This window comes from Ambystoma mexicanum, chromosome 6p, assembly GCF_040938575.1.
Source record: "Ambystoma mexicanum isolate Mex_15411 chromosome 6p, UKY_AmexF1_1, whole genome shotgun sequence".
Classification (NCBI taxonomy): Eukaryota; Metazoa; Chordata; class Amphibia; order Caudata; family Ambystomatidae; genus Ambystoma; species Ambystoma mexicanum.
Genome location: NC_090935.1, coordinates 275,341,687 through 276,293,831, shown reverse-complemented (window position 1 = coordinate 276,293,831; position 952,145 = coordinate 275,341,687). Strand labels below are relative to the sequence as shown.

At 47.0% G+C, this 952,145-nt stretch overlaps 1 protein-coding gene across 5 annotated transcripts; it reads right to left on the bottom strand.

Annotated features, from left to right (window-relative positions):
- Positions 1-226,177: 226,177 nt before the first annotated feature.
- POLI (DNA polymerase iota) lies at positions 226,178-894,669 on the bottom strand. 5 transcript variants are annotated; one of them, XM_069626991.1, is made up of 10 exons: positions 894,462-894,667; positions 754,799-754,924; positions 748,903-749,067; positions 704,908-705,060; positions 635,035-635,271; positions 596,271-596,449; positions 585,423-585,514; positions 539,694-539,827; positions 431,214-431,419; positions 226,178-227,717 (listed from the first exon to the last, which is right to left on the bottom strand). In XM_069626991.1, exons 1-10 carry the CDS (start codon positions 894,565-894,567, stop codon positions 226,818-226,820), a joined length of 2,298 nt encoding a protein of 765 aa, XP_069483092.1. In that variant the 5' UTR covers positions 894,568-894,667; the 3' UTR covers positions 226,178-226,817. The 5 variants fall into 5 exon arrangements, with proteins under 5 accessions (XP_069483092.1, XP_069483095.1, XP_069483094.1 ...); XM_069626994.1 differs by lacking the exon at positions 894,462-894,667 and adding an exon at positions 894,230-894,287; XM_069626993.1 differs by lacking the exon at positions 894,462-894,667 and adding an exon at positions 893,814-893,880.
- Positions 894,670-952,145: the final 57,476 nt, after the last annotated feature.

Genomic DNA, 952,145 nt, shown 5'->3' with positions numbered 1-952,145 from the left:
ATGCAGATGTGCGATTTGCCAGTGGGAGATGTGTTTTATGGCGTGGGGCTGGGCACAGTGCGTTCCTCCCGTCCCAATGCATAGCTCTCGCTGCCTTTTGAATCACCTGCCAAGTCCCTCTTATGCCCATTCACTTCTATGGGCCTCTCACCCACCAAAAAGAAAATCGTGTGTTTTCACCCGCCTTGGGGACAAAAAAGGTTGGGAGCTATGCCATTCGGACTTCCACTGCACCAGTGAACCGTCCAGCGAACAGTTAGTTATCCTCCCCGCTGGAGGGGGGAGGGAGAGGTCCTCTCGTCTAATGGGAAATAGCCCACTCACACTGAAGCAGCTATTTCCCATTAGAGAAACGGCCCTCTGATCTACAGAGGCAGAAAGGTCCTCTCGTGGAATGGGAACTAGCCCATTCACACTGAAGCAGCTATTTCCCATTAGAGAAATGGCCCTCTGATCTGCAGAGGCAGAAAGGTCCTTTTGTCTAATGGGAAATATCCCACTGACACTATAGCAGCTATTTAACCTTAGAGAAACGGCCCTCTGACCTGCAGAGGCAGAAAGGTCCTCTTGTCCAATGGGAACTAGCCCACTCACACTGAAGCAGCTATTTCCCATTAGAGAAATGGCCCTCCAACTTTTCTGCCTCTCCTGGTCGGAGGGCCGTTTCTCTAATGGGAAATAGCTGCTTCAGTGTGAGTGGGCTAGTTCCCATTAGATGAGGGGACCCCTTGATCTCCTGTTGATCATCAACTTGTCCCGAATGTACTCTTTCTGATAATGTTCAAAACAACACTTTATAGCCAACCCTCAAAGTGCTTTACAAACTCCTCAATGGTATCGCAATATTTCTCTTGTCTGATGGCAAATTGATAACAAGCCAAAATGTTATTCCCCTTCACCTGGTAATGCTTGTCCATCTTGGCTATGCATATATCAAACTGGTTTGTTTGTTTATTATTTATAATGTGCGTCATACCCAGGGGTAACGGCGCAGCAGATACAAGAGTATGCAAAGCTTAGTTACACAAGATTATACAGGGATTATATACACAGAATTATACAGAGAATTATATACACAGAATTATACAGGGCACATGCATGTAGGAATTAAATACAATGAGGCATATTTACAAACATGATATACAGATGACCTATGCAGGCATAGAGATTAGGGTGGCAAATTACAAGCTGATGTAGTCATATCAGTAGGCCTTCCTGCTTAAATTAGGAATGCTGGTTGTCAGATTTTAGCCAGGCAAAGGTGTTGGCTCTGAATTTGTGGTAGGTTTGGTTCATCCTTAGACTAGGAGGCAGAGTGTTCCATAATTTGGACGCTTTCACCGGGAAATTGTTGCCACCAATTGTAGATCGTTTAAAGCTGTGTATGACAAGACGGTCTTATTGGCAAGTCTTATTGGTCTAGTAGACGTCTGCTTGTGAAATCTCTCTGCTTAGTAAATGGGTGCCACATTATTGAGAGATTTGTGAGTCAATGATAGAGTTTTTAGGAGGACTTTGTTGTAAGCTGGGAGCCAGTTATTCTGTCGACTGATCTCGGAAATATGGTCTCTACGGGACATGCCTAGGGCCGCTCTCGGAGCGTTATTTTGAAGGATTTTGATTATTTTGATGAGGGCTCTGGGTGATCCTAAGTAGAGGGCATTACAGTAGTCCAGGCGTGACGAGGGCTCTGGCTAGAGTAATGCAACTACTATCCGAGAGGAATGGTTTACCAGTGCATATCAATTTGCATGTGTAGGCTGTGGAGGATGCTAGGGAGTTAACCTGTTTAGTGAATGATAGGTGAGAGTCGAGGTAGAAGCCGAGTGTTTTAACCTCGTGCTCTACTTTTATGATGTTACCATCGATTGTGAATGATGAGTATTTGGGACCTAGTTTTTTTTAGGTTGGATTGGGTGCCCAGGATGATGAGTTCAGTTTTATCATCATTCAGGCATAGACCATGAGTGGCCATCCTTGCCTGGATGATGATATACACGCTATTCACCAAGGCCAAATCCTTTTCATAATCCCCGGAAAGCGGGAGGAGGATCTGGGTATCATCTGCATAGTTAGTGTAGGTGATACGGAGATGATCCAGATCATCGAAAAGGGGCTTAGTGAAAATGTTATAGAGTGTTGGCGAGACACAAGATCCCTGAGGCACACTGCAAGTGATGGGTATGGGGTCAGCGGCAGCTAGCGGTGAGAAGACCCTCATTGCTCTGCCATTTAAGAAGGATCTAATCCAGGTGATGGCTTGATCGGAGAAGTGTGCTGCTGTATTTAGATGGTTACATAGGATGGAATGGTCGACTATGAGGGCAGTTTCGATGCCATGCTGGGGGCGGAAGCCTGATTGTCTAACTCCTAGTAAATGATGTTGTTCCAGGTGTTTTTGAATTTGGGTATATGCTACCTTGTCCAGAAGTTTTAGAAAAAAAGGCACCGTAGTGATGGGCCTATAATTGGTAGGTATAGATGGGTCGAGAGTAGGTTTTTTAAGAAATGGGAGTACCCACGACTGTTTCAGGTTGGTGGGAATAATGCCAGTGGTAAAGGGCGCATTAATGAATTTGGTGATGAATGGCGATAGATCTCGGGCCGCGTCTTTGATGAGTTGTGCCGGGCGTAAGTCCCCCTGACAGTTCGAGGGTTTGAGGGATAGGATTATTCTTTCCACTTCAATGATAGAGACCTTGGTGAAGTTAAATTCCGTGGATTCATCTCTACTGGCTTTACTAGTAGTGTTGGAGGCAAAGGACTCATTTAATCCAATTTGTTTGCATGGCTATTTTATTAGTTAAGGAGAATTGAATATCCTCACACCATTTTTTATCTTTTATGCAAGTGTCAGGTGGTGCTATTGGAGTCTCTACTTCTTTGAGAATGGTGAACAGTTCCTTTGTTAGTTTTTGCATTAAATATGCGCGTGTCAAAGGATGTTCGTTTTGCAAGGCAACTTTCTTTTTTGTACAGGGAGGACAGTTTAGTAAGTTTCAATTTATTGGCTTCAGATGGATGTTTAATCCATGTGGCCTCGCATTTTCTTTTTTGTTGTTGTAGATTTTTTAGGAATGGTGTAAACCAGTTATTCAGATGGGTTTTCTGCTTGCTTGGTCTTAGTTTTGCAGGGGCAACCTGGTTCAAGGAGGTCGTCATGATTTTATTATATTCTTCAACCAAGCTCTCAGGGTCAGAGTTATCATGGAGAGAATTGAAAGTAGGGAGTAGGATCAGTAGGAGCCTATCCACTGTAATGTTTTTTTTGTTTCTGGTTAATGTGGGAGGAGCCCTAAGGGCCGTAGTGGGTGGAGGTTTGTTGGTAGAGAGCAAGAAGGACACTAGGTGGTGGTCCGTCCAAGCTAAAGGAGAGATGGATAGGATGTTGGCCTGGCAGTTATGGACTGCCACCCAATCAAGAATCCTGCCTTTCGGGGGAGCGCTGTTGCGCTGAAGCAAGATGGCTGCCTAACAGCAGAGCTCTGGGCTGGGAGAGCGTATAAGCCTTGGAAAAGACCCCCTAAATACGGCTATCCTGCTCTATGCTAATGGAGCCCCATTTAGAACACTTCCGCTGAAGCCCTGCGGATTTCTGGACCCTGCCACCCTCTGGGGACCGTGCTGCGGCCCCCTGCTCTCGCCGGGACAGTGTGAGCTTGGCCGCTGCGCACCGCGGCTCCAGCAGCTGCAGCTCCCCCTCCCACCTGAGCGTGCGGTGCTTCGGGCCGCTGTGGGGGAGGTGCGTCAGGGCCCTCCTTGGCGACCCGGGCCTGCTGGCTCGCGGGGTCGCCCTTTGCTCCATCTACCGGCTTACCCTTCCAGAGGACCCCACGTATCCTCCCTGATCCTGCTTGGGGTGCCGGACTCTCCTGCTGCCCTGTCTCGCACTGCGGAGGGCGGAGGCGTCACCACAGACCCTCGCGGCTCCACCTCACTTGCCTGTCCCTCCTCCGCTGCCCCCCTCCTACGTAGCATAAGTCGTAGGCCACAACAAGGTAGGGGGGACAGAGGGTTGGGGGTGTTTGGATCACCCGGCTCTGCCTGATCCTGCAACCATCTTCCCACGCTTGAGGTGCCGGATTCTCCCGCTGCCCTGTCTCGCGCCGCAGAGGGCTGGGACGTCATCGGATCACCCGGCTCCTGCGATCCTGGGCGGTCGACCTGGCAGCCGCCATCAACCCAACCCGCCTAAATAGACACTGCGACCTGATCCGTTCGACCCGGTGCCATGGACACTATTCTCCTGATCGTTGCTCCCCCCCTGGGGTCTATCAGGACACGCGCGGCGGCCTGACCACGCAATACAGCACCATTACCTCTGGGGATTCCAATCCACCCCCTCTGGTTCTTGACTCCTTTTGTGGCCCCGCCGCCCCGCTGTGCTGCATCACACCAGTAGCTAATACCTGCTACATACCTCCATCAAAGGGGCAACGCACATCGGGCCCCCCTGAGATCCGGGGCTGAAGTCAACAAGCCTGCTCTCACAGGCGCGGCTCCACCGGCCGCCGAGCCGGCTGTGCCAGTTACGGGTGCGGGTTCCTTGGGACCCTCCGGTCACGGGGGACCGATATTCAGCCCGCCGGAATTACCCACACCCCCTCGAGCTGCACTTACCACCTGGTCAGCACCTGCAATCTCCGCCTGGAAACGACCCCTCTAGACTACTCGCTGGGACCAACGCTACTTATAGCTTCCCACAGAGCCACATTATCTACACTTGTTGCCTCACAGGACCTCGCCCCTGGGGCCCCTACTGCCATCGCCCCGAGTGTTGGTTGTCCCCCATGGTGCCTCTCTGATTACGCTGCTCTTGAAGACATCGAACCCACAGTGCTGGTATAACATACGAGCCTAGCGGACACCGGTGGATACATTGGTGCCTTGGAGTGCGGGGCGTCGCTATACAGACGCTGTTTCAGCCGAGCCTTATCACCACTCTCCTGGAGTCCCACCTCCCGGGCAGTCATCATCTTGAAACCCGCTCCCTTGATCGCTGGCGCCCTCTGTGATCTTAGGTACCCTACACTCACCGGTACTATGACGAAGGGAGCCAGAAAGAAACAGGGGTCGTTAAACATGTTTGCCAAGACACCGTCCAGACCGCCGCCCGAGCCCCCTGAGGACGCGCCTACCGTCTCGACACCCTCGACCTCCGATGACTCGCAGAAGATGCCGGAGTACCTGCGTGAAGGACTTACCACGCTGCACACTAAATTGGACGACATGAATGGTACCATCTCTTCCATAAAAGCCCATATTGAAAGAACAGACAGCCGGGTCGCCGGGGTCGAGACTAGGGTCGGTGCAGCCGAGGATGATCTTGGTGTGCTTCGGGCTGCAGTCTCCACACTCGCCAGTCGAGTCTCGTCAGTGGAAAAGAAGAACGACGACCTCGAGTCCAGCTCCAGACAGAATAACCTACGCATTGTTGGCGTCCCCAAGGACAACATCAAGGAGCCCATGGAGGGCTATGTGGAATATGTACTATTAACACTCCTGGATACACCGAAACTTTCTGCACAGTTTGCTGTTGAAAGGGTGCACCGATCTTTAACTGCCAAGCCTAGACTGGGGGCGCCTCCTCGTCCCATTATAGCCAGAATCCTGAATTTTCGGGACCGTGATACCCTCCTACGTGCGGCTAGGGCCAAGGGGGAACTAAATTTGGGTTCGGCGAGGATACATCTCTACCCTGATTTCTCTGTCGCTGTGCAACAAGAGCGCAAAACCTTCTTGGATGTGAAAAAGAGACTTCGTGACTTAGGAGTCAAATACTCCATGCTCTTCCCTGCGAAGTTGAGGATCGAACACTCAAACCAAAAACACTTCTTCACTATCCCAGAAGAGGCATCGAAATTTATAGATGAACACTTTCCCGGTTGACTCCCCTCTTGTCGCTACAGAGGCGAAGCTCATGATGGGCTTTGCTCACACCTATGCCATATATGTATTCGCCGTTGGCGAGGCCTCATATGACGTCTACACTTCAATTGAAATGTTTTGGTTGCTAGTTCTGCTTTTGTTGCTCCGTTGATCCTTTGCAATGTGGCCTTATCCGTTGCACAGACTCATAGCGTTTAGAGTGGTTTGATGCTTAGTTGCAGTCCCAGTCTGGAAGCTACCCTACGGCTATCCCCAGACCCCCCTGGTGATTGCTCACTGTGATCCTTGATTGTCCCGAGCCACTCTGGGCTTACAATATGCTCTTGTATTGGTGCTCTGGGGTCCAGGGTTTAAAGCTCCTTGTTTTCAGCTGCCCTCTTTCTCCTGAACCGGTGCCCCTATGCGCCCTTGCTCTGCACTGAACACTCTGGTTAACTATTGCTGTATTGTACAATCTCCTCACGCTCTCCCCAGTCCGACGCGCCATTGCTGGGCTAACAGCCCCCCAGGCGTAGATGCCGAGTGAATTGTTGTTGTTATGGGTTTGTTTGGGTATCGTCCCTCTAATTGAGGGAGGGATGTGGGTGGGTGGACAAAGGGGGGATGTTATGGTTAACAAAGTCTTGACGACCACCGGTGGTACCACATGTGCTACAGCAGTACATCATGAATACATTTACCGGGACCCGTTTACAACCAGCACGACCGTCTCCCCTTTCTTTAGTGGCCTCTGCCCAGAGGTCCAGGTGGCACCGCTACACAGATGGCGAATAGTGACCTAACATTTATGAGCTGGAATGTCTGTGGCTTAGGCAATTACAAAAAGATGCGGCAGATACTTCATGCTTAACGCCATGGAGTCAAAATTCTGTGCCTACAGGAGACCCATGCTTGCTCCGAACAATGTGAACGATTCGCTAAACAGTGGGGTCCCCAGAGGTATTACACGAACTATTCCACGCAAAGCCGCGGCACGCTCACTTTAATTCACAAAAGCCTGAAATTTGTATGTAACCATTCAAGTATAGACCCCCTGGGCAGATATGTATTGACCCTCAGCACACTGCATGCAACACCAGGAGGTAGCCATCCTGAACATCTACGGCCCAAATGTTGACGATCCCGACTTCTATCTACACCTGGCCTTGGTCCTGGAGGGCTACCCCCTAATCCCGATTATACGGAGAGGTGACTTTAATACAATATTGGATGTCACCCTGGACAGGTCGGGCTTGCGACCTCGCCAACTCTCTAAAGCAGCCTATACTATCTTTACAACGCTCCCTCGGCTGTCATTAGTAGACGCATGGCGACTAATGCATCCCGACTCCCGCACATACTCATTTTATTCCTCAGTCCACGATTCCCACTCTAGAATAGACCGGTGGCTCATAACCGACATACTAGTCAGGTCCCTATCCCACCAGGCGATCCTTCCCAGAACATTGTCAGACCATTCACCAGTACTTATCTCGCTGAACAGGGGTCCGGACACCGAAAGGACGAGACAATGGAGGATGAGTCCCCATGCACTTCTAGATCAGGTCTTTGCTACTGACCTTGAATCCTCCATTTAAGAGTTCTTCGAGATTAATACAGACTCTTTGACAACACAAGCCATGCTTTAGGAGTCCTTTAAAGCTTATACGCGAGGAATTGCCATTTCCAAGGGATGTGGCATCCTAAAGGGCATCCAAGCAGATATCTCCGTTAGTGAATCAACCCTAGCTAACATCGAGGCCCAATATGCTCAAGACCACTCCCCGACCACTCTGTCAACACTAGACTTGGAACTAGATAAGTTTCACTGCCTTGCGGAACGAGAGTTCAAATTCCGAGACTCCCCCCATTCGGTAAGGAAATCTGGGGAAGGGAAGCGCCCTGGCCGTATGCTATCAAGGCTGCTCCGTCGTGAGTTCGGAGCCGCCAATATTCCAGCTATAGTGAGGTCTGACGGCTCACTGGCCACTTCCCCACAGGACATCAACTCTGAATTTCTATCGTTTTACACTTCCCTGTATTCAGAAGTTGATGGCCCCACTATACCAGAAATCGACTCCTATTTAGACTGTCTTCCTCTCTCAGTCCTGTCCGAGGAGGCTGGCATCTCTCTGGAGCGCCCCATTACTACCGATGAGCTCACTGAAGCCATTGAATTGTTGGCGTCGGGTAAAGCCCCCGGCCCGGATGGGCTCCCCATGGAATTTTATAAGCAATACAAAACACTCCTGGTCCCGCACCTGCTGGCTTTATGGGAAGAGTCATGTGAAAGGGGTATACTTCTCCCTCCCTTTGCGAGGCTTTGCTAATAGTGCTCCTCAAACCTGATAAGCCCCCCACCCAATGTGGCTCATACCGTTCCCCCTCATTGATTAACAGCAATGTTAAAATATACGCTAAACTTTTGGCCAACCGCTTAGCCCCATTCATGCCCCACATCATCCACCCTGACCAGGCAGGATTTGTCCCGGGTAGATCCACATCCCTAAATTTAAGAAGGCTCTTCAATGTGATCAGCAGAGTCAACCCGACCACACAGGCGGTGGCGGCCACCCTAGACATGCAGAAGGCATTTAACTCGGTGTCGTGGAAATACGTCTGGCGTGTTCTTGAGAAATGTAAATTTGGCCCTAACTTCCGCACCTGGGTTAAGCTACTCTACACCGCCCCTTCAGCTAGAGTTTGCACACAGGATAGGTGCTCCACTCCCAGATATCCAGAGGAACGCGACAGGGATGCCCTTTTTCCCCGCTAATCTTTGCCATTGCCATTGAACCCTTCGCCGACATGATTCGTCAGTCACACTCTCATAGGGGATTGCGCACAGTGGGCCAATCCGATATAGTTTCCCTCTATGCGGATGACACTCTCTTGTACATCCTTTCCCTGGAAATCAACCTCCCCCCTCCATCCTTGCGGACGTTGCCCGATTTGGAGACATCTCTGGGTTGAAGGTTAACTGTTCCAAATCTGAGTTATTCCCACTCACAGACTCCAGGCAACCCCCCTTGGACTTGGGAGGATTCACCGGAGGTGGTGGTCTCTCGGCATACGTCGCAGCTACGGGAGGACAATAACCAGAATTATCTGAAGAACCTGGCCACAAAAACTTCCAGCTGGACTAGACTCCCCATCTCACTAGCAGGCAGGATTGGAATACTTAAAATGGTAGAATTACCTCAACTTCTTTATCGCTTCACCAATCTGCCCATATGGCCAGGCAACGCATTCTTCAAATCACTACGTCATATCAGTAACACCTTCCTCTGGCACTCTGGCGCAGTCCGCCTCAAACTCCCTATGCTGACCGCCCCTAAGGAATTAGGTGGGTTCAACGCCCCAGATTTCACTAGATACTGGGTGGTAGCTCAATCCCAATTTGCCTCTCATTGGTTCAATACCACCGACCCTCCCCCACATGTTCAGTTGGAGAAACTGACAGTTTCTGACCGGGTGATTGGCTCCCTTATCCTTAAACCCATACATCCCGACCCTGACTTTGCGGACCCCGTAGCTAGTTCATCCTTAGCGTTAGCCAAACTGTGGACTATGGTTGACACACCACACCCATTCCATGGGGACCTACCGTTATGGAACTTCTTCCCTGATGTCCCACCCATCCCACAATCTGTCGCTGCCCGCTGGGCAGACGCTGGCTTTCTGACACTCCGCAATATATATGAGCAGAGTGGTCTGAACTCCCCCCTTCCCTCAAACGTCGGCCCAAAGCATGGCTACAGTACTCCTCTCTCTGGAGGAACCTCAAATCCAGATACCCTGATTTCCCCACACTACCACCTGATGAACCCATAGTTGCGGAACTCTGTTCCTATTCCTCCTTCAAAGGCGAGGTATCGAGACTTTATTCCCAATTGCAGGCTAGGGCAGCCCCACCGTTTACTAAGTTGAAACGCAGCTGGGAGGAGGATCTTGAGGTTGAGATCACTGACGAAAGGTGGTCCCGGATGTGTGCTCGCACCCACGATGTGTCTTACAACTCGAAATTTAAGCTAATGCAATTTAAAATACTCCACAGGTATCATCGTACACCTAAGAGACTACATCGTATGTTCAGTGACTCTCCTCCCAACTGCCCCAGGTGCGGCACTGATCAAGCAACTTACATTCATATGCTCTGGCACTGCCCTTACCTGACCCAATTCTGGTCTGACATCTGTTCCACGTTATCGGATATATTAGAGCACACTATCACCCCACCCCACTGCATTGTCTCTTCCATGACCTTCCCCAGTCGGGGCGTGATTCAAAGAAACTGGCGGGTCTCTGCATGTTGTTGGCGGTCCGCTGCATACTGTTATGTTGGCTCCGGTCCAAGGCACCCACCTACACACAATGGCTTCGAACAGTTACATGGGCACACAACAACACATGCAGCACCCACATACATGGCCAAGACACATCTGGCGAAGGTTCCGTGATTACATGTCTGCCATGGCTTCTCCCTCAAACTCTGGTCATTCATCTCCAGGTTGTTCCTCATAATGTGACCACCCTGTGACCTGTGTCTCCTTGACTCGAATGCCAATGCTCTACATGCTACCTAACCCCCCATTCTTCCATAGATATTCAAGGCATACTGGTAAAGATGTATGTTTATTGTTATCACTACTGGTGCCATGTGGCTCCCTCTGTTTTTCCGTGTGTTGTCAAGTCAAATAAAAAGAGTTTAAAAAAAAAAAAGAATCCTGCCTTTCTCATGGGTGGCAATGTTACTACTTTGGGTAAATTCAAGTTCTGATAGGTGTTAGCTACGGTTGTGGCAAGCTGGTCTGAATGGTCATTGAAGCCCATGTTCAAGTCTCCAAGAAGTAGTACTTGTGAGGAGCTTTTAAGGTTATTGGTTAGGATGGAGTTAATGTCGTCCACAAAGGTTCCAGGTGGGCCTGGCGGATGGTATATCAGGTGGACGTTTAAGGTTTGGTCATTGGTTAGGGGAACTTTAACTGAGAGTGTTTCGCATGACTGGAGGTTGGACTAGGTGGCCAGTCTCATGTCAAGACCGCGTTTGTAAATAAAAGCAATACCTCCTCCTCTGGCATTCTGTCAGTCCTGTCTTAGGATGGAGAACCCATCGGGGACTGCTAGCATGATCATAGGGCCTGCAGCAGGGTGTAGCCATGTCTCGGTAATGGCAAGAAAGTCTAGATCCTCTTTCAGGATCAGATTGGCTACATCGGTAGCATGTGCTACCAGCGATCTAGAGTTGATTAAGGCGCCTTTTATGTGGGGGCTTGTGGAGTTGAGAGTGGGAGGTAAGGGTGTGTATGGTGTTTTAGGTTTGCTATGCTTTAATGAGCTTTTCATAGTAGGATTGGAACCGCGCAAAGGGGCCAGGGGCATGCTAGAGGTCCTGGAAGCATATGATAGGTTTAGCAACCTAGTAAGAGGCTCATATATTTTGGCTAGTCTCGCTCTGTAGCGTGAATTTCTATTTGTAGTTGGACATTGCTTGTATGATAGGCGATTTATAGCGTCTGTTGGGTTAGGGAGGGACTTGGTAGTCGAACTAGGTGAAGTGGTGGGTGTCATAGATGGCAATGTCTTATTGGTAGTGATAAGTGTCATGATGTAGACTGTGACAATTAGAGCAAGGGTTATCGAGTAGAGAGTCTGGTTGATAGCTAATAGGGGCATGCTGATGCTGATACCGCAGGGAATTGGTAGTTTGTAGAAGACTAGGTATCAATGAGGTTTGGTGACCTGTATGCCCATCTTGATGCATTCAGCTAGTTTTAAGAAATTTGTGTCCAGCCCGACCTCGACAAAGAAACAGTGCCTCTTTCTTTTTACTCAAATAATTAGAACCATATACTGCTAACATATACTTCTGGAATCTTTCTTTCGATTTAATAACCTAGGAATAACCCAGTGCCTGGTATATTTGCCATAATCTTTGAATTTGTTTCTGTTGTTTCTCTATTTTCGTGCTCTTGGTATTTGTCACCTTGTTCACAGGGACAAATGTCTGTAATCTACCTTTTAAGGTGCAATGAAGAAAAAACTCTCAGATAACAGCCAATTGTGCTACGGCATGCTCCCTTCTTTATGTGTGCAAGTGTTTCTTTCGGTCGCTACAATGCATGTGGGATGGGCACAGCACGGAGCGCAGTGCCTGCAGTGAAGGCCTTCAGCTTGTTACATAGCCAAGCAACATAAATGTCAACTCCTTATCATGTCTAAAATTGCCAGGTAACAACGTGCAACACCAAGGCGATGCGTCCTTGTAGCACGTGTTCTGTCGTCTGCATGTACGACTATGATGCTAGGGTGCTTCCTGTAGCCTCATATGCTCATGCCCTGCCCCGATAATCTCCAATACATGCCTGGAGAGTCCCACTGAGCCACCATTCGACTGTGCAACTAACCCTGTACCTGTTCAGCCAGGGCAACCGCACTCAATGGCAAGTGCAGGCTCTTTGTCTTTGCCGCAACTCATCACCAGTTAAGGAAGTGAACCAGAACACAGCCAGTATGTGTGACCTAATTTCTTTTAAGTTCATCTTTATGCTGTAACAACTCTCTCTGTCCTCACCCTTACACCAACCACCATACAACTTGCCTTGCATTCTCGTCTAGTGTTTTCTGTTCACATTCCACACCCATAACATTCCCTCTGCTGCCATTCCTAACACTGTAAGGAATCCCCCTTTCTTTAGAGGACTTTATTCCCATGGCCACTTTCCGTATTCTAATATTACTCAACTAGAGTTGTATTGCCGAGTGGGAATGGTTCAGTTAGTCCCCCCTCTAGTGCTCTATATGAGCATGGGTTGACCCTCGGATTGACAACACATTTACCCTATTGGGCATGAAGATTTGTTTGCTCTCCTGGCCAGAAAGACCATTTGTCTGTTCTGGGCTTGAAGATGCGTTGGCACTCCTGGGCTTGAAGACAAAGATAGGCCCTTCCAGGGACCAGAAACTGATGATGTGATGCATCGGCAGGGCCAGAAACCGAAGAGATGCCCGCTCGGCTTGGTGTTGAGTTAAACCACGGTCAAGTTGGTTTACCCAGGGTACTGCACTCTTTCCAATACCCCTCTCTACTTTTGATGGACTAGTTATTAGTTTAAGATGTACAACCAGGCACCAGCTAGCATACTACTTACTGGACACAGACCTTCGTCCACAGCATTTACCTTATTTTCAGGGTCCACCTTCTGCACTTCTTCCTTCCTTTTCTTCCACAGTACCTTTCCAAAAATGTTCATCGGTGGTCCTCATCTTCCTACACCGATTTTGTCTGTACCTTTTAAACTGTTCTCCAAGCTATGTCCTCCTTTCTCTTGTGTATCACCTTCCATCTCTCCTTTTCCCCTTTGCTAGCTTCCCCTCTTCACGCTGCTCTCCCCTTCCCTTCTTTTGACGCATCTTCACCTTCCTCTCCCATTCACCTCAAGTTTTACTCTCCTTTAACTCCCTTCGCCTTCCTTCTTCCTCTTTTAATCTGCTCTTTACTGCAACGCTTGTTTACAAACTCCCATACTAGGCCTTCCACCAAAGCCTTCTTGTAAAGTCCTGCCCCTTTTGATACTGGAAAAGGAAGGGTGTTAATTAATGTGCCCAACTCATTGTGTGTACTTGACAAAGTGATTGGCTCTTCTGAGTAACTCGCCATCTTCAGATCTAGTGATTCGTATCAGTTATACATTTTTCAGCTGCCAACTTGAAGTCAAGCAGCGCTGTCATGGTAGCTGCCTGACCCCACCATGGTGCCTCCTGCAGGCAGCTGCACAATAACTCTTCCAACCTTGAACCTCCTCATCTGACAACTTCATTGCATACCCACGCTCAAAAAGGTCTATTCCACAGTCCGTCCGGCAGACTGTGTATTCAAATGTACTTTTAGTGGGATCAAAGACGATACCCACAGGTCTTTTGGCCTTCTAATGCAGAGTTGTTCATTCTTCAAAACTCTACCAGGTCTTGAATTACAGACTGGTACCTGGCAAAGGATAAAGTGGCTAGGGTAGACGTCTTGGGAATACCTTATATACTGGCTATTATCTTTCTGAAGGTACAAGCCCCCCCGGGGTCTCAAAGCTCCATTCCCATATGTCCACCTAGAAACATGGTCACGGTTCTCACCTGTTTTTATGCTGTCACTCAGTTCATTGTTGTACTCAATATGTAATTATTTTCATTGACAGTTTCATATTTTCAGTCATTTATATTCCATGAAAGTATTTATATTGTTAATGTAGGCCTTATTTTCATTAATTATATTACTCGAGTAATTAGTTTATGGCTCTTACATATTTATCATATTCAAGATTTATTATAACCATTTAATTGGACCAAAGTATGAAATATCTTAGCCGTTGGCATAATTATGGATCTATTTGTTGAAATTGAACCTGAAGTAGTTGAATATTTTCCAAATGTTTTGTACCTAATTTTTTAAATGTCAGATTTTGGGGTAGGTTGTCCCGTCACCACCCACCCTCTGCAACCCCTTACACAATCCAATATGGCCTGACCCCAACCCACCATCTACCATCAGTGGTATAAAAAATGTAAAGAAATTGAGGGGAGGGGCCAGTGGATTTTCAACCAGTTTGGGGGGGGGTGGTGGAGGGGTCGACAAAATCCATAAACCCATAATTATACTGTTAAATGGTGTTATGGTCACCAATAGTCTTAATCAAAATTGGCCCCTAGGAAAGGGCAAATGTTTTTTTGCTGGGGTATGAGGGTCACTAGACCACCAGGGATGGCTTGATAGTTATGATTTGTTTTTGCTGGGCTGAACATAGGTAATGAATGTTTTTTGTTCTGTTTACAGGTTTCTTTACGCAAGGAGCTGCAACGTTATGCAAGTCTTTTTTTATTCTACGGGATTGGGCAGTCTGGGGAGGTAGTTTGGTGGCTGGGACACAAATGAAGGGTCAGGCCTCAAATTCCCACCATGCTAGTAAAACATTGGTGTTTCCCTGGGAGCGGCTGTCTCACATGTGGGATGACTGTCCGCAAGCCCAGGCTGCACCTCTGGTTATGCTGTGTTACAGATTTCACCTCCGGGGAAGAATGGGGACCCTTCGCCTCGTAGGAGGAATGGAGACCCTGCCAGGGCTCCACAGAACTGCAGCTGGACTTGGGGACTGTCAACCCACATTGGAGACAGCCACCTAAGGCCAGGGGTATCACCGCCACCTTCCTGGAGCTCTGGCTGGCCTGCATTACAGCTTCTTCCTCCGGGAAGGGACAGGGACCCTGCCAGGGCTCCCTGGGACAGCTGCTGTGCTTGAGGACGGTAGACCCAAATGGGAAACGAATGCCCAAGGCCAGGGACAGCACCCCCAACTGTGCTCAAGCTCTGGCTGGGTTTCTTTGCAGCTTCACCCTCTGGGAAGGACGTGGACCCTGCCGAGGCTCCATGGAACCGTTGCTGGGTTTGTGGACAGTCAAACCACACGAGGGACAGCCACCCAACGCCAGGGACAGCACCCCTGGCCATCCTGGAACTCTGGGTTGAACCTGCATTATACAATTTCTGTCCGTGAGGGGGACCCTACCGGGCCCCCTTCGGCTGCCACTGCACTTGGGTATGGTGGCTCACATGGGAGACAGATTCCAAAGGCCGGAGACATCATCTCCATCCGTCCTTGAGTTTTGGCTGGGCTACATTACAGCTTTTCCCTTCGTGGATGTATTGGCACACTGCCGGGGCTCCCTGGTGGGGGAAAGCTGTAACAGAGGCCAGCCAGAGCTCCAAGATGCTTGGAGGTAAAGTGCCGGGCCTTGGGCGGCTGTCTCCCATGTGAGTTGACCGTCCCGCAGCCCAGCAGCAGTTCCAGGAATCCCCAGAAGGGTCTTACTCCCTCATGGAAGGTGACCCTGTCGGGGCTCCCTGGGACAGCCGCTGCGCTTGAAGATGGTCACTCCATATGGGAGACAGCTGCCCAAGGCCAGGAAAAATCTATCCTGGAGCTCTGGCTGGCCTGTGGTACAGCTTCTCCCTCTGGGAAAGGTCGAGGACCCTCTGGGGGCTCCCTGTGAGTGCCGCTGCACTTGAGGTTGGTGGACCCACATTGTAGAGTCATCCAAGTCCGGGGACATCACCCCGACCATCCTGGAGCTCTGGCTAGGCAGCATTACAGAATTTCCCCTCTGGGAACGGATGGAGACCCTGGCGGTGCTCCTTGGGACTGCCGTTGGACTTCGGGTTGGTCAACACTTTTTCTTTTTCACCCAGGTAGGTACACCCACACATGAGGTACTGTTTTCATCCAGACACCTGTGGGAAGGTAGGCCATGTGTTGTTGGCGATATGTTTCAGTAGTTTCCAGGTTGGAAATGTCGGAAAATTGTTTGTTTTCCCTAAATTTCAGACTTTGCCGGGCTTTTGGGTAATAAATTCTAGGGCAATTTGCGCAAGTCAGAGCTCTGTGAGTTCCTACAGGAGTCTGCTCTCCTGAAACACTTGGGTTACCAGTGATTTGGCCTTTTACATTTGCACCCAGGTAGGTGCACCGACACATGAGGTACCGTTTTCGTCGGAGCATGTGTGGGAATGTGGGATGGTAGGACATTTGTTGTTTTCTCTTGGTTTAACATTTTCATACATTTGCTACTGCACTTTATTACACAACACTTTAATTTCCCAAATGTGAACTACATGTAGTTGCTGATTTAGGAACTGTATGCCTTTGTAACTTGCTCAAGTCACCTACCCTTCAAAAGGTCTGCCTGTGCTCTTTCAAAAATTGTATGCTTGCCATTCCTCACATTTATTTTCCTTATTTACACATGGTAGGTATGTCTGTTTAGGCCGTTAGCATAAAATTCCTGTGTACTATGGCACAGTATTTGGCTCGTGGTATATGCGATTTCCTAACTGGAAAAGTCAGGGGAATGTAGCGGGGCACTGCTTTCTCAATATTCACAGAAGCCATTACCTCACAGGTCCAACCATGTCCAGCACATACCTTTTTTAACTGTAATTTTTCAAATCTTTCCCCAAACTATGGGCATTTTCCCTACATAGATGTTGCCTGACCTGCGCAAATCCCCCTTTCCTAAACTTGGAATGTTATCTACTTTTCAGAAATGTATGCCTTGGTCTTCCCTTTCAGCTTTCCTACCCTCCTCTTCCATTCCGTCCACGCAAGGACTGTTGGGGTAAAAAAAGGAGTAAACTCGCATAGCTCTCACAAAATTGATGGTAACCTTATTTTTTTGGTTTCCACTCAACCTATTTTTGTATGCCTGAAAAATGGCAAACCATTTGTTCATAGCTCTTACAAGGAAACAACCACAGGCTTCTTTGTACATCATTTTATTGTCATTTTCTGAAAAAACAAGAAATGTGCTCCCTTTTTGGTTATTTTCTCTCACCCCCATACAGCAAACTAGGATTCCTAGGTGGCTTTATGATCACCTACATGTTGGAAGAAAGGGGGCCAAATTTGAGCGAGATATCACATGTAAATAAAAAGTTATAAGGGATTGATGGTGCCATATCGAAACCACCAAAAAAGGGCTTGGCGCGCGGGCGGTGGGTGGGAGGGAATTGGCAGTTAAGGGGTTAAAAACAAATAACACATTAGCTCAAAGAAATAAACAATTGGGTGATTGAAGTGGTTTTATTATAACAAGGGGACAAGTGCTTACACTGTAAATCAACAAATAATATATACATGTGTAAACCAAAGATCAAATTGGTGGAGCCATATGGAGTGAACCTGCTTTACCTGGGGGATTGGAAGAAAAAGAAGCCGAATAGTGAAACATTTATGGAAAAACAGTTATCATAACTGCACATGAATCGCTGCAAGAATGGGATAAGAGAAAAAGTAAAGTTTATTATTGCAAATGTTCACAATCTTTTGTCACAATATTTCCTGTAAGGGCTCAACAGATATCACGACTTCACACCTTCAGCAGGGGCACGCTGATACACAGTGCCGGAGGTTTGTAACGCAATTATTGATCTATAAATGATTTGTTTTTCATAATGATGCTTTAGTGTGAACAAGTACAGGTAAACTATAGACAACTAAAGGTCTCAGAACATTTCCAAGTTAAAAATGTCACTTGAGGGGGCGCTGTTGCGCCGAAACAAGATGGCCGCCTGAGTGTGAAGCTCCGGACTATGAGGGCACGTATCCGCAGATTTATCCTCCAAAATACAGCTGTGCCGATTCATACTCCTGTAGCCGCGACGTAAACCTGCCCCCTGCGACCATCCCGACTCTGGGGCTCGGAGACCTTCTGCAAGCCGCGCTATCGCTGTGGGAGGCGCGGCGCCGGGGACGCCTATCCCGTCCCATACAGGGTTCCGGGGATCGCCGACTCACGCTGCCACCCGGCGCCCCGGCGTGGGCGGCTTGCGTGGGGGAGGGGCAGCGGGACTCCAGTGGCGAGCGGAGCACCGTGCTGCCCACCGGACCAGCCGAAAGCCTGAGGATCGCCCTACACTACTGCGTGCTGGCGACGGGAGCCCGGGATTCGCGGGTCCCTCCGCTCTGGACTGAACGCCCCGGCGCCGCTGGAACCGCCGTGACCACCTTGCCGGCACACATACCCCCCGGACGGAGTGCTCCAGCGGGGATCCCGATGAGGTGAGGAGCTCGCTTGGCCGTGGGCGGATGGACACCCCCCCCCCCTGGGTTGGCCTCCGCGGCTGTTGCCTGGATCTCCCTCCCCCCTAACCTGTGGAATCCTGTTGGAGTTACAGCGGGGTTGCTGCCCACAGTCGCTGTCGCCGCGGCACCCTGGGGGGGGGCCCCGCTGAGGTCTGTGGTTTCCCTCTTCAGCCCCAATACACCCTACAGCGCACAGGACTCCTCCAGGAGCACCGGAGAGAGCGCCCTTGAGTGGGGGAGGCCGCGGGGTGCCCAGGACAGTGCCTCCGTCGATCCGAGGGATTGCCCCCCCCCCATACCAACTTATCCCTCCTTTTATATGACAGAACCTGCTGGGAGGTAGCGAATGCAACATAATCACTGCCCTTAACCCAAATTTACCCCCACGCCTCACCCAGCTGGCCTGCCCTGTGGGCCTGAGACAGCGCCGTGCTCCATACCTACCATACTTAACACACGGGCACTGGAGGTGAGGAGAGCCCAGTCCTGCACTTTTGGGCCTGCTTTACACGTTCCCGGGGCCCCGGCACCGACAGCTGCATTTCCACGTGCGTTGACGCTGACCCACTGACACAGGAGCCACACAGGAGCCACACGCCTGCCACCCGGATACCCCTGGACTCCACTGTCTTAATTTATCTGCTTTCCTCCAAGATTCTGGTCCCCCGACCCGGCCTCCAGCATGACAAAAGGAGCCGGCACTGGGAAAAAACAAAGTTCGTTGAACATGTTCACAAAAACGCCGTCCAAACCTCCCCCAGATGACCCTGAGGATCTTTTGCCCGTCTCTGCCCCATCAACTTCCGACGACTCACAGAAGATGCTTGAATACGTACGTGATGGCTTTACTACACTTCACACTAAACTAGATGACATGAATGGGACCATCTCCTCCATAAAAGCCCACATTGAGAAAACAGATGGACGAGTCGCGGAGGTCGAGACTCGGCTGGGGGCTGCGGAGGATGACCTGGGCTCTTTACGCGCTGCGGTCTCTACGCTCACCAACCGAGTATCGGTGGTAGAGAAGAAGAATGATGACCTCGAATCCCGATCGAGGCGAAATAATCTGCGCATTGTCGGAATACCGGAGGACAATATTACAGAACCCATGGAAGACTACATCGAAAGGATCCTCATGACACTCCTGGATTCCCCTAAACTCTCCCCACAGTTTGCTATCGAGAGAGCACACCGATCCCTAACCGCGAAACCCAGACCAGGCGCACCCCCTCGGCCCATTATAGCCAGGATCTTAAACTTTCGGGACCGTGATGCACTCCTACGAGCGGCCAGGATCAAGGGTGAACTTATACTTGGAGCAGCCAGAATCCATATATATCCAGACTACTCTGTGGCGGTGCAACGGGAACGCCAAACGTTTGCGGCTGTGAAAAAAAGACTCCGAGACTTGGGAGTCAAGTACTCCATGCTGTTTCCTGCAAAATTGCGCATTGAACACTCCAACAAGACCTTTTTTTCACAATCCCAGAGGAAGCTTCTAAATTCCTTGATGAACACTCTCGTGGCTGATCACTAGTCACCGCTATTTAGTCCGTAATGTTACCTAAGAAGTGGGTCCTGGTTGAGTTGGACAGTATTTAGCCTTATTCACGTTGGTTGTGGCTATTCAAAAAGTTATCGAATGTTTGTTTTGCTTTTTTATAATATTGATCCCTTTGGCTTTGACCCCTTGGTTGGGTTATTGAAACCCTATGGGTGTTTTCAGACTCCAAACACACATGGGCTTCCTGCCGTTTTTCAGGGGCCGGGAGGGTTGTGACTACGGGGGGTTATGCCTGGCGCCTATGGTGATGCATCAACATGTTGTGGCAGCCCCCTCGTGTCGGGACCGTGAACGTGCACGTGTACACTGTAAACTGAATACACTAGAGACTCCGGCTGTATTTACACTATCCTCACCCTCTTCAGTCCGTTGCGCCACTGCTCGGTTAGTCATCAGGCCCCCAGGCGCTGATGCCGAGAAGTTAGTTGTTGTTATGGATGGGTTTGGGATTCATTCCTCAAGTTAGGGGAGGGATGTGGGTGGGAAAGGGCGGGAGGGGTAGTTATGTTAAAAAAGTCTTGGCAACCACAAGAGAGACCACACATGATATGCTATTGCAACACAGAATTACAGATAGTATGGAACGCGGGCTTAGCCCGCAATGGTCTGGTCCATATCAAATTTATATTAAAAAAACCCAAACGACCCCTCCATACTAATGGCGGATAGAAACTTAACCTTTATGAGCTGGAATGTTAGGGGGCTGGGTAACCACAAAAAGATGCGGCAGATACAACTTTACGCAGAACGCCATGGTACACAAATCCTATGTTTACAAGAAACTCATGCATGCTCTGAACAGTGCGAAAGGTTCGCTAGACAGTGGGGACCCCAGAGGTATTACACAGCTTATTCTACGCAAAGCAGAGGTACCCTCACTTTAATTCACAGAAACATTAAATTCAGCTGCTCCCAATCACTGGTGGACCCCTGTGGTAGATACGTACTTATTGTCGGTAAATTGCAGAATCAAGAGGTAGCTATCTTGAATGTATATGGGCCCAATGTAGACGACCCGGAATTCTATCTTCACCTAGTCTCGATGCTTGAGAGTTACCCTCAGATCCCAATAATATGGGGCGGCGATTTTAACACGATTCTAGACGTCACCCTAGATAGATCAGGCTCCAGACCCCGCCAGCTCTCAAGGGCAGCTTACACGATCCTTACAACTCTCCCCCGACTGGCAGTGGTCGATGCTTGGCGTTTAATGTACCCCGACTCCCGTACTTATACCTTCTATTCCTCAGTTCACGACTCACACTCTAGGATAGATAGATGGTTGTTGTCTGACATACTAATTAGGTCCCTGTCCAATCTGGCGATTCTTCCCAGAACTCTATCCGATCACTCCCCGGTGGTCATCTCCCTGAATTGGGGACATGATCCCGGAAAATCAAAGCAATGGAAAATGAGACCCCATGCCCTCCTAGACCATACCTTTGCCTCAGAGCTTGAGTTATCCATTGAGGAGTTCTTTGAGCTCAACACAGATTCAGTACCCTCTAGAGCCACCCTCTGGGAATCATTCAAAGCCTATATCAGGGGCATCGCCATGTCTAAAGGGGGTGGCATCCTAAAAAACATCCGGGAAGATATCGCTGACAGCGAGTCGACCCTTGTTAGCCTTGAGTCCGAATACTCTAACGATCACTCCCCTGACACACTGGCATCACTGAGTCATGAATTGGCAAGATTCCGTAATCTTGCTGAGCGAGAAGTTAAATTCCTTGAGGACCCTCGGGCAGTTAGACGTTACGGGGAGGGGGAGCGGCCAGGCCGAGTGTTGGCCAGGCTACTTCGCCATGAGTTTGGAGCCCCCAACATTCCGGCGATAGAGAGACCGGACGGCACGTTGGCTACTTCACCGTATGACATCAACACAGAGTTTTTCACATTCTATTCGTCCCTATATTCGAAGGTTGATGGACCCCATGTTTCAGAAATTGATTCCTATTTGGAGGGACTCCCTCTCACAGCCCTTTCCATCGACGCTACTGTATCTCTAGACAGACCCTTCACCTCTGAGGAACTGACTGGGGCCATCGAAGCACTCGCTGCAGAGAAGGCCCCCGGTCCGGATGGGCTGCCTATAGACTTTTATAAGCGTTACAAATCTATTTTGGTCCCACAATTACTCGCTTTATGGGAGGAGGCATGTGAAAAAGGCACACTTCCCCCCTCCCTCCGCGAGGCCATGATAACAGTCCTTCTCAAGCCTGGTAAACCTCCCACCCAGTGTGGCTCATACCGCCCCCTATCGTTAATAAATTGTGATGTTAAAATATTTGCTAAACTATTGGCTAACCGCCTGGCCTCATTCATACCTGATATCATACACCCCGATCAAGCGGGATTCGTCCCGGGTAGATCCACAGCCCTAAACCTTAGACGATTTTTTAATGTGGTTAGTAGGATTAATCGAAAAACACAGGCGGTGGCGGCCACTCTAGACATGCAGAAGGCATTCGACTCGGTGTCTTGGGAGTATCTGTGGCGAGTCATGGAAAAATGTAAGTTTGGCCCCAACTTTCGGTCCTGGGTCGGACTACTTTACACCAACCCAGTGGCAAGAGTCCGCACCGAAGACAGATGTTCCACCCTTTTTCAGATAGCCAGAGGAACGCGACAGGGGTGCCCCCTTTCCCCGTTAATCTTTGCAATAGCAATTGAAACCTTCGCTGACATGATGCGCCAATCACACTCTCATAGAGGCCTACGCTCAGCAGGACTAGCTGATATTGTCTCCTTATACGCTGACGATGCTTTGCTCTACATCCGTTCTCCAGAAATAAACCTCGCTCCAATCCTAAACGACATTACCCGCTTTGGGCACATATCTGGTCTTAAGGTTAACTGCTCTAAATAGACCTTATTCCCACTTACTGACAATACACCACCACCCTCTGACCTGATCGGTTTCACTTGGTCCCAATCCACCTTCACCTACCTGGGAATATCGGTCTCCCGTCAAGTTGAGAAACTACGTAACGATAACTATCAAAATTATCTAGCCACTCTGACCACCAAAGCTGCAAGTTGGACCAGACTCCCCATTTCCCTAGCTGGTAGAATAGGAATATTAAAGATGGTCGTACTTCCCCAACTCCTATACCGCTTTGCAAACATTCCACTCTGGCCGGGTGATGGATTCTTTAAGACACTACGCAGTATTACTAACAAATTCCTCTGGCACTCCGGTGCAGTCCGACTCAAACTGAATACTCTCACCGCTCCAGAGGAGCTGGGAGGGTTCGGTGCCCCCGACTTTCTCAGATATTGGATGGTTGCGCAATCCCAATTTGCCTCTTACTGGTTTAGTACAACGAACCCCCCTCCTCATGTCCGGCTTGAAAAATTAAAGGTTAGCGAGCAAACGATTGGGTCCCTCATTCTCAAACCAGCCCCGCCGGATCCAGATTCCCCTGACCCAGTGATTAGCACGTCGCTTGCTCTTAGCAAAATATGGACAGCGGTTGCAACCCCTAATCCTTTTCACGGGGACCTCCCACTCTGGAATTTTCTCCCTGAAGTACCGTATATTCCCCAATCCATTGTTGCCCGATGGACGGGGGCAGGCTTTTTAAGTATCCGGGATATCTTTGTCTGTGGTAATTTTCTGGAGTGGTCGGACCTCCCCCTGACCTTAGGCGTAAACCATCAGCATGGTTACAATTCTCCTCACTTCGGGAAAATCTAAAGACCAAATTCCCCGAATTTCCTACAGTTCCGCCAGATGACCCTATAATAGCTGAACTCTGCAACTCCGATTCCTTCAGGGGGAAAATATCTAGACTATATAATCTACTGCAGACCAGAGCCGCCCCCTCTTTTGCCAAACTCAGAGCTAAATGGGAGGAAGATCTAGGAGTCCAGATTGCGGACGCACACTGGGCCCGAATGTGTGCGCGAACCCACAAAGGTTCGTACAACTCCAGGTTCAAACTACTACAATTTAAGGTTTTACACGGGTATCATCACACACCAACTAAACTGCATCGTATGTTTCATGAGACCTCGCCTAATTGTCCCAGATGTGGCGCTGACCAAGCTAATTACATCCATATGCTCTGGGATTGTCCACACCTGACACAGTACTGGCAGGACATATGCTCTACTATATCAGACATACTAGACTGCACCATAGACCCTTCCCCAATGCGATGCCTCTTTCACGACCTTCGAGGACTGCAACGCGATTCTAGGAAATTGGCAGGCTTCTGTATGTTGCTGGCAGTCCGCGGTATTCTACTGTGCTGGCTTCGCCCTTATGCACCTACGCACGCACAATGGCTCCGGGCAGTTACCTGGGCACACGACACTGAGGAGGCATGGGGGGCTACACAACACCCCCACTCAAGGCCAAGGGATATCTGGCGCAGATTCCGTGATTACCTGTCCGCCCGTCCCTCAGACTCGGAGGCTTCATCTCCGACCCACTCCCCTCATTGAACCTGGGTGGGATGTATTTTCTCTTCCACTCGAATTGTAAAGCTATCTTTGTTATAAGCCTTTTAAGTTCTGTGTTATTAATACTGCATTGTACAGTGAAACCTCTGTATTTGTGACTTGCAAATTAATGTCACGATGTGCATTTGCTGACCTGTGCGTCTTTGTGTGTTGTCAAGTCGAATAAACAAAGTTTTAAAAAAAAAAAAGTCACTCGAAATATGGATTTATAGGACAGTGAGTTAAAATAACATGAAAAGCAACTCACACTGCCTAAAATTAAAAATGCGATTAGAGTGGAAGGAACTCCGAAACACTTGACACTTTTCTCAAGCGCACCAGGCACTTTTTGAATCTGTTATACTCTTTGCACTTTAGTCAGACATTTCCAATAGTTACGATTTGCCTTGAAGTAATATGGTTCTGCTTTGACTTTATGACACATTTTGCACACAGCACTTATATGGATGTATAATGGATTTATATGTACAAGGCAGTTTTGTCAGTATTTAATATCAGGCATTTACCAAGCGGAGTGGCCGAGCGGGAATGTACAAACAGAATTTGGCCTGTAGATATTCTGCCCCAGTTCCATAAAAGCATGATGAACTAGACATTAGCCCTTGACCTGAATGGGCTTGGCCATGGGTAGCCAATGAAGATGGTGCACACATGGAGTAATGTGAGCACAACTAGGTGTGTAAGTGCCAACAATCTCAGGCGACTCCACCAAGTTGTTGAATATGCAAATGAGGTTGAAGGCAAACTGGCAATTGTATCGCTAGACGCGATAAAGGCCTTTGATTCGGTCAAATGGCCGTTGCTCATGGCGGCCCTGGCGGGTTATGGGATAGGGCCTGGATACTTATGGTGGGCTAAAATGCTATATAGCGCTCCGTTGGCTACAGTTAAAACAGGGTCGGTAATATCAGAGAGGTGGCAGCTTCAGAGAGGTACTAAGCAAGGATGCCCGTGGTCTCCTATGTTGTATATTCTTGCCCTGGAACCCTTGGCCATATACCTGAGGCAACAGTATGACCCGATAGGCATTGCTGTAGGAGGGGAACCGCATCTGATCTCTCTGTATGTGGATGAGATGTTGTTGTACTTAAGGCACCCAGAAGAAAACCTCCACTACATTCTGGAAGTGCTGGAGAGATATGTAAAGCTGTCTGGTATAGCCGTGAACCCCCAAACATCTAGCATATTTCCACTCTTTATTTACAAAGGGACCCCGCTGGAACAGCTACCGGTACTACAGATACCATGGGCGGTGCGCACGTTCCGATACCTTGGAATAGAGCTATACCATACGGTAGAGGAGGAACACCAATATAATACAGAGGAGGCGATCAGAAAAATTGGAAATAGTATGAAGTTCTGGGTGAAACTACCTCTAGCGATGATGGGTCGAGGGGCAATGTTGAAAATGGTGTTCCTACCGAGACTCTTGCATTATTTTGTAAATATCCCCTATCTTATAACAAGGCAGACCTCTGACAAGATAGAGAGCATGTACAGGGACTTCCTTTGGCATGGGACGAGGAATAGGGTAGCCCTTTGGAAGCTGCAAAACTCATATGAAAAAGAGGGAATAAAATTGCCGAACTACAAAATTTACTGCAATATGTAGCCAGGTGGCTCTCTGAACCTCAGAGTCCAGGCTGTTCCGACAGGACTGTGCCCCATACTTCCTAAAGGAAATGATGTGGCTTCCTAAGGCTGCCCAAAGATGATGGTACTAGGGTGGAGGATATGGCGCAGGGCCTATCAGCTGATGGTGAATTCATTCCCGTGCTCCCTTGGCAAAGACAAGAAATTGAGGATGATGATCAGGAAACACTGGGAACCGGTGGGGGTAGCAACCATGGGCGACATATGGCAGGAGAGGGACATAAGGGGGACATAAGGGATTTTGCGATATTGGTGGAAGAAACTGGGTTACATATGGGCCAGTATATTGCATACCACAGGGTGGTGTGGACAATTAGGGAGACATGGTCCGAATTAGCACTAGCAGAAGAACCTGACACTACTATTGACACAATATATGACATTGCAGAGGGGGACACGAGATATCTATAATATATGACATGATGTTGTCCAAAGTGGGGAAGGAGGTGGCGCAGCTGAGACGGGACTCGGAAGAGGAAGTAGGAGGCCCAATGAGTGATGGTATGTGGGAACGAGCCCAAAGGTACCACAAAAAAGTGTCGAAAAATGCAAGACTGCAACAAATACAATTGTGCGTAACCCACAGGGCGTATATGATTCCCAGAGAACAGCCAAATTTAAAAGTGTGGGACGACAAGCATGCCCCAAATGTGATGAGGAAAACGCCAGAATAGTGCACATGTTTTGGTCGTGCCCGACCATCGAGTGTTTTTGTGGCGAGGTGGCTCACAAGTTGGCTGAAAAAGGTATTAAAATTGTAGTGGATACAGTGTGGGCTTGTTTGATAGGAGGGTTCCCGAGATTGCATAAACTCAAGCGTGTGAGTAAATTAAAGGACTTCGCGTATACGCTTGCAAAGAGGAGAATTGCTATGGGGTGGAAGGCATGCCAGAGACCACGAATAGAAGTATGGTGGAAAGATCTACAGAAATGGGCCGAAGCGGAAACTATGGTATAGCAGGACGCAAGTAAGGTTGGGAGGGGGGAGGAAGAAGCTGAGACCCTGATAGCCTGGAAACAATTGATAGCGGAGCTATTTGGGTCACCACGAGACCCAACGGAAGACATGGAGGAGGAATCCTTATCACAAGAGGCAGAACCAGAACACGGAAGGGCATAGGCTCGTAAAGGGGGGAGGGAGGGGGAGAAGCAGTGGACATGTTGCAGAGATGAATGTTTATAATGTTATTGTATGCAGTGCACGTTTGGTTTGTATTGTTTGTTGAAATAAAATTAATAAAACATTTTTTTTTTAAACTAGGTGTGTAAGTGGCTACTCTGGCTGCAGAGTTCTGCAGGACCTGAAGGTGCCATAAGAAGTAACCAGTTTGTGCCAGAAATAGGGCGTTGCAGTGGTCCATGGAGGACATAACAAGTAAGGACAGCACAGGGGCACGTAACTGAGAAAGGAGTAAACAAAGAACCTTACTATGGGGTTTTCAGTTGAAGATGGCCCCGTTGACATACTGGACTTAGCTTTTCTGTCTGCGGAATCTCAGATAACATATTTACCCCTAAATATGACCAAAAAGAGGGGTCCAAAAGGCAGTAGAGGAAGGAGGGCCCACCACCAACACCTAATTTTATCCCCTGAACCAGCTATTACACATCAATGCACCCACAGCTTCGAGACAGGACCTAAATCTGGTCGCTGTCTCGACAAGAGAGCTCTAAACGGACCATGATCTGTGTCATCTGTTAAGAATAACAGTGGACTTCCAAGATGGCTGCCGGCATTGAGTAGCTGTGCCGACGGCGCTCCCTGGACCCATCTGTTTGTAAGGTGCCCACCACCCACTTCACGAACTTCGTTAAAGCATCGAGTGGATCCCGGTGGTCCTTAAGGGGGGAGGAGAGTGCTGTGGCGGCGAGTTTTGCCCCGGAGAGACCGAGGCAAGAAAGTGGTGCCGGGACCTGTGAGGCGAGGAGGAGCTGCGGAGCTGGTGGCGGCGAGCCGGCCTGTGAGCGACGGGCAGTGTGCGGAGAGGCGTGAGTCTGGGAGGTGCCTCGCCGCTCCGGAGAGGGTAGCCACAGTCCCGTCCTGCGTTGGCAGCATCGCAGGGGGTGACTAGAGGAGGAGAACCGCCGGCGCTCGGCAGAGTGGGACGCCGCGGCCGGGGACGGCCTCCTCCGTTGGCGGATCCCTGGGCTACTGGACCCGGCGCCCCCTGGAGGGAGCAGCCCGTGATTGGAGGCGGTCTGGGTGGACGGAGCCTGCGGCGGGCCCCCGGCGGCTGGGGCTCTGAGGCTGGGAGCCACGAAGAGCGAAGCGGTGCAGAGGCGGATAGCCTGGAGGTGGGTGCCCGGACGCAGGGAGGAGAGGAGCCTTATCCTTGGGGCTCTCCCGCCCTTGCAGGCCGCGGCTTGGAAGGCGGCTGGCGGCGGAGGACTGGACCTCGCCGGCCCGGGAGGAGCGGTTGGACATCGTCTTGAAGGCGACACTCCAGGGTATCTTTGCGGACATCTTGGATGAGGCCAGTCCAGAGGTGGTGGAGTTGGATCGTGTGCATAGAACTGGACGTTTGGCCAGGGGCCAGACAGCGAGGCCAAGGGATGTACTGGCCGCGTTTACTCGGTATGCCCAGAAGGAGGCGGTGCTCAGAGCAGCAAGATTACGAAAACCAATTATGTTCGAGGGCCAGCAGATCGCTCTCTTCCAGGACCTGGCGAGCAGTACACTCCTAAAGAGGCGACAGATGGGCCCGGTGGTGAAGGTCCTTAATGAGAAAGCGATTCGATACAGGTGGACCTTTCCTTTTGGCTTGCTCTTTGAATGGGAGGGATCCCAGAGACGAATCACATCCCTCCAAGAAGGGGCTGCTCTTCTACACGTTGAGCTGGAAGACTTGGGGGAGTTCGGGGGGTGGCGACGAGCAAAAGTTGGAAGGGCGATGTGGAGAGGCATTCCCACTCAACGGCGATTCTACTTTACTGGGGGTTCCCTTAAGTGGCTAACACATAATGCAAGGGGGTTGAATACCCCTCTCAAAAGGAAAAAGCTGGAGCACTTCACACAAAAGGAGAAGCCAGACATTATGGGTCTCCCGGAGACGCACTTGCTCCATAAGGACCAGGGCAGGTTGAAATTGCGAGGCTTCGATCAGATCTTGCACGCCTCGGCCCCCTGTAAGGCAAGGGGAGTGGCCCTGGCAATCAGGAACACGGTAGACTACAAGTCCTGCGAAGTGCTTAGGGATAAGGAAGGGAGGTATATTGTAGTAAAGGGGAAGTGTCAGGGGGTCCCTTGGACGATAGCGGTAGTGTATGCTCCCAATACGGGCCAGGAACCCATTCTGCAACGGGTTTTGAATTTGTTGGAAGAGCACTCGTGGGGCCAAATTGTCCTTCTGGGGGATCTTAATTCTGCTTGGGATAAGAGAAAGGATAGGACGGGAGGCAGTGGGGAAGGGGGAGGAGCTGTAATGTCAGCGGACTTGAAGGAAAGAGTCAGCAGGTTGGGGCTAATGGATGCCCGGAGCTAAGTGGGGATGAGGAGGGTCACACTTTCCTGTCGGGCGTTCCCAATCAAGATTCGATTACATATGGGTCTCAGTTGCTTTAGTTGGAGCCATCCGGGAGGTATGCACGGGGCCGATAGGGATTGCAGATCACAAAATAGTCTCTTTGGAGTTGGATGTGGGTTGGAGGAGAAGGGGGATTTGGGGCTGGAAACTGCCAGGGGCAATCTTGAGGGATCCAGTAATTGAAGAGAAGATCAAGTTCTTATTTGACACCAACAAGCAGGGGTATACGGGGGAGGACACGAGGTGGGACGCCTTTAAAGCCACCCTTAGGGGGGAATTGATAGCGATATCCGCTCACCGAGAGAAGCAACTGCAAATGTTGAAATCACAATTAGAAGCAGAAGTGGAGGTGGCTAGACAGGCGGCGGGGGGCACCCCCTCGAGGAGGGCAATGCAGGCCTATAGGAAGGTGGTTGGGCAGTTGGAACTCCTCCGTACTAAGAGGGCAGAGGGGGCTCTATTATCTGTGTGATAATAATATTACACAAAGACCAATAGAACTGGCTCCCTGCTGGCGCGATTGCTCAGAGGTAAAAGGGTGAGGAATGCGATAACAGCTTTGAGGTCGGCCACGGGGGAAGGGGCACGGACCAAGAAGGGGGTTCAGGAGGCTTTTGCTGAGTACTACGAGTCGCTCTACACCTCCCAACATCCTCCAGCCAACAGGCAGGAGGACTTCCTCCAAAAAATCCAGTTGGTGAAAATTAGCAGAGAGACGAGTGAAGTCCTAAATCGAGAAATCACTGAGGAGGAGGTGCGGGGGGGGTGATAAGAGCTCTTCCACCAGGCAAGGCCCCAGGCCCGGACGGCTATACAGCTGCCTTTTACAAGCTGTTCAGCGTGCAGTTGATCCCACATCTCACCTCATTGTTTAACTCATATCGTCCCAGGGGCAGGATTTCACCTTCCATGGAAGAGGCTATGGTCACCCTAATCCTGAAACCAAATAAAAATCCAGAGGAGAGAGCCTCTTACCGCCCTATAGCGTTTATTAACCTTAACGCTAAGATTTACACCAAGATATTGACCAACAGGCTTGATTCTGTCCTCCCGGCTCTTATACATCCTGACCAGGCCGGGTTTATTAGGGGCCGACAAACCGCGTACAACATCCGTCGAGTGGCCCACATAATTGAAAAAGTGCAGAAAACACACACTCCCGCAATCTTGGTGGCCTTAGATGCGGAAAAGGCTTTTGACCGCGTGGAGTGGTCCTTCCTTTTCAGGGTAATGGAGAAGATGGGCTTTGTGGGGGGGGGCTTTCTGTCGATGGTCAAGGCTAATAATCAGACACCCTCTATTAGAGTGATGATAAACGGGGTCGCCTCCAGAAAGATACCCTTGCAGAGGGGGGCAAAGCAGGGCTGCCCACTTTCCCTGATATTGTACGCAATCTACTTGGAGCCGCTGCTTCAGGCTTTCCGGGAGATGGGTGAGATTCGGGGTGTCCCATTCGGAGGAGAGCAACATAAGGTAGCAGCTTTTGCTGATGATATGCTGCTCATGCTCACGGCTCCACGGGAATCATTACAGGCGAGTGTGGCCCTCTTAGAGACCTTTGGGGCGGCTTCAGGACTAAAAATTAACGCCAATAAATCTGAGGTTTTGAACTTAACGCTTGGAGTAGCAGAGAGGGAGAGCCTGAGAGCGAATACTAGCTTCCTGTGGAGCCCGAGTGGGATTCGGCACCTGGGAGTGAGAATTAGGGCGACATTGGCGGGTTGGTTCTCGGCAAATTTTCCCCCGCTCCTTAAAGCAATCAAGAGGGATTTTCAAACGTGGAGAGATCTAAGGGTGTCCTGGCTAGGGCAGATAGCCGCGGTTAAAATGGTCACACTCCCGCGGCTTTTGTATCTTTTCCAGGCAGTCCCGGCGAAATTACTTCAGGGAGTTGGGAACACTAACTAAGGGATTCATTTGGGAGGGGAAAAGACCTAGGGTGGGTGCCAGACTTTTGATGGCTTCGAAGGGCGAGGGAGGTCTTACATTGCCGAATTTCCGGCAGTATTACGAGGCAACACAGCTTCAAATTATCAGGGAATGGCTGAAGGGGGAGGAAGGGACGCAGGACAAATTATGGGTGCGGATGGACAGGGCCGTTGCGCATCGCAACCTGGCAGAAGTACTGAGGCTCCCGAAATCGCATAGGCCTCAGCACCTGTACGAGAGGTCCATAACTAAACTAATGGCTGATGTCTGGGACAGGCTGTCGGGCTCCGAGGGGATTACCACATTCCCGTCTCCCTTCACCCCCATCTTTGGTAATGGGGATTTCTCACCGGGTTTGGAGAGGGGAGCCTTCACGAAGTGGCAGGAGGGCGGATGTCGGAAATTATGCAATATGTTTGCTGGTGGGGGAATTGTTATCATTTAACGACTGTAAGAGGCACTTTGCGATTCAGGAAGGAGAGAGGTTAAGGTATGCCGAGATACACCATTGGGTACTACATCCAGGGGTCAAGAAGGCGGCCACAAGGGACCCAACATCCTTTGAAAGATTTCTGCTTACTAATGATGGGGCGAGGGGCCTCATCTCCAACATCTATAAGATTCTGGAGGGCTCTCGGGCGGGGGTCCAATGGTCCTACATGCGGGAGTGGGAGCGGATCCTGGGATGTGAGGTCAGTAGGACGGACTGGGAAAAGCTGTGGAGGAGGATTCCTAAACTGGTCAAGGCTTCCCACCTGCAAGAGGCATGATATAAGATTATGTTTGGGTGGCATTATACCCCTGCCCGGATTCATAGGATTTACTGTACAGTGTCGGGGTTTTGCTGTAGGGGCTGTGGGATGGTGGGCTCCGCGGAGCATATCTGGTGGAAATGCCCAAAAATTGCATCGTTTTGAGGGGGCGGGGGGGGGGGAGTACGGGAGGCTCAGGGGCAGGCCTTCGGGCTGGAAGACAAAAGGACTCCAGCGCAAATCCTTCTGGGTGTCCAGAAGGGATTGGCGGCAGGAGAACCTAGAGGAAGGGAGAAAGCTAAAGTTATAATGACTCTTGACGCAATGCTTTTAATAGCCCAGAGATGGAAGGGTCCAGAGGTCCCTATGATTCAAGACTGGTTCCGAAAAATGTGGGAAATAGTGGCCTTGGAATGGGCGACTTACGCCAGGGACAATAAGATCCAGCGCTTTGCGGCAGATTAGGGGGAATTACTGAACATTCTCAAAGACGATTTTAAGGTGATGTGGTGCCCACAGCGATTGAGACTGTTGGATTTGCACTGACTGTAGAATTTTAGCCCATGTGGATGGTGGTTGAAGGGGTCAAGCTTGTTGCCGGTGGGGATGGGGAAGGGGGGAAGGGAATGTTTACTTGTTGTTCTGTGAAAATTAATAAAAAGAGTGTTAAAAAAAAAGAATAACAGTGGAAGCCATGAGAGCAGATTGGTAAAAGGTTACATGTACATGTTAAACAAAACCTGGAAGATGGAGGATACCTGAGGGACTCCACATCTCAAGGCAGACGGTACAGAGTGAAAAGGGAGGATGGAAATTGACTGTTTGGTTAGAGAGAAACAAAGAAAACCAGGAAAGAATGGCACCAGAAAGGCCGGCCCAGACGAGCAAGGCGGCATGGTCAATGGTATCAAAGGCGGCAGATAAGTCAAGTAATAAGCACCGCTGCTGCTCGAGTTGTGCAGCCAAGCCACTCCGTCAACGTTGGAGACCAGCACCCCCTCTGTGCCACATCCGGGATGAAAAATGGTTTGAGAAGTGTGGAAGAAAGATTACTCAAGAAAGGGTAGACAAAGGCTTCAAAAAGCTTCATAAGAAGTTTCCAAAATGGCTCCCGTGACCGCCCCACCGTGAGGTACGCGCTCCTCCCCGGCCATCCAAAAAAGGTGCAATAAGCGGTGTTACAAGACCCCAGAGCAGCAAAAGCAAAGGGAACGACCCGTGAAGCGAGCGGTCCCCAAGAAAACTCCAACTGTAACGTTTGGGGCCAGAGTGAGTGGACCTAAGACCGCTAGCAGCGATGCCTGTGTGGGGACTGGCAGTCGAGCCGGAGATCAGAGAACCCACGCGGGTGGTGCAGAAGATGCAGGGTGCCCATTCCGCCAAAGCAACATAGGCGAGACTGGGGAGTGTGAGCGGACCACTGCGGACCCCCTGGCAATACAGCAGAGCCGGCACAGCCCGGACACCCAGCTACAAATGAGAGGGAGCGGGTGAACTCCTGTGCCTGCTTCTGGCCAATACAGCAAGCCCGGCTCCACGCAGCGCAGGGCCTCCACAAACCACGCGGTGCAGGGCCCCCCATGAGCTGTGATGCGCCCCAGCTGGTGCACGGTAAGTAGGCATAATTAAGGGAGCTGGAGCCATGAAGCAGGCGCACGCAAGACGCTCCCCTCCAAAACAACGGACATGGAGGTTTATGAAAGCATCTGCCCAGCGCACCATAACCTACACTTGGAAGGGGACCCCCCCTACGGCAGAAGACCCACAGCATACCCGGACCCACGCAAAGGCCCAAGCCCATACCATTCAGCAACATCAGAGGCAAACTGCAGTAATAGAAGGATGACGGCACTAGCTTCGCTCCACCACCCACCCTTATGAAAACTAACCTTGCCATGCAAGATTAACCGAGAAGGAACCTCCAGGGGTGCAAGAGCATACTTAGAGGCTCAGGAGCGGTGGGAGCACGGGGGCACCCCGGGAAGAAATTCAAGAAGCTCCTGGGCTCCAGGCCAGTGTGACACTGAGACCATGAGCACTTTCACCTTTGAGCGTACAAGCCCCACGGCCCCCAGGGGGCAACCAACCCTTCAGACACAATTAAGCCTAATACGCACAGAACTTCCACAATCCCTGCAGGAAATCAAAGGCGACAGTTGAATTGATACAAATGAAAGCGCCATTCAAGAACTCACTGAAAACACCTGGAAGATAGATGTATTAGCGAAGCAGCAGACGGTAGCGACAAAATCTGGAGCTCCAAGCCAAGGACTTGGAGAACCGCTCGGGAAGGTCCAACATCAGGGTGAAGGAGCTGCCAGAAAGTGTGAGCGATGCCGACCACAGGGAAACCATGCAGCACGTGTTCAAAGATTTGCTGGACATGGCTGGGGGAGAAATTCTCATAGAAAGAAGGTGTCAGGAATGGCACTCTGTCAAGAGTGGCGCAGGGTACCCAGGTAGGTTTTGGGTGGCTGTGCCGAAGTAAGGTAGCAGATAAGCACACACAGCAGGGAGTTAAACAAGAAAGAAGAGTAGGAAACTGTAGCTGTGAGCCAAAAGGGGCAAAAGATATAAGGTACAAACAAACTGGATTCCCTCTTGGGGTGTATGCTGAAATGGGAAAGAGTGTTCCACGAACCTTAGGAAACTCCAGCCTTCTGCACAGATTGCTATAACGGAGGCCCACGCTGTATGCTCATGACTGGGAACAACAGCAGTGGGTGTCTGTAATACTGAAAAAGCGACAAGGGAAGGGGCAGAGCTTGCCTGCCGGAAACCAACAAGCAAGCTCTGTACAAAGGGATTACATATGACACATGAGAAGACAAGAACAGATATATCCAGCGAAAAGGAAGACAATGAGCAATCTAGCAGAAGGAAATGAAGGAAAGGCAGTTAGACTGAAGTAGATAACCTACGGTGGAGTACAGAGGACTCAAGGTAGAGAACAAGGGAGCAGCAGTCAGGAAAACAGAAGGGCTGCAAAGTAGGAAGCAGGTCTGCAGTCAAGAGTGGGACTAGGTGCAGGCAAACTGTAGTGGACTGCAGAGGACTGTAGTAGGCTGCAAGGCAGGGAATCCAGAAGAACAGGACAGAGAGAGATTAGTAGGAGGCGACAGACAGAGCCCAAAAGAATAGGGCCGCGAGGTAGGGAGCCCAGAGGAGCAGGGCTGTAGGCAGCTAAGTGTAAAACAGGCTGTACTGCAGAGGAGTGTAGCAAGCCGCAAGGCAGGGAGCCCAGAGGACACGGGCTGTAGGCAGTGGAGGGAGCAGGCTGCAAGGCAGGGAGCCCAGAGGACACGGGCTGTAGGCAGCGGAGGGAGCAGGCTGCAAGGAAGGAGCCCAGAGGACAAGGACTGTAGGCAGCCGGAGTGAGGCAGGCTGCAGGGCAGGAAGCCCAGAGGACAAGGGCTTGGAGACAGCAGAGGGTTGCAGGCTGTAGGGCAGGGACTGTAGACAGCCGGAGTGAGGCAGGCTGCAAGACCAGGAGCCCAGAAGAGCAGGGCAGCAAGGAGTGAGCCCAGAGGAGCAGAGCCGCTAGCTGTAGAGGGCTGCAGAGGACTGTAGTAGGCTGCGAGGCAGGAAGCCCAGAGGACAAGGGCTATAGGTAGAAGGCAGCGGAGCGTGATCGGCTGCAAGGCAGGGAGCCCGGAAAGGGCACTGGATCAAAACAGGATAATGCAGCAACAGGAACAGCATACAAAGTAGCGGGTCAATGCAAACAGGAGCGGGGAGATCTCAAGATGCAAGACACTGTGCTCCTGCAGGCAGCTGCTTATATACAGCCCTGCCCTGTTCTGAGGCAGGCTAATTGACAGCACCTGGGGCAGCACACCTGATGACAATCTCCCTCCTCCCTCTCTGGTCCTGAGCAGGTGGAAGCAGCACTGGCCGCTAGGGCTTCTGGGGATTGTGGTCCCAATAACGATGAATGAGAATAGCCAGGAATTGAGGACTGTAGCCAGGTGCATTATGGTAAATGTAGTTAATTGAATAAAATAAGAAAGAACCAAAGTTGAGCAAATGGAAATAAAAGACCAAGACGTGAAAAGGAGTTGTTCAAGGAGTATTAGGAGGATAAATGAGTACCAAGTAGTCCATGATGGTTGCCAATGCGTGTGCCAGCAGCGCTGGCATGACAGAAGGTCCGCAGCGAGAAGAACCCCGGGCCAGGCCAAGAGAAGTGGCAATGGCTTTACAGCGATACGAACAAAACAAATGGATCCTCGAAGCGGCGAGAAAAGCAACCCTGATAAAACTGAACAGCGCCGCCATAGAACTTTTCCAGGACCTGGCCAAATCCATACTAACAATGAGGAGGCAAATGGGCCCGGTGACCAAAGCCCTTACCAAAGCCTAGATAAGATCCAGGTGGACATTCCCCTTTGGAATGGTCTTCAAGTGGGAACGGCGCCAACATCACATCACTACGTTGGATGAGGGACCCAAGATCCTGAATATTGAAGAAGAAGGGAATGCAGGGAGAGGACATAATAGGAGGCCAGAACATGAAGGCTACCAAGAGAAGCCATGTGAGTGGAGAAGAGTAGAGAGGTCAAAGACAAGACGCAAACAATTGCGGGTCCGGGGGGTGGGGGAGGCAGCAACCGAAGTCCCAGGCTGAATAGGCTGTCCACTTAATCGCAGCAGTGGGGGATCACGAGACAAGGGTTAAGACCCGGTGGGGTTACACAGGGAATGTCAGCCTAAGGGTCGGCTCTGGGAGATGGGGGGGGTGACGTATCTTGCAAATAGGGGAGAGCGGAGGAATGGCTCTCCCTGCACAGTTATTCTCTGGGATGGGAACGAGATCCAGCAACCTAGGACGACTTTATGGCTTGGAGAAGTTGAGCTGAGTCTAGCCGCAGGGGGCGATTTTACAGCCTGTGGAAGTTGAGCCGAGTCCGGCCGGAGGGGGCAAGAGGAAGGGTGGGGGACTTGAATCGAGGGGGATCGTTTCAACATGGTTACTCTCAGGACGTAACGGGGTATGGGTAGGGATCCAAATACTAAAATTCAATGTTAGAGGACTAAACACACCACTAAAGAGACGGAAACTGGAGAACCTCCTCCAGGATACCAAGCCCGACATTGTGATGCTCCAGAAGACCCATATCTGTAAGCAAGACAGAAACAGAATGAAGTTGCGAGGGTAACCCCAGGTTCTGCAGGCCAATGACAAGAGCAAAGCTTGAGGGGTCCTCATAGCGTTTAGACACCACCTGACGTCGAAATAATAGGCACAAAAGCTGACAAGGAAGGTAGATTCCTCTTCATCCAGCTACAATGGGGAGTGGTCTCTCACAATCGCCACAGTGTACGCCCCCAACTCAGGGCAGGACGAATACTTGCAGGGGGTTTTGGAGAAGCTAGACCAATTAACAACGAGCCAGCTAATACTGACGGGTTTTGAACTTGGCGTGGCGCCCATCCACGGACAGAAGCGCGGACAGGACACCCACATCTAAAGGCCCATCTAGTAAACTACAGGTTAGCATAACAGAATGACATTAGCAGATACATGGCATGAACTAAAGGGGGACTGTAAGGGGTATACTTACTACTCACATGTGCTCCGAACACTCTAGAATTTATTACATATTGGTTTCGGAGACACTGCTTTGCCAAATACGGATCATAGAAAGGGAAACCATAGCCCTGCCCGACCACACTCCCCTGCAGCTAGAAATCCAATGGGGGTGGGGGGGACCTCCTGGAAGCGGCGGTTCCCCTGACATCTGCTGAGAGATGCAGTATTGTGCGACGAGATACACAAGTCCATCCGCAACTTCTTTGGGGAAAATAAGACCCCGAAGGTGTAGGAACAAGTAGTATGGGACGCCTTTAAGGCAACCATGCGGGGGATGCTCATAGCAAAGCAGGCATCTCGAACCAAACAGGAGAAGGCCCTCCAGGTGGACCTAGAACAGGGATAATGGAGACTGATAGGGGTGGTAATGATCAGGAGGGAGTATAGGCATATCAAAGGGCAAATCAATATCCTTCTAGCTAAACAAGCAATAAAATCACTCCTATTCTTGAGGCAGAAGTATTACCTCCAGGCAAACAACACAGGCCGGCTCTTAGCCAGGTAGGTTAAGCAGAAGGAGGCGGCAGGTACAATACGCCACATTCAGATGGTGGAGGGACAGGAAACCACACGTACAGAAGAGATCCTGCAGGCGTTCACATCATTCTATACGAGCGTCTACTCTACGGAGGCACCGTAGAGTGACCTCCAAAAGGCCTTAAAATCTTGCTGGCTAAAAAAGATTAGAACAGAGCCAGCGTGAGGCTTTAGAAGGGACAATTACCTAAGACGAGGTGCGTGCAGCGATCTAATCGGTACAACCAAATAAAGCACTGGGCCCGGACGGGTACCCCGCCACATTCTATAAAGCATTCCATACCACATTAGTCCCGTTAATGACATCCCTGTTCAACTCCTTCTCCGATACGGGCCGCATCTCCCAGTCCATGGAGGAGGCCAAGGAAATCCTCTTCCCTAAACCAAACAAGAAACAAACCCTCTGTAGCGCCTACTGCCGTACTGCCCTAATAAACCTCAATGCCAAATTCTTTACAAAAAATTCTAACATCTAGAATGGATAAAGTAATCACTGACCTGATCCACCCAGATCAAGCAGGCTTTGTCAAGGGGAGACAAATGTTTGACAACATTAGGCGAATATCCCACCTGATAGAGAAGTCAAACAGGGCAGTACTGAGGGCGGGGGGTGTTAGCACTAGATGCAGAGAAGACATTCGACCGAGTCAAACGGTCATTCTTGTTTGCTACCATGGTGGTTATGGGGTTTGGCCCGCGCCTTCTCCACCTGGTCAAAGCCAACTATGACGCACCGCTTATCCGGCTACCTATCAATGGGCATGTCTCCCAGGCGAAAAGGATCACTAGGGGTACTAAGGGCTGCCCATGTCACCATTCCTGTACGCAAACTTTCTCGAACCCTTCCTAGCTAGAATTAGGAGAGGGGAATTAAAGGGATTAAATTTGGTGGGGATGACCATAAGGCAATGGCCTTTGCCGACAACCTCCTAGTCGTGCTAACAGACATGGAGACTTCCCTCCAGAGGTTAACAGCACTCCTAGGGGAATTTAGCAGAGTGGCAGACCTGAAGACCAACAACCAAAAACGACAGTAGATTAATGAAAACATTATTGGCTAATGCTTTCACTTTGGTTCGTCTTGCGCTGGTCCAAGAATGTCACCTCTAGCGGCACAATACTAATGCCCCCAGCCGTCCCTCTTAATCACAGCCCCAGTTCCGGAAAAAAAAATGGGACCAGTTTCCTGTTCCATTATTCCTAGCTTAAGTATTCAGGCGACCAGCCTGCTTTGAACACTGTACTTTTTTTCAAAGTAAACGCTTCAGACCCCCAGGACACTCAGTCTAGAGCATCAAGGGGGCGCCAAGACGCAGGGGCTGGGACAGGCAGTGGTAGCTCACCTCGCAGCTGACCGCCAGCTCAATCCCAAGATCCAACTACAAGCTTTTTAACTGCAGCAACTTTAATATATGCTATTGGAGCTGGAATTACCGTGGCTGCTGGCACCAGACTTGCCCTCCAATAGGTACTTGTTAAAGGATTTAAAGTGTACTCATTCCAATTACAGTGCCTCGAAAGAGTCCTCTACTGTTATTTTTCGTCACTACCTCCCGGAGTCGGGATTGGGTAATTTGGGTGCCTGCTGCATTCCTTGATGTGGTAGCCATTTATCAGGGTCCCTCTCCAGAATCAAACCCTGATTCCCCATTACCCGTGGTCACCATGGTAGGCACAGAAAGTACCATTGAAGTTGGTAGGGCAGACATCTGAATGCAACCGAGGTCGGCCCACAGCTCTCCCTCCCGCTGCTCCGCTGTTAATGATCATTCATGCCCCCACCCACAAGCAGATACCATTCACACTCAAATGCCCAATTTCTCCTTCCAAACACACGTTCCAGATTCAAATGCCACCTCCCTCCTGACCTACATGCCACCATCCCTCCATCCGAACCCACACAAAGACACCAACATCCGTCCCTCCAAACCTACACCAAAATGCTCCACCCCTCAGAGCCACACCCATATGCTTCACCTCTACCTCCAGACACACACTCAGATGGAGTTATTCGCCCTCTCTCTTTACCCACACCCGATTACCCCATCCCTTCAACACGCACATGCTCCCACCACTCCAATAAACCAACATCCTTCCCTCCAGACAAACATACCCCATCCCTCCATTCACACCCAGATGGCCCCTTCCTTCCCACCCGAGAGCTCCAGCCCTGACCAACATGCTCCACCATTCCCTGATATGCCCCCATCATAGGCCCTGTCCCTCCATTCCAGATCAGCAATGCCCCCTCCGATCCTGACTCCAAGATGCCCAATCCTTTCCTCAAGACCCATACCATGATGGCCCATGCTCCTTCTACACAGAAAGATGCCCCTATCTGTCCTCCAACCGATGAGACCCAATCCCTCCCTCCAGACCCACACCAATATGCCCCATCCCTCCCTCCAGATGCATGTGTCCTATGCCTCCCTTCATACCCACAGCAATGTGCCCATCCCTCCCTCCAGACCCACACCAACATGCTGCATCCCTCCCTCTCAGAGCCACACCAAGATGCCCCATCCTCCCTCTAGACCAATACTGTAATGCCCCATCCTCCCTCCACATAGCAAGATGCCCCTTCCCCTTGCATCAGATGCCCATGTGCCGATCCTGAATCACATGCAGATAGCCCCAGCCAACCCCTTCTAAAACCACCCACCCTAGTATACCCCCATCTGCCCAGACCCTCAGCAATGTGCCCCATCCCCTCCTTCCAGACCCACACCAATATGTGGCCATCCCGCCCCGACTAATGTCCCCATCCCTCCCATCAAACCCACACCAATGTGCCCCCACCACCTCCCTCCAGAGCCACACCATGATGCCCCGTCCCACTTCGCAACCCACACCTAGATGACCCATGCCAACCTCCAGAACCACTGTGCCTCATCTCCCTCCAGAAACACACCCATGTGCACCATCCCTCCACCCAGATACACACCAATGTGCCCGCACCACCTCCCTCAGAGCCACACCAAGATGCCCCGTCCCACTTCCCAACCCACACCTAGATGACCCATGCCACCCTCCAGAACCACTATGCCTCATCTCTCCCTCCAGAAACACACCCATGTGCACCATCCCTCCACCTAGATACACACCAATGTGCCCCCACCACCTCCCTCCAGAGCCACATCAAGATGCCCCGTCCCACTTCCCAACCCACACCTAGATGACCCATGCCACCATCCAGACCCACTGTGCCCCATCTCTCCCTCCAGAAACATGCCAATGTGCTCCCACCACCTCCCCCCAGAGCCACACCAATGTGCCCCCACCACCTCCCTCCAGAGCCACACCAAGATGCCCCGTCCAACTTCCAAACCCACACCTAGATGACCAATGCCACCCTCCAGACCCACTGCGCCCCATCTCTCTCTCCAGAAACACACCCATGTGTACCATCCCACCGCCCAGATCCGCACCAATGTGCTCCCACCACCTCCCTCCAGAGCCACACCAAGACGCCCCATCCAACTTCCCAACCCACACCTAGATGATCTATGCTACCCTCCAGACCCACTGTGCCCCATCTCTCCCTCCAGAAACACACCCCTGTGTACCATCCCTCTGCCCAGATCCACACCAATGTGCCCCCACCACCTCCCCCCAGAGCCACATCAATGTGCTCCCACCACCTCCATCCAGACCCACACCAAGATGCCCCATCCCACTTCCCACACCCACACCTAGATGACCCATGCCACCCTCCATACCCACTGTGCCCCATCTCTCCCTCGAGAAACACAACCATGTGTACCATCCCTCCGCCCGGATCCACACCAATATGCCCCCACCACCTCCCTCCAGAACCACACCAAAATGCCACGTCCAACTTCCCAATCCACACCTAGATGACCCATGCTACCCTCCAGACCCACTGTGCCCCATCTCTCCCCCAGAAACACACCCATGTGTACCATCCCTCTGCCCAGATCCACACCAATGTGCCCCCACCACCTCCCTCCAGAGCCACACCAAGATGCCGTGTCCAACTTTCCAACCCACACCTAGATGACCCATGCCACCCTCCAGACCCGCTGTGCCCCATCTCTCCCTCCAGAAACAAACCCATGTGCCCCATCCACCTCCCTCCAGAGCCACACTAATGTGCCCCCACCACCTCCCTCCAGATGCACACCAATGTGTCCTATGCCTCCCTTCATACCCACAGCAATGTGCCCATCCCTCCCTCCAGACCCACACCAACATGCTGCATCCCTCCCTCTGAGCCACACCAAGATGCCCCATCCTCCCTCTAGACCAATACTGTAATGCCCCATCCTCCCTCCACATAGCAAGATTCCCCTTCCCCTTGCATCAGATGCCCATGTGCCGATCCTGAATCACATGCAGATAGCCCCAGCCAACCCCTTCTAAAACCACCCACCCTAGTATACCCCCATCTGCCCAGACCCTCACCAATGTGCCCCATCCCCTCCTTCCAGACCCACACCAATATGTGGCCATCCCGCCCCGACTAATGTCCCCATCCCTCCCATCAAACCCACACCAATGTGCCCCCACCACCTCCCTCCAGAGCCACACCATGATGCCCCGTCCCACTTCGCAACCCACACCTAGATGACCCATGCCACCCTCCAGAACCACTGTGCCTCATCTCTCCCTCCAGAAACACACCCATGTGCACCATCCCTCCACCCAGATACACACCAATGTGCCCACACCACCTCCCTCAGAGCCACACCACGATGCCCCGTCCCACTTCCCAACCAACACCTAGATGACCCATGCCACCCTCCAGAACCACTATGCCTCATCTCCTCCTCCAGAAACACACCCATGTGCACCATCCCTCCACCTAGATACACACCAATGTGCCCCCACCACCTCCCTCCAGAGCCACATCAAGATGCCCCGTCCCACTTCCCAACCCACACCTAGATGACCCATGCCACCATCCAGACCCACTGTGCCCCATCTCTCCCTCCAGAAACATGCCAATGTGCTCCCACCACCTCCCCCCAGAGCCACACCAATGTGCCACCACCACCTCCTTCCAGAGCCACACCAAGATGCCCCGTCCAACTTCCAAACCCACACCTAGATGACCAATGCCACCCTCCAGACCCACTGTGCCCCATCTCTCTCTCCAGAAACACACCCATGTGTACCATCCCACCGCCCAGATCCACACCAATGTGCTCCCACCACCTCCCTCCAGAGCCACACCAAGACGCCCCATCCAACTTCACAACCCACACCTAGATGATCTATGCTACCCTCCAGACCCACTGTGCCCCATCTCTCCCTCCAGAAACACACCCCTGTGTACCATCCCTCTGCCCAGATCCACACCAATGTGCCCCCACCACCCCCCCCAGAGCCACATCAATGTGCTCCCACCACCTCCCTCCAGACCCACACCAAGATGCCCCATCCCACACCCACACCTAGATGACCCATGCCACCCTCCAGACCCACTGTGCCCCATCTCTCCCTCGAGAAACACAACCATGTGTACCATCCCTCCGCCCGGATCCACACCAATATGCCCCCACCACCTCCCTCCAGAACCACACCAAGATGCCACATCCAACTTCCCAATCCACACCTAGATGACCCATGCTACCCTCCAGACCCACTGTGCCCCATCTCTCCCCCAGAAATACACCCATGTGTACCATCCCTCTGCCCAGATCCACACCAATGTGCCCCCACCACCTTCCTCCAGAGCCACACCAAGATGCCGTGTCCAACTTTCCAACCCACACCTAGATGACCCATGCCACTCTCCAGACCCGCTGTGCCCCATCTCTCCCTCCAGAAACAAACCCATGTGCCCCATCCACCTCCCTCCAGAGCCACACCAATGTGCCCCCACCACCTCCCTCCAAAGCCACACCAATGTGCCCCCACCACCTCCCTCCAGAGCAACACCAAGATGCCCCATCCCACTTCCCAACCCACACCTAGATGACCCATGCCACCCTCCAGACCCACTGTGCCCTATCTCTCCCTCCAGAAACACACCCATGTGCACCATCCCTCTGCCCACATCCACACCAATGTGCCCCCACCACCTCCCTCCAGGGACACACCAAAATGCCCCATCCCACTTCCCAACCCACACGTAGATGACCCATGCCACCCTCCAGACACACTGTGCCCCATCTCTCCCTCCAGAAACACACCAATGTCCTCCATCCCTCCCCAGACCCACAACAATGTACCCCAACCCTCCCCCCAAGCCACACCACTGTCCCTATCCCTCCCCAGACCCACACCACTGTGTCCTATCCATCCCTCCAAGCCCACACCAATGTGCCCCCTTTCTCCAGATCCACACAAAGGTGCCCCATCCCGCCAGACCCACACCAGCATGCCCCTATCCAACCATTCAGACTCCATCAAGATGCCCAATCCCTACCTCTAGTCCAATACCATAATGCCCAATCCTCCCTCCAAATAGCAAGATGCCCCTTCCCCCTTGCAACATATGCCTGTGTGCCAATCCCGAATCACACGCAGATATCCCCAGCCAACCCCCTCTAAAACTACCCATCCTAATAATCACACCCTCATGAAACATTAAATCACTCTATTAGCCCCGTTGATCAGTTAAACACCATCATACACTGTCTCCCTGTTCCTTTTCTTAGCCCTCCATACCTTTCATGTTGAATAGATGAGCATGATTTTTAGAGTAAATGTAATTTCCCGCTCCCCTATCGAAATTGGCTGTCTTGCAGGAACGTTCACGGTATCCAGAAGAAAATGCCAATTGTATGTACAGCCAGCCAAGAGCATACTGGTTGCTGCTGTTTCTGCAACCTGGCAGCCAGAGCCTTGCCGCTCAGGACGCTCCAGAGTCTTGTAGAAACACACCCTGTGTTGAAATGCCCATCCCAAACGCTGCAAGCCAAAGGCTGTCAGGGTCCGGTTGCACTTGCCCCGGCAGCCAGAGCGTTCAGAATTCTTGCTCAGCCACGGCCCACTCACTGAATGTGCTCCGGAACACTTCACTGCTCCAGAAATCACACGGATGACATCAGAGGTCACGTGAAGAAGAGGGGGCGGGCTATTGCTATGGTCCTTTCCTCGGATGGAAACTAGTCGCTATCGTGCACGGGCAGGTATTTATTTTTTATTGCACATTTATTCATCTCGGGAAAGCGCTTTGTATATTTGATATTTTTATTTACATCGAGCTCATACAAACACAGCGAAGCAAGGGAGGGCACCAGAGGAGAACAAAACACTGATGGGTTTGTTTTTCCTATTTTCATTTTAGTTGCAACAACAGCAGATCTTTGTGTGTCTTCTTGGCTGGTATCCTCATCCCCGGCTCCACCCACCCCCAAACAGAAGTGGTTTATGGCCATGCCGCACACGCCGAGGGAATTCCAAGGCAGATTTGGCTGCCGCCATCTTCACCCTTATCCAGTGGTGGAAATAAGAACAATTTGGTGGGGTGTACCACAAGGGCCTGGGTGGGGGCAGCGGTGAAGGGGTGGTGCCCAAAGAGGCAGGGTTTGGAGGCAGAGCTGGCAGTTGACTTCTGATCAAATGAAATGTCCAAAATAATAGGTTAAAAAGGCACAATTTCTTTCATGCTGCTACTTTTCCAAATTATATATAAATTCCACTTCTGTGGCACTGGTGATGTTACTTCACTATGTTAATAATAGTTTTGACCAATGTTGCTGAGTAAATCTTCTTTAAAATCCACAATTTGAATCCCATTTTATTAAAAAAAAATCTTCCCCCTTGGGTACTATTCAAACAGGGTTAGAAAAGGAATAAATTTCCATTTACAACTATGTGCCAATTTTTCATTGGTGCCTGAGACAATTTTATGGCCCAGTCTGACCCCCACATGTACACGAGAGCAAACCGTACCAGCCATCTGTGCACCTAAACTACCAACAGCAATGTTAGTCTACACCAGGGGTGCACAACTGATTCTGACAGAGGGCCGAAAGTACCTTACATGATGGCTATAGTGGGCCGAAAAGTAAATGTGGGTGGGGCGGTCGGCGGGGTGTGGCATGGCAGGAGGCTTTTTCAACCCCCAATTTTTATTAAATACACGGAAAAAGAATACGTTTTTGAGGTGTAACGATTTTTATTTGTATTTCAAACTTACATTTTGTACTTCACATTTTCCATTGTTATCATTTATTTCTATTTAGTTATTGCATATCGTCTGTTTAAATTATATATATATTTTATTGACCCTTGAGTGGAAATTCCGTTATTTTGGACTGCTATACTTTGCTGTTTGGGTTGCCCAAGAGGAGTATGGCCTTCGTTGAGTCAGGGTTCCACAAAAAGCAAAGGATATACATCTCCTAACTTTGCCTGTTTTAGCTTTATTATTGGGTTCACTCTTGAAGTGCGAAACTATGCCCCATGGCCCCCACACACTAAACAAACGCTATGCCCCATGGCTGTCATGATGCCTGCCCCCGGAAGACCAGACCAGGCCCAGCAGCCCCAGAAGCAGGCATCATGCCACTTGGAGTATGCCCAAAAGCCCCAGTTAGGGGCTGTTTGGGTGCAGTCCCGGCGCCTATGGCGCCAGGCTCTTAAAGATAAAGTCAGTCCTGGCGCCATGGGCGCCAGGCTCATTATTGATAACTTACCTGAAGCAGACCATGCTGCATACTCACCTGAGGCAGACCATGCTGCATGAAGACTCAAGCCAAATGAGGCTTAGGAGGGACTATTTTACTGAAGGGACTATTTTGTTACTTGGGTGGGGCTGTGGAAGAATACTTACCTGGATCTTCTTCCAATGCTATTTAAACCACGCCCGGACAGCCACACGTGCTTTGCATTATTCTGCTTGCTGCAGCGTAACGCTCACCGTGTTTTCAGCAGCTCCAGTCTTCAGCCACGCCCGCTTCAGTCCTGGGACTCCTGAAACAAGAAGAAAAGAAGGATAAAGGTTAGAACAGGAGTTTTAACTTTAATCCTTACCTGAATCCTGATCCATTTTGCCACGGAGCTGAAAGACAGAAGTCTTTGAAGCATCGCTTCGCATTCCTACGGCGCCACGCTGAACTCACCTGCTTGGCGGTACTTCAGCATTCCATCACGCTCTCTCCATCTCGCGGCCGCCCTCCGACACCTAAGGAGACAAATACAGCAAGGTGAGCAAGGGAACTCTCTGAGGCTATACAAGCTACCCCCAAGGACTTACCTGATTTACCACGGGGGGTACTCACCTCATCTCGGGTCGGCGCAGTCAACTCTGCTTCATCGCCGTACCCCGACTCCTAAGGGGAAAACCACAATAGACTTACCTGAATCTTACCAATTGCCGTTTGGAAATCTTCGAATGGACTAATCGGCAACCTGCAAGGAATCGGACAGAGTGAAGATCAGACATTTGAACTCTCATGAACAATTGGACTTTAGAGTCAATACTGGAACTCACCAATTCCTCTACACCAGTGAAGTAACTGGTCAACAACACGCCCCTGCGGTCGACGCAGGATGGAGAGCTCATCCTTCCAAACCATCAGGTGAGAATAAGGAGGGGACATCAAGAGTGATCTGTGGGAAGACAACGGGAGTGGGGAAGGTGGGTTGACACTCAATTCCACGGGTGGTTAATTCCTCTTCTCCTTTGCAGAAGAATATTCCTGCGAGCCAGACAAACTAGACTGAGCGGGCCAGTCCAGTCAGTCATCTCGGTGCTACATGTCATGCTGGTGGAAACAACAGCGGCCCAGTTCCGGTCGACGCCCCCGTGGGAACCAGGTGAGCGTAACAGAACGCGAAGCCTACCCACAAATACCCCTACCTGGGCGTCATGGAGACCTCGGAAACTGATCAGTTGGCCCAATTATTAGGGGAATTAAGGGCCGAAGTGCATTCCGCCCGCCAAGAAACCAATGCCCTCAGGAGGGAACTGATAGTGTCAAAAGAACGAACTGATGAGTTGGCCAGACAACTATTACAGAGCCAGGCTGGACAAACACCTCTACCAGGACTTGGGGCAAGTCCAGCTCCTGTACCATTGAGTAACCCGGTGCAGATAAATTTACCTGGAGCCGTTCCTTTGGCTCCGCCTGAACGCTTTGCCGGAGACCCAAAGGGGTTTGCAACATTCATGAATCAATGCCGCTTGCACTTTTTATGTAGACCTGGAGCTTTCCCAAACGATCAGGCCAAGGTAGCCTTTGTACTGTCATATCTCAGCGGCAGTGCGGCGGATTGGTCCATTCCACTAGTTACCCAGGATGACCCGATTCTTCGAGATTTCCAGGGTTTTTCGAACAAGCAGGGAAAGACTATTCGCCTGACACTCCCGAGGACAGGCTTTGGACAATTAACTTTTATCCCTACGTCAAGGTAACCAGGATCTTTTATCTTACATTGCAACTTTCAATAGATTAGTAGTGGAAACCGAATGGTCTGAAGCCAAGCGAATCACATTATTCCATCGAGGACTTCGGGGAGAACTCAAAGATGTTTTGGCCCAAATCGTGAACCCGCCTCAAGACTGTGCTGAATATATAGATCTAGTGGTCCAGCTCGATCACAGACTTCAAACCAGGAAGGCTGACCGAACCAAGTTTGAGAACAGGGTGTTGGTTAAAACCCACGTAAGCTCCAAGGGAGTAGATGTCTCAGAACCTATGCAAATCGGGGGGGTTAAAGGACCCTTAACCCAGAAGGAAAGAGATAGAAGACAGCAACTGCAATTATGTTTATATTGCAGAACTACTGGTCATTTTCTTCGGAACTGCCCTGTAAAACCACCCAAGAAAGTTTTAGGAGCAGCAGATGAAAACCATGTGAAATCTGACTCGGGAAGCGACCACGCCCGGCAAGCGTAGAGGTCCGCTTGCCGAGCTTAAAGAAGGACACTCTGACCTTCCATTTCACCATACCCATGGTCCTTGTAGATCCAGAGCAGCCATCACGCATGCACGTGGTAAAGGCGTACGTAGACAGTGTAGCCATAGGAAATTACTTGGACTGGGAATTGGCTACCAGGATGAATCTATCTCTCACCCGCAAGACCACGGCCGATGTTGTCACCACTGTAGATGGAACGGAAATTGCCTCTGGACCCGTAACTCATTCCACTGCAGAGATGACATTGCTGAGTCAAGATGGGCATAAAGAGGCTATGGTGTTTGACTTAATCAAGGCCCCACAGTTTCAGCTGATACTGGGGATACCTTGGTTGGAAAAACATAATCCCTGTATTGATTGGCGAGAGAAGAGACTAACCTTCCCAGAATGTGCTCACACCTGCTACCCAAGGAAAACTCAAAACTCAGTCCTGGCCCCAGTAATTCCAGTAGCCATACAATTACCTGTTGAATACCAAGACTTTCAGGATGTCTTCCAAAAGGAACAGGCAAACACCTTACCACCTCACAGATTGTATGATTGTCAAATAGATCTTGTACCTGGAGCACACCCACCTTGCAGCAGAATCTATGCCCTTACGGAACCCAAAAATCTCCATTTGCGCCAGTACCTAGACCAGTACCTTGCTAATGGCTTCATTCGCCCGTCCAAGTCCCCTGCATCTTCAGCTTTGTTCTTTGTACCGAAAAAGGAAGGCAATCTTAGAACATGTATAGACTACCGCGCACTGAATCAGATAACCATCAAGAATCGATACCCACTGCCTTTGATCCCAGAACTACTAGACCAGGTGAAGGACGCTTGTATATACACGAAACTAGACCTTCGGGGGGCATATCATCTGGTACGTGTCAAAGAGGGTGACGAATGGAAGACTGCTTTTTGCACCAAGTACGGACTATTTGAGTACTTCGGACTATGCAATGCACCAGCAGCTTTCCAGTTCTTCATGAACGATGTCCTCCGAGAGCTTATCGACGTTTGTGTGGTCGTTTACATCGACGACATCTTAGTATACTCTTTATCAGAATCTGAGCATGTAAAACACGTCCGAGCAGTCCTAGAGAAGTTACGCCAGCATAAATTATATGCTAAACTGGAAAAGTGCATCTTCCACACTACGGAAGTGGAATTCCTTGGATTTATTCTGACCCTGAGGGGAATCCGGATGGATACACGAAAAGTGGATGCCATTCTTAATTGGCCTTCGCCAAGTTCAATCAAAGGAGTTCAAAGCATGCTTGGCTTTGCCAATTTCTACCGCAGGTTTATCCCAGACTTCTCGCACATTGTACATCCCATTATGACGCTATTGCGAAAAAACAAACGCTTTGTGTGGACAGAGGAAGCCGAGAACGACTTCCAAGAGTTAAAAGCTAAATTCACATCTGCTCCCATATTAAGACACCTGCGCCCCGAGCTTCCCTACATAGTGGAAACAGATGCATCCAGTTCAGCCATGGGAGCAGTCCTTTCCCAAAAGGATCCCGAAACTAACCAGCTTCACCCAGTGGCGTTTTGGTCAAGAAAATGTTCAGCTCCCGAATTAAACTATGCCATAACCGACAAGGAGCTGCTGGCCATCAAGTCCGCCTTCAAGGCTTGGCGGTACTATCTACTGGGTGCCAGACATACCATCACGTCATCACCGATCACTGCAACTTACAATACTTAAAGACAGCCAAAGCCCAATCTTCGCGCCAACTCTGTTGGGCATTGTTCTTCGCCGAGTTTGATTTTGTAATAACCTATCGACCAGGTTGTAAGAATGGTAAAGCAGACGCCTTGTCCCGGATTGGAATGGGAGAAGCAGAAATAACTTTAGAACCCGAACCCATAATTCCGGAACAGAGAATCCTTGGCCTGACATCCATACAGACACTGGAGGACATTCAAAACAAGATCCACCAACTCTTTGATTCCATTTCCCTACAGGACTGGGCAAAGAAAGGTCCAGAATACTCTGTCATCGATGATTTACCTTATTACCAAGGCCAGCTATTTTTACTGCAAAAAGAACTACAGGAACTTGTCATTTCCCATTACCATGACACCTTAATAGAAGGGCATCCGGGTATTGCAAAAACCGAAGCTAAAATTAGGAAGCAATTTTGGTGGCCCACCTGTCGAAAGGATGTCAAGTCATTTGTCATGTCTTGTGGCATTTGCGCACAAAATAAAGGGCAAAAGAAAAAACCTGCTGGATTATTGCAACCATTAGACATACCACCTACCCCTTGGCATACCTTGTCATTAGACTTTATCACGGATTTACCCCCATACCAAGGTTACAATACCATTCTAGTTATTGTAGATCTTTTTTCTAAAATGGCCCACTTCATTCCTTTAAAAGGGATACCTTCAGCTTCAATCCTGGCCAAGGAATTCCTTGAAAATGTTGTCCGCCTGATTGGCTTTCCTTCAGTGTTAATTTCAGATCGGGGCAGTCAATTCATTTCACATTTTTGGAGGAAATGCTGCCAACTGGCACAAATTGATGTTAGGCTTTCGACCAGTCACCACCCTCAGACCGACGGTCAAACGGAGAGGACCAACCAGACTCTTGAACAGTACCTCCGTTGTATGCTACATCAGTCTGAGGGGAATTGGAAAGACATTCTGTGGATCGCAGAGTATGCATTCAATAATTCCGTACACTCAGGAACTGGACAAAGTCCTTTTTTTTACCATTTATGGGCACCGTCCTCGAACCTCGGATTTGGACTCACCCCAGCATTTAGAGATGCCTGCAGTGGACCATCTCCACGCTGTTATTACACAAGCCTTTAAAGAAGCAACCATCCATTTGCAAAAGGCTAAGGAAAAATACAAAAAGGATGCGGATCAGCACAGAAGTGAAGCTCCTCAATACCAAATAGGGGACCAAGTATGGTTAGCCACTAAGCACTTACCACTCAAGGGGACTTGGACCTTTAACCCCAGGTATTTGGGACCTGTTTCTGTCAAGGCAATTATTAATCCAGTGGCCGTCAAGTTGGACCTACCTGCTCATATGCGAATCCATCCCGTCTTCCACGTGTCTCTTCTGAAGCCAGTGCAACCAGGAACTAGGCTAACCACTCCACCTGAACCTATCCTCATAGACGGGGAGCCCGAGTTCGAAGTCAAGAATATTTTGGACTCAAAAAGAGTGAGATCAAAACTCTTTTACCTAATTGACTGGACAGGTTATGGTCCGCAAGAAAGGTCTTGGGAACCTAGTGACCACGTGCATGCACCTCGTTTAGTGACGAGTTTCCATCGGGAATTTCCAGACAAACCACGGCCAAGGGGGAGAACGACTTTAGGAGGGGCCTTGAGGGGGAGTGCTGTCATGATGCCTGCCCCCGGAAGACCAGACCAGGCCCAGCAGCCCCGGAAGCAGGCATCATGCCACTTGGAGCATGCCCAAAAGCCCCAGTTAGGGGCTGTTTGGGTGCAGTCCTGGCGCCTATGGCGCCAGGCTCATAAAGATAAAGTCAGTCCTGGCGCCATGGGCGCCAGGCTGTTATTGATAACTTACCTGAAGCAGACCATGCAGCATACTCACCTGAGGCAGACCATGCTGCATGAAGACTCAAGCCAAATGAGGCTTAGGAGTACTATTTTACTGAAGGGACTATTTTGTTACTTGGGTGGGGCTGTGGAAGAATAATTACCTGGATCTTCTTCCAAGGCTATTTAAACCACGCCCGGACAGCCACACGTGCTTCGCGTTATTCTGCTTGCTGCAGCGTAACGCTCACCGTGTTTTCAGCAGCTCCAGTCTTCAGCCACGCCCGCTTCAGTCCTGGGACTCCTGAAACAAGAAGAAAAGAAGGATAAAGGTTAGAACAGGAGTTTTAACTTTAATCCTTACCTGAATCCTGATCCATTTCGCCACGGAGCTGAAAGACAGAAGTCTTTGAAGCATCGCTTCACATTCCTACGGCGCCGCGCTGAACTCACCTGCTTGGCGGTACTTCAGCATTCCATCACGCTCTCTCCATCTCGCGGCCGCCCTCCGACACCTAAGGAGACAAAGACAGCAAGGTGAGCAAGTGAACTCTCTGAAGCTATACAAGCTACCCCCAAAGACTTACCTGATTTACCACGGGGGTACTCACCTCATCTCGGGTCGGCGCAGTCAACTCTGCTTCATTGCTGTACCCCGGCCCCTAAGGGGAAAACCACAATAGACTTACCTGAATCTTACCAATTGCCGTTTGGAAATCTTCGAGTGGATTAATCGGCAACCTGCAAGGAATCGGACAGAGTGAAGATCAGACATTTGAACTCTCGGAAATCGGACAGAGTGAATATCAGACATTTGAACTCTCATGAACAATTGGACTTTAGAGTCAATACTGGAACTCACCAATTCCTCTACGCCAGTGAAGTAACTGGTCATCAATGCGCCCCTGCGGTCGACGCAGGATGGAGAGCTCATCCTTCCAAACCATCAGGTGAGACTAAGGAGGGGACATCAAGAGTGATCTGTGGGAAGACAACGGGAGTGGGGAAGGTGGGTTGACACTCAATTCCATGGGTGGTTAATTCCTCTTCTGCTTTGCAGAAGAATATTCCTGCGAGCCAGACAAACTAGACTGAGCGGGCCAGTCCAGTCAGTCATCTCGGCGCTACACGTCATGCTGGTGGAAACAACAGCGGCCCAGTTCCGGTTGACGCCCCCGTGGGAACCAGGTGAGCGTAACAATGGCTCCCAACCAAACACTATGCCCCATGGCTCCCACTCTGCAATCAAACCCTGTGGCCCATGGCTCCTAACCCTCAACCAAACACTATGCCCCATGGCCCCCACTCCCCAACCAAACACTATGCCCCATGGCCCCCACCCCAACCAAACCCTATGCCCATGGCCCCACCCCTCAAGCAAACACTATACCCCAGGACTCCCACCCCTCAAGCAAACACTATGCCCCATGGATCCCACCTCAATCAAACACCATGCCCGTGACCCCCACCCCTCAACCAAACACCATGCCCAATAAAACCCACCCCTCAACCAAACACTATGCCCCATGGCTCCCACCCCTCAACCAAACACCATGCCCCATGACACCCACCCCTCAACCAAAGACTAAGCCTCATGGCCCCCACCCCTCAACCAAACACTATGCCCCATGGCCCACACTGCCCAACCAAACACTATGCCCCATGGCCCCCACCCATCAACCATACACTATGCCCCATGGCTCCCACCCCTCAACCATACATTATGCCCCATGGCCCCCACCCCCCAACCATACACTATGCCCCATGGCTCCCACCCCTCAACCAAACCCTATGCCCCATGGCTCCTAACCCTCAACCAAACACTATGCCCCATGGCCCCCACCCCAACCAAACACTATGCTCATGGCCCCCACCCCTCAAGCAAACACTATGCCCCATGGCTCCCACACCAACCAAACACTATGCCCCATGGCTCCCACACCAACCAAACACTATGCCCCATGATCGCCACCCCTCATCCAAACACTATGCCCATAGCCCCCACTCCCCAACCAAACATTATGCCCCATGGCCCCCACCCCTCAACCATACACTATGCCCCATGGCTCCACCCCTCAACCAAACCCTATTCCCATGGCCCCCACTCCCCAACCGAACACTATACCCCATGGCTCCCACCCCAACCAAACACTATGCCCCATGGCACCCATCCCTCAACCATACATTATGCCCCATGGTCCCTACCTCTCAACCAAACCCTATGCCCCATGGCTCCTATCCCTCAACCAAACACTATGCCGCATGGCCCCAACCCCATGCACCCATACAGACCCGAACCCCCCACCCACAACTCAGCACACAAACTCACAAGCATACACAAATACACTATGCACCCATACAGGCACGAACCCCCACCACAGCACACAAACTCCCAGGCATACACCAATACACTATGCACTCATACAGACCCAAACCCCCATCCCCAACTCTGCATACAAAATCACAAGCATACACCAATACACTATGCACCCATACAGACCAAACCCCCTACCCCCACCATAGCACACAAACTCACAAGCATACACCAATACGCTATGCACCCATACAGACGCAAACCCCCATCCCCAACTCAGCATACAAAATCACAAGCATACACCAATACACTATGCACCTATACAGACCCGAACCCCCCACCCCAGCACACAAACTTCAAAAGCATACACCATGCACCCATACAGACCCAAACCCCCCCAACCCCCACATTTCAACATACACTGCACATACATACAAAAACAACACACTGACAGAGCGACACCCCCCACCCCCACATCTCAACATACACTGCACAGACACACAAATACAAACACCCATACAGACCCGTCACACCCACCCACGCATCTCAACATACACTGCACAGACATACAAATACCCATACAGACCTGACACACCCCCGCAAATCAACATACACTGCACACATACAAATACAAACACCCATACAGACCCGACACCCCCATCTCAACATACACTGCACACATACAAATACAAACACCCATACAGAGCCGACACCCCCCCCACTGTTATGCTCACTTAGTATCCACGGGGACGCCACCCAGCCAGTTGGTCGCTGATGCCCTTCTCAATGGTTCCCTGGTGTGATTCTCGGTGTCAATGGGATTCCTCCTGGAAATGAAGACTACGTTAGGACTGGATGACCAAGGTAAGTTTTTTCCCACCTCCTTTGTGATTGTAGCCCCTCCGGGTTCTCTTCTCACCTGGTTGTCGGAATTTGTGGGCTCTCCGTCCTGCTCTCTGGGCAGGGGCGCGTTGTCTATGGTGGGCGCGTGCTGTCCAGTTACTTCACTGACTGCGTTCCTAGTAATGTCTTTCAGGTAGGTCTTATTGCGAGTTTATGACGTTGTTATTCTTGCATGCCTTTTCACTGTTCTAAAATGTCTCTTTTCATTTCCCTTAGGTGCGCAGAGTGTCTGCTTGGAGAACTGGGTAGGCTGCTTCTTGCCGGTAAACGATGGCACACCAAAGCGCTATGGTGAGGTAAGGAAGCGCTTTGCGCAGCACAGCAATGTCTTGTCTTCACTGACCTGTGCTTTTCACATTTTTGTAGGTTGCGGTGTGCCCCCAGCATGGATGGAGTTCCGAAGCTTTGCCGGTCGAAAATCAGCGAGCCAGGTAAGTCTCTAAACGCTTCGTGGTTGTAATGTCTCTTCTACCTCCTTTAATAATGTCTTTCCCCCTTTTTCAGGTCCTTTGATCCGGGCGGCAAACTCTTCAAGCGAAGCTGCCCACGAGCTGCGAGCAGTGAAGGATGGAGATTACAGGTAAGATTCTGCTGCTAACGATGTTCTTTGTTTTTCTGCAGGTCCTGAATTCGTCAGACTTGTGAGAAAGCTGGACACGGTGAGCGTCATGTTGCTAGTAGCAAAGTAACAAGAAGCGTGTTGTCTTGTTCGGCTGTGGTTTAAATAGCCACTGCAAAGTAGTCCAGGTAAAGTAGTCCCTAGGCCACCACACCCAAAACACTATACCGCATAGCTTGGTTCTAGGAATCAAGCTATGTGGATGCCTCCATGTTGACTGAAAGCCCTGAAAAGTAGTTCCACAAGCAGATGTCTATCTTTGCTTATGAGCCTGGCACCAAAGGCGCAAGAACTGCCCCCAAGAGGGCCTGAGAAGTGGATGCCAGGCCTTATAAGCGATCCGAGTCCTGATTTCACCTGGCCAATGGGCTTGCCAGTGGGGATCAGGGCTGAGGGTCGTGACACCCACCCCGCATCTCAACATACACTGCACAGACATACCAATACAAACACCCATACAGACCCGACACACCCTCACCCCATCTCAACATACACTGCAGACATACAAATACAAACACCCATACAGACCTGACACACCCCCACCCCCCATCTCAACACACACACACACACACACACACACACACACACCAACCAGACCTGACACAACTCCCCCACCCCATTTCAACATTCACTGCACAGACATACAAATACAAACGCCCATACAGACCCGACACACCACCCACCCCCGCATCTCAACATACACTGAAGACATACAAGTACAAACACCCATACTGACCCAACACACCCCCCACGCCCATCTCTACATACACTGCGGACATACAAATACAAACACCCATACAGACCATACACTGCATTCCGAGTCCGGAAGTGATGGCATCGCTTCAGCTCCAAAAACTACACTTGTGATCACCTTTTGATCTAAAGAATTTCAGGATTGGCATTAATGAGAAACGTCCAAACTTTAGGTTCTCAATTTTGCTTGTAGATGGTCGTGCTTTGGTGTTTCAGCTCTATTGTTGCTCAGTATTATCCCCAAGTATTTGAAACTGGTGACGTTTTCCAGCCTCCGTGAACAGTTTGAGACTGTTATTCATTTATTTATTTTTCCAAACAACATTGCTTTCTTTTTTTGTTTCGTTGAGTTCCAAGTTGTCTCTCAGGTAGACCGTTATCCATCTGTCTTTGTAACCCAACAGGGGTTTGGTCAAGCAGTATTATGTTGTCCGCATAGAGGATTCTTGGGATTTTTGTATTTCCCAATGACTGCGGGAAGGCTCGAATTCATTTCCAGGAGTCCCTATAGTCAGCGATGGCTGGCGCAAGAGGGTATCCTTGCTTCAACCCACGCGCTGTTACTATTTTATCTGATAACAGGCCAGCTTTGTTTAGCCTTACTCTCATTGTGATCTGTGAGTACAAAGCCTGGATAGGCTGTAAAATTGAGCTGGGGCACCTTCGATGGATCAGTTTTTGCCACAAGATTTCTCTATTCACCATGTCGAAAGCTTGCACCAAGTCCACGAAGATTAGACCTAATCGTGTTGTGGCTTGAAGTGCTTTTGCCTTCAGAACACCGTTTGCTGAAGTTCCCAGTCCACGAACGAAGCCTGCCTGTAGTGGATCATAATTATCGGAGGCAAAAGTCCACTCTTGGAAGCCCTCCAGAGCTAAGGAACCAAACATTTTGCCGATGGTATCCAGTAGAGCGATTAGGCGATATTGCCTTGGATCATTCTTGTCTCCTTTTTTTAAAGATTGGCACTACAATGGCGTTTTTCCATGTTGAGGGAATTGCACTGTAGTCTATGCAGTTCTAGAATATCTCACTTATCAGGGATGCCCAGTCTTCCAGGTGCTGTTTAGGTTATAATTAGTTAACCCATCTTGGCCCGGTGCTCGAGAGTTATTTCATTTTCTGATCGGGTCTTCTATAATCTTCTTGTCACTGGCGATGTTCCAGCGCACTTTAACAGTGTCAAGGGGGCATTTGTTTCCCAATGATTTATATAATTCCTTGTGTGAAATCCAAGCTTGTTCAGCCACATTGTTATCAAGTGTGTTGATTCATTTGCGCCTGGCTCAATCAGGGTCCAGAAGACCCTGGAGTTTTTGCCACTCAGAATGCGCAACATTGCTCCCGAGTCTGCTTGGTATAAATTTACTCTTTGCTGCCGTATCCAGGCTTTGTAGTTTTTTTCCTTCTCTTTTGCTTTAGTTCTTAATAATGGATTTTTTGTTTTTTTCACCAAGCGTTTGCTTTGTCTTACCATTCGCCTTTTAGGTACTAACAGTTTGTTGTACACATGGAGCTTTGGTTTTAAGGTGTCAGGGCTCTGCATTTTAACTTTGTGTACTTTGAGGAAGGGCTGATAGGCAAGAACTTCTATGCCCTTTTTTCCCCACTGTTCCTTTGCTTGGTGATAGTCGGATGTCAAGGAGACAATTTCTTTTTCTTTTAGTCTAAGGCGTGTATTCCCCTTACAAGGTTCCAGGTTATTAAGCATGCTTTCCCTGTTCAGGTGTGTCTTTCCAGTGGGTTGCTAGGTTATGGTCGCTGTTTAAGGTTCTCACGACTTCAGTCTTCAATTTGCTCCAGCAGGTTTCTTGAGACACACGTGTGATCTATCATGAGACCCACTCCTTTTCCTTCCCATGTTGGTACTGATGGTATTTGTTTGTTTTTTTATTTTGTGGAGGTTATGCAGATCGTATGTATCCACTAGCAGATTCCATTTTCTGCCCCTAAGATATGAATGCACTCTCGAATGAAGGTGTGCCTCCTTTGCCCCCTCTGTTACGCACACTGCATTTAAGTCACCCGAAATTATTGTTTGATCGATTTTGTGGGTGGCGTTGGCTTCTTCAAGGGTGTCTTCTATGGCGTGTAAGTATTTGTCGGCATCAGTTCTGGCCGGGTTCCAATAAGTGTTGATTAGGAGAATCTTTTCAAATTCAGTTGGTTCTTCTTGGGGCTCTTGCTTATTCCACAAAACTAAGACTGCTTGAATTAGTTCTGTGGCTTGAAGTTTAGAATCTAGCGTTAACCCGCTTCCTGCTCTTATGGCAGTTAGGAGCCTGGAAATCGGCCTACCAACCTCCCACTTAATTCCAGGTCATATCCATCGAGGTAAGGCTTTGTAGTTAACCATGTCTCTTGGAGACAGGCAATATCAAAGTCGCCCAGGTTAACATCCAAGATCATAGTTAAATATTCGAAACCTCGGGTATCACATGAGCACATTGAGTTTTTCCTTGTGCAACTCTTCTTCTAACTTCCCCTAGGTCAAGCCCCAAAACCTCCCTGCATTTCGATGTTGGTGGCTAGGAGAATACATAGTTTTCTGGACTCTTGATGTCCAAATGCTATGCTTTGGGGGCGGTTGTTGCTCATTTTCCTCTCTACGCTTGTGCTGGTGGTTTCTCAGAATCTCATGCTGTTTGTTTGCCACTTTATTGTCTTTATTGTTTCTCCTGAAGGCAAGGCCTTATGGGAATCTCTCTTTTTGGCTTTTTCGGAGATTCCACTGTCTCGCCTTGTTGGCAAAGATTCATTAAAGGTCCGTTCATATGATGGATGGCGTTCACAATTTCATAGAGGCCCCCTCCGACTGTGGTTAGGCGTCCTTATGTAGGTTCTCATGCATCTATAGTCAATGTCCTTCAATTTTGTATTACTTAGGCTTTCTTGGTGAGCCTTTCAGCCCATGTATCTTTCTCTCTCTTGATTCATATCAAACTTTTGTCTCTTTGGTTCGTGAATCTCCTTAATTTCATAACCCACCCTTTTGAAGTCCCCTATAGAGTTTCTGAAGAGGCTCCTTATGTTAGTTGCTTCAATATGGAGATCGGAGCACTCTTTATTATCTTCCTCCCTTGGTTCAACAATCAGGATGTCCCCTGAGTGCAGTCTTTTCAGGCTTGCAGTTTGTCCGCAAAGTTGTATAACCTTCCTTCGGTTAAGTACTACATTATTTGTTCTGTTGGAGATCCATTCAATTCTAAAGACACTCTTTACTTGTGGTCTTTTGTTCTTCTTTCCAAATATTATTATTTTTTTATTTGGGGAACATGTGTGGTTCTGCTGCTTAATGAACTCCCTTTTTGAGTTTTCCTTGTGACTTTGCTTAGTCCGTTGGGTACGGGAGGAATACCTCCCTACTGGATCTCCCACTCTCTTGTGTGACCCAGAGTTACTCCTGGTTTTCTCACGCTTCGCTCTGGATTTCTCGATTGGCCTTTTATATGGAGCTTTATCCTCTTTACTTTGGCTTCCACGGGGGCGCCCCCCTCTTCCCCTGTGTTCCGCCTGGGGGCTGGAGCATCGATCTTCCTTTTTTGGCGGTGGGTTTCTTCTTGCTTCCCTTATCCATTTTATTCCTTTTAGGTTCACTTTTCTTTAGTTCATTTTGCAGTTCATCCGTTTTTCTTTTTACAGCTGGCATGGGAGTTAGCTCTGATTCAGAGTCTTCAGTCGGGTAGACACTTAGCTCCAGTAACTACTACATACGTTCGTATTCTACAAAGTTCATGGCCAGAGGTTCAGTTCTCTTGTGGTAAATCCCCTTTTTCTTTTATGTTCAATTTCAGTGTTGCCGTTTTTATTTTTTATTTATTTTTTTTTTTAATTTTCTTTTTGAGTGTCGGCTTTGGTTTTCACAACGTCCTGAGCCACTGCCCTGTAACCTGTTCCCTTTGTGCTTTCTTTATTTCCTCTAAATACCATCACATCCTTCACTATTCCTAGCCCATTTTGTCCAAAGATTCCGTAGGATGCTTTAGGCCCTATGTTTGAATCCCTCAATGGTTTGCGCTAAGGATTTTTCCGGGGTAATGGCTCACTTAGAACCAAAGGCCCTAGATCTCTTGCCATAGACCCATTCTCCCTTGGTTTCTTTTGTGCAGGTTCCATCTCTTGTGACTGCAGATCTGGCATAATGCCTTCCGATACTTAAGCTGCTCTACCCCTGGCTTGGGTTAGTGCCAGTACTTCCTTTTGGGTGCTGGCTCATGTGGCCACTTCGGAACTCTGTTCAGAGGAATCTCGTACTGGTGTTTGAGTTGAACTTGTTGCTGTTACTAGTTCTGAGTGTCTGGTGTTCTCCTCAATTTTGGTTTCAATATAACGCTACAGATGGGTTAGTTTTGAATGCATGGATGACATTTTTTCATGTTTGTCTTTAAGTGCTTCATTCATAGCCTCGTATAGTTTACAAAAAGGGGCTAGCGCAATTGTGACCGTTGACCTAATGGACATCAAGTCGACTTTTTTGGAAGGGGTATCTCGTGAAACTGGAGTTGAAATTTCCATGAGCCGTCTCCTCGGGGGAGTCATCTCCAAGGTCAAGCCATGCTGAAGGGTTACTTCAAGTTTTTTAATTTTTTTTCATTTTTTTTATGGGTGATCTAGCTTTCTGTGATGCTTCTTTTTCAGCCACGCGTGGAGATGCCATCCTGTTTTGAGTCCCCTCATTTGTCGGTGTCATTCCAAGCTCTTGCCTTGGAAGGCTACTTTCATTAGACGATGCAGGTATTGAGTCTGGTTGACTTTTCTCTAAGCCAACCTCTGTCCACTGGTCCGGATTTTTAGGCCTTAGGCAGGCGGCCGTTTATTTTGACAATGGGGGACCCGTTGTTGCTACCGTTTCGTTTGTCATCTCTGGAATATTATTCTGTAGAATGTCCTCCCTTAATTGGCCATTGGACCATCCTTCTTCTTGACTGATATAATGCCATTTTATCAATGTTGGCGTTTTGGGCAGGTCCGCCCCGGCTCTTAGCGCTTGTTTTCTGTCGTTGCAACATGCCTGTAGGTGAAGCTTGTCTGCTGAGCTTACTTGTAATGTAGCCCGGGCACTGACACCTGCTGACGTGACAGGCTTCCGACCCTGCCAGCATTTCGGCGTCTGTCAGTTCAACAGGAAGCCCCATTGATTTTTGTTGCAAAAAAATGTTACAACGTGCTAGATAGCACTGATTTTTGCTGTAGAGAGAGAAGACGAGATTTTGTTTTTAACGCTTTTGGGCACAAACACGTGTGTACTCGGGGTATCTTTGAGTCTTTTCTTCTGATTTGTAACCCGCTGTAAGAATTCGCCCCCTCCGCCACCCTGGCTTTTTTTGGGTTTTTTCAGCACTTTGGCCGGGCCGGGCTTTATCCCTCAGGGGCCCGTCTCCTCTCGGCAAGCGTCTTTCGTAGGGAGGGTTGAGGTAGTGGCTTGCATAGATCTTGAATTTTTTGGCTTTTTGCCTTCTTAGGCATTCGCGAGATCTCCAAGCCTACTTCCCGGAATCTTGTGGTCCTTTGTCTTCAGATGTTAATTGGGTTTATGAGTTTCCTTCTTCCACATTATCCACACAATGCCCACATGCATTATTCCTTGTCGGCGTATCTGGAGGAGTTGTTAAATCCTCTCTGACCACAATATCGTTGACTTCAATATTTACTTTCATGTTTGTTTTCTTAATCGCAAGTGAGCAGCACGTAGGAGGGGCTGGGGGAGAGCTGCCTCCTGACCTTAGAGCGTCGCCTGTGGGCTTACCCCGGGGGTGACAGTGTTTATAGCAATGGAAACAATATCTCCAGTTTCAGATAGTCTTCGAGTTGCTTTCTTTGTATTCGTCTGGGCACGCTGGTTGCGTTGCCTCAGCGGTCTGTTTTTGCTTCTTTATCGACCCCCCTCCCTCCAGTGTATCACACACTACGTTCTCCCAGGATACGCAGCTCTTAACCTCAATCTTCTCGCTGCCCCCCTTCCTGATAGGAGTTTCCGTTGACTGCTTGAAGTCGGCGGGGCACGATTCTTGCTCCATAATCCTATGGAGCCCGCTGCGCAGACTTCTGTTTTTGTCCATTGGCGCCCCGACAGCCACGGACTGCAACAGACTGCGTCCCGCGCAGCGTCCTCGACACTGTTTAATGAGCTTCTTCTGGATGAATGGAGCACATAGAAAGACTGCAAACCAAAGGGGACATTGGACCGCAACAGACTGCGTCCACACTCTGCCATAAGCACACGTTTTTCTTTTACTTGAACCACACCCGGCACAGCTCCTGCAGCTCCCCTCTGAAAGCAGCTGGGTGGCTGCATCGGGTGGGATAGTTTAAATGATAATGGGGAATTTATTTATTCATGCAATGTTTGTCGGATACAAGTATCCGACAAACTTTGCATAAATAAATGAATAATCCGGGTCCATGTATCCGACAAACATTGCATAAATAAACCGGGTTGTGGCTGAGGACAGGGTCACCAGAGGAAGTTAAAGTTTTTTCTGCAGCTGTGACCTGTATCAAAGTCCTGCTGTGTACACGTGGGGGGGCGGAGCCATCAGAACGCTCATGGCGGCAATGAGATGCTCTGCCCCTCTGCTCCGTACCCCCTCTTTCTTTTTTTTTCAAAGTTACCCAGCACAGAGCATGGGTTTGGGGTTTGCGGCGGCTGACTCTCGCCGGATCCGGCTGCACACCTGGTGCGGGATCTCAGACCCGGCGAGAGCCGGCCCAATGACCAGCGCTGCCGTTATCTGCGCAACACAGCTTTCACTGTTAAAACAGCAATGGGCTCACTACGATGGCATGCAGTTCCCTTGGTATAATTTCTGTAACTTTACTGCCTTTACGAGGAGAGGTTTCTGAACATTGCAGGGAGATGTGCCTGACTTTACGGCTTGTTAAGCAGAAACCTGTGCAGTTCCCTCTCGGACCACTGCAAAAGATTTAAGACTACAGGTGTTTGGCAGTAAACCCACTTGGTAGCAGTCTGTACCACACAGATTCACTTGGTAGCTGTGGCTGAGCAGTCAGACTTCCCTCAAGAAGAGTTAGGCAGTATGCAAAGTATACACAATAGGCACTCAGATACAATAGCACAAGCAAACACTGACCAGAGCTTTGGTATCAAGGTATATAATTATTTATTTAAAAACACACTGATTGAAACACTCCAGCACTATTATTGTAAATCACTCTCAACATGGTTACTATTATTATATATACATCCCTTATTCCTTATCAGACAAGTCTTAGTTAACACCACTTATTTCCAGACAGAGGAGAGCACTTAACTATAGATGCACTCCAATAAGTTAACGAAAAATGGAGGGAAAAAGGCAGAATGTAGGAAAATACACCACACTAATCTTTAGGAACTCTTAAGCAAGGCAGGAAAGTCAAAAGTTACTTGTGAGCCAAGTCCATAGGCCGGGCCCACTCTTGGAGAGAGCAGGGCACAAATGCCCCCAAGATCACACAATGAAAACAGGCTTAAAAAGTATTGCAGGGAGTTCAGAAAGGTTTTAGTTAGGCTCAGAAAAGTTTAGCCAGGGTGTCCCCGGCTAACCCAGGTTCAAAGCCGGGGACTAAATCTACCCCGTACAGTCAGTTACAAGGGAAGCCACGCGGAACACGGTACCTTATGTGGAAAGGATCCTCCAGCGGGGGCAGTTGTTCCTGGCAGCGGGTGCAAGTCACGGCATCGTCCAGAGGAAGAGAAGATCTCGACGTGGAGGAAAGATGAAGGTCGTTGCACTGCGAGGGAAGAAACCAGCCGCAGAGTTTTCCGGTTAAAGGTACTACCCTTTGATTCGCGGTAGTGGTAAAACGTGGTATCCCGGTTGCCGGGGTGCTTGGCACAGGCAAGGTGGCCGCGAGATGCTCCAGGAAGCGAAAAAGGAAGCAGACTGGTTATCCCCACCAGTCGAAGGAAGAAGACTCTCCGGACTGGAGATCTCTGTTTTTGGGAAAAGTGGTGAGACGGTCCAGCAGGGCTCCACTGGTGGTGTCGTCGTAGCAGGTCGGCTCAGCTTCTCCCTCGTCGGATTCTTAGGTCCTGTGGCGACTTCTAAAGTTCCAGTCCCCAAAGCCCTGCTTTTATGCAGAAAACCCCCATTCACTCAGCCTAGCTGTCACTCAAACATGCTAAGTGGTGAGCCGGCCGGCTCACCACTTGGGCCAATCACACAAGAGTGCGGCTTGAGTTACCAAGGTAACTCAGTCCAGGGTGCCTAAACCCCCTCCCTCACCCCCTGTGGTACCCAGACAGAGTGGCACCACTTTTGGAGGCTTCTGTGGAAAAGCCCGCCAAAAAGTGGAACAAAGGGCTCAACTTGGGTTGGAGTCACAGAAGCGAACACAAACGCCATTTTAGAACCGAGTTCTGGCAAAAAATACCAACCGGAGAATTAATATTAAATAAATAAACCGGCGGTATGTTTGAGGCTATAGGAATTAAATAATTAAAGTTGGTAGCCTCGAACAATGGGAAATCCCATAGAGATATATTTGCGGTCGAATATAAAAAGTAGTATCCACTGCCACCAGCCAAAACTCGATCAGGGGGGACGGAGACGTGCCCCCTCGACTAACGGACCCCGGGGCAATCGAATTGCCCCGGCCAGTACGTCCACAATATGATGGTTTGTACTGGTTCTGTTCAGAATTTAAGACTAGTAAAATCAATGGTGACTTTACATGCCCTGGGAGACACTAGTCAGTCCCAGGGTATGGAGTCTATATTGGGGGGTCACTATGACACCCCTGTGTTACTGCACTGAGGGTGCTGTGTAACACACATACAAAAACACATGAAGCCCTATGGAGTAAAAGACCCCATAGCCCATTAAACACATCTAGAGTAAAAAAACACACTCAAATCATGCCCAAGAGTGAGGGTAAAAGAGTCTCACTCTTGGCAGGAGAAAAAAATAAACCCCAAAAATCCAGCAAAGCTGCTGGGGTACTCACTAGGTTAGGAAATTCAGCCTAAACAGAGAATTCTCCCTAACACCACCCCCCAATATTTCTTTCTCTATGTATAGGACCGACTTCCTTCATTTCCCTGTGACTTCCTTGATTTACCCGCGCTGTCTCACTGACTAGGTGCCTGCATGTTGCTTTGCTAGTATAAAGTGAAAATGCAAACTTCTATGTAGTCTTGCGAGCAAGATAACAATGAGTATTTAGCCCTATAAAATAGCTATACTGTAGGCAGAGGTCTTCAATCTGTGGGGAATGAGATCCAGGACAGCAAGAAAAGAGTAAATACATGCTCAGTCAGTGCAATGTAATGAGGGCGCCGGTAATAAATGTAGCTTGGACGTGTGCTTTCCTGCATTTGGATCGCGTGTCCACGCTGCATTGTTGCTTCCTGCTGGTGCCGCCAGCGTCTTATTTTTAATTTTTTTTTAATTTTTATTTTTATTTTTATTGTGATCTTTAGTTTATACAAACTTTTATCACAAGGTCTCCATATGATCACATTCATCTGCAAGTCACAAGTAATCAAAATCAGGTTAATTGTTAATTGTTTAACTCTTATGTTCTAGTCCTTCTATGATTCTTTTAAAATTACGTCTAAATAGTCAATGATAGCACAAGTTATTTTCATGTTCTGGCCTTAAGTCACACGCAACCACCATTCCTCGCTGTTTATGTTTAGTGGAAAACAAAATCCCAAATAAAAGTTCCTTTGAGTTGATATTGCATCACAATTTATAATCGGATGATAAATCGATTCCGTGTCTTTTTTACAATGTCTGCATAAATTGTTTTTTATATCAGGGTCTTTTCTTAGCATCTCATCTCATTTGTTTGTAGCGCATTTGCCGCAGCCGCAAAAGTTGGTCTCGGTGATGGCGAGATGGACATTTTAATAGGTATTTTGGTTGTACATTTAGTCTATTCCTTGTCAGTCCGGACGGAAGTGCACTTTTGAAGGACGCTCTTTTTTTTTGCTATTCAAGTTCCACGCCCACCATTGGAGACGGTTTTTAACCAATTGCGGGTGACACTGAAGAAAGTCTTTAACAGTGTCTGCTGCCGCCATAATTTGATCTACTTTATGGGTCCACTCTTTTATGATGTTTGAGGATGAATCAGATATTTTCGATTTAAATATTTTATATGCTGGTTCGCCCGGCTCTTCTCTTATTTTGCGTAGCAATGCGCATGCTTTCCAGACTGTTGAGTTGTACAAGGAGTTGATCGCCAGTTCGTGCCGCAATGTCGTCATTGAAACATATCGAGGTAATCTTAATACTTTGCGCCAAAATAACCCTTCGAGTATGTCCCATACGTTGAAGTCGAGGTTCCATGCACATTCAGCCCCAAATGATATTGCAGGTATTACTTTGTTTAAGCAGAATGTTAGTAGTGGTGGAAAAGAAAATGTTCCATATTCATTGTGTAATTTCAACCCTTGTAAAGCATATGTTATCATTCTATTTCTCATGCCTTGATACCATGGCCATTCTCGGATTGAGGTGCTATAGATGACTCCGAGGTAACGTATTGACATTGTTATTTCAATTTCCTCATTTGCAACATGCCATTTAAAGTTCTTAAGTTTCTGCCCTTTCATTGTCGTCATCTTAATTATTTTGGTCTTTACTGTGTTGATCTCGAGCATGTTCTTTGTTAGGTATATATTTAGTTTATTCAACAACCGCTGTAGACCTATTGCTGTTTGGTCAGCCAAGACTATGCCGTCCGCATATATAATGCAGTTTATCGCTTGGCCGTTTATTCTCGGCGGAAAGCATCTTCTTTTAAATCAGCAGGTAAGTCGGAGATAAATAGCTTAAATAGCAGTGCAGCCAACAGGCATCCTTGTTTGACTCCTTTTGATGTAGGAATTGGGTTTGTCAAATCACTGTTCTGATTGGTTCGAATACAAACCGATGTTTCTTTATGAAGAGCTCTATCCAATATGGGCAATGGACATTTCCACTTTCTTAGTTTTTGCCAGAGGAGATTTCGATTCATTTTGCCGAAGTCTTGCTTCATATCCACAAACGCTAGGAATAGAGTTTTGCGTCCTTTTAGCTAGGCTAATTTTAGAATATTTAAAAGTAATAGATGTACTTCGGTGCCTACACCTTTTGTAAAGCCTGTTTGGCGACAATCGCCAATCTCGACGTGTTTACCCCATGCTGACAGTTTTTTTTGTAGAAATGAGACAAATAGTTTAACAATTGTATCCAACAAGGCTATAGGATGGTAGTTTGCTGGATCCGCCCTCGAACCCTTTTTGTGAATTGGCACTATCACAGCTGTTCGCCAAGATGAGGGTATTCTTTGTTTGATTGCTATTTTTCCAAAAAGTATTGCAATAAACTGTGCCCACCCTTCTGCTTCCGTTTGAGATGTTATCAGGGCCTGCAGCTCTCGAATTTTTCAACTGCTTGATTGCGTTCAAGATGTCGGAACTAGATTCTATTACGTTCCATCGTTCAGTTGGTGTCCTTTGGATTGTTTCTTGCTCATTTTCGTCATCGTTGAATAACTTGAAAAAGTAAGCTTCCCATGAAAGGGGAGCTATTTCGTTGATAAATAGTTGGTTACTTTTCGTGTTGCCAGAATTGTGTTTTTGAAATAGATTTAGCATTGTTTCTGCTCGTTCTTGATCTCTTTGAGTGGTGAATGTTTTAACCCAATTTCTATAACGTTGTTGGTGATGTCGTAACTGTTCATCTCGCGTGATGTTATTTAATTTCTGAATTTTCCTTATGTCTTGCAGAAAGAGTTTTTTTTTCAGTCGCAAGCTGACTGCTAAATTTGTGTTGGTGTTGGTGACCAACTATCTCTTTTATGTTCGTCTTTACTAGAAATTCTCTTAATAATGGCACGTAATTAGCATCTTGTGGCGCTGTGGGTTCTCTGACGGTGTCGGTCAACTGGCAAATCTGCTTCCGATTCATTTGGAGGTGAGTTCCGCTTGTATTTGAGCAGACAGCGTTGGCATATTTTATCAGAGTGCTCTGCTCGGTCTCCTGCCAGGTCAACTTCAGCGGAAAATGATCGCTATTAGCAGCTGGTATCACGTTTAGATTTGTGACCTTTTTTAGTAAGTTATGTGAGATCCAGATGTAATCGAACGTTTTCTTGGTTTGTTTTTGATGCCAGGTTATATTGGCTGGAATGTCACCTAGAACCTGTCCGTTCAACATGATGCAATTTCGGTTACTCATTGCTGCGTGCCACATTTTGGCCTCCACTGACAATTTTTCAAACGTGGTGGGCCTTTGTTTGGTTGTGATATTATCGATCTCAAACCAAGTGTTATTTAAATCTCCACATATCATGATTTGGAAATTGATTCCAATGGTTAGGTAGGTGTCTATCATTGTCGTTACGGATTTAACAAATTTAGCAGGGCTGATCATTGCAGAGTTCCAGTAAGTATTTATCAGCAACAACCAAGATTTTCCGAGTTTGAAACACTTTGTTGTTCAATTAGCGCTCCTTGAAAAAATAGGTTTGGGTTAAGTACTTCTTTCACCTGCCAGTGTATTGAATGTTTTATCATCATCAATAAGCCTGAATAGGGTCTTCCATTTCGATTTTTCCCAGCTGGATTTAGTAAGATCGTGTAACCATCTCTTGTGGGAGGTTCTCGCAGCCATGTTTCTTGTAAACATAAGGCGAAATTTTCATCTAAGTTTACCGGAAAGTTATTTAGCAGGTGTACGAATCCTCTTGTGTTCCAAGAAATTAGGTTCTGAGCCTGGCCTTGGCATTCGATCCGTAGCTAGTTTCGGGCGACGGTGTGCTGTCTCAGTCGTGTTTCGTGTTGCTGCGATGCCGTATTCGATTTCTCTTGCCTTGTCCTAGAAAAATGGTGCCTCAATTGTTCTCTTCTTTGTTCCATTGGTATCACTGGAGCAAACTTTTCTTTAGAGACGTAATCGACATTAGTTGTGTCCTGTGGTTCAAAGGAGAGATCGAATCCATATAATAGGAGATCATGAAATGATATGTGGATGGAAAGCAGTAGCAAGGAGTCAGAAATAAGAAGAAAAAATCAGTTTTTAAATTCGACCCACCACTCCAGAATGGGAGGTCAAAGAAGAAAATGATAACCTTAAAATTGAGAAAAATAGCATATGCAGATTGCACTTGTTACTCTGAGGTCAGTCTACATTTGCGGTCAGATAGATCAGACAGAAATTCGGGTGGCAGTACTAAAAAGACGACAAAGCTTACAAGCTACTGAGCAGGGTACTAAAGCAGCAGGAACACAGGTGAGAAAATCGACTTTGGGAAGTAGAGTGATTACACTTAGAGTACTGCTGTTGCTTGGGTTCAACTAACCACAAGGCTAACACTAATTCTATCTAACTGAGAAATCATGTCAAATATGGAAAACTACACTGAAGAGAGTCTTTTACTCTATACAGCTGAGGTTCTTAGAACCATGTTTAGAGATAAGAATCTCTCTGGTAAAGGAAAAAAGTCTGAACTGGTTGCAAAGATAATGGGAAAAAGTCTGGAGAGTGGGTCGAAAGGGTCTACCACGACAGCCAATGTGGATTTTGATGTTTCTGATTCTGAGAGTGTTAATTTAGAAGAAGTAGATGAGTCCTTGCTAGGAAACCCTACAACTCCTTTGCCTGCTCAGAATGCACAACCTCTGTCCACAGGGACCCCCACAGGTCCTACACTTACTCCTGAATTTATTGCACTTGAGAAAATGAGACTTGAATTAGAAGTGAAACGTATTGATGCACAAACTGCCACGAAACATCAAGAGTTAAGGCTCAGAGAAATGGAGCTGAATCATGAACTAGAAATGAAGAAACTGTCTCTAGAAAATGCTTCTCTCCAAGAGTCTTCTAGGTCTTCCAGCCCTAAGAGACCCTGTATGCCAAAGGAAATGATTGGTATCTATGAGACTAAACTTGATGTTTTGGATTGGTTAGCACTGTTTGAGTACAATCTTGGGATTCAAGGTATCTCAGGGAATCAGTTGATTCCTTGGCTTTTCTCTAGGCTTCCCCCTGTTGAAAGTGATGCTGTAATGGAGTTGGGGGAGCAGGATAAGCAGGATTATGAGTGTGTGAAAGTAGCATTAATAGCTAGGTTTGGGAAGACCCCTTCCCAGTATCTTAAGAGGTTTAGAACCCTCAAAAAGCATGATGGTACCCCTTGGGTTACCTGGGTGTGTGACTGCTTGAAAAACTTAGATGGTTGGGTTAAGGGTTACAAAGTGAACACTTATCAAGGTTTGAGGAATCTTGTAATGTTGGAGTCTATTTTTGATGCCTGCTCTCCTGAGCTTAGACAGCACTTGGCTGATTCAAAGGAGATAGATCCTCAGAAGTTAGCTAAGGCTGCTGACTTGTGGGTTGCCAACAGGGCTACTCACAAGGACTCTGGGGCAACTCAGAAGAAGGAAGAGGGAAAGCAGTCCAAGAAAGACAACAAGGAGAATTCCAATAATTCCAATCAAAAAGAGGGCCACAAACATAACCAGGGTCAGCCACAAGCTAAGCCGAATCAGGCTAGTGTCCCACCTGGTTCCACACCAGATGGAGGTCAGAGCAAGCCCCCATTCCAGAGAGCATTTGGGAAATGCTTTGTTTGTGGATTGCCTGGCCATGTGAAAGGAGATCCCAAGTGTAAGGGTAAACCTTCAGGGATCAACACTGTCTCCTTAGCATTCTCCCAGGTGGATGAAGTACCTATGAGAAGTTGAAACTTTCAGCTACGAGCTGATGAGCCCATGAGAGTCTCATCTGGTGTTTCTTTAGTGTCCCTGGGTCTTTGGGAACATCAGAACTTAGATGTCTACAACTCAATCCCAGATAATACTAAAGAGTATTACAAAGCTAGTGTTCTTGTGAATGGTCAGGAGACCCCTGCCATCAGAGACACTGGAACCAGCATAACTGTGGTTGATGAATGTTTTATCAAGGTGGAGGATGTTGCTAAGGCACCCAAACACCTAACCAAGTTAGCTGGAGGCCCTGTGCAAGTGGTTCCCCAGTTACCAGCTATCATCCAGTGTAATGACATGACTGTCAGGATACCTCTAAGTGTGCAAAATAACCTACATGGTAGGGTCCTGTTGGGTAATGACCTTAAAACTCTTGGAGTTGTGTCTAGTACGCCTAGCCCCCCAGTAGAAGGAAGCAGGAGCTCACGAGGTCTGCAAGGGAGAGAACCTTAAAAGGCTCTCTTCGGGACATGATAGAGGAAGCTATCATCCCAAGTCCACAGGACTTACTTACTGCCATTGCAGGGCAAGAAAAGACAAAAGGGAAACCTAAGTCTGCCAGTAAGAAACCAGCAAGCACTCCTGTGCCCAGGATGACATCTCAGAGACTGTCCAAAGTCACACCTGTGACTCCCACACCAGCTGAGGCTGAGTGTGAGGTTCAACCCTGTATGGTCAAACTAGATACTGAGGAATCAGATCTAGAAGAGGATCTTACCTTGGTAGGAGATCTTGACCCTGTTGACCATCCCGAGCTGCAGTCTTTACTGGCAGAAGGTGGACCCAACAGGGAGGATTTCAGCAAGGGAAAAAGAGAGTGTCCTACCTTGGAAGGTCTTCGCCAACAGGCCACTTCTCAGCTCAATGGGACTGAGCCTGGGAAGTATAGGTTGCACTGGGACGATGGGCTCTTCTACAGTGAACCAACTGAGTCAACCCCTGGAGACTACAAAAGACTGGTAGTACCTCTAGTGAACCGACTCCAGTTTCTGCTGTTAGCCCAAGAGGTACCTTTGGCTGGTCACTTAAGTTTTAAGAAGACCAAGGAAAGGCTATCTCTGCACTTCTACTGGCCTAGGATGGGTACAGAAGTAGACACATTCTGCAGAAGCTGCCACACTTGCCAAACCTCTGGCAAGAGTGGGTCCAAGAATATGGCACCCTTAGTGCCTCTCTCAGTGGTGGGAGTTCCTTTTGAGAGGGTGGGGATTGACATTGTTGGTCCTCTTGACCCTCCCACCTCTTCAGGCAACAGGTTTATCCTGGTTGTAGTGGACCATGCCACTAGATTTCCTGAAGCCATACCTATAAGGACTGTTATGGCTCTGTCTGTGGCTAAGGCCCTACTTGGTATTTTTACCAGAGTAGGTTTTCCTAAGGAGGTGATATCTGACAGGGGATCAACTTTTATGTCCCACTACATGCAAACCATGTGGAAAACCTGTGGAGTTACCTACAAGTTCTCAACTGCCTACCACCCACAAACCAATGGACTGGTAGAGAGGTTTAACAGAACTATGAAGAGCATGATGAGCGCTTTAGAAGAACCCCTTAGGAGAAAGTGGGACCTTCTACTGCCATGCCTTCTCTTTGCCTAAAGAGAAGTCCCTCAGGAGGGAGTAGGATTTAGTCCCTTCAAACTTCTCTATGGCCATCCAGTCAGAGGTCCATTGGCCCTGATTAAGGAGGGGTTGGAGAGTGCTCCCTCCCCCAAGCCAGTCAGAGTGACTTACTATGTGATAGGTCTCCGGAGGAGAATGTCACACATGATGGCAGAGGCAAGTGATAACTTGAGGGCTGGTCAAGCTCTGGTCAAGCATTGGCATGACCAGAAGGCTAACATGGTTGAGTTTACACAAGACCAGCTTGTTCTTGTTATGGTCCCCACAAGGCAGAGGGCTTTGCAGGACAAATGGATAGGACCCTTCAAGATTGTGGGTAAACTTGGAGAGGTGAACTATCTGGTGGACTTAGGCAACCCTAAGGAGGCTCCCAGAGTCTTTCACACCAACCGTTTAAAGGCTTATGTCTCTAGACCTGACATAGGAGCTCTGCTTCTAGCTTCAGCTCAGGAGGAGGAGGAGGAGAGTGAACCTCTGTCTGACCTCCTCAGAGGCTTACCTTTAGATGAGCAAGTGGAAGGAATCAATCTCTCTTCCAGTCTCACATCTGACCAGCAGGATGAGTGCAAGGTACTGTTAAATCATTTTGCCTCCCTTTTCTCACTTTCACCAGGCTTGACTCCTTGGGGCAGCATGACATACACACTGGTGACTGTTTACCTGTCAAAAGCAGGGGGTACAGAATGTCAGACAATATCAGATCCCACATAAGGAATGAGGTCAACAAGATGCTTGAACTCGGGGTTATAGAGTCCTCTACTAGCCCATGGTGTAGCCCAGTTGTGCTTGTACCAAAGGCAGGATACAAGGAGTTGAGATTATGCGTGGACTATAGAGCTCTAAATGCAGTAACTGTCATGGTGCCTACCCCCGGGCATCCAGATCAAGCCCATCAGCCCCGGGAGCAGGCATCCAGATATTTAATAAAACCCCAGCAGCCCCGGCTAGGGGCTGTCCGGGTTCAGTCCTGGCGCCTTAGGCGCCAGGCTCATAATAGAAATCAGACCTGGCGCCATAGGCGCCAGGCTCATAGACTTTACTCACCTCATGCAGACCATGCTGCAAATTAATCCAAGCCAACGTGAGGCCTGGATGGGACTATTTTACCACAGGGACTATTTTTTACTTGGGTGTGGTTCTAGGGACTTCTTATCTGGAACTACTTTGGAGGCTATTTAAACCACGCCCGAACAGCGGCACATGCTTCGCGTTATTCTGCATCCAGCAGCCTGACGCTCACTGTGCCTGCAGTCAGCATCCAGTCTTCAGCCACGCCCGCCTCGAATCCAGAGCTCCTAGCAATAGAAGAAAGAAGAAGGAAAGGTTAGAAAACAGATATTATTTCAATCCTTACCTGAATTCCGGATCATCACGTCTTCAAACTGAAAAAGACATTATTCTACACACGTCGCATCGCCAGCTGCAGCGCGGCGTCATACTCACCAGTCCTCAACCACATTTTTGGATCCGGCGCAGCCTCCATCATTTTCTCCGCCGAATTCCACCATCTAGGGGACAAAAGAAACATAAGGTGAGCCGAGAGAACCAACAAATACAACCTCTCCACCATAGACTTACCTGATTAACAACCGGAGGCATTATTCTGTAACAAACCGCAACTTCTTACACCGCACCTGTAAGGAGAGAGAAACCAGCAATTTAAACACACGCATCTTTTGCCGGACAGTGTTGGGTAATACAGTCTCTTACCTGAACACCCTTCAGCTGCCACAAGACAATCTTCCCTTGGACCTAGCTGCAACACAAGAAAGGAATGTACAAGAGTGAACATCGGACATATTGAACTCTTTGAACTTTATACTTACGGGTTCTCGCCTGGAACCTCAGAGTCAATATTCATCCGGAACTCTTCCAACGCCTTCAAACCAGTGAAGTAACTGGTATCTACGCGCCCCTGCATGTCACGCAGGATGGAGAGCTCATCATTTACAAACATAAGGTGAGCTTACTGAAAGTGAATATCGGTGGTGATTAGTGGGGAGAACAGTGGGGTGCCATTACTAAAATCTACGGGTGGCTAAATCCCTTTCTCCACTTGCAGGAGAATACTTCTACGGGTCAAGCAGACGAGATTAGGTGGTCCAGTCTGTCATCTCTGCACTATGCTTCACGTTGGAGGCGGTCGCAGCTGTCAGGGTCCGATCGACGCCCCTGTGGGAGCCAGGTGAGCGTAACAGCACGACTGATGCCCATCCTTTGCCTAGGACAGATGAGCTTGTGGAAAAACTTGGTGCAGCCAAGAACCTCAGCACATTTGACCTAACGTCAGGCTATTGGCAAATAGCCCTGACAGACCATGCCAAGGAGAAAACTGCATTCTCCACTCCAGCTGGCCTCTACCAATTCAAGGTGATGCCTTTTGGATTAAAGAATGCACCTGCTACATTTCAGGGGATGGTCAATCAAGTTCTGAATGGGATGGAGGACTTCTGCATGGCATACTTGGATGACATTGCAGTGTTCAGCCCTACATGGAAAGAACATATTGAACACTTAGGTTATGTATTTCAGGCTCTGATCAGGCCCATCTGACCATAAAGGCAAGCAAATGTCAAATTGGTCAGAGTTCAGTGGTCTACCTTGGACATGAGGTAGGAGGAGGTGAAATAAGGCCTTTTCCAAGCAAAGTACAAGCTGTACAAAACTGGGCCACCCCTATTACTCAAACCCAAGTAAGAGCCTTGGTAGGTGTTACTGGGTACTATAGGAACTTCATAGAGAACTATGGGACCATAGCTTCTCCCTTGAGTGTCATCTCCTTTCCCAAATTTCCTAAAAAGGTCAGGTGGAATGAGGAGTGCAATCATGCCTTTGAAGGTCTCAAGAAAGCCCTTTGTCAAGCTCCAGTCCTAAGAGCTCCTGACTACCACCAACCCTTCATTGTACAAACTGATGCTTCTAATGTAGGTATAGGTGCAGTCCTTAGTCAACTGGATGAGAAAGGTAGGGAACACCCCATTTGTTTCATCAGCAGGAAGTTAAAGGATCCTGAGACAAGGTGGGCAACAATAGAAAGAGAATGCTTTGCTATTGTGTGGTCACTGAAGAGGTTTAGACCATACTTGTATTCTACCTTCATCATTCAAACTAACCACCAACCCTTGAGATGGCTGATGCAAATGAAAGGGGAAAACCCAAAATTACTCAGATGTTCAATCTGCCTGCAACGATTTGATTTTTCCATTGAGCACAGAGCAGGAAGTCACCACCAAAATGCTGATGGCCTCTCTAGGATGTTTGTAACCGACTAGATGTTTGAGATCCATCCAGGAGTGGATTAAATCCTCCTGTCCCTTAGTCTGGGGGTGGCGAGTGTTAGGGAGAATTCTCCTTCTAGGGCTAATTTCCCTCACCTAGTGACTCCCCCAGCAGCTTTGCTGGATTTCTGGAGTTTATTTTTTCCACCTGGTAAGAGTGTACATCCTTTTTCCACTCTTACATTTGTTTTGGCCTATGTGTTTTTACTCATTGTGTGATCTTGGGCACTGCAGCAAACCACTCCAGGTGCCCCTGCTCTTGTATGGGTTACACAGCACCTTTAGTGCAGTAACCCAGGGTTGTCTTTAAGACTTCCCTCTGACTCCATTTATCTGGGGCTGACTACTGTCCCCCAGAGAAAGGTAAAGTTGCCATTTACTTTACATAGTCATTTTTACCACAGACCCAGTACACCCCATCTTACATGGAGTACTGGAAAGGGCTAATCTGTACCCCTTTTCTGGGTACAGATTAGCCCAGATCTAAATTGTTTCGCTCTTTTAACATTTAGACTTGGCTGGTGGCAGTGGTATTTACCGTAACTTTTCTACCACGATTATATTAGAAAATATGGTACTGTTCTTGGCTATTATATTAGCCTCGAACATAAATCCGCTTGACCAAATCTTCTTTCTTTTGGCTCCGGTTGGGTTTATTCGCCATTTCTTTTTGTTAAAGTCCTTCTTGTGTTTTACTTTGCGCGGCTAACTAGGTTCGCCTTCTTTGTTCACCGTCTTTTGCCTGGGTGTCTAGGTGGGCTGAATGTGAGGGAGGGGTGTAGTCACCCCCTGCACAGGGTATCCTAGGAAACCCAAGTCATACTTTGCCATGATTGGCTGAGGTGGTTGTCCCGGCTGGACAACCCCCCTGCTGCGTGTTTGACAGCCAGGCTGTGTGAATGGGGGTTTTGCGCATAAAAGGCAGGTCTCTTGGGCTAGAAGTCAGTCGCCTCTGGATCTACAAGGAACCAAAGAGAAGCGTAGAGAACGACGGCTGCTGCAACTACCCGTCCCGGTGAAGCCCTGCTTCAGTCCTGAGCTATCTACCCTTCAACGACTAAGAGAAGATCCAGTCCGGAGTCTTCTTCCCTTGAGCCAGGTGGGGATAACCAGCTCATCTTCTTCAGTCAGAGATCTCCGCCGTGGTCAAAATCGCTGCACACTGCTGTAGTGGTCCGGATAGCCACCTCCCGAGCCTCTCCTGTTTTTAAGGAGCGCACATTTTATTTGTTGTTGCTGCTGCCGGCTTCATCCCTGTGTGGTGCAGACCCCCTTCAGACGTCCTCCTTCACAACAAAGCTCCAGGAATCGTGGGTCTGCGGGAAACCAACAGGAACAACTGCCAGGGCACAAGCTGCATCATTGGAATAAGGTACTGTGCTCTACTCGAGGAAACTGGGTGAATCCCTTTTCTTCATCTACAAGGCTCACCCTTCTCTTCCCTCCTTCTCATAACTTTTGCTTCCAAACATTGACAATATCCAAGTACTTTTGAGCTACACTGAATCCTGAACTGTCTAACGGTGTGATCTTTGGTAACAGGTCTCCGGTGTCACTTAACCCTGGCTCCGACCCTTTGACTTTTGAACTCCTGTTTCTGAGTGTTTCTCGATACTGTCTGCCTAACCTAAATATTGCCTGTGATTTTTGCCTCCAACTCCCTCTGGGTATCTCAGGTGCTAAGTGTGTTTTTGCCCCGGTAGCATTTCATGTCACGGATACGCGTTTATTGAGTAGAGCGAACTGTCAAAAAGTGATCGCAACCGTATCCGCGGTATCTTGTTTTGTTCATAACACCGGTTCATTCAAACACAGGGTACTTACCTTGAGACATATTGTACAAAGTGAATTGGTTAGTTGTAGTATATTTAACGTGTGGTTTTGGTTAAAGTTTAATAGAGGCGTTGTGTTTATAACTGATGGTTTAAAAATAAATGTACTTATATTTTTTACCCGAAACCTTGAGTCAGTGTTTGCTTGAGCTCCAGTAATTGTGGCCCCTTTGTGTAATCTCTGCTACTGTTCATATACTCTTAAGCTAAGCCTGGCTGCTCTGCTACTGCTACCACTATAACTTAGTAGTACAGGCTTGTACAAAAGGTAAAACTTGTATTGCCACCTGTGGTCTTAATTGTGTGTAGTGGTCCCTAAGGGCACTCCACAGGATTCTGCCTAACAGGGACAGTGGACAACCCTGTCTGGTACCTTTTTCCAACTCCCAAGATTTCCGAGATATATCTACCTGTTTTCACTCTTACGACTTGATGAGTATATACCATTCGTATCCATCTTATGTACTTCTGCCCAAAGTAAAACCTGCGCAGGCTGGCGTAGAGCCGTTCCCATGTAACATAATCAAATGCTTTTACTGTGTCCAGCGCGTTTATTGCGCAGGGGATCTCCCAAGCCAAAACGCTGTCCATTTTTTGGTGTAACCGTCGAAGGTTCCAAGCCATGCTTCTGCCTGGCACGTCTCCCGTTTGGTCTGAATGTACTAATGTATGGATTACCCCCTTCAGCCAGTTCGCTAACGTAGTGGTCAAAATCTTAATATCTTGGTTGAACATGACCAGGGGCCTGTATGAACTACACTCTGTTGGTGATTTGCGCAGTTTGAGGAGGGGTATGATGATCGATTCTCTTAAACTATGAGGGAGGACACCTGCTTCGCAAGAGTCAGTGAATGAATTAAGAAGATGAAGGGCTAAATTCTCTGCAAATTCTTTGTAGAACTCCCCAGGCAGGCCATCCGTGCCTGGGATTTTGCCTGTCGGCAAAGATCTGATCATACCCTGTAATTCTTCCAATGTAATGGGTGCTTCCAATCTATCAATCTCTTCTTGGCCTGGTCTAGGGAGGTTTATTTCTTCAAACACTTCATCTATATGTGCTAGAGGTACATGGGACCTTTCCTGATAAAGTGAGTGATAGAAATCCTTAAAGGAAGAATTCATTCCCTCTTGGGTATGGCACAGGTCTCCCCCCTGCGTGTGTAGTGAATGAAATGGGCCCCACTTTTCTTCTGTTCTAATTTCTTTAATTGTTCCTCTGCAGAGGCTAGTTCTCTACTAATTGTTGCCTGAACGCTGCCATACTTGTCAATGGCTGCGCCCCTGATTCCTACCTTGAGAGCTTCCAATAGGGTCCCTGCACTAGGTACACCGCCTTTGCTATGTGTAATATAATCTGTAATACTCTCTTTGATGTGGTCTCAAAAGAGCACAGATTTGCTTCTAAGCTTCCACTTAGGTATTGGAGTTCTGGGGGCGCATACTGCCATTGCACTCAGAGAGGGGCGTGGCCTGATAGAACTCTACCTTTATACTCAGCCGTTGTGCGGTTGCTTGCCAGTTCCTGGCCAACAAACAAGTAATCTAACCTGTGTGGACTGCATATGGTGCAGAGAAATGTGAGTATGTCTGGAGTCAGGATGGAGTATTCTCCATATATATAACAGATCAAATGATGCTAGGAGCGTCTGCAGGGACCTAGCAGGTGGAGCTGGTTTATGAAATCTAGTGTCTGATATGTCTAGTTTTGGGTTTAAAGCACAATTGAAGCCCCCCGTACCCCAGAAGAATGTGGCAGTATTTTGATTGGAAGCCTATGTGTTCACCAGGCATGTATCTACATGTTCAAAAAGACCCGCGACCAGCACCATTCTGCCTTTGTTATCAGTTTTAATTTGGGTAACCTTGAAAGGTACTGCAGGCACTATCCAAATTAGGACCCCTCATGCAGATGCAGAGGGAGCTTATCACTCGCCCGCTCCATTTACGGGCCAACAGCACTTGTTTCTCACCTGTTGAATGCGTTTCTTGAAGCAAGGCAATACCTATATTGTATCTTCTCAGGTATGAGTAGACTCTGTTCCTTTTGATATAATTGTTCAAGCCCCTGACGTTCCATGGACATTTATTTGGTGCAAAGAGGCTGCTTGCATCCACCCAGTAAAGTAACTGGCCCACTTCCTAGTTGACAATCTATCCAGTGTTTTTTTACTAAGGTTTGATGCTATTACTAGTATATGCAAAACATACCCCCCCTTTAACTTCCCCAACTTCCCCAAATGGAAACAATCACCCAGCATTATTACCCATGCTCGGGCGTGTCTGCTTCTCGCATCCGCCTCCTGTGTGCGACCAAGAGGTTTGTGGGCAGCGGATGGGCACAAAAACAAGTGCCCCAAAAAGGAAAACCACAAAGGCATGGTGGTAGCAGCCATGAGTCTGGACACGTCCCATAGGGGCGTTGTTCTTACCAAGAGGTACATCCCGATATGAAGTGTGAAAAAAGCAGAAGAGGACCTAGTTCATGAAAGGCGATCTGCCTAGTTAGTGACCTGCTTATCTTGGGGTTTCCAACTGGCTATCTGTTCCTGACCAACTAGTCGGGATGGATGTAACAGTCTGAAATGCTCCAACTACTCTTTGGTCTTTTCCAAATCAATGGTTTCCTTGTGATTAGGTCGCACATCCATGTCCTCTGTGCAAAGGCCTATCTTCTCTTTATCCATCCAAGCCTGTGTCTCCTCCGGGAGGTTGAAGAACAGGGCCCAGTTTTTATATAGGACCTGTATGCAAGCAGGGTAAATTCAACATGTATTTCAGGCCAACTGTCCCAAGTCTTGCTTTAGCCACGAGAATTGTACTCTGTTCTGCACCTGGAAGGTTTAGTCAGGGTAGACCGCTAGATCCGCTGAAGCTCTGCGCAATGTCCTACCTTGTCTGGAGTGGGAGAAGATCTGTTCCCTATCTTTTTAGTTCAGGACCTTTGCAATTATCGGTCTGTGGGGGCTCCCAGAGGTGGTCGTCTGGTAAGGACTCTGTGTGCCCTTTTTATTGTGACGCCCTGAGACAGGTTCCCCGGCCCAATTTCCTGTAAAAATATATTTTCCATATAGGCCGTGGGATCCGCGCCTTCTTCCCCCTTCGGCAGGCCGACAATGCAGACATTGTTTCTGCAGGCTCTGCCCTCCACATCTTCCACCCTATTTTCCAGTAGACTAACCTTTTGTGGTAGAATATTAACATTGGTGTGTGGTTCCCGGAGCTCCACAGTGTTTTCCTTTGTTTGCCTCTCCAGGCTCATGGTACGTTCTACCAGGTTGCTAACAACTTGGCTTAATAATCCCACATCTACCTTTCCAGCCTCTATTTGAGTGCCTAGTGTGGCTATTAGGTCTGCTATGGCCTGCAGCACTTGACTGTGCATTTCTTGTGCGTCTCCTTCTTTCCCCTGCGACAACGCCATGTCCCCCGCAGGTGTTTTCTGCGGGTTTCTGGTGTAGTTATCAAGTGTTGTTTGATTATCCATCGGTTTAGCTGTTTTGGGAGTCTGTCCAAGCACTACTGTAGTGTGCCACAAATGTTTTCTACCTTATGCACCACCTGGAAGTATCGAACCGGTTCCAGAGTATAATCTCTTCTGGAGCACTGACATCTAAAAGTCATGTATATTGGGCAATTGCCATGTCCTGGGGCAGTTATTGGCATTTATCCACTTGCATTCCTTTTATTGCTATCTTGTGCAAAGGACTCTACTATGTTGCTATAGGTCTTGGCCATACACAGCAATCACACTCCCCTTGCGTAAGGACGAATCTACTAATGATGGCACCGACAGTTAATCCATAGGAAATTGTAGATGCAGGTGCCACAAATACCTTTGACTTCTTAAGTTCCATTCTACATCTAAAGCAAATATTTTGGTTTTTGTGTAACCTTTACTAATATTTTCTTTTCATCTCAGCAGTTAAATCCAAGTACCTGGTTTGCAGAGTGTTCTACCCACAATGATGTTGAAAGAGAAGCAGGACAAACAAAAGATTGCTCAAACGCAGACAGAGTGTTCCTAAGGCTTACACCCATTTTAGACATATTGGTTTTCTTTACTGAAGCCTTCCAGAATGTGAGTGAATGAGGCTCTTCAGACCACATGCATAACCTTTGTCAGTACCATTGTGCGCAGTGACTTCGTCTCGAGAACCCCTGAAAGTGCTGTGTGCAAAGTCACTCATGCGTACCTCGACCGTGGGCATGGAAGATGAGCTGAAGCCAGGAGCGCCTTGAAGAGTCACTTCGAGGGTGGGGCATTCTTTCCCATCGTAAATGACTAGAAATGACTAGAAGGGAGCTGGAGTACAAGTGGCAGGAAACCTGTCTCTCCAGGGCTGGTCGCAACAACCTGTTTCCTTGTGTTACACACGTAGGTACGCGGCCCGAGTTTCTGCTGTAGAAGTTCCACAGAGGCCGCTGGTCCTTGGCACATGCTTAAGTTGTCGGGTGCGCGAGGGCGACAATGTGATCCCATGTACTCCTCGCCACGGCACGGAATGTGCCTGGGGACTGAGGAAAGTCTCTCGCAAGCTCCAGGCGGGTATTCACAGGCACGCGCCTCAGCCTGCCCCTCTTTGCTTCAGTCTGCCACCTCGGGCGCGATGCACTCTCCTCAACATGCATAAGTAACCACCTGCTCTGGTCTCAGCCTCCCTCTCTGTTCGCAAGCCTCACAGTTGTTATCAGGAGGCCTGGCACAGTTCTCACGGCAGTCCAACAATAGCTACTTTCCACCATCAGTCGCAGTCGCCTTCTTGGATCCACACCGGCTGGTGATCAGCAATTTATCTCTGCCTTACCGCTGGCTTTCCCTGGGAGCAGTCGCTCTATGAACTTCCCTGTGTTCTCTAGGGAGGTTCAGTTCAGGTTCCCTGCAGTTTCATGCAGAAAATATGCTGCAGACCGGTCCACTTGCAAAGATCAAGTCGGATCAGGGGCAGTTATAGGAGACGCCTCATACCATGGCTGCCAGCCATGTGACCTTGTAGCATTTGTTTTGTTATTACAGAGGGGAAAGGCATCTGGATAGCGAGTGGCATAATCCATAATTACTAAGATGTATTGATTCCAGAGTTTGGACACTTCTAAGGGACATATTATGTCCATTGCAATCCTTGAAAAGCATAGCTCTCAACCATTTGTGTTGCAAAGGCGGGTGAAATCATCCGATTTTGGTTTTGGTGGGTGATACGCCCATTGGAATTCCAATGGGCGTGCAGGAGGCTTGGCGGGTGAGTCAGCCCTTTACAAAGCGGGTGACACCCGCCAAAAGCGTGTGAGTTGAGAGCTATGGAAAAGGGGATTTCAATGATGGGTAATGGCTGCAATGGGGCAGGTGGAATAGGAGTGGTTGCTGTTTTTTGACAGATTTCACAAGTCAGAAGGAAGTTCATGATATGAGCAAAGCCTCCTGAGCAATATAATCTGGGAATTATCTGGCTCTGAGTTTTCCTATTTCCTGGTGTCCAGCTGCCAAATGGGAGTGTGCAAGTTCGAGAAATAATCACTTTTGACTTTGTGGAACAACTAGTTGTTTATGCCATACACCCTTGGTGGTTATGTCGCCTCTGTAAAGTAATCCCTTTTTTTGAAAAAGAAGGTACTAGCTTGACTTCGTCCCTTCCCTTCAGTAATGGCCTTACTAAAGGCCCCCGTAAGAATGGGGTAATTCCTTTGAGCAAAGACTGGGTCAGTTAGGGAGGTAACCTCCTCTAATTCTTCTGGGATTTTCTCTATTTGGGGAAGGTCCGTCTCCCCAAACTCCTTTGTTCCCCGCTCTGTCTCTGTTTGTTCTATTACTTCCTGTGGTACAGGGAATACGGATTTCTCAAGAACCCATTGAGCCATCTTCTCTCCCTCTTTTATGGTATATGAGTTATTCCCATGGCTATGTAGGAGGACTTTGAGGTCTCCTCAGAAATCCAGATCAATGACTTCTGCCATAACCTCTTACCCATATTTCCATGCCAAGCCAGAATTGGATGCTAGTCTACTATAGATTCCCAGAGGAGGTGTTAAATGTATTCCCTTAGGGATTAGTTGTCTCTCTGTTGATAGTATTAGAACCTCCTTAGTATTATGAAAATCAAATCCTATGGAATCAGCTGTGGCTACTGTAGGTGCTTTGGCTTTGGGGTTTATTCTATTAAATAATACAGGTCACCAACATTTATTAGTTAGATTACATCCCACTCTAACACCATATGTGGGGAATCAGAAGAAAGAAGCAGACACTGTAAAAACATTTTTACCATGGTGTTTATTTAATGTAAAATAAGGCATATCTTTCCCTATAACTACACAGTGTTCCAGACTTATTTTACTAACTGAGGTGCTCATCAGTCAGTGTGAATGTCCAAAACCAGTCCGTCTACTGTCCAAATCTAACCTATCTGACCCTACCGCTAGTATAACTAAATACGGCCAGGAGAATGACTCATTTTTCTTGGTTACTGTGTTTTATCACATCGTTTTCTTGGCTTTCTTGTTCCGCTCAATAGACCAAGCGTAAATAGTCTTTCGCCGTCCTCTGGATTAATTCTGAAACTCCTTTAGAGGACTGGTTGTCTCCTTGTCCTCTTTCTTACAGATTTTTTTTTTAGTTCCCTTCAGGCTCTTTCTCTCTCTCCTGTAGAGCTCGATGCCCTCTGGTATATTGTTCTCCTCTCAGATATTTTTATGACTAAATTTCCCATTATACTTCCCCTCTTTCCAGGGTGCTGTTTCCTATATGAGTCTTAACTTTCTGAGCTCATGGGTCTGCACTCTCCAAGTATCTTTCTCTGTCATAATCTCCTTTTTATCCTCGGAATATGGGTTTACTTTTCCCTTTTCCCAGGGTAGCAAGTTTCCAACTCTATTCCTTTGCCACGTAGTGGTTATCGTATTTCTTCTGATCTCATTAACACAGTTTTGGTTCATCAAATGATTTCCACCTCTTTTAGTATTATTACTGGGACCAGTTTTGATTAGCTTATAATGAGTTCATCTTGTTTCTCCAGTTTTTCAGTTCCCTGTACTAACTTCTGCATTCAAGGGCAAGATCACCAGTACCTGTAGGATGTTGGACTCTCTTTTGCATTCTTTGGGGTTCCGCAGCTTACGTTCTCCAGCGTCTCTCCCCTTTGCATTTCAGTCATGCTTTTAGGATCTCATTGGGGCCGTAACTTGGATCGGGAGGTGGTTCAGCCCGCTGGTGTCATCGGTATTGGTATACGGGGGGCTGTCCACCATGATTGCTTTGTGCTGAAGCCACCACTGAACTCTCTGTTCCTCCTTCCTTGGATTTACTCCGCTCACACACGCTGGTTCTGCAGTGATTCTTGCACTGAATCAGAGTTGCTCAATCTTATGTTGCTCTGCATTCTGCGACAGCCCCACCTCCTTCCACTCTGCTACGTACAGGGACTTCCCCTGGTTCTCCTGGTCTCTCGCTCTCTCTCGGCTTTCTGCTCTTTCTCAGGTCTCCGCCCTTTCTCGGCTCTTCGCACTTTCTCGCTGTTTCTTTGGCTTCTCATCCCTTTTCAGTCTCCTCGACACAGTGTACATTGGAGGCTTACAATTAAATGGACAGCCTCAGTTTCTGGTTGTTTATAATATAGGTTCACTTTATCTTCAGAAAACGGATAATATTCTTGAATGTCATCAGGGAGTCCCTCACGGGGACGGGAATCCTTGTCCCCAAAGTGGGAGTGCCTCCAGGTTAGGTCCCACTTGCTTCTACCCCTATGGAGGGTGTTTCAGAGTGGGTTCACCACCCTAGCCTCACCGGGGGTGCTCCCCCATCGGGAGAAGGGACAAATTCCCTCAATTCATCACACTGTATAATTGTGTAATTTCAATAAGCCATGTCTAAACCAGGCATTGGTTATATGTGTATTGCCATATCTGCCAAAAGGCTGTCTGGGTTACAATCAATTATATATTTATTATAATATTTTGTACCAGAGATGCAGACGATTAAAAGCCACTTTTTTCTGTTGGAACATTGAGTTCCAGCAGCTGTGTTCAGGGATGCACATGCGACCTAGGAACTTGCACTGCTGCCGCTACAAGGCAGTTGCTGGGGATGTCAGGAAACAGTCACAGCAAAGTACATATGTGCTTCATGCACCCCGAGGACATTTCCAATGTGTGTTTATAAAAGAATAAGAATAAGGCATAACTTTTCCTATCACTACGGGGTATTCCCTACCTATATTACTAAGATGATTGTCAGTCATCAGTGAACGTACAAAAGGAATAAGTCTGCTGTCCAAAACTAGCTGCGACAGACTCTAGCACTGTTCTAAACAGACTACGGTAAGGCGAATGACTCCTGATGATTGCTTCTTGCAGTTGTCTTCTTTCTTTCCCTTGCAATTTTTAAATAGTCTCTTGTTACACTCTTCATCAATTCACGTAGTTATCTCAAGATATGGTTAGCTTTTCTCTCCTCTTTAGAGAAGTCTTTCTTTAACCTTTGTCAAAACTTTGGCTCTGGGTTAATGGGCTTTGAGTAACCTTGGAAATTATATTTTACTGTGTGGGTCTTGCTCTCTGAACAATTATAGGTCAGATCTTTCCAGCAGGGTCTCTTTTGGATATTATTTATTTTAGGGGTTTCCCTGTTTTTCACTTCTTAATGTATATTGTTGGCTTTTCTCTCCTCTTTAGAGAAGTCTTTCTTTAACCTTTGTCAAATCTTTGGATCCGGTTTGATGGGCTTTGATTAACCTTGGAAAGTATATTTTCCTGTGTGTTCTTGCTCTCTCGACAATTATAATTCAGCTTTTTCCAACCTGGTCTCTTTTGTGTATTAATCATTTTATGGTTTCTCTGTCTTTCTCTCTGTGGAATTCCACTCTTTCCTTGTTGAATAATGGAATTGTTTCTCCTCTTCCGTGGGTAGTTATCCCCAAGCACTATTGGTTTACCTCTCAGGGTCTTCTTTGTTTCTTTTTCTCACAATAATGCAGTTCAAGTTCATTCACTTTTGTTTCCAGTGTTCGTCACTTATACTGTGACGAGTATCTATGATTACAAAACGAGTCCTTTTTGGCCTCCCGGTCTCCGCTTTCTCCCCATTAACTTTGCTGCTCCAGGGAAATGCCTCTGGGGCCCGTTTTGGCTTGGCACCTTCTCTTTTGTTCCTCTGCAACGTTGGTTTGATTTCGCTCCCATCCTCTTGCGTTTCTCTTTCTCCTTCACAGGGTCTCGGTACTTCCACGGGTACCCAGACTGTTTGCTGTGGTTTGTGCTTGGTTGTGTTGGCGTAGTTGGAAGGGTAGTCTACCCACCACAAACTGACTTTGGTCACGCAACTGCCGAGGTTTGGGCTCCTGTCACCCCTGTTTCTCCATTCTCACACACAATGGGCTTCCAGTGTTCCTTCTGTCCTTCAGAGCCGGCCTGCTCGTCGTGGGCTGCACGTCTCACTTTTGCTCCGCCTCCTTCAGCTGTTACGTGTCCAGGGAGCCTCCCGTGCCTGCGTATGCATCACACTCTCTTTGTGCGAACCAGTAATACTACCGGTAAGCAGGTGTTTCCCTGATTTCTCCACGTAGTGGTTTTGACATCAGGGGAGGGGCACCTCGCCAATCACAAAGTCATCATGGTCACACTACCACCGAAATCCAGGTTCCCTTTTCCTCGGTTTCTCTCTCCATATCAACGCTGGGCTTCCAGCATTTCGCTCTCACTCTTAGCGCAGTTCTGAAAGTCGCAGGCCTTGTGGCTCTCGTTGGCTCCATCTCTGTCAGAGGTGATGCCATCAGGGGGTTTCCCCTGCAAGCGTATGCATCTCTCTGCTTTGCCTCGTCTCAGTGTTTGCTCTCTTAGTAGCCTCTGTGATGAATCTGATGCGATTATGTCAAAGACCCTGGCCTGAGACCCTTATGTGGCCAGGGAAAGGCAGATGCTTCCTGATCCTGACCCTGGGGGTGGTGTTTTGCGGGAGGATCACATGGGTGGGGACTTGGGACAGGTCAATTGGGAGAACGCACTAACTTCCCTGATGACCCCACAGTTCTAGGCCAATTGTAAAACTGAGGACTTTAAAATAAAAAGAAGCCCAAACATTAGAGACTTCAAGTCCCATGATGCCCTAGGTACTATGTCCTTTTGATTATTTAAAGCCCCTTTGGGTACAGGCCATTAGAAATCATTGTGGAACCTATGGCAGATGTAGTTGGAGAAGCAGTGAGCAGTCGTGTATATAGTAAGAGCAGAGAAATGAAGACGGTGGCACTGCCGTTCTTTGTATAGTGGGTTATGGTGCAGAGAGAGTCGCAGGATTGAGAAGTGTGAGGAAACTGAGGACGTCCTCATTTCGTTTTCCACACGGACCTCCTCACAAGTGACCAGGGAAAGGTCACCACTTGTGGATCTTGACCCTGAGGTGGAGAAGCGAGGGAGGATCACCTGGATGGAGGGTCCTTGGGGATTGGGGAGACGATATCCACATAAAAGACACGGTATCCCCCTTTCCCTTATGAGAACAAATCTCCTCCTTCCTTTAGGGACTTTTGAAAACTATTCCCCTCTATTTTGCCTCATTCAACCCACTAGAGTATTGGAGGAAGAGGCAACTAGGGGTAGTGAACACTAGTAAGTCATTTCACCACTCTAATACTGAGACGAGGGAGAGGCCTGCAGAGTTTTGTAAAGGTCGGGCACATCTCAAGCACTCCACTAATTGCATCCTGGCAATTATCGATTGGGACTCACACCTGCAACCTGTCAAATGGTTGCAGGTATATTAAAATGGAAGAGACCAGCAGCATGGAGACTGGCAGGGAATCCTGTTTATGAGGAGGCAGCCGAGTTGGGTCCTGCGGGAAAGCCACAATGCGGCAGACGACCCCAAGAAGCTGTGGAGCCAAGGGTCAGGAGAGCAGCGAGAAGGCCACAGATGTGGGAGCCTCAATGGTCAGAGGTCCACAACCTGAGCTGCGTACACAGAAGAAAGAAGCAAAGTGACTGACAGTGTCCACGGAGAGAAAGTGGAACTGCCGGCAGGATACAGAGAGAAACTGAAGTGCGAGCAGGTCTTGTGGTCGAAGGAAAACATGCTGGCAGAGCCGAAACCAAAAGCATAGCTGCCTGGAGGAGACGCCAGGGACCGATGAGTGAAGAAAGAAGATCAATCAAACTGGGGCACCCTTGGGGGCTCTGGGAAAAATAAAACATTTTCCTAAATAAGAAAAAAGCATACGGAAGATGAAATAAACCCTAAGCAACGGGTCGAGATAAAACTAAGGACAATATAACATGCAAGCGGCAGATCAAAAGATAACAGATATTGAATATCGAACTAAAAGAAAGCTTTTGGCAAAGCGATAACCTGATGACAAGTGTGTGTGAAATTAATATACTGCCTATTGAAAGTAAAGCACAAGTTGTATGAAAGGAAGAAAGCAATTATGGAAGATTGCGAGAAAGCATGAAGCAAGGTGTTGAAAGAACAAACCCACCACGAAGTGAAAATACATTGGGCATCATCACGAATTGGACGGTAGCCCTTAAATGCTGTGGTAACGATTCTGGCGTGTTTACCCCCAGCTTGCAGCTGGGGGTAAACACGCAGAGAAAATACAAATTTTCAGGGTAATAACCGACATTAATTGCACCGAAAATTCCCCCTTGGGTAATGGGGACTTACATTTAGTGCCCATGCCGAGAAAATGCCAATTTTCAGGGCAATTACCGACAGTATTTGTGCCAAAAATTCCCCATTGGGTAATGGGGACTTACATTTAGCGCCTAACCTGGTAATGCCGTCGGACCGGTGGACGCCAATGCTAAAGTTGGGTGGTATTACAGCCCAGATATCGCCCAACTCGTGATGAAGCCCATTGTGGCAAGGCCAAAGACTGGCAAAGGAAAGAACACATTGGGCCTCATCACGAGTTGGGCTGTAGCCCTTAGATGCGGCGGTAACGGTATTACTGCTGCATTTTAGGGCTGTCACCACTTGGGGGCTAAATGTTTTTTTTTTCTGAAGGTGAAAATCCCATTTAGCGCCCTGTATTACCGCTGGCTGTAATTGCACAGAAAATTCCAGACCCAATGGGGAATGGGAAGTTACTGTTAACGCCCAACCCATGACCCGGCGGTAATACCGCTGGACCGGTGGGCGCTACCGCTATTACAGTTGGGCATTATTACAGCCGGGATACTGCCCAACTCGTGATGAGGCCCATTGTGGCAAAGCCAAGAAGCTGACAAGGAGAAGCCAAGTGAGTGTGAACCAGGTACAGATACAGAAGAACCTGTGTGGGCAAGAGAGCCTAGGGTTCCTGGTTGCGCGACCTGTAGTGGATGGACCGTGTGGTCTGACAACTGAGCCTAGACCAGGGGAACCCCAATTGTGAAAGCCAAAGAGGTTGCTGAAGTGAAACAGGAGAAAGCAATCTGATTGAACTGTTAAGAAACCAGAGCAGTGTCTGGAGCTGTTTTTGAACATTGAAAGATTGAGAATAAGTACAAATTGACTGTTTTGAGTTTGGGGAAGAGGACCCCGAGGTTCTGTGGAAATGTCTTGAACTTGAGGAAGGGAACCCCAAGACTTTGTGGAACTGTCTTGAACTTCAGGAAGGAAACCCTAAGACTTTTGTGGAACTATCTTGAACTTGGGTAAGGGGAGCTGAAAAGTAGGAAGGAGCTGGAGGAAGCTCAGAACTTTATTTGGAACACAATTTCTTTTATTGCTGACATCCCTACACATTGTTTAGCTTTAGTTGTGAGGGCAAGTATAGGTTTTGGACAGACTTTTAAGTTGAACGTTCAGACTCAGACTTTCCTTAGTTTCCTTAAGTAGGGAAATCCCATCTTATAATAGAGAAAGTTAGTCCTTCAACCATCCTGACATTTAAGTTAATAAAACAACTGTGTTTGAACTTTGAATCTGTAGTCTGTGTCTTGATTCCTGATGCCTTCACAGAAGCTCAAACTGCAGAAGTCGTGCAGCGGGAAGCGTTGAGGTGATAGGCTGCCCTGTAGAAGAAAGAAGCTTTCTGTTCTCTGTTCTCATCTCTGATGGCTGGCAAGCATCGGAACACACCAGGAGTAAAGCAGGTCCCTTTCGTGAGAGATGCGGGACTCAGGAACTAAACCAGAGCTGTCAAAGGCTCTGACCGTCAAGACAGAAGAGGTTACAGCAGCAGCAGCAGATCAAGCAGACACGCAAGGAGAGACTGGGGATTTGGCCTATGATAGGTTACACCGGAGTGCTCATAGTGACACTGCTGTCTGCATGTAATTGTTTTGAATGCCAAACTAATGAAAGAAAGCATATTTGCTATTATCTGTCATGATCTCTGCTTCCAAAAGGTCAGGGTTTTCCCAACTCCCTTGGAAGCAGATCCATAACCCAGGTTCCGAGTGCCAACCAGTCCCAATTGGGACCTTTTGGACCCAGTCCTGGCGCCAGTGGCACCAGGCTCATAAATCTGCCCAGTTCCAGCGCTGGAAGCGCCGGGCTCATAATGCTATGGTGGACTTACCTGCAGCAGACCATGCTGCTTACTTGCCTGCCAGTTGAGCCTCTGATCCTCTTCTGTTTGGAACTACTTTTCCTGTTGGGTGGGGCAGGAGCCACTCCCTAGATTCAGAACACTGGAACTCTTCTGGAAAGCAGGAACTCTTTTCTTACCTAGGCGTGGCTGTGGAAGGAGACACCTAAGCACTACAGGAGGCTATTTAAACCACACCCGATGGATGAATCTTGCTTTGCGTTATTCTGCATCCTCTGCAGCAGAACGCTCATTGTGTCTTCTGCATCTGATCCTGGGCCTAAGGAAAAAGGCTTACCATCCTGAATCCAGTCTTCAGCAACACCTATAAAGACAAGAAAGAACAGGTTAGCATTACGGTCTTCAGTGACAGCTCTTCACTTACCTGGTCCATCGGCTGTCCCCAACGCCTCGCGCTGCATTCCGGCATCTGAAAGACAAAGGCTTACCTACTCTTCGTGCGCTCCGGAGGTCTTCACACTGCATTCCGGCATCTGAAAGACAAAAGCTTACCAACTCTTTGCACGCTCCGGAGGCCTTCGGCGCTGCATCCCGCATCTGAAAGACAAAACAAGGTGCGTTTAAAGACATTGGGGAACTTTAATACTCACGTGCCATTACTCCTTTCCACATCTAACCCAGTGGGTATTCCGGCACCCTGCAGCCGCTCAGAACTTGTACCTGCAAAATAAAAAGACAGTTAGAGCGCATCGTGAAGCAGGCAACAAGCGCTTACTTACGTGCTTCCAGGCGCTTCTATTCATTACACGGGCTCCATCTTCAACTCACTTCAGCCCGTCATCCGCCATCGCCGGAACCCTGCAAAACAAGAGACATCATTACTAAAGACTTTAAAGACAGAATTACTCGAAACTTACCGTTCGTGCAGTAAACGACGGACAGCAGTCCTCTGAAGTCAAGAGGCCTGCTCCCCTTATCCAGTGAAGAAACTGGTTACAGCACCCTGCCCCGAGGCAGATGAAGAGCACGGCGTTCACTTACCTAAGGTGAGAGCGTTAACCTTTGGGGTTCTACAGGAGAAGAGAAAGGGAAGAAGAGAGAGACATTCAATAACCCAGTTCCTTAATCCCATATTTTCTATCTGCAGACATCTTACCCTTCGAGTCAGACATACAGTGCACAGAGGTCCAGCCCAAAGAGCCAGCCGTGTGTTACACATCACCTTTGAAGATACGGTATACGCCCAGTCAAGACCGGCGCCTCTACGGGAATCAGGTGAGCGTTACAGAACGCAAATCCCACCACAAAACTCCCGTCCAGGCGCTATGGAAACCTCGGATACCGACCAGCTAGCCCAGTTACTTGGGGAACTAAGGGCAGAAGTGCATGCATCCCGTCAGGAAATGAACGCTCTAAGAAGGGAACTGATTATTTCCAAGGAGCGAACAGATGATCTCGCTAGACAATTGCTACAGTCACAAGCCGGACAGACCCCGTTACCCGCATCTGGGGGAAATCTTCCTTCTACATCCTCTATGAATCCAGTGCAGATCAACCTACCTGGGAATGTACCTCTGGCTCCGCCCGAACGATTTTCTGGTGACCCAAAGAGGTTTGCAGTATTTATCAATCAGTGCCGGTTGCATTTCTTATGCCGGCCAGCAGCCTTTCCAACTGATCAAGCTAAAGTAGCTTTCGTGCTTTCGTACCTTAGTGGCAATGCGGCAGACTGGTCGATCCCTCTAGTAAATCAAGATGATCCGGTCCTCCATGATTTTCAAGCTTTTCAGCTCAGTATGGAAAAACTGTTCGCAAGACATTCACAGGGGCAGGCCTTGGACAATGAGCTTCTTTCGTTGCGACAAGGTAATCAAGACCTTTTGGCTTATATTGCGTCTTTCAACAGACTGATAGTGGAAACTCAATGGCCTGAGGACAAAAGGATTACGCTGTTTTATAGAGGTCTACGTGGAGAGCTCAAAGATGTGTTAGCCCAAGTAGTGAATCCCCCACAAGATTGTTCGGACTATATAGACTTAGTCGTTCAAATAGATCACAGACTGCAGAACAGGAAGGCCGATCGTTCCAAGTTTGATGCTCGAGTATTTTCCAAACCGCCAACTCCTTCCAAAGGAGTAGACTCCGGGGAACCCATGCAAATAGGGGGTCTGAAAGGTCCTCTAACACAAAAGGAGCGGGAAAGGAGAAAACAGTTGCAATTATACCTCTATTGCGGAAACTCAGGGCACTTTCTTCGAGACTGTCCGGTGAAACCTGCCAAGAAGGCAGTAGGAGCTGCAGTTACCAAAGTTACACACTCTGAGCAGGGAAACAACCTCGCCCGACAAGAATAGAGGTCCTCTTGCCGAGCGTGAAAACCAGTTCCGTGACCTCGCATTTCGTGATACCTATGGTCCTCATTAGCCCTGATAATCCGGATCGATTACATGCAATTGAAGCTTACGTCGACAGCGGTGCCATCGGTAATTATGTGGATCATGAAATGGTTTTGAGGATGAATCTAACTCTTTGTCCCAAGGCTGTAAAGGACGTCATTACTACGGTGGATGGTACGGAGATAGCCTCCGGGCCAGTAACGCATACCACTCAAGAGGTGACGCTAGTAAGTCAAGATGGACACCATGAGAAGATCGTGTTCGATGTGATCAAGGCCCCTCAGTTTCAGATTATTCTAGGAATACCTTGGTTAGAGAAACACAATCCTCTGATCGATTGGCGAGCAAGAACGGTCCAGTTTCCAGAATGTGTCTCTACTTGTCACCCTCCACCTGGTGTTGCACTGGCAGCAATTTCTTCAGAGACTCCCCAGTTACCTCCCGAATACCTAGAATACCAAGATGTTTTCCGGAAGGATCAGGCTAACTCTCTACCTCCTCATAGGTCTTATGACTGCCAGATAGACCTGATACCTGGATCTACTCCTCCTTTTAGTAGAATTTATGCCCTCACCGAGCCTGAGAACCTTCACCTTCGACAATACCTGGATCAATACCTGGCAAATGGGTTTATTCGTCCTTCCAAGTCCCCTGCTTCTTCAGCTTTGTTCTTCGTTCCAAAAAAGGAAGGAGACCTTAGAACTTGTATAGATTATCGCTCCCTGAACCAGATCACCGTTAAGAATAGATATCCGTTACCTTTGATCCCTGAACTCCTGGACCAAGTCAGAAAAGCATGCATATATACAAAGCTGGATCTTAGAGGAGCTTACCACTTGGTACGAGTAAAAGAGGGCGATGAATGGAAGACGGCCTTCCGCACCAAGTATGGGCTATTTGAATATCAGGTCATGCCCTTCGGACTTTGCAATGCCCCGGCCGCCTTTCAATATTTTATGAACGATGTCCTCAGAGAGCTCATAGATGTGTGTGTTGTTGTTTACATTGACGACATCCTCGTTTATTCTTCATCGGAATCTGAACATCGGAAACACGTGAAAATGGTCCTCGAAAGATTGCGTCAACACAAACTTTTCGCTAAGTTGGAAAAATGTGTTTTCAACGTGACTGAAGTTGAATTCTTGGGATTCATATTATCACCTGGCGGAGTGCGTATGGATTCAAAGAAGGTCGATGCAGTTCTCAAATGGCCATCACCATCCTCCGTAAAAGGTGTGCAAAGCATGTTAGGCTTCGCTAACTTTTACCGCAGGTTTATCCCCGAATTCTCTCGAATAGTCCAGCCCATCACTGCCTTGTTAAAGAAAAACAAACGTTTTGAATGGTCTACCGAGGCGGAACAAGCTTTCCAGGATTTGAAGACTAAATTTATCTCTGCACCAATCTTAAAACACCCTCGCCCCGAACTCCCTTACATCGTGGAAACTGATGCTTCAAGCCTTGCCATGGGGGCAGTTCTATCACAAAAGGACCCGGTAACCAATCAGTTGCATCCCGTGGCATTTTGGTCCCGCAAATTCTCGCCTCCTGAAATCAATTACACGATTACTGACAAGGAACTTCTGGCTATCAAGTCTGCCTTTAAGGCTTGGCGGCATTATCTGCTGGGGGCCCGACACACCGTTACTGTGATTACGGATCACCAAAACCTGCAGTATTTGAAAACCGCAAAAGCCCAATCCTCTAGACAACTCCGTTGGGCATTATTCTTTGCCGAGTTTGACTTCATAATTACCTATCGACCTGGTACAAAGAACGGTAAAGCTGATGCCCTTTCTCGGATGGGAGTGGAAGAACCCTTGATCAACCCTAAACCTGTACCAATCATTCCAGAACAAAGAATTCTGGGTGTAATCGCCACAGAATCCATAGAGGAAGTTAAGGATAAAGCCAGGCAACTTGTAACTCCAGCAGACATACAGAATTGGCATCTGCAGGGAAAGGACTTTGCAGTAAAGGACAACTTATTGTATTTCCAAGAACGATTATACCTACCCAGCACAGATTTACAGAAAAAAGTAATCTCTTGTTATCACGATTCTTTAATGGAAGGACATCCCGGTATGGCCAAGACCTCAGAAAAGATCAAGCGCTACTTCTGGTGGCCGTCTTGGAAAAAAGATATCAGAGACTTTATAATGTCCTGTGGAGTATGCGCCCAAAACAAGAGTCAAAAGGAAAGACCAGCAGGCCTCTTACGCCCTATTGACATCCCACCTCGCCCTTGGCATACGCTTTCTATGGACTTCATCACCGATCTACCTCCATGCTCCGGATACAATACGATTCTAGTAATCGTGGACTTATTCTCCAAGATGGCGCATTTCATTCCACTCAAAGGCTTGCCAACAGCAGCAACTCTGGCCCGAGAATTTCTCGAAAACATCGTCCGACTGCACGGTTTTCCTTCGGTTCTAATTTCGGATCGAGGTAGTCAATTTATTTCTCATTTTTGGCGAAGTTGCTGTCGGTCGGCTCAAATTGATGTGAGACTATCGACCAGTCACCACCCTCAGACCGACGGACAAACCGAGAGGACCAATCAAACTCTAGAACAGTATTTACGCTGCATGCTGCAACAAACTGAAAAAACTTGGAAAGACATCCTTTGGATAGCCGAATGTGCCTACAATAACTCTGTCCATTCGGGAACTGGGAAAACCCCGTTTTTTCTTTTGTACGGCAGTCACCCTCGAACCTCGGAGTTGGATCCCCTCCAAGATCTTGAAACACCAGCAGTAGACTACCTGCATTCTACAATCACCCAAGCCTTTAAGGAAACTGTTTCCCACCTTCAAAGGGCTAAAGAACAATACAAGAAAGGAGCAGATCAACAACGGAAGGAAGCCCCTCAATATCAAGTAGGGGATCAAGTCTGGTTATCCACCAAATATCTACCTCTAAAAGGGCCACGCACATTCAACCCAAGATACCTTGGTCCCTATTCCATCACTACCATAGTAAACCCAGTAGCAGTCAAGTTGGACTTGCCCCCGCACATGAAGATACATCCGGTCTTCCACGTCTCTCTATTAAAACCCGTGCAACCTCAAACCCGACTAACTAAATCTCCAAAACCTATCCTAGTTGATGGAGAACTCAACTTTGAAGTCAAAAGCATTCTGGACTCCAAGATCTCCAAATCTAAACTATTTTACCTAATTGACTGGAAAGGCTACGGCCCCCAAGAGAGATCCTGGGAACCTGCTGAATATGTCCACGCTCCTCGCCTAATCAAAAGATTTCACCAAACATTTCCTGACAAGCCAAAACCCCCGGAGAAGCCCGGTTTGGGAGGGGCCTTGAGGGGGCGTACTGTCATGATCTCTGCTTCCAAAAGGTCAGGGTTTTCCCATCTCCCTTAGAAGCAGATCCTTAACCCAGGTTCGGAGTGCCAACCAGTCTCAATTGGGACCTTTTGGACCCAGTCCTGGCGCCAGTGGCACCAGGCTCATAAATCTGCCCAGTCCCAGCGCTGGAAGCGCCGGGCTCATAATGCTTGGGTGGACTTACCTGCAGCAGACCATGCTGCTTACTTGCCTGCCAGTTGAGCCTCTGATCATCTTCTGTTTGGAACTACTTTTCCTGTTGGGTGGGGCAGGAGCCACTCCCTAGATTCAGAACACTGGAACTCTTCTGGAAAGCAGGAACTCTTTTCTTACCTAGGCGTGGCTGTGGAAGGAGACACCTAAGCACTACAGGAGGCTATTTAAACCACACCCGATGGATGAATCTTGCTTTGCGTTATTCTGCATCCTCTGCAGCAGAACGCTCATCGTGTCTTCTGCATCTGATCCTGGGCCTAAGGAAAAAGGCTTACCATCCTGAATCCAGTCTTCAGCAACACCTATAAAGACAAGAAAGAACAGGTTAGCATTATGGTCTTCAGTGACAGCTCTTCACTTACCTGGTCCATCGGCTGTCACCAACGCCTCGCGCTGCATTCCGCCATCTGAAAGACAAAAGCTTACCAACTCTTTGCACGCTCCGGAGGCCTTCGGCGCTGCATCCCGCATCTGAAAGACAAAACAAGGTGCGTTTAAAGACATTGGGGAACTTTAATACTCACGTGTCATTACTCCTTTCCACATCTAACCCAGTGGGTATTCCGGCACCCTGCAGCCGCTCCGAACTTGTACCTGCAAAATAAAAAGACAGTTAGAGCGCATCGTGAAGCAGGCAACAAGCGCTTACTTACGTGCTTCCAGGCGCTTCTGTTCATTACACGGGCTCCATCTTCAACTCACTTCAGCCCGTCATCCGCCATCGCCGGAACCCTGCAAAACAAGAGACATCATTACTAAAGACTTTAAAGACATTAGAATTACTCGAAACTTACCGTTCGTGCAGTAAACGACGGACAGCAGTCCTCTGAAGTCAAGAGGCCTGCTCCCCTTATCCAGTGAAGAAACTGGTTACAGCACCCTGCCCCGAGGCAGATGGAGAGCACGGCGTTCACTTACCTAAGGTGAGAGCGTTAACCTTTGGGGTTCTACAGGAGAAGAGAAAGGGAAGAAGAGAGACATTCAATAACCCAGTTCCTTAATCCCATATTTTCTATCTGCAGACATCTTACCCTTCGAGTCAGACATACAGTGCACAGAGGTCCAGCCCAAAGAGCCAGCCGTGTGTTACACATCACCTTTGAAGATACGGTATACGCCCAGTCAAGACCGGCGCCTCTACGGGAATCAGGTGAGCATTACACTATCCACATGTAAAGAGGAACCAAGTGGAAGAGGTTTATAACTATCATTGCCAAGATCAATATGTCAATATTAAAACCAAACTATATCCCACATTTACAAAGCCAAGAGTGTAAAATATTAAAATCAATCTACACCCAACATTGCCAAATCCAAGAGGCGGCAATATTGAAGACAACTAACAACCAGCATCGGCTAAATAATTACATAGAAAATGGAAAACAGTTGGGCATATGGCAAGTGAATAAGTGTAATAAAAAAACATCAATGGACATTGTACCTTTATGGAAGAAGTTGTGAATCTCACAGTTGCTGAAATTTAAAGACTTTTCTAATGTTTGAAGTTAACCTCATCACAGAGCACTTGTAATAGTGGTAGTAGTTTTTATCCTGGCAAGCGAGTATACCAGGAGAGTTCTTGTTAGTGGTAGTCCTGTCAGGTTCGTGAACCAGGAAGAAGACATTGAAGTACTACATTTTGGTGAAAAGAAAGTGGCAAGACCACTAACGTTGTTTGATGAACTGTGGTAAAAGACATCCTGACGAAAATATTGTTTGTTTGTTTGTTTATTATTTGTAATGCGCCGGAATATCCTAGGGTAACAGGGCGCAGCAGATACAGGAATTTGCGAAGCTTAGTTGCAGACAATAAAATATATACATGGCATATACACAGTAATAATGGAGGAAAGTAGGGAATATATACATATATACAGTTAACAATTGTGTGTCTGGTATGTCCAAGTGACAAGAGGGAGAAGCAGATCCTGGCTCAATATGTTTAGACAGCGGCTGTCTTCAGCCAAGACATCATCTTGGAACGGAAATTTTGGTAGGGTAAGTCCATTCTAAGAGTGGGTGGTAGGGAATTCCACAGTTTAGCCGCTTTCACTGGGAAGCTATTGCCACCTATGGTAGAGCGTTTGTAGTTGGGGACGGAGAGGCAGTCTCTGCATGCTGTCCTTGTCGGTCTCAGGGATGTCTGTCTGTGAAATCTGTCGATCAGGTAGATGGGGGCCGTGTTATTGAGGGACTTGTGGGTGAGTGAAGCAGTTTTTAGGGAGATTTTGTCTATGATAGGGGTCCAGTTGTTCTGCTGGCTGTGTGCTGTGATGTGGTCTCTTCTGGAGATGCCCAGAGCCGCTCTGAGTGCATTATTCTGGAGGATTTGTAGCTTGCTGGTGGTGGCTTTGGTGGACCCGAGATAAAGCGCGTTACAGTAGTCTAAATGGGATAGAATGAGGGCTCTGGCCAGGGTCAGGCAGCTGGTATCGGATAGAAAAGGTTTGGCTGCATGGATCAATTTACACGTGTAAGCCATGGAGGAGGCTAGTGAGTTCACCTGTCTATTAAAGGAGAAGTTGGAATCCAGGTAGAAGCCCAATGTTTTGACTTCGTGTCCCACTCTGATAGTGTTGCCATCGATCATGAAGGATGAGTAAACTGGGCTTAATTTCTTTAGGCTGGCAATGGTGCCCAGGGTGATGAGTTCAGTTTTATCATCATTCAGGCATAGTCCATGAGTGGCCATCCATGCCTGGATGATGATGTAGACCCTATTCACCAAGGCCAAATCCTTTCCATAATCTCCAGAAAGTGGAAGGAGGATCTGGGTAACATCTGCATAGTTAGTGTAGGTTATACCGAGATGATCCAGACCATGGAAAAGGGGCTTGGTAAATATGTTATACAATGTAGGGGAGACACTGGAACCCTGTGGTACACCACAGGTGATGGGTATGAGGTCTGCAGCATCTGTAGGCGAATAAACCCTCATGGTTCTGACATCGAGGAAAGATCTGATCCATGTAATGGCCTCGGGAGAAAAGTGGGCGGCCGTGTGTAGGTGAGCGCATAGGACCGAGTGGTCGACCAGGTCAAATGCTGCAGAGGTCAAGGAGGAGGAGTAGGGCTGCTTGGCCATTATCTCTGAGCAGATCAATCTGTGTTTTGAGGTCGATAAGAGCTGTCTCAGTCCCATGTTGGGGTCGGAAGCCTGATTGTCTGGCTCCTAACAGGTAGTGTTCTTCCAAGTGCTTCTGTATTTGAACATAGGCGACCTTGTCCAGGATTTTCAGGAGGACTGGCACAGTTGTTATGGGTCTGTAATTAGTAGGGGTAGCTGGGTCAAGTGTAGTTTTTTAGTAATGGTAATACCCAGGATTGTTTTAGATTGGTTGGGATGGACCCAGTGGAGAAGGAGGCATTGATTAACTTTGTGATAAATGGGGAGAGGTCGCGGGCAGCGTCTTTTATAAGCTGTGCTGGACATAGGTCTCCCTGGCAGTTAGAGGGCTTCAAGGACAAGATGATTTTTTCAACTTCGAGTATGGTCACTTTGGTGAAATTGAATCGAGTATATTCACTTGTAGTCTGCTTCTCGGGTAGCTTGGACAAGACAGGGTTTTTCAAGGATGCTTTTTTACAAGATATTTTATTTTGTAGAGTAGCGATTTTGTTGACTAAGGCATTTTGGATTTCGGTGCACCAGTTCTTGTCTTTAATGCAGGTGTCTGGTGGTGCTATGGGGGTTTCTACTTCTTTCAGAATAGAGAATAGTTCCTTTATGTTTGAACTGGCTTGGGAGATACGGGAGTCGAAGGAGGTACGTTTTGCTAGGAGGATTTCTTTTTTATACAAGACGGCAAGTTTGGTGAGTTTCATTTTATTAGTTACTGATGGGTCTCTTTTCCAGGTGGTTTCACAGTTTCTTTTTTGCTGTCTTAAGTTTTTGAGGAATGGTGTGCACCATTTGTTCAAGTGCGTTTTGGGCTTGCTTGGCCTGAGTTTGTAAGGGGCGATTAAGTCCAGGGAAGTGGACATAATTTTATTGTATTCCTCAACCAGGGTCTCAGGGTCCAGGTTGTCGGGGAGTGAGTTGAGTGTGGGGAGTAGGTTGGGGATGAGTCTCTCCACCGTGATGCTCTTTTTTTTTCTCGTGAGTGTAGGTGGGGCCCTACTGGACTGCATAGGAGGAGGTCTAGTGGTGGACAGCGAGAACGATACCAGGTGGTGGTCAGTCCAGGCTAGTGGTGAGATGTCAGTGATGTTAGCTAAGCAGTTATAGTCACCCACCCAGTCAAGTATTCTGCCCTTGTCATGGGTGGGTTTCAGGCTTCTTTGAGTATATCCTAATTCGGTGAGGGTGTTAAGCGTGGTGTTGGCGGCTTGGTCTTCGGGGTCGTTGAAACCCATGTTAAAGTCTCCAAGGGTGAGCACCTGTGTGGCGTTTTTTAGGTTAGTGTATAGGATAGTGTTAAGATCCTCATCGAATGTACCTAATGGGCCTGGAGGGCGATAGATCACATGGATGTTGAGGGTTTGGGCATTGGTAATGGGAACTTTGGCTGAGAGTAGTTCGCAAGAAGGGACACTGATGGTGGTAGCTGCTCTTATAGGGAGGCTACATTTATGAATGATGGCAACACCACCTCCTCTGGAGTTAGGACGGTCTTGTCTCAGGATGGTGTAATTATCAGGGACTGCTAACATAAGCATGGGGCCTGCTGCCGGATGGAGCCAGGTCTCTGTGATAGCAAGGAGGTCTAGGCCTTCATTGATAATTAGGTCTGCAATTTCAGTTGCATGGCTACTAGTGATTTAGCGTTGATTAGAGCTCCCTTGATTCAGGGGCTCACTATGGGTGTAGTGGTAGTAGAGGCCGACACTTTCTGTGTGGATTTGGTACTTCTCTGGTTAGTGGGATAAAGTAGAGATTTATTATGGTGGTTCAAAGATAATTTAAGTTTGAGGTTGTTTGGGCTGGTGGGGGTGGAGCTAGGTCTCTTTGTGGTGGGCATGGAGCGGGTGAGTGGCTCATGGATTTTGGCTTGTCTAGCTCTGAGTCTTGTATTCCTGACTAAAGTGGGGCAAGGGATGCTAGTCGGTAGCACTAGAGGTGCCTCAGTTATCATTAGCGGTGAGCTGTTAGATAAATTGGAGTTAGGTGTGGTGGCACCCATGGTAGTTGGATGTTGAGGCGGCATGTTGGACAGTACTATGGTGATTAAGAGGAACAGGGAGCAGGCAAGCCAGCTACTGGGCAGGGGAGGCATGCTAGTTAGTTGCAAAATGCAAGATCCATATGCAGACAGGGTACACCTAGATACAGAATTCACACTAGGGCTAAAAATGCATGTGCAGACAGGGTTCACCTAGATACAGAATTCACACTAGGGCTAAAAATGCATGTGCAGACAGGGTTCCCCTAGATGCAGAATTCACACTAGGGCTAAAAATGCATGTGCAGACTGGGTTCACCTAGATACAGAATTCACACTAGGGCTAAAAATGCATGTGCAGACAGGGTTCACCTAGATACAGAATTCACACTAGGGCTAAAAATGCATGTGCAGACAGGGTTCACCTAGATACAGAATTCACACTAGGGCTAAAAATGCATGTGCAGACATTAGCATTCTGTAGTGTGGGGCTACTGCAATTGGCATATGTGGCAACGTGAGTTTAGCAATCCTGGTAGAGTCGGGTGCATAAGAACCATGCACTGTACTGTGGGGGCTAAGCAGATACCACACATGATGAAGAAGTGTTTTGCAGTGGGTGCCAGAAAGGTAATAGTTCAAAATACACAAACAGTAGATCGCCTAGATTCGAGTAGGCAGTGAGGAATGAATAGAGTGTAAAAAGAACAAGTACAGCAGAATGCAGAGTGCACAGGTAAGGGAGCATCAGGAGTCAGGCTGTAAGAAAGGGGCTATCGCTGAGTGGCACTCAATATTAGCCTTACAGTAATGGGGCATCTAGGTTGAGTTTGTGCATGTAGCTTTGCAAATGCAGTAGGTTTAGGCAATCATAGGTTACTCACAGTCTCGGGGAGTACGAACAGGAGGTATGGCCCTGGGCTCTGGGCAGCTCGAGGACAGTCTCAGGACAGTCGCTGGCCTTAATAGTCGGCCTTATTACAAAGGCCGGCTCGCGCCATCCGGTGTCGCAGCTTCAGTGATGTTGGCTCCGCTCGCCAATCGCCGTGCAGGGCTTGCACTGGCTGTTGCTAGGCAACAGGCGGCGTTAGGTGGCGGCGGCCATTTTCTATGATCCTCGTGTCGGGATCACATATGCTGCCGAAACAGCTGTTGTCGTGTGGGTCGGGCGCAAATCATTTGGCGGCAGCGGGGCTCTGATGGGCTACTTGCAGAGGGGAGCAGGCACAGACGTATATACGCTTACTCATTCATTGGGAAGCGCGAGGCTTCACACGATGCAGTGGCCTCGGTGCGGAGGGGGCGGGCTCCAGCCCTCCCTTGATCCAGTGCTGCTGGGCGAACGGGGGCACGGGAATATTGTTGTGTTCATAAAGAAGTGTTATGAAATAGTGGTCTTTGCCAAAAAAGAGAAATTCTATTGAAATGTTCATTGGAAGTACATAACAGAACTTGGATGTTGAGAGGAACGTTTGCAAGTTGGAACCTTTATTTAAAAAATTCTGCATTGAACTTGGAGAAAGAGATACAACCCTGGTTACAATGATATTTAGTTACAAACTTTGCATTTGAATATAATTGCTATTTTGTTGAACTTGAATAGCCATATTCATTCCTGTATGATTTTGTTGTATGTACAAGTGTGAGGGACTGATACATTTTGATGTTATAGTGTTTTCCTTTAGTCTTAGTCTTATAAGCAGGGAAATCCTTGCTAGGTTAGGCAAAGCGGGACGTTTATTTCACCCTTATAATCAATAAATTGGCTACTTGTGTAAAACCTTTACCAAGTTGTTTGCCTCACATTTCTGAGTCCTCACACCACCTCGTCTCTGTTAAATGGGGGTCTCCTTCTAAAGAGACAGATCCTCTTTCCTGCTTGTAACAATATGTTTTAGTTTCGTTTTCACCCAAGTCCCTGGATTTTATCCTGTTCTTCATCTCGGATAGCCCCATGTATGCCACACCTTGGAATGGCTTAGGGAGTTCTTGACAGGAATGGGAGTCCTTCTCTCCAAAGGGGGAGTCCCTCACAGTGAGGTCCTACTTTTCTCGACCCCTAGAGAGGGTACTGCAGAGACAGAGCAGGGACAAATACCTGCGATTTGTCACACATGGACATTATGAAAGTGGTATCTAACTAGCAGATCACGCTTCCAGGCACAGAATTACCTGCATCATTGTTTTATTAAAAATCAAAAAAGTTTAGGCTATTTAACCCTCACATATGACATTTTATCGCAGCAGCCCGGAGGGCTAGTTCTATGTTTACTTGCCAGCAGCCTTTGGGTCCCAAACACTGACCTCATGAAGAGCTGCAGGACTGATGAGAGGGAAATGGGTTAAAGGCCACCAACAGAGCCATGTTCTTCCTGGTTTGCCATGTTTAGGCCTAAGAGGGGATAGCGAACCTGAGGGGGGCTGTGTGACCCCTGCCCTTACCCTTGACCGACACTTGGTAGCCCATGGTTGTGGCCTGAAGGACCTAGTATGCCATCTTTCCTTGGTCGCATTGCCAAATTATATTTTTAGAGTCAACACCCTAATTTCCTCAGATATCTTGACGGTTTCCTGTTGGTTTTCACTTATGTCTTGGCTTTGTAAGGAGTTTCATGACAGAAAATCTGTTTGCCTGCATTTTGCTCTCTGACACTTAAATTGTAAAAGTGTATTTTATTGACACACATGATTATTTGCATTGCATAAATATGTAACATACAGAGCAAAAGAACATCTGTATAGTCCTGTACAGTATGAATTGACGCACTGCCCTTGCCCCCTCTCCTTTATGGTATAGCATCATTCATGTTTGTTGCTTTTCGGGGAGTAAATCTAAGCAAACAATGTAACATTTTTTTTGTCCACAAGTAGTGTCCCAAATAGTTTCCAGCTCTTATCTCTCTATATTGCATATCACATTTTCCTACTTGCCCACCTTTCATGGTGGGCAACTTCATATCTCCCTCTCACTTTGTTGTATGTATTTTGGCACCCACTGTTCTTTTATAAAACTTTATCCCACAACATTACATATCCTGGTCTTTGCAGAATGACAGTACAAGCGGACCATCACTATTCCAACATCTATGAATGACCTTCTTAGCAAGAACAAAGGGTGTTTAAAAAAAATGTAACATACCTATTTGCTTCAAGGTCTCGTCATTTCACAAGTATAATATTGCTGCTGGTCCAAGTAAAAAGAAATATTCTTTCACATTAGTTCTTGTGATATAACAAATATAATCTTTATATTGGTTTCAGGTATCATATAAAACCAGCCAAAACGTGTTTCGACCCTCCGTGTCATTATCAAGGCTGTACATTAGTAAAAATAATATTTCAGAATAGAAATGTGAACATATAACGTGAAAATGACGAAGTGCCATTGGTGAAGCAGGGCATTGAAATACATCACATTTTGGCAAAGTAAGCAATACATAATATACATATAATATCACATCCAAAGTGAAATTAAATTGAATTCCATGCCATGGTTCAGTAGTTGGTTTGTTGATGCGAATGAAACAAAAGTGATCCGAAAGAAAAGACAAAATCAGAAAATGAAATAATGCTAGGCCCATAATCTATTAAAAAACGAGTTTTCCAGAAATTATGGAAAGAGATGGGATACAGGATTCAAAATGTGCATGTGGGAACATCTGATGAGCAAAGAGAGTATATAGTAGGCAGCGAATCCATATCCATGCACCTGTAAGGGTTAAGGTCCTCCGTGTAATGTGAGACATTAACTAATTGGGTACTAACATATGAGACAAATGAAAAGTCTCAAGTGCGCATTGGCCAAATATTGTGTGCATGATATAAGGCACAGCATACCGTGTGTCCAGGTAAGTAAAAGAACAATTTGTAGAAGGGATGGCTGAAAAGGCACAAATGAGGCCACCTAGAGCCATGATGAAAACCAGTGGGACGAATTAGAGAAGGAGGTACTTTAATGCTAATGCTAAGGTAAAAAGGAGGGTGAGTCGTGTGTAGGAAACTTACCCTGAGGTTAGGATTCAGGTGATCAAAAGCTGTATGTAGAGCGTATGGGTAAAGTGATTGGCAATCCAAATCCTAAAAGAAATCAGGACCAGAAGCAAAGTATAAGACCAATGGCTGTCTGTGGAAAACCTTGTAATGAACTGAAGAAATACTGCAAAAAGGAATGTGTACCTGTGTAGCAAATAAAGTCCTGTTCTGGACTGCGGAAGCTCTAGAACAGGGCTTAGCTGTGGTATCCTGGGGAGCATCCTGTGACCAGACCAGCCTTTTTGCTCACTCCCTGCATGCTCGCTGTATCCTTTCCACTATCCAGTGACCAGACTTGCCCATCTGTTTGCTGTTAGGAGAGCCGCCTTCCCGTGGCCAGAACCTTTTGAGTCTCGAATCCGGTTGGCTGCCCAAATCCCCAAACTCCAGTGCTGATTGTGAGTATTTCCCAATCCCACAGCAACACATAGTCTACCCATCTTGATGCCTTTTCTTTGTTCTACTCTCTAAAATATCCTATCCTTGCCTTGGTAACTTGCTTAAGACTATTCGAATTATCTGTGCATCTTGTCATTTATCTCCAAGCGTTAGCGCCACTTTCCTCTTCATTTTTATCTTGCATAGATCCCAAGTCCTTAGCCATATTTGGAATAATTTAAATTAATTCCCACATAGATATGAACGCGGGGTGAAAGGGTTAAGTTGCAAATTAACCTTGGATCGTACCCTGTCTTTCTTTAAAAATATAGTCTATATAATTTAGTTTAAGTAAAACTTGCCTTTCCTTTTCAAAACCGATTTTCTCTTTTTAACGGCTCTATTTTCCTAAAATCAAACCTCCTTCCACCTTGAAAATCTCATTCAATACTTCAGCTATAGTCACCCTTTCACTTCTATATTGTCCCTGTGATGTACATCTATCACCCAGCCTACAAACCACATTCCGATTCTGTGTTTTTCACCCGTTTAAAAAAAAAGTTTTTGACATTTAAAGCGGAAAAAGAGAAAAATGCTACTTTTGCATGTGTGATTTAACTGCACTGTGTTTTCAATTTCAACCTGCTTTGTGAACTGTATGCCTTTTGTGATACCTTACCTTAGAGTTGCTAGTGATATAACATCCCTGAGACTGTTATAAAACATATGTACATCATTATTTAATTACACATATAATTAATGATTTGGAAAGGTCAGATTTTGATTCTGTTTTCTGCCTCATATCCCTGACTACCTGCTGCTTCTTTCTATCCACTCAGAATTCGAGTAATTGTGGGTTGAGGGAACATTGCATGGGGAAACCTTAACTTGGGTGCTATCTATCCCAATTGAAAAAGTCCTCCTATTCATTTGTTCTGTTGATATGTTCATGTAGAATGTTACCCAAGTGTATTTCAGTGGTTTTCATTGTGCTTATCATCCCATTGGTGATTGCTGCCCAACATAAAAAGTGTTTGACATTAAAATAAATAAATATTGTATTCCCACCAACTGGCCTGGTTCATGGTCTATTGTGACCCGGGGTATTTGTAATAGTGGGTGTGAGATGGGTTGGGTATCGGCCCATTTCGAATTAGCTGAAAATAAAGAAAAAGTATTCTAATTGAGTGCTACATCCTAGGCTAAGGGCAAGAGTCCTGATCCAGTGTGTGACGCCCGGTTAGAATCCTTCGACTCACTACAAGTGACAGTTCCATTAGAACCTTATTCCACTGTCTGTTAAAATGTATAAACTCCCACATAGTGTAAAAACGTACCTCGCTCTCTCTATCTGGGGCAGCAATCATCCCTGCCTTCTCACATTTTAAAGAGGTTGGGCCTCATCATGAGTTGGGCGGTATCCCGGTGGTGTTACCGCCGGGATACCACCGGGACTAATAGCCTTCCGCTAAAACGCCCGGCGCTATTAGCGCCTGATCATGGGTTTGGCGGATAGGGAATTCCCCATTCCCGATTGGGCCCATTCGGGAATTCCCCATTGGGCACAATGGCAAATTTTTAGCACGACTACCATCTGCGATATTACCGCACGGTGATTGTGCTGAGAATCTGCAAATTCGTGGCACCTTTACCCCCTGCTCAGAGCTGGGGGTGAATCCTGCCAAACCCGTGATTTGGCAGACCCTTAAATGCAGCGTTAATAGCGTTACCGCTACATTTAAGGGCTACCGCCAAACTTGTGATGACCCCATTTATCTTTAAAGTAATGGAACCTGTCGAAGTATTTATACTGGCTAAAGTACTGTCGGGTGCTGGTGCCACCACCCGCAGGGATTGTAGACACTTCCACCAGTCATCTGCGAGCTAGCCCACATCGTTCACTCAGTGTTTTGTTCTGCCAAAGTTAATCCAACGCAGGCACCTGAAGGCACATTTAGGCTCTTTACTGAGTGCTTATTTCAACAACAACTCCCAAGTGGTGCTAGTGGAAAATCAAATTCAATCCCGAGCTGCGCTCCCGGAGCATACCACAACTGCAAGTACTTATAAAAGTCATCTTTGCCAGTGAATGATATTCCCTCATGCTTTGAAAAGAATTAAATCCCCCTAATATGTCTCCAGGTTTCGAGATACCCTTGTCTCTGCACCTCTTATGGCCAGTTAATAATTGGAGATGGTATAACCTTGTGTGGGTTCTAACCATCGCATTTTTGTAGGAACATCGTACAAGGTTTTTCTGATTCTGCCAGTATCCAAGATCGTGAGGCCTCTGGGTGGCAGGTTGTGCCAGTACCCTTTCATTAGCCACTTGGTTTTGTGGCAGACCAGAAGTAGGACTCGGACACTGGGACATCATGTTCATGTATTTTTATTGTATACTTTTACAATTAGACTAACCTCTTGACCAGCTTCACAGAAAATAACCAACTAAAATAATGAAAATCAACTGGAAGTGTTAAGTTCCCTATTCTAAAACTCAAAGGTTTAAGGAAAATATATTCTTGTCAGTAGGAATCAAAACCAAGACCTAAGCACAAATCCTTTACTAGCCTACCACATTTATAGAAAAAATAATACACATAAATCTAAAGGGTTTAACAACTAAACAATGCTTTACTGCTGCTTCTTTAGGTGCCACTTTAATGACTAAATGTTCCAAATAAAATCTCAATTGAGGTATTTCAGTCTCTCTTTCTCCTGACACCTTGGGGTGCCATTTTCCATGTGTTTACATCAATATGGAATGTTTCTGTTCCACTCCAGGGCTTCACATGCTCTTTCACTCCACTCAGGGAACTTCTCTCTTGTTACTCTTTCATCCCTGTTCCAGGGTGTCTTCACTCTCACCCCCTCTTCAGGAGTCTATTGATTCTTGTTCCTCTCTCTTGGTGTATCTTCACTCTCTCCTTCTCTTGACTCCCATCCCCTTCTCTTGGGGTATCTTCACTCTTACCTGATTCTCATTCCCCCCTCTCGGGGTATCCTCACTCTCACACCCTCTTGTGGTGTATCTTCACTCTCTTAGGTTAGCTTCACTCAGAGTAAGGGGATGAGTCTCTCATGTGACTCCTTCACACTGGGCTCACCCCTTCTTGCCTCTTGACCTCCAGGAGTAGTCAGGTGGTACCCAGTCCCTGCTTCACGGAGAACTTTAGGTTGCCTAGCCCCTTTCACAGGCTAGCACGGGCTGCCTTTCTTCCAGCTCCTCTGGGCTCCTGGATTAGACAGGTGTGGGCCTCTGCTCCCACTCTGGGTTCAGCTGGGCTCTCTCTGGTTTCCATCCAGCATATCAGGGTAGCTACCAGTCACAAGGTATCATTCCTTCCCCTGCATCAGGCAGCGTCTCCACAGCAGGGCAACTACCAGGCAGAAGGTAGATGTCCTTCCCCTGCTTCAAGCTTCTTCTCTACTGCTTTCCCTTAGACAGGGAACCAGTCCCCCAACTGAGACAACTTGCGATTGAACTTGCTCTCCTTTTATTCAGTCCTTTCTCCCCTTAGTCGACTACTGATTGGCTGAACTGTCCAGCTTCACCATTGGTGGAAGTAGTGCTTTCATCATATCCTCGCAGGGTATGTCATCCCTTATTGGTTAGTTTGAAAAGCAGTTGGATCAATTAGGAGTTCCAATAACTGTCCTATATAAGAGCTCTTCTCCAGTTTATCTAGTTTGCTCCTCTTGGGTAGACAGTAGATAAGGCTCTCTGTGTTCCTATTGCTTCACGAAAGGAGGTTTTATTTAATTCCCCCATGTTTTTGTGGTAATGTAGATGTTATTTCATACATGTAGAATAACTTTACCCACAGTCCTTAAAGGGTAATTGAATCCGGGCTTTCTACATGGGAGGTATCAGTTCTACAACTGTGCTATTTCAGAAATTCTGCTATTCAGTGCTGAGGGAGGCCGACGTATTTTTCCTCTCTCCATGCTGACACTGCATTGCCAGCTTGATCTGCCATTCCTCTCTCTTCGCAGCCACATGGTTTCAGAGAAAGGTTATCTGGGTGAGTCGAGGAAAAACCTCGATTCACCACATTATTCATGATTACAAGTGTACCACCCGGTTGTATATTGGGTTTAGCCCACCTGAAAAATGCTTTCAAGTCTGGAACTGTTAGGCCTTTGAAGTCGTATCGAGCCGTGATAGTGTAATAGGAGGTTATATGCTGAGAACCGGCCTAGATTAACTGTGCGCAGGGTCTGTTCAGAATCTAGGTCTGCCTCTCAGAGCATCTAAGGTGAGCAATATTCTAGATTTGTGGGTCGCTTGTCAGGGGGTCTAGGATGAGCACTATTCTAGATTTGAAGGTGACTTGACAGTAAAACCAGTAATTGTTTAAGGATTCAATAAATAATGGACCCATTATGTAAGGCTTTCATGAAAAATGGCTACCATTGGGAGTGCATCATCCGCCCGCCTCACTACGATCTTTAGTTACATGAATATCATGATCCAGCTGTTCAAATATCCCTACAGCTTCACAGTATGAAATAGTTCTATGCCCCTGCAACTACTGGTAACTTCAGCCTCATCATCACCCCACCTCCTCAGCGCTATGCCATTCTCTTCACATTCCTGCCCTCGCAAATCCTTAATTACCTGCTTGTTGATAAGCAGTTCCTTAATTTGTTTTAAAAGGGACTGGAGTGGCTGAGCATAACCAGTGCAAAGGAGACGAGTGTGAGGGATCTCTTCCCAAAACAAATTTCGTTTTCCTCAGTTCTTTGCAGCTTCATTTGCTGGTGTGGCTGACAGGATGAATCCTAGTTTCTCTGTTGACTTTTACATTCTATGCAGGCACTCATGTTAACTTCTTTTCCTGAAAATTCCCCCGAGCTCTTAAAGGTCTCTCCTTGTAAAAATCATTTATCTTACAACCTTGCTGTCATATTAACATCGTTTTTATTCGACTCCTACATAATGTAGTAGATATTTTATACACCAGAATAAAGGCCCTGTTACTATTTCCTTTTCCCATTTGTTCAGCAGTTTTTGAGAGAAATACACTCTAGAATGCACATCAGTACTGTATAAAGACATCAAATTAACTAGATAATGCTTTCGCATGGAGCCATCTTCTGCGATGTCCCAATCTTTGGGCCCCTCCCTGAGGGTCGGATACCCAGCAATAAAAAGTGCCATTGCACAGAACATTGGGAAGGCTGTGTTAGTAGCTGTGATAAGGTTGTTTGCCATTTGCATGGAGTGAGACGCAAAGTAACTAGAAGAGTGAGAATCATTTCCTGGGTTCATCATACTCGTCCCAGTGACACGAAAAGTAATCAGAAAAGTAAGGATCATCATTGGGTCCATCAAACTCGTCCCAGTGAGAATCAAAATAACCAGAAGAGTGGGAGTCATTACTGTGTTCATTACACTCGTCCCAGTGAGAAGCAGAGTAATAATAAGAGATAGAATCATCACTGGGTTTATCATAGTCGTCCCAGTGAAAGGCCAAGTAATAGGAGTACTGAGAACTCTGATAAGAATATGATTATTCATAATACTCAAGGTACAAATTGCATGTCAGATAAAGAGACTTTCAAGCTTATGCGATAAAGCCAGAGTAAAACAACCTAATGGAAAAGGAATGTTTTTAGGAGAGTTTTGGAAAAGTCCCTTAAGTGAATTAAACAGACTGAATCAAGTGATAGCCAAGACTTATCCAAAGGCTTTATATTGATCAAAACCTGCTGAAAAAGCAGCCCAAGGAGAAGGGAGCCATTCTCCTGGACTTTAGTTGATTTGTATTAGTGGTAGGGTCAGAGTAGGTAAGAGTTGGACGGAGGACATACTATTCTTTGGACTTCACAACTGACTGATGAGCACCCTTGTTTAGTTTTGTTAGGTAGGGAAACCCATAGTTTAGGGAAAGCAAGGCAGTTTTCATGGTACTTCAATAAAATCAACATCAGAATGGAAACATCTAGTCTATCTCTTTCTGGCCATCACACCATTACTTTCCCTGCCCCCTCAAGGGGGCTTGATGCTCTTAGAATGAGCCAATACACTATCAATGATTCCCTTTGAGGGCGGTCTTGGTTGGGGAAACCATCTGAATCTTTTATTGGAGCTAAGGTACACAGTGGCAGTATGCCAATGGCAAGCAAAGTCATTTTTAGTATTATTATTATTATGGTATTTATTGAGCGCAGACCTAGCTTGGAGAAGCAACAGAGCTCTTTACAGAGGTATACAACAATACAAATACACAACAGAGCGCTTTACAGAGGATAAGAACAGCACAGATGCATAATAGAGTACTTTTCAGAGGTAACAGAACAGATATACAGCGGGCCATGATACAGACCGGCAAGAGTAGGGGTACAGCTGTACAGGGTGGCGGGGAGGAGAGGGTGGACAGCGTTTAGCGAGACGGGCAACGTAATGGCCTAGGCGTTGAGGAGAAGCGACTCCTTGATGAGGTGGGCCTTGAGTTCATTTCTGAATTGTAGGAGAGTGGGGGCGAGTCTGATGCTGACAGGGAGGATTTTCCATAGTCCTGGGGCATAGGCAGAGAAGGCTTGTTTTCTGGTCCTTTCCATTTTGCAGCAGTGGATTTCAAGTCTGCACATGTCCTGGCTTCTGGGGGTGCACTGTCCACTGGAGATGCTGAGTTTCTCCATGAGGTAGCTGGGTGACTTGAGAGTGACTGCCTTATAGATGGTTCAGCAAGACTTGAGGGTGATTCATGTGTGCAGTTGGAGCCAGTGAAGGTGGATGGGGGCCGGAGAGATGTGGTTATATCTGGGTAGACCCTTGGTGAGGTGTGCAGCCACATGTAGGACACTTCTCTGGGGCACAAGGGAGGATGACAAGAAGGGCATTGCCTCCATCAGGTGCAATAGGACGGATCTGTGCTTGAATGGTGGATCTAAAGCTGTCCAAAGGGAGGAAGGGCTTGACATTCCGCAGGAGGGAGAGCTGATACCAAGCTGTCTAAGTTTTCGTAGCTATGTGTGTCTTGAAGGAGAGGTATTTGTCAATGTGGAACCCAAGGGAATTTACACAGGAGGTGCTTTTGGGTGCTAAGCCCTCAGGGTTCAATGTTGATAGCCATGTCTATATGTCTGGGTGTTGTGTTTTCTTAGTGAGGAGTAGGAAATTGGTCTTGGAGGGGTTGAGCTTCAAGTATGCACTGGACATCCAAGATGGATCAGGGAGAGGCAGGTTTTGAGCCTTTGGATGTCCTTGATGGAGTCGATCTTGAGGTACAGCTGTGTATTGTCAGCATATTGGTGGATGTTGTGTGTAGCTAGGAGGGCTCCCATCGGCTCCATGTATAGATTGAAGATCACTGGTGAGAGGATGCAACCATAGGAACTCCACAGGGGATGGGTAGCATTGGTGATTTAGAGGAGTCCATCTGAATAAACTGGTGGCGGGTTGCCATGGTAGGACTTGAACCAGCGTAGAACGAGGTTGCTGATCCCCATGCACCGATGTAGGGTGTCCCCGAGTGCCTGGTGGTCTACTGTGTCAAAAGCAGCCCAGAGGTTGAGTAGAACCAGGAGGCTGGGGAGGCCATCGTCAAGGATGTTGAGGGTGTTGTTGACCCCCTGTATGGTTGCTGTCTCCATGCTGGATCTGTATCTGAACCCGGATTGGTAGGTTTTCTCGATGATCTTACCTAGGAAGGGAAAATGGGTGATGAGGTGATAGTTACCTAGGTTGTCGGGATCCAAAGTGTGTTTCTATAGTAGAGGGAGTATTTGTCCTGTCTTTAGGGTCAATGGGAAGGTGCCTTGAGTTAGGGAGCTGTTGATGATCTCCAGGTAGGGAAGATAGTTTCTGCAGGGAGGGTCTTGAGGATGGATGCTGGGAAGATGTAATCTGTGTACGATGTGGCATTATGTATCAGAGAATGAGGGCAGTCAGTGACATCCAGAAGATAGGCGCAATGTAAGTGACTTCAATCCAGCAATCCAACTTAGTCAATGCTCAGGATGGGATGCCCAATGGAAGCCCTTATTTATATATTTTTATGTCAAAGTTCTTAAATCTGGATGATGAACCCTTATATAACGCCCCTCTCTTTGAATCCCCTTGACCTCACTGAGCCAAGAAGGTTTGTTTTGCAAATTAAAAGATTTATTTGAAGAATTAAGCAATATATTTATCACACTTTTATGAATAAAATAATATTTGAATAGCACACTTATGAATATGGACGGTAATCAACAATGGGTAATACTACAAAATTGACACTCTTTAATCACTTAGGAGTAGGAATAGTAAGGATAAGGTAGCAGTGAATACTTTTATGGTTCAAGGAAATGCAATAATGGGAAAGAATGCAACACAGAAATAAACTTGATATGGTTTCTATCAAAAGAAAAGATAATCACTGTTTCCCCTGTGACTACTCACTCCCCCCTTATGCAATATGAAGAGATGGAAATGAGGGCACACAGGTTTCAGGAATACCATCAAGAATGCACTTCAATTCCAGGTCCCCCCAGCAAGCTTAGAGAAAACAGGTATGGTTTTAAAACACAGGTCAAATGCTTTTGAATGTGATTGCAATAAAAAAGGAAATCTACTAAATTGATTTTGATTCACTAAAAGAGATTCAGGATGAGGGAAAGTTACTTGAGATTGGTTCAGGTCAACACTAGCAATGATTCAGTAGTCATTACCAGGTTGAAAACGAATCTAAGCAGTTGAGAGCAAGAAGCAGCAATTTTAACATGTGGTGAAATGGAGCTAAATTGAAATTCGCTGCACCTTTTCCGCGTGCGTACACCGCGATTACGGAAAAACTATAAGGATTAGTTGGAAAGCAGAGGATCTTAGCTTTAAAATGACAGTTAAAATTTGCTTCTAGGACGTGCGGTTCAAAAGATACGGACGTTTTTGTGAAGGTAGATTTTCAGAAATAAAGTCAAGGTTTCAGAATGACAGATGGCGCTTTTATAGTTTTGAAATCACAGGATGGACCCAAATTCTAAATGCAGTTCTGGACAGGTTGAAATGGATGGGATAAGATTAATTTAAACTAAGAGATTGGTTCTGTACAGTTCTAGACTAGATACTCACTCCTAGTTTTGGAATGTAATGGAAATGGGCCTCGTCACCGATCTGGTCAGGTTTGGACTTCACTCCCCACTGGACGATCTCAGGCACTGGTTCTGCTCACGGCACAGCCTCTGGTTGGGGTCTGAGGGGTTCTGGATACAGTGCTGCTTTCTGGGTCTGGACCTCGGTCCTAGCACAGGGTTCTTGGCTAGAATAGAACAGCTCAGCCTGGCTGTTGAATGTGAAAATCAGGTTGCTAATGTTCTGAGGCCTGCTAAGAAGGATTCAGCTTTTGGGTTAGGCCTCCGCTTCAGGTTCTAGAGCTTGGTTCTAGAGTCTGGTCTCTGGATCTATCTGGAGTCTCTGTCTGGATATTGTCCGGATCTGGATCTGGTCCGGCAGAGTGCTTCACAGGAATCAGTTGAAGTGGAAAAGTGAGTGTGTCCCTATCTGTCCTAAGCAGTCTCTTTTTATGTGTTTTCAAAGTGGGTGTGGAGGCTGATTCTACATGCCCAACCCACTAAGGATTTGATAGGTTAGAGGATTCCCTATGACCTGACTGGAGAAAGGATTAGCATGTCAGAATGAGTCAGAGTGATGCTGTGTTTTACAATCTAGTGAAGAAACTCCCCTTTGCTTTTACTTAGAAAATCAATTTTTTGCCAAAAACATATTTCCCAGATACACAAGTTGTTGAGAATACATATACACCTCACAGATGAATTAAGGCAGGTCTCTGTTCAAGCCCTGTGTTTCTACGAGCTTGGGTTTAGAAATGACGACTTATTTTCGTTTTGGTGAATTTCTCAATATTGGTTCTGCACCAAATTTTACACAGATATACACACCCTCTCTGAGCATATTACTGAAAGGTCTTATGTTTCTGGCATAAACACTGTATCTACAATATTGATAAATCCCAGAGTTTGGTCTCAGAACATCCCACGGCATCCAGCTTAGTCTTGAACTGTGAGTGAATTTGTCATTTTAAGAATCTCAAAGTTTGACATTTCTGTCAGCTTGGTGAAATTTGTTATGAGCAATTTCATGAAACATACATTTGCCTGTAATTCAATTCACATCTTAGTCTGGTCCGCCCCCCAGAAGCTTGGTGAGTTTGATGGTCACATGGCCTGCCTTCCTGCTAGAGCAGCTGTTGACAAGTCACACCCAAATCAGCATATTCTATTCAGCTGAAAGAATCCATTGTCTTGTTTCCAGGCAGCAGAGCCCCAGTCCAGAGTGCCACTCCCCAGTTCCTTCTCACACCAACTTGTCAATCTCTTGGCTTGGGGCAGAAGGAAGCTTCTTTTGTTCAGGGGGGAGGTGTGGAATCTATCTGATCCCAGTGTGGGAACACTTTTTAACTCTGCCACCAATGTCTACAAATTGTCTCTTATTCCAATATAACCCACATTTTTAATACATACATTAAACAATTGCTTCCTTCAAGTCATTTCAGAATATAGTTTTACATTGTCTCTACCCCTAAGGCTTCTGATAGCCAGTATTTCTTTGGCATAGTTTGGGTTCAATTGTTTATTTTTACAAAGAATTGTTTTAAAATGCCAGCTTCTGGTAGTGGTGAGTACCGGTATTGCACCCATTTTCGACAGCTGTCTATCTTTAAAAGGGGATTTAGCTTGATAGCATATGATTCTTGCTGACATTGTATTGATGTGGATACTTGCAGTAGAATAATGTGGAACACCCAACAAGAAGGTTGGATCTTTTTGGTGATTTGTGAGCCATGATTTTAGCACATTTTTGACAATCAAGAAACGGATTCCAACACAGCTCTGTGTTGCTTTTGGCAATCAGCATTGCTTTTTTCAAGTGGTTTCAGGCTACTGTGTGGGTAGCCCAATGGTGGTTTTTGCCAGTGATCTCCTGTGCTCACTAAGATAGGCAAAAGTGGATGCAGCCTGTCTTTCAGATTTTTACTGCAAATTTTTGGCTGGTTTTGAGCGAGCAGCATGCTTTCCAGTGGCCATTGTGATGTTTCTGCTTCCAGCAACGCACAGTACTGTTGCAGGGCTTGGATGCGTGGGTTAATATATCCCACAAGCCCTCCCTCTTGCGACGGCCGTTGATTTTTCATAAATGGAACTTCTCAAGACTGGGATGTCAGCCTCATCTCTCCGGATTCCAAAAATGGCAAAGTTCAGTATCTTTTCCTCCATCAGGGGTGGATCGATCGGTTCTCCTCGCCAGTCCTGATGGGAGTTTTGAGCGATACCCCAGGCCCCTCGGATCTTTGCTCCCAGTCTCTGGTCGTCCTCCTTGGTCAGTCTCCATGGTTTATCTCTCTCTCCTTCTCACCTAGGATGACAAAGCAAAAGGCAGAAACATATTCGTAGATATTTCTCCACCACTATAATTGTAGTGGGGCGAGCATATACATTTTATAAATCAGGAGACATTTGCATTCTTATTATTGTATTTTATAGACTATATGTGGAATATTTTAGGGTTGGAATTTTATTGCTCTGGAGTGGACCCCTCTAGGGTTCCAGAGGACTCCTCCAGTTGCCGCAGAGTGTGCCTGGGATGGCAACACTTTAGCTGATTAATATGGACCCACTTATCTTCCCCCTCTGCCAAACTGCCTTTGGGGATGCAGATCTTGTAGGCGACTGGTGAGATCTTGTCTACAATTTCAAAAGGTCCCTTCCAGGTAGGCAGACATTTTCCCTGTTTGGCCTAGTTCCTTTGGAAATTGTATAGATAAATCCAGTCTCCTACATTGTATTTTTTCCTAGTAGTCTTCAAGTCATAGTGGGTCTTCATGCTATCGGCTGATCTTTCTAGATTTCGCTGAGCATAGGCAAAAGCATGTTGAAGGTGTTTTCTTAAATTTTCAATATACTCATGAGTTGTGGAGGCATTGATCAATGTCTGCTTTTGGGTCCTTTCCAGCAGATGCTGGGGAAGCACCATCCTGCATCCAGTCATCAACTCAAACGGTGACATTTTTCTTGCAGATAAAGGGGTAGATCTGATGGCCATTAGGACAAGAGGTAATCAGATATCCCAACTTGGCCCAGAATCAGCCACAAACTTTTTTAAGATGCTCACAATGGTTTTGTTGTAACGTTCTACTGCTCCACTAGAGGCTGGCCGATAAGCAATATGTAGCTTCCTTTTAACCCCAAGTATCTCCCACATCTTTGTCATTACTTCGCTGGTGAAATGGCTACCTCTGACTGACTCAATCCTTTGGGGTAGTCCAAAACGCGAAAAGATGTGATTGATCATCAGGGCAGCTGCTGTTTCTGCCTTGTAGTTTGGGGTCGAGAGACATTCCACCCATTTAGTAAATAAGCATGTCACTGTCAACATGTACTTAGTCCCCTTAGAGGAGCGAATCACGGGCCCTATAAAGTCGACTTGTAAATCTGACTATGGCAGTGTCATCCCCCTCTTGTGGAGAGGTGCACGGTGTGTGAGGGATGTTGGCTGAAATTGTGCACACACAAGACACCCCTTCAAGTATTGGTCGAGATCCTGCCCCATGTGTGGCCAGTATGCAACCTCTCTTAAGATTTCAAGTGTTGTATGAAACCCTCTTTGACCGGCGGTGGCTGCATCATGGGCGTGACTTAACATCAGGCTTCGGAATGAGGTAGGAACCACCCACTGATCATGGCCAGCCTGGGATATCCTTACCAACAAACCATCTTGGATTCAGAAAATTTTTGGACATTTCCTCAACACTCTGAGGTCCTCTTTCCCTATGTAATCGGCATCTGTCAGGGGAAAGTTCTCAGGGTCCTTAATGTATTGGTAAAACTTACCAATTATTGGATCCCCTTTCTGAGCCGTAATCAAATCAGCATCTGGGGTCTCCTTACTCCATTGTGCAGTTGAAAGATCATTGTGAGCATTTGTCTGGGTCCTAGTGATAGCAGTGACCTGGATTTCCCCCAACAGGGACTCGATCTCTATTAGATCCCCTTGGATGGCCCCGGTTTTGGCCAGCTGATCAGCTAAGTCATTTCCAGTTTTGTCTGGTCCCTCTACCTTGGAATTACCCTTGATCTTTTTTCCAGTAGATGGTCAACCCATTCAAGGTGATCAGATCATCAATATTTTGGATTAACTTCCCATGTTCCAAGGGTTTGTTATTAGCACATAGCAAGCCTCTGGTTTTCCAGTTAACTAGGTGCTCCACGAACCCGTTCCGTACCTAATCCGAATCTGTGATTATGACCAGTTTGTGGAGTTGATGTTGGACAGCAGTGAGGATGGCTTGATGCACAGCCATCAACTTTGCCACTTGACTACTTCGGGGGCCAATCTTGTACCCAGCGGAGGGTTCTGGGGACTCATTCACCCATGCATTCCTGACGCCAGCCACAAGTTCTTTTTCCCCGTTGTTATCAACATGGTAAGAGCATCCATCCACATAAACAGTGGGCATTCCCTCACACTTGTCTTCTTCAAAGACTTTGTGGGGGGAATTGAGGTATGCCTCCATGTTGTCCTTGATTTTTAGATTTGCGTCCTCGAGACAGTTTTCTCTGGCGCAATCATGCAAGTCAGCCAGAACTTGCGCGAGGGGACTCTTCTTGTTTTGGCCATATCTGACCTCCACAGGAAAGCCTTGCATTGACAGAATCCAGGAAGTAATTCGGGAATTACTCACATTTCCGGCCCAGATTCTGTCACTTTGGAGATACTACAGAGGCTGGTGTGGAGTCTCCACTATGATGTGTTCCCCCTGGATAAACAGGCGGTAATTCTTCAATGCCCACACCGTTGCCAGGAGTGCCTTCTCACAATCGTTGAATTTTTCCTCCACAGAGGATAAAATTTTACTCGCATAGGAGATTACTTTATTGACCTCGTCATGCTTTTGGTATAATACTGCAGTCAAGCATGTATTAGAGAACCCTGTCTCCAAGAAAAACTCTGTGTTTCTGACAGGGTAAGCTAGGAAAGGCGCTTGTGAGAGGCTTCTTTTGAGCTGTCTTACTGCCTCGGATTGTTCTGGACCCCATTCCCACTTGACCCCCCCTTCAAGAGATGAATCAGGGGTCTGGTGATCTCTGCTGTAATTAGTCAGTCCAAGGAGGCTCCTTAGTTCCCGCAGAGTTGTGGGGTCCTTCAGTTTCTGGAGTGCTTCCACTTTCTTTTCCTGGGGACAGAGACCCTGAGGAGTAATCTCATGCCCCAAGAAATTAACATGGGTTCTACACCACTGTGCTTTCTGAAAGGAAAGTTTTGCTCCGGCGGCCCTCAACTGGGTCAGAACATAACGGATCTCCGCTATATGTTCCTCCACAGTTGAGCTTTTGATGAGGACATCATCTACATAAGCCAGGTTACCCCTTGCACCCAGGTCGGTCATGGCCTTATGTAGGAAAATGTTGAACTCACTACCAGAGTTGATTTATCCGAAAGGAGTCCGGGTCCATGTGTACTGCTGGCCCCCAAAAGGTAAAAGCCAGCTTGTATTGGTCCTCCCTACTGACAGGCACAGTCCAGTATCAATTGGTCAGGTCTATTGCAGTGAATACCTGTGACCCCTGAATCTGGGCCAGCCCTTGGTCAATGTAGGGAAGGGGCCATCGGGAAGTATGGACCCATTTGTTGAGCTCCCTAAGGTCGGCGCAAAGTCTCCACTGGCTGTTTGGCTTCAATATCCCCAGCACCGGATTATTGAAGGTGCTATGGTCTGGACGGATGATCCCGCGGGACTCAAGGTTCTTAATTACTTCAGTAAGGGACTCCATTGATGCGAGAGGCAAGCGATATTGCTTCACAAACACTGGAGTCATGCCCGGGTCTGTGGGAATTGTTGTGTGGATGTCGGTGCGACCACAGTTCTATGAGTCCACCGCAAAGAGATCTTGGAAATCCAAGAAAACTTGTTTCAGCTTTTGCTTCTGCTCCAGAGTCACACAGGCATCAGCTAGGTTGATTCTCTCTTCAACCATCTGCCTGAAGCCGGGAAAGACTTCTGCTTTCGCTATCTCAGCGGCCGCCTCCAGCTGGGTGGAGAAGTCCCTGGTCAGAGTGCTGATTTGGACTGGTGGCTTCAGGTGGGAAAGGCAGCCCTCATGGACCTGAAAACTCACCTCATCTCTCCTGAAGTCGCAAGTCACATCTTCCTTACCATAAGGGCAGGAAGTGTACACCAGGAAGTTCCTCCCCATGCCGGGTAAAGATCCTGTCTGGTGTTGCATTGTCATCACTGTCACTGTCAAAACAGTCCTTGGGGATTGGTCCTAACAGTTCATTTCCTAAATCAATGGAAAAATGTTGGTCATCAACCGCCATTCCAATAATGGTTCCTGCGGCTAGAGTGATACTCTCTAAGTCGCTGTTATCCACCTCTATTGGAATGGTGTCATGTTCTATGTTGACTAATGGTGTTGGGTTTACCCCCAACCCTTGCTGTTGGAGAGAAGCATTTAGATTAATATAAGCATCAGGGTTTTTCAATTTCTGTCCTCTTAACTTTCACTTCCAGGGAGAATTGTCGGGTCCTTTCTGGGATGGTGTCTTCCTCTCCAATCTGAATTTCAACTGCATAAGGTAGCAATTGAGCTGACCTAAATGCTTTCTCTTGGACATCAAAGCCCATGGGATTATCCGCTAATCAGACCAAGCCTTGAAGTTTATTAGGTCCAAACTAATGGCAAAGCGATTGAGAATGTCACTGCCTAAGTAAAAGGCGGCAGTGACGTCTCGCACGACCCAACAATTATGGACTATGCTCTTGTTGCCAATGGAGACTTTGAGCATACACCTGCTTGGCAGGATATGTATTGAATTGGGTGCTTCGAGATCCATTTCCCATTTGTCTATCAGTTTGAATGTGGGAATGGCTGGATCTTTTGGGAGTTGGCGGAACATGACTTTGCTGATGAAGCTCTTACTGTTGTTCACACACACTCGGGCGAGAACATAGTCCTTCCCATCATTTAACTGAACAGGGATGAACAACTGCTCTCCAATCTGCTGAATATCAGCCAGGTTCTGAGCTGATTTCTCATCTTTCTGGACTATAGGAGTGGGAATGTCTGATTGTGGATTGGTAAAGAATTTCAGAGTATTTTCTTACAGTGTAGAGTACCACCTTAAACTGGAAGGAAGGTTGATTTTCAGAAATAGAGAGGACCCCCCATCACCAGTCTGTTGTCCTACTGCTATTACTGTCACGTCTGGAATTTGGTTGTTCTGGAAGTGAAATTCTACTTGTACAGATTTTTGTTCAACCATGTGGCATGTGCCGTTTAAACTAACATGGTTGACACTCTGTTTTAATTTTATGGGTCGGCTAGTCTGGGTCCAGAGGACCTTGTTTACACAGTCTATTAGGGGTGACAACCTTCTCAGGAGGTCATTCCCTAGTAAACAAAGAGTACCCTCTGGAGTCACTACTATGACCGGGTGTTTCACCTTGTGTCTCCCAATTTTAATGTCCAAATCCGCAGTCCCCTCAATGGGAATTTCCTTCCCCTCAAAGTTCTGAAGTTGCCCAGGAAGAGTGGTGAGAGGAATTTGGTATTTCTCCCCCCTTCCTGAATTTAGTTCATCAAAGGCCTTTCTGGACAGAAGGGTATGGGATCCAGTGTCCACCAGTGCCAAAATTGTCTCCTGCCCCTGTACATGTACCGGGGGATAGTATCTTCCCTCCTTCTCCGCAAGGGGGCACGGATAATGCACATTTTTGGACAACTGGTGGGCTAATTTTCTGGTTTTGGACATTGAGGGAGAAGAGATTTGGGCAGAATTCTGTGGGGAGTCTTGGGAATCTGAAAGAAAAAGTTGGCAACTGGAGATAGGAGAAGTTTTGAGTTCCCCTGGTTCCGGTTCTGGGCCTCCCCCCCCTTTTTGGAGGCAGTCACCAGGATTGGTTTGAACCAGGGGATTTTCTTGCTGTTGGTTCTGGGATGGGATGATGGGTGGCGCAAGCTCAGTCCCCACATCTACCCAGTCTGGATGTGAATCCCATGGGACCCATTTTTCTTTGGGAGGAGTTCCCCCATCTCTGAAGGAGAAGGTTCTTTTCCCAGGATCCTCTGAGGATCCCTCTCCTTCAAATTGGAAGATCTGTACCTCCTCCTCAAAGTGGGTCTGTTTTGGTCCTTTGTTTCTCCTACACCCCCTCTACTCCTTGGGCGGCAGACTTTCAGCGGTAGGAGATTTTGTTTCCGGTTCCTGGGTTCCCAGGGGCTGTTTACAAGTGGGGAAGGAAGCTTCCTCCAAGGCTTTACACCCTCCTTCCCCTTGTGCCTCCTCCCTGGGAACCGGTGGGTTGTCGGGGCGCTGCCCCCGTCATTGTTCTGGAGCACCAGGTCCAGAGTTTGGGGAATTCTGTGCCGGCATGCCCATCTGAGGGTTCTGCTGAGCCCTCAGCATGCAACCCAGATCCTGTGCCATGTTTTGGACCTGGCACTCGAGCTGTGAAACCCGCTCAGGCTGATACGGGGTTCTGTTTTCTCCCCTGGGCTGGTCCCGGGAAGGGTAGCTATCCCTTCTCTGGTAGTACCCTGGGTTGGGAGGATTTGGGTACCCCTCTGCCCTTGGCCTCCCCTCTCCCGGATTAGGTTGTCTGGGCTCAGGAAAGTGGGAAAAGAAGGATGGATGATTTTGGTTTTGGAAGTTGGGTGGATACCTGGGGAAAAAGTTCTGCCCAGGATTTGGTGAATTTCTGCCCTCCTGGGGGAAGTTAGGAGGGAAGTTCCCTGGGTTAGGTGCTTGGCTGGATTCCCCCCCACCCCCCTGGCCTGGAGGAGTCCACACGTAACCCAGGATGGGTCGCTTTCCCTTGTGGCGGGGACTTACATAGTCAGGGGAGTGAGGGACCCCATTTGTGGGACTACCTCCTTGGCTCCCTGTCTGTGACTGGCCCGAGGGCCTCCTGGGCTTGGAATTATTCTGTGCAGGCAAGTTTTTAGGCCCCCCATCTCCAAATCCAAAATGGTGGCAACCTTTACCTCTGCCAACTTGGCAGCAGCAGGGGTGCTGGTCGGTTTGGGGTTTTTCTGAGCATTATTTTTATTTTCCATGGGCTTCTGCACCTCATAGATTCGGGTGGCCTGTTCAATGACCAGGTCTAGTGACCTTTTCTCATGAAAATCTCTCACTAGCTGGGTCATGATGTATTTGGGTAAGGCATGGAAAAACATATTTACAAATTCTTTACTGTCCGTGCGCAACCTTTTGGTAGTCTGCCCAAAGGCACGCTTCAACTCCTGCACAAATTCTTGTGGGGCCTGATCCTCCCCACATTGCAAATTGTAGGCTGCCTTGCGAGCCTCTTGGTGATTTCGGTGAACAGAAAAGTATTTCAAGATGGCCGCCCTATATGTGGACCATCTTGAATGTTTTTGGTCCTCCAGCCCCGCAAAGAAACTGGTGTATTCTGGGGAGAATGTCCATTTTACATACTGAATGCAGTACTGCTGTCCTTCAAATGGAAAGTCTCCATCATTTGCTCAAAGAGCTCCAAGTGTTCCCAAACAGAATACTTGGAGTTCTTATGGTAAGGAGTGATGACGCTCTTTATTGCTGTCATGATCCCTGCTTCCAAGGGGTCAGGGCTTGCCCCACGACCTTGGAAGCAGGCCCATGACTCTGATCCCAGGAACCAGCCAGTCCCCATAGGGACCCTCTGGACCTTGTCCTGGCGCCAGTGGCGCCAGGCTCATGATGGTGACTGGTCCCGGCACAGGAAGCGCCGGGCTCATATTGGATAAGAGTGCTTGGTGGACCTACCTGTGGCAGACCATGCTGCTTACTTACCAGCTTACTGGTCTCCTGATCCTTCTCTGCCTGGAACTACTTTTTCTGTCTGGGTGGAGCAGGAGCCACTCCCTGGAAGCAGAACACAGGAACTCTTTTAGAAATCTGGAACTCTTTTCTTACCTGGGTGGGGCCGTGGAAGGAGATGCCTAAGCACTACAGAAGGCTATTTAAACCACACCCGATTGGTTTCACGTGCTTCGCGTTATTCTGCATCTGCAGCAGGACGCTCACCGTGTCAGCTCCAGGAAAACTCCAGCTCCAGATCCTGTGAACACGAAATAACCTGCTGGAATCCAATCTTCAGTCTTCTTCAGTCTTCTGCAGCTCCTGCAAAACAAAGGCACAGGTTAGGCTAAAGTAAAGGCAGTGAATCTACTTACCTAATCCAACGGCAGCATCCGAGGCGCCTTTTTCTGCCTTTCTCTTCCGGCATCTGACATCTGCAAAAAGAGAGAACATCGGTCAGTAATATTCGACTACAAGTTCTGCTTACCTGTGTTACGCCCGTTCCAACTCAGCTCGCGCTGCATTCCGGCACCTGTAAGGCAAGATACATCGGTTAGTAACGCTTAGTTACAAGACTGCTTACCTGTGTTATGCTCGCTTTCAATCTGTTCGCGCTGCACCTCAGCACCTGCAAAGACAAAAGAGACATTACGGAGCATTCTCCAGCGCTAGTGCAGTCTTTCTACTTACGTGCCATTAGAAGGATAATCTTCATTGTCACAGCATCTGAAAAGGGAAAGACATAGACTTTACAGACTTAAGACTTTTGAAAGAGAAGAGAACAAGGCAAAAGGAACTTTAATACTTAACAAGGCACGCTCGTGCATTAACTGCGTCTTCGCTCTCAGCAAATCCTCTGCTATCAAGAGGCAGAGCTCGCATCCAGTGAAGCAACTGGATCCAGCGCCCCTGCATAAGACGCAGGATGGAGAGCCCGGCATTTACCTATATAAGGTAAGCGCAATATCACCCCAGTTCCACGGGGAAAGAAAGGGCGAGAGGGGCTAGGAACTTTCCGAACCTTCCAAACACTAATACCTTGGTTTACCCTTGCAGACACCTCACTCTTCAGCTTAAACTGTCGGTGGGAAGGGGGCCCAGTCCGGGAGCAAAACGAACCCTGCGCCTAACACTGAAGACAGTATCCTCGCCAGATCAAGACCTGCGCCTCCGGGGGAACCAGGTGAGCGTTACAATTGCTTTGATCTGTTTTAAGGGGTCCTTAAGCAAGGCCCTTTTTGCCTTATTTCCCTTCTTGTTTCGGGTAACCCTGGTGCATTCATTCTCAGACTCAGAAGCACTGCTCCCGGAGATGCCCGTCTGATCTTCCAGGTTTTCGTGGATTCTGTGAGCCTGGGAATGGCTGGCAGAATGTGGGGACCTAGTCTCTTGTGTCCTGGGACACTCAGAGGAGTCTTCAGATTCCTCCTTGCTCCCGGGATTTGATGGGTACCCCCCACTGACCTAACTGGGCAGAGATTTTCAGGATGCCCTGAGTGGGCCTACTCTCCTGGGGTTCCCCACTAAACATCACAGTACTTGGGTGCCCATACCCGGATGCCTGCACATCCATTCCTGGGAGGTACTGGCCTATGAGCCCCATACTTCTGACTGGATAGTAATCTGCCATCCCTGTGGCCCTGGGCTCATGTGTGTCAGGGGACATGAGGGTGGCAGAGTCCGAGGACTGGGAGAGATGAAGGCCTCTGGGACTAGGGCTCCTGAGGTTATGCTCAGGTGTTTCCCTTTCCCAGCAAACCTCATCTCTATCAGCCCCTGCTCCCTGTCGCCCTGCAAGAGCATGTGCTTTCAGTTCCTCAATCAAGGCCTTACTAGACTCTAACAGTCTCTCCTGCATGGCTACCTGTTGCTGGAGCCTATCATTGTGCTGACAGAGAGCCTCATTTTCCCTCTGTGCTTCCTGTTGGTCCTGGAGTACTGGGTCAGTCTTTGCTGCAGGAGGGTTACCTCCTGGGTACCATCCCTACTGGCCTGCTCCTTTCTTGTCAGAGCATCTTCCACCCTCCTGGTGTGCTCTAACAAGTTCTGATGCTCTTTTTGGAGGTCACACAGTCCCTGGAAAGTCAGGTGATTTTCTTCCATTTTCCTTTTTAAGTGGCAGACTTCCTGGCCTAAGGTATCCCTTTCCTGAGTAAGAGCCAGGTCGTCCCTCTGCCTTTGAAGGGCATCAGCTTTCTGGCGCTCTTCCTCAAATTCTGCCTGGGTGTCTAGGTCTTTCAGAAATAATTTGTTGCTTTCTGCCTTCTCCCGATCTAGGTGGCTTTGCAGGCTGACTACCTACTCTGCGCATGCCCTGTTGAAGTCCAGTTTTTGCTCCAGCTTTTTCTGGCTCTGCAGTAGGGAGTCCAAACCTTCTTGATACTCCTTCTGCAAGGCCAGAATTCTGGTATCCTGGTCTGCCCTTTCCTGTTGCAGGATACCTATGTCCTATGATATACTGCCTACTTTCGTTTTCTGACTCCTGGCTCCACTGCAACCTCTGCTCAGAAGAGTCCAGATCAGATTGGGCCTTCTCTAATGCCATCAGTTGCCTACTTGCCAGATCTTGGCCTTCAGCACATTTGTCCTGTATGGCTCCCATATATAAATATAAATATGCCGCTATCCTGACAATCTTGTCGTACTCATCTTTGGCCTTCAGGGCCATATATAGTTCACTCAGGGCCACTTGTAAGGGACCCTGATCTTTCCAGATATCTATCCCAGTTGCAGTGACCTTTTGTCTACAGCCTACAACCACACATTCTGGTCCTGCTCAGTCCATTCACCTCTCACAAATAGCTTATGTAAGAGGTGCTCTGTAACTATCTGGAAACTGATTTCCTTCCTGACTCACAGAAGTTTGTTATTTTATTTTGCAAAACAGACCGTTTCCTTAGAGCGTTCCCTTTTGAGGGGCGCTTTTACTGCGTAACACAGCGTGGTAGCCCAACAGGATTTATGTATCCTATTAGTTAGCTCACTGTATTAAGCTGCACAAGTAGTAGTCTAATCCAGAAGTCCCGCTACGAGCCCCCAATCTGTAAGTGACTTCAATCCAGCAATCCAACTAAGTCAATGCTCAGGATGGGATGCCCAATGGAAGCCCTTATTTATATATTTTTATGTCAAAGTTCTTAAATCTGGATGATGAACCCTTATATAACGCCCCTCTCTTTGAATCCCCTTGACCTCACTGAGCCAAGAAGGTTTGTTTTGCAAATTAAAAGATTTATTTGAAGAATTAAGCAATATATTTATCACACTTTTATGAATAAAATAATATTTGAATAGCACACTTATGAATATGGACAGTAATCAACAATGGGTAATACTACAAAATTGACACTCTTTAATCACTTAGGAGTAGGAATAGTAAGGATAAGGTAGCAGCGAATACTTTTATGGTTCAAGGAAATGCAATAATGGGAAAGAATGCAACACAGAAATAAACTTGATATGGTTTCTATCAAAAGAAAAGATAATCACTGTTTCCCCTGTGACTACTCACTCCCCCCTTATGCAATATGAAGAGATGGAAATGAGGGCACACAGGTTTCAGGAATACCATCAAGAATGCACTTCAATTCCAGTTCCCCCCAGCAAGCTTAGAGAAAACAGGTATGGTTTTAAAACACAGGTCAAACGCTTTTAAATGTGATTGCAATAAAAAGGAAATCTACTAAATTGATTTTAATTCACTAAAAGAGATTCAGGATGAGGGAAAGTTATTTGAGATTGGTTCAGGTCAACACTAGCAATGATTCAGGAGCGATTACCAGGTTGAAAACGAATCTAAGCAGTTGAGAGCAAGAAGCAGATATTTTAACATGTGGTGAAATGGAGCTAAATTGCAATTCGCTGCACTTTTTCTGCGTGCGTAAATCACGATTACAGAAAAACCATAAGGAATTGATGAGGATCTTAGCGTTAAAATCACAGTTAAATTTCGCTTCTAGGACGTGCGGTTCAAAAGATAGACATTTTTGTGAAGGTAGATTTTCAGAAATAAAGTCAAGGTTTCAGAATGACAGATGGCGCTTTTACAGATTTGAAATCACAGTTTGGACACAAAATTCTAAATGCAGTTCTGGACAGGTTGAAATGGATGGGATAAGATTACTTTAAACTAAGAGATTGGTTCTGTACAGTTCTAGACTAGATACTCACTCCTAGTTTTGGAATGGAATGGAAATGGGCCTCGTCACCGATCTGGTCAGGTTTGGACTTCACTCGTCAACCGACGGTCTCAGGCACTGGTTCTGCTCACGGCACGGCCTCTGGTCAGGGTCTGACGGGTTCTGGATACAGCGCTGCTTTCTGGGTCTGGACCTTGGTCCTAGCACCGGGTTCTTGGCTAGAATAGAATAGCTCATCCCGGCTGTTGAATGTGAGAATCAGGTTGCTAAAGTTCTAAGGCCTGCTGAGAAGGATTCAGCTTTTGGGTTAGGCCTCCGCTTCAGGTTCTAGAGCTTGGTTCTAGAGTCTGGTCTCTGGATCTATCTGGAGTCTCTGTCTGGATATTGTCTGGATCTGGTCACGCAGATTGCTTCGCAGGAATCAGTTGAAGTGGAAAAGTGAGTGTGTCCCTATCTGTCCTAAGCAGTCTCTTTTTATGTGTTTTCAAAGTGGGTGTGGAGGATGATTCTACATGCCCAACCCACTAAGGATTTGATAGGTTAGAGGATTCCCTGTGACCTGACTGGAGAAAGGATTAGCGTGTCAGAATGAGTCAGAGTGATGCTGTGTTTTACAATCTAGTGAAGAAACTCTCCTTTGCTTTTACTTAGAAAATCATTTTTTCCCAAAAACATATTTCCCAGGTACACAAGTTGTTGAGAATACATATACACCTCACAGATGAATTAAGGCAGGTCTCTGTTCAAGCCCCATGTTCCTACGAGCTTGGGTTCAGAAATGGCGACTTATTTTCGTTTTTGGTGAATTTCCCAATATTGGTTCTGCACCAAATTTTACACAGCTATACACACCCTCTCTGAGCATATTACTGAAAGTTCTTATGTTTATAGCATAAACACTGTATCTACAATATTAATAAATCCCGGAGTTTGGTCTCAGAACATCCCACGGCATCCAGCTTAGTCTTGAACTGTGAGTGAATTTATCATTTGAAGAATCTCAAAGTTTGACATTTCTGTCAACTTGGTAAAATGTGTTATAAGCAATTTCATAAAACATACATTTGCCTGTAATTCAATTCACATCTTAGTCTGGTCCGCCCCCCAGAAGCTTGGTGAATCAGATGGTCACATGGCCTGCCTTCCTGCTAGAGCAGCTGTTGACAAGTCACACCCAAATCAGCATATTCTATTCAGCTGAAAGAATCCATTGTCTTTTTTCCAGGCAGCAGAACCCCAGTCCAGGGTGCCACTCCCCAGTTCCTTTTCACACCAACTTGTCAATCTATTGGCTTGGGGCAGAAGGAAGCTTCCTTTGTTCAGGGGGGAGGTGTGGAATCTGTCTGATCCCAGTGTGGGAACACTTTTAACTCTGCCACCAATGTCTACAAATTGTCTCTTCTTCCAATATAACCCACATTTTTAATACATACATTAAACAATTGCTTACATTGTCTCTACCACTTAGGCTTCTGATAGCCAGTATTTCTTTGGCATAGTTTGAGTTCAGTTGTTCATTTTTACAAATAATTGTTTTAAAACGCCGGCTTCTGGTAGTGGTGTGTACCGGTATTGCACCCATTTTTGACAGCTGTCTATCTTTAAAAGGGGATTTAACTTGATAGCATATGATTCTTGCTGACATTGTACTGATGTGGATTCTTGCAGTAGAATAATGTGGAACACCCAACAAGAAGCTTGGATCTTTTTGGTGATTTCTGAGCCATGATTTTAGCACATTTTTGACAATCAAGAAACGGAATCCCACACAGCTCTGTGTTGCTTTTGGCAATCAGCATTGCTTTTTCCAAGTGGTTTCAGGCTACTGTGTGGGTATCCCAATGGTGGTTTTTGGCAGTGATCTCCTGTGCTCATTAAGATAGGCAAAAGTGGATGGCAGCCTGTCTTTCAGATTTTTACTGCACATTTTTGGCTGGCTTTGAGCGAGCAGCATGCTTTCCAGTGGCCATTCTGATGTTTCTGCTGCCAGCAATGCACAGTACTGTTGCAGGGCTTGGATGCAACATCAACATTCAAAATGGCTGCTGGCCCAAACTATTGAGTCTGCATTGCTGTACACCACAGCAGATACTTCTTATAGTCAGGTGAATCTAATACAGCAGAACCCCTGCTCCAACACTGTCACAGCCACAATAAACACACAGGTGTCCCTGGTCCTGAGTAGGCTGGCCTACTAGGAGGGGCAAGGCCACTATAAGAGAAGAGGGATGGGCAGTTCAGGACTGGGTTGGGCGAAGCAGCTGGTGACAAGTTATGAGAGTTGTTGGAGATGGAGAGAGTTGGTGAGAAGAGTTGGAGGCATTTGAAGGAGGAGAGAGGAGGCTGAGGTAAGCAGGTGAGAGGAAGTTTGAAAGAAGAGATGGGATGCTGAGGTAAGATGGTGGAGAGAGCAAAGGCAGACAGAAGAGCCTAAGAAGAGGTGTAGGAATAAGTACGGATCAAGAGGAGAGAAGGTGAAGAGTTACTGGAAAGGAGGGCGGAGAAGCAGATAATGAAGTGAAGAGAACATCAAAGCAGAGGTGGGGGAACGAGGAGGCAACAAGGTCATTAAGAGACATCTCAGGAAGGAGATGAGGAGACCCAGGGAGTTTGATGAGATACCAGGAGAACATTGGTAGAGAGAAGATCAAGGATGAGGGAAGGAGACACCAGGGAGGTATTAGAGACACAGTTAAAATCATGGTGAGAGGCCTGAAGAGCCAGTTAGAGGAGACATTTAGGATGAAAAGAGCAAGAACATCAGAAAGGTTTTGGGAAGACTCCAGAGTGAGGGAAGAGTAGAATATCAAGGAGGAGGGGAGGACATTCAAGGAAGAGGCTTGAGGTAATATTCGAGAGAAAGATAAACATTCAATAAGAGGGCTGTGTTCAATGAAAATGCTAAGGAAGAGAACAAGAAGGCGGTTAGAAGAAAAACTACACTTTAGGGCCACATTTAGGAGTCAAGTGGAGAACAGACTATCAAGAAGGTGGGAGGTCATGATAAGGGAAGCCTGATTTAGGGAGATGTGTTGAAGAATCAGGAAGAGGTAATCCAACACCTGTCAAGGGTGAGTGTAGGAGGCGGGGAGGAGGCGAAGCATCAATGAAGCAACGGAGGAGACTGGTTGGACAGGGGAGGACAGGACGTGCAGAAAGCCCCTTTATGTATGGGACCTTTGCAGACCATCCACTAGGGTGAGAAAGAGGATGAGAGTGCAAGACAATGAGGCAGCAAGAGCGTATTAGTATAGCTCCTGCTTACATCTCTGTTTGGCCCTAGCCTGCAAGCACACATGGGCCCGGAGACCCAAAAAAGGGTGTTTCCCCGGAGCAGAGGATGAGAAGCAGATGGCCAAAAGATGCCAACCAAGCAGAGAAGAAAGAAGTGTGGAAGACACTTAAAAAAAACATGAGCACGAGTGACTGTGAACTGATGAGATACCATAGCAGGGATACCCAGTGTGAGATCTTCAAGTTAAGACTGTTGAGTTCATAGAGAAGCCATCCTGCTACTGCTAAATGTTTTAGCTTGCATTTTCTAGTTTGGCCAAAATCTGTAATTTGGCCTAATAAACTTTTGTGTAAACGTATATGTTTTTCTTTATGACAGAGTAACAAGCATTGGCAAAGCCAAAATGTATGGCTTTCTAAGAGTAGATCTTACACATCTTTTGTAAAGCTGTGACTAAGGGCTTGTCTGGCATAAATATGGCAATTTAATGTGTCTATTTGCCTAGGCAACTAAGCAACACTTTCTTGGCAGGTTTTTAATGATCTAAGCTGTTGTCATTCATCTAGTTTCACATCTCCCACCATAGCCCACGAGGAGCAGGAGCTCCGTTCATCCGAAGGCTGCAGGAGCAGCCTACCGACCCTCCACAGCCCACCCGAGCTGCGAGGTAAACCCTCCGGCCTCGCCGACAACTGCATCCTCCTATAGTGCAGCGATCGTAAATAATTTCATTTGTGCCCTCCTGGCCAGCATCATACCCAGCCAAGCTATCCTGATGCCTGTTGAAAGCTGCGGGTAACCATTCATCCACATTTACCAAGTGCCTCCAGTCTGTGATGCACAGCCTCGAATGCTGAAAAATGGCCGCTCTATTTTTATTTTGGAATTCACCCTTCCTGGAGACCAGCACCGATGCCTGATTGGCCCGCCTTGGCTATACAGCCAATCCACAGGCCGGTAGGCGTGAGCCGGCCTCCAAGGAAGGCGGACAAGAAAGGCTCCTGACCGAGCCTGACCAGAGTTGAACAGAGGCCAAGGCTGAAATCCCTGCTGAAATGATATCAGGAACCTCAACCCTTTACACGATCAACCCGGTATGCGTCTGCTCTAGTCAGATCATATTTCAGACTGTGTGCTTTTGATGATTTGCTAACACTTTGATTCGTAAGATTACACCCAGACCATCCGTTCTACCCTGTGGCGGCCAACCCTTCCTTTTTCAGCTTGCTCACTCAGATAACCCATGCTAACTGTGACCGTGTGTACTCGCCCCTCTGATGACCGCACTAGCTTCCTCATCTTTTCATAACCAAGTACAGGTCTGCTGCTCATCGTTATAACAGATAAAGTAATTTCTTACCAAACAAACGACATTTGCTCCATTTACAATCTGCCTATTAGTCCGAGCTCATCCTGCTTTTTCAGACTACGCCTGCTGATCCAGCCACCTATGTGTTTATGTAGACCCATCAAACTAGCCTATCATATATATACTATATGACTAGTCTACTACTTCCACATTGCCTGCTATTAGTCTTGTATACCATCTGGTATGGGAATAATCTAGTCCATGCCAAATGTCTGCTGTTCGACTAGCCTACTATGTGCCTATTGCCTGATGTTAGACCAAACTACCACCTGATATTGGACTAGCCTATTCCTTTGCTTACTATCTGATGTTAGTCTAGCTTACTACGTGCCTATTGCCTGATGTTAGACTAAACTACCACCTGTGAATGGACTAGCCTTTCCCTTTGCCTACTTTCTGCCGTCAGATTAGCCTACCAATTGCCTATTGTCAGATAGCCACCCATCATATAGCTATTCATTTAACCATGCTATACTGTTATATAGTCATCATGATCCCCTTCTGTATCATTCAGAATAGTGTCCTATGCACGGGAAGCTTCTATTTTGGATACAGAAATGGCCTTGCCAAGCTGCCCTGCAACCAACACCACCCCATCCCATGCCCCACCCCCTTCCTACCTTCCACGCCCCCATTCCCAAACTTCCCACATACCTCACAACTCATGATCACCAACAACTCTACCCCAGGTGTAGTACCAATCAGCACTCGTTACCCAATTAAACCACCACAGACCCACATTACTACAGAGCAACACTGCTGTCACCCTATATTAGGCAAGACCAGACTCTGCCGATTAAGGTCACGCACCAAGCGTCACTCCCACGACTCCTCTTCAACCTTTAAAATACACAAACAACGTTCACCAAGAGCACAAACACTCTCGCAAGCTGAATACTAACAGCAAACTAGCACCCACCCCTCCGCCATCACAGGCCCTCACAGTCACAACTAACCTCAAGCAGGCATCCCCCACTAGCTTCCAGGGGCCCCTCATCAATGCCAGATCTTTAGGTGCCCACGCCATTGAAATCCACTATCTCACCATCGAACATAAACTTGACTTCCTAGTTATCACAGAATCCTGGCTCCACCAAGCCTGTGGACCATTGCTGAAACTTGCCGTTCCACCAGACTACACCATTGTCAGAACTGACAGATCCCAATCACACGGTGGTGGGGTTGCCATCATAGCTCAAACATCTCTTCAACTAAGAGCCTGTCCCATTGACAATACTGCAGGCTACGAAATACTCTTAGCTAAATTTGCCTCTAACCAAAAAACCACTGTCAACATTGTGGTAGCCTACAGATCACCCAGCGTCATTAGCCATCCTGATTCCGTCATCCCTCTATTGCTAGCTCCACTGATCAAACCTAAAACCAAATGTGTCATCCTAGGAGACATGAATCTCGGTTTCAACGACCCACAAGACCCTAACGCAGAAGCCTTTACACTCTACATTGAAAGATATGAATTTTACTCAATTGGTGATCGATCCCACCCAGGTAGAACCCTCGATTAGATCCTATCCCTCAACATTAATACAACCATAGACTCAATCACCCTTCTAGACTGGACCGATCACCACAACATCAAGTTCACACTCACTTCTGAAGAACCAACCCCCTGCTTAACCAACACCTACGAAACAAGAAATCTGCACAAGCTCTCGCCTGATAAGTGTCATGATTCCTGCCCCTCATGTCCTCAGCCCTCCAAGATGTCAGGCTGGAGCTAGGCCAGGATCAGCTACATGGCCTTCAAGGGCCTCTCCATCCCTCCAAAGACCCACTTGGAGTCAGACTTGGCGCTTGTGGCACCAGATTCACTCACTCCCTTAGGATAACATTGGGGATTGGACTTGTAGTGCATTGATGGGGACAAGATGGATGCCCCCACATATTTCGGTTCCCAGAACTGCATGTGCAGTCTAGTCTTTTGGGTGTGGTTCAGCCCAGAGACACCTGGGATACCCAGAGACTATTTAAGTCACGCCCAGGCTGAGAAACATGCTTTGTGTTTTCTGCACCTGCAGCGTGACACTCACCGTGTTCGGATCGGTCTCCAGTAGGCCTGCATCTTTCTTCTGCGCTCAGCTCCTGCAAGAACAAGAACACCGTTAGGAACAGCTTACCTTGCAGCGCTTCTGCCCATCATTCATCACTCCTTCTGTTCTGTGGGCATCTTCGGCGGAGTCATTCCCAACCCGGCACGCCGCTTCCTAAGGAAAAGGGAAAAGAACAGAAAAAAGGCATTAGTAAGCATTCAGCAAATCTTCGCTTATTTTTTAAAGACTGTACGAGCTTCAAACGCTTACCTGAATCCCAGCCGCTCTGGGGGAACTCTGTCTCCGGAACTTCTCATCCATCTGCAAGACGGAAAAGACACTCCAGGTTAGCGTGGAAACATCTAGAGATGCCGCATACCGCGTTTACTCACTGCATTTCTTCTTCATAACCGCCATACATGCTGAAAACGTTGCAGCACCTAAAAGACACAGAAAAAGAACTCCATTCAATACAAATACGAAAGGGTTGCATCGCGCATCGCACTCTCACTCACCTTCAGTGCTACTCATCTCAGCAGCACGTTGCCATCCCCGGACTCCGGCCATCCTCTAAGGAAGGAAAGGAACGAAGTTAGGCAACTGTTCAAAAGACTCATTATACTTACCTGTCAGACTCTTGTCAGTGAAGTAACTAGGCAGCCACCAAGCCCACATCAATCAACGCACCCCTGCACTGAAAGCAGGACGGAAAGCACACTTTCCAAGAAAATAAGGCGAGCTGTGGATCAAAGGGAGGGCTTGGACCCCAGGGAAGAAGGGGTTCAAGCACACAGAGACAATAGGGGGTTAAACTCTACCAATCCTGTGTTTCAGGCCCAGTCTCCAGTCGAGTAGACTCCAGGGAAGGGTTTGAGGTCGTAAGAGGTCTGAACAGGCTAAGTGACGTCCCCGTGGATACCAGGTGAGCGTTACAATAACCTTGTCCCACTACTTAGCAAATCACTAGACACCATATCAGTCACTAGTGACAACCCATGTACACTTGCTGACTCCTACCATAAATGTCTCACTTCATCCATTAACACCCTAGCACCCCTTACCACAAAAACAAAATGCTCAGACAAACAAAACTGCTTCTGGTTCAACGACGAACTAAGGAGAGCCAAACGTGCGCTAGAGCACACTCACAGAAGACATCTCTCATCTGAATCGCTGTCAGCTTACCAGACAGCCAATAAAACTTATAAAACTGCTATAATTAATCACAAAGCCAATACCTACAACATGAGGTTTAGCAACGCTGCTTCAGATTCCAAAGAACTGTTTGCTATCCTACGAGAACTGGAAAACCCCACCCCAAACACAGAAATAACCAACTCCAGCAAAGAATGGTGCACTACCATTCAAGACGCCCTTGCTGCTAAGATCACCCTCCTGCAAAATAAAATCCTCCTAAAAAAGCAAGCACTAGATGATAAACCAACTCTTGGTGACTCTCGCAAAACCTCCAACAAGAACAATGACCCCTTATTCCACTTTACCCCAGTCACCCAAGAATTACTGCTTGACACTATCACCAAACTCAAGGCCTCGAATTGCAAAGGTGACACTGCCCCATCGCAAGTAGTCAAGGCATGTGCTAATACTCTTGCCCCCATCATAACCAACTTCGCCAATGCGTCCTTCAACACCAACCGCGTCCCAGTCAGCATTAAAGAAACCTGGGCCACCCCACTCCTAAAACAAAAACACCCTAGACCCAACTGTGCCCATAAACTACCGACCAATAACGACTGTCCCCTTCCTTCTATAAATCTTAGACAAAATAGCCTATAATCAGGTCCAAGCCTACCTAGAACATAATCAACTCCTGGGAACACGCCAATCTAGCTTCTGGCCTAACCACAGCACGGAAACGGCCCTCCTCCAGATGGACCCCATCAGGGACACAGGTAAACTCTGCATCCTTTTGCTACCGGACCTCTCAGCAGCGTTCGACCTGGTGGATCATGATAAGCTCTGTTCCACTTTAGCCGAAGACTTCAATTTTTCCAAGGGCGCCACCTCATGGGTAAAATCATTCCTAGACGAACGAACCTCCAGCGTCTCTATAAGGAAAGAAGCGGCAGATCCCATTCCAGTTCCCATCAGTGTACCACAAGGATCTTGCCTATCACCCACAGTGTATAATTCTTACACTAAACTCCTCTTTTCAGCTCTTGACAATATGGGTGTCATCTACACAAACTTTGCTGATGACACCCAGATCCTCATTCCCATCACCGGGTACTACACCCAAGACACTCTGACCATCAACAATATCTATGCCACAATACAAAACTGGATGGCACTCAACAGTCTCTGCCTTAACGATGAGAAGACAGAGATTCTCATCGTCGGCTCCCCCACCAAAATAAGTGCGCTACACCAGGATTACGCAGCCATCAACATTGATGGTACCATGATACCTGTTATCAAGCAAGTCAAAACACTTAAGGCCTCATCACGAGTCTGGCGGTAACCCTTAAATGCGGCAGTAGCGCTATTACCGCTGCATTTAAGGGTCTGCCAGATCATGGCCTTGGTGGATTTCCCCCCAGCTCTGAGCTGGGAGGAAATCCATGGCAAATTTGCCTATTTTCGGCGCTTTTGCAGCTGCCAGGGAATCCGCCAGCAGTAATAGCGCGAAATTTCCCCATTGGGGAATGAGGAATTCCCGAATTGGCCCAATGGGGAATGGGCACTAACCATTCTGCCATACCCACGATCCGGCGCTAAAAGCGCCGGGGGTTTGCCGGTAGGGCTAATAGCGCTGGCGATAATACCGCCAGCGTTACCGCCCAACTCGTGATGAGGCCCTAGGAGCAGGGGCGTTGCTGGGGGGGGGCTAAAGGGGCTATAATCCCTGGTCTTTTGGTTGTAGCCCCGGATAGAATCTCAGGAGCTACAGCCAAAAAACTAGCTAGCCCCCAGTCCCAACAGTTCCAACATCAGCTTAGCCCCGGGTCTTTTCCAGACCTAGCAACTCCCCTGCCTAGGAGTTTACATTAACGCCAACCTCACCATGACAAAGCACATAAATTGACTTTCTTTTACCACTGCTTACATCGTCAAACTAATAGCACTAAGCCAGCAATTCCTGACACCCTCTAACTGCATCACCCTTGCCAGGGCTCTGATATTATCCAAGCTTGATTATTGTAATGTCCTACTACTTGGAACCTCTAATTCCAACCTTAACAAACTCCAACTCATACAAAACAAAGCATTACGAGCTGCTGTAGGCATAAAAAATTCAACCACATCTCCAAAACAAGAAGAGACACCCATTGGTTACCCATCAAAGCTAGAATAATTTTCAAAACCTTATGCATCGCATTCAAATGCCATCAAGAAAAGCACCCATCTACCTGAACAATGCCATTGTGAGAAAAGAACATGCCGCGTGCTCAGATCTAATAACCAATTGTTAATGACAACACCTCATTTATAGCAAATCCAGAGCCGGGGGCAGCAGCTTCCCATGCCTATCCCCTAAACATTGGAACTCCCTCCCGATCAGCATCAAAAAAGAAGACTCACTCACAGCCTTTAAAAAACTGTAAAAAACGTGGCTATTCAACGAATATCAATAATACTCATATCCTATTAACTGCAATACTGTCACACACTGCCTGCATGTATTCATGCCACAAATGTATATATTGTACGAATGAATTTAGCAAAGCTTTGTAAATGTAAACCACTGTATATTGTTCGCGATTCTCTGTAACTGACATTACTGTATTTACCTTTAGTCTAAGCTGTCTGTAATATCGCTGTGATACTTATGGGTCTGGGCGTGTAACAAATGTAATAAATAAATAAAATAAATAAATCTTGCTAATGTTTGAGCCGGGGAAACCAAAAGACTTTTGTTCTAATCGTATCATTGCCACTCACCCAAAAACATTTCGGATTCCATGTAAATCACTGTAAGTGCCTTTGGCTCAAAAGGTCCTCCAATCTGGCCTCTAGAACAGACACCGAATATCCCACCAGTGCAACCGGTTAATGTAATGTATGAGCAGAGAAAACAACGCTGACTAGAAGTCTCACATAATCACAACAAAGCATCCCATTTCCCTTGCACATGGCTCCTTCTCATACCTAGCCAGAGAGTAGTACCATCTTGACCCAGACTTCAATTTAGAATTACATGACAGCGATCAAGTTATGTGCCAGCCATGAACTCATGTATAAAGTGCACGGAAGCAAGTGTATTTTGCAGAATTTCATAATATCCTAGGGATTAGCTCACAGTGTTCCAAGGATCACAGCAATACAGGTCAGTGATCCTGGAGTTGTATGCCGGAATCAGATCTGTTTGATTGGATAACGTGTTTTTATAACCCAGGCTACTCATCTTTGTCACGTAGGCCGTGATATCTTATTGTCGTTTCTATCCTGTGCTGCCAGTCGTTTTATGGCAGGAACAAGTGCACCAATAAGTGGCCGATACAATAACGGAAATAATCGCAAATGGTTATTATACCCAAGCACAAACAAAACAATATTTTTGGTCCTCTGCTCCGGCAACGACCACATACTTGTCAACCCTACAGATTTAGGCAATGGGCTACTGCTTTTTAAGCAGTCCTACCGCCTACAGATTTCAGTGACAGATCCTGCTGCTTTTTACCGTGGCAAGTAATGTATGTGGCTATAAGGCAGGCTGCACAAGACAAAGCATGCATCACATTAATTAATCTGTCTATACAGTGGGCTGGAAGGTGATCACTTTGATTGGGCTCAGACCAATCCACTGACCTGACAGCTAGGTGACTCTGTCCTGCACTCTTGCCACTACAACCCTTAGGTGAACCACCAATGAAGGCATGTCGCAGATCGTAACACCATCACACAGCATCTGCCTATCAGACTGAGAAGGCTATCCGTCTCCATGTCATTCAGTGTTCAACTTGCGCTGCAGGAATACATAAGTATTGCCCAGGCTGTGGCTACAGAGTAGTGGCAAACGTTGCCTACCAGCTCTGTGTGATTACCTTCTGCTAAGTTAGGTAATGGAATATGGTGTTAATTTACCATTCAGAATGATACATTTTTAACATGTGAACATCTTTGCATGTTGTGCTGTTTGATGGGTTGTGTATTTTAGAATGCTTCAATGGTGCCAACAATGTATATTTTGTATTTTCCTGTGATGTCATTGTTATTCGAATTATTTTTGAAACTTGAAAAATCCCACATCTTTTTGGTTACAGAAAGTTGGCAAGTATGCCGGACCATACCCACATATTCAATTGACCATAGATTGTAAGTGTCCCCCCAACACCTAAGCAGAAAGCCCAGAACACGGATGTTTTTTTGACGTTTGTTTCGTTCATCCTTGAAGTAATTGTGTTAAGCAAACCACCTATTCATAAATAAGCCCATCTTTCCTTGGAGACTTCCGTTCCTGCGCCGCCTCAACACACTTTGCTAGTTCAACCAGGGGAGTGAAATGGCCTGTGTTACTAGTAAACCATTTATAACGCACATGCCTGCGTCTCCATCTGCAAGTCCTTTCTCAGTGTCCGCATTATGGAACAGTCGCATCCACGATTAATGTCATGAGTGAAATTCTAACTTGGAATCACAGAGGAATCTCTTACCCACGTGAAGTCAGAAACATGGAACTTGGCGGTGGTTTTATGGATAGAGTTGGATGAACCCGTGTAGGACATTGCACACATTAGTGAAAAGACAGGTTTACATATGAAATATTGAATAATTGTGACAAGGCGACCGTGTGCATGAGCGTGTCTATATGTGTGTGTGTGTGTACTCACACTCACCCATATATTTCAGTTAGCTAGTACCATGTTAGCCAAGGCTATAAATAGTGTTGATCCGAAAAGGAAAACTAAGTTGATAACTTAATTAGGCAAACAAAGTCATTTATTTGCAATGTTCTGTGATCGTAAGATCACTTATTCAGGCAAAGATGCAACACAGCTTTTGTAAAGCAACTCAACTTAAACTGTCCCTTCTGGGATTCCGTATCTATTCTTGTCTGTATTACTTTTTTTTAAAACTTTATTTTGCATTTGGTTCTAAAAACAAACCTTAATATAAACCACGGACCCTGAGAAATATATCGATCACCTGACAATCCAGAACAGGGAGAGAGAGAGAGAGAGAGAGAGAGAGAGAGAGAGAAAGACAGCACAACGAGAAATCCAGAAGGAGACAACAAAGGACTCAAGAACTCAGTAAGAATGGCCATGGGGAGGCTGGGGGTTTGAGCGAGGGAAGACCTAGGGGGGCAAAATGAAACAAAAAAAGGGGAAAACCCCAGAGATACAGGACAATACACGATATAGCAACAAGAGTAAATATGACTATGTTGTAAGAAATGTTATGTTGCACTTACTAGGCTTGGAATCCGGTATCGCCGAAGGGAAATTAATCTGTTCAAAAAGTGAATATTGGAAAAGAACGGGGATGGAATTAATTGTTTAAATGTTATACCCAAGAACTTACTTAAGAAAGAAATGAACACTGGCTGTAAGAAGAATGCTTAAAATACTACACTGTTTTTCTTATGCATGCTTATAACCTATGCTAAAGTCTGTAAAAAAAAAAAAACCTTAAGGATATTGAATAGATCATCATACCATTGTTATGCAGTTTAGAGGTATATACTTATATTAAAAACATGTTTTGGCAAGAGGCTATACAGAACAATGTGTCAATAGAGCATTAGAAAAAAACTCATTAACTCAAGAACATACATTAACACCAAAGACTAAAGGGATGGAACAACCAACGATCGGCTTTATCACTAAATATACTAGTGATCACAGGAATCTGTACAAAATACTAGCGAATACAAACTGGATGAGAAATATCGCGAATAATGTGGACGATAAACCAAGGATTATATACAAAAAGGCACAAACCATAAAGAACAAACTGAGCAAAATACTAGCGAATACAAACTGGATGAGAAATATCGCGAATAATGTGGACGATAAACCAAGGATTATATACAAAAAGGCACAAACCATAAAGAACAAACTGAGCCCATTGAATTTGCCAGATCTGACTGGGGAAGAACCAACGAACTGGCTAAAAGCGTCTACAAATGGTTTTAGAAAGTGTGGTACATGCACAATGTGCAAATTTGCACACAGCAAAACGGACACATTTACTGGCACCAATAATAAAACACTGAAGATTCTACAACCAATCAATTGCAGGTCAAACTACGTAGTGTATGGAATCATATGTGTTTGCAAATTGGTCTACATTGGTAGCACAATCAGAGAACTAAGGATACGGGTCAGAGAACACCTAGCCAAAATTGGCAGCCAAGATCCGAGACTACCACTGGCCTGCCATTGGCAGGAAAAACATCAGATGGCTAATAAAGTTGAATTACGATTTATTGGCCTTGAGAAGATCTCACTAGGCAGAAGAGGTGGCAATAAGGAAAAGAAACTGAGACGAGCAGAAGCGAGAATAATTTGCAAACTGAACTCTACAGTTCTTGGATTGAACACGGATAATGAAATGGTGTCCTTTCTTTAGAGGACCCATTTCTCTCTCATAACTGAACCTGTCTAAATGAACTACTATGAACATATTATAATGTGTATACCTATAATTTTCATTCTGGACAGGATACAGGACGGCATCATAATACTGTATTTTTTTATGAGAATTGTAATGCTCATATTGACACTTTTAGAAAGTGACAATTGTTATAACAACAATACCTGACAGCGGATCCTAAGTAGTTATTTGTTCCATTAGTAATCAATTAAATGAGAATAGAACCCAATATTATGATGCATGCAACAAATATGATAATTGTAAAAATGTTTAATATTATAACTTTGTTAAATTAATCTCTGAATGATGTAGTACACGGCATATCAATTCCTAGTAATTTATAAAACTACATCAAAAGTGATAGTGAATAAAATTGAATCTATAACATGCCTAAGATACATTAGTGTAAGGTTAAAAACACTAGCTTAAAATGGCCGCCACAAGAACATAGGAGAATAGTTGCCACTTAATTAGAAAACGGACCAGTGCTAGGATCCGTTTCTATGGCAACCTGAACACAATAATGAGGGACGAGGCAGCGATCGATGTCCCCTCTGGAGAATCGGCAGTACGCGATTAGACGCAAGAACAGTGTTGTCAGGTAAGAGACCGTCCTTCAAGTGCACCACACAATGCGTTTGTTAGAAATGCCTGCCGCGACTCCGGGTCTAAGATTTAAACGCTCAGAGGCTTTATTACTGTCTTGCCGTGTGTGGCGTTCACACGCGCACGGGCTCTTTGCTCAGAGCATTTACATAAGCTACAACGCTCAGTCAGCATATACTAATTTGAAAACACCAATGAGCATTTATTTAAAGCTGATAAGGAATTTAAAGGCAATAAAAGGGCATTACCCTCTCTGAACACAATGAAACGTATCAAATACGTATATTTATACTAATACGGCACATAAAGTAATGGATACCTAAGAACACAATATTTTAACGCTTAAGAGTTAAAAGAAACAACTTTAACATTGGGACTTGTAAAACGAATATCCCGCAATATTAGGTGACCTTAGTGGTGATCTTGCACACACAGCTAGAGGTGACAATATATTTGATTTACATTTTTTTGAAGGGATGTAACCCGAGACTTGGAGAGAGACTACTATTTGCTTTAACCTACTAAGGGGCAGTAGATGAAAATAAAGACAATAAGGTAAAGCAGATAAAACAAATTCAAAACTCTTTGATTACCGATGTGACAATACATGTAGCAGTGACTAATGAAAATGTGCTTTTGTTTATAGCTTGACCCCCAACAATTTTCCCTATCCCCTATTCCTTTTTTGTCTGGCATTTTGGTTTCTTTGATTTAATAACTATTATTGATTATGGTTTGTTGTAATTTACCTATTATATAACTGGCATAATTGGTTAAACATGTGAATTAACATTTCTATCTTCATTTAAGTTTAGCTTCTTTATGTTTGGAAAATACCCATATGATTTTTGATCTATATATAAAATCAGCCCTGATTTGAAAAAGGTCCTAAAAGGGACCGAAACACGTGTCATCACAAAGGGCATCTATATAATAAACCATGTTTTGAAAAAATTGGGTGCAGTCTCAACTTGGGATCTCCCTTTTTTGCTTTAAATATATTAAAAACATGGTTGTGCTTATAGATCTATGAACAAATCGTGATAAAAGAACAGGAGAGAAGATAATTCTAAAAGTAAAACAGAGTAGAGAAAAAGAAGTCCAGACTCCCGCCATGCACCACAGAAGCGTGTGCCACAGCCTCTGGAGCCTTAAAGTTTGTTAGCCCGCAATGGATATCAGTGCTTCCCTCCATATATGGTAAACTGCAGCTGTTATCACCATGTTATGTAGAAAACCGGAGAAGAAATCCATCGCCGCTGTACTTCTACACAGCAAGCTGCCCTTAAGAACAGGATTCAGCCACCTGCAATAGTGCCTCACAGTGTCCCTGAGGTGGGCATCCATCTGCCCATTTGCCCTTTTGCATAGACCTACTGCACAGCCCAAGAACACGAGGAAGCCTTACAAGATGGCAGTGCTCGTTGTTACATCCGCCTTGCGTCCCGCTACACGGTGACGCAAGGCGTCTGAATAAAGGCCCCTCCCCCGCTCCGCAGAGGCAGTTCCGGGGCACGATAGCAGCACAAAGGTGTCCGTGGCTTCTTTGCTCCTCGCGGAGCCGCGCAGCAAGGCCTACATCCCCAGGCCAATCCTCCCTGCTTCCCGCCAACGCCTCGGCCGGAACCAGGGATACAACACTCGTTTCACCCGATCTTTGATACACGTTGCCTAGCAACGTATAAACAGCTTATTGGCTGCCCTGTGGCTCTTCTGCTACTTCCGCGTGCGCCAGGCACCAGAAGGCGAGAGCCGGATCCTCACCAAAGGATCACATCCAAGGATCGTGACCCAGTCTTTGTCTGCACCAGCTGAGGAGAGCAGTCACAGAGGGCAGGAGCCCCCTGCCGCACCAGCGCGGAGAAAACCGGAGAAGAAATTCATCGCAGATGTACTTCTACACAGCAAGCTACCCCTGAGAACAGGATTCAACCACCTGCAATAGTGCCTCATAGTGTCCCTGAGGTGGGCATCCATCTGCCCAATTACCCTTTTGCATAGACTTATTGCACAGCCCAAGAACACGAGGAAGCCATACAAGATGGCGGTGCTCGTTTCACCCGATCTTTGTTACATGTTGCCTTTGGTATCTGCAGACGTTCCGTGGGCAACCTGGACTCCCCCAAGCCTATAACGAGTGCTCACACCAGCATTTGTAAGTACCAACACTACGTACTGCACACTGTAACTGAGAAGCCGAGCTTATCATGTGCACTACCAATAAATGTCACTCGCATAACCCTTGCTCAACATTTACACAGCCACGGCTCAATGCAGAACTAGCGTACCCACTTGCATCGTATTATACCTTGCATCGAGCCTCATGCTTGAACGTGCTTTTAGCTTGTTGTTTAAACTGCGCATCTAGCCTGTTGCCCTAATATGCATTTAGCCCTTGTCTGAACGTGCCTTCAGCCTGCTTTTTAAACCGTGCATCTAGCCTGTTGCCTAGTCCATTTGCATAGTAACACACCTTGCATTGAGCTGCATGCTTGAACGTGCTCTTAGCGTGATATTCAAACCATGCATCTAGCCTGTTGCTTAAACCGTGCTTCTAGCCTATTGCCTAAACCTCGCATCTAGCCTGCTGTTTAAACCTTGCACCAGCTCTGCTCCTGCACCCTAACCTAAGACTCTGATCCCCATCCTAATTAAGAGCTTCACTCTTACGATTGCAAACTGCGATCTCTAAATACTATGAACGCCCTGGTCCTAAGCTCTATGGGTGACATGCAGCTGGATCTGCTGGAGTCTCGCATTCCAGGATACCTTCTTGTGGTATCTTTGTGCTCTATCCCCCTGTCCATCTGTCATGGGTTCCCTATCTCCTCCTCCCAGTCCTGCCTCAGTTTGTTAGCTCCCTCTCTGCTTTCACTCTCAAGAGCTTATATATCCTAGATATTTCGTGTCCACCCTCTGAGATGTCATACATCGTTTCCAGGGTGGCATCAGGTTCTTCCGCTAGTGCTGTCTCAGGCCACCTCCCCCTTAACCTTTTCAGGAGCCTGATGTATGTAATGTATTGGCCACTATGCACCCCTGTCTCCTCCTGCAACCTCTGAAATTCCAATACCTCCCCATTCCTGCCACATATCTCCGAGGGTGGCTAGACCCACCGGTTCCCAGTACCTGCGGACCTTATTCCTGGATCTGCCCCAAATGAAGCCCCTGCATATGCCATGGAGTTTCACAAAAAAGCGTATGGGAATCAGGTAAGGGATATTCACAAAAAAGTCAAGAGTCTGGGCAGGACGACCATTTTGAGCAGCGCCGCTCTCCCATCATGGCCAGCGGTAGTCTAGACCAGAACGCCATGCTATTCCTGATGCCCTCAATCGCATTCTCTGTATTGTGTTTGTGCTCTATATCTTTAGTAAATGTTCACGCCCAGGTACCTGAATGTAGCAGTCTGCCAGGGTATCTGCAGGACGGGTAGCCTCGCCGATGGGGTGCTCCTGTACCTCCCCAAGTGGAACAAGGTGGACTTCCCGGGATTCACCGATATGCCCGAGAGGGTGGCATAACGATCCATCACATCCAGTACATAGCGCAGGTTTTCTTCTGGGTAGCGCAAGTAGAGAAGCACATCATCTGCGTATAGTGATTTCAGATGTGTGCCCCCTGTATGCGAATCCCCACCTCCCCGTATTGTTGCTGCAGGCTTATTGCTAGCGGCTCTAATGCTAGGATGTATAACATGGGTGACAAGGGGCAACCCTGTCTGGTCCCCCTACTGAGTTGCCATTTGTCTGAGATTGTGGGTCCAGTTTTAACTCTCGCAATCGGGGAGCTGTATAGCAGTTGGACCCATCTAGTATAACCTGGTCCCATTCCATATCCTTTCAGGGTCGCTTTCAACCACGGCCACAGCACAGAGTCGAAGGCTTTCACCGCGTCCAGCGACACGATAGCCATCTCGCCCGAGTCTTCCTTAGTTTGATCAATAATATGGTGCAGCCTCCTGTGGTTATCTGTGATATTCCTACTGGGGACATAACCCGTTAAGTCTGGGTGTATCAAGTTGACGATTACCCACTTTAGCCTATTGGCTAGCACTGCCGTAAGTATTTTGCTATATTGGTTAAGCATGGACAATGGCCTGTAGGACCCGCATTCCACGTCCGGCTTACCTGGTTTCAGGAGCGGGACGATCAATGCTTCGCAGAGGGACGCTGGCAGTTCCTCCCGCTCATAGGCTTCATTAAACATGGCCAGCAGCGGCTGGAGTAGCTCCTGCTTGTATGTTTTATAAAATTCACTTGGTAACCCATCCGAACTGGGTGCTTTACATGTGGGGAGGTGTTGGATCACCGCCTCCAGTTCGTCAGCAGTAATGGGGGCGTCCAAGTCCACGCGTTCTAGGTCATCCAAGGTAGGCAGCTCCATATCCTCTATTGTTTTCCCGTATTTCCTGGCTCATATCTTCCCCTGTATCCTCATATAATCATCTATAGTACTTGAGAAACTCCCCGTTTACCCCTTCCTGGGTGTTATAAATTCGGCCTTCCGCATCTCTATCCTCTCTGATCACCGATCGGGGGGGGGGTCTCATTTTTGTATAGCCAGGCCAGTAGTCTACCCCGCTTATCCCCCCCTGCATGTAACCTCTCTGTATATTTCCTATAATTTAATTTGCATAATCTGTCCCAGAGTTCGCTACAAGCTAACTGCAAGTCTTTTATCTTGATGCCACTCTCTCGGGCGGTCCCCTCGCTTTGAATAAGGCCCTCCAGCTCTTTTTCCGTTTCTAGCAGTTTCCGTTCAATACCCCCCTGGAGCCCCTTGGATTTTGATATGGCTATCCCACGCACCACCACCTTGAACGCCTCCCATACTGTTTCCACGGAACGAACACTGCCTGTGTTGATTTCAAAGTATTCCTCGATAGCCTCCCTCAGATCCTCTCGAAATTCCACGTCCTGTAGAGCCTTAGTTCTGAGCCTCCATGTCGGGATACGCGCTCTAGGCGGTTGTTGTTGCCACTCTACGACCAATGGCGAGTGGTCGGATAGTACCCTGGCCTTGTATTCAGCCCCCACCATTTCTCCCGCTATCTCCGCTGCTACAAACATGTAATCCAACCTGGTGTGCAGGTCATGTGGCGCTGCATAGTGTGAATACTGCCTATCCGTTGGGTGTAGCCTTCTCCACACATCCTCCAGACTGAGGTCTGTCAGTAGTGTCCTCAATGCTTTAGCAGCTGGCGCCGGCTTTCCTGAATTATCATCTGACCTATCTGTCCTGGGGTTCAGAGTACAATTGAAATCCCCTCCCCACACCACTGCGCCGCCCACCAGGGGGCTAATTTTGTTGTTTAGGGATCTGTAATATGTCGCTGTATCATGATTAGGGGCGTACAGATTTATAATGTTCACCTCCCTGTTTTCCAGAAGTCCCACCATCACCACCATTCTACCCTCTGGGTCTATTGTAGAGCTGAGCAGCTGGAACGGCACGTGCGGTGCCACCCAAGTGATCACTCCCCTAGCATATGCCGAGTATGCGGCTCCTATGACATTACCCTTCCATTTTCTTCTGACCACCTCCAACTTCTCCTTGGTGAGGTGGGTCTCCTGCAGCAAGGCAATGTCAATGCGCATCCTCTTTAAATACATCATCACTTTGTTGCGTTTTAGGTAATTATGGAGGACCCGCACGTTCCAGGTCGCTATTCTGAGATTACCCGATGCCATCTACTTGTTGAACTCCCCCTCCACTTTCCCTTCCAATGTCTTCCCTGATGACCCGTTGTCCGACTCTTAAACCCCTCCCTCCTCCCTTCCCGAACTGTCCAGCTTATACCCTTTCCTCCACCGCAACCTCCCCAACTCCGCCCCACTGCACACAACTTCCCTCACCCCCCTCCCTACCCTGCCCCAACAATTGCCCAGCTCCATCCCTGGATCTCAGGCCCACCCGCGCCTGGTCCTGTCTCGTGACTCTGAGTACAAGGGTCCTGCGGGGCATCACCAAGCTAGTAGTGACCTTACTAAGCGTAACGCTATGGGGGTTCCAGGGTCGTTTCCCCGGGGCTCCCGCTTATATGATTGGGATTGTTCAGTTCAGCCGGATCTTACAAAAATATACAGTCTAAGCAGCACCATCCCCGAGTCCCATGCAATGCTATATTCTAGGCCCAGTGTCTTGCCCTCTGTCACCGGGGGTGCCATAGCCGCATGTTACTTACCTTCGTCAGCTGCCGTCTGGATGTCCGATTCTTGGGGGCGACTCTGCACGTCTAGCCAGTTCATGGCATCCTCTGGCGTTAAAGGTAAAGCAGCATATATCTCAGACCTGTTTCTCGCAGTCTTCTTTTCACCTCTCCAAAGTTCATTCTGCTGCGCTGTACCTGCAGGGTGTAGTCCGGTGATTTTGGCGGACCCCCCTTGATTGTCCCGCCCTTACGGAAGAATTCAAGTATCTTTTCCCAGTCTCAGTAATTCAGAATTTTGGCGATCACTGGCCTGGGAGAGGCCCCCGGGGGCAGTCTTCTTGTCAAAGCCCTGTGCGCTCTTTCCACCGCAAACCCCTGGGTCAGGGGCCCCCCAGTTATCTCCTTCAGCAACATAGTTTCCACAAATTCTGTTGGGTTCGGTCCTTCCATTCCTTCTGGAAGGCCAACTATACGGATATTGTTGCGTCTAGCACATCCTTCCGCTTCCTCCGCTCTATTCTCCAAGTTGCCCACTCGCTGCACCAGGGCATGTATTTCCAATCTATGGGTGGCGCAGTCTGCTGTGTTTGGGGCCATATCCTTCTCCAGGTTTCTAGTGCGCTCTGCAAGCGATCTCACTTCTTGTCTAAGCAGATTCACAGCAGATTCACATCTTCCTGGACCGCTCCAACCTTAAGATAATGCCACTTTCAGTTCGTTCATCGCCAGGCCCAGTTTGGTCTCCCAGGCGACTTTAAGGTCCGCAATTGCCACCAGCACCTCTTGGATAGTGCCCGGGGCCTCCTCTGTCCCAGCGGTGGTTTTATCCTTGCTCTGGATTCCCTCCGCCTCGGGTGGTGTCTTTGTATAAGCCTCCAACGTGGGCTGCTTGCTCTTTGGTCTTACTATTTTGTTTGACATTTTGGTGTGTCGCCCGCGTGTGTGCTGGCGCAGCCACCTCTACTACGAGGGTCTACTTGATGTGGTACTGTTCCGGAGGCTAGAGCATGATACCCCACTGGGGGACCTCCCCTGCTGCCTGCCGCCCGCTAGGAATGGGCTGTGTCCTCACACGTATGTGCACCCAATTGTTCCCATTCAGCTGGCCTCTGGTGGCCGGAAGATTCTGCTCCTCTTACTCCTTACTGCGCTGGGGTCCGTCTGGGTTTCGCAGCCTTCAGTCTCACCGCCATGTTTCAGGCTTCATTGTGCCGCCCAGTGTTTATATTAGCACTATCAGGCCCCACTCAAAGGTAGTGGGGCCTTCTCGGCTCACTCCCATGCAGGCAGCTTGTGTGTGTTGTGCACCATGCGCCCCGCTCCTGGAATGCGGTGTCTTTATACTTGTTATTGTTGGTCTCAATGATATAGTTCCATCTCTTCTTCTCCCTTTTTATTTTTATTTTCCCAAAGGGTCCCCCACAGAGGCATGCCTTCAGTGATCCAGCAGCCTCAGTTCCGAGCAAGGGGGGTCTTGTGCGGCGTCCCCCCCTCCGGAGTCACCGCCACTTCTTCTCACTGCCTTGTGTTTTTGAGGGGTGCTGCGCTTAGGAAAGCCATCCCTTTCGATCTGTCCACTCCTCACATTGGTTGCGCTTCAGTCAGAGCTCCGCTCCATAGGGTCCCCGCCGGGGGGCTCTCGTGTAGGTGTCTGCCTTCACAGGGGCTGACACCACTGGCTTGCACGGCCCGCCTGGCTCACACCCTGCACAAGCCCTCTGCAATCGAGTGTCCCGCTAGCGGCCGCCCGGGCCCGTCGGGCATCGCCGCAGCCGCCATGCCTCCAAAGCGCTCGCCGCCTGCGGCACTGTCCGGCCCGCGCCGGCTCCGGCGCGTCTCCTCACTGCCGCTGCATCACGTCCGGGGCCAGTGCTCAACTACCCAAGCGGCCCCCTCAGGGTCCGCAATCCGGGGCACACACGTCCGGGGCCGCCTCCAGCTCCGCTCGCGATGTGGGCTATATAGCCCAGGATAGTTTGTTGCCTCCTTCGTCTGTGTGTCCCCGGCAGCGAAGTACGGGGTCCTCCCCCCCTCGGCTGCAGTCTCCAGAGTCGGCGCTCCTCTCTCCAGCAGGGCCAGCCTCCTCCAACTCAGTGCCGGTCACCCGCCAATGAGGTGTGTTTATGCGGCAGAGCTGCAGCAGACGCCCCAGCGGTGACGGCCATCTCCATCCGCACTGATATCCCGGTCAGTTTATGACCCTTTGTGTGCCGCTGCCATTTTGATAGCCCTCAGTTTGGGCGCTTGATTCACTTTTCCCCCGGCCATAGCTTCCTTTAGTGGCCGTCCATCCGTCTCGCATTGCACACGATGTGTGCATGGGATCTTCATGCATCCCTGGGTATGCTGCTAATCTGCCGTATCGCCCGCATTCTCCCTTAATTCCAAGGATCGGTAGAGGATCTGCGGGAGCCCCGGAGAGATGCATCCCCTCACATAGCCATCAAGCCACGCCCCCCCTTGCCCAATCTTAGACCGAAATCGCAGACTTGGTACTAGATACCAGACATTGCTGGACACCCATCATATTAATCTATTGTCAAACAGCACCACAAACATCACTGGACCTAGGAAAGTCTCAACGAAAAATGTAACCAACAGAATAAGCTACCTAAACAGATTAAACAAAGCACCTCAACTAATAAAGTCTGCGCGCAGACTATCAAGGGGGCGCTTATTAACACCAGATCGCTAGTAGTGCACGCAACAGACCTAGACTTCCGGCCTTTACAGAATCCTGGCTGCATGCGGCAGCAGGACCTTCACTCCTACTCGCTGTACCAGATAATTATACTATGGTAAGAGCTGACAGAGTTGATGCCAGAGGTGCGGAATCGCCATCATATCAAAATCCAACCTAGACCTCAGATTAGTCACAACCCCCAACCTCTCATCTTGTGAACTACTGACAGCCAAAATACCAACTGACAACTCCCACACCATAACTATCCCACTACTATACAGACCCCCTGGGCCCATTGGCACCTTTGTGGAAGATCTGTGCTACTAATGACATAGAATGTCAAAACATCCTCTCAAATGCGATTAGGTGACTTCAAACTAGGTCTGAATGATCCAAATGATCACCAAGCACTAGCAGTTGCCAATACTATTACAGAACAAGGCTTCAACCTAAAAGTCACCCAACCTACCCACAGCAAAGGTAGAACCCTTGATTGGGTAGCTGACCTTAACTGTGACACTAAAGTTACCGCCATCACTTCCCAATCCTGGACAGATCATTACCTACTGTCATTTACCCTCCCAATAAACACTCAAAAAACCAAACAAAACCTGATAGCAACTCCATGTCTTACAAGAAACAAAAGCAACATCACAGTGGATGCTGTCTTGCCACTTGTGATCCCCACACTGAACTCCGTAGAGGGAATTAAGGACCCTAACAAGTTAGTAGAGATATACAACTCCTCCATGGCCAAAGCTCCCGATACCATTGCTCCCCTTAAATTGTGTAAAGGCAAACTAAAAGCACACCTGAACTCCTAGTTCACTCCTGAACTAAAAACCTTACATGCTGAAAAAAGAAAATTGGAATCCATATGGAAACATCTCCCATCCACAGAGGACAAAACTAACTTAATGAACGTATCTGCTAAATACAAGGAAGAAATTCCAAAATGCCAAATGCGACTCATACAACAATAGAATAAAACAAGCCAGTTCCAATCGGGTCAGGCAAAGTCAGGCAATTGACTTTAATCACCTACATGTGATACCCATTAGCTCTCCCCACACTGATAAAAGGCGGAACATAGAGAGACACTCTGGGCAAGGTGGAACACGAAAAGGAGCAGAACTTCAGGGGCGAAGACGAACCTACTGGAGCAGGACACCCGATCGAGGGACTAGAGCAAAGGGTAAAGAAAACCTGAAGTTCCCTGCAGGAGGTTGTGGCCTATGGAAAGCCGTGAAGAATATTTGGAGAAAGTCAAATCACAAACAAGAAGAAACCTGCATTCTGTTTCAAGGATGCCAGCGACCCTCCCGGGTGAACAACAGAGTTGGAAAGGCGAGGTCAAGCCTGTGGCATTAATCTTGACTAGTGAATCAAAGGCCAAAGACAAGAAAGGAACGCGCACAAACGGTGAGTTAATGAAAGATATGAAAGGCCGGTTTGAAGCCACAACAGTGTATCTCACAAGTGAAGGTTGCGCACATGCTGATGAGACGCAAAAGAAAGCTAACCAGTGATGAACTTTTAAGTGGCTATAAACTGGGAAGCCAGTGATACAGAGTAGTGGAGTGGTCCGGCAAAAGGAAATAGCCCATTCAAAAGTCTCAGCAAAATGTGAAATCAGCCCAGGAGGGCTCTCGTGCACACCGGTCTCTGCTCCACAGATAAAAAAAAGCTCTTTTCTCGCCAACAAGGGATGACCCATCGCATCGCCCAAAAGGACCCAAAAAGAGCATCAAAGACTCTGTGGTAAAAGGGCGGGTCGACACAGCACCAGAGAAACCAGAACCTCACAGATCAGAGCTGAAGCTGTAGTCATGGTCATGGCTTCCCAAAGTGCTAACAACAAGACTTCATAAATAGCCACCACTTCTTGACCACATCAATCAGCGCATCTCCACTCTCTCTTTAGCCTGCTGGAACACCAGGGGATTTCTTCACTTAACTACCCCCGGCGAGATTGACTTGGGAGCTTTTGACATCTTGTGTCTTCAAGAGCTGTGACTCAAAGAAAACCAACTCTAGATGGCTTTGAAATAGCCTTCTCACCAGCGAAGTCAGGGGGCAAAGGCCGTCCAACTTTTGGCTTGATGATTGCAGTGTGCTTGGGAAAGGGTTTGCAGATTGAAAAAATAATCCTGGAAACACCGTTTGTACTGGTGACTTTACTTTCATGGACACGAAGAGACCCACGCACCAGAATTTATACAGCCACGGATCTCCTGATCACCAACATTTACTGGAATCCAAAGGGAATCTGTACCGATGCCTTACTCAACCTGGTGACTTCTACAAAGGACTTCACATACTCCGCTTTGCATGGTGCAGATATGCTGATCTGCGGGGACCTCAATATCAATTGCATTGCACTGAGCCCAAAGAAACAACAGACGCTCAGGCCGACTTGCGCAGGAAGGAATGGTCTAAGTTAATGTTGGCAAGAAACTTGTTTAATACGGCAACTTTCCTGGTGGACAAACCCAAAATTCCAACATGGAAGAGAGGCTTGTCAACTTGATTGAAACAAACGTCGTATATACAGCTCAAAGTGACCACAACCTATTGTACATAAAATGGTCATCCTTAAACTCACATAAACCTCACTACTTGGTGGCCGTGGAACCAGCAAGCAATGGAAATCACTTACGGCTGTCTCAGAACAATATCAATTCCTTAACAAAATGTTACAGGAATCTGAATGACTTCAACCAAGTAGACTACAGACCTCTTCTGGAAACATTTAGATGCAACAAATAAATTACCAAGAGTAAGGGAAAAGAGCAGTACCTCCACATACACACTTTTGATGCTCTCTTGGTGTCCAAACGAAATATAGTTGTTACAAGACCTCCGCGGTGTGCTCCTCTCCATGTAACCCATTTCAGCACCTCTCCGTTCATACGACGCTGGCAGTTGCACTGGAGACAGAGTCTCTTAGCCTCTGGCCTCCACACTGCTCACGTGGCTAGTCAGCTGTTGCCACAACAGGGAAGGTCCTGCCCCGCACATGGTGTACTATTCAAATAGAACTTGCAGAGTTCAAAAGCTGCTTCTAATTAGCGTTATAACTCCGATATCCTACGTACTCTATTCAGCTTTTTGGTTAATCGACTCGGAACGTTCTTTGACTTCTCTACCTGCCAGCACCTTATTGGATTAGTTACTGGTCTTCTCCGCTTGTCAGCAGTCCCGTCTGGTTAACAAGCCCTTTGGTGTTCTTTGTTGGATTCTTTCCGGAACCCACTCCTTCTACCCGGAAGCAGTGTCCTGAAATCCGACGGCCGGCATATTGCTGCTTTCAGTGCTGGAACCCTTCAGACACAGAGCAGTGAGCATTTATACTGTCTGTAATTGCAACAGCCGTACTTTTGATGTTATCCCTTTCCTAATCTGCAACATACAGAGCATTTAACCCTCCAGTCAGTGCTCCACCCCATGGGGACTCCTCATTATTATTTTTGGGGAATTATTGACTCGCCTACTTCCTTACCCTGGATTGTGATACTGGACTCTTTCTACAGGACCTGGTGTTGTGCACTTTCAAACGCTCTCCTGGCCAGTAGTGCACCATCCCGACTCCAGTTGCGTCCCTTGTGCCGTTCAGGAGAGCTTCCCATACTAAGCTACCCTTTTATTATTTTTTCTTGTTGTTGATTAAACAACATTTGATTTCAAGCATCCTTCTATTCAGGGGTAAGCTCCCTGCCTTCCTTCATCATAGAGTTCTGCTTAGATTTCTGGAGAATAACCTGTCCTATCTCTTCCTTTAGTCAAACAAGTCCTGCCTACACTTGCTGCTTTCATATCCGCCCTCTTCCATACCTTTCTCAGGTAGTTTATATTCTTTAGAATTGCTTCTGTTATTTTGACCTCACTGCGTGTTCACTTGTGCCTTGCTTTTTTCCTTACAGCCTGGGTGTGGAATTTTGGGTATCCCCGCTCTTTTGGGTAACCAACTCCTTTGATTGTGTTGTCCTAACAACAAAGGGGTGTGTTGCATAAAAGAGATCCTCAAGTTGAGGAGGCCTGGTTCTGGGACATTTCCCCAATGGAAATCATTCCGGCTTAGGCCGAACATATTCCAGAGCAGCTCCCTCGCCTCTGGTATCACAAGGTCGGGCAACACCCTGACCTGTACGGCTAAGTGGTGAGTAACAGAACTAGAAGCCATATAGGATCTCCATCGAACCATCTGAAACTATGGCACAGATCCTACAACTCATAGCCAAGTTAAGGATGGACATGTCCTCCATGAAAGACGAGTTACAACAACGGATCAATAACATACAATCCGTGGTGTCTGCTCCCTCTACGCAGGGAGGTGCTTCAGGGCCAGCCGATTCCGGTTCTGGTTTTCCTTCACCCAGCCAGGAAGCCCCCTCAGTGGTGCTTTCAGCTCAATTTCCATTGGCTCCCCCTGAACGGTTCACGGGTGATCCCAAGAATTACAAGACTTTTGTGAATCAGTGCAAACTGTCAGGACTAGGGCTGGTGTAAAGGCAATGAAGGTAGTAACTGCCCTTGTAGTGGGTTCAGATGGGAGAAGGGAGGCCAGAAAGCATTCTACCAGGTATTCCAGGTGTGTTCTCCATCCTTTTTGAAGGACCGTGGTGCAAGGATGGAGAACAGCCCGGAAACTAGTTCCCAGCAGGCCGTGTCCAGCACGAGCCTGCTGGAGTGAAGATCGCCATGCCCCCAGCCACACTCGCACCAACGCGCAAGCGTGAGCCGTGCCCGAGGAACGCTGCTCGCAATCCTGACCGGCACAGAGGAAAGACGTGCATTTTCAGAGCTCCTGTTGGCAAGCCTCCGTGAGGCATTAGTCCGTCGCCTGCAGACACACCCCAGGCCCCGCGTACACATTCAGATAAGTGCAGTATTAATTATACGCGCACAGACAGTTTCGCAGCACCGGAGGGGGCCACTCTCATGGAAACCGTGTCCACTAACTATCCGCATTCCGGAGCCACGAACAAGACAGAAGGGGAACGCATGGCGCTCTCACATTAACCCAGCATCAGAACTGAACTAATAGCTTCTGCATGTGTTCATAGAGACATGTTTGTTGTTGCATGCACTCGGTGCAGTGATACCGCTGCGCAGAGTAACCAGCGTTAGAAATTAACCCTAGAAAGTGTAACGCATATGTCTGCACGCACGTATTGACATTATCCTTGCTCCTTGCAGTGACGAACGAGGCTGGAGGTGGTGCAGTGGCCAGCCAACATGAAAAGGCCAGAAAAGACATAGGACTCGAGCAGAAAACTGAAGCTAAGTGTTTTTAAGGTTTTTCCTTGTGCAGGGGACACGTTTGCATGGGGTAATGTGATTGTCCCTGATTCTACTGCATGAAGTTAATGCAGAGTCGACATCCTGCATGATGTAATGTGGGGTTCATGCCTAAGCCTTACATGAGTTAATGTAGGGTAAGAGTTTACTTGCATCAGGAAAGTAGTGTGCAGAGGAAACACCTGTTGTGCAAAAAGCCAAGTGTTCTGTGTCCTGGTTAAGGGACTCCAGCACAAAGGCCCCCGTTAGTCTTTGGGCATATTGTGTGCATGTGAATAGTGCAGAAGTGCAAGGGCGGAGTTCTCCAGATCCAGGAGTAGGAGCTGAGGAGCATGTGACCCTAATCATCCTCAACCCATCCACAACATCTACCTAACCCTCTTTCTGGTGTTCCTAACCTTCCCTGCCTATCTACTCGACGGACCCTAACCCTCTTTCCCCGAAGGGTCAAGGTGGCCTGTAGTTGACCTCTCCCAGGTTCCAAGACCCGGTGGGGAGGGAGGCGTTAGTGCTGCCTCTGCGCCAGGAAGAAGCAAGATCTGACACAAATTGCACTTCCTATGCTGTCCTACCTCTTTTCCTACATCGACTACCAAGGCAGCCTTTATCTTGTCCCACTTAGGGGGTACTGCGGCTGCATGGGCCAACCCCCTATTGGAATCCAACAGTCACGTTCTATATAACTGTGACGCCCTACTGGCTACTATGAGCCAAGTCTTTGACACACGGTATACATCACAAGCTTCTGATCTTGAGTTGCTCAAGTTAAGACAAGGCTTGACGCCTTTACTATCGTATTTAGCCCGGTTTAACCAGCTAGCGGCGGAAACGGATTGGCCCGAAGAGAAAAAATCTGAAGTGTTCTATCAAGGTCTTCCGGAAGTATTGAAGGACACGCTCTCAATGTAGCCTGTGGTTCCTACCGCTTTCAGTAAATTATTGGACATGGTCATTCAAATCGATGCCCGTAGGGCAAGACGAAAAGGAGAAAAGAGGCCAAACGTACCGCTGTCGGTTTCAGACATCCCTACGGCTGTGATCTCTATACCAGAGCCCATGCAGATTGGAGCGGTCAAGGGGCCTTTGACACCAGCTATCATAATCTATGCATGTACTGCGGATCCGCAGAACACCTATTCCCTGAATGTCCCAAAAAACCCAAAGAGAACCGGGAAACGCCAAATCCCGGCAGCAGTAGGAGTCCTTCCGTCAGGAAAGTTAGCTCTGGACTCCCCTTGTCACTCTCAAACAGCCTTATTCCATCGGCAGAGCTATAAGGAAAGCCTTACGATTCAACACCGAATTAAACAGAACTCGAGCAAAAGAGACGTATAGGAGTTATAAGTCTTGGTTAAGATCCCATTGTCTGGCCCTCTACCAAAAGGACTCGGAAGTAATGTTAAAACAAGTCAACAACTCAAACTCTTGAGATTTCTGGAAGCTGCTAAAACCATTGGGCAAAGCCACCGAAGCTATCCTAACCAACGGTATACCGGAAACAACTTGGGTAAAATTTTACTCCTCTTTGTTCAAATCTCCTGAATCTAACTCACCAGCCTTACCATCGCAGGCAAATGCACCATGGGTCAAGTTACACGACATTGATGACATAACTCTCACTTTGACAAAGCTGAAAAACTCAAGGGCACACAGGCCGGATGGCCTAACCAACATGCACTTAAAATATTCACCAGTAGACTGGGCCAAACATCTAAGTTTAATATTCGAGAGATGCAGCAACTCAAGAAAAATTCTACCATCCTGGACAACGTCGGTGATAGTTCCAATATTCAAAAAAGGTTGCAAAGACGATCCCAAACATTTCCGACCAGTGGCTCTGCTGGACGTCACAGGCAAAGTATACAGAAGCTGGCTCCTGAAAAAATTTCAAATCTGGCCAAAAAATGCCCCTTGTGAGGACCCTTTACAATCAGGGTTTAAGAAAGGAACAGGAACATCATGCTTCTCGTTATCCTTAAATCCAAGGTCATGGAAGGCAGTCTGAAAATCTACTTAGCCTTCATAGATCTCACTCAGGCCTTTGACCTTGTTAACAGATCAAAACTCTGGCAGAAATTAGAAGGCTGGAATTGCCCGTTGGAGATCCTAGGTCCCTTGCCAGCCCTGCACACAGACACCAGTGTACAAGTCTGGTTGAGTACCCAAGGTCTGCTCGCTTCTGCTATTTCCACAGCCAGAGGGGTCAAACAGGGCTGCCCCCTTTCCCTGGCCCTTTTCTTGGAGTACTTCGGGGATTACAAAGAAGCAAACATCTCGATCAGAACCTTTCCACCAGAAATCGGCCAAGAAAAAGTACCCAGGATTTTATATGCAGATTACCTGATCCAATTGGACCACTGGTAGGCCTGCAACGCCAGCTCGATTCACTTTCCAAATACACTGTAGCCAACGATCTTAAAATAAATAAACTCAAAACGAAGATCATGGCACTGGAAAAGAAGAAACAGAAAAGAGAAAAATCAACATGGTACCTGGAAGGGTCTGAGTGGAACAGGTCTTGGAGTTCAAATACCTAGGGGTTTTGCTTGACAGCACTAAAAAAGAAAGCTCTATGCAATTACATCTCCATGCCAAGATGCGAACTCTTATTTCTCAAGCAAAAATTCTGGACAAAAAGTATGGTCGTTTTTCGCTGGTTCCTACAATAAAGTTTTATCGAGCCAAAGTGATTCCTTCAACTACATACGGTGCAGACGCCATGCCGCTCCTCCCAAAATCACTTTGGCTGTCTTTGGAAAGCTTGTTTTGGCGATCAACTCTTAACTTACCCAAATCAACGCCAATGGTTCTGATCTGACGCAAACTGTCTTTGACCTCACTTGAGGCAATCGTGGCCCGAAATAGCATTATGCTATATAGAAAAATCATCGACCCATCAAGCCCACCGATCTTTTTACTGGCAAAAGCAGAGATGACATCTGGCAACTGCAAAATGATGTCCCAATGGGAAAACGCCTGTAATGCAAACTTGACGGCATGTGGCAGCTCCATCGAAGAACTTCTGCAGAACCCGAGAAAAACGGAAAAAAGACTAGACGAGGTTGACTGGATTTCAACTTTAGAAAAAGCCTTGAAATACAAACTGACATCTCATCTGCCATCTAGGGTTCGAAAGTTAAATGAAATCCAGCCATTTTTAAAGATGCATCCTAATAGAAAAGTGAGATCTACCTCCTACGGGCACGGCTTACCCTTCTGTCGTCAAATGGATACTGAATATAAGAGGGACTTCAGCGTCAAATTCCTGTCGTTTTTGCAAAACACCAGCGATGCCTGAAACAATTCGACATATTCTCCTAACCTGCCCAGGAACAAGACATTGCAGAGCACCTTACTTGATCCACCACCTGGCTAAGGGACACATAGCAGAAGAGAACCTTTGATGGACCCGATGGATTGGAGGGGACAGACCGTCATGGGCAAAAACCACGGTAAAAATATTGGATCAGATTTTTGCTAGAACCTATTGAGGATTTTATGCGATGCTTGTGACCACAACGTGTCTACAGACTCAACTCTGAAATAAGTATTTCTTTAAAAAAATAAAAAAATCTTCTCTTCTCCTTTTTTCTTTCTTCTTGAAATTACTGTTAGACACTTGTAAAATATCCCTTCGGTGATTATAAACTCGTAAATAAAAAAAAAAAAGTGAAATGTTTTGGTTATAACATGACAAAGTGAACAAACTCTGAAACGCGTAATGGTCAAAATGAACCCTGGCAAGAGGGGAAGCCAAAAGGTGAATGCTTGAAGAGAAAGATTTCTTTGAACTTTTGTGCGTTTGGTGCTGAACTACCAAGACCAAGAGACACTGGGGCAAATAACATGAGAGTGTGAGCTGAAGATAAAGTACAAGTGGTCCTGCAGAGGTGCATCGTAAAAGTAAAAGCACATTCGAAAGTCTTCAAAATTCGACATCAGTAAAAAGTTTGGCCCAGGGAGACTGGAAGTGTGATAAGTTAGGGGACGGGCACCTCTGCAAGTGCTGTGATTGCGACATCTGAGTCCAGCTGAAGGAGACCTATGTAAACTGGGAAAGCCTTAAGAGGTCCGGCCTGACAAAGGGAGACCTATGTGAACTGTGAAAGAACTTTTGGAACAATAGCATAAGTGACTTTAACGAGGAAGGCCAGGCGGGCTTCGATCTACGTTTTGAACTAGGTTTGTTTTGAGAACCTGAGCCAGAGTGTGTCATCCTATCTACGGAGGCCATCTTACTTCGTGATGGCCAACATGGGGAGGAGAGCTGGCTCAGCCATCTTGATTCTTTATATTATAACACTGTTTTCTTTTGCATACATATTCCCCTTAACACATTTTTTGTATACGAGATAGGGCAGGCATTAGATTTAGTTAGTATAGGCCTTTTTGATTTGACAGGGACTGACTAGGACTGTGTTTTCTTTATTATTTGATGGTAGAGACTACACCCATCACAGATATAGGGCAAAGCAGGAGTTTTTTCAAAACCCAGAAATTGAATAAAGGTTTTGAACTTGTACCTCTTGTGTCAGTGTCATACTTGTGATACCATGCCTCCCTTACAGTAGCCAGACCCATATTATATCCACTAACCAAGCAAGCATACCTACCAACAAGGATGATTCCTTGGGACACCTCTTATGAACTCTGAATCCCCTACATCTATTGGATTATGCGAAACGAGAAATCGATTGTGGAGACAGACCTGTAAGTTGAACTACTCCGATATTGTGTTGGTTATTTTAGTCCAACCTGCAAGCTTCAGACCCAACCCCAATATGAACTATATTCACTAGTGAGTCAGACCGCAAAACCCCAGAAACATGCAGGTGTTTTTAATCAACCAGACGTCAGAACCACTTCATCTTAAAGAAGGAGAGGTCTTTGGTCAGCTCTGTTTAGGGATCGCTTGGAACTCCAAGTTGGGCTTAGAAGAATTGAGTGGACGGGAAGATCCAGAGCCGTCACCAGAGAATTCCAGAACGAGACCAGACAGTATTTCCCTGGAAGAGGCAGCTAAAGATGTAGGCTAACCCCAACGAAATGTCAGCAGACAGTGGATAGGCCAAACCCCAGTGCCGATTGAGAAAGAGACCAGCACCGGGAGCCTGACCAGCCCTCAACCAGGAAAAGGCATGGACAAGCAGATGAGACCACAAGAGAACTTCAGAAGGAAATCCACACAAAATCAGATCAAGGAGCTGAGATGGTGTTACCTGAAGATGTCTATGAGAATGGGCCAGATTATCGGTTTTGCCGGAATGTACATCCAGTGTAACCTCCTACTGGCCAGACACCTTTTCAGGCGAGGAAGAAGAAGGGCCCTTCCCAGAGGTTAGACAACCTACAGTCTGTCGTATTACAGCAGTGCCCAGAAGATAACGACCAGGTGGAGTGTGACTATCAGTTAAAGGACAATTCCTATTTTTCCAATGAAAACAGAGGTTGTGTTGAGAAAGAGGACTCAGATCTCCGATCCCATTGGGGTGATCTCATACAAAAAGAAAAGCCAGGTACACAGAGAAGAAAGAACCTCCGAAAGATTCTTTAGGGGCCAGTTGATATATGCCCTGGGTGAATGCCTAGCAGATGGATACTGCATGCAGGTGAAGGTTCAGGGGCTAACCATCTGGGCTCTACTAGACTATGGCAGCGCTTACAACAGCATCCGCCCATAATGTTTAGCATCGAACAGCCACCTTGACGGGACTCCTAAAACCACCTATCGCCATGGAGAAAGGGTGTCTTATGTATCCAGTACGTTTCCCATCCAATTTGGGGTAACCTTTTGGGCTAGCCAAGGTCTTTGTAAGTCCAAATATTCTAAAGTATTTGATCTTTGGACATAAATTCCCTGGTTTCCACATTTGGATGAAGGTCCTATGCCATCAAAAGTTATCCAACCAAACCACAAAACCTTGAATACCACAAATAAATCGGATGACCAAGTATTACACTTGTGGGAGGAAAGGACATATATCTTCAATGCCCGAGAAAACCCTCAATTCCATCAATGCAGAGCCAGCTAGGAGGAGTGATCAAGATGAGAGGACATTGGAGATGGTCAGCAAGTGAGGGCCCCTCCCCAAGTTCAGGAAACATCAGTAGAAGAGTTAATAGGGACCCAAGTAGTGGCCCAAGCAACCATGGTGCTTCATCATCAAGAGATCCTTGCTGTATTGAAGGAGATCATGCCCAATGATCCAAAACACAGAAAGACAGATGAGACTAAAGGACAGACAACCTGAGGAGAGAGCTCTGAAGAAAGGGTGAAGGCATGTGGCAGGCCCGCTGTCACGGCCCTGCCTGGGGAAGGAGGGGACCTGGAAGCAAGACAATGCAGCACAAAACAGGTTTGAATCCTGATCCTGTGCTTAGAAACCACTCCTGGTATTAAGCGCGTTATAAATGAACAATTAAAAACTATAGGTGCCAGAGCGTGTGCAAGCAGGACCCCTTCCAAACCCTCCTTACTTGATGTGGCACCAGCGCTGTGATGGAGAACGGGAGGCTGTGTCACCTGAGGCTGATGAGCCCAAGCAAGCCATGGAGCGACTGTGCGGCCGGAGCGCCAGGAGAGCCGGCCGATGCTTCGGGACACAGAGAAGCTGTGCAAGCCGTTTCAGCGCAGCAACTAGCCACAGGACATTGCAGGATGCAGCGAACGCTGTAACACTGGGCTATCAGCAACTGGAGCGCAGCTCCAGCAGACGTGCCCAGAAAAATCAGTAGCCCACCACGGAATCCTTTTCATAAAAGAATCCACATCATCAGGGATTTTACCTTTAAAGGAAGGCTTCCAGGAAGGCCAGGGCATTGACAATACCTCTAGCCCACCAGGGAGACCTTTAATGGGCAAAGGCTCATATCATAAGACTAGTCCCTGTGAGCCCTTACATGCTTTAGGTTAGAAATGCAGTTTGACGGGGCGGGCTGACAAGCCCTTTTGGGCCCTTGGGAGGATTCCCACGCCCTATCCCAGTTAAACTCCCTGGAAGTAATGCAAGTCCCAATCCTTAGAGGGGTTAAATATTTAAGAAGGTGAGTGTGAATGGTTCAGTGTGGGTTAGTTGGGGGATGGCAGGAGGTGATGGTGGATGTCTGTGAGACCAGAGGTGGCAAAGGTGAAATGAATGCAGAAGTTATTGGAGAGAAATAGGTTTGTGGAGTGTGTGTACTTGAGAGTAAGGAGTGAGTGAAATAGAGGTAGAATAGAGAGCTGACTGTGATAGTTGGGAGTAAGTAGTGGTAGTGAGAGCGGTAGAATAGGATTAGAGGGAGAGGTAGTAAGTAGCAGTAGTGGTAGTTGTGGCTTTGAAGAGTATAACTAAAGGGGAAAAGGGTAGAGTAGAGGTGGTAGTAACAAAATGGTAGTATCAGTAGAGTGGGAGTAGTAGTAGTATAGATGGAGTAGGTAAATATGAGCATGGATTACAGCGGTGGGAGGAAAGTTATAACAGAGTAGAATTAGAGAGAAGCAGGTAGCGTAGAAGGAAGGAGAAGTTTGTAGGCAATAGTGACAGTAGTGAGTGGAGGAACTGAGAAGTAGGAGGAGACGTAATATCAAAGGGTGGAGGCAGGAAGGGGCATTGGAGCATAAGGGGGACAATAGTACAGGGGAAGGAGATCATCTTTGGGCAGAGTGCAAGAAGAGCAAGTGACACAGTGTGGAAGAAGACACCATCCCTATAGAGTCCCTTAGAATACTAAACAGGCTAGGTTAGGGACATCAAGAAGACCTAGAGGGAGATAGTTAACCACTGTCTTAGGGATACCAACCATAGACCATGATAGAGAAAAGATAGTAGGGGTAACCTATCGATAGTACAAACATCTGTTAACGATGCCTGGGCTAGGGAGGAGGTGAAGGCCAGGGAAATGGAGGGATGGGCCTAGTGCCAAACATCCCCAAAGCACTAGTTGGCCCTAAGACTATGCAAGAAACCCTTGAACAACCCATTTGTATAAATTCCATAATAAACACTCTTGGAACGTATTTAAGTCTTCGGAGTGGTTCTTGGTGGCCGACCCCCCGGTCTGTATAATGTATATTGGGACAGAAGCATTTAAGGCCATGAACGGTAGAAATTGTATGATTTGTACAATGTGAGCTTGCACATTAAGAATGCATATAAATTGCGTATTTTGCATATATTGAGAACTAGCCTTCTGAAAATGTGCCTGAGCGCTTTTTGTACAGATGCATGCATCTTCACAATGTGCGTGTTTGTCTATGTTGCTTAATGTAGCATAACTATTAGGGCTGTTCAATAATGTATGAAAATGTAATGTTATTAGTTACGGATTCTGCACAGATATCTGAAGCTTACATTGATTTTTGCTGCTTCTGCTGATTAATGTATTATTCTGAATGAGATCACAAGTTTAAGTCAGTTGATTTATGACAAAATGTGAATATGCAAGCAGCCTGAAGACAGGTGCTTGAAAATCATAAGGGCGGTTAAATGCAATATGGAACAAAGCCTGCGCAAGAATAGTATTTTGTATTTGGATGGGATACAAACTCTAGATGTAATGAATTGAGGACACATTCAATGCACTCAACGTAGCACAAGCAGAGGCAAGAAGGTGTTCTGCTTTTCATATGGTTGAAAAGCAGTGATAACGCGGTCGGTTTGCTTTATCAAAAGAGACACCATAGTGATTGCAGGACCCACCGCCTCCCACCCCAATCGCTGATTCTCTCACCACACTCTCCCCTTCACCACTTGTGTTAAAGCCTCCATCGCCACTGCAGTTGAACCACCCTTGCTAGAACTAGTCACCACGTCAGTCAGCATGACACCCAGGAAAACCTTTGCAACCACCCCTTCCCTCAACCCTCATGCAGGGGACAAGCCCAAATCTACTGGCAAGGAGACTGACTCAGCTCCAACAACAGTGCACCTTAAAGGAGCGCTCATCAACAGCAGATCTCTCCTGGCCCATGCCCTTGATATATCTGACCTCATCACAACTAACAACCTAGACCGTATAGCCATCACAGAGACCTGGCTGCACGAAGCAGAAGGGCCATCCCTCTTTCTTGCCATTCCAGACAACTATACCATCTTCCAGAAAGATAGACTGCTTTCCAGAGGAGTTGGCATAGCCATCAAAGCCAAAAACCATCTGGCCATTATAGAAATACCTACCGAAGCTTTCCAATTGGGAGAATTGATATCTATTAAATTACCCCTTTCCAATACCACCACACTCACGATCCACACCATCTACAAAACACCTGGCCCATGGCAGTCCTTCGAGGAGGACATAGCTTTGCTCCTCTCTAAGGATTCTAAGCCCCCCTCATGCATCATCCTCATGGGCAACATGAACCTAGGCCTCAACGACTCGACTAATGATAATGCTTTAACCCTAGCTAACAACATTGAAGCTCTAGGAATCTCTGACCGCATTACATGCCTTCACATGATAAAGGTTGCATGCTAGATTGGTTGGTGGACCTGAACTGCAATACCAACAGCGAATCTAAGACCCCATGCCCTTGGTGTGACCATAACATTATAACGTTTAACATCTCTAAAGATAGCCAAAACGGCAAAACGCAGCAATCTGCACCAGCCACACTATCAAGAAATGCCCGTAATATCACTCCTGCAAACATGCTCCCCTTACTGCAACCTATACTGAACACCCAGCAATCTATCAATGACTGTAAAGCTATGGTGGAACTATATAACCACACACTCCTTCTAGCCACAGACAAGATTGCCCCATTAAGCTCACGCAAACCCAAGCCACAAGCCCATTTAAACTCATGGTACATCCCTAATCTCAAAACACTGCAATTAACTAAGCGAGCTGCTGAGACAATGTGGAAAAAATCACTGCCAACGACCAATAAAGAACACTTCATCACCTCAGCCAAAGCTTACAAACAAGCTAACCTCCTTGCCAAAAGCTCAACCTACAACGAGAGAATACAAAAAGCCAAGGCCCTAGAGAGCTCTTCGCCAACCTGCAAGAGCTTGAATCTCCAGTCACCCCTCCAAATAGGTGCCACAAAGACACCACATGGTGTTCCAATATTCAAAAGGCACTATTGGACAAAACCACATTACTCCAAACTAAAATTGAGACAAAAAAAAAACCTATCACCAACCAAGATATCACTACCTATCAGGCGTTCACCACCATCTTTTCGAATTGAATCCAGTCTCGACCGTAGAAGTCACTAAAATCATCAAAGGCCTCAAACCATCCAGATGCCAAGGGGACATTTGCCCAGCATCCTTTATTAAAGAATGCATGGCCGACTTTGCACCTTTCATTGCGTCCCTTATCAACAACTCCTTTGTCTCAACATACCCGACAATCTAAAGGATGCCTGGGTCCTGACACTACTAAAAAAAAAAACTACTTCCACCCCAATAGTCCCACAAACTACCATCCCATTACAACAGTGCCTTCCTCCTTAAAGTTTTGGACAGAGCCGCTTATCTCCAAATACACTTCTACTGGACTGATCGGCAGCCTTTGACTTAGTGAACCACAACATCCTCTGCCAACACCTCACCTTGGCAGGATACTTCTCACCCAAAGCCACCACCTGGATAGAATCCTTCTTGTCTAACAGAACAATGAGGGTTTTTTTTCCGATATTGCGGCAGCCCTCCTGCCCCAGTTACCTGTGTAGTACTCCAAGGCTCCTGGGTCTCCCCTACATTGTATAATATCTTCACCAAGCTCCTCTTTGACCTACTGGATGAACAGGGTGTCTCCAACATTAACTACACAAATGACACCCAGACCCTCCTCCCTGTCACTGGCAACCATAATTCCAATTCCATCGAACTGAACAAAATGCACCATATCATTCAAGCTTCGATGGCCCAACCTGGCCTCTTTTTAAAAGATTAAAACACAATATACTTCTTGTGGAAGTCAAACACAACTAAACAAGCTAAAAGACAGCTACAAATCCTTTGTTATAGACAGTAACACCATTTTACTCACCAAAGAAGTGAAGACACTCTGGGTCTACTTAGATTCCTCCCTCTCTCTAACAAGCAAGTGAATGCGATCGCTTCTGAGGTAGCATACACAACTAAGCTCATCAACACCTGCAGAGCATTCCTCACCACGGAGAGCTGCATCATGATAGCCAGAGCACTGATCCTATTTAGAACTGACTATTGGTAATCCAAAACAACGTCTTAAGAGCAGTCCTAAAAACTCTGAAAACTGAGCAAATTTCAGCAGCGAGTAGAAATGCCCATTGGTTGCCAGTCCGCGATCGTGTCATGTTTAAATCCCTCTCACTCACGCCTAAATGCCTGGCTAACACCGCCTCTCCTTAACTATCTTGCAAATTCACAGAACCACAATCCTCTAGACCTACACAAGGTGCCCATTCACACCTCCTCTCTGTCCCCAGATTCAAGCAAATAAAAGCAGGGGGCTGCAGCTTCCTAGTTGTAGCAGTCAAACACTGGAATGCACTCCCGCTCTCTTTAAAATCTGGCACATCCCCCTAGGCCTTACGTAGGAAACTGAAAACTTGTCTATTCACGCAAGATCATTGATTAATAGGCTCCACTGCAAATATTGTGCATGTAAAATAGCTTCCTATGTGCACAAGAACTGATGGCCAGGGACTCGCACCTACGTAACCAGCATCCTGCCCGCAGTGCTACCTACTTCCGAATGTTGGTCGTCATCTTGTCTTCTATGTAATTAGTGCCTAAATGCCTATGGGTTCGGACCACTCTACAAATGTTAGATAAATAAATAAAAATTGATGTATATGATTGAGGGCCCTATTCTCATGTAGGTGTTAAGTACCGAAAAGGATGTTAAAAGTCTTAACGACCTTTTCGGTACTTAAGACCTATTCTGAAGTTGGCGCATTCCTCCGAAGTCGGAAGGAATGCGCCGATTTCGGAATATATGTGGCAGTTGCTGGGATGGGTTGGAAACCAACCTAGCAACCGCCACATTCGGAAACTTGCTTTTTGGAAGCCTATTTTTGTGGCACTCTGCCAGTTTAATATGTGCGCTAAAAATGTGCACAAATACGTTACCCTTTGGGTGCCGTTAAACTGGAGGAGTGCCACAAGAGTATAACTAAAGGGGAAAAGGGTAGAGTAGAGGTGGTAGTAACAAAATGGTAGTATCAGTAGAGTGGGAGTAGTAGTAGTATAGATGGAGTAGGTAAATATGAGCATGGATTACAGCGGTGGGAGGAAAGTTATAACAGAGTAGAATTAGAGAGAAGCAGGTAGCGTAGAAGGAAGGAGAAGTTTGTAGGCAATAGTGACAGTAGTGAGTGGAGGAACTGAGAAGTAGGAGGAGACGTAATATCAAAGGGTGGAGGCAGGAAGGGGCATTGGAGCATAAGGGGGACAATAGTACAGGGGAAGGAGATCATCTTTGGGCAGAGTGCAAGAAGAGCAAGTGACACAGTGTGGAAGAAGACACCATCCCTATAGAGTCCCTTAGAATACTAAACAGGCTAGGTTAGGGACATCAAGAAGACCTAGAGGGAGATAGTTAACCACTGTCTTAGGGATACCAACCATAGACCATGATAGAGAAAAGATAGTAGGGGTAACCTATCGATAGTACAAACATCTGTTAACGATGCCTGGGCTAGGGAGGAGGTGAAGGCCAGGGAAATGGAGGGATGGGCCTAGTGCCAAACATCCCCAAAGCACTAGTTGGCCCTAAGACTATGCAAGAAACCCTTGAACAACCCATTTGTATAAATTCCATAATAAACACTCTTGGAACGTATTTAAGTCTTCGGAGTGGTTCTTGGTGGCCGACCCCCCGGTCTGTATAATGTATATTGGGACAGAAGCATTTAAGGCCATGAACGGTAGAAATTGTATGATTTGTACAATGTGAGCTTGCACATTAAGAATGCATATAAATTGCGTATTTTGCATATATTGAGAACTAGCCTTCTGAAAATGTGCCTGAGCGCTTTTTGTACAGATGCATGCATCTTCACAATGTGCGTGTTTGTCTATGTTGCTTAATGTAGCATAACTATTAGGGCTGTTCAATAATGTATGAAAATGTAATGTTATTAGTTACGGATTCTGCACAGATATCTGAAGCTTACATTGATTTTTGCTGCTTCTGCTGATTAATGTATTATTCTGAATGAGATCACAAGTTTAAGTCAGTTGATTTATGACAAAATGTGAATATGCAAGCAGCCTGAAGACAGGTGCTTGAAAATCATAAGGGCGGTTAAATGCAATATGGAACAAAGCCTGCGCAAGAATAGTATTTTGTATTTGGATGGGATACAAACTCTAGATGTAATGAATTGAGGACACATTCAATGCACTCAACGTAGCACAAGCAGAGGCAAGAAGGTGTTCTGCTTTTCATATGGTTGAAAAGCAGTGATAACGCGGTCGGTTTGCTTTATCAAAAGAGACACCATAGTGATTGCAGGACCCACCGCCTCCCACCCCAATCGCTGATTCTCTCACCACACTCTCCCCTTCACCACTTGTGTTAAAGCCTCCATCGCCACTGCAGTTGAACCACCCTTGCTAGAACTAGTCACCACGTCAGTCAGCATGACACCCAGGAAAACCTTTGCAACCACCCCTTCCCTCAACCCTCATGCAGGGGACAAGCCCAAATCTACTGGCAAGGAGACTGACTCAGCTCCAACAACAGTGCACCTTAAAGGAGCGCTCATCAACAGCAGATCTCTCCTGGCCCATGCCCTTGATATATCTGACCTCATCACAACTAACAACCTAGACCGTATAGCCATCACAGAGACCTGGCTGCACGAAGCAGAAGGGCCATCCCTCTTTCTTGCCATTCCAGACAACTATACCATCTTCCAGAAAGATAGACTGCTTTCCAGAGGAGTTGGCATAGCCATCAAAGCCAAAAACCATCTGGCCATTATAGAAATACCTACCGAAGCTTTCCAATTGGGAGAATTGATATCTATTAAATTACCCCTTTCCAATACCACCACACTCACGATCCACACCATCTACAAAACACCTGGCCCATGGCAGTCCTTCGAGGAGGACATAGCTTTGCTCCTCTCTAAGGATTCTAAGCCCCCCTCATGCATCATCCTCATGGGCAACATGAACCTAGGCCTCAACGACTCGACTAATGATAATGCTTTAACCCTAGCTAACAACAGCAAGAAGCCTTGTTTGGTGTAAATTAAAGTGTTCACATACACCCATGTGTTGTATATGGACACTTTCATGTACACCAAAGCAAGCAGCTCCAACGTTACATTGAAGCTGCTTGCTTTGGTGTACATGAAAGTGTTCATATACAACACACGGGTGTATTTGAACACTTCCATTTGCACCAAACCTAGCAGCTTCAACGTTACATACTGCAACATTGAAGCTGCTCGCTTTGGTGTAAATGAAAGTGTTCATATACACCGCACGGTTGTATATGAACACTTCCATTTAAACCAAAGCGAGCAGCTTTGGCGTTGCAGCATGCAAGGTTGAAGCTGCTTGCTTTAAAAGAAAGTGTTCATATACATTGCACGGGTGTATATGAACATTTCCATTTACACCAAAGCGAGCAGCTTCAACGTTGCAGCATGCAACGTTGAAGCTGCTCGCTTTGTTTGAAAGTGTTCATATACACCATAAAGGTGTATATGAACACTTTCCTATACACCACAGTAAGCAGCTTCAACATCCTGCAATGTTGAAGCTGCTCACTTTGGTGTATAGGAACGTGTTAATCTGAGTTCTCGCCAACATTTTCGTAAACTAATCTGTCGTTATTTTACAAAAATGCTGCCGAGATTGGATTGCGCCCGTAACAGCTTAAAACAGCCGCAATCCTCACAGATCACTGTCGTGCTCTACGAGGACGCCCAAGCCCACTTGAGAATAGTAGCCTGGGCGTCCTCTTTTGGCGCAGTGAATCGTGCTGTGTAGCACCCTCACTGCGCCAAGTTGAGAATAGGGCCCTGAGTGCTTTCTTTTAAAATAGTAACCCTGACAAAGCCAGAGTGAGGGTAAAATCTCTGTGGCGTTATCTGAGACCATGCTATTAAAGGTTTTTAATTAGCTAGATTGCATCATTCCCAGAGTCTACCTTATGGGGTGAGAACACTGGTGGATACAATACACACGCAAACACACACACACTTATGAGGAAGGGTAAACAGATCACTCGCTTACGTGATAACCGAGAGCTGATTGCGTTTGCTTTTGCTTGTAGGCAGAGGTTGGAGAATAGAGGTTGTACAGCAAATAAACTATTGCCTGCTTGGCAGGGCGCAGGTGCGTAACCAAAAGGAGTCTCAACAAAGAAAGAATAGTCTATGTGCGAAACCTGAAGTTGTCTCCCTAGCTAGTCATCCAGCTGTCATCCAGGTGGCCAGGACACGGCCATCGCTATTGGATCCAGTTACTGGGGGTGGACCATTGAGGCAGCATCACCTGGATGGGGGTTCCTTGGGGAGTGGGACACCGACAGTGAGACACGGCATCCCCCTTCTTTCAACCCCTTTTCCCCATCCTGCCACGTAGGATATTCCAAAGCACTGCCCCCCTTTTTCCACACAAACACTGTTGTGCAATATAAAAGACAACGGGCTAACACCAGAGCTGTTTACCTGACATACTAGGGTCAGGCAAAGTCAGGCAATTGACCAGAATCACACACGTCTGACGACACTTTCCCTTCCCCAACGGAGGACACGAGCACAGGACGAGCAAGGCAGACCGCACAACGTGAGAGCTAACTCAGCACGGCAGTTCAAGAGGAGGCAAAAGACGGCGCTTACCAAGGGGGTGACAAGGGAAGAATCGACCTTGCCCTTTCTAACCAAGGCCTGTGAAACCTCAGAAGAAGGAAACCTAAGTCTGCGAACAATAGCCTCTGTGTGTTGCAACATATGTCAACGGTATACGAGACCCTCCTCTGCTGATTACCAAGTCAGGGAGATAAGCTCGTCTGTGTGGTACCAACCTTGACTCCAAGGAGGAAGAAAGCACAATGGTTCATCACAGTCGGTGAGTCGAGGGGAGCATCAATAAGAAACCGAACTGTGTTAAATGAAAAGTAGACAACGGCTAAAATTGAACTGTGAAAGCATAAAGATATTATTGGGAAATGAGGGGGAAAACCAGCAACAGAGGAGTTCGGCATCAAGTGGGTGCTCACGCAGAAACTCTGGGCGATTACCAGATGGTAAAGACTACCATAACCAGAAAGCCTTGGAAAAAGGCGGAAGAGGTCAAAGTGATCATACAGGGATCTTGTAAATTCCTCTGTACCGTCGAAAGTCTTTGACCGACAGATGATTGCAAAGCTAAGGGAAACGAGTCCTGCTTGGTGAAGTGAGCGTGTGAACAGTGTGTTGCAAAGATTGGAAAGGGGAAACCAAATCAAAGGAAGCTCGCACTGAATTGTTTAAAAAGAAATTAAGATTTGTGAAACAGGAACGTTATAAGTCAAGGAGAAGTGAACTGTCCTACTTGTCATTTGGGATCTGAGCCAGATGCAGGGAAGAAAACTTGTCACCCAAAGTTCATTGAGAAAGGAACTGTTTAGTTGATTCATTGGATACAATTTGTGAGGGGTCTGTGCCCACCAGAGGAGGACCCAGCAGTGAAGCCATCGCCCAAAATATTCGTGGAACTGAACTTTGTTTGTCAAGAACATCAGGCCCTCCAGGACAAGAGACTTTTGTTAAAAGAGGCCTGATAGCTGAAGCAGAACTGTCCACTCGTGCTGGGAAGGCTCGAGCGTGTGATGTGCTCAGGAAATCCACCCTGTCCCATGCTCAAAACGTGGTGAAGGGAGACCCCTGGCAACTACATCCTGACTTATTATTTGTGAACACTTCTTTCTTTATTGAAACCTTATCCCACACTCTTTTTGTAATTAGCTGTAAGGAATTGGCAATAGGTTTTTGTTTAGTATAGGCCTTTTTATTTTGACACAACGCCACAAGACTGACTTATTTTTCATTTGATGGTCGACGCTTGCTCCCATCTTAGAATTAGGTTTAGCTTAGGCGTTTTTCCACCCTGCATTTACAGTTTAATAAACACCCTTAAACTTTGATCACTTGTGTCTGTCTTTACTGTTGCCACCATGAGTTCCTCACATCTATATGACAGGAAGTGGTAATAATATTATTAGGGTATTTATTGAGCGTTGTCATAGCTTTGGGAAGCAAAGGAATGCTTTACAAATCATAGGGGGGAAGTACACAGTGAGGGTAGCAGATGGGGATCAATACAACGGGGGCGCAGTCAATTTGGCAGCAAGGGATCTCCAAGCAATCAAAGGAGGAAACAGAGGAGCAGATAGCCCAGTCTCAGGTTAGGTGGGGAATGATATACTGTTATCAATTACTGTAGGGTATTATGGAAAATTAGGGCTAGTGGTTTGGGTAACATTATTGAACACTGCTTCTCAATAAAGGGGCCTCCTTTGATGTTGAGGGTCTCCCTCCCCCATGGCCCTTTTCCACTCTGTTTGGAAAATGCAAGTTCCTTTCTAGGTTTTCGATCATTGGAATTAGTGTGTTCTGGGAGACAAAGTCCAAAATTGCTTTTTTAGACATCCATGTTCTTGGGTTCTATTGTCAAGGAAGGTTTGGATTTGCATTTTAATGGGGGCCTGGAGGATTTGGGAATTCTCTCCGCTACCTTTCTCCCTTACCTTGAGAAGTCTGGGCTCACCCTGGAAATCCCCTGAATTGGTTTGTCCCATGTAACTTTGTCCAAGCCCCCAGCAGGCCCTTTGCTGTATTATCTTCTATGAGTCTTAACTCGCTATCAGCGTCACCTTTTTGGCTTAGCCAACTCCGCTGTGGGGTATTTGCAGTGCTTTCAGTGTGATGCAAAATCGGGGGAGGAGCCCTATCAAGGATGTGTGCCTAAATGGTGGGCATGTCCTAAATAGGTCACACCTTGACACTAATAACACCTCATGGGATCCAGTAAACATGTGTTTTCGGTCACTGTACTGAAACCCGTCCTAAACTTCTAATTCCCAATCCGAGCACCAGGCGGCGCCAGCCATTTTCGTGGCGGTCCGACCATGCAGCATTCGCCGCGATAACGGCCGGACCAGCCCATACACAAACTATCAAACAGCAATCTATTATTTATTTATTTTTTTACATTTTATTGAAATTTTAAAGTAAACACAAAAACGATGTAAATGAAACCAATAACAGAGCAACAGTTTGACAACATTCATATCAAAAAGGAAAGGAGACATATGCCATGGCATTAGGCGCAGAAGGCAAATGATGGGTGGCAGCATCCAGGATACAAATTGCCGGGGTCACAGTGTCATATAAACCACAGAGCATATCAAAGTAAACAGCAGGACAGCACCCAGATTACTCTTACGGATGTATAGGCGGCGTAACTCTCTGAAGGCGGTTTATCATTAGAGCGTGGCAACATTGCCTGCGAAAGAACATTCCAACCGTATAAGTTCACTGTAGGTTGATACAGAACCAGAACTATTGAGTAAGTCTGATATCATCTTCATCATCATCAGAATAACTCAACACTGTAGTGGTTATACAAGAGCTAATATATTCAAAGGAATGGAATTACTCAGAATGTAGCAGCATAATTCAATAACCCAAAGTGCTTAAGCATAGTTCATGTGAAAATACTACACTTCTCACCGTTGGGACAGTATTGCCACTTCTCACAGAGGCTTCTACACCTTTTATGGGGCAGCACTGATCCAGCCTACTGGACAGCTTCACTTGTAATGGCACTTCTCAATAGGACTGCTATACTTCAATAGGAAATGACCAACACTACCCCACAGGGAATTGCATACTCTTGATTCCCACGAAGCAGCACTTCCACCCACCACAGCTGCTTTATTTTTAATGGCACAGTGCGTGTACTTCTCAGCCACTCTGCTTTACATTTAAACAGGCCGAATTGCCATTTCTGAGCAGGACTGCAACACTATACTATTGTGTTCTGTATGTTGAGTGCTTCTTCACCACCAATGTGGGTTCATGGCACTCTCCCAGTGTCTAAATAGTAGATCTGGCTACATTCAATTGGCAACATGCATGTCCCGAGCTGCCTGCTGTACATAAACTGCCGCTCTGAATGTTGGAAGCTGTGATGGGGCACAGGATAGAAGGCTCGAGCTTGTAGGATAGCAGAATCAGCAGGGTCTTAAAACCTGCTCATTCATTCTGGAGTGAGGGGCCATGGGGAAAAATTAGCCTGATCCCACATACAGGGGGTTGTTACTCTCCTGAATGAAAGAATGAGCTCTCTCAGACACAAGTTATCACCCCTGCACACACATTGAATGAATATGGTATGGATCTATAGATCGAGAAAACTGGAGTGAGAATTCAGAGTGTTTTAACAGAAATATAATTGTCTACCCAAATGGCAGACTGACTTCATTAATATCCATGAGGTCACTGAGATGACCAAGATTGAAACTGTACGTTCAGTTGTGAGATTACCAGCAACGGGTATACTATTCTCCAAGGAGTGAGGTGCCCACTCAATATATCACACTGTTTAAAGGTGCGAGACCCATCCTGAATGCTTGCCCAAAGAGCCTTGGCCAGAGTTTCACAGTGAAGAAGTGAGCATGTGATCCGGGGTCTGCAGCCCACACACACGCATGGGATTCCCATGCACCCACTTGCGAGATTTGCACCAAATTAGTGAAATTGTGCTCCAAGGTAGAAGGCACACACACAGTCTTTGCTCTGAGGTTTGACACACTCACAGGATGGGATGGCCTATTTGATACAAAGCTGTTTTTGTGGTCACAGTATATTATGGACCCAATAACACACTTAAGTTGACTGGCCAATAGCGCCGTTAGAATCATTACGTTTTGATTTAACATTGATAACGGCGTGTATGAGTCGCATAGATCGTGCTGCTTCCCAGGCTTAACAATCGGTACTATCGTAGATTTGCGCATACTAGTAGTCAAAGAACCTGTTTCATAAGCTTCCTCAAATACTCAGAGAGGTACTGGCACCAGCATGTCAATATAGGATTTGTAAAACTCAGTAACCCATCTCCACCCGGAGTCTTACCAGATTGCAGTGACATTATGACACTCTTCAATTCCTCCTCAGTTATGGGTGCCTCTGGTGCTGTGGCTTGTTCCTTCGTAACCTTAGGCAGATCAATGTGTGTCAGTGTATATTGAATCTCGGCAATGTCAATCTCATTACCTGCACTAGAGAGCCCCTGATAGTAACTACTAAAACATCATTAGTGGCCGACTGGCACCTCCAAGTAGCACCACATTCGTTGTGGATTTCAGTTATTGTGTGTCTGGGCCCCTCAGCTTCTGCATAACCATGCTAGAATTCGACCTGTCTTGTCCCCCTCTCCATGCATTCTGGAAGTATATACTCCATAATCAAATTTCCAAAGATGTTCCCAGGCTTCCATGCATCTGATGCGTAGGGGTAGCAAAACGTCTTCATTCGCTCCATCCTCTGTATCCCGCCCTTCAAACTCCTGTATAATGACTTCCAGCCTATCTAATTCAGAGGTCAGAGCTTTCCTGGTACCACCGGCCCTGGCGATTGCCTTAACTCTCACCACTACATTAAGGGTCTCCCAGATCGTATTCCAGCTAACCACACTACCTATGTTAACCTTCAAGTATTTCTGTATTGTATCTACCATGTGGCATTGGAAACCTTCATCCGCGAGGCCATGCCTGTACATACGCCAGGTTGGAACAGGGGCAGTCGAGCCCAAGAGGGCCAAGGTGACAATCAATTGAGAATGATCAGAAATGGTCCAGCCAGTGTATGTCGCACTCAGTCAGACACTCCTTCCCCGAAAATATATAATCAATCCTGGTGTGAACTTTATGCGGTGAGGAGTAAGATGAGTAGCAGTGACCATTGATAGCCCGCCAGATGTCTGCCAAGGTGAGATCTTTCGGCATGGTGCGCACGGACCTAGCTGTAGGGGAGGCTGTGTAAATCTATCATCTGATCTGTCTAATGTGGGATTCACTGTGCAATTAAAATCACCCCCCCATATCCAAAAGAGGCCCGGAGATGAGTCAGTCTAGCGTATAAGGGGCATAAATAGGCAGAGGCTTCATGGTTAGGGGCATATGAGTTTACAATGAAAACATCACTATGCTCAACAAAGCCTTGTACAATAAGCAACCTGCCCTGATCATCAGATTATACCTTGACCAGTTTAAATGGTACCGACCCAACCACACACACCATAACACCCCTAGCATATCTCGAATACTGTGAGCTGTATGCCACCCCTCCCACGCATTTGGAGACCGGATTTGTAAGCTCCTCCCCCAGCAGGTGTGTTTCCTGTAATAGGGCTATACAAATCTGTTTTCTTCTTAAATAGGAAGCAATCCGGAGTCGCCGCAGGTATGAGGACATTCCTCTGACGGTCCGAGACAAAATTCTAAGCATTGACATCATCCAAGACCAAAGGGAAACAGAATTTACACTTCCATTCAGCCTCCACCTGAATCGCAAACATCCTTGCCCTGTCAATGCATCCATACTCATATCCATCTCAACCCTCATCCCCCTCACATCTGTCCTCCATACCCACTGCCTCTGCTCACATTTATTAATTGCCACTGCAGCATTGCCCAAAACTAACGAAGATAAACCGAAACAAGAACAAGCCATACCAAAACATTTGGCTCAACATTGTACCTCTGTTCAAGCCGTCCCGCCCCTCAAGAACAGTGATGCTCCAGGGGTCTGCGGGTATATGGGAGATTGTCATAGCAGGCTCCTCCAATGGCACATCTGCCCATGGGTCGTGAGCTGCATGTGTTCTATCTAAATGAACCAACTTTCAAATAGGAGTTCCCAGGGAGGAGCACTTGGAGGTGGTTGGCGGGCCAGCGATCTAAGCGCTCTCTCAACGGTAAAGCTCTGGGATAGTTGACCAGCACCAATTTCTTGTAATAAGAGGTTCTCAATGTATACCGTAGGCTTCAACCCCACCTCACCCTCAATAAGTCCCATTATCCATCAATTAATGTGGCGGGACCTGCCTTCAGCATCTTCAGCATGTTGTTATTTAACAACGCTCACTTCTAACTGCAATGTCTTCCAAACTGGCATTCTTAGAAGGATTTATTTATGGGAGGGCACAGAGCACGGGGGAGCATACTGAACCCACCGGCCAAATACAGCCTGGTTGCGGGGGGGCAGCAGTAAGTGCGCACCTTGGCTCCGATCTCCAAAAACCAAATGAGAATGTAATAAACGGCGTTGTGCAGCACCCGATGGCCGATATGGCAACGAATACAGTGGCAAAGTAAACGTGTTGGGAAAGATCAAAAACCAAAAAAACAAAATAACTGTTTATTGAATGTAATTCTTACGAACAATGCTATAATTTTGTAAAGATGCGTATGCATCAAAAACAAAATTTCAATCAATAAACTATTTTAAAAAAAAACTTATCAAAACAAGGGCTAAAGTGGGTCTCACAACTTTATTATTTATGTATTTATTTATTAACATTTATAAAGCGCGCAATAGCCCTTAAGCACCAGCGGCGGAGCTAAAGTCTATCTATAACAATTGAGGAGGAGGTATCGAGTGAGAGTTTCGAAAATCAAAAGGCGAAAAAGCTGCCCTGCAAGTAATCCTCACTGAATCGGACAAAGAAAGAAGAAATCAAATAAACTGGCGAAGGGTTTATCGGGGGCCATAGATACATTTGTAAAGCCATCCGTAAAATCAGCTGGTATCTTGGACTAAAGTATTATGTCAGTGTATTCTGAGATGGAGTGTGTGGGAGAACCAGCCGACTTAAGCCTGGCCTGCAGGGAGGACTTTTTACCCACCTCCGCTTTAGTGAATGCTCTGTGTGAGGAACTCATGGTGACACAAGTAAGACGGACACAAGTGGTTCAAGGGTGTTTATTGAACAGTCAAAGTCTGTATGCGGGTTGGAAAAACGCTTAATCTAAATCTAAATCTAAGATGGGGACAGGTGTCATCCATAAAATAAAAATAAGGCAGTCCTAATGATGTTGTGTCAAACAAAAAAAGGCCTACACTAACAAAACCTATTACCAATTCCTTACACTAAATACAAAAGGGTATGGGATAAGTTTCTAGAAAGAAGTAAGTGTTCTCAAATAATAAGTCAGGAGACAGTAGCCTGGGTATCCCTTCCCTACATTTTAGACACAGGGTAAGATGGGAGGTTGAAGCACAGTACAGTCTTGGGCTTCTCCAGCACGACACAACAGTTCCAATGGCAGTTCTCAGGACCGTTGATGGCCAAGTTTCGTTTCCTCTGAAAGTCTCTTGCATTCGGGACCTTCAGAGTACCAAAAATAAAAGTTCCTTTAACAAATGAAAGTTTGTTTCCAAAGTTCAATAAGGCTGAGGGTTTCACCCCTAGATCCCCCTCTTCTGGGCTGACCCTTTTCGTATCATATTTCACGATAGCCAATAGGGTGATTCCTTCACCTCTAGGCCCCCCTCTTCTGGGCTGACCATTTCTCAATCAGTATTTATCTGTGTTTCTTGTTCTTTTCTCATTAAACTTTGGGTGATAGCTTAACTCCTTGGATCTCCCTCGTTTGGGCTCGGATCCCTCTCGACTGCCAGCCCTTGAGTGACATGTTTCACCCAAGGATCTCCCTCATTCGGGCTCGGACCTCTCTCGACTGCCAGTGTTGAGTTTAGCTTCACCCCGGATCTCCCTCGTCTAGGCTTGGCCCCTTATCTGTGCTTTCTACTGGTTTCAAATGTTTGGGGTAGTCACGTCCCTTTTCTTTCTTTATTTACGGGATTCACTTCCCTTGCTTTCATACCAATTCACAAATCAAAGTCTTTCAAATATACAAGGCTTTTGCTCGACCCTCACGTATGACCACTTTGAATTCGCTTGGCGGCCTTCCTATGGTCTTCTGGTTTCTGTAGTTCTTTTCTAACGGGGAGTAACCAGCGCTTCTCGAGTTAGCACCCACGGGGTGCCGGTTTCCCTCTTCAGCTGGTTTCGCCTTAACCACCTTTTTCAGTTCAATCACAGTTCAATTAAATATGCTCGACCTTGCCACTCTGCAATCGTAATCAACACATCCCGGCCTTTATAGATTCTCCCCTCGACTCACCGGCTGTGGTTAACCGCCTGGCTTTGTGCTTCTTTGGAGTCAAGGCTGGTACCACGGGTGCGAGAGCCTCCTCTGCGCCGCCTTATCAACAAAGGCTGGTACTGCGTACCGTTGACATCTGCAGCTTGATACTGAGGCTATTGTCCGTGGTCTTCGATTCTCCTCCACAAAGGTTCCGCTGGTCTGGGACGAAAAGTGCAAGGTCACTTCTGTCCTCGCCACACTCTCACTTCCCGCTGCCTTTGTCCTTCTTTTGAACTGCAGCTTCGAAGCCGTCACCTCGTGCAGTCTGCCGTGTCCGCCTTTTGCATCTTTTTCGCCTTCCTCGCTTGACTGTACTGCCTGACCCTTGGGTTGATACATAGGTTTAATATTACAAGTATGTTGTCTGTCACAATGTGAGTAAGTGTTCAGGGTGGAAAAGGAGGCTGTTAGAGTTCCTGAGTGTCCTATGGTGTAGGATGGAAAAGATGTATTGTCAGATTGTCCGGCGTGATATGATGGCGATAGTCAATGCAGGGCCTTAGTTCTGATGACCCCTTCTTCGGAATGAAGAACAAAGAGGATCCTCCAGATGCCCGGGACTCCTATATGAGTCCGTTCTGCATGTTTTCCTCTAGATAGTTCTTTAAGGCAAGTCTTTCCGAGAGAGAAAGAGGAAACATTTGTCCGAAGGGGACTGGATTGTCTGGTAGCAGAGAGATGGAACAGTCTTCTGGCCTATGATAAGGAATCATGGCACCCACCACATTAACTGTTACAGGCATACCTTCCTGCTTCTTCTGTGCAGCCTGTTGCACACAATGCTGTTTACAGTAAGATATGTTGAAAGTCACAGTGTTGAGATTCCAGTCTATGCTAGGGTTATGCCTTCTAAGCTATGGCATTCCCAGAAAGACCGCGAAGTGTGCTGCCCTTATTATGTCGAATACTATTTCCTCTTGGGGTTCCCCTAGGCTGATCTGCAGAACCCTTGTTTCCATGATGATGGGACCTGAGGAAAGGGGGAAACCGTCAACCCCTACTACGGGAATGGGCTTAGATTTAGGTACCAAGGAGATAACCAGCTTCTTTGCCCATGTAATATCTACAAAATTGCCGGCGGCTCCACAATCAAGCATCGCTGCACACTCAGGGTTTGACTTGGGGATACAAGTAGGTTGACTTGGAAGATCATCAGTCGGGCATCCTCTTCTCTGCTCATTGGCTGGGTTTGATTGCAGGGACTGCTTCCACCTCCCCCAATATCTCCGCTGCATAAGATCGGGGGTACGAGTTCCCCTTCTTCCTTGGAGAGACTTCTGGACAGTTCCGTAGTAGATGCTTGGATGAATCGCAATACATACATAGACCAAGTGTGCAACGTCAGCCTTGTTCTTCCTGAGTCAAGAGCCCACGAGCGGCTCCAATTTGCATGGGTTCTTCAGCTGACGAGGAATACTGAACCTGCGGTGGGGGGTCAGACGGGGGAAGGTACAACCAGCTCTTTCTTTTCTCCTGTCGCCGTTCCAGCAGCCTGTATTCGATTTGGAGTGTTAGGGTAACCAGTTCTTGGAAAGAAGTGGGACAAGCTACTTGTGCCAACTTGTCCTTCAGATCTTCATGGAGGCCCCTCCCGAACAGTGTCATTTGTGCAGAATCAGTCCACCCGGCGTTCGTTGAAAGTTTCTGGAACTTGGCCACATATGTCTGGACATCTGTGGAACCCTGTTTGATGTCCAACATTGCCTCATAGGATGCATACAAGACCTCCGGTCGATCAAACCTCTCCTTGAAACGTTGGAGAAACTGGGAGTAATTGTTCAATGTGGCATCATTGTTGGTCACCATAGTGGTGGCCCAGGCTAGTGCATTCCCGACCAGATTAGAGATCAGAAATCCTATCATGGCCTTATCTGTCTCACAAGATCTGGGGCGGAAGGCAAAATACACCTGGCATGCATCTATATATTCCTTATGTGTTCTTGGACTTCCATCATATTTCCCAATGGGCAGAGGCATATGAGGCAGATCTCCTCTCCCCTCGTCGCAAGCCACTGCTTGCTGTCTTAAGGCTGTCTTTTCTGTACACATGGACTGGACCTCAGCAGTCAACCCCTGGATGGCAGCTACCAACTCATGATATTAGTCAATTGAGGCCATAGTGATTTCTTGGTGTTGTATACTGTCCTGAATTAGAGGATCCGGTGTACCCTCCCGAGACCCCTCCTCACCTCCAGTGTCTGAAGAGTCTTGTTGGATCTCAGAAGAGTGCTTGATTCTTCGTTTCTCCTTTTTCTTCCTGTGTTTGTTTCTTGATCTTCTTACCGTGAATGTAGGGTCTATCTCCCCCGGAGACCACCTTGGCAGGGATGAGAACCCACGCCAAAGAGAACCCCAGGGAGTCGACCCCAAGTCAGGGAAAAAGCCAAAGGCACCAAAAAACCAGGAACGTGATCCAAGTTGGATAGTCCTCAAAAAGCCACTGCTTGCACTCCGGTATCTGTAGGGTATGTCCGGTCGCAGCAGATGGTAAGAGTGGCTTCGTATAGCGGAGGGTTGCCAGCGTGGGAATCACAGAAGGCCGTAATGGATGAGTAGACCCTAACATGCGAAAGGTAAGTGCAAAGGGTGAATCCGAGGGTGGAAAGAAAGGATAGGACGGACAGACAGAAACAGACGGGTCCTAGCAGAACTGCCGGAAAGAAAGGAGAAGCAGAACAGCGGTAAACCGGTGAATGATAGACAGAAAACCAACCCGGAAGATGGCTGGAAAAGGTTGTGCAGGGCACCTGAAGCAAGGTAACCAAGTGTAGATAGAGCAGGAGAACACTACGAGGGAAAGCTGAAAGCAAGCTGCAAGAGGAAAGGCAATAGAGAGGGCTCAGGAACGGAAAACAGGGAAATCAGTCCGAGAGCTGTAGTCACTGCAGCGAGCCCCAGAGATGGATACAAAGCATAGAGGGTTGGTCACGTGACTTAGTTATAGATCTGTCCTCCATCTTGCGGTGGCCATGTTGGAGGAGGACTAGACCGTGACACACAGCTCTCCCAGAAGGCGTGCATGCTTGTTCCAATGTGAGACTCAACGGGAAAACTTCCATCTATTCCACAAATGCCATCGCTGAGGCATGACAGTAACTCAAAGTTCTGAGCCTCTTCCAGCTCACAGCTTTCTCTCAGCTCCCCTTCTCCAAGTATAACCAAGTTCCAAGGAAAAGCCTCAACATTACCTTTCTCCAGTTTACGGTAATATGGTTCAATATAGTACAAAACCAAATCTCGAGGTTCACGTCCCCAGGGGACCACTGTTTCAAGCACCACTGTTCACAGAAAACAAAAGATTTTGACTCTTTGTTCCCAAGACCACACTATGTAGCTCCTCAAGTCTCAGGGTTCCCTTCCCCAAGACGATCTCTGTTGTTACAATGTCTCAGAGTTTTCAATGCGTAGGGCTCACTGGTCTTTGTGGAGTTGTCAGACCAAACGGTCCACCCATCACAGGTAACGCAACTAGGATCTCTAGCTCTTGGCCTTTTGTTTTTGATGTGATGACTTTAAATCTTCCGGCTTGTTTTTATCAGCCTCTTGGCTCTGCTATCATTTGTTACACATCCTTTCAGACTTTTACGCCTTGCCGCTCAGCATTTATTCATGAAAGTTCAACTGAGGGTGTTTTACTCACATCCACCTTCTTAGGTCTCTTTGTTACCCTTGTGCAATCTGCTGTAACTGCTTTTCCCTTGGGCATTTGGGTCTTTCAATTTAATTGCTTGAGTTTATTCCATTCCATTTAATGTTCCATAAACAGGTATGCCGCTTAATTCGTTTTTTTTCTTTTGCGTGGTCTGCAATGTGCATTGGTTTCATTGTATTTCAAAGTTCCCTTTGATTGGTATTCCATAGGTATTAGTTTTGTTTTGGTTTAAAGATAAACTTTGTATTAAATAAGGTGTACTTTGCTTAATTCTCAAAGTTCTATTTAGTCGACCTTCAAAGAGCCTTGTTTCATGTCATTCTGAAAGTTCCATTTAGTTTGGTATTCAATAAACATGATTTTATGTAACTTCTAAAGTTCAGTTTAGTTTAGCATTGAATAACATTGTAGGAGTGCCCTGGCAGTCATACGTCTTCCTCTGGCACTCACCAGCTTGTGGCGTCTACTTCTCTCGCGTTCCGCCTGCTTGCCGTGTGTCTTCCTCTGCACGACGGCTCCCGGAGTAGCACTTTCTGGATGCGGACAGCGTCCCTCCTTCCTAGTGCTCACCCGCAGCTGAGCACGGCTCACGCAGGCCCCCAGGCTGCACACACTTACATAGCCCTCTGACTACGGGCTATGTAAGCCTCCTGGGAAAGGTGCCAGCATCCTGGCTCCTCGTCCTGTCCCTCTCCTCTGTAGCAGGGTCTCCTGCTGATTTCTCCCACATAGTTCTCCCAGCTTCTCTCTTCTCTGCTAAACTGGCCTGTTCTTATACACCTAGAGCTCCCTGGCAGGCTACAGGTGTGACTCTCCAATGAGATTTGCCTGACCACAATTAAATGGACATGCCTGACACGTGTAACTCTCTATAGGCATCTTCCTCGTCCCAGTACTGAAGTGGTCAAAGTGTGTGGTGTTCATTGCTCTCAATCTCTCCCTCATCGTCTCATGCTGTCAAGTAAGACATGTGGGAAAAAGAGGGGAACTGGCTTATAAAAGCCCATAAAGGTTGGGGGAGGAATAGGTTGTTTGTCAATAAGGAAAGGGGGATACTTTGAAACACTTGTGTATGAGCGCGATATAAATAAAATATCATATCAATTCATACCATGTCTTGACCGAGGGCACTACACCCTCCCTTGCTTCCCCACCCCCAAGGTCAGGATCCAAAAACTATGGCCTTTCTCTAGTCACCTGCGCAGAGGATCCAGTGAGAAAACCCTCAAGTTTCTCACAATATGTATAACACACCACTCCGGTGGACACTGGCCGCAGGCATGGTTATCCATGCACATCAGAACACAGCAAGGACTATGACGAATTTGGTCATGCTGGACACATAATTCTCCACCTACCTACACCAGACTATGCCTCAACACCTCTGACATCAGTATTTAGCGAAGATCTATGACAAATTCAGGCATGCTGAACACATAGCAAGTCTCTAGCACTCACGCCATCTCCCAACTCCTTTCAGCACCCATCCACATGCCTGACCTCATAGGTTGCTCTCTATCAGAGCCTGGCCAGCCTGCTAAGCCTTATTTGGCCAAATGCACACACACACACACACATTCAAATCTTACTCCGTGACCCCCAACACTCTGGACTTCCATCCCCGAGGGTGTGCGGATGGGCCTGTAGTCATCTTAACCAAAAGAAGGCCCACGACTTATGAAACAAATGCACATTTGTCCAAAAAGCAAGTTTATTGTACAATCAGCCAGGAGGGGATAGATGATGCTGTAGAGTCAAACTAACCTGAGTCTCCTTGAACCACACAAACTTTTAACATTATATACATTTTGCAACCGTTAAAACACTCCCACATGTTTACTTACAATCATACCCCCACGCATGATTGATCAAACCTATGCAAAACAAATCCAATCTTCTCCAATTCCCACATTCTCATTGGTCACATTTATCTAACTACCATCATCAGTTTATATTTAGAGCACACCCCTTTTTTGGATTTGTCCGTGGTAGGTTATGACATCATCACATAGTTACACATTTAAACACAAACTTAATTCATTACAGGTTCCAGCTGGCCTGGGACCTTCTAACCCCAGACGTGATGCACATAGGTTGCAAGAACACTTCAAACAATATGGGGAGGGGGGAAATAAACATGTTTCCTTTGAACTGGTGATAACTATCTCTCCCACCAAGACTTGCTGGCACCCTTGGAACACTCTAATCTAAACGACTATGAATTCAACACGCATGGCCTCCGGACACAATCTGGACAAATAATCGAAACCCATAAATTATGTAGCTTCACCACAGGTTTACTACTCAGCCGCGAACAGATGGCTAGATTCCCGTGGACAATAAATAACATGCTCTAAATAAACTCTATAATTAGTCTGGACTCCAACTAACATAACTTACGTTCTCTGTGACCTTTTCTTTTGTGTTCAGGAACATGTGCTAATGCATAAAATCTATTTAAACACTGTAATAATATAATTCAAGACAAAATTGTAATTTACAAATTATATTGAAAGATTCTCATAGATTAAAAAATATGAATTGATTATATGAGACAAAGTGAATGTACCCATCAAAAATAAAACAGGTTAAGATGGCCGCCATGGTTGCAAGCATATTGTGTGTCAAATGTAAGTCACCTGACTGATGATTGGGTGAACATAAAAGAAAGCCCTAAGCAAGTTACAAGGTAATTTCCACCTGACAAAGTACCTGCTAACGGGATGGAACATGTGGCGTAATGTTGTTATACTCACCTGGCTCCCACAGAGGTATCGATCGGGACCGGACAGCTGCAGTCTCCACCAATGTGACGCATAGGGCCAAGATGACGGACTGGACTGGCCCACCTAGCTTCGTTTGCTTGGCCCGTAGGAATATTCTTCTGCAAATGGAGAAAGGGAATTAACCACCCGTGGATTTGAGCGTAAATCCCCCCACCCCCACTGTTCTCCTCACAGATCGCCTTTGATGTCCCCTCTTATAGTCTCACCTGATGATTTGAAAAGATGAGCTCTCCATCCTGCATTGAGCGCAGGGGCGCGTTGATAACCAGTTGCTTCACTGGCTCGAAGGAATTGGTGAGTTCCAGAACAATATTGACTCCGAGATTCCTGGCAAGATGCCGTAAATATAAAGTTCGTAAGAGTTCAAATGCCTGACTTTCACTCTTGTCCGATTCCTTGCAGGTTGCACCTTGACCCTAATGAAGAGTTCCTCGTGGCAACCGGTAGTATTCTGGTAAGGATTTGTATTTTCCAACACAGTTCGATAAAATAAAGTCAATATGTAACCTGTTGCTTTCTCCCTTATTCAGGCGCTGAGAGAAAGTATGAAGTCTCGGGGAATAATACCTCCGGCGGTAAAATCAGATAAGTCTATTGTGGTGAGGAGGGTTCCCCTTGTTAGTCCCTTGTTTCACCTTGCTGTCCTTTTTTTCCCCTTAGGGGCCGGGATTCGGCAACGATGAGGTGGAAGCTGCGCCGACCCGTGAAGAGGAATAGTACCCCCGGTGGTAAAATCAGGTAAGTCTATGGGGGGTAACTAATATTCATCTGTGTATTCCCTTAGCTCACCTTGCTGTTCTTGTCTTCTCCTTAGGTGCCGTAGTGTGGCGGGAACATCCAGGAGGATGCAATGGAATGTGAAGATGCTGCGAAGGCCGGTGAGTTCAGCGCGGCGCTGCAGCAGGCGAGGCGACACGCATAAAATAACTTCTTCTTCCAGCTCGAAGGCGCGATGTATCGGGAATTCAGGTAAGGATTAAAGGTATTGCTCTTGTTCTAACCTTTTCTCCTTCTTTCTCCCTGTTTCTAGGAGCTCCAAACTTGAGGCGGGCGTGGCAGAAGGCTGGATGCAGACTTGCAGGCACTGTGAGCATTACGCTGCTGGATGCAGAATAATGCGAAGCGTGTGCTGCTCTTCGGGCGTGGTTTAAATAGCCTCCAAAGTAGTCCCAGGTAAGTATTGCTCCCCAGCCCTGCTCGAGTAAAAAATAGTCCCTAAGTAAAGTAGTCCCTTCCAAGCCTCTTTTAGCTTGGAGCTCTTGCAGCATGGTCTGCATCAGGTAAGTTTGCAGCATGGTCTGCATCAGGCAAGTTTTAATCTATGGCATCAGGACTGACTCTCCATATGAGCCTGGCGCCATAGGTGCCAGGACTGGACCCAAATAGCCCCTAGCAGGGGTTGTTGGGTTTGCTTAGGATAACTTGATGCCTGCTTCCGGGGTTGATGGATGTGGTCTGGGTCCCCGCGGGTAGGCATCATGACAGCACTCCCCCCCCAAGGCCCCTCCTAAAGTCGTTCTTCCCTGTGGTTTTGGTTTGTCTGGGAAATTTAGGTGGAATTTTTCACCAATTGGGGTGCATGAACATTGTCACTAGGTTCCCATTACCTTTCCTGTGGTCCGTAACCTTTCCAGTCGGTTAAATAAAAGAGTTTTGACTTTATCAGCTTGGAGTCCAGGATGTTCTTAACTTCAAATTCGGGTTCTCCGTCTACAAGGATAGGGTCTGGTGGCTTGGTTAGTCTTGTCCCTGGTGCACTGGCTTCAAAAGTGACACATGAAAGACGGGGTGAATTCGCATATTAGCAGGTAAGTCCAACTTGACAGCCACCGCGTTGATAATGGCCCTAATAGAGTAAGGTCCCAAATATCTGGGGTTAAAGGTCCGTGTTCCCTTTAGAGGTATATGTTTTGTGGCTAACCATACTTGGTCCCCTATCTGGTATTGTGGAGTATCACTTCTATGCTGATCAGCATCTTTCTTGTATTTTTCATTCGACTGTTTTAAATGTGTAGTTGCTTCCTTAAAGGCTTGTGTAATCATAGCGTGCAGATGGTCCACTGCGGGCATTTCTAAGTGTTGGGGTGAGTCAAGGTCTGAGGTTCGAGGATGGTGCCCATATAAGGTATAAAAGGGGCTTTGTCCAGTTCCAGAGTGTACTGAATTATTGTATGCATATTCGGCGATCCAAAGAATGTCTTTCCAATTACTCTCAGTCTGATGTAACATACAACGCAGGTATTGTTCGAGAGTCTGGTTGGTCCTCTCTGTTTGACCATATGTCTGGGGGTGGTGACTGGTCGATAACCTCACATCAATTTGCGCCAATTGACTGGTAGGTGTAAACTACATTGTGCCTTATCAATTCGCTTACCAGATGATAAAACACTCATGGGTCTTGTGGCGGATGGATTACGTAAGGACCCCTTTAAATACCTTTTGGAGAACATTGGAAAATTCTGTGCTGTTTTATAGTGACAATATCAACTTCATAATGGACACTATTCATGATAGGCCAGATATATATTGTACTCAAAAAGAAGATCTGGGTATGGGATAGAGCTAATTTTATATGAAAAATTACACAATAAAAGGCAGTCTCTCAAGCACTTTCAGGGGTAGCATGTCAAATATGTAGTTCTGCCTGGCTGCCATAACCATTTTAACTATCTGCTGTGTCAGCCCCCAAATGGATAGATTCAGCCCCGCACATTTTATCAAACTCCCCTTGCGCTTTCCTTGTGGGGATGCAATGCTATTCCCCAGATCTGGCCACCCCCTCCCAGGATACATGGTGCCCCGCAAAGACCCTGTTCCCCTGTTCTTTCTCATCCCAGGCCGACCAGATACACACGGCTCTGCCGAGCTACGGCCAGTCCTTACTCATGGTTTGGTGAGGGGGGGTGGGTCCATGCCCTCTGCATTTCCCCCTGACACTGGTGCGGCTGTCCTCCCCTGTTGAGATCGGATGACATTCCGGAGTAGAGCCGGGCTTGGAAGGAGCTGCAGGACTCGCTGAAGGGTACGCCCCTAAGGGGTGTGACAGAGCCTGCTGGAATATTGTATATTCTGCAGTGTCCAGCAAACCCACTAAATGGCTGGAGGTCGGGACGGGAACGGTAACAAGGACACTGTTTTGTTTGTTTCTTCTTTTCCTGGGAACTTCAGACCGAGAAGGAAGCAGAGCTTTGAGGAGAAGACGAAGGATTCCACTGGGGCTACTAAAGTGCAGCTCCTGAAACCGAAAAGACGGCACCCGTATTGGAGACCGCCAGTTCGGAGTCCTTCATCAATTCCTTCAAAAAATAATCCAGACTCGACAGTGTCAGCATGATGTCCGTGAATAGAAGTGCTTTCTGTTCCCCTTCCAGTGTTTCTATTCCCTTAATGCCCAGGTTCATTCTTATAGCCATGGATAGCAGCTCCAGTGTCAAAATAAACAGATGGGGAGAAAGCGGGCACTCTTGCCTGGTCCCCTGCCGATGTTAAAATCTTCCGACTCCGAGCCATTCCCCCTAACTCCGGCGCCGGGCGCTAGTATAATAGCCAGACCATTGCAACAAACCCACGGCCTAGCCCAAACGATTCATAAAATTCCCTTTTGATAAAAGGTGGCTCTGACAATCTGCAGGACCATCATTGCCTATCGGAATGGTAGTGTCGCATCTGGTTATCCACTTACTTGCTGCCTAGGTTTGCTTTTCTCCAATGGATCGTCACCACCAGAGTTAGTCTGTGGTTCAAACCTTTTATTACAGGTCCTGTCCCTTCCGAGTTCTAAAACCATTTCTCATAAGGAACGAGGGACATGCCTCTCTAAAACATGAGATGGGGTTTGTGCTTACACAAGGGGTGAGGTTGATAAAGGGATGTACAACAAGCAAAGAATAGCCTGACAAGAAAAGGGGTCTCAACTAACGAGCAATGGGCTATCCTGTGCACCGAATGATAAAATTAAGTATTGTGTGTGTAGCTTTCCCCGTTTCCCCAATCCTCCCCTTGAATTGTTTTGGTATACCTATTTAGACTCCCACCTCCCCCCCCCCCAAACCTACCGCTGAATCGAAGTTCTACAGCAAGGTACAATGAGAGAAACTCCTAAATGACCTAGGAAAATAGCTTGCCAATCTAAAATGGGAAACTACCTTCATACCTTTTTAGAGTGTTCAGAAAGGAGAGTAAAGCAAATCAAGGTAAGGGGCCTAAGCTAGCTACACCTAATGCCTTAGAGCAATGCACAACCCCTATTCTAATCCACACAGTTCTGGTGTGGCAACCCAGGGAAAGTGGCCTTCAATGTACTCTCATTCTCAGGACGTTTTAAAGTGCCGCCCCATCATACTTTTTTACTTGGCCTTGGAAGATGATTCAGAAGATGAGCAGTCCTCTTGAAATCTATAGCGATGGAATACACTCCCTCCAGGGACACGTTGAAATCCTGTGGGAGCAGGACTATACATGTTTCTCCCTCTTTCCCTAGGGGTCAGCTTTAACTCTTACTGGGCCAAAAATATGCAATCACTCCGTCTTTTCCTAGGGGTCCCCATAGGTAGGATTGCCTCCACTCCCACAGTTAAGTTTTTTTCAGACTGCAGTAATTCTAACCACGCAGCCGAAGGTTACCTTCTGGGGCGTGGGCCCACTACCAGTTTTTCTCAGGTGTGCATGGTTGAAAGTTTCTTTTCAGCTATGGAGGCTTTGTCAGGGCCGCCCGTAATCCTGCAAAAATCCTGCACAAAAAGGAATTAATTGGCAAATGAACACCGCAAGCAGAGAATATAAAGGTCCAACCCCATATGGTCGAAATCTGGGGGGAAATCGGAGCCGCTGAGTGAGGAAACCAACGATCCGCAACTTCGGCGGTGCAGTAAGAGGGGCGAGCACCGGCACTGCTGGAGGAGCGGCCTGCTGAGGGGGGAGGGGTCCGGACTCCCGTACCCCGTGTTCCGCCTGAATAGGAGAGCGGTTGGGGCTCCCCCCTTCTTGTTGCTGCCCCGGCGGACCACTGGCAAAGAAAGAACTGGTCACAGCCCCTGAGGGCAGGAAGAGCAGCGGGAGAGGTGGGTGGAGAGACCCGTGCCGGCTCAGCCGCCCGGGTCGCTGTCCTTCTCCCTGCCCGCGGGACTCTAAGACTGTGTGGGGGGGCTGCTGGTGATCCGCGGCCTCGGAGAGGGCGAGGTGCGGCAGGAGGGGGCACTGGACGGCCGCGGGAGGACCCTCGGTCGCCCACACGGAGCTGCAGGCCCCGCACCAGCAGCGGCCCCGGCCCCGGGAGGCAGCCCATCTGGTGCCCACGCTGAGGGTGGGCTCCCGTGATACTCCGGCGGACCGGGCCTCGAAGAGGGAAATCTGGATTCTGGCAAGTGGACATCATCGGCCGCAGCCCCGTAGGGCAAGAAGCGCAGCAGGGAAGGAGGGGCGGTGGTGGGGGGAGAGGCCCACGCCGGAGTGCCCGCCTGGGCCACTGTCCTTCTCCCTGCCCTCTGTGATTCCACAAGACTGTGTGGGGGGCTGACGGCAAGGAGGACACCGGATAGCTGCCGGTGACCCCTCCGTCACTAGAGCTGTGGGCCTGAGCACCAACAACAACCCGCCCCCCGGGAGGCGGCTCATCCAGCGCTTGAAGCTGCGGCAGGTGCCGTGACACTCCGGCGGACCGGGCCTCTGAGAGGGTGAGGCATCATAACGAGGGCCGGAAAATCTGGACATTGCAAAGAGCCCCTGAGGCCCATTGTCACACTCCGGTTCCACCTCCCCTTGCTCCTCACCTGATTCTTCTGAGGATGGCCGTTGGAGGGGAATCTTGGTCCTTGGTAGCTTCTTTTTCTTACTTGATGTCTTGTCCTTGGAGATCCGGATCTTCTTCTCGTGTAGATAAGGTCTATCCCCTCCGGAGGCCACCGTGACAGCTGATGGAACCTGTCTTGGATGCCTCCAGGGGGGCCAGCCTCACAACCAGGGAAAAAGCCAAAGGCAGAAAAAACCCTGTAGATCTTGATTGAGGAGACGAAGTGGACAGTCTTGGGAACCCAGGCAGGTAGTAGGAAACACTTCTCAATCGTTCAACAGCTGGAAGTTGGCACTGAAAGTGTTTGATGTTGTAGAAGGGTGTTGGCATTGGAAATCCGAAGGAAACACCCTATCTGTAAAGCACAGACAGTCTCTTAGTAGACTCTCACAGGAAATAGAGAAAGGACTCTCTGAAAGAATCAAAAGAAAGAGAAACTGCAAGGGAAATAGGAATGACTAGATTGATAATCGAAGAAAGAAATTAGCTAGTCCCAGGTGGACTAGAGAAATGCAAGATACTGTGTTGCAGAGATAATAGCCTTAGAGTGAAAGAACAAAGGTGCCGCGTTCCGACTGCCGGCGGAGCCGAAAGGCAGCCTGGAACGCGGACAGCAGATGAGGCGAGTAGTTTGAAGCCGCGCACCGAAGAAGGCTGCTGGCAGAAGGAATGGAATGGCAGATAGCCGAGCAGAAAGAGCAGGATGGAGCTGCTTACGGACAGAAGACCGTAAGCAGGAAGCAGAGATGGCTAGACGCCGACACAGGTAAGATGCAGAAGGTAAGTGCAAACCGTGAAACCCGAAGGCGAAAGTAAAAGTAACGAAAGTACAGAGAAAGCCGGGAGGCAGCCCTAACGAGGAAAGACAAAGAGAGGAAGCGGCAGTCGAAAACGGACGTAGAAGGCAATAAACCAGGCGGTTAAGAGGGCGGCTAAAAGCCAAAAGCAGGAGCGAACAGACAAAGATTAACGGAGCGTTAGTGTTAAGCACACAGATACAATGCAAAGAAATTGGGGGCAGAGTCAGAATTTATAGAGGATTCAGCCATATTGGATGAGGACTAGAGCGTAGCCCAACGCTGCTATTACCTCCATCGGTTCCATAATTTCCACCCGTGATTCCTGACACACATGAGGGGGGCAGGGAGCCATGGATCTGGGCTGCCGCGTCTTCCGGACCCATCAGAACACGCGGGCCTGTAGGGGAGATGCGCCACAGCGAACAGCGTTCTACACTCGCCCACGAGAACCTTGACAGAACGGGCATAAGCGGTCTGGGGCCTCCAGAGCACCATAACAGGGGCACTCACCAACACCGGGTCTGGGGTGAAGAACCGGAGTGGCTGCACCCAAGCAAGAGTGATAGCCCCGGGACCCCCGGGGGTGGAGTGGCAGCCCCGTGGCGACCTTCACACGACTGCGGTTGGGAGAGCGTGGGGGGTGAGGAGTGGTGGTGCCTGAGGGGGCGCAGAGCGGGAGGCGCCTCGGGGGGACTCCCCTCTCCCCCTCTAGCATCAAAAAGGACTGATGGAGGCATAGAGGTCCGGGAACTCTCCCCTCTCTGACCCGAAGCGGCTGGGACTATAAAGGAGCGGCTCCCTCGGCAGTATCGCCACGCCCACTGCATCTGAGGAGCCGGGTCATCCACCGGGGTGTCATGATGCCTATTCCTGGAGAACCAGTCCAGGACCAGCGTCCCCGGAAGCAGACATGTTCCCGGGGGAAAAGGCCAGCAACCCCTAGTAGGGGCCCTTTGGACCTCAGTCCTGGTGCCATAGGCGCCAGGCTCATAAAGGGAGTGTTTATGTGAACTTACCTGATGCAGACCGTGCTGCCAGATCCAGACCTCTTTGAGGCCTGAAGGGACTATTTTACCTGTGGGACTATATTGCCACTCAGGCGTGGCCGGTGAAGAATACGTACCTGGAACTACTTTGGGGGCTATTTAAGCCACGCCCAGACAGCAGCTCACGCTTCGTGTTGTTCTGCACCTAGCAGCTGGACGCTCACCGTGTCTGCTCCTGCATCCTGACTCCAGCCACGCCCGCCTCCATCCTGGAACACCTGAAAGGAAAGAAGAGAAGGGAAAAGGTGAACAGAAGAACATTACCTGCTTCTACCCGGAGTCCGGAGTCATCACGCCGGCGATCCTAAGGGAAGACATTTATTTTAAAAATGCATCGCGTTGCTCGCTGCAGCGCCGCGTTCCACTGACCTGTTCACGAGGCATCTCCGTGCTCCTTAGCGACCATCAGCACGATCCGCCGCATACCTGCGCCTAAGGGGGAAGAGAAGAACAAAAGGTGAGCAAAAGGAACATATTGAGGAAAGCCAGATTTTCGCCACAAGACTTACCTGATTATTGTTGGGAGAATCTTTCCTCATCTCGGGTCGGCGCCGCTTCTTCAGCAGTACCGTACCCCGGCCCCTATGGGGAAAAAAAGACACACACATTAGTGGGTGAATATAAGGACATTAAAAGGAACCACCCATCATAAACTCACCTGAGTTTACCTTCGGCGAATTGTTTCCTCTACGCAAAGTCTTCACTCAGCACCTGTGATAAAAGGGATAAGAGACGGACTACAGAATATAAAGGCAAATAGAAAAGGAGGCCAACTCTTGAACTTTTACAACAGTATACTTACGGCACCTTGCCAGGAATGTCAAGTAAGCTTGGATCCTCAACAATCCGAACACCAGTGAAGTAACTGGATATAATCGTACCCCTGCACCAGAAGCAGGATGGAGAGCTCGTCCTTTCAAACCTTAAGGTGAGAGTTAACAGGGAATTTCGGAGGTGGTCCGAGGAGAGTGAAAGAGGGAAGTGGGAGGCCGACGCGCTACTCCGCAGGTAGTTAATCCCCTTTCTCCATCTGCAGAAGGATTCTCCTGTGAGTCAGACAAGCGAGATTTGGGGGTCCTGTCCAGTCGGTCTTCCGAGTTCTGCGCATCACCTTAGAAGAGGCCGCAGCAGTCCAGACCTGGTCAGCGTCTCTGTGGGAGTCAGGTGAGCGTTCCAGAACACAAAGCCTTCCTACAATTTCCCACCCAGGCGCTATGGAGACTTCCGAGACTGATCAGTTGGCCCACCTATTGGGGGAATTACGGGCCGAAGTGCATTCCGCTCGTCAGGAGACTAACGCTCTCAGGAGAGAACTAATTGTATCTAAGGAACGAACTGATGACCTTGCCAGGCAGCTATTGCAAGGTCAGGCTGGACAAACTCCCCTACCAGGTTCAGGGGGTATTCCCGCTCCAGTGGTTTCAAGTAACCCAGTGCAAATTAATCTACCTGGAAATATGCCGTTGGCCCCACCTGAACGTTTTGCCGGGGACCCCAAAAGATTTGCCATATTTATGAATCAATGCCGATTGCACTTCCTCTGCAGACCTGGGGCCTTTCCTAACGACCAAACCAAAGTAGCTTTTGTATTATCATATCTCAGCGGCTGTGCTGCCGATTGGTCAGTTCCACTGGTTACTCAAGATGACCCAATACTCCGGGATTTTCAAAGCTTTCAAACACGCATGGAAAGATTATTTGCTCGGCACACTCAGGGACAGGCCCTGGACAACGAACTTCTGTCCCTATGAAAGGGTAACCAGGATCTCTTAGCCTATATCGCAACCTTCAATAGGTTGATTGTGGAGACTGGGTGGCCAGAGGATAAAAGAATCACGTTATTTCATCGAGGTCTACGTGGAGAACTTAAGGATGTCCTGGCCCAAGTTGTAAATCCGCCCAAAGACTGAATGGAATATATAGACTTAGTGGTCCAATTAGATCACAGGCTTCAAAACAGAAAGGCAGATCGGTCCAAGTTTGAGGCACGGGTGTTGGTCAAGACTCACGTTAACCGCAAGGGTGCCGATGTTTCTGAACCTATGCAAATTGGAGGGGTTAAAGGACCGTTAACTCAAAAAGAACGCGAAGGAAGACGGCAGATGCGATTATGTCTTTATTGTTGGGCTTCTGGACACTTTTTACGAGATTGCCCAGTAAAACCGCCCAAGAAGGCGGTAGGAGCCGCGGATAAGAACCATATGGAACTGATTCGGGAAACGACCACGCCCGACAAGCGTAGGGGTCCGCTTGCCGAGCTTGAAAACTAACTCTCAGACCTCGCACTTCATCATGCCAATGGTCCTCGTAGATCCGGAACAGCCTGTGCGGTTGCATGCAATAAAGGCATACATCGATAGTGGGGCTATAGGAAACTATGTGGATCGTGAATTGGCTTCCAGGATCAACCTCCCTCTTCGTCCTAAAACTAGTAAAGAGGTCATCACCACAGTAGATGGAACCGAAATCGCCTCTGGGCCGGTAACACATTCCACTGCAGAGGTGACACTAGTGGGTCAGGACGGGCATCGGGAGGCTGTTGTGTTTGACGTAATCAAGGCTCCACAGTTTCAGGTAATTCTAGGAATCCCTTGGTTAGAAACACTTGAATTGACTGGCGAGCGAAGAGGATAACCTTTCCGGATTGTGCACAAACCTGTTATCCAGGAAATCCAAATATAGGCCTGGCTACAGTAACCCCTGCCACTTTGCAAATACCGCCGGAATACCAAGAATTTCAAGACGTATTCCAAAAGGAACAGGCCAACACGTTACCCCCTCACAGGTCGTACGATTGCCAAATCGATCTGATGCCCGGTGCACAACCCCCTTGTAGCAGGATTTATGCCCTTACTGAACCCGAGAATCTTCATTTGCGACAATATTTAGATCAGTACCTAGCCAATGGTGTCATTCGCCCGTCAAAGTCTCCTGCATCTTCGGCTTTGTTCTTCGTGCCAAAAAAAGAAGGCAACCTCAGAACTTGTATTGACTACCGCGCATTGAACCAGATATCTGTTAAAAACCGTTACCCTTTGCCTCTGATCCCTGAACTTCTTGACCAGGTGAAGGATGCCTGCATATACACCAAGTTAGATCTCCGGGGGGCTTACCATCTGGTGCGAGTAAAGGAAGGCGACGAATGGAAAACTGCCTTCCGCACCAAACATGGACTATTCGAGTACCAGGTGATGCCTTTTGGATTGTGCAACGCACCTGCTGCCTTCCAAAGCTTTATGAACGATGTCCTTCGGGAACTCATCGATGTTTGTGTTGTCGTATATATCGATGACATTCTTGTGTACTCCTCTTTGGAATCTGATCACAAAAGGGACGTCAGGGCAGTTCTTGAGAAATTGCGCCAACGCAAACTGTTTGCAAAACTTGAAAAGCGTGTTTTCCATACCACAGAAGTCGAGTTTCTTGGTTTCATCCTGTCACCTAAAGGAGTCCGAATGGACTCGCGAAAAGTGGATGCCATCCTCAAATGGCCATCGCCTAGCTCTGTGAAAGGCGTTCAAAGCATGCTTGGCTTTGCCAATTTCTATCGCAGATTTATCCCGGAATTTTCACGTATTGTACAACCCATCACTGCACTCTTGAGGAAAAATAAACGCTTCGAATGGTCTGAGGAAGCCGAACAGGCCTTTCAGGAATTAAAAGCTAAATTTACCTCCGCACCTGTATTGAAACACCCGCGTCCAGATCTCCCATACATAGTCGAAACCGACGCATCCAGCTTAGCCATGGGAGCTGTCGTGTCTCAAAGAGATCCCGAAACTAACCAACTGCATCCCGTAGCATTTTGGTCCAGAAAATTCTCGGCACCTGAGGTCAATTATGCAATCACCGACAAAGAGTTATTAGCCATTAAGTCCGCTTTTAAGGCTTGGAGGCATTATCTTCTTGGCGCTAGACATACCATCACGGTGATCACTGACAACCGGAACTTACAATATTTGAAAACTGCCAAAGCTCAATCATCACGTCAGCTCCGATGGGCTTTGTTTTTTGCTGAATTTGATTTTGTAATTACCTTCCGTCCTGGCAGCAAGAATGGCAAAGCGGACGCTCTATCCCGAATAGGAATGGGAGAAACAGATACAAACTCAGAACCTGTACCGATAATTCCCGAACAAAGAATTCTGGGCATGACCTCTTTACAAACACTGGAAGACATTCAAGCTAGAGTTAAACAATTCCTGGACCCTAAAGCCTTGCAGGATTGGATTCAAAAGGGGTCTTACTTTACTGTCAATGATGATCTACCTTACTTCCAAGGGCGCTTATTTCTACCACACAAAGAATTACAAGAACTGGTTATTTCTCGTTATCATGATACTCTAATAGAGGGGCACCCAGGTATTGCCAAGACAGAAGAAAAGGTTAAACGACAGTTCTGGTGGCCCTCTTGGCGAAAGGACATTAAATCCTTTCTGATGTCCTGTGGTGTTTGTGCCCAAAATAAAGGTAAAAAAAAAAAGACCAGCCGGCCTTCTTCAACCCTTAGACATTCCACCGGCACCTTGGCACACCTTGTCGCTGGATTTTATTACGGACCTGCCTCCTTGTTATGGATATAACACTATTCTTGTTATTGTGGATTTATTTTCCAAAATGGCCCACTTCATTCCATTAAAAGGTTTACCTTCAGCTTCCGTCCTAGCCAAGGAATTCCTTGAAAATATTGTTCGTTTACATGGATTCCCATCCATACTAGTCTCTGACCGGGGATGCCAATTCATTTCCCATTTTTGGAGAAAGTGTTGTCAGCTGGCACAAATCGACGTAAGATTATCAACCAGCCACCACCCTCAGACCGATGGTCAAACAGAGAGGACTAACCAGACCCTTGAACAATATTTACGGTGTATGTTGCATCAATCTGAAAGTAATTGGAAGGATATTCTTTGGATTGCCGAATATGCATACAATAATTCGGTACATTCTGGAACTGGGCAAAGTCCTTTTTATACCTTATATGGGCATCACCCTCGAACCTCAGATCTTGACTCACCCCAAAGCCTCGAAATGCCCGCAGTAGACCATCTGCATTCTACAATAACTCAAGCTTTCAAAGAAGCAACTACACATTTACAGCAAGCCAAGAAAAAATACAAGAAGAATGCTGATCTCCATCGAAGTGAGGCACCTCTATACCAAATAAGAGACCAAGTATGGCTGGCTACCAGACACTTATCGCTCAAAGGACCTCGAACTTTTAACCCAAAATATTTGGGGCCTTACTCAATTACGGCCATAACCAACCCGGTGGCCGTCAAACTCGACCTACCAGCTATTATGCGGATTGACCCTGTTTTTCATGTATCACTTTTGAAACCAGTACAACCTGGAACCCAATTAATCAAGCCACCAGAACCTATCCAAATAAATGGAGAACCTGAATTCGAGGTGAAGAACATTTTAGATTCCAAGGTGTCAAAGTCAAAACTTTTCTATCTAATAGATTGGAAAGGATACGGGCCTCAGGAAAGGTCTTGGGAACCTAGTGACCATGTACATGCACCTCGGTTAATAAAAAAATTCCACCGGAATTTCCCAAACAAACCGAAACCCCCGGAGAGGGGCCTTGGGGGGGGGGGGGGTGGAGTGCTGTCATGATGCCTACTCCCGGAGAACCAGTCCAGGACCAGCGTCCCCGGAAGCAGACATGTTCCCGGGGAAAAGGCCAGCAACCCCTAGTAGGGGCCCTTTGGACACTGTCCTGGTGCCTTTGGCGCCAGGCTCATTTTGGGCCTCAGTCCTGGCGCCATAGGCGCCAGGCTCATAAAGGGAGTGTTTATGTGAACTTACCTGATGCAGACCGTGCTGCCAGATCCAGACCTCTTTGAGGCCTGAAGGGACTATTTTACCTGTGGGACTATTTTGCTACTCGGGCGTGGCTGGGGAAGAATACATACCTGGAACTACTTTGGGGGCTATTTAAGCCACGCCCAGACAGCAGCTCACGCTTCGCGTTGTTCTGCACCTAGCAGCTGGACGCTCACTGTGTCTGCTCCTGCATCCTGACTCCAGCCACGCCCGCCCCCATCCTGGAACACCTCAAAGGAAAGAAAAGAAGGGAAAAGGTGAACAGAAGAACATTACCTGCTTCTACCCAGAGTCCGGAGTCATCACGCCGGTGATCCTAAGGGAAGACATTTATTTTAAAAACGCATCGCGTTTTCGCTGCAGCGCCGCATTCCACTCACCTGTTCACGAGGCATCTCCGTGCTCCTTAGCGACCATCTGCACGATCCGCCGCATACCTGCGCCTAAGGGGGAAGAGAAGAACAAAAGGTGAGCAAAAGGAACATATTGAGGAAAGCCAGATTTTCGCCATAAGACTTACCTGATTATTGTTGGGAGAATCTTTCCTCATCTCGGGTCGGCGCCGCTTCTTCGGCAGTACCGTACCCCGGCCCCTATGGGGAAAAAAGACACACGCATTAGTGGGTGAATATAAGGACATTAAAGGAACCACCCATCATAAACTCACCTGAGTTTACCTTCGGCGAATTGTTTCCTCTACGCAAAATCTTCACTCAGCACCTGTGATAAAAGGGATAAGAGACGGACTACAGAATATAAAGGCAAATAGAAAAGGAGGCCAACTCTTGAACTTTTACAACAGTATACTTACGGCACCTTGCCAGGAAAGCCAAGTAAGCTTGGATCCTCACCAATCCGAACACCAGTGAAGTAACTGGATATAATCGCACCCCTGCACTAGAAGCAGGATGGAGAGCTCGTCCTTTCAAACCTTAAGGTGAGAGTTAACAGGGAATTTCGGAGGTGGTCTGAGGAGAGTGAAAGAGGTAAGTGGGAGGCCGACGCGCTACTCCGCAGGTAGTTAATCCCCTTTCTCCATCTGCAGAAGGATTCTCCTGCGAGTCAGACAAGCGAGATTTGGGGGTCCTGTCCAGTCGGTCTTCCGAGTTCTGCGCATCACCTTAGAAGAGGCCGCAGCAGTCCAGACCTGGTCAGCGTCTCCGTGGGAGTCAGGTGAGCGTTACACGGGGCTGCTACACCTTGGACTTCGCTCCTGGGACCGGATGGGGCGACATACGCTCCGAAAGACTGCGACACAAAATAAAATAGATATACCATGTCTGTGCCAGGAAACCCCCCCACCGCCGCAGGTATCTCTTCCACTTGAGTAAGTATTTGATGAAATGGTCGTTGGAAGGGGTCTTCCTTATGCTCTTTGAGTAAAGAGACATGAAAGACAGGATGTACTCTTCTTAGAGAGCCAGGGAGTTATATCTTGTACGCCACTGGGTTGATCTGTTGAACAATGGAAAAAGGCCCGATGAAACGTGGGGAAAACTTCCCGGTATGGACCCATTTCGGAAGGAATCTGGTGGACAAGCAGACTAATTGTCCTGGCTTCCAACCTGGGTTGGAACGCCTGCCTTTATCTGCCCCTTTCTTTTGTGAATGACGACTAGCCATAGCGCCTTCTTTGCTAGATCCTGGACTTCATGCAGGTCTTTAAACGTTCCATCCAATGTAGGAATCTTGGTAGTAGGTAGAGAAATATGGGGTAGATGTTGCGGATGAAACCTGTAAGTACACAGAAAAGGACTCATCTGAATCGAGGTGTGTAGAGTATTATTATAGGTGAATTCAGCCTGCGGAAGGAAGTGATACCACTCATTCTGCTGATGACTACAAAAACACCTTAAATATTGTTCCAGGCTAGCATTGAGTCTTTCCGTCTGGCCATTGCTCTGGGGATGGTATCCTGAGGAAAGTGCCCTTTCGGTGCTCAGGATGCGGCAGAGGGTGGCCTAAAGTTTGGAGGTGAATTGGGATCCACGATCCGACACTATTGTTCGGGGCAAACCATGCAAGCGGACGATGTCTCTCAGAAAGGCAACTGCCGTATCGGAAGCCGACGGAACTTGTTTGAAGGCTGTGAAATGAGCAAGCTTGCTGTAAGAATCAACCGTCACCATGATGACAGTTATGCCATACGACTGAGGGAGATCCACAATAAAGTCCACAGAGATGTGTTCCCAGGGGCGTTCAGGTAGGGAACGTTGTTGCAACATTCCGAATGGTTTTCCTGTCTGGTAATTGTTGGAGGCACAAACCGCACAAGTAGACACATACCGGTATACATCATCTCTGAGAGTTGGCCACCAGAAGCCCCTCCTTAGTAGTTCACAAGTCTTTCTAATACCTGGGTGACCAGTCAAGGGTTTGTCATGGCACCAGAAAAGAACCTTGCTTTGGAGTGTCTTAGTAGGTATGTATAAAGCCTTCTCGTGATAGTACAACCCGTCGTCTCCTTGGACAATGGTTGAAGGAAACTCAGTGCAGGAGCGATAATGTGGTATCAGCTCTTCGAGGAAGGAGGTAGTGGATGCCAGAATCTTAAGTCCTGGAAACACCAAGTATTGTCCTTGACAGAACTCTGATCCTTCCCCACGACTCCTTGACAAAGTATCAGCCTTCTTATTTTCTGTTACCGGAATGTAAGTAATTACAAAGTCATATTGCAGAAAGAAGTAAGCCCATCGGGCATGTCGTGCGTTGGAACATTCCATCTGCTGTAGGATCTTAAGGCTGCGATGATCAGTGCGGATCATAAAGCTGTGAGTGGCGCCTTGTAAGAGATGACACCATTCTTGGCAAGCCAACCTAATGGAAAATAGTTCTTTCTAATACAGAGTAGTTCCTTTCACTACAAGTCAAAGTTTTGGAGAAATAGGCAACTGGATGTTCATATTCATCCTCAGAATGGTGTAGTAAAATCGCTCCTACCGCACCTACCAAGGCATCTGTTTCTAGAATGAACTGTCTTGTTTGATCAGGTTGTGCTAATATGGGCGCGGTGGGGAACCTTTTCTTGAGAAAAAGAAAAGCCTCTAGGGCTTCCTTGTTGAAGGTGAACTTGACTCCCTTCTTTAGTAGCGAAGTCAGCGGGAGTACCATCTTAGAAAAGTTGGGAATAAACCTTCTGTAAAAGTTGGCTAATCCAAGGAAGCTCTGTAGCTCCTTCATGTTGGCTGGTTCCCTCCATTCCATTATTGCCTTGACCTTGTTGGAATTCATCTTAATACCTTCTTGGGATAGGATGAATCCAAAATATGACACTGAAGAGATTTCAAATTGGCATTTCTCAGGTTTGACTAACAATTGATGGAACTGTAGCCGTTGTAACACTTCCTTAACTTGCTGCCGATGGTCTGTTAGTTCTTTGGAAAATATCAAGATGTCCTCTAGATTACGACCGACAAGAATAACTTGTCTGCAAACACCTTGTCCATGTATCTCTGAAACACTGCCGGAGCATTCACAAGGCCAAAGGCATTACCTTGTATTCAAATAACCCAAAGGGGGTCCGGAACGCCGTCTTGCATTCGTCTCCTTGTTTTATTCTCAGGAGGTGATAAGCACCTCTGAGGTCGAGTTTAATGAAATTCTTAGCACCTTGCACTGCCTCCAAGATGTTCCTGATCAGGGGCATAGGGTATCGGTCTTAGATGGTAACCTTGTTGAGCCCTCTGTAGTCTATGCATGGGTAACTCAGTGGAATCCTTCTTGGGTATAAAAAATAATGAGGCTCCACAAGATGATTTGGATTCTTGTATTAGACCATTCTGGAGATTGGCATCAAGATAGTTTCTGAGTGCACATCGTTCGGGAAGAGACAAAGGGTACATACGACCAAAGGTTACGGTAGAGTCTGGCAACAGTTAGATACCGCAGTCTTCGGCTCTGTGTGGAGGTAGCGGTCTAGGTACGGTATCCAGAAACACCTCAGAATACTCCTGATACTGAGTAGGAACAGATGACACGATTAAAGGACCGATGACTCTCATCCCTTCCTTAGTTGCTTCTCTAACGGCAAAAGGATCCATGCAATTTGCCTTACAGAACTGGGAGTTAAAGCTGACCCTGTTAGCAGTCCAATCTATATGTGGGTTATGCTTCCTTAACCACGGAATACCCAATACCAAAGGGAAATGAGCCGCTCTGATCTGGTCGAAGACCAGAATCTCTTGGTGATGGCCCAGTACCATTCGCAGAGGAATTGTCTCTCTTACAATGGGTCCTCAGGACAAGGGTGTTCCATCCACTCCTTCTACTGGAATGGGCCTTGACTTGGGTTTTGTGGGAACAAGGTTTTCTTTGGCCCAGTTGAGGTCCATGAAGTTTCCAGCTGCTCCGCAGTCCAGCACAGCCAATACTTCGATGGGATTGGAATCAAATAACCATAGGAAGACCTTGCACACCATTAAACTATTAGTTTCTGTATGTTCTATTGATCCAGCGTGGTAGCAAGGGTGTTTGGTAGATCCCCCGACACTTCCCTTGCCGTAGTTCGGGGGCTGTAGTTTTCCTTCCGCCTGGGAGGAACCTCAGGACAGTTCTGTAAAAGATGCTTTGAAGAACCACAATACATACATAAATCAGCTTCCTTACGACGTCTTCTCTCTTCCGGAGTAAGAGGGGCACGAGCAGCTCCAATCTGCATGGGTTCATCTGCTAAGGGGGGACGTTCTCTGAGCCGGAGTGTGGGTGGGTAAACCAGTGACCTGTTGGTTTCCACGAAATCGTCTTCTTTCCTGACGATGTTCTTGTAACCGGAATTCAATCTGGAGGACTAGTGTCATCAAGTCTCGATAAGAGGTAGGACGAGCCACTTGAGCAAGTTCATCCTTAAGTTTGTCTTGAAGTCCTCTTCGGAATATTGTCTGTTGTGCCGAGTCTGGCCAACCCGCCTTGGCGGCAAGTCTCAGGAATCGGGAGATGTACATCTGGACGTCCGTATTTCCCTGGCGAACATCTAGGATAGCTTCCAAGGAAGAGTACAATACTTCAGGTCTGTCAAACCTGTCCTTGAACCCTGCGGTGAATTGGTCATAGTTATTCAGGGATGGATCTTCATTAGAGACTAACGTTGTGGCCCATGACAAGGCATTTCCAATTAGATTGGCTATGATGAATGTTAGGGAGAATTCTGTTTAGGCTGAATTTCCTAACCTAGTGAGTCCCCCAGCAGCTTTGCTGGATTTCTGGAGTTTGTTTTTTTCTCCTGCCAAGAGTGAGTCTCTTTTCCTCACATTCTTGGACATGATTTGAGGGGTTCCTTTGACTGTTAATGTGTTTTATGGGCTATGGGGTCTTTTACTCCATAGGGTCTCATGTGTTTTTACTATGTGTGTTACACAGCACCCTCAGTGCAGTGACACAGGGGTGCCATAGTGACACCCCACCATAGACTCCATACCCTGGGACTGACTACTGTCTCCCAGGGCATGTAAAGTCACCATTGGCTTTACTAGTCCCAAATTATGAACAGAAACCAGTACAAACCATCATATTGTGGACGTACTGGTCGGGGCAATTCGATTGTCCCGGGGTCTGTTATTCGAGGGGGCACGCCTCCGTCCTCCCTGATCGAGTTTTGGCTGGTGGCAGTGGATACTACTTTTTATATTCGACGGCGAATATATCTCTATGGGATTTTCCCATTGTTCGAGGCTACCAACTTTAATTATTTAATTCCAATAGCCTCGAACATACCGCCGGGTTATTTATTTAATATTAATTCACCGGTTGTTATTTTTTGCCAGAACTCGATTCTAAAATGGCGTTTGTGTTCTCTTCTGTGACTCCAACCCAAGTCGAGCCCTTTGTTCCACTTTTTGGCGGGCTTCTCCACAGAAGCCTCCAAAAGTAGTGCCACTCTGTCTGGGTACCACAGGGGGTATGGGAGGGGGTTTAGGCACCCTGGACTGAGTTGCCTTGGCAACTCAAGTCGCACTCTTGTGTGATTGGCCCAAGTGGTGAGCCGGCCGGCTCACCACTTAGTATGTTTGATTGACAGCTAGGCTGAATGAATGGGGGTTTCTTGCATAAAAGCAGGGCTTTTGGGACTGGAACTTTAGAAGTCGCCACCGGACCTGAGAATCCAAACAGGGAGAAGCTGAGCCGACCTGCAACGACGACACCACCGGTGGAGCCCTGCTGAACCGTCTCACCACTTCCCGACGACAGAGGAGATCTACTTGCCGGAGAGTCTCTTCCCCTTGAGCTCGTGGGGACAACCAGTTCGCCTTCCTTTTTCGCCTACCAGGACGCCTAGTGGTCGAATTGCCCGTGCCAAGCACCCCAGCAACCGGATAGCCACTTACCACTGAACCGCGAAAGAAAGGACCACTCCGTTTAATCAGGAAACTCCACGGCTGGTTTCTTCCCTGGCAGCACAACGACCTCCTGTTTTCCTCCCCGCCGAGATCTTCTCTTCTGCCGGACGAAGCACCGACTCGCAACCGCTGTCAGGAACAACTGCCCCTGCTGGAGTGTTCTCACCATTTCAAGGTACTGTGTCCGCCTGGCCTCCCTTTCTATAGATTGCTACAAGGTGACAGTAAATCCTTAACCTTCTAGACTGGGCTGGCCGTGACAGTAAATCCTTAACTTTCTAGACTGGGCTGGCCTCTTGACCATCTAATAGGGTCCCTTTCTTTTGGTCCAACTCCTTTCTGAACCTTTTCGAGACTTATGTGCACTTTTCAACCGTGTGACCTTGGACACATTTCATTCTGATCCTCTTAACGTGGATCTGGCTTTCTGAACTCTAACTTCACGGTTTGACTCTGCCTTCCTCTCTTGCTGTGCTCTTTTGAAAGTGTTGGGATCTGTTTCAATTTATGCTCTGCCTTTCTCTCCCTTTGAAATCCAACCATTAGAGTGCCATCTGCGTTAAGCGCTCACCGCTTTACTTAAGACTTGTCTAAATATTCTTTTAAGGGAGTGTATATACTTTAGTGACGGTTTTTGAACGTGCTTGAGATTAGTGACAGTGTGTTTTCTTAGATGTGTTTTTAAATAAATAATTATATATCTTCTACCCCAAAGCTCTGGTGAGTGTTTGCTTGTTCTACTGTGTTTACCTGCCCTATTGTGTATGCTCTGTATACTGCCTAACTCTTCTTGAGAGAAGTCTGACTGCTCAGCCACAGCTACCAGGTAAATCTGGGTGGTGCAGACTGCTACCAATTGGGTTTACTGCTAACTCCTGTAGTCCTAAACTTTTTGCTGTGGTCCCTAAGGGAACTACACAGGTTTCTGCCTAACAATGAAACCTACTCAGGACCTATCTGTTCCATAAGCCTCCTGAAGGTGACGTAAACCTTGCAGGCATCCAAAAAATCTTTACGCCCACCTGGATGGCCATCGTATTTACCAAAATAAAGTGGCATAGTAGGTAGGTCCCACATGATCATCTCTGTGCAGTACGACCTGCTGTCGGAGAGCAATGTTCTCTGTGCGCAGAGATTGGACTTCAGCCGTAAGATTCTGCATTGCAGCCACCAGCTCTTGGTACTGCTCCAAGGACGCCATGGTTAATGAAGGGCGTTGTATTCTGTCAGACTCCGGTTCCACCTCCCCTTGCTCATCACCTGATTCTTCTGAGGATGGCCCTTGGAGGGGAAACTTGGTCCTTGGTAGCTTCTTTTTCTTTCTAGATGTCTTGTCCGGACCTTCTTCTCGTGTAGATAAGGTCTATCCCCTCGGGACGGAGGCCACCGTGACAGCGGATGGAACCTGTCTTGGATGCCTCCAGGAGGGCCAGCCTCACAACCAGGGAAAAAGCCAAAGGCAGAAAAAACCCTGTAGATCTTGATTGCGGAGACAAGGTGGACAGTCTTGGGAACCCAGGCAGGTAGTAGGAAGCACTTCTCAATAGTTCAACAGCTGGAAGTTGGCACTGAAAGTGGTTGATGTTGTAGAAGGGTGTTGGTATTGGAAATCTGAAGGAAACACCCTGATAAAAATAGGGATCTGTAAAGCACCGACAGTCTCTCAGTAGACACGAACAGGAAATAGAGAAAGGACTCTCAGAAAGAATCAAAAAGAAGAGAAACTGCAAGGGAAATAGGAAATACTAGATTGATAACCGAAGAAAGAAATTAGCTAGTTGCACCCAGGTGGACTAGAGAAATGCAAGATACTGTGTTGCAGAGGTAATAGCCTTAGAGTGAAAGAACAAAGGTGCCGCGTTCCGACTGCCGGCGGAGCCGAAAGGCAGCCTGGAACGCGGACAGCAGATGAGGCGAGTAGTTTGAAGCCATGCACCGAAGAAGGCTGCTGGTGGAAGGAATGGAATGGCAGATAGCCGAGCAGAAAGAGCAGGATGGAGCTGCTTACGGACAGAAGACCGTAAGCAGGAAGCAGAGATGGCCAGACGGCGACACCGGTAAGATGCAGAAGGTAAGTGCGAACCGTGAAACCCGAAGGCGGAAGTAAAAGTAACGAATGTACAGAGAAAGGCGGGAGGCAGCCCTAAAGAGGTAAGACAAAGAGAGGAAGCGGCAGTCCAAAACGGACGTAGAAGGCAATAAACCAGGCGGTTAAGAGGGCGGCTAAAAGCCAAAAGCAGGAACGAACACACAAAGAGTAACAGAGCGTTAGTGTTAAGCACACAGATACAACGCAGAGAAATTGGGGGCGGAGTCAGAGTTTATAGAGGATTCAGCCATATTGAATGAGGACTAGAGCGTAGCCCAACGCTGCTAATACCTCCATCGGTTCCATAATTTCCACACGTGATTCCTGACACCCATGGGGGGGGCGGGGAGCCACGGATCTGGGCTGCCGCGTCTTCCGGACCCATAAGAACACGCGGGTCTGTAGGGGAGATGCGCCACAGCGAACAGCGCTCTACACTCACCCACGAGAACCTTGACAGAACTGGCATAAGCGGTCTGGGGCCTCCAGAGCACCATAAGAGGGGCACTCGCCAACACCGGGTCTGGGGAGAAGAACCGGAGTGGCTGCACCCAAGCAAGAGTGATAGCCCTGGGACCCCCGGGGGTGGAGTGGCAGCCCCGTGGCAACCTTCACACGACTGCGGTTGGGAGAGCGTGGGGGGTGAGGAGTGGTGGTGCCTGAGCGGGCGCAGAGCGGGAGGCGCCTCGGGGGGACTCCCCTCTCCCCCCCTAGCATCAAAAAGGACCGGTGGAGGCATAGAGGTCTGGGAACTCTCCCCTCTCTGACTCGAAGCGGCTGGGACTATAAAGGAGCGGCTCCCTCGGCAGTATCACCACGCCCACAGCATCTGAGGAGCCGGGTCATCCACTGGGGCTGCTACACCTTGGACTTCGCTCCTGGGACCGGATGGGGCAACATACGCTGCGAAAGACTGCGACACAAAACAAAATAGATAGATATACCATGTCTGTGCCAGGAAACCCCCCCACCGCCGCAGGTCACATTGGAGGGGGCATGTCATGATCTCTGCTTCCAAAAGGTCAGGGTTTTCCCAACTCCCTTGGAAGCAGATCCATAACCCAGGTTCCGAGTGCCAACCAGTCCCAATTGGGACCTTTTGGACCCAGTCCTGGCGCCAGTGGCACCAGGCTCATAAATATGCCCAGTCCCAGCGCTGGAAGCGCCGGGCTCATAATGCTTGGGTGGACTTACCTGCAGCAGACCATGCTGCTTACTTGCCTGCCAGTTGAGTCTCTGATCCTCTTCTGTTTGGAACTACTTTTCCTGTTGGGTGGGGCAGGAGCCACTCCCTAGATTCAGAACACTGGAACTCTTCTGGAAAGCAGGAACTCTTTTCTTACCTAGGCGTGGCTGTGGAAGGAGACACCTAAGCACTACAGGAGGCTATTTAAACCACACCCGATGGATGAATCTTGCTTTGCGTTATTCTGCATCCTCAGCAGCAGAACGCTCATCGTGTCTTCTGCATCTGATCCTGGGCCTAAGGAAAAAGGCTTACCATTCTGAATCCAGTCTTCAGCAACACCTATAAAGACAAGAAAGAACAGGTTAGCATTACGGTCTTCAGTGACAGCTCTTCACTTACCTGGTCCCTCGTCTGTCACCAACGCCTCGCGCTGCATTCCGGCATCTGAAAGACAAAAGCTTACCAACTCTTCGCACGCTCCGGAGGCCTTCGGCGCTGCATCCCGCATCTGAAAGACAAAACCAGGTGCGTTTAAAGACATTGGGGAACTTTAATACTCACGTGCCATTACTCCTTTCCACATCTAACCCAGTGGGTATTCCGGCACCCTGCAGCCGCCCCGAACTTGTACCTGCAAAATAAAAAGACAGTTAGAGCGCATCGTGAAGCAGGCAACAAGCGCTTACTTACGTGCTTCTAGGCGCTTCTATTCATCACACGGGCTCCATCTTCAACTCACTTCAGCCCGCCATCCGCCATCGCCGGAACCCTGCAAAACAAGAGACATCATTACTAAAGACTTTAAAGACATTAGAATTACTCGAAACTTACCATTTGTGCAGTAAACGACGGACAGCAGTCCTCTGAAGTCAAGAGGCCTGCTCCCCTTATCCAGTGAAGAAACTGGTTACAGCACCCTGCCTCGAGGCAGATGAAGAGCACGGCATTCACTTACCTAAGGTGAGAGCGTTAACCTTTGGGGTTCTACAGGAGAAGAGAAAGGGAAGAAGAGAGAGACATTCAATAACCCAGTTCATTAATCCCACATTTTCTATCTGCAGACATCTTACCCTTCGAGCCAGACATACAGTGCACAGAGGTCCAGCCCAAAGAGCCAGCCGTGTGTTACACATCACCTTTGAAGATACGGTATACGCCCAGTCAAGACCGGCGCCTCTACGGGAATCAGGTGAGCGTTACAGGGCACTCCAGCTAGCGAACCAAGCCAAGCACTGTCACTAACTGATATAATGGCCGCCATCGGGGAGTCGAGGACATCTGTGGAATCCAAAATAGATGGCCTGTCCTCAGTAGTCTCCTTCCTCCGCCAGGACTTGCGGAACCCGACGTCCCGGCTGGGGGATACAGAGCAGAGAATTACGGAAGCCGAGGATGCGGTTAAAGGGATGGAGGAACGTTTGGGGTAGGTGGAGAGGAAACTCGCCACTCTTGAGGCCAGGGCCGAAGACAGCGAAGGCTGCTCACGACGCAATAACCTTCGCATCCTCGGGCTACCGGAACGGGAAGAAGGCCCGTCTATGGAACTCTTCCTAGAAGGCTGGCTTGCAGACCTCATGGCCCCCACAAGCTTTCCAAATTCTTCTCCATTGAACGGGCGCGCAGAGTCCCAACGGGCAGACCGGTACCCGGAGCACCTCCAAGAATGGTAATTGCGAAGCTCATGAATTACCGGGACAGGCACGCAATTCTTCATATGGCACGCACAAAGGGCCAGATCACCGACAACGGGAATAAGATCGGGTTCTTCCCCGACTACACACGAGAGGTCCAAAAAGCTTGTCAATCATACGATTCAATCAAACGGAAGCTGGCATCATTTAATATCAAATATGCATTGTTCTGCCTGGCTACCCTCAAGCTGTACCACAACAATATAGTTCACGTATTCCAAAATCCCAAAGAAGCATGGGACTGGCTGGAGACTCAGGTTCTATCTTCACCGAGATCCAGAGACCACGCGCCGAGGAAGGAGAATGGCTACACTACCCTGATGCGAGGACAAACGCCCATCCCAAGCATGGAAGGGACAAAGGACACCATGCCCGGGGACAACGGGAAGGCTAACGAGGCATAAGGTACTGGAGAACACCCTCGACTACAGATTGCCCCTTGGGAGGGAGCATATGGCCCTCCTCTTGCTTCTTCTTACAGCATAGACAGGTGGCGCATAATCGTGTGAAATGTCTGATCCAACCGGCGGCCCGGTACGGGCGAACGGAGCAGCAACCCGAGCCCAGGGGGATTCCCCCTGAATACGTTTTTATTGTTTTATGGTTGTAAGTTTGGGCGACAGATGCTTCCGGTTGGGGGGGGAAGTACAGGGTGGGGGGAGTTCACGGGGTTGGCTAGCTGGCAACACAGAAGTGGATATCATGGTGGCAATTGCTATGGGCGCTAGTTGCGCTGGAGTGAGGGATCGGGTGTTGGGGAGACCGGAGGTTCTCTTGGTTTTTGAAGTGCATTCATTTGGTGGTAAGGGGGAGGACACTGGCTTGGGGGGGCGGAATGGGGGAGACACACCGAACATATGAACCTCCTTGAATGCCGATTGGTCTCCAACATAGAAATGGGCCACAGACAGGTCGGGTGTCCTTGTTAACCTGGAACGTGAACGGCCTGGGTTCAAGCATCAAACTAAAGTTAATATTGCAGTACCTTAATAGACACTCCCCAGACGTGGCCCCCCTTACAGAGACCCATTTGGTGGGGACGGAATGTGGGTTTTTTAGGAGAACCAATTATTTGCAGTCATACCAAGCCGGATTCTCGAGGGGAGCCACGGGCACATTGGTACTCTTCCACAAACGCACTCCTTTTCTGGTTAAAAAAAGTCCACACAGACCCGGGGGGGCGGTATGTAGCAGTGCTGGGTGACTTATGGGGAGAGCGGTGGTGCTTCATTGCGGCTTATGCACCCCCTGCTCTCACAAAGGACCTTTTTCGAGACCTGCAATTGATATTGAGGGAGTAGGAGGCAGAGGCATGGACCCTCGCAGGGGACTTCAATGAGGTAATGGAGGTGGCCAGAGACAGGTCACGCAAGGGGAACACAACACGGGAGGGCCCGACGACACTACAGCTTTGCCGAATCTACTGGGTTATTAGACACCTGGAGGGCTTTGCACACAAACGAGGCGGGGTTCTCAGTCTACTCCCATCCACATAAAACAATGTCCAGAATTGATCACATCCTTATCCCCCTGAATGCATCTCACAGACTCACATCTGCAGCCCTGCTGGCCAGTGGGGATCTCAGATCACTCTCCCCTACTGGTAACCCTAAAGGGCAGACATCAGAAGCCAGACACCAACTGGCAACTGAGCACATACTATTTGGGGTTTCCCGAGATAGCTGAGGGGTTGACAAATAAGTCCAACGAATACTTTGAACAGAACGAGGGGTCAGTGGATTGCCCAATCACGATCTGGGAGGCCTATAAATCTGTGCTTCGGGGGAAGCTATTTCCTTGGTAACTGCCCACCGGCAGAACCACACTCACGAAATCACTGAGGCTGAGGGACAGGTCTCCGAACGGGAGGCACAATTTTTGGAATCCGGTGATGCGGCCTTAATGGAGGCCCTGGAAACAGCACAAGAGACCCTAAGTAATTTGGCCTTAGACAATGCTCGGGCCGCCCGCTCGTCGATTCAGATACAGATTTATGAACGGGGGGACAAGGCGGGGAAAACACTGGCCTGGCTGGAGAGGAGGGAAGCATGCAAGGGGTATGTGCAAGCGATCAGAACACTGAATGGGGACCTATTGACGGAGGACTCCGACATTGCGGACACCTTTGCCAATTACTACGAGCACCTTTATTCCCCCCCAAGCGGGGAGGCTGAGTCCCGCTGCCCGAATTTCCTCGACACGGTGGATCTCCCACGCCTTACTACAGAACAAAGGGAATCACTGGACCGAGAAATGATGGAAGACGAACTACAAGCCACGCTCACACAGCTTCAAACTTGGAAAACCCCGGGACCCAACGGATTCCCAGCAGAAACCTGGAAGCATCTTGGCGGCTCTCCAATTACACACATGCATTGCATGTTCCTTAGGAGTAGGGAAATAGGCTCCCTTCCCCCGGACCTCCGGGAAACCTGCATAGTAGTACTGCCCAAACCGGGAAGACCACCGGAGCAATGTGCCTCATATCGGCCCATCTCCTTAATAAATGGGGAGGCCAAGATTCTAGCTCGGGCACTGGACAACAGACTACTGGGAGTAATCAAGTCTCTGATCCACCCTGACCAGTGCGGTTTCATGCCAAATAAGTCCACACGCATGAACCTACGCAGACTCCAACTGGCCCTTGACCGCGCCCCAGTGATACCCGACCCGTTGGCTTTGCTAGCGGTCGACTTTGAGAAAGCATTCGACTCGGTGGGATGGGAGGCCCTCTGGGACATTCTAGACCGAATGAATTTCAGGCACGGCTTCATCTCCTGGACCAAACTCCTATATGAATCCCCCATAGCCAAGGTCAGGGTGAATGGCAGGCAATCTAAATCATTCCCACTGAGGCAAGGGACTAGGCAGGGCTGCCCCTTCTCTCCACTGTTGATCCTCCTCGCAATAGAGCCACTGGCGATCAGGCTCCGGGGGGATGAGGTATGGTCGGGATTTGCATGTCCTGGGGGAAGGGAAGACCAGGTCTCGCTGTACGCCGACGATCTCATTTATCACGGCAGACCGGTGGTCTCATGCCTAGTGGTGTCCCGAATCCTCGTGGACTACCAAGGGTTCTCCAGCCTCAGAGTGAACACCCAGAAAACGGTGTTATTCCCAATCCAGGGCGGAGCGGGTGCGATCCTTCATCCTTGTCCATACCCGGTTTTGGTTTGCGGGTTTCTGTACTTGGGTATACGGATCAGTGCCTCGCTGGAAGAGTTCCTTCGACTGAACCTGCAACCGGTCCTTGAGAGGCTCGAGGTAGACATTCCCCACTGGCAAGCCCTACTGCTGTCCCTAATGGGTAGGGCAGCATTATTCAAGAGGCTGGCACTCCCAAGGTTATTATATGTTCTATAGAATGCCCCACTGCCTATTCCCGCAGGTTTCTTTAAATCAATTGACAGACTCATATGGACCCTCCTTTGGGGGGGAAACAAACCAGAATTGCTCTTGTGACACTAAAACGCTCCATTTGGGAGTGAAGGATAGGGCTACCATGCATCCGCACATATTATCTTGCGGCACAGAACGGGATGGTAAATGACTGGCTGCACGGGAACAACGCAGTCCCCCACATTAGCATGGAGCTGTCCGGCATGCACCCGCTCTCCCCCCTGCAGGTGCTGTATGCCCCCAGGACAGAACAGCCAACACCCCACGCATGTCACTCCACATCCGCCGCATATGGGAAGAAGCACACAAACACGTTGGCTGGGGGTCTAGGCCTACACTGGCCAGACCTATCTAGCATAATATACAGCTTCCTGAAATTCGAGAAATGGGCCCCCTGGGAAAGACTCGGGGTACACACACTGGGACAGGTGATCCGGGGGGGGCGTATGGCCGAGTTTGATACTTTAAGGGAACGCTTCAATCTGGGACCGGGTGAACGCTTCAGATACATGCAAACTGACCCATGCCATGAACGCACAATTCCAGGACCTGGGGGAGGTTCCAGCCTGCTCCCCCCTGGAAGGCAATATCCTTGCGGAACGCATCCCCTCCAGGGTTACCTCCACGTTATATCAGGCCCTCAACTCCTTCAGCTCCAAAGAGCTCATTAATCTGAAGGGGAAATGGGAAAGGGACATGGGGGTTATGGAGCAGGAGGAATGGGTGGAGACCCTGATGTTCCCTTGCGAGATCGGTATCGAGGCAAAATTTCGTCTGATCCAGCTCCGGGTACTGCACTGATCCTATTATTCCCACACCACTCTGGCTGTTACTACCAGAGTTGGCACCTGCAGTAGCATGTTTCCATTGAGCTTTGGGAACCGGCCTTGTCTGTGGGAGTATATTATTGACAGCAAAAAATAATTTTCCTTTCCAAGTACTACCAATGTCTTGCGGCCGTGTGGGTGCTGTATCTTAGAAAGGGCGATTGGTACACTGCTGCACTGTGTGATACACCGTGTTATAAGAAGATGCTAGGTTTGGGGGCATGCTTCAGATTCTGAGGTTACTGTAATGTGGTGCCAGATTTTCCCCAATATATTACAGTGTGTTTTGGCCAGAGCTTTCAGCAAGTGTGTATGGTCTCTGACCGTGGTAATCGTACTTGGGGCTCTGTCATTTGTTTTAGGATTTGTCCTTCGAATCCCTTCTATAAGAACATCTTCATACTTTTCAAAAGGTATTGTTGTGAGTAAAAGGGGCTCCAAAGTAATAAGTCTTGCTTCAGAATGGCATGATAAGCCTTCTTAAAAGCATGAGACATTTGTATGTACTGTTTAGAGAGCACAACAGCAGTGCCGGCGGGCGCTTATACATGGAAGAGTGTGACCTCATAGCTAAAGGACCTGTCAGGAGGGGCGAACCCTTGGCTTGTGCAACTGTCATGCCGCTGTCTTTTGGTGGTCGCTGGCGGTTATGGAAGGCTTGGCGTTGGCGGCGCCATTAGAATGTTCCGTGTTTTTTCTCTTCACTTCCTGGTTTGACGGTCTAGTCTTTTTCTCTTGTTCCTGTATTTAACCAGGCCCTCCCCTGGGCTCTGTGCGTTGCAACTTTGTTTTCCTGTACCTTGTTGCCGTGCTACTTTGTTTTCCTTACCTTACTCCTGTTGCCATTTACCGCGACCTCTATCGCGGTATCCTTTCGCTCTATTTCACTCCTCACCTTCCTTTCTCCCGTTCCTGGTTCTTGGCGGTATCTCCACTCCGGTCTCTCGCACTGCTCCTTGTTCAGTATCAGCTTCACCGGATTCTCCAGCCTACTGCTGCACCGAGAAAACTTACCTTGATATCCTGCTCCGTTTTTTTCTGCATTCCCGGGCTCACAGTCAACTCTTCCTGCTCAGCATTGGTACCAACTACATCCGTAGAGAGGTTTTTTTAAGCGGCTGCTTTTTTCCTCTCATCTTGGTTTCTGCGGGACAGGGGCCGGCTGCTTCCCTGTTTATCAGGGGATCAGGGTGGCTTCTTCCCATGGATGGCCGTACCTCTTCACAAAGAAGAAGAAGCCCCAGACCAAGACCTTCAGACGAAACCCCATTCCGGAAGAGACAGGTGAGGAGAAAGGGGAGGTAGACATTGATTATCAGATTTGGAGGATAATACGCTGGTTCCCAACACTCGTGACAGTTTGCAACGCCCGAAAGAGATTACAATGTCTATTCCGGAACAGGTCCAAGAGCTGCTCACAGCAATGCAGAATGTGACATTAGAATTACAGGCTGTGAAAGCCGAAAACGCTGCTCTAAGACAGCGAGTCAACCACTTCGAACAGTCCCGGAGTGATTTGCCTCCCATGCCCTTACCCTGCGGTAAATATGATGGTTCACCTACTGGATTTAAAGAATTCATGGAGGCCTGCATAATATATTTCACCTTCGGACCTCAGACATATGCCTCAGATGCAGCCCGCATAGGGTTTCTGATATCTAACCTTACGGGTAACGCTCTTTCCTGGGCTACTCCGCTTGTGACCAGTGCCAGCCCGTTACTACACGATTACGCCGGGTTCACCGCCCAGTTCAAATTGGACTTTGAAAGGCAAGAGTCTGCGGTAGTCGCCAGTGACCAGTTACTGGATATTCGACAGGGAAGTTCCGATCTTCTGTCCTACATCTCCCGCTTTAAACGGGTGGCTGCAGACGCAGGCTGGCAAGAGAATGCTCAGTACACCATATTTCGCCGAGGATTGAGGGAAGACCTTAAGGATGAATTAGCAAGGGTAACCAGACCAGCTACTTTAACCGACTTGTGGTCTACAGTGGTACAGCTGGATTTCCGTCTCTCAGAACGGCGGTCTGAACGTAGAAAACAGCGTGGATTTCCTGCTACGCCTGATCCTGGGATTACCTCTCCTTCTCCTACCTGTACGTCGAAAGAGGAGCCAATGCAAATCGGGACTACTCGAGGACCACTCACCTCGGAAGAAAGAAGAAGACGCAGGGAGAACAACCTGTGTATGTATTGTGGATCTAACCAACATATTCTTAGAGACTGCCCTAATGTACCACCAAGACGTTCGGGAAACGCCATTCCTCGGAGCTAGTAGGGACGAGTTACCGAGGGGGATTTACTGGTCCCTTTGTTTCTTTATCAGTCACACCCATGTTTACCACAGAAGACAACCGTCTCATGGTAGTCGGAGTAGAGTTATTTATCTCTCAGCAGTCCTATGAGGTTCTGGCACTACTGGACTGGGGCGCTGCTGGCTGCTTTATGGACTTGGTTTGGGCGGAAAAGGTCGGCATTCGCCGTTTGCAGAAAGACGAGGACCAAAAGGTGGAAGGTGTAGATGGTAGACCACTCAGCTCGGGTCTAATCACCCATACCACACCTCCGATGCAGATGAAGATCCTACATCACAACGAAACCATTCAATTCGACCTCATCCGAGCGCTCATTTTCCAGTAATCCTGGGGGTCTCTTGGCTTCGGAAGCATAACCCGACCATTGATTGGACAAAGAACCAATTGTCATTTACCTCAACTTTTTGTCGTCAGTCATGTTCTTCACAGACCCTGCATACTTCTGTCCACATTTTACCAGATATAACCTCCAGTTTAGATGTGTTGAAGGTAAACAACACCCCTAAAGAATATCTCCGCTACCAGGAGGTGTTTACGGACGATGGCCCGCAGGAGTTACCTCCTCATAGACCAGAGGATTGTCAGATCATTCTCCAACCCAATGCTGTTGTTCCTTTTGGACGAATGTTTTCTCTTTCCCTCAAGGAAAAGAAGGCTCTCAAGGAATATCTGGATTCTAATTCACATCATGGCCTGATCCGACCTTCATTCTCCCCTGCAGGGGCTTCACTTTTTTTTGTTCCAAAGAAGGGTTCCAATGAGCTTCGTCCTTGCATCGATTATAGGGGCCTAAACCAAGTCACGCTTAGGGATAGGTATCCCATGCCACTTATCGGAGACATTCTGGAAGCAGTACAAGGAGCAAAAATCTTTTCTAAAATCGATTTAAGAAGAGCCTACCACCTTTTGCGGATACGATCCGGTGATGACTGGAAGACTGCTTTTCGCACTCCCTTCGGACACTACGAATACTGTGTCATGCCCTTTGGCCTAGTCAACGCTCCAGCAATATTTCAAAGATTCATGGATCGCATCTTTTCTGATCTACTTTTTCATTGTGCCGTCGTCTATCTTGACGACATACTGGTCTATTCTAAAGACGCCCAACTCCATTCGGATCACCTCCAACAAGTCCTTCAAAGACTGCAAGACAATCTACTTAAAGCCAATGCTGATAAATGCATTTTTCAAGCCTCTGAGGTCAACTATCTTGGCTTTATCCTGTCTTCGGAAGGAATCCGCATGGATCCCGCTAAGATCGACGCCATATTGCAATGGCCTACACCCCATTCCATCAAAGACGTCCAAAGGTTTCTAGGGCTAGCCAATTTTTATCGCAAATTCATCCAAGGTTTCTCGGATCGAGTTCTTCCCATTACAAAGCTGTTAAAAAAGTCTTCAATGCCCTTTATCTGGTCTCCTGAGGCAAACCAAGCTTTCCAACGACTTAAGGAGGAATTCTGCTCTGCCCCGGTACTTCATCAACCAGATCAGAATCTAAGATTCATTGTGGAGACTGATGCCTCCTCTGCGGCGATAGGTGCCGCTCTTCTACAGGAACATGAAGGTTTGGAACATCTGGTTGCCTACATGTCCAAGACACTGAATGACAGCCAGACACACTATTCAGTGATAGAAAAAGAACTCCTGGCCATGAAATCTGCATGCGAAGAACGGAGACATCTTCTACAAGGGGCTAACCATCCCTTTGAAATCAGAACTGACCACAAGAATCTTAAAGTACTGCAAAAGATGGAATGTGTCAACTCCCGTCAGGCTTGTTGGGCGCATTTTTTCTCCCAATATGATTTCATATTGACCTACTTACCAGGTTCCAAGAACATACTGGCTGATGCTCTTTCTAGAAGGCCTTATTCAGACATGCCTCAGAAAGAATTTCCCAGTCTCATGCTTCCTGAAGTCAAAGTAATCTGTTCGGTGGAGTCTTTCTTAGAAAGGGTCTGCAAGGCCACGCGGTCCACCTCTCCTCTCTCAAAGGATCTATCCCTTAAAGATGGTTTATGTTTTAAACAACAGCGATTGTTTCTGCCGGACAGATTCACCCATCAATCGGCTTTAAGGTGGTGCCACGATGATCCAACGGCAGGACACAGAGGTGTTAAGAACACTTTGGAATTGCTTCATCGCAGGTTCTGGTGGACCGGTATGGCCAAAGATGTTTCAACCTACGTCAAGTCATGTCCGGTATGCTGTCGATCCAAACATTGCACTCAAAAGTCGATTGGTTTTCTCCAACAACAGGACCTTCCCAAGAGACCCTGGAGCCTTATTTCCACAGATTTTATTGTGGATCTGCCACCCTCGGAAGGTTGTTCATGCATCATGGTAACTGTCGACTGCTTCACTAAGATGGCGCATTTCACTCCCTTGGCTGGTCTTCCCACTGCCGCTGAGATGGCGGCTGTATTTGCCAGAGAAATATTTCGCTTACATGGTACTCCGGACAAGATTATTTCTGACAGAGGTTCTCAGTATACTTCAAGGTTCTGGAAGGAGCTTTGTGAGAGACTGGGAATGGAACGGGCCTTATCTGGCTTCCACCCTCAGACTAACGGGCAGACTGAAAGAACCAATGCCACGCTGGAGCAGTATCTTTGATGCTTCACAAATGCCCAACAGGATAATTGGGTTAGTCTGCTGGTCACCGCGGAATTTGCCTATAACAATGCCGAGCATAGTGCCACTGGTCTCAGTCCTTTCTTTTGTTCCTATGGTTTCCATCCCAGCTTTATTCCTTCTCTCTCCTTTCCTCCTTCTACCACTCCATCTGTGGATGCCTTACTTACCAGTATCTCGGAGGCTCACAAGACCGCCACGGGAAGTTTGCGGGCGAGCAGTCTTCGGTATCGATCATACTGCAATCTTAAGCGCCAGCCCGTTCCAGCTTGGCGAAGGGGCACCAAGGTCTGGTTGTCTACTAGGTTTCTGCCTCGCTGGCTTCGCCCCTCTAAACTGTCTCCCTGGTACCTTGGTCTTTCCCTATACTTCACCAGATCAACCCCGTGGCCTTCCGCCTTCGGTTACCCAAACACATGCACCGTCTCCATCCTGTATTCCATTCCTCTCTCCTGAGGGAATGCAAGGGTGATCCCTACCATCGCCCTTTGCCACAGGACCCGGTCCCCAAGGCAGTTCCTTCCGATGAGTATGATGTGGCCTCCGTTCGTGACTCCCGCTATCGGCGGGGTCGCTTGGAGTATCTCATCCACTGGAAAGGGTATCCACACTCGGAGGACTCCTGGGAACCGGTGTCTCATGTTCACGCTCCAGCGTTGATTCAGCGGTTTCACCGTCTGTTCCCGGGGAAGCCGGGGGGGGGTGTCCCTTGGGAGGGGCCATACTGTCATGCCGCCGTCTTTTGGTGGTCGCTGGCGGTTATGGAAGGCTTGGCGTTGGCAGCGCCATTAGAATGTTCTGTGTTTTTTCTCTTCACTTCCTGGTTTGACGGTCTAGTCTTTTTCTCTTGTTCCTGTATTTAACCACGCCCTCCCCTGGGCTCTGTGCGTTGCAACTTTGTTTTCCTGTGCCTTGTTGCCGTGCTACTTTGTTTTCCTTACCTTACTCCTGTTGCCATTTACCGCAACCTCTATCGCGGTATCCTTTCGCTCTATTTCACTCCTCTCCTTCCTTTCTCCCGTTCCTGGTTCTTGGCGGTATCTCCACTCCGGTCTCTCGCACTGCTCCTTGTTCAGTATCAGCTTCACCGGATTCTCCAGCCTACTGCTGCACCGAGAAAACTTACCTTGAAATCCTGCTCCGGTTTTTTCTGCATTCCCGGGCTCACAGTCAACTCTTCCTGCTCAGCATTGGTACCAACTACATCCGTAGAGAGGTTTTTTTAAGCGGCTGCTTTTTTCCTCTCATCTTGGTTTCTGCGGGACGGGGGCCGGCTGCTTCCCTGTTTATCAGGGGATCAGGGTGGCTTCTTCCCGCGGACGGCCGTACCTCTTCACAAAGAAGAAGAAGCCCCAGACCAAGACCTTCAGACGAAACCCCGTTCCGGAAGAGACAGGTGAGGAGAAAGGGGAGGTAGACATTGATTTATCAGATTTGGAGGACAATACGCTGGTTCCCAACACTCGTGACAGCAACCTTTTCTTTCTCACTTCTGCTTCTTGAAGTGCCAATTGCACACCCACCCATTCCTCATAACTCTCATATCTGAGAGACCATTTGACTCACCCATCTATCGTAATTTGGCAACCTCTCACTTTATGGTGACACTAACTCTGTGTATGAACTCTCACTAATTGGGTTCTCTTTGGACAAAATTAAATCCCTTAAATTGTGGGAGCAGGCAAGGTAACTTCCAAAAATGGCTTCATGTGCTGTATTTGAGGCAACGGTTTGTTTCGAAGGGGCACATACTTGGCAGGCTGTGAAGGGGTATTGTCAACTTTTACTCTCGAGTTTGATGAAAATGTATGTTCTCGCTATTAAAGTTTTAGCAGCGATTCTCTAGTTTAGGGCTGTAGTAGAATCTCCAATGCTGCATTAAAGCACGTTGGTAGAGCTACAGTACCTTCAGATCTGGAGCGACAAAAATCTTTATTTCAAAAACAATTTAGCATATTTTCTGCACATATTCTTTCTTTGTATCCATGTATGCTTTCTTCAATCATAACCTCAAAAACCATTAACAGTAAAAAACTTAGGGCCTGATCACGAGTTGGGCGGTATCCCGACTTATTAGCGTTAGCGCCCACCCGTCTGTCAGTATTCCCGCCATATTACGGGTTGAGCGCTGTTAGTCCCATCCCCCATTGGAATTTTCGGTGCATTTACCGCACGGTAATACCACCGGCGGTAATTGCACCAAAAATGGGAATTTTTCTGGTGTGTTTACCCAAGCTCTGAGCTGTGGGTAAAGACGCCAGACGCGATATGGGTGGACCCTTAAATGCGGCAGGAAAAAACACTGTTACCGCCGAATTTAAGGGCTACCGCCCAACTTGTGATCAGGCCCTAAGAGTTGAATGCATGTGGACAGAACCATTACACACCTCAGAACAATGCTAGCACCAAAAACAAGGAAAATGATCTGATATTACATTTGCAGAAACATGTATTGATTCTAAACAGATTGCACCATGTTCTACATTTTTAGGTGATACTGTTAAGCTCTTGTGAACAAATAGCCCTGGGTAGTTCTTATGTCTGTTTTCTAACTTAGTTTCGCTTAAAATACTTCAATAAACTATTCGGCTGTGGTGACTTCAAAGCAGTTGTTCTCTTCCCTTTAGGTTCTTTTATTGTTTGGTGGTGTTTAGTCATGTGCATTTTGGAAACTGTGCTCTTTTGGGTCCATTCAGTCATGAGTTCTTGTTGTACCACAGAAGGTAATTCTGAAAAGACAGTGGGATCAACACCAGAAGGAAAGGTAATATCCACTTCTCCAGGAGACACTAGATCTTCACCTCCACATGTGGTGCCCATAAAAGTCACAGAACCACTGGAATCTTGGCGTTGTTGAAAAATATTTGTTTGTGAACCTGAGGGAAGATGTATTGGATCTTTACACAGAGAGGAGAATATTGGTAATTTTCTGGTCTCTTCCTCTATATATTTCCCATCTACTTCACATTCATGACTTGCGTGAGAATTCTGTGTACTAGATGCAAAAACGGCAAGGGGCTTGTCCAAAACTGACACCAGTGTTGTATTTGCCAGTTTATTTTGTGAATGTTTGCCAAATGAAGCAGAGCTCACATCACAATTGTTATTGTTAGAAAATGTTGGCGTGCCAGTTTTCTTTGGTGAAAAGAATGCTTGCATGTCTCTAGTCTTGGATGTAGGGCGGCTCGACACACTACTTGTACTAGCCCCTCTCGTAACAGTGCTGCAAAGGATTTCCTTCTGGATGTCTTCTGGCAGCTGACTGAATACTTCTTGGTCAACACCTTCGGGAAGTGACTGGTGTGGGAACATCTGGAGGTCCATGGCTTCTCCAGCGCTTGTCATATTTACCAGACATTCTTCAGGTTTGGAATGTACACTTCTTTCACTTAGAAAACTAAATGAATTGCTATCATTCTGTAGCAGGCCTTCAATATCAGCAGGTTCAGTTTCCTAGGTAAGAAACATACATGTTACATTCCATGACGTATTTGTGCAATAATCAAAACTATTGTTGTACATGCTAACCATAGTTCTAAGACATGTAAAAGAATATAAAATATACATTTCAGATGAACACCGTGCCTAGAAATTCAAGCCTCTTTCCACTAACCTGAAGGAGCTGCACTGGTTACCCCTTCAAGCATGTATCTTGTTCAAGATTGCCTGCATCACCTATAATGCAGCCACAACCAATACAACACTCTACCTTGCTGAGAAACCCTCCATCTCCAGAAGACAATGAACCACCAGAAGCTAAGACATCACCACACTGGAAACAAAGAAATGCTAGTGGGATAACATTAGTAAACAGGCTTTTTCTTGCTATGCACGCTGTCTCTAGAACAAGTGCCAACCACAGAGAAGACTGGATCCTTCTATCCTATACTTCAGGAAGGTCTTGAGGACCCTACCTTTCAAAGAACATCTCACCAACCGCACCATCAACCCTACTTCTCCCTCTATGGATGTCCTCTGCTCCCATACCCATTCCAGCTACCTCTGTCCCTTAACTGTAACCCCCAGTTTGCATCCCCTATGTACAGGTTTCCCAGCTCGATGTGTGCTTTATAAATACCATATATTCATACAGACATGAACACATTCAAATTGTTGATGTATGGGCAAACGGAAGAAACATGGGGTTCGGAAACAAAATAAACCACGTTTTTTACAATGATATTTTTTCAGGAACTCTGGTCAGATCCCTGCTTTTGTGTCTCATGAGTTCGAAGGAAAATGGAGGGCTGAACCTATTTGAATTAGATCAATTTCCAGGAGACAGAGATGGGGAAAAGGGCGGTGGGAATGGTTGAAAAGAATGAAGGGTTAGTAGGACATTCAAAATCTTTATGATATGAAAGGTGGCGATAGGGTGATGCAGAAGACACACATGGACAGAACCTCACAAGACCATGGTTAAGCTCTTTTTCTTTAAATGCGAGTGCTGTCTACACCACAACAAAAAACATGAAGATATGGGCTAGGATTATGGAACAAAAAATATTCAATAGTGTCACAACCGCATCTTTGTTTCACTGAAACATTTATAAAGCAAGTTATTACATTAATCTATGATTGTAAAGGTGCACCTGGAAGAGGGTTCCGATAGACAACCTTTCAAAGATCACTGTATATTTGTCACATACTACTTGTTTAAATGGAAAAATAAGTGTAAATCAAGATACAGACGGATCAGTTGGGGGAATACATGTTGTGGAATGACAGAAATAGCTAAGATGAAAACAACTACATGGGAAGGTAGAATTTGTGTAGCTATTTTGATGTTTGCTTGTTGAGAGCTGCCATTGAAGAATCAACTAAGCTTAAATGAGCAAGAATATTTTATCTATTAATTTAAGTTTGCTGAATAAAACGGAACATCAGTTTTCAGTAAGTACATTAAATGTTGGGATATTGATACCCTTTGTTAAAATAATAAAACAGTTACTGAATGGAGCTTTTATTAATTCATTTTAAGAACCATAGTAGAGGAGGCTCAGTGCAGGTATCCTCCTAACATTGTTTAAGAATTTAGCGGCACTGGGATTCATCCTGTTCCTTCAAGACAGCTTCTGAGAAGAAACTCTGATAACTGAACGTAAGCCACATTTTGTTATAATATGGATTGGAGGCGGTTAAACAATATACACATGCTTTTTAAAAGTTTTTTTATTGCCATTTCCAAGTTACATATCAAACCAGTGATAAAACAAAGAAAACAACAATCCACCAATCCCCAACCACCCCCCTAACCCCTGACTTGTCGAACCGTTGTACTTCCTTGACTTGATTATGTTCACATGAATGAGGAACGTCCCGTCCTCTACAATATTGACAATTTTTCAAGTTCTCTGGGCACCATTGTATCATATAATCACCCTTAAAGTATTCAATTATCACCCTCCAATCCCTCCTGAATCTGATGGCCTACCTTGTATTCTATATGTAACCCACTCCATCGCCACCATTCCCCAAACTGTATGCAAACATTCTATGACCATGGGCAGTGATCTCTTTCCATTTTTTTTGCTATTAATAATCAGGCCGCTATTACCAACACCATGGATGCTTTGCGTTGTGTTTTCAGTGGGAACTGTTTTTCCGGATCAAACATTCCACACATCCATTCCCTTACTAATGAGCCTGGCAACATCAACTGTACCTGCTTTACTATTTTATTCTAAAATACCTTCACCTCGGGGCAGTCCCACCAAATGTGCCTCCAGTCCCTGCTCCCCAAACATCCTCTCCAGCATTCCTGTGCCGTATTGGGAAACATATTATGAAGCCTTTCGGGAGTGTAGCGCCATTGCAACATTATTCTACACCAAGCTTCCCTTAACTGGCTAGACCTCGTCATCTTTGGTATTTTGACCCAGAGACTCCCCCAAACGGTTCAGGAACCTCCTCCACCAGGGTTCTTTCCCATCTCTGGATATAAGGCCACTTAGTTGCCGGTTGTAGGTCTACTAAAATAGATTTAAGTTTGGACACCAGTTGTTTATCTCCTTTATTTGTGGTAATAAAAAGGTTGAATGGTGTTGAGGACCTCTGATATGCTTTTTTTAAGATCAGGCTGCTTCAACCAATGGCGTAGCTGGTAATATTCCATTTGGTCCCTTTCCGTCAGCCCTATACTCTGTTTACAATCTTCAAACGTTCCTACTTCCCCTTCTATTATCATACCCCCCCCCCCCCCCTTTGCTACATTCCTTTTCTTTCCATTTTTCAAATTAACCCTGTGCCATCCCTGGGGAGAACTGGGGATTTTTAAATAGCAGGGTAAATAGGGACAGGCACGCAGAAAGATGTCCTTGCCGCAATAGACAATCCCATACATTACATGTTACCGAAAGTACCCTGCTCAAAGTGGCACTGCGGGGTCTGTCTTGTTTATCTAGCCACAGCAATCCTTCCAGCGAAATCCCTGCTACCGGCTTATCAATTTTTACCCATGATTGCGTCATATCTCCCAATATCCATTCCCTTACCACCCGTAATTGACCTGCTTCATAATATTTAGAAATATTGGGGAGTCCCACTCCCCCCACTGCTTAGATGGCATCATTTTTTCCGAGGCTACCCTTGGATGTTTATTTTTCCAGACAAAACGTGATATTAACCTATTGACAGTCTTAAAAAATGATCGAGGTAGCCATACCTGGTGTACCTGGAAATAGTATAGAAGTCTGGGTAACGTAACCATTTTTACTGTTGCTATCCTTCCCAGCAACCATATGAGCAAAGGGGTCCATTTATCAAAATCCGTTTTTATTCTACTTACAAATGATGGGTAATTTGCTGCATACAGAGAATATATTACATTGATTATCTGTATCCTCAAAAAGCCTATGGAATCCCCCCGCTCTCCGGAAAGGTGACACCCATGGCTAGATCCTGTCTCTGAGCCTCTGACAGCACTATCTCCATTACTTCCGATTTGCTACTTTCTCCATCTTTGCCAATTCTACTCAATGCGGGAATAGATATCTCCGGGTTGGTCAGGGACATCATAACACCATCGGCAAAAGCCGTTTTTTTATATTCTTCCACCCCAATCCTTATGCCCCTTATGTTTTGATTGTGTCTAATAGTTGCTAATAAGGGTTCTAAATACATAGCATATAAAAGTGGAAATAACGGACATCCCTGTCGCGTCCCTCTTGCAATCTGATAAGTGGAAATTGCCAAACAGTCAAATTGAGGGTTTCACATAGTTGGCCTGTATCATTCGAATGAACGTGGGGCCAAAACCCATATGTTCTAGGGCATGTTTCTCTGCGTTGAGCAATACCAATAGCGCAGGGATCTGTCGGATATTGGTTTTTTCTATTATATATGCCAATTTCCTCCTGTTATCTGTAAGGAAGGCATGGTATCAAAGTAAGACAGACACAAGTGATCACAGTTCAAGGGAGTTTATTAAACTGTAAAATGGGTGTGATAAACGCCTAATCTAAACCTAAATCGAAGATAGGCGCAAAATACGACCATCAAATAATAATAATACAGTCCTAGTGGAGTCTTGTCAAATAAAAGAGCCTCCCTTCCACGCGTTTGTAGCACGGGACAAGACAGGACTCTTGAACACAGCACACTCCTGGGCTATTCCAGCATGAGGTTACAGTTCCTTTCCTCAATATCAGGGCCTTCTGTGCCCAAGTCTCTTTCATGCATAGTCTCTTGCCTCAGAGGCCCTGATATGCCATAAATAACAAAACAAAAGTTCCTTCTGTAAATCTTCACATCACGCGATTACTCTTCGCCCTTGGATCCCCATCAACCAGGAACTGATCCTTCTCTCAACGTTAGCCTCCCCCAGTCGGGCTCAGATCAACAACTCACTGTGGACATCCCTTGTCATCACAATGTTCACGGATGTGTCGCTATTCACCCCAACTCGCAGGCATCCCTTAGTCAGGTTCACGTTTGCTCTTTCTCACAAGTCACTTAGTTTCCACGTGTCAAAGACTTTTGAATGTACAAGGGATTGGTGTTGACCCTTGTATGACCACCTTGACACCTGAGGCCTCTTGGAACTTGTAGTTTCCACAAAGTTAGTTCAGTACATTCTCCTTGTTCAGGAGAGGGCCACCAGTCAGATTCCTTTGAATGAGCACCCACATGGCACCGGACCACTCGGTTTCTGGTACCAATTTCACTCACAAAAGACCTCATGTCTATTATCTTCTTTCTTCATATACAATGTTGCCACTGAAACCTTGAACTCAAGACAGTCCTGTCCACTATTAGTTTCTTCCAACTCACCAGCTGTGCTGAAATCGTTGGCATTTCTATTGCCGCTGGAGTCAAGGACAGTACCACAATGGCAACCGCTTCTCGCTGCCCTGGCTATCAGTGGATCCCATGTACCGCTGATATCTGTCACACTACTCGCCAGCTGTGACTCCTGGTCTTACGTTCCCTTTCGTGGAGGCTTCGTGGGTCTGGGTTGAAAAGGGCAAAGGCAATTCCCTCCTGGTCGTCCTTTTCCGGTTTCACCGCCTTTCTCCTCCGTTTGAACTGGCGTCCTGGAATAGCTGCTTCCTCATGCATTTGGCCTTGCTCCAAGTGTGCTCTCGTGCTCCGCCTTTTATACCTGTGGGGAAGGGAAAGGGCAGTCAGGTGTGTGTTGTTATCGGCAATTGCCTTACTCTGCCTGACCCACGAGTTGAGACATGTCAGGTAAAAGGCTCTTGTGTTAGTCCATTGTTGTTCACGGTGTGAGAAAGTGTTTGTGTCGCAAAAGGGGGGTAGCGTTTCTAAATATCCTACTGGGCAGGATGGGGAAAAGGTGTCATAAGGAAGGGGATACTGTGCCTCACCCTTCGGTGTCCCACTTCCACTCCCCGAAGACCCCCCATGCAGGTGATCCTCCTTCCGCACTTGTTCAACCCTAGGAACTGGATCCAATAGCGATGGCTGTGTCCTGTCCACCTGGATGACAGATCCTCAGGGACTAGCGGGTGAGACACCTTCAGGTTTCTCACATATCCCCTGTTTGTCTTCCTTTTATGAAGCACGACTGATCCGTAGCAATAATGTCTGGAAGAAGAGAAGTGACCCTGGCTGCCAAAATGCCTGTGTAGATTTTTGCATCTAGATTTAAAAGAGCTACGGGCCGATATGACCCACACGCGGGTGGATTTGTATTAGGTTTTATGAATATCACCACTTTCGCCTCAGCCATAGTGGGGGTCACCTGCCCATTCCTTCTGACAGAATTGAAAAGGAACACGAGTTTAGGATTCAACTGTTTGCTAAGTTTTTGGTAGAAACGTGCAGTGAATCCATCTGGGCACAGAACTTTATTTTTAGGTAATCTTTTGATTGTGGCCTCAACTTCTTCCACCGTTATATCTTCCTCAAGGTGTATCCCTTTCCTGTTGCTTTATTTTCTGCCATGAGAGGTCAAAGAAATACTGGTCTACTACCCCCTGGTATGCTTCATCAAACCTATAGAGAGCCACATTAAACTCTTCAAACGCATGCAGTATTGATTCTGAATCTGACGTGAATGTACCATCGGCTTGCTTGATTCCCCTTATTACGCGTTTTGCAGCAGCCATTGTAATCTGTCTGGCCAGCAACCTATCCGCGTTATTGGCGCTTATATAGTACTGTTGTCTAATATTCAACTGGGCCTTCTCCGCATGTTGCGTACGAAACAATTCCAGCTGTGTTCTTAATCCTTTCAATTTCCTAGACACCTCTTTATTCTTGCCCTCTACCAACTCTCGCTGAGTCTCTTTCAATTGGGCCTCTAATTACATTTCCAATGCTGTGTTCACATTTTTCTTTTTTGCGCTTGTATCGCTATAATCGCCCCTCTAATGACTGCATTAAATGCCTCCCAGACCCCTTTTGCAGTCATTCCCTCGCTTTCATTATGGAAAAAATGTGAAGCTATTTTACTGCCCAGCAATTCTGCTGAAACTATTGAATAACACTTCCTGGGGGCATGTCCATGCCCATACATGCTTACTTTGCCCCGTCCCCTTCAGTTCAACGATCATCGGGGCGTGTTCTGAAGTCGATATAGCCCCTATATGCACCTTATCCACCTCCCCCAGCAGGCATGCAGTTATGCATACATAATCTATTCTAGAGAATGTTTGATATATGTGGGAAAAACAAGTATAACCACTCTCATTCCTCCTCCTTGCTTGCCAAACATCTACATGGGATAAATAGGCACATTTCTCCTTCAGGACCTTCGAGGGAGTGCACCCACTATGCTGGTTACTAACACTTCTGTCTAAACTCGGGTCCCAAGCCATATTAAAATCACCAGTAAGCACCATCTCCCCTACCACAAATCTTTCTAGTTTTGACAACGTCGCCCTTAAAAATGCCTCCTGTCATGAGTTGGGTGCATAGATCGTACTCATGATCACCCTAACAGGTCCTAGAAGGATCAACAGAAACAGTTATCGACCTTGCTCGTCGACCTCCATTCTCTCGACTTTTACTTACAGGGCTTCTTTAATACCTATCAACACCCCTGCTTACTTCCCTGGAGCAGCAACTTGATAAACTTTCATAAATTGTTGAAAGCGAGGTATTGACCTATCCACTTTCTTTATGCGAGTCTCTTGCAACATTATTATTTCACAAGGGAGTTCATTCCCCTTACATTATGTGAGTAAATTGTTATACTCATCACTTGTCACTGGAATATTATCTTTTGTTAACCCCTGTACCCAATGGTAACTCACCCTTATTTTTTGATTACCGGCCAAGTCATCTCCCTCACCTCCCTCCCCATCGTTCCACTCCTCTCCCCTTTAACCCCCTAACTTCAACAAACCAAATCCTACCTCTAGCTTACCCCCCACCTCCCTACCACCCAACATTCCACCCACGCCTTTCCCGGTCCTAACCAGATTTCCTATGAACACCCCCAAAAACCTCCCTGGAGCTCTGATCCTGAAACCGCCTTTGGAACAACCCCATAGAGGGCGAACTACACCCCCCAAGTGATTCCTTAATGCTGTCACCTTGCCTATTACTCCAAGCAAATCGATGCACAAGTCACATTCACTTCTCACATCCCCTCAACACCCCTTTCACCCATTACTGTTATCTATCCAACCAGCATTAAGCAAATAAACAAGATTGAACTTTTATACAGAGTTGAATCAACTTCTCAGATGGCACCTGATGGCCCGGGATCATCTAACTTGCCCGGCGGTTCTCTCAATTTTGTGAGTCTGCTGCCTCTCCTGCCGGATGCTGCAAACCAAGTCCACAGGCGATCACATTACAAGGCAGAGAAGTTTTGCATTTGCCCATTAGATTGTCTGCTCTCCTGTATGTTCATAAGGGACAATCCTTTCTCACAGGTCATAAACAGCAGGCCAAATGGAAAGGTCCACTTATATTGGATGCGTCTGGCTATTAGTTCTCTGGTCACCGGGGTCATGGCTCTCCTTTTATGCAGAGTTGTCAATGCCAAGTCTTGGAAGAGATATACCTGGGCTCCATTAATGGTTAAGTTTGATTGTGACCTCACGTCCTAAGAACGTCTTCTTTCACTGTATATGAGGACAGGGTCACCAATACGTCTCTCTGTCTTGTACTTGGACCAGATCTCCTGGGGCTCACTCTATGTACCCTATCAATCCCCACATCTTCAGGTGCCATATCTGTAAGTACATTTCTGAAGCATTGCTGCATCATAGCTCTCAAATTCATATCCTTTATGTCATCGGTTGGGCCCTTCACACGTATATTCGACCTCCGAGAATGATTTTCCAAGTTTTCCATTTATATTTCCAGATTGTGGGTGGTCTATCCAATTGATCTCAGAGCTAGCTATTTTGACCTACTTCAGTCGTCACTTCCATCAGGCCCTGTTCCGTTATATCGACCCTGGCACCAATTTCACTGATCTCCCTTTTCACTTGCATCAGTGAGCTCAGTACGTCTTCCTACATTTTGTCCAGCTGAGCCTAGAGGGCATTCACCATCCTCTCTTCCATTCCTTTCAGACAACCCTGGAGGTCTTCCTTATTTAAGGCCATTTTGATCTGGTCGGATTTCTTTTCACCTATAGCCTGCTGTACTGCTTCCTCTCCCAGAGAGGTATCTCCTGTGCGGGACCTCCAACAGCGTTCCAGCTGATCCCCTTGGGTAATGATGGCCGTTTTAGCACTTCCAGATGTCAGGCGTTAAAGGAAAAATGCCCTCTTCTAAAGCTAACAGTGAGTTGGGAATGCACCATGTATAAATGAGCGCTAATAGACTAAATAGTCCAATACATCACTGCTCCAATACTAGTATAGGTCTTGGTCACCTCCCCCTCTTCTTGCAAATAGCACCCTCACCTTTCAGTCACTGTACCTTCAATCTGAATGATCAAAATGATGAATAGTAAAATGGAGATGAAAATTCAAGTGCACATATCTTGTTAGATCTCCCGTCTACCAGGCGCCTTCCGCAACAACCTTCGTTTGTAGATTATATTGACCAAGGCAAGTTCACTTAACCAAGTCCAAATGGTGCACTCACACTTTTCTCCTCTTCTAAGTGCTTAAACCTTTGGAGCAGCACCTTTAATTTCTCCAAATGTTATCTCCCTACTGCCATAAATCTGCCCCCTTTATAGAATCATCCAATATGAACAAATGGCTCCCTATTCGCGGATAAAATGTCTATCTGCGCTCTTTAATAGCACTGTCTCGCCTCTGGCAGCTTCCAGCAGCGCAGAGTATAATGTCCCTAGGCACGGCACACCACTCACTCTAGCCGGGATAGTATAATTCTACTTCTTGTCATATGGGGACAGCTTCTTTTACATTTAACAGCTGGTGCGCTATTTATATGCTCCTGATTGCTCGCTACCGCCGCTTATCAGATGTACTGCCACACACCGACGATCGCTCCTTGCGCTGTCTTCCTCCTTCCTGATTCTTCTCAGGCGCTGTGTTGCAGCCTCCTTAGCACACCTGTCACTCCAATTTATTATCCCACAACAGCTGGGGGAAGGCAGACTTATTTCCAAGGGATCCACAGTACTGCTTGTGCCTTGAGGTTAGAGCTGCTCCTGCCCGAGTCACACCCCATGTACTGTTCAGCGATGTTCCCTTCAAAACAGCATGGTTCCTTGTGAATATTCTGCAGACTCCTCAGCTATACAACTCTCCTCTCCGTCTCAGGGTCTTCAAAACAGCATATATTCTTTCAATTCCGCCAGCCCGCAGGCTTGCTGATCATTGGCCTGCCGGAGCTTACCCCACAGCAGCTATTTTGGAATAACTAAGAATATCTTCTCCTCGACAAGAGTCAAGTTAAGGACTGATAATGCATGGGGAATGACTGATGTCATGTTAGGATACTCTCAAATATGCATAATGAAATTTTGAGAATTGTAGAGTTAATGGATCTACTATGTTTTGGTTAATGTAGGATATATTAATTACAATGTAATGTGTACATTATTTGATGTAAAGTAATGTCACATGGTGAGATTTGAGAAACTGAATCCATAAATGAAATTGATGTGCCTTTTAAAGTAAATGGTTATTGTAGGGGTGCAGAAGGCGGAGACTGACATGTGGGTGACATTGTATTGGCTAAAGATGTGTATTAATTCCAAAATAAAGAGAAAACCCTATTTGTCCCTAACTTCTTTGAAGGGTTTCCATGCCTCAACTAAATACTAAGGATTGTTTCAGGATGTCCAATGAAATCAAGAGTCCACCATCATGTGTCAAAACCTATTTCCTTCCCTTACACTTTTATAAAACCTGTTTTAATTTTTTCAACAAACAGACAAACAAATACAGACAAGCTTCACCATGTCATTCCAGTGATACAGGCATATATAGATCCATTCAGGAGTTTCCCGTCAGGTGGTGGGGGTTGTTCCACCCTTAATCTCAGCTTTCCGGCTCACCAACCACCTCCCACAACATTGCCTATCCACCAAACTGCATGTTCCCCCATCGCGTCAGTACCTCCCAGCTCCTGCATCAACCTCCCTCCCGGAGCATACAGCCTCTAAGTCTCATCTTCTCCCAGGTTGAACATGTTCTGTACTAGAGTGTTCCAGTCTTCGATTGCCTCATTCCCTTCATGCATTCCTTTCTTAAGAGCCTTATACCATACAGCTGACTCTGCTAGTGACCATCGCCTTAGATCCGCCCACCAGGCATCTATTTTAGGGCCTTCAGAAGATTTCCACGCCATGACAATTCTGCATTTCGCTAACACACAAACCAGATCCTACATTTTGGTCAAGTGAGCCTTTTGTCTCCCGCCCCTAGGGAACAATCCCAATAGAGAATACTCTGTGGGCCATTTCTGCATTTGGATGCCACCCCGTGCCACCCTCCCGGCTACATCCCCCATAATGTGTGTATTACCAGGCACGCCCAAAACATGTGTATCATGTCTGCTCTTTCCTGTGTGCATCTTGGACAGGCCTGGCCACCCCGTTTCACCATGAGGGACACCTTGTGTGGAGTCATATACATTCTGTGAGTGACATACAATTGGGTGAGTTTGAACCTGGAGTTTCTTGATACTCGCTTGGTGTACAGCAGTGCCCTTTCCCATTATGCATCTGTAAGCGTTTTTCCTATGTCTGTCTCTCACCTGCTGTTCACCTTCAGTTCTGACGCACCCAACCTGCCAAGGAACAAATCATGTAGTCTAGAGACCATGTGTCCCCCTTCCTGACACGTCGTACATGGTGTCTAATTTCTCGCTCTGCGGACCAAGCCATATTTCCCCAATTCTCTTGACCATGCCTAGGTATAGCAGGAATTGCCCTTCATGTTTACCATATTCGTTGAATGGGGCCTGGAAAGCTATTACTTTATCTTCTCTTACTAGGTCCCCAATCATGGCTATTCCCTTGTCCTCCCAGTGTCTTCTATATTGCACCAGTTCCCCTTGCAGTTCACTGATGATTCCCACCAGGGGAACATGCACTGAACAAGGATCTCAGTCGGGTCTCTAAGCCCTGCAAGCCAGAACAGGCATGACTTCTCCCAGTTCACCCTGATCCCTGATAGCTCAGCAAACTGGTCAATGACATCCAATAAGTGCGGTAAGTTGTCATCTGGCATGTTTACATACAGCAGCATGTCATCTACATACAAGGTGATTAGGTGCACCACTCCGTCTAGCTCGATCCCCCGCATCCTCATACTACTAGTAACAGTCAGTGGCTCCAATGCTGGAATATACAGCATCGGTGATAGTGGCCAAACCTGCTTGGTGCCCTTCTGCACTACCCACACCTCAGAGATCTGTCTGCCTGTCTTCACACAGACCCTGGGCACCTTGTAGATCAGCTTTACCCATTTCAAAAACATTTCCCAATTCCGAAATGTGTCAGGGCAGCAAACATTCAGTCCCAGAGGACTGAGTCAAAGGCCTTGACTGCAATAATGAGGCCACTGCACCTTCGTCCGTCAGATGATTAGTGCCGTCTATGGCGTGGTGTAGTTTCTGCACATTCCATGTGGTGTTCCGCCCTAAGAACATACCCACTTTGGTCTGTGTGTACTAGGTCCCCTATTACTCTCCTATGTCTGTTTGGCAACACCGCCGTCAGGATTTTTCAGTCTTGGTTCACCATAGAGAGGGGCCGGTACGATGCACAGCACTGCAGTGATTTACCCGGTTTAAGGATTGGTATGATAGTGGCTTCCCTCAGGCTGCTGGGTAGTACTCCCAGCTCGTATGCTTCTGTATAAACCTGGAGCAATCTAGGCACTGGTATTCCCTCGTATCTTTTACAAAACTCCCCCGGGAGTCCATCCGGTCCCGGGGTCTTGGAGGTCGGGAGTTCTATCACTTCCTTGATTTCTTCTAACGTCAGTAGTGCATCTAGTGCGTCCACCTGGTCTTCTCCCAGCTTGGGTAGCTCTATTTGCCCCAAGGCCTCCTCTACGTTCTCGCCCCTTTCTGTTGTCACGTCTGTGTATAGGGTTTTGTAGAATCTAAAAAAAACACCTTGTTTATCCCTTCATGCATTCTGACTAACTCCCTGTGTACATCAGTGAGAGTTTTTCCCACCTGCATTGACACACCAGCAGTCTCCCCGGTTTGTCCCCTTCTGCAGTTTTTGAGTGTATTTCACAAAGTCAAAGCGTCACAGTCTTTCCCATGCTCGCACACATTTTTGCCTCAGTTCTGTCACCCACCCGACACAGCAGGTGGTCCTCCCTCATCTTTTTCCACACTTGCTATCTCATTCTGGATGTCTCCCAGGGTTTTAGGTATATCTGCTCTCGGGCCTCCCATTTTTCCTATCCCCTTTCCAAGCGTGACCTCCTAAAATGCGTCCCATACTGTGCTCATCTTCGCTACGCTGTTTGTATTAATGCTAAAGTACTCCTCCTTTTGATCCCTCAGGTAGTCAATAAACAACTAATTTAGCAGGGCTTCCGCCCACAGGCACCATGTAGGTATCCGAGGTCTCGGGGCCACGCTCTGCCATGTTACTAAAAGTGGGGCATGATCCGATAGTGTTCTGGCGTCATATTCTATGTGCACAAAGTCACCCAGCCTTTTTTCTCCTGTGAGCATGTAATCTATCCGTGTGTGTACCATGTGAAGAGACGAGAAGTGCGAGTAGCCCCGCTTTTCCCCGTGCCTCGCTCTCAATATGTCCACCAGTCACAGCAGGCTGCCGAGAGTCTTGGCCGGTGGTGCTGGTTTAGTGTGTTTGGTGTCCGATCTGTCTAATACAGGATTAAGGGTGCAATTAAAATCTCCTCCCCACACCCATGTCACCTCTCTATACATCGTCAATCTTGTGTATAATGACATGAAGAACACTGTGGCATCGTGATTTGGTGCCTTGGTGTTTAGAACTCAAATTTCCCTGCTTTCCCACAGTCCGTACACAACCACCATCCTCTCCTCATCGTCCTCTTTTAAACACAAGCAGTTGGAAGGGGGCTGTCTGAGTAATCCAGGCAAGGACCCCCCACTTGCGTATGCCGAGAAAGGTAAATTGTATAGCTTGCCTCCCCACTTTCTTGCCAGCGTGACCTGTCTGCGGTCAAGTGTGTTTCTTGAACAGTGCTATTTGGATACCCTTCCTAGCCAGGTAGGTAGGTGCTCGCAGTCTCTTAACTAGTTATTGAGGAATCTCATATTCCAGGTGATTTTCACTCCCCTAAGCCCTGCCATAGCAGCGCAGATACGGGCCGCTTGATTCCCATCACCCTAGAAGTCTGCCGAAAAGCTCTTCCTGCGTCTGAACCCCCCCCCCTCCTCGATGTTCCCAGTCTCTGTTAACTTTCACCGTTATGCATTCCTCTTCGAACACTCAATTTCTATGGTTCCACCTGTCTGCTAATACCTGAACTTCTTGCACTTCCACTCCCTCCCCTCCACCTCCCCTATGGGTCCCAACCTCGACCTCCCCCCCCACCCCAGCAGTTTGTACTGCCACCTCGAACACCCTCCAGCGCCCCCTACAGCCCCTCCCGTCCCCCAATCTTGGGAGGATAGCTCAGGGGCAACGTGCTCGCCTTGGAAGCAAGACGACACAGAGCAACACAGGTTCGATCCCCGCGTCCACGCTTAGAAACCTCTGCGTATTAAGCGCGTTATAAATAACCAATTATATCATATCATAATCCCCAACAGCTGTAAACACAATCCCACAATCCAAACAACAGCCCAGCAGTAAATCACCTGCTCAGGCCCTGCCGTACCCCCTCCACCCCCCAGAATCCCCATGGGTGACGTGCAGCAGCCTGATGCCTCAGAACTGGCATCTTAAAGTACAACAGCGGCCGTCTTGGTGCCTGTACTGCTCCAGTAACCCAGTACAGTATGCTCCCGCGTTCTTTCCCATATTTACCAGCCTTTGCAACAGAACTGTAAGGTAAAGAAAAAACAAAACAAAGGCTGCTCCCTTGCCACCATGCTAGTGTGGGTTATTCTCCCTGCTCGTGAGCTGCGGTAGCCCCGGCGTGTCCACCCAGGTCTATGCCTCCACAATGCTTTGGAAAAAGTGCGATCGTCCATTGTGCCAGACTTTCAATTTGACTGTATACATCAGAATGTAGTGCATGTTTGCTCATCTTAAGTGCTCCTTGGTCGGCACAAACATTGGACTAGCGCAGTGTAGTCTGGATAGATTGCCAGCTTTGAAGATCCCCTGGTTATAGTTCCTTCTTCTCTGGAGAAGGGCAAAATCCTTTCCCTGTACTTGAAGTTCATGATGTTCACTATGATTGGCCTCGGAGGGGCACCCATGGCGGCTTCCTCATCAGAGATCTGTGTGCTCTCTCAACAGTGGATCCCTGCATCATTGTGCCTGGGCCTCCTTCCTACTAGAGCATGGTCTCAACATAAGCCATAGGATCTCCTATTCTGATATTGATCCTGCATGTTCTTCCTCCTGCGTCTTCCGCCCAGTGTTCTAGGATCTTCACTCGCTCAAGTATGCCAACCACTTGGGTCTGGGTGCTGGCGATGTTAGTCGTGTTGTCCTGCACTCTTAGCTCTGCAGTACCCAAGTGGTCCGCCATTGCAGGCACGTCCTGGCGCAGTAGACTGAAATCCACTACAACCGCAACAGTATTGGTGCTCCAATGACATCTTGAACGCAGCTATTGCTGCCAGGATAGGGCCTTCTTCTTGCGTGGTCACCTGTGGTGCTGCAGTCATTTCCTCCAGGTTTCCCTGCTGTGCTGCGTTATTTTCCTCTTTGCGTACGTAGGCTTCAATACGAGTCTGTCTGGCCTTCACCTTAAGACCCTTGTCAGGCATTTGGATTCGGAGACTGAGCAAACTTTGCGTGGGCGTCACAACAGAGTGCCCCTGGTTGCATCAAACTCGCAGGAAGAACTCTTCCCTGTCTTCCTCTTGGTGCTGCCCCGTCCCCTCCTGCGCTCACATCTCGCAAGTGGCTACCCCATCCGGGTATTGTGCCCTTCGTCTCGAGGTGACTTGTATCAGGTACGTCCATCAGCATCTTTAGTCAGCCTGCTCGATTGGTCTATTAATATTGGTCCGTTCCCTCCCTGTCTTCAACACCTCAAAGCGAGGGAGAATGTCCTTACCGCTTTATACAGCCTCAGCGCTTCTGTGTTCTTGTCTTGTCCTCAGAGGTTTTCACTGCACCTCGGTGTACAGAACTGACACATCCCACACGCCGTGCGCACATTTCTATCAGGCCTCGTTGGATCGCCCAGGTCATATCCAGTGACTTAAGCCCAGCGCTGCTCGTACTCCCTTCCCCGGAGCGAGCAGCAGGCACCCTCACCCGAATTATGCCTCAAGCTCTCTCGCACTGCTCCCGGCTCTCTGTCGCGTGGGCTGCTTGTGCCCACGTTACCGCCTTCTGGTCCGCTCCGTCACTCCAAACGCCTGTCAATAGAGCCATTGAATCTCCACCTCGCTAATGGCTCGTCGAGAAACAGCGGCGCCCACCTTGGGCCTTCTCGCGGCAATCTTCAACCTCCCCGTTCTCCTGCGTACATTGTGTTTCACGATCACCCCTCATGCTGCGCCGGTCCATGCAGCATCAGACCCCGTTTTCTTGTGATTGTGTGTGAAATTGGGCTGGTACAAGTATCGATGTAGCAGGATCATGCGGGAGCTGCACAGATAGCTGACCTCACAGCATGCCACGCCCCTTCCTTCCCTTACACTTATTACTAAACTAAAGTAGTGGTAGGTCTCCTTGATCCAGAAGTAGGACTCCCTTCATTCGGACAGCAGAATATAGTTCCAATGTTTAGGAGGGACTGTTCCTGAGGGAATGACTCCCTTCCCAGGTTGCAATCCCTGCACAAAAAGTTCCAGGCTGGAAGCTCCAAAATAGGAAAGTTCTCAACAGATACAGTACCAGTTCAAAATATCACTATACCTCATTGCCCATAGTTTCTTCACTATTGGGTACATGAAAAGTACCTTCTCTCTCCAGGTATCTCATCTCCTGATTTATTACCGCCAGGGGGAATGGTTTCCTTCCCATGGTCTAAGTGCCCCAGGAGAATGCCTCCCTTATCCTGGTATTCCAGTAGCACTCTCTCTCCACACCAGGAAGAATGTCTCCCTTCCCCAGGTCTTTATTGGGGTCACTCTCCCAATTCACAATGCCTGGGGGAATGTTTCCGTTCCCCTGGCCCTTTACAGGCATTTCCAAATGCCAGGGGGAATGACTCCCTTTACTTTACACTTATAACGTGCACCACTAACGTGCATGTTTAAGGGCGCAGATAAACAAGCATACAACATATAAATACATCATATTATCTAAGACAATAGTCCCTATTTAAAGCAGAAGAAGAGAACGAGGGAAACGTGTTTACCTAAACAGCAGAGTTTTCAGCTTTTTTCTAAACTCAGTAGTGGATTTAAGCTCCCTAAAATCAGGCAGGATAGAGATCCAGGCCTTCACCGACAACCGCACACTTCCTTACCTGAATCAATCTAAAAGCGGGGGTTTGTTGTTGGTTAGTGTTGTTTGAACCGAGAGTGCGAGTACTAGATTTGGTTACCAGTGCCTCGCTCAGATATAGAGAGCCTGACCCCATCAGGCATTTATGCCCAATAAGCAGAAGCTGTAAATCAATTCTTGCCTCTATAGGGAGCCGGTATAAAGCGCGCCTGGCCTTGGACACATGACCTCTCTACCATCCACTATGGCGCAATCGGTAAAATACCGGCATCAACCATGGCGCTAATAGCGCCATGGTTAACGCCTGGGTCGTAATGACCCCCTATGTGCCTAAACCCGTCTATTTCAATTCCAGCAACACTATATTCCTGTCTCAGGAAGGCCGCAATGGGTTCTGCTGCGATTATATACAATATTGGTGACAGAGGGCACTCTTTTCTCGTTCTCTTGTGTAGCTGCCATTTATCTGAAAAGGTGGTACTAATCCTGACTCTATCCATTGGTTAAGTGTATATTAACTTCACCCATTTCATGTAGTGTGGACCTATTCCCATCCTAACCATGGTGGCGTATAGCCAGTCCCAATAGACGTAATCAAACTCCTTAGTGGCAACTAATGAAGCTACAGCGCATTGCACCGTGCTGTCTCTTGTGCAATGGATGACGTGGTGTAATCGTCGCAGGTTCTCAGCAATACTCCTTCCTGGAACATATCCAGTCCGATCATGGTGTACCAGTTCGGGTATTACTTTCCTGAGTCTGTTTGTCAGAATTGCTGTGAGGATTTTACTATCCTGATTTAATAAAGATAGTAGTCTGTAGGAACCACCGTCTGTGATTATCTTATTAAGTTTGAGAAGCGGGATTATCGTAGCCTCTCTCATGCTGTCTGGGAGGATTCCTAATTCATATGATTTGTTGTATACCCTTGCTAGGAGCAGTGCCATCGTGTTTACATAAGCTTTATAAACTAACCCGGCAGTCCATCCGTGCCTGGGGTCTTCCCTTAGGGCAATGTTCTAATAGTGGCTACCACTTAGTCTGGGAAATGGTCTCTTCTAGCATGTTCATTTGTTGCTCGTCTAATCTCGTCAGGGTAATAAGATCTGAAACATCTTGCAGCTCCTCTTCCCGCTCGATCTGTGGGTCGGTGTATAAATTCTTATAATATTCAGAAAAAACCTTATTAATTCCTACTTGCATATTCATTTCTTCCCGTTTAGGATGGAGTATATTGGGGATCTTCCATTGCTTTTTTTATACAGCCATTCACCCTGGTTTATCTCCTTGTGCGCGACTTCTTTCTAGATATTTTGTGTAGTTGAACTCACCCAGCCTGTCCCAATGTGTATACACGCCTGTCTCAATCCGATTTCCTCCTTCAAGTGTCCCGCCCCCCCCCCTCCGTCTCTCAATTTCCAATAATTTGCTTTCTGTACATTTTCGGTCCTTAGTGGTGGTTTTCTGAACCCCCTCTGCTGTAGCAATCATCTCTCCTCTGATTACCACCTTATAGGTTTCCCAGATCATGCCTACATGATTAACACTTCCCTCGTTTACTTCCATAAACTCCTGATATGTTCATTAGACGCCTTATCTAGCAATGATTCACTTCTTAATGTCCAGGTAGGTATGGGCGGTCTTGGGGTGCACACCCCATTCTGTCCAAACAGGGGTGTGGTCGGATAGAACCCTAGCCTTATATTCTGCGTCCATGAATTCCATCACATGTTCTTCTACTGTGAACAGATAATCTAGTCATGTGTAAACTTTATGTGGGGCTGAATAATGGGAGTATCCTCTTCTGTCCCTGTGCAGTGTCCTCCATATGTCTTTCAACTGAAAAAGATTAAAAAGCTCGCCTAGGACTTTGGCTGGTGGGGCCAGTCTGTTGTGCTTAGTGTCGGACCCATCTATTGATGGATTTAGGGTGCTATTAAGATCCCCACCCCATATGATGATTCCCGATCTGTAGGGGCCTACCCTTGCATAGAATGACTTAAAAAAGACAGAGGCATCGTGATTGGGGGCATAGGTTTTATATATGCAAACTTCCCAGTTTTCTAATATGCTGTGTAGAATAGCCATCCTATCTTTGTCATCAGTCCTGATGTTCAGTACTTTAAGTGGGATAGCCGGGCTTACCCAGATGAGGACTCCCCTTTCATATGTTGAGCATGTGGTACCCACCATTACCCCGCCCCATGCACTACCAAGCTTATTTTGCTTTTGTGCATTCAAGTATGTTTCTTTTAATAACACAATCCCAACTTGACAAAGTTATTTAGAGCACAGATATTCGGGGTCAGTATGTGCATCCTATCAGCCATCGTACATTAATTTCCTGGGTTCTGGCTGGGATTTTGAACTGCCCTGAATTTTGATCGGGATTGTGTGTAGAATAATTCCAACTATACCAGGCTTCCCTCCTCCATTCCACCCCTCCCATTACCAAACCCCTCCCCCCAACATATAACAAAACTTCCCCAAACTGTAACTGTCCAGCAGTCCGATGCATGCTTAGTCTTTTCCTGCTTCCGCTCCTCCAACATCCAGGTGAAGGCCTGGGTTCCTGGTGCCCAACTGGTGGGTACGAATAGTACCCTTTAAAGGTATATGCGGTATTAGGTGGGATAGGCTTCCGTGTCTGGTCCAAGTTGCTCCTGGTATAAGCAACTACTTATGGCTGCAGAGTTATTGCTACTCTTTGTGTCGATTGCATTCACATTGGTCTTCCTCAGCAAGTTATCTGACACCTATTTGTTCTAGTAGTTCAGACTGTCCTTCGCCGCAGTAGGGTTTACTAGTCGATGCTCCCATTCTGCTATCACTCTGCGAGTGGTGGGATCTGTGCCCTATCCATCCAAGCATGTGCCTTGATGGCGTTTCTACAGTTTGGCAGGGTAAATTAACATATATTTGAGACCAGATTTTTTCAGTCTCACTTTCGTAGCAATACATTGTGTGCCGCTTTTCTGTACCTGAAAGGTATAGTCTGGGTATATAAGGCCCTCTGTATGTCATCCCCATTTCTGGAGAAAGCCACAGTCTTTTCTCTGTTCTTATATTTGAGGACCTTTGCTATTCTAGGCCTGGGCGGAGCTCCTGGTGGCGGCTTCTTTACTAGAGAGCAGTGCACACGCTCTATGGTGAATCCCTGTGTTAGGTTCCCGGGGCCTAGCTCCTATAACAGTAGGTTTTCTATGTAATTGGTGGGGTCGGACCCTTCCATTCCCTTCGGTAGGCCAACAATCCTAATGTTGTTACGCCGCGCCCTTTCCTCTGCGTCTTCTGCTCTTTCCTCCAGCAGCTTCATTTTTTGCACTAGAATGTTTACCTCCTCAGATATCTGCTCCCTCACTGTGGTGTTCTCATACACTTGTGTTTCCAGCTTTCTTGTGCGCTGCGCCAGGCCGCGTACATCTTGTCTCAACAGGCCTACTTCTATCCGGACACTGTCTATTTTGGATTCTAGGGCAGCCTGTAGTGCAACTATAGCATTAAGGATTTACTGAATTCCACAATGTGCAGCTTCTTTAGGTCCTTCAATCTGTTCCAGTTCTCCAAGCCTTTTGTGAAGGCCTCCACAGTGGTCTGCTTGCCTCTCGGCTTGTTGTTTCTTGCTGCCATTAGTTCTATTGAGTCTTGACGCCTAACCACCCTGCTGCAGTGCACTCCCTGGGGCCTTTCTTGATATTAGGGCACTGTAGCACCTTCACTCCTGGTTTTCGTATTAGGGGCTGCGATGGTGTAACGCTCACCTGATTCCCACGGAGGCGCAGGTCTGGCTTCGAGTGCTGATGCTTCTTCAATGGTGAAGCGCAGGACTCTGAAGATGGACAGGAAGGGCCCCTCTACTTTGGCTTCTTTGGCTCGCAGGAATAATCCCCTGTGCGTGAAAAGGGAGTATTACCTACTGACTGAGTTATGCTCAAGCCTCCCACTCTCTTCCAACCCTCCATGATACCCTTCCACGATTCCCCGTGAAGTCTCACCTTAGGGTCAGGAAGGATGAGCTCTCCATCCTGCTTCTGATGCAGGGGCGCGTTGAAACCCAGTTACTTCACTGGATTGAGGATTGATGGGAGTTCAGGTAGGCTTGACTATTCAGGTAAGGCGCTGTAAAAGTTCTGCTGCAAGTTCAAAAGTCAAAGCTTAAAAATAATGTTCATTGTCGTGTTGCAGCAAGCGCTAATGCTTATGTCTTTTTCCCCTTAGGGGCCGGGGTTCGGAATGCCGGAGATATGGCGCCGACCCGAAGTGAAACGTGCAGTTCCAGTAAATGACAGGTAAGTTCTGGATGAGCGCTCGGTTAATGTCTTTGCATTCGCTCATTCAATGTCTTCGTCTTTTTTCCCCATAGGGGCCGGGGTCCGGAAAATGCCTGGAAGCGGCAAGACCCGAAATGAAATGGGAATGACCCAACAGGTAAGTCTTAGAAGGAAACTGAGCTTTTCCTATTCCTTTCCTTCTCTCACCTTGTTCTGGTCTTTTTCTCTCTAGGCTCTGGGAAGTGGCTGTGGATCCGGATCGCTGCTGAAGATGGAGGCGTCCAGGATAGGTGAGAGAAATGCAGCGCTGCAGCGATCGTAGCGAAATGCTTTTAAAAAAGATGTCTTCCTTTTCAGGATCGTCGGTGTGATGTGTCCGTGGTGCTGATTTAGCAGGTAAGGTCTTTTGTCTCCCTTTGCAGGTGACCCAGGATACTGACAGGCGTGGCTGAGGTCCAGATGCAGGAGCTGACACGGTGAGCATCCAGCTGTGAGGAGCAGAACAAGGCGAAGCGTGAGTTGCTGATCGGGTGTGGTTTGAATAGCTTTGGCAGGAGTTCCAAGTGTGTATCCTTCCACCGATCAGGTATGTATCCTTCCCCGACCACACCCGGGTGGAAAGTAGTCCCACAGGTAAAGTAGTTCCATTCAGGCCTCAAGAGGGCCTGGATGTAGCAGCATGGTCTGCATCAGGTAAGTGCACATTAAAACACTTGAACACATGTCTAGCCTTATGAGCCTGGCGCCTAAGGCGCCAGGACTGCGTCCAAAGGGCCCCAGTTTGGGCCCGCTGGCACTCCCCTGGGGGAAATGATGCCTGCCTCTGGGGTTGCTGGGTCGGACCTGGCTCCTTGGAGGTAGGCATCATGACAGATGGCTTGGCTTGTTTCCTGTGTCTCCTTTTATGAGATGTATCTCTGCAGGTCAATAAAGCTGATATGGTTCCTAGAGCCTGACCAAACACTGAGCTACGGTTCCACAGTAGTGCCAGGCAACTGTCGTCTTTTCTTCGTTCACTTTGGGCTTTGCTCAGTATCGCATTGGTTCTGTTCTTGATACATATGTTATGTGCCCCCACCGCTATAGCCCTTCCCAGGTAGTCCGGATGGGCTCCTGCAGTGAGGAAGTGTGTGCCCTCCGATCTAGGGCTTCTAGTTTCTTTATTAGGGGGAGCGGCAGTGTTCTCTTTCAATTATAGTGAGTGAGGACTGTAGCAATGTTCTCGCACTTGTGGATCACGGCCTCTTTGCTCGTAGTAATCTCATTCGCTGCATGTAGACTCCTAAGTGTCTCACGAGTTCGGCTTGTTTTGCAGTACCCTGTGGTGCTGTCGCAGGCAACCTTTCCCTCACCCACGCGGTTTGCGCTCTATCTTGTTAGGGAGTGGTTTACCTCGCCTGACTCTACACGGCATAGCAGCACCATGGGGCACAGCCAGCGTAGTGGACTTTGTGTGCCGATTTTCATATGCCCCTGCTCCTTACAGCGTAGTATTTCTGCTCCTCTGTGGCCACTTTCAGTACATCGCGTGCGTCACCTGTCCTCCGGGTTAATCACGCACTATCGCTCCCGGAGCACCTCCAGCCGTCATGCGCTCCTTTTCACTGTGTGCTCAGAAAATTGTTCGGCACCTCTCCTGTCGACCGTCCGCGCTCCACACAGGCAGGTCTTTTCACATGTGGCAATCTGACCCCTTAGGGGTCCACACTCTTGTGAGGCTCGGCTACCGCGGCTCACTGCCTTTCCCACGTCTGCTTGCCTCACTTTCTTTCCGCAGTACGCATAGTTTTGTTGCTCGATGCAGCCGGGCTAGTGTCTTGCGTGGCAATCCTCTTTGGTCCTCGAGGTGATGTACTTCACTGTAGTCTTTGAGTAATGTTCTTGTTGAAATCCTGTGCCTCACAAGACTCTGCACTTCCCCCCTTTTGCAGCCACAGCTCCACGTGCTTAGTCTCGGTGGGCTGTGTTTGCCACCATTTTTTCGGGGCCGGAGTCCACATGCAGCTCTTGTGCTTGGCTTATCTCACCCCCAGCTCATTCAGGGGCTCACTCAGTGTCGTGCCCTCGCAGCAGTCAACCTTATTCACAAATTCATATAATTTGTGGGAACTCTGCAGCTTTTGGGGCTAATCAATATACAGATCCATAGGAGCTTCTCTCTAACACGTCTTCTTCACATGGCGATTAGCCACGTACCTCCTGAATCAGTCCATAAATTGTATTGATAGTTTTAACATCCTCTTGATAGTGGCCCGTCATAGGGATGACATACTGTGCGTCATCCGCATAGTTAGTGAAAATCACTTTTTTCTCTTCCAGTGGGTTGAGGAAGGGCACATTAAAGATGTTATACAGGGAGGGTGATAAGCACGCTCCCTAAGGCACACCCTGGGTCAGTAAGACTGCTTTGGCTTCTGCGGTCTTACTGCTGACCCTGCACCACTTAGCAAGCCCCTCCCACCTGGTGCCTTTCTGCTTGCCGCTCTTTTCCCTACTTAAAGAGCCCTCCCGCCTCTTTTCTTTTGCAGCTGGGGAGCAGGTGTAAGTGGATCTAGGTCACCTGGCCTAAGCCCCGCCCACCTGGTGCCTTCCTGCTTGCCGCTCTTTTCCCTACTTAAGGAGCCCTCTAGCCTCTTTCCTTTGCAGCTGGGTAGCAGGTGTAAGTGGAACTAGGTCACCTGGCCTAAGTACCACCCACCTTCTTAGCCCTGTCTCTCCCTTCCTGCTCTTAACTCTTAGATCAAGGGTGTCTCTCGCCCGGGCGTCCATAGTGAAGGGCAATCAAAGAAAAGGGCAATTCCTGTTTGGACCTGTTCAGACCAGGAGGATCCAGGGTCCGACCCCCTGCTAAGACAGCAGGTAAGCATGCACCAACACGTGTTTACAACCTCTGTCCCCACAGGACATCCCCACCCTCTCTGGTCCCCCTGTGTGGTTCCCTTGTGCCCCTCCCTTCCCGCACACAGGAGTCTGTCCTGATACCGTCTGGTTTCACCATCACCGTCTTGTGGCGAATGCTGGATTTTACTTTTATGGACTTCATTGATTCATGGTGCGTCACCCTTTCTCAGCTCTCATGCTGGACTTCCTTTGCATCTTGTGCTCATGGTGGCCCTGAATCATGCTGTTCCCATCTTCATCTTGTATCCTGGCTTGCAACATTATGTGTTACTACTGACTTCTGCAATTGTATCCGCTCCTGCTTCACTCTTTTTGACTGCTTACTCTCTGTTATCTCCTCCCTCTCCCTATCTCCTCCCCTTACTTTCTTCTATGCACTTACTCTATCAGAATTGTCCTTGGACCTAGTATGATAGCAACCTCGTCTGTCACTCCCCTTCCCTGTCCCCTTACTGCCCCCCACCCCCAAGCACTATATGAAACGTTGTCGGGCCTAGTACGATAGTTGCTTGTTTTGTTCCTCCCCTCCCTTTCTGAACACCTCTCCCTCACCTTTTGTTTTTCTCCGGCTCTACCAGAAATGTCGTCAGTCCTAGTACGGTAGTCGCCTGTCTGTTTCCATTTCCTTCCCACTCTTCCCCTCCCTTCCTTATCTATGTCTTAGCTCTTGCACTATCTGAAATATCGTCAGGCCGAGTACGATAGTTAATTTCACATCTGTACTGTTCATGGCCTTTAAGAATGTCGTTGTATTTTCCCTTGTTCCCTCCCTTGCCTTGAAGTGCTTTGAAAACACATTGTGTATAGGCGCTATATAAATGAACTATCATATCATACCAGCGGTTGCTCAGAAAAGGCTCAATCCAATAGGCAGCACTGTCTGAAAACCCAGCCACCTCCTTGAACCTGGAGACCAACAAAGAGTGGTCTACAAGGTCAAAGGCAGCGGAAAGGTCCAACAGCATCAGTAGAGCCGTCTGGCCCATGTCCATGAATAGTCTAGACTTCAGATCCAATAGAGCTGTTTCAGTGCGATGATTTTCCCTAAAGACCAATTGCCATTTGTTCAGAATACCATCAGGCTTCAAATGTGACATCACTTGCGTATATGCCACACGATCCAGGATCTTAAGTAGGAACAGGGTGTTAGGTGTTAGTAATGGACTAATAATTCAGAGGTGTCAGTGGACATAAGCCAGGTGAGATGTTGGAACTGCATTGGAGGGACAGGGCCTCCATATCCTTGACCTGTATTGCTTTAATATGTATGTTCTGTCTTGTTTTCCGCGCAGGAGTTCATGTGGGACACCTGGCGGTGTGGTTCTTCCTCTTTGTGGTCGTGGTGAACTGACCCTTGGGATACCCTTATGGCACCCTTGGGTAGAGGTACAACCCTGTACTCCTAGTGTATGTTTTTTGGCACCTCTGTGTGGCCCACAGAGCACAATATGAGCTGGTGGCAGCTCCATGCTGAATTTGACAGGTGCTCTGAGTATCCTCCATTTTGGGGATACCCAGGCCCTACCATGGGAATCAGTTGATTCCTGATAGGAAACAAGATGGCCCCTGTGGCCTCTTGCTTTCTATCGCCTGTTACCTTATTTTTCCCGAAGTCCCGGAAAGCCCTGACTCTGTCCCTTCCCCCTGACTGGCTGTTGGGTGGAAGTTCCATATATGGTATTGTGGGGAAGTCCAGACCAGCCCGGCTGGAGACTTTACCAATGACTGTATGTTGTGGGTACGCCGTGGGGTGGGACCTGGGTGAATGGAGTGTGTGACGAATACGCATTTCATGTTGTGGGTGTCTAGTATCTGGTGGTTGACACACTGACTGAGACAGCCCTGCCTGAAACTGGTATGAATGCAATGTGGAGTGCTGAATGGCAGAGTGCTTGTACGAATCCACATCCCGTGCTTTGAGTGTCTGGATTGAGAACAATGGCCTGAATGCACTGTGAGCCTGATTGGCTGCCTGAACACCCTTCTGAATGATTGTTTGCCTGAGTGTGACCAACAGTATATCTGGAGGCCTCTCATTGACGGAAATCATTCAGAAGCTGAAGTTGATGCTTAACCTTGAAGCCCGCTGGAAGAAGAAGAATTGCTGCTGCTGTCCTTTGCTAATCTGAAAGCTGTGTGACTGCCAAGGAACTGATCCAAGAGAGGACCTGGCTAGGAGACCTCTTCCCGAGCTACGAGGGACCATCGTGCACCAGCTGATCTTTTCCAAAGCGCCCTGGACGTCAGACCCTCTAAAGGCTGCCGATCGGAGAAGGGGACTGCCGCGGAATCCCAAAGTGAAGTGCCCTGACATTGAAGTCCATCACCGTTGTCGACCGCCATCACCGACCAGAGCCGCAGTGCTCCTTTGCCTAAGACATTTGATCCAAGGACTCCCTTGCTCATCATCGCCGACCGCTTTCGTCCTGCCAGAGAAAGTCAAGGCCGCCGACGACCGAGGAGAATCCGCCGGTGGGTTTCCCGCCACCAGAAGACCGCAAAGACGCTGACAACTCAACGCCCTTGCTGGGCCAAAGTTCTTCATTAACTCTTTGCAGCAATGAATACTCGAACCGAAGCTTCTGCCGCAACGACCGTGTTCACCCTTTTCTTCACTGACTCATGATGATATGTGGCTCCTGCCTTAAAGGGAGTGCACCTAAGAAGGGCCCGTTGATGACCCATTGAAGAACTCTATGAAACCAGGTACTTTGGGGTTGTGGAACCTTTTAGAAGGACTCAAGACTATATTGAGCATAATTGGACTGGGCTTGTCAAATACGCTTTATTTACAGGTTGCCCAGGTGGGGGGATCCTCACACCGAACTGTCTCTAGGTAGAGATTTAACTTGCATTCTTTCTGTGGTCTATCGTTGATTCATCTTACAATCTGATTCGTATGTTATTGGGGCTGTTAGCTGTGGGCACATTTTAAAGGAATTGATAGTTAACAGTAGTGCCACGTAGACCTGTATATATTTGCCATCATAATATTGCCATAGTACAAAGTGTGTTATTGTTATTGTGTATATAACTTTGAATCTTATTTATATAAAACTGTGTTTTCACTACCATAGTGTGTTGACATTCCTTTTTGTGTGCTTGGGGACTACAATGTACTTAAGAACCAGCCTGCATCACCCCCTGAGAGCTAATCCTTGATTGCTGCCACGTTTTACCACTTCGAGAATCTTGGCTTGGGTGCTTTGTGCCTCAACTCTGCCATATAGCGAGCAGGAGTACAGATACCCCACGCATTCTTAACACACATGGACACATGATTTTCGCTAAAAGAAGCATTTACAAATTTGCACAGTGTGGCTATCAATAGGGGAGAGCATGATTTAATCACTATGGCATGACAGACATACCCCTTGAAAAGTGTGGGTTTAAGATTCTTTAAGATTAGTTGCAGTTCTGGTTCCAGAATGGGTTTGAAGTAAAACTGTTGTTGCACCAGTATATCTGTTGCGATCAAAGAACTCTTAGTGGTGGCAGCAATGTCCTACTAGATTAAATATTGGATTTAACTCTATTAAATTTACCGAACATTGCCTCCTGCATAGATTGGCACCAGGCAGCATCTTTAGTAACATCAGGTCTGTGCTGATATGGATGTTCTAGTTCACGTCAAATTTTAAAAAGTTCTGACTGCTGTATCAATCCTATCATCAAAATTCCTTTTTTTGCTACTATAACAGCTTCTTTAAAATGTTTAGCTGCCTTTTCATAGGCCTCCCTATCCTGCTCATTCTGCGAGGACTTCCATTTATAAAGGTGCTTAATGTCTGAGCTTTTAAGGATTTGTAGCTCTGAGGTGAACCAGGCATTCAACTGTCTCTCCATCACTCACTTTGTTCTTAGAGGTGGTATTGCATCGATAGCCTTCTGCATGATTTGCTGAAAGGCATCAACAATATCGTCAGCCTGTACCAGATGTTTGACTTTTTCATCCAATGGTTTCCCAAGAAGGCACCCTTAGGCAGAGATCCCTGCGCCAGCTGCACTCGGGCTCCCCGGATGCTGGGGAACGGGAGAAGAGGGGATGGCCATCATGAATGGCATGACTCTTGCTGGCCTGAGTGGCCATGTTATGGACACAGCGCTGGGTAGGTGGGAGACAAGATCTTGTGCTGCGGTGATGTTGGTGGGTGGGGGTGAGGTGGGATTGTGTGCTGGGGTGTTGGCGGTGGGATTGGGGGGGATTGTGTGTTGGGGTGTTGGTGGTGGGTGGGGGCAGAGGGGATGGAGTTTGAAAAAGATACATACAAATCTGTTGAACAAATAGCATGCGTGTACATTCATGACTGTGTTCTTGTGCTCTTTATTTACACTGTGCTGGTTTTGTACTAGGTCACGTCAACGTACTAAAAGTAATTGCGCCTCATTGCAAGTATAGCGGTAAGGCAACAACAGCACTGGTATCGCTACCTGCACTGTTGCTACCATACCGCCATACTAGGATTTCTACTTGCGGGTGCCCTTGCAGCCACCGGGCAGAACAGGATGGTAGCACCGATACCGTTATTAACGGTACCGGTGCTACCACCTCCCCATTCCCATTCAGCCCTATGGGGCCGAATGGGGATGGGCAGTCCTTTATTACCGGCACCCGCGAATGGGCAATTACCAGGTCCGCCAAAGTCGGCATGACCCGGTAATTTCCCATTCGCTGGTGCTGGAAAAAAATGGATCCCGGCGGCAACTGTGCCTGTACTACCAGCCTCATAATGAGGCCCATTGTCTATTAGCGTCTGTCCGGCCACTCTCCCTTCCTTCACTTCATCCCTGTGGGTGTCTGTCCTGGCTCTTGCCACATGGTCATCCTCTCCTTCTTCCTCTGGGTGTGGCCTGTCAGCGTCGGGGGTGGCGGGGTGGTAGGGGCACATTACTGTTCCGGCAAATGTTATGGAACATATTACACACCAAGACTATTTTCCCATACTTTGTCAGGGGCATACATCAGGGCCCCTCCATTGCAGTCTAGGCACCAGAATCGTGTCTTCAGGAGTCCAAAGGTGCGCTCTATGCATACGTGGGTCCGGCTGTGGGCATGGTTGTAGGCGGTCTCATGTGGTGTATGTGGGTCACATACAGGGATCATCAGCCATGCCAGCTGCGGGTATCCAGAGTCACCTGCATGGGGTGGAATACAGACATCAGTCATTTGTCTCATGCATGGGTCTGCAGTCTCAATGTATCTGGCAATTGTTAGCCGTGATCGTTCTTGTGTGCATCCGGCCCATGCAATGTGTATCTGTGATGGGTGTGCATCCTTTGTATATCATGACATGGAATACTTGTACTGTGTATGCACCCGGTCACTTTGTGGTGGGTGTTCTGTGGCGTGTCCTGGTTGGCTGCACATGGGCAGATGGCTGTGGCACGGGTGGAAATGCTGTTGGGTGCTGCTGTATGGATTTGCGCTGTGCCACCTTTAAGATGCATTGTGGTACATGTGGTCTGATATGTCATTGTAATGGCAGCAGTGTGTGTCCATCAACATGAGTGTGTGTCGCGATGTGTCTTAACATGTGCATGCACCCTTGGAAGCCCCCATCGATGGTGCAGGGGCAGCACGGGTGCTGCCAGTGCCTCCTCTTGACATGCAATGCTTCCTGTGGCTATCCCCCCTTTTTTTCATGTGCTGCAACATGCATACGTGGCAAGGTTTGTACTCGCCCACTATCCAGGTCTGTTGTCCTCTGTGCCTCCCCATGTATCCCCACAGTGTGCTGTTGTGTAGGACCATAGAGTCATGGGTGGATCCTGAGTAGCGGGCACAGCAGTGGGTTGTGATGAGGTCAGGGCCACAGGTCACCTGCACGTTCATGAAGTGGTAGTGCTTCCGGTTCCTGTATATGACCTTGTGGGCCTGTGGCGCCACCAATACGACATGGGTGCAGTTGATGGCTGGTATCACATTGGGCAATTGTTTCGGTGGCATAAAAGCGTGCCTTAATGTCATTGACCTGGGTCTGGGTGGTGGGCAGAGTGATGGGTTTGTTGACATGGCGCAGAAGGGCATCCAGTACCTGGCCCAGGACTGCGCTGAATGTTGACTGTGCTTGGTCATGGAGTGCTGGAAGGTGCCCATCCCCAGGAACTGCAGGACTGCCACCAGCTTCACCAGTGACTGTACGGATGTTAATCCTGCTCCCAATGTCTTCATGTATTGTGGCCAGCAGCTCAGTAATGATCTCCCTATCCAGGCGGTACTCAGTTACCAACTGTGTGTCACTTAGGGCCCAGGGTGATGGCGTGACCCTTGGGATGGGTGCTCACCTTGGTGGGGCTGTTCTCCTCCTCCTCATCGCACCCCCTCTGTACTCCCTGTGCCGTGGCCTGGTCGTCCTGCATCTCAAGGTCCAGGCGTAGCCTGAGCAGCTGCCTGTCTCAGATTGCAGCAAACAATGGCATCATGGTGTTGGGAGCAGTGTTTGTGGCCTGGGTGGGTCTTATATAGCCCTCTGGTGTGCATTGTGTTCACCTGTGGCTTGGTTTTTGGCACCTGGGTTCATTTACCTCCAGCTGGGGGTAATTCTATGCTGGATTAGCACCGGTGTTTGGCGCTAATACCGCTGCGCATGCACTTGTGATACGGCTGCATTTGGGCTTTGTGTTGTCATCGCTATTAGCGCCGGTAGTAATAGCGCTGGTATGCTTTGGGACCAGTGGTATTTGCGCCGAGTCGTGATCCAGCGGAGCGCTATTGGCAGCGCTAATACCGTTACCGCCGGATTTAAGGGCTACTGCCGAACTCGTGCTGAGGCCCAATGAGCCTAGGGCACAGTTCTATCCCATTGGGGGCTCAGTTCATGGCAGGGGCTTCTCAGAAGAAATTAGAGAGGGGTTTCTTGTGAGCTTAGCCACCAGAATGCTGGAGGATTCTGGACCGGAGGTATCACCCGACAGAGGCGTAGCCAGGATTGTCTACCAAGTGGGGACTGAAGCTAATGTAGTTGGGCCCACCACAGTGACATTAACATCTGTAAACTCCCATACAGCGCTGCTCAGTGGGCATTTACAGATTTTGGGTGGGCCTTGCCCGCTCAGACCCTACCCTGTCTACGTCTGTCACCCGATGACCTTTTCCCCAATGGAACAGCATTTGCTCCTGAAAGCACATGCCACTGTGGCATGTTTTCCAGAGGATGGGCACTAAGTTCTATTCCAGTGTTTTCCAGGCGAATGCATCTCCTGTCAAAGCTCAGTATATCCCCAGCCGGGTCAAGGTCCTTAAGATCAATTCTAATGGAGTCAAAAACATGTCCCCCTTGTTGGCAAATCCTGATACAGTTTACAATTTGCTCCCGGGTTATACATAAAAATCCCCTAACTACCCGGATCCAGTATGTGCATTTATTTAGGAGGGTTTCCCTATGCTCATGATGATTTGAGGCCAATTTGGGGACCTTATGTAAATATATTGCCCCCCCTGTCCAAGCTACTTTTGGTCTGCTGGATTTGGTGATGAGGAACATTGGAGCACACCACATCCTACTTACTACCTTGTCAAGTCAAGCTTTTGCCTTAAATACACCATCTGCCTTCAGGATAGGATTATTCATTTGTGGAGGTAGGGCAGTATATTGCGTGCTCTTGGTAGATTAATAGCCACTTGAGTCCACTGTCAGCTGGGGCCCTTGTGATGTTAGCTTTATTTCCGCTGGTGGGCCCCCTCCTGCCTTGGATGGTTCTGGTGTTACTAGGGCTAATTACAGACGGGATTAATCCTGCTTCCTCCTGGATATTTGGGACCCTTCTTCCACCCACTAAGGCACGAGGGGGACCCCCGTCCCTCTTGTCCACTCTCTTCCCAACCACTTCAGAGATAAAACTAGATTTTTTAAGAATAGGAGTTCAGATAACAGTGCTACATTGGCACACAATAGTCACTGGGGCATCAGACTCTTCAAGGATGCACTTTGTTACTTGCTCCCAGGGAGGTGATGGACCAAACAGGCTAGTTATTCTGCTGTCCAGCGCAACATCACCAATCACCCCGGTTGGCATGGCCATCGTCCGCTCTGCCATGTTTCCCCTGTTGTCAATTTTGGAATTTTCTCCACCCATCAGTGCCACCATAGGGAGGCCCTCTGGGCTGGGCGTTTGCTTAATAGAAACCAGAGGCTCGTTGGTATTGCCCGTTTTAGGTGAAATTGTGCACCCCCCTCTTTGTACAAGTGTCTTGGTGATAGCAGGGGGTTGCTGATCCTCCAGCGAGCACTGGCTGTGCAATAGTGCGTCGAAAGCTGCCGAAGTCACACAAGTGAGGGTGGGAGTTGGAGTGGAGATGACATCAAGAACATCAGCTTTCGCTGCGGTCACCGGCCCATCCACAATCAGATTCGGAGAGTGAGGGGGCTGCAGAGATGCCCCCACCAGGGCCTGATTGGACAGCAGGAATCTTTGTCCAAGCATCGATGGGCCAATCTCCCATGTGGAACACAACGTCGATACTGTTGTTGGGTAAGCATGTATGCTTAACAGCTAGAATTAAGTGAAGCAGACATATCTCCTGATCTTTACAAACTAACCCTATAAGAGTGAAACAAAAACTTTGGAGATACAATTGGATCTGCACCAGAAACCAATGTATGACGTACCAACACTTCCAGGAAGAGCAATTCCAGCAAAAAAGCTTACGTACTATAGAATCATACTTGGCCAAATTTCCATCGGCCAGATACAGACGTCTGTCTCTACGATTTCTACTCAAATTCTATGGCAAGACAGGAGGCTCATATTATGCATTACAATCTTTACTCTGAAACCACAGCAGCAAAGAAAAAAACTTTTACAAACAAAAAAGGTGTAAAAACAGAACTAAATAGAGTTCAATGTCAATGTAAGGGGTGTTCCCCAAACCATTGTGCAGGACAGGTCATGCCCTGCAAGAGACCAATGAGCAGGGACTCTCCCTTATATAAGTCCTTTACTCCAAACCCAACTCCTCTTTCTTTGCTGTTGACACCACAGCTAAGTCACTCCTTTCAGTTTTGTGTCTTGCATGTTGTCAGTAGAAATAAACCTTAATTTGTTACATTAAGGAAGAAAAATTGTGTACATGTAGCATTTATTGGTATTACATTTAATATATATTGGCCCTTTATTTTTTAAGGCATGTATCTGGCTTTGTATGGTGTTCCCAGGTACTGTTTATTTAACTTTGCAATGCTTGCGCTAGTTTGACTCTGGGTGTTAGGGGCCGTTATGCTTAAGCGTGTACTGTTTTTCTTTGCTTTTATCCCGTGCGCGCTGGTCTAAATGGAATCTTTGCTTCAGACCCGGCGCACATGGGTCTCTTTTATGTAAGTTTATGGGGTCTGACAGAAGCTGCTAATGCTTCGTGCCGACGCGCGCAAGCATTCTTCTTGGTGGTTTAATTTATGTTTATTTTATGTATTACGGGCGTCACGCGCAGGTCTGAATGAAGCTGCTAAAGCTTCAAGGCCGGCGTACGTGAGCCTCTCTTTTGTTTGTTTAGCCCTCAGTGTTTGTTGGGGCTTGCCGCCCTCCGTGTTCAGAAGGCCTGTATTGTGGGCTGCAGTGTTCTTTTGGAAAGCACAACCTCCAGTGGCTCAACTGCTAAGTGCTTGGTGTTCGAATGCTGGGGACCCGAGTTCTAATCCAATGTCCAGAACATCATGGGTATTTAGAAAAAATGTATATTTGGTTAAATTTACGTCTCCTTTTCCATTAAATTCCACCTGGGAATGCCAGGTGCTGCGGTCTCGCTCGGTCCCCTATGTTTTCCTTTCTTTTCTTTTTTCAAGCTTTATGTAGTGTAGCTTCTGCTGCACTCCAGTAGCAGGGTAGAGCGGCAGGTTTTACATGCTGGAAGGCCTGGGTTAGGTTTTTCGCGCCAGATCCGATACATGTTTTGTTTTTATATTTTGAAGCCAGGCTCTGTAGCACAGTCAGTAAGTGTTGTCACTTGTACCTGGAAGGTTCGGGGTTTGAACCAATCCTCCAACTTCAAAATTCTGAATGTGTTGTGAAAATAATTAAAATTTTAATTAGCATACCACCCAACCATGCAAAACCCGTACAGGGTTTCTAAAATGAAAACCGGGACGTCTGGTCGCCCTAGTTATGCGGGACAACTTGAGCCAGCCCAGTCCGGACTTTTCACTTTAACAAGATTAATTTTAATTACATTTTAAATAAGAATATTTTATAATATATATGTTTGGAACCCGCCCACTCAAGTGCCTGATGCGCTGCTAGTCTGCAGCCTTGTTTAAGCGCGGCATATGGCATAGAGGATTTCCTTCACTGTAGGTGTGCCATAAACCTGCTCGGTGGCAGGCTTTGCGTGTGTTCTTCTGCGAGGTGAACCCCTCGTGTACTGCTGGTTCCACACCCTGCTCGGGTGAGCAGTGGAGGTGCACTTGCTCAGTGTACTCTTACGCTAAACAATATATTTAAGCTGTGCCTGGAGCACATTTACGTTTTCAGGGTTGCCAGTAGCCCGGATAGCTCAGTAAGCATCAGCTTCTATAAGCGGCCGGGGTTCGGACCCCTGTTGGGGCGTAACTATATTGTTTTATATTATTTTATTTATTTATTTATTAGGTACTTTAAAGAAAAGAGTGTGTGGAGGTGGTGTAAACAAACCCATAGGGGGGGTTGTACCTTCCTCTCTAGCCATCACTCAGGTGTTAACCTTCGTCTTTTAGTTAAATTTTGTCTCCCTTTACATTAGTTAGTTGCAGGACAACTCAGTCAGTTTCCTTAGGCATTTCTTTCCCCAATAACAATTGCTCCACCCAGTACCTGTGTTGATTAAGTTGTAGAATTTTCTCTCGACATGAGGAGGAGAAAATTACACTATGTCCCTATTGAGGGTGCAGGACTTGATGTGCAAATGGGGTTTAGCTGCTCGGCAACCCAAAGTTAGAGGGTGGAGTGTTTCCCTTACTATTTGTCCCAATATGACATTCATTATACAATTTGGAATATTGGTCGGGACAAGGTGAGCTCACGGGTAACGGTTCAGTTTGTGTTGCAAGGCAACGTTGAGCAACCGTGTTCTGACTTGGATGGAGTGTTTGGAAACACTTGCTGGTATCAGAGGGACGGGTTACCAAATATTAACTTTCTGGTGCCCGCCCCATGGTTTTCCGCCCAAGGCTTGGCCTGTTTTTCAGCTAATCGTCTAGCGGTGTGTTACAATTTATCCTCTGCTCGAAGAGTACAAGCAGGTTTCTGTACCCTCAAGACAGTTGTGTAGTTTCTTTCATTATATATTTTTCCTACAGTGCAGCAAATATAGTGCTTGCTTTCAAATCTGTGCAGAGCCTACTGATGCAGGTTCCTAATTTTGGAAGGGCCTAAATCAGTCTTTCATCCTGTTGAGATCGATAAGTGAACACCTCACACCACACACCGTTGGTAGTAATGATGAGCAGCACTCGTATACCTGAGGGTTCGTAGCACTATATAAATGCTATTTTGCTATGGGCAATGTGCTTAATTTTTTCCTTCCCCTGATCCCCAGAGTGGCCAGTCAGCCTTACATGCATACGGAGGCCCGGCATCAGTGTTTGAAGGGATAGTGGTCCCAGTATTCCTTCACAACCTGTCAATTACGGTGCACGATAATTATCCCAAATTTCTTCCCCCCCCCATTCATCTCCCCGCCACCCTTCGGGGGGATTGCATCATAATGTTCCACCTCTTGGAGTAACACCTGATGGTTTCCATTTGGAGTTCTGGCTCATGACCAGTGCACAACTCGCACTGGACATTTCCCTCCCGTCAGGTTACTTTCCTTTGCACCAATTTCCTGGTATTTCACTAAGTTAAGCGAGCCCCCTTCCACAGGCATGGGGGTTGGTTAGAAGTGCAAGAGTGTATTTATTTTAAAGGTGTAAAGCAGGGCTTTAGTATGGTCCTCAAGGTAGCCTTCTTCTGGGTTGCAAGGTTTTCCTTATATAAGTGGAGGAGGTTTTATCTCCTCCTATGGGAAGGCACAAAATCCCTCAGGGGCTAGAGGGGTCTGGGAGTGCTCCTCATCTTCCATCCAAGTTTTTTGCGGCCCTCTATCACAGGGCGTTCCAACGTCTCTACATTAACCATCTCAGTAGGTGTCTGTCAGTGCGATTGCCAGAGGGCTGGGATATATATGTAGTTAATGACTTGGTTCTACTAGTCACCTGCACTTGGATTGTTTGCAATAAGGTGCCAGCCCAGGGTGCTGGCGGTTTCAAGATTCTTCAGATTTGCTAAAATAGAGGTTAGTCCCCTTCTGATAAACAACTGCATTTTAACTGTTTAGTGATCTGTTTCTTTGCAGTTTAGAATCTTTATTAAGACTATGGAATTTAGTGGGTCCTCCTTCGGTTAGTTTATGATCCTCTAGGGGATTTATCAACCATGGGGGAGGGGATAAGGTCCAAGCACCTGGCACATCTTCAAAGGGATTCAGGTATCACTATAATGGTAGCGATTGGATGTAAGATACGTCTTTTTTCTTGCCAAGTTCGGTCTCTTAAGGGTCAGGTTTTGTAAATATCTTCCTTTTGTCATGGTAGCAGAGTCCTTCTTCAAGAGCTCAGGAGGTCAGAGGGTCTCCGTCTTGGCGGTTTGGCAGGTTTAACTCTTCCTGGTGTTTCAAGGATTTTTTTGGGAATATCTCTTTGTCATCAGGGTCCCCTGGTGGGTCTTTTCTTAGTCCGGATGTTATTTAGCGCTAGCTGCTGGGTAACAGGTGGGGTCCCTCTCTTCCATTCTGCTTCTGCCTCCAGAAGACTTACCTGTCTTAGTATACACATATGTCTGGGGACAATGGTGTGTTAAGGACAGGGCTTGCAGTACACTGTTTTTGTGTACACAAGGCCCCAGGACTACTGCAGGCCTATTGCTTTTCAGCTCCACTCGAGCTAGGTCTTCCTATAACATGTTAATAAAATGTCCTTTCACTCCCGCTTTACCTTTTATGAAGATTGCCTTTCCCACTCGGTTTCCAGTGTAGTTATGTAACATCTCCTGTTTCTAATACGATATCTTCCGTTAACGCATGGGATGGAGCCTCTAAAGCTTTCACACCCTGGGGGGTATTTTTCTTTATCTACAGGAGAGCTAAGTGTTTAACTTCTTTTGTTTGCCATCTAGGTTTCCAAAAGATGGTATGAATTTAAGTGTTTTAAATGTTTGATTGGACAACTGAGTAGTTTATTACTCCTATGTTTTTTTCTAACCTATTAGTATAGGAAGACTTTGTTCAGTGTTTACCCCTCCCTCTTTTTAACCAGTTGGTTTTGGTGGCCTGTGAGGAACGCTGGAATTGGCGCATCTTCCCAGTTTGTTTCTGGCAGTGGATTTGGCTATGCCTTATAAGACAGTTATTCAGGCAGCCTAGCCTTGGGCAATACTCTTGCGTTCAGTTGATTGATCAAATGAAAACATTTAAAACACTTTCTTCTCCTATTATTTTTATTGCATTGTCACTATTGTATTGATCATGTTGTACTACTGGGATGCAAGGGCTTCAAACGTGCATAATATGAGCCTCCGGTCTTGACATAGAATGACTAATCCCCCACACTACCGTGAGAAGGGGGTTTAGATTCTATTAAAGACAAGGAGGCAAGTATTATCCCCCCCACCCACACTTGATAAGATATGGCAGTTGTGGCACGTTTATACACAGGTGTTTCAAGAGAGAACATTCTTTGGTTTGTTGTTCTTCCCATCCACCCACCCTTCTTTGCTTGTTGTTCTTACAGCTACGAGCTGAGGTTCTGCTCAGGAATGTGTCTCACAGTTACAAGATGTGTAGAGTGTGTGATACGAGAGCTTCGCTGGATTTGTCTTCATCATCTGACCTGTGCAGTGAACGTCTGGTTCAAGACAGCTACAGAAAGAGCAGTTGGGTTTGGAGTAAAGGACTTGTATAAGGGAGGGTCCCTGCTCATTTGTCTCTTGCAGGGCATGACCTGTCCTCCATGATGGATTGGGGAACCCCCCTTACATTGACAATGAACTCTATTCAGTTCTGGTTTTACAACTTTTTTGTTTGTAAAAGTTGTTTTCTTTGCTGCTGTGGTTTCAGAGTAAAGATTGTAATGCAGAATACTCGCCTCCTTATCTTTAATAGAATCTAAACCCGCTTCTCACGTTAGTTTGCGGGATTAGTCATTGTGGCCAACTAGATAATTCTTAGCAAACTGTAGAGAAATCTTGAAGAATGAAAATAGATGTAGATATTGCTGGGATAATGAACAGCGGGAGACCCTTAGACATTTGTTTACTAGCAGTCACAAGCTATTACTGAAACGGAAAAATGTATTTTCAACAATTTTTCAAAAACGATTGATCGTCACATATGAGTCACTGTGGAACAGACTATTCAACTCGGAGCAGACACCTGTTAAAATTGCAATTGTAAACTTTCTTATATCTCTTAACTTAGATTAATTTTATGTTATAAATCATGCAAAGGACTCCTCATTGTCTGAGATTTTAGAAGATTACTGCAATGGGATAATCAATTGTTTTCTTGATTTACTATCTGGTTTCTGATTGCACAATGCTTTTGTTCATGTTTGGTTTTAATGATGATTTGTAAATAGTGTAATAATATTTGTTTTATCTTTTGTAAACTATTGAAAGGTTGATTTTGTTTTCAACTATATCAATACAAAAATAATTAAATCCTTGGTGTTTTGTGCAATGTATCTCTCCCACCCAGGGGTCTAAACTAAAAAGGGGCATGAAATGATCCAAGGTACTGGTGAGCTTCCCCCAAAGATTTTGTTGAATTATTGCAGTTGCTCTTAGTGACACGTGACGAGGTCACAGTGGATGAAGAGTGCATTTTCCTTTTTACTAACAAAATGTACCTTTTAGGTATAGGTGCGGGTGCAGGAGCATGTGTTTCAAGTAAAATGGGAGTTAGCACGATGACACACAAGGAGCACACCAGCGTTCCAATAATGCTCGTTTAAAATGAGCTTACGTTTTGGGAGCCACTATGCAGAACCAGCCCGTACCATTTACAGTTAATGCCAATTGGGGCTGTGTGCTTGATCTCTGCCGCCCGCTTTGAGTAGATTAAATGCTGCAACAGGTAGAGGGCAGGTGGGAGTGATTAAAACCCTCCTCCAAGACGTGAACGCAGCCTCTCCCTGCTGCAGGGCTGCTCTTGTCTGCTCTTCGCGGCCGAGTTAATACTGTCCAATAGCTAATCCCCCACACTAACGTGAGATGGGGGTTTAGATTCTATTAAAGACAAGGAGGCGATTATTATGCATTACAATCTTTACTCTGAAACCACAGCAGCAAAGAAAAAAACTTTTACAAACAAAAAAAGTTGAAATAACAGAACTAAATAGAGTTCAGTGTCAATGTAAGGGGAGCTCCCCAATCCATCATGGCGGACAGGTCATGCCCTGCAGGGGACCAATGAGCAGGGACCCTTCCTTATATAAGTCCATTACTCAAATCCCAACCCCTCTTTCTGTAGCTGACTTCAACCAGACGTCCACTGCACCGATCAGATGATAAACGATGAAGGCAAATCCAGCGAAGCTCTCGTACTGCGCATTCCATAACTTGTAACTGCGAGCCACCCTCCTGATCAGAACCTCAACCCGTAGCTGTAAAAACAAGCAAGAAGGGTGGGTGGATGGGAAAAACAATAAACCAAAGAATGTTCTCTCTTGAACCATCTGTGCACATACGTGTCCAAACTGTCATATCATATTATATCCAGGGTGGGTGGGTGGGATAATAATCGCCTCCTTGTCTTTAATAGAATCTAAACCCCCATCTCACGTTAGTGTGGGGGATTAGCTATTCTATGACAAGACAGGAGGCTCATATTATGCAAGTTCAAAGCCCTTGCATCCCATTAGTACAACATAATCAATACAATAGACAATGTGATAAAATAATAGGAAAGAATGTTTTAAACGCTTTCATTAAATCAATCAGCTGACTGCAAGAGAATTGCCCAAGACTAGGCTGCCCCAAAAACCAACTTAAAAGGCATAGCCAAATCCACTGTAAGAAAAAACAGGAAGATGTGCTAATTCCAGCGACCCAACCAGCCACCAAACCAACTGGTTAAAAGAAGGGGAAAACATTGAACAAAGCTATCCTATACTTAACAGGTTAGGAAAAAACCCCCTTCTGAAATAAAACGCATCTGTTGTCCAGTCAAACATTAAAACAGTCAAGCTCACACCCTCTTTGGGAACCTGGATAGCAAACCAAAGAAAGAAGCACCCAGCTCTACTGGAGATAAAGAAAGTACCCCATAGGGGTGAAAGGTTTGTAGGGCTCCCTCCCATGCGTTAAAGGAAGATATTGTAGTAGCAACAGCGCATGTCCCATAATTACACTGGGAAAACCAAGTGGGAGTAAAAGGTAATTTAATAATTTGTAAGAGGACGACCCATCCTGAGCGGAGCAGAAAACAATAGACTAACCCCCAATGTCTTAAGACATATGTGTATACTAAGGAAGGAAGACTTCTGGAGACAGAAGCAGAATTGAAGAGAGAGGGCCACACCTGAGAAGCTGAACCTGTCAAACCGTCAACACGGAGACCCACAGACCTCCCGCGTTCACTAAAAGGACTCTGCTACCATGACAAAAGGCAGATATTTACCCACCTGACCCCTAAGAGGCCAAACATTGCAAGGAGAAAAAGTATTTTACAACCAATCGTTCCCATCATATTGATATGTAAACTCCTTTGTATATATGCCCGGTGCTTGAACCTTGTTCTCTCCTCTCTGGGTGATAAAACCCCTAGAGGATCAAAAAACTAACCGAAGGAGAACTCCTAAAATCCAAAGTCTTAGCAAGACTGTAACTGCAAAGAACCGATCGCTAAGCAGTTAAACTGAAGTTGCACACCAGAAGAGGTCTAACCTCTATTTCAACTAAATTGAAGACCCCTGAAGCTCACAGCACCCTGAGCTGGCGTCGTATTGCAAAACAAACTCTTGTGAAAACCCAAAAGGTCCACCTGCCCTGCAGGTGACCAGGAGAAACCAGTCATTAACTAAATATATATATCCCAGCCCACTGGGAATCGCACTGACAGACACCTTCTGATAGTTAATGTAGAGACGCTGGAACGCATCTTGATAGAGGGTCATAATAATCTGATGGGAGATTAGTATCACTCCCAGACCCCACTATCCCACCGAGGGATATTGAGATTACCCAAAGGAGGAGGACCCTCCCCCCATATCCAAGGGAAAAACCCCATGCAACCCCAGAAGAAGGCTACCCTGAGGACCATATTAAAGCCATGCTGTACCCCGCTAAGAGAAAACTAAATACACGCTTGTACTTCAGCCAACCCTTGACCGTGGACGGGTCTCCCTTAGTTTAAAGAAATATCAGGAAGTAGAACTCTGGGATAACTATCAATGCCCCGTAAATGACAGGTTGTGTAAAAACCCTGGGACCACAGACCCCTCAAACCCTGAGGTCCGAGTTTCTGAATCCGTGAGAGGCTGACTGGCCACTAAGGGAATCAGGGGAAGGAAAAACAAGCACTACAACGAACAGAGTGTGGTGCGAGGTGTTCACTTATCGATCACAGCAGGATAAAAGACTGATTTAGACCCTTCCCAATTAGGGACCTGTATCCATACGGTCAGCACGGATGTGAAAACTCCATTCTATCCACTGCACTGTAGAAAATAAAATATGTCTATATATATATATAAATATATATATATACCCAATGAAAGAGGTTAATCAACGCTCTTGAGGGTACCGAAGCCTGCTTGAACTCCTCGAGCAGAGGAGAAATTGCAACACCTGTTAGACGGCTAGCTGAACCACAGGCCAAGCCTTGGGAGGAAATCCCTGGGCAGGCGCCATAAAATCATTATTTGGCAATTCGTCTGTTAGATAGCATCAAGTGCTTCCCAACACTTCCTCCAAGTAGAACCTGGTTGCTGAACTTGCCATGCCACACAACTGAACAGTTCCTCTCGAGCTGACCGTGTCTCCACCAAAAGTTCCAATAGAATAATGAATGTCCAAGGGACCAATAGTAAGGGAAACACATCCCCATAAAGAGAGCTTCAAGCCCTGCAGACCTCAAAAGAGGCATAACGCAACCTGTTTTCTTCCTCCTGTTAGGAGAAAATAGTGCAGCTTAATAAGCACAGGTATTGGGTGGAGCAATTGAAATCGGGAAAACAAAACCTAAGGAAAGGACTGAGTTGTCCTGAAACTAACCAAGGTAAAGGGCAACAGAATTTTAACTAAAAAGGCGACGGTGAACACCAGCGGTTAGAGAGGAAGTTACAACCTCCCACATGGGTCTGTATACAACAACCTCCACACACTCTTTTCTTTAAAGTACTTAATACATAAATAAATATATAACATGTCAAAGCAGAGGGGTACGCCCTCACAGGGGTCTGGACCCCCAGCCCTTATAGAAGCTGATACTTGCTGAGCTATGCGGGCTACTGAGCATTCTGAACATGCAAATGTGTTCCAGTCATCACTTAAACCTAGTGGTTATCCAAAGTGCACTGAGTAAGTGCGTCTCAACTGCTCACCCTAGCAGGGTGTGGCAACCAGCAGTACACGAGGGAGTTCCTCGCAGTAGAAAACCAGGCAAAGCCTGAAAACCAAGCAGGTTATGGCGTGCTTACGGAAAGACAATGACCTCTGCCGTATGCAGCACTGAAACAAAGTTGCCATCCTTAAGGGAGGAAAACACTGAGCAAGTGCACCTCCAACTGCGATCAACAGTACACGAGGGGGTAACCTCGCATTAGCACTCAGGCAGAACCTGAACCCGAGCAGGTTATGGCACAGCAACAGCCATATGCAGCACGCAACAAAGTTGCCGACTGTAAGCGAGGAATACACTGAGCACGTGTACCTCAAATTGACCACCACAGCAGGGTGTGGAACCAGCAGTATACGAGGGGCCACCTCGCAGCAAAAAAACACAGGTAAAACCTGCCACCGAGCAGGTGACGGTACCCTTCCAGGGAGAATATTGACATCTGCTCCCAGCCGCACGTAAACAAAAAACAGCCAAGTTTAAGGGAGGAGTACACGGAGCCAATATACCTGAAACCGCGAACCACAGCAGGGTGTGGAAAACCAGCAGTAGGCGAGGGGTAACCTCGCAACAGAACTCAGGCAGAATCTGAAACCGACATAGGGTATCGCCCCTACAGTGAAGGCAAATCACCCATGCCCTGAGTAGCACTGAAATAAATAAATAAAAGCAGCAGAATGGCAGCGTATGAGGCTCTTCAATAGGCGAACTGGCGCAAATATAGGCTGAAAGTATCAATTAAAACAGCACATAAAATATCTATTTTTAAAATATATAAATACACACATGTCAATACAAATAATAAGAAAGGTATAAATGCACATCCATATGTGTACACTGCCAATGGCGGCAGCGAACCCAGGTCCTCTGCATGGAAAAACCATTAACCTTCCCTTTGAGCTATGTCGCCTGTGCGCTGCAACAGAAGCCTTTCTGAACCATAAACACAAAATATATATATATATATACTAAAGAATAAAAGCACAAAACCAAGAAAACATGGCGTTTCAATGTAAGAGAGGGGACAGCAGCACGTAGGGGAAATGCTCATGAAAGAGCTCCACCAACGAAATGAGGGCCTAGGGAACTGCCTCCCAGCTGGGTCCCATCATGCATGCACCTCAATCCAAACGCGAGCAGCGTCTAAAAAAAAAAACGCACACGCGAAGCGTTTAAATTTGGCATTTAAATATATCGCTTTTACGATTGGAAGGAGGAAAGGAACTTGGCCCTTCCGGGATTCGAACCAGTGTCAGCAGGCTCTGCACCCATGGCAAAGCGGGCGCTCTACTCGCTGCGCCACCTTAACATCCGTGGGAAGGGAAAAACGAAAGCATTAGGAGCCGCATTGGAGACGTGACGTGACACGCGTCGGTAAGAAGCTGAGCTTCTAAAACAGACGGCGCGTGTCACCAACCAAGCATGTGTGCAATGCGCGCTGCCTCCGGGGACTGAAGGCAGCCGCACACGGAAAACCAGCCTTCCCTGAAGGGAAGAAATACAATGCACACGTGGGCAATGCGCGCGACTTCAGGCCGCGCCAAAATAAACAACTAAACAAACTTTCCTTGAGGGGAAAGAAAGAGAAGCATTTTTCCAGGGACCCGTGGGCAAGGCGCGCTGGCTCCCTGGACTGGCCGCATGAAGATAAACAAACTTCCCCTGAGGGCAATAAATTCCACATGTCGCCGCCTGAGTTTAATGAGCAGGCGAAGCGACTGCAATTATCAGCGCTATAAATCACTTAATACATAAAGTAACAGAAAATAACATTGTAAGCTCCATAAATTCCACACAAAGGTAAGAACTAGGAGGAGTAACTTAGCTGTGGATTTCAGCAGCAAAGAAAGAGGGGTTGGGATTTGAGTAATGGACTTATATAAGGAAGGGTCCCTGCTCATTGGTCCCCTGCAGGGCATGACCTGTCCGCCATGATGGATTGGGGAGCTCCCCTTACATTGACACTGAACTCTATTTAGTTCTGTTATTTCAACTTTTTTTGTTTGTAAAAGTTTTTTTCTTTGCTGCTGTGGTTTCAGAGTAAAGATTGTAATGCATAATATGAGCCTCCTGTCTTGTCATAGAATTGCACGCTACACATTAGCTGTGTATTAGCCCCCTTTTCTTGGCAAGCCCTGGTGGCCCAGCCAGTTCAAAATGATACCCAGTTGAAAAAAGCAGCACATTCCATCTACGCAAAACACAGAGATTGGGAGGCAGTTTAAATCATAAAATGTATATAAGCATGCGGCGCACAGTGGCAGCAGGCTCCACACCAAGAAAGGCACTCCTCTGCACCGCGGCAGTGCATAGCAGAGAACTCATCCGATTTTGTTTTTCCAAGGCCATCCCGCAACCTGTGCGCCCCCACTACAACTTCCAACAACAGGGGGAACAGCAGGGAAAAGCCCGCCCCACGTCTGCTCTGCTCCGCTGGTGAACTGAGAAATGATTTTAAGCAGCCGCAGCTGTGACCTCCTTCCCCCCCCCAGCCTGCAAGCTGCTTCCTGAGCCCCACATGGTACACATGGGTCCTCGAATAAATAGTTTAAAAGTAAAGGTGCAAGGAAATGACCCTTACTAGATAAGTGAAAGAGCTTACTCAATAGAATATTACATTTGCTACATTATATTCATTTAAACAGCACAAGCAGCTACCAAGATTGGCTTCCCACGCAAAGTAGACAACGCAACCTCATAATGCAGATGATCTACAGCAAACGCCTCCTTTTCAATGGTGGCCCAGTTGCGCTCTCGCTGGGCAAGCGCCTACTTAACAGACGCAAAAGCTTGTTCTACCCCTTCAGAGTACAGTTGTGCTAACACTGCACCAATGCCAAAGTCGCAAACTTTTGTCTGTATAAACTCTGATGAAATCTGGGATGAATTCTTCAGAAAGGGGGCCAAGAACAGTCCATCTTTCAAGGTCTGGAAGGATGACTAACCGGCAGGGATCCTAGTGACCTTTTTTGGCAGCTTCTTCGAGGTTATGTCGCTCAAGGGAAGCGTAATAATCCCATACCCCCTATGCTAGGCCGGTAATAAACTGTGAGGCCCAAGAAGGCCCTCACTCGAGTCTGGGTTGTGGGGCCATCCCAGTCCATCACTGCATGGACTTTGGCCCTAGTGTCCTAGATAGGTTAGAGTGTCCTGTGCTATCTGGCATTTGGATGCCTCGAGAGTCAAGGCAGCTAGCCACATGCCTTTAACTACCTGTTCGAGGCGGTATAGATGGTCTTCTCAGGTGTTGGTGAATAGGGCTACGTTGTCGAGTTAGGCAACGCTGAAGTCTGCCAGCCCCTGTAGGACCTGGTTTAGCATCCTCTGGAAGGTGGCAGGGTCATTCTTTAGTCCGAACGGCATAACAGTGAACTGATGATGCCTATCTGGGGTAGCGAATGCAGACCTCTCTTTTGCAGGATTGGTCAGACTGACCAACCAGGACCCGGCCTTGTGGTCGAAATTACTCATTTACCGGGCAGCGCCTGTTAGGCGGAAACCTGTGCAGTTCCCTCTGGGACCACTGCAAAAGATTTAGGACTACAGGCGTTTGGCGGTGAACCCACTTGGTAGCAGTCTGCACCACACAGATTCACTTGGTAGCTGTGGCTGAGCAGTCAGACTTCTCTCAAGAAAAGTTGAGCAGTATGTGGAGTATACAAAATAGGGCAATCCTTCACAGCAAGACAAGCAAACACGCAACGAGGCTTAGTGTAAGGATATTAAGGTATTTATTAATAACAGAACATCTATGAAAAACACTAAGGCACTATCACGGCAAACAAATCAAACACAATTACTCTACGAAGAAGAAAACGATCAATCCCCCTAGCAATATCTCGACAACTCTAGGTTCTACCGGTACCACTTATTTTCAGACAGAGGTGTATACCTCAACCTAGATGACACTCGAATATTAGTTAGGACGGGAGAGAAAAAGATAGGCAGGTTACGAAATCAACGCAGTTCAATACTTTGCGGGTAAAATGCACGGCAAGAAGACAAGAATCACAATAGATCATAAAGTTCAGAGGCCAGGCCCACTCGGAGAGAGGCAGGGCGCGATGTCCCAAAAGTCTCTAGCGGAGATGCATTCAAGTCTTTGTAGCAAATTGTTATCGGCAGATTGAACCAGTTCAGAACTATAAATGAGAAAAGCTTGGAGGCGACCCAACGGAAAGGAGAGGATTAAGACACCTCACTCAATCCGATCGAAAGGGAAGCCGGGCGGAACGGTACCTTGTTGTGGAGGGCAGCTCCGGCGGGGGCAGTTGTTCCTGGTGGTGGATCCACGTCGGGTCTTTGCCAAGAGTAGAGAGGTTCTTGTCGTCGAAGAAAAGTGAAGTCCGGTGCACCACCAGGGAAGAGACCAGCCGCGGAGTGCTCCGTCACAAGGCACCACCTTTTGGTCGCGGTACAGGGGTAGTGGCTATCCGGTTGCCGAGGTGCTCTGCACGGGCAATTCGACCACTGCGTCCTAAGGCGAATAAAAAGCAAAGGGGGCTGGTTGTTCCCACCAGCCAGGGGAAGAGACTCTCCGGCAGGGAGATCTCCTCTGTCGTCGGGAAGTGGTGAGTCGGCTTAGCAGGGCTTCACCGGAGGTGTCGTCGTTGCAGGTCGGCTCAGCGTTACCCTCGTCGGATTCTTAGGTCCTGTGGCGACTTCTGAAGATCCAGTCCCAAAAGCCCTGCTTTTATGCAGAAAACCCCCATTCATTCAGCCTAGCTGTCAATCAACACATGCTAAGTGGTGAGCGGGAAGGCTCACCACTTGGGCCAATCACTCCAGAGTGCGACCGGAGTTGGCAAGGCAACTCGGCCCAGGGTGCCTAAACCCCCTCCCACACCCCTGTGGTAACCCAGACAGAATGGCACCACTTTGGAGGGTCTCTGTACAGAGCCCACCAAAAGTGGAACAAAAGGGCTCAACCTTTGGTTTAGGAGTCACAGAGATGAACACAGACGCCATTTTACAAACAGAGTTCTGGCAGAAAATACCATCTGATAAACCTATTTAAGATAAGTAGATCGGTGGTACGTTAGAGATTAACGAGAAAAAGTATCAATCTCCAACAATGGGACGAATCCCATAGGGTTATGTTCGGGGTCGAACATAACAAGTAGTTTCCACTGCCACCAGCCAAAACTCGACTAGGGGAGACGGGACAGTGCCCCCTCGAGTAACAGGTCTAGGAGTAATCGAATTACCCCTACTAGAACGTCCACAATAAGATGGTTTGTACTTGTCCTGTTAGTAAATTTAGGTCTAGTAAAGCCAATGGTGACTTTACATGCCCTGGGAGACAGTAGTCAGTCCCCGGGTATGGAGTCTATGGTGGAGGTCTGCTAGGACGGCCCAGTGTTACGGCACGTAGGGTGCAGTGTAACACGCATAGAAAAAAACATATGAGACCCTATGGAGTAAAAGACCCCATAGCCCATAGAACACATTGACATTCAAAGGAATTAAACACATACATGTCCAAGAGTGGGAGAAAAAGAGTCTCACTCTTGGCAGGATGGAAAAAAACAAACTCCCGAAATCCAGCAAAGCTGCTGGGGGACTCACTAGGTTAGGAAATTCAGCCTAAACAGAGAATTCTCCCTAACACTGCCCCCCCCCCCAGACTAAGGGACAGGAGGATTTAATCCACTCCTGGATGAATCTCATACCCCTAGTCGATTACATACATCCTAGAGAGACCATCAGCATTTTGGTGGTGACATCCTGACCTGTGCTCAATGGTGAAATCAAACCCTTGCAGGCAGATCGACCATCTCAATAGTTTTGGGTTTTCCCCTTTCATTTGCATTAACCACCTCAAGGGTTGGTGGTCAGTCTGAATGACGAAAGTAGAACCATACAAGTACGGCCTAAACTTCTTCAGAGCCCACACGATAGCAAAGCACTCTCTTTCGATTGTTGCCCACCTTGTTTCAGGATCTTTCAGCTTGCGGCTGATGAAGCAAACGGGGTGCTCCCTACCTTTCCCATCCAGTTGACTGATTACCGCACCTATGAAGTGCTGGCGGTAATCAGGAGCTCTGAGTACTGGGGCTTGGCAAAGAGCCTTTTTCAGGTTTTCAAAAGCCTGATTGCACTCCTCGTTCCATTTAACCTTTTTAGGAAATTTGGGCGAGGAGATGACATTCAGTGGAGAAGCTATGGTCCTTTTGGCTATGCCTTATAAAACAGTTATTCAGGCAGCCTAGCCTTGGGCAATACTCTTGCGTTCAGTTGATTGATCAAATGAAAACATTTAAAACACTTTCTTCTCCTATTATTTTTATTGCATTGTCACTATTGTATTGATCATGTTGTACTAATGGGATGCAAGGGCTGCAAACTTGCATAATATGAGCCTCCGGTCTTGACATAGAATGACTAATCCCCCACACTACCGTGAGAAGGGGGTTTAGATTCTATTAAAGACAAGGAGGCAAGTATTATCCCCCCCACCCACACTTGATATGATATGGCAGTTGTGGCACGTTTATACACAGGTGTTTCAAGAGAGAACATTATTTGGTTTGTTGTTCTTCCCATCCACCCACCCTTCTTCGCTTGTTGTTCTTACAGCTACGAGCTGAGGTTCTGCTCAGGAATGTGTCTCACAGTTACAAGATGTGTAGAGTGTGTGATACGAGAGCTTCGCTGGATTTGTCTTCATCATCTGACCTGTGCAGTGAACGTCTGGTTGAAGACAGCTACAGAAAGAGCAGTTGGGTTTGGAGTAAAGGACTTATATAAGGGAGGGTCCCTGCTCATTTTTCTCTTGCAGGGCATGACCTGTCCTCCATGATGGATTGGGGAACCCCCCTTACATTGACATTGAACTCTATTTAGTTCTGTTTTTACAACTTTTTTGTTTGTAAAAGTTGTTTTCTTTGCTGCTGTGGTTTCAGAGTAAAGATTGTAATGCAGAATACTCGCCTCCTTATCTTTAATAGAATCAAAACCCGCTTCTCACGTTAGTTTGCGGGATTAGTCATTGTGGCCAACTAGATAATTCTTAGCAAACTGTAGAGAAATCTTGAAGAATGAAAATAGATGTAGATTTTGCTGGGATAATGAACAGCGGGAGACCCTTAGACATTTGTTTACTAGCGGTCACAAGCTATTACTGAAACGGAAAAATGTATTTTCAACAATTTTTCAAAAACGATTGATCGTTACATATGAGTCACTGTGGAACAGACTATTCAACTCGGAGCAGACACCTGTTAAAATTGCAATTATAAACTTTCTTATATCTCTTAACTTAGATTCATTTTATGTTATAAATCATGCAAAGGACTCCTCATTGTCTGAGATTTTAGAAGATTACTGCAATGGGATAATCAATTGTTTTCTTGATTTACTATCTGGTTTCTGATTGCACAATGCTTTTGTTCATGTTTGGTTTTAATGATGATTTGTAAATAGTGTAATAATATTTGTTTTATCTTTTGTAAACTATTGAAAGGTTGATTTTGTTTTCAACTAAAAAAATAATTAAATCCTTGGTGTTTTGTGCAATGTATCTCTCCCACCCAGGGGTCTAAACTAAAAGGGGCATGAAATGATCCAAGGTACTGGTGAGCTTCCCCCAAAGACTTTGTTGAATTATTGCAGTTGCTCTTAGTGACACGTGACGAGGTCACAGTGGATGAAGAGTGCATTTTCCTTTTTACTAACAAAATGTACCTTTTAGGTATAGGTGCGGGTGCAGGAGCATGTGTTTCAAGTAAAATGGGAGTTAGCATGATGACACACAAGAAGCACACCAGCGTTCCAATAATGCTCGTTTAAAATGAGCTTACGTTTTGGGAGCCACTATGCAGAACCAGCCCGTACCATTTCCAGTTAATGCCAATTGTGGCTGTGTGCTTGATCTCCGCCGCCCGCTTTGAGTAGATTAAATGCTGCAACAGGTAGAGGGCAGGTGGGAGTGATTAAAACCCTCCTCCAAGACGTGAACGCAGCCTCTCCCTGCTGCAGGGCTGCTCTTGTCTGCTCTTCGCGGCCGAGTTAATACTGTCCAATTACACGCTACGCATTAGCTGTGTATGAGCCCCCTTTTCTTGGCAAGCCCTGGTGGCCCAGCCAGTTCAAAATGATACCCAGTTGAAAAAAGCAGCACGTTCCATCTACGCAAAACACAGAGATTGGAGGCAGTTTAAATTATAAAATGTATATAAGCATGCGGCGCACAGTGGCAGCAGGCTCCACACCAAGAAAGGCACTCCTCTGCACCGCGGCAGTGCATAGCAGAGAACTCATCAGATTTTGTTTTTCCAAGGCTATCCCGCAACCTGTGCGCCCCCACTGCAACTTCCAACAACAGGGGGTACAGCAGGGAAAAGCCCGCCCCACGTCCGCTCTGTTCCGCTGGTGAACTGAGAAATGATTTTAAGCAGCCGCAGCTGTGAGCTCCCCCCCCCCCCCCCCCCCCCTGCAAGCTGCTTCCTGAGCCCCACATGGTACACATGGGTCCTCGAATAAATAGTTTAAAAGTAAAGGTGCAAGGAAATGACCCTTACTAGATAAGTGAAAGAGCTTACTCAATAGAATATTACATTTGCTACATTATATTCATTTAAACAGCACAAGCAACTACCAAGATTGGCTTCCCACGCAAAGTAGACAATGCAACCTCATAACGCAGATGATCTACAGCAAACGCCTCCTTTTCAATGGTGGCCCAGTTGCGCTCTCGCTGGGCAAGCGCCTACTTAACAGACGCAAAAGCTTGTTCTACCCCTTCAGAGTACAGTTGTGCTAACACTGCACCAATGCCAAAGTCGCAAACGTTTGTCTGTATAAACTCTGATGAAATCTGGGATGAATTCTTCAGAAAGGGGGCCAAGAACAGTCCATCTTTCAAGGTCTGGAAGGATGACTAACCTGCAGGGATCCTAGTGACCTTTTTGGGCAGCTTCTTCAAGGTTATGTCGCTAAAGGGAAGCGTAATAATCCCATACCCCCCATGCTAGGCCGGTAAACTGTGAGGCCCAAGAAGGCCCTCACTCGAGTCTGGGTTGTGGGGCCATCCCAGTCCATCACTGCATGGACTTTGGCCCTAGTGTCCTAGATAGGTTAGAGTGTCCTGTGCTATCTGGCATTTGGACGCCTCGAGAGTCAAGGCAGCTATCCACATGCCTTTAACTACCTGTTCGAGGTGGTATAGATGGTCTTCTCAGGTGTTGGTGAATAGGGCTACGTTGTCGAGTTAGGCAACGCTGAAGTCTGCCAGCCCCTGTAGGACCTGGTTTAGCATCCTCTGGAAGGTGGCAGGGTCATTCTTTAGTCCGAACGGCATAACAGTGAACTGATGATGCCTATCTGGGGTAGCGAATGCAGACCTCTCTTTTGCAGGATTGGTCAGACTGACCAACCAGGACCCGGCCTTGTGGTCGAAATTACTCATTTACCGGGCAGCGCCTGTTAGGCGGAAACCTGTGCAGTTCCCTCTGGGACCACTGCAAAAGATTTAGGACTACAGGCGTTTGGCGGTGAACCCACTTGGTAGCAGTCTGCACCACACAGATTCACTTGGTTGCTGTGGCTGAGCAAACTTCTCTCAAGAAAAGTTGAGCAGTATGTGGAGTATACAAAATAGGGCAATCCTTCACAGCAAGACAAGCAAACACCAAACAAGGCTTAGTGTAAGGATATTAAGGTATTTATTTACAACAGAACATCTATGAAAAACACTAAGGCACTATCACGGCAAACAAATCAAACACAATTACTCTACGAAGAAGAAAACGATCAATCCCCCTAGCAATATCTCGATAACTCTAGGTTCTACCGGTACCACTTATTTTCAGACAGAGGTGTATACCTCAACCTATATGACACTCGAATATTAGTTAGGACGGGAGAGAAAAAGATAGGCAGGTTACGAAATCAACGCAGTTCAATACTTCGCGGGTAAAATGCACGGCAAGAAGACAAGAATCACAATAGATCATAAAGTTCAGAGGCCAGGCCCACTCAGAGAGAGGCAAGGCGCGATGTCCCAAAAGTCTCTAGCGGATATGCATTCAAGTCTTTGTAGCAAATTGTTATCGGCAGATTGAACCAGTTCAGAACTATAAATGAGAAAAGCTTGGAGGCGACCCAACGGAAAGGAGAGGATTAAGACACCTCACTCAATCCGATCAAAAGGGAAGCCAGGCGGACAAGGTACCTTGTTGTGGAGGGCAGCTCCGGCGGGGGCAGTTGTTCCTGGTGGTGGATGCACGTCGGGTCTTTGCCAAGAGTAGAGAAGTTCTCGTTGTCAAAGAAAAGTGAAGTCCGGTGCACCACCAGGGAAGAGACCAGCCGCGGAGTGCTCCGTCACAAGGCACCACCTTTTGGTCGTGGTACAGGGGTAGTGGCTATCCGGTTGCCGAGGTGCTCTGCACGGGCAATTCGACCACTGCGTCCTGAGGCGAATAAAAAGTAAAGGGGGCTGGTTGTTCCCACCAGCCAGGGGAAGAGACTCTCCGGCAGGGAGATCTCCTCTGTCGTCGGGAAGTGGTGAGTCGGCTTAGCAGGGCTCCACCGGAGGTGTCGTCGTTGCAGGTCGGCTCAGCGTTACCCTCGTTGGATTCCTAGGTCCTGTGGCGACTTCTGAAGATCCAGTCCCAAAAGCCCTGCTTTTATGCAGAAAACCCCCCTTCAGTCAGCCTAGCTGTCAATCAACACATGCTAAGTGGTGAGCGGGAAGGCTCACCACTTGGGCCAATCACTCCAGAGTGCGACCGGAGTTGGCAAGGCAACTCGGTCCAGGGTGCCTAAACCCCCTCCCACACACCTGTGGTAACCCAGACAGAATGGCACCACTTTGGAGGGTCTCTGTACAGAGCCCACCAAAAGTGGAACAAAGGGCTCAACCTTTGGTTTAGGAGTCACAGAGACGAACACAGGCGCCATTTTACAAACCGAGTTCTGGCAGAAAATATCATCCGATAAACCTATTTAAGATAAATAGATCGGTGGTACGTTGTAGATTAACGAGAAAAAGTATCAATCTCCAACAATGGGACGAATCCCACAGGGTTATGTTCGGGGTCGCACATAACAAGTAGTTTCCACTGCCACCAGCCAAAACTCGACGAGGGGGGACGGGACAGTGCCCCCTCGAGTAACAGGTCCAGGAGTAATCGAATTACCCCTACTAGTACGTCCACAATAAGATGGTTTGTACTAGTCCTGTTAGTAAATTTAGGTCTAGTAAAGCCAATGGTGACTTTACATGCCCGGGGAGACAGTAGTCAGTCCCCGGGTATGGAGTCTATGGTGGAGGTCCGCTAGGACGCCCCAGTGTTACGGCACGTAGGGTGCAGTGTAACACACATAGAAAAAAACATATGAGACCCTATGGAGTAAAAGACCCCATAGCCCATAGAACACATTGACATTCAAAGGAACTACACACATACATGTCCACGAGTGGGAGAAAAAGAGTCTCACTCTTGGCAGGATGGAAAAAAACAAACTCCCGAAATCCAGCAAAGCTGCTGGGGGACTCACTAGGTTAGGAAATTCAGCCTAAACAGAGAATTCTCCCTAACAGCGCCTAACCATTAAATTAACTCGTCTGCCTGAGTGATGGGGTGTGCATCTGTCTTTGTGACACAATTGAGCAGCCGATACTCCACGCAAAAGCAGACCTCAGCCTTCCCACTACTTGGGCTTTTAGGGACCATCACCGCCGGTCTAGCCCAGGGGCTGCAGGAAGGTGCATTAACCCACAAGCCCAACATCTTGGAGAACTCCTTCTTGTTTCTTTGACCTTTTCCGACATTCAGTGAATCCTGCTCTTCACTGGCTTGCTGGCTCTGGTGTCAATGTCATGGATGCACCAATCGATCTTCCCAGGAGTCTGGGAGAACAAGCTCCTGTGAAAGACACAATGTATCTGTCTCGGGGTCTTGGTATCAATGATGTAGTTAACCTCACTGATCCTTTCCAGCACAATGTAGGGCCCAGTCCACTTGTCATGAAAGGCACTTGGCTTGACGGGTTCCATGATCCAGACCATCTGGCCTGGTGTGTACTCCATCATGGTCACCTTGTGGTCATACCAGTGCTTAATGAGCTCCTGGCTGGCCTTCAGGTTCTGGGTGCTCTGTTCCCTGTACCTGGCCATCCAGGATCAGAAGCTGAGCACATAGTCCACCATATCATGGGAAGGTGTTCAGGGATTGTCCTCCCATACATCCTGCACCAGGCTTACCGGACCCGATGGGATGGCCAAACAGGAGCTAGAAATGAGTGAACCCGGCAGCACTCTGTGGCACCACCCGGTAGGAGAACAGGAGGCCTGGCAGGAGAATATTCAATTTTCTCCTAAGTGGCTGTTCCAAGCTACTTATCATGCCCTTGAGGGTCTTGTTGAACTGCTTAACAAGTCAGTTGGTTTGTGGGTGAAGGGCTGTAGAGAACTTCTAGGTAACTCCACACTCATTCCACATTGCCTTCATATAAGCGGATGTGAAGTTGGAACCCTGTCAGAAATAACCACCTAAGAGAATCCCACACTAGAGAATATCCCAGTCAGAGCGTTTGCGACCACGGGGGCCATAATGCTCCTCAGGCGGACAGCCTCGGGGTACTGTGTGGCATGGTCACTCATGACCAAGATATAACAGTTCCCGGAGGAGGGTTGAGGATCAAAAGGACCCAAAATGTGCATACCAATTCGCTCAAAAGGCTGCCCAAACACGGGTAGTGGAATTAGGTGGTCCTTGGTGGCTTTGCCTGCCTTGAAAGATGCTTGGCAAGTGTGGCCGGAACGGAAAAATGCTTCTACGTTTGACTCCATCTGGGGCGAGTAGAAATGGGTCAGCTGTTTTCATCATCCCAAGATGACCTGCCAATGGAATGTCATGAGCCAAGTCCAACAGGAACCTTCTGTGGCACTGGGGAACCACCAAATGAGGGCTGGCCCCTGCCGCAGAAGTGTTGGGCTCACTGTACAGGAGTATGTTCTCCCAGTACACATTGAACATCCCAAGGGCTTCCCCCTGCACTTGCTTCTCTGCCTGTTCACGTAAATCTGCCAAAGTTGGACAGTTGCGCTGCACCTTGCAAAGGTCAGCCTGGCTTGGGCTCCCAGCTACGGACAAGCCATTTAGCTTGGGGAGCCCTGCAAGGTCTGAAGTTACTCTGTCCTCCACCCCAGGTTCGGGTTCTATGCATGTAGGCAACTGTGCGTTTACTGTATCGGGTGCCACCTCAGCAGGCACTTCAGTGGCCATTAGACTCTATCCATCAGGAGCAGGCTTCTCTGTGGACTTTGGATCTGGACTGGGTAGTACCGGCAGAACCTGTTTTATATCATCATCAGCCGCAAGAGCCCCTCGAACCATGGCCACCACGGATACTACGCAAGCTGCTTCCTAGGTCCTCTATCGTATGACCACGACAATTATTTCAGCATCGGGTCTATCGTTTCCTAACAGACAATCTACCGGAATGGCATCTTTTACAGCGACGCAGAGATGAGAGGTTTCCCCTCCACGATAATCAGTGGGCACCAGGTGGGACCATCAAATCCCCTGGCTAATCTGGGAAGAGAAGGGATGATCTGGGCCTCTTGCACCCCTTGTCGTCAGACAGCAGTGATACTCGCAGAATCACAAAGTGCTGGGGCTTCGCTCCTGTTAATGAACACGTGGTCCACAACGATGTGTGTTAGCCTCGGTGGGAGACACAGTACCTTTACCGCTCAGGGATAATAGGGTGCATTCAGCAATCCCCAGGCCAAGTGGGACTTCATATTCTAAGATGCCCATGTTGACAATTGTCATGATCATGGGTTATGCCCCTAGATTGGCCTCTAAACATTCTTGGGCCGTTGCTTACCGTGCTTGGGCAGTGGGTAAGAAAGAATCGTGCCCAAGCTGTTCAGAATGAGACACTTCCTCATCACCCAACATGGCTCCTAGTGGGTGTTATGGAAGTGGCAGTGAAGGTCTAGTGGTTCACACTCACAGCATATTTAAGCCCCTCCCCTTTCCAACTCTGCGCTTCGCGTCGTCTACATTCGCAGTGTACGCTTATCGCGGTGTCGGCTCCTGTCAACAGAATCTTCAGCAACATTCTTCAGAACCCTTAATTCTAGTGTTACTTCACAGTTTACCCTTCCGTAGTTATAGTTATTCCCACAGTTGTAGACCGTAGCTTTCATACGAACATTTTCACTCGTTCGTTCTAGTCAGCAGAATTTGGGTGCCCGTCTTCTTTCCTGTCAGCAGTCACTCACCGCAAGTATATGTTGTGTTAGTTTCTTGGCGCGCACTGTTGGTAGATTTTTCTTTTGCAAGTGTGTTGCGCAGTTTGGACGCTGAGGTTCCATTTTGAGGAACGGTTCACCAGTAGTTATTAGTTGTCTGGCGAGCGCGCATAAAAGTATTGTAGAGTTTCTGTCATTGGGATTGCACAGTTATTGGCACTTCCTTGCAGAACGCTCTCACATTGTTCATTTCTTTGGGGAAAAGATAAAGGTTTTTATGACTCGTGTACTTTTAGCAAAGGCGGGAAGGGGGGAATTGTTATTCAAGTCCTTGAATGTGAAGCATTTCTACATTGTCACCCCTTCATTCCATGTTGCATTTGCAAATCTTCCCTGGGTTCATACAAGTGCTTCCCGATTTAGATATAGGAATTGGAAGTTCTATCACCTCACGTGCCCTAGCTTGTAAGGTAGGGTTTTTGAAAGTGCAATACTGCTAGGGGTTAGTTCCTTTCCTCTCTCTACAGTACACTTGCACTGGACACACATTACAGAATATTACCTCATAATCCCTCAACCATCACCACTCTTCAGAACAAGCACCCCTGCACAGAAGCAGGATGGAGAGCCCACCATTAAATAATTAAAGTTAAAGATGCAAGAGAGTTAAGGAATAAGAATCCTAGTAGCTGCTGTTATTGAAAAAATATTAAGGAACCTATTGTGTTTTCTTAGATTGAAGAGGAGATAACTAAATGAACCAGAGGTAGAGAGAGTCAGGGAGAGAGCAACGCAAACTAAGAAGAGGTTTAGACTGACATTCAGGAAAGGTGCTCCTGCAGAGTTTTGGAGGTAAGCTTTACAACAATCTCTTCCTCTTCTTCCTCCATGAGGGTAGTGCTAACTATGGCCAGCTTGGGTCTATGCTTGCAGGAGGGATCTCCCTTCCTATGTTTCAGATCTCTGCAGGTGAAACAGTCCTTGAGGGGCTTTGAGTGCAGGTGCCCCAGTGTAGAGGTGCCCTCACTTCTCCTTTCTGGTGGAGCAACGATGTAGGTGACAGGGCTCTTCCCTCAGACTTTTGGGACCCTTTCTTGGCAAGAGGGTGCAAACCTTTGTCCTTACCCTATGTTTCTTGGCCCCTTGTCATCTGGCTTTGATACCCTAAACCTACAGCCTTTTTCTGGACGCGAGTAGCCACAAACCGATTGTCAGCCTTTGCAAGCTCCGGAGGGTTTGTGATAGTCTTGTCCACTAAATACCGGTGTAACTCCATCTTGCTTTTTTTAAAGCTTACTCTCACATGCAATCAGATTAAACATGCCTATAAATGTGACAATTTTGTTACCTGTGACCCAACCACACCGCTATTTTAGGGATTGATGTATTAATGCCTCAAAGGTTTGACTTCCCTTCTTGGTGAGTTATCTAAAGCTCTTGGAGTACTGTTCTGGGGTTTTACAGAACTTCCGTGGGACTGTGGCCTTCATCTTGGAATAGATAAGCCTCTCCTCCAGAGTCAACTGAATAATGACATCAATTCCAACTGTCTGTCGACAGCTCGTAAGGGCTGCACCCCACAACTCCTCTTCCCCTTCCTCAAGCTATTTGAACCACTCGAAAATATCCTGCCCCTTTTGCTGGGAAGCAGGGGCAATCGCTTCAAGCTCCCAAAAGGTTGAGGTTGTGGCAGAGGCCTCAAATTCTGTGTCAGAGTCTTGGGCAGGCTAGAGGGGTAGGGGGTGTTTCCAGAAACTGCATTATGGATAGGTCAGCGGATGTTTGGGTGTAGATAGCATTAGGAATGACATGCAATTTTAGAAAACAGTAGCCATATTGAAATAGAGGCCTAACGCTGCGCTGTAGCCAGGCCCGAGCCATAAACGTGCAAACACACGTTTGTGTGCAGGAGAGACTTGCAACATGGGCAACATTGAGAACGACCAGGACCACAGAGAATCTTTTTTTTTTTAAATTGTTTATATAGTTTGAAAACAAAAAGAGCAAAGAAAGCAAAGAAAAAGAGCATTTCGTTTATCCACAAAGAGCGTTGTGGATCAGTCCTAATTAAGGGTGCCATGGTCTTAGGTCCTGCCAGTCAGTCCTGGACTTGTTCAATCAGATCTACTTGAATCATGATAGTCCAACAATCTCTTTTCTAGTGCTTCCAGGAAGAAGACCAATGCATATACTAAATGCACATCAACTCCCTCAGACAGACTTTTCCAACAGCAATCTCCAAATAGGCAAGGTCTTGCAGCCAGCACATTGCCCATTAGAGTTGTCCTTAGCTCGGCTAGTTCAGAGCAATAGAGGATCAAGTGTTTTAGTGTCTCGTTTTCACTTCCGCAGAGTCTACATAGATAAATGGACTTTGGAGGAGATAGCCGGAAGTTCTGCACTTCTTTTGTTAAAACTAAATTCATTCGGAATTTCATGAAAGTTTTTCTCTTGCTGCCGCATGGGAATAGTTCCAGATATCTCGAAACCGTACTGCAGGCCCTGGCATCCGGAGCAGCAAGGTTCATACAGCGATTAGCATTTCTGGTATTGCATGTTTCGCACCAATCAGCTTCCCACAGTTTCTTTTTCACTTTGTTTGGGTTCTGTAACAAAGTTTCCTTGTCCAAATGTAGCTGTTCGAGTACAGTCATACACCTATTCTCCCATTCTTCCTGTATCGAGTCTGATACGGCTCTTTCTCCAGTATGTTTCAGAATGTCAAGTTGCGGGAGATCTTCGGTGCCAATGATCTTCCTCTTCCCAATGTATTCCAAGTTACAATAGCATTGATAGACGTCAGGCCTAGTTCGTATTTCGTACAAGCATTCAGAGTCTGTTTTGGTCGCTGCAGTATTCAATTCCAATATAAGTTTTCGCACCATGACCATGTCACGTGCAAACATCCCGGCATGATCTCAGCTCCGAAGATTAAAGATGGCACAACCTTTGCTTTGTAATATTCAAGGGCTGGTTTTATGGAGAATTTTCCATATTCTTTGTTTATCATTGCACCTTGAACTACCAGGAGTTTGCATTTTCTTTTAATCTTTTGAATCATTGGTTCCTCATTTATATTTGTGCTAAGCAGGACACCTAAGTACGGGACCTGATTAACACAATCAATTGGTTTACCACCAATATCCCATTTAAGATTCTTCTTTGTGGATCGTTTGACTCCGATTAAGTTTTGAAGCACGAGGATCTCTGTTCTAGCTGAATTTATCACAAGACCATTTCTGGCAGTGTATAATTCCAGAGCCCTCAATTTTCGTTGTAGGCCGACTGGTGTTACATCAATCAAAACAATATCGTCTGCGTACAAGACGTGCCCTACCTGGGTTCCATTTAGCTTTGGCAGGAAGGCTTTTACTTTGCATAGGTCCCTCTGGAATTCAGAAATGTAAAAGCTAAATAAAGTAGCTCCCAAAGGACACCCCTGTTTCACTCCCCTTGAGGTCTTTATTGCCGTAGACCGAGATCCTTTATGATCTAATCTGATTTTGACAGAGGTCTCTGAATATAATTCTTGTACAGCTTTCATGAGGCTAGGTGGACATTTATGTTCTGACAGTTTGGTCCAGAGTAATTCACAGTCGACGCTGTCGAAAGCATGTGCCAAATCGACAAAGGCCAGATATATCTTTGTTTTATTCTTTATAGCCTCCATTTTTAAGATGCTAAGTATAAACAGATTAAGCAAACAGCCGATTCCCTTATGAATCCAGTTTGACGGATATCCAAAGCATCTACGTCCTTGATCCAAGTTGTTAAATGGTTCAGGACTTGAGTAGCAAACATTTTTCAGATCACGTCAAGTAACGCAATCGGTCTAATGTTTCTCGGATTGTATCGCAAACCTTTTTTAAAAATGGGCACAATCAAGGCACTTTTCCATGTTTTTGGAATTCTTCCTTCTCTTATGATGTTTAGAAACAGATTATGACAAAAGTCAGCCCATTCTTCCGGGTTTCGCTTCAGCATCCAGTTGGTAAGGCCGTCCGGGCCAGGAGCTCTGGACAAACTTGGTCTTCTGATGTTATCTAGGATGTCATCTTTAGTTATCTGAAAGTCCCACGGGCTGTGATGTTCCGATCCTTGGTACTGCACGTTCCCTTGTTTCTTGAAAAGGTCAGTGTAGTGGGCAATCCATTGGGTCTCAGTTACCGGGGATATTTGCAAAGTTCCTTGAGTACACTCTGTTATTTATCAAGGAACAGAAGGATTTGGCGTTCTTGTTCGACAAAATCTTTAGCATCTCTTCGGCATCTTTTTTGTAGGATTTGGTTTCTGTGTCCCCGCAGCCACACTCTGCACGCTAGTTTAGCTCTTTTAGCTTTGTTTGGTCTCTCCTGGATGTTACTTTTCGAGGCCTCTCTTAAAGATCTTCTCAAATCCCTTTTTCTGGCCACAATTTCAGGATCGTAAACATGTTGATGTCGAAAACCTTTTTTTTGGGAGCCAAGATTGTATTCAGAGTGTTTCTCTAATAGTCTTGGATATTCAATTTGATCCCAAGATTGGAGTTCATCACTAGGCAGGAGTGTAGATGATATTGCAGTGAAGTCTTCTGTGTTTATACGCATTCTATTTTTTCCAGGCAAGAAACTTATCTTTGCGTGCTATTGTTCTTTTTCTATACAACCTAGACTAGTAATCTTTTTAGTTACTAGGTTGTGGTCACTTTGTTCCATTGGAATTACAACAAGATCAGTGATTTTCTCGACAATGGCATTTGATGCATAGACATAATCCAATACCGAGGCTCTGGGACCTTGGGACCAGGAGGCTTGAGGAGGGATATCTCCTCGGGTTGCACCATTTAGTAGGGTTAATTCCCTCTCCTCCATTTTGTCAACCCAATGCGCTTGCAATTTGATAAGGATCTTTCCTTCTTCTTTTGGTTATATTTGTAACTACATTTCCATCTTTAAGTTGGAGACATTCCATGTTCAAGTCTCCACATACGATTATGTTAGGGACTGGATTGGTCTCCACTATGTGGTCAATAGTGTCACAGATTAGTTCAAGGAACTCTGATTCATCGGTAGCCGTACGGTGCCACTAAACGTTAATAATGTATAGGGTCCTCTTTTCATGTTCAGTATGCTCTTTTATTTCAATAGCAGCAGACTGCAGGTATGGAGAGTGGTTTACAGATCTTAATATTTTCAAGTTTTTAGATTGTTTCACCATTATTATTTGCCATGACATTGGTCTACCCAGAGCTTGTTTGATTGCTGGATTCAAGGCTACTTCGAAACCTGCAGCACAAGGCAGGTCTCGAAGCTCGGTTTCCTGCAAACAAATTACATCTAATTTCTCCAGCACTCCAGTTGATCTTCCAAAGAGGTGGTTGAAACCTCTTGTGTTCCATGAGCCAATCTGTATCAGGTGTTACAGGTCATCGCAGCTATTTAAGGAACCGGTGAGCCAAATCCAGGTTCCTTGGTCGGTACAGTCATTTTCTGCTCTGTTTCCTGAGTTTCAGAGATTCATAAACCTTTAATTGTCTCACACGGCAAGCATTCGTATCCCTGGAAGAAAAGTGCCCTACAAGGCCATGTGGGCACTGAGACCTCCCTGCAAAGAGTTATCCAACGAGCCTCCGACCTTCCCCAATCCTAATTCTAAATTAAAGTGCCCAGATGCCCCATCCCAAGACCCTACCATTACAAGGTTCTAGCCAGCCTCAAACCACCAACCATAAAGCTGTTAGATTGTCAATCGATCAAAAAAATTTCAGAGATCAGGGCCAGGCTGCCCCACCATAAGGTCATGTGATTAGTGCTGCAAGGTGCCTAGGGGGCGGGGGGGACTTAAACCAGGGAAGGGGAATTTGGAAGGGTGCTGACGCGTCTTGGATCGAGCTGGAGTTTCTAAGATATAGTGACCTCGAGAGTATCTGCTGCGCCCATGTCTACACTACCAGGTGCACATTAGGTTACAGATAGAGCAGGTTATGTTTTTGCATTTCTAATTGCCAATTACGCAGCTTGGCGTCCAGTGATGTGCGAAGAAGAAGCCTTTGTGGAAGAAGATGGACAGGAGAAGCTGGGACCAATGGCCTGGCATCCCTTATGGAGCAGGCTGTATACAAATAGGGTTGCACCAACCAGCTACTTGGATTTGTAACCCATGCAAATTACGTCACTGATGATGCTGTGTGTTCTTATATCATGTTGCTTATGCTGATTTTGCCAGAGTGCTCCGTGGCAGCAGAGTTCTTTGCTAGCACGTTTTTACCTTTTCATGGAAATAAACCTTGTTCTCCTTGCAAGAGGTGTGCTGGGCCTTTTTTCCCTAGTGGGTTGTATTTTTTGTGAAGTGAGCGTTGAGTGGTTTCTCAAGATTTATGGTGACCCAGACGTGATCCCAGTGACCCTCGCAAAGACAGAGGCTTCCAGACTGCAACTCTGGAGGGGCACGGCCGACCTTCAGTAACCAGTCCCAAGCTTGCAACCCGTAGTGGTGTACAGGAGCTGTTTTCACAGAATTCCTGTCTGCTCTTTGGAGTGGGGCGTGCCTCCTAGGAGGGTGCAGGTCGTTATTTGGACCCTATGAAGGCAGAGCTCGGGTGAATACGCAGATCTAAGTACACCTCTTGTGGTGACAAAAACGAAGATTGACGCTAAGTGGGGAGTAGGAGAACTGGGTAGCGGTGTGCAGTTTTGTGCATGTGAGAAAGAGGTAGTGAGAGTGTATGGTGGATAGGTGTGGTGTATTGGTTGGAGAGGGTGCAAAGATCACGTGGCAGTTTTTTCTATTATTATTGTTATAAGGATATGAGAAGAGAAAAAGAGAAGTGTGGGGTCCTTTCCGACCTAGGCGAGATGATGGCACCATTTTCTGAATTGTGATAAGAGAAAAATAATATTATGTATTATAGGGAATAATATAATCCAACTGAAGAAAATCGAAGGTTCCAATAAATATGATGACATGTGTAGAGATTTATACACTGAATTAAACTGGTCAATTGATCGATCTTGCTGTGGCCAGTATAGAGCTGTCAAAACTACCTCAAAAAAAGAGAGGAGAAAAAAGATTGGGAAAATCATTGTATGCATATGAGCGGTCTCCATAATTATCATCCATTGGAAGGTATTGCTCATACATATCTTTGTCCCCAAATGTATTTAAGCCGTTGTCCTAATCCAGAAGTTTGCAGATTCCGGTTACTGATGAGAACCAACCAATTGCCTTTATGGGCGACATATGGCTCCCAGTGGCAATTGGCCAAAAATCAACGATACTGTTGGATTTGTAATGTAGTAGAAAATCTAGAAACAGTCAGACATATTCTATCTGAGTGCCCTGCCTCAGCATCAGTACATAAGCATACATATGCACGGTATGTTCACCAATATACCACTATCCCCACTGTGCATTTTTGGCATTATTGTTTAAATACATCTACTGAATCTATGATCATAGTCTTGTATAATGTGTGGATCACAACAGAAGTAATTTTTGAATCCCAGAAAAGAAAACAAATCTGCAGTGCTATTTAAGCACATTGCATTTTATAAAACTTGACCCACAATAATGGTAAGCATTAAGTTACAAGAAGGTGTAGGAAATTCTGTAAAATCATGGAGCTATTAATATGATTTGTAACATCAAGTGTAGCTGTGCCTAATTGTTAGTAAAATGATGCTTATAATCACTGTATGCCTGCTTTTAGAATTAATAAGAACTGATGAATATGAACAGTAAATGGTTGTATGTATTGTGCAGTTTATGAAATATGACTGTAGATTTAGACTGAATGAATTTTTTGTATGGTTATTCTATGTAAAACAGATCAATTGTAATAGTTGTAAACGTTCCTTGGAACTAAAGATACCGTGGCTGTGTAGTTATGGTTAAGTTGCTGTTTCCATAGGAAGAGCACTTTTTTGGAGGCTTACAACTTCGCTCCCCCTGGACGAATCTACACTAAAGTTTGCAAAAGTTTGGTCCAGGGGGGGAAAAGTTGTAGGGGGGGGGCCCAAAACGTCTTTTATTCCCATAGACTGAATGGGGGAAAAGCTTTGCGCACGCCTACAGGCCAAACCGCTGGACGGATTTTCACCAAATTTGCAGCAGGAGCTTGGTCCCGAAAGCGTGCTTTTGTGAATTTGGTGACAATCCGTCCAGTAGTTTCCTTTAAAACGACCAAAAAGTATGTCTCGAAAAATGAGTGATATCTATGTATGCTCCGTTGTCACACTTCCCTGTTCGCTCCGCGGACAAGAAATTGATTGGCTAATCCGTAGCGTAATGTCCGCGGACATGTGACGCTTTCACTGATTGGTTGTGGAACAGCGTGAAGTGCGTCATTCTTTTGCTGCGCCCGCCATCTTTTGTTCGTGTTTTCGTGTACGCGGATATCACCGGTAACATAAATAAAACAAGACACCATTGCACTTGTTACACTTACAAAATACAGTTTCGGAAGGTGAGCGTTAATGAGGTTGGGATGGGATGTGGCAGCAGAAATTCAAAAAGTGGTGTTTTATTGTCACCAAAGTCATACGGTAACTTGGAAGGTGATGCTCAATATACGGCGAAGAATTATTGCGTCTGTGTTACAATGTATTTAGATTAATATTGTAGTCAGACTGGCGTCCTAGAGTTTGAAATATGAGGCAGCCACCTGCACTGTTTGATGAAAACAGCAGTTCTGCAAGTGTATGGGAGTAGCAGTTCTCATGAATGGATTCTCATATGTTGTTGCAAAGTGAGAATGTATTTGCATTCTGAGTGAAGGTCACTTGCCTTGCTTTTTTGGTGGCGCGCTCAGTAGGCCCATGCATACCACTAAACCATAAGGGTCAATTGTTTTTTAAACTTGAGTGCCACAATGAAGGGAGTGAAAGTTTGCAAAAAAATACCATTTGATAAGCTTATGTTTTAAAAACGTTTGTAAGGCACATGCAATATCAGTTCACACAGATTCTTTGCTGCAAATACATTGCTGTTGTACTTTATCCAAAACCATGGAAGCAGTAAATATCATGCAAGTTTAATTTTCACGACTCTACACTGGACCGAGTTTAAATTTGTTATTACCAGAACAATAATTTTGACAAAATAACTGAAGTATTACTTTTCTGTGCATTTTTTTCTCTTACGAAGAGTGCGGATTCACCCCCTTTGCAGGCTATGACTAGACTTACCCTTGTTCAACGCTAATATTTCTTCTTTAAAATGTCATGATTATGGAGAGTGCAGATTCTTGGCGTTTGTAGCCTGTCACTAGATTTACCCATGTTCTGACTAGACTTACCCTTGTGCAACGCTAATATTTCTTCTTTAAAATGTCATGTTTGACCCCACCGCGTTGTGTATCACTTTGCACGTTCTTTTGGTCTTTTTTGAAATCACGAGATGTCATTTTTTGTTACTTGACCATTAATTTTGGCTTTGTAACTGAAGGACCATCTTTGTGTCTAGTTGTCATTTTTTTTTTAACTTATGGAGAGTGCAGATTCTTGGCGTTTGTAGCCTGTCACTAGATTTACCCATGTTCAACGCTAATATTTCCTTAAAATGTAATGTATGACCACTTCGATTTGTGCATTAGTTTCCACGTTCTTTTTGTCTTTTTTGAAATTGTTTGCTGAAGGCTGGGTATTGATACCTACTTCGTCTAACGTTTTTTTGACCAGCTACATCCTGTCTCACTGTGCTTGCCATGGATTTCAGATACTGAGTGATGGCTTCTTTGGATGCCAGATGTGACTGATCGTGACCGGCTGCCTGTCCTTCACAATTTTGTGGGATGATCGCGCCGGCCCCCTTTGTCCATACGCTGAAGTGGCCATTAGGAGTAACATAACCTCTTTTATGGTGGTGTAGGCCGAAAGGCATGGCGATTTCTTGGAAATCACTGTGCGAACAAAGCGGTTGCTTTATCGAAAACGCATACTTTGTGTATGCGAAAAGAACAACGTGTGCCTCACCATTAATATTTTCTATGATGCACATAGACACAATGTTACACTTTCATTGAAAATGGGAATAGTCTGATGGTCTCGAACAGTTTCTTGTGAGATAAAACTACTTTACAAATTCTAAAATGTTAATGGTTTCTTAAAAAACAATGTATTATTTCAAAATGAAACATGCTACGTTGTACGTCGTCGTATGTTCATTTTCAGGTTCTGCGTCACGGCACGTATTTTTGCTTTTTGTAGGCTGCCATGGAAAGCAAAGAGGGGACATGTATGGAACAACCGCCTTCCCTTTCTATGGTGGCCATCTTGGAAAAGGATTTTGTTTTGTAATCCAGCCCGCCACAGGCTTCACATAACGACAAATCCTATTTTTTAGTACCACACGTTACTGCTTTGCAAATCTAGATTGTTAATTGCAAATCTTATTACGTCTATGTCCTTTACTGAGAAATATAAAGCAGATGGAGTGTATGCAATTTATTTATTTTTTTTTAATAGGTTTACACTGTGAAAGATGGTTCTTAAAAGAACATTTACTTTGTTTACGGATGGCGTTTCTTTTTGGTAGGACAGCTAATAAGGAAATTTGCGAAAGGAAATGAGGAAAGAGGCCCCAAACAGTAATATGGAGGGGTAGGTGGACGGCGGAAAATGTTGTGCGTTTGTTATTTGTAAGGTAGCGGCAGTGTTTCTCATGCTCCTTCATTACAGCAGTGCTGCTGTTTCTTGGGGAGGAGAGATGGACTTAGCTGATGTCATTTTCAGACAACTGGAACTTTTGCTAAAAGTATGTAATGTGTACTACATTGCTAATGGCTGACTACCAATACGTGTTGGAGCTGTGCAAGGGAAATGTTGAAGGTCAACGTTGCTACATCAATATAAAATGTATTTTCACACTGTCCACGAGGCACACATCTTACTGTTAAGTGTGTACGGATTCTCGGACACGTCACCGTGCTGTACGCTAGCATATGTTCATGTGGCATTCTAAACAAGGTGTATAATTAAGTCAGAAGTTACTTTACATTATGGTTACGTGCCACTACTAAAAACCGATGACCTTTAGCAAAAAAAAGTTCTTAAAGGGACGTTATGGTTAAGTTGCACTAATAAAAACCTATGAAATTCAGTAAAAAACATTGTTAAAAGGACGTTATGGTTACAAGTAAAATCTAAAAACCCCTGAAATTCGCCAGTTATGGTAAGCTAAGCAACCATAACTCGCGCCACCACTGTGCCCTGCTAAGACTAACACCCAGGACATCAATGATGACATGACAAATATCATTGATGACATCACTGATGACATCACATGTCTAGCTCCTTTTTTGTTCACTGCCATATCTAGGCCAGGTGGTTTTATTTACACACAGTCAGAAACTTAGCTTTTAAAAGGTATTACGGGGGCGTGGCCAACCGCCGAACAATGCGGACGTGAGCCGCCATTGCTCTTGAGCCGCCAGCCAGATCCTGAACTAAATCCTGCGAAAATAGCCATTGTGGACCGTTCAAAACTGCTCATATAACTGTCCGAATACGGGCGGCATCGATCCCTGCATGAGCGGAGCAGAACCGATGCAGGATCCCGAAGATACGGCCACCAGTAAACACGGACTCGGAGCCGCGCTCAGCACCCAAGATGGCCGCCGCTGGCTCGCCGAAAGCGAAGTACGAAGGGAATACGGCACATTAACGCGACGCCGGCGGTGATAGAGGAGGTTGTAAACCACGCCTGGATAAACGGGGATCACCCCTTACTGCGAGACCCCGACAATGTTGGTGCCCGAAACTTGAGGAGATGTTGGCGCTCTAATCACCCAGAGCGCTGCGACGTGACCGGCTTCCCCACCCTGACTGCTGCCTGAGACAGGAATGCGACGTCGGTCTGGCTTTCGAGACTGACGGGTCACGGCCAGACTCAGTCAACACACCCCTGAGGGTCTGGATCCGTTGGGCCTGCTCGCTGAGACATTGCCACTACACGCCAATGGAGTTTCAACTGTCAGCAACACCGTGGGCGCACCGCGTAGAGCGCCCGCGGACCCTCCTGCGTCCCTGAGACAATCCCCGCAGCACTAAATACCAACATCGCGGTAAGGAGAGGAGGGTGGCGACGCACTGGAACTGGGGATTGTGATCGATGCCCTCGACCCCCCCTTCTTGGAATAGCCGTGGACAATATCTACCGGCTACCGCCCTGTACACAAAGATCTAACGTCTGAAACTGCCTCTACTACCATCTCCACGACACAAGTGCGGTGGAAAAATGGGGAAGGATAAGCCGGGGAAATCCTACACGCAAAGTCGAATTGAACAATACGAACAACGCCTGTATCTCACTCTCCTGAACAGCTGCCAATAGCAGAAGCAGCTCCCATGGAAGATGAGATCTCCCTCCATGATACAATGAGCGCCATTGCAAGCTCCAGAACCTCGATGGAGAAAAAAATGGATAGCATAGGCGCAGATGTGTCCCTGCTAAGGCATGACCTTCAAAAACTAACCGCACGCACTGGAGAGGCCGAGGCGAGGATCTCGGAAACTGAAGACTCCATACGAGGGGCCAATCGCCAGATGTCCGGCATGATGGCACGGATTAAGATCCTAGAATCAAGAGTGGATGACAGCGAAGGAAGGTCTAGGCGAAACAATATCCGCATACTCGGCCTCTCGGAGAAGGCAGAAGGGGATTGTATGGAACTGTTTCTCGAAGATTGGCTGATAAATACATACGATGCAAAGGCCTTCTCCAAATTTTTCTCCATAGAACGAGCCCATCGCATACCGACTGGGAAGGTTGTACCCTGCGCACCCCCGCGAACAGTCATTGCAAGGTTCCTAAATTATAGAGACAGGGACGCCCTGCTCCAACTGGCAAGGTCAAAAGGTAGTCACATACAACAGATCGAGAATTGCTTTCTTCCCTGACTTCACCAGAGAAGTACAGAAAGCGCACCAATCCTTCGATCGACTCAAAAAACGCCTGCAAACGATGGGAGTCAAGTACGACTGGTATTTCCCGCCCAGTTAAAATTTTTTCATAAAGGCATATCTGTCCACTTTACTGACCCCAAGGAGGCTTGGAACTGGGCGGAAAGGCACATAGACGGAGACTGGGGCGTTGAGGGGAGGCAGAGAGGGGAGCGCGGCAGACCGCATCCTGAACGACCACCGGAAACGGAACCCCAGCTGAACCCGCACATTGCGATCCCGCACCAAGCAAACAAATAATTAGTCAAAATGCCGTTGCCACGAAAGAAACTGCCGAATGAAGTAGGCTAAGAAGCCCAATCTGGACAATGCAAACCTGAACCAAATGGCACAACAAGGCTGGCGACTGACCAGCAACCCCCCTCGAGACGACAAAGGGAACTCGAAGTACCCTGAGAAGGTGCTCTACAACCAAGCTTCAACTGGTACCCGGTTCACGGGATCCAGCTGCACCGTGTCTCACGGGCTTGTGGTGCCTCCAGACTGGAAAGCCCCGCTAAAGCAAGGCGGGCGCATGCTAGTTGAAGCTTAACTGGTTTATTTGTTTATGTTGGGCCGAAAGATGCTTCAGTTGGGGATGGAGTATGGGGCGGGGTGAGTTGGAATTGTTAAAGTTTTTCAACTTTTAGCATACAATGACAACATGAGAATACTACGAGAGGCATTTGCTACAATAAGATTCGTCCAACTGTCCTCGGCACAGATGCAGTCTACGGAATGCATCCAGAAACCACGCATTCAAATACCTGATGGCACCTGCATCGACTCCTAATAACAAACACCTAAAGCTCATAACCTGGAATGTGAATGGCCTGGGATCCAGCATTAAAAGAAGACTAGTGCTGCAATACATAAACAGACATTCCCCGGATAAAGCCCTCTTAACCGAAACGCACCTGGCGGGAACCACATGTAAACTGTTCCAGAGATCCAATTACCGCACAGCGATGCATGCGGGTTTCTCCACAGGGGCGAGAGGAGTGCTGATACTGATCCAAAAGAGACTACCGCTTGAAATGAAAAAAGTAATACGTGACACAGGCGGGCGATACGTACACCTGCAAGCGTCACTATGGAACCAAACTCTGGCGATTACAGCAATCTACTCCCCACCAGCCCTCCTCAACACGTTGCTAGCTGACATTACCCCTATCCTGGTGACAGGAATGGCAGATACATGTATAATAGGAGGAGACTTCAATGAAGTAATGAACAATGCCTTAGACCGTACACACCTGCGGACCAGAAACCCTAACACTGTCACCAGACTTGCTGCCTTTGCATCCACACTGGGGCTCCGGGATACATGGCGAGAACTGCACGGAGAAGAACGTGAGTACTCCTTCCATTCAGGAGCGCATGCCTCAATGTCCAGAATAGATTATTTCTTTCTTCCATCCCAGAGCATTCATAAAGCCTGTAACGCATCCTTCTTTCCAAGAGGCATATCCGATCATTCCCCACTACTAGTGGAGCTGGAGACAGAGACCACGCCTGCCGCCCACCTGGCGTCTTAACTCCTACTTGGGGTTCCCAGAACTACAAGAAAAAATAGAAACGGCCACCTCCGACTACTTCGAGCTGAATGCAGGCTCGACGGATGACCCCTCTATCCTGTGGGAAGCGTACAAACCAGTCCTGCGAGGCGAGATCATATCATGGACGTCCGCCAAGAAAAAGATGCAACGCGAGTTGATCACTGACGCCGAAAAAGAAGTTGTGACTAAGGAAGCAGAACATATCTCCAGCGACACCCCCCAGACACATAGGGCCCTAATGTTGGCGCAGAAAAAGTTACATAATCTGTCGCTAGATTGTGCCCAAAAAGCACATAGCGCCATGAAAGCACGTCTATATGAAACAGGGGAAAAAGCAGGCAAGATGCTTGCATGGTTAGAAAAATGTGAGGAAGGTCAACGTACAGTAAAAAACATCAAAACAAGAGAAGCCAAGATAGTCTCCACTGATGCGGAAATAGCAGAATGCTTTGCTGACATCTACGAAGGACTCTATGCGCCTCCCACCGATACACCGAATAGCTCCATATTGGACGAGATTGATCTACCCTTCCTCACCATGGAACAAGCTGAATCGCTGGACGGCAAAATAACAGAGGAAGAGATCTCGACAGCCATAGCACAACTCCAGGCCGACAAAACCCCAGGTCCCAGCAGCTTCCCTGTTGACATTTGGAAACACCCGAGCCATTTAGATTTACCTACGCACCTACTCAATCTGTTCGAAGACTCCCTACTGAAAGGCGTGCTCCCGCCAGACCTCTGAAAAGCCACGATAATCGTGATCCCAAAAGAAAGCAAACCTCCGGATGAATGCGGCTCCTACAGGCCCATATCACTGATCAATACTGAAGCGAAGATACTGGCCAAGGTGCTAGCGAACAGACTCCAGACGGTCATCACAGCGCTGATCCACCCGGACCAATGCGGCTTCATGCCCCAAAGGTCAACCAGAATGAATATCCGTAGGCTGCATCTGGCCTTGGAGAGAGCGCCCACTCTACAGCAGTCAGTGGCATTGTTGGCCATAGACTTCGAAAAGGCCTTTGATTCAGTGTACTGGGAGGCATTGTTGGCAATTATGAGGAAAATGAACTTCGGCGAACCATTTATAAAATGGGTCCAGCTTTTGTATAATGACCCCCTGGCAGAGGTGTAAGTGAATGGGTGGCTCTCGCATGTCTTCCGACTGGGGAAGGGCACCAGGCAAGGATGTCCCCTCTCGGCAATGCTGTTTGCCCTAATAATCAAGCCACTGGCAGTCATTCTGCGGGACACGGACACATTGTCAGGCTTTCGCTGGAACTCAGAGTGGGAGGACAAGACATCCCTCTATGCGGACGACCTCCTGATATACTTAGGTGACCCCGCAATCTCAGGCCCCATAGTCACTGCTATCCTAAAAAACTACGGAAAAACTTTAGCGGCCTCAGGGTGAACTGGCTCAAGTCTGTGCTCTTCCCTGTGAAGGGTGTGGACTGTATACCACCACAGGGCTCCCCCTATCAGATTGAGCTCACACAGTTCCGGTATTTAGGCATCATCATCACCAATGCCCTTTACACTTATATACCCCAAAACCTATACCCACTAGTGAAGAAATTCGAACAAGATGTGGTCCACTGGGAGGCACTACCATTGACACTGCTAGGCAGAACAGCGCTCCTTAAGATGTTAGTCCTACCCCGATTCCTGTACATCCTTCAAAATGCCCCTCTCCATATCCCCGCGGAAGAATTCCGTAAAATGGATGGAACAACACGCAAGCTGCTGTGGGGAGGGAAACACCCGAGGATAGCCCTCAAAACCCTGCAATGTTCAGTCTGGGAAGGGGGGATAGGTCTCCCCAACATCCAAGTTGATTACTGGGCGACCCAAATAGCGACAGTCAATGATATTCTACATGGCAATCCAAAACTTCCGCATATACAAGCGGAAATAAACGCAAGGCATGACGTGCCCCCGCTCGAAAGTCTCTATGGGAAACAGTGTCGCCCTCCCGAGCGTGTGATAGTGGCACAGACAGCACAAGTATAGAAAGAATCTCAAATATATTGGCTGGGATAATAGAATCACTCCAGTCCAGCCTATCTGGAATAACGCCCATCTCACAGGCCTCAGTAGACTCCCAAAATGGCCCGGCTGGGCCGCAGCCGATATACACACTCTACAACAGATATTTGTGAATAACCAGCTCATTCCATTTGCCGAGATCTCTATTCAATATGCCCTCCCAGCTACCGAACGCTACCACTACGAGCAACTGCACCATGCCCTTTCAGCTCAAAGGGACCAAATGATAGACATGCCGGAATGCACGCCTATAGAGCGAAATATAGTTGTAGACAAGGTAGAAAACAAAGTCACTTCCACCATGTACAATGCCATTTCCGCTTTTGCCACGACAGAACTATCGAGCCTGAAGCTGAAATGGGAAGGAGATGTTGGCCCAATACTCCCCAAAGATTGGATTTCGGCCCTGATGCACCCCAGGTATATAGCAATCTCGGCCAGAATCAGACTTATCCAACTAAAGATCCTCCACAGAATATACTACCTGCGTCTAACACTGTATAACTGGGGGAAAGCAACCGCTCCCAAATGTCTGCGCTGTAAACAGGAAGAGGGTACCTTCTACCACATCCTATGGCAGTGCACGCAAATACAATACTTTTGGAGACAATGTATTGAAAGACTCAAGTGTCATGGGCCACCCGATACCTAATGACCCCAACTCCTCCTCCTAGGTACTGAAGAGGAAGGTGAACTGTCCCGCTTCGAAACACTGCTGCTTTCAACATCCACAGGGATCGCCAAACGAAACATTGCACAATTGTGGGGATCAGAAATCTGCCCAAGCTATGACCAATGGTCCGCGGACGTGGATGCTATCAGCCTGATGGAACATCAGGTATACCAAGCACGGGGCTGCCCTGGCAAGGCGGATAAAATATGGGGAAAATGGGAACAAGCAGTATGAACACGCAGTGTTTGGGCGAATGAACTACATCACGTAGCCTTGCCATCAAGCCAGGACTTAACATAACGAAATGGCTCGTCAACATCCGGTTGTGTAGCCAAGATAATAATGCAGCTGGTCTTGTATATGTGTATCTATCCGTAGTGGATGTGTATGTGCGCCCAGACAGTTTTCAGTTTCCATGCGCAATGCCTTATTTATATGTATGCAAATTATGTTTATTGTTATGTTTATCTTCACTTTTATTTTCTTTGTTTTGATTGGATATTGATTGTATACATGCACAAAAACCCAATAAAAGTTATTAAATAAAAACAGGTATTACATTTATAGATATTGCTATTCTCACATGTTCTTAAACTACTTTCCTTAGAATTTAATCACATTTTATGATGTACATATATAGGGGAAGAATCAGGCTTGAAACAGCAATAATTTTTGTGCATGCATACAATTATGTAGATAATACACAGTTGCTAATGATACTGCCTCTTGTTTGCTTACTTTACTCTCCATATATAAGCCCCATATTTGTATGCATTGTAGTATATTTATGTGTTGCGTGTATTAGTAGAAATATGTAGTAAGTGATGCATTATTAGCTACTTAGTACATGTTTGAAAGTACGGAAAAGTCTAATACAGAAGCATTCACCGTTTTATTATATAACTTTGGAAAATTACAAATATAGCACCTCTGTGGTGTATGCTGCAGCCAATACCTACATTTCTGTATAAGTAGGTTCCTATACTAGAAAGAACACTGCAATGGAATGTTCCTTAGGACACTACATTGCGTGATGAAGAATGTAGTTTATTTCACATCTCCTGATAATCCCATATACTTTTTTGCCAACATTACATTCACAACTCCTTGTATGAAAATTAAATGCACATGTGATGTCATCAGTGATATTGTCATGTCATCATTGATGTCCTGGGTGTTAGTCTTAGCAGGGCACGGTGGTGGCGCGAGTTATGGTTGCTTAGCTTACCATAACTGGCGAATTTCATGGGTTTTTAGATTTTACTTTTAACCATAACGTCCTTTTGATGTTTTTTTACTGAATTTCATAGGTTTTTATTAATGCAACTTAACAATAACGTCCCTTTAACAAATATATATATATATGATTACAGATCCCTATTAGCACCTTTCAGGGATCTGCTGTACATTTATGTGTAATCTATGTAACATATGTAACCATCTAAGCTGAAAATATTCTCATCTCTTCCTGTGCCCTGATACCTCCGGGTCTGGTGGATTCTGGTGCTCAATATATCCAGGGTGGGGGAATGAGATTATATAGTGTTTGTTATTTTAGTTAATTGTTTTAGCTTGTTGTTTTAGTGTTACATATTTTATTGTGTTATTGGCGAGGGCCTGTGGAAAAAGTAGCCTGAGTGCGGAGAGTGAGAGGGTGTGCATGTAGCAGGGGTGTGAGTAGGGGGCCACGTGTGAACGGGACAAAGGACTGGTAGGACTGTTGATGATAAACTATATTTGGGGTCTGATTTAAGATTTTTGGGAGATAACGATCGTTGACATGGGGGTAATTACTCCTTTGTATCTGTGTAGGGCATTGCTGTTGTAGATGGACAAGATTGAAAAATACCATAAACAGTGGGTGACAGAGACACAAGGGGGATGTCCCGCCCATTGCTAAAGCAGGGCAGCAATAACAGAGGGGTACTGGAACACATGAATATATTTCTAACTACTAAATATATAGATCAAAAACTTCAATCGAGGAAGGAGATTTTAGAACTGTGGAAAATGGTAGAGGACATTGAGGATAGCGATGAGTGCAAGTCCCAAGGCAACAGCAGCCTCGCCCCAAGGATAGGGAAGCCAACTGCTCCAAGAAGGGATGTACCCGCTCTCTGCGCTGCCCTTCCCTCTACAGGATACACCAATCCAACATATATAGCTTCACCCACCACAGCACCAGCCCATATCAAACAAATATCAACATTACAGTACCCCCAACTACGAACCCTCAGAAAGAATTAGAAGAAGCTTTGTAGGCAACGCAATCAGAATTGACATGGTTGAGGGCCCTCAGAAGGGGGTAAATCGAGGTATGGCCTAGATGAATAGAGGGCTGGAGATATTTTGCTTAAAGTGGATGCGATTAAGAATGTAAATATTGAGAAGGGGAAAAGTGACCAGGGGGGTGCAGAAAGTGTAGGTTATGGAACCATGAGGTCCGAGGGAGATGCAAACGGAGAGTTGCGGGTAGAGGAATGGGCTACTATGGACGACTCTGAGGAACAGGAGGTGAACAATGTGTGCCAAGGGTACTGGAATGAGCATGTGGCAAAACTTATGTGGATTGAGGCGTTGGAAAAGCCAGTAAAGGTGCAAAAGCAGGAAGAACACAAACTGTGTTTTTACAATAAAGGGAGCGTCTGTGTGGGGGCCAACCGTAAGTGCAACAAGCCATTATGCATACCAGACCTCAAGAAAGAGACAGCGGCAGTGATGGACAATTACTGGGTCTGTGGTCAGCAGGCGTTTCTGCCCCTCCCGCCACTATGGAGGGGCACTTGCCCGCTAGCCACGTTGCACTCAGCTCTCCCTGTAGTCCCTGAAGAGAACCCAATAGTGGGACCCCACGGCCTGTCCACTCCAACGGCAGCACCAGTGACAGATGCACTGCAATGATTCCACCACCACCCATATTCTGCATCCTGCCAGAGAAAAGCAAGGAGGAACTGTTGCGCAGAAATCGGAGATCCAATTATCTGTCTCAGGACTCATCACAATTGCTAAAAGAAATACCTGATCAATATAGACTGTATAACCTTTTTCTGGGCCTCAAGCTCCATCTGCGCAGCATCACAAAGTCCCTTTGCTTTTTCTTGGCCAGGGCAGCCTTCTGTTTTTGTTCCTCCAGGGCTATTCTCCTTCGCTCCAGGAGGTAAGGCCTATCAGGGACGAGCACAGCAAGATGGACGGTAGGCCCGACCAAAGCACGAGAACCCGCGGATGAGTGCAACTAACGGTAGGCTTGTGACCGGTGGGAAACCACAGTGCCCGCCCAGTGGGAAGAATGCTGAGAAGAGCTACCACTGTCGCTCTCCTCAGCAGTTTCCACACCCCCAGGTGTGTGGCTAATAGGGCTAGGTGGTCCAGCTCGCTGCTGGTCCCTTGGCAGTCCTCCACCCCCTTATCTTCTTCAGAAGCTTGTAGTCTCTTCAGCAGTTCAGTCATCTTAACTTTACCGCCATGAGGGAGGCCCCTCTCTCGACAGAGGTCGGGCAAGACACTTGCTGTCAAAGTCTGTGCCATGCTCATGTTAAGCTCCATGGTTGTAAAAATACCTTGGCAGTAAAAACTAACATTAACTGCACACACTTATTTTGGCTGGCTTGGCTGTAGGCAGTGTCTGTTTCAAATTCCACTGCTGCCACCAGTGTGACGAATTGTGTTATGCCTCACAGGAGTACACCTGTAAATAAGGGTAAAATGGCCCACTCAGCCCTCACACTGCTACAAACCAAAACACAACGCAATCATAAAGGCAAAACAGGGACAATCAAGAGATTTACCTCATTTGCCTTTTGTGCTAATGTGGGCTGATGAAAGGCTATATTCTCAAGAAGGAGAAGAACTTGAAGGTGAACCAGTTGTGATCCAAACACAGTATCACCCAAACACACTAATAAAACACACCATCTGCAAGTGGAAATAAAAGAGATTACTACACATACCGCCCCCCCTCCCCCCGAAGGAAAGAACAGAGAAGATGAAACAGACTAGAAAAAGTGAATTCTGAGCATAGTTCCAGGGGTGGCAGATAAGGTACCACCATAAAAAGGATATTGGGTTGAACACAGGAATGATCACAACCTAACCAGTCTAACGATCCTTCAGATGCAGTCACTGCACCCCAGGGGAGAACCCCTTTCCCCGAGGATAGGAAGGTGAGGTCACCAACCAACAGCCCCCCTAAGGATGGTAACATGTAGGAGGATCTCATGTAGAGGGACTCCTCTCCTGTGTAAAGGACACAATTTGGAGGCACAGTCCCTGTAAAGCCCCACCATGTAGGCGGACGATAACCCCCAAATCTTATCAACATAAGATCACCACAGAAACAATGTGCTACTGTAAAATATCAAACCCTCCTGATGACATGGGTACTGAGACGAAGCGCTCAAAAATTCTACATTCAAGCAGGACGAAGGCAAGAGAAGCTGCTATCAATTGGACGGATGCTACGCTGTAGCCGTCCCCACTATTTGAACTAAACAGCAAAGAAGGACGGTGGTGTTCGTCATCCTCTGACCAGTCAGGCAAGGGGTCATGTGGTTCTGGCAAGCTGGAAGCTGTAATACAACCAGAATGACAACTAGGTGACCAAAGAGGCTGCATCGAAAGTTCACGCAGGGATTCGGGAGACAGCAATGAGGCTTGTCTAGAAGTTTGAGCAGAGGAGTAGCGGGATGCCCCAGAAGTGTCATGCAAGTCAGTTGGGGACCGGCGTGATAAACTTGTAGAGAATGAGAGGTGGTCGCTGTAGTGGGTGGACCGTTTGGTCCGACAACTGTGCGGAGACAGGCAACCGTAGCCTACGGCAGAACCACATAAGTGACTATCAGGAGAGGGCGAGAGACTGCGGAGGAGGTGTAGCCTGTCTCGGCGGCACCAATGACTCCAACAGCTACGTAGAGGCGGTCCAATAACTTAAGGTGGAGAGAGACCAGATACAGAGGACTATTAAAGGAAGAAGTTGAAGTAGGAAGAGTGGACCCGCGACACCTGACAAAACCAGTGAAGGGTTCCCTTGGAGAAGGTAACAGGAACATGCACAAGTCCGGGAGGGGGCCAAGAAGGTATGAGACTGTAAATCAGAAAGAAATAGAGGAAACTGTAAACCATTTTGTGATACAGTTCCCAGGCCAATTCCACAAAAAGGTGGTCCTGGAGAGTCGAGAGAGACTCCAGGAATGGCTTCATCGTCCCAGTGGGGGGCTGATCAAGAGACGTGCAAAACCCAGAGATTGTGAAAACCGCGATAAGGGAGCTACACATCAATTAAGAACTTTGAAAGACATTGGGGAACCAGCTAGGAGAAGGGAGTCATTCTTGTAGCCCCACGAGAATGATTATTTGATTTTCTGTTGGGTTACGGAGAACCCAGAACTTTTATGGAACTTTTGCTTTGAACAACCAGAGGACGTTTGGACGCATTGCATCCAGGAGAAGGGGGTCATTCTCCTGGATTACAAGCAGTCCCTGGACTTTATGGTGTTTTTTTGTGGTGACAGGGATAACGTAGGAACCTTTGTGACTGGGACAGTGCCTTTTTGTTTTTACTCACAGGGACTTCCTGACGAGCACCAGTGTTTCTTTAGTTTAGGTAGAGAGATCCCCTTAGAGTTCGAGATAGATAGGTTTGGTTTTTCATTTAGTAAAAGTCTATAGCAACCACTATGGCACCACTTGGCCAGGTTCTTCATTCCTTGTCGCCACACCAATCTCTAGGGTCCACGTTGACCGTGGGGTTGGTTCAGTGTCACAGTACCTAGATTCAGTTCTTGGTGGGCTGACACATCACACCCGGGGTCAAACGTTGATGCAAGCTGATTAGGCTCAGTCAGGCACATAGGATCGTGGTGGCCCTGGCAGCAAGCGGTTATAAAGTAGGGTTGAATGCGGGTGCTCTGCACGGTGGTTAAATAATGGGAGTTTGGGGCGGTCCCAAGAACGCTTCACCGTTGGCCAGGCCGAGTCAGGCTTTGGCCACTGGGAGAGGTCAGCAAGTGACTCTCCAGCTGTTCGAGTCAGTGGGCGACGGTCATTGAAGTGGCGATCACTGTTGTGTCGAGGTGCAATCAAGGAAGGTGGTTGTAACGCCCGGTTAAAGTCTGCGAGTGACCCTTGTGAGAAACCTGACAGTATTCTCCCACCTACTCCTCTGGGATCTTCCATTCAGGTGGCCAGGGAAGGGCCATCGCTTTTGGATCCCGAACCTGGAGGTGGACAACTGAGGGAGGATCGCCTGAGTGGAGGGTCCCGAGGGATTGGAACAATACCCAAGGGCGAAACATGGTATCCCCCCCAGTCCCAATTATACCCCAACCCACTCTCCCTCAGCTGTAATTGGGTATTTTCAATCACATCCCATCTCCCCTGCCCAATTTCCACCAAGTACTGGAATGAGGAAGAGGCGACCAAGAATAATGAAGATTACCCACAGAAACAACATAGGAATACAAACTGAGGCCTACCATCTAACCCCTTTCAATTGTCCCACTAAGAGAGTCAGGTAAGGGCAGGCACTATTTACCCAACTGTGCACACCTGACTCCAATTGACTCCCCTGCAAAATATAAAGGGTGGATCTGCCAGGATCATTGAGCGAGCTGGGGTTGCTGGATGGAACCAGGAGGCCAAAAAGCAGTAAGCTGCCAGGGGAGGTGCCCAGCAGGACCAAGGGAGCATGGGACGCTGCAGCGCTTGCCCTGTGTGTGTGAGGGGCTGCAGCGTGGCGAGGGAGCCGTATCTCCAGGTAGCCGGAGCGGGACGGAAGGCAGCCTATCAGCACCCTTGCCAGATGGCAATAACTCACAAGCCCCTGGGCCAAAAAGGCTGAGACTCACCCATCTTAAGGTCTGGCTCATCCTCCTGCATGAAAGTACCTACTGAGGCCATCTGCATTGGAGCACTGCGCCCCTGGTTTGTGTTGGATGTCCACGACCAACCCAATGCTTTTACTTGGGGTTCTCTTTCTGCATGGCTAAAAGGTCTGTGGTTGGTTTAGACAGTGAAGTGTGACCCAAAAATGTAGGATTCAGCATGCGTACCACCCTAACTACTGCAAACGCCTCCTTTTCAATGGTAGCCCAGTTTGTTAGGGTATCAGGGCGTGAAGGACAAGGACATTTTCAGCTTACATAGTTACAGGTGAAGTACAGGTAAAGTACAAAGTTACATAGTTACAGTTATGATACAAAATATAGCCTAATTTTTACAGGGTTGCATAGATAATGTACAAAATTATGCCATAGGTTCCAGCAGTAGTACACATGCGCAGGTGACACAGAGTCTAGGATGCCAAATGTTGGGCTGGGTGGGGGTGCGGTTACCAGAGATGGAATACAAGATTTCGTTGCGGGCCGTCTGGCCGAAAGCAACACCTCCATCACGTCTTTGGGGAGGTCCCACTCCTTATACCTCAACCTTTCAGATACCAAGCATGAAGGCTGAGAGACTTGACCTCTGGATGGAGAACCCGACCCCCCTCCTGTGAGAGCAGATCGTCTCGATAGGGAAGACGGCTTGGAGGGCAGATGGACATGTCTAGAAGGTCCGGGTACAATGCTCCCCTTGCCCATGCCGGAGCAATGAGGACCATTCGGGAACTGAAGCTATGTAACCTCCGCAACACTTGCGGAATGACGGGGACTGGAGGAAACGTGTACAGCAGTGGTAAGGACCACTCCACTACAATCGCGCCCCCTAAGGCTCCTCTTGGAGGAAATTCCCGCGAGCAGAATCTCTTGCACTTCCGGTTGACACTGGTGGTGAAGAGATCCACTTGTAAAAAGAACTTCCTGAGCCAGCTCCAACTCGTGAGAGACCGTGCTCTGCCTGCTCAGAGCGTCAGCCGCCACGTTTTCGTCTCTGGCCAGATGAACTGCAGAGATCGACATTTCCTGCTGGATGTTAGGGAGAATTCTCTGTAAAGGCTAATTTCCCAAACCTAGTGAGTCCCCCAGCAGCTTTGCTGGTTTTTTGGGGTTTATTTTTTTTCTCCTGCTAAGAGTGAGACTCTTTTTCTCCAACTCTTAGGCACGATTTGAGAATGTCCTTTGATTATGTAATGTGTTTTATGGGCTATGGGGTCTTTTACTCCATAGGGCTTCATGTGTTTTTGGTATGTGTGTTACACAGCACCCTCAGTGCAGCAAAACACAGGGGTGTCATAGGGACCCCCAAACATAGACTCCATACCCTGGGACTGACTACTGTCTCCCAGGGCATGTAAAGTCACCATTGGCTTTACTAATCTCAAATTGTGAACAGAACCAGTACAAACCACCATATTGTGGAGGTACTGGTAGGGGTAATTCGATTGCCCCTGGGTCTGTTTTCCAATGGGGCACTGTCCATTCCCCCCTTGTAAAGTTTCTGGCTGGTGGCAGTGGATACCACGTGAAATATTCCACCGGAATATTTCCTATGGGATTTTCTCATTCATTTTAAACGCACCACTTTTTGGTGCAATGTTAAAGATACCGCCGGGTTATTTATTTAATATTTATTCCCCGGTTGGGTCTTTTTGCCAGGACTCGGTTTTAAAATGGCATTTGTGTTCGCCTCTGAAACCCTAACCCAAGTCGAGCCCTTTGTTCCACTTTTGGAGGGCTTCTGCACAGAAGCCTCCAAAAGTGGTGCCACTCTGTCTGGGTCTACAAGATGTGTGGGTGGGGGGAATAGGCATCCTGGACTGAGTTGCCTTGGCAACTCAAGTCGCACTCTTGTGTGATTGGCCCAGTGGTGAGCCGCCCGGCTCAACACTTAGCATGTTTGATGGACAGCTCGTGAATGGGGGTTTTCTGCATAAAAGCAGGGCTTTGTGGACTGGAACTTCAGAAGTCGCCAAAGGACCTAAAGAATCCGAAGAGCGGAGAAGCTGAGCCATCTACAACAACGACACCACCGGTGGAGCCCTGCTGTACGAAACTCACCACTTTCCCCAACGACAGAGAAGATCTTCTTCCAGGAGAGTCTTCTTCCTTTTGAGCTGATGGGACCAACCAGTTCGTCTTTTTCGCCTTCCTGGGTCGTCTCGTGGTCGAATCGCCCGTGCCAAGCACCCCGGCGGCCGGACAGCCACGCTTCACCACTACCGCAAATAAAAGGGTAGTACCTTTTAACCGGGAAACTCTGCAGCTGGTTTCTTCCATGGCAGTGCAACGACCTACAGCTTTCTTCCACGTCGAGATCTTCTCTTCCCATGGACGAAGCCCCAACTTGCACCCGCAGCCAGGAACAACTGCCCCGCTGGAGCTTTCTCACCATTTCAGGTACTGTGTCCCGCCTGGTCTCCCTTGCAACAGACTGTCCAAGGTGTCCCATAAATCCTTGACTCCATATCCTGGGGTGACCTCAGACCTGTTCACATTACCTTTCTAACTTGATCCAACCTCTTTTGACTTTACTGCAAAGACTTTGAGTGCATTTCCACTGTGGGATCTTGGGCACATTCCGCCTTGCTCTCTCCAAGAGCGGGCCTGGCCTATGAATTTTTTGCTCTACCGTAGACCCTGCCTTTCTTGACTTGCTGTGCGTTCTTAAAAGTGTTGGTACTGTGTGATTTTCCTATTCTGCCTTTTCTCTCCCTTTTTAAACAAATTATTGAAGTGCCATTTATGGTTACGCGCTCACCTCGGTTTTGCTAAATAAGTGGTGTCTTAACCTAGAATTGTCAAATAAATAATTAGGGAGGTGTATATATTTCTAGTGACAGTGTTTGAACTTGCTTGACATATTAGTGCCAGTGTATTTTTACAAGTGTGTTTTTAAATAAATAATTATATACTTTTCTACCAAAGCTTTGGTCAGTGTTTGCTTGTGCTACTGTATTTTTAACCCTATTGTGTATACTCTATATACTGCCTAACTGTTCTTGAGAGAAGCATGACTGCTCAGCCACAGCTACCAGGTACATCTGGGTGGTACAGACTGCTACCCATTGGGTTTACTGCTAACACCTGTAGCCTTAAACTTTTTGCAGTGGTCCCTAAGGGAACTGCACAGGTTTCTGCCTAACACTGGATGGCCCAGAACCAGAGCTGAATCGCCACCCTCCACAAGTGGAGTGACCCTGCCGCTCCTTTTTTGTTGAGGTAGTGCATGGCCACTGTATTGTCTGTCATAATCAGGACATTCTTCTCTTGCACAGATGGCAGAAAAGCCTTCAGGGCTAGCCTGACGGCCCTCAGCTCTAAATAATTTATGTGGAGTCTGGGCTCCGACGGAGACCAATGACTGCTGGCCGTCAACTTGTTGGCATGAGCTCCCGAACCCGTAAGGGTTGCGTCCGTCACGATAGTCACCTCCGGCATTGGTTGCCAAAATGGAGCTCCCTTCATCAGATTGCCTTCGACAGCCCACCGCAGAAGATCCTGGGCGACCGAGGGCCGAATCTGAACGGGATCCGACATCCTGCCGGAGAACTGCGACCACTGCATCTTGAGAGCTCACTGCAGAGATCTCATCGGCAGCCTGGCCTCTGGCACCGGGAAAATGCAGGATGCCATGAGGCCGAGCAACCTCAAGAACTGGAACGCCGGGAGACTCTGGGCACGTGGAAACTTGTCCACCATCTGCAGAATGTGATGAGCCCTCACCTGGGGAGGCGAACACTGCCCCAGGGATGTTTTCGAGCACTGCTCCAATGTATTGGAGCTGCTGGGTAGGTGTCAAATGTGACTTCTTTAAATTGAGGGAGAAGCCAAGCTTGTGAAGGGAGTAGCAGGTGACGGACAGATGATCCATGGCTTGCTCGGGAGAGTGTGCCCTGATCAACCAATCGTCCAGGTAGGGGTAGACGTGAATCCCCCCTTTCCTGAGATACGCTGCCGCCACCACCATCAGCTTGGTGAAGACCCTCGGGCAGAGGTCAATCTGAACGGCAGCACCGGAAACTGGAAATGCGAGTCGCCAACCACGAACCTCAGGTACTTCCTGTGCTTGGGATGAATCGGCACATGAAAGTAAGCATCCGTGAGGTCGAGAGCCACTAACCAATCCTGAAGTTGAAGGGCCTGGAGGACTTGAGAAAGAGTTACAATCTTGAACTTGTCCTTCCTGAGGAGCTTGTTCAACCAACGCAAGTCCATGATGGGTCTCAATCCCCCGTCCTTTTTCGGAATCAAAAAATAAGGGGAATACCATCCCTTGTTCCTCTCCGCTACAGGGTCCAGTTCTATGGCGCCTTTCTCCAGCAGGGATAGGATTTCGTGCGCAAGAAGCGGATCCAGACACTTCAAAGAGAGCTTCCCCGGTGGATTGTCGTGAGGCCTCTGCCGGAAGGGAAGACAGTAGCCATGTGTTATGATCTCCAGAACCCACACATCTGAAGTAATGGCAAGTCTGCCCCCAACCGGCGAACCATGGGACATGGCTTCAAAACTGAGCGGTTGCGGCAGTGCCTGAGGGCAAAGAGGCAACTCCCCGAGCGGCTTTGGCACCTCGAGTACCTTGCTTTCCACCTCTGGTACTCCTACGGTGTCCCCTTTACCTTTGGTAGATCGAGAGGAGCTTCCAGTCAGAGTAGTACCAAGAGCAGTCCCCTAGGACAAAAAGGCAGAGGTTGACGTACTGCAGTGCCCAAAGACTTTGCTGCAGTTTTGGAGGTCTGCAACCTATCAAGGCTCTCATCAGCCTTGCTACCAAACAGATGAACTCCATCAAAGGGCATGTTCAGAAGCCGGGATTGCATATCAGGAGCAAACCCGACTTCCGCAACCACGCAAACCTGCGTATCACGGTGCTCGCAGCCAATGACCAGCTGACACAGTCTGCCGTGTCCAAACCCGACTGAACGGATCCACACATGGCATCTTTGCCGTCTTGCACGAGGGCTAGAAAACCATCCCGATCTTCCCCCTCGGGAATATGCTCAGCTGCCAAAGATGCACAGTTCCAGAGAGTGTGTGTGAATCTCGCCAAGGCACAAGTGGAGTTGGCCGACTTCAATGCCATACCCCCAGATGAAAATACCTTCTTCGCCCAACCATCAAAGCGCTTATCGTCCCTATCAGGAGGGTTGGTAGGGTACACAGCCTGCTTCGAAGGTACCGTAGCCACCTGCACGGAACTGAGGCTACAGGCACTGTGAGTCCTACATATAACATCCGGTGACGTCGACCCTCGACGAAGGCCCTTGAGCGACAATGGATTGACGCTATCGACACAGGACGCCCTCTGCCGAAAATTTTCCAAAGCAGCACAGCTGTGGTAATTACCTATCATAGATGTGGAATACGTCAGAGGACACAATCCCTTCGAACTAAGTATTTTACGTGAGGAGAGAGGTGTAAAGGAGTTAGCAAGTCTAGGTTTAAAGATCATTAGCCTTAAACCAGTTGATGGTTTTTAGTCTAAAATGATGGTAAGTTTGTTCCGCCCTCGCTGTGGGTAGGAGAGAGTTCCATAGCTGGGCGGCTTTGACAGGGAAGCTATTGCCACTGATTGCCTTCGGTTTGAAGGCGGGGATTGTCAGACAGTTGGTGTAGGCCGCTCTGGTAGGTCGGAGCACAAGTCTTTTGTTAAACCTTTCTGTCAAGTAGCGAGGTGCCGCATTATTAAGGCACTTGAAAGTGAGTGAGGCAGTTTTTAGTTTAATTTTGTCTATTGAGAGAGCCAGTTGGACTGTCTTCTAGTAGTCGAGATATGTTCTTTTTTGGTCATTCCTAATGCTGCTCATAGGGCGTTATTTTGAATATTTGGATTTTCCTGGTGATGTGTTTATTGGCCCCAAGGTATAGTGCGTTGCAGTCGTCCAACTTGGACAGCACAAGTAATCTTGCCAGTGTGGTGCAACTGCTTGGTGAGAGGAAAGGTTTGGCCGATCTGATCAGCTTGCATGTGTTTTTTACCTCCTTGGCAACCTTAATCTTATTGCCATCAATATCAAAGGAGGTATAGTTATGGCTAAGTTTGTTAATGTTAGGTGTGGTCCCCAGAATGATGAGTTCCGTTTTGTCATCATTCAGGCATAGACCATGGAGTGCCATCCATGCCTGGATGATGAGGTATATTCTATTCACCAAGGCCAAATCCTGATTATATCCCCTGTAAGTGGGATGAGAATCTGGGTGTCGTCTGCATATTTAGTGTAGGTGACACCGAGACAGTCCAGATCATCAAAGAGGGGCTTGGTAAATATATTATACATGGTAGATGAGACGCAGGACCCCGGAGGAACCCCACAGGTGATGGGAATGTGATCAGCTGCTGCTGAAGTGGAGAAGCCTCTCATAGTTCTTTAACTTAGGAAAGATTTAATCCAATTTATAGCTTGTTGCAAGAAATGAAGCTGTTGACGCTAGGTGGTTGCAGAGTACCTTGTGATCCACCAGGTCAAACGCTGCTGACTGATCCAGAAGAAGTAGTAAGGCGCATTTTCCTTGGTCTCTCAGCTTGTCAACCTGGGCTTTAGGGTCTATGAGTGCAGTTTCAGGCCCATGCTGTGGTCTGAAACCTGATTGGCGGGTGCCGAGAAGTTGATTCTGCTCCAAGAATTGCTGAATCTGTAAGTAAGCCACCCTATCTAGTATCTTCAGGAGGAATGGCACCGTTGTGATTGGCCTGTAATTTGTGGGTATAGCAGGGTCCAAGGTTTGTTTCTTGAGGGAGGACCCAGGATTCCTTAAGATTACTTGGGATGGTGCCCGAGGTGAATGACACGTTGATAAGCTTAGAAATGAAGGGTGATAAGTCCCTCGCAGCGTCTTTTATGAGTTGGGCAGGCCATTTATCTCATAGGCAATTAGTTGGTTTAAGTGAAAGTATTATTTTTTCAACCTTTAGTATGGAGACTATTACATTTAAAGCGATGTTCTGGTTTAGGTGTAATGGGTAGATTACCACTTTGAGGAGTTGATGTCGGTATGTTTAATCTTTTTTTGGACATTTTGATTTGGAGAGTAGCAATTTTGTCAGTAAGTGCCTTCTGGATGTCAGAGCACCATGCCTCATCTTTAACACAGTTATCCGTTATAGGGATTGGGTTTTCCAAATCTTTCAGAATTGCAAAGAGTTCTTTAGTCCCAGATTTGGCATACAGTATTCCGTTATCCAAACCTTCTTTTTTTGATCGCTGTATTTCACTTTTGTATTTCGTGGAGATGTTAATGAGGTTAGTTTTGTTTAGCTCAGATGGTGTTAGCCTCCAGATGGAATGTTAGTTCTTGGCGGATTAGGTGTTTGGCTAAGGTTAATATGCATTGTTGGTCTGTAAGTGTTGCTGGTCAAAGTATTTGCAGACATATTCTGTAGTAACGAGCCAATAGTTGAGGGCAATTTGATCAGGAGAACAGTTATTAGAATGGTGGTGACATACATTATGTTATATGGCAGTTGAATGCGTCAGATGGTGGTGGCTAGTATTTTTAGTCAGGTAAGGTTACTAGAGGGAGTTCAACTGTCTCCAGACCTCGATGAACAGCAGGGGCAAGACTGCCAGTAGTTGTTGGATAAGTACGGGGAATTGTCCTCCCTGACTCCTGTGGAGATCAATTGGTGCACTCTCACTTGGTCAAGCGCCTACTTAATGTACGCAAAAGGTTGTTCTAACCAGAGTACAGTTGTGCTAACACTGCACCAATGCCAAAGTCGCAAATGTCTGTCTGTATGATAAACTCTTTGATGAAACTCATAACGGGAGCCTGGCACAGGCCATTTTTCAAGCTCTGGAAGGATGACTAACTGGCAGGGATTCTAGTGACCTTTTTCGGCAGCTCCTTCAGGGTTCTGTTGTTCAGGGGAAGCGCAAGAGTCCCTCTAAAGCAAAGCCAGTAATACCCTGTGAGGCCCAGAAAGGCCCTCACTTGAGTCTGAGTGGTGGGGACATCCCAGTCCATCACCGCCTGGAGTTTGGCTGAGAGAGGCTGTTTCTTACCACCACCGACCTGGTGTCTAGGTAAGTTACAGTGCCCTGCGCTATCTGGCATTTGGACACCTTGAAAGTCAAGCCAGCTATCCGCATGGCTTGAAGCACCTGTTCCAGGTGGGATAGATGGTCTTCTCAGGTGTTGCTGAATACGGCCACGTCATCGAGTTAGGTGATGCTGAACTCTGTAAGCCCCGTTAGGACCAGGTTTACCATCCTCTGGAAGGTGGCAGGGCATTCTTTAGTCCAAACGGCATAACAGTGAACTGGTAATGCCTGCCTGGGGTGGAGAATGCAGACCTCTCTTTTGCAGGGTCAGTCAGACTGACCTACCAGGACCCTGCCTTGAGGTCGAAGGTACTCTTGTACCGGGCAGCGCCTAATTAGCTCGTCTGCCTGAGGGATGGGGTGTGCTTCTGTCTTTGTGACACAGTTGAGCCGCTGATAGTCCATGCAAAAGCAGACCACGCCCTTTCTACTACTGGACATTTTAGGATCCAGTATCACCGGTCTAGCCCAGGGGCTGCATGAAGGCTCAATAAACCCCAAGGCCAACATTTTGGAGACCTTCTTCTTAATGGTTTCTTTGACCTTGTCTGACATCCAGTGAATCCTGCTCTTCACTGGCTTACTGGCTCCAGTGTTGATGTTATGGACGCACCAATTGATCTCCACAGGAGTCAGTGAGGACAATTCCCCATACTTATCCAACAACTACTGGCAGTCTTGCCCCTGCTGTTCATCGAGATCTGGAGACAGTTGAACTCCCTCGACAGACCCATTGGTGGGTTCTGCGTGTAACAAGTTGGGGAAGAGACCATCTCCTCCTTCGTCTTGTCATCCCTGACCAGACCCATCACCAAGTCATTCTTATAACTTATAGGTAACTTCACACTCATCCCACATTGCCTTCATATAAGCGGATATGAAGTTGGATTCCCTTTTCAGAAATAACCTCCTAAGGGATTCATCTAAGAGAATATCCCAGTGAGAGCCTTTGAGACCACAGGGGCCTTAATGCTCCTCAGGAGGACATCCTCAGCGTACCGGCTGCCATGATCGACCATGACCTAGATATGCCTGTTCCAGGAAAAGGGTTGAGGATCCAAAGGACTCAACATGTGCATTCCTATTCTCTCAAAAGGCTGCCCAAACACAGTTAGTGGAATTAGTGGGGGGCCTTGGTGACACCGCCCACCTTGCCAGATGCTTGGCAAGTGTGGCAGGAATGGACAAATGCTTTTATCTTTGACTCCAGCTGGGGCCAGTAGAAATGGGTCGACAGTCGGCTGTTTCCGTCATCCCAAGTTGGCCTGCCAATGAAATGTTGTGAGCCAAGTCCAACACGAACCTTCTGTGAGACTAGGGATCCACCAAAGGTGGGCTGGCCCATGCCACAGAAGTCTTGGGCTCACTTTACAGGAGTCTGTTCTCCCAGTACACTTGCTTATCTGCCTACGTACATAAATCTAAGTTGGACAGTCGCGCTGCACCTTGCAAATGTCAGCCTGGCTTGGGTTATGTAAGGAAAGCATGGTATCGACGAAAAGACAGACACAAGTGATCACAGTTCAAGGGTGTTTACTAAACTGTATAATGAGTGAGAAACACCTAATTTAAACCTAACTCTAAGATGGGAGCAAGCTACGATCATCAAATAATAATAATACAGTCCTAGTGGAGAATAGTCAAATAAAAAGGGCCCATTCTAGAAATAATGACTGCCAATCCTTACCGCTATGCTATAAAATAGTGTGGGATAATGTTCTCAAGAAAAGAAAGAAATGTTCTTAAAACGATGTTATACCCGGGGTCTCCCCTTCCTCACGTTTTCTAGCATGGGACAAACTTAAGCACAGCACACTCCTGGGCTTCTCCTGCCCAAGCTTACAATTTGTTTCCAAATTATCAGGGCCTTCTGTGGCCAAGTCTCTTTCACACAAAGTCTCTTGTCTCAGAGGGCCTAATGTGCAATAAACAACAAAACAAAGGTTCCTTTCAGTAATCTTCACGTCTGGTGATTTCTCTTCACCCATGGATCCCCTCAACCGGGCTCCAATCCTACTGGCAAAGTTGGCCTTCCTTAGTGGGGTTCATTACAGTCTTTCATTCGAAATATCAGCAAGTTGTAACATTCAAGAGACTCAACATCTTTTTAAACAACCATTCACTGTGGACATCCCTCAGCCGGGTTAACACTTGTCGTCACAATGTTCACGGGTGTATCATTGTTCACCCCAATTCGCAGGCATCCCTCAGGAGGGTTCATATTTGCCAAATACACAGTTCACTTTGCTTAATCACAATGCAGGGTTCCCTTCCCCTAGCTTTCTTTCGGCATCCCTCTGTCGGGTTCACACTTGTCACAGTTCACTAGACCTCTTAGGTTCTTTTCCTACCTAAGTCCGGGTCTCAGCCCCCAGTCAGGCTTCACGTACTTCTATTCACACAGTGTTCTCGGCAGTGTGACTGGTCACTGTAATTTGTAGGCATCCCTCAGTCGGGTCCACATTTGCCCCCAGTAACAAAGTTTACTTTGTTTCCTCAGTGTGTCAAAGACTTTCGATTGTACAAGGGGTTTTTCTTGACCCTCGTATGACAATTCGACATCTCACACAGGCCTCTCAAGGGCCTCTTGGACTTTGTAGTTTCAACAAAGGGGACCAGCCAGAGTCCTTCGAATGAGCGCCCATATGGCGATGGACCAATCTGCAGCTGGTCCTTCAGAGGGTTTTCTTAAAAGTTCAATCAAACATAAGTTCTTCGTTCCTATAATGTTGCTGTTTGCAACCTTGGGCTCAACACAGCCCGGTTTACTATCAGCTCCCTCTGACTCACTGGCTGTGCTGAACTTGTTGGTGTTTCTTGCCTCTGGAGTGAAGGACGGTAACACAGCGGCAAGCGCTTCTCTCCACCTTGGCTATCAGTGCAAGAGGGCCCAATGTACCATTGACATCTGTCACACCATACACCAGCTGTATCTCTCAGTCTTATAATTCCCTTTTTGGAGGCTTTGGAGGTCTGGTTTCAAAAGAGCAAGAGAAATTCCATCCTTGTCGTATTTTCAGGTCTCCCGCCTTTCTCCTCCTTTTGAACTGCCGTCCTGGAATAGCTGCTTCCTCGTCCGTTTGGCCTCGCTCAAAGTGTGCTCTCGTGCTCCGTATTTTATCCCTGTGGGGAAAGGAAAGGGCAGTCAGGTGTGTGCAGTTATCGGCAATTGCCTGTCCGTTGTGTGGGGACATGTCAGGTAAAAGGCTCTGGTGTTAGTGCATTGTCTTTCACAGTGTGAGAAAGTGTTTGTGTCGGGAAAGGGGGGCAGGAAGAGCTTCTAAATATCCTATGGGATAGGATGGAGAAAAGGTGTTATGAGGAAGGGGGTACCGTGCTAGACCCTTCGGTGTCCAACTTCCACTCCCCGAAAACCCACCACCCTGGTGATCCGCCCGCACTGGTCCACCCCCAGGAACTAGATCCAATAGTGATGGCTGTGTCCTAGCCTCCTGGATGACAGATCCCCAATTAATAGTAAGTGAGACCTTCAGGTTTCTCACAGCCCCCAGCTAAGGACGAGCCATTTAGCTTGGGGAGACCCACAAGTTCTGAAGCTACCGTGTCCTCCACCCAGGTTCGGGTTCTATGTATGTGGGCAACCCTGAGGCCACTGCAACTTCAGTGGCCATTAGACCCTCTCCAGCAGGAGCAGGCGTCTCTGTGCTGGACCTGGACTGGGTAGTACTGGCACAGCCGGTCTTATGCCACCGTCAGATGGCAGAGTCCCTGGAACCATGGCCACCGCAGCTGCTACCCAAGCTGCTTCCTTGGTCCTTGATCGTATGACCACAGCAATGATTTAGAGAATCAGGTCTATCATTTTCTAACAGTCAATCTACCGGAATGGCATCTTTTACATCGACGCAGAGCTGAGAGGTCCCCTCCGCCATGATAGCCAGTGGACATCCGATAAGACCAGCCGTATCACAAAGTGCTGGGGCGTTGCTCCCGTTAACATACATGTGGTCCAAAATGATCTGTGTTAGCAGCAACCATGGCCTTGTGGGAGACCCAGTACCTTTACTGCTCAGGGATAATAGGGTGCATTCGGCCAACGCCAGGCCGAGTGGGAATTCAGATGCCCACGTTGACCATCTCTTACTCTTCTTCCTCCATGAGGGTAGCGCTAACTACAGCCAGTTTAGGTCTATGCTTGCAGGCAGGATCTCCCTTCCTATGTTTCTGATCTCTGCAGGTAAAGCAGTCTTTGAGGGTCTGAGTGCAGATGCGCCAGTGTAGGGGTGCTCTCACTTCTCTCTTTCTGGTGGATGTAGGTGACAGAGTTGTCCCCTCAGACTTTTGGGACCCTTTCTTGCAAAGAGGGTGAAAACCTTTGTTCTTGCCCTCTTTTAATTTATGTTTCTTGGCCCCTTGTAATCTGGCTTTGATACCCTAACCTACAGCCTTTTTCTGGACTTGAGTAGCCACAAACCAATTGGATTCATTCTCCTAGGTCACGATCAGAACCTGTACTTTATTATTGTTTATTGTTTGTTTATTTATTTATCTAGCACTCCAAACCCAGGGGTATCTGGGCGCGTTACAGGTTGTTTGTGAATTGCACGTTACATATAGGATCAAGTACATAGTAGAATAGTTACAGGTTAGATGTAGGATTAGGTACATAGTAGAAAGGTTACAGGTGATTCTTACATTATTTACAAAATTAGAGTTAACTATAATGTACAATCAAGTATATACAAAGCAAATTTACATAAATACAGGCAGTATAGTGTTATAGCAATGATAGTTGTAACCAGTTGGTGGGGGTCATGTATCCTTAGCCAAAAGCCAGTTTTTGGTACTTTTCCTAAAGCTCCTAAAGAAAAAGAAGGACTGGTTAGCTCTTACGGTTGTAGGTAAGGAGTTCCAGAGCTGGGATGCCATAACAGGAAAGCTACTGCCCCCTACTTTCTTCAGTTTGTATCTAGGGACCTTGAAGCAAAATGAGTGCAGGGACCACGTAGGGCGAGTCAATGTATTTTTTTACCAGTTTCTCCATTAAATATTTAGGGGCTGAATTATTTAGGCATTTATGAGTAAGAGAGGCAGTTTTTAGGTGTATCCTCTCCAAGTCTCAAAGCCAGTTATTCTTACGTCACCTCAGAGATATGTTGCCTTCTAGGAATACTTAGCGCAGTTCTCAGTGCATTATTCTGTAATATTGGCAGTTTATTCATAACATATTTACTTGCGCCCAGGTAGAGAGCATTGCAATAGTCTAGTTTTGAGATAATTAATGCTCTCGGGGGTGTGGCCAGCGCGCATGGAGTGAGGACATGTTCTCCTCGCGCTCCTGCCAGAGATCCTACAACGGACCGAATCATTCGGCCTGCTTAAGCTGAACAAGCACGCCTGAAGTAGCTACGGGAAGTAGAACCATTTCCCTACCCCCGACGAAGTTTCCGCAAGAAAATCGGACCGGGATAACGGTTAACCGAAGCGAACAGAGAGGAGGCCCCCGCCCAACAAAATGGCGGCGCCCGCCAGCCCCATCTGAGACGTACCGCTGGAGGGCGGATAGCCTCCGGAGGCGAGAGAGGAGGGCCCACAGCGTCCAACCCAGTGATCCGGTGAAACCCCAGGGGGGGGGGCGGACCCCCGCGGCCAGCTGTGACCCGGGTCTCTATCTGCGAGACCGAGTGCCGGGAGGAAGAGACGAAGGGCGGGGGACCCTCAGCGGGAGACCGCGTGCAGGAGAGGCGCTGGCTGGCGGGAGGCCGTGAGAGACACAGAGAGACACGCAGAAGAGAGAAGGCGACGGGCGATTCCCTCCGGAACATCCGCGGGCTGACTACTCCACATCTGCAACGACCGCCCTCGCAATCGATCCTACATACACGTCCCCACTGAACGGGAAAAGGCCGCGGAGCACGCCCAAAGACAGGTGATGCTGCCCCCCAAAAAAGAAAATTGAAAACCGCGACCATGGACTCCTTCACCACAGTCAGGACGAAACAGGGGACAGGGGCAGCAGATGACCCGACGGCTAAGGAGGACGATCCGACAAATACGCAAGTGCTACAAGCCATAGCGGCGCTACGGACGTCCATCGAAACCAGGATCGATGAAATCAAGTCGGACATGCAACTGATGAGACAGGACGCCCGTAACCTTACAGAAAGGGTGGCCACAACGGAGGCAACGATCCAACACAATGTTAACGACACCACAGAACTTAAATCTAAGGTCCAAGACCTTGAATTGCAAGTAGCGTGGCTAGAGGCGCGATCAGAGGACGCTGAAGGACGTGCCCGCCGCGGCAACATCCGAATCCTGGGGCTACCGGAAGACACGGAGGGCCCAGACCTGACCGAATTCGTAGAAACAATGCTTTTGCAAGAAATAAGGGCCGGCAAACTGACCCAGGGCTTCTCAATAGAACAGGCCCACAGATCACTTCAGAAGAGGCCCCCTATGGGCTCCCGACCGCGCCCTATTATTGCAAAAGTCTTGAACTTTCGCGACAGAGAAACTGTAGTGGGATTCTCAAGAGAAGGAGGGGAGATCGAGAAATATGGCGCCAAAATAGTCTTTTAGCCAGACATTGCCCCCGCAGTGCAGCAAGCACGGAACTCATTTGTACCGGTAAAAGCTAGGTTGCGCAAGCTAAATCTCAAGTACATGCTACTGTACCCGTCCCGCCTTAAGGTACTATACAAGGGGAAAGCTATCTTTCTTGAGACTCTGGCAGCGGAAAATATGTGGCTTGACGACAACAACCTTGCCGATGATAAGGAAAGCACTGCGCATGAAGTCACAGGCCATTGAAAGCACCAAACGACAGGAAAATGAAGGTTTGCACAACTGCCGTATGAATACCTGACCGCTTGAGATCTACAACTCTACGTACACCATGACGGGCATGAGCGCACCGACCCATGCGAATAACAACGAAGCCGACGCACCCCCTGCAACACGTGGAGGCCGACTGCCGACACACCACCCGCACCGGGAGGCCAGGAAAGGCCTGGAAGGATCGGGTGCCCCCGAGCGCTGCAAGTTTGAGGCAACTGCCGGGGGCAGTTTTGAGTTGAAAGATTTGTTGCCCTTATTCACTAGAATGAGGATTGTTAATAAGTCTCCAATTGACACTGAGAGGGAGGGGGGAAGGGAGGGAGGAAACGATGAGGCTCGCGCCCCAACCCCAACACAGACCGACCCCTGGTTAACAGGTCCAGGCCCGGGGGCGGCAGAGGCGGGGAAAGGGGGGGACAACAGATCCGTTACTAAACCCCTATGGCTGCGACCACCATAAAAATAATGACATGGAATGTAAGGGGCCTAAGGACTTATCTCCGAAGGAACAGGATTAAAACCTACCTGCACAGAAAATGGTTAATGATAGCATTAATACAGGAGACCCACTGCACGGCGGACTCGGTGGCCAAGCTACAAACACATTGGGGTGGACAGGGGTTTGGTACCACTTATTCTAAATACGCAAGAGGGGTCTACACCTGGATTCACCCGCAGCTCCCATTCCGGGTGGACAAAACTGAGATAGACCCGGAATGTAGGTTCGTCGTAATTTGGGGATTCATTGAACAAGAAGCAGTATGCATCATGAACTCCTATCTCCCTAACAATAACATACCATCCTACCTGAACTCACTGTACCCTAGAGTTGCACAGTACAGGAACGATCTCTTTATTTGGGGGGGGGGATTTTAATTGTGTACATGACCCACGGCTGGACAGATCCACACCACAGCTAGGAGGCCCATCGACCGCTACGACAGCACTATCCGCCATGTTGGGGAGGCTGGAAATGATGGGTGTGTGGCGGGAAAAACATCCTGAAGCACGCGAATACTCATTTTACTCATCCCCACATAAGTTACACACAAGACTAGATTACATATTCATAGACAGGGAACACTTACCCCGGGTGGAGGGAGCACAATACTTGGGGAGGACTATCTCTGATCACTCCCCACTTCTGATGACATGGAACCACAGAGGGCCCAGACCCCCCATTCCCATGTGGAAAATACCCACAGACGCCCTGAGGGACCCAGCTTTCCGAGAAGAATTACGCGATTCTATTGATGCATACCTAGAGGTTAACACCGGTAGTGTAGCTTACAATAGCACAGTGTGGGAGGCTCTAAAGGTGGTAACCAGGGGAGAAGTAATTGCAAAGGCGGGAGGTATCAAGAAGCAGCTCAGCGAAGAACTAGACCTAGTGGAACGGCAGATTGAACAACTTGAAGCTACCCCCGTAGACACCCAACAGAGGGTAGAGGAGCTTGTGAAACTTAGAGAGTGGAACATAACTGCCTGGAACAGGCTGGAAAAGTTTGACTATACTGCCAGAACAAATAGAGCACACGTTGAGGCCGACAGACCGGGCAGACTACTCGCCCTGGCTCTGCCGTAAAGAGCACCCCAAACACCCCACCACCTCAATACAAGATGAGGATGGAAACACACTGTACGCAGCAGGGCATAAATGACACTTTCACTCGCTTTTACACCCACCTGTATTCACATGAGGAGCAGGTCCCCCATGAACGGTTGGTAGAAATACTAGAAGAGATAGGGCTCCCCAGGCTGTCCCCTGAACAAGCCGAATCCCTGGAAGCAGAAATTACGGCCGAAGACATTACCGATGCAATCAGATCCCTGGCCACAGGCAAAGCACTGGGAACAGACGGGTTGCCCACAGAGTTTTTTAAAATGTATGAGTCCTCCCTGACCCCCCCTATTACACGCATTATACCAGGAGGCATACGAAGAAGGGATACTACCCGAAGGTATGAGGGAGACGCTTGTGATCCCGATCCTCAAGCCCAATAAACCAGCAGACCAATGTGACTCAAATCGCCCGATTGCAATGTTAAATTATGACGTTAAAATCCTGACTACGATTTTAGCGAAGCGGCTGTCTAGAATAATAGAAGACATAGTTCACCCAGATCAGTGCGGCTTCGTGCCGGGCTGAAATACGTCCATGAACCTACGCAGGCTGCAGCACATTATAGCGCAACCCGATAAAGACAAGGACTCATACGCGCTGCTGTCCCTAGACGCAGTCAAAGCGTTTGACTCCATTTACTGGGAATGGCTTGTGGCAGTGCTTAGGGAGTTTGGTTTTGGTCCCGGGTTCATCAGGTGGATTAACATCTTGTATGCTAAACCTAAGGCAAGTGTGAATTCTGGGAAGTATGTGTCGGAGGCCTGGGATATATATGCAGGGGGACTAGACAGGGTTGTCCACTATCCCCAATGTTTTACATACTGGGACTAGAACCCATAACTCTTTACTTTAGAAAGCAATTCTTCGATGCTGGCATTAGACTGGGAGACGTGGATCACATCATCTTGCTCTACGCGGATGACGTTCTCATATACGTCAGGGACCCACACCTCAACGTACCAACCATGTTAGAAGTGCTGGACAATTATTCCAAGGTCTCTGGGATAAGTTTTAGCCGGTCAAAGTCTTGTATGTTTCCCCCTAGCGGCCCTGAAAACAGAGAGTTTAGAAGCACTCCCTGAAGTTGGGATCCAGTGGCGGAATACGTCATTCCGCTACCTTGGAGTACACATTATGCATACCCCCGAGCTAATGCACGAACGAAACACAAAGGCAGCACTCCCCGCCCTGCACAAATCAATGGCGTTCTGGGCGAAACTCCACCTCTCGATGATGGGCAGGGCTTCGATAACTAAAATGATCGTTCTCCCACATTTCCTTTATGGGTTTCAAAATGTACACTACTATATACACAAGCCCTTCTTCCGACTGCTTGAGACCATACTGCGAGGGTTCCTATGGGGTAAAGGCAGGCATAGAATAGCGTTGCAATTGCTAACCCTACCATATAGCCAAGGCGGTATTCAACTTCCAAACCTAGAAAAATATTACATAGCAGCACAGCTTAGTTTTGTGACCAAATGGCTAGATGATGAACCCACATCTGAAACACCATTTCTACAGGCCATGCTGCCCCAATTCCATCTGAAAGAACTGTTCTGGGCACCGTCCAAACTGCTGGGAACTCTACCTTTTTTGGCTGACCTGGGAAGGAAAATTTGGCACAGGGCGAAAAGAGCGGATCTGATCGACATGTTATGGGAATGCCCCAGGACAAGGGCTCTGTGGGACAGGGTCCAACAAACTTGCGCAGGCCTGAGTAAATATAATTGGACACCCGGCGAGTGCCTCTTATGAACCTACCCCAGACCAGCCAAACTCAAGCATGCAACAAGGCTCATGGACATTTCGTGCATACTGGCCAAAAGAACTATAGCAATGGCCTGGAAGAAACCCATGGGCCCTCAGTTCAAACTATGGCACAAACAGACTGAACGGTGGGTGCTTGCCGAGACCGTGGCATGGGAGGACTGTGTGGCCAGATCCACGGATGACTCTAGTATGTCACTCGAGGCATGGAACGAATTCACCAGACACATGTTCCACCCCTCGGATGATAAACCCCCCTGAATCGGAACTTAATCCAGGCCCATGTGAGACCTGTCATAAAACCAGCAGCAGCGGAAGTACGGCAGAGGACAGAGACCTTGCAGAAGCCTTTCCCCTATTGTAGTTGCCAGATGGTTCCCCTTCGCTCCCACCCTCCCCCCGAAACAGTTAAAGATATATGAAACGGACAGAATATGGAGACAGTTATGGTTGTTTTGTTTTTGTATTTGTAATTTTTTGACGTTAAGTTAAACATTTGTTTATAACTATTTGAGATTGGCTCCATTGTACACACCTTGTTTGATATTATTGAAAAATGCCAATAAAAAAATTTGAAAATAAATTAATGCTCTCACTAGGGTAATGCAACTGGCTGTGGATAGGAAAGGTTTGCAGGCATGGATCAATTTGCACGTGCATGCTGTCGCTGAGGCCGTGGTGTTGACTTGTTTGCACAAGTTCAGAGCTAAATCTAGGTAGAAGACAAAGGTCTTTACCTCCTTCGCCACTTTGATGTTGATGGCGTCTATGTTAAATGATAGAAAGTGATTGCTGTGTTTGTTCAGGCTGGCAGGTGCTCCTAGGAGTAGGATCTCGGTCTTCTCATCATTCAGGCAAAGGCCGTGAGAGGCCATCCATGCCTGAATGATGAGATTGATTTTGTTGATTAGGGCCAGGTCAGTCTCAATCACCAGTCAGAGGTATGAGGATCTGGGTGTCAACTGCATAGTTAGTGTCAGTGACACACAGACTGTAAAGGTCATCGAACAGAGGCTTGGTGAATGTGTTGTACATCATGGGAGATATGCAGGATCTTTGGGGTGCTCTGCATGTTAATGGTGTAGGATCTGCTGAGGCCGAGGGTGAGAACACTCTTGTAGACCTATTATTCAGAAAGGATTGAATCCAGGCCGTTGCTTCCGGGGAGAAGTCGGCCGCTGTAGACAGATGCTTGCAAAGCACTCCATGATCCACCAAATCAAATGCGGCCGAAAGTTCTAAAAGGAGTAGGAGGGCCAGTTTCCCATTGTCCCTTAGTTCCTCAATTTGGTTCTTCAGGTCAATCAGAGCTGTTTCTGTCCCATGTTTGGGTCTGAAGCCTTATTGCCAGAGCCCAAGTAGATTGTTAATTTCCAAGTACGACTGTATCTGGAGGTAGGCTGCTTTTTGAATTATGTTTAAAAGAAAAGAGACTGTGATAATGGGTCTATAATTCATCGGGATGTTTGGGGTCCAAGGTGGGTTTCTTTAAAAGCGGTAGGACCCAGGCGTCCTTGAGGTTGGTAGGGACAGTGCATGTTTTGAAGAACAAGTTAATTAGAGTGGTGATGAAGGGGGCTAAATCTTTTGCAGCTTCTTTAATAATGGATGCCAGGCAGTTATCTCCCTGGCAGTTGGATGGTTTAAGCAAGGCTATAATATCTTCCACTTCTAGGGTGGAGACTTTGGCAAAATTAAATTGCGGGGGAGGTTTAGAGGAGTTGGAGTACGATTTCTGCAAGGTTATGTTTTTTTTCTAATATTTTATTTTACAGCAGAGAGATTTTATTGGACAAAGCATTTTGAATATTGGTGCTCCACGATTTATCCTTAGTGCAGGTGTCCGTTGGAGAGATAGGGGCTTCCATTTCTCTTAGGATGACAAAGAGTTCTCAGGTGCTTGAGCTGGATTTGTTAATCCTATCATTTTATGTATCACGTTTAGTTTGTAGGATGCCTGTTTGTATTTGGCTGTGATTTTCAATAGGTTGTCTTTGTTTGAAGCGGTTGCGTGATTTCTCCAGAGGGCTTCAGCTTTCCTTTTTTCCGCCCGAAGGGCTTTAAGATTAGCGGTTGTTAGGCAGAATTGCATGCAGTAACCTCTGTTACCACCACACACCATTAGGACTACAGGTGTAAGCAAAACCAACCTTTGGTATAAGTATGTACTACACAGTTTGTGGTACTGAGCTGAGCAGTCAGACATCTCAAAAGGGGATATGAGCAGTACAAGAGGTTACACAGAGGTCTTACAATCACAGTGGTTCAAGTAGACACTTATACTCAAGGTTTCTTGGTAAAACACTTATTAATTAATTACACAATCATTTAGAAAACATTCACTAGTAAGAGGCAACTTAATATCATACACAAATAAACTTCAATACCAAACCAGGCGTGAGGGTGGGGGTCTCCAATTCTTTTAAGATCGTAAAAAGTTCCTTCATACAGGAATTGGCTTGGGAGATACAATTATTATAAGATTCTCGTTTGGCCAGGCAGATCTCTTTTTTGTAGAGGGATGAGATCTTAGTAAGTTTGGTTTTATTTTCTTCAGATGGTGATTCTTACATGGTCTGACATCATGTAACCTCTGCTTTTAACAGGTAAACAGTCACCAGTGAGAATATCATGCTGGCCCCAAGGGGTCAAGCCTGGTGATAGTGAAAACAGGGAGGCAAACTGAGTTAACAGAAGTCCTGCACTCCTCCTGTTTCAGTGTCAGATTAGAAGAGAGATGAACTCCTATTTTCTCATCTAAAGGTTGTCCCCTGAGGAGATCAGGTTGATGTTCACTCTCTTCCTCCTCTTGAGGAGAAGCTAGAATCAATGCTCCCACTTCTGGTCTTGAGACATATGCTTTTAGGCAGTTGGTGTGAAAGACCCTGGGGGCCTCCTTAGGGTTACCTAAGTCCACCAGATAATTGACCTCTCCAGGTTTTCCCACAACCTTGAAGGGTCCAATCCATTTGTCCTGTAAGGCCCTCTGCCTTGTAGGTACCATAACTAAAACTTGCTGGTCTTGAGTAAACTCAACCATGTTCCCCTTTTGGTCATGCCAATGATTCACCAGAGCCTGATCTGCTTTTAAGTTATCAGATGCTTCTGTCATCATGTGTGTCTTTCTCCTCTGGAGACCTATCACATAGTCAGTGACTCTCACTGGCTTGGGAGAAGGAGCACTCTCCAACCCCTCCTTAATTAGGGCCAATGGACCTCTAACTGGATGACCATAGAGACGCTCAAAGGGACTAAATCCACCTCCCTCCTGAGGGACTTCTCTATAAGCAAATAGAAGGCATTGCAGTAGAAGGTCTATCTTTCTTCTATAGGGTTCCTCTAAAGCACCTATCATGCTCTTCATAGTACGGTTAAAACTCTCTACCAACCCATTTGTCTGGGGATGGTAGGCAGTTGAGAACTTGTAAGTCACTCCACAATTTTTCAAAATGGCCTGCATGTAGTGGGACATACAATTTGATCCCCTGTCAGAGATGACATCCTTAGGAAAACCTACGCTGGTAAAAAAAAAATACCAAGTAGGGCCTTAGCAACAGCCTGAGCTATAACAGTCCTCTAGGCATAGCGTCAGGATACCTAGTAGTATGGTCTACTACAACAAATATAAATTGATCGCCTGAAGAGGTTGGAGGGTCTAGAGGGACCAACAATGTCGATTCCTACCCTCTCAAAAGGGACTCCCACCACTGGGAGAGGCACTAAAGGTGCCACATTCTTGGTTCCACTCTTGCAAGATGTCTGACAAGTGTGACAGCTCCTACAGAATGTATCTACATCAGACCCCAACCTAGGCCAGCAGAAATATAGAGAAAGCTTTTCCTTGGTCTTCTTGAAATTCAAGTGACCAGCCAAAGGAATCTCGTGGGCTAACTGTACGAACTGGTGTCATGTCTCTAGAGGCACTACGGGTCTTCTGTAGTCCCCTGGGATAGACTGAGTTGGTCCACTGTAGAAGATGCCATCTACCCAGTACAACCTATGCTTCCCTGGCTGTTGCCTGTCCAGCTGGGAAGCTGCCTGTTGGCGAAGACCTTCAAGAGTAGGGCACTCTCTTTGACCTCTGCTGAAGTCTGCCCTACAGGGGTCGCCTTCGGCCAGTAAAGACTGCAGCTCAGGATGGTCTTTAGGATCCAGATCTCCAACAAGCGTAAGGCCTTCTTCCAGCTCTGAATCTTCAGCAGCTGATTCAACCTTTCCTGCTAGTTCCTCACACTCAGCTGGTGGAGCAGTCACAGGTGTGACTTTGGACAGTCCTCTCAAGGATGTCTTTGTTGGTAGCACAGGAGTGCTTTCTAGCTTTTTCTTTGAGATCTTTGGTTTCCCCTTTGTCTCATTTTTCCTAGAAATAGCAGTTAGTAATTCCTGTGGACTAGGTGTTATAGATTCCTCTGTAACATCCACTAGAGAGTCGGGTAAGGTACTCTCTCAGGCCTTCTTTGTCTGCTCCTGTTTCCTTTTGCTGGGAGGCCTGGGGGTGCTTGATACAACTCCAAGAGTTTTTAAGTCATTCCCCAACTGGACTCTCCCAGGCACCTCACATTGTACACCAACAGGTATCTTGACAGTCATGTTGTTGGACTGGATGAGAGCTGGTAGTCTAGGAAGCATTTGGACAGGGCCTCCAGCAAGCTTAGTGAGGCCTTTGGGTGCCTTAGCAACATCCTCAGGTTTGAAAAAAGATTCATCCACCACTGTAATGCTGGCCCCAGTGTCTCTAATGGCAGGGGTCTCCTGACCATTCACAAGTACACTGTCCTTGTAATATTCTTTTGTTTTATCTGGAATTGAATTATAGACATCTAAATTCTGCTGTTCCCACAGACCCAGGAACACTAAATAAACACTAGCAGAGACTCCAATGGGGTCTTCAGCCAGTAGTTGAAAGTTTCCACTTGCCATTTGTACTTCTCCCTCTGGGGAAAAGGCTAAGGAGACAGTTTGGACCCCTGAAGGTTTACCCTTGCATCTGGGATCCCCTTTCACATGGTCAGTATACCCACAAGCATAACATTTTCCAAATGTTTTGACAAATGGGGGTCTCTGCTGACCTCCCTTTGGTTTGGCACCAGAGGTTTCACTAGCTTGATTTGGCTTCCCTTGTGGCTTACCCTTTTTCTGTTTTGGGCCCTCTTTTGAATTGGAGGTATTAGAATTCTCTTTGCCATCTTTCTATTGCTGCTTCCCATCATCCTTCTTCTGAGTTGCCCCAGAATCCTGGTGAGTAGCCCTGTTGGCAACCCACAAGTCAGCATCCTTTGCCAACTTCTTTGGATTAATTTCCTTAGCGTCAGGCAAGTGCTGTCTCAGCTCAGGAGAGTAGGCATCAAAAATAGATTCTAACAAAAATAGATGTCTCATTCCTTCAAAAGTGTTAACTCTGTAACCCTCTACCCAACCATCAAAGTTCTTCAAACATTCGCACACCCAGGTAGCCCAAGGGGTACCATCATGCTTTTTGACGGTGTTAACCTCTTAAGGTACTGGGTAGGAGTTCTTCCAAATCTAGCTATCAAAGCTAGCTTCAGATTTTCATACTCCAATCCTTCAAGTTCCCCCAACTCCATTACAGCATCAGTTGCAAAGCCTATACAAAAGCCAAGGAATCAATTGATTCCCTGGGAGACCCTGAATCCCATATTTATATTCGAAAGCAGCCAACCAATCCAAATATCAAGTCTCACCTCATACATACTCACAGCTTCTTTAGGCATGCGAGGCCTCTTAGGACTGGAAGACTCTGGGATAGAACCATTTTCAAGAGACAATTTCTTCATTTCAAGAGCATGATGCATTTCCATTTCTCTGAGTTTGATTTCTTGATGTTTACTTTCAGTTTGCATTTGGAGCCTTTTGAACTCTAACTCAAGTAATATTTTCAAGAGAGACAAATCCTGGACTCAGTACTGGACCTGGTAGGGTCCCTGTGGCTATAGATTTAGGGCCTAGAGCATGTAGAGGTGCAGTGGGGCTCACATCCTGAGACTCCTCAGACTCTTCTAGCTCATCAACACCATTACAGTTAGACTCTGAATCATTATCATCCTCATCAACACTATCCACATTTGCTGAGGGGGTAGGGGTTATAGCTCTACCTCCTAGTCTCTGATGATTCAACAATTCTTCAATCAATTCATTTTTCCTGCCTTTAACAGAGACCTGACTTTACACATCTTTCAGTTGATCTACTGTTAGAATAATCAGAGCTTCCTGTTTAAAGTTATCAATATTTGGCATTTTAAAACAATTGCTTTTCTAGTAGTGCTTAGCCTTGTGAAGGTTATATGAACAAAAGTAAGATTGGCACTCTCAATGTAACAACTATACTTTATCATCAGCGCTTGCCACCAGTGTTAGGCAGAATTGCATGCAGTACCCTCTGGGACCACCACACACCATTAGGACTACAGGTGTAAGCAAAACAAATCTTTGGTAGAAGTCTGTACTACACAGTTTGTGGTAGAGAGCTGAACAGCCAGGCTTATCTCAAGAGGGAATATGAGCAGTACAAGAGGTTACACAGAGGTCTTACAATCACAGTGGTTCAAGTAGACACTCATACTCAAGGTTTCTTGGTAAACACTTATTAATTTATTACACAATCATTTAGAAAACATTCGCTTGAAGGAGGCAACTTAATATCATACACAAATAAACTTCAACACCAAACCAATATGTTTCTGAGTAAATTAGGCTCCCCTGAAATAGGAGCAAAATAGCATTTCAGTTAATTTAAATAGGAGGGCAAAGGCACAAGTTAATAGAATAGATAACAAATACGTTCTTAGACAGTGCAAATAGTTTCAGTTCACTAGAGGACTCAATTCAGTTCAATAGGCCTAGGCCAAAGTCAATGTACTAGTGTCTTGGATAGGAAAGAGCAGTTCTTGTAGTAAACAGTAAAGTCTTTCCTAAAGTTCTCAGAAGTGGTTTGTACGAAAAAGAATCATATGTTGGGTCACAAGCTGATTAGGCCTGCAAGTTGGGAAAGTTCCACAAACTTTCACCGCGAGAGATGCGTTCTCTCAATCGGGTGGGCACAGTACCTTAATATAAATCAAAAAGATAAAGCTGAAGACGTTGGTTCCTGGCAGTTCCTGCAGATCTCACTGTTCCTGAGCCTCAGTAATGGGGACAAGAGGGAGGACATCGGGGGACACCTGCACTGCACGGGATCGTTGGAAAACGCGGACAAAATGGAATTACTTCAGTTGGAGTAGCTGAAGTCAAGCACATAAGCTGGTGTCTTTCCCCCTGGTTAATCCTAACCAGCGCTGAAAATGGTATCCAGGTGACTTACGAGTTGGTTGGTCCCACCAACTCAAAGGAAGAAGTCATCCTCGAAGGGGCTTCTCTGTCGAGACGAACTTGGCAATTCGGACCTGCAGCAGGGCTTCACCGGGCAAACCAACAGTCCAGGAGTTGCAGCAGCCGTCCTCTTCCAGCTCGTCTTCGGTTCTTTTGCTCCAGTGGTTGACTCTGCTTTCCAGTCCAAGAGACTCGCCTTTTAAACAGTTTTCTCCCTTTCATTCCAGCATAGCTGCCACTCACCCATCAGGGTGGCTGTCCTTGCTGGACAGTCAGCCAGCCAATCACGCCAGAGTGCATTTGGGTCTCCTAGGAGACTAAGCACAGGGAGTTTCGGGCACCTTCCTCATTTCCTGCCCACCCCAGACACTCAGAGGCGGTCTTTAGTCCTGAAGCCTGCCAAAGGCATGGAAACAAAGGGACCAAACCTAGTTTGGTGCACAGAGACAAATACTAGAAGAACCTTTAAAAAAAAAATTGCCAAAAAAAAAGACCGGGATCCTTTTAAACAAAGAGGCTAAGGCGACATCTTGAAAAACATGGCTCCCGCGATTTTTAGCTACCGGTGTTCGCGGTCGTGAAAAATCATGGTAGTTCATTGTAAAACCACTGCCACCAGCCATTTCGATAGGAAAGGGTAGCATTTGACTGCTACATGGGTTTCTAGACACAGGGGATAATAGGTAACCCCTCCAGCACTCTATATGAAGATAGCGTGTGCTGGGTCTAGGAATTTAAAAAGACTAGTAAAGTCAATGTAACTTTACTTTCTCTGGGAAACAATAGGTTATCCCAGAGAAGGTATTTAAATCTTTGGGAAGTCTAAAAAGACATCCCTGTGTCAATGCACTGGCGGTGCTGTGTAACACACATGAAAAGAGATGCCTATGGAGTTATCTTAAAACTCCATAATCAAAGAACACAAGAGTAAAACACACATCAAAATACATGAAAGAGTGGGAAAAAAAGGTGCACACTCTTTCCAGGTAAAAAAAAGTCAAGTCCTCAAAATCCAGCAAAGTTGCTGGGGGTCTCTAAGGTGAAGGGAATTAGCACATTTATGAGAATTCTACCTAACAGGGGTAAACCATGAGTTAAAGTAAGCTCTAGGTTTGTGCCTTTGCGTAATTTTAGGGGGTCCAATATTATCTATATCATGGGTGATGGTGGAGTTGTAAAGGTCTACTAGCATGGCTGGGTCAGAGGTAACAGGGAGAGTGTTTAAAATAGGTAAGAGATGTGGCCGTAGCTTATCCACTGTAATGTTACGTTTATTCCTAGTAAGAATAGATGGGGCTAGAAAGTTAGTTAAGATAGGGCGTGGGTTATCTTGGATAGTAAAGGTCACTAGATGATGGTCTGTCCAAGCGTGGGGCTCAATGGAAATTATTACAGTATCACAGTTTAGGTCAGCTACCCAGTCGAGGGTTCTGCCTTTGGCATGAGTCGGTTTATTGACCCTTTGCTTAAAGCGTAGTTCTGTTAAAGCATTGGCAAGAGCCAAGGCGTCCTGGTCATTGAGGCCTAGATTAAAATCACCTAGGACTAGAATTTGCGAGGTAGGTTTAGTATTAGTGGCGAGTAAAGTTGGAATATCTTCCTCAAATGAGCCAATAGGGCAGGTAGGTCTGTATATCAAGTGCATAATTATGGTAAGGGAATTAGTAAGAGGTCGTTTCCTGTCAACAGTTTGTCTGATGTGATGGGGGGATGTGTGGAAACTCGGAGTCCCAGGTTAGACATGGCAATAAAGGCAATACCGCCACCCCTAGAGGATTCTCTATCGACTCTCAGAATAGTGTAGTTATCCGGGACCGCAAGTGCAAGGGAGGGACCAGCTGCAGCATGTAGCCACGTCTCCGTTGTTGCTAAGAAGTCTAAATGTTTAGAACTAATCAGGTCTGCTATCGCCACAGTGTGGGCTGCCATATATCTCGCATTGATAATGGCACCACTAATCCGGTTATTCTTAGAATTGTTATGAAGTGACAGGGATAGCATAGGAGCTTTTTTGAAAGGGACAATGCCTTTTTGATTTGGACTTTTACAGACTTCCTGCCGAGCACCAGAGTTTCTGTAGTTTAAGTAGGGGAAAAAAACCTTTAGAGTTAAGGACATATAGGTTTTATTTTTCTTTTGAACACATGTTTATAGCAATCATCATGGCACCACTTGGTCAGTCTCTTCATTCCTTGTCGCCACAGAGTGCATGTATGTGTGTGTTTGCCATAGCTCAGTTTACTCACTCACTTGTGACATTACAATGCTGCCACAACTTGAATGTTTAATTGAAAGAGTTTGAATAGGACGAAGCTTGCTTAGGGTCACAATAGGAAACATTTTCAACTAAACCTAATGGTGTATGTTGGGTCAGACACCCACATTGATCTTTGGCGTGCTTGTCACTAAGTAAGTCAGTCAACCACTAGTTGGGTTTGTCTCTGCAACTCTTCGTGGATGCCTGCACTGTTTCTATCACTATTTGTCACCATGTGTCGACCACTGTGTGCGTTTTATTTTTGTGTGACAAAAAACATTGTGCTCGCCATATTTGTATTCCTGACTCAACCATCTGTAGATCAACATAGTAATTTGCGTCGTTTTACAATTATGGTCTTCAAGCACATTGCACAGAATAAAGGCTATATTACCAAAGGTGCTGCCCTCAAAACTGAGTCCCAAGAAAAGTAAAGAATGGTGATGTTCAGCAGATAGGTTTGCAATATGCCTTTTATTTACTTATCAAGCGCACCATTGCTCCTGATTTCATGGAAGCACAGCCATCGCTAGAGGCAGCCATTATATAAACCCCTTGTCCTGCTGCTCGCTTCCCTGATGTCTGGGATGGTTTCCATCTTGTGGGCTGTCTTTTTATCAGGGGGTGGAAGGGTGCTAGGCTACCTTGCAACCCGTGATCATCCTTGCATGCGGTGGGCAACCTGTGATCATCCACATGCCCTGTCAGCTTAGTCAATGGTAAGAGATCACAGCAACTGTAGGCCAAAGCATCTGGAAGGCCAGGGGTTGCCCACCATCTGCAGGGTAAATGGTTAATGTAAGCACAGCTGACTTTTTGTTACCGTTTTAATAATGAATCAAACTAAATGTTTTTTCATTTGACAAGCCGCTCGGAGCATTACATTTAAATGACATTTACATTGTTTTCCTGCCCTCTGTGTAACCACCATCTCCCAATCACCATCGTTCTCCTTCATCTAGTTATTTACACTTGCCATTTAAAGAAACTTACCACCCTTTCTAAATACTATTAAAAGCGATATGGCGCATGCAAATATTCTTTCTTTTTTTTTTACTGTCTATAGTTCCCAAAATGAAGTGTCACTTAAATAACGATTTCTCTTATGACTCCTGCTGGAATGGGCATCGCTGTTATGCACCTATTATTATATGATCATGTGCACTTATGGTTTTTGATAGTTTTATGATCCGTTTATCCTGATGTATTTCTTTTATACTATACCATTGTAGGCCGTGTTCATTTTAGGGCTTATAAAGAAACCACCTAACGCGATCTAAAAGAGAAATAAAGCAATCACTCTTAGTTTAATGTGATATATTGCGAGAGACTCATGCACACAGTGGACCGCCCTACAGAACATTGCTCTTAAAAGAAATGCACACACTGCTGGATAGAATGTTTTGCTGTGGGACAAGACACTGCTGCGGGCATACTAAGTGTTTTATTTCTGAAAACAAATCACATTGGCACAGTAGCAATGTAATGCTCTCAATTCTCCATGCATTTATATCAAGACATCTATTTTCACATATTATATTCTGAGCTCCCTTGTTGAGCCGAGCCAAGCTATGCTTAACGCTCTGACTCATGCTGGCCTTATCAGTGGGGAACCTCAGCAGAGGGCAGTCGTTCTACTTACGCCCATTAGTTACCAGTGGGGAGATGCTGTGCGCTAGAATGCACCCCCACCTGTCCTGATGCCTCTCAATCAGTGGCCTGTATCTCCATTGTTCTTGCTTTCACTCGTCATCCGGTTTGACAAGCATCGAGATTGAGGCCATCTAGAAGAAACAATTACAGCTTCTTTCCCCCTTAGAAACATACTACCAATGAGCGCGAGTCACCTTTTCCCCCTGACTCGGACAAAACCATATTCTCCTCTCTCAAAAGATTAGCTATATAAGGATTATACTCCTATATTTTATTTTTATTTTTTATTTATTCGTGTATAATTGCCTTAGCAATTTTTACAAAAGTGATGCTGGTCATCTTACAAAGCCACACGATGGAATGAAAAATACAACAGCCAGACAGTTGAAGCTCTGACGGGGGACAGTTTCTCCCTGGCCGCCCAATCTTCCCTATTGAAGTCCTTGCTTCACATCAGGGACCTGGTCGGTCATCATCGAAGTTTTTGAGGAAAACAATTCAAATGCACTTTCCAAGATTTTTACAGTTGCAATGGTCCATTTTGTTTACTCCCCTGACATCAGCCTGTTCCACCACGTTATGTCTGCATCTTCTAATGTTCCCGAAAGATCTGTACACAGGCTAGTCAGGTATGTGGCTCTTGCTTTTCTTAACTCTGGACAGTATATCAGAAGATGTTTTATCGATTCTAACTCGTCTGGTTGGTTGCAGAGTCAACAAACCTTTTCATTAGTTTGTCTCCTGATAACTTGGATTTCACGTGTCGGAAGGAGATTGAAGCGCGCCCTCATGAACAGTTTTCCGAGTTGCTTATTTGGAAATCTCTTACAGTATCCCATTGGTTCCTTTAATTTGTTGAAATTTGGTGGGAGATCTTTAGTCAGTTTATTCATCTGGGCTTTTTCCAAAGTTTCTATCCAATCCTGAGCTTCCAATTTTGATTTCACTTTCAATGGGTTGTTTTTAGATCCTCTTCAGTGCACGCAATCTCATTAAGTTTTTCTCTCAGGTTATCCGTCCATTTATTTAAGATATTTAAGCGACGGTTTGTCATTTCGTCAGCGAGTATCTTATAGATAGGCAAGCGGTCCTGTATAAGAGTGTTCCTCCAGAGTTGCATAGCGTTTAGCCCCACTGTCGCTTCTAGGGAAAGTAGACCCAAGTCTCTTCTGATAAGTACCACTGAGGTAGCGTTGGGCAGTCCTAGGACCGTTTTCGAGATATAGCTCTCTAGTTTCCGCCAGATGTCCTTTGGCATGCTCAGAGTAGCTCCCATGCCATAGGTCAAGATTGGCACCACCTTCCCTTTATAGAACTCTATCATTGGGACTAAGGAGTATTTGCCATATTTTCGGTCTACGGTTTTCATTTGGCCCGCAAGGTTTTTTGTTTTTTCCCATAAAATCCCCTGCATTGTTACTTCCTTTGTCGAGTGGTCGATGTGGACTCCTAAGTATTTAAAACTTTGGACCACTTGGATTTCTACTTTATCCAACGCCCAATTGAAGCCCGCCTGGATCTTCCACTCCTATATTATATTGTTCATATTCTTAGCGCTCATTAACAATCGGCTTTTATGCCGACTAGCGTCTACGGATATTATATAAAAAAAGTTAGGAATGTAAAAGAATTTTCATTTATTTGTTAAAGAACTGTGGCGATCATTAGACAGAATGATTAGGCGGATGAGTTTTACGGCTTGGACCCTTTTCATTGGTTAAGTGGCGGGGGTGGGGGTGTCTGTGCTCGGTAGCCTGGGCAACGCTAGTACCCAAAGGGATATATAGCAGAGATGTGTAGGGAGACACATATCCTGCCTTACCCCAGGCCCGCACTCTCACTCTGCCATCTTGCCCGCAACGCCCGTGAGCGGGCCCGGATTCAGGTGCCCCGCCAAAATGTGATTTGAGGGGCGGGGCTATTTTTTTGTCACTCAGAGAGGGGAGAAAAGCATTGCCTAAAACCTGCAGCTTTAAAGTGTTACCGAGTTCGTGCAGAAACATTTATTTGCACAAAGCAGCAAAGCTTTAAAGCTGCGAGTTTCAGGAACGGCTTCCAACGCCACACTGCCTTACAAAATTGAAATGCACACATCAGCCCTCTCCCCATGGATACAAGCGAACATATAACAACGTTGTGTTCTTTCACATCCGAGGGGAGGGGGCTGATCTGCAAACTTGCTTTTTGTTAGGCAGAGAGGCGAGTGAAGCCTCTTCTGAAACAAGTAGTGTGAAAGGGTGTTGCATGTTAGCTCGTTATGTATGGATGTGTGTATGTTAAGCTCAAACTCTGCATACTTATCTCACTCAAACTCACACAACCATCTCTCGCACAACAAGCCTCACGCACTTCACAACACTGCAACAACACATAAGCCGGACCAACAGCACACGCGGCCTATCACCGACCCAATACCCGCACCAAAGCTCAGCATCTGGTGTATACCTAGTTGAAGCTGCCAACAGAACACCACTCCTCTCACTATCCTACTCCCTCTTCATCTTACTAACCCACCCCACCTTATCATTTACAGATCCACCAGAGCGCCTGGGGATCAATTCTGTTGGTGACGTGCTCGGTACAAATACCTTTAACATTTAACATTTTAACATGTATGAATGAGTGTATGATGTATGGGGGCATACCTGCCTACATTTGAAAATCAAAATTCCTGAGATGTATGCCCCGCCCACAGTCACACACAACTCTGCCCATTTTCACATGACTCCGCCCACATGTCAAAAAGATAAACTGTTGTAATGTGATGTCAGAAATTTGCATTTCAAATTGAAATATGCATATTTCATTATATTGCCTTTTCACAACCAACCAAATTGCATTTGCTTTCCATAAAATCAACACGTTAAAATGTGCACATGTAAACTCTGAGAACCAATACAAATGTTTTCCCTGAATTTTGCAGTACCGAAATTTACCATTTCACCGTAGTTGTATTTCAGCAAGTTATTTAGTGCAGTGGTGAGTTGTACAGACTGCAAACCTGATGGCTGTGGTTCAATGGGGCTGAGTCCCCCCTAACCTGGGCAAAAAGAACGAAAGCAAAAGAAACGCGCGTTTGCATTGAAAGTCGGCAAAAAAGAATGAAAGTGAAGCAAAAAAAAGTGCGTTATTTTGCTTCACCTGCATTCTTTTTGCCATTGTGCTGGAAGCTTGACAGTCATTGCTGCAGAGACAAAGCCACACTCATGCAGGGAGCCCGAGGAGGCGCAGTCCTGCAAGCATAACAACAACGAAAAAAGCATCAGTGAAAGCTGTGCCCCACCAAAATTCCTGAGATTCCAGGATCTTTCCCAGAGACCCGGAGAAATTGTTAAAATTCTTGAGTCTCTGGGAAAAATCCAGAGGTTAGGCAGGTATGTATGGGGAGTTAGGTGCGAATGTAAATGAGCGAGTGTATGGTCAATGGGATGTTTAAATGAGTGTGTAATTGTGTATGTGCATGTATAGGGTGGGAGGTGGAGTGTGGGGTGTTTGGTAGGAGAGGGAAAGGTGGGGGGGGGAGGATAGGATATATGGGCTCCCCACCAGACAACCCTTAGGGTAGAAGAGATGGGGCAGAGCCTCTACGTTTTTCTCACCCAGTTTCTAAAGTTACCCAGCCCATAACCAGTTAGCCCACCCAGAAATGTAGGTTTTGTTGCTTTCCTGTCTCCCATAATATGAATAAAATGCAGGCTGCGAGTAATCAAAATAGCAGAACATTTGCTGGATAGGTGGGAAATGCATTTACAGCCATAGGAGAAAGGCTGATAAGATAGCAAGTAGCAGCCCCACAACAGTGGCGTCATCACAAATCATTTAGGGGAGGCATGAGGGGGCCACAGACAAAACTATTAGTTCAATATTCTGAATGATATCACTCATATCACATCCTTCTCCTGAGACCCCACCGGTCACACTGAACCAGGAATCAGGCTAGTTTTCAAAGGTAAATATTTATTTAATTATTTCTAATTTAAGTCACAATGGGCCTCATTATGACCCAGGCAGTAAGGGGTTAACAGCGCCGTAAAAGGTGTCAGTGCCGTTAAACCCTTACCGCCTAATTACGAGGACCCTTTGCGGGTCCCGACCTTAACGGCTGGTTTTACCAGCCGTTAAGGAAGGAACCCGCAAAGGGACTTCCGAGGTAATTACGTTACCGCAATTTGCGGTACCGTAATTACTGCCTTCCCCATTCCCATTGAGCCGTTTGGGGGCAAAAATGGGAATGGGGAAGGGCCAATGGTGAATGGGGAATTACCGCCCCGCCAACCTTGGAATGGGGCGGTAATTCCACCATTCAACATGGCGGAGTTGGTAAAATACCGGCGTCAACCATGGCGCTAATACGCCATGGTTAACGCCAGGGTCGTAATGAGGCCCAATATATTTTAATAGGTAACAACAATCACCTACGGGGTAACAGAACACTGAATAATATCTTTCATGCATTAGGAATCAAGTAATGAGCACAAAAAGAATGCAGCAAAGAAAATAATACTTTTGGGTTGGTTTGGAACAGATAGCACTATGGCTAGAGGTTCCCCTTGCAACACCCCTCAACCCACCAATAGGCAAATTAAATAGACGTGAGGAGAGAGCAGGTACTGAGGAATAACACAGATCAAACAGAATACCACTCCCACCTTCCCCCTTTAAACACAAGATAAAAACGGGCTTGACTTTTCAACTGTCAGAATGGCATTGAAATTGGCTGAGCAAAAACAAATGTGGTCAAAAATGCTTACATTATTATACATTTCTATGGGAGCCGCTTTAAACAGATGCAAGCAAACACCAGCAATGATTTAATCAAAAGAGAACATTTAAAATCTCAAAGGCCAAGTGGAAAATAATTTAAAGCTAATTCACACGTGTAAAACTTTCAAAATGTAAATTTGCGGCAAACTTTTACTTATGTGATTTTTGATATAATGGGTCAATCGCACTGTCTGGGTTGTAGAGATAGCTAAGGATGTTAGGTACAAGTGGGAGTTGACATGTCACTTATATCTTAAAAACTGAGGGAGTTATGGAGGTTTTAGTGAGAGGTGTTTTTCGAAAATAATGACACAAATTAGAACAAGGACTTCAGTTTAGAATCAGAGAAAATGGCTTATGCTTTTACTCAAGGCTAGGGCGTTTGGGCTAGGCAACCAAGTCGGGACAAAGTAAGCTCTGAGACTGATTCATGACTTCAGTAACAGATCCCCATCACCTCTCCCGGCAGCACCAGTCCAAAGACTCAAAATGGGATTTATGGATCAGAGTTACACAGTGAAGATGACTATGAAACTGGCGCTTTAACAACTAGACAGAATAAGATAACACTAAAGATTTTGACACTGTTACAGGTTATGGAAATAGGGATAGTTCAGAGATTAGAGTGGAACAAGATAAGCAAGTTTTACAATAGTTCTCTAGCGTCCTATTAATACTCACAATCCCCTGGGATTCAAGATTTTCGGACAGTCACAGTTCTGGTCAATGGATTGGGTCTATCAAGGAAGAACAGCACATCAGGGGCGGGACTGGATCAGCTAGGCCGGTCACTGGAATTGCATAGGATCTGCCCTTCTTGTTTCTGGGTATTCAAATCAGCGGGATAGCGAGTTCATCAGGAATACCTTTTGGTAGCAAGCCACATAGTTTCAGGATGCTTTCCCACACCACAGCGCTACACTGGGTTGTGAGAATAAGTTTGAGGATTGAGGCCTTGCTGAAAATGGTTCAGCTACTGCTTGGCAAGATTCTTGACATCTGGATCTGGAAGGATGTTAAAGGCTGGATGTTGAATGCTGGAACAAAGTACTTTGATGGAATCCGAAGAGCGAGTGTGCGAGTCTGTCCCTATGTGTTGTCAGCTGTCTCTATTTATCGTTTCAAATGACATAACAAAAATGGGTGTATGGGCCGGCTTAACTAAACTTGCCCCTGTGAACTGGGATTGGATCAGGGCCTCATCTCCGCCTTGCATCTGAGTGATTGGATCAAAGACAGATGAGGTCACATTTATGGTTTGGCTTTTACAGTCCTTAGAAACCTCCCCTAGCCACTAGTAACAAAATCAAATTTCGTCCTAAATACATATTTATACATTGGTAACCTCTACAAAAATCACACACACAGATCCCATATTGTATGTAGTATCTGTTCATCAAAATACCGCAGCTGTGAGACCTTGTTTCACCTTTCTGCAGAATTTTGTCCATTTCACCATGAACAAATTTTCCAATTTTTCTCCAAATTTCCACAAATATGCATGTTTACCCTAGGAATGTGTGTGCAAAGTTTAACAATTCTAGCATAAAAACAGTTCACATAAAACCACATAAACTGCCATTTCTGTTCCGAATATGTTACACAATTCCACTACATCTTTAAACGTAAAGCCAAAAGACTAACAAATCTGTCCTTTTTATATTTTCCACCATTTCTGATAGCAAGTTATACGTCTCTAAAGAAATGTTCATTATATATTCTTAGCAGCAAATGGTCATCCTTTTGTCTGTCTCTGGAGCAAGGAGTAGCCCCCACCTTTGATGGATTTCCTTCTGCAGGCCAGTTTATGACCCGTTCGCACATCCATTTCCTGGCCTGGAGGATCTACCATTGTTCAGTCTTTGGCTGCAGACAAAAGTCTGTCCTACCCCGCAATTATAATATGTCAGTGAGTATCTGCTGAGTGGAAGGCCCTCCTCTTGGGGGAAACCTGGTTTTCCACTTCTTGCAGACCCAGCCAGGCTAATTTATTCTTAATTTCTTTTCTTAAAATCCAGCAGAAACCAACCTTGTTGCATCAAATGACATAGATTCTTAGCTTTAAACCTGTGGAATCAAAACCAACCAAGATCTGTATTCCTTTTAGCACCAATCCTTTTATGTTTGCTAATCCGGCAGACGTTTAGTTTAGATGACTTTGAAGTTTCATCAGGAGAGCCCATCTGACAGGGCTGTCATTCACAGATAGCCCAGTGTGCTGCACACAGATTTTGACAGGGGCTCTCATTCACAGGCAATCCAGTTTTTTCTGAGAACATTGTTGCTCTTTACATTTAAGAACTTCGTACATTCACAGTGCTTCATTAGATTAAATGAATTTTAGTGCCAAGCAAGATTTTGAGTGTTGAAACAGTATTATGTACAGGCCTTTTGGAGTTTTCGCAGCAAAATAAATGTCATTTAAAGGCACATTTTTGGGTTTTATTTTGAAAAGCGCTGCTTCTCCCTCTGTACTCCATGTTTGCTTGTCATGGAGCCCACTGGCACATTTCCTGCAGTGTGTGCTCTATTCCACCACACATGCACCATGGGTGGCAGGTTGTGCATCCATCTTTTTGTGTGTTGGAAAACGCGGTTTTGGAGGTTTTTGGCGTGGACAAGAGTTTTGCCACCATTGTTGCTGTTTCTTGCACCATAAATAGCAGAGTGATGCCGCATAGTATAGCAAAGTGGGTCAATAGATCTGACATACCAAATCCCACTGCACCTTCCCTCGCATCCCATCAGAATGTAGGCACAAAACCTTTAAGTCACTAATGACTCATCATTCACAGTTGTGTGCGTTACATTCTGATTGGAGGGGCTGGTCTTGATGGCAGAGGGAACTTAACAGCCCTTCATTGTTCATTGCGTCCCTGTGTGTGTGTGTGTGTGTGTGTGTGCGCCGTGCTGGCAAACACAGCATTGCAGACAGTGCAGAGTGAGTAACACAGCCGACGTAAGGGGGTGCAAGGGGGGGCATAGGATTTTAGAGGAAAGGCCCAGGCCCACCCAGGCTCCGCCCTAGCTGTGCCACTGCCTCACAACAAAGTGTTTACCTGGCATCAGTGCAGGCAATGTCCTCCCACCGAGCAGAGGGGCGAGGCTGCGAGGTTTCTGCACATAGCTTTTTGTTAGCCAGAGAGGGGAGAGAAGACTTACCTGAAACCAGCAGCTTTAAAGTATTACTGTGTTCATGCAGAACATTTTTTTTGCGCAAACATAGCACATCTTAAAAGCTGCTAGTTTCAGGAAAGGCTCCATTGACTACCTCCCTACGTATACGAGCAAACAGCGAGGGAAACCTTTCCTGAAAGTGGCAGCGTTAAAGTTTTACTGTGTTCGTGCAGAAACATGCATTTGCACAAACGCAGAAAACTTAAAAGCTGCTTGTTTCAAGAAAGGCTTCCAACAGCTCTCATATTCAGTTTGTGTGGCCTAAGTATGGGTGTGCTTAGGCCATGCCCCCTATGGAGAGCCCCCCTCGCCTGAGGGGTGGGGGCTGATAAAAGAATCAGGGCTAGGGCGCACCAGCATTATTACCTTTGATGCGCCCAGCCCCTCCTTTTAAACAAAAGAAGGGGCTGGGTGCACCAAAGGTGTGACACCAGTGTGCCCCAGCTCACACCTAGGAGGCAGCCTTTTCATTCAAGGAGCCACGTGGTGCAATGCTTTACCACAGGCTCCTTGAATTCAAGTGCTGCCTGCTGCTGATCGCTCTGTACTCAAACAGTGGGAGGGCTGGACTGCCCGGTTCTCCTTTTGTTTATGAGTAAATAGCCAGCAGCCAGTGCGAGGAGCCCAGGGGCTTCATGCTGGGTGATGGCTATTTACCTAGAAACAAAAGGAGGGCTGGGCTGCTCAGCCCTCCTCCTGTTTCAGAGTACAGGGACATCAGGCAGCCCGCACTGCACGGTTGCACCTGCTGCTTGCAGGTTTCCGCACTTCGGTTTAGAAAAAAAGAAAAGGCAATGCATTTTCTTCTAATCTGAAGTGCTGACACCTGCAGGCAGCTCATGCAACCGTGCAGCTACTACACGGACTGCCTCAGGTGTCAGCATGGCTGGGGTTAGTCGGGGGTGGGCCCCGGCAGGCCCCGGCTGGAGGGCCTTTTCTGAAGACTGCCAGGGCTCGGCCCCAGCTAGCCCCGGCCCACTTAAGGCACTGGCCAACATGTAACAATGTTAAGTCTTCTTTTACATCCGAGGGGAGGGGCTGATGTGCACACTTGCTTCTTGCTATGCAGAGAGGTGAGGGAATCCTTTTTGAAAACTAGCTGTGTTAAAGGGTGTTGCATGTTAGCACATTAAGTATGTCTACATGTGTGCAAGGAGTATGTATGAGATGTATGTCTCAATCAGTGAGTGTGTGTGAATGAGCGTTTGATGTATGGGGCTGGGTGTTTGTGTAAAAGAGCCAGTGTATGGTGAATGGGATGTTTAAATGAGTGAGTGAATGTGTAATTGTGTGCGTGTGCGCTTATGTGGTGTAATACTGGGCCGACAAGCTGATTTTGGCAGTTAGAGGATGGGAGGTGGTGGGTTAGGGTGGTGGGAGAGGGAGGAGTGGGGAAAGGGGTATTTTTACTAAACATGACATTTTAGTGGACATCCATAGTAAAGTAAGCATGATCAGTTATGTTATATGGCTAGAATGTCATTTTGGTGCAGCCAGTCTAGTCATTTATTACTGTGGCCTTACTTTTTTTTACTGAGCATCTCGAAGTATGCATGACATGTGTTATTAAGTGGCTAGACTGGCATTTTTGTACAGCCAGTCTAGCCATTTCTTTCTGTGGCTTGACATTTTTTACTGGGGTGGACATATTTTCTTATAGTATCATTACTGGCATTAGGTGCAAAGCAAACAGGAGTGTGATCATATATGGGAGTATTTGTATATTTTGGTGCAGCCAGAATGAAAATGTCATTTAAATGGTATAATGAACAGTAATGTATGGTTTGTATCTCATGTGGAAGTTTGATTGGTGGCACACTACTTCAGATTGGTCCCCTGGTGGTCGCATTTGGTCGCATTTGCTTAAAGGGCTGGGCTTTAGATATAAAAATGATCAGAGCAAGTGCATGTAATCTTAAAATCCAATCCGTTTTTTCCTTCTCACTGGCATATTGCGATTTGAAATGTACCATTTGATACTTGGACCCCACGCTAGACAACCATTGGAGTAGCACAAAGGGGTTTGAGAAGCCCAGAGTGACCGGTAGCAGAGGGGGCTAAGCCTCCAAGTATGTCCCGCCCAGTATCTCAAGTGGCCCTACCCATCACCAGTTAGCCCCCACCCCCTAAAATATAGGTTTTATTGCACCCCCGAGTCAGCACTCTGCCTGGATCAATGCAATTTCCCCACGATCTTGCGAGGGGTCAAAGGGAAGACCACCGGGTGCCAGATTATCCAACATTTGAGGAGTGCTAAAAATGAAGAAAATTAATTTAGCACCCGTTTTGCTACTTAGGTAACACACACATAATCCATGTTATCTAAAGGCATATGCAATATGTCAAATATTAATCAAACGGTTTTTGTACTATGTTTGCTGAGTAACACTAAAAGAAATGAGGTCATGTGAAGGTATCATGAAGCAAGACACAGACAACAGACTCAAAGTTCAAACTCAAATGGTTAATTAAATCAAAGGTCAGGATGGTTGAAGGCCTAATTGGCCCTATGATAAGGTGGGATTTACCTATCTGAACAAAACAAAGGAAAGTCAATAATCAAAGAAATAGTGATCAAAACAAATTTCTGAGCTTCTTTCCAGCTCTTAGCTTCCTTTTCAGCTCCCCTTGCCCAAGTTCAAGAAAGTTCCACAAATGTCTGGAGATTACCTTTCCCAAGTTCAAAACAGTACCACAAGGAAGGCCACCAGGGGAGCGCGAGGATGAGAGGGTCCTCCATCACCCGAGCAGTTTTAAGTGCGTTTGCCCCACCTTTTAGCCCCCCTGGAGACAAGCAGACCTCCTAGGTGTGTATGTGAGCCGGTGGGCTCCACTTTTGCTGAAACACAGAGGAAATCGCTTCCGGGAAGGGGGAGATCCAGCTCCCTCCTGTTGATGGTGCAAAACAGACGGGGAGGCGAGTTGCGGGATGCGGAGACACAGGAGACTCCGCAGTCTGACGTGGAAGTGGGCCGGCCGGCTCCCTATACCCTTCTAGAGACAGGTGAAGCGTGGGTCCGTTTTGCCCCCTGAAACGAGGGACGATCGGCAGCTCTGCGCCTCCCCACCCCCCATCAGCATTGAGGTGATAAGGCCCCAAGCTGGGGCCTGGCGGACACAGCGGGGGCTCTCCAGAGTCTCTGTCGGACCACAGAGGCAGCAGGCCGCCCAACCCCTCATAATGTGACTCTCCTCCGGCGCCTGACAAGAGGGACAGCTTGTGGATTGAGGAATGACCCGGGGTGGCACAGTGATTGGGGCCTGCACAAAGAGCAGCTATAGGACCACACAGGGTCCGTAAAGAGAACACCTAGGTCAGTTGGGGGGTGACTGCATAAGCCACCCGGGCCCCATCTGACTCTCCTTCTGGAAGTGGCTACGCGCAAGGAATACTGGAGTGAGACTGAACATTTGGGCCCGCCTGCTGTGTGGGTGGCCAGAGTCAGACGATTACCACGGCCCGGGAAGGAGGACGCGGGCCAACCACATAGAATAATCGCCCTGGAGGTTATGGGACCCCAATAAAGGGGTGTGTGCAAGGGGTAGTGAGACGCCCTGAAAGGACAGCTGGTGGCATCAACGGAGCATCTGTTGTGGCCTGCTGGCGGACCCTATAGGAGTGGCGGAAAGGCCTGGACTAGCAGGTAGAGGCTGGGTATGGACTCCGACGGCAAAGGAGCTGCGCAGAACCACAGGGACACGCAGGTGATCCCAAATCGGGCCCATAAGAGGAGGTATATCACGGGAGGTGTAAGCCCCCAGTCCTGGGGCGTGTGCCCGCCTCCCTGGAATCGGGGCTCCTGGAAGGGTTCCGCTGCTATAGTGAACAGTGTGGAGCATTGTTGGGATAGGTCAACTGAGCCCCATGCGGGATCTGGAGTGGCACTTTGGGCAGAGCTCCTAAATAGTGGAACGGCGAAGACCCATCGGTGGGCAGAAGTGGCCTGAGATTCAAATTAGCAACTAGGGGTCTGTGGAAGAGGTGTGGGCCCCCAAACACTGGGGGTGTGCCCTTCTTATCCCCGGGACTTAGACCTTAATCCCCCTGCAGGTGGCAGAGAGAAACATTCCTCATGGACGACACGCAGGCTGACGGTTTCCCAGTGAACGGGATACCGTGGACAGGGATGAACTATACCCTCTGGTGCAAAGTAAGAGGAAGGGGTGGGATCCCATCGGAGAACCCAACCTGGCCCAAGGTTATATGGAGGCCAGAGCAAAGCTGGCAGAGACCTGGTTCTGCAGCGTGCCCCGTATAACAGAAGATGGAGACCGGGGAGAAGACTCGATGGCGACCAAGAAAGATATTGCATCCCTTCTCGACGAAATTAGGAGTATGAGGGCAGATATCAGAGGCAAGGTGGACAAGATTAATGTGAGAATGGACAAGATGAGGGAGAAAACAGGCGGTTAAGCATAACCAATCCTCCTTGGACAATCTGGAGACCCAAATGGACGTAAGGATTGGAGAAATGGAGCGAAGAGAAGCGAAGATGGTCTTGAAGATGAACGATTTTGAGAATCGAGAGTGGACAAATAACCTACACTTCTTCAGGATAGTGGAGACAGAGGGTGAATCAGATAGAACCCTTAGGAGGATCATACATGACATTACTAAGCTCCTCCTTGAGGATGACTCCATTAATGAGAAGAAATTGAGAGGGTTCATAGAGCAGGGGGCTCGGGGAGAGGCCTGAGGTCGGTCCTGGCCCGTTTTCATGATTACCATGATAAACTCAAAATCTTGGAAAGGGTGACGGCGAAAGGTCTTGTAAAGATGGGTGCGGCCATGATCACAATTTTTCAAGACCTGTCTTCCCTGACCCTCACAAAGAGAAGAACGTGCCTCCCCCTGAGAAAATAGCTGAATGAGAAAGGAGTTTGCTACAGATGGGGATTTCCGTTCTCCATTTCCTTTGAACTGGAAGGCCTGAAGTACAGACTTGCTATGGAGGATGAGATAAAACAATTGGGGAACTCTTGGGGGGTGGAGAGGTGAGGCGACCTCAGGCTCACAAGGCGAAGGTGGAATGGACAGACAATGGCATATCAAGGGCCCCAGAAAGAAGCAAGTCGCCGGAAGAAGGAAGTTTCAGAAGTTGAATACCCCCCGGCTGGCACGCCCTGAACACATTACTATTCGAGGACGCATGTTGGCCGCAGTTCATTGAAGGGATTGATAGGTCTGTTGGCCTGTTGTTGGGGGGGTGAGGGGGTTGAAGTTTTGGGGGACCAAATTTGGGGTTTTAATACTACAGCTGGGTTAGTTGGGATCACTGGGTCTGTAAGCAGCTGTATGTTTGGAACAATAGTGGGGGCAGTGGGGATGGATGTGTCATGAGCTGGGGCCTGGGAATCGGGCCTGTTTGGTGGTTCAGCACTCTTCTAGTGAAAGTAACTGGTGGGGGGCAGGCGCCCAAGGGGAGGGGAGTGCAGGGGATGGGGATGGGGCTCTCGAGAGTCAAAGGGTTTTGGAATTTCTTGATCTGACAATGATATCCGCACACTTACGTACTGATACGATGCAATGGGGAAGGTTAACTCCTTGGCGGTTAATGTGGTGAAAAAGAAGATTATGGCATGGCTGACTTAATGAGGGTGATAGGGGGGGCAGCTTGAGGGTGTGCACGCTGAATGTGAAAGGGCTCAACTCCCCGACTAAGCGGTCCCTCGTTGCAAGGGAATTTAGAAGATCTGGGATTGATGTCCTATTCCTTCAGGAGACGAAGGGGTGAAGAATGAAGCATCCCCTGTGGTCTGGTGGGGGGAGAATACTGGGGCTCAGGGATAATGAGAAAGGCAGGGTTTGGGATCCTCGTCCATAGTGGGCTCTGACTGGAGGTCACTAAGGTGTGGTCTGATGTGGAGGGAAGAGCAGTTTTGATCTCGGGTCTAATTCGGGGAGATAGGTTCACATTCACCAAGCTGTACGTCCCCAATCAAGGTCAACAGAGGTTCCTGCAGAGAACCCTGGAAAAAATGATGAATGTGTGGAGGACACTTCATACTAGGAGACTTCAAAGTCTGGAGCGATGTCAGCATGGACCGACGGTCCGGGCACCCCAGGGAGCAGGAGCCCAAGAATCAGGTGGGCAGGGAAATGGGGACGCTCATGGAGCTATACAGGATGCGGGATATATGGCGTCACCTCCACCCACGTGACAGGGCGTTCACTTTTTACTCCACCCCACATGGGACCTTGACTAGAATAGATCACCTATATATATCCAGGGACCTATGGGTTTCAGCACTAGGGTCAGTTATCCATGCTATTAGTTGTACTGACCATGACATTGAAGTTGGAGAATGGAAGACCAGGCTCCCGTCCTTCACCTCTCGCGCTTGGCCTAGAGGGTCACGACCCAGACACCCGCCACGAGAAGAGTTTGTCCATTTACCAGATGACCAAATACCCTGGTATAGGAACATACGGATGTGTCCATCTGCCTGCCCAACAGCCCGCACTGGCCATGCCGACACCTGCGGTACGGACCAACTAGACTAAAATCTACACGTCGTTAGAGATGCCATGACGACCTAGACAACGGGAAGCACATCTGTACAAATATACACATTGGACATTCCCACACCGATCTACATGAAGAATATACTCAGTACTATGACGTAGGCGACAGGCATATTCACGGACGTGCATCTTTATTATTTTTACATAGGCTTTCAGAATGCAGAAACGCAAGACGCGTCATGAACTCATCTACAAAGCTTGCTCACGCTTCTCCTGAAACCAGTTACCACCATAAGAAATATAATGAAGATACGATACTGGTCATGGAACTATATGCTACTATAACTTAAAGCACCTATGCACCAAACGGACCACTTATGCACCAGGCCCAAGTAGGCCTCAAACAAGAGCTCCCGTGGACATTAACAAAGCAAGAGTCTGGTTGCTGATCCTGCAGAAGGGGCCCGGTGAAACAACCAGCCAAGGTCGCGATGTTGCAAACCCACATTCCAAGAACAAAGCATCAAAGGCACGATGTTGCAACCTCACACTCCGCGCACCAACGTTAAGGTCACACCTGCAAATTAAACCAGACACACAGTGGAAAAGCAATATTAATTGTGCAGAATTCTGCCTCAAACACGGTCCCTCCCCACGTGACCAAGCCGAACCTGACGAGATGCCAAACCCAGGAGAGAAAAGGCGTCTGGATCCCTCGCTACGAGACACAGGCAGATACACTTGAAAGGCTCAATGGACATCTGCGACAGTGGGAGCGGTCAGCCTTCCAACTATGAATAAATCCTCACATTGTCTGCACGTACCCATAGTGAAACATTGTTGCTATCGCAGGTACACCGAGAGCTGGGAACAACGGTGGTCCCAGGCTGGGAAGCTCACGGGTGCACCAATCAGAACATGGGGCTCTTATCTCTGACGTCAGTAACATTAACCAATCCTCAGGAGTCTTCATGTAACAATTTTCATGTATCTAATTGTAGGGACAACCCAGATATATCACCTGACTACCCTTTGTCCACTAACATTGTCCTCTATATGTGTGCTATACTAACCCTACCACTCGAGCAACCAATTAAGAGTGGCGATAGGTTTTTTGTTAACTTTCTGAAGTGACGCAAATAGCGCGTCATAATGCAGTAAAAAGGGCCTGCGAGCCCCACGATTGTGTGTGTCAGGACGGACGCGTACGCTCCTTGACCCATCCCTGCCGTTTTTGTCTAATAAACAGCAGAGTCACCTTGCTCCTTGTGTGTGTCTCATACTCTGTCGTGGTCCAGACGAGGGGAGGTGGCGAGCCGCTTGGAGGGGTGCACGCAGTCGAGCGGCCCTGCATCGAGAGAACTTGGTGAGCATGACACGCACAACAAGCAATGCGAAATTGTGAGGGAGGGGGGAGGAAGTAAATGAGGGAGGTGTTGTACAGATGCGCGGCGAAGGTCTAACAACTTAGTGTTGCCAATGGAATGAATGGTAGCGAAACGAGTGCGAGAGCAGTCGGCTACGTTACGCGGAAGAGGGAGGGCGGAGCACGAAAACATCACGTGCGGCCGCTCGTAAGGCACTGATTGGCCTAAGTCGTGACTACGTGTAAGGGTGGGGGTGTGTGTGGTTTCCTACGATTTGGCATTTATTGATCAATGAGTAGACGAGGATCCCTATTGTTCGAGCAAGAAACTCGATAGGTAGATGACGATTCCCTGTAGGCGGTGGCTAGTTAACTAGTTGCCCAATACGGAAGATAATTGGCTGGTTAAGCCCTCCTGTTGAGGGGCGTATCACACGCGAGGCGACGCAGCGTGCGCAGTCCGATTATATTATTGAACACAAGGAAGTTTGGTTTTGGGAGTGGTGGGGAAGAGAAATGTGATAAGGGAGCGGGTGCGGAGATAAACGATAAACGAGTGGATCGGGAAAAGGAGAAGGGGAAAGGGGCGTGGCTGCGCACGGAGAACGCCGGCCACGGCAAGTGTAACAGGGGGAGGAGAACGGGGAAACAGGACGACTGTATAAGAGCGTCGTAAAGGGTACGCAGCCGCAGGGGGCTGTGTGCGCTTCGGCCGCAGGGGGCAGTAAGGGTGTAGTAACAGAAGGGAATCGACAAATGTAAAACCATACATAACGGATTGTCGTAAGTCCCCATACTTACGGGGCCAGGTAAACAATATAAGGTTGTATATTGTAAACTATTAGTGAAGGGAAGGATAACAAGTGGAGCGTCACTATGTCATACGGGACAGGGTCGGGAGGGTGGGGGAACACCCTCACTACACCATTACAACACATATGCACCACACTGCCACCCCATAGGGAGAAATTAATTAAGTACAGTATAGAGTGGACCCAGGGGACGGATAACAAAATGTTAACACCATGGCCGCCTAATGGGAGTTTCGATCCATATGCCCAACATTCACTGCTAAACCATCTGCACAATACATACAAGGGGAAGAAGTTGGCAAACCATGTGGAGGTGTTTAACTTATGGAGGATGTTCCAGGGGTCCCGACCGGGACCAAATGGAATGTTCACTATGGGGGAAACACCGGAAGAAAAGGAGATTAAGAAAGAAGGAGAGGATGGGAAACAGGGGCGTGAAAGCACAAAGAATACGGGGAACGGAGGAGAGGGAGGAGAAAAGATTGTTAAATCAGACGACATAAAAAAGGAACAGTACAACGAGATACCCATAACACCGGGAGTGAAAACAGAGGGAGGAGGGTTGTACCCTTTAAGAGAATTAGGAGAAATAGAAGGACAGTTAAGGGCGGCTGAAGGATACTCGAACCCGGCATACAGCCCTCCACCATATGTGGCTCATAGGAAAATGGCAGTGGGGGAGGGGAGGATTGGAGAAGAGCAGACTGTAGAGATAGGACATGATGAGTGGGTAGCTGCACAGATATTATTAAAATTACGAGGTTCACTAACTGGAGAAGAGAGGGAGGTAGTAAAGAGAACAGACGAGGATAGTGCAAGAGAGAGTGAAATGAGGGGGGAGGAGCTATTACGGCAAAAGGAAGAGATTTTAGAGGAAAGATTAGCAAAGCTAAGGGATGAGCAGAATGAACTGATCAAACAGCTTGAGAGGGAGGAAAAAGAGAGAGTGAGGAAAAGGAAAGAAGGTAAGAACGAATTGGAAAAATTAAGGGAACAAAATGAGGAGCAAAGGAGAGAAGCTGAAAGGGTAAAAGCAGCAGCAGACAGGGTATCAAGAGTAGTGTTGAGAGAGAAGAAGGAAGAAGAAGAAAGAGAAAAGGAAATGGCAATATGGAAGAGGAGGGTATTATCGGAGACAGCTAAGAAATATGAAGAGGGGAAAATAATAGAAAGTATAGTAGAGAGAGAGAGAGTGAAATGGGAAAGGAAGAAAGAGGATGAAAGAATATTGGAACAGATGAGCAGCGAAGTGATGGAGGAATTGAAAAGGAAGAGGGAGGAAAATAGTAGGGAGATGGAGGAGAAAAGTGAAGGAGAAAGAGAAGGGAGGAGTAGGGAGAGTGAAAGATGGAGGGATGTATATAGAAGTAGAGAAGTAGCAACAACATCAGCACTAGGGGGAGCGGTTGATAACAAAGGAAAAGGAGAAATAGACCTAATAGACTTAGAGACAGTAACAATAAAAGGGAAAAAGGCAGAGTGGGGGGTGCCATTTATGAATGATTTTTGCAGTGAGGAGGAAGAAGGAGTGGAGAGAGAAAGAAGAAAGAGTGAAAGGGAAAGCTTAGATAAGCTATACCTCACTCGAACAAACATAAACTCGCCATGGATCAGTAGGAGAAGGGAGGACTTGGAGAGAAGTGAGGAGGGAGTGAAAGGACTAGTGGAAAGACAAACCCATGAAAACACACCATCCCCATCTCCATCACGCCCTCCCCCATCGCACCCTACATGCTCAACCACCGCACGCTCGCTGCGCAGAATAAAGCTCGCGCCCTTCATGGACGAACTGACACCCTATGCATGTCGGCTTAGAGACCTCCCTAATCGCAGGCAAGACAGACAAATAAACACGCCCACATTAACTACAGGAAATGACGAAAGGGGAAAGGATGGAGAGGGAGTTAGGAGCAGGGGTAATAAGGACGGAATTGAAGAGGTAAAGGAACTGGAAGAAGAGGAGGGGTGTGAAGACTCGATATTGTGGAACATAAAGGGTGACACAAGACACAACTTAATGCCACTGTTGGAGAGAGGAGGGGTTAGACCACAGAACGTCCCTTGGAAGCATACGGATAAGGAAAATATAAAATGTAGGCTCCCATCACTAAGTGGAGGTGCGGGTAAGTGGATATATGAAATGGAAAAACACACCGCAGGACAGAAACTAGCAGTAGGAGATGTAAAGGGCCTGTTAATATCAATATTAGGGGATAGAGCGGATGACATTTGGAAAAGAGCGGGATTCCATGGGGTAACAATAACAAACACATCGCATGATGGGGCACCATTTGCAAACTGCAGACATGCGCTATGGCAGGCACTGAGAGTACAGTACCCAGACACATCAGACATAGGAGCAATTACTTCCCGTAAGATGCGTGAGAATGAGGATCCTGTTGATTATATCCAGGATATCCAAGAGAAGTGGCGCATGGAAACTAGAGAACAATGGGACAAAACACCAGCCATATTTTATCATATACTAGTACAAGGGCTCCCAGAAGGAGTTCAGAAACAACTAAAGAAAGTAGTGGGAATGGAAGCAAAACCATGGCCAGAAATACAACTGACTATAGTACATCACTGCAGGACATGGCAAGGAAAAATGAAACAAAAAGAAGAGGACAGGAAAACAGAAGAGGCTAAACTAGTACAGAAAAAACTTACTAAATACACGATGGAAGGGGCACTAATAACTACGCCCACACCAATGGCCCAAAGCCCCATACAAGTAGTGGCTGCACAAGATCCTGCTCAAATAGCACCTCCACAGACTATAACACAACAAGTCCCAGTCCCGCCACTGCAATTACACGCACCAAACATGGGAGGAGGGTACCCAATGCAAGGAGCTGGGTATTATAGTTATAATAGGGGGAGAGGAGGATTTATGAGAGGGAGAGGATACGGATATAATGCCCAACAGCAGGTGGGAGGACTTAGAAATTCCTACCCCACAGGGCAACCAGTATACCAGGACAACACAGGGAGCTTCCCATGGCAAAGCAGGGAACCACCCGTGTGTTGGAGTTGTGGGTTATTAGGACACATGTCACGTACGTGTAGGGTCAGGCCAGGAACACCAGCATGGAATGAACAAGCACAACCTAGGACCTCACAAGAACAGCAGGGCATACAACAACAGCAGACGTTACAACAAGGAAGTGACCCACAACAACAACAAATACCACAACAACAGCCACTGCCACAACAACAAGTAACGTTAACACAGCAACCCCAAACTCAACAAACGCAATTGGGTAGGGTGACGGTCTTGGGACACAACCCTTACACAGGGAATGGCCAATCATTGTACCCACAATAGGACAGCCCACAGACGGCCTTGGTGTGTCCCATCCTGTCAGTAACACCTAATAGTGCGGAGGAGCCACGCTTAGAGGTAACGATAGGTGACAAAAAATTATCATTCCTTGTTGACACCGGGGCAACCCGGTCTTGCATAAGGGAAGGTAAATTTAAGATGTCAGGCGAAGCCATGAACACCCAAGGATTTTCTGGGGCTAAAGGGTTGGTTCCCTTTACTGATAACGTTCCCTTATCTATTGGAGATTATGATCTGTCAGTTCCACTTTTATATTATAGTGCCTCACCAGTGAATATACTGGGGAGGGACATAATGAACAGGTTGAATATGACGATCTCCTTTACAGAGGATGGCATAATTTGCTCTACTCCAGGGATTAACATGCTCGCAGCACGACAGATTATGCAAGCATACTGTGGACAGACAGCGATTAGGGCGGAGCCAGTATATGGCGAGCTATTCCAGTATGGAACAGACATGGCGTTTGCATGGATGCCAGGGATAGAAGGGAAGATATGGAGGAGGCCAGCAGCCTATCTGTTCCGACCAGAAACACCTGTTAATGAACCAGAAGGAAAGGTGTTTGTAATGGACATTGAGAGCATTATTGCAACAGCTGATTATATTGCTGTACATGCCCAAGATGAAGAAGGGAGAGCATTGAGGGCAGTGATAGCACTAGCAGAAGGATGTAGGCTGACCCAGGTGTTAGATGAGGAGCTATTCTCAGAAGAAAAGGAGGAAGGTGAAATGGTGTTCATGATGAGTGTAGGAATATGGCTAAGAGTGGCTCACAAACAAGTAGCACAGAAAATTGCAATGGCACTTGAGGCACCCGCATGCACCCCAGTCCCCTTCTTTGAGGAGGATATGTCAAGGGTGCCCAAATCATTATGGACTACTAGCCCTTATGACGTGGGATGCATAAAAAGCATAGGGGGTGTAAGGATAAAATTGAAAAAAGGTGCAATACTACCAAGAGTGAAACAGTACCCACTGTCAAGAGAGGCAGATGAGGGCATATATGAAACCATAACGGCCCTTATAAACAATGGCATATTGGTCCCCTCAGAGTCACCCTGTAACACAGCTGTGTACCCAGTGCGCAAGGCAAAAGGGGGGTCTTGGCGCTTCATACAGGACCTCAGGCCCTTGAATAACATAGTGGAAGCAGAGTATCCGGTAACAGCAAACCCGGCCACAATATTGTGTGGCATTCCAGCAGAAGCATCACGGTTTACAGTGATTGACCTTAAAAATGCTTTTTTCTCAATACCATTACACCCAGACTCACAAGATTTGACAAGCTTCACTTACCGAAATACAAAGTGGAAACATACCAGATTGCCACAGGGGTATTGTGAATCACCCTCAATTTTCAATAGAGTAATACAGATGGATTTGAGTAACGTTGAAATGGAAAGCACAGTGTTACAGTATGTGGATGACATAATAATTTGCAGTACAAACGAAAGTAAATGTAGAGAGGACTCCTTAAAAATGTTGACGATATTGGCTGAAAAAGGGTACAAGGTAGACATGAATAAGATACAATACTGTCAGGAACAGGTACTTTACATTGGCCAACTGATATCCCAACATGGAAGAAAGATTGCACCACAAAGAGCACAGGCCATTTCAAGCACCCCAATGCCACAGACTGTGAGAGAACTGCAGCAATTTCTGGGGCTGTGCAACTACTGTAGAGCATGGGTATTTGATTACAGTTCATACATAGGACCCCTGCTTGAGGGTTTGAGAGAAGCAAATAAAGGGGAGAAAAAGTTGAGGTGGACTATGGAAATGAGGGAGGCCTTTGATGAATTGAAAGACGCAATTTCAACTGCTCCGGTACTGGCATCCCCAGACTATGAGCGACGATTCTTTATATTTTCACATTGCGACTCAGCAGTGATGAAGGCAGTATTGGCCCAAAAAACGAGCATGGGCTATAAACCAGTAGCATTTTACAGCGGTCACTTAGACCCTGTGATGTTAGGCCACTTCCCTTGCGAACAAGGTCTCGCTGCAGCTGCTTTTGCAGTGGAAAAAGCATCAGCAATAACCATGGGGTGTCCGACTACACTGTTTGTGGAACATGCACTATTTGCAATATTGAATAAACCTAAGTCCACACTAACAACGCAAAGGGCATCAGGTTATGAGATCATCTTGTCTAGAGCTGAACTAGCAATTGTTAGATGTAGCATGGTTAACCCTGCAAGGTTCCTAGCAGAAGATTATGCCCATGACTGCACCCAAATAACTGAAATGTACTCGGGTACTAGAAAAGTTGAAGAAAACGCACTAGAGGGAGGTGAGCTTTTGTTTATTGATGGGTCATCGACTATTGATCAAGGAGATGGGATAAGGAGGACTGGGGCAGCAGTGGTTAAAATGATGGAGGCGCCGGTGTGTGTGGCTATGAAATGTGTACAATTACCACAGCATTATTCTGCTCAAGCCGCGGAACTGGTTGCACTAATATTGGCATTGAAGGAAAGTTTTGACAAACGAGTAACCATATATTCCGACAGTGCATATGTTACATCCACTGTCCACTCAGGACTATCAAAATGGAGAAGAAGAGGGTTTAGGAGAGCTGATGGCACTCCAGTGCAACATGCCCTCTTATTGGCTGAACTAATTGAAGTAATAAACGACCCCCAAGAACTAGCCCTAGTAAAATGCACCGCACACACCAATGGAGAAGATCACGTCTCAAAAGGGAATGCAGCAGCAGACGCACATGCGAAATATGCTGCATACTTTGGTGAGATATGGAACCCCACAGACTCACAGAGAGGGAGAGGGAGGGGAATGGCTAGGGAGATGTTGATAAGAGAAGGGTACACCCATCTTCCAGCCACACAGATTATGGAGCTACAAGCGGCTGCACCAATGGCCGAAAAAGAAATATGGGTAAAAAGAGGATGTACAATGTCACCAACCGACGCATTATGGCGCCAGAGTGGCACTGGGAAAGTTGTAATACCGTTGGCACTTTTAAACACCGCCCTGAGCCAATTACATCACCCAGCCCATACAGGCAAGGAAATAATTGCAGCACGAATTAGAGAAGATTGGTTCTGTCCTGAGTTAAATTCTCATGTGTCAAATTTTATCAGCAATTGTCTTACATGTCAGCAGTTTACGGCCGGTCATACCCTAAAGGTGATAAGAGGTACCATACCCCGGCCAGAGGGACCTTTTCGGCACCTTCACATTGACTATGTTGATATGATCAACATATGTCAAGGTAATAGGTATATGATTGTAGTAGTGTGTACATTCTCTAGATGGATTGAAGCAGGGCCCTGTTCACACCCAGATGCATTTAGAGCAGCCAAATTCCTAGTAAGGGAGGTCTTCCCCAGGTGGGGAGTGTGCGAGGTGTTAAGGTCAGACAACGGCCTACATTTCGCAAACGAAATGTTCCAGCATATTACATCCTTGCTGAGCATAAAACATAAATTTGCATGTGCATACCACCCACAGGCTAACGGTGTATGTGAACGCCTGAATGGCCTATTGAAGGAGGCAATTGCAAAAATACAACAAACAACAAAGAAAAGCTGGTTGTATTGCCTTCCATTAGCCCTATTTGAATTGAGGAATAGGCCAGGGTCCGACCACCACCTCACCCCTCACGAGGTGGTTACTGGACGTCAAATGCGCCTTCCCCTAACGCCAACGTCAAGGGCATTCACTGACCACGAAAGTTCAGCAAGTGTGTTAGGTGATGAAATGTATCAATATGTGTCTTCTTTGATTACTCGTGTTGTGTTTGTGTCTCAGCAGCTCGAGCGCACACGGGGCGGGTCTACGAGCAATCAAGAAGAAGGCGCCAGTACCGAATCGAAAAAGGAGAACTTGTGCAAACTTGCCAAAGGTGACCACGTGCTACTTCGCAATTTCAATAGAAAGTGGAACGATAAGAGGTTCACTGGCCCCCATCTGGTAGAGGACATATCAACAAGAGCAGTAAAACTAAAAGACAAGCGTGCCTGGAACCACTTACATGATGTAAAGATCTACAAACTACAGACCCGCCCCAGCGCCAACGACAGGTCCAGTGGAAGAGCAGCAACAACATCCCCGACAGAGGAAGGAAGTTCTACCACAGACAACGACCCAATTGTTCCCTTACCGTGTCACTACCCAACTTCCCCGGGGACAATAACTGACGAAGAAAGGGGTGATCCCCATACTGCCCACCCCATGGTCACACGCTCAAGGAGTAAAAATACTTCCGCCATCTGAGCCCAAACCCCCGCCCATTGACCCCCAAGTATAGTTATAACTGACCTGAAAGACATTGCCTCACAAATACACCTGTAAACACGTGAATGTTCTCTTTTTCTCTCGCACATACAGGAACTGCGTATTGTATTGTTAAGAAAATAGCTTACTAACAAGTTCACTGCCCAGGTGTAGATGGTACTCCCAGACGATAACTACCCAGAAGAATTGTCACACCAATTTGTATACGAAATAAAAAGGCCAACGTACCTAAAAAGGAGAAGGGTGCGTGTCTACTACACAGCATTCCTCTTGGCCATAGAATATTCCATGCCCCACCTCCGCCCATACTTGCCGATCCTAAGAGACAGATCACTTGGAGTAGCGTGGGAACAGCTCTTCGCCTGGGCACTGAATGACTATTTGATAGGGAGAGCTTAAAGGAAACAAAACACTAACATTTAATAACAAGCATTTTGAGAATTTTCAGGCGGGCAACTTTAACGTCGCAAGAATACGCTGCCAGGACTGCAGCAAGGTAAGAGCAAAATGCAGGTGAGATTAGCATATGTAATAAAGGTAATAGGGATTATGATGATCACCGGGTTCTTGGCTGCTTCTGTATGGCAGTACAGCTATGCTATTAATTTTATTGCTGCACCTAAACCTAATATACCCCCGTCCCCTGCTGCAACAGGTGTTACGTCAGGTGATAGTAGTAACTTTGCACCCAAGCAAAATAGAGTTAAACGCAGCACATACTCAGACAATAAAGGTATTGATAATTTTATACAAGATTCAGCACACGTCACAAACAACATATGGTACCAACACATGACCCGCATTGGTAAACAGACAACTGAGGACAGCTGCTACGTTTGCTCATTAATACCATACGCCATGAGTGCTTCACGAACATTTGTTGCCACAGAAATTGATGAAAAAATAGCACAATGCATAATATACTTGGCACTGTTCCAAACGAAAGGAAGATTTCAAGGGACGGTAGTGCACATGACATGGAAAACACGAGACTCATATCCATATGAAAACAACTTCCTCAAGACCTATTTGAGTTACCACAAGAGCAGTTTACATGCAGAAGCATTCAGATACATAACAAGTGGCCCTGCAAAAGGAGAAACAAAGAAAGTAACACTGCAGTATCTACCATGTGATTGTACGCCACCGAAGTTCCGGGTAAACAAGGATGTTGGGAGAGGCCGCTGGTGACGATAACAGGAAAGGTGTATCTGGACAACAGCTGGGAGATAGGAGTGATTGGCAGCAACATGGTAACAAAAGAAACTATCTCAACTATCGAGGCCCACAATCACCGATGTTGGACGACGTGGATCGTGTATGTACCAATGCTCACGTGGGTAGAAACAGATGAAGACCCAATAACAATACTACCGCTGACTGCGCCCAAGGTATGCTACCAGCATAAAGGAGAGGTGGACGTAGGATATAACACCAATTGTGCAAGTGAGACAGAGTTACCTGAGGGGGGAGCAGGAACAGCAGTAATAATGGACCATTATTGGGCTTGTGGAGAAAAAGGCATACCATACACTGCCCCCCCTGTGGAATGGTGTGTGCACAATGGTGCACGTCAATGTACCATCACTAGTGGTACCTAAGAAGCATGTTAATGTGGCGAACTTTCCCAAAATGGATGAAGGGGACAAGAGAAAAAAGAGATCTGCACCACTTCAGGAGGAGCAAGGGAACAGGACCAACAACAATGATACTGTCCTAAATAGAAGAAAAAGACAAGGAGAGCCACTGACAGGAAATTACCTGTGGGGAAGGTCAGAAACGGAACTAACCTCCATACCGCCAGAACACAGACTATTCAGCAGAGCAGCAATGTTCTTCTCCTCAATAATACACCCGGGACTGCAGGCTTACGCAAACGCGAAATGGCTCCAAATAACTAGATGGGAACTAATGATGACCATCAATTCTACAGTAAATGGGTTTAACGCAATAAAAGAGGAGCTGCGAGCTATAAGAATGGTAGCACTCCAGAACAGATATGTATTGGACCTTCTCACAGCAATGGAAGGAGGAGTTTGTGCAAAAATAGGACAATCATGCTGCACGTTCATACCTGCCAACGATGCTGATAATGGTACACTGACTGAAGCAGTTTCACAATTGGCCCAGATGCACTCCAAAATGATGGATGAAAGTAACGGTGTAAACAAGGATAAGAGCTGGTTCTCAATATTATGGTCATGGATGCCATCCTGGCTGTCAGATGGACTGAAAATAATAGTGGGTTGTACTATTTTGGCTGGAGCTACGCTGATCATAATTAGATTTTGGAAGGCCCGGAAGGCACGCACCACTGACGAGTTGCTCGAAATGGTGGGAATGCACCCCCTGATGCCAGCAGATGACGGCCAACATACAGGTGTGATAATACAGGAGAGGGAGAAGCTGCGCACCCAAATCATCACCAACCATCTAGACCCACCATCAGTGAAGATCGAGAACCCAAGAAACCCCAGGAGTTACATAGGGAAATGGGTATACTGTACTCCTGGAGGAACCTGTGAATATATGTATTGGTCATTTGAAGATCATGTGAACCATTATGGACATCTAGGAGGAATAACTAAGATATGGCGAGTAAGAGGAGATAACGAGAAGGATATGTTTGTGGTCGACAAGTCGACCAGAGGGGGGACTGAAGTGGGAGAATGGAAGACCAGGCTCCCGTCCTTCACCTCTCGCGCTTGGCCTAGAGGGTCACGACCCAGACACCCGCCACGAGAAGAGTTTGTCCATTTACCAGATGACCAAATACCCTGGTATAGGAACATACGGATGTGTCCATCTGCCTGCCCAACAGCCCGCACTGGCCATGCCGACACCTGCGGCACGGACCAACTAGACTAAAATCTACACGTCAGAGATACCATGACGACCTAGACAACGGGAAGCACATCTGTACAAATATACACATTGGACATTCCCACACCGATCTACACGAAGAATATACTCAGTGCTATGACGTAGGCGACAGGCATATTCACGGACGTGCATCTTTATTATTTTTACATAGGCTTTCAGAATGCAGAAACGCAAGACGCGTCATGAACTCATCTACAAAGCTTGCTCACGCTTCTCCTGAAACCAGTTACCACCATAAGAAATATAATGAAGATACGATACTGGTCATGGAACTATATGCTACTATAACTTAAAGCACCTATGCACCAAACGGACCACTTATGCACCAGGCCCAAGTAGGCCTCAAACAAGAGCTCCCGTGGACATTAACAAAGCAAGAGTCTGGTTGCTGATCCTGCAGAAGGGGCCCGGTGAAACAACCAGCCAAGGTCGCGATGTTGCAAACCCACATTCCAAGAACAAAGCATCAAAGGCACGATGTTGCAACCTCGCACTCCGCGCACCAACGTTAAGGTCACACCTGCAAATTAAACCAGACACACAGTGGAAAAGCAATATTAATTGTGCAGAATTCTGCCTCAAACACGGTCCCTCCCCACGTGACCAAGCCGAACCTGACGAGATGCCAAACCCAGGAGAGAAAAGGCGTCTGGATCCCTCGCTACGAGACACAGGCAGATACACTTGAAAGGCTCAATGGACATCTGCGACAGTGGGAGCGATCAGCCTTCCAACTATGAATAAATCCTCACATTGTCTGCACGTACCCATAGTGAAACATTGTTGCTATCGCAGGTACACCGAGAGCTGGGAACAACGGTGGTCCCAGGCTGGGAAGCTCACGGGTGCACCAATCAGAACATGGGGCTCTTATCTCTGACGTCAGTAACATTAACCAATCCTCAGGAGTCTTCATGTAACAATTTTCATGTATCTAATTGTAGGGACAACCCAGATATATCACCTGACTACCCTTTGTCCACTAACATTGTCCTCTATATGTGTGCTATACTAACCCTACCACTCGAGCAGCCAATTAAGAGTGGCGATAGGTTTTTTGTTAACTTTCTGAAGTGACGCAAATAGCGCGTCATAATGCAGTAAAAAGGGCCTGCGAGCCCCACGATTGTGTGTGTGTCAGGACGGACGCGTACGCTCCTTGACCCATCCCTGCCGTTTTTGTCTAATAAACAGCAGAGTCACCTTGCTCCTTGTGTGTGTCTCATACTCTGTCTCAACTGGGATATACGGGAGGAGTTGGGGCCTCCCTGCCTGGAGGTCCGCGGACGGCCCGGCTGACACCGGCAGAATTTCCCCCCGACAACATGGTGTCGGTCGACATTGGTTGGAATGGGCTTTGTCCCAGGGGCTCGAACTGGAGGTGTATTGAGTCTCTGTGGGAGAACCCATGATTTAGGGAAGAGATGGAGAAGGGCATCACAGAATTTATTTAACTTAACGACACTGGGGAGGTGGGAAAAGGCATTGTGTGGGATGCAACAAAGGCTACATGGCGAGGGATATTGATCGGAGAAGGGGCTTGCAGAAAGAGGGAGCGCACCCTCATAGAGAGAGGACTGAGGGAAAAAATAAGGTTCTTGGAGAAGCGGGCGCAGTTGACCACAGATGGTAAGGAGGACCTTATCCAGGAGGCGAGGGGCATGAGGGAGGAACTGAGAATCCTCCTCAAGGAAGGATAATCCGCAGCCTACAATTTTTGAAACAGAAGTTTTATGAGAAAGGGGACAAGTTAGAAGCTCTCTTGGCTGCTAGACTACGGGGTCAGCGGGCGGAGAGGTGGGTTGCGGAGGTGGAGTGAGGGGGAAGGACTTCTGAGGGTTTGGCTGAGGGGATCCAGGAGGCATTTTCAGTGTTCTATGAGGGCCTGTACAGGAGTGAAGGCACAGCAGGCAATGATGAAATCCGGAAATATCTGGCAGATTCCAACCTCCCCCCTCACGAAACCGGAATCAGAAAGCCTGGAAGCTCCCATCACTGGGGATGAAATTAGGATGGCTATTGGGCGGATGAAGTTAGGCAAGCCCCGGGGTAATGACGGCTTCACATCAGGAGTCCTTGCTTCCGGTGCTGCCCGTGGAGTAACTTTGGTGAAAAAGTTGATGGGGACATGACATCTGAAGAAAAGGTGCCCCAGCCAAATGAATGGGGATAAAATGGTGTGCAAAGAAAATTGGGGGGAGACAAACACCCCCCCCCCTAAAATGACGCCCATGGGTGCTGTTCCCCTTCCTAACAACATTGTTTAATGACATTTTGACTACAGGGAAAGCATCATACTCTTTTACAAAGGCTCCAATCACGGTGATACCGAAGGAGGGCAGGGACCCCCGGGCATGTGGCTCTTACTGTCTGATTTCTCTCTTAAATATAGATGCCGAAATCTATGCGAGAGTACTAGCGGCAAGGCCGGAGGGACATTTACCGAGACTTGTCCATTCGGACCAGGTGGGGTTTGTGAGAGGGTGGCAAGGGGCCGACACCTTGAGGAAGACGTTACATTTGACAGCGCTGGGAGGTCGACCCCACGCTTTTCTCCGTAGATGCTGAGAAGGCCTTTGACAGGGTGGAGTGGGACTTCTTGGAGGCAGTACTAATTAAGTTTGGTGTAAGTAAGGGACTCATAAGGGGCATCATGGTACTCTACTCTTCCCCCGGGGCATGTGTGGCTGTGAATGCGGGATACTCGTGTTGATTTAATTTCAAAAGTGGCACAAGAAGGGTGCACGCATTCCGTGCTCTATTTGTACTATCATTGGGATCACTGGCCAATAGGTTGAGGGAGGACGGTAGAATTGAAGGGATTAGGATTGGTGAGAAGTTGTATAAGGTAGGGCTGTATGCGGATGACATGCTACTCCATCTGGTAAACCCATAGACATCAGTCCCGGCAGTGGTGGAGCGGATTGAGGAGTACGGGCACTTGGCAGGCTTTAAAATTAATAAGGGCAAAACAGTACTGTTTCCCCTGGATAGAACTAAGGACAATGATCTGGGACACTTTCTCCCAATGGGCATGGAGGTCAACATAGGGTCTCTGAGTTCTCTGTATAAATGTTACAAGAGAGCTTGAGGGTTTGTACGAGGCCAACCTTCCATCCCTGACGACAGCCCTGGAGAAAGACTTGGGAAAATGGAAGGAGCTGACCATCTCTTGGATGGGACGGCTGAATGTGCTCAAGATGGTAGTCCTCCCCAAGATCCTGTATCTTTTTCAGATGCTACCTAAAATGGAAGGAGCTGACCATCTCTTGGATGGGACGGCTGAATGCGCTCAAGATGGTAGTCCTCGCCAAGATCCTGTATCTGTTTTTAGATGCTACCTATTCAGATTCTCAACCTCTACTTCAGAGTGACCAAAGGGACTCTTTTACAGTTCCTGTGACAAGGGAAGTAACTGAGAGTCTATCGCGATGTCTTGAGCCTTCCTAAGGAAAGTGGGGGGTGTTCGGCTCCCAGATATTCATCTATACAAGGCCACTCAGTTAAGAGTATTGATTCCACACCTTAGAGGACAGAGTGGCCTAATGGGTGGGACTTGTCAATCATTACCTGAGGCAAGCAACGGTGGGAGAGTAGCTATGGGTGCCCAGGACAAAGGTAATACGTGGGATACGTGAGCACCCAATCCTGGGCACTATTTGGAATATCTGGTGACAAGGTAAAGGGATGTCCGGGGTGACATAGTGCCCTTCACCGTTAGGGCATCTTTGGGTGCCGGGAGTTCAGGACGGATTCCCGGATCCCTCCATATTCCAGGCATGGTTTGATGCAGGCCTGGAAAGGATCAGACAAATGTGCAAGGGTGGGTGATTTATTACGATATTGGAACTGGAGGAGGCCCTAGGGATAGATACACACTCCGCTTTTTCGTATTTGCAGCTCAAGAGCATCTTGAGTTAGGAGGCATAAAAAAATAAGATACAGAGGGAGCTCACCCCCTTCAAGAAACTACTGGACACAATTACGGAGTCTAGGGGAGTGATTGGGACGTTGTATAAGGCCTTGGTGGACACGAAGAGGGGGACGGTAGATGGGTTGAGGATGAAATGGGAAAGGGACATGGGGCTGGAACTGGACCCACAAACGTGGCTAAAAATGTGTCGGGGGGGGCCTTCAAAACATACGTTTCCTGCCAATATAAACCACATGCCATAAAGCTATTAAATAGATGGCAATTTGACCCGGTTAAGCTATCAAGGAAGTATCGATGTATCAGGATGTGAAATCGTTGTGCTGTATGAACGTGGGTCAGGACCTGATTATTGGCATATGTGATGGGGATGCTCCGAGGTCCAGTCCTCTTGGGATGACGTTTTGAGCTGGATCAGGGATCTGGATGGGGTCAAAAGAGGGAAAGCTCCCATGTTGGTCCTCTTCGGGTTCGAAGAACGAGAAGGAGACTATGTTTGGGTGCCGCAAATGGCACACAGCCTTCTCCTGGCAGGAAGGGCGTGCTTGGCAACACATTGGAAGGGAGTCCAGTTGCTAGGGAGGGGGAGTGGATTAATGTAGCCCGAAATATATACGTGATGGAACGAATAACACCGGCACTCCATGGGGACCACTGGCTGATTGAGGCAGAATGGTCGGACTTCTGTTCGGCATATACACAACAGAGTTACAGAAACACAGAAGGGGAATAGGGATTGGCGGGGGAGGATGACCCCCGAGCGATGAAAACCGGGAGAAACTATACCTGAACTGGAATTGATCTATGATTATTTGCATAAGGAAACAGCAGTGCAGGATGGGACTAAAAGAGGAGCATTGGGCGAATCAGGAAAGGGATGGAGGGGAGGGGTGCGTGGAGGGGTGGGAGAAGGGTTCCCAGTTAAAACACATTGATTGATATTTTATTTCTATCGCGCTCGTACAGAAGTGTTTCAGAGCGTGACAAGGCAAGGGAGGGGAACAAGGGAGAACAAAACAGCGATCTTACTAGGCCCAGTGACATTGAGAACGCGCAAGTGCATGGGAGAGGGGGAGGGGAAAGTGCATGGAAGAGGGGAGAAGTGGAAAGTGCGAAGCAGAGGAGAAACAAATCAATAATAATAAATAAATAATAAAAGCAATAACCAGTGGTAATGCAGCCAGCAATTTGCAAGTGCTAGGTTTAAGGCAGCAGACAGGGTAGGTCTGATAAGTGCAGGAAGAAAAAGGACAATGCAGATGGTTTTGAATTTAATCCTTGCATCCACTGGGAGCCAATGGAGAGATTTCAGAGCTGGAGAGATACGATCCCAGGGCTTGAGGCCAAGGACAAGTCTTGCAGTCCTGTTCTGGATTAGTTGTAGAGGGCGGAGAGTAGAGGCAGGTAGATTTAGAAAGAGGCTGTTACAATAGTCCAACCTAGAGGGAACCAGAGCTTGGGATATCATGAGTTTCTGTAGTAGGAAGTTTGACTTTTTAGAGACCTCAGAGAAGTGGGCGGAGAAGGAAAGTGTGGAGTCAAAGATGACCCCAAGGTTCTTACCCTCACAGGTGGGGGTAGGAGGAAGGCCAAGGGAAGCCGGCCAGAGTGAAGGGAAAGGATGGTGAAGGTGTGCCGATGAGGAGGATCTCAGTCTTACTGGCATTCAGACAAAGTTCATTGGCAGCACACCAATCTTGAATGGCAGCTTGGCAATCAGAGATGAGAGAGGGAAAGGAGGTGGTCAAGGGCAGCCTGAAAATGAGTTGAGTGTCGTCAGCATAGCACTGGAAATTTGAGCAGAAAATGACAATGCAGTGGGCGAGAGTTGCCAGGTATTGGCAAAATGTATTCTGTAGGATTGTTAAATTGCTAACTGTGGGATGTATTGAGAATTCAGGAGATTTGCAATGTGGCTGTGTAGCCTTGTTTTTTTTATGTGTACAAAAATGTCAATAAAGCAGAAATATTTTTTTTTTAAACGGTTCCACAAATCCTTGACGTTCCCTTCCCCAAGTTCAAGGCAATGCAGTTCCACACAAGCCTCGGGGTTCCCTTGCTGGTCAGTGGAATAGGGATAAGTACACCCCATAATTGCCTCTGGGATAGAGGGTTCTTCCTGAAAGGGAAATGCAGAATACTGCCTCTCACCTGAGGACATCTCATTCCTAATCCCGTAGGACCCTCCACCCAGGTGATCCTTCCTCGCTTCTCCACACCCAAGGCGGGATTCCAAGAGCGATGGCCTTCCCCTAATCACCTGAGAAGAGGACCCGAGGGGAGTAGATGTGAGGACTCCCTCAGGTTTCTCACAGTAATGACATTTCTTTTTATGATAAGCGACAAACACAGTACAACATTTTTTGTCCTGGTGGAAACTTCTTTATATAATACAGGTTGAGCTGCTAGAACAGTTTCCTACTATACAAAAAGCTAAGTTGGTGATAAATCTATTTGCTCCCATTCTTTGCACATGGGCAACATTTAGATAATCTGGACCCAGAAAGTCAATGTTTTGAGAAAGGTTACACTGCAAAACATCCTTAGGAAGCCCTCAGAGTGGCATAAACCTTGCAGCAAACCAGAAAAATTGGTTCCCTGCAAAGACTTTGCGTAACACTCACACAGCGTGCAAAAGATATACCTATGAGAAACAAGCATTGGTAATGCCAATAGTTGGAGCTTTTGTGTAGGCATGGGTAAGTACAGCCATAGTGGTATTAACTGGCCATTGATGGTGGCAGGTGCAAAATGGTGTGAGTACCTGGGCATCTAATAGCAGTGCCTGGCAAATGCTGAATGCTTATACACAAGCCAAAACTGTTGGCATTGTCAATGCTTGTTTTTAACAAGACTTCAGTGAAGGACATACAGAGTGTGGCTGAAGACAGACCTGTTTAAAAGATGTGCATTACACCAGCAGCGGTCCAATCAAGCCATTTACTCTCAGAAGACTGGTTTGGAAAACCACTGGCAGGCCCTTTTTTTAGTGCAACGTTTGATGGTAAGGCTTGATTAAAGGGAGCTCAAAGAGTTCCCAGGAGGACTTTTCTTGGGCGGGGAGGGGCAGGAACTGGGTGGGAATGGCCATAGGGATTAACATTGCCATGGACAGTGAATGGGTGGGCAAATAAACAAACTACATCTACAATTACGGTAGGATTGTCACAAGGCCAATATAACCAGCTTTGTTATTGTTGCTATTTTCTTATGATATCGCATGCCCCCCGACCCCCTTCTTGTCTCGTGGTGCATGGAAACACTTGTGTATAGGTGCCATACTAATGTCCAATAACTAAAATCTATGTGTCCCTTCTCATATGCCATTTCTCTCTATCTGTACTTTAATACAATCGTATCGCCTTATAGGTGTCACCAGCGACACCCAATAGCCCACACTAAAAATGCTCTTCATAGTGATAAGCCCCAGTAGAGAAGAATGCATCAGCCCAAAATCAGCTGCCATCAGAAACACCAAATCTAGGATAAAATCTCAAGATGCAACCACAAAAGGTTTCAGGGGAAAGCAATGTACTCTGGTTTCAGAAATTGCATGACAAAAGGAATTGAAAAAACAAATGCCACCCAGGGTTCTCCTGAACATTGATCCATTAGCTAAGAAGCCCTTAATATTACTAACATTAAGGCTGCTTGTAATTATCTGTGTATCCTTTGTTGGTCGCGTTCCAGCTTCATGAGACATACAACCCGTTCTGTGCTGCTCGTGAAGCTGGAATGCGGGCTTTGAAAAGTATACGGTTAGCGGAGCCGTGAGGAGGTGGGCCCGCTGTAAGAAAGATCTGCACCTAATTGAACCTGGTCTGACGCTTCTTTTCATTGGTGATGAGTATAAAAGGAGCAAGGCCCGCCGCACATATATTTCATACCCTGTCACTAAGGGCTCTACGCGTGCGGAGAAGTGTGCTGGCAGTGCTGTCCAGGAACAGCTGTTTCGCTGGTTCCCATACAAGCCGCTCTGCCCCCTCCCCAGGGCGTTCCAGCGGCCAACAAGGGACCAGCCGCATACCCAGGGCAGAGACAGTCAGTTTCTGTCCAATCAAGCCACTCCGCTCTTCCCCTGAGTGTGATGCGGCCAACGTAGAGCAACGACGTCCCCAGTCTAGCCCCGCCCAATTGTTTATTTCGGGATATGCAGGACTGCTACCGTATTTTCTTTAATAGAGGGGCAAGCAGTGACAGGATTGGCATAACACAGCGGTTAGCACATGTATTTAAACAGCTCAAAGGCACAATTTTGTAGCAAGGAGCAGGAAGGTTGGGACAACGCATGTGCTGTAGCACCTAGTGGCAATGTGCAGAGAATTTGAATTCATAAGTGCTGTAATTTATGTATGATAGCGGCAAGTACAGTAATTAGATCATCTTTACAGCTGATAAAAGGGGCAGAGCGCCTTTCCAGGTCACTAGTGGCATATATTAAGACTGCAATCTCCAGGCCATTAGTGGTATAGATATATTAAGGGTGCCACCACCTTCACAATTGAGTCTTCTGGTTGTACTACATACACAAACAAAACAAACAGTGTGTATGTGCGTGGTTTAACCAGATTGGCATAAACTAATAAGAAGTTGAAAGCCACACCTGCAATCTAAAAGCAAACATGGCAGCTGCAAGAATGCCCCCCTCCACCTTTTCTCTCAGAACCAGGTACTCCGCTCATCAGATGGGACCGATGGACGAAACATTCGACACTTACTTGGTGGTCATTGGGGGGTGGGTAAGTTTGCACCAGCCAGGAAAGAGGCTGTATTGCTGCTAGGAACCAAGAACTTCATGAACCTGTAGAAACCTTTATTGCTGCACTGCGCACTCTCAGCCATTCATGTGAATTTGGACAATGGGCAGAATCACTGATTCGTGATCAGTTGGTGCGCTGCACCAATAGTAGGGTGCAAGAAAAGTTATTGCCAAAAGACCTGCCTCTTAAGCAAGTGGTGGAATTGGTAAGGGGTATGGAGGAGACATCTAAGTACGTGGTCAGCATGAAGACAGACAAGCAGATCAATGAGGTGGCCGCAGTCAGAAACAGCAAGAAGCACAGCAATACTAAAAGTTTAAAGTGTTTTAAGTGTGGCAGCAACAGACATGTCTCGTCAAACCCATTCTGTCCAGCACGGAGTGCAAATTGTCTCAAGTGTAAAAAGAAGGCACATTTCGCCAGAGTCTGCAGGGAAAACTCTTCAGTGTAAAACATAGAAGCCAACGCCAATACTAGGTGCCCAGAACAAGAGGAACATGCTGGAGAGTATCAACAAGTCAAACATGTTTTGGAAATAGGAGATGTGTCCAATGCTGATAAGGGGCCAATTGATGTCTTCATGGTCAACGGCAGAGTGGTCACAATGAAAGTGGACAGTTGCTCTCCATGGACTATTATATCTAGGAAAACATTTGAGAATTGTGTACATGGGAACATTGAACAATAAAAGCATCCAGACATAGAACCTTTCGTGTACGGAAATGACAAAATAGAGTTACCTGGAAAGTTTTCAACCACCATCACGTTCAAAGGGAGGAGTTGTGAAGCTGACATATTTGTCACTAAAGAAGGATCCACGTTGTTGGGCTGGAGCAAGCAGAAGAAGCTTGGGATTAGGATTCAAACAAACGCTGAGAGCCCAGTCACCATCGCAGAAGTGAGAGATCAGTGGGAAAAAGAGTTCCCAAATGTGTTCACGGAGGACGTAGGAAAACTAGAGGGTTATGAACACAGAATTAAGCTAAAGAAAGGAGCTGTTCCAAGTATACACAGAGTCAGACCAGTTCCACAGAATCTCAAACACAAAGTAAAGGAGGGTATTGAAGCATTACTTCAAAGAGGCATTATAGAGAGAGTGGAAGGGTCAAAATGGTTGTCACCAGTTGTTGTAGCTACCAAGGCCAGTGGGGATATAAGACTGAGAGACCTTAATAAGAACATCTTAGTGGATCATCACCCTTTACCTATTATCAGCGAGGAGTTGGCCAGGTTGAGTAAAGCGAACACATTTTCTGTAATGGGCTCATCACAAGCATACCATCAAATTCCACTCTCAGAAGATTGTCAACATCTAACTACCTTTATCACTACCGAAGACACATTTAGATATTGTTTCAGCAGCTGCTGTTTTTCAGAGGGTGATGGAGATGGTGATGGATGGATGGAGATGGTGATGGAGGTTGTTCAGCATGTGATAATTTTCCAGTAAGACATACTAGTATATGCAGGGTCTAGTGAAGAGCATGATAAACAGTTGAGGGTTGTGTTGACAAATTTGGGGGAAGCCAATTTAACTGTCAAAAAGAGTAAATGTAAACTATCTGTAGATAGTGTGGAATACTTAGGTCACATGGTGTCAAGACAGGGCATAAAACCCAAATAAAGTCTTGTAGAGGCCATTGAAAAAGATCCATGTCCCAGTGACAAAGACCAAGTCAGGTCCTTCTTAGGGTTGGCGGAGTATTACCATAAGTTTGTGAGAGACTTTGCAGGTATCTCCACACCATTAAGGGCTTTATTAAAAAAAGGGGTCAAATTTCAGTGGTCCACACAATGTGAGGAAGCTTTTAGATGGATCAAACAAGGGATTGCTCAGGCTCCTTCGATAGGAACATTTGATGCAAATGACAGAACAGTGTTAGTAGTTGATGCCAGCACTTTAGGTTTGGGAGCTACATTGCTGCAGTATGACAATAATAAGGCTGAAAGGGTTATAGCATTTACCTCTAGACCGCTCAGAGGGGCTGAAGATAATTACTCGGTAATAGAGTGTGAGGCGTTGGCCATGTTCTGGGCAGTAAATCATTTCAAATATTTTCTGTGGGGAAGGAGGTTTACGGTACGGTCAGATCACAAACCCTTAGTACAATTATTTAACAGTAGCAGATGGGCTGCCAAGAATAAGCAGATGGGATCTCGGGCTCTAGTTATACAACTTTGAAGTTTATTTTTTACCAGGAAAAGAAAATCTAGTAGCAGATTGTCTATCGAGATTGCCAGTGGATCAAGATCAAACAGTTCATTTTCAAGAGTGTGAAGAGTATGTTGTTGCCGAGTTAGGGAGTGTGGGCAGAGAAGAGTGGGAGCAAGCTGAACTTGCAGATCAGGATTTCAGATTTATAAAGCAATGGACAGTTGAAGGGTGGCCTGATAAAGAGCTACTTGAAAAACAAAAGTTTGAAGTTTGGTGGGAAATACGAGACAAGTTGAGTCTACTGGGTGACAGGTTGAGGAGGGGGAGTTGTATAGTGCCTCCCGAAAGAAGTGAGAAGGAGTTTGTTAGATTTAGCCCACCAAGGTCATATGGGTGAGGGAGCCACTAAAAGTAGGTTGGGACATAGCTACTGGTGGCCCAGGATAGACAGAATGGCTGAAGATTTAGTGAAACAGTGTAATGCTTGTCAACTAGGTGATAAAAGCAAGGTAGTGAGGGAAGTGCCAATGATACCTAATTCGGTACCAAGTCAACCATGGCAGAAGCTAGCGGTGGATATCTTGGGACCGATAGCAGGGTTATGAGATGATTTTAAATACATTTGTGTGCTGGCGGATTTCCATTCTAAATTGGTGGAGTGGGAGGCAGTCAGAGAAGTGACCGCTGTTGAATTAGGAACAAGTTACTTACCTGTAACTGTTGTTCTCCAGCATGGGTCTGGCATGGATTCACATGCTCATGAATATTCCCCGTCGTCAGGCTGGGAATCCTCGGTAAAGAAAAAACCAGTATCAGTTTCGTTTCTGATCTGTCTTTCGTAGTAATAACCAATCACTGGTCTCTGCGTCATACTGACCACAGCCAATGACTGCCCTCTACCTAAGCACCGCCTCTGGCAGCCATCTTCAGATTTGGAAGCACGTGAAGTGGCAGTATGACCAAGTGAAGAGCCGCAGAGGGGTAGGCGGGAGGGTTCGCATGTGAATCCATGCCAGACCCATGCTGGAGAACAACAGTTACAGGTAAGTAACTTGTTCCTTCTCCAGCATGGGGTCTGGCATGGATTCACATGCTCATGAATAAAGAATACATAGCAGTACACACATGCACAACCACGGGAGGTGGCAAAGGCTCAACATTAAGCATCACATCAACTCAACATTAAGCATCTTACCTCCTCACCAGGCTCACCTCAGGCGAACAGGTTGCGCAGCACTGCTTGGCCGACCCTGGACTCCTCCCTGGAATCCCGGTCGACGCAGTAGAATTTCGTGAAGGTGTGCGTCGACCTCCACGTAGCAGCCCTGCATATGTCCAGCAGGGGCACACCAGATAGGAACGCCGTGGTAGCTGCGATCGCTCTGGTGGAATGGGCTCTCGGACGGCCAGGCAGCGGTCGGTTTGCCAACCGGTGACAGTACATGATACAGCCGGAGAGCCATCTGGAGATGGAAGCCTTCGAGAGAGCCTTCCCCTGATTGACAGGTCCAAAGTTCACAAAGAGTTGTGACGTCTTCCGAAAACCTTTCGTGCGGTCCACGTAGAACTTCAGCGCTCTAGCTACATCCAGCGAGTGCAAAGTCCTCTCAGCCGGCGACGAAGGCGACGGGAAGAACACAGGTAACACCAAGGGTTCGTTGAGATGAAAGTCCGACGGTACCTTGGGCATGAAGGAGGGGTGCGTCCTGAGCACTACCCTCGTGTCGTGGAAAGTCAAGTACGGGGCCTTGCAGGAAAGGGCCTGGATCTCTCCCACTCGTCGTGCGGAGGTGATGGCCACGAGAAAAGCTGTTTTCCACGATAGAAACTTCAACGGGGCCGAGTGCAGAGGCTCGAACGGAGGTCCCATGAGTTTGGTCAGCACCACGTTGAGCTCCCACGCCGGGGCCGGAGCCTTCACCGGCGGGAACGATCTGAACAGTCCCTTCATGAACTCTTTCACCAGACGATGAGACCACAAGGACGTCCGGCCCGTGGTTCTGGTGTATCGGGAGATCGCAGCAAGATGAATCTTGATGGACGCGTGTGCCAGACCAGCTTTGGCCAGCGTCAGCAGGTACGGCAGCACTTGGGGAGCCGTAATCCGTAGAGGGTTAACCTTCTGTGCGTGGCACCAGACAGAGAACCTCTTCCATTTGTGTCCGTAGCATTTAAGAGTCGAGGACGCCCTGGCCTTTGCAAGAACCTCTCTGCAATCGGCCGGTATGTCGTATCCTCCAAACTCTAGCGCTGCAGGAGCCAGGCCTGCAAGTTCAGCGACTTCGGGTCGTGGTGGAGGATGGCGCCTCCTTCCCTGGAGAGTAGATCCGCGTCCGCCGGCAGCTTGATTGGCGGGGACGCCGACAAGTCCAGAAGGTCCGGGAACCATATCTGCCTCGGCCACGCAGGTGCGACGAGGATCATCCTGCACCGTGACCTCTTGAGCTGGTTGACGAGCCGGATTAGCAGAGGCAAGGGAGGGAACGCGTAGAGGAACAGGCCCTCCCAGGGGAACGAGAAAGCATCGCCCATGCTCCTCGTCTGGGGAAACCTGCTGGCGAACCTCCGGCACTTGGTGTTCGTCGCCGTCGCGAACAGGTCGATCTGGGGTGTGCCCCACCGTCGGAAGAGGCGATCCACCAGATCCTGCCGTAGTTCCCACTCGTGGCACGAGCGCAGCTCCCTGCTGAGTGAGTCGGCGATGGTGTTTTTTATCCCTGCCAGATGAAACGGCACCAGAAGAATCCCTTGGGCGACGGCCCAATGCCACAGGTCCTGCGCCTCCTTGGACAGCGCTGGGGACCTGGTTCCGCCCTGTTTCCTGATGTAAAACATGGTGGTGGTGTTGTCGGTGAAGATCCTCACCACCTTGCCCTTGAGGGACGGAAGGAAGGACCTGAGGGCCCAAAACACTGCACGGAGCTCCAGGACGTTGATATGCAGGGACTTCTCCGTCGGGAGCCAGAGTCCCCTTGCGTGCAGATTTTCGGTGTGCGCTCCCCACCCTTCTAGGGAGGCATCCGTGGTCACAGTCACCTGGTGGGCTGGGGTCTGGAAGTCCATGCCCGCCGTCAGATGCGCGCGGGTGCCCCACCACCGTATCGCTCGTCGGAAACTCTCGTCGAGCTTGATCCTTTCCTCGAAGCTGCCCGTCGTCTGGATCCAGCGCGCATCCAGGAACTCTTGCAACGGGCGCATCCGGAGCCTGCACATGGGAATGAGGTAGATGCAGGAAGACATCATCCCGAGGAGGGACTTGATGGACCTCACCTTGGCCGCGTCGGCCACCAACATCCGTTGCACCTTGCCCAAGATGGTCCTGGTCCTCTCCTCCGACGGGGAGGCCAGAAGGGACACTGTGTCGAGCCTCGCTCCCAGAAACAGTGCGACTTGCGCGGGCACCAGGTGGGATTTGGCGTAGTTCACGGAGAATCCCAGGTCCGTGAGGAGTTGGACGGTCCTTGCCGTGTGGACCACGGCGAGCTCCCTCGTCTTGGCGCGGATGAGCCAGTCGTCCAGGTAGGGGTAGACGTGAATCCCCTCGCGGCGCAGCTGCGCCGCCACCGGTGCGAGGCACTTGGTGAAAACCCTGGGTGCCGACCGCAGTCCGAAGGGAAGGGCTTTGAACTGGTAATGACGCCCTTGGACCACGAATCTGAGGAATTTTCGGTGCCCCTTTAGGATGGGAATGTGGAAGTAGGCATCCTCCAAATCCAACGACGATAGGAAGTCTCCTTCCTCCAGCTGACCCAGGACGTGCTGGAGGGTGACCATCCGGAACTTCTGCGCCTTGATGAACTTGTTCAGGCGTCGCAGGTCCAGGATGGGGCGCCATCCTCCCGTCTTCTTCTTCACGAGGAAGTAACGCGAGTAGACTCCGGAGCCCCGAAGCCTCTTTGGGACGAGTTCGATGGCGCCCTTTCTGAGCATCGCCTTTACCTCCAGGAGAAGTTGAGGGACGTGAAGTTCTTTCCTGGCCACGGGGGGGACGCGCGGGCACCTTCTTTGAAACTCGAGCGCGTGGCCCCGGGCCAGGGCGTCCAGCACCCAACGGTCGGTGGAGATGGACTCCCACACGCTGACGAAGCCCGCCAGCCGGCCTCCCACCGGGGTGCTTCGGTGGGGGCCCGACCCCACGGCCGGTTCAATCCTGCTTGGACGCGGCCTTGCCGCCTTGGCCTCCTTGGCGACGACGGCGGGGGCCGCCAGACTTGCCTCGTCCTCTGTAGGCCTCTTGCGACGACGAGCGGGCCGCTTGACGGTAGGAAGCGAAACCGCCGCCGGAACCTTTGGAGGCGCCCTTGCCTCCGCCGCTCCGAAAGGGCGTCCGCCGTTGCTGCAGCACTCCAAGGGCCCGGGCCGTCTCAGTATCCGCCTTGATGGCCTGAAGGGAATCGTCCACTGTCTTCCCAAACAGGTTGTTCCCGTCGAAGGGCATGTCCAGGACCCTGTTCTGGACGTCCTGCCGAAAGTCCGTAGCCTTGAGCCATCCGCGACGTCGAAGGCAAACGCCGTTGCCCATCTGGCGGAACCCAGTGTCGGCGATGTCCGTCGCCACGGTGATGGCGTGGTCCGAGGCCACCTCACCTTCCTGCAGGATCTCAAGGGCCTCCGCCCTCTTGTCGTCCGGCAGAAAATCCAGCAGGGGAGCTATCTTGTACCAGAGTTCCCTGTCGTAGCGGGCCACGATAGCCAAGGCGTTGGCCGCTTTAATCGTCGTCGCCGCCGACGAGATGACTCTGCGTCCCATGGCATCCAATTTCTTTCCCTCGCCGTCCGGCGGGGAAGTCGACGTGGAGGCCGCACCCCCCCCCGCTTTCTTCCTGGCTGCCGCGGAGACGACGGAGTCCGGGGTAGGCTGCGCCCGGAGGCATAGGGGGGCCGAGTCCGGGACCCGGTACTTTTTCTCGTACCGGTCTCTTTTCGCTGGCGTCGTGGAAGGGTTCTTGAGGAGGGAAAGGCCCTCATCCCAAATGTCGTCCAACAGAGGCACTGCGAGGACCGTCTTCCTCTTGGTCTCGCGCCGTTGGTAAAGGAAGCCTTCCTTTTTCTTCTCCTCAGGGCAGAGTTGGAAAAGCTCGGATGCCCTGGCGATCATTGAGTGGAACGATCCAATCTCGTCGGGCGGAGAAGCCCTGGGGGGAGGCGACGACGGAAAATCCTCGTCGTATGCCTCGTCGTCCGTACCCGTCGCTGCCGTGTCAGTCCCCGTATCATCCCCTCGGGTGGACGGGGAGGAGGGCTGGACGGGGCGCGACGGTTGAAAAGGAGGCGGTGGATGGATCCTTCTTTTCTTGGTAGGGGGAACACCAGAAGGTCCCGGTTCTGGATCCCCCGACGGGAGAGGTTCCTCCGTCGGTAACGGTAGTCTCGTCCTTATCTCGGAGCATAAGGACTGTATAGCCAACAAAATGGCCGCTGAGTTGTCTTGCGGCGCTGGCAGAGGGGAATCCGACGGGCGAGCAGGGGCCCCGTCGGTATCCTCGACGATGTCGTCGTCGTCACCTGCGTCGGGGCCCATTCCGACGGGCTGGTCTTGTTCCACGCCTAGGCCGTGGCTTAAGACCTCGATCAGTTCCTCTTCTGAGGTTGAGGCCGAATCTACGACGACGCCCTGCCCCCCCTTCTTCCCCACGGAGGGTTTCACGGGGGTCCTATCGATGGGCACGAAAGAAGACTCCCTCCGGGGAGGCAGGGAGATTCTGGGCCCCGAGGCCGCCACCACTGGTGCAGCCTCCACAGGCTGGGCCAGGGCCGCCGCGACCGTTTCGATAGAGGGCTTGGTCGAATGGATCAAGGCCTTCACCACCTTAGGTGCGCTCACCGCCTTATCCTTGAGGGAGGGGGCACTGCCACGCTCCTCCTCTGCCTTAGAGCTCGACCGGGGTCTCTCCAGGAGCTTCGCCGGGTGCTCGGCCTTCCTCTTACCCGACCCAGAGCGTTGGCTCGTGGTTGATGGTGCCGGGGAGGGTGCGCCCTGCCTGGCGCCCGTAGAGCCCGACCGTTCGGCGCTCCCGGTGCCAGCGGACTCGCGGTGCTTGGCCTTATGTTGGGCCCCCGTCGCCGGGGCGCCCTCAAAGGTCTTAGAAGACCGCTCAGATTTCTTCTTCTTCTCGCCAGACGGGCTCTTACCCTCCAGCCAGCTGGCGAGACGTTGATGGCGGTCCTTCATGGTCCGTTCCGACATGTTGCCGCAAAACGCACAGTCCTTCTCCACGTGCGTCTTGTCCCCATGAAGGCAGTAAAGGCAGAAAGAGTGTTCGTCCTCCTTGAAGACGTTCTGCAGCTGGCATCCAGGGCAGGCCCTGAACAGCTTTCCGGGCGTCGAGCTTCCCTTCTCCTGGGCCATCTCCGAGACCGGGCCTGAGAAGCTTCTGGAGTCCTCCGAAGTGTAGCTCGACGAAATCTTCACCCTTGAGGGGCACAGATGAATCCGACACGGGTCCCCGTTGATCGGATGTAGGATCGGTGGAGCTTGAGGCTCTTTTGACCGAAAATCGAAGTTTTTTGTGAAAAAGCGCGAAAAAATAGCACTAACGCTCGAGAGCAATAGCACGAGGATCCCAACACATGAACGTGCGGTAAAAATCTGAAGATGGCTGCCAGAGGCGGTGCTTAGGTAGAGGGCAGTCATTGGCTGTGGTCAGTATGACGCAGAGACCAGTGATTGGTTATTACTACGAAAGACAGATCAGAAACGAAACTGATACTGGTTTTTTCTTTACCGAGGATTCCCAGCCTGACGACGGGGAATATTCATGAGCATGTGAATCCATGCCAGACCCCATGCTGGAGAAGTTTATTTTTTGGAAAAGGTATTTCTCAGGGAAGGTTGTCCGGCTGAGTTAGTTTCAGACAACGGTGTACAATTTGTCTCTCATTTCATGAAAAAGTTCTTGGGGGACTATGGTATCAAACATGTCAGAACAGCACTTTATCACCCAAGAACGAATGGTCTGGTCGAGAGAGTAAATAGATATATAAAAGGGCGCATCCAGCTTGCAACGTGTAATGGCCTTCCTTGGAGGGAGGTAATGAATCACATGATGTGGAGTTATCGAACAACTCCTCTCTCCACTACCAACATATCTCCTTTTGTTTCACTCAAAGGAAGGGAGCCTGGAACCAGGTTGTGTCCTGGGTGGTTAGGTTTGGCAGGGACCGTGGCGGTGGATAGGGGTGCCATAATGAGAATGATTGAAAAAAGCCAAATGAGGAACAAAGTGTCGTTTGACAGGAGGGAGTGTATCAAGAATAGATTTGGCGATTGGGTATGGGTAAAAAATCTCATGCCTACACAAAAGTGTGTGGAAAGTAAGTTCATAGGTCCCAAAAGAATTTCTGCAGTATGTGGTAGTGTTGTCATAATGGATGGAGGAGAGGTGTGGTCGCAGGGCAAGTTGGCAAGAGCAGGAAATAATGTTGGTGGAGAGCTGGAGAAAGTGTTTGGTGAGAGTGAAGGACAATATACAAGAGAGCAAAGGGAGAGTGATTATCCTGAAAGCAGGTGTGTCAAAGAAAGCAACAAGGGTGATGACAATAAGAGACATTCAAGCAAACCTAGTTGGATGAAGGACTTTGTTCAGTGAATATTTTTGCTTTTGCACATTTACAGTTTTAATGATTTCGTCTTTATCTAGGTTATGTCTACCAAATTGTTAAGTGTTCAGTTAGTTCTTTATTATATTTTTCACTACTTCAGTTATTAAGTTCTTTTAGCAGTGTATTTTACATGGTGTGTTGTACTTTATATTTTTAAGGAGGAAGATATGTAATGATCTGTGTTTCCTTTGTTGACTGCATTCCAGCTTCACGAGACATGCAACCCGTTCTGTGAAGCTGGAATGCTGGCTTTGAAAAGTATATGGTTAGCGGAGCTGTGAGGAGGTGGGCCTGCTGTAATAAAGACGTGCACCTAATTTTACCTGGTCCGACGCTTCTTTTCACTGCTCTTCTCTATGAACGGGCACAACAATGGGTTCAGACCTGTAAATCAATCCAAACTGTTTCTATGTAGAGATGTACAACACCTTAGTGAAGGACCTATAGGCTGGCACCATCACAACAAGAACATTTACCGAAATGCCAAATCCTTGCAACTCAGGTTCAGATGAAGGTTCTGACCATACTGCTCTCGACAGAAGGTCCCTCCTCAAAGGGTGCTTCCTTGGAGGACAAGCTGGCAGTTCCATGAGTCCTGATTACCTTGTCATATGCCTACAGTTTACAGGTATCAGAGCCATGTGGATGCTGTACTGTCGTAGCCGTCATGGGTCGGGGAAAGTGAAAAACAGTAGGGATAACATACACAAGAACGAAATGACAATCCAGAACCTGTGCATCCATGTGAAACTCCATTGAGGAAAACGGACACTTGTAGCTCAAGGCAGAGATAAACAGATCAATTTGAATGTGACCCCATAGCACCAGGGTATTGTCAGGGCAGAGCTAAACAGCATTCAGGTAAGATGCTTCTGGCAGTGGTCCCGTTCAACATGAAGCAAACAGATCCCTCACGACATACATCCTAGACAGAAAACATTGTTCTTAAAGGAATCTACAGCCGAAGAACACAGAGGAGCGGCTGGTGGCAAGTTACAGACTCAAGAAACGGATGAAAAAGTAACAAGGCCTCAGTGCAGCATGGAAACAATGGGCGAGCAGATGGCAAGGGCCAACAGGCTCATGTGAACAGGGCGAGATCCAGCCAACAGCCACCTGCAATCTGACCGGGGGTGACCTTCCAGGGCTCTCCCGATTGTGCCCAGCCACCAGACCGAGAGTGGAAGAGGGCCAAACACTCCCAGAGGAAGAAGTTCTCGGAGCATGGCACTGGTGAGTGGATTTATGTGTGGGCCACCTGTCCTGGTCATCACAGGGCTCTAAGGTAAGGAGGAGACATTAGGGCACCCTCGCGCTCCCCACTAGAGCCATATAAGGCCACATGTCAATCCCCTGAGGGAGAAGGGATCTGCATAGACGCAGCGCCTTTGTTTGGGCCAGAGAGGCCTGCCTTTTGGTAGCTGGGAGACCCAAGTCACTCTTCTTTAGTGCACCACGACAACTCCAACAGGAAGCTACTGCCCTGGGCCTAGGACAGGGGATGCAAGGTGCCCTTACCACAAGACAAGGATCTCGACCCTAGTTCTTGATGAGATCCCAACAAACGAAGACACCATCACCAATCTTACAAATGAAATGCCTAAAGTCCAAGGGGATTTTCTGACTCTTCTAACTGTCCGTGCACAATTACTTAATGCCTGCAAAGACCTGGAAAACTGCTTGCGTAGGGGCAACATTAGATTTAGAGCCATTAAAGAAGGCCTAGAGGAACCAAATATACGTGAATTCCTGACATCACTCTTCGAGTCCATCCTTCCGGGGGACCATGGCCTTGACTTAGCCTTTGACAGAGCACATAGAAAAGGCTCTAAACCTAATGAAAAGGGGGCCAGGCCTTGAGACATTCTTGTTAAATTACACTCTTTCTTAGTAAAAGGTCATGATGGCAGTCAGAGACAAACAGGGTGTGGAGTTCAAGGGCAGCAATACCCTTTTTTTTACAGGATGTGGCAAAAAGAGGGAATCTAGCCAAATAACAGGCCATAACCAAAGAAACAACTATCTTTGGATATGAACAATCCCATGTGCCCTCTGGTTAAGGAAAACAGCACACAGCACAAGATTACATCTGTGGAGGAGGGTCTCTTGCTTTGGGGCATATCCCAGGTGGAACAGAGTACATCCAATCAAAGCGGTGAATCTGAGTGGCAACAGAGGGAGAGGTTGTTCAAAGTCTCAAGGAAGAGAAATTGAACCATCTAACAAGCCACTTAGGAGATACTTATTATAACCAAGCTGCTGCACTGGACGCTATCATTTTTGCGATAAACTGTCCATTGTTTTTTTTTTTTTTAACTTTGTTTATTTTCAATCAAGGCAGAATGATAATTACAAACAGTATCATCAGTGATTCTTTAGGTATATTGATCCCCAGTCTCGTATCCCCCCCCCCCTGGGTTTCCTCCCTCTCCTCGTCCTTCGGCCTCATTGCTCCTCCGTCTCTGGAGGTGGTATCTTCCCTCCTAGATTGTCCGCTTCTTGCCTCAGCGTCTATGGGTCTGTCTCGGGGGTCCCTTGGTTTTCCAGGATCCAGCGGGCTCGGGTCGGTTTGTAAGTTAGGGCGGGGAAGCGCTGGTCGTATTCAAGCACTGGGGCCCAAATATTCCGGAACCTGTGGAGTGTACCCGTTTGTGCCGCCGTCACTTTCTCCGCGATCAAAATGTCCCATAGTTTGGTCCACCATTGGGCTATGTGAGGGCCTTCCGGGGATTTCCAAGTTCGTGCTACCACTGTTTTCCCTGCCAGGAGGCAGTGGGTTAGTAGTTTCGCTCTGGGCCCGGAGCGCGGGTAGATCGTGGGGATCGGAGCTCCTAGCAGGCCTGCTTCTGGTTCTAGGGGGATTGTCGTTCCGGTGATCTGCGTGATGGTCCCCAGGCATGTCCTCCAGAACCGTTGGATCTTTGGGCAGATCCACCACATGTGGAAGAAGGAGCCTGGGTGGCCGCATCCTCTCCAACAGGAGTGGTCCACTTGCGGATTTATGTGGTGAAGTCGGAGGGGCGGGTAATACCATCGGAGTGTGACCATATATGCACATTCCCTGTTGGTGATGCAGGTCGATGAGGTGTGAGTTCTGGTCCATATGTCCACCCAGGTTTGGTCCTCGATTGGGTGTCCCAGGTCCGCCTCCCATTGCGCCATGCATCGAGTCTTCGTGGTCAGGAAGTCGGCTAAGAAGCGTCTATATAGGGTGGATACTCTACCGCGGGTGGGGAGGTCTCTCAGTGTGAGTTCCAGAGCGGTCGGGGGGCGTGTCGCTGCTTGGAGGGTCTGGGGGTGCGAGCACCAGTGGCGTATCTGGATGTAGGTAAATCTGTCTCTTTCCTGGAGTTGGAATTTCTCCTTGCATTGGTCGAATGTGAGTGGTCTCCCTCCCATGTATAGCTGGTCCACCGTCTCTAGTCCCCCGTTTATCCAATTCTGAAAGTTGCGGGGGTTCGCTCCCGGTGAGAAAGTCGGGTTGTGGAAGATTGGGGATTGTGGGCTCAGCCCCCTTGGCACTCCCTTCCGTTTTAGTGCCCAGTCCCAGGAGCTGAGGGTGTGTTTAGTTGATAGGAGGAGGTCTCCCCAATGCGACCTGAGGGGGGGTGGGATGTGTGGCAAGAATCGTAGGGGCAGGGGTGTTCGTGATTGTTCCAGCTCAACCCATCTAGGGCGGTTTGTTATGTTTTGCCATGCCTGAACCTGTGCTAGTTGTGCCGCTACTCTGTAGGCTTGCAAATCTGGGACCCCGAGCCCTCCTAGTTTGGAACCCCCCAGCATCGTCCTGAGAGGGATTCTCGCTCTCTTACCTTTCCAGATAAAGTTCAGCATTGTCCTTTGGAGACCTCGGAGCGTTGGTGTGGGAATCGCTACTGGTAGGGAGGCGCAGGAGTACAGGAATCTGGGGAGGAGGTTCATCTTGCATGCCGTGATGCGTCCTAGCAGTGAGATCTCTTGGGTCTCCCATCGTTTCAAGTCGCCTTCCAATTCTGTGAAGAGTCGAGGAAAGTTGACCTTATATGTGTCTCTCGGGTCTGCCGGGATATGGACCCCCAAATAGGGGATGGCCTTTTTTCCCCATGTTATTGGGCATATCTTGGACAGTGCCTCCTGCTCCGCTAAATTGAGGCCGATGCCCAAAGCCGATGACTTGTCGAAGTTTATTGAAAAGCCAGAGACTTCCCCATAGGTGGCGATTTCACGGGTCGCGTGTTTTAGGGATGAGTGGGCCTCTGAAATCGTGAGCAGAACGTCGTCCGCGTATAGGGCGATTTTGTGTTGCGTGGGGCCACTCTGTATGCCCTTAATTTGGTTGTTTCGTCTGATTCTTTGGGCGAATGGCTCCATGGTGAGTGCAAAAAGCAGGGGCGACAGCGGGCAGCCTTGTCGAGTTCCGCAAGACAGGGGGATTGGGTCTGAATTGTGGCCGTTGATTCTTAGGCTGGTTTTTGGGTTGCTGTAGTTGGCTAGAGCCTTCGTTTGGAAGTTTGGTCCAAAGCCGAAGGCTTTAAGGGTGTGCTTCATGATTGTCCAATCTACCCTATCAAATGCCCTAGCTGCATCCAGCGCCACCAATACTAGTTTTTGAGAGTTCCGGGAGGCGAGGTCTATTAGGTTCAGTGTTCTTCGTATGTTGTCTCCTGCTGTCCGATGTAAAATGAACCCAGCCTGATCGGGATGGATAATTTTCGGTAGGATATGATTCACACGGGTCGCCAGGATTTTGGAGTATATGTTTGCGTCAATGTTTAAGAGGGCAATCGGCCTGTAGGAGGTCAGGTTTCTCGGATCTTTTCCCGGCTTAGGCAGGAGGATAGTGGTTGATTCCTGCATCGACGGGGTCACCGATCCAGTTTCCCTGAAGGAGTTGAATAGGGTAACCAGGTGCGGGGTCAGTTGGGCTCTAAACAGTTTGTAAAACCTGGTTGAGAAGCCGTCTGGCCCAGGGGCCCGTGATTTCAGTCATTTGATGGCTTGTTCCACCTCCTCCCCCGTTATGGGCTCCTCTAGTTCATCTCTCATTGCATCGGGGAGGTGATGCACTGCTGCCTCTTGTAGGTATTCCATCTGTTGCGGTAAGCTCCGTGGGGTTGCCTTCATAATTTGGGCTAGGTAGTCTTTTGCGAGGCGTTGCTTATCAAGCTCCGAGTAGTGCATGACTCCGTTAGGATCGCGCAGGCTGGTGATCGTGTTACCGCGTCGGCGTTTGGCTAGTTTGGCTACCAAGAACCTGTTGGCCTTGTTGCCCTTTGCGTAATACGATTGCTTTGCTTTCGCCAGCAGTTGAGCGGTCTGTTCCGCATAGTGGGCTTCCAGTTTTTTCCTTGCTGTGCGTATGATCCGTTGCGTTTTAGGGGACCAGCCTTTTTCTTTTTGTATTGCCTCTGCCTCTTTTAGGTCATTTTCAAGGGTTATTCGGGCTTGGCGCCTGTTTCGATGGTAAGCCGCCCCTTGGGCTATTAGGGAGCCTCTTATTACAGCCTTCATGGCGTCCCAGTTGTTCGCTAGCGAGGTGTCTGAGGCGGGATTTTCTTCAAAGAAATTTCTTATGCCTATTGCGATCTTGTCCCTGGTGGCCATGTCGTTGAGGATCGGGTCGTACAGCGCCCATTTACGTGGGCCATGAAGATTGGGGTTCTGTACCCGGAGTTCCAGGAGCATTGGAGCGTGGTCGGATATGGCTCTGGTGCCAATGGAGACCTCCTTGACAGCGGGGAAAGTTTGCGGGGAGAGCAAGAACAAGTCGATCCTTGAAAAGGTGCGATGGACAAATGAATAGAAAGAGTAGTCTATTTCGTTGGGGTGGAACACTCGCCATGAGTCTATTATGTCCAGGGTCCTGAAGAGCCGGAGGAGGCTGAGAGCCTGGGCAAAGTCACCTGGAGTTGGGGGGTGCGATCTATCTTTGGTGGGATCGGGAACCCCGTTGAAGTCCCCCCCATGATTATTTGGCCTTCCACAAAGCCAGCAAGAGCTGTGCCCAGCGAGTCATAGAAGAGGGATTGTCCCGTGTTGGGGGCGTAGACTGAGACCAGGGTGTATAGGTCTCCCCTAAGAAGGCATTTGACCGCTGTGTACCGGCCTTCCGGGCACGTTTTTGTTTCTAGGATCTGCGGGTGTAAGTCTTTTCGAAAGAGGATCGCAGTGCCTCCCTTTTTGCTTCCTCCAGAGGTGAAGAATTGAAGCGGGAACAGCCCGGAGCGGTGCCGAGTTACGTCCGCCGGCAACAGGTGGGTCTCTTGTAGCATGGCTATCATTGCCTCTTCATCTTGGAGTTTTAGTAAAATTGCCTTCCGTTTGTTGGGGGAGTTTAGTCCGTTCACATTCAGGGAGAGGATCCGCAGGGTCTGGTGGTCCGTTTGGGTCATTTGTTCCGTTGTTTGGGTTGGGGGGGGGTTGTGAGTTATTGCTTCAGCTGCATGTCTGTCGGGAGCTAGTACGGTGTCGTTCTGCACTTGAGGTTTTAAAGTGGCACTCCAACGGGGGGCCGCAACTTTAACTGGTGGGGGGACCGACCTTTCGGGCACGGGTCCCTCCCTGGCCAACGGGGCCAACTGTCCCATCTCCTCTTGAGAACTGTGGGTGTCCAGGGAACCGCTGTTGGAAAGTCTCCCTGGAGTGGGTACGAACCACGGGAATGGTCCGCCGCCGCTGCTCGATATGCTCGTTCCTTCAAGGAGAAGGAGGCGGATCCAAATTTTGGCAAGGTCGTAGGTGTCCGGGGTGGATGTTGTCGGGACCAGAGTCCGCGAGGACGTCCTGTTTCTGTGGTGTGCGTCATCCTTAGTTATCTTTTCTTGTGGTTTCGCTGGATCTTTGACCAGGATGATCGCCTGGGCCTCGCGGAGGGAGGAGGTTCAAAGTCCCCAGTTTTGTCTAGGTTTGGCGAGGAGGTCTCACTAGGTGAAGTTGGCTGCATGATTGAATTTGCGTCCTCCAAGTGGCTGATCCGTCGGAGAATGCCTCTGTATGAGAATTGCAGTGCCGTGGGGAACAGCCATCTGTACTGAACCTGTTGTTTTTGAAGAAAAAGCGTCAGGGGGCGGAGCGCCCTTCGTTTCTGTAAGGTAAGTAGCGAGAGATCCTGATAAATCTGAAGGGGGGAACCTTGGAACGAGAGGCTATCTCCCGTACGGCTGATTGCTGCTATGGCCTCTTTGGTTGTGAAGAAGTGGACCCTGGTGATCACATCTGGTTGAGGGTCTGAGTCCATGCCCCGGCGCGGGCGTAGTCGGTGGGTCCGGTCCAGCAGGAGCTGGGATTTGTCTAGATCCGGTAATAGGGCCTGGAAGAAATCGCCTATGTATTCCGTTAGCTTGTTGTCGGGGGCCGAGGATGGGACCCCCCGAATCCGGAGATTATTGCGGCGTGCCCTGTTTTCTAGGTCCTCCTGCTTAAACTCCAGCAGCTCATATTTGTCCTGCATTGTATGGATAGCTTGTTGGATCTCCTTAAGGGTGGTAGTATGAACTTGTGATCGATCCTCAACCTCCACCAGCCTCTGTTCCGCCTCTGTTATTCTTTGATCCGTTTGTTCTATTTTAGAGGTGAGGTCGGCTAAGCAGGAGCGGAATTCAGACTTAATGTCCGCCATAAAGGCTACTAGGTCCCCTCTGGTGGCTAGAGCATCCTTTTCTTCCAGCTGTTTTTGCGGGGTCATTTTGGAAGAGTCTTGTTTTTTGTTTTTGTCCGCGCCTGCAAACATTGTGGGGATGTCTGTTGTTTTGTTAGCTTTCGATTGCCTGGACATGATAGGTGAGTGGGGGGGTCGTTGCACCGAGTGATGCGTGGGTTTGCTAAATGATGGAGTGGGCCGGGGCGCCCCAGGAAGAGTGTGGAGGACACGTGTTAGTGGTTATTGGATTTTTAGCTGGGGAGGCTAGGTAGTCTACCTGGAGATTGTGCCCGTGCCTCTGTTGTCCTTCTTGCGCGTAGGCTCCGCTGCCGTGGGGCCGCCTCCACTGCAGCCGTTGGTTGACCCCAGAGGTGGGGACGGTGCGCAGGGTTGTGTTATGCGGCCACTGGGGAGGGGGCCCGTTCTTAGGTGCTTGAGTAGGGTGCTTGGCGGTGTGGCCGAACCTTCGGCCTTCCTTGGTGACGCTTATGCGGCGGGCTGGGTCTGTTGTGGGGCCCCCCGGGTGTTCTGCGGGGGCCGACTCAGCCTCCCGAGGCTCCGAGAGTTAGAGTCTGTTGGTGCGGGCTACTCTTGGCCCTCCTGGTGACTCGTGGTGCTTTCTGGTCCCTCGCACCTCCGGCGCCTCCTCCCTCGTCGGGGGGGAAATGCTGGTCTCTCCTGCTGCTGTTGGGGTGCCCTCCGGCAAGGGCGCGGGGTGTTGCCGCCGATCTCCCATAGTGTGGGCTTTCACACCTGGGCCCCGATAGGGACTGGGCCCCGGCATCTCCAGCTCGGGGGCCCGGGTTAATGCGGGAGTCGAGAGGGGGAGGCGGGAGGCAGTCTACCACGGGGCTGTCTGTCCCCGCCAGCGTCCCGAAAATCGGGCGGGTCCTCGGCAGGAGCTCCTTTGCGGCCGTCGCTGCAGTCGCCACACCGCTCAGGTGGAGGTCGGAGCCGGAGCTGTTCCTGGGTTGTTTCCTGTCGCTGGGTCCTCTGCTGGGTCCACTGCTGCTCGGGCAGCGGCGCGTGTCAGTGCGCACCCCCTCACTCGATCGTCGCTCGCCTCCTTACTCCGGCCTCCCGAACGTCCGCCATCTTGGTTGTTGCCGAGGGCGCTGGGTGGTGGACTCGGAGGGTGGATTTGGGCACGACGCACACGCGTTAGGAGTTCATCCACGGCCCAGACGTGCTTCAATGGTTCCGATCGCCTTGGGTCGCCTCGGCGATCGAGTTACTTGCCGGGATCCGCGTCATATTTGTGGCGGCGGCGGGTCTCCCGTGGGCGGCATCAGAGGAGCGACTGCATCGCTAGCGCTCCAAGCCACGCCCCCTAAACTGTCCATTGTTAACAGTACACCCATATTTCATGAAGATACCGGGGGGATAATACCTACTGTCTCTGAGAATTAAACACATCAGGGAATGGAGTCTGGAGATTACCAGGAGTGAAATAACTCTGCTGTTATGGAGAGTAACTGATTGAGGGAGGGGAGGAGTGGGCAAGGCATTTCGAGACTCTACTTGGATTGAGTTCCAGATGGTAGGGCATAGCAGGAGAAAGACTGGTTGCGAGTCTTCTGTTTGCAGGCTAGATTTTTAAAGTGTTGCTACGTGAGGTATGAGAACCTCCAGAGGTGTGGAGTTTAGCCAGAGAGTTTACCAACCAAACGGCAACATTAAGTGAACTGAACTTTATATATGATTGAACTTTTAAGAAAACCCAATGAAGGACCAGCAGCAAAGTGGTCTGGTGCCACGTGGGTGCTCTTTCGAAGGACTCTGGCTGGTCCCCTTTGTTGTAACTACAAATATCAAGATGCCCTAGGAAAGGCCGGCGTGAGGTGTCAAAGTGGTCATACGAGGGTCATGCAAAACCCCTTGTACAATCGAAAGTCTTTGACACGCTGAGGAAACAGAGTGAATTGTGTTACCAGGGGCAAATGTGAATCCGACTGAGGGGTGCCTACGAATTAGGGTGACCAGTAACAACCCTGAGAACATAGTGTGAATAGAACTATGTGAAGCCTGACTGGGGGCTGAGACCCGGACTTAGGTAATAAAAGAACCTAAGGGGTCTAGTGAACTGTCTCAAGTGTGAACCCGACAGAGGGATGCCGAGAAAATAAGTCTAGGGTAAGGGAACCCCACTTTTCAGATGAGATGATAGAATCATGAACTGTGTTAAACTGGCAAATGTGAACCGGGCTGAGGGATGTCTACGAATGAGAGCAAAACGTAACACACCCGTGAACATTGTGTCAACAAGTGTGAACCCGACTGAGGGATATCCACAGTGAGTTGTTGGTTTGAGTCCGACAGAGAGGGCAACGTTGTAAGAAGGGCCTGAGCCCGACTGAGGTGGATCCAAGGGCCTGAGCCCGACTGAGGTGGATCCAAGGGGCGAAGAGTAATTGCCCAACGTGAAGAGTAGCCAAAAGGAACTTTTGTTTGTTGTTTATGGTGCATCAGGCCCTCTGAGGCAATAGACCTTGGGTAAAAGAGACTTGGCCTGGCCACAGAAGGTCCTGCTATTGTTGAAAGGAACTGTAAGCTCGAGCTGGAGAAGCCCAGGAGTGTGCTATGCTCAAGAGCCCCGCCTTGTCCTGTGCTTAAAATGTGGGGAAGGGAGACCCCGGGCCTTAACATCCTGACTTATCATTTTGTGAACACTTTTCTTTTCTTGTGAACATTATCCCACACTATTTTGTAGCATAGCGTTAAGGACTGTCAATAGATTTTTAGTATAGGGCCTTTTTTTTTGTAGACTCCACTTGCACAGTATTATTATTATTTGATGGTCGTAGCTTGCTCCCATCTTAGATGTAGGTTTAGATTAGGCATTTATCTCACCCATTATACAGTTTAAGAAACACCCTTGAACTGTGATCACTTGTGTCTATCTTTACTTTGCCACCATGAGCTCCTCCTTACAGTAGATACACCTGCAGTAAGAGTTGCCTGCTAGAGAGGGGCCTGATATTGATAGCAACCTATGCCCCACATAATGGGAAAGCAAAATTCCTGTAAGACCTTCTAGACCTGGTTCAGGAAAGGGCAGAGTAGAAGGAGATAATTAGGGGAGACTTCACCTACTGTCCGGAGAGGAAGACCGCTCTAGAACGGAATCCTCTCGGGAAAGCATTGGCCCTATGGCCACACTGGATAACCTCAGGGAGCTGGGGTTGAAAGGCTTGTGAAGAACTCACTTTTCAGATACCAGTGAATGCACTTTCTTCTAGTGCTTAACGCAGAAACTTCACAAGAATCGATTTCTTTTTCATCCACTCCACACGGATTCCCTGTACCTCAGTTGTTTCCACTGTCCCCAGTGCTATCTTAGACCACAGTTCTATTAACCTCACACTTAACTTTGGTCAGGAAGACACTGCAAATAAACAGTGGGTGAGGTACTAAGAGACAAAGTGGTAGTGCAAGACATGAACAAATTCATCTGTGAATTATTTGAGATAACTTTACCCTCACATACATCTCAATAACGTGGGATACTTTTCAAGCCACAATAAGAGATAAACACTTGCGGAAGTGTGCAAGCTTTCAAAGATCATGAAGCATACCTCAGAGACCTTCCAGTCAGGACTTAGCAACCTTGAAACAGAAAATAGAGTGAATGGGTCCCACAGAACATTCCGTAAGCTACAAGAAACCTACAGTGATTTATATCGCTCCTACAAGCCAATAGGGCCAAGAGGACTTTGTTGGGGTTCAAAAGAACATTTTATGAGAAGGGCAATACACCGGATAGGATTTTCTGTAAATAGTTTAAAATTGAATAACAAAAAAGAAGACACATCATGGTGATCCTAGATGAGGAGGGTAAAAGGCAGACAGACAATCTCAAACTTAAATCCCTTAGGCTGTTCTACCAAGACCTCTATGCCCATGAGAATAGAGAAGATGAGATCCTACATGACTATCTCGCTAAGGCCGGCCTACCTAGTAACTCACCAGAACAGAGAGGGATGCTAGACTCAATGATTATTAAGAAAGACATGTGGAAATCTATTTCCACATTGGACCCAATTAATGCTACAGGGCCGGACGTCCTTACATTTCACACCATGGTTGTTTCCCCCAATTTAATCTTTTTAAAGTGTTTCTCTGTACAGGGTCAGTTACAGATTCCATGTCTGAATCAGTGATCAGTATGATATTCAAAACCGGAAAAAATCAGAACCTCTGCAGCTCATGCGGACTGATCTCACTGTTAATCTTAGATGTAAAAGTATATACTAAAATCCTAGCCATCCAACTCGAGAGAGTCCTCCCGCAGATAATTCATGAGGACCAGTCAGTCTTTGTCAGGGGACACCAAACCCATGTTCATTACCCTGGTGGATAAGGTGACCTGATTCTCGAGGGGACCGTCTGCCCTATTGGTTTGAGTCGCTTAGAAGGCGCTTGACAGGGTGGATTGGGCCTTCGTGAGGGACACCCTGGTAAGCTTTGGATTTGGAGACCGAATGATAGCTTGCATGCTAGCGGCCTTCAACCACATGACACCTAGAATCAAGATAAAAGGTAAACCTTTCAACAATTTGAAGTAGAAATTGGGGTCTGTCATGGGGTTCCCCTTATCCCCCTTACTGTTCCTCTTAACAATGGAATCTCTCACTAGAAGGAGAAGAACTACTCCCAAGATAGAGGGGAATGAAGAATGCAAAGGATTTCTCTTTTCCAAGGGCATGCTCTTGTCATTGTCCAACCTAGGTGAAATACTTGCGGAATTAGAGGTTGAAGTATCCGTATTCTGCAAAGCGTCCGGCTTCAAGGTCAATTCCACTAAGTCAGAGCTCCTAGGTCTTGATATTCCAAAAAAAGGTGTGAGAAGCTCTCTGAAAACCCAGGGTTTAAATGGGTTGATGATTCTTTACAATACTTGGGAGTCAACATTCCCTCCAGGTTAAGGAAGCTATATAAGAGTAACAAGACCCACATTTATGATACCATCAAAATGGACCTCCATAAGTGGAGATATCTAGCAATTTCCTGGTTCGGAGGATTAACCTGATGAACATGAACGTATTACTGCGGCTCCTGTACGTGTTCCAGGCCCTGCTGATCCCAGTAAAAACAGATATGACGAAACTAGAATAGGACCTCATGGTGTATATTTGGAAGGGGGAAAAGAACTTGGGTCACACACAGTATTACAGCTAGGTGTAAGCAGGGTGCGGGGGAGCAGGGGTGTCCAGACTTGCTCCTGTACTTTGAAGCCACCCAATTGAGAATTCTGAGGCAATGGGTTAAGGACGCAGCACCAAAACCTTGGTGGAAAATGGAGTGGGCAGTATCAGGGATAGCGTTCTGGAAACTCCTGTTGCTACCGACAGAAAACAGGCAAGCCTCTGTTAACATCAGCCCTACCACCAAGTCGCTCCTTGACATTTGCACCTGGAGATTAGTAAAGGTGGGGGACCTCCCTTCACCCCTTACACCTTTTTTGGATAATCCAGAGTTTTCTCCACGTCTAGACGCCTGGATATTCAGAGAATGGAAAGAAGGGGTTTGTCCTCGTCTTGGGGACAGGTACATAGGTGGAAATATTTAAACCCTTTCATGAGTGTTAATGGGAATTGTTAGGGAGAATTCTCTGTTAAGGCTAATTTCCCAAACATAGTGAGTCCCCCAGCAGCTTTGCTGGATTTCTGGAGTTTATTTTTTTCTCCTGCTTAGAGTGAGACTCTTTTCCTCCCACTCTTAGGCATGATTTGAGAATGTCCTTTGACTTTGTAATGTGTTTTATGGGCTATGGGGTCTTTTACTCCATAGGGCTTCATGTGTTTTTGGTATGTGTGTTACACAGCACCCTCAGTGCAGTAACACAGGGGTGTCATAGTGACCCCCAAACAGACTCCATACCCTGGGACGGACTACTGTCTCCCAGGGCATGTAAAGTCACCATTGGCTATATTAGTCCATATTTGTGATTGTTAATTAGATTACCTCTGGGTCTGTTTTCAAGGGGGCACTGTGCAGTCCCCCCTTGTCGAGTTTCTGGCTGGTGGCAGTGGTTACCACGCAAAATATTCCGTAAGAATATTTACTATGGGATTTTCCCATTCATTCTAAACGCACCACTTTTTGTTGCAATGTTAAAGATACCGCCGGGTTATTTATTTAATATTTATTCCCCGGTTGGGTCTTTTTGCCAGGACTCGGTTTTAAAATGGCGTTTGTGTTCGCCTCTGTAACTCCAACCCAAGTCGAGCCCTTTGTTCCACTTTTGGCGGGCTTCTGCACAGAAGCCTCCAAAAGTGGTGCCACTCTGTCTGGGTCTACAGGATGTGTGGGAGGGGGGGGAATAGGCACCCTGGACTGAGTTGCCTTGGCAACTCAAGTCGCACTCTTGTGTAATTGGCCCAGTGGTGAGCCGCCCAGCTCACCACTTAGCATGTTTGATTGACATCTAGGACTGGTGAATGGGGGTGGAACCTGCTGAACCGTCTCATCATTTCCCAACGACAGAGAAGATCTTCATCCAGGAGAGTCTTCTTCCTCTGAGCTGGTGTGGTTAACCAGTTCGCCTCTTTTTCGCCTCCTGGATCGTCCTGTGGTCGAATCGCCCGTGCCAAGCACCCCGGCGGCCGGATAGCCACGCTTCACCACTGCCGCAAATAAAAGGATTGTACCTTTTAATCGAGAAACTTCGCGGCTGGTTTCTTCCCTGGCAGTGCAACGACCTCCAGCTTTCCTCCACGTCCAGATCTTCTCTTCCCCTGGACGAAGCACCAACTTGCACCCGCTGCCAGGAACAACTGCCCCCGCTGTAGCTTCCTCACCATTTCAGGTACTGTGTCCCGCCTGGACTCCCTTGCAACTGACTGTTCAAGGTGTCCCGTAAATCCTTGACTCTCTATCCTGGGGTGACCTGGGACCTGCTAACTAACTTTTTCTGAACTGATCCAACTCTTTTCAAACTATCTGCAAAGACTTTAAAAGTACAATTCAACTGTGTGATTTTGGACACATTCTTGCTCTACAGTAGACTCTGCCTTTCTTGCCTGGCTGGGGGTTCTTTAAAACGTGTTGGTATCGTGTGCTTTCTAATTCTGCCTTTTCCCTCTCTTTTTAACTAACTTATTGGAGTGCCATTTTAGGTTAAGCGCTCACATCTGTCTGCAAATAAGTGGTGTTTTAACTAACACTTGTTCAATAAGTAATCCGGGATGTATATATATTGATAGTGACTGTGTTTTGAACTTTCTTGCCACACTAGTGTTAGTGTATTTTACAAGTGTGTTTTTAAATAAATAATTATATACTTTTATACCAAAGCTCTGGTCAGTGTTTGCTTGTGCTACTGTATTTTAGTACCTAATGTGTATACTCTATATACTGTCTAACTCTTCTTGAGAGAAGTCTGACTGCTCAGCCACAGCTACCAGGTAAATCTGAGTGGTACAGGCTGCTACCAATTGGGTTTACTGCTAACACCTGTAGTCCTAAGCCTTTGGCAGTGGTCAATAAGGGAACTGCACAGGTTTCTGCCTAACAGGAATGTGGACTATAAGAACACAATTCGATGGAGTATCTCCAGTTGCAGCACTGGGTGTCATGTTCTAACATCTGTAGGGTAGCCACGTGAGCCCTATCAAAATTGGAGACATATCTCAGAATATCAGAAGGTATGAGTGGCGTGATCTATAACTCATGGAAACTGTTGGGAAAGGATAAACAATGTTGTTCCCAGATATATGGTATAGTGGGAAAAGTACTTGTGTTCCTCCAAACCCAAACTAACTTGGGAAAACATTTGGACAAGAGCATCTCAATCCTCATTAGGCATAAAGTAGAAGTATTTACGATGATACACAAATGGTGTTTGGTCCTGACTAGACTCCACATGGTCAACAGTAACAAATCTAGAAACTACTGGAGGGAAGGTGGCGTTGAATGGTCTTTCCTCCACATCTGCTGAACTTGCCCGACCATTTAGCGATTTTAGAGGGGTTTGTCGAGCGATTGGTCGGAGGGATAGGCCAATCCTACCCGTGGCACCCAGGGGTGATCCTGTTGTGAGTCACTGTGGATAGGAACTATTCTCTGAAATCTCTGGGGGAGACCAATTAAATCTATGCTTCTTTCCGCTAAACTACTTTCAGTCTTCTACTTGCTTTCCAACTCATTGCTATCCTGAGTTTAGAGAGTATGTAAGTCAGATCTTTGGGTTTACTCAAATGTTTCATTTTACGTGGCCTGGGGAACCTGCCCTAACATGCACGCCCACAGGGAGTTCGCATCCAAATTTATCTCCTTCCCCACCAAGAGGTGGGCCACCTCCCCCCAGAAACTCCTTATTTCAGGGCATGCCCAGAACATATGCACCATTCCTGCATTCACCTCCCCACATTTTGGGCATGTCTGTGTTCCTGCATTTTTAAACTTGGCTATCTTCTTGGGGGTCATGTATGCTCTGTGAGTAACATATAGCTGAATCTATTGCAATCTCACGTTCCTCGATACTTTCTTGTGGTATCCCAGTACCCTTACCCACAACCGTCTCCCACTGATTCCCCAGCCTACTCCACCCAATCTTGTCTCTTCTGGTTCACTCTGGAAAAAACAAACCATCCGTCACCTGGTATACTCAAAAGCTCTTTAACAATAAATGGTTCATTAGAGCTCTTGAGAAATGCTGGTTCAATACCCATGAGCAGACGGACCCTCTATCCCTCAAGGCCTTACGTTTGAAATGGCAGACAATTGCAAACAGACCAAGGGCTACTTATTACATCACCACCATTACGGCAGCCTCTAACAGGGGATTAGCCCCTTTACACAGCAGTCAAACATTGCGCAAACCCCTCACTCCCAGACATACCAGAATCCCAGGGGAAGTGTGAGGGTTTCAATAAATTCTTCATCAACCAGAGATGTACATTCAGGCTCTAAATTGAGGGTCCTCAATACTACATTAAAGAACTTACTGATCCTACCCTATAGGTTCTTGGGATGTCAATGCCTACCTCAGCAAGGGTACGTTCTCAGGTATCCTAATAGCAGGTATTATTTGCCCACTCCTGAAGACACCCACCCTTGACATGGAAAACCTACCAAACTACCTGCCTATCTAAAGCCTCCCATTTATCGCCAAAGGCATATTGTATGCTGCTGCTATTTACCTACCCACGATAATCGAGCAACTCTCGTCTCCTTGATTACCAATCTGTGTTCTGCCCCACATTTAGCACTGGAACAACCACCATCCAGGTGATTGATGACATCCTTAAGATTATCAATAATGGGGATGTAAACATTGACAGATACATTTTCCCAAACGTGAGGCGATGGAAAGGGAGAACTTAGAGACTCCAATTACGTTAAAAGAATTAGAAGGAGTGATTAAGCTACTACCCACTAATAAAGCCCCAGGGGCGGATGGACTTCTAAGCGAATTCTACAAAACATATAGGTCAGAATTGCTTCCCCCCCCCCCTGATGTTAGCAATGTTCAACTAGGCCTTTGACAGGGTCACGTTACCAGAGTCCCTTATGGAAGCGATCATAATTCCGCTCCTTAAACCCAACAAACCGAGCACAGACTGCGGATCATATAGACCACTATCAATGCTCAACCAAGATAGTAAGTTACTCACAGCGGTGATGGCCAATAGGTTGAGACCAGTTATAAATAAACTCATACATCTTGACCAGACGGGGTATGTCCCGCGCAGGAGTATATGCAACAACCTTTGGAGATTCCATCATGTTATAGAGCAGACGGAAGGGGGCCCCCCAAGAAGTAACAGTAATCTCATTGGATGCAGGGAAAGCCTTCGAATCAGTCAAATGGCCCTGGCTAATGGCTGCTTTGAAGGAATATGGTATTGGGCCCGCATACTTGAAGTGGGTCCAACTGCTGTACAGCAGACCGTTGGCTTGAGTCAGAACGGGAGCGACCATTTCAGGACAGTGGCAACTTAGTAGAGGTACTAGACATGTATGCCCGTGGTCCCCAATGATTTTTATTTTAGCATGGAACCCCTGGCGATATACTTGAGGCAGCAATACGGAGAAGTAGGGATCAGCACGAAGGGAGGGCAACATCTGATATCAGTGTATGCGGATGATATGCTGCGGTACTTGAAGTATCCTGAGGAAAACCTACAGTATATCTTGGAAGTTATGGAGCAATACGCTGTGCTGTCTGGCATAACAGTTAGCCCAATAAAATTGTGCATTTTCCCCCTGGGTAGATATGTGGGAATACCACGAGACAAACTGCCGGTACTAGAGATAAAGTGGGAAACCGAGACGTTCCGATACTTGGGGATAGATGTATACCACAGTGTTGAAGTTGAACACAAGCAAAACACGGAGAAGGCAGTGTCTAAAATTGAAAATAGCATGGGATTTTGGGCCAAACTCCCCTTGATCATGATGGGGAGTGTGGCACTGTTAAAGTTGTGAAAGTATAAACATTAAGATTTGACTAAAGGTTTCCAACAGTGAGGTGACATTCACAGAGGTGGGGACTTTGGATAAACCTATCTAGTAATTCTACTGGACAGTTTCTAAGCAGCAACTTGCCACAATGGGGCATTTATCTTGACCCTTGTGGGTTTTCAGGGAGTGTGAGATGGAGCATGCAATTGCTTCATGGTCTGTCCAATTAAGCACAATGGGGTCTGCACAGCTTTGCGTGTGGGGAAGGGGAGACTCAAATGAGGTCTTGGGTTATAGCCAGGGATATTGCCAGGTATAGAAATGCGTCTTTGATGTCTGGTAGGCTGTAAATGAGAAAGAAAGAGATTGAGTCCTTGTGTGATAGAAGTAATTGCAAGTGAGTTTGTATTGAATTCAAAGGAGATTCTGTACCGTACAAGGACAGGCAATTTTGTCGATGGCTGCCATCCTCTTCCCCCTGTTTTCCTCAATGGGTCAACATGTTGGATGCTGTAGCAGGATGGGATGAGGATATTAAAGATGTGGGAAGAGGTTGGTGTGAGCCAGACTTCAGTAATGAAGATAGCATCAAGGTTACTGGTGGTGATCAAGTCTGAAATGTCTATTTCATGAAGGATGACTGATTGGGTGTAAATCAGCATTAAAGAACATGCATTGCACAAGAAGGAAGGGAGAGATGTGACAAGTGGGATTTGGAGAAGGTGGGCCGGGTCAGATGAACAGTGTGCACTAGTTTATTTGACATGGCAGTCCCTGGAGAAGGTGGGGGATGGGCTGAGTTTGTGAGAGACAATCAGGTGTCAGGGGCTAAGGAAGTGCAGTTTGTTTGTTTGTTTGTTTATTTGATAATGCGCTCCAAGCCCTTGGGCAGCTGGGCGCAACAATACGAAACTTAGTTACAGTGCCTGACACAGGCTATTACAAAACAGATGTAACTTACAACAAATGATACAAGTGATACGGTATATATAGGATCAAGATGGGTAAGCGTAGAAGAATACCGTCTTAACATATGTATAGCATGATCAGCTTGATAAGGGTGAATATCGTTACATATCATTGTTGTGCAGCCATTTGAGAGCGTTACATCTAAATCTAGTGTAGGGTAATGGGCGTCTGAGGTCAGGTGGGAGTATGTTCCATGATTGTGCAGCTCTAACAGGGAAGCTAGATCCACCCACTGTGGTAAGTTTGAATCTCGGGACTTCAAGTAAGAAGATGTTGGCAGATCTCGTCAGTCGGTTTGAGGGTCTCCAGTTGATTCTTTCAGCTAGGTAGGGGGGGGTGCTTGATTGTTGAGGCATTTGGATGTGAGAGAAATAGTTTTAAGGAGGATTCTGTCCTTTATCTTTAGCCAGTGCTTCTCAGTCCGGTGTTTGGAGATATGCTCTCTACGTGGGATATTCAAAGCTGCTCTTAGGGCATTATTTTGTAATCTCTGGAGTTTGTCAATGACCGACTTATTTGCACCTGAGTATAGGGCGTTGCAATAGTCCAGTCTGGACATGACAAGGGCATTGGCCAAGGTGAGGCAGCTGGCACTGGACAGGAATGGTCTGGCAGCACGGATGAGTTTACACGTGTAAGTGGTTGTAGAGGCGAGGGAGTTGAATTGCTTTTTAATGGTGAGAGCTGAGTCGAGGTCAAAACCTAGAGTTTTAACCTCTCGCATAACCTTAATAGTATTATTGTCGATGTTAAATGAGGCATAGCCCGGGGTGAGTTTAGTTAGGTTAAGGTCTGATCCGAGGAGCAGGATTTCAGTTTTATTGTCGTTCAGGCAGAGGCCGTGGGTGGCCATCCATGCCTGAATGAGGATGTATATTTTATTCACCATAGCCAGGTCCACTTCATAGTTGCCCGAAAGGGGTATGAGGATCTGGGCGTCATCTGCATAATTTGTGTAGGTGACACCCAGTCTGTCCAACTTGTCGAACAATGGCTTGGTGAAAATGTTGTACATAGTGGGTGAGACACAAGAGCCCTGTGGGACTCCACATGTAATTTGGATGGGATCGGCACAGGTAGAGGTGGAAAAGACTCATGGTCCGGTTGGCTAGAAAGGATTGGACCCATGCTATAGCTTCCCCTGTGAAATTGGCAGCGAGCTTGAGGTGGTTGCATAAAACTGCATGATCCATCAAATCAAAGCAGTACAGTCAAAGCTAGCCTACTGAGTAATGTGAGGCGACCACACTGCCATCCAGGGCCCATATGTGACCCCTATGCAGGCATGCCTGGTCCCAGCAAGGAGGACAAATCAGAGAACACAAAACAGTAGAGCACCTCCAGGAACGACAGTTTCCAGGTATGCCCTGCATTAAAACAGCAAACAGTCCCCAACTTGGTAATGTTCAAGCAACGAGGAAAAGCAGGCACATCCCTCGAGGATCAGCGCTGCTTGTGGTGAAACTTCAAGTCGAGTGGTTGCATGCCCCACCCCTCACGGACCACAGGTTTATGAGCAGGGCCACACTCCAAGGTACATGTCTTCCTGGCACATGCACAGACCAGATAAGTGGCACGAGAAAGACTTAGGGTTTGGTGACTCAAACTCTATGTAAAATCCAATCTGTTTCCATAACAGGGGGTGGACCCGTTTAGTTGTTCTGTGTTCCTCACTTGCCAATTGCACAGATGCACACTGAGCACTAGTTCAGACACTAGGTTATATGTACGTTACGAGGGACATAAAAAGGGAACATGGGCTATGATATGAATAGTGCTGTGAGTGTTGCTATTGTTTTGTAAGAAGCAGAGTGTTTTTGAGCTGAATTCAAATGACTACTGCAGAACTCACTGCTGAACTCAGAAGCTAAGTGCCTCTCTATCCCTAATGCAGGAGGAATTTCCCTGACCTCAACCAAAATGAATGAGTCTGTCCTGTGTCAAGATGTTGAAACAAAAGTATTTCTTGTATCCGTAATGCTATTCTGGCCCTCGCACTCTAAAATAACTCCAAGGTGTAAAGGGTATTGGGCCTCATTACGACCCGGGCGGTAAGGGATTACCGGTACCAGTAAGGGCACTGGTGCCGGTACTCCCTTACCGCCCAATTACGAGGTCCCTTTCCGAGTCCCTACCATAACGGCTGGTTTTACCAGCCGTTAAGGAAGGAACCCGCAAAGGGACCTTGGAGGTAATTACGGTACCGCAATTTGCGGTGCCGTAATTACTGCCTTCCCCATTACCACTGAGCCCTACGGGGGAAAGAATGGGAATTCGGAAGAGCCAATGGTGAATTGGGAATTATCGCCCTGCCAACCTTGGAATGGGGCGGTAATTCCGCCATTCACCATGGCGAAATCGGTAAAATACCGGCAGCAACCATGGCGCAACTAGCACCATGGTTACCGCACGGGTGGTAATGAGGCCCATTGTCTCTTGATTTCTCAAAGTGCTCAGATGATCAAGTTCAACACACAAATTCAAATCCAAAGAAAAGGTTTCCAAAATGGATACTGTTCACAGTTCCGGGAAATAGCTTCTTTCCCCAGGCTCCTTGTACCAAAGCAAACAAATTCAAAAAAAATAATCAGGTTTCCCAGAGGATTACTCTCTCCCCTTGGTGTATTCACTTCCTTCGGGGAAATCACTCCCTTCCCCCAAGCTTTCTCTTCACTTCAAAATCCTAAGGGTATCTTTCTTCCTAAGGATTCCCTTCCCTTTCCTTTGTACACTTTCATAACAGCTCACAAGCCCAAGAGCATGGCCTTCCTGGAGATCCTTCTTTCAACAGTTCACACAATAGTTCATACTCTCATGGGTATGATCCTTCCTTGAGACATACTACAATATGCACCCATTTTTGTCTTCACCTGGTATACTCTCCTGACAGGACATTGTTGTTATAAACATTTAACTTAACTTCACTGGGTATACTTCCTTGCCAGGACTTTATTACACAAACACTTAACTTCACTTGGTATACTTTTCTGCCAGGACTTTATTGTACACAACACTTTCTCTCTAAGGTAGGGGTTTAACAACCCATTCTAAACTGTTTCTACAAATACTTTCATTTCTTTAATTACTTTTTTTTTGGTCTCTCGCTGCGTTTTTATGAAGTGCCACACTCGGTTAGACAACCCAGTAACCCATTTGTGTTCTTTGGGTTTACCAGTATTTTCGGGTTTACCCTCACTTCAGTTTCTTTTGCTCTGTTATTCTTACAGAGCAGCATGCAACCCGGTAACCCACTTGTGTTTCCTGGGCTTACAAGTTGCCTCCAGCGTTCCTTCGCTTTCTTCTGCTTGAGCATATTGGATCGGCGTGCGCCCCATTAAGCACTGCCCTTTCACCATGCCTTCTTCCTCGGTGCGTGGTTCCTGTTGCTCTCTCCCAATGAACGGTGAACTGTCTGCACCTCGGCGGCTTCTTCTTGGATTCCGGTTTGCATTCATGTCGCCTGCTGCAGAGTGTTTCACTCCAGCGTGGTGTTTGGCTTCATTACGGGTCACGAGGCAGACCAGCGTCTGTCGCTCTCTTCTCTCCTCCTCCTCCTCCTCGTCAGCTGTAGCCGGGTCATATTTAAACATGCCGGCTTGGTTATACTTTTTCCTACAAGTAGATCGCAGAGTTGGTCGCCTGGTACTAGTGATCTTCATTACTCTGATGTTCTTTCTCGTGACAGTGGTTATGGGGCTATTTCATGTGTGGTGTTGAAGTGGACACTGAACTTCATTGGGAGCGATCCTCACTGTTCCCTGCCTCTTCCTCATCCACGTTGTGAATATATTCTCCCTAGTGGGAGTTTGCAGAGTAGTCAAAGTAGATTTACCAAGAGGTTGGGCAAGCATGTGACAATATATCAATAAGGTATGGGGAGGGGATTAGAGGAACCATCCCTGAAAGGGAAGGGCGGTGGGGGGTGGTTTCCTTCCACAATTACCTGTCATATTCCCGTGGTGTACCTCCCCCCACCTGGTCCTCCCTCATATAGCCACCACCAGGGCCAGGATCAGGCCAGGACATTGCTACATTCATCACACTATGCAACCAACAAAATCTAACCTGCTTTCCTCTCTGTATCTCCAGAGCAGGGATGCTAAAATCTTTGTGGTGACACTGGAAACTGTGCAATGTTCACGCAGGATGACACAGTTTGCTTCAGATCCTCTCAGAAGTGCAAGCCAGTCTATTTTCAGCACCTTGGTAGCACGACCCGGCAATCATGGAGGACCCCTGTAGGATTTGCATGCAGGCCTTGCTGCTAGGCTTAACGATTATCTACCCTATCCACTCAATGGCAGGTATTAACAGCTGTGACGAATCACTAGACGTCGCTCCATCTCCCCGATGAGGAGACCTTTCCGATGAGGCCAGGGAGGTGAGGTTGCTAACTGATAGTCCCCCCGGGGGCAGTATAATGCAGGAGGATCTCATGGGGAGGAACTCCCCCTCTATGGACAAGTATGACCATCTAGGGTACAAATCTCATGAGAAGTTCACACCCCCACATACTCTAACCTCTCCTTCCTCTGCTAACCCCTTTGTGGACAGTAGACCTATGTACTGTTGTAAGGAAGAGTGCCTGAGACAAAGAAGAACAGCAGGAACCTAAATAATCCAGGTACTGGGGCGAGTTGGCTCTGCATAGCAATAAAGATTAAACAGGTGAAAGAGACAAAGGACTTATAGAATGGGCCCAGACACTGCTGGCAACATTTTATGAAAAGCAACAATGGACTAAACACCAGGTCTCAGGCAGCCACAGAGAACGGCAAGTGTGTTGCGCACCAAACGCAGGAGATTCAAACCTGCATCACTGATCTGGGGAGAGAACTCCAAGGATGCTGGCAGTCCGCCGCATTTGATGATCGAAAGGTCTGCAGGAGTAGATGGGTGCACAGCAGTGTCGAGAGAAGGAAGGAAGGAAGGAAGAAAGGAAGGAAGGAAGGAAGGAAGGAAGGAAGGAAGGAAGGAAGGAAGGAAGGAAGGAAGGAAGGAAGGAAGGAAGGAAGGAAGGAAGGAAGGAAGGAAGGAAGGAAGGAAGGAAGGAAGGAAGGAAGGAAGGAAGGAAGGAAGGAAGGAAGGAAGGAAGGAAGGAAGGAAGGAAGGAAGGAAGGAGGAACACCGTTGCACAGCCACACAGAAAGCAAGACGCCAGAGAAGCTGAATGGGACGCCTGCCAACCCAGGAAGCCCCAGCAACATCCCAAAACCCTCAACAAGGTAAAGGGTGGCAGAGGAGAACTGGAGGGGACTCGAGGCGGCTCACTCAGAGGGTGCATGCAGTTATCTCTGAGCCCCTTTGCTACCATAACCCTTGGGTGGCACGGCACAGGCACAAATCTTCCAAACCTTCTCCTCCTCATTGCAGTGGTGGAACAACACCCGGTGAACACCACCAGGGAAGGGTTGAGGACCCTCAGTACCATAAACAGAACCTGAGAGGGAGAGTCACTGACAACAGTGGCAGGGATAAATGCACTAAACGTCATGTTCCTCGTGGCAGTACTTGGCAGGGAAGTGAACAGAGTGGGCCCGGTCAAAGAAGAAGAGAAGCCAGAGTTACGGACCCTCCTAACAGCGAAGCCTAAGGAAAATGAAGACCAGGGGAAAGGAGTCATTTCCCCTGGTTGTAAGGAACTGATAATAAGATACCAGTAAAAGGTAGACATTCTCCTGGCCAACCAAGAAAGTATTGTTTCGAACTTTACTACCAGGGGAAGGGAGCCATTCCCCCTGTCAATGTGCGCTGAGACTGGAACTGATAACAAGATACCAGGAGAAAGGATTCATTCACCTGGTAATCCGGACCGGGGGGAAGGTCCAAAAGGCCTGGGGAAGGGAGTCTTTCCCCCCACGCTATTTGTCAGGAGGTGGGAGAAATTCTATTGGTCTACCAAGAAAGTATTGTGTGGAAGTTTACTATCAGAGGAAGGGAGTCATTCCCCCTGATAACGTGTGAGACACAAGACTATTCTAATATTTGGGAACTGTTTCAACAAACCAGGAGCCATAACCCAGGAAAAGGGACTCATTCTCCTGGGGCAAGAACAGAAATGCCTTATTCTTTGGTTTCTATTGTAAGGGACAGAAGTAAGGTTTTCTTGACATAAGACGGTGGACAATTTTGAGTTGACAAGACATCCTGACAGACATCTTATCTTTAGTTGAGGCAGGGAAACCCCCCTCTTAGGAATAGGGATAGATGGATTTTCTCGTGCTTTCTTCTTTAATAAAGGTCTTTAGCCCCAAACATGCCACCTTTGTGTCAGACTCCTTCCTCGGCATCCTTACACAGCACAGACAATACTGTTACCCTCACATCCACCACAGCCTCCAACACCAGTGCAGGTACAGGTAACCACCGAGCCCACCATTTCCATGACTCCCACAGAAAGACATCTAGGGTAACCACAGGAGTACCTGACCCATATTTATTTTTCACCATTTCAGGATTTTCCTGCAGTGTTTTTAGATCAGCTACATGCATGGTGAACAACTCCATACATCTATCATTCCATAACGATAGTAAGCACTTTTTCCGCTTATAGGATTACTTAGAATTTTAAATTGCGGAGCAACCTCTGTGAGAATGGTTTTCCTGAAACGTGCAAGCAAATTCCAACAAATACGGGCTTTAATGGAAATTAAGCCTAGCTCATATCGTTATACAGGCTGTTGGGGTGCTATTAGGTAGATGGAGAACTTTCACCCAGAATATGTGCTTGAGGGTTCACCATAGTTCCTCAGGGCATCCAAAGGCGTTTTCTGCTCCGTATATTAAGGCTGGGATGACTTTCTGTTGGTAGAACAATGACCGGCTTTAGAGAAAATTTCCCGTATTTCTTATTTAGGATGGACGCTTGACAAGCAAATTGCCGACATTTTGATTTGGCGATTTCTGACCATGGAGCGTCGTTTATATATGCACTAATCTGCATACCAAGATGTAACAATCACCTGATATCCATGGGGACATCACTCAACCTGTTTTGACCTCTTACGACCTCAAACCCTTCCCTGGAGGCTGGGCCTGAAACACAGGATTGGTAGAGTTTAACTCCCTATTTTCTCTGTGTGCTTGAACCCCTTCTTCCCCGGGGTCCAACTCTTCCCTTTGAGCCAAAGCTCACCTTGTTTTCTTGGATAGTGTGCTCTCCGTCCTGCTTTCAGCGCAGAGGCGCGTTGATTGATGCAGGCTCGTTGCTGCCTAGTTACTTCACTGGCAAGAGTCCGACAGGTAAGTATAATGAGTCTTTTGAACAGTTCTCTAACTTCGTTCCTTTCCTTCTTTAGATGATGGCCGGCGTCCGGGGATGGCGGCGTGCTGCTGAGATGAGTAGCGCTGAAGGTGAGTGAGAGCATGATGCGCAATGCACCCCTTTCGTATTTGTATTGAACTGAGTTCTTTTCCTGTGTCTTTTAGGTGCCGCAACGTTTTCAGCGTGGATGCCGGTTATGAAGAACAAATGCGTTGAGTAAGCGCGGTATGCAGCGCCTCTAGATGTTTCCACGCTAACCTGGAGTGTCTTTTCCCTCTTGCAGATGGATGAGAAGTTCCGGTGACAGAGTTCCCCCAGAGCGGCTGGGATTCAGGTAAGCGTTTGAAGCTCGTACCGTATTTAAAAATAAGCGAAGATTTGCAGAATGCTTACTAATGCCTTTTTTCTGTTCTTTTCCCTTTTCCTTAGGAAGCGGCGTGCCGGGATGGAAATGACACCGCCGAAGATGCCCGCAGAACAGAAGGAGCGATGAATGATGGGCAGAAGCGCCGCAAGGTAAGGCTGTTCCTAACAGTGTTCTTGCAGGAGCTGAGCGCAGAAGAAAGGTGCAGGCCTACTGGAGACCGATCCGAATACGGTGAGTGTCATGCTGCAGGTGCAGAAAACACAAAGCATGTTTCTCAGCCTGGGCATGGCTTAAATAGTCTCTGGGTATCCCAGGTGTCTCTGGGCTGAACCACACCCAAAAGACTAGACAGCACATGCAGTTCTGGGAACCGAAATATGTGGGGGCATCCATCTTGTCCCCATCAATGCACTACAAGTCCAATCCCCAATGTTATCCTATGGGAGTGAGTGAGTCTGGTGCCACAAGCGCCAAGTCTGACTCCAAGTGGGTCTTTGGAGGGTTGGAGAGGCCCTTGAGGGCCATGTAGGTGATTGTGGCCTGGCTCCAGCCTGACATCCTGGAGGGCTGGGGACATGAGGGGCAGGAATCATGACAGCACTCCCCCCCACCCCCCCAAGGCCCCTCACAAGGTGGCTCTTCTGTCTGGTCCTGGTTTGGTTGGATGGTTTTGATGCAATCGTCTAAGCAAGCGAGGTGCATGGATGTACTCACAAGGCTCCCATGTCCTGTCTTGTGGACCATACCCATTCCAGTCTACTAAGTAGTATAATTTGGAACTGACGTACTTTGAATCTAGGATGTCCTTGACTTCGAATTCTGGCTCCCCGGCGACTACTACTGGCTGCGGTGGCGTTGCTACCCGGGTCCCAGGTTGAACAGGTTTAAGGAGAGACACGTGGAACACAGGATGAATCTGCATGTTTGACGGCAAAGCTAGTCTGACCGCCACAGGATTTATCACGGAGGTAACGATGAATGGACCCAGGTATCTCGGACGGAAAGTTTGGGTTCCTTTAATGGACACGTGTTTAGACGCCAGCCAGACTTTGTCTCCCACTTGGTAGTTGGAGGCCTTTGCTCGGTGTTGATCAGCAAACTTCTTTTGGCGATTCTTAGCTTGAAGTAGGTGTTCAGCTGCCCTTTTAAAGGTTTGAGAAATGGTTGTGTGCAAGGTTTTGACTGCTGGCATTTCCAGGGTTGTAGGAATGTCCAACTCAGAAGTACGTGGTGCCTGCCATACATGGTATAAAAGGGTGTCTGCCCAGTGCTGGTGTGTAGGGAATTATTATAAGCATATTCAGCTATCCATAATAGGGCGAACCAGCTTCCTTCAGCTTGGTGTAACATGCAACGCAGATACTGCTCGAGCGTCTGATTTGTCCTCTCAGTTTGACCATCCGTTTGGGGAGGGTGACTGGTGGATAGCCGGATGTCTATCTGGGCCATAGAGCAGCATTTTCTCCATAAGTTAGATACGAATTGAGTACCTCGGTCTGAGACCAAAACTGAAGGAAACCCATGGAGCCGTACGATGCCTTCAAGAAATGCCTTTGCCAGAGTGGAAGCATTTGGGAGCCCCTTAAGAGGAATGAAATGTGCCATTTTTGAAAATAGGTCCACGACCACAAGAATAGTGTTAAACCCTTGACTGGGTGGTAAGTCAGTAATAAAATCCAGGGACAACGTGTGCCAGGGTGCTGGTGGGATTTCCAATGGTTGTAATAGCCCAGCCGGTTTCTGCTTGGATGACTTGTGGAGTGTGTGCTCAAAACAAGATAGGATGAATTGGATAATGTCTTTATGCCACGGGGGCCACCAATAATTTCCTTTTACCTTGGTAGGGTTTTAGCGATTCTGGGGTGGCCCTCGATCAAGGAATCATGATAACCGGACAGGACTTGTTCTTGTAGTTTTTGGTTTGGTCAGAATAAACGATTCCTGAAGTAGGGCAACTGATCTTTTATCATGTAATGTTCTCCTTGTGCACTCCACGCTTGTAATTGCTCCGGACTCATCAGGTTTTTGATTTCTTCATGTAATTCTTTGAGTTATGTGCTGTGATTCCTAGGAGCTTGTCACTCGGGATGATTGCTATTTGGTCAGGGGTCTGATACCCTTGCTCTTCCTCCCCCACACGGGAAAGGGCATCGGCTTTCTCGTTTTTCACCCCTGGTCGAAATGTAATCACGTAGTCATATTCAGCAAAAAAAAAAAGAGCCCAACGTAGTTGTGTTGAGGATTGGGCCTTTGCCGTTTTTAGGTACTGGACGTTCCGGTGGTCAGTTATTACAGTGATTGTGTGTCTGGCGCCCAAGAGGTAGTGCGGCCATGCCTTAAAGGCTGACATAATGGCCAGGAGTTCTTTGTTTGTGATAGTGTAATTGAGTTCAGGGGGTGTGAATTTACGCAACCAGAAGGCAACATGATGTAACTGGCCCGTTTCGGGGTCCTTTTGTGAGAGTACGGCTCCCATAGCCATGCTTGAGGCATCCGTTTCCACCAGGTATGGGAGATCAGGGCGAGGGTGGCGTAATATTGGGGCAGATGTGAATCTTGCTTTGAGTTCCTGGAAAGCCTCCTCAGCTTTTGTTTTTGTTGTTCCTTAGTAATGACGTGATGGGATGAATGATTTGCGAAAATCCTGGGATGAACCGGCGGTAGAAGTTTGCAAAACCCAGCATACTTTGAACCCCCTTGAATGAATTTGGGGATGGCCAGTTCAGAATAACATCTACCTTGTGTACATCCGTTCGGATTCCATTCGGGCTGAGAATAAAGCCCAGGAATTCCACCTCGGAGACATGGAATGAGCACTTTTCGAGCTTGGCGTAGAGCTGGTGTTGACTGAGTTTCTCCAATATGGATCGGACGTGTTTAACGTGGTCCTGCTTTGATGCATAATATACTAGGATATCGTCGATGTACACTAGAGCACAGACATCAATCAATTCCCGTAGGACATCGTTCATGAAGTATTGAAATGCAGCAGGCGCGTTGCAAAGGGCATTACTTGATATTCGTACAAGCCTTATTTGGAGCGAAAAGCGGTTTTCCATTCGTCCCCCTGTTTTACGCGAACAAGGTGTATGACGCCCTCAGGTCTAGTTTTGTGTAGATTTGGGCATCTTTGACTTGATCAAGCAATTCAGGGATCGGTGGCAGGGAGTAGTGGTTTTTACGGTAATCTGGTTCAGTGCGCGATAGTCGATGCACATTCTCAAGTCCCCCTCCTTTTTCGGTACGAAGAATAGAGGACTGGCTGCTGGAGACTTCGAGGGACGGATGAACCCGTTGGCCAGGTATTGGTCAAGATAGGCCTCCAGGGGCTGGTTTTCTGGTTCCGTGAGTGCGTAAATTCGCCCACAAGGGATTTGTGTGCCGGGTATCAGGTCGATTTGGCAGATCGTATGGTCAATGCGGTGGCAGGGTATTAGCCTGTTCTTTCTGAAAGACATCTTGAAAGTCCTGGTATTCACTTGGTAGGGTGCCGATTGCCACAGTCGCGAGCGTGGAGGTTCTGGTGTCTATTGGTTGTTTCTCTTGGCGATAACATGTGTGGGCACAAGTCTCGGGAAAGGTCAATTCTTTTGCTCGCCAATCGATTCGAGGATTGTGAGCTACCAACCATGGCATTCCCAAAAATCAACCGGAACTGTGGTGCTTAATGAGGTCGAAAACGATAGATTCTTGGTGTCCATCCTGGCACAGAAGGGTTAAAGCTGCAGTGCATTGGGATACTGGACCAGAAGCTATTTCCGTGCCATCGACAGTGGTAACAATGTCAGTGGTTTATTTAGGGCGTAACAGAAGCCCCATCTTTGCCGCAAGATCCTGGTCGATGTAATTCCCAACGGCTCCACTGTCTATGTACGCTCTTACTGCGTGCATCCAAGATGGTTGTTGGTGATTGATCAAGATCACAGATAGTGCAAAATGGGAGGTCTGTAGTTCACTTTCTTTGCTCGACAAGTGGACCCCTACACTTGCCGGGCTGGGGAGTTTTCCGATTCCTTGATGGTATCTTCCTTGTCCATGGCCCCTACCGTCCTCCTCGGTGGCTTCACAGGGCACTCTTTAAGGAAATGACCTGACCTTCCACAGTACAGACATAACTGCTGCTGTCTCCTTTTATCCCTTTCCGCTTTAGTCAAGGGGATCTGACCTCCCCGATTTGCATTGGTTCTCCTGAACGTTCCGTTGTTCGGGCAGTATTGTCCTTTGAACGCACATACATAGGGCGAGGGTCCGGTCTGGTTCGATCTGCTCTTCGGTCCTGCAACCTATGATCCAGTTGAACAACAAGGTCAATGAATTCTGAGCAGTCTTTCGGGGGGTTCACTACTTGTACGAGAACATCCTTGAGCTCCCCCCGCAAACCCCGATGAAATAACGTGGTTCTCTTCTCCACTGGCCATTCTGCTTCAACTACGAGTCTATTGAACGTGGCTATGTATGTTAATAGGTCTCGATTCCCTTGGCGTAGGGACAGAAGTTCGTTGTCTAATGCCTGCCCATGAGTACGACAGGAGAACAGCTTTTCCATCTCCTGCTGAAAGCCCCTGAAGTCATGCAGCAAAGGATCGTCTTGGGCCAAAAAGGGTACAGACCAGCCCGCAGTGCTACCACTCAGGTAGGATAGCACAAAAGCGACCCGTGATTGGTCATTCGGAAAGGCCCCTGGCCTACAAAGGAAGTGCAGGCGCACTGGTTCATGAACGTTGCAAACCTCTTGGGATCCCCCGTAAATCGTTCGGGCGGGGCCAAGGGAACTGCACCAGGAAGGGTTATCTGAACGGGATTGGCTGATGGCGCTGGCATCGAGGACACGCTTCCCGGCAATGGTGCATGCCCTGCTTGCGACTGGAGAAGTTGCCGGCTTAAATCATCAGTGCGTTCTTTGGCTACTATCAGCTCTCTCCTCAGGGTGTTGGTCTCCTACCTGGCCGCATGTACTTCGGAACGTAGCTGCCCCAACATGTGGGCTAACTGGTCGGTTTCTGACGTTTCCATGAAGCCCAGGTGGATTTTGATGTGAGGCTTTGTGTTCTGTAACGCTCACCTGGTATCCACGGGGACGTCACTCAGCCTGTTCTGACCTCTTACGACCTCAAACCCTTCCCTGGAGGTTATTCGACTGGAGACTGGGCCTGAAAAACAGGATTGGTAGAGTTTAACTCCCTATTGTCTCTGTGTGCTTGAACCCCTTCTTCCCCGGGGTCCAACCCTTCCCTTTGATCCACAGCTCACCTTGTTTTGTTGGATAATGTGCTCTCCGTCCTGCTTTCAGCGCAGGGGCGCGTTGATTGATGCAGGCCCATTGCTGCCTAGTTACTTCACTGGCAAAAGTCTGACAGGTAGGTATAATGAGTCTTTTGAACAGTTCTCTAACTTCGTTCCTTTCCTTCCTTAGATGATGGCCAGCGTCCGGGGATGGCGGTGTGCTGCTGAGAAGAGTAGCGCTGAAGGTGAGTGAGAGCACGATGTGCAATGCACCCCTTTCGTATTTGTATTGAACTGAGTTCTTTTCCTGTGTCTTTTAGGTGCCGCAACGTTTTCAGCGTGGATGCCGGTTATGATGAACAAATGCGGTGAGTAAGCGCGGTATGCAGCGCCTCTAGATAATTCCACACTAACCTGGAGTGTCTTTTCCCTCTTGCAGATGGATGAGAAGTTCCGGAGACAGAGTTCCCCCAGAGCGGCTGGGATTCAGGTAAGCATTTGAAGCTCGTACCGTATTTAAAAATAAGCGAAGATTTGCAGAATGCTTACTAATGCCTTTTTTCTGTTCTTTTCCCTTTTCCTTAGGAAGCGGCGTGCCGGGATGGGAATGACACCGCCAAAGATGCCCGCAGAACAGAAGGAGCGATGAATGATGGGCAGAAGCGCTGCAAGGTAAGGCTGGTGCTAACAGTGTTCCTGCAGGAGCTGAGCGCAGAAGAAAGATGCAGGCCTACTGGAGACCGATCTGAACACGGTGAGTGTCACGCTGCAGATGCAGAAAACACAAAGCATGTTTCTCAGCCTGGGCGTGGCTTAAATAGTCTCTGGGTATCCCAGGTGTCTCTGGGCTGAACCACACCCAAAAGACTAGACTGCACATGCAGTTCTGGGAACCGAAATATGTGGGGGCATCCATCTTGTCCCCATCAATGCACTACAAGTCTAATACCTAATGTTATCCTATGGGAGTGAGTGAGTCTGGTGCCACAAGCGCCAAGCCTGACTCCAAGTGGGTCTTTGGAGGGATGGAGAGGCCCTTGAGGGCCATGTAGGTGATTGTGGCCTGGCTCCAGCCTGACATCTTGGAGGGCTGGGGACATGAGGGGCAGGAATCATGACACAAGATATCTGGTGGATTCCACCGTACTTGGTTTTTTGCGCTTCGCAGATGCCACCTGAATTTTTTGTTCTTTCCATGGGAACTTATGTGCCTGTTTTCTAGCGTCAAAATTTCAATTTTTGTGTTGTTAATAACCAGGCCATTTGCTTCCACATAGCTTTTAACTGCATTTAATTTGCGTTGCAGGCCAATTGGTGTGTTATCCAACAGAATTAAGTTGTCAGCATATAACATCCAGCTGAGCGCAGAGCCATGTATTTTTGGGGAGAATGACCGAGGTTCGTCAATTGCACTGCCGATGTCTGATAGAAACAGATTGAAAATGATTGCCGCCAAGGGGCACCCTTGTTTGACGCCGCAATAGGTGTTAATTTCGTCCGTTAACAATCCACCCTGATCTAATCTGACACGAACGGTGGTGCCTGAATGAAGTTCTTTAATTGCGGCTACCAAACTCTCGGGGCTGCCCCAATTGGTCATCTTTGTCCAAAGTAGTTCTCTGTCGATGGAATCAAAGGCGTGCGAAAAGTCAATCAGAGCTAGGTAGACCTTTCTCCCTGCCCTTATTGCCTCCATTTTCAGTAGATTTATTAGTAGAAGGTTTAGTCCACATCCAACCCCTTTGACAAAGCCAGTTTGTCGTGGGTCTGCATGGTCGCTGTCGATGACCCTTTGTGATAGTTTCCTTTGCAGCATTGTGGCGTATACCTTCCCCAACACATCCAGCAGCGCAATTGGTCGGTAATTTTTTGGTCCCAGACGGTTCCCTTTTTTGAAAATGGGGACGATTATAGCTTTTTTCCACGATCTCGGTGTGGCAAATTCGAAACAAATTCTGGTAAAGAGCTCTTTACATAGTTCTGCCCATATTTCAGGGTTTTGTTCGAGTGTAAAGTTAGTTAGGCCGTCTGGTACCGGAGCTATTGATGCACTAGCGTTCTTTATTATCGCGAGAATTTCGTCTTTGGAAAAGTCAACGTTCCATCTTTCCACAATCAATAGTTCGAGATAAATCCACTTTCCTTTTTTACAGCATAGCTCAGTAAAGTGGACGATCCACCCCCTTTCTGGTACCATATTCGCCATCAGCGCTGCTTGAGGGGCACCTTCAGCATTCAGAATCCTCCAAAAGTCACGTGAGTTTTTATTTCTAATTTTTTGTATTATAAGCTCCGCATCTTTTTGGAACATTGCAGCTTTATGCGATTTTAGCCAGTTCTTGTAACTTTGTTTGGCGGCCCGCTTTACTTGCAGATAGTTTGTTTGATTTGAAGTTCTTGTGTGTCTTATTGTTGCTCGTAAAGCACGCTTTCTTCTCAATACTTCCACGTCGAATTTGTGTTTGTTTACAAAGTCTGGTTTCTTCGACCCATGTTTTGTCTCCACAAACTGTTGTAGTAGATGACCGTATTCTACCCCAGCCTCTTCGTCGGAGTAAGCGTTTTTAATTTTGGATACTTCGTCGGTCTAAAGTGACAACCTAACCCTGTTCGGCTCCACTAGAATTCGGTGTTTCCAAGAACTGTGGTCAGCCTGGCAGGCGCTAGACAGTGTCAGAGTCACCATCTCATGATCACTTTAATTCATGGAAGATATCGTCAGGGACAGTGTCACTTTGTGAGTTTCTTCTGAGACAAGAATTAATCTAGGACGATTTTCGTTTGTTTCTCTTCCACGTTGGTTTTGCTGGTATATCACCAATGCTGTTTCCGTTTGACATAGTGAGATTTCTTGCATCCATCTCTCGCATCCATTTGGAGGCCACATTGTGGCACACATAAGTAAGTAGCATTTGGGTTTTTCAATTTTAAGGCCACACAGTTGATATTCAGGTCCCCACATATTATGACATTTGATATTTATGAGGAGTAGATCGACGATCAGTGTTGACACTTGGTCTATAAAAGAAATTGTCCCGGCTTGCAGATGGTTCCAATACAGATTGACAATATAAAGCAGGTTTATATTAGCCTTTACAGCCGAGTTGTGTAAATCGTTATTACCTGTATAAAAGCTGATGGATTGGCCGAATTCAGGATGCAGCAACCTGATCCTTTTTTGACGAATGTTAGGAGACCAGCCATTGGTCTTCCTCTAGGTTTTTTAACGGCAGGATTAATAGCCACTTCATATTCATCGAGGACTGGGCATGTGTCCATCCATGTTTCTTGTAGACAGGCCACATCTAGGCCTGTCAGCCAAGGTTCTTGGAATAAGTGTGAAAAGCCCCTAGTTTTCCAGGATCCAATCTTTAATACACGGGGCTCTTCACTTGCCTGGCATTATTGTCTAGTTGGTCTCGAAAGGGCTTCGGCTAACCAGCACCAGTCATTTGCGACATTGGTTTCGTTTTTTGGCATCATCTCATCAGCGCCCTGTAATTTTGAGGCAATTTCTCCTTTAATAGTGATTGTGATGTTTCCATCTGTGGGTAGTCTCATCAACGGTTCGCCCGAACCCCGGGCCACCACTGTCGTTTTCTCTGTATTGTTAAATTGGTACCGTACAGGGTCTCTTGTGGTTTCTTGGTTTCTCTTCAGTTCGTCAACCATGATTTTTCTGCTTAATTGATAACATACAGAGTCTCTTGTGGCATTGCGACTAATCTTTGATTCGTCAACCTTGAAATTTCTGGGTGATGTCACATTGCCAACAGAGATGTCATGGTTTTTGGTTTTTAGGCTCTTGATCTGTGTCAGGTACGTCAACTACTTCCGACATATCAAAGCCCAGCGACATCAGAACCGGTGCAGCGTCCAAGACGATATTCAGAACAAGTCTTCTTCTGAAGTGTAAAATGATTTTGTCGTTATGGTCTTCTTTTATGAATTCGACTGTTTTGATGTCGTCAGACTGTATTGTTCTGAGTGAGGGCACATGATGGAACAAGCGTACAACATTTGTGCGGTTTAGGATAAGTTTATCGCAACTCAATTCTCTCAAGCCGGACTTGTAGGTCATCTGGTCTTTTGATCTGAGGCTCTTGTCATTTTTAGTTGGTGGATGCCGTGCCTTTGATTCTGGACTTGTCGGCGAACCAAAGACCTTCTTAAGATCAGCTTGTGATCTGTTCTTATGAACGTTATTGTTTCCGGCGCCGTCAGTGAAGTTCGGCTCCATGTTACCAAGAGGCAGCGTATAGGTCATTAAATCAGGCTCATGTGTCCCCAACGACTTTATAGATGCCCATATGGCGGCCACTTCTTTCCACCTTGCTTCCATTGTTTTGAAGATGGGACTTGAGGGCCCATCAGGAGGACTGACTTGTTTTGGTGTTGATTCGTTCACAGTGCAAACTCTGTGCACTCCAGCTGGCATGTGGATTTGCAACCAAAACTCTTCTTCAGTTATTTTGGGGATGTCGGACACAGCCCACCCGCCCCTCTCTTTGAGTTCAGCAATCTCAGCTTCCGTCTCATGGTCTTCAGACAGAGAGAGATCCATTAGGTTGGGAGAGGACTCCTCCACACAATCGGGTGGTACAATTTGCTTCTCTACCATGGTGGTTGCATTCTCTAGGGGGCTTTCTTTTGGCCTTGTGACACTGTAATGTTCAGTGTTAACATGGTGTACAGTGACGTTCACAGTTTTGAGGTTTCGAAGACATTTTCTCGAGCTGTTGCCACATCTTTGATTTTTAGCTCTCTGATTTTTCGTTTTTTTTTGTTTGCCCTATTTTAGGGGCCTTAGGTACTTGGGTCCGCAAAGAGTTTTCTTTGAATACATCAAATATTGGCTTAATCACCTCAACGGTCTTTGGGTTGGAGGACTCCTCAGACACCTCTGGTACGTCTGCATCTCTTATCACTTCAATTAAGATAGAGTTTTGAGGGTCCATCACCTCATGAGTGTTTACATCCTGATAGATTTCCAAGACACTCTCATGGCTCCCACTTTTAGGTGACCCTTCAGCATCACTTCTTGTGCAAGCAACCAATCCCACCTGCATATTCGTCATGTCGGCAGATTTTGTGCCGACATCCCCCAATTCGTTTGTTCCCGAGGGGATTTGTGTGTTCTTTTGTACAATCAGTGCTAAGACTTTGTCCCATTCCTTCCTTGAGGTTTGGCAAGTGGAGCCACAGTCATTCTCATTTTGTATTACAAGAAGCGTGACGTCAAGACTGCGGGCGTCTGGCTGCATATCTGCATTCTTTTGCACACCCAGGGGCTCAGACACAGGGAAAGAGTCTGTCCTGAGATACCACTGAGCGATTCTTTAGCAAGTTTAGGGCTTCACTTGCGATCTCTACGAGTAGCTTCTTATCCAGTCTGTTTTCTTTTTGTTCTATAATTGTTTGGAATGATGACTCAATTTTTCTTTTTGATTCCACACTCTCCTTTTTCAACGAGGTGAAGTCCTTTTCCACACTGACTAGCTTCGAGTTCATTAGTGCCACTAGGGTTGTCAGGTCCTTGACATTGTCATTAATTTGCTCATATATCTTTAGGAAGGGCGCAATAGTAATTGCCATAGAGGACATCAGAATTGGTTGGAGATCTTTAAGAACTCTTTCATTCAGCGTCGAGTCTGGATGACGATCTTGTCTGTACAAATGCGCTCGTGTGTCTCACTTTTGGAAAGTTGCGCTCTATAATTGATGAAGCAGATGAGCAAGTTCCTGATGAAGTGACACTTGAGTCGGAGGTTCCGTCATCAATTTTGTTGTGTGGTGATGACGTTTTAATCCACTTGACTTCGGTGTCCCCTTTCTATTCTGTTCCTTCTCATGAAGTCTTCGCCTTTGGGAGCAAGCCAAGGGCGGTGTTACATGGCAAGCAGCCAGGTTTGAATTGGACATAGAATTGTTCAAGGCATCAGATGCTTTCCCAGTTACAGTGTTAGATGTCCTTCCAAGCAGATCTTCAGTACTACTGATGTTATGGGACATGTCGGCATGATCTTCAGTGCTGCCTGACAAGGCCACGTTAAATCTTCCTAATGTTGAGGAGTCTTTACTGGAAGTGAAGTTGCAGGTTTTGTTTATTTGCGAGATGCCCTGCAATATTTTTTTCGTTGGTACTACTCCCTGACACGCCTTCATCAATTCAACCGAACCCTAAGCCCCTTGTGTTGGCGTAAATGTGGACAGCCTGGATCGTACTTCCACATGTGGTGGACCTGCCCCATAATGCAAACCTTCTGGAGCAAGTTTATGGCCACCATGAAAGAAATCATCCAAGTGACAGTGCCCAATGAACCTGAAGTTGTCCTGCTGGGTGCTCCGGCACCTGGATCCTATCCCAGGTCTGGGAAAACAGCCCAACTCCTCATACAAAAACTTGGAAGTCCACGGAGGGCCCCTCCATGATTTTGTGGTGGGTCAAATTGTGGGATATTCTGGTGGCAGAAAAAGTTACTGCAGCTAGGGCCGGCCTACACCGGCTCACTGACATTTGGGCCCCTCTTATGGAATATGACCAAAAGTTTCCTGCACAAACTTATAAGCCACGGCTGGCCCATTTAGCCTTACGCAAGGTTATGGAAGTACGAATTAAAAGATTTCATAGCACAAGTAGACTCACAACCGGATGACTGTTCTGCCATGAAAAATCTTGCCTTGCGGATAGACCACCGCCAGAGTGAATGTAAATCCAACAAGAAGAGGGACTTCAGGCCTAGACACACAAGCACCACCTGGGAGCACGGATAAGGCTTGCGAAGCAGAACCAATGCAGATGGGCACCAAGAGAATGAACCAGTGAAACGCAGCACTTTATAATAGATGGGGTTAAAGCGTTGAGCAGAGAACATCCAGAAACCCCTTTGAAAAATCTTGCTATCATTACCCAAAGGGAAATGGTCTGGGTAAGTGGGACCTCACTGGGAGTGATTCCCCTTTAGGGAACAAGGAATTCCATTCCCAGGGGGAACTCTCTTTGAAAGACACTGCACATGGGACTGCCTTACGTTAAAAACACTGTCTTCTTTATGTCTGACTGTAGACAATGTTGACTCAAACAAGCTGTGGGAAGGAGAAGAAAATACCTCTTTAAGAAAAATTGTGTGCGAGAGTGAGAACAGTACCCAGGGGAAGACCACTTGCGTCAGAGTGCCTTGAAGAGGTGGAGTCAAGCAGGTTTGGGGAAGCCGAAACACACCAAGAATCGAAGGACAGCCATCAAAGAAGACGGTGGACTGGCAAAATGCACAACGGGGAAAACATTATCAGGACGGGCTGGAACACACAATCCAGAGAGGTGGCGTGACCACAGACGTGCTGTGGTGGGCCAGGCTCCCGCACAACTACACAGAGACTGGGTGAGCAGAGTAAGTTCCCAGCTGTTGCTGTGCATTGAATGCGGCAAGCGAGAAGGATGCAGAGTGAGCTGCAAGCAAGAAACCAGAGCAGAGGGAACATGAAAGGAGAACAAAAAACCAAAGCAAGTGCTGAGCCCCACCCATTCAACTCTGACGAACACAGGTACTGGGGTATGCTGTAGTGACGGGAGGCAGCTGGGAGGACTTGTAATACATAGTATACACACTAGTTGGCATAAGGGTCATTGTGGAAGAGAAATGCAAGATATTGAGATATCTAATGAACTATTCAAGAATAAGAACAAACATGAGATAATTGAAGAGGAGTGGGGAGGTCATTCCAGGAAGGGTATTAATACTTGGTGTTAATTAATAGCGTAAAGTGAAATAATGACAGAAAGAATAAAAGAAGGCTATCCCAAGAATAGGGAAGTCTCAAAATCCATAAAACCAGGGAACCCTATAAAGTACAAGTAAGAGTACAAGTAAGAGGTTTGAAAGATGGTATCAAAAACAATTATGATGAGGATCATATAAGTTGGAAGCCAAAGTATATGAACAGTTGGAAAGAATTACAAGAACCTGTGAATAAGACCCGCCGGTCTTATCTAAACAGATTATCATAAAGAGACATTTACATTTGGAAAGTGGAATACACAAGACAAAAAGGCAAAGGGGAGGCCATTCCAACAATGACATTCTTTGGCTCAGTTATTAGTGGTAGGGATAGGTAAATGTAGGTTTGGACTGAGGCTATTTTTCATTAATCGACTTCCTGATGACAGAGAAGCACCCTTAGTTTAGTTAGATAGGCAGGGAAGCGATAGGGCGACATAAGTATTTCCTTTATTCTTTAAATAAAAGAAGTTCAAATGTCCAACTTGAGTCCAACTCCTCCTTCCGACGCAGCACTCGGATTGTTCCTTCCTGTTGTTTGGTAGGTTACAGCCCCAAGCGTGATCGAGCTAGTATCGCTGAATTCAAGTGACCACTGCATAACTCATTGATGAACTCAGTGCCAAAGACACTGATCTAGCATGAACCTAATGCAATAACATGCTGCTTATGTATTTCATGCCTAATCTATTGTGAGGAACTGTGTCTCCTAAGAATATGCTAACCCGTGAGCTTAATGTATGCTAAAATCACAACTGCGAGTGTGCTTGATGTGAGTAGCATGCAGTGATACATACCAGTGATCAAAAGTGTTGCCACGGAGCATTGTTTTCCCCATCACCCCATACCTATCCAAAAAACATACTGTAACCCACTCATCAGTTATCGTAATCCTCCTACCCAGCCATCCAATGAACCCTTTTACCCATGGGTATTGCATCAGTCTGTATCTCCAGAGCGGCTGCTAAAACCTCTGTAGGGACAGTGGAGACACATGGTTATGTCTTACAAGTAGTGAGGTTCAGAGGGTCAGGCCAATAAAAACACAAACCGGCAGCATCCTGGTCTTGATACTTCATCTGCTGATGATGCCCGGCGAAGAGGACGCTTAAGGGATACTGCTTAAACAAAGCATGTGGTGGGCATGGTCAGCAGTAGATGGCGGGAAAGGCGTGGTCACGAGACCTGTTCCCATTGCGTTTGCTGCTGGGACTAAATCGGCTTGTGCCGCTGGTGTCCTTTAATGGAACCCTGAGGTGGGCGTGGTCAGCAGAGGATTTCAGGCAGAAGGCGGGAATAGTGAGGTCTTGTGACCTGCTCTAACCATGTCTGCTGCTGGAGGTTGGATTGGCTTACACTGCTGGTGTCCCTTAAAGGAAGCCCAATGTAGTCATGGTCATTAGTGGATGGCTGGCAGAAGATGGGAAGAGCGGTGTAAAAGGCTGCTGGCTTACCTGGGATGGAGGAAGCAGAGGTTCCAGCCCTTACTAGACCCTAACAGGACCAAAATGGAAATTGCCATTTCCTTTGTCTGCCCTTCGCTTTGGACACACGGGCAAGAGACGCCTTGTAATCTAAGAGAGGTAGTCATGGCTAAGAGGGTGGCTAGGACAGTAGATCCACTTGCACCAGCTGAACAACTGAAAAAGCAAAAAAAGCAAAGAAAATGTAAGGCAGCTTGAATAAGAGAGGAGCGTGGGTAAGAAAAAGAGCCAAGTAGAACAGATGTAGTAGCATTTACTGTGCCATCCTGTATTGTCAGAGAATACATTCTACTGTCTGTTGATGGATTGCGACAGTGCGTGTTTGATATACATGCACATTTGGAAAAATCACTTTGTGATGATAGGAGTACTGTAAATTACAAAAATATATCTCACCATATGACTATTTCCTGTACAACAGGTCTAACACCCTTCTGGACTGTGCTTGTGCCCAAGGACACGGGAAGGGAGCAAGGAGGATAGATGATTGGTCCTGGTTGCCAGTATCTTTGAACAGTATGTGCGTGTCTGAAGTGAAAAAGCGACTGGGCTTTCAGTATGTGCAGTTGGAATTTGAGGTGTTTTACATTTTTGTATTCGAATAAGTACATTTGTGCTAAGTTGTGCGATTTTGATTCTACGGCCTATGTGAAGCTAAAAAAAATAATGGGTTAAAAGTTCTCATCATTAATATTTATTGTACTTACCAAGATGTATCACACACAGATTTGCTCAATAAGTTGGAGCAAATATGTCTTGGCTGGAGCAAGGTAATAGGGTACACATTGTTTTAGCCGGGAATTTCAATTCTGATTGCTTAGGTAATAGGGGCAGTGATATTAACTATTATGGAGGTAAGAAAACATATCCTTCCACAAAGCAGAAGCATGTGGGAAAAGGTGTGTGAGCTTTTTTTAAATTTGGAATTTGTTAGTTCTTACAGGGAATCCGAATAAATACCAAGACACTTGGCAACGCGAACTTCAAGTTTCACGCATTGGTTATATAGATGTCTCGGAATATTTGTGGTTGGATCACTGTGAGTTTGCTATTTGTAACGGCTCCCAGCGACCACCACAGACCGAGTGTGAATTTTCCAGAGCTGGCATCTAGAAATGATTCAGTGAGGATGCCAGAAGTAAAGGTTAATAGGGCTAAGAGCAGACATTTTTGGTCCGCCCGAAACCTAGATAAGTTTAATACCCACATAGAGGAAAGTCAGACTGAGAATAAAGGGAGAAAGGATATGAGTTATTGTGCGTTGGAGCATTTTTCCACTTTTAGACAAAACTCACTTCACCAACAGAAACCTACTGCCTATTTGAGTTCATGCATCCCTGGCACTATAATGGCGGGGAAGTGGAAGTTGAAGCCGCCGCACCAGCTGCCTTCTTCTTAGCCGCTGCCGAGACGACAGAGTCTGGCGTGGGCTGGGCCCTGAGGCACAAGGGGGCGGCATCGGGGACTCGGTACTTCTTCTCGTACCTGTCCCTCTTGGAAAGGTTCTTGAGGACAGTAAGCCCCTCGTCCCAGATGTCGTCGAGCAAAGGCACCACGAGGACCGTCTTCCTCTTGGCCTCTCGTTGTTGGTACAGAAACCCTTCCTTTTTTTGTTCTTCAGGGCAGAGCTGGAAGAGCTTGGATGCCCTGGTTATCATGGCGTGGAAAGAGCCGAGAATTTCGTCGGCCTTCCGAAGCCCGCGGGGGGAGGGGGGATTGATGACGGGATGTCCGCTGCATCATCGCCGCCGTCATCGTCCGTTCCCGTCGCTGTATCCGTCTCCGTATCCTTTCTAGGGTCCGGCGAGGAGGATGCGGGGTCCACAGGTCTCGCAGGCACGAAGGGCAGAGCGGGGTGGACTCTCCTCCGCTTGTTCGGAGGTCTTCCCGACGGGCTTGGTTCTGGATCCTCCGTCGGGGTCCGTGGTAATCTCATCCTTATCTCGGTACATAAGGATTGGATTGCCAACAAAATGGTCGCCGACCTATCCTGGGGCACGGGTAATGGCTGCGACAGATGGGATGGCCGCTACACTGGGCCCTCTTCGTCGTCATCGTCGCTATCTTCGATCACGTCAGCAGGGACCGCCCCCAGGATCAAACCTTCTCGAACCTCTCGTTGAGGCCTATGGACCTCTTGTTGAGGCCCTTCTCGGTTTCCACCAGCTCCTCCTCAGAGGCTGATTCCGAGTCTGTAATGGCCACCATCCCCACCCCCTCTTTTTCCGCCGGGGACTTCACGGGGGTCTTAACGATGGGCTGGAAAGAGGATTCCCTCCGCAGTGGCAGGTATACTCTGGGCCCAGAGGCCGTTTCCCCTGGCGTAGTCTCAGCCGGCTTCGCCAGGGTCGCAGCGACCACTTCGATAGAGGCCTTTGCCGGCTGGATCAAAGCCCTCACCACCTTAGGTGCGTCCTGGGCCTTTGCCTTGGGGGGAGGGTCAGCGCCTCGCTCTCCCTTTGAGATTGACCGGGTCTGCTCCAGCGGCTTACCCGGGTTCTCGGACTTCCTCTTCCCCGAACCAGAGTGCTGGCTCGTGGTCGAACGTGGCGGGGAAGTAGCGCCCTGCCTGGCAGCCGAAGAGCCCGACCTTTCGGTGCTCCCGGTGCCCACGGACTCACGGTGCTGGGCCTTCTGTTGGGCCCCCGTCGCCCGCTCAGACTTTTTCTCCGCCTTCTCACCTGCTGTGCCCTTCTCCAGCCAGGCGGCGAGGCGGGAACGACGATCTTGTTTGGTCCGTTCCGAAAGGTTCTTGCAGAATGCACAGTCCTTCTCCACGTGCGTCTTGTCCTCATGAAGGCAGTAGAGACATCGCAAATGCTCGTCCTCCTTGAAAACGTTTTGTAAACCGCATCCAGGGCAGCACCTGAACAGCTTGGATCCGGGCATCGAGCTTCCCTTGTCCTGGGCCATGTCCGTTGAGGTAGGCTGCAGATCTTCCGGAATCCTCCAAGAAGTGTAAACTCGACGAAAACTTCACCCTTGAGGGGCGTAAAAGAATTCCGAAACGGGTCCCCGTTGTCGGAAGTAGAAACGGTGGAGCTTGAGGCTCGATTAAACCGAAAAAATGAGAAATCTCCTGAAAAAGCGTGAAAACGCAGCAAAAAAACTTGAGAGCTAAGCACGAGGACTCCCAACACTTGAGCGTGCAGTAAAAGTCTGAGGATGGCTGGCAGAGGTGGGGCTTAGGGAGAGGGCAGTCATTGGCTGGGGGCAGTATGACCCAGAGATCAGTGATTGGTTACTACTAAGAAAGACAGATCAGAAACGAAACTGATACTGATTTTTTCTTTTCCGAGGATTCCTAGCCTGACGACGGGGAATATTCAGGAGCATGTGAATATATGCCAGTCCCCATGCTGGATAATTATGGTCTTCTGCAGCTCAGGTTCTTGACCACTTTAAACATTTGTCTACAAAAGATTGGACCCCAGTCATTAATTGTGAGGTGATCAGTTTGTGTTTTCCTTCATCGGAAGGGTCTCTAGATATGTATTTTATTTTATTGTGTTTTATATAGCGCTTTTATCCAAAGCTCTGTACAATTTAAAAGCAAAGTATGGTACAATGTAGTGGTAAATAAACATCAACAAATCAACGCTGGTAGCAGACAATCAAGGACAATGTAAAAGATTTCAAAGAAGAGCAGAAAACAGAATAGTCAGTGATAGAACGAATAGCCACAGGAAGGGCATTCCAATGTTGGGGGTCAAGGAGCTGAAAAGAGCAGAAGCGGGACTGGGCACATGGTGGGCATGGAACAATCAGTCTGAAAAGACAGGAATAACGCAAGGGACGAGATGGATGGTAAAAGGAAATGGGTGAAGCAAGATAGCCTGGCGTAAACTGGCAGAGTGATTTAAAGACTAAGCATAGGAAATGGAATTTGAGTTGGGAATGACATGGTAGCCAGCCAAGTGAGGCAAGTGAAGAAGAAATGGAGTCATGATAGGAAAGAAGGCAAAGTAGATGAACAGATGAATTATAGATTGATTTCAGGGGAGCAAGACAAGAACGTGGGAGGCCGAAGAGAATGTTAGACCAGTAGAAGAGTTGTGACAAAATTAAGGAGGAGATAAGGAGTTTAGTGGCCTGAAAAGTGAGAAAAGGGCAGACTTGGCGAATGTTGTATAGATGGAAACGACAGGAACGAGAAGTAAGACAGATATGGTGAGCAAAAGAGATTAGAGTCAAGGTAAAGACCAAGATTCTGAGCTGAGGGAGAAATAGTAAGACTAGTGGGTGGAAAAGATATGGAAAGAGGTGGTGGGTGAGGCGGGATGGTGTTAGCAGGGAAGAATATCACCTCAGTATTCCCATCATTTAAAGTCAAGAAATGAGAAGATATCTAAGACCTGATATCGGAAAGACAAGCTGTGAGGATGTGGTGAATTTCGTGAGAGAAAGATGAGAAGGATAGGAAGAGTTGTGCATCATCGGCACAAAAGTGATGGGAAAACCAAAAGAATAATTTATGGGTGAGAGTTCAGAAGTATAAAGAGACAAAAGGAATGAGCCCAAGACTGATCCTTAGGGAACATCATGTTCGGGGGATAGAGAGGTCTGACCAGCCCAGGAAGTAAAAGTTTGATTCGAAAGATAAGAGGAGAACCAGGAAAGAACAGTACCCCTATTATGCCAATCAAAACTTTACTTAATGTGTCGTGGTACTTTGGTTAGAAAAACAACCAAATGGAACTTGAAGGCCAATCGCTCAGCTTTATTTTACTTCGGCTCCAAATTTCAAGATGGCCAATCATGCTAATAACAGGCTCTGTCGCAGCAGATACAACTTTTTATCCCGTTTTTCAATTTTCATTTGGCCATTTAAGGCCTTGTGTGGACCCGAATAGATGTAGAATATGACATTTTGGTAGGTTTGCCTACCTTTACTCTGGCACCATTAAAAGCCACAGTGTTCATTAGCTGGCCGAATCACCAGGGCATGGAAGTTGGAGCATGTCATGCCCATACTTTGCAATGGTATCCTCTACACTTGCAATTGTATCATCTACACTTGCAATGTACCGTTTTGAACTAATAATCTATGCATTGAAATAAGAATACTGAATTGAGAGACCGGAGGACACAGATTAAGCTAAACACAGAACCCCAACAACACAACAGTGCATTTACCCAATACTTGAGGTAAGCCAAAATACCTACAGGGCCTACCATTTCATCTACGAATAACCACGATATGACTGTGTGGAGTCTCCACCTGCGCGCTAGCAGCCAAGACTAACCAAACCTCTCCCACTCTTGACTCCTCAGACTCACTGATTCTCTCTTTCAAAGAAAAAGAAAAAAAGAATAAATGAAAACAATCTGATGTATATATCTACAAGCCTATATAGCATTGGCGTGTGTAACGTGTATGCACTGAAATGTAAAGTGTAAATACAAGACTGACACACAACACTAAGTAAAGAATGTGCCTCGACAAAGCAAAATAAAGGGCAAAACAGCAGCACGTGCAGAGAAATTGCCACAAATGTTTTATGTAAATGAGCAAACCATTTGGCAATAGCACAAATGTTTTATATAAGAAATAACACACCAATCACCAGAAAAGTCACAATTGATATTACAAAGGAATACACAAAGTGAAATAACTTGTGTGATACTGATATTTGTGGAAATAATTAGAGTAAGCACTAAGTGATTTAACTCATGTAGATAATATGAATGAAAAATACATGAAATAAAGTGTTCAACCTATATGGAAAAAAAAACTGTGTGTACCTCACAAATTATTATATAATTCAGAATCCTGTGGGGACACCTCAAACTCAAGCGCAAATGCTCAATAGAAAAAAAAACCACCCTCCGTAACAATCAGACCGCACAGACTGATCCTACTCATCCAAAACAATAAAAATCTTTATAGTCTCCTTTCCTTTATCTGGATCTTCCTCATGCCAGTGTCTGAGGCATAGCTAATAGCAAGCTGGTGCCTTCTGCCCCCCAACCCCCGCCCTCCTGCTCTGAATCTATTCTCTGCCAGTGCCTAAGAAATGGCCCTCGGCAGGCGCTTATCTTTCTCTCTCGGTCTGGTCTCGGACAAGTTCTGAGATGTAGGCCTCAGCAGGCTTTTCACATTTTATTCTCCTTTTATGGTTGTAGTCTCTATAAACCCCTGGGAAAGAGCCCTCAAAGCATTCTTGGTAGTATCTCCTCTGCTCCTGGGACTTAATGCATACGGACAGGTTTTGAGATTTCCCCTGCCTCCGCCTATCCTTAAGCACTAGGAGTTTCTGAAGACCCTTACCTCTCTCTCCTAGGCTATTTGGTTTATCTCATGCTCTATTTATCTCTTTCTGCTGCTCCTTCCCTCTTTCTTTCATACTGAGAACTAGCCAGATCTGAGGTTGCACCGTGACCAAGATTCTGCAAAGGGAAAACATAGCTGCTTGTCATCTTTAAAACCTACCTGAAAGACTTTCTTTGAGGGAGTGGAGGCTGATGCACTTTGAGATAAATAAAACCCAATCGTTCCCTTAGTAGATGTGGATATACTCTTCAGGTTGGAGAAGCACACATTCAACAGCGTGAGATGAAAGGGCATCTTAACATTTATCATTTTTCTGAACAGATTCATTAGTAGATCAACCAGAGGATTTAGGACATCATAGTTTCCTGCATGAGAACAATCATCAAGTTACTCCTGTATTGAAACACATGTTTCACGTGATAACATTGACATTTCAAACCTGCTCCATTCAACATGCATAATAAAACAAGGAAAGCAATGTCTTGCGAAAACTAATAATACTGCCTCAAAGCATCCTCAAGGAAAATCTTCTAGAAGGGTGTTAACATCAAGTCAGTTACATTTTCAAGGTTTGAGGTTCAGTAAGCATGTGCCACCTTTTTATAAGAGTGTGGGGGCAGCGTGTTTTTACTCGAGTTGTTTGGTTGCATAAAGTTCCCTACAAACAACATTGAACGTTTGTGCTTGAAACTGAAGATTGAGGGGTGCTTGAAATTAACTATCAAGTTCAGTGTAATTAAAAGAAAAAACAAATCCAACAGGCTCAACATTATTATGTTACTTACAGGCATAGCTTTGGAAAGCAGAAGTGCTTTAAAAGTCATAGGGGGAAGGACACAGTGAGGGAAGCAGAGATACAAGGGAGTGTGGAGCTTGCACAATGGAGTGGGAGAGCGGTCCATCTGCCAGCAAGGGAATCGAAAACAAACAATGGGAGGAAACATGGGGGAGCCGATCATCCAGTCTCACGTTAGGTAGGGAATGGGAGGGTGTGTGGACCTATGTGTTGGGGAGGAGCCCTTCCGTTGCATAGACAGTGAAGGCCGGTCTTCTGGTTCCTTCCTTCATGCATTGTCAGAGTTCAAGTCTGCACATGTCCTTACTTCTGGAGGATAATAGGAATCTGGAGAGTTGTTTTCTCGGATAAAGGGCTTGATTTCCCACAGGAGAGGATGTTGGTACCAGGCCATTTGTGTATGCCTTGCTATGAGCTGAAGGAAAGCGTTAATGACAAACTGAAGGCACTTGGTGCAGGTGGCCGCCTGGTTTGTTAAGCACTCACGATTGATACCAGAGAGCCAGGTATGGTTATCAGGGTTTTCAGTGTTGTTGGTTATGTGAGGGATCAGCAATGTGAGACTCCCAACTGTATTGGTGGCCATTTTATTAAACAAAAATTAATAACAAGAAATCCTAACTAAATCTACTCTACCAGGGGATTCCCTACCTATTCTAAGATCTATGGGAAAACCTCCTAACATTCACAAAACTAACCCTCACCATAAACAATATAAACATTCAAATAACAAAAATACAACATAAATAAAAAGGTTACCAAACACCCAGTATCTTGGATGATGTCTTGCGGTCCTGGACAGATCTTGCTCCTCCAAGAATTTTCCCAAAGTCAATTTTCTCCATGTAACAAAAAGTCTCAACCAAAGTCTCCAAACAGTTCCAAATAAATAAAAAAGTTCACACAAATAAAATTCACTGGTCAAAGTCTCTTCCTTGCTTGGGAAAGATGTCCTTCTTTACAGTTCTACAAAGAATAAACAGCACCAATGAGGTTTCTTGGACGACTTCCTTCCAAGAAAGAATAGATGAAGGCATCTTCTCCCGGAGACCAACAGGGGCGTGGGAAACATGGCTCTTTTCCCTGCCATGTTAACTGCAGTGTGTCTGTGGAGTTGTAGCCTACCGGATCCCTGAAAGTGGGGTGCCAAAGTGGCGGAAGAGGTGGAGCGCCGGCAGACGGGGCACAGGGGTCCCAGAGCCCCAACTGAGGAGTGCAATGTGCAGCGGCAGCTGAAGCAGGAAGACATAGCCTGCGGGTCTGTTGTGGCCTGCAAGCGGTACAGGGAGGTCCTCTCCCGAGGAGCGGTGTCTGGGTCTCCATTGCGACCGACAGGGGAGGCCAGGACCAACAAGGCAGTGAGGTCCAGCACAGCGCAAGTCCCGACACCGAAGGCATAGGTAAAATGAGCCGGCCGTGGGGAAAGTGCAGTGCCGGCCGAGACAGCAAAGGTGGCCGCACAATGGAGACGCTGTCCGCAGGGGGCTGGGCCAGCAGCCAAGAGCTCCCCGAATGCCCCGGGGCTTTGAAGAGCCTCTGCGCCCCCGCAAGGTCGGCAGCGGCAAGCAGGGCTGAAGGGGAGCGCGGACTGACCCATCGAACAGAGAGAGAGGCAGAAGACACCAGCAACCTTGATGGCAGGAGGCACCCACCTGGAATTACAGTGCGGATGGGCAACTGATTAACTACTGGAGTGCACAAAGTGAGGCAGTTGACCCTCTCGACTGGGAAGGCACAGGAGATGGACAGAGGAGCAACAGTTGCCGGGCCTGCCTTCTGGGGCCAATGTAGTGCCCGCCCACGGAGGGCTTCAGTGCGGAACCCTAGTCCGCCTGCAGTGGTGAAATCTGCATTGGGGTGAAGCAGTGGAGGTGCCCCCAAGCAGAGAAGAGCAGTGCACAGGGCGTGAGCTCTGAACATCCCGCCTGCACGTGACGGCCACCTGCCAGTCTGGAAGGGGTCAGTGTGAGGCCTGGCGGAGGGGCGCCTGATGGTACTGGAGGGGAGTGGAGCCAGTAGACAACGTAGTATTGGTAAGGGTGACACCGAGGCCTGTAAAAGGGGTGAGGTGCAGAGGAGGCAACACTTTAAAGCAGTTCGGAGGGGAAGCATGGCATGGAGTAATGCAGAGGGACCGATCCAGTAAGGGGGACTGACACACGTTTATGAGCTGGAAGGGGGTTTTGTCACTGTATCAGTACAGAGGCAGAGAGGTGATGGTGAAGGCCAAAGGTGAGGGAGGACCCGACCCCAGCTCGGAGGAGATTGGCGCAATCAAGAGTGACATTTATGTTATCCTGGAGGAGATTAGAGGGATGCAGACTGATATTGGAGCAAGGTGGCAAACCTTTCAGCGAGAGTGATCACCCTGGAGGACAAAATGGAGGGGGTGGAGGCTAATCAGACCTCTGCGGGGATCATGGAGGCGCCAACGGAGGCACACTTCCTGGAAGTGGAGAGGAGGGAGGAGGAATTGCTCCTCAAGATGGATGATGTTGAAAACCGGTAGAGGAGGAATAACCTCTGGTTTCCTAGGCTCCACGAGGCAGAGGGAGTGACCCCAGTGGGCCTGGAATGTAAGATACAGGAAAAAATAGGGATGGTCTTGGGCTCGAAGGATGGGGAGAAGGTTTTCATGGACAGAGTGGATTGCGCTGGGAGAGGAAGGAGAGAACCTTGTTCGGTACTGGTGCAGTTGCATTATTATGGTAACAAAACGAGAATCCTTGAGAAGACGAGACATATGAGGGAAGTGGAGTATGGCGACAGCAGGGTGGCTATTTTTCAAGATTTGCCAGCGCAAACACTCGCAAGGTGCAAGAAACGCAGTCTCCTCAATAAATGGCTCCAGGAGAAGGGGCTGAGGTACAGTTGGCGTTACCCTTTCGCACTGGTTTTCTAGTGGGAGAGGAAGAGATACCACCTGGTAGCTGAGGAAGAAAGCAAGCGTGTAACGGAGGATCTGGTGGGCCGTAGTGATGGAACTCTCCCATAGGTTTGTGGATAAGGACTGGACTCCGGTGTGGGCCCAGTGGCCTGGAGCCTACACGTGTGAAGCATAGAACTCCAGGGGTCCGGATGTTCCAGAGGCTCAATACTCCATCTGCAAGGAAGGATGATACTTGAGAAGAGTTGGGCAACTTGTCTGTTATCGCACAGGTTTTCTCTGTCTGTCAGTGCCATGCCTCGGCCCAAAGGCCTTGACTCTCCCCTGGTTTGGTTGGGGAGAGGGCATGGCAGGACCGGGAAGGGGGGGGGGGGCATTTGTTTGTTGAGTTGTTGGCAATTGTTGAGGGTGGGTGAGTGTTAGTCCGGGGAGGGAAACTAGCAGTGTGGCCAGGGCAGGGGGTCAAAGCCCTGGTGGTTCGAAGGGTGTGAATGCCACAGTTGGGGCGCATGGTTGAGTGCCTCAGCAAGGGAAGGAGGGGTGCATGGGGTATCAGGCAGTGGTTTCTAGGGGCTGGGAGGAAGGGATATCTGGTAGGACTGGAGGCAGGTAAAGGGCGAAGGGTGAGACATGGTTATGGCTGAAGTGAGGATAGCCACGTTGAATGTAAAGGGGCTGAACTCCAAAAATAAGAGGTTGCTAACCAGTAACATGTTCCACAAACAATTAGCGGCTCTGTTTTTGCAGGAGACCCACTATAAACAGGGATCCGAATCCGCAAAAACGGGCACGGACACTGGTATGAACTTCATGCTCTTTCAAAGCGATCGTTAGAAGGAAGGGTGGTAATCTTACTAAGGACAACATTTTGGATAGTGGGGGCCCAGGTTCGGAGGGGGTTTAGCAGGTAGATTCTTGCATTTCAAGGGATTCTTCGAGGGGAGGCAGATCACGCTGGCCACCCTATGTGCGCCTAATGTGGGGCAGCTGAGATAATTGCGTGAAATATTTGAGATGTTGGGAAGCTGGGCAGAGGGGGCCACGATCCAGGAGAGGGGGGTATTTTAACCTGGTGGTGGATCCAGAACTGGATTGGTGGTCATCAAAGGGGGTGGGGCCAAGAGCGGTAGGTGTGGAAAATACTGCCTTTTCGTAGCCTCCTGCAGGACCATTATTGGGTAGAAGTTTGGCGTAGTCACTTTCCTGCTCCAGGGGGTTACAGATTGCTCTCCCGCCACACCTGATCTACACTAGGATAGATTTGCTGCTAGTCCCGTGGGAGAGGGAGAGTGAAATGAGGGCGCTTACTGTTGAGACGATCAGGTGGTCAGGCCATGAGTTGGTGGTGGCGGAATGGGTGGTATGGACACCACTGCGGCACACTCGCTGGCGGTGCAAAAATACCCTGCTGCGGGATCGGGTATTCTGAGAATTTCTGGTAAACTAAATGCGGGCATACTGTGAGGTTAATGACAATGCAAAGACGGACACAGCTGTGTTTTGGGAGCCAGATAATGCCATGTTCAGGGGACTCCTCATTGTGGAAGGGTCGCGGAAAAAGAGGGAAAGGAGGCTGATTGAGGCGACGCTCTGGGAGGAGCCGACACCGATGCTGGCCCAACTGGACCAGAAGGATGTGGTTAGGGAGGAAATGAGGGATAAGAGGCAGGAACTCCATACAGTAATAATGGGGGAGGTGGTAAAGAAGAGGAGGTACACCCGAAAGCACTACTATGAACATGGTGACAAACAGAGTGAGAGGCTGTAGGATGGAAAGGAGAGAGTACAGGGTGGGGGGCAATGACAGGTGATTGGTGAGTAGAGGGGAGGACATTGTGGTTCACAGACTATTATCAGGAGCTCTATCAACAGCTGTCTAGGCTTTCGGGGGAGGAGAGGGCATTGCTTGAGGGGGAGGTGACGCGGGAAGAGGTGCTCCAGTCGATCAGGAGACTAAAACCTGGGAATGTCCCGGGGGAGGTTGGGGGTTCACCGTGGAATTTTACAAACAGTATCAGCCCATACTGGTGGCCCCATTGGTTAAACTGTTTAATTCTGTTGCGGGGGAGGGTACCATCCCGCTGACGTTCCTCCGGGCAAGGATAGCATGCATGCCTCCCTAGGTTGATCCATCCAGATCAGACAGGGTTTGTGATGCAGAGGCAGGGGTCTGACAACATGCAAAAGATGCTGCATGTTCTTACTACCCCGGCGGTGAGGGAGGAAGGGGCACTGCTGTTATCTTTGGATACAGAGAAGAGCTTTGATCAGTCGAGTTGGCCTTTCATAGGGGAGATCTTCTCGGCCATAGGGATTAGCCTGAGATGTAGGGGATGGATGTTGGCGCTGTAGTCCTCGCCGACAGCATGGGTGGTAACCAATGGAAATTAGTTGCAGGCCTTTCGACAGGGATGCCCACTCTCCCCACTGCTCCATGAACTGGCTATTGAGCCGTGGGGGGTGGCAGTTAGGGCGGATATTGGGATAAGAGGGGTCGTGGTAGGAGGAGTGTAATGTAAGGTCAGCCTTTTCGCGGACGATGCCCTCCTTTATGTTACCACAACGGTGCAGTCACTAACACCCCCTGTTGGAAAGTCTGGAGCGATACGGGGAGTTATCAGGTTTTAAAGTTAATTTGGGGAAGTCAGTACCCTATAAGATAGGAGGGTTGTCGGAAGCAGAAAAGCAATATATTGAGCGGTTGCTGTTTCAGGTGCAGGAGGATTCATTCTGTTACTTGGGGATACAGATAACGCACTACTATGGTGACCTTTCCCCTAAAACATTTTACCACTGTGGTCGGAGGTCAGAAAAGATATGAAGAGGTAGGGGAGATTAGGGCTATCGTGGATGGTGCATCTAAATTGTATTAAAATGACTGCTGCCCAAATTTCTTTTCCTACTCCGAATGCTAACAGTAGTGATCCCATCGTCTTTCTTCAATGAGGTTAGGGCAACTGTGTTGAAATTCCTTTGGGCGGGGACAATGCAAAGGGTAGTCTATAGAACACTGATCTTACCGAAAGAGGAGGGGTGGGTTGGATTTCAGGACCTAGAGACATATTACAGGGCGACTCAGCATTGGGTTGTGGTGGACCACTTGAATCAGCATTCCGACAAGCAACTGGTTCCAATGGGTAACGCAGTCTTGGCTTCAGTCTCACTGGGCAAAGTGCTATGGGTCCTCAGATCCTGTATCCCTAAAAGGGTGTTGTCTCAGCCCATGCTGGAGGTTTTGTAGTCTATTTGGAAGGAGAAGGGGTAATAGACGGTCCATGTGGCCATCGCCTTTGCGTTGTATTTGGGCCCCACCTGTCGGTGTAACGCTTCACTTCAGGTGTCCTGCAGGGGCGTCTGTCTTTGGCGGTTGGCTGTGTGTGTGCAGCTCCCCTCCCATGGCCTGATGTGATGATAGTACAAAACACTCCTTCCCCCACCAAATTCGCAGACTGGAACGTTAGCCCAGCGCACAGTGCAGGGGGAAGCGTTTGGGGTTGGTCTCCACTCTGACTGATGCGATTATGATGGCCGCCCTGTGGACTGTTGATCGGGCCGCTGTGTGACCTACAGGCAACAAGGGTACACTTTTGAGTGTAGGTTCTGTATTTATTCCCCTGCCAACCTCCCTTGGTTCCCCCCTAAGGCTGCTGACTAGGAGGGGCACTGGCTCACCTTTTGCATGTGGCGGCAAGTCCCAGCGTGCAAACTTCAGCACCAGGTCCAGTTGCTTCACTGGACAAATGTGGTCCAGACCGGCTGAGACACACGGGATGCTTCAGGTAAGTAGAATGCCTCAGGAAGAGTTGATGGCCATTGCATGGTGAAGCACGAGTCTATAGCTCCATAGGAGTTCAATCTGCAGCTTTGTCAACTGACTGTGCGTGAAGAGCAAGCTGCTTTAAGGTAATGTCTCTGCTGCGTTGAATACTGGCTGTGCAGCATTGAGAGATGGCTGCCCTGCATTGTAATAATGTTTGCACTCGGTTGGATTAGCTTCCTTAACATCTTGTTTCTCTCCGTAGGTGCGGTTACTCTCTGGGTCGTTGCAGAAGCTGGAGAATCTCAGCTTGGTCAGAAATGCCACCGAAAGAAATGAGGTAAGCAGCTTTCCTGGGGTCGGCTCAGGCCGTGCTTCACATTGATATCCTAACCTCTGCTTTTTCTCTTTTTAGGCATCCGAGAATGGCGACAAGCAGATCGGGCCGAGCAGGAGCCTGGTTCGGGAGTTCCGATGCTGCAATCTCACTGGTAGGCCACGCTGGAACAGAGGATAAGCGTTGCATTGCTCTCTGAGTTGCAGGAGAAATGCTAAGCACAGGGTGATTTTATAGCCCTGGCCCACACCCTTGATTACTAGACCAGCATGGATGGCTTCAGCACGAGCTAACAGGGGGCCAACTTGGATGCCATTCAGTGGTCTAACTTGGCAGCCATCTTGGTGTAGGCTTTTAGCATTACTGCACTGCTGCCCACGCCAGCCAGCTACTCTTAACGCCTATATCTTGGCAATGCTACAGGTGTGGGGTAACAGGCCTGGTTGGTTTGGCTGGGTTGCAGTTATGGGAGAACTTGTCCTGCCTTCTACTGAGAATCATGACAGCGGGATGGGATTGAGGAACCGCTTGCGTTCCAGCTCTGGTATGAAGCAGGGTTAACTAGGGCCAGGCAAATGTGGTAAGGGGGTGTTTTCATTCCGTTTAACAGTTTAGAGGAGTGTGTGCATGTCGGGAAGCTGTCACCATTCCGGTACTTGCAGTTGCAGTTGAAGGAGCTCATGGTGGGGCCCAGTGGGGTGGGTTGACAATTTGAGGAGGGAATTGACAGGCTTTGAGCGGCTCCTGATAACAGCAAGGTGCTCCAGGGGACTGATCTCTAGGCTGCATGGGACGATGCTCTTGTCTGAACCCAGGGACCCACTAACAGCTAGGATTCAATGGGGGAAAGACCTGGGGAATGTAAGGAAGACATGGCATCAACAGTAAGACAGACACAAGTGACCACAGTTCAAGGGTGTTTATTGAACTTCAAAAAGGGTATAATAAACGCATATCTAAACCTAAATCTGCAGATGGGAGCAAGCTACGACCATCAAATAATAATAGCGCAGTCTTAGTGGTGTTTTGTCAAAATAAAAGGGCCTATACTAAAAAAAAACATTTGCCAATCCTTACCTCTAAATACAAATAGTGTGGGAAATAATGTTATGCAAAAAGAAATGATATGTCAGGTTTCCAGGTCGTTGGCCTCCCTTCTCCATGTTTTTAGCACGGGACAAGGCAGTTCACTAGAGCATAGCACAGTCTCGGGCTTCTGTAGCACAAGGTCACAATTCACTCAACAGCATCAGGGTCTCCTCGCTTCTCAAAATCTCTTCACTCAAAGGGCTTGATGTAACCAAATATGTGAAGTTCTTTTCTCCTTTCAGATTCTCACAAGTATTCACATCGGGTGATTCAATGTCCACCACACGTATCCCCCTCAACCGGGCTCAGATTCCCTGTAGCATACAGTTCCGTATAGGGTTCCCTCTGCCGGGCTTGGGCCTGTCTTTCACCTTTAATTTTTTACACAATGTTCGTAGGTGCTTCCTTTTTGGGTGACTAATGTTCACCACGATCCCCCTCTGCCGGGCTCAGGCCCACTTCGATTACACAATTCTCGTTCGCACCCTTCCGGATGGATACCTGACAGAGACCTTAGAATGAGCACCCATGTGATGCTCGACCACTCTGTCTATGGTATCGTATTTTAGATTCAATGTTAATTCACTCATCTGCTGTCTTAATAATCTTCTTCATACAATGTTGATGCTTGCAACCCCGATTTCCACACAGGCTAGTCTGGTATCAGTCACCCCAAGTCACCAGCTGTGCTGCTTTGTTGTAGGAGCCAAGGACAGTAACACAAGGGCAATTGCTTCTCCTCGACTTGACTTTCGACGCTGGAGGGCCCCGACACACAATGTAGGAGTCTTTAGCTTTAATTCTGGGTCTTACGCTTTCTACTTTTGAAGGCTCATGAAACATGTGGTTTGTCGGTGAAAAGGTCAAGGGTATTTCCCTCCTTGCAATCCTCTTCGGTCTTGTTGTCTTCCGCCTGCTATTAAACTGCCTTCTTGAAACTGCTGCTTCCTCGTGTGCTTTGCCTTGCTCAGAGTGTGCTTCTGTGCTCCGCCTTTTATCCATGTGGGGAAGTGTGATGGAAGTCAGGTGTGTATAATGATCAGTAACTGCCTGACCTTGCCTAACCATTGTATTGGGATATGTCAGGTATACGGCTCTGATGGTAGTCCGTTTTCGTTCACGGTGAGCTGTCCGTGAGAAAGTGTTTGTGTCGGGAAAGGGAAGGGTGGTTGAATTCCTAGGTATCCTACTGGTAAGACGGGGTAAAGGTCTTACAGGGAAGGAGATACCGAGACTCGCCATCCCACATTTTACTCCCCAAAGTCCCCTCATCCAGGTGATCCTCCCGCTCTGGTCCACCCCCAGGAACTGGATCCAAAAGCGATGGTCGTGTCCAAGCCACCTGGATGACAGATCGCCGGACACCAACGGGTGAGACACCTTCAGGTTTCTCACAGAAGGACATAGATGACACAATGCGGGCGCGGATGTGTAGGTGGGCAACACGTTCGACCATCTCCCTGCAGTACAGGCACCAAGCTCTGAAGCTGACACGAAGGTGGTATTACCCACCTGCTGTGATAGCCAAGATGTCCAAGGGGATATGACCCACACTGCTGGAAGTGCGCACTGGGAAAAGGGGGACTACATCCACATGTGGTGGGGGTGCTCTAGGGTCAATCATACGGGAGGTAGGTCTTATTGTGGATAAAGGGGGTGGATGGAATTTACATCAAACTCTCGCTGTGGCTTCTCTTTGGGGTATGGTTGGAGGAAGAAGAGGGACATATGCTACAGATAGTTGGTTGTTGCTCGATGCTGCCTTGCTCAATGGTGGAAGAATTTGTGAATGCCTGGGAAAAGACAATGGGTGGCAAAAATCCAGGCAGTATATGACATGGAATACCTTGCACATCTTTTGGATGAATCCAAGACCAATATTGAAGGGCTTTGGCTCCCCTACTTGGAAAAGTACGGGCGTTGAAGGGGGGGGCCATCGCTGTGGGGAGGATGGGATGGGCTACGTACATGGGGGCATTGCGGTGCTGATGTACTGGACACTTTGGGAGTTTGCTAGGAAAATATGTCTCATCACAGATAAACTGTAGCACCTGTCTCAAGACTCTGGATCAAGACTCTGGACCTGTCCTGCCCGACAGAAGGTGTTAACCTTGGTTTTATTTCTCTGAAGTCACTGGGAACCTGATGCTCGAGTGAAGGAAGGAGGTGGTCAGGAGAATGACCTGGGGAGGGATTGATTTTCTCAGAAAGGGTTTGATTTGAGTTTGTAACGCAATATTGGAAATATTTATTTTTTCAAAATTAATCTTTATTAGTATCTTCTCCCACTTTGATACATTCTTCTCTTCTAGATTCTGTGTCTTATGTACAATTGCCAGGATGTTCCTGCTTGAGATTTACTCCTCTCTCAACCAATCTCCTACTGCAATGTGACTGTAAGAACATGTTCCGTGGTCCCACAGTTAACTTCAGCAATACTGACAGTCACAGTCTTGCTAATGGTACTACAACTTTTTCTACTTTGTATTGTGCTGCTACAACAGCAACTTAAAAATTGGGCACTGTTACAAGACATCTTCTACCTCCACAGGTTGGCAAGGAAGGCACTCTTCTTTCTAAATTTTGAGACAGGGCAGCCTTTTTGCCTGCCTTGCAACTGCTATAGACTCTGCTTCGGGCTTCTAGACTACTTCTTAATTTCCAGATAATCTTTTTGTCATGCAGATATAAAACAACTTTGGTGAAAAAGTACTCAGCTCCCTTCCCCAGCTTTATATACACCTGGTCTAAAGTAGTTATCCCAAAGTGGTTGTGCCACTCTCCCAACTCTGGATCATGACTCTCGGGTAACCACACCCTCATCAATTTCAAAAAACACCAGTGTACAGTTATTATATGCTTGGGATTTGGCTTTTATAGAGATCCCTCTATTAGCTTGGGCAATGCTTGTTCTAGCTTCGACTTCAACTTCTTTCTTCTGCTGCTTCAACCTTTGATGTGTTGCAAGTTATATATCTTCATTGGAACTCAAAATTATGCACACGCGATTGCGTTTTATTATTATACTGCCACTTCAACAGGAGACACGTTTTCCGCCTTTCGGTCAGCACTCTGCCTCCAAGGCCTCAGGAAACATTGTCTCACACACGGTCCCTTTAACAAGACTTGCATTTCTTCAGGAAAGTCAGTTTAGCTTTGCTTATGCTACCGGGAGGGTTCTCGTGTTAATCAGTGACATGCAACCGCTCAGCAACAAAGTATTACTGCTCTTCGGGAAACAAAGGCTTTTCATCACACACAAGCATTTCAGGTAAGCATGTGTTACTTTCCCATTAGTAAAGAGACTTCCCGCTTCTACGGTTGATATTCACTCGCTCATAACTCAACGCAAATACATTTCAAAGCTCGCTACAGTTACCCGCAAGGAACTTCTGCTTCTTAGGATTAAAGAGCTTCCTTTTCCGACTCCCAATTATAAAGATTGCAGGCAGCTTCCTGACTTGGCTGCTTCTTCTGCTACTACTGTAGGGACTACTGGGATCCACACCCCTCTGCTGCTCGGGTGTCTCTGATCCAGCCTCATTATGGGAGAGCTCTGCACTCTCCAGTTTCCCTCAGCTTGACTCTGCAGGCGGGCCTTAAAAACAACTGCAACTTCAGCTCTGCATACACAGCAATGAGGCGCACCTGGAAAGATTGCATGCTGCTTTCTTTTCTCTCCAGTGCTGCAACAGCAATTCAGGATTTAGGAGTACGGGATCAACTCAGAGGTTGCAATTGGAATTTGCCTCTCTACTATGGCGTCCCTCCTGTGGTTACACTTCCTCGTGGTCTGCTGGCTAAATGCTCTGCTTCTACGACTTACAACCTTCCAGCTCCTGCCCCAGTTTATCTCTACTGCTTCTCTATCAGGCAGCCTTTTATGGCCCTCCAGTAGGCTGATCAGGGTCATGTGCAGGTCCTTAGGCTTAACTGCCTGACATTGTTTAGAGGTATTAGGCTTGCTTGCCTGCCTCTTTAGCCCTCTTCTTCACAGTCCCTGGGGGATTCTGGGACTTGAATTTTGAGCTAGAACAATTAAATTTCCCTACTTCTTCAAAGGATGTAAAAATGGGTTTTATTCCATAGATTTTATTAAGGGAAGAATTATAAGGTTTCACCCTTTTAGAGACAGAAGGGACAGAAAAGGTTACATGTTCATTGCTCCTTTTGGAATACGTTCGATCTTGTAGAGGATATGGGACTCAGGGTGTATAAAGAATTGTTTTCTTAGATTTAACACACAGTGGAGTCACTCTTTCAGAGTGTACCCTTTTATCTTTAATAGACTATCGAGATGTACCAGAATAGCAATAATCCAATACCTCTTTTAACCCTGGGTTAACAGTATTGCTCTTTAAGGAAAAATGCTGTGTCTCGCCCTGAGCATTCTCCTCACTTCCCTGGGCCTGGTCTTCACCCAGGTCATACTCCTGCAGCACACCACCACCAGGATTGGGATGAGGAAGCATCTGGCCTCTCCTGGCCACCTGGGAGGAGACTCTAGGTAGGGTTTTAGTGGGGGATCTGCAGGATTCTCCACAGTTAGCAGTACCTAGGAAGGGGAGATGGGTGATGGGCAGTAGTTACTGAGGTCATTGGGGTCCAGTGATAGTTTCTTGATAAGCAGGAGGCTTTGTCTGGTCTTCAGGGTAAGGTACTTTGAGTGAGGGAAATGTTGCTGATTGTGAAGTAAGGGAGGAGTGCTTCAGTTGGAAAGGTCTTGAGTAGAGAGGCAGGGAGGATGTCGACCATGTACAATGTGGCTTTGAGGGATACTAGGGTGGAAGTGAAGTCTTCCGTAGTGAGTGTCTTGAGAGTAGGCCATGTGGTGGTGATCTTGTGAGATGGGATGTGTAGTGTGATGCCAGTTGTGGCCTTGGTGTCTATGTGCTGGCAGCTCATGCTGATCTTGTTTATGAAGATAGTGTTGATGTGCTGGATTTTTCGATGGAGTGCAGTACCAGTAAGACGGACAGATTGTTGATGCAATACTTGATTGCTTTGAAGAGGGCTCCAAGTATTTTCTTGTTTTTTGATGGTTCTTTCATTGAAGTTGGGTTCTTGAGTGTACCAGGGTGTGGCAGGTTTTGGCTTGAGGGTACGTTGTTTAACTGAGGAATGGTGGTTGACATCCTTAAAATGTGGCAAATTGATTGTGGCAAGTCAAATACGCAATGTAACATTACAGCAAATGATTATAAACATAGAAACCATTTGTTCCTATGGTGTCCCGTTGTTTTAACGAAGTAAATTACTTTGAGGTAATTTACTTTGTTGCAATTACTTCAAATTACTTTGTGGGGAGGGAGGTAATTGTGTACATGTATTTAAAGGTTAAGTGGTTCAAGGGGATGTTGGAGTAAGGGTGGTAGTGATGGGGGAAAAGGGATATGGGGGGAACCCCCCCATAACAACATTGAAGTACAACAAAGCAAGTTATAACAAAGTAATCTAATTTGCTGTAATAATGTAGAACCGTTCCAATACCCATATATTCACATAAACAGAGAAAATATTCATACCCAACAATGCCATGCACCCTAAAGTAAGAAACCATTTTAGATAACCAGCTAAGCAGACTTAAGTGATAGTGAACACCCCAGCGACTGGAAGCTGGATAATCTGTGGTGCATCAAAGAAATTCTTCAATATCACCACTTAAGCCAATAAATAATGATCTTTCATATCCTCACTGTTAGGGAGAATTCTCTGTAAGGCTAATTTCCCAAACCTAGTGAGTCCCCCAGCAGCTTTGCTGGATTTTTTGGGTTTATTTTTTTCTCTCCTGCTAAGAGTGAGATTCTTTTGCTCCCACTCTTAGGCATGATTTCAGGTGTTCCTTTAACTTTCCATGTGTTTTATGGGCTATGGGGTCTTTTACTCCATAGGGTCTCATGTGTTTTATTGATGTGGGTTACACAGCACCCTCCGTGCCGTAACCCAGGGGTGTCGTAGCGACCCCCCAACATAGACTCCATACCCTGGGACTGACTACTGTCTCCCAGGGCATGTAAAGTCACCATTGGCTTTACTAGTCCCAAATTATGAACAGAAACCAGTACAAACCATCATATTGTGGACGTACTGGTCGGGGCAATCCGATTGCCCCGGGGTCTGTTAGTCGAGGGGGCACGTCTCCGTCCCCCCTGATCGAGTTTTGGCTGGTGGCAGTGGATACTACTTTTTATATTCGACCGCAAATATATCTCTATGGGATTTTCCCATTGTTCGAGGCTACCAACTTTAATTATTTAATTCTTATAGCCTCGAACATACCGCCGGTTTATTTATTTAATATTAATTCACCGGTTGGTATTTTGTGCCAGAACTCGATTCTAAAATGGCGTTTGTGTTCTCTTTTGTGACTCCAACCCAAGTCGAGCCCTTTGTTCCACTTTTTGGCGGGCTTCTCTACAGAAGCCTCCAAAAGTGGTGCCACTCTGTCTGGGTACCACAGGGGGTGTGGGAGGGGGGTTTAGGCACCCTGGACTGAGTTACCTTGGTAACTCAAGTCGCACTCTTGTGTGATTGGCCCAAGTGGTGAGCCGGCCGGCTCACCACTTAGCATGTTTGATTGACAGCTAGGCTGAGTGAATGGGGGTGTGCTGCATAAAAGCAGGGCTTTGGGGACTGGAACTTCAGAAGTCGCCACAGGATCTAAGAATCCGAGGAGGGAGAAGCTGAGCCGACCTGCAATGACGACACCACCAGTGGAGCCCTGCTGAACCGTCTGACCACTTTTCCCGACGACAGAGCAGATCTCCAGTCCGGAGAGTCTTCTTCCTTTGACTGGTGGGGATAACCAGTTTTACCTTCTTTTCACCTTCCTGGAGCATCTCGTGGCCTCCTTGCCTGTGCCAAGCACCCCAGCAACCGGAATACCACGGTTTACCACTACCGCGAAGAGAAGGGTAGTGCCTTTTAACCAGAGAACTCAGCGGCTGGTTTCTTCCCTGGCAGTGCAACGACCTTCATCTTTCCTCCACAGCGAGACCTCTTCTTCCTCTGGACAAACACCGACTTGCACATGCTGCCAGGAACTGCCCCCGCTGGAGCTTCCTTCACACTTAAGGTACTATGTCCTGCCTGGCTTCCCTTGCGACAGATCGTTCGGGGTGACAGTAAAGCCTCGACTTTCTAACCTGGGCTGGCCTGGGGCAACCTAGCTAACATTTCCTGACTTTAATTGCATCCTTTTTGTGCGAACTATCTACAAAGACTCTTTGGGCATAACCCCCTGGTGAACCTGGACCCCTTCTGCTTGCTCTCTCCAAGAGTGGGCCTTGCAATTAAATTCCTTGATCTCCAGGGGGGCGTGGCTAGGAAGCCATGTGAAAGGACGTGTCCGTACGGGGGCTCCCGAAGATCCGTACATTATCCGACTGAAAACCGTGCAAGGACCGATGTAATTTGGCTGAGACTGATATGACTGCGTACATGAATCTCAGGTGAACGTGTGGACACGTTTCGATACGGGCCTGCACCGTGAAAGCGCAACAAGAAGCTAAAAGAAGACTTGGAGGCGAGAGTGCGATGAACGAGAAAATGGCCGCCGCCGCTTAACGAAGGAACAAAGGGGTGATTGATCTGGGCGCCTGACGGTCGCACTGGAGCGTGGTGGTGGTGAAGGAGCATGACTCGGGTGCATCGTGGTCATTAAGGACACCCAGTACCACGAGGCCGACGGCGTGGACCTGGGAAGGGAGCAGGGCCTGGCCGAAGGTACTTTGTAACCGGACGTGCGGATAGCAGGGGAGTGTGCGGTGTGACCTGAAACTGTGCCCCGGACTCTTCATGGCCTAAAGTGCGCTTCAAAGGGTGAGACGCGACCTGGCCTAGCTAGGTAGTAGACAAGATGGCCGGGGGAGCCGGAGGACAAAGGAACTTTGTGTCGGAGATGTGGCGATAGCGATGGAGCACCCGAAGAGCGCACTGTGACACCCTGCCCTAGATCCGAGCGGGGATAGAAGGACGGGAGACATGTCTAATAAGCTCCTGGGAGAGAAGAACAAACAGCCCACGCTCGACGAATACGCTAAGACGCCTCCCGGCCCAGACGGAGCCAAAAGCAAAGATAAAACTCAGGCCAAGGAAATGGCCGCCGGGGGTGCGAACCAGGAGGTCCTCGCTGCGATCGCAGACCTGAAAGCGACCTGGGAGACCAAGCTCCAGCTCGCTGTGGCTGAACTGAAGACCGCAATGGAACTTCAGGTTGGGGCGGTGCAGGAGGACGTGAACCTCCTAAGGCAGGACGTGCGTACTCTGGCAGAGCGCACGGAGACTTTGGAAAAAGAAATGGGCCCTACTGCGGCGGACTGCACTGTGCATAAGCGTGAACTCCATGCCCTGGTGCAACGTGTGGGCAATTTGGAGAGTAGGGCAGAGGAGGCAGAAGGACGCGTCCGGAGGAACAACATCCGTATCGTGGGCCTGCCGGAGGGAACTGAGGGCCATAATCCAACGGAATTTATCGAGAACATGCTACTGCAGGAGATCACGGGAGGCACCCTGTCGCAGGGTTTTGCGGTGGAGGGAGCGCACAGGGCCTTAACTAGGAAGCCGCCGCCGGGAAACCCGCCCAGGCCGGTGATAGCCAAGATCCTTAATTACCGGGACCGAGAAAGGATCCTTGAACACTTCCGTAAGGGAGGCACAATACAACGAGGAGCGGCGAACATAACTGCCTATCCCGATTATACCCTGCAGGTACAGCGCAGTCGTATGAACTTTGGATCGGTGAAGAGGAAATTGCGGGAAGCAGGGTTTAAATACATGTTGCTCTATCCGGCCAAACTGAAGGTTTTCTTTCAGAGCAAGCTGCTGTTCTTTGTCACCCCGGAGGATGCCATGGAGTGGCTGGATGCACAAAACTGCCCTCAGGAGACAGATGTTCAGACGGCTGGTGGAAAATAAAAGACGAGATAAGTAACGCTGTAGGCCCGGTCGGGTCACGAACATTGGGACTTGAATATAGTCATTGAACTCACTGGAGAACATGCGCGCGTCAGTGGTTATGAAACGTGGTCCGTGAGCACGGACATGGTTGCGAAGGAGAGGAGCCTCCAGAGGCCGCTCTTTACACCCCTTTTTTGTGTTTAGTTTAGTCACTGTTAGTGGGGTGACACCCTGTCGGGTTCTCTATTTGGGTTTCCCAAGGAGGACCGAACACAGGGATGCCTGAGATCCAGGGATGGAGCTGGGCAGTTGTTTGGGGTAGAGGTTTGGGGGGGTGTTTTAGTTTTTGTATGAGCCTGGGGGTGAAATCGGGATTGGGTGTTCGCAAAGTGGGGAGGGATTGCCTCGGATGGGGGGAGGAAACTACTGATAGGCCATGGGAGACCTCAGGATATTAACGTGGAACGTTAGAGGGCTTAACAGTTATCTTAAGAGAAATAAAGTCATGTTGTATCTTAAGAGGCAGAAGATAGACGTAGCCCTGCTACAGGAGACACATCTAAAGCGAGAGAAACTGGAGCTGGTAGGGAGGAAGTGGAAGGGGACAGTGGTAGGATCAACGTACTCCGCCTATGCCAGAGGAGTGCTGGTGTGGGTGGCGCCACACGTCCCATTTAAGCTAATTGAGGAGGTTGTGGAGGAGGATGGGAGGTTGGTTATGGTGAGGGGGCTGGTAGAGAACAAAGTAGTGTGCATTGTAAACACATATGCGCCTAACCAGGACACGGCGACATATTTTAGGACGCTGTGCACCAAGCTCAGTGTCGGGATGGGGGGTACAGTGATATGGGGTGGCGACTTTAATTGCGTGTTGAATCCCAGGGAGGATAGGTCGGATGACAAGATGGCTAAGCCCAGTCCGGCGGCTAAGGTATTGCAGACGCTGCTGGCGGATTTTGGCCTGGTAGATGTGTGGAGAGCGAAACACCCGGGCGGGAGGCAATACTCGCATTATTCGGCCCCGCATCTACTGCACACGAGGCTTGATTACTTTTTCGCTACGCCAGACATAGTCGCAGAGTGCGACCATATAGACTACAGGGCGAGAGTCCTCTCTGACCACTCGCCCCTGGTCATGCGATGGCAGCTGTATTTCCCACGAGCGCGTATACCAACATGGCGCCTCAGGGCGGAGGCGCTCAAGGACCCTGCCTTCAGAGAGGATATGAGGGAAGAGATAACTGCTTATTTTGAGGTGAATACAGGGAGCGTTAAGTCGGCTGGCACCTTATGGGAGGCCTTTAAGGTCGTAATGCGGGGGATCGCCATTGCGAAGTCTAAGGGATTGATGGGGGGGGGAGTCCTGGCGGATCTGCATAGAGCTGAGACTGAGCTGGAGGAGGAGTTGGAAGGTGGTGGGATAGATGCGGAGGCGGTCTCCAAATAGCAACAGAAGTGTGCGGAACATTGGGATAGGCTCTGTAATCTGAACTATAGAAAGTATATTGAGAGACTGCATGCGGGGGGAGATAAAACGGGCCGACTCCTAGCTTGGCTGTACAAGAGCGAGACCCCACGATCCCCGATCAGATTGGTAATCAATGAAAAGGGTGAGGAGGTAGACACCCAGGAAGGCGTGAACAGGGCATTCGTGGAATACTATAAGGTCTTATACGAAGATTGCGAGGGGGGCAGCCAGAAGGAGATAGACGAAGTGCTGGAAGATGTAGGCTTGCCCAGGGTCAGTGATGAGGAGCGAGAGGAGCTGGATGCTCCGATCACCCTGGAAGAGTTGAAGGAGATTGTGAGGCAGTTGCCCACTAGCAAGGCCCCAGGGGCGGATGGGTTCCCCAGTGAATTTTATAAAGTATATGCGGAGGAAGTGCTCCCGCCCATGCTGGAAATGCTCAACGAAGCGTACGAGGTGGGACGGCTGCCGGAGTCACTTAGGGAGGCGATTATAATACCGCTCCCCAAGCCAAATAAACCGGGACATGATTGTGGCTCCTACAGGCCCCTGTCGATGCTGAACCAAGATAGCAAGATCCCGACAGCTGTCCTGGCTACTAGAATGCGTAGAGTGATCAGCAAGTTGACCACCCTGACTAGACGGGCTATGTCCCTAACAGGAACATTACTCACAACCACAGACGCCTCCACAGGGTGGTCGAATGGGGATGTAGTGATGACGGCGAAATGGCGATAGTGGCATTGGACGCGGTTAAAGCGTTCGACTTTGTTCGGTGGCCTTGGGTGCTGGCGGCTCTGAGATGGTACGGGATGGGACCAGGTTACGTTAGGTGGGCCGAGATGCTATACAGTGCACCACTAGCCAGGGTCCGTACGGGTGCAGTGGTGTCAGAGAGATGGCAGTTGGGCAGAGGCACTAGGCAGGGGTGTCCCTGGTCCCCAATGTTGTACATCCTGGCCCTAGAACCCTTGGCAATTTACCTCCGGCAGCAATATGACCCGGTCGGCATCGATGTAGGAGGAGAGTGTCACCTTATGTCCCTGTATGCAGATTATATGCTGCTATACCTAAGATACCCAGAAGAAAATTTGCAGTATGTCTTAGAGGTGATGGGGAGGTATGCCTGGTTGTCCGGTATAGCGGTAAACCCCCAGAAATCCACTCTATTTCCACTGGGAGGCTATGTGGGGACTCCGGTAGAGAGGTTGCCAGTGTTGCAGATCCCGTGGGCGACGAGTTCCTTCCGATACTTGGGAATTGACGTGTATCACACGACTGAGGAAGAGCACAAGCACAACACTGAACTTGCTGTGGGGAAGATCGAGAAATGCATGAGGTTCTGGGAAAGATTGCCATTAGCGATGATGGGCCGGGGAGCTATGCTTAAAATGGTGGTACTGCCCAGGCTTTTGCATTATTTTAACAACATCCCTTACATGATTCCTAAGAAGTTTTTTGTGAGGCTACATAGTGTTTGCAGGGAATTCCTGTGGCACGGCACGCGTAACAGAGTCGCACTGTGGAAGCTGCAGAACTTCTACGAGAAGGGCGGAGTTAAACCGCCGAACTTTGAGGCATATTATGTGGCAGCGCAGCTACAATATGTGTCCAGGTGGCTCTCTGACGACGAGACCCCTGAACACAGGCTGTTTGGGAGGGATTGTTCCCCTTTTTACCTGCGAGAGGTGATCTGGGTGACTAATGCATGCATGAGGGAGCGGCCTAGAATGCTAGCTTTGGGACGGAACATGTGGAGACGGGCCTGCCGGATGATGGGTAACCCTTTGCCATGTGTGTCGCAGTTCCCATTGGTCGCACTGGCGAAGGGAGACGGGCAGCTCAGAGCAATCATCCGAACATACTGGGAGTCAGTGGGGTTGGTCACCATGGGAGATATTTGGCAGGATGGAACCATCATGGAGTTCGAAGAACTAGAGGCAGGGTCGGGATTGCACAGGGGTCAATATGTGACATATCACAGGATAGTGCAGGAGATCCGGAATAGGTGGCCTGAAACTACCCTGGCCGATGAACCGGACGCCACGGTGGAGATACTATACGACACATCGGAGGGCGGGCATGAGGTCTCTAGGTTGTATGAGATGTTGATGACAAAGGTTGGGAGTGATTTAGTGCACTTGAGACTGGAATTGGAAATGGAGATGGGGGCCCCGATGGCAGATGGGTTGTGGGAGCGTGCCTTGGGGTATCATAAAAAAGTATCGAGAAATGCCAGGTTTAAGCAAATACAGCTTTATATAACGCACAGGGCATACATGACCCCCTTGAGAATATCCAAATTTCGGGATGTTGGACGCCAGGCGTGCCCCAAGTGTGACGAGGAGAATGCAGACATGATACACATGTTCTGGGCGTGCCCAGTAATTGCAGGCTACTGGGGTGAAGTGGCGCAGAAGCTGGCAGGAAAGGGTATCACGCTCAAAGTGGATTCAGCCTGGGCCTGCTTACTGGGGGGATATCCCAGAGCGCGTAAACTCAGACATGTTGAGAAATTGAAAGATTTGGCTTATGTGCTTGCTAAACGTAGGATTGCCATGGGATGGAAGGAGTGTCATAAGCCACGAGTGGAGGTCTGGTGGAGGGATCTCCAAAAATGAGCGGAGGCCGAGACGGCTGTGTGGCGGGATACCAGTATTGCAGGGGAGGAGGAGGAAATGTGCTCCCTCGCGGCATGGAAATTGTTGATAGCCGAACTGTTTGGAACGGGGTCGGCTCCAATTGAATCTGAGAGCGATGACGCCCCTCTGTTCACAGCGGATACCGATGGCGGACACCATACAGGCTCATAAGGGGAGGGATGGGGATTGCAGTGCTTTTTGTTGTTAAATGTGTTTATTTATGTTCTGTTATATTGTCGTTTGGTTTATATATAAAAATAAAAATATATTTAAAAAAAATTCCTTGATCTCCAGTAGAACTCTGCCTATCCTGCCTTACTGTGGTTCTTTGAAAAAGTATTGAAACTTGTGTGCTTCTATAACTCTGCCTTTTCCCTGCCTTTCTTTACAACTTATTAGAGTGTCATCTTATGTTAAGCGCTCACCTCTGTCTGAAAATAAGTGGTGTTTCTCACTAAGACTTGTCTAATAAGTGAATAGGGTTGTATATATATGATAGTGACTGTGTGTTGAATTTACTTCCCTCGTTTTTGCTAGTGTAAATCACAAGTGTGTTTTTAAAAAAATAATTATATACTTTTACACCAAAGCTCTGGTCAGTGTTTGTTTGTGCTACTGTGTCTCTGTACCTATTGTGTATACTCTGCATAGTGCCTAACTCTTCTTGAAGGAAGTCTGACTGCTCAGCCACAGCTACCAAGTGAATCTGTGTGGTACAGACTGCTACCAAGTGGGTTTACTTCCAAACACCTGTAGTCTTAAATCTCTTGCAGTGGTCCCTAAGGGAACTGCACAGGTTTCTGCCTAACACTCCCAATGACACTGTACATTGTCCATATGTTGAGGTGGCAAAGAGAGTGAACCTCTGTAATTGTGATGCTAACTTAAGCACTGAAGGTAGTTTCCTTCAGTATATTCACTGCTAGTTCAGAACTGAAAGTTAAGAAAACTGACAAAACAATTAAAGTATCCTCATCCCAGAACCTACAATGCTCATCCAGCATCTAAACAGTCTGCTCCCTACCTTAATGGAATTATGTAACTGCTACCTAATACACTTCTTGGTTCCCAAAGACTGAGAACAATAAATATTCTGCGCATTGCTCAAGAAGCTCAACTTGCCGCGAACCTAATCACCAAATAATTGCCAATCTCCTAATAGGAGCAATAATCATGAAGTCACAATACAGCACAACGATGCACAGTGAAATCAACATCACACTCCATGGCAAATAATCAGGCTATAGGCACTCCCGAGTTACAGAGCCAAACTCCTGGACAGCATGTAAGAGATTTTCGTCTGCCTAGATGAAAAATAAGTAGCCGTTCAGCAGCTTACACCACGGTAGACTGCACTCCACAAACACACCACATATCGGCATGCATATGGCCGACATCCTTCCTAAACAGAAATGTTTTCTGAAGTCCAAGTTCCCTTCCTATTTTCACTCCCACACAATATGACTTGGGGGTTTCTACAAGGCTCTACCTTACGCCCGAAGCCTTTCACCACCTGTTTGAGGCCCCAGCCGTCTGTGTTTGTGTTGTAAAAGGAGGGGGTTGCGGGGGCTGGAGTTCCTAAATATGCTACTTGGTAGGATATGATAAAGGTGTTATAAGGAAGGGGATTCCCGCGTCTCACCAGCCGGTGTCCCAATCCCACTCCCGAAGACCCCTCATCCAAGTGATCCTACCGCACTGGTCCACCCCCAGAAACTGGATCCAAAAGCGATGGCAATGTCCTGGCCACCTGGGTGACAGATTCCCAGGGACTAGTGGGTGAGACACCTTCTGGTTACTCACATGCCCTTCCCTATGTGAAGTGGATATACTTGGTCTTTGTCTAGGTTCTTCAATTTGAAGACCTTGGATAGAACAAGAACGAGATGCATCCAAGGACTATACACATATTCCACAGGTTTCTTTTCCTCTGCGCTGGCAGAGGCTAGGTGTTTCTATTTGTCCCTAAATGTATCCCAAAAACCGCCCTTGATGGGAGGACCCTGTATTTATGTGCTCCTTTTGTCTTGTGGAAGATTCTTTGTAAATTGTAGATTCATGGTGTTCTGTCTTCGTCCAATCTCACATTGGAGAGGTTTGGGATTAACAGTTAGAGTTCCATTAGTCTTCAGGTATAAATTCCCAACAGGGAGTTGGGGATTCCTGCAAAAGAGTGGAGAGTGCAGGGAAGTCCCTTCCCACAATGACTTCTTCAAGGGGCCCAGGAATGATGGCTGATGATATCAGATATGACTCGCCCCTGATGTTAATGTACACAGTTATCTTGGGGTATATTTCAAAATCCCTGTGTACACATGTAACTAACTAGGGTGGCATTCTTGAGGTCCGCTGTTGTGACCAAATCGACCCTTATGGTGTTTTGTTTGGTACCAGATTCAATTAATGCTTTTACCCGTTTCCCATTTATCCAGGCCTTTTCATATGTGAAGTCTGCAGAGGACTAACACAAACATATGCTAAAGGCTTCCAGATCTTCTTCGGGCTCTTCCCACTCTTCCCTTTTTTGACAGTCTATTTCCATGGGTTTTTCCTTTAATTATTTTCAACTGTGTCTGGCCAAATGGCCACTTTCTCTACATGAAAATCAGATAGGAGGAGATGGTTTGCTTCCCTTAGGTTCTTCTCTTTTACTTTCCTTACTACTTCTAAGGTCAGGTATTTTAACTTCCATTCTTTCTTTTGGTATCCATTCCTTGGTTTTATTGGATCCTCCTCCCCTATCGAATACCTTGGGTTGGGCCCAGTGAGTAGGTTTGTGATCTTTCCACTCCTTACTTCGGCGTACCGAGTGGAAGTGTTTGGCTGCATCTCAGTGGTTTTGGGCAGTCTCAGTAGCTATGGCTAGGGTAGGTTGAATTAGTTGTAATACTGCCTTTTGTAAAAAGGGGAGTAAAGAATTGGTGAATTGCTCTAAAGTAATCATTTCTACCAATTCTTCCGTTGTTTTGTTGTTAATCCAAAGAGCAATTGTGTTTTTAATTAGTTCTCCTATTTCAAGGGGGGTTTTCCCGAGGTTTAGTCTAGTGGCCCTTAATTCTTGCTGAAAGAAGTTACAGGTTTGGCCTACCCTTTTTAAAAGCCCCACATTTATGGATATAAACGTAGCTCCCTGGGAAAGATTAAGTAGCTGGTAGGTGGTCTGTAGCTCACCTTTCAACAGAGGTCCTAGATAACAATTTGTTGATTTTCTTCCCATCCTAATTGTTCAGCTAATCGCTCGAAATTCAGAAAGAAATTCCCTAATTCTTTACCTCTATGTATGGCTGGAGTATTCCTTGGGGAAACAGGGGGCTTGCCTGTAACTCAACCAATTGTGTTAAATTTGCTTGAAGCCTAGCTTCGGCCTGAATTTGATGGGTGGCCAGCTGGGCCATGAAAGCTGCCAGGTCAGCCATTTCCTCCAGCGGGGTAAGAGTTCCTTCTGTAATTTATTCTTAATCGGAAAAGAAACAGGTCTCGACTGCCTCTGATAGAGTTTCGAAGTCGGCTGACTCCTCCGAGTCTGATTACGCTGAAGGGAAAGAACTGGATAGATTGCTTTCTAAACCTGATGGATGAAGGGACAGTGTACGGGTATCTAATAACAACTGGGTTTAAAAAAACAAATCTTGTTGAACAGTTGGGACGTGCAGCAGGGAGAGCAAAATCTCTTTAAGAGTGGATACACAGTCAGAGTCAAAGAGCTCAATGTTTCTATTTTCCCCTTCTGGTGGTACAACGATTATCAGCATGGATTCTCAATTTTTATCAATTGAATCAAATCCCACTTGTCACACCATATGTAAGGAAGGAATGGCATCAAACAGTAAGACAGACACAAGTGATCACAGTTCAAGGGTGTTTATTGAACTTCAATTGGGTTTGAAAACGCCCATCTAAACCTAACTTTAAAGATGGGAGCAAGCTACGAGCATCAAGTAATAACACAGTCCTAGTCGAGTCTGTCAAAATAAAAGGGCCAATACTAATAAAGCTATTGCCAATTCTTACTTCTAAATACAAATAGTTTGGGAAACAATGTAATGCAAAAGAAAAGTATTCAAGAAATGATATGTCAGGATATTCAAGCCATTGTTTTCCCTTCCCTACGTTTTCAGCACAGACAAGGTGGCACACTCGAGCGTAGAACAGTTTTTTTGTTGCATTTTTAAAGCGCTCACACAGGACGGGGCATCGAGGCGCTGTAACACAAGTTTTTGTTGTCTTTGTTGCGTATTTATAACGCGCTTAAATAACCAGAGGTTTCAAAGCGCGGACCGACCGGATGATCGAACCTGTGTTGCTTTGCGTCGTTTTGCTTCCAAGGCGAGCACGTTAGCGCTGAGCTATCCTCCCGGGACAGTCTCTGGCTTCTCTAAATGATGGTGCAGTTCAAAACATCAACATCATGGCCTTCTGTCCCAAAGTTACTTTGCCATTCAAAGTCTCTTTTCCAGAGGGCTTGATGCAATACAACAAATAAAGTTCCTTTTTCCTTAGGGTTTCACACATACAAATTCTTAGGTGATTTTCAGTTCACCCCCTGTCCCTCTCCCCCATGCTCAGACCCACTTCAACACAATTCCTTCTTTGGTGAATTTCTTTTCATCCCGGATCCCCCTCTGCCAGGCTCAAACCCACTTTAACACAAAGCTTTCAATTGATCTCTCTCTTCCGGGCTCGGACCAACTTTATCAACTTTGCCAAAAGAACAAGTTACTTTCTTACCTGGTAACGTTCTTTCGATGGGATGGTCCGACGACGTATTCCATATCTATGACAGGTAATGTCCACAGCTGTGCTGCTTCGGAAATTCTTCGGCGTCTGCGTCCTGCGTCGATGAGGTTGATGCGCCGTCCCCGAGTACCTCCTCAGACGGCCGACGTCACCCAATGTGATAAGTAGGACGCACAACGCCCATAGCCTCAGTTATAGTTTTTTCCCAGAACGTGTGCCACCAGTATTCTGCCAGTCAGACACACAAGGCCTTGCGGAACGCAAGCTGCAATCGCAAAAGAAATTCTGCAGCGGGCAAGGTAGGGAGGGAGCGATATGGAATACGTCGTCGGACCATCCCATCGAAAGAACGTTACCAGGTAAGAAAGTAACTTGTTCTTCGAAGGGATTGGGTCCTCCGACGTATTCCATATCTATGACAGACTCCCAAAGCAGTACCAAACAAGGAGGTGGGAAAAGAATTTAGAACACAAATTTAGCATGCCCAATCAAATCGCGGAATATAGGACTGCCTTGCCAAAGGCCAGATCCTGCCCTCTGATGGAATCGAGGGAGTAGTGACCTACAAAAGTATGTACTGAAGCCCAGGTGGCTGCATTACAGATGTGACGAATAGGAACACCCCTCTGCAGGGCAGTAGACGCAGCCACTCCGCTGGTAGAATGGGCCCGCAAGCCAGCCGGAGGGTCCTTACCCGGCAAGCGGTAACACTCGGAGATAGCTAAAATAATCTAACGAGACAAAATCTGTTGGTCACAGCTTGTCCCAAACGCTTTCCAGCATAACCAATGAAAAGTTGATCATCCACTCTGACCCGGGACATGCGAAATATAAAAGCTCAATGCTCTCCTATGATCAAGCCTATGGAGCCTCTCCTCTTCCTTACCAGGATGTGGAGGAGGATAGAACGCCGGAAGAACCACCTTCTGGCTCAAATGAAATTCCGAAACCACCTTCGGAAGAAAAGAAGGACGAACTCTAAGGACAACCCTGTCCTTATGAAACACAATGAAAGGTGGCTTAACTGAGCAATGAGGATCATGCGGGAACCGAACCTCTGTAACCTCTGCAGTACTTGCGGGATGACGGGGACTGGAGGAAACTCCTAGGCTCCTTTTGGAGGAAATTCCCGCGAGCAAAACCTTTCGGACTTCCGGTTGACACTGGAGGCGAAGAGATCCACTTGAGGGGTCCCGCAAAGGGCAAAGATTTTCAGGAGAATCTCCTGAGCCAGCTCCCACTCGTGAGAGACCGTGCTCTGCCTGCTCAGAGTGTCCGCCGTCTTGTTGTCGTCTCCGGCCAGATGAACAGCCAAGATCGAAACTTCCTGCTGGATGGCCCAGAACTCGAGCTGCATCGCCTCCCTGCACAGAGGAAGTGACCCTGACCCTCCCTTTTTGTTGAAGTAGTGCATGGCCACTGTGTTGTCCGTTAGAATCAGGACACTCTTTCCTCGCACAGTCGGCAGAAAAGCCTTCAGGGCTAGCCAGACGGCCCTCAGCTCCAACAGATTGATATGGAGTCTGGACTTCCGACGGAGACCAACGACCGCTGACTGTCAACTCGTTGGCATGAGCTCCCCATCCCGTGAGGGATGCGTCCGTCATGATCGTCAACTCCGGCCAGGGCAGCCAAAATGGGGCCCCCTTCATCAGATTGCCTTCGACGGCCTACCAAAGAAGGTCCTGGGCAACCGAGGGCGGCACCTGAACAGGGTCCGACAGCCTGCCAGAGGACGGAGACCACTGGAGCTTGAGTGGCCACTGCAAAGATCTCATCCACAGACGAGCCTCTGGCACCAGAAGAATGCAGGATGCCATGAGGCCGAGAAGTCTCAAGAACTCGGATGCTGGGAGATTCTGGGCAAGTTGAAACGTGTGCGACATCTTTTGAATGTGAAGAGCCCTCACCTGGGGAGGAAAACACTGCCCCAGGGATGTGTCGAGCACCGCTCCGATGTACTGGAGCCGCTGCGTTGGTGTCAAATGGGACTTCTTTAAATTGAGGGAGAAGCCCAGCTTGTGAAGGGAGTGGAAGGTGACGGACAGATGTTCGAGAACTTGCTCGGGAGAGCTCCCCCTGATCACCCAATCGTCCAGGTAGGGATAGACTTGAACCCCCCCCCCTTTCCTGAGATGCGCTGCCACCACCACCATGAGCTTGGTGAAAACCCTCGGGGCGGAGGTCAATCCGAACGGCAGGACCCGAAACTGAAAGTGCAAGTCGCCAACTGCGAACCTCAGGTACTTCTTGTGCTTGGGATGGATTGGCACATGGAAGTAAGCATCCTTGAGGTCGAGAGACACCAACCAGTCCTGAAGTTGAAGAGCTTGGAGGACTTGAGAGAGAGTAACCATCTTGAACTTGTCCTTCCTGAGGAGTTTGTTCAAACCGCGCAAGTCCATAACGCGTCTAAATCCCCCGTCTTTCTTCGAAATTAAAAAAATAAGGGGAATACCATCCCTTGTTCCTCTCCGCTACAGGCGCCAGTTCTATGGCGCCTTTCTCCAGCAGGCCTTGAATTTCCTGCGCAAGGAGCGGATCCGGACTCTTCAAAGAGAGGTTCCCAGGTGGATTGTCGTGAGACAGTAGCCGTGGGTTATGAACTCCAGAACCCACACATCTGAAGTAATGGTTTGACACTCTACAAGATGCTGTGCCAGCCTTCCCCCAACCGGCGAACCATGGGACCTGGCCTCATGACTGAGTGGTAGCAGCTGCGGCGTTGCCTGAGGGCAAAGAGGCAACTCCCCGAGCGGCTTTGGCACCTCGAGTACCCTTGTTTACACCTCTGGCACTCTTACGGTGGCCTCTTTGACTGCTAGCTCCTCTCGCTTTACTGAAGGATGAGTAATAGCGAAAGGAACCTCACCTCCATTGCTGTCCCCTAGGACGAAAAGGCGGAGGTTGGCGAACTGCAGCGCCCAACGACTTTGCTGCAGCTTTGGAGGTCTGCAACCTCTCAAGGCTCTCGTCAGCCTTGCTGCCAAAAAGGTGTTCACCGTCAAAGGGCATGTTGAGGAGCCGGGACTGCACATCAGGAGCGAACCCAGACTTCCTCAACCACGCAAATCTGCGTATTACGGTGCTCGCCGCCATGGACCGGCTGACACTATCTGCCATGTCCAAACCCGACTGAACGGCCTCACACATGGCATCCTTGCCATCCTGAACCATAGCAAGGAAACCATCCCGTTTGTCCCCTTCGGGAATACGTTCAGCCGCTAAAGCAACACAGTACCACAGAGTGTGTGTGAAACGAGACAAGGCACATATGGAGTTGGCTGCCTGAAGTGCCATACCCCTTGAAAAAAACACTTTCTTCGCCCAGCCGTCAAAACGTTTGTCTTCCCTATCCGGAGGGATGGTAGGATAAGATGCCTGCTTTGCCGGGGCCGTAGCCGGCTGCACCACCAAACTCTCCGGAGTGGGGTGCCTGGAAAAGTAGCAGGGGTCGCTACTGGCTGGACGGTATTTTCGCGACAAAGACTTGCCCACTGCCGAGAGACTCTCCGGAGCAGTCAAAGCCGCCGCCACCCTTCTCTGCAGAGCCATATGAAACGGAAAAACTGGGTCAGTGGGGGGGGGACCAAGATCAAGGATGTCCGTGAGATCATCCTGAATGAACTCCCCTAGGGGAGCTGACCAACCCAAGTACTCGGCTCCGGCCTACAAAACTACACCTCCGGAGAGGTGTCCAGTCCACTGGCATCATGCAGTGACTGCCTCAGGTCATCAAACTGGCTATGGCCCGAGATAAGCTCATCTGGTACCATAACCGGAACCAAGCCGTCATCAGAGCCTTCATCACCCTCTGAAATGTACTCCAGGTGGGGAGAGGAAGACATCTGGGGACCAAAGCAGTGCCTGACTTTAGCCAGAGCCTTTCTAGGGGCTAACCCCGTGCCACGAGGCCCCTCCGACACCACCGCCTCGAAAGGCGTCGAGGGCGCTGAACGAGTCGGCGTCGACAGAAAAGGCGTCGACGTCGAGCGAAACAGCGTCGACGCAGCTGCAGCGCCGCCAGCATCAACGGCGTCAACACAGGCCTCAAAGCCGGAGCTCTGAGGGTGTCTCTCGACGACCTAGGCGCCGACAGCGTCGACAACCCCTTCGGAGACAGAGCCTCGAGAGAAATCGTCAACGACCTCGGCGCCACAGGCGTCAATGTCTTCTTCGAAGACGGCACAGGATCACGCGGTCTCGAGCGCGTCGAGGACCGGGACCTGGAACGGGCATGGCGAGAACGGCTACCCTTGTCCGAGCGGGACCTCTCCCGCGAGCCATGCCGACCACCCGAGCCCGAAGGCGTACGACCGACCCCACTCGGAGGCGCGGACAAACCGGTGCCCTGCGATTCAAGAATCGCTAGCATCTGCTTCCCGAAGGAAGCCCATTCCTCCCGTGTCGCTTGCATGGAGGGATAAGCGACCCGCTGACGGGCCGAGTCCTCGGAAGAGGGCAGGGAAGGCGACCGTTGCCAGCGCTTACGGGAATGCCTCGAAGAGGCGGAGGAGTGGCCAGACCGACTCCTGTAAGGAGACCCACTGGACTTCCGACAATGACACGGAGAGTCGCCCCTCGAGTCAATCCTTTCGAAAGCCCCGCAGACCTCGACTTCCGGGGCTTAGACACCCGACCTACGTTCCCGCAAGGCCTTTGCCGTGAGCGACTGGCAGTCGACACAGTGGTCCATATCGTGGGCCTCCCCGAGGCACCAGAGGCAGGCGTCGTGCGAGTCCGTGACCGACATCTTGGACCCACAGTCCCCGCATTTCTTGAAGCCCAGACGCGGGGTTGAAGATGAAGTAGACATCGCCACGAACAGGTCTTCACAAAAAAACCGAACAGGTTCAACGAACCGAGAATTGAAAACAGCAAAGAGTCGAGGAGTACCGAGATTCACGAAGCGAACACGTTCGCGGAAAAAACGGAACTGAGGCTATGGGCGTCGTGCGTCCTACTTATCACATCGGGTGACGTCGGCCGTCGGAGGAGGTCCTCGGGGATGGCGCATCGACGTTATCGACGCAGATTTTCCGAAGCAGCACAGCTGTGGACAGTACCTGTCATAGATATCGGAGGACCCAATCCCCTCGAATGTGTCTTTACTGTATCAACATCGAAGACTTTCGATTGTGTGCAGGGTTTTGCTTGACCCGTCGCAGGACCACTTCGATTCACAATTCTCTACAACTATTTCACATTTCAGCTGGATACCTTACATAGACCGTTGATTGGGCACCCACGTGGTGCCGGGCCACACTGTCAAAGGTATTGTATGCTTGTTTCAAAGTTCACTCATCAGCAGTTCAACTTTACTTGCGTCTTTTATCACACGTATTTCAAACAATGTTTGTTTCAGCGCTTGCCATACAATGTTGCTGTTTGCAACCTTGGCTTCAACACAGACCGGGCTTGTATCGGTCTCCCAAAATGGAACTTCCCTCCTTACAATCCCCTTCTGTTTCGCTGTCTTTTTACTCTTGTTAAACTGCCATCTTGGAACTGATGTTTCCTCGTGTTCTTTGCCTCACTCAGAGTGTGCTCTCGTGCTCCGCCTTTACCATTACACTTCCCCACAAGGATAAGTCAGGTGTGAGTGATGGCCAGTAATTGCCTGACCTTGCCTGACCATTGTATTGGGACAACTCAGGTATACTGCTCGTGTGTTAGTCCGTTTTCTCTCATAGAGGACTGTCTGTGAGAAAGTGTTCATGTTGTAAAGGGGTGGGGGTTTGGAGTTCATAAATATCTTAATTGGTAGGATGGGGTAAAAGTGTTTTTAGGTACCCCGATACTGTGTCTCACCATCCAGTGTCCAACTCCCCGAAGACCACTCATCCAGGGGATCCTCCTGCACTGGTCTACCCCCAGGAACTGGATCCAAAAGTGATGGCTGTGTCCTGGACACCTGGATGACAGATCCCTGGGGACTAGTGGGTGAGAAACCTATTGGAAACCTATTGGTTTCTCACACTGGCTAGGATGACCAACAAGGTTAAAAATCCCACTAGACGTGCAGGGCGAGTTCCTTAGTTTACATACTCTACTTAAGAGAAATGCACTCGCCCCATGGTGAAAGGTGACAAAATAATTACCAGTGCTTTCTATAAAATGGTGCAGGTCACCATAAGCACACTTCACATTTGGCGCAATGCTGCTACCCAAAGGCCAGCCATGCACAGTGAATGTATTTGGCATTTACTGCAAATAAAGTTTCTTTGCTGTAAATGTCAAATAAAAGTTTCTAAATCCCCATCCCCAATCCAAGCCAGGCAGAAAAAGAGCATCAGCCGACTGACACCGAAGCATAAAGGCCTGGAGGAAGTGGAAAGCCATCCAGTCAAGTTACATATTAGCGCAATCTGAGGGAATCACAGTGCTGCTGAATGATGCTGCGAGAAGCTGCAGCAAAGACCCTCGAGAAAGCTGAATCTCGATGAAACCAATGAGCCTGTACATGGGAGACAAGCCAGGATTCAGAATAGGAGAGTAGATGTTGTATGGTGAACGTGTAAATAGTTGAGCGAGAGGGGAAGGAGAATCACTACTGAGTATCTTGAAGGTGCAAGGTGGACACCAGACAAGTAACAATGTGAGGAGTGTGGCTGGGAAAGACAACTGAGTAGAAAAATCAGGGAAAACAAGTTGGTGAGTGACCTACAGAGGGAACCAAGAAACAGCAAGCAAGGAAAACGGTCAGAGGTGTACTGAGGCCCCAGCAAAACAAACTGATTACTGGCATAATTGAGACAGCAAATCATATGTTGAGACATGCAGAGCCCTTTTGCAGTGCACACTATGCACAGTTTTATTAAATGTTAGATTTTAAATAATTACTAATGCTACTGCTTCACCACCAGCGCTCTTTCCTTCCATTTATATTATTTTTTGTTCTGGCCATGCCCAGTCGCCATCTGTTAGACTGGATTTCTACACTCTGACCTGGTTTACATATGTGTAGGAGGCCAACCTAGTTAGTGAAAATGGACAACTGAGCTGTAGCCAAACCAATCAAGGTAGCATGGAGAGTGGTCAAGGCTAATTATCTGGAAGACGTGAGCCTGGTAGAGGCTCCACAATGAGTCCAAAGGTAAGTAATCAAGGATTACACTTAGACAAGTAGTTATAAAAATACTATATTCATTTATGGCCAAGCACACACTATAAAAGGGCTATAAGCAAGTAATAATATCACACAACACTCAGAATTAAAATACATATATACAGCCCCTGTAGCCAGTGCAATAAAACCACAATAGCACGGGGCGTGGCCTGGAGCGCCAGCGATGAGGCTGCTCCATTAATGGCCTCCGTAAGGGTCCGCAGCTACCTATGCAATCCTGCCGGTTCCCGCTAAACCTGCTGCTGTTCCTCCATGGGATGACGTGGTGGAATATTTCCTGCACCCACTGCCCTAATTCCGAAGCTTAACGCTCCGGGATCGCTGAAACCGTACCGCGGGAAAGTTCTCTGGTGTTCCCCACCACGATCCAAGATGTCCCTGAGGCCTCCCTGCACTGACCTCAGCCCGAGGTGGAAATGCGACCCATTCCCGGTGCGCACCATTAGCGCATCTGTCAGCACCTGCAGCCCCCCCTGCCCGCCAACTCACGTAGCATTCGGCTGGGGGCTGTCGGGTGCTGCTGTTGGCCTGGGTCCCCGGAGTGAGCCCCGCACCTTCAGCAGTCCTGGACCCGATCTCCACGGCCTTGGTGCCCCGACTCCTCCGCTCCACCAGTGCCTCTCAAGACGGGAGATCCCGCGGTCGCCAGCCCCGCCTCCTCCCGGGCCGGTCCCGCTGCGACTTGGACGCCATCGCAGCCCATCATTCTGCCTCCGGTGCCCGCCGGGCTGGGGAGCCCGGTGCTTCGACATCTGCGGGGCGCCCTCCTGGAGGAGGGCCCCCGACCACCATCCACTGGGGCGCAACACTCCCTGAGCTGGGAGACGCACCAGGTGAGCCCCTACGGCCCCAACACATAACCCAGGCTCCATTCCTGCTGCTCGGAACGCCCTCAATCTCTGCCTTCCTCCTCTTCCCTGGGCGCTGGGCCCCACTGCTCCCTGCAACACCCCACCGCTGCTGACCCTCCCTTTCTGTGGGGCCTGCTGCTGGGATCCGGCCATCCTACTTGTGACTCGCTGGGGCGTCTCCCTCCTCCCCCACTGGCTCTGGCTCCCTGGCCTCACCTGCTCCGGGTCATTGAAGCCCTGATCCTCTGGCTGTGACCTCTCTGGCAACTTCCCACGGTGAGGCTCTAGATCTGCTCACCCGACGGCAGTGACTGTGGCGCTCCGGCTCTTCTCCTTGTTGTGGCCTCCCCTCTGCTTTCTACCTGGGGGCCTTGCTGCTGGGGTTTGGCTGCTCTTTTGGAGCCCGCGGGGGCTTCCCTCCTCCGTTGCCTGAGCCACGCCACCGACTTCCTGGGGCGCCCCTGCCCATTCCTCATCTTTACCAACCGGAGGGATCCAACCTGCGCCCCAGCGGCCTGAATCACACAGTGGAAGGCTAATCACAGTCCTGCAACATCCTGACCCCTTGGGTCTGCTTCACCAGAGCATTTGTCGCCCTTTGAGGGAACTACAGCACCTCCTGGGGCACCCCGACCCACCCCCTCTCCTTGGCCGCCGCCGTCCCCGGATCTGCGCAGTCACCACTCCCCTGAAGCTGGTCCCCTACGTCAAAGCCATGGCCAAGGCGTCAAAACCCTCCAAATCTGCTGACATTTCCACCATGTTGCTGGTCTCGGAAAAAGGGAAGAAATCTGATCCCCCTAAACTTACTCCTCAGAAAACTACCAAAGATAAAGGAACGCTTGCAACAAAAGAGGACCTCCAGGCCTTCATGTCTGACATTAAAGCAGAATTCAGATCCTGTATGACTGATGTGACCGCCAACTTGGAGCTGTTAGGCAGAAACCTGTGCAGTTCCCTCTGGGACCACTGCAAAATATTTAAGACTACAGGTGTTTGGCAGTAAACCCACTTGGTAGCAGTCTGTACCACACGGATTCACTTGGTAGCTGTGGCTGAGCAGTCAGACTTCCCTCAAGAAGAGTTAGGCAGTATACAGAGTATTCACAATAGGTCAAAAGAACACAGTGGAACAAGTAAACACTGACCAGAGCTTGGTGTAAAAGAGATATAATTATTTATTTAAAACCACATCTATTAAAACACACAGGCACTAATATTAAGCAGTTCAAAAACATGGTCATAAAAGATATACACTCCCTTAAAAGAATTTTAGACAATTCTTAAGTAAAGCCCCACTTAGTTCTAGACAGCGGTGAGCGCTTAACGCAGATGGCACTCTAATAATTCGTTTTAAAAGGGGGAGAAAAGCAGAGTATAATTTGAAACAGATCCCAACACTTTCACAAGAACACAACAAGAGAGGAAGGCAAAGTAAAACCGTGAAGTTAGAGTTCAGAAGGCCGGATCCACTTTAAGAGGATCAGAACGAAATGTGTCCAAGGTCACACGGTTGAAGTGCACAAAAGTCTTGAAAAGGTTCAGAAAGAGTTGGACCAAAGAAAGGGACCAGTTAGATGGTCAAGGCGGCCAGCCCAGTCCAGAAGGATAAGGGATTATTATTACCTTGTAGCAATCTTTAGAAAGGGAGGCCTGGCGGACACAGTACCTTAAAGTGGTGAGAATACTCCAGCGGAGGCAGTTGTTCCTGGCAGTGGATGCAAGTCGGTGCTTCGTCCGGGGGAAGAGAGGATCTCGTCGGGGAGGAAGACAGGAGTCTGTTGCACTTCCAGGGAAGAAATCAGCCGCAGAGTTCTCAGATAAAAGGAGCAGTCCTGTTATTCGCGGCCCATTGGTAAGGGGCTATCCGGTTGCCGGGGTGCTTGGCACGGGCAATTCGACCACAAGACGTCCTGGGGATGCGAGGAAAAGAAGGTAAACTGGTTGTGCCCACCAGTCAGGGGAAGAAGACTCTCTAGCCGGGAGATCTTCTCTGTCGTCGGGAAGTGGTGAGTCGGTTCCGCAGGGCTCCACCAGTGGTGTCATTGTGGTAGGCCGGCTCAGCTTCTCCCTCGTCAGATTCTCAGGTCCTGTGGCGACTTCTGAAGTTCCAGTCCCCAAAGCCCTGCTTTTATGCAGCACACCCCCATTCACTCAGCCTAGCTGTCAATCAAACATGCTAAGTGGTGAGCCGGCCGGCTCACCACTTGGGCCAATCACACAAGAGTGCGACTTGAGTTACCAAGGTAACTCTGTCCAGGGTGCCTAAACCCCCTCCCACACCTTCAGACAGAGTGGCACCACTTTTGGAGGCTTCTGTAGAGAAGCCCGCCAAAAAGTGGAACAAAGGGCTCGACTTGGGTTGGAGTCACAGAAGAGAACACGAACGCCATTTTAGAATCGAGTCCTGGCAAAAAATACCAACCGGCGAATTAATATTAAATAAATAAACCGGCGGTATGTTCGAGGCTATGAGAATTAAATAATTAAAGTTGGTAGCCTCGAACAATGGGAATATATTTCCGGTCGAATATAAAAAGTAGTATCCACTGCCACCCGCCAAAACATGATCAGGGGGGACGGAGACGTGCCCCCTCGACTAACAGACCCTGGGGCAATCGAATTGCCCCAACCAGTACGTCCACAATATGATGGTTTGCACCGGTTTCTGTTAATAATTTGGGACTAGTAAAGCCAATGGTGACTTTACATGCCCTGGGGGACAGTAGTCAGTCCCAGGGTATGGAGTCTATGGTGGGGTGTCACTATGACACCCCTGTGTCACTGCACGGAGGGTGCTATGTAACACACATAGTAAAAACACATGAGACCCTATGGAGTAAAGGACCCCATAGCCCATAAAACACATAAACAGACAAAGGAACACCATAAATAATGTCCAAGAGTGGGAGAAAAAGAGTCTCACTGTTGGCAGGAGAAAAAAAAATTCCAGAAATCCAGCAAAGCTGCTGGGGGACTCACTAGGTTAGGAAATTCAGCCTAAAGAGAAAATTCTCCCCAACAGGAGCAAACGGAGCAACGGGTCAACGATGTTGAGCACAGGATGGGGGAGGCCGAGGAATTGGCCTTGTACCACTCTAACTCGCTAATGGAGATCCAACGCACCATCCAGACACTAATGGATCGGACGGAAATCCTCGAATTCAAGCATGAGGACATGGAGAATCGCTCCCGGCGCAATAACCTCCGCATTCGTGGGGTGCCCTCCGCGATTTCTGAAAAGGAACTCCCCGGATACATAAGTCTCTTCTTCCAGTCCCTGCTGCCGGATCTGGATGAGTTGCTGCTTCTACTTGACCGTACCCACCGACTGCGCCCTCGCCGGGGATCCGAAACAGACCCCCCTCCTGATGTAATCACAAGAGTTCACTTTTATGCCACCAAGGAGACCATTTCAGCGATAGGCTGCTCGAAAGACGAACTCTCCTTCCAGGGCTCCCCACTGCAGATCTTCCAGGATCTCTCCCCTTTAACCCTCCAGAAGCGCAGGATCCTTCGCCCGCTGTCGCTCTTCCTACGAGACCAACAGATCCGCTATCGGTGGCTGTTTCCCACGGCGCTGCAGTTCTCGTACAAGGGTACTCCGCGCACCATTAGCCACCTTGAGGACGCAGCATCGATCCTCCGCCCGGACTCCCCCGGGGGCACAGAACCGCACTCCTCAAGCCAAGCAAGCTTTCCGCAGGATGCGGCCTTACCCAAACCGAAACGGCACCCTTGGGCAAGGGTCCAGCGAGGTCGTAAACCCAAATGACAGGAGCAAGTACGCCTAAAGTACAGCTAGTGCAGGATTCACCAAGGTTCTCTCAAGCTCACCGCGGACCCCATGCGGTCCATACCCTCCTCCAGGGTGGATATTATCTGGTTACCCCTGGAGAGACCCTCAACCATGCGGGCCATGTTGCCCGAGGACTGTTTGGGTGACCGGGGATATTACCGACAGTTCATACTCGGTCCCCCCGGCCACAGTTTAGGCCCCCTGTTGGAGGCCGATGTTGAATGTTCCTATCTCCCGTTGGAGATTTTTCTTAAAAACCTTCAGCAGCAGGAGACCCCGAAGCAGCGGAAATCCGTCCTGCAAAGGCTACACGACGAGGGGACCACAATCGCCTTCCTGCAAGAAACGCACCTCATCCCAGCAGATTTCTCTCGATTGCGAACCAGACTCTATCCCCTTCAATTCCTGGCCTCCGGCGGATCCAAGAAGGGAGACAATGCCATCCTTTTTGCTAAGGACTTGAAACCCCAGATTCTGGACACGCTGAGATGCCGGGAGGGTCGCTTTATGGTGGTCAAATGCATTATCCTCGGCCAGCTTTACACCCTCATCTCAGCCTACGCCCCGAATGAGCATCAGGAGGGATTCTACCAGGACCTAGAGGACTCCCTCCTTCCGTTTGTCGAATGACAAGTAGTCATCGGTGGTGACTTTAACGGGGTCCTGGATCCCGCCAGGGATAGATCTCACCCCCCAACACTAAGGGACTCCAAGTTGGCTACAGCCTTGTGGCACTTGTTTCGCACCCTGAACATTGTTGACACCTGGAGGGTGCTGTCCCCAGAAGAGAAAGATTTCACCTTCTATTCATACGTCCACCGTACCTTTTCTAGAATCGACTTATTGTTGGCTTCCCCCCAGATCCTGACCTTTACGGACGAGGTTACGATTGGCCCTGGGATCCTTTCGGACCACGCTCCGGTCTCGCTCACCCTGCGGTCGCATGACCCGGATCCTCCTCCGCACCGCCAGTGGAGCCTGTATGATCCTATCTTGGGGGACATGGCAGTAAGAGACAGTATCGCCAGGACGATTAAAAACTTCTTCACCGAAAACTGCGAGGAGGACACCTCCCCGGCTAATACCTGGGACGCCATGAAGGCAGTGCTTGGAGGGGAGCCGATAGCCCAAGGCGCCGCGTTCCACAAACGGAAGCAGCCGGCCCGTCCTACTTTGGAAGCCGAGGTCCGCGAGGCTGAGGCCACTCACAAACGTATGGGCTGTTCCCTGAAATCTTACAGGGTCCTACGGATGGCGAAGAAGAGGCTTGAGGCGCACTACGCCGATGCTACAGCAAACCTGCTAACCAGAACCAAACAGTGGTACTACGTCCACAGCAATAAGGCTAACAAACTGCTAGTCAGTAAACTGGCTAAGGAAAAGAGCAGGAACTTCATCCAGGGCCTCCGTGATGCACAGGGAGAGATCCACCATGCGGAGGGTGAAAAATTGCGACTGGCGGTCGCCCACCAATCGGAAATCATGACGGCGGTCCCGCGGGACCTAGATGAGCAGCACTCATACATGCGAGAGGCGGTTCTCCCAGCTCTCAACTTGGAAGCAAGAGATGGACTGGAAACTCCTATCACGATTGAGGAGGTGGAAGGGGCCATCAAAAGCCTAAAGCCTAGGGCCCCTGGCCCAGATGGGTTCTCCATGCGCTTCTACAAGCTCTTCCGCCCCCAAATGGTGGCTCCTCCGACCCGCATCTTCAATTCGTTTGTGGCCACTGGAACGGTCACCTCATCGATGCAGGAGTCCATTATGGTGCTGATTCTTAAGCCTGGGAAGGACCCCCATGAGAATAGCTCATACAGGCCCATCTCCTTGTTGAACTTGGACGCTAATATCTACTCCAAGATCCTGGCCAACCGTCTCGCACCTATTCTCCCGAGCATTGTGGACCCAGATCAGACAGGGTTTATTTTCCACAGATCGACAAAAAACAACATTCGCAGGGCACTGGATCTGATAGAGGTCGCCAGTCAGGACTACCAACAACTAGCCCTCTTGGCGCTAGATGCTACCAAAGCTTTCGACAAGGTGGAATGGCCCTACCTCTCCTCCGTTCTCGAGGCCTATGGCTTTGGCTCGACCTTCAGGAGGATGATTCTAGCAAATTACCAAGCCCCTAAAACCCAGCTGAGAATCAATCGACGCCTGTCGGACTTGATTGCGCTTACATGTGGGACGCGACAGGGATGTCCACTGTCCCCCCTCCTTTCCGCTTTGGCTATGGAACCGCTAGCCCAGCGAGTGCGCCGGAACCCCCTGATCACTGGCCCGAGGATAGACCCATTCCAACATAAAATTTCCCTTTATGCGGACGATGTGCTGTAAACCATCACTAACATCAAAGATTCTATGAGGGCAGCCCTGAACGAAATCCAGGACTTCGGGAGGGTTTCGGGATTCGCCATCAACTTCCCAAAATCATCCGCCCTCCGAGTGGGCCTGCTCGAAGGCGAGAGGGAGGCCTTGGAGAAGCACAGCCCGCTTCAATGGAGCACACAAGCGATCTCGTATTTGGAGGTTAGGATCCCTGCCCACCTGACGAAAGTCTACCAGGCCAACTTCCCCCCACTCTTCGAGGAATTGGAAAAGGACCTGGCCCGTTGGCTGACACAGGAGATACCGCTGTTGGGGCGCATCACGACGTGCAAGATGAACCTCCTCCCCCGCTTCCTTTATGCCTGCGCATCTCTCCCAATCTCAATCCCTCTCCCCCTCTATTGCGTCTCCAAAGGAAAATTATTGGTTTCATCTGGAAGGGCAAGAAACCGCGGATCCCACGGAGGATGATGATGGTCAGTACAAGGCTGGTGGGTCTGGGGGTCCCAGACCTCCGGAAATATCAAATTGCAGCCCAACTGGCCCACTTTCAAGCATCGGGACTCGCCACTGGGTGCCCGAAATGGGTGGAGATCGAACAATCCCACCTCCTTCTCCCCCTTCGCTTTCTCCCGTTCATTTCTACCGCAGTACGCCGATGTTGGCCAGGAATATTGACAGCTAAGAAGCAGTCACTGAAGGCATGGGAGTGGGCCCGCAAACATGGAGGCATCCCAGGAGGCCTTTGCGCTCTCTCCCCAATCTTCCTTAACCCCGCCTTTTCTCCGGGAGCTCATCCTAAGAACTTTAGGAACTGGGTGGCAGGAGGCCTTGAGACCTTGGGGCAGCATCTTTGAGGGGGACGCCCCCCTCACCTTCGAGCGATGTAAAACGAGTTTCCGGTTTACAGAGGCAGATAGGTTTACTTACGCCCAACTGAGACACTGGTGCTCCCACCCCCAGACTCGGGAGGCCGCAATACGGCCCCTAGCCCCGCTGGAGCTCTCGGTGAATGACCTGCCAGACAGGGGTAAGATTTCGGCCCTCTACAAACTATTGCAGGAAGACCCCCTCCAGACTAGGCCCTCCTATATGTCCCAATGGGAGGCGGACTTGGGTCATGAGATTGAGGACCACACATGGGTAGATGTTTGGACAAGAACACGCACAGCATCTCGGTGCATTACCAACCGGGAATGCTCCCACAAACTCCTTCTGCGCTGGTACTACCCCCCCCCCCCCCTTGCGCCTCCACCGCTTCCAGAGGACCCTGGACCCCCACTGCTGGCCCCTTTGTGGCCATCTGGGTTCCTATTTCCACATGTGGTGGACATGCCCTAAGGTGGGGGAGTTCCGGAGTCAATGCCTGGCCACCATAAAGGACATCACCCAAGTCGAACTCCCGCTAACGCCTGAGCAAGTCCTCCTGGGGATACTGTTCCCGGACTTGTATCCGAGGTCTGGGAAGAGGGCAACGCTGATCTCCCAACTCCTCCTGGCGGCCAAAATCACAGTGGCCCGCACCTGGAAGTCTGTGGAAGGACCTCTTACGAGTCTCGGGTGGCTTAAACTGTGGGACATCTTGATAGCGGAAAAGATCATGGCAGCGAAGGCGGGACTGCTCCACCGGTTCACCGACATCTGGGCTCCAGTCCTGGACTATGATCAGAACTACACGGCCCTGAGCTTCAATCCACGCTTGGTCGCAAGAGCCCTTGACTGTGTGGGCGATAGTTCGCCGCCAGATCAGGCTGAATGAGGCTCGGGACGGGGCCTGCTCAGGCTCTTGGGGGAACGTGATTTTCTGTGTTATAAGATGCTGTGAGGCTCTACGCGTTGCGAATGTATCTATACTCCTGATTGCTGTTTATAAATAAACAAATAAAAAAAAAACACAATAGCACCACCTCACAATAACAATACTGAAAGTGAAGGTTAGGGTTAGATTTGCAATGACAGTCCACAAGAATTCAACCCTAACTTTAGAAGTCCAACCCTAAATTGACTTGGGCTTGTGCCCTTAAAGTTCAAAGTTTTGTGAAACAGGAAAAAGGTAGGAGGAGGGTCTTGTGGATGGGAGAAAGGTTCCAAAAGTCAGGTAAGGATCTATACCAGTAAATGAGACTGGGCCTCATTACGATGTTGGCGGCCGCGGAATGAACAGTGCTGGTAAGGGACCGGCATCGTTCATTCCGGGCTGCCACATTACGAGGTCTGCAGCGGGTCCCACTCTGGATGCCTGGCGAGACCAGACGTGCAAAGCGGGAGCCAGCCAGCAGTACAGGATGCTAACAACGGGCCAGTCATTAACAGGCCTGTTAGCATCCTCCCCATTCCCATTGAGCCCTTCATGGGCTCAATGGGAATGGGGACGTACCGGGTCCGGCGAAAGGGAATTGCCGGGCCCGCTAAAGTCGGCATGGCCCGGTAATTCCCTATTTTTGGGACCCAGACCCGGTACCCGGTTTGGGGGTAGCCATGCTGGTAAGAACGACATGGCTACTTCCAAACTCCTAATGAGGCCCATTGCCTGAGCTTTCGGAGGGCTTTCAGCAACAAGTATTGCCAAAGACACACAAAGCTAAAACCTTTATCAAAAGTGTTCAAAACTTTTAAAGGTGGAGATAGGGGGGGCAGGTAAGTATTTCCGTAATGCACTCTAGGTCTCTCTTCAGACCTGGCAGGTCTTCAGATGGCCGTTGGAGGTCTGTTTTCCCACTGTTGATTCAGGTTGCCAGAGCCCACAATCGTCACCCATGCACAGCAACACAAAGGGACACAGCTGTCACAGTCAAAGGTAACCTATTTCGGGTCTTGTTGAAGCTGGAATGCTAAAACATCGCAAGGTGGACTCTTGTAGCATAAGCTGAGGGACCCCAAAGCGCCAAGCCAAAACACAGAACCTCCATGGAGGTTGGTCAGTCCACAGGATGGTTCCAGCAATACTTCCGAAGACTCCAGATGGCTGGGCACTGAACAGACATCGGGATTGGTTGGTCCCACCACTCCAAAGGTAAAAGTACCATTGAAGACCTTCTGAAGATCACCAGGCAGACAGGGCTCCATCGGGACTGCAGCAAAAATTGGTCGCCAGGCCTTCTTATGACAGTCCACAGGTCTTCCACGGTCTTAAAAGCTGGCCAGGATACTTGGCCCCTTGCAAGATTTCTCCAGGATCTGAGGCATAACTGCAGTACTCCTCCTATACAGAAACTCAGGTTAGACAGAAACTCATCTAACCCAATGGAAGATCTGCCCCTCACACACACACCAGCAGTGGTCCAATCAGGACCACTGATGGTGAAACTCATGCATACTCCCTAAACATACAGAACCAGTTGTGGATTGGGACCAGACTGTCCCAGCCCACTTCCTGCGAACACATACATGGCCCTCCACCAGCTGCCAAAACCAAGGTTTTTCTGGGCAAATGCATGACCATAAAAGGATTTTCCTGACCGAATAGGGGAAGAAGCAGGCCACAGGACAAGATGGCCAAAAGAACAAGCACAAACCTTATGGCATGGCCTTGCTGGAACACTAACCACAGTTAAGCGGTTAACGCGATAAGGCTGAAGAAATGTATTGCAAAAATAGTGAAAATGCGACTGCTGCCAACAGCTTGTCTTTAGGCACATCTAAAGTAACCAGTGTAGTCTAGGGTGTCACGCGTTGCCGCAGTCGCCATTCGCACCACCCGCTTGACGTACCTTTGGCAGCTGTATTCACAGTGGTGCAGGCAGACGCGTCAGCATACCGGATGCTTGGGAACCCTACGATTGCAGGGGGCACTGGTGGTATGCCCCTCCGGGATGCCTAGGTCGTGCGGGATGTTTCCGGGGTTCGGAACTGTGCTGTGACATAGGCATGGCGCAGTCTTCACGGCTCGGATCAAGCGACTCCTTTTCCGGCCTGTTATGTCCAGATCTCCTAACCAATCAACAACGCCGGATTCTCTCCGCGCCTCTGCTCAGTGCGTCTTAACGCTCCCATGCGCCAGGTCTGTTTTGTGTTTCTCCATGTTCCTCTGAGCTATTCCATCATCCTTAGAGATTTCTGTCAGAGGGTGGCTCCTTTGACTGAATACCATCACCTTCTACGCTTCCAGGCTCATTGGGACCCTTGTGGTTCTACTGCCTTTGCACCATGTCAATTCCAGGAAGCAGTACAGCCCGTGGTGTGGGGAAACCGGGCCCGACCTTGTCCATGTTACCATCCACCTGGGACAGAAGGGGGCTGAGTCCTCTACCTGTACAGGCCTCGGTTCATCCTGGACGGTCTGTGACCCAGTGCCTCCAAGACGAAAGGGAAAGGCTCCTCACAACCAGGAACCGGTAAGCAGCATCCTAGTGATCAAGTGCATGACAGATTAAGACGCCAAGATTCTGAACGAAACATGGAGGCGATGCAGAAACTGCGAGAAGAACTACAGGCTTTGCACTTGGAAGTAGCTGCATTAAAACAAGAAAACAACAATCTTCATTCCGCAATTGCCCATTACGTGGCTGCTACAGCCTCAGAAAAAATGTAGCTCATACCACTACGATAAAGTTTGATGGGGAACCGAGAAACTTAACTGAATTTGTGAATCACTGTAAGATCCAGTTCCTGTTCAGGCTGGCACATTTTGCGTATAATAAAGCAAGAATTGGATATATCCTGGGCAATTTGGTAGGAAACGGGCTGGCCTGGGCAGCACCCTACATATCCGCCCTATGCTGTCCAGCTTCCAGGACATAGATAAAGCATTTCTGGATACATTTCAGTCCCCAAAGCAGGTTTCAAAAGCCGAAAAACCAGCTCATGGACATCAGGCAGGGTTCCCAAGACCTGCCTACGTACATCGGACGCATTTGCCAACTAGCTATAGATGCTCAATGGCCACTTGTGACACAACAAACTGTTTAAGTGTGAACTACAAGAGGAACTCAAGGACGAGCTAGTGCACTACGGAGAGCCACAAGACCTCAACGCCTTAATTGAATTAGTCCTCTGTATCGAACAGTCCTACGGAAAGGAGGGGCGAGACGGCGGGTGCAGCTACATATCCCTCTGGTATGATCAGTCCAACCCCAGGTTCAGATGGTCTCAGCTGAACCCCAATCGGAACCCATGCAATTGGGTGCTGTATGGGGTCCCTTAACCGAAGATGAAAAGAAAAGAAGGAGAGCGAATCGGCCATGTTTGTATTGGAATGGTTCTGGGGATTTTCTGGGGTCCTGTCCAGTCCGTCCTCCCAGAGCTGTGGGAAACTAGTTGGCTTGCTGTCTGAAGGAAAGTCATCAATAAGTTAATCCGGTTCCCAGTCCTTTCCCAATACTAGTCAGAGACTGATGCATGCTTCTCGTCTCCTAGTTCTGGAGGTCCATTTATTCCATCCTGAGACACACAGGACAATTCCCACCACGGCATTGCTCGATTCAGGAGCGTCAAGCAATTACATTGACCAGACATTTGCTATCCTACATGACATACCACTGGTAAGAAAGGAATGCCCAGCACCGTAGCCCTGATAGATGGGTCATTGATCTCTTGAGGCCCGGTGACCCATCATTCAGTACCAGTCGGAATAGCATTAACATCACAAACAACTTGCCTTTGATGTCCTGCAAACTCCCTCATTTCCCTTAGTTCTTGGTCTTCCCTGGTTGACCCACCATTATCCATTCATCAATTGGGCCACACAAATAATAATTTTCAGATCTGACCCGTGCACCACTCAGTGTTGTGTCCATAGGCTTGGAGATACTTGCATGTCTTCCACGTTACTTGTTTCCAAAAACACAACATCCAACATATGTGCCGTTCACCGAGTCCCTGCAGTGTACTTGAAATATGGGAAAGTCTTTTCGGAACCTGAGGACATTCATCTTCCGCTGCATCAGCCTTTTGATTGCTCCATATCCCTCCTACCCAACCAGGTCATTCCCCATGAACGGATCTATTTGTCGCCACCTGAAAGGAAGGAACTTCAGCAGTATTTGACAGTAACTTCAGAGGAACGCATCACTGTAAAGGTCCGGTAACTACTGCCTCTAATCTGAGATATCCTAGAGTCCCTTAAGGGTTCCCGCTACCACACCAAATTAGACTTGCAGGGTCCTGCCACCTGGTCCGGATCAAGAAGGGGGAGGAATAGAAGACGGCATTCAAAACTTCCCAGTGCCCCTTTGAGTACAGAGTGATGCCCTTCGGACTCTGTAACGCGCCAACTGTCTTCCAGCATTTTATGGATTCCGTTTTCACAGACCTCATCAGAATAACCATGTGGGTATATTTTGATGATATCCTGATCTTCTCTCCCTCTGTCAAGGAACATCAGAAGCATGTGGCTCAGTTTCTTCAGCATTTGGATTCCAATCATGTATACGCCAAACCCACCAAATGCTTATTCCAACAGCATAAGAATGATTTCCTGGGACACACCATCAGTAATCATGGTATTCAAATGGATGGAAGCAATGTTCACAGCATTAAGAATTGGCAAAGCCCCAATAACCGTAAAGTGGCTCAACGCTTCCCAGGCTTCGCAAATTACTAACTTCACCCAGTTGCCTCCGGACATAACTAAAGTGTTACGCACCAATCAGGCATTTCAGTGGGGTCCACCAGCCGAATCTGCTTTCCAGAAATTGAAGAGGGCTTTTATGTCAGCTCCTATCCTCCACCATCCTGACAATTCAGCTCCCTTCTACATCGAAGCCTATGCCTCTGACAGGGCTATTAGGTCAGTATTTCTGCAAACCGATGTCCACTCCTTGGTAAAGCATCCCGTCGCTTATTACTCCCGCAAGATAAACTCCAGCAAATTCAACTACTCAGTGATCAAGAAAGAACTCTTGGCCACTAAAGGAGCCTTTGAACGTTGGAAACACCATATACAAGGAACACAACACACCTTGACGGTTCGTACTGATCACTGCAATCTACAGCAGCTGCAATCCCTGCCATGCCGCAACAGCCAACAGGCCAGGTGGGCTTTCTTTTTCACTCAATACAATTTTGTTCTTACCCACATCTCCGGAACCTTCAATGTACGTGCCAATGCCTTGTCCAGGTCTTTGGACTCCCAACACAACTCCCGGCGAATAGCCTACAACCATTCTGCACCAGAAACATCTAAAGACCACTCCGATATTGATCTCCCGTACCTTTTGCTGGCCTAGGCTAAACAAACAGGTAGTCACCTATGTGGAATCCTGTCTGGTGTGCATTCAATCAAAATCGTCATGCCAGAGAGCTGTTGGACTGCTACAGCCCACCGTAAAACCACCCAGACCTACGCATACCATCGCTGTGGACTTCAACGTGGAACTCCCCAAATCTAATAACACTTGTATAATGATAGTAGTCAACTGCTTTTCGAAATTAGCCCATTTTGTTTGCATGAAGGGCTTGCCCACAGCTGCGCAAATGGCCAATGTGTTCCTCCACGAGGTTTATCGCCTACATGGGCTACAGTTTAAAATCATTTGAGACTGAGGATCACAATTCATCGCCCGTTTCTGGACACAGTTTTGCAAACAATTTAAGGTACAAAAGCGACTCAAAAGGACTCCGTACAGGCTGCCATCCCCAGACCAAAGGCCAAGGTGAGAGGACGAATCAGACACTTGAGCAATACCTCAGTTGCTATGCTACCGCCACCCAGGACAACTGGTCTTGTCTAGATATGGCAGCAGAATTTGCCTACAACAACTCCTGCCATTCTTCTATCCAGATTTTGCCCTTTCTGGTTACTTACGGTCAACAATCCCGTCTGTCTCCCATGGACTACATCATAGACAGTCCTGTACCCTCGGCAGATGCCATGATACGCAACGTCCAGTGGATCCATCTACTCACAAACTCGATCCTGAAAGACACCAAGGCCTGCATAAAATGGAAAGCTGACAAACTCTGCCGCCAAGAAACACTGTACCAGCAAGGGGACAAGGTTTGTCATCGAGCAATCTACCTTTATGTAACCTACCTGTCAAGTTGGCTCTGAAGAGGATTCTCGGTTCTGAAGAGGATTTCCTTGGTGGCTCCTGCATGGCATTTACTGTGAGGGATATTTTGCAATACCCTGCTGAGAGATAAAAAATGCTAATGTCCTGCACAGTACTTAGCTTGCCCACCAATTTGGTTATATTGGAGGTTGAACATTTGTCCTGGTAACAGCATCCATAGCTCTAACGTGCATGCAGAATCTAATTCCAGAGGTACATGCAGTGCACAATGGCTCAATCACCCCTTTAACCAACAGTTTGCTAATCTCCAACTGAATGTCAGATCCACTTGGTTCTGAACCACCACAACACCAATTATTTGTAAGCCCAAAAACTCCAGTTACAGTCTTGCTCACACATATCTGACGAGTCTGGAATTATTGGAAACAAGGGGTAGAATTCCCTCAGCAAAGTTCTCACCTCACCCTCTTGTTGTGGGGTCAATCGAGAAGACACTTGTCCTCTCTCAATGAAGCCGTGAGAGGACAACTCTGACACAGGGAACGGAGAGACACAAGTTAGGCCTTATCTCTTCTAAAGATGGGTCCACTCCTAGTAGTGGATACTGGAGTGTCTGAATTCCTGTCTCACTTAAGTCAGAAAGCCGACAGGAAGTGTAACCCCTACAATTGGATTCTCCTGGGTACCCATCATGGGCCAGCAAGAATGCATAGGAGGCCACACAAGTACGAACAACAAGGGGAAGCCATGCACCAACTCTAAGACGAAGGGCCACACATCCTGAGGAACCACCAACCTCTTATTGTTTCCTCTGATGTACTCTGTGGGCTTATTCACCAGTGGCCCACCTTCCTTTTGTATCCTTTGCTTCACTGGAGGTTCACCCTCCCACTGGAAGCATGACTTTCCCTGCAGGCCTAGTAAATATGTTTTTTGTTCTTGGCCCATACTAATCTCTCCCCTAGGGACCTCCACTACAAGCAAGCTTGGTAGTTCAGGAGTCCCATAGGAACCAAGATTTTCTGGCAGTCCCTATTCCAGGCCTGGTTCAGGACTTGGCAAAAAACTACCTCAACAGAAGATGAAGGTAGGGCAGGGGGGAATATTTTTTTCCCTCTGCCTCTTTTTCTGACTTCTCTACCCTAGTGATTGAAGGACCTGGAGAGTGTCTATCAGGACCCAAGTCTTGAAGACCGACTGTGACGAATAAACTTTCGGGGTAGTAGTGGTTGAGGGGGGAATATCGGTTTCTAAACCATCAGTCAGCCACACCTCTAATACACCAGAAGGGATCAGAACAGATTGAAACAATAAGCAAAATATAAACCTCCTTGTCCAATTTTGGTAACGTGGAGGAAACGGCAGGCTTTTCTCCGAAAGGTCATGGATCGTTGGTTAGTTGCAACACAGCAAAAATACAATTTATACCCAATGATAAAAGGAGTGTCCAGTCAAGGTTGAATTACAAATATCTACTTTATTAATCACAACAGACAATCGAGCAACACTACGAAATACAACCTACCCATTTTCATTTTCAGGCTACCCTCAGCCACCTCTTCTCCCTCTCTCATCTCAGACTGTCTGTCCGCCAACCAGGAGTGGTGTGCTGCCAAGGATCTCTGCCTTAATGCTAGTAAGACTGATATTCTCCTCATCGGTACCCCCACTCCCTCCTTTCCTGTCACTCTCTGGCCAGCCTCTCTTGGCCCTCTTCCTGCTCCCACCTGTGAGGCTAAAAATCTTGGGGTCATCTTGAACTCCACACTCTCCTTCTCTCCTCACATCTCTTATGTCTCTAAGAAGGCACACTACCAGCTGCACCTCCTCAGAGGTGTTCTTCCTTTCCTCTCCTTCCCCCAGAAGCTCACTGTCTCCAGAGCTTTGGTTCTCTGTAGGCTAGACTATTGCAACAGCCTCTTTCTAAATCTGCCTGCCTCTACTCTCCGCCCTCTGCAACTTATCCAGAACAGGACTGTGAGACTTGTCCTTGGCATCAAGCCCATGGATCATATCTCTCCAGGACTGAAATCTCTGCACTGGCTCCCAGTGGCTGTGAGGATTAAGTTCAAAACCCTCTGCATTGTCCAGAAAGCCTTCTGGGGCCTGGGGCCTCAATACCTTCAACTCTCTCTTCCTAAATATCTTGCTTCTCGAGCTCTTCGCTCATCTGCCTCCAACTCCCTCAGGGTCAGTCGCTACCCCAAGCAACAAGTGGGTGGTAGATCTCTTTCCTCGGCAGGTGCCTCCCTCTGGAACAGCCACCCTGACTCACTGAAACTTGCGAACCATCTCCGGTTCCGGAAGCACCTCAAAACCTTTCTCTTTGCTTCTGCTTTTTCTCCTCTTCTCCCTTGCTGAATCCCTTGCTGAACCTGCACTGGTTACCTGGCCACCCTCTGTTCTCGGGCCCAGGTCCCCAGGTCCCCTCCACCGCCAGTCGGACTCCTGCACTGCCTTCCTGGCAACCCCCTGCACTCGGGACTGTATCTGTATCCGTACAGTCCCACTACCAGCACTTGACACCTGATGTCTGCACTTACCATCACACTTGCCACCAGTTGGCCGTACTTTACTTACTGTTATTATTCTTTATTCCATGTACTGCACTTTCCCCCTACCCCTCTCCCTCGCACTTTCCCCCTTCTCACTTCCCATGCACTTGCGCGATCTGAATGACACCTGACCTAGTAGGATCGCTGTCTGTCTTCCCTCTTTTCCCCCTACCTTGCCTCAGCGGGCCTTGAAACACTTGTGTATAGGCACATTATAAATGCCATATCACATCATACCCTGTAAAAGAATGCAGAGGACAGACAGTTTCAAAGAAGGAAACGGGATGCACTCTGGATACTGACAGGAGGGTAGTTGGTATGTTTAATGACCACAATAGTTTAAGGTTTCTTGGCTTTAGCACAAATGTAGAAAAGGGTCTTCAAATGTCTCTAGGGGCAAACTCAGGGATGGACCAGGGGGACAGAACCACAATACCTTGTGTTGTTGGTGTTCTTGTTGCTCGACAGGGTCGAGTCGGCTTCACAGAGCTTTGCAGGCTTCTGTGATAGAGTTTGAGACGGTAATCGGCTCTGGGTATCAGGTGGCAAGATGGTTTGGGGAGCAAAGTTGGTGGAACGGCTGCAAGGTGGCCTACACAGCGGCTCAGGGTCAGGAATTGTCAACTCAGTGCTGATCGGCGGTGCTGAAGCATTGATCGAGACGTCTCAGATGTCTTTAAGCGAGGGCGGCTTGACAAAGGTCAGTGTTGCCGTCAGTTGTGGATCGAGGAACTCACTTGGCTCGAAAATGCCCTTTAAGGCTGATGCCGTTAGATGCTCATCAAGGCACTTCTCCCAGCTTCTTCAATGGGCTTGTGTTGTCCTTTAAGGCGGACAGCCTACAGCTGTGGAATGTGTTGCAGGCAGCTGCCTTATCCTTGGTTGTAGATTCAGAGACCTTCTGGCACTACCTATCCAGGAAGCTTGCTGCAGAGCCTAACGGGGCAGTGTGTGCTGGCTGTGTACCGGTTCTGGAATGGCTGGAGGGTCCTCTGAGATTTGTTTCTCCCTCTATTGCCTCCGAGAAGTTTAGGGATGAGATCTTGCTTCCCTCTTTGGATATCCTGGCCTTCCTTCACTGGCGCAAGATGTAAGGCAGACTGTACCTTCAGCCAGGGTTCAAGGTTGAGTTCCTCTTTCTTACTTCTTGTGAAGTCTTCAGATGATCTGCTAAAAGAGGGTCTCTAGCCCTCTTTTAAAACCAAGTGGGCCACAGTGATAGGTGTAGGCTAAGCCTACTTTAATGAATCAATCCTGGGGGTCCCTACCAACAATTTTCTATATGTGTGATTTCATAACCAGAGTGCTTTGTTTCAGGAAAAGGTAAAGGGGTGAAAACAGGAAAAAGGTGTGCCACAGAACTAAAATGGCTGAACCCTTCTCTCAACAGAAAGAGTTCTGGACTCACTCCCTTGTGCTACTAAGTCTCACCCATCTTCCTGTCTTGGTCTTGTGTTCAAAGTGTCTCTCTGGTTAATGGTCCTTCCTGTGTGGTCCCCGTTAAAGCAGAAGGTTTCCCTTAAAGCAGCAGCGAAACCAGACTCTGTGGCTCCTGCAAACCACATTCACGTACCTTTTGAATGGGGCTCCCCTAGCGGGGTGCCCAACTATAAACAACAGACCCAGAAATGACAGTTCACTGACATTGATACTGAGTGACGGGAGCTGGCTTCAGGTTGACACAGTTACAAATTAGAGGTTGTTGGGTTCCTACCTCCTTTGTTATCCTCTGCAGCCAGGTCTGCTGTGGGCCTGTTTGAAGTACCCCCTGTTATGATAGGTTATTTATAACGCGATTAATACCTAGAGGTTTCTAAGCGCAGACCTGGTGATCGAACCTGTGGTGCTCCATGTCGTCTTGCATCCAAGGCGAGCAAGTTGCCCCTGAGCTATCCTCCTGAGTTGGTATGATAATCGCTGCCACCAGCTGCAGGGCCTAACAAAAGAGCAGGACAGATCCATGGAGACTATGGAGGTCATTACGACCTTGGCGGTAAGGGGTTAATGGCGCCGGTAAAGGTGCTGGAGCCGTCAACCCCTTACCGCCCCATTACGAGTCTGCTCGTGGGAACCCGCTAAGGACGCCTGGTAAAACCAGGCGTCCTTAGCGGGTCCCGCCAGCAGACCAGGATGCTAACAACGGGCCTCTTATTAACGGGCCCGTTGTTAGCATCCTCCCCATTCCCATTGAGCCCTGTGGGGGCTCAAATGGTAATGGGGATGTACCGGGTCCGGGTTCCATGAATGAGGAATTACCGGGCCCTCCAAGGTCGGCATGGCCCGGTAATTCCTCATTCAAGGAACCGGGGCCCGGTACCCAGTATGGGGGTAGCCATGCCGCTAATAGCAGCATGGTTACCTCCATACTCGGAATCACCCCCTATGTCAGTTAATCAGGCTGACCATTGCAGGTGGAAGGTTTGGTCTACCCCTTTCTCGGATGACAAAGTACCCTACTCAGCTGTCACACTGCAACTAAATAGGACAGGTGTGGATGGCGCCTGTAGGCAGTGTCCAGCCCAGAGTACATGGGTCTATGCTTTTTTTGTGGTGTGAGCATAGGACATTTGTGTAAATTAGCCACATAAATGTTCATAAGGTCGGTCTACCATTATTCCATTTAATTGAAAATCTCAAAAAAGCCAAGGCGAGTGCACCCCCACTATGTGGATGGTCAAATTCCTCACACTGATTTCACCCAGCACTCTTCTAGGAACTACTCTCCTAAGATTGACAGATGCCCCGCCCATTTCACTACTCACATCTATAATGACGGACAATTCTGGAAGTGGAGAGAGGGCCTCTCAGCTGAGTATGCCCCCACAGGATCTATGGCAGGAGCCTGTGAGTTTACCACAAGGGAAGCTACTAGAGTATGACTGGGCCCAGTGTTCCTAACAGAGGTATTTACACCTGCTAACTGAATAGTATCGGATCCTGAAAGGGAAAGAACAGATACGGAAGCAGAAGCTCCAGCATTGCTAGGTTCAAGGGAAACCAACACTACTTCAGATTCTTCAGCTGTGGGGAAGGAATAAAAGAGAAGTACACCCATGTAAGAATTTCTTCCTCATCCTGAGAGAAGGCGAGATTTACAGAGTGGACCCCCGAAATCTTACCCTTACATTTGGGGTTCCCCTTCACATAGTCACTGGCTCTGCAAGTTTAACAAGATTCACTAGACCTTGACACCGAGAGGCTTAGAGTAACCACCCTCATGCTTGGGATTGTTAGTCCCACTAACCATTCCTGAATTTTGTGACTTTCCCTTAAATGTTTTGTGGGCCTTCTGGGATGATGTTTTATTACCAGAAGCAGAATTGTTCTTATGGGATACTCTATGGAACACCCACAAGTCAGCTGCAATGACCAGTTTCTTTGGATCCAACTCCTTAAAATCTGCCAAATGCTGCTCAAGCTCAGGGAAACATGAAGCAAAAAAGTGGGTTACCTTGTAACCTTCAACCCAGCTACTCGAGTCTGTCGCATAAGACACCCAAGTAACATTCTCCTTTTTCTTATGTTCTCTAAAACTCTTCAACTATTGGGCAGGAGTCTTCCCAAACTTTACGATCAGAGCTTGCTTCAATTTTGAAAAGTCTTTTCTGTCACTTTTTGGAAGTTTCCATAATGGCACTGCAGTCAGAATGGAGTAGTGTTCGGGAGAATTCTCAGAAATGTGCTAATTCCCTTCTACCTTAGAGACCACCAGCTCTTTTGATGGACTTTAGGACTTTCTATTTCTCATGTCATTTTTAATGTGATTTATTCTCTGTGTTTCTTTTGACTTTGGAGTCTGACAAACTCCATAGGCATCATCTTTTACATTGTGACACAAAGCACCTTCAGTGCAGTGGCACAGGGAAGTCTCTAAAATTTCCCAAAGGTTTAAATACCATCTCTTGGTGAAACTACGGTTTCCAAGAGCAGTAAAGTGAGATTTACTTTACTTACATTTTGTAACTTTGTAGACCCAGCACACACTATTTTACACACTATCTTACAATAGGGTGCTGGAGGGGTTACTTAGTATCCCCTTTGTTTAGTTTCTCATGTAACATTTTTATGTTACCCTTTCTACAATTAATAGCTGGTGGCAGTGGTTTACTTTTTACTACCATTGTGTGTTTTTGCAGTGGGCTGCGTTCGCAGCTGCAGTAAAGCACCCATGGGTGCCCATTTTGTCAAAATAGCCCTGGTCGTCTTTTTTCGCCATTTCTTGCTGGAAAGGTCCTTCTTCTGTGTGCCAAACCAGGTTTGGTCTCTGCTCGTTTTGTCTGTGCCGGGATTCACGAGTGAAGCCCGCCTCTGGCTCCAGTATGTCTGGCAGAGGCAGGAAGTAAGGGAGGTGCCCGAAACTCTGTGTGCTTAGTCCCCTTGGTTACAGGAATGCACCCAAAGGTGATTGGCCGGCTGGCTGTCCAGCAAGGACAGCCACCCTGCTGTGTGATTGACAGCTAGCCTGGAATAATTGGGAGAACCTGCATAAAAGGTGAGGCTTTTTGGCTTGGAAGGCAGAGTCGACCACTGGACGAAGGAATCCGAAGAAAAGCTTGGAAGAAAGGCCTGCTGCAACTCCTGGACTGTTGGCTTTCCCGGTGAAGCCCTGCTGCTGTGCTGAAACTCCAAATTTGCATTGACTAGAGAAGCCCTGCAATATCCTCGGTATGCAACGCAGTAGAGCAGTGGATGGCCACTAATGGGATGTGCCTTCATGGCAAGAAAACAGAGCTCATGGTTTTTGGCACAAACTTAGCCAGAACAAAGCTCCATCACAATAAAAGATACCCAAATCCAAGTTCTGAGCAAGGTCAAGACCCTTGGGATGATGCTGGAAGCATCTCTAGGATCGGAAGCCCAAACCTATTACGTTAAAAAAAACCTGCTCATACCATCTTCGCCTACTTAAAGCCATAAGACCTTACTTATCGGAAGAAAACAGCACCACGATCGCAAGAGCCACCATCTTATCACGCCTCGATTACGGCAACACGCTCATCCTAGGCTCCAATAAACAATGCTATCAAAGCTACCAAGTTTTACAAAACAATGCAGTAAGGATCACCAAACAGAAAACCAGAACCCAGCATATCAGCAAAGCAAGAAAAGAAGTACATTGGCTAAAATTTGAGGAAAGGGTCCAGTTTAAATCTCTTACATTGGCACACTGATGTATTTTTGGTAAAGCCCCTGCCTACCTAAAATCCAAACTTATTCCATACGTGCCCATCAGAGAGCTAAGATTGCCGGATCAAGGCTTGATTGCTATGGCCTCTTACAGACACAAAAACAGCAAATCTTTCCCCGTCTCTGTGGCTGGCATATGGAACAACCTCCCAGTTCAGCTAAGATTGGAATCAAACTATCTACGTTTTCGTAAATTACTGAAAACACACATCTTTAAGTAAAGCCAAGAGCATTTAAGAAAAGCCTCCAATTCATCTCAGCTCTTTTGATTATTTTACTGTCTTGTGTTCTGTGTTCCACCATTTTCTTCTGTCCTTTGTGTTCTTGTCTCTGCACCCGAAGCTCGCGAGCTACCGGCGCAATATAAATAAATAAATGCATACATACATACATACATACATACATACATACATACATACATACATAAAATAAAGGACGACTTCTCCCTTTGAGCTGGTGGAACCAATCAACTCCAAAGTAAGCCCGTCTGGACATCCTCTCGGAGCTGGCTGTACTTCCACTGTGCTGCTGCTGGAACCGAAGTGCCAGGGAGAGGAACACCAGATTGTGTACGTTGCTTTTAAGTCAGACTCGAGCGCCAGGAAGATCCTCTGGACTTCCTGGAAGCACGACTGAGCGAGCCTGAGCCACAACAACAGTGCTGGATCCCAGATGCGAGGAAAGTCCATAGTGGTATCCGAAAACCGCAGTGCTGCCATTTGATGTCAGATGCGAGGATATGAAAACACAGAAGAACCGCTGAATCAAAGTTTGCCCATTGCTGCTGCTGACCTTCCCATTGCAGAGCAGTAGTCCCCAGACATCCTCCCTCTTGTCCCCACGACTGAGGCTCAGGAACAGGATCTGCAGAGCTGTACAGGAACAGAAGCCAGCTGGATCCATTTCTCCTAACCAAAGGTACTGTAAAGACTAAAAGAACATACCTCTTGTGGTGTAGCCTTATGTGCTCTCAGTTGAGACCTGTCTTGGTTACCGTGCAGTTGCTAAAACCCTGCCCCTCACAAACCTCCCAGCTTGTGGCCCTTCAAGTGTTCTATTTTCAACAAACATTTCTAAAAACTTTGTGCAAGACTTTTTACCTACCTACAAAGGAAGATCTCCAGCTCCCCTTGACATTGTGCAATTAACATTGGCTGTCCTGGCTCCCTGAGAGACTCCTCTTTACCTCTGACTTTGTGCTTCGGCCTTTCCCCCAGGAAAGTGTTAATTTACTCTGCATTGGAAGGGTTTTAAAAGTACTTACCTGTTAATGAATTATTTATTAACCTTTGTTTTATTCCTCTATTCCATCTTTTACACCAAACTCAGTATTTCTCTAAATGTACCAGTGATAAATCAATGTCCACAGTGTCCAGGGCTATTAAAGTCATCTGAGGGTGTAGGGAGTGTCTGTGTGCCATCCCCAATGGGTACCATCCGATTTAGAGAACCTAAGAGTGTGTTTTGAAGTGTATTTTAATTAGTACATATATTGCTCCCTTCTGAAGAAGGCTTATACAACTGACTGTGAAATACATTAATAATTGTTTTATCAAGCAACCTTGAGTGTGTTTATTTGAATAACTGCGATTGTGAAATTCTGTGTCACAACATTACTGCTCACATTGACCCCTCTTGAGAAAAGCCTGGGTGCTCAGCCATACTACCAACCTGTGTAGTTCAGACTTATACCAAAGGGTGGGTCCCTATTGCCAGGAGGTAAAGGTTATTGTGGTGCACCCAAACGGTACTGCATGCAATCTTGCCTAACAGGTAGTCTGCTGAGGAACCATGTAATCTTATCAGCATCACCCACTTCTTGCACCTCACAAGCATATTCAAAAGGTAGAAGCCAATCCATGACATCATTCTTTGCGTCATACAGCCTGAGCAGATATTTGGGAAATCTAGTATGAGAAGAGGACCTATCACCATTACTGGATCCCCTGGAGTTACTTGTTGATGCCCACAGCCTGGCTATCTGCAGCTGGTGATCCCTCTCTTTTTGCCTTTCAACCATATCAAATTCCAATCTGGCCATATTATACTCAAGCTCCTTCTGCCTGAGTTTGGTCTTCTCTTTCTTCAGCTTGCAGAATACTTCAGCTTAAAAATGTGAAAGAGACAAATCAGTGGCACCATCCTCCTCCTCCTCCTCCTCTCCCCTTTCGACAGTGGCATTGATGGCCAACGCATTGCTGCTGCTGCTGGGCCTAGCCGCAGCATCACTACTGTCACCAAACACTGGAAGAGGCACACTCCTATTCCTCTCATGATCAAGAATTCTATGCACTAATTCAGCTGTGGTGCCAGAGACGGCAAAGCCTCTGTCATCATATAACGTTTTCTAGTGATCAACTTTGTAAGTGCTCATAGTGGTAACAGTGACTGTTTCCATTTTATCCATTACAGTAGGTGACTGTTCTACTAAAATATAAGTCGAATTCCAGTATCTTTTTTAAAGTATAATCCAGATACTACACCAGTGGACAACACCGCTGTAAACCAATTTGTTAGATTGGATTTCTACACTCTTGCTTGGTGGACAGATGTGTAGGAGGCCAACCTAGTTAGTGAACTGGGACAACTCGGGGAGCTGTAGCCAAACCAGTCAAGGTAGCACGCATAGTGGTCAAGGCTGAGTCACAGGAAGGGGTGAGCCTTGTAAAGGGTCCACAATATAAGTAATCAGGGATACACTTAGACAAGTAGTTATGATTGCGGTTGCCAGGGCACAGCCGTCGCGGGTGCAAAAGAAGTCCCGGTTGGACACAGAAGCTGGTGCAACCTGTTCAGTCGATGAGGCAGCACTCCTCTAGGCAGTGGACCAGATGCGGGGAAGCCAGTTTCGATTGTCACCCATGCATGGCGACACAAAGGGACACAGCGGTCATGGTCAGAGTCAGCCTCCTATTTCAGGTCACGTTGAATCTGGAACAACATTTTGGAGGTGGGACTCTAGTAGCTTAAGCGCAGGGTCCCCAAAGCTGCAAGTCAAAATGCAGAACCACAACACCTCTACCGCGGTAGCCGAAGCTGGAGTTGGTCAGTCCACGGGACGGTTCCAGGAAAACTTGAGAAGGCTCCAGATGGCTGGCCAGCGAGCAGACATCGGGAATGGTTGGTCCAACCACTCCAAGGGTCGAAGTACCACCCAAGACCTTCTGAAGATCACCCGCCAGACAGGGTGCCACCATGACTGCATCAAAAGCTGGTCGCCGGGCCTTCGTAGGATGGTCCACAGGTCTTTTGCGATCTTCTCAGCTGAGCAGGATACTTGGCTCCTTGCAGGATTTTTCCAGGATCTCCGAGGCATGGCTGCGGGACTCTTCTTATCCAGAAACTCGGGTGAGAAGAAACTCATCTAACCCAATGGAAGATTTTCCCCTACACACCCCCAGCAGTGGTCCAATCAGGACCACTGATGGTGAAACACATGCATACTCCCTAGACATACAGAAACCAGTTTGTGGATTGGGACCAGACAGTCGTAGCCCACTTCCTGGGAACACACACACACACATGGTCCTGCACTAGCCTGCGAAAAACTAGGCTTTCACGGGCAATGCATCACCATAAAAGGATTTTCCTGGCTGGGCAGGGCTGGAAGAAGGCCACAGGACAAAATGGCCAAAAGAACAAGCAAAACCCTCTTGGCACGGCTATGCTGGGACACTAGTCACAGTTAGTAAACAAATGCGGTAAACACGGTATGGCTAAAGAAAAGTATTGGAAAAATAGTCAAAATGCAACTGCTGATGCCAGCTTAAAAAATCCCTTTGAGTGTAGTCTAGGGTCATACAAAAGAAACTCCATTGCACTGAACTGTAAGATGCATTCTGCAATGATAAAAAGTAACCTCGAAAGTAGATTACATATGTATAAAAAAGGGAAGCTTAGTTTCCCAGTACTGACAGCCTTAAAGACTGGTCAGTTTCCCCATAACAATGAGCAAAGGTGCACTGGAGTGACACCAAAGGCTTTACTTCACTGGAAAAAGGCAGGACAGAGTTCAAAAAGAAAAGCAAAAAATGTGGGGATCTATAGAAATGGAGGATAAGTTGCTAAAGCGAGATCTTTCCTAACGCAGTCTGCTTTCCACAGTCGCTCTTTAGTACTATATCCAAACTCTCTTGCCCATTCCTCTGTCGGCCCGTAGATTCAGTGGCTTCAGTGTGGCTAGACCCTGCTCAATGTTTTGGACTGGATAATCACAGCCACATGCCCCAGACCTAAGCTTTCATTTCTTCTACGATTGCATACTAGGAATTGTCATCTGGGTTTGTTTCAATTGAATAAATTGGACTAAGGCGGGAAGGGTCATGAGTAGCAGTGTCAGATCTGTCTTCAATAAGAGTAACATCAAACATTCCCACACCCATCTCACAAGTGCAGGGTTCTTATTTCTAAATGATCTCCTATTATTTAAAAATCCTACGATGCAAGTATCTAGAGAGTTGGACCCTTGCCTTTAGCGAAAGATAAACCACAACCGCTGAGGGTGGACAGGTTTACAATTGGGCAACAATACTGTCGTGGGACTACCTCTAATGTATCTAGCATGCCATTTCTATTACTCCTGTGTGTACGATAATCATTGGGTGTTATCAATATCTTCCCTACACAGTTTCAATCACTAAACCAACAAGCATTTATACTTGAAATATAATGGGCATCATTATAACTTACCCGGTATCCTGGCAGTAATTCTGCCAGGATACTGGAAAATGGTAACACTGTTACTGGCACTCAGTGCTGGTAAGGGTTGCAGTCCCCATTCCATGGATTCCCACAGGACTCCATAGGGTGATTTGCTGCTATCCCGGCGCAGGTTACACCGACCATTTTTGCTAATAAGGTGGTGGAATTACCTCCAGCTGTTAGCTTGAGGTAATTCCTCTACCCCAGCGGCAAACTTGTATTATGGCGGTCCGGAAACTTGCCGGTATACGGAAATACAGGCACGTTAATTCTGCACCGGCAAAGTTATAATGAGCTGCAATGTCTTTTATATGCAGAAATAAAAAATCATTACAACTGCTCTCACTCTATTGCTTAGCATTTATGTATATTAGTTCTCTTGTAGAGCTAATAAAGGAGCATGAAAATAGTATAGAAAAAAAATATGCAGTTCCCAATATTAGCAATATAGCAGTTGAATAGAGTGCCTGAATCCTAACCATCTCCATCCTCTTCTAAAATGTAAAATCAACCTACAACCAAACAGCAAAGTGTGTGCAGCCATTGTATGCTGTCTATCCTAGGGACTCCTCGGGTCCCTAGTACACAATTATCTCTCTCAATTGTGTTTCAATTTGTGCTGCTTAGACTCTGGGTTATATTCCCCAATCTCCCTCTTTTGAGATTCTGCACTTCTCGATCACCTTCGTATAGTTCAAGTTTACCAATGGTATTTTCACCGTTTCGTCTTTGTACTGGGCCCAGTATCTCCAATTATATGACTCTGGGTAGATTCTATGCTTCTCTTTATCACATTAATATAGTTCAATTTCTTCAATGGGATTTTCACCATCTGGCCATTAGTACTGGGATTAGTATCTATAAAAGAGTCCCCTTAATTCCCGTTCTCCCCTTTACCTTCATTGTCGAGGGGGAATGTCGCCGGTGTTCGTAGTTGCGTGGGACCTTCTTCCTTTTCTCATTTCTCCATTTGTTCTTTGTGACATCCACTTTGGACGTCTTTCCTTCTCCTTCCTGGTGTCTTGATCTTGTTACGAGTACTCGCCACATGAGTCGATTCGGCATCGGCGTAGTTGAGGTGACAACTTGTCCGCCACACCATGCAGCCTGCGTTGTCATGCCACCACCAAACTCTGTGTTACGGTCTTTCCGGCTTCTGCTTCCTTGAACACATCTCTTGGTCCTCTCTGAAACCCAGGGGCTTTGCCTTCCTCAGACATACTCCATACAGGGGACTTCCCCTGCTTGCACCTCTCTCTCTGCTTTGTACTCCTCTTTAAGCATACTCAGCACAGTTATTCAGAGTTTTTGTTTTAAAGAGACATGCTCTCTTTCTGTTTGGTAATGGTATAGGTCCATTGTCTCTTCATCCCAGTTATGGAACGTGTGCTGATTTAGAGTGGTAGATAATTCCATAACGGCCATTATATGGAGGGCATCAGGGTGTTCCTCATGGGAACGGAGGCCCTTGTTCCCAAGGGGAATCCGTCCCAGTGAGGTCCCACTTGCCTTGACCCCCAGGGAAGGTGTTGCAAAGCGGGCTCATCTTCTTAGCCTCACAGAGGGGGCATGGGGGCACCCCCTTAGGGATAAGGGGCGATTTGTCACAGTTAACAGTCCATGGCTTCTAAGGGCAGTTGCCCAAGAACAACCTAAAAACAATCTAAATCGATGGATACAAATATAGGTTAATCACTTTCAATTCCCCTGCAATTACCCATCTTTTGCTCCACCTGTACTTTGATGAATCCACTTATCCTGGCCAAATAAATATGAAGGGCAGCACAGGATGATATGTGGCATGCCGGAACTCAGTATCACAAATTCAGTGAATCACGAGCACAGGGATGAGTGAAAGGCTACCTGACAAAAATACATCATGGTCTCTTTTAAAGGTGTAACTTTGGCAAATAAAAATATGTCGCAAAATTGATTGTTTCAGACCCAAAAATATTCAATGTCAAACAAATCAGAATTCTGGAAAAATTGGCAAAGTACCAGGATTAATACCCATGAGCTGAATTACTATTGCCTGGAGAAGGCATTTGAAAGCTGTTTGCTTCTCCTTATTAAAGCCGTTTAGCCTGATTTGCGTGTTATTCAACTGGCGTAAACAGCAACTGAAAAGTTTAATAATGATGCGTCGTGTGTGTTACTCGTGTTTACAAGTTAAACACGGTAACCCAATAGGTCTGAACTCACGCATAAGAACTGGTGTCTCTATATGTGTTTGCTAAATCATATCAAATAAAATAAGAATGAATTAACATACATTGTAGGCGTAGATAGCTTGCCTTGGTTTGTTAAACTGTTCAACACAGGTGTACCTACACAATATAGGACAGGGGAAGTTACCTCAACCCACTACAAATTCAAACTACAATGATGCTAAATACAAAATGGCAGAACTACTTTTGTATCCCTAATACTTTCAATTAACATAAAACATCTCATTTACTTGCACAACCGCAAACATCCATTTATATAAAAGTAAATATGAATGGCTATTTAAGAAAAGGTCCTCAGTTATCTTACCATACAATACACATTTAAATTATATTTTTAAGTTGGAACTCAAATTTGTATGAAAGAACAAATGCCAATGTTGTCAAACAAGTAGTCAGAATTATGAACTGAATATTCAGTTGTGTTTGTGCAAAAGAAATTCTATTAGACCATCATTGTATTGGAAAAAAAGAATTCGTAGTAACAGAAGGGTTTCTATTTAAAACATGCGGATAAAGAAATCAGAATGCCTTTGTGTTTTGGAGTTGTGAATATTTGAAAAGGAAAATGTTTCAAATTAGTTTGCATTCTTTTTAAAAGTGAAAAGGAGCATGCAAGAAATGAAACACCTTGAATACCAAGTTTCTAAAATCAAACTTTCTATCAAAACCTCCCGTCCTCTATTTTGCCTTCTTAGGGAATAATGTTGTTTCATTATATAAAATGTATTTTCATACAAGCTTATGTGATGCATCATTAGTTAGAGTCGGACACAGAGGCATATTTTGGTTGCTATACACTTTTATTCAAGAAAAAGGGGTTGAAGCAAAACCTACCTTTCCCTGTAGGTATGAGGGGTTTCCCCGCCTCAACCAAAATAACTGGTGTCCAAGTTAGGATGTTCAAAAGTCCTCTGTCCTGTGTCCAAAATCTAAGCTCACTATCACATTCTAAACTAATCGTAAAGTAAAAGGGTAAATATTCTTTTGGCTGAACCCTTGCAGCTATACATTGTAAGTTCAACTTAAAGTTCCAAAATGGTGCAAAAAGGAAACAACCAACCAATGTTCCACAATGATATGAAATGGGTTCCCTTCCCCTAGAATTCCACAGTTCCATTACAACACAGTTTTAAGATACTGACATATATTCACTTCCTTCTTATTGTGTCCAATGTTGCAACAAAACAAAGTAATATCTTTCCTCTTGTTCACAAAGGTTGCAGCATCACGATATAGCTTCTCCTCTCTTGACAACCACAAATTTCAATACATCAGTTTATATGGTTCACAACACCAAGAGATTGTTCCTCCTCTCTCTAAGAACAGAACTTCCTCTCTCTTGTTCGCAGACTTCACAGGGTCAAGAGGTTGCTTCTCCTCTCTTGACAGAGTTATTCAAAATATGTCTAGTTTTAATGTCTTTCAAAACAGCAAGAACCGCGGCAACCGGTGAGCCGTCACTAAGAGAGCGGGCTGGCTGGTGAACTGCGGTGCAGCAGCGGCCGCAGTGTGTATGGGTCGGGGAGTAGGCAAGAGAGCAGCGTGAGACCATCCCTGACAGCCGCCAGGCCCCCGTGTGGAAGCGTTGCAGCAGCCTAAAGGACACAGCCAGGGTACCGGGGATGCTGAGAAAGAGAAGACGGAGTTGGGAGAGATCGCAAGCTGAAGTGACCTGGTGAACAGAGTTAAGGAGGAGGAGTTGGCCCGCCGGTCCAGGAGGCGCATCAAGGAGCAGGAAGAAGGGTGAGCACCCTACCAGACGTGCACCGGCAAGATAAGTGAATTTGGCCGGCGGTGCAGCAGGCAAAAGTGCGGTGGTCCCACACAGCAGGGTGCAGTAGCGTCACCAAGAGGAGCCGGCCCGACCAGGAGAGGGAAGGTGAGCGGGAGTCGAGAGACAGGACAAGGAACCATCAACAGGACATACACTGAGCCGTGGCCCAGTCCCCCGCTAAACTGTCAACCTTCACTCCCTCATTCAGCTGGTGTCCAAAAGACATACATGTGAGGCAACAAACCTAGAAGGGGAGGGGGCATGCCAATCCACACAAAAGGGTCTGCATCCCCAATGTCATAAGCAGACCTGCTCAACTGGGACCAGACTGAGATAGGCAAAGGACCAAAAGGGGACTTGGACAAAACAGGGGACAACAAATCAGAAGCTGAGTCCCCCTCAGCATAACTATGACTAGGCAGCAGGAGCTGCATGGGGCGAGCTGAAGATCAACATTAACCAACCGAGGGAATTCGCTGGAGGCAGTGGATAGGGAACTGACTCAATTCAGTGAGGTAGCGGGCTGAAGATAAATAAGAGCGAATCAGAGGTACTAGGCTTGCAGATGACACCGGAGGGGGAAGGAGATGTGAAGTCCAGATCACTGTATGCCTGGGCTAAGAACAAATTGAAATACTTGGGGAATATACCTCACTAAAACCATGGACCAACTTTTCTAGGCGAACTATCCTCTTCTCTCGGAGTCCATAAAAAAGACACTGACCAGGTGGTGCCCATTATCAATATCCTGGTTGGGCATGATAAATGCCATAAAAATAGTGATGCAGCTGAGGCTGCTATATGCATTTATGGCATTGCCCATAAGGTTACCGAAGTCTTTCTTTAGATCACTACAATGACATACACAAGCCTTCATTTGGGATCGAAAGAAACCGAAGATCCCTTTCAAACTGATGCTACTACTCAGGAATAAAGGGGGCATGGAGGTGTAGATCCTATAGCATAGTTCTGGGCATCCAGAGAGAAGAGATGGAGGGAAATGGATATGGCGGTGGTGGGTCCTAACAAAGAGGGGGTTCTAGGTCTACCCCGGGAAGACAGACCACAAAACATGTACTGCAGCTCAATTGAAGCCCCAGTGGGTGATACGTGGAATGAAGTTATAAAACACTCTAAAATAACCACGTTTTCCTCACCACTCACTCTGATATTGAGGAACCCACAATTCACAACAGGGCGGGAGGGGAAGGGGTTTGAGAAGTGGCAGGACGGGGATGCAATAAACTACGTGACCTATTCGAAGGGGAAGAGATAAAAACTTTCATCAAATGTAAAATCGATTTTGGAGCGGGGGGAAAGGGCAAGATTCCAATATGTCCAGCTGAGGTATTGGGCCCTAAATCCCAGAAATAAGAAGGCAGCAAAGCGAACACTAACCCATTTTGAGAGATTTAGTTTAGTTTAGTTTGTTTATTTATAAAGCGCGTCCGAACCCTCAGGTAGCTGGGCACATAATCATGTGCACAGCAGAGTTACATATCGTTACACAAAACATCATAATACAACAGACAGAGCAAACATTGGTCCAGGCTCTGAATGTTTATATACAAAAGTAGTATATATCGAGAAGAGTATGTACAGAGAGTAGGCACAAAATAGTTGCAGTGGCGAATGAAGACCGGGTTACAGGTCGGTCCTGAATAGGCTGTAGATAGAGTAAGCATTGCTGATTGCATTACAATTATATTGCAGATAGAGAGCGGCGGCTGGCCGGTCGAGTCGGTGAGAGTCTAGATGTCTAGGCTAGTAGCCATGATTTAACCATAGCTCTGAATTGCCAGAATGCGGATACCGATCTAATTGTAGGAGGGAGGGTGTTCCAACATTGTGCTGTGACATCTATCACGGGGGACAAACATTAGTTGGGGACCTTTATAGGTTGATCAAAGAAGGGGAAGAAGAAGGGATTAGAAAGTTCATGGACAATTGGCAGTGGGAGCAGAGCAGGGGATCGAGCTAGATCAATCGTCTTCCCTGTGGACGAATATCCCTAGGCTGTCCAACTCGCTGCAGATCCAGGAAATTAGGGTGAAAATGATGTTTCAGTGGCACCTCGCCCACAGCAGACTGAAGAAAATGTACCGGACTGCCTCTGGGCAATGCTGGAGGGGGTGGTTGGAGGAGGGAGCCTGGAGGCACATTTGGTGGGGCTGCCCTTTTGTAGGGAGGTTCTGGGACATGATCCAGGAAGCAATCAAAGGTATACTGGGTGTGGAGAAAAAGCCAAATGTTGGTCTGTTCATATTGGGGCCAGACGGAGAGACAGAAAAGCTGGCAACGAAGGCCCAGCGGAAGGTCTATGTCATTCTGGTAATGGCAGGAGCATTATTGGTTGCGCAAAAAAACAACCAACTGAACACGAGTGGGTGGCCAAAATGTGGAACTTTGATGAAATGGAAAAAGTAACTTATGAGATCAGGGGTGAACATGCTAAATTTCTAGCGGACTGGGAATTGGTTCTGCAATTTCTCATGAAGGACTACAAGCGGGCCTGATGCCCAAGGAAGGTGGAACTCCTGGGTCCGGCGTGAGGACCACCCCGCATAAGTGGAGAGGAAAGGAAAAGGAGGCGAGAAAAGGGAGTACGAAAGGGAAAGGAGAATAAGTTTGTCTCACGCAATATGGTAGAGAAGACTACACCAAGCTGGGCAGTGGAGGGGAGAGGTGAGTTGGGGGCGAGGGGGGTGTAGTTTAATGTTTATTGTATTGTAATAATGGTAACATGCCAATAAAAACGTTTTGGAAAAAAAAGTCTATCTTGTGTACTCTCCTGCCACGTTTTATTTAAGCATCTCAAGTCACAATTCTCCAAAACAACACACCTGGTATACTCTCTTGCCAGGTTTTATTCAAGCATCTCAATTCATAGTTCTTCAAACAATGCACCTCGTATACGATCCTTACCAGTATTACTCAAGTTTACTTGTATTATACTTAACAGTTGTATATTGCCTTCAAATGCCTGACATACTCTCCTGCCAGGACTTTGCCAAGGTTCATAAAGCTTTCCCTACCACCAATATTGGGTTCTTGCCTCTTTCCTGTTGACTGTTGTCAATGCTTGATCTTGTTCACTACTTCCTCTGCTCAGGATTCCCTAGTTTTCCCAATTTCTTGTTTAAGATACAATTGCTTCTTCCTTAAATGTTTTAGCTACCTTGTTCACGTTCTCTGAACGGAGCCCTCCCTTCTCAATTGCTGTGCTGTTCAAGCAGCAAAGCGCTGTGGTGTCCACCTTTGTTTGCCACACTGGTAGTTTCTGGCTGCTTCGGCATCCTCGGCAAGTGTGCTTGCTGAAGTGGTCTTCCTTCTTTTCAAGTCTGCGTCTCCTGCACTCTCCGGTCTTCTCACCACTCTGACCTTCACGTCAGAGTATCCACTGCTTTGTGTATTGTTACAGCAGTCATCCGGTTTCGAGTCTCTCCGGTTTTGAGATGGATATCGAGTATTATTATCATCAGTCCCTTCAGGGGGAGGGTTTATTATGTGTTTTCATTGGTGAACTGCCTCCTCTCTCCCGAAGTTGGTCTCCCCCATGTGGTTCTCCCACAGATAGCCACCCTCCCCAAGGTTGGAGTCAGGTAGCTTCTGCCCTTCGCTGGCCACATGGGGGAAGACTTTCCCCCTTGAGTCAGTGACGGTGACGACAGATTTTGCTTTTCCAAATGAGCAAAATCAGATCAGAGACTACACTTTTTTCACATGCCCTCGGAATTCATTTTGAAATACCACCCACTTTTGGAGTTACACTTCTAAGGGAATTACATTTAAATACAGTCGAACAGATTTTCACTTACATGTTTAATTTGTTGAATTAAATCTCATGCACAGGAATGAGGCATCCGGAATGTCTCAGGACTGGCTGGACTTGGTTTGGCACTGCCCACTGGTTGAAATTGGGAGCCATTGGGTATCCAGGGTATCCGTTTGCCCACGGTCTCTTTGGATCCAGATAAGAAGGTGCCCCTGCTCTATACTTCTGGCTACGATGAAAGCCTCTTTAGGGCCAATCCCTTTATCATTCTGCAAATTGTGGTTGAGCCAAAATGAATGGGTGTAATTTGGCAGGCCATGGACAAATGATTCAGTTCCTTCTTTTTTTCTCATGGAAACCTCACTTCTTATACTAGAGTAAAGCCCACCCATATTGCAATAGTAATTGCTTTCATTGTTTTCTCACACTCCTTGTTTCCATTGGCCCATTAAATTCATGCATTATAAGGATTGCATATTATATGCCTTATAGGCAGCTTAAATATTCATTTTTCATGGTCTGCAGTGTTTATTTTAACCTACGAGAACTAGGGAACTTGTGAGAAAAAAAAGTAACTGAAACGATCTCTGTCAATTTCTATGCATACAGTAAACAGTAACCAAATAGAAAATGCATGTTAGATTTTAAGTGTGAACGTGTGTCTTAGTTTTAGGTACTGTTGCACAGTCATGTAAATGGTAAAGTCTTCAAATGTGGTGAATACCAACTTTAAGGTACCAACCCTGGGTCCAAATCAACTATTTCCCAAATACAAGCCCCTCCCACTACATATCAAACCTCAACTCATACTGCAGCAACTTCACACGACTCGCTTTAACTACAGCACTTATGTAAGCAATGCGATATTTAAGACGATTGTTGTGAAGTAGCAGTGTAGAGTGAGTCAAGGTGGAACTGGTAGCATGATGGGCGTTTTGCATTAGGGAAATACTTCAGTTGGACTCAGTGCTTGTACCGTAGTGGTTGCATTCTCGGCGTTTGCATAACCTTTTTGTGAGTTTTGGTAGTAACCTCAGCCCTTCACAAAATGTATAGACATTACCTTTTTATGGGTAGCTAAAACATATATTTAATCGGTTCCCACTTTGTGTGTTTCTCTGTATGTGTATGTTTTTATCAGTGATTAATGCTTATGTATATGTGTGTTGATACTGGTTTTGCCAGTGGTGAGAGAGAGAATGAGAGGGAGACAGAATGAGCAAGAGAATGAGCGAGAAAGAATGAGAGAGCGAGCGAGAGAATGAGGATGAGAGAGAGTGTGTGTGTCTGATTTCTAACAAAATATAGCCATCTTTTGACTGGTGTTTTTTCTCGTTTGACCAAATGAATACAGTTGTAGGCAGTACTACTACAGTATTAACTATCTCAATTTCTCTCTTTTCTTAAAAAGTGGTGCCAGACCTCCGCCTCCCATCAAACAGTAGGTACAGATATTCCTGTCTTTATGAATAATAATAAACATCCCATCATGGGAAAGTAAAATGCATCTTTTTCTTATTGGTGCTGAATTTACTTGCACTTTCTCATGGAGTTAGTACAGAAAACATTACTATCAGATTCATCCAACATATTGTTTTTGCTGCTCGAGCTATATTTTGGCAGGTGTAACATACGAGGAGGGAATGTGACCTCAGGGTAGCACCCACCACCAAGAGACAAGCTTGTGAGCCATGTAAGAACAGAGGCCTACAGTGGTGGGCAATGTGGGTGCAGAAGAAGCAATGAAGCTCAAGGGGTGGGATGTAGGAGAAAAATTCCACGGGGTCTTGTGGGTCAAGGCCACAGAGTGGCTTAGAGGCGCCTGCAGCATCGGCTGAAGGTAAAATTGTCGATGCTGGGGCTGATTTAGCACCCCTTCCTCGTCCATCACAAGGTTATCTTCTTTGGCCCCTTTGACCAGCTTGTCCTCTTCCTCTTCCAATTGAGGAATAGAAACTAGTGGACTTGCCCTTCCAGGAAGATGAGCCTGAATAGGGTTGCTGAGGTTGTCTAAGGGCTGCGCTAAGGGACTTTGAGGTCTGTAGCCTCTCCAAACTCTCATCCGCCTTGCTGCCAAACAACCTCGAGCCGTCAAAGGGCATGTTGAGAAGTCTACTAGGCACTGCTGGTGAAACCCCGACTTCAACCACGTAAATCTGCATAAAGCCGTGCTAGCAGCCATTCTGGGAAACATTCTCCCATTACCTCCTTACCATCTTTAATGATCACCAGGAAGCCGTCTCTTTCTTCGCCTTCCGGGATGTGATCATCTGCCATGGCAACACAGTGCCACAGGGTAAACGTGAATATAGATAGAGTGCAAGTCACATTAGTAGATGTTAAGGCCTTACTGCCTGCGGTGAAACCTGTACGTGCCCAGGCATCTACCCTCTTGTCATCCCTGTCAGGGGGGATGGAATGATAAGCCGATTGTCTGGTTGACGTAGCTGCCTGAACTACCAAGCTTTCAGGAGTGGGATGCTTGGTCAGGTATTCTGGGTTACATGCCAGAAGGCCTGTACTTCGTTGCAAAGTTCTTGTTAACTGCCGGCCCAGCTTCCAGGGTATCCCAATTAGCAGCGACTTTCCTCTGCAGGGCTATGTGGAATGGCAACATAGGGTCCTTCTGGGGACACTGGTCCAAAATGTCGATCATGTCATCCTATGGCGCGAATGGCTGATGACAAAGAGGGCTGTAGCTGGGCTAGGAGCTTCATATGGTAACAAGTACAGGAAACAAGATCATTAACCTGATTTTTAATGGACAATTCTTGGTCGAGAATCACACCAAGTGTCGTTATCTTGTGCTGGTTGTCGATATTGCAGTCTGCGATTTTAAAGGAAAGGTACTTCGAGTTGAGCTTCTTCATCTGCGTCGCAGTACCCAGCATCATAAGGTCTGTCTTGGAACTATTTAGGGCCAGCTTATTGACTTGCATCCATGATTGAAAGAGTTCATAGGTGGAATTCATTGAGGCAGAGTCAAGAGTAATCCCCCGTCAGGGGCACGAGGCACTGCTAATCGTCTACATAATTAGCATACACCACTCCAAGTTTGTCTAATTGCTGGAATAAAGGGAGCATGAAGATGTTAAAAAGAGTGGGTGCAACGCATGAACCCTACGGGATCCCGCACAAGACAGTGAACTCCTCAGCCATGACATCCTCAAAGAAAACCCTTGCTCTACGATATGTCAAGTATGATTTAACCCATTAAATCACTGGACCATTGAAATGCGCTGATGTCCGTAACCTCTCTGCCAGAATGACGTGATCCACAAGATCAAAAGTGGCAGAGAGATCAAGAAGCATAAGCATGGTGATCCTGCCCTCTGCAATGGACTGCATTATGTTGGTCTTAAGCTCCAAAAGAGTAGATTCCGTACTATGAGCCTGACTGTTTAGCCCCCAAGATGTCATGTGCAGCCAAGTAGGCTTCGATCTGTAGATGTGCTACTTTATCTGAAATCTTCACTAGATAAGGTACATTCCTAATAGAGCGATATTTGCTGGCTATGCTAGGGTAAAGCGAGGGCATTTTAATTATTGGGGGGGGGATCCATGCCCGTTTTATGATACTAGGGACAGTATTTTCCCTGAAGGATGCATTGACAAATTTCGTTATCAGGGGCACTAGGTGTGGGGCACAGGCTTTAACCATGATACCCGGACAGACATCACCCTTGCAGTTAGTGGGCTTAAGTTTGTCCAGGATCTCTGACAAATACTTCTCTGAGATTGGCTTTGAAGCAAACTTTGGAGATGTCTTGGGCAGTGCATGATCAGCAGTGTCCTTCAAGTTCACCGGGCACTCCCTATTTTTGCGACGGATGCTTTCCTGTGTTTTTCATAGTTTGCCCAGGAGTGCCTCCTGAATATCATTGCACCATTTGGCATTTTTAACCACCTGACTAGGCGAGAAACAGGGAGTCTCCAGCTCTTTGAGGATATTAAAAAGCTGCTTCGAGCTGGAGGCAGCCCCGGATTTGCAATGCTCATATAATTCCTTTTTGTGCTGGTAAAAGATGTTTAATAGGCCTTAACTGCCTGCAGATAGCAGAGTTTATCCTCATTGGACTTATTTGTATCATATTGTTCAAGGGCCACGCGCACGTTGCGCTGGACTACCTGAATCTCTGGAGTATACCATTATTTGTCGGGTTGCTTCTTAAGTATGCGTGACTTAACTGGCGCTAAAATTTGAACATCTGTTTCCAGTGTCTTATAAAAGATGTTGGAGAGTTCTGCCAATTTCAGATTTGACAGGTCATTTGTCATGGGCATGATGAAGGGCGAAATGGCTAACGGTGTGAGTTTGCGGGCATTTCTAAATGCAAAAACACGGCTGAAACACGTTTATGGGCTTGCTGTTGGTACTCTTGTTCAGACGGGAATTGCCATAGCATGTGGGTGGGACAAAGACTAATATGCAAATGGATATTTCCCATCTGTGAAAGGTACAGTGAGCAAAAAGCGGATGGCTGCGAACTCTCAAAGTGGTTAATAACCACTGAACAGGTTATCATGCCGTGTTCTTTCGAGAGAGGGGCGCCTGCTACCTTTTTTGTATTTTTGGAAGGAACTTGGGGTTGGTCACCCTAAGTTACCTGGGGCCAACCAGACGTGGACTCCCTGCTCACTGTGCTCAGAGAGGCACAGCTCCACCTCACTGATGAGGTCCAACAAGGCTGAAACACATGTATGGGTTTGCTGTTGGTACTCTTGTTCAGAAGGGAATTGCCATAGCATTTTGGTGCTGGACTGCCCATGTGGATTGCTAAAATTTGTCACAAAATCTTCTGTGCTGTGGGGTGGTCTATATACATTGATAACATTAATCGTGGTATTAGGATTAGCTGGACACTTGGCCAATATTAGAACACAGTCTGGGAACTGAATGGTCTCAATTTTGCATATGTTAAATGCTTGATTGTAAATTAAAGCTGCCCCACCGCCCCTAGCATTCATCCGGTCATTCCTAAGGATATTATATCCAACAGGTAGCACCATAGTGAGGGCCGGGCCAGCTGCATCATGAAGCCATGACTCAGTAATCGCACAAAGCTCTATCTGCTGAGCAATAATATGATCTGTGACCTCTGTAGCGTGCCTGATCATTGACCTAGTATTAAGGAGCATATATTTCGCCTTGCCCCAGAGTATACTCTTTTTGGTTCCATTGCATGGCAAATCCAATCTGCAATGCATATAGGGTATGAATGTGTCGTTTTAATGTGGCCCTGGTGAGACAGCACCTCAGGGAACCGGCTCATGGGGCCATTGTGCCACACGATGTGTATCCCGGATGGCTTGGGCAATGTGAGTAATCCCCAGGCTGACACTCTCGACGACTTCTCGTCTGGTCAAGAACTTTCTTGATGCGACAGCAGCTTTGAGCACAGTTGTGAAGTTGTAGCCTTTGACTTCCCTTTGTCGTCCTTAGGAGTGACCAGGGCATGGCTCTTGTGCATTTCTTTCTAGGGGTCGAGGCCGCATTCTCGAAAATTCACAACATCTTCGAATGAAATGCGTCCCAATTTTCTGGGGAATCGGACTTCGTCGGGCATAAGATTACCTCTGTGGAGGAATCACCTGAGGTTGAAGGAGATCTATTGCGTCTCTTTTTTGCCTTCTTGGAGGAAGACGAAGATTGCCGAGATTACTCCTCGATTGAGACCTCTTTGACTTTTTAACCCGGAAAAAGTCTCTAGACTCACTGGACTTTTTCTCCTGCTTCGAAGAAGACTTTGATTCTAAACTCCCCACCGCCAGTTAACATCTACGCTCTCAGAGCTTTCTCTGTCATGGCCTGATAGGACCCACAGTCATCGGTACGGAGCCCAGACACCATAGGCATACGGGGCTAGGATCCGTGATAGACATTTTTGATCCGCAGTCGTGGCATTTTTTAAAACCCGACTTTGGCGTCGAAGGAGTAGATGAAGAAGACATTTTTCTGATGAAAAACTGAAGCGAGCCGTAATTACTCTAAGCATAAGCTCGAAAAAACGGAACTGAAGCCAACGGGTGCTGCATGTGCTATTTATGCTGATGATGACGTTGCCGTAGGCCCTCGAGGGACATCGACACAGAGACTCTGCATTCAGCGCCCTCTGTCAAAAAGATGTTCCGAAGCAGCAAAGCTGGAGAGATATATTATCATAAGATGAGGAATACGTGGGCGGACACAATCCATTCGAAGTTCGGATTGTGTGTAGGAGGGCGGCAAATAAGTGAAGAAAGGCGGGGTGTGGTAGTGATGAAGGGGGGTAAATGAGAGAGTGCTTCAACGGATGTTTATGGGTGTGTGTGTGTGAGATTACTAAGTGTGATTGTGTCTTTATATATGCCACAACCTTGTTTGTGTGGGTGGTCTCTCTGGTGGATGCGGGGGAAGCGTTAGGGATAATAGATGTGTGGTGGAGATGAACAGTTACTTACTCCTGGTAAAGTTCTTTCGACTGGATGTTCCTCCCACGTATTCCTCATCTTTGATATATGGTATCTAGCTTCCGAATGTTTTCTTGGCCGAGGCCGGTGTGCGTCGATGGCGTCAACTAGATGTCCCTCTAAGGCCTCCGTCTCAAGAATGATGTAACCAAAAGCATATATAGCACGCGCACCATCCGTTGGCTTCAGTTCTGTGTTTTCCGTCACAGCAGAAATTCCTGTATTACTACAGAAATTCTACTGTGGGGTAGGCTAGGAGGGTAATGAGGAATACATGGGAGGAACATCCAGTCGAAAGAACATTACCAGGGGTAAGTAAATTTGAATAGATTGTGTCCTCCCACGTATTCCTCATCTCATCACAAAGCAGTGTTTGATTTGGTGGAGGGAGTAGAATTTGTATTTAATTGTTTTCATGAACCGAGTGCATGACTGCTTTACAAAAGCAACCATCCTGACCGAGGAAAGATTATAGGCAGCAATGCCTTGTGAACGTGTGGATAGTAGACCACGTTGCCGCTTCACAAATATTTTCTATGGGGACACCCCTTTGCAGGGCTGTAGAGGTAGCCATGCTCCTGGTGGAATGGGCCCTTAAACCTTGCGGAGGATCCTTCCCTGCCAACCTGTAGCATTCTGAAATGGCCAGAATTATCCATCCGGACAAGGTCGACTTAGAGACAGCCTGACCAGTTTGTGGCCTGTATAGCCAATGAACAGCTGATCATCAATACAGAGTTTTGACATTCTATTTGTATAAAAGCTTAAAGCTCTACAAGGGTCCAACTTATGTAATCTCTCCTCCTCCTTGCTATGAAGAGGTGTGGGGGGATAGAAACAAGGCAGAACCATTTTTGGTCCTATGTGGAAATCAGAAATGATTTTGGGCAAAAATGAAGGTTTAACCCTAAGAACAACCCTAACCTTGTGGAAGACAGTAGAGGGTGGCTTGGACGAAAGTGCCTGCGACTTGCTCACTCTACAGGCTGATGTCAGAGCTACCAATAAAATGGTTTTAAAGGCAACAACCTTAAGGGACATGTATGTGAAGGTTCAAAAGGTGCACACATTAGAAATTCTAGAATGAAATTAAGATCCCAAATTTGAACCTGGGGTGGAGATGGGGGTGGGGAACACATTGGTGAGCCCCTTTAGAAATTGTGTCACCAGTGGAATTTGAAGAATGAACATTCCTCTGACGAGCGCTTAAAGATGGACAGCGCCGGCAATTAGCCTTTAATATTACCAACCTGGAGCCCCAGATTGGCTAAAGATAGCAGAAAGGATAAAACATCTGGCGTTTTACATAGAAAAGGATCAACATTCTTTTCTCTGCATCAGTTGCACTATGTATTCCAACAGCAACGGTACAAAGACTTTGTTGCTGGCCTTCTAGCCGAAAGCAAAACCTCCATTACGTCATCTGGGAGGTCCCAATCCTTGTACCTCAGCCTTTCAGAAACGAAACGTGATGCTTGAGTGCTTTGACCTCTGGATGGCGAACCCGACCCTACTCCCGCGAGAGAAGGTCCTCTCGCTGTGGAAGACCTATTGGAGGACCAGGTAGACATGTCCAGAAGGTCCGGGTACCATGTCTTCCTGGCCCAATCCAGGGCAATTAGGATCATGTGTTTCCCGAACTTTCTCAACCTCCTGATCACATGAGGAATGACGGGGACTGGAGGACATGCATACAGGAGTGGAAATTCCCAGTCCACCACAAACGAGTCTCCTCTTGGGGGAAATTCCCTGGAGCTTTACAGTTCGCACTTCCGGTTCACACCGGTCACAAACAGATTCTCTTGAGGGGTTCCCCAAAGGGTGAAGATCTCTTGAAGGACTTCCTGAGCTAGTTCCCACTCGAAGGAGACTGTGCTCTGCCTGCTCAAAGTGGCCACTGCTGTGTTCTACTCTCCGGCTAGGTGAACTGCTCATAGAGAGATTCCTTCTTGTATTGCCCAGTATCAGAGCTGCATTGCCTCTCTGCATACTGGTAGTGACCTTACACCTCTTCTCTTGTTGAGGTAGTACATGGCTACTGTGTTGTCTGTCATTATCAGGACATTCCTTCCCTTTAAGAGGGCAGAAAGGCTTCAGCGCTAGTCCGATTGCCCTCAGCTCCAAAAGATTGATATGTAGTTTGGACTCAGATACCAAGGACCGCCGACTGTCACATTGTTGGTGTGGGCTCCCCACCCCATAAGTGAGGCGTCCGTCACTACTTTTATCTCTGGCCATGGTTGCCAAAAGGGTTTTCCCGTCAGAATGTTGCCCTCACAGGCCCACCACAGAAGATCCTGTGCGACCCTGCTTGGAACCTGAAATAGGTACGACATCTTTCCTGAGAACTGGGACCATTGAGTTCCTAGAGCCCATTGAAGGCATCTCATTCTCAGCCTCTAGCACCAGAAAAATTAAGGATGCCATGAGGCCAATCAACCTCAAAAACAATCGAAGGTTGGGAGATACTGGGCACTTTGAAATCTGGTGACCATCTGTAGAATGTCTTGAGCCCTCACCTCAGGTGGCAAGCTCTTTCCCAAGGATGTATCCAGAACAGCTCAGCTGAATCCCCCCTCTCTTGAGACTCGCTGCCACTGCCGCCATCAGTTTAGTGAAAACCCTTGGGGCAGAGGTCAGCCCAAATAACAGAATTCGAAATTGATAATGAGAACCGCCAACTACGAACCTCAGGTATGTTATGTGCTTGAGATGTATTGGTACATGAAAATAAGAATCCTGAAGGTCAATGACACCATGCAATCATGGAGTTGAAGGGCCCGAAGGATCTGAGAAAGTGTGACCATCTTGAACTTGTCCTTCCTGAGGAACTTGTTCAAGTATCTCAAGTCCAAGATGGGTTTCAGTCCTCCGTCCTTCTTGGGTATTAGAAAATAAGGGAAATACCAACCCTTGTTCCTCTCCACTACAGGCACTAGTTCTATCACACCTTTCACTAGCAAGGTTAAAATCTCCTGCACAAGGAGCGGATCTGGAATATTCAAAGAGGTTACACAGTGGATTGTTCCGAGGTCTCTGTATAAAAGGAAGGCAGTAAACATGGGCTATGGTTTCCAAGGCCCAAGCATCCCAAGTAATGTATCGCCATTCTTCTAGATTCTGAGACAGTCTGTCCCCCACTGGTCAACTGTGACTCAAGACCTGAGAGAGGTTTTGTGGCGGCTGAAGCAGTGGTAAAGAAGCCCCTGCTTGAGGTGGCTTTGCACCCCTTCCTCGTCCACCATGAGGAAATCTTATTTGGCCCTTTGACTGGCCATTCCTCTCGCCCTTCCAACTGAGGAGTAGTAGCAAAAAGATCTACCCCTCCAAGTTGTCCACTAGGTCAAAACGGCTGAGGTTGCCTAATAGCGGTGCCTAAAATGTGTCCGCCGCCTTTGAGGCCTGCAACTTCTCAAGTCGCTCGTCAGCCTTGTTGCCAAAAAGTTGAGACCCAACAAAAGGCATGTTGAGTAGTCTGGATTGTACATCTGATGCAAAACCAGAATTCCGCAACCAAGCAAACCTGCGCATAACAGTGCTAGTGGCCATGGCTCTGCTGATGCTATCTGCAGAATCCAAACCTGACTGGAGTGACTCGCACATGGCTTCTTTGCCGTCTCTAACTATGGTTAAAAACCCATCTCTCCATGGAAATGCAGTCCCATAGAGTGAATGTAAACTTTGCGAGGGCAAACGTGGAGTTGGCAGATTGGAGTGCAGATTTGAGTGCCTTATTCCCTGCAGAAAATACCTTCCTTGCCCCTCCATCTACTCTTTTGTCATCATTATCTGGAGGGATGATGTGGTAAGCCGCTTGCTTATATGTTGTAGTAGCTGCCTGCACCACCAGACTCTCTGGAGTGAGTTGTTTCGAAAGGTAGTCGGGGTCACTACTGGAGGGGCGTTACTTCTTGGTCAAGTTTTTATTTACAGCCGGATTGTTTTCCGGCGTTTCCCAATTTGTCGCCACCCTTTTCTGCAAGACAATGTGAAACAGTAATATAGGATCCGACTGAGGACCCTTGTCTAAGATGTCGGTTAGATTATCTTGTTTGAATGGCAATGGTGGTCTAGTCAAACCCATGTAGTCCACTACCTTAGACATGAGTTGTCTGTAGGACGCATCTGCATACTCTGCAGCCTCTGGCCTCCCAAGATCCAACTCAGGTGAGGTATCCACCCCACTTGCAGTCTGTAGGTTGTCAGAGGTCTCTCAACCTTGACTCCTCTGAAATAAAACTCTCAGGTGCATCTGGCGTCTCAAACTGGAGGCCAAATGGAGTCTCTTCATCAGACTGCTCATTCTCTTCATAAATGGAAGAGAGAGACTTAAAATAGTCTTTCCTGGGTAATGGTACAAAGTTTTTCTCAGGAATGAGGGATTTTGTGGACTTGACGCTGGAAGAGTCAGACATTTTTTCATTGGCGCCGTAGATTTTACTGGGGCGTCCAGCGTCGATGGCACAGCTGGCAATGATGGCGCAGCTGGCGTTGATGCCTTTGGCGTCGATGTTGACGTTGAGGGTTTGGCTGGTGTCGAAGGAGCCGCCTCCGTCGAAGGTGTCGATGGCATCGACTAACTCGACCTCGACTTATGCTTCTGGCTCGACTGATCCTTCGATGAGACTTCATCATATCAAGGGCTCTCGATGCATATCAGGCCTTTGTCCCAGGCTCGAGGGAGTGCAGGATTTAGGTCGAGCCCTTTACTTCCTGGCTTCTTTCGAAGTCGCAGTAGGAGCATGGCTTAGAGGCTTTTGTTTTTCAAATATTTTGAGCACCTCTGCTCGGAAGGCCTCCCACTCGGCCTCAGTGGACTTTTTGGTTGGGCAATAAAATCTCTCGGGGGAAGCGTTTGACGACAAAGTCGACAAAATGCGACCTACGGTGCCTTCTCTTCGACTTCTTCGAGGACGAAGAAGAGTAGTGGGAGCCACCCCTTGATCTCGACCACTTGGCCTTCTTCCTCCGAGGAGAATCGCCTATCGACTCGTCAGTCGAAGTGGGTCGGGGTAGAATATTTATGGATTCGACCTACATTCAACTTACCCATCAGTCTCGGGAGGATAGCAACGTGCTCACCTTGGAAGTGAGATGACACGGAGCAACACGTTCGATCCCCGGGTCTGTGCTTTGAAACCACTGGGTATTAAGCTTGTTATAAATAACCAATGATATCATATAATATCATATCATATCATACGTCCCTTCATAGACTAGCATTTGGAACAGCCAGAGGTGTTATGGTCTGCCCCGAGGCACCACAAACAGATTCGATAAGGATCGGTCAAAGACAGTTTCGGCCCACAATCCCGAAACTTTTTGAACCATGTCTTCAGGGTTGTCGGTGTTGATGAAGAAGACATTTCGATTTCTCGAAATAACGAGGTTGTCATGAAGAAGCGTGCCATATTTCTCAAAGCTAAATTTGTCGCAGAAAAATGACAACTGAAACCAATGTGCGCTGCGCGTGCTATAGATGCCTTCGATGACATCCTCGAGACAGAGGCCTTCGAGGGATATCAAATCGACGCCATCAACACAGGGCGCCCTCTGCCAAAAAAAGAATTCTAAAGCAGCTGATGAGGAATACGAGGGAGGACACAATCCACTTGAATGAGCCATGTTTCTGAATGGAGGGGTAGATCTGGGTAGTGTGTGCTAATGAGTTCATATATTTTGTGTGTGTAAGCAGGTGCAGAGTGACAGTTGAAATGGATGGAAGCGTATGCAATTGGTTGTTTTACTGGAATGTTGTGTTAGAGTTTGAATTGGATGTTTGTGTGCTTTAAGAAAGGCATTATTGTGGCAACCTGTGGCCAACAGGCGCTAACAGGGAACACGGAATGAAAGTGAGAAGGATATAGCAGCAACGCTTAGCTCAGCGTTCCCTTAAAAGTGGCTAATAGGGAACACAGAATGAAACGGAGAAGGATATAGCAGCAACCCACAACTCTGTCTTCCCTTGGCTCTGGATGCCCAGTCGTATGGACGCCCAAAGAACAGTGCTTATTGTAAGGGTTCAGAAGTAGGATGCTGACACATTGGTGTCATTTTGGTTATCAAAGACTTTTATTTACACCAAAAAAAGTGAAAGAAAGGCCTATATTGCCGTACTTGCTATGAGAGGTTGCCCTACCTCAACAGAAATACTAAGGACCCTGTCAGGATGTCCGTAAAGTAAAATGTCCACTGTGCTGTGTCTAAACCTATTTCCGTCCCTTACACTTATTAAATAAAGAAAACTGGATGTCTCCTGTTTCCAGAAGGTGGCCTTTCCCACTCTGGATGCAGACTCCCCAAAAGTGTGGTTCCCCTGCAAAGAATGCTTTTGTTCAATGTTCAAAAGTTCAAACACACTCAAAGGAAACCCAGTTCCCCAATTTCTTATAGGGAACCTCATCCTGGGTTCACGTTTCCACTCTTGACAAAGCAAAGTTCCCCACAATCTTCTGGAGGGATCCGCTTCCCCAGTCTGTGGCACAAAATGATCCTTTTCAGTCTTTTGCCAGGCTTAGTTCAGTAACCTGCCAGACCTTGTTGTAGACTTCTCCAATGGCGTATCAAGTCCTGTTCACTAGCCTGCCAGACTTGATTTTCACAACCTTTAGTTCCAAAGATGTTTGCGTTGTCATTAGTTGGCAGTCTTATCTTTTATCCCTTATAGGGGTCTCCCTGCTTGCTTTTGGGCTCCTGCCAACTGGTTATAATTATCCCTCAAACCTTATCCATTCCACTGATGGGCTTTGCTAGTTTCCATCTGGGTCCCACACTATGTTCCTCTGCTTTGACGGGATCCTCGTCTCCAATTCACCTAGTGTCCCTTTGGACAGACCTGGTAACACAGAATGAAACGGAGAAGGATATAGCAGCAACCCACAACTCTGTCTTCCCTTGGCTCTGGATGCCCAGTCGTATGGACGCCCAAAGAACAGTGCTTATTGTAAGGGTTCAGAAGTAGGATGCTGACACATTGGTGTCATTTTGGTTATCAAAGACTTTTATTTACACCAAAAAAAGTGAAAGAAAGGCCTATATTGCCGTACTTGCTATGAGAGGTTGCCCTACCTCAACAGAAATACTAAGGACCCTGTCAGGATGTCCGTAAAGTAAAATGTCCACTGTGCTGTGTCTAAACCTATTTCCGTCCCTTACACTTATTAAATAAAGAAAACTGGATGTCTCCTGTTTCCAGAAGGTGGCCTTTCCCACTCTGGATGCAGACTCCCCAAAAGTGTGGTTCCCCTGCAAAGAATGCTTTTGTTCAATGTTCAAAAGTTCAAACACACTCAAAGGAAACCCAGTTCCCCAATTTCTTATAGGGAACCTCATCCTGGGTTCACGTTTCCACTCTTGACAAAGCAAAGTTCCCCACAATCTTCTGGAGGGATCCGCTTCCCCAGTCTGTGGCACAAAATGATCCTTTTCAGTCTTTTGCCAGGCTTAGTTCAGTAACCTGCCAGACCTTGTTGTAGACTTCTCCAATGGCATATCAAGTCCTGTTCACTAGCCTGCCAGACTTGATTTTCACAACCTTTAGTTCCAAAGATGTTTGCGTTGTCATTAGTTGGCAGTCTTATCTTTTATCCCTTATAGGGGTCTCCCTGCTTGCTTTTGGGCTCCTGCCAACTGGTTATAATTATCCCTCAAACCTTATCCATTCCACTGATGGGCTTTGCTAGTTTCCATCTGGGTCCCACACTATGTTCCTCTGCTTTGACGGGATCCTCGTCTCCAATTCACCTAGTGTCCCTTTGGACAGACCTGGTATACTCTACTGCCATGTACTATCCCTCATATCAGTTTATAGGCTTTCTCTGTTATCTCCTTGTACCCCTTGATACGTTTTTATCTGCTTTACCAATTCTTATCTACTTGAATGCTTCCTCTTTCATCCCCTTGCAATCTTCGGGGTGTTTGTATGTAAATTACAAAGTTTGTATCAAATTGTTATCAGATCCCTTTCGCCCCCTTGTGCTCTTTGGGATGCTTTCATGTGATTTACAAAGTTCGTATTAAGTTGACCAAGACCACATTCATCCCTTTGTGATCTTCGGCACACACTCACGAGGCTTCTTAGTACTTTCAGCTCCCTTAATGTCCCGCTAACTAGTCCAGCCCTTTCCCTACCTTTGGGTAGTCTCAGGGCCATCTCCAGTCACTTCTGCATGTGGAGCCCAGCTTCTCCCTTACTGCCGAGCTCAGTGTTCTCCTTCTTGCGGCTCCGCCGCTCCAGCCTTTCCTTCACGCCTTCGGCTGCCCTCATCCTGGATCTCCTTCTGCTTTTACCGGTCTGGCTTTCTGCTCCTCTGCCACCGGCCATGTCCGCTGCGGTCAGACCACTTGGATACTTGCGACTCTCTGCGTCCCGGCCTCCAGCCTTCAGGTCTCACGCTTCGATACAAGTGTCTCCTTCCCTGTTCTTCCAGGGCTGGATTGACGAGACAGTAAGTCCTTCTTCCCTTTTTACGATCAGAGTTCTACCTCACGTGTTGGTTCCGCGGTGGGCTTTTGCCTCTCTGCTCCATCTTTCTTGTTGCAGTGATATTTTGCATCAAGCTTGGGTGAGTCTCCCTCTTCCTCACCCAATTCCCATCACCCTCTACTTAACTGAAATATATAATGGTGAGAGGGACCTGAGTGGGGTTTAAGGAGGGTGGGGACACCAAGGGGGCAAATGGATACAACGTTCTCCTAGGGCCATCATTATCAATCCCATGAAGGGTTTCTCTCCCCATGAGATCCACACCTGATGAGTCCCACCCCAGGGGGACTATCAGGTTGCGGCCTCACCTCCGTGGCCTCATGGAAAGGGTCTTCCCCCATGGAAGATGTGACAATATCCTGGGATTCGTCACATTATATAACCAAAGTAACGTTGTCAGGGATCACGTGAGCAGTCCAGCGATTGATGCTGAATGCTTCTTGCAGGTCCCCTGACCTCTTCAAGGAGCCTCAGGCCTCTGTTGGTGTTGTAATGAGCTTTGTGTTGCACTCAGCCCAGTTGAAGCCCCTTTTGGAGGTGGAAAGACTTTTAAAAGATGGCAGTTTTGGGTTCAGAGGTCATCTGAGCAGCCTGCGCATCGATCCAGGAAGCTTCCTGTAGGGTCCCTGACCTTTGCAAGCAGCCTCAGGCATATAGAATGAATGCCTCTGGTGGTACTGTAATGAGCTCTGTGTTGCTCTTCTATTCCTTCTTATCATGCATAAGGTCTCACTAATGGACTGGAGATGCGTTTAATATAAATGCTTAATATTTCTATTTATGTTTTGCAGAACATGAAGTACCACAAATAAAATCAATGTAACATAGGGAGATTAAACCAACATGAATATCAGACATGTAACTAAAGCTTTAACAAAACAGGAGGTTTAAAGAAAAACCACTAACGAGCAAGACATTGAAGAAGACATTTCAACACTACTTAATTTCCTCAAAACACAGATATATTAAGCCTAGACCCATACTATTCCTTGCCATATGGAATTAAGCCATCACAAGTAAACAAAGTTGCAAAACAACACTAGACCAAAAATAAACAAGATAAAATAGAAAAAAGAAGCACATCAAGACTAGGACAGACAGTCAAACATCTCCAAATTGGTTCAATCCAAAAGTTGCATCATGTCAGGACACCCTCATAAAGCTTGCTACACAGGGAGCAAATACAGGTAGATGTTACTCTCGTATGATTTAGTTCCATTAGCGGTGGAGGCGCCTGCCTGTGGAAATACCTCCCACCCGTAGTAGAGCATGAAAACAGTCCCTTGACTTTTAGGAAAAATACTTTTTTCAACAATGTTCTATACGATTACAGACTCCCTTTTTATCCCCTTCAGTTTGGTTGACTTACTTTGATTGACCTATTGTGAACCTTTTTTTCCTGTTCTGGGTGTCACCCCATATCCCCTTTCCTACGCAACGCCGCTGCTCCCCTTGTTTATTTGGTCGATTCAATGTAAGTAAGTCAACAAAAATGATCACTTTAAAAAATAAAAATCTGTATAATAACTGCATATCTTTTAACAAGCTTTCCCACAAGTCTGACTTTGCCCCTTGGCCCGCAGGATCCTCCAACTTCACAGTGTTGGATGCAAGACTCTGGGAATTTAATGAGGTTTGAAACCCTGGCTTTGGTTCTGCTCTGATATTGCTTTTTGCCCTGTGACCTGCGCAGCCTCACGTTGCAGGTTGTGTTATTGCACTTGCTTTGTTAACAGTACATTATTGCTCCTGCATGGTCCCATATCAACTCCGTATGCACTTATTCTGATCTGAACCAAGGCCTCTGCATGATCAGTTCAATGGTTTGCCCTTTTTGTCACGTCTCTCTTTTCTTGGAGTGCCACAAAGTAACTAGTTTTAAAGCTAGCACTATAGAAATCAACAATAAAAAAACGAAATTGAAACAAATTAAAACACCACTTTCTCACACCTTGATAAAATCTGAATGTCTAGAATGCACCCAGTCATCTGCTTAGGTTTCTATCCAAACATGTAATGCGTATTTCTTGGCTAATATAAGTGCTCTGTGTATCCAGTGGCTCATTCTGTCGCAGAGCAAAGGGGAATTCTTAATTGCTTAGAAGAGGGCAAACCTAGAGCCTCTATCCCCAAGCTCCATTCACTTACCAAATCAATCTTATTGAACAGATCGGGCGAAAAGTCTCAGACCCTGTCAGTCCCCCAAGATGTGACCAAGACTGCCCTTCTTGTGAAAATCCCATCATGTATCCATATTTCATCCTAACCGGGGTCTATCTAATCCATTGAAGCACTTTCTATAGAATACATCTTCGGCCTTAGTCAACTTTGCTGTATCTTGAGGCAGAACTACATGCTTCCCACTGTAAAGGGGAGATGTGCTCTAGGTTGGCAACGCAATATAAACTAAGGCTCTCCAAGCTCTCCCCGTAATGCTTTCCAATTTCCGGCATCAATCCCAAAGATTTAAAACACAGCTCTGAGTTGAAAATGAAACATTCTATATGAACTCAGTGGCATGGGCAGATGACAGCACTTGAGAGCGCTCCACACGCCACGCCTGCCTGATCCCGTGACATACCAGATCCTGAAGTCCAAGAAATTTAGCAAGCATGCAGAAGATTAAAGGCATAAGTAGTGGTATCTTCTGCGCTGAAACAGACACTGATGAAGCAGAGCATGAGCCATTAACGCTAACAATGGCTCATGCTCTGCTTCATCAGACAATGGGGTGGGCAGCTTGTGCGCTTGAACAGAGCAGAGGCTATGCCTGCTGAAGAACTGGGATATCCTGAAGATACACGGAAGACCAGTTAGTCGTGCGGAGACCCCAGAAGTGACGATGATCCTGGCACATACTGGAGAGGAGTAGGCCGTGGGATCGAGGGCATGGAGGAAGCACACAGTGAGATGGTAACCAAAGGTGGAGCCACGTTCGGCTCAAAACTCATGGGGGCAACAGTAATCTCATGCTCAATTTAGAGAGTGACAAGAGCTGAGTTAAGTGACCCGATTGGGAAGAGGGAACTGCACGACCGCATTTAAGAAGTCGCCAAGGTAATTGCACATGCCACCGATTGTATGCGCTACAGACTGTAGTCCCTTTACAAGAACAGGAACTATATGGCAATTCGCTACCTTGCGCAATGAGAAGCACAACTGGTCGGAAAAGCATTTTGGGGCCATTATCCCTCCAAGGCATTTATTGGCTCAATAGAATATCATAAATATGAAGGGGGGTAGGTGCCCAAGGGAGCAAAGCAAGCAAAGATTGGTTTTGGAGTGGCTAAAACGGCAGATGCAGTGGGGGTGGAAGAGGATGCTCAAGCGTATCAGGAGATACTGCGAGCAATATATGACTGCCACTCTCCGGAGGAGAATAAGATTGATGCAGTAGAGGGGGGCGTGGCTACATGGCCACGTAGGAAGCAGCGTTTCCCGTGGGCTCCTGCTGATCCCAGCATAATCCTGGCAAAATACAGTACTTGAAACATACAGGGAAGCTTCAATCCACACCCACGGACACATGAACAGATGTGGAACACAGCGGCGAAGCGCCCGTGAAAATCTAACACGCGGCAAGCAACTTCTGGGGATTCGAAATTCGGAAAGCCTCAAGAAACCAAGATGGCGCTGTGAGAACAAAGGAGGACAGCAAGAGACGCGCAGCTGACCAAGGAAACAGCGAGCGCTTTGCTGCGGAACACCCACGGAACACCGCCGTAGACAGCACCGGTGTGATGACTTATTGCCCTGGATTGTGTACGGATCGTGAGAGGAGCAGTGACTACGAAGTGCGGTTTGGAGTGAAGCCGCATAGTGTGCCTGCAGCCCTGTCTTTATAGAGTCACCGAGCCGCAAATCACGCTGAGGCTGGAGGCCGCGGTGAATGTGACAGAAACTTTCATGATGTAAGCTCATGTAAGCTCACACATGCCAACGCGATGTCTGCAGAGAGGAGCTGTGGCATACGGAGCGCCTGAGTGTGGAGTGTGCTACAGTAGCAATACGTCGGGATCCCCCGGGCATCGGGTACGGGATACAATGTGGCCGGCATGGGCTGCGGGCATTCTGATCAAGCACCGAAGGAGCGGCGCACAAAGCCGGCATCAGTCAGACGGAAGTGCTGAGAAGTAAGCAGGTACACCACAGGGATATGGATGCGGGGGCCCCAGAGAGCCATTTGCGAGCATAGTGACCAGCAGGTGAACCCTCGCCCTGCCACTCGGTGTACACGCCGACGGACAACGGACCCAGCAGGTCACTACAGCGGCGGGACTGATGGTCTCTCCTGACCCGCTTTTGCACAATAGGACGACCCAGAAGTCATCCTTCGCCTGTCCAATAAAGTGTGTGCTCCCACACTCCATGGTGGGGGGGAGAGCGCACGGCAGCTGGCGCTCCCGGTGGGCGGTGGGCCCTAGACAACGCGTGCTGGCGAGTGCGGAGGGCGGCAATATTATCGTATGGGAGGTCGCAACCCACTCTGGCAGCTAAAAACACAGAGGCCTGCAGTTGCTTGAAGCGGAAACTAAGACATATACAACCTGCCCGAGGGGGCCACAAGAGGCTACTGCAATTGGAGGTGAACGGGGTCAGCCCGGGAGAGTGCAGATCGGCAAGTGAGGCCATCGAAGCCCACAGAGCGGGCGGATAACCCAGGGAGCTAAATCTCCCGAAGCAGGGCCCTGAGCCCTGTGAGTAAGAAAAGAACCTGTGTGGTTGCCCAATAACAGACCAGGGAGGTTTGCCCTTGGATGTATGTGGGGCTCAGGGTCGCGCACTGGGAGCAGCCGGCACCAAGGCAGGGTCCAGCAGAGGTGTTGGGAATGCTAATGACCCAGACAGGGCGGCCAGAAGCAGAGAGGGCCGGTGGAGCGACACTGCGAGAGCGCAGATACGTGGGAGGACGCAGCCCATTCCATGTGCAGGGAGAGCACTAAAGACACACCCGTACACCTTTGAAACGGCCGCCGATTCGCAGAGAGTGGCCTGGCGGCACTTGGACTTTCGCACGAGGGGAGGCGCCGCTGGCACACACTTGAACAGTATAGCAGGATGTCTAACAGAATTGTCAGACCCAAGACCAAACAGCCCACGTTGGAGGCTTATGCCAAGTCGCCCCCGGTCGCGGAAGAGGGCAAGGGCAAAGACACTACTGTTGTAGTAGCGGAGACCCCAGGCACGATCCAGGAAGTGCTGGCAGCGATTGCAGACTTGAAAGTCGCCTGGGAGACTAAACTGGGCTTGGCAATGGATGAACTGAAAGTGGGTCTGGACCTCAAGATCGGAGCGGTCCAGGAGGAAGTCAACCTGTTGAGACAAGATGTGCGTACACTGGCGGAGCGCACCGGAAACTTGGAAAAGGAGATGGCCCCGAATACGGCAGCATGCGCCGCCCACGGATCGGAGCTCCATGCCCTCGTGCAGCGTGTGGGCAACTTGGAAAACAGGGCGGAGGAGGCGGAAGGGCGCGCTAGATGCAATAATATTCGCATTGTTGGTCTGCCAGAAGGAATGGAGGGGCCTAACCCAACAGAATATGTGGAATCCATGCTCTTGCAGGAAATAACTGGCAGAGCACTGACCCAGGGGTTTGCAGCTGAGAGGGCGCACAGGGCCTTGACAAGGAGACCACCCCCGGTGGCCCCCCCGCGGCCGCTGATCGCTAAGATCTTGAACTATCGGGATCGGGAGAGGATATTCAAATTCTTCCGGAAAGGAGGGACGATAGAAAGGGGGCCGGCGAAAATTACCGCGTACCCGGACTATACTTTGCACGTACAGCGTAGCAGGATGAACTTCGGGGCGGTGAAAAGGAGGTTGAGAGAAGCCGGCTACCGATATAAGCCGGCTGCCAAACTGACAGTGTTCTATAAGAATAAAACTCTGTTCTTCGAGACGCCGGAGGACGCTAAGGACTGGCTAGACATGCAGGGTCGCCCTCAGGAATCGGAAATCCAGACGGGAGCAGCAGCAGATAAGTAGCGCGCAGCGGGGTCATCCCTGGCATCATAACACAAGACATTGGGAATAGAATTTGGCATTATATACAGCTGTTGGGGACTGTGTCGCAGTAATATATGATGGCAAGATCCGTCAGATGGTATAATCCTGATCGGACGAAAACATTGGGACTTGAATATAGTGTTCAATAAGAATGCGGCAGTGGGTTGCGGCAAATATGTGCTGGCAAGATCCGTTGGATGCAACTATCCTAATTAGTTGAATGGGAGCTCCGGGAGACAATCCCTAAAACCCCTTAGTGGTATATTTAGTTAGGTCACTGTTAGATCGGTGACGCCCCGCGGGGTCCTAGTCTTCGGTTACGAGATAGGATCAGACGCGGGTGGGCCTGAGATCCAGGGATGGAGCTGGGCACTTGTTGGGGCTGGGAAGGGTGGGTGGGGGGGGAAGGGTTGTGTGCAGTGGGGTAGAGTTTGGGAAACGGAAAGGGGTGAGGTTTGGGTAAGGGGGGGTTGTTGAGGGTGGGAGGGCCAAGAGTCGGACAAAGAGTCATCAGGGAAGATAGGAGGGGAGGGGAAGGTGGAGGGGGAGTACATCGAGTAGATGGCGTCAGGTAATCTTAGAGTGGTGACCTGGAATGTGTGGGGCCTCAATAGCTACCTGAAACGCAACAAAGTGATGATGTATTTAAAGAGGATGCGCATCGACAAAGCCTTGCTACAGGAGACCCACCTCACCAAGGAGAAGCTGGAGGTGGTTAGAAGGAAATGGAAAGGGAATGTCATAGGTGCCACATACTCGGCATTTGCAAGGTGGGTGATCACCTGGGTGGCACCGCATGTGCCGTTTCAGTTGCTTAGCTCGACAATAGACCCAGCGGCAGGATGGTGGTGGTGGCGGGGCTCCTGGAAAACAGGGAGGTGAACATTGTAAATTTGTATGCCCCTAACCATGATACAGCATTAGGTCCCTATACAGTACAATTAGCCCCCTGGCGGGTGGTGCGATGGTGTGGGGGGGGGGGGATTTCAATTGCACCCTGAACCCCAGGATTGATAGGTCAGATGACAAATCTGGGAAGCCAGCGCCAGCAGCTAATGGATTGCGGACCCTACTGATAGACCTCGGTCTGGAGGATGTGTGGAGAAGGTTACACCCAACGGATAGGCAGTATTTGCACTACACAGCGCCACATGACCTGCACACAAGGTTGGATTATGTGTTTTCTGCGGCGGAGATAGCAGGTTAAATGGTGGGGGCCGAATACAAGGCCAGGGTACTATCCGACCACTCGCCTTTAGTGGTAGAGTGGCAGCATCAACCCCCCAGGGCACGTATCCCGACATGGAGGCTCAGAACTGAGGCTCTACTGGATGCAGAATTTCGAGAGGACCTGAGGGAGGCTATCGAGGAATATTTTGAAATTAATACGGGCAGTGTACGTTCGGTGGGAACAGTATGGGAGGCATTCAAGGTGGTGGTGCGTGGGGTAGCCATATCGAAATCCAAAGGGCTCCAAGGGGGTATTGAACGGGAACTGCTGGAAACAGAAAGGGAGCTGGAGGGCCTTACTGGTAGTGTGGGGACCGACCGCGAGAACAGCGCTAAAATAAAAGACTTACAATTAGCTTGCATGGAATTCTGGGATAGATTATGCAAACTAAACTACAGGAAATATACAGAGAGATTGCATGCAGGGGGGGATAAGCCAGGTAGGTTCCTGGCCTGGCCATATAAAAAGGAAACTCCCCGTTCAGTGTTCAGAGAGGTTAGGGATGCGGTAGGTCGAACCTATAACACCCAGGAGGGGGTAAATGGGGAGTTCCTCAAGTACTACAGACGTTTATATGAGGATACAGGAGAGGACATGAGCCAGGAAATACTGGAAACAATATAGGAGGTGGGGCTGCCCACCTTAGATGACCTAGAACACGCAGATCTGGACGCCCCCATTACCGCAGACGAACTGGAGGCGGTGATCCAACACCTCCCCACATGTAAAGCGCCCGGGTCGGATGGGCTACCCAGTGAATTTTACAAAGCATACAAGTAAGAGCTACTCCAGCCGCTGCTGGCTATGTTTAATGAAACATATGAGCAGGGGGAACTGCCGGAGTCACTCCGCGAGGCGGTGATCGCCCCGCTCCTGAAACCAGGTAAGCCGGACACGGAATGCGGGTCCTATAGGCCCCTGTCCATGCTTAACCAGGATAGCAAAATACTCACAGCAGTGCTAGCCAACAGACTAAAGAGGGTTATCGGCAAGTTGATACACCCAGACCAAACGGGCTACGTCCCAGGTAGAAACATCACAGATAACCACAGGAGGCTGCACCATATTATTGATCATACTAAGGAAGACTCGGGTGAGATGGCCTTCGTGTCACTAGATGCGGTGAAAGCCTTTGACTCAGTGAGGTTGCCGTGGTTAAAGGCGACCCTGAACGGGTACGGGATGGGACCTGTATATACCAGATGCGTCCAGTTGCTATACAGTTCCCCGACTGCGAGAGTCAAAACGGGCCCCACAATTTCAGACAAATGGCAACTCAGCAGGGGGACCAGACAGGGTTGCCCCTGGTCACCCATGTTATACATCTTGGCATTAGAACCGCTAGCAATATGCCTGCGGCCACAATACGAGGAGGTTGGGATCCGCACAGCGGGGGGGCACACACCTGATATCGTTGTATGCAGACGATATGCTTCTCTACCTGCGTTACCCGGAAGAAAACCTGCAGTACGTACTGGAGGTGATGGATCGTTATGCCACCCTATCGGGCATATCGGTGAACCCCGGGAAGTCCAGCTTGTTCCCCTTGGGAAGGTATAGGAGCATCCCATCGGCGGGGCTACCTGTCCTGCGGATACCCTGGCAGACCGTGACATTTAAGTACCTGTGTGTGAATATTTATCATAAGTTAGAGATGGAGCACAGACATAATACAATGAAAGCGATTGAGGGTATTAAGAATAGCATGGTGTTCTGGTCTAGGTTACCCCTGGCCATGATGGGGAGAGCAGCACTGCTTAAAATGGTTGTCCTGCCTAGACTCTTGCACTTTTTTGTGAATGTCCCATACTTGATCCCCAGACACTTCTTCGTGAGACTCCATGGTATGTGCAGGGGCTTTATATGGGGCAACTCTAGGAATAGGGTGGCCCTGTGGAAGCTGCAGAACAGTTGCGATAAGGGGGGCATAAACCTGCCAAACTTTGAATTGTATTATCTGGCGGGAATTCTGTTGTATGTGGCCAGGTGGCAGTCTGCTGAGGACTCGGCGGAAGCCAGGCTTTTGCGGGGCGACTCAGTCCCATATTTTCTTAGAGAGACAGTGTGGATGCATGAAACTAAGATGGTGGGGAGGGGGAGACTATTGGGCTGGGAAGTTTGGCGCAGAGCATGGAAAACGGTGGGCGACCCAGACCCTCTCTCTCTCTGCAGGTCCCGCTGGTGGCCCTGTGTGGTGATGACCCCCAATTGTTTGAAGCAGTCCGCAGATACTGGGAACCGGTGGGTCTAGCCACCCTCTGAGACATATTGCAGGAAGGGGAGGAACTGGAATTTCAGAGGCTGCATGAGGAGACAGGGACAGGGGTGCATAGCGGCCAATATATAACATACATCAGGCTCTTGAAACGGGTAAGGGGGAGGTGGTCTGAGACGGCGCTGGCGGATGAACCCGATGCCACCCTGGAAATGATGTATGATATCTCAGAGGGAGGACATATATATCTAGGATATATGAGCTCTTGATAGCAAAGGCTGAGAGGGAGCTATTCCAGTTAAGGCATGATTGGGAGGGGGAGATCGGAGAGCCCATGACTGATGGACAATGGGACAGAGTACAGAGGTACCACAAAAAGGTGTCTCGGAATGCGAGACTCCAGCAGATTCAGCTATATGTCACCCACAGAGCCCATTTGACCCCTGGAAGGATAGCCAGATTTGGAGGCTCAGCCATACAGAAATGCCCCAGGTGTGGAGAGGAGGAGGCAGGGTTGCTGCACATGTTCTGGGCTCGCCCAGAGGTGCATAGATTCTGGGAAGAAATAAAGATGAACATGGCCAGTGGGGGTGTGGTGCTGGACGTGGGGTCTGCTGGGGCATGCATGCTTGGGAATTTCCCCAGGCCACGTAATTTAAAGCATATCAACAAAATGAAGGACCTGGCATATGTCCTGGCCAAGCGCAGGATTGCAATGTGTTGGAAGGCAGCCCATAGGCCTAGAGTGGAGACATGGTGGGCGGACCTTCTGAGATGGGCGGAAGCTGAATCTGTGGTTTGGTTTGAGGCTGCCACCAGGGGAGGAGAAGAGAAAGCAGGCCCCCTGATGGCTTGGAGACAATTGTTGACCTCATTGGCTACACCCCACCAGGTCAGTCATGAAACAGAAGACTCGGATGAGTCAATAGGCACTGAGCTCCCCAAAAACGCTTCTGAAGATGACACTGATGTTACGGCTCGAGTTTGTGGGGAGGGAGGGGGGGGAACGGGAAATGTATAATATGTTGGTTTGTTATTGATTATGAACATCCTCAAAGTTGTAATGTTTAGTTTGTTGTTTAAAATAATAAAAACAAATTAAAAAAAAAAAAGATTGATGCAATAGAAATGTATGTGCCACTCATAAAACAAGATTCAGGTAAAGTAGCAAATTGAGTAACAGCACTTGAAACTTTGGCAGGAGAAGCAACTATGAATATCAAAATACTAGAGACTAAGCCGCCAGATAGCCTACAACAGATTAAACTGATTGAGTGAATAGTGGAGGATTCAGAGAGGACATCAGAGTTGTCAGATTACCGGCAGTAGAGGAAGGAAGAGACACTTCCAAACTACTGGAGAAAGATTTTGTCATAGGATCTGAGACGCTGTTCTCATTACTTTTGGTGGAAAGATGGCACAGAGTTCACGTGAAGCCACTGCCTGGTGTTCGACTGAGAGCCCTTATTGCCAGAATATTGTATTACCAAGACAAGGAAAATATCCAGAATTATTCATGGGCTGCTGGCAAAATAACACATGGAGCCAATTACTAATTTATGTACCCAGATTGCACGCAAGAGGTGACAAAGGCGCAAAGCACCTACCGGGAAGTCAAGAATATACTACAGAAGAACGCTGTAAAATATATACGGTTATATCCTTCCAAACTGAAAATAATACATAGGAATAACACCTGGTTCTTTGAAGACTCCAGGGAAGCAATGTACTGGGGAGAAGCACAGGGGATGCAAACAGAGAGAGAGACTAGAGCAAAATACCAAAGAATAGAACTTTACAGGACTTGTAAGCTGAAGGTGCAGTGGTAGAACAGTTTATGTAACTGTAGTCCGCTCATCCGTCAGGAACAACCATGCCTAGAGCCAGATGTGAGTCATCGGAGAAGCTTGTAGACATAATGAAAGCAGAAATGGGTGCCTGCAGAAGAGAGGGCTTATCTCTCTGCTATTGGTGAGGCTTCTTACGTTCTACGAGGGACATTGACTTTGAGGCATAAATGTTAGCTACCGAAGACTGTCCAGTTCCCCTCTTTGGGCCCTCCACCCTCAACCTCCCAAGAAGTCCCATTACCAGCTTCACCTCCTCAAAGGTACTCTTCCCTTCCTCACCTTCCCTCAGAAGCTCAATGTATCCAGGGCCCTGGTTCTCTCTAGGCTGGACTACTGCAACAGCCTCTTTCCCAATCTGCCTTCCACTTCTCTCCGCCCTCTGCAACTGATCCATAACAGGACTGCAAGACTTATCCTTGGCCTCAAGCCCAGGAACTGGATCTCTCCAGCCCTGAAATCTCTCCACTGGCTCCCGGTGGCTGCAATGATCAAGTTCAAGACCCTTTGTTATGTTATGTTACTCATATTTATAACGTGCAGATTCACCCAAAGGCATCTTGGCGCAAGGAAATTCACAGCAACACAACAGCAAACCAGGGACTAGCAAAAGAGCAGAGTTTTAAGTAGACAGCGAAAATGCAGATGTTCGTAGTCTGTCTCAGAGTTAGAGGAAGATGATTCCACCACTTACTGGCAGCCACCGAAAAGGCTCGACTGCCAATTCTTTGGAAGGGGAATCGGAGAACTATGAATGACCAAACAGTCGTTGCTGGACCGAAGATGCCTGCGGGGAACATAAGGTGTGAAGTTGTCACAGAGAAAATCAGCTTGGGAATAAGACTGATGGACAAGACATAGCGATTTAAACACAATTGTTTGTTTCACCGGCAGCCAGTGCAAAGGACACAGTACTGGGCTGATATGAGAACCATAGGGAGTGGCTGTGGCTATCCAGGGAGCCAGATTCTGAATTAACTGAAGACAGTGAATTAAGCCATAGGGCTGGGACAAATAAAGGGCATTACAATAGTCAAGCCTGCTAAAAATAATTGAAGCCACAACTGGAGGGTGAATGGGAACGCAGAAAACAGGCAGAACCCGCCCGAAGAACCCTCAGTTAAAAGTGACCGGTCTTACACACAGCACTGACCTGAGATGCCATGAATAAAGAAGCAGGTAGATAAAACCCAAGATTTTTCACTGCTGTCACCGGAATATGAAACTCACCCAGTGAAGATGGCCAGAAGGCCGAGCACTGCGGCAGGACCCAGAAGAGGTGCCCACCACCATGACCTCTGTCTTATCCATGTTGAGTTTGAGCCACATAGTGCTCATCCAATCTCCCACGGCGGCCAGGCAGTCACAGAGGCGAGACAACACCTCTCCCCAGTCCTGATCTAAATGGACCACAATCCGAGTGTCGTCTGCATAAGAGTAACACCTGAAGCCGTGAGAGCGGATGAGGTTAACCAATGGCTGCAGGTAGATGATAAATAACAACGGGGACAAGGCAGAGCCCTGGCGGACACCACAGGAAAGAAAGGAAAGATCCTGTATAGGTATGCCAGAGAGGACCAGGGTTCACACCACGCATTCACCATTCAGAGCACCCAGGGCCCAACAAAACCTCACCCAGCGTACGAATGGAGGACTCAGCCAAGGGCAAGTTAGAAAACTGTCCTTTATTTTCCATAACAGACAGGGATCATACAGGAATAAACAGAATTCTCCAGCAATCGCAGCTCCTGAGCCTGTATCAGGGGCTTTTGTTATGGTCTGAGATGACAAATCAGGGCTCTTCCCCAAAAAAAAGAGTATGCATGATTGGTGGTTGGGGTGGTATCAACTATAGCTGGCACATAGAGGAAATTTTACTGGCCCTCACATGCCAGGTGGCTTGCCTGAACCTTCCCCGGAAACTATCTATTACACTGATGCAGGGTCGCAGGATTACCATTGGCCCTTGCCCTCTGCCATTCACCCCTGGATTTGTGTTCCCTGATTGGCTGGAGCTTATCTCCCCAGGCCTGGGACCTAGCTCTGTTCTCATTGCTCCATGCACCTTCTCAAGGTGATGAGAAAAACTATGTGTCCCCATTGTTGCCATCAGTATAACACTTTGTCTTTGAGAGTGCCTGCAGGGTTGCAGCATTGTAAAACAACACATGTATTGTTCTGTGTCTGTTTCACTGGGAACTGCTCCTCTTCCCACCACGATTAAACAGCCATTGTTCGGCTCGGCTGCACCACATGGGTGAAGACTGCAAAATGTAGCTTTCTGGTCTGTAATTAGTGAGTATTTATTCTGCTGTTTTGCAGGTGGTATCTTGTCTCTGAGTTTAGGAATGCGCTGCTCGTCTCTGACCTTGGCTGTAAGCCCTGGCCTGGTGCTTCATGCAGCCTAATTCTGCTTTTCTTCGCCTCTCGTCCAGTGGCTTGTGACGTCATGTAATTCTACTATAGTTATGCTATAAGTCTATATTGTGCTATTCTTCTTATATGTTAGTAGTATGTTGGTTCTTCCAGGTTCCTTGTACGATCCTGTTGCTCCATATGGTTAGTTGCAATAAGCTGGTGCAAGCTTAGTCTGCATCTCTAGCTTTCTTGCGTTTCTGCATTTCTGCATTTGGCAAATGAAAAAATAATAAAGGCTTTCAGCGGTATTGTTAAATTTGACCTAATGCCAATTTGACCTATTCCCATTTGACTGCATCTTTTTGACCTAATTCGGTACACATTAATTAAAAAATAGTAGTGGGGTAAAGGAATAGGTTGAGGTGGGGGGAAGTTGGGGAATGGGGGTGTTGCGGGGCGTCTCCCTCACCAGTAGGTCAAGATAAATTAGGTCAAAGAAATTCGGTCAAATGGGCAGTAGGTCAAGATTCTTAGGTCAAACAACCCACATCCCTTTCGACAGTATGTATATAAATATCTTTCCTCCATCTACAGAATTGTGTAAGCATGTTCTTTTTGTGTGCATGTGTGTGTCAATGTAACTTCGTTCCGGGACTGTCATGGTGTCTCTAATGATATCAGCACAGTTAGATATTTGTCATTAGTCAATCATGTCATTGAGGCGCCTGGATCCATGATCAGTGTTGGGGCACCTGTATCCATGATGATATTAGCAGGATATGGTTTGAATGGTTGTCTGAAAGAATATCTGTTTGCATATGTAGCTGTCACTGCCTTCATGGGGGCTGTCCGAACAGTGACTGGCATCTTGCATCTCTGGCTCTTCGGGCTGTCATGTGCATGGGGGTCAAGAGGGGCATTCCAACGACCCTCTCATCAATACTGATTGGCCCCTGTCGATCAAAAAAGAAGTAAACCAAGCCAGGACAGGACCTGAGATGCCTATGGAGGCCAGGCGTGATAGGAGTATGGGGTTGTCGACAGTGTCGAAGGCCGCTAATAGATCTAGTAAAAATCAAGACCTCCACACCACCTCCGTCAACCAGCCTGACCATATCATCCATCACCTATACTAAAACACTCTCTGGGCCTCTCCTGGAGCAGGAACTAGACAAAGTGGTCAAGAACAGCAGAGAACTCAAGAAACCCAGAAAGAAGTGAAGATACCAACGCCTCAAGAAGTTTCATACAGAAGGGAAGCAAAGAAATAGGACGGAAGTTAGATAGACATCCAATGACGGCTTCTTTAAGAGAGGGCCTACAATGGCCTGCTTAAGTTCTTTAGGAACCAACCCTGAACTGCAAGAGAAGTTTACAGCATGAGCCACTAAAGGAATAATCTCAGGCAAAAGATCCTTAAGAATGAATAAGGTGATAGCATCAGACGGAGCTGCAGATTTTAGGTGGGAAATAGCCTTCCTCAGTAAAAAGCAGAAAGGTAGCCCAACCAGGAGTAGCTGGCTGGCTGCAACAGCCAGCCGCTAACCTAGGGCTAACCTGAGAGGGTTGGCTATGACCGCCTTTTCATTGTCCACAAGCTTTCTGGGGCTCGCACTATATCCGACGCTCTCTTCCAAAATACCTTCCATCTCGAGCCCTTCGCTCAACTACCTTCAACTCTCTAAGGGTCAGACGCTTCTCCAGGCAGAAAGTTGGGGGTAGATATCTCTCCTCCGCAAGTGCCTCCCTCTGGTATGGCCTCCCTCTCGAACTTGAGCCGGACCACCTGAAATTCTGGAAGCAGCTCAAAACCTTCCTTTTCTCCTCTACTTTCTCTCTCCCTCCCCTGGTGACCTTCCTGACCTACTTGTCTGCTGCACCAACTGGTTTCTGGTCTACCCTCAGAGTCTCACTCGGTACCAGGCTCTTTCTTGATCAGTCTCCCCTGCACTGCCTCTGGGCCTACCATACACTTAGGGGCTGTAACCTTTACAGTCTCTTGCCTCCTGACACTAGCCACGCTGCCCTCGTTGCACTTACTCAGGGCAATGCTGCCCTGTTTTCCCTTCCATTCCTTTTGCACTCCCCTTGGACCCCCCTTACTCCTGCACTTCTCGTACTCGCACGATCTGAATGTAAGATCATTTGTCTTGTCCTCCCTCTGTCTTCCCTTCTTGTTGCGTCTTGAAACACTTGTGTACAGCCACGTTATAAATGACATTTATCATATTTCAGAAGCTACTTGACATGTGAAACTATATTGTACATCTAGATATAGTGGTTATAAGGAAGGTAAGATGTGTGAGGTTGAGCTTACAAAAATGACTTGGTTAATATTGAAATTAGTACCAGCGATATGCATCATAAATACATAGATTAAACAGTATAATTAAGGCGTGTTGTTGTAGTGCTGAAGGCTCAGCGATTTTGGAATCCTGTTCTAAAGTTGTATCACGCCTGATGGCCATCCCATTCCCAGGGTCTTTTTAGAGTTCGCCAATGTAGGATCATTTAATGGAGTAACACAATGGTCTTCTGTTTACAAAAGAAGCTTTTCAAGGCATTGTACAGTGCTGAGTTTTTAACACTTTAATCTGCTGTAAGCTAGTTCTAGTTGTTTTGACTATGTGAGACAAAAGTCTGGGAAAGTATCTGTCCACAACTAGTGTAACCTTACCCTTACCCGTTAAGTGAGTACAGTTAACATCTCGTCGGCTGATTCCATGCGTCTTTGGTAAAAGAAAATTAAAGTACTTATGAGCATTCTAGCATGAATGAGCAACTATGGTATTTTTCAGAAAGTCAGTGTGTAGGTTTCAGTAAGACAATGTACTAATGTGAAAGGCTAGCTCAGAAGGTACACTCTACCATGGTATGCTTAGGAGTGTCTCAATTCTATGCTTAGTCCATATAGAGCATGGGATCAGGTTTTATGCACAGCCAAAATGTTGTTCCTCTAGGATAAGTGTTTATCTCGTGCCCAGAGCATAGAAAAGTGCCTCGCCGGTATAAATATATTAATTGGACATGGGTGAGTGTTGCCTCTCTAACTGCGTCATGTTGGGTAAAAGCAGATGGGAAAGTAGAGTGTCTTAGAGTGTGTCACTTCACCTAGTTACCATCATCTGTTGTCTGGTAACTGGCCTTTATTGTCAATTACCACCAGAGTGCCATAGAGTGACCAGAGCAGGAATATTTCCCCACATGGTTTACATACATTCCTTTACAGTTATGTCTTGTTCACTGGCATCGTTTTAATGCCCCACACTCTTAGGCCACAAATGACCTCCTGGTGAATCAATAAGTGTAATGGAGGGATATCTGTTACCTTGTGCTTGAATGTTTGAGACAGACTGAACAAGGCATGGAGAGATGTGGTTCTTGGACCCCTGGGCCTGTGAAAACTCTATGGATGCCAGTTGAAGCTGAGAAAGTGAACCTGTGAGGATGACATGTGGATGCTATTCCGAAATACATATAACTTGTATCCAAATGTAACTATTATGAAGAAATAAGAATCAACAACAAGATCCTGTTTTGTAACCTACCTCCAACTTGCACCTTTCACCTATGACATGACCATAAGATCTAAGCTTTCAGTTAGATGTCAGTTTTTAACATAAGTAAACAGGTTCTGACTCAAAGAATACAGATAATCATCACCTGCTGGTAATAAAGCCAAAAAAGCAGCGAAAGATGCCATGGCCTATACATGCGCGTTATAAATAACCAATTCCAATTACAATGGAAGGGTATAGATGGTTCTCATGGAGTGTCAGTAATGAAGTCAAAATCCTTAGAATGGTCAACAGAAGACAAACCAGAAGATACATCTTTGTCAATGCTATACCAGTAGCCTTATGAGCAATGTCGCAATTCTCAATTGCCTTCCACAATGCTTTTCATCATTACCATCATGATGAATAATCAAGAAGATCTATTTCAGGTTTAAGGTTGTTTCTTTCACAACGTCCATATAAATCTTAGTGTCTTGGTGCACAAAACTGATGAAAGAGAAGAAAATAAACAGCTGCTACAAAGGTCCCCTAACTGGATGCACCAAACACTGATTATATATCAATTCTGCACCAAAAGAAATATGAATTCAATCTCAAAACGTGGTTGAAGGACCAAACCTCTATTTTACCACCAGCGGGTGGGAAGTTTTGGTTAGGGCTCTTTCCAAGTAACGAAAAGTGACACGATTTTAGGAAAAAACTACTAATGGCAACCATGTACAGAAAGAGTAAATGTGTTTTATTTTCCAGCACTTTCAAGTGCACCCTTGCTCAGCCCCGAGTTTTTTCTTGCATTCTGGGAATTTTAGTCTTTGTTGTAAATTAAGGATTACATGTTCCACAATGCAAAGAGAAAAACAGGAGTTAGTGGGTGGCAAGAGCAGGTTATAGCCTTAGTTGAGTTCGCAACATTGTAAATCAAACTGAAAACATTTTTAAATAGAGTTCGGGGAATTTCGACACACCTTTCTAAGACACATTTGTTTATTTTACCACATTCCTCAATCTTTTTAAAAAAAATAAGACAGCGGTATTGCCACTAATTGGTTACATTTCCTTAACACTTTACCAAAAACGCATTTGTGAATGATTTACACTGTTTCTGTGTCTTCTGTATTGTAGTACATAAAAGAATTTTAAAGTTGGGAAGCTTTCTATCAAAAGATATCTATGTTCAATGTAGAGCTCCACATGGGTTCTCACAGGAGCCAATGTTCATTAACATCCATCTTCAACCTTTGATTAGTATTTTATTTAAATTCAATCTTTTATTTCATTCATAGCAGTCGATACCCAAATCTACCCAAGGGTTGAATACCCATCGGTATCTTTTGCAAATATTATCTGCTGTACCGAAGAGATAGCTCAATGAATGACATTGAATACAATACAACTTAAAAATACAAAAACTGATCTCATGTTGTTGGGTCCTAAATGGTTAATGAAAGATGAAATTGTTATCCCTATAACTCCACGCCTGTTTGGTATGACTTTAACTTATGCCACTAAGGTAAATACTCTAGCATGCTACTGGCAGTCGGACTTGGGCTGGGGTCAGCAAATTGGATCTACAGTGCAATCGGGTATATTATACGTTACGATTACTACGTTTGGCCCTGCCTTTTATTTCTCTGTTCGGATTTACTTGGTAGGCTAGCTTGTTAATTCAAAACTGGATTCTGCTAATGCCACACTACTCCAAAACAACAACTACAGCGATTACAATTAGACCAAAATATGTCTGTTATATGCCCTATAAGCAGTCTAAGTTCATCAGTTTCAGCTCTTCATACATAACTTCATTGGTTGCCAGTATGCCAAAGAATCTATTCCAAGGTACCTAGCGGATATGACCTCTTTTCTTCAACCAACAAAATCATTTTGATCTGTAGATAAAAAGCTGCTGCTAGTGCCTCTTTCCGGTCTATGGTCCATGACTATGGAACACTCTACCTTTGGATCTTAAAAACTTGACCTCTTTATTGGCATTCCGCAAAGTGCTTAAGACCTACCTTTTCCAGTAACCTATATCTCTCTCTCTCTGTGTTCCCTTTTTAAATCTATTGGTAAAGAGCTTCAGTAATTAGGACCTGCGCCTAGAGGCAGCTAATTCTGTCTCGCAGCACAATATAAAAAAAAAAATACAATATATAAGGGAAAAGTGTGGCTGGCAAAAATATTTAAATTGCTTGGCTTTCTAAATCTTTATTAATAAAAGTCAAAACTGTGTGGGTTTGTGGCTTGGCGAAGCGTTGTTCCTTATACAATTCCACATTGTTCCCTGCCTCATTGCCAATCTGCCCTCGGCTACAACATATGCCTGTAGGTGAAGTCAGGGCGAAGGCGGGGAAAAGTGGTTTGCTGTCGGCAGCTGTCTGCGGCGAGATCAGATTTGCAGCAATGCCATCTTGCTACCTTAGCGTTTCCCCAGTACATCCAGGCAAGTTATCTCCTGGTATTAGGTTTGACTTTATCAAAGTACTGGTCCTATCTTACATGAGTCTTACCATACCCAGCCTATTGACCCCAGAAAGCTCTCATTCTGATGTCAGACTCACAAGTACCCATACTAAAACCAATCTCATTTATCCCTCAGCTTCTATAAATACTGCTACCATCGACCTTGGAATGCAGGGTCCTTATCTAATATTTCCACCGCAGTTCTGGACATTTTTCTGAGATTCAATTTCCATTTCCCATGTATTACTGAAACATGGATTTTCCCTCATAACACAACCACTCCTGCTTCTTTGACTTCACCCCTGGCTTCTTTTGACCATGTCTCCCGTGCCGCTAGTCGCAGTGGTGGTACTGGCCTACTCTATGGGTTTTGGCTCTTGCATCTCTTCTATTCCTTCTCTAGTCATTATTCCTTCTTACTCTTCATTTGAATTCATCTACAAAGGTTTCATTACACCCATCCTGATTTCAGTCATTATTGTCTATCGTCTCCCTGGTCCAGTTGGCTCCTTTTGTGATGATATTGACCATCTATCTCCTATCTCACATTTTGCCTAGCCACACTCCTATTGTATTACTTGGTGACTTTAATCTCCATCTGTCCTCTACACACGCTACTATTCCCTTTCTCTCTATTCTTGATTCTCATTTTCTCTTACCTCTTGCAACTCCTGCATCTCACATATCAGGATCTTCTCTTGACTTAATCTTTATTTCAACTTTCACTGCTTCTTCAGTAACTGCCTTACCTTTCAGTGTCACTGAAAACTCCATGACTACCTCCTCTCCAGCAACATTTTTTCGTCTTGATTTACGAAATTTCGATTCTACGCTTTTTAATGCTACCTGTATTTCTGCTCTTCCACCTTTGCCTCTTTTTTGCGCCCTCAATGCTGACGAGGAGGCTTCTATTATTTCCTCATCTCTTTCATCTTCTTTAGATCAGCTCTATCCTCTGACTACTTTCCACCCCACTCGGAAACCCTCTCAACCTTCGTTGTCTCCTCACCTTCGTTGTATGTGTCCTTTTCTTCGTCGGCATGAAAGGTGTTGGCTTAAATCTAAATCAGCACCGGACCAATCTTACTTCTCTTACCATGCTCTGTATGATAATTGCTTACTCTCTGCTAAACATGCTTATTTTTCTGATTTATTACACACTCAATTTGCCCACCCTAAGCGTCTTTTTCAGACTTTTGCACAACTTCTTTCTCATCCCACCCCAGATTATTCTCTTAACTCAACACTGTCTACCTCTGGCTTTGCTCATTTTTTCTCTTTGGATGTTCTCTCTCTCCAACGTGATATTGAATCCTTGCTTCCATCCAACACATCACCTTCCTCTGCTCCTACTCCTCAAACTTCTATTTCTCACTTTGCCTCCGTTTCTGACGCTGATGTTCTTCTTCTACTATTTAAAGCTCACCATACGGCTTCTCCTACTGATCCACTTCCTTCAGCACTCATTCCTAAGGTCTATCCTCTGCTTATACCTTATCTTATTTCTTTAACATATGTCTCAGTACGTCCACTTTTCATACCTCATTTAAACACGCATTAAGAATTCCCATTTTCAGAAAAACCTACAGCTATCCCATTGATCAGCTTTAATTGCCATCCTATTTCTCTTCTCTCTTATCTTTCTAAACTCTTAGAGCATCTTGTCCACACTCACATTTCTGTTTTTGTCAATGATTCTTCTCTACTTCCTCAATTTCAATCTGGCTTACGTCCTCATCACTCTACTGAAACTGCATTGATATCTGTTCTAAACTCTTTCGGCTCGCTACTCCAAGCACTCTTCTTTTCTTATTCTCTTAGATCTTTCTGCTACTTCTGACATGGTGGATCACTCTTTACGCCTGACATCACTTTCATCATTTGGCATTCAAGGTCTGTCCTGTCCTGGTTCAAGTCTTACCTCTCTAACCAAACTTTTTCAGTCTCTTGGGCAGGCAAGTTCTCCCCACCCTTTTCGCTTGACCACGGGGTGCCCCAAGGGTCAGTTCTAGGTCTCTTCCTTTTTTCTTTATACACTTCACATCTTGCTGCTATTATCTCTTCTTTCGGTCTAATAAACCATTTCTACGTTGACGACACGCAAATATTTATTTCTTTTTCCTCTGATATCCACTGCACTCTTTCAGCTTGTCTTGTGGCTTTTAAGTCTTGGATGTCTTCTCATCTAATCACTCTTAATTCTGGGAAAACTGAGGTTCTGTTCTTTCCTGCTAACACCATTTCCCCTCATCCTCCGCCTTCATTTCTGTCCTTACAATTTAAACTACAGCTCGCAACCTTGGTTTTCACTTTGACTCAAATCTTTCCTTCTTTCACCATATCTCTTACCTCGCCTTCTTGCCGTTTCCACCTTTACAACATAAGTAAAGCGCCCATTCCTCAAGTTTCAAACGTCCAAACTTTTAATCTCCTCTCTAATTTTCTTTCGACTATTCTACTGTTCTTCCAACTTTTTTGGTCTTCCCAGGCCTCGCCTAACCCCTCTAAACTCAGTTTTTAATTCTTCAATTTGTCTATTATGTCTTCTTTCCTACCGCGATTATATCTCCTCGTCTCTTGCAACACTTCATTGGCTACCTTTTCACTCTCAAATTAAGTTAAATTTTCTTTGCCTTGTCTTTAAATCTCTTTATGGTCTTGTTCCCAACTATTTTATTGAACTCACATCTTTCTATACTCCATCTCACTCTCTGAGGTCTTCTGCACATTTTAGACTTTGGGTTCCTCGCCCACCCTGTGCTCAGTCTCGTTTCCGATCTTTTTAACTTCTTGCTCCTCTCCATTGGAATGCTGTTCCAATTTCTCTCCGCTCTATTACTGTCTACTCTGTCTTCTGTGGTTCTCTCAAAACACACTTACTTCTACACCCTTGAATGATTGTAATCTGGCCTCAACTGCCTACCCAATTTTATTGTACCGTGTTCTAATTTTTATTGTACAGCGTTTGGCTTCATGCACTTTATAAAAGACCAATAAAATACAAATACTGTTTCACCAATCTGCACCAAATTGAGCAGAGCTATCTGTTAGGACCCTCTTGACATTACTGGCTACATGGCATTTGGAACCCCACCCCTTTTCCTGGATTCCAGCACCTTCACACATGAGACAGCTGCCTGAAATTGGCGAAACATCAATGTGGTCGTAGGAGGACCGGTCTCAACACGAGGAACAAAACTCAAGGTCTCAAACCATGTTTCAAAACCCTAGGATGAACAGTTTCCCAGATATTTGCACCGCAATGCACTGCAACAAACTGCACTATGCCAGGGTGAGGTGACAGGTGGGGAGAGAGCACAGAAGGTCCCAGTATGCAACAGCACACCAACTCTGGCATCCCCCTCAACGTCTGCTCTGGGGTATGTCAGCCACATGTGCCCATTCTCAGTGCAGTTTACTTCACAGTGCAAAGTACATCAAGTCATAAGCAAATAGGAACAGCGACCTACAGGATCATTGATTTTCAACAACTGATGAGTGTTATCAAGTCTGTCTACAGAACCCGTACAACTGGAACGTTTTTGCTAGTAAGAAATACATTGGAGAATAAATACAATTCCCCCAGTTTAGAGTATTCAGTTTCACGGTTTGCCTATTACAGACATTGGAATGCACATTTTTACCTTTGGTTTTTGACCCAAACATATTGGCTTTTTAAAATAAATGTATTTGTTATTTTTTTTGTACAACTTTTGGCTTCCCCCACCCCCACAAATTTGGGCAGCTTCTAGAAATATAACAACAACTATCTCTCTAACTATCTCTCTGCTCTTATTAACCCACCCAAAGGCTCAGCCGTATTTCTTGCAGGACTCAAAGTGCCATGATTCATAATACATTTCATGATTGCAATGCCTGGCATAGGATCCGATTCCCAGAGTACTACATGCAGGTACATGATGATGCTGGATGTTAGACGGCAATACCTGGAAAATGGTGCAAGTACATGGGGACATGATGGCAATGCTGATAAACTGCTTATGCATCAGCCACAGCTATTGACATTAATACAAAAAAGGTAGCAGGTGCCCCTCTCTAGAAAGAACATGGCATGATAACCCGTTCAGTGGTTTTTACCCACTTTGAGAGTGTGCAGCAATCGCTTTTTGCTCACTGTACTTTTCACAAAGTAAGAAAACCTATTTGCATATCAGTCTTTGTCCGCCCACATGGGCAGTGCAGCACCGAAATGCCGGGCAAACCTCCATCGAACAAGAGTACCAATAGCAACCCCAGACACGTTTTTCAGCCGTGTTGGGACTCTACACTGTGGTGGAGGTGTGCCACTCTGAGCACAGTGAGCAGGGGGTCCACGTCGGGGTTCCCCCAGGTAACTTAAGGTGATCATCCCCCAGTTCCTTGCAAAAATACAAAAAAGGTAGCAGGCGCCCCTCTCTAGAAAGAACTTGGCATGATAACCTGTTCAGTGGTTTTTACCCACTTTGAGAGTTTGGCTATTGGCATTGTTAATGTGAGCCTTCAAGTGAATAATGTTGCATGTATCTTTGGCACCTCCTAAATCACCAATAAAATAGAAAATACAATAAAATGCTTGTTTAACATGCAGGCATCAAAGTACTATTAAAAATGCTAACCATATACATTGATAAAAACAATTTCAGAACAACTGCATATGACAAGATTACGAATATAGTTGAAACAAAAATGTGTTGAGAAACATATTGCAGAATGAAGTGCAAATAATGGCAAAAGAGAAGCATGCGTAATTGTTTCCAAGATATCATTAAAGACAAGGTCAGCTGGCACCCGAGCAATGACGCGTTGTGGCAGAGGACCAAAGAAGTGTACCCAAGAATGCAAACTTCAGATTATGTCAAAATCCCAGGTGCAGGAGTCCAACCTGGTCATTTTGGAACATATCAGGTAAACAAATAGAATACCAGCATCTAATTCAGAAAAACATGTGTTCCAAAAAGCAAATTTCAAGTACAAATGGCTGAAATAGAAACTTTGCTCCTGCCAACTTTGCAGTTGTAGGAAAGGCCGCCTTCAACCTCCTTTAGTTAGGTCGGTGAGTCTGCAGTCGAGCACATAATGCTCTTATAACAGCAAATAAGACCACACTTTCCTGCTTCATCAGGCTCATCACCGTTGCTGGCCTTTGACTAGAAATCCTGCATGGCCCCATTACCTGCAGTAAGCTTTGGTATGATGTGCAATGGAACAGGGCACTGGCGGCTTTCCCGGTTAAACCACTTGTTAGTAGGTGAAAACTGACGGATAGTAAGTCGTATTGTATGAGGCTTCCTTCCATCCTTGTAGACTCTGCACAAATCAGAGACAAAAATAGAGCGTAAAATAAAATCTATGCTGCCTGTACTTTCTGACACCCCTCATCTTTACTGGGCTTGAAAGTTACCAGAAAAAATGCATTTAGTGGAATACAATATGAAAACAACAAAATAAACTGTGTCACTGTCTTTCTGAAGTGATTAACGGAACACACTGAATTTTACATTCAATACATGTTAAGTTGGTAATCATGCACACACTCTTTGTGTGAAAGGTTTTTATATAGTGCTATAGCATGCTACACAATACGAATAAGTACTTTACTCAACATAGTGACTTGTGCTCCTAATGCACATTCAGTCCTATTTCTCCAATATTAATTGGTTATCCATATCAGAAGAGGATTGGTGTGTGCTCTGCAGAACATGAGAGAAAGAATGCACTGCTTTGAGAGAACCGTAACAAGTTAGTGAGAAACTTAATGTTGATTCAAATGAGAGCCTTTTTCGTCTACATTTACTGGACTTTCATACATCCAGGCTAGGTGGGGAAAGGAGCTTGAGGATAAAGGGGACGTTAGTAACTATGGTGTGTAATTTGTACTTATTCTATGTCCAGTCCCGATTTCCACATAATGGTGGGAGATTAATCAAGCAAGCAATTCATTAGAGGGGGAGGCAGATACCCAAGACAAAGTGAAAGGTCATTCCAATTTGCATTTATTTCCAGCCTAATTAAGTGCTGCATGCTACTTATTATTATTATTATTATTACTGGCGGCCACACAGCATGAATGTCAAAATAGAGGAAAAATTGGAGCAGCACGGAGGAGGTTAGATGTGGAAGAGAAAGGTCTTGTGGGACTTCCGATATCGACTGGGAAAGCCCTCCAAACCTTAGTGACGAGTTAAAAGAAGATTATTCTGCACTTAGAAAATGTTATCAATTTTGGAATCCAGCATTGCTTGGTTGAATAGTTCTACATGGAGTGCTCAAGTGAATTTTGAGATTAAACCTGCAAACGTGCAACTCACCCGGCGGCTACTATGTACGGAATCTTGAAGGCTTGGCGTAAGGGAGATCCAGAGTTGATGACTGTTTGGGCCGAAGAGCTAGGTGAAGTGATTGGTCAGAGTTGCTGGCAACGATGCTGTGGTAATGTGCAGCTGATGAGCATGATCTGGGGCGTAAGGGCATGGCAAACCAAGCTCCTTTTTAGGAGTTATTGGACACCGGTACGCATGTTTAAGAGGCATCTTCTGGAAAGCGACTTATGTTGGAAGTGCAAAGAAGCAAGGGGCACTCTCAGTCATCTGATCTGGTTTTGCCAAAAAACTAAATCATTCTTGGAAGGGGTCTGTAAAAGATTGGATCTAGTCTTGTGTTGTACAGTTCCAATGGCTGCAGCCCTTTTGGTGCTTGGAGACATGTCTCTGTTGGAGGATCAATTCATTAAAAAAAATATGGCTCCTCCGAGCTTGTATGATGGCCAAAAAGATGATTTTAAGGTCCTGGAAATCGTCTGCCTCTATCTGCATTGACAATGGGGTGGAAGAATTACTCACCGTTTCCACCTATGAAAAGGCGATCTACAAACAAGCAGGGGATATTGATACATTTCTGGACATATGGGGGAGCTTCCTTAATGCCTATGGTTAATGTGTCTGAATCACAGCATATACTAATCTGTTCTCTCATAATTATATGTTGTTATTCTATTTTATTTATAGCACTCGACATTACAAGTAAGGGCAAGCATGAGGCCGCGGCCAGCAGTCACAATGAAATACAAATATTTGTTGTACAGCAACAATGATCATGTAAAATAGACATTGCATCTGGTCACATAAAGAGCATACAAATAAACAGCAATCCGTATACTATTCAAGTGGAGCTGTTAATGGAAGAGGACGACTCAGACGCTCCATCGACATCACTGGCTGATATAGAAGAGAGGTAAGAGCGGAACAGGGACCAGACATTTCTGGGTTTGGACATCAGGGTTAGCTGAGTCACCCAAGCCTCCTCAGTATCTGAGGCCCAGGTCACGGCAGCCAACCACTGTGAATGTGTGGGGGCCCAGGGTCTGAGCCAGCATAGTAGGATACAATGAGTTACAAGAAGCATGCAGAGATCGGCCAATTTCCTGGAGTCCCGGCCCAGACCGGTGAAATAATGGAATAGACATCCTAGTGGGGACGGAGTGATATCATGGTCTAGGATGTTAGACATTGTAGAGCAAATCTCCCCCCATAACTGGGCGAGGGATGGGCAGGACCAGAGCATATGGATGTAAGTCGCCTCTGCGAAGCCGCACCTGGGGGAGTAATCCGGTGACATGCGGTGCAATCTGATTGGGGTTTAGTGGAATCTGTGTAAGATTTTGAATTGAATACGTTTAAAGTGAGAATTAAATTACACCTTGTGAGTGCGAGCACAAATACGTTTCCAGCATTGATCAGTGATGTCGATCCCCAGGTCCTCTGCCCGAGATCGTTTGAGTTTGTCAAAAAGCAGAGTGGATTTGGATTGTAGTAGAGCATATAGCCTGGAGATCTTCCCCTTAAAGGTACTAGCATTCATGAGTTCGGCAAGAATAGGATCATCAGGGGGTATGGTAGGAAAGCTGGGGTAGCTTCTCTTGAGGAACCGGCGGAGGCCAGAGTATTGAAGCCAGATAGGTGACCCCAGTCGTAGAGCGTCGGTTAAGTCCGCCTACTCCAGAAAGTTATTTTGATCAAAAACATCGCAAACCGGATTCTGCCAAGAGGCGCGCCACAGGGTACGGAATGGAGGGGGCGCCCAGGAGGAAGTTCCAAAGCCGTAGACAGCCGTGAAAGGGGTGAGACCCCTTAGACAGCGCCCAGATTTTGGATAAAGCCAGGAACATGGTGCTTAACGGATCCAAAGGACTGTAACCAGAATTTGGGGGGGGGGAGTGGACTAGGGATCGGATGTCACGCCCACCAACCGCCTGCTGTTCTAGCCTAACATGTGGTGGAGGATTTGCTGTATTAAACCAGTGGGACGCGAATTGCGCCTGGGCAACGATCAAGTATTTCTCAAAGTTGGGGGCTCCGAAGCAACCACTATCCTTCGGGGTAGCTAGTGTGTCTAGTTTGAGGCGAACATCCCCTGAGTGCCATAGGAACGTGTTAATAGTGCGATTTAGTGATCGGAAAAATTCACTACCAGTCCAGAGAGGGAGGTTGAGGAAACGGTAAAGGAGTTGCAGGAGCACAATCATTTTTAAGACACCAAACCTGCCAGCCAGGGATAACGGAAGCTTGGCACATCCCGAACATTTCTTAGTGAGCGTAGTCAAATAATTCTGAAAATTAGACTCAAATACCAGTTCGGATTGTCAGGCAATGATTGCCCGAGGTAGGTGAATTCAGATTGTGCCCAGGTGAACCCTAAGAGGTCAGGTGGAGGAGAGATAGCGTCGGTGAGGGAAAAAAGTGTGGATTTGGAGCAGTTTACTGTGAGTCCGGATATCCGTCCAAAGTGAACATCTTCTAGGATAGGGGCGAGGTTGTGTTCCGGTGATCGAATAAACAATAATGAGTCATCTGCGTATAAAGAAACAATGTCCGGTGTACCCAGCAATCTCAGACCCCGATGCGAGTGAGCCTGTCGTATCCTGTCTGCTAAGGGTTCAATGGCTATGGCAAAGATCAAGTGGGGGGGAGAACGGACAACCCTGTCTAGTGCCTCTGGCTATGGGGAAGGGTGGCGAGCATCTGTCCTCAGTACAGACTCTGGCTATCGGATCAGAGTATAATAATTTAACCCACGACAGAAAGCAGGGGCCGAAATTACATTTGGCAAGCACCCACCAGAGATTGTCCCATGAAACAGAATCAAAAGCTTCCCGCATATCCAGGGCTGCTGCTACTGCTCGAGTGTTGGGGTCAATTCTACTAATGATGTTAAATAGTCATTGTAGGTTAAGACTTGTGGATCTACCAGGGATGAATCCGGACTGATCCGAATGAATAATGTGGGACATGTAGGGGGTCAGACGTAGGGCTAAGATCTTAGCATAAATCTTAACATCGCAATTAATGATGGAAAGAGGGCGCTATGATCCGCACTGGGTAGGGGGTTTGCCCGGTTTTAGGAGGACCATTATAACGGCCTCACAGAGGGAGGGTAGCATACCCACCTCAGAGGCCTCCACCCAGAGTGTCAGAAGGTGGGGGGGGACTAGCAGTGATTTAAATGGTTTATAAAATTCAATAGGGAGGCGTCACGACCCTCAGCCCTGACCCCCACTGGCAAGTCCACAAGCCAGGTGGGATCAGGGCCCGGATCTTTAATAAGGCCAGACTTCCACTTTTCAAGCCCTCTTGGGGCCAGTCCTGGCACCAGGCTCATCAGTTGGGAGAGGCATCTGCTTAAGGGACTACTTTATTAAGGCTTTCAGCCAACATGGAGGCATCCACATAGCTGGGTTCCTAGAATCAAGCTATGCGGTCTAGTGGCCTAGGGACTATTTTACCTGAACTACTTTACAGTGGCTATTTAAACCACACCCTAACAAGAACGCACGCTCCGTGTTACTTTGCTTCTAGCAACGTGACGCTCACCGTGTCCAGCTCCTCGCGAACCCAACGTATTTCGGACCTGCAGAAAAAACAAAGAAACCTTGTTAGCAGCAGAATCTTACCTGCAATCTACATCCATCTCTGCTCACAGCTCCTGGGCTTCTCTGTTGGAGGAGTTCGCCGCCCGGATCGAGGGACCTGAGAAAAGGAGAAAGACATTATTAACAGAGGTACTAGAGACATTACAACCATAAAAGCGCTTAAAGACTTACCTGGGTGGTACTTCTCGACCGGCACTGCTCCGGAAACCCCATCTGCGCTGGGTACTCTCTGCGACCTACAAAAAGGGGAAAAAACACAGGTCAGTGAGGACAAGGCATCGCTGCGCTATGCAAAGCGCCTCCTTACCGCATCATAGCGCTATAGCGCGCCATCACCTCATGGTGAGAACCAGCACATCCTGTCTCCGAGTGGACACTCCACGCCCCTATAAGAGATAAAAAGAGACATTAGACAAAGGCATGCAAGAAATACGACACCATTAATTGCAATAAGACCTACCTGAAAGACACTACAAGGGCCGCAGTCAGTGAAGTAACTGGACCGCCAGCGCCCACAAAAGCCAACGTGCCCCTGCCCAGAGAGCAGGACGGAAAGCCCACCGATTCCGGCAACCAGGTGAGAAGAGAACCTGGAGGTGCTGGAAATATAAGGAGGTGGGGGATTAAACTGCTTACCTTGGTCGCCCACTCCTGACATAGTCTTCATTTTCCAGGCAGAATTCACTTGACACCGAGACCACAGGGGAACCATCAGGAAGGGCATCAGCAACCAGCTGGCTGTGTGGCGTCCCCGTGGATACCAGGTGAGCATAACAGGAGGACGTCCGAGCCCGGGGTTTTGCCTGAAACCAGGGAATCGATCGTTTTAGATATTTCCTCAGCCTTAACTGGTGTGTCAAGAAAGTCACGAGTTTCGTTGGAGAGGACGGATAGGGGGAGGCTGTCTAAGAACGCGTCCACTTCAGAAGTAGAAGCAACATCAACGTTAGAGTATAGGGATTCATAGAAGGCCAAGAACTCAGCATTGATGTCCTGTGGAAGGAGTCAGATTTCTCTATGGCCGGGATATTAGGGGAGCCGGTTTCCTGGTGAAGTAGTCTGGATAGAACACGGCCAGGTCGTTCATCTTCTCCATACCTCATAGCGAGGCCAGGGGTGTCTATGAATTTCCTAGCTCGCTCAGCGTGCATACGGAATGTATCTAGTTCTATACCAATATTGGAAAGGACTTCAGTGGACTTTGTCTGAGTGTATTGGGCCTCAAGGGAGGAGAAGTGCAGTTTTGCTCTTCGATATGTCTCTTCGAATCACCTTGAGGATCCCAGATTCATGGGAGATGGCAATGCCCCTAATGTAGGCCTTAAAGGATTCTCAGAGGGTAGCCTGCGTGCTTAACGACCCAGTACTGAGTGTGAAAAAATCATCTACAGCTGATTGCAGGTCCATTTTGAATGCTAGGTCTGACAAGGACTGCTGTTTCATCCTCCATGAGCGGGTTGCATCACGGGCGGAGCCCCAATCGAGGACAATTAGCACCGGGGAGTGATCCGAGTATGTCCGGGGTAGGATAGACATGTGTGTGATGTTTCTAATGAGTATGTCGGAAGTAATACACCGGTCTATCCTGGAGTGTGCCTCATGCACCGAGGAATAGAATGAGTACATACTAGAATTGGGGTGTATTAGTCTCCATGCATCTGACAATGATAGTTGAGATATAGCAGACAGAATCACTTTAGCTGCACTGGAGAGTTGGCGGGGCTGGGATCCCGACCTATCCCAGTCAACGTCAAGGATCTCCACCCCAATGGATCGGGCCCAGGGGGAAACCAAGTGTGTGTAAAATTCAGGGTCATCAGTGTTAGGCCCATATACATTGAGAAGAATAATCTCTTCGTTCAGCAGTCTACCGTAAAGCAGGACATAACTTCCCAAAGGGTCTATGTGAGACACAATGTGTTGGAACTTAATGCTCCTAAGAATCATAATCATGACACCCCTATTCTGGGTGGAGTAATTTTTGTAGTACCTCTGGGGATCCCAATTCTTGGCAAACCTGATGCACCCCTCTGATCTAGCGTGTGTCTCCTGTAGGAAAAGAATTTTGACCTTGTGACGTTCTACATTTAACTGCAAATTCTGCATCTTCTTGTAGTTTCTGAGCCCTCTAACATTCCAGCTCATGCAAACTAAATCATTATCAGCCATCAGGGAGACCGAAAGTCACGGGAAACAGCAGGCACTGTGTCAGACGTCTTTTAATGAAATTTCGTACACTATAATATGAGCACATACTCCCACCTCACCATGCAGGTCAAGTGTTTTTTGCTATAACTCCCCCACCACCCACTCCTCCCACAACCCACTCCCAATCAGAGGAGTGAAAACCCAACTCCCAACAACCACAAATGAGAACAGAGGCATCAGCGCCTGGGGAGTTGTGCACTAGTAGGGCGGCGATGCTTCCGAACCGGGGGAGCAAAAGAAGGATCAAGGTGGCACTTGTACTAGTGATGGACGAAAACAAGCAGCCTGAGTGTAGTAATGTGGGCAACCCAGGGACAATCACAGTGTACAGATGGCATGAGGATTAGTACTATGAGTTCACTGCAAGAGGTCAATCAAGGATCAGAGGTCAAGTGGGCCCAGCATACCACCTTAGGCAGTGGATCCAACAGAGATACGATGGTGCAAGTAAATGTGAGTGGAAAGAACATTACAGCATATAACATTTATGTTGGATCGAAACAAGTGAAGAGGCATGACAATGCAATCTGAATGTAACAGGGTAGAAGTAGCTAATCTGTGCAGGACAGATTCAAAGAGACATCCCAGTGTGAGGGCTGGGCGGGCAACAAATGTCCTGCGAGCTGTACATGGCAGTCTCCATGGTATGAAGCATGGTCGTTCGTGCAGGTAAATCATCCCGAGAAGAGTTTGTCGATAAATGTGGAGGCCTCCTCAGGGATAGTAAAGAAGAAAACTTGGTTGGAGTGCTCGAATCTGAGCTTGGCTGCATATAGCATCGAGTATTTGACTCCATGATCACGCAGTCGCCTCTTGACTGCGGGAAAGGATTTACGCTCCTGCTGGACCGCCACAGAGAAATACGGGTACAAGTGGATCCTGGAGGATCCCAGGAAGAGGTCCCCTTTCACTCTCGCAGCCTTGAGCAGGGCGTCGCGGTCACGGTAGCTTAGAACTCGCGATATAATGGGGCGCGGTGGTGCACCAGGCTTTGGTTTGGCCGTAACAGCGTAGTGAGTCCTCTCGATTGTAAACTGTGGGGAGCGCTTGGGAGAATCAAGGAGCAACTGCAAGATTCGTTCAACAAAGTCTTGCATAGTCCCTCAACCCCATCCTCAGGGACTCCGATAATGCAAATATTGTTGCGCCTAGAGCGCGATTCGAGGTCTCCGTTCTTCCTGGAAACCTCAGGAATCCATCTGAAAAGTGTAGATACCTCAGCACGAAGGATAGTCAGGTCGTCCTCTGTGGCGCCCACTCTTGTTTCGACCTCGATGACCCGGTTATCAGTCTTTTCCATGTGGTTATCAGTCTTTTACATGTGGGTTTTAATCGAGGAGATGGTACCATTCATGTCATCCAGTTTGGAGTGTAAAGTGGTGAATGAATCCCGTCATCGATTGAGATTCGGTGGGCTCCGGAGGATCCAATACGGTTGGTTCTGGTACAGACGTGTCGCTATTAGGTTTAGTTGATGCTTTAGCAAACATATTGATGGAGCTCTGATGGCCAAACAGGTTGGACAGAGCACAGTCACCCACACTGACCAGAACCCGCGTCCGCTCCAAGGGAGTGTGATAAGTAAAGCAGTTTAGCCAGTGCGGTAGATGGGCACCGAGTGCAGGAGGACGTGCAAAATGACGATGTGCCAGTGCTGGGTAGATGTGGGCTCACTTTCACAGCTTAGTGTGGTACGGGGGACAGGCGAGAGGTGGGATATCCTGTAGTCTGATACGTGGCTAGGTTGGCATTGTCAAAGAGGAGGGGGGTGTATAGAGGGAAGGGTACTGGGCACCTCCCAAACCCGCCAGGCGCATTAGAAAGGGGCAGTTGAGTGGAGTAATATCAGTGGAGTTTAGCCTGGGGGTCCGGCCGCAGCGAGACCAACAACGTGGGATCTGTCGGATGTATAGAACAGCACTACACACGAGCATGCATCAGTACAGTCACTGTCTATATCAAGGCTTACATGAAGAACTTTGCAGAGTAAGAACAGTGGGCTATACAGTATTTGCAGCAGGCGCAAGCTTGGAAGGGCTGGGGTTGGTAAAATCGCAGAGCGCACATATGGATCTGGTAACGATGTATTATGGACGAGGCTAACCAGCAGAGCATTGATCCAGACCACGTGGGGGGCGCCCGGGAGCTTGGTAGGGATCAATTCAGCTACAAAACCATTATATTAAAAAAAGACAGTCACAAGGGGGCACGGATGGGGTGGTGTTCAAACAGTTAGGTCTTCTCCAGCGCCCGCTTAACAAAATGCTATATAATGAATTATACAGTTCATATGACTTTCTGCGGTTCTTATTTTCTCTTCTTCTCCTTTTTCATGGCTTTTTTCTCTTCTTTCTGTAATTCATTTTAAAGTAGATTTTAGCATGTTCTTTGTTGACCACCGAGTTTGTGAACTCATCTGTATTTTTAATGTAATTATCTGAACCCTTGTTGTTATGCTTTATTTATTTGTTGCGATATAAAATAAAAATGTTAAATGAAGGAACTCTGAGCCGGATTCTCCTGAAACAGGAAATCCGTGAAGGGTAAATAAGGCTGTCAAACTCTTAAAAGTTAGAAATGGTAATACACAATGGAGATGTTTTAGCTGGAAAAAGCAGGGACAAAAGCACTCAGATAGGGAGCAAGTCTCTAACATTGATGAAGCCTCAGTCCTTGACACTTTTTTGCCGGTGAGGCGCAGGTATCTGAGGGCAGGGATTCCTTCCAAACATGAGAGTCTTCAATTAAGCATATGGCTTTTGAAGAAATCGCCTTTAGCCAACTGGAAGAGGAGAACATGATAGAGGAGAAAAAAGGGAAAATGATGCCAGAACAATTGTTGGGGGAAGTGCAAGAAGAATGGGAGATTTAAAAGACACTAATAATCAAATTAGAGGTGAACCACAAAAAATAAAGAACAAGCAGGAACAGGGAATGTAAGTTTGTTCAAAGAGAGAAAGAAAGCCCGGGGTCAGAATCACCTATGCGAAGAAGCCCAATTCCCTTGTTTTCAGAGATAACGATTAAGGGCTAGAATGAGGAGGATAAAGAGGAGGAAGGAGAGTACATTATTAAAGTGCTAGGCATGTTAAATTTGAACCCTAGTCCTGCATGCCTCCCTGCAGCAGTGTTGCATGCCTAAGCTACTCAACAAGGAAAATCCCACAGCACCACAGCAGCAAGTGTGCAAATGCAGCAACAAACCAAAGCGGCGAAAGTCAAAGCAAGCAGCGCATGCGCATCTAATACTACAAGCCCTTCCCACACCCACACAGCTGCAATACATAATGCAGCAATCTTGTTCCGAGTGTGCAATGATGTCTGCCCAACCGACTGGTAGTGGTTGTAGGTGATGCACTACGTAGTTAAGATATTCGTCAGCGATGGATGGGTGTGGTGTGGCCGGGCCGGTCGGGTGGCGTGATAAATAATCCGCTGGATTGTCTTCTTTTCCAGGCCGGTGCTTGATGACGAATTTGTAGTCCTGCAGTCGTAGGCCCCATCTGGCTATTCTGGGCGGCATCCGTGATTTGGGGTCTCCATATATAGTGATCAGTGCCTGGTGGTCGGTGATGATGGTGAACTCCATGCCATACACAAACAGATGAAAATATTCGCATGCCCACACCACCGCTAGGCTCTCCTTTTCCGCTTGGGAATAGGCTTGTTCTGTCGGGGTTAAACTCCTGCTGGCGTATGCGACCACGTATATGTTTGCCGGTTCCAGCGGGTCAACTTGCGTTAGTATGGCGCCCAGACCCACGGGGCTGGCGTCCACTATCACCTCGGTGTGCCTTTTGGCGTCATAGTACGCCATGTCCTCTGCCTTGGAAATGGCATCCCGTATCGCCTGGAATGCCTTCTGACAGTCCGTGGACCAAGTGTAAGGTTGATCCTTGCGCGTTAGGAGGCGCAGCGGGTTACTGATGGTTGCGTAGTCCTTTAGGTATCTGGAGCAGTAGCTGGCCAGTCCTAAGAAGGAACGAAGTTCCGTCGTGTTCGTTGGGGGTGCGGCTGAGTTGAGTGCCGCCACTTTCTCCGGGTCTGGTCGCATCCCTTTGTCGGAGAATATGTGGCCGAAAAATCGTAGGGAGCCTTTACCGAACTCGCATTTGGCTTTGTTGAGCGTTAGTCCTGCCTCTTGCAGTGCAGCGCACACCCTGTGGAGAGCAGGGTCGTGCTCTTCTTGGGTCTTTCCAAATACGAGGACGTCGTCGGAGTAATTTAGGCAGTTGGGCACGTGCCTGATGACTCTGTGTATTTCCTCTTGGAAAATTTCTGCTGCAGAGGATATCCCAAAGCTAAGTCTTTTGTATTGAAATAAACCCAGGTGTGTAACGAATGTCGTGATGTACCTGGATCCGGGCTCGATCTCGATCTGATGATAGCCTTTGGTGAGGTCCAGTTTCGAGAAGACCTGGGCCCCGTGGAGCAGATGTATCATGTCCGTGATTCTGGGCGCCTGGTGTCTTTCCCTTTCGATGGCCACATTGGCCCTCCTCATATCGACACACAGGCGTATGGATCCGTCCGGTGACTTCTTGGGGACGGGAACGATGGGGGACACCCATGGAGTGGGTCCTGAGACCGGTTCAATAACGTTGAGTTTGATTAGTTTGTCCAGCTCCTCTTCGACCTGGTGTTGTATATTTATCGGAATGCCCCTGTAGTGCTGGGCGACGGGTGGTATCTTCGGGTTTATGTGCAACTGTAACCTTGCGGTGCTTTAGTTTTCCTAGGCCTTTGAATAGGTTGGGGAATGTTTGCTCGATGGCATCCGGTCTGGCAAAGTATTTATGGGCCATTAACTGATACAGGATGTGCACCAAACCCATCTCGACGGCAGTCTTGAAACTGAGAATGCACCCGCTGTTGGCTTCCGTCTTCAGGATGTGTAGCTTGATTTTTGCGGCGTGCGATTTATGCACGCACCATGCTGATATTGTTCCTTTGCATGGCAGCGGGGTCGTGGCGCCGTAGGGGTATATGTCCACTGACGCCTTCCGGATCTTTGGGGGGCTGGGGAGTGAGTTGTACGCCTGTTCGCTTATTATATTAACAGTTGCCCCCGTGTCTATGAGGAATTCTAACGGTGTGTTGTTGACTTGAAGCTGGAGCGTTGGACTGTGCTGGGTGGCTGTGGCGTTGTTGAGAGCCCACACATACCCTTTTTTCCGTTGATCATCCTCTGATGACTGGGATTCACTGCCTGATGGGGATCTCATCTCAATGTACCGGACGAACCTTCTTCTTTGCGATCGCCTCGATCCCTCCGAAGGCCTTCTGTCGTCTCTGGTGTAGGCGCTCCTTCGTGGTTTTTCTTCTCTCCTGGGTCCCGGCTGGTCTTCATCTCCTCTGCCTGCTGGTGGGCTATGTCGCGAGCTTCTCCTTCTCTCTTGTTGTCTCGTTCTGCTGGGTCCCTGTCCCGGTGGATTTTTGCATACGGCTCTGTAGTGGTCCATACCGCCACATGCGGCGCACTTTTGTCCAATTGCAGGGCAGTCACCCGCGTGCGGATACTCGAATCCGCATCTGTAGCACGTGGCGTCCGTTCCTTTCCCACTCGGTGAGGGTGCCCTGTATAGCTTATTGATGGTCTCAGCAGTCGGTGGCGGGTGTTGAATGGTGACTTTGCCTAGACTGTCAAGTTGCGACTCAACTGCTGCTTCCATCCTGGCCAGTGCAAGGATTTCCTCCAGGGACCTTTGTTTCTGGAGAAGCTGTTTCCTGAATGGCTGTGAGATGCAGCCAGCTATGACTTGAGATCTTAGCGCCTCGTCATTGGAGTACTTGTGGAACTCACAGTACTTTAGCTTGATGCGTAGGCGCATCACGAAATTGTCGAGGGACTCTCCTTTCTCCTGTCGCGTAGTGTGAAAGACGTGGCGCTCATAGTCAATGTTTGTATGGGGCGTGAAGTATTCTGAAAGATTCCCATGTAGTTCCGCATAGGTGACCGTGTCTACGTTCATCAGTTCGCCTGCGATGTCCCTGACAGCGGGGCCTACTGTCATGAAGAGGGTGTTTTTTAGCATCGCGTTGTCTGTCAGACCTATTGCCCCCGTGTAGAATTTGAAATCCCTGAGCCATATGACCCATCTGGGGCCTAGGTTAGATGTGTCTCTCACATCAAAGGGGCCCGGTAGTGGTAAGTTGTGGGCGGCGGTACCTGAAGTTGGTGCCTGTTCATTGCCATCGTTCGCGGCTCCAGATCCATCTGACGAGGAGGCTACGGGGCTTGCTGGGCCCGACATGTTCGCTGTGCCGGTGGTGCCGTGTGGCAATGTGCAGCCTCTTTTCTGGCTTTGGCTTGCCCTTGTGTCCCTCACGGGCTGGTGCGTGTGCTTGACCTTTTAACTTGGGCCTTGGGGCCCGCCTCAGGGCCTCCCGATCGCTGGTTGAAGTGGGGGAGGGGAGGGCAGGACCTTGGCAACTTGCCCCCTGGCCCGCGTGCTCCCTTGCAGGCGCAGCCGCGACCTCTCCCCCGCGGCTCTGCTTGCTGCGGCCGCTCGTGTTTGCGGCCTCTCCCCGCGGCTCCGCTTGCTGCAGACGCTCGAGTTTGCGGCCTCTCAGCAGGATGTGGGAGGTGCGCCGACGCGCCACGCCGCTCGACCGCGGACCTCCGCGGTACTCCTGAGTGGCGGCGTTGCTCCGATGCGCAGCACCCGCTCTCCTGCGGGTCCCTGGGTTGCGAGTGGGTACAGCGTACCCCTCGTCGCCAAATGTGGGGTTTTACGCGGGTCCCCGAACCGCGTAATAAGTCACACGGGAGCCGGGGAACAATGCGTCTTCCTTTATTCCCCGTTCAACTTACTCTGCCCCTTTCCTGTCCCGCCCCCTCCCTAGCCCAACGTCACTTCCCTTGCCGGGAACTAAGACCGCAACGGCGGTCTGCCCACACAACGATGTGGGCGGGCTACATAGCCCTGACTAACGATCCGACAGCAAGCTCTATTTCGACAATTACTCGGTGTGTGTGCTGAGGGTACTTGTAGCTTGGCAACAGTACATGCACCTTTGACAATTGCGGATTTGGGACCACTCCCGGGCTGATAAGAATCAGCTCATGAGGGTTCTAATGCCTAATGAGGTGTGCCAACGTTTAACTCAAGAGAGTGATTGGGTCACTAAAGATACAGGAACAGAGATAGAATTGGTCTCAGCCAGAGATTTGTACAAAAACTTTCAGTAGTGTGCCCAAGGAAGACTGACTGGGTAAAAATAAATAACTGTATGCAAAAGAAAGACGTCTCTAGCTGTTTATCTTGATTGTTTGAAGGTTGTGTGAACGCAGCGCTCTGGAATAAACAAACCCATGGAGACGGCTCAAGAAGCCGTGGTGGCTGCGTGTGTACAGAAGAAAGGTCACATCTTCAGCACCTGCGGAAGACTATTTGCGTGTGGTGGGGAAAAAAGCTCCTTATTGAACTAGTGGCATTTGGAAAACACTTTTTGATGCCAAGAACTAAAGTTATGGCAGAATGCAAATTAATGGCTTTTCAATTTCAGAATTTGCAGCACAATGAGAAGTATTGGATTGTTAATACAAACACAAATTCAAATGTGGGAGGTGTGGGGCCTGTAAACGCAAGAGGAACCCAACATGGAAGGGGACTAGGAAGGGGGTGTGGTAGTGGTGCCCCTGACCAACAACCAACCTCTTTTACGGATTTGTGATGAATAACCCTGTGTGTCACTATGGCAAGGTGAAGGGGCATTACAAGTTTTAGTGTCTGAACAGGCCACTGCATCAGTCCACTGGCACACCCTCTGCCCCTTGTGGCGTGCTGGTGTAAGGAGTCGGACAAAGGGGTGGCATGTTTACAACAATCTTTATTTAAATAATAATGAAAAAGGCCTATCTTTCCCTATCTATAAAGGTTTTTCCCTATGTAACTAAAGAAGAACTTGGCTGCTCATCGTCTTGGTGGTTGTCAAACTAAAAACGTTTGTCATCTGTTATGTTATGTTATTTGGCACTTGTATAGCGCCTTTGTACCATTGTTATGATTCCAAAGCACTGTGGGATGAACGCCCTTGGGGACCGCAGTCCATGTCAGTAGAGAGAGCAGTGTAGTACAACGTGCTTGGGTGCACTTGGTATGTGTATACTAGTGCTAGGTGTGATGCAGTGGTTGTGTAAGACCAGTAGAATGTGTGCAGCAAGACCAATGGAGTATGGCATCTGCATTCTGGTGGCGTTGGTTGATTGAGAATGACGTTATGTGTGCAGCTAGGCCGAGTTCGAGGGGTATAGCTGCGTTGTAAAGACTGTTGAGGTGAACAGGCGGTTGTGTATGTATGTGAGCAGCAAGGCCTAATTAATTGAGGCGTGTAGCTGCATTCTACTGTTTGTTGGTGCAGAGGCAAGAGTTAGCATAGTGGTGTGTTTGGGAGCCTTGTCCCTGTTCAGCTTCCAGTGCCGTCGAGGGCGTGGTAGCTCCTTGTTTCTTGACGGGTCAGATTGTTTTGGTGAAGATTGATGGGCGGTGACCGGCAGATTTGTTCCAAAAGTCATGTTGTTACTGCATGGGTGCTAGCGGCGTTCTCGGTCAGCGAATTGCTAGATAGAATCCCAGATTGGTGGTTCTACTAGAACATTCCCAGATAGTTGGGATTAGCCAAGAATAAGTGCGAGAACGTTCCTTGCTATATAATTCTCCACAGGGATTTCCAGATGTGTAGGATTAGCAAGCAAGGCCCTTTCCTGGTTTGATAGTGTAGTGCATATTTGCAGGGCAATGATCGAGTTTATAAGACCTATTAGTGCTTTGGTTGCTAGTTCTGCTAGATAGTTTATCTGCAGGTGGTTCTGCTATATACATTCAATGGTAAGTGTGATTAGCAGATTAACAGCTAGATGGCTCCCGGTACCTCGTTCTGCTCTTGCATTTCCAGGTTTGTAGAATTAGCAGGGAAGTGCCTTCTTGGGCTGATCGCGTAGTGCATAATTGCATAGCCTTGATCAGGCTCATGAATGTTATTGGTGCTTGGGTTGCGGGACTAGCACAATTGCCCCGGATAAATTGTGATAGATTCCTTTAATACTCAGAGCGTACGAGATTCTTGCGGATGAAGTGATGTATACGTTCTGTCAGATATAGAATTCTATTATGGTTCAGCTACGATAAGGTTTCAAGTCTGGGCAAAGGCTCTCGGTAGTGGAGTTACATAGGCCGTGGCCTGACGGTCTACGACAGGGTCTGTAATCAGCGCGTTACCACGCCAGGTGTCGGTCATGGTGGTAGGTCGGGTGGTTCACTGCATTCACTCGAGTGTTTTTACAGGAAGAGCCAGGCTCTCAGTGCCTTCCGTAAGGCCATGTCGTTTTTTTGCTGTGTCTAATGGAGGGAGGCAGACCAAACTAACCTACTCTAGCCCTACCACTAACAAAAAGGCATTCACATATATGGCTCCAGGAGAATGACTCCTTTCTCCTGGTGCAATGGGATTAGCCCTAGGGGCATATTTCTATTATTCTATGGTAATAGTTCAAGTTCTGCACTTGTAGAGAATGCCAGGAGAATGACTCCCTTCTCCTGGTCCAACAGTTCAACAATGCTAATTCCACCTGGTCGACTTGGTCAGCCTCCGAGCTGATGTTTGGTAACCTTTTGCCTTAGCTTCTGATTGAATTTAGGTGAAAAAACAGTAGTATTACTTCCTTCTCCTAGTTCAGTTGGTTCAGCCGTTGGCTAACTTTGGATAGTTTCTTGCAACAGTTTTTATCAACCTCTGCACTTCTTTCCAGGCTTCTCTTAGGGCTTGCTTACAAGGCAAACATTCCTTTCGTTTCCAACACAACTTATTTCTAGTCTTTCTTTCCCTTCCTCTTGTTAGTGAAAGCAAGGGGAACAATTCCCATAGTGTCCTCAAATTTCTTCTAACACTCTGACAAAGGAGATTGCTCTTGTGGCACTCTCTAGCCTGGATGTCTCTTTTGATAATAGACTGACGGAGAGTACTCCCAATATATTCTTCTCTTTCAGTCTCTTTGGCACAACAACTGAGACGAGGAAGATCACAGTGATGTAATCTTCACACTTGATGCTTCTATCCCAACTCGGGAGTCGAGGAAGATTACTCCTGAGAATTTCTTTCCTTTCAATACTCTTTTTTTATTTAAAAACAAAACTATCGTTTTACACAAAAAACTGAAATAAAAACAGTCCAACACATAAGAAGATATATTAAAACAACACGATTGGATATCACTGTCATGTTCAAACATGCAATAGTCAGAGGGAAGCACTGTCAGAAAGAAAAACCATCCTGAGGTAACGTAAAAGGTTTCCTATTTAAGAGGGCCAGTTCCTCCCTGCCTAACCACCGATCCCACTTCCCCCAAATCATCTCCAATTTCTTAAGGCAGCCCTTTGCATTATATATTCTGTACTCCTGGGCCATACCACTGTCAATTGCAGCGACCCACTTTGCCAATCTTGGGCAATCCCCTGCCCCCCACTGTGCTGCAACAGTCAGTTTGTTTCATCAATCCGACGGCCGTAGACACAGTTTCTCAAATCTGGTGAGGCCCGTTTCTCCCCACATCTCCAAAAGCAATAGTCGTGGGTCCCCAGGTATTACCAGTCCCGAAACAGAGTGGATCCTATCCAAGCATTTCTTCCAGAAACAGCGCACCCGCGGGCACTCCCAGAGGATATGAAAGAAGGTGCCCTCTGCCCACCCACATCTGAGACACGCAGCACGATCTGTCCGTCCTCATTTAAATAAGTCAGTGCGGGAACAGTAAATCCTATGCAATATCTTCAGTTGTATCAGCCATATACGAGCCAGGATACCAATTTCCCTGGGGAACATTAGGGCCTCAACGCAATCCTCCGATTCCAACAGGCCCAGATCCCTTTCCCACCGCACCTTGAGGGTAACTAACTCTTTTGAGGCAAAGGCAATGAGGTCCTGATAAAGTGTAGAGATAACCTTCAAACCTATGTGCCCCGGGAGAAGGTTTGCCTCTATCTGAGAGCTGACAGGCAATTCCTGAAATGGCGGCTAAAACTGGGCTTATAGGGCATGTAACAACTGTAAATAATGGTATTTTCCGGTCTCCAGCAAACCAAATTTGTCACACAGCTCTTGAAATGGGATCAGCGCCCCTTCTCTCACCACGTCCCCAACAAACCTCACCTCACTTCTTTCCCATACCATGAATCTACCAATCTTCCCAAACATTCGGGATATAGGCGTTATCCCACAGAGACTGGGCAAGGGTGGTCCTGTCCCCCAAACCCACATGACGATGGGAGTCCCTCCATACTTGCCTAGTATGTTGCATCATAGGCTGGAGCGACCGTTTCTTCTGACCACCATGTAGAACCTGTGGCGGACGGCGGCCCATCCTCCACCACCCTCTCCACCACAACATGTGGCAGCGGCCCATCCCCATGCAGCCAATCATGTACGATCGCCAATTGACTTGTCCGGTGTGCAAGTTAGGGAGCCCAATGCCCCGTTCCCAAACAGAGCGCTGCAGTGTAGCCAAAGCAATTAGGGCTTGGCCGCCCCCCAAAGAAGAGTCCAAAGAGGGGCCACTGCTCTGTCAAATTCACTTTTGGAAATCTGTAGGGGAGCATTCTGGAGGACATATATATACCTTGGCAGGGTCAACATCTTGAATAAGGCAGCTTTCCCCCAAGTGTCAACGGCGGGGACCCCCAGTGAGTGACATCTTGCAGGGTGTAAGTTGTATTGCACATAGTCATTTAGGTCAGGACCCACCGATACCCCCAAGTATTTGAAGCCCTCAGTAGGGACACGGTATGGACAGTCCAGGGGAAGATCACCCTCCGTCCACTGGAGGGGGGAAGAAGATGGACTTAACCCCGTTCACCCTCAGCCCACTGGCCCCTTGAAACTCTTGCAGGGTCTGCGTGACCCAGGTGCAGGCATCTTCTGGCTTACTGAGATAGACCAAAAGATCATCTGCATATAGCAAGACTATCTTCACCCCCATGTCTCCAGCAGAAGCCAGCCCAAGTCTGGTTTGTTCTTAAACGAATGGCCAACGGATCAATAGCTAGTGTGAATAGAAAAGGGGAGATAGGGCAGCCCTGCTGCATCCCCCGCTCCACGGGGAAAGCCTGAGAGGTCAACCTGTAGACCCAGACCTCCGCCCCTGGAGATGCATACAATAAACGCACCCTCCCCAGGAAACCATCCCCAAACCCCATGCGGGACATCACTTCCCACAAGAACCTCCACTCCACAGAGTCAAAGGCATGTTCCAGGTCCACCGAGAGAAGCGCTAACGGCTCTTCCAGCGTGTGCACCTGAGATACAGCCATAATCAATCTACGAATATTCATCCTGGTGGATTTGTCAGGCATAAATCCACATTGATCCGGATGGACCAGGTAAGTATTTACTCTAGTGAGGCATTCCGCCAGCACCTGTGCCAGGATCTTAACCTCGCCATTAGCAAAGGAGATAGGCCTATATGGTGCACATAACTCTGGGGGGTTACCCGCCTTGGGAATAACCGATATGCAGGCCCTTCTAAGGTCTGAGGAAAGCATTCCCATAGTCTTCGGGTGGTTAAATAAACTGTGCATGTGAGGTAGAGTCAGCTCGCCCACCTTTTTCCATACTTCGACCGGAAATCCATTGGGCCCTGGTGCCTTCCCTGAATGAAGATGCAATACAGCCGCTGCCACCTCCTACCCTGTAATATCTGCTTCCAAGTCTTCTGAGCAGCGGTCGGCCGCGGCAAGTAACTCTCGCCAGGAAGGGGAAGTCCTCTGTCTGTTCCCAGTCTGTCGGGGGCAGTAGAGCTCCTCATAATATGCGGCAAATGCTTCTACGATCCCTGTGTCATACATGATTTGCAACGTGCCCAGACCCATCACCCCCTGATATTCTTGTGCCCTTCCGCACTCTTTTACAACCAGGCAAGCATTTTGCCAGCACAGTCCCCCGATTCGTACATTTGGCTTCTCTTGAGCTAATGCGCTTGCTTGGCATTGTCCAGGGCAGTATTCCTAAGTCGCTCCTGCATTCTACAAAGCACCTCCCTCCTGTCCGCAGTGCCCTGCTCCAGGTATACATCCTCCGCCACCCTCTCCTGTTGCTCTGCCTATCTCACCACCCGTTTATGAACTTTTCTGTGAGCTATAACTAGGGAAATCATCTCACCCCGTAAGACCACCTTATAACCTTCCCATAACGCCTCTGCACTGTGGACCGACCGTCCCTATGTTAATGTCAAAATATTCTTTCGTCTTGGAAGCCACCCCTTCCAGAAACTCGGTAAACCCCAGATAGCAGCTATTCATACGCCATGGAGGCCTCCCCCTCACTTTACCCGTATCCAGCTCCATGACCAAAGGAGAGTGATCGGAAATACCCCATGCCAGGGAGTTAACCGTCCTAAGTCTGTGCACATCCTCCATTTGAACGAAAAAGTAGTCGAACCTGGATAATGAGCCATGTATTCCCGACAAAAATGAGAATCCTTTATCCAGACCGTGCACTGCTCTCCAGGCATCCACCAATCCCAATGCAAGCGCAAATGTGTCAATATTTGTGGGAGAACCAGCCGGTCTAGCTCTAGTGTGCATACCGTCTTGTGCTGAGTCCATGACGTTATTAAAGTCCCCTCCTATGTTTTTTTCCAAGATGGCCGCTGTGAGTACTGGAGTGTGAAGAGTGTGCTCCTCCTGCTTGCCTCCGGGAAGAAGAGAAATCAGAACTTCCACCGTTGTAGATAAGGACCGCCACAAGAAGGCAGATCCGAGGCTTAATCCAGTATCTGTGTTGGGAGTCCCCGACCTAGTATACACTTTGGGTCTCATCGTTGGCTGAAGAGTGGGTGATGGACCGTTACATAAAGAGACTTTGGGGACAGCGACCACATCTTAGCGGGATCCGCGAACCCTGATCTCCGGTCACCGGAAGGAGCACGCCCCCATCGACAAAAGGGGTGAAGGCATAGGATTTACCTGTTCACCGATGGCAGTGTATGATTTTGAACAGAGCATCAACAATTGACCGTTCAGTACTTCTGCCCAGTTGAAGCACGGGTAGGAACGTGGACTAAAGGATATCAATAGCCAACATGTAGGCTGTTATCCACCCAGAAAAATAGTCAGTCGTTATATTTAAGGCACATCACAAGGGGCGAGGAGGACACAAGAGTGTACAAGCAACAGAGAAGAGGTGGAGAGGTGCTATTACTAACAATAAAGTCGAAACAATGGGGCTCACAATACATGCATACCAGCAGTTGTGGTTTAAGAGGCGCCAACAATAATAGGATACATCTAAATCTTTGTTTAAGCGCGCCCATCTGAGAGCAAAAGGAATGCACTGTGGCTCTGTCATTGAGGAGGCACTCCCTGCGAAGTTACTTATGATGGCTGACAGAATGTATGTAACAACTAAGGAATAGCGGACCCAGGAGAAAAACGGGGGAAGAGATCAATAACATTAGGCAAGTGCCATTTCTACAATTGGAACAAAACATATGTATAGACAAGTGAAAGTCAAGCCACAAACTGGATCTCTTGTGCCATCAAAGTATTCAAAGATATTGGGGTGAACCCACACACAGTGAATGGAGTGATATAATAGCGAATGAACCTGAGAAAGATGTCATACTGGTTGTTAGAAGTAAGTACATGGTTACAAGGGTTGTATGGTAGGAGAACAACGGAGCATCTCACAGAAGTGGTTACTAAAAGATAACGAATAAAATTACAATTGGGTTCATTGGGTGCATGTATACGTTTACTTGATAACAGAGAGAAAGATGCACGTGCACACATTTTGAGTGGACTCCATATCGCTCCCCTCAACAATTCTAGCAATATTCGGCGAGAGACTCAGTTCAACTATACAAGTTCTAAGGTTATAGCAAGCAACTTGTGACTTTAGATCCCCCAAACAAATGGCACAGAATAAAACTAAAGAACCAGTGGCGGGGGCGCCCACCCCCAAGATGCAGAAGAAAAAACAACAGGCGGGGCTATGTCAAAATTATGGCGCAAAGAAGGGGAAGAGGGGTCTACTGAGGGAGGCCAGACAACTCATCAAGAAACTACTCTGGCTTCAATACCAAAGACGCTGTTGGAACAAGACTCAACAACAGAGATAATTAAGCAATGCTTTAAATACTTTAAGGATCAAATGACGGAAACGCTTCAATCTCAACTCACCCTCATAAGAAGTGAACTTGCACAATCCTTAAAGAAGGTAAAAAGTGATATTAATAAACAGGCGGAATGAGTAGAAACAAATGAGTCAGAGATCCAAGAAATAGCAGTAGACACTCGCAAAATAGATTTATTGACTGATCATTTATTGACTGATCAGATGGCAACAGTGACTAAAAATTTTGAAGTAAAACTGGAGGACCTAGACAACAGATCGAGAAGATCCAACATCAGGGTTAAACTGCTTTCAGAAATGATTGAAGATAGGGAATTGAGATCAACCATGCAACAGGTGTTCGCTGATCTAATGCATTTGGAAAAGGGAGAAGATGTTTTGATCGACCGTATACATCGGGTCGGTCCGAAACGCAAAGAGCCTGGAGCAAGACCTAGGGGATGTGGTTGCTGCAATTAAAAAATATGATCAGAAAGAGGCTATTTTGCTGGCCGCAAGGAAAGCAGCTCCCATTAAGGTCGATGGTTCAGAAATTCAACTATTCCAAGATTTAGCGCCATCAACCTTATTGAAGCGAAGACCGATGGGTCCAGTAGTACAAGCCTCAATTAAAAATCGGGTTCGTTATAGATGGATATTTCCCTTTGGACTCTTTTTTACATGGGATGGACAGCAGCATTGTGTCACGTCGTGTGAAGGACTGCGGATCTTGAAATTGGCAGATGACGATGAAGGGAATCAGCAAAAAGACACTCGTAAAGTTCAAGAAAAAGAGAGATTCAGAAGATGGGAATGGACTAAAACATAATGAGAAGGGTTCGAAGGAATCAATGACAGATTACGACTTCCACGGCTGCGGTGAGGGGTGATATGTAGTTGTATTAATAGCAGTATTATGTGTAATAATAAAGATTGAATTTTGCAATGGTCACGGGTGGATAGCAATGTTGAACGGAGCAAGATATTTTAGTTGGAGACGGCAGGAGATGGAGGGTTCTTTCTTGGTGCTTGGAATTAGGGGGTGCAGGGTAGACCTGCACAACTAATCTCCGGTTGTGAAGTAGGGCTCGACCTCCACGGACGATACGTGAAAGGATGGTAAATGGGTTGGGCTTGACTGGGGAGAAGGGAAGGAACAGGGGTGGAGGGGTAAATTAGAGAGGGTTTCGGGTTATTATGTTCTGGGGGAACGTTTCAGAGGGTTAGGGATTTCAGTGTTGGGGGAGGGCTGAGAGGGGGTGGTCAGCTACCAAAAGTATGAAGGGTGTAATTTCACTCAGATGGGAGGAATGAGAACTTTACAAGTCCTGTCCTTGAATATTAGGGGCCTGAATTCCCTGGTCTAACGACAAAGTTGGGTCATTCTTGAATCGTGAAAAACCTGATATAGTGGCATTTCAGTAGACGCATGTGTCAAGGGGAGATGCAAATAAGCTTAAATTGTATGGTTACTCACATATTGTTCAAACCAATGACAAGGGGAAAAAAGGAGGGGTTTTAATAGCCTTCAAAAGTTGGTTAGGTATTACCATACTGGCACAAGAAAAAGATAAAGAAGGTAGATACTTATTTGTTAAAATACAATTGGGGAGAATGCACTACACGATTGCAACGATTTATGCTCCAAATAGGGGGCAAGATGTGTTTTTACAACAAGCAACAGCTAAACTAAGACGGTTTGCAGAGGGATAAATCATCCTCATGGGTGATTTTAATATGGCTTGGGACCCCTATGATAGGAGTAGGGTAACTCAGACAATTTCTTGCTCCCCCTCCTTCCTTTATCTTTTTTCCCTTGATCATCTCCCTCCCCTCCCCCAACACCCCACTCTCACCGTTTTCCCCTTCCGTTTCCCTCCTCCTTCTCCTCCTCACCCCTCCCTCTCAGTCCTACTGCACTACTCCCCCTCTTCCCTTCAGTTTAATTGCTCTTCTTACTGTTTTGTTGGACTGATTTATAATTGTAATTTGCTTCTACTGTTATAATGTTATATGTATCAAGTTGTTAAAATGTTCAGCGTTTTGGCGTAAAACGCTATATAAACAAAATAAATACAAATAAATACAAATACATTACAAGGACCTCCATCGCAAAAACTAAAAATGTCTATGGCTGACCTATCGTTGGTAGATGCTTGGAGAGAAATTCCAAGAGGGGGGAAGGGGTTATACATCCTACTCATCAGTATATCAGACATTCTCAAGGATAGACTATGTGTGGGTTTCGGTATCATTGTTGGGGCAAATACAACAGATGGAAATGGGCCCAATAGCTTTATCCGACCATGCACCATTATAAATAATAATCACATACGTAAATTAAGGGTCAGGGATATGGCGATGGAAATTCCCTGAGCCCATAATCAAAGATCAGGTGATGGGTGAAGAGATTCGGGGAAAGATTAAAGAATACTTTGAACTAAATGGGGGGGAGAGACTATTACCAACTTCCCAACGGGAGTTGGAAACCCAAATAAAATCAGTCATGAAGGAAATGGAAAAAAAATCACGAGGTACGAATTCGGGAAAAACACAGGTACCTTCGAGGCCAATTAGATTTACTGCAAACAAGGCTCTATTATATTTAATGCAGCGTTACTATATTAAAGAGACTACAAAAGGTACAATTGTCACAGGACCTGTACTGACTCTCATTGCATTTAAATAGTTTCCAAGTATATTGCATACAATACCGTCTAAAGAAATTTAATTTCAAAAAGATTTTTTGAATGTTTTCATAGCATATTTGATCATTTGAGGTTTTTTTCTTTTGTAAACATAATCAAAAGCACATTAATACGAAAAATGACAATTGACAATTACTTATTTGACATTACATACAAAACCTGAATGAAGAACCAATAGCCTAAAATCTAAGTTGGTGCCGTTTCGTTATCTAAAAACACCACACCATACTGTGATCCAATAAACACCCATCCTCATTCAAACCAAACAATTCAAACCTGTGCAAAGGCGCAATAATGACCATTTGGTTAAGACAAAGCGAACGGCCTAACTTTTAGACCTTGGATGTGGGACGTTGTTGGTTGCCCTCAACAATACATCACTTATTTAATATTTATTGGCATATATTGCAATCATTCTCATATATTGAATTGCCACATCTTTATATGTAAAACAAGAAACAAACACATTTTTTTCCTGAAAAGATTTTTAAACTGTTATCGTGTCGACTCGAGTTTCGGGCCAGGCTTGAGAAGGGTCTCCTGCCACAGCCCTCATCAGGACAAAAAGGTTGCACTTTTAGTTTTTTATCACATTGGTTTTTGTAGTCATAGTTTTTTTCATTGAGTTCTTGATTGTTTTCTTTGTGTATTCCTTATTCCAATCAATGCCAGAGTAAGTACATACAACGGGGAGAAAAAAAAAAGAGAAACGCATACATATCTTGGATGAATCTCTTAAAACCATAAGACATCCCTAAACAAGAACCTCAATATTAAACAAAGACCTTGCTTTTTACATCATACAACTTTTGAAAACACTGCCCTTTCTACCGTATATCATACATAATGGGCAGGGAGTCTATGTGCTGTTGCCATTTCGTATTGGAGTTTGAACAAACTTAAAAGACACGGGACAGCTGGCCACCAGGGGGTGCGTGAATTGAGACGTCCTTCATGTGAGCTCCGCGCCTGGGTCCGTTAATGTGGATTGAGCCCCCACCTCAAGACCCCCCCAGCCTAACAATCACTTGAATTGGATGCCTGAAGGAGCCGGACACCCCCCGGAGAAAACCCAACGAAAATCTGAGTGATCTTTGCCGAGAAAACTCGACCGAGAACTCTGGTGATCCGCTGCGTATTAGGCCCACAAACGCGCTGCCTGGGACCCCGGCGCGAGTGCGAACGAACTGCCGCGTCAGGGGAGGAGACGCCGTCACTGGCCTGCGGCCTTGCATGAACGAACCCCAGCTGGTGACAACCTGCCTGATAAGAGTTCCATTGCATCCAACGGACCTGTGCCAGAGCTGCCCGCCCTGATGTACGAAGGAGCGGAACACCGGAGAAGGCCCCGCGGAGCTCAGGTACTCGCAATCCCAACCCTCCCAATCACTGGGCCCACTACCCGACAGAGCACCAACACGGCTCGCCTCAATTTGGCCCCCTAGCCCCTGCCAGACTCACGTGCGTAGGCCCTGATTAATTGACGCGGGGGCCCTCACACTTCCATCAACTTAAACCTGGAAAACACCAGGCGGCCGTTACACCAGGGAGGCACGACTACAGTCAAAGAGGGGGCAAACGCAGGCCTCCATAAGGGGGAATTTGGGGCCCGGACCATCTAATTCAACAATCTTCGACCCCCCCGCCCTAGGGTCGCAGATCGGACGCATAAGAGCCTCTGTCCATGACTGTGCCGTACACCCCAGGACATCACAAGAGGTTACATATTGGCACGTGTACCGGAGGGTTGGGCCCCCACGGTCTGGGGCATGTGCCCTCCTCGGACGCATCATGTACCCCCTCTTATCCCCACACCAGGGCCACAGAAATCCTCTCCAACCTGATGAATACTACACAACCACGGCAAGGGACTCCAACGCTCCTTGTCGTCGCAACACGGAACTGTGAGCGGGACCCCCGTGGTACACGGTGTGGCCCTCCTCAGATCCTCTAAACTTCCCCTACCTCAGGTAGCATTGGCCTCCACCGTGTGCAGCGAACACTTGCTCATCTCACTACTGAGGACACGCTGCTCATGGACATTAAAAATAAATTGGCAAAATACAAATTCTCTCCACCTCACGAATCCCTGCAGTCATCCGGCGCTAGCAAAATGTCGGCAACGCGATCCGACCAAGACTGACGTTGCTGACTTACTTACCGAAATGAGGAGCATGAGAGCCGACATCGGAAACAAGATAGACAAAATCGCACACAGGATGGATAAAATGGGGGACAGGTTGGAAGAAGTCGAACATAACCAAACCTCCCTGAAAACCTTGGAAACTCAGATGGACCTTCGGATAGCAGAAATTGAACACAAGGAAGAAGAAATTTGCTTAAAGGTTGACGATCTCGAAAACAGGGAACGCCGCAATAACATACGTGTGCTTGGCATTCCGGAAAAGGAAGGCGAAACCAAGCTCGATCTTAAACAGAGCTTACACACGAATTCTGAAGCTCCTCTTTAAAGATGATTCAGTGGATGAACCCAAAACCCACCACATTCACAGAGCTGGTGGCAGACCAGGTGGCCCAAGATTAGTATTGGCTCGATTCCACAATTACTCGGATAGGACGCGAATGCTGGAGGAGGCCAGGCACACACCGCAGCTAGCACTGGGAGATTCAGACATTTCTATTTATCAAGACTTATCCTCCCTCACACTGGCACTGAGAAGAAAGTGCTTACCGATCACAAGAATGCTCAAGGACAAAGGTATAAGGTATCAATGGGGCTATCCTTTCTCACTCTCTTTCGAGTGGGAAGGATCTACAATGAAAATCACCTCTGAAAAAGGGATCCCCAGCTGCATATCGGACTTACTGGGCGCACAGGGAGAAGGAACATCATCGGGCGGACGGAAGGATGAGGACAGAGAATGGCACACCAAGGGGTCTAGGCGAAAGAGGATCCAGCGATCCAGAGAGTTCAGGAGAATGAATAACTCTCAAGACATGGAGCATTGATCTTCCCTTCCATCTGTCCCTTTGTGTTTATATAACAAGCATCAGACAATGATATCAGTGCTCAGCAATCGCATGCGGGGGACTGGGCCCAACGCTGGACAATTCTGAAGGAGGAGGGGTGTTGGAAGGGAAAGGCGTTTGGGATACGGAAAACACTGGTTCTGATGATAGTCTTCTGGGTATGCTGATGGGAACCTGATGTAAGGCAAAATGGTGACTAAAAACGGGGTTGGAACTCGGGCCTAGAAAATGGGGTTTTTCGTTTTTTCTTTTTTCTGAATTACAAGCAACATGTTGGGGGCTCATTGTTAATATGGTTATATTGAAATAGGACCGCTTGTTTTGCGGTTCCCACTGTTGGTCCGAGAACGACTGGATGATGTTAACCTGGCCGGATCGGACGCCGATTGAAAAAAGGGGGGGAGGGACAGGAGGGCAGGGTAGGAGAACAACTCAGGGTTCATAGAAGGGAAGGGTTGAAAAGAAGAGAGACACAAAATGGGACCATGATGGGAACTGGACGGGTCGATTGGTGACCCTTCTAGGGCCTAACAGGACCCGAGCCAATGGTAACTAATCAGACACAAGGCCGCCCAGCATAACAGAGACACTGAAACAGACATTCTGGACATTTAAGCACACACCCATAGCTCAAGAGGTCATCCACATTCCGAAATGATACACTACGCATATGCACACTTAATGTAAAGAGCCTGAACTCTCCCACAAAACGATCTATGGTGGCCAGGGAATTCAGGCGATCTAACAGATATTCTATTTCTTCAGGAAACATGTTATCAAAGAGGGGAGGAGAAAGCGATCCCATGCACGAAGTAGGTCTCGCCCTCTGGAGCTCTGGAATTTCAAAAAAGGCGGAGTGGGGATTCTAATTCGCAAAGGCCTCCGTATGACAAATCTTGGGTCTTGGTCCGACACAGAAGGAAGGGCTCTGGTAGTTGTGGGAAGCATACGCAGCACAATTGTTACTTTCGCCACACTCTATGCACCCGATCAAGGACAAAATAGGTTCCTCCACAAAACCACCGAGAAAGTTTTCACTATGGCACAGGGGCACACAGTTCTTGGAGGGAGGAGACGTAACACGTGGATGGACAGCTCTATGGATAGGCAAACTAAAACAGATGCACTTAACCCGCCACAGTCACAAGAACAAGCTGAAATCAAAATAAGGAACAAGTTACTTACCTGTAACTGTTGTTCTCCAGCATGGTTCTGGCATGGATTCACATGCTCATGAATATTCCCCGTCGTCAGGCTGGGAATCCTCGGTAAAGAAAAAACCAGTATCAGTTTCGTTTCTGATCTGTCTTTCGTAGTAACAACCAATCACTGGTCTCTGCGTCATACTGACCACAGCCAATGACTGCCCTCTACCTAAGCACCGCCTCTGGTAGCCATCTTCAGATTTGGAAGCACGTGAAGTGGCAGTATGACCAAGTGAAGAGCCGCAGAGGGGTAGGCGGGAGGGTTCGCATGTGAATCCATGCCAGACCCATGCTGGAGAACAACAGTTACAGGTAAGTAACTTGTTCCTTCTCCAGCATGGGGTCTGGCATGGATTCACATGCTCATGAATAAAGAATACATAGCAGTACACACATGCACAACCACGGGAGGTGGCAAAGGCTCAACATTAAGCATTACATCAAACTCAACATTAAGCATCTTACCTCCTCACCAGGCTCACCTCAGGCGAACAGGTTGCGCAGCACTGCTTGGCCGACCCTGGACTCCTCCCTGGAATCCCGATCGACGCAGTAGAATTTCGTGAAGGTGTGCGTCGACCTCCACGTAGCAGCCCTGCATATGTCCAGCAGGGGCACACCAGAAAGGAACGCCGTGGTAGCTGCGATCGCTCTGGTGGAATGGGCTCTCGGACGGCCAGGCAGCGGTTGGTTTGCCAACCGATGACAGTACATGATACAGCCGGAGAGCCATCTGGAAATGGAAGCCTCCGAGAGAGCCTTCCCCTGATTGACAGGTCCAAAGTTCACAAAGAGTTGTGACGTCTTCCGAAAACACTTTGTGCGGTCCACGTAGAACTTCAGCGCTCTAGCCACATCCAGCGAGTGCAAAGTCCTCTCATCCAGCGACGAAGGCGACGGGAAGAACACAGGCAACACCAAGGGTTCGTTGAGATGGAAGTCCGACGGTACCTTGGGCATGAAGGAGGGGTGCGTCCTGAGCACTACCCTTGTGTCGTGAAAAGTCAAGTACGGGGCCTTGCAGGAAAGGGCCTGGATCTCTCCCACCCGTCGTGCGGAGGTGATGGCCACAAGAAACGCTGTTTTCCACAACAGAAACTTCAACGGGGCCGAGTGCAGAGGCTCGAACGGAGGTCCCATGAGCTTGGTCAGCACCACGTTGAGCTCCCACGCCGGGGCCGGCGCCTTCACCGGCGGGAACGATCTGAACAGTCCCTTCATGAACTCTTTCACCAGACGATGAGACCACAGGGACGTCCGGCCCGTGGTTCTGGTGTAACGGGAGATCGCAGCAAGATGAATCTTGATGGACGCGTGTGCCAGTCCAGCTTTGGCCAGCGTCAGCAGGTACGGCAGTACCTGGGGAGCCGTAATCCGTAGAGGGTTAATCTTCTGTGCGTGGCACCAGACAGAGAACCTCTTCCATTTGTGTCCGTAGCACTTAAGAGTCGAGGACGCCCTGGCCTTTGCAAGAACCTCTCTGCAGTCGGCCGGTATGTCGTATCCTCCAAACTCTAGCGCTGCAGGAGCCAGGCCTGCAAGTTCAGCGATTTCAGGTCGTGGTGGAGGATGGCGCCTCCTTCCCTGGAGAGTAGATCCGCGTCCACCGGCAGCTTGATTGGCGGGGACGCTGACAAGTCCAGAAGGTCCGGGAACCATATCTGCCTCGGCCACACAGGTGCGACGAGGATCATCCTGCACCGTGACCTCTTGAGCTGGTTGACGAGCCGGATTAGCAGTGGCAAAGGAGGGAACGCGTAGAGGAACAGGCCCTCCCAGGGGAACGAGAAAGCATCGCCCATGCTCCTCGCCTGGGGAAACCTGCTGGCGAACCTCCGGCACTTGGAGTTCGTCGCCGTCGCGAACAGTTCGATCTGGGGTGTGCCCCACCGTCGGAAGAGGCGATCCACTAGATCCTGCCGTAGTTCCCACTCGTGGCACGAGCGCAGCTCCCTGCTGAGTGAGTCGGCGATGGTGTTTTTTATCCCTGCCAGATGAAACGGCACCAGAAACATCCTTTGGGCGACTGCCCAATGCCACAGGTCCTGCGCCTCCTTGGACAGTGCTGGGGACCTGGTTCCGCCCTGTTTCTTGATGTAAAACATGGTGGTGGTGTTGTCGTGAAGATCCTCACCACCTTGCCCTTGAGGGACGGAAGGAAGGACCTGAGGGCCCAGAACACTGCACGGAGCTCCAGGACGTTGATATGGAGGGACTTCTCCGTCGGGAGCCAGAGGCCTCTCGCGTGCAGATTTTCGGTGTGCGCTCCCCACCCTTCCAGGGAGGCATCCGTGGTCACTGTCTCCTGGTGGTCTGGGGTCTGGAAGTCCATGCCCGCCGTCAGATGCGCGCGGGTGCCCCACCACCGGACCGCTCGGCGGAAACTCTCTTCGAGTGTGATCTTCTCCTCGAAGCTGCCCGTCGTTTGGATCCAGCGCGCGTCCAGGAACTCCTGCAACGGGCGCATCCGGAGCCTGCACATGGGAATGAGGTAGATGCAAGAAGACATCATTCCGAGGAGGGACTTGATGGACCTCACCTTGGCCGCGTCGGAAACTAACATCCGCTGTACCTTGCCCAGGATGGACCTGGTCCTTTCCTCCGACGGGGAGGCCAGAAGGGACACTGTGTCGAGCTTCGCTCCCAGAAACAGTGCGTTTTGCGCGGGTACCAGGTGGGACTTGGCGTAGTTCACGGAGAATCCCAGGTCCGTGAGAAGTTGGACGGTCCTTGCCCTGTGCTCCCCGGCGAGCTCCCTCGTCTTGGCTCGGATGAGCCAGTCGTCCAGGTAGGGGTAGACGTGGATCCCCTAGCGGCGCAGTTGAGCCGCCACCGGTGCAAGGCACTTGGTAAATACCCTGGGTGCCGACCGTAGTCCGAAGGGGAGGGCTTTGAACTGGTAGTGACGCCCTTGGACCACAAACCTGAGGAATTTTCGGTGCCCCTTTAGGATGGAAATGTGGAAGTAGGCATCCTCCAAATCCAACGACGACAGGAAGTCTCCTTCCTCCAGCTGCCCCAGGACGTGCTGGAGGGTGACCATCCGGAACTTTTGCGCCTTGATGAACTTGTTCAGACGTCGCAGGCCTAGGATGGGGCGCCATCCTCCCGTCTTCTTCTTCACGAGGAAGTATCTCGAGTAAACTCCGGAGCCCCGAAGCCTCTTTGGGACGAGTTCGATGACGCCCTTCCTGAGCATCGCCTTTACCTCCAGGAGAAGCTGAGGGACGTGAAGCTCTTTCCTGGCCACGGGGGGGACGCGCGGGCACCTCCTTTGAAACTCGAGCGCGTGGCCCCGCGCTAAGGCGTCCAGCACCCAACGGTCGGTGGAGATGGACTCCCACACGCTGACGAAGCTCGCCAGCCGGCCTCCCACCGGGGTGATTCGGTGGGGGCCCGACCCCACGGCCGGTTCAATCCTGTTTCGACGAGGCTTTGCTGCCTTGACCTCCTTGGCGACGACGGCGGGGTCCGCCAGACTTGCCTCGTCCTCTGTAGGCCTCCTGAGACGACGAGCGGGCCGCTTGACGGTAGGTGGAGAAACCACCGCCAGAACCTTTGGAGGCGCCCTTGCCTCCGCTGCTCCGAAAGGGCATCCGTCGTTGCTGCAGAACCCCAAGGGCCCGGGCCGTCTCAGTGTCCGCTTTAATGGCCTGAAGGGAATCGTCCACTGTTTTCCCAAACAGGTTGTTCCCATCGAACGGCATGTCCAGGACTCTGGTCTGTACGTCTTGACGGAAGTCCGTAGCCTTGAGCCCTCCACGCCGCCTAAGGCACACGCCGTTGCCCAACTGGCAAAACCCAGTGTCGGCGATGTCCGTCGCAATAGTGATGGCGTGGTCCGACGCCACCTCGCCTTCCTGTAGGATCTCCAGGGCATCCGCCCTCTTGTCGTCCGGTAGGAAGTCCAGCAGGGGAGCCAGTTTGTACCATAGCTCCCTGTCATAGCGGGCCACGATAGCCAAGGCGTTGGCCGCTTTAATCGTCGTCGCTGCAGACGAGATGACCCTGCGTCCCATAGCGTCCAAATTCTTTCCCTCGCCGTCCGGTGGGGAAGTCGATGTGGAGGCCGCACCCCCCCCCCCCCCGCTTTTTTCCTGGCCGCCGCGGAGACGACCGAGTCCGGGGTAGGCTGCGCCCGGAGGCACAGGGGGGCCGCGTCCGGGACCCGGTACTTCTTCTCGTAACGGTCTCTTCTAGCTGGCGTCGTGGAAGGGTTCTTGAGGAGGGCGAGGCCCTCATCCCAAATGTCGTCCAGAAGAGGCACCGCGAGGACCGTCTTCCTCTTGGCCTCGCGCCGTTGATAAAGGAATCCTTCCTTTTTCTTCTCCTCAGGGCAGAGCTGGAAAAGCTCGGATGCCCTGGCGATCATGGAGTGGAACGATCCAATCTCGTCGGGCGGAGAAACCCTGGTGGGAGGTGACGACGGTAGATCCTCGTCGTATACCTCGTCGTCCGTACCCGTCGCTGCCGTGTCAGTCCCCGTATCATCCCCTCGGGTGGACGGGGAGGAGGACTGGACGGGGCGCGACGGCTGAAAAGGAGGTGGAGGGTGAATCCTTCTTTTCTTGGGCGGGGGAGCACCAGAAGGTCCCGGTTCAGGATCCCCCGACGGGAGAGGTTCCTCCGTCGGCAACGGTAGTCTTGTCCTTATCTCTGAACATAAGGACTGTATAGCCAACAAAATGGCCGCCGAGTTGTCTTGCGGCACTGGCAGAGGGGAATCCGACGGGCGATCAGGAGCCCCGTCGGCACCCTCGACGATGTCGTCGTCACCTGCGTCGGAAACCATCCCGACGGGCCGGTCTTCTTCCACGCCAAGGCCGTGGCTTAAGACCTCAATCAGCTCTTCCTCTGAGGTTGAGGCCGAATCTACGACGATGCCCTGCCCCCCCTTTTTCTTCCCCGCCGGGGGTTTCACGGGGGTCCTATCGATGGGCACAAAAGAGGACTCCCTCCGAGGTGGCAGGGAGACTCTGAGCCCCAAGGTCGCCACCACTGGTGTAGCCTCCACAGGCTGAGCCAGGGCCGCCGCGACAGTATCGATAGAGGGCTTGGCCGGATGGATTAAGGCCTTCACCACCTTAGGTGCGCTCACCGCCTTATCCTTGAGGGGGGGACACTGCCTCGCTCCCCCTCCGATGGGGCCTTCGAGCTCGACCGGGGCCTCTCCAGGAGCTTCGCCGGGTGCTCGCCCTTCCTCTTACCCGACCCAGAGCGTTGGCTCGTGGCTGAAGGTGCCGGGGAGGGTGCGCCCTGCCTGGCGCCCGTAGAGCCCGACCGTTCGGCGCTCCCGGTGCCAGCGGACTCGCGGTGCTTGGCCTTATGTTGGACCCCCGTCGCCGGGGCGTCCTCAAAGGTCTTAGAAGACCGCTCGGATTTCTTCCTCTTCTTCTCGCCTGACGGGCTCTTCCCTTCCAGCCAGTTGGCGAGACATTGGTGGCGGTCCTTCATGGTCCGTTCTGACATATTGCCGCAAAACGCACAGTCCTTCTCCACGTGCATCTTATCCTCATGTAAGCAGTAGAGACAACAGGAGTGTTCGTCTGTCATGATCTCTGCTTCCAAAAGGTCAGGGTGTTCCCAACTCCCTTGGAAGCAGATCCATAACCCAGGTTCCGAGTGCCAACCAGTCCCAATTGGGACCTTTTGGACCCAGTCCTGGCGCCAGTGGCACCAGGCTCATAAATATGCCCAGTCCCAGCGCTGGAAGCGCCGGGCTCATAATGCTTGGGTGGACTTACCTGCAGCAGACCATGCTCCTTACTTGCCTGCCAGTTGAGCCTCTGATCCTCTTCTGTTTGGAACTACTTTTCCTGTTGGGTGGGGCAGGAGCCACTCCCTAGATTCAGAACACTGGAACTCTTCTGGAAAGCAGGAACTCTTTTCTTACCTAGGCGTGGCTGTGGAAGGAGAGACCTAAGCACTACAGGAGGCTATTTAAACCACACCCGATGGATGAATCTTGCTTTGCGTTATTCTGCATCCTCAGCAGCAGAACGCTCATCGTGTCTTCTGCATCTGATCCTGGGCCTAAGGAAAAAGGCTTACCATCCTGAATCCAGTCTTCAGCAACACCTATAAAGACAAGAAAGAACAGGTTAGCATTACGGTCTTCAGTGACAGCTCTTCACTTACCTGGTCCATCGGCTGTCACCAACGCCTCGCGCTGCATTCCGGCATCTGAAAGACAAAAGCTTACCAACTCTTCGCACGCTCCGGAGGCCTTCGGCGCTGCATCCCGCATCTGAAAGACAAAACAAGGTGCGTTTAGAGACATTGGGGAACTTTAATACTCATGTGCCATTACTCCTTTCCACATCTAACCCAGTGGGTATTCCGGCACCCTGCAGGCGCTCCGAACTTGTACCTGCAAAATAAAAAGACAGTTAGAGCGCATCGTGAAGCAGGCAACAAGCGCTTACTTACGTGCTTCCAGGCGCTTCTATTCATCACACGGGCTCCATCTTCAACTCACTTCAGCCCATCATCCGCCATCGCCGGAACCCTGCAAAACAAGAAACATCATTACTAAAGACTTTAAAGACATTAGAGTTACTCGAAACTTACCGTTCGTGCAGTAAACGACGGACAGCAGTCCTCTGAAGTCAAGAGGCCTGCTCCCCTTATCCAGTGAAGAAACTGGTTACAGCACCCTGCCCCGAGGCAGATGGAGAGCACGGCGTTCACTTACCTAAGGTGAGAGCGTTAACCTTTGGGGATCTACAGGAGAAGAGAAAGGGAAGAAGAGAGAGACATTCAATAACCCAGTTCCTTAATCCCATATTTTCTATCTGCAGACATCTTACCCTTCGAGTCAGGCATACAGTGCACAGAGGTCCAGCCCAAAGAGCCAGCCGTGTGTTACACATCACCTTTGAAGATACGGTATACGCCCAGTCAAGACCGGCGCCTCTACGGGAATCAGGTGAGCGTTACATCGTCCTCCTTAAAGAAGTTCTGCAGCTGGCATCCAGGGCAGATCCTGAACAGCTTTCCGGGCGTCGAGCTTCCCTTCTCCTGGGTCATGTCCGGGCCTGAGAAACTTCTGGAGTCCTCCAAAAGCGTAGCTCGACGAAATCTTCACCCTTGAGGGGCGCAGACGAATCCGACACGGGTCCCCGTTGATCGGATGGAGAGTCGGTGGAGCTTGAGGCTCTTTTGACCGAAAAAACGTGAAAAAATAGCACTAACGCTCGAGAGCAATAGCACGAGGATCCCAACACATGAACGTGCGGTAAAAATCTGAAGATGGCTGCCAGAGGCGGTGCTTAGGTAGAGGGCAGTCATTGGCTGTGGTCAGTATGACGCAGAGACCAGTGATTGGTTGTTACTACGAAAGACAGATCAGAAACGAAACTGATACTGGTATTTTCTTTACCGAGGATTCCCAGCCTGACGACGGGGAATATTCATGAGCATGTGAATCCATGCCAGACCCCATGCTGGAGAACTTTTGACCTATACGGCCTCACCGATAGTTGGTGCCACCTACACCCAGTAGATGGAGGCTTCACTTTCCACTCCATTCCCCATGACACTCTCACGCGTATTAACATCTTCCTATCCGAAGGCCTGCTACGAGTGCTTCATACTGCAGACATACACCCACCGCATGGTCAGACCATGATATGGTCTCTGTGGATATAGGCTGGAATGACCTTGCCCCCCCCGGAACACTAAATGGAGATGCAACGAATCTTTATGGTCCAACATGGTCTTTAGAGAGGACCTTGAGAACGAGATTAAACAATTTTTCACCACCAATGACACAGGTGAGGTTGGGAAGGTGTCCGTATGGGAGGCAGCCAAGGCCACATGGAGGGGGAATCCTCATTAGGGAGGGCGCCCGGAAAAAGAGGGAATGTGCCCTGTTGGAAAAGAACATTAGAGAAAAGCTTTGTACGGCCGAAAAACTGGCGCAGTCTTCCCCGCATGACAGATCCATGTATATTGCCGAAGCCAGAGGACTCAGGGAGGAATTGAGAATACTTATTGTAGGAAAAGTAGCTCAAAACCTGCAATATTTGAAACAAATATTATGAAAAAGGCGATAAAGCAGATGCCCTCCTGGCGGCCCGTCTCCGAGCGCAAAAAACAGAACGATGGGTCGACTCCATAGAGAGGACAGATGGCACCCTCCTAGACACGATAGAAACATCTCCGGAGGGAATACAAGAAGCATTTGCCTCTATGAAGATCTTTACACTTGCGACCCCCCTCCTTCCATTAGGAAATATTGACACCTACCTTAAGGATACAGGGCTCCCCACACTCACACACACGGAGGCTGAATCCCTAGACACTCCCGTCACAGAAGAAGAAGTTACTGCTGCCATAAAGCGCTTAAAGACAGGGAAGGCCTCGGGGGAGGATGGCTTCACGCCTGGTTTTTATAAAGCGTTTTCTACACTCCTTGCCCCCTTCTTGGCAACTCTGTTCAACAATATCTTTGAAACAGGCCCCCATCCTTTGCTCAGGCCCTCCTCGCCGTCATTCCAAAAGAAAGCAGAGACCCTAAACATTGCAGCTCCTATCAACCCATCTCTCTTCTTAACATCGATGCTAAAATATATGCAAGGGTCATCACAGGCTGGCTTGCAATGGATTTACCGTGACTTATACATTCTGACCAAGTTGGCTTTGTCATCGGGAGACAGGGAGCGGACACGATGAGAAAAACACTCCTTCTGATACACGAAGCACAAGGAATGAGAGAAGACTCATCTCTTCTGTCCTTAGATGCTGAAAAAGCCTTTGACAGGGTGGCCTGGGACTTCCTGGAGAGAGTATTAGTTTGGAATGGGTTGGGACCGAAACTCCGTCGCGCCATTAAGGCACTGTACACATCTCCCACGACATCTGTGACAGTGAACGGAGGCTACTCAAGGTGGTTCCCTTTTGAAAGGGGAACAAGACAAGGCTGTCCACTGTCCGCAATACTGTTTGTGCTGTCCCTCGAACTGCTGGCGCAGGAACTAAGACACGATGACAGGGTTAAAGGAATTAAAGTGGGATAATGAGAATATAAACTGGGTCTTTACGCTGATGATATGCTCCTACATCTAACTGATCCTTTAAACTCAGTCCCAGCTGCACTATGCATAATTGAAGAATATGGCAAATTAGCCGGCCACAAAATTAATACAGGAAAATCGATCCTCCTCCCAATTGATAAAAGCAAGGACTCCGAAGTGGAACGATTAGCTCCGCTAGGGGTGAAGGTCAGCCTCTCCACACTCATATCTGGGCATTAACGTTACCTGAGAATTAGGCTCTTTATATCAAGCTAATTTCCCCTCGCTTTCACTTACCCTCCAGAAAGATATCAAAAGGTGGTCCAGACTCACCGTCTCCTGGTATGGATGCCTAAACGCTATAAAAATGGTGATACTGCCTAAAATACTCTATTTGTTTCAAATGCTGCCCATTACAATGCCCGGAGAATATTTCCCTGACACTAGGAAGTCCCTCTTAACCTTCCTATGGCAAAATCAAAAGCCCAGAGTCCCCAGATCCTTGCTCCAACTACGAAAAGACAATGCAGGGGTAGGCCTCCCAGACATAGAAACGTATTACAGAGCGACCCAATTGCACGTGTTAATCCTGCACGTCAGGCAACAGTCTTAGACAATTACAATCTTTGCCCATTTATTCTAGATGAATGGCTTCGGGTCCCAGGGCCCCAATTACGGAATAGCATTAAAACTCACCCCATCATTGGAACAATATGGGCACTGTGGAAACCTGGTAAGCAAATGGAGGGAATTACGACCTGGCCCTCCCCCCCTGGGACACCTGTGGGCGCCGGGAATCCGAGACGCGATCCCGGACCCCGGAAGCTTCGAGAACTGGTATCAGGCGGGATTAGAAAGAGCTGGGCAGCTGTGGAGGAATAATACCTTTATCACCATTCAGGAGCTACAAGAGGCACTTGGTATAGGCCCACTCTCGGTGTTCGTATACTTGAGACTCAAGGGGGTTATGACAAGGGCGATATGGAAGAGCCAACTCCAAAGGGACCTCACCCTGTTTGAAAGAATTCTTGATACCTGTACGAGCTCTAAAGGCCTAATAAGCGCAATGTACCAGGTGCTGATTGAGGTTTCCACCACACCATCCCTCACGCTGAACAGCAAATGGGAAGCAGATATGGGTAGACACATCTCGCAGAAACTATGGTTACAAATATGTAGGAGAACAGCAAAATAATCCATATCCTTCCAATACAAGCTGCATGCCATCAAGCTAATATACAGATGGCAATACGACCCGCTTAGATGAGCTAAAATGTATCAAGGGGTAAGTCCATACTGCTCAAGGGGTTGTGGAAAGAAAGCGGACTATTGGCATATGTGGTGGGGATGTGGGGCGGTCCAAGCTTACTGGTCAGAAGTTCTCAGTTGGATTAAAGAGTTAGATGATGAAGAAATGGAGAAACAACCATTGTTGGTTCTATTTGGCCTGATCAAAACAGAAGAGACGACCATTAAAGCACCCAAAATGATACAAGGCCGACTGATGGCCGCAAGAGCTTGTCTCACTATGGTGAGAAAGAGGGCTACGCTCCCTACCAAAACAGAATGGATAGGTGTCGCCCGAAACATTTATAGAATTGACAACCTGACTGCAGCCCTTCATGGGGACCGCACCTCAGTTGAAAATGCATGGTCGGAATTTCGGGCTAAATACATCACTCAGTGGAATGTGTGCGAAACATTATAAAAGTCAAAGACATCCTATGAAACAGTTGATAATGTCTTCTATGCCAGATCCAAAAAAAGTATTATGTTCCTCTGCTTTGTGTTATGATTCTAATAATGATCCCGATGTGGAAAGTTGAATTGTATTACCCCTCCTGTTGGTATTATGAAGGAAAGAGGGGGGGGGGACTGGGGGTAGACAGCTTTTGAGAATGCTACTGAGAAAATTATAAGCTTCACAACAATACCAAATGTTATATGCAATGTTTTGTTTATTTCCTATTATACAACTTTTTGATGAAAATGTCTGTAATTGAATGTTGAAACCCCTACTTTAAAATTAATAAAAACGAAATAAAAAAAAATAAAGACACGGAGAAAGGGAACCATCTTCCTGTCTGATTAAAAGGGTTGTAGGCTGACCACTCCCCACGAGCCATCGGAAATAAGGGGAAAAGGAAAAACAGGGAACCCCGAACCCCCACGCACAACTACATAGTCTATGGGCCTATGTCAATAGAGGCACATATCACTAAGCACCTAAATCAAACAGCGATTGGGAGGATCAAAGGGTCCCACCCCCTTGATTCATTCAAACAAAACCTACCTAGAGTGTTTAACTTGGGCAGTGTTCTGTAGTGAAAAAATATTTTGAACTTCAAAGGGTGGTATCACATCTCTGTGTCACTGTGACCCATCGACAAGTCGTAGTACTTGAAAACGGCCAATTAACTTATTTTCAATTGTAAATTCATGAAAGGGTCACCTATCATATACAAAAGCATCTATTATACATTGAAGCATGCCTTTGTTTGTTAAAAACTGTTGTCATTAGGTAACAGAGCTTTGGTTATCTATGACAGTCACCCAGAGCTTATCACTCTTATTACCTGCAGTGCAGGCCACACACAGCTTGAGCCCACATGGACCAATACTAATGCGGCCACAGAGCCCATTATATGAAATGCGCTGGTGAGACAATGTTTTTGGCCCTTGGGCGTCTCCTCCCACTTCAGTCTGAAAAAGGGATAAAGGAATATATTTTACCAAAAGAAGGTGACTACTGCACATACCATAGTTATCACTGGACTACGAATTCAAAAGGGCACAGTCATCCTCCTGCATGGGCGAGGGGCCCCAGCGTCCGTTAAGGGAGGCAGCAAAGCCAGTTGCTGTCTCCCGAACGGTTCGCTGCCAACTATGATGCCACGGAGCAAAGGAAGGTCATGTTCTCTGCTAGTTGCATGCAGAAACGTGCCATATTTAGAACCAATCATCCCAGAGGCAAAAGCCCCTGCAATATGCATGGAGGGTCGACAATTACGGAGCCCAGCAAACCGGTTGCTGAGCTCGGAAACATGCTCCCCTCTGGGCAAAAGATCCCCACGGTTCCCTCCTCACGCAATCCAGGTCACGAAAACGCTTATATTTTGCAAATCAAGGGCGTAACTAAACTGACCCCGATATCTGGGCTCCCAGCGATGTACAAGGTTCAACTGTCTGCCAACACTTAATGTGCAGTCCCGTCATTCACCTATTTCTGCAAACTGCCAATGCTTTTTCGACTTCCAAAATGACTTATAGCGTGAAAATTACACCGCAATGTGGACGGCTATTCAAAAGGCTGCCGAACCACCTGGCTTTCTCGGACGTGCATTCATATTAGTTTACAGCCGTTGATTCGAGCTGAGCCTTCATGTAATTTTAAAATACATGATGCATTACGCAGTATTTCGACTGCCTATTACAAAGTTAAAAACTAAATAGTGTTGTCATGTTGAAATGGTTTACACTATATCGCATGGCATTCAGATGAACTACTTGGAAAAAAGTGTGCATGGAAGGATATCACTGTGTTCATATAATGATATGTTATTTCAAGCGACAGAGCAATTAAACTAATTTACTATATTAAAGCTAACAAGGCCGATTCCCTGTTGGCACGTCAGGTACGAATGAAGGATGTAGTTAGAACTATCCGTACTATTGAATCGGTACAAGGGAAAATCATCTCTTCCTCTAAGCACATATTAGATGCTTTTACTGAGTACTACTCGGCACTATTCACTTCGGATTGGCCTGAACTCGAAGTGCAAAAGGCGTACCTGGAACGATGTAGGTTTAACAAATTAGAATTAGCTGACAGCGAAGAGTTGAAGGGTCAAATAACACCAAAGGAAGTTATGGCGATATTTTACAAGACTTAAATTGAAGACTTAATCCCGGTGTTGTCTTCACTATTTAATTCTTTCAGGGGAGAAGGTATCATTACGCCCTCAATGGAAAAAGCAAAGGTGGTGCTCTTCCCAAAGCCGGGGAAGGATAAGACCCACTGTGGTTCATACCGACCCATAGCTCTGATCAATATCGATGCTAAATTATGTACTAAAATACTGGCAACTAGGCTGGGAAGACTAGTACCTTCGCTGATACACCCAGATCAATCTTGGTTTGTGACAAATAGACAAGCGTTTGAAAATACTCGACGGATGGCCCATCTGATAGAAAAAATAAATAAGGCGGAATTAACAGCAGGGGTACTAAAACTTGATGCCGAGAAGGCGTTTGACCGAGTTGAATGGTGCATTTTTATTTTTAACAATGCAATATATGGGATTCGGTCCAGGGTTCCTGCAAATGATAAAAGCAAACTATCAAACCCCGAAATTGTGATTAGCTATCAATGGGAATCTCTTCAATGAGATTAGTATTACGAGAGGGACCAAACAGGGGTGCCCGTTATCTCCATTATTATATGCATTACATCTCGAGCCATTATTGTCTAAAATTAGAGAAGAGGAGAAAATCAAAGGGATTCAATTTGGGGGAGAAGACCATAAAGTTATGGCCTTTGCAGATTACTTACTGCTGACAGTAGCAGAAACATCCTCTTCTTTATCAGCTTTAACAGCAGAGTTGACATAATTTGGTGAAGTCGCGGGCCTAAGAATTAATATGCAAAAATCAATACTCATGAAGTTTCAGGAGGGGAAAATTACAGACCAGAGGGAAAGCCACAATATTCAATTTATAGTAACGAAACATGGTATGCGATACCTGGGTATACAATTATCAGACTCATTGGAGTCGATGTATAGAACAAACTATATCCCTCTCTTGGTATCAATTAAAAATTGGCTTAAAAAGCGCAACTTTTTGACAATATCATGGATTGGAAGAAGGAATGTAATTAAAATGATGATTCTCCCAAAGCTGTTGTACTTTGTCCAAGCATTACAGATTATGGTCCCACTGAAATTCTTTAGGGAATTTATCAAGATTTTGAGGGAATATATTTGTCAAGGCAAGAACCCTAGAGTTGCCTGGAAGGTATTAACCACCTCCGTTAAAAAAGGGGGAAAAGGAGTACCTAATTTCCAGATCAACTATCAGGCTGCCCAATTGCGTATTACTAGGGAATGGTTCAAAGGGGACTCGGAGAAAATGTGGGTATGAATGGACAGAGCAGTAGTTGGCAAACCCCTCCAGGAAGTCTTATGGTGTCAAAAACAGGATTGTGCTATTAATATGTATAGAAGTAAAATAACAGCATTGATAGCTCATATATGGGAGACAGTGGTGAAAAGAGCAGATATTACCACGTTTCCCTCTCCTTTCGCACGTCTTTTTCGGAACCCCCAGTTTACCCCAGGATTAGAAAAGAATGCATTTAAGCAATGGGAGGAAGTGGAATGTTTCAAGATGGGTGATATGTTTGAAGGGCAAGAGATCAGGCCTTTGCTGCAATGCAAACAGTTATTCTCATTGAACTAAAATGAAAGATTAAGATATGCTCAACTACGTCATAGGCTAATGGACAACAAACAGCATATAATAAGGGATTTATCAGCATTCGAGATATACATTATAACTAACACAGGAGATGGGCATATGGTGGGGGCACTATATAGGAAACTAGGAGACAACTTGAGTCGAATACAAGGGAGTGATGAGAAGTTGTAGGAATAGGTATGGCAACATAAGTTCTATAAAAACGTTTCAGATGAATGTTGGAGGGGATGCAAAGAAAAAGGAACTTGGGTACATATTTGGTGGGAGTGTTAGAAGTGTTAGAACTTTTCTGGGGAAGTGAACAAAGCGATGTACGAGATATTTGCCCGCCAGATACGAAGAGGCACAGGTGAATCGATGCTCGGTTTGATGTTTTACAGATTTTAAACGAAAAGAAACAAAGGAAAGCCTATAGGATTTTGTCGGTGGCCGCAGTATCACTAACAGCGCAAAAATGGAAGCAAATCAAGGCCCCATCAGAACAAGAGTGGTTAACAAAAATCTGGCGTTATGTCTCCCTAGAGTGGGTTACCTAAGTCGTACAAGGGGACTTTAAAGATTAGGAGTTTGTTTTGAACTTTCTGCACAAAGACTTTCGTGAGAACTGGTGCCTGCAAAGGTTACAGATTTTTGACTTATTTAATTAAAGAGCACACCATCTCGATTATTAAACTGTGTGTATACCGTGGGGGTCAGGTGGGAATGGGTTTTGAGGCTCTTGGGGGGGGTTTGTGGTGGGGAGGGTGAATGCATTTTTTCGTTGTTATTTTTTGAGAATCTGTAAAAAATGAAAATATGAATAGAAATCTGAATTAAAAAAAAGTCCCCTCCTAGGAACCCCTCCTTTCAATACTCTTGATACAGTTACTGAGACGAGAGGGATTACTCTCAATGCCTTCTTTACATTCAGTACATTTGAAACAATTATTGAGACGAGGGAGACTTCTCCAAAGGCTTTCTTTTCTTTCAATACTCTTGATACAACAACTGAGACGAGGGAGATTTCTCCTGAAGCTTTCTTTACATTCGGTAATTTTGAGACTATTACTGAGACGAGGGAGATTATTCCTGATGCCTTTTTTCTTTCCGCACCTTTCCCCAATCCCCTCCTGTGATTTGTTACCTCTTCTCTGTTGGAGCTACATCCCCAGTTCTTTCTGGGGTGTTGGGTAGATGCATTCCCATGGAACGTTCTCTCTGCTTCTCTTTCCGCTCCTCTCTGACGTGCTTTGGCTCTGCAGGATCCCCGGCTTAAAGGTGTCGGTGCAGTTAATGGCCCGCTCGGTCCACTGCCTCAAGTTCCTGCCACTGTGTGTCTGTTCCCAGCTTCCAGTCATGCCTGTTCAAGACTTCTGCAATCTGCTGTCGGTGCCCTCTCTACTGGAGGTTCGCTTCTCTGACGTAGTTTCTTGCTTCCAGGTTTGGTTTGCCCGTGTCCCCTCTCATTTGGTCCTTTATCCATGTTTATGTCATTCAGCTAGTTCCTCCCCAGTGGTGTGTCACAGTCCTTTGTGTCCATTGAGAATTTCTCAACCCTCTTTGGGGCCACCTCTAACCAGTATCTTCTGTAGTTAGGAGTAGTTTGTATAACTCCATCTATTTTCTTCTTCTTTACAGGACTCCTGGAAGAGGACATGAGGGCAGACTGTATGTCTATTTTAGTCTTCCTGACCTATTACGAGGCTGTTCTGAGATTGATCCTGGTTTACCCTCTCTTATTCTATCTCCCCTCATGTATTCCCTGAATTGGCTCACTGTCTAATGCTACCATTGAACTCAATTGTGTAAAACACTATAAAAACCCTCAGGTTTATTTGGTTGTGGGCCACAATTTGGAACAGGGTAGTGTGCCAGTTTCCATTACCACTTCTGCTCAGCTGTTGTGGGAATAAATGCTGATTCTACTTTTGCTGCCTGGGGTGCTTGCAGGATTTATTGCTGGGCCTCCACACTATTTATCAGGCTGCTTAAAATAATTAGAAAAACTATTTCCCAAATTCTATATAGATGCAACTGTGAGCTAAATCACTACAATAAACTACACATGTACATATATAATATATATAATTGGTTATTTATAACACGCTTAATACCCAGAGGTTCCTAAGCGTGGACCCGGGTATCGAACCTCAGTTGCTTTGCGTCATCTTACTTCCAAGACGAGCACGTTGCCCTTGAGCTGTCCTCCGGAGATATAAAAAATAAAGCGAGAGAAGGACTAGCAGAAACACATAAATCAAATGCTAGATTTAGCATTATACGTACCTGTCCAAAAGGTTTCCTAGTAGTTCTTCTATTTTCTTTTTCACTTCAGGCTCCGTGGAGCACTTTTTAAATGAATCTTCATCACTAAGGGACTATAGAAAAAAGCACAGTTAGGCAAATGTAATTATTTAGGGAGTTTTATATAGTCACCTTTCTGCTACTTCCAAGTGTTTTTGTACAGAACAAGTATGCGCTTTAGGAGGTGTAAAGTGGAGAAAGTCAAAAAGAGCATAGTGAAAAACTTCTAAGATCAGACCAAAGCAAGTTTGGATAATGTGAGGAAACCTGAGGGCGTCCTCACTTCTTTTCCCCCAGTATCCTCTTCTCAGGTGGCCAGGGAAAGGCCATCACTTTTGGATCCAGACCCTGGGGGTGGATATGCGAGGGAGGATCAACCTGGGAGGAGGAGACTTGGGGAATGTGGAGAGGACGTCCTTAAGTAAGACATGGTATCCCCAATTTCCCTTTCACAACAAACCCTCCATCCCTCAAGCCCTTATAGGCTTTTGCCAGCACTTACCATGTGATTCCCCTAAAGTATTTTCCAAATTACACCAGTATGGTACTGAGAAGACGAGGACACATAGAGCAACACATCCTCACTTTGTGAAAGCGAACACTTATCAACCCCAGTCAAGCACTTGGACGAGGAGGAGGACGACAAGAGTAAAGCAGGCCTGCCGCTTTAATGGTGAGCGGTCTAGTCCTGGTTGCAATGAAAATGGAGTCAGCTGTGGGAGAACACCCATGAACTGCTGGGTGCAGGCAGACCTCTCCAGTGTGGTGTGTGGCAGGAGAAGCACTCGAGACCAGTGGAAAAGTGCAGAGCGTATGCAGCGGGATGCGAAGGTATAGGACGCTGGTGGCAAGCTGAACGAAGGAGGCTGGCGAGACTGAGGGAAATGGTTGTGTGAATCCTGCGTCGAAAAGGAAGCACTGCTGGGTGTGCGTGAGCCACAGAAGACTGCTAGGAGAAGACGTGAGGGACCGCACGGATAGAAAGAAACCCATGGCGGTGGAGGACCTCACAAGGAGCCGTAAGTGTGACCAGTGAGTGAAATCAGAAGGCAGAAACACCAGGATGGCAGGTGGAGATAGAAATAAAGCTAAGGACATTCATATAAATGGAAAAAACGCATTGTTAAGCAAGTAAAGGCATTTCGAATACCGAAGGAAATGAAAGCAAGTTGGGATCAATCTTGCATAAGAGGAGTGAAAGAAAGATTGTGAATCTTACTGAAAGGAGGTTTTCCGAACTGCATTGAAGCGATGAACTGCATTAACTGGAAACATGTGGTAGCAAAACCAAGAGTGCACAAAGAGATGAATACATGATATCCAGAAATGCTTTATTTCGACAAAGTCATAAAAGGAACACGCAGTATAAATGACTTCATGATGCAACACAATATAACAATAGCCACAGATAATGAATACACCCCTAAAAAAGTTTACAATAACATATCAAAAGGACAATAAATGATTAGCTGGTAACTTCTTCAATCTTATTCTCCATGCCAATATTTGCTGGTGGCATACACGGCAGGCATATCAACGGAATTGAGACAAACAGCCATAGCCTCACTTATCATCCTGCAGCCGCAATCCAGAAACAGTGGTTCTAAAAATTGTTTCAACGGCAGGGTAATGGAGCACAACATTAAAAAATGTATCATGTCCTGATCTCCATTATTACACAACGGACACACAGGAGATGCTATATTGTGCCATATGTATCTTGAGGCCTCTGTAGGCAGGATCCCAAAACGCAACTTGATGAACAAGGGTCTTTCATATTTTGGGTAAACATAATCAAGATAATCCTCATAACCTTTTTTCACTTTAATGCGGATATAACGCGCAAAAGCCTGAGAACCAGCAATTTTAAGAGAAATATTGTGCTTGACCTTATCCAAAACCGCAGTCTTAATTGCAGCTTTATTTCGATTGATTGGAAATAACAATCTAGTACTCTCCAAGTTCCAAATCATTCAAACATTTTTGGGAAATGTACAGCCCACTCTAAAGATATATGCCCCGTCTGTGAGAATACATCCATCAGTGCTTCTCTGTATTAACCAAGGCTCTCATTCGACCACAACCGAGCCCAAAGGAACACTGAACAAAACTGACAGATTGATTCAATACCCTGTATGTCTGTTTCTAATAACAATTGTAAGTTAGGTGTACAGGAGGGAAGTCTCAGAATATTCTTTAGATACCCATTTTCTATAGTCACAAAGGAAGTATCTTTCATCTGCCCCATAAATTGCGGCCTATCTCGCCTGGGCCTTGTCTGTCTCTAGGGAGACACACACCGCTCCATTGCCGTGCTCAGCATTGAACGTTGCGAGGGCACCACTGTATCTAGCCAGTGTGACCCTTGCTTTGTCCAACTGCATCACCCAACCACAGGACGCCATGACCCTAATCCTCAAGTAATCATAAAAGTTTACTTGTTCAATTGCCCCTTCCACCAATTCCAGCTTCAGTACTTGGGTTTGGTGCTGATATTAGTATTAAATATCAGACTTTGTTTTGATTAAAATAAATGCCAGACCAGTTTGCTTACAGAAATCTAGAAAAAACCCAATTGTCTGCAGACGACGGTAGGTATTAAATATAATAAAACCACATTGTCCACAAACAGTTGGACTGGTATCTTATCACCAGCTAACTTGGGGGCATCAGCTTGTGAGGCCAGCAACTCTTCGATAACTCCATTTATTAAAACACAGAACAATTTGGGGCCAATAAGCACCCCTGGCGTTAACCCCCCTTTTCAATGTCTACACTTTTAGAGGTGCTGCCATCGGTAGCCCAACGGACCGTTGCTGAGTTTCCTGCGTACAAAGTTTGAATGGCATGATAATGAGAAATCCAGTATTGGCCAAAGCCAAGAAACTGCAAAGATATGTATGTTATAAGGAAACAAGCATTGGCAAGAGCCAAGGGAACATAAAGTGTAACAAGGGCATGGTGGCCAGCGAAGCCACAATACAGTGTCAGGAGACTGACACATATGACTGAAGAAAGCCTCACTGCTGAGGAGAAGCAGTTGACTGGTGTTAATGGAAAAGCAATTAAGGAAGGGTACCGATGCGTTCCCTGTAATGGGTGGAATGTGTGCTCCGACTAGGGCACAGAGGCTGCGCTACTTTCTCTCACGGGCAGTGACTTCGCCTCTGGACACCCGACCCAGTTCGAGCCTGGCATGTGTCATTGACGGGACTCACCCAGCGTCCATTCGAGCAAATCAGTCTGCAGGTGTGGAGATCGCAACACTTGGTTTGGAGAAGAGTGTGGGGGCTCGCAAGGAAGGCGCCCCCCTTCTACACCGCTGGTGAACAGAGCGTGGCGGGACCAGCCAGCTCCTCTGCACAGAGAAGATGTGGAGTTTGCTTGGCCAAAAAGAGGAGTCAGCCAAGAAGAACAGCATCTGGCCACTGATCATATCTGCTTTATTCTTTTCACGTACGAACTACCCTGCCTCTCGTATGATTTAATCACTTTCTCCGTCACCGACAAAGGCTGCCTTTATGCTCCCAACACATCTACCTCTGCACAGACTATGAACTCGTGCCTTTAAAAGAGACCAAGCTCTACCAAGAACTCTTATGGACTCAAGGGAAATATATTCCACAGTCCACAGTACCATAAAGTCTGCCATTCTCCCCCAACACACGCGGGCTACCGAGGAGCTGAAAAAATAAGCTTCGATTTATATTTTTTTACCTGAAATACAGACTTGTAGTATATTTTTGTTTAATCTGAAAATCTTCAATGCACTTGGGATATAGTTATTCCGAGCGGCGATTCTAAAGTGATTTGAAATGAAACCTTGTGTGGGGCATTCATCTCTCTACTGTCATTATGCCCCATGCATTATGTGGTTTCCCACCTATCTGTAACTGCATGTTTGATGTAGCACTCCGTACCATGAGGTGAGGCTTTCCAAATTGTGCACACAAACCCATGCTGCTATTTACCTACCTGTAACCTATGTACTATGCACTTCCTGTAACTAGCGCCCAGATGCCCCAGGGTTTGGAGCGCTGAAATAAATGTAAAAATGTAAAAGAATTTTTAAATCTGCACCTAAACCGGTTGCCCTTGAATGGAAGCGCCACTGAAAATACCTATAAAGAAGCTTGTGTTGTGCAAAGACCTTTCTGTGATTTTAAAGTCAAGTGTTGCTTTGAAAGCTGGAAGATTTGAACACTTGGCGAAGGAAACCCCTGTGTTGTTTTGTTTGAAAGCTGGAAGATTTTAACTGTTGGGGAAGGAACCCATGTGCTTTATGAACTACTTTGAACTTGGGGAAGGGGAACTGATTACAAGCCAAAGAGCTAGCGGAAGCTCCAACCTTTACTTTGAACACTTCATTTTGATGCTGACATCCCTACCCATTGTATGCAGTTAGTTGTGAGGGCAAGTATAGGTTTAGGACACAGGCAGATGTTTTACTTTGGACTTCCTGATGCAGGCTATCCTTAGTTTTCTTTAGGTAGGGAAATCCCACCTTAGCATAGGGCAGGTTAGGCATTACACCACCCTGCCTTTTTGAGTTAATACAACTTTGTTGAAAGTACTTGAACCTGTTGTCTGTGCCCGACTCATGATGCCTTCAGAATACTGGTAGATTTAGTTTAAGATTTTGGGCGATAGTGCACAGGAATTGGAGCAAAATGATCAGGAGAAGATAGACAATCAAGTTAACAGAAACATGGTAAGGGTAGAGGTATAAAGCAAGTGGAAGGAGAGGCAACCTGATTTATTTTAAACAGTGGTAAGAGGACAACTAGTGAAATGTTTGGTTTCTGCAGCTTTCTAAAAGAAAGATAATTCGACTTATCTGTCAGATTTACAGTTTCAAATATTTGGAATCTGTGAGGACATCCTCACTCCTTTCTGTGAGAAACCTTAAGGTGTCTCACCCGCTGGTCCCCAGGGATCTGTCGTCCAGGTGGCCAGAACACAGCCATCGCTTTTGGTTCCAGTTCCTGGTGGTGAACCAGTGCGGGATGATCACCTGGGGGAGGGGTTTTCAGGGAGTGGGACACCGGATGGCAAGACGCGGTACCCCCTTCCCTATAACACCTTTACACCATCCTACCAGGTAGGATACTTAGGAACTCAACCCCCCTTTCGCAACACAAACACTTTCTCATGTACAGCTCACTATAAGAGAAAACGGACTAACATCCAAGCCGTATACCTGACATGTTCTAATACAATGGTCATGCGGGGTCAGGTAATTACTGACTATCACACACACACACCTGACTTCCATTACACTTCCCCACACGGATAAAAGGCGGAGCACGAGAGCACACTCTGAGCGAGGAAAAGCACATGAGGAAGCAGCAGTTCCAAGAAGGCAGTTTAACACGAGAAGAAAGACGGCGAAACAGAGGATTGTAAGGAGGGAAGTACCCTTGACCATTTGGATGAGGAACTGTTACCTTCACGAAACCTCGAGAATAGAAAGTCTAAGACCAGGAAACCAGGGTATAGAATCTTGCATTGTGTGTCGGAGGTACTGTCATGATGCCTGGCCCCGGGAAGCCAGACCAGGCCCAGCAACCCGGAAGCAGGCATCATGCCATTTCACGCATGCCCAAAAACCCCAGTTAGGGGCTGTCTGGGTGATGTCCTGGCGCCTATGGCGCCAGTCTCCTAAGGATAAAGACAGTCCTGGCGCCATGGGCGCCAGGCTCATTACAGAAAACTTACCTAATGCAGACCATGCTGCATACTCACCTGGTGCAGACCATGCTGCACGAAGCCACAAGCCAAATGGGGCTTAGGAGGGACTATTTTACCTAAGGGACTACTTTTTTCTCGGGTGGGGGCTGTGGAAGAATACTTACCTGGGACTTCTTCCTAGGCTATTTAAACCACGCCCGGACAGCCACACGTGCTTCGCGTTATTCTGCATTCTGCAGCGTAGCGCTCACCGTGCCTCCAGCATCTTCCAGTCTTCAGCCACGCCCGCTTCAGTCCTGGACCACCTGGAAACGAAAAGAAAGAAGGAGAAGAGGTTCAAACTTGAAACCTTACCTGAATTCTTGATCCATCGCGCCGTCGATCTTGAAGAAGGAGTCATCGCACGCGCATCGTCACGCACCTCGCACCGCCGCGCTGCACTCACCATCCAGTGCAGCTTTTCCTCACTCCATCGCAGGCTCAGCATTTCCACACCGCTCTCTGATATCTAAGGGGACAAGAAAAGCCAGGTGAGCACGGGAATGCAAAAGGGCAATACAAACTACCCCCAAAGACTTACCAGATTACCACGGGGGGTACTCGCCTCATCTTGGGTCGGCGCAGTTAACTCTGCATCATCGCCGTACCCCGGCCCATAAGGGGAAACCACTGGACATTACAAGCAACCCCCCCAAAGACTTACCTGATTTACCGCAGGGGGTACTCACCTCATATCGGGTCGGCGCAGTTAACTCTGCATCATCGCCGTACCCCGGCCCCTAAGGGGAAAACCACTATAGACTTACCTGACTCTCACCAACTGCCCTTTGGACTCTTCGTGGTGGTTAAGTCGGCAACCTACAAGGAATCGGAAAGAGTGAAGATCAGACATTTGAACTCTTACAAACTATTGGATCCTAGAGTCAATACTGGAACTCACCAATTCCTCCACGCCAGTGAAGTAACTGGTCGTCTACGCGCCCCTGCGCTCGATGCAGGATGGAGAGCCCACCTTTCTAAACCATCAGGTGAGAACAAGAGGGAACATCGGGAGTGGTCAGTGGGCAGACAACGGGAGTGGAAGGTGGGTTAATGCTCGAATTACGGGAGGTTAATTCTCCTTCTCCTTTGCAGAAAGATATTCGTACGAGCCGACAAACCAAGTAAGTGGTGCTGTCCTTGGCTCCTATAACAAAGTAGCACTAGTGAAATCAACATAGCCAGTCAGTTGGCGTAGACCAATACCAGACCAGTCTGTGTTGAAGCCAAGATTGCAAGCAGTAACATTGTATGGTGAGCACTGAAGCAAACAGTGTATGAAATGCATGCGACAATCAACGCAAGTAAAACTGAACAACAGATGAGTGATTGAACTTTGAAACCAAGATACAATACCTTTGACAGAGTGGTCTGGCACAGCGTGCATGCTCATTCCAAGATCTCTGTAAGGTATACAACAAAGTTGACAAAGATGAAAGAGTGGCAAAGAACTGTGCATCGAAGTGGTCCTGCGATGGGTCAAGCTAAATCCTGTGCACAATTGAAAGTCTTTGATGTTGATACTGCCAAGAAAGATGATGACAAAGTAGATAAAGTTGATCCGTGCCTGAACGAGGGAGATCAATTGAAAGCTTTTGCGTTAAAGCAAGTTTGTGTTAGCGTGAATTAAATTGGTCCGAGCCCGGCAGAGGGAGACTGAACATTGTGTTAAAACGGATCTGAGCGCTGCTGAGGGGATCTGGGGTGAGCCGTGAATCACCCGAGAAATTGGATGCATGACAATCCCATGAACATTATGTTAAAGGGGATCCGAGCCCGGCTGAGGGGGATCCGAGGTGAATGGTGAATCACCAGAAGAAATTGAGTATGTTTGAAAAGAACGTATTGTTTGTTTGTTGCATCAGGCCCTCTGAAAGAAGAGACTTTAAAAGGCAAAGAGACTTGGGCACAGAAGGCCCTAATGCTAATGTTTGAACTGCACCCTCGTGCTAGAGAAGACAGACACTGTGCTAAACTCGAGTGTGCTGCTTTGTCCCGGGCTGAAAACATGGGGAAGGGAGGCCAATGGCCTGAATTTCCTGACATATAATTTCTTGAACATTTCTTTCTTTTACATTACCTTGTTTCCCACACTATTTGTATTTAGAGGTAAGGATTGGCAATAGGTGTATTAGCATAAGCCCTTTTATTTTGACAAGACACCACTATGACTGCGTTATTATTTGATGGTCGTAGCTTGCTCCCATCTTTAGATTTAGCATTAGATAGGTGCTTTTCAAACACTTTTTGAAGTTCTAAACACCCTTGAACATTGGTCACTTGTGTCCGTTTTACTGTTGATACCTTGCCTTCCTTACATTTTCCTAAACCAGCCTCCACCTAGGTGACCAGGGAAAGGCCAGGGAAAGGCCAAAGCTGCCGGATCCTGACCCTGGGGTGGATTTGCAAGGAGGACTTCCTGGGGGTGGTGTCCTGGTTAGTGGAGATGGGGTGCCCGAAGATGAGATGCAGTATTCCCCTTTTCCCTTCCATGATGTCCTTCCATTTCACAAGCCTTCATGGGCTATTGTATGTCCTTTCCCTGTTTTCCGATTGACAACCACAGGCGCAAACACACCACTTTGGTACCTGGAAGATGACAAAACACCATTTTGGTACTGAGACTAAGAAGAGGGATACAGAGTACGAGGATTGTGATAATCAACTAATGAGTGGAGATTGCCTTCATGTGAGAAAGACTGGGCGGTATAAATATCTCTCACAGGTGCAGACTAAGGAGAAGGGGAACGAGCAGGAGAACCCGGGGAAGCAGTTTGAAGCAGAGCTGGAGAGGCAAGAGGACGCAGGGACCACCATGGGTCCTGAGAGGGTCTGTACTGTCCCCCTGGCAGAGTTTGCACATAGGAAGGCTGAGACAGTAAATGTAGCTCAGTTGTCACCATGGGCTGGATTGCTCCCGGAGGACATTCAAGAGCGAGGCGGCTCAAATCAAGCGTGGCAGAAGCGACAGGGATCACCAGCTGGAGATTGCCAGGCTGCAGGGAACTCTAGGGGATTTAGTAATGTTTATAGGTCCTCTTCTCATCCTAGACTCCCCAAATATCTGCTCAGGCTGTATGACGAGAAGAATGATATCATGGATTGGGCTTGTACCTTTTGAGTATGCTTGTGAGGTACAAGAAGTGGGTGATGCTGATAAGATTGCATGGTTGCTCAGCAGACCACCCCATTCTGGCTGCAGTGCCGTTATGAACATCTCCAAAAACTGACAGAAAAGACTTTACAAAACTGAAGCAAGCTCTGATCGTAAAGTTTGGGAAGACTCCTGCCCAATACTTGAAGAGATTTAGAGAACATAAGAAAAGGGAGAATGTTACTTGGGTGTCTTATGCGACAGACTCCCTTGAGTGGCTGGGTTGAAGGTTACATGGTAACCTCCTTTGAGGGCATGTGTCTCCCTCGTGGTGAATAGGTTTGCACTTGATATAACGCACTGCAAAACTCTCCCACTAACCCTGTTGGGCAAAGCAGCTCTTTTTAAAATGCTAACTCTCCCCAAATTCCACACTCCCAATTCCTAGATGAATATTTACAGAAATCAAAAGGGTTCCTATGCGGGCTTTTCTGGGGAGGGAAGGCACCGTGGGTGGGATTGAAGACGCTTCAGCGGTCGGTATGGAAGGGGTGTATAGGCCTGGCCAACCTCCATAGGTACTAATGGGCTGCACAATTGGGGGCAGTATGCATGGAGACCCAGTACTCCCTCACATTGTGATTGAGCGTAGGAGGATGAAGGGGCAGACACCTAGCCAGGTATTGTATGGGAGGGCAAGGAACAGAGGGGCTCTCCTCGGGTTGCCACAGCACACCTGCCAAATATGGGTCGAAGCACATTAGGACATTGGATGGGTGGGGGGTAGACCAACCCTTGACCAGCCCATTTGGCATAATGCACACCTGGCTGAACTGTTAAAAGTAGGACATTTTGAGAGCTGGTAGGCAAAGTGGATAGCCACACTAGCACATGTGGTGCAGGAGGGCCGACTCTGAATTTGAGGCGCTGTAGGGGAAATAGGGTCTGCCAATAAAGGAACGGTTATGGTATGTGCAAATTGCACATGCTACGGGTGCACAGTTTCCCTCGCTGGAAGAAATTCCGAGGTGTACATCTCTGTAGGCTAATTTGTTCTCAGCAGGTATCCCCTCCAAGTTAACTTCCATGTTATACCAGGTGATTACGGCCTTTGGGACTAAGGAAATGTCCCGCCTGAAGGCGAGGTGGGGAGCGGATGTGGAGCGATTACAACCAGAGGAGTGGATGGAGGCCTTAATGTTTCCAAGAGAGGTGGGAATTGCGGCCAGACTGAGGCTATTACAATTCAAGATATTCCACCGTGTATACTACTCCTACACCGCATTGGCCAAATGGGGTATTGTGGGGAGCGATGTAGGTCTTAGATGTGGACAGAAGGGCAGCAACTTTTATCACATACTGTGGGACTGTGCACAGGCCCAGGTCTTGGGGGGGAATGTCTGTGTAAACTTCTACGGTGGGTACTCGGGTGCTACTAGAACCGGAATTGGCTCTGCTGGGAATCTGGGAGGATACCGGGTTCACAAAACACAAAATATCATTTCTGTGGGTGACAATGGGTCTTGTCAAAAGGTTGATGGCAGCATCCTGGGGTTTTGTGGAGCGTCCGAGACTGTGCCAATGGATTGCAGAAGTAGACCGATGTTCGTCCCTAGAGAGGAGTGTGCACAGGGTGAGTGGTTGCCCCAGCCATTTTTGAGAATATGGGGCAATTGGGCAGGGGAGGGCTGGAGGAGTATCATAGTCTGCTTTGTTTTAATCCCAGACGTTTAACTTGGCGTAGGATCACCCGCTGACATCTTCTCTTTTATTATGTCATTGCATTTATATTACCTTGTGGAGACTATTTTATCATGCTTCGATCTACCTAGGTTTGTTTGTTTTCTTTTATGATAAAATTAATAAAGATGTGATCAAAAAAATGTGTGCATCCAGCAAACTGACAAAATCAGCCAAAATATATTTCCACACACAATAAACTGCAGCAAAATTTACATTAAGCCTTTTTATGAATGAAGCACTTAAGAAACGAAGAACCTTTCTACCTGAGGTGGGCCAGTGGGTGTCACTAGGGAATCATCCTCTCCACAACTGAGCATCTGGATTCTCTGTGCAACAGAAGCACCCAATTCTTTTTCAAGCATTGGAAGTGGAAATGTTCGGAGATCGTGCAGGCTTCTAATACCCAGAAGGCCAAGACGTTCCGTGGTCTTATAACCAATACCTAGTTATAGGAAATTTAAAAAGTTACTCAGTAGCACGATAAACATTAGCCCATTACCGACATATGTGCAAAGCTGAATACGTTTGGATCGACATGCAGCAGGCTCTCTGAATTACATGTAATTCATCAATTATAATGTTAAAATACCCACCACTTCAGGGGTAACACAATAATATACCACCAAACAAATAAGACACAATCCCTTCTAACAACATCATAAAAGGACGGCTCAACAGTAAATAATTGGTTCTCTAAGGGGTCGGCAACATTAATATCCCCAGATTGCACCATAAAGCTGGGGTTGGGGCATTCTAAACATCGGGAGAAAGCACAACCCACTGTGTCGGGTAAAACTTTCTGGGCACTGTAAGCAGCACTTCTTATACTCCAGTGCACCACACAAGTCTACCGATGGTGTGGTCCTTGCATTGTCCCTACAAATCATTAACAGCCATAATGCCTAGCTCTGACTTTATATGAAAAACCACTGCTACACATAAATTGGGGTGATGCATTCAGAGCACAAGACAATTTGCAACATTCAAACATCAGGGACAGCAGCTGGTTTAGTTTAATAGTAAAACAGAGTCAGCTTTGTAAACAGCCCATTTCTGTAGTTGCACCAATATGAAAGTAAGGACCAACGATTCAAAGACCGCAGACAACAGAGGGCACACCCTACTGACTGTTTCCATATTAACCAAAAAAAATCTTTAACCACTGCAGCTAACGTGCACTAGGGCTGCAATCTAACATAATGTAGAGTCTACTTGCTGTGGTCATAAGGAGGGGTTGCATGGCATTTATCATAAGCAGATCACGCTCGCCAGTGAATCCAAACAAGATGGAAATGGTAATTGTGGGTTTCAAAACGTGCCATTGATTATTGGCATGCAACGCTCTGCTGGCCTCACATAAGACATTGTTTGAAATCCACAATTTATTTTATTGTGTTTCCGTTTAGAAAAAAACTCTCGAAAAAATTACATATACAAAATGAATTAAACAATCGCAGACATCTAGCAAACTTCCTTAAATTACAGTTTCATCACATATCATAAAAATGAATTCAAATCTCTAAAATATCTCTTCCTACCGTTCATTTCCATTTACATGTGTTCATAAAAGTAGACTACACATTCAAAAATTAAGAGCTGTTCTCCATTCCTAATACAATACCAAAATTGTTCAGTTTCGATAAATATATTAAGTACACATTTCTCAAAAGCCCATCTTCGTACCTATGCAAACATTTAAATGTGCGTTTCCGAGTTTCAATGGATCCATTTCTACTACACAATCTGCAAACTCTCAAATCGGCTTCAATACCACTAATCAGACCTTGAACCTCAAAAGTCTATAGCAGATTCAACCCAAAAAAGTGAGAATATAGTTCTATATTGCTTTTCTGGGAACTTCACCAGGTATTTGTGTAGTACATCTGACCAAGTATTGAGTTTTGCATATTCCTTGACATTTTTGTATGTCTCAGCTCTATTCCTATTTAAGCACCAATCCCATTTCTACAATTTTTTCTTCACTCCATTTGGATTTTCTCTTTATATTCGTTTGGTGAAAGCCATCTCCTCCAATATTTGATCAAAATTCATTAACGCCTTAGATGTTTGTAATTCCAACATCCTAATCAGATCATAATATAGCAAGTGCTCATTTGCCTGCAGTACTTTGGCATAAATTGTCTGTTTTTCAAAGTTTTCAACAAGCATAACCAAGTTTGTTTCGAATCATAACCCACAATTACAACGTCCATCCTATTTGGCGTCAAAGTTAGCCAATTTGCCTGTATCCAAATGGCAACTTCATTCAAGCAATTGGTATAGGATTCCCAAGCAGTTTTAAGGCTGCACTGGAAAGAGACATTGGGTGTCATCAGCATACTTGGTAGTCAGTAGATCATTCCTCTGAATGATATCACATGGCAGCCTAACAGACACTGGTATAAGGGAAGGGGGCCAAACCCTGAGCAACCCCATATATGACAGGAAACACCAGCGAGACAAAGGTACCCATGATAACCTTCTGGGTTCTGCCGTGCCGGAAAAATTAGATTCATCAAGAATGCCCCCGCCCCCACTCGCTGTCATGTCCTACGGATGAACAACACAGGAGCAAGATAAAGGTAGCTGTATAATCATGTAGTTTCATAAATGTACTGTTTAAAGAACATTTATTTCATCATTTTTTTTTTATTAGATAGAAATGTGCATTAGTGCTTTTGAGCCAACCAATTGTTAAGACTGAACACTAATTACACAACCAAACATTTAGAACAATGAATACCACTAATACATTGATATCATTGACAAATACATTTTGGACAAAGAAAAAATCAAAACATAGTACAAAAAAGAGCAAGATCAAAAATTTCTCATGCAAATCCCGAAATATTGCACATACATATTAAATAACTGAACATTAAATTCGATCTAACACTTCCCTGTTAAGACCAAAATTAGAGGCCCAACACCGTTGTAACACACCATGTGGAGAATAGAAAGGGGCATCACATGAACTGAAAGGCAACCGCTGCGCAAGGCTATCAGAAAACCTTCCATGTATTACTAGATTACTGCACTACAAATAAAGAATAATCAGAATACAGAAATCAATAACAAAATCCCCTGTATAAAAACATGCAAGTGATGAAAAGGTTCAAAGCTAAGCACAGTTCAATAAATAAGCCCATCTCAAACTAGCCTTCTTCACAAATTCATATAGGCTATAGATATAATTGATGTAATTGTAATTCGATACAAAAGATAAAACAATAAATCCTGATATACAAATTCCTAAAATAGGGAATTAATTGTTTTCTTCATATATCAGAAAATCTTTGCACAACAATCAAAAATCGGGAGATTCTCAACATCACCTGTACGACATAAACATTGTTTATCCCATACATACTTGTCCCACTGACTTCGCTCATTTAGGCGATGTAAATTCAATCTGGTCATTAATGCCAGTTTTTTGCACTCAGTTGAATTAATATTACTTATTTCGCTTCCATCCGCTGAAATTGCACGGCAGATAGTTTCAACTTTCAAAGAAGATAAAGTATTTGCTTCTTGCATATTGTGATGAATCCTATGGAGTCATCACTAATCCTCAGCCTAAAGTCTCCTCCCATGTGGCAGGGAAAGCAGCTGAAACCTGATCCTGACCCTGGGGGTGGTATTATGAGGGAGGGTCACATGGGAGGAGATGGCTGCCAGGGTGATGTGGTGATACCATTATAAGAGACACAGTATTCTTCTCTTCCTTGTGAAGAGGACCCTATCATTACTAGAGTCCTGATGGCATGTTGTCGTTTTACCAATCCTTCCAGGTGTAAAATCCCAAGACCATCTCTTATCAGACACCCACAGCAGGAAACCACTCACACCTCATATGTACATGAAACACATTTAACATCTCCTATTGCCAATGGTCTTCATTTTTTGAAAAAATACACTTTAAAGAGCCCACAACTCCTATGGCCTTCCTCTCCCATAAAGCATCAAGTACTGAGATGAGGAAGATGAAGGAGTTAATGAGAAATGAAACAAATTTTGATCCAAACAAACAGTCTAGTTGTCATGAGAGAACTCAGCTGTGCAGGACATTTAAACCTGCTGAACATTTGCAGGTGAGGTGAGGAGAAGCTAGCTGCATGGCGAACTAAGCGAGAATGGGTGCAGGCAGCAGAAGCAGACATACTGTGCGGCACAGAGAAGAGGTTTACCAGCCTCTGGGTGGAAGTATACCTACCTAGAGAGATGTGAGGATGTGAGACCGGGAGAGGGGCCACAGACGCTGCAGAGGGACAGTTGAGGGTGTAATGGCAAGGCTGGTGTAAGCGCAGCCTGTTGGAAACCCTTCACTTTATCTGACACACTAACACAGAGCAGATACTAACTGAATGAGGGTCAGCGAAGCCAGGGAAGCTCTCCTCAACACCGGTGATTGTGCCCAAAAGTGCTGAGTGTTGTGAGAAACCTGAAGGTGTCTCACCCGCTAGTCCCTGGGGATCCGTCATCCAGGTACCCAGGGCACGGCCATCGCTTTTGGATTCTGCTCCTGGGGGTGGACCAGTGCGTGAGGATCACTTGGATGAGGGTTCTTCAGAGAGAGGAAGTGGGACACCAGATGGTGAGACGCAGTATCCCCTTACCTGTAGCACCTTTAGATACTTAGGAACTAAACTGCCCCCCGCCCCTCGTTTTCCAACACAAACACTTTCTCACGGACAGCTCACTGTAAGAGAAAACAGACTAACAACCGAGCAGTATACCTGACGTGTACCAATACAATGGTAAGGCAGGGTCAGCAATTATAGATCATTACACACACCTAACTTCGATCACACTTCCCCACACTGATAAAAGGTGGGAGCACGAAAGCACACTCTGAGCCAAGCAAAGCACACAAGGAAGCAACAGTTTCAAGATGGCTGTTTAATACAATGAGAAAAACCACAAGACCAATGAGGACCACAAGGAGAGAAGTGCCCTTGACCTTCTCACCGAAAGACCTTAACTGCCACTAGCCTTTGAGAATAAGAAACGTAGGACTGGGATCAAAGCTGAAGAATCCTGCATTGTGTGTCGGAGGTACCCGGGGCTCTCCCGTGTCGATAGTCAAGGTGGGAGAATCGTTTGACGCTGTGGTCCTGTCCTTGGCTCCTACAACAAAGCAGCAACAGCGAAGTCAGCACAGCCTACCAGTTGGAGGAGACTGATACCAGACCGGTCTGTGTGGAAACAAAGGTTGCAAGCAGAAACATTGTATAAAGAAAATTGTAGAGAACAATGCATGAAGCGTATGTGGCAAGCGACACAAATGTAATTAAAACAGCAGATGAGTGAATGAACTTTGAAGCTAAGATACGATACCGAAGACAGAGTGGTCCGGCGCCATTTGGGTGCTAATTCGAAAGTCTCCGTTAGGTATACAACTGAAAGGTGACGAATGTTAAACAAAAAAGAATTGTGAAATCGAAGTGGTCCTGCAACGGATCAAGCCAAACCCTGTGCACATTTGAAAGTCTTTGGTACTTGGATGTAAATTTGAAATTGGTCCGAGTCGGCCGAGGGAGACCAATTTTGTTAAAAAGGGATCTGCGGATTCCAAGATGGCCGCCGTGCACATAGGTTGTGTGCAGATGGAGCTCTGTCCCGTAATGGCAAGCACAGGCTTATTTATAAGTTGCAAATAGCAGTTTTCCTAGTTGGAAGAACAAGTAAATACTTTGACAAGGTTTGGGTCCGTCTTGCTGGCTGTTGTCGGGTGTTCGGAAAAACATTAGAGGACAAGGCATCATATGATCCGACCACGCCCGACATCTAATGAGGCGTATGTACTTCATGTCAGCACGGGTCGCGTCTGGGATAAGAAATCGCCCGTAAAATACCATGGGGCATGCTGGCATCGTGATCCACCGCTGACTGTTCTTCGTGGAAATTTGAGGACGTAAGGGGAAGTGTGGGCGCAATTGGTGCAACACTACGGTGGCAAAGGAGATGCAACCAGAGAGAAATGCCCGGAGAATGAAAGGTGGACACATTGGTGGTGTTAAGAAACAGATGATTTTCTTTTAACCGAAAATATAATCCAGCAGGATATTGTCCTGTACAACTCCACGCTCAAGTTATTCCTTGCTGACCCCATGCCACCAATGAGGTAAAGCACAGTTTTAATCAGGGGGAACATGTCTCCTCAACGTTTAGACTGGCATAACTACTTTTTATAAAGCTTCCTCTGTACTTCCATTAGTGTGAAGTTGCCGACATAATGGGTGTTTTCAAACAACAGGCCCTGTGCACTGGAGTGGAAACAAGGCATACTAAGTCTGTAAATACAGGTGGCACTGGGGCTACACAGGTTGGAGACTGAGGAGAAAACAATCAGCGCGATACAATACGCAATATCGAATCGTTATAGGATTTACCTATTTTTCACATCACGCCAGAAAATTCAGTGAACAGTCCCCTAAGTAGGATAAATGGATTCATATTCAACAGGCACTGGTACTTAAGGAAGCTTGCGGGAGTATTACCGGCGTAATCACTATATGCAGTGATCCCAGGCAAGCGAGTGGCTGACCTCACAGCTGCAGAATCAACAATTTCTGGCATTCTGATCCTGGGCAAATGAGATTACCATAGGTGTTTGTGTTAACGCGCTACTGTGTGACATATCATGGTAGAATAACGCTGTTGGTAGCACGTAACTGGTGATTCATGTAGGACTGTTTACATTGCATCTACAGAAACCAGGCAGTACAGTTATCAAAGAAGTATATACTATATGCCCTAATTGCCACTTCACCTTACTTTTATGAACATTAAAGATGCTAGGTGGGGTTTGCCACAGACCCAAATAATCTATCAATAGGTGTCGATTATCATAAAGTCTGATGTAACCATTTTGTGCGACCCGCAGCTTAACCCATGATCGCAAGTCAGTGGTATCCTAACAAAACCTGCTACAACCGTTCGAGAAGCATTAGACATATTTCCCAAAAACAGTTGTCACTTCCCGGCCATATTGGTTTCCACTAATAGGTGTTTAGAATGGGGGGACCCTAACCGGCAGCAAATACCCTATGCCGGGAACAAAATAGAAAGCAGCTTTGGCTTGTTGCTCTACTACACAGGCAAATAAGGATAGCCCTTTACAGGTTATTTGGGCTAGAACATCTCGGGTTCAACAGCCAGGTACTCCTACTCAATCCACTGTCGCCTTAGCAGAGATGGCAACTCCCAAAGAGGATGCTGCGAAGAGTTTTCAGGACTTTCAAAGTACGATAACCGGCAATCAGAGGAACTACTAGAACACTTGGCCAGAGCGCCTGAGAATCTTGAGATTCAATGCAAGAACTTAGAGAACAGGTCTCGTAGGGCAAATATCAAGGTCAGGAAACTCCCCAAATCAGTCGTGGATCCCGACTTGAAAGAAGCAATAAACACTATCTTTAAAGAGCTACTGGGGACTAATGAGGAGGAGAAGATCCCACTCGATCGAGTTCATAGAATGGGCCTAAAGAGATATGACCGTGAAATACGCCCAAGAAATGTATTGGCAGCATGTAGGGTATACCCACAAAAGGAACAAATCTTACGGGCGGCCAGGCAAGCAGATCCTATCACATATAGCGGAGCAACAATACAACTGTACCAAGATCTTTCTCCGATCACCCTTAAAAACGCATGGAAATTAAAATAGTAGTAAAAAAGTTGCAATCGAAGAAGATTAAGTATAGGTGGACATTCCCATTTGGTGTTACATTCACACTTGACAGGGGGCAACATAGGATCACCTCTCTCGCAGAAGGCATGGATCTGTTAATAATTGACGATGATGCAAGTGGTATTGCACAGAACCACCAGTTACAAGTGGATCATCAGAGACATCAAACGGAAGACTGAACCGGGACACGGAAGGCTTGTGGTTCAAGAGTTCTGACTGGACTCGTTGGAACCCTCGTCTTAAAGGCCCACAGTATATGTCCAAAATAGTGATACAATAAAGAGGGGAACTTTATGAGTGCAGTGCCATACATTCTGTGAAATGGAAAATTTAGGGACGAGACACTCTACTTGGAATCTGTGTAGTGGAGGTGAGGAGGGTTTTCGGATACTCTATGGGGAAACCCTGGAAGAAGTGGTGATCCACGTTGGAGAAGTAGTGGTTGCAGTTACTCTAGGTACAATGGGTCACACTAGGGGGCAGGAGGGATGAAGCAGGGGATTAGGGGGATGGGTGTTACAAATGTTGTGGGTTGGGAGGGACTAAGTATGGGGAGTATGGTGGGGGACAACCGCAGTTGCTTATGGCAATATATCAATGGAGCAAGATCAAGGGATAGGGCACTTGTTGTAAACAGACTATTAAAATTGTAATGGATTTAAGTGTATATCTTTTAATGTTCAGGGGCTAAATACCCCTGTCAAATGCAAAACATTTTGAGGGGTTTCTAAAGCGGCATCAACCCGAGTTTTTGGTTTTGCAAGAAACCCATATACGACAACAAGATAAGGTCTGACTTCATATACAACACTCCCATTATTATTGAAGCTAATGCGCCGAAGAAAGTGGCAGGGGTTCGAATTGTATTCAGGCAGGGGACACAAATTAAAATAGTTAACACTAAGCAGACAGGGAAGGTTGATTCCTTTTTATTGTCGCCGAAATAGATTCGACTAAGATAACCTTGCTATCAATCTACGCCCCAAACACTGGTCATGATAGCTTTTTGAAGAAGACGTTAATGAAGCTGGAAACTTTTATGGTAGAGGAACAGTTAATATTCAGGGATTTTAATTTGGCCAGGGACCCACAAAGGGACAGAACCTTGAGAACCCAATATACACAGCTCCCTCACTCACAAGGGCTACGTGACACAATAGAGCAGCTAGCGATGTCAGATGTATGGGTAACATTGAAGGGGATGGAGAAAGGCTACACACATTATTCCCATGTTCATAACTCATTCTCACATATTGATTATGTATGGTCTTCAGCCTCGTTGTTAGGCCATATTACGAACATAGAGATACATCCGATCACATTATCAGATCACTCTCCTCTGGAACTGGAGCTCTTCCTTCCTAGGACGACACCAGGGTTATGGTCATGGGTGTGCCCTTCTGAACTCTTTCGGGATTCTGTTCTGAGGGTGAAATTAGGGGGCACATTGAAGAATCCTTTGAGCTAAATGATACTGCCTAACCTAAATATTGCCTGTGGTTTTTGCCTCCAACTCCCTCTGGGTATCTCAGGTGCCAAGTGTGTTTTTGCCCAGGTAGCATTTCATGTCACGGTTACGTGTTTATTGAGTAGACCGAACTGTCAAAAAGTGATCGCAACCGTATCCGTGGTATCGTGTTTTGTTCATAACACTGGTTCATTCAAACACAGGGTACTTACCTTGAGACATACTGTACAAAGTGAATTGGTTAGTTGTAGTATATTTAACGTGTGGTTTTGTTTAAAGTTTAATAGAAGTGTTGTGTTTATAACTGATGGTTTAAAAATAAATGTACCTATATTTTTTACCTGAAACCTTGAGTCAGTGTTTGCTTGAGCCACAGTAATTGTGGTCCCTTTGTGTAATCTCTGCTACTGCTCATATACTCTTGAGATAAGCCTGGCTGCTCTGCTACTGCTACCACTATAACTTAGTAGTACAGGCTTGTACCAAAGGTAAAACTTGTATTGCCACCTGTGATCTTAATTGTGTGTAGTGGTCCCTAAGGGCACTGCACAGGATTCTGCCTAACACCCAGTACAGCAATTGGTAGATGGGGCTGTACATTTGGAAGCAAAGTTAGGTCAATCAGTGTGGTACACAAGATCTTTGAGTAGTTGGGTTGGAGAATTGCTACTGCATCCGTATTATTCTTATGAAAGAGGGCCAGTGACTCTTTTGCCACTTCAGCAAATAGTTTATCAATGGTGTCATTTCGTTTCGGATCATTTGCTGAGGAGAGGACAGCCAGTAATTTTTGAGTTACCTCGTCTTGTTTGTTGTTATGCGAGGTGTGCAATTCTTCTAAGTGAAATAGTTTTGAGTTCATGAGGGCTACTAAGGTTGTTAAATCTTTTGTGTTTTCATTAATAGACTTGTTAAGTTTAGTGAAAGGCACCAAAGAAATAGCCATTGAAGAAATTAATGTTGCTTGCAGTTCATTCATAGGCACATGTTCACATGAGGCCACTCGGTCCCCTGTGACTTTCTGTGCCATTTCATTAGGACGTGTGGAACGGCCATTAGCAAGATCAGCCTTCCTTACTTTAGGAAAGGGACGATCGACGAAAGAGGAGTCCGAAGTTGAGGTCTCATCCGCAATAGAATCTGCACTAGGTTGCTGATGAGTGATGGCAGTGCTGATGATTGTAACTGGAGTTGTTTAAAGTATTTTCTGAGACTGTGAATGTTAGCACGCGTCAAACTTAGATGTAGTTCTTAACTTAGCATTCGCCACATCTAGATAGGATTGTGAATGTTGGCATGTGCCACACTTGGATGGAATTCTTAAGTTGGCCCGCGTCACACCTGGATAGGATTCTGAATGTTAGCATGCGCCAAACTTAGATGTAATTCTTAACTTTAGTCTGCGCCACATATAGATAGGATTGGGAATGTTAGCATGTTCCAAACTGAGATGGTATTCTTAATTTAACCTGCGTCGCATCTAGATAGAAATGTGAATGTTAGCATAGCATGCGCCACACTTAGATGGGATGCTTAACTTAGCCTGTGTCACACCTAGATAGGATTATGAATGTTAGCATGTGCCACATTTAGATGGAATAGTGATATTATAGCAAGTATCACACATAGACATAATTGCAATGACAGCAATGCCAATTAACCATTGCACTAACAATTTCACCCCTCTGCATACACCTCTCACACTCTAACCAAACACAACCACAAGCCTACAACACATCAATCCACACAAACTTCACTACACTGCAAAAACAAACCAAACCACACAGACTCGCACAACAGCACACGACGACTACCGACCGTAAAACACCCCAAGCCCAGCCAACGTACCCACCGGGCTGAGGCTGCCAACAGCATATCACTGCTCTCTTGCACTTTTCCAGCTTATTCCCACTAACTTACCCTGCTCTTCCCTTTTTCAGAGCCGCCAGAGCGCCAGGGGACCACTCCGGTGGTGATAGTGTGCGGTACCAATATCCTTTAACATTAATATTCCAGCAGGATTGCAGGTGACACCTGGGTTGATTCACCTGTGAACGAGACCTCTACCGTTCTAGCGCGTTTATAATTGACGGACCACCAGATGTCTTTGTGAGCATCAGTAATCTTCTTATTGTTTCTTTTCAAGGACATTTTTACAGGAGAATCAGTTTCTATAATAGAATCCTGAATTTGTTTTAGTGAGCATGCTTTATTTATGACAAGAAGATTTTGTAAAACATTGTTTACAACTTCTAATTCATTTCTCCTGTCAAGACACTCATCTCCTGACATTGGAACCTCCTGAGAAAGACCAATGGATGACGCAGCTGGAACACCATTGACTAGTATAGGTGCATTTGAGGTAGGGGCTATACAAAGACCCAATGTTGGAGCAACATTAAATACATAGTCATGAAATTCCAGCTCCGTAAGATTTTCATGCATGGATGTAGGCCGAGCTGAATCCAGCAGGACTCTTATTCACAATACCCTCTTCTTGTTGTTGGGCTATGTTACCAGTGCCTGTGACCATACTGCTGTGTAATCGTCTAGGGTCGGAACGGCCATGCAGAGCCCCATCCTGCAGCAGGCCTGCAACAGAGGCAGCAAGGCGTGGCCACAGCAGAGCGTCCACTACGCCGAGCCCGCCGTCAGCCCCACACAAAGGAGCCGCACTGAGGCTCCGCCCCTCCACAACAGCAGCCGCGACCGCCGAACCTGCAGCGAGCCCCGCAGCAGCGGCAAGAGATGCAGGGGAGGCAGAGGGAGCGGCCGCCCACCGCGCCATGTTGTGCAGAGATCGCACGCCCACACTCACGAGCGCCCCCCCAACATCACTGAGCGAAAGCGCTGTGGCGCTCCTATTAGGCAGAAACCTGTGCAGTTCCCTTAGGGACCACTGCAAAAAGTTTAAGATTACAGGAGTAAGCAGTAAACCCAATTGGTAGCAGTCTGCACCACCCAGATTTACCTGGTAGCTGTGGCTGAGCAGTCAGACTTCTCTCAAGAAGAGTAAGGCAGTATATAGAGCATACACAATATGGCTAATAATACAGTAGAACAAGCAAACACTGACCAGAGCTTTGGTATTAAAAGTATATAATTATTTATTTAAAACACACTTTATGAAAATACACTGGCACTAATATATCAAGCAAGTTCAAACACAGTCACTAATTATTCGACAAGTCTAGGTTAAAACACCACTTATTAGCAAAACAGAGGTGAGCGTGTACCCTAGATGGCACTCCAATAACTCGTTAAAAAGGGAGAGAAAAGGCAGAGCAGGGAAATAAAACAGTACCAACACTTTTTAAGAAACCACAGCAAGTCAGGAAAGGCAAGGTCTACTGTAGAGCCAAAGTTCATAGGCCAGGCCCACTCTTAGAGAGAGCAAGGCTGAATGTGCCCAAGATCACACAGTGGAAATGCACTCAAAGTCTTTGCAGAAAATGTCAAAAAGGTTGGACCAGTTCAGAAAGGCAAAGTTAAACGGTCTGGGGCCAACCCTGTTGGAAAGTCAAGGATTTACGGGACACCTTGGACAGTCTGTTGCAAGGGAGGCCAGGCGGGACACTTATACCTTAAATGGTGAGAAAGCTCCAGCGGTGGCAGTTGTTCCTGGCAGCGGGTGCAAGTCGTGGCTTCGACCAGAGGAAGAGATGATCTCGACGAGGAAGAAAGCTGGAAGTCGTTGCACTGCCAGGGATGAAACCAGCCGCGGAGTTCCCGATTAAAAGGTGCGTCCCTTTTATTCGCAATCAGTGGTGAAGCGTGGCTATCCGGCCGCCGGGGTGCTTGGCATGGGTGATTCGACCACGAGACGTCCTGAAAGGTGAAAAAGGCGAACTGGTTGGTCCCACCAGCTCAAAGGGAAGAAGACTCTCCTGGAAGAAGATCTCCTCTGTCGGTGGGGAAGTGGTGAGTTTGTTACAGCAGGGCTCCACCGATGGTGTCGTCGTTGTAGATGGCTCAGCTTCTCCCCTCTTCGGATTCTTTAGGTCCTATGGCGACTTCTGAAGTTCCAGTCCCCAAAGCCCTGCTTTTATGCAGAAACACCCCCATCCAACAGCCTAGCTGTCATTCAAACATGCTAAGTGGTGAGCCGGGCGGCACCCCACTGGGCCAATCAAACAAGAGTGTGACTTGAGTTGCTCAGGCAACGCAGTCCAGGGTGCCAATTCCCCCTCCCACACATCCTGTAGACCCCAGACAGAGTGGCACCATTTGGAGGGCTTCTGTGCAGAAGCGCGCCAAAAAGTGGAACAAAGGGCTCGACTTGGGTTAGAGTTTCAGAGACGAACAAATGCCATTTTAAAACCGAGTCCTGGCAAAAAGACCTGACCGGTGAATTAATATTAAATAAATAAACCAGCGGTATCTTTAACATTGCACCAAAAAGTGGTGCGTTTAAAATCAACGGGAAAATCCCATAGTAAATATTCCAAAGGAATATTCCACGTGGTAACCACTGCCACCAGCCAGAAACTCGACAAGGGAGGACTGCACAGTGCCCCATTGGAAAACAGACCCAGAGGTAATCTAATTACCCCCTTCCAGTACTTCCACAATATGATGGTTTTTACTGGTTCTGTTCACAATTTGAGACTAGTAAAGCCAATGGTGACTTTACATGCCCTGGGAGACAGTAGTCAGTCCCGGGGTATGGAGTCTATGTCTGGGGGTCACTATGACACCCCTGTGTTACTGCACTGAGGGTGCTGTGTAACACACATACCAAAACACATGAATCCCTATGGAGTAAAAGACCCCATAGCCCATGAAACACATTCACAGTCAAAGGACATTCTCAAATCATGCCTAAGAGTGGGAGAAAAAGAGTCTCACTCTTAGCAGGAAAAAAAAATAAACCCCAAAAATCCAGCAAAGCTGCTGGGGGACTCACTAGGTTTGGGAAATTAGCCTTAACAGAGAATTCTCCCTAACAGCTCCCTACCAGGGGAGGCTGCCCCTCCAACCACACCGCCGCCGCCGAGGTGAGTCCATTGACAAGATGGTCCGAGGGAGGAGCGACTTGGGCTGCATTAAGGGGCACAGTGTGAACTTGTAGCGGGTTGACTAACGGTATCTCCTTGTTGAGGATGGCATTAAAGGGTGTACAGCTTGAAACATTTAAGCCATTTGCAATATGTGCCACAGATACTACTGCCACACAGTCACCCAGGTCTTCATACTTATTTAAGTCTTCAGTGACCGATGCACACAAGAAGTATTGACTTACTTGATTCTGTCTGGAGCGCTTTATTACACGTGCTTCAGGTCTGGCGGAACGTTTTGTTTGCGCTCTAGTCCGCGGGGTTGTCATTACCGCCAGCACCAGCTCAGCTTGATCAGTAGACATTGTGCAATTAGACTGCATGGGGAGTGCGATTTCCTCAATGTTCCCCATACACCACTCTCCAAACAGTGTCAGCCCGCCCTTTCTCCTCAGGACCTTTTTATAGCACTTGGGATTTAAAGACAAATCAGTAATGTTTTTTCTGATTGAACAAGAATGGTTTCAACCGTTATCTTCAATTTTTTGATAAAGATATTTGGTTCCCTCGCTTCTTCCTGTGTTAAGTCCATGTATATAGCATGTTCTCCAATGGACATTTAATCAGTCTAAATAACTGCAGTAGTTTCCATTGTTGACATACTCTTAGGGATTTTAAGCCTAGCTCATATCTCATTGCGCTAATTGGAGTGGACAGAGGGAGACCCAGGGCCTTTTTCCATACTCGCTTCTCCCATTAATCCCAATCTAAGTCCTAGGCTTGTGATTCAATATCCAGGCCGTACAAGATACTGAGGATGATTTTACCCTTGAAGAAGGTGAGCATTGGTTGTAGTGAGAACTTACAACATTTCGTTCTGATGTTTTTCAATTGGGCAGTGAGCTGGTCTATTTTCTCACCCAATTTCATTTTCAATAGTGCACCATTGATTGGGGTGACATTATAGCCTAAAGCCTAAATATTTTGCTTCAACAACCGGCTTAATTAATGTTTTCTCCAGCTGCCAGGAGTTTATCTGGGCATTTTTTGCTCGATTGCCCAGCCTGAGAATCTTTGTTTTAGCCTGGTTGATTATTAGCTTGTTGCACCTAGCATAATTGCCTATGGCATCAAGCAAACACTAAATTACCCTTTGGGTGAAATCCAGAAGCAGGATGTCATCGGCGGGCGTAGGCTAGTCAGCACACCTTATGTGATCCCATTTTAGGGCTAGCAAAAGAGGCCTTATTCAGATGTTCTTTAGCTCGGTACATATTGAAAAGGAATGTGGCAAAGATACTGTCATGATCTCTGCTTCCAAAAGGTCAGGGTTTTCCCAACTCCCTTGGAAGCAGATCCATAACTCAGGTTCTGAGGGCCAACCAGTCCCAATTGGGACCTTTTGGACCCAGTCCTGGCACCAGTGGCACCAGGCTCATAAATGTGCCCAGTCCCAGCGCTGGAAGCGCCGGGCTCATAATGCTTGGGTGGACTTACCTGCAGCAGACCATGCTGCTTACTTGCCTGCCAGCTGAGCCTCTGATCCTCTTCTGTTTGGAACTACTTTTCCTGTTGGGTGGGGCAGGAGCCACTCCCTAGATTCAGAACACTGGAACTCTTCTGGAAAGCAGGAACTCTTTTCTTACCTAGGCGTGGCTGTGGAAGGAGACACCTAAGCACTACAGGAGGCTATTTAAACCACACCCGGTGGATGAATCTTGCTTTGCGTTATTCTGCATCCTCTGCAGCAGAACGCTCATCGTGTCTTCTGCATCGGATCCTGGGCCTAAGGAAAAAGGCTTACCATCCTGAATCCAGTCTTCAGCAACACCTATAAAGACAAGAAAGAACAGGTTAGCATTCCGGCATCTGAAAGACAAAGGCTTACCATCCTGAATCCAGTCTTCAGCAACACCTATAAAGACAAGAAAGAACAGGTTAGCATTCCGGCATCTGAAAGACAAAGGCTTACCTACTCTTTGTGCGCTCCGGAGGTCTTCGGCGCTGCATCCTGCATCTGAAAGACAAAACAAGGTGCGTTTAAAGACATTGGGGAACTTTAATACTCACGTGCCATTACTCCTTTCCACATCAACCCCAGTGGGTATTCCGGCACCCTGCAGCCGCTCCGAACTCGTACCTGCAAAATAAAAGACAGTTAGAGCGCATCGTGAAGCAGGCAACAAGCGCTTACTTACGTGCTTCCAGGCGCTTCTATTCATCATACGGACTCCATCTTCAACTCACTTCAGCCCGTCATCCGCCATCGCCGGAACCTGCAAAACAAGAGACATCATTGCTAAAGACTTTAAAGACAATAGAATTACTCGAAACTTACCGTTCGTGCAGTAAACGACGGACAGCAGTCCTCTGAAGTCAAGAGGCCTGCGCTACCGATCCAGTGAAGAAACTGGTTACAGCACCCTGCCCCGAGGCAGATGGAGAGCTCGGCATTCACTTACCTAAGGTGAGAGCGTTAACCTTTGGGGGTCTACAGGAGAGCAAAAAAGGGAAGAGATAGGGACACCCCAATAACCCCAGTTCATTAATCCCATATTTTCTGTCTGCAGACATCTTACTCTTGAAGTCAGGCATACAGTGCACAGAGGTCCAGCCCAAAGAGCCAACCGGGTGCTACACATCACCTTTGAAGATACGGTAGTCGCCCAGTCAAGACCGGCGCCTCTGCGAGAATCAGGTGAGCGTTACAGATACAGCCTTGCCTCACACCTCGGCTAGTCACCATCTTTCTTGTCAAGTGGCCAGATCCGTCAAATCTAACTACTATATTTGTATTCTCATGCAAATATACCAAAATTGCCAATAGCCTAGGAGGCATGCCCTAGCTATTTTCTCCACAGTGAGGTCCTATTCAATGTGTTGAAGGCCTTTGTAAAGTCTATAAGCGCCAAATACAGAGGTGTACTCCCCACTCTCCATGCAGTGTCTCTGAGCAAGTTCACTATTAGGCCATTCAGAGTCATAGACAGGCCTCTCCTGAAACCAATATGCGCTTTATCTAGTATATTATTCTCGGTAACCCAGTGCTCTAGTTCCCTTAAGACCATACCAGCAAAAATCTTGCTGTCAGCATCCAAGAGGGCGATCAGGTGATAGTTATTAGGATTCGTCTGATCGCTCCTCTTGAACATTGGTACAACTACTGCAGACTTCCAACTAGGAGGACACTGTCCAGTGTCAAAACAGTTCACAAACAACTCATGTAGCACGGTTGACCACACCCCTACGTTCTCTTTCACCCTAAAGTTGGATAGACCGATGCTCTAGAACGGGAAGCCTTGTCTATTAGGTTTAAACTATTTCCTGCGAGCCACATCTCATCCATGGGACTCCAGATAGATTGTTTTATTTTTGTTGATTGACTGAATAGATCACCATAGTGAGAGCACCAAGCTTCCTCTGTGACACAAACACTTTGCTTAGGGTCCTGCAGGGTTGTCCCACCATTCATTAGCAACCAGTAATTCTGAATATTCATTGAGACTAGAGCTGCTAGCATATCTTCACCTTGACGCTGGTATCAGAGATCTGTTAGCTCTATTCCATCTCTGAAAGGTAGCAATAAGTGTTTTCTTCTCTTAAAGCGATCTAAATCACTACTTTTATTTTCCTTCTTAGTTCGCTCTTATGCTGCAGTGTATTTTCATCAAATTTGCTGGTCTGAATTCTTCCCTCCTTCTTACCCACTGGCTGAGATTTTGTGATTTTTGCTAGAAAATTGGTAAAATTGGAAGGGGGAGTAAGTTTTCGATGCAAGAGGTTGGGTCTGGCACCTTGGTGCCCTCAGGGAGCCCAAGCACCCACACATTGTTTCTGCATGACCTGCCCTCGGCATCATCTGTCCGCATTTCTAGTGTGGCATTGCGTTTTTCAAGATCTTTAACCCTCGCTTGTCACGATTCCCAGTAGAAGGCAGGACAGGTTTGCCCATATCAGCTACCCTGCTAAACCAAACAGGGTATTAGGCCCGCTGCCCCACACCTGTAGTATTGGCAAGATATGGGCGTCAAGGGTAGTTGGCTGGCCTGGGCTGCAATGCAATAATACTACAAGCCTACACCAAAATGGCTGCCAAGTTTGACCACTCAATGGCATCCAAGATGGCCCCCCGTTAGCTCGTGTTGAAACCATCCCTGGTTTCAAAACCACGCCCTGGGCCACACCCTGTGCTTAGCGCTTCTCCTGCTTCACGGGCGAGCATTGCAATGCTTATCTGTCCAGCGTGGCGCTGCCAGCAGGGTACAGCAGCGGGAACACCAGTCGGATCTCCGTTCTGCTGCTATTTACCAATCTTGGCTCCTGTTTCCACTGAGCCGCTCCTCTGTGGCTGCCGGACACCTGAAGGAAAAAGAAAACACAGGTTAGGACTTTGCTTTGATTCAGGTCCCAGCCCGCTCCTGAATATTGCTTACCTCATCTCTTTAGGCCGGACTTCCGATAAGGCTGATCATCTTCAGCTCTTGCAGCATTTCTGTAATGCTCACCTGGCTCCCACGGAGGCGCTGGTCTGGTCTGGGTTGCTGTGGCCTCTTCAAGCGAGATGCGCAGAATTCGGACCACCGATCGAACAGGACCCCCAAATCTTGCTTGTCTGGCCCGTAGGAATATCCTTCTGCAGATGAGAAAGGGGATTAACTGTCTGCTGAATAATGTGATTGCTCCCCCCTTTCCCCGTTCGTTCTCCTCTGACTTCCTCCAAAACCCCCGGTTTAAGCTCACCTTATGGTTTGGAAGGATGAACTCTCCATCCTGCTTCTGGTGCTGGGGCACGCGTTCGTCCAGTTACTTCACTGGTTTTCAGAATGGCGCTGGCAAATCCACTTGACTTTACAGAGCGATACGCCGTAAGTATGAAGATGCAAAAGTTCAAGTGTGAGCCTCCTTTTATGTTGTCTTTTTCTGTCCGTTAGTTCAGGTGCAGAACAAAGGCGATGCGTTGAAGGGTTAAATTGCCGGGGTAAAATCAGGTGAGTCAGTGAGGAGGGTGACCCCTCTAAATGTCTTTATAATTCCCCAGTAATGTCTTTTGTCCTTTCCCCATAGGGACCGGGGTGCGGTACCTGCCAGAGATGTGGCGCCGACCCGAGATGTGGAATGGCTCACCAAGAATAGCCGGTAAGTAATATGGCTGAAAATCCGGCTTTCCTCTTGTGCTCCCTTGCTCACCTTTTGTCTCTTCTTCTCTCCTTAGGTGCGGTGCAGAGATGTGGCGACTGGCACTGAGAGCCGCGATGGAGCCGGGCGGCGTCTCGGGAACAGGTGAATGAAGCGCAGCGCTGCAGCGAGCAACGCGGTGCTTTTAAATGGAAGCCTTCCTTCAGGAATGCTGGCATGAAGATTCCGGATGCAGGTAAGAAGGTTGAAATAGTTCTTGGTATTCACCTTTCTCTTCTCTTATTCCCTTACAGGTGTTCCAGGTTCGAGGCGGGCGTGGCTGGAGTCCAGGTGCAGGAGCAGACACGGTGAGCGTTCAGCTGCTGGGATGCAGAACAACGCGAAGCACGTTTGGCTGTCCGGGTGTGGCTTAAATAGCCTTGGAAGAAGTTCCAGGTGAGTATTCTTCCACAGCCCCACCCAAGTAACAAAATAGTTCCTTCAGAAAAATAGTCCCTCCTAAGCCTCATTTGGCTTGGTTCTTCATGCAGCATGGTCTGCATCAGGTGAGTGTGCAGCATGGTCTGCTTCAGGTAAGTGCACCAAACACTTCCCTTTATGAGCCTGGCGCCTATGGCGCCAGGACTGATGTCAGAGTTCAAAGAGGCCCTATAAAGGGCCGCTGGGCTTTTACCCGGGGGCATGATGCCTGCTCCCGGGGGTGCTGGGCCTGGCCTGGTGCTCCGGGGGTAGGCATCATGACAATTTCAGAACCATCTCTGAACCTGTAGAGGAAAAACAAGACATTAAGCACAAGTATATTTCAACGGACGGACATTACCGCAACGCAGTGTGGACATTATTGCATGAAGCACAGCCCTTATTCAACGTTGGTTAAAGAACATTACTTCTAAGCAGCTCGCGTTTCGCATATAAACAGTTAGCAAGCAGCAAACTTCACTGAAAGACTTGCACCTTGTTGCGCAACCGCCACCCACTCCTCCTGAGACGCGTCAACTCACTTGAAGCATCTCGTGTGACACAGCCGGTCTGGACCACATAAGTCCAGCGAAGCAACTGGATCCGGTGATGGAGTGCATGCTGGAATTTGCCACCACATATAAAAGGTGAGCCAGTGCCCCTGCCAGCCAGCAGTCCCAAGGGAATCAAGGGAAGTTGAGGGGGATAAGTAGAGTATCCACCTGTTGCCCTTAGGTCACAGAGCGACCCAGTTACCAGTCCATACAGCGGCCATCATAACCACATCAGTCAGAGTGGAAATCAATCCCAAAACACTCCCACTTGCACCGTGCGTGGGGCCAAGGTGCCAGTCGGCGAATTCAGCGGGGAAAGAGTGTTTTGGACTATCATCATGTCCGACCACGGGAGGGAAGTCGCACACACAGTCAACTGCCGAAGATGGACGCCCCTGCGGGACATCTGAAGGTAAGCGTTACATCACCTCCAAGTCTTTAGTACTGTCAGCAGTCTCTTTTAGGAGCACCTCAGCTGATGTGACCTCTTTCAGTGAGTGGAGTGACATCTTGTCGGAGGAGCTGGACATCCACCTAACTTCAACTATTATAGTTTTCGAGGGAGGATCGAAGGGAGGCTATTGCAGCCAAAGCCTGATTTTCTTGTGTGTCTTGTGCTGCACTGTGTGTTGGCGGTTGGTCTCCGCTCTTCACATGGGGGGTGTCGCAGGGTTTTCTCTGGCTCACGTATGAATCCATGAGGGTGGGTTTTCCTTTGCTTTTTCAGGGTGACATATTGTAGAGCAATGAGCGAGTTGGCTTCAGCGCAATCCGAAACACCGAGAGGGTGGGTGCGTAACGCCTGAACTGGGTTGTGGCCCAGGGTAGGTCCCCCTGAGCTCGCAAGCTGTGGTCTGCAGTGCCCGGCTGTGGCAATATGCTGTGTCGCTACTTATGCCAGACATTGATGGTTGGTGCTTTGCTGGGTTCAGAGGGCCCAAATTGTACATAGGGGGTGTCTATATTAGACAGGCCCCTTGTGTGTGGTCTGTCAGCCAGGCTAGCCAGTGAGAGGAGGCGGCCTTCAGCAGAGCCATGTCTGCGCTATCGCCGAAACCTCTGAACAGGAGTGAGGGGGTTATGTGCAGTCAGTCCACACAGGGGGCAAGGGGTGTAACATCCTATCTCCCGAGCTGTGTTGAATAGCGTACCTGATGTGTAGCGAGCACCTGGTAGTGTCTGGCAGCTCCCCCTTCAGCGTGCGTAATGTGGGCTGGGGCGGCACCAGTCCTGCGTGTCTGTGTGTGTGTAAGCGGGTGCAATGAAGTATATAGTGCCGTGATTAGTCCTGCGATGGTAAAGGGATGTGGGGGTCATTGCAGCAATGCTACCAGGGGTGTCGCAATGTCTTCCCTGGCGTGTCTGGCACTGCTCAGCAGCGTCCTGATGGTGTGGATCCCTCACGGCTTCAGTGCAGTGGACATCTTTGTTCGCCTGAAGCGCCCAATTCTGAGGTGGATTTCAGGCAGTTCCCGGCACCGATTACCTTCAAAAACAGGCTGAATGCGCGATCGCTGGTTTCCCCAACCTGTAAGTAGCCTCCAGTGCGGAAAATGAGCAGTATTCATAACCGCCGCAAGGATCTCAATACGATCTCGGTGGGAGCTCAATGCCGGCACAGCTTCACTGCATGAGCCCTGGGCACGCCCACCCTGTGTTGCTATCTCATGTGTGAGTGGGTGATGTCATGAGTGGAGTGTGTGTGATGTCAAGAGTGGAGTATATGTGAAGTATGGAGGGCCAAATAAATAGGGCTTGATATATTTATTATATACTTTTATAAGATTAATTTTACATAGTGCTATGGATCAACAGGGAACATGAACTGGGCGTCTTCTCTGCTTGGCTTCTCCTCCAACTGTCGCTCCCACGTTCCATCTTGTCACCTTCATCCTCGTGCTCAAGCATTCTCTCGTGCAACTGCACGGACCATTTTACATGTGAGGATACTACACATCTCCCTTCTTTATATATAAGACCTTTTTGGCATAATCCCTTTATTCTACATAGTCACACAGATATCTTGGCGGTCTGCATTCTCTTCCCGTCCTGGATCTCATCCTGTTACTTCCCTCTTGATGCTTATCTGATTCTGTTGCCAAGGAAATAACTCTCTTAGAAATTCTGCTCAACACCTCACTCTCCCTTCGTATATTCTTATCACCCATGTCAACCGTTATACCAGCTCTTCCTCTCTCACTATCCACTTCACCCAAGCCAGCAGACTTACTCCCCCAACATTGATCACTTATATCCATTACTCTTTCATTGTTCCATACTCTGCCATCTTGGGTCCTAACGGCATGGGAATATATCTCTACCACTCTCACGGGCTTGGACCATTCGCAACCATCTACTCTCAAATTCGCAGGTAGTTTTATCCTCACCCAACCACCTACTTGAAATTCAGGCAATTTCCTAAAACGTTTTTTGTCATGTATTTTTTTGTTGTCAATTTGCCTGTGTCTAATATTCTCCTTTGCTTCTTCTATTTTATCGTTACTTCTCACAAGTTCATTCATCCAACCTGGAAACATGTTTGTATTGGCTTTTCTGCCTCTATTGAGTTCAAATGGTGTGACTCCAGTTGAACTGTGAGGAGTGACTCTGTGGGCCAACAGAGTCTCCTTGACTGCCACCTTCCATTCCTTTCCATTGGCCCATGCCAATTTAATGGCATCTTTTATCACTCTGTTGAACCTCTCCACAATACCATTAGTTTGTGGATGGTAAATGGCACACAATTTATGGTTGATGGCTTTCCCTTTTAAATATGTCTTCATTTCCTCAGATTTAAACTGTGAGCCATTATCAGTGAGAACTATTTTGGGATAACCCTCTCTTTCACACACTTCTTCCATGAATTTTATAATGTTGCGTGTGGTAACTTGAGGAAGAAATTTAATTTCAGCCCACCTGGTTAACATATCAACTATCACTAAACAATAAGTAGCACACCCATCACTCCAAACGGGGCCAATCACATCCATGGCTAATTCACTCCACGGACTCTCGGGGACTTCTCTCAGTACCATAGGATAGTCCGCACCCCTGCACACTTTATCACTCTTTGAGCAAAGGATACATTTTCTAACTTGGTCTTCGATCAGCCTATCACAGCCGGGCCACCAATATGTGGTTCTGATTCTCCTTTTAGTCTTCACAATGCCCTGATGTCCTTCATGAGCCATTGTTATGATCTTCTCTCTTAGCCCGATAGGGGGTATTATTTTGTCTCCTTTCATGAGATAGTCACTTTGAAGATATAATTCTTCTCGCACTTCCCAAAAAACTCTAACTTCTGGAGAAAGTATCTCATTCTTCCTCCATCTCCCTTCTTTGACCATCTTCATAACTTCTAATAAAATGACATCCTTCACCATGTTATCGCTCCAATCTTCCTTGGATATAGCTTGACTAGATATTTCACACACAGCTTCTTGATCCCCAAAATCCACTTCTACATCATTAAAATTGGTCAAACGGGACAAACAATCTGCTGTAATGTTCTTAGAACCTGGAATGTATGTAACCTTGAAATTAAATTCTTGAAGTCTTGTAACCCATCTTCTAATTCTGCTGGATACTCTGTCGAGGCCTTTAGTACTGAATATTTCCACTAAAGGTTTATGATCTGTGTGTATGATGAATTGTACTCCCCATACAAAAGATCGGAACTTCTCAATGGCCCACTTGATTGCTAGAGCTTCTTTCTCAATTGTGGCGTAATTCTTTTCTGGTCCTTTAAGTAACCTTGATGCAAAAGCAATTACTAATTCTTGTCCATTATAATATTGCGATAGAGATGCGCCTAAACCCACATCACTTGCATCAGTGGTTATTACAGTCTTCCTGCCTCTAACATAACTTTGCAGTGCTGGAGCTTGGGCTAAAGCTTTTTTTATGAACTGAAATTCTTTCTCGCTCTTCTTATTCCACAAAAATTTCTTTTTCATTTTCATTAGACTCCTCATTTCAACTGTGTGGTCTGAGAAATTTTCTATAAACTTGGCGTAATATTCAGCCATTCCCAAAAATGTTCTTAATTGATCTTTGTTGTCTGGAGTATTCATGGACTTGATAGATTCTGCCAAATCTTTCTTGGGTTTAATACCATCACCAGATATTACATGTCCCAAATATTCAATCTCTTTTCTGTTGATTTTCGATTTGGCTTCACTCAACACCATTCCAGCCTGGTGTAGTTTGTGCAAAACTTTGTTCAGCATCATATCATGCTTGTCCTGATCATTTGCATAGACTAATACATCGTCTTGAAAAAAAACTACTCCTTCCATATCACCAAGTATATTCTGCATCACTCTTTGAAAAACTGAAGCTGCTGAGATTAAGCCAAACGGCATCCTGCGAAATTGATAAAGTCCCTCTGGCGTGATAAAAGCCGTCAATGTTTTAGAATCTTCATGTAGTTTAATTTGATGGTATGCTGCTGTAAGATCTAGCGTGGAAAAGACTTTTGCAGGGCCCAAAGTGGATATTAGTTCTTGTATATTGGGTAATGGGTGTCTGTCGGGAATTACACATTTGTTTAACTCTCTCATGTCGACACATATTCTGATTTTCCCTGTAGATTTCCTAACAATGACCAATGGCGAAACCCATTCTGCTGCATCAATTTTTTCAATAATACCTTGCATTTCCAGTTTGTTTAGTTCCTCTTTGACTTCCCTTTTGAGGGCCAACGGGACATTTCTGAGTTTCTGGGCTACAGGTCTTGAATCTCTCTTTAACAATATGCGATGTGAAAATCCTTTTAAACATCCTATGACATCATTTCTAAATATTTCATTCTTTATCTTCTGGATGTTACCATTATATGGTCCATCAATTTGGTAAACCATTTCATCAGCATTGGGGTCTAAACGAACTTTGAGTAATTTCTGGTGTGTCCAGCTGAGTAGAGCAGACTCTCCACTTTTAGATACATAAATTCGACCACTTGCTTGCCTCCCTTTGAAGTCTAAATTGGCGACAAACCACCCAATTAATTCTATCCTGACTCCTCCGTAGGCTTTGGGTTTTACATCAACTTCATATAAGTACTCTGGACCGCATTTCCTCCACATCCCCTCTGGTATCAGCGTATACTTCGCTCCAGAGTCAACCATCATATTGACTGGAAATCCATTCACAACAATTTCAGTTCTGGGACTCTCTATGTGTGTGTCTTCATCGGTAACCATGAATACACATTCCTCCTCATCGTCATCATCTCCAATCCAGTTAGAGGATTGTTCACCATTTGGGTTGGTCCTACAACACTTTGCTATGTGACCTTTTCCCCCACACTTTCTGCAAATCATCTTTAGAGCAGGGCATTCCTTATTGTCGGCCCAGTGACTTGGACTGCCACATCGGTAACATCCTCTATGTCTGGTCCTTCCCCTACTGTCCTGGGGAAACATGCTCCTGTTTTGACGTTCTCCTCCTGATGTAGACATCCTTATGATGTCGGGTCTGTTCCCTCTTCTGGATTCTACTCTGTCAGGTCTTCTTGTATTCGCTTGGTTGTTGTACATATCTCTGCTCTCAAACGGTCTTCGCCGAAAATTGCTGGTATTGGGTATTGCTCCATCTCTTTGTGGTTTCATTTTCTTTTTCTTGTTGCCTCTAATTATTCCAATTTCTTCATCTTGATCTGATTGTACAACACTAATCGATGAGTTGATTGATATGTCCTTCATTCTATTCTCTAAAGTGGAAACACACGTTTCCGTATGTTCCACTTCCTTGGCCAATCTAAGTACCACATCAAGTGTGGGATCATCTTCAGACCAAAGTCTCTCCCTGACCTTACTGCTCTTGCACTCGAGCATAAATTGGTCTCTGATCCTTTCATCAAGTTGTTGGTTGAAATTGCAATTCCGGGCCAATTTCCTCAAAGCAGTAACATACTGTTCTACGGATTCTTCTTTCTCTTGAACTCGCTTCCCAAATTTGTATCTTTCTAGGATAGTGCTCATTTTCTTGTCATAATGTTTATTGAGTTTAACAATGGCAATTTCATACATGTTCATGTCCCCTGTTTCATCCACTGTGAGGTCAGGTAAATCCTCAAATTTCTCTTGTCCTGCTGGTCCTAAACAATGTAATAATAGAGACTTCTTTCTTTCTATACTGTAGTTCACTCCACAAACTACATGTGCGTAATGTTCAAAAGCTTTAAACCATCGTTTCCACGGAAGTGTAGGTTCGCCAACTTCCGGCAGAAACATGTGTGGTGGTTGCACTCCTTGCATGGCCATAATTGATTGTATTAGATGGACTCAGGGAGTCAGTCCAGATTCTGTACTTTGTATGATCTCAATTCCTTTATCTTTCCACTGTGAAGAGGAGGAGTATGAGGAGTAATAAGGATTACTGGAGGACGTAGCGCGGAAAACTTATTGTTTGATTTTACTTTGTTTTTAAAAAAAATACTGTGAAGAGGAAGAGTATGAGGAGTAATGAGGATTACTGTTTGCTCGACGTGGAGTGGTGTGTAATGACAATGTAGTCGGTTATTGGCAGCATAATGTGGTTCTGCTAGGAAAACACGACTTAAAATTCGTAGGTTAGGCCAGGAAATAAATTGGTATTCAGCAGAGAGCAGTGAATAAATTAACTGATATAGTCAGCTGGGCCTTGCGGCTGGAATGTTCAGCAAAGAGCAGTGAATGAATTAACTTGTATTGCTAGCTGGGCCCGCCTCCTCTGGGACACTTAACGCAGTATGCGTAGGAGGTAATGGATTGGCATACAGCCAAAGGCAGTGAATAAATTAGCTTGTATTGCTAGCTGGGCCCGCCTCCTCTGGGGCACGTAACGTAGTATGCGTAGGAAGTGGCGGTGATTGAGGCAAAACACAGATAATATTCAAAGTCACGAAGAGTGGGCGGAGACAGCACGATCGTAGCTTCGGACAGTCTGTATGTGCTGCAGGCGATCGCGGCTGGGATGGGAACCGCGGTCCTACCTGTTGCGCGGCCGGAGATCCTTCTCAACGGCCACTATTGTTTCTTCGTTTTTTTTATCCTCGTCGCCATTGAAGTATGGAGGGCCAAATAAATAGGGCTTGATATATTTATTATATACTTTTATAAGATTAATTTTACATAGTGCTATGGATCAACAGGGAACATGAACTGGGCGTCTTCTCTGCTTGGCTTCTCCTCCAACTGTCGCTCCCACGTTCCATCTCGTCACCTTCATCCTCGTGCTCAAGCATTCTCTCGTGCAACTGCACGGACCATTTTACATGTGAGGATACTACAATATGTGATGTCATTAGTGGGTGACGTCAAGAGTGGAGTGTGTCTGGGTGTGTGAGATATCATGGGTGGAGTGTGTGTGATGTGTGTGTGTGTTTTAGAGTAGAATAGCCATCACTGGAGTCCAACGGGACACATTTGGAAGATGAAGCCTGGGTAGTTGGCACTGGTGGGTACTTCTCTTCGATGTACTTTACTTACCTGGATGCAAAAAGAAGTAATGGAAGACCTGCCCTCGGCTCTAGAGATCTTCCTTCACAACACTGGTGATGTGTTGGTCCCAGGACGGGCCAGGATGTAAACCCAAGAGTAGTGTGGTGGGGGAGCAGCTATTGCAGGACCCACCACCTCCAAGGTCTCATCACCAAGGGTTGCCTGCAAGGACAAGATGGACAAAAGCATCGGGATGTTGGATAAACAGGAGTGGCAGAGGGCCAGCTGTGGAGGTTTGAAGCATTAGTAATCTGCATGTCAAGGGAAGCCTATGGGAGGTAGGCAATAGTAAGAGACCTGTGCTGAACTCGTATGCGTTAATGGTGCACCAATTATTAGGAGTGAGAAGAGATATCGGACGCCATCGAGATTGCAGTTAGCGCAGGCGACATCTCATTATCAGGAAAAGGAGCTCAGAGTGTACTGGTTGTTTACTGAAGAGTAATGATGTTGTGCCAGTTAGCAATGCATAGCCATGAAATAGATTGGCTGTGCACCAAGCCAAGGACAAAGGCAAGAAGACCGGAAGGAACATAGGGTTGTGGTAATGCTGCAAGGAGCAAACCACTACACAGGTTGTTACCACGTAGTGGAGAGCAAGGAATCCAGCAATGTGGAGACGCTGTGCGGAGTGCACCAAAGCACGCTGTTTGAATGTGATGCCAGCGTTCTGGGATGTGCAGATTGTAAATAAAATAACAGTGAGTCTCATAAATCGGGGCAACCTCTGCGAGAATCAGGTGCTATGATGAATCGCAGATATTTGTCCCTTCTCCCCAAGGAGGATACTCCCCCTGTGAGGCAAGAGAGATGAGCCCACTGTGCAAGACCTTCCCTAGGGGTCGAGGCAAGTCGGACTACACCAGGAGAGATTCCCCCTTTGGAGACCAGGGCTACCGTTCTGTGAGGAACCTCCTAAACCACCTACTATAGCTGCATGCATGGGACTGTCTGTTTGTAACAAACAATGTCACATCTTTTAATTTGGCTGAGGGACATGCAAACAGAAAGAAAAAGAAGTGGTCTCTTTACCAAGAGACGCATATTTAACTGGGGCGAGTTTGATGAGTGCCTTGTCCACAGCGGAAGCCCCCCGACATCAGCATGCCTTGTGGAGGTGGAGCAGAGGCGAGTCGTGGAGCATGCGGCTTTCAATGAAGCAGAGAACGCCAGCATGAAACCCAGGAGGCCCGGCATATGCAGATGCAAGGAATGCACTGTGAGGAGGAAGTAACAAGGTATCCGGTGGTGGCGTGACCACAAGTACAGAGTGGTGGGTAGGACACCCACACAACGACAGGGATGTCACCATTGCAGGAAGCATCGACAACTTCTGATCATCCATGCCAGTGTGCGGCAGGGACCCAACAAGGAACCTGAGAACGGGAAACCGCCGACAGAGAAGAGAGAGAGCATACTCGAACCAGTGTCGAGCCCTGCCACCTTCCCAAACATACAGTGAGGTACAGGGGGAAATGGAAGAAGTGGGAGACTGCCCGGGCATCACTATCTATTTTGAGAAACTCTTCCAAGTTGTAAGGATGAAAAAGTAAAGATATGACTGTGCAATTGGTATTATAAAAAGCCGACAAAGCAATTAATGAATAACTCAGTTGGGGAAGAGAGTTATTATAAGAAGAGAGAAACTCGTCCCAGCCCCGAGATCGAAAAAATAAAAGGGAAACCAGTTAACAAGAGAAGTGAAAAGAATCTACAAAAGGGGTTTACCTAACCCAGGTGTGGAGCAAGCAGAGACAGGAAACAAAACCCCTGGGAGGAAGGGAATTTGCCCTACGAACAGGACAAACGAGGAGAGAGTTTAAGACAGAGAATTCATTACAAGGAAAGCCTAAAAAAGGGTCAAGATAAAGAAGAGTCTACAAGGGATGGTATGAGTGTGAGGAATCACCAACAGAGTAAACATTATAAATATAGGACCACAGAAAGCGTGAAAACCAAGAGTGTCTTTGAAGAACTATAAGAACTGATCTCAGAGACTATCCAAGGCGACTATGTTAAGAAATATCTGTACCACAGAGAAAAGTTGTAAATAAATAGATTATATGAAGAGAAGACCAGGCGACTATAAGACACTCTCCTGGCCTTTTTAATTTAGTTAGATATAGTGGTATGGTCCGATAAAGTTAGTTTGAACGGAGGACACATTTACTTTGAACTTCCTGACAAGCACCTTTAGTTCCTTTAGATAGGTAGCTTATTCCCTCTAACAATGGGGAAAGTTAGGCATTTTATTTATAATTTCATTAAAGATCTGGAATAATGTCCTCAGTGTGTCCAACTCCTCCTTCCGACCAGGCACAGTGCCCATTGAAGCGCTGCGCATTTGCTGTTGAAATGCAGATTGCTGATGTGAGGATCACCCGAGTGGAAAGCGGTAGTTGTGTTCACCTAATTAATTATCACATCAATGTGATCTGGAGGAGCAGTTAAGCGTTGCAACAGAAGTCACAGACATGACCAAATTTTACATACAATATCAAGGGGGTCTTGTCTCTACAACGACCTACCTGGTCAGATGGCTGCAGGGAGCACCCTGGAGATCCCTACGATGATCCCTACGATGTGTCGATGCCAATACCCAACCTCCCTTATAGAATACTTCTGCAGATAAATGCAACAGCCTTAGAAGTGCCCCACCAGGGATTTTGGGCTGTGATGAAGATGCGGTCTTGCCTCAAGGGTTGATGGGTTGCTCAATATGGTTTCTTTCAACAGGTTCCCAGGTGTGGCCAAGGTAAGAATGCAGGGAGTTATAGTGTCTTCTCTAGACCCCCTTTCTCAACACCTGATCCCTTTCAAACCCCATTGGTCAACTCCAAGTGAGGGGTAATGGGTGGTTGCTTATGTATGCACACTTTGTACTCAGCTGTTGGCAGCACATACATAATTCTTTCTGAATCAGCCTACAATGGCCGGAAGATTATTTACTATGGGGCCCCATTACTGTGATGGGTATGGGTGTATCTTAAAGCGGCATCATGGGGACGTGTGTGCGTGTTATAGCGCACAGTTGTATAAGTAATGAATCATCCAAGTGGCATGAGACCTTATAAAATTTAGCATTACTTGTAGTGAATTGGTCAGGCAAATTAAGGCGAGATGTGAGGTGTGGCAACATTGAAGCCCAAGTCGTAGGATGAATTCTCTGTGGGGATAACCACTTTCTTTTTTTTAGAAACATAATTGGTCTGTAAACAACCCTATGTATAGTTGTGAATGGGCCTTTTAATTTACTACGAATCATTTACACAGCCATACAAACTTCTGACAAAACTTTAATGGTTTTCACGCTTCTTGAGCCCATTACTTGTCCTTGGGAACAGATGTCAGCATGCAGGGGTTTCTAATATGTATGGTTGACTGTTTGAAATTGCAGGGGCTTTGAATTTGCAGAACTGATAATGTACAGGAATACCAGCTTACACAGATTTCTGCCCGTTTGCATGATCTGCTAATGTGGACATCTGCATGTCCTTAGATTTCCAATGTGCACGGCTTTCTCTTAATATAGGCAGTCAATTTGTAGGGCTGGCATTTAAAAAGTGCTTAAGTGGAGGGCTGCCTGTTTGCATTGTATTTTAATGGGCTGGCAACCTATTTTAGGGACTGCTAATGCACATAAGTACCAGCTGATCGGAGCTGCTTATATCCATGGTAGCCAGTTCACAGAGGTTAATATCTTCAGCTGACTGCTTGCAATAGGTTCTATTGTCAGGACTACCAGTTGAGCAAGGGGCACTACCATTGGCTGTCTGTAGCAGAGGCTAAACTGCAAGCTGGCAGGAGTGCTCAATCTGCAGTAATGCCTGTACGGTCTGGTAGTTTGCAGCACTGAATTGATCAGGGCAGCTAATGAGAAATGCTACCGTCTTGCAGGGGCGGCTAATACGCAATGCTACCAGCCCATATTGTGAATATAGAGGCGAGATGCAGGAGACGTGGGTGCAGGGGACAAGGATTGTGGAGTGAAAGAAAAAAGATTGGGGGGGGAGATACTGAAGGAGAACAGAGGAACAGAGGGGGGAGAGAGTGGGTGTGGGAAAAGGGAAAGTGGGTGGAGAGAGATAGGGGGAATAAAGAGAGTGGAGACCGTAAGCATGGATAGATCCTGACCGAAAGGACAGCGTTAGTTTGGACAGACGGTTGAAAGGGCATGACACGGGAGAAAGAGCACATAGAGGAATGGGGTACAATTAAGAAGTGAAAGAGATTGAAGTAACAAAAGGGAAGTGAAGACAGAGCACGAGGGGATGAGAGGGAGATGGGTAACAGAGTAAATAGGATAAAGAGAAAGTGGGGTAAGTGATTAAAAATGCAAGTGAAGGACAGACTAAACCTTCACACACAGAGATGCATACTACTGAAAATGCATAGAGCCAGATGACAGGGATAACCTAGGAATAGTGCGAGAAAGAGGACAGGGGAAGTGCGCAAATGGGCAGGGGAGAGAGACTTGGAAGCAAGGGCAGAGAGGGGTCTGAAACCCAAATAAAACTTGGGAAGCAACTCAAGACTACAGAGGGGTCAAGGACCCACTGAACTCTAAATAAGTAGTGCTGTAGAAGTAGAAGCAGCAGAAGCAGAAGCAGTAGAAGACATTTATAAAACTGAGAAGGTGAGTCTGGGGCTTGCACCCATATGAAGATTGCAGCACGCTAAATCTTCATAGCCACACTACCTGACAGGATAGCGTATCAGGTTAGCTGTGTTAGGGATAATTCTCTGTTAAGGCTTATTTCCCAAACCTAGTGAGTCCCCCAGCAGCTTTGCTGGATTTTTGGGGTTTGTTTTTTTCTCCTGCTAAGAGTGAGACTCTTTTTTCCCACTCTTAGGCATGATTTGAGAATGTCCTTTGACTTTGTATGTGTTTTATGGGCTATGGGGTCTTTTACTCCATAGGGTTTCATGTGTTTTTGGTATGTGTGTTACACATCACCCTCATTGCAGTAACACAGGGGTGTGTTAGTGACCCCCAAACAGACTCCATACCCTGGGACCGACTACTGTCTCCCAGGGCATGTAAAGTCAACATTGGCTTTATTAGTCCAAATTTGTGAACAGAACCAGTACAAACCATCATATTGTGGAAGTACTGGAAGGGGTTAATTAGATTACCCCTCGGTCTGTTTTCAAGGGGGCACTGTGCAGTCCCCCCTTGTCGAGTTTCTGGCTGGTGGCAGTGGTTACCACGCAAAATATTCCTTAAGAATATTTACTATGGGATTTTCCCATTCATTTTACACGCACCACTTTTTGGTACAATGTTAAAGATACCGCTGGGTTATTTATTTAATATTTATTCCCCGGTTGGGTCTTTTTGCCAGGACTCAGTTTTAAAATGGCGTTTGCGTTCGCCTCTGTAACTCCAACCCAAGTCAAGCCCTTTGTTCCACTTTTGGCGGGCTTCTGCACAGAAGTCTCCAAATGTGGTGCCACTCTGTCTGGGTCTACAGGATGTGTGGGAGGGGGGAATAGGCACCCTGGACTGAGTTGCCTTGGCAACTCAAGTCGCACTCTTGTGTGATTGGCCCAGTGGTGAGCCGCCCGGCTCACCACTTAGCATGTTTGATTGACAGCTAGGACTGGTGAATGGGGGTTTTCTGCATAAAAGCAGGGCGTTGGGGACTGGAACTTCAGAAGTCACCACAGGACCTAAAGAATCCAAAGAGGGAGAAGCTGAGCCAACCTGCAATGGCGACACCACCGGTGGAGCCCTGCTGAACCGTCTCACCACTTCCCAACGACAGAGAAGATCTTAATCCAGGAGAGTCTTCTTCCTTTGAGCTGGTGGGGTTAACCAGTTCACCTTCTTTTTTTGCCTCATGGATCGTCTCGTGGTCGAATCGCCCATGCCAAGCACCCCAGCGACCGGATAGCCACGCTTCACCACTACCGCGAATAAAAGGATTGTACCTTTTAATCGGGAAACTATGCGGCTGGTTTCTTCCCTGGCAGTGCAACGACTTCCAGCTTTCCTCCACGTCGAGATCTTCTCTTCCCCTGGACGAAGCACTGACTTGCATCCGCTGCCAGGAGCAACTGCCCCCGCTGGAGCTTTCTCACCATTTCAGGTGAGAAAACTCAGGTACTGTGTCCCGCCTGGTCTCCCTTGCAACAGACTGCTGAAGGTGTCCCGTAAATCCTTGACTCTCTATCCTGGGATGACCTGGGACCTGTTAACTAACTTTTCTGAACTGATCCAACTCCTTTTTGAACTATCTGCAAAGACTTTAAATTACTTCAACTGTGTGATCTTGGGCACATTCCGCCTTGCTCTCTCCAAGAGTGGGCCTGGCCTATGAACTTTCTTTCTCTACAGTAGACTCTGCCTTTCTTGACTTGCTGTGGTTCTTTTAAAAGTGTTGGTATTGTGTGCTTTCCTAATTCTGCCTTTTCTCTCCCTTTTTAAATAATTATTGGAGTGCCATCTTGGTTAAGCGCTCACCTCTGTTTGATAATAAGTGGTGTTCTTTTCCTAAGACTTGTCGAATAATTAATCAGGGAGGTGTATATATTTCTAGTGACTGGGTTTGAACTTGCTTGACATATTAGTGCCAGTGTATTTTTTATAAGTGTGTTTTTAAATAAATAATTATATACTTTTATACCAAAGCTCTGGTCAGTGTTTGCTTGTGCTACTGTATTTTTGTACCTAATGTGTATACTGTCTAACTCTTCTTAAGAGAAGTCTGACTGCTCAGCCACAGCTACCAGGTAAATCTGGGAGGTGCAGGCTGCTACCAATTGGGTTTACTGCCAACACCTGTAGTCTTAAACTTTTTGCAGTGGTCCCTAAGGGAACTGCACATGTTTCTGCCTAACAAGCTGTGACATCAATGGCAGTATATTGACATGGGGAGGAGAGTCACTTTCCCTGGGGTTGAAATCTTTAAGAAACAAGCCAAGAGGAAGGAGGCAACCTCTTCACCACTGTTTATTTGTGAGAATTAAAAAGCCCCTCATTGAACCTTTGGAAGGCACGACAGTCTGGGAGTAAGACTGTCTGTGGGAACTTTTGTGTGGCAACAAATGAACAGAAGGGAATCGTCCTGCCTGGCTTAACTTCAAGACTTGGAAAACTACCAGGAGGAGGAAGGCACTCCTGAACTTTAGTTTTGGATCTTCCTTCGGCACCCCATTTTTTTTGGAACTTTGCTTTCTTCAGAGAAATCCCCCTTTTTCTTGTTATCCTGATCTATGAGTGTAAGGGACGGAAATAGGTTTGGACTTAGGACCGTGGACACATTTTGATTTTGACATCCTGACAAAGACACTAGTAGTTTTGGTTGAAGTAGGGAAGCCCCCTCTTAGCTTTAGGGCAATTAGAATTTCCTCAATACCTTTTTACTTTCACTAAATGTTTGTAACAATCAAAATGCAACCTTTGTGTCCGCCTTATGCTTCGGATTCCTTGCACTCACCTCCCATTGACCTTTCTGTTAAGTTGGTTTTCCAAGTCAATTGCTGCTTTGCCCCTGTGGCAGGTTACAGAGGTGGGAGCCTGTATGTCACTGCCACTCTTGCTGGTGGGCTGTCTTCGCTGCAAGGATTTGTAGATTTGGAAGTTGTGTGGCAGGCATGGTATCACAAGTAAGGACACAGACACAAGAGACTTCCTAACTGGCCCTAATGCTATAATGGGAGTAGTCTCGACCATCAAAGTAAAACAAAATAGTCCAATTCAGTCAGTCAAACAAAGGAAAAGTCTGTGTCAGAAACGTATACTTGCCCTCACGCTTCACAATAACTAAGTGTGGGAAAATGAATGAAAATAAAGAGTGTGTCAAAAGAATATCAGAATAGCAATGACAGCAGCTATCCACCCCTTCAGACATGTTCAGTTCACTGGGGTTCTTACAAAGTATCTTCAAGGTGGATAGTATGCACAGTTCAAAGATTTCCCATAAAATGGTTAGGCTTCCCTCGCCTATTTCAATGTCGGTTCAACATGCGTCACAGTTCTCTTCAATGGATTCTTCCGGGCTTCCCTCACCCGGTTTCACAATTCTGTAACAAACAGGTATTCACAATGTTCCTTCTTAATTACTTTCACAGGCTTCCTTTGCCTGTCTTCAAACACTTTCCAGCTAAACAGTTCCGCTTCACAGAGCTCTGGGAGAACTCCCTTTCCCAACCTTTGTACTTCTCTTTCACAATGTTCATCTGTCGGAGCCCTTCGCAACCGCATAGTATTATCACCCCAATGCGTGACCACTCCGATATCAGGGTCCTTATTAGTATTTCACAATGGTCATCTGTCAGAGACCTTCGCACCGCACAGTATTGTCACCCCTATGCGCCACCACTCTGACACTAGGAGTGACTTTTTAATGTCCGTGCCTCTAGCTCTTCGTTTCACAGAACGGGCCCTCGGCCACTCTGTTCCTTATTTCACAAAATACATATAGTTCATTACATTACAACAGGCCCACGTCCACTCTGTTCCTCGTTTCACAAGAATATCAGTTACTTTCAAGTTAGCCTTTCGGGATCTTTACACGCTCTCTGCATGCTCCCTTTCCTTCAATGGCTTTCAACTCATTTTGCTTTCATCATTAACTGTTCTGTTCTCTTTCAAGAAGCTTTCAACAATGTGCCTTCTCATAAAGCACTACCTCTGTTACTTTGTTTCTCATCGGCTCCCTCTATGGCTAAATACATTGAAGCTTTCAGTTCAACGTCTTTATCCTTCAACACGTAGCCTTGCATGTAACACTGTAGCTTATGACAATTGCACGTATCACAAACCGGGCTCTGCCTTTCTTTGGACTCACCAGCTTTGATTGCTTTTGCATGTCCTTCAGTTTTCAACTCGTCGAGGTTAGGGTCTTGCCCACTCGTAGAGATCAGGGTCTTGGCCCACCTGCCCATCAGACACTCCCGGGTGGCCTTGTGGCCCCGGGGAGGAATCGAGCAGTTTTGCTGGCGCATGGAGGAAAGGGAGAAGCCGGTCCCTCGGCTCCCTTCTCTGAACCTTCCCGGCTTCTTGGAGACACGGCTCCCTTGCCACGCTTTCTCCTGCTTCAACTTGCAGCCTGTCAGCACCTCAGCGCCACCTCAGCGCCCCGTTGTCCCTGGCCTAGTTCTCGGCTGCTCTCTCTCAGATGCTCCTCCGTCTCGCCATCCAGATTGCCTACTTTCTTGGCTCCTCTCTCGCTCTTTGTGTCTTTAATTTTCAATCATGCCGGTTTTCATTTTGGCACAATGTTTCCCTCTCGGTCGGCTTTACACTCTTGCAATACGGTTATCCCGCTTCAGCCACACGCACACCACTGGGTCTCCGATTTACCCTCAGTAATGCCGCGCTGGTGGGTCCTTCGCTGGGATCAGGCTGAGGTCAGGGTCTCACCACCTGCCCCTGGACTTCAGTAACTTGTCCAGGAAAACAAGCACTTGGATGGACATGGCAAGCAGGCTGCAATCTGCTGTTCTCAGGCTCTCTCGAGACACGGCTCCCTAACCAAGTTGCAGCCCCTCCTTGACACCAGGCCAGCGTTTCACCACTCCGCTCTCCTCCAGACTCTCCAGGCACCTTCCTCTGCGACTCCTTGCTCCTCGGCTCTCCTGGTCCAGTTTGCATCTCCAGCTTGCTCAATTCTATGTGTAAAACCACACCTTTTATAGTGGAAAGGAGAGTCAAGTGGAGTCAGGTGTGAACAGTCAATGTTAAATTCCTGACCCTGCTTGACTCTTAGTGGGACAACCTAGTGGGAGTTGGTAGTAGTCGTCCCTCTGTTTCGATAGGTGGGTTTCACAGGTAATCCTCACTACTCTCGGTTGCCTCTTCTTTGTCCCAGTATTAGTTGGAAATGGGGGAAGGGTGGAATGAGATTGGAAATATCCCTTGGATGTTGTTTTTTCATTTACCTTGGTATTCTAGTGGTTTAGATTCTCCTTTTCTCGAGGAAAAGTCATTGGGTGGAATGGGCCCTGAATAAATAGCCCATGAAGGGTTCAGGGACTTCTTCCTTCTCGTCTCTCGTCCCGTTGGGATACCGCATTTCACCTGGGATCTTCCCATGGGCGCAACCCCGGGGATTCCTTACCATGGTGATCCGCCCTTGCTTGTCCACCCCCAGGGTTGGGATCCGAAGGCCACAGACCTTCTCTGGCCATCTGAATAGGGGATTCTCATGGTCTACATGGGAGAATACCCCCAGGTTTCTCACAGAGTTCTACAAAAGAAGAGAGAGAGCAATGGCCAGCATTGTAGTAGATACATATGGAGTGAATGTAAGTGGTACTTGACAACTGCAGCTAGGAACTTTCAGAAGGGAGAGAGACTGATGCCCACCCAGCTCCCTCACACCTCCTTTGTGGCAGGACTGACTCTGGAAGCACCGTGCAGGCCTCCTGCCCCAGGTTTAGAGGGATCTTCATCCCTACTTGACAAGGTCAGACCCCTGACCCTGTCACAGTATGGGTGCGTATATGTAGATGAGGGTGCTTTAGGTTTGTGAATTTTGAAAGAAAGGCAGCTTTTTGTTTCTGCTTTCCTTCTCTTATGTCTAGGTTACTGAATGGTGTGTGGGTCATTTCACAGTGTAATGTGTGTGGCGTATGGTATGTGTGTAATGTTCCCTGTGTGTGTGCGAATGTGGTATCAGCTGTTCTCCTATTCACTGGTGTATAAGCATCAGAGGAGGCTTGAGGGGACTTAAGCTAATAAACACTTAAGCCAATAAAGAAACTTAAGGAAGACCTGCCTGCTGATATAAAGATTTTCCTATACAACAATAATTACTGTCAGCTGCCTATTGCTATGCTCCAAGTATGAATCTCCAGTTGGACAAACTACATATAATACATGCACAGCCTTTAAAATGTCTCATGCATGGAATCAGAATCCTCATAGTACAGGAAACCAGAAAGTAGTGCATTGGTACCCAGCCCTCAGAAGAGCGCAACTGTTTCCAATTCAGTTCTTGAAAACTGAGTTCCAGTAGTGGATGAGAAATTCTGGTTGTGCGTTTACACATTGCACCTGGTTGCGCTCTACCTACCTGAATTTTCAATGTGTTATTCTGCATTCTGAAGTGATCATAGGGTAGGGTGTAAAATGTTACAAAAAATTGAACAAATAAATAAATGCAACATAAATGTATTGACTTCTAGAGTGTATAGTTTATTTCTTAGATTGTTCTAAAATTCTGGTCCACGATCATGTTGTACTGGAATGTCCAAAGTACTAAATTAAGTTAAATGAACCTCTTACCTGGCACTTTCTTGATGTGGTCCAGGCGGTCAATAAAACTTTGGTGGCTTTCAGGCAGAAGAACAGTTTGTTGATTTGGTTTAAATGTACCACCCACAAGTTTGCATAGCAGTTTATTTGATGCCACACCTGCACAGCCAGTAAGGCCAAATCGATCAAAGAGTGCTGCTCTCATCTCTGCTGCAATCTGAGAACCAATCGCTAGCCCGACATGCACTGGGTCATTTTTATTAAAAGCTGCAAGAAAGAAATGGATCATGAACAGACAATGGTGATAATCGGAATGGCAAATAGAAAAACATCTCCATAATAGCGCTAAACTATATAACATGTAAATACTGATAGATGTGCAACTGAGAATTGGCCACTCTTTAAAATAAATTGAATAAAATTAAAATATAAACCCCCTCAAAGTGATGAAGCTGTTGGGATAAAGGTGCATGCTTAATTGCGAGGCCCCAAACACAGTGGGTAAAGACTGGAGTGGGGTATCTGTACTTCTGCCCTCTATATAGTAGGTAAAGGCACAGAACACCCCAGCAAGGCTCTCAATTTGGTAACAGTGGACGAGCAGCCAGACTTAAGCTTTCAGGAGGAGTTCCAGGCAGGTTCTTAAGTATAATGTTTCCCCAAAGCCCCCACAAGGAATGTCCACACACTATGTTAGGTGAGAACACAGCTTCTTTGTATAAAATAAGGTTTGCTACTTCTATACCGAATATACACATATATAACACTTTGTACATGGAATACTTATTCAGAGCATGGTAAATATATACACACTATGTGGTACCACACACTATTTAAATTAAGTTCAATTCAGTTAGAACTGCACTAACTGCAGGCAGTTTTAAGTGGCAGGTGAATTCTTAAATAAGGTGTAACCAGCATAGAATAGGAAAGAAAGGCAAGTTAGTTATGAACAATGGCAGAATGCTTTCTTTAGAATAGATAAGTAATTCTGAGTTTGGATCCCCCACCTGGGCAACCTGGAAAAGAAAAGTTAGGGAGTAACTTGTTGACTTTTACAGCCCAGCCAATATTGTTCAATAACTTTGTGCTTCCTTTTTAAAGGTTCTGCCACCCCAAAGTACCTCAGAAGCCGCAGGAGAACAGGATCCAAGACAGATTTTGGTACCCCTGGATGACCCCTGAGACCAGAAAATGCTGTTCCTCCTCACAGTTCCTTTGGTGCCTTGGCAGGCGAAGTGGCAGAGTTTGTTGGCTTTACTCAACAAATCCTCTGAGGATGGACCCCCTTTGGAAGAAGGAACCACTGGGATGCTGCGTCCAAGTTAAAAAGGAACCAAAGTCATTCGGATGTGCAGCAGTTTTACTTTTCGCTGTGCTCTCCTTTGGTCGACGATTTCTCTGAATGTAGAAGTCCTGTGGAGGTGAAACTTGCTATGGGCTCCTTTAAAGGCTTGGCAGATGGAAGTAAGACCTCTGGGACCCTTCGAAGGACTTCTGACCGCGACGGGTACATAGGTAACTTTTTGTGTCGGGTTTCGGAATATCGTGTTTTTCTGACTTTCGGTTCTTCGGTGCTGCAGCCACAGCACGGACCTCTGGGCGGCTTCTGGCAACCTGTACTCCACCATTGGAGTGAACCACGGACCTTCACCACGTCTGGGACCCTAGGGACGACTTCAACAGCTTCTGGTGGCGCGAAACCCACTGGCAGACCTTTGACTGCACCCAACGACTCTGGGCTCTCTCTGGAGGGGAAAAGCGGTCAGTGGTGACTGCAAGGATGTCCTTTCAAATGTTCTTAGGCAATTTGGAACATTTGCAGCTCTAGGTTTCCAGCAGTACTATGCCAGGGTACGGCTTCCAGCGGTCACAAAACACACCTCTGTACCCTGGGTGCCACCAATGGACTTCTCTGGCTCGAGATGTCCGTCATTCCTCTTCTGAACATTCGAAGACCCCTTCTCCGGACGGCAGGGACACAGGACTGGCTTCCAGGATACTTCAATGAAGAGGAGCAGTTCTGCACGATGGCCTCTCGTAGCTCAGGGAGGGGTCCCCTTTGCAGGTCCTCTCTGGATCGGTCATTGGGAGACCCAACAACGTTCGGATTGTTGAAGAAATGCAGCAGCAGACTTCTCTTCCAGCTGGGCTTCAAGGAACAGCTTCTTCTTGTTAAGCTTTGAATTCAGCTACCGAACAAATTGGTAAGTAAGAGGTCCCCATACATGCACATCTGTCCCTCATTCACTCTGGCTGAGCCAGACTCAGTCAGCCAATCACACAGTAGGGCATTCATGCAGGCAGGCAGGCAGGCAGGCAATCAGGCTCACAGCTAGTCAGGCCGTTCACTCCACCCAGACACCCATAACAAAAGAATTGGATTGGGGCAAGTACCCAGCCTTTCAGCACACTACACTGTATTCATGTTGGTTTCAGTCAGGACAGTCTCATTCATTGTGTCACACACACATAAACCAGACACCCATAACAGAGAATGTGAGTTGACTCCCAACTCCATTCACACAGGTCCCACCCCTAGTGTGTACCCACAACACACAGCACGTTGGGAAGGCTTTAGTCAGTCCGACAGGAGGCAGCCCCAGATCCATATATTGTATTTTCACTCAACAACAGAGGCGCAGCCAGGATTGCCTAACTAATTGGGCCTGGAGCTAATGGAGTTGGGCATTCTGCAGTGACATTAATATCTGTAAATGTTCACACAGCACTGCTGAGTGGGCATTTACAGATTTTGGGTGGACTTGACCGTTCAGGCCCTACCCTGTCTACAACCCTGCTCAACAGCCAGTCAGGGGGAAAAGGAACAACAGAGACTTATATGGTGTTTCCACCCAACATTCATTCAGGAGAAAGGACCGGGTCAGTGCTTCCCAGGACTTTGGTAATCAAGGCAGAAGGCAATAGAACCCAAGAGGCCACCGGGCCATCTTAATCCATCGATTCCTATGGCAGGGCCTGGGTGTACCAAAAATGGAGGACACTCGGAGCCACTGCCAAGTCAGAATGTAGCTGCCACCAGCCCATACCCTGCCCTGTGGGCAACACACAAGTGCCCAAAACACACATAAGGGGTACAAGGGTGTACCCTCACCCATGGGTGTCATAAGAGTAATCCTTGGGTGATGTTCACCAAAGGATAAAATAAGGAGCTACAATGCCAGAGGTCCAGGTGGGACCTATGTAGCAGAAAACAGAGACAACACACACAGAAGTGGTAGGACAAGGAGTAGGAGGCACTGTCCCTCCATAAGGCATTTCCAGCATCACACCTTGGGGGACTTCTATTTGACACGTTTGGCATCACGCTCCACTGCCACATTTTTCAAATGTTCCTGTTTGTACTAATGTAAACATTAAGGGTAGCTGTTACGCAAATGGTCCTCGCGGTAGGAATCAGATATATACACATAAATGGACCATAGCAATGAGGTTGGAAAGTAATGTACTAAAACAATTCTATCAAAAATATAATTTTATTACAAATATACTATTCATTTTCATGGTACTGCATTATCAAAAAATCAATACATAATTCTATAGTAACACACATCCAAACACCCCTCTTTTTGCTCCACCATACATACCCCATTCTCTCACTTTATCATAGCATCCATGTGTTGTATATTGCATAGGTCACAGAGACTATGTAACCTCCTAATCACAAAATCTGCTCATATATTCCTTCACTGTCATGATCTCTGCTTCCAAAAGATCAGGACTTGCCCGACTCCCTTGGAAGCAGACCCATAACCCCGGTTCCGAGTGCCAGCCAGTCCCAATTGGGACCTTTTGGACCCTGTCCTGGCGCCAGTGGCACCAGGCTCATAAAGATGCCCAGTCCCAGCGCTGGAAGCGCCGGGCTCATAATGCTTGGGTGGACTTACCTGCAGCAGACCATGCTGGTTACTTACCTGCCAGTTGAACCCCTGACCCTCTTCTGTTTGGGACTACTTTTCCTGTTGGGTGGGGCAGGAGCCACTCCCTAGGTTCAGAACACTGGAACTCTTCTGGAAAGCAGGAACTCTTTTCTTAAGCACTACAGGAGGCTATTTAAACCACACCCGATGGATGAATCTTGCTTTGCGTTATTCTGCATTCTCTGCAGCAGAACGCTCATCGTGTCTTCTGCTTCTGATCCTGGGCCTAAGGGAACAAAGGCTTACCATCCTGGAATCCAGTCTTCAGCAGCACCTGTAAAGACAAAGAAAGAACAGGTTAGCACTACGGTCTTCAGTGGCAGCGCATCTCTTACCTGGTCCATCGGCTGTCACCAACGCCTCGCGCTGCATTCCGGCATCTGAAAGACAAAGGCTTACCTACTCTTCGCATGCTCCGGAGGTCTTCGCACTGCATTCCGGCATCTGAAAGACAAAGGCTTACCAGCTCTTTGCACGCTCCGGAGACCTTCGGCGCTGCATCCCGCATCTGAAAGACAAAAGAAGGTGCGTTTAAAGACATTGGGCAACTTTATTACTCACGTGCCATTACTCCTTCCCACGCCGAATCCAGTGGGTATTCCAGCACCCTTCAGCTTCTCTAAAGCTCCGAACTTGTACCTGCAAGATAAAAGGGACAGTTAGTGCGCATCGTGAAGCAGGCTACAAGCGCTTACTTACGTGCTTCCAGGCGCTTCTATTCCTCACGCGGGTTCGATCCTCAACTCTCATCAGCCCGCCATCCGCCATCGCCGGAACCCTGCAAAACAAGAGATATCATTACAAAAGACTTTTAAGAAATTTGAAGAGCCCAGAACTTACCGTTTGTGCAGTTAACGACGGACAGCAGTCCTCTGAGGTCAAGAGGCCTGCATCCTTATCCAGTGAAGAAACTGGTTACGGCACCCTGCCCCGAGGCAGATGGAGAGCTCGGCGTTCACTTACCTAAGGTGAGGGCGTTAACCTTTGGGGTTCTACAGGAGAAGAGAAAGGGAAGAGGAGAGAGGCACCCAATAACCCCAGTTCATTAATCCCATATTTTCTATCTGCAGACATCTTACTCTTCGAGTCAGACATACAGTGCACAGAGGTCCAGCCCAAAGAGCTAACCGTGTGTTACACATCACCTTTGAAGATACGGCATTCACCCAGTCAAGACCGGCGCCTCTGCGGGAATCAGGTGAGCGTTACATTCACACCCTTCTCAATTACAAATGTGTCTGATTGTTAAACATCACAAACAGCTTGTCAACTTGTCAACACGTGTTGTAGTTGGTTATTCGAGCTTCTGATGTTGTCCTTTTATTGCCAACCTTCTTCAGGACGATAGGGGGGCTCGAACAGTGCCTCTCCCTTAGACATATGGAGCATGGGATGTCATCTCCATTGTAAAATCATGGTGGTAATGAAGAACAAGTAATCAATCCACAGTACTCCCGTGATACAGCTTGTTATCGAAAGACCTACAAATCTTCAAGAATAAAGGCACTAGTGGGCTATGTCACCCAGCACTTTCAAATCGTACTGTTGTGGTGTCCCAATGCTTGAACCATCCCTGGAACTTCTATGCTCCAATTGTTAGACACTGGTCGAAATAAATCAGAATGGGCAAGGATAAACTGCAATCTATGGTCTCAGACGAGACTCTTAGAAAAAAGGTTTGTCTTACTTGGGTTTCTAATCTTCCCAAATCCAATAGGTAGTTAAAGTTCAGGATTCATAATTGGTATACGAACAAGTATCTTTTCCAGTCTGAGTAGCCCTGGCTGTGGGATCCAGTACAAGCCCCAATAATATGTTTACCAAAATAATTGACAGATTATTAAAAAAAAGAAGCATTAACAAGAACAATTATTTGTATGATGGACAAGAATAGCATCAGGTTCTGAAGCAGAACTATCAGATAGATGATATAAAACCTGTCAATCAGATTTCTTTTGTTTCTTTTGGAAGAGACAGAGCTTCCACAGCTCTTGTATACATGACCAACCGCACGACTCAGGGAAAGATGCACCAGGCAAGAAACAGCTGTCTGGTAGGGAAACGGAAGAGACCAAATGCTTACGGACAGAATTATACTCTCAGGGAGGCGAGAAACTAAAACGATATCAGAAGAAATAAACTCCATGGTATATAACATCCACAGCAGTGAACGAGCGGGGAAAAACTGAAGTCCAACAATTAGGACTCAATTACTGTAATTTTGAGTACTGTTGCAAAACAGAGGAAGGACACAGACACTTTGTGCACATGAGTTGTATCCAAAACTACCCTTACTGACCCTACCACTATGAAAACTCACTTGTATGTGGAGATTGAGTCCCTTCTCCGGAGGGACCTTCCAGTACCAGTGGTGTAGGATTCTTTACCAATAGGCAATCCTTTAATAGTCCCTCCTGATTTCTTGGATTCGACCTTTTAATTCCTCTGATGAGGCTTGGAGTTTTCCCTTCTCCTTGGTGGTCCCTCTTACGGATCTTTTACAAACAAAAGATTCTTGGTTGCTGTCTCCAGCATATCTTGCGAAGACAGTATTATTTGCATAGTCTTTCTCTCCTGACCAATTATAACTCAGCTTGCTATGGTCTACTTAATTCTTACAGGGCTCAATTGTATAGTTCCTCTGAACTCTTGCTCACAATATTCTCTCCTTTTTATATTCTCTTCTTCTTGTACAAAATTTCTAGTGACTTTCCCATTTTCCCAGGGTATTGTGATACACTTCTTTGCTATTAATAACACTTCTCTCTCTTGTATCCCATCAGTTTAGGTGTATTTGCTTCAAGGGTAACTTTATCTTGTGACTTCCACTGAGACTAGTGGTTTTGATGATATAATGATCCTTTCTCTTCCACCTGTTATTCCCGTTCATTCTATTGTAAGGGAAAACACCTTTCGGAGCCTTGTTCCTTGGTTGCCTTGTCTTGTCGTCACCTTCCTTTCGCCAGCGTGTTCCTCCTCATGGTCTCTCTCTTTTCTCCGGTGTCCCGGTCTTCCAATAACCGGTCGGACACCATGCGGCTTTCTATGCGTGGTGATATCGGCGATGTTTATAGAACCGGCCATCCACCACAGGTCTTCTGTGGTCCCGCAACCACCTTCCTCTGAGCTCCTGCCCTGGGGGTTTCTCATGCCGGGGTCCCGCCGTGACTCCAGCATCCCAGGTATTTCCATCTGGCTGATATCCTGCTGGTTTCTCGTGTTGGGGCTGCACGTGGCTCCGACTGCCCAGTCTCAGGCGAGTTTGACACTCGTGGGTTTCCTGGTTTGTGCTTGCTCTGCCTCTAACAGGTGTTATGCAGCATGGGGCCTTCACAGGTCTGCGTATGTGGCTCCCTCTCTTCTGTCACTGTGGTTTGTTAAGAGTACGCTATTTAACATACTTATCCCAGTGTACTGGGTATTTGTCTTCAAAAGGGACATGTTCCTTTTCTGTAAAATGTTGGCATCTATTAATAGTTTCTTCATCCCAGTTGTGATATTTAAAGCTTTCTGGTATTGTGAAGCATGTCACGTAGGCCACAGTGTGCAGAGCTTTAGGGAGTTCCTCACAGGAATTGGGGAATGGGAGTCACTGTCCGCTAAGGGGCAGAGGGAAGTCTCTCCCGGTGAGGTCCCACTTGCCTCAACCCCTCTGGTGGGAGTTTTCTTGTAGGCTCACCTCCCTAGCCTAACAGGTGGGGTGCTCCCCCTTGGAGAGAAAGGACGAAGTCCCTCGATTCGTCATAGTACACAGACAAAAGAATTAATCTATATAGATTCTTAAGCAAAGTTAAACTGGCCAATTGCTTTGTAACAAAGGATGAGATTAGTTGCAATTGAACACCAAGTTCACTAAATAAAGTCACATTCAGTGATGTTGGTATTCTTAGGAACTTGTTTGATTTGCAATGAAATAAGATACTTACACAAATTCTATCAAGGTAGAGCAACATCAGCAATAAGAATATAACAAAGGTCTGGCCCTGATTTGGGGAAAATATTAGAAAGAGGCCTGAAAAGGAATTCTTGTTTCATCTGTGATGAATCCCAGAATATTGTTCCTGCTTCCCTGGGGGAGCCCCTTCCCATGAGGCCAGGGAGGTGAGCCCACTACCCAATAGTTCCCCTGGGGGGTAAAGCCCAGCGGGAGGATTGCATGGGAATGGATCCCCCAATGGGACCAGGGACAACTTGAGAGAGATGCAGGGCAATGAACAACACTTTGTGGAACCAACATGAGCAGTCTAGACACTGTACACCCAATGGGAGCACAACGGTAAATGAAAAGGAAGGAAGACTGACCAAATGGAGATCCTCCCAAGAGGAACAGGAGACGAAGTCGTCTGGCATGGAGAGGAGACTGCTAACCGGGACGCAGAGAACTCTCCAGAGGTGTCTCCATCCGGTCTGCAGTCTGCAGACCAAAGGAGACAGGAAGGAAGGAGGTCAGGCAGAAGCAAGCCCCGAACCAGGCAGTTGTGGAGAGAGCCTCCAGCTGCCCAGCCTTCCTTGTTGCGGAGCCACCACAGAAGCACCCAACCCTGCGCGAGAGAGAGAATGCGGAAAAGCATCCAGAGTTGCTGGAGCAGTCAGGACCAGGAGAGAGGGAGCGGACGTGGAGAGAGCTTCCATGTGTACCATTGGCACCGCTGCAGCACTGCCACAGGGATCGTAGAGCCTGTGAGAGAGAGAGCACACAGGAATCTGAACGGAGCTGATGGAATGCTCTGTCCATACAGAGGAGACCCAGCATTGTACCCGAAGGTACCAAGGTTGTTGGGGAAGCATGGAAAATAATGGGAAACCTGAGAAGCAGGGTCTGGGACCCATATACATAGACTGCCTGAAGTAAATGTAGTCATAAGAATAGCTGGCAGTGTAGTGAACTGCGTGTACGAGTAAGGAAGAGAAGCACAATCCCTCTTGGTCGCAGTACCTGGAAGGGAAGACACACAGGCCTGCCAACAGGGGTTTGAGACAAGCATCCCAGACCATAAGCCTGAAAAAGACCAGGGGAAGGGAGACATTCCCCCATAGCTGGTTGAACTGTACCAAAAGCCAGTGAAAGGCCAGAGGAAGCAATACATTCCCCTTTGGTGTTGCACCAGAAACCAGAAACCAGAAAGAAGTCAGGGGAAGAGAGACATTCCCCTATCAGTTGTGATTGAACTGTAACTTCATAGAACCTTAGAATTCAGAACTTTATACTTTGTTTTTTCAAGGCACTTGCAACCTGGGTATAAGGAAACACCCCTCAGGGATCCTATCCAACGTTGTGGAACTTTATTTCATCATCCACAGGTAGGGAGCCATTCCTTTGGGCTAAGGAGACACACCTTTCTTAAGTCTCATTTGAAGTGTAAGGGGCAGAGATAGGATTCTGACAGGACTGTGGAATTTTGATTTGGACATCCTGACAGGTTCCGTAGTATGTTTAGTTGAGGCAGGGAAACCACTCTTAGAGTTAGGGCAAGATAGGGTTCATCCTTTCATTTTCATTCATAAAGTCTTTACCATCCACCATGAACCCACTGCGTCAGAGTTGTACTTATGCACCCTTACATATGGTGTAAGAATGGTATTCTGATGCACTCGATAACTCTTGGAGAATCCCCTCTCCCCTTTTGTTTTTTCTCCCCCCCCCTCCATGATACTGACTATTAAAGAGTTACAAGGGAATGAGTTCCAGTTGAAACTTTCAATTGGGGAACACATCTACACCATCAAACAGGCAATAATAGAACAAATAAAAATTCTGATAGTCCAGCACAGACTCCTCTTTAAGACCCCTATCCTACGGAGCTAGACTCTGATTACTCCATTGGCCCCAACACTAAATTGAAGCTCGTCATTAGACATGAGGAACATGAGGGCGTCCTCACTTCTTTTTCCCAGGAATCCTCCTCCCAGGTGGCCAGGGAAAGGTAATCTCTCTTAGATCCTGACCCGGCAGGATGATATGCGAGGGAGGATCACCTGGGAGGGGGAGACTTGGGGAGCAAAGAGGAGGCACCCAAGAATGAGACATGGTATCCCCCTTTCCCTTGTCAAAATGCACCCTGCCCTCCCCTACATTTGTTGGTTATTTTCAGTCTTTTGTACTGGGACAAAGAAGAGGCAACTAGGAGTAATGCACACTTCTATTGGTGTGCACCATGCTGGTACTCATATGAAGAAGAGAACTGTAAGACATTACTAACATGTTCAGGCATGTCCCACTAATTGGGGTCATGCAAAGAACGTACACATGCAGCCAGGTGAAAGGCTACAGCTGTATATAAAAAAAACCCAGAAAATGGCAAGGAGAGAGCTGCCTGGGACAAGAGAGCTGCCTGGGGCGAGAGACCCGCCGGGAGGCAACACTGCAACCCGGTACAGAGCAGGCTGGATAGGCTCTGGTAGGGAAGGTGCTGAGCGCTGCAGGAGCGCAAGAAGGATTCTGCAGCCCGAGCAGGCTGTGAGAAGGTTGGGAGCCCACACAGATCTCATCCAGTGCTGTGTGTCCCCAGCAGAAGCTGGTGGACAATGAAGACTCCAAGAAGCTGCCAGAAGTGGCAGGAAGATTTGAAAGCAACGAGCGCTGCTCGTCGCAGCTTCTGGCAAGTTAATGGGGAGCAGGAAGCCATAGAGGAGAAACCCGAAAGCACCTGAAGGAGCTGCAGGAGACCAGTGAGTGACAGAAAGGAAATAGTCACACCGGGGCGCTCTAGGGGCTGGGCTTGGGCTCAAGGAAATGCTGGTCAGATGAAAACATATGACAAGAGGGTCGGGAGACTGAAGGAAAAATTTATGAATGCCAAAACAAGCTACAAAGTATTTCATGCATTATTGAACACCGAACTGCATTATTGAATACTAAAGAAAAGTTATGCAAAGTACATGCAAAGTGCATGAAAGCAGTGCACGAATGAAACGAAAGTAAGGTGCATTTTCAAATTCAATGAAAGCAAATATAAAAGCACTGATTGACCATGTGAAAGTCTGAACCGAATGAAAGCCAGTGACAAGGGCTTAGGAAACAAATGAAAAGCAATTAATAAGCAATGTTGGGAAATGCGAAAGCAAGCTGGTGACCAGCAAAACACCCCACCAAGTGAATAGTGTGAAAGGCACGCTGTGGCAGAGGCAAGAAGCTGCCAAGAATAAAAAGAATTCAAAGTGGACAAATGACAGAGGTTCAAGAGGGAGCCTGTGTTGGCAAGGAAGTCCATTGAAAACAAGTGAATATAACAAAGTGCCAAGGGTTATCAGTTACGTGACGTGTAGTGGCTGGACCGAGTGGTCAGAACACTGCACCTAAACCGAGTAAACCCTACTTGCAATGAACCAAGGAAAGTTACGTTGTTAAGCTTTTGTGCCTGTAAAATATTGGAGAACAAGCGGAGTGAACCATTGAAAAGCCTGAAAGGTTACAAAGTTGATTTGGAACACTTATTGAAAGTCAAGAGACTTGATTGTGTTGAGCTTGGTACCCCAGGGCCTATTGGAACTCCATTGAAGTTGGGAAAGGGACAACCCTTAGTTTCGTTAGGTAGGGAAATCCCATTTTAGCACAGGGCAAGTTAGGCCATACACCATCATGACATTTAAGTTAATAAAACATTTTTTTTAACAATGAATCTGGTGTCTGCATCTTGCTTCATGATGCCTTCACAGTCCCAATAAAAATATCCCTTCAATAGGCACGTTGGGTATAAAACCAAGTCTAAATAAATAAAAAAAAATAACTTATGGGGACAATGAAAAACAACTTTGGGTACTCCCTTATCCGAGAGTCCAAATAATAAAGGAGTACAAGGGAGTTCCCCAAAATCAGGGAGACTCCTCAGACAGACTTCTGTAGACCAGTAGATACCAAGGAGTTCTCCCAAGCGATTTGAAGCAGAGATTTTTCTTTTTGGGAAACCAAAATGATCCGTGCCAATTCCAGGTACTGAGGAGAAACCCATACAATCTATCCCAGTAATCAACCAAGAATTAATAGTTAGGTCTTACCGTCTCAACCTCTTTCTTGACAAGCAAAATGAACACTTTCGAGAACCTATTGGAACGCCTCATGTAGCATCAAATCAAGGCCGATACACGGTTCCAAGAGGGACTTGAGAGGGTGGTGGACATGCAGCAAAGACCCTTTCTACAACATGGTATTTTACAGTCCTGTAGGAAAGGTGAAGACTTGGGAAATCTTTTCCTAAATATTGAGTGGTTGGCTCAGCAATTTCATTGGGGTGACGGGTTAAATACCCGCTACCTCGCTCCCTTGTTGAAAGGAGAGTTACAGGCATCCTATCAGACCCTCAATCCGCTTGGAACCACCTCCTTTCATGAGATCAAAAAGGGTCTGTTAAATAGAGGGTGCCAGACAGAAAATGTTTAGCATGATAAATTCTGGAAAATCAAACGGAATCCCAGAGAAACACCAGTAGAATTGGGAGCACGTCTGCAGAACACCCTGTCCCTATGGTTAGGAAAGAAAACATTCCCAGAGGTCTTAGAAGCCCTGCCTCTAAACAGCTTACTAGGAGCCTGTCCCTGTCCCTGCAGAGAGCCATGTTGCAAATGAGTAAACCAACTATGACTGCAGCAGCGGAGACCGCTCAGAATTATGCTGATTCCAACTAAGAATATTACATTGAGGGACGAATTGCAAAAACATAAAAAGTAATCCCCATAATTCCTCCCACCCCGAGGCAAGGATAATAATAGGGAGAGGGTCCCTGAGAACCCAATAAAAACAAATAGAATAGGTATAAGGCAAAAAACATGAGAAGAGAACCTGTAATGCAAGATCGAGAGAGTATAAAACCCGAAAGAGGGAGAGACCTGAAAATCCCAGTGATTACCTGGTTCTACGGTGGTGAGAAAGGAAGCTTGGCTAGGCAATGCCCAGGAAATAGGCAAGAGGAACCTATGGAGATAGGTTGGATGGGTGGGGAGGAATGGGAAAATCCAGAATTCCAAGAAGAGGTGGACATCGAAACAGTGAGCAACTGTTTCTATCGGTCCACACCCTTTCAGACTCAAGAACATGTCACCGTGAATGGAATTCCAGCATCTGCGTTAGTAGACTTTGGGAGCAAGCAGATGACAATAAGAGCAGATCTAGTTCCTGCTGATTAACTAAAAAGGAGGAAGACCAATTAAAGTCACCTGTGTACATGGGGATAAAGAGGTGCATCTCCAAACCCTTTTAACCATTAAGATTAAGGGGCAAGAAACATGCATAGACTCAGCCATTATTTCCGGACTTCCAGAGGAAATGATTATTGGGACTGATTAACCAATGTTTGGGAAAATTACGTAGGAATGAAATTGGCCAGTCCAGATATACCCCCCCCTGACACCTGGGAAGATGAGGAGTTTACTCCGGTCAGATCTATCTGGGCCGGGGGTGGAAAATCCCCTCGTAATCCCAGATGGGGAAACCAATCTCATGATGGTAAGGGTATGTGAGGAATCCCAGGATACCAGCCTTGCTTCCGTGGAGGGAGCCCCTTCCCATGACGCCAGGGAGGTGAGGTAGCAATCCGGTAGTCCCCCTGGGGGAGGATTGCATGGGAAGGGATCCTCCCTATGGGATCAGGGACGGCTATATCGGGAGGACACAGTATTCATCTAACTTCCCTCCCACCTCACCTTCACTCCCACCTTCCCCATCCTTTCCCTCCTCTCGTATGTATTTTTGAGTTCACAGAAGTAAACGACACAGAGGACGAGGAATAGGTAGGAGTTACAGAACTTAGTAAGAACAGTGACTGGGACGAGGAAGAGGTGTGGAGCAATGGAGAACACTCTGCAGAACCAACATGAGTGGTCTAGACACTCTACACCCAATATGAGCTTTGACGAATCCCAGGGTATCGTCATTGCTTCCATAGAGGGAGCCCCTTCCCATGAAGTCAGCGTGGTGATGCTGTTACTCGAATGTCCCCCTGGGGGTGGGACTCAGCAGGTGGATCACATTTGAGGGTTAACCCCCTGTGGCACAAGTGACAACATTGTTAGGAGTACACTGTATCCCTGCCACTTGCCAGACCCTAGACCCCCTTTTCGCGACCTTAACAACGGCTCCTTCCCCAAAAGGGTCATGCGTTATTGTCACCCTAACATTCCACCTGGCAAGTACTGGGACGAGGAAGAACAGAAGTTCCCCAAATGAAGATCCCTTTCCTAGTACTGCAAGGAGGAAGCACTCCATTGACCCACTAGGAAGCTGGACGAGGGAGAAGCGCGGAAGCAGGAGGCTCACCCTTGAGAACCACAAGGAACAGTCTAGTGGTTACTGGTTTCCGATTGGTCCATCTATAGTAAAAATAGAGGAGGGAAACCAGGAAGTTCTGCCAAGCCCTCCCTAGAGAAGCAGGGAACTCATGCTGCTGGAGAAGAGGCTGTGGACCAGAGGCTCTGTCATAAGGAGTGGGAAACTTTGCATGCTGGCAAAGTGCCAAGAACTGTTGGGGGCCTAGGGAAATGCCTTTACAAAGGACCTGACAGAGAGCATAACCCCTCCCTGGAGGAACCAGGAAGCAGATCTCCCGATGGGACCCAAGAGCGGGGTGGAGGTTTGCTGCAGGCAGAGGCAGCCTGGCCTCATCTGCCCTGGGGGACCCATGAGAACGTGGTGCAGACGCTGCGAACCACGGAGAAGAACCAGGGCGCCTACCCGGGAGAAGAAGGTGTAACGCTCACCTGATTCCCGTAGAGGCGCCGGTCTTGACTGGGCGTATACCGTATCTGCAAAGGTGATGTGTAACACACGGCTGGCTCTTTGGGCTGGACCTCTGTGCACTGTATGTCTGACTTGAAGGGTGAGATGTCTGCAGATAGAAAATATGGGATTAAGGAACTGGGTTATTGAATGTCTCTCTCTTCTTCCCTTTCTCTTCTCCTGTAGAACCCCAAAGGTTAACGCTCTCACCTTAGGTAAGTGAACGCCGTGCTCTCCATCTGCCTCGGGGCAGGGTGCTGTAACCAGTTTCTTCACTGGATAAAGGGAGCAGGCCTCTTGACTTCAGAGGACTGCTGTCCGTCGTTTACTGCACGAACGGTAAGTTTCGAGTAATTCTAATGTCTTTAAAGTCTTTAGTAATGATGTTTCTTGTTTTGCAGGGTTCCGGCGATGGCGGATGACGGGCTGAAGTGAGTTGAAGATGGAGCCCGTGTGATGAAAAGAAGCGCCTGGAAGCACGTAAGTAAGCGCTTGTTGCCTGCTTCACGATACACTCTAACTGTCTTTTTATTTTGCAGGTACAAGTTCGGAGCGGCTGCCGGGTGCCGGAATACCCACTGGGTTAGATGTGGAAAGGAGTAATGGCACGTGAGTATTAAAGTTCCCCAATGTCTTTAAACGCACCTTGTTTTGTCTTTCAGATGCGGGATGCAGCGCCGAAGGCCTCCGGAGCGTACGAAGAGTTGGTAAGCTTTTGTCTTTCAGATGCCGGAATGCAGCGCGAGGCGTTGGTGACAGCCGATGGACCAGGTAAGTGAAGAGCTGTCACTGAAGACCGTAATGCTAACCTGTTCTTTCTTGTCTTTATAGGTGTTGCTGAAGACTGGATTCAGGATGGTAAGCCTTTTTCCTTAGGCCCAGGATCAGATGCAGAAGACACGATGAACGTTCTGCTGCAGAGGATGCAGAATAACGCAAAGCAAGATTCATCCATCGGGTGTGGTTTAAATAGCCTCCTGTAGTGCTTAGGTGTCTCCTTCCACAGCCACGCCTAGGTAAGAAAAGAGTTCCTGCTTTCCAGAAGAGTTGCAGTGTTCTGAATCTAGGGAGTGGCTCCTGCCCCACCCAACAGGAAAAGTAGTTCCAAACAGAAGAGGATCAGAGGCTCAACTGGCAGGCAAGTAAGCAGCATGGTCTGCTGCAGGTAAGTCCACCCAAGCATTATGAGCCCGGCGCTTCCAGCGCTGGGACTGGGCATATTTATGAGCCTGGTGCCACTGGCGCCAGGACTGGGTCCATAAGGTCCCAATTGGGACTGGTTGGCACTCGGAACCTGGGTTATGGATCTGCTTCCAAGGGAGTTGGGAAAACCCTGACCTTTTGGAAGCAGAGATCATGACAGTACCCCCCTCAAGGCCCCTCCCAAACCGGGCTTCTGCGGGGGTTTTGGCTTGTCAGGAAATGTTCGGTGAAATCTTTTGATTAGGCGAGGAGTGTGGACATATTCAGCAGGTTCCCAGGATCTCTCTTGGGGGCAGTAGCCTTTCCAGTCAATTAGGTAAAATAGTTTAGATTTGGAGATCTTGGAGTCCAGAATGCTTTTGACTTCAAACTCGAGTTCTCCATCAACTAGGATAGGTTTTGGAGATTTAGTTAGTCGGGTTTGAGGTTGCACGGGTTTTAATAGAGAGACATGGAAGACCGGATGTATCTTCATGTGCGGGGGCAAGTCCAACTTGACCGCTACTGGGTTTACTATGGTAGTGATGGAATAGGGACCAAGGTATCTTGGGTTGAATGTGCGTGGCCCTTTTAGAGGTAGATATTTGGTGGATAACCAGACTTGATCCCCTACTTGATATTGAGGGGCTTCCTTCCGATGTTGATCTGCTCCTTTCTTGTATTGTTCTTTAGCCCTTTGAAGGTGAGAAACAGCTTCCTTAAAGGCTTGGGTGATTGTAGAATGCAGGTAGTCTACTGCTGGTGTTTCAAGATCTTGGAGGGGATCCAACTCCGAGGTTGACTGCCGTACAAAAGAAAAAACAGGGTTTTCCCAGTTCCCGAATGGACAGAGTTATTGTAGGCATATTCGGCTATCCAAAGGATGTCTTTCCAAGTTTTTTCAGTTTGTTGCAGCATGCAGCGTAAATACTGTTCCAGAGTTTGATTGGTCCTCTCGGTTTGTCCGTCGGTTTGAGGGTGGTGACTGGTCGATAGTCTCACATCAATTTGTGCCGACCGACAGCAACTTCGCCAAAAATGAGAAATAAATTGACTACCTCGATCCGAAATTAGAACCGAAGGAAAACCGTGCAGTCGGACGATGTTTTCGAGAAATTCTCGGGCCAGAGTTGCTGCTGTTGGCAAGCCTTTGAGCGGAATGAAATGCGCCATCTTGGAGAATAAGTCCACGATTACTAGAATCGTATTGTATCCGGAGCATGGAGGTAGATCGGTGATGAAGTCCGTAGAAAGCGTATGCCAAGGGCGAGGTGGGATGTCAATAGGGCGTAAGAGGCCTGCTGGTCTTTCCTTTTGTCTCTTGTTTTGGGCGCATACTCCACAGGACATTATAAAGTCTCTGATATCTTTTTTCCAAGACGGCCACCAGAAGTAGCGCTTGATCTTTTCTGAGGTCTTGGCCATACCGGGATGTCCTTCCATTAAAGAATCGTGATAACAAGAGATTACTTTTTTCTGTAAATCTGTGCTGGGTAGGTATAATCGTTCTTGGAAATACAATAAAGTTGTCCTTTACTGCAAAGTCCTTTCCCTGCAGATGCCAATTCTGTATGTCTGCTGGAGTTACAAGTTGCCTGGCCTTATCCTTAACTTCCTCTATGGATTCTGTGGCGATTACACCCAGAATTCTTTGTCCGGGAATGATTGGTACAGGTTTAGGGTTGATCAAGTGTTCTTCCACTCCCATCCGAGAAAGGGCATCAGCTTTACCGTTCTTTGTACCAGGTCGATAGGTAATTATGAAGTCAAACTCGGCAAAGAATAATGCCCAACGGAGTTGTCTAGAGGATTGGGCTTTTGCGGTTTTCAAATATTGCAGGTTTCGGTGATCCGTAATCACAGTAACGGTGTGTCGGGCCCCCAGCAGATAATGCCGCCAAGCCTTAAAGGCAGACTTGATAGCCAGAAGTTCCTTGTCAGTAATCGTGTAATTGATTTCAGGAGGCGAGAATTTGCGGGAACAAAATGCCACGGGATGCAACTGATTGGTTACCGGGTCCTTTTGTGATAGAACTGCCCCCATGGCAAGGCTTGAAGCATCAGTTTCCACGATGTAGGGGAGTTCGGGGCGAGGGTGTTTTAAGATTGGTGCAGAGATAAATTTAGTCTTCAAATCCTGGAAAGCTTGTTCCGCCTCGGTAGACCATTCAAAACGTTTGTTTTTCTTTAACAAGGCAGTGATGGGCTGAACTATTCGAGAGAATTCGGGGATAAACCTGCGGTAAAAGTTAGCGAAGCCTAACATGCTTTGCACACCTTTTACGGAGGATGGTGATGGCCATTTGAGAACTGCATCGACCTTCTTTGAATCCATACGCACTCCGCCAGGTGATAATATGAATCCCAAGAATTCAACTTCAGTCACGTTGAAAACACATTTTTCCAACTTAGCGAAAAGTTTGTGTTGACGCAATCTTTCGAGGACCATTTTCACGTGTTTCCGATGTTCAGATTCCGATGAAGAATAAACGAGGATGTCGTCAATGTAAACAACAACACACACATCTATGAGCTCTCTGCGGACATCGTTCATAAAATATTGAAAGGCGGCCGGGGCATTGCAAAGTCCGAAGGGCATGACCTGATATTCAAATAGTCCATACTTGGTACGGAAGGCCGTCTTCCATTCATCGCCCTCTTTTACTCGTACCAAGTGGTAAGCTCCTCTAAGATCCAGCTTTGTATATATGCATGCTTTTCTGACTTGGTCCAGGAGTTCAGGGATCAAAGGTAACGGATATCTATTCTTAACGTCGATCTGGTTCAGGGAGCGATAATCTAAACAAGTTCTAAGGTCTCCTTCCTTTTTTGGAACGAAGAACAAAGCTGAAGAAGCAGGGGACTTGGAAGGACGAATAAACCCATTTGCCAGGTATTGATCCAGGTATTGTCGAAGGTGAAGGTTCTCAGGCTCGGTGAGGGCATAAATTCTACTACAAGGAGGAGTAGATCCAGGTATCAGGTCTATCTGGCAGTCATAAGACCTATGAGGAGGTAGAGAGTTAGCCTGATCCTTCCGGAAAACATCTTGGTATTCTAGGTATTCGGGAGGTAACTGGGGAGTCTCTGAAGAAATTGCTACCAGTGCCACACCAGGTGGAGGGTGACAAGTAGAGACACATTCTGGAAACTGGACCGTTCTTGCTCGCCAATCGATCAGAGGATTGTGTTTCTCTAACCAAGGTATTCTTAGAATAATCTGAAACTGAGGGGACTTGATCACATCGAACACGATCTTCTCATGGTGTCCATCTTGACTTACTAGCGTCACCTCTTGAGTGGTATGCGTTACTGGCCCGGAGGCTATCTCCGTACCATCCACCGTAGTAATGACGTCCTTTACAGCCTTGGGACAAAGAGTTAGATTCATCCTCAAAACCATTTCATGATCCACATAATTGCCGATGGCACCGCTGTCGATGTAAGCTTCAATTGCATGTAATCGATCCGGATTATCAGGGCTAATGAGGACCATAGGTATCACGAAATGCGAGCTCACGGAACTGGTTTTCACGCTCGGCAAGAGGACCTCTATTCTTGTCGGGCGAGGTCGTTTCCCTGCTCAGAATTTGTAACTTTGGTAACTGCAGCTCCTACTGCCTTCTTGGCAGGTTTCACCGGACAGTCTCGAAGAAAGTGCCCTGAGTTTCCGCAATAGAGGCATAATTGCAAATGTTTTCTCCTTTCCCGCTCCTTTTGTGTTAGAGGACCTTTCAGACCCCCTATTTGCATGGGTTCCCCGGGGTCTACTCCTTTGGAAGGAGTTGGCGGTTTGGAAAATACTCGAGCATCAAACTTGGAACGATCGGCCTTCCTGTTCTGCAGTCTGTGATCTATTTGAACGACTAAGTCTATATAGTCCGAACAATCTTGTGGGGGATTCACTACTTGGGCTAACACATCTTTGAGCTCTCCACGTAGACCTCTATAAAACAGCGTAATCCTTTTGTCCTCAGGCCATTGAGTTTCCACTATCAGTCTGTTGAAAGACGCAATATAAGCCAAAAGGTCTTGATTACCTTGTCGCAACGAAAGAAGCTCATTGTCCAAGGCCTGCCCCCTGTGAATGTCTTGCGAACAGTTTTTCCATACTGAGCTGAAAAGCTTGAAAATCATGGAGGACCGGATCATCTTGATTTACTAGAGGGATCGACCAGTCTGCCGCATTGCCACTAAGGTACGAAAGCACGAAAGCTACTTTAGCTTGATCGTTGGAAAGGCTGCTGGCCGGCATAAGAAATGCAACCGGCACTGATTAATAAATACTGCAAACCTCTTTGGGTCACCAGAAAATCGTTTGGGCGGAGCCAGAGGTACATTCCCAGGTAGGTTGATCTGCACTGGATTCATAGAGGATGTAGAAGGAAGATTTCCCCCAGATGCGGGTAACGGGGTCTGTCCGGCTTGTGACTGTAGCAATTGTCTAGCGAGATCATCTGTTCGCTCCTTGGAAATAATCAGTTCCCTTCTTAGAGCGTTCGTTTCCTGACGGGCTGCATGCACTTCTGCCCTTAGTTCCCCAAGTAACTGGGCTAGCTGGTCGGTATCCGAGGTTTCCATAGCGCCTGGACGGGAGTTTTGTGGTAGGCTTTGCGTTCTGTAACGCTCACCTGATTCCCGTAGAGGAGCCGGTCTTGACTGGGCGTATACCGTATCTGCAAAGGTGATGTGTAACACACGGCTGGCTCTTTGGGCTGGACCTCTGTGCACTGTATGTCTGACTTGAAGGGTAAGATGTCTGCAGATAGAAAATATGGGATTAAGGAACTGGGTTATTGAATGTCTCTCTCTTCTTCCCTTTCTCTTCTCCTGTAGAACCCCAAAGGTTAACGCTCCCACCTTAGGTAAGTGAACGCCGTGCTCTCCATCTGCCTCGGGGCAGGGTGCTGTAACCAGTTTCTTCACTGGATAAGGGCAGCAGGCCTCTTGACTTCAGAGGACTGCTGTCCGTCGTTTACTGCACGAACAGTAAGTTTCGAGTAATTCTAATGTCTTTAAAGTCTTTAGTAATGATGTTTCTTGTTTTGCAGGGTTCCGGCGATGGCGGATGACGGGCTGAAGTGAGTTGAAGATGGAGCCCGTGTGATGAAAAGAAGCGCCTGGAAGCACGTAAGTAAGCGCTTGTTGCCTGCTTCACGATGCGCTCTAAATGTCTTTTTATTTTGCAGGTACAAGTTCGGAGCGGCTGCAGGGTGCCGGAATACCCACTGGGTTAGATGTGGAAAGGCGTAATGGCACGTGAGTATTAAAGTTCCCCAATGTCTTTAAACGCACCTTGTTTTGTCTTTCAGATGCGGGATGCAGCGCCGAAGACCTCCGGAGCGTGCAAAGAGTTGGTAAGCTTTTGTCTTTCAGATGCCGGAATGCAGTGTGAAGACCTCCGGAGCGCACGAAGAGTAGGTAAGCCTTTGTCTTTCAGATGCCGGAATGCAGCGCGAAGCGTTGGTGACAGCCGATGGACCAGGTAAGTGAAGAGCTGTCACTGAAGACCGTAATGCTAACCTGTTCTTTCTTGTCTTTATAGGTGTTGCTGAAGACTGGATTCAGGATGGTAAGCCTTTTTCCTTAGGCCCAGGATCAGATGCAGAAGACACGATGAACGTTCTGCTGCAGAGGATGCAGAAGAACGCAAAGCAAGATTCATCCATCGGGTGTGGTTTAAATAGCCTCCTGTAGTGCTTAGATGTCTCCTTCCACAGCCACGCCTAGGTAAGAAAAGAGTTCCTGCTTTCCAGAAGAGTTCCAGTGTTCTGAATCTAGGGAGTGGCTCCTGCCCCACCCAACAGGAAAGGTAGTTCCAAACAGAAGAGGATCAGAGGCTCAACTGGCAGGCAAGTAAGCAGCATGGTCTGCTGCAGGTAAGTCCACCCAAGCATTATGAGCCCGGCGCTTCCAGCGCTGGGACTGGCCATATTTATGAGCCTGGTGCCACTGGCGCCAGGACTGGGTCCAAAAGGTCCCAATTGGGACTGGTTGGCACTCGGAACCTGGGTTATGGATCTGCTTCCAAGGGAGTTGGGAAAACCCTGACCTTTTGGAAGCAGAGATCATGACAGAAGGGTCAAGTGCCGATCCCTGGAAGAACCAATACCCAGCAAACTGGCAGAAAAGATTCCAGGTGCACCTGTAGCCAGAGAAGTGCAGAAAGAAGGTCTAAGATTGCAAGTTGTAAAAAACGTTTGAATGGGAGGTTGGGAGGACTCTCAGCTTGCCCTAATACTTAAATGCGAGTAATCTCAACCATAAACTAAAGAAAACACAGTAGAAGAGCAAGTGCTGGTTTCTAGATAATTAACACCACTTCTTCTTGCGAGGTAACTAAGACGTTCATACTAAAGAAAGCAGTCCTCGTCAGTCTTGTCAAAATAATAATGGCCTATGCTAAAAAAAAAAATAATGCCTGTCCTTACTCTAAGATAACAAATGGGTGAAGGGATGTAGATCGGGTCAAAAGAAAATTGGTGTTAGAGCAACTGTCTCTTCCCACAATTTGCAGAATGTGGTAAGGTGGCACACTTGGCTTAGGTGACACAGACTGGCTTAAGACACACAGATGCAGTTCAAAATTCATGGACCAGGGCCCGCTTGGCCTACCACGATCAAGTTCCTTTTTTGGCAGCAGTTCAAGAAAAGTACCACAGTTCACAATCACGTCTCAGCTTCTTCTCCAGAAGTACAATTTCACCAAGGTCTCCCTCTGCCGGGCTCAGACCTTTATATCACAGTTCATGGGGTTCCCTTCCCAAAGCTTTGTATCATATTCACTAGGCTCCCCCCCCCCTTTGGGCTCAAGCATCTCTTACTTTTTCTACCGTTGAAGATTTTTCTAAGACCTCTGCATGACCACTTTGTCCTTTTGTCTCATTTGCTTTTCCCTTTATGACATAAAAGTGCCTTGATTCCTTATAGCTTCACAGACTTACAAAAAGAAAGTTCAACAAAAATCTTCACCAAATGACACTTTCTTGTAATGCTTTCTGGTACTTGCAGTTTTCACTCTCAGGCTCTCCTCAGTCGAGCGCATGCCTTGTTTCCTCCTTTCTCCATGTATTTCTTGTTTGCGCGATATCACAAAGAACTTAGATTGTACCGCTTCTTATGGTATGACCACTTTGTTACTTGGTATCGCGCTGCGCCTTTAATTATGAACAATATTCTTTAATCGCTTTCCTCGTGATTGATGTCTTATGCGCTACCATCAATTGCCACTTTGTAGCTGCTACAATCTTCGTTTCACACAGACCGGTCTTTCAGGGCATTCACTTCACTCACCAGGTGTGTGATCTCCTTGCAGTTGCTCGCGGCTCTGTTCCTGGAGTGAAGGTTTGCAGTTCATAGCTGGCGTCTCGCCTCCCCAACTCTGTCGTTCACCCGCGAGGGTGGCTGATAACGTTGAAACACTAGGCAAGCTTTCTCTTTCCTTTCAATCAGCCTTTCATCCGCAACCTTCAGGATCCCGGGGAGGTAACAACCTCTCGCAGGGAGGTTCAGGATTTCTCTTGCTCTTGCTTCCGCCCCTCGTTCTGTCGTCCTACTCCACCTGGTTTGCTGCAGCCCTGGAAGTACTGCTTTTTTCTGTGTCTCACATTGCTCAGAGTGTGTCCCAGTGCTCCACCTTTTAATCATGTGGGGAGAGTTAATGTTTGCCAGGTGTATGCAATTGTGGTTAATTGCCTGACTTTGTCTGACCATATTAATGGGACATGTCAAGTGTAACGTTCGAGTGTCAATCTTTTTCCTCTTGGACCTCCTCTTCTTCGGCTCAGTATTCATGTTAGAAAGGGGGGGGGCTGTTGGAATAATCTAAAGAAAATAGGATGGGATCGGGTTATTGGAAAGGGGGTGATATTGCGTCTCACCATTAGATGCCTCACCCCACTCCCAGAGGAACCCTCACCCAGGTGATCCTCCCGTACTAGTCCACGTCCCGGATCCAAAAGGTGATGGTCGTGCCCTGGCCACCTGAGCAAGAGAACCCCGGGGACTAGACGGTGAGACACCCTTTGGTTTCTCACAATAAAGTTCCAAAGACAATGTTTGCAAAAGGAGCTTGGGACTCTTTGCCCAAGCTGCAGGTACTGGCTCACCAAAACAAAGTTCTAAAAGAGTCTGAGGTTCCCTTCCCCAAGCTTTAAACATGGATTCACAACACAATGTTCAAAAGGTAGTGCTCCCAAGAAGCTCAAGATTCTCTTCCCCAAGCTTCAAGCACTGGTTCACAACACACGATTTCACAGAAGGTAGTGTTCCCAAGTAGCTCCACAAAAGTCACAGGTGATGCTACACAAGAAACAAATCTCAAAAAATATAATGCTCTTAAGAAGGTTAGGTCTTCCTTCCCAAGCTTACAGTGTTGCTTCACCAATAATCTTGCAGTGTTCAGTAGGAGCTTAGGTTTCTCTTTCCCAAAGCTTGTTGCACTGATTCCAAACCAACATTCCACTCTTTCTAGTTTCTCGATTGCTTGTACAGTTCTGTTGGGTTAGTCACACCAGCAAAAACAATATTCTGCACTTTCTGGTTTCTCGGTTGCTTGTACAGTTCCTTTGAATTTTGTTGGGGCTCCTTGGTCTAAGGGCAGTTGACACACCGCACGGTCCACCCACTACAGGTTGCGCAAACAGTTACCCTGACCCAAGCACTTTATCCCCGTAATTTAGGATTAATGGGTTATTCACACTTCCAACTCTTCCATATTAATCTGTCTGGTACCACAGGAGATTGATCATTTAGATCTCATCCCTCAAGAACTACCCAAGGATAAAAAGAGACTTAATTAACCTTGTTAATGCTTTTCCCCGACATATTTTCTGAAAGAACCCAGAAGAGTATATGGTACTTCCCAAAAGGGAAATTAGTATACCTAAAACCATACAGACTCCCAGAGGCAAGAAAGCAAATAGTTGTTGACAAGGTTGAAAATATGCTAAAAGTTAATATTATTGAGCCCTGTTCAAACCCATGGTCATCCCCTATCGTTTTGGTAACCAAACCTGACCACTCGTGGAGGTTCTGCCTAGACTTTAGGCAGGTACGCGCCATCTCCGCCTTTGATGCCTATCGCATGCTCCGCATTGATGACTTAATAGATAAACTGGGGAGTGCAGTATTTTTATCAACTCTAGATTTAACAAAGGGATATTGGCAGGTCCCTTACATGGACCTGATAAAGAAGACAGCTTTTTTCATCCCAATAAGGCTATTCCAATTTAAAGTCCTTCCTTTCAGTCTGCGTGAGGTCCCAACGACTTATGGACAGGATACTCCAACCTTACTCTGTGTTCTGTTGAGCCAAAATCAGAGCCAAGACAGGTCCCTTTCTTCTGTGAAGCAATTCTGCCAAAGAGTAAATGGATGAGGTCATAAGAGGAAATGCCTGTATTTGATAAGCATCTCTATGCTCCAATGAGAATGAAGAGTACGGATGGTAGTGCGCTTTTTTCTTCTCCGACTTGTTTTCTTTCTGATCTCCGTTTAAAAAAAAATATATGAGTTAGGAGTTGACGGCGTCAGAAGATGAAATTCAGTATGAGTGGGCCTACTATGATAGAAGAAGCCTCGTAATTTGAGAAGTTTCCAATACCAATTGCACAAGTTGTGCGTTTATTGGAAGAAGACGTTGGCCGCGTTGGAGCTGTAATTAATGACTTGATGAAAAAGTGAGTAACAGCCTTTGAAGAGGACAGAACAAAGAGCTTAAAGCAAGCCGCAGCTGTCATATGAAGCAACTGTGCGTCTCCGCTGGCAGTTTCTGCTCCTAGCCCCCACCTCTCGGGAGGAGGAGCCGCCACGGCAGAGCGTATCTCCGTATCACAGGCCCAGGAGAGAGGCTGGCATCAGGCGACGGCCTATCCACGTTTGTACCCCAGGAGGGAGGCTCGCCCCAAATGGCCTATCGGTTCAAAACAGCTGATCGGCCGACATCGAAAACAGAAGGAGGGGCTACATCGCCGCGATCCGAAACTACGGATGGGCGATAAGGAAGTAATCTTGAGAAAGAAGCAGCAAGTAAGTGAAATGAGCGTTGTGATACGAGAGCTAAAGTGAACGTTAGTCATAAATTGACATTAAAGTTACCGATAAGCCACAGAGATAGGGGAGAGAGACAAAATAACCTCCATAAACATTTTCTTTGGAAAAGAAGTGAGATGACCTCGAGGTGAAGTACAGGAGAGAGACTTTCTAATAGCTGAAAGAACTAGAGCAGGAAACGGGAGAAGAAAAGTCTATACAAAATCTTTTAAGGGAAAGACAGATGATTATAGATGCAGAAAAGGACATATCCCACGGAGTGAGACTATATTAGATGACCAGAACTTCTGCATTATTTCCTGTTACATTTCCATGACTGATCTCATGAAAACAAAAGCGAGGAACTCAACAGAGGAGATGTCTTCAACTCATCCAGTATCCTTTTCCTTGTTGATTGTTAAGAAATGTTACTTTTACTGAATTAAACAAACTAAATCTTCTTAAGTCTGTCTACAAGTCTGTTTCCAGTCATAAGATATATCACAGGCCTCCATTGACGATGCCGTCATTTATAGCAAAACATGGGAAGACCATCTCTCCCACCTTTACACCATTATGAGGGCAAAACGACAGGCCAGATTGACTGCCAAACCAAAGAAATGCACATTAGCTCAATTAGCAGTAAAATATCTGGGCTTCTTTATAGGGAATGGTAGTGTACAACCTCAGCAAGAAAAGTTAAAAGCTGTCCTAGATGCTCCCACACCAAAGACCAAAAGAGATCTTCGGGCATTCTTGGGTTTAATTGGGTATTATTGTAGGTTTATCCCAACATTCTCAGATAAAAGATCAAGGTTGACTGACAAACTAAAGAACGCAGCACCATACTAAAAGTGGCAGCCACTTTCAGTATGGGGTTCTGGCAAGCCACTGTATTCACGCAGTGCAAGCCTGGGGCACGCACCCAAATGAGAGCAGAAAAATAAGAGGGTTCAGGACCCACGAAAACCAAAGAGACATATCGGGAAGAAACACACGCTTGGCAGGAGATTAAACTAAGCTGTTGGGATAAACATTTAGAGCCTGGGACCCACCCCCATGTGGGAATCACAGAATAAAAAGGGTTTGGGTCCCCAAGAGCAAGAGAGACAGACAAGCTGGAAACTTATGCTTGGCAGGGGAGTAAACCAAGCCGTTGTGCGATTCTGGGACCTGCACCCATATAAAAATCAGAGGATAAAAATGAAGTACATTCAAGAAGCGCAGGGCTAGGGACCCCAAGATAACATTTTGTAGTGTGTCTTGAGGAAAGCTTGAGAAGCACAGGGAAATGGAGATATCCTCCCTGATTGAATACATTCTATGATGTTTTTTGTATTTCTGAGGTAAAGAAAGCCGTATAAGGAGGAGACAAGCTCCTAGTTTGTCAAATAGAGGAAGCGCAGACTCTGGAATACGGAGTACCCCAAGACTCGGTGCTCGGCCCTTTCCTATTCTCACTCTACACCTCCCTCCTTGCCCCTGTCATCTCCTCATTTGGCATCTCTCACCACTTTATGCCGACGACATGCAGCTCTTTCTTTCCTTCTCTTCCTTCTCTCCTGACCTCCACCTTAAACTCTCCTCCGGTCTTACTGCCATTAAAGACTGGATGTCTTCTCGCTTTCTTTCCCTTAACTCTGACAAAACTGAGGTACTTTTCTTCCCCTCCAACTCCCTTACCCCTCCCTCTTCTCCTCCTTTCATTCACTTTCCTCCGTCTATCCTTACTTTCTCCTCCCATGCTCACAATTTAGGCATTTACTTCAACTCCTGTCTCACTTTTTCCCATCATATCTCTCTCACCTCTCGTGTCTGTCGCTTTCACCTCTATAACATTCGTAAAGTCTGCCCCTCTCTTACTTTCTATGCCACTAAACTTTTAATCTCCTCCCTAATCTTCTCTCGCCTCTTCTACTGCTCCTCCTTACTCTTTGGTCTACCCACTTCACATCTCACCCCCCTCAAATCTATCTACCATTCGGCCATCTGTACTCTGTCTCCTCACCTCCTGCGATTCCATCTCTGCCTCCCTATCCTCCCTTGGCTGGCTTCCCTTTCACTCCAAACTTAAATTTAATTTTCTCTGCGTAGTCTTCAAATCTCTCCATAATCTTGCTCCCCCTTATCTCTCTTCCCTTCTCTCTTTCTACACTCCCTCTCGCCCTCTTTGCTCTGCTGACCACTTCCTCCTCACTGTTCCTCCTTCCCCTTGTGCCTCCTCCCGCTTCCGCTCTTTCCAACTCATAGCTCCCCTTCACTGGAACTCCTTACCTCTCTCAATCTGCTCTATTCCTACCTTTTCCTCATTCCGCACCTCCCTTAAATCTCTCCTTCTCCATTCCCCGCCATGATTCACCTCCCCCTCCCCCTATCCCTCCCTTCCCCTCTGATCCCCCCTTACCAGCTCCCTCCTCTCCCCCTCCACTCAATCCTCTCCCCTTTACCCCTCTGTCTCCCTCCTCCTCTTCAATCCCATTCCTCCCTCCTCCCAGTTCTACTCCTCCACTCCCTTCCCTTCTGTCTAATTGCTCCACATACTGCTTTGTTGATCGGATTCAAAATTGTATTTGCTTCTACTGTTACTGTTATTTCTGTTATTGATAAATGTATCCGGTTGTTAAAATGTGCAGCGCTTTGCTGTAAAGCGCTATATAAACCTAATAAATACAAATACAAGAGGAGTATACCAAGGAAACTGGGAGCTACATAATAAAGCCTGAGGAGGGCTCGGGTAAGGAAAGATTCCTCCTGCCATTGAACTGTCAAATAAGCCCAGGGAGGGAACTGGGTAAGGGAGGCTATCCACCACCTTTGCTAAACCTGCCAAGAAGGACCAGAGGAATGAAGCCATTCCCTCTGACTTGGGAACTTTTGTTTATTATTCAAGTATGAAGATCACGAGAAGAACCAAGGGCGAAGGGAGGTGCCTCCCCTCCCCCTTTTTGGTTGTGAGAAACATAACCAACATTCTAATTAGAGAGAGTCTTCGTTCATTTTCAAAAATAGTTTTGTTGGACATTTTGTATCGTGAAGAGAGGAGCACCATCTGGGAAAAGGGAGCCCTTCTCTAAGACCGTCTTACCGAAGGAACATTTGGGGCTGGAACCTGCCATCCATCCAGACGAAGGGAGTGAATCTTCTGGACCAACTTCGCCCCTTTTGTTTATTCAAACTAGAATTAGGTATAAGGGACAGAGTGAGGTTTTTGAACACAGGACATTTGACTATTAGTTTTCGGACATTCTGACAGGAACTTAGTATTTATGTTGGGGCAGGGAAACCCTTCTTACAGCTAGAGATAGATAGGTTTTTCCTTTTCTATTGAAGCTGGATCAAGTTCTTCTTGTTTAAACGGTGTCCAGTCAATTCGTCGAAAAAAAACTGGTCGACTGCAATTTGGTCGACGCAATTTGGTCGAAAACCAAATGGTCGAATTTTTTTTTATTTATATATTTATTTTTCGGGTTTTCGTTTAGTTAAAAACGGGGGTTTTAGAGAAAAAAAGGGGGTTGGGGGGGGACCCCCCAAAAAAATAAAAAAAAGGGTTAAAATAAAAAAAAAATTCGACCATTTGGTTTTCGACCAAATTGGTTCGACCATTTGTCTGGTCGACCAATTTATTTCGACCAAATGTCTGGCAACCGTTTAAACATCCCACTTTTGTGTCTCTCTCCTCCTTCGGCACCCTTACAGAGCACATGGGTAAATAAAAGGGAGGAACGACTGACCACAGAGAGAGAGAGAGAGAGAGAGATCCTCCCAGGAGGAGTCAAGGGCCAGGAAGTCGTCCGGCCTGTCATGGAGAGGAGGCCGCTAACCAGGAAGCAGAGATCTCTCTAGAGGCATCTCAATCTGGTCTGCAGTTGGCAGACTGAAGGAAGTGTTGGAAGGAAGGAGGCTCGGCGGAAGCAAGCCCTAAACCAGGTAGTCACGGAGAGAGCCTCAAGCCACCCAGCCTTCCTCACTGCGGAACTGCCGGTGAAGGCACCAATTCCTGCACGAGAGAGAGAGAGAGAGAACGCAGGAAAGCATACAGAGCTGTTGACGCAGTCCAAACCAGGAGAGAGGGAGCAGTCATGGTGGAGCCTGCAGACATCCCGCTGGCAGCACTGTGGAGTGGCCGCATGGAGGGTAGAGCCCATGAGAGAGAGAACACAGGAACCTGAATGGAGCTGTTGGAGTATACACAGGAGACGCAGCCTTAAACGCAAAGATACTGGGGTTGTTGGGGAAGATTGGAAAAGCACGGGAAACCTGAGAAGCAGGTCCTGGGACCCATATACATATACAGAGACTGCATTAAGTAAATTCAGTCATAACACTACCTGACTTGTGTACCAGGTGTACGAGTGAGGAAGAGAAGCACACTCCCTCTTATTTGTCAAAGTACCTGGAAGGGAAACAAAGCAGGTCTGCCAACATTGGTCTTGGACCCGCATCTAAGACCAGTAACCTGAGAAAGGCCAGGGGAAGGAAGACATTCCCTCAACAGTTGAAATATATCAAAAGTCTGAAAAAGGTCAGGGGAAGGTAGAGATTCCCCCACCAGTTGTTGAACTTTACCAGAAGCCGGAGAAAGGCCACGGGAAGTGAGACATGGAAACAAAGGAACAGGCAGGCAGAACATAACTGGCTTAAAGATAAAGTACAAAAAAAAAAGAGTGGAAACTTAGGGAGAAAGAATTCAAATGTGAGATACTGGAAGCAAAACAAAATCATTATAATCAACAAATTATTAAAGCCGGTAACAAAACCATAGAGCTTTTTAAATTGTTCAAGGCATGGGAAAAGCCTAATGTTTTAAATCATAGTATCAATCCGGATAAAGACGATTGTACTAGGGTGTAAAAGGCATTTGCAGATAAAGTTGCACCAGCACGAGCCAGAATACGTAAGGATCTGGACCAACTGAATGATCCTGATATCATGGGAAGAAGGGAACAAAAAGTTACAGACCCCCTATCCCGGTTTCATTTTTCCGCAGTTACGGACATAGAGGTTGCTGACACTCTGAGGGATATGCATCCCACCAGCTGTCCGTGAGATCTGTTAGGCAGAAACCTGTGCAGTTCCCTTAGGGAACACTGCAAAAGATTTAGGCTACAGGTGTTAGCAGTAAACCCACTTGGTAGCAGTCTGTACCACCCAGATTTACCTGGTAGCTGTGGCTGAGCAGTCAGACTTCCCTCAAGAAGAGTTAGGCAGTATGCAAAGTATACACAATAGGCACTCAGACACAATAGCACAAGCAAACACTGACCAGAGCTTTGGTATCAAAGTATATAATTATTTATTTAAAAACACACTGTTTGAAACACTCCAGCACTCTTATTGTAAAACACTCTAAACACAGTTACTATTTTGATATATACAACTGTGATGGTTGAGCTAAAACATGGCGCTGGTGCGCAGTGCATTCTGGGGGAACTCAGAGCCATAATGGATATTTATCCATGCCTCAGTGGAAAGCTGCACTTGCTTTGCGAAACAACATGTTTTCAACATTATTCGCTGATGGGCTTGGATTGCAGGCCTTCTCAGCCAAGGACACGGCACTGGGAAAGCTAAGATCCGCAGGTGCCGGCTGGTACCTGATAGAGAAGTTTGTTTTGGTTTGCTATGCTTGCGCCAAGGTTTTGAGATGAGTTATGGAATTGTTTTCCGGGGCGTTTAGGAGAGGGAAGCGCTGTGCTCCTTGAGGTTACTGTCGGTTGACCCAGCTGGCAACCAACGGTCACCCATCAATGTGCAAGCGCATTGCCAGAAGGTTCGAGAAGTTGCCACCCATTGTTGAGGAGGGCATATATGCGGAAACCCTCAACGGTCAGACGGGATAAGCACAAAGACCTCAGTCGGAGGGGGGACGCTTCGGTCCGACACTCCTGTGGGTTGTTGTGCTCTCGGCCTGGCTGTTATCGGGGTCTTTCAGCCGCTTCTGGCGAGATGAAGTTTTGTTAAGTTACGCCCACGGTGATGTATTTCTTTCTTTGACTTCTGTATGTTTTCTGTGATCTATGTCCATGTGAGTTGTATGAGTTATTTATATTACCTGTAAGCTTTGAATAAATAGCCGTAAAGAGCTGATTATCTTCTAAAGTGTGCGTGGCTGTGAATTATTGTGTCTGTTTTTGGGTTGAAGTATTTGCTCTATAATTGCACTGGTGATTTATGGTAGTTCCGTGCACTTTTCAGGGGAGAGCAATACATCTTTTTTTGGCGACGAGAATGGGATATTTGTGATGAATTGCTCCAAATATTAAAGAATCCGTCTGAACGCAGAGATATTTGTGATGAAGTGTTCCAAATATTAAAGAATCTGTGTAAGCAGGGTTATTTGTGATGAAGTGTTCCAAATAATCTGTTTGAACGAGCGAAAGGTTGTTTTAATTGGGCAGTGAGTGTTGAACTATGTTAAGCTGTTTTGGTTTTTTTCCTTTTCCCTTGCTGTGAAATGATGATTGTGTGAGAGAATGCAGAGCAGGCTATCGCCTTTCCTTGGTCGTCTCACTGCAGCTCTGAGACAGCCAATAGACAGCACCTTTTGTGTTGGCCTGCCGCGGCCGATAGCATGTGTGGTTGAGATCTTGCCCCGTCAGTAAAGCAGTCGTGGCTGACTTACTGCTTGGAAATGAAAACAAGGAGCCGAAAAGCCGTGAGCAGAAAGGAAAAATGTCTATGTTCACAGTACTCCGATGAATGATGAATTAAAGATTTATGTTCAATTAGGAAAGAATTTTTTCATGCAGTTTCCCTTGACAAAGTTGCAAAAGTGAAAGCTTGCTCTATTTTGGCATGAGAGCAGAGAATGAAAAAAAATTGCACGTATTTGACAGGCAAATTGTGACTAGTGTTTAAACATTAAACCTTGTGATTCAGCCCCAGTGTGCTAGCGAGTTTGGGGGCTGTAATATAAGGAGGCAAAGGTGCGCCTTTCTTATAATGTATGCTTTTGGAGTGTTCACATTCCTCAGGATAACATGGGAATGAGTCGTGTTTAGGAGAAAGAGTAACATTGGTGTTGAAAGCCTAAAGGGTTTGTTTTTGGCAACTGCAAATTCCATGTGCTGGTGGTGCATTCTGTTTAAGGAACGCACTAAAATTGCCTGCATTGCATTTTAGCTGTGGCATGCTTACAATGGGTGAGAGACTCACTTGATAAAAACAAAAAGTGAGTGAATGGCATTTGAATTTTCGATTTTTGTGTATTGATTTGAAATTGCAGAACCAGTTTGTACTGGTTTGGGGGGAAAAAGACAATTTATATTTTCTAAATTGCCCCTAGAGTATTTTGACTGTTCGCACGCTATACCATGGAATTGCTGCTAAAAGCAAAAGTACTGCTGTTATTAAGGGATGTATGTTTTATACGAGACAAGGACATGTTGATTGTGATATTTAGTGATAATGTTGTTGACAACTTAACGGCCCACAAGCAATATAGAGTGTGGGTTGCTTTTGCAGATAACGTGCAGGGAGCTGCACTACACATGACATGTTTTAAATGCACTGACATAAGTGGTTATATTCTGGCAATGGTACAACAGAATGGAAAATCTGTGTGTGATAAGACAGCACAAAGATTTAGTGGGTTGCGGGTTCTTTTGAAAGATCGCACATTGCATTGGGGTGAGTTTGCGAAGCCAAACTACAAGGTTACGAGGAAAAAGAAAAATGTATGCCTTTAAATGGGACATCAGTTTAAACAGGCTAAAAAGACATTTTGCAAAATTACATGAAGTTGAATCTGATGACAAGAAAATGTGCCCCTTTTGAACATGGGAGTCTTGCTGTGCGGAGCTTGTGGCTTGGAGATAACTTGCAATGTCTTGGGCGAGGTGCGCGAAAAAATAAACTGTTGGAGGAAGGCAGAAAAGCAACATGCTGCGCTCCTGTTCAGTGAAATGGTGTTTACCAAAGCTGGCAGATATGAGTTGCTGGAGCAGTGCAGGAAAGAGTTAATTTGGCTGAAACGAGTGCCTTCCATTGAAGCCGCCCCAGTTTAAGAGTTATAGGCCTAAGAGCAAAGAGGCAAGCTTGCTGCCAGGAAAGATAAACAATGACATTCCTGCATTCCATCCCCCGTGAGAGACACCGTCAGTGTGAGCAAAAACTGAGGAGGGGGGGTGCGAAGCCTGAATGCTGAAACAGAACTGAAGGCAATAATTGCCGTGAGTGAGAAGATGAAAAGAGCACAATCTACCTTACACATGTTGATGTACGCATACTTTCTGACACTGGAAGGAAAACAAACGCTGCATGCAGAATGGCAGACTCGCGCATCGCATATGAACATTTGGGGAAAACTGTGCATCTGTGAATGGGCTAAGAAGACAGCTGCCCATTTCAAGAGACATTGCCGTGCAAGCTGCATCCCAGTACTCCATGCGATGTGAACCGAATAAAGCGCTGTGCACTGGAGAAGAAACCTCTAGGCGCTTTGTGAGTGAACATACACAGCTGGAAAAAAAAATGCAAGCTACATTGCCAGGGATGGAGTAACTGACAAAGACATTATGGCGTTCCAGATGAAGAAAAAAAAAACTGACAAGGTAGCCGTTTTGCAAGAGACAACATGCAGAGCGGGGCTTTGAAGTATAACATGAACACTGCACATTAACCATGATCCAGAAGCCTCACGGCTTAGTGCAAGAATGAATGATTTGTTGAAGCAAATAAAGGAACTGATTCAGACTATCGCTCTCAAAAGGGTGGCCCAAGAAATCAGCAGACACCCTTTGGGGAAATGACAAGTGGAAAACCAGAGGCTTTAAAGACACTGCCTGTATGGAGAGAAGATAAATAAAGCTGCTTGTGCAACTGCAGGCGGTATTGGACTAAAGGACCTTACCTATGAAAAATGGAATGATGCCAGCAGGGCAACCTAAATCAAGATCATGAAACACTGGAAGCAAGTTGATGCCTGGCATTCGTGATCGCTTTGGTGACAAAGAAAAGCATTGATCCATTGAGAAGTGCGACCTGGGTACTTATTATATGGCTATTGTAAAATCACAGATCAGTCTGAGGTACCATTGACCAACTATGATCGCATTGCACAAATGAGTTTGTGACTAGGCAGTTACACCCCGTATGGTTGAGTGCAAATAAGCCCCCAGTAACACAATGAATGGTGGTGTTAAGTGAAGGGGTGGACAACGCTGATATTGAAGTTTTGATGACATCCTAATGTGGATAACACTGATAGTGTACCTTTTGATGAAATCTTAACCTTTCTGTTTGTATTTTGCCTAGGCAAATAACCAAGAAAGTAGTGTGCCATGATTGGGGGGTAGACGTGTGCAATTGCCGGGTGACACTGATCAGTCAAGCAGACGCATTCTCAGAGAAAGCGAGTCACTGCAAGATGCTATGTGAACTTTGAACCTGTCCTGCACCGCACTCAATGCTGCTAACGTGCGTGACGTATGAGGACATTTGTTCTGCAACCTGCGAGAAGTGTCCAACAAAGTAATAACTTTTGCTGAACTGTCACGGTGCGGACTTGGCATATTGTCAAATATTTGATGCTGCACATTCAAATGATTCAGTCGACGGTTGTAATGACCTTGTTGCTATGTTTTGCCTTTCTTGTCTAAAGGACTGTGGACAATGAGTTGTGGACTGTGACATCATGCACCACAAACAGTTGTGTGACACAGCACTTGAATGCTAACACATTGAAAAATGGTTTTTAAATGCACTTTTTGAGATGAATCTGAAAAAACGAAATGTTTTGCCCTTCCAACTTAATTGCTTTAACCAGAGATGTTTTGCCTTTTCCAAAATTACTACATTGTATGTAGCCAAGAAAATGATTCATGAATTGTTTGGGCAGCAGGGTTGGGTGAGCAGGAGCATAATATATTTTGAGACAAAAGGAATGCGCACACCAGAATTAGCTGTGCGTATGTTTAGGCCTTTGACTTGTAGTAATGCTGCCAAGTGTGTGAGCTCTAATTAGAGATGGTTGAATTTGAAACAGGATGGCCCTTTTCATGTGATAACATGTGCTTTGACTCGATTAGAACCAATGATGTTTCCTTTACACTCAGTGATAACTCAAGGTAAAAGGTCAACCTTTGAATCTATGGGACTATCTCCTGTCTGTGATTCACATGTACATTCGCTATCAGAAGCTGAGGTTTTAGCATTAACCCTTTCATTAGTAGGTGTTTGGGGTTTAGCTGCTGGAAGTTACAAATCTTTGAAGAAATTAGCGTGTTTAGTGGTTAAGAGTTTTAATGCAGAACAGAGCTGCTGTTGATGTATTTCTTTCTTTGACTTCTTTATGTTTTCTGTGATCTATGTCCATGTGAGTTGTATGAGTTATTTATATGTACCTGTAAGCTTTGAATAAATAGCCGTAAAGAGCTGATTATCTTCTAAATTGTGCGTGGCTGTGAATTATTGTGTCTGTTTTTGGGTTGAAGTATTTGCTCTATAATTGCACTGGTGATTTATGGTAGTTCCGTGCACTTTTCAGGGGAGAGCAATAGAACAACCCTTATTCCTTATCAGAAAAGTCTTAGTTAACACCACCTTTTCCCCGACAGAGGTGACCGCTTAACTATAGATGGCACTCCAATAAGTTCATGAAAAAAGGGAGGGGAAAAGACAGAATATGTGAAGATACACCACTCTAAGATTTAGGAACACTTTTAGCAAGGCAGAAGAGCAAAAGTCACTGGTGAGCCAAAGTCCTTAGGTTGGGCCCACTCTTAGAGAGAGCAGAGCACAAATGCGCCCAAGATCACACAGTTACACTAGGCTTTGAAAGTCTTGCAGAGAGTTCGAAAAGAGTTTAGAGAGGCTCAGAAAAGTTTAGCCAGGGTGTCCCAGGCTAACCCAGGTTCGAAAACCAGGGGCTAAATCTACCCCGTACAGTCGGTGGCACGGGAAGCCAGGTGGAACACGGTACCTTAAGTGGGAAGGATCCTCCAGCGGTGGCAGTTGTTCCTGGCAGCGGGTGCAAGTCTCGGCGTCGTTCAGAGGAAGAGAAGATCTCGACTTGGAGGAAAGATGAAGGTCGTTGCACTGCCAGGGAAGAAACCAGCCGCTGAGTTTTCCGGTTAAAGGTATTACTCTTTATTTCGCGGTCGTGGTAAAACGTAGTATTCCAGTTGCCGGGGTGCTTGGCACAGGCAAGGCGGCCACGAGATGCGTCGGGAAGGCGAAAAGACGGTGAAACCGGTTGTCCCCACCAGTCAAATGAAGAAGACTCTCCGGCGGGAGATCTCCTCTGTCATTGGGAAAAGTGGTGAGACGGTTCAGCAGGGCTCCACCGGTGGTGTCATCGTAGCAGGTCGGCTCAGCTTCTCCCTCGTTGGATTCTTAGGTCCTGTGGCGACTTCTGAAGTTCCAGTCCCCAAAGCCCTGCTTTTATGCAGAAAACCCCCATTCACTCAGCCTAGCTGTCACTCAAACATGCTAAGTGGTGAGCCGGCCGGCTCACCACTTGGGCCAATCAGGACAGAGTGCGACTTGAGTTGCCTAGGCAACTCAGTCCAGGGTGCCTAAATCCCCCTCCACCCCCTCCTAAGTACCCCAGACAGAGTGGCACCACTTTGGAGGGCTTCTGTGGAGAAGCCCGCCAAAAAAGTGGAACAAAGGGCTCGACTTGGGTTGGAGTCACAGAAGACAACACAAACGCCATTTTAGAACCGAGTTTTGGCAAAAAATACCAACCGGAGAATTAATAATAATTAAATAAACCGGCGGTATGTTCGAGGCTATCGTAATTAAATTAATAAAGATAGTAGCCTCGAACAATGGGAAAATCCCATAGAGAAATATTCGCGGTTGAATATAAAAAGTAGTATCCACTGCCACCAGCCAAAACTCGACCAGGGGGGACGGAGACGTGCCCCCTCGACTAACAGACCCCGGGGCAATCGAATTGCCCCGGCCAGTACGTCCACAATATGATGGTTTGTACTGGTTCTGTTCAGAGTTCAAGACTAGTAAAGTCAATGGTGACTTTATAGGCCCTGGGAGACAGTAGTCAGTCCCAGGGTATGGAGTCTATACTGGGGGGTCACTATGACACCCCTGTGTTACTGCACTGAGGGTGCTCTGTAACACACATCACAAAAACACATGAAGCCCTATGGAGTAAAAGACCCCATAGCCCATTAAACACATCTAGAGTCAAAGGAATACACTCACATCATGTCCAAGAGTGAGGGTAAAAGAGTCTCACTCTTGGCAGGAGAAAAAAATAAACCCCAAAAATCCAGCAAAGCTGCTGGGGGACTCACTAGCTTAGGATATTCAGCCTAAACAGAGAATTCTCCCTAACATCTGTTACCTTTGAAACTTATTTTAGAACATTATGATATCTTTGCACCATTCCTGTAAATGTTTACCAATGCCTCCTTCGCACATTGTCTTGTTCCTACAACTTTTAAAGACGTAGTGGTCACCCCTCTTCTAAAGAAGAAAGGGCTGGATCTGCACCCTACACATCCCAGAAATCACTCAAGGCTCCATGAAAACAATCCAGTAGATGGTAATTAGATATATTTTGCTACTAGAAAAACACTGTAGAGGCAAATACAAAAATGCAGACTCAAAGGGCCAAAAAGGTAATGTTTTTTGTCTCAGTGAGGTGATCAAAGTTTCAGGCAAAGGAGGAAGAGTTGTTATTACGCACAAGCCCAACTATTTAAAAGTGGCATTTGGACAATTACTGGACTGGGAATGTTATTAAGAACTAATAAAAACCCTGAAATACGGATGAGTTTGTCGTAAACAGAAGTGAAGAGATTTCAAAGTATGCAAAAAAAAGTACTAACCAGCATATATTTCTTACCAATATATTCCAGGACTGATTCAGCTGTCAGACCCATTTTCACTTAGTTGGACTTCAGAAAAAGCAAACTAAATTCATGAACTACTCAAGGATTTGTGATGGAATTAGTCTCATCCATCAGGTACTTCATGCATTCCCTAATAAGTGAATACCAATGTACTATTGACACTAACTTTAGTGCCACTGTACACAAATGACATTAAGACAGTATTGCTGCATGTGCATATTTTCTTAGAACCACATCATTAAGAATGATGGAAGAATCAACAATGATCATTCAGTTTGTGATATTCTGTTTAAGAAATAACACATTCCTATTCAATGATGAGTAGTATAACAAAGAGGCACAGCAAGGGCCATAACATGTTTTTCTTCCCCATATTCAAACCCAACTACAATGGCATATAGTAATGAAAAACTAAAATGCCGACTAGCTTCTATTGTGAGCTTATTTTATCGAAGACCTATGGAAAGATGAGGTGACAGGAATGCTGAAATGTATTGAAATATTAATAACAATAAAATCTCAAGCTGACCAAAATAAAACAGCAAGGCGAAAATAGTTATTCTAGACACCAGCATCATCATTAAAGAAACTAAATTGATCATTAGAGTCAATGGCAAACCCAACAAGACCTACAGAGCATTACCTGCAAAGAGAAACAAAAGTCTTTTAAATGCTGACAGTTGCTTAAATTGGAAGGGGGTTGATAGGCTATTATTTTGAAGCAGTGACACAAGGACACAGGTGATGAAATGCCATCCACAATAAAGCAGCCTGCCACACAGTCTACGGTACGCATACTGCCAATCTCCTTCAAAGTTTCATTACGGTTATATGTGGAGCATCTACCAACAGCTTTGCATTGTTTGGGGGGTTACACTGTTACATAGAAAAGTTGGTAATGAGACTTGAATTTCCACCTCTGTATAAGGGAGTAGTTTCTTACCTGTAACTCCATTTCTCCAGCGTTGGTATCTTTCATGGATTCACATGCTGTGAATATTTCCCGTCATCAGGCTGGGAAACCTCAGTAACTTTATTATAGTCGTATTCCTATGGAAAAACGTTGGCACCTTGGGTGTCCTATCAACGTCGTTATGGGTGCTTTAGGCAGCAGCACCAATTGGATGTCCGGTATATAGCTCCGCCCTGCAGCTTCCCCTCAGATTTTAACCTCTCCCAAAAGTAGGATGTCCGAAGAGGACGTTTGCCTGAAGGGGAAGGCTGGGAGGCGCAGGTGAATCCATGAAAGATACCAACGCTGGAGAAGAACAAGTTACTCTCTTACCTGGTAACGTTCTTTCAATGGGATGGTCCAACGACGTATTCCATATCAATGACAGCAATCACCACAGCTGTGCTGCTTCGGAAAATCTTTCGGCGTCTGCTTCCTGCGTCGATTACGTCGATACGCCGCCCTCGAGGATCTCATCCGACGGCCGACGTCACTGGATGTTATAAGTAGGACGCACGACGCCCGCAGCCTCAGTTGTAGGTTTTTCCCAGAACGTGTGGCACCAGTCTTCTGCCAGTCGGACCACACAAAGCCTTGCGGAAACGTAAGCTGCAATCGCATAAGAAATTCTGTAGCGGGGAAGGCAGGGAGGGAGCGATATGGAATACGTCGTCGGACCATCCCATCGAAAGAACGTTACCAGGTAAGAGAGTAACTTGTTCTTCGAGGGGATTGGGTCCTCTGACGTATTCCATATCTATGACAGACCCCCAAAGCAGTACCAATGCAAGGAGGTGGGAAAATAATTTAGAAAACAGAAATTTAGAATGCCCAATCAAATTGCGGAGTAAAGGACCGCCTTGCCAAAGGCCATATCCTGCTCCCGGATGGAATCGAGGGAGTAGTGACGTACAAAAGTATGCACCGAAGCCCAGGTGGATACATCAGAGATGATACAAATAGGAACACCCCTCTGTAGGGCAGTAGAGGCAGCCATACCCCTGGTAGAATGGGCCCGTAAGCCGACTGGTGGGTCCTTACCCGCCAAGCGGTAACACTCAGATAGCCAAAATAATCCAGCGAGACAAAGTCTGTTTCGTCACAGCTTGTCCCAAACGCTTTCCAGCGTGACCAATGAAGAGTTGATCGTCCACTCTGACCCGGGACATGCGTGAAATATAAAAGCTTAACGCTCTCCTAGGATCACGCCTATGGAGCCTCTCCTCTTCCTTACCAGGATGTGGAGGAGGATAAAACACCGGAAGCCAACCTTCTGGCCTAAATGAAATTCCGACACCACCTTCAGAAGAAAGGAAGGACGAACTCTAAGGACAACTCTGTCCTTATGAAACACAGTGAAGGGTGGCTTAACTGAAAGTGTCTGTAACTCACTCACTCTGCGAGCGGAAGTGACTGCAACCAAAAATACAGTTTTAAGAGTTAACAGTCTCAAAGGGCATGAATGCAAAGGCTCAAACGGAGCACCCATCAGAAACTTGAGAACAAGGTTCAAATCCCAACCGGGCACCTGGAAAGGTGACGGAGGGAACACATTAGTGAGCCCTTTCAGAAACTGAGAAATTAAAGGAATTTTAAAATAAGAACACTCTTGAGACGAGCGCTTAAATATGGACAGCGCCGCCAGGTAACCTTTAATGGTACCCACTTGCAGGACCCTGTGGGCCAAAGAAAGCAAAAAAGACAGAACTACCGGAATGTCACATGAAAAAGGATCCACATTCTTAACCCTGCACCAGTCGCAGAACGTACGCCAACGGCAACGCTACAGGGACTTTGTTGCTGGCCGTCTAGCCGAGAGCAACACCTCCATCACGTCTTCAGGGAGGTCCCAATCCTTATACCTCAACCTTTCAGAAACCAAGCTTGAAGGTTGAGGGATCTGACCTCTGGATGGAGAACCTGACCCCCCCTCCCGTGAAAGCAGATCGTCTTGGTAGGGAAGACGACGTGGAGGGCAGATGGACAGGTCGAGAAGGTCCGGGTACCACGTCCTCCGGGCCCACGCCGGAGCAATGAGGATCATCCGGGAACCGAACCTCCGTAACCTCTGCAGCACTTGCGGAATGACGGGGACTGGAGGAAACGCGTACAGCAGTGGGAATGACCACTCCACCACTAACGCGTCTCCTAAGGCTCCTTTCCGCGAGCAGAACCTCTCGCACTTCCGGTTGACACTGGAGGCGAAGAGATCCACTTGAGGGGTCCCCCAAAGGGCGAAGATCTCCAGGAGAATCTCCTGAGCCAACTCCCAATCGTGAGAGATCGCACTCTGCCTGCTCAGAGCGTCCGCCGTCTCGTTTACGTCTCCGGCCAGATGAACTGCCGAGATTGAAACTTCCTGCTGGATTGCCCAGAACCAGAGCTGCATCGCCTCCCTGCACAGAGGAAGTGACCCTGCCCCCCCCTTTTTGTTGAGGTAGTGCATTGCCACCGTGTTGTCCGTCAGGATCAGGACATTCTTCCCTCGCACAGTCGGCAGAAAAGCCTTCAGGGCTAGCCTGACGGCCCTCAGCTCCAACAGATTGATATGGAGTCTGGACTCCAACAGAGACCAACGACCGCTGACTGTCGACTCGTTGGCATGAGCTCCCCATCCTGTGAGGGATGCGTCCATCACGATCGTCACCTCCGGCCAGGGTAGCCAAAATGGAGCCCCCTTCATCAGATTGTCTTCGACGGCCCACCACAGAAGGTCCTTGGTGACCGAGGACGGCACCTGAACAGGGTCCGACATTCTGCCGGAGGACTGAGACCACTGGAGCTTGAGTGCCCATTGCAAAGATCTCATCCGCAACCTGGCCTTCGGCACCAGAAGAATGCAGGATGCCATGAGGCCGAGCAATCTCAAGAACTCGAACGCTGGGACACTCTGGGCAAACTGAAGCTTGTGCACCATCTGCTGAATGTGATGAGCCCTCACCTGGGGAGGAAAACACTGCCCCAGGGATGTGTCAAGCACTGCTCCGATGTACTGGAGCCTCTGAGTTGGTGTCAAATGGGACTTCTTTAAGTCAGGGAGAAGCCCAGCTTGTGGAGGGAGTGGCAGGTGACTGACAGATGATCGAGGACTTGCTCGGGAGAGCGCGCCCTGATCAACCAATCGTCCAGGTACGGGTAGACGTGAATCCCCCCTTTCCTGAGGTGCGCTGCCACCACTACCATGAGCTTGGTGAAAACCCTCGGGCAGAGGTCAATCCGAACGGCAGGACCCGAAACTGAAAGTGCGAGTCGCAACCGCAAACCTCAGGTACTTCTTGTGCTTTGGAAGTATCGGCACATGAAAATAAGCGTCCTTGAGGTCGAGAGACACCAACCAGTCCTGAAGTTGAAGGGCCTGGAGGACTTGAGAGAGATTAACCATCTTGAACTTCTCCTTCCTGAGGAGTTTGTTCAAACCACGCAAGTCCATGATGGGTCTCAATCCCCCGTCTTTCTTGGAAATCAAAAAATAAGGGGAATATCATCCATTGTTCCTCTCCGCTACAGGCACCAGTTCTATGGTGCCTTTCTCCAGCAGGGATTGAATTTACTGCGCAAGCAGCGGATCCGGATTCTTCAAAGAGAGATTCCCTGGTGGATTGTCTTGAGGCCTCTGCCGGAAAGGAAGACAGTAGCCGTGGGTTATGATCTCCAGAACCCACACATCTGAAGTAATGGCACGCCACTCTGCAAGATGCTGCGCCAGCCTTCCCCCAACCGGCAAACCATGGAACATGGCCTCATGACTGAGCTGAAGCAGCTGCAGCGTTGCCTGAGGGCAAAGAGGCAACAGCCCGAGCGGCTTTGGCACCTCGAGTACCTGGTTTTCCACCTCTGGCACTCCTACGGTGGCCCCTTTGACTGGCAACTCCTCTCGCTTTACCAAAGGATGAGTAATAACGAAAGGAACCTCCCCTCCATTGCTGTCCCCTAGGACGAAAATGCAGAGGTTGTCGAACTGCAGCACCCAACGACTTCACTGCAGCTTTTGAGGTCTACAACCTCTCAAGGCTCTCGTCAGCCTTGCTGCCAAAAAGATGTTCCTCGTCAAAGGGCATGTTGAGGAGCCGGGCCTACACTTCAGGAGCAAACCCCGACATCCCGCAACCACTCAAACCTGCGTATCATGATGCTCGCCGCCATGGACCGGCTGATGCAATCTGCCATGTCCAAACCCGACTGAATGGCCTCACACATGGCATCCTTGCCATCCTGAACCATGGCAAGGAAACCATCCCGTTTGCCCCCTTCAGGAATATGTTCAGCCGCTAAGGAAACACAGTTCCACAGAGTGTGCGTGAAACGTGACAAGTCACTTACGGAGTTGACCGCCTGAAGCGCCATACCCCCTGAAGAAAACACTTTCTTCGCCCAGCTGTCAAAATGCTTGTCGTCCCTATCAGGAGGGATGGTAGAATACAACGCCTGCTTTGCTGGGGCCGTAGCCGCCTGCACCACCAAACTCTCCGGAGTGGGGTGCTTGGACAAGTAGCAGGGGTCGCTACTGGCTGGGCGGTATTTTCACGGCAAAGACTTGCCCACTGCCCGGAGACTCTCCGGAGCAGTCCAAGCCGCCGCCACCCTCCTCTGTAGAGCCATATGAAACGGCAGTACCGGGTCAGTTGGTGGACCAAGGTCGAGGATATCCGTAAGGTCATCCTGAAGAAACTCCCCCGGGGGAGCAGACCATCCCAAGTACTCTGTGACCCTCGACATAAGGCGCCGGTACGAGGAGTCGGCATGAGTGCCAGGCTCAGGCCTACAAAACTCCACCTCTGGAGAGGTGTCCAGCCCACTAGCATCGTGCAGGGACTGCCACAGGTCCTCAAATTGGCTATGGCCCGAGAGAATCTCGTCTGGCACCGTATTAGGAACCATGCCATCATCAGAGCGGTAAGATGGCGGTAAGAAGGCACAGAATGTGAACCAAAGCCATGCTTGACCTTGGCCACAGCCTTTCTAGGGGGTTCCACCGAGCCTCGGGGTACCCACGTCGACACAACCTCGAAAGGCGTTGAGGGCATTGAGTGAATCGGCGTCAACGCCGAATGCGGCTGTTGTGCTGGATTTATGCTTGGTTCAAAATGGCGCGGGCGCGCAATGCATTTTGGCAGCGCTCGGAGCCATGTTGGATATTTACTTCACTTCGCAGTGAAAGGCTGCTCACATTTTGCTGAAGTGTTAGATTCACAGTGCTGAGACAAACGTGCTTTTTCAAACTTGGTATGCAGTCAAGGTCATTTCTGCTGGGAAAGCTAACGTTGTTATGGCTTGCTACTGTTCTCCGTGGAGCGTGTTTTTAGAGCATGGAGGCCCTGCGTTCCTTGGGGGGAGCTCTCGATTGACCCAGCTTGACCCAGCTGGCAACCGACGGCTGTTCCTCAACTGCGCAGGTGCAATTCCAGAAGGTTCGAGAACCAACTCCCCTTTTGTGGAGTTCCTATATATGCGGAAACCCGGAGGGGGTCAGGTGAGACTTCAGCCAGAGAAGGACGCTCCGTCTGGCCTTCCTGTGAGCTGTGGTACTCTCGGCCTGGCTGTCCCCCAGAGTCTTCCAGCAGCTTCTGGACGAGATGAGGACTTCAATTACGCTCACGGTGATGCATTTCCTTTTGATTTCTTTATTTCTTCTGTGAACTAGGTCCATGTTATTTGTATGAGTGATTTCTATGTATTTGTAAGCTTTGAATAAATAGCCGTAAAGAGCTGATTTATCTTCTTAGAGTGCGTGGTTGTGAGTTATTGTGTCTGTTTTTTTGTGGTTCAAAGTACTTGCCCCATTATTGCATTGATGATTCATGGTTGTTTCGTGCACTTTTTGGGGGAAGAGTAGTACAGCGGCGCCGACAGCATCGATGACGTCGACACAGGCCTCGAGGCCGGAGCCCCGAGCGCGTCCTTCGACAGCCTGGGCGCCGATGGCGCCAACGACTTCTTCGGAGGCGGGGCCTCGAAAGAGTCTGTCGACAACCTCGGCGCCACCGGCGTCGACGTCTTCCTCGAAGACATCACAGGTTCACACGGTCTCGAGCGCGGGCGAGGACCGGGCATGACAAGAACGATTCCCCTTGTCCGAGCGGGACCTCCCGCGAATCGTGCTGACCACCCGAGCCCGAAAGGGTGGGGGCGGTGTCTCTCGACCGATCACGACCGACCCCACTCGGAGGCACGGGCGGACCGGTGCCCTGCAATTCGAGAATCGCTAACATTTTCTTCCCGAAGGAAGCCCATTCCTCTGGCGTCGCCTGCTTGTTAGGGTAAGCGACGGGCGGAGTCCTCGGAAGAGGACGGGGAAGGCGACCGATGACAGCGCTTCCGGGAGTACCTCGAAGAGGAAGAGGAGTGGCAGGACCGACTCCGGGACCGAGACCCATTGGACTTCCAACGACAACGCGAAGAGTCGCCTCTCGAATTGTCCGTCGAAAGCCCTGCAGACCTCGACTTCCGTGGCTTAGACACCTTACCTACCGATAACTTCTTGCGCTCCCGCAAGGTGTAACGCTCACCTGATTCTCGCAGAGGCGCCGGTCTTGACTGGGCGACTACCGTATCTTCAAAGGTGATGTGTAGCACCCGGTTGGCTCTTTGGGCTGGACCTCTGTGCACTGTATGCCTGACGTGTAGAGTAAGATGTCTGCAGATAGAAAATATGGGGTTAATGAACTGGGGTTATTGGGGTGTCCCTATCTCTTTCCTCTTCTCCTCTCCTGTAGACCCCAAAGGTTAGCGCTCTCACCTTAGGTAAGTGAATGCCGAGCTCTCCATCTGCCTCGGGGCAGGGTGCTGTAGCCAGTTTCTTCACTGGATAGGTAGCGCAGGCCTCTTGACTTCAGAGGACTGCTGTCCGTCGTCTACTGCACGAACAGTAAGTTTCGAGTCATTCAAATGTCTTTTTAAAGTCTTTAGTAATGATGTCTCTTGTTTTGCAGGGTTCCGGCGATGGCGGATGACGGGCTGAAGTGAGTTGAAGATGGAGCCCGTGTGATGAATAGAAGCGCCTGGAAGCACGTGAGTAAGCGCTTGTTGCCTGCTTCACGATGCGCTCTAACTGTCTTTTTATTTTGCAGGTATGAGTTCGGAGCGGCTGCAGGGTGCCGGAATACCCACTGGATTAAATGTGGAAAGGAGTAATGGCACGTGAGTATTAAAGTTCCCCAATGTCTTTAAACGCACCTTGTTTTGTCTTTCAGATGCGGATGCAGCGCCGAAGGCCTCCGGAGCGTGCGAAGAGTTGGTAAGCTTTTGTCTTTCAGATGCCGGAATGCAGTATGAAGACCTCCGGAGCGCACGAAGAGTAGGTAAGCCTTTGCCTTTCCGATGCCGGAATGCTAACCTGTTCTTTCTTGTCTTTATAGGTGTTGCTGAAGACTGGATTCAGGATGGTAAGCCTTTTTCCTTAGGCCCAGGACTGGATGCAGAAGACACGATGAGCGTCCTGCTGCAGAGGGTGCAGAATAACACAAAGCAAGATTCATCCACCGGGTGTGGTTTAAATAGCCTCCTGTAGTGCTTAGGTGTCTCCTTCCACAGCCACGCCTAAGTAAGAAAAGAGTTCCTGGTAAGAAAAGAGTTCCTGCCTTCCAGAAGAGTTCCAGTGTTCTAAATCTAGGGAGTGGCTCCAGCCCCACCCAACAGGAAAAGTAGTTCCAAACAGAAGAGGATCAGAGGCTCAACTGGCAGGCAAGTAAGCAGCATGGTCTGCTGCAGGTAAGTCCACCCAAGCATTATGAGCCCGGCGCTTCCAGCGCTGGGACTGGGCATATTTATGAGCCTGGTGCCACTGGCGCCAGGACTGGGTCCAAAAGGTCCCAATTGGGACTGGTTGGCACTCGGAACCTGGGTTATGGATCTGCTTCCAAGGAAGTTGGGAAAACCCTGACCTTTTGGAAGCAGAGATCATGACAGTACCCCCCCTCAAGGCCCCTCCCAAACCGGGCTTCTCCGGGGGTTTTGGCTTGTCAGGAAATGTTCGGTGAAATCTTTTGATTAGGCGAGGAGCGTGGACATATTCAGCAGGTTCCCAGGATCTCTCTTGGGGGCCGTAGCCTTTCCAGTCAATTAGGTAGAATAGTTTAGATTTGGAGATCTTGGAGTCCAGAATGCTTTTGACTTCAAACTCGAGTTCTCCATCCACTAGGATAGGTTTTGGAGATTTGGTTAGTCGGGTTTGAGGTTGCACGGGTTTTAATAGAGAGACGTGGAAGACCGGATGTATCTTCATGTGCGGGGGCAAGTCCAACTTGACCGCTACTGGGTTTACTATGGTAGTGATGGAATAGGGACCAAGGTATCTTGGGTTGAATGTGCGTGGCCCTTTTAGAGATAGATATTTGGTGGATAACCAGACTTGATCCCCTACTTGATAGTGAGGGGCTTCCTTCCGATGTTGATCTGCTCCTTTCTTGTATTGTTCTTTAGCCCTTTGAAGGTGAGAAACAGCTTCCTTAAAGGCTTGGGTGATTGTAGAATGCAGGTAGTCTACTGCTGGTGTTTCAAGATCTTGGAGGGGATCCAACTCCGAGGTTCGAGGGTGACTGCCGTACAAAAGAAAAAACAGGGTTTTCCCAGTTCCCGAGTGGACAGAGTTATTGTAGGCATACTCGGCTATCCAAAGGATATCTTTCCAAGTTTTTTCAGTTTGTTGCAGCATGCAGCGTAAATACTGTTCCAGAGTTTGATTGGTCCTCTCGGTTTGTCCGTCGGTCTGAGGATGGTGACTGGTCGATAGTCTCACATCAATTTGAGCCGACCGACAGCAACTTCGCCAAAAATGAGAAATAAATTGACTACCTCGATCCGAAATTAGAACCGAAGGAAAACCGTGCAGTCGGACGATGTTTTCGAGAAATTCTCGGGCCAGAGTTGCTGCTGTTGGCAAGCCTTTGAGCGGAATGAAATGCGCCATCTTGGAGAATAAGTCCACGATTACTAGAATCGTATTGTATCCGGAGCATGGAGGTAGATCGGTGATGAAGTCCATAGAAAGAGTATGCCAAGGGCGAGGTGGGATGTCAATAGGGCGTAAGAGGCCTGCTGGTCTTTCCTTTTGACTCTTGTTTTGGGCGCATACTCCACAGGACATTATAAAGTCTCTGATATCTTTTTTCCAAGACGGCCACCAGAAGTAGCGCTTGATCTTTTCTGAGGTCTTGGCTATACCGGGATGACCTTCCATTAAAGAGTCGTGATAACAAGAGATTACTTTTTTCTGTAAATCTGTGCTGGGTAGGTATAATCGTTCTTGGAAATACAATAAGTTGTCCTTTACTGCAAAGTCCTTTCCCTGCAGATGCCAATTCTGTATATCTGCTGGAGTTACAAGTTGCCTGGCTTTATCCTTAACTTCCTCTATGGATTCTGTGGCGATTACACCCAGAATTCTTTGTTCGGGAATGATTGGTACAGGTTTAGGGTTCATCAAGTGTTCTTCCACTCCCATCCGAGAAAGGGCATCGGCTTTACCGTTCTTTGTACCTGGTCGATAGGTAATTATGAAGTCAAATTCGGCAAAGAATAATGCCCAACGGAGTTGGCTAGAGGATTGGGCTTTTGCGGTTTTCAAATATTGCAGGTTTCGGTGATCCGTAATCACAGTAACGGTGTGTCGGGCCCCCAGCAGATAATGCCGCCAAGCCTTAAAGGCAGACTTGATAGCCAGAAGTTCCTTGTCAGTAATCGTGTAATTGACTTCAGGAGGCGAGAATTTGCGGGACCAAAATGCCACGGGATGCAACTGATTGGTTACCGGGTCCTTTTGTGATAGAACTGCCCCCATGGCAAGGCTTGAAGCATCAGTTTCCACGATGTAGGGGAGTTCGGGGCGAGGGTGTTTTAAGATTGGTGCAGAGATAAATTTAGTCTTCAAATCCTGGAAAGCTTGTTCCGCCTCGGTAGACCATTCAAAACGTTTGTTTTTCTTTAACAAGGCAGTGATGGGCTGGACTATTCGAGAGAACTCGGGGATAAATCTGCGGTAAAAGTTAGCGAAGCCTAACATGCTTTGCACACCTTTTACGGAGGATGGTGATGGCCATTTGAGAACTGCATCGACCTTCTTTGAATCCATACGCACCCCGCCAGGTGATAATATGAATCCCAAGAATTCAACTTCAGTCACGTTGAAAACACATTTTTCCAACTTAGCGAAAAGTTTGTGTTGACGCAATCTTTCGAGGACCATTTTCACGTGTTTCCGATGTTCAGATTCCGATGAAGAATAAACGAGGATGTCGTCAATGTAAACAACAACACATACATCTATGAGCTCTCTGAGGACATCGTTCATAAAATATTGAAAGGCGGCCGGGGCATTGCAAAGTCCGAAGGGCATGACCTGATATTCAAATAGCCCATACTTGGTGCGGAAGGCCGTCTTCCATTCATCGCCCTCTTTTACTCGTACCAAGTGGTAAGCTCCTCTAAGATCCAGCTTTGTATATATGCATGCTTTTCTGACTTGGTCCAGGAGTTCAGGGATCAAAGGTAACGGATATCTATTCTTAACGGTGATCTGGTTCAGGGAGCGATAATCGATACAAGTTCTAAGGTCTCCTTCCTTTTTTGGAACGAAGAACAAAGCCGAAGAAGCAGGGGACTTGGAAGGACGAATAAACCCATTTGCCAGGTATTGATCCAGGTATTGTCGAAGGTGAAAGTTCTCAGGCTCGGTGAGGGCATAAATTCTACTACAAGGAGGAGTAGATCCAGGTATCAGGTCTATCTGGCAGTCATAAGACCTATGAGGAGGTAGAGAGTTAGCCTGATCCTTCCGGAAAACATCTTGGTATTCTAGGTATTCGGGAGGTAACTGGGGAGTCTCTGAAGAAATTGCGGCCAGTGCAACACCAGGTGGAGGGTGACAAGTAGAGACACATTCTGGAAACTGGACCGTTCTTGCTCGCCAATCGATCAGAGGATTGTGTTTCTCTAACCAAGGTATTCCTAGAATAATCTGAAACTGAGGGGCCTTGATCACATCGAACACGATCTTCTCATGGTATCCATCTTGACTTACTAGCGTCACTTCTTGAGTGGTATGCGTTACTGGCCCGGAGGCTATCTCCGTACCATCCACCGTAGTAATGACGTCCTTTACAGCCTTGGGACAAAGAGTTAGATTCATCCTCAAAACCATTTCATGATCCACATAATTGCCGATGGCACCGCTGTCGACGTAAGCTTCAATTGCATGTAATCGATCCGGATTATCAGGGCTAATGAGGACCATAGGTATCACGAAATGCGAGGTCACGGAACTGGTTTTTACGCTCGGCAAGAGGACCTCTATTCTTGTCGGGCGAGGTCGTTTCCCTGCTCAGAGTTTGTAACTTTGGTAACTGCAGCTCCTACTGCCTTCTTGGCAGGTTTCACCGGACAGTCTCGAAGAAAGTGCCCTGAGTTTCCGCAATATAGGCATAATTGCAACTGTTTCCTCCTTTCCCGCTCCCGTTGTGTTAGAGGACCTTTCAGACCCCCTATTTGCATGGATTCCCCGGAGTCTACTCCTTTGGAAGGAGTTGGCGGTTTGGAAAATACTCGAGCATCAAACTTGGAAAGATCGGTATTCCTGTTCTGCAGCCTGTGATCTATTTGAACGACCAAGTCTATGTAATCCGAACAGTCTTGTGGGGGATTCACTACTTGGGCTAAAACGTCTTTGAGCTCTCCACGTAGACCTCTATAAAACAGCGTAATCCTTTTGTCCTCAGGCCATTGAGTTTCCACTATTAGTCTATTGAAAGATGCAATATAAGCCAAAAGGTCTTGATTACCCTGTCGCAACGAAAGAAGCTCATTGTCCAAGGCCTGTCCCTGTGAATGTCTTGCGAACAGTTTTTCCATACTAAGCTGAAAGGCTTGAAAATCATGGAGAACCGGATCATCTTGATGAACTAGAGGGATCGACCAGTCTGCCGCATTGCCACTAAGGTACGAAAGTACAAAAGCTACTTTAGCTTGATCAGTTGGAAAGGCTGCTGGACGGCATAAGAAGTGCAACCGGCACTGATTGATAAATACTGCAAACCTCTTTGGGTCACCAGAAAATCGCTCGGGCGGAGCCAGAGGTACATTCCCAGGTAGGTTGATCTGCACTGGATTCATAGAGGATGTTGAAGGAAGATTTGCCCCTGATGCGGGTAATGGGGTCTGTCCGGCTTGTGACTGTAGCACTTGTCTAGCAAGATTGTCTGATCTCTCCTTGGAAATAATCAGTTCCCTTCTTAGAGCATTTGTTTCCTGACGAGTTGCATGCACTTCTGCCCTTAGTTCCCCAAGTAACCGGGCTAGGGGGTCAGTATCCGAGGTTTCCATAGCGCCTGGGCGAGAGTTTTGCGGTAGGCTTTGCGTTCTGTAACGCTCACCTGATTCTCGCAGAGGCGCCGGTCTTGACTGGGCGACTACCGTATCTTCAAAGGTGATGTGTAGCACCCGGTTGGCTCTTTGGGCTGGACCTCTGTGCACTGTATGCCTGACGTGTAGAGTAAGATGTCTGCAGATAGAAAATATGGGGTTAATGAACTGGGGTTATTGGGGTGTCCCTATCTCTTTCCTCTTCTCCTCTCCTGTAGACCCCAAAGGTTAGCGCTCTCACCTTAGGTAAGTGAATGCCGAGCTCTCCATCTGCCTCGGGGCAGGGTGCTGTAGCCAGTTTCTTCACTGGATAGGTAGCGCAGGCCTCTTGACTTCAGAGGACTGCTGTCCGTCGTCTACTGCACGAACGGTAAGTTTCGAGTCATTCAAATGTCTTTTTAAAGTCTTTAGTAATGATGTCTCTTGTTTTGCAGGGTTCCGGCGATGGCGGATGACGGGCTGAAGTGAGTTGAAGATGGAGCCCGTGTGATGAATAGAAGCGCCTGGAAGCACGTTAGTAAGCGCTTGTTGCCTGCTTCACGATGCGCTCTAACTGTCTTTTTATTTTGCAGGTACGAGTTCGGAGCGGCTGCAGGGTGCCGGAATACCCACTGGATTAGATGTGGAAAGGAGTAATGGCACGTGAGTATTAAAGTTCCCCAATGTCTTTAAACGCACCTTGTTTTGTCTTTCAGATGCGGATGCAGCGCCGAAGGCCTCCGGAGCGTGCGAAGAGTTGGTAAGCTTTTGTCTTTCAGATGCCGGAATGCAGTATGAAGACCTCCGGAGCGCACGAAGAGTAGGTAAGCCTTTGCCTTTCCGATGCCGGAATGCTAACCTGTTCTTTCTTGTCTTTATAGGTGTTGCTGAAGACTGGATTCAGGATGGTAAGCCTTTGCCTTTCAGATGCCGGAATGCTAACCTGTTCTTTCTTGTCTTTATAGGTGTTGCTGAAGACTGGATTCAGGATGGTAAGCCTTTTTCCTTAGGCCCAGGACTGGATGCAGAAGACACGATGAGCGTCCTGCTGCAGAGGGTGCAGAATAACGCAAAGCAAGATTCATCCACCGGGTGTGGTTTAAATAGCCTCCTGTAGTGCTTAGGTGTCTCCTTCCACAGCCACGCCTAAGTAAGAAAAGAGTTCCTGGTAAGAAAAGAGTTCCAGTGTTCTAAATCTAGGGAGTGGCTCCAGCCCCACCCAACAGGAAAAGTAGTTCCAAACAGAAGAGGATCAGAGGCTCAACTGGCAGGCAAGTAAGCAGCATGGTCTGCTGCAGGTAAGTCCACCCAAGCATTATGAGCCCGGCGCTTCCAGCGCTGGGACTGGGCATATTTATGAGCCTGGTGCCACTGGCGCCAGGACTGGGTCCAAAAGGTCCCAATTGGGACTGGTTGGCACTCGGAACCTGGGTTATGGATCTGCTTCCAAGGAAGTTGGGAAAACCCTGACCTTTTGGAAGCAGAGATCATGACACAAGGCTTTAGACGTGAGCGACTGGCAGTCGACACAGTCATCCATGTCATGGGTCTCCCCGAGGCACCAGAGGCAGGCGTTGTGCGAGTCCGTAACCGACATCTTGGACCCACAGTCCCTGCACTTCTTAAATCCCGGACGCGGGGTGGAAGACGAGATAGACATCCTTCACGAAGAAGAAATTTCACAAAACGAACAGGTTCGAACAACCGAGAAACAACAGAAACTCCAAAAAGTCGAGGCGCGCCGAGATTCCCGAAGCTAACACGTTTGCGGAAAAAAACGGAACTGAGGCTACGGGCGTCGTGCATCCTACTTATAACATCCAGTGATGTCGGAGGAGGTCCTCGAGGGAGGCGTATCGACGTAGGACGCAGACGCCGAAAGATTTTCCGAAGCAGCACAGCTGTGGTGATTGCAGTCATGATCACTGCTTCCAAGGAGCCAGGACCAGCCCAACGTCCTTGGAAGCAGGCCCCTAATCCTAAGCCTAGGCACCAGCCGGTCCCTACTGGGACCTTTTGGACCTTGTCCTGGCGCCAGTGGCACCAGGCTCATCAAGGCCATCGGTCCCGGCACTGGAAGCGCCGGGCTCATATTTTATGTGAAGATGCTTGGGTGGACTTACCTTCAGCAGACAATGCTGCTTACTTACCAGCTACATAGGAATCCTCTGTAAGCCGGAACTATTTTCTTACCTGGGTGGGGCAAGCTCCACGCCCTTGATACAACACTGGAACTCTTCTGGAACAGGAACTCTTTTCTTACCTAGGCGGGGCCGTGGAGGAAGACGCCTCATCACTCCTAGGCTATTTAAACCACACCCGATTGATGAAGAGTGCTTCGCGTTATTCTGCATCTGCAGCAGAACGCTCACTGAGTCTGTTCCAGCTTTTCTTCTTCCGATCCTGTACCTGCAAGAACAATACTTACCATTCCAGTATCCAGTCTTCAGCAGCGCCTGTAAAAGACAAGAAACAACAGGTTAGCACGACGACTTCACATGCAACGCATTCCTTACCTGGTCCATCGGCAGCGACCATTTCTTCACGCTGCACCTGCGCCTGTGGAGACAAAAGCATAGTTATTACTCACCGGCAATCCGCAAATTCCGGATGTTTTCAACACTGCAACCCAGCATCTGAAAGACAAAAGAAGAGACATTAGACAGGTATTTACTTACGCCCATCGCGCTATCCACAATAGAGCGCCTGCAACTACTCCGGCGTTTTCATCACCTCTTCAGCACGAACACACAGCTGTGAAGGAAAGATACCGTTAAAGCGCTTGCATATACTCACGCATTTCCAAGCGCTTCTTTCCAAGGCTCTGGCTCCAGCTTTGGCTCTCTTCATACCATCTTCTAACGCTAGAGCCCTGCAAAACAAATAGAACAAGCATTATTCCGAGCCCTGTTCAATACTTACGTGTCCACGCACCTAAAGACTATATGGACTAAAAGGTGTCCGGAAACTCACCGCTCGTGCTGTTAACGGCGGTTGCGCTCCTCTGATGTTAAGAGGCCTACTTTTCACCCAGTGAAGGAACTGGCAACGGCACCCTGCACCAGACGCAGATGGAGAGCCCAGCATTCACCTATCTAAGGTGAGCACGTTTACCTAGGGGCTCTACGGAGAAGCTAGACGAGAGAGAGAGAGAGCGAGAGAGAGAGAGAGAGAGACAGAAGGACACTCAATTGCCCACATCTTTAACCCCATATATTCTTTCATCTGCAGAAATCTCACCCTTCGAGTTCGACACACAGTGCGAAGAGGCCCAGCCCCAGAAGCCAATCGAGTCCTGCACATCACTTTTCGAGTCACAGATTCCTTCCTGCCTAGACCAGCGCCTCCGTGAGAATCAGGTGAGCGTTACAGAACGCGAAGCACCACCACAAAACTCCTACCCAGGCGCAATGGAAACCTCGGACACAGACCAACTGGCCAGATTGCTTGGGGAACTAAGAGCAGAGGTACATGCAGCTCGTCAGGAAACAAACTCTTTGAGAAGAGAGCTGATAATATCCAAGGAGCGAACGGAAGACCTCGCTAGACAATTACTACAAACACAGGCAGGACAGACTCCTTTGCCCGCTACAGGAGTAAGTTACCCTTCAGCATCCTCAAATCCAGTGCAAATCAATCTACCCGGTAACGTGCCTTTGGCTCCACCCGAACGCTTTTCTGGTGACCCAAAGAAATTTGCAGTGTTTATCAACCAGTGCCGCCTACACTTCTTATGTCGCCCAGCTGCCTTTCCAACAGACCAGACCAAGGTGGCTTTCGTGCTTTCTTATCTCAGTGGCAGTGCCGCAGATTGGTCGATCCCTTTGGTCAATCAGGATGATCCGGTCCTTCACGATTTTCAGGCCTTCCAGTCCAGCATGGAGAAACTATTCGCAAGACATGCCCAGGGGCAGGCCTTGGACAATGAACTCCTTTCGTTACGACAGGGTAATCAAGACCTCTTGACTTATATTGCCTCATTCAATAGACTTATAGTGGAAACTCAATGGCCAGAGGATAAAAGAATAACGCTTTTCTACAGAGGCCTGCGTGGAGAGCTCAAGGATGTGTTAGCTCAAATTGTGAATCCTCCACAAGAATGCTCAGACTATATTGACTTAGTTGTCCAATTAGACCACCGATTACAGAACAGGAAGGCTGATCGTTCCAAATTTGATACCCGAGTATTTTCTAAACCACAGACCTCCACTAGGGGAGCCGACACCGTGGAACCCATGCAACTAGGGGGCATGAAAGGACCTTTAACTCAAAAGGAGCGGGAAAGAAGACGACAGCTGCAATTATGCCTCTATTGCGGAAACTCGGGCACTTTCTTCGAGACTGCCCAGTGAAACCAGCTAAGAAGGCTGTAGGAGCCGCAGATACCTGTACCCAAAATTCTGAGCAGGGAAACGACCTAGCCCGACAAGTGTAGAGGTCCTCTTGCCGAGCGTTAAAATCTGTCCCGTGACCTCGCATTTCGTGGTGCCTATGGTCCTCATTAGCCCAGAACGTCCGGATCGTTTGCATGCAATTGAAGCTTACATCGACAGCGGAGCAATCGGTAATTATGTGGACCATGAAATGGTATCAAGGATGAACCTACCTCTTGTCCCTAAGGCAGTAAAAGACGTCATTACTACAGTGGATGGCACGGAGATAGCCTCTGGACCAGTAACGCATGCCACCCAAGAAGTGACGTTAGTGAGCCAAGATGGACACCGGGAGAAAATCGTGTTCGATGTAATCAAGGCCCCTCAGTTCCAGATCATTCTGGGAATTCCTTGGTTAGAGAAGCACAATCCTCAGATCGATTGGCGAGCAAAGACGGTTCAGTTTCCAGAATGTTTTACCACTTGTTATCCTCGGCCTGATGTTTCACTGGCAGCGATCTCTTCCGAGGTTCCCAAATTACCTCCCGAATACCAGGAATTCCAAGACGTCTTTCGGAAGGACCAAGCTAACACCCTGCCTCCTCATAGGTCCTACGACTGTCAAATAGACCTGATACCCGGAACAACTCCTCCTTGTAGTAGGATTTATGCCCTCAACGAGCCAGAGAATCTTCACCTCAGACAATATCTGGACCAATACCTAGCTAACGGGTTTATCCGTCCTTCAAAATCTCCAGCTTCCTCGGCTTTGTTCTTCGTTCCGAAAAAGGAAGGAGACCTTAGGACTTGCATAGATTACCGCGCCCTGAATCAAATCACCGTTAAAAACAGATACCCATTACCTTTGATCCCTGAACTCCTGGACCAAGTCAATGACGCATGTATTTATACAAAGTTGGATCTCAGAGGAGCCTACCACTTGGTACGAATAAAAGAGGGCGATGAATGGAAGACGGCATTCCGCACCAAGTATGGGCTGTTCGAATATCAAGTGATGCCCTTTGGACTTTGTAACGCTCCTGCCGCTTTTCACTATTTTATGAACGATGTCCTTAGAGAACTCATAGATGTGTGTGTTGTTGTCTACATTGATGACATCCTCGTCTATTCATCATCTGAAGAGGAACACCAGAGACACGTCAAAGAGGTTCTCGAGAGATTGCATCAACATAACCTTTTTGCTAAGCTTGAAAAATGCGTTTTCAACGTAACTGAAGTTGAGTTCCTGGGATTCATATTGTCACCTGACGGAGTCCATATGGATTCAAAGAAAGTCGATGCAATCATTAAGTGGCCATCACCAACCTCTGTAAAAGGAGTTCAAAGCATGTTAGGCTTTGCTAACTTTTACCGCAGATTCATTCCTGAATTCTCTCGGATAGTCCAGCCCATCACCGCTCTGTTAAAGAAGAACAAACGTTTTGAGTGGTCTACTGAAGCAGAACAAGCTTTTCAGGACTTAAAAGCTAAATTAATTTCTGCACCTGTTCTAAAGCATCCTCGCCCAGAACTCCCCTACATCTTGGAAACGGATGCTTCTAGTCTTGCTATGGGGGCAGTTTTATCACAAAGAGATCCGGTCACACACCAATTACATCCTGTAGCCTTTTGGTCCCGCAAATTCTCGGCTCCCGAGATCAACTATTCAATTACAGACAAGGAACTTTTAGCCATCAGATCGGCCTTTAAAGCCTGGCGGCATTATCTTTTGGGAGCCAAACACAGTCACCGCAATTTACAATATCTGAAGACAGCCAAAGCTCAGTCTTCCAGACAGCTTCGCTGGGCTCTGTTTCTGGCTGAGTTTGACTTTATAATTACTTATCGACCAGGCAGTAAAAACGGAAAAGCAGATGCTCTCTCCCGAATGGGAGTAAATGAACATTTGACCAATCCAGAACCAATACCCATAATCCCAGAACAAAGGATTTTAGGTTTGGTCAGCGCTCAATCCTTTGAAGACATCAAGACTACAGTCAAATCACTCCTAAATCCGGCCGATTTGCAGGACTGGCCATTAAAGGGAAAAGAATTCTCAGTGGATCAAGACCTACCATATTTCCGAGGACGATTGTACTTGCCCTGTGAGAAAATACAAAAACAAGTAATCTCCTGTTATCACGACTCTCTAATGGAGGGTCACCCTGGCATTACCAAAACCATGGAAAAGATCAAAAGACATTTCTGGTGGCCATCATGGAAGAAGGATATTAGAGACTTTGTAATCTCCTGCGGTGTGTGTGCCCAGAATAAAAGTCAGAAGGAGAAACCAGCCGGCCTATTACACCCATTAGACATCCCTCCCTGTCCATGGCATACCCTGTCCATGGATTTCATCACGGACTTACCTCCATGCTCAGGGTATAATACTATTTTAGTAGTCGTGGATCTATTCTCCAAGATGGCTCACTTCATTCCCCTGAAGGGCCTACCCTCAGCTTCAATATTGGCACGAGAATTGTTAGAAAACATCGTTCGGTTACACGGTTTTCCCACGGTTTTGGTCTCCGATAGGGGAAGTCAATTCATCTCCCACTTTTGGCGAAGTTGCTGTCGTCTAGCCCAAATTGATGTAAGACTTTCAACCAGTCACCATCCCCAAACAGAGGACAAACCGAGAGGACAAATCAGACTTTAGAGCAATATCTACGTTGCATGCTCCAACAAACTGAAAACCCTTGGAAGGATATTCTTTGGATCGCTGAATACGCTTACAACAATTCGACTCATTCTGGAACCGGGAAGACTCCCTTCTTCCTATTATACGGACACCATCCTAGAACCTCTAACCTGGATCCTCCCCAAGAATTCGAAACACCTGCTGTGGATTACTTGCACTCGGAGATCACTCGTGCTTTTAAGGAAGCCACTGCCCATCTGCAAAGAGCTAAAGCTCAATTCAAAAAAGGAGCAGATCGACACCGTAAAGAAGCCCCTCACTACGCAGTAGGAGGCCAGGTCTGGTTATCCACTAAGCACCTGCCTCTGAAAGGACCCCGCACCTTCATCCCAAGATACCTTGGACCCTATCTCATCTATGCCATAGTTAATCCGGTGGCTGTCAAATTGGAATTACCTGCGCATATGAAAATACATCCAGTCTTTCATGTCTCCTTATTAAAACCAGTACAACCAGAAACCCGATTGACTAAACTCCCAGAACCTGTTTTGGTAGAAGGAGAACTTGAATTCGAAGTAAAGAACATCCTAGACTCCAAAATCACCAAATCTAAATTATATTACCTGATTGATTGGAAAGGATACGGCCCCCAGGAAAGATCTTGGGAACCCTCAGAATATGTCCACGCACCTCGTCTGGTCAAGAAATTCCATCTGAATCACCCCGACAAGCCAAAACCCCCGGAGAAGACACGCTTAGGAGGGGCCTTGAGGGGGGTGCTGTCATGATCACTGCTTCCAAGGAGCCAAGACCAGCCCAACGTCCTTGGAAGCAGGCCCCTAATCCTAAGCCTAGGCACCAGCCGGTCCCTACTGGGACCTTTTGGACCTTGTCCCGGCGCCAGTGGCGCCAGGCTCATCAAGGCCATCGGTCCCGGCACTGGGAGCGCCGGGCTCATATTATATGTGAAGATGCTTGGGTGGACTTACCTGCAGCAGACCATGCTGCTTACTTACCAGCTACATAGGAATCCTCTGTAAGCCGGAACTATTTTCTTACCTGGGTGGGGCAAGCTCCACGCCCTGGATACAACACTGGAACTCTTCTGGAACAGGAACTCTTTTCTTACCTAGGCGGGGCCGTGGAGGAAGACGCCTCATCACTCCTAGGCTATTTAAACCACACCGATTGATGAAGCGTGCTTCGCGTTATTCTGCATCTGCAGCAGAACGCTCACTGAGTCTGTTCCAGCTTTTCTTCTTCCGATCCTGTACCTGCAAGAACAATACTTACCATTCCAGTATCCAGTCTTCAGCAGCGCCTGTAAAAGACAAGAAACAACAGGTTAGCACGACGACTTCACATGCAACGCATTCCTTACCTGGTCCATCGGCAGCGACCATTTCTTCACACTGCACCTCCGCCTGTGGAGACAAAAGCATAGTTATTACTCACCGGCAATCCGCGAATTCCGGATGTTTTCAACACTGCAACCCAGCATCTGAAAGACAAAAGAAGAGACATTAGACAGGTATTTACTTATGCCCATCGCGCTCTCCACAATAGAGCGCCTGCAACTACTCCGGCGTTTTCATCACCTCTTCAGCACGAACTCACAGCTGTGAAGGAAAGAGACAGTTAAAGCGCTTGCATATACTCACGCATTTCCAAGCGCTTCTTTCCAAGGCTCTGGCTCCAGCTTTGGCTCTCTTCATACCATCTTCTAACGCTAGAGCATGCAAACCAAATAGAACAAGCATTATTCCGAGCCCTGTTCATTACTTAGGTGTCCACGCACCTAAAGACTATATGGACTAAAAGGTGTCCGGAAACTCACCGCTCGTGCTGTTAACGGCAGTTGCGATCCTCTGATGTTAAGAGGCCTACGTTTCACCCAGTGAAGGAACTGGCAACGGCACCCTGCACCAGACGCAGATGGAGAGCCCAGCATTCACCTATCTAAGGTGAGCACGTTTACCTGGGGGCTCTACGGAGAAGCTAGACGAGAGAGAGAGAGAGAGAGAAGGACACTCAATTGCCCAGATCTTTAACCCCATATATTCTTTCATCTGCAGAAATCTCACCCTTCGAGTTCGACACACAGTGCGAAGAGGCTCAGCCCCAGAAGCCAATCGAGTCCTGCACATCACTTTTCGAGTCACAGATTCCTTCCTGCCTAGACCAGCGCCTCCGTGTGAATCAGGTGAGCGTTACAACGGTCATAGATATGGAATACGTTGGAGGACCCAATCCCCTCGAAATGGAGTTACAGGTAAGAAACTACTCTTCTCCAGCATTGGATCTTTCATGGATTCACATGCTGTAAATAGACTTCGTAGCAGTAAGAGAGCCCAGAGGTGTACAACAGGCAAACAGTCCGCCGACTTAAGGCAATATGATTAACAAGAGAAAACATCACCTTCAGTCAATACAAACAAATACAGCAGAAGTAGAGCCAAAACCCCGGAAGCTGCAGGTTTTACCTTACTGGTACAGGCGTTGGAGCACCGCTCGTCCCACCTGTATGTCCTTAGCATGCTGTTGACCTAGACAGTAGTGCTTGGTGAACGTGTGGGGTACTGCCCACGTCGCTGCCTGGCTAATGTCACTGATCGGTATGCCCGCCCAAAGAGCCACTGAGGACGCTGTGGACCTCGTAGAGTGAGCTCTTGGAGTCGGCTGTAAAGGCTTGTTGGCTTTAGCGTGGCAGAAAGATATTGTCGCCGCCACCCAGCATGAGATGCCTTGTTTAGAAATCGGCCTCCCTTTATTGGAGGGGCCGAAAGCCACAAACAGTTGCTTGGATGGTCTGTAACACTCAGTGCGATCCAGATAGTATTTCAAAGCCCTCTTGACATCCATGGAATGCAATGCTCTTTCCCTTAGCGAAGAAGCATTAGGGAAAAAAGTTATTAAGGCTATAGTTGTGTTCTTGTGAAAGTCTGACAGGATCTTCGGAAAAAAGTGTGGATTTGTAGAGAGAAGGACCTAGTCTTTCATGAAATGCAGGTATGGAAGGTCAATGACCAGAGCCAGCAGTTCCCATACCCGTCTGGAAGACGTGATGGCCACTAGAAAAAACACCTTGCAAGTGAGCATTTCATGGCAACCGTCGACATGGGCTCAACCAGAGGTTTCATAAGGGCAGAGAGCACCAGGTTGAGACATCCTAAACAGGTTTTTGAGAAAATGCTTAATCAATCTGTCACTGAAAAGAGGTGTAGAATTGTGTCTCCGTGTGAATCTTGAGATGGCCGCCAAGTGGACCTGGATAGATGATATGGCCAGACCCTCCTTAGCCAGCAATGGCTGCAGGTCAGGCTGCTGAGAACACCAGATACAGAACCTCCTCCACTTCCTGGCGTACGATGCATTGGTAGATGGAGCCCTCGGTGCAGCCAAAATGCAGCAACAATCTTGAGGAATCTCTCTGTCTCCAAACTCGGATTGGTCAGGAGCCATGCGCCTAGGTTGAGAGAACCCGGGTTGTGATGCCATACCCTCCCCCTGCTCTGAGAGAGAAGATCCGGCTGTGAACCCAGGTGAAGAGGGTTGTCCCCTGCCAGGTGAAGAACGTCCGAGAACCAGGTCTGCCTGGGCCAGAACGGGACCACCAGGATTATTCTGCAGGGAACCTTGCAAATCATCTCAATCGTCTTCCTTATCAGGGCAAAAGGAGGAAACGCACAGGAGAACATCCCCGTCCATGAAAAAGAGAACGTGCCCCCCCCTGGAGTCCGGATGAGGAACTCTGCTGGCAAAGTGAAGACACTGCTTGTTCTCGTGGCTGGCGAACAAGACCAGAGGGGGGAGTGCCCCATTTCTCGAATATCATCGCCCCCAGGTTGCCCTTCAGTTGCAATGAATCCCTGCTGAGGGAGTCTGCCTGACTTTTTTGAATCCCTGGGAGGTAGAAAGCCAGGATCTGAATCCTGTGCTGCACGGCCCAGTGCCAGATGGTCTGTGCTTCCTGGTAAAGGAGCCGTGAGTGTGTTTCCCTCCTGCTTGCGTAGATAAAACATAGTTGTGGTGTTGTCGATGAGAATCCTTACCACCAAGCCCTGGACGAGAGGAAGAAAAGACTTGAGTGCAGAGTGTACGGCTCTCAACTCCAGAACATGGATGTGCAGCGAAACCTCCTTGGGAGATCACCAGCCCTTGACTTGGAACTGGCTTAGGTGAGCCCCCCCATCCGGCCTGTGAGGTGTCGGTCACGATTGTGTATTGAAAATCCGGCTCCACTAGGGCCATGCCCCGTGCGATGTTGACGGGCTGAGCCCACACTGTAGGGCTTCTGCCAGAGTTCGGGAAACAAGCACCTTGTCTGACCAAGAGCCCTGGATCTGTGACCACTTGGAACTGAGAAATTCCTGTGCTGGGTACATGAACAGACAACAATTTGGAATGAGCAAGCGGCAGGACGACATGATGCCTAGGAGAGACATGTACGAGCGGACCGTGACCGATGTCCCCGGTAAAAACAAGCCCGCCAGGGACTACAGCTTTTCCACTCTGTCCTTCTATGGCTTGACTTGATTGAGGGCCATCTGGAAATGAGCTCCTAGAAAGACCAACTCCCTTGAGGGCGTTAAACAGGACTTACTGAAGAGGATTGCAAAGTATAGACGCTGAAAAAGGAGCATAGTGGCGGTGAGAGATTCCAACGTCCGCTGGCAAGTCGACCCCCTGACCAACCAGTCGTCCAAGTACATGTTAAGGAGGTGTCTGCTTCTGCAGAGTTAATCCGCCACCGGAGCCAGGCACTTGGTGAAAGTCCTGGGAGCGGACTTCAGGCCAAAGGGAAGAACCCAAAACTGGTAATGGCTGTTTCCCACCATGAACATGAGAAATGTACGATGCCTGGGATGCATAGGGATGTGAAGATCAGCGTCCTCGAGATCCATGGACGCTAAAAACTCCCCAGGTTGGACCGCCCTCATGACGTCTTGCAACGTAAGCATCCTGAACTTTTGGTGTTTTATACTTTTGTTGAGCGGTCACAGGTCCAGAATGGGGTGCCATTTTCTGTTCAGCTTTTTGATCACAAAAAACCTGGAATAGACCCCCTTCCTGCTCTCCGATGCGGGAACTCTCTCGATCGCCCCTTTTTGCGGCATGAGACGAACCTGCTGACGTAGGATGTGAAGGTGAACCTGAGACTTTCTTATTGGAGGAATGAGGCGCCGAGGACGCCTGAACTCCAACGAGTGGCCAAATTGGACTGCTTCCAGCACCCATAGGTCTGTCGTGATTGAACGCCACTTGTCGAGGTGGTGTGCCACCCTCCCCCCTAATTGACTGCCCCTGTGGCAGTCATTGCTGAGGCTTGCTTTGTCAGCTTCTTTGGGAAGAGGAGGAACCCCTTTATCCTTCTGTCCCTGGTAATCCTTGGTTAATTGGGCGGCCTGGAAGGAACGCCAGTAGCCCTGGGTGTAGTAGGTGGACCTATCGTATCCCTTGTCTCGAGAACCTGCTAAACGTGAATTCCCAGAGACCCCACGAAAGGAGCAAAAAGACAGTATGCCCCGCAGGGCTTTAAGGGACCTTGCCGTATCGGAGTACACCTTCTTCAAAGCATCAATCTTTTCCCTGAAAACATTTTCCCCCTCGCAAGGCATGTCCACAACCTTATGCTGAACCTCTTGCCTGAAATCAGTGCAGTGAAGCCAAGCTTGATGCCGGAGAACCACCACATCATTAATTTGCTTGAACCCGGTCTCCACCCGGTCGACAGCAATATTGATACTATGGTTCGAAGCTTCCTCCCCCTCCCGAACCAAAAGCATTCCTTCCTTCCTCTGCTGCTCAGGCAGGCGGTCCAACAGAGAAGCCAGGCAGTGCCATGTCTCGCAGCCATATCTGGCCATAATAGCCAACGATTTGGCATCCTTAACCGTAGTGCCTCTGACCGGGAAGACTTTCTTACCAAAAGCGTCCAACTTACGATTCTCATTCTCGGGAGGAGTAGCACACTTGTGCTGGGTGCGCGTCTTTCTAGTAGCCGCTGCCGAAACCACAGACTCTGGCATAGGCTGCGACGCCAGGCACTTCGGAGTCGACTCAAGCGCCTTGAACTTCTTCTCCAAGCGACCCTTGACCGCTGGCTGCGTAAATGGGTACCTCATCGTATGAAGACCCTCTTGCCACACGTAATGCAATGTAGGGATTGCAAAAACCGCTTTTCTCCTCTTCCCCATGTGGTCGAACAAGAAGCAGTCCTTTTTCTTCCTCTGGGATCAGACCAAATTAGTTACAGGCTTTAGTCATCATTGCATGGAAGGCCCCAATGTCATCCGGTGGAGATGGTTGTGCCGGACTACTCAGAGTATCCAGGTCTGGGTCAGTATCCCAGGTGTCTGCTCTTCTGGGAGAATAAGAAACCGTAGAGAGAGTGTCTTGCGGAACACTGTCTTGGTCTGAATCCTCCAGCTCCCCTTCCTCCTGATCCCTCCAGGGAGGACTTGGGCAACGGTGGAGGAGGCCTGGCTGGGGAAGACTTCCTGGGATGGGGGTCCCGGCTGCGGGGGGCCTCGTGCCATCCTTCTGACGAGGAACCACAGGCAGTCCATGCAGCAACAGAACAGACGGAACCTGAGGCACTGGGAGCCTGGCATCCAATTGCCATAGGAGCGTTTTCAACATAGCGAGCACTTGCATCGGGAGCAACGAGTGCGAATTGACAAGATGATATTGAGGCGGCACCTCCCCCAGACCTGCTGTTGTGGACGGAAGAGCAGCTTGCAGGCCCAAAACCGCAGTATCCAGGAACATTTGTACTGCCTCTCCCTCCTCAGGATCCGAATCAAAAATCACATGTTCGTTGTAGGCCAGGGCCCAAGGTGATCTCCTGCTGTAGTATGTCCTCAGGGAGCAGGGCCAGAAACCCTTCCAGAAGAGGCGGCTCAGTAGACACAGCGGAATGCCACAATGTTTCCCTGGAAGATAGGACTCTGACTGGAGCTGAGCTGGTCTTGCCGTGGACATATATGAGTCTCTGTCGCTTTCTTCCAAACCCCGTCATTGAAGCAGTCGACGACTGGGCCGTCCCCAGGATAGTCATTGACGGGGCAGCCTATCACGGAGCTATCATCGACGGGAGAGTCGTTGACAAACTGGTCGGCGGTGGCACAGCAGACAACGTGGGACGAGTCTTTGACATTGCCTTTGACGCCAAAACCCCTGTAGATTGTGAAGGGGCCCACTTGCTTCAATGACTCATTGCCAGAAGAGGAGCGATGCCCTTCCTTGGACGAAGAGCGCCTCGTCGACAAGGAGGAAGAATGAGGCCTTCTCCTTTGGCTGATCTGACCTTGGTGTAGCCGTGCCCTGAGCGGAGGGAACCAACAACCCCTCAGCACTCGACAACGGCCTTGCAGCAGAGGACTTCTTGCCATTAACCAACTCCGAAGAAGGCCTGGACTCACCAGTGCGCTGAATAATAGGTCGGGGCTACTCCGACCGAGCTCTCTGGAGCGATGGTGACCTCTTGGCCGAGGGAGTGGCGGACCTGCCCCTGCGGGAAGTGCCTACCTCCGAACCCATATAGGCACCCTCGTACAGCCCGGTAATCATGTCCGGTTCCTATCCTTGAGGGTTTTTTGGGAAAACCCTTGACAGATGTCACAATTTTCAGCCAAGTGGTTGGGGTATAAGCAGTACAGGCACTCTGAATGCCCGTCCCCCTCAAGCACATTCTTGAGGCTGCTGGTCTCACAAGGCCGAAATAAAGATTTCTTCGGCTCCGAAGATTACATCACAGGAACGGGAACACACCTTACGTGGAAACAGCGATTCTCACGGGGAAGAAAACTAAGTTTTCACAAAAGACAGATTCTCTGGAGAGAACACGAGGGGATCCCAACAGTTTGGAAGACGGTTGAAATCTGAGGGGAAGCCGCGGGGGCGAAGCTATATACCGGACGTCCATTGGTGCTGTTTAAAGCACCCATAACGACGCCGATAGGACACTCAAGGTGTCGAAGTTTTTCCATAGGAAAACTACTATAATAAAGTTACTGAGGTCTCCCAGCAGATGACAGGAAAGATTCATAGCATGTGAATCCATGAAATATCCAATGCTGGAGAAGAAATCTAATTAAAAAATATCATTATTCTTGTTATAAACTAACACACACGACAATTTGACTCGAGACAGGGATGTATTACTCACAAAGTCAAATTAAACTACAACTTCTTAATTTGTGGAATTGAACACCAACTAGGCTGTGAAAATGACCTTGATCAAACAATTCGGGTATTTCCAGTGCAAATTAAAATGATCTAAAATGTTGTTGCTGGACACCGTATAAATTACTGAATAGATACAAACTAATTGTTTACAAAACACAAGAATATTGCAAAGGTCTGTTAAGTAACTTGTTGATTATGCTTGATAGAGAGTGAAGTCATACAGCAGGGTAATGCACGTTGTCAGGGTGTGGAAGGACGAGACTGACACACAGGTGGCATGATTCTTGCTAAAGCCTTTTATTCAGTAACAAAATAGGAAAAACCCTAACTATCCCCAGCTCTAAGAGGGGTTTCCCTGCTTCAACTGAATACTAAAGATATGTCAGGATGTCTAACAAAAAGTCCATCGTCCTGTGTCAAAACCCATTTCCTTCCATTGCACTTCGAATTAAAGATAAAAGGTTATTAAGTCTCTTTACTGTAGACAAATGGACCTTCTTCGACAAGGCAGATACCAACGCTAGTAGTCTGAAGGGACCATTTTCTGAGGGAATGACTCCCTTCGCCAGGTTGCGGTCCCTTTCAAAAAGGCACCAAACCAAATTTCAGATTGAAAAGTCTCAGTTTACAAAATAAGTAAAGTTCCAACTACAAACCTTGATGTAAAGCAGATGACTCCCTCCCCTTGACCTGTCTCAGGATTCTTTCAATGGTCACAATACCAGGGGGAATGACTCCCTTCCACTGGCCTTTCTCAGGTATCTCACAATGCCAAGAGAAGGACTCCCCTTCCCTTGGCTTGGCTTTTATTACAATGTTCACACTGGTGGGGGAATGTCTCCCTTCCCCTGGCCTTTTTTGGCAGTTCAACAAAGATGGCTCGAGAGGCAGTCCTGGTATACTCCCCTGCCAGGTACTGCCTTCAGTGCCAGACCCTTTCTATTTGGTTTCTGTTGCTCGTGTCCCTGGCCCTGTTAATGTTGTTTCTCTCGTTTGGGTCCCAGACCACGCTATTGTAGTTTCTCTTGCTTAGGTCCCAGACCGCTTTACAGACCCAGGCATCCCTGGTACCTAGATTTCGGGCTCCTGATCCATGTCGTTGGTCTCGGGCTTCTCGGTGTCTCCTGACAGCTTTTCTCAGCCTCCTAAGTTTGCACTGCCTCTGGCGGCTCCGCCACACTTCCTTGGAGACGGGCTGCGCGTCGCTGTTCATCAGTGTCACACAGCGTTCATCTCCGCCTGGTTCTCCTCCTGCTGCTCTCTCGGTCTGCCGGTCCTCGGAAGAGCAGGTAGTGACGTCTGGTTCCTACCACCCACGTCCCGATCGGCTGCTTCTTTCCCAGCCTCACCGTCTGCGAGGTTGGACCTTTGCCCGCGGTGCCTCCAGGGAGGAACAGAAAGGTTGGATTGTCCTTCTTATGTCCAGTAGCTGAATACCTTGGTTAAGGTGATTAGACCGTTCATTCCGGGGCACTCTGCATTTCTTCCTTGTCTCAGTATTGATTTTCTCATCTTCAACTGGGCTACACGTGCACTTCTTTGTCTCAGTGCCTGCATACGACTTGCTTAAGAAGTCCCTACTCTACTTCGCCCGAGTGACTTTTAGGTAGGTCTAATCATCTATCCTACAGCAGGACATGGAAGTATGTAGGATTACGGAAGCCTGCATAGGGTAGGAGGAGGAAGAAGAAGAAGGTGGGGATATATTTTGGGAATGCCGCGTCGTCCCTAGTCTCATAGGAGGCATTCCTCCCCATGAGATCCACACGCTGAGTACCAGGGGTCTATCGTGTAGCGGCCTCACCTGCCAGGCCTTATGTGAAAGGCCTCCCCCCAGGCCAAAATGGATGACATCAGAGGATTCCTCACTGGGTGGTAGCGGTGCGCGGTATAAATGAACATAACATTCACAATCTCGCAAAGGCAAACATGAGTTCACAAAGACATTTATGAATAAAACAAAGACATACTGTGAGTCACAGTTTGGGTAACAAAGATGGGTAAAATGATCACTTTTCTTGGTTGGTAAAAGCATCTCTAAACGTCCTTGTTGTTCACAAGTGGCCATGCGGATCTGCCTCCTTCACTAAAGCTACACCATTCCTACAATGTTCACAGAAACCAAAGAAGTAATTATAAAGCAGTTCCCACATTGATTACAAGAAGCATTTTGAGAAAAACTGCACATATTTGTGGTGAGGTCAGGCCAATATCGAAATATAATTTGTTAGTTCTCCAAACAATACAGTAAAATATCAATTTATCCTGACTTTCTGTATCTGTATTAACTGAACTGGTCTGACAAGTATATGCAACTTATTGCTCAATTATTTTATTTCTTTTTGCCAGCCTAGTTTTTATAATTGTAATGAAAGTAGATAAAGTGGGCTGGGCTGTTTACTTCACACCTATATCATTATGCAGATTTTTGAACAGATATAGATTGGCTGGGAGGAGAATTCATTGATTACATGCTTGCCCTGGCGAGATGATGCTGTGCCACATGGTTTTCATCCCTGGTATGCCACTTAGAAGATGGAGAGGGCTGGCGTTAAGAGCAATGCAAATCACAAATTAAATTGAAATTGGACATGAAATGCAGAATGGCGACTGCATATTTAGCCCATTTGTTCTTTGACAATAATAAAAAAATGTGATTAATACAATAACCAAACTGTTCTTAAAAATACATTTTACAACACTTCAGCTGTGATGTAAGAAATATTCACTCACTTTTATTGTTGTATATATGACCTGACACAGCAATTTTGGAAAATCCTTCAGAGAGTTGATCTTTTAACCGCTTCTCTACCAACTCAGTAATGTCAATAAAATTTTCATCGAAGCCAAGTCTTTCAACCAATGGACAGAACTCCTCCAACAGTTCTATATTAAAAATAAAAAAAGAATAACATTGGCATCTTAATATGAGGAAATAAAGTGAAGTGAAAAATGTTTATGGACCCCCTTTCCAGATGTTAACCTCCTTCCACACAGCAACACCTTTTAGGGGCCCTCCACTCCAGCAATCACTTGCTGATGAGCCCTTCATTAACTCCTTCCTAGATGGTAACCCTCCACCTGCCCCAAAACAACCTATCCATCCCAGCCTCCAACTAACTCATACAAATCCTTCTTCCTTAATATGCCTCATGCTCAACTCTCTCTGCCAACCATTGCTCTCCAGCTGCTACTCCAACACCACACACCTGGTGACTGGGCAGCTCTCCTTTTAGATCCTGCTTTTCCTCACCGAAAGACAGAATTTAGGGACCTCTGTAGGATGCGTTGGCTGGGTTTGGGGTGGGCCTATACGCATGGGTCATGTGTTCTTGAGGGTCTGTGTCCTGGAAGATACAATGGGCCTAGCTGTGTGAGAACTGCTGTCATCTTCCTCTAGGCATTAGAGACTGTCTCCTTCCAAAACCCTTTTTTCCATCCAAGTGTGTAACAGTTACAAAATCCACAGGTTAGTCAGGGAATCCTTACTGTATCAACTGCTGCTGTGCAACTCCCATGATGTTGGCTTGGCTCTGAGAATAATGGAGGAAAGGCAACATATCGGCCCAGTTCCGGAAAGCTGTTTTGCTACTCAGCACCAGCACCTTATCAAGTCTATTTGTTTCTGTGAACCACAACTTTGGTCCCTTAAGGGAACAGGTACTGTAATGAATCAGGTGGAGTCATCACTGTTTTCCCGGCAGTGACCACCTCCCATGTGGCCAGGGGACGGCAACCACAACCTGATGCTGACCCTCGGAGCAGCTATATGAGGGAGGATCACATGTGGGAGACAACCTCTGGGGAAATACCTTGGCATCATCGGATGAGACATGCTATCCCCCTTGCAGGACAAATCTCCCAATTGTAACATTCTAATGGACTATTGGGATTCTTCCCCTGTTCCCTCAAAGGAGAGTGCTGAAGCTCTCTCATTCCAATCTACAGACCAACTTTCAAACACTGACTTGCCCTCAAGACTTGTTAGAAACATTTCATGCAAGTTAGCAAAAAGGGACTACGGTTCCCAGAAACACCTTAACACTGCGACGAGGAAGGGGAGTGGAGGAATTGGTATGGTTTGTCTCCTGTGTTGTTCTCAAACCTCATGAAGTTTAAGGACGACACAAGAGAGAAGCTTTAGCGAGAGCGGGCGCAGGACAGCCTGCGCTGTGGGGGTTCTCTTAATAAATGGAGTACATACTTAATTTCTGTATCATGTGCCTCTATCCATTACAAAGTGGCGACGAGTTGCAATTTGACTGAGGGAGAACCCCCAGGAGTGAAAGTATCGGTTGTGAGAAACATGAAGGTGTCTCACCCGCTAGTCCCCGGAGGACATTGGATCCAGTACCTGGGGGTGGACTAGTGGGCGAGGATCAGCTGGATGGGGGTCTTTGGGGAGTGGAAGTGGGACACCGACGGGCGAGACGCTGTACCCCCTTCCTTCTAGCCCTTTTTTCCCATCCTACCCCGTGGGATACTTAGAAACTCTACCATCCCACCCGCATCCATTTCGAAGACAAACACTTTCCTACACCCTGAAAGAGAACGTACTAACACCAGAGCCGTTTACCTGATATATCCCGTCAGGCAATTAACCATACCTACGCATACCTGACGGCCCTTTCCCTTCCCCACAGGGATAAAAGTCGAAGCACGAGAGCGTACTTTGAGCAAGGCCGTACACACGAGATACACAGGACCAGCAGTTCAAAAGGAGGAAAATGTGGTGAGACCTGGAAGTACGACGAATGGGCAACTGCCCTTGCCCTTTTCAATTCAGATCTACGAAGCCTCCTAAAGGGAAATTATAAGACCAGGAAGTCCAGCTAGCGTGTGGTGTGACAGGTGCCAATGGTACACGTGGCTCCCTTGCGCTGATAGCCAAAGAAGGAGGAAGCTCTTGCCGCCGTGGTGCTTTCCTTGACTCCTGAGACAAGAAACTCAGACAGTTCAGCACATCCGCTGAGTCGAAGAAGACAGATAGAAACTGTGCTTGGCCCAAGGTTGTAGGTGGCAACCTTGATGAACAAAGAACTTGTGTAACTGAACTTTAAAGAAATCCGAGCAGAAGGTTCAGAAGCAGAGTGGTCAGGCTTTGCATGGCACTCATTCGAAGGACTCCGACTGAAGCCTTTGTGGGTTGTATTGTTTGTTCAAACTACGAGAACCAAGAGCCTTTGGGAGAGACCAGTGTGGAGTGTCAAAGTGGTCCTATGGGGGTCCAGCAAAACCCCTAATACACTTGAAAGTCTTTGACACATTGGAGAAAACTGATTGAGCTCTGAAAGTGGCAAATGTGAACCCGACAGAGGGATGCCTATGAGTTGAGGGTAAACAGGGATGTCTACAATGGATGGTTGTTACAAAGGACAATATGATTGTTTGAATGCTACGATTTTGAGTGAAAGGCCATAGTGAACACGATTGAGGGAGGCTAACTTTACAAGAAGGATTAGAGCCCAGTTGAGGGGGATCCAAGGGGCGAAGAGCAATCGTCCAACATAAAAGATTGCCAAAGGAACTTTGTTTTGTTGATGGTTTATGGTCCAGGAGGCCTTCTAAGGCAAGAGACTTTGCAGGAAAGAGACTTGGCCCCAGAGGGTCCTAGCCTAGTTGAAAGGAACTGTAACGTCGTGCTGGCGAGGCCCATGAGAGTGCTGTGCTCAAAGGTCCTGCCTTATCCCATGCTAAAAACGTGGGGAAGGGAGACCCCTGCCATACCATCCTGACTTCTCATTTGGTGAACATTTCTTTCTTTTCTTTAGAACATTACCCCACACTATATATTTCTTTTCTTGCGAAAATTACCCCACACTATTTTGAAACTTGTTGTAAGGATTGCCAATAGTTTATTTTTTAGTATAGTCCCTTTTTATTTGACAAGACGCCACTAGGACTGCCTTATTATTTTAATAAATACCCTTGAACTGTGATCACTTGTGTCTGTCTTTACTGTTGCCACCATGAGTTCCTTACATGGTGCACCCGCCGCCACCCAAGAAACCACTGAAAGGGATACAACCGGACTGGCAGCGGTACAAAACTTTCATCAGGTAACAAGCAAGTCTCCTGTAGTGCGCAATTTTGGGGGATATAAAGGCACCCAACAGGCGCTAGCGAGTGACAGTCGCGAGCTCACTCGCATTTTTTAAACTGGAGGACAGGACCTGTGGCGTCGCGTAACGTGGTGGCCAATTTGATACTTACCCGGTTGCCTGGGAAATGTACACCGCTGCGTTAACAGCTGCAAAGCAAATGCACATAAGTTTACTTCACTCCAAATTCCCCAAGCAGAGGATTATCTTGTTTCTTGAACAGAAGTGACAGTCTACACCACACAAAGTTCAACGGAAAAAATTGATGCATTAAAACTGCAGTCAAAACATATTAAAACTGCAGGCACACTTATGCTGAGCCTCTAGCTCCAGCGCTTGTGAGCTGAATGAACACTTGCGTCATTATTTATTTATTTATACTTTAGTTTTTATTGGCATTTTCATATCAAACAAGCAAACATATAACAATGATCCCCAACGCCCCGTCACCCTCCCCCTCCCCCCAACTCCGGGTCTGAGAGTAGATTAATGTCCCATCCTTTGCTCTGCAGAGCGATTTCCGCCCACGATCTGGCAAACGAGTCCTTGTGTTGCGAAATAACTCAAACAGATGAACCCCCTCATGAGTCTGGTTTTCGAGGTGTGTCTACTACTATACCCAAGAGTCTTATGCTCCGAGGGCACTAACGCTGCCTTGGGCCATCCAACAGATATTCCAGCAAGACTGCCCAGTCAGCTCTAAACCTGTGGTGCTGTCCTTGTATAGAGTATGTAAGCCATTCAAGAGCCACAAAGTTCCAAAGCTTATCCACCCATTCATGATCGTAAGGAGGCCAGTACTATTGCTGCAGCCATCATCATTAGTGCGTAGAGCTTACGGCCCGCCACTTGCGTCATTATTTAAACAAACGTATTCGAGCGGTACAGACAACTACAAATAAATGCAGAAGGTAACTGCTCCATGTCCGTTCCTTGCCAACCCAGGCAGCCCCTGCACACCATGGGAACAATTGATAGACACATTTCAAGTATACTTAAGGGCCATTGATTATGCCAAATTTAACGATGACCTTAAGGAAGCTAACCTGCTGAACTGTGTAGGGGCAGAAGCCCTCAGAATTTTTTGCACCCTCCCTGATTTACCAAGTGTTAGGGAGAATTCTCGGTTTAGGCTGAATTTCCTAACCTAGTGAGTCCCCCATCAGCTTTGCTGGATTTCTGGAGTTTGTTTTTATTCTTCTGCCAAGAGTGAGTCTCTTTTCTTCACACTCTTGGACATGATTTGAGGGGCTCCTTTGACTGCTAATGTGTTTTATGGGCTATGGGGTCTTTTACTCCATAGGGTCTCGTGTTTTTACTATGTGTGTTACACAGCACCCTCAGTGCAGTGACACAGGGGTGCCATAGTGACACCCCACCATAGACTCCATACCCTGGGACGGACTACTGTCTCCCAGGGCATGTCAAGTCACCATTGGCTTTACTAGTCCCAAATTATTAACAGAAACCAGTACAAACCATCATATTGTGGACGTACTGGTCGGGGAAATTCGATTGCCCCGGGGTCTGTTAGTCGAGGGGGCACGTCTCCATCCCCCCTGATCGAGTTTTGGCTGGTGGCAGTGGAAACTACTTTTTATATTCGACCGCAAATATTTTCCTATGGGATTTTCCCATTGTCCGAGGCTACCAACTTTAATTATTTAATTCTCATAGCCTCGAACATGCCGCCGGTCTATTTAATTAATATTAATTCTCCGGTTGGTATTTTTTGCCAAGGCTCGATAATAAAATGGCGTTTGTGTTCTCTTCTGTGACTCCAACCCAAGTCGAGCCCTTTGTTCCACTTTTTGCCGGGCTTCTCCACAGAAGCCTCCAAAAGTAGTGCCACTCTGTCTGGGTACCACAGAGGGTGTGGGAGGGGGTTTAGGCACCCTGGACTGAGTTACCTTGGTAACTCAAGTCGCACTCTTGTGTGATTGGCCCAAGTGGTGAGCCGGCCGGCTCACCACTTAGCATGTTTGAGTGACAGCTAGGCTGAGTGAATGGGGGTTTTCTGCATAAAAGCAGGGCTTTGGGGACTGGAACTTCAGAAGTCGCCACAGGACCTGAGAATCCGACGAGGGAGAAGCTGAGCTGACCTACCACGACAACACTACCGGTGGAGCCCTGCAGAACCGACTCACCACTTCCCGACGACAGAGAAGATCTCCCGGCTGGAGAGGCTTCTTCCACTGACTGGTAGGCACAACCATTCTACCTTTCTTTCTTCACACCCCAGCCCGGTTTGTGGTCGAACCGCCCGTGCCAAGCACCCCGGCAGCCGGATAGCCACTCACCACTGAACTGCGAATCACCGGACCGCTCCTTGTACCTGAGAAACTCTGCGGCTGGTTTCTTCCCTGGCAGTCCAACGGACTCCTGTCTTCCTCCACGACGAGATCCTCTCTTCCCCCGGATGAAGCACCGACTTGCACCCGCTGCCAGGAACAACTGGCCCCGCTGGAGCATTCTCACCACTTTAAGGTACCGTGTCCGCCAGGCCTCCCTTTCTAAAGATTGCTACAAGGTAATAATAACCCCTTAACCTTCTGGACTGGGCTGGCCGCCTTGACCCTCTACCTGGTCCCTTTCTATAGTCCAACTCCTTTTTGAACCTCTACAAGACTTTCGTGCACTGCAACCGTGTGACCGTGGACACATTTCGTTTGGATCCTCTGAAAGTGGGTCCGGCCTCTTAAACTCTAACTTCACGGTTTTACTTTGCCTTCCTCTCTTGTTATGTTCTGAAAAAAGTGTTGGGATCTGTTTCAACTTGTTCTCCGTTTTTCTCTCCCTTTTTAAAACGAACTATTAGAGTGCCATCTACGTTAAGCACTCACCGCTGTCTGAAAATAAGTGGGGCTTTACTTAAGACTTGTCTAATATTCTTTTAAAGGAGTGTATATCTTTTAGTGACCATGTTTTTTAATTGCTTACTATTAGTGCCTGTGTGTTTTTCTAGATGTGGTTTTAAATAAATAATTATATCTCTTTTACACCAAGCCCTGGTCAGTGTTTACTTGTTCTACTGTGTTCTCTTGACCTATTGTGAATACTCTGTATACTGCCTAACTCTTCTTGAGGGAAGTCTGACTGCTCAGCCACAGCTACCAAGTGAATCTGTGTGGTACAGACTGCTACCAAGTGGGTTTACTGCCAAACACCTGTAGTCCGAAATCTTCTGCAGTGGTCCCAGAGGGAACTGCACAGGTTTCTGCCTAACAATAGTGGGCACCACCCTGTTGCTGGTTCCCTTACCTGGTACACAATGGCCATCCCTGGCCTTGGAGGTGCAGGTCTGCCTGAACGACCTGGTGTTAGGCAATATGTTCAGGTTCTGTTGTTAATGTTGTGTTTTTTGTTCAGTCCATAAAACACAGCTCACAAAAGGTTTTCATTCAGAGGTCTGGTTGGGAATTTGTGCTAGAAGCCAACTGGCATTATACAAGCCACCGGACACACGTCACAGCAATGGCTACTATCAAAATAGTGACCTGGAATGTGCGTGGCCTGGGTACATACTTACACCGAAAACAGTGAAATCGTACCTAAAACCAAAGAGAATATCCATAGCATTACTCCAGGAGACACATCTGCTCCCTGAGAAGCAGGATGCACTCTTGACCAGTTAGGGTAGAACAGGATACAGTGCTACATACACTAGATTTGCTAGAGGGGTGCTCACAAGGATTGATGGGTCACTACCATTCCAGTTGGTAGAAAGGGACACTGAGGGGAGATACATAATTGTTAGAGGTTACCTAGACCACAGAGAAATCTGTATAGTTAACTCGTACTTCCCAAATTATAAAATTCCAGAACATATGCACATGTTATGTAAACTTGTTGCCATTAGGTGCGAACGCCTTATGTTATGGGAGGGGTGGGGGACTTTAACTGTGTTAGAGAGGCTGTGCTTGATAGATCCCCCCCCCCCCCAAACAATGGCCCTTCCTCGGCCAGGGTCGCTCTTAATGGGTCGCTTGCCGACCTGGACCTAGTGGATGTCTAGAGGGAATTTCTTTTTTTTTAAATGTTTATTTTTTAACAAGGCAGGATAATAACAGTACTAATATTTATCAATAATTAAAATGCATTATTGTAAAGCCCATCTTTTCACTTTTCCCACCCTCCTCAAGTTCATCAAGTCTTTCAAGGGTCCCCTCCATTCTTGCTCCTGTTGGGCATCTCCGCTTTCCAGGACTTTCCTGGCCAGTTGGGGTTTGTAAGTCAGGTCCGGAAAGTCTCTATCAAAGTCAAGAACAGGGTTCCAAATGTTACTAAAGCGGTGGAGGAGGCCCGCTCTAGCTGCCGTCACTTTTTCTGCTATCAGCACATCCAATAACTTCAACCACCAGGGGGGGAAGGATGGAACGCTCTGCGGATTTCCTTGTGCGGGCCACCACTATTCTACCCGCCAGCAAACATTGGGACAGGAGCTTGGCCTTGGGGCCTGTTCTTGGGTAGGTCCCGGGGATCGGGAGACCCAGGAGGATGAGTTCAGGGTCTAAGGGAAGTATAGTTTGTGTGATGTCGGCGATGGCCCCTACACATTGTCTCCAGAAGCTTTGGACTTTGGGGCAGGTCCACCACATGTGAAAGAAGGATCCTATCTGGCCGCAGTGGCTCCAGCAGGCCGGATCCAGAGTGTGGTTCACGTGGTGGAGACGAAGAGGGGCATAGTATCATCGCAGTAAGATCTTGTAGGCGCATTTTCTGTTTGTAACGCATGCAGACGACGAATGGGCGCAGGTCCAGATGTCCAGCCAAGCCTGGTCTTCCACAGGGGTGGCCCAGGTCTGCTTCCCATTGTGCCATAGATCGAGTCCTGAAGACAAGAAAGTCTCTCTGGAGGCCTTTGTATAGCACGGAAATTCTGCTCCGGGTTGGTAGGTCCTTGAGAGTTAGTTCTGTGGCTGTGGGGGGGGCCGAGTTACTGCCTGGCTTGTTTGTGGGTGGGAGCACCAGTGGCCCAGTTGGAGGTATGTGAACCTGTCTTGTTCCTGCAGTTGAAAGAGTTCATTGCATTGTTTGAAGGTATGCGGTTGTCCTCCCTCAAAGAGTTGCCCCAAGGTCTCCAGCCCCCCCCCCCCTCAATCCAGTTTTTGAAATTCTGGAGCTGTTCCGGGTGAAAAGGCGGGGTTTAGGAATACCGGGGATGAGGGGTTAAGTCCTCTTGGAATCTTTTTTTGCCTCAGAGTTCTGTCCCAGTTCTGTCCCAGATGGCAATGGTGTGTCTAGTAGCCAACAGTAGTCCACGCCATTGCTGCCTTGTCGCTGAGGGAATATGAGGGAGAAAGCGTAGTGGGAGAGCCAAGCGCGATTGTTCCAGATCTACCCACCTGGGGCGGTTGGTGAGTGTTTGCCACGCTTGAATGCAGGACATTTGAGCTGCCATCTGGTAGTTCTGCAGGTCTGGGACCCCCAAGCTTTGCATTTCCCAACATCGTGATTTTGGGGATTCTAGCCTTCTTCCCCTTCCAAATGAATTGGAACATCTTCCTCTGCAGTTTTTGGAGCGCCGGGGTCGGGATCGCGACAGGGAGGGCGGAGCATGCGTACAGGAATCTCGGGAGCAGGTTCATTTTACATGCTGTGTTCCGGCCCATCAGAGAGATTTCCTGTGTTGCTCAGCATTTCAGGTCCGTTTCGAGGTCTTTAAAGAGCGGGGGGAAGTTTACGTGATAAGTGTCTGTTGGGTTGGCTGGGACCTGGACCCCCAGGTAGGTGACCGCCTTAGTTTTCCATTGGATTGGACACATAGGAATCAAGTCCTCTCGCTCCCTCTGGGAAATCCCTATCCCCAGTGCTGTTGACTTGTTGAGTTTAATAGTGAAACCCGTAACCCTACCATAACTATGTATTTCTGCTAGAGCCTGTGTCAGGGAGCTGCGGGGCTCTGTGATGGTTAAGAGAACATCATCCGCGTAGAGCGCTAGAGTATGGTGTGAGGAACCAGCTCGGAAGCCCTTGATCAGGTTGCTCCGTCTAATCCGTTGGGCAAATGGTTCCATGATCAGGGCAAATAGGAGCAGGGACAGCGGGCATCCCTGTCTGGTTCTGCAGGTCAGTGTAATGGGGGCGGAGAGGTTGCCGTTAGTTTTAAGCAGGGTTTTGGGCGAATATAGTTAGCCATAGTGCGGAATTCCGGCCCAAATCCAAACACCTCCAGGGTGAGTTCCATGAAGGTCCAATCCACCTTGTCAAATGCTTTGGTCGCGTCTAGAGCCATGAGCACCATTCCCTGTGAGTCTCGGGAAGCCAGGTCCACCAGGTTCAGGGCCCTGCGGATGTTGTCAGCTGTAGATCGATTCTTTAAAAAGCTGCTCTGGTCAGGTTGGATTATGTCTGGTAGGATATGAGATAGGCGTGTTGCTAGGATTTTGGAGTAGATATTAGCATCAATATTGAGTAGGGCGATAGGCCTGTATGAGGGTGGGTTTCTTGGGTCTCCGCCTGGTTTAGGTAGAAGGACTGTGATAGAACCTGGTTGAGTAACCATCAGGGCCCGGGGTGCGGGATTTGATAGCCTCGTCTACCTCTTCACTGGAAATTGGGGCATCCAAAATGTCTCGGGCGGAGCTTGGTAGTTGGGGAAGTGCCGCTGATTTTAGGTATTCCTTTTGTTCTTTGGGGTCCCGTGGCGGGGAGGTCATTACTTGTGTTAGGTGATCTGCTGCTAGGCGTTGTTTGTCCTGCTCGGCTTACTGTGTTCTGCCTTGTGGATCCCGCAGTCCAATGATCGTGTTGATCTGTATTGCTTTAGCAAGCTTGGCAACCAGAAGCTTGTTTGCTTTGTTGTTTCTGGCATAATAAAATTGTTTGGCTTTTGCCAGTTGATGTGCCGTGTGTTCGGCGTAATGGGCTTCGATCTTCTTCTGAGCCGTGCAAATGGCACGTTATGTTCTTGGGGACCATCCTTTTTCTTTATGGATCTTCTCCGCTTCCCGGAGGTCTTCTTCGAGGGCCAAACAGGTTTGTCGCCTAATCTTGTGAAAGGCTGTGCCTTGAGCTATCAATTCTCCGCGTACGACCGCCTTCATGGCATCCCAGGTGTTAGCGGGATAGGTGTTCGCTGTAAGGTTTTCTTTGAAGAAATTCCTAATTGTAGTTGCGATTGTGTCCCTGAGCGGCATCTCGTTAAGCATTGGATCATATAGGGTCCATCTGCATTGCGCTGAATGAGGTGCCTCATGTACTCGGAACTCCAAGGTCAATTGGCCATGGTCAGATAAGATTCTTGGGCCTATAGTTACGTCATTGGTAAATGAGAGAATATGGGGAGAGACCAGGAGGAGGTCTATTCGGGAGTGGGTTCTATGGACGTGCTAGTAGAAAGAGAAGTCTTTTTCCGAGGGGTGGAGTACCCTCCATGAATCAACCACTTCCAGGGTTCTGAACAACTGCAAAAGAGCTAATGCTGTGGTGAAGTCCCCGGATGAGGGCGGATGGGATTGGTCTTTCATGGGGTCAGGGACTCCGTTGAAGTCACCACCAATGATGATTTGGCCCTCCATAAAGGGGGAAAGGGATGCGCTCAGAGCTTCGTAGAAAGCAGCTTGACCTGTGTTCGGGGCGTATACTGATACAAAGGTATGTAGTTGACCCAACAGCAGACACTTCACCGCCGCAAATCGGCCATCCGGACAGAGTTTAGTATCTAATACCTGGGGGTCCAGCCCCTTCTTGAAAAGAATTGCTGTGCCTGCTTTTTTCGTGTTCCCCGATGCACAGAACTGCTTCTGAAAGAGCCTGGAGCGAATGCACCCAAAATCAGCTGGCAATAGGTGCGTTTCCTGTATCATGGCCACCGCAGCATTTTCGTTTTGAAGCTTTTGCAAGATTGATTTGCGTTTGGCCAGAGAGTTTAAACCGTTCACAATCAGAGAGATGAACCTCAGAGTGGGGTGATCGGGAACATGACGTGGGGGTGTCGCCGTGTTCGGAGGGGGGGGTGAGAGGTGAAGATGAATCAGCCGGCATCTCGTTGATTTTGCAACTGCACCTTTACCTGCCATTGAAATTTTTGCCCCGGCCTCCAACGGGAGGACAGAGGTTTAACTAATGGGAGGGCCAGTTTTATTAGGCTGGCACCTCCTCCGGCCAACGTGGCCAAGTAACTGAGAATAGCCAACATGGCTAAAAGTGTGGGTTGAGTATTCCAAGGACGTAGGTGGATAGTACCTCAGAATTGGGCATAGGCCGTGGGGTAGGGCCCGCTGCTTCAGTTAGTAGCATTACGTTTTTGAGGATGTGGGCGGCGAGTTCGGGTCTGGAAGTGCTAAGGGGGAGGAAGTTCGATTGAGCCAAGTAGAAGATAGGCCCATGGTTCCCGGGGCCAGGGCCCAGACTTCTGTTGCTTGGGGTTTCAAATTTCCAAGAAGTCGACCACGTTCCCGCCTTCAGCTATCTCTTCCTTCTGAACCTCGGACTTTTGACCAAGAGTTCTGTTGAGTTTTGGGAGGCGCTGGGAGGTCCGTTGGGAGGTCCGTGTCGGTGCTGTGTTCAGGAACAGGGGGGACCGGGACTCGGGCGAGGATGGATTCATGATTTTCTCGGCATCCTCCAGGCGGCCGATTCTCCTCTGGGTGCCCTTGTACGTGAAATGTAGGACTGTGGGGAAGAGCCATCTATAGCGGATTTGCTGGTCCTGTAGGAAGACCGCCAAGGGTTGGAGAGCTCGTCTTTTCTGGAGAGTGAGGGCCGATAGATCTTGATAAATTTGGAGAGGTGATCTCTGAAAGGTTATTTCAGCCCGGGTGCGACTGATTGCAGAGATGGCTTCTTTCGTGGTGAAAAAGTGCACCATGGTGATGACGACATCTGGCGGGGCGTCCGACTCCACTCCGCGTCGAGGGCGCATCCTGTGTGTGCGGTCCAGGAAGAGCTGTGACTTTTCTAAGTCTGGAAGGAGAGCTTGAAAGAAGTTGCCCACATATTCCGCCAACTTCTTATCTAGGACTGACGCCGGAACCCCTCGAATGCGTAGGTTATTGCGTCGGGCCCTATTCTCCAAGTCTTCTTGCTTAAATTCAAGAATTTCAGCTTTATCCTGGAGAAATCTGATTGCGTGTTGGACCTCCACCAGGGTGGATGCCTGGTCTTGGGTCCGGTCCTCGATCTCCCCCAATCTCTGTTCGGCCTCCGCTACTCTTCGGTCTGTGTTTTCCAATTTAGTAGAGAGTTCCGTCATACATGACCTGAATTCGAACTTAATGTCCGCCATAAATGCCCGAATGTCATTCTTGGTGGCCAGGGTTCCCTTGGCCTCTGGGGGCTCCTGAGGGGGGTGAAGCTTGAGAGTCTTGTTTCTTGGATCTTTCAGAGGACATCAGCATTGTAGCTATATCGGGGTTCTTGCCGGATTTCAGTTGCTTGGCCATCGTGTTTTCCTGTATCGGGAGAGGGCGTATCCCCCTAAAAGGCTAGAGCAGCAGTATTACAGTCTCTCGGGTCTTTCAGGCGGAGTGGAGGGCCAGGTGTAGCTGTAAAGGCTGGAGTCCCTTATTAGAGAAGTTCACCGTGGTCCTGGGCTGTTCTCAGGCCGTAGGTTAGGGTAAATGGTTCTCAGGGAGTGGCCCGGGGCGCCCCAGGAAGAAATTCGGAGAAATCAGGGAGGACAAATATCGTTGGTCCAGACCAGCCGCGGTGAAGAGGAGTAGCCAGAGGCCCAGGCGCTCCGCCCGTGCCACCGAAGAGGGGGCCCACCAGGGAGCAGGCAAGCGGGGGGGAGTGGGGAGCAGTTAGAGTCCAGGTCCGGATGTTCGCCTCACAGGAGACTCAGGCAGGCAGGCCCCGGGCTTCAGGCAGGGATATTCAGTTTGTGGCTCTCACTGGGCTTTCATTGGGCTTTACTGGCCCCCACCAGCTTCACTGGCTTGCACCTGCATGTCTCACTGGGCCTTCAGTGGGGTCCGAGGCCACATGCCCCGCATTGCTGCAGGCAGGTTCCGCGGGGTGACAGCAGCGCAGAATACATGGGGCGCATGTGTTAAACTATTTCTAATCACTCCCCCCTGATGATTGAATGGGTAGTCTTGAACCTTAGACCCCTATCCTGACCTGGTGCATGCCTACTGGAGCATTCACCGACGCAGCTTTTAAGAAGTCGGTGTCAGATTTTCACACAAAAAAATTTGAACATAATATCGGGAGTGTTGATAGTTGGGGTGTCATCTGGGTAGCTATGAAAGTGGTAACCAGGGGCGCGGCCATTGCTACTGCTGGGGGCATTCGCCGGGTATTGCGGGAAGCTCTTGAGTCCACGGAGGGGGAAATTAAAGCACTGAAGGCCCCATTCTCTTGCCGGTGGGACACTGAAGAGAAACTGGCGGAGGCCCGCTCTACGTGTCAGGAAACTTGAGTTATGCTATCCAAATTTGACCACTCTATACAGACAGCCCCCATGCACATGATGTAGACGGGGACAAACCCGGAAGTTTGCTAGCATGGCTCTGTAAGCGTGAACAGCACAGACCGCTGACCACACTGCTACACGACGAATGCGGGGCCCTGTGGAGATCCCAACAAACAATTAATTACATCTTTGTTTCCTATTACACACAGTTTACCAACATGACGTCCCGGTTCCGCGGTAAGACCTGGAGGAGGCCTTCTCACAGATACAACTCACAAGTCGCACAATGTCCAGCGAACCTCTCTGGACCAAACTGTTACCATGGAGGAACTAAGCGAAGCAATTGCTTCTCTTCTTCAATGTAAAACCCCAGGCTCTGACGGAATTTTACAAAACGTACAGCCCTACCCTGGTCCCGATGCTTCTAAAGGTATTTGAAGAAGGATACGACAGTGGCCTGCTCCCAGCTGGTATGAGAGAGACTCTGATGGTACCTATCCCTAAACTTGGGAAACCAATGGATAGGTGTGACTCTTACCAGCCCCTGGCTAAACTAAACTGTGATGTGAAGATACTCACAAGGGTGCTGGCGACACGTCTTCGGAAAATCATCACCACGTTGATACACACTGACCAAACTGGGTTTGTACCCGGCCGTAGCACAGCCCTGAATCTTCGCAGACTCAAACACATCATTGACCAAGCATGCTCCTGCGAGGAGCACTGTGTGGTCGCCTCCTTGGACACAATCAAGGCCTTTGACTCAGTCTACTGGGAGTGGCTCTTTGCCTCCTTGCAGGGTTTTCAGGCTGGGGAGGGCTTCATTCGCTAGGTAAAACCCCTATACACCTGCCCAATGGCCAGACTTGAGTCAGGCAAACAAATATCTGAAGTATGGAGTATACAGCGGGGAACCCGCTAAGGTTTCCCCCGCTCACCCATGCTATATATACTAGCTATGGAATATCTGGCGTCATTCCTACGTCAAGAATATCTCTACTCAGGAATTATGGATGGCAACACTAAGCACTTGATATCCCAATATGCCGACGATGTACTGCTTTATATATGCAAACCACATCATAACCTCCCCATTATACTAGCGGTACTGAACAACTTCGCAGTACTATCTGGGATCTCCTTCAGCAGGCAGAAGTCTTGCCTCTTCCCTCTGGGTGGTCTCTAGGTGGTGGATGTGTCCACCTTGCCAAACCTCGGCCTCCCCTGGGAGACCTACTCCTTTAGGTATTCAAGTCACACACAGGCCAATAGAAACGCGCAAGTGTAACACACTTTGGGTGGTGGAAGGCCTTAAAAAAGCTATGTACTTTTGGTCTAGACTCCCACTAACGGTCATGGGCAGAATTGCTGTTGTTAAAATGATAATCCACCCACAATTTGTTTATAACTTCATGAACGTCCACTACTATATTGAGGTTGCTTTCTTTCACCTCCTATCGTCACTGCTCAGGGGCTTCCTGAGGGGTACTGGGTGTCATCATCTGGCCCTTAGTGTGTTCCAGCTGCCTTATAAAGATGGCGGGGCACAACTGCCTAAACTTGAACTCTACTACCTAGCTGCACAACTAAGTTTTGTCTCTAAATAGATGGCTGACCCCTGTAAGGAACTCATGGTGGCAACAGTAAAGACAGACAAATGATCACTGTTCAAGGGTGTTTATTATACTGTATATGCGGGTTGATAAAACGGCTAATCTAAATCTAAATCTAGGATGGAAGCAAGCTTTGACCATCAAATAACAATACGGAAGTCCTAGTGGCGTCTTGTCAAATAAAAAGCGCCTATACTAAGAAAAACCTATTGCCAGTCCTTACAACTAAATACAAACGTGTGTGGGATAATGTTCACTATAAAGAAAGAAGTGTTTACAAATGATACGTCACAATGCAGTAGCCAGGGTCTCCCTTTCCCATGTTTTGCGCACGGGACAAGGTGGGATTCCGGAGCACAGCACACGCTCAAGCTTTCCCAGCATGAGACAACAATTCCGCTCTCAGCTATCAGGACCTTTGGTGCTTAAGTCTCTTTTGCACACAAAGACTCTTGCCTCCGAGGACCTGATGTATCTAAAATAATAAACAAAGTTCCTTTCGGCATGTATGCTGGGTGATGACTTCTCACCCCTGGGTCCCTCTCTTCCGGGCTCAGACTCTTCTCAACTGTTTGCCTCCCTCCATCAGGTTCACTATGGCTTTCCTCAAATCAGCTTCACTTATGACCTTCACACATTTTAATGTCTTGTAAACAGTTTACTGTGGATAGCCCTCCGTCTGGTTCACCTTTGTAAAGAACTATTCACTGGGATTTTAGGCTTCACCCCTTTCCTTCGGCATCCCTCCGTCGGGGTCACTCTTGCCAACTTTTACCAATCACACAGTGCAGGATTCCCTTCTCTTAGCTGAGCATTCAGATGCCGGTCAAAGACTTTTGACTTTAAGGAGGATTTCGCTAGACCCCCGTACGTCCACTTTGACCCCTTTCTTGCGCCTTTCCCAAGGCCTTCTGGTAACAGTAGTTTCAACAATAGGGTATTCGCCCAGAAATTCTCAAGTGAGCACCCACGTGGTGCCAGACCCCTCTGTCACTGGTTTTCCCCTCTCGTATCAACAGTTCTTGGTATTTTCCTCAATTAGCCGTTTGCTACTTTTGTTCAACACAGTTCGGTTTCTTATCGACTCTCCCCTTGACTCTCCAGCTGTGATGCACTGCTTGGCTTTTCTTGTCTCTCGAGTCAAGGACGATACCACGGTTGCAAGCGCCTCTCCCTGGCTTGGTTATCAGCGGAGGAGGACCCTGTGTACCATTGATATCTGCTGCAACACATGTCAGCTATTGTTTGCGGTTTTACGATTCCTTCGACGGAGGTTACGCGGGCCTGTGTTGGAAAGGGCAAGGTCGCGTCTCTCCTTGTTGTCACCCTTTTGGTTGTGGCCGCCTTTCTCCTCCTCTTGAACTGCCGTGCTGGGTTAGCTCTCTCGTCGTGCGATCTGCCTTGCTCGTATTGTGCTCTTGTGCTCCACCTTCTATCTCTGTGGGGACAGGAAAGGGCCGTCAGGTGTGTGCGGTTCTGGTCAATCGCCTGACTCAGCCTGACCCTTGGGTTGGGCCATGTTAGGTAAACGGCTTTAGTGTTAGTCCGTTGTCAGGAGAACGTTTTGTGGTGGAAAAGGGGGGGGGTAATGTTTCCAAGTATCATACATGGTCGGAAGGGGAAAGGGTGTTATATGGAATTATAACCCTCGTACTAAGGTGTTTTAAAAACTCAGAAGGGTGAGATTGATGGGGTTTTGTCATGGTGTAAGGCAAAGAATATTCAGAGACATGGAGAAGAACGATTGGAAGTATTTGGGTAGGAAAAGGGAAACAGGGATTCTGGGAGAGATCATTTTTGGGTGCAACCGGGTTTGGGATCCTAGGGGATTGGTTAGACACTGAGGGGGTCATTGGATCTAGCCAGGAAATATTCAATGGGACCAAGGGGGGTCAATGTGGTGCAACCTACAAAGGTCAAAGAGACCTTGTTGTCCTCTCCTTATTCTCTGGTAAAATACCGCATATCACATGGGTTACTCCCCCGAGCATAACCCTGGGTTCCCCTACCCAGATGATCCTCCCTCGTTAGTCTACCCCTAGCGTTGGGACCTGAGAAGGCCAGTTCTTCCCTGGCCACCTGAATAAGGGATTCCCAGGGTCTACTTGGGAGAATACCCTCTGGTTTCTCACATCCCTCCCCACATCCAAATCACTGTTGCTTCAGCATCTGGTTGCTCCAGCCAGACTAACAAACTTTATGGCTCTCAAAATGGTGCATGACCTCCCTCCCAATGCTGGTTGGACTGGGTAGACAGATTTGGTCCAGAACAATGAAAATACTCAAAATACGCTGCCCCTATTCTCCCAATCTGCCAATAGTGGCAGATGTTTCCACAAACTGGGATGATTTGGTAATTGCTAGGCACAGGGAGGAATGTGGATTTACACATGGGGGGGGGACATGTATGACAACGGCCAATTCAGGGACATAGACAACTTAACACAACAATCAGGGTTGCACAGGGGTCAGTTTCTTAAAAAATATTAAAGTGATGGGGTGGCGAACCGCAGATGGGGTGGGACCGGAAGAAACAGCGATTTTGGCACTAATGTACATGTTGGAAGAGGGTTGGAGGCCTGCTGCCCGGATATATAACTGTTTGCTTGATGGTACCAGTATCAGGGTCCCTGGCCTGAAATTGAAGTGGGAGGCAGACCTGGGCTGTGAACTCACGGAAACGGAGTGGGATTGGGTACTTGCCTTTCCTAAAAATGTATCTTGAAATGCTAGGTCCAGGCTGCTCCAAATTGATGTGCTCCACCGCACATACATGACCCCTAAAAGAATAGCTACATTTAGTAGCGTGACGCAGGCGGCATACCCGTCGTGCCACCAAGACGAAGCAGGGTCATTCACATGTTTTGGAAATGTCCTAGAGTACAGGTTTTGTGGATCCAAATTGAGCAGGCCTGTAAAACCGTTGTCATTAGATACTCATGGAGTCCGCTGGAATGCCTGCTGGGCGCTTATACCAGGCAAAGTAAATACAAACACGTCACCAAGCTCATGGACCTAGCATGCATAACTACAAAATGACAAATCGCCATGTCCTAGATGCTATCGAGTAGCCCCCAATATAAACTCTGGCACCATGAATTCAAAAACATAGTGCGAAGCAGAAACAAAAGCACAGGCTTTGTCATCACCATCTCAGGATGATGCACCGGCAGGAACTTTAGAATCCTGAAAATCTTTGGTTGCAGCCAGGTTTTACCCATCCGACGATAAGCCACCATGAATTGTTTTGCCTCAATCACCTTTGTGGACCATGCAGATTTCAAAACTCCCTGTGTCTTTCTGTATTACATACTCTGTTAATTTGCTCTCCCCACCCAGTGGCCCTTTTGGTTCTCAGTGTAATATAGATGTGTACCCAACAACTCTGATTTAAGCCCAAAAAGTACTATAAGCCTAGTTTATGCATGTCCAGTTAGTTTACTGTTGCGTTTACAGGTGTTAAAATTGTATACCAATAACTGTATTTCACCTACTGGAAAATCAATAAACAAATTTAAAAACAAAATCTGATAGAGGGAGAAAAGAGAAGGGCGGCAATGCACCAGTCTGAAACTCTCTCACACAATGGAGATGTAAGTGTGGGCGAAACAGGCACCACAATGGAGAGAAAGAGTGCCCAGCAATGACTGCAGAATGTTTTAAATGTGGAAACATAGGACATTATGGGAGGGTTTGCAGAAGCAACAGAGGAAGAGGCAGAACCATTTCCAACGTCAGGGCAGTAGAAGACATCAGTGGTGCTAGTACCTACAGCATCAGAGCCCTAGAGAAAATAGGTGGCCCAAGCAGCTTGCTAAATATATCAAACTATGAAGAAGGAGAAGTCGTACAAATCCTTACTGTATGTTCCAAGGAAAAGAGTGGACAATGGGGATGCATGGTGATTGATGCCATACAACTAGAAGCCATGATAGCCACCGGGTCAACCTACAATGGTGGATATCCGCACATAAGAGAAAGAGTTGAAAAGACAGTTAGAGGCATTATTGTAACGCTCACCTGATTCCCATAGAGGCGCCCGTCTTGACTGGGCGTATACCGTATCTGCAAAGGTGATGTGTAACACACGGCTGGCTCTTTGGGCTGGACCTCTGTGCACTGTATGTCTGACTTGAAGGGTAAGATGTCTGCAGATAGAAAATATGGGATTAAGGAACTGGGTTATTGAATGTCTCTCTCTTCTTCCTTTTCTCTTCTCCTGTAGAACCCCAAAGGTTAACGCTCTCACCTTAGGTAAGTGAACGCCGTGCTCTCCATCTGCCTCGGGGCAGGGTGCTGTAACCAGTTTCTTCACTGGATAAGGGGAGCAGGCCTCTTGACTTCAGAGGACTGCTGTCCGTCGTTTACTGCACGAACGGTAAGTTTCGAGTAACTCTAATGTCTTTAAAGTCTTTAGTAATGATGTTTCTTGTTTTGCAGGGTTCCGGCGATGGCGGATGTCGGGCTGAAGTGAGTTGAAGATGGAGCCCGTGTGATGAATAGAAGCGCCTGGAAGCATGTAAGTAAGCGCTTGTTGCCTGCTTCACGATGCGCTCTAACTGTCTTTTTATTTTGCAGGTACAAGTTCGGAGCGGCTGCAGGGTGCCGGAATACCCACTGGGTTAGATGTGGAAAGGAGTAATGGCACGTGAGTATTAAAGTTCCCCAATGTCTTTAAACGCACCTTGTTTTGTCTTTCAGATGCGGGATGCAGCGCCGAAGGCCTCCGGAGCGTGCGAAGAGTTGGTAAGCTTTTGTCTTTCAGATGCCGGAATGCAGTGTGAAGACCTCCGGAGCGCACGAAGAGTAGGTAAGCCTTTGTCTTTCAGATGCCGGAATGCAGCGCGAGGCGTTGGTGACAGCCGATGGACCAGGTAAGTGAAGAGCTGTCACTGAAGACTGTAATGCTAACCTGTTCTTTCTTGTCTTTATAGGTGTTGCTGAAGACTGGATTCAGGATGGTAAGCCTTTTTCCTTAGGCCCAGGATCAGATGCAGAAGACACGATGAGCGTTCTGCTGCAGAGGATGCAGAATAACGCAAAGCAAGATTCATCCATCGGGTGTGGTTTAAATAGCCTCCTGTAGTGCTTAGGTGTCTCCTTCCACAGCCACGCCTAGGTAAGAAAAGAGTTCCTGCTTTCCAGAAGAGTTCCAGTGTTCTGAATTTAGGGAGTGGCTCCTGCCCCACCCAACAGGAAAAGTAGTTCCAAACAGAAGAGGATCAGAGGCTCAACTGGCAGGCAAGTAAGCAGCATGGTCTGCTGCAGGTAAGTCCACCCAAGCATTATGAGCCCGGCGCTTCCAGCGCTGGGACTGGGCATATTTATGAGCCTGGTGCCACTGGCGCCAGGACTGGGTCCAAAAGGTCCCAATTGGGACTGGTTGGCACTCGGAACCTGGGTTATGGATCTGCTTCCAAGGGAGTTGGGAAAACCCTGACCTTTTGGAAGCAGAGATCATGACAGTACCCCCCCTCAAGGCCCCTCCCAAACCGGGCTTCTCCGGGGGTTTTGGCTTGTCAGGAAATGTTCGGTGAAATCTTTTCATTAGGCGAGGAGCGTGGACATATTCAGCAGGTTCCCAGGATCTCTCTTGGGGGCCGTAGCCTTTCCAGTCAATTAGGTAAAATAGTTTAGATTTGGAGATCTTGGAGTCCAGAATGCTTTTGACTTCAAACTCGAGTTCTCCATCAACTAGGATAGGTTTTGGAGATTTAGTTAGTCGGGTTTGAGGTTGCACGGGTTTTAATAGAGAGACGTGGAAGACCGGATGTATCTTCATGTGCGGGGGCAAGTCCAACTTGACCGCTACTGGGTTTACTATGGTAGTGATGGAATAGGGACCAAGGTATCTTGGGTTGAATGTGCGTGGCCCTTTTAGAGGTAGATATTTGGTGGATAACCAGACTTGATCCCCTACTTGATATTGAGGGGCTTCCTTCCGATGTTGATCTGCTCCTTTCTTGTATTGTTCTTTAGCCCTTTGAAGGTGAGAAACAGCTTCCTTAAAGGCTTGGGTGATTGTAGAATGCAGGTAGTCCACTGCTGGTGTTTCAAGATCTTGGAGGGGATCCAACTCCGAGGTTCGAGGATGACTGCCGTACAAAAGAAAAAACGGGGTTTTCCCAGTTCCCGAATGGACAGAGTTATTGTAGGCATATTCGGCTATCCAAAGGATGTCTTTCCAAGTTTTTTCAGTTTGTTGCAGCATGCAGCGTAAATACTGTTCCAGAGTTTGATTGGTCCTCTCGGTTTGTCCGTCGGTCTGAGGGTGGTGACTGGTCGATAGTCTCACATCAATTTGAGCAGACCGACAGCAACTTCGCCAAAAATGAGAAATAAATTGACTACCTCGATCCGAAATTAGAACCGAAGGAAAACCGTGCAGTCGGACGATGTTTTCGAGAAATTCTCGGTCCAGAGTTGCTGCTGTTGGCAAGCCTTTGAGCGGAATGAAATGCGCCATCTTGGAGAATAAGTCCACGATTACTAGAATCGTATTGTATCCGGAGCATGGAGGTAGATCGGTGATGAAGTCCATAGAAAGCGTATGCCAAGGGCGAGGTGGGATGTCAATAGGGCGTAAGAGGCCTGCTGGTCTTTCCTTTTGACTCTTGTTTTGGGCGCATACTCCACAGGACATTATAAAGTCTCTGATATCTTTTTTCCAAGACAGCCACCAGAAGTAGCGCTTGATCTTTTCTGAGGTCTTGGCCATACCGGGATGTCCTTCCATTAAAGAATCGTGATAACAAGAGATTACTTTTTTCTGTAAATCTGTGCTGGGTAGGTATAATCGTTCTTGGAAATACAATAAGTTGCCCTTTACTGCAAAGTCCTTTCCCTGCAGATGCCAATTCTGTATGTCTGCTGGAGTTACAAGTTGCCTGGCCTTATCCTTAACTTCCTCTATGGATTCTGTGGCGATTACACCCAGAATTCTTTGTTCGGGAATGATTGGTACAGGTTTAGGGTTGATCAAGTGTTCTTCCACTCCCATCCGAGAAAGGGCATCAGCTTTACCGTTCTTTGTACCAGGTCGATAGGTAATTATGAAGTCAAACTCGGCAAAGAATAATGCCCAACGGAATTGTCTAGAGGATTGGGCTTTTGCGATTTTCAAATATTGCAGGTTTCGGTGATCCGTAATCACAGTAACGGTGTGTCGGGCCCCCAGCAGATAATGCCACCAAGCCTTAAAGGCAGACTTGATAGCCAGAAGTTCCTTGTCAGTAATCGTGTAATTGATTTCAGGAGGCGAGAATTTGCGGGACCAAAATGCCACGGGATGCAACTGATTGGTTACCGGGTCCTTTTGTGATAGAACTGCCCCCATGGCAAGGCTTGAAGCATCAGTTTCCACGATGTAGGGGAGTTCGGGGCAAGGGTGTTTTAAGATTGGTGCAGAGATAAATTTAGTCTTCAAATCCTGGAAAGCTTGTTCTGCCTCGGTAGACCATTCAAAACGTTTGTTTTTCTTTAACAAGGCAGTGATGGGCTGGACTATTCGAGAGAATTCGGGGATAAACCTGCGGTAAAAGTTAGCGAAGCCTAACATGCTTTGCACACCTTTTACGGAGGATGGTGATGGCCATTTGAGAACTGCATCGACCTTCTTTGAATCCATACGCACTCCGCCAGGTGATAATATGAATCCCAAGAATTCAACTTCAGTCACGTTGAAAACACATTTTTCCAACTTAGCGAAAAGTTTGTGTTGACGCAATCTTTCGAGGACCATTTTCACGTGTTTCTGATGTTCAGATTCCGATGAAGAATAAACGAGGATGTCGTCAATGTAAACAACAACACACACATCTATGAGCTCTCTGAGGACATCGTTCATAAAATATTGAAAGGCGGCCGGGGCATTGCAAAGTCCGAAGGGCATGACCTGATATTCAAATAGTCCATACTTGGTGCGGAAGGCCGTCTTCCATTCATCGCCCTCTTTTACTCGTACCAAGTGGTAAGCTCCTCTAAGATCCAGCTTTGTATATATGCATGCTTTTCTGACTTGGTCCAAGAGTTCAGGGATCAAAGGTAACGGATATCTATTCTTAACGGTGATCGGGGGGGCGTGGCTAACCGCCATGTAGAGTGGACGCGTCTTCGGTGAGCTCCGCTCGATGAGTAATGATAAGCTGCTCTACGGGACACCGAAGCTTCATCTGTACCCGCTGACACATCACGAGAGCTGCTGAAGCCTTGGAGAGGTCCCCGGGCTCCCCACATACGAGGGTTGGAGCCCTAAAGACCTAAACGCGGCTCGCGAAAAACCCGCGTAACTCGAGGCCAAGATGGCGGCTTCTGCCTGCTGAGCCCGGGGAGTCCTACGCTGGCCCAGCGATCCGCAGAAGCGGCGGACCTTCACGGCACTTCGGAGAGGAGGAGCATCGGAGAGCGGCCGGGGGGAGTCCTGCCGGGCTCGAGACCAGCCCCGCTGGAAGCAGGTGCAGAGGGGGCACCGCCCGGGCCGCTGGGGTGCGCTGTCGGCCCTGCGGCGGAGACCGGCGAAGATCAGAGACCAGACCGGACCCGCCTGCTGAGGTGAGGTTAAGTGAGAGGGGGACCGATCTGGGTGCGGACGCCGACTGCCCTGCCCCGCTCCGGGACTCGACCCGCCATCGGCGCCGCCTGCCTGCCGGGCCTGCGCTGCGGCCCGCAATACACTTATATCTCAGACGGCGATAGCATTGTGGCGGATTGAAAGCGCCCCAGGGAGACTGGAGGAGCTGGCGACTGTCCCCCCGCGGAGCGAGATCGCGCACCGCCCCATCCGGGAGCCCCTTCACATATCGAGGCCGAGACCACACCCGGGGGCCGCGACCTGGAGCCTTCGCCTTGGGACCCGTCCCGGCGCCTGAAGTTCACAGAACCGCAGAAATGTCTGGCCTGGCTAGATCAACGGGAAGGGGAGCTAGGTCCAAGCAGCGACAGACCTCCCTGGACGCTTACACAGCCAATGAACCCCCCGACCCCGGGTGTCCAGACACGGCAACGGCTAGTAAGGAAACAGGTCCCACCGTAGCGCCAACTGAACCCAGCAACACCCAACTCCTGGAGGCCATCACACTATTCCAGGCAACTATGGTGAACAAAATTGATGCTGTGGCCATAGATCTGGGCCTCCTACGCCAGGACGTCCGCTCCCTGGCGGGCAGGACCGAGGCACTTGAGACCCAAGTACGGGAAAACACTGAAGCGAAAACCCAGCTCCTGCACGACGTGTATGGCCTGCGGCAGAGGGTCAAGAACCTAGAGGACAGGGCAGAGGAGGCCGAAGGGAGGGCTCGCCGGAATAACATCCGACTGCTTTGCGTACCGGAGGGCATCGAGGGCCCAGACCCCACCAACTACATAGAGAACCTCCTGCTACAGGAGATTGGAGCGGAGAAGCTATCGCAGGGTTTCTCCATCGAAAGGGCACATAGATCACTCGCCAAGAAACCTCCTCCAGGCGGCCCACCCAGGCCTATGATAGCAAAAGTACTAAACTATAGAGACCGCAAGATCATTCTAGCATTCTCGCGCTCAGGGGGTCAGATCCTGAGGAACTCAGCCAAGATTGCGATCTACCCTGATTATACGTTTCAAGTACAGATGGACAGAGCTCAGTTCATACATACTAAGGCCAGATTGAAAGCTGCCGGAGTGAAATACATGCTTTTGTACCCCTCTAGGCTAAAGGTGATATATAAAAATAAGACCCACCTGTTTGACACCCCGGCGCTGGCTCGGGACTGGATGGACGAGCAGCAGTTACCGGACATTGAAGATAAAAGACGTAAGCCGCATTGAACCACCCTCCACGACTGCAAAGGAACGGTTCTTACTCAAAGTGCACAGCAACAATAAATTGAGCCCTATGAGCAGCTGAATTGATCTACGCGGAACACCGAAGCAACAGCCCCCTCAACCCCCAGGACTTTTTTGTTTTCTTCTTCAGGGTACATTTACCCGCCCGTAGGGCACCCGAAGACCATGCTTGGTCTCAAGGAGCGGAAACGGGACAGTCATGACGGGGATCGCCCCGTTGGACCAGTTCTATGTTGGGGAAGTTTATTAGGGGGGAGGGAAATACAGGGAAGTTACACCCACGTTGGGACTTTTGAACAAAAAATACCGAGACCTCAGGATGACCTCACTACAGACGCACTACTAACAGGACCCCCGATTGAGACAGTGGGAGAACATTGGGCACATTCACGCTTATGGCTGAAACAATAAAAATAATGACGTGGAACGTCAGAGGCATGAACAGTTATGTGAAACAACGCCGGATTCGCACATATCTGCGACGCTGCAAGGTCGGAATTGCTATGCTCCAAGAGACACACCTAACGGAGGAGAAACTGAAGGTGCTAGCCAAAACATGGCGAGGGACCATGATCGGATCCACTTATTCCTCATACGTGAGGGGTCCTAATATGGATCAACCCGACCGTCCCCTTCAGGATAATGAGCACCAAGACGGACGACAAGGGTAGGATGGCACTTGTACAAGGTACGATGGAGGGGAGAGACCTGTGCCTGATTAGCACTTATGCACCCAATCACAACGCCACCCCCTTCTTCCACTCCCTATATTCCAGACTAGGCCCATATGTAAACTGTGCTGTGATTTGGGGCGGTGACCACAACTGCACCCTCGACCCACTTAAAGACAGGTCCGATACCAGACACTCCCGCCCATCCCCCCAGCCAAGATATTGTCCAAACTGATGACCCAACTATTACTCTGTGATCTGTGGAGGGAACTAGACCCGGAGCGACGAGAATACTCCTTCTTCTCCCCACCGCACAAAGTCCACACCAGGCTGGACTACATGCTGGTCAGCCAGGACCAGCAAGCCACCTTTCGTGAAGCACAGTACTTACCTAGAGTACTATCAGACCATTCCCCCTTGATTGTCACATGGGAGGTATACCCGCCCAGACCCCCGGTCCCCATGTGGAGATTGCGGGCCGAGGCCCTGCTGGACGCTGCCTTTCGGGATTACATACAAGACAGCACTGACGAATACTGGCAAAACAACCTAGGCAGTGTAGACTGTATCAGCACCGCATGGGAAGCATATAAAGTGGTCATGAGGGGGGACATGTTGGCAGCGGGAGGAGGGGCTCAGAGATCCATTATGAACTCCCTAGTAGACGCAGAAAAGAAGCTGGGGGAGCTGGAGAACAGAGTAGACGTGAATACCGAGTGCCTACAGGAAATAATCAAACTGCGACAAGCCTGTCTGTCCCACTGGGAGACACTGGGGAAATTAAATTATGCCAAACATGTAGAAAGGTCACACGCCCTGGGAGATAAACCTGGCAAACTCTTAGCTTGGCTGTACAAAAGGGAGACCCCTAGCACCCCCATTTGCCACATACGCAAACCGGACGGCACCACCGCGCACACACAAGCAGAGATTAATAAGGTTTTTTCTGAGTTCTACCGTGACCTCTATTCCCAGACCCCTTCCTCATCCGACACCGGGACCGAAGACGCCCTAGATTGCATTAAGTTACCCAGGCTAGACCCACAACGGGCTGAAGCCCTAGACGAACCGATTACTCCTGACGATGTGAAGGCAATAATTAGAACACTACCCTCCGGAAAGGCGCCGGGCATGGATGGCCTCCCTGGGGAGTTCTATAAAACATACGAGGAGACCCTCGCCCCCCTGCTTGCACAAGTATATAACGAGGCATTCGAGCGAGGCTCTCTCCCGAATTCCATGAGTGAAGCAATAATAATTCCCATACTGAAGCGTGGTAAAGATGGGACAGATTGCGGGTCGTATAGACCACTTTCTATGTTAAATGTTGACAGCAAAATATTGACGGCACTACTCGCCAATAGACTACGCAGAGTGATTCCCCTTCTAATCCATCAGGACCAAACGGGCTATGTGCCCGGGCGTTCTATTACCGAAAACCTACGTAGATTACACCACATCATATATAGCACCGAGAGGAAACCCCAGAAATACGCTGTAGCGTCACTTGACGCCACCAAGGCCTTCGACTCGGTTAGATGGGAGTGGTTGTATGCCACCATGGTTAGGAAGGGGATCGGACCCGCCTTCCTTAAATGGACTAAACTGATCTACACTAACCCCACCGCCAGGGTGCGCACCAACAAGACCTATTCCGACAAATGGCCCCTCCATAGAGGCACACGGCAGGGATGCCCCTTATCCCCCATGCTCTATATCATAGCCGTAGAGCCGGTGGCCGCATATCTCCGTCAGGAATATGATGACGGAGGCATCGAACTAGACGGGGTGTCACACCTCATCTCCATGTATGCAGACGACATGCTACTCTACTTGCATGATCCCGAGCTCCGTCTGCCCTACATTCTGGAGACATTAGATTGCTTCCACACACACACAGGCATACAGATAAATAGGGACAAGTCCTACCTCTACCCCCTCGCTGCACTGTATAGCGGGGAGTACGGATCCCTGCCCCCACTAGACCTCCAGTGGCAAGTAACATCCTTTAGATACTTGGGTGTCACCATACACCGCAACCCGAGTACCGAACACATCCTTAACACGGTTAGGGCAAAGGACGCTCTTGCAAAATCCATGGAGTTTTGGGGGAAGCTCCCTCTCTCTGTGGCTGGGCGGGCGGGACTCCTCAAAATGGTAGCGCTCCCACGCCTTCTACACTGCTTCACTAACATCCCCTTCAACATCCCCCCCGCTTTTTTCAGAGACCTGAACAAGCTCTGTAGGGGATTCCTGTGGCGGGGGGGTAGGCACAGGGTGGCGCTGGACATTCTCCAAAGACCCTATGAGAAAGGGGGATTGAAAGTCCCCAATTTCGAACTGTATTACCTGGCTAGTCAACTGAGGCACGTAACGCATTGGATGGCGGATGAAGCCACCACTGACACCCGACTCCTCCAACCGGCCCTGCCGCGACTGCTACTCCGAGACCTGCTCTGGGTCGAGAAGAGGGCTCTTCAACATCACCCTTACCTAATTAAACTAGGAACTCAGCTCTGGAAGCGAGCCTGCAAGGCAGTGGGGGCGACAGACCCATATTCCCCGCAGATCCCCATTGCGGCTATCATGGTGAAACCTTCATGGGGATATATAGACACGCGCACCCAGTTCTTGCTCCACAGAGCAGTAATGAAGGCCCTGAAGGAGAGATGGCTAGAGGCCGCCAACCAACTCATGGAGAATGAAGCCATCGAAACATTGCTGGACACTGCCGAAGGAGGCCACGAAACCTCCAGAATTTATGAAGCTCTACTGCAGAGTACAACAAAGGACGCACTAAAATGCAAAAGTAGATGGGAGAGTGAAATGGGCCTCGAATTTGAGGACAAAGCATGGGAGGAAATAACCCATTACCATAGAAAGGTCTGCAGAAATGCTCGCCTCCAACTTATTCAGCTGTACATCACCAATAGAGCCTACCTTACGCCCGACGCCATCTCTAAATTCAAAGGAGCCACGATCCAGACATGTCCCAAATGTCATGAGCCAAGGGCGGGTATGACCCACATGTTTTGGAGCTGCCCGATAGTCCAGAGATTCTGGGCCCGAGTGAAAGGAAAAGTGGCGACAGCTGATATTGAGGTGGAGATTCGGGAGCCAGCAGCCTGCATATTGGGAAGTTATAAGCGAAACAGCAAAAATAAGCCCCTAAATAGACTCACTGACTTGATATACATAACAGCAAAAAGGCGCATAGCCATGGGTTGGAAGAGCGCAGGGGGGCCGAGCGAAGCCCTTTGGTGGGACGACCTCAAGAGATGGATAGCCGCCGAGACTGCGGCTTGGGAAACGGCGATTCAGGTACAAAGGCTGGACTCCAGCGCAGACCTACTCCAATGGGTAGCGCTAACGGTGCCACTACTCCACCCAGTGACGCACGACGGCGCCTCGAACAGCACTGACGGTCCCGACCCGGCTAGCGCCTAAGGAAATCTGAGGACTTCTCTGTGGTCTCGGGGGGAGGGGGGAGGGGTGGGAAGGTTGGGTACGTTAAGACATGTTGTTCCAGATTCATACACATTGCATTGTCTAACCTCTGTTTCATATGTGTTAAAAAACCAATAAAGAAATAAAAAAAAAAAAAATAAAAAAAATCTTAACGGTGATCTGGTTCAGGGAGCGATAATCTATACAAGTTCTAAGGTCTCCTTCCTTTTTTGGAACGAAGAACAAAGCTGAAGAAGCAGGGGACTTGGAAGGACGAATAAACCCATTTGCCAGGTATTGATCCAGGTATTGTCGAAGGTGAAGGTTCTCAGGCTCGGTGAGGGCATAAATTCTACTACAAGGAGGAGTAGATCCAGGTATCAGGTCTATCTGGCAGTCATAAGACCTATGAGGAGGTAGAGAGTTAGCCTGATCCTTCCGGAAAACATCTTGGTATTCTAGGTATTCGGGAGGTAACTGGGGAGTCTCTGAAGAAATTGCTGCCAGTGCAACACCAGGTGGAGGGTGACAAGTAGAGACACATTCTGGAAACTGGACCGTTCTTGCTCGCCAATCGATCAGAGGATTGTGTTTCTCTAACCAAGGTATTCCTAGAATAATCTGAAACTGAGGGGCCTTGATCACATCGAACACGATCTTCTCATGGTGTCCATCTTGACTTACTAGCGTCACCTCTTGAGTGGTATGCGTTACTGGCCCGAAGGCTATCTCCGTACCATCCACCGTAGTAATGACGTCCTTTACAGCCTTGGGACAAAGAGTTAGATTCATCCTCAAAACCATTTCATGATCCACATAATTGCCGATGGCACCGCTGTCGACGTAAGCTTCAATTGCATGTAATCGATCCGGATTATCAGGGCTAACGAGGACCATAGGTATCACGAAATGCGAGGTCACGGAACTGGTTTTCACGCTCGGCAAGAGGACCTCTATTCTTGTCGGGCGAGGTCGTTTCCCTGCTCAGAGTTTGTAACTTTGGTAACTGCAGCTCCTACTGCCTTCTTGGCAGGTTTCACCGGACAGTCTCGAAGAAAGTGCCCTGAGTTTCCGCAATAGAGGCATAATTGCAACTGTTTTCTCCTTTCCCGCTCCTTTTGTGTTAGAGGACCTTTCAGACCCCCTATTTGCATGGGTTCCCCGGGGTCTACTCCTTTGGAAGGAGTTGGCGGTTTGGAAAATACTCGAGCATCAAACTTGGAACAATCGGCCTTCCTGTTCTGCAGTCTGTGATCTATTTGAACGACTAAGTCTATATAGTCCGAACAATTTTGTGGGGGATTCACTACTTGGGCTAAACCATCTTTGAGCTCTCCACGTAGACCTCTATAAAACAGCGTAATCCTTTTGTCCTCAGGCCATTGAGTTTCCACTATCAGTCTGTTGAAAGACGCAATATAAGCCAAAAGGTCTTGATTACCTTGTCGCAACGAAAGAAGCTCATTGTCCAAGGCCTGCCCCTGTGAATGTCTTGCGAACAGTTTTTCCATACTGAGCTGAAAAGCTTGAAAATCATGGAGGACCGGATCATCTTGATTTACTAGAGGGATCGACCAGTCTGCCGCATTGCCACTAAGGTACGAAAGCACGAAAGCTACTTTAGCTTGATCAGTTGGAAAGGCTGCTGGCCGGCATAAGAAATGCAACCGGCACTGATTGATAAATCCTGCAAACCTCTTTGGGTCACCAGAAAATCGTTCGGGCGGAGCCAGAGGTACATTCCCAGGTAGGTTGATCTGCACTGGATTCATAGAGGATGTAGAAGGAAGATTTCCCCCAGATGCGGGTAACGGGGTCTGTCCGGCTTGTGACTGTAGCAATTGTCTAGCGAGATCATCTGTTCGCTCCTTGGAAATAATCAGTTCCCTTCTTAGAGCGTTCGTTTCCTGACGGGCTGCATGCACTTCTGCCCTTAGTTCCCCAAGTAACTGGGCTAGCTGGTCGGTATCCGAGGTTTCCATAGCGCCTGAACGGGAGTTTTGTGGTAGGCTTTGCGTTCTGTAACGCTCACCTGATTCCCGTAGAGGCGCCGGTCTTGACTGGGCGTATACCGTATCTGCAAAGGTGATGTGTAACACAAGGCTGGCTCTTTGGGCTGGACCTCTGTGCACTGTATGTCTGACTTGAAGGGTAAAATGTCTGCAGATAGAAAATATGGGATTAAGGAACTGGGTTGTTGAATGTCTCTCTCTTCTTCCCTTTCTCTTCTCCTGTAGAACCCCAAAGGTTAACGCTCTCACCTTAGGTAAGTGAACGCCGTGCTCTCCATCTGCCTCGGGGCAGGGTGCTGTAACCAGTTTCTTCACTGGATAAGGGGAGCAGGCCTCTTGACTTCAGAGGACTGCTGTCCGTCGTTTACTGCACGAACGGTAAGTTTCGAGTAATTCTAATGTCTTTAAAGTCTTTAGTAATGACGTTTCTTGTTTTGCAGGGTTCCGGCGATGGCGGATGACGGGCTGAAGTGAGTTGAAGATGGAGCCTGTGTGATGAATAGAAGCGCCTGGAAGCACGCAAGTAAGCGCTTGTTGCCTGCTTCACGATGCGCTCTAACTGTCTTTTTATTTTGCAGGTACAAGTTCGGAGCGGCTGCAGGGTGCCGGAATACCCACTGGGTTAGATGTGGAAAGGAGTAATGGCACGTGAGTATTAAAGTTCCCCAATGTCTTTAAACGCACCTTGTTTTGTCTTTCAGATGCGGGATGCAGCGCCGAAGGCCTCCGGAGCGCACGAAGAGTAGGTAAGCCTTTGTCTTTCAGATGCCGGAATGCAGCGCGAGGCGTTGGTGACAGCCGATGGACCAGGTAAGTGAAGAGCTGTCACTGAAGACCGTAATGCTAACCTGTTCTTTCTTGTCTTTATAGGTGTTGCTGAAGACTGGATTCAGGATGGTAAGCCTTTTTCCTTAGGCCCAGGATCAGATGCAGAAGACACGATGAGCGTTCTGCTGCAGAGGATGCAGAATAACGCAAAGCAAGATTCATCCATCGGGTATGGTTTAAATAGCCTCCTGTAGTGCTTAGGTGTCTCCTTCCACAGCCACGCCTAGGTAAGAAAAGAGTTCCTGCTTTCCAGAAGAGTTCCAGTGTTCTGAATTTAGGGAGTGGCTCCTGCCCCACCCAACAGGAAAAGTAGTTCCAAACAGAAGAGGATCAGAGGCTCAACTGGCAGGCAAGTAAGCAGCATGGTCTGCTGCAGGTAAGTCCACCCAAGCATTATGAGCCCGGCGCTTCCAGCGCTGGGACTGGGCATATTTATGAGCCTGGTGCCACTGGCGCCAGGACTGGGTCCAAAAGGTCCCAATTGGGACTGGTTGGCACTCGGAACCTGGGTTATGGATCTGCTTCCAAGGGAGTTGGGAAAACCCTGACCTTTTGGAAGCAGAGATCATGACAATTATAAAATGTCGGAGCCACAGGGTATGGCAAGATCCCAATTAATATCATGGCATACAAGTGGGTCCTCCTCAAATTTAAGGATATAGAAACATTCTGCAAGCTATATGTAGCCGAGAACGTATCATCAGTAGTGACATAGCAAGAACAGGCAGCTCTCCGAATCAAAATACACACAGGTGAAATAATCCCAATCTTGTGCGTGACGAATCAAGATTTTAACTCCAATGAAGGGATCAAAAAATCCTTTCGCCTGGTATTCAAAGAAAGAATTTGGCTGCCCAAAGACTTCAAACGTAGGATTGTACTGAGGAGAGGTGCCAGACCAATCACACAAAGTAAGAAACATTCCTATTGGCCCAAAGGGCACCTTGCAGTAAGAGTTGAAAAGACTGTGTGAGCAGAACATCATTCAGCTAATTAAATCCTTAGAAGGGTTATCCCCTACAGTGCGCAAACCTTACAACTCAATAAGAATGTGTGTAGATGTTAGGGATTTGAACCCCAACATTTGGAAAGATAGGCATCTCCTGCCAAACAAAAGCAATGCTAGTAACTATGAAGCCAGACAGATATTTTACTACGCTCGACCTGTCTTCGGCTTATCACCAGGTAGCATTGGATGAAAATTCAAAACACTTAACATCGTTCGTCACACCTCTCGGTGCATTAAGATATCGGCATATACCATTTGGCCTGCTGCAACAACTATTTGGGGGCTTAGAAGGTATATATTACCTCCAAGACAATATTCTTATTGCCACCTCAACGGAGGATGAACATGATGCCAAACTATTGGGGGTTCTGCAAGTAATACAAGAAAAATAGCTCACCCCAAGGTTCTATAAATGCAAGATAAAAGTGAAGGAAGTGAAATATCTAGAATATACCATTAACTCTGAAGGGATCAAACCAAAAACACATTTAAGAGAGACAATATCCAATATGCCGGCCTCTACCAAGAAATTATATGATATGATAAGTCATTCATAACGCGCCTGTATACAAGTGTTTCTAGGCGCAACAAGACATGGAAGGGCATTACAGAGGGAGGACAAAAGAAACAATCTTACTAGGCCTTGTGTCATTCAGATTGTGCAAGGGCGAGGGAAGCGGACAAGTGCCAAGGGGGAACGTGGGGGGAAGAGTACAGTGGCAAGATGCGGTAAGTGCTGTCAGACATGGTAAGTGCTGCCATGGTGGTGGCTAAAGTAAGTGCAGAGAAGCGTGTAGGGTTGCACATGCAGTTCGGTGGGAGGCCCGGGGGCAGTGCAAGGGGTTACTGGTCGTGCAGGAACCTGGGGCCCATGAAGTTCAATGGGTCGTCAGGTAACCAGTTAGCGCAGCAGACAAAAGCATCAGCAAGGCAGAGAGAGAGAGAGAAAGCAGAAGCGAAAAGGAAGGTCTTTAGCTGCTTCGGCAACCTTAGGTAGTCCTGCTCAGGTTTGAGAGAGGCAGGGAGGCTGTTCCAGAGGGAGGCCCCAGCCGAGGACAGAGATCTACCCCCACTCTCTGCCTGGAGAAGCGTCTGACCCTCAGAGAGTTGGAGGTGGATGAGCAGAGGGCTTGAGAAGAAAGATGCATAGGAAGAGAGGGTTTGATGTAGCATGGTCCCAGGCCCATGAAAAGCCTTGTGGACAATGCAGAGGGTCTTGAACTTGATCCTTGCAGCCACCAGGAGCCAGTGGAGAGATTTCAGGGCTGGAGAGATAGGATCCTTGGGCTTGAGGCCAAGGACAAGTCTTGCAGTCCTGTTCTGGATTAATTGCAAAGGGCGAAGAGTAGAGGCAAAAGGATTTAGAAAAAGGCTGTTGCAGTAGTCCAGCCTAGAGAGAACCAGGGCTCTGGAGACAGTGAGCTTCTGAGGGAAAGTGAGAAATTGAAAAATACCTCTCATGAGGTGCAGCTGGTAGTGTGCCTTCTTAGAAACGTCTGGCATGTGAGGAGAAAAGGAGAGGGTGGAGTTGAAGATGACACCAAGGGTCTTTGCCTCACAGAAAGGTGCAGGTAGAGAGCCCAGGGAGGGCAGCTAGAGTGCAAGACGGAAAGTGAGACCAGGGGTCCCAATGACAAGGATCTCAGTCTTACTTGCATTAAGGCCGAGATTGTTGCAGGCACACCATTCCTGGATTGCGGATAGACAGTCAGGAATGAGCGAGAGATCAGAGGAGGCTGTGGGGAGCCTGAAAGAGAGCTGAGTGTCATCCGCATAACACTGACAGTTAAAACTGAAGGTCGGCCAGAGGAGCCAGGGTGAGTGGTTAGACCCCTGGGGTACACCACATATAGAGAGAAAGGTGGGAAGTTGGACCTAGGAGGGTCAATAGGAGAGAAAGGAGGCCAACCATGCTAGGGCCAGACCCGTGATGTCCAGGTTGTTACAGAGACGGTTGATCAGGATGGCGTGGTTGACCGTATTGAAAGCAGATGATAGATCAATGAGAATGAGGACAGAAGGAAGGTTGGAGTCGAGATTAGACAGCAGGTCTTCACAGGTGTTCAGGAGAGCAGTCTCCGTGCTTCTGGCTGCTCTATGGCCAGACTGGTGGTCATGGAGACAACCAACAGATTCAGTATGGAGAGTAAGCTGACCAGGAAATGAGTGACAGGGATCGGGCGGTAGTCTGCCGTAGAGGAAGGATCGGCAGAGAGCTTCTGTAGGAGGGGTTGCACAAGGGAGTGCTTTAGGGGGCCAGGGAATGTTCCAGTGGCAAATGAGTGATGGCAGAAATCGGCCAAGGCTGGAGCAAGGGTGTCAATGTGGTCCTTGATGGTTCTGGAGGAACAGGGAAGCACCTGCTTTGACAAGACTTTCATAGATCAGGCTTGTCTAGAATCATTGTTGGGAGTGAACACGGGGAAGGAGAAGAAAGAGGTAGGAGAGACAGCCAGAGAGCGTCCGGGAGTGGTAGAGGGAGAGGAAGAGGCATGCACAGGATGGACAGGATATCCTGAGTTTTAGGGGTGAAGAGAGAAGCCAGAGCTGTGCAAAGGGCCTGGGAGGGAACAGGAGAGGTGGAGACTGCAACAGGATTAGCCAGCTCCTTGCAGATTTTGAAAAGTTTGGCCGGGTTGTTAGAGGCCGCAGCGACGCAGGCTTGGATGTATGCTCTCTTCCTGGACTGGGCAGAGAGTCTATATTGCCTTTGGAACAGTTTCCTGGGCATGGTAGAAATACTATTCAAATTTTGTACCACATTTCACTGATAGAACACAGCATATGGGATGACTTATGACAAAGTCAGCAACATTTCTATGGTCAACCGAATGCCAAATTCCGGAGAGGATTAAAAGAGGTAGAAATGAGGATCCGACCCTCAAGATGTTCAGTACCACTGCTTCAAATATCATCACGGTTGACGCCAGCAACATAGGGATAGGACGAGTGCGTGAGCAAATACAAGAAGAAGGGATAGTACCTATTGCTTTTGCCTCGCGTATCCTAAAAATCGGTAGAGTTGAATTACTCGACAATAGTGAAGGAAGCACTTTAGGGGTAAAGTGAATCATAGAACACTTTAGAACTTTAATATGGGGCCTACCAGTGGTTGTCAGAACGGACCATAAGCCATTGATACACATCTTGGATTCTAAGAATTTGCAGATGGCCTCGCCCAGGATATGTAGATCGATCCTCGAGATCATGCAAAACAACATAAGGTTTGTATAGACGCCAGGAAAAAGGAATGTAATAACGGACTTCTTTTCCAGGATGCCATAGGGTAAGGAGGAACAAGTTCAACCCAAAAGGAGAGACAATGCATGGTGCATCATCGCACACATTGAGCCAGGAGTTTCAAGAGAGGAATGGATAAGGGCGTCCACAGACAATGAGGAACATAAATTATTGCGACAAACTATCCATGAAAGATGGGAGAGGGTCAGAAGCAGCCCCAACCAGTACACCCAAGTACAAAATGAAATTACAGAAGACGCAGCGTGCATTTTTAGATAGGATTGTACAATTCCACTGGTTTGTCTAAGAGAGAGTATCCTGAATCTAGCGCACTTAGGGAGGAACCTTAGTAAAAGAAGACTTAGAGAGGCTTTTGGTGACCTGGAATGTTAAATAACACACAGGAATTAGCGAAAAATTGCCAAGCATGTGCTTTAAGCGACAAGAGCAAGAAAAGCCAAATTACACCGTTGCAACCAGTGGAAATGCCAAACTCTCTTTTGAAAAAACTGGCCATGGACATCACTCGACTATACTAGAAGCAGACAAAATCTAGACTGTGCTGTTAATTAATTATACAACCAGGTGGGTTGAGTGGGGAGAAATGGAGGACACCGTAACGTCAAGAAAATGTATCAAGTTTCTATATAGTATTTTCAACAGAGAGAACCACAAGAGATAGTGACTGATAATGGGATTCAGTTTGTGTCCGAAGAAACGCAATCTCTTCTGAAAGACAGAGTGATAGAAGACAGACTTACGTCATTGTACCATCCCATGGCCAATGCACAAGTATAGCGCATAAATGGATTTGTGAAGAGTATAATTCAGCTAGCAGTTGCAAATTCCTTACCATGTAGAGACACTCTCAGGGAGGCACTCAATGCCTATAGGATGACTCCCCATTCCACAATGGAAGTAGATCCATTTGTCATGATGAGGGCAAGGTTACCGTGCAACAGACTGAGCCCATTATGGCTATCCTTAAAGAACACCAAGAGGATTGACAGAGGATGCCCTCAGAAAAGTAAGAGGGAAAACAAAAGAAATACAAAGAGTATTACGACCGTACCAAGGGTGCGAGTGAGTGAACATTTGAAGTGGGAGATCGGGTTTGCATGAAGGAACTGAAGAAATTTCTCAAGGGCCTGTCCAAATTCAGGAATGCCCAGACAGTGGCGAAAGTGGGAAAGAAGTGTGTGGCGTTGGATGATGCCAGGTACATTGCTCTAGTGGTGCAAGCCTGGCTCCCAAATCCGGGCTGTTGACAGAGGAAACAGAATCACTTTTAAGGATTAGCAACAGTCCAGCCAAGATGATGTATTTGAGGAGCAGAAGAATCGTTCCAAACTTCAAGAGTGACTAGGTCTACTATTGATATACCATCACCCACCATATTACTGTAATATAAACCTCCTGTCTTGTTCCCCTGGCTCACCTCTGCCCCATCACCCTCCTTGTTAGTGTTTGCCCTATCATGGGGAGATGTTATGGTTGGTCTCCTGCGTTGTTCTCGAATCCCAAACCTCATGAAGTTAGAGAACGACACGAAAGAGAGCAGCATTAGCGAGAGCGGATGCAGATCAGCCCACGCTGTGGGGGTTCTCCTAACAAATAGTACTTACTCCATTTCCATATTCTATCTCTGACACTCCTGATTTACTTGCCTCGGTCATGAGGATCCGCTTAAGGCCCAAAGCCAAGTGCAACTCTTGGTAGGACTCCAACCTCGTCTCCCTTAAACACAAGTGTAGGGTGGCTGAGAGGAAATGACGGGCATTATGTGCACCCTCTGACAAACTGGCCTGCTCCAAAGGCAGTACCGACTCTCTGTCCACACTAAGAAGAGAGCTTGCATCCAAATCCGCGTCTCTGCAAAGTCAAATCTACAAGGAGCTGGCCAAACCTGCTGCAGTATCCATCTATCCTGTTCCTCCCAGGCCCTCTGCATGGCTTTGGTTCACATTTCATCTCTAAACCCAGGACATGCTGTCCTCCCTCTCTTCCTCTCCTCCTCCTTCCTCTGGCCTTCCTGTGGCCACCTCTCCTCCTTCCTTCTCTTCCTTTCCTTTGTTCACCCCTGACAAGGTTTCCAGACAAGTCCGATCTATGAAAGTCTCAACAAAACAGGTTCTTCCCTGTTCATCCGAAACCATCTTGGAACATATTGACACCCTCGCTCTAGCCTTGGCCGACTTCTGCAATCAGTGCCCTTGGATGCAGTGACCGTCATCAGTCTTATTCCGTGTTCTGTCTTTACAGCAGGTCCTTCCTGGACCAATGATGTACAACAGTTCCCCTTCTAGACCTTGGATTTATCTGGATTCATACCACCAGTCCCTCTTGGATCTTGTGTTCAATGATTTATAGCACCTCCTTCCTGGAAACCTGGGTTTCGCAGGGTTTAAAGGGAACACCCCCCGACATTCAGGGTTCTTTTCAGGCATCTATATCCTCTTGCGTTCCTGTCAAGGACCTCCCTCCTTTCCCTGTGGTTGCCAGTGGAATACATTTGGGTTATAGCTCTCCAATTGGTGCAAGGATGCGAGAGGCACTGTCATGCCCTTCAGGTTAGCCTTCCTCCTTGAGGGCATCCATGGCTTACCAGCGCTCCACCTAGTCTTCCAGTTTGGCAGGCTTGTTCTGCCTTCCTCCTGGCAACAATTCTCCCAGTCACCTGCTCTTCAACAATCTATCCTTGTAGCAAGGGAGCATCAGCAGATACTTCTGCTTACTCCAGGTCTCTGATGATACTGAATGAACTTTCAAGCCCCTTTTATACTGATGAGGATTTGTTTTGGTTTTCTTTTAGTCCCGCTCGCAGCCTGGGCAAGTAGCCGCATGCTAGGCTGCAAGGTTTCTAAGGCTCCCGCAGCATGTGGCAGAAAAATGGAAATCCCTTGCTCCGGGTCAGTGGTTCTGTAATGTTCCACGGTCCCCCAGTCTCGAGAGGTTGGTTGTTCCGAGACATGGACCACTGATCCTGCATGAGGTGCTCTGGGAACTGAAATCCTTCAATTGATTGACAGACTGGCATGCCTTAGGAAGAAAGTTGCTTGTCTCTCTGGAACTCCTGGTTTAAGTATTGTGATAAATCTGGATTATTTGTCCCTTCTCCCAGAGGGGAGCCACCCACTTTGAGGCTAAGGAGGTGAGCCTGCTAAGCAAAACAGTCGCTAGGGGCCTGGGCATGCAAGATCTAACTGGGAATGACTCCCTTATGGGACAAGGACTCCCATTCCGATACAGAACTCCCGAGCAAGAGAACATTATCTGCCCACATGGGAATTGCAAAGACTGTTACTTCTGTAGATGAGGCGGCTACCTCCAAACCCCCTCTTATGGCAGACAGGTAAATATGTTAGTTAGGGCCAATACTACCCTCTCTTGTCCAATATTGTCAAAATCAGGAGTATCGTCTATTTAGGTAGTTAAGCTGGCCTTATTCAAGGCAAAGTACATTGGAAATAAGGAACACTGGGCACACTTATTTAGGGTAGCATAGGACATAACAAATATGCTTACATTACGCACAAACATTAAACACAGAGTATAGATTTCTGATGTACAATACATGTTCGTGAAAGCAAGTGTATTATACATGGCTGCAGGTCTCAGGATCTTGTAAGTGTTTAAAAAGGGCTGAGAACACAGCAATGAAGTGTTGTGTTCAGAAATGGGAGAGCATTTGAACAGAAGCCAGTATGAGGTGATTCCGCAGTTTAAATGATTGGAATATACAGTTTCTAATGGTGGTGTTGAAAGGTTCTCTATAAATAAAATGTGGCAGTAGGTTAAAGCAGATAAGCAGAGCAAGGTGGCCTTGAACAGAATGTACTAAAAGACTGAAGATGTGCATCATGTCTTGAAATTGTTTTTGTTCAGTGTAAAGGTTGCAACATATATCGCATGGTCAATGAAATTTGGCAAACTACATATTCTTGCTAATTTGCATAGGAAATCAGGAAGTCTTTATGACCAATGGGGAATTAGTCGTGTTTTGACGTTTAGTAAAGGGACCAATTATAATTTGTTAAATTGTAAGGTTCATATTAGCATAAATTGTTGTGCAATTTGTTGCTGTTGTATAAAACCCATGGTGTATATGTTACAGAGTTGAGATGATCCTTTTACAACTGTAGAGCAGTGATTAAACAAATTCCCTCCCAGCCGGCTGATCTCTCTTCCTCACACATGAAGTATTTTTATGGTTTATGGCTGAGAATTGATCTTTTAACACTTCTGTTTTGAATACTTTTTTTTTTTAAATGTATTTTATTTTCATAACACCATGTTTAGATGTGTACATTGCATCGTGACTTACTAAATCACATTTGTTATCACTGCCCATGTCTTGTACCACCCACCGTTTACACTTAAACTTCCCCAATTCCCTTTCCCACCCCTTAACTAGCCATTCCGTAGTATCACATCTATATACCAATTGTAGTCTAGCACCCCTCCAAGTATCATCTACTTTGCCCATGCAATTCTACAAAATCTGGTCCAGGACCCGCCCCGAACAGGGCTAGAGTGAGCTCTGTCCAATGCAGAATGCCTGCTCACTCTTCCCTATTTTGAATACTGCTCGCCTGTTTCACCCTGTTTTGAATACTTCTGTTTTGAAACCACCAAACAGTGACAGTTCCTATATCTCTTTGGTTTCAGGTAATGCTGGATCTCACCTGAACGCTACAGTCAAAGAGACTCAACAGAACCCTCTTATTTGTGATCTCACACTGAATAGTGACATTTCCGCAAATTCTTTGGCTTCAGACAATTCTCATCTCACCTGAGCACGGCAGTCGAGGAAGAAAGACCCACTCTCTTTGATCCTGATGGCGTATAAAAATCCAGGAATAACTAAGGAGAGAGGAAGCCCCTATGCATGGAGGAGGCTGAATCATACACAGAGGTGAACCTTTGTGGAGAAAATGTCCCAGCAAAGAGGAGCCATGCTAGACTGCGGCTGGTGAGGAGAGTGAACCCAACGAGAGCCGAACGCTGGAAGGCTAGTGTCCCATCTGGCCAAGAAGCCAGGGTCGGAGGGAGTGGCAGAGATGGGGAAGCACACGTTTCCTCTGGTGGCGTGGCCATGACAGAGCAGTGGTAGGCTGAGGCCAGATTGCTGGGGAGGGCCCACGTCCCTGAACTCCATTCCTGAAGGACTTTAGCTGCTAAGAGAAGCAACATCAGGGAAGCGAACACTCCCACGTGGAGACTACCAGTAAAGCTACCAATATGGTGAACCAAGGCTGGGGAAGCCTGCAAGGTTACGGGAGACTGAGAAACCAGAGTGGGTAAGCACATTGTATGAAACTGAGCAAGAGGAATACAAACACTTTGTATCAAGGCTAGGAGAGCCTACAAGGTTGCGGGAACCTGAGAAACTCGAGAGGGCAAGCGCCCTGTGTGAATCAGAGCAAGAGAAGTATGAATGCTTTATATCAAGGCTAGGAGAGCCTACTAGGTTGCAGGATTCTGAGACATCAGAACGGCCAAGAGCCTCTGTAAATCTGATTAAAAGAGATACAAACTCTTTGCATCTAAGCTGGGAAAGCCGACGAGTTTACGGGACCCTGAGAATCCCGAACGGGAAAGCACCCTATGTGAGTCGCGCCAAGCTGAATAGGAACACTTTGCATCAAAGCTGGGGAAACCGACGAGGTTACGGGAACCTGAGAAACCTGAGTGGGCAAATGCCCTTTGTAAAAAATGTGGAATGAAAGTGGGTGAGTCTGCCAGAGTGCTGTAGGAATTTGTGGAGTCCAAGAGCCACAGACCTGTTATCCAGAGACTGAATTAATAGAAACATATAGAACATTGACGTCTGCCATAAAGAAGTGAACTATTGTAAACTTGTAAGTGGAAATGAATAGAGAATCTTTTCTTTTGCACTAATTCTGCAAGAAAGAGGTGAACTGTTGCACGTTATTAAACAACGTGTTGGGTTAGGCAGAAGTCTAACCCAGAGGCTGTATCCTGGTATCCATTGTTTTTCTGTTTGTTTTCTAAAGTGGTAGGCCAAGTTAGTTGGTTAGGATTCGTATGGAAAACTTATTTTCGACTTTGACAAACAGATTACCCAAGCAATTGTACCTACTTGTTCCTACAGATCAAGGCTTTCAATTGTGACTAACTGTATTTTTTTGTAAAGCACAAAACGAAAATGTTGAAAGATTGAGAAATGTTGAGAAATGTATTAGAGAGTCCTCCAAATGAAGGCTTAGTTGAGACTTCTTTCCTGACGCATCACTGGCACTCACACTCATTGCATTCAATCCATGCAGTACCTTACTGTCCATTAGCACCCTCAGCGGGGGAGACAGCCAATCAGAAGGCTCATAGCGCAGGCTGACACTGCTAGCGTTGGCCTGCATTCCAAGCCGCTAAATAGCTGGTTCCCCTACCCGCCATCTTCCCCCACTGACGTTGCTTTTTTTTCTCCCTCCCCCAATCCCAACTACCTGACTGCTGCGGCAGCGGGACCTGTTGCTGCAGCTCCTGTCCCTGCTCCGTTTGGCTGCCGTGGAAATGGAAGAGGGGCACCATACGGAGCCCCGCCATCCTATTCTATGGCGACCATGTTGGTACAGTGTTTTCTTTCTGCGAAAAGGAACGCTGTGAGGCATCCCGTTCATGGAGAGAAAATACTTTCCATTTAACATAGCAAACTACGCGGATGCTAATGGCGATATGCCCCGAGGTGGCGGTCCGACCCTCTAGGTAACGGCCCACTGCCCAAGTTAAGGGCCCGAGTTCAGCCTCAATAGAACTCCAGTCCAATCTTAACCTATAACCAAGTCACTAACCCACCACTGCTACGCGAACGTTAATATCGACTGCGCCACATCTTGTCATCTTCTCTCAGAACACTGTATCCCACTTAGGAGCCTCACCTCCAAGAGTTCATTCTCAGCAGCCCTTAGTAGCATTTGATGCCCCACAAGTACATGCAATTTACAGCATAAGAACAAAACTCTCCTTGCACTTAAAGTCCTTGGTCTCTCTTGGTACCCATTCTATAACTGTGGGCATCCGCAATTGCTGCTTAGCCATAAAACATTCACCTAATATTCTGACTATCCTAGGGCTTACAGAAACGTGTCCATTAATAATTACATTTTAGTCACGAACACCATGACACATGCCATTACAGCGTACAATCAAAAGTCTCCTTGTACTCAAAAGTCCTTGGTTCTTTCTTGCCACTTATTCTAGAACTGTATGGTCCAACCCGTCCTCATACACAACACCCTCCCTATCCAGCTAATGTAACTGCTCTCTCTGCAAATGCTACGTGCAAAATGTGTCTTTTTACACCAACTCTCCAGACCATTCAGAAAATAACACAACTTCAATTAATAGCCTACTACACAAAACAAGTTCCCAGCAGTCTCTAGCAGCTTGCAAAATCAATAATCTGTATAGTTAAGTCATAAATTACATCATTTACATTTTAAAATTGTAAACAAAGGTATCAGGTACTATTTTCTAAATACAGTATTCTAGCAACTTTTTTAATGATTTTTTTCACAATTGTTAATGTAGACCAACCACGTTTAGACAATAACATTCTGCACCTTGCTCCTCATATGGATCACTATGGGGAAATAGATGGGTTGTACCTGTAACTCGATAAGACATTTCTCTGTAGGGTGTCAGGTCCTCTCCGCTAACAAGTATCAACTGCGGACAAATCTCTTTGGCATCCTTGACAGACATACATTTTTTCACACCATGATTTCTGGCTGTATAATTACAGGTTACAACCAAATATTTCTGTTGAACACCTGAAAACAAAAGTACATTGTTGGTATGGGTACATCTGGGGGTAACTAATTAAAAAAACATTAGTTTGACAGCTAATTTGCGATCAACAAATAACTTGAAGCAATGTTGCACCAGCACAAGAAGTACGTTTTCCGCTTACATAACTTAATAGATGAACACATTTATAAAAAAAGTTCAACAGAAAAACAAACCTTTGCAACTCGCTGTGGAACTATTTTGATATGAAAAAGAGGTCATATTATTTCGATTTCATATAGTAGAGACCATCCCTGTCTTGATAGTAATTCATTACTCTCCAGGAAACAAATCAATCACCATTGCATTTTAAAGAGAGTGGGGGTTTTAAATTCTAAAAGGTATTGTAATAAAGAGATCAAACAATCTAAAGGTTAAAACAAAATGGGTGACAGTTCATCCAATTTATTGTGCAGAAAAAAAAGGTTCACAGAAAGAATAAGTCAGGCACTCAAGTTAAGTGACTTGTGAGGAGCCAGGAATGCGATGCCAACATAGAGTGTTCATGGTTTTGGCTATACACCTTTATTCAATATGTTAAAAACCAGAGGGTATTTCACAACCTAGTCCTCGGGATCCCGTACTCAGGTGGCCAGGGAAAGGCCATCGCCCTTGGATCCCGACCCTGGGGGGTGGACAATCGAGGGAGGATCACCTGGGTAGGGGGTCCTCAGGGAGCGGGGGAGGAACACTAGATGGTGAGACATGGTATCCCCCTATTTCCACAACCCATCTAACCCATGTCCCTGCTTACTTCATTGGGAACATCAGCTCCCATAATTCCTCCCCATTTTAGATTGGCAACCCTAATGAGCCGAGGAACAGGAAGAATACGGTCAGGCAGATTCCTTCCATTGATTTACAATGGCTCTGTCCCTGTAATGAGGCCAGGCACGTAGTCTTCACTGTATACCCCAGCCATTTTTGAACACTCCCATTGAGACAAATAAAAGGTGGCGTGCACATGCACACAATGAGCGAGGCTAGGTACGAGAAGGCACAGCTCTGTAGGAGCTGATGGGTACCAGGCGATAGAAGTTGGAAGGCCAAGGTGCTGATCTGTAGTCCTGAAGATCGAGGGAAAGCCAGGAGAGAATCCCCCGCTTTCGGGAAGCCATAAGCGTTCCGAAACTGAAGCCGAGTGTGCAGAAAGAAACCTTCAAGGTACTTGAAAGTAGCCTGTAACCCTCCCGGGTGAACGATGGAGTTGGGGAGGAGCAGAGGAGGCGTTGGAGACGGCCTTCACTGCTGCATGAGTAACATTCATGAAAGAAGGGTGATTAACACAACCAGTGAGTTAAAAGAAGGCAACAAAAGTCTGCGTTGTGTTAAAAGCAAAAGTAACTGTAACGCAAGAATTGAAGGTTGGACTTAGCCAATAAAAAGCGGAATGATAAAAGACAATTGCTGAATTCTAAGAGGAATGGATACAAAGTAACAGAGTGGCCCTGCAAGTCAAATTCGCACATTCAAAAGTCTCTGTGAAATGTTCTGAGTTGATTGGGAATCAAAGGCAAGAAAGCAATCGCGATACCGAAAGAAAGTTGACAGAATGAAAAGCAAAGTATGTGAACTCTGAATATGCCAAGACGGCAAAATACGTAAACTATGAAAGAGGCCTAGAAGGCAAACCAAAGAGAAGGGACTACAAGTCAAACAGAATAAGAAACTACAAGTACCAAGAAGCATTGGTGTTGTAAAAGGTGGAAGATTGTGGATTGTAGAGTTATTGAAAGAGAGAGTAAAGTGGTCATGCAGAGGTCTGTGTAAAATCAATGCAGTTTTGAAAGTCGACAGTGAAAAAGACATTTGGGATAAAACGCGGGGAAGGAAACCCTCACGAGGCAAAAGACAGGCTTGAGCCCGGCAGAGGAAAGCCTGTGCAGAACTGTGTGATAAAGTGAAAACAGAACTGTGTGATGAAGAGAAAAGTGAAAGACAGGCTCAAGCCCGGCAGAGGGAAGCCTGTACAGGAAAGGTCAAAAGTGGAACTGTATATTTATGGTGAGGCGGATGAAGACTAAGGAAGTGATTGAATTAACTGTTGAACTGTCAAACTATACCAGTAAGCCAAAGTGTGCAAGACTGAAAGAACTGTGCCATTCACCTATAATTTTTAGGAAACTCTCTAGACCCCTGTGTTGCTGAACATGGGGGAGAGAGTGGTTATATAAAAGCCATCTGACATTTCTTTTGATACACTATTTTTCTTTTGCATTTCCTTCACACATTTTTCATTTGTAGAAGAAGGGCAAGGTTAGGTTTTCTTAGTATAGGCCTTTTATGTTGTCTAGACTGACTGGGACTGTTTGTTATTTATTTAATGGTCGCGATTACTCCCATTCTAGAGTTAGGCCAGTTAGGAATTCTACCAACCCAACCAAATTACCAAGTAAAGGTTTTCTAAACTTGTATCCGTTGTGTCTGTGTCTACTAAAGAAATCATGCCTTCCTTACAAAAATAAAAGGGGGTTGGAAAATGCCTGGCTGTCCCTGTTCTAAGAGGTGTTTGCCTACCTCAACCAAACCTAAGGGCCTGTCCTATCCCAAGATGTCCAAAGCAAAAATGTCCTGTGTCCGACATCCTATCCTAATCCTCGCATTCTAAAAGTAACTCAAGTGTTATGGGTAATGTCTTTGGGCTTGAAAGTGCATGCATGTTCAGTCTGAAAACAAAGATTCAAGTCCAACTCAAAAGTTCCCAATGGATAAAGTTCACAGTTCCAGAGGATGGCTCCCTTCCCCTGGTTCTCCCATCAATGTACTTTAAACTCTTAAGGATGTGAGTCTTCCTTGGACTTTTTTGGTCAATAAAAAATACAACTTGTATGCAGAACAACTTGGATGCAAGTCCTAACTTTGTAGGAAACCTGACATACTCCCCTGCCAGGGTTTCTCTTCACTTTAACGTAACTTCACTCACAAACTTGGCTTTAGCTGGTGTACTCTTCATCTCATCAGGACTCGCTTATACGATTCACTTCACACACTTTCCAACATGACTTTGCCTGATATACTCTTATGCCAGGACTTCTTTGTGCAGTTGCCTCAAATACTTTCCTTCCAGGGCTTTCTCATGTGATTCACTTTCCATACTTGCAAGCTTGAATTTGCCTGGTATACTCTCCTGCCAGGGCTTTCTCATATGATTCACATTGCACACTTGCAAACTAGACTTTGCTGCATTCACTCCACTGTTCTTCCTATGGAAATATTGGGTCTCAGATTACTTTTCATTCAGTGCACATGCTTTTATCTTTGTTCAGTAACACTGCCAAAGTCCATTTTGTCCCAGTATCCCTCCTGATGACTCACCGGCTTTTCATGGCGTTTTTCAGCTCACTCGCAGTAAACTGAAAGTCACGCTTCGGTGTCCCAGTTCCACTTCATGGGCTTGCCGGCTTTGCTGAATGACTTCCATGTCTTCCACGGCTCCCAATTAACTGGCAAACGCTTCTCTGTGTTTGGGCAACGCAGATGCTGCTCTTCCGGTTTCCGTGACCATAAAGATGTCTTTCCTTCTCTTCCTCTAAGGTTTGCACACAGCGGACAGGCATTGGCAGTCCTACTCCTTTGTCCTTCTCCCTAAGCCAGCTGGCTTCACAGTCCTCCCTGTGGCTCGTCAGTACCTCGGTCAGCACAAAGCGGGCGAGACTAGAGCGTGTTCAGTGTTTGTCATTCTGAATGATCCTCATTGTTCCATTCAGCCTCCTCGTCCCAGTACTTTCACATGTCTGGGAACAACAGACAGTTCTTGGTATTTTCTGTACAGACTATTGGAATGGAAGGTGTCAATGGTGGGTCCCATGGATTGTTGCAGGGAGCCACCACAATATGCCATCAAGGCTTGAGGAATGAAGGGGGTATCGGCAAAAGGAAAATGAGGATCTCAGGTCTCATCCGATGATGTTGTGTCACTTCCTTGTGTGTTGCTTCCCCCCAAGTGGTGCTCCCTCATATAGCCGCGCCCAGGTTCAGGATCAGGTAGCGGCTGCCATTCCCTGGCCACATGGGGAGAGGCTACTGCTATGAGAGGAGTGAGGACATCATCAGATTCATCACAGAGTCCAAATGCTCCAGGTAAAAAGAAACAGCAAGATCTTTATTATTTACCATGTCATTTAGTTGGCTGGATGCAATGCAGACCCACGCATCTGGCAGGCAGCCGTTGAAGTGCAAGCCGACATATTCAACCCATGAGAGGGCTTAGTCATACTATGCAATAAAAGAAAGGGCTTCTTTTCTAAGGGATCTCACAAAACAAATGGACACCTATAAATATAAAAAATATTGCATGGAAACTAACAATGGTATATTATCCTTATTTATGTACAAATAGCAAGAAAATGATCAGACCCAAATCCTAGTATCGCAATGTGTTAATGGTGCAAAATTCTATCAAATACCACTTAGTTAGATTTTCAGTGAAATAAATTAATTTAGATGTAATTCATAATTATCAATCAAGGCTGCACCAATAAAGCTTCTAATTGGAAAAATATACCTTAATTAATTGTAATGATCAGTAAATGGTTTACAAAATTATTATAAAACATTTTTTTGTCGAACATTTCAGAATCACACAGATATATAACAAGGTTCATATGTCACTTTTTTTAGTTGGTTCTTTATTTACGACCGATTCTGTTGTACCCTTCATATAATTGTCCAACATTTCTGTGTCTTTCAAACTTTTTCTTCCCTTTTTCGATCAACTTCTGGATATTTAATTAGTATCTGAAGCATATGCTTGTACTCTGTTTATTTTCCGCCAAGTCAAATGGAGCATCTGGGAGTATGGATCTTCATAGTGTGTGGAATTTAAGTCCCCGCTTGAACCGTCCCACACCTAGATATCTTTTAAGGTGGTATATATACACACACCACCTTACAAAATTATCAAAAAAGCATGCGGTTTAATAGTCGAGGTATTCCCTGATGAATTGTTACACAAATAGGCATGTTGCAATGAATACAGGACCATCAAGGTTCTACGTTAAAATATTGTAACAGTACTCAAGGTCTTTTCATACAGTCTGTGCATCAGAAGGCGACACCACGCATATATCTTAAGTCTTTACAGAACATTATTGCACTCTGACGGAAAAAAAGACACCTGGGGTTTGTTACATAGGAGAGAATCATAGGCCGTTACCCACCTGAGAGTTGAAACAGATTCGTTGCGATGCCAATTTGCTCTCAGAAAGGTTTACTAAAGCCTAAAACATCAAATCATGCGCAGTGATGGTATATTTTAGACCTCCTGGAGAAGGCGCGAAGAAACAAGATGGCAAAAAATAAGTATTTCTGTTGAAAGCTGAACAGACTGAATAAAAGATGAATTTTCTTTGCATTTCTTTCACTTAGTAAGGCGACATGAAATCAAGAGTCATATCAAACTTCATTTTTATGGCTCAACCGGTTTGTTCATCATTCAGAAATGAAAGCAGAGCACAACACACCATTTTTAAGGTCTAAAAAATGAAATAGATTAAATAAACAGAGGAGGGAATGTAAGCAACAAAAGCGTTAAAAGTAATTAAGGTTTGGAAAACGGTTTTACAATTGTAATTAATGTTTGTTTAGTGTGAATGTCTTTAATAATGGTATCATCCGAACACTTTACGAACATTCGGTGCAACACCATTAGTAAAATCACAATAATTATCACCTGGTGCTTATTATTTCCCGAATCTTCGGAAAATGGTTTCTTACCTAAAGGTTTGTCTTTCAGCTCTGGGTTACGGATCATTTCCACCTGTGCATAAAAGCAATCCATGTCAATGTGTGCAATGACTCGTGGAGCAGCATTTACTGTAGCAGATGCTTTCTTCGTGAACGCTGCAAAACAAAAATAATAACCATCGAAAAGAGTTTAGAGGTACAAATGCACAGAGCTCAGAAATGGACTTGAAAGAGTTTTACCTCCATAAGCTTCTTTGTGAATGTATGTGTTCAGATTATGAGAGGAATGTGTATGCAAGTAAATAAAAAACCAGCCACAGCAGGCCAACTACCAAGCGTGCACTTTGCTGTTGCCTTTGTGTCATTTCTAGTACATGTGCTAATAACCATACACAATAATGGCCTATTCAGTGTTAAAAGTGACTTTGTTATTGCATTGGTTAATATACATCAACCGTTACACCATATGTCCACAGAATTAACTACAACAAGAAGATACCAGACCTCCTACATAATTCATCTACATCTCCCTACGAGACAATACAATAAATATAACAGTGCATCAAGACATAAAACATCTATCAATTCATCACTATACTATAATGATCATAAAAACAGTGAACACACATCATCAAACCTTTCTTTGACAAATGTATACATAATCTTTAGTTGTCTCCCACTCCCACCTTATATTAATTTTAGCTGATTCAACAAACCCAAAGCTGCAATTTAACAACTGCAGCTTTGGGTTTGTTAAATCAGCTAAAATTAATGTAAGGTGGGAGAGAACTAAACATTATGTATACATTTGTCAAAGAAAGGGTACATAAACCACTCAACATCCACTTCCACAAGACATGTACAGCAATACAATCTATTCTATATACAAAGAATCTAAAATACCTTAGGCGCAGGTATGTGAATGCAGGATATTCTAAAATAATGTACTTCAATGTTTCAATGTTGTCCCCATTCTGGCAAGAACGGCAAAATGCCTTCTAGCTTGGAAGCATTAGTTAATATTTCTCTGGTAGATATCAAATTTATTCGGAAACTCATGAATGAAATGGATAGTGGTCTCATAGGCGACTACTTTACATAAGGTGCAAGGGCTCCCAGTTTATGCTAATCACGTAATTGGGCAAACAAATTATAACTATGTGCACACTCTCAGGTGTCAATGCAATCTCTTTCAAAAGTTAACTTCTTTATCAAGCATGGTTTTTCAATCAACCTATACTTTTTTACACCCAAATCCTCTAAAAACATCTCACAATCATTAGCAAAAGCCTCACTATCCGTCAATTAATAGAACAACAGTTGAGACTTCCTTCAACCCAAAAATAAAGTGGTACTCCATTTTGGATAGGAAAAATGTGACGTTCAACAAATGAGGGACCTACAGTAAGATGAATTGTCAACTAGTGCATGATTCAGAGAATAAGATAAGCAGCTTAGCTGATATGCAAAAGGAGGGAACAATGGGTGATCTTCCCTATTCAAGTTACCAGAGGCTAGGATTGTGTCCTTCCCTACGGTATGTTTAGTCTATGAAAAGAGCAACAGAAGTGAAAACCTTCACACGAAATTACAAAAAGATTAACTATTTTCTCATTTAGTCTGTCTTCTCCAGAAATTGAAATCAGGTCTCAACATTGATTCCAAACACATGATCACGAACAGTAGAGTTTCCGAATGGCAATGGCATATTACAGCGACTTGCAATTAATGTGGGTTTTATTATAAAGGTCTGGCCCAGAAGAGGGGTTACCCATTGGTTTTCAGCCATACTGAAGAAGCCATTTGTTTTGCTCGATTACAGCCATATGAAGTGGATGTCCAAATAAATACCAGACAGTTTACTATACCTTTAAAAATAAAAAAGAACAAATGCTGCCCAATTAAGAATATTGATTTGTTTCAATATAATTGTACTACCACAATGACTCTCACTGATTCCAACACTACTAATAGGCATCACTGGCAATGCCATTAGATATCATTTTTGGTAAACACACCTCAATGGGAATGGTCACTGATCCTCGATACTGTTCAATGGATCTGGAAAATGCTGTAAATGGTCAATTACCTGAACAGAACTCTAAATTACAAGTGGCATCTACTTGTCGTACTTTTTCTTTCTTCATAGAATAGAGGATGTAACCTGGGATATCAGAAAAGACGCAATGGTCTTTGAAGTTCCAAATAACTTCATCAATCCCATGGAGTTATCTGTTGAGATAAACATCAAACACAGATCAAGCCACTCATCTTGAGGGTACCGCATATATTATTATCCTAGAGGTTTTCGCAGGTTACTTTCAAATGGTTGAATAACAATCGTCTGGGAAGATGCCAGTGTTACTGATGTTTAAAGCCAAGAATTGAGAAAGTTGTTTGGGGGATTTTTAGAGTATATTCTCAATTAATTTGCATGACTGTGGGCCCATGTCCTTACCCTATACAACTGCATGTATGGTTTTAATAACTCCCACCCAGACTTCAAAAGGGGTTTAAAGGGTTTTTATTTTCAAGATGTCGGAAAAGCCTGCTTATGGGCTTCTTTCTCTCCCGTGGGTTTTCCACAACCCTGACCAAAAGGGTACCTCTCCCCCAGATTTCCCAGCTAGCGCTGTATCACCTACTAAATCTGAATGTAGGTGATGGCTAAAGGCAAAAATCCATCTGTCTGAGGTTCTTCTAGGTGGTGCCCTAGCCTGACTCTCCCCAGGGTCGTCAATGGAACTTGATAGTTTTCTTGTGCAAGTCACCGACACTTTGGGCAGTTCTCTCATGATATGATATGATATATGATATATGATATGGCATTTGTAACGCGCCTATACACAAGTGTTTCAAGGCGCGACGAGGCAGGGGTGGGGGGAACAAGGGGAGACAGACAACGATCCTTCTAGGCCAGGAGTCATTCAGATCGCGCAAGTGCAAAGGGTAGAGGGAAAGGGAAAAGTGCAAGGGGGAAAGGGAGAGGGGAAAGTGCAGTACAGGGTTAATAGCATACGGCAAACAGGATATATAACAAGGGCCAGCTGGTGGCAAGTGCGAAGTAAGTGCAGACAAGTGCTGGGAAGGGGGGCTGTAGGGATACAGACACAGTCCCGTAGCGCAGGGGTTGCCATGGAGGCAGTGCAGGGGGGAGTGGCTGGGCCAAGGACCGAGAACGGTGGGTGGCCCAGTTGCAGATTCAGTGCAGTTTCAGTAGTATTAGCAGGGGTGAGGGGGAGAGAAAGCGGAGGCATAGAGGAAGGTTTTGAGGTGCTTGCGGAACCGGAGATGGTTCTCCTCAAGTTTCAGGGAGGCAGGAAGGCTGTTCCAGAGGGAGGCCCCTGCAGCGGAGAGAGATCTGCCCCCAACTCATTGTTTGGAGAAGCGGCTGACCCTGAGGGAGTTGGAGGCGGATGAGCGAAGAGCTCGAGAAGGAAGATATTTAGGAAGAGAGAGTTGAAGGTATTTTGGCCCAAGGCCCCAGACGGCCTTGTGGACAATGCAGAGGGTTTTGAACTTGATCCTCACAGTCACTGGGAGCCAGTGCAGTGATTTCAGTCCTGGAGAGATACGGTCCCTGGGCTTGAGGTCAAGGACAAGTCTCGCAGTCCTGTTCTGGATGAGTTGCAAAGGGCGGAGAGTAGAGGCGGGCAGATTTAGATAGAGGCTGTTACAGTAGTCCAGCTTCGAGAGAACCAGGGCTCTAGAGACAGTGAGCTTCTGGGGGAAGGAGAGGAAAGGAAGGATACCTCTGAGGAGGTGTAGCTGGTAGTGTGACTTCTTAGAGACGTCGGATATGTGAGGAGAGAAGGAGAGTGTGGAGTCGAAGATGACCCCAAGGTTTTTTGCCTTGCAGGTAGGAGCAGGAAGACGGCCAAGAGAGGCCGGCCAGAGAGCTGCAGGGAAGGAGGGAGTGGGTGTGCCAATGAGTAGAATCTCAGTCTTACTGGCATTAAGGCAGAGGTCGTTGGTGGCACAGCATTCCTGGATAGCAGAAAGACAGTCAGAGATGAGTGAAGCAGAAGAGGAGGTCGAGGGTAGCCTGAAAATGAGCTGGGTATCATCCGCTTAGCACTGCAAGTTGGCGCAGAGAGCAGCGATGCAGTGGGCGAGAAGTGCTAGATACTGGTTGAACAGCCTGGGAGATAGTTAGATCCCTGGGAGACACCACAGGTAGAGAAAAAGATGTCAGAGAGGAAAGACCCCAGTTGGACCTGGGAGGGTTGATTGGAGAGGAAAGAGCCCGACCAGTGATACCCAGGTTATCACGGAGACGGTTGAGCAGGATGGTATGGTTGACAGTATCAAAGGCAGAAGAGAGATCAAGCAAAATGAGAACACATGGAATGTTAGAGTCAAGGTTTGAGAGCAGGTCGAACTGCCCTGACCATGAGGGAGTCACTCAGCAGTGTGCCCCTGAGACAGTGTCCATGCTTGCATGTCTGTGGAGGACATATGCATACATATGCGAGCATATGTCTCTATTTGAATGCGGGAGCATTTGTGTGGCATGGAGCTATTGGTTTTGGGAGGGCTGCAAGTGTAAAGGGTAGCACATAACATGGTTGTTTGTTTTGCAGTGTCAAAGCTTGCACGTGTTGATGAGACTGGCCTCTTGATTTTATTTGTGCACAAATAGCATGAAGTAGTGGCAGCGCTCCCTTATAGTACATGCTTTGTATGTTTCTTTGTGCACAACTAGCATGAAACGCAGGTAACACTTCCATACAATGTTGAGACGGGCCTCCTGGTTTTTGTCGGACATAGGCAGCAAGAAAATATGTTTTACATTAGCAATGCTGGTAATATTTCAGAACGATGCTGCATGGCTTTTTATGGGCACAACCAATGTGAAAAAGGGACAACTGCTGACAGGTCTCAAGTTCAGCTTTAGGCAAAAGCAGCAAGAAAATGCGTTTTCCTGAGGCAATGCTGGCACGTATGGTTGAGATGAGCCTCAGGGCTTTTGGTCACAAGTAAAAAAACTGTAAAAGAATGGAAACAGTTTAAGCCTGTTATATGGTTTCGTTATGGGGAGCTTGTGGCGGTGAAAGAAACCCAGCAGTACTGCTTCACTGGGTAATGTTATCTCCAGACGGTGTGTTCAGTCGGAACTGTAGAGCCTTTGCAGTCTTTACAAAGAAAGCTCCCTTTTACTGCGGTCCTCGTAAACGAGTGTCTAGTCACTCAAGGGCCGAATTCACACTACTCGGTGTGCTGAACGAAGACACGTCCTCATGCACCCAATCCCCCTCTCTCTCCTTTCCGGATCTCATGACCCCCCTTCCCTAATCAGGGATATTGTGTCCTGTCCCTCTGCCAGGGATATGGTGCCCTGCTCACCCTCCCAGGGTCATGGTGTCCTGCTTACCCTTATCTACTATTCCCACTAACCCCTCGAGCTTCTCTTACACCCTTGATCATCTTCCTTTCCTCCCTGCGCCACTCAACTGTCTCCACACATCTTCTCATCTCTCTACATACTGTGATAGGTAGAAATGGACAACTTTGTAAAGAGTTTTCAACTTTAGCCATTTTATTAAATAAAAACGTTGGATAAATGCCTTACTATCCCTACCATGATGGGGATTTCGCTGCCTAAAACAAACTAAAGGAAACACTCTAACAAATGGATATCTGTCCCTGACATTCAATAAAACAATAAGGAAATGCATGGCAGTTCAATTCAACAAATACAGTCATACAACCATATTCACAATATGGCCACCGTCTCTTCTCGTAACCTGGGTGAATTCCCCTTCACCAGGTCTGAGCAAGGTTTTGCTCCACAGTTCAAAAGAAATCTGGAAATCCTGGTTTAACACAAAGTTCCAACACAGTTCTTGAGTATTCAAACTTGAGAACAAAAAGTTCTGTTGTATCCACAATGTACCATGGAAATAATGTGTCCCCACCCCTTATGGAGTAAGAACAGGATTTATGTGAGTCTTCAAGTAACCAACAACTGTCTTTATTATGTTGATGTCTTGTTAGAACCACAATTCAGCATTTTCATCAACTATCACTTGGTTTCAACTGAAGCCAGGCCTTCTACATTAGCAACTTGCCATACGGGTCTACTTGCTTACCCGTTTAATACTTCACAATAGAACAAAGTGTGCTTCAGTGGTAACTTCCAACTTAGAACAACAAATTCACAAGATTTTGCTGGTATCAAACTTTACACCATTTTTTCAGGTAAACCATGAATCACATTAGTGCTCTTGTTGGGAACGGAGTAAGGCGAATCCCATAACTACGCTTGCCATGTACCAGGGGGAGGGAGACATGCTAAGAAACCCTGCACAAACACAATATTAAATATAAATACATAGATTTAGTGCACAAATATGAGGAAACGCCATTTTTGTAGTTATGGTAGGAACATTCAGCCCTGCATGACTTTGCTGTAAACACAGTTCCAACGAAAAAACCTCAACAGGCCCAAGCACTGATGAGAGAGAGACCCACGCTGTTGGTTCCAACATAAACTTTCCTTTGCTACATAACTGTTGTGAATACGTGTTATCCCAAGAAGGAATGCGCCCTGCAAGGCTGCAAGACAGTACCAAGCGCCTTGCAATACACTTTTATCACAGTCAGGTCAAAAGCAGACCTCCAACCCCACCCAGCACACCAGGAGTTATAGCACCCAAAACTGCCCCAGGCCAAGAACCCTAAATTCCACAATAGTAGGTGACCCCAGACCCTCAACCATAAACCCAGTGGTCATAAAAGATCTGAAAGAACATGGCCACTCCACCTTATTTCAGAAGGGCACCCTTTGTAATACGAGGTACAGGGTGGAATGAATTATAGTCCAAAGCGAGGGTGGAAACCTTGGGTGCGGACAGTGCAATATGGACTGAGTGAAGAATGTGTGGATCAGCATGATCTTAAGCATCCCCTGTGCCAGTGCCAGAGTTTCCCAGGTGCATGCCGTAATGGTAGGGTAGGATTGTTTTACATAATTACTCATTGCAAACTCAACCTTGGTTCCCTGGAGATTATGAGCCGAGCGAGCTGACCCCACGTGCTGGAAGATGGACAGACAGGGCTGGGATCAATAGCAGCCTGGTATTCCATATGGAACAAGCCACCCATGTATAGGGCCTCACAACTAGCCATGCTGGCGTTTACTGTATATTTGACGTCAGTAGTGACGATGTTGTTTCCTTATAACCTTCGTTTGTACTATTTTTCGGCAGAACTTTCTTGAGCAGCAGAGTTCTTTACGGGCCTACCTATTTTTTGTGCGATTAAAACCGGTTATAATGATGATAATGATGCGTTATTTATATAGCGCCTTAATCCAAAGCGCTTTACAGAGCACATATTTACATACAATTTCACCCAACCGAAAATGGTATTCATTTATCGACCTCAGAAGGATGAAAGGCTGAGTTGGCCTTGCTGGGATTTGTACCTGCAACCTGCAGATCACGCTCAGATCGCAGCAGCGAGCGCTCAACCCGCTGAGCTATCTTACAAGAATCTTGCAAGAATCTCTTGGCCTTTTTCTCTAGCGGATTGGATTTTTTCTGGCGTGAACGTTTGCGGGCATGCCTTCAGTTGGTGACCACAACGTGATCCCAGAACATCCCCTCCCCCATACTTGCAGAGGTGTCCAGACAGCCTCTCCGAAGGGGCCGCACCCACCTACAGTGACTAGTTCCAAAACCGCGTACTTCCCAGTGGCCGTACAACAGCCATCTTTGCAGAATCCTGTCTGCTCTTTGGAGCGGAGCGTGTCTCCGAGGAGAAGTGCAGACCGGTGTTTTTGGAACCCCGTGACGGAGGAGTTTGGGTGAACACGCGCACGCGAATATAGCCTGGCAAGGGATAACAAGTAGGGGATAGATGTATGGGAAAGTGTGAACACGTGGATATTGAAATTGTAGGTGTGGCATGTATGTGGATTATTTTATTTTTGGTATTATTCATTTTTAAGGAGAATATTAAGGAAAGGAAAATGGAATGGTAGGGAGACTCCCCGAGCGAGGGGAGGAGGTGGCACCACTCATACTTTATAACGAAGAAAAAAGGAAATATATTGGAGCCCTGTATAATTAGAGTGCTCAAGAATAGTAGTTGTTATTTTAGCTTGTTTTATTGGTGTTTTTATTGTGTAGGGTGGAGGCTCAGGAGGGGAAGTGTGTACTTTGTGGTATATTTGAGTGTGTGTAGTGTGTGAGCGATAGAGTGAGAGGAAGAAGGGTGGAGAAAAGAGTATTTTTGCATTTTTTGATAGGAGGGAGGTAGTGAAAATCAGGGGTGTTTTTTGATAACCATGTAACACCGTGTGCAGCGCATTAGTACAAGCGTAAGGGCAGTGGAGGGGCAACCACCCCCAACATTGGAGGACAAACACTGAGGAGAGTATATGTGCAAAGTCCTACCGCTATATCGAGATAGAATTGAGAAGTACCATACGTAGTGGGTGACAAAGACAAGAGGAGGGGGGGATGCCCCGCTCGTGGCCAGAGCAGGGCTCCCACAATAAGGGTATGATAGAACATATGTCAATTTTTCGAACAGCCAAATATAAGGGAAAAAAATTACAAAGACGGAAGGCAATATTAGATCTCTGGAGGATGTTTGAGGTCACTGAAGAGTGTAAGGGAGAAGATGGACAGGACGGTTTTAAGGGCGAGTGCCCAGGAAGAGATGGCAGGGCAGCAACAGCACACGCAGGGATATATCAATGGCATTTCGCCAGGCGGTAGGCTATACCAACCCGACTTATTTGTCCACAGCTGCAACCTATGTGTCCACCCCCATTTGCGTCCCCTCCAGACGCCCCAGGACATACCGATGTCAATAAAAGATTTACAGCCTGATTCATGGAATGACTTGCGTGAAAAATGCAGATTTGCGCACCTTTCTGCCCGAAAATCCCGGTTTAAAGTTTGGGGATTTTTGGGCAGAAAGGCACGCAAAACTGCGTTTTTCACGCAAACAGTTCCATGAATCAGGCAGTAAGAGGTGGTACTGGCCTCAGCAAGAGCAGAATTAAACAGACTACGAACAGTGCAAAAACGAAGTAAAAGCTGGCAGACAGGTAGAACAGGCACCAGATGGATGGAAAGCAGGGGATTTCCTATTCAGGATAGATAATACACTCATATAAAACATGCATGTTGAAAAGGAGGGAGAAGGAGGTGAGCGGGCTGACGGCTTGGGAAATGACAATGCTGACGGGTGGAGTACATTCGATGAGTTAGAGGATGACGAGGATGAGTAAGCAGAACAGGCACACGAACAAACTAATAGGGTGGAAGGTCTATAGGATGAGAGTTTAAGGAGTAGGTTTGGCCGTATGGTGGTGGCAAGAAAAAAGGGAAGTGGGAAAAGAAACGAAGTGAACAAAGCACGATTGAAAATGCCTCTCATACATAAGGGGGCCGGCATACCCCATTATGTGCAATGGGCGCAAATGGACAAAAACAATATTATAAAAGCGAACCCGGCTCTTACGGTGGGCGAGTGGAAATGGATCTATGCATCTGAGAAGCAGACAGTAGGTGTGCCCCTATCAGTAGGAGACATCAAAAGCCTATTGGTAGCTACCATCGGAGCGGATCTAGCTACTGATGTATAGGTAAAAGCTGGTTACCCAGGTGTAACACTGGGGAACGATGCACATGATGGAGCGTCCTTTAATAAGATTTGTTCGAAAATATGGGATGCCCTGTGGAGAGCATTTCCTGACACCCCGACTTATAATCTATCATGCAATGATTGTTTGGTTTGCTTGTTTGTTTGTTTATTTGGTAATGCGCGCCAAACCCTTGGGTAGCCGGGCGCGACAGTGTACAAGAAATCTTAAGCTTATTACAGTATTTGGCATGAGTAAATAACACACTGAGGCAAAAAAATATACACAAGACTATATACAAACATATGTACCAGTACAGGGCATATCTTAAAGGTGTCCAGGGCACTCTAGCAAGTTGTCCAAGCAGCCAGATATATAATCAGGTTTATAAGTCAGGCTCATAAATCTAGGTATCATATATGGGCTAGGTAGGTAGGTAGGTGGTGATGCATGCTCAGCTGTCTCAAGTACGGGATAGTTCATGGAAGCAGATAGTTCGGTATGGGCAAGGTAGAACTACGCTGGGTGTCAGTCAAGTTATGTGTCATTGGCACGAAGCCATTTAAGCATCTTATGTCTGAATTTAGGGTACGGTTGTTCAGTTCTGAGGTCGCGTGGTAACTTGTTCCAGCAGTGAGCCGCTTTGACAGGAAAACTTGTTCCTCCCGCCGTCGAGCGTTTGAACCTAGGGGTCTCTAATTTAAAGGTGTGAGCAGATCTCGTGGGGCGCGTGGATGTTTTCCTCTTGATTTTTTCAACTAGATACGGGGGAGTTAGGTTGTTTAGACATTTAGAGGTGAGGGAAGCTGTTTTGAGTAGGATTCTGTCCGTTATCTTTAACCAGTTAACCTCTTTCCTGAATTTGGTGATGTGCTCTCTGTGAGGGATGTTAAGTGCTGCTCTCAAGGCATTGTTCTGCAGTCTTTGAATTTTGTCTGTGATGTATTTATTGGCTCCTGAGTACAGGGCATTGCAGTAGTCTAACCTAGACATGATAAGAGCATTGGCTAGAGTGATACAACTAGCACTGGAGAGATACGGTCTGGATGCGCAGATGAGTTTGCAGGTGTAGGTGGCAGAAGAGGCAAGGGAGTTGACTTGCTTCTTGAGAGTAAGGGAGGAGTCCAGATAGAATCCAAGGGTTTTAACCACAGACATCATTTTGATAGGCTTGGTATCAATGTTGAAGGATGTGTAGTTTGGGCTGAGTTTTTGGATGTTAGCTTCAGAGCCTAAGATTAGTATCTCCGTTTTATCGTCATTCAGGCAGAGGCCCTGGGAGGCCATCCATGCCTGAATGAGGGTGTATATCTTGTTCACCAAGGCTGAGTCTGCCTCAAAGTCGCCCGAAAGGGGTATGAGGATCTAGGTGTCATCTGCATAGTTTGTGTAGGTGACACCCAGTCTGTCCAACTTGTCAAACAAAGGCTTGGTGAAGATGTTGTACATGGTGAAGGAGACACAAAATCCCTGTGAGACACCACAGGTTACTTTGATAGGGTCAGCAGAGTCGGACGTGGAAAAGACATAGTGCGATTAGCTAAGAAGGATTGGACCTAGGCTATGGCATCTCCGGTGAAGTTGGCGGCAGATCTGAGGTGGTTGCATAAGACTGCATGGTCCACCAAGTCGAAAGCTGCCGACAAATCCAGTAGGAGGAGCAAGGCTGTTTTTCCATTATCCTTTAGTTCCTCAATTTGTGTCTTGAGGTCTAGCAGAGCTGTTTCCTTGCCATGGAGTGGACGAAAGCCAGATTGCCGTGAGCCAAGCAGGTGGTTAGTTTCCAAGTAGTCCTGGATTTGTATGTAGGTAGCTCTGTCTAGGATTTTAAGTAAAAATGGCACGGTGGTGATAGGTCTATAGTTGGTCAGGATAGTGGGGTCCAAGGTTTGTTTTTTAAGTAATGGGAGGACCCATGATTCTTTGAGATTGGTGGGTACCGTGTTGGATTTGAGTTTATAAGCTTGGAGATAAAAAGGGAGCTAGGTCCCTAGCTGCGTCCTTTATTATTTGTGCTGGGCAGTAGTCGCCCTTGCAGTTTGAGGTTTTGAGGGAGAGTTATTTTTTCTTTGTCGATTATGGAGATGGTCTGGAATCTGAAGGGTGTGGTAGTCTTGTTCTCCTGGGGTTGAGGTGTTTGTTGGTCCAAGGGTGATAGCGTGGCCTTTTATTTTTACAATTTTGCATTGAAGAGAGGAGATTTTGTTAGAAAGGGCGTTTTGTATGTTGGTGCACCATTCTTTGTTTTTAGGGGCATTGTCTATAGGTTGAATTGAAGATTCCAGTTCAGGGAGGATGGTGAATAGCTCTTTCGTATTAGAGTAAGCTTTCGCAATCCTGTCATTAAAGGTATCCTTCTTTGTTTTGATCATTTCTTTTTTGTAAGATTTGGCAAATTCAGTTAGGTTGTTTTTGTTGTTTTCAGTGGGTGAGTGGCGCCAGGTGGATTGGAGCTTTCTTTTTTGTAATCTTAGAGATTTAAGATGTGGCATAAACCAGGCCTTTAAGTGGGTTTCCTGTTTAGCTTTGCACAGTTTAATTGGAGCAATTACGTCGAGTGCTTTAATCATAGCATCGTTGAAAGTATTTACTAGGGAGTCAGGGTTGTTACTTTCCAATCCAGATCTAGCTGGAAGGAGGAGGGGGGATAATATTTTCAGCAGTTATATCCTTCTTACTTCTGGTCGGGAGAGGGGGTACCATGCTGTTGGTTTTAGGGCTAAGGAGATCTAGTGTGGCGGAGAAGGTTATTAAATAATGATCGGTCCATGTTTGTGGAGCAATATCAGTAATGCTGATGTTGCAATTCAGTTCAGATACCCAGTCAAGAGTCCTTCCTTTGATGTGGTTTGGGGAGAGGGCTTTTTGATTAAGACTGTGGTCCTTTAGCAAGGCTGCAACTGACTCTTCATGTTTATTGTCAGTCTCATTGAAACCGAGATTAAAGTCTCCCAGCAGTAAAGTTTGGGAGTGGTCTTTGGTGATGTTGGCTATAAGGCTGGTTAGATCGTCTTCAAAGGTGCCTAGTGGCCCAGTGGGTCTGTAGATCAAGTGGATTTTAAGCGTGAGATTATTGGAGAGGGACATTTTGGCTAAAAGTATATTTCACAGGATGAGTAAGAGACTGACGTGGCAGGTCTGATGGGATGGGTAGATTTGAAGATGATGGCTAGTCCACCGCCTCTGGCATTTGGCCTGTCAGCTCTGAGGATTTGGTAGCTATCGGGCACTGCTAGCATTAGGGTTGGTCCCGCAGCCTCGTGAAGCCAAGTCTCAGTTATTGCCAATAGTATACTATGGGAGATGACTAAGACGCAGCTTATATCATTCTTATGGTTCAAGAGATGTGGAGAGCAGAGAAGGGTAACGGATGGGATCAATCAATACACTTCTTCTATGTTATCGTTAAACAGGGCCTACCAAAGGAAGTGCAGAAGGCACTAGACAAAACTAGGGGTGTTAAGTTGAAGAGATGGCCTGAAATACTGAGCATAATAATACACCATTGTAGAAGAATAAAAGAAACGCAATAGGGAAACAACTCAGTGGCAACAAGCAGAGGAAGCGAAACTTGTACAAAACAAATGAGCCAAAGTAGCTGTGGAGGTGTCAGTGTCGACACCAGCACAGACAGAAGTGGCAGGGTACACCCATAATTTCACAAACGCCAGAATAGCCGCAGTGTGGTCAGAAGGAGGTTGAGGACAGTGGGGTGGGAACACCCAATACCCCAGCCCGCAGAGACAAGGAGGACAACAGCGAGGAAGAGGTGGGTTCCAAGGACCAAGGAGAGGGTTTTTTTGGCGGAATAGGACCTCGAGGAGGAGGAACGGGGTAATGTTGGATCTGTGAGAAGTGGGGACACTTCTCAAGAAAGTGTAGGGGCAGACAGGAGATGGGGTATAGTTATGGTCAACAGAATTCTGGTATGCCCCCTCAAGAGGCACCAGAGGGGCCAACTCCTAGGACCCTATGAAATACACCAAGCATACACGCAGTTGCCCCCGCAGATACCAGGCCCTCCCACACAGAAAAATCAACAGCAGTCGATGTAACAATACGTGCCTCACAATAACTTCCAGCTGATGGGAAACAAACCCTTTTAACAAACGCCGAGTGGCACAGTAGCTCAGTTCCAGGGCGCAATAGTGGTGAGGGGAAACCCCTTCTCATTTCCTGGGACAAATACCTACTCTGACTAGGACAGCCCACAGAGAGCATTTATGTGCCTGGTCTGGTCGATGACCCTCAGCCCAGAAGAGGAACCCTTGGTGGGGGAAGAGATGGGAAACAATTCATTTTTGATTGATTGATTGATTGATTGATTTTGATGGTTTGATTCGGGCGCTGAGAAATCATGCATTAGTGAAGGGGACTGTCATGATGCCTACCGCCGGAGTACCAGGCCAGGCCCAGCACCCCCGGGAGCAGGCATCACACCCCCGGGTAAAAGCCCAGCAGCCCTTTATAGGGGCTCTTTGGACTCTGTCCTGGCGCCGTTGGCGCCATGCTCATGTTGGACATCAGTCCTGGCGCCATAGGCGCCAGGCTCATAAGGGGAAGTGTTTGGTGCACTTACCTGAAGCAGACCATGCTGCGCACTCACCTGATGCAGACCATGCTGCATGAAGAACCAATCCAAATGAGGCTTAGGAGGGACTATTTTTCTGAAGGAACTATTTTGTTACTTGGGTGGGGCTGTGGAAGAATACTCACCTGGAACTTCTTCCAAGGCTATTTAAGCCACACCCGGACAGCCACACGTGCTTCACGTTGTTCTGCATCCCAGCAGCTGAACGCTCACCATGTCAGCTCCTGCACCTGGACTCCAGCCACGCCCGCTTCGAACCTGGAACACCTGTAAGGAAAGAAGAGAAGAGAAAGGTGAAAACCAAGAACTTATTCAACCTTCTTACCTGCATCCGGAATCTTCACATCAGCATTCCTGAAGGAAGACTTCCATTTAAAAGCACCGCGTTTCTCGCTGCAGCGCCGCGCTTCACTCACCTGTTCCCGAGACGCCGCCCGGCTCCATCCCGGCTCTCAGCAGCAGTCGCCACATCTCTGCACCTAGGGGAGAGAAGAAGAGACAAAAGGTGAGCAAGGGAACACAAGAGGAAAGCCGAATTTTCAGCCATATTACTTACCGGCTTTTCTTGGTGAACCATTCCACATCTCGGGTCGGCGCCGCATCTTTGGCAGGTACCGCACCCCGGCCCCTATGGGGAAAGGACAAAAGACATTACTGGGGAATTATAAAGACATTTAGAGGGGTCGCCCTCATCAGTAACTCACCTGATTTTACCACCGGCAATTTATCCCCTCAACGCATCGCCTTGGTTCTGCACCTGAAATAAAGGACAGATCACAGGTTAGGAAAAACAACATAAAAGGAGGCTCACACTTGAACTTTTGCATCTTCATACTTACGGTGTATCGCTCAGAAAAGTCAAGTGGATTTGCCAGCGCCATTCTGAAAACCAGTGAAGTAACTGGACGAACGCGCGCCCCTGCACCAGAAGCAGGATGGAGAGTTCATCCTTCCAAACCATAAGGTGAACCTTTACCCGGGGTGTTTTGGAGGAAGTCAGAGAAGAACGAAGGGGGAAAGGGGGGAGCAAGCACACTATTCAGCAGACAGTTAATCCCCTTTCTCATCTGCAGAAGGATATTCCTACGGGCCAGACAAGCAAGATTTGGGGGTCCTGTTCAATCGGTGGTCCAAATTCTGCGCATCACGCTTGAAGAGGCCAAAGCAACCCAGACCAGACCAGCGCCTCCGTGGGAGCCAGGTGAGCGTTACAGGGACTTCCCATTATCTGACAAAACTCTCGACACGCAGGGATTCTCTGGGGCTATTTCTACGGTTCCATACACTAAAGATGTGGATGTACAGGTGGGGCGGGGGGGGGGGAACGGTAGTATGCGCTCACCTACTATATTTTGAGAGTTCTCCTGTCAACTTGCACGGCAGTGATCTGCTCAGCAAATTGAACATGACGATCTCATTTATTGATCAGAGCATTGTCTGCGCCATGCCAGGTATGTGCGCAATGAAAACGATGGTCATAATATACGCAAGGTAGTGGTGCGAGGAATTACCATCGACCCAGACATGTTCATATATAGCATAACAGTGCTCGTAGAAGCAGTGCCACAGATTGCCAAAGCCTGCTGGAGAGTGCCAACTGATTTCATGTTCCACCCTGTGGTGTCCCCAGAACTGGAAGCAGGCACAATACTGTCCCTAGACTTACAAGGGTTGCTAGTATCTGCAAAAAGGTTGCCAGTGGTGTACTGTATTGTGCATTGATCCCACCGAACCACTCAAGGAAGTGACAGATGCAGAAGACAAACACCTCCTCATTTGCACAAAGGAGTGAAAAAGGCCTTTTCAATGGGCGCATATAAGATTCGGTCATTGAAATGCCACAATGGATTGGGTTGCCCTTTTTTTGGGCGCAAGTGATGAGATGTGCTTGCGCATTTCTTGCGTACATTTTTTTTGAGAACCTTGTCCCCTTTATTTTTTTTTATTGCCTTTTTTGTAAAAAAAAAAAGCCGTTTCCGCTGGTGTTTCTGGTGGGTTTTTTTAAGCAGCTGTTTTCGCTGCCTTTTGCGGGATCGCAAAATCGCTATAAGCTGGTGGGTCCGCCTCCTATTCATAAAAAGGACTCCGGATCACCCAACAAGGGAGTCAATCCTTTCCGGATCTGCTCCTCTTAAAAAAGATACAATATAATGGGTACCTGTAGCATAGAGGAACCAAGGATGGACAGGGCGATTTAGACTCATCTTGGACTTCAAATGCTTGAACAAGTTCCTCAGAAAAGACAAGTTCAAAATGCTTACTTTTTTACAGATTCTCCAGCTTCCGGATTGGATGGTGCCACTCAATCTTCAATGTTTACTTTCATGTACCCAAACAGACCAAGCACAAAGTACCTGAGGTTCGCCTTTAGCAGTTCACATTTTCAATTTTGGGTTCTGCCATTCGGGGTCACTTCTGCTCGAGGGTCTTCACCAAGTTGATAGCGGTGGTGGCAGCAAGTCGAGGAGGGTAGATATTCAGGTCTACCCCTAACTGGACGATTGCTGATCAGAGCTCGCTCTCCCAAAGCGCCACTGGTCACTCCCTCTACAAGCTGGGCTTCTCCCTCATGTTCAATAAGTCCCACATGAAACCTTCCCAAAAGCTTCATTTTATTGAAGCATCCTGAATGCTTCCTCTGGGAAAGCTTTGACACCCGAGGTGAGGGCTCAGCAGATTGTGCAGATGGTCATGAAATTACCGGCCTACGATTTTCTGAGGTTTCTCTGTCTCATGGCATCCACATTTTCCTGGTGCCAGAGGCCCGTCTGGGAATGAGATCCCTTCAGTGGGCCCTCAGTCCCAATGGCCATAGGTCTCTGGCAGGATGATGTACCATGTCCCAAGCAAGGTCCTGCAGGATCTCCTGTGGTGGGCATGCAAAGAGAATGTGCTGAAGGGACAGCTTTTTTGGAAACCATGGCTGGAGATAACGGTAGTTATGGACGCCTCCCTCACAGGTTGTGGAGCTCATGCAAACGATCTGGCTATCAGTGGTCGTTGGTCTCCATCGGAGTGCAAGATACACACCTTTTAAAGCTGAGTGCAAGTAGATGGGTGCTGATGGTCTTTCTGCCATCTGTGTGGGGGAAGATCAGCTTGATAATGACGGACAACACAGTGGCCATGCATTATCTCAACAAGAGGTGGTGTAAAGTCACTACCACTGCACAGAGGCAGTGCGGCACAGAGTTTGGAAACTCTTAAGCAGGTGGTGCACTCTGGATTACACATGTTTCGGCACGAAGGTGTGCCTTTTTCAAATCAGGGCACATTGTAAGTAACTCTTACAGATATGTGCATTGCCATTATGATCACAATCAAGATTCATAAAGGATCACAGTAAATTAAGCCAGTTTGGTAAAGCAATACATCACAGCATGAATAGTAATATGATAGAGTTAGATACATAAGGGAGGAGGATCAGGTGGGGTCGGTAGGAGTTTGCAGAAACACAAAAGAAAAAGAGAGAAAATATATATATATATATATATATATATATATATATATTACACAGCCAAGCTAGTGGCTGTGTAGTTATGGTTAAGTTGCTGTTTCCATAGGAAGAGCCCTTTTTGGGTGGCTTATAACTTCGCTCCAACTGGACGAATCCTCACCAAATTTTGCAATAAATGTATATGGGCCACTCTTGCAAAGTTTGGTGAGGATTCGTCTAGGTGGGGAAAAGTTATAGGGGGGGGTCCCAAAACGTCTTTTTTTCCCATAGACTGAACGGGAGGAAAACCTTGCGCACGCCTACAGCCCAAACCGCTGGACAGATTTTCACCAAATTTGCGGCAGGAGCTTAGTCCCGAAAGCGGGCTTTTGTAAATTTGGTGCCAATCCGACCAAAAAGTAGGTCTCAAAAAATTAGTGATATGTATGTCCTCTCCGCAGTCACACTTCCCTGTTGGCTCCACGGACAAGATACTGATTGGCTAAGGGGCTGGCGTCATGACCCCAGACAGGCAACGTCTCTGCCGATTGGTTGCAGCGAGCCTTGATGAGCGTCAGAATGTGTGGATGCGCCCGACATCTTGGATCTGAAGACAGCGCGGTCGCCACCAGAGACGAAATGTTGTTTCGGAAACTGTTTTGCTCTCCTACAGTGCGTTGGGCAGGTTCACAGAGTAAGAGATGGGTTAAATAATGTACTTGTTTGGGCGGCAGGTGTTAATGATGTAGTCTCCATGCGAAATGCTGTTTACGAAACTATTTTGATCTCCTACAGTGCTTGGGGAGGATCAAAGTGTAAGAGATGGGTGAAATACTGTACTTCTTTGGGCGGCAGGTGTTAATGATGTATTCACTATGCCCACCTTGTTCGGGATGTTGGTACATGCAGACAATTAGGGGTTTAATAAGGGTAGTATTTCAGTCTGTGCTGTGAACAGGCACCTTGAAACTGTTCTAAGGACACGCGTGGTGTTAGCGACCATTAAAATTGAGTACATGTCGTTATTACATTATTTTTTCCTATGGGTGTGCTATTGATTAGTAAGCCGCCATGGGTGTGACATGCTGCGGTGGTTGTGGCCAGGGCCTAGAGTCTTGGATGCATGGCCGTAGGCCGTAGGCTGAAGGCCATACTTCCAAGACTGTAGGCCCTGGCCACAACCACCGCAGCATTTCACAGCAATGGATACACCTGTAGTATTGATTATTGATTCAATGGTTATGGGGAGTGTGTACAGTCTTGGGTGCATGGCCGAAGGACACGCACCCAAGAACAAAGTTAAAAGCACTTGAGATATAAGCCACGGCGCACCCACACATTGTAATAGCTATGGACATACAGCTAGGAGTCTAGCCTCCGGCCAGAACAAGAGAAGCATACCACACCTATCGATACAACTGTACTGCCACACATCACTCAGGTGGTTGTGGGCAGGACGTAGAGTTTTGAGTGCATGGCTACAGGCCGTAGGCCGTATGCCATACTGCTAAAACTCTAGGCCCCCATTGCAGCATATTAGAAAGGCACGTTAGTGGCTGTGTTGTTATGGTGAATTTGCCATTTCCATGGGAAGAGCATTTGTTGGGTGCCTTATAACTGTGCTCCCCTTGGACGAATCCTCACCAAAGTTTGCAAAAAAATATTTATCGGATACTCTGAATTTCTTTGGAAAGTTTGGTGATGTTTGGTGCAGGAAACTTATAAGGGGGGGTTCTCAAAAGATCTATTTTCCATTTAGACTGAATGGGGGAAAATGTTTGTGCCCACGGACATGTGGCGTTTTCCCTGATTGGTTGTGGAACAGCGTAAAGTATGTTAGCCTTCTTCGGTGCCCCTGCTATCATTTATTCATGTTTTGGTGTATGAGGACATCGCCAGAAACACATACAAAACAAGACAGCATTGCACGTGTCACACTTCTGTAATACTATTTCAGAAGGTGACCTTTGAGGGGGTAGGATGGGATGTGGGAGCACAAACTGAAAAAGGAGTTTTCTTGTCACCAAAGTCATACGTTTAAATGGTTAGTGCTCACTGTACCAATACCAATTAGTGCATGCGGGTTAAAATGTTTTTGGAATTATATTGCCGTCAGACTGGGGTCCTAAGTTTTGAAAACTAAGACCACCATCTGCACTCTTTGCTGGAAACAGCGATTCTGGAGGTGTGTGGGAGTAGCGGTTCTCATAATAGGATTTCAATATGTTGAAGCAAAGTAAGAATGTATTTGGCTTCTGAGTGAAGGTTGCATGAGTTGCTTTTTTGGTTGGACGCTCAATACGCCTGCGCATCCGAGTGAATGTATAAGGGGCAATTGTTTTTGACCTTGACAGAAAGGGAAAGTTTTGAAGAAATTCACGGAATGAAAGGGTCGAAAAAAATAGCAATTGATAAGGTTATGTCTTAAAAAGTTTGTAAGGGACATGCAATATCAGTCCACGAAGATTATTCGATGCAAACACATTGGTGTCTGACTTGCAGAGAAAGAATGGAGGCAGTAAATATTATGTAAATTTACTTTTGCCCACTGTACAGCGAACCGCGCTTTATTCTTACATTACCGAAAACTGTGCCAATATAACTGACATATTATCTTTCTGCGCTGTTACATTTTTCCTGTAATAATGGAGAGTGCACAGGTTCCGCTTTTGTGTATCAGTTTGCACGTTCTTTTTGTCTTGTTTGCAATCACGAGACGTAATATTTTTTTAATTGTCCATTCATTTTGCTTTCATAACTGCATTATCGTCATCCTGTGTAGTTGGCATTTTTTTTTCTCTTACGGTGCATGCAGAATCTCGGCGTTTGTAGCCTTTTACTATAGGTACACATGGTCATTAGTAACATATCAGTAAAATGTCATGTTTGACCGGTTACATTTGTGTATTACTTTGAACATTTTGTGTGTCTTTTTTGAAATTTTTTGTTAGAGGTTGGTTATTGACACGTATTTTCTGTAACGTTTTCCTGCCCAGGTACCAGGTACATATTGCCATACTGTCCGCGTCATGGTTTCCAGTGCCGAGTGAGGGCTTTTTCGGCCGGCAAATAGAACTGCTCGTGAGCGGTTGCCTGTCCATAACAATTATGTGGGATGACACTCTAAGCCCGCTTTGTCCGTACGCTGAACTCACTATTCGGAGCAACATCACATCATTTATGGTGCTGTAGGCTCAAGCTCATGGCGCCTTCTTGGAAATCTCTGTGTAAACAAAGCGGCTGCTTTGACCAAGAACCCAACATTTTTGTATGGGAAAAAACCAACATGTTCCTCATCTTTAACATTTGCAATGTCGCTCTTAGAAAAATTGTTATCATTGCATTGAAAATGAAATTACTCCGATGGTCTCTGACAGTTTGTTGTTAAATAATGCTACTTTACAACCTCTACGTTTTCTTTTACAGTCCAGTCTATTATTTCGAAATGTAAGTTATTAGGTTGTACGTCGCTGTATGTTTATTTACAGGTTCTGCGTCGCGTCACGTCACGTACTTGTGCTTTTTGCAGCCTAACATGGAAAGGGAAGAGGGACTATGTATGAAATAACCGCCTTCCCTTTCTATGGTGGCCATCTTGAAAAAGGATTTTCTTTTGTAATCCGACCCGCCAAAGCCGCCCCAGATTATAACAAGTAATCCTCCTTTAGTAGCACACGTTAGTGCTATGCAAATTTAGACTATTACTCGTAAAGATTATTGTATCTATGTATTTTATTGAGAAATATGCAATAATTGGAGTGTATGCAATTTTTTAAAAAATGTTATTTACACTGTGAAAGGTCGCTATTAACGCATTATTAACTTTGTTTACGGGTGGCTTTATTTTTTGGTATGGCAGGTTATAAGGCAATTTGCAAACGGCAATGAGCAAAGAGGCAACAAATGGTAATATGGGTCGGTAGATGTACTGCGACAACTTTTGTGCGTTTGAGATTTGCAAGGTAGCGGCACTGTTTCTCATGCTTCTTCATCACAGCAATGCTGCTGATTCTTAGGGAGGATGTGATTTTCAGATAAGTACATCTTTTGCTAAAGATATATAATGTGTTGTGCATTGGTAATCGCTGCATACCAATATGTGTTGGCGTTGTGTAAGGGAAATGTTGAAGGTGGACGTTCCTACCTCAATATAAAATCTATTTCCACACTGTCCACGAGGCATAGATGATACTGTTAAGTGTACTGATTCTGGGACATGTCACCGTGCTGTACGCCTGCATATTGTCATGTGGCATTCTTCGCAAGGTGTATACTGTTTAGGAAATGACCCTTGCTAAAGGGACTTTATGGTTACGTTGCCCTACTGCAAATCTGTTACATTCAGTACAAATTTCTTTTATTAACAAGACATTATACTTAAATTGACCTACTAAAAACCTGTAAAATTCACTCCAAAAAAATGTGTTATGGGGACGTTATGGTTAAGTTGCACTACTAAAAACCTGTGCAATTCACTAAAACACTTTACAAACGTGCCATTATGGTTCAAAGTAAAACCGAAAAACCCCTGAAATTCGCCAGTTATGGTAGGCTAAGCAAACATACCTGCCCTCACCACTGTGCACTGCTAACACCCAGGACCTGAAAGATGGCATCACAAATGTCATTGATGACTTCACTGATGATATCACATGTGTAGCCCCTTTGTTTTTGTTCACTGCCATATATATATATATATATATTTCAGTAAAAATAACATTGTAAAAGGGACGTTATGGTTCAAAGTAAAACCGAAAAACCTTTGACACTCGCTAGTTATGGTAAGCTAAGCAACCATAACTCATACCACCTACCTAGACTACCCGGGCTTAGAACCCCTTTTCCACACTAACGCAAACTACTAATACCACGGACAAAACTCCACCTAAAAATCACACTTCCCGAGATACCCTCTCTCACAAAACCTCGCTAACTGCCAACCCTGACAGTACCCTAATGCTAACAGGGTTCCTCATAAACTCTAGATCAGTGGTAGCCCATGCTACTGAAATTACAGACATCAGACATCTTAAATAATGACAATCTCGATTTACTGGCCATAACTGAGACTTGCCTACATGAGGCCGCAGGAGCAACTCTCATGTTAGCAGTTCATGACAACTACCAAATCATTAGAGTGGACCGGCCTAATGCCAGAGGTGGCGGCCTAGCCATCATCTTCAAAACAACCCACCCTATTAGACTTGCCACCTCAGCTCCCTTTACATCCTGTGAAGTACTAACCGCCAAATTGCCCCTCTCCAACAACCGTACTCTAACTATCCATTTGATATATAGACCCCCTGGCCCTCTAGGCACCTTCGAAGACGACCTAACCAGTCTTTTAGCCGACAACACCAAAGACCACTCCCAAACACTACTGTTGGGAGATTTCAATCTAGGCTTTAATGATCCTGACAACAAATATGCTGAATCTATTGCTGCCTTACTAAATGATCACGGTATTACGCAAAAAGTCCTCTCACCAACGCATATCAAAGGAAGGACCCTTGACTGGGTATCCAAACTAAACTGCAACATCAACATTACCGATATTGTCCCACAATCTTGGACAGATCAATCCTTAATACATTTCTCTGCCGCATTATAACTCCTCAGCCCCAAGCCTAATAACATGGCACCGCCTCTCCCAACCAGAAGTAAGAAGCACATCACTGCTGAAAAACTTATCCCTCTTCTCCTCCCTGCCATCTCTGGAATGGAAAATAACAACCCTGACGCATTGGTACCTTTAACAATGCTATGGCTAAGGCACTGGACAGGATTGCTCCTGTCAAACTGCGCAAAGCTAGGCAAGTAACGCACCTGAATGCCTGGTTCACCCCCCAACTCAAATCCTTAAGATCACAAAAAAGGAAACTCCAGTCTATCTGGCGTCACTACCCCTCTGAAAATAACAAAAATAACCTAACAGAATTTGCGAGAATGTACAAAAAAGAAATAACCAAAGCCAAAAGGAACACCTTCAATGACAGGATTGAGAACGCTAAATCAAACATTAAATAATTATTCTCCATTCTCCGCGAATTAGAATCCCCAATTCAACCGGTAGACAATGCCCCAAAGGATAAAGCATGGTGTACTAACATACAAAATGCTCTAGCGAATAAAATCTTGTCCATACAATGCAAAATTGCTAAAAAAAGAAAAAGGCCTCACTACCACTCACTGACCAACAAACTAGTGAACCTTCGCTGACTAGGACAACTACACCCTTTAGATTCAAGACTATCTCCATAATTGAAACAGAAAATATAATACTCTCCCTCAAACCCAACTGTAAAGGTGGCACATGCCCAATACAGATCATAAAGGATGCAGCTAGAGACCTAGCCCCTTTTATCTCCAAGCTGATAAACTCCCCATTTAAAACTAATGTAGTACCGGCCAATCTTCAAGAATCCTGGGTTCTACCAATACTTACAAACTCTGAACCCCACTATCCCTACCAATTACAGACCCATCACCACTGTGCCATTTCTACTTAAAATTTTAGATAGAGATGCTTACATACAAATTCAGGACTATCTAGAAGCCAACCACCTACTTGGCTCACGACAATCGGGCTTCCGCCCACTCCATGGCACTGAAACGGCGCTGTTAGACCTTAAAACACAAATTGAAGAACTAAAGGATAATGGAAAAATAGCGTTGCTACTCCTACTGGAGTAGCCGGCAGCGTTCGACTTGGTTGACCATGTAGTGTTATGCAACCACCTCCAATCTGCCGCCAACTTCACCAAAGATGCTATAGCTTGAGTCCAATCCTTCTTAGCTAACCGGACCATGAGTCTCTTCTCTACTTCAGCCTCTGCCGACTCCATTAAAATGACCTGCGGGGTCCCACAAGGTTCCTCCGTCTCCCCTACCATGTATAATATCTTCACCAATCCTCTGTTTGACAAGTTGGATAGACTGGGTGTCACCTAAACTAATTATGCAGATGACACACAGATCCTCATACCCCTTTCGGGCAACTTCAAGGCTGAATCAGCCTTGGTGAACAAAATATAAACCCTCATTCAGGCATGGATGGCATCCCATGGCCTCTGCCTGAATGACGAAAAAACGGAATTACTAATCTTAGGTTCTGAAGCCAATATCCAAAAACTCAGCCCAAACTACACATCCTTCAACATTGATAACAACCCTATCGAAGTGATGTCTGTAGTTAAAACTTTAGGATTTTACTTAGACTCCTCTCTCACTCTCAAAAAGCAAGTCAATTCCCTTGCCTCATCCACAAGGTACACTTGCAAACTCAGAGCTTCCAGACCATACCTCTCGAGAGCGAGCTGCACCACACTAGCCAATGCTCTTATCATGTCAAGATTAGATTACTGTAATGCCCTGTACTCAGGAGCCAACAAATACATTACAGACAAAATCCAAAGACTGCAGAATAACGCCCTGAGGGCAGCATTGAACATCCCTTTCAGAGAGCATATTACCGAATTCAGGAAGGAGGTTAACTGGCTGAAAATAATGGACAGAATTCTCCTCAAAACAGCTTCCCTCACCTCCAAATGCCTGAATAACCTAGCACTCCCATACCTTATGGATAAAATTACCAGGAGAACAGCTACCCACCCTACGAGAGCTGCTAACTCATTTATGTTAGAGATTCCTAGGTTCAAACGCCCGACAGCAGGAGGACCAGTTTCTGTTAAAGCGGCACAATGTTTCAACAAATTACCAGTTGACCTCAGACTAGAACAACCCTACCCTATATTCAGACATAAGATACTCAATTGGCTACACACTAACGACACCTAACTGCCGAACTACACTTCTACATCTCCAGCCCGTACCTTTGTTCCCTCAAACTACACTGTAGATTGGTTAACTATACACGCACGGTCGTCTGCTCTGTCATATTTGTATGCACCATGGATATACGTCAACGTAGACATGTAAGGATATATATATATATATATATATATATATATATATATATATATATATATGCATGTATGCATATATTGAATGCCTCCTCGATTTACCAAGACCATTGCTTTGTATTTAATGTATCTTGTACCTGTATTTTTGCTCCTACTGCAATCACTGCTCTATGTATTGCTACCCTGTACTGTAACAAAGTTTTAAGACTTCTTGTTTCTGTTGTGCCCGTCTACCTAAGGGCTTGGTGCGCATTAACAAACAAACAAACAAACCATCATGGAACAAGAAACACTGCTTAGAAAAGTATCCCCTGAAAACTCACAATTACCTCTCGATTCGACTGAAACAGGCCGTCCAGTATACAAATGGCCGTGCACGTCAATGTGTGCCATTCCTAACAAATCTTTCAAATCTTTACGTCAGTTCCTCAATCAGTATGTGAAAGGTAAAGACAAAATTAAAATGAAAGTGCTGCAAAATATGGATATCTGTCCAATACGCAAATACACAGGACTACAAGGACATTCATTAGCCTGCATTTCAGGACCTATTTGCAAAAGCACCTTCCATGATATCAAAACCATATCAATACATCATTCAAATGTAAGAAATCTAGTGTATAAAACATACTATGCTAAAAGTTCAGATTTAGAATTAGCCAATTTAAATAACACTCTTCTGCATGGTACACCCAAATACTGACTGTATCCAGAGAAAATATTTTGGAAGCGAAAGCCACTTACAAAATGCAATAGTTTTAGAACAGACTAGCAACAATTCTGCACATACCAACCTTCTATTACACACATACAAAAAAGAAATACTAAAATTTAAAAGTGCATCAGCTGATGTGCCAAACCATGTGTGTGTGTGTGTTGCCGCAGAACGTTTTACAAAAGACACACAAAAAATATAGACATAGCATACAAAATAGAAGACAATGAAGATTCCAAATGGTTTGAATTAGCTCTCTACCTCTTAGCAGAAAACAAATACCAAATAAGTGAACCCCTAATATATTGCAGTTACTGCACTACAAAACTGGACAGTAACCAAACTCCTTCACGTGCTATCACAAATAATTTGGAATTCTTCTCACTACCAAAAACCCTGCAACAATTTCAATTTGTGTGAAAACATTATAATTCAAACAGTTCACCCATTTCAAGCAATGACACGCCTTCATCCAAAAACAGCAAAATGACCTCCCTCTGAATTGGTGAAAGGCATTTGTGGCAAAGTAGTTTATTTGCCATTAGATCTAACAGGAAATGTACACACTCTAGGAGTGCAACGTTCAACAGAGAATTCTTTAATTGTCTTGGTAAATGGTGTACCAACAAAAGACAAAAAAATTGGCAACAACTGGTGCACTTACATAAAGTTAGACAAGCCTTGCAATATCTAAAAGACAATAATGAATACTATAAGGAAATAAATATTGAAGAAAGCTTAAGGGAAACCACTCAAATAATTCAAGAGTCATCAGAAACTGGACAATTTGAACTTCTGGATCCTGCTGCAGTGTCCACTCTTTTGGACCATTACACAATTCATCCATTGCATTCCAATGAAAGCATAGATGATGCAATAGAAACTTACCAAATGCGACAAACCAAAGGGTCACCAATGAGCATAGGGGAAAAAAGTATAGAAGCACATGATTTTCCACTGCTATTTACTACTGGCAAAGGTGGAAGATACAATGATACCCACTCAGATTATGGCATCAGAATACCGCTCATTACGAATGTATTCCCAAGATCGCAGATTTAGACAAAATTTGGAATACATATTCCAACTAGTCTTTGAAAGTGAACTAGCAACCCTATGTTACGGAGTTGCACACATTTTGAAATATGGAACCCACTTTCAATATAAATATGACAAAAAGTACAAGAAAAAGTTGAAGTTTTACAATCAAGTGTAACAAATCTGTTTGCAAACATGCGTGGTACAAAAAAATACTGGTTCCGACAGCACGGAGACGTACGTTGTATGATCAGAAACCTTAGACCACCGCCTTGGTTTGTTACTCTAAGTTGTGCAGAATATGCATGGGAAGATTTACATGAGTTCCTACGCATATCAAACAACAACAAAACCAACATAGATATATTAACACCTGGAGAACTTTGCTCTCTAGATCCAGTTAATGTGTCAAGATATTTCCATCAACGTTTCATTGCTATGCTACACTTTATTTGCAATAAAACTGTTCCTCCCCTCGGAGAAGTGCAACACTTCTTTTGGAGTAAAGAATGCCAAGCGAGAGGAGCACCACATATTCACATGCTTTTATGGATCAAAGGTTCACCTAAATTTGGTCACGACACTGATGCCACTATTTTGCAGTTCATCCAAAAATATGTCACTTGTGAAATCCCTTCACAACGGACACATAGTGACCTGCATGGGCATATTTTACAATTTCAAAGACACAAATGTGGCAAATGTTGTCGTTGCAAATACAAAAACAAAGGGAAATAGTACACCAAATGCCGCTTTGGTTTCCCTAGACCAGCTACAGAAACAGGTGAAGTGAACAACTTCATGTCTTCAGTTCGACATAGTGTTAAAGGTAAATCATCTAAGAACACGTATTACATAAAAAGAACAGAAGAATCAAAATATATCAATTATTACAATGCAATAATTGCCCTCTTATGGAAAGCAAACATAGATGGGCAGTGCATTGCAGACAATTCCACTGCTGTTGCACGATATGTTGCAGCCTACTTAACAAAAGCAGATAAAACAGAGCTTCAAGACCTCTGGGATGACCTATCAGACAAAACACTATCTCAGAAATTGTACAGCCTAAGCATAAAAATGCTCTATCATAGAGAATGAAGCGGCAGATCATTTAACCGGTACTGCTTTGTATGGAAAATCAGACAACGTAGTATGGCTAAGTCTTGGTCCTGCTAAACTAGAAAAAGAGTTCTGAAATCATATGAGGACATAGAAACAATTGCCAGAAATGATCCCAACAGCCAAGACATTCTGAAAAAACAATTTACTGGACACATACTATCCGAACAGTAGTAGCACTTTGGAAAGCATGCGTCTATACCACATTGCTCAAAACTTTGCATACAAAAATAATATAAAACCCGATGAAAGCAAAGCAAGATAGAGTGACGGATTGTGAAGGCAGCTTAGTGAAACTTACTAAATGAAGCTTAATTAATCATGTTAAACTGTCATTAAAAACTCCTCAACAGAAAGAACTATATTACATGTCTCTGCTACAACTTTTTAAACCATGGAGAAAAGAGGAAGAGATTCTAGATAACTATGACTGCTATGAAGATGCTTTCAAAGCAAATGAAAGCGCCATCACCGATGTGAACTTTACGCAGTACAAAACAATGTTGCACAATGAACAGCAACACGAAGAAGAATGTCAGGACCAACTAGATAAGGACTCTTCTGACAGTAGTCAACCTTCTGCAACAGAAAGCCAAGAACCACTAGGACAGCCACTAATAGCAAATGAGGCAGAATTAGCTATGACAGAAGTGGAAAACACCATGTGTCACTATCAAGAAGATATAGAAGACTTAACTGTACAACAAGCAAAACTTAACAAAAATCAGCGCACCATTTTTGAAGACGTAACAAAACAAATTGCACATGGTGTACAACACGAAAATAAAGAATGTACCTGCCAAAATTACAAACCTATACTGCTGTACGTCAGTGGTGAGTGAAGCTGGGTCAGGAAAAACATTCTTAATCAAAATCATCAGCAAGTTCCTTCAACAACTGACAAACAACAAACTGTCAGCTGTTGTAACTGCCCCCACAGGTTTAGCTGCCTACAACATAGGCGGTGTGACTTTACACCGATTACTTCTCCTGCCAGTAGAACACCAAAACAAATTAGACTATTACAAACTTTATGCAGAAGCTGCAATGGAACTACGCAGAGTAATAAAACAAATGAAAATGCTACTAATAGATGAAGTGAGCATGGTCTCCAAACTAATGTTGGCTTTGATTCACCTCAGATTGCAAGAAGTACTTAAAACACACTACGAAGAACTCTTTGCAGGGAAACACATTATTGTTTTCAGAGATCTTCTACAATTGACACCAGTGAAAGGTGAACCTATTTTTAAAACCTTAGGACACAAACTCTGCCGTAAAACTGTTGGCAGCATAGGAAATGTCAACCTTTGAAAACATTTCCAGTACAGAGAATTAACAGAAAACATGCGGCAATCTGCAGATCTCACTTATGCCAACATCTTAAAAAGTATTAGAGTTGGTGTACTATCTCAAAAAGCACAAGCAATATTGAAAAACCGGCACATTCATGCACTTTATGGCGATAATGCATGTGTTACTGAGGTTATGGAACAATTAGCGCACAAAAATGTCAATTGTATGGCCTTAATGCCAACTCTTGCAAGCTGTTTCAAATTCAATGAAACAATGTTAAATAAAGAAATGCAACCAATAATGGAAATTTGCGCCACAGACAAACTAGACGTACATGGTATGACACTACCCATGTGTGAGCAAGCCACAAGAAAACTAAATAGCTTAGAAAATTCAATCTCCAACAAAGCTGGGGTGGAAAAAATATTAAAAATATCCTTAAATTGTAGAGTAATGCTTAAACGTAACCTTGACGTGGAGCAATGGCTAGTTAATGGGGCACTGGGTACAGTTGTTGGCTTTCAAACATACCCACGTGACTACAACATTCAGTTTGCCAATATTTGGCCATGCAGCCAAGACTGTAGGCCCTGGCCACAACCACTGCAGCATATTACACCCATGGTCGCTTATAAATCAGTAGCACACCCATAGAATGAAACATTGTAACTGTAGCATTTACTCAATTTGTACCCATGACTCTAGGCCCTGCCCACACCTACCAGATACATAATCGATTGTATGGGTGTGATGTATGAATGTTACATGCTGCAGTGGCTGTCGGCAGGGTGTACACGCTTGGGTGTATGGCATACAGCCTGCAGCCATGCACCCAAAAGTCAACGTCCTGCCCACAACCACCGCACTATATAAAACCCATGTTGGCTTAGAAGTTAAGAGGTTATAACTTTGTTCTTGGGTGCATGGCCTTTGGCAATGCACCCAAGAGTGCAGGCCCTCCCCACAACCACCTGAGTGATGTGCGATACTACTGGTGTATCTATAGGTGTGGTATGCTGCAGTGGATGTGGCCAGAGTCTAGACTTTTAGCTGTATGTCCATAGATATTGCAATGTATGGGTGTGCAGTAGTTTGTTTGTTGATTCATTTATATGGCGCACCGGACCAGAAGGTATGAGGGCATAAGCATTACAAGTATAGTGCTGTACATTATTTACATTATTATACAAGGATGCAGTGAGGAAATGCAGTTACAAGGAGACAGTAGACTACAAATGCGATAGAGTTACAGGTTGAAAAACGTGTGCAGTAGTTACAAAGGTGTCAGTTATTGGTCTTTGTTCTTTAGCCACTGGATGTAGTTACGCCTAAATTGGTGGTAGGTTTGTGGTGCTCTAACGGAGGGTGGTAGTGTGTTCCAGTGTTGGGCTGTTTTCACCTGGAAGCTATTGCCGCCCAGTTTCGTTCGCTTGAATCTGGGAAGAGCGAGCAGGTTAGCATTGGTATTTATGGTGTGTCTGTTGGGCGTGTATCTAGTTATTCTACCGGCTAGATAACGGAGTGCTGCATTGTTAAGGTATTTGTGGGTGAGGGAGGCTACCTTAAGCAGGATTTCGTCCAAGGTGGTGAGCCAGTTGAGAGTTCTCCTAATATTCGAGATGTGTTCTCTTTTAGGGAAGCTAAGCGGTGCTCTGAGAGCATTGTTCTGTAGGATCTGGATTTTATTGGTAACCTGTTTGTTAGCACTTACGTAGAGGGAGTTACAATAGTCCAGTTTCGATAGTATGAGGGCTCTGGCTAGAGTAGTGCAGCTTTGGGTGGAGAGGAAGGGTTTGGCCGAGCGTATAAGCTTGCATGTGTAGGCTGTGGTGGAGGCCATGGAGCTGACCTGTTTATGGAAGGAGAGGGTGGAATCGAGGTAGATGCCGAGGGTTTTCACTTCCTTAGCTACCTTTATAGAGTTGCCGTCTATGGTGAAGCTGGAGTAGTTGAGGTCCAATTTGTTTAGGTTCGTGGCTGATCCCAGGATGATGAGTTTGGTCTTGTCATCCTTCAGGCATAGACTATGGGAGGCCATCCATGCCTGGATGATGAGGTACACCTTGTTCACCAAGGCCAAATCCGTGTTGTAATCTCCCGTCAGTGGGATGAGGATCTGGGTATCCTCAGCATAGTTAGTGTAGGTGATACCCAGACTGTCAAGATCATCAAACAGGGGCTTAGTGAACACGTTGTACAGTGTGTGGGAGACACATGACCCCTGAGGGACCCCACATGTGATGGGGATGGGGTCAGCGGAGGCCGTGGTGGAAAAGACGCGCATGGATCTATTGCTCGGGAATGATTTGATCCAGCCAATAGCTTCTTGGGAAAAGTGGGCAGCCGAGTCTAAGTAACTACATAGGATTTTATGATCAACAAGATCAAAAGCTGCCGAGAGGTCTAAGAGGAGCAATAAGGCAGTTTTCCCATTATCTCTCAGAGTGTCGATTTGGGCCTTGAGGTCAATGAGTGCGGTTTCTGTGCCGTGTTGGGGTCTAAATCCTGATTGCCGGACTCCTAGGAGGTGGTTTTGTTCAAGGAATTTTTGAATTTGTAGATGGGCTGTCTTGTCGAGGATTTTGAGTAGGAAGGGGACGGTGGTGATGGGTCTGTAGTTAGTGGGTATGGCTGGGTCGAGTGAGGGTTTTTTTAGTAGAGGGAGGACCCAGGATTCTTTGAGATTGTTGGGGATAGTACCTGAAGAGAAGGAGGTGTTGGTGAGTTTGGTAATGAATGGAGATAGGTCACTGGCTGCGTCTTTGATGATTTGAGGTGGGCATAGGTCGCCTTGGCAGTTGGATGGTTTGAGGCCAAGTATGATTTTTGTCCAGTTCTAGCGTGGAAACTTTGGAGAAGCTGAAGCGAGTGAGGGGGTTGGGGGGGATGGTGTTGAACGCCGGTGCGTGGGGGGGTGCTGTTAGGTTTGGAGTTGGATAAAGTCGCTTTCTTGTTGTTCATTTTTATTTGGAGGCCTGCAACTTTATTGGAGAGGTTATAACTCTAGTGCTTACAACTTTGTTCTTGCGTGCATGGCCAGCTAAGAGTCTAGACTCTGGCCACATCCACTGCAGCATACCACACCTAGATACACCAGTAGTATCGCACATCACTGGCTATCAAGGATGCGCTCAGTGAATGCAGGCACCATTTAGGAGGGGCACGTCATACCGTGTCGGCCTACACCGATCACTGCAACCTTCAAGCAGTCAAGTCCATGAAAATGTGTGACGGCTAGACAAGCATGTTGGCATTTTTTCTTTTCTCTGTTTAGACCTGCGCTGCTGCATAATAAAGCCGATGCACTGTCATGACTGGGAGAGGCGGTGCCTTTACAAGAGGACGACTAGTAAATCTCATCTCCACACTAGGTGGCTTGTAGTTGTACACCTAAAGTCATGCTTAGGGAGCAAATACAGGCATGGGTTTCTCGAAATCCTAATACTTTGGAGAATATAAATGCTGACATCAATGGCCTACCCTATGTCAAGAAATAAATATATATTCCCAATGAGGAGACGCGCCTCTGTGCCCTCCAATGGTGCCATGACTCTTCTTGCTGTCCACTCCGGGAAGAGAAAGACCCTGGAGTTGTTAGGTAGGTGGTGTTGGTGGTCCACTATGTCATGGGACGTTACAGAATATTTTTCCACTTGTTCCATTTGTGCTCCGTGCACAAGCCACAAAATAAATCTGTGGCCTTGCATTGTGGAACTCCCAGTCATTCAAAATCACAATGCCATATGGGTAATCATCGACTATTTCACCAAGATGGCTATCTTAGTTCCTTGTCTAGAGATTACGTGTGCTCCGATAATGGCGGATTTATTTATTTATTCATAATATACTTTTAGCCTTGAGGCTTTGTATATACAACATATATTACATACATAGATAGTACACAAATCCATTTTAAATGTACATTGGTGCAGAGATAAAAATCCCAAATTAAAACCTATAACAATCAATACAGTCGCAATCACTAAAAAGGTACACTTTCATCATAATCAGATATAAACATCTTGAGATAAACTATTGACCACAAAAAAAAATATATTGTCATCTTTCATGAAATTGATACATAATGATACGTCACTAGTATCAAACAAATTATTAAAAGATTTAAGAAAACTTGTTTGGATCAAGCTTAAACTATCGCAATGTACAAAAAGATGCTCTAAGGATTCCTATTCAGGACCCCCACATAGTTGACACATTCTTTCAGACCATCTCATACCCAATCTCACCTCTTTAATCTCTAAAACATTACATTTTAACAATAAAGATTGTCTGAATATATGGGTATTCGGATATGCCATGATATAAAGGGGCAGTGCATCCTGTATTGGCAATATCGTCCGCTATGGCTCTTTGTGGCCAGCTCAACAAGTTGGCACTCCTGGCTATACCCTTCCAATTTCTTTTTCAACCACCATTTAAACCGATGGAGATGGCCAATCATGGGATTACCCTCAAAGCCTGCAATCCATTCATGATGTAAGGACATGATTTTACCCATCGTTCCCATGGCCTTGCAATGGTCTGTCCTCAGAAATGCTTTTATGTGTGGTACAATGATTTTCATAGCACATTACTGTTCTTCTGATGCACTCGACTACTATACCTTTCAAATCAAATTCTAAATAAAGGAATTCTATTGTTACATTATATGGCATCCTAAACAGTTTGCGAAGGATCCGTGCTTCAAACTTTTTGAGTTCAGCGAGGTAATATGACCCCCATATACCGATGCCATATAGTAACACTGGGGTAATTTTTGCTGTATACAGCATCGAGATAGCATGCGCCGAAAAGCCAACGTTTTTGCCAATAAAGACACTCATTGTATTCACAGATTTCATGCATTTGGCTTTAGTTGCTATCCAATGCTTAACTCATTTTAGTTTGTCATCAACAAACACCCCCAAGTATTTATGTTCTTTAACCTGCTCACGTGTAGGCTGTTTGGGTGATTGTTCTACCGAAAAGACCATTGTCTTACTTCTTTCAATATTTACTTTCAGGCCATTATTATTTGCGTATTCGCCCAATGCATTCAACATACTTTGCAAACGCCTCAGGGTGTGGTCAAGTAGTAGCAAGTCGTCCGCAAGCAGCAAGTCGTCAGATACTGGCGGATTTGTTCCTTAAGCATGTGTTTCATTCTTTTTTGCTTACCTGCGATCATTGTGTCAGACCGGGGTACCCAATTTACGTCCCATTCCTGGAAGGCCCCGTCATTGAAGACCGGCATTCCAGTGCCTACCATCCACAGCCCGATGGGCAAACAGAACCTTAGAACAGTACCTTTGTTGTCTATGCATACAGTACCAAGGAAACTGGCCGACGGTTCCGTTTTCCACTGAGTTTCCATATTACAACTCTGTGCATTCTTTGGTCGGTTCTTCTCCGTTCTTTGCCCTATATGGTCAACATCCTAGGTCCATACCCCTTGATCCTTCTCTTCCATCTGAGAACGCAGCTGCCGATACTTGTCTCAGGGACTTTACAGCTTTACTTAATGAAGTACACAATGAAGTTATGGTTCATTTGGAACAAGCACAGTGCCGATCAAAGAAATACGTGGATGTCCATTGTATTCCTGCACCGATATACCAAGCTGGTATGAGAGTGTGGTTGTACACAAATAATTTGAAGACACCTGTCAAGTATAAACTGCTGCCTCATTACGTTGGTCCCTATACTACTGCTCGGGTGTTGAATCCTGTCACAGTGTGCTTTGTTCTTCCCTTCCACTGGCATATACATCCGGTATTCCATCAAGAACATTTTTCTGTGCACGTTTCAACAAATACGCCAGACACTATGCAATTATTGTGGCTTGTTTATTCAGCCTTATTTATTGTAAATTACAACACAAGTGCACTTCTTTTGTCACGTGCCTCGGTAATGTTTCACCACCTTAAGTTGGCAGATCCTCAGGAGGTCTGTGTGCTCTAACAAGTTATATAAAACAATAGTCTGATAGATGTACTGTGATAAATAACTAGGTTTTCTTGCTGTATTGTCTCATACCTTTTGAGCTTGTTGTTACTCCTGTTACGTCGTCTTCTTTTCTGTGTATGGCTTGCTCTTTTCCCTCTTTAAGGTTTTTTGCGGTTTTCATTGTAAAAGGTCATTTTGTAGGTATTCAGTGTCTCCATATTGAAGCTCTGCCCTCCTAACACCAAGCCAGCAGGACCAGCCCCAGTAGTGGTAGAAACGTTATGGACCAGAAGATAGGACTTGGGAAGTCATCGGAATCGTCCACGCCCCCATGTTAGTGGCCAGTTATCATGCTTCCATGGCAGTGTCCTGTCCTTTGGGGGAGGATACGGTCACGACTCAAGGAAGGAATTTCTACATGCTGCGCAAACATACTGGTCTGTTTGCGTAGCATGTCGAAATTCCGTCCCTTTCCTTACGTTCCTGGAAGTTACCATGGCGCCTATACCAACACCATATGCATACAGGTTGTAATGTAATGTAATGTAATGTGCATTTCTATAGCGCTGGTAGCCCGCAGGCATCAGGGCGCGTTTACAGAGACAAACAGACTATCTGAAAGGCTCCCTAGGCTGTAAAGTCGCTGTGCTGTGAAAGGTTTACTTAAAAAGGTGGGTCTTCAGGAGTTTACAAAATTGTGCGCGATTCTCCTGTGTTCTCAGTTTCAGAGGCATGGAATTCCATAGCTGAGCTGCCTGCACTACAAATGACCTGCCCATGGCTAATTTCGATTTGTGTTTTTGTATTACCAGAAGGTTTTTTCCTGCTGAGCGCAGTAGTCTCTTTGGTGTATGGATAACTAAGTTCTTTTTTAGGTAGGCGGGTGCGTTTTCAAAAATACATTTATGCACTAGGGTGAGGGATTTGAACTTGATCCTTTCTTCACCTCTAAGCCAGTGGAGGGATTTCCTGGCCTTATTAACATGGTCTCTTCTGGAGAGATGTTTGATTAGTCTTACGGCGTCATTTTGAATGACTTGACATATTTGCAAGTCTTTAGCACGGGCACCTATGAGAAGGGCGTTACCGTAATCCAACCTTGATAACACAACTGCCCTGGCTATTGTAGCCATGTTGTTTTCGCTCAAATAGGGTCTAATGGCACGCATGAGTCTCAGATAGTAGGCTGTATTTTTTCGCAGGAAGTTGGTCTAGGCCTCTGAGTTAACCGATGAATTCATCATTAAACCCAGTGTCTTGACCTTGTCTGATACTATTATGTTGGACTCCTTGATCTGGAAGGATTTATACTCCTCTCCCAGTTTATCTACTAATCGGCTGGATCCGAACAACATAAGTTCCATTTTGGAATCGTTTAGGCATATCCAATTGGATTGCATCCACTCATTAATTTGACTATATATTTCATTGATTTTAGCGCTGTCTGCCCTATGTGAACCTTCTAACTCTATTATCAGCTGCGTGTCGTCTGCGTAGTTGGTAAACACAACTCCAGGTTCCGTTAGAATATTGCACAGAGCATGCATGTACAAGTTAAAGAGGATGGGTGATAGACTGGCGCCCTGTGGCACACCAAAGAGTACTGGACTGGGGTCTGAGAAGTTATCGCCCCAGTGGACTCTTGCACTACGATTTGTGAGGAAGGATACCAGCCACTTTAATGCCATGTCGGAACAACCCACGGTATCTCGCAATGCTTTAGCTAACAAGTCATGGTCGCCCAGGTCGAATGCCACACTGAGGTCTAACAACATCAATATCCCAAATTTACCTTTGTCCATGAGATTTAACATGTGGTTTTGCAGGTCCAACATGGCCGTTTCTGTGCAGTGCGCTGCTCTGAAACCGGACTGTTGGTGGTGTAGAGACGCATGGGTCTCTACATGTAGCTGCAACTGCTGGGTGGCGATTTTGTCTAATATTTTAAGTATGAAATTGGTGTTGGTGATCGGCCGAAGGTTACCCGGAACTTTAGGATCCAATCCTACTTTCTTCACAAAGGGTGTGATGGTGACCTTCTTAATTTCCTCTGGAACTATACCCTCTGTAAATGATGCATTAATAATTCTTAACAAAATGGGAGCAAATTGCTCTTTATTTTGAAGAATTATGTTAGGTGGTAGAGCATTTTCCCCGCAGGACGTATGCTTCATATGTCCCAGCACCTCTAAAAGCTCGGTTTCATTTATGGGAGCAAATGTCAAGGACTCCTGGTCTGGATTTTTATTGGTCTCCTTGAGGTTGATGTCCAGTTTAAGTTTATTGTTAGCATCAATGATATTTTGCCTAGCTTTGGTAATTTTGGCCAGAAAAGCCTTTTGAACCCTGTCACAATCTTCTTTCGAAGGCTGTAAGGGGGAAGTAAGAATTTGCAGCTGCTCTACGCTCTTTAATATTTCAAATAGTTTGCTGGTCTTGTTTTCTGCTAGTTCTATTTCTGCGTTAAAATAATTAGCCTTCACTTGTTTTATTGTATCTTTATAATTCTTGTTTACTGTTTACCATATCTCCTTGTTTTCGATGGTTTTGTCTGTGTGCCACTTCCTTTCAAGTGTTCTTTTTTCGATTTTAATGGTATCTATATCCGGATTGTACCATTTCTTGTGGTTGCTAATCTTCCTAGCTAATTTGGTTTTGAGTGGCGCTATTTTGTCTACCATCTCTTGTATATGTGTATCATATTTCTTGAGCAGAACCTCACATCTATCATGCTTCTGGAAGGAAGCAGTTATTCTTTCTAAGCAGGACTGAATAAGGTCTGGAGTCAATTTTTTAAAATTTCTGCTTGTGACCTTGATGTGGGGGGTTGTGTATAATCTGTGGTGCTTGGAGTTCAACGTTCAATGTTACTAAATGATGATCGCTCCAAATACATGGCTCTGTCTTACAATTTTGGCATTTTAGATTATTAACTATGACCCAGTCAAGTTGATTCCATTGGGGTGTGGTAGGCACCTCGTTCACAACCTTGAAATAGAGGTCGTTTAGATCTTTCTCCCGGGATATGGTTTCCTTGTCCCTTTTATTCCCTCACCAATAGTTGACGTCGCCTACTACCAACGTTGATACATTAGTGGATTTCAGGTTATCTATAGCTAAGCTATAGCTAGGTTGTACCCAGACTACAGTGCTTTCACACCCCACCAGACGCCACGTGTAGACATGGTTACCCGACATACGCTGGTACACCGGGGTGAAGTTTCCAAGCCTGCAACAAATAAAGGAACAGCATTCCATAGTGTCGGTGCTGATGTTCGAACCTCTGGCGATTTCCTGCTTTTGACCCTACCGACCCTGCTTCTGCATCCTTGACCTCTCGCTTTCGATTGCGTTCTGTGAGAAACCTGAAGGTGTCTCACTTATCCCCGGGGATCTGTCATCTGTGGGATGTCTTAACCCACTGGTCGAAGCCCTGCAACATCACTGTGCATTGCTGGCAGCAGAAACCTCTGAAATGGCAACCGGAAAGCATGTTGCTCGCTAGAAATCACCAGAACGTGCGCAGTAAAAAGCTGAAAAATAGGCCACCATCCACTTTTGCCTATGTCAGTGGTAACACAGGAGACCACTGCCAAAACCCATCATTTTGCTGCCCACAGAGCAAAATCATTGCAAAAGAAACAGAGCTGTTTTAAAAATAGGTTTTTATTTGTAGTCAAATTTGTAAAAATCATGGCTCACAAACCACCCAAAAAGATCCAACCTCCTTATTGGGTGGTCAACATCATTCTCCTTCAAGAATCTACATAAATATGAGGTCCACAGAAGTATATGTTATCTGAACAAAGTCCACTTTTGAGGATTGCTTGCTGGAAGAAATCTGTCAAAAATGGGTATAATACCGTTATTCACCTCTATCAGAAGCCGGCGATTTAAAACCATCTTGTGTAAAGTTGTTCATGGAGCTTAAACTATGCCAAAGAAAGACTTGCTATCAGAAGCCTAAGCGGTGGAGACAATTCAAAACTATATTCTGAAAAGGCTTGAAGTAAGAAATTGTTTTATGCATGTGTTAAGAATGTGAGTTATATTGATTGATTGATTTATAGAGCGCTTTACACCAAGGCGCTGAATAAGACAGGACAATTTTTAGACATTGGGTTTAAGAGTTAAAGTGTCCCACACTGTGCTTCAAACAAATTCCACACCTCTCCCTGAACAAAGGAAACTTCTGCCTGCCCTTGGCTATGAAATTGACAGGCTGTTGTGAAAGGGAACTAGGATGTGGCCCTGAGTGAACTATATATGGCCCCTAAGGCCAAGGATGAGCAAAATATGATTGCCAAGATAGCGGCATATTTATATTTATCTATGGGAGTCAGACAGGACAAATGTGCTGAAGGCCAAGATCTGGAAAGTAGGCAACTGATGGCATTAGAGAAGGCCTAATCTGATCTGGACTCTTCTGAGCAGTGGCTGCAGAGGAGCCAGGAGTCAGAAAACAAAAGTAGGCAGTATCTAGTTAAAATCAAAGAGGATATGGGTATCCCGCAACAGGAAAGGGCAGACCAGGATACCAGGATTCTGGCCTTGCAGAAGGAGTACCAAGAAGGTTTGAACTCCCTACTGCAGAGCCAGAAAAATGTGGAGCAACAACTGGATTTCAATAGGGCATGCGCAGAACAGGTAGTCACCCTGCAAAGCCACCTAGATAGAGAAAAGGCAGAGAGCAATACATTATTTCTGAAAGACCTGGACACCCATGCAGAATTTGAGGAAGAGCACCAGAAAGCTGGTGCCCTTCAAAGGCAGAGGGACGACCTGGTGGCACAGAGGCAGGCTCTTGCTCAGGAAAGGGATACCTTAGGCTAGGATGTCTGCCACTTAAACTGGAAGAACATCACCTGGCCCTCCAGGGACTGGGTGACCTCCAAAAAAGAGCATCAAAACTTGTTAGAGCACACCAGGAGGGTGGAGGATGCTCTGGCAAGAAAGGAGCAGGCCAGTAGGGACGGGACTCAGGAGGTAACCCTCCTGCAGCAAAGACTGTCCCAGTACTCCAAGACAAACCAGGAGACACAGAGAGAAAATGAGGCTCTCTGTCAGCACAATGATAGGCTCCAGTGACAGGTAGCCATGCAAGAGAGACTGATAGAGTCTAGTAAGGCCTTGATTGAGGAACAGAAAGCTCAGGCTCTTCCATGGCAACAGGGAGCAGGGGCTGATAGAGATGAGGTGCGCTGGGAAAGGGAAACACCTGAGCATAACCTCAGGAGCCCTAGTACCAGAGGTCTTCATCTCTCCCAGTCCCTGGACTCTGCCACCCCCATGTCCCCTTGTGCACATGAGCCCAGGGCCACGGGGATGGTAGATTACTATCCAGTCAGAAGTATGGGACTCATGGACCAGTACCTCCCAGGAATGGATGGGCAGGCATCTGGGTATGGGCATCCAAGTACTGTGAAGTTTAGTGGGGAACCCTAGGAGAGTAGGCCCACTAAGGGCATCCTGAAAACCTCTACCCAGTTAGGTCAGTGGGGGGGTACCCATCAAATCCTGGGAGCAAGATGGAATCAGAAGACCCCTCTGAGCATCCCAGGACACAGGAGACTAAGTCCCACATTATGCCAGACATTCCCAGGCTCGCAGAATCCGGGGGAACCTAGAAGATCAGACGGGCACCTCTGGGACCAGTGCCTGAGTCAGAGGATGAATGGACCAGGGTTACCCGAACCAAGAAGGCCAATAAGGCAAAAAGGGCCTTGCTTAAGAACCCCTTAAAACAGATTAAAGCAATAAGGAGTGTCATCACGCCTTATCATAAGAACTCCAAGTATTCTGTGTGGGAACACTTAGAGCTCTTTGAGCAAATGATGGAGACTTTCCATTTGAAAGACAGCAGTAGCTGCATTCAGTACGTAAAATGGACATTCTCCCCAGAATACTCCAGTTTCTTTGCAGGGCTGGAGGGCCAAAATCATTCAAGATGGTCCACATATAGGGCGGCCTTCCTAAAGCACTTTTCTGTTCACATAAATCCCAAAGAAGCTTGCAAGGCAGCCTACAATTTACAATGTGGGGAGGATCAGGCCCCACAAGAATTTGTGCAGGAGTTGAAGCGTGCCTTTGCGCAGACTACCAAAAGGGTGCGCACGGACAGCAAAAAATGTGTTAATACGTTTTTCCATGCCTTACCCAAATACATCATGACCCAGCTAGTGAGAGAATTTCATGAGAAAAGATCACAAGACTGGGTCATTGAACAGGCCACCCGAATCTATGAGGTGCAGAAGCCCAGAGAAAGCAAAAATAATGCCAAAAGCCCCAAACCAACCAGCACCCCTGCTGCTGCTAAGGTGGCAGAGGTAAAAGTTGCCCCCATTTTAGATTTGGAGATGGGGGGGGCCTAAAAACCTGCCTGCGCAGAATAATTCCAAGCCCAGAAGGCCCTCCGACCAGTCACAGACAGGGAGTCAAGGAGGTAGTCCCAAAAACGGGGTCCCTCACTCCCCTGACTATGTAAGTCAAACCCATCCTGGGTTATGTGTGGACCCCTCCAGCCCAAGGGGCGGGATCCAACCAAGCACCTAACCCAGGGAACTTCCCTCCTAACTTCCCCCAGGAGGGCAGAAGTTCCCTAAATCCTGGGCAGAACTTTTTCCCCAGGTACCCACAGAACTTCCAACCCCAAAATCATCCATCCTTCTTTCCCCACTTTCCTGAGCCCAGACAACCTAATCCGGGAGAGGGGAGGCCAAGAGTGGAGGGGTACCCAAATCTTCCCAAATCGGGGTACTACTAGAGAAGGGATAGCTACCCTTCCCGGGATCAGCCCAGGGGAGAAAACAGAACCCCATATCAGCCTGAGCGGGTTTCACAGTTTGAGCACCAGGTCCAAAACATGGCACAGGATGTGGGTCGCATGCTGAGGGCTCAGCAGGACCCTCAGATGAGCATGCCGGCCCAGAATGCCCCAAATTCTGGACCTGGTGCTCCAGAACAATGAGGGGGGCAGCACCCCGACAACTCACCGGTTCCCAGGGAGGAGGCACAAGGGGAAGGGGGCTTTAAAGCCTTGGAGTAAGCTTCCTTCCCCACTTGTAAACCGCCCCTGGAAACCCAGGAACTGGAAACAAAATCTCCTGCCCCTGAAAGTCTGCCACCCAAGGAGCAGAGGGGGTGGTAGGAGAAACACAGGACCCAAACAGACCCATTTTGTGGAGGAGGTACATATCTTCCAATTTGAAGGGGAAGGATCCTCAGAGGATCCTGGGAAAAGGATCTTCTCCTTCAGAGATGGGGGAACTCCTCCCAAAGAAAAATGAGTCCCAAGGGATTCAAATCCAGACTGGGTAGATGTGGGGACTGAGCTATCGCCGCCCATCATCCAATCCCAGAACCAACAACATCAAAATCCACTGGTTCAAACCCATCCTGATGGCTGCCTCCTAAAAGGGGGGAAGGGGCGGCCCAGAACCAGAACCAGGGGGATCTCAAAACTTCTCCCATTTCTAGTTGCCACCTTTTTCTTTCAGATTCCCAAGACTCCTCACAGAATTCTGCCCAAATCTCTTCTCTTTCAGTGTCCAAAACTAAAATACTCACCCACCAGTTGTCCAAAAATGTACATTATCTGTGCCCCCTTGCGGAGAAGGAGGGAAGATACTATGCCCCGGTACAAATACAGGGGCAGGGTACAATTTTGGCACTGGTGGACACTGGATCCCAAGCTACCCTTCTGTCCAAAAAGGCCTTTGATGAACTGAATTCAGGAAGGGGGGAGAAATACCAAATTCTTCTCACCTCTCTTCCTGAAAAACTTCAGAACTTTGACAGGAAGGATATTCCCGTTGAGGGGACTCCGGATTTGGACATTAAAATTGGGCGATACAAGGTGAAGCACCCGGTCATAGTTGTGACTCCAGAGGGCACCCCTCGTTTACTAGGGAATGACCTCCTGAGAAGGTTGTCACCACTAATAGAGTGTGCAAACAAGGTCCTCTGGACCCAGACTAGCCGACCAATAAAATTGAAACAGAGTGTCAACCATGTAAGTTTAAACGGCACATGCCACATGGTTGAACAAAAATCTGACCAAGTAGAATTTCACTTCCAGAACAACCAAATTCCAGACGTGACATTAATAGCAGTAGGACAACAGACCGGTAATGGGGGGTCCTCTCTATTTCTGAAAATCAACCTTCCTTCCAGTTTAAGGTGGTATTCCACACTGGAAGGAAACACTCTGAAATTCTTTACCAATCCACAATCAGACATTCCCACTCCTAAAGTCCAGAAAGATGTGAAATCAGCTCAGAGCCTGGCTGATGTTCAGCAAATAGGAGAGCAGTTGTTCATCCCAATTCAGTTAAATGAAGGGATGGACTCCGTTCTTGCCAGAATGTGTGTGAACAACGGTAAGAGCTTCATCAGCGAAGCCATGTTCCGCCAACTCCCAAGAAATCCAGCCATTCCCACATTTAGACTCATAGACAAATGGGAAATGGATCTGGAAGCACCCAATTCCAAACATCTCCTGCCAAGCAGGTGTATGCTCAAAATCTCCATAGGCAACAAGAGCATAGTCCATAATTGTTGGGTCGTGTGAGACGTCACTGCCGCCTTTTACTTAGGCAGTGATATTCTCAATCGCTTTGCCATTAGTTTGGACCTAATAAACTTCAAAGCTTGGTCCCGATTAGCGGATAATCCCATGGGCTTTGATGATCCAGAGAAAGCATTTAGGTCAGCTCAATTGCTACTTTATGCAGTTGAAATTTAGATTGGAGAGGAAGTCACCATCCCAGAAAGGACCTGACAATTCACCCTGGAAGTGAAAGTTAAGAGGACAGAAATTGAAAAACCCTGATGCATATATTCATCTAAATGCTTCTCTCCAACACCAAGGGTTGGGGGTAAACCCAACACCACTAGTCAATGTAGAACATGACACCATTCCAATAGAGGTGGATAACAGCGACTTAAAGAGTATCATTCTAGCCGCAGGCACCATTATTGGAATGGCAGTTGATGACCAACATTTTTCCATTGATCTAGGAAATGAACTGTTAGGACCAATACCCAAGGACTGTTTTTACAGAGACAGTGATGACGACAACACCAGACAGGATCTTTACCCAGCATGGGGAGGAACTTCCTGGTGTACACTTCCTGCATTTATGGTAAGGAAGATGTGACCTGTGACTTCAGGAGGGATGAGGTGATTTTCCAAGTCCATGAGGGCTGCCTTTCCCACCTGAAGCCACCAGTCCAAATCAACACTCTGACCAGGGACTTCTCCACCCAGCTGGAGGAGGCCGCTGAGATAGCGAAACCAGAAGTCTTTCCAGGCTTCAGGCAGATGGTTGAAGAGAGAGTCTACCTAGCTGATGGCTGTGAGACCCTGGAGCAGAAGCAAAAGTTGAAACAAGTTTTCTTGGATTTTCAAGATCTCTTTGCGGTGGACTCATATGACTGTGGTCGCACCGACATCCACACAACGACAATTCCCTCGGATCCTTGCATGACTCCAGTTTTTGTGAAGCAAGATCGCTTACTGAAATAATTAAGAACCTTGAGTCCCGTGGGATAATCCGTCCAGTCCACAGCAGCTTCAATAATCCGGTGCAGGGGATATTGAAGTCAAACGGCCGACCTTAGGGAGCTCAACAAACGGGTCCATACTTCCCGATGGGCTCTTCCCTACATTGACCAAGGGCAAGCCCAGATCCAGGGGTCACAGGTATTCACTGCAATAGACCTAACCAATGGATACTGGACTGTACCTGTCAGTAGGGAGGACCAATACCAGCTGGCTTTTACCTTTGGGGGCCAGCAGTACACATGGACCCGGATTCCCTTCGGGTACCTCAACTCCAACAATGAGTTCAACATTTTTCTGCATAAGGCCATGCCCGACCTGGGTGAAAGGGGTAACCTGGCTTATGCAGATAATGTCCTCATCAAAAGCTCAACTGTGGAGGAATACATAGCAGAGATCCGTTATGTTCTGACACAGTGGAGGGCTGCCGGAGCAAAACTTTCCTTTCAAAAGGCACAGTGGTGTAGAACCCGTGCAAATTTCTTGGGGCATGAGATTACTCCTCAGGGTCTCTGTCCCCAGGAAAAGAAAGTGGAAGCACTCCAGAAACTGAAAGACCCTCCAATTCTGCGGGCACTAAGGAGCCTCCTTGGACTGACTAATTACAGCAGAAAGTTCATTGAGGGCTACGCAGACATCACCAGACCCCTGATTCATCTTTGGAAGGGGCGCGGGGTCAAGTGGGAGTGGGGTCCAGAACAAGCCAAGGCAGTAAGACAACTCAAAAGAAGCCTCTCACAAGCGCCTTGCCCAGCTTACCCTGTCAGAAACAAGGAGTTCTTCTTGGAGACATGTTTCTCTAATACATGCTTGACTGCAGTATTATACCAAAAGCATGACAAGGTCAATAAAGTAATCTCCTATGTGAGTAAAACTTTATCCTCTGGAGGAAAAATTCAACGATTGTGAGAAGGCACTTCTGGCAATGGTGTGGGCATTGAAGAATTATTGCCCGTTTATCCAGGGGGGAACACATCATAGTGGAGACTCCACACCAGCCTCTGCAATATCTCCAAAGTGACAGAATCCGGGCCGGAAATGTGAGTAATTCCCGAATTACTTCCTGGATTATGTCAATGCAAGGCTTTCCTGTGGAGGTCAGATATGGCCAAAACAAGAAGAGTCCCCTCGCACAAGGTCTGGCTGACTTGCATGATTGTGCCAGAGAAAACTGCCTCGAGGGCGAAAGTCTAAAAATCAAGGACAACATGGAGGCATACCTCAATTCTCCACACAAAGTCTTTGAAGAAGACTAGTGTGAGGGAAAGCCCACTGTCTATGTGGATGGATGCTCTTACAATGTTGACAACAACGGGGAAAAATAACTTGTGGCCGACGTAGGGAATGCATGGGTGAATGAGTCCCCAGAACCCTCTGCTGGGTACAAGGTTGGTCCCCGAAGTAGTCAAGTGGCAGAGTTGATAGCTGTGCATCAAGCCATCCTCACTGCTGTCCAACATCAAATCCACGAACTGTTCATAATCACAGACTCAGATTATGTACGGAATGGGTTTGTGGAGCAACTGGTTAATTGGAAAACCAGAGGCATGCTATGTGCTAATAACAAACCCTTGAAACATGGGAAGTTAATTAAAAATATTGATGATCTGGTCACTTCGAATGGGATGACCATCTACTGGAAAAAGATCAAGGGTCATTCCAAAGTAGAGGGACCAGACAAAACTGGAAATGACTTAGCTGATCAGCTGGCCAAAACCGGGGCCAACCAAAGGGATCTAATAGAGATCGAGTCCCTGTTGGGGGAAATCCAGGTCACTGCTATCACTAGGTCCCAGACAAATGCTCACAATGACCTCTCAACTGCACAATGGAGTAAGGAGACCCCAGATGCTGATTTGATTACAGCTCAAAAAGGGGATCCAATAATTGGTAAGTTTTATCAACACATTGAGGACCCTGAGAGCTTTCCCCTGACGGATACTGATTACATTGGGAAAGAGGATCTCAGAGTGTTGATGAAATGTCAAAAAATGTTCCGAGTCCAAGACGGCTTGTTGGTGAGGAAATCCCTAACTGGCCAGGATCAGTGGGTGGTTCCTACCTCATTCTGAAGCCTGATGTTAAGTCACGCCCGTGATGCGGCCACAGCCGGTCATAGAGGGTTTCATACAACACTTGAAATCTTAAGAGAGGTTGCATACTGGCCACACATGGGGCAGGACCTCGACCAATACTTGAAGGGGTGTCTTGTGTGTGCACAATTTCAGCCAACATCCCTCACACACCGTGCGCCTCTCCAAAAGAGGGGGATGACATTGCCATGGTCAGATTTGCAAGTAGATTTCATTGGGCCCGTGATTCGCTCTTCTAGGGGAAATAAGTACATGTTGACCGTGACATGCTTATTTACTAAATGGGTGGAATGTCTCCCGGCCCCAAACTGCAAGGCAGAAACAAAAGCTGCCCTGATGATGAACCACATTTTTTTCGCGTTTTGGACTACCCCCAAAGGATTGAGTCAGACAGAGGTAGCCATTTCACCAGCGAAGTAATGACAAAGATGTGGCAGATACTTGGGGTTAAAAGGAAGCTACATATTGCTTACTGACCAGCCTCTAGTGGTGCAGTAGAACATTACAACAAAACCATTGTGAGCATATTAAAAAAAATGGTGGCAGATTCTGGGCCAAGTTGGGATATTCGATTACCTCTTTTCCTAATGGCCATCAGATCTACCCCTTCATCTGCAACTAAAATGTGACCGTTTGAGCTGATGACTGGACACAGGATGGTGCTTCCCCAGCATCTGCTCTACAGGACACAAGAGCAGACATTGATCAATGCCTCCACAACTCATGAGTATGTTGAACATTTAAGAAAACACCTTCAGCATGCTTTTGCTTATGCTCAGCGAAATCTAGAAAGATCAGCCGATAGCATGAAGACCCACTATGACTTAAAGACTACCAGGAAAGAATACAATGTAGGAGACCGGGTCTATCTATACAAGTTCCAAAGGAACCAGGCCAAACAGCTGAAATTCCTGCCTAGCTGGAAGGGACCTTTTGAAATTGTAGACAAAATCTCACCAGTCACCTACAAGATCTGCATCCCCAAAGGCAGTTTGGCAGAAGTGGAAGATAAGTGGGTCCATATTAATCAACTAAAGTGTTGCCATCCTAGGCACACTCTGCAGCAACTGGAGGAGTCTTCTGGAACCCCAGAGGGGGCCACTTCCGATCCATAAAATTCCAACTCTGAAATATTCCATATATAGTCTATAGAATACAATAATGCAAATGTCTCCTGATTTATAAAATGTATATGTCTGCCTCACTACATTAATAGTGGTGGGGAAATGCCTACAAATATGCTTTTGCTTTGTCATCCTAGTAGAGAGAGAGAGAGAGAGATAGATAACCTATAGTTGATTGGAAACCATGGAGACTGACCAAAGATAGATGACAGGGAGCAAAGATCCGACGGGCCCGGAGTATCGCTCAATAATCCCATCAGGACTGGCGAGGAGAACCGATCGATCCACCCCTGGAGGAAAAGATGCTGAACTTTGCCATTTGTGGAGTCCGGAGAAATGAGGCTGACATCCCAGTCTTGCGAATTTCCATTGATGGAAGATCAACGCCAATCGCAAGAGGGGAGCTTGTGGGATGTCTTAACCCACTGGTCCAAGCCCTGCAACATCACTGTGCATTGCTGGCAGCAGAAACCTCAGAAATGACCACCGGAAAGCATGCTGCTCGCTGAAAAATAGGCCACCATCCAATTTTGCCTATGTCAGTGGTAACACAGGAGACCACTACCAAAACCCATAAATTTGGCTGACCAAAGCAAAATCATTGCAAAAGAAACAGAGCTGTTTTAAAAATCAGTTTTTATTTGTTGTCAAATTTGCAAAAAAACATGGCTCACAAATCACCCAAAAAGATCCAACCTCCTTATTGGGTAGTCAACATCATTCTCCTTCAAGAATCTACATACACATGAGGTCCACAGAAGTAAATGTTCTCTGAACAAAGTCCACTTTTGAGGATTGCTTGCTGGAAGAAATCTTTCAAAAATGGGTATAATACCGTTACTCACCTCTATCAGAAGCCGGCGATTTAAAACCATCTTGTGTAAAGTTGTACATGGAGCTTAAACTATGCCAAAGAAAGACTTGCTATCAGAAGCCTAAGAGGTGGAGACAATTCAAAACTATATTCTGAAAAGGCTTGAAGTAAGAAATTGTTTTATGTATGTGTTAAAAATGTGAGTTACATTATAAGACAAGACACTTTTTAGACATTGGGTTTAAGAGTTAAAGTTTCCCACACTGTGCTTCAAACAAATTCCACACCTCTCCCTGAACAAAGGAAACTTCCCCCTGCCCTTGGCTAAGAAATTGACAGGCTGTTGTTAAAGGGAACTAGGAGGGGCACTCAGGCCTGTTGCTCTGAGTGAAGACAAAGGAAGCCTTGGGCTGAATAGGAATGCTAATTCGGGTGTGACTGACAACAAACCTCTGGCAGGAAGAAGGACATGTGACCTTCTGAGTCAGCCCAGCTGTGGAGGCGGACCAGACTGAAATGTGGATTTAACATTGGATTAAATATATGTTTTAGAAAAATGCTTATAACAAATTGCACTGAACTGACAAAAATGTGAAACTTTGAGATTGTTAAAATGAAAAATTCGCTCACAGTTTAAGACTAAGCTGGAATCTGTGCAATGTTCTGAGACTAAAGCCCGGAATTTATTCATATTGTAGCTACTGTGTTTATGTTAGGAACATGAAAAATTACAGAAATGTGCCCAGATGGGATATGCATGCATGTATAACTAACATTGAGAAACCCACCAAAAGCGAAAAAAAGTTGTCATTTATGAACCAAAGCTCGTAGGAACATGGGACTTGAACAGAGACATGCCTTAATTAATCTGTGCTGTGTATATGTGATATTAACAAGTTTTATGAAAAATAAGATATACTGTAGAGACACAAAGGGAAGGGTTTTTCCGTAAGCCATAAACATGACACAGAATGACACACTGCTCCTTTCTCCAATCAGGGGACAGGGAATCCTATGACCTATCAGATCCTTAGAGGGTTGGGCATAGAGAATCAGCCTCCCCACCCACTTTGGAAATACATAAATAGGGACTGCTGAGGATAGACAAGACACACACTTTCTCACTCATCAACTGATTTCTTGGCGAAGCACCCTGCAGGAAGATCCAGGCTCCAGGAAGATCCAGACAAATCCAGAAACCAGACTCCAGAACCAAGCTCTAGAACCAAACTCTAGAACCATGAAGCAGAGAGGCCTAACCCAAAAGCTGAAACCTTCTCAGCAGGCCTTCAGAATCTTTTGCAACCTTCTAGTTTTGCTGTAATCACGTTTCCCGCACGGGGAAAAGTAGCCGCAAATTTGCAATTTGGTTCAATTTCCCCACATGTCAAAATAGCCATTTCTTGCTTGTAACTTCTCAATTTCATTTTCAATCTGATAATCATTCATAAATCATTGCTAGTGTTGACCTGAACCAATCCAAAGTAACTCTCACTCGTGCTGAATCCCATTTAGTGAATTAAAATAATGTTTAGCAATTTTTCCCATTCATTGCAAACCACATTTAAAAGTGATTGACCTGTTTTAAAATCATACCTGTTCTCTCTAAGCTTACTGGGGGAACTGGGATTGAACTGCATTATTGATTGTATTCCTGAAGCCGGTGTGCCCTCATTTCCATCTCTTCATATTGCATAGTGGGGGGAGTGAGTAGTCACAGGGGAAAGAGTGAACATATTGTCTTTTGTGGAAATCATATCAAGTTTTATTTCTGCGCTGTATTCTTTCCTATTATGGCATTTCCTTGAATCCATAAAGTATTCTCTGCTACATTATCCTTCCTATTCCTACTCCTAAGTGATTAAAGGGATTGTTGATATTGTAATATTACCCTTACTGATCACTGTTCATATTCATAAGTGTGCTATTCAGATATTATTCCTATTCATAAAAGTGTGATCTATATATTGTTCAATTCTTTAAATAAACCTTTTAATTTGCAAAACAAACCTACTTCTTGGCTCAGTGAGGTCAGGGAGATTCAAAGAGAGGGCCATTATATAAGGGTTCATCATCTAGATTTAAAGAACTTTTGACATAAAAATATATAAATAAGGGTTTCCATTGGGCATCCCATACTGGGCATTGACTTAGTTGGAATGCTGGATTGAAGTCACTTACACATCCAGGGGGCCAGGACAAGGCCATCGCAATTATTTACAGTCCTTGGGGGAGGACAAGTGCGGGATCACCTGGATGGGTGATCTTCGGGGAGTGGAAGTGGGATGCTGACGGGTGAGACGCTGTACCCCCTTCATTATGACACCTTTTCCCCATCTTACCCTGTTTGATATTTAGAAACGCTATGCCCCCTTTCATACACAAACACTTTCTCACACTGCGAAAGACAATGGACTAACACCAAAGCCATTTACCTGACATGTGCCAAAACAAGGGTTAGGCAGAGTCAGGCGATTGCCCATAACTACAGCCCCCTGATGCCCCTTTCCCTTTCTCCACAGGGATAAAGGCAGAGCACGAGGGCACATTTTGAGTGAGGCTGAATGTACGAGGAAGCAACTATTCCAGGACGGCAGTTCAAACGAAGGAGAAGGGTAGTGGAAACCGAAAGGATGACAGAGAGGGAGTTTCCCGTTCCCTTTTCAACCCAGAGCGGCAAAGACTTTGATAAAAGTACAGTAAGACCAGGAATTGCAGCTGGTGATTGGTGTGACAGATGACAACAGTACAAGGGGCCCTCCCACATTGATACCCAGGGCGGGGAAAAGAGCTTGCCGCTATGGTATCATCCTAGACTCCAGCGTAAGAAAAGCCAATGATTTTAGCACAGCCAGTGGGTTGTAGGAAACTGATGGTGGACTGGACTGCATTAAGCTCAAAGTTGCAATGGCAACATTTGCGTAAAGGAAAAGAAGACAGTAGACAAAGGTCTTGTGAACAACCGATGTAGTAGAGTTAGAGTGGTCCGGCGCCATGTGGGTGCTCTTTCGAAAGACTCTAATGAATGCCCTGCTCCTGAACAAGAAGGATATGTTGAATTAAGAACATTTAACTACAAAAACCAAGAGGCCCTAAGGGAGGCCGGATGTGAGAAGTCAAAGTCGTCATGCAAGAATCAAACCAAAACCCTTGTACAGTTGAAAGTATTTCACACATTGTGAAAGTGAAGTGAACTGTGTTACTGAGGGTAACGCTGTGAAAATTGTGATAGCATGAAACCTGCACTTGCCAAAGAATCACAGAGTGACCCAGCGAGAGATAAACACCCTTCAGAAGTCTCTGTGTGGATTGGCAAGGGCTTTGGGAGGATGGTAAAGGAACGTCTGAGCCCAAACAAGGGGGAACTAAGTAAAGTGGAGAAGGTAACCCAGAGGATTGTTTAAAAATACTTTAAGATTCCTGAATATTACAAGATGATGATGCTGTGAATTGAAAAGCTAAGTGAACTGCATTGTGGTGACAAACATGAACCCGACTGAGGGATGTCCACAGTGAGGTGTTGGTCTGAGCCTGACTGAGGGAGGCTGACGTCTTAAAGAGGATCGGAGTCCGGCTGAGAGGTATCCTCGGGTGAAGGGTAATCGCCTGACATGAAGATTAATCGAAGGAACTTTTGTTAGTTGTTTGTGATACATCAGGCTCTCTGAAGCAATTGACTTTGCATTAAAGAGACTTGGGCACAGAATGCCTTGATATTGGAAAAAGACACTATAAACTAAGGCCTGGAGAAGCCCAGAAGTGTGCTGTGCTCTAGAGTCCCACCTTGTCCTGTGCTTCAAACATGGGGAAGGGAGACCCAGACCATAACATCCTGACTTATTTTGAGAACACTTCTTTATTTCATCGTGCACATTATCCCACACTATTAAGTAGCATAGCAGTAATGATCAGCAATAGGTTTTTCTTAGTATAGGCCCTTTTTATTTGACTAGACTATACTAGGACTGTATTTTCTATTTATTTATAGTGTAATTGGTTAGTTAAAACCTTAAACACTTATACAAATATAACAAACAAAACTTATCAAATTACAAATTTCATATCATATCACCAGAATATAGGAGAGAAAATATTAACACCATTTTTACACAATTAAAATCGTGGTTCAATAAAATCAAATCACAATTCAAATATTAAAATTCAGCTATTAAAATTCTTCTGAATTCAGTAAGAAAAGGACCAATTATATATCAAACAACTGTCATATCTCCTATTACAATTCCGTGAAATCAAACAAACACATTGATGATACCACTGATAAATAAGAAAAATTACATTGCAATAGTATTTCCGACAAAAATATAAAATAAAGAAAAAACCTACTTCTACTTTGCTAAATTTTAAAAAACATCTCATTTAATAAATACAGTCTCTGAGGAAAAAACAGCACACAAAAACATTACAATATTATGAAGGGATATGTAACTAAACAACCCATTTGAATGATCCAAACCTTCATTAGCAATAATACGGTTGGGTAAATCTTCCCAATTTCTTATAATTTCCTTCCATATATAATAAGCAGCTCCTATGTATATCAGAGGATCTAGCAGTACAAATGAGGTCAAATCAAAACAAAAACAATCCCCACAGCAAGGTCTGTTACATAGACCTATTGTTTTCACTGTCTGGGGACCCCAAGACAATATTTTATATAGTATAGAAGAAAACAGTTCAAATTCACATTTTAATGGGAAGGAAAGGTGTAACATACAAAAGCTATATCATTAAGAAAAATATTTTATTATAGAAAAAAGACATCATTCTCATTAAAACTGTTAAATAATACACAGATTAAGGAACAACCCTAAAACCAGGTTAACAAAAAACAGGACGATTACATACACAACATCAATGTAAAAATAAGAAACATGTTGGGTTATATATAGATTGCAAATAAATATTTCACTGATATTTGTATGGTAAATGTTTTTTTAGTTAATGTGGTATGGTTTTTTTATTTTTACATTGATGTTGTGTATGTAATCGTCCTGTTTTTTGATAACCTGGTTTTAGGGTTGTTCCTTAATCTGTGTATTATTTAACAAAGTTTTAATGAGAATTATGTCTTTTTTCTATAATAAAATATTTGTTTTAATGATATAGCTTTTGTGTGTTACACCTTTCCTTCCCATTAAAATGTGAATCATATCAGAGGATCTGCCATAAAAATTCTTGACCAAAGTTGATCAGATGCGATCATCCTGATATCGTGTGTTAGATCCTAATACCCTCAGTAAAGTTCTAACAATTTATCACAGTCGGTCAGAAGGTGTCTTTTCGTTTTCACCTCCCTTTGACACAACCTGCACACTTTCTCTAGGTATCCCAATCCAGTCACCAATATTTTCATAACAGGGAAGTATATTAAATCTCAGTAGTGTAATGAACCTGGAGAAATCACGATTACATACCTTCAATAGATAGCTGCGGGGATTAGGAACAGCCATACCTTGTAAACTGTATCCTTCATACCGTTTCTTAATTTGTAGCAGCTCCATTACAGAGATCCCCCTGAATTACATTTCTCTTCAAGGTTTTATACAAGCCATACATATCCACATTTTCATATTAATTTCTCTTAAATAATTAAGCGAAGTATCAGACAAATCTTCCATAGCCGCATTCATATTCTTCTTCTCCAACATGCATCTACCCATAACTTTCAACAAACTATCATTATTATCACTCTGAGATGTAATCTTGATATATAGTTTACAGCACTTAATTTCTATAGGGTAGTTAGAGAAGTGAGTCCCAATTCACATCCGATTTCTTCTATAGGCGTGGATTTGGGTAGTCTTAAAGCGGGTCTCCACAATTTCCCTTCAATTTTATCGACGTCTTCCAGGAATCTTGAGGCCAAAGATTCCAACACATATAAAGCCCTGGGACTATGCAGCTCTTATATATCTCCAACAACCGCTCGACTGACTAACCACCCGTAGCCATATATTTTGCATATTTTTTCTGCTTTATTTATGCGCCACACCGGCATTCTTGTAAATTTACTGTATTTGCATTCCTGCTTCTTTGACAGTACATGTATACAGCATTGTAACTGTAGCTGTACCTTTCAATGTATAATCTGTAACCTAAGCTGAACAACCCTCATTATGCCTTCGCGCCCGAATACCCCCGGGTATGGTGCGCAATATAAATAATAAAACAAACAAATAAAACATAGGGGGCGTGGCTACATGGCCACGGGCTAGGACGTGATCCCTATGAGCTCCTGCTGATGCGACGCTGATCCGACCAACAAAAACATACTTTGAGCCTGTGGAGTGCTGCCTTATTGGAACTATGAATACATGAATATGAGAGGCATATGGAGGTCATGGAGATGGCACCAACTGTGCATTAAAAGCGCTGCAATGTGAGCTAAGCAAGATAGCGAGAGATACAAAATGGCGCTCACGTGAGAACAAAGGGGTGAGCCTTAGGACAGTTGCATTAGTACATCGCGGAATGGCGTCGCTCGCCAAGAACAGCGGATCAGAAACATTGGAGGGGACCTGGATGCAAGCGAACGGCTGTAACAAGGATCGTAGCAGATATGCTCCGGTGGTCTGGCAGATCAGCCCACACTGTGGCCTACGTGCATCAAAGCATCGCCGTGAAGTGAAGCAGCGGAAAACGGTGGAGATTCAAACAAGATGGAGCCCGCTCCCACCCGAAGGTCGGTATCTAGAGACCGAAAATAAACATAATGCAGGCTGAGGCGAGGCCAGACACGCAAATACTGATGGAGGAGCAGGTGGGCACGAATCGTGCACAATCCCCACGGACATCGGAGAGGCAGAGACTAAAACCTGGTCAACACATCACATAAAGCAGTACTGACTTTGGTTCCAGGGCAAGGCCCAGGTGTTGGCGACTTGCAATTACTCAACCAAGATTGGGATAATGTCGGTGAGAGGAGGTAAAGCGAAGGCCAAACAATCAACAATAGATATATTCTCTAAGACCCCGACCACCCCGGCACAGTCCCCCACCAGCGGGTCAGCGGAAGTCGCCCCCTTGAGAGATGACCAGGCGATTCTGGCTGCTATCACGGAACTGAAAACTTCGTGGGGGACAACAATGGCAGACTTGAAAGTGGAGTGGGAGACCAAAATAGGGTGAGTAGTGGGCATTGAGGTCCATCTATTGCGGCAAGACATGAGGGCGCTAGCGGAGAGGCCGACTAGTCTGTAAAGTGCGGTGAAAACCAACGCAGAAACCAATACCAGCAATGCTAAATAGGTCCACGTACTAAAGCAGCAAGTATCAAACCTAGAGAACCGAGCAGAGGAAGCCGAAGGAAGAGCGAGACGTAATAACATACGTGTGGTGGTCCTTCCAGAAGGAGAGGAAGGCCAAGACCCAACAGACTACGTGGAGAGCATGATTATGCAGGAGATTGGGGCCGGTAAGCTCTCTCAAGGATTCGCAATTGAACGCGCACATAGAGCCCTGATGCGAAGGCCGCAACCAGGGAACCCGGCCCGAGCAATCATAGCGAAAAACTATAGAGACCGAGAGAAGATGCTGGAGTTCTTCAGGAAAGGAGGGACGATAAAAAGAGCGGCAGCGACTACAACTGCATACCCTGACTACACCATGCAAGTACAAAGGCAATGCTACAGATTTGCAGCCGTGAAGAGGAGACTAAGCACAGCTGGCCTTAAATACATGCTTCTGTATCCTGCAAGACTCAAGATAATATATAAGAGCAAAACATATTTCTTCGACACCCCGGAAGAAGCGACGAACTGGCTGGACGACCCAAGGATGCTTGGACGTTGAAGAGGATCAGAGACTAGAGGCACAAGATAAGTGATGTGTGGTAATGCTATGGGTTGCCGCGAAAGAGATAATGGGGGCTACCTTGTGGCATGGCATTGATTGCTCAAGATGAGTAATGCTGGACATACTGGACTGGAATATAGATGGCACTGTTAAATATTGAAATGGATATTCCAATGTGATCACTAATGCAGGATGCACAAATGGGACGTGACCTACCCCCTGGTAAATAGAGAAAAGCCATTAGGGCTGAATCATCCCACTGAGCCCAGAGCACGCGTGTTGTCAGGTTAAGGGGTAGATGCGGGGGTGCTTGAGATCCAGGGATGGAGCTGGGCAACAGTTGGGAGGGTTGGGAAGTAGTGGAGGAGTAGATATTGTGTTTGGGCAAGTTGGGGAAAGGGATGGGAAAAGAGAGGGTGGGGCGGGTGTTGGGGAGTTGAGCGTTTTGTTTGGAGTTGGGGACCGAGCCCATATGAGTCTACACGCGGGAATAAATGTATTGAATAGAAACTGCACCGGTAGGTGGGTGAGACAGATTGATAAATAATGGGAGAACTCAGAATTGCTACGTGGAACGTAAGAGGGCTCAATTGCTACCTGAAGAGGAACAAGGTTATGATGTACCTGCGCAGACAAAAAATAGATACAGGAATTACACCTCAAGTGCGATAAGCTAGAAGTGATAAAAAATAAAATGGAGGGGAACTATGGTAGGCGCCACGTATGCGGCCTATGCCAGGGGTGTGATCACATGGGTGGACCCGCATGTCCCTTTCCAATTGCTACAATCCACGGTGGCAGAGGACGGAAGGATGGTAATGATAAGAGAGCTGGTAAAACACAGAGAAATAAGTATTATTAACACATATGCCCCCAAACCAAGATACAGCGGCATATTTTAGGTCTCTGTATAGTAAGATGGGCAGGTGTCTGGGTGGGGGGGGGGGGGCAGTGGTCTGGAGAGGAGATTTTAATTGCGCGTTGAATCCGAGAATCGATAGATTGGATTAGCAGCAACCCCTGCTAGGGGCTGTCTGGGTTCAGTCCTGGCACCAATGGGCGCCAGGCTCATATGGGACATCAGTCCTGGCGCCATAGGCGCCAGGCTCATAAGTGCACACTTACCTGATGCAGACCATGCTGCAAGAAGATCCAAGCCCTTGTGAGGCCTGGAAGGGACTACCTTACCTTAGGGTCTATTTTGTTACTCGGGTGTGGTCAGGAATGAATACCTACCTGGGACTACTTTGGAGGCTATTTAAACCACGCCCGAAGAGCAGCACACGCTTTGCTTTATTCTGCATCCAGCAGCGTAACGTTCACCGTGCCAGCAGCAGCATCCAGCCTTCTGCCACACCCACCTCGAACCTGGAGCACCTAGAAAGAAGGAAAGAAGCAAAGGTTAGAACAAGAGTATTAACCGATTTCTTACCTGATCACGGATTCATCGCATCTTCAAACCTGAGGAAAGACTTTGTTTTAAACGCGTCAGCAGCGCCGCGCCATACTCACAGTTCCACGCAGCATCTCTTCGATCCGGCGCTGTCTCCATCTTTACATCGCTGAATTCCGGCACCTAAGGGGGACAAGAAACAACAAGGTGAGCAGAGAGAACAGACAGAGACAATCTCTTTAGCCGCCATATGCTTACCTGATTTTACCGCCGGAGGTATTATTCATCAGCACACCACATCTTCTTATGCCGCACCTGTGAGAAAAGGAGAAAGCAGCAAGTTTAACCCTTGGCATTATTTACCGGACAGTGTTGGGTAACAGACTTTTACTGGAGCGCTTTCAGCTGTTAATCTTCTTATTGAGTCAAAGCTGCAAGATAAAAGAGGAATTGGACAGGAGTGAATTCCTGTCATCCGCCGCCCAGCCGATTGGCGGTTACTTCCGCGATGGAGGCTCCTGCGCCGACCGTAATTCCAGCACGTTGTGTTGTTTGCGTGCAGTCACAGTCTAGTCTTCCTTCAACATGGCGATCGCTGGGAAGTATATAAGTCCTCCTCTCCCAGCAATCAATGCGTTGCAACCCCCGTAGCTTCCGCTTCAACCTTTTGGGTGATGCGCTAGTTTTCCGCCTTGCGGCTTTGCCGCTCTGTCTTTTCGCCTTATCGCTCCTTGCGATACCTCTTGTTCTTCCGCTACCCCCCCTTCTCTTTCTCTTTCCCTTTCCCTTTCTGGTTCTGGGTCAGTTTCTCTTTCAGTTCCGGCGGCTCTCCCCTGCTCCTCAGCCTCTCTCTCTCCCTCTCTTTCTCCTGGGTCCTGTGGCCGCTCGAAGTTCCCGTGCTTGAGCTGCCCTTTTTGTGAGAGCGCTTCCTGGTCTCCGTCGCCTTCGGCTCTGCTCCGCCACCTCAGCCCGCAGCGGCCGTACACCTTCACTTCTTCGACTGTTGGTCTCTCGTACTTTCCCAAGAAGGACTTCTGTCTCGACCTCCTGCCTCGCAAGGGTTTTTTGTGCCAAGAAGGCTTTTTCCCTTGTCGCCTACTACGGGAGAGGAGTCCCAGGACTGCTTGTTTCAAGCATTCACTGTGGCTTCCTCTCGTGGTAGGCAAGTTTCTTCATCCACAAAAAGAGATTTCTGCGCACGTCGGCGTCTCAATACAGACGAATTGGAGGATTACCACTCAGGTGAGGAGGGGAAGGGAAAGGAATTGGACAATTCCAGACATTTTGAACTCTTACGAACTATATACTTACGGCTCTTCGCCAGGACCTTTTGGAGTCAGGATTCGTCTACAACTCTTCCAATATCTTCAGGCCAGTGAAGTAACTGGTCATCAACGCGCCCCTGCGTACTTCGCAGGATGGGGGGCTCATCCTTCAAGAATATAAGGTGAGATTCCTGAGAGGGCACTTCAGAGGTAATTAGAGGGGAGGACAGTGGGGGTGCTACCACTTGAATCCACAAGTGGCTAAATCCATCTCTCCGCTTGTAGGAGAATATTTCTACGGGTCAAGCAGACAAGAATTGGAGGGCAGATCCAGTCAGTCATCGCTGCACTACGCATCACGTGGGTGGAGGCCGCAGCAGTCCGGGTCCGACCGACGCCCCTGTGGGAGCCAGGTGAGCATAACAGTAATCTGAATTATAGGAAGTTATTAGAGAGATTGCATGCGGGAGGGGATAAACCAGGAAGAATGCTGGCATGGCTCTATAACAATGAAACTCCCAGACCCACAATCAGGACAATTGAGAGAGATGATGGGAGTACGGCGGACACCCAAGAAGCGGTTAATCAAGAATTTGTAGAATATTACCAAACCCTATATGACGATCAAGTGGGGAGTGATCATGGGAGAATAAATGAAACGCTAAAAGACATAGGTCTGCCACAGATTAGTTCGTAAGAACGAGAAGAGCTAGATGCCCCGACCTCCCTGGAAGAATTGGAGGAGGTAGTGGTGCAGCTACCCACAAACAAGACCCAGGGAGCCGATGGACTCCCAAGCAAATTTTATAAAACAAATATAAAGATGAGGTGCTTCCCCCGCTGTTGGCAATGCTAAATGAGGCATATGACAAGGGTAGGCTCCCAGAGTCCCAGCGAGAGGCGATACTTATACCACTCCCAAAACCCAATAAGCCGGCCAAGGATTGTGTATCATAGACAATTGTCAATGCTAAATCAGGATAGCAAAATACTCACAGCGGTTCTAGCAAATAGGATGAGAAGAATTATCACCAAACTCATACACCCTGACCAGACTGGGACCGTCCCAGGCAGAAATATTACGAATAACCATAGGCGGCTCCATCGAGTCATTGAGTATGCGAATGAAGAAGAGGGAGATATGGTAAAATGGCCCTGGATGATGGCTGCCTTGACCAGCTATGGGATAGGGCCGGGGTACCTTAGATGGGTCCAATTGTTATATAGCGCGCCTCTATCCATGGTGAAAACAGGAGCGATAATCTCAGAGAGGTGGCAGCTTAGCAGGGGCACTAGACAGGGTTGCCCATGGTCCCCAATGTTATATATTTTAGCTCTAGAGCCACTAGCAATATACCTAAGGCAACAGTATAAAGAGATAGGTATCACCATTAAAGCAAAGCCACATTTAAAATTTCCTTGTATGCATGTATACCGTGAAGAAAACCTCCAATACGTGCTAGACGTGATGGAACAATTCGCATCCCTGTCCGGCATAGCAGTAAATCCTAAAAAGGCATGCGTGTTCCCACTGGGCAGATATAAGGGGACCCCACTAGAGCACTTACCTGTATTGCCAATACCGTGGGAGGTGGACACGTTTAGGTACCTTGGAATAGACATCTACAATACGGTAGAGGCAGAGCACCTTCATAATACAGAGAGGGCGGTTAAGAGTATCGAAAGTAACATGAAGTTCTGGGCGAAGCTTCCTCTGGCGATGATGGGAAGAGGGGCAATGTTGAAAATGGTGGTCCTGCCGAGACTATTGCACTACTTTAGTAATGTATCGCACCTGATCCCAAAACGGTTCTTTGCCCGATTACATAGCATATGTAGAGATTTCCTATGGAGTGGGACTAGAAATGGAATAGCCCTCTGGAAGCTACAAAATACGCATGAGAAAGGAGGGATAAAACTTCCAAACTACGAGGTCTATTACTTAGCGAGTCAATTACAATATGTAGCAAAATGGTTATCGGAAGACTCGACCTCGGAATCTAGGCTGTTTAGATCAGAATACGCACCTTTCTTTTTACAAGAAATGATGTAGCTGCCCAGAGCGAATATGAAAGAGTGCCCGAAAATGATGTTGCTGGGATGGGACATATGGCACAGGGCCTGTCAGGTAATGGAGAGCCCTTCCCCATGCTCCCCGAGGGCGCCACTTGTGGCACTGGTGGCACTGGTGGGAAGAGACGCCCAACTAATGGAAACGATCAGGAAGCACTGGGAACCAGTTGGGATAGCAACGCTGGGTGATGTATGGCAAGAGGGGGAGATTATAGATTTTGAGACTTTGGTAGAGGAAACCGGATTACACAGGGGACAACGTGGTCAGAGATAATATTGGAAAGCCAACCGGATGCCACCCTAGAGGTTATATATGACATAGCAGAGGGAGGACATGAGATATCCCGACTATATGAGATGGTTATGTCCAAAGTGGGGAAAGAACCAATGCGATTACGACAGGAATGGGAAGAAGAGGTGGGCACACCATGACAGATGGGATGTGGGAGAGAGCCCAAAGATATCATAAGGTGGTGTCAAGAAATGCTAGGTTGCAGCAGATACAGCTGTATATCACCCACAGAGTTTATATGACGCCCCAAAGAATAGCTAAATTTGCAAATGCAGGGCAACAAGCATTCCTTAAATGCAACGAGAATAATGCTAGGATGGTGCACATGTTCTGGGCGTGCCCAGTGATTGAACGTTTCTGGAGAGGAGTGGAGGATAGGCTGAACACAAAAGGGGTCAAGCTAATGATAGAATCGGCGTGGGCGTGCCTGATAGGAGGGTTCCCCAGACCACGTAAATTGAAGCACGTCAGTAAACTTAAAGGCCTGGTGTATATACTTGCGAAACGTAGAGTTACTATGAACTGGAAGGCATGCCATGGTCCAATAGTAGAAGTGTGGTGGAAAGATCTACAAAAGTGGTCAGAAGCTGAAACTGCAGTATGGCAGGAAGCAAGTAACTCGGTTGGGGAGGAGGAAGCAGAAACCTTGATAGCTTGGAAGAAATGTAGTAGCTACGTTATTTGGGCCCATGCATGATGGGTCGAGTGATCGCGACTCAGAGAATTTGGATGAAGGACTCCATCTGCAAGTTTTCTCTACGTTGATGCTAAGGTTATTCACAAGAGCATAAAGTTGTAACTCATCCTACTATCCCTGTAGTCCTATCAGAGTCTTATCCAGTAGAACTGTGTCATCCGCATATGACATCCAGCTGATAAGATACTCTCCGATCTTTGGTGGATGGTTATTAATATTATCAAACCTCTCCCCATATCTGCCACATATAGATTATATAAGACAGGTGAAGTTATGCAACCTTGCTTAAGGCCCACATTAGTGAAAATCAATGGTGATTTATGAATCCCTTTGATCAAACAAATGGTAACAGTTGTATAACTGTACATTTCTCTTAATAGATGCATCACACTAAAGGGCTAATTTTCCAATTTGCTAGCTTACTCCACAATTTGTCTCTGATAACACAGTCAAAGGCTCTTGAAAAATCTATAAAACATACATATAAGTTTGTATGTTTATTCTTCTGAGCATACCGCAATAACATAATTTAAAGCCACCATATTACCTAGGGTGCCGAAGCCTGTTCTAAAGCCCATTTGGAAAGGAGATAATAACTTGTTTTCCTTACTCCAAGCATTAATAATTTGGAGTAGAAGGGAACAGAATATTTTGCATCTTGAGTCAGCCATCGCCAGCAACCAATAATTCTTTGGACAGGTTCTATTTCCTTTTTTATGGAATGATATGAATATCGCTTTACGCCAGCTTTCAGGGATTTTACCACTTTTCCATATGGATGAATATAACTCCAACAATATCACTGCCCACTTCAGTGGGTTGTGTTTGATCACAATATTAGCTAATCTCTCTGGCCATGGGAATCTCAACGTCTTCATCTTTATGACATTCAAAATATCCTGTTTTCCAAAAGGGAAAACCCTATCCGCTCCTTCACATCTAATTTCCATAATCATGTTCAGTCTATTATCCATATAATACAGTGTGGATATATAGTCCGACCATGCATCCATGATTATAAAATTTAACAGAATCCTCTTCCTCTATTAGATCCTGACAATACAAATACCAGATTTTTTTCGAATCAGGAGTGCGCCATAAATTCAAAATCATTCTCCAATTGGCGTTATGAATATTGCCCCTGTGTGCCCTGAGCCAGTTCTTACATTTCTTATGAAGGTTGATGATACTTTTAGGTTTTACAGATTCTATCATATATTTATGTTTTTTTAATAGTTTTTATGTCTGCCTTAATCCTCTTCTTCTTTTCATTTATCTGACTATCATATATATTCTTATGTTTATTTCCGCCGTCTTTTGGGTCAGGGTAATTCTACAATTTGTTCCCTGTATCATACCCAATAAATCCCCTATGACATTTAAGCCATTCCGGGCAATCTCATGTCCTTCAATGGTTAAGACGTTAAACATCTCATCAAATTTTATTAAATTCTTTTCTGTCCAGCATATCCTGTTGGCCCCACCATTACACTGTATATTCATACTTTCACCATTTATGACATTACTCGCTTGTAAGCTCTGCAAGCGGCATTTTAATATCTTATGGTCGCTAAGTGATATAGGAATATGTTCAAAATATTTTAGTAACTTTAACAGCCCAGCATTTACAAACATATAATCGAGTCTGTAACTCACCTTCCCATTTGTCCACGTCGGATGATTTCCCACCAAATTACCTGGATCCAAGAAGGATAAGCCCCAGCTCTGTAGCATTGTCAAACAAGCTATCCCATTGGTGGTCTGAGTGGAGAAATTATGACCAATGCCCATGTTTCCTAACAATACCGGAGGGACTATCTCAAAATCCCCACATCGTTCCTCCCATTCATCCATTTTCCCCAAGGCCATGTCACAGTAGGAACTTAAATCTCCTACCAGCATGACGTGGGCTTTAGGGTGTTCTACTAACCCGCCATCTATTGTATTCATAATAATTTTACTCACCTCCTCTATACAACTCCCCCCTTGCCGGGAACATACATGATCAATAACAGATCCACTTGAGAAGAAATATTACTTATTATGACACACATTATCTGAGAAACCAAATTTTCCATATTCTCTAATGGTTACAGGGCATTTGGCTCCAATACAAAGTCCCCCTGTTGGTCGTCCCTTCTCCCCAACAATCGCTGATTTCGTTAAAATGTTCTACCCGTCCATAACTATAGTGCCCCTAGTCCACGTCTCTTGCAGGGCAAATACATCAGTCCTTTTCAGTAGTAGTGTACCTTCTATCTGTAGAAAAGAACAAAAACCTCTACTATTCCATGAAATAATGGTTAGGTCAGTTCTTTAGTAAATTATTTTAATAGTTTATTAGTACATTTGAAAGTAATTCTCATCTGGAGTCCATTTCTCAAAGTACTTTTGCTTCACCAGTCCTGAAGCCAATTGTTCTCCTGGTCTCAGCAATGTGTTACTTTGCTCAGTGACATTGGCAATATTGTTACACACAATTATTTCAAAATCATTATTCCATACCTCACTGGAAAGTTCTTAAAGTAGTACCACAATCACAGCTGTACCAAAATGTACAATCGCCCAATTATTCCAACTCCCTACTTTTGGTAATATAATTCTTTCGATATCAGAGGACTTCATGCATTGTAATTGAGGCACTTTATTGAGATTCTTCAATAGCCCATTTTTATTTAAAACAGGTTATCTTCCCTAGGGGATTTCTCTATTATTTTAATACTCTTTCCCTGATTTCTTATCAGTGATAATTGGTCAACACCTACACCCGCACTGCTTTTTTCATTATCCCTACAATTCCTACTAATGGCCAACCTATCCATTTCCACATTGTAGATTTCCCTTTCTCTAGCGTTAAGGCCCATTCTTTCCAAATTAACAGGTACATCAAGGAATTTGACCACACATTCATTTTTTCCTTCTGGATCCTTCTTATCCTCTCCATCTGGATGAACAATTGCCTCCTCAGGGGTAGTTATTGTGCCTTTTTCTACAAGCCATTTTTCCATCTCTTTTTCTTTAGGCCTGGATTTATTTCGCCCCGCCCCCATCTAGTTCTTTCTGATTTAAATTTAATTCAAATCTATTTGCAACCTCGATGCATTCTAAATCATTTAATGAGGTTTCTGATAACGCCAAGCTATTCTTCTTAACATTTACTTCCTTTTCAGGTTTACCCACCTTGTTTTTGTTTTTAATTCCTTTTTTATCAATTCTTTTACAATGCAGTCTACCACCAAGACCTTGAGATTGGGTAGGGCCACCTTTTTCTGCAGCAATCATTGTACCCCTTTCTTCTTCAACCTCTTTTTCATTTGCATCCATTAGTTCATAACTAATGTCCCTCTGCTTTATAGCTTCCTCATTCCCCAAAATGCATAATTCACTCAACTCCCCATTCTGCTCTCCAGATGACCCATTAAGTTCAGTTGGTAACTTAAGATTTTCCCATTCGGAGGGAATCACATTCAACACAGCTTTCATATTCTCATTCACCATAATCACTAATTCCTTCACAGTTTGCTGCTCATTAATGAGTTTAGTGCATATCCCCAATAATATATCCACCGTTACCAAAACGGGAATCCATTGTTCCCTCTCAAGTTTAGGGTGTTTTCACCCCCTCCCCCCCCCCCGAGTAGCTCCAAGAAAAATGTACATCATTTTCGTCCTCCATTGATATTGATTTATTTATTTGCATTTGTATAGCACACTTACAGCTCTAGGGCATCGAGGCGCTGTTACATGAAATCTTGCATGAAAGTGTAATTGATTAGGTTACAGGTGACCGAATTGGTCTCTTGGGTACAAGTGAATAGAAATCAGTGACTTAATACATGAAAGGTAGGTGACTTTAAGACATAATCAAGTGGGCAGTAATACATCGGAAATAACATAGCAACGGAGTAGGGAATACAGTTATACAAAAAGCTTGGTTTTGATGGCTTTACGGAAGGCTTGGTGGGACACGATCATCCTTAGGTGAAAGGGAACAGTGTTCCAGTGAGAAGCGGCCAGTGTGGGAAAGCTAGATCCCCCAGCGCGAACTCTGAGCGATTTAGGAGTGATGATAGTGTTGGCATAGCCCTTTCTGAGGGGCCTTGTGGAGGTGTGCTTAAAGGCATAGTCCAGTAATAATGTTTATTGCCCCTACGGGTCGGCCATGTTTTTTTAAGCCTAAGTGGCTCGATTTTAGAAAAAACTTTCCTATGGACCTTACCCGAGTTTTCGTCCATTAAACGCACGCGAAAACAGGCACCAGGGAGCCGCCATTTTGTGATAATCCTATCACTTGCCGCATCGCCCTGGCTGACCTGCTTCTGCGGCACTAAATCAATTCCCCCGCCCCTGAGCCTGACATTATCAAAACATTCATATTCCCCGCCTCTCTCCGTAACGTTACTGTGCTGCGTAGGCAAACGCGCCCAGTCGTCTTCTACGCGACTCCACACAGAACCCGGAAACCAACACAGACCATCTCACAACACAGCGCGCCACAATACGGAATATGAAACTGTACTTTAAAATCAAACAGCAACATGGTACATTTGGTAAAGTACATTTATTTGACATTAAATGTTTAGAGAATATTCAGCAATTGCCATATGAACTCCGAAAGCCATTTATTTTCTTTTATCTGTATCCGCAATGGTACATAGGGTGTTGCTTTTCGTTAAAAGAAGCACTTTGGAAGCACGGTGAACCGCAAGGCTGTTCCATCAATTAGGCACTAGTCCATGGTAAAGGTTGATATGTTGCTTCTAGCCACTAGTACAGCGTAAGGGCATTTGGGCCCTTGGCGATCGTCCCATAATCTGGTTAACGTGCTCCAGTTGTTCACACGAAGCTGCAGGTGTCTATTGAACAATCCGTCTGCCGGTGTCTCAAACCGATGACAGTAGCAGAAGGGGAGCAAATACCCGTTATGAAAACAAAAAAATTATAATTAGTCTCGCCAGCCGATCTTCATTAATATTACTCATTTTATTTATTACGGCCGATCAGAAACTATTTGCTTGCAAGGATAGTTCAATGGAGTATGTTCGGCTGTAAAATCAATGCTAAAAGTACCAAAATAAATCAAGGCCAACACACAATGAGAAACGACAGTTAGTCTACATGCGTGTGGAATGATATGATATATGATATGGAATATGTAACGCGCCTATACACAAGTGTTTAAAGGCGCAACGAGGCAGGGGGGGGGAACAAGGGCAGACAGACAACGATCCTACTAGGCCAGGTGTCTTTCAGATCGCGCATGTGGAAGGGGAGAGGGGGGTAAAAGTGCTGTACATCGTTAGTAGAATACAAGATAAATAATAGGGCCAGCTGGTGGCAAGTGCAAGGTAAATGCCGGGAGAAAGGGCCTAAAGGATACAGAGAGAGTCCCGTAGTGCAGGTAGGCAGCGCAGGGAAAAGTGGCTGGGCCAAGGACCGAGATCGGCGAGACCAGTGGACCTGCATGCCCATGTGCCCACTACGAACACGTTTTCCTTGCTTTTCCTAGCTCTTCATTCATTCATTTATTCATGCATCCATTCATTAATTCTTCATTCCGGTATAAAAGCATCTAAAGATTTACTCACATTATATTTGAAATTTCCATTGTGTCTCTGCGTAATGCAGTCTGTAAAACGGACCGTGCTCTTGACAACGATTTTTCGTATACTGAACTAAAATGAAACTCGGTCTAGTTTCTGAATTTTCTGCCTTATCGTCTCTTACGTTATTGCGCACCCCCTTCAAATGAAGTTCTTTCGGCATGGTCCCTGTCTCAAGGTCAAAAAACAATAGACCCTTATACTTCCAGTGCGACTTGTGGGCCTCTTCTGGGCGCGAGATGAAAATCAAAGCCGCTGTCCTTTGCATTCTTTATTTGCAACATCCCGTAGTAAAGGCATCTCTGAGAACGAAGTTTGGAATCCCTCTATGTAGTGTGCCTCAATGTGCAAATGCGAACTGGCTTCTCTCCCAAATGCCATGGCCCGCTTGGTGCGTTCTAAGGCCCCCAATTTTGTCCCCGTTGTCTGCGAGCTTTGCAGCCCAAATGGAGACATTTAATTTTTGGCAGAAGGTCAGGGAAAGTATAAAGTACCGCAGGAGTTGAGTTAAAAGTGAGATTTATTGTTTGTTTGTTTTATTATTTGCAATACGCAAGCCTCCCCTCCGTTAACAGTGCACAACAGTGCGCAGCATTTACATTTACATGAGATGAGACATGAGAAAAATATATACATACACATATATGAGGTGAATAGAGAGAATTCAAAGATGACACCCAGCTTGTTCGCATAATGGTGAAGGTAGGGGTTAGGGTTACAGGTACACTGTACAATAACATTTATTTACAAAAAGACAAATCGTATTGCCATTATTTAAACCGGGATTTGTACTTCACAACCAGCTGTGCTTCTGGTGGACATGGCACAGTTGCAATGTTCGGTGGCAATGGATCACTGCTCTGCACAAAACGTCCAAAATTCCATATCTGTGCTTCTCTAACACAGCAACAATAAGGCCTTTCACAAAGTCGAACTGCATTTCATCATAGAATGGTTTGATCACCCATTGCTTACTTCGTTTTGAAAACACCTTAGTGTAGCGAGGCATCCTTACTTTACCCCTAGTCCTAGATTGTTCACGTCCGACATTGCTGTTATGGGCCAAGACCGCTAGTAGAGTGCGATGTTTCATGCCCCGAAAGCTAAAATGCAAGCGCTTTGGCCTGTACTTTAGGCACATATTGTAGAACACCTCCAAATCTCCTGTGTGACAGAATTCTGTCAGTCCTCTCAAATCTCTTGATAGAGTTTTGTCGAAAACAATCTTCTCAATGGCTTTGTGTGTCGGTGAAGATGGAATCAACCACTTCTTCCTTGCCTCCTCTGGGGACAAAGGGTCATGTTCACATTGGTGGAAATTTAGGTTTTCTGACCAGCGGTGAACGTTGGTACAGTGGTGCATCAGTGACCGCCATTTTTCAAGTAATATTTCCACTGACCCTTCACAAGTTTTTGAGCTCCACCAAAGATGGTTGGTGATAAACTGGGACCACTGCAAAATACTTTCAAAACCTTTTTTTTTTCCCCTGCAGCCGAGATTTTCTTACTGATTGATTTAGCAAGATGCCATACGTAAAATTGATGATTAATAAGCGGGAACTGCTCTCTCATTGTCTTGCCAATTGAAACGTGTCTGTCCGTGACTATGAGGTCGATGTGCATTCCTCTTGATTGTAGATATTCCACTGATTTTATAAAACCTAGTTTCTCCATGGCCACTGAGGATGTACATTGTGTTACCTGCACGACCACCGAACTCACAATTTTCTTACTATCCATGTCCTGAAAGTGGTAGGTGCAGTACTTGGCAGAAAATCCAGGGCTGTCGCACTGTCCATCGCCGGCTAGCCTGAAACGTTTCCCTTCGAATGTACTTGCTAGAGACAATTGTTCAATTTTCCAAGCATCACTAATGGCCGGAAACAGATAATCACGTTGGTATATGTAGTACAGCGATTTAGAAATGAAATGGAGTCCCACAAACTGAAAGAAAACCTCTAACTTTCTAAAACTGGAGCCACTAAAAAGTGATGCAGCTGCACACCGTAGATTGCCTGCTGGCATTTTCCCCTGCATCGTTTGTGCAGACCATGAGAACCTATGATTTAATCTATAGGCGGCATTTATTTTGACGTTACTGCCTTTTATTTGACGAGTCACATTAATCAATGGCTTCCCACATACTTTCCCTCCAACGGAATGCACACATTTCAGCATACTTATAATTTCCATCAAACAACTGTCCAATACAATGTATTTGCTCTCTTTCATTAGACTGTCATCCTGCGTCAACGTTGTTTCGGCCTGTGACGTTGCAGAGATTTCAACACATTGGAAAGTAATATCGCTGATATCAAGTTCTGATGCGTCTATGGATGCTGAGGCTGGTTCATTCTGTCATTTCGATATCTGTTACTTCAACATTGATGGGAGAACACAACAATGTCGACAGGTTTTTGGGTGGCAATTTTTTGGCGGGTGTAGATTGTGTGAATTGATCTGCAACTACTTCAGAGCTCTCTTCAATACATTCAATATCATCTTCTTGTGGTGGTGCAGTTGCACTGTAGCAATGGTCCAATGCAACTTTGCTGTATTCTCCAAACACAGTTAATTCATGTTCTGGCCATTGGACATGAGCATCTCTAGCCTGAACATGCCTCGCCTAAATTAATAGTTCCTCCATAGTGTACATGGTCTGGCAAGCAACATCTCTCATTCGCTTCACTCTCTGTGTATGTATAGTTCTGACACCCACGGGTAACTAGAGGAGAGATTGGAAAAGGGATGTTCAGTTTAAACACAAGATAAAGTGTAGTCCAATTGACTGGAAAAACATAAAATAGTCCCCAGCACAAACATTTTTTTAAGGTTATGAACTGTTTGTAACTAACCTTTTTTTGTATTTTTTTGTTTGCAACTTTTTTGACTCGACCTTCAACATCTGCACGCTGTAGCTCCGATTCGTTTTCGCATGTCCTCCCTTACTCTTGCGCTGCAACTACTATATTTTCTGTATCCGCATAGACAGCCCGGAATGAGGCTCCATTGTCTCCCTGAAACATAGTACTTTCATTACTATGTATCAAAATATTGTTAGCATAAAACATACGTGAGGACGAACACACAGGTACATCTCAATAGCCAAACACGATTTAAACATTGTGTGCAACAATCAAACGACAAGTATTTGACCAGTGATGATCTGTTTCGATGGAGCTGTCACTATCCATACCTCTGGCTCTGCATGGACTGCCATGAATGGTTGTATTGGAGAGGAGGCATCAGCATCTCCCTGAAACTCAGTACTTGAATTAGTATGGTTTTCAATATTGGAAACATAACACACACTTGGGGTCGACGGCACAGGTACATATAAAGAGGTAACCACAAATGATGCATTGTCTAAAACAATCAGAGAAAATATAAATATGCAGATTTCATGGACTTATTTCTCCGATTCCTTTACATCTGCATCATCAAAATGGGATGTTGTGATTGTAGTGGAAGCTCCGTCGTCTCCCTGAAACACAGCACTTGCGTTAATAGGGAACAAAGTATAGCAAATGGAATCACGTTATATGATCACGCATGATGGAGCTGTCAGTATCCATACCTCGTGCTGCTGAAGAATATCTATGGATGTTGCAAATGTAGAGCGCACTTCCGAAAGCTGTTGCGCCGATTCGTATATGCATGGTCCCGCTTCCACTTACCCTGGAATTACTTGAATGTCAGGCTCTGCATCAAGTGCAGGGGTTGACGCTCCATCAACTGCCTGAAACATAGTACTTGCATTAGTGAGGATTACAATAGTGAAAACATAACACACACTTGGGGTCGGCAGCACAGGTACATATCAACGGCTAACCACGATTGAAAAAATGTGTAGAACAATCAAACGACAAGAATTCCAGCTCTGATGACGATCGATGGAGCTGTCAGTATCCATACCTCCTGCTGGTGAAGAACATCTAGAAATGTTGTAGATGTGGCGGACGCTTCAGCATCTCCCTGAAAGACAGTACTTGCATTAGTATGGATAACACTAATTATAACTGAAAACAAACACCAGTGGACGATAACTAAGGTGTATATCAATTGGAAAGCACTAACCAAACAATTGGTAAAATAATTACACGACAGAATTAAACTATTACTTGACATGCATAAAACAAGTCTGTAGCGGATTAGCCTAGTAAGATTACCCAATACGCGCTAGAAGTGGTTGATAACTGCGACCACGTCAAGGATGTAGAATGTTCTTGCTTCAGATTCAAGGGACAGTCAAGAAGTTGTAAAGGTAAATTAATGATTGATAATGAAATGCCAATAATTGAAAATAGCCATGTAAGGCGACAGAATACTTGAAAAATGCTCAATACAGCACAGTTCCCTGTTCATATATATATATATATATATACATATACATATATATACACATATATATACACACACATATATATATATACATTGCGTTTATGGGTTATGAAATTGAAAAAGAATATATTGATAAATGTCATTATTCAAAAAACTATGCACTCATATAAATATCGAAATTATTACAAGGGATAGAACACCTACAATATCAATTAATCCATTCGGCTACCTACACACTACCGCAAGGCCTAAAGCTAAATCCGGACACTTGACTCACCGGTGGCGGAATGTGGACGAATAGAGTGGGAATAGCGTTTGAGCAATTTCCGTGTCGTTCGCCGTTTATTCTTCTTTGTTACCCAAGATGTTGTGTACATGTACAAGGAAAGGTGCCGGCTGCAGATGCGGTATCGATCACCCCTCTTGTCCTGTAAGACTTGGTGGACTCTACTTTCCAGCTCATCCAGTGGATATCCGCAATGTCTGACCCATTCTCTTATTCGATCAACAGTTTTCGGGAATACATGCATTGTAATGCCTTCAGATTTCGCATGGGTCTTCGAAAGGGCAACCGCTAATCGAACAGGCAGGCATTGTTGATAAATCTGAAAAGTAAATATCGACATTATTATACAATCTTCAAGAATAAATATTTGATACAAAAGTAAATGAATCATACAATGATCAATGCAAGGTTTGTTTTGGTCGCAGGAACTATACCAGTTCATTATGTGCGGCTTAGTATTTGCATAAGTTGCAGTAATGTATAAATGATGTGACTAAAATCTGAACATGTGACTCGTCCCTTGGATGTTCTATTCTGCACGAGAAGGAAACATGCTTACATTATAGACTGGACCCCCGAAGGATGCAATTCGATGACAATAGACACAGATGAAAATAAATAGATCTATTGATAGCATAGCAATGGAAGCTCAAGTCAATAGCAATGAGACCAATGAACATAGCACTATTGTGTACTCTACTCGCAAATAGATAGAAATTTAAAAATCTGCGAAATATGACTAGGATACATGGCCTTACCTTGACCAACAAACAGTTGGATTCAGCAAGCAGAGCAGTATGTTGCAGGAGAATAGGTGGGTGGCCACAGGTAGCACACTGATGGGTTTGCTCTAAGCGGTCACAGAAGTTCACGGAGAGCATGACGACGAGCAGATTAGCGTAGATCTCAGTGGTTGCCAGGTAGCACGTTCAGGAGTTGACTTGCAAAGCACAAAGATGTTCTCATGAGACATATCAAGTGGTTTATAAAGTATTAGAAACAGGGGTGTGTTTGTGAATGAATGACGTATGTATGTCGTGGTATTAGGGGGGGCGGCCTGCTTCAAGGTTCAAGGGGAGGCCTGGCTGGAGACACAGGGTCCGAGGAGGCCATGTGACCGATGGCCCCTTGGCGTGGGATACCTTTTGAAGTGTACATGTAGTTTGGCACCTTGGCCTTTCTCGCCCGTGACAGCGCGCTTCCACTGGCGCAAACCGCCTTTGATAGAGGGTGGGTGGGATGGAGGGGCCTGGGGCATGCAGATAAGGCACAGGAAGACTGTTGAATGGAGACACACTTATGTGGATTGCAGGGGGGCGGCCTGCTTCAAGGGGAGGCCTGGCTGGAGACACGGGGTCTGAGGAGGCCATGTGACCGATGGCCCCTGGGCGTGGGATACCTTTTGAAGTGTACATGCAGTTTGGCACCTTGGCCTTTCGCGCCCGTGACAGCCCCCCATGCCAGCGCTCATCCACTGGCGGGAACCGCCTTTGATAGTATATCGTTGCTTATCAATAACAAATGCCACATACCGGAGATTCTTGTGAGCACAGACCCACACTTCAACCGGTGTATTATAGTGGTCAAGACCCTAAGGCCTGTATAATCCAATGGTAATTGTTAGTATAGATATATGTGTGACTTTTATAGAGACATAACCTACTGAAAGACTTTGAACAAGTGTTATTTAGTGCATGCATTATCTAGAATATGTTATGTTAGCTTAGATAGATAGATAGTGACCACCCTGCTTCACAGCGACCAGACCTTCACCCATTCGGAGCACAGATGTCTGACGTCCATCCTTGAATGGAGACACACTTGATTCATTTAAAAAATCGAAACAACCGTTGTTAAAATATATGTGGTGTTTTATTTTGTATCTTATTTTCATGACACAAAAATACAAGACTTTAAAGATTATACAGGTCAGGTTGCAGCACAGCGAGAGAAAATCCCCTGTACTGACCGCTGTCACTCGGGAATGTTTCTCTTACGGCACGAACGGCACAGGCGGGTATCACTCTTCGAACGCGGTGTCCAAGCCTCCCGTGGAGCCACCATGTAAAGGAATGATAGGCCACCAGCCTGTACCACCTGTGAAAAGGAATGAAACAAACTGTTTTTAAATGACCAAGATAAGTTTAATAAACGTTTGTTGTCAATGACAATTCTTGTAACTAATGGCATTCTGCACTGACAAATGCTATCTAGACAATGCACACTATTGAACGACTTTCATGCGTTACTATGATATGAATATATCATTTTGGATATAGTAGAAGAACATGAAATAGGAGTGGCATGACAAGCAGAGTATACTTACTCGTTACTCGGATTACGAGGACGAACAGTTGCGCGAAGTTCGTGCATAAGCACCATCATTATTCTCAACACGGCCCGTGTGAGGCAGGCTGCCCTGAAGTCTGGCAGCTTGGTGATGCATTGCGGTCGTGGCTCGCCTTCCAAAATGTAGGCCAGGCATCCAGAGTTTTCTCGGCAGCAGCAGTTCTCCTCCTCGGTTGGCATTAGCTCGCACCAATTGCATGTGCACCAGGTGGAGACGCCGTCCATGCGACTAGGCCCAGGCTCTTCATCTGTTGATTCATCCTGCCAACTGCCGTCCGAATCCCCATTGTTTTCGCGTGCTTCCCTTTCCAGTAGTTCTTCCTCGGTATACTCGGGCTCGTACATGTAGGGCATTATTGTAGCCATTGTGTGGTAAACAAAGTAAAATAATTTACCGAGATGGTACAGGTGTTCACACGGGCTACAAGCAGCGAAGGTAGCTGACCAGAGCACAGAAACTAGTCACAAAATACTCTAAGTAACACAGAGAGAGGAATGGAATCGAAAATCTGCTGCTGTGTGTTGTGAAACGGTCTGTTTATACTTATTGAGGAAAGAGGCGTCCTGCCATTTCCATGGCGACACGTCATTAGCTGAAGCGCAGCGAATGTTGACACAAGACGTGCTTTGGCATTGGGAAATGGGCGGTACGAGTCTGCTGATAACAGGCTCAGGGGCGGGGGAATTGATTTAGTACCGCAGAAGCAGGTCAGCCAGGGCGATGCGGCAAGTGATAGGATTATCACAAAATGGCGGCTCCCTGGTGCCTGTTTTCGCGTGCGTTTAATGGACGAAAACTCGGGTAAGGTCCATAGGAAAGTTTTCTAAAATCGAGCCACTTAGGCTTAAAAAAACATGGCCGACCCATAGGGACAATAACATTTTTTACTGGACCATGCCTTTAATGATTCTTTGGGCATGGTAGGGTGGTGCCAAATCATGAAGGCATTTGTGTGTAAACGAGAGAGTCTTAAAGATGATACGTTCTTTGACTGGGAGCCAGTGGGCCTGTCTCCGTACCTCGGCGATATGGTCTTTCCTTGAGGTGCCCGTGGCCACTCTGAGGGCGTTACTTTGCACCAGTTGGAGTTTAGCAACGTTCTTGCAGGAGGTCCCTACGAAGAGGGTTTGCAGTAATCCAACCTTGATCCAATTATTGCCCTAGCGATGGTGAGACAGTTCTGACGGGATAAGAAAGGCCTGGCTGCATTGAGAACTTTGGAATAATAGGCGGGTAAACACCAAGTGTCTTAACATTGTTGGATACCTTGATAGGGATGTTGGCAATAGTAAAGGACAAGTACTGCTGATCCAAATTGAAAAGAGAGTCCAGGATGCCGAATAGAGGCCTAGTGAAGAGGTTGTAGAGGGTGGGCGCAATACAGGAGCCTTGCAGGACTCCACATTTGAAGATGCTGGGGGTGGCAGACCCTGAGTCTGAGAAGACTTTCATAGCCCTTTCTTGGAGCAAGGAGGTGATCCAGGCACAGGCTTTGGGGGAGAAGTTGGCTGCAGTGGCAAGATGGCGGCAAAGGGCGTTTTGCTCTACCAAATCAAAAGCCGCTGATAAGTCAAGGAGCAGTAGGAGCGCAGGTTTGCCTGAGTCTCTATGATCATCCATTTGATTCTTTAAGTCTAGAAGGGCCGTTTCAGTGCCATGTCGTGGGCGGAAGCCAGATTGCCGCAGGTCTAGGAGACGGTTGTCTTCGAGAAATTTCTGAACTTGCAGGTAGGCTGCTTTGTCCAAGATTTTTAGGAGGAAAGGGACGGTGGTAATGGGCCTATACTTCCCTGGAACCTTTGGGTCCAGGGACGTTTTAAGGAGCGGGCTAACCCAGGATTCCTTGAGGTCCTTGGGGACAAGGCCAGTTTTAAATGAGGAGTTAATAAAGGCAGTTATGAAAGGGGCGAGGAGGTGTGCAGAATCTTTTATGAGTTGTGCCGGGCAGGCATCGCCCTTACAATTGGAGGGTTTGATGGTTTTTAGCACGGCAATGACTTCCAGTTCTGTCATTTCTTTGAAGTCAAAAGGGGTGGACGGGTTAGAACTGGAGACTGCAGGCAAGTTGTCATGTAGGTCTGCTATGAGAAGGATAAGGGCTTTTTGATGGCCTCAGATTTTGTTTTGGAGGGTATTCAGTTTGTCCATCATTGCTGACTGAATTTTGTTACACCAATTTTCATCCTTGAGGAGAGTGGGGGGAGGAGTGGAAGGCTTCTCAAGATTGCGGAAGATAGTGAATGGATCCTGATTTGGCATCGTCTATCCTAGAGTTAAACGAGGCAGCTTTAGCTTGGATAATGTTGGTTTTGTATTTTTAGAGATGGCTTTAAAGGCACTCCTGGTGACCTCTGAGGGGCTGGCTTTCCAAGCAGAGTGCAATCCTTTTTTTGGCTCGTTTGTCAAGTAAGACCTTTGAGAACCAGGTATTTGAATGTTTCGCTTTTTTAGCTTTTTTGGAGGGAGAGGGGGGCTATAGAGTCGACAGCTTGCGTGATGAGGTCTTTGAAGGTGCTAGCGAGTGTTGTCAGGGTTTTCGGAGAATGGAGCTTGGAGTGCGGGAACCGATAAGAAAGGTGCAATCTAGAGCTTCTAGCGAAGGCAGCTGGGCAGGGAGTGGTAGGCTTCGATGAGCCTTTTTTGGATAGGAGGTTGAATTGAATATAATGGTGGCCAGGGTGTTGGCAATTACTTGGATAGTGCAGTTATGCTGAGCAATCCAATCTAGGGTGCGTCCTTTAATGTGTGTGGGTTCATGGATGATCTGGAGAGAAGCCCAAAGTGGTCAGGGCTTTGTTCACAGTATTAGCATGGGAATCCTTGCGGTCGTTATGCCGTAGGTTCGGATCGCCCAGGAGCAGGACTTGGGAGGTCCTTTTGATTTTGTCAAAGGATAAGGTTTTCCTGGAAGTTGGCAATGGGCCCTGGGGGGCGATATATAATGTGCACAGAGAAAGTGCAGTTCTGATAAGCGTTAACTTTGAGAAGGAGGTAGTCACAATTGTGACTGATTTGACCTTCAGCCTCCCTGATAGAGAGGGATTCCCTTCCAATGAGGGCGACACCACCACCTCTCTGGTGCGGTCAGTCTTTTCTAAGTATTGTGTAACCTGTGGGGTTGGGAAGAGATAGTGCAGGGACGGAACTTTCGCTGAGCCAAGTCTGTGTGATTATTAATAGGTCAAGGTTATTGTGGTGCTGGAAATGCATCGGAGGGACAGGGCCTCCAAATCCATGTCCTTTACTGCTTTTTATCGTGTGTTCTGTTGTGTTTTACGCACAGGAGTTCATGTGTGGCTCCTGGCGGTGCAGCTCTCTCCTTTGGTTTTGGTGAACGGACCCCATGGGATACCCTTATGGTACCCATGTGCGGGGGTACAACCCTGTGCCGCTAGTGTATGTTTTTGAGCATCTGTGTGTGGCCCATAGAGCAGGGTAGGGGCTGGTGGCAGCTCCGTGCTGAATTGACTGGTGCCCTGAGTATCCTCCATTTTGGGATACCCAGGCCCTGTCATTGGAATCAGAAGATTCCTTACAGAGACATGATGGTCCCCGTGGCCGCTTGCCTTCCATCGCCTGTTACCTTGATCTTCGTGAAGTCCCGGGAAGCCCTGACTCTGTCCCTTCCCCCTGTCTGGCTGTTGGGTGGAAGTTCCATATGTAGTGTGGGGAAGTGCTGACCAGCCTGGCTGGAGCTTTTCCTACGACCGTATGTTGTGGGTATGCCTGTGGCTGGGACCTGGGTGAATGGAGTGTGTGACGAATACGCATTCTGTGGATGTCTAGTATCTGGTGTTTGACACAATGACCGAGACAGCCCTGCCCGAAACTGGTATGAATGCAGTGTCGAGTGTTGAATGGCTGGGCACTTTTCCCCAATAAACATAACTTGTTGCAAGTGTCTGGAGAGAAGTGATTTGCCTGAATGCACTATGCACCTTATTGGCTGCTTGCCTGTATGAATGCCCTTCACCGTCATTGGATGCTTGAGTATGACCCAGCGGAATGAATGGGAGATCAACAGTATATCTGGGGACCTCTCACTGCTAGGAATCGTGTTCAGAAGCTGAAGTCCACTACGACGAGTAACTGGAGTGAAACTGAAGCTTGACCTTGTTGGAAGAGAAAAATAGCTGTTGCTCTCCATCAATCTAAAAGCTGCTGTGTCTCCAAGGACTGACCAAGAGAGGACCTGGTAAGGCGCCCTCTTCCCAAGCTACGAGGGACCATTGTGCACCAGCTGATCTTTGCCAAAGCTCCCTGGTAGACAGACCTACGACAGGCTGCCGACCGGAGACGGGGACTGCCGCAGAATCGCAAAGAGAAGTGCCTGGACTGTTGTCCGACACGGTCGACGACCGCCGTCGCAGACCTGAGCCGCCGTGCTCCTGTTGCCTAAGAACTTCATTTGATCCAAGGACGCTCTCATCTGCATCGCCGCCCGTCTTATCCCGCTGGAGAAGGCCAGGCCATCGACGCACCGAGGAGTATCCGCCGGTGGGTTTCCCGCCACCCAAAGACCACAGAGATGCTGACGACTCCACGCCCTTGCTGGGCCGCAGTGTGCGCCGCACGCTTCTTCCTTGCAGGACGTTTACCCTTTCCCGTCAACGAGCACCGCTAGGAAAGAAGCTGCCATTTCACCATCGTAGCTCACCCTGTTCTCCATCGGACGTTCGACGACCCGTGACTCCTGCCTTAAAGGGAGGACACTCAAGAAGGGCCGTCGATTCCCTGACGAGGAACGCTACAATGCCAGGTACTTTGGGGTTGCAGAACTATTGGAAAGTCTCTTGTGAACAATATATGGACTGGGCTTGTGATCTATCTTTATTTTACAGGTTGCCCAGGTGGGGGGGGGATCTCCACACAGAACTGTGTCTAGTAGCAGGGCCAGTATTCTGCCAATTGTTCTAACCAACTGCTTGCCTCGTATATCTATTGTTGGTTTCTGTTACAAACTGATATGTGCGACATTTATGTCATGGGTATCACACAGGTAGTTGGGGCAAGCTGGGTGGAGGCTTGGCAGACCTGGCGTAGGCACTCAAAGAACCCATAACAAATCCCTCCTTTCATTCCTTCCTAGTGTTTATAGTAACTTCCTGGCTACCACTTCCTATTGCTACATTAGCAATAGCATATAGTGGAATGGGCATCTCATCAACATCAACAGGTAGTTTAATAATATTGGCCATAGTAGGTAGGTGTGGGGGCACAGAATTGGCATGGTGCGTACGCATCCCTGTGAGCGCCAGATCCGGAGGCAAGATTATGGGCACAGAGCAGCCTCCAGCTGTATGGGCAAGCGAACGAATGTCAGACAGGGCGGGCCGTAGTGGAGCACCACTAGAGAATACAGTCACACTGGGTGACAGGGGTTCTCCTGTATCTTCAGTGAGCTAAATGTTGTTTGCGGGTCTGTGGCAAGGATCCTGCGGCAGGCGGCAGGACTTTGTGGTAAACCTTAGGGATGATAAACGTGGGTGATGGGCCATGTGACCGGACACGTGCGCATCAGCGATGTATACAGTGCCGGCAGCGGCTGAGGAAATAAGGAGTGCAGCAATACTCATTCCGAATTTGAGATGCATACGGGCAGGCGCGCCAGAGGGGAACCTGGCTCCAAGCCTGCGGTTGCGTGTTGGAACGTAGGGTGGGTGAGTGAGGGGTTGTGCAGGGCGAGCGCGTGAGCAGAGTCGCAAAATCCTTATGAAGCAGTGGAGGGGTTAGGGGGGCGAGTGGTAGTCCTTCCCCATCCGGGAACGTTCAAGCAAGCTATGTCGTCTTTGGCCTTACCTTCAAGATAGCAGCATGCACCCTCGCACACCGTCGAGCAGCAGAGAGCTGCAGAGAGAGGCAAAGGCCTTTTCCATAGTGTTTATAGTAACTTCCTGGTTACCACTTCCTGTTGCCAAACAGGAAGCGCATGATAACTCATGAGCCCTCTATTGTTTGGATGTGGCTGGCTATAGAAGCCACACCCAAGATTCTTCCAGCGCTTCGTGTTGCTTACTGTGAGTGTGAGCTGTATCAGCAACACACTTGCCGTGCTCTGGATCAACCAGCATTTGCTTACCTGCTCCGGATCATCCTGCTTCCGCTTACCCACTCTGGATCATTCAGCTTCAGTTTACATGGTTCTTACTCCACGCTGCAGCTATCTCCAGTCAAGAGGGGACTTCTACACCGACACCTGTAAGAATGAAGAACAACAGCGTTAACACGCGCACATCAGTAACGCTGCGCATACTCACGAATCTTCCCGCGATGCTGGAATCCAGGTTAGTTGCACGAGCGCACAAACCCCTGTTAGAAAGAAGAGACATTATCCGTGCATTATCCGTGCAAACTTACCTAACCACCAAGTCTCCAGTAGCGCTGAACCCGGACTCGAGGCGCTAATACCACATAATTTTTCCTGCAAGGGAAAGGGAGAGACATTACCAGGTGCGCCCGAATCAAAGGCGCTGCGCAAACCTACCAGCAGCTAGCTTCTACACGCAGCGCTACTCACCCACAAAAATACCGGCAAACAAAGACAATACAGACAATTTTGGACACAACATTCTCTGCGCAACGTTCACTTGTAGGAAGGACTTTCTATCCAGTGAAGAAACTGGTGCCTTGAAATCTCGGCCTCGCTGTGAAGGCATAAAACAGCGTTTGGCATCTGAACTCAGCCTACAGACATTGGCACCAATCACATGAGTGAATCGCGCCCCTGCAAAAGCAGGATGGAGTGCACACCCTACTAAAGATCAAGGTAAGCCCATATGGGGACATCACAGCACACAGTAAAGAGAAGGGAAGAGCCCAGGGGAATCGGGTGAATTCAGGTCTGAGTGTACACCTTGTATTTGACAAGTATTCCTCCGGGTGAAACAGGGGAAGTGAAGACTCTGGGTCAAGGGAGGCTCGCCCATAGCTCCTGCAGAGACACAGGTGAGTGTGACAATTTAACCGTACAGTTGATGCACTTTAAGAGATCTAATAGTAACTGTGGTACCACGTTAAACTGTATATTTGCCATTATAGATAACCGAGTACAAAGTGAGTTATCGTGATATTATACATAACCTTGAATATTAATTATATAAAGACTGTGTTTTAACTAATACAGTGTGCAGACATTCCTTTGTGGGTGCTTGGGGACTACACTGTACTTAAGAACCAGCCTGCATCACCACAGAAGCTAGGCATTGATTGCTCGACCACGTACCAATATTGAGAATCTTGGCAGGGGTCCTCTGTGCCTCTCCTCTACCAAATAGAGAATGGAAGTACAGACCTCCCCTCCGGTCCTTCACAGTTATCTTTAATAATGAGGTCATTAATGTCCAGTGCATGAGCCAGTAATGAACGTGCATTGATGAGTGTACACTTGAGGGTGTAGGTGGAAGGAGGGATGAGAGAGAGCGGATGATGCGGTGCGGGCGTTACTGTGCTAGGGTTAGTAGTACAGGTGGGTAATAGTAGGGGCCCAGGCAAATGTACTTCCTGGTGCATATGCATAGGAGGGCTGGTGTTATTTTGAACAACAGGAAATGGCGAGGGTAAGGGTATAATATCAGCAATCTCATGTAGTGGAGTGGGCATCACATCAACATCAACAGGTAGTGCCGTGGGCAAGGGCATAACATTAGCAATAGCATGTAGTGGAGTGGGCATCTCATCAACATGAACAGGTGGTGCTGTGGGCAAGGGCATAACAACAGCAATAGCAGGTAGTTTAAGAATATTGGCCATAGCAGGTAGGTGTGGGGGCACAGAATTGGCATGGTGCGTACGCCTCCCTGTGAGCGCCAGATCCGGAGGCAAGATTATGGGCACAAAGCAGCCTCCAGCTGTATGGGCAAGCGAACGAGTGTCAGACAGGGCGGGCCGTAGTGGAGCGCCACTAGAGAATACAGAGTCACACTGTGTGACAGGGGTTCTCCTGTATCTTCAGTGAGCTAAATGTTGTTTGCGGGTCTGTGGCAAGGATCCTGCGGCTGGCGGCGGGACTTTGTGGTAAACCTTAGGGATGATAGACGTGGGTGATGGGCCATGTGACCGGACACGTGTGCATCAGCGATGTATACAGTGCCGGCAGCGGCTGAGGAAATAAGGAGCGTAGGGAGTGCAGCAATACTCGTTCCGAATTTGAGATGCATACGGGCAGGCGCGCCAGAGGGGAACCAGGCTCCAAGCCTGCGTTTGCGTGTTGGAACATAGGGTGAGTGAGTGAGGGGTTTTGCAGGGCGAGTGCGTGAGCAGAGTCGCAAAATCCTTATGAAGCAGTGGAGGGGTTAGGGTGGCGAGTGGTAGACCTTCCCCATCCGGGAACGTTCAAGCAAGCTATGTCGCCTTTGGCCTTACCTTCAAGATAGCAGCGTGCACCCTTGCACACCGTCGAGCAGCAGAGAGCTGCAGAGAGAGGCAAAGGCCTTTTCCATAGGCCTTTGACTTTGCCAAGTGGTGGCTTTGCCTGGCAGTGGACCTCCTCTCCCTTTAAAGCGGGAGAGGAGGGGCTGCAGGCTGCGGCGCGCGAGTCAGGTGACTCTGCTTCCGCTTTGTTGTAATTGGTTTCCATTGAGCCCAGACACGGCTCCCGAAGTATGTTGATTGCGACGGAGGCCGTGTGGCTCATGATGGCGACGGGGACTCGGCTTCTTTCTTCTTTATAGGGCAGGTTGCTCTTCTGTAGTCCTGGTGGCTTCACTAGCAGCGGCGCTGCAGAGAGAGGCAAAGGCCTTTTCCATATATTATCCTGTGCCAACTTCTCAAGATCTGGTGTTATAGAAAGGTCTGTCCCAATTACATTAGTCATACTCATAGATGCCTCTGCACTTATCTCCAGCTGCACAGGCCCATTACCCATTGACAAGCCCATTAAATGTTGGTGAAAATCATGACATAAATTTAATAGGGAATTGTTGTCAATCATAGAACTATTCCCCGGGGCATGGATGACATTCCCTCTTATAAAATCTTTCACCAAATCAATTTTAGTTAAAAAGTCTTAAATGTTTGGTTGTTCCAACAGGGTGTTATCCTTTTTACCTGTGGACAGGAGTTTTAAGATTCGGGATAGCAACAGAAGTATTATTTTTTTTCTCCATTTTTCTTTCTAACATTATTCGATCTTAGTTTAGGTGCCATCTTCTATAGACTAATAGGACACAAACAACAAACTAATTAGGGTATGTATCACTAAGAACCTCAAAACTCCAAGTAATAACCTGGCTCTCTTCTGTAGGCATTAACTAGAAACTTAAGCAGTTTTGAGCAAAACAGTATAAAAAAAAACACACCCTAAATAAGACACTCAATATAAAATACAGCAATGTAGTTCAAAGAAGGTATAAAATCCTAGAGAATTTTCAATTTAAAATGCATGTACAATATAAATCATCAATGAATTACCAATGAAAAATAACAAATCAAGTTCCTCAAAATGAAAAATGTGTTAGATGTAACCAGCCGGTAAAATCAATATAAAAAAGGTGCCAATTCAATACAACTATTCAATAGTAAATTCAATCTGTAACAAATTCCCTAATCTGGGGATTTAAATAAAAAGAATATATCCCTTTGCTATATATCAGAAAGTTATTACACTTTGTGCGTATGAGTTGCAATATCCATAAACATCGGAGGAGAAGAAATATTTGCAGCCATCAATGCACTCAATCCGTCAGCAGTTGTCAGAATAGATATTTCAGAATGTTCAATCAAATAATAAAGAGGGAGAGATGGCCTTGCAACCCCCAACCGTATTGGTAACACTTCTGAAATCACAAACCAATTAATAGCACTTTATAAAATAGGAAAGGTGTATACTTTGAAAAATACACCAAATATAGCATTTATATGATTGTTTAATTGCTCATCCCAGTTCACAGCCAAAGAAAACTGCTGTATTTGATTAAAGACCTTAACGCGCCAGAGAAATAGAGTCCGACAAGGCAGGGCACGCCCGACAGCTTCAGGAGCCACCAGAGTCCAACTCTCCTCTTCCGCCCTGACGTTCCAGACAGCTGTTCACTGAAAGTCCATAGAATAAATTCCCGAGATCTCCTGTTCCGTCGTGCCTTAAAAATGCAAGGGACCTTCTCTTATAACCACCACTCTCCACACTCCTCTTTGGACACACTCCTGCTCTTTCTCCCGTCAACCAAAGCAGGGGTATAATAATGCCCTGCTGCCTCTATGGAGTTTACGTGTACGCATCCCTGCGTCCACCAGAACACCAAGAACACTCTGCCGAGGCTCCATCTGTAATGCTGCTTTTAAATGAAGGCAGAGAAAAGACTCCCGTCTCTTCTCACGTTATTTCCAAACAGCACGGCAGAATTACAAAAAGTCTGCTTGCACCTAGGACTATATTATTATTATTTGATGGTCGTAGTTTGCTCCCATCTTAGATTTAGGTTTAGATTAGGCATTTAGCTCATCCATATTTACAGTTTAATAAACACCCTTGAACTGTGACCACTTGTGTCTGACTTCCTTTGATACCATGCCTTCCTTACAATTCTGATACTGTTGTGTCCCTACTTCATGGTAACAAACCCTGATTTTGTCTCATCTACCTCCCCATTTGGATTACGCTCTGGCACAGTTGTCTCTTGACTTCTTGGATAACAAACAGTGTCTGCTTTTCGGATTGATCTTGGATTACCCCTTCATCCTTGCTCCTGCTAGTGTCTTTCAGCTCTGGGATTGAAAACTGTGAGACTGCTTGATTACTGGACCAGGTCTGTACACTGGACTTTGGACACTATGCAGACTTGTAACAACTGCGCACAGTAACTGCTGTTAGTGCGTCCTTGTTCTGCCCGTGGACAGGTCCCGTAACCATACTAACATCCCTTTCTTAGCACATCTAGCACTCTCCTCATCCTATTTTCTTACAATCCCCTTCGCATCAGGATTCCTGTTCAACACACCTTAGGTAAGCGTCACATAGACAGTATGGGTTGGCCTATCTTTGGAATACATTCCACATCTCTATATGTTCTTTTTGACATTAGAATAAGAATCACGAGTGTTGCCACCAGAGGACTTCCTAGGATTCAGATATGTGTCGAGCATCACACAGGTTAATGTTGTCCTAATGTATGATCGCATTCTACCTTTTGCTTAGCGATTGGCTCTAAAATCGTATTCTTGATTTTACAGCCTGGCGTGCATACCTGGTGGTATTTTGCTCTTTCACCTAACAACTACTCAGTCTCGCAGATTTAAAGGTGCAGTGGAGTGTTTCATTAGAAAGGTCGCCCGCGTTGAGGACACCATGTATATTTAGTCTTGGGGTTTTAGAGAAGAAACATTGCAACAGCCCACATACCTTCTCGCAATTACTAACATCTGTGAAGTGTGAGCAAAAAGTCATTGAGAGAAAAGGGGAGCTATGCGAACAGATGAAGTGTGAGCAACATCCTGAAGAAAACCTATAAAGAATAATTAAGCATTGGGGTGGCCCTCAATGCGGGAGAGTGATCCAGGAGGGCGGAAGAGAACCCACCATAAAGAAATATATACCGGGAAGGTTTCCAGGCAGGGGTGTGACCCAGGAGAACGAGAGCACCTGCATTTTGGATCCAGCTTCTCATATTTAGGCCATCGCACGATTACTTCTTTGGTCTTAAATTGATTCATCCTGAATTTCATTAGCAGCATTCTTTTTTGTTTGTCTGGACACTTTTCAAGATATTTGTACGTGGATTTATAGGCCTTTCCTTCCGAAGGAACATTCTTCATGAGCGAGTATTCTGCTCTAATTATACCAGTGCTTATCCAATCATGTTCCCACAATTTTGTTCTTTACAGCATCGGGATTTTCTACCAAAGTGCCCATGTCACTGCTTATATCTGTTAGGATTTTCTGACATTGGTTTATCCAAGCCGCAAAGACTGTATTAGATTGTTTATTTACCAAATCGTGGAGGATTTTCATTTGTGGTGTATCATTGGGCTGGATTATTTTACGGAAAATTGACAGGGTATTCCAAGTGACCTTTGCATTTATAGAAATTAGCCCCAGTTCGTATCTCACCACTGCAGCTGGTATGCTCTTTCCACTTGCAAAATTCTGCCCCAGAAAATGTTTTCAAGGTTGTCCCACAAGGTAGATGGACATCCAAAAGCAGTTTCTGCGCCATAGATTAAAGATGGCACAGCCTTTTGATTATAAAACTTTAGTGTGGGTACCAAAAAAAACATACAATATTTTTTATCAAGAACTGTCGCTTGGGCACTTAGTTGACGACATTTAGCTTTAGTTTTTCGACCCAAATTGGATTGTTTATATTTGAGTTCAGCCACATACCTAGATATTTTAGCTGTTTCACATGTTGCAGTGGTTCGCCGTAAAGATGCCATTTAAACTTCTTGGATATGCTTTTGGTAAGGTCTTGTAGTGTTAGAATGACTGATTTGCTTGGATTTATATGCAACCCATTGTTGGCAACATATTGCTCCAACGCGTTGAGTTTTCGTTGCGATCCAATTGGTGTAAGATACATTAGCACAAGTTTGTCTGCATAAGGAATACAGTTCAGGGCAGAATCATCTATTTTGGGTGCAAAACCTTGTGTTTTTTTAAAAATGTCACCAATGTCAGAGATGAAAGCGTTGAAAATGGTGGCTGCCAACGGGCACCCTTGCTTTACCCCGCAAAAGGTACGAATAGGTTTTGACAAAGTACCATTTGCGTCCTAACGGATGCAGATCTCAGTATTGGTGTGTAAATCTTTGATAGCAGATAGAAGGCTATCAGGACAATTCCAAGCTTTTAATTTTGTCCAAAGTATTTCCCTGTCTATGCTATCAAAAGCAGGAGATAGGTCAACAAATGCAAGATACACTTTTGAGCTTTTCCTAATAGCATCCATTTTCAATAAGTTGATGATTATAAGATTTAGGCAGCATCCTACACCCTTCACAAACCCACTTTGTCTAACATCTAGATGTTTGGTTAGAACCAGCCATTCCATCAATTTGTGCTGAAGTTGTGTCGCGTATATTTTACCTATGATATCCAGTAAGGCAATTGGACGATAGTCCACTGGGTTTGATCGGTTTCCTTTCTTAAAAATAGGCACAACAATTGCCTTCTTCCAGGAGTCGGGTGTGGTACCTTCTGCAGCAATTCTTTCAAATAAGACCTTACAAAACTCTGCCCATGCTTCTGGATTAGATTTTAACATACCATTAGTTAAGCCATCCGGGCCTGGTGCACGAGAATTCAAAGGTTTTTTGATGTTTATCAAAATATCGTCTTGATCAAAATGAATATCCCAGTACAAAAGAGATGGCATAGGAGGATCAGATGTGTTACCCTTTTTTTAAAAAAGCTTGGAGAAGTGCTCAGTCCATTTTTTTTTTTTCGGTTACCTTATTTTTCTTGCGTGGCCTGCTGAACACCACATTCATTATTTATTACTGACCAAAAATCTGAAGAGTTCTTCCCTTTTAAACTTTTCATTATATTTTCTGCATCATGATGTTCCATCAAGGAACGATGTGCTATTGTCCAATTCTTGTACTTTTGTTTGATATTTTTCTTCATTTCGAACTGATCCTGTTTGCTGTAATTTTTGAGTTGTCGTAGGGCCTTGCGCCTTTCCCTCTTTCTCATAGCAGTTTCAGGATTGTAGGTGTGAAGATGCTAATAAGAATGGCAACTATTTATGTTTCTCAAGGTCCTATATTGTTCCAGCAGAGAAGTGTAATCAACACCTAAGGAATCAATTTGTTTCTCATATTCATTTTTCATTATGTTCACTTGCTGTGGATTAAGTTTGAGTCTATTTCCACTGCAGTTTGGCATTATATTATGCTTCCATGTCAGAGAAGAAATTTGCCGAGGCGTTTTAAAGTGCTCTAGGACCATATTATGGTCACTAACTTGCGTATTATGGACTCGTAGATATGGTCTGTAGCGCTAAGTTTTCAGAGACAAAAATGTAGTCCAATTTGGATTTTTGATTGTTTCTTTGCCAGGTGCATCTCCCTCGACATTCCCATTTAACCTTGAGAAACTCTGTAAGGTTAACTCTTTTTCTTTTTAACATATTTTGTTTCCTAGGTGTATCATTCTTACTTCTCTCGATAAAATCTAAATTGAAATCTCTACATATAATTATGTAAGCAGAACTATCCTCAATCATTAATTCATCGATTAACTCGATAACATGTCCAACAAAGGACAGTGTGCCTGCTTTACAATGATGCCAATACAGATTTATGATGAAAAATGTCAAGTATTTGATTCCAATAAAGTTGTTTGTTGGGACTGTTACAACTTGGATGTACCGGGATACATTCTTGTACTCCTTCAGTCTGCAGCCAGATGTTTTTTTTACAAGTGTAAGGAGTCCTGCACTTGGGCGACCTTTGTTTCTTTTGATGGCAGGATTGATTGCTATTTCAAAGTTCTCCGCAATGGGACATGTGTCCAACCAGGTTTCCTGCAAGCATATCAGGACTACTTCGCTTGCCCAATTTCCTTTAGAATTGAACAAGTGAGAAAAACCTCTTGTATTTCATGTGCCAATGACGAGTTATTGTTCTTTTGGGTTCTTTGAGCATTAGCTCTGGGTATTATCCGCCAAAGTGGCTGCAAGCCAATTCCACTCGCTATTGGCCACTTGCCTCTTCTCTTTTTCGTTTGTTTGTATAATCTGCTGTGAGTTTTTTTACTGTGATTCGGATTTGGTTAGCTTGTTTCCTTTCTTGATTACAGAGATGTTCTTGCCGGGTCAGATTGAATTGTTTGTAATCCGATTTCCAGTTTTCATCCACCAACGTTTGCATTTCAGGCTGATTTTTCTTCGGTGGTGGGTTAAGCAGAGATTTAGAGGTAAATGCCAGATCCTTTACTTCTTTGTCCATGATCGAGGCGTCTACTTCTATGTCGTCGAAGCCACAGGGTAACAATGCTGCAGCTCCCAGCGGCAAAGTTTCACACACTAGTCTTTAGTTTACATATAAGAACACTTTGTCCAGAGCGATGTCGTCCTTAAATTCTACGGCCTGAATATCACTCGACTCGATGGTACGTAACACGGGTACATGATGAAACAGACTTAGTACATTTTTTCTATTCATTATTAGGCCGTCGTGGATGTTTAATATTCTTTCTAGGCTCAGGCAATATTTTGCCTTTGTTTTGTGTATTTTGCTTTTGTGACCGTTATGATTCTCGTTATTACCTTGAGTCTTGGAAAAGCTCACTTTCCCTTTGCGAATGGTCGTATCGGGAGGAGGGTTAACGCTCAAGGCTTTTTTTTGCAAAGCAAACTTCCCTCTTCCAACCATTTTTCTTCATCAGCCAATAATTGAGTAGAAGCCATATGTACCGGTAAATAGTTGTTCTCCTGCTGCATCAGATTTAGTATAGATTTTTTTCTTTTTTCATCCAAAGTTTGGAATGAGCTCTTTATCTGGTCATGACTGTCGGATCTAACCAGTTCTGGTTTTGTGACCAGTTCACAACGACGACCCGATGATGGTACACACTCTTTTATTATTGGCTCTTCAGGTCCGGTCAAGTTCTGGCTCAGAGCAGACTCGCCCGCCACGCTTTCCTTATCCTATGATGTCTGCTTATCTTCATGCACATCTTTATATATAGAAAGATTCATTAGAATCTCAATATCAGTTTCTTCTGTCCCCATTTCTGCTTCTTGGTCAGTACAGGGGGGCACGGAGGTTTGTGCTCCTATGTTGTTTGTTCTTGGGGGAGTTCTTTTTTGCTTTCCTTTTAATGTGCTAACATCCAATTGATTTTGCAAAGCGCTGCAACCATTAGCCGAAACACTGACCATAACGTTTTTGAGATTTCTTAGGAAAGCTCTTGCAACATTTGCTATTTTTCCTTTTTTTTTTTATTTTTGGTTTTCTTCTTTTGGGGTGCTCCTTTTATGTTTTTCTTAGATCTATCTTTTGCAAATATATCAAACATCCCTTTTGTTGCTTGCGTATTATTTTCACGCAGGTGTTCAGTCTCAATTGCGGTAGCTTTCAGTGTGTTTTTTGGATTTTCAATCGTCATGTTTTTAGAACCTGGAACTTCCTTTAGGCCAACGTTCATGCTAGTTTCTGTCTGGGCATCCTTTCCGTTTTGTGAATCTTGTATTTCAATTATTTCATCCAAGTGAGGCTCCTCTGAGCTTTTGGCATTTGCATTATCACTTCCTAACCAAGTGAGTCCCCCAGCAGCTTTGCTGGATTTTTGGGGTTTATTTTTTTCTCCTGCCAAGAGTGAGACTCTTTTACCCTCACTCTTGGGCATGATTTGTTTTTCTGTTTCTTTGACACTTGATGTGTTTAATGGGCTCTGGGGTCCTTTACTCCATAGGGCTCCATGTGTTTTTGTGATGTGTGTTACACAGCACCCTCAGTGCAGTAACACAGGGGTGTCATAGTGACCCCCCCTATAGACTCCATACCCTGGGACTGACTACTGTCTCCCAGGGCATGTAAAGTCACCATTGGCTTTACTAGTCCCAAATTATTAATAGAAACCAGTACAAACCATCATATTGTGGACGTACTGGTCGGGGCAATTCGATTGCCCCGTGGTCTGTTAGTCGAGGGGGCACATCTCCATCCCCCTGATCGAGTTTTGGCTGGTGGCAGTGGAAACTACTTTTTATATTCGACCGCGAATATTTCCCTATGGGATTTTCCCATTGTTCGAGGCTCCCAACTTTAATTATTTAATTCTCATAGCCTCGAACATACCGCCGGTTTATTTAATTAATATTAATTCGCCGGTTGGTATTTTTTGCCAGGACTCAATTCTAAAATGGCGTTTGTGTTCTCTTCTGTGACTCCAACCCAAGTCGAGCCCTTTGTTCCACTTTTTGGCTGGCTTCTCCACAGAAGCCTCCAAAAGTGGTGCCACTCTGTCTGGGTACCACAGGGGGTGTGGGAGGTGGTTTAGGCACCCTGGACTGAGTTACCTTGGTAACTCAAGTCGCACTCTTGTGTGATTGGCCCAAGTGGTGAGCCGGCCGGCTCACCACTTAGCAAGTTTGATTGACAGCTAGGCTGAGTGAATGGGGGTATGCTGCATAAAAGCAGGGCTTTGGGGACTGGAACTTCAGAAGTCGCCACAGGACCTAAGATTCCGACGAGGGAGAAGCTGAGCCGACCTGCTACGACGACACCACCGGTGGAGCCATGCTGAACCTCTCACCACTTTTCCCAACGACAGAGGAGACAGCCCGGAGAGTCTTCTTCCTTCGACTGGTGGGGATAACCAGTCTGCTTCCTTTTTCGCTTCCTGGAGCATCTCGTGGCCGCCTTGCCTGTGCCAGGCACCCCGACAACCGGGATACCCCGTTTTACCACTACCGCGAATCAAAGGGTAGTACCTTTAACCGGAAAACACCACGGCTGGTTTCTTCCCTGGCAGTGCAACGACCCTCATCTTTCCTCCACGTCGAGATCTTCTCTTCCTCTGGACGACGCCGCGACTTGCACCCGCTGCCAGGAACAACTGCCCTCGCTGGAGGATCCTTTCCACATAAGGTACCGTGTTCCGCCTGGCTTCCCTTGCAACCGACTGTACGGGGTAGATTTAGCCCCCGGCTTTCGAACCTGGGTTAGCCTGGGACACCCTGGCTAAACTTTTCTGAGCCTAACTAAAACCTTTCTGACCTCCCTGCAAGACTTGTTTAGCCTGTTGTCATTGTGTGATCTTGGGTGCATTTGTGCCCTGCTCTCTCCAAGAGTGGGCCCGGCCTATGGACTTTGGCTCACAAGTAACTTTTGACTTTCCTGCCTTGCTTAAGAGTTCCTAAATATTAGTGTGGTGTATTTTCCTACATTCTGCCTTTTTCCCTCCCTTTTTCGTTAACTTATTGGGAGTGGCATCTATAGTTAAGCGCTCACCTCTGTCTGGAAATAAGCGGTGTTAACTAAGACTTGTCTGATAAGGAATAAGGGATGTATATATAATAATAGTGACTGTGTTTAGAGTGATTTACAATAGTGCTCGAGTGTTTCAATAAGTGTGTTTTTAAATAAATAATTATATACCTTGATACCAAAGCTCTGGTCTGTGTTTGCTTGTGCTATTGTATCTGAGTACCTATTGTGTATACTTTGCATACTGCCTAACTCTTCTTGAGGGAAGTCTGACTGCTCAGCCACAGCTACCAGGTAAATCTGGGTGGTGCAGACTGCTACCAAGTGGGTTTACTGCCAACACCTGTAGTCCTAAATCTTTTGCAGTGGTCCCCAAGGGAACTGCCAAGGTTTCTGCCTAACAGTAGCACAGGCACACTCATTTATGTGTTCATTCCTATCACATTTGGCTAAATCCAGCTTTTTGTCTTGAAGTCCATCCACTAAAATCACGCGTGCAGCCCTGGGTGCAGCAAAGGACTCCTCCGAAAGCGGGAGGCACACTTGGCAGTCTTTTTCTTTATCCTTTTTGGCGTGTGTGGTTACATTTCCTTTGTCTTTCTTTGGTGATGGGTGTCCTTTGTTTTTCAGAACCAATTCCATGTTTCTGCAATCAATTTTTTTCTGTACTGCTGAGAGCTTTTTTTTCCATATCGTCGTTCTTACCACTGTCCATATTTCTACTACTGTTCACGCTTTCATTCGCGACATCTGAATGGGGTTTATTAAGAAGCTTCACGAGCAACTTCTGCTAGTAGTTTTTTATCATCTCTTGAATTTCGATTAGCATCCAAAATCAAGTTTAAGAAATTGTCATTTTGGATCTTGTCATATCTCGAATTTCCATAACTTGTTTGCAGTTCATGTTCCATGTAAGTTACTTTGGCATTCAGCAGAGCTATCAACGTTGTTAAGTCTTTGATGTTGCTATCCATTTGTTCTTATAGTTTGAGATAGGGGGATAGTGCTATATTCATAGAAGACATAATTACCGCTTGTAACCTTGTTTGTTTAAGTTTGCGGGTGGGAAGTTTTCTTTTTCCATTAAGCACGTCTGATTTTTGGAAAAGGTTGTTCATTTAAGGACGAATCGTCAGTATGGGAAGTGGACGAGGACGATTTAGTAGAAGAACTGCTTTTTCGGGCTTTAGCTGATGTTAAGGTCTCATTATGCCCTTTGCTCTATAGCCACTGCTTTTTCTCCATTGATGTAAATCTTAAGGGTGATTGCATCGTGTATTGCTGTCGTTGGTTCCTTGCCTGTGAACATGTGACCTCTCCCGAGAGAGTAGATTCAGTTCTTTTTCTTTTACATGCAGGACTATATATGATTTTTACTGCACTTTCTTGTGCCGGCAGGTTCATTTCAGCGCCGAATCTATCAGCATATACTGTCTCAAGCGACACCGGCGGCTTCGAAGTGCCTTCTCTGCTTGGAGTAGGTATGTTCTTTGATAGATTATTTGAACGATTATTGAAATCAAAATTAATTTTTATTAGATCTTTCAATAATTTGTCTGCAACACTAAGTGGGCCTCATTACGAGGTTGGAGGTAGCCATGGCGCTATTAGCGCCATGGCTACCTCCAAACTCGTTCCGACTCCGCCCTGGTGAATGGAGCAATTACCAGTCCATTCCAAGGTTGGCAGGACCGGTAATTCCCCATTCACCAGGGCCATTCCCCATTCCCACTTGAGCCCCCATAGGGCTCAATGGGAATGGGGAAGGCGCTAATAACGGTACCTCAAATTGCGGTACCGTTATTAGCTCTAGAGTCCCTTTGCGGATCACGTCCTTAATGCCTGAAAAAAACAGGTGTTAAGGAAGGACCCGCAATGGAAACTCGTAGTAGGGCGGTAAGTGATTACCGGCACCGGTGCCAGTAATCCCTTACCGGCCACCGCGTAATGAGGCCCAGTGAGTTCCTTCTTTCATTGATGTTGTTTTCGTTATTATTAGTGGAAAAGTGCACTTCTATTGTGTTTTCACCGCAGGATAGAGACCGATTGTCATCTCTCATTTGCCATGTGCTTTTTCCTATCACGAATTCCGTTGTGAGCGCCATTGTCCATTAGATTTCGATGCAGGGATCTTGGACACAACGTTTGACTGCATTTTTCTGCATTTTTGTGAAAACTTGCAGGTGCCTTGTCCGCTGCGTGCTGCCTGTCCAAGGGGCCAGTTGGCAGTTAATTCAGTTGTCTGCTGCACAATTTATGCAGCCGGGGCACGTAGTTGGGGGAAGGCATCAAGTGATGCAGACTTTTTGTCAGTCACATTACATTCGGAAGGGAATTCCGAGCAAGATTAATATTTACATACTTGCAATCCGTTTTTTGTAACGATACCCCCAGGGAACAGAGTGCCAGCGGAACGCGGAGTTGTATTTATAACAGCGATAAAACAATCATTGTCACTTTTGTTTGCTGTAAAACCTGTCAAAACAGCACATTTCTCAACAGGCGCAGCAGGCTCACACAGGCAGTCCACAGCATTTTCTTCCCCTGTTCGAGAGTTCACACGCGCAGACCCCATGTTAGTATTCCCAAATTCAGAATCACTATACTCATCCAAAAGTTGCAGATCAGTTGAATTCGGTGTGTCTAAAATATTTGGGTCAGTGGAAACAATAAGTGTATTAACACTTACTTGAGTAGAAGAGAACTTTCTCCTTGACACAAACTTAGTAGGAGCACATGCAGACAGAGCTCCACGTCGCAGACGAGACCGGGTCTGCAGCCGTTCAGCCACTTCACTCATTTCCATCAGAACTCTGAACAGGAGGGGGTTTTATCAAGCCAGCTCAAACCAGCCCAGTCGGACAGCAGTACAGTACAGTAGTGCAGGGAGCACCCACAGCGCACGCGACCCCAAAGACACACAAGACTCTGTGCCGACTCCGCGCCGCTCCGCGGGTTTGGTGTGTATTAGAGTCTTAAGCCCCACCTCCTGGCAGTACGCTGGAAAAAAGACTCGCAATCCAGGGTAAACGCAGGGAAAACGAAGCACACAGAGCCTCTAAGCAAGACACACAAGACTCTGTGCCGACTCTGCCATTTATTGCTTTCAGACTTTGACCCTAGTACTTCTCTTAGGAAAGTTAATCCACCCTCCCAAAAGAGTACATTTTATAGCACGCTTCTTTATGCCGATGACACTTCCATTTAGGACATAAACCCGCCAGGTCTCCAACAGGGCCTGCTATACAAAAATGACTATTTCGGGGACCAAAGTTTAAAACTAAATATGATCAACACAAAAATTATGGTGTTCAGGAAAAGGGTGAGACTTTGTAGCTGGTTTTTAAATGAATGTAGAGATGAGGAGGTAGACTCATTTTTATTTGAGCCTACTCTTATCAAAGAGTGGTGCTTGGGTCACTAATATTAAGAAGAAAGCTGAAAGGGCGTCATTATGGATAAGGGTTTTTTCAGATTTTATTTCAAGCTTGGGGCATTCAAATTTGAAAAAGGTCTGGTGGAATACAAGGCAAAGATCTGTTCCATCTTTTTATGTGGCAGCAAAATCTGGGGTTGTTCGAAATGTCATGTCATGGAGGGGTTGCAAAATAAATTCTTGTGCCAAATAGCAGGTCTCCCTCCAGGTACACCTGGTATCTCCTTATGAGCTGAATTGGTGGTGTTCAGTTTGAAGGTGTCGGCCCAGGTAAGCTTTTTACCTTATTTTATGAAAGCACATCTGGGATTTTCTACTAATCATAAAGTGAATGTCAGTGTAAGTGTGATTGCAGCCTGTAATGTAAAGAAAAATACTTGAGGTACGGGGAGTTGTAAAGCACTGTCCATTTGGGTAGTGGGGTGGGATATAACTAAATTTGGCACATTAAGTCATCTCAAAATAGTTCTTAAAGCAAGAGATTGTATGAGGGGGAGAGAGGCAGATGTCCAAAATATACATAAACTGCCCACTTTCGCCTTATATGCAGACTTACGTACACATATATGGAAGCATGGAGAAATCGGTGAAATAAGATCCCCAGAATGCAGGAGGCTGATGCTAATGATCCATTTAAATGTACCTGCTGCTCAATAAATGAAGATGATGTGCAGGAGTAATCACAAAGTGTGCCTGCTAAATGGGACTTCAATTAACATTTATCATATGATAGGTTATTTATAACGTGCTTAATACCCAGAGGTTTCTAAGCACGTACGGGGATCGAACGTGTGTTGCTCTGTGTCGTCTTGCTTCCAAGGCGAGCATGTTGCACCTGAGCTCTCCTCCGAAGACTATGCTAATTTCCCATGAATTTGTCATTGTTTCTCTGTTTTTCGTAAGCGTGGACATGCATGGAAGCTACGTTTTATATAATTCTTTGTAATAAGGCTTTTATATATACATCGTATGAATATGTTAAAGCTGTTTTTATATAGTAGGCTTTTTCTAATCGGTGTGAATGTTATGACATGACAATTCTTAAACTATGCCAACTGTTAATGGAGAAATATGATTGAATAAACATTAAGTAATACTGGTCATCACTGGGACTTTGGAGGTTACCTCCTAAAATGTATTATGGCATGTAATGGCATACAGTGCAGCATATAGCACCATGGGCCTTTAATATTGGCGAAAAAGTGGTTAGGGAAACATTTTTCTGAAGGATTTGGGGCCTCTTTTCTATGCCCAAAATGGTTTCCCCAAAATGTTGTGGCAAACATTGGTCAAAACTTTGAACATGTGAAGACCACTTCATAGAGGGGTGCAGTGGTTTTAACTAGGTATTTGGATTCATTAATTGGCTTGTTAATTTAAACTTTTTATCAGTAACTTAATTGGATTTGAATATGGGACATATTAATTATGAAAAATGTGGCATGCATTTGCCTTATCTGTCCATTATACATGTGGCTGGAGAACAGAGTATCAATCCATTATTTTTCCACTAGGACACTATGTAACAATAAATAGAGGTGAGAGTGCAACGAATATTTCTGATAAATCTAATGCATGTTGGCATCAAACAAAAACCTCACTTGTACAAAAAGCAGTGCATGCAAATTATTTAATAAAGGAAAGGTTGGGTATGCATGCCACCCATTAGTCAATTATGTGCGTACTAGCTATAACACTGAAATAGAATATGACAATTTCTCAAGGTCACAAATGGGCACGTGATTCAATTATTTTGCTCATTAATACATTTGGCAGCTGGGCAAAGTATGTGAAGATGACAATGTTTTAACAATGACACTGCAATAATAAGTAAGGACATTTTCGGAAAAATAATTTGCATGGTAGCAACAAACTCACATCTTCATTTACAGAAATAAGCCAACTGGAACTAGACCAAGGCTCATTGGTAAATATTCTTGCACAATCCACGACTCTGTCCTGGCTATACTGTGCCTGAGGTCTCATCCCTTCAGCACCTCCTTCTAATCCTCCCTACCATAGCCTTGAGCAACTGGCAAGCAACATTTTAGGGTGCCGCGAGCCACATATTACTCACGAGTTACACGTTCGGGACCACTGCATTAGGCACTATTGTCTTAATCTACAACATCAGGAGGCTGGAGCAGGGGTGTTCAGTGGAACACTTCTGCAATTTTCGAAAATTGACACAGGGTCTGCTGCCCTTTCGTTATTGAATATATTTGGTGATGGTTGGTGTGCACATCACCGTGTTTGTATGATGCTTCCTGTTCTAGGTCTATTCATATCCTAGAGTTGGTATACTTCATTAGTAATTGCTGGGAAAAGGAAGAGAGACATAGAGAAAAGGAATACTTGGAGGATTCACTTCACTACTCCTAGTTCTACTCATCCTCGATCCCGTACTTATGTCCTGCCTCTCACTCTCGACTGGTGCTATGTGGAATGGGCCTAACAAGACAGTGGGTAACAATTAAAAGGATGTCGAGTGACGGGGAGTGATATGCCCTGAAGGGAGTAGGCGGGGCCCGGATGGAAAAGAATAAAAAGTGAAAAGGTGTTCTGAGGAAAAGGTACAGTTATCTCATAACTAAGCTCTGGGACAGAAGAGTATAACTAGGAGTAATGAAGATTATCACTAAGCAATCTGAGCATTCGTCCACACTTCACACCTCATATTATTAGTGTTGGTGCACCCTAAGCTAAAGCAACATCTAGGAGACAAAAATAAAAGGCATGCGATGAAGAAAAACAGGACATATTAAGTGGCCCCTACTAGAAGAGGCGCTATACATTTGTGATTTTTGAAAAAAACAATTATTCATATTTACGCATTTCGCAGACTCTCACAATCATTTGCACGAGTGCTGAAGCAGAGACTTAAAAGATAGGTCTTTGGGACAGATACCAAACCGGCATTACCGGGGGGCATATTGCAGTCCATACAAATGTGCCCTTTCGAGGCTCAACGTATGTTACTGTGATTTATACCCCGCACCACTGCCATTTCCATCATGTATGTGGTCATCATGTCCGAGCGGTCTAAAGGCAGAACTTTGCACCAGCTCTGGATTTTAAACACACACAAAATAGTCTATTGAACCTCAGATTAGTCGGCATAATTAAATAGTACATTGCACTGATTGACCGGCCGCAAACCCTACCAAACCAAACATTCTGGATTTAGTGGATTTTAATATGTGTCCTGGGGATACAAGCTGGCACAGCCGCACATTAATAGCACAAAAGAGGTCAAATGAACACAAACACTGCTTTGCAGCTTCATGCAGTGAGGTCCTATCCCGTTTGATCACCCGTGCACTTTCGAACTATGTACACATATACAGGCTTTCAAAAAATATTATGATTGTAACCTACACAATGCAATTTATTTTCTAGTTAAACAGATACATTTGGATACAGTCAACTAAGTCTTCTGTATCAATATTACCTACTTCACACCGAGATTTCAAACCCAATCATAAAATAAAATGTTTAAATTATCACCCTGACGAATCCCTCCTCATTATCTCTACCTAAAAGAAAACAATTCGATTTATGAAACTCACAGTGGTATTTCAACTACAAAAAATAAATGTTTAATAATCTACATATTCCCTGCCATGTGCATGACTGCACCATTCCTGTAGCACCGATGTCCTATACTGTACAGAATGTGTAGTGTGATGGAGCTTGGCGTGTAGTCGCTCTAAAAAAGCAAATTACTACAACAAACAAAACACGAGGGAAAAAAGCAATTGTGTCACTATCAGAACGTGAGGGAGTGCAATCGTGAGGTTTTTATAGTGTTTACTATGGGAAATGATGGTGGATTCCCTCTCAGAAAGGGAGTTCACATTATACTCCATACTAAAACAGTATATTTTTCATACATGTGTACTTTGCTGGGCCCTGTCTACTGACTCACGTGATTTGGCAACACAGAAGCTACAGAGTGACATATGCAACAGTCTGCAGAAATAAAATTAATTCTAACATTCAGAGCCGGCTTTAACAGTGGGCCACATGATTTACAATATATTTAACTGTATATCATCATGGAGTGGTGGCAGAATTGTGGTTAAAAGTAAATAGATCTTGTTTGATATAGTGACATATAAGGAGATATAGCAAAAACTAGCAAAGCTCTATCTGTAGTAATTTTATTATTTCCATTAGGTTGGTTCTGATGTACGGAGCCATTTGTGTATTGGCGCCTGGACCTGGAATTCCCTCCCCACAAGGTGGTAAGCCTGGCCCAGGAAGCACTTTTATTCTCCGTTTGGAAGTCTTGCCATCAGACTGTAAGAACAGGACACACCTGGTCCAGGTGTGGGGCGAGCACTGGGAGCTTCAAAGGGATATCTGCAACACTAGAGATAATTACTGCAGTCCTTCTGATCTCAGGCAGACAGGACGAGGGGGCGGGGAGTGGGAGTTTCGGAAGAAGGCCTCTATACAGGAGAAGGAGTCACTCTTCCTTTATGATATCACTGCTAACTTCCTGCAGACAAGGCATTCTGTGAGCCGATATCCCAAGAAGTAACCCTTCCTACAACAGCAAGACTTGGCCCCTCACAGAATGCTAGGCATGGACCAATGCATTGCGGGAACATGACTATATAAGGGGTGAGAGCCCTCCTTAAATGAATCCTCTTTGAATCATCTTCATGGAACCATCTTCTTGAAGCTTCTTACAAGATTTTACAGGAACCTTTTTGGAGTAAAGACTGCCCAAAGTTTCAAGTGATTGACGTGATAAAGACGTCCAAGGAGAGAACAGACTCTTCCCCTAACTGCTTAAGGGGAACATGTGAAGCAACCGGATGTTGAAAATGCCCGACTGTTGCTGGACACTGGTACCAAGCACACTACCGACTGAAGTGGCAAGCATTGAAAGTGTCCCTGGCAACCTTTATGGCTGGGAGGAGGAGAAAACAGACTCACCTTTCCTCAGAGACCGTATGGAGGGTCTCACAAGAGAAGCTCACCTAGGCTCTGATGAATCCTGCACAGTCCTCACAACCATGCTCAGGTGGCCTGGGGAAGGCAGCCGCTACCGGATCCTAACCCTGGGGGTGGTAGTAGCCGGGTGGATCACCTGGCATGAGAGAACCCCCAGGGGAGTGGGAGGGCTCCGCTAGGAGAGACACGATATTCATCTTCTTCGGACGGTGAGATAGCCATGATGCCAGAACACCCAATGGCTTTCTGTCAGAGTAAGGCTTGCCTTCCCAAAGTACCCCAAATCTTAGCAATAAAAATCATCATGGCCAGCATAAGATGTAAGGATCAAAACATCAATACCATCACTTCTGACAAATGGGATTCCCCTTTGGTTTAAGCTGTGAAATTAAAACCCTTATCTAGAGGTATGTATTATAAACGGAGTGAGTTAGGTAAAGTTAAAACCGAAACCTGTCATGAAAAGAATAATAAGAACGTTGGGGACTTCAAGTCCCATAATGCCATAGGTACTGGGATGAGGAAGAGAGGCTTAGAGGCACAGAATTGCATTATGCAGTCTTGTGTTCCTGACAATCTATATCCGAGGGGAATTTTGATTATTTAAGTCTCCCTCAGGTGAGTAACAGTACTAGTAGGAGAAGTTATCAGCGAGCGGGTATGCAGCAGTGGCAGAGAAACAAGGACGCCAGGACCACTGACATGTCTGTAGTAGTTGATGGTGCTGAGAGATTCGTAAGAAGGAGAAGCCTGAACTGCAGAGGTCATGCAGCAAGAAGCACTGTTTTTGCAGATTACCCCGTGGAAGAGAAGAGCTCTCCACACCTTGTGCCTGACTCGGTGGCTGGCGAGCACCGGGGGGCGAGAAGAGCAACGTGGGCTCCTGTTGGGGAAGGTGAGAGTCACGGGCCTACAACCGGAGCTGTCAGAATCTCTGAACTCGACGAACAAAGAAGAAGCAGCAGCGGGATACTTGGACGCGCAGAGAGAGACCAGTGAGTTTGCCTTTGATAGTTGATGCCGGGGTGCTCCGTAGTAAACCCGCTGGCTGCTTACAAAACTTTTGAATACCGAACTAATGAAAGAAAGTGTTTTTGACCCAACACTTATGTTGAGAGGAAACGAGAAGAGAAATGTATTAATGCATTTATTTAATTTATTTGTAACGCACTGGAACAACACCCGTGGGCATAGAGGCGCGAGGAGAGGACAAACACCATAAAACAAAAACAAAGAGTCAACCAGGCCAAAGAATCAGAGAGAATGTATACTGATATTATTCAAACAGAAGGGTCTTGCGCCTTGAGAAAGTTTAGAACTATCCCGATCCAAATAAAGAGAGGATGAGATTTAAGAAAGGCTACCATTTGCCAACGAAAGCGGGGGCAGTATTGAAAGCAAAGTGTAACCACCATTGGCAAAGTAAAGCGGGCGAAATATATGAGCCAGATGACAACCAGCATTACCTAAGTCAAAGAAAGAACATTGGAAGAAAAAGGGAAAACAGCTTTCTTGGGGAGAGAAACTTGAATAAAAGACATTACCAACAATTACCTGGTGTGATAGTGGAAACTCAAAGGTGGCAGGATAAAGTGGCCCTCCTTGTGGAGAGTGTCAAGGGGGAGAGGAACACAATCTGCATTGCATGTGGCCAATCAATCAGTTGAACAAACAGCATCAGTGGGGGTAGTATTGTTATGAAAGAAGTTCTGAAACTTAATGTTGTTGAAACTCAGTCTTTACTGATGTTTGAAGTACACCACACCACAGAGTACTTTTAGTAGTGTTAGGAGATGTATCCTGGCAGGCTGGTACACCAGGAAAGGGATTGTTTGTGGTAGTCCTGGCAGGTTAGTGTACAAGGAAGAGAACATTGAAGTACTACATTGTGTGAAAGGTTGTGGTTCAGGGTAAGTGGCAAGGTCATTAATGTGTTAAATGAACTGTGAAAAAACGATCCTGATGGAAACATTGTTGTGTATAAAGAAGAAGAGTGTAGTAGTTGTCTTTCTCAGAGAAGAGTAGTCATATTGAAATATTCAGCGTAAGAATGAAAACCAAGACTTTAGTTTTGACAAACAAAAGCCTGTGGGAACTTTATGCTGAAGAATGTCCTAAAGCCAAGTGAAAATCTCCAGGAGTGAAGGAACTTTGTGTTGGAAACAGAACTTGGCTATTGGGAAGAACCTTTCTGTGTTACCTTTTGAAGTAGAACCTGTTTATTGGAAGGAACCTTATCCATTGAAACTTTTAGGGGGAAATTCTACCTTAATCCTGGGGAGGGGGATCAGACCTTGGTTACAAGAGTATTTGGTTCTGATTGTTATTTTGTAGAGTTTGAATAGCCATATAAATACCAAAATGTTTTTGCTTTATGTATAAGTGTGGGGGACAGATACCTTTTTATATTAGAGTGCTGTCCTTTAGTCTTAGTTTCATAGGTAGGGAAACCCGAGGCGTTTATCACACACTTATCTACATTTATAAAAGTGAAAATGTGTGGGTTTGTTTGTGGCATGGCGAAGTGTTGTTCCTTAAACAATTCCACACCATTTCACCTATCTGCACCAATTTTTGCACAGTTACCAGTTAGGAACCTCTGGACAATACTGGCTACATGACATTTGGACACCCAACCCTGTTTCCCGGATTTCAGCAAAGAACAAGTTACTTACCAACCGGTAACGTTCTTTCGTTTGGATGTTCCTCCAACGTATTCCACATCTTTGACATGTAATGTCCACAGCTGTGTAGTTCGGAAACTTTTTTGGCAGAGGGAGTCCTGCGTCGAGGACATCGGGTCGATGTTCCTCAAAGGCCTCCGTCGAGGGCGACGTCACCGGATGTTATAAATAGTACGCACGGTGCACGTAGCCTCAGTTTATGTTTTCCCCCATAACGTGTGGCACCAATCCAATGACTACTTGACTGCACATAGCCTTGCGGAAATGTAAGATGCAATCACATAGGAAATTCTCCAGAGGAGCAGGATGGCAGGGCGATGTGGAATACGTTGGAGGAACATCCAATTGGAAGAACGTTACCAGTTGGTAAGTAACTTGTTCTTCGAATGGATTGTGTCCTCCAACGTCCTCCAACGTATTCCACATCTATGCCAGAAAAGCAGTACCAGAAAATGAAGGAGGGAAAAGAATGTACAGTACCCAATCAGAAGGAAGAATAAAGAACCGCCTTACCAAAGGCCATATCTCGACTAAGGATCGTATCCAGGGAGTAATGTTTAACAAAGGTGTGGATAGAAGCCCATGTGGCTGCATCATAAATATTCCTAATAGGAACAGGATGGTCCTTACCTGCCAATCGATAAAACTCAGTAATGGTGAGGATAATCCACCTGGACATGGTCTGTTTGGTAACAGCCTGGCCCAATCAGTGTCCAGCATACACCACAAAGAGTTGATCGTCCACTCTGACCCTGGACATCGTAGAAATATAAAATCTCAGAGCTCTCCTAGGATCCAACCTATGGAGTCGCTCTGCTTCCCTACCAGGATGAGGAGGAGAATAGAAAGAAGGAAGAATCACTTTCTGGCTTAAATTAAGTTCAGATACTAGCTTGGGTAGAAATGAAGAACGTACCCTTAGTACTACCCTGTCCTTGTGGGACACAGTAAAGGGCGGCTAAGATGAAAGTGCCTGTAATTCACTCACTCAGCGAGTGGAAGTAACCGCAACCAAGAACACGGTCTTGAAGGACAATAATCTCAAAGGGCAAAGGTTCAAATGGAGCAACCATTAGAAATTTCAAAACCAAATTCAAATCCGAAACCGGGACCTGGAAAGGGGACGGCAGGAACACATTGTCAGTCCTTTAAGAAATTAAGAAATCAAAGGAATCTTAAGGTAAGAACATTTTTCAGACGAGTGCTTAAATATAGACAGCGCCGCCAGGTAACCTTTAATGGTACCTATTTGAAGGCCCCTGTGGGCCAAAGAAAGTAAGAAAGACAAAACCATCAGAATGGAACACTGAAAAGGATCAACATTTTGTCCTCTGCACCAGTCGCAAACCTTACGCCAATGGCAACGGTACGGGATTTTGTTGCTGGCCTTCTGGCCGAAAGCAACACCTCCATCACATCATCCAGGAGGTCCCAATCCTCATCTCACAACCTTTCAGATACCAAGCGTGAAGGTTAGCGTCCTGACCTGGTTATGCTCAACTGGTCTCTGTGGGGATGTTGGGGCACGGTTGGAGCCCTCCCTTGACTTGGCTCCCGTGGATCGACTCCCTTGCAATGTCTTTTGCTGTGATTATAGTTCATAATTCTTGCAAATGTCTTTTCTCTCCTCTATAGGTGTGAAGATGGCTGCCCGATGCCGCGATGTTTGGAGCGAGTCTAATGATTCCCCAGAGGATGATGAAGCCTTTGTACTAGATGGTAAGTTGGCTTTTAATGTAGGACGCTAGGCTTAGGTATGGCGCGGCCAAGCGTTAGTTATTTATATGACTCCTAACCTGTTGTGTTCTTTTCTCTTGCAGGAGAAGTCTGGCGGCATCGAGCACAGAGGCTGGCTGTTTGGAGGCCGGTCCGGGACTGCAGGATGGAGGTTCTGTGCAGATGAAGAATGGAAGATAAGCTCCCGCGTAGCTGGATGTCCGGATCAGGTGAAGAAGCGCTCCAACTCCGATGGTGATGGGAGTCGGGTAAGATGCGATGCAGCCTATGGAGTGCCGGAGATAGGGGAAATGCGAGTGCAGCGATGGTGTAGCTGGAGTCAAGTAAGATGCCCCTTCAGCGATGGAGTAGCTGGAATCAGATAAGATGCACGGCGAGGAGAAGAGCAGGGAAAACAGGTAAGGACGGCGGTAAGCGTTATGCTGCAGAAAGCAGACGCGAAGCTCCAGTATGTGGTCGGCCCCTCCCTTTGGCCCCGCCTTGTGGCTCCACCTTGCCACTCCCAGATGTTCTTGCACATGCTCCTCAATGATCCTTTATGGCCACACCCGGCCCTGATACACATGCCTTAAGCACAAAGTGTGCAAAGCACACTTTTTCTATGAGCCTGGTGTCAGAGGCGCCAGGACTAGGTCCATTTGGACCCTATAGGTGATGAAGACATGGGCCCTTGCCCAGTGGCCATGACAGAACTCCCCCTCAAGGCCCCTCTCACGGGCATTCTTCTCTCTGGTCCTGGTTTGGCGGGGTTATTATGGGGGAACCGCCTGATTAGTCGAGGTGCATGGATAAATTCAACAGGTTCCCAAGTGCAATCTTGAGGTCCGTAACCCTCCCAGTCAATTAAGTAGTACAGTTTTGATTGTACTATCTTGGAGTCCAGAACATCTTTAACCTCGTACTCAGGTTCCCCTTCGATAATTTCAGGCTCCGGTGGTTTTTGATTCTAGTCTCTGGTTTCACAGGCTTCAGGAGGGAAACGTGAAACACTGGGTGAATTTGAAGTATTGGCGGGATAGATCTAACTTTACAGCGGCAGGATTGATGATGCTCTTGATGGGGTACGGTCCGAGATATCTTGGATGGAAGACCCGAGGTCCTTTTAAAAGGTATATTTCTGGATGCGAACCATACTTTATCGCTAATTTGGTAATGCAGAGCTTCCTTTCTATGCCTGTCGGCATACGTCTATTGTTGTTTCTTTGCTTTGGTTAGATTCTTGGTTGCTTCCTTAAGAGTTTGAGTAATGGTTTTATGTAGAGAAGTTATCGCAGGCATTTCTAGTTCATCAAGCGGATCAAAGGAGGACGTTCGAGGATGTCGACCATTCATAATATAGAATGGGGTTTGTCCAGTACTAGTGTGGATAGAGTTATTGTAGGCAAATTCAGTCAACCAGAGAATGTCTTTCTAGGATCCTTCTGCCTGTTGCAGCATGCATCTCAGGCTCCTCTCAGTTTGACCAGCGGTTTGGGGATGGTGACTGGTGGATAGGCGAAGGCCGATTTGCGCTATCTTACAACATCTCCTCCAGAAGGCTGAGACAAATTGCGTTCCTCAATCTGAAATCAGTACCGAGGGGAAACCATGTGGTTTGATTACTTGTTCTAAGAATACAGTAGCCAGAGTCCCAGCAGTAGGAAGTCATTTTAGTGGCATAAAGTGTGCCATCTTGGTGAATAAATCTACCATGACTAAAATTGTGTTGAAGCAGTCACAGGGTGGTAAATCTGCAATGAAGTCCATGGATAGCGTATGCCATGGTGCTGGTGATATAGCCAATGGACGCAATAATCCTGCAAGATTTGACTTTTGGGATTTTTGTTGCGCGCAAACACCGCAGGTTGCGATAAATTGGACCACGTCCATTCTCCAGGTTGGCCACCAATAGTTCTTCCTGATTTTGACCCGTGTCTTAGTAATTCCGGGATGTCCCTCCACTAAAGACTTGTGGTAATTTGCTATAATTTTGTTTTGTGTTCCTTTGTCTTTAATGTATAGTCTCCCCTGGAAATAGGGTAAACTATCCTTGATGGAGTACTGTTCCCCTTGTTTAACCATTCTTGTTGGGCTGTTTGGTCCATTTGAGACTGGAGGTTGAGACTGGAGGTTGACATTCAAGTCTTCCCGGCAGGCGGTTACTGAGATCTGGTTTTGAATTTGCCCTTCAGGAATGATGGGTACTGGTTCTGATGGTATGAATGAGTCCTTGTCCTCTCCCATTCGCAACAGGAGCGTCTGCTTTTCCGTTACGCACTCCTGGTCTGTATGTAATCACAAAACCATAGTCTGCAAAGTAAAGAGCCCAGAGAAGCGGACGTGAAGATTGGGCCTGGGCAGTTTTAAATATTGCAGGTTACGGTGGTCCGTGATAACTAACAGTATGTCTAGCTCCTAGAAGGTAGTGTCTCCAGGTTTTAAAAGCTCCTTTAATTGCTAGTAACTCTGTTGGTTATGGCATAGTTCATCTCCGGAGCAGTAAATTTACGGGACCAAAATGCTATGGGCTGTAATTGCCCCGTGTCCGGGTCTTTTTGTGATAAAACCGGCCCCATGGCCACGCTGAAGTCATCTGTTTCAACTACACAGGGCAGATTGGGTCGAAGATGCCGAAGAACGGGTGCTGAGGTGAAAGCCAATTTTAATTCCTGGAAGGCTTTTTCGGCTTCGGGAGACCAGGAAAACTTTATTCTTTCTTAATGAAGACGTGATAGGATGAACAATCTGAGAAAATCCCGGAATGGACCGGTGGTAGAAATTGGCAAATCCGAGTACGCTCTGCACTCCCTTGGTCGATGTTGGAGATGGCCACTGAAGAATAGCTTCCACCTTGCGAGTGTCCATGTGAACCCCACGTGGGGTAAGCATGAAGCCCAAGAACTCGACTTCCGTGACATGGAAAAAACATTTTTCCAATTTGGCGAACAGCCGATGCTTACAAAGCTTTTCCAAAACGGCCCTTACATGGCCCACATAATCTTCCTTGGATGCTGAGTAGATGAGAATATTGTCGATGTATACGAGGACACAGACTTCCAACAGTTTGTGAAGTACATCGTTCATAAAAGAACTGGAATGCTGCTGGTGTGTTGCATAATTCAAAGGGCATAACCTGATACTCGAAAAGCCCGTATTTGGTTCGGAATGCTGTCTTCCATTCATCACCCATTTTCACTCTTACCAAATAGTAAGCTCCTCCGAAGTCCATTTTGTATAGATTTGAGCATTCTTCACTTGATCAAGTAACTTGGGAATGAGTGGCAGAGGGTATCTGTTCTTTACAGTAATCTGGTTCAATGCCCTATAATCTATACAAGTTCTGAGGTCCCCTTCCTTCTTTGGTACGAAGAAGAGAGCGGAGGAGGCTGGGGATTTGGATGGGCGGATGAACCCATTGGCTAGCTACTGATCTAGTTATGTTCTCAGATGCGGATTCTCTTGCTCAGTCAGAGCATAAATTCTGCTGCAAGGGATTTGTGCTCCTGGTACCAGATCAATTTGGCAGTCTTAAGTTCTGTGTGGAGGCAGGGTGTTTGCTTGTTCCTTTTGGAACACATTCAAAAAGGCTTGGTATTCGGAGGGTAATGAACCAGAAACTCCTACGATGGGTTTCACCTTGAGTTGTAGATTCCTCACGCCCCTGTGGTAGCAACTCTCTGCACATTCTTGAGAGAAGGTCAGCTTCCTTTTGCACCAGTCAATGCTTGAGTTATGGGTTTCAAGCCACGGCATTCCTAGGATCATATGGAACTGGGGGCCCATACAAGATCGAAAGAAATGCTTTCCCGATGACCACCCTGAAATATCAGGGTCACCTTATCGGTGTGTTGTGTTACTGGACCGGTAGACAACTGAGAGCCATCCACGGCAGTGACTTTTTCCGATTGTGGTTTTTGCTGAATCAGAAGGCCTATCCGTGTGGCCAAATTCTGATCAATGTAATTTCCCACCGCTCCACTATCAATGTAGGCTTCTAAAGCATGTACTTTTGATGTTTGTTGGTGATGGGTTAATAACACCGGGATGACCAGGTGAGGTCTGTACAACTTTCTTTATTCCACTCGACAATTGGACCCCTACACTTGCCGGGCGTCCGAGTTTTCTGACTTCTGTTCCTTTTCTTCGTTGCCATTGTCCGTGGCACCTGCCATCTTCTTGGGGGGTTTTATAGGGCAATCTCAGAAGAAATGTCCAGCTTTAGCGCAATATAAACAAAGTTGTTGTTGTCTCCTTTTTTCCTCTTTCAGCCTTAGAAATAGGGGCTCGTAATCCCCCAATGTACATGGGTTCAGTGGGTTCATGAGTTCTGGTTTGATTGTCCCGAGGTCTCATGTAAAGTGACCTCCCTTCAGCCCTCGTGCAGTCCATTTTTTGGTCCTGTAACCGATGGTCCAATTGCACCATCAGGTTAATATATTCCGCAGAACACTCGGGCGGGTCGACCTCTTGAGCTAGTACATCTTTTAACTTGCCACGTAGCCCTCGGTAAAAAAGTGTAGTCCTTTTCTCCTGAGGCCAATTAGTCTGTGCTATGAGACGGTTGAAGGTGGCAATGTAAGTCAACAAGTCGTGGCTTCCTTGTCCGAGAGACAATAATTCGTTATCTAAGGCTTGTCCTTGGGTGCGTCTGGCAAACAGTTTTTCCAATTCCCGTTGAAATTCCCCAAAATTCCGAAGTATTGGATCATCCTGGGTTACTAATGGTATGGACCAGTGAGATGCACAACCTCCCAAATATGAAAGTACAAAGGCAACTCTTGTGCTGTCGTTAGGAAAGGCCCCAGGTCGATACAAAAAGTGGAGACGGCACTGGTTCATGAATACAGCATATTTGTTTGGGTCGCCGGTGAAACGCTCTGGTGGAGCCAGTGGGACTGCCCCGGGAATTACCACTTGCACTGGTGGTGATGGTTGGGGCAAAGGAGTTGGTGCAATCCCAGGTAACGGAACCTATCCTGCGTGTGTCTGGAGCATTTGCCTTGCCAAATCATCTGTTTATTCCCGGGCTACAATAAGGTCTCTCCTCAAGGCATTGGTCTCTTGCCTAGAGGCATGCACTTCAGTCCGCAGCTCCCCCAGTAATTGGGCTAACTGGTCATTTTCAGAGGTTTCCATAACGCCCAGGCAGAGATTTAGAGAGGCTTCGCGTTCTGTTAGGCTCACCTGGTCTCTGCAGGGACATTGGGGCACGCTTGGAGCACTCCCTCGACTTGGCTCACCTGGATCGACTCTCTCCCCCATCTGCTGTCGAATCAACTGGTCTGGATGCTGATAATGCCCCCGAGAGAAGATGAGAATGGCGTGGTGGTGTCGTGAGTCCCCTCGACCCTTTCGTGCCAGAACGAAGTGCGCAAGCGTTTACCCATGCAAGCTCACCTGTTTATTTGTAATGCTGAGCTCTCTGTCCTGCTTCTTGTAGCAGGGGCGCTTGGAGTGGACCTAGTTGCTCCACTGGTCCGTGGAAGTGGCGATCCAGACAGGCTGCGAACAACCACTTAGAAGTCGAGTCTTTTAGCAATGATTATTGTTTGTTAGTTATAATGTCTTTTGCTGTGATTGTAGTTTGTAGTTCGTGCAATGTCTTTTGCTGTGATTATAGTTCGCAATTCTTGCAAATGTCTCTTCTCTCCTCTATAGGTGTGAAGATGGCTGCCCGGAGTCGCAATGTTTGGAGCGAGTCCAGTGATTCCCCAGAGGATGATGAAACCTTTGAACTAGATGGTAAGTTGGCTTTTAATGTAGGACGCTAGGCTTAGGTTTGGCGCGGCCGAGAGTTCATTATTTATATGACCCCTGACCTGTTGTGTTCTTTTCTCTTGCAGGAGAAGTCTGGTGGTGTCGAGCGGAGGCTGGCTGTTTGGAGGCCGGTCCGCGGCTGCAGGATGGAGGTTCCGCGAAGATGAAGAATGGAAGATAAGCTCCCGCATAGCTGGACGTACGGATCAGGTGAAGAAGCGCTTCAACTCCGATGGGAGTTGGGTAAGATGCGATGCAGACTATGGAGTTCAGGAGATAGGTGAGATGCGCGTGCGGCGATGGTGTAGCTGGAGACAGGTAAGGTGTGCTTTCCGCGATGGTGCAGCCGAAATCAGGTAAGATGCGCCCTAAGCGATGGAGTAGCTGGAATCAGGTAAGATGCACGACGAGGAGAAGAGCAGGGAAAACAGGTATGGACGGCGGTAAGCGTTATGCTGCAGAAAGCAGACTAACGTGAAGCAACAGTATGTGGGTGGGTTGGCCTTAAATAGGCTGGCCCCGGCCCCTCCCTTTGGCCCTGCCTTGTGGCTCCACCTTGCTACTCCTAGAGGTTCTTGCACGTGCTCCCCAATGATCCTCTATGGCCACGCCCAGCCCTGACGCACGTGCCTTAAGCACAAAGTGTGCAACTTTTCCATGACAGACCTCTGGATGGAGAACCTGACCCCACATTCGCGAGAGCAGATCCTCTCAGTAGGGAAAACTGCGTGGAGGGCAGATGGACATTTCTAGAAGGTCCGGGTACCACGCTCTCCTGGCCCAATCTGGAGCAATGAGGATCATGTGGGATCCGAACCTCCGTAACACTTGAGGAATGATGGGGACTAGAGGAAGCGCGTACAGCAGTTGCAATGACCAATCCACTACGAATGCATCTACTAAGGCTCCTCTCGGAGGAAATTCCCTTGGGCAGAATCTCTGTCTCTTCCGGTTGGCACTGTTGGCGAAGAGATCCACTTGTGGGGTTCCCCTATGGGCGAAGATCTCCAGAAGGACTTCCTGAGCCAACTCCCACTCATGAGAGATCGTGCTCTGCTTGCTTAGAGCATCCGCCGACGCATTTTCGTCTCCGGCCAGATGAACTGCTGAGAGTGAAATTCCTTGCTGGGTGGCCCAGAACCAGAGCTGAATTGCCTCTCTGCACAACGGGAGTGACCCTATCTCCCCTTTTTTGTTGAGATAATGCATGGCCGCTGTGTTGTCCGTCATGATCAGGACACTCTTACCCCCCACAGACAGCAGAAAAGCTCTTCAGGGCTAGCCTGATGGCCCTCAGCTCTGCTACCACCACCATCAGCTTGGTGAAGGACCCTCGGGCACAGCTGAATCCGAATGGTAGGACCTGAAACAAAGTGTGAGTCGCCAGCGGCAAAACTTCCTGTGCTTTGGATGAATCGGCACATGAAAGTAAGAATCCTGAAGGTCCAGAGACACCAACCAACCCTGAAGTTGAAGGGCCTGGAGGACTTGAGAAAGAGTGACCATCTTGAACTTGTGCTTCCTGAGAAATTTGTTCAACCAAAGCAAGTCCAGGATGGGTCTCAACCCCCAGTCTTTCTTTGGAATCAAAAAATAAGGGGAATACCATCCGTTGTTCCTCTCCGCTGCAGGCACCAGTTCTATAGCACCTTTCTCTAGCAGGGTCAAGATTTCCTGCTTCAAAGAAATTCCCCGGTGGATTGTCGTGAGGCCACTGTAGGAAGGGAAGGCAGTAGCCGTGGGCTATTGTATCCAGAACCCACACATTCGAAGTAATGGCTCGCCACTCTTGGAGATGCTGAGGCAGTCTGCCCCAAACCGGCGAACCATGGGACATGGTCTCATGACTGTTTTGGAGCGGCTGCGGCAGTGCCTGAAGGCAAAGAGGCAGCTGCCTGAGCAGCTTTGTCACCTCTATTTCCCACAACCACCACAGGTTCTTTTCTGCTGACCGCTTTGACTGGCGGCTTCTCTCGTCTACCAAAGCAGGAGTAGTAACAAAAAGAACCTCCCCTCCACTGCTGTCCCGTAGGACGAAAAGGCGGAGGTTGACGCGCTTAAAGATTTTGCTGCAGCTTTTGAGGTCTGCAACCTCTCAAGGCTCTCGTCAGCCTTGCTGCCAAACAAAAGCGCGCCATCAAAGGTCATGTTCAAAAGATGGGGTTGCACATCCGGGGCAAAACCCGACTTCGGCAACCACGCAAACGGTACTCGCAGTCATGGACCGGCTCACACTGTCAGCCGTGTCCAAACCCGACTGAAGGGATTCACGCATGGCATCCTTGCCATCTTGGATGAGAGCAAGGAAACCATCCCTTTCCTCCCCTTAGTGAATATGCTCAGCCACAAGAGAAACACAATTCCACAGAGTATGTGAAAATCTTGCCAAGGCACAAGTGGAGTTGGCTGATTTCAATGCCATACTCCCCGCTGAAAACACCTAGCGTGCCCAACCGTCAAAGCGTTTGTCGTCCCTATCCGGAGGGATGGTAGGGTACACTGCCTGCCTCGAGGTGGCCATAGCTGACTGAACCACCAAACTCTCAGGAGTGGGGTGGGAAGATAATTAGCTGGGGTAGCTACCGGAAGGGCAGTATTTTTTGGTCAAGGATTTGTTAACAGCCAGAAGTGATTCCGTAGACTGCCAAGCAGCCGCCACCCTTTTCTGTTGTGAGGTGAACAGGTAACACCGGGTCAGAGGGTGGACCTTGATCTAAAATGTCTATTAGATTATCTTGCACAAAAGCTTCCGGAGGACTGGACCAGCCCAGATACTCTGTGACCCTAGCAATGAGTCTCCTGTAGGACGACTCTGCATGAGCCCCAGACTCAGGCCTGCCAAATTCCACTTCTGGAGAAGTGTCCAAACCACTGGCATCATGAAGAGTTTGCCTCAACTCTTCCAAATGACTGTCTCCAGAAAAGACAGGAGCCTCATCAGACTCAATAGGGTCCACATTAAAGTCGGACCTTTCCTCCTCCCCATAAATGTCATCCAGAGGGAGCTAAAAATCCTGCCTCAGGATAGACGAGGGTCTGGAGTCCACCACCGGCCTCGCAGACTTGGAAGTAGCCTTCCTAGGAGGATCCACAACATCAGGGATCTCCAACACTACATTTCGGGCAAAAAGCCCCAAAGTCATTGAGAGCGCAGATGGCTTTGGCATCAACGGCTTTGGCATCAACAAGGGGGCCGACAGCACTGAGGGCTGATACGAAGGAACTGCTTCGACGTCCGTATCAGACAGACACGCTGACAGAGTCGAAGCTGACTTCGAGTCCTTAGCAGGATTCTGCGCTCACCGGGGACGAGGACCGAGACCTGGAAGCATGTCTCTTGCGACCATCCTGAGCCTTGTCTGAACGTGACCTCAGGACTACGCTGAGGACCCGAGCCCAAAGGTGCGCGAGCCACGGTTTGGGACTGTTCCTTGCCGGCTTTGTGAGAAGGCGCAGATGGAACTGTGCCCTGCGATTGAAGCCACTTTCTTCAAGGCACCCTCCGAGGAGGAGGACAGGGAAGGCGACCGGTCACAGCGCTTCCTTGAATGCCGAGACAAGGAGGGCAAATGGCAGGAACCCATCTGGGACCGAGACCCCAGAGAATCCTTCCGACGTGGAGAGTCGCCCCTCGAATCGTCGGTGGACGTACCTTGGACTTGGAAGTACGTTTGGACTTACTGGGTTTAGCACCCCTACCTACCCGAAGTTTCCCCTTACGCTCCTGCAAGTTCTTAGCAGTCAGCGACTGGCATTTACAACAGTCGTCGGTGTTGTGACTCTCACCCAAGCACCACAAACAAATGCGATCTGGGTCGGTGATTGACATTTTAGACTTGCAGTTCCCGCAAGTCTTGAAGCCAGACCGCAGAGTCGGAGGGGCTCAAAGAAGAAGACATCTTCACAAGGTAAAACACGAAGCGCGCCAAGTCTCCAAAGCAAACACGTTTGCAGAAAAAATGGAACTGAGGCTACGGGCGCCGTGCATACTATTTATAACATCCAGTGACGCCACCCTCAGCGGAGGCCTTCGAGGGACATTGACCCGACGCCATTGACGCAAGACGCCCTCTGTCGAAAAAGTTCCCGAACTACACAGCTGTGGACATTACATGTCAAAGATGTGGAATACGTTGGAGGGCACAATCCATTTGAAAGTAAAAATGTGTTTGTGGGCTTGGAGAAGAGTTGTTCCTTATACAATTCCACCCCGCTCCACCAATCTGCACCAAACTTTGCATAGTTACCAGTTAAGACCCTCCAGACATTACTGGCTACATGACATTTGGACACCTCACCCCTGACCCCAGATTTGAGCAAAACCCCACATTTTTTTGTGGCTTGGTTTCTGGGACATTTGCATCACAATGCACCGCAATGAACTGCACCACGCCAGGGTGAGGCAACAGGTGGGGAAAGAGCACAGTAGGTTCCACATTATGTCTCAAAGTAGGTCCCAGTATGCGACAGCACACCAACTCTCGCCTCCCCCAAATGTCGGTTCTGGGATATGTCAGCCAGCCACACACGCCCATTCTCAGTGAAGTTTAATTCAGAGTGCAAAGCACACACATCAATCGATAAGCATATCGGAACAGCGACCTACAGGATCATTGATTTTCAACATTTGATCGGAGTGTTGTCATGTCTGTTCACAGAACCCATTCGGAGAATGGTACTTTTTGCTAGTAAGTTAATAAAATGGCATCTCGTTTAAAACCTCTATCGAGTTGTGCGCCTCGCATTTGTGACCCCTTACAGCTCTCACTGAAATTTCCAGCCAATTTGAGTTTCTGCAAAGACCCAATGAAGCTACCATTGACACTCTCTTCAATTTGAACCAATTTGAGCTCTCTATGGCCTGTGGCAATCGAACATCGCCTGTCAATCCCAAGCTTCTTAGAGCCTTGTGCCAATGCTGCTCATCGAACCACATTATGTTGTTGGAACCATTCAAGAAAGCTTGCAGTTGAATCAGTGCTTCCCACACCAAGTCCTTTCAAGATTTTGAGCTATGCAATTCAAACATTGGCTGCCTGTCCCAAATCTTCGATGCCAGGTGTTATTGACACATCCAGTAAAACCAGCTCAACACCTCAAAACTGAGTCAATGCACTGGAAAACGCACAGAAACCCAGCTTGACGCCATCAAGCTCCTGAAAGAAGACACAATGATATGATAAGTCATTTATAACGCGCCTGTAGACAAGTGTTTCTAGGCGCAATCAGGTATACATCAGTGGTTCTGCTCCCATAGCATAGTTCTTTGGGCCCTAATGACATTTAAGGCCACATTGGACACCTGAAAGTCACATTCTTTAACTTGTTTGACTTTTCTGCTAGACACCTGCTGGCCCCGGTTCTTCAATACTCAGATACCCAGAGTGCCTCTTTCTCCCAAATCTGCATTCACTGTTTATTTCCTTATGGGGGTGTCTGTCTTTTAGTTTAATTCAAGTCTTATTTTGATTGAATTTTCATTATAGATTTCTTTTAAATTGGTACTTATCTGACCATGCTATCGTAAATAGATGAAGGAGTACCATCTTTATGGCTGAGAAGACTGCTGTTCTAGTAGTAGTGCAGGGCTCATTAGGAGTTTAGAAACCACTAGTCATCCCTGTACTTGTGCAGAGAAGCAGTCATGTCGCCACACAATCACACATTTTCAACAGACAAATGCTCCAGATGTTTGACATTTCCTTGCCTCAGTATTAACAAATGAACTATCTGTTTTTTCGTCAGCTATGATGAGCTGCAATGTCCTCTTTTTACGGGCTGTGTGGGTGACTTATCCGCCAGATTACAAGCTTGGGTTATCCGCCATATGTGATACGAAGATCAATGAAAAGAGCCAGGAACACCAATAGACAAGACTGTCTAATAAAATAACAAAGAGTGAAGGAAGACAAGATTACCTGTGTATCCGCTTTTTCGCCAATAAGCAACAACTTATGAAGAAGTATACTTAAGAATTGGAGTATGATTAATACCGAAGACTTCGCTATCAATAAACCACATTTCGCTTTCAGACGGATGCCCAATTTACGGGACAAACTAGTCCACACGTACAGAACACCGGACTCCAAGATCAACCAGCTTCAGTCCACGCTTTGGAATCTACCCCCCTGTGGTAGGCCACTTTAAATGTGGCAAATGTTCAGTGTGCAACTTGACGGCAAATATGGAAGATGTAGATTTGATAGGCCGACAATGGACATTGAAGAGTTTCACCAACTGTAATACAAAAATGGGCAATATATGCCATCAGATGCCTACGTGGGCTTCTCTATATCAGGAAGACAAAGCGACCTATCAGACAAGAGGATCGGCGAACATAGGTCCTGTGTGAAGAACAGTGTAGTGGACAAACCATTGGTAGCCCACTTTAAATCAGCAAACCATACCCATGACGACATAGCTCTCAACTCACACGCCTTGCAAAGGGCTGACTCACCCGCCAAGCCTCCTGCACGCCCATTCATTCCAATGGGCCTCTCACCCGCCAAAAACAAAATCGGGTGATTTCACCCGCCTTTGCAAGACAAATGGTTGAGAGCTATGCATGACGATATTCATTGGTTCAACATCTAAACGATTGAGCCGCATCCAAGAGGGGGCAACTGGGACTCGCAACTTAGAAAGACTGACAAAGATGGATTTATTCCCTAAATAGAGTTAAATAGAATGGGGACTATGTATCCATCAAAGGTAGATGGGTGTTTTTTCAGAACAAATAGTGGGATACCTGACCGCTGAAAATAAGGATCCAGTAGATGTGGGGATGTTGATGACCCACTTTATGTTAGATTTCGCTTGACTGAGTTTGATCAACACCTAATAATAAGATGGATGTAGATAGCAGCCTAGTAGATGATGGCGGTTCCTTGGTATGACAGATGGATTACGTGATTTGTATTTAAACTGGGGGTTTGTTATGGAAGAGTTCAGAGTTGACCAGGGTGGTAGAAGTTGTAGTTATTCTTATGGATTACATCAGTAAGTAGTCTTCTACAAATAAAGAAATGGCAAGGTGGTAGGATACCTTTGGTGTTTTCACTAGCGCCCTTCCCCTCCAAGATGGCGATGAGCATTCAGCGTTACCTTAAACGGCGTGGCTGTGCTCTATTAAGGGAAATATCCGTATACGTCATCACGTCGTTGGGTATTTGACGCATCACGTGATCGGAACAGAATCGGCTGTCTGCGATCCGGGAGAGAGACGGTCAGGAAAGGAGTATTCCCTCTAGAACAAGTTCGAAAATAAAGCCGTTGAGAAGGTGAGAAAAAGGAGTGTCATGGGACACAATGTACTTCCTTTTAGGAAATAGAGGGTCATTGTGTGATATGATTTTACTCTGATTGCAGGTCCATGGCGGGCACAAAACATTCTACGAACAGGATGTTGCCGTAAGAGAATACATGAGGGCCATGGAACGACTGTAAACACAAGTCCATGGAGTGAACTACAAGTTGTCATCAATTGGTAAGCCCCACTCACCATTATATGACTGAGGTTGGGGGTTGGCTCTGCCACCTAGCATAAAATTGTTCACACTAGCATACCCCGATTTATTTTTCAGTAATCGGGAAGCGGGGCCAAAAAACAGTGAGAGCGTCCACTGACGATGAGCCCTGGATGGATCCTCCATCTCCGATCATAGGAATGAGGGGTAATTGTACAAACATTTACTAAGTAGATACTTGCATGTGGTATAAACGGGCGGAGGAAGCACGTTTTTTGTTTTAGAATAAATGGATATAAAAGTGAGTAGTCCATTGAATCAACACTGGAGAATTATAAACAGGCATGGGATTGGGACTCCCGTGAGAAGAGAGATCGGTCCATCTCAATAATATTGTGACCCGAAATAAGTATAGGGCAATACGACAGTAGAGGAAGGCTCGAAATGATAAGAAGAGCAGCATGTTTGAGCTATACTTAGTCATTAATAGAAGTGAGATCAGCTTCCATTTGTCCAAACACATTGGTTGATTCCAGTGGAAGAGTGTCTCTGAAGTATGGTTTTCATTCGTATTAAAAAAAGTCCTTCCGTTTAAAATTATGACAGTTTAAGTTTAATGTCACACCCACATATACCTGATATAATGTAAGTAGGGTCAACATGGCACTAATGATTTTTTAATTTCTGTTTTAATTGTAGATGGTTTGGAATACAACAGGTTTCTGGGATGCTACATGTTGAGCAATACTACGTGATGAAAATATGAAATGCTCTGACGACAGCACCATTAAGAGATGTGATTAGTATTAATTCGAATGCTGTGTGATCATTTAATATTGGTGCTAGAAACACATGTAGAGTGTTGGCATATTGTATCTCCTCCGAAAAGAGGGAGGGTTTGATGTTTAGCTCTGAAGCAGACATAGGTTGTTCCAGTAGTAGACAAAAGAGACACATTGGTTCCTCTCTCTTCTGTCATGTATATACATACATCAGTAGGAGACACTGTTGGTTCATGTGTGTTTAGATACAATATTTAGAGGAATGAATTGTAAACATGTTTCTTTTTAAGCAGCTGATTTGTTTATTGAATTGTGTTTTATTAAATAATAAAATATGTATATTTCTTGAAAAGCCATGGAGGTCTACCTAAATTTATGTTAAATAGGTGGAGATAGAAATGTCAGGGGTGGCCCGGAAACTAACTCAGGACGTGAAGGAAGCCGTTTTTGTGGGAATTTGTATATATTCTATTTTTTCAGGCAGTGAATATATTTGTCCCAATTATTAGGACCGATTTAGTTCTTTGAGCAAACTCAAATTTCTACAGTTTCACCAACATCCACGATAGTCGATTTAGGAATTATTTTAATGAAAGCTAATCAAATTTAACAGAGCGTTTTGAATACAGTTATGGTGTCCATGCTTGAAAAACCAGTGTGCCACAGTTCTGATGAAATGCTGTGGCGAAGGGATTGATATAGCAAACTTAGAACTCACATCCTTCTTGAGTAACAGGCAATCGAGAGTGGGATGGGGAAAAGCAACATCCAGAGTGCTTAAAGGAGAGGGTCCCACAGGGGGCTTGTCTGTCACCATCCCTGATCACCCTGTATATCTTGCCTTTGTGTGATTTTCATGACATCTCAAAATATCACTTTCTCAAACTATGCAGACGACACACCGCTCATCTTGGAACTGAGTGGTAATTATGAGTTGGACTCTGCCAGTTACAATAAATCTTTGGGCTTATCAATGACTGGATGGATCTGAAATCTATGTGTCTCAATCCGGCTAAGACTGAATTGATGATATTTGGGACCACACAAGTAGAACCAAGCTGGGTGCTGATTATTCCAGCCTGACAATTGGCAGCTCTGTAATTACCATCAGAGACAAAGTCAAGATGCTAGGCGTCTACATGAATGTGGCAGTCAACACAGTCACTTATGCGCAGGGGTAGTTCATAGTACCCTATACCATCTTTAGGTACTAAGACATGCTAAACTATTCTTGTCACCGAAAAATTGTGCCACCTTGGCCAGAGCCATTATACTGCCTCAGACTACTGCAATGCCCTAATCTTCGGGGCAAACTCTACCTGCATTGACGCACTAGAGATTGTACAGAACGATGCGGTTCAAGTTGTCTATGACATTCCTAAGAGAAATCATATCTCAGGGGCCAGGGAGGAGATACATTGGCTCCCTGTGACAGCTAGGGTTCAGTTTAAGGCCATCAGCCTAGCCCACAAGTATATACACAGTAATGCGTCAAAGTACTTGAAGAAACAAACAACCAGCTACTATCCCTCAAGATCGCTTCGCTCCAGCACAAGTGGTCAGCTCACCATCCCTAAAGCTAAAAGAAGCAGAGGCCTGGGGAGAACTTTTCCCGTGCTAGCGGCCCATATTTGGAATGCCCTTACTACGCCGCTGAGCATAGAAACCAGTTGGACGCTTTTTAGGAAAAAGTTGAAAACCCATTTTTTTTGCTAATCTTTGCCATCTCTTGCTTTCATTCCTATTTTGTCCTGTCTCCTAAGTCTTGTTGTGTCAATGTAGCGCCCTGAGGCCCTCGGGGTTTGGTGCTAGGGCTTTATGACACTTGAAGGTGGCCCACGTTCCTAACAACTAGCAACAATAACTATTAACATTTTGAGATATGCGACAGGTAGGCATATTAATGTACACTACTCGAACATGGTCAGCTAGAGATGTAGTCACCCGATAACCCCAAAATCCAAGTTGGTCACACAGGGTCAACACAGAGATGTACCCTGTGAAATTACAGATTTCCTTCCCAAGCTCTGCAAGTCAGATTTACACATGCTTCTCTTCTCTTAGTGATCACAGAGCGACCCTGAAGTGCCACTTGGCCTGCTGGTTTGCATATGCACTCTGTGCAGACGACTACGTGGGTGCATTTCCCTGACCTCCTTGACCAGAACGTTTCGGTTGTCATCATTCTGCTTTCCTGAAAAATGTGATACAAAGGCACAATAGGGCTAAAGGCAAGTAATATTAGAAACACAACACCCGTTGCTGCTCAACCATTTATCATGATGCTCTACAAGTTGATGAGCATGATAATTTGTTTAAACTTGCTTTGCTGTATGCAGTTGCATGTATCCGCATAAACTCCTCACCAAAATGGAAATTCCTGTTGGAGTTGCTTCTCATTATACTGGCATAAACACTTGACCTGTGCAAGGTGAATATAGTCAAGAATAGTTTTAAACTTCAAAGGGTTGCTTTGCCTACTCACCCCAGTCAAAACACTGTTACGGTTGTTGTTTCCTGCACTGTTGCCAACAGTGACTGAATGGGGGTAACCATATGCATTCCGACCACCTTGCTGAATAGGACATCCAAAGCAGGTGGTTAGCTAATGTTAATGGAATCATTTTCTTTTTCAAGTAGTTTGTACATTCAACCAGTGCTTTGAGGGCGATGTAAAGCTGTTCTACAGCACAACTGTTTTCATGAAGAAAGACCTAGTTTAGAGCTGATATCATTGCTACTGCATTGCCAGTAACCATATCACATGGGAACCTTTGTCCTTTAGAAAAATAAATGACATATTTAGTGTCTAAGGCCCGCACAAATGTGATGTTTGGCTACTTAGTGGTGGAATCCATTAACAGCAGAAACAATGTACAATGGATTTGCTGTGAAGGGTTTGAAAGAATGATTTGGTGACCATGCGCTAAAAGTAGCTCACCGGAGCTAATGGAATGTGTGCAGGAACTCATGAAGAGGGGATTAGAGGCACACGCACACTAAGACAAGAACTGCACAAAGGATTCTGGTGTGTTGAGACCTGTATACTAGACACACTCTCTCTCTTTTATGGGATACAGTTTCCATTTCCTGGGTTGCCTAGGAAAGGGAAGTCCTCCATCATGGAAGGGGCTACGAACATACCCCAAACACTGCATATTCTTCGGTCTGTCCACAGCGAGCCACCCACAAAGAGGACCAGCTGCGCTGTGGCACAGGCCAACGAAATGCCCCAGAATGCCACAATCACTCTGCCACATGGAGATCCCCACCTAGGCCCCAGCCTCCAGCGACTCTTCATCAACATATGGTAAGTCATAACATGGTTCCTACTTAGGTCACAAATATCTATTTTTGTTGAATCAACCGCTGCATAAGTGGTGCATATATACCAGTGTCATTATTTCAATCACCTTCCCTTTGGTCTTTTTTAATCTTTTAGCTGAAAATTAACAAAACCAACTTGGCCAAAATATCACTCAGAGTTATGTGGTGTTGGAGTCAAGTAAGGATTGCGATTCTTAACTCTCACTCAGCTGTCAAACGCTCCTCTGACATCTACGGCCTCCTGGAAGAACTTGACCTCAATGTCATTGATTTTACCGAGACATGGTTCACGGCCAGCTCTGTCACAAGCTTTGACACACTCCTCCCTGATGGCTACAAGATCCTCGCCTACCCAGATCCAACCGTTCCGGAGGGGGAGTAGCCTTGATCTTCCCAGAGTGGATTCCAGCCTCTGTCATTCCTATGCAGGCCTACTCGTCTTTCAAATGCCTTTTCTGCAGGCTCTCGCTCCTGCTCCTGGCCACGCACTTACAGTGGCTACTATCTATCGGCCACCTGGTCAGATCAGCTCCTTCCTCTCAAAGTGGAAGGATCTCTTCTCCTCCCTCCTGGGCTCAACCACTCAACTCGTCCTCCTCGGAGACTTCAACATCCACCTGGATGTTTCCTGTCCCTTCTCTGTACTCTTTCACAACCTCTGCGACTCGCTTTCTATTCTCCCCTCTGCCCGACTCACTCTGCAGGGCACACTCTGGATGTTCTGATCTCCTCAGACCTCCCACTCTCCATCCCTCTAACCACTCCTCTGAGTGATCACTTTCTCCTTTCCTCCCATCTCTCCCTCTCTACCCCTCAGGCCAAATCAACTCCAGCACTGCCATCTACCTTCTCGGTCATCCGACCCATGAAGTGTGTGTCAGTTGAGGCTTTTGCAGCCACTTTCTCTCCACCTCGGGCTGACTCACATCCTGACACAGCCCTCTCCATGCTCCACTCTTCTATCTCCGATACTCTTGATGTTCTTGACCCTGTCATGAGGATCTGCTTGAGGCCCAAAGCCAAGTAAGTGCAACTCCTGGTATGACTCTGACCTCGTCACCCTTAAATGCAAGTGCAAGGTGGCTGAGAGGAAATGGCCAGCTTCTTGTACACCCTCTGACAAACTGTCCTGCCCCCTGCTCCGAATGCAATACCGGCTCTCTATCCACACTAAGAAGAGAGCCCACATTCAAGCCCGCATCTCTGTGGCATCTAACAAGTCGGCCAAACTCTTTAAAATCTGCAAGGACCTGGCCAATCCTGCTGCAGTCTCTACATCTCCTGTCCCCTCCCAGGCCCTCTGCACGTCCCTGGCTTCTCATTTCAACCCTAAAACCCATGACATCCTTTCCACCGCTCCTCCTCCCTTTACACTCCCCTCTACCTCCGGACCCCCTTCGGCAACCCCTCCTCCCTCTTTCTCTGCCTTTCCTCTGACGAGGTTTCTAGACAAGTCTGATCTATAAAAGTCTCGTCAAAACAGGTTCTTCCTAAACATCAAGGACCACATTGAAACCTTGCGCCTGCCCTGGCTGACTTCTGCAACCACTCCTTTGCCACTGGAGCCTTCCCTTCCCTCCTAAAGCACTATATTGTGCACTCTCTTCTCAAGAAACCCTCAGCCGACCCCTCATGCCAGGCTATCGCCCGATCTTCATCACTCCTTTCCTGGGCAAACTCCTGGAAAGGCTGGCCATCTCCCAGCTTAATCTTCACACTGAATCTGTTGGTTGTCTCCATGACCATCAGTCTGGCTTCAGAGCTGCCAGAAGCACAGAGACTGCTCTCCTGAACATCCATGAAGACCTGCTCTTCCCTTTGTCCTCCTCTTACTCGATCTTTCCTCTGCCTTTGACACGATCAACCATGCCATCCTGCTCAATCTTCTCCGTGATAACCTGGTTATCACCGATCAGGCCCTGGCCAGGCTGACCTCTTGCCTCTCTGATCGACCCTTTCAGGTCGAACTTGGGTCCTTCCTTTCCTCTATCTCACTGTCTACCTGTGGTGTTCCCCAGGGGTCTAACCTCTCTCCCTGGCTATTCAACCAATACCTGACACCTCTCGCCCACTGCATTGCCGCTCTCTGCTCCAACTTTCAGTGCTATGCAAGGACACTCAGCTCATTTTCAGGCTCCCCTCTGCCACCTTTCCCCTTCTCATCTCTGACCGTCTGTCTGCTATCCAGGAGTGGTGTGCTGCCAACAATCTCTGCCTTAATGTCAGTAAGACAGAGATTCTCATCATTGGCACACCAAGCGAAGAGATTTGAAGTGCACACGTTTAGCCACAGGCAGCCAATGCAAAGCATTGAGAACTGGAGAGATATGTTCACGATAGGAAGCACCAGTGGCAAGATGGGCAGCTGAATTTTTAAGGATTTGGAGGCGGCGTAACAGTTAGTGTCAGGCTGGGCCAGATAAAGAAAATTACATAGTCGATCCGACTAAGGACCAAGTCGGAGACCACCGGAGACTGCAGATGAAGAGGAATAAACTGCAATCCCTTTCCGAGTATCTTCACCTGGAAATGACCAGCCTGGCAAAATAAGCTCATCTGGTAGATCATAGAAAGTGAAGCAGACAGCTTTACACCCATATTCGTGATCACAGCAACAGCAGTGGAAAGGGAACCAATGGAAGAGGGCCAAAAATATGAGGACCAAGGGGATGGGACAGCAGTAGAACCCACAAACATAACCTTAGACTTATCCCAATTCAATTTGAGCCAATTGTCGCTCATCCAGCACAGCGGACAGACAGATGGGAAAGGTCAAGCAGCACAAGAATCTGAGTATCATCAGCGTACGAGTAACATCTGAACCCATGAGAGCGGATAAGAGCAACCAGAGGCTGGATGTAAATATTGAAAAGAGTGGGAGATCAGAACCCTGAGGGACCCCACACACCAAAGCAGAAACAGCAGAGAGAAAATCCTGGAGTGATAGCAGCTGTGAGCTGTCAGAGAAAACAATGGAACCATGAAAGAACGGAGCCAGACACCAGTCGCTGACAGACAACTGATCTGGATGGAGTGATCGACCATATCAAAAGCGGCAGAGAGATCCAGCAGGACCAATGCCGCCACTCCACCCTGATCAGCAATGAGTGTCGGGTCATCAAGTACCGAGACCAGAACAGTCTCGGTACCACGTCCAGGCCTAAAACCTGACTCAAAAGCATCAAACAGGGACGTATTTTCACAAACCTGCCCAAGCAGCGTCGAGACCAGGGATTCCAGCAACCTCATAAAAAATGGCAGGAGTGAGAAATGTGCAATGACTAAGGAAGGGTTTTTTAACAGAGGAATCACTGTGGCACATTTCAGAACAGAGGGAATGATCCCGGTCGAACAAGAATGATAAACCGCAGCCCTGATGTTGGACATAATCAGAGGCAAGATGGCTTTCACCATTCTCAAAGGCATGGCATCAGGAGGAGAAGCCAACTTCATTCTCTCAACTGCTGAAGTAACAACTGAAGCTGGAAAAAGCGGAAATGAGTCACAGAGGGCAGCAGAAGGTAGCATAGGCCCTGGGAGCAGTGCTGAGGATAAACCTGGCGTCACCACAACTGGATTGCGAGTGGCAGACCTATGATCCCGAGTATAGTGTATTTTACGAACAAAGAAATCAGCCAAAGAATCAAAACGTTCCTGGGTGGGAGTCGAGTCATCAGAAGGCTCTTAAGAAGACAGAGAACGCACTACCCTAAAAAGCTCTTTAGGCTGAGTGATAGAGTTCTCAATTTGAAGAAATGTTGTTTTGCCGGTTTAATGGCCAAATGATAAGAGGGGGTGGTGGCACAAAAAGCAGTCCTATCCCCGGCAGAGAAAGTATGTGGGGTAACTAAGGTAAGCTGAGGCTTAAAAAGTTAATAAAATAATGACAAGCTATCGGTTTTGTGACAAGCTATGTTTTTGTATGTGGTGGTGGATGACACTTTTCAGCAACATTTTACATAACCTTTGGGGCTCTCTGGAATATATGCTTGAATTAATATCTTAAGGTTGACAGACAGTATCTCATACTTTTCTCTCTTTTTGTCTCCCATTCTTCCTTCACTCTTTATATTTCTCATTATTTAATTATGAACATACTACCATATTGTCTATGACCCATTCGTGTAATGTGGTCTCCTATGCAACCCTAAAAAAGGGGTTTTTTTTCGTTTAAAAAAAAAATCATTGAGGCTCCTGGGCTGTGACCAGCAGCATGTGGCTCGTTTTCTGAAGCGGCTGGCTTTCTGATAGTTATAGCAGTTAAGATAGCTTAGTGGGTTGAGCGCTTGCTGCTGCAAAATGTGGGTGATCTACAGTTTGCAGGTTGGAAAACTCAGCCGTTCATCCTGCTGAGGTTGATAAATGAGTACCAACACAGGTTGGGTAATATTGTATGTATATTTGTTCTATATGAAGCGCTTAAGTTTAAGTGCTGTATAATTACACATCATGATCGTTTGGTCTTAGATGTCTGCTTGCATTCACAGTAATTTGGTAATATGGGCATATTTGAGCTGATATTAATGATACATATGGTGATCCATTCTTGTAACATCATATTTTGTTCGTAGTGTTCTTAAAAACATTGCTATGTGATGCCACTTCCTGTTTTGTCAAGGGGTGAAAGGTCGTGTTCCATTACGTCCTGTGATGTCACTTTGGGGTGGGATCAAACGACATCACTTCCTGTGATGTCAGAGGTCAAGGGTCATTACTTCCGCTACCCCAGGCATTTTGGTGAAATGACGTCCCTACATTATTGACCAGAATCACACAGTTTGGCTGGCGGGTCTGAAGCCTAGCCCTTCTATCAAACAGGAGATACCTACCTCGACCAGGCTGTTTCATTTTGAACCTATAGACGACTCTATTGTTTCTAAGGCCATGAACCAGCTTAAATTGGCATTCCCCATTGACCCGGTTTCTCTTTACGTTCTTAAGACTCTCCCTTCAAAAGCTGTTTCTTCGTTTACTGCAGCTCTACAATATTCGTTTTCTGCTGGGGATCCCAACCTCTTTGAAGCATGCATTGGTTACTCCCCTTTTTTTTAAAAAAAAAAAACATCTTGATCGTACTATAGTGGACAATTATAGGCCTCTCACTCTATTGCTGGTACTGATCAAACTTATGGAGGTTGTGGTTACCCCGCTTTTCTCACATTTTCTTGAAGCTTACAGCTGTTTGCACCCGTACCAGTCGGGTTTGAGTCCCTTAATGGGTATGGATTCTGTTATGGTTGCTCTTTTGGATGATTTAGCCTTGCTTCAGGACCGTGGAGTGGTCGGAGTACTGATTCGTCTCAACCTCTCTGCGGCTTTTGATATACTGGACCTTGACCTTCTCCTGTCCCGGATGGAGCAAGCAGGGATTCAGGGGCTCCTCTTGCCCGGTTCACTTCATTTTTGGCAGAGCGTGCTCAGACTGTTTCTTTTCAGACCTGTCACTCTTCTCCTTGCTTTCTTTCTTGTGAAGTGCTGTAAGGACCGGCCCTTTCCCACTTTTGTACAATTTATAATTACACCCATTGGCAGACCTCTTTTCGGAGTCTGGGGTACTAAAAGATTGTTAATCTTCTATTGGCAAATGGATTTCCGCCAATTGGTGGATGCCCAACGGGGAAAAAAATGTTTGGCCCTCAGACCACTATTAATACCTGGAGCTCCGAGTTTTGACACTCTCCTTTGGACAATGCCCTATTCCTAGCATATCGGTGAAAAGCCTGTGGGTGAGGCTTCTCCCTTCTGGTTCCTGTGAAGCCCAGACAGCTGCTATTTTCACTACCGGTTTCGGCAAACAAAGTATTAAAGAAGAGCCTTCCTTTTCTCCCTGGTGACTGACGAATCAAGATAATTACCTCAGCGATTATGGGATCTTTGGATTATTGCAACAGGGTCTACCTGGGACAGCCGAAACAACAGCTGCAAGTAATGCAAAACCATGCACCTAGGCTAACCCTTAATGCTACCAGATTGACCAAGTCTGTGGGCCGGTTATGTCAACTTCACTGGCTGACAGTGAAGTCCTGAGTGGAGTTTAAAACCCTCTGCATGACGTATCAGGCTTTTCATAACACCGGTGCCATTTACCTGAAAAATAAACTGGAGCACTATTATCCCGTTCGGTCCCTCCATACATCCCTCCCATGTGCTTTTGAAAGTGCCTCGTTACCAATGTGCCCGATTTGGGGGCGGTTCCTTTTTGGTGCTGGCTCCCACTTTGTAGAATGGGCTTCCTCTCTTCATTAGGGAAATAAAGGGAGTACATGCCTTTCCGCAAGTTGCTTAAAGCCCATTTGTTTTAAAACAGTTCTCGCCCTATCGATCCTTCTCCACACCTGAATCTTCCACTTTTTGCGAGCTCTCGAATGTCTACGGGCCGTAGTTGCGCTTTATAAGTTTCGATACAATACAATACATCCTTCCAGCCCCAGAAGCATTGCAGGAGCAGCTCCAGTGGTGGTTGCAGCCACTGAATCTTGTTGTATTGTGCTTACTAGCTGAGTGGATGACATCACTGCTAAATGGAATGTAGTGATGTCAGTGTGAGTGGAGTGTTGGTGTGTGAGGGTTCTAAGCTTGGCAGTTGGAGTTATGCTGACTTGGAAAGGACATGCCAATGTTTTGTTCCTGGGATTGAACTACAATAAATCTACTTAATAACTTACCTGCTGGCTCGGGTGTTCATCAGCTTCCAAGTTATTACACTGGCGACGAGGATGGGATCCTGTCGTGGAGGGGACAGAGAACCAGGAAACATTGCCCTCCTTTGAATCCATGTCCATGATGCAGTTGTCAGCAGGCTTCGGATCCAGAGTTGCCTCGATTGGGCTGTGTGTCCTTTTTCAGCAGGCCGGGCGGTGCTGAGTTGGGGAACCCAGTCGGCACACAGGTTGTGTGTTGGAGCAGGTTTGCACAGCAACTCTGAGAGGGCCGCCGGACCCAAGCGCCACAGGTCGGTGTGCAGTGCCCCGGGAAGCCTCTGTATCTTCTCCAGTGTGGAGTGTCTGGCAGCACTGGTATCGGCTGCTGGTGTGAGGTTTCCAGTGACCGGGTGGTGCTGAGGGGTGCCTGTCGGTACACGGGTCGGTGTGCGGTGCCCTGGGAAGCCTCTGTAGCTTGCTCCGTTGTAGAGTGTCTGGCAGCACAGGTGTCGGCTGCGGCGTGAGGTTTCCAGTGACCGGGTGGTGCTGGGGGGTGCCTGTCGGCACACGGGTCGGTGTGCGGTGCCCTGGGAAGCCTCCGTACCTTCTCCGGTGTGGAGTGTCCGGCGGCACAGGTGTCGGCTGCTGGTGTGGGGCTTCCGAGACAGTTTGCAAGGAGTGGGAGCATTTTTCTGCGTGGCCACAGGGCCACCCGAACGGCGTGTTCCACGTGTTGGGCGGAGACGCGTGTGAAGCAGGAGTCCGGACTGCCTTCGGTGCCGGGGAGAGCGAGTCGGAGAGCATGTGGCGGAGGGGACCATGGTGACTCTTTCCCCTGGTGGCCTTGGTGTTCCGTGCTGTGTGAGCGGAGGGAGAGCGTCCTGAAAAAGGGTTCCTGGTGCTGTGGACCTTGGTGAATCACCTCCGTTGTTTTGCGGGAGAGATGTTGCTGCGACCCCAACTCTAAGCAAATGGTGACGTGGGGTCCCATGCGTCATGCGTTCCAGCACGTTACGCTGGAACGCGGACGTATTGCTGACGAATGGATAGAACTCACGTCAGGGCTCACGTTTTCCCTGTTGCTTCGTGTTTATCAGCGCGAGCTGCAGGAACGCAAGGGGGAACTGTTTTGTATGGCGAGTACGCAGCACAGGGATGTGCATTTATCTGATCGCGACTCCGCGGACGATTTTCAACTTGCGACGAGGGGATGCAGCAAGGAGAATTCTTGGTGCTGGAATTCCATCAGGCCAGGTACAATGGAGGAATTGCCTGCGCCTGGTGTATGGAGTTGTGGCGACGCGCGGGCCTGGAAGCAGTGGAGATCCCAATCAATGCGGTCCGTTGCGAGGAGGAGGACGTTCCCTTTCATGGAGAACTGTGTTCACTAGTGAGATTCATTGGTAGTTATGCCGGCTGTGTTTAGGGTGTAGCGTGTATATGTAATTTGGGCCCGTGTCAGTGAAGTGGAAGCGCGCGCGCTGGTTGTTTTGTATGAGTGTGAGTGGCTGTCTCTTAGGGTTGTGGTTGTAGTATGCCACTGGTGAGTGTGAACTAGTGATATGTTGTTGTGTTAATGTATTGAGAAATTGCAATCTTGTGTGCTAATGAGAAGTTGTTGAGTGTGTTCCTGCATTATTTGTATTACATTGCATATTGTTTTCTCTCATTCAATGATTCTTTGCAGATGGAACTGTTCATTACTTAAAATGTTTTCTTGCAGGTTGTATTTCCATTATTGGGGGTACGGACTCGTGGGTGGGGGCACTTGCGGGTTGAATTGCTTTGTGAACAGCATTGTTTATCCAGTGCTGTGTGTATTTATATGCGCCTACAGTTATCCTTTACCAATAATTACGTGATATGCATTTTTACACATCATTTTGTATTTAAAATGTGTGCAATGTTTTGCGTGTATGCCAACCATCCGGTTTGGGGGTTTGCATTGGTGCGTGAGGTGAACGTTGCGTTGTGTGGGAGTGGTTGGTTATTAGGTGTTCTGCTGGGGTGCAGCAGGTGAGGCTGGACCTGGGGTCCAAGGTGCGTAGTAGGTGTGCTGCGGCTGGCAGTAGGCTGGACCCGGGGTCCAGGTCCAAGGTGAGTGGTGAGTGGCGAGTGTGCTGCGTTGGTGCAGTTTGGCCGGACCAGGGGTCCTTTAAGTGAAGTGTGCTGCGTTTTGTGTTCGCAGGAGGCTGGACCTGGGGTCCATGGTATGTGGTAGGTGTGCTGCGGGTGGCAGTAGGCTGGACCTGGGGTCCAAGGTGCGTAGTAGGTGTGCTGCGGCTGGCAGTAGGCTGGACCTGGGGTCCAGGGTGGTTAGTGTGTGGTTGGTGCGTGTCTAGTCCAGGTGTTTGGTCCTGGCTGTGTGCCGCTTTCTTGCGAGTTGGTTCTCTAAGGTTAAGGGTTTGGTGGTTTTGTGGTATCCTTTGGGGTGCTGTAGTGAACTGTTCCGTGTTGTGCTTGTTGTTGCTCTGTTGAGCTGTGTGGAGTGTGCCCGGGGGTGGCAGCCCTGGTGTCCTAGGGGGCAGACTAGGACGGGAGGATGTTTGTGCACTGAGGGTTGAGGAGTGTTAGGTAGTTATCTATTGGGGACGCTGGGTCGTGGCAGGACCTAGGTTCTAAGGGGCAGCTTGGAACAGGTGGAGGTGCGTAGTTTTTATTTTGTTTCTCGAAGGTTGTCCAGTTCTGTTTTTGGAAGGAGTGAGCCCTTTGTAGAATGCGTTGGGTTCCTCTCTGTTTGTTATAAAGGGAGGAGTGGAAGTGGTGTAGAGTTGGGCGTAGGACTTGGTATAAGGGTTTGGTAGACACTTACGTGTCAAGTGGCCCAACGTGTTGGCACAGTGTTAGTATCTTGGGGGTGCCATGTAGGTTTTATTGGGTTCTTACTCCTTTGGTGGAGCACTTCCTGTTCCTTGGTGTGTCGGGGTTTTGGAGTTCTCTGGGGGCAGTTTCTTGTCGCCAGTAGTGTAACTAGTTGGAGCATTACGTGCTGGCCACACGTATATGCAGGGGTTTTGTCTGGTGATGGTTTAGGTGTGATCATTCTCTGTTTCCAACAATGTAAAGGAGGGAGAAGTGTTGTATTGTGCTTACTAGCTGAGTGGATGACATCACTGCTAAATGGAATGTAGTGATGTCAGTGTGAGTGGAGTGTTGGTGTGTGAGGGTTCTAAGCTTGGCAGTTGGAGTTATGCTGACTTGGAAAGGACATGCCAATGTTTTGTTCCTGGGATTGAACTACAATAAATCTACTTAATAACTTACCTGCTGGCTCGGGTGTTCATCAGCTTCCAAGTTATTACAAATCTCCTACGGGGGTTTCTGCTAAATCACCCTTGTCTGATCACGATACTACCAATGCCAGCAAACTTAAATAGTGCCTATTAAAGAAGCACCCCGTGATTCTTTAATAGGCGCTGTTTACATGAAACTGAGCTGGAGACAATGCACCCTTTCTTTGATGCGCATTGGGGGTGCCCTTGTGCGGTGTTATGTAGTCACTGACCCGGCTTGTGGAATACAAGCCTATGGAATGTATATACGGAGGGAGATTCCTGTGAATGTGCGGCATGGAATGTTTGACAGTGTTCTTCCGGCGGCGCTTCGGTCCGGGGGCTCTTGATTCAAGCTTGTAACTAAAGCGTATCTGTGTGCATCAGATTACTACAATTGGCGATGAGAGTACCCGTGTATCAGTAGAGGCCCCCTGAGCTCCCTCGACGGCCGCATCCAGTGAGGAAGGATCCACCACCGTAGTTCACAACGCGGTGCCGTGCGTGACCACGAAGAGGTGTTGAGCGGTTAGCTGGCATTCCTACCAGCAGCGCCAGCAAAAGAGACTTTGTCGCGGGCACTGTGTGTGGATATGAGGTAGCAGGACAAAAGCAAATTCGGCATAAGCACTCCATAAAGTGAGCACATTGTATGAACCAATGGCCAACGGCAGTCGTTAATCATTCGAGGAAGGGACCTTAGAGCGTGGTGCGACGTGCGGCCATTTTGTGAAGTTGCATCCGAGTTGCCATAGCAACAGCATTACGGTGACTGTGTGTATTACGATATACGAACTGTGGCGCTGCAAAACGGACTTCGATGATAAAGCCACTGCCCATGAAAGTAAAAGCGCCAATGCCACATGCGAGTGTTTTGAGATAATTCAATGCATATCAAGTGGATCAAACTCTAGTACCAAAACGCGATCTAAAGGCAACCGTATGTTAGAACTTAAGCAGTATAAAGTCTGACCTCAGACCCCTAAGTTTGCAAACAAATATACCACCAGTATCAACACAAAAAACAATAGAAAATGATATTTTGAAACCAGTCTTAACAGAACATCTGAACCAAGCATTACCAGACTATTGGCTCATCAATAGCATATATGGACATAACAAGGAAGTAAATTCATGTTAAAGTGGCACAACACAGAGACTATAACCGCATTTTCTTGTTGTGGGTAATCCACAAAGCTGCAACCTCATATCACGAAAAATAAAAAAGGAACACACAAGGCAGCATAATTAAAGTGGTATTGTGTCATCATGCAGCATGTCACAGCTCCAATACAGTTCCTTCCATGTCCTGGAAATCCCACGTGCCCTTGGGAACAATGGATTGATGGTTTCCAGGTATACTTGAGGGCTATTGGTGGGAATAAGTTTAATGATGATCTTAAAGAGGCCACATTACTGAACTGTGTTGGGGCAGAAGCTCTAAGAATGTTCAGGGCACTCCCTGACTTGGATGACACAAAAGGCTGTTCTGGTGATGGTAACCGTAAGTTTGAAAGTGCGCTAGGCAAGCTTGCCAGCCATTTTGGCAACAAGACTAATGTTGTATTTTTCTCTAGAAAGCAATTAAAAGGTGAGTCGATTGATGCTTATATAGCATCTCTCAGGGGACTCATGTCAACATGCAGTTTATCTGGCATTGGTGATGAATATTTAAGAGACCAACTTGTGTTACATGTAGCTGATTCACGCATACAACAGAGGCTGTGGCAAACGAAAAACTCATCATTGGAGCAGGCTGTAGAGATAGCTAGAAGCATGGAACTTGGTGATCGTTGCATGAGAGAAAGGTTTGACAAGGCTGAAGATAGGGAGATTAAGATGATTCAAGATAAGCCCAAAGAGGAATTGGAGGAATCCTTAGTGGCAATGGTGAGAAGAATGTCCACTAACAGTTCAAGAGCCAGTTCTAGAAGAGGCAGAGATGCAGGATATGGAAATCAATATCAGGGCCGCTGCCAAAAATGCAGCTGGTACAAACATAATGACAGTGATAAAGAATGCCCTGCAGCGGCTGTTGAGTGTTACAGATGTGGTTATGTGGGACATTTTTCAAAAGTCTGCCAGAATGTATGTGGCAGGATGGGCAGATTTAGCAGACACCCTTCCAATAGGATGCCTAGAGGCACTGTAAGAATCATCGAGGAGACCCAAGGACAAGATGACATGTTGACTGTCAACCAACGGAACCCACAGGTACAAATACACAGTCTCATCGTTACAACAGTCTAAGGGACCGTGGGTGAACATGCAAATAAATGACATATCCTTGCCCATCATGGTGGACACTGGCTCCCCGTACATTATGGTGGCTGCCCAAACTCACTGAAGAACTGTCTGGAAAAATGCACGATATACAGTGTACTGGAGTGAGGGCAACGGGGTATTGGAAGACCCCCGTATACATCATTGGATGCACATGGGTCAAGTTAAAGTTCCGTGATAGACAGACATACTGTAGAAACTACGTAGCAAAAAATGGCTCGACTGTAGTTGGTTGGAACAAGCCGCTCTCTGGGTCAGAATCCACCCAGGAGAAGAAATTCCTATACCGAGCGTACTAAAGGACAACAGCGACATTAAAGCTGATCTAGCAAAACAGTTTCCCAGGGTATTTAGTGAAAGGATTGGACTTTTAGAGGGTTTTCAGCATCGTATAGTTCTCAAAAAAGGTGCTGTACCCATAGCACACAGAGTTCGAGGAGTTCCAATTGGCACGAAAGAAACATTGAGAAAAGAACTGTCTGTCTGTGTGAATAAAACATAATAGAGCCCATAGAAAGCTCAGAATGGCTTGCCCCAATAGTGTTGGTGAGAAAACCAGATGGTACGATAAGGATGTGTGTGGATTTGAGGGACCTGAATAAAAACATCTGGATAGGCATCATCTACCGAATATAAGTGAATTAATAACAACTATGAAGCCAGCCAAGTTCTTCAGTACCATGGACCTATCCACGGCTTACCATCCAATTGCCTTGGAAGAGAGTTCAAAAAGCCTTACATCATTTGTCACTCCTTTGGGTGCATTTATGTTTAAAAAAATGCCCTCTGGACTTGCTTCAGGTGCTGCGATGTTTCAAAGGTTGATGTCACATCTGTTTTGGGGTCTTTAAGGCGTACACTGCTTCCAAGATGACATTTTAATTTCTGCCAGCACTGAGGAAGAGCATGATGCGAAACTAATGGGGGTTTTGCAAGTGATCCAAAAAAGTGGTTTGACTCTAAAACTGGAAAAATGCAAGATCAAATGTGACATATCTAGGCCACTCGATAGACGCCAAAGGCATTAGTCCTAAGGAAGAGTTAATGAACACGATATTGGGCATTGCTGAACCGGAGAACAAAGACCAGCTAAGATGTTTCCTAGGCATAACGGAATATTATTCTAAGTTTATAGATGACTATGCCAATAGAACCAAGATTGTGAGGGATCTTATGAAAAAAGAAACGCAAAATATGCATGGTCAGATGAATGTACAAATGAATTTGAGAGTATAAAGTCTGCCATCAACCAAGCGCCAGCATTGGGAATGTTTGACTGCAAAGCGAAAACAATTATTTCAGTGGATGCCAGAAAAGTTGGCTTGGGAGGGGTGTTAGAACAGCTCCAAAATAAAAATATGGTGACAATTGCATTTGCATCAAGAGTGTTGAGAGGAGCAGAAACTACTCCACCATAGAAAGGGAAGCCCTAGGAGTGAAGTGGGTCCTAGAACACTTTAGGAACCTAATTTGGGGTTTACCCGTTCTCCTCAAAATTGACCACAAACCACTGGTGCATGTCCTTCAAAGCACCCCACCTAATATCGCCTAGGATCAGGCAGTGGGTTCTGGACATTATGCAGTATAATCTTCCTATATGTTATACACCAGGTGCACAAAATCAAGTAGCTGATTGGTTGACAACATGGAAAAACAATCATGGAACTGAGATGGAGTCCATATATTGCCACTATAAACCCGGCCATTACTAAAGATGAATGGAAAAACTTGACTGATGCTGATCCAGGACAAGTGGAAATTAGGAAAGCCATAGCTAAGGATTGGAAAGACTGTGAACAAGGCCTTGCAGATTTTGTGCAAATCCAAGAAGAACTATCTATGGATCTGGAACACATTTATAGAGGTGATCGAATAATTGCACCTGTGAAAGTTAGAAGCAAGTTACTTGCCTTAGCTCATGAGGGGCACCTAGGAAGGAGTTTAACAAAAAAAAAGAATAAGAAGTAACTATTGGTGGCCAAACATGTGGAGAGAGGCAGAAGAAACTGTTAAGAATTGCACCGCATGTGCTGCAAGTGACACATCTAAAATATTATGGAAAACTCCACTACAACCAGTAGAGCCTCCCAACAGTGTGTGGTCCAAGTTAGCAATCAATGTCATGGGACTATTTGAGAATCTTGATACAGTTAGAATATACATTATAGTACTTGTAGACTACACCTCTAAATGGGTAGAGTGGGGAGTATCGGAAGGAAGCATCACCACTGAGAAAATCACACATTTTCTAACAGATGTTTTCAACAGAGAAAGGGACCCCAAAGAGTTAGTGTCTGACAATGGGTCTCAATTCACATCATTAGAATTCCAAGGATTCCTGAGGGATAGAGCAATTGAACATATAACGACCTCACTGTATCATCCGATTGCCAACGGTCTTGTAGAGAGGATGAATACATTTGTAAAGAGTGTGATTCAATCAGCCATGGCCAACTCCCTCTCATGGAAAGAGACACTCAAGGAAGCCCTGTATGCCTATAGGTTGACTCCGCACTCCACCACCAATGTCGAACCTTTCACTATGATGCGCGGCAGAGTGGCATCCAATCGACTTAGACCTGCCTGGATTTTCATGGATACAGGGGAGACAAAGTTGGATGTTGATCAAATATTAAGCAGTGTAAAGAAAAAACAGGAGAAATACAAGAATTATTATGACTGCAAGAATGAGGTGAAGGAAAAGATTATTACAGAGGGGGAGTGGGTTTGCATTAGAGAACCCAGGAAAACATTGAAAGGTGAATCCAGGTTTAGATCGCCACAGAGAGTAAAGAGCTGTCATGGCAAATCGGTGGTGTTGGAGGATGGGAGAAGATGGTTTTGTGACGATCTTGTGAAAATAGAGAAAGATTGCTATAGACCAAGCACGAGTAAAGACAAAGACATCAATCTAGGAGCATCCGGTCAAGCGAACAAAGACATTTTCAAGAAATCAGGCAACAGTATAGACAATGACCCAGGAGTCCCTGACCACATGAACAAGGGGTCTAGCGCGAGAAGTGAAGTTCTATATGGGGGACTATCTAAGAGAAACCGGAGGATTATTCGGAACTTCAATAATGACTATCTCTACTATTAGCATTTAAATCCTCTGGCCACAAGTATCCTTTACTTATATAGTGCTCAGAGTAGTATCTAGTTATATAAGGTTTAGAGAAATGTTAATTTTTTCTTTCTTTCTTTTCCTTTCCCACCACCCCTTTCCCACTCTTCCTTCCATTTGTTCCTTTAATATAAAGAAGGGAGATGTTATGTAGTCACTGACAAGGCTTGTGGAATACAAGCCTATGGAATGTATATACGCAGGGAGATTCCTGTGAATGTGCGGCATGGAATATTTGACAGTGTTATTCCCGCGGTGCTTCACTCCGGGGCTCTTGATTAAAGCTTGTAACTAAAGCGCATTTGTATGCATCAGATTACTACATGCGGCCGCAACCCTCTGAGAGTACCTTGAGCCAGCGCTGGGGACTGGAATTGGTCTCAGCATCCTTAGAAGCTTTGGAAGAAACTGGGGCTCGCTGGGGTGTGTTATGCACTCTGGTATAGGGGAGGGGCAGAGGAAAGGGTACAAATAAAAAAAGGAGTGCCTGTCATGGAAACTGCTGCCTCATAAGTAGGTACTGTGACGGGGAGGAACGGGATTAGGAGTAATGGGGATTGTCAGTAAGTAATCAGACACATTTCTTCTTTCAGTCTAAACATATATGTATCAAATGCACACATGGCAACCTAAACCATTTAATTCAGCATTCAGTTGCACAGTCATGTTTTTTTATATGCATCCTGTGACTTCTTGGGTAAAAATCCAGCACTTGTGTCGGAATGCAAGGGAGAAACGATTGTTCGCAATATCTTTCCAGTTTACCAGTGCATGCATGCAGAGCTCTCCAGTTTCCCCATTTGCCGTACGTAGGTCCACTGCTGTTGAATTCTGGGACGAGTAATCCTAAACTCAAAAACCCAAACTACACGTCCCAGAACACAATTAATAATAAAATCAGGCCTGGATCCTCAACGGTGGAACGGGGAAACAAAAGGGCTTGGCATTATTAGTAATGTAAATCCCCTCCCCCTCTGTGGTCTTTAGTGCTAGTTACATTTTGCAAGCGAAAGTTCCGGCCTGCGTGTCGCCGTGGGACTCCTTAGTAGCCAGTCTTCATCTTCTTCATCTTCCTCCTCTATTGTAGTCGCGGGGAGCTCCATTTCGGGAAACGGGAAACTACCACCCTGTTTATCCCCTCAATTTGAGCAGCAACTAGTAAACTACACATTCGGATCAAGACTAGTGCTGGCGCTAGAAATGTGACTGCTGTTTTGGTGGCCATCTTGGTGGTCCGTTATTAATTACTTCAATCGCCATATCCAAAATAATTCGAATAAAAAAGCTCAAGTAATGTTACTTGAACTGCCAAGAGACTGGACAAAAATAGTTGTTCTATTTTGATAAAGTAAACAATATTTTTAGAATATGTAAATGACTGGACATTGTGAACTTTAGATTGTATAGTAATTTACATGTTATTAATGCTTACTTTAAAAAAAAAAGAAAGCACAGAATGTTGTAGAGATTTGCGAAGCATTCACGTTTTTTGTAAGAATTTGGTGTGCATTGGGATTGGGCAATACCATTTTAAAATGGCTGCTCTCGTTGCGCAACCTTCAATCGTAATTAAGCACACGAGCATAATGCACTCAGTTTTGGCAACTATGACACAGAAAAAGACGCACGTTTTGTCTATTATCTCAACGTCCGTTCTTCCTCGTCTCAGTACTTACCTGAGAACCCGGCCCGCCTCCATAGGGACCCATCTTCAAACTTCTTTTTTTCTTCTTTTTTTGGGAGTTTAAAACGTTTTATTGAGTTTTTAACAGAGAAAACAGTAGACATTACAAAACTAGTTCCAGATCCCTCATAGAGGGAGACAGAGGGTCATACATCAAATGACATGATGTGCAGTATATAAAACATAAGTGAGGGATAGGGCTACAGGTACAGGAGCCACAACAAATAAATGAAATGCAATGGATTATAAGAAAATGAAGTTGTTGGCAATCTAATTGGTACATGATAGACTTAATTATATGATATGATATGATGAGACATTTATAGCGCTCCTATACACAAGTGATCATAGCTATCAACCTTTCATGGCCCTTGGGCAGGAGAAAACACCCGATTTTGCATTTGGCGGGTGAAAGCCCATTGATTCCTATGGGCGTGTAGGGAGCTTAGCGGGTGAGAGAGCTGCCTAAGTGGCAGGTGGCACCCACCAAAAGCGTGGGCTGAGACATAGCTCCCAACTCACACGCTTTTGGCGGGTGTCACCCGCCTTGTAAACAGCGGACTCACCCGCCAAACCTCATGCACGCCCATTCATTTCAATGGGCCTCTCACCCGCCAAAAGTAAAACCGGGTGTTTTCAGCCGCTTTTGCGACATAAATGGTTGAGAGCTATGGCTGAGAGGTATGAGCAGAGGTCGAAGTGGGCGGGAGCGGTTGGGAGCGGTGCTCCCATACTTTCTATTTTTAAATTTCACTGTTCCTATACTTTTATTTTAAAAAGAAACCGTTCTCAATGGTTTAGTTTTAAAATAAAAGTGTAGAAAGAAGTTGAAGGTTGCACTTCATTGCACTGCACTGCACATTCCCATAAATAGCAGGTTTTTTGTTTGGGGGTTTGTATTGTGTGTGGGAGAGGGTGTGCCGATGAGGTTTGTGGGGAACGGGGCAGACCAGCAGGGAACATAGTTCCACTACTTCTTTTCATACACTTCGACCACTTGGTATGAGTGTTTCAAGGTGCGACAAGGCAAGGGAGGGGAACAAAGTGGGGAAAGGACAACAACCTTACTAGGCCAAGTGACATTGAGATCGCCCAAGTGCAGGGGAGAGGGAAGGGGAAAAGGTGCAAGGGGAAGGGGCATAACTCTCAACCATTTGTGTTGCAAAGGCGGGTGAAAACAAAAGCGTGTTGAGATCTATGAAGGGGAGGGTTGTATGCCTCTGCTTACGGAGTTCCGTGAGCCCCTCCGCCAGCAGACAGAAGCACACGGACACACATACTGCTGGTTCGGGCTCCCCGGTCGCACTGCCACAGCCGTAAACGCCCACTTTATCTAAAGTGCACGCGGCAGAGTGCAACGTCACTCCGCTGCGTGCGTGTGCCCTTAAAGGGGCAGCACCACAGGGAGGAGGAGCAAGTGCAAGACATAGGATCAAAACAACGAAAAACAAGAAGTGCGGCCAGCAGGTAACAGTGCAGGGGTTAAGTGCAGAAACAAGAGTTAGATAAGTGCAGGTAGGGGGACTGTAGGGTTGCAGATACAGCCCCAAGTTCATGGTTGGCAGGAGGCAGTGCATGTGTGAAACTGGGATAGCAGAGACCTGGGCCCGTGTTTCAGAGGGTAGCCAGGTAACCAGTGCAGTATCAGACAGGAGATCAGCAGGGAAGAGGAATAGAGAAGGCAGAAGCAAAGAGGAAAGTCTTGAGCTGCTTCTGGAACCGGAGATGGTTCTGCTCAAGTTTCAGGGAGGCTGTTCCAGAGGGAGGTGCCAGCCGAAGAGAGAGAAATGCCCCCAACTCGTTGCTTGGAAAAGCGACTGACCCTCAAGGAGTTGGAGGTGGAGGAGTGAAGAGCTCGAGTAGGAAGATACTTCCAAAGAGAAAGCTGGAGATATTTTGGTCCCAGGCCCCAGAAGGCCTTGTGGACAATGCAAAGGGTCTTGAACTTGATCCTTGCAGCCACTGGGAGCCAATGCAGAGATTTCAGTGCTGGAGAGATACGATCCCTGGGCTTGAGGCCAAGGACAAGTCTTGCAGTCTTGTTTTGGATGAGTTGCAGAGGGCAGAGAGTAGAGGCGGGCAGATTTAAAAAGAAGCAAGAAGCTGTTACAGTAGTCATGCCTAGAGAGAACCAGAGCTCTGGATACAGTGTGCTTCTTGGGAAAGAAGAGGAACGGAAGAATACCTCTGAGGAGGTGCAGTTGGTAGTTTGACTTTTTAGAGACATCAGAAATATGAGGAGAGAAGGAGAGTGTGGAATCTAAGATAACCCTGATGTTCTTAGCCTCACAGGTGGGAGCAGGAAGAGGGCCAAGGCAGGCTGGCCAGAGAGTGGCGGGAAAGAGGGGAGCAGGTGTGCCAATGAGGAGGATCCCCGTTTTACTGGCATTCAGTCAGAGATCATTGGCGACACACCACTTCTGGATTGCAGACAGACAATCCGGGATGAGAGAAGGGGAAGAGGCGGCAGAGGGGAGCCTGAAAGCAAGCTGAGTGTCATTCGCATAGAACTGGAAGTTGGAGCAGAGAGCAGCAATGCGGTGGGCGAGAGGTGCCAGGTATTGGTTGAACAACCAGGGAGAAAGGTTAGACCTCTGGAGAACACCACAGGTGGAGAGAGAGATAGAGGAGAGGAAGAACTCAAGTTGGACCTGGGAGGGTCGGTCCGAAAGGAAAGAAGTCAGCAACGCCAGAGCCTGATAATGATACCCAGGTTATCATGGAGCCGGTTGAGCAGGATGGCATGGTTGACTTTGTCAGAGGTAGAAGAGAGATCAAGTAGGATGAGGACAGAGGGGAGATTAGAATCAAGGTTAGAGGCAGGTCTTCACGGATGTTCAGGAGAGCAGTTTCTGTGCTTTTGGCTGCTCTGAAGCCAGACTGATGGTCATGGAGACAAGCAATGGATTCAGTGTGAAGATTAAACTGGGAGATAGCCAGCTTTTCCAGGAGTTTGCCCAGGAAATGAGTGATAGAGATTGGGCAATAATTAGTCAGAAGGGAGGGGTCGGCTTAGGGTTTCTTGAGAAAAGGGTGTACATGAGAGTGCTTCAGGGGGGAGGGGAAGGTTCCAGAGGCGAAAGAGTGGTTGCATAAGTCAGCAAAGGCTGGAGCAAGGGTGCAATGTGGTCCTTGATGGTTTTGGAAGAACAGGGAAGAACCTGTTTTGATGAGGTTTTCACAGATCAGATCGGACTTGTCTAGAAACCTCATCAGGGGAGAAGAGAGGAAAGGCAGAGGAAGGAGGGGGGATAGATACATGGGGGATGGAGGAAGAGGAGAGAGTGGAGGGAGAAACAGGAGAAGCCGAGAGGGTAGACAGGATGTCCTGGGTTTTAGAGATGAAGTGAGAAGACAGGGGCGTACATAGGGCCTGGGAATGAACAGGAGTTGTAGAGACTGCGCCAGGATTGTCCAGCTCCTTGTAGATTTGAAAGGGTTCGGCCAAGTTGTTAGATGCAGCAGAAACACAAGCTTGGATGTGAGCTCTCTTCTTAGTGAGGACAGAGTCGGTATTGCCTTTGGAGCAAGCAGCAGGACAGTTTGTCAGAGGATGTACAAAATGCCAACCATTTTCTCTCAGCTACCCTACACTTGCGTTTAAGGGTGACGAGGTCTTAGTCGTACCAGGAGTTGCACTTGATTTTAGACTTCATGCAGATCCTCATGACAGAGGCAAGTACATCAAGAGTATCAGAGATAGCAGAGTGGAGCACGGAAAGGGTTTTGTCAGGGTGTGAGTCAGCCAGAGGTGCAGGAGGGGGAGAGAAAGATGCAGCGAAAGCCTCAACTGACACACTCTTCATGGGTCAAATGGCTGAGAAGGTGGGTGACAGTGTGGGGGTAGGCTTGGCCTGAGGGGTAGAGAGAGAGAGAGAGAGATGAGTAGAGAGGAGAAAGTGGTCACTCCAGGAGAGAAGAGTGGTAAGAGGGTTAGAGCGGGGGAGGTCTGAGGAACTTACCTGTTGTGTATTGTCTCTGTTTTGTTGCGACCTCAAGCCCAAGGGTCAATAGCTGCGCAACAAAATGTATTAAAGTAAATTAAAGGAGATCAGAACATCAAGAGTGTGTCCTGCAGAATGAGTCAGGTCAGAGAGAAGAATAGAGCGAGAGAGAGTTGCAAAGGTCACAAAAGAATCCTGTGGCGGGACAGGAAGCATCCAGGTGGATGTTGCAGTCACCAAGGAGGAGGAGTTGAGCGGTTGAGGCCAGGAGAGAGGAAGCGATGTCCACCTACTCGGAGAGGAAGAACGTGATCTGAACAGGTGGCCAGTAGATAGTGGCCACTGTGAGAGAGGCATTCAAAGGAGGAGTGGACCTGCATAAGTGTCACGGCTCGCTCTCTTCGCTCCCGTTCTCGCTCCCTTCGTTCCCGTCCCCGCCACTTGGGGGCATGTTCTGGGGTTTATTCCTTACTGGACATTTCCTTCGAACCCTATGCTACAGTGTTCTGATGAATTGGGAGCGTTAAAACCTTATTTTCACAGTTACTTCCCTTCCGGATCCATTCCTGGTTTTTGGCAGCCAGCATGCTATTTAAATCAAATGACTATGTTTCCCAGAATGCCTTGGCTCACTGTTTCACCTCCTGCTTCCCAGAATGCCTGGCTCACTGCTTCATCTCCTCCCTGGCATCCGGCATGCTACTTAAATCAAATGACTATGCTTCCCAGAATGCCTTGGCTCACTGCTTCACCTCCTGCTTCCCAGAATGCCTGGCTCACTGCATCATCTCCTCCCTTGCAGCACAACGCTGGGAGGAGGATAGGCAACACCTGTGGCTGCAGGTGCAGCAGGCGGCACGCCTGAGGGGTGTGCTCGTTAAGCAGCTTTAAAAGCCTCAGTTTGCTTCAGTCCGGCGCTGGTCATTGTAGCAGTGTTCCTGTTGTGACTAGTCCCTGTTTCCTGTACTTAGTTTCTGTGCCTTGTACCTAGTTCCAGTTCCCTGTTCATAGATATTGAGCCAAGTATCTATTTCCAGTTCCTTGTTCCTAGTTTCTGTGCCTTGTACCTAGTTCCAGTTCCTTGTTCATAGATATTGTGCCAAGGATCTAGTTCCAGTTCCTTGTTCCTAGTTCCATGCCTTGTACCTAGTTCCTGTTCCTAGCTTTGTGCCCAGTTACTAGTTCCTGTATCTTGTTTCTCAGTCCTGGATTTCGGATTTATGCGCTTATTTGATTTATGCTTTCTGAATTTCCCTTTCTGTCTTCCTCAGTCTGCAGACAGCCTTTCTCTGTACTTTACTATTTGATGCAGCCCAGTTTGCCGGTGTTTTCTGTCCCTTTATGCTGTCCTGGTTACTGAAAAGCAGGATGTATTAATATTTACTTTCGTAGACTTAGTTACTGCCTTTTCTCCTTGGATTGGGTGGGAAAGGTTTCCTTTTGTGATATCATTTTCCCTGCTCCTGATCCTACTTTATTGAGATTCCACTCCATGTTTTCCACTACACTTCTGCATTCATTTTCCATTGATTATTAGGTGTGGGTTTGTTGTTACTAGTTCCAGAGTGTTCCCCTTTTAGTTTTCCTCACGATTTATTATCACAATTCAGATTTGCCTTTTACTAGGGTTTATGTATTTTGTTATCTTTAACCCTTTGCTTTTACAGCCTTCTGGGTCCCTGTTTGATTTACAGGGTTCGTGAAATTACTGACATTCTAGTGGTCTTTCCGGTCCTCGTGAGTACTGTTTATAATTTCCTTATTCAGTATTCTACAGATTGTCAGTTCACAGAATCTGTCTTTGCTTGCCCGCTACGTGGGTTTAGCGCTGTCAGTATCTGTAAGAGCATAGTGGGTAAAGAGTTTGCCGTCTTTCCTTTCAGTCATAAGGAGGTCCTAAGTGTTTACCCCACATCCCTTTTCCTGTATTGGTAATACTGTTTTACCTTATTGACGTTCCTGGGTTTTACATATATACACAAGACTTGGGTATATATATACACGTTGTTAGATTCAGAGTTGTTCACAGTGCAACTGTGTGCATTTTCCCTTTTGCCATAGTATGCCTTCTTCCTTTCTTAACAGAATGACCAGCCCTTCTTCCCGCTTGTATACGGCCAGATCAAGAAAGAAGGGTAGCAAAGCTACTAAAAAATGTGTACAGAAAGTTTTGACTACATTTGCCTGTGATAATCAAAACACTGATCCAGACTTAAATGAACTCCTTGACACGAATGGGTATTTACGTGCAAAATATTATACCCATCGCCTGGCCCATCATACATTGCCTGATCCTAATTCTGTTTTTAATTTTGATCCAGATATGTCCGCACAAGCCTTAGCAGCGGAAAATAAAACACTGTTAGATTTACTAAATATGAGTACATCTGTTGTTGAACCCCATGATTCCGGTTGTGCTTTACCTCAGATTGAACAGTTTCATGATTCAAACATAAAGAATGAAGGGGTTCATTACATAACTTCTGTTTTCAGCCTTCAGCCAACTGCTTACTCCTCTGCACAAGTACTTACTGTAGTCCCTAATGTCAAGAGGTCTGATGTCAGTAGTTTACTTAAGGGTAACACAGACCAAGTCGGTAAGCAAGAGTATAGATCACAAGACCTGCAAGCAGTAAATGACGATGTACAATCAGTACACGTCCAGATGACTAGGGCAGGTTCCAGCCCCGATGCCATCATGCCTTCCCTTGTGACTACTGATAGGGATGTACAGTTAAGCCTGGGCATGTTAAGAGTTGAATTAGAGGAATTAAGACGAGAATACATCAGTTTACTAGAGGAGAATAAAACTTTACGATTTTTTCTGACTACACCTCAAACTTTATCCGTTGATGAAGTGAATACTGTTCAATCTCTGAGTGAGGAGGTTTTAGTAGGTCATGATACTTGTCAATATGAAAAACCTATTGGGAGTGAAAGTCCTCTTTCTTGCACAGCACTTATTCAGAGCACAGATTCTGACAATTGTTCTACCGTTTGTCAGGAATTGCTGTTAGTAGAAGATTTACAAGTCACTCCTTTGCCTAAGAATTCCTCTGTAGCAGTCAGTCATAATTCAGAGTTTGAACACATACATGCTTCTGTATTCCAAACACAATCCACAATGGTTGAGTACACAGAATCAGTCATTACTGAAGGCTTAGGTTCAGCCCTTGATCCAGCTGCTGAGACTGAAGTAAACATTCAAGCTGATGTGGAAAACGATGCTACCTCTGTGTTCACTCCTCCTTTTGTCAATTTTTGTCACAATGAACAATCAAAGACAGTACATAATTCTTGTTTTGATGGACTCACTCCACAGTATACTAAAACAAGGACCAGGCAAGCTATTCCTGAACTGTTGATTGATAATCTGCCACCTTCAGAAGTTAAGACAAAGGAATGGACACTTGACGAAATCCTGATTAACAGAGACTTTGGAAATGACTCTGTGTCATCCACTAAGGAGAGGTACAGCATGGGTCCAGCTCAGTCTTTGGTTAATGGTGTCATGGAGTCAACCGCCCTAAAGGTGCTTTCCATTCCTGAGCCACAAATATGTCTGTCGACTTCTGGGACTTCAGTCTGTCCTTCTACAACTATTGACTCTTCGACTACTCAGTCCACGGCTCTGCAGTCATCATTGTCAAACGTGTCTTCAATCAATGAACAATTGCTATGTCTGCCAGTCGCTCAAGAGCCTTCACCATGTACGTGGTCAGAGCCAAAGACCTTGACAAGTTTGTCTTCAGCTAACGAGACGGCTCCAGCTTGCATGCCCTCAGCCTCTGAATTTCCTCTGGCATGCCTGTTTTCAGATACAGTGACTCATCCAGCAGTTTATCCTTCAGCCATGAAGCCTCCGGTAGCACATCCTAAGTGCCTGTCTCCGGTCCCAGAGCCTACTGCTAGTTTGGCTTCAGTTCATGAAAGACCTGTATCCTGCTCAGCCTTACTGCCAATATCGGAGGTGAACCTGTCTGCTCTGTTTGATCATGTTGCAGATTCATCTACTTCAGAGCTACCTCCTAAATCCCAGCCATTTATTACGGATGAACATCCAATCTGCCCATCCTATGCTTCAGGAGGATCACCAGAAGGCCTGCCTTTTACACAAGCTAATTCCCCCAACTGCTTGTCTGTAGAATTAGCACCTCCCGCATATGTTACATCTGAGTCTGAGACTGCTGCAGTTCAAGATGTGCCTGTTATTGCTCCAGCGGCGAGTGTGCCTGACGTACCAAGTACTGCGTCTATCACTCCTATCGGTATGCCAAACGTCCCTGCGGTTGTATCCCATGTGCAACAAGGTGGCCATATGACTGACATCAGGAATGCCAGCCTTGTACAACCCATTGGACTTCCAGGCCCCCAAGGTGTGGAACAAATGCAATCAAACCTTGGTCACCCTCAACCACAGGCCTTGAACCAGTCACCACCTTCTTTGTCTGAACATGAACATTGTCTGAAATCCGCTGTTTTCTCACCTCCTGTGTGTTTACTCTCAGCAGGGGGGCTACCAGAGCATCTATCATTGTCCAAAGCATGCATCAGCCAGCCTTCCTCCTCAATGATGTATGAGTGTTCGCTCCCAGATACTGACCTTCCTGGACTTTCCAACTCTGCTTCGGGTCCTGCAAGTCCTTCATGCCTTTCTTCAACCCATGAGTCCTTTCCTCACCGAAAACCTGCCTATGACTCTTATAGACTGCAGCCTGATTCTATTCATTCCAGTCCTTCTGCTTCTGCCCGTGGATCATTGTTTTCGTCAGTGCCACCTCCAAAGACAAAGCGCTCCAGTCATGGAAGGAAGATGTTTTGTGCGAGTAACGGCCGCCTGGAGTCGGCCGTGGGAGGGGGTATAGTGTCACGGCTCGCTCTCTTCGCTCCCGTTCTCGCTCCCTTCGTTCCCGTCCCCGCCACTTGGGGGCATGTTCTGGGGTTTATTCCTTACTGGACATTTCCTTCGAACCCTATGCTACAGTGTTCTGATGAATTGGGAGCGTTAAAACCTTATTTTCCCAGTTACTTCCCTTCCGGATCCATTCCTGGTTTTTGGCAGCCAGCATGCTATTTAAATCAAATGACTATGTTTCCCAGAATGCCTTGGCTCACTGTTTCACTTCCTGCTTCCCAGAATGCCTGGCTCACTGCTTCATCTCCTCCCTGGCATCCGGCATGCTACTTAAATCAAATGACTATGCTTCCCAGAATGCCTTGGCTCACTGCTTCACCTCCTGCTTCCCAGAATGCCTGGCTCACTGCATCATCTCCTCCCTTGCAGCACAACGCTGGGAGGAGGATAGGCAACACCTGTGGCTGCAGGTGCAGCAGGCGGCACGCCTGAGGGGTGTGCTCGTTAAGCAGCTTTAAAAGCCTCAGTTTGCTTCAGTCCGGCGCTGGTCATTGTAGCAGTGTTCCTGTTGTGACTAGTCCCTGTTTCCTGTACTTAGTTTCTGTGCCTTGTACCTAGTTCCAGTTCCCTGTTCATAGATATTGAGCCAAGTATCTATTTCCAGTTCCTTGTTCCTAGTTTCTGTGCCTTGTACCTAGTTCCAGTTCCTTGTTCATAGATATTGTGCCAAGTATCTAGTTCCAGTTCCTTGTTCCTAGTTCCATGCCTTGTACCTAGTTCCTGTTCCTAGCTTTGTGCCCAGTTACTAGTTCCTGTATCTTGTTTCTCTGTCCTGGATTTCGGATTTATGCGCTTATTTGATTTATGCTTTCTGAATTTCCCTTTCTGTCTTCCTCAGTCTGCAGACAGCCTTTCTCTGTACTTTACTATTTGATGCAGCCCAGTTTGCCGGTGTTTTCTGTCCCTTTATGCTGTCCTGGTTACTGAAAAGCAGGATGTATTAATATTTACTTTCGTAGACTTAGTTACTGCCTTTTCTCCTTGGATTGGGTGGGAAAGGTTTCCTTTTGTGATATCATTTTCCCTGCTCCTGATCCTACTTTATTGAGATTCCACTCCATGTTTTCCACTACACTTCTGCATTCATTTTCCATTGATTATTAGGTGTGGGTTTGTTGTTACTAGTTCCAGAGTGTTCCCCTTTTAGTTTTCCTCACGATTTATTATCACAATTCAGATTTGCCTTTTACTAGGGTTTATGTATTTTGTTATCTTTAACCCATTGCTTTTACAGCCTTCTGGGTCCCTGTTTGATTTACAGGGTTCGTGAAATTACTGACATTCTAGTGGTCTTTCCGGTTCTCGTGAGTACTGTTTATAATTTCCTTATTCAGTATTCTACAGATTGTCAGTTCACAGAATCTGTCTTTGCTTGCCCGCTACGTGGGTTTAGCGCTGTCAGTATCTGTAAGAGCATAGTGGGTAAAGAGTTTGCCGACTTTCCTTTCAGTCATAAGGAGGTCCTAAGTGTTTACCCCACATCCCTTTTCCTATATTGGTAATACTGTTTTACCTTATTGACGTTCCTGGGTTTTACATATATACACAAGACTTGGGTATATATATACACGTTGTTAGATTCAGAGTTGTTCACAGTGCAACTGTGTGCATTTTCCCTTTTGCCATAGTATGCCTTCTTCCTTTCTTAACAATAGGAATGATAGAGGCAGGAATCCACTCTGGGAAGATCAAGGCTACACCCCCACCAGAACGGTTGGATCTGGGCACAGAGAGGATCTTGTAGTCATCAGGAATGACAGTGTAAAAGTTTGTGACAGAGATGGCCGTGAATCATGTCTCGGTGGGACCAAGGACATCAAGGTCAAGTTCTTCCAGGAGACGACAGATGTCAGAGGAGTGTTTGACAGCTGAGTGAGAGTTAAGAGTGGCTAAGTGGAGAAGGTTGCCATCCTTGAAAGACTTCCGGCCCGTGGTACAAATCAGGGATACTCCCTGCGCAGGTGTAGAATTAGCCTGAGGGAGGTCAGAGGAGGTAGGAGAGGGCCAGGCAGCTGAAGAGGAGGAAGAGGGCACCAGAGAAGTGACAGAGGGTGGAGGCAAGGAAGCCAAAGACGGGAGAGATGGGACAGAGGGAGAGGAAAGGAAATTAATAAGGCATGGGAAGAATCTATCAAAGAGGAGGAGGTTGGCCTGAGTGCCTTGGACCAAGACGGTTCCACTAAGGTAAACATTAATGATGACCTTAGAGGAGTGGAAGGAAGCCAGGAGGGCTTCCCACCGGGTGCCACCATAAATGGGAGAGGAAGAGAAAGGAGAGAGCACATAGACCATATGAAGATTCCATAGTTCTGGCGAAGGCATGACAATGAGGATGTCTGTGAAGGTCTGTCTGGAGGAAGCGCTGGTGTAGGTATCAGCGATAGGGCCTGGGTTGGAGAACAGGATATCCTTTTTGAACCTAACAGACTTAGTGAGAAGGGTAGGATAGTCGATAGAGAAACAGTTGGAGAAGATAGGAGAAACAGAGAGCACCATAGGTGATGCAGAGGAGGGGGAAGAGGAGAGAGAGGGGGGTGAGTGGGGAATGAGAGACGAGCAGAGGGGGGTGGAGACACTGGGGGAGAACACAAGGGGGTTGCAAGCAGAGGAGACGGAACAAGACAGTCACAGCAGGATAGAATGAAAGCAAAATGCAGCCACTGGGTACAGCTAAATTCAAAATTAGCACTCTGTTATGTGGTGTTAGTACATATAATGTGATCAGACTCTTTAATGGAGAGAACTGCATTTATTTTTACAAAAGCATCCGATAAATTGTTTATCTGTGCGGATGCGCACCAGTGTGTTTCAAAAGTGGAGGATGCGTTGGAGTGTAATGTTGCTGCTGAGAAGAAGCAGAGTAAAGGGAATGGTTGTGAAGAAAGAGCAAAGGTAAAAGTGGAAACGGAAGTAAGAGTGGAGAGGAAGGAAGGAGAAAGGAAATACTAAGTGGTTCACTATTGACTTTGAAAGGGTTCTTCTGAGGCGTGGCTTATATGCCATTGGGAGCTGCTTTTGGGGGGTGTTTCAGGGGTGGGGGGCCCAGCCAGAAATGGTGATGGTGTAGAATGAATTTGAGCAAACAATTGTGTCATACGGATCTGTCAGGAGGTCTCTGAAAGAAAATTCTAATAGTTCTCATTTATGGAGGTCTGCAGACTTCTTGGGATGTGCAATTGGGTGTGCAGATGGGGGCAGGGGGAGTTGCAAAGGTACTTCTCCTGGGGATTCCAGATTTCCAGGAATTTAATATTTTCGAAGGTGTCATTACATATAGTTTTTTCTAAGCGGTGTGATAGACAGACGGAGTTACGCCAGACTCGATGGGATGGCGGGTCTTTGTTTTTCCAGTGTGTGGTGATACCTTGAATGGCTGCAGCTAGAAAAGTATCAAGTGGGGACATTTGCCTGAGATTTGGAAGTCTAATGAATTGGAGTAAAGGTCTTTCAATGAGCGAATCGAGCTAATTTGAAGGATATTTAAGATATCTATCACAATTTTCTACCAGAAATCAAAAAGTTGAGGGCATGAAAAAAGCATATGCTCCAATGAGCTGAGTAGTTGTGTATCTTTACATCTCCAGCAGTAGCGGTTGTCACTCATTTTGGCCTTGTGTAGTTATTCTGAAGTCCATAATGCCCTGTGGAAGACGAAGAAAATTGTTTGGGTTTTACTGGCTGACCTGGAAGCTTTCACTAGTCTCCTTAATATTTGTTGCCATTGGTTTGTGTCCAGTGTCAAGTCCAGAGCTCCTTCCCATTTTCTAGTGACTTCCAGGTTCAGCTAATAGTGACTGTTCTGTTGTAAAAAAATAAAAAATAACTGCCCTTGTATAGTGAGCTGGGCAATGTAATTGTGTCCATATTACGTACTGCCTGTGTGCTTATTATGTATTTTGATATTGATTTACAGAGCCTCAGATAGTTGCTTCGTTCTGTCCAAGAGAGATCATATTTGTCCTGAAGTTCTGCAAAGCTGAGAGGAGATTTATCAGCCAGTATTTGAAGCACAAAAAAGATGTTTCTGTTTATTCATGACTTCCACTGTAAGATTTGTTCATTAATTAATAGAGCAGGATTATTCCAAAGTGAGGCCATTTTGGCGTATATCTGTGTTGTGTAACAAACTCATAGTGGCAACAATAAAGACAGACACTAGTGATCACAGTTCAAGGATGTTTATTAAACTGTATAGGAAGGTTGGAAAAACCTCTTATCTAAACCTAAATCTAACATGGGAGCAAGCTTCGACCATCAAATAATAATAAGGCAGTCCTAGTGTTGTCTGTCAAATAAAAGGGCCTATTCTAAGAAAAACCTATTGCCTATCTTTATAACTAAATACAAAACGAGTGTGGGATAGGGTTCACAAAAAAAAGAAATGTTCACAAATGATAAGTCAGGATGTGGTAGCCGAGGGTCTCCTTCCCCCACGTTTTGACCACGGGACAAGGTGGGACTACTGAGCACAACACACACTCGTGTTTTCCCCGCACAAGACTTCAGTTCTGTTCTCTGGTATCAGGACCATCGGCGAGTAAGTCTCTTTTCTACAAAAAGTCTCTTGCCTCTGAGGACCCGATGTGTTCAAAATAACAAACACAAAGTAATTTTCTGTATGTACGTCGGGTGATGCCTTTTCACCCTTGTATCGCCCTTTTCCGGGCTCAGATCCACAAAAAGTTCCCAGCGATATCAGGACCTTCAGTGATTAAATCTCTTGTTTCCAAGGGCCTGATATATTCAAAATAACAAACAAAAGTTCCTTTCTAATTGCAATTTGGGTGTATGTATGTATGTATGTATGTATGTATATATTTTTATAAAGCGCCGGTAGCCCGAGGGCATCAGGGCGCTTGAACATTACAACATAGAAGAGAAGTAAGCAGGCATAAAGAGACGCGAAACAGTTGGCATGGAAGACCTGACAGCCACTAGCGTTAGAGATCTTATCTGAAGAGGAGTGTCTTCATCCGTTTCCTAAATACAAGGTGGTTTGCTTCTGACCTCAGTGAATCGGGAAGGCTGTTCCACAATTTAGGTGCCAGTACCAGAAAAGATCTACCCAACCCCGATTTCAGCTTGAAATTGGGTACGACCATGAGGCACTTTCCTTCCGATCGTAGTCTTCTCCTGGGTGTGTAGAGGACTAGGCTGTTTTTCAAATACTCTGGTGCTTTACCATAGAGGCACTTGTGGACCAAAGAAAGAGCCTTAAACTTTATACGTTCCTCTACTCTTAGCCAATGAAGGGAAATCCTATCGGGGGTGACATGATCTTTCTTCTTCAGATTTTTTACTAGCCTAACCGCACTGTTCTGGATCACCTGACATCTCGCTAAGTCCTTAGACGAGGCCCCTAACAGCAGTGCATTGCCATAGTCGAGCCGTGATAAAATAATAGCTCTGGCAATGGTCGCCAGGTTACATTCATTTAGGAAGGGCTTGATATATCTCATTAGCCTGAGATAATAAGCCGTGTTTTTTTGGAGATAGCTGGTCTGGGCATGAGAATCTACCGCAGAGTTAACCATCATGCCCAAGGTTTTCACTTTAGGGGCCACCGAGATGATGGCTTACTTAATTTGGAAGGATTTGTACTCTGCCCCTAGATTAGCCAACTGACGACTGGAACCAAACAGCATCAGTTCGGTTTTTGAATCATTCAGGCACATCCAGTTAGCCTGCATCCAATCGTCTATTGTCTTATAAACCCTTGCAATCACTTCGCTGTCAGCGGCGTGCTGGCTGCCCCCCAGTTCCAAAATAAGTTGAGTGTCATCTGCGTAATTCGTAAACGACACGCCTGCATTCACCAGTATGCTGCACAAAGTGCGCATGTATATGTTGAACAGCATTGGTGACAAACTGGCCCCTTGGGGCACTCCGAAGAGGATATCGCAGGGATCAGAAAAGTTGCTGCCCCAGTGGACTCTGGCTTGGCGGTTCGATAGAAATGACAATAACCAGTCAATAGCTCCTTCGGAGCAGCCCACGTTCTCAATGAGTGCCTTGATGAGGAGTTGATGATCTACCAGATCGAAGGCAGCGCTTAAATCAAGAAGCATCAGCATCCCTAACTTATTTTTGTCAAGCAAGCTCAACATCTGATTCTGTAGGTCCAGCATGGCTGTTTCAGTGCTATGAGATGCTCTGAAGCCAGATTGTTGCTGGTGCAAGGCTTCCTGATTCTCTACAAATTTCTGTAGTTGCTGCGTTGCGACCTTGTCCAGTAATTTAAGAACAAAGTTGGAATTTGTAATTGGGCGCAGGTTAGCAGGGTCCTTTGGATCCAGGCCGGCTTTTTTGACAAGAGGGGTGATGGTGACCTTCTTAAGTTCCTTTGGCACTACACCCTCCTGGAACGAGGCATTCACTATTCTCAGGAGAATGGGGGCAAAAATGTCTTTATGTTGCAGAATAATGCTAGGTGGTAGAATATTTTCTGCACAGGTGGTGGGTTTCATATTGTTCAGTACCTCTAACAAATCTGCTACAGTGATGGGGTCAAATTTGAAAATCTGTTCTCTTGTGGTTATCTCTGCTTCTATAGATTGTATCTCCTGGTTCACAGAGGTTCTAGCCTTGATAATGTTTTGTCGTGCTTTATCAGTTTTAGCTTGAAAAGCCTTAGAGACAATATTACAATCCTCCTCTGTGGGCGTAAACGGGGGTGTGAGACTAGCAGGTTTTTCAATGCTCTTTAGTATGTCGAAAAGTTTACTAGTCTTGTTGTCAGCAAGTTCAATCTCTGAATTAAAGAAGTTAGCCTTAGCTGACTTTATTTTGTCTCTATATTCCTTGTCCTTTGTTTTCCAATTATTTTTACTATCCACTGATTTTTCTAGGATCCATTTCCTCTCCAGTGTACGTTTTTCCTTTTTTAAAGTGTGGAGCTCCTTAGTAAACCATTTTTGGCAGTTGTTGTTTTTTCTGGCTAATTTAGATTTGAGAGGGGCCTCTGCCTCCACCAGCTCAAGAACGTGCTTATTGTATTTGTCTAAGAGGATTGCGCATGAGTCGAGATCCTGAAAGGAACACAGTATTTCATCAGCGCATGACTTAATCTGTGCCCTGTTTAGATTTCTGAAGTTTCTATTAACTACTTGGATATGGGGATTGTGCTGATGTACGTAAATAGGCAGTTTTAGATTGGCAGATACCAGATAGTGGTCGCTCCAAATGCAGGGCGTGGTTCTGCAGTCTTGCAGGGATACATTGTATCCACATAACCAGTCCAACTGGTTACCCTGAGGGGTGGTGGGAGCCTCATTGAAAACTTTAAAGTCCAGGTTGTTCAGCGCTTTTTCCAAAGCCATGGCTCCTTTATCCTTCTTATTCCCTCGCCAGAGGTTAAAGTCACCCATAGCAACAGTGGACACATTAACGGATCTTAGGGAATTTAAGGGAGAGCAGAGTTCCGGGTGATGATTCTTCACAACTGGGTCCCCCTCTTCCGGGCTCAGACCCTTCTCGAATGTCAGCCTCCCTTCGTCAGGTTCACTATGGCTTATATTCAAAAGATCTCATCCGTTATATTCACGTTTTTATTGGGTGATGGCTTTTCACCCCTATATCCCCCTCTTCCGGGCTCAGACTCTTCTCGGCAATTTGCCTCCCTCCGTCGGGTTCATTACAGCTTTTATACCAAAGTATTGTCATCTTTCGTGTGCACGAATCTTAATGTCTTTTTAAACAACCCACTGTGGACATCCCTCTGTTGGTTTCATTCTTTTCAACACAATGTTCATTGGGGCATCATGCTTCGCCCCTTTCTGTCGGCATCTGTTCATCGGTTTCACTCTTGCCAACCACACAGTTCCTTCTCCTTTCTCACTATGTGGGATTCATCTCCCTTAGCTTCCAATTACGTGCCGGTTAAAGACTTTTGACTGTACCGCGGGTTTTGCTACACCCCTGTATGACCACTTTGACCTTTTCCTTTCGGCTCTCCTACGGCCTTCTGGTTTTGGTAGTTTCAACAGTAGGGGAATTAACCAGGGTATCCCGAGTGAGCACCCACGTGGTGCCGGACCCCTCTGCAGCTGGTTTTCCCCTGAAGAGATTAACAGTTCCTTGTTTTCCCTTTAATCTGCCACTTTCAACTTTTGCTCAACAGTTTGGTTTCTTATCGACTCTCCCCTCGGCTGTGATGAACCGCTTAGCTTTTCCTGTCTCTGGAGTCAAGGACAGTACCACGGTACCAAGCATCTCTCCCTCTCCTGATTAGCAGTGTAGGAGGGCTCCGTGTACCGTTGGGATCTTCTGCAACACACGCTGGCTGTTGTACGCAGCCTTATGATTCCCTTCACTGAGGCTTTGTAGGTCTGGGTCGGAAAGGGCAAGGTCACTTCTCTCCTTGTCGCCCCTTTGGTTCTCATGCCTTTCTCCTCCTCTTGAATGGCCATACTTGGATAGCTCTCTCATTGTGTTGTCTGCCTTGCTCATAGTGTGCTCTTGTGCTCCACCGTTTATCCTTGTGGGGAAGGGAAAGGGCCGTCAGGTGTGTGTGATTCTGGTCAATTGGCTGATTTTGCCTGACCCTTGTGTTGGGACATGTCAGGTATTGGTTGTTTTGACTGAATTTAATGGTTTGCATGAACCATTATGTCTAAACATGCTACCACCAAAGGTTCGAACACCAAAAGTTCAAACCTTTTGTGGTAGCTTTGATTAAAAAAAAACAGGGGCTGCGGGGGAGTCCCCCGCATCGCCCGCTCACTATACTTTATAAAGTATAATGAGTGGGGGTTGCCGGGGACACCCCCACAGCCTTCTGTTAAAAAAAAAAGAAAAGGAAAGGAAAGGACCCTGGGGCGCCGGTTCCCGATCACGGAAGTGAAAGGGAACTGTCGCCGCAGGGACCCAGCTTGAAGAAGAAGGTAAGTGGGGTTTGTTTATGTTGGGAGGGTGGGTGGGGGTGTGTTGAGGGTGTGGCTGGGGTGTGTGTTATGGGTGTGTTGTGTGTGTGGGTGTGAGTATGTATGTGTGTTCGCATGAGAAGGGTGCAAACCTTTGGTAGTTCGCACCTTTCTCATGCGAACGTTCCGGCCGCGGCAATTCTGCCAAGGTCGGATCACTTAGAACCGCATGTCAAGTAAACAACACTGGTGTTAGTCCATTGTGTTTCGTTGTATGCAAAAGTGTTCGTGTCGTGGTAGAGCTTCTGAGTATCCTATGTGGTAGGACAGGGAAAAGGTGTCAGAAGAAGGGGGATACCCTGTCTCACCTGTCGGTGTCCCACTTCCACTCCCCGAGGACCCTTCATCCATGTGATCCTCCCTCACTGGTCCACCGCCAGGAACTGGAACCAATAGCAATGGTCCTGTCCTGGCCACCTGGATGACAGATCCGGGGGCACCGGTTTCTGACATATCTTTCCCCTAGGCGAGGTCGATATGCCTGTACTTTGTCCAGGTTCCGTGTTGTTAAGACTGCTCTAGTGTCTAACAACATATGTTACAAACACATGACAAAAGTAGGTAAGGAAACCACTGGGGAGAGATGTTATGTCTGCACTTTTATCCCCTACGCCATGAGTACCTCTAGAATGTTCATTGCAACTGAAATATCAGCAGCACAAGCACAGTGCCTAATGTATCTCGCGATGGTGCAAATACGAGGAATATCCGAAGGGAAGACAGCAACATTGAGATGGACGTCCAAAGGGACATTGCCATATGAAGATAATTACATGAAGACATTAGACATGATGAACAATTATTGGCAGCTACATGAAGGTTTCCAGTGCATAACAGACAGGCCCGAAAAGGGAGAAACAAAGACTATCACTTTGAAAGAATTGCCATGTCCCTGGACAAGAGTGAAGGAGATAGGAGGAGAGCCTAGATGCTGGGAATGGCCACAGATATTAGTGTATGGACGAGAGTACACTAACGATGGATGGCAAGATGGAGTGGGGGGGGTAAGGCACTGACACCAGTCCAGCCGTCTGTGAACAAGGTGCAGGAAGAGAATGACAAGTGCCTGAAAGAATGGGATGCAAGTGCAAAGTTACTGACATGAGTAGAGAACGAAGCTGGACCAATGCCAATAAACCCCCTCAAGACACCAGCCCTGTGCTATCAGAACAATGGCAAAAATGAAGTTGGCGAGAACATAGGATGCAGGACAATTGAAGAACTTGCAGCAATGACAGCAGGTGCGGCAGTGCTGATGGATCACTACTGGGCATGTGGATCGAAGGCATACGAGAAGCTGCCACCTGAATGGGTAAAAGCATGATCGTTGGTACACAGGCTCCTGATGACCTGTAAACGGGCACGCGTTTTCCTGTCTTCTCGAAATATGTGAGGGTCCCGCAGCCTCTCAGGTTCGGCAGCGAAGGAGTTGACCTGGTGCCGGGCTAGCGCAGCCAACCATACCTCTGATACCAATTTGTTGGGACAAACTCCCAGGTAGGCCATAGGGCCACTAGGAGTTTGCAGACTCTCGGATGGCCCAACACCTTCCACATGACAAACAGAGTACTCAGTCAAAGGGCAAGTTCAAACTGCGGTTTATTACAGCAAAAACCAACAGGGTTGAGTACAAGGATGCCACAACTTTAGCCCCGCTCCAAAAAACCTATTGGACTACTGGAATGGTCGTCAGGAGCCTAATAACCTATATAAGTGCCTATATGTGTTATTCTACTGTCTCTCGCATGTCAGCTGGCTGGCCTGGTCCATCCACAAGACACTATCTATAACAGTGTTGCAGTGTAAGGGTCTTACAATTGGTTCTTGCCCGTTGCTCCCCACCCCTATGATACTAAACTGTGATTGGCTAGAGCTGACATCCCCAGGCCTGGGATCCGCAAAGGTTCTCAGCTCTTGGTGTACCTTCTCAAGGTAATAAGAACAACTATGTAACATTGTAACTTGTGTGTACCACATTAGTCTATGAGAGTGCTCTTTTGCTCAGTGCAACAATTGTCTCCCATTGTAACATCTATGTCACAAGCTTCTGTCTGGCAGCGTGAGATCGGCTCCCTTTCCCAGCCACTAGTTCTGATGCTTGTGCTGAATAATGGGATGGTAGTAGCGCACTTGCAACCACCACACTTGTCCCGTCCTCCTTCAGTCTTACCACTGCAGTCCCAGTATGCCTGATCTCATCAGTTTGATCAATCATCGACGAACCCTCAATGTACAGCACGTCTCCCCAATCAAGTGCGTCCTCCTCTACTTTGTGTGTCTCACTGAACATCTCTATGTTCTTTGTGCAGTCATGGGCATAGTCCCCTGCCTTAAGGACTTCTGCCAAAAATATTGCCTGGTTTACAGACTTGCATCTTACTATCTTCAGTCCCACATTTGATAATATCACCTCATACCCTGATGCCCTCTGTGTGGTCAGTGTGCTCTTTGGCTTAGGCAGTATCGCAAAGAGGGTGTGCTCCATGTACAAAGTGGTGGTGCACCCCATTGTCACTGCTGATGACTTCTCCACGGCGAAGGCCGCAGCTGCCAAAGATTGTTTGCACAAATAATGTCCTCTCATCACTGGGTCAAGTTGTCCACTGTAAGCGAGTGGCTTATGGCCCATGTTTGTCTTCTGTATCAGTACCACCTTCATCACTACACCGTCTGCGTGCGAAAATAGGAAGAATTCCTTTTTGTAGTCTGGGGTCTTGTTATGCTTGAACTAAAATGGCGCTGGTGCACAGTGCATTCTGGGAGCGCTCGGAGCCATGATGGATATTTACTTCATGCCGCAGTGAAAAGTTGCACACATTTTGCTGAGTGTTAGATTCATGGTGCTGAGGAAAACATGCTTTCCAAACCTGGTATGCGGTCAAGGACATTTCTGCTGGGAAAGCTAACGTTGTTATGGTTTGTTATGAGCGTGTTTTTAGAGAAGGGAGGCACTCTGCTCCTTGAGGGTGGCTGTCGATTGACCCAGCTGGCAACCAACGGCTGCTCATCAATGCGCAAGTGCCATTTCCAGAAGGTTCAAGAATCGCCACCCCTTTTCGGAGTGTGCACATATGCGGAGCACCGGGGGTGGTCAGGTGAGACTTCAGCCGGAGGAGGACGCTTACGTCTGGCATTCCTGTGAGCTGTGGTGCTCTCGGCCTGGTCTTCCAGCCGTTTCTGGGCGAGATGAGGAATCCAGTTACGCTCACGGTGATGTATTTCCTTTTGAATTCTTTGCTTCTTCTGTGATTTATGTCTATGTCATTTCTGTGAGTTATTTCTATGTTATCACTGGTTGCTTTTAAACTTGAATAAATAGCCGAATAAGTGCTGATTATCTTCTAAGAGTGTGTGGTTGCGAGTTATTGCGTCATTCTGCGTTCAAAGTATTGGCTCTATAATTGCATTGGTGATTTATGAGTTTCCATGCACTTTGGGGAGAGCAATACAGGTCTCTAACACAGGGGCAGTACTTATGGCTTCTTTCAGATCCTCAAAGGCCTCAGTCATCTCTGTAGTCCACATCAGTGTCTTTGTTCCCCTCTGTGCGTCTTTCAGGGCGCACAGTAGTGGTCTTGTGTATGTACTGTAGTCAAAGACCCATGCTCTGCAGTAATTACACAACCCCAAGAACTGTTGCATTTTCCTCACTGTCGTGGGCTGGGGTGTTTTGCATATTGGCCCTCATTACAAGTCAGGCGTTAAGGGGTTAACGGCACCGTCAGCGCCGTTAACCCTTGACGCCTGATTCACACTTTAACGCCTGCTTTTTGCAGGCGTTAAAGTCCAAGGCGCTAAGCGACCTTGGTGATAATTACAGCACCGTAATTTACGGTGCCGTAATTAGCGCCTTCCCCATCCCCATTATGCTCTATGGGGCAAAAATGGGAATGGGGAAGAGCAAATGGTGAATGGGGAATTACCGCCCCACTCACCTTGGAATGGGGCGGTAATTCCGCCATCCACCATGGCGGAATCCGGCATGGACCATGGTGCTAATAGCACCATGGTCCACCGCCTGACTTGTAATGAGGGCCATTGTCTCTGCTCTCTTTGGGGCAATCTGTCGGCCGTCCTTGGATATCATCTGTCCAATGTACAGCACCTCCCTCTGGCAATACTGTAGTTTGGCCTTGTCCACTTTGTACCCGTTGTCATCTAACACTGTTTGCATGTGCACCGAGTCCCTCCTACACTGGTCTTCTGTCTCACTGTAAATCAAAATGTCGTCTACATACTGTAAAACTGTGATTTCTGTCTGTATGTTACTTAGATCCATCTGTATCACTCTGTTAAAGATAGATGGTGACTCGCAATACCATTGTGGTATACGAGTATGTTTCCACTTCTGGTTTTGGTAAATAAAGCTGGTCAAGTCTTGTGAGTCTGGTTGTAGAGGCACTGAAAAGTATGCATTCTTCAAATCAATGACCGTGAAACAGGCAGCTTCCGCTGGAATGCCGCACAACATTGTCACTGGCTTTGCAGATCGAGGATACTCTGCTTCTAAAATATGGTTAAGAGGTCTTAAATCCTGAATAAAATGCCATATCCCCCAATTGGCCTTACGCCCGGGTACACTGCTGTGTTTCATGGAGATTCTGATGATACCAGAATGCATCTGTCAATCAGTGCTGTGATTGTTGCATAAATGCCGTCATCTGCCTCCTTGGTTAGGGATACTGCTTTACTCTTGGCAAAATCACTCCTGGTTCAATTTAATCTTCACTCCCCCTATACTCTTATGCAGCCCATATCATCAGGACTTGTGGTCCATAAACCGCTGGGTACTTTAGCCATGTCCTCCTCCCAAAACGAGGGCGGCACCTGCAACTCTATAGCCATTCTCTGTGGCACCTCTCTCTAATGTATCTGTAATCAGTATGTTACACTCATTTCGAACACCATCTCCAATTCCTGTCTCTCTTCCTGAAATAGTTCTTCATCTGTCACTTTGGTTAGCCAGAACTCCACTGCAACTGCAATTATTGCTCTCCATGCCCTCCCAGTTTCATCCACTCTGTGTACTGCAATACAATCCTCCCTTGCCAACACCACCTCTATTTCTATGAACACTATAGTTCCTTCTGGCTCGTTCAATGGTGTTTCAGGCCTAAACGGCCTAAACAGGTACGCTTTTGGAACTCACCACATCTTTCCTGAAATGCCTGGCATCCAAGCAATGGCAATGTCAGTCCCATATTGAAACATCTCTGGGTTCACTGGCACTCCCCTCTGTACCGTACGTCCACAATATGCTTGAACGATCTGTTTTACATTTAACATGTGTATGCCTGGTTTTAAGAACACTGTGCCTTTGTCTGTGAATGAGGTGATCATGTTTAGTCTGCTCATGATGTCTCGTCCCAATATGTTTACGGGTGTCTGTCAAGAGAAAAGTAAAGGTAGTGAAAAGTTGTGATCTCCTATAGATAGTGAGTTATTATCATGAAAAGGAATCACTTCTCGAGCCCCAGAGAATCTTTGAGTTTTCATGGCATCGTCTGACAACGTAAATGTTCAGGTTATAGGACCGAAAACAAAGAACCGAAAAACAAAAGGATCGAATCAATAGGATCGAAAGTCAAAGGTTCAACATCAGGTAGAAATCATATAAAAGGTAATTTGATCGAAACAAAAGGATCGAAGTTTAAACAACATAAGATATGAAAATTTGGTCGATAAAGGGTTAAAACAATAGGTCTGAACGAAGAGTAAAGAACCTTGTGTAGAAAGCATATTCACAGGTGACAGTTCAAAACAAACTGTCAGTGCGTGAGAGAAGGTGACTAGGAAACACCAGCTGACACGAGAGAAAGAGAGAATAACGTATTACCTGACAGAAACCATCTGGTAAGCAAAACGCATGATATTGATGAAATCCTAATAAAATCAGAATGTTAGAGTCAGCGAACGATAATTAACGATAAATTAAACTATTTCAGATACATACTGAGTACAAAAATGGAGTATATAAAATCTCAAATGGGAGGAACCCAATTAGTATTTGGAGGCTACATCTATAATAGAGAAACAACACGTAAAGAAAGCAGTTACTGGAAATGTACAGAATATAAAAAATTATAGTGTACAGGAAGAGTGATAACAGAAAATGGAAATATAAGGTGTACAGCAGAACACAGCTAAAATAATTAAAAAATCTATAAATGAAATTAAAAAAATGTAGAGGAAAATCGAAATGAAGCGAGTAGCTCCCTAGTGAACAAAACATATGAGAAAATGCCACTCCATCTAGCGGCCCAAATGCCAAACACGAAACTACTGAAAAGAAGCGAAATAGACAAAAGCAACAAAAGGAAAACCTGCCGATGGCACCACAAACATATCTAGACATGCATGTACCTGAAAGTTTACAAAAATCTGAAAAAGGGGAACAATTTCTGTTGGCAACATTGGACATAAAAGATGAGAAAATATTGATTTTTACTACTTGTACTAATTAATCACACCTAGGAAATTCATCGATATGGCATAGAGATGCAACGTTCAAATCATGTCCAGCACCCTTTCATCAGTTTTATAGCATTCACGGTACAATTAATGGAATAGTAATACCTTTAATTTATGTTTTAATGCCAGGGAAAACTGAAGAACTATATAGATGTGTATATACAAAAATCAAGGAATCATTGCCAGATAAATCACCGAAAACAATAATCATGGATTTTGAGCAAGCTCAGCTGAAAGCTTTTGAAAAAACGTACCCAGACACTCACATACAAGGATGTTTCTTTCATTTCGGACAATCAATATGGAAAGTTAGGCCTAAGAACATAATACATAGAAAACAGTGACTTTCAGCATCAAATCAAACCAATATATGCATTGGGATTTGTGCAAGAGGACAAAGTTATTACATATTACGAGACATTGATTGCAACAACATATTCCACCAATAATGAGGACGAATTAGCTGAATTAATGGATTATTTGGAAAATACATGTTTAGGACAACTAACAAGAACAGGAACAAGGAGAAGAGCAAAATACCCAATTACAAGTTGGAACTGTCACCGATCGGTAAAAGAAAACTGGCCAAGAACTAACAATATACAGGAAGGTTGGCATAGCAAAATAAACAAGGAATTCAATATAATTAATCCAAATTTATGGCATTTCGTAAATCACTTTAAAATGGAGCAAACATCGCAAGAAATAAAAATAGCACAAACATTTCACTGGAAAACACTCATAAACAGAAAACTAAATCAAGAGATTGCGAGGAAAGAATAACAAGCATAGTGAACAATTTCGAGTCGATGGAAGCAATGCAGTATTTAGAAGCCCTTTCTTACAATTTAACATGCTAAAATAAATAAAACAAAAACTCACCAAATCTGCAATCCAAGTGAACTCACCAAAACCAGGAAATCCATAATGAACACATCCGTAACAGGAACAAACGATAATCTGAGTCCAAAATCCATAGAAAAGTTAAAAAAAAACACTAATCCAGGAAAAAAATAACCATACGAAAATGAAATCCAAGAAGAAAAACTCCAAGAAAGCATCCATCCAGCGTAGAAAGAACCCATTCTTGAAAAAAAATCAATACCAAAAACTGTCTCCATAGGAAAAAAACGTCTCTGACATGGAAAAACAGCAGATCCATAAAAAAATCGAGAGCGCGTACGGATAGAAACCGGTCCAGGAAAAAGGAACTCGCAAAATGGCGACCATGTCAGTTTACATAACGTGGGACATCATACATTGGCCGCTGGAGAATAAATATAAACAAAACTTGGATACTACAATAAGTAATCCAACACCGCCATCTACTGTTATAAAAGTATACATGTTTGAAAAAGTTTGCAAATGTTTAATATATTTATTTAAAATTGCAATATTAATGTTTATATATTACATTAACTATATGTTATTTATACAACATAAATGAAACATAAAATACAAGTAAAATCAATACAAACAGTATTAAAATACTAATAAAACCATTAAAATTAATACAAAAATTAAAGAGTAATTCATTATTATTATTAGATATATTGATCAAAAATAATCGAAAATTATTCTCAAAAATGACTTTTTTAAAAAATATTGTTATTCGAACAAATGTATCCTCAACTAATGCAGTCGATCCTTTTGATTTAGACCCTTGGACTGGACACCCCCTAATGCATAACCTAGTCGCCCCAATGTCAACAAGAAAGAAAAATGGTTTGTCACCTATCCCCACCCCATGCAAGGTGCCTCTGGAGGGTTGGGTGTGATCGTCAGGATGGGACACATCGAGTTCGTATGTGGGCTGTCCTATTGCGGGTACATGGATAACCCATTCCTTGTCAATGGGTTGTTCCGTACCATTGCAACTCCTCCCAGTCGTCGGACAGGTACTGTTGCTACTGTGTCCACGTGTGCTGGTGCGTTGTCATTCTGTATCTGTTCTAGTTGCTGTGTACTCCATCTAATCTGTGGTGCTTGTAAATACTGTGGTATCAGTGCTGACATCTGTGGTACCTGCATCTGTACGTGTGGCTGTGCTCTTGCTTGTGGCATCTGATCATATGTACCCTGCATATGCCCATGTTGCTGTTGATCCTGTGTATAATAATCTTCTTGGCCTCCTTCATATGGTTGCTGGCCCTGCTCTCCCCAATTCTGTTGTATCCCTCTAAATCGGCATACCCTTGAGATGTGGCATAGCTGGTCACAGGACCAGCACTGTGGTGGCTCCCTCCCTGGTCCAGGACACCCCCTGAAATGTCCCCTGGGTTCTTCTGCATCTGTTGTCCATATCCCCGAAAACCTCCTGAACACCCCCCTTGATTGTGATGCATCTGTGGCCTGAAGCCACTGCCCCTTGATAATCCCCCCTTTCTCGGAACCTCTGCTGTGGGCTGCCCCACACCATGTACCCTCCCCCCATGGGCGGTGCAATGATTGTGGTTGTTGATGCTGGGGTTGCTGCTGTGCTTGTGGGGCAGGGCTGGTTATAACTGCCCCTTCCATTGCATACTTTGATAGCTTTCTCTGCACCAGTTTGGCCTCATATACCTTCCTGTCTTCTGCTTTTTGCTTAACCTTTTCCTGCCACAGTCTACAATGATACACTATTGTGAGCTGTATTTCTGGCCATCCCTTTGCTTCCATCCCAACCAGTTTCTTCAAACTCTTCTGAACTGGCTCTGGTAGCCCCTGCACTAATATGTGATAAAATATTGCTATGGTTTTGTCCCAAGTCTCTCGAGTTTCTAGGCACCAAAGCTCCTGAATCACCTGAATGTACTGCACAGGGTCTTCATCTGACCTCATCTTACGTGACATAATCGCCCCAATGTCTGATGTATCTGGGTATTGTGTCCTTAATGCTTGCCATACTGCTGCCCTGCAGTTTTCAAATGGTGCCCCATCGTGCGCTGTGTTCTGTGTTGTCACCCCAGTGAACCCCGCCCTTTTCCATACGTCATCAGCTGTGTCTCCTAATATCAATAGTAACAGTCCCTTTACGTCACCCACTGCTAGCGTGTGGCCAGCTGTCATCTTCTCCATCTCATAAATAGATTTCCCTGCTCCCGTGCTCAATGATGGTAACCTACACTTCACATTCTCCTTGTCTGTGTGCTTCCATGGCACGTACTGAGGTCTCACCCCTCCTCTCTCTCGTAAAGGCATCTGTGTGTATGCTGCCTTCTCCTCAAGTGACCTCCTAGTCAATCTAATTTGTCGAGGCTCTCTCTCGTCCTCAACATCTGTGCATATATCTACTGGTTCCAGTACAGGCACTCTTGTGTTGTCGTCATAGGTTCTAGTCAATCGTCCTCTTGAACAAGCTATGGCAGTCTCCCCCCCTCCTTCGTCCTGGGAGATCCCTCAATCTTTTAACATATGTGCTGTGTCAGGTGCAAAGGTTGTCCGCCTCTGTTGTCTCTGCTCGTCTGAGCCACCTTCCTCTTCTCCCTGTGTATGAGTCCCGAACTCCCATGACACCCGTTTGTCTGTCCCCGATCCTGTGCATTTGAATTGATATTATTCCGCCCTCTCGTCCCCACTGTATTTGTCCTCATTTTCAGAGCCCGTGTCCATGTTGCTACAAAAATCATCTGCAAAACTCAGTCTCATCGATGTCAAGTCCTTCCCTATTACCAGAAAGGACCAAAGAAAAAATAAGGACCTGGCTAGATGACCCGAAGTCAGGTTTCAGAAAATGTGGTACCTGCTCCATGTGCAAGTATGCGACAGCTAGCATAGATACCTTCAAAAAGTCAAATGGTGTCCAAATGAAAATACAGGAACAAATTAACTGGCGAACAAAATATGTGGTATATGTAATCATATGCATTTGCAAACAGATTTACATTGGCAGCACAATCCGAGAGCTACGAACAAGAATTAGAGAACACCTTTCAGCAATTGGCAGCCAAGACAAGAGCCTACCTTTAGCTGACCATTGGCAGACCTCACATCAACTTAATGACAAAAAAGAAATAAAATTATTGGCCTAAAAAAGGTAACCCTGGGACGGAGGGGCAGAAATCAAGAACTACTTCTACGCCAAGAAGAGGCAAGACTCATTTGCCATTTCAGAAATGTGGAAGCAGGTTTAAACACAGACAATGAAATGGCATACTTTCTATGAGACATCTCAAAATATTCCAGCCCAAAGAGGGACTATAATCTATATCTCTTATGACGTTGCAATAATGATTTATCAATAATCATGGTTTATGTGCAAGGAGCTAACATTACTTATTGTCAAGTTTGATATATCACCAACATGTTTTTTTGGTTTTTTGGTTTTCACTGTATGCTTAATAAGGATAAATCACTTGACCTTGGAAACATCACAATTGTAAGTTCCATATAGCCACACAGGCATTAGTAAACCCTTGGCGTTTTCAAATTATTTACTGCAGTGGTTACAAGCTGCACCAACATTCAAATAAGGCTATGTCATAAGCAAGCAAAAGGAGCCAATTAGACACTACAACTACCATAAGACACGAGTGCTAGGTAATTACTCAGCTTTACCTTAATCAGACTCTGTAATGGCATCAAGACAATAGAAGGTCAGATGTCACCACTTTGTAACAATTTAAGCAAAACCACAGAAATTTTTGTGTACTTCATTTTTAGAAAAATAAATTAACATATCAAACTTGATCGCGGTCATTACGCCTATAAAAATCTGGCTAAAACATATTTTAAACACAGCTGCTTGAACACTCGCAACACGGCGATCATTATTTTGCTTATCCTTCAACAATTAGTTAATTCTATGTCAAGACCGGAGGCTCGGATTATGCTTTCTCTTCAACTTTACTGTTCAGCAGCAAAGAAACATTACCAAAGAACATGAATACAAATCTTATAAAAAACTACAATAACCATGTTTTTCTGAGCATTTGTAGTTCATTTCTATTGGTCCTCAACTGACCACGTGACAATTCCATTACCAATAAACAAGTCCTCAATGAATAAAACTCCTGTCCTCTTTCCCTTCCTCCTCTTTCTTTGCTGCTCGGCAGCGAGTTAAGTACTTTTCTTTATTACACTTTTGGAATGTGTGAGTGCATGATAACTTTCACCTAAGAGTGACGAGTGTGTTTACTTTATAGGCGGAACATTCCGCGACGGAAAGGCGGCTCTGAGGAGCGGCGACCGCGACGGGGCTGGTGCTCCGGTGGCCGCAACTCCTACGAACCGTCAAAGAGGGCACTACATAACGGAAGGGAGAGCGCGACGGGACTGCGTAGTTCCGGCGCTCTCTCCTTCGTTTCGTTTTGTTTATTACAAAACGTACCTCTGTGAGGAGTTGATCAAGCGTGTGTGAACGGAAAGTGAGATCCTTTGCTCTATACAAATAAGAGCTTAACAACACGCATCGCACGAGCGTAGCGTCCTGTTACGAGCTCAGCAGCGCCCCTACAGGCAATATTCTGACACCGCACCTAAAACGGGCACAGTCCCAGGTAAAACCTGTGAATTTGGAAATTACTATTATATTCCTTGATATAAACTAAACCAAGGAAGAATTATAATTACAAATTTAAATTACATCTGACCTCTGTTCTGAGAAAACCCTGGTATATATACTTTATATATATTTGAATATATATATAGTTCTATTATATACAATACCATAATTCTATTCCCCAGGGCCTGGGAATCATGAGTTCCTCTAGTGATGAGGGGAAGGCTGGGGTCAGCCAAAAGAGGAGCCATTCGGAAATGAATGTTGTCTTCCAGAAAGCCCTGGGGGCTTCTCTGGGACATAATCCGCAGCAGATAGCGCTGATGGAGGATTGGCTCAGACTATCCCAGGGCCTGGAGGCGGACAAGAGCCTTAAGGCTCGGATGAAGACAAAAGGGGGCAGTAAATTGGCTCGTAGGGCGGATGAAGCCCACACCCCCCCGAGCTCCCCACCTAAAAAGAAAGGTGGCAAAAGAAAGAGAAAGGGTAAGACGGTGCCTAGCAGGGGACGAGTTTCATCCTCAGATTCCTCAGACGAGGGTGAGAATGATTGGGAGGAAGAATACCCCGAGGAAGAGGAAGTACTATCTATATCCTCCTCAGGAGATGAGAGCCATGAAACGTTAAAGAAAAAGAAGAAGGAGGAGGAGGAGATTGCCAATGAGGGGGATTTCGATCCAGAAACTCTGATCCATCCCAGATCCTCAGAATGGGAACCCCCCAAGAGAATTTCGGCATATCTAAAGAAACGCCTGAGGGCGCCATTAGCAAAAGAGGCGAGAAGCAAGATGAGGGCGGAATGCCCCAGACCTCTTCTCCCTGAGGAAGCGGCAGACACGCCGATAATAGATGAAAAAATGATAACTTTTATGAGTAAATTTACCAAAGATGTGAGGAAGGGCCTTGATAGATCCTGGCGTTCGTGTCAGGACAAGATGTTGGATATGACGGGGCCCCTCACAAAGATTCTCCAGATGGGAGAAGAAGCGAAGACGAAAGGAGAGCCAATTGACCCGGCAATCCTTATCGGATGGACCCAGAGGGCGATATGCATGTTAGGAAACGCTAATCATGCCATAACTACAGAAAGGAGGAGATCTTTACTAGTGAAGATCGACCCAAAATTGAGCGAATTAGCCTCCTCAGAATCGGCCACTTCGGCAAAAGGGAAGTTGTTTGGGGACTCCTTCATCAAGGAGCTCACCAAATTTGTAAATTCATATGCAGCTTTAGATAAAGCTCAAGCCTCTCTTAAGAGGGTTTTCGGAAGGCAGATTTTTGGACGGGCCAGCAGAGGAAGGGGTCGTTTGGCTGGCCGGTTCCAATACAATCGATCCTACCATGACAGGTCACAATGGAGAGATTATGAGGAAAGCAAACAAACACCTTTCTTCTCTTCGAGAGGTAGAGGAAGAGGAAGAAACTGGCGAGGTGAACGTCAGCAAAACAACCCAGGTGAGATTATCAATCCCACGCCTAAATACCATAGAAGTGGGTGGGAGAACTGCTCAGTTTTTAAAGAATTGGTTGAACATATCAGGGGATACCTGGGTGATTCAGACCGCGCAAGGCTTCTATATAGACTTTCTAGATACACCCCAGCAGGAGAAACCACCAAGGGGGATAGTATTGAACAGGGGAGACAAGATATTGCTAGAAAAAGAGTTGAGAGGTTTGGAAAACAAAAAAGCTATACGTCCCGTATCAGATCAGTCAAGGGGTTACATAAGCAATATGTTCCTAGTAAAAGGGAAACACAAGACAAGACCAATAATCAATCTGAGAGGTCTAAACAATTACGTGGTATACAGACACTTCAAAATGGAAGGGATACACCTACTAAGGGATATTCTAATTCAGGGGGACTGGCTAGCCAGAATAGATTTGAAGGATGCATACCTGACTATCCCCATAGCAGAGGAACACTGCAGATTTCTGAGATTCATCTGGGGAGGAACGACATGGGAATTTCGATGTCTACCATTCGGCCTAGCATCAGCCCCATGGTGTTTCACCAAGATGATGAAGCCAGTTGTATCACACCTCAGGGCTCAAGGGATACGACTCATAATTTATCTAGACAATATATGTCTGATATGCCAGGAGAAGGAGACATTGGTAGAACAAGTACAATTAACAATAGACTTATTAGAAAGCCTGGGCCTTATTATAAATTGGGAGAAATCCAGCTTAGTTCCAACACAGATAATGGAATTCCTGGGGTTCATATAGGACACGAATCAGGGAACCCTCAGTCTGCCCATTCACAAAGTGAACGAGATCAAGAAGCAACTGAGACACACACTAGCGAAGGGAGAAATATCACTGAGGGACATAGCGAGATTAGTAGGACGCCTTGCGGCTTCAATACAAGCAATTTTCCCGGGACCACTACATTACAGAGCACTCCAGAGATTGAAGATTTATCACCTCAGGAAGGGCGCTTCATACGAATCAAAGGTGAACATTTCCCTGGAAGTGAGGGAAGAGTTGAATTGGTGGCTCATTCATATGGATGCATGGAACGGGAGAGTATGTCCCCTAATGGCTCATCCCCGGACCTGATCATAGAATCCGACGCCAGCAAATGGGCCTGGGGAGCCCGTTGCGGAAATCTGTCGACAGGGGGCAGATGGTCGGATCAGGAGACGAATCTCCATATCAACTGCCTGGAATTACTGGCAGGGTCTTTTGCAGTGAAATGCTGGACACAAGAGAGAGTTCAATGTTGTATCATATTAAAAATGGACAATATCTCGGCAGTCAGATATATCAACAGACTGGGAGGGACAAGATCCAGAATTCTTGCGGAACTGGCAAAGGAATTTTGGGAACTTTGTCTGGAAAGAAGAGTGTCAGTGAGAGCAGAGTATCTGCCGGGCCAACAGAACGTAGTGGCCGACTGGAATTCCAGATACCTCAGAGACACCAGCGATTGGAAGCTGGACGAAAGGGTGTTCCAGGAACTAATGTCTCGGTGGGGTCCATGCCAGATCGATCTATTTGCATCGAGATTGAACAGACAATTACCCCGGTTTTTCAGCTGGAGACCGGACCCGGAGGCAGAAGCGATAGACGCTTTTCTACAATACTGGGGTCATCAGAGGAACTATGCATTTCCTCCGTTCTCCATGATAACGAGGACTCTTGCTCGGGTGAGACGTCAGAGGACATCCCTAATCCTAGTAACTCCGGATTGGAGAAGTCAGGTGTGGTTTCCCAGCCTACTCGAAATGACTTACCAGAACCCACTGGCTTTACCCAAGGGAGAATGAATGCTCCGAGATCCCAGAGGTCTCAGTCACCCTTTGGTGAGGTCAGGAGGAATCAACCTGTTAGCGTAGGCGATTTCAGGGGAGCTTGGATTAGGCCAGGACTATCGAATGAAGCTGAGAACATCATCAACGAATCCTGGGCCCCAGGGACACATAAGGCTTATAGATCAGCATGGTCTAGATGAAGTAGCTGGTGTTTGGAGAGGAACATACATCCCGATAGAACGGATGTAGTGCATGTAGCAAATTTTTTAGCACAAATGGCAGCGCAGGGTAAGGCATATAGGACCATTAACACGGCCAGATCTGCGATATCAGCTGGACATCCTAGAGTTGATGGATTAGCGATTGGGGAACACCCATTAATTTGTAGACTACTAAGAGGAGTAAAGATGATTACACCTCCTAGCGAGAAATATAGTCAATTATGGGATGTAGATAAGGTCCTGAGATTATTTTTGACATGGCCAGATAATCAAGATTTGACACGTAAAGCAATTTCAGGAAAGTTAGCTATGCTCTTATGTCTGTTAGCATGTAAAAGATCTTCTGATGTCAGAGCACTGGAGGTTAATAGGAAGAGTATGTCCCCTAATGGAGTGACCTTCCTCATTTCAAAGAGGACTAAAACAGGTTTGAAATCTATTTCATATGAAGTTTTCCCAAATCAACCAAAATCATGCCCAGTTAGATGCCTAGCGGCATACGAAGATATGACGAGGGAAGTAAGGCCCCAGGGGATAACTCAATTATTGATAGCGATTTGTAAACCTTTTAAAGCGGTTAGACCGGCGACCATAGCCAGATGGCTTAGGTGGGTGATGGCAGAAGCAGGCATAAACATTGAGAGGTATGGCGCCCACTCAGTCAGAGGAGCGATAGCTACTAAGGCATATAACATAGGTGCTAGAGTAGAAGACATTATGAAGTCTGCGGATTGGTCGAATGAATCAATTTTTAAAACTTTCTATTTTAAACCTTTAGAAAGTGCAACATCGTTAGTGGTAAGTAAGCTTTGAACAAGCATAATCCGAGCCTCCGGTCTTGACATAGAATTCAGATTTTCCACACATTCGTTACAGAAAGTCATAATTCTATTAAAGACACGGAGGCGAAGGATTATCCCACCCGATCAATCGTAAGAATGAGATGTTTACATAACATGTTTCTGTTGTTATTTATGTAAAAAATCATACAAGAGGTATAATGACTATGACGATGTTGCTAATGATCAAGGTTTATACAAATTATTACAAGATGTGGAATTTACGATTGACCCACCCTGTATCGACTTATAGTCACTGTTCTAATTTATGTTTTCTTTAGGGACGATGTCAGATGGCAAACAAGCAGGAAATTGAGAATGGAAGAGAATATCAAAGACGTACAGAACTCATCCTCGCAAGGACAAAGAAAGAGGAGGAAGGGAAAGAGGACAGGAGTTTTATTCATTGAGGACTTGTTTATTGGTTATGGAATTGTCACGTGGTCAGTTGAGGACCAATAGAAATGAACTACAAATGCTCAGAAAAACATGGTTATTGTAGTTTTTTATAAGATTTGTATTCATGTTCTTTGGTAATGTTTCTTTGCTGCTGAACAGTAAAGTTGAAGAGAAAGCATGATCCTTCGCCTCCGTGTCTTTAATAGAATTATGACTTTCTGTAACGAATGTGTGGAAAATCTGAATTATCTAACATATCACGTCAACCTGGACGCCTACACACTTTCTCATATCATACCAATTGCCAAACAACCACCATGGAAACAAAGGTAGGACCACCCGTTCCCATGGCGATGATAATATACAATAGAAGTCAGGGGACCGACGGCCATTTCCAAACCGACGCGGGTCGCAAGAGCATTATTCTTTGCAGGTAAGCCCTTAGCTGCTTAGGCAGCCCACCTACCATCCTGTCCAATCCTAGTAGGATCCGTGTTCTTACACGGGACCTTGATTACAATAGAACACGACGTTATGATTAAAAACAAACACCCCAATAGCAGTTACATGCAGATGAATGTTAGTGCAAGCCATTTTTTACCAACAATATGATGCCGTATTCTATTTACTCACAAGGAAAAGAAATTTTCGCCATCACTATCTCAACTCCTGGATTGACTGTAACTTTCCCTCACGGAACAGTACGAGTGAACGGGCGTAACGCCACTTTGCCCATAACATAGCTCTCAACTCACACGCTTTTGGCGGGTGTCACCCGCCTTGTAAACAGCTCTCTCACCCGCCAAGCCTCCTGCACTCCCATTCGTTTCAATGGGCCTCTCACCCGCCTAAAATAAAATCGGGGGTTTTCACCCGCCTTTGCGACATAAATGGTTGAGAGCTATGGCCCATAATGTGGTTCTTAAAAGGATTAAAATGGCCCAAAACAAGAATTACTTAACAACAATATAACAGTGTTCTGCACTAAAACGTAATGCGACCACATTGCTTAACTTGTAGCTTTCACCCAATCAATTCAATGTACACCATTAAATTATGCTAAGGAAATACCGAAACGAATAAAACGCAAGGAACAAAACGCGGGGCTACATACATGATAACTTACCTTCACTAACCCCTGTCCCTTTTCCTTATTTCTCCTGTTCCAGATGGGATTTAACCCGGTAACTTCCAACAGTTTCTAGCCACCATAGCAGTTTAGACTGACGGCACAGGGTAAGAACAATTCCCTTTGCATTTTGCTTAATAGCAATGACATCAATTTTGCAATTTGACTAACTCTCTTATGTACATCTTTTCTTTGTTCATTTTTTACCCAACCTAAACTCCCTTATCCCCCACCCTGAGTCTCTGTCTCCTTTTCATTTTATTTGATTTATTTTTTACATTTATTTACGTTTCGGCTAATTTTTGACCTCCCCTCCATGGGTTCCAAATGTGATTTTTGGGTGCTTACATCATACCATATTGCATATAATGGTATTTTTTAACACATAACACTACACATGGAAATTGGAAACTGACTATTATTCCCAACTACAATTGGACACATTTTGATATATGGATCTTCTTCTTCTTTTTTTATGACATTTTGTAATTTTTTCTTGATGACATGATTGTATATTCTTTTGAACATGATGCTGTCTGTCTATTGTCCAATTGAATATGTTTACCACTTTTTTGATTAATAACTTTTTGTTTAATATGTTTTCAAACATCAAGATATGGCCTGATTTGAGAAAGGCATTTAAAATACCGAAACACGTGTTATCACAAAGGGCCACCAATAAAACAAACTAATCAGATACCGAATTATACTTTGCAATCATTTTTTGGCACAGTAAAAAGGTATGATCAAAGCACTTCCTTTTCACTTTGACAAACGGATTAGGGGAGCTCAAGGTCTCCGTTCTCTTTGACACACCAATGCGACACTGCAATTTGCAATAAAGAGGTCGCAGGGGTCACCAAGTGATATCACTGAAAAGTTCCCTGAGCATTCTCAAGTCTGTGTTGGGTTTCATGCTGCGATTTATATCTCTTAAGTCCCCCCTAGGCCTGCTCCGCTCCCTTCATTTGCACTCCTACCCTGAGAGTTTGTGCTGTCTGGTTCTGTCTGTCCACCTCAAGTCTATTCCTTTCCCTATCAAGTGCTACCTGTGTCTTCACCGCCCTTATTGCTCACTCGTCCTCCTCACTACGCGCTCGTTCCCTCACTAGTCTGGCTAACTGCGACTTCTTCTGTTCCCTCTCTGCTAACATGCATTTTTCTTGTTATGCTATCTCTCTCTGTCTCTCTGCCTTTTCCAGTTCCCTTTCCCTCTTCTCCCATATCTCCCTCTCTGCTCTCTTCCTTTCCTTGTGATCCCTCTCTATTCTTTCTTCCTGCTCCCTTTCCAGGAGTTCCTTTTCTTCCACCCTTCTTCATTCCCTGTCTTCACGCTACAATTTCTCCTCTCTCCTTCTCTCTCTGTCCTCACACTCTAATCTCACTTCCCTGTCCTTCTCCCTTCTATCCTCCTTGTCCATCAGTTCTGCCCAGTCTGTCGTCTTGCTGTCCCTCTTCAGGCTTTCTATCACCTCGGTCGCCCCTTCTGCCTCTCCATTAGTCTTCCCCTGAAGCTTTAAAAGTATCTGCGCTGCTATCTATTTGTTTGCGCTTATGCACTCGAACTCCTCTTTCGCGCGTTGCTGCGCCTCACTGCTCGCCCCAGCATCACTAGCTTGCAGTCCTTCGCCTTTCGGCTTATCCTCCTTCGTATATGGTGGTGGCTTATATGTCGGATTTGAATACCCCTCTGCTGCCCTTAGTTCCCTCATTGGACACATTCCTTGTTCATCATCTGTTTCATCGGATACTACACTTGAAGGGGCAGGGGGAGGTGCGGAGGGATGGGTCCCTTGGTCCTTCACCGCCTGCTGGTTTAGCATCCACTGACACCTTTCAGCATCCCCCTCTCCCTCCTGAAACATGTGCCACAACTCGAATATGGCCATGCATTTGGCCAATTTATTCCCCTTGTAGGCACCCTGTATGTGTGTCAATAGCGATTGCTGCACGTCTTTGGAGAAACTTCCACAAGGTGGCCATGGTTTAGTTAATTTACCTTCTGTACTTTTGGACCATTCTATGCTATATTTGCATATCTTTTACCTTTTCTTTATAAGGTGGAAATGTCTTACACAGGTGCTGAAGGGGCATAGCCCCCCGACTGTTACCTTGATACATTTCAATACCTTTTACCTGACCTCAAGTCGAGGGTTTCGATAATTTGCTGTTTGGGTATAAAAGTCACAATGCAATGATAATACTTTCCATTTTCTACGAGCATCTCTGGCACTACAACTTAGCAGGCGTGCTCCGCACACTGACCCTCCTTCACAATCCCGGCCTCCTCAGGAACACTCACATTCTTGCGCATGCGCCTTCCAGGCACTGCCACTGGTTCACCTTGTCTGCCAATCCCAAGTTATCAATACTAGCTCCTCACCGTCTCAAACTCACTGTGACCTATGTGCAAACCTAAGGATAACCTCACCAACCTATCAAAACAACATAGGTAAATCAAATATCGTGCACACTCTGTAGTAGCCCGTTACTCACAACCCACACAAAATCCCACAGCTGTCTTCCTGCACTCCAGGCAGAGTATACCAATATTCTCTTGTGATTGATCTGCACCCGTTGCGTCGCCTAACGCATGAAACGCCTCACTCCAGGAGACTTAACCAGCCGACTCACCTTCTCCAATCTAGGCTAGCTCCCTTGCTAACCCTCACGGGGATACCCTTATCTATGACCCGAGCTAAAACCCCCAACCCACAGGAATAACTTATTTACATAACTTTTGTAATCCAAGCCCTCAAGTCAATAGTCTAGGTTATTCACCAGTACCTTTTACCTCGAAGACTAAATGTGCCCTAAAAATAGAAAAGAGACTTCTACCTCTACTCCTGCCCCTACTCACTATAATGATACTAGACAATACTTCACCAATACTCGACAACACTAAACAATGCTCTACAATACTCAGTACCCTCCCTCACACCTACAGTTGCCGTTGGACTGGGTCAGTACTTACATTCCTTGCTGTGCTGGCGCTGCTCAGCTGCCACCTCCCCGTCAAGGCGCTCGCCTCCCCATGCTGGTCTGCCTGGACAACTTGCTGACTTCTTTTCAGGATGATTTCCAATGGGCTCCTGATGACTTGTAAATGGTCATGCGTTTTCCTGACTTCTCGAAATATGCGAGACTCCCGCAGCCTCTCAGGTTCGGCGACGAAGGAGTCGACCTGGTGCCGGCTGGCGCAGCCAACCATCCACTGCTACCAACTTGTTGGGACAAACTCCCAGGTATGCCAGAGGGCCATTAGGAGTTTGCGGACTCTCAGAAGGCCCAACACCTTCCACAGGACAAATGTAGGACTCAGTCAAACGGCAAGTTCAACCTGCGGTTTATTACAGTAAAAACCAACAGCGATCAGTACAGGGACAGAAGAAATCCTTGGACATCTCATCATCTCCTGCCTCGCAGGCCAGTTTTGACCTAAAATTGTGTCAGAGTGACATCACAACCTGGGCCCCTCTACTGGATTGGTCGTCAGGAGCCTAATAACCTATATAATCACCTATATGTGTTATTCTACTGCCTCTCGCATGTCAGGTGGCTGGCCTGGTCCATCCCCAAATCACTATCTATAACAAAGTTTCAGAGTGAGGGTCTTACAATTGGTTCTTGCCCATTGCTACCCACCCCTAGGATACTAAACTGTGATTGGCTAGAGCTGACGTCCCCAGGCCTGAGATCCGCAAATGTTCTCAGCTCTTGGTGTAACTTCTCAAGGTAATAAGAACAACTATGTGTCTGCATTGTAGCTAGTGTGTACAGTACTATTTCCAGTTGTTTGTTTCAGGGTTTTTACCCCTCCCTGGGGTCTCTGGTTTCTCACCCTGCCTTTGGGTCTGTCACCCACCCCACCTTGGGGTCTGTATCCCTTTACTCCACCTCGAGGTTTGTCTCTCATCCCACATTGGAATCAGGATCCTTTCACCCTGCCTTGGGCGTTGTCTCTCACCCTGCCTTGGGATCTGGTTGCTTTCACCCTGCCCTGAAAGTTGGGTTTCTTTCATCTCATCTTGGGGTCTTGTGGGGCCCTTCTGCCCTCCTTCTACTACTGAGCGATGTTCCTTAGGACGGCCATTCGGGGATGGCGATCCTGCTTCTGCCCCACACTTTCCTCCTCAGGTTCTGTGTTGACGGTATCCTGGACTCCCTTCCCACTGCCTTCTGCACGGCTCCAGTCTATGAGAGGGCTCTTTTGCTTAGTGCAACACTTGTCTCACATTGTAACAGCTTTGTTTCAAGCTTCTGTCTGGCGGCGTGAGATTGGCTTCCTTTGCCAGCGCTGGTTGCTGTCCATTGGCTGAGTCGGCTGGGTCACGTGTTTGGAGACCATGATTTGGAGCTCTGCAGCTCTGAATTATTTGCCTTTACTGCAGCTGGGGCTACTGTTGTTCAGTGAATGGAATGCCATCCGTATCTAGTGGCCTTGGCAGTGGGTCCTGTCTCATACGTTTGCTCTTGTTCAGCCTGAAACCAGCTCAGCTCAGCTCAGGTCAGCTCTTGCTGAGAGGCTTGTGGCCTGCTGTAATTTTCCTAAACCATTATGCGGATCCTAAAGTCTGTGCTATTCTATATTCTCCATAGGTTAGTCAGACTTGGCTCTGTCATGTCCCATAGGTGCTCCTGCAGTTCCATAAGGTTATTTGCATGTAAGCATCTGCAAGCTTTACTTCGGGTCTCTTGCTTCTTGCGGTTTCTGCGTTGCTGCATTTAGCTAATGGAAAATAACAAAAGCAATCAATGACAGTATGTATATGTCTCTGTCCTCTATCTATAGAACTGTACGCTCGTGTTCTTCAAGTATTCGACTGCGTGCTTCTGTCCCAAAGTGCGGATGGCACGTGTGATTCATGACTAACGTGGCTAAGTAATGATGTCTCTCACGGCGTCAGTAACTTGCCTTCTTGGCGCTTTAGTCAATACTGTCAATTGAGGTGTCTTTGGTTGCAGCCTCATCCACTCTGGGGTAGACTTGTACCACACCTGGCCTGCAGGGCTCGCTGAGGAGGTTTCTCTCGACATACTTGTCTATCATTGGAGCACTAGGAATTGGTCCGAAATAGTATGGGCGTTCACTGTGTCACCTGGCCTTCTTCCGTGTCATATATCTAATAGGAGGGGGAGGAGGAGGTGAACTTCCCTATCCCTCTTCACAATCCTTCACATGGTGAAACAAGAAGATTTTCCTTTTGTGGTTGCGACTCAGAGCCTCACTGAGCAATGAGGGCATGAGCTAATTGAGGGTGGAATGCCCTAGACGTAGGGTGTCAGACGGGGTGGCAGAGACACCCGAAATTGACGAGCGAATGTTAAACTTCATGGGAAGGTATGGCAGGGCTGTCAAGAAGGGCATAGACCGTTCATGGAGATCCTGCCAGGACCAATTATTGGACGTGGTCGGGCTGATCACGAGAATATGGCAGCTAGCACAGGAGGCTAACTAAAAGAAGGAGGCTATAGACCTGGAGATTCTATCCGGCTGGTATCAGAGGGCAATATGTCTTCTGGGAAATGCGAATAGTTTGATAGCCACAGAGAGGAGAAAATAAATGAAAAGCTGGGAGAGCTGGCACCATCAGAAATGGCGGCAGCGGCCAAAGGCAAATTACTCGGGGAGAATTTCATAAAAGACATGGAAAAGTTAGCCAGCACTTATGCCTCCATGGACAAGGCACAAGCATTCCTGAAGAAGAATTTTGGGAGAACGTTTTTCGATAAGGCTGGCAGAGGCAAAGGGCACTCGGCCAGCCGGTACCCATATCACAGGTCCTCCGGTTATAGAACACACTGGAGAGAGCAGGAAGACCGACGGGTCAACCCTTTCTTCACTTCCAGGGGAAGAGGCAGAGGCTATAGAGGCAGCAGCAGGCAGCAACAGCAAAATGGCACAGGTGAGAAGAGAAGGTGTGCTAGCAGAAGCATTAGAAGCAGGGATACCTCCAGTGGGAGGGAGAGTGGCGCTGCACACGCAAAGTTGGTTCGAAATATCCTCAGATGCATGGGTTCTGCAAACGGTTTAGGGTTTTCGCTTGTAATTCTGGCAAGAACCAATACAGGAATTCCTGCCCAAACAGATAAGGTTCAACAGGGAAGACAAAGTACTGCTAGACAGAGAGGTAGAACAGCTGAAAATAAAAAAGGTGATCAGTCCGGCTAGAGGGAACGAAAAGGGATTTGCAAGCAACTTGTTTCTAGTGAACACTTAGTCAGGCCAGTGATAAACCTCAGAACATTGAATTCATTCTTGGTTTACAGACAATTCAAGATGGAAGGAATTCATCTACTGAGGGACATTCTACAGAAAGGAGACATCTCAGGGATGCTTACCTGACGATACCGATCCATCAGTATTAGAGGAGTCTATTGCAGTTCCTCTGGAAGGGACACAAATGGGAATTTACAAGCTTACTCTTCGGACTAGCTTCAGCCCTTTGGTACTTCACCAAACTGATGAAGGCGGCGGTGGGGCACCTCAGGGCACAGGGAATCAGATTAATTATATACCTGGACGATATATGCATAATGTGCCAGGACAGGGAAATTATAGTGGAACAGGTCAAGATTGCGACAGAATTGTTGCAGCGGCTAGGATTTCTGATCAGCTGGGAGAAATCAGAATTAGTTCCGGCACAGTCTACGGAATTCTTAGGTTTAATTCTGGAAACAGTGCAGGGCACCCTCAGTTTACCCCTAGAGAAGGTGAACTCTATCAAAAGAGAGATAAAGAACATGATGAAAAGAGAAATTATTTCCCTGAGAGAGATAGCCAGGCTGGTAGGCCGACTGTCATCTTCAATTCAAGCCATTTTTCCAGGCCCTCTGCAGTACAGGGCGTTGCAACTGTTGAGCATATCAGGAAGGGATTATCCTACGAACAGAGGGTACCCATTACTCAGGAAGCCAGAACAGAGCTAGAATGGGGTATCCCCACATGGAGGTTTGGTATGGCCGGGCGATATTTGGCTTCTCCCCGGACCTGGTAATATATCAACTGCCTCAAACTGTAAGCAGGATCCTTTGCAGTCCGTTGTTGGACTCAGGAAGGCTCGATATGCGCCATCGTGCTCAAGATGGACGCCTCAGCCGTTAGGTACATAAACCGACTGGGAGGGACCGGATCCAGATTGCTGGCAGAGATAGCCAAGTGGCACTTCTGCCTCCAGAGAGGAGTAGTGAAATGGCGGAGCACCTGCCGGGGGACCAGAACCAGATTGCAGACTGGAACTCGAGACACTTGAGTGACTCCAGCGATTGGCAGCTGGAGGAATCCGTCTTCCAGGAGATCATGCGTCGGAGAAGTCCATGTTAGACGGACCTGTTCGCTTCGAGGCTGAATAAGAAGATTTCCAGGTATTTCAGCTGGAGACCAGACTCAGAAGCGGTAGCGACAGATGCCTTTCTCCAGGTCTGGGGACCACGACAGAATATGCATTCCCTCCGTTTGCCATGATAGCACGATCTGTGGCGCAGGTCAGGAGACAGGGAGCGACAGTGATTCTAGTAACACCCGATTGGCGGGGTCAAGCTTGGATCTCAGACCTGCTGGAAATGACTTACGACATTCCAATTGTACTGCCACACAGGCAAGACATCGTGCTGGGCCCAGCAGGAGAGTATCACCCCCTGGTTCAATCAGGAAATCTGAATCTGATAGCCTGGGCTATTTCAGGAGAACCTGGGCCAAGCTGGGTCTTTCGGGAACAGCTCAAGAATTCATGAGAGTATCCTGGGCCCCAGCGACCGGGATGGCTTATAGAGTGGCATGGCTCAAATGGAGTAATTGGTGCATGGAGAGGGAAGTGAATCCCATACAAACAGATGTGATTCACGTGGGGAATTATTTGGCTGGTCATGAAGCACAAGCCAAGGCATATAGAACAATGAATACTTACAGACTGAAGAAGCCGTTTAAGGCGGTGGCGTCGGCCACGTTAGCAAGATGGGTAAAATGGTGCATGGGCCAAGCGGGCATTGACGTGAGTCGATTGGGAGCTCACTCGACTAGACAGGCTATGGCATCAACAGCCTTCAAGTTAGGAGCATGCCTAGAATACATTTTGAAGGAGGCAGACTGTTCAAATGTAACGACTTTCGTTGGGGGTAAGTAAGCTTTAAACGAGTATAATCAGAGCCTCTGAGCCTTGACATAGAATACAGATGTTCAACACATTTGTTAAAGAAAGTCATGATTCTATAAAAGACTCAGAGGCGAAGGTTTATTCCTCCCATTCAATCGCTTGAAAGTGGTATGAGTGATAACAAGATGTTTATCGAGGTATTGTTGATGATAATGAACATGTAAAGTACTATTATTTTATGCAATTGTCCACCCGTCCAGGAGGAGTCTTTTCATTGATGTTATATATTTTTTGACAGGGCCAAAGGCTAAACCAGTGGATTCATGAAGAGTGATCAATGTATTAGAAAGAGAGAAAACGTCTACCGGTTGGGGGGCTTAAGGGTCAATTGTCGATCAGCTGCAGAAAGAGGAGCAATTAAGGATGTTCATGGTGTTTATGGTGGACTGTGGAACGTGATTGTACTAGAGGGATCACGTGAAGGAATAAACCTATGAAGCATAAACTACAAATTCACTCATGTTGTTATGGTTTGTGTAGTTCATTGTCAGTTTGGTGTTCATTGAGTTTTATTGTTTGCTGCTCGAGAAGTAAAGAGTAGAACTGAGCATAATCCTCTGCCTCGGAGTCTTTAATAGAATCCTGACTTTCTATAACGAATGTATTGAAAATCTGTATTTTACTGGTTCACATTGTATACCAAGCACATGCAACGTGCATATATGCCAACATTCCGACAGACCTGGGAGGGAGATTCCCCAGGGAAATTGGGAGAGGTACATTTTCCTGTAGGAATGCATTGGGGTTACAGTTAGTTTATGTGGGAGACTATGAAAAATATCAATATTTTTCACTGAAAAATCAAGAGTCTCCCACCTAAGTTGGGAGGGTTGGCATTTATGAGTGTGGCAGAGCTTATACGGGAGCAGCAGGATGTGACAGGGCTGACAGGCTCTGGCGTCTGTGAGGAAGCGCAGGTAACAGGAGGTAGTAGCTCCATGAATGTCGCCTAGAGACATGGTTCACAGCCAGCTCTGTCACGAGCTTTGACACACTCCTACCTGAAGGTTACAAGATCCTCTCTGTGCCCAGGCCCAACCGTGCAGGGGGGGGTGTTGCCCTTATCTTCCCTGAGTGGATTCCTGCCACTGTCACTCCTACGCAGACCTACTCCTCTTTTGAATGTCTTGTCTGCCGACTCTCTCTCTCTCCTAGCCATTCCCTTACCGTGGCTACTATCTATCGGCCACCTGGTCAAATTTCCTCCTTCCTCTATGAGTGGGCTGACCTCTCCTCCTCACTCCTGTCCTCTACCACTCAACTCCTCTTTCTTGGTGACTTCAACATCCACCTAGATGCCTCCTGTCCACCCACTGGACTCTTTCGTGACCTCTGCGACTCTCTCTCAGTCTCTATTCTCCCGTCTGGGCCTACTCATTCTGCAGGGCACACTCTTGATGCTCTGATCTCTTCTGACCTTCCCCTCTCTGTCCCTCTCTCCACTCCTCTCTCCTGGAGTGATCACTTTCTCCTATCCTCCCACCTCACCCTCCCTACCCCACAGGCAAAGCCACCCTCATCATTGCCACCCACCTTCTCGGTCATCCGACCCATGAAGCGCGTGTCAGTTGCGGCTTTCGCTGCCACCTTCTCGCCCTCCCCTCCCCCTTCGGCTGACTCCCACCCTGACACAGCCCTCTCCTTGCTCCACTCTGCTATATCTGATACTCTTGATATCCTTGCCCCTGTCATGAAAATCCGCCTGAAGCCCAAAGCTGTAACGCTCACCTGATTCCTGCAGAGGCGCCGGTCTTGACTGGGTGAATGCCGTATCTTCAAAGGTGATGTGTAACACACGGTTGGCTCTTTGGGCTGGACCTCTGTGCACTGTATGTCTGACTCGAAGAGTAAGGTGTCTTAGGTAAGTGAACGCCGAGCTCTCCATCTGCCTCGGGGCAGGGTGCCGGAACCAGTTCCTTCACTGGATAAGGGTGCAGGCCTCTTGACCTCAGAGGACTGCTGGCGTCGTTAACTGCACGAACGGTAAGTTCTGGGCGCTTCAAATGTCTTAAAAGTCTTTTGTAATGATATCTCTTGTTTTGCAGAGTTCCGGCGATGGCGGATGGCGGGCTGATGAGAGTTGAGGATCGAACCCGCGTGAGGACTAGAAGCGCCTGGAAGCACGTAGGTAAGCGCTTGTAGCCTGCTTCACGATGCGCACTAACTGTCCCTTTAATCTTGCAGGTACAAGTTCGGAGCTTTAGAGAAGCTGAAGGGTGCTGGAATACCCACTGGATTCGGCGTGGGAAGGAGTGATGGCACGTGAGTAATAAAGTTGCCCAATGTCTTTAAACGCACCTTCTTTTGTCTTTCAGATGCGGGATGCAGCGCCGAAGGCCTCCGGAGCGTGCGAAGAGCTGGTAAGCTTTTGTCTTTCAGATGCCGGAATGCAGTGCGAAGACCTCCGGAACATGCGAAGAGTAGGTAAGCCTTTGTCTTTCAGATGCCGGAATGCAGCGCGAGGCGTTGGTGACAGCCGATGGACCAGGTAAGAGATGGCTGCCACTGAAGACCGTAGTGCTAACCTGTTCTTTCTTTGTCTTTACAGGTGCTGCTGAAGACTGGATTCCAGGATGGTAAGCCTTTGTTTCCTTAGGCCCAGGATCAGAAGCAGAAGACACGATGAGCGTTCTGCTGCAGAGAATGCAGAATAACGCAAAGCAAGATTCATCCATCTGGTGTGGTTTAAATAGCCTCCTGTAGTGCTTAGGTGTCTCCTTCCACAGCCACGCCTAGGTAAGAAAAGAGTTCCTGCTTTCCAGAAGAGTTCCAGTGTTCTGAACCTAGGGAGTGGCTCCTGCCCCACCCAACAGGAAAAGTAGTCCCAAACAGAAGAGGATCAGGGGCTCAACTGGCAGGTAAGTAAGCAGCATGGTCTGCTGCAGGTAAGTCCACCCAAGCATTATGAGCCCGGCGCTTCCAGCGCTGGGACTGGGCATCTTTATGAGCCTGGTGCCACTGGCGCCAGGACAGGGTCCAAAAGGTCCCAATTGGGACTGGCTGGCACTCGGAACCGGGGTTATGGGTCTGCTTCCAAGGGAGTCGGGCAAGTCCTGATCTTTTAGAAGCAGAGATCATGACAAAAGCCAAATGTAACTCCTGGTATGATTCGGATCTCGTCACCCTAAAACGCAAGTGCAGGGTGGCAGAGAGGAAATGGCGTGCTTCATGTTCATCCTCTGACAAACTGGCCTGCCGCCTGCTCCAAAGGCAATATCGTCTCTCTGTTCTCACCAAGAAGAGAGCCCTTATCCAAGCCCGCATCTCTGCGGCATCTAACAACTCGGCTGAACTCTTTAAAATCTGCAAGGAGCTTGCCAACCCTGCTGCAGTCTCTACCTCTCCTGTCCCCTCCCAGGCCCTCTGCACTGCACTGTCCTCCCACTTCATCTCTAAAACTCAGGACATCCTGTCCTCACTCTCCTCCTAACACCTCCCCCCCTCTCTTCCCTGCTCTTCCTCTGGCCCTTCTGCAGCCACCCCTCCTCCCTCCTTCTCTGCCTTTCCCCTTTTTTCTGCTGGCGAGGTTTCCAGACAAGTCCGATCTATGAAAGTCTTGTCTAAACAGATTCACCCCTGTTCCTCCGAAACTATCAAGGACCACATCGACTCCCTGGCTCCTGCCCTGGCTGACTTTTGCAACCACTCCTTCGCCTCTGGAGTCTTCTCATCCCCCCTCAAGCACTCCCTTGTGCACCCTCTCCTTAAGAAACCCTCTGCCGACCCCTCCTGTCCGGCTAACTATCGCCCAATCTCCATCACTCCCTTCCTGGGCAAGCTCCTGGAGAAACTGGCCATCTCCCAGCTTAACCTCCATGCTGAAGCTGTTGATAGTCTCCATGACCATCAATCTGGCTTCAGAGCGGCCAGAAGCACGGAAACTGCTCTCCTGAACATCCGTGAGGACCTGCTCTTGAACCTCGACTCCAACACTCTGTGTGTTCTCATTCTGCTCGATCTCTCTTCTGCCTTTGACACTGTCAACCATGCCATCCTGCTCAACCGTCTCCGTGATAACCTGGGTATCACTGGTCAGGGTCTGGCGTGGCTGACCTCTTTCCTTTCCAATCGACCCTCCCAGGTCCAACTTGGGTCCTTCCTCTCTGACATCTTTTTCTCCACCTGTGGCGTTCCCCAGGGATCTAATCTCTCTCCCTGGCTGTTCAACCAGTATCTGGCACTCCTTGCCCACCGCATCGCCGCCCTCTGCCCCAACTTTCAGTGCTATGCGGACGATACCCAGCTCATTTTCAGGCTACCCTCGGCCTCCTCCTCTCCCTCCCTCACCTCTGACTGTCTGCTATCCAGGAATGGTGTGCTGCCAATGACCTCTGCCTTAATGCTAGTAAGACTGAGATCCTACTCATCGGCACACCCACTCCCTCCTTTCCTGCAGCTCTCTGGCCGGCCTCTCTTGGCCCTCTTCCTGCTCCTACCTGCAAGGCAAAAAACCTCGGGGTCATCTTCGACTCCACACTCTCCTTCTCTCCTCATATATCTGACGTCTCTAAGAAGTCACATTACCAGCTGCACCTCCTCAGAGGTATTCTTCCCTTCCTCTTCTTCCCCCAGAAGCTCACTGTCTCCTGAGCCCTGGTTCTCTCGAAGCTGGACTACTGTAACAGCCTCTATCTTAATCTGCCTTCCTCCACTCTCCGCCCTCTGCAACTCATCCAGAACAGAACTGCGAGACTTGTCCTTGGCCTCAAACCCAGGGACCGTATCTCTCCAGGACTGAAATCTCTACACTGGCTCCCAGTGGCTGCGAGGATTAAGTTCAAAACCCTCTGCATTGTCCACAAGGCCTTCTGGGGCCTGGGGCCCAAATACCTTCAACTCTCTCTTCCTAAATATCTTCCTTCCCGAGCCCTACGCTCATCCGTCTCCAACTCCCTCAGGGTCAGCCGCTTCTCGAAGCAACAAGCTGGGGGTAGATCTCTCTCCGCGGCAGGGGCCTTCCTCTGGAACAGCCTTCCTGCCTCCCTGAAACTTGAGGAGAACCATCTCCGGTTCCGGAAGCACCTCAAAACCTTCCTCTTCACTTCTGCTTTCTCTCTCCCTCTCCCCTGCTAAATTCTTCACCAAAACTGCACTGATTCTGCAACTGGGCCACTCTCACCGACCTCGGTCCTGGGCCCAGTCACTCTTCACTTGCTCTGCCTCCCTGGCAACTCCTGCGCTGCGGGACTGTCTCTGTATCACTACAGCCCCCCCCCCAGCACTTGTCTGCACTTACCTTGCACTTGCCACCAGCTGGCCCTATTTATTTATTATTTTATTTCTATTCTACTTATTTGTACTGCACTCCCCCCCTTTCCCCCTTCCCCTTGCACTTTTTCCTTCCCCCTACCCCTGCACTTGCGCGGTCTGAATGAGACCTGGCCTAGTAGGATCGTTGTCTGTCTTCCCCTTGTTCCCCCCTCCCTGCCTCGTCGCGCCTTGAAACACTTGTGTATAGGCGCGTTACAAATGCCATATCATATCATATCATAACAGGACGCCTTGGGTTCCGGCGCTGCTGGTGTCATTTACATGGAGACAATGAAGATACCCCTGCTAATAGCGCAAGGAACTCTTGATTCTATTAAAGACAAGCAGGCGAGCATTATGCTTAATCTTCATTTAGTTTCCTCTCTCCAGCAGTTTCAACAAAATAACACAATTTAAATTTTTTCCATTTGAAATAAACTTTTTTTTTCTTCAAAAAACTACTCGTCCCATCAGTCTTAGGCCCCCTGTAGTCCCAGTTTGCTGGTCACGTGATCTAGTCCATCTACTTCCTGCGCTCTTCCTCTTCTTGTCTGCTTCTCAACTGCAATCCAACCGAAAACTGAACTGGCAACTAGACCAACATAGTCACTGAACTTCGATCTCTCTGCTGAGCTGATCTCCCGCATTCCAACTTGCGGTCTTGCTCATCACGCTCACCTTGCTTCCAGAGCCTTCTCAACTGTTCTTTTGATCATCTCCTAATGACAGAAACAACAGTACATGTTAGGGAGGTGGATACACACCCTATTCTGGGAAGGAATTAATGTAAATCCATTGATATACATCACACAACTTTATCATACTTCAACATTAGATCTCCCGTGAATCTAGGGCCGGATGGTAATGCTCGCCTCCTTGTCTTTAATAGAATCAAGAGCTCCCTGCGTTATTAGCAGGGGGAATCTTCATTCTATGTTGTTATGGAGAATTCTCATTTCATGGCTAATTTCCCTTAACTAGTGAGTCCCTCAGCAGCTTTGCTGGATCTTTGGAGTTGTTTCTTTCCACTTGGTAAGAGTGTGAGCTTTTCCCCCACTCTTACTGGTATTTTGCTATGTGTTTTGACCTGTTTCTGTGATTGTGGGCTCTGGAGTACACCACTTCAGTAGCCCCCTCTTTGTGTGTGTTACACAGCACCTTCTGTGCAGTGGCACAGGGTTGTCGTTTAGACTCCCCCGACTCCATTTCTGAGGCGACTCCCATCCCCCAGAAAAGGGTAAAGTCACCATTAACTTTACTTAGTCAAATTTAACCGCAGATCCAGTACACATCATCTTACATGGAGTTCTGGAAGGGTTAACTCTTAACTCTTTTTATCTGTACCTCACAGGGCATTGTTTCGCTCTTTTTAACATTTAGACATGGCTGGTGGCAGTGGTATCTACCCTAATTTTCTACCGCAGTTATCTTATATAACCGTGGTAATATTGTAGGCTATTGTGTTAGCCTCGAACTTAAACCTGCTCGACCAAATACTTTTTCTTTTTTGGCTCTGGTGCGGTTTATTCGCCATTTCTTTTTGTTAAAACCCTTCTTGTGTTTTACTTTGCGCGGCAAACTAGGTTTTCCTTCTTTGTTCACTGTCTTTTGGCGGGCTTCTACCTAGAAGCCCTCCTCAGGGCGCTTGGGTGTCTAGGTGGGCTGAATGTGAGAAAAGGGTGTAGTCACCCCCTGCACAGGGTATCCTAGGAAACCCATGTCACACTTTTTCATGATTGGCTGAGGTGGTTGTCCGGGCTGGACAACCCCCCTGCTGTGTGATTGACAGCCAGGCTGTGTGAATGGGGGTTTTTGCGCATAAAGGCAGGTCTCTTGTGCTGGAAGTCAGAGAGTTGCCACTGGAACTACAAGGAACCAACGAGAAGCGGAGGAAGGGTCGACTGCTGCAAACTACCCGTACCGGTGAAGCCCTGCTGCAGTCCTGAGCTATATACCCTTCAACAACTAAGAGGAGATCCAGTCCGGAGTCTTCTTCCCTTGAGCCTGGTTGGGATAACCAGCTCATCTTCTTCAGCCAGAGGTCGCCTTCATGGTCGAAATCACTGCACACTGCTGTAGTGCTCCGGATAGCCACCTGAAGAACCTCTCCAGTTTTTAAGGAGCGCACCTTTCATTCATTGGCGCTGCTGCCGGCCTCCTCCCTGTGTGGTGCGGACCCCCTCATCGTTCTTCTTCGTGCTGAAGCTGCAGGAAAGCGTGGGTCTGCGGGAAACCAACAGGAACAACTGCCGTGGCACCAGCTTCGTTCTTTGAGAAAGGTACTGTGTCCTGTTTGAGGAATTTTGGGTGAAATCCCTATTTCTCTACTTTAAGGCTTGTCCTTACTTTTCCCTCTTTGTTATAACGTTTGCTTTCGAACATTGACAATATCAAAGTATTCTTGGCAACATTGAATCTCGAACTGTCCGACTGTGTGATCCTCGAGAACAGGCACCCGGTGTCACTTGACTTTGACTCTGGCCCCTTGACTCTTGAACTCCTGTCTATGTATGTTCTTCGCTTCTGTCTGCCTAACCAACATTACGACCCCGGCGGTAAGCGAAAAACGATGCCGGTAAATGATTACCGGCATCGTTTTCGCCTAGGCCTGATCGTGACCCGTGAAAGTGCTACTAGCGGCATCGTAGTTAACGGTGCTGCTAACAGCACCAAGTTCACGTGCACACGACCTTCCACGCCGTAAATACCGGCATCGCGCAAAGTTAGGCAAATCACGAACCAAGCGGACATGCTCTTAACGCCATCGCAAAGGCTAAGTACCTTACCGCCATGGTGCTAATTCCGCCATCGCGAACCAACCGTAAATGGCCATGTGCAGTGTTCCCAGCTGCCACAGGTGCACAGAATCAGCACAGGTGGAGGCAATACAGACTCACCAAGTACAAAAAGAGCACACCCCACCCCTTCCCACACCCAGTCACACTCCACAATGGTTCCAATACGATTAGCAATGTTGGGGCTGGAGGACCTGATTGCAATGCAAGTGCTACAACTACAACAACAACAAGAACAACAGGCAGCACAGAGGAGACGCAGGAGGAGAAGGAGGGCAAGGCAGGGCCAGCAAGCCCCACCAGCACAGCCAGTGCCACCACGCAGGCAGCCCCCAATCCCACGCATCCGAGCCAGTCCATTCAACCTCACCGCTGAGCAGATCCATACCTTGTACCGTTTGGACCAGGACACCAACACCACCATTATTCACATGATACACAACGACATTGTCAGCATGATAGAAACACCCACCGCCATCCACCCGCTACTGAAGGTAGTGTCCGTGCTCCACTTCCTGGCCACAGGCACCTACCAGCACACAGTGGGGCACTTGCATGGCATTTCACAACCATTAATCTCACGTACACTGATCCAAGTGCTCGATGCCCTCCTCAAGCACACAGACGACCACATTTCCTTACCACGGTCTGTCCAGGAGATTGCAAACACCAAAGTGGGTTTCCATGCACTAGCCGGCATACCTGGTTGCATTGGTGCCATCGACTGCACCCATGTGGAATTGGTGGTCCCACATGCCATGGAGGTACCGTACCGCAACCGTAAACTATTTCACTCAATCAACATGCAAATGGTCTGTGACTCCAACAGGATCATCACACATTGTTGTGCCCGATTCCCCGGATCAACCCATGATTCAATGGTCCTGAGGAACTCCACAATACCACGCTACATGGAGCGACATGCAGGGCCAAGATCCTGGCTACTCAGTGAGTCTCATGTCATGGCCATGGAAATGTGAAGTGGGTAGGTGATTGACGTACCAATGCATACTTTACCTGGCTGAAAGGGGGGGGGGGGTGATGCATACTTTACCTGGCTGAAAGGGGGGGGGATGATGCATACTTTACCTGGCTGAAAGGAAGGGGGGGGTGATGCATACTTTACCTGGCTGCGAGTAGCAGAGGCAATGGAGCCAGCTCACCCCTAAAGCAGCACAAACGTCAACTGACACCTGTACACATAATGCCCGATGTAAGCAGCCCTACCATGTGAATGAAGGTGTGTCCCAACCATGACACAACCATCTGCAAGTGCATTGTACCGATTCGGACCACATTGACTTCAACAAAATGCACCTACATGCACGGCACCAAACAACATCAATTGAAAGGCCTGTCCCCCATAACTGTGCACAAAGGAGGCACGTGACGGACAGAAACATCAATACACCATTACACAGACACCAAGGCCCCAAAAATGTCCCTATCAACATCAGTAGTGCTCATTGGGGTCATCATGAGGCTGACAGCAATGTTGCCATAATGTGAGCGTTGATATCACAGGACACGTGCCAGTTCACCAAAACAAACGCCCTGAACGAACACAGTGGATGGGCACTCACAAGGCACTTGACCCCCCTGCATACATTGGTTGTTGGCATGCAAAACAGTCCGTGAGAGCAATACACATATACCGGTCACATAGTGTAAATCCATTTGTGCATTTAAAAGTGGTACAAAGTAACAGTTGAATGCATGCCATGGTGGCACGTCATGTTTGGAATTAGATGTCATGACTGACACATACATTGTTGCCCATATACAGGTGATGCAGGCTATCCCCTGAAGAGGTGGATCCTTACACCAGTCCGGAACCCACAGAACCAGCACGAGGAGGACTTCAACCGTGCACATACACGTACCCGTGTGGCGATTGAGCAGGCATTCGGCCTACTGAAGGCACGGTTTCGCTGCCTCAGCAGGTCTGGTGGGGCACTCCTGTACCGCCATGAGAAGGTGGCAAAGATCGTCATGGCATGTGTCATGCTACACAATATGTGCATTAGACGAAATGTGCCCCTGCCCCCTGAAGCAGTACTGCAACCACCTGACGATGAGGATGAGGAGGGTGGGGATGGGGCAGCACCTCAGGGAGGCAGCGATGCACATGAGGGGCATGAAATGCATCGGACTCTGATCAACCAATGTTTCTAGCACACGCGGATGGGGGGTGTCACATGGAGATGGCAACTGGGGCACTGTGTGTGTCTGGTATATGGACACTGGGGCCTGTTCACCAATAAATCACACATACGCAATGAGCAATGCCCACACATGTGAATTGTACAAAAAGGAAAAGTGTATTGTAAATGTGATTTGGTTTAACACATCCACTCCCCACTGCCCCCTCCCCCTTGAACTCCCCAACACACCCACTCCCCCTTCCCACCTCCCCCCTGAACTCCCCAACACACCCACTCCCCCGTCCCCTCTCCCCCCTGAACTCCCAACACACCCACGCCCCCCTCCCCCCTCCCCCCTGAACTCCCCAACACACCCAATCCCCCCTCCCCCCCGGACTCCCTGCAAAGGTGTGAGGAAGTCTGTGATGAAGTGGCTAATGTTTGATTTCTCCACTGGGCGGCCACTATTGGCAGCCCCCTCCCCTAGCCCCCGGAGCACCCCTGCCTGTGCTCCGCAGGTTCCTGCCCGATCAGCGGACGGGGCTGCTTGGTGTTGAACTGGCAGCCGAGGAGGTCCCTGGCTGCTCATTGGGACGCATGTCCCTAATTGACTGAACAAGTTCAGAGATCACGTGCCGCACCGTGGCGAGTTCAGCACAAATGTCCTTTGTGGAGGACTGTATTGCAGCCTTCACTGTCTCTGCGCATTGCTGCATTCCTGCCCTTGCACCCCCACATTCTGCCACATGCTCAGTCAGGAGTGAGGAGAGTTGGTGCTGCCGTGTGATGATCTCTTCCAAAGACTGTTGATTTTTCTGGGCCATGGATATTGCCAGTGGTCTATCTATTGGGCTGCTCACCTCCAGCACATCTTGCACTGAGCATGGATAGCCTGGCCAATCCTCATCATCTAATTGCCCCTGTGAGGCATCTTCATGCTGGTTGCTTTGGGACAGGTAGGGGGAATGAGGGTGGGCAGTGGGGGGTCCTACATCGATCTCCTCATCATTCCCCGCATCACTGTCAGAGGAAGCTGCAATGGCAGCAGTTTCCCCGATTGCGCTGCTTCCTGCAGAACCAGTCCCTTCTGTGGCTACCAGTTGGGGTATGTCTGCTGCTGCTGCTGGTACCATGCTGCCTGCTGGGGTGCCTGTCAGTGCCCTGTCCTGTGTTTTTCCCACAGATTTGGGCTGCTGTGGGGTTTTGATCTGTACAGCAGAGGTGGAGGGTTGGTGTGCTGGCACTGTGGTCCTGGCCTTCTTGGCAGGTGTGGTGGCAGTAGTGTCTTCCTCGTCGAGGTCAGAATTGGAGCCTGTGGTGGAGCAAAGGAGGGAAAGTGTTATTGATGGGTCTGCGGACATTGAGCGGGCATTGTGATGACTGCCATCATTTTGGTTACTAGATGCGGCACATTGGAGGCAGGGACATACAGGTTGTCTCCCTTTTGTGTGGAAGTAGCATGGGGGTATGTGGGTGCCTACAGTTAGGATGTGCATACTGCATGTGTACAGGGTGGAGGTCAGAAATGGCTGTAGGCAGTCTTCTGCTGATGTGTTGCATTTACACTATTGGGCAAGATTGTGCTTCACATGAATGGACTTCAGTGACTTTTGCATGGCTTGATTTGAGGCACCTACCTGCATCGCCTGATGTCGGGGCTCCTCTCTCCATTCCTCCTACCCCTTCAATGCTCTCGATGCCGATTGTAGAGGCACAGATTTCCTCCCAGGGCTGTAATTTTATTGGGGACTCTGATCCTCCGCCGGTTGCCATGCCCATGTTCCTGTTTGCAGACAGGATGCTCCTAACGCTGAGCCGGAGATCACCCCACCGCTTACGGCACTGTCTCGCGTTGCGGGGTCCTGTTCCCACAGCACTGACCCGCTGTGCAACTAGGGCCCATATGGCCTTCTTCTTTGCGATTGCCGATCTGGTCATTTGGGTAGAAAAGACTACAGCAGCGTTTTCTTGGAGGGTCTTCGCCACCATGTTCAGCTCCTCCCTGGTGAAACGGTCCTGCCGCTGGCGATCACAACTTTTCTTGACAACTTTAGGCATTTTCTCGCAGGGTAGATGTAGCTGATGTTTTGTGCCGGTTCTCAGGGTTGGATGTCCACTGGTTGCGGAGGATGCCAATGGATTGTGTTTTTGAAGATGGCTGCCGTGCTCTTTCCCGTTCCACCGCGATGACGCAACTTCCGCTTCCGCTTATTTACGGTCACCGCTAATTGCGTAATGTGCCGCTTTTTACGGCTTCGGCCCAGCACGGACACGTTAGTTGCGCCATGCCGGTAATGTACTTTACTTACCACCAGGGTCGTAATGAGGGCCATTGCCTGTGATTTTTGCCCCCAACTCTCTCTGGGTATTTCGGGTGCTGAGTGTGTTTTTACCCCGGTAGCATTTCTTGCCGCGGATACGCGTTTATCTAGTAGACCGAACTGTCAAAAAGTGATCGCAATTGTATTCATGGTAACGTGTCCTGTTTCATAACACCGGTCCATTCAAACACAGGGTACTTACCTCGCAAAATGCTGTACAAAGTGAATTAGTTAGTTGTAGTATATTTTACGTGTGGTTTTTGAATTAATAGAAGTGTCGTGTTAATAACAAATTGTTTAAAAATAAATGTACTTATATTTTTTACCTGAAACCTTGAGTCAGTATTTGCTTGAGTCACAGCGATTGTGGTCCCTTTGTGTAATCTCTGCTACATCTCATATACTCTTGAGATAAGCCTGGCTGCTCCGCTACTGCTACCACTATAACCTAGTAGTATAGGCTTGTACCAAAGGTAAAACTTGTATTGCCACCTCTAGTCTTAATTGTGTGTAGTGGTCCCTAAGGGCACTGCACGGAATTCTGCCTAACACTGGTGTAAAGCGGTGAGGATTTGAAAGTAGAGTGATTACATGTAGAGTGCTGCTATTGCTTGGGTTCAACTAACCACAAGGTTAACACCACTAATTCTATCTAACTAAGAAATCATGTAAAATATGGAAAGCTACACTGAAGAGGGTCTTTTGAACTACACTGTGGAGGTTTTGGGAACCATGTGTAAAGATAGGAGTCTCTCT

Excerpts from the sequence above, each read along its gene's own strand:
- POLI (XM_069626991.1), bottom strand. The coding sequence starts at position 894,567 with ATGGAGCTCCCCGCGACTACAATAGAGGAGGAAGATGAAGAAGATGAA. Across the intron at positions 754,925-894,461 it reads GGAACTTTCGCTTGCAAAAT|CGTTCACGAAGAAAGCATCT; the intron begins GTAACTAGCACT and ends TTTGTTTTGCAG. Across the intron at positions 227,718-431,213 it reads CCTCAAAGAAAGTCTTTCAG|GAAACTGAACCTGCTGATAT; the intron begins GTAGGTTTTAAA and ends TTTCTTACCTAG.